This window comes from Megascapheus bottae, chromosome 12, assembly GCF_031878675.1.
Source record: "Megascapheus bottae isolate mThoBot1 chromosome 12, mThoBot2.hap1, whole genome shotgun sequence".
Classification (NCBI taxonomy): Eukaryota; Metazoa; Chordata; class Mammalia; order Rodentia; family Geomyidae; genus Megascapheus; species Megascapheus bottae.
The window spans coordinates 57,851,045-59,004,477 of record NC_143520.1 but is presented as its reverse complement, the minus strand read 5'-3'; the positions used below and the strand labels follow the sequence as shown (position 1 = coordinate 59,004,477).

Below are 1,153,433 nucleotides of genomic sequence, written 5' to 3'. Positions count from 1 at the left end.
TTCTCTGAGTTTACCTTTAAATGTTCAATATCATGTCCAAACTTAATCCTGTACCTCTCTGAATTGCCACTATTGTGGAAGAAGAATGAATGGAAAACACAGAGGAAGTGAATACAAAAAGCAGAGCAAGTCTTGTGCTGGTGGTTCATGCCTAGAATCCAAAATTCCCAGGAGACAGAGATCTGAGAATCCTGGTTCAAGGCCAGCTCAGGCAGAAAAGTTCAATAGAGATCATTTCCAAAATAACCAGCAAAAAGCAGGGCTGAAAGCATTACTTGTGTGATAGGTTGCCTGTTTACCATAAGACTCGGTGTTCAAACTTCATCACTCTACTATTTATCATCCCTTTTGTTGCCCCTTGGTTAATCTCATATTGTTACGGTATCTGATCTTATTATCTGGTATATTGTATCTACATTTATTTGTTTATTTGAAATAGGAATGGGAAGGCGAGAAAACAAGATGAGGGGAAGGGGTGGAGAGAGGGAAATGGGAACAAAAACTTGAGAAGTGGTATCAATGTGTGTGAAGTAATGCTCCTATCTGGAGAATATAACTGTAACCCCTCTATTAATTACAAGAAAAAGAAAAAAAGTTTAAAAAATGAAAAGAAAAAAGTGAACAAGAACAATTCTCCCTTCATTCACATCAACAGCTCCAAATGTAGAGTTCATTGGAATTTAAACAACATTTACAAGGAATTACCAAGTCTCATTTCCTTTGTTGCTTAATTCAAAAAAACAGAGTTTTAGCATAGTACTTAGCACTTGTTATATATTCTGTGGCATATACATGAATATAAATGTGAACTAAGTCTATGCTGTGATACAAGTCAGCATATCAGAATCTAATTCCCCTGTTGCCGGGCCATTCCTATATATACATTTCTAAAGACTTCTAAACTTAGATGGCCATTGCTTTCCTTACATTTGAGAAACTTTCTTGTCATGTAATTGGATGTTTTCTATGCATTTAGTTGATATTTTGTTTCCCTTTTCTGCACACAGATTCACGTTTGTTCTCTTAATATTGTCATTTCCCTTTTCTGCACACAGATTCACGTTTGTTCTCTTAATATTGTTTTTGGATAAGGTAACCATAATTGCTTTTTTTGCTCCTGTTGTCCTTTGCTGTTATATTTAACAGCTTCTAATCCTTGCCTTCTGATCCTGGTATCTTTTTCTTCTACTTGGTATCGTTTTCTTCAACCATTGAGGTTGTTTTATTGTTGTTTTGTTTTTTTTGTTTTTTGGTTCCAGTCCTGGGATTTGACCCCAACACCTGGTTGCTGTCTCTGAGCCTTTTTTCCTTGTTGCTATAATTTATCGCTGTTATTTGGGCTCCAGGTTTGTACTCTATTACTTGAGCCACAGCTCCACTTATGGCATTTGGTTATTAATTGGAGATAAGCCATACAAACTTCCTTGCCCCGACTGGATTTGTACCATGATCCTTAGATCTCAGCCACCTGAGTAGCTAGAATTACAGGGTAGGCTACCAGCATGTGGCTTTCCATGGAGGTTTTGCCTTTGATGTAGTGTGTTTTCTGTAAAGGTTGCTAAAAACCCTCCATGTTGTTCAGGCAGAAGAGAGTTTATTAGGAGAAACCAAACCACCAAGCTGCACCAGATAGGGGAGTGCAGAAACAGAACTTTGATGAGTAGAGAGATTTTTATAGGGGAGGACAAGGAGAAGGTGTGGCTACAGTGGATGTGGAAGTGATTGCAGAGCCTATAGAACCTCCCATGCTTTCCCCAGAACTAACAATTTCCATTTCCCTTATTTCTGGGAATATCAAGTTCATTGACGACATTTTTATTCAAATCGTCAGTGCAAGTCTTTAAGTCATGCTTTTGTTTGTTTCCATCTTCTTGGAGATCATAGATCATTTTTATCACTAGATTTTTAAAAATATTTGCCATTTCAATATCCCTGTATTCTATTACAGTAGAATTATGTTACTTGTCTTTTCTATGCTTCTTAAGTTTCTATTTTGCAATTTATGTAAATTTTTGGATGAATATTTTTTCTAGTTATATATGGAGGTCATTTGGTGAACTCCTTTCTTGTGAGGACTCAATCTCAGGACTTCTAAAAAAAGAGAAAACAATCCAAAATGGAAGCAACAAAAAGACAGAACAGATAAAGGGAATATGATAAAAAAATTAATTAAATAACACTCCTATAACTCCAGTAAGCCCTGAAAATAATGTGATAAAAATTTGAACAAACAATGATGTTAAAATTTAACCAAGCCTCTATAAAATATAAAATAACAGAGGAGACAAAGATAGGTAAAAACTTTAAGTTAAATACCAAAGGTTCATGGAAAAGACAATGAGTAAGAAGAAAATAAAAATAGTAGAGATAAAATATATGACTGAAAAATAAGTAAAATATATAAATGGAATTTGATGAAGTTTAACAAAGGAATAAAAATATTTTGTTTTCTTTGCATTTATATACTTATTTTAGGATAAAATATTTTTATAATTATCCTTATATACTTATACAAAGGATTTGTCCTTTAACAAAGCCATTTATGAATACATCTTGATCAAATTTTACCTCTTTCAACATTCTCCCCCATCTTTTTCCCACCTATCCCTCTTCTCACTCTTCTTAATTTTATAGGATATACATTAGGTTTTTATTTGAATTTTCCACCTCTTCTCCTTTTCATCTATTCCTCTCCCCTTGACCCTATGCCAACTGTGTTGAGTGTTTGCTTTTGCTGATTTTGATGTTAGCTTTCTAAGGAAATACATTATTTGCTATCTCCCTTGTATCTACCATATTTCAGTTAGTTCATATGTATACACTTGCATACCATCCAACGAATTTACTTATAAATTCGTAGGCTCAGTCTGGATTCTACATACAAGAGAAAATAGGACTCATTTTGCTCCTTTGGGCCTAACTTACTTCACAACATAATTTTATCTAAGTCTTTTCATTTCTTCACAAATGGAAGAAAAGATTTTTGAACAACAAAAAAATATTAAAATGTATAGTGCATAGATTTTGAGCTATTGTAATCCTTTGCTATGAGAGCCCTAGGTGTGTACTAATTGTACAAATGAGGAAACCATTGAGCCTATGTTCCTTTGGGTCTGGTTTACTTCACGTAATATAATATTTTCTAAGTCTTTCCATTTCCTTATGAATGGGGCTATGTCATTCTTTCTGATGACAGCATAGAATTCCATCGTGTATAACTACCAAATGTACTATGTTATTTTTCTTCTCCTTTTGCCCTTATGGTTAATCTTACGTTGTTACTGTATCTGATTTCGCTACCTGGCATATTGTATATATGTTTATTTGTTTATTTAAAATAGGAAAGGGAAGGGGGAAACAAGATGATTGGGAGGGGTGGGGGAAGGAAACAGGGACAAAATTATGATAGAAGGTATCAATGTGGGAGAAGTAATGTACCTACTGCTTGATGAGTGTAACTATACCCCTATATACATTATCCCGATGATAATATTAAAAATATATGGCAAATATAACCCAGCCTTTTTCAAGGCAAAGAATTAAAGAAATTTCTATCTGAGTCTTCTAATATTGGAATCTCCTTGGTCAGGGTTGGGAGAAAATTGGTCATGTCTAGGGTTAATTATATTTCTGACTGATATCCAACCCACTGCATAAGATCGTGGGTCAAAATGAGTAGAGTTCTAAACTTGCACTGGAGTAGGATGCTGTCACTCTGTCAATTCTTCCAGTTCTCCTCAGTTCTTTCAGTTCTCCTCCCAGTAGCCTATCACTCTTATGAAACAAGGCTGAAGATATTGAGCTATCTACTACATGTGAGTTAAAAGTAAACTACATACAACAAGGATATGGCTCTAGCTGCTCAGCAATCTGCCAGCTATTGGCTTGGAAATCTGAGTTTCTCTAGTAATCTATTAAGCAACGTGTCTCACTCTTAGCTACAGAGGGTAGAAACACCTGCTACTGTTCTCTCACAACCTTATCTCCCTGGGGACAAACTGCATTTTTTTATATCTGCTTTATATGTTTGTTTGCCAGACACTGGGGGAGGGTGTGCTCAAGTTCCTTGGTTTGTGGCTATTGTCTGTTTCTAGGTCCCCAGTGTGGCTTAGGTAATAATAATTTCAAATGAGAGTTCCCTTCTCAACAGCATCTGGTTATAACAGTCACACCTGTGAGAAAAAGTGAATGAACTTCTCAAAAGCTAGTCTTTGATTCAGAAGAAGTCACTATCATGAGAAATCTATTCACTGGATGTGAGTCTTATGGGAACTGGGATTTCTACTGTGGCTAAGACTGACATTTTGTAGTCATCAAGGGTATCTGGTTTCTATGGGATTGGAATGCAGACTGCTAATTTTTTTCTCTGAACCTCCTTCCTCTTGCCCTGTGCTTCTTAGCTGTCCAGATACCTTCCTAACGTCCTGAAATATAACTTCAACCTGTGTCTGTGTTCTATCCTTATTGCAGAAATTCTCCACTGCAGCAATTTTTCTTCTACAAGAATTTTTAACAATGCTTAGAGGCACAGTTGCGTGTCATTATTGGGATGAGCTACGGGAAGATAAGGGATAGAGGACAGAAATTCTGTTTAAAAATCAATAAAGAAGCCACTTGGAACAAAATGATTATCCGCCTCAATATACAGAAAATGTCAAACGTGTGTTGCCTGATTCTTCTTTGGTAAAGCAATTGTGTTCATCTCTTTACAAATACTTAATAGTGTTTATAGATAATCGCACAATATTTTTTTGTTGGTCATGGGACTTGAACTCTGGTCCTGGGGGATATCCCTGAGCTCTTCAGCTCAAGGCTGGCACCCTACCCCTTGAGCCACAATGCTACTTCCAGTTTTCTGGTGGTTAATTGGAGATAAGAGTCTCATGGACTTTGAACTGTGATCCTCAGATCTCAGCCTCCTGAGTAACTAGGATTATAGGCATGCGCCACCAGCACCAGGCACAAATAAGTTTTTAACAAAAACTTATCTATGTACATTTATAACTCAAAACAGGCAATGAGTAGGGATGTAGGTCAGTAGTAGAGCACATGTATATAGCATCAATGAGTCCCTAAGTTTAGTTCCTGACAATGAAAAGAAAGCCAAGAAGTAACTGAAAATTCAAATGTCTTTCATGATAAAAAAAAAAATAGGGAGTCAAAACTTGTGGTATATATACACAATAAAAGTTATCAGCCAGGTTGGGAGTTTGGCCTAGTGGTAGAGTGCTTGCCTAGCATGCACAAAAACCCGGGTTCGATTCCTTGGTACCATATACATAGAAAATAAAAGCTGGAAGTTGTGCAGTGGCTCAAATGGTAGAGCTCTAGCCTTGAGAAAGTCCAAGGACAGTGCTCAGGCCCTGAATTCAAGCCCAGGACTTGGGAAAAAAGTTATCAGCCATAGAAAGATGAGTATCTTGCATGCCACAGCCAAAATGAACCTTGACAACATATATCAATAAAAATAAGCCAGAGGCACAAAATTTATTATATAATTCCATTGATTTGAATTCCATAGAAATAATAATGGCTTCATAGCTTCTCAGGGGCTGGGATTTGAGGATATGAATTTTATGTTGAGTCTTAGTTTTCCTTAGGAGATAAAAAAAGTATTCTAAAATCAGATAATGGATTTGGTTCTCCAACTTTGTAAATACACCAAAAAGAATTTCATTGAACATTTTAAAAAGTGAATTTTATAGTTCAGAAATTATAGTTCACTAAAAAGATATGATTTGACTTACCTCCATGACAGCATACAATAACTTCATAAGAGTATTCATATCATTCTTCATATTGCAACATCTTAAGATACAGTAACAAGAATGATATGACTAAAGATATTTGAAGGTCAGATGCTGACATGGATGTAAAAAAGGGTATCAATATATGTGAATTAATGCACCTTCTATCTGGCAAATATCATATAACCCTTCTATTAATTACAATAAAAATATATGAAAAAAGAAAGAAAACACTAATATACAATTGGTGAGGATGAAAATTGGTTCAATAACTGTAGAAAACAGTTTGGAAACTGGAAACTAAACACAGAATTACTTTCTATGATGCAGTAATAGCATTCTATAGAATTTATCCAAAAGATTCCAAGTCAGTATTCAATAAAGACACTTGTATAACTATGTTAACTGCCATACTATTCATAATTGCCAAGGTATGAAAAGAGCACAGATGCCCTTCATGAACAAATGGCTCAAAAAATGTGGTATCTGTACAAAATGGAGATTTACTCATCATTTGGAAAAATATTTTATCATTTACCGAGAAATAAGACAAGAAAAAAATTATGTTAAGTGAAGTAAGACAGGCTCAGAGAGCATAATGGAGTATTTTCATATATGAAACTATATTTTTCATGTATGAAAGTTAGATGTAATTTATAAATATAGAAGTAAACAAAGAAGATTGGGCCAGAAGTTTGGCCTAGTGGTTAATGGCTTGCCTAACATGCACAAAGACCCGGGTTTGATTCCTCCGTACCACATACATAGAAAAAAGCCAGAAGTGGTGCTGTTGCTTAAGTGGTAGAGTGCTAGCCTTGAGAAAGCCTAAGGACAGTGCCTAGACCCTGAGTTCGAACTGGCAAAGAAAAAAAAGGGTCATATGCACATGTGTACAAACTTATTAACAGAAATTCAGTTATATGTAGTTAAGAATTAAAATGATAAAATTCTTCAGGACAACTAACCCAAAGTCAAACAAACACTGCAAAGCAGGTACGTGAGGTGTGTGTTATGATGGTCAGGAGGAAGGGTAGTGGAATGAAGCAGAGGAATTGGGGAAATGCTGTGTTAATCTTCAATGTGTAGCCTATGAAACTAAAACAAATTTGAAGGCATCAGTAGGTCTAGGAGGGATGAGTAGAATGACAAGATGGAGGAAATTAATCAAGATCCACTGTATTCACACACTGTCGTGATAAATGGCAACCTCTTTATACAACTATTTAAAATAATATCTATATTTAATTAATTTTGTTGGTGGTCCTGGGACTTGAACAGTGGGACAAGGCATTTTCCCTTATAATTTGTGCTCCAGACCAGTGATCTCTACTGATTGAGCTCTACCACTTCAGGCTTTTTGGGTTTAACAGGAGATAAAAGCCTCAAGGATTCTGCTGACTGGGCTAGTTTCAAACTGAAATTCTAAGATCTCGGCTTTTTGAGTAGCTAATATTGCAGGAGTGAGCTTGAATCTAAATATATATTTTTAATAGTTTGCCTTTAAGTAAGTAACTAAGAGATCTTAAATTTACTTATATGGCACAAGTAACATGCACAGTTTCTAAAAGTGGCTTAGATTACCCTGTAGATGGCAAGTACTTGTCAGTCTCTCCCATATCTGTGCACAAAGATGATTTCTCGTCTGTTTTGCTTATCAAACCACACTCTCAATGGTGTCAGCCATAAGGAAGTCTCTTCATTATTTTACAAGATCAGGTCAGCTAACCCTATAAGCCAAAATTAAAGGAGCCTATATAAATGGTCAAAAGTTTAAAGTTTTACTTGTAATAAAATAAAAATAACAAAAAATTCAGAAAAACAGCCCTGTCTATATATTTAGACTTCTACTAGTCTTATTTTCTTGTGTTATCAATTCTCAAACCCCTTCAGGATTGCCAGAAAAATTGTATTTTAGAGAGAATATCTATTGTCAATTTTGATATCCAATCTCTCAGTTTCCATGAAGGTCTTCCCTAACTATATCAGTGGAAAGAGATTTAGAGATTAAATGTTTAAAAAGATACTAGGATTTTCTCAACCTTCTTTTCATCCTTTTTCATATGCCCTTACTGGTCAAATCCTACCAGGGAGGTATGAAATTCGTTGTCTCTTTCTCTCAAACTCCCTTCTTGGGACAAGAATCTTTTCTCCATTTACCTATTCAGCAGAAAATAGGAATAGAAGTCAAACAAATGGGTTTTGCAGTGCTTTAGGCATCTACAAACCAATTCAAGGCACAGAGTTGTATGGAACACCAGTAACTCTGTGGAGCCAGTCAGAACTCCAGTCCTACCCACTCGGCTAGGAACCAGCAGACACACCAGGGTCATTTTTTTTCATAAAAGTATAGACTCACCATTAACAAAACTAACCTTGAACTTTCCTGATATTTGTATAGTACCATTAATGGGCTTCTCTCTATACATGGAAAGCAATGAACTGGATTTCATTCTCAACATGAAGATGAATGCAAGCAAAATACACAAATGCATTGATTTAGACTATAATTATAGATTATTACTCACACACTGTGTCATCATTATTGCCATTGCTCTTGTTCTCTATTCCATTTCATCACCATTCCTGTTCTCCTTGGCAAAACCTTGTAAAACCAATGAATAAGATAGCAATACTGGGTTAGACTCTCCCTCCACAAGATCTGAATGAAGAGGCCAAAATAACTCCAAGAGTAGCAGATTAGCAAGCACTGAAGAACACCAGTTCTAAGCCAGTCCTTAGATAGAGTAAAGTAATGGCATGATTTGAATGGCTCTATTTATACTGAACCAGTGATAATGATCTAGTATAGCAGGAAAGATTTATCTGAGAAGAAAACTGTATTCCAGCTAGGGTTTGAATCGAGCTACAAAAATAAAGACTGCTAAACCAAGGAAAGACAAATGTTGTCCCTCCAACAGGAATAAAGATACAAAGCCATATCCTGGCCAAATTCTAAAATCTGTTTATTATGATATTACATCGTATATTTGATAGGAGACTTGAAAGTACAACATTCAACAATTTGAATTTAAAGGTAAATTTTAGACGTTCAGTAGGTGCTGAAATATTTGTGCTTATTTTAATGACTGTTATTTGCTGATTTTGTTGGTTGATGAGGTTAAAATTGACATTCAAGGCCAGGAGTTTGGCCTAGTGTTAGAGTGCTTGCATAGCAGGCACAAAGACCTAGGTTCGATTCCTTGGTAACACATACATAGAAAAAAGCCAGAAGTGGTTCTGGGCTCAAGTGGTAGAGCACTAGCCTTGAGAAAGTCCAAGGACAGTGCTCAGGCACTGAGCTCAAGCCCAGGACTGGAATAAAAAAACTGATAATCAAAGCAAGTTTATAGAAGGAAGTGATGAACTATGGTAACAGTAGTTCTAAATGAGCACATAAGTTTATTTGCCTTATGAAGACTAATATCTGCTTAATCTGGGCATGGTGGGTGACTCACACCTATAATCCTACTTACTTGATCTGAGAATCAAGGTTCAAAACCAGCCTGGGCACAAAAGGACCTGAGACTCTTATCTCCAATTAACATCTAGAAAATAGGAAGTGGGACTTGGCTCAAGGGTAGGGTACTAGCCTTGAGCTGAAGAGCTTAGGGACAGTGCCCAGGCCAAGTTCAAGCCCCATGACCCACAAAACAAATTAATATTTGCTTAAATTTATAGTTACTCAATGTGTATGGAGAATCCAGACTAATTTTTCTTGTAGTAAATAGTAGAACTGTGACCAATGTAATTCTTTCTGAAACTATCGCTGGCACAAGATAGTTTATGATATATGTTAAGTATTCAATGAAAAATAATTGAACCTTAACTAAACATATTAATTCCGATGTGTACATGCAATATCATCCACTGAAGGAATTTTCTCCTAGCCAGCCACCAGTGGCTTACACATGTAATCTTAGCTACTCGGGAAATTGATATCTGAGGACTGCAATTTGATGTAGGTAAATCCATGCAATTCTTATCTCCAAATAACTACCCAAAAAGCCAGAAGAGGAATTGTGGCTCAAGTGGCAGAGATCTAGCCTTGAGCAAAATTATTCAGGGACAGGATTGAAGCCCAGAGTTCAAGCCCAAGAACCGACACACACACAGACAAAAGAACATTTTCCACCCCTATAGAGAACATAATAGGTATATTTTTCTTCATTTCAAGTCATACAGAAAATATGCAATGGGAGTATGCCTTGATTCAAGTTTATGTGCAGAAGAAGAAAATTTATCTCATTCATCCTCTTCTGTATCAAAAGATAACATGCACAGCATCTACTCCAGACAAAAGGCTTCAGAAATATAGGCTGAATGAATAAATAAATGCATTCGCTCAATGGTATTTTCTCTATTTCACCTCAGGTAAATGTAAATGAATTCTCAAGAAACATCAGGCATATAATTGACTTAGGTTTTTCAATCAGATAATTCCATCCATTTTCTTTTCTGATGAGAATCTTTATTGGGTGTGACTTAATTTAATCATTGCATTCACATTAATTTCACAAGAAACCCACAGGCTCTAGGATGGTGGTTTCTGTTAATTAAATTAAATCAAATAATAAAGATCTTTAATTTCCTAAAATTGGGATCATTGAGCCTATTATTTTTAATGCAATTTTTTCTGGACTTTCAAAGACATGGTAACCAGTTGTCCTCATTATAAGGTTAGGTGAGTTTAAAAAAAAGACTTAGCCTTCTTGTTTTGTAATAACTCACATCAGCCTTCTCTGCTTTTCAAAATTCCGTAATTAATATTTTATTCCTTTGGGTCAATATAGCAACCTGTTCAAAAATTCAAATAACATCTATTAAGGAAAGCAAGTTATTATGCAATTGAACAAATATGGTTTGTATCCTTTCCATTCAAAAACGTGAAAATAAAGCTTTTATGCAACACCTTCTCATATGTATAGTGTCTACAGGTAGATCACAAATATTACACTCAATATTCAGACGTTTATGAAATAATCCTTCATTGACATATGAAAATCTCTAAAGACACAGAAAATAAACAATTAGATAAAGAAAAAAAGGGAAAGCAGAACTGGGGTGTTGGACTCAACTCTTCATTTTGTCTAAATTTTCTCTAAATAGAACTTAACTGTGAGCTGAGCACTGATGACTCACACCTGTAATCCTGCCTTCATAGGTTGTTGAGATCTAAGGATTGTAGTTCAAAGCCAATGAGAGCAGAAATGTCCTTGAGACATGCACCACCAATTAACTAGCAAAAAACTACAAGTGGAGCTGGGGGTTAAATAATGCATAATCAGTCTTGACAATAAAAGCTAAGCAAGAACACAAGGTGCTGAGTTCAAGCCCTAGGACAGATAGACAAGACAGAGACGGGGGAAGGGAGGAGAGAGGGAGAGAGGGAAAGAGGGAGAGAGGGAAAGACAGAGAGGAAGAAAGGGAGAGAGAGGGGGGGGAGAAGGAGGGGGAGAGGGAGAGGGAAGGAGGAAAGAGGAAGGAGGGAGGAAGGAAGGAAGGAAAGAAGGAAGGAAGGAAGGAAGGAAGGAAGGAAGGAAGGAAGGAAGGAAGGGAGGGAGAGGTAGAGGGAAGGAATGAGGGGGGAGGGGAAATGAAATTGAAGTTGTGTAAGATAACTCAGGAATAGACAAATAATAAGGTAACTGCTTTTCAGAGGCTTTCATGAGAGATTTAACTTACAAGGATGAACGGAGTCAATAATCAGATTCAGGACAAACAGGTAGTTACCAGACTCACTGGTCAGAGGGGACTCTAGCCCAAACTATAGGATTCATGGTAGATAATTTGTAAAAAGATGTTTGCTGACAAATGGCCTTGCTTACACATTCAATAATCTTAAATTAGAAATAAAATACAGCACCAAACTATTTGTACTTTTTCAGACTCACCTAATTGATCCATCTATTTGTATACCCTCTGCTTACCAAGTTCTTCTTAGTGATAATTTCTGATAAATATAAGTCAGACTTTGTGACATTTGGGGTCTTATCCCCAAAGAAAACTGACCTGTATAAAGTTTGGTAAAATGTTAGAGTTATCCAGTGTGGTGGCTCTCTCCTATAATCCTAGCTACTCAAGAGGCCGAGATCTGAGGATCTCAGTTCAAAACCAGCCTGGGCACTAAAAAATAGGAGACTGTTATCTCCAGTTAATCACTAGAAAATGAGAAGTGGGGTTGAGCCTTGAGCTGAAGAGCTCAGGGACAGTACCTAGGCCCAGAGTTCAAGCACCATTTTCTCTCTCTCTCTCTCTCTCTCTCTCTCTCTCTCTCTCTCTCTCTCTCTCTCTCTCTCTCTCTCTCTCTCTCTCTCTCTCTCTCTCACACACACACACACACACACACACACACACAAATGAATTCAATGCAACTGTATTTCTGATTGTAATTGTTTAGCAGATATTCACTCCAATTTTAGAGTCAGATTGAGAAAATCTGATTTTGTTTGTTTTCACTGTAAATTAATTTTTTCACTTAATTTTTATGCCCATCCAGGGGAGTGAGTGTCAAGAAACTAGTGAAATTAAAACAATAACAAAGGATAACTTGAATGACACAAGGTATGATTTCAGCCTTGGCTGATGTCTCTATCTGAAGAAATTGCTGTAGCCAGGTCCCCTTACAACCTTCAAGACATGCTGCATCTCTGCTTAAGTAGAGACCACAACATCAATATTTCAGGGCACCCCAGTGGACTGTATGCATTACTGTTAACATCCTGCTGGCTAGATTTCCGATTTCCATTTTATTGTGTCCTAATTGAAAATGTCTGGTGCAGGTGCGCTATGAGCAGTTTGCCTTGTTTAAGGTGCATTCTCAAACAATGAAAATTTCAGGAAAAAAATGTCAGCAGACATGCATAGGTCATAAATCACAAGATGATAACATCTCACCAGAAAGGAAAAGCCTTCAAGAAAACAGTCCGTTTGATATTAAAGACCAAATTTATCAGCAATGCATTTTCCCATGGATGCTAGACAGCAGGCCTTTTTTAAACGGGAAGAGGAATGAGAACTCTTCTTTATCAGTATTCATTTTTTCCTTTAATTTTTTTTCCTGGGAAGAGAACTGATAGAAGAGAAGCTTAAAACATAATAGCCCTTGAATACTGTGTAGGGGATATTACATCATAACTGTCTTTGAGAACTTTCATATAGCTGACCTGTTTATATTACAAGACAGGGTCAATTTCTATTCTAGCAACTCTTTTGATGTCTGAGAATACTAATGCTCTCCTGTATACTGGTTTTAGAATAACAGCAATTGAGCCATTCAACCTTCTCTGATGTAATCTATCTGCAGACATAGGTTTCTATACATGGATTTCATTGAGCCACACAGTGTGGCACGATCAAAAGCTTTGCTGGAGCCCTCAGTAAATGATGCTTCAAATAATAGACTCACGTCCATGCCAGCAGTTTCCTCTAGGCACAGGGGCACAGGGACTGTGTGTGTGTGTGTGTGTGTGTGTGTGTGTGTGTGTGTTCGTAAAACACAAAGCCTGGTCGAGCTTCTGCTGGAACTCTGAATGATCAAATATCAAAACGATACAGCAGGGTTGAATTCTGTCAGAAAGCAAGAAAAGAGCTTTTTGACCAGAAAGAAAATGAAAGAAACTGCTGTGACTTTGATGTGAGTAAGACATTGACTTAACACCAATTTTCACATCATGCCAGATGTGGAAACTTGGAAAATTTGTTTGACCTGTGCTTCGAATACCTTAACTCATGATATTTTTACAGTTTATATTTAACTGATATTTTCAGAGATAAAAGTCGAAAAAGAAAATCTGAAGGCATTATGTATTAAAAATAATAATACATACACCAAAAATAACTACTGCAATGGCTCATACATTTTTAGTAATTAGTAGCTTTAAGCCACTCAGAAATTTATGTACATGACTTCAAGCCAATTTTATCATCACCTCACGAAGTAGGCACTATATTTATTCTCTTCTCTGTATAACTAATCTAGTATTTCATAGTAAGGTCTGTACCTTTAAGTCAAATTAAATGAGATACCATAGGTGTTTTTCATTTGTTTGTTTAAGCATATCTAACCAATCAGCACTGTCTTTTATTAACCAGAAAGTCTTTATCTTGTATACAAACAGTGCAGTTTTGCATTCTCAATGCATTTTACTTTTTAATAAATGTATAAGAAAAATTAATTTAGAGGTTTTGAAGAAAAAATAGGAATCTCCATGTCTGCTATTAACTATGTAGAAAATCAAGTTCTGGATTTCTTCCCTCTGTAGCTTTATCTTCAGGGGAAGGAATCATTGCTACTCTACCACTTTCCACTACTACGGACTCTTTAATATCCAGAGGGAGGCTAATTATAAATTATTTCAGTTTTATTTAAATACCTTTCTGGGGTTTAATCTTCTTTAGCCAGCTAGGTACTAAGTGTTTGATAGATTCTGTTTTTTACTGGCAGGTGAATCAGACACATTCTTCCAAAGGAAATACTGACACTAAGGACTTTATCATTGAACTTATAATATGCTCCCTTTAGGGCAGGAAGAGGACTTGAATTAAACATTTTTTTTCCTGAAAAATGGGCAATGTGTGGCAATTGTCCTAGGATTTTTAAGTTGATTAAAAAATTATACAATGTTTTATATCACTTTGAGACAGTGGAAGAGCTTTTGAGCTCTGTTGTGATCTGATAGTCTTATTTGGGGCATTTTTGGGTGTCAATTTCTCATCTGCAAATAGATACAACCAGATATGCTTTGATCATAAAAAATTACATTTAAGGCCGGAAGTTTGGCCTAGTGGTAGAATGCTTGCCTAGCACGAAGACCGGGGTTCAATTCCTCAGTACCACATACATATCAAAAAGCCGGAAGTGGTGCTGAGGCTCAAGTGGTAGAGCTCTAGCCTTGAGAAAGTCCAAGGACAGTGCTCAAGCCCTGAGCCCAAGCCCAGGACCGGCAAAAGAAAAAAAAATTACGTTTGATGCATGAACATTCTAAAAAGAAAAAGATCCATAAAGTGGGAGAAAAGGAGAGCAAGCAAAAGAAAGCCACTCATTTTCTTTGCAAAGAGATGGATATTTCTTTCATTCTTTCTTTTGGTTGGTGGTGGGGCTTCAACTCTGGGCACTGTCCCTGAGCTCTTCAGTTCAAGGCTAATGCTCTGTTGAACTCTTCTCATGATGTGCTCCCTCGTTGCTACTCAGCGAGTCTGCACATCATCATGTAAAAACTTTGTCTCAAACTATGCTCATAATGCCAGTTGAGTCCACACAAATGGACAATAGGACTAGAAACTGAGTTAATATCAGGATGAAAAGTAACAACTTAATTTTTCAAGATATTATCTGTGAATTAATATAGATAGATAGATGAGTGTTGCAAAGTTTTATTTAAAATACTACATTTATGTTTTATATTTTTCTGTTAAATATTAAGTGTGTGTGTGTGTGTGTGTGTGTTTGTAAAACTTGGCTACGACAACATTGAAAAGATGTGTTTTATGAGGACTTTTCTGGTTAAGCTTTATTTATTTTTAAAGCAATCCATATTGTATCTAATACAAAAAAATATTTTGGGTTGGGAGTTTGGCCTAGTGGTAGAGTGCTTGCCTAAGCATGCAGAAAGACCTGGTTCGATTCCTTGGAACCACATCCAGAAAAAGCCGGAAGTGGTGCTGTGGTTCAAGTGGTAGAGTGTTAGCCTGGAGAAAGCCCAAGAACAGTGCTCACGCCATGAGTTCAAGCCACAGGACTGGCAAATTATATATATATATATATATTTCATATATATAAAATTCATACATATATCATATATGTATATATAATATATATATATTTCCTTTCTCTAGAGGAAGAACAAAACCATTCAAAAAGTGTATAGCATCTCTCTGTTCAACTAAGGTCTTTTAGAGTCTTAGTCTCCAGTCCTACTAAATCCATCTCCTCTTCCCTCTCCCTCTTCCAGTTGGGGCCTATAGCCCTCAAGACAGCAGGAGCTGCTAATGTTTACTTGACAGCCTTTGGAGCTGGATCAGTTAGAACAATAAGTAGGCAGCCACCCATATAATTGTTTGCATATTAATAAAAAAAAGTTGGGGTTTAAGTAACTACCTTCGTTGAATTTGATAAAAGAAATTTCAAAAAAGCTTGAAGTTATCTTTCATAGAATTGTCTATTAACCAAATAAACTTGAACAACATGGAATGGAGGGTTGGGATGTAATGGCACTAATTGCAGCCTTCATGCCAAAGCACTCTTGTCCCATAGGTTTTCCAAAATTCTCGGCTACCATCACATCCAAATTTATTAATGTAGACCAATAATACTTTGGTTTTCTCTTGCAGAGTTTTGGGCAGAAAACTCAGCATGTCTCAGCTGGATGGTTTCTGGCACTCTAATTCCCATCATATACATTTGGGTGGAGGCTAGAGTGCGGTTGGTCCAGAGGAATCTGTAGATTTTTGGAACCATAAATATATGAATCTTTATCTTTCAATTAAAACTAATTGAATAAAAACAGGAGGTGGTTATAGAGATTTCTCCAGCTTCTGTGTGTGAGTGGCGTGCTATGTAGTGGGGTGTGCTGCTGTCTCTGTGCTTTTTGTCTCTTTTATTTACCAAAGCTAGGGTTCTACCAGTAGCCCCAGCTCCACCTCTGGATTTTCTGGTAGCTTATTGGGGTTAAAATTCTCACATACTTTCTTACCTAGCTGGCTTTACAGCCATGATCCTCAGACCCAGCCTCCTGATGAGCTAGGATTACAGGCATGAGCTAATGGCAGTGCGAGTACAGACCAACCTCACAGTGTGACATCAGTACCTGGTATATGTCCTTCATCACTGTGAAGAAAATTATAATATGTGTGGCATAAAAAAGAAGTAGCCAACCTTATAAATAAAATGTAAATAATAATAGTAGCTATTAGCAAGAACTTACATTAATAATAATAATAACAATAGCTGTTTCAAGAGTTAATAGTTACTATTTATTTTGTGCTAGACCAATTGTGCCTCTGCTTGAGAAAGGCCTTGCACATGACCATCTCAAATAGATTTGCACTCATGGTACATGCTGATAAGTGCTGCTTTCTCTGAGGATATCTAGTATGTGGGGACTATTTGACCTCTACAATCACCTTAAGCTCTCATTCCAACATGCTCATTTATTTGTTACCAACACTATATAATTCAGAGTGGACAAAAATGAATAATTAGCATCAGTAGAATCCCATCGGATCTCTCCTTGTGAAAGGTAGCAAACATGGTTTATGATCTTCTTCAAAGGTGTATCTTATGATCTTGTTCAGAGTTCTGAGTCCTTGCTCACTCTGTCCTGACTTGGCAACTGCCAGCACAAGAAAGAAAGAAAAAAGAGAAAGGGAGGGAGGAGAAGAGGGAGGGAGGGAAGGTAGAACAGGAAGGACAGGAAGAAGGAAGGAAGAGGAGAGAGGGAGGGAAAGAGAGGAAGGAAGGAAGGGAGGAAGGAAGGAAGAAAGGAAGGAAGGAAGGGAGGGAGGGAGGGAGGGAGGGAAGGGAAGGGAAGGGAAGGGAAGGGAAGGGAAGGGAAGGGAAGGGAAGGGAAGGGAAGGGAAGGGAAGGGAAGGGAAGGGAAGGGAAGGGAAGGGAAGGGAAGGGAAGGGAAATAATTCAGGTTTGGAAAATTCTGCCTCCTCAAGCAGGCCATCCTCCTTTCTATAGTCTCAAACTCACATTCCTACTTCCAGACACCAGTGAACTGCTACATAACAAGATATGAAATATAGCTTTCTGAGGGACTGCCAAAGTTAATTCACCTATGGAACAGTCATGGGATTCAAGACAGAGTTAGGCAGCAAACAAATTTCCTCTTCCTTACCCCATGGATGGCTGTATTGTTTATCTAAAGCATCCCAAGCTAGAGCACCAGACAGAGATCCCCTGGCTCTTTGTAGAACATCATGCCTCAGTGCCAGTAGAAAGAGTGCATTATTCCCTGGTCTAGAATCTTCCAAGTATATGACTTAAACTTTCACTGAGTCTCTGTTTTAGAGAAGTGAAACTAAGATGGAAACCACTGATGTTTGTACGGTTACTTTCAGTAGGTATTGGGCTTACTGACTGAGCGTACTGGAGATCTAAAGTCTTGAACTTGGTAGGACTCTACTACTTGTGCCCCACTCCCAAACTTTTGTCAAATGATGTGACAATGATTCATGATATTTCTGTTTATGTCTCATATGTACTAGGGATAACAGGAGCATAACACTATTTCCAGCTTGTCTGTTGAGATAAATATCCCAAACTTTTTGCCCCAGAATATCCTCAAGCTGAAGTCTTCCCAGTAACATCCTCAATTAAGTAACTGAATTTGCAGGTAAAAGCCACTATGCCCAGATATGTTGCGTTCTTTTGAAACATGAAATAACTAAGATGTTGGGAGAATGAGGACATTTTTTGAAGTTTCATAATGAGAGAAAAACCTAGGTTTAGAAACAGATATTTTATTCAGGCATGAAGCTCACATTTTTTTCCTTATATATCAGTTACCTTTTCAAGAAATACAGGATCTAGAAAAGCTAAAAGCAGGGCTTTAATTCTAAGAGCACTGTTAGAGTAAGTAAATAAATGGAAAGTAAGTAGAATACATTAATAATTTTAATAATTTAGTGTAATTATTTTAAAGTTAAATGGCAATAGATGACATTTATTGAGTACTTATGACTTAATAGACTATGTAATTTATATGTGTTAATTTAATTTAAATTTCACACAGCTTTACATTTTAAATAATATTTTACTCACAACTTTACAGATGTGGAAAACATGGCAGTTTTACCACCCAATACATAGGTATTGAGTGGCAGAGAATATCTACTAAGAGATAACCCAAATTTTCAATATAATTGCATCCTTGGACACCTGGTTTCTCTCATTTGTAGAAGAGAGAACGTGCTTATAATTTTTTTTGTTGGTCATGGGGCTTGAACTCGATCTGAGCACTGTTTCTGAGCTGTTCAGCTCAAGGCTACTGCTTTACCCTTGAACCAAGCTCCACGTCCAGTTTTCTAGAGGTTAATTGGAGATAAGAGTCTCAGATCCTTTTGTGCCCTGGCTGGCTTTGAACCTTTATACTCAGATCTCAGCCTCCTGAGTAGCTAGGATTACAGGCGTGAGTCTCCATGCTCGGCTGTACCTATAAATCTTTAGGAAAACATATTAGGTGGTATGCAAGTGGTTACAAATGAACTAACCAAGGTATAATATTTTCTATGGAAGCTCAATTGGTATAATAATTTTGTAATTTTATTTTATTGTGGGGGTGATGTACAGAGGGGTTATAGTTACATCCATCAGGTACTGGGTACTTTGCTTCTTGAATATTGTTGCCCCTTCTCTTGTTTTTCTCCCACTTTCCCTCCCCACACCCCTCCAACTCATCTTTTTTTTTACTTTATTTTATTGTTGGGATGATGTCCCACTCATCTTGTTTTTCCCTTAACTTCCCTTTTTCAAATAAACAAATAAACGTATACACAATATACCAGGTACCAAAGTCAGATACAGAAACCACATTATATTAACCATAAGGAGAAAAGAAGAGAAAAGATATAGCTTCACATAGTACATTAAGAACAACAATCACAAAGATAAACCTCTTGTTTCCATATTCTGGAGTTCATTTCACTTAGCCTCACCTAATATGGACATATGTACATGGGTTTTGAGCTATTATGACCCTCTCTTAGGAGTATTCTAAACATATACTGATTGTTACAGATGAGGGAAACGATGGAGCCTATGTTTCTTTGGGTTTGGCTTACTTCACTTAATATGATTTTTTCCCCAAGTCTTTCCATTTCCTTACAAATGGGATGATGTCATTCTTTTGGATGGCAGCATAGGATTCTGGAAAGCAGTATGGAAGTTCCTCAAAAGACTACACCATAGAGTATGACCCAGCAATCCCACTTCTGGGCATCTACCCAAATATCCATACTAAACCTACCAACACAACCATGTTCACTGCCGCATTATTAACCATAGCTAAGATATGGTATAATATCTTTAAAAGACTGTCAGACTAGTTGTGTCCTATTAACAAATAAGTTTGAAGGTAGACTAACTCATGTCATGGGCACCAACCGTGGATACCTACAGTGTGAGCCTCAGCCAATGGGCTGACCTTCCCTCAGCCTCCAGATCTCCGCCCCGATGTGGACAACAAAACTAATTTGCCTCTACTCCTACACTGAGTCTTGCATACAGACAAATTCTAGATATTCAAATGATTACATAACGTTAGTGTGAAGATAATTTTAAAAGATTATCAAATCACCCTATTTCCACTGTTGCGACTATAGGGCTGGAAAAAGCAATACTTAGTTTTATCTTATTTAATGTCTTGGTCTAACATTTTTCAACATACTTCTGAAAGTCAGTGATGTCCAGTTTGGAGAGATAGCCTAGAAGAGTCTTCCATCTTTAAATGCTGTTTACTAGCACTATGAGATGCTAAAAAAATGAAGCAAGGTTGGATATAGTCTTTTATCAGCCACTTCCAAATCCTTTACCCTAGTTAAGATGAGACCACAGCATCTCATTATCCCCCTTTCCACACTCAGTGCTGCCTAATCAACCTTACCCTAACTTCCTCGAATGCAGTGAGCACACACATCTGTCTAATAACCCACTCTCTAGTAAATCAACCGCATGTAACAGTGAAAATATCCCTTCCAGATGTCCCGAAAAGCTACTCAAATTGATGGGGCTGAAAATCATTATGTTACACAAAAGAAGCCAGTTCCACAGATACCATCAAACTTTGCTCCCATTTCTGAATGGTGGGAAAAAAATAAACAAAATTATCAAAGTTATGAAAACTCAGAGGACGACTACTAGGGCTGGAAGAGTATGAAAAAAGGGCTGGAGTAGCAGCAAGGTTAGATAGAATAATCATTACCATAGTTAGAGCATAATGATAGTACTTATTTGAGTGCATAGAAGTATCAGGATGGAATCCTCTAATGTGCACAATTTAATGCATGCCGATTTTTAGAACATTAATGTTAAAAATTCCTTACAGGATGTTCATGGCTTTCTTCCTTATCAGTAGCAGCACTCACAGCACATAGCACAGTGCTCATTCACATTAGAAAGAAATATTGGAGGCTGATTATACTTCAAAAGCTAACTTTGAATCACTACTAAATTCGATCCCAAAGCCTTTGACTAAGCTTGGTAACTGCTAGTATATCTTATTTGTAATGGAAAGTATAGCATATAAATTACATTGAAATTATTAAGTTTAAGTTTCAAGAGGACTAATATTATGTCTTTGCTATACCATCTACTTGTCTTTTTAAAATTTGTTTTTCCATGCTATGCCTTCCATACTTCGAATTTGCCTCTGTTGTTCCATTTGCATATAGGATCACATCTTTTGTTACTGACAATTTTTATCTTTTGTTTTGTTTTGAAATCAGGGCCTGGCCTCTATCCCTGAGGTTTTTGCTTAAGGACAGTGATCTACCACTTAGAGCCACAGCTCCACTTCTGGTTTTCTGGTAGTTAACTAGAGAAAAGAGTCTCATGGACTTTTCCTGCAGGGCCTGGCTTTGAACTAAACCACAATCCTCATATTTCAGCCTCATTAGTAGTTAGGATTACAGGCATGAGCCTCCAACACCTGGCTATTTTTTATCTTTTGATTGGCTTAATTATAGTATTTATGCATAATAATGACATGAGTAAAGCTTAACTCTGCCACTGGATTGTTTTCTATTTGCTTGATATTTTCTTTATTCTTCTCTCCTTTCTCTGTAAGTTATATGACAATTTTGAGAGTATTCTCTCTGTTTATTGATAATATTTCTAGGATATCACTTATTCAATTAGTTGTCTTATTTTGTTCCTTCAGCTACTATAATGTACATGAGCACCTTATTGAGCTCTGCTTACTCTAAGGAAGATGTACAAACTTATTTCCATGAGTCATTTTTCTCTTCCCACTTTAAAAATGTACAGATGATCCTCATATTGCAATACTTGATCTTGATTATTTTTTTTTACTTTGAAAAGCACAGGTGCTTTTAAGAGACATTTTGGGGTGGGGGAAGGAAAGAGGGTCAGAAACATGAGAATGGGTGTCACTGTTTAAGCAGTAATACACTCAGTACCTGACAAATGAAACTGTAACAACTCTATATATTACCCCAACAATAAAATACAATATTTTTGCCAGTCCTGGGCTTGAGCTCAGGGCCTGAGCACTGTCCTTGGACTTTCTCAAGGCTAGAGCTCTACCACTTGAGCCTCAGCACCACTCCCAGCTATTTTCTATGTATGTGGTACCGAGGAATCGAACCCGGGTCTTCGTGCATGCTAGGCAATTTTTTAAAAAAAATTTTGAAAAAGATTAACAGTCCAAAGATTTTTTTAAAAAGAGAGATTTTGAATCCAGTCTATAAAAGAGAGTAAGGGAGATCTTCTCAGTGCTGTTGAATTACATGAAACTGACTCTGGTTACATGCTAATTGTGGTGTCTTTCCTCAAGATGGAGTAGTAATTGATAAAAGTGAAATTTGACACACACACTGAATTCTTTTGGTACCACTCAAGACCCACTGAAGTACCAACAGCATTAGCCTGGAGTGTGTCTCTCTAGATCTCTACAAACCTTCCTCTACCATCAAGGTAGAATGTAAATCTCCTCCATGAACCCCTTATCCAAAAACAGGAGGAAGAAGTGGACTCTGCAAGTCAACTGTCATTACAGCTCAGTTCACTGTTGGCTCTGGAAAACTATCAGGTAATCTCTTAATAAATACTGCTTGAATACTAACAAGTGTTGTTAGACTTTTGTTGTGACGCAATGATGAATATCTTACAGTATCTGCTTTCACACAGTACATTGCCTATTTGGGGAACTGGGAATATAAATAGTCAAAACAATCCTTGAGAATGCTGTAACAGAAATTAAAAATGGTACAGTCAAGAAAGAATGGCATACATGGTTTTATGTACACTATATAATTCAATGCAGTACTTTTAAAGACCTTGAGAATTTAATTGTAGTAATAGCCACTGTGAAATATCTAATGCTATTTATTTTACATGTATTTCTTTCTCATCACAATATTCCTTGCAGGTAGACATGTTCCCAATTTTGGTGGCAAAGGAAACTAAAATATAAAGGGTTAAAGTTGTTTTCTCAGAATGAGAAAGATATTGATGGGACTTGAACTCAGAGCCTCACCCTCTTATTTGGCTTTTATTCACTCAAGGCTGGTGGTCTACTACTTAAGCCACGTTTCCATTTCGGATTTTTGGCCTTTTGCTGATTAATTAAAGTAAGAGGCTCACTGCTTTGGGTGGTTTAAACCATAATCCTCTGATATCTGCTCTAAGTAAGATTAGAGACAGGCATCACCAAAGCCACACCTTCAGCCAGATGTTCTTCTGGGTAACTGCAGACGGAGTTGCAAGGACTTTTCTGCTGGTTTCAACTGCAGTCTTCTAGATCTCAGTCTTCTGATTATCTAGGAGCCACCAGTGTCCCCATGGGTTGTCTAATTTTAAACTGTGCTTCCTAGAGTGGCAGTCTCAAATTGCACATGGGTATTTAGTTTTAAATTAGGCAACATTAAATTAAATTACATATTCAATATCTCATTCACATTTGACACTTTGCTAGTTCATAACAGCCTTATGATTAGTGCTACTGTATTAAATAGTACAGATAAAGGGCACTTCCATCCTTGCAGCAAGTTCTACTGTGCTGTGCTGTACAAATAGAATCCAGTAACCTGTACTGAGAGAGACTCACGCACCACCTACATGTATTTCCACATTACCATGCAGAATCAGGATTGCTATGATTATTCAGAATAACCTGGAAGCAGACCCAGAGCTGGGAAAAATGTCTTTAATGCTAGTGGTAGAGGAGAGACTTACTAAAGCATCTTGGATGGCACTGTGATACACACATAGGTTCTGTCTCTCCAGGACCAGTGTTATTTGGATAATTACATGTCTATATTTAGATGATTGACACTCTGATGAGGCACATAGGTCAGCTCAAATAATAATATATAAGTTTATTTTTATCCTTGCACGAGAAGGATTGAGGCACATCACTCACACATCCCCATAAATATTCATGGCTGATAGTATATATGTGTAGATGGATGTGCATATTTACTTTACATTCATGGTTAACATTCATCAATAATACATTTCAAAGGCATACTATTTACCGTGCTAGGACAGCCATTGTGCTACTGGAAATGATTTTGGGCATAGAAGAGCAGGGAATATCCTTCCTGAGGCAGAGAAGCAGGAAACAGCTCAGAACCCAGGAACTATTTGCCTTTTTACACTCATAATTTTCATTCTGCAACGGCTGATGTAGAAATCCATTACTAGCACATACTGGGCCCGGCTATGTGTCACACAGGCAGTTTACTTTGCCCTGTCCATTGTTATCAGAAGAAAGCATAACATTTATTTATCTACCCATTTAAATACCACTGCAATGTGTAGATACCTGCGTGAATGTTTGCACACATATGTTTATATGGGAAGATTCTCATCATTCTGTGACTGGTCTCAAGTGGAAATTTGTTTCATCATTCATTCATTTATTAGATATTTGTTGTATGCCAGGCTCATTACACACATTTTTACTTGTTCATGATGGTTTCCTATACTAGTAATATACACATTTTAAATATGAGGACATGGACTCTATTCCTAAGATCACAGAGAAGCCATGTTTAACACTCTGATTTAAGCTGAAAATGTAGAATTACAATAGAGCAAAGGGGCTCTGCATGTCTTAATGATTTATGTTGATGACAGTGTTGCCACCATGCAGGGGGACTTGCCTAATGTGAAAAGGCTGTTTTGTGCTCTACGTTTGACATTCATTCTGTTGTGTGTGTACCAAATGCTATTTCCCCTTAGATATGTTCATTTTCCAACCCCAGTCTTCCTTCTCAGCTCTACATTTAAGATTCTGTACAGTATCAGAGGCAGGTTTAGACACTGGCGAATTCCCTATACAATTGCCTTCATTTCCTCACCTTTCATTTCCATAGCCCTGGAAAAGAGGCACTGAAAGATACCTAAGCAGAGCCACCAAGCACGGGACTATCTCTAGTTTCAGATAACATTATTCACAAAAACAAAATCCTGGGACATTTAACAAATGCAAGTACAAGCAGCTAGTTCAGCCTACCAGGGCCAGGGAAAATAGATTGCCATGTCAACTTAATCAATGGTTCATCACGGTACTTTTTCAGTGCTTGAACTTTATTAGGAATGAGGTTGCATTGCTGGGTTGAAAATCAATCTGGATTTTTTTCAGACAGCCCCAAACTGTTGAAATATAATTACAAATAATTTGATGATTTTTCTAAGTGCCATAGGGAAATCACCTTGAGCTAAATGGGACTGGTACACCAATATGTCTCTGACTGGGGTTTGGGAAAGCAAAAAGGATGAAGAAATATACAGAGTGTTGTGGTCAGGAGTTTGGATCCAGAGAGTGAAGGATAAGGTTGAAAAAAAAGTGGGAAAGACACAACTGTGTCTAGGTTCATTTAAAAGATTCAGTGAATACTTGTTGGAAGATGAGGGTTAGGCAGTCTCCATACAAAAGATTCTAAAGGGGTATTGATAGATAATTGATCTAAAGAGGAAAAGGGTGTGTTTTAGGTTATCTGTCCATATGTGAAACCTTAGTATAGAGATAAACACATGACAGAAAAATGTTTACTTCAGAATACAAGAAAATAATTTTCCATTTGTGAAACACAGATTCCCAAAAACAGCTTACAGAATCATGCAGAGAGAGAGAGAGAGAGAGAGAGAGAGAGAGAGAGAGAGAGAGAGAGAGAGAGAGAGAGAGAGAGAGAGAGAGAGACAGAGACACAGAGACACAGAGAGAGAGACAGAGAGAGAGAGAGACAGAGACAGAGAGAGACAGAGAGAGAGAGACAGAGAGAGAGAGACAGAGAGAGAGAGAGTCTCTTTGTAGTTAAGAAGATATTGCTCTAATATGGATGACTTTTGAGTTGAAACCTGATTCCAACATTTAATATGTGACTTGGTATGACGTACTTAACCTTCTTAATGCACAATCTTAGAGTTATTAACAATTGAAATGCTTCTTGGCCTTCTGGCTTGTTAAAAAATAAGCTGAAATTATTAAATGTTAAGCACTATGGTTGTGGTTGATCCTCAGTGGTAAAAGAAGAGAAAAATAATAGGATTTTTTTAGGTAATTCTTCTGACATGAATTATATGTTACATATGTGTGTATATGTGTCTTAGTCCTCAGAATATGTAAATCAATGTAGCTTAAAGTGGTAAAGGTGTTCCTTTATCCAATACAAGTAGTACCTGATGAGAGAAGAAACTCACCTGGAAGATCACCTAGAAAAAAGATGGCTTGTCAACATATGCAGTGAAAATGGTCAATGTCATAGGTGGAGGTAGAGACTTACGATGTTTCTGGGCCAGAAAACACTTGGGGATATCCAAAGCCAGACATGACAAGGAAGAATTATCTTATAGAGGCTGTAAAAGGCCATGTGGTGTTGACACCTTGATTTCAGGTAGCTAGTCCCTAGAACTTAAAATAAACTTTTGTGATTTTAAGTCAATCCATTTGTGGTGGCTGGTTAGAATAGTCACAAGAATTTAAACAGTCCTGTTTCTTAACTAAGGGAAATGTCCTTTTAGCTAAAATAGCTAGAATTGACTTGCTTCACAAATAATAATACAAAATCTAAAACTTGAAAAGGTTTGAAAGCTGTAATTTTGTGGAAAGCTGTGATTTTTATAATAGCTATAATGTAAAAAATATTGTCTGCTATATTTGTCACTCAGGCTGTCATAACTAAATATCATAGCCCAAGTGTCATTGCAATAGAAATTTATTTCCTATTTCTAATTCTAGAGACTGAAGTCCCGAATGAAGGCAGCTTTATATGATGTTCCTTATGATGGCTTATAGTTCCACACTTTCCCTTTTCTAAGAGTGTAAGCACCAACACAGACAGAAGACCTCTGGTGCCTTTTGTCCTTTCAATTCAAATTTATTAATATGAATTAAAATACAGTTGTAGTATGGGGAGACACGAGGTCTGTCCTCCAAGTCAATCAGAGAACAATCTCTTTTTTCCTTTTTTTATTTTCCTTTTTTATTGCTGTTCTCTTTACACTTAGATATACAGTGTATAGTGATTACTAGGCCTCTTCATTAATTATGTACATACTTAACTCAGGCTATATTTGATGATGCAATTTTCTATTTCTCTATCATTCTTAGTATTTCTTAATTTTAATATTTTGTCATTTTATTCTCTTATTTCTGTTACTTTCCTTACCTTTATTCCTCGATTCTTATTTTCTCCTCACTATATTTTTTCATTGTATCTCAATATTTCCTTTAATTTCACTTAACCTGTTTTCCTTTATTTTCAGTCCTCATATCCATCTTCATTTTCTTTAATCAATTGATTCATAATTTCTCTGTGAGTTAAACTTTATTTGTTTCCATTTTGATTGTGTCCAATTGGCTTACCCTGCAATCTTTGGAGTTGGATTGTTTTACCATTTAAACCAGATTTGCTCACTGGCTACAAGTACTGTATGTACTCTCCATTCCAGAACCACAATATCCCTTCCCAAACAAGGAAAAGGAGAGTTAGATAGGAGAATATCTATCTTTGATCTTGAACTTCTAAATTCTGTCTGATTACACAGCTCTGTATTGGTTTTTGACTTAAAGTTGTATTCCGCTGTGTTATAAGATTTGCTTTTATTTACAAATAGGCAGAAAATAAATCATAGAAAACTAAGAAAAAATGGTAAGTCGGAGAACCTCAACTCACAACTCAATGAAAGATCTAGAGGATAGTTCTTAAAATGCTTTAACAACATTGCTAATAAATGAAAGGATAGAAAGCCTACACAAGCTGTATATGAGCATGATGAGGCTAACCAAAGATTAATACAGGAATTCATGGACTTCACAAACAGAGAGCTGAATGAATTCCAACAAAAGGCAAGGGAGTCCAGTGAAAATATAGCCCCTTTAGCCAAATGATTTGAGAGAGAAGACTGAAAGTCAAATCAAAGAACAAAAATGTCTATAGGAGATCTAAGACAAAGAATTTGAAGCCATCAAAAATGACTGAAGGAAAATAAACAAAGTAGAAAGTCTTGACAATAGTATAGAGGATGCAAAAATTGAATCTCTGGAATTCAAAATAAATTTAAAAAACAAGACATATCCCTGCAAGAGATACAAGGTACAATCAAAAGACTTAAATTAAGACTAATAGGCAGGGCTGGGAGTTTGGTCCGGTGGTAGAGTGCTTGCCTAGCCTGCACAAGGCCCTTGGTTCTTATTCCTTAGTACCACATACATAGAAAAACCCAGAAATGGCTGTGGCTCAAGTGGCAGAGTGCTAGCCTTGAGCAAAAAAGTGTCCAAGGACAGTACCTAGGCCGTGAGTTCAAGCCCCAGGACTAGCCAAAAAAAAAAAAACTAACAGGAATTGATGAGAGTCTAGAGAAGGAAGCCAAAGGAATAGAAAATATATTTAACAGAATCCTAACAGAAAACTTTCCAAATATCCAAAAGCATAGACTCCATTTAGTTGCAAGCCTTTAGAATCCCAAACAGACCAAGCAGGAACAGACTATCCCACCACCATTGTATTTGCACAGGATTGATAGAAACCAAGGAAGGGATCCTTAAATCTGTCATTGGCTTCTCTGTATTCCAACATTGAAAAGAGTGAGGCTTAAATCAGGAAAGCTACACATTTCATAACAGCCTCAAAAAATATATTCTTCAAATGTAACTTACTCAGATAATGTGAAGGACATCTATAGCAAAAACGTTAAAAACCTGAAAAAGGAAATTAAAGTAATTATTCTTGCCAGCCTCGGGGCTTGAATTCAGGGATGGCTTGGGCATTATCCTTGAGCTTTCTCAAAGTTAGCAATCAAGCACTTGAGATAATGCACAACTTCTGGCTTTTTCTGTGTTTGTGGTATGGAGGAGTCTAACCCAGCACTTCATGCTTGCTAGGCCAGCGGTTGGCCACTATGCTACACTTCCTACCTCAATTAAAGCAAATTTATGGAAGTGTAAAAAAAATCCATGCTCCTGGATTAGGAGTAATAATATTGTGAAAAATGACAATACTGGCCAAATATATTTACAAATACAGTGAAATACAATCAAAATCCCAATAACACTCTTCAATTATCTAAAAGACACAATGTAAAAATTCATACGGAATATAGCAAAACCAATTCTTAGCAGGAAGAGCAGTGCTGGAGGAATAGCAATACTTCCATTGTAAAACTGTAGCTATTAAAACAGCTTTGTACTGGTACATGAACAGGCCTGAGGGGAGATGGAATAGATTTGAAGACCCAAAAATGAACTCGCAGACCTATAGCCACCTAATATTTGATGAGAGCCAAAAACATGGATGGAAGAAAGCCTCTTTAACAAACATTAATAACAGAATTAGGACAGAATTGGACACTGGAACTCCTTGGTACAGATTGAAATTTTCGAGTATCAATGTTTGAGAATCAATGCGCCTAATACCTGACTAAAGTAACTGTAACCCACTATACATTATCCTGACAATAGGGCCCGTCACGGTGGCTCATGCCTATAATCCTAGCTACTCAGGAGGCTGAGATTTGAGGATGGAGGTTCAAAGCCAACCCAGGCACTGCAAAACCAAGAGACTCTTATCTCCAATTAATCACTAGAAAATGGGAAGTGGGTCTGTGGCTCAAGGGTAGGGTGTTAGCCTTGAGCTGAAGAGCTCGGGGACATATGCCCAGGCCCAGAGGTCAAGACCCATGACCACCCCAAAATACCCAGAAACAAAGAAAAATGAAAAAAAAAACCCCTGGATGAATGCGATTACATTAAGCTGCATGGCAAAGGACATAGCTAGCAAGGTAAATAGAAAGCCCACCAAATGGGAGATCTTATAGCTAGCAAGATGAATAGAAAGCCCACAGAATGGAAGATTTTTACTTGTTATTAATCATATAGCAGCATCCTATATAAATATTCTTAAAACTCGAACAATTAAACTCCCAAAAAACAAGTCCTAAAAAAAACAACAACTCCATCAATAAGTATACCAAAGTCCTAAAGGTGGACTTCTTCAAAGAAGAAATATGAATGTTCAATAGTCACATAAAGAAATGCTCAATATCTCTGGTCAAAAAAGAAATGCAAATCCCAACACTGAGATTCCATTTCACCCTGGTTATAATGGCCATGATCAAGAAAACTAATAATAGTAGATGATGGAGGGGATGTGGCCAAAAGGGGACCCTACAAAAATGTTGCTGGAAACTTATTCAACTAAGCTAGAAAGCAGATGGAGTTTCCTCAAAAGCATGGATATATGACCCAGCAATCCCATTACTGGACATTTGCTGAAATGACCACAAATTAGCTTGCAGTAACACCACCAGGACAAATGTGTTTATTGCAGCATTATTTATCATAGCTGAGGTATAGATGAGGTATAGAATCAATCCAGATGCCCCTCAGTGGATGAATGGATCGAGGAAATGTGATATATATATATATATGCATAACACACACACACACACATATATATAATGGAATTATATGTTTCGATCTGAAAGAATCCCATTGCCCGATTCATAAGGAAATGGAAAGATAAAGGAAAAACATTTTAAGTAAAGTAAGCCAGATCCTAAATCCACAGGCTGCATTGTTTCCCTCATTTGTAAAAGCTAGAAATATGTCTATAAATCTACAAGTTAATCCAATGGAATGTAAAAGAAAAATAATAACACTTAGACATGATTAATTCACAGTGAGAACATAACAGGATATTTTTAGGAAAGGATCACAATTGCTCAATAACTATGTGCCTATGACCGTTTAAAATGATGCTTATTAAAATGAACTCCAAGAAATGGAAACCAGAGGACTTTCTAGTGTACTGTTTTCAGTTCTTTCTTTTTCCCCCCTTTGTATTATTCCTGTTCTCACTTTTTTTTATTTCTATACTCTGTCTTATATATTTTATCTGATTTAGAGAAGGGAGAGAATCACAGAAACGATGGCATTAAGGCTGAAGCAATGCAACAGCAATATTCACTTGACACTATGTTGGAAATGAACTTACAACTTAGGGGTGAGGGCAGTTGGGGAGGAATGGGAGATAATGTGGGAGGGATGACATTGTTCAAAAAGAAAGGTGCTCATTACCTTCTTATATAACTGTAACACCTTTTTACATTACTTTTACCATAAAATTTGAAATAAAAATAATATACTGCTGTAATGTAGTACATGTAATGAATGTAATATATAGAAAACACAATAGAATCTGACAAAGAGGTTTTTCTCCTAACTTTGCCTTTCACTCCTCTTTGTGCCTTGGTTAGGGGATGCATCTAAGACAAAAGAAATTGTTCAGTAGATCAGTTCTAAAACTGTGACTGTGAGATTCCTTCATTGACCTCACCTAAAGAGCATTACCCATGTCACCTGTGGTGCTAAAAGCAACACTTTTTCTTTCCATAAACTAGTTACTCTTTAGAAAGGCCTAATAATCCAAATAATAGCCACAGGATAAATGTTTGCTGAAAGAGCACTATAATGTAGATGTACAAATGCATTTAAATAAATAAATGTGTTCATTAGAAACTACCTTGCTAAATGTTGCTATAGGAGACAGATAATATGTACATATATATGCAAGTATAAATGTATATGTGTATATGCATACACATGAATTTATACATATATGTATATAGAGAAAAGCGAAAGCATATTATATACATATGTATTTATTTCTTCAGTCATATATGTATATATACAAACACAGAATATGTATACATATATCTTCAGATTCAGATTTATCTGCATTAATCTATATATATTTATCTATATGTAACTATATACAAATAGACGTTTGCATCTATATACAAAAATAGATATATATATATACAGATAGCTATGTTTCTATGTAGAGATACAGACATATATATACATATACATGCATACATATGCATCTATATATCTGTACGTGCATACATAAATATCTATCCATGTATAGATACATTCAGATAGATACAATTTTAGACACTAAAATCTATTTCTCCCAAGCAATGTTCTAAAAGCCTCTTTGAAAACTGTTCAGCCTGAAAACCCTGTCCCAACAATCTCAGGTGAGAAGGCTCCATGGGAAAAGAGTTCCATCGAATGCTTTTAGTGGCTGGCTCTTACATCTGAACCATGGGCTTATTGTTCTTGACAAACCTGAAAATAGCTTTATAAAATGCAGCCTCTTACCGCTCCTTAGAATTTAAAAGTTATAATAAAGTTGATGCTTCACTTCTAGGTTTTTTGGAACATGAGTATATTTTTTAATTCTCCCTGCAACCAAACCCATCTCTGGCATTGCAAGTTTACTTCTCAGTCTTAAAAGAGACATTTAAAGTTTATGTGCATAAAGGAAATGTCAGCCCACATCTTTCCTCCTCTCTGCCTTAGTCTATTTCCAAAAAAAAAAAAACCTCACAGAATATAAAAGTGAACTCAGGGCTGATTTAATACAGCTTCTTCATTTTGTAAAGAATCAAACCTGGAGGAATGAGACACTTGTCCAAAAATGTTAACTAAATAAGTCAGGCTCAGAGAAACCAAAGGCAAGTTTGATCTAAATCAGAAGCATATATGAAAGCATATGCATATAAATATATTGTCTAAGGTATGGTATACACAGGGGAGGTTGTAACTCCTTCAAAAATTAACTCCTAGTTTAGCAAAATGCATGCCCAGAAGCTGAAGCATGTGTTGCCATGTTAAGGTGAAGTCCAGGGAAAGAAGAGCAGATGAATTAAGAGAGGAAGGGTGGTAAAATACAGGCATGATGTTTCATGGTTGTATGTGAAAATCCAACCAAGATAATTGAGAGGATAAGTGAGGTTGAAAACATAGGGGGCAAAGATGAGTGGCAGACACTGATCGAGATGCACTGCACTCATAAATTTATATCTTGAACTGAAATGACTTTGTAAGGAGAAAGGAACTTTTAAAACGCATGATTATGCGCCATACTACTGCAAACCAAATTTTGAAAGGACGTTGTGCAGTTATAGAAGAGAATGCCATCACTCTGCATATATCTGTGCATGTAGTTTTGTCTGATTTTGATTACTTTTTCATCATTCATCATTATGACTGATCACTATTACAATGTATAATTTCATCTGCAAGAACATTTAATGATGACAAAATATTATAGTTTGGGTTTTACTTACTGATGACTTAATTTAGGTGTGTGCTAGTTCTGGGTTTGAAAGCAGATCCAGGATGCTATTCCTTAGCTTTTGCACTCAAAACTTGCACTCAACCACTTGCTTCACTTCTAACTTTTGGGTGGCTAATTGGAAATACTAGTGTCACAGACTTTCCTCACCCAACTGGCTTCTGTAGAACTCGGCTTCCTGAGTAGCTAGGATTATAGTACCAGCACCGAGATTGATGACTTACTTTAATACCTGTCATCTTTCTTTTTCTAGTAAAAACAGAATATGAATAATTTTTGTCTTGATTTTGTTTTCAATGAACCAAATCTGGAGGATGAAGCACTTATTCAACACAATGCAGATGGCTGCTAGTGGAATTATGATCAGACACAACTCTCCCAAATGAAGCTCACAATCTCTTCACCAAACTCATCAATTGTCATGTTCTGCGTTTGTACTTTACATTCCTTTGCTCACATAATTTGGTGCTTTGGTACATCTGTCATGAATGTTACTGGCTCATAGTTACTTAGTTCACTTACTTTATTTACTTAGGAGATAGCAAATGTTTCTGTGAATAGTGTGGTAGTAAACATTTCAGGTATGACATATATAAAATCTTTGTGCACAACTATTCTACTCTGTCACTGAAGTAAAAAAAAAACCAAAAACCTAGAATATATATAGCTTAATGGCAAAGCACTTGCCTAGCAAGTGGAATGTCCTGTGTTTGAACTCTAGTACCAAAAACCAAAAAATCAAAGGTAGATATAGACAATAAATAAATAAATAAAGGTATCTATGTTCCAATAAGGTATTGTGGAAACAAAAGTAAGTTCAAGTAAGCCAGTAGACCATAGTGTACTAACCCTAGATCTGTTTTTAGTACCCCTGGTTCGTGAAGACATCTCCTCTAATTGACAGAGTTGTGCCATCTTCCTTCCCTACTGTAGCAACATATCCAATTCCAATTGAATTTATACATTATTTCAAAAGAAATTTATTGAACATATACTTTAAGAAACAAGAGCAAGTCGATAAAATAAGCTGTGACGATAATCAGGTTGATTTATTTCTTGACACATATTATGCACAAGTTAATAGGCACACATTACCCATAAAAAGCCCCATGTGAAGTCAGGCTTTGGTGGCTCATTCATAGCTCTAATCGTAACTACTCAAGAGGCTGAAATCTGAGAATCACAGTTCAAAACCATCCCTGGCATGAAATCCCATGAGACTCTTTTTTTTTTAATACAATTTTATCTTTATTGATTCCCTGAATTCTACACACCTTTGAGTCTAATGATCCTTGTTGTAAAGTGAAGGGAGTGAAGGTAGAACTTCTAATGTAACAAAGCTGTTGCTTAAAAACAATTTATTCAACCAACATTTATTAAATGCCAAAAATTATGCTATGGAAAATGCCAAAAATACAGTTCCATTTCGTGCCCTTAAGGAGCTCACATTCTAGCAAGGAGACTTTTTTTTTAAGAAATGAAACAATACAGTACAATAAGTAATACAATAGAGGTAGGTTGTAATTACAGTGGTGACACATGAGGAAGTTGGATGACTCCTTAATTGGAGAAAGGGAGATTTCTCAGGAGAGATCCCCATCTACTAGGTGGGGAAGGAATGACTAGTGCCCATGGTGATGAGTCCCATGTTTGGGGGCCCAGGCATCTTAGGCGCTGGAAGCATTCCAAGTCTGTTTCACTGGGATGCTGAGTAGGGAAGACAGAATGCTAGACAAGCACTCTACCACTAGGCCAAACTCCCGACCCCCCCTTACACATTTTCTATTCTATTTGTTTCTTATCTCTGCTTGCTCTTGAACCCTTTCCTTTCATTTTTGGTCTCCAATTATTCTTTGCTCTCTAAATCACTGTACTACTTTTCACTCTTGGGGAATTTTAACTCAGTGATTCTTTATCCTTCCCAACCTATCCAGCTACTGCACTTCAGTTTTTCTCAATCTCTTGTCGGTATTTTCTGCAAAACTACTTTATCCTTGTGTTCCTTACTTTGGCTAATTCCAGAACAGTCATTTCCTAAGTTTTCTCACTCCAGTCTTGTCGTCTACCTTCCACTGCTTATTCAAGTCTAATTTCCAGTTGGCTTATTGCCATTTTACCGAGGCAGCAGTCTTTATAGTTTTATTGCTATTAAGTGAAGGACTGCACAGACCCTTCTCTTTGTGGATCTACATGTGACCAGATTAGCCTTTCAAGAAGCACTTTCCACAATTTGCTCTCTGCTTAACACCCTTCAGTAACTTCATGCATTTTCAGAAGTCATAGACCTTTGATTGATGTACAAGTCCTCCTATATGTCCCGTGAGACTCTCATCTCCACTTACCCTCTTCTAGAAAACTAGAAGTGCCACTGTGGCTCAAGTGGTAGAGCAATAATAGCCTTGAGCTGAAGGGCTCAAGGATAACACACAGGCCTAGGATTCAGGACCCAAAACTAACAACAACAAAAAAAATGTTTAAAAGCCCAATGTGGCTACCAAGTAAAGTGAGGCCCTACAAGAATACAAAACTCTTTCTTGGGCATGTAGCTAAAAGTTCCAGAGCCAGGATTCAAATCTAGGTCATCATAGCTCTGATTACTGTAGTCTTCTGACTTCTTGAAATTTGGAAGCAAGATTTCAGTTTCTTAACACAAAGGAGGCATAACTGGAATCCTTTGTCCATAGTGAGTTCTTTTAGTGCCCAGGATCCCACTATTTCCCCATTTCTGCTCTCCAGTTTGCCAGTAATCTGTATCAACATATGTAGCTGAGAAAGATGTGTGTGCTTTTAAAGGAAAAGAACAGCAGGAACTTACTCTAATAGTCCTCTCGTCAGCCAAAAGAAGTTGAAAGCCAAACTACTACTTTTTAAGTGTGTGTGCATGTGTGAAAGTGTGTTCCTGTGAATATCAGCCGATCTTAACGTGTAAGTTGCTTACCCCTGCTCACCCACACAGCAGCAGATGTCTATTCAGAAGGGAGATTCAGGAGCAGTGAAGGATAGTACTTACTCTACCTACTTGGCTGAAAGAACACATGCCACACCTACACTCTGGTGCTTGTGTATTCTCATTTAATAAACTGAATGAGTCCTAGTAAACTTTCAGAAAATGTCCCTTCTGCCCCAGATGGCCTAGGTATTATGTCTATAAGGTAAAGTTTTCTTCAATAACAACTTTATGGGATCCAAGAGATTTTAAACACACTCCCCTTCCTTATAAGGTCTTACGAATCTTTCTTTCTTTCTCTTTCTTTCTTTCTTTCCTTCTTTTCTTTCTTTTTTTTTTTGTGTGTGTGTGTCTCATGGGGCTTGAATTTAGTCTGGGTGCTGTCCCTGAGCTCATCAGCTCAAGGCTACCACCCTACCCTTGAGCCACGCTGCATTTCCTGTTTTCTACAGGTTAATTGGAGATGAAAGTCTCAGGTCCTTTTGCGCCCGGGCTGGCTTTGAACCTTCATCCTCAGATCTCAGCCTCCTGAGTAGCTAGGGTTACAGGTGTGAGCCACTGTGCCCGACTCTTGTAGAAAATATTTCTAAGGATGAAAATTTAATAAAGAAGACCTGAATGTATTAGAAATGTATGAAATTGCACATATAGGAATAAATGTGTGAGCATTTATATGACTCTACAAGTAGGCTTTGATGTCAATATCCCTTCTACACTATTTAAATCTGATCATGTATAAGGTAAGTATGAAGACACTAGATGCATCCAGGATAATAAATTAAAATAGTACTATGAAGGAAATATCAGATCTAAGGATAAAAATAACATGCATTGTCAAGGGGGTCAAGGAGAAGGGAAGTAGATGAGTGGAGAGAGGATGCGTAAAGAGTCCTGATATTGAATGTATACAAGTGAGATAAACCACAAAACATGATGAGATTTGGAAAGATAGGGGACACTTATGAACAAGATACATTGTTCTCCCTTTATCCAACTATTAAAGATGATAAAAATTTGGAAGCAAAACAACAAAAGAAAGCCAATGACATAGAAAGGATGGCATGTCAGTGAGGTCTTTGCAGGAAAAAAATCAGAGGAAGGACAATATCTTTTGGAAAAGAATAAAGGTGAATTCAAACACCAAAATATAATGGTTAGAAAGCATTCAAAATTCCTTCTAACTTGAAAATTCTGAACTCCAAAGTATTAAAGGGGCTTATTTGCTCATTCCCTACAGTGAAAGACAAAATCAATTGTAGATGGAGCCCAGTGAGCATTTCAGTATAACCCTCACTCTCAGAGTAGCATGAAGAATGTCTGCTAGCATTTCTAAAGGAGTTTTCTTCCTGGTTTAGGCCCAGCAAATCCCATAAGTCATTTATTTGTTCATCGTGTGCAGTGACCTTGAACTCCTGTTTTTTCAGGTGGAAGAGAGGATACCTAAGAGTAGTCTGTGTGGCACCACAGAGTTCCCAGTTAAGTGCTCTTCAAATTCACGTTCACAGTCCACAAAACCTTTGGTGACCTCTTGAGGGTTTCCTCGAGGGAATCAGAACCCTCGATGAAATGAGCTACCTCTACCAGTATGAGCCCTTGCCATTGAAATAATAGCACCTGGATTACATCCTCTTTCATTCATTTAATACAATATGTTGTCACACCTTTCCTGTGACAGTGGTGAAAGTTACATGGAATTCAGGAGTGCCTTGCAATTAGCCTTTCCTGCCTCTGTTTCTCAACATTACTGCTGTGACTGATAATGTTACACCATGTTAATCTCTATGTAGGTCATGAAAGGGCTGTCAGGCCACTTTCAAGGTCAACAGAGATGGCATCCTTGCTGGCGACAAGAGTGATGAGAGGAATTCAGATACAGGGTGAACAGTTCGAGTACATGAGATGTGGTACCCTTCACCAGCTACATTCCTGTTTCCAGCTTTTATTTCAAAGGCTAACCAATGAGCTTCTCAAACTGGCAGAAAAACCAAACTCTCAAGGTGTCTTCATTAAAGTAAATTATTGAAATGCTTTGTTTGAGATTGTCAACCCATCCATGCAAATGATCCAACTTGAGGATTCAACTCAAGATTTTCTAGGAATGGTATGATGCCAATCTCTTATTAACAGAGAAGCCAAGTTTTGTCTTAGTAGGTTTTTCCTTACATGATTCTTAACAGACTAAGACCCTTGAAAATAATTTTAAATGAAAATAGCAATACTGTAAATGGAATATTTTTCTCTTGATAGTGTTTCTGCATTTCTAAGCTCTCAATGGTACACAAGAGCCCAAATCCTAGAATTTATACTGTCTATACATGTCTCCACACATGTTTAACATATAAGGAATTTTCATAATTATAAAAAGTGAAGGAAAGTAAAGCCACTAATTTCCGCTACATGCATGCAAATGGGCATTCATAGAATTTTCTTCCAGATGCTTTCAAATAATAATACTCATCTACTCACAAAGTAGAATCTAGTTGCTCTGGAACAAGCCCATCTCATTTGCATTTTGTGCATCTTCTGTTGGAGCTTGCAAGAGATTTCACATGTTGTCTTTCTCAAACTTAGCCACAGTGGAAGCCTACAGACCTTCCATTGCCTAATAAGTGGTTTGTAATGCTATTTTCATGTGTAGATTATACTTCAGGCCATGCACAAGCTATTAGTAGTAGAAGGTGAACACCTGAAATTATATATTTGCTCTGAAAGGCATTTCCTACATATTCTAGTCCACAAGATCTCTAGACTGCCCTCCAATATGACATGTCCAGAATGTTCATTCTATTTTTCGCCCATCTTCTACAATGCATCTTTCCCTCCAAGCCATCCAAAATATCCCTACTTCATGTTTATAGACAAACAGAATAATAGGTCTTCAACTTTATCATCTGGTATGACATTCTTGACTGTCCACATATTTCAAGTCTCTTTGATACAAATTATGGCAGAATGAATGAGAAATGGCATTAGCACTAGCATATGTATGTGGATTATTGCTTTAAATCCTTCTTTTGGGGGAAATATGGAAAAGCACACATCAGTCAGGGGAGGAGCTTCATGCTGTTTGCCCCAACAAACAGCTTTGTTTCTCCAACAAAGCTACGTATCAGGCTACGGGTTGAAATTAGGATAATATTTTAATTTTATGGGGGTACTCTACTGTAAATCACCACAATCCATTGATTGTTGAAGGATACAGACTCATAAAGTAAATAAAGGAGCATATCATCTGTCTTAAATGTAAGTTGCATTTATTTATTTACTTACCTAATTATTTTTATGTGAAAAGGGGTTTAAACTGGGGCTTTTATTCTTACATGGCTCTTTCATTCAAGCCTGGCATTATACCACTTATACAACTGTGTCACTTCTAGCTTTTCCTGGTTAACTGGAGATAAGTCTTACGAACTTTTCTTCTCTCAGCTAGCTTTGAACCTCAGTCCTCAGATCTCAACCACTTGAAGAGCTGACATTGCAGGCTGTACAAAGGAGGCTTAGTGGGCTTTGATGGCCTTTCTTACTGTTCAGTTGTGTAAGCATTCACTCAGTTGCTAATCGTGCTTATTTGCCAGCCTTGATGGTCTATTGGTTAACCAATACCTACTACACATCTTCCTCTAGAGGGGGCCATGACAGCAGATTTCAATGGCAACTTAAAGTCACTACACAAGAGCTCTCAAAAATTTAATTTTTCATTTATCCACAATGTACACATACTGAAGGAAAGAGTCATGGAGGAAAGAAAAGAGTTAATACAAGAATACTTGATTTCTTTTCAGAATCATCAACATGAGGAGACCCACCTCTTCTGAACTGATGGTGTCTAAGAATTGAGCTATAGAAAGTCAGTAAGATACTGTGATTTCCATTGGCTCACACTTTTCTCACTCATTTGTAATCTCTTAGTTGCTTATGTTAACCAAGGGATATTTTGTTGTCCTTCTTTCACATTGTTAGGAACATCAGGTTCTTTAATTTTATAGCCCCAGATTAAGCTCACTGGCTGCATTTAGATTGCTGTACTTTTGATAGTGATCACACCTTACTCATGACTACTATCATCTTTTATGCAGTAATTCTCTCACCTCTCTTGCTAGCATGAAGCTAAGTTGGAGAAGAATATATCCTTCTCTAAGTCCTGGTGTATAGAAAGCTCTTAGGAGAAGGTTGTCAACAGTTGTGGGGCCTCCCTCACTTGCACATTTCTAATCACTTGGAAAATAATCTCTGTGATTTCTGAGGAATGCTGCCAGTTGGTATGTTTCTCCTTCAGCGGTCTCTGTGTAGTAGTATATTTACTTCTCTGAGCTGTTGGGCTTCTCTCTCTACAGTCTGCTCTAACAGTTCTGCCACATCTGATATGGACAAATGTTTGATTTCAACCTCTTGAGACCCATAGCACTATCGTTCAGTGTCCTTGTCAAGGTGGAAAATCTTGGGACACAGGACATCGCTCCAAAAGAGATACATGCTTTCGTTCAGCTTTCTATACTATTCCTCTGGCCAGCTTCCTCAGAGCCATTCACAGATCATCTTCAGCTCTTTCCTGTTATGTATTAGCACAAAATTTTCATACCTTATCTGTGTAGGTTTGGATGATTTGTCATTTGAATTTACATGCATATGGGAACCAGAAGAGACAGGGCAGTAACTGAGGCAGTGCCTGTCTCATTTGAGGTTCCTCTTATCTTCAAGAAGACTGGAAGGTGGGAGTCTCCATCTCCAAAAGAGTAAAGACTCAGAGGTCAGGAGAGTTCAAACATTCCAGGGTGTCAAGAGCAGCTATTAGCTATCCTTTTGCCAAGTCTCAGTGTCTCAGCTCTTCCCCATGACAGCCTCGGCCTTGAATTTAGCACAGAAGCTTTATGCAGGCTGAGATTGCTAGTTTTCTTTTTTGAGGTTCAGTTTTCTTCTAATTAAGTCCTGTTCTTGACCCTCAGATGGGCTTCCATCTGGGAAACATAGATTCTTTTAGAAAGCTTCCAAGTAATGTCTCTCTCCCTTTCTCTGCTCTATATTCCTGACAGCTAAATCTGAGAGGGTGGTTTTCTTTGCATACATCACTGGTATTTAGAATTGTTACCTATTTTCATAGTCCTCAGAGTTTCTATTTCCTCATGCATCTCACATACCCAAGATGTTGCACCAGCTTGTGCCTTTCTTTCACATATATCCCATCTCAGCTCATGTCCATCAAATGTCTTGGAAAGCCACTAATATTACATGCCAGGGAACATCAGTTCCCTGTACAGTCATACATAGTGGTATATACCTGTAATCCTAGCTATTCAGGGAGCAGAAACTGGGTTTTCAACTTCTAGGCTTGAATTGGGCAAGTTAGTGAGATTCTATCTCAATACCCAAATAGAGCTGAACTCAATGTCTCATGACTATAATCCTACCTACTCAGTAAAAGGAGATCAAGAAAACCACAGTTAAAGGCCAGCCAGGTACAAAAATAAATAAATAAAACCCCATCTCAATCATCACAACTGGCAGTATGTACTTGTTATCTCAGCTACATGAGAATCATAAATAGGAGAATTATCACTTAGGATAATATGAGTTAAAAAAAAAATAAACTCTATCCTTGCTACACGGGAGGCTGAGATCTGAAGATCGCAGTTCAAAGTCAGCCGGGACACTAAAGACCGTGAGACTCTTCTATCCAATTAACAGGGAGTGGCACTTGGCTCAGGGGTAGAACAGTAGTCTTGAGCTGAAGAGCTCAGGGACAACGCCCACACCAAGTTCAAGCCCCATGATCACAAAAAAAAAACAAAAACAAAAACCTCTACTCAAAAATTATGGGCAGGGAGTTTGGCCTAGTGGTAGAATGTTTGCCTAGCAAGCACAAAGACCCGGGTTCAATTCCTTAGTACCACATACTTAGAAAAAAAAGCCAGATGTGGTGCTGAAGCTCAAGTGGTAGAGTTCTAGCATTGAGAAAAATCCAAGGACAGTCCGCAGGCCCTGAGCTTAAACCCAGGACTGGCAAAAAAAAAAAAAATTAATTGTGGTAAAATGGGACCAATGGCATGCCTCAATTTATACAGTGATTGCCTAGTAAGCATGAAATTCTAAGTTCAAAAACATAATTCAGAAAGAGACAGGATGACAGAGACAGATGTCTTCTTTTCACAACTCCAAGACATAGACTTCAATTACTATTCTTTACCTATGAGTATGGAAATAAAGATGTGGACACTTTCAGTGCTTTTATTCAAGATTATGAAGCTTCAATTTGAGTAGATTTAAGATAGTCAGACATATTTCTCCAAGGAGACTAGAGGCTGGGCTTACGTTGCTAGCTCTTTTGTAAAAGAACCTGAACCTTCCAGAGGACTACCTTAGATATTTGAACATCAATATTTTCCTCTGTAAAGTAGGAGAATGAATAGTGCTTTCCTCATAATATAGTAAAGAATAAAGTGAGATCATCTGAGTAAATCAGTTAGAAAAATGCCTACCACACTGCAAGAACTCGGTGGAGTTTAAATGTTTAAATTTTGTCAATAAAGGAAAATATTAATAAAAGGAAAAGTTAAAAGGGTCAGGCCCACACCTAATATTTTCTAACTGCAGTTCAACTGTCTAAACAACATTTTTAATGGCAGAAAATTAGTCTCTTCCTCTCTCATAAAATGGCAAGGCAAAGTATAAGTGGAAATGCTGTGAAATTTGCCAAGTGCTATTGAATAAGTATCAGTAATTATTACATCAGTATGATTCTAGTTCTACAACAGAATACAAAGATAGCCAGCACATACAATGCAGCATCAGCTGGTCACCACACTATGCATGAATGGTATTAGCCCTACATAACTGAAATTTGAAAATCTAACATAACCCAACCCTGCCAATTCTTTGCTTTTGCTAATTCGATTTTCCCCCACATTCCTGGGGCTTGAGCTCAGGGCCTGGGCATTGTCCTTGGGCTTTCTCAAGGCTAGTGCTTTACCACTTGAACTACAGAACCATTTCTGGCTTTTTCTGTATATGTGGTACTGAGGAATCATACCCAAGTCTTTGTGCATGCCAGGCAAGCATTCTACCACTAGGCCACACTCCCATCCCCCCACATTCACTTTTTTACATCAACTTCTAAATAAGATCCCAAATTCAGGTTATTTCATCCAAGCAAATATTGTCTAGGTTCAAATGTGTTGTCAAAAGGGAGAGGTCTTTCTTCTCTTCACTGGTGACTTTATTAAAATATTTATGATATATACAGGTATACAGATATCTATTACACGCATAACATGATATCTCTAGATAACACATATGTGTTAGCATGGTACATGCTCCTGTCTCTATGTGACTGTCAAAAGCACCGTTAATATGGGGGGGGGTCTGAGGAATAAAATTCCTGTTTTGCCATCTTGCTGATATTCTAAAAGCTTTATATGCACAATCACATGACATTCATACATGGAAAGATCCCAAATGGGAGATATGCTTATAGTTCACAGTAATAAGGTCTCTTACCTACAGTCATCTATCTAGGAAAGCGTGGGTGGGGAGGGGACAGAATTCAAAATGAAATCCAGGTCTTGATCTGAAGGTTTTATATAAAACTTTGAGCTTGCACTTTTGTTGTCTTCACACATAGATACCATACCTATTTGAGGTTTTGCCTAGGAATCTTGGGTGATCTGTACATATATGGGTGCCTCTTTCAGCTATAGCCCATCATTCAGAAAAATGAAAACCAAAAAGTATCCAAAGTCAATGAACTCCCAAAGGTATTCCTGGGAAGGAAATTAAAATCCCATTTCAATGGAAAAGAATTTGAATTTATAATAGTGGGTATTTCAATCTGTTCTTTTGTAACTTGGCAGTATTACAAATTTACTGGCTTCTCTTTAAGGAAAACACTGTGGAGAGCTGATTGAATTCATATTTGTATCGATTCACACCCAGTGACCCTATTTAAGAGAGGTCAACTTACAGACTATTTTTAACCTAAAATCAAATACTTTTCCTTATTTTTTTTTCTAAAATGAAGGAATGCCAATGCATTTTAACAAGGTTTCAATGTCTCCCTGTGTGGCTTCCTTCAAGTTATCCATTTTTAATTGTCTTTAGATCTTGGCATCTTGATGCCATGGATAGAAACCATGGCTGTGTTCTGCCCTCCGTCCCACCCCCTTTCCTCGTACTCACTGAAGTAGGCTTAGGAACCATCTGCATCTCCAGGCGGAGGCAAACTAAATGTCAGCTCTCCCGTGGGTTCTGCACAGAAGACACTGCCAAAAGACCTGCTGCTCTCACACCCAAACTGCCACGGCCCTTGCCTTGCTGCTTTTCTCTATTAATATTTCAACACTTGAGTTTCATGACCTTGGGAAGTACTTTTGTCTCTGTGGGGTTCACAAGACCAGCTGTAGCACAGTCGTTTCCCCCATGGGCTGTTAGGGCACTGAAGATTGGAAAGATTGGTGTCTCTCCTCTCTCTTTGTTGTTAGATTCGATGTATTAGCCATCATGCTCAGTGTTGGGAAAGGGAAAGATGAAACATAAAAAAATGGTTAACTATTTCATAGAAGGAAATCATAGGAACGAGTGAACAGACAGGATAAGGGAACAGGCTTACAACGACAAGGTTCCATAGAAAACACCGGTGATAGAACTAAGAAAGAACAAATGTTAAGTCCTGAACTTAGCATGGAACTTGAGATAACAGACAAATCTACAGTAGGAAGGCAAGATGGTGAAGAGGACGTAAGAAGAGAAAAACATGGAAAGGAATATGTTTATGATGCCTACCATCATCTAGGCATGTATTGGGGATTTTCATACCCACTCTTGCTTCAGTCTTCACCACGATAAAGAGAGGATAAAGGAAGCTAAGTTCTACATAGTTTTCAGTTTCCTAAATTTAAAACTAATAGCAAATTAAGATCTTCACTGGTCACTGTATTGATTGGACACTTTTTGAAGCGATGCAAGTTGGCCCAGTGAGGGATACACGTCTGCTTTTTTTCAGAATTCAACAACTAATTAAAATGGATTTACCTTAGAGACGGAGATTTTGCTTCAAGTTGCCTTGCTCAGACTCACAATCGTGTAAAGTCAATAAAATAAAAACAAGTCTCTGTATTTCAGCATCTAATTGGGAGATAGAGTTCATTCTAGATTGGGTAGAGTCACTCTCAACTTTTTCCATTGTTGATAGAAAGTGGAAGTAGAGTGCAGGTATAACTCAATCTGGGGCCATAATATTGTAGGTAGGAGCAATGTAAAAATTCTGAAGGTCATTGAAGAAAGAAGACTAAATTTTCTGGTTTGGGGTGGTGGTACAGAAGAGTCAGAAAGACACACAGGTTTTATAAATTGTGGCCAACATTTTAGGTTTACATTGTACTAAAAGAAACTAGGAAAAGACTGCTCACATCTGTAATCCTAGCTACTCAGGAGGTTGAGAACTGAGAGGTATGGTTCAAAGACAGTCTGAGCAGAAAAGTCCATGAGATTCTTATCTTCAATTAACCATCAAAAAGACAGACATAGTGTGTGACTTAAGTGGTAGAGCAACAGCTTTGAGTGAAAAAGCAAAGCAAGAGCACAGGGCCCTGAGTTCAAACCCCAGTACTGACACATATACAGAAAAGAATTGTGAAGGATTTTAAGCAGTGAGATTAAGGAATGGATGTAAGAAAAAGGTAGATGACTAATAAAGACATACAGAAAAAGTATTAATGATAACTAATATTAGTAACAAGTAATATTACTCTTAGCAATAACTAAGAATTTTAATAGTAAGCTGGGAGCCAGTGGCTTATGCCTGTAATACTAGCTACTCAGGAGGCTGAGATCTGAGGATTGCAATTTAAAGCCAGCCCAGCCACTAAAGGCCGTGAGACTCTTATCTCCAATTAAACACCAGAAAATGGGAAGTGGCACTGTGGCTCATGTGGTAGAGTGCTAGCCTTGAGCCGAAGAGCTCCAGGACCGTGTACAGGCCCAGAATTCAAGCCCCAGGACAGAAAGAAAACGAAGAAGAAGAAGAAGAAGAAGAAGAAGAAGAAGAAGAAGAAGAGGAGGAGGAGGAGGAGGAGGAGGAGGAGGAGGAGGAGGAGGAGGAGGAGGAGGAGGAGGAGGAGGAGGAAAAAGAAGAAGTGGAGGAGGAAGAAAGTGAAAGCAGTATAATCCTACTAATAGTAAGTTAATGTTAGTAATTCATTCAGTTAAATGATGCTGGAATTGAATAGTACTATTCTCTAAGGAGAAATTCAAAGTAAAATATAATAGTCACCAGGTATGGAGGGAATGCAGGATAGAGAAATAGAGAATGGTTTCCAGTTCTATTCTGAGCAATATAATAAGAACTAGAAAGATAAGCATGAAAAGAGCCCTGTACTGCTGCTTTTAAACAGTTGTTGACATGTGGAAACAATTTTCTTGTGGATTTTGGTTATAGAGAGAGGGGTGAGGAAAAAATAAGGAAGAAAGTGTTAGTGGAAGAATGTGAAATGGGAACAAGAGGTACCTGTTGAATGTACCAGTTATTAGTGGCATTAACAAGTGCGTGGTCTCTGGGCACTGGACGTATACCTGTAATCCTAGCTACTCACAAGGCTGAAACCTGAGAAGCAAAGTTCTAAACTAGCCTGGGTCTTTGCACCAGTTGAGTAGGTAAATGCTAGAGGTGGGGCTGTGGCTCAAGAGTGTAGCTTTCCGCAGAAGAACTAAGAGAAATTTTGCGTTTTCCGTTCAAGCTCCTGTACCAGGACACACACACACACACGAGCATTTTGTAAGAGACAACTGTAGAAAAGAAAACTAAAGAATAGCGATAAAATACAGGAGAGAAATATGGCCCATTTTGAAGATTAACCTAGATCAAGAGTGTATGTTCTTCTCACCTCCTGATGCAGAACAGCTTAGTTTCTTTCCCTGAGATGAAAATTATATGTACATAATTTATGAAGAATTGTGTTCTTCACCAAGTACAGTAGCTCACATTTATAGTCTCAGCCACTAAAAGAAGCACATAGATTGTGGTTAAGAGCTGCCTGGGGGAAAAGCTAAATACCCCATCTCATCCCAGAGCTGGGTGTGGAGGGGCATGTTTGTCATCCAAACTACTTGGGAAGCATGAACAGGAGGATTCATGATCCAGGTTGGCTTGGGCAAAAATGCAAAACTAACCCAAAACAAATGTAATATGGTCTGGTAAAATGGCTCAAGTGGTGGAGTACCTGCACAGCAAGTAAAAGGTTTCAACCCTAAATGCCCAAAACAAATGCTTTAAGGATACTAACACGTGTGCTTGTGTCGAAGGGCAAATGGAAGGGATGGGAAATCTTGTCAAAGGCCAGGTGTTTGGCACTCATTGTAGGAGTCATTTCAGCCTCAAAGGAACTGGGAAGTGTTCGTTTATTCTCCTGGCCTGAAACAGAAGAGAGAACTCTCAAAATCCTGACTCTCCAGCATTTCGGGTAAATTATCAGTTCTTTTTGGATTTCTAGTGACATTAAAATAAAAAGCTGCTGAGCTTCAATAGCTCATGCTTGTAATCCTAGCCCCTTGGGACGCTGAGACTTGAAGAATGCAAGTTGAATCTAGACCAGGCAGGAAAGGCAATAAGGCTCTTATCTCCAAGTAGCCACCAAAGAGTAAAGAGTGGAGCTATGGGTCAAGCAGTATAACACTAGCCTTGAAGTAAATAGTGCAAGGACAGTGTCCACATCCTGATTTCAGCCTCTACAATAACAACAAAAAATTTAATCTGAGAGGTTCTGAAAAGGGCCCCTTTTGGAGACCGATCTTTCATCAACATAAATTTCATTAAATATCTGATATAGTTCCTTTCAGGCACCTATTTCTCTAATGAAGCCTGAATTTTGTTCATCACAAAGATATCTACAAGGCACCTACTATGTGTCTGTAGTGAATTTGTGCTGCTTCATCCTGTGACAAGAAGTAGAAGAGAGAATTTGGAGCCTTTCTGTAGTGCACTCTCATTTCTGTAAAAGAAAGTCATGCATCCTCAGAAGATTAAAGACTTGGATTATTGAAGGGCTATAATCATCCTGTCAATATCCATTCTGTGCTCCAGTTCTCAACCACAAGCTCTAAGGAATTACCTGAGCTTCACTACTAAGTGGGTGGATTTTTTTCCTCTGTCTTTTCTTTCTGCTTGACCAAATACAAAGATTTTATGATTCAATCTCTGATGACACTTTATTGGCTTGAGTGAGATAATAGATCCCTCTTCTCCTTAGGTATATTGGGATAATATACCTAACATCCACTACTTTCAAACAGAAGAAAAGAGGATTATGCAGGTCAATTTTATGTTTCCCCATTCTAAGTTACATAGTGTTTTTTAAAGATCCATTTTATTTTTTTGTTTGTATTAGCTGCCCAGTGGGGTTCATTTACATATATGTGGATGTGGATGTGTACATATATATGTGCAACATTTACAAACATGCATATAACATTTCCCTATCTCTTCTTCATCTCTCCTACCCCTTTCTCAGAATAAGTTCAACACATTTCATTGTTTGATATTCATAGTTGTATATAAAATACTTGGACCATATTCATTCTCTCCATTTGCTATGCAACATTAAAGCACATATTCAGTCCTCAGTGTTGTCCATACTATCTGTGGCTGAGATAGTATAAAATAAGACTAAACTTTTATGTTCAAAAATATACAAATAATCAAAAAATAATACAAATGTATGTGATACAAACAAGTATCAATCTAGAACAATATGAATGGTTGGGCATGCATTGGCTTGTGGATGGCATTCCATCTGTCTCCACAATGTCTCTCCCTACTTGTCTGTCTCTGAGTCTGAATTTTCCCATTATTTAAAGATATCAGTCATATTAAGGATGAACCACTGTAATGACTTCCTCTGTTCAGCTGCAAAAATTCAGAACTATTGGTAGTTAGGAATTCTAGGTAATTCAGGGTGGAGGAACAGAACTCATTTCTAAGAAGACCTCAAAGTTAGTCACTCAACCTCTTCCTTGATTACTCACAGCTAGAAAAAGCCTCCTCTTCTTAGTTACTTCTCTTCCCTGAGTCAACTTGTCCCTTACAAGTGATCAATCACACTGCCAAGATTCAGAGCAATAGCAATCCGACTATTCCTTTATAGTTTTCTAACTAAATAACTCTTTCAAGTTAGCAAAGACATCTGCCAGGCTCTTCTTTCACTTCACTTGAGAGCATATTCCATAACCTCTCTATTTAATACCCATGGCAGGGTCAGCCTTCTATCCTTCTCCCTGTTCCAAGACAACGACAGCAAGACTCATCCTGGCCTTCAAGGGTGTTCTCGATACCAGGAGATATCAGGCACAGAAAGAAAAACCTTCCCTCATGCTCAACCACTGAAGACGCCTGATGTCTTTTCCTTATTTATCTCCCAAATATGTACCAGTGAGCATGGCATCCTCCCCTTGAAAAGCCTGCTTGTAGGATCAAGTATGGGAAGACAAATTACTGTCTATTATAAATGACTTCTCATTTAATCTTTTCAATTTTCCTGTTTCCTACATATTGCAAATGAAAAAAAGGGGAGAATCTAGGAGGAGCATAAGAACTTGGCTCATCTGGTTTGGAATACATCCATTAAGAAAGGGGACCCAGGGACTTCCGATCTAAAAGGCTGTGTTCTTTCTGCAACACCACTGTTTCCCAGACCTGGGTTAACACAAGCCAGGAAATTAAAAACAAACAAAAAATTGGCAAACTTGAATACAGCTAGCAACTTTCGATCTTGCCAAAAAAACAGAAAAAGAAAAACATTAATCTGCTATCACCATCATTTAATAATAAAAGCCTATTTTAATCCAGAAAAAATTAGAAATGCTGAATCTCAAAATATAGCATTTATATTGTGCCATGACTATGTGGAAAAATTTTAAATAATGAGTACAAATATTGCAAGGGAAAAAGAAGCAAAAACTTAGCTTAGTATCCATTCCTAAATGGTCTGGATTTTACTCCCACCTTTCTCAGCTATCCAGCTAAATATTTTGAGTGTTACTGGTAGATCTACAATGCCTTGAATCCTAATTCAATGTTGTTAGAGATTACATGAAATTCTATGCTTCAAGAAACAAAGTGAAAGCAAAAAGAAATTGTATTATGTAATTTGACTGTTCTCTCCCCAGGTCTCAGAACTCCCAGAACTGGCAAGAGACCAATTTCTATTCAGAAGATTTTGCTTTGGCCCTTTCTGTTCACATTAGAATTCCCTTTTCTTAAAAAAAAAAAGTTGCATTCAACCTTTTTTTATTCTACCCTCAGTTACCTCTGGCAGGGAACAAAGCTTATAAAATGCCAGCACAGTCTGAAATGCATGCAGTCTCTCAGGCTTGCCACACATTTTCTAATTATTGGGTAGAATCATAATGAGTGTGTATATGCAGTCGTGATAACCAACACTGACTCATATTTATAAGTATCCTTTATCCAAAGGGTTCCTGAAGCATCTTCCAGCTGGCAGCAGGATCTGCCACCCGCCTGTAAAAAAACAGATACCTCAGGGGCAAAAGTCCTTGTTTGGGGGCTTTGAGTATTGAAAGAACACACTACAGTATTAGCTTGGGAAGCTATAATTTCCTAAGTCTTACAGATTTAGAACTGACGTGAGGTTATTTCGTCTGAAGAACAAAAGTATTTTAAGAAAGTAGAGTGCAATTGTGAAGTGGCAATCATTTCTCACAAGCAGCTTGTTGTGGGCTAAAGAATGAAGGCTTTCGAGCTCCTCAGAATTAGGTTGGGATTTTTGCCCCAAGGCTTATCATGATGACCTTAAACACCGCAATTTCCTGTTTGTAAAAGTGAAGTTGATGAATCTACCCCCCAGCCCCCCACAGGCTTGTGGTAAAACTAGCTGTTGGCATTCAGGCATTCAGCAAACTAGCTGTTGTTGTAATTATTTATCCATAACATAGAAATGTAACAAAGCTCAAATAAGGTAACATTTAGTGAGGTATTATTGGTTAGAGAGCACTCAGAATTTCACACACATGGTCACATTATGCTCCTAGACATAGCTATAAAAATAGGAACACAGCCAGGGCACCAGTGCCTCATGCCTGTAATCCTACCTACTCAGGAGGCTGAGATCTGAGGATTGCAGTTCAAAGCCAGCCCTCTCACTAAACTCCATGAAACTGTTTATCTCCAATTAACCACCAGAAAACCGGAAGTGGCATGGGGGCTCAAGGTGTAGTTGCCTTGTGCAACACAGCCCTGAGACAACGCCCAAGCCCAGGCATAGAACGATGGCCTTGAGATGAAGAGCATAGGGGCAGTGCCCAGGCTCCATGATCGAAGAAGAGAGAAAGAAGAAAGAAAGGAAGAAAGAAAGAAGGAAGGAAGGAAGGAAGGAAGGAAGGAAGGAAGGAAGGAAGGAAGGAAGGAAGGAAGGAAGGAAGGAAGGAAGGGGAGAGAAAGAAATTAGAGAGTCACTCATTGAGCAAGAAAGCGACTTGTCCTACTTTGCCTCAGCATTCATTTGTGACAGTTCAAAAGTTTGTAGTGTTTCAGGGATGGTAAGACTAACCAAATACTACTTAACTTTTTGAGAATGATTTGGAGTGTCCACACCATTGGGCATTATTTTTACAATACCAAGGGGTTTGCTCAGCACTCCACTTTGCATTTCTAGAAGGGTAAGGCTTCAGTATCAGCCAAGATGTCCACTGGCATTCTTAAAATCCCTCAACTGACCCCTTCTGAAGGTGTCTGTCTTCCATTCCAGCAGAATGATCTGCGCATTCTCCCAAATGTTCTACACATGTTCCTCATGGCATCTCTGGTTGCTAACATCCCAATGGCCCATGTGTGGAAGACTTGGTCTCTAGTCTTTGGTGTTATTGGGGGCTGGTGAAAACTTAACAGCTGGGAGCTACCAAAAGGTGCGTCACTGAAAATATTTCTTGCTATGGATTGCCAGGTCTGGCACATTCCTGTAATCCAAGCTACTCAGGAGGGAGGCTGAGATCTGCGGATTGTGGTTGAAGACAGCTCTGGCAGGAAAGTCCATGAGATTCTTAATCTTCAACTAACCACCAAAATATAGGTGGAGCTGTGGCTCAAGTAAGAGTACCAACCTTGAACAAAGAAGCTCAGGAATAGCATCGAGGTCCTGAGTTCAAGCCCCAGGACACACACACACACACACACACACACACACACACACACACACACACACACAAGATTTTGAGGCCTTGTTCTCTTCACTTTTTTTCACATGTGACACAGGTTTTCATTGTGTACATTCAAAAGTCCAATGTAATCATGGGTAGAAAGCTCCTAAACTGTAAGATGAGTTAGAACTTTTCTTTTCATCTCAAGCATTTTTCAGTCACCAGAAGCTGGCAAATAAAATAGTGGAATCAAATAACACAGCACTTTCATAGCCTAAGGTGTCTTATTCTCATATTTTCTTCAGATCCCAGGACTGATGGCACCTTCAAATCTGGTGGCATCTGTGAGCCTGCTTTCTAGGTCACACCAATGTTTGATATACTACAGTTTTCTGAATCAGGCTATTAAGATATTCCAGAAATTCAATGGGATTTTAAAGTCATCAGGGAATTCCCATTTGCACAAGTCATCAAGTGTATTTTGTATTAAAGAATTTGAACTCGTCTACATTTTTGCCTTTAGCCTTTCCTCTTTGGCATTTTAGATGCATTGTCTTCTTCTATTCAGTTCTAATACATTGCAGAATTTTCCCTCAGCTAAATTATGGGATCTTTTGTAGCAGAGGCATGACTTATAATTCTCTATGTGTCTCTCTGAGGGATTAAGCTAGAGTTCTGAATAAAACATATGTGGTTTAGTTGGGTAATTGACTACCCCAAGCGGTTCAAAGTCACCTTTCTGGCCTCAGTATAATGTGTGCCTAACATCCTGACATCAAACTACTTCTAGAATTTTCCAAATCATTAGTAATTCTTTGCCAAACCAATCTGAACTCTGAGGGACAGGAAACATTCCTGCTGGGAACATTTCCCCAATGCTGTTGTTTATTAAAAGATTGCAGTCCTGTGAGTATAGATTTAACAACAAACCCAAAATTCCTCCAGGAAACCTGATTTCTAATCTTCCAGAAGTATCTTCAACTCCAGAATTTATCAGACCACTGGTAAGTCCCACACTGTAATTACAGAATGTAAACTTACTCCTCCCCCTATGGACATACTATTCTAAAAGTGGTTTTAGGCATTTTATAAGCATCTGTTTCTCAAATAGAGATTTGTAAAGGAAATGATAAAACTATAAATACAAGTAATCGTTTCAGAAATTTGTTCATGTAGCTCAATTGTGAAGAGCATTCTTTACAGAGACTCATGGTAATACTGAGACAGTACACAGAGCTCATCAGCATATTCAGGCTTGGAAAAACCCCCTCAGACATTTTTAGAATTGTTTTATTGTAAGAATAATCTCTCTTTCTCCTACTTTAGTCACCTCATCGTTTTCCCCTTGAAAGCTGTGAGAATACAGATATAGAGACAAATACTTCTCGTCTTCAAGATTGACAAGAAAAATTATGCTGAAGCCTGAAGCAGTTTCTGTGATATTTTCTACTTTCAGGTAACATTCCTTCTATGGTAATCTGAGAGATTTCAGTCTGCAGTTACATTAAGAATAAACAAATTATCTTCTAATAATGTGAACTGTGACAGTGAGTGACACAATTTAGACTTCATATGAAGTCTGTCTCCATCAAGAATTCCTTAGACAACCAAGTACGACATTTAGACTTCTTTCTCTCCATCACAATTGAAAATGTCACATGTACAAGAAAGCCAAATGGGTTTTTAAATCATAAGAAAACAGTGTGACAATGTCTTGCCTTTGACTTATTTAGCTGGTTCTCTTCCTGCTTATTACTGTTATTATTGATAATAAGCATTTCTGTGCCACTAAAATGTTCACAGCATATCTTTTTGTCACTTTTTCAAGGTATCTATGTTACTCCATGACTCATGAGGTGAATCACTCATATCATGATTTTAATAATAGTAAAATATAAACCTCTTCTAATAACCTGCTCCTTCTAAAATTCCTTCCACTTTAGAAATCAAAATTGATATTTTATCATATATCAACATGCTGAATAGTTATGAAATTTAAGCAAGCACACATATGGTTAAATAATCTTATTTTTTTCACTGATCTCACTGTGGCTTGAATTCAGTACCATGCTCTGTCCTTCCAATGTACTGTTCACAGTTGGTGCTCTATAGCTTGAACCATGACTATAGCCCAGGTTTTTGCTTAATACTTAGAGTTTAGGTCTGTGAACTTTCTTCCCAGACTGGTTTTACAACACAATCCTCTGATCTCAAAGTCCTGAGTTTCCAGGATAATATATGTGGGTCACCAGCATAGCCAGGATTATAAAATTAAGCCAGCAACACCCAGCAAAATTATCTTACTTGCAAATAGCTTCAAAGTTATTCCATGATTCCACAGTGCTGTTCAATCAAAGAAAGCATGCCTAACTTAAAATTAAGATTTTCCAACCTCTGTCTCTGAACTTCTTTTGCTCAGGGTTAGCACTTTACCACTTGAGCCACAGCACCACATCTAGTCTTCTCTATTTATGTGATGCTGAGGAATCAAACCCTGGGCTACATGCATGAACTCTATCATAAGCCACATTTCCAGCCTGTATGCTTATTCTTACTCTAATAATTATGATATCTGAAGTCACCTAAAACCAAACTACAAAATTCTGAGCCTTAAAATGAATATTCCTTCCCATCTTTAATAACAATAAAGCCACCCTTCTATTGTTCCATTGATAATGCAGTAACTCTTATGGTGCAGTTTCAAATTAGAACCTATACCAATGGTTTATTAATAGTGAAACTCCCAACATTTAGAGCAAAAGTACTGAATTTCTTTTCCCTGAATAAATGAAAATGCCTTGTTGATTTGCGAGACCTTTGTACAATAAAGATAAATAAAAGAAAATAAAGATTTATTTATTCCCAAAGCATTGAAAATCTGACAGGAAATTATTCTTTGTTTTATGCTTTTTTCATATGCAATGATGCCAAAGAACTTCCAGAAGAGGTATTCCTCAAGAATATCCACCGGAAGGCTTCCAAAACTTGCCTAAGTATAACCACCACATCCTTAAACTGAAGAGAAAAGGTATTCACTTTCTCATTACCCACTTGCTTGATGTAAACAAGACAAGTATTTTCTCCTCTTGTGGTTATATCTAAATGAACCTCAAAGGGCCATTGTATTAAATTAGTTCTTTGCTGATAATTTGTTGTGTTTACACTTGTCTGTTTTAAACAATGTCAGGTGTACCATATACATGTATTAAATATAATATATACATATAATACATATACACATCACACATAATATTTATGTCTAATATATATTACATATGTGTATCACTCTACCACTTGAGCCATACCTGTAACCTAGCTTTTTGCTAGTTACATTGGAGATGGGTCTTCATAGGCTTTTCTTAATGAGCTGGTTCAACACTGCAGTGCTGTAGATTTCAGCGTCATGAGTTGCTGGGATTACCAGAATGGCCACCACCCAGATCACCAAGCCTACTTTTAATAGTAAAAAGAGACCAGTCTGATTATTTGGGATGGTGAGAGGAGAAAGGAGGCAAAGCAGCTCATGGGCTTCATGTTTTTCATCCTATTATATCCAACAGAGGAAGCATGATGGCCACATGACTCTGCACAGCTCTTGGGAACTCTCCAGTGGGCATGGCTCTGCCTAGTTAGTGGCTTGCCCTATGGTAGGCCTCCAAAATTCTTTTTTCTAATTATCATATTTTATTGTGGGGGTAATGTATAGAGAGGTTGTGGTTACATTCATCAGGGGGTGGATACATTACTTCTTGAACCTTGATACCTCTTCTCATGTTTTTGTCCTCCATCCCTCTCCCAACCCCCTCCCAATCTTGATTTCCCCCTTCTCTTCCCTATTTCAAATAAACAAATAAACCTATATACAATATACCAGGTACCAAAGTCCCAGATACAGTAACCACATGAGATTAACTATAAGGGGGGAAAAAGAGAAAAGAAATAACCTCACATAGTACATTAAGAACAACAATCGCAAAGATAAACCCTCTTGTTTCCATATCGTAGAGTTCATTTCATTTAGTCTCATCCTGTATAACCATATGTACATAGTTTTTGAGCTATTGTGATCCTCTGCTAGGAGAGTCCTTGATGTGTACTAATTATTACAAATGAGGGAAACCATGGACCCTATGCTCCTTTGAGTCTGAGTTACTTCACTTAATATGATTTTTTCCAATTCTTTCCATTTCCTTATGAATGGGGCAATGTCATTCTTTCTGACAGCAGCATAGAATTCCATTGTGTACAAATACCACATCTTGTTGATCCACTCAGCAACTGAGGGACATCTAGGTTGGTTCCATATCTTAGCTACGGTAAATAATGCCACAATGAACATCATTGTGCTAGTAGCCCTTGTTTCTGGACTGTTGGGTAAATGTCAAGGAGTGGGATTAATGGGTCAGAGAGGAGCTCTATATTTAGTCTTTTGAGGACCCACCATACTGCTTTACATAGTGGTTGAATGAGCTTACACTCCCACCAACAGCTTAGTAGCATTCCCTCTGTCCAGATCCCCACTAGCATCTCTTGTTATTAAATTTCTTGATAATAGCCATTCTAACTGGAGTGAGGTGGAATCTCAAAGTTGTTTTGATTTGCATTTCTTTTATAGGCCTTGAGATTCTTACACCTGGACTTCCAGAGCACACAGATATAACCTAATGACTCCAGGACTGAAATGCAGCTGGGATGCCTGTCCTTCCCATCCTAGATAGAGTTATAGCATCATCTCTTAACATGACTGATGAGATATGTGTCATTGCAACTGTGTGTCCCTTCCCAGAATGACAAGACCTTCGTAGCTGGAGGGCTGGGCCCGCTGGCTGGAGGCTGCTATGTCAGACCTTCAAGACTGTTTAACAATGGTCTCTAAAACTGAAAGCAAAAGATTCAGGTGAAAGTTCAACAGCTTTACCTTATTTTATTAGAGAAATATAGTGAACTAAGTCATTCTTCTGAATGGATCATTCCAATCAATATGAGGAAATCTGTTTTTCGTTTTTCTGTTTATTTTGTCACAACACAGTCACTACCCAAACCTGATATATGACCTTTGACATTTATCATTTATTATTTTCACAGATCATATTCATGTTTTATAGGTCTAATATACACTTATAACTTCATTGTGTTGTCTGTGCCTCAGAGATTCATTACATAGAATCAGAACGATCAAGAATCAGAGAAATAAAGTACCTATTTTTTCAATGAACCCTTTTACAATTACCAGCAGTGCATTGCCTTTGTGCTGTTATTCATCAGAAGATCTGAAAGGTCTCAGAATAACTAAAAATGTTACCTAACTCAAGTCTTTATAAGGAAGCATTTTACTCAGTACTGTTCTCTTAGTTAGAGCTGAGTGATTAATGATCAACAGGCAATCCTTCCTGAAATGGATTGAGTAGTCCAGAAATGTCATTGTTTAAATGTGGCCTACAAGCTTCCATTTCTTCTAAGAGTGTGCCTTCATTTCAGTTTATGGGCTGCAGTGTGTTTCTAAGGCCCCTTGGAATACAGAATCTGACATTTACTTTGCCTTCATTTTATTTTGCATATATGTGCCACTCCTACTGATTGAACTCAGGGCCTATGTTCTCTCCCTGAGCTTTTTTTGCTCAAAGCTGGTGTTCTACCACTTGGGCTATAACTCTACTTCTAACTTTTCCATGAGTAATTGGAGCTAAGAGTCTCAGAATTCTTTGCCCTGTTGGCTTCAAAGCGCAATCCTCAGATTTCAGTCTTGAGTCCAAGCTGGTTCCAGGTATGATCAACTGAAATTTGGCTTTGCCTGTGCTTTATGTTGAAATTGCATCCCACTGACAAGAAGAAATGAATCTGAATTTTACTGTAAAAATATAAAAAGCCTGCAAGTCACAAGCATTTGATCATCAACCACATTTATGCCAGCACTGGAGCTTGCTTAATTGTCAGAGGGCTCTGTTGAGGTTAGGTATGAGGCCTTAGAAGTCGCAAATGCCACATCATACAGACTCACAGATCTAGTATTATATCATATATAATACAATATGTTAGTATTCTGTGATAGAACTTGAGTTCATCTTTCAAGTAGGACTCCAGGAATTAAAACTGGTTAAAATCCAACCGTCAAATTACAATGACGTAGGCAGGCTTAATTCTAAGGTCAAGTAAGTACTCTGTGAACCAGTAGAACTTATGTTCTCAATGTACAGCTCCCTCTTGTGCTTCAGGACCTTTCTACCTGGTTGGACTTTACCAAGCTCTCCCAATTCCTTCACAATCAACCTGGATATGTGTGCATGCACTTATACCCACCCACACCCCCCCCAACACACATACTCCTTATCTGCTTTATCATTCAAATCATTCTCCTTTTTGCCAGTTTTCGTGGTACCAGAACTTGTTCAGTTTTTTTTTCTCAACTGGCAACCTTCTCACTTGAACTAAGACTCCATTCCTAAACAAAAATTTAATTTTCCCTAGATGTTCAATTTTGTTATTCCTGTTTGTCAATACCCTAGGAACAGGACTCCAATTCCAGGTCATTCACACTTCTATTCTGAAACATTAGCAAACTAACTTGTGCAATATCTCTATATGCACATGTTCCCCCAACTAGTCAATTAAATTCTGAAACATTGGACTGAAGTCTTCTTACCTTTTATCCCAAAAGCTTAACAGGGTCGTGAGAATACAGTCATCACTAGATAAGGAATGAAACAAATTCAGTCCATCTGGGGTTTGCCCACTGTCTCACCATCACATAGTCATCTGTCAACAATAATCCTTAAGTGAAATAAGGTTCACCATGAAGCTGAAGTTAATCTTCACATTGTCATGGGAGGAATTCTGTCACAATCAGGGGTCACAATCAGACAGCAGACAGACAGACAGACAGACAGACAGACAGATATTTTAAGAAGCCCAAAGCACTGAAGGGAAACATAGTGGCTTCCAATAATAACAAATATGCGTTATTTTTCTGCATCATGGCTTGTAATTTTATTGCAGCACTATTCACCATAAAAATCAGCCAGATGCCCTCAATGGACAATGGATCAAGAAAATGTAGTATATATACACAATGTAATTTCACTCATCCATTAGAAAAAATGATATTGTTCCATTTCAAGAAATTGAAAGACTTGCGGAAAAAATTATGTTAAATGAAATAAGTCAGTCCCAGCAAGACAAATTACCCATAATTTCCCTTATATCTGGATACTAGTTTTAGCATATAAACTCATAAAGGTGGTTGGATGCAAGTGCATATTCATCTATTAACTGAAGTATGGTGAGTACAAGAGAGATTAAATAATGTAATTCCATAGAAAGCCAAAAATCAAAGTTAAACAGGGAGTGATTTCTTGAAAGAGGTGGATTGGAACAAAGGGAAAAGGACAGATGAATGAAAAAGAGGAGAAGGGGAAAATGCTGACAATAATCTAATATAGACTCTATGAAATTAAAAAAGAGCAGAGGAAGGGGTGGGTAGACAACAGATGGGAGAGAATATTGAACAGGGTAACACTGATCAAGATATATTATATTGATTAACTTTTTTGTTAGATAACAACTAGTTTATACCACTAGTAACAATAATAATAATAACATAATTCTAAAAACAGAAAAGGAATATTAATTGTTTCCACAGCATCAAGAACCAACAGACGAGTCTTCAAAATATTAACAGGGTCTGCATAGACTAGAAGTCTATTTATATGTACATTCCTTGGTTGTTATTGCAAAAATGGGTTGAATGGGTGGAAAATCTCTTTGATTTTTAAAGCTCAGAGACTGCTGAAATAATTGATTCCTTTTGAAGATTTTCAGTGAAGAGTGGTCTTGTAAATTAAAGGGGATTCATTTAGTTTCTTTGTAATAGTCACTGTATGGTGATAATTTTAATTCAGAAATTAGTGTCAGGTTTTGAGTTTATGAGCTCAGCCTTTCTTGGATTGCTTACTCAACTGAAGCTTATCACCTGAATCATGCTTCAAGTCCAGCATTTCACTAGTTATTTTGTATTACAGACTTTTCAGCTCTGGTCTTCTTCAGACCATGATCTTCTGGATTTCAGCCTCCTGAATAGCTACGATTAAGGGCATGAGCTACTGGCATCTGGCTCATCTCTTTATCCTCTTCCACTTCCTCCACCTACTTTTTTTCTTTTTTAACCGCCGCCCACCCCCCCCCCCCGGACTCTCTCAGTGTTGGGTACCAAACCTGTAGTCTCATGTATCATAGGCATTCTTCTACATGCAGCCCCCCCAAAAATGTAATTTTTATTGTGCTTACAAACTTAAAAGTAGAGTCCTACAAATGCAAACTTTTGGTCTTACAATTTTCGGTGTGTATGTATTGAAGAAAATTAATGATCACTGGGCTCAAAAATACTTTGGGGCCAGGAGGGTGGCCTAGTTGTAGAGTGCTTGACTAGCATGCATGAAGCCCTGGGCCCTGGGTTCCATTCATTGGTACTACATGCACAGAAAAAGTTGAAAGTTGTGCTATGGCTCAAGTAATAGAGTGCATATATATATTCAATCATTCACTTTTGACAATAGAAATACTAGGAGTAAGTCCAATGATAAGACTGCATAATTTGCATGTGGAAAACATGATAAATGTCTTCTGGCATTTGTTCCAGCAACCAAGTTAGCTTAAATATATGTGGATAATATATATTCATAGGAAAATATATAGTGATATGTTAATATGTATGATGAATTATATATACATTACATTTACATTAGTTATGAAGCACAAAATATAACTACATTAATTGTAATATATGACTATATTAGTGATGTGAGATATTATACATTTAGTCTATATAAATATATTTATATATCAAATTATCTATATATGATTATGTTATCTATAACTACTTATATAGCCTATTACAAATTCTGTATATGCACATATGCATGCATAATGTATTTATTATATAAATTGTGCATATGTGTACACAAATACACACATACACACACATATATATGTGTTACATATATATGTAAAATTTGAAATACTAAATATTTTTCAGAAAATGTTCTTTAGATCTATACCTAAACCACTTTCCTGGAAGTAAGAACTCATTTCTACTAGACTGCTTATACTCCCTAACTTCAGGATTTTCTCTCTTTAATCCATCCTTCAGTTAATCATCATCATGAATTGTCTAAACTCCAGATATGTTGCTTGTTTTTAAGCCCTTCAATGACTTCGTATTATACTACAGGTGCATGCTCTGACTTTGTTTTCTTTATTCAGTGCTACAAATTGAATGCAGAGCCATGCTCATGGCAGTACATAATAGATATCTGGTAGACAAGTTGTAGGACTCAGTAGTTGGAACTGGTAGTTGTATAGCAGGCACATGGAAGGTGTCTGGTAGGCAGAGGTTCTGTCACTAAAGCAGCCTCTTAGCACTTTGCATGTCTTACCATTTCTTTTGCCAGTCCTGGGACTTGAACTCAGGGCCTGAGCATTATCCTTCAGCAATCCTCAAAGCTAGTGCTCTACTCCTTGAGCAACAGCACCACTTCTGGCTTTTTCTATGTATGTGGTAACAAAGAATCAAACCCTGGTCTTCGTGCATGCTAGACAAGCACTCTACCACTAGGCCAAACTCCAGGCCCCCATACTGTATTTTTCTACTTTAAATTGTAGCATTGATTTTCTTTTTTCCATGGAGTATGATAATATGATTTGGTTGCTTGCTCTATATTTCAGCTGTTTTACACTTCCATATCCTTTCTCTTCAGTGTAGAAATTTCACCTTCTCCTTTCAGCCTTTTTACCCCTCAAAATGTGAGTTCCCCTTCTATTTGTAGTCTCTAATAGCTTGTATTTATATCTAGCCATTCTCAACTACCTTACTATTTTAAATATCTTGATTTTGTGTCTCCAATAACTGTTGTTTTATTTATCCCCCAAACATAACGAATAAAAAATGGAGAAACTGTTGAATACTCTATCCCTCCCTCCCTTTCTTCCTCCCCCTTTCCTCTCTCCATCTCTTTCTCTCCCCTTCCCCCTCTCTTCTTTTCCCCTCCTCCTTCTTTCTCTCTCCACCCTCTCTTCTATTCTCTACCCTCAATGTGTGTGTGTTGGGGGGGGCAATTCTTAAGTGAAAATCACTAAGCCAGAGTTCTCTGATCTGTTTTAATTCATTTTTGCTACACATTGAATTTATTTCTCCAATGAGCCTTTCCACTTCACCTTTTTTTAATAATTTTTACAATTAATTGCAGATATAAACAGTTTTAGAATGGTCCTCATTATCTTTATTTCTACAGCCTTAAAAATCACTCCGTTCTCTTCTGGAATCATTTTGTGCTATCAAGCATATAAAGCTTGCCTCTTTTTGGTTATTTGAAATTGGATAGGGAAGGGGGGAAAACAAGATGAGGGGTGAGGGTGGGGGGAGGGAAATGGGGTCCAAGACAGGTGGAAGGGTATCAATGTATGTGAATTAATGCACCTTCTGTCTGGAAAATATCATGTAACCCTTCTATTAATTACAATAAAATACATTTTTAAAAAAAAGCTTGCCTCTTTTGAATTTTTTTTGCTCTAATTTTCCCTCTCTCCTGGATTTATGTATGTAACAGAGATAAGAAATACATTGGTGACTTCTTGGTCTTATTAACCTGAAAAACACACCCACTGTGAAGAAAGCCTGGTCTATACCTCTCCTATTATTGATGTACAGTAATGAACAGGAGATAATCTTTATATCAAAGGCTTATTGACATGTGAAACAACAGGACAAGACACATACCACAATTCAGTTAGGAAATGTATTTCATACTTACAGAAAGTTCTCTTTTGAGCTGGACTTATAAGAACAGGCAAGTGAAATGCAGGAGACTTTCTCATCTCTTTATCGGGTTACCCCCAGAAATCTCCCGCTCCTTCCTCTCTCAGTCCAGGGATGGTCATTCCATTCTAGCAATGATCATCACTTGCATTTTGGACTCTTTCACCAGCAAGCAAATTAAGAAAGGTGCCCATATGTCCTTGCAATATTGCCTGCTATGAGGGCAGTCAGGCCTTGCACGAGAATTCTAGGTCATTCTAATGATAAACACTCCTTCCATTCCTAAATGTGTTATGTAGAAATGTCACTAAAATTACCAGGTTCTGGTTTATTTTGACGTATAGCTCATTACAACAGATTCTTTAAGAATCATGATAGTGGTGACAAACAAACTGAGTCTTAAGAGTAAATGAGCATGGATGCTTAAGGAAACTCTGAAGCAACATAAGAATGGAGATATAGAAAAATGCTTATTCATGTACATTGAATGATAAGTGAATGTGTGTCATTTGATTGTCTTTGGAGAAAGCAATGTATTCCAGGGAGAGAATAACATATAAGACATAATCCCCAGTAAAGAACGTACCAACTTTAAATTCAAACTGTAATAACAATAGAGTGTTTGGTGGTATATAAGAAAGAGGTATAACTCTGTAAGACTGTAAAGAACTTCTCAGTCAAGTCCAGATCCACGTTCAATCTTCAAGAATAACTTAAAGCTCTTGCTTTGCTCAGATTTTCCTTGCATCAGCCTGGGAGTCATTTCGTGATGCAGAGGTCTAGGAATCAATCCTCTTCTGAGACAAATGAAGCCACTTTACAGAAGCACAGACAGAGTTAGACAACATTGCCACATGTATGAGACAATCTTTGTGATTGAGAATGACCCAGTTGAAGAAGATGAAGCTTATTTGGACATGCAACCAAGCTGGGTGCTAGTGGCTCATACCTGTCATTCTGACTACATAGGTGTCTGAGATCCAGAGGGTCACTTTCAACTGAATCTGGGCAAAAAAAATGTCTAGTAGACTCCATCTTCAAAATAACCAGCAAAAGTCCAGGTTAGAGATGTAGCTCAAGCAATATAACACCAGTGAAGTAGGTAAGCCAATTAGCATGAAGTCCTGAGTTCAAACCCTGCTACTGGGCCGGGAGTTTGGCCTAGTGGTTAAAGTGCTTGCCTAGCATGCACGAAGACCCGGGTTCGATTCCTTGGTGCCACATACATAGAAAAAAAAAGCCGGGAATGGTGCTGAGGTTCAAGTGGTAGAGCTCTAGCCTTGAGAAAGTCCAAGGACAGTGCTCAGGCCCTGAGCTCAAGCCCAGGACTTGCAAAAAAAAAAAAAAAAAAAAAACCCTGCTACTGCAAAAGGTTCACTCACAGAACCTTATTAATGAAGATATTATATATATATATGTATATGCCATAAGGCTTTTTCTCTAAATTTCCAAAGTACATTCCAAAATTCTGATTCTACTTGTGCCTGATATTATAAACCAATAAAATGATTTCTATTGATTATTATTAGTAATTTTAATTGAATATTGAAGGGAGAGTTGTTAATCTAGATTATCTAAAGAACATTTCCATAATATTTTACTCTATGTTACATTCTTAGCAACATTTTAGAAATTAAGCATATGTATTTAAAGGTACCATACTCAATAACTGTCATTCCTAACAAAATCTTTGAAAGTAAGCAACTGAATCCCCTTATAAATGCACCCTTAAATTGTTGAGACTCTTTATCCATATAAAAGGATGCTCATTAGGTTACTTTTGAAGGAATGATATTGGAGTGAGCACAAGTTCCATTTGAATATTTCTGAACTTAGACTTTTCCTTTACAATAAAAATATCACATAGACTATGTTATCTCTCATCTCTTCTCCCATCCCTTGGTTATCTCATATTGTTACAATATTTCACATTGTTATCTGATATATTTTATATGTGCTTAATTGGTTATTTGAAATTGGATAGGGAAGGGGGAAAATCAAGATAAGCGGGGGGAGGATGGGAGGGAAATGGGGACCATGTCATGAGAAAGGGAATCTATGTTTGTGAAGTTATGCACCTTCTATCTGGTGAATATAATGTAACCCTTCTATTAATCACAATAAAAAAGAAAAAAATATCACAGAGAAGAAGGCCATGACTCCCATACTTTAACATTTCATAATACTCTGAAGAAATTATATACTTCCCATATCTGGGAGGTACGCTTCCCTAGAGAATGGATAAATATAAGAGCAACACTGACATTAAAAATTAGACTGTGTTATTATCACAATCTCCCCCTACTGTGTTATATCATATGAAACCCATAACATATTCACCAAATAATCAGAAAACTGAGCAGGTGATTGCACAGACGTAAGTTAAATCTCTCCAACAAATTATACCAACCTTGCCTAACTCCATTTATGAGTCAAACACTCCAACAAAATGGCTGATTTTGAACTTTCAAAACACATTCTGTGTCTCAAATCTTGGAATTATATTGAGAGAGAGAGAGGGAGAGAGAGAAAGAGAGAGGTGGGGGAGGGAGGGAACCACATAGAGACAGAAATATTCATGAAAGAAACAAATGATATGAGATAGAATGTTTTCAGTCAAATTCAATTTCACATGGCTAGGCATGCCAACTCCTTGGAAACATGCATTAAAATCAAAACTATTAGCTGAGCATGAGAAAAATCTCATCTGTGGAAATGCACCGTTTTTAATAATATTAAATAAGATTATTGAGAATTAATCTGACACTGCTTGAACAGAAGGAATGGCTGAAGAAAGCAATCTGCTAACATGGAATTGTGATTAGGGTATCTGTCCAGCTTAGGTGCACTTATGATATATCACTCTGGTTCAGAAAAATCAAAGAATGAGTTCTAGTAAGAATTCCATTATTTGTAACTTTAGGAAAGGTTCATGTCAAAGCACAAAGAAAGCACTTCGCATTTTTGCATTCTAAAAGGCCAAGACTTTGCTGTTTGGGGAAAGTTAAGTGCTCTTTTATTAAAGGAATAACAACTTTACCTATTGTTTGTCAAGACTCTGCTATAATGGATGACCTCTGCTTTGGCAAGAGTATGTGTAAAGCTCTTAACTTTCATTATGTAATGACAACTACTCCCCATATGTCTGGTATCTAAAGCATATGGTTTTCATGTTAGTCAACAGCCCAGAAGAGCTACACTATAGCTAGATTTAAGACCTCATTCATGAATTTTCTAGGAGCCAACACGTGTCAAAAGCTAGCTTAATACATTTAATATTTGGAAAAGACAATCTAATGTGTGAGTGGCATATTCCTCTGCCTAGAGTCTAACATTTTCAGTTCGATGACCAAGAAGCACTCACATAGACAAAGTTATCTCACTTCTCCACTGGCTTTCATAATTGATGACATAAGGTTTTGCTGTGAGCCCTTTACATGGAGTCAATATGAAAACCATCTCATTGCTATTTCTGTTCTTTTAGTAGAACTGTTGCCAGGCAGCTTCTTCTATGCTTGATAATACCAGTTTTTTAAAGAGCCTATAGAAATACACCTCATTTAACCTAATTCCAAGAAAAGAAAAGCTTGCTTCTGTCTATAAATGTGTGTTTTCTTTTGTCTTCAGTGATCATTAGGTAACTAATGAGCTTGCCTTTTTGCCTTGGGTATCAAGAAACAGCTAAATTCACATGTACCTAGAAATTGATTCACCTTAGCTGATAGCTCTGTATCTGTGATGCTTTTGTTTGATCACTTTTTTCTACCCCCGCCATCTTTAAATGTAAAACTTGGGAGCAACATTCTTTTGCTTTCAAATTTGGACACATAAAGCTGACCCTAAATTCAAAAAGAGCAAATCTACTGGTTGTTTATTTTGAGCCCAGTGTTTACATATAAAAAAATGTGATTTTCTTATTAATGGCATGTCCCATGCTCAGAAATATCAAATAACACAGTCTTTGAAAGCTAATAAGAGTTGAAGCATGATGAATATAACTGTAGCCCCTCTATACATTACCCTGAAAATAAAAAATAAAATTAAGAAAAAGAGTTCAGGCAGTGATTTTAATTCATACTTTCTGATTCTGAAAAAATACATATTCCTATGAAAGAGATATCAAATATTATTATAATCACTATATATTAATTTATATTATATTTATTGCATTATATATTTTATATTACATTAATTTATTATAACTAAGCTTATTATTAAGTTAATTATTAAGTTAATGGAACAAAATTTGTATTTCTACTTAAAATACTGTTGTGAAGAAAAAATAAAAGCAGTTTGAGAGAACTTTTAAATGACATACAAATGTGAAGTGTTTTGATACCTGTTAATTTTCTGATATAATAATAGCAGTAGGAATTGGATTATTCCATTACGATATAATGTTTACAAGGGAGTATGTAATTCTAAATCTTGAGTGTTTCTTAATTCACTCTACTATTACTTTACAATGACTGAGGACCAGCTGGAAAAACAAAACATTTTGTTCAATGTTCTTTAGGAGATTCACCAACAAATGATATTATGACATTAATTTCAGCTCGAAAATTCCTGTTCTGGGAAAGAATGCCTTCAATACACTATGCACGTCTTTCCTTGCTGCAGCCCATTTGCAAACTCCACAGTGGCGTTCTGATGATAAACATGTTTCTGAATGTGACTATGTCAAAGAGAAGGGATAGAGAAGATATTTCTTCCTAAATCTTGAGAAACTTCAAACTTCATTATGTGACAAACTTTCTCTAAAGAGAGACAAGAGCGTACTGTCCACTCTTCCATCCCAGCCCAAAATCCCTGGTCAGAATTAAAGTACTACCTATTATATGTGATTCTATCTATTCATAAGCTCCATGTTGTCTTCACATTCCAGCTCATATTTCTCCCTGAGACTGACTTTTTCTTCTACAACTCCTGATAGTAGCTATATTTTTCATTTTGTGTTAGCCCTGTTTCCTTTCATTAATAAGTTAGAACATATTTAAAATAGAGTAGATCATGCAATACAAATATCCTTCTGAACCTCCACCCAAATGTCACACAATGAAAATGTTACTATAATAAGACTGTACACCATTTAAAAATCAGCTTAATTACTTCAGTGGGATGTTTAGAAAACTTCAGGCAAAATATTTTCTCTACATCATTTTTTTATTTAACGGGTTAGAGTAATAGCCTCACTTGATCCTGCTTATACTTTTTCATTACAGATGATTAGGGAAAGTGTTTTCATGTTGCCAGATTTGTAGTGCAAGCGGACCTTGTAAATAATATGGGAGAAAATGTCATGGAATCTTTATCTGCATTATAAATAATAAACACAAATAAAAAATATTTGTGATTATTGGAACAAGGAAGATAACAATTCCAGGCATAATCACATGGAAAAACAGCAGAAGAAAAGTTGGAGTTATAAAGAGGAAAGGCCAGTGCCTTTTTAAGAGCTTTGACCTAAATGATCAACTAGAATGAAAGTGACTGTTGAGTGTCCCTCTACAAAGCTCCATCACTCCCTTAAAGTCATCTCAAATACAGACAAAGTAGGAGAAAAGAACACATATGTGAGAATGCTTGTCAGGTGTTCTGTAAGCACAACTTGAAACATACTGGGAAGCCATCTGCAAAGAAGAGATGGCATCAGGCACCCATGCTTCACGCTTGTAATCCTAGCTACTCGGGAAAGTGATATCTGAGTTCAAAGCCAGTCCAGACAGGAAAGTCCATGAAACTTTTATCTCCAATTAACCACCAAAAAAGCTGGAAATGAAGCTGTGGGTCAAGTGGTAGAGCACTAGCCTTGCCTAAAAAAGGCTTAGGGCCAGCATTCAGGCCCTGACTTCAGGCCCAAAGAGTGAACCATAACGGGATGACTGGAGGTGTGAGGGGAGATAGAAGAGAGAAAACAACAAAACAAGCAAGAGTGATCAGGTAAATTTTCATACAGGTGAGGCTCTTAGGACAGAAGTCATTGAACCATTTCTGGTAAAGAAGAGGATGCTACATCTTACAGTTACCTAAATCTGTTCTATCATAACAAAACAATCAGGCAGAAACAATAAAATCCATGAACCTACTTTTGTTCCAATAAAACTTTATTTACAAAAACAAGCAGTGGACCAGATTTGATCCAGGTGGCCTAATTCTCTGGGTTCTTCTTTAAGGTCCAATTACTCCATATCTTCACTTCAAACATAAATGTTCCCCATTTTTTATTCATCAGTTTTCATCTGTAGAGAAGAAATGGGGTCAGAGGTTACATGGTTGGTCAGTGTATCCCTTATACACTTTAACAGGGGTTCTCAACCTTCACTGTCAGTTAGAAGCACATGGAAAACTTCCGAAAAGTCATTTCTAGGTATAAACCCTAGAATGCCTCACTCTGTAATTATGGAATAAGGCCTGAGAATTTTCATTTAGGAATCAGCCAGATACCATTCCTACTTGATTGGGATTCACTGTCCTCAGACAATTCTTCAGAGGAAGGGGCAGCTGTATATCCTTGACAGAGAGCACTCAGAGTAGAGAGGGGCAGGTGTCCAGTGCTAGGAGGACACAACAGCATCCAGGAAAAGACTGTGAAATGCTGCTGCATGGAAAGATATAGATTAAAAATACAAGCAGAAGCTGGAGGCCAGTAGATTTTGCCTGTAATCCTAGCTGCACAAGAGGTTGGTATTTGAAAGGCACAGTTCAAAACTACTCCGGCCAGAAAAAAAGAATCTCCCAGACAATTATCTCTAATTAACCAGCAAAATTGCTGAAAATAAAGATGTAATTCAATTGATACAATGCTAGCCTTGAGCTACAAAGCTAAGAGACATTGTTCACTTCTCTGAGAATAAGCTCCAGTACTAGGACAAACAAACAAAAAGGAAAAGAAAAAGAAGAGAGAAAACAAAGAAAAGTAAATAAAGTTTATATATTCATACCACATCTTGGATTTGATGAGCCTACTCATTCTAGACAGTCTCTATTGCCTAATGTATTCTGATCCTTCTTGATAAGGAATCTTTTCACTCTATAAATCTATGCATAGCAAAAATAACCAATAAAAAAGAAAGTTTAAAATAAAAGACTATATGCTTATAACTTTTACTACTAAGTAGTTGTACAAGGAATTTCCACTTACCTAAGTAGTTAATGAATAGTTTATCTTGATCTATATCACCCATCCCTCCCTTACCCTTTTCTTCCTTTCGTTTTTTTAATTTTATTGCATATGCATAGATGTTTTTCATTATTGCACAAATTTTTTCTTTCTTTTTTTATTAAAGAATTTATTAACATTGATTTTTACATCATATTTCAAATGACATTTTTAACAAACAAGTATTCAAGAAGGGAATCTCTACAGTCATAGGCTCTTAATTTTTGGAACATAATCAAAATTAGGCTAAGGGTTCGTATATCATAGATGTGTAATAATCAATATAATAAAACATTATGTCTATAGAGTCATAAGCTTTGATGTTTATATAGTTGTGTTTATACTTCCCGTACTATGTCCATATCATGGAGTATGCGAATATTGAGTCCTTGCTCTTGCACTGATTGGATCTAATAGCCACATATTAAGGATACCATGGTCTTGACTTTTCTCACTCGACAAGATTCAATCTAGATTCATCCACTTCCCTGCAAATGCCATTATTTTATCTTGTCTCTTGGCTATGTAGAATTCCATTGTGTGGATAGATAGATAGATAGATAGATAGATAGAAAGATAGATCACATTTTCTGTATCCATTCATCTGCAGTAGGGCATCTGGATTGTTTCCATCTCCTGGCTATTGTGAATAGTGTAGAGATAAACATAGTTGAACAGTTGTCCTTATCATATCTTGGGTTATAATGTTCAGGGTAGATGCTCAGAGTGGTATGGCAGGATCGTAGAGAAGGTGAATTTTCAGTTAAGAAACCTCCACAAGACTTTCCAGAGTGGCTGAACTAATTTACAATCCTACCAGCAGTGTAATAGGGTTCTTTTTTCTCCACAACCCCTCCAGTATCTGTCATTGTCTGAGTTCAAAATCTTGGCCATTCTTGTTGGGGTAAGGTGGTATCTTAGGGTTTCTTTTTATTTGCATTTCCTTTATGACCATGGATGATGAACATTTTCGCATATGCTTTTCTGCCATTTTAATCTCTTCTTTTGATAAGTTTCTCTTTAATTCCCTTGCCCATTTAGTAAATGGTTTATTGGGTTTGGGGGGGATTAGTTTCTTGAGTTGCCTGTAGATACTGGATATTAAGTATTTGTCAGATGTATTATTGGTAAATATCTTTTCCCAGGTGGTTGGCTGTCTCTGAACTTGAGTGCTATGCTTTTGTCTGTGCAGAAACTTTTTGTTTTTAGGTAGTCCCATTTATCGAGTCTCTCTCCAACCAGTTGTGACCCTGGGATTCTGTTCAGGAATCTTTTTTTCCCCAAGTTAAAAAATATTTTCTTTTTTTTTTTTTTTGCCAGTCCTGGGCTTGAGCTCAGGGCCTGAGCCCTGTCCTTGGACTTTCTCAAGGCTAGAGCTCTACCACTTGAGCCTCAGCACCACTTCTGGCTTTTTTCTATGTATGTGGTACCGAGGAATCGAACCCGGGTCTTCACGCATGCTAGGCAAGCACTCTACCACTAGGCCAAACTCCCGGTCCAAAAAATATTTTCTTTTTATTGTAATTAATAGAGGGGTTACAGTTACATTTGCCAGACAGAAGGTGCATTACTTCTCACATTGATACCCCTTCTCATATTTTTGTCCCCATTTCCCTCTCGCCACTCCATCCCCTCATCTTGTTTCCACCCTTCCCTTTCCTATTTCACATAAACAGATAAAGGTATATACAACATGCCAGGTAACAAAATCAGATACTGTAACAATATTAGATTAACTAAAGGGCAACAATAGAGAAGAGAAATAACATAGTACAATAAAACAACAATCACACAAGATAAAGCTCTTGTTTCCATATCCTGGAGATCCTTTCATTAAGCCACATCCTATATGACCTTATGTATTTAGGTTTTATGCTATTGTAATCCTCTGCTAGGCGAGTCCTAAATGTGTACTAATTATTACCAATGAGGGAAACCATTGAGCCTATGTTCCTTTAGATCTGGCTTGCTTCACTTAATAATTTGTTCCAAGCCTTTCCCTTTCCTTACAAATGGGGCAATGTCATTCTTTCTGATGGCAGCATAAAATACCATTGTGTATACCACATATTCTTGATCCAATCATCTACTGAGGGGCATCTGGATTGATTCCATATCTTAGCTATGGTAAATAGTGTGCAATGAACATCGCTGTGTTGGTGGCTTTAGTATGCCTTTGTTACTGGACATTTGGGTAAATGCCAAGGAGTGGGATTGCTGGTTTGTAGGGAATCTCTATGTTCAGTCTTTTGAGGAACCATCATACTGCTTTCCATAGTGGTTGAAACAGTTTGCACTCCCACCAACAGTGTAGTAGTGATCCCTCCTGGCCACATCCCCTCCAGCATCTGTTGATGGATTTCTTGATCATGGCCATTCTAACTGGAGGGAGGTAGAATCTCAGAGTTATTTTGATTTGCATTTTTTTTGCCAATCCTGGGCTTGAGTTCAGGTCCTGAGCACTGTCCTTGGACTTTCTCGCAGTTAGAGCACTACCACTTGAGCCTCAGCACCACTTCCAGCTTTTTTGTATGTATGTGGTATGGAGGAATTGAACTCAGGTCCTCATGCATGCTAGGCAAGCACTCTACCACTAGGCTAAACTCCCACCCCTGATTTGCATTTCTTTTTTTTTGTTTTTCATACATTTTTATTGTAATTAATAGAAGGGTTACATGATATTTACCAGATAGATGGTGCATTAATTCCCATACATTGATATCCTTTCACATGTCTTGGTCCCCATTTCCCTCTCCCCACCCCCACCCCTCATCTTGTTTGCCCCCCTTCCCTATCCAATTTCAAATAACCAAATACAAATATATCCGATATATCAGGTAACAAAGTGAGATACTGTAACAATATGAGATAACCAAGGGACAGCAAAGAGATGAGAGATAACATAGTACCTTAAGAACAACAATCATTTATTATATGGCTTATGTTTCTATATCCTAAAGATCCTTTCATTTAGCGTCATACTATATGGCCTTTTGTATCAAGATTTTGCTCTATTGCAAATCTCTTCTAGGAGAGCCCAAAGTTTCTACTGATTATGACAAATGAGGGAAACCATTGAGCCTAAGTTCCTTTGAGTCTGGCTTATTTCACTTAATATGATTTTTTCTAAGTCTTTCCATTTCCTAACAAATGGGGCGATGTCATTCTTTCTGACAGCAGCATAGAATTCCATTGTGTACAAATACCACAACTTGTTGATCCACTCATCAACTGAGGGACACCTAGGTTGGTTCCATATCTTTGCTATGGTAAATAGTGCTGCAATGAACATTGTTGTGCTGGTAGATTTAGTATGTCCTTGTTTCTGGATAACTGGGTAAATGCCAAGTAGTGGAATTGCTGAGTCATAGGGGAGCTCTATGTTTAGCCTTTTGAGGTACTGCCATACTGCTTTCCATAGTGGTTGAATGAGTTTGCACTCCCACCAACAGTGTAGTAGTGATCCCTCCTGGCCACATCCCCTCCAGCATCTGTTGTTATTAGTTTTCTTGATCCTGGCCATTCTAACTGGAGTGAGGTAGAATCTTAGAGTTGTTTTGATTTGCATTTCTTTTATGACCAGAGATGTTGAGCATTTCTTCATGTGTCTATAGGCCATTTTTGTTTCTTGTTCAGAGAAGACTCTCTTTAAGTCTTTGGCCCATCTTTTAATGGGATGGTTGTTTCTTTGGAGATTAGTTTTGGAGTGATTCAATTTTTTGAGCTGTTGATATATTTTAGATGTGAGGCCTTTGTCCGTTGTTTGGTTGGTGAAGATCTTCTCCCACTCTGTAGGCTTCCTGATTAATTTACTAGCTATGTCCTTTGCCATACAATAGCTCCGCAGTTTAATGCAGCCCCACTTATCCAGCCTTTCTCTGATTTGTTGTGATTCTTGGTCCTTATTAAGAAAGTTTCTACCTGTGCCAAGGAGGTCTAGTGCATCTCCTATTCCTTCTTGTAAAGTTTTCAGTGTATCAGGTTTTACCTCCAGATCTTTGATCCATTTGGAGTTAATTCTAGTACAGGGTGGCAAAGAAGGATCCAACTTTAGTTTTCTGCAGGTGTTTAACCAGTTCTGCTAGCAACACTTGTTGAAGAGGCTGTCTTTCTTCCATACTATATTTTTGGCTCCCTTGTCAAAGATTAGGTGGCCATAGATCTGTGGTTTAATATCTGGGTCTTCAGTTCTATTCCATTGGTCTTCAGGCCTGTTCTTGTGCCAGTACCAAGCTGTTTTGATAATTATAGCTCTGTAATAGAGTCTAAAGTTTGGTCTTGAAATTCCTCCTGCGCTGTTCTTTCTGCTAAGAAGTGTTTTTGCTATACGGGGTCTTTTATTATTCCATATGAAATTTTGGATTGCCTCTTCTATTTCTTTAAAGAATGCCATTGGGATGTTGATGGGTATTGCACCTTGTTTATGGATTCCTCTTGTTTAGCTGTGGCTTCCTCCCTTATCTCTTTCTTTATGTTTTCACATTTTTCATTAATGATGTTTATCAATTGCATTTATAGAGCACTTGGAAACCTCTCCTCTAGATTTGCCACTGACTGTTGCATTGCCTGTGTATGTTGGGTGGGAGATGCTATTCCTTGATTTGATATTTTTCTTGAGTTTCTTGTTCTGCTCATTTGAAAATGGGAGCAAGATTAATACTAAACAAGATCATTATTTTTCAGATATAACCAGCCTCGACCTTTTAGTTCGCTGACAATAGATGTTCGCACTTTTAGATTGGTAATATCACTCTCTCTTTCTTTTTGTGCACTTACATACAAATCTAATACAACCACAGACTACCAATTTATGACCAAAACAATAAGCCCCTCAAACCAATCTCTATTGTATTTAAGTCCCTCTGGACCTAGAGTATAGTTGAACACCTAGATACACAGCATTGCTCAACAACCATCAAATGTAGATCCATGCATTATAAGTGTTGGAAGATGAGCAGAGGACCAGAGATAGAAAAATAATATGAAAGACACCAAAGGAGGTAGGAAAAGAATAATGCAGGAGTGTAAGATTATTATACTAATGAAGAAAATGTATCATGTACGGATAACTGACCTAAGGTAATAGACAGGTAGAATATTTGAGTAGAAAGTTTAGATGAACTTAGATAAACCTTATGAAAATAAGAAGAGTAATAAGAAGAATATATAGAGAAAAGAGGGAGGTAGATATAGGAGATTTCAATGATACAAATTTTAAAAAGAAAAAAGAAACAAAACACAACAAAAGAAAAGAAAACAGAACACACACATATGCAAAAGAAAAAAAAAGAAAATGTAGGGGGAGATTCCTCATTATTTTTAGCTCTTACCCAAGAGATACTAGGGTTGAGAACCAGGAGTTTATAAAGCAGGTGACTGTATCAACATAGATATCATTTTTGTTCAGACTGTACCCAGAGATGTCACTGTGTTTCTAGGAATGACCACAGTGACAGAAGAAATGCAGGAAAAGAGAGGAGAAAAATAACAAAAGATTGAATCATAACAATAGAAAAAAAAGGTGTAGGTAAAATGGCAAAGAGAAAATAAGAACACCTAAAAATGCAAATGAAACGGGGTAGAAGAACGAAAAGAAAAGAAAAAGAAAAAAAAAGGTTGTTTTTTTTTGTTTTTTGTTTTTTTTGTTTTTGGTGGGGGGGAAGGATAGGAAACTTGTGTCTCCACTAAATTCGGGATCCAAACACTTTACAAAGTCTTTTTCTCTTGTGCTTTGGCTTTGCGGTTTTTCAGATGAGATTGCTTGACTGGGAAAACAAAGCCAAAATATCTGCAGACAGCTTTGTTTACCAAGTCTGTGGCGGCCGCAGGGGACAGACTTCAGCAGCGCTGGGGCCGGATTTCTGGCTAAGGGATCTCTGGGAAATCTTTTGCCAGTTAGAATGATGATGTTTCCAGTACTACCTCTCGGGTTCCAATTGCTTTGGGGGGGTCTTTACCAGCAGTCAAGATGGCGCTGCTCTCAGTTTGTGGGGGAGGGGGCTCCTTCCCAATGCCTTTCTGTGAGCAGAAGTGGAAAGTTCTCCTAGGATGTACTCACAAATTTCTGGATTCTCCATTTCCATGGAGCTGTCAGGTCGGTGCTTGGCCAGGTGTGGGCTCTGGGCTTGCGCAGGCTCCGTGTGGCTCTGTCTGCAGCCTGCGGGTCTGCACCTCCATGAAGCGCTGTCTGCTCTGCGGCTGGGGCTCCATGCTGTCTTCTTGCACCTGTATTCTGCCTTTTTCTTCTCTGACTGAGATCTCTGTGGCGCTAAAGCTTACTTAGGATCAATTTTTCTTAAAGAACTGTCTCCTACACTACCAGAACTTGTATCTTGGCGGGAGCTCAGAAGGACTCACACTGAACCGCCGCCATCTTCAGCCGATCGCTAGCATAGCTTTTTTCGAGTGTTTAATTTTTTAAGTTTCTCATGTGTCACTAGCAAAAATTTTTCCGTTCTATAGGGTGTCCTTTTAGCTTGATGGCTATGCTTTTTGCCATGCAGAATTTTTTCCACATATTTTATTGTAATTAATGGAAGTGTTACATTATATTCACCAGATGAAAGGTCCATTACTTCACAAACATTGATACACTTTCTCATGTCCCCATTTCCCTCCCCCCACTCCTGTCCCTCATCTTGTTTTCCACTCTTCCCTATCCTATTTCAAATAAGCAAATAAACATGTATACAATATATCAGATAACAAGGTAAAATACTGTAACAATATGAGATAACCAAAGGACAGCAAAATAGATAAGAGATAACATAGTATATTATGGACAACAATTACTCATTATATGGCTTTTGTTTCTATATCCTGGGGGTCCTTTCATTTAGCATCATACTATATGGCCTTATGTATCTAGGTTTTTCTCTCTTATAAATCTCTACTAGGAGAGCCCAAGGTTTCTACTGATTATGACAAATGAGGGAAACCATTGACCCTATGTTCCTTTGAGTGTGGCTTACTTCTCTTAAGATAATTTTTTCCAAATCTTTCCATTTCCTTATAATGCAGGGATGTAGTTCTTTCTGACAGCAGCATCAAATTCCACTGTGTATAAATACCACATCTTGTTAATCCACTCATCAACTGAGGGGCATCTGGGTTGGTTCCATATCTTTGCTATGGTAAATAGTGCTGTAAGGAACACCGTAGTGTGAGTGGATTTAGTATGTCCTTGTTTCTGGAAAAATTCCAAGTAGTGGAATTGGCATACAGAAACTTTTCACTCTAATGAAGTCCCTTTTATTAAGTCTATCATCAATTTGCTGTGTTTCTGCATCTTTACTCAAAAGTTTCTACCTGTCCCTAATGTTTCCCCTACTCTTTCCACTAATAGTTTCATAGTTTTTGGTATTACAATGAGGTCTTCAAAGAATTGAAAGGCTTTTCATGCACCTGGATTGAAAGAAATAACATCAGGAACATGACAATACTGTCCACAGCAATTTACAAATTCAGTGTAATAGCCATCAAAATCCCAACATGATTCTTCAATAAGATAGAGAAAATAATCCAAAAATTCATATAGGGCAACAAAAAGACACTCAATAGCAATAGCATTCCTTAGCAGGAAGAATAAAGCTGAAGGAATAATAATACTAAACTTCAAATGCTTTTATAGAGCTATAGTAATGAAAACAGCTTTATACTGGCATAAAACCAGACCTGAAAACAAGTTAAGCAAGATAGAATATCTATAAATAAACCCATATGCCATTTAATATTCAATAAGGGAGCCAAAAACACAGGATGGGTGGGGTGGGGGACTTCTTCAACAAATGATTCTGGCAAAACTGAATAGGCACATTTAGAAAACTGAAAAATAAAGAATATTTTTCCTGAAAAGCAAAGACTGAAAAAATGTATAGCCAGATGATGTGAACTACAATAAATGAGAAACAGGATTCTTTGTGAAAACTGATAAGAATAATGAACAAGGGCTTACCCCTGCGTGTAGAAATGTAGAGCAGACAGAAATGGTAAAAATGCCAGGTGTGGTGGCTCACATCATGCCTGTAATCCTAGCTACTTAGGAGGCTAAGGTCTGAGGATCAATGTTCAAAGCCAACTGGAACACTAAAATCTAAGAGACTCTTTTTCTCCAATTAACCACTAGAAACCAGAAGTGGCACTGTGGCTCAAGAGTAGGGTGGTAGCCTAAGCCCAGAGCTCAAGCCCTATGACCAACCAGAAGAAAAAAAATAGTAAAAATCAAAATAAAGTTTAAGATCACATTTAAATAATTTTAAATGATATCTGAAGAGCAAATACTAACAAATTATTGCAGATTGTCATATAAGATATGCTAATTTAGAGGGTAGAAGGAAGAAAAGTTTGGAAGTACCTATTAAAATGATCAAACACTACATATGAAATAGTAGAATGAGAATGTGCAATAATATACGTTTAAAACATATACTATAAACCTTACAGTTGCACTGCTAGCTCACTCCTATAATCCTAGGTACTCAGGAGACTGAGATATGAGGATTGTGATTCAAAGCCAGCCTGAGCATGAAAGGCCCTGAGGCTCTTATCTCCAATTAACCATCAAAAACCTGGAAGTGGCTCTGTGGCTCCAAGTGATAGAGCACCAGCCTTGAAGAGTTCAGGGTTAGCGCCCATGCCCAGAGTTAAAGCCTCACAACGGAAACACACACACACACACACACACACACACACACACACACACACACACACACTTCACAGTGATCATATTACAATTGAAAAATTAAAAAATATAAGGTAAAAGGTAAAATAGAAAAAGATGCATAATTAGGTGAGGACCAGTAGCTCATAGTTGTAATCCTAGCTACTCAGGAGGCTGAGATCATAGCATCATGATTTAAAGTCAATTCTAATTAGCCATAAAAATCCTCAAGATTCCTTTTGCAAAATATAAACAGCAAAAAACAGAGCTGAAGGCATGACTCAATTCTTAGGGCACCAACTGAGCAAGTCAACTGAAGGCTCATGTCCTTGATTTCAAATTCTGCAACCAGAAAACATGCTCAATGAATGTAAAACATGTCATGTCCATACGTAAAAATAGAACTCGTAAAATTGAAGGGATGGATGGGGTTAGAAGATACAGAAGAGAATTATGCATGAGGTAAAACTGATCACAATATGCTATGCTCATGGACAGACATGTTGAACTGAATCCCCTTTGCATAACTATTAAAATGAAAAAGGTGATAGAAAATTAAAGTGGTATAAAGTAACAAAGGACAGATTATACAATTGAGATGAGAGATAAAACATAAATCCATACCAATAATTACACAAAATACAAACAGCACACTAATTTTAAAATGGTAAACTCATCTGAAATATGACATTGTTATGAGCCTCCAAAGTGAGGAAAAACTAAACAATATTTTGTATGCGAATATGTGTACATATAAAAATTATGAATATTATTGTTACAGTAGACTGATTTCAGAAGAAGAGTGAAGGCTCTGGGAACACACAGCAGCTTCAGTGCCCTTTTGCTCAGCCAGTGCTGAAGTCTCTCTGTATTTTAGTGCTTTAGCATTCACATATGCCTTACTCACATTCTGCACTGTGTAAAATGTCTTTCAAAGGAAGACTAAAAATAACTAAATACCCTTCTGCAGATGTAAACCTTGCCTTGCCTAGTCTAAAAATAATTAATGTAAATAAAAGCTAAATATAGAATTGCAATGAAACTGAATTGAGTAAAAAAAAATCCTGAGCATATACTCTATGTGTAAAACAACCTGGGGTAGAGTAGACATAAAAATTCTGACTAGCATTTTATTGATAATTTTGAATACCACTTAGAGTCATGGACAAATCCACTGTCAAGGCTCTGTCTGGAAAGAACATGCTGCTTGGATTTGCTTTAAAATAACCCAGGGCTAGGAGTTTGGCCTAGTGGTAGAGTGCTTGCCTAGCATGCAGGAAGACCCAGGTCCTATTCCTGGGTACCATATACACAGAAAAAAGCCAGAAGTGGTGCTGTGGCTAAAGTGGTAGAGCTCTAGCCTTGAGAAAGCCCGTGGACAGTGCTCAGGCCTTGAGTTCAAGCCCGATGACTGGCAATAAAATAAAATAGCCCAGTAATGGGTGGAGCCGAGAGAAAAAAATTGGAAGAGAAACAAATGAAAGAAGCTAGGTATTGTGCTAAGTATTTTTGAAGTCTATGATAGATACAAAGTGCTTATTTTTCTTGTTTGCTTAGGTTAGAAATTTCTCATAATGAGAAGTGGATTTTTATTGTTTGGTGCTATTTGGGGAAAAAAACTCTCTTGTTCAGTCCTTAATATTAAAAAAAGGAACAAAAAATAGGTGAACTTTCAATCAACAATGAAAAAGCAAGGTGACAGTTTCATGATCCCAATCTCCTGACAGGCAAGAATAATGCTCTAAATAAAAGAAGAATAACACAATAGAGATGAAAGAAAAAGAACTAAAAGGCATACAAAATTAAAGGGAAGAGAGAGTACTGTTTCTATTTTTGACATGATTGTCTAGGTAGGAAATTTGAAAGGAAAAGCTGTTTAAAGTAATTAGTGAAATATCCAGGTTAAAGGATACAAGGTCATTGTAAAAATCCAATTATATTTCTAGATACTTACAGTGAGTAAGAAGTACTTGGTTTATTTTAGTAACATTGAAACACATGGAACTATCAATGTTCAAATCTTAACCTTGCTACAGTGAACACTATTCTACAAAACCACAAAACGTGAAAGCCCTATGCAAACCAATGAGATGTATCAGCACATATATTGAAATTTTAGTTTTGTTAACATGTCTATTATGCTCAAATTAATTAATTAATTTACACAGACAACATAACACTAGTTAAAATCCTAGGGAGGGGTGTGTGTGTGTGTGTGTGTGTGTGTGTGTGTGTGTGTGTGTGTCTATCACACAACTGTACCTCAGGGCCTTTTTCTCTCACGTGGCTTCTTCAGTCATGGCTAGAATTCTGTCCCATGAAGCATACCTCCAGTTCCAGATTTTTCACTAGTAAACTGGAGATGCCACTCTAACTGATTTGACTACCCAAGCTGGCATGGAACCTCAGTCTTCAGATCACAACCTCCCAAGTAGATCAGACTACAGGCTTAAGCTACCAAACCTTGACTTTGGAAAAATGTTTTTGTCAGGTGTGGGGCTTGAACTCAGGAACTGGGACTGTTCCTGAGCTCTTTTACTTAAGACTGGGGATCTACTACTTTGCACCATAGCTCCATTTTTGGTTTTTCAGTGATTAGAGATAAGAGTCCTATGGCGTTTTTCTCCCCAACCTGGCTTCAACCCGGTGATCCTCATATCTCAACCTCCTTGGTAGCTAAGATTACAGGGGTGAGTCACCAGTGCCCCGCCAGAAGGATGTGTGAGGGTGTGTGTGTGTGTGTGTGTGTGTGTGTGTGTGTGTGTGTGTGTGTGTATGTGTGTGTATGTGTGTGTGTGTATGTGTGTGTGTTTAGGTGTTTAGTCACAACTTACATGGAGGAAAAATAAAAGAGTTTAGGGTATACGAATATGCTTAAAATATTTTATGTACCATATGTAAAAATGGAACAATGATGTTTACTGAGACTGGATTAGAAAAAACAAGAGGAGATAAAGGAGAGTGAAGGAATGGTTGAGTTTGATTGATGTACACTGTACCCCTTGTACAACTAATTAATGCTTTTAAATATGTGGAAAAACAGCAACAAAATGTAAAGGGGAAGGAACCCTCATTTTAAGTCTGTCTAGAAAGACACAAAATAAAACAATTTTGAAAATGAAGAAAAATATGTAAGTTTTGTAAGTTTTGTATTACCTGATTCCCAATCTTAATAGAAAGCTATAAAAGTCAGATAGTCTGGCCTTGGACTGTCTGACATAGGGGATAGGTGTATGTGAACAAATAAATCAGAATAGAAACTCAGATACAAATTGACACTTCAAGTAACATTCATACAGTTACAACTATACTAACAGCTAAAATATTATGAATGTATGAGGACAATCCAATGGAAAAATTAAGGTGTACTCAGCAAATGGTGCTGAAGGCAAGTAGGTAATATGGCAAAAAAGGCTGGGTTAATATAAATTCAAATCTTTCAGTCCATAAAGATATTAACTTAAGCACGGATCATTGTCCTAAAGGTAAAGCCTTTAACTGTAGAACTTATAGAAGAAACAATAAGAGGAAATGTTTGTGTTCTTGACTTAAATGATATTTTTAATATAACATACATACAGTAAGAAAACACTTGACAAATAGGACTACATAAAATTGAGATGTCCACTTTTCAAAGTAAAATGTCAATAGAATATAAATACCAGCTACAGGCAAGGAGTTAATAATTGTAAATCACAAAACCGCCAGAGAACTTATATGAAGAACTCTGAAAAATCAAATAAGGAACCAATGAAAATGGGGGGATGTTTGAGAAAACGCTGCCTCATAGATGACAGAAAATCATAAAAAAGTATATAAACCATAAGTACAAAAATCATAAGTATTATTAATCACTGGAGAGCAGCAAATTCAAACCCCAGAAAGGTACAACTATATACCTACTAAAGCAGTGTATATATCTGTCAATATTTGCAGAAGCATATAGTATAAAGAGATACTTCCAAATTATACTTAATTTTTAAATGAGAAAAACATTCTTCTTCCAAAATCTAGTATGGATAATATTTTGACTCATAAATACACAAATACACAATTAAAAAGACAGTATAATATGTACCCATGTAATGAAAATACTAGAAAAAATATTATTCATACAAATAAACTTGTCCGTCTAATAAAACAAAAATCTAGTTCAATATTAAGATTTATAAAATTCAACAGAAAGGAGACATGCTATTACTCCATAGTGGTGATAGCAGATCTGGCCCAGGTAGGAGACAGAATAGAAAATGTATACCATGTCTGAAATAAGAAAGAGCTTCTTCCAGCCTATGTAAATTCATGGCAATTTGAAATGAGTTGGTGACCTGAGTATTTAGGAATTGCTTCCTACATCTAAAACATTTTTTTAAAAAAAATCCCTACTCCAGCATGAGCACAGACTAGAGATGGGAAAATGGCATTGAACATGGTAAAATCTGTTTTCAGTCAGTGAACCATTTGAAGTTACAAAATTAGCCACGTCTTCCTTTACTCAAAAAAAAAAAAAGCTATACTTAAGGATAGACAACCAGAAAGCACCTCAAGTGGCCAAGTTCATGAGAAGTCCATCAGAATCAGAATGGACAAAAGCCTGAACGTTCTCAGCTTGATTGCTTGTTCCTTTCCCACAAATTTCTGTTCAATTACTATCTGAAATGATGTGAATGAGAAGAACAGATCTGAGCATGTCTGGACCTACAGGTGCCAGTCTAGGTCATTGTGTGCTTGAGAGTTTACAAAACATTGGCATTTGTGGCTCACTTTGCTACACTGACCAGGAAAATATGCATCCCTCACTAACACTAACATATCACTTCTCTGCATTTACCAAGTGGCCTCCATTTGATCATTTATTTACTGCTGAATGTTAAGAGGGACAAAGTTTCTTTTTTCTTTTTTGGCAGTTCTGTGCCTTGAACTCAGGACCTGGGCCCTGCCTGTAAGCTTTCTTTCTGGCTTTTTCTGTGTATGTGGTACCAAGGAATTGAACTCAGGACTTTGTGTATCCTAGGCAAGCATTTTACCGCTAGGCCACCCTCTGGGCCCATAAATTTGATATTTAGAAGAATGTTTCCCTCTAATTTCACTTGGCCCTTTTTTCTATCATTGACCAAAGGAATGCATTGTTGACTTATTTTATAAATTGTGTGTCATTTCACTCAAAGAGAGCACCCAAATATGCACACTGAAACACAATTAAAATTACTTCCTTTCCATTTTTCTATAAAATATTTTTAAGCTTGAAAATTATCTCATTTGGCCTGGCATTTGTGGCTCAGCCCTGTAATCTTAGCTACTCTGGAGGCTGAGATCTGCGGACTGCTGTTCCAAGTCGGCCGAGGAAGAAACGTCCATGAGACTCTTAGCTCCAATAACTACACAGCAAAAGCCAAAAGTGACACTGTTGTTCATATAATAGATCATGAGCTTTGAGCGCAAAGAGGCTCAAGGGACAGTGCTGAGGCCCTGAGTTCAAGATCCAGGATAAGCAAGCAACCAAGCAAGAAAGAAAGGAAGGAAGGAAGGAAGAAAGGAAAGAGAGAGAAAGAGAGAGAGAAAGAAAGAAAGAAAGAAAGAAAGAAAGAAAGAAAGAAAGAAAGAAAGAAAGAAAGAAAGAAGGAGAGAGAAAGAGAGAGAGAGAGAGAGGGGAAGGAAGGAAGGAAAGAAGGAAGGAAGGAAGGAAGAAAAAGAAAGAAAGAAAGAAAGAAAGAAAGAAAGAAAGAAAGAAAGAAAGAAAGAAAGAAAGAAAGAAAGAAAGTCAGGCAGGCTGGGGATTTGGCCTAGTGGTAGAGCGCTTGCCTAGCATGCATTAAGACTTGGGTTCGATTCCTGAAAGTAGTGCTGTAGCTCAAGTGGTAGAGCTCTAGGCTTGAGAAAATCCAAGGACAGTGCTTAGGCCTTGAATTCAAGCTCCAAGACTGGAAAAAAAAAACAGCTGAGCATCTGTGGTCCACTGGCGTAATCCTAGCTACTCAGGAAGCTGAGATCTGAGATTTCAGGTTTAAAGCCAGCCAGGGCAAGAATAATCCATGAGACTTTTATCTCCAATTAAACACCAAAAACTGGAAGTGGCACTATGGCTCAAGTGGCATAGTGCTAGCCTTTAGTTGAAGAGCTTGGGACACTGCCCAGGTCCAGAGTTCAAGCCCCACGACTGACCCCCCAAAATACCTTATTCATAAAGCTTTCTCAAATGATCTCAACCACAAATAATCTTTCCTTCTGACTCCCTTTAATAAAATCTTTACTCTGTTATCGTATTTTAGAATATTGTCTCTTACTGTGTTGGTTTATGTTCACATATTAAATGGCTTTATTCTTTTAAGGGTCCCAAAATCCATAACCATATGGTATAAGCATAGAATAATGGTGACTGGTGACATAAAGGAAGAGAGCGAAAAATTGGGTAGAAATTGGCCAGTAGGTAAAAAGTTAAACAGAATGAATAAATTCCAGGATTCTATTGCCATGACAAGCATTACACACAGCAAAAGAAATAGCTAAGACGTGTGTGTGTGTGTGTGTGTGTGTGTGTGTGTGTGTGTGTGTGTGTGTTCCTGAAACTATTCAAGACCTGGGTGTTATAGCTTATAATTTTAGCTCAAAGCTAGCACTCTACCACTTGAACTTCAGCCATAGCTACATTCACTGTGAATGTGAATTTCCTGTCTTGGCTGGCTTTGAACTGTGATATCAGATCTCAGTCTCCTGAGCAGTTAGGAATATATGCATGAGCCACCACTAGCTATTAGCTAGAAGAGGGTTTTGTTGCTGTTGTTTGTTTGTTTGGCACTGGTCCTAGTGCTTGAATTCAGGCCTGGAGAGCTGTCCCTGAGCTTTTCTGCTCAAGAATAGCACTCTGCCACTTAAACAGCATTGTAGACAGGAGGCTTGTAAATTTTTCTGGTTGGCTTCAAATTGCAATCCTAAAATCTCAGCCCCCTGAGTAGCTAGAATGATAGACATGAGTCACCAGCACCCAGCTTGGGATTTTGTGATGCTTTTGCCACATGAAATGATAACAATGTGATAAGTAAATCCACATATGTGGATTTCCTAACTACCTTTAATTCATCATTATATGGAACTTATACATATTAAAAACTCACAATGTGACTACAAGTATGTTCAGTTACTGTGTTAATGTAAAAATGATGTTAAGTGAAGTAAGTTAGCTCAGAGAGAAAATGGATATATGTTTTTCTCTTTTAAAGTTAAATCTAAATTCTAAATATCTATATAAATGTATATAGGGCAACATATGTATATACACAGACATATTGTCCAAAGTTTGCCATATATTGGAAAGGATTCCAATGCTGTAACTCCTTTAGACAAGAGGACAGAGAGGAATGGATGACAAAGGCTGTCATAATATTTAATATTTAATGTACATATGTGAAAATGAAACCAGGTAAGTTGAAGGGGGTGTGTGGGTTTAGGAGTGATGGAGAATGATGAAAGAGTGACATTAGTCAACATGCACTGTACTCAGAAACAGACTTGTTGGGCCGGGAGTTTGGCCTAGTGGTTAAAGTGCTTGCCTAGCATGCACGAAGACCCGAGTTCAATTCCTCGGTACCACATACATAGAAAAAAGCCGGAAGTGGTGCTGAGGCTCAAGTGGTAGAGCTCTAGCCTTGAGAAAGTCCAAGGACAATGCTCAGGCCCTGAGCTCAAGCCCAGGACTGGCAAAAAAAAAAAAAAAGAAACAGACTTGTTGAACTGAAACGCCCTTGTACAACAACTTAAAGATAATTTAAAAATAAATAATACAAAAATAAAATTTATGATAAGGCTGGGCACTGATGGCCCATATAGAGTCTGAGATATGATGATTCAGGTTCAAAGCTAGCCCAGACATGAAAGTTCATGAGACTCTTTTCTCTACTTAACTATCAAAAGCAGAAACTGGAAGTATAGCAACATAGAAAAAAAGAAGCCAAGTGAGAATATAAGACACTAAGTTCAAAATTCAGTACTGGCACACACAGAGACACATACATAAAATAATAAAATATATGGTATAAAAATCATATTTACAACAATCCATTACTCCTCATTTTCTCTTTTTGGCATCCAATACAAAACAGTCTCATATTATTATAAATCATCAGTAGACACCAGCATTCTAAATATTAGCTATTCTTAATTTTCAACATTATATCTTGGTTTCTTTTATAAAATAATACAATTTTATTCTATTTATTCTATTTCAATATTCACAGTCATGCTTCATATATAGGTACACATATTTATATATGTGTGTAGATATAGCACACATACAATTATATGTTACATATATACATGTGTGTGTGCTATTCAGCCATAAGAATAAACCTTTAAAGGAAATTATGAGGACAAAAATCAAGATAGCTGGTTGTAGAAGAGCAGAGGTACAATCCTGAATAAAGTAAATGGAAAAGTATGTTACAGGCATAAAACCCACTTTGTGGTCCTGGCATATGCCTCAGAAGCTATTAATGAAAATAACTAGTATGTTGAGAAATACTCCCCAAACCCACAATTATGAGCAATAGGTTGGGTAATCAAGACTCAAGGAGGCAAACAAGGGTCCTGCTCTCTGACAGGGCATTCAAATCCACTACATATGGCTCTTTTTTTCTCTGCCATTAGGTGAAATTGCAGGCAGTCACTGCAGCTGTCCAGGCACATAAATGTACACACACCATGCATAAGGTTACTATCAGTGAACAAAAGTCATTTATCCTGGATTCCTCACTGAGTCTATCATTCATTCTTCTCTGTAGTATTGTCCAGGGCAAAAACCAGAGAAAATACAGAGGAGCAGGAGAATATTATTTCTCTGCTGAAAAACTGCTGTCTCGGATCATCTAAGATAGAACTTCAATATGAGCTAAATCACTTTGAACTTGATTTCTCCCCATGACATTATTTAACCCCTAAATTGTCTTCTAGTTGAAGGACAGCCATTTTTAATAAGTAGAAATAAATTTCCATACATGAAACTTATGAATTGCCAATCATTTTAATAAAACAGTTAGACTGTCTTTGCAGAATTTTATAACTTAGTATGCTTCCAATGAATTTTTAATTGACAGATACTCCTTTGTGGGGAGCCAGAGTGGCCGACAAGACGGCGCCTGTCCCCTGTCTTGCTCATTGTATACAAACTTCTTAGTTCCCCTTATATGGTGTGTGAGTGCAGAGCCTTTGCTCCTTCCGCTGAGTCTGCGCGTATGACGTCAGAGGCCTGACCAATCCCGAGTTTTAAAATGACCTTAGCAATGGAGCAGCCAATGGAAAAAGTCCCGTGTTCTTTGATTGTTTATAAGCAGCTGCATTTCCCTGCCCCTCGCCCCTCTGCTTCAGCTCTCCCTTTAACCAAGTGGCTCTTCATTAAAAGCGTGATCCGAGAAGGATCCTCGGGTGGTGTCCGTTCTTCCCTGCTGGTCAGGGGTGCCGGGCGCCGCAACTGGTGCTGAAAACCCGGGACCTGCGGAGGGGCCGAAGAGGATCCAGAACTTGACACGTGAAGAGGACTCCTTCTAGGTATGTTGTTCTGAGAAGTTCCTGTCTGGGTGCTTGTTATCGTTCTTCCTCTGTGGTTTGTGTTAACTCGGTCTTTAAACATCAGTATGGGTAACTCTTCAGGAAGTGTGTGCCGTATAAGGGACTTCTGTGCCCCCTTACAAGCCCTTCTTAAACAGCGTGGGCTGAGAATTTCCCGCGGCACAATACATAGAGTGTTAACAGATATTGAGATACACGCCCCATGGTTTGTGGAGTCTGGAGATCTCTCACTGGCCTGTTGGGATATATTAGGCCAGGACCTGGATAGAGCTCTAGAAAAGGGAGGGGTCTCCCGCGCCACGTTGCCCATATGGAGAATGGTGCGCGCTTGTTTGGAGGAGGGCAGAAATACTGATATTATTAAGGAAGGGAGGAAGGTATTAATTAAGCACCAGGATAGTCTCTCGGAGTCATCATACAAGGAAGGAGGGACCACCAAGAGTGGGGTAAAATGTAAGAGAAAACAAAAGAATGGAATTGAGGGACTGCAGCCCTCACAAAGTACAGTGCAGGAGGAGGAGAGAAGAGAAAAGAAAAAACAGGAGGGACCAAGGAGCTCCCTCTATCAGGATGCAGGAGAGTCAGATCAAAGCACAGAAAATGAGGGGGATGGGCTCCCGGAGGAGCTAAGTTCAAAGGAAGAGGAGGAGTTAGAGGAACAGGCTGCCGCATACAGCCCCAGGGGAGGATTTGGTGCAGACAATGGCCAGGCCCGACCTGCCCCCTCTGCCCCACCCCCCTACGTCCCAAAGGGAAGTTCCTTTAAAGCGGTGTGGGTGCCTCAGTGGCCCCTGTCCCAAGAAAAATTGGAGGCTATAACTCAATTGGTACAGGAACAACTAAGGTTTGGACATGTGGAGCCTTCTGTTTCTCCATGGAATACCCCTATTTTTGTTATTAAAAAGGCCTCAGGCAAGTGGAGACTATTACATGATCTCAGAGCCATTAATGCTCAAATGCAAATATTAGGGTCAGTCCAACGCGGCCTCCTTTCTGCTTTGCCCCAAAGATGGCCCATTATATCTATTGATATTAAGGACTGTTTCTTTTCTATTCCTTTGCATCCCAGGGATAGAGAACGTTTTGCCTTTACCCTGCCTTTTGTTAATCATGAACAACCTGATGCACGATTTCAGTGGAGGGTTCTTCCACAAGGAATGGCTAATAGCCCTACAATATGCCAACTATATGTTGACACAGTTCTTTTCCCTGTGAGACAGCAATTTCCCATTGTTAGAATTCTTCATTATATGGATGATATTCTAATAGCTGCCCCTGAGCAGAATATCCTTTTTCAAGTATTTAGTAAATTGTCTAAACTTCTTGCAAAGGCAGGCTTAAACTTGGCACCAGAAAAGGTGCAATTTTCAGAAAAAGTTCAGTTTTTAGGTTCCATAATTTCTCCCATAGCTGTGACACCCCAAAAGGTCGTCTTGAAAACAAATCATTTGCATACCCTTCATGATTTTCAAAAATTAATGGGGGACGTAAATTGGGTCCGAAATTTTCTTAATGTCCCTCGCTCTGAATTGTTGCCCCTCTTTTCCTTATTGGAGGGAGACCCGGATGTTACCTCACCTAGAAAATTGACTGTTCAGGCTAAGAATTCCATTCAGTGTCTTGAACAGGCCATAGAAAATGCACAACTCTTGCGTGTAAATCCATCAGCGCCAATCTTATTGTGCATATTTAAAACAAAAAATTATCCTACAGGAGTATTATGGCAAGAAGGCCCATTGTTATGGTTGCATGGAAATTCTTATGGCTTAAAAACTATTCAGTATTTTCCAGAATTAGTTGCTTTATTAGCTCTTACAGGTTGCCAGGCGTGTTTGACTCACTTTGCAAAATTTCCTGACAAATTAATTATTCCTTATACCCGGCAACAAGTACAAGTATTGGCTGCCTCTGTTGACTGGTGGGCAGTTTTGGTGTGCTCCTTTCCAAATATAATTGACAATCATTATCCCAAACATCCACTGCTGAATTTTGTGCGTGAAGATTGGGTGTATTTTCCCAAAGTTACGAAAAAACTGCCTCTGAGTAATGCCCTAATTATATTTACAGATGGGTCAAAAACAGGCCGAGGTGCCTATGTAGTTCAAGGAAAAGAGCCAGTAACTTTAAATTTTCAACCAGAAACTCCACAAGTAGTTGAATGTCTAACAGTTTTAGAAGTATTCAGGAAATTTCCTGAGCCTTTTAACCTGTATTCTGATTCACAATATGTAGTTAATGCAGTGGCATCCCTGGAAGTCGCAGCCTCCATAAAAGGTAGCAGTACAGTTTCAAATATATTATCCCAACTTCAGAGTTTAATTTTACAAAGGAAAAATCCTTTTTTCGTTGGTCATATTCGGGCACATACTGGCTTGCCTGGTCCCATGTCAGAGGCCAATGCCTTAGTGGATTTGACTGCCAGAGCCCTGGTGGGCCTTTCCCATAATTCTGTTCAATTAGCACGAGATTTTCATCAACTTTATCATGTTTCTGCAAAAACCCTTCGTTATAAGTTTTCCATTTCACGCCAACAGGCTAGAGAAATTGTTAAAGCTTGTCAATCTTGTGTAGTATATCACCCCTCTTTCATAATTGGAGTTAATCCTAGAGGCCTTTGCTCTAATGCCTTATGGCAAATGGATGTTACTCACGTGCCTGAATTTGGCAGGACAAAATATGTTCATGTCTCAGTGGACACTTTCTCCGGCATATTGCATGCCACGGCCCTTACAGGGGAAAGGGTGTCCCATGTTAAAGTTCATTGCTTGGAAGCCTGGGCAGCATGGGGAAAAACCATTAAAATTGAAAACAGATAATGGCCCTGCTTATGCCTCTGCTGGATTTCGCTCCTTTTGCACTCAAATGCAGGTAGTTCATTCTACTGGCCTTCCCTATAATCCCCAGGGTCAGGGAATTGTGGAACGCGCCAATAGAACACTTAAACAACTTTTATTTAAACAAAAGGAGGGAATAGGCCGAGATGCCTCCCCCAGAGAAAGGCTGGCCATTGCACTGTTTACCTTAAATTATGTAACAGTGGATGACAATGGACAATCAGCTGCTGATCGGCATGCTGGAAAAATGGCAATACCACCCACACAAAAAGTAATGTGGAAAAATGTTATCGATAACAAATGGTATGGACCGGATCCTGTAATTCAGAGATCCAGGGGAGCTGTTTGTGTTTTTCCACAGGGACAGGAATCCCCCCATTGGGTGCCGCAGCGCCTCCTAAGGATATTGGAGGAAAATCAAACACCTAAAGAGGATGATGCGAAACAAAATCCTGGGAATAATCCTGTTAATAATTCTTCTGCTGCCACGACTTTGGATGAAGAGACAAAAGGGAAAAAGCAACAAGGAAAAGACGATGTGGGCAGTGATGAAGACCTTTCCATTACCAATGCCTGTGACTAATGCTTCTTCCATTTTTCCCCTTTGTGCCACCAATTCTTCCTTGCAACTTCCCTAGGACTGCAAGGTTCCCTATGCCTTACCCTGTCAAAAAAAATCTGTCCTTCTGTGTTAGGCTGGTTTCTCAAAAATTGGGTCGCTCTGATTATTTTAAATTGTTCTGCCATAGAGTGTAAATTGAGTCAATGCTGGAGCCATTGCCTACATTTGTTCCAGTTCCTGTGAATGTTTGTTGCAGTTTGTTTTGGGTTTTGTGTCTTTAGCCTTTGGTTGCTCTGCTGAATGAGGTCTCGCAATAAGAGAGAGAGAGCAATGCTTGTTCATGCACTCACTGCCTTGGAGCAGGGACACTCCCCCAAAATTTGGCTTGCAGCTTTAAAGGCCAACTAAAACTGCCCTCTACTGCCTTTGCACCCTCGAGACCTTAGTCTATTGCACGAGGAATAGGACTATAGGCAGCCAAGAGTTGTGAAATGATGGACAAAGTACCACTCCTGACCCTAACAGGTCAGGGAGAGCATGTGCGTCAGCATATGGGTCTGCGCCCCTAGCCCATCTCCACAAAGGGAAAAGAGGACCTGGAGGGGAGGGATCCAGGGTTGGCCGCCTGGGTCACTCCTCTAGAGTAGGACCTCAAGTTTTACTTTGGAGGACAGCACCTCTACTCTCTTCACAACAGGTATGTTGGCCTGCTGCATTAAAACAGAAAGGGGGAGATGTGGGGAGCCAGAGTGGCCGACAAGACGGCGCCTGTCCCCTGTCTCGCTCATTGTATACAAACTTCTTAGTTCCCCTTATCTGGTATGTGAGTGCAGAGCCTTTGCTCGTTCCGCTGAGTCTGCGCGTATGACGTCAGAGGCCTGACCAATCCCGAGTTTTAAAATGACCTTAGCAATGGAGCAGCCAATGGAAAAAGTCCCGCGTTCTTTGATTGTTTATAAGCAGCTGCATTTCCCTGCCCCTCGCCCCTCTGCTTCAGCTCTCCCTTTAACCAAGTGGCTCTTCATTAAAAGCGTGATCCGAGAAGGATCCTCGGGTGGTGTCCGTTCTTCCCTGCTGGTCAGGGGTGCCGGGCGCCGCACTCCTTTACATTTTCCTTCTATTTACACTGGAGTAGTTCGCATTATTTTTGTTTTCTTGCATTTCTTGTTGCCTATGATGTATCTTTTAATTTATACTCTAGGACTTTAACTTTAGTTTTATGTTAGTTATTAGAAAGAAAACAACTGAAGAGATTACTTTCATCTTACTATAGTTTGACGTATGCTAGATGTACTCAAATTAAGAAAAGAATAATAAAACAATCCAGAATCCTGATCCTCTGTGGTCAAATCATCACCAGTGTTTTTACCCTCTCTCCTCTTCTACTCTCTTATTGGAAGGCATAGGTCTCCATTCTTCTAATTTTTCAAATCCCTCTGTGAAGACCCTCTCCATACTACTACTTCAAACTGCTCTATCTGCCTCCCTGTGTCACCATGGAACCTATCTTGGTTTTAAAAACTAGGTAGTCCTTTGCTCCTAAGCAACCCTTTTGATTCTGCTCCTTTTTCCATGGTATTCTAACCTCCTGGGAAGATCCATGAGTGGCTTTTGAAAACATAAACAGCATCTTATCTTACCACTCAACATTCTTGCTACATCTAAGTGAAATCTCATCTTAAAATAAGGTCCATGGAGCATTTTCGGTTCATCTCTTCAATACAGGCTAAAAGTCACTCCAGCTTTTGCCCATGTTTGTAATTAGTTGTTTTGTCTTGTGACGTTTGATTTCCCTGATAAATGGTAAGTTAAGGGAAGACAAAACCTTTTTCTGTTCATACCATGTGCCTGGATCCTACAGTGAAATACCTAAAACATAAATTCTTCGTACATTTTTGTTAAACAAAATCAAGTGAAATTTAATGGAATAGATAAAATATTTTAGGTAGAAATTAAATATACAAAAGGACAATGTATTAAGTGAGAAAAGTGAAATAGGAAATTATATGTTAAGTAGAATTTACGTAACACAATAAGATTTGCTTAATATTTACCCTATGTTGGCCAGCACAGCAGCTCACATATATAATCCTAGCTACTAAGGAGGCTGAGATCTGAGGATCACGATACAAAGCCATCCCAGGCACAAAATCTGTGAGTCTTATCTCCAATGAACCACCAGAAAATCTGAAGTGGTGCTATGACTCCAGGGGTAGGGCGGTAGCCTTGTGCTATTCAGCTGAATAGCTCAAGGCCCACGACCAACAACAACAAAAAATATTGTTCTATATTGAACCACTTAGAACACGGAACATTAGTAAACAGAGGCTAATTTCTGGAACCAGCTTTAGTTATAAAGAGTAGAAGATGTATTTTGAAATGTACATGCAGATTCTGTTTTTGAAGAGGCAGCCAGAATTTGTCTTGGGAGCAACTTCCTTGACTAGAGGAGATGATTCTATGCCTTTCTGATGTGAAGTTCCAGATAATAAGGAATTCATCCTCATTGCAGTAAAAGCTGCATTTCTAGATGATGATGATGATGATGATGATGATGGTGGTGGTGGTGGTGGTGGTGGTAAATGGAGAGATAGAGCAGGAACATAAATTTAAAGGATTTCTTACAAAATGAAAAGGAAAGGAAAGGGTGAAAAAAGGAGTGAGTAATTTTGTAATATATTCAGGATATATTTGAAAAGAGCATAATTTCAGCAAAAGCAGGTTCTATTTGATGACCATTAGCAGGAGAGGGCCGGGAAGGTTACGAAGGAGCATAAAGAAGGTTGAATATGGCAGAAATGTGTTGTAAAAATGAAAACTATGAAACTTGATGAAATTGAAGAATTAGAAAGGTAAGGAAGAGTGATGGGAAGAGGTGAAAATTCTTGACTACATGGTTAAAGTGCTGAAATGTAGCAATACAATTCTCCCCCATTATAACTAATGCAAACTATTTTTAAAAAACATGATAGATGGAGCAGAGAACTCATTACATTATATATACTCAAAACAAAGCTAAGTGTGTTTCCTTAGTGGTCAGCTGATACTCATCAAATCAATACTGTCAAGTATCTATAATCTGTATCTGAACAGGTCTCCATTAATTCTCCTTAGTGTCATCTCTGCCATTAATTTGAAAAAGGAAGAAATACATTCTAATGAGAACGTTAATTATGCAGAGTGCTTAATTTTATAGCAGCCTTATAAATCAAGCGCTTTGCACTTACAGCAACAAAGATACATGTGGTTTTCAGCCCTAGCCCAAAGTGACAAGCGACAATTTGAAACATGCCACCAGATGATTCGGAGTCTAATTTGTGATCTACATGATCCTTTACTTGATAAGAACATTCCTCTCACATGAAAGTGCACATAAATCCATGAAAATACTTTAAAACAGTTGTTCTGCTAGTTGGTAATAGTGTCAGATTGACCTTCCTATAGGAAAAAGAGATGGCAGTTCATTAGAAGAAAACTTACTTCTTTTAATAAGTATCCTTTTCTATCGTGTATTTTTGTTATCTGTAATTTCTTTGTAGAGAATCTTTTCTTTGTAGGCTTCTTGTGATTAGTAAATTATTTGTAACAGGCACATATGACACATTATAGAAATGTTGCTATTATACTAGTTTATTATTCCTGGTATCGGTTATATTGGCTACAAAAATTTTATTTCTCCCCTGTAGCTGCCTAGAAGTGTGTTTCAAAGTATATTGTACATACCTGTTAACTCTGTCCCCCACGTCTGAACCTGCTCTCTTCTCCATCTCTTCTGTTGTTGCTTTATACAAACTCTGCTCCAAGATTCTGAGACCATGCATGCAAGTTAGGTGTAGGTAGTAAACCTACATGAGATAACTAGGGACCAAGTTTCCTAGGCTATGACACAAGTGGATTTTATAAAACCTGATAATGTCTATGCTTTTCTCAGTCTTATCTCTAGTTATGTATAGAATGTTATTCCTGTCAAATTACATTTTTTGTTTAGCATTTTTCTGAACATGAATATAGAACATTGTTCCTACTCAGAATATATTAGGACAAGTGATCAATTATTTTGCTAATATCAAATTAAAGAAGGAAATTAAGAAGTCAAATCTCTCACTGACAGCTAAGGTAACTGGTCAAACTGTCCTCACATCTCTGGGCAAATGTTGTGATCTTAGGGTGAAACCGTGTTGAGTTCTCCTTAAAGATTTATTTGTGTGGAAGCCAGAAATTGGATTGAATCCATCTTTGTCTGTGGAATAACCAAAAGAAAGCATGGATCAAGTCTCAGTCACCTTCTTGCTAGCCAATGCAGTAAATTCAAAATAGATTCAGTTTCCTTCTCTGTATTGATGGTACCCTAGCTGGTACCTCAAACATACTACCTTATTTGATCTTTGACATCTCCACTCACAGGTCTTATATTTTCATTTGAAGTTGAGAGAGTTGAGGCTCAGAGAAATGAAGTAACTAGAAGTAAGTAGGAGAGCTGGAATGGAGGATTCTATCCATCACACTGTATGATAATAAATAACACAGAACCTGAAGCACGCTTACCCACAACCAACATGTGTGTTGTTATAGAGAGCTGAAAAGGTATCTTGTCTGTTTCAATTGCTATAACAACAACAACAACAAAACACCATAGACTGGGTGGCTTGTAAACAATGGAATTTTATCTCTCCACTTTCTAGAGATGGGCACCAACACACTGTGTGTCTGATGAGAAGTGAGTTCACAACATGGTCTCAGCTTAATGGAAGGGGAGGAGGATTCTCTTAAGGATGCCAATTCAATTCATACAAGTTTCCTAATCTCCTTTGCTCTCTCCTCCTCATCCATCACTTCAGGGTGATGATTTTAACACATTACACTGGGTGAAATAAACATCCAGACCACGACAAATTGGGAAGAGGTCAAATCTGGCCCTGTCACTGTGCTTTAAAAAAGACACACTACCAATAAACATAGAATCTTCTTCTGTGGCTCATGGTGGGCAGAATCCACACAGAATGTCAGGCATCACAGCTCTTATAGCCCTACATCTGGCAGTGATTTCAAGGGTTGCAGCCCAGAAGTAGGCAACACCTGCTTACTGCTATAGTGTGAAGAACTGGTCAGGGGCAGTCAGTGCCGCTGATGCTGCAGTTCTGTGGCAGGCAATGGCTGCCAGTGTTGTAGCTCCATCCACTGCTGGCAGCTACTGGTGTCACTTTGCCAAATTCTCATCTCAAGAATGGGAGGAATGAAGTATAGGACAAAGCTGGCTGAACCAGAAGAACTTTCTTCGGAAGAGATGTATCCATGCCTCTGTTTGGTCCGCTCAGCTGCTCTGTGTGTTCTCTGTCCACTGTTCAGCCTCTCTTTTTGAAGAGCCTCTATGCTGGGATTTTTGAACACGGCACACTGTATTATGAATTTTGTTCCTTACTATCATTAAATGGCTAAAAGGTGATATATAGTTAGATGTTTGGATGCTGACTCTTTATTGGTTAGATCTCACAACATTCTGGTTGTTAATGCCTAATCAGATCCGTTTTTGAGAAGAACAACCCAGGAAATGCCTTCTTACTAGGCTGTTCCAAGAGCACACCCAGGAAAGGTAGCTGACATGCTGTCTACAAGCATTGAAAGCAAGCCTCCTCTGGGTGGGTAAGTTCTGTGCTTGTTGAATAATCAGTTAAATTCAAATTGACAGATCAATCACAATGTGTGATGAATTATGTATGTGGATGGCTGAAGATGGGAGCCAGAGCACAGGTAAGTAAGCTTCATCCTATGAGCTAGGGAGCTGCAATCCAGTGGCCCAAATAGCTATGAGGACAATAGAACACAAGACATATGCTTATTTAAAAGGGCTGTTGCAGGTCCAGGAGTTGGCCTAGTGGTAGAGTGCTTGCCTAGCATGCATGAAGACCAGGGTTCACTTCCTGGGTACCACATATGTAGAAAAAGCCGGAAGTGGTGCTATGGCTCAAGTGGTAGAGCTCTAACCTTGAGGAAAAAGCTCAAGAACAGTGATCAGGCCTGAGTTCTAACACCAGGAGTGGAAAAAAAAGAGAGGGCTGTTGAGGTTTCTCATGAAACAAGATGAACTCTGTCTCCTATCTGTTTGCTGGTGCTATTGTCAAATTAATTTTTCCTGACATTCTTGATGGTATTCTCTTCAGATCATTTCTTTTTAGCTTAGTTCAGCTGTATTTAATTTTTTGGAGATTTGGGGTTTTGTTTGTTTATGAGGTTTGAACTAAGGGCCTCAGCCTTGCTCATCTGGTTCTCTGTCACTTGAGCGGCCTGACTTTTTGATAGCTGTCTTAGAAATGGAGTATTACAGAATTGTTTGTCCACACTATCTTTAAACATCAGTCATCGGGATCTCAGTCTCTTGTGTAGGTAGGACTACACCTGTCAGCCAACAGCACTCAGCTCCACAATTTCTTCACAATAAAAAACAATAAAACACCTTTCCCCCTAAACACATGTGCACGACAGTATTTCCTCTTCCTTTTCTCCTTTCTCCTACTGATACTTTCTCTCCAACAATGGTTGGCTGGAAATTCTACCTTCCACAGAACATTGCTGGAGACAAAAAGCTGGTATAATCCAATGCCAGCCTTCACCATACAATAAGCACCCAAGGAGGCCTGAACCATAGATGGCGACAGGGGACTATGCCAGCCTTCTCTCAAACTTAAGGGGCATTCTTTGTCCCCTGCTCAGAGAGCAACTCTAAAATTACTTTACCTAAGCCCTATCTCACTTGTTCATTCTTTTCCTTTTTTTTATTTACTGTTTTGTTTTGTTTTTTGTTTCTGCTGGGCTTGAACTCAGGGCAGTAGTTTAGTTTTTTCTCTCAAGGCTAAGACTGAACAAGTTGGGCCACAGCTCTGCTTCAGACTTTAGCTGGTAAACTGGCTAAAAGAACAATGTGGACTTTCCTGCCCAGGATGGCTTCCTACCAGGATTCTCAGATCATAGTTTCTCAAGTGATTAGGATTGCAGACACAGCCACCAGGGCCTGACTCATCTGTGTGAATACTTGTGTTAGGCCAACATCAGAAAGGTTGCTTCCTTCTCAATGTTTCCATCAGCTCCTTTACCTGTTCAGGTGGCATCCTGAGCTTCTGTGTAGAAGCCTTGTACAGCTCTGTATAGCCTTGTGCAGCTATAGATCCCTGCTGCTCCCTTCAGCCTCTACCCTAGCAACCATCACTAACTATTCCCAACTGAGCATTTGCTAAGATTCAGTCCTGGGCCAGGCAAGACTCACCACTTATGTGACTTTCAGAGCGATCCCATCAGATCAATATTATTACTAGGAGCAGGTGAAAGCTCTACAACTCGAAAAGAGAAGCTCCTCAAAGAATGTCATAGAGTAAATCATATTGCTTAAACCCCGGTTCCAAAACTTTCGTTGTTGGATTTATTTCTGGGCTTAATCTGTGAACTCTCTTGCTTCCCAAGGGAAATATTGGAAATCTGGCCCCAGATGACTTGTGTTAAAGCTTCTGGTTCTACCATTCATTGTCACTGGATACACAGATGTCAGTCACTGTCTCAATTACTGTCCCATACTCTGTGGGCTTGAGAGTCTAGCATTCCCTTATTTACTTTATGTTTTTCATTTCTGGAAAACTCTCCGATGCAAGCTAGTCTTCCTGAGGGCTACCTGCTTCACTGCCCTCAGCCCTGATTTTCTGTAGGCTGAGATGGGCTCCCCCATACACCCCTCTCCTCATCTTGGTGAACATCTCATGCAAATGCCCTTAAGAGTCTGACCCTTTCCCAGTGTTCTCCCCTACCCCCAAAGGGTTCCATGTATACCTAATCCCAGCAGCCTTGTTACAAAGCTCATTTGACTCTATGCACTCAACACATCTTGACTACCCACATTTAACACATGTCTGCTCATTTATAAGTTATACATATCACTATTTTTAATATATTGTAATTCATATTAAGAGCTGTAGGTTTTAATATAAAGTTGCTTGTGTTTGGGGGACTGGGGCTTGATCTCAAAGCCTTGCACTTAGTGGGCTTGCTACTTGTTGCATTACCACATAAGCTACACTTTCAGTCTAGGTTTTTGCTGGTCAATTAGAGATAGAGTCTCACAGACTCTTCTGCCCAGGCTGGCTTTTAAATCACGGTCTTCTGGATCTCAGCTTCTTCAGTAGCTGGGATTACAGGTATGAGTCACAAGTGCCCAGCTAATATTAAGTTTTCAATAAATGATTTATTTTTAGTTTTTGATCCCATAAGGGATGTTTTAAATATTGTGATCATATAAAGCCTTTAAAACTATCATTTTTGTCCGTGGTTTAGGTCCCAATATATATTTGGAGGAAGGTATGTCATTAATGAAATAGGGATAATTCAAGATATTTAATAGTCATCTTGACATATTTTTATGTGACTCTTCTGTGATCAGATTCAAATGCCAATGTTTTTACCTCATAATATGAATGACAAGCAAAAGTCTGCTTTGTCTTTCTTAAAGTTCATCTGTGTCTGTTACTAGAATTATCTTTCTTTGATGAGATCATTTTAAGCTATTTCTCCATTTCATAACAGTCAGCTGTCCATAAATCCACTGAACAGACACCCATCAGATAGAGCAATTCAGTGTAGGATAATTGGTAAATAACTAAGGCAAACTTCCTGCTGCCAGGAGGGCTGCAGAATCACCAGGGCTCCAGATCATACACTAACACTCCAAGAGACCAATGAGGACTGAAACTCTTGCCTCATGCTGAGGAGAAATACACCAGCCTTTCTGAAACGTTATGGGAAGAGAAAGACAATTAAAGTAAATTTAGTTCTATAATATATTTGAAAGAAAAGTGAAGGCTGAGGATATCATGAGGGTATGATCATAGATAAATACCAGAGGAAACCAAACAGAATAAGAAAGATACAAGCAAGGCCTTGAAGTATAGATGTGATGGTATGATCAGGAGACCACAGCAAAAGTGAGGAGCACTCACAGCCACAGTGGGACAAACAGAACAATGTGTCCTCAAAAATGTCCGTGCTGTAATGCCTAGAAGCTATGACTATGTAACCCTGCTGAGCAAAAGAAGGGCTACAAAAACCATTTCATTTAGTCTCTTGGAGGGGGGAGATATTCTGTATTATATAGGTAATCATTATCAGAGGTGAGAGTCCTACGATTGCCAGAAGAGAGACATGAAACTCCAGAAGCTTAAGTTGAAGAGAGGAAATCAGCTCTGATGACACAATAATTTTTAATTTCCAGAGCTTTTGAGACTATAGACTTGTATTGTAAAAGCTCTTATTTTGTGGCTGCTAGGCATAGAAGAAACACAAGGGTGAGCCACTGGCACTCAGCCTGAATTGTCTTTTTGGATGGCAGGCTGAATGTAATAAATTTATAGCTTTTTAAATATCTGAATGTAGATAGATAGATCCTTTTACTCTTTTCTTTTTCCTCTACTAGTACTGGAACACAAACTCATGATCTTTCACTCTTGTTTGGATTTTTTCCACAAGTATTGTGTTCGACCACTTGAGTCACACCTCAGCTTCTGACTTTTTGTTTATTAGTTGCAATCTAACAGATTCATTTGCCCAGGCTGGTTTCCAATCATAATCTTCACATCTTCTCATCACAGTCACCTGAAAAGCTGAGAAAGAATTGCAAGTGTGAGCCACTGGCACTCAGACTGAATGGTCTTTTTGGATGGCAGGCTGGATGTAGCCTTTTAAGTATCTGAATGTACATAGATCCTTTCACTCTTATTCTGGAGTGATAGTTTATCTGTATATATATAGAGAGAGATATAGATATATACATATATAATAGACATGGGGAAAATGTGGTGAGAGAAAGTCAGATCTCTGAGTTAAGGTAAGATGATATTCATTCTGTAAAAAAAATTGGAGTTGTATCCTCTCCTTTTAATGTAGAATTTCGCATTGAGTACACTTAATCTGTCTACAGTCTAGTCTCCACAAACAGAAATAAACAGAAACAAATTCTGGGCTCTTCACAATATACAGCATGTGTTAAAAATTTCCCAATGAATACTTTCAGTTTACTGGAGGGATAAATGACAGCAGTGTGGATATTAATTTTAAGTATTTTCATATTAACAATATTAGTAAAGACTGAAATATCAATTTTCAGCAGCCCTTCTGGCTTTGAGGTGTTTATTAGACATGCTCTGTAATTCATTATTTATATTGCTTTCTCTGAACTTTATTTTTCTCATATGTAATTTAAAAAATTGAATAGGAGAACTTGGCTAGGGAATGTGTTAAAAACTCCCATTCTTGCTTTACACACAGTAAAATGTTAATCTCCAAGGAGAAAGTCTATTTTAAATCTACTGCTACTCACTGTAAGGCCAGGATCTCTGTCTCTACTTCCCCTATGATTTGAAAAGAATCTCTACACAGGAGAGAAGTACAGGGCCCTTCTGAATGCAGGCAGAACGTAGGACACCCTTGTCAAACACCTCAGCACACCTGCTGGCTTGCTGAGGGGTATCGATGTGGCTGCCAAACAGTCTTTCCTAATACTAAAGACAAACAAATCCACGAAGAACCAGATGCTATGGAAATAATTTTGCTCAGTATGAATATGGTTTCTGTGAACTGTGATTTTTCAAGCAAAAGAATTTGCCTCTGAATGGGCTTTAATAATGGAAATTGAAATAGTTCTATAGACGATTGGAAAAGTTGGTATGTTTGAATACTTGCAGAAAGATGTATTTCCTAATATGAGGTGACAGGTATGAAATGAGACCAGAAAGCTGTTGGCATTTATAATATTATTTATATTCTTTCCTGAATCCAGGTACCACGCTGTGGTTTTTATCCACCAGTTAAGAAGCTGTGAAACCTGATAAAATTTAACCAAGGGTTATTGTACTTGTATCATTACAAAGAGACCCCTTTTATAGCTTGAGTTCAGTCTGTCCACTTTCATTTTAACACTGATTTTGAACATTTTTCATCTATAAAGCCATACAAAATGTTGAGACAGACATAAATTCTTCAGAGTTGCAGCTATCACACCTATGTTTTCTTCCTTTTAATCACTGGCAGGTGTTTTATTGTGATTACCACAGAATTGAATCAGTTTGATATGAGGATGAAAATAGTCCAATCACTTGCCTGCCATGTAAAGAGCATACCCTATTCCAGGTTGAATTATTAATTGGTGTGGTTTCAAACAAAGACGCTGATACGTAAGGATGTCTACCTTTCTCTAATATTTTTCAAATAGTATGTATCATTTGATCATCATCTCAGACCTACAAAGTAGAAACCACTATCTCCATTTTGGTACTGGAGATAAAAGAACATGCCCAAGGTCATGCAGTCAACAATCAAGGACATTCCACTCCAGGTATTCCCAACTTCAAAAGCCCTATGTTACTCAACAAGATCTCTAATCCTGGTAAGGACACTACAGTTGGAGGTAAGAGGAGGCTTGTAGCTCCACTCTTTCTTTTCCCTTCCATTAATGAACTTTCAACTATGCAGGTGAAAAATGGGATGCCTAGGAGACTGATGGACATATTGACTTGCAGGGAGGGCATTGGACTCTCTCTTGAGAAAAAGCTTAACAAACCACCCACATTTCTCTTCTCTCTTGCTCTAGCCAGTGCAGTGACTTTCCTCACATACAGATTCTGTCTGACCACCAACCAACTAGCCATTATTCATTTCTCTGACCTATATTTCCAAAGTAGACCCTCATTGAACGGTCAGGAATTATTTTTCTGTGTTAACCAGCAACTATAGTAGAAGTAAAAGGTATACATAAAGAAAAATAAGACACAGTTCTCCAGTATACACAAGAGTTTGTAATCTTTCAAAATAAAAGCTTTCTAATAATTATGCTGCATTATAATACATATTACACGATATTCACAAAGCCATTAGAACAAGGACTTGGCAGAGTGAGAAATGAAGTCTGCCCATTGTACTTGGATAAGACTTCTCACAGGAGATGAACTATTTATTGTATTTAAAATGTGAAATAGAGTCAGCGTCAGTGGTTTACACATGTATTCCTAGCTACTCTGGAGGCTGAGATGTGGAGAATGATCAGGATTTAATGTCAATGAAGGCAGAATTCTGTGAGTCTCCATTGCCAATTAACCAACAAAATGTCATACTTCAGCTGTACACCAATGGCTCACATTTGTAATCCTAGATACTCAGGGGGCTGAGATCTGAGCATCATGGTTCAAAACAAGCCTGGCAGGAAAGTCCATCAGCCTCTTATTTTCAACTAGCCACCCAAAAACTGAAAGTGGAGCTGTGGCTCAAGTGGTAGAGTTGCTACCTTTTGCAATGAAGCTCAGGGATAATGACCAGGCTTAGAGTTCAAACCCAGAACTAGCACAGAAAAAATCAAATTAGATGTATCAGTCAAGTGGTAGAGAACTATTATGAACATGCAAGCTGAGTGAAAACATATAGCCCTGAGTTTACACCTTCATCCCCACAAAAATATGTGAAATGAAATAAAGAAGTTGAATAGGAAGTCGATCAGCTAAGAAGTACAAAAAAAGCAAAGAATTCAAAAAGGGGAACTATGCATGTAATAGCTAAGAAGATTAAATAAGAAAGAGGCCACAGGAAAAGCTTGGCATGATGGAAATGGTTCCAAGAAGAGAAGAGAGCATATGGGTTTCCCAAAGCAAAGGTTAATTGCATCCAAGCTTTGGAGACTTACAAGTCGGAAATCCAAATGTCCATAGGGCCCTGTTCTTTCTGAGGCTCTGGGAAACACCTCTTTTTATCTACCTGGCTTCTGGTGAGCGCCAGTATTTCTTAAAGAAGGAGGCTGGGTGCATTCTCTGCTTATACATGTGGCCTCTAGTAAAGGAAGGGAGATGATTACTGAGGGATGGCCTCCCCATCCCAGGAGATTCCTGAGGAGGCTGAGGGGCATTAAGGAACTTCCATGGAGGACCTGCCAGGGTGTGGGGGAGATCTGCTTTCATTTTTGAGCTTGAGATCAATCAGAGATGGACAAATTTGCTGGCCTGCATCTTTATTTACAGGGGCAGGGTGGCAAGGGTTGGTGGTCGGTCCCTTATCTACAGGTGTCACAGCCATCAGGGGTGAGGCGGCACCTTTATTTACAGGGGCAGAGGAGCATTCTTCCAGGGAGGCCCCAGTCTTGGTGACTGACGCTGGAGCCAAGGTGGCTGAACCCCTGGAGGCAACTCAGAGTGGCAGCCACGATGGGGAAGAAATAAGGAGGCAAATCACCAATGTGCTCCTCGTTCTGACCCTGGCACATGGACTCATCCCGTATCCTGCCTGCAGTCCCCCACAGGCAGAGACAGAAGAGTTTCCTAAAATTGCTCAAGCTTTCTATCAGAAAAGTGAAGGTGCCTGCTCTCCAAGATCCCTTTCCACATAATTGCTTGAAGAGTTCCACTTACCCTCTAGTCATGCCCCACGTCTGGGTGCCAGTTGTTGGGGTCCTTCTCGGCTGTCTAGGAGGGGAGTAAGATGGCAACAGAGCCCACGAATATTCCCAGGAACACAGACTCCGGAGACCAGACTCTCTGTGCAGATCTAACTTTATTTTACAAAACGTGCTCGCTAAATACAGATTGAGCTGTGGCCCACCACATCAGTAAATAGGGACGTCCTGAATGCGACCGTCCTGAGACATGCTCTGCTCGCCTGTAGTATCTGGGAACTCCTACTACAGGCGGGAGGGGCCAGGCGCCCTCTGGCTCCAGACTGCTTGTCACTAAGTGTGTACATGCTGAAGCACAGGTGGTAAGCAGCGGGGCTCCTACACCACTAGCTAGGAGTCCAGACATGGAAGTGGTGCTAGAGTGGTAGCTTTGAGCTGAAGAGCTCAGGGACAGTGCTCAAGGCTAGAATTCAAGTTCCACAACTTCCCCCCCTCCCCCGCCCTGCAAAAAAAAATCATGCAAACACAGCCTGCAAAACATTTTAATGATTGCATATTAGTAGTACTCAGTGGTTTTGCTTTGGCATTTCATGCATGTGCATACATGTGCATCCTCCCATTTACTTCTTTACTGTTCTGTCATTACACTGTGTCTCTACCCCTCTATTATTCAACAGCTTTCTATGGATTGCTTCAAGTCATCTTCATGCATAAGCACAATGTACTCTCACACTGTTCATTCCCCATCACTCTTTTTCCTTGCCTCAGTTCCCCAACTGTTCCTTTGATTCCTTAAATACAGTCATGCTTATAAATCTAAAGTTATATTAGCTATATATTTCACATTTGGAAGGAAACAGGTAATGTCTGTCCTTTTGAATCTAGCTTACTTCACTTACCATGATAATCTCCTGTTCCATTTATTTACTTCCATATGCCATAATTTCATTTTTCATTTCTAAATAATTAGTCCTTGTGTGCACATTCTAGGCTACTTGCCTGGCTTAGCTACTGTTGTGTGTGCTGCAAGACAAATAGTGTGTGCAGGTAGTACCACTGTGTCCTGGCTTAGTTTCCATTGGATACACCATGCTAAATATTTTATTAGAGAAAAAAAATGGATTTTATCCACAAGGAACTCAAATAACTCTGAGTTTCCATCCAATGAATTTCCAGAACAGAAAAGGCATTTTATTAGTCAGGCTCTATAATGAGTGGGTCCAAACCTAGGGATTTAAAACAACAATGCTTTTACTATTGTGGGCCAGTCAAGAGGGTAGGCAATCCAGTCTGTTTTCAAGGATGGTAACTCTATTTTAAGGGTTTCTAGTCCCCTGTGGATCACTGCACTCGTGAAAAGGGTCCTAGAAATTGTTTTTCTAGCTACTACATTATTCCTCTTAAGAATTTTATTTCAAGAATTTTTTTTGCCAGTTCTGGGGCTTAAAGCTAGGGCCTAAGCACTGTCTTCAGGCTTTTCAAGGCTACCACTTGAGCCACAGCACCCTTTCTGGCTTTTTCTATGTATGTGGTACTAAGGAATCAAACCCATGGATTTATGCATAATAGGCAAACACTATACCATTAGGCCAAACTCCTGGCCCAATAGAAAGATTACATCTTATTTTTGGTCAGTCTTGGGGCTTGAACTCAGGGACTTAGCATTGTCCTTGGGCTTTCTCAAGGCCCTACCCCTTTGAGTCACTGCACCATTTCTGGCTTTTTATCTGTGTATGCATAATTCCTTTACCTTCCTTACAGTAGATAAAAAGCTTGTTCCTATAATGTATCTGAAGTCTACTTTTACCCTGTCTTTACTCCTTGTATATTTTAATTCTACTTTTTCATATATATTTATTGTAATTAATAGAAGGGTTACCTAATATTCACCAGATAGAGGGTGCATCACTTCACATACATTGATACTTTGTCATGTCTTAGTCCCCATTTCCCTCCCCTTACCCCATCTCTCATCTTGTTTTCTCCCTTTCCCTATTCGATTTCAAATAACCAAATATGCCTATATGCAATATATCAGATAAAAGGTGAAATACTGTAACAATATTGTTGTTACAGTATTTAACTCTATTTTCTGTCTTTTCTATTTTGGGGTACTGGGAATTGAACCCAGGATATTACACTTGCTAGGCAAGCATTTTTCCTTTGAGCTACAGCCCAACCCTCCTCCTTGGGTTTCTTGTCTGCTCATAAACTTGGCTGTCAAAAAAGGGATAAAGTCAATATGCACAACAAAATGAAAGGGACTGATATAGCAAAATATATCTTCCCAGGAACACACTGAAGGATTCTGCCTAACCAGATCCATGCTCAATGCATCAAAGTGAGGTCAGACGCGCTTTGCAATAAAACACACAGGGCATTAGGGCATACCAGATTACTTACCTTATTACTTGCCCAGGGATCTCCTCTTTGTAACTCCATGAACTCAGCCTCCATGGTAAACATGCCTGGCCTCATTGCCAGGGCAGATCCCACAAGCCAGAAGGGCTAGTTATGGATTCAAAGCTCAAAGCACCCAAAGGCCCTGCTCTGTGAACAAAACTGAAATCTGAGGCCCTTGTCCTTCATCAGGCAGAAACGCACATTTACTCTTAGGAAGAAAACAACATTAAAGTAAGGAATAAGGGCCAGAAGTTTAGCCTAGTGGTAGAGTGCTTGCCTAGCACGCACGAAGCACCGGGTACGAACTTCGGTACCACATACGTAGGAAAAAAAAGCCAGAAGTGGTGCTGTGGCTCAAGTGGTAGAGCTCTAGCCTTGAGAAAGCCCAAGGAGAGTACTCAGGCCCTGAGCTCAAGCCCAGGACTGGCAAAAAAAGAAGGAATGAATGGCTTTTTGCATTCCTCTCTAATTTTTGTCTCTAATTTTAAAAGTATAGTTCAGACAGAAAATTAGGAAAATTATAGAAAGTCATAAAGAAAAAAATAAGACCACCCATACCACTACACAAAGATAATTACCTAACATTTTAGGTTTCTTCCTTTCTTGTGACTTTTGCATGCATCCATAATTACATATTTTTATAGAAAACTAGGTTACAGATTCTTATTCATTTTCAATACTGTGGATACTAAACCCAATCATGTATCTTGAATATTTTCATGAATATTTTTATGTCTTTGAGTCACTCAGAAAGCAAAGGATAGTTTTAGACTTTTTTTGCCCACTTTTCTCCCTGACAAGACCCCCTTGTAAAGTTGTAAAGTTGATTTCTAACATACTGTTTTTTGAGTACTGCTGTGACAGCATGCTTCTGTTCTGTCACAGGTTCTGTGATTTGAGAACTTAGGTTAGATAAACACTGTGTACTGAAAACCTAAAAAACAAATATTTTCACATTGTGTCCCACTTTTTTTTTTCCAGTCGTGGGTGTGAGCACTGTCCTTGGACTTTCTTAATGCTAGAGCTCTACCACTTGAGCTTCAGCACTTCTTCAACTTTTTTCTAAGTATGTGGTACCAAGGAATGGAACCTAGGTCTTCATACATGCTAGGAAAGCACTCTACCACTAGGCAAAATTACCACTAACTTTAGACTTTTACATTTCCTATTGTCATCTGTGAATTCAAAAGGGGCTCTGCCTGGTAGTCGGGGTCACACTTGTAAGGCTATCTTCTCAAGGGCTGGAATCTAAAAATCAAATTTCTAAGTCAGGACAGGCAGGAAAGTCTGAGAGATGATTATCTCCAATTAATCCCTCAACAGCAAGAGGGGAAGCTGTGCCCCAAGTGACAAAGAGAAAACCTTGACCAGTAAGTGCTCAGTGACATTGCTCAAGCCCTAAGTTCAAGCACAAGTATCAACATAAAAGTGGGGCTTTAGACTTAAAGAGAGTCTTCTCTGAAGAAGAAACAAAAATGGCCTATAGACACATGAAGAAATGCTCGACATCTCTGGTCATAAAAGAAATGCAAATCAAAACAACTCTAAGATTCCACCTCACTCCAGTTAGAATGGCCAGGATCAGGAAAACGAATAATAACAGATTCTGGAGGGGATGTAGCCAGGAGGGATCACTACTACACTGTTGGTGGGAGTGCAAACTCGTTCAACCACTATGGAAAGCAGTATGGCAGTTCCTCAAAAGACTAAACATAGAGCTCCCCTATGACCCAGCAGTTCCACTACTTGGCATTTACCCAATCATCCAGAAACAAGGACATTCTAAATCCACCAGCACAACAATGTTCATTGCAGCACTATTTACCATAGCAAAGATATGGAACCAACCTAGATGTCCCTCAGTTGATGAGTGGATCAACAAGTTGTGGTATTTGTACACAATGGAATTCTATGCTGCTGTCAGAAAGATTGACATTGCCCCATTTGTTAGGAAATGGAAAGACTTAGAAAAAAATCATATTAAGTGAAGTAAGCCAGACTCAAAGGAACTTAGGCTCAATGGTTTCCCTCATTCATCATAATCAGTAGAAACCTTGGGCTCTACTAGCAGAGATCTGCAATAGAGCAAAATCTTGATACATAAGGCCATATAGAATGAAGCTAATTGAAAAGACCTCCAGGATATTGAAACAAAAGCCATATAACGAATGATTGTTGTCCTTAATGTACTATGTTGTCTCTCATCTCCTTTGCTGTCCCTTGGTTATCTCATATTGTTACAGTATCTCACTTTGTTAGCTGCTATTTTGAATTTATTTGTATTTGGTTATTTGAAATTTGATAGGGAAGGGGGGAAAACCAAGACGGGTGGGGGGGTGTGTGCGGGAGGGTAATGGGTACCAAGACGTGAAAGGGTGTCAATATATGTGAATTAATGCACCTTCTATCTGGCAAATATCATGTAACCCTTTTACTAATTACAATTAAAAAAAAGTGGGGCTTTAGGGCTGGGAGTATGACCTAGTGGTAGAATGCTTGCCTAGCATGCATGAAGCCCTAGGTTTGATTCCTCAGTCCAATATACGCAGGAGAAAATAGAGTGGTGCTGTGGCTCAAGTGGTAGAGCACTAACCTTGAGAAAGCTCAAGGACAATGCTCAGGCTCTACGTTCAAGCCCAAGACTGGAAAAAAGGTGGGACACAATGTAAAAATATTTGCCTTTTGGTTTTCAGTACACAGTGTTTATCTAACCTAAGTTCCCAAATCACAAAACCTGTGACAGAACAGAAGCATGCAATCACAGCAATACTCACAAGACAATATGTTAGAAATCAACTTTACAACTTTACAAGGGGGTGTTATGTGGGAGGAAAGTAGGACAAAAATGAAGGATGGGGCAACAATGTTTGACAAGAAACATTACCTTACGTAACAGTAACACCTCTGTTCATCACCCTGACAATAAAATTAAATTTAAAAAAATGAATAGTTCAAGGAAGCAGAAGCAGGAGACAAACAGTGGGAAAAGCCAAGACAAGAATAGATTATAGGCTGAGGCCTATAACCCTACCTTTCCAGGAGGCAAAGATCTGAGGATCAGGTATACTGTGCCATCGCCTTTTGCACAACATCCTGCCTTACCATCACCCTGCTTCCCTGTGACATAGTGACACGACTAGAGGATGGATTCTCAGCCTAACAGGGCAGATATTTTATGTATGTCTTTTGTGTGTGTTTGTAGGCATAATTGCGATGGGGATGGGGACGAGGTGATACAAGTACACAAATATTTCATCCCCTGAAATGATCACCTGTATAGCCATGCTTACATGAATAAAATTGAAGCAACAATCATAGTCATGTAGTTTTAAATTTCACAGCGACAATAAGGACCCTGTAATTGTCTCAAGCTTAGTGTGTGTCTGTGTGTGTGTGTGTGTGTATGTATGCATGTGTATGCATGTAGGTAGTAGTTGGATATTTCTAAGAACCCTGAGGATGGAAAGAAAGGCTGCAGGCTCTGGATTAGGAAGTCTGTGGTTTCAAATTTCTTTCAGTCCCTAAAGATAGGTCAGGAAATCAAATTCTAGACCCACTTTATACAAAAAAGAATAATAACATGAACTTGATTAGGGTGCTGGGAAAACAAAAGATGGGAAAGCCCTTAGAACCTTGCCATGCATGTATTGATTGTACATTTTACCTGGTTTTCTTTTGTTCTAATTTTACAGTGAGTTTTAGTGATTTCAGATCAAATGCCACAGCAAGGCCTTGCAGGTTGCTTTCTGTCTCCCTGTGTAGTGATGCCTCTGTTGAGGTACACCCCTCAATAGAGAGGGGCATCAGTTGTGGAGAGGAAAGGCTCTTTGTTCCAAATGAGCCAAGATGATGGCCCAGACCCCATGCCTAAGCACCAGGTAAAGAGAATTGCTCCTGGTCACTAGAGTTTGTCTCAGTGGTTTTTGTTTTTGTTTTTTTAAATAATAGGAGTGCCACGTCTATTTCAGTCATTTAAGTTCAAGTTCTTCACGCCCAGACAAATTAGAAGAAAAGGATTGAGGCTTTCTTAGGAAAATCAGTGCACCGGAACCTATATCCTGAAATGTAAACCTGTGCTTGTCCTATGACAACTGAAGGCCCTAGAAAGTTCTGTAGCTGTCATTTCTCTACTTCACTCTGATAGGTGTATTATTACAGTGTACTTTCTGGTCTTCCCATATCTGATATGTGCCATTCACATATAGATATTATTACATTCATCCTCTCTACTAGTATATACTGTTTTACCCCCACTGCCTAACATAGGCCCTATCAGCATAGCTTCTCAGTGCTTTTGCTGAATTTATGGAGAACACAAATACTGCCATTCAAGCCTGACAATCAGAAGGTTAAATGACTGGCCCAGGCTAGGAAATGAATTGACTGACCCTGGAACTCCACATTTAGGCACAAACTCGTATGCTCTTAACAGTTTCACTCTCTGTAGATTTTTCCCTTTTAAAAGTAGATCATGTGTCACCATCACTGGTGAATGTCTAAAATATTGTCCTCATACTGTCACTTCTCAACTGAAAGGCCTTGATATCGCTTCACTGCCTTAGCATGACCCTTGTTTTCTCCTGCCTAGCATTACAGGCTCTGTATAGTTGAATCTTCACTGCACTGTTTTCCATAGTTCTGTTGCCACAGGCAGCTCCAGCCCCTACCCTTGCTGATGCTCAAATAAGTTATGTGAATCTCTTCCCCCCATATCACACCCTTTATGTGTCATTTCCAATTACCAACTCATTCTTCCCATCCTTCAGAATGGATAAATCCATCCATTCTCTGGGACTCCTTAACAGTGTAGTGATTTCCTATCCCACAGGTGATTCAAATTTCCCATTATGTGCTCCAGATTCTGTGTCAGCAGATAACATTCCCAATGAGAATCCATGTTTACAAGGAATCCAACACTTTCGTTTAGAAACAGTCTTGTAGTGGAAAATGTCTCCATAACTAAAGAATAAAGCACACGAAGAGTGAGGATCATAGCCTTAAATAGCTACCATGACAATAAAGAATTATTGGATGGATGATAAATGCTACTCAGTACTTTAGAGTGGGCTGGCTAGATGACATATATTAAATACATGTATAAGAAGTTGTTGGTTTAGAATAGCAAGAAAAAGGGCTAACATTCTTTTCTTTCCTTTTTTCTTTTCTTTTTCTTTCTTTCGTTTTTTTTTTTTTTTTGCCAGTCATGGGGCTTGAACCTAGGCCTATGCACTTTCCTTGGACACTTTTTGCTCAAGGCTAGTGCTCTGCCACTTGAGCCAGAGCACCACTTCTGGCCTTTTCTGTGTACTAAGGAATTAAACCCAGGGCTTCTTGCATGCTAGATGAGCACACTAGCACTAGGCCACACTCCCAGCCTTCACTCATTTCTTCATACTGTAAAATGTCCCTTTCCCTCTTCTCTGTTTATTCCTTCCATTGTTCTGTGGGAAAGGTCCTTTTGCATCTCTGTTGCAGGGAAACTAATGATAACATTGGGGGCAGTCTACTGAGACCTAGATCCAGGGCACATGAGCCTGGATGAACTGGAGGCAAAGATCCTGGCCAACACTTCAACTGATTCCATTTAATGGGCATAGGTTTTTAAGTAACGTATGTTTCTGTCTCTATGAAATCACTGCTGATAGTCAGATATCATACCTATAACCCTGGCTACTTATGAGACTGAGATACAGAGAATTAAACTTCTCTGTCATCCAGAACAGAGAAGTCCTGATGGCTCTGTCTCCATTAATCAGCAACCAAAGAGTGTGACTCTAGTGGTAAAGTGTCAGCTGAGCAAACATAAAGCCCTGAGTTTAATCCCCAGGACCATCAAAAATAAATGAATATTAATCGGATATGATGAATTGAAACTTTTTTGTACAATAATTTTAAAGTACTAGTCTTAACTTATAAACTTGTAAGTGAAAAGTTGGAGGACAAATAAGTTGGGTGGGAAGTATATGTAAATGCATTAAATGAAATATGATCAATTCAAGGGAAAACTTACATAGTGTAATTCTTTTGAAAGGCAAAGACAAAATTCAGCAAAATAAAACATCAGGAAAGCAGGTATTCAAAAAGGTTGTTGAGGGGACAAGGAGAAAAGTGTAGACAAATAAAAAGAAGAGGGAGAGAATGATATCAAGACTCAACTGACATTAAGACTATGTACATCCTACAAAATTAAGAGGAGTGGGAGAAGCGTCAGTAGGAGAGGGATGAGTGAGAATGTTGAAAAGGGATAATATTGATCAAGCTATATGGTATTCATAAACTGCTTTGTTATATGACAACTCTTTGGACAGATACTTGAAATAATAATATTAAAATAATATATTAAATGATATAAAAACTATAATATAGAATAAGAAAGATTACTACTGACAGAGTTTCTTAGTGATTTCTAAAGTACCAGCCAAAATGGTAAGCTAAATTTGGTACTGGCATTATAAAAAGCAACTCTATCAACCTTTGTTAATGTAAAAACAACTGTGATATAATGAGTGATACAAACAATATAATTCAGACAAAGCACAATTACTCCTTTTAAGTTGGTCAATTGTCATGGAAATGGCTCATTTATCTAACAAAATACCTACTGGGCTAGAGAGGAGTGAGCAGGAAACTCCTTTCTACTCACTGACTCACACCAACACAATCAATCATGTAAAAGTTGCTGGTTTACTTCCCAGGTCTGTTCCTAATCCTGATAGGACCCTTGTATAGTGTGCTGCAAGCAATGCTTTGTCAGCAACTGTTTCAGTCTCTCAGAGAATCCAGTGGCTTTAAGAAAAAAAAGAAAGAAGTCATCTGGGAGCTTTTCTGGAACTAGACTGAGGTCTCAATATCACCTACTACAGAGACAGATTTAAGATACCAGTAGCTGTGCTGGAAATGTTTCAAAGAGCTGTTCACTTTAAAAAAAAAAAAAAAAGAAGTATTTTCCTTTCCTCTACAAGTGCCGGTTAGGCTTAAAGGAGTTACTGCTCAGGAATAGAGGTAAGTATGGAGCTTACTCATCTTACAACGCAACACAGGCAAGAGATGGGACTTCAAGACAACTCAAACTCCTGAAGTCAGGAACTTTGTCATGGCATTTTCTGGAAAACTTAATGAACACTCAGGACACTCAGGTGTGCATGCACAAGGAAATAAATGCCCTAATAAATGAACAAATATCGTGGGTTTATTTTTCTATCCTGTATTTCAGAGACTGGATTAAGTCCACATTATCAGTACATGTTAAAAGATAGTATCATGAATTTCCAGGTACTAGTGACTCACATTCACAATCTTAGTTATTTGTGAGGCTGAGATCTGAAGATCGTGGTTCCTAGCCAGTTCAGTCATTAAAGTCTGTGAGACTCTTAGCTCCAACTACCAAAAGAAAGCCAGAGGTGGAGCAGTGGCTCAAGTAGTAGAGCACCAGTCTTGAGTGACAAGGCTCAAGGACCTGAGTTTAAGCCCCAATTTTGGCATGCACTTGAACACACACACACATCATGTTGCATTTGAATGTATACTAACTATGACATTTACTAAATTTTCTATCACTTCTACACATTCAAACAATAACAGAAAAAAATGTTCATCAGAGAGTTTCACTGCCCATTCACTGTGGCATGGTCACTGAATATGACTCGTCAATATCAGAAACAGGGCTGACTCCATAGAGTCCCATGCTGTCCTCAGGACTGTGGCTACCTGACAGATTGGTAGAAGACTTTCACACTGCGCTGGCCTCTCCACTGGATTCTAGGAGTGTCGCTTCAACTCTGTGTCATGCCATTCCTGTCACTCCCAAACAAGCTCAGAAATATGTACTGAGAAAGGAAATATTCATTTCTTCACCGAAGCTGTCCAAGTCTGAAAGACAGAAGGCAGATCAATTTTGCCTGAATGGCAAATAAAAGGTTGGTCTCAACATCTCAGGGAAAGTAATACTTGAAAAATGGATTAAAATATGATTATTTTAGGCAAAACTTGAAAAAAAAATGAAAATACTTTCCATGTAACTCCATAATCTATGTTTTTTCACAGTGCCCGGGAACCTTTAAATAATCTAATTATTTCAGGAAAGATTGATTGTAGCTACTTGTCTCAAAATTCCCATAGCAAGGCTTCAGAAATAAAGTATGGCTCTAGAGACAGCACTGTTTATAAGATGCACACATATAAATTTCAGCTCACATCCAAGAAAATCAAAGCTGCAGAGATATCAGGCAACAATTGTGTTCTCGGTTAAACTCTTTCCTTTTTAGGAAGATATTTTAAGATACAGCTGACATACATCAGAAATAACTGACTTCTGTCACTCATGGGCAAGAACTTGACACAGAACCATATAAACCAAAGTGAGAAGAAAGAAGTCTGTCAACAGAGCGGAGCAGATGTAGGCACTGGCTCTGTTTCTCTGCCCTAGCTCTTCATTTCTCCTTTTCAGTGGGTCTCTAGATGACTTCAACAGGAAGAGGAGGGTTTGATCCCCAGCTATGCCTCCCTAAGCCAAAAGAATTGGCAATTACCTGACAATTCAAGCCCCAACCCCTTCCCTTGAGGAAACAACCGGGGTAATCTGGTAATCTGAAAGTTTCTTTTTTTTTCTTTTCTGTACCGGGACTGTGAAAGTTGGATGAAAACAGGGCAGTGTTTCCATTCTGGGGATGCAGGGGCAGAGTGTGCCTGGATTTGGGAAGTCTCACTATCACCAGCATGACTTGTTGAAATACGATGGGTTTTAGTGCTGCAACTCGGGTTCTGGCCCCTGAGGTTTGGCTAGGGGTCTGAGAACCTTCCTTCCTTAATGGAAAGATTTGGAAAAGTCCCAAAGGAACATAAGTTCAATGGTTTCCCTCATTTGTAATAATTAGTACACACCTAGGACTCTCCTAGCAGAGGATTACAATAGCTCAAAACATAAGGTCATATAGGATGAGACTAAATGAAAAGACCTCTAGGATATGGAAACAAGAACTTTATCTTGTGTGATTGTTCTTAATGTACTTCTCTTTTTTTGCCCATATGGTTAATCTCCTATTGTTACTGTATCTGACTTTGTTACCTGTTATATTGTATATTGGTTTATTTGTTTATTTGAAATAGGAAAGGGAAGGGGGGGAAACAGATGATTGGGAGGGGGTGGAGAGAGGGAAATGGGGACAAAAGCATGAGAAGGGATATCAATGTGAGACAAGTATTGCACCTACTACCTGGCGAATATAACTGTAACCGACAATAAAAAATAAAATAAAATAAACTTATCTTTCTTTCTTTCTTCCCTTCTTTCTTTCTTTGCCAGTTCTGGGGCTTGACCTTGGCCTGAGTTTTCCTAAGGCTAGAGCTTTACGACTTGAGCCACAGCACCATTTCCAGCTTTTTCTAAGTATGTATCACCAAGGAATTGAACCTGGCTCCTCTTGAATGCTAGGAAGCACTCTTCAACTAGGCCAAATGCCCAGCAAATTTACATTTCTTGCAAGTTTCCATTTGGTGCAGTTGGCTGGCCCAGAGCCCATATTTGGAGAACCACTGTGATAGGTCTCTCTCAGGAAATTTTAAACAATGTAAAGCTTCTTACAGTGATCAACTTCCCTCCTATCTCTTGGAAACCCAGAGTAATAGACTGTATTGGTCATTCAGCAAACAGGTGTTTTATGACAGAACCTGCCATGTATTGTTCACTGTGATGATAAAAAGATGAAGGCCAATCTTTCTCCTCAAGAAAGCTGCCAGTCCAGGCCAGGCCCCGAGTTCAAGCCCCAGGGCTGGCAAAAAAAAAAAAAGTGTTCATGGAGTGAAATGATTGATATTACTAGGTCAATGTTACTGAGTGTAAAACTAAAATCTGGTGATCTAATGTGAAATTTTTTAAATTAATTTTAATATTCTCTTTAATAGTCATGCAAAGTGGTTTTTATTACATATATCACTTTATGGGTAAAGTACATCTTGAATGCTAGTCTGGACATGGTGGCTTATGTGTACAATATCAGTTACAAAGGAAGATGAGATCGGATGCTCTCAATTTAACTCAAGCAGGCAGGACTCAAGTTGTGGTTCAAGAGGTAGAGTACCTATCTAGTGAGTACCAGGACATGAATTTAAATCCTAGTTTAAAAAATATGTATATGGGTATGCATGTATACATATATATGTTATGTATGTGTTTATTTCACAGAGTTATAACATACATCCATATATACTGGTATGTACATATACAAATATAGACACATTTAAAGGTAGATTTATAATATATTATGTGGTATATCTAGAATACTTCCTATATGGTGTTTATAATCTGTATTATATATTATACATGCCATATATTATAGATACATATATTATACAATATATTATTTATACATACTATTTACTAAATAATGACCCTCCTCCAAGAAAAATGTATGAAAGTTGTGGCTGTTTTCAGCTGACTCCTAAGTCTGAGCTAGAAGAAAAAAATAAAACTTAATCACTACAATTCTGATTTGAGTTTAAAGCAATTTTCTTTACTAGCATAAATTAATTCTGCAAAGGGGATTCATTGGGATATATACATACATACCTATAATGAACTTTGATCAAATTTGCCCCAATTCCTTGAACTGGAAGTTTTAAAAATATAGAATTCAAATATGTGCCTGGTACCAATGGCTAACACCTATAATCCTATCTTTTCAAGAGGCTGAGCTCTGAGGACTGCAGTTCAAAGCCACCTAGCAAGTGCAGAAAAGTTCACGAGACTTTTCTCCAATTAACCACCAAAACGTCATAAACAGAGCTGTGGCTTGAGTGTAAAGAGATAGCTTTCAGCTCAGAAACTCAGGGGCAGACTCCAGGCCCTGAGTTCAAGTCCTAGGACTGGTATCAAAAAATTTTTTAAAAAATGTACTCCATCTTGTTGAATGTGATAGTCCTCAGTGGTAACAGGAGATACATGTCGGGTAACTAGCAATGTGCAGACTACAGATTTGACAATAGCCCAGCTTCCATTTAACAGCTGGTGAAAGTTCGTCCAGTTTTTGTTCATATACAGCCACAGGGAGAAAAGGCCTGTTACTTGACATTTTCCTCATGTAAATAGTTGGATGAAATTTGTTTTTGAAAAATTACACTGACATTCATAACTAACATTTGGCCTGAAGAAATGAGTCTTAATTTGTTTAGCCAAAAATATCTCTAAAAATGAGGGTACATAGGTTTTGGGGGGAATTCAAAATGAAAAAGGTATCTACGTACCTTGAGGAAATTTGACAGTATATTAAATATAACCTAGCTGAGTCAATTAAATAACAAATAAAATCCAATGGCTCTGATTTGTTTCCTACCATTTTAGAAAGGCTGTCAGAACTAGGGCTTTGAATGCTAGTAACTTGGTACAGTACACCTCTTTTTCACTGATTAATTTAAAGACAGAAGCCTGCTTCCCACCCAGTCCTTTTTTCCACAGTGGTTATTTTGAAGACAGCACCCTGCTTCCCACCCAAGGAAGTCAGCTCATTTGCAATCTATCAACTACAGATTTCTCACTTTCACTGGAAACATAGACATGTGCCACTGAGCCTAGCTTCCCTTCTATGGAGATGGAGCCGGACAGACTTTCCCCAGTAGGCTGCTCTGGAACCTCAATTCTCTGATCCTGGCCTTCTTTGTGGCATAAGATAACAAGGGAGAGGCAGGCATGGCTGGCTCATACTTGTAACCCTAGCTACTCAGGAGACCAACAGGCAGGAAAGTCAGTGAGACTCTTGTCCCCAGTAAACTACAAAACAAAAGCCAGAAATGGAACAGTGTCTCAATTTCTGGAGCACAACCCTTGAGCAGAAGAAACTCAGGGACAGCACCCATACTTGCCACAGGACTGACAAGTGTGCATGTACATGCATGTGCACATGTGTACACGCGTGATACACAGTGCATTTTAATTCATTTTTAATAAAACTTACAATATATTAATTGAGAGAACTTTCAGTTATGTGGTAGGTCCATAACATAAGTGGCTACAAATATTTATTTAAAAAAAACTTCTTAAGAGTTTGGAATAATGGGCATTTATTTCAGACACAGTAACTATTCTATAGTATTGAATAATCACCTGTTCAAAGAGTAGCATTGAGAGCTAAGCATGAGAAGTTCACACTGTAATCCTGGGGACTTAGGAGGCTGAAATCTGGAGGATCATAGTTTGAAGCCAGCCTAGACAGAAAATTCTGACAGCCCCATCTCCAATTAACCATCAGAAGCTGAGCTGGTGGTGTGTCTCAAGTAGGGCTCCAGCTATGAGCCCTAATCAGGCATGAGGGCCTGGAGTTTGGCCTAGTGGTAGAGTGCTTGCCTAGCATGCATGAAGGCCTGGGTTTGATTCCTCGGTACCACATACATAGGAAAAAGCTGGAACTGGTACTGAGGCTCAAGTGGTTAAGAAAGTCCAAAGACAGTGCTCAGGCCATGAGCTCAAGCCAAGGACTGGCAAAAAACAAAAACAAAAACTCTTGACCCTAATCAGGCACGAGGCCCTAATTTCCATCCTTTGTCCCTTGACAAGTGAGGAGGTTTAAGAAAATAAGCTTAACATTGTAAGCAAAAGTCAGAGGGATAGATGATGAGTTCTGGAATAAATTTTCTTTTTTTTATTGTAATGTATAGAGGGGTCATGGTTACATTCGCCAGACAGAAGGTACATCACTTCTCACACATTGACACCCTCTCTCATGTTTTGTCCCCATTTCCCTCCCCTCACCCCCTCCCAATCATTTTGTTTTCCCTCCTCCCTTTTCCTATTTCAAATAAACAAATAATTGTATATACAATATAGCAGGTGACAAAGTCAGATACAGTAACAAACAATATGAGATTAACCAAAGGGCAACAAAAGAGAAGAGAAATAACATATAGTACATTAAGAACAACAATCACATAATCCAATTTTCCCTAATTTCAACTGTATAGAAAATCTCTGAAGGTTCTCTAAAAACATTTTAGCTTATGAACTTCTAAAAGTACCTATTTATAAAATGATGTATATGCATGATATGTACTTTCACAGAAGTTTTATAGTTTTAATTAGATTTCTCTATTATCATACATAGCTGTAGTTATGTTGGGAGACATCATATCCACTGGCTCTTTTCCACCTTGAAGTTATACACTTTGATAACTTACATGGTCAAGTGAGAAAATTATTTTCTAAAAACATATTATTACATTAAAGTTATATTAATACACTAAGTACATTGTATGTACCATTTTGACTTAAAAATGTAATTTGCAAATGTGAGCTTGAAATAAGTGAGTTAAAAAGGATATAAACAAATATTCCCAATCACATTTTACATAAATGCTCTGAATGTCATGATAGTGAATATAGTATTCATTTTGCATAGAAGCCTAGCCTATAATAGACACACAGATCATTCCATGCCCTGAGAACATTCTATTCTAAGAGAATTTCAGCAGAGAGGAGAGAGGTAGTAAGAACTGAGCTTATGTCTTTCTTAAAGACCTTTAGTTCAGAAGATCGAAAGCATTTTTCAAAGAGTGTCTTCGAAAGAATGGTTGAAACATTTGAGTGTTTAATATGTATTAAATACTTCTGAATCATTTTATTTGTCCTTATCACCACTTCCACCTATACTATACATATACTATACATGAAGGAGATAACGGTAAATTGGGAAATTTACCTGAGGTAACTCAGTCTCCACATAAACAGTCTCCTATCATAAAATACCTTTTCTGTTTCGAAATGAATTGTAGGGCCAGTGTCATTTGTCCTTGATTTAATATGTCTATGGAAGGAGATCCTACCTCCTCCTTAAATAGCCCATTCTTTCTTTAAAGAAAGCCACTATTGAATATTATACAGAGCTAACAATAAGGTTACCATTGCCTCAAATATTATCTTAGTCATCATTTTATAAATACAGAAATAAACTGGATGAGATTAATATGAGCATATCTGGATGGGGTAGAACTGATCACGAAGAAACATACATACATATATATATATATACACACATTTAGATATAAGAATATGCATGAGTATATTTCCACTCTGCAATCAATTATATGTGCATATATTCTATGCATGCATACACACTATCCTTGTACTGCAAAATCATTTGGTTATTGTTTAATGTAAATATTTAAGATAAGAAATAGATGTTTTATGCTGATGTAGCCAGAAAGTAAAGCTACAAGAACTTGCTTCAGTACTTTATTGGGGAATGGAATCCTAGGGCAAACTGAGAGACGGGATAAGCTATGTGCAACACAGGTAAAGAGCCCTGGGGTAAAGCAGAGGGGAACATTTATTCAGAGGCTTCCTTCTCTGTTCTGATGTCTCATGCTGTAATCTCAGCCTCTCAGGAGGCTGAGATCTAGAAGATTGAGATTGGAGCCCAGCATGGACAGAAATATCCAACAGACTTCATCTCTTAAATATTCAGCAAAATAGCAAGGCTGGATATCACTTACGTGGTGGTACAACGGCCCAGCATGGAAGCCAAGCAATTTTGAAGTCTTTGCCACAAATTTTTGATCTCTCACACTTCCAGGTCTTTGTGCACAGCGAAACTTCAGCTAAGAAATTCCTAGGTGTGACATGTAAGAAAAGTCAAGGGAGGAACTGTCTGATTATCCTTCTTTGGTGTTGCATGCCCTTGTGACACCCTAAAAAAGACAGGGCCCACATGGTTGAGATGATGCTGGAGAGATACCGTAATGCAGCAGGCAGAATGATTTTGTTATAGATTCGCAGTTTCTCATTTTTTGGCTCCTTTTCTATAAAGACCTTAATGTCCTATTGATCATATTTACTGAGTCTAATAGAAGATCCTCAAGAATTCCCCACTTGGTTATCTTTGAATCTCGAGCTTTGTGCAAGGAAGTGGGGTACAAATGTACTTGTTACAAACACATTCTCTGTGGCCAGAAAGCTCACTTTTACAACATGGCCCTTGACAGCAATGCCACAGAGTAGGTTACTTTTGTGAGAAATGAATTTTCTAATAGTATGAAGATTATTAGCGCAGAGTGTAAATGGTATGCAAATCTGAAGCTTGAAGAGATCTTACTCCATAAGCCTTTCTACCATGCTGGCAGGAAGTCTCTTACCACTGGCTATCATGGCTTATTTCTGCCCTGGGAGCAGAGACTGTTTACTTTATTATCTGCATAATGCCTAGGGATGGGATGCCTGAAATGCAGACAGATTTCAGCACTTATGGGTAAGGTGCCTCGAAGGTATAAGACATTTGGAAGAGCTGCATCTCCAAGCAGAGGCCGCTCCTCCACTCACCTGGCAGACTTCCCAGGCAGAAAGTGGAAGATGTCCTGTCTCCCTGCCAGCCATCCTTTCCTCACTATCCCAGTGGCCACCAGTCACCAGGTGACTCTGTCCAAGGTGCCTGGTTTCGGGAGCCAACTTGTTTCAGCACTTCTACTGAAGCGCTCAGGTGGGAATTACACAGACTCATTAAAATCTTAGTGCAAAAGTAGCTTGGATTCTGTTGGTCACAGGAAAAAGCCATGGCAAGCACATATATATGGCAATAAATTCCTTAGATAATGGTTGCAAATACACACACACACACACACACACACACACACTTCAGAATACAATTATTAAACGACAACATTCCAGGGAACAGGTGACATTTCCTGGCTTTCTTGGTGATTTTCTTCACTTCAGACCCATTTTCTGGCTTTTGTGACAATGAAGTCCCAGGGAACGTCTCGCTTATTACCCCTGAATTAGCTGATGGATGGGGAGCTGTCACAGGTCTTTAGGATTCCCATTAAACTCTCAGGGCAGAGTGACCAGAGCCTGTCTGTGTTTTATGGGGGAGTCAAGGCAGCAAGGCTGCTAGAGGCTTCCAAGGGAAACTTTTCAACCACTAAGAGCAGGCAGGAACCTTTGTGTAGTTGGGAGGAGGACAGACTCCCTGGCAGGAAACTGGAAGGCCAGATAGGTGAAAGCTCTGGCCTTCAAAGAGCTTGCTTTATTGGTTGAGCACAAAACCCTAGCAGCAACCCTTCCTGCTCAGCCAAGACAATTTCCTAAATAAAGAAGATATTCCTCCGGGTAAGAGATCTGGGGGTCTGGGAATCCCTCCCTTGGCCTATGGTTGAGTTGAGGAGATGCTGCCTAGAAAGGAATGTTGCTGTGTGTGTGTATGTGTGTGTGTGTGTGTGCATGCGTGTGCAACACACGCGTGCTTGGCTGTGCTCACACTGAAGAGGGCGCTTAGGCTGACTAGCTAGGAAGGGAATAAAGGCAGAAGTGTGAAGCTACACAGCCCAGGACAAGGTGGGCTAGGTTCCAGCAGAGTCAGATGAGGGATGAAGATGAGGGCTAGGACAGGGCATTTAGCGTGGGTAGCCATGGCAGTGAATCCTCAGACTAGTGTGGGCGCGATACAGAAGTTGTTGGAAGAAATCCTCAAGCTCCCAAGGAATCACTCACCCTTTTCTAAGTATTTCTCCATTAGAGAGAGAGAGAGAGAGGGAGAGAGAGAGAGAGAGAGAGAGAGAGAGAGAGAGAGAGAGAGAGAGAGAGAGAGAGAGAGAGAGAGAGAGAGAGAGAGAGAGAGAGAGAGAGAGAGAGAGAGAATATGTTTTCACATGATCTCAGCGCGAAGGGCCTCATTACTTCTGCAGAAGTCCCTCCCCCCAGGATTCAAAATGTGTGGGGAAATAATAGGGCCCCTGTCCTCAAAGAATAACTTTAACCAGGAGGCCCCGCATCCGATGGCTTCATCTCTTGGATTTCAAACCAAGCCGTGGGGCCTCGCTCTGCCTCAGTTTCCGAGAGGAGGCACATGGGGTTCCAGGTTGCACGACTTGCCCTCTCCTGAAGTCGCACCATGCCACAGGAAAGCGCCTGGTGTGATCCTGGAACCCCCACGAGAGAAGTGGAGGAAGACTCATGCTCTAAAATTAGTCCTGCTTCCAGTGCCGGCGCCGGGAGCGCCCTGCAGCTCGCCGCGCTCCCCCGCAGCCCCCCTCCCGCGCGCCCCCTCTTCCCCGCGCGGCGCTCGGAGATCGCTAGTCATCCCCGACGCCACGGCTGCTCCCCCCACCCCCCTCACCCCTTTTGCTGGCGGTTTGGGAGGAGGAGACACAGCGAGAGAGAAGCGAGACGGGGGAACCTGAGAGGGGCTTGGCGGCGCGTCGGCGGCGGCGGTGGGAACCCGGGAGAAGCTCAGCGGGGAGCAGCAGCGGCGGCGGAGGGGAAACAGACAAGGGAGCCCTGAAGCTCTGCAGCCCGGCAGGCTGCGCCCGGCCCCGGGACTGCGGATTGGGAAGTCGCGCCGGGAGCCCTCAGCTCCTGCGCCGCCGCAGCTGCCGTTCTCCCCGGCTTCCCCTCCCCTGCCTGCGAGCCCGCGGCGGCGGCGGCGTCCCGAGCGCCCAGCGTGGGGACTCGAGGCCCCGGGACTCAGCGCGCGCGCGCGGCGGGCACTGCGGCGGCGGGGTGGCCGGCTCGCCCTGAGGTGAGGGCGCCGGGAGAAGACGGAGAGAGCGACCCGGAAAGCGCCCAGTGGAGCGACGGGATCGCCGGCGGAGGCACGGGTGCGTGGGGGTTGCAGAGCGATGGTCTGGGCCGCCTGGTGCACCGGCTGCGGCGCGCTTTTCCGCGCACCACGCCAGCCAGCCGGGCTGCGCGTGGACCGCGAGGTGGGCTCGGGGAAGCCGGCGCGGGCGGAGCGCGTGGGGGAAACTTTTCACCTTGGAAAGTTCCAGCCCCAGGCGCCTCAGGGATGGCGGGCACCGTCGCCGCCGCGAGCAGAAAGAAAGGGAGGAGAGGGGGTGGCGGCGGGGAGGAGCCGGCCCCCGGGGCTAGGAGCGGGCAGGTTGGCACGGAGAGTTGGCCAAGTTCGGGGCCAAAGATTTAGAATGCAGGGTGCCGGGGAATGAGCGGGCGCTGGCCGAGTTGTGCGGCAGCCCCCGGGTCCCCGCGGCGCCCTGGCTCCAGGGTGCAGGTGGAGAAGATCCCGGTGGCAAGCTTGCTCGGCGTCGGCTGCGAGTGGGGCTCCATGGAGATCTACCAGTACCGAGGGATGCTTTTGCGGGGCCCGGAGGTGCACGTTGGGTGTTTGACGAGCGAAGCACCGGGGGAGCAGATCGCGCAGCGGCCGCTCGGCGGGCAGCGGAGGGGGTCGCCCGCCAGCCCGCGGTGGGCGCCCCGCGCTCCACCGGCTCGCGCCGGGCTCCGGGACCCGGTGAGTCGTCGCGATGACCTCAGGCCTGGGACCCGGCGCGGATCGCGTGTACAGAGCGGCGGGGACCCGACGCGACGCGTGCTCCTCCTCCGGCAGAGGAGAACGGAACGCGTGGGAGCGAGCGCAGGGTTTTTGGCGGGCGTGCTGGAGGGCTGCCGGGCTTTGCCACAGACCACGTCCGGGCCCTCGGAGCCGGGCTGGGAGTGCGAAGGAGGGCGCAGAGGCTCGGATGTGGGGGGTCCGTCCTGGGGGTTGCGGCGCGTCGCGGCCGGCAGCGGCGGTGGCTGTGCGGGCCAGGGTGGAGACCCCGGGCGCGGGCGGCGGCGGCCCGGCCGCGTTGGCGCTGCGCCGGAGGAGTGCGAGCCGCGGCCGGTGGGGGTCGCTGGGCGAAAGTGCATGGAGCCGGGCGGGCGCGAGGGCGGGGAGCCCGAGTCCCTGGCGGAGCCACGCCGCGCACACCCTCCTCCCTCGCCCGCTGCCCTGTCGCGTGGGCTCCCTGGAAGGCTCAAACGGTGACCACGAACGACCATTGTCACGAGTGGTGAAAAAGCAACTTTGACAGACTTTGCTCCACTCCGCTGTGGAAGGCAGGGGTGCGCTTCGAGGCGAGAAGGCAGGGGTGGCAGCGTGGGACGCCCACAATGAAAGGAAAGGAGGGAGGGGTGTGTGGTCACGCGGCGCCTTCCACTGAGGACGGACCCCCGCAGCTGCACTTGAGTGTCATGGCGAGGACCCCCGTGCGCGGGGGTGAGGAGGCTGCGGGCCGTGTCGTCCCTGGCGGCGTGGGCGGGGGTCTCCCTAGGAGATCGTGGCTGCCCAGGACCCAGGCGCCCCGCAGATTCCTTGCCCCCCTCCCTCAGCCCCCGTTTGCGTACACGGTCTCTGCGTCGGTTTCCCTGAATCTGCCCCTGAACGGCTTGAGGGAGGAACAGGGGGACAGCGTTACTAAGGATTCAGGAATCTTCCTTTCTTCTGCTCCCCGCCCCCAGCCCTGGGCGTGCGGGTTTCCAAGTTGGACCCCACTTCCATTTACAAGTGTCAGACGAACCGAGCCACCTCCCCCACCGCGCCCGCCCAGCCTAGCTGGGAGTGGGGGTAATGGGGAGGGGGCGGGGCTGCTGCCAGCCACCTCCGGGCCAGTGCTCGCTCCCACACCGTTGCATCCTTTGAGGTTCCTAATTTTTGGATGTTGGTCTTTAAAAATATATGGCATATGTATCACCAAATAGCATCACTTCTTGAACGCTTGCATTCCACCGCTCTCCTCCTCCTCCGCCTCCGATATATTAATTTTCTGGCCCTGACTTTGTCTTTTCCGAGGCGAGTCTGGCTGGTGGGAGGAAGGGGGCGGGGAGCCGGCCAACCAGTTCACCGCTGGGGATTTGAGCCCCTGGCTTTGTTGCTAGGATTAGATCCTCTGATTGCTCCTGTGCGTCCTTAAAATAAATGCGGAGTGAGAACCGGCTAGAGAGACTGCAGATGACTTTGCCAGGATTTGGGCCGCAAATTCGGGAGGGGGGGGGCAAAACCCTCCATCTAGAAATTGAGGATCACGGATGCCCACATCTCCGTGTTCATCCAAGGAAACTTAGATTGCATTTCCAGCAGCTGGTACTGAAGTTCCTTTCTGTTATGGAAAGCTTGAATGCTGTTCTGCTGGAAAGAGAGGGGATGGGGGCGGGCGGGGGTCGTAAGGAGAAGAGATTGAGATTCTGCGGAATCATAGAAATTGCCCAGAGCCAATTGCTTCTCCTTTTTCCCCCCACTCTCTCTCTTACTCGTAAATTGGATCAGTTGAACAGTAAGAGAATAAAGAACAGCTAAGAAAACCAGGGCGCCAGGAGACAAAGGCAAAAAAAAAAAAAGCATAATAACTTCAGCCCTTTGATGTGCTTTTTATCTAATGGGATTGGCATGGGGGAAGGGTATTTTTAAACATTTAATAGGGATAAAAGTTGTCTCTGAGAATTCAACCGGAAGCTTATATTCCAAGTTCTTTCTGTTGTCTTTTGGGAACTTGGACAATGAGTGATTATAGAGCCGGTTGCTATGCACAGTGGACCAACTAGGAGGGTGAAGTTCCCAGAACTGTCCAGTCCTAATGTCTTCATATCGGAACCATCCAGAGAACTCCACAGGAAAGACAGTTGGCTCCAAGACCAGAAATTGGTCAGCTGCCTGGCATCTCCCATCTCTTGTTCAGCACAATATTCACAGTCAGTGGTTTACTGGCTACAAGGCCTCACCTTCCTCCACATCTCTTTTTTTCAAATTTCTCTCCAATTTTATTTATTTTGATTTCCAGTAGAATTGTTTTGGACATTTTTTAATAGTCAGGACACTGTCTGTTAAATAGCAATTACAGCTCTGCTGAGCTGCTTAAGAATGGAGTGAGTAGTGCTAAACAGTGGATTGCCCTCTGGACCTGTATGGTATATGGCTGTTTGGTAGACATGTAACTTCTTTTGGTGAAGAAAGGCTTTTCAGGCTGTGGTGTGTCAGGTTGTTTCTATCCCTGTTTTCTTCCCATGCTTCTGAATGACTTGTGCTAATCTAGCTGATGAATTATGTCAAATAGAGAGAGTAGGCAATTACCAGTAAGGAGAGGCTACTCAGTCATTATCACCTGTGAGGCTTTACTGACTGGTTGTGTTGTTACACTATACTGTACTAATTTAGCCCACAGAACAAAAATGCCTAAGTGGCTTAATCTTATAATTTGAAGAGTTGGGTAATTTTTTTTTGTGCCTCACATCTAGCCATAGGGATAGAAGGGGCTTCATTTTATTTTTCTGGGGCAAGTGGAAAAGAAATGATATTGGAGAGTCCAGTTTCTGCCTTTGAGGGGCCTCTATCAGTTTTGTTTTTTCTTCTGCTGGAGAATTGAGTCCTTCAAATTGATTTCTTTTGATTGCCGAAGCAGGAGGCTTGATGAACCCTTGTCTTTACAGATTGTAGAAAAAAACCATAGTTGCAATAGAAATTTAAAAGAAATTTCCTGACAGACCTAAAGAGAGTGACTTTTGCCCTGATCCATCTCTTCTTGCAGATAGGAGAGGCTCTTGTTTCCACAGATATGCATTCTCTCTTAAAAATATTAAAAGTCGGGATAAATAACAGCTTTGACGGCTCAAGTCTATAATTCTAGCCAATCAGAAAGCTGAGATCTGAGGTTCATGGTTGAAAGCCAGACCTGGCAGAAAAGTAGTAGAGACTCTTATTTCCAATTAACCACCAAAAAGCTGAGGTGGAATTGTGACTCAAGTAGTAGAGCACTGGCTTTGAACAACAAAGCTCAGGGAAGATCCCAAGCTCTGTGTTCAAGACTCAGCACTGATACCCAACAAAGTTCCTAAAAGCACTTCAGTTGTGCATTGGTATTTTAAGCTAATCCTAGCTCCTTGCATTGCTTTCAGGATTTCTGATTATTGAGGGCATCCTCCAGAATTCTACCAACTAAGTTTTCTCCAGGAAGATAAGTTGTTTATGTTTTGGTTAATTTGATTCTGTAGGCTTTTTACATATTTATTGAATTTTTAAATATTTTCTCATTCAATAAGCTTTAATATTTTTTCCCATTACCTCTTTTCCATGCATTCTTTCCCAAGAATATGTTAAAGGAAAGTTTGCCCTTCTTTTCTTTCTTCTTTCTTCCGTTTTCCTATTACAGGAGAAGGATAAATATATGAGAATGTATATGTTGGCATAATAATCAGACAAAATAGAGAAGAAGTTTCAGAATTTAATGATCAAATTCTCATAAGCAATGTCACTTCTTACATGGAAAGACCTCCCAGGATCTCTGGAAGGGTTATAGTGTGGTCTTTTCTCAGACAGTGCATTTTAGGTATGTCTTGTCTGGCACATGAGTGGGGTTCTTGCCTATACTGCTCCTTCTGTCTGACTTTTCGAAGTCTGTGAGGCACAGACAAATTCATAAGCTTGCCTGCCTGCCTGCCTGCCTGCCTGCCTCCCTCCCTTCCCTTCCCTTCTCTTCCCTTCCCTTCCCTTCCCTTCCCTTCCCTTCCCTTCCCTTCCTTCTCTCCCTCCCTTCCTCCCCCTCTTTTTCTTTTCTTTTGATATTGAGATTTGAATTCAGAACTACATTCTTTGGGTTTTCTTTTTTCCCCTCAAGGGTGGAGCTCTACCACTTGAGTCACACCTTTACTTTTTGCTAGGGAATTGGAGATAAGAATCACTCACATATATCTGCCCAGGCTGCTTTAAATTGGGGAATCCTTGGATTTTAGACTCCTGGGTAGCTAGGATTAAACTTGTGAATAACATCAGGTCCACATTTTCTTTGATAAAAAACATTCACTTTTATTCTTGTATTTTTCATTGCCTCTTTTATCCTTTAAAAATGAATTTCTTTAAAATTTTCAGCACTGTTTGCGGAAACAATTCTTCTTTAATAAAGCAGTGGACAAGACCGACAGAATAGTTAAATAGATGAATTCCTTGCTCTACTTTCTATTCTGTGGGGAAGGTGGGAGATTCCATATATGTACACTAGGATTCCTCACAAGGCACTATTGATTTATTGACAAAAGACTCCACTGAGAAGGACCAGGAGAAGGATGGAGAGATGAATGTGAGCTGGTATACACTTTTAGAGAGAGTATAAAGTAAATAAAATTCAGTTTGATAATTCTTAGTGATATCATAATGGGTGTAAGACACATCAAATTAAATACATTTACTAACTTAATTTGTTAAATGAAATTAAGGCACTGCAAGCTCATTTTTTTCATTTCTTTAGGGAAAGAACACACTTAAAAATAACATGATAATGTGAAGGTCTACACACTTTCTTGGGGCATTATTCAACATTTTGGGACTTTCCAGAACTTATCTACAATGTTTCTCCTTTATTCTTTTGTAGTTCTCTGTTCCCCAAATCCAAAAAGAACCTTCAGGCCTAATGTGTGAAGATGTACATTGGGAATCTTACTTTCAGCTTTCCTGTTGGGGGTAAAGTTAAGAGTATCAGCTTTTGTGAAAAGCTAAACCAAACTAAAAACAAAAACCCTCTAAAGCTGGAGGCAAGTTGTTCATGCCTCTAATCTTATAATCCTAGATAGTCAGAATGCTGAAATCCAGAGGAGAATGGTTTAAAGCCAATCCTGGCCAAAAGAAGTCCAGGAGACTCCATCTTCATAATAATCAGGAAAAAAGCAGGGCTGGACGTATAGCCCAAATGGTAGAGGACCAGTCAGGAAAGCAAGCAAATTGAGCAAGTACAAGGCCCTGAGTTCAACTTGTAATAGTGGCAAAATAGGTAAATATATAAATAAGAAACAAACAAGTATCAAAAAGGAAAATAGCTCTACCCTTGAGGTGTTCTGCACTAAACAGACGTGCAATTAGATTTACTTTTTACCGTTTAACCTTAAGTTTCAAGTACTTCAATAATGCTAACTTCCAGAATGTGAATGAAAGGCTAGATTGTTTGCCTTGGATGTGTGCCATAATTTGTGGGTACTTGTACTTCGCACAAAGGTTGCTAATAGTATTCCTCTTATTCTTTCTTTTGTTTTCTGAGATGTCAGAGATAAGTGCACCTGTTGAATGAGAAGCAGTTATGAAAGGTTAACAGAAAAGGTTAATTGTAACTTCAGGACTTCAACTAAATTAAATTACAAACAATTTCACACAATTACAGCCCTTTCTGTGCTGCAGGAGTTTAAAAAGTGAGCACTCTGGAGCAGTTAATGTTTCACATTTCGAAGTAAATCTCACATTGTAATACTGCTATCATTGAACATTACCCAATGGATAAACATCTAAAAGCATGCCAGCTGATAGGATTAAATTCAATGATAAATGTGACTAATGACAATATAAATGTCATGATTTTTTTCTGTTGCATACAGTGTGTGTGTGTGTGTGTATGTGTGTGTGTGTGTGTGCATGCATGCATGCATGTGTGTTTAAAAAGAATGAGGCCCTATCTTGGTTAGGAGAAATGAATGAATGACAGGGGTTTTTTGAAACCTAGAATATCTACATATTTTGATTTTCTAAGTCTAAATGTGTGATTAATATTTTGAAGTCTGTTCTTAATTGTGGTTTGAAAAGTTGTTTGGATTTTCCTGTTGCTGTTCCCAGCAAAGGGAAGTACAATGAAGTACAGTGAAGTGATACAAGGCATGAGCCAGGGAGATCCAGGCAGGATTTGGCTTTTCCTCAGATTCTCCCTGCTGTGGAGAACTTCATTGCAAAGAAACATACACATGAATTCTTACACCTGAAAAAAGAGTTTCATAATAACCATTTTAATCAAGTAGAAATTCAGAAGTGTGTGGTAATCTCCCTTAACAAATTGGTACCTGTCTGATAGGATGGGAGAGGCATTTCCAAATGTCAATTAAATAGAAAAATGTGCTTGGAATGGAATATAATTAAGAAATGTTGAAGTCTTGTGTCTTCATATTCAGACCCTGTAAAAGATGTTTTCATTAGTGAATGAGGATTGGGACTTACTGACAGAGTCTCTTTCTATGGCATGTTTCACTCATTAAAAGCTCATAAAGGCATGGATCTTTTTAGATATTCAAACTTGACCATTTGCCATTTTGTACTCCTTGACTTCGACAATGCATGCTTCCTTGCTTTCTCCCCTTCCTTCCTTCCTTCCTTCCTTCCTTCCTTCCTTCCTTCCTTCCTTCCTTCCTTCCTTCCTTCCTTTGCAATTGATTAGGAGAATGATGCTTTTGGCAGTGATACCCATAGGGCAAGTACACAATTATCTCCTGGCATCCAAAAAAATATCAGCAAAGTTCAAGCAAGCATTCTACTATTAAAAACTAGGGATTGGAAAGGAGGACTGTTATGGTGGAAGTTCTGCTGTAGCAGCTTAGATGTAACTTTTAAAAAAAAATTGTATTTTATTGTTGGGATAATGTATAGAGGGGTTTCAGTTATATTCATCAGGTTGTAACCATTCTCTCTATACTGTCATTATTACTTTTTCATTATTATTATTTTGTTCCAGCACTAGGCCTTGAACTCAAGGCTTGAGTGCTGTCCCTTAGCTTTTTCATTCAAAGCTATCATTTTGTCACTTGAGCTACACAGCTCCACTTCTGGAATTTTGGTGAGTAGAGCTATGAAAGACTTTCCTGACTGAGCTGGCTTGATCTTCAGTCCTCAGATCTCAGCCCCCTGTGACGCTAAGTTTATAGTTGTGAGCTACTGGCATCCAACTCAATTATTTTTATCTGACAGCAGAGTTTACGTTGAACTTTTGATTTTCCTGGGTCCTTTTCAGTTTTATGGCCGTTGCTTTAGGATAGAAATTATTTTTACTCCTGAAAATCAACATAATAAACTTCTCTTCAGATAGGAGATTGGAAAAAGGTTTTCTTTTCATTTTATGGTTGGGATAATATGTAGAGGGGTTACAGTTACATTCACCAGGTAGTAGGTACATTGCTTTTCACACATTGATACCCCTTCTCATGTTTTTGTCCCCATTTCCCTCCACCGACCCCTCCCAATTATCTTGTTTTTCTCCCTTCCCTTTCCTATTTCAAATAACCAAACGTATATACAATATACCAGGTAACAGATTCAGACACAGTAACAATATGAGATTAACCATAAGGGCAAAAAAGGAGAAGAGAAATAACATAGTACATTAAGAACAACAATCACACAAGATAAAGCGCTTGTTTCCATATCCTAGAGATCTGATATGATCTTTTGTACCTAGGTTTTAAAAGGTTTTCTCTTGTTAATAACCTTGTGGAACATATTTCTTCATCAGCTGCATCTAATGATTAGAAAAGGTTAAATCTACTGCATTGCATGAAGACATACTTTAAGAATAGTGGTCATGGCATGGACAGGAGAAATAAAGGATGCTTGAGGACTTGTCACAGGCTGCTTATGATTTAAATGTCTCCGACATTTTTCTTAATATGACAGTTTTTTTCTATGGAATTTTTGTTTTTTATCAAATAATTTATTAACATTGATTTTTACATCATATTTCAAATAACGTGTTTAACAAACAAGAATTCAAGAAGGGAATCTATATACAATCATTGGCACTTAGATTTTAGAAGATAATTAAAATTAGGCTGAGGGTTTGTATGTCATAGATACATATTAATCTATGTAATAAAACATTATGTCTATAGAGTCATAATTTTTTTATAAGTTTCTTTTTTTATTTTTTTATTGTAATTAGTAAAAGGGTTACATGATATTTGCCAGATAGAAGGTGCATTAATTCACATACAATGATACCCTTTCACATGTCTTGGTACCCATTTCCCTCCCCCCCACACCCCCCACCTGTCTTGGTTTTCCCCCCTTCCCTATCAAATTTCAAATATCCAAATACAAATAAATTCAATATATCAGATAACAAAGTGAGATACTATACCAATATGAGATAACCAAGGGACAGCAAAGGAGATGAGAGACAACATAGTACATTAAGGACAACAATCATTCATTATATGGCTTTTGTTTCAGTATCCTGGAGATCCTTTCAATTAGCTTCACATTATATGTCCTTATGTATCAAGATTTTGCTCTATTGCAAATCTCTGCTAATAGAGCCCAAGGTTTCTACTGATTATGATGAATGAGGAAAACCATTGAGCCTAAGTTCCTTTGAGTCTGGCTTACTTCACTTAATATGATTTTTTCTAAGTCTTTCCATTTCCTAACAAATGGGGCGATGTCATTCTTTCTGACAGCAGCATAGAATTCCATTGTGTACAAATACCACAACTTGTTGATCCACTCATCAACTGAGGGACATCTAGTTTGGTTCCATATCTTTGCTATGGTGAATAGTGCTGCAATGAACATTGTTGTGCTATAGAGTCATAATTTTTGTCATATAGACATAAATTTATGTCATATAGACATAAATTATGTCTATAGAGTCATAATTTTTATGTCTCTGTAGTTGTGTTTTTATTTCTAATACCATGTCCATAGCATTGGGTATGTAAATATTGAGTCATCACTCTTGTACTGTTTGGATCTAATAGCCACATATTAAGGATATCATGCACCTTTTGTTCCTTTGGTCTTGACTTGTCTCACTCAACATGATTCACTCTAGATTCATCCACTTCCCTGCGAATGCCATTATTTTATCTTGTCTGTTGGTTATGTGGAATTCCATTATACATATATATGACATTTTTTGTATCCATTCATCTGCAGTAGAGCATCTGGATTGTTTCCATCGCTTGGCTATTGTGATAGTGCAGAGATGAGCATAGCTTAGCAGGTGTCCTTGCGTTTGAGGGAGAAATAAGAATATTTCATTCCAAAGAGAAGCTATATGAATACATGCACACTAAACCAGCATTACAAAAAATATTAAATAATCAAGAACAAATTGCAGAACAGCAAGAACTCCCATCAAGAAGCTATTACCTATAAATCACTAAACACAAAAGGGGAAAAAGAGAGAGAAAGAAACTCAGAAATAAAAATAAATAATGGCAAAGGACACTAACCACTGCTCCATAATTTCCCTAAATGTGAACGGGCTGAACAATCCAATCAAAAGACACAGAACAGCAGACTGGAATAAGAAACAAGACCCCTCAATATATTGCCTCAAAGAGACCCACTTCACTGCCAAAAAAGAAACAAAGTCCACGTGAAAGGATGAAAAAAAATTTTCCACTCCAAATGCACTGTGCAAAAAAGCAGGAGTAGCAATCTTAATCTCTGACAAAATTAACTTCTCAGTAAAACCAGTACATAAAGATAAAGATGTCCACTTCATATTGGTAAAGGGTACAATTTATAACCAGAATATTACAGTTATAAACATTTACTCCCCCAACACGTGAGCACCTCAATTCGTCAAGCAAACTCTTAGAATTACAGAATAAGATACACTCAAACACAGTCATAGTGGGAGACTTCAATACACCACTCTCACCAAATGACAGGTCAACTCAACAAAAGATAAGCAAAGACACCACCGACTTAAATGACACGATAGCCCAGTTGGGCTTAACAGAGTTTCTACCCAATGGAAAACTTTATACCTTTTTCTCAGCAGCACATGGAGTAATACTACAAATTAGATCATATTTTAAAAAAAGATTTCCCGTGTCCTCATCTTCACAGGTAAGTTCTCTAAAAACTAGAGTAATCACAGCAGTGCATGCAATCTGTTTGGTTTAAGTACACATGGCATTGTCTGTTCTCCTGATAGTCCCTATCTGGCCTCCTTGATGACAGATGCTCTTGATAGAGAATGTTTTTGGTGTAACTGTCTACATTCCCACCACCATATACTGGGGTTCCTTTTCCACCACATCCCCACAGACATCTGTTGTTGTTTGTAATTATTTCTTTATTTTTTGGTCAGTCATGGGACCTGAATTCTGGGCCTGGGATTTGTCCCTGAACTCTTCCGCTCAAGAATACCACCCTACCCTTTGATCCACAGTGTCACTTCTGGTTTTCTAGGGGTTAATTGGAGGTAAGAGTCTCACAGACTTTAGTGCCCTGGCTAGCTTTGAACCACGATCCTGAGATCGCAACCTCCTGAGTAGCTAGAATTACAATTGTGAGCCAACATGCCTGGCTGTTGTTTGTATACTTGATGGCAGCTATTCGTGTGTGTGTGTGTGTGTGTGTGTGTGTGTGTGTGTGTGTGTGTGTGCCATTCCTTGAGTTTTGACTTATGTGCTCAAGGCTAGCACTTCACCATTTGAGCCACAATTCCACTTTTGGCTTTTTAATGGTTAATGGGACATAAGTGTTTCATGTATTTTCCTGTTCAGGCTGGTTTCAAACCACAGTTCTCGGATCTTAGCCTCCTGAGTAGGTGAGATTACAGATATGTCATATGTACCCAGTTTATGACAGCTTTTCTTATTGGAGTGAGATGGAATTTCAGTGCTGTTTTGATTTGCATTCACTATGGGAGATAGTGTGGAGATTCCTCAAAAAAGTATTCTATGATCTGGGATACCACTCAAGTATTTATTCCCAAAAAATAGGCTACAGTAAGAGACAATTGTGCAACCATGTTCATTGCTGCACTAGAGTCAAGTTAAAAGAACAGCACAGATGTAGAAAGAGTATTCATATGCAGTCAGACTATTCACTGTATAAATAAAAAAAGAAACTAGGAAAATTGAGGAGATGGGAGAGAATAGTGAAAGAGTTGATATTGATCAAGATGCATTGGCTTACAAACATGTTGAACTGAAACCCTTTGTTCAACTAAATTCTACTACTATTATTACTACTACTACCACTAATAAAATACATAAAAAGAAAATGTTCTTTTTATCTTAGAGAAAATTTTGTATCAATGCATGTGAATTAATGCACCTTCTATCTGGCAAATATCATGTAACCCTTTTATTAATTACAATAAAAAATATAAAAAAAGAAAATTTTGCCTAATGCATTTTAAACGACGGTGGCCCCTGGCCTTTCAAGTTTCTCTGTAGATGGTATTTATATAAGTAGGCATAAAACAGAATATAATGCATGTATGACACCATTCCATGAGATATTGATTTCAAGTATCATCATCTGCTTAGAAGTCCTAGGTTAACAATAGGACAGTAATGATTTACATTTATATTCAGAGGATAGCTGCTATGACATGGTGAGGAAATTGAGCAATCCAGGCAATTGAATGGGAAGTGTAAGATGCAAACACATTAATGTCCAGAGCCATTTCTTAGCTCTCTTGATTTATCCAATAATAAGATCAACTTTCTTTTGGAAATGTAGGTTTTGTGTGTGAAATTGGAAATGTGGGTTCTGTAGGTGAAATTACTTACATTTATCATTATATCCCCAAGCTACACTCTGTAGTGCACACATTCTGTTTCATTTATACTCTGTATTTTGATTAAACAATAGGACTTATAACATGTTATACTTCTCTCCAAAGAGCAATGGCTGCGGTATGATGCAGGTATGTTGTGAGACCTGCCATTTTCACACAGTTATTATCATAATCAAGAGAATAGGCCAAGATTGCTCTTCTACAACAGATGTGTTTTTAAATGTTGTGTCTAAACCACATTTTTTGCAAAGCAAATCACATTTTAAACACCTTCACTTAGGCAAATATCATTACATAAGAAAGGTTCTGTACACATTTTTTTTATAAAGTAGAGGATATTTTGGGTGCTCAATTTGTAAAGATTCTGCTGTTGCACGTTTGGTTAGAACTGGTCTGCAGCTTGTTTGCCCGGAGAATGAAAGTCTAAGCTCAGACTGAGAGCTAATTGCTCATGAGGACTTGATGGGACAATGTTAGGGCAGAGATAGAATTCATGGGAGTTTCCCTGGTGTGCCTAGAAGAGGGTGTTGGTTCAGCTTCCTTGCCTGAGTTAACCTGTATCAGGATACAGAAGCATTTTTTAATGACATGTTCCTTTTATGCCAAGGAAATATAGAACACATAACCATGAATGCTATTAGTACAAAGATTCTTAGGGCTTTCACTCATTTTGCCTACTGTTACACTAAGTGATTGTCAACACAACTCATGAAGGATTGTAATAGTCAGAACATCTTGAGATGTTTAGGTTCCCATGGGGGGTGTTTTACCTGGCACTGACCATTGTGGGCCATAGATTCCTGTTGTAAGTGTTGTATACAGTGACTGTAATCAAGACAAGTAAAGTTTGACAGTACATAGGTAATAGGACAGATTTTAATGTAAATCTTGTGAAATTACAAATCTCTTAGTTTATTTTTTTCTTCTTCTCAATTACACTTCACTGTGTTCACAATTTGTGGGGCAGGCTGTTAAAAAATCTACAAGTGAACTGGTATGTGTCTTGGGAGTGTTGTATTGCACAACATGTGCAACAACTATTTTCTAGAATGAATGGGAATAGAAAAGGCTGTGTCTGTCTTTTAGACACTTTGTCATTCTGTGAGTTTAACAAACAAAATCTCATTAACACCAAATCCATGGGAGCATGAGAAAAATGTAATGCTCTTAATTTCTTATTAAGTGATTTGTGTTTATTGAAAATTAGCTTAAAGGTACACTGAACATAATTTATAATATTGGATTCCAACTACTGTGGCTCCATGAGTCCTCACTGTGTTCAGAATCTGCTCACAGCTCAATTGGGAGAGGGAAAAGGGCATGTGATTTCTGGAAGGATTTACTGGAAGGAGAAGATGATGTAGAATTTACTTTTTAAGTTTAGTCAATTGTTTTAGATCTGCATTGCTCAAACACAATTTGTCTGTGTCTGCAAGCAGGCTGGGGACAGAGAGAGAAAGAGGCTGGGGGAGGGAGGGAGTCTGGCTCTAGCTTGCAGGGATTGATAGAGACAAATGCAAATCCTCTTTTTCCCTGTTCACTCATGAGGCCTGCTGAGTAGCAGCAGGCATTACAGACATTTAATTGTGAGCTAGGTAAACCTGGCACAACTCCAGCATCATGGTGGAACCAGAATTAAACTAATCAGCTGGGATATACTGCGTGTATTGATTAGACCTGGATTTTATTATGCAAAAAGTCCTCATAAATACTGGGGTAGTAATTGAGAGTAATTAAAAAGGCAGGGAGTTAATACCCAGTTCTTTAGATGAAAGGGCATTTTGCTTTCATGAAGATATCTAGGCAGGCTGGAATGGTCCATGAGTGCAGAGTGTGACCACTAAGATTGCTGTCACCACTCAACTGGACAGAGGATGCAGATGACACACTGGAGATGAGTGCCAGCAGTTACTTCCTGGTGATTATGCTGGAAGAAATCCTCTCCTTTGTTTTGATCTAGGGCTTTTTATTTCTCATTCTTGGCTTTACTGATCCCTTTTGTTTATTATTAATACCCCTGATTGGCAAGGGATCCAGATAATTCAGGGCAGCTGAGGTGTGCTGGTGACAACCTTTGCCCACACCAGACCCTATATGGAACTCTAGCATGTGTGACACTTCTTATCCAAAGAAAACTTGGCAATCATTGATGTCACAGAAAACATGTCATTGGCAAGAGGGTGTTAGCACGTATTTCCTTGATTCCTGAGCACTTTCTTTCATTGATAGCTCTTGCCATGAGACAGATGCTCCATGAATATTTGTCAGATGATTGAGATAGCACATAGATTTTGAATGCTGGGATAATTTTGCATTTTGGGGAAAAATTGATGCTTGGTGCAGTTCCAGATACTCAATGGGATCCTAAATGACAAGTAGGAAGATGGGAAGAGAAAGTCAGCTATATTTCATGGGAAGAAGAAAATGACTTAGATTTATTGGGCATCTTTGCCGATATCATTTTGTTCTGGAATCCTCCATGCTCTGTGAGGTGAGAGTTAGCATTGTCATTTTTATAAGCAACAAAGATTTGGCTGGGAAACAGCCAGTATTGAATATGACAGGGTTGATAAGGCTCATATAGACAACTGAGACTCTCCATATTAGAAAAGAAAGATAGGAGCTTTATGTTCTTAGAATTTAGTGAGTAGAGACCAAAGATAGGCCTCTAAGATCACACACATTTCTTGGATGACTAGTTTTCTTCAAATCCTGGTGAGCTAATTTTATACTCCAGTCTTTAATTTCATTTAAATATGAGATAACATACTTAGTTATCAAAGGGCTCATATTTTCTGACCAAAACCAAAGTAATATATGCAAAGATTGCTCTAAGAATATCCTTAGAGATACTTTTGCTATTTCCAGGTAAGGATTCAAGTATGGCAATTGAAATTTTATTTCCAGGAAAAGCATGTGCATGTGCATGGTTATTTATTTTGTATTGGAATTTGAACCCAAGGTTACCTGTATGTTAGGCAAGCCACTCTACCCCTGGAGCATATCTCCAGACCTTGTTTGCATGTTGCTTAACCGCTGATACACCAAGTTGAAGAAGTATAAAGAAGTATGCATAGTGCTCTGAATTACTTGAATACTAGCCATGCCAACAAGAGCAAAGAGTATATCTAAGTTAATTACAGGAGGGCTAATTTTTTAATTCCAGTTTTGTTATTACAAGGATAAAATTTGTGGAGCAAACTTGAGCAAAAGAGAATTGGGTAAAGAAACATCTTGCTGATCAGCTGGTACTGAATTCAAAGATGACAACGAAAAAAATAATTCTTGACATAGTATTGATTACAATATTATACATTGTTTAGAAGTTTATCTTCTTTTTTTGTTGTTGTTGGTTATGGGGCTTGGATTCTTGGCCTGGGCACTGTCCCTGAGCTCTTCAGCTCAAGGCTATCACCCTACCCCTTAAGCCACAAAGCCACTTCCGCTTTTCTAGTGATTAATTGGAAATGAGTCTCATGGTCTTTAGTGCCTGGGCTGGCTTTGAATCATGATCCTGTGATCTCAGCCTCCTGAGTAGCTAGGATGACAGGCATGAGCCACTACTCCCAGCTAAAAGTTTAACTTCCAAACCACTTTCTCAACCACTTTTGCATTGGTTAATAACTAGTAACGTTTCTACCTTTCCTCATTTCTCTCCCAACAACTCTCCTAAGTAGGTGCCCTTCATGTCTTCACTGATGCAAAAATTGAGCAATGGGTGGGATAAGTGCCATGCCCAAGATGCCAACACTTAGGAGATGTTAGCATCAGGATTCTAATCTCTGTTGTGTACCTTTCTAGCTTGTTGTGGTTTGTCCTCAACTCTTCTTAGGTACAGAGATCCTGCAGCAACATTCAGCTTCTCCAGAACATAGATCTTTTCATCTTGGCAGAGTATGCTAATTTAGTCTGCTTTGATTGGAACAGGAAAAGATCCTCCATTCTGCCAATGTTGCTGTCTATGTCTGAAGTGAAACTAATGTTATCAGATTGTTAGGGGTAAAAAGCACAGGAATGTATTTAGTTATATTTATAGGACATCGTGATATGGAATTTTCTGCTCTTTCTTGGGCCAGGCAGATTCTATAGACCCCCTGCTGGTTCCCCAGCAGAGACCAGGAGGGCTGCAGTCCTGTAGCAAGCAAGCCTGCTCCATGTCACCACTCAGCAACAGACAACACCTGCCAGTGTCGCAGCTCCGTTGCCAGCACAGCTGTGGCCTGTTTGGATTCTTGTCTCAAGAATTTAACAAATGAAGTCCAGAACTATGGAGGGTAAGTGTGACAAGCTTTATTAGAATATAAGTGTGTAGTTGGAAGGACACTGCTACACTGCCCTGTCTTTCTAACACATGTCACCTCCATCAGCTATCCATTGCTCTTTTATAGGTGGCCCCCTCTGTCTGTGTCTCCATAGCTGAGTCTAGGACATTTTATGCCCTAGGCTATGCTCTGGTTGGTTACCTCAATTATAATTAGGTGTCTTGGAAGGTGACATTTTATCTCCCCAGAGTCATGGGGTTGGTTATGAAAAACAGAAAGGGGATAGAGACCAGATGTGGAAAAAATAATGTCTCTTTTGCATCTGGTTTTAGCTTGGTATTCCTGTCCCAAGTCCCAGCCTATTTACTCCGTGTGTGTGTGTGTGTGTGTGTGGTGTGCATGCGCGTGCACGTGTGCGCACAATCTTGTGAGCATGCGCACGTGTGCAAATACTGTGTCTTACCCTTTTTTCACTCAAGCCTTATGTTCCCATGTGGTCACAGTTCTGCATTAGCTAATTGAAAATCAGAGTATCATGGACTTTTCTGCCTGGGCTGTCTTTGAACAGATCTCAGCCTCCTGAGTTCCTTAGAAGTATGAAAGTGAGCCACTAGCACCTTAGTACTAATTACAGTTTTCAACAGAAGTCAAAGACTCAAAGTTGCCTTGTGGTGAAGAAATGTAATTGGTCTGACAGAGTCTGACTAAATGGCAGAAGACTAAAATGGGGGAAAGCCAGAGGGGTTTCTATTCATGTCTGTCTTGACTTCTCTGTGTAGCGTTCTTTCTTTCTGCACTAGAGTAGGAATTCTCTAGAACAAGGATCTTGATGCGATCCTATTGAAAGATAGGTCAAAAAATTCTTGTATGACTGATACCTGTACAGGAAGGTAAAGAAAAGTTAGGGTAGCTTTCCAGCCAGTTGTGGAAGTAGAGTTGTAGTTTCTAAGGCCTATTTTAGGAAGAAAGAATTCTCATTTTTGTGGTATAGAAGAAGAGAGCAAGTCCCTAAAATGCAACCTCCAAGGATGCTTTTGGCTTTCTGCACTTCAAAGTAGTTGGCATGTCATGGCATCTTACCTTGGAGTATCCTGTTCTCCATCTGGATAATTGTGAATAATTCTGTTCATGGGTAAAGCCGAGGCAGACTGAGTGCCAAACTCAGTAGCTCAGGCACCCACTCTGACCTTCCAGTCTGTGAACACACAGCAGGATGTGCAGCCCTTCACCAGGCCCTGATGGGAAATTCCCTGGGTAGCTGTGACTATTTACTGGTACCGACTCTCCAGAATGTACTTGGCTTTCACATATTATTCTGGAGATGAAAGGTTTTATTTTCATGACTGGTGTGCAGTAAGAGATGGCCTCTTTTGCATAGAAAGGTTGAATCCAGAAGTCAGAAATCTGCTGTTCTATGATTTGGGCTTCTCACCTAAATATAAATAAAAAGATGGAAGATAAAACATGGAAAATTGCATTAGCTTGATTAGGTATCTTATTTGCATAAAAGAGTCCTTGAGTTACAATTAGCCTCTGGCTTTGGACCCTGCTTTTTCTGCCTTTTCTATTCTCTGGTCCAAGGTCATTACTAAAAAGGGCTTTCCTGCCTTCCTGAAATATTAATTTCATTGCCTGAAGTAGATTCATAATGTCTGGTGAATAACTAGAGGTTCTGTCAAAATCACTGAAGTGAGTTGTTTTTTTTTTTATACCTTTGGAAGGATACTTTAAGACACTGACAAATAGGCAACAAAACTTCACTTTTCTTTTGCTGTCTCCATAACAAAGTAAATTTCTTTGTTCTTTGACAATTACTTCAGAGACACACACTTAACTGCATAAGTGGTGTGTTAGGCATCTTGAACATTTTTATAAATTTTCATTTAGTTGCATTGTGATTAGATTTGAAATTTGAATTGGATGCTGGAGATTCTGAAAGAGAAATGAATTTGTGACATTTGAAGCTGGAAACAGTTTTGCTCCTTTTTCTCTCTCTCTCTTTTTTTTAAACCTATGTGGAACTTGAGTAGAACACAAAAGTTATGACATTTTGGTTATTCTTTGTTGCAACCTTGGCTGTATGTGTAATTTAATAGTGGATTAAAACGAAGTAATGGCAGAGGAATTAAGCCCCTACTCTGCATTATTAGTAACTAATAATAATATTTGCAAGGGAAATTCTTCAAAATAAAATAGGACTCCATAGTGAAACTGTACCAGATCGGCTTTGATTCACATTATTGATATTTTTTGCATATATCATGAATGTACCTGATTCATACAATTTACACAGTGGACAAAAACAATTTGCTTAGCTGGTCTCATTTCTGTACATATCCTCCCACCATTACTTTATGGTGCTTTTCCATTGCTCCTTGGAAACTCTTTTCCAATGCACATGTCACCTTCTCCCTATAGCTGGAATCATTTTTTTGCTTTACTTTAAAAAGGCAGTTTGCTTAATGTCACAACACAAAATAAAGCATGGATTAGAAACAGTATTGCAATTTCAGATTTAAAGCCTTTGTGATATCTCATTGCTATGCAAATGAAATTCAAAGAGGTCATCCCTTTAGCAGTTGCTTCAGCCCTGGTGTCTACTTGGTATTCCTTGGCCAGGCTTACCAGGCATTCATTACTCAACCATGCTAGGTGCTTAACTCTTTGTTGGCTCCATCTGATGGTGGGGCAGGGAAGGGAGAGAACTTTCATTGCAGTCTTCTTTGGGTTTCTTTCTGCCTCTCAGTCCTGCAGACCCCTCAGGAAAGGGAATGCTAACATTTGCAGGGCACATGTGTTTCTGTGCCCATACAAGAGTGGGATGGTTCATTTATGGTGTTTCTTTTGCTGTCTGAAGGAAATTTTTGGTTTGTCATTGCTAAATAATGCGCCTTTTAGACAGATGTTTGATTCATTTACAGCTGTCTGAGGACTTCTTACAGATATTTCATCAAAAATTTCATCTATGCTCATAAATGTAAATATAATGCCTTAAAATTAAGCAGTCTGAAATTTGAATTTGATTTCAACTGATGTAGTAACTACTGTAATAGTTCCTACGGACAGAGGCATCTGATTTGGGTTTCGTATAAATCAGTAATCTTCAATGAATACTGATTACAGCTGATACTTCATTTGTTTGTCTATTTATGCACTCAACTGCTCTGAAAGATGCAGGAGGTATTTTTGTGTTGTTTTATTTTTGTTTTCAGTTTAGAAATATGCTCCTTTCTCTTTGATCCCAGGTCCTTGTGCAAACTGAGAAACTGGACATACTTGAAATGGTTAACTCATAAAGTAATTACTCCCTCAGTAATATTTAGGTACAGTGCATTTTCCCTTCACACCTGCAGCGATAGTGCTGTCTAGACACTGAGCTTGCACAGCTTAAATAATTGCTAAGACAAGGAAAGCATAGCTTTCCAGGGGTACAACAAGCCTTTGGGGTCGGGGCGGGGGAGACACCAGCTGCTACATGGTAGAAATTACAATGATAACACGGATGGAGCGGTAATTTGAGCCATGGAGTGTCAATACTGAGTTCTAGACTGAGGATTTGACTCTTTACAAGGATTAAAAAGGCATTGCTGGATTAAAGTAGTAAATCAAACACAGAAATGATTGAAGATGCTATTTTAATCCCAGTATTTTTCTAGAAGTGTCTTATAGGAGACTTGTGATGGTGAAGTAGAGTAGCAATGGAGAAACTGACATGGGTGGATGCTGAGTGTAATCCAGCCTGGGCTGCAAGGGAACTCCTTGGGTCAAACTAAGTAGCAGAAAAAGAAATGAAAGAATTAGAAAGTATCATTGCTGTAGTGCAAATGTGCTACACATTAGGGTGTGGAAATGGTTCCTAAATTGAATGCTGTGTGTCCTTGGAACACCCTCCTGCACATGGTTCTGACTTCCTCCTTCTCAGCCATTACTCAGTGTGCCCAAACTCATTTCACCTGTCCATGATGTTAGAAGGAAAGTGTATTTAGTGGATGGCTTCTAGAGGAAGATGTGTAATATATGGTAGAACATTAATTGGTTAGTTTGTCTTAATTTTAGTGAGATCTTTTTCTTTTAAGAACCCTGACAAGTTGGCCTTTTGCAGAAATAAATGCAATGTATGATATGTACAGCAATATGATGCATCTCAGAACAGAGAACAGTTAGATATATTTAATTGTCTCTTGTCTACTACCTAAACCTAAAGATATTTAGTGCAAGAGCATTTGAATTGGCAGCCACACTATTGATTAACACCAGAATGAGAAGGTATATATTAGCTAAATTATATATTAGCAAAAATGAGTTAGAGTCTGAATTTCATTTATCTCTACTGTCTTTGTTTCCATTACTGCAGAAGATTCAGTTGCATATGTTCAGGCAGATGAATTATAATAGCAGTAAGTTTTTCTTTGGAGCTTTTGGAGAGAAGTTCTAAAACTGACTTTGCTCAGAGTTAGATGAATTTTTTTTGCCATCAGCTTACTATTAAAAAAAGGCTTTAGGAAATTGTCTTTTTCTAGAAATAGAAAACTGGCAGAAAACATTAACAAAAACTACTAGGTAAAGGGTTTTTTAAAAAAAATTGTCAGAACATTGTCTTGAAGTGGGCTTTGGTGATTCACAGAATGCTAGGGGCAGAATGGCTCTATGCACTGCTTGGGTGGGGATTAGCAGTGTGGAAGTCAGGGAAAGGTCTTTCTCCATCTCCCCTGCTCAGGCTCCATGCTGCCAGATTAGCAGAACTGCTTGATTTGTGAAGTGTAACTTGACTAACATTAGACACAGATTCTAAACTCATGACATTTCCTGATCATGTGAATTATGGTTGTCTTTATTCAAATACTTTTAGGTAGTAAGTGCCAATGATCTTTAATGCTCCCTGAATTAAAGGTTAATTTAGAGGCAAGAGAGTCCAAGGTTCAAGTACCACTTGACCTAGTACGCAGGTCCTAAGTTTTATTCAATCACCAGTATAGTGGTTTGAACTCAGGGCCTCACCCCAGCTTGAGTTATTTGCTCATTTGTAACTTTGCCAGTTTAGCCAGACCTCCCTGGGTATTTTTTTGTTGTTGTTGTTTGTTTGTTTGTTTTGCCACTTGTTTTGGAGACGGACTTGTCTCCATGGACTTGTCTGCCCAAACTGGCCTCCACCTGCGGTCCTCCAGAGCTCAGCCTTCTGAACTGCTTGGATTAAAGGTGGGAAAGCCATATGTGCCTGCTTCAGCCACTTTTTTATATACACACTTGACCCCAAGGTTCTTCTCTGCCCTACTACCTTCAGCTCCACTTGAGTCACAATATCTCTCCCTTTTTTTTGGCATTGGTAAAATAGAACCACCTGAAAATTTAAGTGAAATACACCTTATAGCTATTAACTAACATTTCCTCCTGACCTCCTCCCAATCATCTTCTCTTCCATATTTTAAATGTTCAAATAAATGTATATGCAATATACCAGGTAACAAAGTCAGATATAGTAACAATATGAGATTAACCAAAGGGCAACAAAAAAGAAGAGAAATAACATAGTATATCGAGAGCAACAAACACAATATAAAGCCCCTTGTTTCCATATCCTGGAGATCCTTTCATTTAGTCTCATCCTTTATGGCCTTATGTACCTAGGTTTTGCCCTATTGTGAACCTCTGTTAGGAGAGTCCAAGGTTTATACTAATTATGACAGATGAGGGAAACCATTGAGACTATGCTCCTTTGGGACTCGCTTACTTCACTTAATGTGATTTTTTTCCAAGTCTTTCCATTTTCTTTCAAATGGGGAGATGTCATTCTTTCTGACAGCAGCATAGAATTCCATTGTGTACAAATACCACATCTTGATCCGCTCATCAACTGAGGAACATCTGGGTTGGTTCCATATCTTTGCTAAGGTAAATAGTGCTACAATGAACATCGCTGTGCTAGTGGATTTAGTATGTCCTTGTTTCTGGATGATTGGGTAAATGCCAAGTAGTGGAATTGCTGGAACATAGGGGAGATCTATGTTTAGTCTTTTCATAGTGGTTGAATGAGTTTACACTCCCACCAATAGTGTAGTAGTGATCCGTCATGGCCACATCCCTGCCAGCATCTGTTGTTATTAGATTTCTTGATCACGGCCATTCTAACTGGAGTGAGGTGGAATGTCAAAGTTGTTGTCATTTGCATTTCTTTTATAGCCAGTAATGTCGAGCATTTCTTTATGTGTCTATAGGCCGTTCTTATTTCTTCTTCAGAGAAGTCTCTCTTTAGGTCTTTGGCCCATCGTTTAATGGGATGGTTGTTTCTTTGAAGATTTGTTTTGAAGAGATTCAATTGTTTAGCTGTAGTTATGTTTTATGTATGATGCCTTTGTCTGTTGTATGGTTAGTGAAGATCTTCCACTCTGTGGGCTTTCTATTTAATTTGCTAGCTATGTGAAAGGCAGAGATTTTTAAATGAGGGATTTGATTTTATCTTACTAGTTTTTGTTTGAATTTTTAAAATTGTGTGTGTGTGTGTGTGTGTGTGTGTGTGTGTGTGTGTGTGTGTGTGTATAATGAATTGAACCCAGGACATTTTACTTGCTAGGCAAATTCTTTGCCACTGAGTTACATCCAACTCTATCTTGCTATCGTATACTGTGTTTATATGGCTTGGCTCATGGATGAAGTCTTGCTAGAAATCCTTTCAGTGATTATTTTATGACTCTTACAGTAGTCTGGAAGATTGAGTATGTAAAAAAATATTACACATCTAGTTAAATTACAAGTTCTGAGAAACATTAAATAATTCCTTTGTGTAAACATTCTGTAAATTTTGTATATAATGTATTTTTATCTGCTTACCTATTTCCTATATGAATCAGTTCCTATGAAGAGATAGTGAAAATGGGCTTGTTGAATGGCTGAATATAAAGCCAGTGCAAATACTTAGTCAAAAGTCAGAAATTCTAATTTACTATAACAGATTGATTTAGGAGTCACCATAATATACATGGGGATACTTGAAGCCCTGCAGATTGTCCAGGGTCAATCATGGAGATCAGCAGTTCCCAAGTTTTAGTTGTTTTACCAGTCTTGGGCTTGAACTCAGAGCCTGGGAACTGTGTTCCAAAGTTTTATAGTGTTAGAATTAGATTCTTGTGTTCTACTCCATAATTTCTGATTTTGTAGGTTTAGGGTACATTTGGGCTACTGTCCTGGGACTGCCCTTGGTGGTTGGGGATGGGGGCAGGGCACCATGTGACTCTAGAGAACTGGAATGCTATTAGATTTGCTAGCCCTATTCTATATTTCTACCATTCCACTTTCCCTTGTAGTTTAAAGGCAGCCTTGTAACAGCATACATAAATTAAGAGGTGTGACCACGTTTCATTAAAACTTTATTGCAAAAGTTGGCCATTGACTTTATTCTGCCTATGAACAATAAACTTTACAACACATGGCCCTTAGAATAAGAGATCATGGAGGACAGAGCTTCAGAAGCACTGGGGTTTAAGAATGAATCAGAGGAAAAGCAATCAGCAATGGTGGATGGCCCAGGGGACAGAAGTATCCCCAAAGCCAGGGAATTGGAAATTTTCAATGAGAGCATGAATGAAAGCACGTGTCACTTTCCTCTGCTGATTAAGGATGCAGGAGCGGGCGAAAGCTGAAAGGGACCATTGGACTTGGCAGTGAGGGCATGACTGCCCATTTATGGAACAGTTTCAATGGAGTGCTGGGGAGGGATGCCTGCCAGATGGCAGTGGCCAAGTGAAGTAGGAGGTGGAGGCAGCAAGTTTTGAATACTCTTTCAAGAAGTTTGGCAGTGAAGGAAAGAGGGGGTTGGGTCAAAGCTTAAGAAAGAAGATGGGTCAGAAAAGTCTATATGTGGATAAGAAGAAATCAAGTATGTTTATAGGCAGTTAGGAAATGACCCCTAGAAAGAGGGGATTGCATTACAAACAATCCCTTCTAAAGAAATGGTGCCCCAAGTACTGGGTAGCCTCTACAGAGAAGGAATCAGATGGAAATACAGGAGAGGGAAGACAATCCACTGAGGAAAGTTCTCTAACGAATAAGGAATAGAAGGCAATAGGGGAGCCATGGGTGGGATACTACCTTGGAGTGCAGAATCATTGCCTCTAGAAAAAGGATAAGTAGGTGAAGATCAAAATATAGGAAAGAGGAAGGGGGACAGAGGAGGAAAAGGAGAGGATAAATGCAAGTGATTAAGTAGGAAGTTGATCTAGGGTAAGATGATGAGGGGAAAAAGTAGGGGTTTTAAGGAATTGCTGGTTTGGAGGCAGAAATGTGACTACACAGAATGTTATGTACTATTTTAATTCAAATCAAAGTCATCCAGAGGCCCACGTGTTGAAGTGTTGGTCTTAAGCTCACAATACTATTTGAAGATAGTAAAACCTTCACCAGGTGGAGCTTCATGGGAAGAAGTTAGGTTATTAGGTGTGTGGCCTTAAAAGATGTATTAAAAACCTGGCCCCCTGAGCCAGGAGTTTGTCCTAGTGGTAGAGTGCTTGCCAGCATGCATGAAGACCCGGGTTCGATTCCTCGGTGCCACATACATAGAAAAAAGCCAGAAGTTGTGCTGAGGCTCAAGTGGTAGAGCTCTAGCCTTGAGAAAATCCAAGGACAGTGTTCAGGCCCTGAGTTCAAGCCCAGGACTGCCCCCCCAAAAAAAAACCCCAAAAAACCAAACCAAAACAAAAAAATCTGGCCTCTCATCTTCTTATCAACTTCCAGTCAAGATAAGGTGAATTATTTACTCAGCAACATGCTATTGCAGTGATGTACAAGGCAAAAACCCTTGGCCAACTGAGCAGTCTGAAAGCTCCAATATTGTGAACTGAACTACATCTTATCTCCATGATTTTTCTCAAGGTTTTTGTTTGTTTGTTTTTGCTCTTGTTTGTTTTTGTCACAGTGACACAAAGCTGGAGAACTAAGTTCAGCAGGCGGATCTGATGAATTTGTTGAGTTAGAATATGCACAGTACACTGTTCGGTGGAACTTTTCTATGGTCTATAGCAACCTCAATCTGTAAAAATATCAAAACAGATGAAAGGCTTATTCTGAACTGAAGATTGTCAGGAAATATGGGTCAGCTATCCATGAAGTGATATGATTTAGGATGCTCACAAATGGGAGTATTAAAAGAAGAAAACAAAGCAAAGAACAAAGGACACAAAACCAAGATTGTTGCATTTGTCTCGGATTGAAAGATTAAAACTCTTTGGAAGGGTGAAAGTAACTTTATAGGGACTAGTGAGGATGTTAGAGGGGTAAGATCAGCAATTATTCAATAAATGAGAATTTCTGAATGATTTCAGGGACAGGACAATCCCAAAGAAGGTGAAAGGTCTGTGTGTGGCTGTGAAATTAGGCTTCTGATATGGAGAGCAGATGGATGCCATCACAAATTGAGGTGATTATGTGAGGTTGACTATCAGGCTAGACCTCAAGTCACATAAATGATTATGGGAAAGAAGAAAGGTCCTATCACATTTCCACTTTTGTTGTCCTATGGCATCTGTCTGAGACTTACTTCAATGCCATTTTCTTTTTCTGAGTCTGGTAGTGCACAGCACATGGCATTTCTCAGTGCTGATAACGGGTTTCCGTGGCTATACTTTCCAAATCAGAAGGTTGTCAAGTTTGTTTGTTTGTTTGTTTTTAATTTCCTGGAGAAAAGAGAGAGCATTACCGGTTCTTAAGCATTGTTGAATGCATACAAGCAGACTCTACTCTGTTATGGATGAAGTCTTTGAAAGAAGGCTTCCTGTTATAAAATGTTTAAACTTATTTGTTAAATTCTCTTTTTGGATTTCATGTTACCTTCTAACAATGACCTAGATTCCTTCTCTTTGCAAAAATTACAAGGCTGGAGCCCGGTATGATTGTGGCACACCTGTCACCTTAGCACGCCACGATATGAAAATTAAAACAGTAAATATGAATAACATTTCAATCAAAATCGAAAGATTTAAAAATACACTGTTAAATGCTCCTTTCCCTCATACACAATCAAATCAAATTGAGGAAAGCTTATATGTCAGGAAATTATGTTGAAGAAGCATTATAGGAGTGCTTCAAAATGTCCGATTGAGCAAAGGTAAATGCATCCAACTCAATGCAGAGCCAACGAAACCAAAAACTGACGAATGAGATTTGAGAAAATTTCTTCACAGCAAAGAAAATCTCAGGTACAGAATACAGAATGAAGGTTAGTTCTAAAAATTAGAATTTGAACAGAATTCAGTAGAAAACTCTTCTAAATAAGTGAGCTTTTTCAAAGATCCAAATAGACATTTCTTCAAAAATAGTACACATGTTTAAAAGGCCTACCATCACTATCAGGAAAATGAGGAACCACCTCAAACCAGTTTAAATGTTGCGATCAAAAAGGCAAAAATGACAAATGCTGAGGAGAGTGTGAGGAAAGCAAGACAAGTGCATTACCGTTGGAATTTGTTAATAAAGCCATTATGATCAACGCTATGGGGAGTCATCAGAAAGTGAAAGCATAAGTACCAAAGATATAGCAATTTCCATCTTTGGGTGGATAGCCAAGGGAATATAAAAGATACCACTAGTGCTGGTCACCGTGGGTAACATAAATGTCCATCAACTAAGGAATGCAAAGATGGGATAGAAATACAGAGTGCAGTTCTGCTCAGCCATCAATAATAGATGAACTCCTATCCTTTGGAAAATGTGTGTGGAAGTGGAAATGAGAATCTGAAAAAAAATCCAGATACAGGAAGATAACTATCACATGACCTCACTCATGTGTGGAATCCACTCTACAGAGAGTAGAAGGAAAGGGGTCAGGATTAACAGTGAAGTAGAAACAAATAGCTAGAAAAGAGGATTTAGAAGGTACCAACTATAAGGCAATGATAAAAAAATTACCAGTGACATGTATGCAGATTGCACTGATTTGATCATTATGCAATATATATGTTATAAGTTGAAATATCAGACTATAACCAATGAATATGTAAAACTTTTAGTCAAAATTTAAAATGATAAGAACTCTCAAAATGCCTTCATCATCCAAGAGCCATTTTTTCAATATAAGCATTTTTCTACCATCCCAGACCTTCCATTTCAACCTGTCTCTTACTATAACAACTTTATAAATGTATCTTTTCTACAGAAAAGGGAATTTCATTTTAAACTTGTTTCTGACATTAAGGTTCTATCTTTCTCTCTCGCTCTCTTTTTTTTTTTGCCAGTCCTAGCTTGAACTCAGGCCCTGAGCACAGAACAAGTCCCTTTAGTCTAAGCATCATGGCTAGCACTTTGGAGGCATTAAGAGTTTAAGGCCAGAACATAGTAAGGTCTTATCTTAAAATGAAGTAAACAGGTGGCTCATGCTTGTAATCCTAGCTACTCCAGTGGCTGAGATCTGAGGATCTCCCCCCTCTACCCCTGCCTGAAAGTCAATGAAACTGTTATCTGCAATTAACCACCAAAAAACTTTAAATGGGGCTGGGGTACAAAGTGTTAGAGCACAAGCTTTGAACAAAAAGGCTCAAGTACAACTCCCAGGTTAATCCCTACAACCAACAGTAAAAACACTACAACCACTACCACAACCACCACCACCAACAACAACCAAAAAGTGAAGCAAAACATTTTGACAGAGTAAAATTAATGATAGCAAAAAGACATAAGACGTATGAAGCTTTACGACTATAAGAAACTTCAAAGGGAATCAGTTTTAGTTTTCAGAAAAAGAGGTTCCAAGTATATCAGAGGATCACCTAGGATCATGTAAAGTGTTAGTACTAGAATTCAACAGTCAAAAATTCACATTCAGCACTCTGCTACACAACTAGGTTTGAGGAGTTCAGTATTTTCAGCGTTTCAGGCTGGAATTTAAGATTATGACTAGCATTATTAAAGTAACTTAGAGTGTTTGCTGTTGGTCCCTAACACATGGGAACACTGTGATTGCATTACTGTGAAGCAAACACAATTTTCTCAGGTAGTCATTGATATGAAAATGATTATGAAAAGGGAGAAATGCAAAGTGGTGGCAGGGCAGCAGGGGCTGCAAGTTCAGACCCATCACCTGTGACTCAAGAAAAGGAAGAGACACATGGGATCCAACTGTGTCTCTCATTCATCAATCGGTGTTTATCAGAACTGGAGGCTTCAGTCAGCAAACTGAATGCTTTCAATCCAGGCATGTCAGTAATTGCCATCGACCAACCATTCTGTCACACCTGCCTGCTTTTCTTTCTTTCTTTTTTTCTTTACTTCATTGCATATTGATTGACTTTTGGGGTTTTACAGGTTCATAAATCACCTTCTTTTAAGAGGCTCCTTGACTTTTGTGTAAGATTGAGTATCCTGGGAGAGATTAATACTCCAGTCACTGTAACAAAGAACTTCATCTTCCCTTCTTTACTTTCATATGCAAGTAGGAAGCATGAAAAGACAAGATCATTATGAGGTAACAGATTTGCATAGGGAACACACCTTAGGAGATCTGCCGGTGCCATAACCAGCCTTCCTGGATTTGATGGAGATTGTTGCATACTACTAATGGAAGCCACTGGAGAGAATTTACAGCTAGGAAGAAGATTGTATAATTGCATGATCAGATGCCCAGCTTGCAAATAATTAGATACCATTACTTTGTTGCAAATCTAGAATTTTAGTGAAATACCTGGTCATGGAAAGTCCATGGTAACTTCCTTTTGATTATTTCAACAACTACTTTCTATCATTTTGGTGCAAAATAGGACAGATTTTCATCTGTCTTAAAGTATTACCTTCTATACTGCCTTTAGTTATGGATATGTGAAGAGGTACCATGATTGCTTTTGTTCTTAAAAATTTATGAGTGTATAAATCTTTTTGTTATTGTAATTAATAAAAGGGTTACATGATATTTGCCAGATAGAAGGTGCATTAATTCACATATATTGATATATATACATATATCACATTTCTTGGTCCCCATTACCCTCCCTTCCACCCCCCACCCCGTCTTGGTTTTCCCCCCTTCCCTATCCAATTTCAAATAATCAAATACAAATAAATCCAATATATTAGATAACAAAGTGAGATACCGTAACAATATGAGATAACCAAAGGACAGCAAAAGAGATGAGAGATAACATAGTACATTAAGGACAACAATCATTCATTGTATGGCTTTTGTTTCAATATCCTGGAGGTCTTTTCAATTAGCTTAATACTATATGGCCTTATGTATCAAGGTTTTCCTCTATTGCAGATCTCTGCTAGTAGAGCCCAAGGTTTCTACTGATTATGACAAATGAGGGGAACCATTGAGCCTAAGTTCCTTTGAGTCTGGCTTACTTCACTTAATATGATTTTTTTTAAGACTTTCCATTTCCTAACAAATGGGGCAATGTCGTTTTTTTTCTGACAGCAGCATAGAATTCCATTGCGTACAAATACCACAACTTGTTGATCCACTCATCAACTGAGGGACAACTAGGTTGGTTCCATATTTTTGCTATGGTGAATAATGCTGCAATGAACATTGTTGTGCTAGTGGATTTAGTATGCCCTAGTTTCTGGATGCCAAGTAGTGGAATTGCTGGGTCATAGGGGAGCTCTATGTTTAGCCTTTTGAGGCACTGCCATATTGCTTTCCATAGTGGTTGAACGAGTTTGCCCTCCCACCAACAGTGTAGTAGTGATCTCTCCTGGCCACATCCCCTACAGCATCTGTTGTTATTCGTTTTCCTGATCCTGGCCATTCTAACTGGAGTGAGGTGGAATCTTAGAGTTGTTTTGATTTGCATTTCTTTTATGACCAGAGATGTTGAGCCTTTCTTCATGTGTCTATAGGCCATTTTTGTTTCTTCTTCAGAGAAGACTCTCTTTAGCCCATTTTTTAATGGGATGGTTGTTACTTTGGGGATTGGTTTTGGAGTGATTCAATTTTTTGAGCTGTTGATACATTTTAGATATGAGGCCTTTGTCCGTTGTTTGGTTGGTGAAGATCTTCTCCCACTCTGTAGGCTTCCTAATTAATTTACTAGCTATGTCCTTTGCCATTCAAAAGCTCTGCAGTTTAATGCAGTCCCACTTATCCAGCCTTTCTCTGATTTGTTGTGATTCTTGGTCCTTAGGAATTAACTTTTTTTTGTTTTTTTTTGTTTTACTTTTTTCCCCATGACTAGGACTCAAACTCAGTACTTGACACTTAGCTTATTGGCTGAGCCATACCTTCAACCTGAAGAATTGAGTTACTTTAAATTTTTTAAAATTTCATTGTTTTTATAAAGGTGATTAAGTAAAATATTGAGTACATTTCATTTGGACAATGTCACCCCATCCCTCACTCTTTTCTTTCCCCCTTATATCCTCACACACAAATTATATAATTCATTTTCAACATAATGTTTACTGAGTACCACTGCTGCATTCTTACTGTTCATGAATAATAAGAAATGCATACTTATATATAGAAAGTTAAAGGGCACATAAACTCAGTAAGGATTTTTTTTCTATTTTTAGCACTTGAGTGTCTTTGATTATAGTATAAATCAATTCCATGACATTTTTAAAACTTACTATTAATAGGTAACAACTGACATATGGATACTTAAAGGGTAATCTTGTATTTATATAGCCAACGTTTTTATTATAATACAAATCAGTTCTTGTATGGAAAGGTCTTTACAACTGTACCATATCATTTCCAAATGATAAGTCAGTCATCCTTGTAGATTGGTAGTCTAGTATTAGCAAGAAAAACTCACACCCTAGGCAGTCCTTAATGAGGAGTTAACTTGGAGTCACTTAGTTATTCCTTTCAGAATTATTTTCTGGCAGCCACAGTTTAATGCAGCAGAAGGACGGGAGAAAGCCAATGGCATTGAGAATGTCTGTAATTAATGGAACTGACTTCAGAAGCACTGGGAAATCCTCACATGTGGAAGTTCCTATTTCTGAAGGGATTGTGTTTTGAAAGAGAAGTACAATGAAGGTTTGAGACTTCTGCCTTAGTGTTTAGGGCCAAAACTTGTATTTGCCTGTGGGAATGGAGCAAGAAAGGAGACAAGAAATGTTCAAGGAATAGCTGACACTCTAAATGGATTTTGCAACCAGAACTTAAAGGCATAAGTGCGTGTTTTGCACCTACTTAGTAAAATGACATCTATGCTTACAATGTTGCCACAGAAGTGAAGGGATGTGATCAAGATCACTCTGTTTACCGTGGATCAACTGTGCATGCCCTGTTTCCTTAAGACAATTTTAGTAAATACATCATTCTAGCAAAATTTCCTTCAAACTAGAATTTAAAAAGGGATTGTTTGCCTTTCCTTAACTATAAGCATCACTACTTATTGAAAGCTGAAAATGCCCCATACTGCGCATATTTGCTGTCTGAAATGTTTCATGGATGGGTTGGGGGCATGGCTCAAATGGTAGAGGCCCCAATTCCAGCCACAGTATCAACCAGATAGTAAAGAGATGAAGAGAAAATGAAAAGAGAAAAAATGAAAGAAGGTGCATGAATGTTAAAGGTGGATTAAGTAGGGGAGAGAAAACAGAGTGAATAATGGCAAGTGGAGGGTTGGATATTATCAAAAATATTTTATACATTCCTGAAAAATAGAATATTGAAAGTCCTTAAAAGCTTTTGAAAAGAGCAAGATAAAGAAGTAAAGGAAAGTCAGGTGTATGTGGACAATATATAAAAGACCACTTTGTATCTGGATCAGTGTCATTATTTTATTATTTTTCCTCATATCTCCAAACCCTACCCATCTCCTCAAATTCAGGATACATAATAGTTATAAATTAATATGTTGAATTGAAATCTGTTTGTACACTGCTTAAAGATTTTTTTTTTGTCAGTCATGGAGCTTGAACTCTGGGCCTGGGCCTTGTCCTTGAGCTGTTCATCTCAAGGCTATCTCTCTACCTCTTGAGCCACAGCACCATTTAAATATATATATTTTAAAGAAAAACTGTTTTTGCAAAATTTAAGTTTGAAATACCTGGGAATCAGATTGCAAAATCAAAAGAATTTAATAGTATAAAATACATTTTTTTCCTCTTCAAAATTATAAGTCCCTGCCAGCCACTGGTTGCTCTCCACCTTGTAATACTAGCCATTTAAGAATCTGCAATCAGGATCAGGGGAAGCCAGCCCAAACAGACAAATCTGAGGTACTCTTACCTCCAATTAACCAGCAAAGAGCTAGACATGCATCCACTTACATGGTTTTTAATTGATAGAGCTTCAATCTTGAATAATAATAACAAAAAATGAGGCAAGAACTGAGCAAGAAGCCCCAAGTTCAAGCCTAAGTGCTGACACATGCAAAAATAAATGAATAAATAAACAGATGGGGAAACCTTTAGAGAAACTCTGTCACCTCTGATATTGGAGATGGCCTTTATCCATACTGATAAGGGCCCTGAGCCATGGATTGATATTTCATACAGAAGAGAGAGAATCTAATTATGCTTACTATAATTTTGCCTAAAAACTACAGTGTGTTTGTTCTTATATTAACTGCATGCATCTTTTAGTCTTGATTGCCTTAGTTATTACTAAAAGTGACATGAAGAAAAAACAAAACCTAAAAAGCATATTCCTAGTTCTAAAAAAGCCACTGAAAGTAGCTGTTGAAATAATCAGAAGGAAGTCACCTGATAATCAGATTGGACTTTCCATGGCTGGGTATTTTCTAGTGACTTACCTAGTTGTTCTTCAGTAACTATACTTCCATTTGTTGTATTTATTTTTATTTTTATTTATTATTATTTTATTTAATTTTTTTAACTCATTAAGTGAGGTAGAAATACAACTTTTTAATGAGAAAATCTCTTTAGATTAAAGTCCTGAATTATATTTCATAATCATTGATGTTGTCATTGATTGCACTACTAAGAACTTTGAGCACCAGACTGTCTCAAGCCTGCCTAATGGGTGAGGCAGGCCAGGTGTTTATCATATCTGGTAAAGTTTATGATGATGAGATTCGGCAGGACAGAGTGGATCATATCATCTAGTAGCAGCCACAGCCAGAATTATCACAAGTACAAGCTAAATACATGTTGAAAGTACAATTACTTTACCTGGGAACAGTATCATACTGGGACTTGAACTCAGGCCTGGGCTCTGTCTTTGGGCTTTCTCAGGGATAGAGCTCTAAACCTTGAGCCACAGCATCACTGCAGGCTTTTTTTTTCTGTATATGTGGCACTGAGGAATTGAACCCCTGTCTTCGTGCATGCTAGGCAAGCACTCTACCACTAGGCCAAACTCCCCTCCCGTCCTTTAGGTTTTGCTTGAACATCTTTCATGATGCCATACAAGGAAGATATTGTTTGTTCTAAGAGGTATTTAGATTATCTGAGGTTTTATGATGCCTCATTTTGACAGCCACTGCTCCAGGAGCATAAAGTGGGCATGCGCTTGGGAAGGAGTCAGAAACCTATAGAGGGAGCAAAGAATTGTATATCCGTGTACAGCAAGGAAGAGCAAGAAAGAGGAGAAAACGTGGGAAGTCTCTGAAGACACTTGTTTTTTTTTGTTTGTTTTGTTTTTGCACAGCCCTTGTAATTTCATAAAGGCAGAAAGATCAGTGAAGCAGAAACAAATGGAGGCATCAACTGCCTTTTGTTTGTGATCATGAGGACAGCATTAGCTATACCAATAGCCCAAGAGTGGCATGTTAAACAGCTTCAGAGCCAGGACTCGGAATTTATGAACACTTGTTAGGAATCCTATTTTGTGTGTGTGTGTGTGTGTGTGTGTGTGTGTGTGTGTGTGTGTGTGTGTGTTTGAGACACCAAGCAGAGAACACTTTCTTAATCATGATGGTTATTCACTCAGCTTAAGCACTATAAAGGAACTTTCCCCTTCCCTTTCCCTTTTCCCTCCCTTCCTCTACCCTCTCCTTCTTCCTCCCCTTTCTTCCCCCCTCCCCATCCTCTTCCCAGTCCTCCTTCCCCTTTTACTTTTTCTCTTTTCCTCCTTTGGCTAGGTGATTTAGCCAAATTTCTTCCTTTTGCTAGTGAATAATATTTACATCTGCAAGAGACCAAATTGTTTCTTAGCTCTGGTCTCTAAAACTTGCCTGAGCATCAGAATCAGAGGATTCTAAAGGACAATTCTACTGTCATAAGGCCATTGCTTCCTGATAAAGAATAAGCCAGTAATTGTATGGTAAACCTTCTTCTAATAACAAGGCTTATTTCTCTCTGAACACCCATCAGGCAAAGCAGCCCTATGGAAACTATTTCTCTTTCTTCATCAGCCACCTTCCTCCTCTCCTGCCATGCAGAACTTTGGAAGAGAGGAGGAATTCCATTCTACTTTTGCCAGGGACTTGATGGTCATTCCCAGAGGGAGAATTGAGCCTGAGTAATTTCTATAACTCCTAAAATGATTGTCATCCTTTTGCTTTACTGCTTGGCTGAATCAAGCAGTGTTTTCTAAGCACACGCACCCTCTTGCCATTATTCAGGGAGTAGGGTCACAAGATCCATTATCTTCTCTTTGAGTAATGGTGGGAGCCCCTGTGCTAGACTTCTACAACTTTGACCAAGTTTCATACAGAAATACGAAGACTAGTTTCTCCCCATTCTGTTTGCAATTGAGTGGAATTCTGAGGTCCAGCTAAGCAGCAGAAGCCAAATGAATTCAACATATTCTTTCTCCCATGCTCACTTCTACAACGGCCTCTGCTTCCCTGCGCTCAACAATGTGCCTGAAATTCAGTTCCTTCTCTTCCTAAGGCACTCTCTATAGCTAATCTGACCTTCCTTTGGCAGATATGAGCATGCCATGACCAGGTGCAATTCGTTCTAAGCAGCATGATCCTTTTTCTGCTCTGAATTTGTTGTTGTTCAGGCAGGTACTCTCATTTCTGGGGCACCTAGGACATATTTATTGACTCTTCAGAAAGGAAACCAACTGGAAAGCTTCAGGATCATTATTAGGTACTTGGGATTTATAGAGAACCTTTCTTCACAGGAACTCAGATTACTTCTAATGTGAAGTAAAACAGTCTTTGGCAAAATTGTAATTGAGCATTAGCTGTGTTTTATCTCCCTAGTACTTTCTGGGAGGTGAGTTTTAAGAAAGTCAGTCTTTGTGAGTATTTTATATAGGACACAGATGTCCACTGTGAATGGTCCCGGATAAGAAGATATTTTGTTGAATTATAGCAGCTGTAAGTTGGCAGGAGCTTAGAATTTGAGTCCTCTGAATAAGGTTTCTGATGTTTAAGAATTAAGATGCAGAGGAGGAAAGTATAGTAAACCAGCAAAATGGAAGTAGCATGTATGTGTTATGTCTCCCCATTTTTCTTTTTTGTCGGTCATGGTGCTTGAACTCTAGGCCTAGGCACTGTCCCTGAGCTCTTCAGTTCAAGGCGAGTGCTCTACGCTCTACCATGTTGAACCATAATCCCAGTAGTTAATTTGTTTTTTTAATCCCTATCTACCAAACTGAGGAGGCTTAACTCTCCTTCAATTTCCAATCTTTTCCTATAGATGAACAGAACTGGAAATATCACCTAGGAAATTTTAGGACAGCTCTGAGATTTCATTCATTTGGATTTGGTTAGGTTCTTGACCTAACTCACATCGGTTATGAGAAATTTGCTAAATTTTTATGAGTGGCATTTTCCTTTTGTTGATACTCCTTCCTTTTCTGTAGAGAAAGCCCTGAATTTGAAGTAGATAAGAGCAAAATATCCACATTTGCAGGAGAGAATCTGTATCCTAGTGACCTTGGGGCCTTGGTGTTTATGTGATTTCCTGTCCTTCCCACCAAGTGTATTTCTTTATGGGAGATGGAAGCTGAATCCAAAACAGCCTCAGAAGTTTCTCTCTCCTCTCCCTCCCTTCCTCCCCGCCTCTCTCTCTCTGTCCCATTCTCTGTCTGGCTCTCTCAAAAGAGCCAGAAGTGGTGCTATGTTTCAAGTGGTAGAACACCAGCCATGAGCAAAAGAAGCTCAGAAACCAGAGTTCAAGCCCCAGGACCATTTAAAAAAAAAAAGTAAAAAAAAAATCTCCAAGTGCTGGCTATTGTTGTCTGTAATCCTAGCTACTTGAGGTGTTTGAGATTTGAAGACTGTAGTTCAAAGTTTGCCTGGGGAAAAAAGTCTGTAAGACTACATCTCCAATGGAATAAAAAGCTGAATTAGAGGTACGGCTCAAGGCATAGAGCAACTGCAATGAGCATGAGAGGTAGCTAAACAAGCTCAGGAACTGGTCCCCCCTGACCCCCCCAATAAAAGTACCCACTATTATTCTTACTAAGATATTGTTTGACTGTCCTTTATGGTATAGGGCACAGAATTTTCAGAGGATATGAATCTCACATTGTTATGGGAACCCTTATGGGTTCCCTCAACAACAGAGGGAGGGAGAATGATTTGAGTGCTTGGAAATTATAGTTGAGGGTTATCTAAGAGAACAAATTCATTTATAGAGCTTGTAAAACTTAAGAAACATAAATTTATTATTAGTATGGACAAAAATAAATTTATTTAAAGGAAGTAGGGAATTATAAAAAATGAAATAGGAAAAAATAACATCATATTGCAGGAAGGAATAAAGGCCTTTTTAAATGCAAGGTGCTGTGAGTCTATAAGTTTGTTATAACTCTAAAGGCTTGTATAAGCATTAACATTTACTACAGATTGATTGTAGGCCATTTTAAGTCAGTTATGTCAACTTTCCTTACAGTTTTCTCTCAGGCAAATATTGTTAGGTCCATTTCATAGTTGAGAAATAAAAGTATAGCAACACCACTTAGTTTATCTGAGATTATTTAGCTAATTCATTGTGTAGCTAGGATACAAAACCCAGAACTGTCATGACCCCAGAGTTGTCTGTAGATTCTGGACCACAGATGGCTTTGGGGGCTTGGTTCCCTGTAATACTATGCACAGGGTCCTAGGTTGGTGAGCAAACACTGCCCTGTTGGTACCTACTTGTGTAATGATTTTATGATCCTATGACCTGTCCTTGTTCATCCTCACATGGACTTAGAAAGATTTCAGATAACAGCTTCTAGACTCTACTAAGGCTCTCCATTCTTCTGAGAATGACAAAACCAAAAAAGAAAGGCTTGTGTGTTAAGAATTGTGAGAGGGTAACTCTGAGATGCATAAAATGCTGATTTTCTTCCCATTTGTGCCTAAGATTGTCCTTCCTTGTAAAAAGCAGAGATGTGAGGTTGAATGGCTCCTTGCAATTTCAGTTCAGGGCTGGTTATAAAGTTTACATTTAGAGCTTTAGAGTGGTACAAGGTTTCAGGCTAAATCTGAAAGTGGCTGAGGGGGAGATGATTTTTAACATTTCCCTGGGGAAGTGGATTGGAAAAATTGCTGGTGAATGAACTGTAGGGAACAACTGTCAATGGGCCTCTTGGGTTGGACATAATTACCTAATGGATTTTCCATCTCTCAAAACTTTATAAGAAGGAAAAAAATACTTTAAAATAAAAAGGTAAAAATAAGTGAAACCTGCCACCTCTTCCATTTCTCTTTGGGACTATAAACTTCTGCCCTCCTGTGGAGCCTCATGGAGTAAAATTCAAGTGAAGGCAAGATGTACAAGGAAGTAAGCATGACATGAAATTGAAAAGTCACAAATTACAGACTTCTAACTTTCCGTTGGATGTTTTTTGTAAATGCTGACATTCAGCCCTTTTCAGGATTGTTTTGAGGCTGCTGGAACTATATTTTAATGAATAATAGGCTCTAATTATGATTGAGAATGTTGCTTTTCCATGAGCTCTGAAGGTATTTGTTGAGTGTCTTAGCAGCATGCATAGCAGACTGCTCAGTATCTACCATACAATCAAAGTCTACACAGAATATTATACCTGGAGGTCCTCTGTTGCTTGGAATATTTTTTTCGTGATCCAGGATATGAAACTTAGTTCTCCCTTCAGTACCCTGGTATCCCCATTTACATTTCGTGTGATTGATTATATAATTCAGATTTCCCCTGGAATATAAAGGCATCTACTTGTCCTCTGACTTAATATACATTTATGTTTGTGTATATATGTTGCTACTGGGGCTTGAACACAGGACCATGAGTTCTTGCTTGGCTTTTCCCTCACATCCAGCTTTTTCTGCATAATTGGAGATAAGAGCACCTCTTAGATTTGTCTTCCCAGGCTTGCTTTAAACTGTGATCTTCAGACAACAGCCTTCTGAGTAACAAAGATTTCAAGCATGAACTATGGGTGCTCTGCTTATTTATTACACTGTTATTGTTAGCCACTGGAGCCCAGCTCACCTCTGATCCTTTTATTGCTATCTCTGGGAACAAGTGGTCTAGTGAAGTCCAGCCTGAATAGTACTACGTCTACTTCTTGGACAAGTGAATGACAGTGTGGTGTTTATTCCATGCCTTGTGTATCAGCTGAGGTGAACTTACAGCTGCACCAGGTACTCTTTGCTTTCTTGAAAGGTAGTAAATCATTTGTAGGAGAAACATGACTATCTATACCATGGCAAAAGCTTTTAAGAATCAATATGGCATGCAATTCAGACAAGGAAGAATTATCTTGGCTCAAGAGATCATGAAAGAGTTCATCTAAGTTAGCTGAGGTGTGACTGGGCCAATAAGGAACACTGAAACTGAGCACAACTGCAGGAGCCATGGCCCCAGGTTTCCTGTAGGAAAAATGAAACAAAACAAGGTTTCCCCAGCAGAGTTTTCTTGCAACTTTAAGGTTTGTGTGGATGGTTATGGAGAAAACATTTGAGCTAGATGTTGAAGAATCTTGGCTGCTAGGAAAGGAAGTTGAACTTTATTCACTTGGCACTTGGGCTTCCATAGGCTTTTCAGTAACCATTATAGAAGCTTTGGTTAGTGTAAAGTTACATTGGAGGCAGGCAGGATGAATAGTGGATTGGAGAGATGGAGAGAGAGAGAGAGAGAGAGAGAGAGAGAGAGAGAGAGAGAGAGAGAGAGAGAGAGAGAGAGAGAGAGAGAGAGAGAGAGAGAGAGAGAGAGAGAGAGGGAGAGGGAGGGAGAGAGAGAGGGAGGAGAGAGGTTTTATCACTGATTTAATGGTGGAGGGGGTGAGTCAAATGAAAGCTTAGTGACTGTTGCATGACAAGAAGGAAGTTAGTGTCATTTGGAAAGTGGTCAGTGCATGTCATAAGTATGCATGAATATGTTTGGTTGGAAGTTGTTGAACATGGAACACACTACCCTATGGATTTAGTGATTCTCCTCACAGTCGTTTATCCAAAGGATTACAGTAAAGATACTACATACTCATGTTCATTGTTTCTCTATTGACCATAGCCACGTTACAGACATACCAAAATATCCTTCAATGGGCAATAGATAAAAAAAACATGAGATTGTGTTATTTGTAGAGAAATGATGGTCCTAGAGAAAATTAGATTAAGTAATTCATGCTCATGCCAATTATTCTTCTTGTCTCTTATGTGTAGAGGTTAGATCTAATTTATAAGTACACACACACATATGTATACACACATACGCATACACATACACATCATATTCATGTGTGCCCAAATGGATCAATTAAAGCATGGCTGCAAGGAAGGATACCCATGGTGTAAATCCTTTGACTAATTTCCAATGTAACAAAATGAATGCCAGAAATCAAAACTTGAGGTAAGCGGGGAGCACTGAGACCAAAGGGAAGGGGGAACAAATGAATGAAGACAGATAGGGTGAGAGAATGTATTCATAATGGCATATATATATATATATATATGTGAAAATGGAAGTAGGAAATTTGAGAAGATGGAAGAGTGTGGAAGAGACTGACCAAAATGCATTCTACTCATAAATTGACATGTTGAATTCAGATCCTTTTGTACAAATACCTCAGATGATAGTAATAATAATTCTTTTATACAATATATTTATATAATATTTATATAAGTATATCTGCATTATTATTATTATTATTATTATTATTTGTAGACTGGCCAAGTTGGCATTCTTTCCAGTCCCAATCTCTCTCATCTTGCTGTTTCATCCATCTTTTTAATGCTTAGATTTGTTATTTTAAATCAACTTTTTTAAGTGAAAGGGTGAGAAGAAAGGTTTGAATAGGTCTCAGAAAGTAGGCAATGATAAGAACAGGAAATACAACTTGAAAATCATTTGAAATTCTTCCTACTATATGAGTTAGCCTCTTGACATTTAAAGCGGAAAACTCACAGTTCAAATAGATGATAGGAGAGTAGGTTAATTAGTTGGTGAAGAGGCAGAAGAGTGCACCTTGACACTTAAGATTTCCATGATTTCTGGGCAGAACCTACACTGGCCACTTTTATAATTATGGTTAATTGCAGAGTGAGTCATGAGGAGAAAATGGGTTGATGTTTCCAAAAGACCCAGCACTGGACATTTAGTGTATCTTCTTAGCCATCAGAGAAGTCTACCTTCAGGGTTCTGTTACCTTGCTTATGCAGAGCATGAAAACTCCTCCTTAACTTGGCAGTGATGCACTTAATGCTCAGAACTTAGCACCAGAAAGAAACAGAAACGTCTTTTTTCTTTTTTTCTTTCTTTCTTTCTTTCTTTCTTTCTTTCTTTCTTTCTTTCTTTCTTTCCTCCTCCTCCTCCTCCTCCTCCTCCTCCTCCTCCTCCTCCTCCTCCTCCTCCTTCTCCTCCTCCTTCTTCTTCTTCTTCTCTTTGCCAGTCCTGGGCTTGAGCTCAGGGCCTAAGCACTGTCCTTGGACTTTCTCAAGGCCAGAGCTCTACCACTTGAGCCTCAGCACCATTTCTGACATTTTTCTATGTATGTGGTACCAAGGAATCGAACCCCGGTCTTCATGCATGCTAGGCAAGCACTCTACCACTAGGCCAAACTCCTACAAAGACATCCATCTCCAACACTGTACTCCTGATTTACTGCTGACTAAGGTTATGAAACACTCATGGACTTCCCTGGAGTTACAAAAGTGGAGTCAAAATCTTAAAGACCAATTGCTAAATAAAAAGTAACTTATGGTAACAGAGTATTTTTAATGAAGTACTAGAAAAAAATTTTTTATTATATTTATTTTTTTATTGTAATTAGTAAAAGGGTTACATGATATTTGCCAGATAGAAGGTGCGTTAATTCACATACATTGATACCCTTTCACATGTCTTGGTACCCATTTCCCTACCCCCCCACACCCCCCACACGTCTTGGTTTTCCCCCCTTCCCTATCAAATTTCAAATATCCAAATACAAATAAATTCAATATATTAGATAACAAAGTGAGATACTATACCAATATGAGATAACAAGGGACAGCAAAGGAGATGAGAGACAACATAGTACATTAAGCAAAATATTTTATTTTTAAGCAAATGTAGGAAAAAGTCTTGAGTGTTGGTTAAGTTTTCTTTAAAAAAAAACTTTTACCTTACTTTTTTTTGTGTTTATCAAAGCAATACATATATAAGATTGGATGTTAAATAATTTATTTCCAAGCCTACACCAAATTAACTGCATTTTTCCAAAGATCACAAATTCATTATTTTGCTCCCCCTTACTCTCTTTCTCTCTCTCTGGGGTATAGATATACCATGACATTTATAAAATTAAAATTAGTCAGATTGCATTAGCAGACTTATTGTTCAACATTTATCTTCAGCATTTATTCAGACTGGTCAAGAGCATTTGGGGTTGATTTTTAAGAGAAAATCCATCCCGCTAATTTAGAATTCATTGTTTATTCTTGTTTTCATTTATCTTACATTTCTGTTCAACTAAAACTTTTCATATATTTACAATGAAAACTTACTTTACTTTGGCCAATCAATATAAAAATTATCTAATTTTTGTTCACAATACATGTGTTGAATCCGCTATTTTAGATAGCTACTTCCCAAGATTCTTTGCTACAAGTTTAAAAGCATTTTATTTCCATATTATCATTTTGATGATGTCGCAGAAAGAAAAATATATGTACCACAAAACTTAAATCTGTAGCCTTGAAGTGAAACTCAAAATTATTTCCTACTCTACTCTAGAAATAATATGACAGATTACTAAGTACTAATACATTTTTTAGGTCGCTTATAAAAATAAAATTAACTAAAATTCTCAAAAAAAAGAGAAACAGAAACCTCTCCCACTTCTAACAACTAGTAAATAAATGCATGGCTTCTGGGTTACTTAAAATGGTTGATTAGAGGACCTGGAGTTTAGCCTAGTGGTAGAGTGCTTGTCTAGCATGCACGAAGACCCCAGTTTAATTCCTAGGCACCACATATATAGAAAAAAGCTGGAAGTGGTGCTGTGGCTCATGTGGTAGAGCTCTAGCCTTGAGAAAAGTCCAAGGACAGTGCTCAGGTTGAGTTCAAGCCCCACAACTGGAAAAAAAATGGTGGAATAGAAGTTGGAAGAGAACTGACTGAGCTGCCATTGGTAGGGAAGGGAAGGCATTGCCAAGCACTGCAAGGAATGTGAATGGCTTCCCTTGATTTTAAATGTCCCCCAATTTCCAATCTGCTTTCATGTCTTTCCTTTGGTGTTTTCCATAGTTGTAGAAGAAAGCAGAAGATGTATTTAGGGAAACTTGAAGATGGGACTCGAGTTTGACCTCAAGTCTTTCAAAGATGAAACAGTTTTACTTTCTGGGGAGAAGCCCTATTATACTTTGAGAAGCTACTGTTTTTGAGGCAGGAAATTAAAGTGGAAACACTTTGTACAGCTGTCATCCAGGATTCCAAGCACCCATTTCGTAAAAGCTGTCAGAGCTACCAAGTTTCTCAGTCAGAAGCAGCCCTTGGCTGTAGCCTTTATCTCTGCAGTCCTCCTCTTTCATCTGCTTTTTCTTTAAAAAATTTCTCTTAGAAACGTTCCAGATTCAGTAGCTCAGGACAGAGAGAGAGAGAGAGAGAGAGAGAGAGAGAGAGAGAGAGAGAGAGAGAGAGGCACGAGCGTGTGTGTGTGTGTGTGTGTGTGTGTGTGTGTGTGTAGCATTCATTAGTGTGCTTGACCTTAGCTTCTATTTTCTTTCCATCAGTCTCCTTAAAAATATTACCCCAGGCTCTGGAAAGTTTTCCTTATAGGGAAAAAGAAGAAGAAAGTTCCTTATTGGCTTTCTTATTTGTCTATTAAAATGGAATTGGAAGAGATGGCATATTATCTTCTGTAGTTGACTTTTCTTGACACATGATTTGGTAATTTTTATTTTTTTTAATTTCATTTTAATTAGTGGTACAAAAGAGTTGCAATTCCACAAGTCAGCTTACAAATTCAGTGAATCTTGATCAATGTCATCCCTACCATCTTTCTCCTTCATGCTTCTTAGTCCCATCCGTACCCCCAACTTTTCCATAATACTCATTGAATGTGATGACTGTGTTTGCTCTCCTTTTCTTCCTCCATTTAACTGCCATACCTTGGCATTTGTTTTGTTTAACTTCTTGTTAGTTGTCCAGAGGAATTACAACAGTTGATTATACCCCTACATAGACCATCTTTTAATTCATTTGTTTGTATATATATATGCATAAAACCTTGTATATGTTTTCACATACATATTTATAATTTCGATCTAATTTTCACATGAGAGAGAATATGCATTCTTTGTCTCTCTAAGCCTAACTTACATACATTTTCCTAAGTCCATCATTTTCCTGCAAATGATATAACATTATTTTTTGATAGATGACTAAAATTGCATTATGTATTTATACCATATTTTCTTTATCTACTCATCCATGGTAGGGCATCTGGGCTGCTTCCATGGTTTTGCTACAGTGGATTGTGCAGCAATGAATATGGATCCTCATAAATAGTTGTGTTTTTCTTGTTGTTGTTGTTGAATCTATGAACTCTCACTTGCAGTGACTCTTTGGGATCACATGAATAAATCTCCATTATAACAAGTACTTTGGGGCTACAGTCTAATTCAGAACTCACAATCTAACACGGAGTCATACTTTATGTGTTTATAATACATAAACTGCAAAGTTAGTGTAGCACAGGGTCTACATTGAGGGGAAGACTGTGTATTTACCATATTTAGTTGTGCCTCAGTGGGCATCCTTTGCACATGGCCTTGCTTATATAACCTAAAATGGACTTCACAATATCCTTTGATAGAGAGTTTCTACAGTATTTAGAATTGCAAGCTGGTTATGTGTACCCACACACAGGACATTAGATAGACAGCAAAATAACTTCAATAGCGGAATCCTATTCACTTCTTGTCTGCAGATATTATTAAACACTTTGAAGAGCAGGGGTAAATTGTGATATCATTATCTGTGGGTAGTGCAGAGATAGTTTATTATAGAGCAGAGTTAGTGAAAGGAGCTGTATCATGATTCATATTTTAAAATGCTGTGACAATGTACTGCCTCAGACAAGTGTTGTTCCCATAAATCACCCCAAATCCCTGTACTCAGGGGAGTTTTGAAAAGATAACGTTTTTCATAGGCAAAATTATTTCAATTTCTTCACAGGAGGAATTTTAAGATGTAAGGAGGAATTCATTCAAGCAAGGAAGCTATTCACCAGGTTCACATCATTGAATAGGAGAGGTAGGAGGACTATAACCAGATTAACAGTGTCTTAAAACAATTCACCCAGTGTGGGTCCTCAGGCACGTAGAAGTTTTGGACATTTCTGTCTCAATGGATGGAGAGCAGATTCATCTCCATTTGGGGGTCTCAGAACAGATTCATACTTGTGAGAGTGTAGAATAGTGTTCTACTGTAAGGTATTACAAAAACAATGACTTGGTTTTATCTTACTCCGTATTTTTCTTTTATTGGATGTCATTCATTTATAGAACTGACATATATTAATCTGGCACTAGAACCCAGGCCAGAAGAGCCCAACATAGTAACACAGTTTAATACAATGTTCCATGTAAGGAAAAACCTTATAGCTTCCAAATTTTGTATTACTCCAATGCTTAAATTTCTATGTAACTTATATCAGTTATCTTTGTCTGTCTGTCACCTGTCATTTATTCTATGAGCTTATGTATTTATGTACCTACCTGCCTCCCTCCCTACCTGCCTCCCTATCTTGATAGTAATGGGGCTAGAACACAGGGTCCATATTCTCCCTTGGCTGGTGCTTTACCATTTGATCCACAGCTCCAGTTTTGTAGTTTTTTGTTTTGTTTTTTTGGTGCTTAACTGGAGAGAAGAGACTCATGGGATTTCTTCCCTGGCTGGTTTCAAACTGTGATTCTCAGATATTGGTCTCCTGAGTAGCTAGGATTACCAGGGTCGGGCATGGGCTTCCAGCTCCAAATATTCTTCTCCCTGTATTCCAAACTTCCTTATTTGCATATTACTTCTTTTCAACATGAATTTACTCTTTCCTTTTGAACATAATTAGGTGTGTAAATGGATAGAGGCTCTGTTTTGCTTCCTGGTTAGCAAAAACCGCTTGCACAAACGTCCCATGTTTTGATTAGATTTTTCTTCCCACAGAGACATCAAAAGAGATGAATCAATGTAAGAGTTACCTAGGAGTGAATGATTTAAATCCATTGTCTAGATCATAAAGTTGAAAAAGGCCACTTCAATTGCAGCTGATAGGTAAAGACTTCTTAGGTTTGGCTTTGATAGCCATGACAATTCTTCCCTCTTCCCTCTCATGTATGTTTCTATAAAAAGGAGTTTCATTGGATCTCTTGAGAATTATGTAGAAAGAAAACAAATGTATGCTTACCTTTATCAAGATCAAGGAAGTTACTTAGAGGGCTAGTCTCTTCCTATCAGCTGAAGGCACCTTAGCTGAGAGTTTGAGAAAGGATCCCCAACTTATAAGGGTATTTTGTTAAAATGCAGAACGAACATTAGATACTTTGTACATTCTTCCACTTTCAGGGAATTCCTTTTCCACTCATTTAGGTTTTGCTGTATCTTTATCAAAAAGGATGGAATGTGAAATTTTTGTATACTTTAAAGAAAGAGAAATTTTATTCCTATAACTATGTGTGAACTTAGTACATACTCTCTTAAGAAAATCAGAAGATACCCTATAGGACTGGGATAAACTATATCTCCAAAAAAAAGAATTGTTTTGTGCATAAGATCCTCTGAATGTTGCATACCAAATTGAATCTAAAAAGTGGAAGTAAGAAGATTTTTATTATACTGTTTTCAGATCTTTCCTTTCCATTTCTTGTCTTCTTTCCTTTCATTCTCTGTTTAATTTCCTTCTCTTGATGTTTTTGACTTCTGTACCCTTTGTCTTGTATGTAAGTTTGCTTGATTTGAGGGAAAGGAAAGGCATGGAAATGTTGGGCAAAGTTCAAACCAATTCAGCAGTGAAACCTACTAGACATTATGTTGGAAATTATCTATTCAAGATTGAGGGGAGGGAAGTCAGATGGGGAGAAGCTAGATGAGAATGAGGGAAGAGATGACACTGATCTAATAGAAATGTCCTCTTTCCTTGACTATGTAACCGTAACCCATCTCTGTACATCACCTTTTGCAATAAAAATTATTTTTAAGAAAAGAAATCAGTGTCAAGGATCATAATTTTGAATCCTCAACAATTAGCCAAAAGGCAAGTGGTTGTAATTAGTTGTGTAGGTTGTTTGCTGATGTTCTCACATAAATAAGTGTAGAACACAGAGACACAGAGGCAATGACTGTTCAAGTAGCTACTGGAGTCTTCTCCAACTATTCCTCTTGGGGCCTTGCTTCCCTACAAACATATCTTTGTTTTTCTCTTTTTTTTTCTTTATCCTTTCTCATTTTATAGCTGGATTCTATATCCACATGATTAAATACTGTTCACATCCACTCAGGAATCATCAGTAATTTTGTTAGTACTCATAACTTAGTGCTGAAGAGCATTGTGAAGCCAGCTGGAACTTAAGATATCCACAATTATACTGGTCCCAGACATCATTTTGCCCAACTGTTTTAACACTGTTTCCCCCAGGTTTTGGGTGTCATATCCCACCCAGATTATATGTACAGAATTTGCTCTATGTTATAATTGACAGTTGTGAATAGGAAATTGATACATTGAAAACCATTTTATATCATTAATTGTAAGAACAGTAGTTGCTCTATAAGTATCTTGAGGGTTTGTGAAAAAGATATCCATATTCCCTCAAAGTTTCCTGTGTGTTATGAATATTTCCTTCCATGTGAAAGCTGATCCTTCTGGGTAAAATTTCATTTATTTCAAAATGTTGGGCAACAAATGTGTTTAAAAAAACAAGTATATATATGCATGCATGCAATTTTAACTTTCAATTCTGTTTACATAAATGTGAACAGATTATGAAATACTTCCCCACAATATCATCTGTTCTTGTTGATCAAATACTATTGTATGTTATTTTAAATCTTGTTACTCCTTTTTTCTATTTTTCTTGCATCTTGATTTCCCTGCATAGATCCTTTTATAGTGCCCTCACAAGTGAGGATCTGTATCTCATCTCATTTTTAGAACAGAAGAAAACTGACATATACTAAACTACCTCCCACTCTGGGCATTAAGCAAGACAGATTTTGCTCAGGAAAGTGTTATCAGGTAAAGGCATTACCCCTACACTACAGAAAGTGAGCTACAGAGTAATAGAACATAACTGCCATAGACTTCTACTGATGTTTGAGGTTTTGGAAAGCCACTGTCCAGCAGCTCTTCAGTTTCCTTTGGACTACCATTTGCCTCTCCTTTGTGTATACCTAGTATTAGCATTCTGGCATTGTTTTTAGGTCATCACGTCATCTCTGCCTCTTGTCCTGGAGAGCAAAGCATATATTAGAGGAAGGCAAACTAGTAATTCAAGATGACCAGCATTATATATCATACTTATTTTTGGTGAATCCAGGTTGCTATGACAATGGAAATATTTTCATTTCCTACTTTATGGAGACTAAACATGTAACATTTGGATATCGCTTTTATGTGGACTTTGCATCTGTCTTTCCTGACTTCATGCCACAAGGAGAGAAGAGAGATAGGCAGTAGTCACACTTCCTATGCATTATGCTGTTGCTTCTCTCCTCTCAGTGTTATGTTCAATTCTGAAGCACAGTGTGGTTTTCACAGACTATGCTGGCATCTTTTCCAAATTGAAGATACAGCGAGAGATCAGACATTTTCTCTGATTGTTACCATTCAAAGACTAAATGCATGGCTATTTCAACTTGGCTATGACAACTAAAGGATTTCTGTATAGACGGATTCTAAGCTAGAGATACTCCAGAGTATAAGCTATGGTGGTGGGGGAACTCAGAAAAGGAAAAGAAGCAGAATTTAAATATTTGCTAGACTACACACCTAGAAATCATTGGAGGCTCCCTGAAGCTTTGTATTCTTTGAGACTTACTGTATTAATTTAAAGGTATACTGAAGAATCACCTAGAAGTGGTTTAGCTCTTGTTGAATTACTTGGTTTCCAAAGTCTCTATTTCTTAGAAAAGAGATAAAAAAAACTTAATGATTTCTACATGAAAAGACTCACAGCAAAAATTGTAAAGGAGAGTACAAACAAATTTAGTCATAAAGTTCAAAGTATATAGTGATCATGGAACTAGGAAATTGAGATGAGAGGACTTGGGGAGATGGGGGAGAAAGATAGAAGGAATGATATTGATCAAGTTTCACTTTACTCACAAAATGACATTTTGGGAGCCAGGAGCATGGCCTAGGGGTAGAGTGATTGCATGATGACCCAGGTTCGATTCCTTGGTACCACAAACATAGAAAAAAGCCACAGTGATGCTGTGGTTCAAGAGATAGAGCTCTAGCCCTGAGAAAGCCCAAGCACAGTGCTTAGTCTCCGAGTTCAAGCCCTAGGACTGGCAAAAAAATGACATATTGAACAGATACCCTCCAATATCAATTGAGTGCCAGACACTAAATTTGCAGCTGAAGATAAAACAGTGATTGACACATGTTCTTTTTCTTGTTTGCATAGAGTCCCAGTGTCAGGAGGAGATATCTAATCACAGTAAAGCTATATACAGTACTAGACAGGAGTTCACCAAGGGTAGAGGGGTGGGGGAAGACATGGTTGAGTATCTTAGGCCCATTTAGTCTTCCCTTAAAAAATATCAGAAATCAAGCATTGGAGAAACAACAAAATCATAGTTCTCACATTTCTGGATGCTGAAGTACCCAATGTCAATTCAGCTACAGGTTTGGCATCTAATGAGGGCCATTTGCTGGTTTATAGTTGGCACCATCTTACTGTGACAAGCTAGCTCCTTAGCTGTCTTTTTTATGAAGACATTGGATTTGATGTCAATATATGTATTTTGGGGGAAGGGACACAAATATTCAGAACAAGTATTGAGGAGAAGTAACAGGAGGCTTTAGGCATCCTCCCTATTTTCTTCATTCCCTTGCCCATTCGTTTTTCCTTGTAAGCTAAACTTTGTATTTGGCCCAACCAAAAGTGTAGCTTTAATAAGTACACTTCAGTATCAAAATTTCAGACATACAATTTGTAATAATTTACCATTTAAGAGATTTATCTTATTTTCAGGAAGATGAATGAGTCATAAATCAATTATTTCTGTTCAACATTCACTGATGTAGTTCTTTGAGCAAGTTCATGCTCCTTATTTCATTCTCCCATTTGAGAACTGGCCACCCTGTGGAAAACGATGTCCCAATACCCTTGAAACTCTATTTTCTCTTTAGTATGGGCAGGAGCTGAAAGATGTCTTCAAGACCAAAATGCTATTTATTCTGTGTTTGACACGTACAAATCCTCCTTGATAAGATGTCATTAGGGAGGCAAACTGAGCTGTGTGCTTTCAGTCGATAGGTACTTTCAGCTTTTATCACTGTCTGTGTCAGAAAATTAAGTGTAATCTAGGGTGCTTTCATTCCTTTATTATCTCTAGTGGGTACATTTTATATTAGGGAATTCAGTCCGGCATTTTGCCTTGGAGAAATATGTGTCCCTTTTTACTTTCTAACAGCTTTAGCCTTCCATATGTGGAATGATTATGCTGGAAAAAGCCATTTTTGGTGCACTCTTGTTGAAAGCCCTCTGCTAAGGGTGGCAGTGATTGTTGTCTGAGACTCGTACCATTTGTAGTTCTGTTTTGCAGAGAGATATGTTTTCTACTTGTAGGAGTATTTGCAAGAAGTTTTAAGAAAATATCAACTGAATATCTGGGTACACTTTTTTATGCTATTCCCTGGTTTCCTCAAATAATACTCATTTTTTGTGATTCATGCTCCATAATTCTCAGTTAACTCTGGCACATCACCCATGGAGTTCCATTCTGTGAGCAAATGGCCCATTAGCATGTGTCTGTGTTCTGCCCTGGGCTTCTATAAATCTTCCAGAAGAACTCTGGAAAGAGCCACTGCTCCCGTGGGGTGTGGAAGGGCCTGGAAGGCTGCCTGTCTGATGCTTCCTTGCCTGCCATATGGCCATTACTCTTGAAATTGCCTCCAATCCATTTATTGGAAATAGTCACTGGTAAAGAAATTCACTGGATATTTCCAACTTCATTCTACTGTTGTTCAGGGCAGAGAAAAGGGGAGGGGACTTGTCAAGGATGGAGAGATTTGTGGATGCATTCTTTCTATGTCAACGATTTCTGAATGAAAATAAAAACCTTTTTACTAGAAAAGTAGTAGTTAGTGATTTCCATTTACTCAACTTAGACATGAATGCAAGAATGGTGGATGGGTTTACACTGGATATGAGAGGAAATAAATCACCCATGACGATCACATCAGTATCCTGAAAGCGACCTAGATTTTGGAAGAGTTCTTAGGCCAAAAGCACCAGCTTCAGACCATAAAAATGAACAGCGTCAGTGTTTGGAAGTATGGAAAATGAACAGTGGAGGCCATGGGACCAGATTTCCTCAAATTTTAAGTCTTTCAGTCAGGCTTTTCAGTTCCTGTGTGCTAGTTAGATACTCTGATTCAGATACTGCCATATGCTTTTACCCAAAAGTAAATCATTAATTCTGACAGTTGTCATGAGAAGTTATTGGTTATGATTATTTATTTGTTTGTAGAAATTCCTTTCTAGCTGCTTAAAATGTTAAGTAAGCCAAATCTGAATTTAGAGGGCTCCACAAGGCTGGATCTTTCTGAATGGACATATCTGAACATACTTATTTGTTAGGACATGGTAACTGGTGGGCCTCATGCTTTCCCTTAGCTTTTTCATTCAAGCCTGGTGCCCTAACACTTGAGCCACACCTCCATTTCCAACTTTTTGGCTAGTTAATTAGAGATGAGAGTTTCTTGGATTTGTTTGTCTAGACTGGCTTTGAACAGTAATTGGCAGACCTTAGTTTGCAGAGTAGCTAGGATTACAGTCATTTGCCATTGGCATCCAGCATGGCTAGCTCATAGAAAGTAGGAACTAACACTATTTCCTTTTCAAGTAGAGAGAGAATCCAATGGAAGGTCTTACTTCACCTCTACTGCTGTCATATTTAGACTTGTAGAATACAAAGGGAATTGTTTCTTTCCTAGATTCTCTTTTGTGATAAAAGAAATACAAATATTATTAGTTCAAAGGAGAAAGAAGAAAACATTAAAAAAAAAACCCTCAGGCACTAACTCTATGCCAGACACTCTTATTGCTTTCTCTCATTTATTTTCAGCCTCGAAGACTTCCTGTCTCTATTTCATATATAGGGAAACTGATCCTCAGAGGAGTTGAGGAATTTGCAGAGAGAAACAGTAAAAAACAAGGGTGGGCCTTAAATTTAAATTTACCTAGTGTCAACTGAGTGTATATCTAAAATCCACACTCTTACAGTATCCTCACCTAAGCTAAGGTCATTTGGTTAGAGATAAAGAGAACTAACTAGCATCCCTGATCTTAACTCTGTTAAACAGTGATTTTTTTTCCTATATAATTTACTCCTTTGTTTGAAAACATTTGACCATGCATGAGTATTTTAGAGAGATTATTATAGAAGATTCATTTTTAATTTTTTCTTTTTCTTTTTTTTTTTTTGCCAGTCCTGGGCTTGAGCTCAGGGCCTGAGCACTGTCCTTGGACTTTCTCAAGGCTAGAGCTCTACCACTTGAGCCTAAGCACCACATCCGGCGTTTTTCTATGTATGTGGTACTGAGGAATCAAACCCGGGTCTCCATGCATGCTAGGCAAGCACTTTAACCACTAGGCCAAACTCCCGGCCCCTCATTTTTAATTTTTTAAAGAATAATTATTCTTGAGGCTATGATGTCCAATTCTTTGACAATATCTTCTTCCCCCCTTTAATTGTTGGTGTTTTCCTAGGTTCTAACTGAGCTTGCAGACACATCACTAACTTAATTTCAATCTCTGGTTGTTTTCTATACTTATTTCTTTTGCATTCTGAAGATAAATATAAAATTGTGGTTACCCTGATTAATGCTTTACATATTTCCCCAGACATTTATGGAGGACTGGCTAAAACATAAGTTAGATGTAGCTTTAAAAACATTATGATTTTCATTTGGGGGCATGCATAAAATACACTCCTTGGTAAGCAGGTTTCCAAGTTGTAATTTTTCTTCCTTTTAAGGAAGACGGGACAGAATAAAATGAGTCCTTTTCATGCAAGATTTTTATTACAGTAAAGCCAAACTATGGTTTAAAACCATTACTATTTTCTTTTCTGCCTTTTACTCTGCATGGGAAGAATTAACAAATGAATATACTCAGGTGTTTTTACATGATGAGTTGCAATGGAATGCAGAATCAGCTTCCTCCCCATACCTCTCTTTGTTATCTTAGAAGGGGAAAAAAATCACCATATCTTAAATTGCCTTAGGTCAAAACACTGTTTGTTGAATTATTCAACCGTTTGAACTGGTAGAATTAGAGGATTCATTAGACTGGAGGTCAAAAGTTAAATTTAAAACATTTCTTTATAGTTATGACTCACAACGTTGACAGGTTCCAAAAGGCTACCAGCGCTGTGAGATGCGGTCTAACTGAATTAGGCACACTCTCTTGCCTGGCCACTTAGCCCATAGTCAGTCCAAAGTATCTGAATTCAGATTCTGTTGTTTTTTTTTTATACATACCAGCAATTATGTGCTGGGTTTTTCTCTTGTTTCCAATAATGACGTTGTGTATGTTCAGAGAGCTAAGCTATCTTGGGCAATAAAGTGTTGTTTATATTGTTGTTGTTGTTTTATCAACCTGATTCCTGAGAATATTGTGTGTTATGTGTTACTCTTTTGGAGATGGGAGCAAAAATTTTTCAGAACATGCCCTGAAACTTCTTTCCCAACTCAGTAACTTACTCATGAAGTTAGAATTAAGAAGTATCTCGTATCTTACCTTTTAGTGCCATTCCAGAGTTCATTTTCTTCCTGTCTATTGAGGTCACTTCTGAAAAAAATACATTGAGTTTGGCCACTGTAGAAATAACTGATGAAGGAGCCATCTGGGGAATAAGATGTTCACTTTTGACTTTGGCGGTGACCTTATCTTCTCTCTCCATTACGCCCTTTTTCTCTCCTGGTTATTGATGACTTCTTGATGGCAACTTGAAAATCATTAAACACAGGTGAGTATCTCAGCAGTGCTTGGCAAATACTGAATTTTTAAACATTTGTGTTGGGATATGGATTAAAGTCTAGGGCGTCACCCATGCTTGGCTTTCTTGCTCATGGCAGACACTTTATTTCTTGAGAGATACCACCAGCATTTTTGCTGGATACTTCAGACTTGGAATCTCACAGACTTTCTTTAAAGGCTAGCTTTGTGCCAAAGGAGTGTGGATCTCAGACAAAGATGACAGGAATGAGCCACTGGTACCTAGTAGCCATTTCCTCCTTCCTCCTCCTCCTTCTCCTCCTCCTCCTCCTCCCCCTCCTCCTCCTCCTCCTCCTTGTCCCCTTCCTCCTCCTCTTCTTCCTCCTCTTTCTTCATCTTTTAGTTCTTGGTCATAGTGGTTGTAGGGATTGAACTCTGGGCCTGAGCTTTGTCCTTGAGCTCTTCACCTCAAAGCTAGGGCTCTACCACTTTGAGCCCCCATACCACTTCCTGTTTTCTGGTGGTTATTTGAGGGTAAAACTCTCACAGGCTTTCATGCCCCAGCTGGCTTTGAACTGAGATTCTCAGCCTCTTAAGTAGCTTGGATGACAGGCATGAGCCCCTGGCATCTGGCTCCACTTCCTTCCTTTTTTACACTTTATTTTCTGCCCTGTAAATTATACTACCTTGCCTTGGTTTTCCTCCAACCTTACTGGCCTATCCCCTGTCTCCTAAAATGACTATGAAACTCATCTCTTCTTTGAGTTTCCCACATCTAATCAATGAGCAAGTAAATCTTCTTTGTTGCACTTGCACGATGTACCCTAGAGCAGAAAGCTTATCACCGTCTTTCTTTTCCAGGTTTTGCTCTAGCTCTATTGTCTCCCCACTCTTTCAAACATTGCCTCTATTCCTTAATTCCTGCAATCCTTCCTCCATTCTGAGCCACGCACATCCCTGCCTTGCTTCAAGTTTTCCTGTGGCTTCCCCAATGGATACAATACAATGCTTAAATTCTCTACCACAGCCTCAGATTTCCTTTCTAATGCTGATTTCATATTCCTCTAATGAACCCCGTGGCCACACAGTTTTCATCCCTGCAAATCTTGTGCTTACTTCCACCCTTTGTGGTGGCTGCTATTTGGCCCCTGTTTATTCAGCAGTTCCCTCTGTTGTCTGTCTGTCCTGGTCCACCCCTCTGCTCTTCTCCAAAAGCCCTTCCTGACCTCCTTTGGATAACCTCATTTCATTTTCTGGCACATTTCATTGAGTAAAGTGGGCTCACCTTATTCAAGGATTTGTTAGAGTCCATTTTGATCCAGTCCAGTAAAAAATACAAACTCAGAAAAATAATGATCATATGATTTTGGGGGGAGTAAACTTTAGAGAACATTTCTAAAGCAAATTTCCCCTCTTTTTTTTTGTGTGTGGCTCCACTCAGCTAATGTGTAGAAGCTTCCAGGCAGTTCCTCACTGTCTGTTGTGATCTGTAGAGGGTTTCCCTGTTTCATTTTGTGAAAATCCTCCTTCCCCAAACCAAGGGATGTCCAAAAAAAAAGCAAGGAAGGTAAAAGTGAATATGTGCTTAATTTATGTAATAAAGTGAGCATTTCATATTCATTGAAAGCAAGATGTGATGTCTTTAGCAGCTGCTGAGAACTCTTATGGGGGGAAAGGAATCTAGCATTTTTAGTACAGTATTGAACTCCATATATCTTTACCATACAGGCAGTATTGTCTGTGGATACTAAGGATCTGCTATGCTTGAAATGACCTGGGTTTTTGGTCCACTCTCTGTTGCTACCCAGATTTAAGGTCTGGGGACAACAGAATCTGATTCCCTGCTCTTCTCCAAACCCTAGTACCCAGAGCAGTTCTTAGTGTATAGTATCTGTTCAATAAATACTGCAGGACTGACATTTAACACTGTGCATTTGTCTCTTCATTTCTGTGGCCTTTTTGATTTATCTTTGGGAGAGAGAGGTAACAATTTCCTTTGATGTGCTGGGCTGAGTAAATTGGGTTTGCCCCACTCATCTGAAGAAATGGCGCTGCCAGATCTTATAAATCTTTTTAATATCACTTGGCTTTTTTTCTGTTTTCATCTAAGTTCCAAGTTGGTAAGTAGATTTATTTTATGTTGCAAAACTGTTGTCTCATTTTTTTGAACTTTGAGTGTATATGTGACAACTTTTAGAAGGACACTATACCTTCTCTTTTTACTAGTTCCTTTCAATAGGTTGAATTAACCAAAGTTGTTTTCCTCAATTTTTTTGACTGTACAAGAATTTAAACTACCTGTCATAAGCACTCCTGGTACTGCATCTTTCTAGTGCCATGCTCTAGGATTGCAGAAGGAAAGACCATTGAATTTTTTATTTCTTTTATTTATTATTTGTCCATTGTTGGGGCTTGAATTCTGGTCTTGGGCACTATCCCTAAGCTCTGCAGCTCAATGCTAGTGCTCTACCACTTGAGCCACATTGCCATTTCCAATTTTCTGGTAATTAATTGGAGATGAGTTTCATGGACTTTTGTTCCCCAGGCTGGTTTTGAACCATGATGTTCAGATCTCAGCCTCCTGAGGCTACCTGAGTTATTTATTAAGTGATCTCTCTTTCTCTTCTCTCTCTCCTTCTCCTCTCTCTCTCTCTTCTTTCTCTCTCCTCTATCTGTCTCCCATCTTTGTCTCTCTTTCCTCTCTCTTTTTATCCTCTCTCTCCTCAACCCTTTCTCTGGATAGTGTTCTAAAATCATGCATACAACAGACTGAGGTGATTGTGCAAGAGCCGCAGAGCCCTCTCTGTTAGGCTTTGGAGGGGAAATGGAAGGCCTCGTGTGTTGTTATATGTTCTGCTCCATGGGAAACACACCTGGTGTTATATCAGGAGGTAGGATGGAAACAGAGCATGGAAACTGAAGCTGAGTGCCGTAGTTCAACTTTTTGCTTAAGGATTTTCTGATCTATAAAAGTTCCATCCAGTGTCATAATTAGACCATCTTTTGCCATATATATATATATGGCATTTTGTGAATCTGTGTTGGATATTGTTGAGTGGATTATGAAACACTATACTAAGAAAAGGTGAGTGAGTATGCTCATTTAAATTAATAAATAAGAAAGTTGCCAGCATATGATCTGGACAGAATATGACTGGGAATAGAACACAGAAACAAGATACCATAATGTTCCCAGGAGATAGGCAGTTTATGTAGGAAAAATGGAGAATAAGGAAAGCTGCTCTGGAGGAAACCATCTCAATAGCACATGATGTGGAAAAGCATTTCAGGGATTGAAGCACCATAATAGCAAGACTTCCCTGGAAACATGGTTTACAGGTGTCTGAAAAGTTAAAGAAGGGGATACCCATCTATCTCTTTCTTCTCTGTTGTTACCCAAGTTTCCTTACAAAACGGATTGCCCAAGGTGCCTGCTAGACCTTTCGCAAAATGAAGATCCATGGAGCTAAATAATTATTTATCTGCAAAACTTCCATTCAGCTGGCAGAGGGGGATGAGCCAGGAGCCTCTCCAGTGTTGAATTTATCAGCGGCAAAGCTGGGGGAAGCCCCCTGTCTTCCCCTACTTCCTCCAGGGCCTCAGGATGTGGGTTTCCTGTAGCCAGGCTTTCCTGTACCACCTTGCAGTGTTTGATATAGTTGGGTATACTCCCTACAAGTACCTACCATCTATCTTTTAAAAAATCTTCTAATTAAATCATCTCTTCAATTAACATCCTGTGTGAAATGAGAATAATGGACCACTTATGTTTTCAAAATTACAAACTCCCTGCATTTCCTCATCTATTTGATAGAAGTGATGCCGAATTGGTGCACAGAGAACTTGTATCTTCCAATGACATTTTAGTTCTTGGAGGAAAATAAAATGAGTTCTTGAATGTCTTTGTAACAGTCCTATTCAATCTTTCACCTTCATCTTCTCCTTTCCTCCTGCTGCCTTTCTCCTTGAGCACAGGTAACATTCAGAGCCTGCAGGGATTGCAGAGGCCAGGATCGAAACCATCTTGTGTATTTTAGTAGTTGAGATGCAATGAAAGGGAATTACTGACACATTGAACTGCTGTTTAATGGGAGATGGTTTTATTGATCTGATAATGTTTCCTGTGGTTGTAGCTGTAATAATGGCAAAATACCAAACACTTCATCCAAAAATTCAGAAAACAGCAAATGATGTTGTGACAGAACCTCTGAGTAGAATGAACTGAAAGTGAGAGAGTCTGGAAAGTCTAACAAGACTCAGTGAAACTCAAAGCCCTGCAGAGAGAATAGATGCTTTTGAGGATGAAGTGAGCATCTTCTTATAGCCCTAGCCCTCTTAGCCGTTGCTGTTTTACAAGGAGAACAAAAAGATGCCCTCCCCTCATTTGTATTAACTATTGTTTTCCTTCTGAACTGATGTAAGTTAGTTTGATTTGTCCAATGTGACTTGAGTATTCCTGGCATAATAAAGTAACTTAATGAGGAATCAGTTATCAGCAAGTTATACATTAGTGTAGAGCTTAATACTTTCATTTTGATATTCCATAATGAAATATCTAGTGTTACCAAAAAATGAATGAAACCTATGATACTGTCCCTCTGCTTCACTATTAAAACATCAAATCTCAATAATCCTGAAATTTTCATTAATATTATACTGTTTTTGAGCTCTAATTTTCTTGTGAATAGTATGATTCTTGAATTTACTATATCCCTCAGTATAACTTCTTTATTGTTTTGCTTCACACAATCTAGATCATGACTGTAGAAAAATGATGGAGAAAATAAATAGCTTTCTCATCATTACAGAAATCATACTCAAAAAAACTTTAAAGTTTTCTTGGTAAAAAATTCTAATAGCTTGGAAAATCATTAATATTTGATTTAGTAAGAAAGAGTTTCCTACACAATTAAATATTACCAATTGGTATCAAATGCTATGTGTAAAGTTATAGACCCAGGTTTTTAGCACTGTAGAAGCATTAATTCATTTGAGAAATTCAGGTTCAGTTTCATATCTCATCTTCTATAAATAAAAATATATCCACTTACAAGACAGCATTAAACAATTAAACTCCAGGAGATCACCATTAAAATATATTTGGGCCAAAAAATAAAAGCCTTTAAAAACATTTTACGTATCCTGAAAATCTTTATATTTTTTTCACTATATTTCTGGGCTTTTGTTCACAGCCAAGGGAGAGATGATAATGTACTGATCTTAATATTAGCTTCCCATTCTCATTCCACCCATTCTTTTAAGCCCAAAGGAAAAGAGACCGCTGAATTCTTGCCCTTTCCTGTAAAATGCGCCCAGGCTTCCTTTCATGTTTATTGTGCTGTATTTGCTTCTGGAGCATAAAGAGTTTTCACAGCTGTTGGAAACCTTAGATTCCTATAAACTGTGATTTTGCAGATGAAGATGGATAGGAGACAATTTTAAAGAGTGATCCATTTGCTCTCTTACATGTTCAAGTATTCTTGTTGTTTGTCAGATGTTTAAAGCAGTCTGAACAACCATAACAGTTGCCTTTGCTTCTCCACCTTTCCCAGGGACCACACTGCAAGCAAAGCAACCCTGCCTTGTCTGTTTCTCTGCTAGGGCACTGTGACCCGAGGTCAGACTGTCACCAGCCATCTCATGCTGGATCAGAGACATGGCATTCTCCAGGACTTCAGTGTCTTTTTTCTTTCTCCTCAGCATTCCACTCATGTTGCCAGGGTATTTCCCACCCATACACCATTCCAACTTCCACAATTATATTAAACTTTTGTGTATGCATATGAAATGATTTGAAAATTGTTGAAGTGCTGAAACCTCAACACCCATGTATCAATCACCCCTGAATGTGATATTCTTTATGTAAAGTTTTTTTTCAAAAACACTTTATTGTTATTATTAGCACATTTCATTTTTTTATAGAATTTTCTCTCCCCTCCTTGCTCCCAGTCCTCTCTTCCTATCCTTGTTTTTAACAATGCCAAAGAATTCCTTCTTATCTCCAGTTCTATGGATTGGCAAACAGAGGTGCATCTTCATATTTCCATACATCACTTATATAGCCTTTTCTTCCAAGGTATTCTAGAATCCATATTCTTACCCATATCCAGAACCTTGTGCCACCTATCTATCATCTCCAACCAATATTTAATGTTACCTTTATCTCTTACTTGAACTTATTTTTGCATTTTTATTTCTGAACAACAGTTGAAACATCTCTACCATCAATTTAATTTGGAACTACTAAACCTATAGTATGTGTGCTATATAAAATTTAAAAATGTGTCTTCATTATGATAATATTGATTGTTAATATCATGTCTTTGTACATTTGTGTGCCTTCTATGACTGATAATTTGATTTTCCTAGTTTTTCCCTCAAATCTTAAGCTGGAGTTGTAGTAGGTATCTAAATTTTAGAATATTTTTATCATTAAATCTTGAGGGCTGGGGTTTTGGCCTAGTGGTAGAGTGCTTGCCTAGCATGCACAAAGACCTGGGTTCAATTCCTTAGTACAACATACATAGAAAAGCCAGAAGTGGTGCTGTGGCACTAACCTTAAGGAAAAGCCCAAGGACAAGGACAGTGCTCAGGCCCTGAGTTCAAGGAGCACTGGCAAAAAAAAACCCCACCCAAATAAAATTATTTACATTCTCATAGTTGATTTTATATTAATGATGTCATGAGCATATAATCTTTCTAAATTGAAAGTACTTATAAAAAGGCCATATCATGCACTCAGATTTTGAAGAATAAAGAGCCTACTTTGTTGTCATGACAAAATACTTCTAAAGAAGCCTGTTTTGTGTTTGAAGCAGCATCGACAATATTCCTGAGCAAAGTGTTTTCTTTAACTCCAACTGTGCTATGGAACAATATCTAACACTCATTTCTTATTTTTATTAACATTATCAGTACATCATGCAATAAAAATAGTGACAATGGTAAAATCAAAACCTTTAATTGACAATAATTTTGAAAATTATCTGTAATAATAATTTTGCCCTCTTGAATACTGCAAGAATTCCTTTGATCTGAGTCACAGATCAGATTATAGCTGAAAATATTCCATCTTCTCATCACCCATGGGCTGAGACTGTTCCTTGGGGATCTTAGACTTGTCTACATAACTTGCTTCAGTTTCTGACTGGTGGACTCCACCACCTGCCTTGGTATTTCTGGCATGCTTATGGGACTACTTTTCTTTACTTTTAATCATTGAAATGTTAGCATTCACAATACCGTAAAAGGCACTGCTGTGAGAACTTCTCCAGGTGGGTACCCCTTTTCCCGGGTACCCGGAAAAGAATGGAGTAGACTCAACATAATGGGCAGTGAGGAATCAGTCCCTCTGGACCTACAACTGACAGAGCTTGCTGAAATTACAACTGACTTGGGGACTCACACCCAAGAGAATGAAATGCTTACTGTTGTATGTGGCTCATTTTAGACTGCTTGCTACCTAGCACTATTGCATTGAGCTAACAGACATAGAAACCTGTATTTGTTATGAACTGATTTCTGTTCTAGTAGAAAATGTCTTATGTTATTCTCTTCAGTTCCTTTCTTAGTTCACTGATACTCCATTTGTACTCTGACACAATCTGATTGAGACCATGACTCACTGGTTGCTTACAGCAATAAGCCTACATATTTCTGTTCCCATCGTTGCTAGGCATTTCCAAGACTTAGTTATAGTTGTGCTCAGACTGGCAGATAGCAGCGGTACTCATATGTTTTAATCAAATATTATATGAATTAGGAAATGTGCCTGTGTAAATATATATAAATGCTTCTACAAAGAAAGCACAAAGCTAAAAAGTAAGAGTAGTTTCCAAAAGGTTTCTGACAAATTATAATTCCTAGAGATTGATTTTTAAGTTATCTGTGAGTTACTACTTTATTTCCAAGAACATATTTGTATTAAGGTTTCTTGTGTACAAATTGTATGCTTGAAAACATTGTTTTATTGTTTTAATACATTTCAGTGATTAACAAATATTCAATTTGATCGTGACATTTTAGATAAATCTCAGTGGGGCTTGCTTCCTGTAGAAAAATGTTGGGAAAATTACTTTTTATATTCGGGTATAAATATTTTCTCATAGTATTTTCCATTATAATATTTCTTATTGTTGCTGAGCATGTTTTAATGCTCTACACCTTTAGAATTTTGCTGGAACTCTTTTGACTTTTTAAAATCTTCCTGTGCCTATTTGGGGTGATTTTCTTTTGGTTCTTATGTCTACAACTCCCCGTCAATAACATATAATAAGGGAATCTGTGGTGTGTAGAAAATTATGTGTGTGTGTTCTATATTGATTCTATATAAACTGGAAATACAGACACACACATAGTTCTTTGATACGAATAAATTATAAGAAAGTGTCAAAACAGAAGAGAATAACATGTGATAAATCAAGCTTTTTTGAGGAAGGGGACATCACTAGGGATTAAAAGGGAGGTCTTACTTAATGCTAGAAAAACACTGTTCCAATGAACGGAACTTTCAACCCAGAAATCTGCCCTTCAGTATTGAATTCTATTTGCACTAGAGTTAGGCTCAGTGATTTGCATTAGGGCTTCTGCCACTGGTGACAATTAGAGAAGTCATTAAGGAGCAGTGAGGGACATCACTCTGGAGACCAGCTCATGCCAACACATGGTGTGTTTGGAATATGGTAAATAGTGCATCATGCTATCATATACCTTCCACCAAACTCTGAGTGGCTTATGGTGCTTTGGTGATGGATGCTGTTGAATTTCGAGCAAGTTAGGAATGCCTAGAGAAAGTAAAGAAATTAAAGCAATAACTCTTACGTAGGAAATGCCTGAACCAATGCTTCACATTGTGCACGAGTTACCCTGGAGTCTGGGGCCCATTGCCCCTGTGCTCAATTTTTTTTTCCCTGACAGCTACTGGGGCATTACCTCTACACATACAAACAGTGACAGAGCCCTAAGGCACTGAAGACACATCCTCTTCCTCGAGGAAGCAGGCATGCTGAGTTAGTCCTAACCAGAAAGGGGTTTAGGAAAGAATCTGCTTAGCACATTTGTGGTTGGGACATGTGGACTTGTCATAAGCCACCAACTCCCTCTTAATGCGAAAAAAAGACCTCCACACTTCGCCCTCATGGGTGTTAATTACAGTCTTTGAAATCAGCCACCAAATCTTGTAGACTTAGGTTAATATCCTTTGTACATATGCATTTAAATTAATTATAATTGTAATTATATTAATGTATTGAACATACATTCTGTGTGTTTACCAATACTTTGCAAGTCTTCACAGTTAGCTCTCTTATACCTTATGCATACTTTATCTATCACTAAGCATGTAAGATAAAATAAACATAGGTCTCCGTGTCTCATAGTGAGTACTGACAAAGATCTTAAGCTTGCTCATCTTAAATCATCTCATAAATTAAAATTGCTCAAGGAAAGTGCCACTTTTTCAATAAGATTAGAATTTCTGATCTTGTGTATAATCTGATCTTGTATATAGTCACAGGCATCTTCTGACATAAAAGACATGAGCATAAACCCAGGACTATGGGTCCTTCCACGCAAGGTAGGGAATTAGTGAGTTACTCAGGAAAATTTCAACACATGAGCTGAGATTCTCCCACTCTTCAAATAGCTTTTAAGTCTTATCACACAGAGCCCTTTTTGTAACACTAATGAAAGTTGACTATAGCAGGGAAAAATAATTTGAGAGGACTAGATATAGATCGATTTTCTTTTTCAATACTCAAAAGCTTTTGGAATCCTTTCAAGGTATTTTTTTAAATACTTTGAGCATGTTATTTAAAAATGCAGAAGTTTGGGGCTAGGAGTTTGGCCTAGTGGTAGAGTGCTTGCCTACCATGCATGAAGACTTGGGTTTGAGTCCTTGGCACTACATACAGAGGAAAAAAAAGCCAGAAGTGGTGCTGAGGCTCAAGTGGTAGAGCCCTAGCCTTGAGAAAGCCCAAGGACAGTGCTCAGGCCCAGGACTGGCCATAAAAATGCAGGAGTCACTAACCAGTGGGAATGGGAAGGTTAAGCATTCACGCATTCCTGTTTGCACATCGTTTCTGTCCTGCTTCAGGCCATCTAATTTAGCTCTGTGGTTATAGCAGTAGCTCTCAAATGTATTTTTTCTCAGTATACACCATGATGACCTTTGTAACTCACAAATATGACCGTTTTCTTTTTTTTGCCCACACTATTTCAGAGGTTCTCATAATAACTCTACAATTGACTTTTAGCTCCATAACTTAGTAACCAAGGGTATTTTTGCCTTGCACTTTTCCATCTCCTCCGTTTCATCTTCTTTCTTCTACTTCCTCAGCCAACACATACATACATCCCTTGATGTCACCTCACTGAATTACTTTTTGTTTGGGAAAATGCCCAGCTGGTTCATGGCCATGTACATTCCTTCCTACATGGTTCTGGGGATCAGTGATACTGTCTTTCTTTTCTTTATGTTCTGTTTTGGTTTATTCATCAAAAGCCAATTCTGTTTTACAGATCATAGATTGGCTTTAACTTAACTATTCCTTTTCTAAGAATGTTTCAATGAAGGAAATGCTTATGAACAGATGTGTTTTTTGTGAACTAAATATGACTAATTCAAGCAACTAAGCTATTTAATAGTAAAAGGATGGTTAATAAATGCTGCTCTACTGCAGCATTTTACAGCTATCAATATTGATCAAAGAAGATCTATAATATTAAGTGGAAAGAGTATAAAATACAGATCTATGCACAGTTCTTTTATTTATGTATTTTTGTGTCTGTAACTGTGTTAAGTGAGGGAAGGGAAGAGAGACTGCCAAATACAATGATAAAAATGTATCTTAAAACTAATAAAAGTTTAGGGGCAGGAGTTTGGCCTAGTGGTACAGTTCTTGCCTAGCATGCATGAAGATTCAGGTTCAATTCCTCGGTACTACAAAAGTAGGAAAAAGCCAGAAATGGTACTGTGGCTCAAGTGGTAGAGCTCTAGCTTGGAGTAAACCCTGAGCCCAAGTCCAGGACTGGCAAAAAAATAAAAGTTCTTTGGCTCATAGGATGATAAGGCCCTTGAATTTTTCCTTTACATCATTGATTGCCTTTTACAAATTTCCATGAAATGGACTATTGTGTATATGTTTGCTTGTATTGACTATTGAACTCAAGGCCTTGCATTCTTGTTTAGCATTTTTGCTCAAGGCTGGTGCTCTATCATATGAGCCACGCTTCCACTTTGGGCATTTATATGGGTTCACTGGAAATAAGTCTCAGGAATTTGTCTGGGCTAGCTTCCTTCCACTAGGATTCTTAGACCTCAGTCTCCTGAGAAACTAGGATAACAGATGTGAGCCACCAACACTCAGCAGGTTGTGGGTATATTTTATAATAAAGAATTCAATTCAGTGAGCTCAGGACTGCTTGGGAAGCCTTCAGTGTACTGATTCCATGTCTTTCTTCTGGACTCTACAGGCTTTGCCTCATACTTCAGTTGTGCTCACCTTTGACGATTCATGTATCACTTTCTAATTCTAGAATGTGATATTCAGAAGGGCAGATGTAAGTCTTAAATGTCTTTTTCTCCTATTCTAACAGTTATTTCTCTATGGTGAGGACTCGATCAAACATAACCGATCAATAAGCAAGCAAGAAAGCCACCTCTGGAATTCAGCCAACTCTCCTAGTCCCTGGCTGAACCCTGGGCGATAACATTAGTCCTGGAACACAGTAGGGAATAGAGGGCAAAATAATTCTGTTGTTGAGAACAATACTTTTCCAAGAATTTAAGAGAACTCAGAGAACTCAGATTAGACTTTTAGAGAACTCAGATTCACAGGTTTTATTCTTCAAACCTGAATTGTCACCATCTGATCTATGCAATCTCTATCTCTTTTTTCTTTTTAAAATTATATTTTATGGTCAGGGTAATGTATAGAGGGGTTACAGTTATATTTGTCAGGTAGTGGGTACACCATTTCTCTAACATGTTTTTGTCCCTGTTTCCCCCACTACCTCCTAATCATTTTGTTTTCTCCCTTCCCTTCCCTATTCAAATAAACAAATAAGCATATGTACAATTTTACCAGGTAACAAAGTCAGATACAGTAACCTATGCTTTTAGTTCTCTGAAGCTCTTCCTGATGTCTCTGGTCTGTTTTTTATCTCATTATCAGAATTTAGCCTCCTTTCTTCTTGTTAGTAATTTTTGTATACACCTTATTCCAGTAATAATTTTAAAGGGCTTCATCATTATTTAGTGTATACTTACATTAAAGTATAATGCTATATATCATAAACATGTACTTCTTTTCTTTTGTCAATTAAAATCAATAGTTTTAAAAGTTTCAAGCAGAAGAGGCATAAAAAGCATGTCTTTTTTAGACGTTCTTCCGATATCAGCCTAATGGTATTTTTTAACACATAGTTTATGTTCTGAAATGGTTATTTGTATTACTGATTCTGATGGGTGAGTTCTTTTTTAATTAGGTCTTCCCTAATCACAAAATTCAAACTTGAGATCTTTCTTTGTCTAGGAATGTCTTATGTCTGATCCTGTTTTGATTTTACTGTGCACTCTCATAACATCAGACATGTTAAATAATTTGCTCATTTATGTTTCTGAAGCTTTGACTAAATAGTTAAGATATCTGTCTATTTTGTTCATGACCTTACCTTCTTGAGTCTCAGACTATGTATGGTACATAGAAGGTATTTAGTAAATATTGCAGAATAAATAGTGAAAGATGGATAAATTGAGTTCCAGTCACTTCAACAGGCAAGGACTAAAGGCTTATCATCTGCATAGCACTATAAAAAAAAGCTTCAGGATAAAACATAGTTGTCAAAAATGGCTTCTAGTCCAGAGAATGATTCCATAATCTCATGTGTAAGAGTTGGCAAATACAGACATGATAGAGTTTTTCTGAACTTTCCAGGGTAAGTGCAGTCATCAGCAGAACTGAAAGCATTTCAGGAGGGCCATGAGATATGGAAGTGCTGAGTCTTTTAGACTCCTCCATGAGGTTCCTTGGAGAAAGTACATATGAACCACGTCTTGAAACTAGAGTAAGAGGGCAATGCATAAAGTATGAGAGATTGTGGATCTGGAAAGAATAGAACACTAAGTTAGAGACAGCACAATACATTTTTCAGGATGGTGAAGATATTATCTCTCTAGCTGAAGAAGGAAGTTGAGAAAGGGAGGAAGATACAGAAGAATTGTATCAAAGGACAGAAGGCAGCTTCGACTATTAAACATGATAGGGGTGCAAGATCTTGGGAGAGGTCATTTGTAACTGAATAGAGAAGGTGAAGAGAATATGTTTGGTAATCTATTTAAATCATCCTATGTGAATTTAGAGAGCTGGTAACTGTGGTATTATAGCTATGATGTTTGGGAGTCTACAGTGTGAGCTGATACTCAGAGGCTTTGAGATGTGATCAACAGAACTCAGCTTTTTATTCTTCATCTATTCTATAGAACAAAAGCTGAAGAAACTGTCTAGTTTTGAATAGAAAATTTCAATGATATAATTAATCTGTACTTAATGTTAACTGTTGCTATAAAAACATGAAATCACACCCTTGACTGGAATTCAGTGATCTTCTTACATTCTACCCATTACCTTTTTTTTCTGAAATTTACTATTTGATTTTACAAAATGATGATGATGACGATGATGATTATTATTATTAGTTTGGTGCTGTACTCGGGCCAAACTCTGCCTTTCACTCTTACTTGACTTTTGTTTATTTGCTCATGGCTGGCACTCTACCACTTAAGCCACAATTCCTCTTCCAACCTTTTGCTGATTAATTGGAATTGAGTCTCACAAACTTTTCTTCTGGCTGACTTCCAACCATAATCCTCAGATCTCAACACCCAGAGAAGACAGGATTAGAGCTGTAAGCCACCATCACCTGGCTACAAAACGAGGTTTGAAATAAGTTCATTGGTTTTACAGATGAGAATAGTTAAGTTTTAGAGGTGGAATGATTTACCATAATCCCATAATTACTAACTTACAGGTCTGGTTACCATAAATGATCTTTGGACTCCTAATCCTACACAAATCTATATCATTTCTTGGTTTGACCCTGAGCCCAATTTTTTCATTACCAGGAAAAAAAATCTTCCATTATCCTGGTATTACTTCCCTTAGAAAAGATCATTCCTGTAGCTATTTTATTTGATTAAAGTATATCTGATAAGTATGCCTTATCAGTGACAAACATTGCTCATAAGTTGAGAGATATGGAGGTTTTTTATTTGACATGTAGGCTAGAGTATTATGAAGTTCATCAGTCAAATTTTTGACACTGAGCTGCCACCTCAAGAATTAAACTTTAAATCTTTTTCTGAGGCATCCTAGGTACTATGACAGTCACATAAACCTAGTTTTGTCAGGACACTGCTTCTGTGACACTTCCTAGAATCTCTACTCATCAGTTTCATGATTTAAGTTTCAAAGATATATATTTTAGATGGTAGTTCAGAGAATGTCCAGAGAGTTTAATTTAATTTATTTCCTGTTTTTTTTTTGCCATTTATGGTAGCCTATTCCTATGACTAAGATTTTGGTTACACCATCAATTCAGAAACAACTAAATAATGCAATTCTTCTACAACTTATCAGAGGTTTGGAATCACATGTCTTCATGTTCTTTGGAAGTGTCTGATAAAGTGGTCTGTGTATAAAGCATGAGATTCACAGGTTGAATGTGACATTTCATTTAAGCATGATTTAATTTCTTTATTGTAGAGAACTGTTCACCTTGGCACGTCACATTGACATATTTGAAATTGACTTTAACTTTGCCCTCAAGTTACTGAAAGTCTTCAGGAGTAATAAGGAACCTATGTTTTGAATCCATTTCTGACTCATATAAACAGGTGATATTCTTCCTTTTGTTTCTGGGGATGTCAAAGGTTTCCTGTACCTTTATTAAATTCACTCATCTTCCTGGGTACTGGTGGCCCGTGTAATCTAAGCTACTCAGGAAGTGAGATTTGAGGATTGAGGTTCAAAGCCAGCCCTCAAAATAAATGCTGTAAAAATCTTATCTCCAGTTGAACACCCAAAAAATGGAAGTGGAGATGTAGATCAAATGTTAGAGGGCAGAAAAATCAAACAGAAAAAATCAAAGAAGTATACCCAAGGCTTGAATGCAAGCACTACCACTATATCAAAACAAAATCTAGTATTTTTTTGTCTTGCATTTATATGTTTTTCACACTGGGGTGAGTTTTTTTTTGTTCCTGAAGCAAATATTATTCATTCATCTTTACTCCCCCAGTACCAAGTACAGCACAAGATAGGCCTTCCTTGAATGGGTTGTGAATAAATCAACAAGGAAGTTAGATGCATAATATATGCTGCCATTAAAAGAATGGTGGAAGAATTGGCACTGAGCTGGCTTATTGGATATAAATATAGAAAATAAAGATGCTATCACAACATCATATATAGCATATCGAAGCTCTGGGAACGGGAAAGAGTAAGACCTGTATGAATTATGGGGAGTAATTCCACTGGGATGGGCAGTGGAGTTCACAAAGGGAGGGGAGCTAAGATAAATAATATGGAGAATCTGGGCACTGGTGGAGGTTCACATCTGTCATTCTAACTACTCAGGAGGATGAGATCTATGGATCCTATTTCAAAGTCAGCTGGGGCAACACAGTCCATGAGACTCTTACCTCTAACGAGAGAGAGAAGAGGGGGGGGGAGAGAGAGAGAGAGAGAGAGAGAGAGAGAGAGAGAGAGAGAGAGAGAGAGAGAGAGAGAGAGAAAGTCCAACCAGAAGTGGAGCTACAGTTCAAGTGGTAGTTCACTAGCCTTAAGCAAAAAAGCTCACGGACAGCCCTCAGGTCCTGAGTTCAAGCCCCAGAACTGGCACAAAATAATAGTAATAATAATAATAGCAATAATAATAATAATGTGAAGCAAGGAAGGAGCATCATCTGATTCTAGTTTTGTATAATAACTAATGTTCATTGGCCATTGCTCCAATTTCAAAGCCTCCATCCTCTATGTCTCAAAGTAAGAAAGGTGCTGGGGTCAGAAGGGGAATGGCGTCATGAGACGTCAGAACCTGGAAGCCCCTCACAATGGACAGGATTGTAGCCATACTACTGGATTGAGCTAATCTGACCCCAAACATTTTGAATTCATGTGGCAATCTTTAGGCAAACAATTTGAACAAACACTGTGTTGGGATTTTTCTTTTTCTTAGAAAAACTTCACAGAGCCTGAGTACTAGAAAAACTTTCATTCTTCTCCCTAAACTCTCTATTTGTTCTCAGTGTAGTGTGGCAGGTCAATGGAATTCACAAGATGGCTGAGACTTGCTGATGCTCTTTTGGTTTCCCCAGAGCCAAGTGCAGTGCTGGCACAAGGAAAGCCATATAAATACCTTCTGAGTAGAAGTGAATTGCTGAAATTGAGCCAAAGGTTACTATGACTTCTGGGACATCAGAAACAGCAGTTTCTCTCCAGCTTGAAGATGCTTACAGCTATTAGACTATAGGACTTTACTATTAAGAAAAGACATACAGGTGTTATTTTCCTTTATTCAGTGGAAATGAAGGAGAGGAGAAGAGAACTATATGGGACTGTAGTGAAATGTCAGAAACTTCTTCATTATCTTGGAAACACAAATATACCTTTTCATATGTTTGTTTTCCTGCTTTGATAATAATTGCTCGTACATCCAGTTTTTACTAAAGACAAGCAATATTGCATTAACAGGATATTAGTGTGTGTGTGTGTGTGTGTGTGTGTGTGTGTGTGTGTGTGTGCGTGTTTGCATGTGCATGTTTGCTAAATAATGCCTTTCTGTGGTAGAAGTGCATTGAATCTACTGTGCATATTAATGTGAAAAGGGTTAGGATTCTGAGCTGGGAAAATGCTCAGTGCAGATTAAATACAGAAGGTTGTCAATCCTTACAGTTCCATTGAAGCTCACTGGAAAAGTGTACTCTATTGGCCATTTGATCATCTGTGTGACATCTGGGGACAGGCAGCTAGGTCTCTTCTGTTTTTACAAAACTATATCTTAGCCAAATTTGAATTGATTCTTTCATGCTCCGGGAAAAAGAATCATCTTGGCAAAAGAACTTATATCTGGTTCTTTGGAGTATGTTTTATGTTTAGTTTCATCAGAAGAAGCATTTGTATGTTTGGGATGGAATGCCAAAATGCAGAGAAAGTGTCCACGGTCTGTTATATATTTGTGTAGGGATGTGGGCATGAGTCTTAGAAGGTGAAAGTGGCAATGTGGTTTGCTCGGGGGACGTCTATGCTTGTTTTGAGACTATTCTACTTTCCTTCTTAACCCTGCGTGCAGGGTTGTGTAAAAAGGATAGCAGGCAGCAGGAAAACAGCTTGGCCACAATCCTAAGTTCCCCAGCTAAGGTTCTTCCCCAAGATGAGAGTGTTGGCACAAACTGGTGCTTAGCGACAGATTCCCCCTGCCTTCCTGGAGACCAAGTGCTTTCTCCCCTCTGCTGGGCCCCAGGCTGTAGACCAGACCCAGCTGCTGATGGGAAACACTCCCTGGGTTTGGCAATGGCAACACACATGCTGATGATGATGCTTTGTCATTGTAGCAGCTGATTGATTGCAGATCTAGTATGCAGCATTTGTAGATTGAAAACATCAAGGTTCAAGTCATTTTTATTGACTTGTAGGCAGACAATCAGTGTGCCAGGGCTTTTGATTATTCCAAAGCTTGGATATAATCTAGTCATGAGTAATGGTATGCTCTGAGAACCTTCTTATATGCATCTGACCATTCAGCTCTTTTTGTAATCAGCAGATAGGAATGGAGTGGAATGGATTGTGTTATTCAAACACAGAGCATGTTTTTTGTGTAGCCCTTTTCTTGAGTGTCCACACTTGAATTAGCAATAGCCTTTGAAAACTAGTCCATTTAGAAAAGCCTTGCATTTCTTTGCTTTAATAATATATAACATACTTAGGGAGAAAGAAGTCCAGCTGTTGTCAGTTTTCCTCTGGTTTTAAACTAAGAACCCATTTGCCTTTTACTGTTGAGGTTTATGATAACTGCTAAGGAGGAGCCCCTCCTCTTGGGGTAAGAGGTAGCTTAAAGTAGTCACTAAATCAAACTGTGACTTTAAGTTGGCTCATTTCTCCCTCTTCAGCAAAAGACAATATGTGAAGAATTTTTATTGCAGTTCAGATCTTCAGCTTTAAGAAGTTGCTCTCTTACTTTGCTCTGTAAATAGTGATTAGCTTCAAACCTTCAATTTTGGTCCTTCAGCGCCCAGAATGGTGCCTAGGCACTGAAGAAAAGCACTTTAAACAGTAGGTCCTCTAGCAGGGAGACTGAAATAGGCTTCCTATTGTTGGAATGGGTGTTTTAAGTGCTTTGCAGGTGTATCTTGGAGAATGGAGGTATTTATTTTTAATGAGAAGAACTAAAGAATAAAAACAATCACATCCTTAGAGAATTGCAGATCAAAGCTTTCTTCATTATAAAACAATGAGGGCCTCCATCCTAGGAGCTAGTAAATTCATTAATTTTTAATACACGAATAGGCTATAAATAGTAATTTAATTCTTTGGGGAGAAGATCATTTAAGTGGTATTTAAAAATCTCTATAGCTAGGTGGTTTGGAGAGAAAGCCTGCTGTGGCATCTGAGGCAATGAATGTATGTTCCAGTGAGAGACTTATTCAGAAGCACTCAGGGTCTTTCATAATTATTCCATTTCTATGCAGTGCATGGAACAAAATTTTCTGCTGTAGCCCTATGTAGTTCTTACTGAGCTTGATTTTCTAGATGCCACTCTTAACAAGTAGAGTTATATTCAGAAATAGTCATCAAATTCCAAAACATTTCAGGTCTTCTCTTAGTCCACATTTTTCCTTATTAGTTGAGGTCTCCTATACGTGTAAATACAGATGCTTCTGTCATAAGTGTCCTAGTACATGGCTTCCTTCCTTTCCTTGTCAGCCAGCAGACATAAAGTTTATTAGGCTTCTCTCCAGATGATGGCTTGTCCCCGAGTGAATTGGGTGGCACAGGTCACCAAGGGCGGGTCTTTCAGAAAGCTTCTCTGCTGTGAACTCACCACACTGGAATGGACAGAATGGAGACAGTGGGCAGGGGCCGGGAGTTTGGCCTTTTGGTTAAAGTGCTTGCCTAGCATGCATGAAGACCTGGGTTCGATTCCTCGGTACCACATACATAGAAAAAAGCCGGAAGTGGTGCTGAGGCTCAAGTTGTAGAGCTCTAGTCTTGAGAAAGTCCAAGGACAGTGCTCAGGCCCTGAGCTCAAGCCCAGGACTGGCAAAAAAAAAAAGAAAGAATGGAGACAGTGGCATTTGTTCAAAAGGCCCAGATTAGAAGAAACGTACAGGCAACGGTCCTTAACAATTCCAAAGCAAACCAATTGCATACAATGCAAGTGTATACATGGAGGAATGCATTTGTAAAACTGAACTGACTGCTGGACTAAGAAATAGGTTTTGGAATCTAAGATGAGTTTAGAAAATGAAAAAGAAAAAAAGAAGGTGCTGTTTTCTCACACCTGTAACCCTAGCTACTTGGGAGGCTGAAAACACACAGAGAGCTATAAAGAGAGGGAGAGAGAAAGAGGGAGGGAGGGAGGGAGGGAGCAAGGGAAAATGAGAGGGAGAGGAAGAGGGAGAAGAAAACACAGAGAGAAATCGAGGGGGAAGGTTTATTATGTGATTTGCAGGAACACAGACTTCCCCTGTCCTCAGCCACAGGGAAGAAGAAGCCACAATGATTAAACAGTTTCAGTCTCAGATTTGGCCTGGTCCTCCAGTATCTCACCCTTTATGTCTGGAGGGCTTATGAATTCTTTCCTTATGGGTGAACCAAGTGGCTGTTGCCTTTGGGTGCTCTGCCTTTAGCTGTTTGTTCCTTTGGACTGGTTTCACCTTTGAGTACAAGATGATAAGAAGAAGGCATGGCTTCTATGAGAGGAAGCTTCCCCTTTGTTATCACACACATGCCCCAAATCCTGTGCTTTCTAGAAACCAGGTGACAGCACAGTGGCCATGGGAAGAGGGGCTCAGATCAAAGGATATTGATGAAAAATAGGGTGGGTACTCAGTATGAAGTAGCTCAAGCACCACTTATATGATCTTCAGAATATTTCCAGACTCGGGTCACTTTTATTGTTAGTACCTTGGTTCAGCTGACCATTTATTTCTTTTTCTTCAGAGATCATGCAATGATCTCTTAACTGCTCTCCTTGATTGTATCTGTTTCCCCTGATATCTAGTTATAATGCATATGCTTGGTAATGTTGATAAGCATTGGTTAGCTCCTCTTTCTTCTCTGCTCCAATCACTCATGGCTTCCCATCTAACTCAGAATAATCTACATGAAGACTCTTCTCAATCTTATTTGTTATTTTCCCACTCTTTTTGATTTACTGTCTTCCACGTAATAGCCCATTCTGTTCCTTAAGCATCTGCCAAGCTGCTCTCACCTGTTCATCTGGGTCTTCAGCCTGTTGTGCTCTTCTGCTGTGTTGCTTATCCCCTTCCTTTCTTCATAGTGTATGGAGACTCTTCTCTGGGAAGCCTGACCTGCATTGAAAACTATATGCCTTCCCCTTCCCCTGCTCTCTCACTCCCATAAGCCCCTTTGAGATATTTTAATCATTTCTTCAACCTTCCTTTGGGTTATCAGTGCATGCATTTATTTTCAGTCTTTCTCAAGAACAATGTAGACCCCCCCTTTTGTGAAAAGATTATTAATACTAATAATAGCAACAACTGAAGCAACAAGCTTCACATCCTATATCCTTTTCTTTGTTAAAGTATAGTAATGGGAGAAAAAAATCTTTTTGGGGGGAGGGTGGTTATGAGGCTTGAACTCTGGGCCTGGGCAGTCTCCCTGAGCTCTTCAGCTCAAGGCTACCACTTACGCTTAAGCCACAGCCCCACTTCCAGTTTTTTAGTGGTAAATGGGAGATAAGAGTCTCATGGACTTTGGTGCTCAGGCTGGCTCTGAACCGTGATCCTCAGATCTCAGCCTCCTGAGTAGCTAAGATTACAGGCATGAGCCACCACATACGGCTGAGAGAAAAAAACTTATATGCCTCTTTCTTGGATTATTAAGAAGCTAGAAAGCTTTGGAAATAGATAGAAAGACAAAATCTTAAGCTAATTTCTGGAGAAATGGAAAGCCTGAAACTTATCGATGGTCTCCATTTGGAGTACACCTTGGTCACACCTCCATATTATTTTTTACCAGTCCTGGGGCTTGAACTCAGGGCCTGAGTACTATCCTTGGGCTTTTTCAAGGGTAGTGCTCTACTACATAAGCCACAGCACGACTTCTGGCTTTTCCATGTGGTCTTCATGCATGCTAGGCAAGCATTCTACCATAGGCCAAACTTCTGGCCCTTTGTGAGGGTGTGAGGGTCTTGAGGTGCTTTATGACAGAGTCCTGTCGTTTGCAAAGGATACTGGGAAGATGGAGGCCTTCAGCCTTGCTATCACTTGGTGATAGCAAGTGTCTGTGTTCTTTGGTGATTATATTTAATAGCAGATATCTCTGGCAGACAGAATCTACTGAGATTTTACATCATTTTCTTCAGCTTCACACCAGTTGTTTCATATTGCTACTGATGCTTCTCTAACCAATTTCAGATTTCTCCACTAATCACAATAGTAGTAGTATATGTGTTAACTTGAAAAACTTGAGCTTTCACAGATATGCCACACTGAAGAATTTACTGAAGGTTATACTCTGCTAAATGTTTTTATATTTTCTTGGTCTCAGTTACGTCTCTCTCTCTCTCTCTCTCTCTCTCTCTCTCTCTCTCTCTCTCTCTCTCTCTTCTCTCATACACACACACACACACACACACACACACACACACACACACACGGGAGGTGGACATTTTCTCCACTTTAAAATTGAAGATCTGAGATTTAAGAAGTTCAGTAATTTTTCATTTGCAAAGTTTAATTGAGGTCCGAGAGTGTGGCTTAGTGGTAGAATGTTTGTCTAGTATGCACAAAACCCTGGGTTCAATTCCTCTGTACCAAATACACAGGAAAAAATGGAAGTGGTGTTGTGTCTAAAGTGGTAGAGCACTAGCCTTGAGCAAAATATGTCAAGGACAATGCTCAGACCCTGACATCAAGCCGCAGGACTAGCAAAAAAAGAAAAAGAAAAAACAACCCTCAAGTATATTAAGAAATGTACGAAATGTACTTGGTTGGAGAGGCCTAAACTGAAGGGATCTTTATCTCCAGGCAGAAGCTGCCTTTTGATTCCAGTGAGAGCCTGCCGGTCACACTCATATTGTCAGGCCCAGCTTGGGGAGTAAAGAGCAGAATGAGCATAAGATCTCTTCCTTCTTTAAGGGTTGAAAGAGTGCCTGTGCTCTGCTCTATAGGCTGTGGAAGTAGAGGAACAAAAGGGGATGAAAAGTTCGGTTGGGAAGAGGAGTACATGTCTCTGTTGGCCCGAGTTATACTCTGTTCTTCCTCTTTATTGACAAAGACATTTGCTGCTAATAATGGCATCAAAAGTATTTTCTGCTGGGTATGGTGGCACAAAAGGACCTGAAATTCTTATTTCCAATTAACCTCTAGAAAACGGGAAGTAGGGCTTGGCTCAAGGGTAGGAAGGTAGCCTTGAGCTGAAGTGCTCAGGGACAGTGCCCAGGCCCAATTCAAGCCCTGTGACCACTTCCTATATACACATGTATAGGCACATAATTTTTTTCTACTTTCCAAAGATCGTTTCTTTGTTTTTGCTTTTTTGCTTGAACTCACTGTCCTTGAGCTTTCTCAAGGTTAATGCTCTACCACTTGAGTCACAGTACCGGCCTTTTTTGTGTATATGGCAACCAAGGAATCAAACGCAGGACTTTGTGCATGCCTGGCAAGTACACTTCCACTTGGCCAAGTTCTCAGACCCTACTTTCTGACGTTTGAATCAGTGAAATTCTTGTTGATTTTGATCACCAATCCCAGAGAATTTTCAGAAGTGCCATGAGTCTTTGGAGATTCTCAGCACTTCTCTTCCAACAGGTGCTCCAAACATTTAGAATTGTCTGTGATCATAGGCATGGTAATTTTCTTCTTTATATTCATATATGGTCTCTAAATTTGCACAAAACAACATTAATATTAATGAAATAATATTAATAAATAGTTGGTAGAATTTAACCTGTCTCTCCTTCCTTTTTCTGTCAAAAGTAATTTACTTACTTGTTGAAAAGTTATACTATTCATGGATTCGAAGAAGAAAATGATCATTATGGCTGTGATCATATCAACCACTTTAGCATTTTAAACTTAGCATTTGTTCAATTTGAATATGTGTCTCAGATAGATATTGATGCAGATGTAGATATAGATATAGATATAGATATAGATATATAGATAAATGAGCCAATATTGGGGCTTGTCCATTCTCTGAGCCTTTTCTCTCAAGATTTGTGCTCTACTGCTTGAACCACAGTTCTGTTTCCAGCTTTTTGGTAGTTAATTACATATAATTGTTTCACAGACTATCCTGCCCATTCCGTAATCCTGTGATCAACTGTAATCCTTAGACCTCAGCGTCCCGAGTAGCTAGGATTACAGGCATGAGCTCACATCACTGTATATGTTAATTATCTGTGTTCTTAATTGACCAATTAAAATGAATGGGCTTGTTGGTAGAGGAGTGACTTAGATGAGAATGGGGATATTTCTAGCTCACATTCTAGAGACAGATTGTTTTAGCTCTTGGGAAAGGACTTGTGTTCTGTTTATAATAATGATGCAGTATCTCATGTTGAAAAGGCCATTTAATTATTCAAAGGTATCCTGGGCTTCACAGCATCCCAAGAAATAGATAAGGCAAGTTTTTATCTTGTCCATATTGCACAGGAGAGAATAAGACACTGGTCTAAACTGCTTGCCCACAAGTATATAGTTGAGTAGATGTTCAGATTTCCAATAAAATGGCATTTGCACCACAGTACCAAATCTATAGGTGGTTTGTCATAATCTGGTGTGGCTGCTATAGTTGAATACCACAGACTGAGCAGTCTGACAGAAGATTTATTTTCTCATATTCCAAAGACTAGGAAATCGTAGATAAAAGTTTTGGCATATTTGATTATAATGATAGTGCTCTTCCTGGCTTCAACCAATTGTCTTCTTGTGTGTCCTCTCATGGCCTTTCCTTGCTTTATGGACATAGAAAAAGAGTGCATTATCTGAGGTCTCCCTCTGTGAGATTACTAAGCCTATCCAATCATGCCCCCATACTTATGACCTCATTTAAACTGACTTCTTTGCAGGACTTTCTCTACTGCAGTCACACTGGCGTTTAGGACTTTAGCATATAAACTGGAGGCTGCACAGGACATACATACTTTAGTGCATAACATTTGTGCAACAAACAATATCAGGTGTCTATTGTGGCCCTGGTAAGGAATCTAAGGACTTAAGATAGATGGTCTATAAAAAATTACCATATGCCTTGATGAAAAAAAGCACAGGCCTGCTTTGGACCATAAAATGGAGAAGGCATCCACTGGGGAGTGATGTATGGGATATACCTCGGGAGACATGTAGGTATCAGATGAGAAAGAGAACAGTAATGAGTGATTGACGCTATAGTGTTGCCTATTTCTAACACAAGGAAATAGCTGCAACTTGGTATTTTTGTTTTGTTGATGTCCTGCCTTTTCTTACTTACTTCTAAATTGAGTAACTGCAAAGAATATCAGGTTGCTGGATATGAAACGTCATAATCCAAGAAAAATCTTTTGTCCCTTAACCTCTGTATATTTTAATATGAATAAACTGAAATGAAACAAAAATAACATTTAGTACCTGGAGTCAGACAGTTATTGTAATGTTGGTTCTCACCATGTATTATTGTTTTGCACTTCCCAATTTTGTCTTTTCCAGGATGCAGTAGAAGGACTTAGCAGCATCTGCAGGATCCTTGTCATTCCCTATTGATCTCTCCTCGTGTGGTTACTTTGCATTGCTTCCTGACCACACGCCTGGTTTTTCTATCAAAAACTTGTGGATCACCTCAGTCATGGCAAATTTGAACTAGAACTGGACGATTTGCACACAATGCATTCTTCAAGTCACAGTCTCATTTACTCATTCCACTAAGTGGAAGTGGAGGTAGAAAGCACAGTGGAGCAGTTCTTCACCCTCCATTGTCTGCAGGCTGGTGCACTCTGACATAGACAGGAATAGGAAGCCTTCTTCAGCCTATGCACAGACTTGTCCCAGAGATTGCTGGGAGTCTCTGTGAAGAAGGCTTCTAGGCTGCATTCAGACCTGCAGGAGACTGAGCCAGGGAAATGAAGGTCACCATGTGTCATGGACATGATGGTTAAGGAAAAGGAAGTAGTGAGTTACTGGCTGCACATTTGCCATTGAACCATATCTGATTGCAATTATTTCACTGAATTACAGAAGCACAATCAATGTGAGGATCATCTTCAATGGAAAAAAACTACCAAACTTCCATGATGACCAACTGTTTCATGTTTAAATATTTGTCAAAAGTCAAAGTACATTTTGATCTTCAGAAAAGTTTATCCTTATGATTCAATTTTAGGCTGTAATGAGAGATGATTCTCTTTTTGAGAGAGCAACCCATTCATCTTCTTCATGAATTTATTAATTAATGTGCTTTTAGGAAGGCCTGTGATGGAGCCAGTTACTCCGCTGACTTTGAAGGGAACCACATGCATATTACTTATCACTGCAGGATGCACAGTTATCATCTTAGGTATCATCTTGGGTATCATCTTTTCTGAAGTCTTGGATTCACCCGAGATAATAGAAAGTCTAGGAAGGAACCCAGGTTTCAGATTGCACAATCTGAGTCACAATTTTAAAAACATGTGCAGACTCCACCAGCTTTTGGTGGACTGAACAGCTGACCTGGATGTAGTTGTTCCCTTCAAAACGTGACAGGACATGATAATAAAAAGAAGAGGCCATAGTGAAGATTTTTTTCTCCCCCACGGTTTATGTTTCTTATACAATTAGTATAGTTCTAGACCTATATTACTCAAGCTTCCTCTATCCGGACACTCAATTACATTTCCAATTCCAATATACTATGGAGAAATCATTTCAGGGTTGTGATTAGGCATATGTGTTTTAAGTTCATTGGCTTTGGAGTTAAAGAAAAAAACAAAACAATAAAAATCTTAAGCAGAAGTGCCTTTAAGCACATTACTGAATGTTATCATAGTTGGGTTTCTTATGTAAAGTGGAGGAATATTGCATTCATTTAAAGATTGTTTAATTGTCAAAGGATATATTGTAGGCAAAGAACAAGTGATGTGTTATACTGTGTAAAGGAGGGCCCAGTGACCGTGGTTGCCATAGTAGCTGTCTAATCATGAAAGCCAGTCATATGGTGTCTAGGCCTGGAGAGCCACTAGAGCAATGCCAGCGCTGGGATGTCACCATCTATCTGCAGATGTAAGAGCAAGAATTGAGTTCAGGAAGCAAGGCATGTGAAGTGCTTGGCAGATCCATGTTGTCATGGTCCATTTGTTTCACAAACTTTTGACAATCAGTGGAATAAATGGATGCAATGTTTAATTGATATCAAGAAGCACTGGAAAGGCCCACAATGAAATGGAGCTGATCTTGTGGTTTGTCTGTGTTTTCTGCCTCACCCATGACCTCCTTCTTTGCCAGAATGTACATAAGAGATTGCTCCATTTGCACATGCTTCCATGAATCATGATAGGCCTCATACTGTAGCATCCCTCATCTTGGAACTTTTTTGGTTTGGAATGTACATCTAATGATATTTAGACAGCACAATGACCCAGAACAGTGAGTGTTAAGGCCTGGTAGTAATTAAAGCCCCATATGAGTCAAGTTACCCAAACTTCAAATAAACAATAAAACTGAAGTTTCAACACTAATTCTCTTGCTTTTAATCCTATCTTCTAGTAAAAAAAGCAAACCAATGTATATGAAAGGAAAAGAGGAGCAACCAAGGAATTAGAAGGTCTGTATAGCTAGATAATTGGAGTTGACTGGCCTTTGTTTCTAATTGGTGCAATCTTCCATCAAGATGGTCTCCTTGAATTCCTTTCATACACCAGTGAACTTTCATAGTGTTTTAAATGTTTCTAAATTATCTCTAGGTAGTTATGCAAAGAGGTTTCAAATCAAAATGTCAGTTGATAAGCACAGCACATCTTGATCAATGTCTGTCCGTTCACCTTTCTCTCCAATTTCATTGAGTTTCACTTCAATCATTGTTTCTCCAAGCTTTCCATGTGAAGGGCTGGTATTAGTTTATTTTTTTTCTCTGGTCTCAGTGGCCAACAGAAACCCTTCTAAATATAAATCCTCACCATTCTTCAACTAAATGGATACGAGTTTGGCAGGAATTATAAGAAGCAGATTTGTGTCATTAAGACTGACCATTCATTATTCTATTAGTGAATTTTTTAGATATTTAATTGCAACCCTAATATTCAGATCATTTAAAGTAATTTTAAAACTTATTTCAGTCTCCAGAAAAAAATTCAAATCCACCTGCAGTGTTTTCCCCTTCAAATTCATAACAATTTGAAAACATATTTTTGCAAACATATTGTATTCTGTGTTCTGCTGGTTTCTGAGTGTAGTTATCATTTAGAATTCTCCCACCTGCTTACAGATGTCAAAGTGGGGAGGAGAGCTCTGGAGAGCTCATCAATTCTGCTTCAGTGGACACAGTGTGGATGCAGGATGGATAATTCTGTCTGTAGATTCTTTCTGAAAATCTTAAAATTGTCCACAATCTGTGAACATTTGTGCTTTATTGAATAGATTGGGAAGGTAGGATGGCAGTTATTAGGAAGAAATCCCGTCCAGCTTAAACTGCACAGAATAAGCCAGCATTTGCCTGCCTGGTGGTAAGCTCTTCTCGGAAGACTAAGCTTATTTCTGTGAGCACAACAAGGAAATGGGGGTGGTGAAGACATTCAGGGTAAGACAAGTGGTGATTGACAGCCCAGCTGGTAGAGATGGGTAATTGGAAATTCATGGCACATAAATCTCCCAATACTTATCTTGAAGCACAGGAAGAGAGGAGATCTGAGTAGGGAACATTTAACTCTTTCGCAGGAATCTAATGAACTAGCAAATCTTTAAGTTATTCATTTTAACTTTAATTAACTTATTGTTTTCTGTCTCTGATAGAAAATGCATTCTGTTCGAAGAAACAATTCTGAGCACAGTAAATAAGACTTTGCTAGTCAGGTGGGAAAGTTCTTTGCTTATTTATGTAAACTATAGAATCCTTTTTGGAGGGTTCCATTCCTGCAAAACCCAGTGCTTTACTCCTCTTTTTGATGCCTGTCTGGTTTCTCTATGTACAGTGGTATATACTTTGTGTTGCTCCAACTTTCTAATTTCCAAACTGGTGGGGTTTTTTTTAAGAAAAAAGTAGAGTGCTATTAGATTAGTAGGAAGTAACTTGAATTAAAAATAGTGGCATAGGATAGGGATAGTTATGCTTCTTGAAATCTCATGCTTTCTTTGATGAGAAAGTTTGGGTCTTTGGTTTTCTGGAACAGAGAAACTATCTTTTCTGTGCTTCTTCATGATGACTTATTAATGGTGGCGACTTGGGCACTATTTTTTGGTGGTCATGGGGCTTGAACTCCGGGTCTGGGTGTTGTGCCTCTCCTCTTTTGCTTAAGGCTAGCACTCTACCACTTGGAGAGAGAAAAGAGTGTCATGGAGAGACTTTCCTTCCAGACTGGCTTCTCAAATCTCACCCTCCTGAGAAGCTAGAATCTCAGGTTTAAGCAGCTATTAGGCATGCAGCAGTTAGGACACTTTTAACTTATTTATTTTTCTTCAGGCCAGACAGACTTATCCAAAACAATTCACAGGTGAGAATGAAGCTCTCTCACCAAACATGATGGACAGGCCTCCCTGGCTTCTTTCTGTTTTATCAGCTCAGCCCTCACTGTCATTCTTTCATTGGAGTTTAGAACACTTACCCAAGTCCTATGGATGCATGAATGTCTGTGGCCATATCTGTTATTTTTGACTGAGAAAGGGCTTCATTAATGTGTTGGATATTAGACTTGCTGTTGCTGAGCAGAATACAGGAATACAGGTTGTACTAATCAAGGGGAGGGAATGCACTGAACTTTGGAATAGCTGAGCATTTCTTCAGTAGAATCTAGAAAATCAAGTCCACTTTCTGAGAGCATGGAGCTAGGAAGCCCAGCTAAATATCTGCATTCTTCTGGGAGTCAATGCAGTCATTTAGTGAGATCAGGTTTTGAGATGAGAAGGGAGAGCTGGGCTAAGGAATGGGATATACTGCAGACAAAGATGCCATAGTCTTTCTTGTCCTTCCAAAGCGCTTGGAGGCTGCTTTATGATTTTAGTAAGTGAACATTGTCTCCCAGAATGCACAAAAGAAGAAGACAATGAATTCATATGGACTCCCGTGTGGAACAAGGTAATGGCAGGGAGGTGGATCCAGAGAATGGGTGAAGACTTACATTTGACAATCACAGCAGGCAAGCTTAGGTCGAGGTGATTATCAAGCTTTTAAAACCATATTTCCTGTCTTGCAAAACACTGCAATTAATATATGTCTCTTCATGGGCGGAAACAAAAAGCTACATCTTCATTTCAACAACAGCAGCAGTAGCTGTCAGCATTTCAGGTATGGGCTGTACAGGAGAGGCTCTGGGGTTCACTGGCGGGTTACGTTCACTTTTGCCATCTGAAATGAGACCTGCTGTGACTTGAAGTTTTTAATGGTTCCCATATCTACGGAAACCAAGCCCTCCTCCATTGTAGGCTGGCCCAGTTCAACTTCTACCAACTGCCCTTACCCTTGCCTTTATTCCCCATTGCATGCATCCCACAGATACTAACTATGAGGCACCCTGCCAGACACTTGTGATGCAAAATGAGGAAGTGTCTTCTTGTCAGAGACCATGAATTCTATGTAACAATGAAGGCCAACATGCAGGTGATAGTAGTTATCTCAATAGGGTTGAAATGTAGATCACAAATGTGTGGTTCTTTGCTGGGTGTGTGTGTTTGTGTGTGTGTGTGTGTGTGTGTGTGTGTGTGTGTGTGTGTGTGTGTGTGTGTCTGTATGTCTGTGTGTGTGTGTGAGAGACAGAGAGACAGAGAGACAGAGGGGGGGAGACTCAGAGTCTTATAAGTAGGCACACTACCACTTGAGCTATGTTTCTATCCCTGCGTTTTTGCTGATTATTTCAGAGATGGACTCTAGTCAACTTTTTTGGTCAGGGATGGCCTCCATTTGCAACTCTGCAGATTTCAGCTTCCTGATTGAAATGAGAGCCACCAGCACTTAGCTTGCTTATTGTAGTTCTTATAGCTAGAGTTTTGTCAAGTCAAATGTTACATTTTTTTAAAACATTTATAAACCAAGTCACTTTTGTGAGCTTTTTCCATTGGTGTTGTGTGGAGGTTTGGATATCACTTACCACATTACTGAGTCAGTGTGCCCTGGGAGACCATGAGAACTTCAAAGGCAGGGTGTTCATACTTTCCTCAAGAGTAAAAACTAATCAAAGTTCATACAAATGCAACCAGGCTATTATGTCAGAGGCTTTGTCACTACACTTCCTCCTGTCTAGAGCACAAAAGGGCTCCATGTTCTACTTAGGGAAACATTCTCCCAGCACCTTATTTAAAATTGAATTTTCTTTTCCTTCCAGTCTCTATACCAGCCCTTTGCTGTCCCCACAGCACACGTCACTGTGTGAAAGTTTGTATTTGTATTTGAGGTCTTAAGACAGTTTTCATTAAACTCTATCTTGAGAGAAGCTTCCCTCACATCCCCCATCTCTACTTGATTATTCTTTTTCCTATAGCTAGCACTTTACTCCTGGCGAGGAGAAAGCCTTCTCTATGTGTTTATCAATTACATAACTATATGAACCATATTTGGTTGCCCTTTAATTGGTTTTACCTCTCGTCTAACACAAGACTTTATTTTTAATTATCTTTATCTTTAAGTAGTTATACAAAGAAGCTGCCATTAAACAAAGCAGCTTATTACTATTATCTGTAAGTATTTGTACAGAGGGGTTTCAATTTAACACATCAATTTATAAGTACAATGCATCTTTAGCTCTTCAGAATTTTCCATTGTCCTCTTTTTCTGACACTATTGGAGGTACACTGGTTCCTTGGAGATAATAGCAATGTGGTAGAATTTTGCCTTTGCCGTATTTGGTTCCTTGCTTCTGACCATTTATGAATTTACTTCAGCAAATGTTGTTCAGAAGATGAATTCTTTTTAATTCCTGAAACATAAGATTCTTTACTCATATGCTTGCAGTGACAAGCAACCCAGGGTCAGGGCTTGGCTTTTGATCTCCATTGTTTTTCTTAGCTGTTTGTCTTTGCCAGTCAGCTGATCTGGGCAAATATATGAGTTACATGTGAGAAGGCAGACAGCTGGCTTATGCAATTTTCAACTCTCTGGGTTTTGTATATGTATATGTGGTTGAGTGATGATCATAGGTGGATGGCAAAGGAGACAGTGTGCCATAACAGATAAATCTGTGATCAGAGAGTATTGGGACTCTAGCTGTTTGGGTACAGAAGGTCTTACTCATGTGCCTGGAGGAAGGAGGAGAGCATATTTCTCTCTTGTTCTCTAGAATCTGATTCCTCTTGTAAGGAGGAAAGGAGAAACACTGAACCCAACGATTCTGTTACAAGCTAGGTACCAACAAATCTTCCTTACTTACACTTTGCTCACTTCTTTGTGATCTAGAGGATGGGAAAGCTGATGGGGAAAGAGGCAGAAAAAAAGTCTCAGGTCAGATGGATGGCAAATCCTACTCCATTCCTCCTCCTCCTTCTCCTTCTCCCTCTTCTTCTTCACCTTCTTCTCCTCCTCCTCCTGCTCCTCCTTTTCATCCTTCTCCTCTTCTTCTTTACCTTCTTCTTCTTCTCCTCCTCCTCCTCCTCTTCCTCCTCCTTTTTCTTGTGTTGGTACTGGGTTTGTATTCAGGAAGCTCAAGAATGACACACCACCAGTTGACCACACCTACATTTCTAGCTTTTTGCTGATTAATTAGAGATGAATCTCGTGGACTTTCCTGACCAGGTCGACTTCAAACCACAATCTTCAGTTCTCAGCTTCCTGAATAGCTAGGATTACATATGTGAGCCACCAATGCCTCACTTCTAGCACTGTTCCTAACTGGGGACACTTACACACTTGTTAGTCTCAGCTTTGGGGCTCAGAATTAGCAGGTAACTTACTCCTGTTTCTGTATTCTGTGTGAGCTAACTCATATGCTTTGCAGCCCTCCTGGGCAAGCAGGGAGTTTTCAATTATTAAAGTTTCAACTTTATCATCTGTATAGTTGATAGCTAGTCTAGAGTTTTGTGTTGTTTTTCCTTGCTTATTTGAGGTTAAGGCTCAAGTATGACTCCCCCCACCATTCCCCACCCAACCCCTCAACCTTGTTCCACAATCCAAAGAAGCCCTGAGTGGTTCAGTGTGGCTGCCTCACTCTGTAGAATCTTCCAGAAGTCCACAGACGTTTTCCTAGTGAAAGATCATGAAAGGCTATAATCAAGTCCTCCACCTGAGCTTGAGATGCATCATACACACATTCATTAACCCCTAGACACTCACACACACACACACACACTCACACACACACACACACACAGAGTCATACATAGATACACATATAGAGACTCAGAGCAAGTCAAGATGCATCAAAAAGAGGTCAGAGTCCCTTTGTGTTGAGTTGCTAATCATTAGCATAAGTGGTGGAAACTGCCTAACAAAAGATGCAAAGTATTTCTAGGTGAAGTTTGAAAATACTACTGGATAATAACATTCAAACCTCCTGGTAGTTTTATGTCACAGAAACTGAAATTCTGAGGAAAAATACCCTTTGTCTGTGGAATGACTGCATAATGAACTAAACTGAAAACTGGCAGTTGATTGTGAAGATGTAAATTGTAACTCCTCCACCTAATCCTTTCTGCTGTTAAGCTTGCTTCAATAGACTATTTTATTTCGTAGGGTGTTTTTTCTTCAGCATTAGCACTATTTATGTTAAGTTTAATTTAGGGGAAAATAAATAGAAGAAAAAAATTGCTAAAAGCCGATTGATACAAATCAGTCTGCTGAGGAAAATATCTCAACTCCATGCTTGCATATAGAAAGAGCTATGTTTACAAACAGTTTCTATGTTTGTAAACATTTTTTTTTAATACTGGGAGGAAAGAAAAATCAAAGCAAAACTGTCAGTATTGCTTGGAATGAGAAATAGTCTCAATTTGAAATTTATTATTATAATCACTGTTTCTCATTACTCATTTAACAGTTGTATGGTGCCCATTAATTGACTCTCAGTGTTATGTTAATAAGAATTCCAGGAAGGGAAAGAAGTCATTTCCTGTAAGTTGGCTTACTTTAATTTTATTCACCAAAATGGTATTTACTTAATAACAACTATGGAAATAAGCAGCCATTCAGGCTTTGTCATCTTCATTTTAGAGCAGAGCTAATGAACAGTGCTGAAGCTTCTGGAAGAGAGGCTTGGGAGAGCTATTCAGAGTATGAATCAAGGCCAGGGATCCAAACTCATTAGAGAATTTGCATTTGGATCAAACACTATTCAGTGTATACACTGCTGTGGTGAGTGCATGCATGCTTGGTGGATACCCATTAATGAGGAGAATTGAGAGTAGCTGTACAACTTTATTTCCTCTTTAATTGGTTAGTGTTCTGAAAAATGTTTTAGATTTGGAGGCACCATTTATGATGGGTGATGTATTAAAATGGTTGTTAGCTTCTATCTTATTGTTTTATCTTGCATTTTTCCCTCTATTGCACAGTAATGATGATTATTTTCCCATTTGTCAGAAGGAGATTCCCTTCACTGGACATCAGCCTGCGAGAGAAAAAGGGGAATTGTTAAGTAGATCGAAACAAAAAGAGGGGGACATAACTTGTGGCAGATCCTATCATCATGTTTCTTGTTCCCACACTGCATCAGGATCTGGCTCAAATGCTTCTTCCCAGCATGCTGTGGGTTCTAACTCAAATGTTTCTTCTCATAAATGCCCTGGGGTCCCCACTCAATCAATGCAAAGAGCCCAGGCTGTGCTGACAAAGACCATCAAACAATCAGTGGGCAGCCCGGGGGAGCCAGCCTCAAACTTTAAAACTTTTAAGTACACTCCTCTTTGGGTTCTTCTCTGAATGAATGGATGGATAGATGGATGGATGGATGGATGGATGGATAGATATGTTCCCTTACTTTCATTCATTGTTTTCCTTTTACATTCAAATAAACTTGTTCTGTGTATCTTTTATTTTTCAGGGTTTATTTTTTTTATTATTATTTTTTTATTTTATTGTAATTAGTAAAAGGGTTACATGATATTTGCCAGATAGAAGGTGCGTTAATTCACATACATTGATACCCTTTCACATGTCTTGGTACCCATTTCCCTCCCCCCCCCCCACACCCTCCACCCATCTTGGTTTTCCCCCCTTCCCTATCAAATTTCAAATATCCAAATACAAATAAATTCAATATATCAGATAACAAAGTGAGATACTATACCAATATGAGATAACCAAGGGACAGCAAAGGAGATGAGAGACAACATAGTACATTAAGGACAACAATCATTCATTATATGGCTTTTGTTTCACTATCCTGGAGGTCCTTTCAATTAGCTTCACATGATATGGCCTTATGTATCAAGATTTTGCTCTATTGCAGATCTCTGCTAGTAGACCCCAAGGTTTCTACTGATTATGACGAATGAGGGAAACCATTGAGCCTAAGCTCCTTTGAGTCTGGCTTGTTCTGTGTATCTTAAACACTTTCTTGCCTTTTAATTCATGAAGGGAGAAAAATGAATTATCAAGCCTATCACACTGTTGATGCTCTAGAAGTTTCTGGCCAAATTGTAAATGGTTTTCTTTCTTTTTTTTTAACTGACGTTAGTTTTACAAAAGAGTTGCCACAGGGGGGGAAAACAGTTTATATATATAATGCCCCATGATTGATGATATTTCTTTCAACATTTGCATCCAGTCCATCCCTTCACTCACTTTTCTTAGTTTTGTATGATATGTGTTGAATTCATTTTTCCATTTAACAAAGCATTGTCTGTATATCATGCATGTTGATCTGTATCACCCAGTCAATATTTTCACCCCCCTTCATTCACTCTTATTTTTCTTAATTTTTGGTGTATACAATGAATTCTTCACTACATTCTCTTCTCTTCCCCCCATCATTTGTCTATTCCTCTCACCTTGGCCCCACCTACCACCCCTTGAAAGTACCAATACACATTTTCTGGTATTTAATTTTGTTTGATTAGTACTGGCATTTGAACTCAAAGTTTTACAGTTGCTAGGCCGCTAATTGCTCATTAACATAGAACTTAAAGAATTGGCTCCTATACTTTGAACTAATGGTCAAAGGTTTAGGTTTTTGCTCTTCTGGATCTTGATGGTCTTTGAGTTTCTGACCTTCAATATTACTGTAAGAACAATACATTTATAAGTTAGCTTGGAATCCCAAGCTTCACTATTTTTAGTTTTTTTGGTGATGTTGTAATTTCAATCCAGTTGGCAAGATAGAGAAGCCACATTTTGAGAAGTTGAATTGGGAGTCTTATCTGAAGCCCTTCTAATATACTTAAAATGGTTAGAAAACTTAGCCATGATAGCCAGAGAGGAAAGAAATAGCAGGATGGCTAGTCAGAAATAAAGGTATCGGAGATAGTTTGGAATCGTTTGTCACTTGTACATAACATTTTAACTGAAAACTTGCCAGCTAGAGGGTTTGGGATTCTAATGGTAAATAATAAATATAGGACCATGTTTTAACAATTGTTTGTTCATACACAGATTTAACTTGAAAGCTCATGAGATTGGATAACATTCTGTTCAATGTTTTCATTGTTTGAATGGATGCTTTAGAATTTATGTTTGTGGGAAGAAACATGGTCTAGCATTTTCCTCATTTGATTTTCACGTCTCTTGGTGGATTTCTGGTCCTTTGGGGCATGTTGGATTATGGAATAAATCAACACACCTCCTCTTGGAGACGTACACAGAGTTGAGCAGCTGTTTCTGGCCCCAGGTTTCCCATGGCATCGTATTTCAGCATCCATTCAGATTATACTGAAATTAATTTATACAGTGGGTTCTCTAGCAAGTCACTGACCACAGTCTGCTGCTTCTCAGGCATCTTGCTCCTTTCTGGCACTCTGATTGATAAGGTCCTAAGTTTCTGGATGGGTACTTCTGTTTTGCATTTGCAAGGAGAAATAATTAAAGAGGACTGGCTAATTAGAAAGTTCTAGCTCTGGGCAACAGTGGGGACATCCCTTTCTGGAATGAATATTCAGAATTGCTCTCACAGAATTTCCTCTTGGATAGTCTTTGTATAGTCATGTAACCCCCATGTAGAAAAATTAACTCTTTCAGATCGCTCTGCAGTTTTTATTTAGTTGTTTGTGGGCATGAAGGAGGAGCAGCAGTAGCTTATTTCTAGGTCCTGTTAAGACATAGTAATGAGAGAAAGAGATCTGTCCTGTTCTTACTGAGAAAGCATGCAATGAGTAGTGAAAGTTAAGACTGGATTTTATGTGTGGGACTCAGAGTAACTAGATCCTGGAAGAGGTGAGTTAAGACAAAGAGAAACTAAAGCAGAAACATGACAGTCAGAGGGCATGATAGTCACTGGGGTTGAAGGAAAGGCTCTGGGGTGCTGAGAAAACCAGGGGTGCTTTGGTGGGGACAAGTGCATCATCCTGCACAGAGACACTTATGTAAATGGGTCAGACCAACCCAGGTATGCTAATGAAATGCAGTATAGCCTGGTGAATTCAGTAAAAGGATATAACTGAGGCACATTGGATGTGTTTTCCTAGTTTCTCCTAAACAGTAATATGTTTATTTCAAAGTTCTCTCATTATGAGCCTTAGCTATTAATGAGAAACTTGTGGCATTTCTCTGTCTTGTCTTTCTTCCATCTTCTTCCCTGTAGAACAGTCTTGAAATATCAGCAGAAGGCTAAAAATGAATGTTTCAGTGCTTTACCTTGTCAACAGTTAGCCACTTTATAAACAAATCAATTGTTTGATGTGAGGGATATTTCAACTTCATAACTTTAAGTTTCCATACTAGATAAGACAATTCTTTTTATAAAGAAAAATGCTAATCAAGAGATGTAAAATAATAAATAATGGACTGGGCAATCACCATTTGTGATTACAATTACTATTGTAAACATCACTTCTACATGACTCATTTCCAAAATAGACACCTTGAGGAGTCTTCAAATGATCTCTAGTTGAGATATATTCCACAATGTAACTACTGTAGTTTTCAAGTGGTAAGGAGATGAAGGAATTATGACAGATTCCATGCAGATTCCTCAACTGGATTTTGGATCAGCAAGAGGACACTTGTGGGACAGTTGGCAAAACTGAGCAATATGTTGATCAGTCAATAATATTCAGTTTTAACTTTTTATCATTGCTATAATAATGGAAAATGGTAAGATCTAGGGATGCTAAGTGGAGTGTAGATGGAAGCTCTGTATATGAAAACTCAACTTTTGAGAGAATTTGAATAAAAGTTTTTAATTAAAAAAATAAAAAATATATCATTTCCTTACAAGAAATTAAACCTTATGAATTCACTCATGATCACTCTTCCCTCCCATTCTCACAATTAATAAATGATGTTAAGACATATCGAATTCCTAAACTGCTTTGTTACATGGCAACTCCTTTGAATAGCTACTTAAAGATAATCATAAGCAAAGGAAAGGAAAAGTGGCAAACCACAAAAAAGCCAAAACAAAACGAAATTCCCAAAACAACAAACAAAACAACGTCCACAGTGTTGGTGCAGATGAGGGAAGGTTCAGCTTTGTTCCATGTCTGGGCCTTCAATAATGACTTGTGAAGTGTCACATTAATGGTAGAGTTATGTTTATTGTGAAGCTAGTATAATTTACATTCCCAAACATTTCTTCACCAAGGAGCTTTTACGCAGGCCCTTTACTGGGATCTGAATTCTTAATTTCATAACTGTATATATAATAAGGTTTTTCACATGGCTCCACAATGCTTGGATTGGATACTTTGTAGAACACTTTGCCCCATAACAAGAAGAGTCAGTCTGTTTACATTCTGGCTCATTTGCCAAACAACACAGAAGAATACTTAAAAATAGAATATTTAAAAATAGAATAGAATATTCAAAATGGAATATTTTAAAAGTTTCACTTTGTTTAATTTGGCTCATTACCTAGCTACGGAGAGATACAGTCAACTGAAAAGCAAAGCAAATGCAATGAAAATCATTCCAGTAGGCACACTGGAATTGTGCACATTTAATCAGCAGATGAGCTTTGCTGGATGCAAAACATCATTTTCCTGAGGAATATGCATTGGATGCTTGGAAATACCATTGCTTAGAATTTATCTTGAGACTCTGGATGCAAATACCAATTATCTCTCCATTCTTTTTCTCCTGCCTTGACTTCACAACCCTCTCCTCCCATATTATATACACAGCCTAAAGCTTTTCAGCCATACACTTGAAAGTACGAGACCTCCCAAGAAGTTACTAATTATTCATTTGGAGAAATCTGTGTTAAATAAAGTATAGAATCAAGCCAAGGAAGATGAAATTCTGACTTGGTGTGGACAGCTCCTCTGTTCCATTCTTGTCACTTGTTAATTTCATCTTGCTCCTTGGCTGGATGATTTAAACACAGGTTTTCACACTCTGATTTAAATCTCTAAGACTATTGCTAAATCATAGGAATTAGTGATCTATTTCATGAATATTGTGATTAGATCTCATTCTTATGGAAACTTGGGACTTTAGGAATTTTATCAGAGAGAATTTTAGCCTCATGTGAACCTAGTGATTGTAGCTCTGAACTTATAAATTTTTGTTTTTTGCTCACATACTTCTGAAATGAGGGGATTAAAACTACAATGAAAGAAACAGAGCATTCCCTTTAAAGTTGTCACTTCTCCTGAATCTTCAGAGTGTGTGTGTGTGTGTGTGTGTGTGTGTGTGTGTGTGCGTGTGTGGCTTTTGGAAAATTTTATTCTATCTCTTTCCTTCATGTGATATATTCCTAAAGTGAGAAAAGGACAGTAAAAAATGTTTGTAAACAAAGAAAAACCTAGTCTCACTAGAAATAAAATAATGTAAAATGAAGACCCTTATTTGAAAATAGAACAGTTTTTTTTCACAAACACACAAAAAAAACCTGTGTACTTTAAATGGCAATGATGTTACAGATACTGTTTTATCTCTATGAAAAATGTTCAGTTGCTTCATAATGTAATGTAATTAGCACAATAGAAAAAGGACTCTTTTTCAAATGGGCCTCATCATGAATGTACATACAACATAGTTTCATTATATTCTTCCCTTTCCCTCTCTCTTTTCTTTCTTCACCTCTACCTCCTATTGAAGTACATCAGTTTTTAATAAATATTTACTAAGAAAGATAATGTGAAGGAACAATCCTATTTACCAGAAAATGTTCTTTAGAATGTGTACCAGTAGATCATTTGCCAAAATAGAGGAAGTCTTTTGATGATTAGAGCTCCAATGAGTCAAATCTAGTAAAGCTCATGTGTGGATCAGCCTGTTGGCCATAAAAGAAAAAGAAATTCTAAAGAATTCAGGGGCTTCCATCCTCTGTTGGAGCTAAAGTTCTCAATATACATCCCAGTAAGTCGTGCAGTTAGTATCCTTGTGCTCTTCCCTAGCATCTACCCCTAACCCCTGCCTTTGGTTGCTCCTAGAAAAGCAGCAGACCCAGATTCCTGGTTGTTGTATTTTATGGAGATACAGTTTATTTCATATTGATTATACCAAGGAGCTGGCCAACTATGGTGTTAATTGGGTCCTCTAGAATTCTTTTATTTATTTATTTATTTATTTTTATTTTTTATTGTAATTAGTAAAAGGGTTACATGATATTTGCCAGATAGATGGTGCATTAATTCACATACATTGATACCCTTTCACATGTCTTGGTACCCATTACCCTCCCCCCCCACACCCCCCACCCGTCTTGGTTTTCCCCCCTTCCCTATCAAATTTCAAATATCCAAATGCAAATAAATTCAATATATCAGATAACAAAGTGAGATACTATAACAATATGAGATAACCAAGGAACAGCAAAGGAGATGAGAGACAACATAGTACATTAAGGACAGCAATCATTCGTTATATGGCTTTTGTTTCAATATCCTGGAGGTCTTTTCAATTAGCTTCATACTATATGGCCTTATGTATCAAGATATTGCTCTATTGCAGATCTCTGCTAGTAGAGCCCAAGGTTTCTACTGATTATGATGAATGAGGGAAACCATTGAGCCTAAGTTCCTTTGAGTCTGGCTTACTTCACTTAATATGATTTTTTCTAAGTCTTTCCATTTCCTAACAAATGGGGCAATGTCATTCTTTCTGACAGCAGCATAGAATTCCATTGTGCACAAATACCACAACTTGTTGATCCACTCATCAACTGAGGGACATCTAGGTTGGTTCCATATCTTTGCTATGGTGAATAGTGCTGCAATGAACATTGTTGTGCTAGTGGATTTAGTATGTCCTTGTTTCTGGATGGTTGGGTAAATGCCAAGTAGTGGAATTGCTGGGTCATAGGGGAGCTCTATGTTTAGCCTTTTGAGGCACTGCCACACTGCTTTCCATAGTGGTTGAAGGAGTTTGCACTCCCACCAACAGTGTAGTAGTGATCCCTCCTGGCCACATCCCCTCCAGCATCTGTTATTATTCGTTTTCCTGATCCTGGCCATTCTAACTGGAGTGAGATGGAATCTTAGAGTTGTTTTGATTTGCATTTCTTTTATGACCAGAGATGTTGAGCATTTCTTCATGTGTCTATAGGCCATTTTTGTTTCTTCTTCAGAGAAGACTCTCTTTAAGTCTTTGGCCCATTTTTTAATGGGATGGTTGTTACTTTGGAGATTAGTTTTGGAGTGATTCAATTTTTTGAGTTGTTGATATATTTTAGATATGAGGCCTTTGTCCGTTCTTTGGTTGGTGAAGATCTTCTCCCACTCTGTAGGCTTCCTAATTAATTTACTAGCTATGTCCTTTGCCATACAAAACTCTGCAGTTTAATGCAGTCCCACTTATCCAGCCTTTCTCTGATTTGTTGTGATTCTTGGTCCTTATTAAGAAAGTTTCGACCTGTGCCAAGGAGGCCTAGTGTATCTTCTATACCTTCCTGTAAAGTTTTCAGTGTGTCAGCTTTTATCTCCTGGTCTTTGATCCATTTGGAGTTAATTCTAGTGCAGGGTGACAAAGAAGGATCCAACTTTAGTTTTCTGCAGGTGCTTAACCAGTTCTGCCAGCACAACTTGTTGAAGAGGCTGTCTTTCTTCCATTCTATTTTTTTGGCTCCCTTGTCAAAGATTAGGTGGCCATAGGTCTGTGGTTTAGTATCTGGGTCCTCAGTTCTATTCCATTGGTCTTCAGGCCTGTTCTTGTGCCAGTACCAAGCTGTTTTGAGAATTATAGCTCTGTAATAGAATCTAAAGTTTGGAATTGAAATTCCTCCAGCGCTGTTCTTTCTGCTAAGAAGTGTTTTTGCTATACGGGGTCTTTTATTATTCCATATGAAATTTTGAATTGCCTCTTCTACTTCTTTAAAGAATGCCATTACACTTAATGGCGAAAATCTAAAGCCATTCCCTCTAAAATCAGGAACGAGACAAGGATGCCCACTCTCTCCACTACTCTTTAACATAGTACTAGAATTCCTAGCCAGTGCAATAAGGCAAGAAGCAAGCATAAAGGGGATCCAAGTAGGGAAAGAGGAAATAAAACTATCCCTCTTTGCAGATGACATGATTCTGTATTTAAAGAATCCTATAGACTCTACTCCCAAGCTCCTTGAGCTGATTCAAAACTTTGGAAGGGTAGCAGGCTATAAAATTAACCCTTGAAAATCAACTGCCTTCCTTTATGCCAACAGTGTGAGGAACGAGGCAATAATCAGGAAAGAAACTCCTTTCACAATAGCCTCAAAGAAAATAAAGTACCTAGGAATTAGCTTAACTAAGAATGTAAAGGACCTTTTTGACGAAAACTTTAAAACCCTAAAAAAGGAAATTAAAGCAGAACTAAAGAAATGGAAAAACCTCCCATGCTCCTGGATTGGAAGAATCAACATTGTGAAAATGACAATCTTGCCAAGGGCTATCTACAAATTCAATGCAATACCCATCAATATCCCAATGGCATTCTTTAAAGAAATAGAAGAGGTCCTCTGGAATTCTAAACCCCTGGGACAGAAAGCTTTTAGCAAAGGGGAATGGAAACCCACAAGCTGTATTAAAATGGAATTCAGGAGCCCACAATATCCTGAATGCTGACTGTTGCTGATTTGGCCAGCTCATTTTGTATCTAGTTACGTGTTTCAATTAGTTTGTTTTGTGTTCTGTGTCCTCATACCCCACTTTCTGTGAGGTCTGGTTTGGAAAACTGCTGCCCCAGAGTGGACTGGCTGGGTGCACAACTGTTCAAGCCCTCATTGTTCTCCTGCTCATTCCAAATTGCCTCAGATCCTCCCCTCTGCCCCAGCTCACTTCCCTGCCTTCCCCTTACATGGGTGCATGCACACACACACACACACACACACACACACACACACATTTTTCGCTCTTGAAGAGGTAAGATAAAGCAGGTTGTGTCAAGAGCTTGTAAACAGGGCCATTCACAATTTCAAAGCAGTTGTTGTGCACTGACTGGGTTGATAGCAAACTCCACTTCCCTTTGTGCTTACTTCCTGGCACATATTCCATTCCCTTGTCTTCACCCAAGACAAAGGTTTTCTTTAAGAAGCTAAGATTGCTGCTTCAGCTGGCCGTTTCTTGTTTCCCAGGTATCAGGAATCTCAGAGAGTAAGTGAAGGATGGAGAAGGTACATTGGAGTTTTGATACATAGTTCTTTGGGGACAGAGGAAGAGTCCAGTCAGAAAGGTGGGTTGCAGGTGTGCCCACTGAGTTTATTATGCTGCCTATCTATCCCCTATTCTGACTAAATGGTAAGGGTTTCTGTAATTTGTTGCTGCAAAGAACTGATTCATTGTTCTCTTTCCAAAGACTTCCAACTAATTAGAAGAAATATTGCAATGAGAAATTGTGCTTAATGTCTGTATTCATCGTGTTAGACCCTTTTTTTTTGTTGGCTTAACATATGAATGAAAAAGCACCAAAGCTATTATGTGGATATAGAGAGGATACCTGTTTCCAAGGAAAGACAAAAAAAATAACCTTTTTATTCTGACGTTTCATTTCATTAAAACTTTTTTTTGTCTTGAACTTGAGCACTGTCGTGGGACTTTCTCAAGGATAGAGCTCTACCGCTTGAGCCACAGAACCACTGCCAGCCTTTTCTGTATATGGGGTACCGAGGAATCGAACCCAAGTCTTCCTGCATGCTTGGCAAGCACTCTATCACAAGGCCAAACTCTCCACCCATTTCATTAAAGCTTTGTAATTAAAGTAAATAAATTTCCAGTGAAGAAATATGACATATTTTTAAGTTTATTATTCTAAAGAAATTGAAATTGGAATGTTAGCTGAGTGCTATCTTGGGGAAAACTTACATTTGGTAAAGAAGCATGCTTTTGAAAAGAAAAGGTCAGGCACCACAATGGAAATTATAAGTTGGAAATCAGTGTAGTTTCATTGAAAATAACAACTTGCCTTTTATTTTCTTAAATACTAGTGATTTACAGGAACTCTTTGGTGGTAGAATAGAATGGATTTTTACTGGGGATGGAGATTTCTTGAATGATTTTTTTTTTTGTAGGTTATAGGACTTGAACTCTGGGCCTAGGCATTGTCCCTGACTTCTTCAGCTCAAGGCTACTGCCTTACCCCTTGAACCACAGTGCTATTTCCAGTTTTCTGATGGTTAATCAGAGATAAATCTCATGAACTTTAGTTCCCAGGCTGGCTTTGAACCTCAATCCTCAGATCTCAGCCTCCTGAGTAGCTAGGATTACAGGCATGAGCCAATGCACCAAACCTTTTTTTTTTTTTTATTTGCTAGTCTTGGGGCTTGAACTTATGGCCTAACAACTGTCCTTGGGCTTTATTCTCAAGGCTAAAGCTCTATTGCTTGAAACACAGCACCACTTCTGTCATTTTCTATGTATGTGGTACTGAGGAATCAAGCCTGAGTCTTCGTACGTACATGCTAGACAAGCACTCTAAACACTAGGCCAAACTCCTAGCCCAACACACCTGGCTTTTAATGGTCTTTTTTCTTTTATGGCTGCTGCTCTACTGTGTGATATGTGTTGCAATCTAGCTCTGTTTATCAATCTGTCCCATGAGTCAGAGATGAAGGAATCTGGATATCCAATTTAAGTCAAACTCATTTTGTTTATTACTTTATAGAATTCGTTGCAAAGTGCATGTGGGAAATGTCTCCTGCAAAAAGCATAAACTGATGCATCCACTTAAACAAGTAGATGATATTCCACTACATACTGGGTGTTCTGGTGATTAGACTGTGAAAAGAGACAAGAAACAATGTAGAAATGGAAAGGAAGGTGTTACTGATACAAAGCAAAAGAATTACTTTCTTAGTCCGAACCCACAGCTTCTTTGTAAAATTGCTAGAGTCTCAGTAGTAAAGAAAAGATGAAATATTTGAGTGTGTTTCTTTCTCATGATAGTCCTCACTCCACAACCCTTTCTCTTCCAGTGTTGTGTCATCAAGTTTCCTTCCTTTGAAAGCTGGTGGCTTTTCTATTCCTTTCTACAGAAGATGGTCTACAGTGGTGTTATAATTCACAAAAATCTCAGAAGTTTCTTTTCTGCGTTTTTCACGATCAGTGATTAGTAAGAAATGGTAAAACATGGATCAAGATGTGTTGTACTCACGAACTGATATATTCACTTGAAGCCTTTTTGTACAACTACTTAAAGATAATAGTAGAAGTAAATAAAATAATGTGATTATCAGGCACATTCCTCAGGAAATCAGTGACTCTGGAGGCCTGCATTAGTGCCTATTTTTTTGTAGGTATGTGTAATAGTAATAGTCACTGAATATTAAATTCTGAAATATGTTCCAAGTAGGTTGTAACATTGCATATTGGATTAGAATTACTCCCACTCCCTTCAAAGTCTTTTCCTGCCCCTCTTCAATTGCATTTGGAAAAGAAACTTCCATCTATGCTTTCCATCTATGTCTAGACAAATACGGCTTCCTTTTCAGTTCTCTTCTGCCCTTTGAAAGTAGATGAATTACTTTCCGTGTGTGTGTGTGTGTGTGTGTGTGTGTGTGTGTGTGTGTGTGTGTGTGTGTCTGGATGCTGTCCCATAGGTTTATCTCTCAAGACTGTCACTCTACCACTGGAGCCCCAGTTCCACTGATTTTTTTAAATTGAAGACTAGAATTTCATGGACTTTCTCTCCAGGCTGCCTTAGAAATTCAATCTGGAGATTTCAGCTTCCTAAGTATCTAAGATTACATGTGTGAGCCTTATACACTGGGCCACACTAAAAGGCCAAAATAGTATTAGTAACATCAGTTGTAATAACAGCTAAATATTAAGTGTCATCACCATTCTTGGGACTCTTGCAGAAACCTCAAAGGAATGAACCCATCAAACTAGCAATGCTCCCATTCTTTGTCTCTTGAATGAGATTTGTCTTCTCACTGGAAATAGAAGCAGTAAGCTTCTTTGAGTTACCCAAATGCTCTTAAGATCTCTAAGCAGACTCCTCATAACAGTTGAGACACCTTATCAATGGACTTCAGACTTGTCTGTAACCAAAGCACTTATTTTTCTTCCATCACAAATTCTTCCTGGGGACTAGGAGTTTTGCCTAGTGGTTGAGTGCTTGCCTATTATGCACAAAAACCCAGGTTTGATTCCTCGGTACCACATACATAGAAAAAGCTGGAAGTGGTGCTGTGGCTCCAGTGGTAGATTGCTAGTCTTGAGAAAGCCTAAGGACAGTGTTCAAGCCCTGAGTTCAAACCCCACAACGGGCAAAAAACAACTTCTTCCAGGGCCATGAGTTTGGTCTGATGGTAGAGTGCTTGCCTAGCATACACAAAAACCTAAGTCAATTCTTCGGTACTGCATACATAGAAAAAGCTGGAAACGGTACTGTGGCTCAAGTGGTAGAGCTCTAGCCTTGAGAAAGCCCAAGGGCAGTGCTTATGCCCTGAATTCAATCCCCACAACTGGAAAACAAAAAATTTCTTATTTGATGTTCTCTCCTTACTTTAGATTGAAAAAATGTTCGACTTTAACTGTGATAGCAGGACACAAATTATAATAGTTAACCTGTGTGTGTATGTGTGTGTATGTGTATCTCTGTGTTTGTGTGTCCCAGTACTCTGGCTTGAACTCAGTGTCTAGATGCTGTACAGTAGGTCTTTCACCCAATGTTGGTGTCCTTCCCGGTAAAGGCATGTCTCTACTTAAGACTTTTTGGCAGTTAATAGGAGATAAGTCTTGCACTAACTTTTTTACCCAGTCTGGGTTGACCTGGTTCCTTAGATGTTGTTACCCTTTTGAGTAGTTCATATTACAAGTGTGAGTCAGTAGTGAAGAAAAGATGATCTGGCTCACCATTGATGATGTTTAAATGATTCTCAACTTTCCACTTTCTAAACTTCAGTCTTTACTTCATATATGCATGTAACCAATTCCCAGTAAAGTTAATATTGCTACAACACTTATTTGGAAATTGTCAATTTGTTCCAAAGCAATTGATACATGAAAGACAAGCATGAAGCAAATGATTGCTTTCATAAAATGCCTTCTGAGAGGAATACTAGGTATATACTGAAAACTTTGTTCAGATGAACTTACACAATAACACAAAAAGTACATCTATGTGTTAGCTGTAGCCCCACATATTTCTGAAGTTGAACAAATTTCCCTCAGGTTTCAGACACCCTTTTCCCACCAATTTACAGTAATTGATGAGCCACATTTATTTCCATGGTCAACTCCATAGGATTTTTATGAGGTGATATGCCATATTTATTGTTACACACACACACACGCACACACACATGTATATACACACATATAAATACATATTTGATCATTTGATCACTTAACATGTAAAACTGTGCCACTGTTTTTATTAGGTGGCTACTTCAAAAAATGTGTTACTGGTAATTTTTATTTTTGTACCTCAAACCCTATTGATATATGAAGCAGTTTGGTTTTTGTTGTTTGCTTTTGCAAGGTATCAACAACTTTAGGAGAATATAAGCTTTACTCCAGAAAAAAATTTGGATTTTTGTCTGATGAACTCGTCAGAGGCTATTCTCTGAGCATATTGAGTATGTCTGAGCCATGCAATCTTTGATTGTGGTCATGAAGCATATTTTTCCCTTTTTTTACTTGTGTTCTTCCCATACTATTGCATTGGATTAACTATTTCAGAAACCTTCAAGCTTAAAGAAATACACCAGTAAAAACTACTAAAAGATAATTACGTATTTAGTATTTTGCAAGTTCAGCTAATTAACATATTTGTATTAATTATTGAATCATATAATGCCTGTGTGTGTATGTGTGTGTGTGTGCGCACACGCGCGTGCGCAGGCACACATGCATATGTTCAAATACTTGCTCTGGGGCTTGTATTTAGTGTCTCTTGCTTGGATTTCAATTCAAAGCTGTCTATCATTTGAGCCATACTTCTTCTTCCAGATTTTTGATGGTTAATAGGAGGTTAGAATCTCACAGACTTTTGTCCCAGTCTTCTTTGAACTATGGTCATCAGATTTAGCCTCCTGTGTGACTAGCATTACAGGTTGTATTGGTGTAATTTTTTTTCTTGAGCTCAGGGCCTGAGCACTATCCTTGGACTTTCTTAAGGCTAGAGCTCAACCACTTGAGCCTTAGCACCACTTCCAGCTTTTTTCTATGTATGTGGTACCGAGGAATTTAACCCGGGTCTTTGTGCATATTAGGCAAGCACTCTACCACTAGGCCAAACTCCCTGCTCCTATCAATGCAATTTTTAATGAAGGCTCAGATAAGAATATAGAGATATTAGCCTTCTTGTGAGGATATGAGACTTTATCAAATCAACCCAAATTGGAAAGAAAATGGTAAGTTCTTCATTGATTGCATAAAACAAGGAAATTTACTGGTCTGGTTTGCTAGAAGTGAAAGGGAATTTGAATCTTTGGAAACAGTAGGGATGTAAGTCTTTCATGCAGGATTTTTGATAAAATCTTCATGTTGTTGGTCTAAAAATTGGAGGTTTTGGTTTTTCTCCTGACTCTCCTTAGGGTTCTACTTTTGAAGCTAGGCTGTTACAACTGTTACTACTCTTTGTAGCCTTTTGCCACTTCCTGCTAGGTCAGCACTTATTTCATCACTAATCTGCTCCTTAGCCCTTCCCAGAAGTTCTCCAGAGAACCAACCCCTGAGACTTGGAATTGACCTAAGGCGCCCAGCTGGTATCTGGCCATATTATCTGTAAAGGTCACATAGCCAGGGTGCTTTGTGTCTTAGTTATCAAAGAAAGCTTTTTTACTACTTTTTCACTTTTTTTTAAAGTGAAACCATTGAAAAACTCTGAGCCAAGGGCAGGTTTAGTTCATATGATCATGCTTCTGACTCACTCACTTGATGGTTGGACATGGTCCCTCTACATTAAACAATCTAACCTTGTTTTAACTCTTAGATGTACACAGCTTAACTCCTTACTAAGAGACTTTAGAGGGATGACAGGAAGCATAAGAGAGATTGAAACTGACATATAAAGAAGGAGCATAAAAATGATCATCTCTTGATGCTGGGAGTTTGGCGTAGTGGTAAAGTGCTTCCATAAAGACCTGGGTTCAATTACTTGGTACCACACACACACACACACACACACACACACACACACACACACACAAAGCCGAGGTGGTGCAGTGGCTCAAGTGGTAAAGTGCTAGCCTTGAAAAAGCCCAAGGATGTTGCCCAGGCCCTGAGTTGAAGCCCTGGGAATGGCAAAATAAAAAAAAAAAGAAGAAAGGAAGGAAGGAAGGAAATAAAGAAAGAAAAGATCAACTCTAGTAGTCTTGAGATTATTTTAGGAGGGTTTTCAATCTGGGTACTGATATGTTATCAGGGACTATAAAGATGAAATAGAACGCCTTCTTGATTCAATTTGGTTCTTACTGAGATTAAAATTATTAATGCTTGTTCCATGCTTATTTGTTAAGAGGTGATTGCAGATTTAATTGTTAAACTATGAAAATTAAAAAGAAACTGAAGTTGAGTAATCATGGGATGCAAACATTTCAATTGTAAGGTTACAAATTTATGTTAATTTTGATACAATATTGAGTAGATTAACATCAGTGTACTTGATCCTAAAGACAGAACACCTGATATAAAGTTATTGTAAAAATTTCTTGTAGAATAAATTTAAAGTAAATCAAATGGTATATTTTATTTATAATGAATGAAAGTTGAAATTTTCCTTCATATATAATGAATGTCATTAAAATTATAATATATCTTATCATTAAAATTATATTAAAATTATTTTATACTAGAATCTTTAATGATATATTAATCTTAAGTGAAATGCTTAATTTAAATTCTATGTTATATATTATGCAAAAACTGATGAAATCATTGAGATAATTCCTATGGTTTCTAGTAATTATACATTTTTGGCAAAAAAGAAAAAGTGAATAGAAGATTCTGGAATTGAGGCGATGGGGAAAAAAACCATGAAAGTGATCATGTTGATCACAAACTGACATTTTGAATGGTAACTCCATAGTACAATTACTTAAGCATAGTAGAATACAATAAAGAAAAGAAAATGTTGCACTGAATGTCAGCCAAAGACTCTGTAGGGTCTACTACTCTCAGATAGCCTCACACCAAGCACAATTAATGTTAAAATATGATAGGAAGGTGAGATTACCCAGGAAATATTTAAAAATACTGTTTGCTCATAACTCAGTGAGTATGATTTCATTTAGCTAAGAAAACTAAGGTTTGAGTCCTCAGATACAGTCTGTGCCTTAAGATAAAATGGCAGGAATGTTAGACCTTGAAGAAATATATACCAGAAATATGTTTATTAGTTTTTTTTAAGTAATTTGCTGGGTGCTGGTAGCTCATGCCTGTAATCCTAGCTACAAAGGAGCCTGAGCTCAAAGGACCGCAGTTTCCAGCCAGCATGGGCAGAAATCTCCTCATGAGACTCTTATCTCCAATTCACCATTCAAAAACCAGAAGTAGTGCTGTGCCTCAAGTACAGAGCACTACAAAGAGGCTCAGAGAGAGCACCGGGTCCTGAGTTCAAGCCCCACAACAAACAACAACGGCAACAAAAAATAATCTAAATGTCTGTTTTGCTATTGACAATATTCTTTTTTGTAGCATGGCGTTGTCATACCTCCAACTATGCAACTCACTGAACTTGAGATCGTATGTATCTTGAATGCTCTCCAATTAACTACTTCAATTTATCTTGGCCAGTTATACAGCCAACTCATCAATCTATTTTTAATGTCTCTGAAAATGAAGCTGAAAATGCATATGAAAGTAAATTGCAGCTGGAATTATAGATTGCCTACATTTTCTTTATTTTAAGGAAAGAATCTGATGAAACCTCATTTTAGAATCATTCTGAACCAGTCAGTTTTGCTTTGATTATCGGTCTAGACTGTGAGACCTCTAGCTGCTTTGTGCTGAGTAAACTACTTAAAGTTCTCATTGTAGCTTTAAATTTTGACTTTCCACCTTCTGGCTTTTCTCTCCATTAGGCTCCTTTTCCCTTAGAAGCAGGAAAATTGTGATTTAATTTGAATAGAGTAGATATTAACCAGTACTATTGTCAATCTCTATCATTGAATGTATCACTCAGGAAATGACAGGTGAGGAAGTTGGGGCTTCAGAAATGAATCCAGATATGGCACTAAAGTATGGTTGGAATTCCAGAAATAATGGCCTACTTAGGGTTAATGGCAATGAAAATGAAAAAGAAAACAAAAACGCAAAAGTGAATGAAGATAACCCAGGAACATGCATGCATGCTTAAAGTATTTTTTTTTTCATTTCAAATGTGTGGAAATGAAAATGTAGGAAAATTGTTCTCCATTAATAGCACTATTTTGTTCTAAGGAATATTTAATATTTTCCCCCAATGGAAGTACTTTTAATGTTGTCTGCTACAGATGAGTGGCCACAGATTGGCAATTTTGCTCGAAAACCATTTTTAAACTACATTAACTTCAGGAAGAAGCTGCCTAGTAAGCTGGAAAAGGTAGTCTTGCACAAAGGCATAGGGCTGGTAGAGAAGAAGGATAGTTCTTCAGAAATCCAGAGACCTGGATCCATGCTGAGTCTTATATACATGAAGCCTGTCTCTGAAGTAAATCTTAAAGTGCTTTCTCATGGTGTGGAGTGAACTCCATTGTAAATATTTGTGACTTCTTCATAGTTATCAGTGCAGGCTCAAGACTACATAGCTCACCTCTTTCCCATCTATTCCTCCATCTGAAAGTGGAGTTTAAGGCCTCTGGCCCAAACTCTAGGAATTCCACACCGCCTTGTTACCTATATATGAAATAAGGAGGCAAAAAAGGACAAAATTTTTGTAGGTCATGGGACTTGAACTCTGCGCCTGGGTGTTGTTCCTGAGCTCTTTAGTTCAAGGCTGTCGCCCTGCCCCTTAAGCCACAGTGCCACTTCTGGTTTTCTGGTCATTAATTGGAGATAAGCGTCTCACAGACTTTTTAAGATCTGGGCTGGCTTTCAGTCGAGATTCTCAGATCTCAGCTACCTGAGTAACTAGGAGGCATGAGCTACCGCTCCTGGCAAAAGGACAATTCTTCCATGACACACATACCATGAGAAGATAGTACTTCAGCCTATATTGTCTTCAGCCATCTTCAAGGTTACATGAACTATATGTTTAAATAGACAAAGAATTACAGATGGAATGGCAAAAAGTATTGATAGTTAACACTCTCACACTAGTTGGCCATTATCTACCTTTTGAGATCCATTTTACAAGTTAGTTGTCACTGTTGCCCCTGGAGGAAGAGGGAGCAAGACACTACTTTTCCTGGTCACAGGTGCATGATGAATGGCCTGTCCATTTGTAGTTTTTTGGAGTTGAAATACTCATACAAGTATTGTATATCATTGCTTTTCTTCATTTCAGTATAGTCAGTAGTACTGAGAACTCCACAGAGGCATCTCTTGAGCATATCAGGTGAATGTCAGTCTTTGGGAAAAACACTAGGGGAAATCAATCTTGACTGGCAATATAAGCTAGAAGATGTAGTTGTGAAAATGAAGTTGTTTGACCCCAATCCCAGACTACAGGAGTTCCATGTGTCAGATCTGTTTCAGGTCCAAGCTCTTACCCTGTACAGTACACAGAGTCAAAGGCAGAAGAAGGAAATTCATTCATTATATGGCAGACATAGGAAGACAACACTTCATACATCTTCAGATTTGAATAAGGATATGAATTATATACATGTAGGTAGACAGGAAGGGGATCAGAGAAGAGAGGTACACAAAATTATAAAAACAATCTTGATTAATGTGTAGACTGATTAATGACTATTTTAGTCATTTTTTGAGAAGAAGAGTTCCGGAGAAGTTATCTTGTCATCATTGTTCAGCATAAAGAGTAGTTTGTCCCCATAACTGTATTATTAATGCTAATAGATTCTTTCCATATTCCTAGGGATATATAAAGTGACTACAGAGGGAATCGACTGGAGCAAAGCTATACAAATTGGAAGCAGAAATGTCCAACTTTCCTATTGCTTTCATTCAATTTGTGGGCCCAGCAAAATTGGGTTTTAAGACTGTTTTACAGTTATTTGAAACAGATAGATACTCTTGAGATGGGTGCTGGGTTCACCAGATGGGTCTGTAAATGAAGTTTATTGACTCACTCATCCATTCATGACTGCTTTATGTAGCTGACATGGCTAGCACTTTGAACATTTGCTGAAATGCACACCTCCACACAACGTTTAAAATCCTACTTGATTGTTGAAAACCTCTGTGAAAGGCTTGGGCAATAAGATAGCAAGCAAGAATCCTTTCCTTCCAATAATCACAAATGTTTCACCAATATAAGATAAAATATCATGAAAGTCTTCCTCTGAGTGCATGTTTTGGTTTTCTTTAATTATCCAGATTGATTAGGTGTAATTAGCTGATACTTTGGTATGAGTTGAGCGGGCAAGCAGTGAACAAGAAACACTAAGTGTGGAAAAAATGGCATCATTCAGCAATTTTGGATATCTGAGACATTTGAATGTGCTATTGAACCACTAAGTCATTTTTGCTTCAATTCATGTTGCTTTACAGACCTTTAACAACTACTTCAAGGCTTTCATGTGTTCAGTAAGTATAATAGTGTTGCACTTCCTCCCATCATCCCATCCAGCAAACATTGATTCATTGAGGCTGATAGAAAAATTAGAAGGACAGTCCTTAGAGCACAGTAGCTTATGAGACTGCAGATTTCAAGTACTGTGTGAATCTGCCTCAAAAATTCCTTTCACAGTAGTCTTTTGCTGATGTTTGTAGAAGGGATGGGGAAAATGAGCTATAAATATGAACTAAGTCTCTATCAGAGCACTATTTTTCTACAGATACTACTGTACACACACACACACACACACACACACACACACACACACACACACACATATATATATATATATATATATATATATATATATATATAGAGAGAGAGAGAGAGAGAGAGAGAGAAAGATCTAAATTTACCCTAAAATTCTCAATTTGCTAAAATTTATGTTTTCTACAGTGTATTCACTGGAACAATATTAATAGCTGGAGATGAGGGACAAGCAACAGATGGTAATTCCATAATTGCTGAAATGTGTTTGAAGTATTGGGCTAGAGGAAATGGGTAGGCCTTTTAATGTGAATAATTTTTCTTTAACTTTTACTTTTCTGAAGTTCATTGTGACTTTCCGAAGAGGGCTTTAGCAGTAGTCCCCCGGTTTAACATCGCAATTACAAACTCCTGGGCACTATGGCTCACTGAATCAAAACTCTGACAAGTGGGAACTAGAAATTTTCATATAAAATGCATTCAGGAGAATACTTTTAGGTAGAGTTAATTTTAGGCCTGCTCCCAGGTATTGCTGCCATGTAGAAAGAAGTCTTTTCCCCTACAGCAATTTCATCCAAGAAATGCACATGACATTTAAGGAAGCCACAATTTGGCTCACACATTCTGTTAATAAAGGCTTTAGATATGATGATTAACGAGTTTATTGGTTTGGAATTTTCTATTGAGCTGTTGCATGTTTTCTGTGTGAGGAAAGGATTCAAATGAAACTAAAAGTCAAGACCATCTTTTTGGAACCTATATTGATGGCTTATTTTTTATTCTTTCATATTCATATGCATATTTCATGTAAATGAAATTGAGAACTAATTTCCTTCCTTCCTTCCTTCCTTCCTTCCTTCCTTCCTTCCTTCCTTCCTTTTTTCCTTCCCTCCTTCCTTCCTTCCTCTACCATCTGCACAGAAGTTGAATGTAATATGATGAAAACATCTTTTATCCCTCTCTTTTCTACAGAGTGATACTACTGGATTTATGAAACACAAATCCCCTGAGATAACAAATTATATTATGTAACTAGATTGAATTTGGTACATAAAATAGAGAAGTCTTCAAAAAGAGGAGAGAGAAAAAATTGTATTTTTATTAAAGTCTTGACTATTTTTAGATCTGGACTCTTAAATTACTAATGAACAATTACTAAATTAGCATATTAAAATACATAATAAAAGTGATAAAATCAGACAAAATAGAAAACAGAAAGTATTAAAAACAAGACAGTTTAGGGGCTGGGTGCATATCCTAGTGGTAGAGTGCTTGCCTAGCATGCTTGAAGCCCTGGGTACAATTCCTTGGTTCCACATAAACAAAAAATGCTGGAAGTGGTGATGTGGCTCAAGTGGTAGAGTGCTAGGCTTGAGAAAGCCCTAAGTCCAAGCCCTTTGAGTGCAAGCCTCAGGACTAGCATTAAACAAAACAAAACAAAACAGTAAGACAGTTTATCTGATGGATAAAGGAGTAGTTGGTCACTGGTGGCTCAACTTGAATCCTAGCTACTTAGGAGTCTGAAATCTGGAGATCATGGCTTGAAATCAGTTTGGGTGGAAAAGTCTATGAAGCGCCATCTCCTATTAAGCAGCAAAAATGCCAGACTGTAGGTATGGCTCAAATAATAATAAGAAGCAGTGAATAGATCTGTTCATCAAGGGATAAAGTTTCTGAACTCAACCTCTGGTACCAACAAGGGCAGAGTGTGGGGGAGAGGGGTGGGGGGGAAGGGGAGGGGCTGGGCTTTATACCTATCTTCACTGGTCTTTACTGTTTTGTGGCTGGCTGAGTTCTGAAGATTGCACTTGAATAGTGGAACACATCTCTAATAGAAACCTCAGAGAGATGATATCTAAATGCAATCTATCTCTTTGGAATTTTTGTTTGGTTTATACTGCTTTTTGTAAAGTCACAATTGAGTTTTTGCACTTGGTCTTTATTCACAGGCAGTGTAAGTCAAATTTGATCCTTTAGTTGGCTGAGGCTCAAGGCTATAAACTTTCAGAATGTTAGTACATGAAATGTCTTCGAAAATTTGTATAGAGTCACTATGTATCATAATTGCTAAAATATAACCTCATTTGGTTTATGGTCAAATGATAAGTGAATGTGGGCTTCTAACCTAATTTATGACTTATGCTAAAATTGATCTAAAGATTCACTAAAGAAAATACCAATTACTGCAGAAGCTCCTGTAAGCAGAAACCCTTTGTGAGATGCCCAGGGGCCTTCAGGGAAAATTGACATTCGGAATGTAAGAAGGATTCTAGCAGAGATATTTCTAGGCACCAGGACCTTTGGTGTGATAACATTTAAAAACCATTTCAAACGAGTAGGATAAATAATGTCAAATCTTTAGGGAACTATCTGTGGAATCTGAACATTCTCCGGGGATTGTTGTTTGACATTTGGAGCAGGTGAAAGTCATGCAGCTTGTGAAGTCATTAAGGTGTGATGATGACAAGATGACTTGATCTTTTCAGACTGCCTGCCTTACTTGACAGCCCTAACCAGTGAGTGGGGACATAGTTTCCCTGATTCCTTGCAGCTAAAACTGAAGATATTCTGTAGCTGGTGGCTAGAGTTGCATGAAAGATAACGTTGCTGAGGAAACGTAGAAGACCCACAGGTTAACAGACACTATTAAATTAGAAAGCTTGCTAAGTACCATGGCTTGTACTTGTAATCCTTGCTACTCAGGAATGTTGAGATCTGAGGATTGGAAGCCATCCTTTAAGAAAAGGTCATGGAACTCTTAGCTCCAGTTAACCAACAAAATAACAGCTAACAGACAGTGCTCAGGCCAAGTTCCAGTCCAGCACTGCACACAACATCAGTAACTGACTTCTCAGATGCATAGAATAAATTTATTTTACCTTTTTTGCTCAATTGGTATATGATATGATGATTTTTTTTCTCTTCTTTATCATTCTCCATTTGTCTTCTTTGTCTTCTCTTTTTCCTCCTCTTCTCCTCCTCATCTCACTTGGCCAACATTCTTCTTATCTTTTTAACTTAGACTTTAATCGAAGGCAGATGGCTTCTCATTCTAATAGGGAATTCCTTACCTTAGCATCCATTTGGCATGTCCTTAAATGGTGCTTGTGCTATTGGAATGCAAACTGCAACATGTGTTCAGCAGTTTGAGTGACAAAGACTAGGAGTCATTCTTTTTTTCACGATGGAAAGTGTCTTTCTTTTATGCATACCTAAACTCTTAGAACGGGGTCTAGCTCCAACCTATGACCATGTTGTCAATTTTATTTTAAAAGAGACAGTGCTTTTGGGATGGGAAGCGTAACATTTCTGATGAAAATTACTGAGCACTGGACTTCCAGGCTCTTTCATATCCTTGGTATGTCACTCAGAGCAAACAATATAACATCGAGGCATCAGCTTGCATTATTTATAAACATGTTTTGCAGCAAAGAATCATAATTCTACTGATGGTGGCGTGAATAGAAGTTTATGTTTGTAACTCAAAAATGTGGTCTAATTCTGGATACTGGTGGTGGTTCATGCCCATAATCCTAGCTACTCAGGAGGATGAAATCAGTAAACGATGCTTCTGGAGGAGAAAACCTCGAGATTCTTATCTCCAGTTAAAAACCAAAAAGCCCCAAGTGATAAAGTGTCAGCCTTGAGCCATAGGCCCTCAGCTTGGAAAGGATCAGGAGTCTCTGGATCCCCTCCACTTCTCTTTCTGATGGTTAATCTGCCTCCTAAAACTCAAACTGCTGAAGGAAGGGTCTCTACGCTGGGCTTCTCTCTTTTCCCATTACCATTGTCTCCTGTCTTCATCTGATGAGTGATAATTATCACTAGAGTCCTCTGTTGGTCTGTCTCTCTCAGTTCTCTCCTCCCCAATTTGCTCTGGTTGGACCAGATTCCTCCACTCCCTCTTCAGCCCTTGACTCTACCATCTCAATTCTAAATCCTTGCTGATTCTGCCTGCCTACACCCCACCCCCTGTCTTCATAGACTCCTTTACATATCCTTAAGGACTCTGCCCCTCTACATCTTCATGGACCCATCCCTCTTTACTAGACTCACTCTTCACATTACTTATTCCGATAGGCTCCCATCACTCAGAATACACTTGGAATGTCTTCTTATGCGCTCTATTCTTTTACTCAAAAACTCCATAAAGCCAAAATGCCTTATCGTTTATTGCGATTGAGTCTGACCACAGTATAAATTTGACGATCTGTTCTCAATGGCCCCAAATGAAACTTGATTATAATACTCTCAGATATTTGGAAAATTTCTACCAATGCAATGGTACATCTTTAGGCCTTCTTTGCTCTCCATCTTTGTCCTTTTCTTCCAAGCCTGCCCAAGTTTCCCTAACCTCCTGGCACGGGGATAGCCTGTCCCTGCTAGACCACCTACGAGCCTGGAGCCTCTTCCTCAACCTGAAGTGCCCAGTCCTCTATTTGCCACTGAGGATTGTTCCTCTGCCCCACACTAATTCATCTGCACCTTTCTCCTCCCCCAGTGTCTTCTTTTTACTCACCTCTTGAAGCTCATGCTTGTACTGGTGGCTCACAGTCTCTACCCCCTCATTTCCTTTGTGGGATGTGGTGGGGGTAGAGGGAGTTATTAGTGTGCATGCCCCCTTTTCAATGACAGATCTCTCCCAGATCAAGAAGTGACTGGGATCATACTCCCAAGACCCTAGTAATTATACAAAAGAGTTTAAATACCTCATTCAGTCCTATGAACTTACTTGGCATGATTTATATGTAATCCTGTTCTCTACCCTTATCTCCAGAGGAGAAGGAAAGGCTGCAGCCAGGCATATGCTGATGCGTCTCATAGCTTAGACAATACCTTCCAAATAGGGGTGGTGGCTCTGCCCTGGGAAGAGTCCAGTTGGGATTGCCAAAATAATACTCCCTTAAAGGGAAATAGAAATAGGATGGTAACCTCTCTGGTGGCTGGACTTCAGAAGGCAGCCTACCACAAGGTCAATCTGGCTCAATTTCTTGATCACCTCACACTGGTGTTCTAGTGTACTAGGCTGGACCCAGAGTGAAAGGAAGATATAGTGGTCCTTAATGCCCATTTTATCTCCTGATCAGCTCCTGACATTAAAAAAAAATTATAAAGTCTGAGGATGGCCCTCAAAGCCCCCAAGGAGATCTGGTGAGCATGGTCTTCAAGGTTTTCAGCAACCAAGGAGAACAGGAAAAAACTGATAAGGCTACCCATGGTAGGGAAAACTAGCAGCTCCTGGATGCTGTACTTAAAGCTCCTCAAAAGAGAGGCACCCAGCACATGCCATCTGGACCAAGCTTCTGGTGTGGCCAGGAAGGCCACAAGAGTTTGCCTTACTCTACGACCACCAACTGAACCTTGACAAAGTGTGGACAAGTGGAACACTGGGGAGTCGACTGTCTTTCCTGGTCTTTACATAGTGAGCCAGTGCTGTTGCTCCTCTCGTCTCCGGGGCAGCAACACGGGAACGGGGAGGGACACACAGGGCCAGCCTGTAGTCCCCCGGGAGCCGAGCGAGATGGTAAGTGTCGAAGACCCAGCCCTCCCCCAATCACCGGGGAAGAAGCAGTGTTAACCATGAGAGCGCATCAGATCTCTCTGCTGATCTCTGGTTCTCTCAGATGCTCTCTTCTGATGCTCTCCTCCTTTATTGCGTCAGACAATTAGTTATGTACTGTTAGGGTAGGAGAAGGTGGGCACTGGGAAGCTAGCCAATAGGAAGAGGGCCTCTGTGCTACCACTAAGGGTCTGGGTGGGGCTTTCAGGTACTGGGCAGGACAGGTGCAGGAAAGCGCGCGAGACTTGAGCTGCTGCGAGACCCGCGAAACTGCGGGGGGTTCAATCGAGTCACGTACACAGAGATGCCTTAAGAGAGGTATGCAAAATATCGAATGCCTAGACAAAGCCCTTTAATTGCAGCTGAGCCAGAATCAGGCCTCAGAGATGGAGGCTAGGCCCCAACAAGCCAGCCCATCACACACTCCACCCATGCAAAGAGGAGCCCAATTTATCCAATATACTCAGCTTGGCAATGAACCACCCACAGTGCCCAGGGCCACTGGCTCTCACAGATATCACAGTGGAGGAGCCCAGATATTCTCTTCAGGTTCCAGTCAAATTGTTATCTTTTCTTTTAGATATGAGAGCCAGGTATCCTGTGTTACCTGAACATCCCAGCTTGTGTTTTCCCTCCCCGATCTCAGTGATGGCCTCCTTACTTGCCCTTCACTTACAGGACAGGTCTCGTGTAAAATAGATAACTTTCTTTTTTCACATTCCTTTCTAATCCTGTCATGATATCTCACACCCCTTGTAGGGAGGTACCTACTTTCTTTTTTTTTTTGATGGTCCCCGGGCTTAAACTCAGGGCCTGAGCACTGTCCCTGGTCTTTCTCAAGGCTAGAGCTCTACCACTTGAGCCACAGCACTACGTCCTGCTTTTTCTGTTTTTCTTTTCTTTTTTTAATTTTTTTGTCAGTCATGGGACTTGAACTCTGAGCCTGAGCATTGTTCCTGAGCTCTTCAGCTCAAGGCAACCACCCTACCCCTTAAGCCACAATGCCACTTCTGGTTTTCTGGTGGTTCATCGGAGATAAGAGTCTCATGGATGTTTTAGTGCCTGGGCTGGCTTTGAACTGTGATCTTTAGATCTCAGCCTCCTGAGTAGCTAGGATTATAGACATGAGTTACCCTGCCTTGCTACTTCTGTCTTTTTCTGTGTATGTAATGACAAGAAATTGAACCTGGGTCTTTGTGTATGTTAGGCAAGCATTCTACCACTAGTCCACACTCCCACCTCACATGTACCTACTTCCTAAATTTCACGTCTCCCCCTCATGCCATGTTTCAAAACTGCCACTACCTATTTTACTTTGATCCTTGCATGAATCTCCACTCATGGCCGTTGAGCAGGATCCTTTCCTTCTTCCTCCATGTCTTGTTAATCTTCTCATCTGGGATACTTCAACACCTGCTAATTGCTCCACACCAAATCCTGTCCTCATTAAGCTTAAGGAGTTTACCCATTTCCCCAACACAACCCAATGCTCCACTTTTCTTCTTTCACCTTCTTTTTTTTTTTTTTTGCCAGTCCTGGGCTTGAGCTCAGGGCCTGAGCACTGTCCTTGGACTTTCTCAAGGCTAGAGCTCTACCACTTGAGCCTCAGCACCACTTCCGGCTTTTTTTTCTATGTATGTGGTATCCAGGAATCGAACCCGGGTCTTCATGCATGCTAGGCAAGCACTTTAACCACTAGGCCAAACTCCTGGCCCTTCTTTCACCTTCTTAAACAACAACTTCTCAGACCTATTAACTCTCCCTTTACCACTCCCATCTTACCAGTGATTAAACATAATAGAACTTATTGCCTACTATACAACCTGGCCATTATTAACACTGTAGTTCTTTCTATTCATCCAATAATGCCTAACATGTATGCTTGATATTAACGAAGACCTTTCCTCCTGGGAAATTTCCCTACTAATGACCCCAAAACTTCATTAACGGATTATCTTCCTGTCATAACTTTTCTTCGGCATATGTTTTTCTTGGACCTACACCAAACCCCTGCCTTTAAAACTTTCTTTCAAAGCCACATATGTATGTTCTCCACAAAGTAACTGTTACTGCCATCTTCTCCCAGACTGGATGACAGCTGCACCTTCAATCCATAATGTCAATGGCCCTTGTCAGCAGGAAGTAGCCAGAGAGGGTTGATGCCCCTTATATCTCTTAAAGGGCTGGAATGTTAGGTTCACTGCAAAGAAATGGTCCTTTCCCCTTACACTCTAGAAGTCCCTGCCCAGCACCTGTAACCCAGTTGGCAGTGGGGGCCAGTGAGAAATCCCCCAGGCTCTGAGGTCATTTCCCCATCTTGTGAGGTCAGCTGTACAACTGCTGTGGCCACATTTCCTCCCCCACCCTCCCTTATGTAATCTGTCTCCTAATGCCATAAAGTCTCTTCTCTGTACACCTCCATCTAACACAGGCTGGCAATTCAGTTTTTCTCTCTCTTTCTCCTAATAAAAATCCACTGTTGCCTAAAGCAAATGGGAATTTCCTTTTGGTAAACCCTTATAGTAATAAACATCGACTAAGATAAAATATTATTGTACCTAAGTAGAAGAATTATAAACCAGGGAAATAATTGATCCTAATTGTTCCAACCTCCTCCATGTGAACTGAACATGATTAAAGTTTGTAATTGTATCAGTTTTCATAGACAAAGAAGGAAATATCTGAAGCAACCTTTGCTTTAGGATAGTATCTCCTGTCTCATAAATCAGGGGAGGTATAGATCATGTGGCTACACTGGTTGTCATGTGTTTGACATGGCTGGGTACTCATCAAAATTATCTAAACGAGGGGACAGGGGGGAGAGAAATGGGGACCATGTCATGAGAAAGGGTATCAATGTTTGTGAAATTAATACACCTTCTATGTGGTGAATATAATGTAACCCTTCTATTAATTACAATAAAAAATAAATGAAAAAAATTTAAAAAATTATCTAAATGAATAAACATGAAGACTTTGCCACTGTCTTACCATAAAATGTTACTGTATAAATTTTTGAAGTTGGCTGGAAATCTATATCCCTTCCCTCCTTTATTAGAAGCTAACGGGATGTTTCATATTTGCTTATTTATTTCCCAAACTCAGAAATAGAGACATATGGACAATATTATATTCGTGACTAATGTTGCTAATAATTATTTAATATTTCCAGGAATTGAGGCTTCCTGGAGTCAGAACAATACAACTTTGTTTTTATTCCTATATTGCATTTGGGAAGCAAATTTAAAATTCCTTCTATTTTACTCATTTTTATTAAAGAATTTAACATTGATTTTACATCATATTTCAAATGATGTATTTAACAAACAAGTATTCAGGAAGAGAATTTCTATATACAATCACTGCCACTTAGATTTTAGAACATAGTTAAAATTAGGCTGAGGGTTTATATGTCATAAATATAGGAATGAGCAGAACTTTAAGATTTTTTTCTAATGTAATAGCCATATTACATAGAATTTACTAAAAATGTGGAGTTATTTTTGCTGATCGTGTATCTTGTTACTGACCTTTTCTTCTTTTCATGTGAAAAATAAAGATTAATTTTGGGTCCCTCCTAAAAGGCATCTAGACTGAATGGCAGATATCTTGTAGTATGTATTTTTTCCTACTTGTAAAGCCACAAGTCAGAATGATAGAATCAGATAATTCAACTTTATAGCTCAAGCAGAGTGAAGAATGGAATAATCAGAAATAGGTCATAGTATGTTTGAAAGTCTAGGCCAATGAGCATTTCTTAGAAGGCTCACATAGATATTTAAGGATATAGTATTTCAATAATTTGAAAATGAAGAATTATAGCATATGGCAATCAGAAAATATTTATAAATCACTTACCAGTGTGCCTATTCTTTGTGTATGTGTATGCACAGCAATACACAGCTTAAACTCTGAGCCTCACACTCTTATCTAGGTTGTGGCCCTACCATTTGAGCAACACCTCAAATCACCAGCCTATTCTTTTCTAGCAAAAGGAAAATTTTCTTTAGTCATTTTCCAGTATTAGGTTTTTTTTTTTTTTTTTTTTTTTGCCAGTCCAGGGTCTTGAACTCAGGGCCTGAGCACAGTCTTTGGGATTTCTCAAAGCTAGAGCTCTGTCACTTGAGCCACAGCTTTTTCTATGTATACGGTTCCGAGGAAATAAAATGGCATTTTCCATCTGGTAAAAATCATATTGTATACTGGCAGACAACTAGCAGGGCTGGGCATGTAGAAACCACTAAATTCAGATTTTGCTGATGATCATAACAGAACTATGCTCCAAAATTACCTTCTATATGGAGAGTCTGCATACTAGTATCCCTACTGGTAAAACACTGTAAAAATACTGGCATTCAGGCTGGATGCTATACCTCCATACTTCTATTCTTGGGGGAGATGAAGATCTATGTAGACGTAAGGAATTCACTTCACATTAAAAAAACAAACAAACAAACAAAAACCCAAAACAAGATAAAACAACAGAAAAATAAAACGTTGAACCTTGGTCAATTTGATGAGAATCTTTAGCAGGTAATTTCAAATAAGGAATTTGTCTTTCTCCTTCCTATTTTCATTCATGTGCAAGAGTTATTTGCACCTTGAGGGTTAAATCCCATGCCAGCTGAGAAGCAAGGATTCAAGAAGTTGCTAGGGGAAAGCCACCTCTGTTGACCAGAGCCTGTGAAAAATTGGAGGCTGGCTTAAATTCTTCAGGCTGCACTTGTGTTGCTGGGCACCTATCTTTCTTTGTTTCTTCTGTGAGATGGTGACAGGAGGGTAATGATTGCATAAGTACCCAGCTCTTCTGTGATGGCCTAGAAGCCTGATGCAGAAATTGCTACAGAGTTTGCAAATAAAAAACGCCAAAGCTCAATGTCAAGCTAAACAAAATAAAGCAAAATAAGAGTAACAATAACTAACCCGCTGCAATTCTAGCTTGGTAGTTTTTCCAAGCCTGTGAAGACCTGAGTGACTCCCAGTGAGTTCAAAACCTTCAGTGTTTCTGCAAGAATACACTTATGGGGAGGAATGCACCTTGGTTATTGGTGATAAAATAGGAAGTTCCTACCTGTGCTTTGTAAACTGCGAGTTATTAGAATTGAGGATAAGTCCAAGAGTAAATGGTTTTGTAATTACAATGTTTTAAAGTGAAGTTTGCCTGAGAAAAAGAAGCCAACAACAAACTGATAAGCCCAAACCAGTGTAGTGGAAATGTACTATCATGTAAGAGCATCAAATGTCCTAAACATGGGAGAGACATCAATGACAAGCAGATCTTAATCAAAATGAAATGCTAACTTGTGAAATGCCACAAGACTCCATGGACAGCAAAATTAAGATGTCTTATTTCTAGATTTTATTATTTCAGAATGAAGCATCCTTTCACACAAGCTTCTCCTTCCCTCTCTGCTGGTGTGCTAACAATTATAGTCTGCTTTCTTGGGAATTCAGCAGAGCTTCTTGGTTCTTTTGCCCTGAGCCTTTTGATTCTGTGGAGACATTTCCTCTCCCTTGTCTTCTGCTTCCTCCACAGGAGGCAGTTTATACATTAAATGTCAGCTTGCTTTCAGATGCTTGATTTCAGTCTGGCAAGGAGGCCATTAGTGAGAGGGGAAGGGCAGAGAGTTTAAAGGTTTTGTGCAGATTCACAAGATCAACAGTAGTAAAACTCACACTTTCATCTCTGAATTCTATTTCTTCAGCTCCAGTTCTGCAGAATGGCTTGCAGTGGTTTGAGTTTTATAAACTCTAAGGGTAGAGCAATGGGTAATGGATAAAAATATGCAAGTAAATAGAGTTCTTTATTGCTTTGTAGTTATTTATTTGAGTAAATATTCATTCAAATGTAGCTATTAGGCCTCCAAATGTGTAATTGTTTCATTATTGAGAATACTAACACTTTGGGAAGCAAGGTTTTAGCCATCTGATAAACAGCAAATATTGAATAATGTGAAGTATTTTAATGAATTCCCATTGACTTCAGTTTGCAAATTATGGTAATGGAGTAAAGGAAGCTTTATCTTGTTAGAGAAACTAACAAGAACACTGTTATTTGTGTGTGTGTGTGTGTGTGTGTGTGTGTGTGTGTGTGTGTAAAAGTGTAGCCTTTCAGATACTGCTAACAAATCCTACATACAATTGGCTAAATGTTGAACTCAGACCAGTACTGAAATACTTTATCATGTCAAAACCATGTGCATACTTAGGAGTGCTGTTTGGAACAAATTTTTAGCCTGTATTTAAGCACAATAGATTAAGAATAACAACATCATTCCAAATTCCTGTAATGCAGTTCAGCATTTTCTGTGGTTGAATGAACAATAAAGTGCAGTGTATACAAACTATATGTTCTTTCTTTTTGGTTTTACACTAAGTGAGAGTTCCACTGAAACCTCTGAGATATTAAAATCCTTCCCTGATCTGAATAAACATTTTCCCTTCAGGCAGGTCCTATATACTATAGTTTGTTTAACAAATTACAGGCTTGTGGCAGAGGACAGGAGACTTCCCAGAGCAGGTGTTGAGTGTAATTTCAGCAATAACCCTCCTTATCAAAGTGCCCTCAAGAGGCTTCCACAGCAGTTGCTCTTTCAACCAAAATGGCTGTAAAACCATATTCCCTTCTTTTTCCTTTACCAAGGACTGAAAATTGGAAGGACCAATACCCCAGCTTCCTTCCATTTAACTTTGAGACTTTTCATAACACAATTGGTTCCACAATGAAGGCAAAACTGAATTTAAACTCGGCTTTAAAAATCAGGGGTTTTCCTTCTTCTATTCTTTTTTTTTAATTGTTGGGATAATGCACAAAGGGGTTGCAGTTACATTTTTCAGGTAGTAGTCGCATTACTTCTCATGTTTTTGTCCCTGTTTCCCTCTCCCTACCCTCATCCAGTAAGTTTCATATTATTTTAGCTAAAGATAGTTAGAGTAGGTATAAATGGAGATTTAAGTTGGAAAAATACCACTTAGTATTATTAGTAATATTAATGGTAATTAATGATAATAGCTAATGACATCAAATATTAATGTTAGCCATTACTAAATGTTAATATTTATATTTTCAGTAATAATTATATTCAATAATATTACATTTACTACTAAAAATAGAGTGAACTAACCTGAGGGTTATTATGGTTTCTTAAGATACATTTTACTTTTCAGTGTTTTTTTTACCAGAACTTCTTTCCTCTAACTAATCACCTTCACTCCATGATATCCCATTTATTAGCAACAAAACTATGGTTTTCCTGCAACAGCTTTTCTACCAATAAAGTGAAAAAATACACAGACATGGAAAAGATATTGGAATTTCCTTAATGGTTTGATGTGTAAGGCATGGCTTCTGTGTATCTATCTTAATTGCCTCATGCATTCTGTGGCTCTGATTCTTTTTCAAGCAACCTTGCACTTCCCATCTCAATGCTTTTACTTTGTTCCCTTTGGAACCATCTCATTGCAATCAATGACTTTTCAATGCAGCTTCTCCTTTGTGACCAGTCTCTGACTTCTCAGAGGCTAAACTATCATGATAAGATGCATGGAAGGTATTCATACCAAATTTGAACCTTCGGTCTATCAAGTATGAATAAGCCCATACATGTACGAGGCCCTTACATGCTCCAAGCTTAAATCCCATCATCTGCGAACTGGAAATAATAGTACTTCTTCCATGTGCAAGAAAATAATGTAAAATAACGCATATGTAATCACAATGCTGCATGTCAGTGGACCATGATCCAGGGTCTCCCACATGGACTTGTTCTGTTTTCCTGTTCCACACAGCACTGAGCCTCCCCTCTGTGATCTCATAACCTTGGTGTACTGACCCTCCTATTCACTATTCCATTGATACTCTCTCCCTTAAACTTTTAGAGGCTCATCTCTGCTAGATGTTCTACAAATGTTAATTTGGTTGAACTGGAAATCTAGAGTATTTAATAACAGTGGAGGTGAAAATTGCTTCAGCATAAAAGAAATGAGAGCTTTTAACAATGGATGGTTCTTAAAACATATCAGCCATCATATATTTTTAATATAACTAGCTATTAAGATGAAAACATCTGACTAGGAAGCAAGATAATTTTATTACAAATTTCTCCCCATATGACAGAGGAGGGTTGGAAAGGTCAAATCATTGTCTGAATACCTTTTTGGCTAGTTTGGATCTGTGACCATGGCATTTGGGCACTATTGCTTTTCTGTATAGCTGTATCAGTTCATTGTCTGTAGCGTACTATAGAGTGGGTAATGTACTAGTAAAAAGACAGTTTGGCTCATAACTCTAGAGGCTGGGAAGCCCAAAGTCATGTTGCCAGAGTCTGGCCTGATGAATCCTAACATGGCAGAAGGCGAAGGGTGAGGCAGATGAGCCAGTAAAAGAGACAATCACAGTAACAACTTGCCCTCTGAAAAATGAACTCACTCCTGTGACAGCTAACTTCCCAGAGAATGGCATTCCTTCACACAGTGAGTGTGAATTATTCCTAACTTAAACATCTCACACTAGGTCTTACTTCCCCTGGTGCCACATTGGGAATTATAATTCCAACACATAGACTTTTAGGGGACTCAAAACTACAGCAACACCTCTCAGATAACTATGATATTGATTGTGATAGTGATTCCTATGTGTTTAAGATTCTCATTATTGGGCCAGGAGTTTGGCCTAGTGGTAGAGTGCTTCTCTAGCATGCATGAAGACCTGGGTTCAATTCCTTGCTACTACATATACATAGAAAAAGCCAGAATGTTGCTGTGCTGTGGCTCAACTGGTAAATCTCTAACCTTGAGAAAGCCCTAGTACAATGCTCAGGCCCTAAGTTCAAGGCCTAGAACTGGCAAAAAAAAATTCTCATTATCAAGCCATAGAACAATATTAATTCTCTGTCAATCACAGTTGGCTTACCTAGAATCAATAGAATTCCACTGATAAGAGTCAAGAATTCTAGCAAAATTTGAGGGCATAGGGATTGGGAAAGTAGGAGAAAAACATGGAAAGGGGTAACAATATCCAAGAAGTAATGTACCCACTACCTGATGAACGTAACTATAACCCCTCTATATGTCACTCAGACAATAAAATACAATAAAAAAAAGAAAAATGAATTCTAGCAAAGCCATAATTGGCAGTAATCTTTGGCCAAGAGAGAGGGAGGCTCCCTAGAGTATCTACTATGTCTTTTCATATTAGATGGAATTTTCTTCACAATCTGTGGTCTGCTGTTGAATTTAAAGCTAAAAGTCCTGGAACTTAGTCTCTAGTTTCTAGTATTGAAGTATGAAAGACTAGTGGTAAGTATATGGGAGTCCCTATTTCTAGCTCTGAAACATGGCTAATATTATCATTTTTCTAAACTTCTGCCTTACAAATATTTCTTAAATTCAAAGTACCTTTAACCCTTTATAACAGTAACAAGGCACTTTAAAAAGTTAAGGTTGGGGCCAGGAGTGCTTGCCTAACATGCATGAAGACCATTGTCCAATGCCTCAGTATCACATACATAGAAAAGTGGTAAGTGGTGCTGTGGCTCAAGTGGTAAAGTCTTAGCCTTGAGGGAAAAGCCCAGGGACAGGGCTCAGTTTTTGAGTTCAAACCCCAGGACTGGAAATAAAATAAATAAATAAATAAGTAAATAAAAACGTAAGGTGTTTGAGGTTCTCTCACATAGTTAAGCATTGATAGGCCTTTCCCAAATTATCATTTTACTAATAGTCCTTTCATAAATCCAACCTCCTCCAAAATAGAAAAGATAAAGAAGAGGAAAATTATCATTTTGCTCTCAGTTAAGTAGATTACAAGTGATGACAAAACAGGGTGGAAAATTGAGTTGCTAAGCAATAGTAGGTGACTAATATTCTGGGTCTTCATGTTGCTTTGTTGTTGTTGTTGTTTGAATTCGGCCTGGGCACTGTCTCTGTACTCTTCAGCTTAAGACTAGTGCTCTACCACTTTGAGCCACAGCACCACTTCCAGTTTTTCTGGTGATTAATTGGACAAAAGAGTCTCTTGGAATTCCATGCCTGGGCTAGTTTTGAACCATGATCCTCAGATTTCAGCCTCCTGAGTGGCTAGGATTACCAATATCAGCCATTGGCACCAGGCTACTTTTTACTTGATATAAAATATAAAGAAAAGTGTATAATAAAATGAACAGTATAATTTGATAGTCTCTGGAAGTAAGAACAATTTTATTAATTTAAAATCTAGTAAGATTACTCTGAATGACTGATATTAGGATGAACTATGTGCCTTTGTACCAGCCATATAAGGGACTAGAATACTATATTGCTTATGATTTTCTTGTCAGTTGTGAGCTTGGATTCTGGGCCTGGGTGCTGTCCCTGAGCTCTTCAGACCAAGGCTATCGCACTACCCCTTGGGCAACAGTAGTACTTCCAGTTTTCTAGTGGTTAATTGGAGATAACAGTCTCAAGATCTTTACTGCCCAGGCAGGATTTGAACCTCAATCTTCATATCTCAGCCTCCTGAGTAGCTGGGATTACAGGTGTGAGCCACTATGTCCAGCTTTGCTTATGATTTTCTTTGTTCATTTTGCAGTTGTTTCCGTCAACTGTAGAGAAATTTCAAGCAAACTATTGATAAAGGAGTGAGTCGTCACGTAACTTGGGAGGAATTATTCTACGTGCAAAGAATATCATTCATAGATAGCTTATAATTCTATTCTTACTAGGTGAAAATTCCATTTTAAGACAGAAAGAGAGTTGCCTCAATTATGGAAAGATTTTGAAACAGCCTCTGGCCATTATTTGTGAAATGTGTTCTGAGTGCCTCTCTTCTGTCAGCAAAGATCTGGCCACAATTAAATTAGGCTTATACTGGGAAATGCCAACCTTCAGGGACTGCCCCACGTGCTCACCATGAATTAGATCTGAGGAAATTCTTCCCCAAGAGGGACTTGGGTTACAAAGATCTTGATGAACTCTGCCTGATTGGAAAGGAGAACTTGCCATGTTAATAGTCCAGTAGATATGAGCTCCTCTGTTACTTGTTTATTGGAGTGTATTTTCTGTCTCTTCAGCCCATGTCCTTCCATGATAAATACTATTGTTCTACATGAGCAACCTAAATATCTGCATGTGGTTAAAAAAATAAAAAAGGAAAGGAAGAACTTCCCCCAGAATCCCAATATCTATCTTTCCTGATCTTAGACATTGAATATATGTGAACCTTCAGTTTCTCCAATTCAAAACTCTTTCAGTTGTTTAAAATCGAAGGTTTCAATCTTTGACATTTTAGTCAGGCTAGCTGAGTGTGTGTGTGTGCGCGCGCGCGTGTGTGTGTGTGTGTGTGTGTGTGTGTGTGTGTGTGTGTATACTGTTGCTGCTTGAACTGAAGGCCTTTTTCACTTGGTTATCCTTGTAATTCAAAGAAAGTACTTGATTCAGACATACATTTCTGGCTGTTTTTGCTAATAATTTTGAGCCATGGCTCATGAATTTGTCTATCCAATCTGGCTTTCAATCTTGATTCTCAGTTCTCAGACCCTTGAGTAACTGAAGAGTGCAAATATGAGCCATTATTGTTTAGTTAGATTATGGCTTTTGTAGTTGATTAGTTCATTGATGGATAGAAAATGATGCATTAGAATTATTCTACACTTCCTTGGATTTGAGGTATGTCACAATAACTACTTTCTCTGACCCCTTTTCAAAACTTGAATCCTACAGAACATGAAATGATTAATCTACAAGATTTTTCTATTTCTTTCTGTGTGTACTGGTACTAGAACTTAAGTTCTAGGTGTTGTCTCTCCTCTGAAGACTGGTATTCTATTGCAACCTCAACTTGAGATTTTTGGTGGTTAATTGGGGATAAGAGTGTCAAGTGCTTTATTGCTCAGGATTGCTGCAAATCCTTAATACTTAGTGACTTTTTATTTCTAAAATAATTATTGATATCATTTGCACTTGTCTTTTAGCATTTATGAATAACCTGTGAGCTTTGTAACATGACCATCTGAGCTTTCATCTATAATGGCTGAATGACATTTGCACATAGTGGTCAAATCACTAGGGCTTCTGTCTTTAGTTATATATACAAAAAAAGGAAATGGGAAAGTCATGTTAAACACAGTATAAATCTATTCTTAAGGAAAATTCAGATTTGAACCCCTTGAGAGAATAGTTGGTAAAGGTTAAACAAACCTTCCCTCACTCTTATGGGATCTTAAAATAAATTTCATCTAAATTCTTGTCAGTTTTCCTGCACAGCTGTCCCCAAACATCTGCTATGGAGCCACTTCCTCCCTTACACAGTTTACATATGCTTGTGTAAACTATTTATTTGGAATACAGAATAAGTGGCATAGTATATATTTGGTTTTGAACCACATAAACTCAGGGATGGACTAGAAGGAAATGACTTAACTATTTGTAGTGGGTCTACTTAGTCTAAGGCTTGTTGGAACTACAGTCGTAGCAGCTAATGAGAATAAAGAATGTTTGAAATCTCTAGGTCTTTGAAGCCTGGGGAGGGGGCATGGTGGGAGTTGAGCTGGGTTTCTGAATCCATTACAGGGCTAGGCAGCCTTGTAACCCCAGCTGAAAACTGAAATGATCTTCCAAAGTCATGGAATAAAGGAGTGTGACTACCCGGTGCTCAGAGGCCACATTCCTAGTAGTCATGCAGAGAAAATTATGTAAACCTCTGGAGACTTGGCCCTATGCTGGCCTGAGAGGATCAATCTTCTGGGGTCTTGATTTTGTTGGCAGAATAAATGCTTCTGTAAAGAGTGAGATGCAAGTTGGGTTGAGCGAAGACTGGAGGCAAACAGACGCACACAGGGATTCTAACTGTCAGGGTGACTGATGTCCTTGCCACATGTGACTGCTTCATGTAGAAATTAGGTCAAATGGTTCTACCATACAGAGGTGAGCTTTCCTTTATTTGCCACTGTGAGTGGGGAACTCGGAACTGAGCTAGGGGCTCATATGGCAAGGCAGGGTGCAGATAAGTCATCCCAGCACTAGCAGAGAGAGCTCTGGAGGACCAGAATCTTAGGGGTGACCTTTTCTGGAGATTATCCTGGGGACATTTTGTTTACAACTGTGAACAGTGAACAGGGCTTCTGCTATGCAACTATTTTTCTGGAAATCATTTTTTAAAAACATCTTCATCTCTATTATCAATATAATCATAGTTGTTCCTTTAATTGAGGGTTTTTCAACTTGAGCATTTAAAAAAAAGTCTTTTCGACTAGCTAATTCTTTATTTGGCAAGATGTTTGATCTCATATCTAACTTATGCCCCTGAGATTTCAGTTCTCTCTCTCTCTCTCTCTCTCTCTCTCTCTCTCTCTCTCTCTCTCTCTCTCTCTCTCTCTCTCTCTCTCTCTCGCTCTCGCTCTCATTGATTGTGAATTCAGGGCCTGTGTGCTGTTGTTGAGTTTTTTCTTTTAATTGTATTTTATTGTCAGATGATGTCGGGTTACAATTACATCTGTCAGGTAATGGGCACATCACTTCTTGAAACATTGATACCCCATCTCATGTTTTTGTCCAACTTTCCTTCCATCAACTCAGTCCCAGTCATCTTGTTTTCCCCCTTCCCTTTGTATATCAAATGAACAAATAGTATTAAACATGATCCCAGGATCCTAGGCAAACAAAGAAATTATGTTTCCTTGGCAACAGAACTTTATTTCAAGGATGCAACCTATCACAAAAAGCCATTTTGCTAGCCACACTCTCCTTAGATTCTAATTCTTCCAGGTTAGAGATTGTCTAGGAAATCAGCAGGCCTCCTTTCTCTTTTGAGGATCTCAGTTGGTCATTTTTTAAAATTTAAATCTTGTGGTACATGTGATGTACAGAGGGGTTACAATTACATAATAAATACATTTCTTTTTGAAGTGTCACCCCCTCACTCATTTTCTTCCACTTTTTCCCCTCCCAACTCCCCTCTCCCCCAACATAGTGGGGGAGAGTATCCAACATAGTGTCTGATGAGTATCACTGCTGAATTGGTTCACCCTTTTGCCACTATTACAAATGACAAAAGGTACAGAAATTTAAAAAAAAATGGTGACTAAAGAGAGTAAACCCAAGTGGGAAAAAAGAAAGAAAAAAAGAACGGAAAACATTACAAAAAAAAGCTTCTGTTGCCATTTCTTTTAGTTTATTTCAATCAGCATCAGTTGATCTTTTTATTTTTGCTAGTCTTGGGCTTGAACTCAGGGCCTGAGCATTGTCCTTGGGCTTTCTTAAGGCTAGATCTCTACCACTTGAGCCACAGCACCACTTCTGGCTTTTTTCTATGTATGTGGCACCAAGGAATCGAACCTGGGTCTTCGTGCATGCCAGGCAAGCACTCTACCATTAGGCCAAACTCATGGGCCATCAGTTCGTTTTTTTTTTATGTTCTTTCTCCTTGTTATTCTCCCATGGGAGGATCCACTTTGGAACAGCTGAGTTTTTTGGACAATTGCACAAGCTGTGTCTACAAAAATGTCTACATATGTTCCAACTCCCGGGGGAAATGTGCCTTCTTTACCGAACTCATGAGAAAGGATTCTCACGGATTCATGCACCCTTGGGTGTTCAGTTGAGAGGGAGATTAATTGGGAGCTGACCATGCTAAACTGCTCTTAGGAAGTCTACAGGAAGGCCCACGTGGGGATGAGCCACCGACTCATCTCATTAGCACAGCGTACTATTCCCAGCAGCATTGGCGGAAACACCACAGCCAATAATAAGTCATCTTAATAGGAGTATGGGAAAATGGAAGGAAGCAAATTTGCATTTTGTCTTGTTTGCTAAGACACACTTGTCAGTGATGGAAATGTGAGGAGACGAGATTGACAAGATTTCTAGCTTGTCAGCAAACTTAGAGATTGCATATCTTGACCTACTTGTAAGCTGTTTTAAATCTGGGAAACATGCACTGCTGCCTATTTCTAAATCATCCTTTCTTTTTCTTTCTTTTTTATTTTTTTACTACCTCTCATGTTTGTAATTTCTATCTATTTCTACAGTATTTCTTTCTATACATTTCCTCCTCTTTAGTTCAAGTTCATGCACAGTGTTGCCTGAGAATGTTGGCTCTTTCCTGATAGATAATGCTTAATTTCTTGCATAGATCTCCCCATTGTGTGTCTAATTCTCTAGCCTTTATGTGCAATACTCTAGGCTGTACCTTCATATATAAGACCCTCCTTATTTTCAGTGGTTATAGTGTTTGAACTCAGGGAGTTGTACTTGATAGGCTGGTGCTCTTTTGCTCAAACCAAGCCTTCAGTCCTGCCTTTTGCTGATTAGTTTGGAGATGGAATCTAGTGAACTTTTCTGCCCAATCTATCCCCCAAATGAGATACTCCAAATCTTGGCCTCTTGAGTAGTTTGGATTATAGAAACAAGCCACTGGGCATTAACGCTGCAATTTTAAGATAACCTTTCAAAGTCTATTGTCTTCGTTTAGAGCCCACTCAGGTCTCATGAATAAGCTTAGGAAAATTCAAACCTGAATTACATTCTCAAGAAGTCTTTAACAAATTTTTGGATATATTCTCATGTAGCCCATCTTTGGAGTCCAGTTCTTTTGGAAGTAGAGAGTTGGCATTGCTTTGCCTCAACCCTCTACCCTCAGCCCTCTCTTTCCTCTGCTCTTTGGGCTCCTTTGCTTCTGGCAGGATAGAGGTGTGGCTCACTGAGCTCTACTGTGCTCTGCTTTCCTGATTCCTGGAGCGAAATACTTAAAGAAGAATGCAACGGGATTGCTGAAGAGTCCCATGTTCTGAAGTACAGCAGGAACAGACAGTAATCCATACCCACAGCATCACAGCGTAGCAGGATAGAGTAGCAAACAGTTGTGCTTCCTACTACTGCAGTTAGTATTATTCTGAGACATGTGTTACATTAGAACTATGTGGCATTTTTCTTTCAGTCAGTTGTCCCAGAGTTAATAAGGATTTGTTTTGATTTTGAGCTTAAGCATACAAGAATACTAGCATATTGATAGTTGCATCTGTCCGTGAAGCCCACCAGAGAAAAATGGAAATTGTTCATTTTTCAGAAACATTTTCTTAGACAGCCATGCATGGGAGCAAATGATACCTTCTTTTTCTCTCTCCTTTTTTTTTACACTATGATAAATTTATTTCTCCAGAGGGAAAGTGATTTTTTTAAAAGGCCTGCACAAATGTTAATCTTTCCTTCTGATAGGCTCTAGTTTTCTTACCCCTGAATTTGAACCATTTATTGATAAAATGATACTTGACATTATACAGTGTTGTATGGAAATATTTACAGTATCTGGGGAGAAAATCAAGGAGGGTTTTGGTAAAGGGGCTGCTGTATGAGCAGCAGCCTCTTCCATCGTCTCCAGAGCCAGCTGCGTGTATACTCGCTCATTCTTCACTTGACTGTCCTCCTGAGGCACTCTTTCCACACAACAAAAAAGATCTGCACCATCAGAAAGAGTTCCAATATGTAGAATGATCACAGTGAACTACATTAGGGTTAGGAAATTGTCAGCCTAACTGCCTGGCCGAATTCCCTTGAAGTTTTGGAATGGCTCTTTTATTTTTGTTTGGATTTTAGATTTTTTTTTTTGCATTGCACAGAAAAACAGCAAGACCAAAATCTTTATAATTCAGACACTCTGCTGGATTACGAAGTTCTGTTTAGACATATGGCTTAGGGAAAACTGGTAAATTTTTCAAAGGGGGTAGAATATAATTGGCTTTAGGTTTTATATCTTCAGAGTATTTTTGATTTGGCAAACTGCTTTTGGGGTTTAGACGAAGACAAAAATAGATTTAAAAATGCATGCTTGTAGCTACTAAGAAGGCTGAGATTTGAGGATGGTGGTTTGAAGTCAGTTTGGGTAAGAAAAGTCCAGGAGACTCTTATTTCCAATTAATCACTCCCCCCCCAAAAAAGCAGAAGTGGTGCTGTGAACTCAAGTGCTAGAGGACTAGCCTAAGAGTATGAAAGTTTTGCTAATAAATTGGAGATAAAGGTCTCGAATTTATCTGCATGAGCTGGCTTCAAGCTTCTATCATCAGGTTTCAGTTCCCTGTGTAGCTAGGTTTATACCTGGGAGCCACCATGCTGGCGGATATATACAGAAAGAAGGTTTAATTGGGCATATATGCCAAATAATTAAGAAATACTTTTATTTTTGCTTCATTCATCTTTCTCTAAAGAGTATTTTGTTGCTGTTGCTAGCTACACACCTACTTACATCTCATAGATTTAGTGTTGTGGAGCAGCTTAGAAATTGTGGACTGGCTGCTACCTTAAGGCCTCCATGGTTCAGGATGGTTCCCCTAATTTCCACGATATCAATTTTGTACTCTTCTTTTTAATGTATAGGAGTAGTATACAGAAGGGTTGCAGTTATATTCACCAGGTAGTAGGTGCATTACTTCTCACACATTGATACCCCTTCTCATGTTTTTGTCCCCATTTCCTTCTCCCCACCCCCTCCCAACCATCTCGTTTTTCCCCCTTCCCTTTCATATTTCTCTTCTCTCTTTTTTTGCCCTTTGGTTAATCTCAGTGTTACTGTATCTGACTTTAAAAATTGAAAGAAAAAATTTGTCCTCTTCTTGAGCATTCTGGAGAGATCTAGTTTGTGCTAACTAGCCAAGCTTCATTCCTTTGTCTGAAGAGAGTCTTTGGTTTTGTGAGGCACTTTGTTAGATACTGTAAGAACAAGAAATAAGGTGTGGAACTCTCCTCTCTGGCACTCCAGTACTAAGTTTGAAAAAATTATTTAACTTAAACACAGGAAAGAAAGCCCAGCCAGAGATGCTCATAGAAATAAAGTTTAGAGCAATGTTCTCAAATTGTACCACTGGCTTCAAACAACACCCTTCGTACCAGAATTAGAAACTCTGGAGGGAAGCCAGTCATTTGAGTTTAATGAGCCCTGGATGTTCCAGATGCCTTTGGAGTTGGTGTCATAGCAGGAAGTAAGTAGGGCTTAGTTTGAACAGGGAATCCCTGAGACACCTTCCATAAAATATGTGGCTAAATCTTTAACGCTGAGTAAACCTTGTAGATGTGAATCAGGACAAAATAATTCCTAAAGAAGGGAAGAGCAAGGGGAGATTCTAGTTCGCAGTGAAACTCTGATATCTGTTTGCTTTAATTAGCAAACTATGTGACTGTGGGCATGCTCAATCAGTTTCCTTGGTGGTAAGACTGGGGAGATTGGCTCGATCATTTTATTATCCTTTTGACTGCAAAGTCTTTTTATAGATTTGGCTCTGTGTATCACACAATATAAGTAATAGCATGAGCATGAATTACTTGTGATCCAATTAACTAGTATATTATGGGGAAGAGAGAGAGAGCGAGAGCAAGAGCAAGAGAGAGAGCGAGAGAGAGAGAGCAAGAGAGAGAGAGGAACCTGTTTTCTTCTTTGTAAATAGCCATTACTATGAGTTAGAGAGCACAGTTCTACTCCCAAGTGTGTCATGCAGACAGTCTATAACTGATTTCAGGAGCTAGGACCCAGAACATGAAGCAGTGCTATGAGGCTGGGAATTTACACAGTATTGGTGTAGCTGATTTGGGAGGTGGTAGTGTCTGGCTGATCTGGAACTGAACATCACCAGGAGGAATCTTGCTCAGTCACCCCAGGAATTAACTATCAGGTCTGAGGAGGAGCTGTGAGAGGAGGTAGAAGTTACAGGGACATGACAATAATTCATCACCATGTGATCATGCACAGGATTTCTCTCTGCTCTCTGACATCGACGCTGACCCCCTTCTTGGCTCTGGGATCTCTGGAATGTAGCTTTCCCATCAGAGGTAGTACCCACAGGATTATCCTTTCTGCAGTTTTTTGCTAGTTCCATTTGTGTTCCCGTTTCTGTTTTAGATATCATGCCAGTTAATATCTATAGACAATTACTGTGTGTCAGGTACTGCTATGATTTTCCCTTTCCCTCCCACCTCCTCTTTCCTTCCCTTCCTTCTCTACTCTTCCTTTTCTTCTCTTCTCTCTTCCTTTCCCCTCTTTCTGTCCCTTCCTTCTAATCTCTCCTTCCTACCTTTACTCCCTGTCTTTCTTCCTCTTCTTCCTCCTCTAGGCTTCTAAAAGTTGGTGTGTTTACAAGTGTGTATCACCATGCCCACTCTCAGCGTTGCCATGAGAGTAGGGGCCATTAAAATGTCCATTTTACTCATTTACAAAAGAGGAAGTAGAGATTTAAGAAACATAGAGTATTAGTCACAGGTCATACAGCCAAAGAGTGTTGAGTTCAACTCAGACTTCCTGGATTTTTTAGGGCAACTGGAACAGTCCTTTGATTTTGGTAATAGAAGAAATTCTGTCCTTTACCTATGCTGAGGTTTTTCCTTTTGGGAAGGAAAATATGGAGTAGATTGTGATGTTTCTGTCCTGTGATCCACAGATATTGTATAGTCTCAGATCTGCCTTCGTGACATTTAACAATGGCTATGTACTTCATAATAGAAAGCACGTTACTTTATTAACTCAACTTTGATTTGCAAGGCACTGTCATTCACATTTTTTTTTCATTTGTGGGGCCCCGGCCTTTTCCATGAGCTCTTTGGCTCAAGGCTACCGCTCTACCACGTTGAACCACAGTGCCACTTCTGGTTTTCTGGTGTTTAATTGACGGTAAGTGTCTCACAGACTTTGTGCTGACTTTGAACCATGATCCTCAGGTGTCAACCTCCTGAGTAGCTAGGATGACAGGCGTGAGACACTGACACCTGGCTGTCATTCACATTTTGAAGATGGAAATAATTGCAGCATTGAGAGGTTTAAACACATTATTGAAGGTTGCACAGCTAGTTAATGTCAGACCTACCAAACATAGACAGCCAGCATTCCCTGCAACCTGCACTGCCCTTGTGTTGCCAGGTCTTGATTATAGCACTCATCTATCTGTACTTTATCATCCCATTTGCACTTTGAATACCCAGCAACTTTACCAGAGATACCTGACAGGAGAGGGTCTTTATGGTTCTCTTTGTTTCATGGCCATTCATAATACCCTTTTTAGAGGAATTTCTATGTTTTGCTAATGAAGTTTTCAAAATGAGTAGCAGAGGAAGAGATGAAATGAAAAAAGGTTCAGTGTTCATGGTAGCATTGCCATGCTACAAAATCCAAGTGCAGGCACCTGAGAACCAGAGCCTTACCAGATACTTGGCCTCAGTAATGCAGTTCCCTGCTCCTGAAGTCTTGCATTTGTTCATCTGGATAGTTGTTCACAGAGACAAATATCTCAACCTAAGAGAGCCAGAGAGCAGGATAGGGGGATATTACTTAAGATCATTTCAGAGACTGTGTAAGAAGTTATCCATTGGTATGATGTTATATGAATTGTCTTTAAAATTTTTAGAGCCAAATGTTTTCTTTAAAAGAATCCAGAAATAATACAATACATCCATCTGTCTGCAAAACATCTAAAACACTCTAACTAACATATCAGCTTCACAATAGTTTGACTTCCATGTAGAAAAGCCATATTTGCTTCTTCACTTTAAACAATCTTGGCATGGGAAGGAGAAGGAGGAAAGAAGATAGAACAAAAGGAGGAAAAAGAGGTAGAAAAGGAGGAGGAAGTGGAGGGGGATGAGGAGAAGAGGGGAACAAGAGGAGGAGGAAGAAGAAGAGGAAGAAGAGGAACAGAAAGATGATGAGAAAGAGGTGGAAAAAGAAGAAAACAAAGAAATGGCAGCTAAAATTGTATTGTTATTTAATTTCAAAATTATATTGAATTCCTTATTTCTAGCACTTGTGTATTTTAAAATCAATGAAAACAAAAACACACAAAACATTATGTGCACCAGATAAGGCTTCTTTTTCTCCCTTCTGCATAAAGAAAGATACAAAAGCTATATGAGGTACTTTGACTTCAACAACAGAAGCTGACAAACTTACTCGTGTCTCAGTTTCTTGGAGTTAAATCTAAACTTTAATGCATGGCCATACCACTCATTTAAGTATGTTCTGAAGCAATTTCAATCTGTGTTTAGCCGTATTCACTTTGATTTATAAGGCAAAAATACCTAGGGGCTTATTGTGTTGGAAGGAAAAAATGCAGTATACAGAAGTATTCAATTTATATAGTTAGACTGAACAAAGTGTGTTCCTACCATGACAGCATTGTTTGCTTTGAAGAATTCTCAGTGGAGTTTGCAAAATTAGCTACTTGCCTTGAAAGAAGAAGCCCCAGGGGAAGTAGTGAAATGTCAACACTTATGATCCTCCAACATGATAGAGACTCAGACTTCTAAAATTGCTACATAACCCAGGGAACCTTAATAATGGTCATATATTATACCTTGATATTACTTCTGGGCCTGGGTGATGTGGGACCTGGTTGTAAAGGAATTTTTTTATTTTTAATTTTCTTGGTGCTCCAATTGGAAACTCAAAGAGATTACAATGGGTGATTTTTAGGGCTTATTTTAAGGTATCTAATTTTTGGATTTTGTTTCTTGACATAGGAAATGTTTATTTGGGGGAATTTGAAATGTGATCATATGGAAGTCTCTAGACTTCTGATAACATTTATGGTCAGTCTCTGAGATGAGGATCGGAACTTCTTGGTGTCCTATTGGACACACACACACACACACACACACACACACACACACACGTATGCACAAAGTAACAAAAGAAGGAGATGAACACAAAAAGTGAAAAAAATGCAAAATAAAACACTCCATTAAGATGGGGAGGGCAAAGGTTGAGCTGGGCAACTCAGGAATCAAGTCTTTGCAGCTTTTTAGGGTTCAGAGATCGTGACCCAATAGATTTCTGGAGAGGCTTTAGGCATGTGTTAAGAATGCGGTCCCATAGGGCCAGGAGTTTGGCCTAGTAGTAGCGCGTGCTCGCCTAGCACGCATGAAGACCTGGGTTTGATTCCTTGGTACCACATACATAGAAAAAAGCCGGAGATGGTGCTGAGGCTCAAGTGGTAGAGCTCTAGCCTTGAGAAAGTCCAAGGACAGTGCTCAGGCCCTGAGCTCAAGCCAGGACTGGCAAAAAAAATAAAGAATGCGGTCCCACAATGTTAAGTATATGTATACAATGCCTCCGACATGTGTGAAGCCTTCTGACCTCAGACATTTCTGCTGTGTGTAAGGAATCCTAGAGTTAAAACTGGCCTACCTTCTACCTCTTAGAAAGAAGTTCCAACCACACACTAACCACAAGGAGAGTGTTTCTGTGTAATACTGGAAAGGAGATACAGATTACAGATGTTCCCCAGGGCAATACCAAGAGAGGATGGTTTCAACTTTCTTTCCTTGTAGATGACCTGCCCCAGTGACATTTCATTTTATCCAATAAACCAGTATGGTTGCCTACTATGCTATATCAGAAAGGAGGGATAAAATGCTGTGACACACGCACGTGCATGTGCGCAGGCGTGTACACACAGACAGACACACACACACCATCAGCTTTCCTTAAGTGTGCACTATGGGAGGAAGGCAGAGGGACAGACTGCCTTCACAGAGCGTGGGGAGGTTTTACTTCATATTGGCAATGAAAATGGATTCCAGACTTCTCTAGATAAGTTTTAGGGAGATTTCCCTTATGGGTCATCTTTGCTGTGTATGGTAATGAATGGGAAGTAGGGTGATCCTGGATTTTCCTTCCCAAAAGTGGATTGAGGTGAGCACATCTACATGTAAGAGCCTGCCTCACTCTAAAGTAATCAGAAATGATGCTGAGAGGATCTCTGGGATTCCACTGTGTTTGCATGGGATGGTGGAGTGTATTGAGGCCTACGAGGCATCATCAAGCCTTCTGCTAGTCTGTTCTGATCATGAGCATCTCTCTTGGATTCATCAAGATTGTGTAATATTTTAAGATGTTCATTTTTTAGTAGATATATGTGTGTGTGTGTGTGTGTGTGCCTGTGCACACACACACACACACACACACACACACATGCACGCCGGGGCTCAGGCTTGAACTCAGGAGTTGGCCACTGTTTCTGAGCTTTGATGCTCAAAACTAGCACTCTAACACTTGAACCACAACTCTACTGCCAGCTAATTTTTTGGAGGTTAATTGAAGATTAGAGTCACACAGACGTTTCCTGATCTAGCTATCTTGGAACCACAATCCTCATTTTTCAGCTTCCTGAATAGCTAGGTTGAAAGACAAGAATCATCAGCTTTTATTACTTTTTTTGTTTAACTTAAAATTATTACTTTTGGTAATTAAGTTGTTTTTAAAATAAATTTTAACAGAAAGCTTTTCTAGATTTTATACTATAGTTTTAAAAAAATGTTTCTATCAAGTATGAGCACTGGTGACTCAAACCTGTCATACCATTTAGTCCTGAGGCTGAGATTTAAGTCACTTGGTTCAAAGCCTGTCCAGGCAGAAAAATTCATGAAACTCTTATCTCCAATTAACCAGTAAAAAACCAGAAGTGGAGGTTTGGTTCAAGTCTTAGAATGCCAGCATTAGAGAAAAAGCTAAGCAAAGCTGTAAGCCCATGAATTCAAACTCCAGACCTGGCATGCTCATGCATACACACACTTCATACCAGTTTTCAAGTCCTTCACTCCCTCTCTTCTAATACAACTGTCTTTTTTTTCTCTCCGCAGAATGGAACTATAAAGCGATGGATATAAGTATGGGACACTGTGTGGGTACTCGACCCCCTTCTTGCCTCATCCTCCTGTTGCTCAAGCTGTTAGCCACTGTTTCCCAGGGGCTGCCTGGAACGAGCCCACTGGGTCTCTACTTCACACATTCCATGTACAATGCCACGGTGTATGAGAACTCAGCAGCCAGGACCTATGTCAACAGCCAGAGTCGAATGGGCATCACCTTGGTGGACCTCTCTTGGGATGTCAAGTACAGAATCGTGTCTGGAGATGAGGAAGGTTTTTTCAAAGCTGAGGAAGTTGTGATTGCTGATTTCTGTTTCCTCCGGATAAGAACTAAGGGTGGCAATTCTGCCATACTGAATAGGGAAATTCAGGATAATTATTTATTGATGGTAAAAGGGTCTGTGAGAGGAGAGGATTTGGAAGCATGGACCAAAGTAAACATCCAGGTTTTAGATATGAATGACCTGAGACCTCTGTTTTCTCCCACTACATACTCAGTTACAATAGCAGAAAGCACACCCCTGAGGACTAGTGTGGCACAGGTCACAGCTACAGATGCTGATATAGGATCGAATGGAGAATTCTACTATTACTTTAAAAACAAAGTTGACCTCTTTTCAGTTCATCCCACAAGTGGTGTCATTTCATTAAGTGGACGATTGAATTATGATGAGAAAAACAGGTTTGATCTGGAAATTCTGGCAGTTGACCGAGGCATGAAGCTCTATGGTAACAATGGAGTGAGTAGCACCGCGAAGCTTTATGTCCACGTGGAACGGGTGAATGAACACGCTCCGGCCATCCACGTGGTCACTCATATTCCTTTCTCTCTGGACCTGGAGCCGACATACGCAGTGGTGACCGTTGATGACCCTGATGAAGGGGCCAATGGAGAGATTGAATCCGTTTCCATTGTCTCAGGGGATCCCTTTGATCAGTTTTTCCTGGTGAGAGAAGGAAAGTGGATGAATGAGTATAAACTAAAGGAGAGGAAGAATGTGGACTGGGCAAGCTTTTCCTATGGCTATAATCTCACTCTTCAAGCAAAAGACAGAGGGTCACCTCAAAAGTTGTCGGCCTTAAAGACAGTCCACATTACCAACCCCAAAACCGACAATGTCCAAGTTAGATTTGAAAAAGAGACATATGATGTGAGGATAAGTGAATTCTCCCCTCCTGGGGTTATGGTCGCTGTAGTAAAATTAAATCCTGAACCTCGAGATGTGGAATACAAACTCTCTCCCGGTGAGGATGCCAAATACTTTAAAATAAATCCTCACTCAGGCTTGATTGTCACAGCCCAGCCACTGAATACTGTCAAGAAGGAAATATATAAACTGGAAGTGACAAACAAGGAAGGAGATTTAAAAGCACAAGTTACCATTGGCATAGAAGATGCAAATGACCATACCCCAGAATTCCAGCAGCCACTGTATGACATTTTTGTGAATGAAAGTGTCCCAGTAGGAACAAGTATTCTAACTGTGTCTGCTTCTGACAAGGATAAAGGAGAGAATGGGTACATCACTTACAGTATTGCCAGCCTGAATTTGTTACCATTTGCCATTAACCAGTTTACAGGTGTTATTAGCACAACTGAAGAATTAGATTTTGAATCCTTGCCAGAGACCTACAGATTTATCGTGAGAGCCTCAGACTGGGGTTCTCCCTATCGTCACGAGAGTGAGGTCAACGTGACTATTCAGATAGGAAATGTCAATGACAACAGCCCTCTCTTTGAAAAAGTGGCTTGCCAGGGAGTTATTTCCTATGACTTTCCCGTCGGGGGTCATATCACAGCGGTCTCAGCAATCGATATTGATGAACTTGAACTTGTAAAGTACAAAATCATTTCTGGAAATGAACTCGGTTTCTTTTATTTAAACCCAGATTCTGGTGTTTTACAGCTTAAAAAGTCACTGATGACATCTGGCATAAAAAATGGCAATTTTGCCCTCCAAATTACAGCCACTGATGGGGAGAATTTTGCAGACCCCATGGCTATTAATATTTCAGTGCTCCATGGGAGAGTGTCTTCAAAGAGCTTCAGTTGCAGAGAAACTCGGGTGGCTCAGAAACTGGCCGAAAAATTACTCATGAAAGCCAAAGCAAATGGAAAACTGAATCTGGAAGATGGATTTCTTGACTTCTATTCCATTAACAGGCAAGGGCCACATTTTGACAAGTCATTTCCTTCTGATGTGGCTGTGAGGGAGGATCTGCCAGTTGGTGCTAACATCCTAAAGATTAAAGCCTACGATGCCGACTCCGGCTTCAATGGGAAAGTGCTTTTCACCATATCCGACGGAAATACAGATAGCTGCTTTGCAATCGACATGGAGACGGGGCAACTCAGAGTTCTTATGCCCATGGATCGAGAACACACAGACCTCTATCTTCTCAACATCACCATCTATGACTTAGGGAAGCCACAGAAATCATCATGGAGGCTGCTGACAGTCAATGTGGAGGATGCTAATGACAACAGCCCAGTGTTTCTTCAAGACAGTTACTCAGTTAACATTCTGGAAAGTTCAAGTATTGGTACTGAACTCATTCAAGTGGAGGCCAGAGACAAAGACTTGGGTCATAATGGTGAAGTGACTTACTCTGTCTTGACAGATACACAGCATTTTGCCATCAATAGCTCGACCGGAATCGTTTATGTGGCAGATCAATTGGATCGAGAATTTAAAGCAAACTACTCTTTGAAAATAGAAGCCAGAGATAAGGCAGAAAATGGTCAGCAACTGTTTTCCGTTGTCACCCTGCAGGTATTTTTGGACGATGTTAATGACTGCTCCCCGGCTTTCATACCCAGCAGCTACAGTGTGAAGGTTCTTGAAGATCTCCCTGTTGGCACTGTCATTGCTTGGCTGGAGACCCATGATCCAGACCTGGGATTGGGGGGCCAAGTGCGTTATTCTTTGGTCAATGACTATAATGGGAAATTTGAAATAGATAAAGCAAGTGGAGCAATCCGCTTGAGCAAAGAGCTGGACTATGAAAAGCAGCAGTTCTACAACCTCACAGTTCGGGCCAAAGACAAAGGGCGACCTGTGTCTCTTTCGTCTGTGTCCTTTGTTGAGGTGGAAGTGGTGGATGTCAATGAAAACCTTCACACCCCCTATTTCCCAGATTTTGCTGTTGTTGGATCCGTAAAAGAAAACTCTCGCATTGGAACAAGTGTCCTGCAGGTGACAGCTGTGGACGAAGACTCTGGGAGGGATGGAGAGATCCAGTATTCCATCAGAGATGGCAGCGGTCTTGGGAGGTTCAACATCGACGATGAGAGCGGTAAGTCTTGCATGTTGTTTCAGCTCCCTCAAACCATCAGCACTGGAAAAGGAAAAGGCCTATTTCCTCACTTAACTAGTCTGACAAGTGACTTGATATTTGGTGTACATGATGCGGAGCTAAAGCTTGGTTTGAGAGTGTGTTGCTGTGGTGGAAGGTCTGGGATATGGTGGGAGTCCCAGTTTTCTTTTCTCTTGGTCAGCAGTAGTGCTTGCAGGTTTTCTTTTGATAAGCGTGAGTAATTGTAACCTCTGTAGATGTCCTTCTGACCCTTGCTAAATGAATGGTCCTGATAAAGTCAATTAAATTGGAATTGGCTTTAGATTAGAACTGTGAAATTGATTTTCAAATGGATGGTACATAGGAATTTTTCCCTTTACAGTTAAGGCTTTGCTGCAGTGCTGTTGCTTTGGTTGCTTGGTCTTTCTGGTTTACTGGACATTTCCTACCCTTGAAGGGTACATATTCACACAGTGTATGCTTTATTAATATACAGAGTTATGTGTCTATAGATGATAAATAATAGAATAATAGAAGCAGATTGTCAATTTTGTTGTTAAGAGTTGACTTTAAGACATTGTTTGAAATCATGGATTTTTATAGAATATTAGCAGTAGGGTACAAAATTGTCCCAATATCTTAGTGTCCCTTCCTGTTTATCTTCCATACTAGATATCGGTATTAAAAACTTGTCATCATTTGTTATTGCTATTGTTTGCCTTGAAATGTACAGGTGCCTAGATTCCCATGTGTATAAGTCTTCCTTTATTGGCACTATTCCTTTTTCATGTCTTAGTAGTTTGGAGGCATACTAAAAGAGGCAGCTGTATTCTCTATTCTTGTACAAGTGGTAATGTGAATATTTTGCAGTTTTAGTGCAAATTTGTGTTTGGTATCTGAAAGTCCATAGTATTCTTCATAGTGTTTTCTTTGGTCTCATAGTTCAGTATGCTACAAAAATAAAACTGGAGTGGTCTTTAAACAACAGGTACAAGTACTGGTATAGTTACGGAGGCTAGAACACTGAAACTGGCATGACCATTAAAGTTAACTCGAGAGCCCTCTACTGGGCTTGCAAACTGCTAGCTTCCTGAAAACAAAGAGTTTGGGTCTCTTTCTTTTCTATAAAACACAATTGCTATTATGAGAGCCCTTCCTCATGATCTGATCTCATTTCTATCCAATAATTTCCCAAATCCTCCATGCAAATGCATTTTTAAGAGATGCACACATTTGGTGTACAACTATCTAGTTTTGATAATGATTTAGAAGAGCTTGTGGGAAGTAATATCTTTTCAGAGTTGCATATAACATATCCATAATGTTACAAAATGAATTTAAACAAAATTAGTAAACATTGGACAGAAAAATCAGTTATTACACTATCTCAAATTTAGACTGTGCTTTTGTTTACATAGACATTGATTATGGCCAGCACCAATTGCAAAAATGACCTTTGATGTCATAAGGAAAAGCTCAAAGTTCAAGATTAAAGCCTTGATTTAGGCATAGACTTTATTGTTTCCCATGATTTGGTTGAAATTTATTCCTCCTCAAGAGAAGAGAGAAGAAAGTGCCTACTCTATGCTAAAACTTTACTTCTAATACTAATGACATTGTTGACAATATGTGGAGATTTCTCACAGTACGGTCTTATTTTATACTCCTCATGAGGTAGGGCTAATAATAATGAGCCTCAATAGTAAGGCTCAGAGAAGGTGGGGAAGTGGAAATGAGTTTTAAACTTAGCTTACAGCAAGTCTCCAATCTGAACATAAGTAGGAGTTTCCTTGACTATTTCTAAGTCTGCTTAAATCTGAGGTTGATTTAAGATTTCTAAGTGGTAAACCGATTTCAAAGCCTTTACAAGGCTGGACTCATTCATTGATGGTGTCACTGAACACTGGTTAGCTTCTTTTCTCTATTCCCACTATTCATGACTTCTCTGCTGTCAGTGATTAGTTGGTGATTCAGGTAGATGTGGGTGGGTAAATGGAAATGGGAAAATGTCAAGCTGAATTACTAACTCATGCTGTCTAGAGAACTTTATCATATCACATCAAGTTATTTTTTTTCCAGTCCTGGGCTTGAGCTCAGGGCCTGAGCACTGTCCTTGTTGCTTTCTCAAGGCCAGAGCCCTACCACTTGAGCCACAGCACCACTTCTGGCTTTTTTCTATGTATGTGGGACCGAGGAATTGAACCTGGGTCTTCGTGCATGCTAGGCAAGCACTCTACCACTAGGCCAAACTCCCAGCTCCACATCAAGTTATTTTATTTGGAAATTGCATCTTAATCTTACTTGATGCAGCAATTTATGTGCGCCTTAGGTTTGTCCATAAATGCTATTATATAGCTTTTACTTGATGTCTTGCTTTAAGAAAATATGTGTATAGTTTCATCTAATGATAAAATTGCCTGTATGCTTTTGGCTTGGCTTCAAGAATTGGAAATCTTTTGTCACTGTCAACGAAAAAGAAAAGGAAAGAAAAAAAAAAAGGTCAGTTTTGATCTGTAGTCCCTAATCCTGGCTACTCAGGGGGCTGAAATATGAGGAGGATCATAGTTCAAAGCAAGTCCAGGTAAGGAAGTCTGTGAGATTCTTATCTTCATTTAATGACCAAAAAGCAGGAAGTGGAGTGTGGCTCAAGTAGTAGAGTGCTGGCCTGGAGCGAGAAAGCTCATGAACTATACATGGGCCTTAAATTTGAGCACTCAAATACTACTCCAAAGCACTGATTTTATCTATTGTATTCCAGATAGTATGAAACACATTTTTGTCATCAGTGGTGATAAGGTGATAATGTCACTCACATTTTGGCATTGCTGCATTACTTTAAAGGTTCTTTTCTTGTCTGTAAATGTTAACTCATTTGCATCCACCTAACTCAGTGAGTAATGTAGGGTCACTTCCTCATGAGTTACATATGTTGGATCTAGAACTCACATTTACTAAGTCCTAACTTCTTTCCTTTGCATTTATTACATCTGTTTCATCTGTTTTATACATAATTTCTCAGAAGTATTTTTTTAATTTAGAAAGCTGCAATAGCAATTTCCTTTCCTTTTTACCATTTATTTTATTTGATCTCTCTGTTCTTAGAAAATAAGACCAGGGTTCATTTTTCACCATATTGCAGGAAAATAAGATTTGGACTTGTTCCTGAGAGTTTTTAATAGAGATTAGAGTTTCCATGTAATAGTATTCATAAACTTCTTCCTTCCTTCCTTCCTTCTCACTGTTTATGGTTTCAGGATATCACCCAAGAGGTTGTCAGCAATGATGGCCTGGATTTATGCCAGGGGACAGAGGGGTGAATTAGTAGTTTGGCAATTGAATGTTCAACAAAAGCAGCTATCACCAGGGACAGTTAGGTCGGCATCACTCTGCAAGAATCCATCAGCTCTGTTTCTCCAGCCCTAAGCTATTGTGCTGGCTTAATGGATGGTTGCTTAGTGTCATTACTATCCCTTGGATCTATGTGTAGACTCCCGTGATCCCTTGATCTGTGGGCCTGGGATGGCCTAAACTTGTTTGGATTTTTGTTTTTTCTGTCTTTAAAAATTTATAAGTCAGTTGCCAGATTATTCAATGGCTTCTATTGTTTACTGGCTCTCAAATTTAGAATATGCCCAAATCACTTGAGGACTTACTAACGATTCATACTCCAAGGCCAATTTCTTCAAGATTTTTCTTTTTCTCTCTCTCTCTCTCTTTTTTTTTTGTCAGTCCTGGGACTTGACTCAGGGCCTGGGTACTGTCCTTGAGCTTTTTCACTCAAGTCTTGTACTCTACCATTTTGAGCCACAGCACTCCTGGTTTTCTGGTGGTTAACTGGACTTTCATGCCCAGGCTGGCTTCAAACCATGATCTCAGCCTGCCGAGTAGCTAGGATTACAGGCATGAGCCACTCATACTGGATGCCAAAGATTTTAATGCAGAAGGTCTGAGATGAAAGTCAAGAATCTTTTTTTTGGCAGTCATAGGGCTTGAACTCAGGGCCTGAGCACTGTCCTTGGGCTTTCTCAAGGCTAGAGCTCTGCTACTTGAGCTACAGCACCATTTCTGGCTTTTTTCTATGTTTGAGGAATCGAACCCAGGTCTTCATGCATGCTAGGCAAGCATTCTACTACTAGACCAAATATGTTTAATTGGTTATTTGAAATAGGACAGGGAAGGGGGGAAAACAAAATGAGGGGGCAGGAGTGGGGGAGGGAAATGGGGACCAAAACATGAGAAAAGGTATCAATGTTTGGGAAGTAATGCACCTTCTATGTGGCAAATATAATTAATCATAATAAAAGTATATGAAAAAAAAGAAGTCAAGAATCTTCCTTCTTTCTTCTAAGCATTCCCTCAACATGTGGTTTGGAAATACTACTGCAAAAATATTTGAAGTCTGAGCTGGGCATTTGGCTTAGTGGTGGAGTGCTTGCTTAGCATGCTTGAAGACCCAGGTTTGATTCCTCAGTACCGTATACATTGAAAAGGCTGGAAGTGGTGCTATAGTTCAAGTGGTAGAGCTCTAGCCTTGAGAAAGCCCAAGGATAGTGCTCAGGCCCTGAGCTAAAAAGCCCAAAACTGGCAAATAAAAAAGTATCTGAAGGCCTAAGAAAGGGTTTACAAGCTTATATTTTTTTCTGCAGAGTTTTTTATTCCCCTTATTCATTAGAAAGGCAAGATGTAATTCAGGTTTTAGATACTTTTCTAATCAAGTTTTACAATCCAGATAAATTTTTTTATTATTCACCAGTGCTAATATTTTCCTGAATGCCTTTCCAAGGATCCAAAATTTATTTCTGTGCTCCAGTAATTGTAGGGCTTCTGTTTTGTGAAAGAGCATATGCTGAGAGTAGTCAGTGCATTTAGTAGTTTTATGTTCTTGACTTTTTTGGAGCTGTGTGAACAAAACCATGTCTTTGAAATTCTTCACCGTTCACAGGCATTAATAAGTGTTTACTAAGTTTCACAGTAAATGGATTAACTGTGCCTTCCCCCACCCACATTGGATTTGATCACAATTTAAATCATCGTTCTGTAAGATGCAATTTAATCACTTTTTCCTTCACAAACCAAGCATTCTTATTTTTCAGCACAGTAGGAATTCATATTCTTAGCTACTCAGTGGTATTAGAATTTTTAAAAGACCACATTATGTATTTTAAACTGGTTTTCTATTTCTTTTGTAACTTACAAACTTGAATAGTAGTTTTACCATTTTGTTTATTTAAAGTTAACATAAGAAATAGTTTAATGTGGAGCTAACCCAGATACCGCTCAAGGAAGGGATCAAGAAGATGTGGTATTTATGCCCAATGAATTCTGTGCTGCCATTAGAAAGAATGGCATCACCCAATTGGTAAGGAAATGAAAAGACTTGGAAAAAATCATATTAGGTGAATTAAGCAAGACCCAAAGAAACGTAGGCTCGATGGTTTCATTTTAATAATTAGTACACATCTAGGACTCTCCTAGCAGAGGATCACAATAGCTCAAAAGCTATGTATATATGGCCATATAAGATGAGACTAAACAAAACGAACTCTAGGATATGGAATTAAGAAGTTATCTTTATGACTATTTTTGTCCATCATGGGGCTTGAACTCAGCCTGGGCGGTGTCCCTGAGCTCTTTAGCTCAAGGCTACCACCCTACCCTTGAGCCAAGCCCCACTTCCCCTTTTCTAGAGGTTAATTGGAAATGAGTCTCAGGTCTTTTTGTGCTGGATTTGAACCTTGATCCTCAGATCTCAGCCTCCCGAGTAGCTAAGATGACAAGTGTGAGCCTCCACACCCAGGTATGATTGTTTTTAAGTGTACTATGTGAAGTTATTTCTTTTCTCTTTTTCCCCCCTTATGGCTTATCTCATGTTGTTACTGTATCTACCTTTGTTACCTGATATATATATATATATATATTTATTTGTTTATTTGAAATAGGGAAGGGAAAGGGGAAAACAATAAGATTGGGAGGGGTGGGAGAAGGAAAATGAGACAGAAACATGAGAAGAGGTATCAATATTCAAGAAGTAATGTACCCACTACCTGATGAATGTGACTGTACTCCCTCTCTGTGTTACCCCAACAATAAAATACAATTAAAGAAATAGTTAACCGAGATGGAAAATTTTTCATTTTAGGAAGTTAGTTATGGATAATTGTAAAGATATTGTACCATTTTATGATTATACATTATTTCTTGTTTTTATTAAGGATATGGATGTCCCAGAAACTGTGCTATAAACTGTTTCGAATTGTCAGGATTGTTCAACAAACTTTTCCTAAACATAGTCACATTGTTGTCAGTGCTAAAATGTTAATTCCAGTGAAGCACAATTAAATATTGTATTATTTCTCAACTCCCTTCTACCAGCCCATCATAGCCATGTTAAAAAATTTTTCTAGTCATGTTTTTTCTGTACTACTACTTCATAATAAACAATCTTAAACTATACCAGTGTATTGAAATGTAAATCTATTTTTCTTTCCCTAGAGTCTGACAACAGCTGAAGCAGCATGGCTGCAGACTGTTAATTGCATTATGATATGGTCCACATGTCTTGCAATCCCAATACATGAGTTTTCAGTCTGGAGTGCAGAAACATAAGAAAGAGGCTGAGGACTTGTAGTGCCTCATAAAGCTTCCACTCAAATTTGGCCCATATTCCAGTAGCCAGAGGCAGGCCAGGAAACTAAGCCCAGCATATCTACTGTGCATTCCTTGCTATAGTATGAATGTTGGTGTCCTCTCAGAATTCACAGGCGCATTATAAAGAAGTGAAATATGTAGAAAAGTTAGATACAAAAGCTCTTACATGCAGAATGCATTTTGTAACCTTCAAACAATTCAGGTGGATTTACTTGCCCTAGGCCATGCATGAGGACCCAGTTTGCAGGTATTATTTATGAGGAATTAATTCTCCAGCCACTGACTCTCTGGACTTGCCAGCTTCATGAACTGTGAGGACTAACCTTCTGTTGTGTATGGAATTGTGGATGAAGACATTTGTTGTAACAGCCTTGATGGATTATGCCCTCTTCTTCTAGGTGAGAGGGATGGACAGAAATGAATAGCCATTTAACAGAAGTATAGCCTGCCCGTTCCTGAGACATTTCCTACTCCTGGCTACATTTGGCAGCACTAGTTGAGAACTAGTTGGCTTGTTAGAAGCTGCGGAGCCAGGGGTTTGAGATGCAAAGGTGCAGCTATACGTCACAGATTTCCATGGTGGATTGTGTCCCAGTCTGTGTGGGAGATCCAAATATAAGGGGCAGGTGACTGTCACATGATGGTGGCCTTGACAACACTGTTTGTTTACATTCAAAGGTCAGTGTGAAAAGCTTTCTACAAATGGATCCATTCCATTTGTTATTCGCTGAGGTATGGATATTATTTCCTTATTTTTTATGCAGCCGATGTTACATTAGAAGAAGCCCACATGCACAGTGTGCATGCTTTGCCATTGATCTTGCTTTGTATTGAGGAACTAGCATGTTTGCAACTTATTTGAGCATGGAATGTTCTGTTTGTATCCAATTTTTTTGTTTTGTTTTGTTTTATAGAATCAGCTTAAGAGGCTGAAATCAAAGAGTCTGGATTGAAATCAAAACCAAAAGAGTGTCTCAGGCACATCAGTTACCACCATTTTGGGGAGAAATTATTCCAGCAAAACATATATACAGCCTTATAATCATGTATCATGGCATGTGAGATCTCTCCCACTCTCCACTCTTCCTTCTGAACCTTGATCCAGGCGACTGACTGCGCCATCCCTCTTATCAGTAGGCTCACTGCTTTAGTGTATTGGTAGGGACTTAAGCAAGAAAAGCAGGAGTTGGATCAGGGTATTGAGCCCTTTAACTTTCTCCAGATTGGCCACTGTGTGCTGACTGCATCTCTTGACCAATGGGTGAAAATAGTTCCCTGCTGTTACTAACCCTGTGGCTGGACTGCTTTATGCTTGCTTGTTTTTTCTTATTCCTAAGCTCCTTGCATAGCTTTGTAAGTAGTGTAGTTGTTTCTCAGTTAGCCAATATGAGTGTGGCATCTGTTTCAAGCCAAATCTTGTCTATTAAAGTAGCATTCTTATATAAACATTTCTAAAATAAATTGCAAGTTCCAATATTATTTGAGGACTGATGTTTCTGCCTGTTTATATTAGCTCGAATTACTTTAGCATTGCTTTTTTCCATTTTATTTTATTGTCAGGGTAATGTATAGTGGGGCTACAGTTACATTCTTCCGGTATTGGGTATATTAATTCTCAAGATTTGAGAAGTAATGTTTTTGTCCCCCTTTCCCTCCTCCAACCCCCTCCCAATCATCTTATTTTTCCCCCTTCCCTTCCCTATTTCAAAAACAACCCCACAAATAAATGTAATACAATATACCAGTTAACAAAAAGTCAGATACAGTAACCACATGAGATTAACCATAAGGGGAAACAAAGAGAAAAGAAATAACTTCACATAGTACATTAAGAACAGAAAAAGTAGAGTGAACCATTGCCCAGCGTTTTCTTTTCTAGGATAAGTGAAGGCAGAAGATTTGATCTCCCCATCTAACTTGTGCTTTCCACTTTTTTCTTGTCATCCAAGGTTAGCTTTGGCTCTGCTAATAATCTTCCCCACTAGATTAGGAAAGCAGAAACCAGGTGCCTGTGGCATATGCCTGTAATCCTAGTGGCTCAGTAAGCTCAGGTCTGATGAGTATAATTCTAAATAGTCAGGAGACTTTTATCTCCAATGAACCAGCAAAATGTGGGATATGTGGTCCGAGTGGTTAAGTCCCTGCCTGGAAGGAAAATGTCAAGTGAGAAAACTCACTTGGTCCAAAGTCCAAGCCCTAATAACAGAATTAAAATTAAAAGTAGGTGCTACCTGCATCATGTGGTTCCAGAATCTTTCAGCCTCTCAGATATTATGATGCTGTGCATTGATTATTTCAGTCAATGGTTAGGAGAAGGACAGTCATATAAATGAGCCACTTTTATTTAGCTGTTTCAACAGAGAAACTGTTTACTATCAATGCTATATCTGAAATTATTCATATACTGTCTCTGATTATTAGGTCTTTAAGAAAGGCGCATAAAACCCACAAATTTTAAAAGCTGTGTAGTTAGAAAAAGTAAGAAGCTTTTGTCATTGCAGAAACCATGAGTTTCAGTCCAGATATTTTATAGGATGATTAATTCTTTTTTTTAATTAGGATGATTAATTCTTATAGCAGTGTGTCATTCACATACTACAATATAATAAAAGTTTCCGTTAGGTTATATTCAGAGGGCCCCAGAATTATGTTTATCCTATATATGGCTGTTAATCTTTCTAGATTTTTTTTCTAGTAGTTTTTTTCCTGTTCAGACTTGCCTAGCATCTCCTGTTTGATAGGCTAAGGAATGTAATAGATGTTATTTGGTGGCATTGTCGTAATGCATGACAAATCCAAACTGAATTGTGTTTCCTATCTTTGTTTTGTTATTTCTGAGATAATATAAATATAAGTATATATGTGTATGTGTGTGTGTGCATGCATGTATTTTACTTCTACTTTTCTACATCAAAATAAGTTTATCAAATTTGGCCCAGTATTTACCTTAAATTTTCTCCCTGAGATCAAGAGAGTTATGAAGTTATGATCAAGCGACAGTAGAAACATTTCTTGGCTTGAGATTTTCTGACCATAATTATCCAAGACAAAAAGAAAGAAAGAAATATTTCCCAGAGGAGTCCTAAACACTCTACAACATTTTGATGAACTTAGTAGTTGTCATGTAATTTAAGTGGGGAAATGGACTAGAAACTTCTGAAAAACAATGCCTAGCAGGTTTTATTACTACTTTTCGCAGGTGCCTTTTTCTTCACCTCTTCCTAACAGTGGGATCAAGACACCTGAGGTTTTAATGGAGAACTATTCATTCAAATCTGTAATAGTGTCTGCACTGTATATCAAACTTGGCTGCTATTTTCTCTGTATATCCAGTAAATGATGTAAATAATGACAGCTATAAAGTTATAATCTAAATAGGGCAGTAAGCCAACAGTACATAAATGTGTGTGGTCTTTTCCCTGGAAGTGGACTTGTTTTTATACTTACAAATGAAGTTTCCAGTGACTCATTGATGCTTCAGGTCAAGGTCTTTATGTCCCCAGTGTTAAATGATGCAGTATTAAGTTTATATGTTCTATTAACAAAGTGAAACTTTAGAGGCATAATTAGTAGAGGCTATAATGGACAAAATGATTGCTTCATATATTAGTGGTATTGGGATGAATTTCTTGTCCTCTGTGATTTTCATGGCCTGGGTCTAATATCTAAAAATGGATTCTTGTTTCTTGCAGGTGTTTTGTATACATATTGAAAGTTACTTTCACTTACTACTAAAATTAAAAGAATTAAAGAACTTAATAAATATTTATACGATCCCACTACTTTCACAGTATTTCATTGAAAAGCAGGAAATGGGAATGAAAACGGCTGTAGTGTAATTTTTAGCTTGCCAGTTTTTATGAAAGCATGTCTTATCAACAGACAGAATCTACAAAGAGTTGTGTGTAGAATTCAGTTCAATTTATATTAAATTCTGGCCACTGCTATATGAGTTATTGAGCATAATAGCATTCTCCAAATATTCCCATTGGACATTGTAGGATTTAGTGGGTTCTTTGGGCTACTCTATGTGATTTCATTTCCATAGAATAGTTAATATTATGGTTGTTTTACACTAGTGGGAAAGATACTAAGTAAAATAACATTTTATATGTGATGTCTTACACTAAAAAAATTGGAGGAATTTAAGGTAAAAATCGAAGGCAAGCACACACACATACACACAGCCACAAACACACATACACTATTGTGGTCCAGGCACTGGTTTCTCACATATGTAATACTAGCTACTCAGGAGGATTGAAGGATCGTAGTTGAGACTCGCAGGTTGATGGAAAGCAGTCCATAACCTTTTATCTTCCCAAATTGTCATCATCAACTATTGAGCTATGGCTCAATAGTAGAGCACTAAACAAGCAAGCTGAGCAAGTACAAGGCCCTGGATTCAAACTCTACTACTGCTAAAAATGAAACTATGGCAAAACTAAACGTATAAAGACTTTCTGATTTGCTCATGAAATCTATAAAGATTAAACCATTTCATACATTTTTTTCTCCATTTACTTCTCAAGGTCTGTGTCTCCTCACCTTCTTCCTTTTACCTTCCCTCGCCCTCTTCTTTTCTTCCTCTCAGTACTCCTTGTGCAAATGCTTTTTCCTAAGAAAGAGCTGAGCCCTGAAGAGGATGCAAAAGTGATTAAGTCAAGGGCTGGTATAACAACAGAAAAGCATGTAATTACAAACGGTGCCATACACAAGTGACACTGAATAAATGAGTGTTGTTTAGCCATTCATCATGTTTATTTTGACCTTACTGTCATCTTCTTGCCTGAGATGATTTTTACAAATTCCAGTTGGAGACTAGACAGTGTAGGAGATGGCTGTAGCATTAAACTAAGCTGATGGGGAGGGGACACCAAGACCCAGAAATGAATCTAGGTTCTGTGGGGCTTAAAAGCCCACCATTGTGTGGCTGATTCAACAGGAAAACAGAATAAAAAGTGAAAAAAACAAATAATGAGGTCATTGAATAAATTATTTATTTGAATCATTTAGACCAAGGAAGAGAATTAGAGTAGCAAGTTTAAGAGTCAACAAATAGCACTCACATCACAAAACCTTGAAAAAAATGTTTACTGATCATATGTATAACAAACCTCTCAAATATTTTTCTCCACATTATTTTTGTGGCATTTTTGCTTTCTGCCTGCAGACAGGACAAAAACTTTGTAATGATTGTTGTATAGTAGTGTAGAGTGTTTACCCTTTCCACAGTGTGGTTGATTGAAATTTTCTTTCAGAAATGTTTTCCCAGAGTCACAACTTGTGTTCATAAATATACATGAATATCAAATATACATATGCTATGTAAATTTTCAACATTGCTGTCCAATTTGGAAGCACTTCTATCAAGATTATTTTTCTTTCTTTCTTTCATATGAGCTGCTACAAATATTCTGACTGCTATAATAGTGTTGCCACAAGGTCTGGACTCCCTAAACAAACAAAAATATCCTTAGTACTTCTAGTCCTGTGAATCTAATCAATTAAATAAAAGAAAGTCAAGGTGCATTTATAACTGGTATGCTTCATTAACTAGGAGAGAAATTTTCATTTTGACTTTGTGAGTAAGAGTCAAGTCTTTCTATTACAAGTATATATGACTAATGGTCATTTTGCTCAGACTAGCTTCTGGCTCTGTACACTTTGAGTGTAGTTTTCCTATTATTCTGTGTATTTCTACTGCCTCTCCAGCAGCCATAATCATGTAGCCATATTACTGCAGTATTTCCGTGCTATTGTGTTTCAGTGGAGTGTGTAGTAGCCATGTTTTGCAGACTTATTGCTATATTATGGTGACCAAAGAATTTGTCAGAATTGATGAGGAGCCACATGAATAATCTCAGTATATACAGACTACATAGAACCTCAACTCTAGTCTTCCTACATATAACCTCAACTGTCTTGAAAATGCCTGCGAATACTGTAAATGACAGGAATCCATGTGCAAGAAGAGAAAGAAGAAAGGGAAAGAAAGGTTTTGAATTACCATGATTAAATACATTATTTTTTTTAAAAAATGAAAATGCTAAAATCATGTGATCCATTTTAAAGGAAATGGGTTAGCAATATTGTTTTAACTTTTTTTTTTGCCAGTCCTGGGCTTGAGCTCAGTGCCTGAGCACTGTCCTTGGACTTTCTCAAGGCTAAAGCTCTACCACTTGAGCCTCAGCACCACTTCCAGCTTTTTTCTATGTATGTGGTACCAAGGAATCGAACCCGGGTCTTCATGCAAGCTAGGCAAGCACTTTAACCACTAGGCCAAACTCCCGGCCCCAGAAATATTGTTTTAATTCTGTATTTTCCAAACTATTTTAGTAAAGAAACGTTATCCTGAAGAAGGAAGGCTTTCCAATCTTTGGAGCGGGTATTGAATGGCTAAGCCACAAAACGTAGTTTTAAGAATTTGCACTACTGATCTTGAGATGGGGTTTAAGGTTGTTACTCATGATGCATATAATGGAGCCCACAAATCAACAGTGCACAGGACATACTAAAACATAGAGTGGATCAGGAATGGTCCTGGATTTCCCAGGACTTTCTGGAGCCAAAGCAGCCTCTAGAGAGTAAGAAATCTTTAACATTAAGAAGTATGGAGCATTGTGGACTCAATACTTTTCAGAACAGCTGGCTGGTTATATTTGTGGTGTTTCTTTGTCTCATTCTTTTATAGCATCTCCGTGAGAATTTGTTAATAAGAATGGATTGTTTTGAGAGCTCTTCTAATCACTCTCAAAATTTTTTCACTGAGAACTATTTATCAATTCCCTCAAATTCCCTAAGTCACAAGATATTTCTCTTAATCATACCTTGTACCTCATTGTTTGAATTTGTGATAAGTAACAATCTAATTGATTATAATTCATAGATCAGTAGCATTTCTTGCAATCAAAAATGTCCATTTCTCCAGGCAGAACACGGTGATTCTTTCATATAAACATAGTCTTAAGGTCAGCTTTGAGAGGGAATTCTGCACATAAGATATTCAAATAGCAATGCTGAGATCAGGAATAGCTCTGTGGAAATTTCAAAAGGATTAGCTTTTTTTTCATATGTTTTGGACCCTTCCTTCTGATAGGTATATGTGTCCCTAGATTCAGATGTAGTTATATTTTTCTTGTGTCCTTATGGGTATTTCTAATGTGAAATTAAGTTAATAATGTTGAACTGAATGAGCCATGAAGCAGGAACACAGTGATTAAATATTACATAACTAATGAAATACTGATTTAAATGCCAAATTATCAAGTGTTTTCCTTTTGCTCTTTGATCCATGATTTACCCTAAAATATAATGTATAATGATGAATACAACTGAAGATAAATGGTCAGAAATAGAGGATTCTATTTATGTTGTTTTCTTTGTCTTTTTTGTTATGATGTCTGGTATAGTCTAAGCTTAGCTTGAACTCACAAATCAAAATTCTCCTTCCTCCAACTATTTAATGCTACAATGTGCTTACTGTATCCTTGTTCATAGCTCTGGGTGTATGGCTATATCATATCAAGGAACATTAATGTCAACTCAAAATTCTAAACTTCATAGGTGCATAGCATTATTCAAATTGTATAGTAATGTTTTATACAATGTAGAACTTCATAATTTGAAGAAATATCTAGAACCAGAAGAGAAGCAAAGATTGCTGTTGAGAACAAAGAAATAATCTTTAAAAAATATTTATTCTAGGAGCTGATGGCTCGTGTCTGTAACCCTAGGTACTCATGAAGACTGAGGCCTGGAAGATTTTAGTTTGAAACCATTCTGGGCACAAGAGTCTATGAGATTAGCCAGGCACAATAGCTCATGCCTGTAATCCTAGCTACTCAGGAGGCTGAGATCTGAGGATCACGGCTCAATGCCAGTCTACGCACTAAAATCTGTGAGACTCATCTCCAATTAACTACTAGAAAATTGGAAGTGGCACTGTGGCTCAAGGGGTAGGGCCTTGAGCTGAAGACCTCAGGAACAATGCCCAGGCCCAGGCTCAGAGTTCAAGTCCCATGACCAATGGCGTTAAAAAAAAAGTCCATGAGATTGCATGTCCAAGTACCAAACATAAGACTTGGCTAGAAGTATGATTGAAACACATAAGTCATGAGCAGGAAAGCTGAATGAGAGCCACAGGCTCTGATGTCAAATGCAGGTGCTGACAGATGTGCATGCACAGGTACAGCTCTCTGAGCTTCCCTTAATCCCAGCATGCTAGCATCTATCTATTGCACATTCAAATATAAAATTAGATGGCAATATAATAAAACAAACAATGGCCAGGAGTGTGGCCTAGTGTTAGAGTGCTTGCCTTGTATGCATGAAGCCCTGGGTTCAATTCCTCCATGCCACATACACAGAAAAAAGGGAAGTGGTGCCGTGGATCAAGTGGTAGAGCACTATCCTGGAGAAAGCTCAAGGACAGTGCCCAGGCCCTCAAGTCCCAGGACTGGCAAAATAGAAAGAAGCAAGTAAGTATAATGAATAGTTTTCACAAGATTGCAAGTGTTAAGCAGAAAAATAATTGAAGAGGTAAGTCCAGTGTACAGGTAATTAGTGAGATGTGATCCTGATGTAACTGTTAGAATTGTAAACTGGTTGTTTTAACTTGTAGGAAGATAAGAATGATAGGGAAGTGGACACTGGAGCTCATGCCCATAATGTTAGCTCCTCAGAAGGCTGAAATCTGAGGTTCCCGGTTCAAAGCCAGCCTGGGCATGAAAGTAAATCTGTGAGACACTTATTTCCAATTAACCACTAGAAAATGGGAAGTGGCACTGTGGCTCAAGTGGTAGAGCACTAGTCTTCAGTTGAAGAGCTCAGAAATAGTGCCCAGGCCCAGAGTTCAAGCCACATGACCAAAAGAAAAAAAAATTAAAGCAATGTTAGGGAATATATGTGGTTATTTACCACAGCCTCTTGTAGTTTCCCTTTGTGATTTTAAAGCCCAAACTTTGAGCTTTTGGAAGAAGATAATAGATATAATGGTACATGCACATTTAGACTAATCCTCTAGAAGTTATTTTCCAATGAATTAAACACTTGACCTGATGGACCCTATCTTAAATTCCTTTCATTTGCAGCAAGCCCTCAGCATAAGAGAAAGCCTTTTTCATATTACCCCCATACCTTACTCTTCTTGGTTGTGTGCTATCTCCTCCTTGCTGGGGTTAATATTCTTAATACTGTTTCATAGTGATTGTCCATGAAGTGATTCTTCCACAGCCCACGGCTTCTCAGTGGAACACAGAGTTTCTAACACAGGACTTGTTAATGTGGTTACTACTTTGTTCAAAGCTCTTTTGGTAATTGTAATTCGAAGGCAGTTTGGATTTAGGGTTATTGATATTAACTTGCTTAATAGCCAAATTGTGGAGTACTGTTGTAGCTGGAAATAACTGTGACTTTTTCAAGAAAGAGGCTGCCAGGGTCAGTCTTGAGGTCTTAGTCACTGTCCTTGACGGTATTTTGCAACATAATATTTTATATTTTGTAGTTTACCATCCTAAAAATGCCCTATTTAACGTTGTAGCAAAGGTGAAGGCATACATTGTTATTTCTTGGTTGGTTTCTTTGTGGATTTAGGACTGGAGTTCAAACTCAGAACCTTGAACTTGGTAAGTTGGTGCTCTACCACCTGAACCATGCCTTCTGCCTGGCCTTTTGCTGGTTATTTTGGAGGTACACTCTCATGAAATTTTTGGCCCAACCCAGATTTGAACCTCAGTTGTCTGGAATTCAGCCTCCCCAATAGCTGGAATTACAAGCATGAGAAACCTGCGCAGGGTGAAAGCAGACATTTTAAAATCACATATCCTCAGTGTTCAGTTTTATGACACTAAATTGCTAACATATGCAACTATTTTTCTCAGGTTCTTCTTTACTCTGCAAGTTTATGATGAGTCAGTCTGTTATTAACCACTAACATTCAAATGAGAAAAACTCTTGTTGTTAAAAATACAGGGGCAGCACTCACCAATCCTTGATGTTCTCAGGCAGTATATGCTGAAAGAGACTGTGTGTGGCTTCCAGAGTTTTAAAAAGCAGGATGCTAAACAAGTCATAGTCTGGGGGTGGGAGTTGGTGGGGGAGGATTTTGGTGGGGGGGAGTAGGTGGACAGAAAGAGAGAGAGAGGCTGCTGTATTCTTTTGTACTATCAGCCAAGGCGATTTGTCCAGCTGTGAGGTCAAGTTCCCAGACCCTTAGTAAACTTAAACTGGTTGCCTTGTCTAACCACAGTTCTGGTTTCAGGCAGTCAGGGCTACAGAGGGAGAGCAACCTGTTCAGAGAGCACAGACAAAACTGCTGCTGATTCGCTAGCACACTCCATCTTTCTGGTTATCCCCAAGTCCTCTTCATATCCCAAACTGGCCAACCAGCTTTGCGTGCATGCCACTCACTCTCAAACACATCCCTCTGTGTACTGTGCAGGTGTTTCCCAGTTAGCTGTTTGGTCTTAATATGAAGGCACCGGAAGCAGCAACTTTCCTGTGTTTCAGAGTTACTGATTTTCATTAGCTTCTGAACTGAGCTCAGTTGTTGTTCCACTCAAACTGATATTACATCCTCTCAGTTTGGGTAGGGAGTGTGGTTTTATTTGCATGAGTGTTTGTTGTGACTCTCTTTGTTTCTCAATTGCTGAGATTTGGCAAATACTGAAGAAATGTAGGAGCCCCAAATAGTTCTGAGAAATGCAGAAAATATTGAGCAAGAGGCTATTGAATTTCCATAAGTAAGCAAATATATTCTGAGAGCTTATGGGTGAAAATTGCTTTTTATTTAATGAGTCATTTTTATTGGAAGGTATTGATTATTTCCAGGCCATAAATACAGGGTAAATTCTTTTCAGCGAATGTTAAAAACATGACTTTCAATTGCATGCAGCTTTTGAAGGTCCAGAGGATACTGAGGTATGAATTTTTAAACATAAGCATTCTGCATATATATATATATATATATATATATGAAGGAATGAATGGTAGCCATGTGTGGAGAAATAATCTGTAGTTTTATATAGCAACTTGGAGAAATATGTATATATATATATTTATTTAATAACAACCGCATGCAGGTGGCTCACATATGTAATCCGGTGGTTGAGATCAGGAGAATCAGGGTTCTAGGAGAGCTCAGGCAGAAACTCTGTAAGACCTCATCTCATTCAATAAAAAGCCGGATGTGGAGTGCCATCCTGTCACCCCAGCTACACTGGAAGCAGTCCAGAGATTGGAAAGAAGATAGGACCATACTGGCCCAGGTGGTAGTGAGAGATCTTATTAAAAAATACCTAAAGCAGAAAAGGAGTTGGGAACATGGGGTCAGGTGATGGAGTACTGAAAACAAGAATATTTGATTATCACAGTGCCCCAGAGCGTATCTAGTCTTCTTTCTACTTCGCAGATGAGGAAACTGAGATTCAGATAAGTTTGATGACTCTGCCAAATAATCTTTTCCTTCTTATTTATTTATTTATTATTTTCTTGACAGTGGCTTATTTTTGCCAGTTCTGGGGTTTGAATTTAGGGCCTGGGCACTGTCTTTCAACACGTTTTTACACAAGGCTCGCAATCTTTCCCTTGAGCCACACCTTCACTTCCGGCTTTTTCTATGTATGTGGCACAGAGGAATTGAACCCAGGGCTTCATGGATGCTAGGCAAGCGCTCTACCACTAGAACAAACTCCCAGCCCAAGTGCTGGAGTTTTAACTTAGGGACTCACACTTGCTAGGCCAACCCCCAACTATGTTTGATTTAGTTATTTTTCAAGTAGAAAAATCACTTGTCTTGAAAGTATTGACTCTCCTACCTCTTCTGCCTGTATATTTGGGATTACAGATATGTGTCATGATATCTGGCTCTTTGTGTTTTATAAAGGTATAATTTTAACATCTGGAAATCTAAATAGGAGATTCCTCGAAGCTTGATTTTTTCATTTAGGAACATTCATTGAGTAGTTATTATGTGTTTAAATTTAATATTTTGTAAAGGATTTATTTTTTAAATCAATCTTGTCCAGTCACTAAGTAATATTTGTTTACTGCATGGTATGAATTCTGTTTGTCCTAAGATTCTGTTTATTATGTGATTCTCTTCAGCTGATACTCAGACTAGTTCCAACCAGGTCAGCAGCCTCAAAGGTTACCTGTGCTCTTTCCTGGTCACAAGTTCCTTTATTTCTTTCTGATGCACAATCATTTCTTGCTTATTCACTGAGTAGCATATGATCATGGCTAAGTAGGTATTTTAAAGGAAAGGTGGAATATGCATATGCAAGAGCAGCCCAGTGTCAGTTCTTTCTAATAGTTGGTATAGATAAAGTAGACGCATTGGCTGGAAAATTGCTTCACCCTGTATAGTCTGTGTAAATGGTCTGTGGACATCTACTCCTGTACCTTCATTCTTTTGTGTTCAACACTTAATGATGCCCATGTCCATGAATAAAAATAAAGACACTGGGAGTCTAAGAGGACTTGACTACACATATTGAGTGCTGCTATTATCTTTCAGTCATGATATCATGTTATGATAATAGGTTTCATTTAAAATATCAATCTGAGGGCCAGGAGTTTGGCCTAGTGGTAGAGTGCCTGCCTCGTATGCATGAAGATCTGGGTTTATTTCCTCAGAACCACATACTAGCAAAAAAAAAAAAAAAGCCGGAAGTGGTGCTGAGGCTCAAGTGGTAGAGTGCTAGCCTTGAGAAAGTCCAAGGACAGTGTTCAGGCCCTGAGCTCAAGCCCAGGACTGGCAAAAAAAAATCATGAAATATATATTAAATTAAAAAAAATATCAATCTGAAAATAATTGAAAGGTCAGTTTCATTGCCATCAGTGGGTTATGCTTATGGCTTCTCTCTTCCTATCCTAACAAAGTCAATAAATCATCTATAGATATCTACCTGTCATCCTCTCATCAATATCATATCAGATTCCCAATGTTTACTTGTCCTCTGCCTTGCTTTTCCAGAATAATGTGATTAAACACTTGCTTCTCCAGTTCTTAGGCAGTACATTTTGTGGGTCTCTCATCCTGGGTTGTTATCTTCAGGACAACTATTTTCGTTTAAGCCTCCTAAATCTATCCTTAGTGACAACAGCTTATTCTGAACCCCCTCCTCTCTTTAGCAGATGCTCTGCCAAACTTTAGGCTCCATGTTGTTGTCATTTGGTTGGTTTGGTTTAATTCTGTTTTTATACAGACACTGGGGCTTGAACTCCAGACTCATATTCTTGTTCAACATTTTTGCTCAAGACTGACAGTCTACCACTTGAGCCATATCCCCACTTGTAGCTTTTTGCTAATCAATCATAGATAAAAGTCTCATGGGTTTGGCTTCATATTCTGATCAGACTTCTAAGCAGCCACGATTGCAGGCTTGAGCCACCGGCAGTAGGGTCCAGCCTAGAGTTTTAAAGTAAGACCTTAAATACTTGAATGTTTCAAGAGTTTCAGACTCCACCACTGCCTTAAAGATATCCATCGTATTTAAATCCCATAATGTTTATTTTATCTGCATTGACCTATTTTCATTTTCTTTGTAAGAACACATTAGTACTGGTTTTAGTCTATCTGTGCTGTTGTAATAGAATAAATTGGGCAGGTAATCAACAACAGAAATAAATGGCTCATAGTTCTGCCATCTGGGAAGCAAAAGGTGAAGGAGCTGTCAGAACTAGTGTCTGGTGTGGGCCTGTTTCCTTATCTAATCCTGTCCTTACATGGTGTGAATCCCAGACAGGAGGACTCAGGTCTATGACATATTTACCTCCACCCCAACTGTAATTACTGTAAATCCTAGATTCATCACACTTGTGGTTAAGGTTATAGCATAGGAATTTGGAAAATAGTCTGTTTGGTCTCAACCCTGTACCACATGCTTCTCTTAGGTAACATTTTTCAGGACTTCTTTCAATATATTTTATTTAATATATTTAATATATCTCCTGCACTGGAAATCACATTTTTACATTTTCTCCATAACTCATTTTATGTTATATACTAACATGTGCTATCTATACATCATATAAATACCTAGTTTTCTTACATATTTATTCCCTATTTCCTCATTCAAAAAGAGATTTATGGATTTAATGTATTAATTAATCATCAAACATCACTCTTCACCATAGCTAAACAATAGAATCAGCCTAGATATCTTTATTAACAGAAAAACATTTCAAAAAGTGCACACTTACACACACACACACACACACACACACACAGAGGTCAGACTCAGAAAAACAGTAACGTGTTGTATTTCATACGTGAAAACTAGATCTAAAGAAAACATGAATATAAATAAGAAACTTGGGGAAGAGGATTGGCAGGGGTTGTAAGTGGGAAAGAGAGGCTTCAGGGAGGGGATAATGTGATATAATGCAAGATAACATGTGAGGAAAGGTCATAATGAAACCCATTTCTTAAAATTTGGGAGGAAGATTTAGAGTGATGAAATGGGAAAAAGGGATTAAAGTCTAAAGTATACTTTGTGCATATAATATACAATGTACATTTATATATCATTATATAATTATATATTTATAATTACATATATTTTTAGATTTTATTATATATAAATATCATAAAGAAACCCTCCCCATAGCACAATTAATATGTGTGAAGGGAAACTGTAAACTATTTCTGCATTAATCAAGTAATAGCTTCTTTTCTGGCATGTAGCATAAAGGACTTTGATAGATTTTTCCCTTTTTATTGGACAGGGAGGAAAGCCTCATGATGCTGAGAGAAGACTCTCTCTTAGCTCAGCACATTACTTTGATAGAGAATGATGAGATAAAAAAGCCTTAACCTAGGGCTTGGATAGTTCATTTAGTGAAAGCTGGAACACTCTACTGAACAAGTTTGGAGAGTCTCTTGGCTTTTTCAATCTTATCTGTTCAGAGTCAGAGTCAAAATCTCAGAGTTGCAACTGATAACATTTCAAGCATTAAGAAAAATGTTTGTTTTCTAAAATACAGTTTTGGGCTTCACATTTGTCATTATTTTGGAATTGATGAAGCAACCAGAGAAGGGTCTTTGAAGTTGAAGATTTGGGCCACATAGTTCTGTCAGCATGTGAATAGATGTGCAAGAAGGAATCTGACCAGGGTTTGGAGGACTGATGTCCCTGCTGTGGGTCAGTGAGGTTGGTCAAAGACCAAGCTGAACAAGCTAGTTAGGTCATGAACTGGAAGAGCAGTTTGAAGAGGGATAGAGCTGTGGATAAAGCTGGTTGGTAGGTCAAGCAATCAGATTCCTGGGTGTATGCGTGCATGTGTGCATGTGTGCGTGCGTGCGTGCGTGCGTGTGTGTTTGTTCTGCAAGTATATGTTAAAGGAAAGCAGGAATGAAAGATTGCAAGTGGAATTCTTGTCTCAGAATAAGTGATGCTAAATTTTATCAGAAGGATTGTATGTGAAGGAGATGAAATTGGAAAACAAACATGACTACACCTTTCCCAGAGACTGTCTGTCACCTTTGCAATGCCCATTACTACCTAGTCTTTGACTTGTGTCACCAGGTAACACTTGGAAAAAAAAATTGGTCTTCATATATGAAATGCTACATGCTCTGTGGCTCTGTGTTTTAAGGTCTTCCCTCAGTTGTCTATTCCCCATCGTCTACTAACAGTAAGACTATCCATTTTATCTGTCAAATTCAATTTCAATGACTGTTTCCTTTCTTCTTTTTGGAGCAACCCCTCAAATAAAAATATACTGACTGAGTTGCATGGTATGAGAGGGTACCCAGTGTGACCTCCTAGTAGCCCCATGAGGCATAATTATCTAAGCTTCCAGGTTGAGAATTGAAGCCAGAATTATTTAGCTCTCTTCACAGCGCTTGAGCAAAATCTTCACCCTCAGGCCAACTGTTTTTAGAGAAATTGGTTTTTGGTGCCACCCTAGTTTTTGATATAGTACTTAGAAATCTTTTGTAGGCTGGGAATTGAATGGGTGCTGGCATATAAACCCCCATTCTGTTTCTTCAGAGGCCACACTGGCTTCTCTACATCAGCTACAGAGATTTCCAAGAGTAAAGTTTATAATTTTCTTGACTATAAAAACTGAAGAAAAATCCACATAGTCTACAGTTGTTCATTTTTTTTGTTTACTTGTTTGTTTGTTTGCTTGCTTGCTTGTTTCCAGTCCTGGGCTTGGGCTTAGGGCCTGAGCACTGTCCTTCTGCTTCCTCAAGGCTAGAGCTCTACCACTTGAGCCACAGCACCACTTCTGGCTTTTTTCTATGTATGTGATACTGAGCAATTGAACCTGGATCTTTGTGCATGCTCGGCAAGCATTCTACCACTAAGCCAAACCCCCAGCCCCACAGTTGTTTGTTTTAAAGCACATACATAGGGCATCTTTTCAGTGATGATGAAATTGGGGTAACTCAGAGCTTCACTGTCTATATACATAAATTGATGTTAGGATGAATCTTCCTTGTACAACTAAATGGTACTATTAAAAAAAATGAAAGAAACATGTCAGTGCAATGATCACATTCTCAGTGTTGTGTAGTGTTTCCTCACCATGAAAGAATACCCCATACATACAATGCAACAATTCACCATTCCCCATTCACCATTCCCTCTCACTTCAGCCCCTGCACTAATATCAGTTATTTGCTAGTTGGGGGTGTGGGGGGAGAGGAAAGTTGTTGTTATTATTATTGTTGCTGTTGTTGTTTTATCCATTCTGGGATTTGAATTCAGGGCCTGGATGCTGTCCCAGTTCTTTTACTCAAGACTTGAAGTGTACTACTTGAGCCACACCTCTACTTCCACTACATTTTTTTATAGTTAATTGGAGGTAAGAATCTCTTGGTTTTGAATCTCAGTTCCCAAGACCTCAGCCTCCTCAATAGGTACGATTAAAGGTGTAAGCTACAAGTGCCCAGTACAGTTTATCTTTTTTACTGTTTACAGTTTATACTTTTACTGACACTCTACTACTTGAGCCATTCTAGTTCTTTTAGCCCAGAGTTGTTTTTTTTTTTTTTTTTGCTGGTATTTAAAGTTGAATTCCCAGGAATTTTTCTGTCCAGCCTGGGACAGAACTACAATTCTTCAGTTCTCTTCCTCCTAAGAAACTATGCTTATTGATGTGAGGCGTAGTACCAGTTATTTTATGATTAATCCTACTAGCACTATGGGCAAATAATTGGGATGTTTCTAGATTTTTACCCTGTGTAAGTACTTCTACTTTTCATTTTGTTTTGAGTTTTTGTGTGCATGTGTTGTTTGTTTGTTGTACTGGGATTTGAATATAGAGTCTCAAGCTCTTTCAGCTTGCTTGCACTACCAGGACTTTATCACGTAAGCCATATCTCTAATCTGGCTTTTTGATAGTTAGAGATGAATCCTCACAAATTTTTTTTTCCTGAGTTGGCCTCAAACCAGTCCTTATGATCTCGGTTTCCTTAGATAGGATTAAAAAATAAATAGCTAGAATCCTGCTTTGTTGTTTCTTTGTTAAATTAAAATTAAAAATAAATTTTATTTGCCAGGAGCAGTGGCTCATGCCTATAATCCTAGCTACTTAGGAGGCTGAGATCTGAGGAACAAGGTTCAAAGCCATCCAGGCAGAAAAGGACCTGAGACTCTTATCTCCAATTAACCTCTAGAAAATGGGAAGTGGGGCTTGGCTCAAGGGTAGGGGCGGCAGTAGGCTTGAGCTGAATAACTCAGGGACAGTGCCCAGACCGAGTTCAAGCTCCATGACCCACAAAAATGAAAAAATAAATAAATAATAAAGTGTTATTGCTATTATAAAGATGGTATACAGAGGGGTTACAGTCACATAGGCAGGTGATGAGTACATTTCTTTTTGAACCATGTCATACCTTCCCTCCCTCTCTCCCAGGTTTACCTTCTTATTCCCACCCACAAGTTGTATAGTACATTCTTCACATAATGTCTAGTGAGTTCCGTGCTACATCTAACTTAAATTTTTAGTAGCATCTCATCAGAATAAGTATGATATGATTGTGTAGACAAAATAAATATCATGAATTTCCTGTATGCTTTTATATATATTTCTTATAGAGAATAATTATGAGAAATTCTTAATCTGAACTTTTTCCCTTTACTTGGTGAAATGTTTAATAAGAAGTGGCGCGGGAAGGGAAATGGGGACCAAGACATGAGAAAGGGAATCAATGTATGTGAAGTAATGCACCTTCTATCTGGCAAATATGATGTAATCCTTCTATTAATTACAATAAAAATATATGAAAAAAATAAATTCATTATGAATCTTTCTCACTTTTGTTTTCTAGCACTAAGTTATAATTTTGTGTAAAAATTCCATTAAAATTTGAGCTAAATTTGCTTACTTTTACATATAGAATTAGCCTATTCAACAACATTGTAATGTTTGTAATTACATGATGCATATAAAATTATGTACAGAAGGTACAGGAGTTTGACCTAGTGGTAGAGTTCTTGTCTAGCATGTGTGAGGACCTGTGTTCCATTCCTTGATCCACATACATAGAAAAAGCCAGAAGTGGTGCTGCGGGTTTAGTGGTAGAGTTCTAGCCTTGAGAAAACTCAAGGGCAATATTCAGATCTTGAGTTCAAGCCTTGGAACTGGCAAAAAATATCTTGTTTCTTTTTTCTATATGTGTACAGACTGAATATCCTTAACAAAAATCTAAAACCAAAATGCAAATCACTTTCAGTGCCTGTAACACCCCAGAGATATTTTCTGATAGTTTGATGCATGCAAATTTTGTTTCATGCACAAAAATATTTAAAATATTGCATAAAGTTAACTTTAGGATACATTTATAACCTTCATATTAAGATAAATGCTTTATGCTTAAACTTAGGTGTTTTTTAAGGATGTATTTTAGCATCTATTAACAATTCATTGGTGTGATTTCCAAAATACCTTAGGGCACTTTTTGTTTTGTTTTTTTTGTTTTTTACTTACCCTTTAGTAAGATTATTGCTTTATGAAATGTTGGTTCTTTTTGTATTTTTATACTTTTTTGTCAGGTGATGTATAGAGGGGTTATAGCTACATTCATCAGGTAGTAGGTACATTACTTCTTGAACATTGTTACCCATTCCCATGCTTTTCTCCCACTTTCCCTCCTCCCACCCATGCTGTTTGTTCTTTATTGCAGCATCCCTGTTGCGTTCTGTGGGTAAAATCTCATAAAATGAGAGAAAATTGAACTGGCTCAAATCAGTTCCATTTAACGTGAGCAGAGAGAAGCTTCTGGAAAATTCCCATGTCAAAGAGATGAAACATAAGTTTCTTTTGAATCCAGATTGTAATATCCACTTTCAGTATTTGTTAGTAAAAAAAGAAGATGCATCATTATATATATATCTTTCATTTTAATTTTAATTGTTATTATAAAGATGAAGTTCAGAATTGTTACAGTTATATAAGTCCAGTAATGAGTCCATTTCCTTTTGGACAATATCACCTCTTTCTTCCCTGTCTCCCAATATTTCTATTGCCTCCCCCCACATTTTATAGTTCATTCTCAACATAGTGTCTAGTGTTCACATGTACTTTTAATTTCCTCCACTTTGAAAACTACATGAATCTTAAACTGCCCTTCAAAGTACATTTCAAGCTTGGCATTTAAAATATAACATTTACAGAAAGACTTAGTGGGCAATTCAGCCCAGAGTGTCATTTTCAGGAGCAAGAAATATTTACATTGCTCTCTGTTCAATATTTTGTACAGTTTTTATTTGGTTACTCGAGTTGGTATTAAAGTGACAAAGCTAATGGAATCACCTGCTGAGGTTCAGTTTCCCAGGAAGAAACAGAAAACAAAGCCTTTCATTTATTTACTCAGGGGCTACCTTTAAGAAGTCCTGCCTATGAGTCTGGCTTACTTCACTTAATATGATTTTTTCTAAGTCTTTCCATTTCCTAACAAATGGGGCGATGTCATTCTTTCTGACAGCAGCATAGAATTCCATTGTGTATAAATACCACAACTTGTTGATCCACTCATCAACTGAGGGACATCTGGGTTGGTTCCATATCTTTGCTACGGTAAATAGTGTGGCAATGAACATCGTTGTGCTAGTGGATTTAGTATGTCCTTGTTTCTGGACAATTGGGTAAATGCCTAGTAGTGAAATTGCTGGGTCATAAGGAACATAAGCTCAATGGTTTCCCTCATTTGCCATAATCAGTAGAAACCTTGGGCTCTCCTAGCAGAGGTTTGCAATAGAGCAAAACCTAGATACAAAAGGCCATATAGTATGACGCTAAAAGAAAGGATCTCTAGGATATAGAAATAAAAGCCATATAATGAGTGATTGTTGTCCTTAATGTACTATGTTATCTCTCATCTCTTTTGCTGTCCCTTGGTTATCTTATATTGTTACAGTATCTCATTTTGTTATTTGATATATTGGATATATTTGTATTTGGTTATTTTAATTGGATAGGAAAGGGGGGAAAACAAGATGAGGGGTGAGGGCCGGTGGGAGGGAAATGGGGACCAAGACATGAGAAAGGATATCAATGTATGTGAATTAATGCACCTTTTATCTGGCAAATATAATGTAACCCTTCTATTAATTACAATAAATATATATATGAAAAAAAACAAAGCAGAAAAAAAAGAAGTCCTGCTTAGTAAGAGGGACCTCTAAGGGCCAGGCTAGACCATTCCTTCTCTATCTCAGAATCACTTGGCTTTAATCCTTTGCCATCTTCTGATGTTCTTTTTCTTGAATCCATTTCAAGAGATATCCTGTGCCCTTCCTCTGAGTAGAAACAAAGAATCGGAGATGAGGGAGAAGGATAAAAGGAGTGACATTAATTTAAAAAAAATCATTGTACTCAGAAACTGACATGTTAAATTGAAACTGCATTTGTATCACTACTCAAAGGTAATTTAAGCAGTTATATGAAAATAAAACTTTACCAGGTACCAGTGGCTCAGGTCTGTAACCCTACCTCCCCAGAAGGCTGAGATTTGAGGACCATGGTTTAAAGCCTGGGCATGAAAGTCTGTGCGATTCATATCTCCAATAAACCACTCAGAGAAAAGCTGGAACTGAGTGTGGCCCAAGTGGCCTTGAATACAAGAAGGTTCTGGGACAGTGCCAAGGCCCTGAATTCAAGCCCCATGACTGGTAATACATACATACATACAGCAAGTAAACTTTAAAAAAAAAAGAATCATAATGGAACAACTTTCTTCTTTTTTTTAATCCTTTGTGGGGCTTGAACTCTCAGCCTGGGCATTGTCCCTGTCTATGCTCTTTAGCTCCACCCTAACCCTGGAGACACAGTGCTGCTTCTCATTTTCTACTGGTTAAGGGAAGATAATAGTCTCAAGGACTGTAGTGCCCTGGCTGGCTTTGAACAGAGATCCTCAGATCTCAGTCTCCTAAGTAGCTAGGATTACAGGCATGAGCCACTGCTCCCATCTCAAACAACTTTCTTCTTCAGGCTTCTCCTCAGCCTGTAGGCTCTGCCAAGTTTGCACCTATCTAGAGAAGGAAGCTGAAGTCATGCCAAGGTACAAGTTAGGATCTGCCATTGCACAAGACCTGTCTCTTAGGAGAGGTTCACATGAAGCTAGATGCCAATAGCTACTCAGGAGGCTAAGATCCGAGCATTGAAGTTCAAAGCCAGCCCAGGCAGGGAAGTCTGTGAGACTCATCTCCAATTAACCACGAGAAAACTGGAAGTGACCCAGTGGTTCAAAGTATTTGAATGCTAGCCTTGAGGGGAAGAGCTCAGGGATAGCACCTGGGCCCGGAGTTCAAGCCCTACCACCAACACAAAGATAAAGAAAAAAAAGAGAGAGAGGAGAAAGGTTCACAAGAAGCTAGAATGCATAAGGTAGAGAAAAGGACAGATATTTTCCTTTTTAAGAAGCATCCCAAAGGACCTGCCAGTAGTAGTTTGAGAAATACTGCTTTGGCCTATTGAAATCCTGCTGGATGTTCACTGTGCACATTGTTCCTCCCAGTTTTGAGTCATGTGAATCTTTGATGAGAAGCCCAGGACCTAATCCCAGTCATTAAGAAAAATGTTGACAGATACAAGGCTGAATTCAGAGCCCTGAGGCAAGCCACTAGAGATTTCTCTCCAGGTTGACACTGCCTTGTGAATACTGAAATTCAATCTGTTTAAAGCCTTTTCTTCATCCTGTCATTGGACCACATTTTCCCCTGTTGTGTCCTCTGGGATCTCATGAGAGATCTTGCCAACTGCCTTGCTGACATTCAGATATACTAGATCTATAGATTCCCTGCTCAGGAAATAGATTTTTTTAACAAAGGGAAAGACTTTAAAAACAATAGAAAAGAAAAGTAAAAAGATAAGACTTAATTCTAATTTGATTTGTGATCCCAGGAATCAACATAAAATTAGAACCAAGAAATATATTTCATAGACAACCATTAGATTTTACAAAAGTTATGTTACAGCAGCTTCCATAGCTTAACAAAAGAATCCAAGCGCAACACGCTGAGCCCCACTCCTTCAGAGACATGGAGACCTCAGTACTGGTCACTGATCCCAGCCTTTTTGGTATGATAGGAAGAGATATAGCAGGGCACTGACTGTGAAGTGGAGATTTGGGAGGAGTTGAGAGTGGAACATTTCAGCAAGAATTTCATAGGCTTTAAATGGGTCGTATGATGTTGCCTCCCCACAAGATGAGTTAGACCACCTGGAGGGCCTGCCTCCTTCCATCAGGGCTAAGGGATCCGGAGAAGTTCCCTTCCTTTGTGTCGTGCAAGAAAATGTGCAGTGGTGTGCTGTGCTGAAGCAAAAAAGTCATTCTTGAAGTACAATTGAATGACAAAACCAAGTGTATTTAAAAAAAAATAGTACGAACTAATGTTTTAGAATTCTGACCCTGAATCCCTAGAAAGAAAGCTCAGAGCACACTTAAGCGAAACCCTTCTTCTTCCTGCTCTGTTGTATGTGGTTCCTTGTGAAAATGTGAAGCAAACCAAATTTCAGCACATGCAAAAGCCAAGAGTCCTCAGCCTCAGGGAATGCATACTCTGCATCGCCCTGGAGAATGGATGATCCAAAAGCTCCACTGACAAACACGTTGAAAAAGTGGGGGAAGCAAATTAGTGATATTCAAAAGGAATTTAAAGGAGACTAATCAGTGTAGTGGAAGAGACCAGAGCTGTTTACAAATGTGCTAAGATATAAGAAAATCAGCACTGTCTTCATAAGGAAGGAGTGGGCTTCTCTCTCCTCCAGCTAATTAAAACAGGCTTATCTGTGAATTTAGTTATTCATAAAGCATGCTTCCAGAGAGCTGCTGATTTCCTAATGGGAGGGGAAGGCTGGCTTTCTGTAAATGTGGGTCAGCCATGTGACTGAGTGACCCAGATTTCCTCAGACACCCAAAAGAAAGCTCAGAGAAAAGATCTGCCTGCATAGCTATACCTCAGACCTGCTCCTTAATCAGGGAGCTAGGTTTAAACTTGAGTGCTTGAACTTGGTGATCACATCATAGTATTTCTCTTTATAACAAAAGGTGTGGGGCAGCGCCAACAGCTGAGTCTTGTCCATTATGTCTCTTTGGAAAATCATGCCAACACCTTTTAAACATTGTCATTATGGTACATCTTTACAGACTGTGCTAGCTGGCAGCACAGGAGAGCTGGTGACCCAATGATGTATGGGTTGACCAGTCTGAAAGCAATCTCAAGCTGCTTTTAGGCAGGTCATCTTATTAGCATTTTATTATGTCCCTACATATTTTCTATAACTTAGCAACTGTCTTCATTTCATCATCATATTTTTCTATTATAAACTAAGTCAAGTTAGATACTGGTGGGTCACACCTATACCTAGAATGTCAGGAGGCTGAGATCTGTGGATCTCAGTTCAAAACCAGCCTGGGCAGGAAAGTTCATGAGGCTGTGATCTCCAATTAACCATCAGAAAAACGGAAGTGAAATTGTGACTTAATGTAGGAGAGTGCTAGTCTTGATCACTAAAGTTCAAGGACAGCACTGAATTTAAACTTCACAACCAACAAAAGACATAATTATATGCAGAAGGGAAAAGACATAAACAAATATTATTATTTTCATCCCCAGTCATGGTCTGTTCTATAAAGAAGAGAATCATGTAGATGGAGTGACTAATTATTCTTAGATGGCTCAAGCAAAACTTTGTAGAAAAAGAGTAAAACGTGAGTCTTAAAATATAGATGAAAATGAACCAGGCTTTATGTTCCTGGATTTGACTCTGGATACATCACAAACAGAAAAAACAAAATCTGTAATTGTATCTATGGCTGAATTAAGGCTTTCGAGTTTTGGGGTTTTTTTTGCCGGTCATGGGGCTTGAACTCAGGACCTGAACACTGTCCTTATGGTATCTCAAGGCTAGAGCTCTACCACTTGAGCCATAGCACCACTTCTGGTTTTTTCTATGTATGTAGTACAGAGGAATCGAACACGGTTCTTCATGTTTGCCTGGCAAGCACTCTACCACCAGGCCATGCTCCAAGTCCCTGAATTAGTGTTTTACGTAGGTTTTCCTATGATAAAGTGAACAAAAGTAAAAATAAATAAATAAATAATAGTCACAGAGGAGGGGACAAAAGCAAGTGTAGGTCAAAATGTTCTTATCTAGTAGCAGGAAGCCAGAATGAGGCTGGGAAGGGATTCATCTCTTAATGACCCCGCCACCACCCAATACCACCACGCTGGGTATCAACCATCCAGACGTAGCCCTTGTCAACAACCATATCCAAGTGTTAGCAAAAGCCACCACTATAAATTGTTTCAAATAGTTCATATTTTATGGTACAATTTGAAATCCATACACTTGAAATGTTTAATTGTATAATAATCTCCCCAGAAATTCCCTAACCCTCATCATGGTACTGTGACCTTTACAATCTGTGATGTCTCTATGTTCTGAAAAAGTTCACAACAGTGGCTTTAACCCTAAACAACCCAGTCCCTAAAAAACATTGTCCTTATGGAAACCAGAAGATTATCTTGTGTAATTGTTGTTCTTAATGTACTATGTTATTTCTCTTTCTTTTTTTTGCCTTTATGTTTAGTTGCATATTGTTACTGTATCTGACTTTGTTACCTGGTATACTATGCATACGTTTGTTTGTTTATTTGAAATAGGGAAGAGAAGAGGGGAAACAATATGATTGGGAGGAGGTGGGGGAGAGAAACGGGGACAAAAAGATGAGAAGGGGTATCAATGTGTGAGAAGTAATGCACCTACTATCTAACTAATGTAACTGTAACCCCTCTGTATATTATCCTGACAATAAAATGTTTAAAAATAATTATATAATTATATATTCATAGTTTATATTATATGAATTATATATTCATAGTTTACTGTAGAAGAAGTAGAAATGATGACTAAGAAAAACAATAAAATAAAGAACAAATTAAAACTCCCCTCCTTCCCAACATAACTCAGAAATAGCCATTTTGATTATTTTGAGGCAGAGAACCAGACATAGTTCGGCTACCTACTTTGAAATCCTAGTTCTGTTACTTGCTTCTCTGCCGTGGGACTTGAACAATTTACTTCATCTCTTCAGTATCTTTGTTTCCTCACTGATAAAACGTAGATGGCTGAGTCAATAAAACACCTTGAAACACATAAGACTGAACATGAGAGTTCAATAAATATTCCTTGGAAAAAGACATTAAATATGTGCTTACATGGACGCCTCCCATCTGGTCTAAGGTTGCTTATATAGCTGCTTGAGCTGTATGTGTGGTATACATGTTTGTTATTATTACTGCCTGGCATGTTGTTTGTATTCATCAGGTATTTCTTCAATGAATTGCTATCAGTCACTACCCTTGGGTAGTTTATACTTGAGGGAAAAGATAGGAAAGATTCATGGAACAGTAAGTAGGTATGTTGTAAACTGCCTGGTATCCAATTGAGGCGAAGAGCTCTCTAGGGACTATTTTATTTGGGAGTTTCTTTGATGTGTTCAGCTGATTAAACTACTCCCATTGCAGCTTTAGCATTACAGGGTAATGGATCCTAGTTTATCTCACTGAAAAAATGGGGGAATATGTCATGGCTTCATTGAATCATCATTTGCCCTTTGTCTGCAACAAGAATTTCCTGAGTGCTTTCTGCAAGGCAATTCTATGTCAGAAATTTTGAAAACCAAACTTTTGCAGAGACCACTGTCTTGTTAGGTAGATTAGTCAATAAAAAATTAAAATTAAACTGTTCTGTGATTAAAACAAAACAAAACAAAACTGTGAGCCCTAGGGTTTTGGGTCATTTTTTCAACAAGAAGGTCCTATTGTAATAAGTCCCAGTAAGGGAATAAATAAAGAAAGAAAAGAAAAGAAAAGAAAAACGAAAGGCGTTAAAGAGTTTGAGAAACTCTATACAATTTCTTTAGGAATAGAAACCAGACATTCTTACCTAACCCAATAATATTTTTAATCTATTTGCATACTTCACTAGATTGATCCAAACTGTAGATTTTGTATTTTAAAATTCTATTGATAGTTATTACATGTACTTAATTAGATTCAATACTACCGAATAATGTTGTATATTAAGTAATAAAAGTTGTGAAAATTTAAAAGTAAATAATAAATAAGGTAGATGGGGCTCACTGCATGATAGGGGTTCAAGAGTAGCATTTTACCAAGTCTAGGAAAGTGAGAAAACTGAGTAAGCACAAGGCTGTGAGTTTGCTTCTTGATACAAGCAAAAATTATCAAAGGAAAAGAAAAGAGAAGTAAAAGAATTTGGCAAACAGTGATTGGATGCATCTGTGTATAAAGATGGAGGTTGAGGTAATGCAGCAGAAACCAGTGGTTCCTTTAGTTCTGGCTTTTATGGCATGCATGAAATAGGCTTCTTCTTTCCAATGGAAACATAGAAGAACAGTAGGAGACACTATCCAACTAGATGTCTGTGAGCCTCTAACACACCAGGTAGAGCTTGCAAATGGTAAACACCATGGAGGGAAGTGGGAAGGCATGGGTCTTTCCTGCAGAGAGGGTTTTTTTCAGTTGGATCAATGTATACTTTGGATTTTTCCTTAGTACGAAGCTGCCTGTTTACCTTTGGTTCTATCTTCTTAGAGTAATTGTCCTGTCAATGAAGAGTCCTGGTGTGCTGTCCTTCTTTTAAATACAGTACAAGTATCTTTGCTGGCCAAGGAACTTAATCCAAACAACTCATTTCCATTTGAGGGACTTTGTGCCAGGCCATGTAAGACAGCATTTAGAAGCAGAGAAAAGTAGCTAAGCAATGAGTATAGTTTTTGATAGGTGTGCTGAGAAATAATGAAATCGTATATGATTTCTGTCTGGTTTGTGGATATGTCACAATTATTTATTTAAAGAAATGAAATTTGTTGAGGAACTATGCCCTTACTTACCTGTGGCCCAGTCTATCAGCCTCACTTCACTCCCCCATGCTCATTCCTGTTCAGGAACAATTTAATATACTCCTCTCTAAGGGAGACACATCCTAATTCTACTCATTTGTTTTACAGTACTTGACGCCTTAGGTCAAGATATTTCCTGGAAGAGAAATGATGGGGGAACAATAAGCAGAAAGATGAAGCCATGGCTATAATTTATTTCTTAATTGTTCTACTTACACATTTCAGACATGTCAGGATAAAGAATTGTGTTAATGTTGCAAGCATTTACCTAGGACCCGTTGTCATGCACGATATGCCCAAAGAAGGATTCTGCTGACGGCAATTGTATGTACATAAAATAAAAAGCATAAAACATAAAACATAAAAGTTCTGACTTGAAAAAAGCTTATTTGCTTCCAGAAGATGAGGTTTCGGCCAATAAATGCAAAATAGTAAGGCAAGTTTTGTCATGAGAATTAGGTTCAAAATTGGGGGCTGGCGAGGGGGGAGTATAAAGGGAAAAAAGGAATTCTTTTGAGAAATAATATATGGGTGAGCTACTTGCTTATCTGAATAGTTTAACCAGATGACAGCCTTGTTAAAGGCCATGTCTCTTTTGCTGAACTTTCTCCCTTTCTGTCCTGTCTGTAATTTTTTTAATTTTTAATGTATTTGCTACTTTGGCTTTGAGCTTCAGCACTTTAGCAACGAGTTCCTTTTCTTCAGGAAAAGGATCATTTTCGGGATAAGCTGTCTGTCTGCTCTGCCTTCCTCCCTTGCCTTGCCCAGCAAATGTGGGGAGAGGTGAACTTGTGCCTTTACCTTCAGAGCTCTGAAGTTGAAACACCGAAGTCTTTAGCCTCCATTTTACAAACAAGAAAATGAAAAGTCTGCAGGGGCACCAACATCACTGAGTTGCCTTCATGAAATTGGTCTGCTGTAACACAATATTTAAGTGACAGAAATGTATTTCTCCCAGGTGGTTGAAAGGTCTGAGGTCAGACTAGCAAGACCAAAGGTCTCCTGACTTGTAGATATTGTCTGATTTCCGGTTACATGAGAGAAAGACAAAGACAGACAGACAGATAGACATAGAGGAAGAAAGAGAGAGAGAGAGAGAGAAAGAGAGAGAGAGAGAGAGGAGGGAGAGAAAGAAGAAGAAAGAGGACTGGGAATATAGCTTAGTGGTAGAGTTCTCACCTAGCAAGCATGAAGCCCTGGGTTCAAATCCTTGGTACCACATACACACAAAAAAAAAAAAGAGAAGGAGAAAGAGCAACAGCTCTTTCATCTCTTCATCAGGGTTTTCCATAGTTTGAATATGTTGGCTGCAGTCATAGGGACAGAGTCTTTGAGGATGAATCAGTGTCTTTCTGGAGGAAATGAATGCATGTATTACATAAGAATGGGAGGCCCTGGAAAAAATTATGTTACGTAATCAGGCTCACAAAGACAAAGAGCACATGTTTTCTCTCATATGTGAAAGTGAGATCTAATTTATGAACACAGATAGAAACTTACACAGGGTCATATGCATATATATACAAACATATTAACTAAATATGCCATGCACAGAGGAGAATTCCAATGGTGGTACTCCAATAAACAACTTATTTACAGTCTAATAAAGTGAATAAAAAGGAGCTAGAATTTGAAGTTTCAAGGGCTGTGAGTTTAGGTGAATGAGAAGGGGAAATTTACTAAACACATTTTTAATCTTATACACGAAAGCTTACTTCATGACTCAATTTCCTACCAACGACCTCACCTCCTAATCATTCCAGGATTAGGATTTGAGAACATAAATTTTGGACAGATACTTTCACCATATAACATCATATACTTAATGCAGTAAGCTTCAAAACTATATCCAGCCAGCTGCCAGGGAACCAGGCCTGGATAATTAACTACTCAGGGGTGTGAAATCTGAGAATCATGGTTCAAATCCAGCCCAAGAAGAGAAACATGGGAGTTTCTTATCTCCAATTTATCATCAAAAGGCCCAGTGATAATGGAGGTAGAGAGAAAAAGCTATGTAAGAACATGCAGCCCTGAATTCAAGCTCCAGTTTCAGCACAGAAAACAAAACAGAAATTTAAAAAAAAATCATCTAGAAGGTGTGTCTTTAATCTGCATCTCTTTTTAAAAACTACCTTATTTATCAGCACTCCTACATCGGGAGATAGGAATGGAATTACCCCTATGCTGCTCTGGGAACTCTGGACTATACACAGAGAAGCTCTGTTGTCTAGTGTGTGATCCTCAGAATTTGAACCAAGGGAGATTATTTGGGGATCACAGCACTGGTGAGGTCATAAGGAAGAAATTCAAGAAAGGACAGCAGCCAATAAATCACCCACTGTCAACCTCTTATGTCAGTGAAACACTACAGCATAATCTAGGGTTGAAATTCTAGAAATGATGAAGTTGAGTTCATCATTATTCTGTTGAAAAATTAGGGAGACTAGGATGCCGATGTGGTATGGCCATGAGCCATTCATTGGCTGGGAGATTCACACAATGGAGGATTAGAACCCTAGCACATTCAGTCTACTATAAAGGGGCAGAATGGTTTCAGTTAGTCATCAAGACAAGAGACTGGAAGACATAGATGCAGTGGGAAGTGACACACAGCACTGCCTTAGGGATATGAGGTATAACATAGCCCTGTGACTTTTATATAAATTTCTTGGGCATCTGGCTTTTGGTCATAAAAATAAAATATCGTTTGCCTTGGTGCAGTGCTAAGCAGCTCAGCCTAATACTTAGAACTAAATAAGTTATGCTATGATGAAAACTACTGGACAAATTAAAGGTGAAAAGCTGTTTACATGCAAGGACAGTTGAAGTAAAGCAGATTTAAATAGCAAGGACTAACTGTTGCATTACCTGAGGGTAGAGCAGAATGTTGTCTAATACATGGTCCATTGCCATAGTTAATTGCTGATGATCTCACGTGAGTGAGAGTCACAGGAGATGCAAGGGTGTTTCCAGAGCTGTTCTCTTAAATATTATGGAATTATAGCAGCTTAGTACCACAATGTAGTAAATTATCTCATCCATATTCTTTCCTGTCTCCTGAAAGTCTTCATACTCCATGAATGAAATGATAGGCATCCTCAACAGGGAACAAGAAAACAGGAGACTTGTCCCCTGAGAAACACAGAAAAAGAAATAAAAACCACATTTTTTTTCGAACATAGCCTTTCGAAATTCATATCAAAATTAGTTTTTTAAAAATTCTGGTCAGTTATGGGGCTTGAACTCTGGGCTTCTGGGCTAGTACTCTACTACTTAAGCCACAATCCCACTTCCAGTTTACTGGCAGTTACTTGGAGATAAGAATCGCAGGGACATTAGTGCCCAGGCTGGCCTTGAACCACAATCCTCATATTTCAGCCTTCTGAGTAGCGAAGATTACAGGTGTAAGCCATGAGCACCCTGCAAAATTACAGCTGTAAAAGCAAAGTTTTTACTTTAAGAGCTAAATTGTGTTGATCAATGAAGTACAAACAATTTTTTTTGTAAAAATTCTAGGAAGATAGTATATCCCAGGATGTGTTAGAGAGAAAGTTGAGGAAGACCTAAGAGATCCATCTCCAGTCCACCCTCAGTAGATCTTCTGAGGGTTTCAGGAGAGAGTAATTCAGCAAGTCTCGGGTGGGGAAAATTGCTCTGGCCTGCAATGATGCAGCCACATCTATCCAAAGCCTCAAGGGGAGAAGCAAAGCCAAGTATAGAGAGTGTGCAAGCACAAGCCTTTGCTCTGCCTGGGAGCTCAGCCCAAACCTCCTTTCCTTCACCATAATCTACCTACAGAGGCCATGGCAGAGAGTCAGGGTGGCTCACCTGGCCTTCCAACATCACGGGCTAGTTTCAAGAGACTGACGATCATCCGCCAGCAATGGAACTTCTCACCTGCGTGCAACATGGTGATGCCTCTAGACGTGAAGTACCCAGTTGTGGGCAATCCATTTCTATTGTGTATATTACACATTGCCATATATTATATATCATACATATATAATATACATATTGTACATTATTTATTGTATTGATAAGTAATAATTATAATAAAGGAGAATTGAAGAGAGTTCTCTGAGGCTTCCTGAGGTAGGTGGGAACCAAGTAGATCCTTGTAGAATGGCTGGGTAAGAAAAGGAGAGAGTGTATTATGTGGACATGGATGAGCAAGGTTGTGTTGGAGGACTGCTTAAATTGTCTTGTTCTAGGCTGAGGCTAAATTGAATAAGAGCACCTTAAATGACATAGTAGATTTAACCTTAAAATTCAAATTTGTGAACTTGTGGGCACTGATTTGTTATTCAGGCTATCTTTTGTTTGGTGTGTGTGTGTGTGTGTGTGTGTGTGTGTGTGTGTGTGTGTGGAGGTGGAGGTGGGGTGGCTTGAACTCAGGGCCTGAGCACTATCCTTTAGCTTCTGTGCTCAAGGCTGGCAGTTTACACTCTGACCTTCACCTTCACATACCATATTTTGGAGGTTTATTGGAGAGAAGCATCTCATAGATTTTACTGGTTTTGAACCGATATCCTCAGAGCTCAGCCTCCTGTGTAGCTAGGATTATAGACAAGTGTGAGGCGGCAGCACCTGTCTGTCTGTTGGTTTTTATAACATTTTCATAAAATCCCTTATTGGGTATTTCTATTACTGTAGACTGACTTTAATATTCCAAAGCAGGTCCCAAAAGAAGCTAACTCCTCATAGCCTAAGGCTGTGTAGCTGTCAAGCAGGAGAATGAAGCCAATTTTGAAGCTGTAACTTTTTGACCCCAGGTCTGCCCACTCACCCTTTTATGACAAATAGGAAGATATGGTGAAGGACAGAGAAAGGAGACTTATTAAAAGGCAGCCACAGAAAGGCAGCACAAACTATCTTCATTGAACTTTAGGGTACAAGTATAACCTATACATTTAACAGACAGTGAAATGCATTAGTGATACTCACTAGACACTGTGTTGAAAATGAAAAATGCAACTTGGGGGAAGGGAGACCAGGAGGAAAAAATTGGTAAAAAAAAAAAAAACACAGAAGGAAATATTGTTCCAAAAGAAATGTATTCATGGCCAGGAGTTTGGCCTAGTGGTTAAAGTGCTTGCCTAGCATGCATAAAGACCCGGGTTCGATTCCTTGGTACCACATACATAGAAAAAAAAAAAAACAGAAGTGGTGCTGAGGCTCAAGTGGTAGAGCTCTAGCCTTGAGAAAGTCCAAGGACAGTGCTCAGGCTTTGAGCTCAAGCCCAGGACTGGCAAAAAAAAAAAAAAGAAATGTATTCATTCTCTAACTTAGATAATTGCAGCCTTCTGTACATCATTTTTACAATAACAATAAACAACAACAAAAAAAAAACAGGAAAAGATGTGTGTTGGTAGCTCACATCTGTAATTCTAGCTACTCAGGAGACAGAGATCAGAGGACTGATAGTCAAAGCCAGTTACCATTGAAAAGGTAGACTGGAGGCATGGCACAAAAGGTAGCATTTCAATCAGTAACCAAGCTAAGTGAGAACAGCTGAAAGTAGAGACACAAAATGGAGGCCGAGATGCCAAACATATCTTCTGCTTTAATCTGGGGGCTTAGCCAAAGCAGCCTTTAAGCACATCATAGAATTTGAGCTTCCATCCATGTGAGACACATCTTGTCTTCTTCCAACTCCAGTAAGCTGACCCTTAGTCTCCTCCTTTTGCCTCTGGTAGTGTTTCAGTCAAGAGAAGTCAGGCTGCAATTGGGTCTCTTCTGACCTAGCTTCTTATATATCCCTGCAACTATGAAAATAAAACACAGCCTTTAACCACCAACCTCTTCAGGGCTTTTCTAGCTTGGGTGGTCCTGACTGCTGTCTTCTCTTATTCTCCAAAGTCTTTCTGGTTATGAAATGAGAATTAGCACTAGGACCCCAAGGCTGTAGATGTCATAGGTCCTGAATCTAAATGAGGTCCTCATTTCTTCAAAGTAACTTAATCTCTGAACTAAAGGACAGCAATTGATGAAACTGGAGGTTTGGATCCCAGACCAGAGTTCCAGGAGTTTCCATGTAACCAAAAGGTCAAAACTTTCTTAATAAGGACCAAGAAACACAACAAATCAGAGAAAGGCTGGATGATTGTGACTGCGTTAAACTGCAGAGCTTCTGTATGGCAAAGGACATAGCTAGCAAATTAACTAGAAAGCCTACAGAGTGGGAGAAGATCTTCACTAACCATATAACAGCCAAAGGCCTCATATCTAAAATATATCAACAGCTCAAAAAAATTGAATCACTCTAAAACTAATCTCCAAAGAAACAACCATCCCATTAAAAGATGGGCCAAAGACTTCAAGAGAGTCTTCTCTGAAGAAGAAATAAAAATGGCCTATAGACACATGAAGAGATGCTCGACATCTCTGGTCATAAAAGAAATGCGAATAAAAACAACTTTAAGATTCCACCTCACTCCAGTTAGAATAGCCAGGATCAAGACATCTAATAACAACAGATGCTGGAGGGGATGTGGCCAGGAGGGATCACTACTACACTGTTGGTGGGAGTGCAAACTCATTCAACCACTATGGAAAGCAGTATGGCAGTTCCTCAAAAGACTAAATATAAAACTCCCCTAGGACCCAGCAATTCCACTACTTGGCATTTACCCATTAATCCAGAAACAAGGGCATACTAAATCCACTAGCACAACAATGTTCATTGCAGCACAAAGATATGGAACCAACCCAGATGTCCCTCAGTTGAGGAGTAGATCAACAAGGTGTGGTATTTATACACAATGGAATTCTATGCTGCTGTCAGAAAGAACGACATCGCCCCATTTGTAAGGAAATGGAAAGACTTAGAAAAAATCATATTAAGTGAAGTAAGCCAGACTCAAAGGAACATAGGCTCAATGGTTTCCCTCATTTGTCATAATCAGTAGAAACCTTGGACTCTCCTAGCAGAGATTTACAATAGAGCAAAATCTAGATACATAAGGCCCTATAGTATTATGCTAAATGTAAGGACCTCCAGGATATAGAAACAAAAGCCATATAATGAGTGATTGTTGTCCTTAATGTACTGTTATCTTTCATCTCTTTTGCTGTCCCTTGCAAAATTGTTACATATTTCACCTTGTTATCTGATATATTTTATATATACTTAATTTGTTATTTCAAATTGAATAGGGAAGAGGGAAATCAAGATGAGCGGGGAGTGGGGGGAAGGAATGGGGACCATGACATGAGAAAGGGTGTCAATGTATGTGAAGTAATGCACCTTTTACCTGGTGAATATAATGTAACTCTTCTATTTATTACAATAAAAATATATGGAAAGAAAAACCAACCCCTTAAAATGGCATGGTTAAAGTACAGAGAATGGAGATTTATCATGAGATAGCAACAAGAAGACAATACAACTTCAGCCTTCTTCAGATGCATATCTTCTGGAAAACAAAAGTTTGCCCCAGGTTAATGAGAGAGAACCAGTGGTAAAGGTGAGATTATGCATACTAAAAAAATCCCAAATCACAGACAGATTCACCATAATCAGAGGTGGCACCAATGGTCTGCCAGTCTCAGGATTACCACTGGAAAGAAGGAGGGGCAAGTCAGTCCCCTTTCTCTGAGGAGCAGTCAGTGATGCTGATTTCAGTTCGTTCTTGGGTCCAGCATAAGCAGCTTTTTTTTGCCATTCCTGGGCCATGAACTCAAGGCCTGAGCACTGTTCTTGGGTTTTCTCAGGGCTAGAGCTATACCAGCTGTTTTTCTATATATGTGGTAATAAGGACTCGAACCTGTGTTTTTGTACATGCTGGGCAAGCACTCTACCACTAGGCCAAACTCCCGGCCCCAACAAAAGGAGCTTTTTAAGTTGTAACTTACATCTGTATGCTTTCCTGTGATATGTGAGTTAGCTCTCTATTTTGTCAGGTCATTAATTTGTCTCCTTTTCATTCCATTAATGACAAATGTGGACTATGCAAATGTTTGACATTCAAAACAGACAGCTCGGCAGTTTTGTGCTATTAAATCATTTTCTCATTTCAACTTAGAGATTTATCTAAATTAGCAAGACAGTGACAGTATTTCCTGGTATTTGTAACCTGTCCTTTCTAGAGTTTAGACTTGTCACCTAAGAGGCTGCAGTGGGGTCCCTTAACATCAACATGTCTCACAAATGGACACAACAAGGATCTCAACACAACTCACAGCTTAGGAATTCACAGCGTAGGGTGTTGCAGTACTGTCAACAGAGTAGTGATAACTTTTTCTTATGCACACACATACACACAAACATACACACATGCATACATACAAGATCGTATTCCAAACCAGTTTAGCCATGCCCCCTGTCAAAGGTTATATGTCTGCTCACTCTTCCTTGGCTGCATTCTCTCATTAGCCAGTTCTTTATTCAGTTTATCGTTAGGACTCACAGTATCCAGCTCCTCCTTCACCCTCTCCCCACTGTACTGAGGACTGTTCATCTGGAAGTGTCCGTGCTACCCTGTTCTTTGTACTTTGTACACCATCCCGAACTGGCTGGTTTATCTGATTCAGTCATTTACTAGGGACAAGAAGTACTACATTTATGTAATGGTGAGTCCTAGGTTGAGTGTGCCAAACTATAATAGCTCAGGAATGGGGGAATGAATGGCTGACATAACCTGGCAGATATAACAGGGGGAGAAAACCCTCTAGATGTTCTCACTCCTGGAGAGTGTGTGATTTGTGAAGCTCCTTTGCTTCCTAGTCTAGCTGCTGTGGATATACTGACAGAGTGAATGACAGAGTGAAGAGTCTGATCAATTCAAGGTTAGGATCTGGCAGTGCCTCAGGATGCTCCTGAAGAATATGAGTTGGGACTTGGGGGAGGAAGGCAGTCCAAAGAGTAGAAAAAGTTAAGGCAGGGTCTTTACTTCATTCTGGGCTGCTACCAGTGAATTTTGTGAATTCTGTGGAACCTCAATGTCAGTTATTAATGTAAAGAACAATTGTCAGCCAGGTGCCTGAAATCTTGACTACTTAAAAACTGAGATCTAAGGATTGCAGTTGGAAGGCAGCCCAGTAGAAAAATCCATGGTACTCTCATTTGCCATTAACCAACCAGCAGAAAGCTACACGTGAGTGCATTGCTTAGGGGATGATAATGCACTAGCCCTGAGAGAAAAAGCCAAGGAGCAGCTCCCTAGCCCTGAGTTCAAATCCCCGTACCAACACACACACACACACACACACACACACACACACACACACACACACACACACAGAGGACAATATTTTGCTTGAGCTACTTTTTGTTTTCTAGCTGACTTTATATAGTAGAACAAATGGAAGAGAACTATGGAGAGAAGACCTGCCTCATTTTGCATCCATAAGGTGTTCAGGCATATGAGCCTGTGTGTGTTCACGCTTGTGCATGTCTGTCTGGGAACTGGAGAGGAGTTCTGTTTAGCCACCAGCTTCTCTGTGAAAGGCATTTCTGTCATCAGAGAGAAACATGTGGCATCAAAGCAGTGGCGGCAGCAATTATGCCACCACTTGGACGTCTGCGCTATGGCAGCATCTGCTGATGCCTTGAGATTCTTCTGCCAAGATTTTGCTTGCCAAACAGTGAGAACCATATGTTTTCATCAGCAAAAACAATCTGAATCTCTAGTTTTTTGTGGGTGAGGCATCGTAGATCAACACCCTAAGTCTTGGTCTTTAGCATATAGCCTATGTTCGGCTTTGATAACAGGAGAGAGGACCAGATACTTAGTAATTGTGATTTCAGAATAATATGCATTAAAAATACTGTTGTGTTTAGTTTTAATTTGCAATAATTAACAATGTAATTGGTGGATTCACTCATCTTCGTGAGCATAGCATTTTTCCAAGGCTAATCTGGAAGCTTTTGTTTTTGAGAAGCATTACCTGAAGCACTTCACTAACGGGTACTTGCTGTACTAAGTTCCTGAGAAGACCTTATTATCCGCAGGTTGAGGGTGCCTTGACATTAATTAGCAATAGAACAAGCATTTCATCTGCTGTTAATTTGTTTACTTGCAATATTTCAGCTTTCTAGCTGTTACAGATTGTGTGTGTGTGTGTGTGTGTGTGTGTGTGTGTGTGTGTGACATAACCTCATCAGGAACTTGACACCTCTGGACTCCTTTGCACATGGCTGGTGCTCCACCCTCTGCGCCACCTCTTCAACTCAATGTTTTGCTGGTTAATTGGCAACCATCTTCATTACTTTTCTGCACAGCCTAGCTTTGAATGCCAACGCTCCAGGTCTCAGTTTTTTGAGAAGCTGGGATTATAGTTGTGAGCCCCTGGTGTTGGGCCAAGCTACCCATGTTTTATTGGAAACCTTTTTCCTCCAAAAGAAGAAACAAAAGAGATGTGATTGTCAATGGGAAATAATGCATATTCTATTCATTCCATACCTAGAAACTTACAACTACCTAGCACACTCACAAGGGAACCAACAGATCACTCCTCTAAGTGATAGCATTGACAAATATGATCTGTTTAGGAGGCATTGTAATAGAACTTAAATCCCTAAATTCCATTTTTTCAATGATTCTTTTGTTTCCTCTTTCTTCTTTCTCTTCCTCTTTCTTTTTCTCCTCCCCTTTTCTTCCTCCTCATTCTCATTCTCTTTTTTCCTCTTTCTCCTCATCCTTGTCCTCTTTCTTCTTTCAGTTCAACAGATTATATAACCAGGGGCTCAATCATGCTAGATAAGAATCCTACCACAGAGCTAAGCACAAACCCTTAAATGGCCTTCCATTCATAACAGGAATTAAAGAAGAAAATGATTTAGTTTTCATGTTAGAATCACCATCTGCTCAGCTTCTTTGGCAATCCTCAAGTAATGTGGAAATATTCTCATCTTAATAAATGTGCTATAGTCTTTGTATACAGCTAAGATTGGTAGAATCTTTGAATCAAGTTTGCATGTTAGTTATTTTCCTACTCCTAATTATTTTAACTTAAATCCATTGACTTTGTTCCTAGAACCAGTACCAGGAGAGTAGTGGCGCATAAAAGGTATGATAATTTGCAGAGTGAGTGGATAAAACCTCTCCCCCAGAATGTGACATGCATCAACCACCCTTCCATTCATTTGTATTCATTAAAATATTTTCAGGAGTAGTTAAGATTTCCTAGAGATTTTGTTTTTACTAATTTCTTTATGCAAAGCTCAAATACCTGGGGATTAAAGTATAAATTTAAATGGATGAGTGGAATTGTCATAAATTTGCCCAGTCTCACCTACCATGTACTTGATGTTCAATAACTATGTTTTGAGTCATTGCAGCCTGTCTGCTTTCCTATCAGGTCCCTCTGTGTATGGCCCCTTGTGGCTTACTAGTGTTTATGTGTTTATTCGTTTACTTTTGTTGAAACAAGTTCTCCTTATGTAACCCCAAACTCACACTCCTCATAGCTTAGCTTCAAGAGTGCTGGGATTACAACTGTTCAGCACTGGGCCTGATACTCATTCACATTTAGAAGGTAAGATGTGCACAGGAAGGAACAGGTCTTTCATATTACCTTCCTCTCTTACCATTTTCTACCAAGAGCCCTGAATTCCTGCTTTATTTTAGTCACCTTTTTTGTTGTTTTTTTTGTTTTGTTTTTGTTTTTTGCCAGTCTTGTGCTTGAATTCAGAGCCTGAGCACTGTCCTTGGACAGTGCTAGCTCTAGTCTAGTGTTCTACCACTAGAGCCACAGCACCACTTCTAGCTTTTTTCTATGTATGTGGTACTGAGGAATCGAACCCGGGTCTTCATGTTTGCTAGGCAAGCACTCTACCACTTAGGCCAAACTCCTGGCTCCTTGATTCACTTTTTAATTGCCTTCCTTTTCCTCTCACTTTGGGTTAGAAGGTAACCCAAATTCAGTGCTGTCTTTTATGCCTTCTTCCTTAGGCATCCTTTTCTCCTTATTTGGTCTTCTAGGTTAAGATTGGTTAGTTGTGTATAATAAGAAGTGCCTCTTCTCTAGCTGAAGCTAGCATGTTCATCCTTTTCCCACTAAGCCTCCATTCCCCAAAGGCTCCTTTCACCCAGGCATCTCACCTTGAGACTTAGGCAGTCATGGCCACCTGACATGATCCATGTACTCTAAGTGTTTATGGAAAGAAAGGAAAGGTGATAGAGCACCAAGTTGAGTAAATCTTGAGGGAATGGACACATCCGTGAATCAAATAATTTATGATGTTAACCTTAGAATCTTGAAGGATAACTGAGCATAACCCACTTTATTCTGAGGACACAAGGGACGTGTGGTAAAGAATATTGAGTTATGTGAGTGAATACAAACAAGGATTGCTTCATCATCTGAACCTTTGCTGCCCGGCTTTATCTTCTGCCTTATCATTACCTGTATGGTATTTTGTTTCAGCCCAAGGGACAAGCAGTAATACCCTATAGTCGGGTACTGGTAGCTCACACCAACAGTCCTAGCTATTCAGGAGGCTGAGATCTGAGGATGGTGATTCCAAGCCAGCCTGTGAAGAAAGTCTATCAGATGCCTCTCTCTAATTATCCACTTAAGAGCCAGAAGTAGAAGTGAGGCTCAAGTGGTAGAGAGCCAGCCTTGAGTGGATAAAATCCAAACCAGAGCACAAGTTCCAGCACCTAGCTCTCTCTCTCTCACTCTCTCTCTATGTCTCTCTCTGTCTCTGTTTCTCTCTCTCTCTCTCTCTCTCTCTCTCTCTCTCTCTCTCTCTCTCTCTCTCTTTCTCTCTCTCTCTTTCTCACACACACACCACACACACACACCTGCTTGCATCAAACCTGACCTAGGAGATCTAGTTGATAGCACCAGTGGCAACTGGGTATTGATTATTGTTATGAATCACCATTATCCCAGACCAGTGCCAGAGACTCTGAGGACCAAATTAGGCTGTAGTATTGTTCTTAGTGACATCTCATTGTATTTTAGTGACAGAATAAGTCAGTTGGATTTGTTTGGTTGTCCCACTGGTAACATTTTTGGCTACATTTTTATAAATAAATGAGATCTGGTACTAATGCCATTTTATCTGTTAGTGATAATATGGTCCCACATTATAGGGATTTAACTTATGTCACTAAGTACCCTATATTAGTTGAAAGCTGTTTACAAAGAGCTTTTTGCTTCGGCCTTTATGAAAGTAAAATATGACTGGGATTTTGGGGGGATTTAGGTATTAAATGATACATTTGCCCAGATGTTAAAAGTTAATTTCTAAAGGACAGGGAGATCTTGTTTATGGTATGTGAAGGAAGCTTAAAGGGAATTAGTTTAATTGTGTAAGAATATTAAGCAATCTTCAGCCGTCTGCTGTCAACCGCACATGGGTCCCTTAAGGTCTGTGTTTCCATTATTCTCAATTTCTCTCTGTCTGGTTGCAGTTTCCAATATCATTAACACACCTCATATAGTTTCTTTTGAAGCTTTGGCTGGGTTAAATCCTTTTTACTTATGCAAAGTGGATTGGATCTTACCTTCTTGCCAAATACCTGCCCAAAACAGTTATGGTTTTGCTCTCTTGGAAGTAACACACAGCCAGTCTTACAGAATGCATCACCAGCTCTTCTATGTAATAGTGAAGTTTATGCTAGTTGTCATCAAGAAATAGCTGCCCTCCATCCCCTGTCCTTCAAACATCCTACCTCTCCTTGCTAGACTGTTTTGTGTTTTGATTTTGGATGGACTGTCCACATAGACAGCAGTGATAGTTTATCTATCTGTTCCTGTTGGGAAACTGTGCTGCAGATTTCTGTGGATAACAGTCTACAGTAAGAATTAGATTTTACCTTGTGACACAAAACAGATGCACACATGTTCACCTGCCTCAAGAGATTTCAGGAAGCAGTGTCTCATTAGCTTCCTAAGCCAGGCCTTACAGCGTTCTAAACATTAAGTGGCTTCAACAATGGAAATCTACTGTCATACAGTCTAGAGACATGGATTCTGAAATGAAAGTGTTGGCAGAGATAAGCCCCTGATAAGGTTCTAGGCAAGAATACCTCCTTGTCTCTCCCTAGTGTCTTCTAGTCAGGAATGTTCTTCAGTACTACTGCAGTTTTTTAAGGGGATGGTACTCGGGGCCTTGGACTTACTCAGCTTGCTTGTTCAGCGGGAATCCAGCCCTTCTATTTGCTGGTTATTTTGGAGATAGAGAGAGGCTCATAGAATTTTTTGTTTGCCCAATCTGGCTTCAAATTGAGATCTTCTAGGTCTAACCTTCTTCATAAAATTACAAGTATCAGCTACCTGCACCTGGCTTTCTTAGTGCTTCTTAGATATGTACTACATCATTCCTATCCCAGAGTCTGCTTCTCCCGAATTTATACTGTCTTTCCTTTGTAAATTTTTCTCCCTGTGAGTGTAGTTTTTATATTGTTATGAGTACACCACTCACATTTGATTAGGCTGCTCCTCATGACATGGGGTCCTTTGCACAGACCTCATTATCACCAAAAAAATCACATTCTTAGGTGTATTGGGGCATGGGATGCCCAGTTACACCTTGTTTGAAAAGTTAGCATTTAACCCATAACAAGTAACTAACATTTAAAGATAATATTAATGTCTTTTCTATTCTGTTAATTCCCTTAGAAGTTTCTGGTTATTATGACTAAACTGATTTCATATCAATCTGAAAATACTGTTTAAGCCAATGTTCTAATATCAATACTGATTTCTCTGTCTTTTAGTTTCCTACTATGAACAATGCACTCAGTTTGTGGGAGTACACTGATAAGACAAAAATATAAGAATATGTCTGGTGGGCTGGGAGTTTGGCCTAGTGGTTAAAGTGCTTGCCTTGCATGCATGAAGACCTGGGTTCCATTCCTTGGTACCACATACATAAGAAAAAAAAGCCGGAAGTGGTGCTCAAGCCCAGGACTGGCAAAAAAAAAAAGAATATGTCTGGTAAATTAAATATAATAAAGAAAATAGTGGTGACCAAAAATTTCAGAGCCTTAATTTGCTCAACAAAACTACATGGCTTGTTTGAACAGGCCAGCGGTTTAGCAGTCAAAAATTTCATCTGGGCACTAGTGGCTCACTCTTGAAATCTTGACTACCTGAGAGGCAAGATGTGAGGACTGCAGTTTGAAGTTAGACCAGGCATGAAGGAAGTCCATGAGACTGTTAACTCAAATTAACTACTAAAAAAAAAATAATAGCCAGAAACATGACTGTAGTTCAATTGCTAGTCTTAATCAAAAAGGTTCAAGGTTAGTGCCCAAACTCTAAGTTCAAGCCCCAGGACTGCAACAAAAATTTAATAAAAACAATGAAAATGTGGGATGATTAACCATATACATATACATACATGTACTCTACAAAAAAAGCAAAGTGTGTGTGCGTGTGTGCGTGTGTGTGTGTGTGTGTGTGTGTATGTGTGTGTGTGTGTGTGTGTCTGTCTGTCTGTCCACACAGGGTTTGAACTCAGCCTTCACTGATTCAGCTTGCTTGCTCAGGCTCTTTACCACTTAAGTCATCCCCTAGTTGGGCATTTTGCTGGTTAATTGGAGACAAAGTTATCTCAGACTTTCCTGCCTAGTCTTGTTTTGAATAGTGATCCTGTAGTCCTCAACCTTCCTGAATAACTAGAATGACCTGCAGTGTTAAGCTTTTATTCTTTTGTTCGTAAGGTTTGGAACTCAAGGCCTTGCATTTGTTTGGCTAGCTTAGTGATGCTGTATCATGCCTCCAGTCATTTTCCACTGCTCATTCTCAAGATCAGGACTCCTTGCCAGCCAGGAATTTGCCAACACTCATGTTTTGTTCCCATTTCTCTCCCTCCAACCCCTCCCCTCATCTTATTTTCCCTCCTTCCCTTTCCTACTTCAAATAAACAAATAAATATATATATACTACGCCAGCTAACAAGGTCAGATATGAGATTAACCAAGGGGCAACAAAAGAGATGAGAAACAACATAGTACTGAAGTCCAGCCAGTTTCCTTTTGTAGTTCTATACTTATAGAACTCTTTTTCCATTAATATAGGAAAGAGCTAACTTTTTTCTTTAAAGTTTTAAAATTGCATTGCCCACATTGTATACAATGACTAATACAAATGATTCTTATTCAACTTAGTTTTCTTTCTATTGATCATATCTTTTACACTGTTGACACATTTAATTGAATTATAAAGCAGTACTAACAAGTACAACTGGTATTCCTAGGGGCACAAACCCAGCTGATAAACACAGGGATCTCTGGGTGGTAACAGAGAAATCTTTGGGACCCACCAGTGGCTGTGACTTTCATTCTAGTCCATAGCATGCTTGTACTTTACGGACGGGGAGCTGTGGTTGATTTAGTGAGCTAGGTAGGTTGTATTGAGTTAGGGGAGTCTTCAGATTTAAACACCTAGTTACACAAATCAGCCAAGAAGGTTTCAGGGTTGTTTGTTCACATCTCGGCAGGTTCCCCATAAGGCCTAATCACCACAGATACAGGGACCGGCAGAAAGGAGGTACATTAAAATAAGATAATAAAAAGATAAGGAAGTTTGATATCTGTGTCAGCTTTTGCCTGCCGTATTTCAAGCATGCTCTTCACCTTGGCTGTGTCCTATCTGAAGGCAGAGACATTGGGTCTTCTTGACCCTTGCCCAGCAGCTCTGAAATTAACATGAAGTGAATACACACCACAGCTGAAGACCTTTCTTTTCTTGCTTACATTTTTTTTCTTGTCTGCATGAGTATTTTTATCTACATAATAGATATAAGCTGAACTTTAAAGAAAAAGGCAGATGTGTAATTTCATTAGGTATTTATTATGAAGTGTCAAGTGGTGATTTATTAACTTGGAGAAGTAATGCCAGAAAACCCGTAGGAGAGCTGCAATCTGGCTTAAAACAATGGAGAGAGAGACTCCGCTTTGGATCCCGTATCAGTGAAAGGAACGTGCTTTCCACAGTGAAATCTGTTCTTTTAAGTGTTTCCTCTGTGGATCATGGTTTTGAATAAGCAGGCATTGTGCTTAGGAGATAAGGTTACTAGGAAATGGCTTGTCTTATACATGTGCCAGGTAATGAAAGAATGTGAACAGAAGATATTTGAAATTGAAGGTATTATGAGCAAGTAAATGGTCACCTCATCTGATGTTTGTGCTCTACTTATTCTTTTTCAGATGCACATTTTCTTACAAACAGCACAATGAATAAGTACTGTCACCAGGAATAAAATCTACCTTGCTGAAAACAACAACAAAAAATATTACACTTAGTTGAGGACAAATTAGGGTTAGAAACTGGAAGAACAGAGATTTAGGCAGTCTAGAAAATGAGCTTCAAGGTTTTACAAAATAGTAACTATTTTTAAAGTTGACATTGTAAAGAAGTGATGATTACATTATTTGTTGGCAGTGAATTTGTTTGATACTAATTGGAGCCACAAAGACATAGACTGGGTGTTGTGCTGCTTGTGTGGTAATTTAATATTTTTAAATAAATAAATGGTTAATAACATAGTAATGAATTGCAAATAGGCACCAGTGGCTCACGCTTGTAATCGTAGGTCCTTGGGAAGTTGAGATGGAGAATAACTTTGAAGGTCCCTTGAAGTCTGTAAGATTCCATCTCCAACTACCCAGCAAAAGGCCATACTTGATGTGACTCATGTGTTAGAGAAACAACCGTGAGTTAGAAAACCAAATGAGAGCTTGAGACCCTGAGTTCAATTCCATGTAACAGCTATGCAAACAAAAAAAAGATAAATATAGAAATACATATAAAATATGAAGTGATGGAATTAAAGTTTTTGAGGATACAGATAATCCTCAAATTTGAGGAATCAATGATACTCAAAAGTATTCGTTATTTCAAGTTTAGTAGATATTAAAAGATTTATACATGTGTGTGTGTGTGCAAACACTGGCCAAGAGAATGACAAGAAACAAAAAGCTCCCATAATTTGAAAACATGAACAAAATTGAAAAAATTCAGAAAGTCATTTAGATAATTCAAACTAATCAGAGAAGATAGAGAAAATCTAAAGACCTAAATTATAATTTAGGAGTTCTGATGTAGAAAGACTTTAAAATGCATCACTCCTATTACTATAACCAAAAAAAAATAAGGAAACTTAAAACGGACATTTAGTGAGCATTGGTTATCTGAAGTAAAAGCCATCAGATACCTGAAACTGACAGGGACATATGGATATTGTGTGTGTGTGTGTGTGTGTGTGTGTGTGTGTGTGTGTGTGTATGCACATATCAGTCAGTTTTTGGATCAATTTGTCTGGACTAATTAGTGAACAGATAGTTAACAAAACATTATTTTGGGTATAGAGGTGAAGGTATTTTTTTCTTTTCTTTTCTTTTGTCAGTCCTGGGCTTGAACTCAGGGCCTAAGCATCGTCCTTGGACTTTCTCAAGGCTAGAGCTCTTCCACTTGAGCATGAGCACCATTTCCAGCTTTTTTCTATGTATGTGGTAATGAGGAATCAAACCCAGGTCTTCGTGCATGCTAGGCAAGCACACTACTACTAGGCCACACTGCCGGCCCCCGGTGAAGGTATTTTTGACAGACATTATTAGTATTTGAATTACTCCACTCTATAAAGAAGGTTGCTCTCAGGAATGGGGATGGGTGTACTCCAACATACTGAGGATCTAATAAACAGAAAGGGAGAGGAAGGATTAAATTGTTTCTCTCCTTGAGCTGGAATTTGCCCTGACTCCTGTCCTTAAACAGAGATGGCCCTTGTCTTTGATCCTTTGTGATTTCCACCTTTGGCTCCTCTGATTCCCAGACCTATGGAAGGGGATTGGGATTACATATTCAGATTCTCTTGGCCTCCTGTTTACAAATGGCAGCTGGTGAGATTTCACAGCATCCGTGGTTGTGTGAGCAAAACCTCCATAATAAGCCTCTTTCTATAATACATATGTCTAATTGCTTCTGTTTTCATAGAAAACACTGGCTAATACAGCACCTCTTCCTGTGTGCTCTTCTTGGCCATTTCCTGTCAAGTTCAGACCTTCTAGTTGGCAGACATTTCACTTCCAGATAGAGCAGTTGTTTCCTTTTTCCCTTGTGTGTATATATCACTTTGATCATGGAAGATCCTTCCACATGCTGTCCCAAGAGGAGGAAAAATGTATTATTGTGGAGTCCCTGAGACATCATTAGCACAGCTCACATTGTAATGTGAAATTCATGGCTACATAGTTCTACTTAAGGCCCTGTCCAAAGGGGTTTATTATTTGTCAAGGTATAATATGATCTCATACTCATACCACTGACTTTCGAGGAAGACATGGAGCGAGGCTTCAGTAAGGTATGGCAATCAGTTGGAGAACTTTGTGAAAAATACTTAGTTGGGGAGTCCCTGTGGAGATGGGTGAAGAGAATGGGTAGAAATTTTGTTACTTTAAACAATTTGAAGAGGGGCAATCTTTGGCAAGAAATGTACTTACTACCTTACTTATGTAACTGCAACGCCTCTCTCTGTACATTTAAGAAAACAGCATGGAGAAATATCAAAATTTTAAGAAACAGTAACATTTTAGTCTCTTTATGAAAAATGGTAGGGTTTTTTTTGAGCATTTACTCATGTTTTCTCATTAAGACTGTGAACATATTTAAACCCTGCATATTTTAAGACATTCTTGACGTTTGAATTGTCTTGGTTTTTTAAGTTAAGAACAAACCATAAAGCTTTGTGCTTTGGTGTGTAACATTGCTTGATTTATAGCTTGCTGCTTATAACTTAGTTCTAGTATCCACTAAATAATTCCATTTTTAATCTGGGCACAAGGGGCACTGTCCTGTGAGCTACTCGAAGGATTGCTCCCTAGAAGATCATGGTTCAAAAATATTCTGGACAAAAATGCCTATGAGACTCTATCTCTAATTAGCCACTAAATTATTGCACTGTAGTTATGATGCAAATGGTAAAACGGTGCCTTTGATCACACCTGCACAATTTTTACTTTTGAACCTGTTAGAGGCAGAATTCTAAAAGGCGCAAAGGGCAGAAGAATTCTCTGATTTCATGTGAGCCATGCCGCCCACAATTATCCTTATGTTCTTACAGCAAATTCTATTCTCTAAGAAATATGCTACATTAGGAGTTAGTCTTTTAGAGAATTTGACCTATTTTAGTTTTTACTACTGTTTTCCTCTAGACCCTGATAAAACGAGAGCATGTTATAGTAGCAGCACACACACACACACACACACACACACACACACACACACACACATTCTCTAATTGTATTTGCACTTAAGAGACCCTTAAAAATTTCCCTCATAACAAGCTATCCTTTCTTAAACACCTTGGTATCTTAAATTAGAGTAATCAAGGGAACAGTGTTCCCATGTCCCTGAACATAATTGCATTCCTTTGTACTATGACTGATTTGGTGTGAAAGATGTACAGACTAGTGGACTGCCAGAATTGGTAGAAAGAACTTATCTAAAGCTTTTCAATGAGCTGCTCTGAGTCAGCCTGACCTATAAGGAATATTTTACATTAGTTCCTTTGCTGGAACTGGTAAGAGCGGTTCACAGTAGTTCTCTAAGATACAGATCCCAGATGCTTCCAAAGACAGGAAACCTGAAAGGGCAGCCAATTTCCTTATAGGTTTATACTACAATTGTCTGGGTATGTACCTGACCAGGTGAAAAATTGGTGCTACAGAGCCTATAAAGGAGTAGATTATGGGGAGAGCTATTTTTTTCAGTTTCTTTTCATAATATATTAGACAACTTGACTCATGGAGACAGTCATAGGAAAGGGCTATAGGAGGCTGAATGTATCTCCAACATTCCAGCTATCAGATACCAACCGTATGGCACTATTTTTGCTCAAGTTTAACACAAGTGATTTTCTTTATTTTATTTTATTGTCAGGATAATGTATAGAGGGGTTACAGTTACATTCATCAGGGAGTAGGTATATTACTTCTCTCACACATTCCCCTTCTCAAGCTTTTGTCCCCGTTTCCCTCCCCCCCACCCCTTCCCAATCATCATGTTTTCCCTTCTTCCCTCTCCTATTTCAAATAAAAATACAAATATACAATATACTAGGTAACAAAGTCAGATACAGAAACAACATGAGGTTAGCCATAAGGGCAAAAGAAGAAAGGAGAAATAACATAGTACATTAAGAACAACAATCAATTTGGAAGGATAAAAAGTTCTTTAAGAGGCATTATAAGAACAGGCAAGACACTGTGTTTAAGAAAGAACGATGGAAGATGGAGCCTACACGATATGCCTAGAGAAAATATGTTCACTTCACTCCTATCCTTTAGTGATAACATAAATGTCAAATATCAGCTGATATGCCAAGAGCTAGAAAGACAGTGGGGAAAAAAGGAAGGTAGAAAAATATCTTAGACTAATGCCTTTTCATTATTTATTTATTTATTTATTTCAAGTATTTTGTCCGTTGTGGGACTTGAACTCTGGGCCTGGGCATTGTCCCTGAGCTCCTCAGCTCAAGGCTACTGCTCTACTTCTTGACCGACAATGCCACTTCCGGTTTTCTGGTGGCTAATTGGAGATAAGAGACTCATGGTCTTTGGTGCCCAGCCTGGCTTTGAATCTCAGTCCTCAGATCTCAGCCTTCTGAGTAGCTAGGATTATAGGCGTGAGCCAAAGTACTCGGCTAATAATGCCTTTTTAATTCATATAGATCCCAAATACCCAAAACCCTGCTTATTATATAGTATGAACTCAGGAAATACTTGTTGAGGGATACAATAATAGCAAATTTATTGATAGCTCTGATGTATTCTGTACATTTACCATGCTAGTCTCTTAGCTTAAGTCATGAATTACTGTAATTTACTGGTATGACTGGGTTGATTTCTGAGGAAATGCCTTTGATTACAGAAATATAACTAGTCAAGACAAAGCAGATTCAAAACTAATGTAGGCAACCTAATTTAATGAGGAGAGGAAAAATTACCCAAACAAGAACATGTGTAATTATGCTAAATTCCATGACTTTGAGGTCATAAATGGATTTTTCTTGATGCTCATCTGACATGAATTAATTCCAGTTGTTGCTGACTACTAAGCAGCAGCTTGTAGGGTCCTTTATAATAAGAGGACGTTAATTCCTGTTAAATTATGATAAGCCTACTGCAGATTCACACACTTTATTCATCATGTTGCTGTTAATAAGAAGACAATGAAAGGACCAGGGGGATCAGAGGAAAGCTTTGGCTGCAGAAATTGATGGGGGATGAACCTTCCCATCCCATGAGGCCCATGGCAGGAAAGCACTTGGGGAGAGTGATGTGCTAGTCACCCTGCCCACAAAAATCCAACACCAGGTACACAAAGGAAATGCATTGTCTCACAATGACCCTCTAGTGTTCAAGGTCAATGTCAAGGACCCAGTCTAAAGGATTGAGCTTCTGCTGAGAGCTTGTGGCTGCTTTGTCTTTCCATGCTTTTTCTTCTGATTGCCCAAGGAGGGATAGAGAAAGTAAGCAAGACAGGTTTCTAAGAACTTTCTTATTATTTGTTTAATCTTTCATATTATCTGAAGTATTTATACAAAGGAATTTCAGTTGAGCATGTTTGTAAGTACAACGCATCTTGATCAAATTCATGTCTTTCATCATTCTTCCCTACTTCTAATCCTGCCCCATGTCATTGTTTAGAAAAGGATGTTGACTCTGTCACATCAGAATATACCTTTGTGACCAAATTACTTCCAAATCCACCACTCATAGGCAGGGTTTTAACATATAATTCCAAGGAGACATGATTCAGTCAACAACAGTGGGAGGCCTCAGGCTTGAACGCCTATTCTTCTCCTTTTCTTTTCTTTTCTCTTTTTGCTTAGCTGCTTGATTCCTGGCCAACTGATGAGGATGGCACAACCTTCATTTCTCTAATTCTGCCATGGATATAATAACCACAACCTGAGTATTAGGAGGTACAGTGAATAAAATAAGCAATTGAGGGGTTTCATTCAGGTTGGGACAAAAAATGGACAAGTCACTAAGTGTAAGCCTTCCACTTCTTGCCCACTCCACCAGGCTCTCCTGGTTTTTGTTCTCTTTTGCCTCATCGGTTTGGGTTAAATGTTTACAGGAATAGTTCTGATGTTAATTCATCTCTCTATGACTGATAGATTATTACCCAGGAGAACAAAATATCTTCAGAAGCATGGACCAAATGTAGAATATAGACTCACTGAGACACTGGTGATAAAAAGAAAATGAGAAGATTAGTAAGCACATTAATTCCTATGGAAATTATGGCATGGAGATGCTAACGATGGTATTTTTAATGATTTCAGTAAATGGGAGAGTGACCTGAATTTTATTCTTTCAAATTATGGGATTAGGCAAAGGGCTTGCTTTAATGAGGAAATAAAGTGGAATAATTTTCAGTAGAATTCCTTTTGAAAATTATGCCCATCTTTAAATATTTTTCTTTAATAATCCTGTCAACTGTTAATGAATTAAACATTATGTGTAGAAGTACTGTGTTTATTTCCTGAGCTGCAAATAAGTCCCATGAGGAAACATTCTACATCTTCTCCAGGCTTTCTACTTCTGGTATTTGAAATTAAAGTTTATCTGGCCAAGTATTATATATAATTCTTATGCATCATTGTAGTGCAGATGTTAGTTAATGCCACTACAGTAAATTTACTCCCTTTATTAACCTGGATTAATGAAGCTTTTATATAAGTATGTATAAATGCATGCAAATACAATGGTACAGCTGGAACACTAACACTTTGAAACAGATAATGGCATTTTCCCTCCCATTTCACTTATGGAAAAAAATTAGGTATGTGTTGATCTAGTTCCATTCCAGTACCTATTCAGATTCTTCTTAAATATGCTGTATGTGCTAGGCCTACTATGGAGTTAATGTTAGCCCTTAAGTAATTCATCACTGGGATTTTCTCAGCTCAGCAAATGCTGCTTTTTTCCTTCATTGAGACTATGTAGTAGTAGTTGTCAGTGAGCTAGTTACTGTGACAGGAGGAAGCAGAGAAAGCTATGTGTTAAAATGCTGTCAAATTATTATCCATTTTTTTTGGTCCTAGTCTTGTATTTGTTATTCAAAAGAAACCCTTTATTGTAGGGCACTGAGTATGAAATTAGATCAGTTCCATGAGATAATGACCAATTTCGCAGATAGGCACAGTGTGATTGCAGGGTTGTCTTGCAGCTCAGAGCTGTTTCTCCCTGGCTCCTAAATGGAGTGGTCTCCAGGTTTGCATTCTTCTTTTTGCTGGGCCACTCTCAGATAGCATTCTACATGACAGTCAGGACAACAGCCCTTTAATTTTCTTGAAGACAGTGTAGTGAAATGGACATAATCTTTCTGACTGCTCTATTGTGCTGGCACATTAATGGATCTACTCATTGGTAAGAAGGGGTTAATGGAAGTGGCCATTATTTGATCTTAGGGAAAACTAAAAGGACCTGCTTAGAATGAGGAAGAATAAAAATGGAAAGAATCCAGAAAAATCCTCTTTTTTAGAATTTTTATGTGAGGGTCACTTTAGGATTGTGACTATTCTTGTCCTAACTGTGCTGGTCAAGCGGCCCTGTTTTTATCCTATGTTCTGCATCTGTAAGACACTAGGGAGCCAGAAATGCTTTGCACTGATCTCTGGCCCTTTATTCTTACCTATGTGTGAATTCCATTATATGGCTATTTAAAAGCTAGTTCTTGGTGTGCGTGCGTGTGTGTGTGTGTGTGTGTGTGTGTGTGTGTGTGTGTGTGTGTGTATGTCCATAGGCACAAATGTGAAGATAATCACTGTACTGTGTATTGGGGAAGATGGTAGAGAATCTTTTTGATACATCTGAGAGATTATATGTGCTCAGTGCTGAGCATACAATCTAAATACCTTTACTCAACTTGAGGCATCTTGGAGCCCAAGATATTTTTACAGTTTTTAATTTAAAGGTCCATATTTTTGCTGATTAATATTTTGTCTTTCCTCCTCTTCCTCCTCCTCCTCTTCCTCCTCTTCTTCCTGTTTCTCCTCCTCCTCCTCCTCTTTTTGCTCCTCTTTCCTCTTATTGCTGTTTTTCTCAGTAAGCTCACTAGCTGATGGAAAAAAGGGATAGTTTACTGAATAATTTGTACATCTGCTTCTGGGATAGATTTGGGCTACATTCTGAGAGATTTTAAACATGCCAAGGCCTTATTTGCTCATTGAGATTCCTGGCTTTCTCACTAAAAGTAAGCAAAATAAACAATAAAAATAGGGCTCCTTTCCTGCTATTTTCTTGGAATATAGTCTTGGGGACACATGCCAAAACTCTACTGTGATCAGGAGAAATAAACTTTACAGGAAGGGAATTTTCAACCATTAGACCAGATTTTTTGTGTGTGTGTACTTTGAATGTGAGATACAGATGGTATGTGGAACCATTCCATTATGCATCCATCAGAAGATCTGAAAGTTCTTCAGTTATTTAGCAAGATAACAAGGAAAATACATGAGAAATTATAAAACTATTAGCAACCTTCGCGTAGGTTGGATCAACTCTACTCTTGTAGGGGAAGGGTTAATGGCAGTGTTTCTTGAGCTTTATCCTATAGAAAGTCCAGTGTCCAAATGGGTCAAAGCACACAAAAATATATACATACATATATTATAACATAGCACCATATATAGTGCTATACAATAAGCAATAATAGTACTATAAACTACTAAAGAAGTAAAGATGCATTTTTATGGAAGTTATAAATAGACATTGTCATGCATCAGTGGCTCAGGCCTGTAAACCTAGCCACTCAGGAGATTATAATTTGTGAATCAGAGTTCAAAGCCAAACAGGCAGAAAAGTCCATGAGAACCTATCTTCCCCACCAAAAAAAAAAAATGTAGAGCTGTGACTCAAGAAATTGATTACTTGCCTTGTGTGAAAATGCTCAGGGTCCACACCCAAATCCTGATTTACTCAATATAGGCATAAAAACAAGCAAGCAAAAATAAAGAATAAAGAGATTGCTTTTTTATTGTAATTAGTAAAAGGGTTACATGATATTTGCCAGATAGAAGGTGCATTAATTCACATACACTGATACCCTTTCACATGTCTTGGTACCCGTTTCCCTCCCCCCCACACCCCCCACCCGTCTTGGTTTTCCCCCCTTCCCTATCAAATTTCAAATATCCAAATACAAATAAATTCAATATATCAGATAACAAAGTGAGATACTATACCAATATGAGATAACCAAGGGACAGCAAAGGAGATGAGAGACAACATAGTACATTAAGGACAATAATCATTCATTATATGGCTTTTGTTTCACTATCCTGGAGGGCCTTTCAATTAGCTTCACATTATATGTCCTTATGTATCAAGATTTTGCTCTATTGCAAATCTCTGCTAGTAGAGCCTTGCTTTTGAAGACATGTGGAGTCCCACTGTTTATTGAAAATACAAAGCTTTGGGTTTACCTGAACCTGCTCTGAGGTTGAAGACCAGGTTCCTGCATTTTGAAAAGGCCTCATATTTTAGCAATAATGTTTGCTAAAATTTATGCAACACAACTGCATTCAGTGTAGAAGGAGATATTCAAGGGGTGCCTCGAGAAGATGGTGTTTAATTTGGGCAGGAAGAGCTGGCCAAACCTAAACAGGCACTGTGGGGAAACAAACTTTTTTTAATGTCCTTAAGCTGCTATCTATTTTAGTGCCTCCAACTCTCAGAATAAAAGATGTATTTCCTATTTTATCTAAAGTTGTCTCTCCTGTCACATAAGATTGCTTCCTCTGTTTTCCTTCTTGTTGGAATTGTGAATTATGATGATTATGTATTATATAACAGCCTTTCCTATATTTCAAGAATGATATTAAGCTCTCCCACAGTCTTTTCACCTTCAGGGTAATCATCTGTCAGCCTATTTTTCCTTCCAAACTTCTTTTTTAATCATTTATGATATGTTCATCTGTGTTTTCACAAACTTTTTTGGTAACTCTCCACAGGTATAAAGCCCAAACTAAACCTATGTTCTGCTTTGATGAAGTATTTGCTACTGTAGTGGAAAATGAGCTCCTTACATGCCTCCCTTTCATCACAAATCTGTAGCTGTGCAGGAAGCAGAGTGCAAGGCAGTATCTTACCCCACTGTCATTGAACTTATAGGAAGTTGGAGATAGTTCACACAAGACTGCTAGATCTGCATAGATACCGAGTGGTTGGAGACTAACTACCATGATTCCCACAAAAACTAAGTTTTCCTTATTATATCTAGCAATAATAAAGATAAACAATAGAAGGACCATTTTAGGTTAACAGAAGCTCTGAGTAAAAACAGAAATTTCCCAAGTTCATTCTGCTTCTACCCTACATGCATACCCTGCAACCTCTAACCCGGCCTGGTCCAATTTGGTCAGCTGAGTAACCTACTGAAACCTCATACTCACTGCTGTAGTTTGGATAGGAAGTGTCGCCCCAAATGGTTCACATATTGAAGGCTTGTTTGCTTAGCTGGTAGATCCAGTCAACCAGAGGCATCTGGATTATAAGAGTTCGGCTTTAATGGATTAGTGCAAAGATGGATTCATAGTTGGATGCCGTTTTGGGGAGACGATAGAAATGTTAAGAAGTTGGTCTAGATGGAGCAAGTAAGGCATTAGAGGATGCACCTTTAAATTCATCAAGGACATATGCTCATCTCACCTATGGCATTTCAGTAACATCTGTCCAATCTCCACATTTACCTCTGTGCTACCGCTTCCTGTATTTGTGTTTCTATGAGTAAGGATGAAGGAAAGTTTCAGTTTTAAGAGCTTCAGGATTCTGAGTTTTCTTAGTGCTGCTTCTTGCATAAAAATGCCACCTCATCTCTCCGGGGGTGTCTAGAATTACAGTGATTCTGCTTTGAGTAAAAGCAATATAATAATAATAATAATAATAATAATAATAATAATAATAATAATAATACAGGCTTGGTTTGCTCAGTATTAGCAAGCCAAAATGTTAAGTTACTTTTCTAAATAATCATTTGCATTTCCACTAGGGACTATTAATTCCATGTATGTTGACAGGAGAGAAATTCTGGTTCAGGAATTAGTGATATGCTGCAGATTACTAAGGAAAGGCTGAAATGAAGGTGTGATTGGTTTCCATGAGCCTTCTAATGAAAGCCACACCATTCTATTGACCCAGTTTCCTCACCCTTGAGTCTGTATATGTCAACTGGCCTATTGACATAGTGCATCTGCTTTCTGATATAAAGCAGGTGATAGCCACCCTGTTCTCTCTCTAATTTGGCTGAGAAGATCTGTATTATTTAATGCATCATTTTCCTGTGGTTTGCTGCTTGGTGAGTGATGCCCAGTCTTCAAAATTCTTGTTGTTGTTGTTCATTATACTGGAATATCATTTCCTAGTCCAGGCACATGCATTGGCTTTCTATCCTTGGCCTTGACTTTAAGTGATTTTGCTTACAATGAAATCCATGTATGTAAAGAAGCTGGGATAGGTCATGCACATGCATACACACATGCATGGGCACATGTTCACACATATGGTACAAATCAGTAGCTCTCCTGAAAGCAAGAGGGCTCAACTGTCACTTGTGAACAAGTGACATTTTGATATTTAAGAAGGGGGGAAAACAAGATGAGGAGTGGGGGTGGGGGGGGAAGATGGGGACCAAGACATGTGAAAGGGTATCAATGTATGTGAATTAATGCACCTTCTATCTGGAAAATATCATGTAACCCTTCTATTAATTACAATAAAAATATATGAAAAAACAAAGAACTGTGGCAGTCAGAGCAATTGTTGCTGTGGTAGAATAACTGGGAGAATAACTTTAAAGGGCTGATTTTCTCCATTTGGTCTATAGCTTTGGACATTTCTGTCCTTGATCTTAGCTCTGTTGATTCTGAGTCTAGAGTGAGGCAAAATACCGGGGTGGCGGAAACATGTGTCGGAGGCTTCTCACTTCATAGTGGACAGAAAGTTAAAGGGACAGGTAAAGAGGAGGGGCTAGGGACAGAAGGAGGGAGGAAGAAAGAGAGAAGGAAGGAAAAGATAAGGAAGGAAAGAAAGAAGGAAGAAAAGAGAAAAAAGGAAGGAAGGGAAGAGAAGGGAAAAGGAAGAGAAAGGGAAAAGAAGAGATCCGTTACAGCCTTCAAAAACATGCTTCCAGAGACCAGTTTCCTCCAGGTAGGCCTTTCTTCTATAACTTCCACAACCTCCTAAAATAGTGCCATAAACCAGAGACTAAAAGTTCAACACATGGAGCCTTTGGGAAACATTTCATATCCAACCCTCAAAGTACCCCAGAAAATGCATCATAGGTGTGGGGGTCTGGTGCAGGACACTTGAACACTGTGTGAAATTAGACCTTCATAGTAATGTCCACTCACTGATACATAAAATGACTTATGTTCATAAAATGTTATTTACATTTAGTCTTACCATTTCCTATTTTACTTTTCAAAGCATTGCATCAGTGTTCGAATTCTCTGCTACCTTGTGTCCTAGGAGAATGGAACACATTCACTCGGATAGTTTTTCTTTCCTAGAAACATGTTTGACAAAGCTGTGTGTAATAAAGGGCAATTTTCTCTGCAGGGGAACCAAATACACTGCCTCCTTGCAACTGGGCCTTTTAAAAATCTGCTGAGTACACTTAGTGGTATAACTTTGGCTTGTATATTAATATTTTCATTGTGACATCTCTGAATTGAAAAAAAAAAACCTCTTTCACTGATGGGCCAGGGAGAGGAGAGCAGTTCCTGCCAATTTCAGCATGAATAGCCATGGTGACTGCTTAACTTCTCTTTTGAGTTGCAATCCTCAAATATTCCTAGTATTTCCCAATATAAAATGTGTTTTCATTTGATCTACTTGATTCATTGGTGAGTGCTGACAATATTGCAAAAGCAGATCCGCCACTTTCTTCTCAGGTTGCAAATTTTGGAGTTGCATTCCCAGGTACCTGTGTCCTCCTAGAGTGCTTAGCTCAGGCTCCTTGGGATGGGAACAGATGTCTTAGATTACTAGTTCTATTCTCCTTTGTCTCTGGAACTAAAGTATTGCATTTTAGTCATCTTCCATTTTCTAGTTTCAGAAAAGCATATACTGCCTTGTCCCTAACTCATCTGCATGCTTCAAATGGCTGTGGTTTAGGAAGATACAGGATCATCATGGTTGAGAAAAGAACACTTTTATTGACAGAAAAGAACCAAAATATTGTGAGGCATTAATCCAGCATTAAATCTAGGATTATTTTCCTGGGTTTTCCCTTGTATTACTGTTTATATATGGTCTCACATTACTCAGGAAATATACTTTCTAATAGCAGCACTACTCTAACAATGAGAAATAGGATGAAAAACCATAAAACAATGTATCTCATACTCTGTCATATGGGATATTTGTTTTGCTTTGAACTCTGTTTCATTATTTCTAATTCTGCACCAACAGAATCCATACTTAAGTGAATCTCCTCTGCTCTTCTATAAAATGTTCCATTTTAATATTAGTAGCCATTAATGATTCCATTAATTGCCACTGACCATTAGTAACCATTTCTATGACATTTGAACCAGTGGATTTCATAAAGATCCCCTATTTAGGGCTATGTTCTATTCTCTTATATGCACATGTGAGAGGCCAGTGGGAGGACCTTCTAGTTCTGATATTGCAAACCTTATCAGCGTTTTATCCCCCACACATAACACTGACTTATTTGGGATTCCAAACAGTTCATACAGTAAGTTGTCACCTGTTCCTGGAAAGCAGTTGATATTTTAGCAACCAATTACCAGAACACTGTCAGATGAATGAGATCTTTGTGGGGAATACGTGGCTACAATACGATTTTGTTTAATATGCCCCAGTTAAGAAGGTACCCACAGAGAATTGACAAGATCCTATCTTGATGGCTCCAGAAGCCGACTTTACAGGTGGAAATCAGTCACTGTCTTGCTTGGAGCAGAGGTTGGACACAAAGGCAGTTTCTAGGGCAGTCAGTATCCTAGCTGAGGCAGCATGGATGCCTTGAAAATTGAAGGAAAACACTGGGACTAGAAAAAAAAATGCAGAAAAAAGGGGCATTGAAGCAACTCTTTGTTGTTATGTTATCTCTTCTTTTCTTTAAATTTGATTTTCTAGTTATCACCATTGTCACAAAAGTGAGTGATTTACATATTTTTGTGATACTGTGGTTTGAACCCAGGGCCTCATGCTGCAGTCATGCATTGTTCCTCTGAGCCACATCTCCAGCCTCGACTTCCTGGTCTGATAGCTCTTAAGAATCCAAAGTGATATTTGTGGTTGTTAACTTCTTAAAAATAATAATGTATTAGGGAAGATATTTCTAAATATCAACCATAGGGAAGAGTTCATGATTAGGTGGCAATCAGATTGTGTTTTTCTTTTAGGAGAATAAACCCATTTAATAATTTGGGAAATTAACATTGGGAAATATACTACAGAATGGTATTATAAGTGGATGTAGCCACAGACATATGCACATAGCAAGGAATTGGCTTAGAAGATATTTTGTGGAATAGTAAGTCAGGAATGTTTTAAGAGAAGTTTTGTCTGAAGCTGTTTGACTTGACAGGTGGATAGGAATCCAACAGAATGAGAAAGGGCTCACAATGAAAATGTGTCTGATTAGAGTGACAGCATAGGGGAGGTTGAAGGGGTTTCTTGTGTCTTACTCCCAAAATCCTTGTTCAGAGAAACACAACAGAACAATGAAGTAATATACACTTACTTTACACATACTGTGACCCAGTCAATCTCTGACTATTGTCCTTACGTTAGGTGAGAACTTATGTTCTATAGTTGATGACAGAAAACACTGGTAGAGACAGATCGTAAATAGAGATAATGTTTCCCACTAGCAGTAGGCGCTTGATGAATTTCTGTTGAGTAATACCAGGAATTATGAGGGACAATTCTAATCACCTTTCATTGCTTTTCAGATTTTAAATTAAGCAAGTCTCATTTACATGAGTTAATACTATGCCCCATCTTTCATGTCTCTTCGAAATCTGATTTCTTTGCCTATTGTATCATCTTTTAATACATATGTATTAATAAATGAAATATAAATATATTTGGAAAACCTCATAGTGGACAAGCACTTAGTACGTGCTTTCATAAATCCATCATGACTCAGTAAACATATGTTACATAGTGCCAACATTATACCATAGGCTTACAAAGAAATTAATTTAATAATGAATTATTCCAGATTTGAGTAATAGGAAGAGCAAACTTCAATTAAAGTTAAAAAAATTTCCTATCCTCTCAGAAGGAGAAGGTGAATATCTAATAAATATTAGATTCTCCTGACTTGTAGCAGGTTTGCCTACTTATGCTTGAATGCCCTCAGCTTCCATCTGAAATACTTACTGGCTCTTCCAGCCACCAAGAGTGTTTGTTCATTCCTGTCTGCAAAGACAGATACATAATCTAGTTTGTGTAGGGAATGTACTTGGGTTCATGTTTTAAAATAAAATTCTCTTTCCAGAAGATAGATCTGCCCTTTCTTCCTGCTTCCCTTCCTTTTCCCTGCTGTCCCTCCCTTCCTGGCCTTGATTTCCTTTCCTTTCCTCCTTTCTCTCCTTCTCTCTTTCCTACCTACCTTCATTCCTTCTTTCTTCCTCCCTCTTTCTCTCCTTTCTCCTCTCCTCTCCTTTCCTTTACCTCTGTCTCCCTCCTTTCTTTCATTGTTTTCTTGAAATTGAACTTCACATGTCCTTCACAAGTTACAAACAAGCCCCAAACCACAGTTGATCTCCTGCCCCTTTCTTTTTTTTTTTTAAGCACTACAAGGACTTAAATCCAGGGCCTTAAGCTCAGGCAGCTTGTTACTTGACAGATGGCACACTATCACTTGAGTCATGCCTCCAAGCCTGGCTTTCTGCTGGTGAATTGGAATCCCAAGAGCTTTCCTGCCAGATCTGTGTCAACCCATGATTCTGTGGATTTCAGCCTTCTAAATATTTAGGATTACAGGTATGAACCACCAGTTCCTAGTCAAAGCTGCCTTTTACAGAAGAAAGTATCTGACTGGGAATTGCTTTTTTGGTGCTATGAGCAAATAAAGATAGAGCTTTGCCCTTACAATACCTTTAGTCTTTGAAAACAAAGATGTGCCTGTTGTAGCTTTTAAGAAATCATTAGGCTGGACTGAAACATCTTTATAATAGCTAGACCTCCTAGGCAAACATAAATCTACCTTTTGAAGATTACAAAGTAAAAGTGTTTTCAAAACAGTGTTAGCCTTTCCTTGGCCCTCTCTTCGTCAGAATCCTGACTTAAATTCCCTAAACGTAGCCCTAGGGTACAGGCTCCTTTTTTCTCTATCCCAATTAATATACTAATCTTAAATTATTAGCACTCTCTGTAGAAACCCCTTTGAGACCAGAACTATTATTGTGACCTTTGGATTTTATTTTCCTTATGTAAGCATTCTAATTATAAAATATCTTTCATGGAAGCAAGATGGTTTCCTTACATTTCACCATGCTGACCTCTGGGGCTTTGGTGTTTTCTGTGTGGCATTCATACAGTGGATATAAAGAAATTCCACATTTCTCAGTATACTTGGCTTTTATGAACCCTAATAGGCTGCAAATGATAGACATCTGCCTAAACTACATTGATTCAGAATAACTCACAGGCTCTGACTTTTTTTTTATTGTGGGCTTAAATTCTGGGCCTGGGCATTATCCCTGAGCCACCACCACTCAGCCACAGACTCTGACTTTTGTCTTGCATGATATAGGATTCCTGGGACATAGTTTTAAGAGATTGTAACACTGAAGAATCCCATGAAGATTAATCATGAGATATAAAGAAGATATAGATATGGTTCTTATATTTCCTTGAGACCAGAATATTTTTATTGTTGTTGTTAATTCTGAATGTGTTGGCTAGTGCTTAACTTTGTCACTGAATTAGCCAGGTAACAGCATTTTGAATTTCTACTTTCTGAATTCCCCAGGCTTTATATTTATCACTGGTATCGCTGTTGTATGTTTGTTCACCTCCCACTGTGAATATGTCATTAAAGTTAGGGCTCCTGACCAGCCTTAAAGGAGATTAGTGAGAATGTGGAGCTACTGGGTCAGTTTCCTTGGTCTCTTTTTAATTTATCCGTCCCTCAAGATCAAGGGTAAAAGTCACAGTTGTTGTCTCTAAGATATTATATGTTCAGAGGATAACCTGAAGAGGTAAGGAAGATGAGAAACTTATTTCTGTGAAAGATCAATTCCTAAAAATGCCTGAAAGTTTTTTTTCCCTGAGATTTTTAGGCCCCTTTACATTTCTGTGCATGATTTTGTAAATAAGGTTTTCACTCTTGAAATACAAGTGGATTCTGGTTTAGGATCCTAGAATGTATAGGACTATTCAACTCACAAACCTAAAATATCCCTATCTGGCCCTTTCCAGAAAAATCTCACCAGCTCTTGCCTTAGAGTGCTATTGGTATTAGATCTTTATTGAGACCATGTAGATACTAATTATAAATGACAAAGAGAAGATTCTTTCTTGACAAATCCATACATTTTGATTTTTGCTTTCATAAGCATGGCTGTTGTTGGACTGTGTAGTGAAGATACCCTGGTGGAGATGACCAAACCAAGCCAGAATGTGTGATGTTCTGGCAGACTTTGGTCTAAGAGACCCTGTTCCTGAGATCCACTCAACTTAATATTGAGTGGAGAAGTTTATATCAAATGTCTGGTCCTAAAATCTGTGTATCCGCTTTTCAACTGTGAGGAACTGGACAGTAGAAAGAATTGATCCATAACTAAGACCACCAATCAGTTAAATTATAAAATCCTACAACTGTGACATCTCAACTGAGTAAACTTCTGCCTTTCTAAAAAAAAAAAAACTACAGGGAAAAACACAAACAGATTAAAGTACACTTATACATCCAGCTGGCTTGTTTTAAACTCCCAGAGGAGTACTTGGTTCTCAATTACACTATTTTTCCTTTTCATCAAATTTACCAAACAGTCACTCAATTGATTTAAATGATTTTTAGCACCCAAAACCTCAATGGCTAATAATGGGTTTATTATGCTCAGTCATATCAATGGGATTATTCTATGAATGTATTTTCAGAAGTGCTCATAAAATACTCAGTTTGACATCATTTATTAGCATTCTCATTTCCATTAACTGATAATTTCCTGCCCCAGATAATTCTCCTGTTGATTGATACTACACAACTCAATAGAAAAGCATCTTTTGACAGAATAAACACAAAATCTTTGAGAATGATTTTCTTTGGGGAAATACATCTTCAAGTTTTGTCTTAATCATATTTCACTTTCATTGTTGTAACCTGAGTATCACTTCAAGTTTAATTACATTAATGTTGGCATCTTGCTGTTTATTAGTTTCTTACTGCTGAGAAACTAGACAATAAAAAGAGACTTTTTTTACTTTTTTTTGCAGATAATAGGAATGGATGATATGTTTCAGTTTTCATTTACTCTGCTCATGTCTTCACAATTAATAAGATATGATGTCTCAACTTGTATTTGCCAGTTTCAGATTGCTGCTTTATTCTCTGTGGATTCTTTCAATCTTTCTTGGGCTGTTTATGACTGCATACAGCATCTGAATTATTCTTTTTCAACTTTCTCTTGTTTTATTGGCAAGTGACCATGTGTTTAGTTATTGTGGAATTATGTGCTTACAAGGGTTTATGAAATTTACATAAGAAGCTCTTAGAAATCTTAAATTTTTGTCTCTAAACATACTACAGAAAGCTTTCTAAAAGAGTATCTTGATTAAATTTCTTTTTTGTTTGTATTAAGTGAAGTAAGCCAGACTCAAAGGAACATAGCCTCAATGGTTTCCCTTATTTGTCATAATTCGTAGAAACCTTGGGATCTCCTAGCAGAGATTTACAATAGACCAAAACCTAGATACCTAAGGCCATATAGTGTGATGCTAAATGAAAGGATCTCTAGGATATAGAAACAAAAGCCATATAATGAGTGATTGTTGTCCTTAATGTACTATGTTATCTCTCATTTCTTTTGCTTTCCCTTGGTTATCGCATATTGTTATAGTATTTCACATTGTTATCTGATATATTGTATATATGCTTATTTGGTTATTTGAAATCGGAAGGGGGGGACAAGAAGAGGGGCGGGGGTGGGGGGAGGGAAATGGGGACCAAGACATGAGAAAGGGTATCAATGTTATGTGAAGTAATGCACCTTCTTTCTGGTGAATATAATGTTACCCTTCTATTAATTACAATAAAATCATATGGAAGAAAAAGAAAAAAATCTGCATTTGATTGAAAGATAATCTGCTAACAGGTCAATGTTTTCCTTAGCCATATCTTGAAGTTGTTTCCTCATAGTCATATCTTGAAGTTTTCTTCTTTTAACTGAAACCACTCCCAACTTGAAAGGTGGAGAGGTGAGTCATGTATGAGGGAAAGGGAAAAGAATTAACTGATCCCCAAGTAAACTGCTGGTGATTGAAGACAGCATTTTCATAGCTTGGTTAGTCACCCTGCCTGTGTTTCCCTTCCAAATTCACAAATGGAAATACTGATACTAGCAGGGAGGTACACACAGTGCTGTGTGACAAAGCTTTGAGCATGGATGTAACTGGCACTGGAGGCCATGAGCTGAACCTTGATGCCCAGCTGTGAGCAAACTGTTGTGCTATGGTTTATGGGACACTCTGGTTAAATTTATACCAATAGGAGAGAAAATCAGCTCTAATTTTTGTTACAACCAAAAATATCAATATGCCTTTTTCTTTCTTTTTATTCAAAGCCTCACCTCACATTCATTTTCTTGTTTAAATTCCAACTTATATATCCTCAAAGTGGAGTTCCTTGCTTCTTTTTCCTTTGGCCTGCCAGTTGCAATCTTATTTATTCTGTGTCTTACTATTAGTCCTTAGAGTTCCTTACTTTTTCAATTTCCAAAGGCAGAATTTGGTGGGAAAGTGGATGTGTTGAACTTTGTGCTGGCTTCTTTGAGACCAGTTGAGTCACTGACAGTTTCTGGAACTGTTTGCAGCAGTCTAATGAGGTTTTGCCAAGGAAGATCAGCAGGAGTCAGAGGAAAGATGAGATGAGGGAAGCCCATGTGGAGAGTGCTGGATCAGAGTACTTTCCTGCAGGAGATTGAGCCTGGAAATAATGAGCATTGTGGCGCAAATTTCCATACTGAAAAATGTCATTGTGAAACAGTAATCTCTTCTTTACCTTATTCAATATGGTGCTGTCTTTCTTAGTTTGGGGTTCTTTTCCCATTTGAAAGGCTTATTTACCAATATAGTAATTGTAAGTTGATTCCATATCTTGGCTATGGTAAAAAATGCTGCAATAAACATGGTTCTGCTGGTAGCTGCAGTGTGGTCTTCTTTGTGTTCTGTTGGATGAATTCCCAGGAGTGGAAATTCTGAGTCATAGGGAATCTCTTGTTTTCTTGAGGAACCTCCATACTGCTTTCCAATGTGAACAAGCTTGCATTCAGCCCAGAAGCCCTCAACATATCAACGGATCAAGAAAATAAGGTATATATACACATATATCAAATTTGTAAATTCTGTATATAGAGAGTTATATATATATATGAATTATATATAATTACAAATATTATACATTCCTTTATAAGTATAATGGAAGGAATGATAGCATTCTTTCATCAGAAATAATGATATTGCACCATTTGTAAGGAAATGGAAAGACATGGCAAAAATGTATTAGGTGAACTGAGTTAGACCCAGAGAAGCACAGTACTCATGGGTTCCCTCATTTGTGGTAACTAGAATGTGCTTATGAATCTACAAGTAAACACACTGAGTGGTAAGCAAGGAGGTACAAATGAATTAACTGAAGTAGAACAGACTGTAAGGAGAGTGCAAATAGTATAATTCTTTCAAAAGACTAAGTCAAAACCCACCAAAGTAAGTGCCAGGAAATGGGTACTTGTGAGAGGGGGAGGTGGGGCCAGGGGGAGAAAATAAAGGATGAATGGCGAGAATGAATAAAGAAGGGGAAAGAGGGGAGAATTCAGGCAAGAATATACTAAATATACCACAGAATTGAGAACTATGGAGGAAGGAGTGGGTTGTAGAGGGATGAGGATGGTGAAGTGCTGACACAAATCATGGAATGTGCACATAAACTGCTTTAGCAAACGGCAAAAAATTCAATACATAACCTCAATTTCAGCTACGTGAGGGAAGGGTGACATTGATCAAGATGCACTGTATTCACTGCTTTGATGAATGGCAACTCCTTTATACAACTACCTAAAGACATTACAAAAATTTTTAAAAAGAAACTGTAATTTGAAACTGTTGATGATGTATAAAAGAAAAGAACAGAAAGTAATGTACTGTACTTATTTACTTTTGATTCACTTCCTTCTTTTCCTTGTTCGCATTTTAAAGTCATAGACATTGCAGAGATAATACACACTTTTGTCTTAGATTTTTCAAAGGTGATTATTGACAATCAGTTTTTCAGTGACAACAGGAAGTCTTTATAAATGTTACATTTATGATCCTAAAATATTTTGACATGAGTTTGTCCCCTGTAGCTTGTTTAGCATCTTCACTGTAAAACCCTTTGCATTGTTTCCTTGTATGTATATTGTCATGAATACTGATGAGATGAAGAGCACTGTGAATAAAGCTGCTTTTCAGAGGGACATTTTTTACCAGTACTAGAACTTGAATTCAGAGCCTAGGCACTGTCCCATGGCTTTTTATATTCAGGGTTGGTGAGCTACCACTTGAGTCACAGCCCCACTTCAGACATTTTGGTAGTTACCTAGAAATAAGAATCTGAAAGAATATTTAAGATTTTTCTGCTAAGACTGGCTTCAAACTTTGATCCTTAGATCTTAACTCTCTGAATATATAGGAATGATTACAGGTGTAGGCCACCAGCACCAGTCTGGAGAGGAATTTTTTTATATCTTCTTTGTTGCTTTGGAATATGAGATTATAGCATGCTGTCTGTGATATGCTTGGTTTGAGTCCTGATGTTGACCAGAGAGGGCCCAGCTATCAGCTAAGCCACTTGCCAAGTGGCCCATAAAGCTGCTTATTGGGCTGGGAGTTTGGCCTAGTGGTAGAGTGCTTGCCTAGCATGCATAAAGACCTGGGTTCAATTCCTTGGTACCACACAGGGGAAAAAAAGCTGGAAGTGGTGCTGTGGCTCTAGGGCAGATCCACTTGAGCCTTGAGAAAGCCCAGGGTCAGTGCTCAAACCCTGAGTTCAAGGCCCAGGATTGGCAAAAAAAAAAAAAAAAGCTGCTTATTAAGGAGGGCTCAAGTTGTGTTGGATTGAGAGGATAAACTGCAGAGGATGCCTGTCAAGAAAGAGGATGGTACATTCCATCACAGACTAATGGATATGTTCCAAACCTAAGGAAGTCCCTGTCTTGAAACAGAGTGCTAGCACTGAAAAGGGCTTTTCTGGAATGCTCAAGACCCTCACTGCCTGTGCAACATGAATGGAACTAGCCAGGAAACCCAAAAGAGATCACAGCAACTCTGACAGCCAGACTAGAACAAAGGCCCTCTTGTCATTTAGTGAATCACAGTGAGTATGAGCTTCTGCAGTAATCTGAAGAAATCCCTGATCACCTTATTTTCCAACAAAACAGAATCAGACGAATTTGTTTCAACATTGGGAGGCATCACTGTTCTGGATACCTGTGAATAGGATTTAGGAGCCTCGTCTTTCTTTTGCTGCTATCATTTCCAAGTCTAACACTCAGCACTGTTTTTTCAACCAGGCAGTTCTCCACTGCTAATCAGTCTCTGCATAGCACAGCTACTTGACTTTTGAGGGCCTGATTCTTCTTCTGTAGGTGGATGTGGAACGCTGTGCTAGGGATCGGATAATATGCTTCTGACAATTTGCCCTTTACTTTGGTAGATGACAAGTATTTATTAAATGCAGTTGTGTTTATTTGTGTGAAGAGTTAGCCCCGATGATCATTAAATCAATGTCCTCATATATGAAACTTGACAGCCATGATGTCTGCACTGTGGCCTCTGTCCAGGTCTGGTGACACTAGATGACACACCAGTGAGGAGGATGGGGTGCCTAGCTTCTTGTTCTTTAGGAAAATGTCTCTTCCTAACTCCTTGTGCTCTTGTTGTCTATTCTGTCACTTGCTGAAGTGGTCGTGTGGTTCACATCTGCAGCATCACATCAGCTAGGCAACCACTCTTCTGCTAAGCTACCTTCCAACCTTTGCTAGGGCAGGAAAGGGGTCAAGTTACTAACGGGTGCATGCATGAAGTAAACCACGTCCCAGGTGCTTTCCTTCAGCTTTGTCATCCTAGTTCACAGGCAGAATGGCTGGCTCCCTTTCTGAAGGATGAGTTCCTGTCTGCATTGTAGTCTGCTCTTTAAACCCCCATTCCCAGCATTGCTTTGGAATGTATAGGAAGACATGGTAAAGGTGCAGATTGCTTTCCAGATGGTGAAGCAAGCTCCCATTAGAGAAACCCACTGGCTGGATGGCCTGTACCAGCTTTGAGATCTATTTTGATCCACATTGGTCTTTGAGTTCCCAGTTTCTGTCAGGCCCACTTTGACATCCCAGTTCCTATTCTGTCGTCATAGTCGTCGTCATCTTTGTCGTCTTCGTCTTCATCGTCATCTCCTCCTCCTTCTCCTCCTCCTCCTTCTTCTTTTTCTTCTTCTTCTCTTTCTCCTCCTCCTTCTCCTCCTTCTTCCTCCTCCTCCTTATCCTCTTCCTCTTCTTCCTCTTCTCTCTGGCCCCTCTTTCTCTTTCTTCCCCAGCACTCTCTCCTTCCTGAACACAATCCAGGATAGTGTGAAATGTTGGACACCAGCCTACAAAAGGAACTCGAGGTGATGTGTCTTAATCTTCCATGAAAAAATGGAAATTCCAGTCTCCCATGAAGGGAGTATAATGATACTTGTTTCCTAGGGCTAACTCAAGCTTTACCTGTACTTTGCTTAATATTTTGTTGACATTACCATCAATAGATTAGTCTCTAAGAAGCAAAAATGTATGTTGTAATCTGGTATACTGCAAAATTTTAATATATGTATTCAAGGAACTTACAAGGAATATCATATTTATTCACAAAATATTCTAAATAAGCAACAAATAAAATTTCATATCTATTTTAAAGAATGCAAAAGGCCTTGAAAACATCAGAACTGTTCTTAAAAATCTCATAGAATTTTAGTTGAACACTGAACACATTCTATAATTACTTAATCCACATTTATTCATTGTAAATATGAGAAAAATTAATCTGTGTTAAATCTCTTACAGAGTGTTAAATATTAGTGGCTAATTTGAATTAATTGGATTTGAATCTAGCTAACATTCTTATTAAATCTCAAAGTATCTGCTCTCTTGAAGCTTCAGTTGTATCATTTATATGAAGTGGGAAAATAATCTCTGTCTAATTTATTCAACTCTTTTAAGTTACATAAGGTAATGTCACTACTGGTAACTGTATTGAAAATATAGTTAATAACCATAGAATATTCTGATAGCTTATGGAGAAGGGTAAAACAGATTCTATTTGGAACTAGACTGCAAAGAGGGAAAGGCTTTAACAGGTGTCAGTGGTGGGTGGTGATATGTCTGGAAGGAAAGCAAAAAAAAAAAAGAGCAGAGAATTCAGTTCTTAGTGGACAAGACCCAGCTCTGCTGTGCATCTCATGAAAGCAAGTACTGAAGTCAGGCTTGAAACCTGACCACGGTCAAGAATGAATGTCAACATTTGGGGTATGAACTTCAGTTCTTAGTTATTAGTCCAGGGAGCAAGATGGCAGTCACTTGATGACTTTAACTGACAAGAAAGGGAAAAGAATGGCAGAGAAAAAAAGATTGAGAGTGACATGATTTGCCCCAAGCAAAGATAGAATTTGGATGGTGATGGAGAAGAGGGAGAAACATGGGAAATACTTTCACAGTGTAAGTTGGAAACTTAAAGAAATAAAGCCTGGTAGCTCTGATTTCATCAAACTTTGTAAAAATCTATCAAAAACATGCATGTCAAATGATGGGGAAAAGTTAATAAATGCATGTGAAATAAGCAAAAGTTTATTAATAAAAGGATGACATGTTAAATAAGCAAGTTCAAGGCATTATAGATAATGTTATTTCCCAATATAGCCAAATTGATGGCTGAATATGGCCATGCGTCTCATACAAGGTAGTTAGATTGCTGAGAACAGAGGGTCATTTCAGGTCCTTTTGGGAAAAACAATTGTTCATAACACCCCACTCTCAACTGGAATGCCTGCTCATAAGTAGCATATGCCTCTCATCTAAGCTACCACAGGAAGCTAAATAGGAGACTCATGGTTCAGGCAAAAAGGATCCAGTCAAAAAGGATTCAAGATATGGCCCAAATTATAGAATGGTTGCCTACCAAAGGTGAAGTTCTGCCTCAAATGAATAGGACATCAAAGAGAAGGAGGAGGAAGACGTGAAGGAAGAGGAGTAGGAGGAGGAACAAAAAGAGAAGGAGGAGGCAGAGGAGGAGGTGGAGGAGGAGGAGGAGGAGGAGGAGGAGGAGGAGGAGGAGGAGGAGCAGCAGCAGCAGGAGGAGAGAGCAACTTATTTTGAGATCAATTTAACCCCACATGTAATGTCTACATTCCTTCACTCATAGGAGCCATTATATCATAAACATGAACAAAAAGGCTTTAAAGTAACATATCACAAAACCAACTTATTCTCTCAAAAATTTATCTGCACCAGGCAGGCTCCAGTGCCTGTGATATAAAGTAGATCTAAGAGTATTTTAGCAACTTTTTCTCATGCCCTGTCTTATTAGGCATATTTATTTCCCAACCTGAAAGTCAGATAGGAAGAAAAAAATCCATAAGGAAGGATCATCAATGAGAAACACATGGTTTTACTTAGGTGCTCTCTAAAGTTCACATTTATTATTTTTCAGGAGTTAGCAAATGTGTACTGCATGGAAACACTGTTAGATTAACGAATGCAGTCATGAAGAATCTGACAGGGTGTCTGCCCTGGCAGCAGCATATCATTTTGTCTCTGGGTTGTAGTGGAGACAAATACATATGTAAATGTCCTCTGGCAGAACCTGCTGGAGTGTGGCTGACATGTACGTGGCGCTCAGTTTGCTGGATGGTGGAGTTCTGTCTGGGTGTGTGGCTAAGGGGTGTTGGGAGAGAGAAGGGCAGCAGTGAGCCTTGAAGTGTGGACCAGCTTTGATGCACAGGAAATGGGGTGTGTCTCAGGTGGAGAATCCTGAGCAGAGAGAGTGATATGCAGGAGGCATTTGATTAACACCTTAGATGAGGACGTCCCCAGAGCAGAACAGGAGACACAGATCAAATGCAACCAATTCATTAGATGCTTTCTGCCATGACCACAGAGACCATTAGCAGGAGAGAGCAAAGACCCAAGAAGTCAGGAAAGGATTTGCTATTAAACAAGTGACTACTGTGGGCGTCAGAGATGGTACTGTCAGGAAACTCTCGTGGCCACCATAACATGAAAAGACTCTTCTCCAGCAGGATAAAGATTTTTCCTGCACAGCTCAGACCAGCCACTCCAGAGGATGCCCTGAAAGAATGTTTGCTTGGGCCCTTCTGACTTATCCTGCCTTACACTGTGTGCTCATGGGCTAGAATGAATTCAAAGCTTCTAGGCAGCAAGGCATGGGCTGTGGCAGTGTCTTGAGGGCCAATGAGAGGGACTTTCAGTTAGAATGGGAAATGGGATGAGAAACCTTTTACCAGAGCTTAGGAGTTTCTATGCTTTCTTACTCCAAATATGTATTACCCCCAGTACAATATGATGGAATAAGTTTGCCTTGTAGATGGGAGTTAATAATAGCTGTGCTGTTAGTAAGCTATGTATCCTCAATTGCGTGCCTTCACTTTGCTGGGTCTCTGGTCTGGTGCAGAAATGAATTGGTTGTTTCCAATCTCCTCTTGCACTGAGGCAATGTGTATGTGTTCAAAGATGTGCTTTGCCTCCTAACTCGAGACTTGTCATTTCTTAAGTCTGTAAGTGTATCACATGCTAAACCGAGGGATAATCTAATTTCATAGTTAAGTAAAGTGCTAATTTAAATTACTTTTGAAATTAAAATGTTAATGGAATAAATTTTCTAGGCCTAATAAATACATTTTAGACTTTAGAGCTGTTTGTATTTAGTGTAAGTTTACTTTTTGTCTGTGGCTGTATTGGCAGCAGGAATTATAGCCGTTTGCTTGATAGAGAATTTTACATCAGGCATGTGTTTGAAAGATTAATGTAAGCAGTTGTTTCTGAAATAATTTCATCTTGCTTTCCATAGCAATGAAATATGAATAATCAAAAGCAGTAAATTGTGTCTAGAAGATAATAAATTGTTCTTTAAGCATTTTAGCACTGACTATGAATTATAGCTGACTCCCAAATAGGAGGGTGAGTGTGACCCTTTGTAGCTCTGGTGTGTGTGGGCTGCGGACCCATCTCAGCTGCTTGATTCATCTCACTGCTCTCAGTCACAGCTTGGAGAATCTGCTGTCTGTCTCACTGATTTAAAACTTAACGTACCATCTCATGCCAATTAAGGGCATGTGTGTTTAAACTGTTAGCAAGTAGGCTTTTTCCTTGTCTGTGTCTTGACCAACACACAAATGGATGTCAGCAAGAGTGTAAATATCAGCAATGACAACCCAAAGTATTTCTAGATTCCACCACTCTAAGCAGGAAAGTTTCTAGAGATGCATTTTTTTTTAAAATCCAAACCTCAACTTCTTGCACCCAGATGGTACTTCAGTGAAGTCTAGAAAGTTTCCTCAGAGACATTTTCCCTCAACCATTCACTTTCTACAGGTGTAGAATAATAGTGGTCTTCTGGAAAGTAGACATTGTATAAGTCAATTTTATGAGATGTGGAAGCACTGAAATCTAAAAATAAAGGACTGCCTCTTTGTGCTTTAGATACAAAAAGTATTGTTCAAATTGCTAAATAACAACATGATGTTTAAAAACATAAAGAGATACATGGATGGTAAGTCAATAATACATTGCTCCTGTGTCCTGGCTGCCTGGAAGACACTTACAGATCACTTGGCATGTCTTGGCAAACATAATGAATTCTTTTCTTTTTAAAAGATAGGGTCCTTCTATGTAACTCAAGCTACTGAGCTGGCCTCAAATTTGCATCCCCTGGTTTTTCAGCTTCCATGGCACTGAGATTACTATAGTCTACATTGACCAAGTTATTTCCAAAGTACCAGCCAAGCTAAAAAGCTGATAGCTTGGGAAAACTGGGGTTAGGTTTGCCCTCCTCTGTGATTTTTCCTGCATTCATCTATTTAGTGTTTCTCATCTGGTAACCAGGGAGAGCATATTGTCACTGCATCCCAAAACATTATGTGCCTTCCTGTGACGTCCCTCCACAGTGCAGTTTCTGTGACCTCTGTAGTGAGAGACACTCAGTCTACATCTCTCAATGCCTGTTTTTCCCTAAAGAATCTTCACCTCACCAATCTCATCATTGTCTAAACTGGAGATCACAGGTTTGATTTTTTTTTCTGTTTCTAAACATGATTTTAGGGGGTTTTTAAGGTTGTTTCTGTTTTTTGTTTGTTTGTTTGTTTTTGTAGTACTTGCTTTTGAACCTAGAAGTCTGTTCTTGCCAGGCAGATACTCTATTACTTGAGCCACTATGTCAGTCTCTTTTAGGGTTGATTATTCTCTTTTTTTTAGCCCGTCCTGGGCCTGAACTCAGGGCCTGGGCACTGTTCTTGGGCTTTCTTAAGGTTAGAACTCTGCCACCTGAGCCACAGCACCATTTATGGCTGTTTGGTATGTGTGTGGTACTGAGGAATTGAACTTGGGTGTTCGTGCATACTAGGCAAGCACTCTACCACGAGGCTAAACACCTGGCCCATGGTTATTCTCCTTACAGGGTATCATCACTCTATGCTCAGGTCAGCCCTGGACTCCGATCCACCTGTTATGCCTCCTGCTTTTGCTGGGATAAAGATATGCACTATCATGACTAGTTATTTCTGTTGCTGAGATTGGTCTCACAACCTTTTTCTATTTCTGCTTCCTTCTGGCACTGAGATGACAGGAATGATCCAACTTACCCAGCCATTGGTTGAGATGGGGTCACGTGATATTTTTTTGTCCAGGCTGGCTTTGAACCATAAGCCCCCATTTCTGTCTCCTATGTAGCAGGCATTACAGAAGAGCAACTTGTACCTAGTCCAAACAAATGAAAAATCATGCAACATATGCAAGCCTCTGAGAAACTGATAGAAAAATGCAAACCCAAAGGAAGAATAGCTGGTGAGTTTATCTAACAAAAAAAGTTCATTTTTATATATCTGTTAGACCCAAATGTAGTTAGTTGTTTAAAAAAATTATTCGAAAGGTTTAGACATCATTTAGAAATCCTGTAATCCTACCTTTGTACATGTTAAGGTTTTCAAACTTAAAGGTACATTTCTGTAGTCATCTCAATTAGTGAGAGAAGAATCACATTGACAAATCAGTCATTTTCCAGAAGGAAATGCTCATCCTCATTTATACATCCTGAAAGCAAGATTTGATAATTTGACACAGCTGTGAAGGCGCAAAGATGCCATGTCAGTAGCCATGAGCCCCTCAAGCTTGCTGAACTGTGCAGCCAAATCCTTATGGAGCTCCTGAGTAAATTCCTATCATATGTGTTTCCCTCTAACAACTTAACACAGCAGACTTTTTAAATCTAGTTTTATAGAAATGTTCAGGTTCTTTGGACTCTTGACTGGTTGCCAGGCTGTGATTTAAGTGGTTACATTGGCTGTGAGAACAGAGGTTGAAAAGTGAAGATGAACGGCTCCTGGGTCTCACATACATGAGAATATCCAGGTAATTTTTCAAGTTGCCAAGGTCAGTCTAACAGGAAGCATATATTTTATTTGTGTTCCAAAGAAGACATTGTGAAATATTTCTTGAAGGGCTTTTTGTAAGAAACTCATCTATTCTATGGGAAAAGATGGTTATTTTTCAATGAGCACTTCACTCCATCATTCATTTTATATTGTGTTATAACAAGAAGGAAAAGGAAGAGGAGGAGGAAAAAGAGGAGAAAGAAGAAGAGAGGAAAAAGAGGAAAGAAAAGGAAGAAGAAAGAGGAGAAGGAGCAATAGTAATGAATAACAGGAGACCCTATTGGTGCCTTCAGATTACTCATTCTTCTAGAAATTACAAACTGGTTTTCTGTTAGTACCTAATTTGACATTTAGGACGTCCCAGAGTGATAGTTGATGTTCCAAATGAGGGGTTCCTTTTGGGGGTTTCTTATGCATTGTATGAATTTAAAATGACAAAATTGGAGCTTGAACTTCTATTGAAAGTTTACAGTGTTACCCCAGTTGACTTCATGTCTGTATTTGTGACTCAATATGTATGCGACTTTGTAGAACATGTAAATGTGAGTATCTGCTCTGTTAACTTAAAAATAGAGTAGTGATGGGGCCGGGAGTTTTGCCTAGTGGTTAAAGTGCTTGCCTAGCATGCATGAAGACCCGGGTTCGATTCCTCGGTACCACATACATAGAAAAAAGCCGGAAGTGGTGCTGAGGCTCAAGTGGTAGAGCTCTAGCCTTGAGAAAGTCCAAGGAGAGTGCTCAGGCCCTGAGCTCAAGCCCAGGACTGGCAAAAAAAAAATAGAGTAGTGCTTGGGCTCCTTTACTTGTTATTGCTCTTAATAATAACCCAAGGATTTTCTCTCATTAGTGGCTGAGGGTATAGTGTAGTGGTAGAGCTGTTGTTTGTTGTCTGATGGCACCTCATGCTGGAATTGACAAAAAGGTCAAATCAAATCAATCAATCAACCTTATCAACAAGAATATTATTTTGTCCAGTTAGCTGGGTGGCAGATGTGAAGCCAAATTGGTAGGAAGTAGAAAAAGCCCTTTGTCTTTCCTTCATGAAGACCCAGTACTTTGCTTCACTGTCATTTCTTTTCTACTATAATGTCACTTGATCCAACTTATTTCAACAATTGTGCACATGGTAAGCAATATATCAGGTATAATATGAATCAGTCCATTTGTGAGAGTCTTGGACCAGTATGCTGCCTTGGTAAGCACTGAATAGAAAATTGATTAGTAAAAGAATGACAGAATATTTGATGACAAAGGATAAACTTGACAATAGATGTAGTCCATTTCAGACTTTGGGAAAGCATGTCTATCAAGATGTTGGTAAAATAGCATGGACTATAGCCTATGTGATTTCACTGGAAGCATTTCCTAAGTGATTTTAGAAATGGATGGGATACGCCTTCCCAGCACATGGATTAAGGCTGCATTCCATGTACATACTCCTTCTTTGTACAAAGACACATCAATAGGAATCCAGCCAATCTTACAAATTTAGAATCCAAACACTATACCTTCCAATGGCTTCTGAAGAACAAGGAGAAGCTTTGTCATTTTGATGGCTTGTAACATAATTGAAAATATACCATTCCTTAGTGACTTAGCCTCCAAAACTTCAGAATGTGGTTGTATTTGAATATAGGATTTTTAAAGGGCTAATTGGATTAAAATGGAATTATTAGGGGCCCAATACAATGGGTTAATAATTTGCATCTTCAGGCAACAGGAAGAATGGATACAGGGAGGTGGCACATGTCTGTTTTCTCAATACTTAGGAGGCTGAAGTAAGGGGATTGTGCATTAGAGACCAGACTGAAATATACAGAGTTATTTTCTTAAAAATAGGCTACCAGGGACAGTCTGGTCTCACGTACACTAGCAGGAAGACTAAAAAGAAAAGACAGCCAGATGAGGCCACAGAAGAAACTAAATTTGCTGACATTTTCATATGGGACTCTGCTAATGGTAGAAAAAAAGAATCATATGTTGTTTCAGACCCCAAGTCCATGGGGCTTTATCATAGCGTCTCACAGGGCCCCGTCACAATTTTTAAAAGTAAAGGCAAAAAAACCCAAAAAAACTTGTCTCTTGGTTTCAGAATCACTTTGTGTTCCCTGCAACCATATCAAAGCTCCAGGACCAGTCCTGGGTCATTGGGAATTAATTCGCTGGGAGACAGTTTGCTCCAAAGCTCCTCAGGAGATTTTATTTTGATGGGCTTTGGAATGAGAATCACTTGTTTTCAATGCCTTCTCACTAGACTTCCTGCCTAATTTCTGTCAATGAAAGGAAACACATCTCCAATCCACTATCTGAAGCTCATCACTCCTTAATCAGTGAAGGCCCAGTGTGGAGGTGGTACCCCAGAATCACCTGAATATAGGCTTAAAAATAATGATTTACAGAAACTCTGATTCCCTCAGTCTCTGGAACGCTGAGGCATAGCTGTTTATCTCCCTGAGAAAATCTCTTAAGTGATTGTGGTGATCTTCTAGATTAAGAATGACCAGCATTTGCTATGTATAAGTTGAGAGCTACACAGATAAATGGATATATACATGTACCTGCATAGGTTGTTACAGTCATCAATGACTGTATTGTTTTTAGTGAGGAAAATTACCTGTAATTCTACCAAGTTATCTTTTCACTTTCTGCTCTGTATTTGTCTCATGGGCCTTTTTCTTCATTATACTCTTCCATGACAGATGTGTAAAGGACACTGGGAATGATTTTACCAAATAGGTGTAGAATTTCACAGTTTGATGTTTTGTAGTAATGACCTTAGGTTAATCAGGTTTTTTTTTTCTTTCTAAAACATGCTGTTAGGGCAAAAGGTAAGATGCTAACAAATTATGTTATTCACTATTGAAGTGTTAATTGTTTGCTAGTCCTCTCTTTTTATGAATGTGCTGATCTATTTGGGGTAGGGAGAAGACTTACCTACTGTGGCAAGTATTAGCCAAAATAAGATAATGTCAGATTTTGAAAACAGAAACAAAAGAGACAATAGAAAATCAAATTCTGTGGGAAAATAACTAGCATGTCTCATGAATGATAAAAAGTAGCAATGTATAATAGAAAAGAGAGTTTTAAAATTGACACCTATACCCAAAGTCAAAAAGATCTTTATAATGATAAAGGAAACAAAATACATGGTGGCCATCGGAAGACAGCACTTCAATACATCTTTGGGGGTACAGGCAGTGGCTGCAGGTTAAATAGGGAAAGTCAAGAGGAGGAGTGAGAAGGCTATGCATAGTTTAAAAAGTTTCATAAGGTTGACCCTCATCTTACTTCTTACCCTTGGTGGCCCTCTGGAGAAGTTATTACCATTTTACCATTGGAATGAGAATAGGATCAAGTTCCCTAGAAAGTGATTTCTTGAGTGTTTTTGTTGTTTCCTTTATGATAAGAATAAGCCACTGCCTATCTCAGGGACTGTTTTCCTTCCACAGCAGATACTTACCAGTGAATCTTATACTTCCTAGATGCCAATGTAATTGCAAAGTCATCCAAGCATATGTGCACATGTTGTATATGAATATATGTACATATGTATATATACATATAATATATACACAAACATACATATATATATATATATAAAATATTGCAGGACTTTTAGTTAATTCAAAGGAACCCGCAAGGGCATGTTTTAAGTTGCTTCTTACATAATCACAAAATGGCCCTCTAATGTTCATTTTTCTCTTAGTATTTTATATATGAGAAAATTAAGGGCAGGTGAGATGTGTTGGATTTTGGACTGGTAAATCCTCTGTTAGGGATTTTTACCTGGTTTGACACTGGCTGGACCATCGGCTTCTACAGGAGTCTTCACAAGCATTATTTTAGATATAATTCTAGCAAGCTAAGTTTTAAGATTTCTAGTCAAGAGCAAATTCCTTAACAACAACTCAAACCTACAAATAATGAAATTGTCATATTCAGGGGGATTTCCCATTTTATTGCTTTTCTTACCACAAAAAATATACTCTTATCTTCTCATGAATCCAGTGTAAGGGAATCTTACACTGCCATGGTGCTGTGTTCATAATTTCATCCTTATATAAAACTACTGTCATTTTTTGCCTATTATCTTTTTGTCTTTGATCTTCTGACATCTCTGGGTCATTGTAAAAATAGGTTTTTTTTTCATATTCAGTTTCTTACCTGTGCAAAAGATTTCCTGAATTTTCAGTAAGCCACTAAAGTAAAGAGCTGCACATGGTCATTCAATTTCATAAACCTGAGTTTTCACACATGTGCCTTTCCCTTTCCTATATTACTTAGATGTTAGCTTGTGATTATACTACAAATCTGAAAAACTTAGCATACTACAGAACAAATTAGCTAGTCGAGAAATATTGATTTAATACAGCCTAATAATGATTACTAAGACAAATTTCTCCAACTCTCTGAAAATGGCCAGTGTGTAATGTGTATACATGCGTGTATTTGTGTTGTCTCTGTGTGTCTGTGTGTGTATGTATGTGCACATGCACATACATATGTTTGCGCCCTAGTGGGTGCATTTTTTTACAAATACATTTCAGAGTTAGTTTGGCTCAAACTCTAATCCCGACTCCAGTGTTGACTCTAAGTCACCTTGGGGTTGTTACTTAACTTTCTGGAGTCTGACCTTACTTTCCTAGAAAGTGAGTGTAAACATGTCTACATGTAGGGACAGATGAAACTAAGCAAAAGTGAAATGTTTCCAGCTATGTTGTCTTGTACCACTCAATGCCCAGCAATAGCTAATTGGCATCATAGTATTCAACAGATAAACAGTATTATAACAAAGCTTTCATTTACAAAGTGTAGTAACTGAAAAACATATGACACTTATGTCTATGAAGACAGTGGGAGTAAGAATGCAGAATACAATATGCGTGGTATTATTTGGAAATACCTCCATTCACTTCTCTAACACTGTGGTTAGGGTCACCTCTGGGTTGAGGGGTGGCAGAGCAGCGTCTCCATCATGCTTCCAGATCAATCAGAACCAGTAGTCAAAGGTGAGGAAATATTTCTGGGAGGAGAATTGAAATACAAGTGTCCTATCTTTTCCAGCCCAAGGGCTCATGGCTCTTGGAGGGGAAGCAGGACTGCCCATATCAGTGGAACCCACTGAAAAAAAATGGATGTGTGGCGGGGAAGATCTAGAATGAAGGTGGAGTCAGCCTTGAGTTTTAGCAGGTCTCTCTGAAGCAAAGGAGAAGTCTGGAAGGAGATAATAAAGTGATGTCACTAAGGAGCCACATGGGAGGGGCTCAACTCTTGGTTCCATTACTTACTGGTAGTAAAGTTTTGAAGAGTCTTTTTGATTCTCTGTAGCCCTTTCCCTTCATTTATAGTAAGATTAAAAATAACACAACTTCTAGGACTGTTAAGAAGAGTTGGTGAATTAATTTATGAAATCACTTATTTAGAACAATGTATGACAAAAGATTATTATTTAGCAAATAGGAAGTACTGTAATCTATATTCGCCTAAGGACCCCAGGGTCAGTTTTGAGCTCTCTAGGGATTTTTCTCTTCTTTTGTGATTCATCAATTTCTGGTTTTCAGGGAGCAGGTACATGTATAATAGCACCAAGCATGTCCTGAGCCTGCACTACCATTCAGTTCTAGTCATTGAAACAAGTTAGATTTGATGTTAAGAATTTCTTATAATCCTTGCTAATATTTCAATGCAAATTTTGTAACAGACTAAGCATGTTCTCCTAAGAAACACATTTTCAGGCAGACAAAATTCCAAATTAGTGTAACATTTCTAAATTTAGAGTATGAATCTGTTTTTAGAAAAAGCATTTGCTCAGGGTTCACAAAGGAGTTTTGCTTAAAGCTGGACTGCTCCCATCTCCCATCATTCTGTTGCCTGTTGACAGTTCTGGGAAACAGAATGGGTACTTTCAAACTTCCTTTCTCTCTGCCCTTTAGCTTTTATACTCCCAGGGAATGGTCTTGTCACTAAGCACAGTTTAGAGCCCTGGTCTTTGCAGTCTGCTGTTAGGTTTTTCATGCTACTATCCTAAATGCACTACAAGACTCACAGATGTTGCTAACCAGACAGTTCCAAAGGGCAACAGGAGACTGCTCAGGTGCCAACCCCTGTGTTAAGTCTGAAGACAGAAGCAGCTGGCAGACAGTTGGTACTAGGCCCCTGTGGGTCTCCACTTCAACCGTGGCTGTAAGATTCTGATTCAACCATTATACATTGCCAACTGAACCCTGGTCAAGTTCTATGCTGGATGTTTTCTGATGACTCCCCATTCATTCCTTACAAGGTACTATTTTTCAGCGTTTTGGCGTGCCTGAGTGAGGCCATTCAAGAATAGTGTTCCTCCCATCCTGAGTTATGAACAATGTGAAAGACAAAGTACGAGAGCAAAAGGCAGAGATACTATCTTTATCACAGAGGCTGAGTTGATGAATGTAGGTAACAATGAGAGCCCAATGACCTTTGAAAGTTGAAGTCTGGAATTTTGCTGGTATATACCCCAGTTTCTACCACAGAATAAGCACAAGCATTCTCCTCACTACCTGACACCCTAGAAGCTCCTGTGACCTCGGGAGCAAGCTAAATGGGGTTTCTGTAGCTTCTAACTAGTGAGATGTAAAAGTGTAGAGCTAAGTGGACAACTTCTAGTTATGCTTCCCAAATGTATGAAATCAATGTGCCAATTCCCTGGGTTCTCTTAAGTGCTTGTAAGTTTTCTGCTTTTTTCTTAAGTACTTGTAAGTTTTCTGCTTTTTATTAAAGCTGTGTTGAATAGTTGTCAGAGTATATTTATGGGCAATGTATACTCATGAAAACCAACATGTCTGGTAAAGTTCTGATAAGAAGTTGAGAAGTGGAAACACAGAAAAATTCGATTATTCCATTACTTACAAGAAGTTGCCTAGTTCCTTAACAGGTACTGAATACAGGATCTGAATAACAAGAGGTGAAAATGAAATGCATTGTGTGTATGTATGTGTGTCTGTGTGCTGATACTGGAGTTTCAACTCAGAGCCTGCAATCTGCGCCTTAGCCTTTTCATTTCAGGTTGATGCTCTACACTTGAATCATGCCTCCATTTTTGGCTTTGTGGTGGTTAACTGGAGATAAGAAACTCACAAACTTCCCTCTCCAAGCTGACTTCAAATCCAGATCCACAGGTCTCAGCCTCATGTTTCGCTAGGATTACAGTGATAAGCCACCTTGAATAGTTTTCCTTTTGGTTTTTTATACCAAGTTGACAAATTGGAGATTCCTTTCTCACAACTCTGTATCACTGAGACTCAGACATTTGACTTGTCACTACCTTGGAGTTTCTGATCTCTGAAGCTTGCTGTGAGGTATGCAAGCAGTTTATACTTCAAAATGCAACACATGACTTTCCAGAAATGTTCAAAAACGATAAATACATGTTTTCTCTTTTAGCTTTATGACATCTTCACTTTTGAAAACTCTAGTTGGGGGCCAGGAGTTTGGCCTAGTGGTAGAGTGCTTGCCTAGCATGCATGAAGACCCGGGTTTGGTTCCTCGGTAACTCATATGTAGGAAAAATGCCGGAAGTGGTGCTGATGCTCAAGTGGTAGAGCTCTAGCCTTGAGAAAGTCCAAGGACAGTGCTCAGGCACCGAGCTCAAGCCCAGAACTGGCAAATAATAAAAAAAAAACTCACAGAAAAGTCTAGTTGCCTTTCTTTTCAGGGCCTTTCAGTTATTTTTGTCCTTCTTTTACCATTGAGCTGGTCTCTTCATTGGCATTCTCTTCTCTGAGACTGGTTCTGAATACGTAAATTGAGTCTCTGTCTTCTCATCCTTGTCCGTTCTTCCTATATTGCAACTTCATCCTTAGCCATGAGAGAATCATGAGTTACAACAGCTGTGTATGGATCCACTGCCTGGCCCCACAGCACTTGGCATTGGCAGACCAGCTGAGGCCCTATTAAAACAAAACAAAACCACAACTGCTTTCAAATGCAATTAAAATGATGTTTCATATGTAACATTCTTAATTGCATGTTTTAATTTGGCATTGGATGGCTAAACAGCAAACTCTTCAATTGCAGTGTGCACAGCTTCCTGCTTCAGACAGAATCTGTGGCTATAGGCCTGTTTCCTGTGGTTGTGAGGGAACTGGGGAGAGAAGATTTGTGGGTACAGGCCCCATTGGTAGGGCTCCTGGAAGATCTTTATCAGAGAACTAGAGATAAAGACTGAAGGAGACAGAGTATCAGGGCCTCTGATTCCTATGAAGTTGAACCACACATAGTTGGGAACAATTATTTGTGGAAAGATTTGCTCACATGGAGAAGTGGGAGGTAAGAGGTAAAAATAGTATCTAGATTTACACAGGGGAATCTGGAATCGCATCTCCTTCAGGCAAATAGAACTCACATTCCACAAGACAACAAATCCCAAAGACTGTTTAATTTGTGTATGGGAATGTCAGAAGCCCAAAATAACCATTTCCTTTATAGTTGTGCAAAACTGATACCAGGGACAAGTTATGGCGTATGTTTCCTTGAAATGTCAGATACTAGGTATGAGTGCATTATTTAGAAGCTCTTCTTTCAGTGTAACTCAATTTAGTTGCAAAATTGGAATTCCTATTATCTTTGAGCTTACAGATTTTGAATTGAACAAAAAACAAGAAGTTTTAAAACAGAAACTTTTTTTCCTTGAAATGTGGAGATTTGAGATCATGGCCTTGAATTTAGTTAATGGGTCCTCTACAACTTAACTAAGAATTTATACCTGTATTATGTTTGTTTGTTTATTTTTTTTAAATTTTTCTAAGGCCAGCCTTGGACCCAGGTCCTCCTGTTTACGTTTCTTGCATAGCTAAAATCACACTCATGCATGTGTCTTCTTGATCAGCCACTTGAAATTTTATCTCCCAACTAGTTTTCTCAGAAACCATAGACAAGTTTGGGGTTAGAATTATTCAATGCAATTTCTCTCAAATGTTCCCTGTTCTCATGGCTGAACACTCCGTGCTTGAATGGGAAGACTTAAGTGATCTTACAAAGTGATTTCCCCAGCACTCTTCTTGCTGTGAAGGGAATTGCTCCCCCAACTTAGAATTGCCAGCCATGCATGTGAAGGCTTCCAATCTACTGCTGAGTTCACTGGCAGGTCACTCTGGGGGAAACTGTCCTAAGCAATTTTAATTCTGTTTGTGGAGCCCATAAGCACTCAGCCCAGCCTTCCATATCAAGTCTCTCTGATACCTTGTGCTAATGTTACTATTTGGGTTGTCAAACTGACACCTTTGGATATTTCCATGACCTTGAAAATTAGAATAATTAAGTTTCCTCTGGCACAGTAGGGCTTGATATGTATAATTAACAGCAGCCAGCATTCCCTGGAGACCAAATTTATGAAAGTCATTAAAGAGAAAAGAAGCAAATCCTTTTAAATGGGGGAAGTGAATGCTAGTTATGTGAACATGATAGCATTTGCATGCTTCTTGCCATGAGAACAGAGATATTTCCATGAAACTTAATGATACATTTCTCTTTACTTTCAGAATATTTTATTCCTTCCTTCCTTCCTTCCTTCTTTCCTTCTTCCTTCCTTCCTTCTTTGCTTCCTTCCTTGCTTCCTTCCTTTTTTCTTTCTTAATGAAACAAGGAGCTAGATGATCTGTTCCTAAAGAGAGAACATAAGTTCAGCAGAAATATGGGTTTTGTAATAATGTTAGATGCCTTCAGGGAAATGATCTTATAATCCAGAGGCAGAACACAGAGAGATTAAAAAAATCTGTTGTTCTATTGCTATGGAGGAGTGGCAGTTGGTAAAGAATATAGCAGAGAAGAAATGTCCTGGGAGTGTAGAGGACTGTTAAAGTGCCACATGGGGACCTGTTACCACAGGCATTCTGCCTCCTTGACCTTTCCACCCTCATTCTTTTGGTGCTAAGTGTAATTTTTTGATAAATATGACTAAAAGGCCAGAGAATCAGATTCAGTTGTCCTATAAACATTCATCCTACTAATCCTAGAATATCTCTATCAAAAATGAAGGAAGAGAAGAATGACAGAAAATAACTGTAGGGGAATGGAGTGAAGAAAAGAGGATGAAGGGAGGGAGGAGAAGAGAAAGGGAAGCTGAACTTCATCCTGAGGGTCCAGATTTTTCTATTTTAAAATTGTTTTTTACTTTATTGTCAGAGTGGTGTATAGAGAGGTTACATTGATACCATTTCCCATGTTTTTCTCCCACTTTCCCTCTCCCCAGCCTCTCCACTCATCTTGTTTTTCCCTTACCTTCCCTTTTTCGAGTAAGCAAATAAACATATATACAAAGTCAAATACAGTAACAACGTAGATAAGCCATAAGGGGGAAAAAAGAGAAAAAAATAACATCACATACTACATTAAGAACAGCAATCACAAAGACAGACCTCTTGTTTCCATATCCTGGAAGTCTCCAGATTTTTCTCTGGGTACAACTTCAATTTACTCATGCCTTACACTTTCAGTATGGTAATTGTTCCCAGAAATTGTTGCTCTGACAAACTCCTGCTTCAGTCACTTCATTAATCTTACTCTGCTAGGACACCTGCTCGCTACTGTGCCGTGTGGGCTGATATCATAGGATAATTATGTTGTTAATTCATGAGATGATGTTTTCCAGACTAAAGCAGAGCTTCCTGTAGGTAGCAGTCTGGGAAATCAAATCAAGGAGGGAAAGAAAACATGGACAACTGTCATCTTTTACTAGCTTGGTTATATGATATGACTTTGGTGGAAAGAATGCCATTTGTGTCACGTGGCATTTTTGCAGGGCTGCTAACTCAGCAGAAATTCTGTTCATTGACTGGTGACTGGTTTGTCTGAGCTAAAGTCTTAACCCCAACTCCCACCGCAGATCTCTCTCAGTGACATACTTGTGTTATGATAGTAAGAATTGACTCAACACCAGATACAAACTCAAACATACGTTGGCTCTTAGTATTATTTAACAAATGTGAGTTGATGCTTGCTGTTGCTTAGCGAAACAGAAAGACTTCCTGGAGTAAATGTCATTTGAGCTACTTTTGATTTTCAGCAGAAATAAAAATGCAGAGAAGAAGTAGCCCTGTGGCTCAAGTGGTAGAATGCTAGCATTGAGCTGAAGAGCTCAGGGATAGTACCTAGGTCCAGAGTTCAAGCCCCAGGACAAAAAAAAAAAAAGAATGCAGAGATAAGGGCGGAGTCTGGGCGCTCAGATGGTCACCTAAGGCTGAGAATCCGCATGTGAGATTTTGTTTGCCTTTCAGTTATACATGTTTTTGTGGTTTCTGAAGAACACACACTCTTAAGTTTGGCTTTAAGACTTCCTAGCTGAGTGTCATTTGGCAAGTTACTGAGATATGTGCTATCTTATAACAATGGCTATATTTGAGCCCACTCTGTGGGATCCCAGTGACCTTTAAGAAAGGAAGACTTGTCAAACCCTGAAATTTGTGCCTGCTCCACAGCTAACACACTGAATGAAGTAGGGAGCTATTATTGTTGAAGATACGATTACTCATGGAAATCAGGTTCACTGAGAAGCTTACTTAGTCCATAAAATAAAAGTGACCTAAGATTCATGGCAGCCCGTGTGTTACATCACACAATAAAGCACTGTCCTTCCAGTCGTCTCAATTATTAAACATTCTGGCTATTCACTCTTCCAGTGACTCTGCTTTAATACTAGCAAATCAACAACACTGTTTTGTTGTTGTTGCTGGTGGTGGTGGTGGTGTTGGTGGTGTTGGTGGCTAGACTTGAACTCTAGGCTTGGGCAATGCCCCGGAGCTCTTCAGTTCAAAACTACATCCATACTTCTGGGCCCTGGGCACTGTTCCTGAGCTCTTCAGCTAAAGTCTACTGCCTTACCTCTTGAGTCACAGCCCCATTTCCCATTTTCTGGTGCTTCTTTGGAGATAAGAGTCTGCCCTGATTGGCTTTGAACCACAATCCTCAGATCTCAGCCTTCTGAGCAGCTAAGATTACAGGTGTGAGCCACCACACCCAGATCAACACAGTTTTATGCTTTTTTTGCATGATAAAAGCAAAAAAATCCCTTTCAAACCAATTATAATCATAAATAAACTAAGGAAGAATAAACAAATCCAAAAGTAATGGTATCATTATCAAGAGGTAGTTCTGGCTAATGCTTTGATAGGTTAGTTTTTTCTACTTTTGTGTGTGTGTGTGTGTGTGTGCATGTGTGTGTGCACACACATGTGTGTTTGATTTAATGAGTTTCTGAAAATTAAACTATACTACCTATATGGTTTGCAACTTTGGAATATACTTAAAAATAAATCATTTTTAGTGATTGAATATGATTGTTTGTCTAGCTATACTGTACATCAAGGTTATGAGTCTGCTGCTAGAATGTACGCAGAGTTGGTAAAGGCATCTACTTCCTAGACAAGGGAAGACCCAGAATGTGGTTCAAAACAGCAAAACTAAGGATGGGGACAGGCAGAAGCAGGGCCTTTTAGGAATCCTAACACTGAGCCTTCTCCTTACACATGGGTCTCAGTATCTCTGCCCTGGAATCGTTGTTAGGAAACCATTTTGAAGCAAATGTTACTCACTATAAATAGATGGACAATGGGATCCTGCTTCAGACCTGAGAATTGTGTGTGATTTGACTTGTCTTAGACTTACAAGCTTTTGAGGTACTGGAGTTGCAACTGTAAGAGGTCTCTGGTTGTTCTGCAAAATGCCCTAGTGCTTTTCTCCTCCTTGCTCTGAGAAATGAGGAAGAAAAGGTTACATTGTTTCTAGTGAGATAAACTTTGGTGCACATTAATCTCTTACTTCAGTTCCCATTTTGAAAAGAACTGCATTTCTATATGAGCAAGACTGTGTGTGTGTGTGTGTGTGTGTGTGTGTGTGTGTGTGTGTGTGTGTGTGTGTGTGTGTGTGTGAGAGAGAGAGGGGGGAGGGAAAGGGAGAGGATACTGGTGCCTAAACTCAGGGCCTGAATGCTGTCCTTTTTTTCCCCCAAGACTGCGATTCTATCCCTCAAGTAGCACATCCATTTCCAGTTCACTGTTGTTATTTCTGTTTTGGTGATTACTTAGAAATGAGTCACACACACTTTCCTGTTCCAGCTAGCTTCAAACTGTGAACCTCAGATCTCAGTCTCTTGACTATCTACGATTATAGGCATGGACACCTGGCTTAAGAGTTTTCTTTTAACTCTACAGAGATTCATGGTTTACTTGGCTCACAAAGTTTAGGAACCCCTAAATTAGCAGCTCTAAATTAGGGCTCCTGGAAGCCTACTTATCTCTGGGTAGAGCTCTGCCATAGTCCACATGAGAAGGTGACAGAGCTTTGTGTATAAACAAGTAACCGTCCCTCCTTAATGCCCTTATGACCATCTACTTGCCTGACCTCCTCAGGTCACTTCAGCGGTGCCTCTCTGAGAAACTGGCCTCAGTCTTAATAAGCCAACAGGAGAGGAGGAGACCAAAGTACAACTGAACTCATACACAGCAGGTTGTAAGATGTCATAGAAGTGTTAATTTCATTCATTCATTCTCTCTCTCTCTTTCTGTCTCTGTCTCTGTCTCTGTCTTTCTGTCTCTCTGTGTCTCTGTCTCTGTCTCTGTCTCTGTCTCTGTCTCTGTCTCTGTCTCTCTCTCTGTCTCTCTCTCTCTCTCTCTGTCTCTCTCTCTCTGTCTGTCTCTCTCTCTCTCTCTCTCTCTCTCTCTCTCTCTCTCTCTCTCTCTCTCTCTCTCTCTCTCGTGCACGCGCGCGAGCAACCACACCCACACGCAGACATTTTAAGAAGGGATGGATGGGCTTTGGAGAAATACAGAGAACAATGAAAGGGTTACATTGATCAAGATGCATTGTACTTATACTGAAATGAAATCCAATTGTGCAACCACTTTAAGATAGTTTTAAAATACAATTTAAAGATGGCAATCTAAGGTGAGAGCTGGTGGGTCATGCCTATAATCCTAGCTACTCAAGGAGCCTGAGGTCGGAGGGTTGTAGTTCGAAATCAGCCTCCAGAATTTTCATATCTCCAATAAATGACTAAGAAATACAGAAGTGGGCCTCAAGAGATAGAATGTTGACTTTGAGCAAAAATGCTAAGTCCTTAATTTGAGCCCCAGGAATGGCATGAAAAAGAATACTAGGAATCTTTGCCTTTAAATTTTTTAATTTGACAAGGAATATACTCACTACCTTACATATAAATCTGTATCTCCTCTGTACATCACCTTGACAGTAAAATTAAATTAGGTTAAACATTTTTAATTACCACATCCAAATTAGCTTAATCTCCCAGAGTAAGATTACATTAAAGTAAATTACACATAAAAATAAACTAAACTATGTTTCAACCACTGGGACAGAATGAAGTGAGCACTTTACTTCTCCCTTGCTTGGCTAATGACTAAAGGGAAAGCTTTACTGCCCCTTCAAAGCCTCTTTCTCAGGATGGGAAGGCAGTGCTGCTTTCTACTACACATCCCTGCTTGCTAGATGACTTAGTCCTTTCCATGCCAGGCTAAACAATGCTGAGACTAGGGTATCCCAGCTTGTTCTAAATATTTTAACTAATGGAATTCTGATTTTTTTGTTTATGTTTTTGCCCTGGGGACTTGAAGCAATGGAGAAACCCAACCAAGGCTAACTGATAAATAATAAATGCCATAATGCCCATTAATCTATATTTGGGGGCAATGTTTCTCCAGCTGTTTCCAGGCTCTGACATTTACTTGTACACTTTGTTCCCTATATATAGATTTGGATAGCTGTGCTTTCTGCAGAAACATTTCTTAATATTTCTTTACATTTCCAGAGGCTGTCCTGTATATTTTCTGATGCTATTTACTCAGTGGGGGAAGAACGTTCATATTAGAATGAGGTCAAGCTTGTTTTCTGTAATTTGCAATGAAACAATGGAAAATCCAACGCTGTTATCTGAAGCCCTTGCTTTTGGCTCCTGTCCTTTCCCACCTGCAGCAGCAACCTGACCTTTCTTCCATTTGTGTATCTTAGCCTGTTCACAGTCACAGGGCACTGTGACTATAGCTATATGGAGATGAATGGCTTTCATTAGCTTTGCCAAAAGAAAAGTAATACCTGTGGGGGTCTTTGTAGTATGGGATACCATACAGAAAGAAAGAAGCAGCAGTGCCATTTTGTTATCTCAAGTCTGCATCAGTGTGAGACAGTTCTACCACCATTGGAGTTCTCTGTGTCGTTTGTGTCAGTGTGTGATCCTTTGTCCTTTTCCTTCAACAAGATTGATCCACCAGTATGGTATAAGCCTTCCAGGGCTCATGCACACAACTCAATGCATGGTTTCTAAAGTGAATTTAAGTAAGATTTTCAAATAATTCTATTTCTTCATAGAAGAGTGTCGGTTGACAGCTGCGGTACCAACATCCATTACAGTCCTCTGACTGTCTTGGAGCCATGGAACTGTGCTGTTTTGGCAGCAGTGGAATTCTAAGCACACAGTCTGTGAAGAACAGGAGTTTGCTGGTGCAGCATTAGAGTCTCAGGTGGCCCAGGCTGCCCTCAGGGCCATAAGAGATAGAGCAGCATGGAATGGTGGCTAGAGAAGAGGTTTTCTCTTTATGCGGTGGTGCTGATGAGCAGCTAAATCTCATCATCTCCTCTGCTATTTTATGACAATGATGCCACTTGTATGCCTCACTTGTTGGTAATCAGTTACCACTGAACAAGATCCGCTGGCTTTCTGTTGCCAACTTTGCTTCTTTTGCACAGTAGATGAAATACTTAGTAATAGTTGGCGATACAGAGTACCAAGTACTGAGTAGTTATTGTGACCACATATTTTTTACTTGGCAATAGATAGGTTCTTTGCCTCCTTAATTGAACGACTATCGACTCAGGAATATTCTATGTGGCCCAACATCAATTCTCCATTTCCCTGGGGCTAAAGAATTGAAATCTAGCTATTGCAGTGTATGGTATGGTTGTTCATGGTTTCATAGGCTCATCTATCTTTAATTTGGCATGCTTTGTCTTTATACCTGGGCCTTCTTCACAGTATCATAGTAAGGAAGGAGAATTATTCATACAAGGAAAAGTAAATAAGTTATTTTCCCCTTTTGTTTTGTCTTTGGCCAAAGGTTTTCTGCTGCCAAAGATCTATTTATTAGCCAGTTTAAAAAGCAGCTGCTCTCTGTCTTGTCTTCTTCCCCTAGTGAGGCTGGCCTTTGGTATGAGAGCATAGCTTAATATTATACAATGCTCTGTAAAGCCAGACCTGGGAAATGGATTTTCATATCACTTTCAGAGCGATGAGGAAGGGAAGCATAAATATTGAGCCCACAGATTAGAGAGAAGGTAGATAATTAAGCTCCTGTCTGGTCCCAGGCAGCTTGTTGATGTGTTTTTATTTTGTATTGAAGAGTGATGTTCTTCAAAGTGAGATGCCGTGTGGGAAATCAGCTCTTTACTGAAGCGTTGCAAGGGTTCCTGAATTCCTGTGTTCTGTGCAGGTCTGGATGCAACCCGCAGGCAAGCAAGGAGGCTGGGCTAATTACACAGCTGTCAAAATCACACAAATGAATGGATGGGGACTGCTGCTTCCTTATCTGTGACCATGTTTGTTCATTTGTATTTCACTTTTTTTAAACAGAGATATTTTAGCAGGAAAAAGGCATTTGCATGAAACTGAAAAGTTCTGGAACACAGTATTAGGCCTAATGTTTGTGCACGCTTGTGGCCACAGATAAGACTTGGCACTAGCGCAAAGCCACTAGTCCTTGTGAGACAAGCAATTTAGCATTGCAATGCAAGGGAGTGACCTTTATAGTCTGCAGAAATATACTCACCTATATGCAGGACACATGTATCCAGTGCTCATACATGTACATACTGCTCAACATACACAGTGTCCTCAAATATACCCAGAGGCCAAGACATAAACCCAGCATTTAGCCAACTCGCTCAGTATCCAACATGTGCACTAACACCACAGCACCCAACATATACACCCAGCACTAACAGATGAACCAGCACCCAAAACATACATCCAGCACCTTGAAGCTCATTAGCAACTTGAAGCAGTTATTAGCTCACTGAGGCCTAATTATGTTGCTGACTTTGAATGGGAAGCTTTTTAATGTGGGATATTTCTCCGTGTGTGAGGGAGGGGTCTCACCCCTGAGTGAACCATTATTACCATCCTCCAGATAAGTGGTGAAATCATGCAGAAATCACACAGGAGGTGCTTTTAATCCCAAGCCACATAAAGAGAGATGATGCAGGACCTGGCTGCACCCCTTTTAGAGCTTGTGGCAATTAGAGCCTAAAGGCAAAAATCAGTAACATAGACTCTTCCTTAATGTAAAATTCTGGTCTTTTCTTTATCATGGATCCCATGAATTGTGACTTCTTAACAAACGTTGTATTAAGATGGCATTTCGTCAGATAATGTGGAGTTTGGGAAGCCATTTAAATTTTATATCTGGACATAACAGATGTTTCCATGTCTTACCTGTTCTCAGGCTTGCTGAAGGGTCATTTACATTTCTCTATAGGCTGTGTACAGAAAGATAAGAGTTTCACCCAGTTTATTTCTGCCTCCCAAGTACTCTCTTCTCTCTATAAGGCCTTGGTGATGTAAACATGTCTGATTCAGACAAAGCCTTCACATTCATGGAGCTAATGATCTAGAAATAATGAGAGACAAAATTGGGTTAAATATATTTAAAATTAGAGTAAACACATTTATAACAATTAGCGTAAAATTCCATTTATAAACATTTTTCCTTACAAAATGCAAAGTGCTATAGAAAAAAAAAACTTGAACCTAAAACCTAATGGTGTTAAACATAGTGGGAGAGGGGTGGTGGTAAATGATACTCACAAGACAATATGTTGAAAATGAACTTTACAACTTGGGGGGGGGTAGAATAGAGGGAAAGTTGGATAAAAAAATGAGGGAAGGGTAACAATGTTTGAGAAGAAATGTATTTACTACTTCACATAGGTAACTGTAACTTCTGTACATCAACTAGACAATAAAACTAAATTTAAAAAAAAAGAAGAAGCCTCAAAGATTGACAAGTTAGAACAGCCCCTGAAGACCTGCTATTTGTGATATCATGTGATGAGAACAGGATATCTACTGTATGAAGGGAGACTTCCACGCAAAATGACACCCTGTGTAGGTGACAACTCAAATGTATTGTCCCGATAATGTTTAATAGGCCAGGGAGAGTCTGAAGGCTAAAATCAGAAATCTAAATCTGAGAAATTCTCTGTACTTGCTGTATGCACAGTTGACGCTATTACTTATTTAAAAATAGATTTAGAAGTTAGGAAAGGTCTTTGCCCATGAACTAGACTCTTAGCATCAAAATCCCATAGCCTGAATCCACTCATTTTTCTACCCATATATTTAATTCTGTAAATTATCTCTCCATGTCATACAGAGAAAATGCAAGATCATCCCAGCTCTAATGGGATTTTATCTACAGTTTTGGGGTGGATCCATTCCCCTCTGTTTTAAGCAAACATACAAAGGTCAAACTTAAGTGAATAAATAAGAAGAAAGCATTCAGCCATCCGTATCCTTTGAGAAATATCGGTATGTTTTCTGTCTTGTGCTTTCAGTGCTGTTTCTCCCACTCTGTCCCTGTCCTGCTGATGAGTTTCAGCATCAAGATGGTTAGGTAGCATTCATCTTCCACTTCCTAATGAAGTGACTGATTCATTTTGTTAAGTCTTCTCATCAAGAATTGTATTTTAGCTGTGCATAGTATGAATGCCTGTAATCCTAGCTGCTGGAGAGGCTGAGGTTGAGAGTAATGAGCTTGAGGCCAGCCAAGGGAGAAATAAAAAGTTTGTAAGACCTCCCTCAACAACAACAAAAACTGAGTGTGGTGATGAAAGCATCAAATAGTATAGGGGGTTCAAACTTGTCTGGAAAAAAATGAGAGCTAAGGTTAGAAACAACCAGGGCCAAAAGGTCAGGAAGCATGCTTCCAGCAGTAGAACACCTGATGATCAAGCATGATCATCACTACCACAAAAAAAAAATAAATAAATAAATCTAGTGTATAGAAAGTGGAATTGCAAGAAAATGTCAGATACCAGTAAGACTAACATTGTGTGATTAATAGAACATGCCACATTCCATTATCTCTTTAGCTTCATGGGAGTTGCTACTTTCCTGCAACCCACCCTGTCTGATGTCCCTGACATCTTTTTCTTTTCTTTTCTTTCTTTTTTTTCTTTTTTTTTGCCAGTCCTGGGCTTGAGCTCAGGGCCTGAGCACTGTCCTTGGACTTTCTCAAGGCTAGAGCTCTACCACTTGAGCCTCAGCACCGCTTCTGGCTTTTTTCTATATATGTGGTACCAAGGAATCGAACCCGGGTCTTCGTGCATATTACTCAAGCACTCTACCACTAGGCCAAACTCCCAGCCCTGATGACATCTTTTATAACTTTTCTTTTTGCCTTCTTCAAGCACACATCTGGGAACTGATGTGGAGTCAGAACTGAGTTATACACCAAAATTCACAAGCCGCTGGTATGTGTGGAAAAACAGAAGGAAGTTTGTTATGGTTTGGAAGTGTAGCATTCTAGTTGTTAAGTTTATTTTGCCTGGATATTTTGGGAAGCTTCACTAAAAGTAAATATTTGTGCCTAAACACACACACACACAGCTGATATGTAAGATTGACTGAATTTATGGGTGATTTATTAAGTATGCACTCTAGAATGCAGACATTTCATGTCTCTCTTTTCAGGAAAATGAGTGACAGTTATTCTTTAGCAGATTATTCTATCACTGATGTGTTTATTAGGGGACAAAGTGGCACAATAAAGAAAGATGATTGCTTCCAGTGCAAAACAGTCTGTCTATGAATTCCAGTTCTGCCAGTTGACAGAGTATGTAACCTTGGGGAAGATTAAACCCCTCAACATTCAGGGAAAGATATTACTGGGGTGGACCTCATAGGAAGAAGTAATCCATGGAGACCTCTATTTGTTGTAATGAAAAGCAATTAACAAGCATTCAATAAACGGTAGTGCTTTTTATTCGCTTCAAAATTGACTTGGGAAAGTTGTTAAAAAATTCCCAGATCCAGGCCAGATGTCGTGTTTTGTGCCTGTAATCCCAGATCCTCAGGAGATAGAGATCCAGATGAATATGATTTAAAACCATGTTGGGCAAAAGTTAGCCAGAATTTTTCTCAACAGATGAGCCCAAGGTGGTGGTGGATCCCAATAATTGGAAGGAATTTAGAGAAGGATACTAGTCTGGGACATGTCCTAGGCCCAAACATGAAACTTTATTTAAAAATAGCAATTAATATATAACTGGGGGACCAGGAGTGTGGCCTAGTGGTAGAACACTTGCCTAGCATGCACGAAGCCCTGGGTTCGATTCCTCAGCACCGCATACATAGAAAAAGCCAGAAGTGGTGCTGAAGCTCAAGTGGCAGAGTGCTAGCCCTGCACAAAAGAAGCTCAGGGACAGTTCCCTGTCCTTGACTTTAAGCCCCAAGAATGGCAAAAAAAAAATGACTGGGGGTATGACATGAATGGCAAAGTGTCTGCCCAGTAAACATGAGGTTCTGACCTCAAACTCCAGTAATAGGGTAAACAAAAGATACTGGGAGGAAATAACAATGCTTAAGCCTTACATAGACCTATCCAAACCAATAAACTTTCCTAGGTAATTTTCAGAATCTGTGTTTCTTACAATAATTTTGGATTATACTAACCAAGGTAATCTGACACTCACAACTGCAAAGAGCTTGTCATCTATTTTTTGATATTCAGAACACAGAGCCTGACAATTGTAAATCCTGAACCCTTTTCAGAGATTTAGTGAAAACACACAAATATCAGGTACTAGCCCCCAGCTCATAGTTCCATCATTAATAAAGCAAGTTAGCCATCTTATAAGTCTGGACCAGCCACTATGTAGGAGATGAAATCAATAGTCTTCCCAGCTTTGCAGTCAGAGTACAAAAGATAACTAGTGCAGCAACTCAGAACAACACTCAAGAATTGGAATGTCTTTTCAGCCAATCCCTCTGGTAAAAGAATTCTCTTGTAGCCTCTCCACAAATGGCTGCCTTCTAAATGGCATATATGTACACCTGTCACAGGCAAGCAGAATATTCTCCTCCTTACTAGTCCTTGCATAGAGAGCCTTCTGAATCCCTGTGAAGGTAAATACCATTCATCCCTGAAGTTTCCATCCAGGAATTAATGAAAGAAGACATACTGCTCACCCCTGACTTTAGCCTCCTAATGAATATTCATAGGACATCTGATTCTCACAGAGGTGACTTGGGACTTCTTCATGCCTCTATTTTAGACTTTCTTTGGTCATCAGGAAGCACTTGGGAGAAGCCATCTTAGCAGGAGTGCCTCAAACTAAGCACACAGGTCCTCTTAAAAGTGTGTGTGCATGAGAACCTTTCTTGCATGAAATAACGCCATGTAGCTGAGAATCATCTATAGGCCAGTCTTGTCAAAGAAGACTGATTTGATCATTATGGAAGAACAGCAAAAAAAAAAATGAAAAAGAAAACTAGGTGCTTCTGAATAATTTTCAGAGCATCCTAATTTTTTCAATGAAATCTCCAAGTTTGATTGAAAAGTTTTATTTCTTTGTAATGTTGCGATATTCTCAAAGCATATCTGGCTTTGCTGCATCTATGAGAAATCAAAATGCTCTGGGACCTGTTTGAGAGGACAATGCCATTTAAACCCTGAGAGCTAATGAGAAGGCCAAAGCACACGTTTGATAAGCTTTGTCATCCTTTTGTCTGAAGATGCTAGACCCTGCATTTTAATTTACTCTACATAATGCTTTCTTAATGAGTTCCAGTGGATGACTGTAGGAGCATGCTGCAGCAGCTGTGGATGTGATCATGGGGAGGGGGAAACATTTATTTGATTTACTTTAGTTAGGGTAACTAATATTTGCAGCCGTGTACAATAATGGCAGGGGGAAAATCTTCAGTATGACTCTGAATAGGAGAAAGGTGCTAAATCAATTTATTTTTTCCTGTACGTGTGAAAACTACTAATTGCAAGCTAATGGAATTGCATTTTGAACATTGAGTGCCTTGCTAGACTATGGTTTTCATTATGCCAGAAAGTTCATAGTAAGCCAATGAAATTAACAGAATTATTTTATAAGTGAAAATTGAATTGAGGTTTCCTACTACTGCTGTGTTATAAAGCATTGTTTTCAAAGATAAATTGTGGGTTGGGGAAAAAGGATTGGCAATAGTTCCTAAGAGTAAAACATGAATAAAGTTACAGATGTAATTATTATAATCATAAAGAATAGTTGCAGTAATTTTAGTCTTAATAAGCGTGGGAAATCAGTTATACAAATCACCTCATGTAATTCTCTTGTCAATCCTGCACCATAGAAATTATTGTTCCACTTTTCAGATGGGGAAACCAAGAATTTATCAGCTTTACTAATTTGTCCAACTGAGGGAATAAACTGTGATTTTATTTGAACATTGATTTAACTGTCAATTTCATTCATAGGGATTATTACCTCTCCTAGTATTTTCAAATATTATTGCTCCCTAAATGGCAGGAAAGTATAGGCTAGTTTTGTAAAGCACTATCTATATGATGATTACTATTATCAAATATGATCACTTAAGTCAAGTAATAGAAAAGGAAAATGGAAAACAAGCAAATCCCTAAGCTTGAAGGCGAACAGAAGTGAGACGGGAAATGATGGTTTTGTATAGAGTAGTCAAGGTTGTGCCTCTTGTTCCTGAAACCACAACTCAAATTTGTCTGTCTTTCCTCAGCTTCCTTTTGGACCTTCCTTACTTGGCCTGGCCAAGTTGCCACATCTGCTTCCTTTCCTGGTGTCTAGTAAATTTTCTTTTCTCTTTTGTGAACACTCACACACATTCACACACAAACATACCTGAATGCATACACATACATCTTTAGAGATTTCTTTTAGCTATTATATTGCTACTTCAATTCATGCTTTCCCTCCTTAGGCAAATCAGAAATTATGATTGCCTGCCCTGTGAAGACAAAAATTCTGGCATATGCCTGAATTTTTTTTAGCAACTTTCAAGTGTCTCTACCCATTAGCCCATGCTTATTGCAAATAGTCATGTATACATGTACTGACTCATCAAATATGTGTTGCTTCCTGTTAGCATGCTGTGTGTCCCCCATTTCTCAAGCCTGTGCAGGTGTCCTTTACTCCATGGAGTACCACCGAGTAGAATGGCCCACCCACTTGACATGTGTGTGTGTGCATGTGCACATGCGTGTGCCAGTGCTTGGGCTTGACTCGGAGTCCGAGTGCTGTCCCTGAGTTTTGATTATTCACAGCTATTGCTCTACTACTTGAGGTATTGTAGCTCCACTTTCAGTGTTTTTAGTGATTAATTGGAAATATAAGCCTCATGGGCTTTCTTGCCTATGCTGACTTCAACTGTGATCTTCAGTTCTCAGTTTTCTAATTAGGTGGGATTATAAATGTGAGTCACCTGTGTCCAGCAAGGATGAGTTTTGGAGGGCCAACCTTAACGCTTCTGTTCTAATCTGAAAGCAGCAGCGTAGCCATTTGTAAACCTTTGCCTGCAGAACCAGCATTCTTTTATCCCTGAGCCTGCACCGTGAGCGTTCCTCTTTCTTGTGTCTTGTAAGGAAAAAATGTGTGTGTATAAGTGTGTGTATGTATATATGTATATATATGTATACATGTATATGTATAACACACACATACACTAAAGTCCATAGTCCTTCACCAGGTATATTTCAGAATTCAACGTTTCAGAAAGACAGCAGAGAAAGCCAAAATCCAAGTTTAGTAACATAAAACGCTAGGAAGCAGGTACTAGAAAGGGGTGGAGTGGGGTCAGGGTAAAGGGGGAAAGTGCATGAAGAGAATAGAGAGAAAATACAGACCAGAATTCAGTGCATATCCTTTGAAGTTGCAAAGAGTGTGGGAAGGGGCAGGTAGGAGAGGGATGATTGAGGATGTGAATGGGGCCACATCAATTAAGATATATTGTATTTTTTAATTTTCTTTTTTTATTGTGGGTCATGCAGCATGAACTCTGGGCTGGGTACTGTCCCTGAGCTCTGTGTGGCTCTATCACTTTGAGCCACAGTGCTGCTTCTGGTTTTCTGGTGGTTAATTAGAGTTAAGTATTTCACTAACTTTGGTGCCCAGGCTGGCTTTGGACCTTGATCCTCAGATATCAGCCTCCTGAGTAGCTAGGATTACAGGCATGAGCCACTAGTCCCCAAGTAGATGTTATATTTATAAACTGCTCTGTTAAATGGCAACTCCCTTGCCATTTAAATCCATTAAAATATAAGCCATTATGTGTATTCCCTCATTGATTTGCAGGAGGGAAGGGAGCAGAGAATGAGAACAGTACTTGGAAGTCATGTGATGCCCTCCACAAAGTCTGAGCATTGCCTTTTGATCATATGTTTCAGCAATTTAGTGCAAAATGGAAGAGGAACAATGCTAATGGGCCAGGCCTAATAGTACCTACTGACTAAATTGTGTGGAATCATTAAATGCTTTCTGATTGGGCCCAGTTTTATAATCAAATGACTTTTGAGCATTTTAGGACTGTGGATAGAGCAGGAATTTTAGTCCTGTGATAATAGAAGTGTCATGCGTTAAAGTAATTCACTGTGTTGTGTATCTTGTAGGAATTTGAAAATCAATTCTTTAGACAAATGTATATCTTTTAATAATAAATGAAGTATACCTTTTTAATAATAAATGAATTAAATCATGATATGGTGCCCAAGAAGTCTCTTGTCATACAAAAACCTCTCTGCTGGCATCTTCAGTGCCTGGCTCATTCTCCTTCTTCTATGAGAAGCTGAGATAGGTTCTACTTACAGGCAGGCAGTGTTTGCAGGATGTGCATAGTTTCAGAGGCTCTGTGTCAATCTCTGTAAGTCATTTATTTTCCTAAGAAATTATTTTTTTGTGTGCATGAGACCACAGCCAAACTCTGAAGGCATCATTTCATCACAAAGTCATTTTTGAAACATAGTCTGCACTTTATAGCCATATAATTTCTCAGCATGGTTTCATTGTCTTGTGTCTTAAAGAACCATAGAACTTGATCAAGGTCATTGTCTGGGTTAGTAACAATTAAAAAAAAAGAAAAGGCAGACATTTGGGATCTTGATTGTTTAACATGAAAACCCCAAATTGTTCAGGAACTCGTCAATTAGTCCTGTTTAATGTTTATGAAGATAATTAGGGAAAGATTGCTTCAAAGAAATAACCGTTATAAAAATGAGACCTTTTTAAAACCTTGATTTATAAAGGGCTTATTTGCCTTCAAGAATCTTGGGGGCTGATTTATAAGCTTATTCACCATCTGTCTCTTCTTGGCAAAACTAAGGAGAAATGGCTGAATACTATTTTGGAAGATAGATTAAAATATTAATTATACTTTCCATGACTAAGAAGTACAGAGCTAGCATTTTGCCTCTAACCAAAGATGACACTGCTTTTTTACAGAGTATCGTAGGACTTGGTGATGTTTTTCTATTCTAAGTAGAAAAAGAAGAACTTCTAATAAAAATGGTGCTGCTTGTGACCTGATCTTAAGGCCCCATGCTCTTGCTTGGCATTTTCACTCAAGATTGGCTCTCTACCACTTGAACCACGGCTTCATTTCTAGGTTTTTACTGGTTAATTTAAGTATCTCATGGATTTTTCTGCCCAGGCTGGTTTCAAACTATGATCCCTAATTCTCAGTCTTCTGAGTAGCTAAGATTGCTTATTAGCATGAACCCAGCTTGATTACATCAGTGAAAAGTCTAAAACATATTATCTGACAATGCTCTAATTCCAGGTATCGTAGGAATAACTCTGTTCTTACAATCAGTAATCTGTCATTCATAGAAATTATTTCCATTTTCTTGACAGTCACAAGAGCCATCTAGGCTTCACAATGTTACTGTCCCCATTCTTTTCACTATGAATTTGAGACCCCAGAAATGAGCAATTTTTACAAAGCGGAATTCAGTGGTCCCTGACTAATTCTGACATAAATTCTCTCTTCTACACCACACTTGATTTTAATTCTTTTAGCTTTTTGATTAATTATGAGGACACATCTTATAAACTAAAGACAATTATTCCAAAATTTTAAGTCTTCAGACTCTGGGATTGAGATATTTTTGAGTTTTTTCATTCTTCTTATTCTGATTTCTTCTTCTGAGTTGACTTGGTCTTCTATATAAAATATATGCATTATTTTAAGCTCTCTGGGTTTAGAGCTAGCTGTATGTCTCAAGTAGGTCTGGCTTAAATCTCCTTAAACTGTCCTGAAATGTAAGCTAAACAATCATATACCCATGCCTTGGGTACAAATTACCTTTTCCTATCCTGTGTCAATTTATCTTCTTTTTTTATTGTCAGGGTAATGTGTAGAGGGCTTAAAGTTATACTCATCAGGTAGTAGGTCCTTCTCACACTTTGATACCCCTTCTCATGTTTTTAATCCCATTCCCCTCCCCCTCCCATTCATCTTTTTTCCCCTTTCCCTTCCCTATTTCAAATAAACAAATAAATGTATATCAGATACAGTAACCACATGAGATTAACCATTAGGAGAAAAAAAGAGAAAAGAAATAGCATAGTACATTAAGAACAACAATCACTTCATCTGTCTTACTTAAATTGTGTAAGCCTTTTGGGAATGGCCAAGCTCTGCTAGTAGGGAAGTCACAGTATTATTTCACATTAGAGAAGACAGCAGGGATCCATGACTTGATCACTTCTGTAGCTTTAGCCTTAGACAGATGCCCTCCACATAAGTCTTATTTTAGTTTTCAATGTTACTTGAAATCTTAATTTTTCTCCTGATACCCCAATCCTGAAAGACTCTTCACAAAGTAGATATGTGAAAATTTCTTAAAAAAATCTCTTCATTCCCTTTAGAGATATTTTAAAAGGAAATTAGAGTAATTAAACAAGAAATGTATTTGCATTCCCATAGACTAGCAATGATCACATTTACTGTATTTTTCCTTGATAAATCCTTTTACAACCTCCTCTATTTATTTAGTGCATTTTAACATTCATCTATGTACTAAATATTTGTAACATTAGTTTTAATGTAAGCATACATGACTGAACAAAATAATGGGTTCTCTGTGACAATTTTGAAATATATGTTTTTATTGTATATAGAAAACAGGGCTTGATTATATTCACTCCCCAATTACCTTTCTCTTGGTCTCGTTTATTGTGATAGGGATTAGACACAGAACCCACTTTATGTATTTGTTTGTTTACTTGTTTACTCATTCATGAAGTCTTTTGTTATTTTTTATTGTTAAGTAGTTGACATCTCACTTTTCCAAGGCTAACCTCCAACTAAGCATTCTCTGTCTTCCACAGCTCCTATACTTTGGATTGCAAGAATAGCTACCGCCGCTGCAATTTCCTCAAACGTGTGTGTGTGTGTGTGTGTGTGTGTGTGTGTGTGTGTGTGTGTGTGTGTGTGTGTGTTGTTCTTGTTGTTCTTGTTCTTGTTCTTGTTGGAGAAGTACAGGTTTGTAATAACTTCTTACTATATTGACAATGTTGGGCATTATCACAGCCTAAACTCTTTAGTATACTTCAGTTACTTCCTTTGTAATTGAAGTTTATTTGTTGAATCAACGACTACAATCATCCTTTAGACATCTCAACACATAGTAATGATGTGTTTTCTATACAAGATTTTATCAGAGCACTAATAAAAGGAAAATCTAAACATCCCTCTCTCCCCTAAAATTATACACATAGTTTAATCCTAAAATGGTCAAATGTCTCAAGTAAGTCTTTTCTAGGAAAATAAACTACAATAGTGACTAAGATGAAAAGCTTCTTCCCATTATTAGCAATCAGGGAAATAATGTAAAGTTATAAGCTCTACTTCATGTACAACAAATTGGCAAAATTGAACTTAGATTTTGAGGTATGAAACACCAAAACTCTGGTAAAAGGAAAATGCAAAATTCTTCCAAAAAAATCCGACAAAACAGAATTAAAAATATTCCTGTGCTCAGCAATAATCTAAAGAACATTCCTAAAATTATATTTAAATTTTTACAGCATTGTTTCTAATAGCAAAAATTTGAGAATAACTTAAAATCTGTCTTTGAAAATGCACTGTGTTATGTTCATGCAATTGAGTACTATGAACCTGTAAAATGAGTAAATTTAAAAGTACCAAAAAATCTCAAAAACATACATAACTGAAGGGGCAAAAAGGCTACAAAGAGCTTGTTTTATATGTTCTGTGTATACATCATAAAATGATGATGATGGTGATGAGTGATTATATGAATGCAAAAGCAACCTACTGAGCTGGGCCTTAGTGGCTCATGCCTGTAATTCTAACTACATAGGAGGCTGAAATCTGACAATCAGTTCAGAACCAGCCTGGGCAGGAAAGCCCATGAGAAACTTATATCTAATTAACCAAAAAGCCAGAAGTGGAGCTGTGGCTCAATTGGTAGAGCACCAGCTTTGAGCAAAAAAGCTAATGGACAGTACCTAAGTACTACATGACCAACACCAAAACAAAGAGAAAGAGAGAGAGAGAGAGAGAGAGAGAGAGAGAGAGAGAGAGAGAGAGAGAGAGAGAGAGAGAGAGAGAGAGAGAATGATAGAAGCCCATCAAATACTATTTTCAAAATAGAAGAGAAAGAGGGGGAATGAGACAAGGAGGACAAGAGACAAGGCTAATTTATTCAAAATGTATGGTATAGAAAATATATTTATGGAAAAATCACAGCAAAATTCCTTTATATTGCAGAAGCATGCCAATTCAAAAGCAAAATGGTGATTGTTAAAAAAAATAATGTTTAAAATGTGTAAAACATGTTTATATTACTTTTGGAAATATTCACAAGAGGAAAGTATTTTAGAGAGTGTGCATAGAATGAAGAAATGAAACACAGTGATAAAATGTGGATGGAAACAAAGGGAAGGGCCTTGCAAGTTTCAGTTCCACCTTCATACTATTAGCTAGTAAGCTAAAATGAGCATTGAACTAGATCATATCTCTACACATTTGAATGTTCTAAAAGACTAGATAACACTGAAGTAAATAATGCTTTGCTTTACCAGTATAATTATCACTCAGCTCCCCCTTCCCCACATACATACTGCCCAGCTCTTACTGAACTACTGTCTCATTTCTCATGGATGTTTAATAACCTGGTCTCTAGTACTTCATCTTGCTAATTTATTTACCTAGCATTTAGGACAGGTTGGTCCTGATTGATGGCTAATACACTCTAGTTTTTTGTCATAATGTGATTACCAAATAGCATTTTGATGATACTCACAAAACTAAAAGCTACATTCCCCATTTTGTTTTGTTTTGTTTATGTTTGTGTTTGGCAGTCACACAGGTTGGTTTTTTTCACTCAATACATTTTAATGTATTAATTTTAAAGTGTTCAGTTCTGTAAATCCATAATCTATGGCTGAATTTTATCCTCCTTTGCTTTTTTCTTCCTGTCCTTCCCTCACAACCTTCCCTCCCTCCCTCTCTCCCTCCCTCTCTCCCTCCCTCCCTCCCTCCCTCCCTCCCTCCCTCCCTCCCTCCCTCCCTCCCTCCCTCCTTCCTTCCTTCCTTCCTTCCTTCCTTCCTTCCTTCCTTCCTTCCTTCCTTCCTTCCTTCCTTCCTTTCTGCCTATTTCTTATGCTAGTAATGGAGTATGAACACAGAACTTTGAGCTCTTGCTTAGCTTCTTCACTCAAAATTGGTACTATACCACCACTTCCGCAGCTATACCTCTCCTTTCATCTTTTTGCTGGTTGACTGGAGCTAAGAATTTGTTGGAATTGTATGCTTACATTGGCTATGAAACTTCATCCTCCCACCTCAGCCTCCTGAGAAGTTAGGGCTACAGGCATGATCCCTCAGAGCCCGGGCTGAATATTCTCCCGGGTTGAATTTTCTACATATAAGATGAGTTATGGGGTCTGAGATTGTAATGCAGCCTTGGGTTGGTTCTTCTCCACTGTCAACCAAACCAAACCAAACCACTATTCCATGTGTACTACCTTTTCAATGCCCCAAATGGCAGTGCAAACGTTATTGCGAACTTCTCCAGATTGCCTATTGCCTGGTTTCCTTCCTCTTGTCCATTTTCTATTGTCTTGTGACCAAAATTTTGCAGAACTATGTGGTGATATTCAGCTCTTCAGCTCTGCGTTTAGGACCTTCTATGATTTCATGTCTCCACCATCCTTTGACCAACTACCATGCTACTTTATGATTCTAAGGCTTGTTTTTTCCATTTATGTGTGAATTCCATTCTGTTCTTCCTAGTGATTGGAATTTTTCTCCTTTTACCTGCCTCACAAATTCCCTTTAACCTTTAAGCCTTAACTTAACTTAAATGTAATCTCCAGGGGAAAATATCCCCTGAGCCAATTCCATGCCCACAAGCTCCTGCACTCATGTTCAGTATCACTCTCTAAGTCTTTGGCTCTTAGTCTGTGTATCTAGATCTCTAATTAGACATATAAGCTCCTTAGCATCAGAAACTATATTCTTCATGTTTGTATACTTAATTGGCTCAGTACTTAGCCATAGAGCAGACACCACAGTAAATGTTACTTAATTTAATAGGGATTAAAATTTGATCGAGAGGCCCTCTCATCTAGAACATTTCACATGAATGAAGAACTGGAAATAATAAAGAATATTGTGGTTGTTTTCACCTAGTTAAAATGATATAGCATGTCTAAAGTCCTAATTCAAAAGGATAATAACACTTCCTTGGCATTAGGTGTGGAAAGACTCTTTGAAGTATGACCATTTTGGATATACATAGTACTGCTTGAGACTCAAAACTCCAAGAAGGCTCTGTCAACATCCTTCTTCCTGTTTTCTTTTTGTGTATGTGTGAATCTGAAAGCCATGAACATAGCTGTGTTGTTAGAAAACATGAAATGGGAGACATTTGACATTTGGTTGTCAGAAGCTCAGGAGCAGCCTGTTTTCCAATGTGAGATTTCCCTCACGATGCTCAAATATCTTCTGTACACCTTATGCTAAATCTCCTGCTCTGCTGGATGCTCCAAGCATCAGGTGTCCTTGTGATGCTAGGAGCTCTGGGGCCCACTGATAGGCTGAATATCTCATCCTGCTGATAAAGAATCATAATGTCCATGACATATTTCTTCTCTCATTTTTTTCTTCTTTCAATTCCGATGTTTTATTTCCTCAAGGCAGCCAGGGTAAGACAGGAGCCTGAGTCCATGGGCATAGAATTTCCCCAGTGAGTGCATGTCCATCCCATCGGCAACTGGTTTGCAAGGGTTCATTACTTTATCACAGATTTATTATTAGAAACAGCTACCCAGATACACTGCCAGATGAAGTAAAAGGTAAAAGGAATGGTAACTTTGGACTATTATAATTCTGGATTGGGAGGAGCAGGAAGAACACGGATTCTACCTTGATTAATGAGAAGTTTTAGACTGACATAGATATGTGGGGGATGTGTATGTGATGTCATTTTAGTCCTTGTTACAATTAAAGAACAAGGTGATAACTAGTCCTGGACAAGTGACCACAGGCCATGGGTGTTCTCCTGGTATTGTTGGGAGGCCAGAGACAGGATAGTTGCTGCTGGCAAAATGCCGAAGGAAGCCTTACAAGATGCCATATAATGAATGATTGTTGTCCTTAATGTACTATGTTGTCTCTCATCTCCTTTGCTGTCCCTTGGTTATCTCATATTGGTATAGTATCTCACTTTGTTATCTGATATATTGAATTTATTTGTATTTGGATATTTGAAATTTGATAGGGAAGGGGGGAAAACCAAGATGGGTGGGGGGTGTGGGGGGGGAGGGAAATGGGTACCAAGACATGTGAAAGGGTATCAATGTATGTGAGTTAATGCACCTTCTATCTGGCAAATATCATGTAACCCTTTTACTAATTACAATAAAAAAATTTAAAAAAAGATGAGAATCAAAAACAAAAGCTAAAATGATAGTTGCCTGGAAGGTCAATATTGCACTAAGATCATATGTTTCTTTGGATATACGTAGTGTTGAAGATGAAGGCAGATTTCTAGGTCACTGTTTAGCCTGTTACAAAGCACATTAAGAAAGCAGCCACTGTGGGGATGCATGCCAGATAACTGAGATTTGCGTGGCCACCTTTCTAAATTACCTTTTCGCACTGGTTCTATTCATGTCATGTCTTCATACCTTACGGCTTTTAAGTAGTTGGCCTTTTCCAGAGGCTCACTCATCTTAAACAATCCTCCCTTGTCCCCCTGGGGCACGATTTGATACCCAAAGGTTTTGCCTATTGGCTGGCTTTTTATATGTATACTTGCTGTTATCATGAGCTCACCATTGGATGGAGATTGTCTGTACTGTGCCATTTGGGTCATAGGTCATTCTTAATTCACTGCCCACTTGGTGATTCTGAGATTCTCTCCAACCTTGTGCTGTGTTTTCTGACCTCTTTTAGGAAGTTGTTCATCTCATAGCTGAGAAATTCCCATCTCTATATTCATGATGGCTATTCTACTCTCTTTCTTGGCTTTGGCTCACTAATGAACAACAGATGTGGACATGTCTTAGGCTGCAATCCTGGCTGTTGTTTGTGAGTGTTCAAGGTTACATGGAGTGTAAAATAGCTCAGGAAAAAAAAACTATACAGACAAAAGCCAGCATAATGCCACCCACAGATACACAGCCTTGGAATTTTCTGGTTCACAGATAGAACGTTTTAGTTCCATCTCTATTCAATACATTTTAGTTTTTTAAGCCCTTAATTTGTTGACCAGAGAAATGGAAAAACATAAACAAACTGAACTCATCAACAGAATCAAAATCGGATATATTTTTAAAAGGTTTGATTATCATTGGCACACTTATTTATGTATATGTGTATGTATATCATTAAATGTTAAATTGAAAGTTATGTGCTAGAATCATCCTAATCAGATATAAATTGCGATTTATTTTTAGGGAGTCACTTTCATATAAATTCCCATAAAAAGGCTTTATGGAGAGAGCAGATAATAAAATCAAGTGAAAAGGAAGAAGTTAAGGTCCAAAGGTTAATGTGAGGGAAAAGAAGGAAGTTAAGTGATTTATGAGACAACCCAAGTGAACGATCAACTCCCTTTCGAGGCTCCTACGTCTAATGGAGGCACTAGGTTTGCTAGAAGAGAGAGAGAGAGAGAGAGAGAGAGAGAGAGAGAGGTGAATGTACAGACACACACACATGTGCAAAAGGAAGGGAAAGGGAATGAGAGTGTGCTCCAGAACTGAATGAGTGAGTGGGCAGATCAGAGAATATGACTTGGAAAAGACATAAAGAACAGAGCAACCTTTAACAGCTTTGAGTTAAAACCACCTGGAATCAACTAAGCAGATGGAAATGTCATATGGATAGTAATATCTGTCATTGGTGGAAGCCAATTTCATAATCATTAATGTAAATCATCAATCATCAAAGTCCATACAGATTGTATGGGCAGCATCCAAAATCCAGGTGTGTTTCTGCCTTCATGTCTCTTCTTTTATCATAGAGGCAGAAAGTTTGGAAATTTTGAATTTTTACTAGATTCACTATCAGAACAGCTCAGACACCACCTAGTCCATGCACAGGTAAATGAGACATTTACAAGACAAGGTAGTGACATGAGACAGTGGAGAAAGCAGAGAACAATTGATTAGCAGTTCATTTTTAGATGCAGGATTCATCTGTCAGTGTCTACAGTGCTGTGAGGCAGGTACTAGCTAGCATCTGTTTATTTAACGCATTTATTTTAGTAGCTTTAAGTAGTTGTACAAAGGGGTTTGAACTCAATATGTCCATTTCTGACTAGGATGCATCTTGGTTCTTGTCACCAATTTTGGTCCTAGTGTTTGAAATTTCTGGATTACCTTTTCCCCTGCTCTAGGCTGCTGCTCTCCCACTTTGATCACACCTATATTTTCATTTTACAAATTTCCTTTATTAGTTGGAAATGAGAGTCTACCACATTTAATGGCCTAGCCTGGCATCAAACGGTGATCCTAAAATCTCAGGCCCCTGAATAGCTCAAATTACAGACATGAGCCAATAGTGCTGGCCGGTCTCCTGAGAACACAAAACCAATCTCTGATTAGGAAGGCTGTAAGAATTATGAACAAGGACACACAAAGAACTTGGTGTGAAGAGATCCAGCACTGGATAGAGAAAGAAAATGCACATTTATCAAACTAGGCCAGAAACCAAATTTACTTGTCATTAGAGGATCAAGTTGATGAAAGGGACCCACGATCTCAAATCTTATTAATATACTTCTTTAAAATGATAGGATAGATGTGGGCTGGGAGTTTGGCCTAGTGGTAGAGTGCTTGCCTAGCATGCACAAAGACCTGGGTGTGATTCCTTAGTACCACATACATAGAAAAATGTCACAAGTGGTGCTATGGCTCAAGTGGTAGAGCTCTATCCTTGAGAAAGCCCAAGGACAGTGCTCAGGCCCTGAATTCAAGCCCCAAGACTGTCAAAAAATGATAGAATGTTGCTCCTAACAAATGTCTCTCCTGCAACTCAGTCCATTTGTTTTTAATGTCTTCTGGTAAATTTGACTCCCTGTAAGATTTTGTCTTACATATTAGTTATTTCATTCTGTCTTGATTTTTGGGAACCAAAGATAGTGGTGTTAAGTGTAATTATATTATATTATATTATATTATATGTAATATGTAAGTATATTTGATCACAGATTTTTGCACATACTACCTTTATATTTCAAAATACCTCATAGAAAGTTCATTTGTGAACTTCATTAGTAAATTCAAAGGGACTAGCCTTGGTCTTTTAATAGTTATTTTTAATTGAGAATGTCTAGCAGCATTATTTAAAAAATACTCCCTCAGAATACCGTGGGGATTTCTATGGTAACCTGAGGCTGTTTGTTCTGTGTAACAGATGACAATGAAGACTCCTCTCTCTGGGGGTGTCTAGCGTGAATTATATTTTTGTTCATGGCCTTGTGTTTCAAGTAGGTGGCAAACAGCATTCTAAAAATACAAAGTGTCAGACTTCCGGTTTAGGGGATTACACAGAAAGATACAAAATAATGCATGCAATCTAAACCCAAATATCAAATGTGCATTTCTTTACTTTTCAGAGAAATTGCCTACTATTCTTTTATCAACATTTTCATAGACTGGCTTTTGCTTTTAAATGTTCTGCCATGTGGCTTTCCCTGATTATTAGGTACTATCTCACTAAAATAACCTCTTACCCATTCCAGTATAATATTTAATCTCTCCTAGCACTTAACATTTGCTAGTTTTTAATTTCTTGCCTCTACTCAGACTTAAATGTAAATTTCTCAGTTGTCTATATGCAGGCTTCAGTGAAGTGTCTCAGAGGTAGTAGATGTGTTATCAGCTTTGTAGCCTTTTTATCTAGCACAGCTGGTAGGACCCCAGAGCAGATGTCCAGAAAAAAGTGCATGCTTAAATTAGTTCAGGTTCACTGGTTTTTCTGTGTCTGTATTATAACATGAGATCATTTGGACAGCTCAGCCTATGCAATTCATAATCAGTCTTGACCTTTCTTAACTTACAAGAGCATGCTTTGGGAGAGCTGTCACAATGGCAGCTTGGCTTGGGTCTGTGAACCTGTGGCTCATTAGAAGTGAGAAATAAGGCCTGGAGTGTGGCCTAGTGGTAGATTGCTTGCCTAGCATACACGAAGACCTGGGTTCAATTCCTTGGTACCACATACAAAGAAAAAGCCAGAAGTAGTGCTGTGGCTCAAGTGGTAGAGCAGTAGCCTTGAGAAAGCTCAGGGACAGTGCCCCGGTCCTGAGTTTAAGTCCTAGGTCTAGCAAAAAAAAAAATACTAGAGCTGAGGGCAGAAGTGCGTGATTGTAATCCCAGATACTCAGGAAATACAGATTAGGAATATTGAGGCCTGCCTGGGCAAAAAACAATAGGAAGACTCTATTTCAACAGTTTTTTTTAACTTTCTTTTTTTCCATATATTTTTATTGTAATTAATAGGAGGGTTATATTATATTCACTAGATAGAAGGCACATTGCTTCACAAATATTGATGCCCTTTCTCATGTCTTGGTTCCCATTTCCCTCCCTCCACCTCCTGCCCCCACTCATCTTGATTTCCCCCTTCCCTATCCTATTTCAAATAACCAATTATGCATATATAAAATATATCAGATAACAAGGTAAAATACTGTAACAATATGAGATAACCAAGGAACAGTAAAGGAGAGATAACATAGTACATTTTAAATATTTCTACTCAGCCAGGTGCAGTGGCTCACTCCTGTAATCCTAGCTACTCAGGTGGCTGAGATCTGAGGATCAAGGTTCAAAGCCACCTGGGCACAAAAGGACCTCAGACTTTTATCTCCAATTAACTTCTCGAAAATGGGAAGTAGGGCTTGGCTTAAGGGTAGAGTGGTAGCCTTGAGCTGAAGAGCTCAGGGACAACACCCAGCCCAGGGGTAGGGTGATAGCTTTGAGCTGAAGAGCTCAGGGACAGCATCCAGGTCGAGATCAAGCCCATGACCCAAAAAAGGAAAAAAAAATATTTCCACTCATTTGCATTCATTAGGAAGATGATTCTTCCTAATTTTATTCTCCATGGTGGAATAATAATAGTTACAATAATAATGCCTTTTGAACTTGTAACACTTGTAAGAATATTTGAACTCTCTTAATTTTCCCCAATAATTATACAGTTTTGTTTATGTTCAATTGCTTTTGTTACTGTAGTAAACTGACATTCCAATCTTGTGATATTCAGAGGAAAAGAAGACTTTAAACATTAAGGAGAACATATGAGCCTAAACACTACTGGCTAGTTTCATGTGTGGGCCAGTCACCTAGGTCCCTGTTTCTTCATCATATCACGTAATGATTAGGCTAGTTGACTTCCATAGCTCCTTCAAACAAAAGGATTTTTCAGTTACTTTAGCTCTCCCTTAAATGATTGAGATACCATCCTGAGAATCTGTTACTTGGTGACAGGTAAAGATTTTTTTTCCCTGCAGAGTTTTCCAGCTCTCTTTTCTGTTTTCAGAAAAGAGCCAGCTCTCCCCTACCATTGAAGGCAAACTCAGAATCAACAATGTTGTCCTCTTTAACATTACAGTGCTTGTAACTTCCATGTAGGTCTCCCAACATTGTATTTGGTTATTCTACTCTTAAACATTTGTTTTGTGCATATTGTGTGCCAAAGATTTGGGAAATATACCCCCAACAAACTCACTAAACTTGATTTATGGAATGAGTTGAAAGTAAAAGCAGAGGTTACTAAAAGTATTTCAAAAGAATATTTTAATTTCTGTAGCTCACATGTCAAGGGGTCCTCTATGGAAAGAGACCAAAGTAAGCATGAAGAGAAAAATACATACAGACAGGTGCTCCAAAGACTGTCCAGAGACTTGTGATGCTGTCCACCTGTGCTAACAATGTATTCTCAGACTAGTTCTAAGATAGATGACGTTTCTTTTTTTGTATTTTTTGTAAATGACTGAATTTTGTCCCATATGCTTCTAGAATTCTCCAAGCCCATGGTCCACCTGTGGCAGATTCCAAAGTTTCAGAATGGTTCTAATCCCCAGATGTTTATTCATCAATACATGCATTTAGGAACTATATCAGAATTTACTCTTTACCTGTCACTTAACAACCAAGATGACGTTGACCATTTTCCTTTTTAAAGTGACTGAATGAATTCCTGCTTTTGCCTGAGGTTGGTGAGAAGCAGAGGACACACTACCTTCTCACAACTAAAAAGCCTTCCTTTCACATCCCTGTTTGTTCCTTTCCCTCCTAGATGAAGCCTGTTGTGGCACTGGCTTGTGTGTCTTCTTCCCAGGGACTATGAATTCATGTAACTAACAAGGTACTATAAATCTTATCCAATGAGGCTGCCGACAGGTACTTGGCATTCCCCTGGTTCTATGGAGAAAGTCTTTCCCTCAGTAACAAGATGAAAATGAAACAAGGAAGAGAGTGCCAAGTGCAAATTTGAAATGGAAGAAATTCAAAGACTGATGAATCTTGGAGTCGTTTGCTTCTGTCTAGCTTGGATTTTGGAGCAAACTTTTGCCCTTGAGCTAAGAAAACATTTGTATCCAAAGACCACCAGTGGTACCCAATGGACTGAAATCCATAGGGTAACGGGTAAGAAAGAAGATTAGCTGAATGTGGATTCCACTGCCCAAGTAAATTTACATGAAGCAGGTTTTCTAGTTCCTGCTAAGACTAGCAACAACTATCATTCTCTCTGTGTTTGGGGATGTTGATTTTCTAAGGGATCAGGGAAATTCCAAAGCTAAGCAATGAGAAGCCTTGTACGTTTGTGACTCTAAGTAAATATGAGTGGAAATGTATAGTTATGTGCATAAGAGGACTTGGCCAGTTACTTTGTTTTAAAGTAAAATAATATCATTGGCTGTTTCGTGCAAAGTAGAGTTGTGATTTCTTCACTTGTATGACAGTATAAGAAAATTCTTTGGAGAGTGCTTTGCAAACGTTGCTTCTGTGAATGAAGCTTTGGCAGCAGGAAGATAGTAAATTGCTCTGTCTGACATAATTTGCTCATTTGGATAGGGGGCAAGATATTGTTTCACACCTAGGCTTTCTTCTTTGATTAAGAAAGTGAACTATTGATCACACAACCTAGACAGTCAATGTAATCTTTTCTTCCTTTCTGTATTTCTTTGCCAGATATGAATGTGGAAGGGGTATCTCAATTAATTAAACAAAAAGCATGTTGCTTCCACCTCTTACAATTCCAATAAAAAGAAATGGACATAGAGAAGACTTAATTTATGTGTAATTTAAAAAAATGTGTGTGGACTATTTATACTTCCTCATACTTTATAATGGGAGTTTGCTGATGTGTTTAGCTTTTCACTATTATTTCAGAGGTCCCAAAACTTTGAGAAAGACACACACATACAAACATATCCACACACCACACATATGCACAAACATTTTATTAGTAAACATTAGGGTATGGTTTCTTTTGTCATAATTTTCCAATGTTGGTATCATAAACAGAAAATGAACATTTTGTAAATTGACATTTAGGATGGTCATTATAGAATTAAAATAACTATGCTAGTCTTTGATGAATCACACTGACAGATCTAGCTATTCAGAAAGAGGATGGTGGCTTGAAGCCAGTCAAGGGTATATATACAAAAAAATTCTGTTAGATTCCCTCCCCACAGTAATTAGCAAAAAGGAAGGTTGGAGATAGAGCTCAAGTGACAGAGTGATAACTGAGCAAGCAAGATATGCAAATGAGAAGCTTTGAGTTCAAACCACAGTACAGCCCCCCCCCAATTATCATCATCATCATCATCATCATCATCATCATCATCACCATCATCACAGTGTCCATTGATAATTTTAGGATTCATATTATATGTCAGGCCTACTGCTGAGCAGAGATGGGGTATACAACCTGCATTTGGTACTTGAGACAAAGGTATGTGTTTCTCATAGTTTGCCTGTAGCTGTTTGCCTATATCAATAATAACTCTGTACAGCCTGAAAATAATATCATCAATCTCCAAATGGCTCTTGGCAAGCAAAAAGTTCCCCACTGCTAAAATTGTGTCATGTTTAATCCTTTAGACTGTTGTACTCACATAATCCTTTAGACTGTTGTACTCACACTAATAGGTGAATTCATTTTGTTTCCTCAATTTACAGCTTCAGAACCCAAGTTTTGAAAAGTGTCAGTAATTTTCCAATATGACCTGCTAGATAATAAACAGAATCCTGACTTGACTTCAGGTCTTTCTGACACACTAGCCTATGACTTGCCTGCCTTTTCATTTCTAGAAAAATGGTAGAAACACTGCATCCAACTTCATCTCCTGACTGCTTGAGTTTCTGCCCAGCTTCCTAGGAGCTCTACAGAGCTGCCATGCTCTCAAATCTGCACTTTAGCCTGAGTTTCCAGTCACTCAGTCCACTCCATAGTGGCTTCTATTATTGGGACTGCATTACTAGCCACAGAAGCAACCTCCTCAAGTCCGAGCAAGGGACAAGGAGAGGCTGCTTTGGTTTCCCTGGATTTGCAACATCATTGCTGTTAACCAACAGCCACAAAGAGTAGCTGTGTTCACTAATGGGGGTAAAATTGTTTGTATATTCAATAAGGAATGAGTCATAGATGCTTTTTGGTGTTTTGACTTAACACTGTCACATCCAGTTTGGGAGAATTGTTTAAGAAATAAACCAGTTGATATTTAGCTTAACATTCAGAAACTCTGAGAGGAGAAGCAACAGTGTACAGATGAATGAACCGCTAAATGAACCACCTAACACAGCGGGTGTCTGAAGTTGTTCTCAGAAGCAGGGAGGATTAAAACATTTTTGTGTCATTTTCAGCATGTCCATTGTAACCCACCTTCTCTTAATGTTTTGCCACCTCCTCTGTTAAATCCTGAGTCTCGCTTCTTTTTGTTTGCGAATTCCAAAGAAGATTTTTTTCTAATGATTCTTAATGAAGCTCTCTATCTGTATGAATGTGAGATTTGTGAGTATCCTGTCTCACTGTCTTTTATCTTTGCTTGTATTTTCCCCTTCCTTGGTGCCGCCTTCCTCTTTGACACTGAATTTATTAAGCATCTAGTCTATATCCAGCTCTGCCAAGCAAGAGTTCTCTATTAGTGTGCCCAGTCCAGGCAGTTATTAATGTTGTGTATCATGATGGAGATGTTATGTAACTTGTCACAATCAGTTAATGATCCTAAGATCATTGTGACACAAGTAGATGGTCAAAGGCTATACCTGTATAATGGGAACCCCTGCATAAATCTTCTCAGTGATCAGTGCTTATTCCCCATTACCTCTTTCTGGCCTAGAGCGTGTATGGCATTGTGGAAATCATCAAAACTTCCTGTTACCAAAATTTCTCTGAGCTATTTTACCCTAGCATTTGAACCCTTACTTCACCCTTACATTCTGCTTGTTTCCTTTTCCTGAATCTGTTGACATCAACTAGACTCTCGGGGTGGGCAATTCATGTCTATGACTATTAACAGAAAATGATGCTTATGATGTTGCTTTAAGGATGTCTTCATAACCAAGTCGATGAAGGCAACAATAGCATGCATTCAAAATGAAAAAGAAACTGGGAAAATGAGAAGATAAAACTTATTTTATGCTGGGTGCTGGTGGCTCACACCTGTAATCCTAGATACTCAGGGGGCTCAGATCTGAGAATCATGGTGCAAAACCATAGGAAAATTTGTGAATCTCTTATTTCCAATGAACCACCAGAAGTGATACTGGGGCTCAAAGTGGGAGAATGCTAGCCTTGAGCAGAAGAGTTCAGGCACAATGCCAAGGCCATGAGTTCAAGCCCCACAACTAACAAAAACGAAAACAAAACTTCTGTTATTAGCACCAGTGGCTCATGCCTGTAATCCTACCTACTCAGTGGGCTATAATCAGAGAACATGGAATATAGACTACATCTGACCTCCTCAGGGGAAAGAAAATACTGGCTTTTGAGAGCTGATATTATGCATTCGTTTTGCCTTGTGTTATGTACTGAACTGGAGGAAAAAAAATCAAACAATGTAAAATACACGGCTTATTGTATATACATTGTATTAGATAGACTGAATCAGCCACCTCGCTCTCTACTCTCCATGGAGCAATGGCTGCAAATTGCACCCTTTATGTTCAAACATACATTACATCTTTCAAGCTAATAACCACTGTCAGTAATATTCTGAAATTCCATTCCTAGACCGCTAGGCAGTAATTGTAGCATGTTTGTGGGTGGATTGAATCTATTTGTTCAAAAAGAACTTCGATAAGTAATTTTTGAAAGATGTATTTGGTAATGTGTGTGTGTTTCTGCGGTGTGTGTGTGTGTGTGTGTTTGTATGTGTGTGTGCGTGTGTCTGTAGGGTGTGTGAATGTGCAAAGGTATTTTTCTACAGCCTAGCAGTTTATTAGGTGTACAATTGTGCAAAACAGAATTTTCATATACTAAAGTCTATATATGGGTAAGCTGATAAGTGTCTCTAAAACAAATATTTTCAGTATTAATTGGCTTGAAATTAAAAATTTTATGAATTACAGAGAGATTCATATGTTGCACTGATGTCAAAAAAGAGGCTGTTTTTGAAATCCTGAGAATGCTAATATTTATATATGGCTTCCCTTCTTAATCTGTGGAGATGATGGCATCTAGCAGGGGATAGACAATTCAAGATATTTGCAGTATCCTCAGCACCCCATTTGTTTATTGACACATTACATTCTAAAAGAGATAAGTGACACTGACGCATCCCAAGTGACCAGAGCAGACCAGAAAACAATGGTCTCCAATGTCAGGCTTCTCTGGAGACAAAAAAAGAGCAGAGCTGTATTTAGTCTGTTGGAATAATTGGACCACATATTGATAGACTGCCTGATTTTAATCATCTTAATGAGGATGCCAAGTCCAATAGATTACATGGAAATAAAAGGGTCTGAACACCAAATTAGTGTCTAAATAGCTAAATCTTTGGCCATGTATTTATTGTATAAGTGAAAACATTCTTCTCCACCCGTCATCCAACACACAAGCACCGGGACACAGTTGCAAATTCGTGTACACGCAAATTCCACAGGTGGGGTAATACTTCTCAGCTAGTTGCTAGTGCAAATCAGCAAAACATAGAAGCAGTCCTTCATTACAAAGAACAAAAATACCAGCTCATATGTACTCCAAGAATTGCACTGTTTTAGTAATATTATGTATCTAACCAATTGTAACCTTATGAAAACTCAGTAAATCAGTTCCTCAACTAATACTGCTTATGAAAAGGTAATTTTGCATGTCTTCTACATGCAGAGAAAATGAAGAGTCAAGCCACAAAGCCAGAGCTCATACAGTTTAGTTGTGACTGAACAAAGGAGTATTGGGGTTGGCACTGCACACTGTAGGTGGAGATATAGAAAAGATATGGATAATTTTCCTAAATCTCCCAAAGGACTCATCTGGGAAATAGAAGTGAGTCTACCATTTTTCTAGTAGGCTCATCTTTGTTTTGCTCTAATTTGCTCTCAGAATAAAACACACCAGAATTGTCCTTTGGGGGGCTGTTTCTATGGATTGGTTAGTTACTTTATTGGCTCTGTATTTACACTCTCTGAACTATGGGTTCTGCCTGTTTCTTTACCATACTATAATTTCCAAGCCAGGCAGATGGCAGTGTCTGTTTTAAAGGAATACTTTGTTGTGATTTTTATTTTAACAAGTGTGTCTACTATTAGTTGGGGTCATGTCTATCTCATATTTTAGAACTGAATAACAGCCACAGATCCAACTACAGGGTACAAGGAAAATGATTTCATTCATTATTGATACCTTACTTTATTGTATAAACATTTGTTAACTGTGTGTACATGTGTGTGTCAAATACTGTAATCAAGCCCAATTAAAACTCCCAGAGAGTCTATCTTCTCTATTTGTTTTTATCCAAACAACACCATGTAAAACTCCAAGACCAATGGCTGCATATTTATTTTCCTCCATGCATGTCCTCATATCTTTCTTTAATGTATCATTATTTCTAAGTCTTCCCTTTTTTATCCTGCTACTTGGCTAAAAGCATATCAGGTGATTTTTCTCAGCCAAAAAGCCTTCTCTCAACAAAGATGAATTCTGATCCTTGCCTTTGTGACAAAGAACCAAGGGGAGAGTTTAAAATTTCTTTTCCTTTAAATTCTCCCATGACTTGACCAATGTTGGGTTCCCTTCTGATATCTGCTAACACATCCTTTCTTAACAGAGATTTTGCTTAACAACTGCTGACTCTGATCTATTTTAAGAGGAGGGAGGGGACTTGAGAAAACCGAGAGTACAGGACAGTTACAATATACTGCGAAAGCTTTCGAGAATACTGCTTTCCATAATGATAGGTTGGCACTTGATTTTACTTCTAGATTCAGGAGTCATCCATATAACTTGGTCTATGATTAACTTCCAGAGGAAGCCTATGTTTATAGCCTATATTTATCAATCTGGCCCATTGGATCAGACATCCAAATATTGGTAATCTTTCAACTTCCACCATAACCCTAAGCTCTAAAGAAGTAGATTCCATGGGAATGCTCTGGTATAAAGAACCAGAAGCTTGGTGAGATTAAATAATTTTTTCAAGGTCATCCATTATAGAAAGGAGCAGAGATTTTAACCAAATCTCAGTGTCTGTAAAATACATGCTTTGAACTACAAATGAAATTGACAACCCTGGTGCTTTTGGGCTTTATCTCCCAAATGCCTCTCAAATCCATAGCCTGGACTAGTATTTCTCAAACTTGGACACGTATCATGGTTACTTGGATGATCTGTTAAAACACGGATTCGGTACTGTCTGTGTGTTCAGACCCCACCCTGCCTCTGGCATTCATACTTAGGTACACTCCATTCCATTTGCAGGATTGGTGTCTCACTTCTAATCAGTAGACAAGGACAGAGGTGAAATGCCATTCTCATAACTATAACATGCTTCATAACACTCTGTCTGGCCAATTGGGTTATTCTAGATCTGACTTGTGAGCCTGATGAATTTAACAGCCATACTGAGAAAGCTCCTTGTAAAGGAGACTACAAGTGGTCTCCAGATGAGAGCTGTCTGTAATCCTGGGCCATCACATCTTCAGCCTCTAGTGAATTCACTCTGACAATTGCCTGGATGAAGTTGGAAGCAGATTGTTTCTGTAGATGAGGTTTCAGATGACAGCATAGCCTGGCTGATGTTTGATTAGTGCTCTATGAGAGTATGAGAAGGAAGTCCACTGAGCAGTGTTCAGACTCCTTTCCAGTTAGGAACTGTACAATTAATAATAAGTGCAATTCGCATTAAGCTTCTAAGTTTGTGGTTGTTGATTCCATAAACAATCATCCATGGATAACTGTTACCCACAGAGCTTTGAATCTGGTAGCTCTATTGGAACACCTTCTACCTAGAAGATTCCCAAAGTCAGAGATGTTGCTGGCCCAAGAACCTCACTTTAAGAACTAATTTAACACACTTTCAGGCCACTTCTGCCCCAGCCACTCCATTTTTCCTCACCCAAGACACATGTGCCAGTTTTTTTATTCCCTAGTTGTCCTCTTCTGCCTCGTCATGCTCAACCTTTGCATTAACCCCTTGAGGTTTCTCTAGATAAACTCTTACTCACCTTGATCCCTAAGTGCTACCTCCTTAGCAAAGCTCTGAGCCACCCGATCCTGCATGGAAAGTCTTTCTGACATACTCAGAAGACCATCTGCTTGTTTTTGGATTTTAACTCCACCTACTAAGTATGGACAAGGGGCAAATTTACTCATCTCTTTTCTACTAAAATAGTATTGCAAAGATTATTATCTTGCACAGTAAAATTAGGTGGTCATATGTGCCTTCACCAGATTAGGAAGTTGGAATGTATTCAGTGATATGATCCATGCCTGGGTTTTGAAATCTACTTGGGTTTGAAATTGGGGCTTTAAGCTCCAGCCCTATTTTTCACTGGCGAATTGTTAGGATGTCTTACTACTTGTCCAGATATGCTTCTGAGCCACAATTTGACTACTTTTCTGTTTCTTGAAGCCCAGTGCATCTCTACATCGTTTCCTTCTGTGGACACAAAGGCTTAGGGACTTTCTGCCTGAACTAGCTTTGAATTTATGATCCTCTTATTCTCAGCTTCCACAGTAGCTAGGTGTAAAACTTGAGCACCCAGTTTGAGTGATGGTTTGTTTGTTTTTGCCAGTCCTGGCTTGAGCTCAGGGCCTGAGCACTGTCTTATTATTTTACTGCTTAAAATTCTGAATGTGAATTAGATATACAAATGTCTTACTCCCTTTTTCAGGGTTTAATCAGCAAGAGGAGAACCATGCCCACTGTTGCTTGCATCTTAGCCTCATTATTTGATGGATTTCCAGCTCAGAAAGGACACTCAAAAGTACAATTCATATGTGGCCATTAGGACACCATTTGGGGCCCATTTTTGGATCTGGCTGTGTTCCTTGCACCTAGATAGAGTATCAATTCTCTTGCATTTAGTCCTTAGTTATACTAACCCTTCCCGTCTCCTCCTCACTACCTTGGTGATGCTTAGATATGATGGAGCTGTTAGTGTAACTCGACCTAGAATTTCAGTGGCCTCCTTAGGCATCAGCCATAGCATGTTTGCTTCTTGGGACATTTTTTTCCTAATCTTATTGTTTTTCTAAAGCCCAAGATGCTAAGAAGGTGTCATTGCTCTAGAGAAAACTACATTACCAGAGATCAAAATTGTGATCCTGAATTCAGCAACTCTTTGTCAGGGCAGGGCAGCATGCTGGAAAATGCATTGTGTCATAATTTTCTTTGCAGAAGGCTGGAGAGTAGCTCAATTCCTTCCTTGATTACAAAAAGAGACATGCATTTTGTAAAGCTTTTTTTTTTTTCTTCAACTTTCTCCCAAGAGCAACAAAGGAGACAGGCCAGAATCCTCGAGTCTGAAAGGTTCTCTGGAGATGTTTTCCTTCCTACTCCATCTCATTAACCTTTCTTCTGAGACTACTTTCGAATGTCTGTGTTTAATTAAGAGTTTTAGCGTGCAGTATAGAAAGAGCCCAACTCTCCCCTTGGCTTATTCCTTCCTTCGATTTGAGTTGAATGTACACATTTTGAGAATTAATTATAATTGCATTTGACAAAAGAAATAGCTCTCTTGTTGTGCCTGCAAATCCTTATGGCTGTCTTATATGCAGCTAATGATAATAGCCATTGGCATAATCAGTTCTAATGGTCTCCCTGTCTGACTAGTTTTGCATACAGCAATGTAATTCAAATTTCAGAAAGGCTGGGACTGAATGATTCTTTGTTCTGCATTTAAAATATTACTTCAATGTTGTGAAGAAATAACAACAAAAAGAGGTCTGTTACTGCAACTTGATTTGAGTCTGAGCTTTGCTTTCTAGCTCTGGGATGTGGGAGAGTCTTCAGTTCTGGCTGTTTGCTCATCTTCTAAAAGATAGCCTTCGTAATGCAGCATTGGAGGCCACTGAAAGATCTCATGTAAGAAAGGACTTTGTACCACACAAACTGTTCTTTACTTGTGATTTTTTATTTCTAATGCAAATTATCCATTCAAGAATGCATTTTTAATTTGCTACATTCCAAAAGCAAAGCACAATTCTTATCTAATTTTTCAAAAGTTAGATGTCTATATCTTACAATGAATTAGCACATAGAGTTTATAATGTCTTTCTATTGTTTCCAAATTATTTTTGCATCCATTAACCTGTTCCTAGCCTTCAAGAGGTAAAGGCAAAACACTGTTACTGAGCATCTTGATGTATATGTTGTATTTCACCTAAATATGTTGTTAAAATTGGCTGTGCTTTTTAGATAAGAAAGCTTAGGGTCAGGTTCTCGGGTAGTACATTTTGAACGTTGATCTTTACAATTCTCATTTTTGGCCTAAAACAAATAAAGATAAATAAAATCGTATTGTTGGCCACTATGCAAATTCTGTTCATAAATGTTCATTTTCACCTGGGTTTTCAGAAGATGGTGGGATTAGAAGGAACCTTCATTGATGTATTTCTCTGTATCCTTCTAATGTAGGACCAGGACAAGATTCACACTGCTAATCAAAATTCTGTAGCTTTGTGTTTCTCAATTGATGACAATCATTTCTGTAAACTGGTCTCTGGGGGATTTTGGACTATGTCTAATATGTTTTTATTGTTACTATTGTGGAAAGCAGTCTTGCCCACTGTCATATAGTTAATATAAACCCAGGATGCTGGGTTCAGTATTCAAGACACATGTCTTTCTTGCCACAAAGGCTTGCATTGTTCAAATGCCAGTGACAACAAGTTTAGAAAGCCTACTCTCATTGCTGAGGGAGTCAAGGAAGGATTACCAAAAGAGATGGCACCAGAACTGGGGTTTAAATGATGATTGAAATGTTTCTAGGGGGACAAGTGAAGAAAATGTTGTTGCAAGCAAAGGGTATGGGATTTGCAAAAGCACAAAAATAGGGCTGTGTATGTCGGCATTTGTCTGCTCTTTTTGTCTTTCTATAGCATTTCCATATGGAGGCATGTGTATTGACACTATAGCAATATGTTAAGAATTTCTCTTTTAACAGTAGGTCACATTGAGAACTAAATTGCAAATGAATGTTGTTCCTGAGAATAACTCTTTCTGCCAGATAGACTGTGAACGTCATCACCATCCTTAAACGAGTTATACAGAGATTTCCTCTGAAATGATGGTACTTGCAGGTAATAAAGCCCAGGGATGGCTTTTTGCAGACCAGATCCCATTTCCAGAAGGATTTAATTATGCAGGTGGTGTGGACCATCATTGCACCCGGAACAGAGTTCCTTTTCTTAGGTCTTGGATGCACCATGCCAAGTCTGCCTCTCATGCATGATCTCCACTCCAGGAAAGGTGGAGTGATGTACTTGGGAACAGGACTCGAGTGCTCTTTCTCAGTAATACTGAGCTAAAACTCTCCAAACAATGCAATTTATTAGTCCTGGATGCTTCTGAATCTATAATTCTATCTCCCAAGATAGTTCTTTTTTTTGTATTATGCTACAGCTTCAATTTGGCTACATAAATTCTGTTCAACGATCTTTGTTAACATAAATTTGCTGGCAGCCTTGGTTTAAATACGGATGTGGTATTTGCTTGTTGCAGGACTTCTTACAAATAGATAATTTCCACATCTCTAAAATCAGCTCTATGATCACTAAGATCATAGCAAGCAGGAAGATTGTATTTAGGGTTACACATCATACGCAAAGAATCTAAGACATTGACAATATGGTAAACTTTATTATTACCATTCTTATTTGGCATGATGGGCATGGTAAAAGTATTGAAACCTTTTTCATGATGGCTGGAAGGATGTGATTAACAATGAGACAATTCTCATCTCTTGGTACTCACAGTGAGGCCATGATAGTTGATTTCACTTGATCTTGCTATCTAAGGCTGGTACCAACCCCATAGCAGTGGCAATGAGTCTGAGCACTGGTCTTGGGTAAGTTCTTTAATTTTTTACCAGATAACTTGAGAGAATAAAATGAAATCAAATGTTGAAAAAAATTCTTGGCACACAAATTCTGATTCCTTTTTCCCAAGGGACCATCACCAAGATGTTCTGTTGATTTTACTGTTGGCAGAAGTTAAGGAGGCTAAATAAAAAGCAGAGATGAAAATCAGGGGACTCATGGATTTTAGTATTGTTCAGCTTAGTTTTCTTGAAGTTTCATACCAGTCTTAAGTGGATCTCAGCTGACTTATCATTCTCTAAGATGCTTTCCTTTGCTGTCTGTCACAGGTGGTTTTAAACACAAATGGAGACATCAAGACTCTGTGTGCCACTCCCCAGAGCTCTATGCGCTCCTCCCAATCCCAGCTGGAATTATCAGAATTTCTCCACTACTTCAGTCACTACTGCATTTGAAGTTTGATTGCCTTAAGTATTTAGGCAGGCCCATGAACTGTTACCTACAGGCATCTTAGGAAAGCCATCCTCTATCTTTCCCCCCTTATGTTCCTTATACTGCTTGTTTGAATATGCTAGTGCTTCACTTATTCTGATTTGATTGTCTTTCCATCCTCAAAATATGGGATTAGATGTTCCCGCTTAACTTGACCTTCTGTGGCTAACAGTACTTGTGATCATTTCTATTAAAATCCTTTGATTTCACTAGTTTTTATGGATGTCCCCATCAAGATTGTGGGGTGTGGAGACACAGAAACTAAGCCAAGTGAATCTTCATTGAGTCCATTATGATTATGAAGACAGGAAAGGAAGAGAAAGGACTGAAGGTATACTGAGGAATAATGTAGGTGTGAGCAGATTGTCCCGACTTCCTGGTCTGATAGACCCTTGGAACTAAGCATCAGGAATGCACAGATGCCTGGAAACACAAGTATCTAGGAGCTGAGTTGGATTTGGAGGGGTTTAGAAGAATGGTCTGTTATAAGGAGTTTCTATTCCTCATACATAGACCTGGGACAAGTCAGTATTCAGTTATTCAGTAGGTCTATGAACTCAGGAAATTTAAGATCTCTAATATTACTGCCTCTCTCGGTAAAATAAAAATTTGGTTAGTATTTTCTACTGAATTAATACATTTGTCCTATTGTAGGGACTTAATAAATAGCATTCCTATTCATATCAGGACTGATGATTTTTATACCCAAATGTACATGTGTCACTGGTATTCCATGGTCTGACTTTTCCATATCTTCTGCCCTTGTCATTGGCATCATGATTATTAATCGATATTTATGTGTCACCTACTTAGGTAGGAATTTCTTCTTCATCATCTCATTTAACTTTTTTTAATAATGCAGTAAAATAAGGAGTCTTATTATCATAAATATTACAAATGAAGAAATTGCTAGAGAATGTTGAGTTGCTTAATGTTTTTCATAAGTAATTGATATTTAAGTTCAATATATCCTGTTGTGAAAGCCACACCCCTTCCAGCACTGTCAAGAAACACTTCCCTGCATAAAACTGCTCAGAGTTTTTCAACAGAACACGTGGGAGTGGAGACACCTCATAAAATCAAAATCAACACTCTTGTAGGTCTTTCTATTGTCTAGTCCATACTTTCATCATGGATAAAAGCAACTTCTGTTGCATAATAAACTATAGTCTTTCCTGGTGCTTTGTGCTTTCTGAAGTACTTTTGTAACTTCGTGTTTGGTGCACATAGCAACCCAGCAGCGGGCAACATACATTACTCTTTATGAATAGATGCTCTTAGTGAGGGTGAGTTACCCAAGGTCACCCTGCTAATTAGTGCCCAAGTTGGAGCAGGAATCCAGTTCTGTGCTCAGCATGCATCTCCCTAGAGCCTATTTCAGTGTGATTGGACAGCTGCAATGATTTGTACACAATGAAGTGTTCAACCAATATTGGCTGGCTGATTTGGCTCAAAACAATTGAAGGTATTTGTCACTATGATTTTTCTTGTTTTTCCAAAGGAGCTCATTATCTCTAGTTTGCTGGTGTGCAGGAGAGAAAAGAAAGCAAACTATTGCTCTATTTGTAAGTTGTTTATCCAGACACCTAGAAAGTTTTCAGAGCAGAGAAGTTCCCTGCTTTGGAACCTGTCTAGCATTCTTGGTCTTGCCTGGGAGCAATCCTTCCCGCGTCTGCTAAAATGGACAGGACCCCATTCAACTGCAGGGACTCCGGAGACATAACGTTCATTAGCAGCATCCTAAGAGAATAATAAAACTATGTACACCATGTGCTGTTATTATTCAGATCCTTCAGAGAGTAGTTTAAGAGTTCTTTGTAGTACAAGCCACATGGGTTGGGGATGGTTTTGGTCCTTAGCTCTTAGCTATTTGAACCCAAATCAGCTGGTTTTAATCAGAGTTGAAGTGATGTTTCCAAGTGTTCGCTATTTATTTTGGTAATCTGTAAAATCTTCATTAGATGTGCATTTTCTCTGGTGTTGATCCATCCAAAAGATGAGCACTGACAATTTTCAGTGCATAAATTTGGGAACTGATGATTGATTAAATCTGCTGTGCTGATCATAGCTACAGACTTGAGTTACAATTACTCTGCCAGCTCATAACCACCCTGTCAGCTGCCACATGTATCATGTGGACATTTATTAAAACAAATAGATGTTACAGTATATGCAGACTTTTGCTTCAAAAGTCCCATGGTCCTATTCCCTAGAACCTAACACATAGCAAATATGCTACCATGAAATTTCTACAGTGGATCCCCACATTTCTGCTACTCCCTGGACACTCTATATTTTTAATTTCTTATTAGAAACCCTCTTTTGCTAGTGTCCCTTTTTTTCCTGGGAATCTTATTCACCCTGGGAAGCCAAGTCCTTTTCTCTTTGTCTATAGGAAGTTTCATGACACCTGCCCAAGGGAGAGTTCATCCATGCCTCTCTTCCCTTTGCATTTCCATGTCATGTGTTCAATGTGTCTCTGAGACACAGTAGGCTCTGCCCACAGTGCAAGTCCTGCATTCTGCAGGCACATGCCTAGGAGGGTGGTAGAAACTATACAGACACATTATTTCCACTTCAAGTTCAAGGAGGAAATACTGAATGCAGTCTAACTGCTTGCAGATCTCCAAAGAGCAGGAGGATTAGAATCCCATGTTACAATTAAGAACAAATTTGAGGAGACTTTGGGGTATCTGGAAAGTGCCAAAGACAGGACTAAAGGCAGAATTCCACAGCAGGGCAAGAGACACAGATTCCCTCCTAATTTCTCCCACTGAGTTCTCTCTGTACCCGGAAGTCATCAACACTCAGCATGCTGTCGGCCTTTCCTTGGCCTTCTCTCAGGCTTGGATCTGAGTTCAGTGATGGTATTCAGAGGCTTTGGTCTAGGATTTGTTTGGAAATTGAAAACCTCAATCAGTTCTAATATTTATACTTGTTTTCTTGGGTTCCTGGGCTGCCTCTTTTAGCAGTATTTACATGTATATCTAGCATTGTACATGGCACCAGTTTCATAACTTGTTCATCTGTCCTGTGAGACTCACTGCATCTGACAAGTGTGAGAAGACCCCTCAGCTGCTCTTTGCTCTCTGGTACTGCAGATCTAACCCATTTTTGTTAGATGATGGGCCTGTCTCAGAGGATCCATCCTTCCTTCCTTCCTTCCTTCCTTGCTTCCTTCCTTCCTTCTTCCCTTCCTCCCTCTCTTCCTTCCTTCCTTCCTTCCTTCCTTCCTTCCTTCCTTCCTTCCTTCCTTCCTTCCTTCCTTCCTTCCTTCCGTCTGTCTTCTTGTCTTCCTTTTCTTTTCTTTTTGCTGGGGCGGCGTGGCTCAACAATCTGAGTCAAAGCTCTACATCTGGCTATGTGCTAAACTGGAGATTAGAGAGTCTCAAGGATTTTTCTCCTGAGGGAGGCTAGATTAGAACAGGGACTTTCAGATCTTTTCTTCTCTTTTGTTCATTAGCATGCAAAATTGAGGGGGTAGAGAAGGTCTATTTTAATATTTCTCCCCCACTCTCCCCTCCCAGAACAATTTCAACACCTTTTCACTGTTCTGTTTTTCAAGGATGGAAGCAAGTTACTTCTGACCATATTTATCCTCATGTATTAGTTGGCTGGAGGTCACATAGCTACTCAAGGACAGATACAGATCTTGACCCACGTCTGCTTGCAGATTTTATAACATGACATCATCTGGTAATTATTGAGGTGACACAGATTAAATTGGCCAGAAGTTGTGCATTGGGAGACCCGGATGCTATAGTAAGAATCTAGTTTGTGGCAAAATGTTTTAAGGTCTTGTTTAAAAGCAAGAGATGGGTAGAAAGTCTTATGTGCTTTCTTGTTTGTCCCCAGCTCTGCAATTAGAAGCAGCATGTGATGATTTTTAATCTTTGATACTAAGCACTTTCCCTGAGTTCTTCAGCTCAAGGCTAGCACTCTACTCCTTTGAGCCGCAGCACCTCTTCTGGTTTCTGGTGGTTAATTGGAGAAGAGAGTCTCACAGATTCTCATGCATGGGTTGACTTGGAACCGTGATTTGCAGATCTCAGCCTCCTGAGTAGCCAGGATTACAGGCATGAGCCACTGGCACATGGACAAAGAGAACCTTTTGTAATTCCTTTTTGTAACTTTACAGTTTATGTATTAGGTGTTAATGCCAACTATGGTAGCACATGCTTGTAATCCTAGCACTTGGGAGCCTGAGGTATTGGGATTTTTGAGTTCTAGGCCAGCCTGGAGTACTAAGACCATGTCACCAAACAAAAGAGAACAACCAGGTATATAAGAGACTTAAGAGACTTCATTATCCCCAATTAGAGTGAGGACTTAGAAAGACAGATAGCCCTTGTCCTCTATGAACTTAGCATTTAGCATGTCATAATTACTGTCTTGCTGTTTAAAAACTGATTTGAACTATGTTTATTGAGTGGTCATATGTCATTTCCTTCACATTGCATTTTTTTCTGTTAAAGGCTATTTTTAAATCATCCAGTCAGCAAATACTCATTGAAGCCCTACTCTGTGTCCTGCTGTGTTGTAGCTGATACTGACACAGGGGTGGGGGGGGAGTTACTGTATGACTCCACCCTCGTGTGACCATTAATGGAGAAATTTCAGTGTAGCACAGTGAGTGCATTCTGGGCAACAAGACACAGAGTACACAAGTACACAGAGAGGAGGCAGAAAAGGAGTTGAGAAAGTTTCTGTATGGGATGGGGTGGCCTGATGGTCTCAGTTCATTTCCTGAGTGGTTTCCTAGAACCATATGCTTATTTATTGTATAGAGCTCTGTTGCTGGTTATATTGGGTGGAGAAAGGGAAGTCCTATAGTGAACCTCTACCAGGGGGCTCAATGTGAGTCTGGGTTGCATGTTCTCAGTGTAATCTTAAACCATTGTTAGTACCTTTGTGGACAATGACTATCATGTTAAAGCAAAAATCTTAAATCATTGGGAAGCTGGTGAGTTTATATTAGAAGACAGTCTATATAATAGCTGTCACTTCTCACAGAAAATAGAGTGAATAAGAAGAAACTATGGTAGAATCTAAGACCTGAAGAATTAATGCAAGGTCTTTTTTACTAATGTCAAAAGTCTGATGCTAAAATTTCTTGTGTTCAAACTGGAGTTTGTTATGATGTCTAAGCAATGGGTGAATCATAAGAAATGTTGGAAAATTCCAAATATGTGTAAGGCTTTCTAGGCATTCCCATTCTACATTGTATCAGTCTCTTGAAAAATCACTGAAATACAATAAATGCTTAATAAACATCTGACTGGAATTTAAAAGCTCCATTGACATTAGAATGCTAAGACGCACCCACATACTTTTTTTTAAGGATCAATTGCCAAGGGTATATATTGGACCATAGTACATTACCCTAGATTGAGCTATTTTCCATTTTAAATTTATATCAGTCAAAGCCATAAATAATATGATTATCTATGAGAGTTTTTTTCCCCTATGAGTGGATTCATGTTGGAGATTTAAAACCCCTGTATCGATTGGGATTGCACTGATGCTTTAAAATGCTAGTCAAGGTGATTAGGCAGATTGGGAAAGAAATTTGAAGGAGGAAAAATAAAATGTTTGCCAATAGCAACGTCTGTTAACTCACACCCTGTGCCTACTCTGTATTTTTTTCTCTATTTCTTCCTCTGTATGTGTTTCCATGAAAACATTCTTCCTGGAAGTTTTTCCTCTTATCAAGGTAAGTAGTAAGAGGTAACATCAAGCCAAATGTGACAGAACACATATCAACATTCAAGAACCAGGCTTTGTCACAGTCATAGTGTAAATGGTTTCACCAGAAACAGAATGTACAATCCCATTAGACATGGAGTAAAGGAAAAGGAAGCACCTTAATTTACCTCCAGGCAATAGAGGTGCCTAGGGCTACCTCTAATCACATACAGTAAGAACCATTTTCCCTGCACTGCCTGATTTAGAGGAGGAAAGAAACTTCTGAGCTAACAAAGGAAATTCACCTAACCATCTGCCAATCACTATATTCTGTTTTCAATCTTTTGTCAACACTAAATCTGTTAAAGAAATTTAACAGGCTACCATGAAATCATATTCCACTCCCTGCATATGTTCCCTATGTTCATTGTAGAAACTTTGGATGAAGACCTTTAAATGAGATGGATAGTATTTGAGAAGGAATCACTCCAATGTTAAGGAAAATGAGAGCTTTATCACTCCATCTTCAGATAAAAGCTGCTTTCTATTGTCTTATACCACTGGGACTGAGCTCATTATAGTAACCATCAAACTAGAAAGTCTTCAGCTGTGGATATTTCTCATGTTTGCTTTCTGGTTGTTTGGGGAATGTGATCTTTAATTAGTTCAGGTTGTAAAATATTGCAGAGAATTTCCCAGGCACACTTTGCATTGTCGTCTAGGTCAGCAAATGCAATTCTGTTTTAATTGTGGCTGAGCTATTGTCTTAGACTGGTGTTCCTAGAGTGCCTTTTACCAATTAATGGTAATATACTACTGGGAAATCATGTTGCCTTGTGGAAGGCTGTAAATAGCAATGCCCTAATAGGCTATCTATTAATAGTAATACAGAATCAGGAACCTACTGCCATTATATAGCAATATTCATATGTATAGCAGTATTCATGTGTGAAAGCCTTCTAGTAACTATGGAATTTCATCAGCCATTCTATGAGTGTGTGTGTGTGTGTGTGTGTGTGTGTGTGTGTGTGTGTGTGTCTGTGTGCAAACTCACGCCTGTGTCTGCGCAGGCAATGCTACTGGAGTTAGCTTCTCATCTCTCTCTGTCTTCTTTGTCTTTCTGATGGGCTCTTTCCTAATATGAGTTCCTATCGCCTGTCAACTCTATGATGGATTGGGTTCAGGGAAGCAACATGTGCCAGTCGTTGCCTTTGAACCTGTTCTTCAGATGTGTGGCATTTTATTTCCTCTCTTGCCTCTTAGCTTATCATCAATTCTAGCTGTGGATTTTGACATGTGCAAATTAATAATCATTCAGTGCAAATGAATGCTGTGACCTGTGGTCCACGTGATGTCCTAGAAGAAGAAGGATGCAGTGTTCATGAACTCCAGGAGTTTGTAATTCAATGACAGGAGTAGAATTCACTGTGTGTGTGTGTGTGTGTGTGTGTGTGTGTGTGTGTGTGTGTGTGTGTGCATGTAAGTGCCTGTGTAGCATCCCACATGTCTGTAATAGACTGCCAACCTGTAATAGTTCAGTGTAGCCATATGATTTCTACATTTACAAGTAATAGTCTCCCAAAACAGTTTATTTTGTGAAAGACACAATTATGAATTAAAATGGCCTCTACTTTAGACATCTGAGTGAAAAGTAAGGCAAGAAAATGTTGCAAGATAATAAATTTTTAACTGTATAAATGCAGGAGGGGGATATAACCTAGCTATTTATGTGAAAAAAATACTCAAATGTTTTAGGTATTTATAATCTGAAGACAAAAGGGAGAGTGTGAGATGGTATGTTCACTATAGGCTTAATACAGTCTCTAAACCCCACTGTAGGTGAGCTTTCTCATCTTTTCTGGTGCGCATGATATCAAGAACATTGCATGAGAAGGTATTTTCATATTTATTACCATTTAGGGGGGAAAGAGAAATCGAACATGTAGTCAGTAACAGACGTGAAAGAACTTTCAAATAAGTGTAACTTAGTAATACAGAGGCTTTGGGAAATAGTAAGTATATGAATATAAGGATTCAAACCCAGGCTTAATCAATTTTTTTGCCACTCCTGGGCTTGAGCTCAGGGCCTGAGCACTGTCCTTGGACTTCCTCAAGGCTAGAGCTCTACCACTTGAGCCTCAGCACCATTTCCGGCTTTTTTCTATGTATGTGGTACCGAGGAATCAAATCCGGGTCTTCGTGCATGCTAGGCAAGCACTCTACCACTAGGCCAAACTCCCGGCCTCAAACCCAGGCTTAAAACTGAGGCCTTCCAAAGACAGATGTTCAAGACTTGCCAAATGGATGTGAATGCCAATCCTATTCCATCAGTCATTAGTAGTATGACCTGGAGAGGTCATTCAACCCCTCTCTCTCACCTAGAATGGGTTAGAAACTTCTTGGACGCACAGTACAGTAGGCACTCACAATGAGGTGATAGTGCTATGTTAATCCTGTCTCCCTACTCTTCTTCATGACTTTATGTTGAGAAGTGAGTTCCAGATCAGGTGATGAGACCCTGATAAAGTGCTCTGCTCCCATCCTCTGGGGAACCTTAGCCACGCTCACCTTGTCTAGCCAAGTATGCCAAAAAATGTTCCATCTGCTTTTTAAAATTGTGCCTTTAGAATTAGAGAAACAATATTTGATTCTTGTGCTTTAGGAAACTACTCTTTGGCAATGTGCATATTGCCTTAGAAACCATGGAAATGCTTTTACAATAATAATAATTTCAGCATCAATAATTGCCAGTGTTTAAAGTACACATTCTAGGCAATGGAAAAATTGATAACTGCTATTAATATTTCTCATATGAATGGACTAGTTGATATATGACATATTTCATGCCACTCTATAAGATGGGCCCCATCTTATAGATAAGAAAATTGATACTGACATAAGTTGTTATATCTGTGAGGGTTCACCACTAATAAATAACACAGATTAATGTAACACCTTCCAGTGGAATTTCCAATGTACTATACTATCTCAATTTAGAATCTTCTTTCCTCCCTCAGTCTCTCCTCCTTCCTCCCCTTCCCATCTTCTTCTGTGTCACACAGATGCATAAGTTTTACAAAATACTATATATCTTTTTTATATCCAGCACACTTTGATTTTTCCATTTTGTTGTGCTTCATTTTTAAAGACTTATTGCATTGTTTTCATATCTTAAGTGATCATTACTAAATCTAATTAAGGAATAGTGATTGCTGGCTCTTTTCCTTCATTGAAGAATAAAAACCCTATATACATCAGACAGATTGCAGTTCTCATATAGGTAAATGGCCTTTCTTCTTACACTTTCAAGATTGTTCCATGGCTTGGCATCATTTTACAGGGACAGAGGTGGCAGTGAAGGAGAGGCCTGTTATATGAATCACATTATCCAAATGAATTACTGCTGTCATCTGAGTGCAAAGAGATACATTGTTCCAAATCAGAGTCTTAAGTGACTTGAACATTTCCATCGGAGATTGTGAATTATTAGATAATGGAAGCTAAATAGTTGTAGTTTTTCATTGCAGAGCAGTGATGGCTGCTGGATCCAGATCATATTCCAAAGATCAGTTGTGCTGTGAAATAGCTTGCCTAGATGCCTGACGACTGCATAGAGTCTGTGAATGAGTCAGACTTCATAGGAGGTCTGTGTTTTCAAGACTGACCACTGTGAGAGTAGACCTAACTTGTTTTACTGATCTTTCCCCCGCCCTCATCTCTTTTGGATGATTCCCAGCAACTACTGTTTATTCGAGTAGATTTGAAACCATTCTTGTCCTCTGCTTAGGGCTCAAGTTTGATAATAGAAACAGAAGCAATGCATTCCAAAGTCCTGTTTACTGTGAACAACAGCTACTTAAGAGTTTAATATTGTTTTCTCTGAAGGAAAACATGCAAATGGCAAAGCATACTCATTAAAACTGCAGTATTTTTTATAGCTGGTTTGAAATTCCTATGTCAGACACATCTTTGATGCACTTCTTTTATTGGTTGTGAATAACTCTATTCCTTACAGCCCTTCCTACAAAAGCATTTGTCCCAGTGGAGATTATGGTAGTCTCAACAAGATTCCCCCATTGGGCATGTTCCCTGGATAGTGTTTTGGGATATAGCTACAACTCAGGAATTATCCTTTTCATTCAAAATCCAGAAAAGGAATAAGATACAGTGTTCTTTAATGTCACCACAGAGGGGTACATATGCATACAGAGTCCTGCAGAATCAAGTATCAAATGCCATAGCCATAGTTGGTAAATGCCATAGTGAGAAAAGTGGTCAAGACTGATTTAGGGGCTGCATTTCACAAAGCACACCGTGTTCCATTTACTAACTCAAGTACATTAAGTGTTGTTTGGGTTTTTTTCCCAGGTAAGAACAGCAATACAGGCAAGAGGGACACAAAATCAGTTCTATGAGCCAGTAGATGAATGCAGCTAGGTAGAAGGAGGAAGAGTTGGAAAGAGAGAGGCCAGGTGAATCTTCTGAAGCAACTCAGTGCTGGCAGACCCATGCATGTGATCATACACAGCTGAGGTTGTGCTGAGTCACAGCTGGGTTCTGGGGCCACAGCTGGAGAAAAGCTCCAACTAGGGTTCTTTCTGTAATGGTTCCTAGAATTTCTGTCAAAATCTGAGCAATCACACTTGATTCATGGCTCTGGGTGTTTATTTCCATCTCAAAGCTTAGATTCTGGCCAAGCCAACTATTGGGGAGCTTGCTTACTTGGAACGCCTACTATTTTCACTAAATCTTGCTATAAAAGTCCCTCCTGTTTCTCCTTTCCTAGAACTATCAAGGTGAATTATTTTACCTTCCAACTCATCAGCACATTTTGGACAGTGATAATGATGTAGCAAAGGCTAATAATTCTCTGCTCAGCTCTTCTTGCTCAGTCAGGAATCAGGGTTCCATTGATTGGAAAGAGAAATATCACTTAGTCATTCAACAAATACCTACTGTGCACGTGCTGTGTCCAATAACTTTAGGGTTATTTGTAGGTGCGGGACTGACGTTCAAAAAGTTAACTAAGCTCCTCTGTAACCTAGTGATCATACTGACATTAGACACAACAGGGCAAAAGAGTACCTGTGTGGTTGTAAAGGGTCCTAGCTTCAATAGGCAGATGCTCCAAACCAACCTGTAAACCAAGTTACCCATGTGCCTTCAATCCAGAAAACTGTCCCTGGATTTTCTTTGAGAGTCATGTTTCCCAGTTATCTCTTGGTATTTTATACTGGGGTGATGGCTGTGGGAATCAAGCTTTTCTTTTCTAGATGTCTTCATTCCTTCCTCTGTGATGAGCTTGTCCTTATCATCTGGCTCAGGAACTGTCCTAAAAGCTGAAAATAAAGGTTATTAAACCTCGGGCACTTAATCAGGGAGTTGGCATCCCTGTGGACACCGGTCATTTTATCAGTGACATTCACACATGGCCTGTACCTTGTGCCATGATCCTGGATGAGCCATTCCTACTGTAAAAACAATACAAACAATATGTCAATATGAGGTTAGAATATGTTTTCCATTATCGTGTTTATAGTAGTTCAGCTGTTGCATTAAAAAGTCATAAATTGTTTTGGAACACTCACATACATATTACCTATTTCCCATTAGGGGCACGGCGTAAATGTCCTTGCAAAGGAGAAAAATCACCCTGATTTTTATTTCTGTCTTGAAAAGACTGAATAGCAATTTGTTCACAAATCTCAATAATTTGCTCTAAAACTAACATTGACCTGAATTGCTATTTACCCAGCATATGAACACGAAGCACATTTAAATATAGAAATCTTGAAAACTGCATAAATAATCTTATCTACAGCAAAGGGGTAAGCAGCATGCTGACAACAGACGATCTGTCTTCTTTCTCTCCTATGCTTTTCCATACTCTTGTAAGTCAGTGTCAAGATACTAAGTAAAAGCACAGACTTGTGTGTTTTTGCACATCCAATAGTTTTTAGGACCACAATGAGATGAGAATTCTTTTGTTTGCTTGGTCTAACAGCCCAAGTTTATCACTGTCTTGTCAGGGCCTTAGTGTTATCTGCAGACCATTTTGTCTCAATTTAGGAGTACATGAATACCAGGCTCCATGCATGGGTCAGAGGGGAAAGCCCTTTGGGCTGGGCTGAGATGAAATGCAGATGGGAATTGGAAAACACTCCACGAAACCTCTAGAACATGAAAACCAGGCAAATTTAATCAAAGAAAGCCAAAGACAGCCCTTCTTCAGGGGCCCTGATGTATTACTGAAGTAGTAGTGGCTTATTTGGTTATAAGGAAAGAAAGCAAAGAGCTTATTGTTTCTCTTGTAAATAAAGTTGCTTGTGAAGATTTCATTTATACTCTCTAATGCTTTTATATCTGTGTCTTCCTTATAATATAGTCAACCAAACTTAATTATCTAAGTATGGCATCATCTGTGTGAGCTTTCACAACACTTGTCAAATAGGAGAGGTATTGATCTGAAAAAGCAAACAAAAACCATGGATAACTTTTCCCATTGTAAGCTTATAAAAACTTGTCAGAACAGATGCAGTTTTGAGTTTTAGGTACACACACACATACATACACACATACACTCGCACACACACACACTGAAGAGAAAACAATACTAAAATCATACCCCAGTCTATCTTCCTTTGTGTGTTCTCTGTTGCATTTCCATAACCTCCAATGGGTTTAGCCCAAAAAGTAAAATCAGCTGTTATGACAAAAGTGGCCTTTGTTTCCTGTGGGTGCTTATCTGTGTAAACTCAGTAAATATGTTTTCCGGGTAAACATCAAATCAGCTGTGTAAGTCAAAATTCATTCACTTGAGAAAAGAATATGTGGGTTGTGAGCTTTGATTTTTTTTATTAGGAATTTACTGACGACTGTTATTCTTGATGAAGTATTAAGTGCAAGATTTGTATCCACAGATGTGGTTTTATTTACAGTTTTCTTATCTGATACAGAAGTAGAAAAATGATGAAATGTTCCCCTTGCCTCAGAGAGAAAGCCCAATCCCCTCCCCCCTCCAAAAAAAAAGAAAACAAGAAAAAATTTCCAACAAGGAAAGATGTTCAAGTTAATTGGTCCCACTTGTCAGAGCGAATGTGCTGTGTGGCTGAGAGTCCGTGAGCTGGGAGGAAGCTCAGAGCATCTGACTTGATGCATTTCAGCTTAGGGAATCATCTTGAGAGAGAAAAGGCTTTTCTAAGCAAAACTCAAATTCCCAGTACCAATGCTCCAAGACCCCAGACACTATTTGTGCTGAGTGGGAAGGTTCCAGACTAAGTAGTAAATAAGTCTCAAAATTGGATTAAAGTACAGCTAATATCTGACATTATACCCAACTATGCTTTAAAAGCCAAAGGTTATGTTCTGACATTTCATTTCAAAATCCCATCTTTTTCAAGCTGAAGAAATTGATATTGTGGATGAATTTTAATTTAATTAAAAGTATGCCTCAAGCAAATTCTTACCTTAGAGCAAAATTCTCAGTGCTCTCTGACAACATTGTTTTGTCTCATCACAAGCTAGGACCTTTTTGTCATCGAGTTAAATGATTAAAATATAAAGATGAAAGGTTTAAAGGTATCAATTTATGAGGGCACCTGATATTTGTGTAGATAGTAATTTGAAGTCCTACCTAAACCCCTTTTATTGGCATTACTGGAGTCTACTCTCCTTTGCCTTTACTATTCAAGTGTTTTACTGGGGAAGCACTCCTTCAGTTCTTTTCTGCTTTCAGTGTTTTTCAAAGAGGGTCTTACTTTTTGCCTAGGAATGGCTTAGGATAGTTAATCATCCCATGTAGCTCTGATTATAAGCACAAACTACCATGATATGGGATCTTACTAAATGTTTTAGTGTGTGTGTGTGTGTGTGTGTGTGTGTGTGTGTGTGTGTGTGTGCGCGCGCGCGCGCGCATGCTTGTATGTGTCCTGAAAATGGATTTTGAACTCATGCTTTTATTTGGCTTTCTACTGCAGTCTGGCACTATGCCACTTGGGCCATATTCTTTGTTTTGCTTTTATGTTCATTAATTGGAGATAAAATCTTCTGAGTTTTTCTCCCCAAGCTGGCTATAAACAATAATCCCCAGGTCTTAGTTTCCTGGATACCTAGGAATTTAGGTATCAGGCTCTTGCTAAGTTGTTTTGTTTATAATGAGGCTGACTTCAAATCTTAATCTTCTACCTCCTTAGTATGTGGGATTATAGACATGAGTGACTGCACCTGGCCCTGCATTTTATTTTCTTTTTAAATTATTTTTTTATTTTTGTATTTTCTTCATTCCGGAATTTTTTCTTGAATAAATAATATCAATTGCATAAAGATCAGAAACTGCTGGTGGCAGAATTATTGATACCACTTTTTCTATTTGTAGATTCTTTCTGAAAAGTAGTTTATTCATAGTGAGTCATTAATTCAACATCTTTGAGTTTATCCTAAGGAGTAATTGGGAAAAAAATCACATAAGTATTTATCTAAGCAGGAGTGAAAAATAATGAGAAACATAAAACCTTTAGAACTTTTATGACATAGCATGCATCGCTTCATTGTGTTAATTTTTAAAAAATTATAAGCATGTTTCAAGCACCGGGTAGTCACTGGTATAGGTGGACAGAACAGGGAACGATTTTCACAGAGGCAAGTACTTTAAATGCCTGTCTTTTTCCTTTGGGTATGTGGATCTGCGTGGTTGGGCTGTGTGGTGCATATAAAATTTCCAGAACCATAGAAAAGATTAGGAAGACTCTAGGTTACAGGAAAGAGAAAACTGAATGCAAGTAGAGTGCTTGTTTATCTGTTTGTTTTTCTCCAGCCCACTCCTGTTTTTAGCACTGTGAACCCACCAGAGTTTCCATAGACAACAGATACATGTTTTAAATTTGAATAAAAATTACTTGCAAAAAGTTTGGCTTTAAAAAGAAAGTGGGAGCGCAGCAAATGATTTGTTTTCGAACATACTAAAGGTCATGGTGAAGGATGTTTTTGAGCATGATGCATGATGCTACATTCTAGAATCCCTGGTCCCAAACAGACAAGAAAACCTGTCCATTTTCATTAACTCCAAATAAAAGCCTGCATTCAGCCTGCGGCCCTTTGCCTTGATCCTATGAGCAGCTCTCCAGCTTGAAGCCTGGGAAATAGCATGCATTGAAGGCAGCTTGCATTTTTCAGTCTGTAATTGTTCCTGGCAATTGTGTGGTGGGTTTTTCTTTTCTTTCTCCAAAGATGAAAGATGTCTAGTCAGTGGGCCCAGGCAGGAGGAAAGGGAAGCATTGTAGATAAACAGTGGGTTGGGTAGATTCAAGTCTATGGCTCAGAGCCACAAGGGCAGAGAGTGGTTGGCTGGCATTTTCTCTGGAAATTCCAAACACCAATTGGGTTACTAGAATTGAGGCCCTCTGGGCAGAACAGTGATCAAGCCCTGGATAAAGTTAGCTGATATCTTCATCAAACGGAAGCTTTCAGGCCCTGTGTATATTATCATGAATCCATCTTCATTTGAATTAGCAAAAGGACAGCCTGCTAAGGGAAAAGACACTATAGAAATTATTTTACTAAGTAGGATAATTCACAGGTGGAAAGTTGAGTTCCAAGGCATACCAATCAACTCTATGTGTATATCAGAAACATCTAAGTGGATTATGAACTTAGTCTATGTATCTTTCATTGTGGGATCAGTATAGCAAAATACCTAGTCAATTTCAACGCTGCTTTTAGTTTAATGCAGTTGGTCATGAGAAAACTTGTCTAAAGACAGATAGCAAAACAGCTGAATTCATCAGATCTTTCGCTTTCTTTATTTATTCAACATGTATAGTTTTTCACACTTCCAGCCAGCATCCCAAAGTAGGAGAAAGCCAGAAAAATGTCCCTGGCCCATAGGAAGTACATACTAGAATGTTGGAGGAACAAAAATAAAGTGCTGGGACAAATGCAGAGGGATGGGCCTGTAGCCATGGGGGCTGGGACCTGAATCTTAATGGGACTGGGAAGTAGAATAAAGGTGGGAGGTGTGATTGGAGAGAAGGCAGATGAAATTGGTCACAAAAGATAAGGAGTCGAGGAACTGGGAGTTTGGCCTAGTGGTAGAGTGCTTGCCTAGCATGCACGAAGACCCGGGTTCAATTCCTCAGTACCACATACATAGAAAAAAGCCGGAAGTGGTGCTGAGGCTCAAGTGGTAGAGCTCTAGCCTTGAGAAAGTCCAAGGACAGTGCTCAGGCCCTGAGCTCAGGCCCAGGACTGGCAAAAAAAAAAAAAAAAAAAAAAAAGATAAGGAGTTGAGGATATGAAAGGCAGAGCCCATCATCCAATCAAATGAACCCAATTCAAATCCAAGAAAGTTCTGAGGAGAAACAAAAGTGGATGTGGTATAACATGACAGTGTCTTTTAGAAATGGAGAACTGTAAAAACCTTGCATTTTGTATTAGCACACTGCTGATGCTAACCCACTATGAGAATATCTGGGTATGGATAACCTTCTTCACCATCCTTCCCTCCTGAGAGTGCATCAGCAATTCACTGCCTGGAACAGAAGTTTAGTGTGACATCTACCTGACTTTGCTGCCACGTAAGCTGCATGACCCACTTAAGTTGTCCAGTTAAAGTACTGCATTAGGGGGCTGGGAATGTGCCCCTACAAAGTCCTGGGTTCAGTTCCTTGGAACCACATAATCAGAAAAGTTCAGAAGTGGTGCTGTAGTTCAAGGGCAAAGCATTAGCCTTCAGAAAGCTCAAGGGCCGTGCCTATGCCCTGATTTCAAGCCCCAACACTGGCATTAGAAAACCTTTCAGGCCTTCTCTCCCTCCTTTCCTTCCTCCCTCCCTTTCTTCCCTCTTTCCTTCCCTATCCTCCCTTCTACCATTCCTCCCTTCCTCTCTCTCTCTCTTTCTTTCTTTCTTTCTTTCTTTTTTTCTTTCTTTCTTTCTTTCTTTCTTTCTTTCTTTCTTTCTTTCTTTCTTTCTTTCTTTCTTTCTTTCTTTCTTTCTCATGCTCTACCACTTGAGCCAGAGCTCCACTTCCAAATTTTTCTCTAATTGTAGATAAGAGTCTCAGCTTTCCTGCCCTGGCTAGCTTCATGACACAGTCCTCAGATCTCAGGCACCTGAGTAGCTAGGATTACAGGCTAGAACTAGCAGTTGCCTGGCAACTCTGGATTTTTCTTTGTACCTTCCTGAGGATTGGCAATTTTTTCAGAATAAACAGATAATGTGCTTTTTGTTGTTGCACTGAGAATTGACTGAACACATTGAATAATTTGAAACAATGATAAAATATACTATTGACCATCAGTGTTTTTAAAGTTCTTTGTGTTTGTAACTGTCATATCTATGTCAGTAGGGATTTTCATAATGATATCCCTTCTTCTTCCCAAAAGTTAACCTTGCCACACCATGTGTTGTCAGGTTTTTTGATGTGTTACAGAGGTCCAGCCACCATTGTCTTGGGACAAGGTAGTAAGCAGTGTGGGGACAGATTCAGAAATGAGTCAGGTGCTGGATATCAGGATATCTGATTAAACTGGGTATGTGATTATCAACAGTCCTCTCTTATTTCTTCTCTTGTCTGACATATTTATTAACCACTTAAGTACCACAATTTATAGACCTGCGTCCCTAATCCTTGTGAATAAAAAAGGAAAATTAATAGCTAATATATGTGTTTAGCTATGATCAGTCAATTCAGTGTCAACCTGTGCACAATTCTGCAGATATAAATAGATGAATGGATAAATAAATGTATATTACTAATATCTGTGCATCTGCTTATGGGATTAAATATTAAACTGCCTAAAGGATGTTAGTCTATGACCATCTTTATTGCACAGCAATTAAAAATAATATAGAAAAAATATTTTATAAACATTTTTCAAAGGTAACAAGTATAAAAATTCCAAGGCATCCGTAAATTCTTTAAATGACATTTTCATAACTCTCAGTATAAAGTATGAACATGTCAGTTTTCCTCCGCTTTGAGAATTTCGCTGGAGATGATGAAGATAAAACTTACATCTCTTTCTACTGGGCAACCCAACCTACAATTGGATAGTTACATTTTTAGTGAAATATTAATATCGCCCATTCTCATCCCTCTTAATATAATGGATGTCATGTTCTATTGACTGAGAACCAGGGATCCAAAATTTAAAAAATCAAAAAACAAAAACAATGGAAGGAACTCTGAGACTTGCTTTTCCCATGCATTCCCAAGGCCCTGGGAGATTCCTTAAGTAATTGTAAAATTAGAATTACTTTATGACCCAGCTATACCACACTTGAGTATCTATCCAAAAGATTTTCAGGAACCATATAATAAAGGCACATGAACACTTATGTTTATCACAACACTGTTCCTATAGGAACATCTTTAGGAAATAGCCTAGATGTCTTACAACCGATGAGTGGATTCAGAAATCTCTATCCATCCGTCTATCTATCTCTCTATCTCTCTATCTATCTATTTGATGGAATTTTATTCATCCATTAGAAAGAATAATATTGTCATTTTTGGGAAAATGAGAAGATGGAAAAAAAGTCGTATTGAGTGAAGTAAGCCAGGCTTACTTCAGAGTGCACATTTTTTCTTATATGTAAATCTTAGACCTATAACATAACTATATATCAAATATATATATATATATAAATAATCAAACCATCTAAAGTATGGTATATTTAGAGGTAGGTTTTCATAGTGTATGTAACTCCTTTGAACAACTGATTGGCAGTTTAACAAAAATGAATATCAGGAGACTGAAACATGTCTTGATTGAAGGGAAAGAAGATAAACAGTGGAGGTGGAAAAATGGAAAGAAGAATAGTATATAAATAGAGTTGCAATTTTTAATGTGATAGAAGGGGTGAGATTAATCAAGAAGTGTAGCATACATAAATGGACATGTCAGTCTGAAACCTCTTTGTACAAATATTTGAAGGTAATAAAATAAATCACATTTGTTAAGAAATAGACTTTGAAAAAGTCATATTAAGTGAAGTAAGCTTGACCCATAGAAACATAGGCTCTCTGGTTTCCTTCATCTGCAACAATTACTGTATGTTTAGGATTCTCCGAACAGAGAATCAGAATAGCTCAAAAGCTATGTACATGTGTCCTTATACAATGAGGTTAAATGAAATGAAATTCAGGATATGGAAATCAAAGGTTTATCATTGTGATTGTTGTTTTTAATGTATTATGTGAAGCTATTTCTTTTTTCATCTTTTTCCCTTAAGGTTTATGTAATATTGTTACTGTATCTGACTTTGCTGCCTAGCATATTATATATATATACATTTATTTGTGTATTTGAAAATGTGAAGATAAGGGAAAAACAAGATGAGTGGGAGGGATTAAGAGAGGGAAGGTGGCAGAAAAACATGGAAAAGGGTAACAATATTTAAGAAATAATGTACCACTACCTGATGAATGTAACTGCAACCCCTCTGTACATCACCCTAATAATAAAATAAAATTAAAAATTGAAAAAATAATTGTGATTAAAATTAAATCAATAGATTGCTTAGATACAAAATGAAAAGTATGATCTGCCTCTAAATTGATAAGTTAGATGTAACCAAAATGGAAAACTTCTGTTCTTTAAACGTCACTACAAAGTTAAAATATTTATATATCACAAATCTAGTAAAGAAGTTTTGACCTGAATATATGAAGATCTCTCAAAACTCAATAAAATAATAGAAACTTAGAATAAACCCTGAACTTTTACTCAGGTGGAAACACTTTTAAAGATTATATGTCATTATGAAGATGATGATAATGCCACAATAAAATACCATTATGTATTTATTTCAGTGTCAAGATTAAAAAAATTGATTCTGCCATATCTGACATAGGTGAAGAGGTTGCAACTGGAAACCTCCAAATTCCGTTAAGAGGGAATGAAATACACCTAGCAGTTGACAGTTCCAACCTTTTCTTACTCAAGATTAATGAAAATATACTCCTATAGAAAACTTGTACATGAATGACATATCACCTTGTTTTGTTATATAGGTAAAACTGAACGCAACACAAATGTTCACAAACAGCTCTATGGTTAAGAAATCTCTGTGAGACCCATTCAGTGGAACATTAGTAAGGAATGAAAAGCAATGATTTACTGTTTTATACACAGCGATATGGGTCAACTTCAAAAGAATTCATTTTAGCCAGGCGTACTGGCTCACGCCAGTAATCCTAGCTACTCAGAAGGCTGAAATCTGAGGATCACAGTTCAGAGCCAGCCTGGGCACTAAAATCTATAAGACTCTTATCTCTATTTAACCACTAGAAAACCCGAAGTGGAGCTGTGGCTCCAGGGGTAGGGTGGCCAGACCCAGAGTTCAAACCCTGTGACCAACCAAAAAAAAAATTATTTTCAGAGAAAGAAGCCAGTACGTTTCTGGACAATAATCTATACTGACAAAAATTCTTCTGGGGTTTCCTGGGGGTCAGAGTTGGGAGCAAGGGATTATTAATGGGTTATTTTGAGTGATAATGGATGTATTTATTATTTTCATTATGGTGGTAATTTCTTGGGAAACAGAATAAATCAGATTGTTCATTTTAGATATGTACAATATTGTTATAGTAATGAAGAGTACTGATAGTTGCAAAACAGTTTTGTTCATGATATGGGATTGTCTTTTTTTAAATTTATGTGTGCTGACACGAGGGTCTATATTCAGGGCCTTATATCATCTTTTTTTCTACTCTTGAGTGGAACTTGATCATTTGAGCCAAGCCTCCAACTGGCATTTTACTGGATCACTGGGAATGAGACTTTTCTGGCCAGGCTGGCTTCAACCTGTGATCCTAAGGTCTCATTCTCCTCAGTGACTAGGATTAAAGCCTTGAGCCACCTGCATTCAGGCATGATCTGGAATTCTAGCAATATTAGCTCAGTCATAAAAATAGGTTTTGTTGGGCTGAAGGGTCAGGTGGATTTACGTTTGCAATTGTGACCATGTAGCTCCTGGCTAGTTGTAAGAGTGCGGAAGGTGAGCAAATCCTGCCAGTGTATATTGATGGTGTTGACATGGTTTGTATAGAGATTTGGACGAATTTTCTAATGATTTCTCTGAGTAGTGATGCTGTCCAAGACTGATTATTATGTATATCTCAGGAATCTGGCTAGCATGTCTGTGGTTGTTGATCATGTGCTCACAGGTACGATTATATCCAGCCAGATTCCCAGCCCCTATGGCATTTTCTTGACCAAATGTCCTAATGACATTCTATTTGATTCTCAACCTGTTCAAAAGACAGTATAATAATTATCCGATCCATGACCGCATCACTCGATTTACATCACAGGGTTTTCCTTCTCTTTGTCTTACAATTCTACTGCTGATATCTACTCTTTTAATTCTGTTTTGGTATTTCAGTTTGGGTTGCCGAATGTTGGTCACCAGTGCACAGGAACCCACTGTGTTTTATGAATTTCCTTTGAGGATGTGTAAGGCAGTCTTTTGTCTCGTGACATGTCACTGTGCAAAATTGTGTGGAAAATAACTTTGGAGCTGAAACTTCAACCTCAGTTAAGTTTTGTGCTTTCAATATATTCAGCGGTTTCAATATTGAAGCAGCATTGAGTATTAATACCTTGTGATTCTGGACAGATACCTTTCTTGTTCCCCATTGCAATGTCAGTTTGTTTGCAGGGTCTGCAGGCCAAACTTGCAACCTAATTTGTATCCGTTTGAAATTGGGTGATTTTGTTCACTTAATTTAAAATGACCTTCCATGAGCATCACTTAGAGCAGCTCAGGGTTTATTGAGGGCTCTCTGTGGAGCACTTGAGGGGAAAGAACTCATTGAGAAAGTGTCTTGATCCACTGGTCTCCTGGTTAGAGAATAACTGTGACATTAGATTTTTCAAGGAATCAGTGTGAAATAGGAGTATAAAGTCATTTGCATTCCAGTTAGCAAAAGAACATTGCAAAGCTCATTTTCACTTCTACAAATGAATAGATAAAACAATTTATCTAGAACTATGATTTTATGAGTAATAATTCAGTATCAGGTCAGATGGAGTCAGATGGAGATATGATTAGTGCTGTGAATCTTGGTGTGTGCGCTCTCGCTCTCCCTCCCTCCCTCCCTCCCTCCCTCCCTCCCTCCCTCCCTCCCTCCCTCTCTCTCCCTCTCTCTGGCTCTCTCTGGCTCTCTCTCTCTGTGCATGAGATACCTTTATCTTCAAACTTCAAAGTATTGCAAATGACATTATCCCTTACAAAAAAAAAATAGTAGAACTATATATTATGGTCCTGGATAAAACTTCTTTCTTATATAAAGAGTAGTATTTTAATTTGATCTCATATTTGGAATTATTTTCCATTTTCTAAGAAGTCATTCTTGTCTTCTGTGGCCCTCACGCTGTCTGTGTTTTCTCTCAGGTGTCATCACTGCTGCAGACATACTTGATCGAGAGACAACAGGATCATACTGGCTGACAGTGTATGCCACAGACCGGGGTGTGGTTCCTCTCTATTCCACCATTGAAGTCTACATTGAAGTTGAAGATGTGAATGACAATGCCCCACTGACCTCGGAACCTATCTATTATCCTGCTGTCATGGAAAATTCTCCTAAGGATGTATCTGTCATTCAAATTCAAGCTGAAGATCCTGATCCCAGTTCCAATGACAAACTGACATACAGAATCACAAGTGGGAATCCTCAGAATTTCTTTGTCATCAACATCAAAACAGGTAAGGGAATGTTCATTTGACTTTGTTTTTCATTGACAGTTCAGCTTCCAAGTTCATCAGTCTCACCTTTGTTCTATTAGTTTATTGTGTAGAAAGAAGCATCTTTGTTTGGGGGGAAGGTTTTGTTTTGTTTTGTTTGTTTTAAGCTGAGAGTCTCTCTTGTTGTTCTGGTAGATTTCAACTTGCCTAAACTGAAATAAAAGCAGTCTAAAGAGAAATCAAATCTTCAAAGAAAGCCGTAGATTTGCTTTCTTGTAATAATGAAATGTGATTTTCCTGGACAACTCAGTTTGCCTTGCGCCCTTTATCTTTCTTGGGATGGAGCCCTCTGGCCTTGCTGGCTGATGATGGTTTGAGCTGATGTTGTGAGGCTTCTACCTCCAGGAATCTCTCCTGTCTTAGCCTTAGTCCAGCTTGCTGTTGTGGCGAACAGCCTAACCTCAAACTCAGATGTTTTGTGACTCTTGAGCTGCCCATCCATGAGTCATAGTATTTGACTTTTCATATATTGGTAATGACCCAATCTGTAGGTAAAACATGAAGAAAAAAATTGTTGACTTCCCTAGAAGTCTAAAAATGGTGGAAAAAGTCTTAAAAAGTTGAAAAAGAAGTAGAAAGGCTTGTAGGTCAGAAACAAGTGTGGAGTTTGGTTGATCCAGTCATGAGACAAGAACATACAATCGATCCCAAGAGTTTTGCTGCTTTCTTGTGATTTGTGATTTTTAGATCTGAACAAATGAATTAATTAGTGGAAGCAATTCTGGATGGGGTTTTAGTATATTAAAGTTTAGGATAATGTGAATTTATTTTGCCCTTGGAAGTGAGCTGATACTGCTTAAAGGAAGGGCTAAGTTTGATACCTGTTGTGTATACACTCAAGTTTCCTAAAGAACTACTGATAGATTGGTAGTTATTTCTTTTCTCTTTATTTATTAAAGAAGAAATGTATACTTTTCCTGGCCTCATTGTGAAAAATTCTTATTAATAAAATTTGAAGGGAATACTGGAATTCAAATATATATAATATAATATGATATATAAAATAATATGAATATGACAAACATAATATAGGATTTAATAAAATATTAATAAATGTATATGATATAACACATATAATTATATATAATACATTTCATATATTTATATATAAACATATACAATTAGATGTCTTTATACATATTAATATAGAGACACATATTTAAATTTCAGCATTTATATATATGCATATATATATTTCTTTTTTTCAGATATTTTTTATTGTAATTAATAGAAGGGTTACATTATATTTGCCAGATAGAAGGTGCATTTTTTCACATACATTGATACCCTTTTTCATGTCTTGGTCCCCATTTCCCTCATCTTGTTTTCCCCCTTCCCTATCCAATTTCAAATAACCAAATACGCATATATCCAATATATCAGATAACAAAGTGAAATACTGTAACAATATGAGATAACCAAGGGACAGTAAAAGAGATGAGAGATAACATAGTACGTTAAGGACAACAATCACTCATTATATGGCTTTTGTTTCTATATCCTAGAGGTCCTTTCATTTAACATCATACTATATGACCTTATGTATTTAGGTTTTGCTCTACTGCAAGTCTCTGCTAGGAGAGCCCAAGGTTTCTACTGATTATGACAAATGAGGGAAACCATTGAGCCTATGTTCCTTTGAGTCTGGCTTACTTCACTTAATATGATTTTTTTCCTAAGTCTTTCCATTTCCTAACAAATGGGGTGATGTCATTCTTTCTGACAGCTGCATAGAATTCCATTGTGTACAAATACCACATCTTGTTGATACACTCATCAACTGAGGGACATCTGGGTTGGTTCCATATCTTTGCTATGGTAAATAGTGCTGCAATGAACATTGTTATGCTAGTGATTTAGTATGTCCTTGTTTCTGGACAATTGGGTAAATGCCTAGTAGTGGAATTGCTGGGTCTAGTGATTGGTTATTGACTTGTATTTCATTGTCAGACAAAGAGTGGTCTTTTTTTATTTTTACTATTATTACTTCTCACTTAATCTATGGTTTTCTACATGCTTTTTTATTGCATTACTTCTCACACATTGACACCTCTTCTCATGTTTTTGTCCCCATTTCCCTCCCTCCCAGTCATCTTGTTTTACTCCCTTCCCTTCCCTATTTCAAATAAACAAATAAATGTATATACAGTATACCAAGTAACAAGGTCAGATACAGTAACAATATGAGATTAATCAAAGGGTAAAAAGAGAAATAACATAGTACATTAAGAACAGCAATCACATAAGATAAAGCTCCTAGAGTTTCTTTCATTTAGTCTCATCCCATATGACCTTAAGTACCTAGGTTTTGAGCTATTGTAATCCTCTGCTAAGAGAGTCCTCGGTGTGTACTATATTACTACAAATGAGGGAAACCATTGAGCCTGTGTTCCTTTGGATCTGGCTTACTTTACTTAATATGAGTTTTTCAAAGTCTTTCCATTTCCTTACAAATGGGGCGATGTCATAGAATTCCATTGTGTATAAGTACCACATCTTGATCTAATCATCTACTGAGGGTCATCTGGTCTCACTGTGACTGTGAGGAACTAAGAGGACTTAGCAAAAGCCAAGTTAACTTTTCAAGGAACCTTTAAGTAGGGGAAACTCCCACTTAGGAAAACCTGCCTGTTCACTTAATTGCTATGACCAAGAGTTCTGTGGAATATGGAGACAGATGAATGAATTCAAACCCTTTACCAGTGGAAAATGAATAGGAATGGCGAGCCACAGAAGACAAAGCCCACGTCCCCTATAAAGAAGATGAGAAGACAGACATCCTCTCTTCACGTTCTGCAGGCCAGTTACTCATCTTCTTCTTGGATTGTTACATTTATTAGTGAAAATCCAGGCACCTTCTGCTTAAGAAAAAGTATGCTGTGGGGTCCCTGTCAATGTGTGTTTGCTTCCACATGATATAGAAAGTAATAACCATCAAAGGTAGAAATCTGGGTTGAATGCAAACAAGTTAGGTCTCATATTATGAGCAAAAGATGTCCACTGGTGTAACTAGAACTTTTCCTACAACTTCTAAAAGTTTGCACATGAACTTAAAGAATGCCTTGTATTATAATTTAGTTGACACTGTATAATAAGAGCACTGAATCATTTTCATAAGCTCTCAGTCCTTGCCATGAATTTTCTCAAATTAATCTAATATGTCTTAAAGTTAAGCACATTTTCTAAAAGAAAATTCAATATACTTTGTAATTTCCAGATACATAATAATAAAATATTGAGTTATATTTATCTATTTATTTAATAACTAAGCATTTGTCACACCTATTAGTTTTGTTCACAAGAGTATAAACTTAAAATAGTGGCCAAGCCACTCAGGGACCCAGGACAGCATGGAATTAAGAGACTCACAGCATGTACATTGTAGTAGGAGAGTGTAGAATCTGATTGTAGAAAGGGAGTTCCACAAGACATGTTCAGAGTGCTTCTTGTAAATAGTCTACCACACTGCTGGGTACCATGGAATCTAAAGAGCTGTCACTGAAATTAAGGTACCAGCAGACAAGGTACCATCTTTTAATTTCTTGAATTGAATTTCAGTTTGTTTCCTGGAGAATGGCCATCACTGTCTTTCCTTTTAATGCAGGAAGACTGAATGTTTTGATGTGATTGAAGGTTGTTGATAAACCAAAGAACTCTAAGATTGTGTGATTGCTTTGTCTGTTTTTTCCTTTCCTTTCTTTTCATTCTCCTTCCTGGTCTCCTTCTCTCCCCTCCTCTCCCCTTCCTTCCCCTCCCCTCCCCTTCCCTTCCCTTTCTTGGTATCAGGCTGCCTACAATATCTACTGACTCTCATGAAGAAACAATTTTTTTAATTATCCTTGTCGTTGAAAGTCATTTGAAATACCAATATAATATTTTTTTCAGTGATGAAGCTAAACAATATATTCAGGAAAGGTTCATGCTTTATATTTTTTTCAGCTGAAATATCAATCAACGCCAGGAAACTGACCCTTACCCTCTTAATTCCCTTCCTGTGCTAAAGTAGACATTTATAAAGTTTTGTTTTGTTTTGACAATATACAATATAATAAATGAAAAACAAGATGATTCATAAAAATTCAATTCATGTCAATTATCTACATCTTATACAGGAGAACACTATCCCTAAGCCCAAAAGTGAGGAGAGCCTAATGTTGATGTTTCATGCCTATAATACTCACTACTCAAAAGACTGAGATCAGTTCACAGCCTTAGCTGGTAAAGGTGAGAGGTTCTTATCTCCAGTAACTGAATAAAAAGCCGGAAGTGGAGGTGTGGCTTAAGTGGTCTATACCAGCCTTGAGTGAAAAGGCCAAGGAAGAGTGAAAAGCTCAGAGTTCATGCTTCAGTACTGGCACCAAAGGAGAAAGGTGGATTTTACTATTAAATATTCTGTTCTCTAGCCAAAGAATTATTCAATATTTTTTTCCTTTATTGTGCCTGGAATCATGTAGGATAAGAATTCTGTCAATTTTCTTTAGTAGTTTTACACTTTAAGAAGAAAACTAAAACCTATAATATTGTAGGGTCTTTTTCTGGCCTGTACAGAGCAAGTCAGTTCCTTCAGTGCACCGTACTTTCTGGAGTTATTGCTGTTTGTATTGAGGAGAAGTTATGCACCGAATGGTGCTCTGGCCTTTGGGAATGAGTGTGAACTCTCCTTGTCTTTCCCCCCTTTTTTTTTTTTTTGATCTGTTATAGGGCTTGAACTCTGGGCCTGGGCACTGCCCCTGGGCTCTTTAGCTCAAGGCTAGCACTCTACCACTTGAGCCATAGTGCCACTTCCGGTTTTCTGGTGGTTAATTAGAGTTAAGAGTCTCTGTGCTCAGTCTGGCTTTGTACTTTGATTTCTCAGATCTCAGCCTCCTGAGTAGCTAGGATTATAGGCATGAGCTTTCTTCTAACACTAAAGAAGCCAAAGCTGAATTGTAAAATTACTTTTGAGTTCAGAATGTTCATTCATGTCTACAGTATGGAAGCACACAATACAGTGCCAACACTACTGAGTGAGTACAGGATTCAATAAATGTTAATTAGCTTTATTATTATTCTTCTTCCTCTCACATTCCCTGTGTCAGCTACCAGATGTTTCATGACTTTACTATCTTTTGCAAAAGGAAATGGGATGTAGGACAGAGACATTCAGTTCAAGGTCATGCATCACCAAACATTGTTAATCTAGATCACGGTATTGGTGGGGTTGGTGACAGAGCATAACAATGAATTCTGCACAAAGGTAATTTAATCTTGTGTGAAAGATGGACCATTGCACATGATATGTGTAGAACAGAACTGTTAAAGGCAACTTCTGAAACTTTAAACTACTGACCTGTGTCCTGTAAGCTGTGGATAGACTAACATATCAGGTCACAGCAAGGCAGGTGGGAGAGCATTATATATATGAGAAGAATGGGTTATATACAGAGACAGAGCTAAATGACCATTCAGGAAATACGGAGTTAAACCAATCTTCTAAGCTGTTTCAGAGATGTCTGAAAAAGGATGAAAGGCATGATACCATTAGAGGAAGAATTTTAAATTTTTAGGCCAATGAGCAAAAGCATTAGATACAGAGATAGACAGTTGCCTTGAGCTGATGAGCTAGGGACAAAGTTTAAGCCCCATGACCCACAAAAAAGTGGGATGGGGGTTAGGGGGTAAATCCATTACTCTTTCTATGCTTCCTTGTCAGAGTGTGCATTTCTAAGTTTCTTTCTGCAGGTGCCCTGTCTCCCTCTGACTCCTTCTTTGTTGGCTGGGCTCTCACCTACATTTGAATGGAAGAAAAGTGAGGCATTCTTTAGCTTTCTGTGAGTATCTAGGGATAAACTTGAGAAAGCAGTATTTCCCATGTCATTTGGGAGGAAGATAGCTTCAAAAGAGTCTCTCCCATGGGAATACCTTCTACTTTTTGATTTCTTTAGCTGTAGACATGTTTCTTACTAAAACTGTGAGAATACAGCTTATCAGAATATCTGCTGCACTTCATTTTTAAATCAACTTGAATAATAGCATACTGTCTTCTAGTATATGTGATGTAAGAAATACAAGGCACATATTGACATTAATGAGAAGGATAGCAGAATACAAGCAATGCTACAGCCCAGTCATCACGTGCTAGGCTTATTAGACTGCAGATTCCTGTAGTAAAGCCTGATAATTTGCGTTTCTAACAAGTTCCTAGGTTTTGCTGAAGGTATTCCCCAGAGGAGTCTGCTGAGCATCTGGACTTACCTTAGCTAAGAGAAATGGACTAGAGAGGTAACCACATCCTAGGAGATCCCTTTGGAGAAGGCAGCCAGTACCCAACAAGAATTCCTTATAATGCTAGGATTTTATGGATTCCACCCCCAATAAATCCGTATGCCTTTGCCTATTTATCTTCTTAGTACAAATGAAAGTCCTGTATCTTTAATTACCCAGGAACAGAATGTCACAGAAATCTCAACGACTTTCAGATAATGAAAATCGGGGTTCTATAATATTTAAATACATTTGTATCATTTCTAAAAATAGAAAGTCAAGCAGAGTTTGTTACTAAGTAGAATGCAGATATTAATGAATAAGCAAACATTTTCAGTTTTATTATATCATTATTAAACAAACAAGTATTAGCTCATAAGGTAAGTGGTATTCAAAACTAATTCTATCCCAAGTAAGGTAAACTGTGTGCTTATGCACAGCTATTTGTTAATAATCTTATTAGGAAATCAGAAGAAAACCTTCCTTTGTGTGTAATTACAGAGACTTGTATACACACACACAAACACACACACACATACCCACGAATAAAAAAATCCAGGTGAGAGTTGACAGTAGAAATAATGGTAGTTTTTCTTCAGAAGAAACACTGGAAATCTCTTACTCAGGCTTTTTTTGGGGCATGTGGCCCTGAACGAAGGGGTACAGTGAGTAGAAGCGGCTGCTGGATGATGAGTTGATATTCATAAGTAGCCGGCACAAAGCAGATAATGTGGTGGATGAGTATGTATGAAACTGTAAATCACCTAGGCTCTGTCTTTCAGCCATGAAAGGAGGCCTTGTCCTCTGGAACATTAAATTGTGTTCATTTAATCCAACAAGTCCAGTAGAACAAATGGAGCTCATGCAGATTTATCACAGGGGGTTATTTAAATTCAGCAGTGACCTTTGAATCTCTGTGAATTTGTTCCCAGTGAACAAGGACAAAGGATCTTCCCTGCACCATCTCACCACTGCAGAGGAAGGGGGCGGGTCTGAGTGCCGAGGGCTGGCTCAGGAGGGGCTGTGCACAAGAAGGAAAAGCGCCTTCCTGCAGGAGCTCTGGTTCAACCTTCAGTGACTTTGCTTTGTTGGCATGCTTGTTGTTAATTACTGATATTTGAGCACCAATTTCAGAGTTTCTCAACCCTAATACTATTGACAATTTGGGTCAGATAACTTCATTGTGGGATGCTATTTTATGCATTTTAATAACTGTAGCTTTATCCTGGGCTCCTAACATGCCACTGGCTTAGCACTTCTCCCCTGAGTTGACACAATAGAATTATCTCTAGTCATTGTCTCCTAAGTGGACAGTTACTCATTTTGAGGACACTGAACTAATGTGAAAGACTTCGCAGGACCTGATTTCACGCAGTCTTTTGTAAAAACATCTTAGAAAATAAATAACAATCTATGGAAGTGTGTTGCTATTGTTAAAAGTAGGAATTTGTATTATATATGTTTACGCACATGTATTATTACTAAAAAAATGAAGTAAGTTTAAAAACAAAAGCAATCAAAACCCACCATTCACTACCTTCTAACTCCAGGTTCCTTGTATTTGAAAGCCTCTTACTTACTATGAAAAAATAAAAAGAGCCAAATAATAACAAAACTTCAAAGGTAATACATGCAATGTGAAGTTATCTTCTCTCATCTCTTACTATTTGAAGAGGATTTGGCAGACAACAAAATTCTCATCAGAGACTGTTTTGAGCAGCTTTCCCCAAACAGCATGAAGAGATTACTTAGAGAGTTTTAGAGTCTAGTTCTTTGAAATGCTTAATCAGCTCCAAATCCTGTTCCTGCTTCACGTCAGCTATTGGTAGATAAATAGGTGAGTTTCTTCTCTTCTCCAAATGAAGGAGGTTGAGAAGGGGAGGACAACCCCTCAGACCTCAGGGGGGCTCTGGAGCTGTATTTTTTTCCTTTTCATAATTGAGATTTTATTGGTTGTGTCAAGGATCAGTACACAGACATTTCAACTTGTACACAATTCTTAGCACACGTACCAAACGTCCAAACCCATGAACTGTTTTGAAAAGTATTCCAGTGACATTCCAGCTTCAGACCTGGAAGCAAACTCCTTAAGAGGAAACGAAGTACCCATATTCCAAATGTTGGTCCCGTTATAAACCTCCACGTCACAACATCAGTGTGTGCATGACACACCCACATTTCTCCATCGTTCATAGCACAACAACAACTGGGAAAACTGGACTACCACGAGCGGAGGTGTGACAGAGCACACACAGTTCTCACAGAAAGTATCAAGAAGTGGTGTCCTTTAGGAAAACAGTTCTACGAGTAAACAACACGGGACTAGAATTTCAAATATTCAAGACATGAAATGCTCAACTGCAACTCCAAAATTGCCATTTACTATGTTTTGTATTACAGGATAGAAAACTAACCTCCCTACCTATGGAATGTTATGTTAAGACGGCCGAGGCCTCCCAGAATTCAATTAGCCCACTGTTTTCTAGTTGTACCAAAAAATAAACAACCAGCAGATGATTTCACTTCTTAAAAAAAAATCATTTACACTTAAAAAAATGGGAAGAGGTGGGATTCCCTCCTTTTTAAATAGGTTTCTAGAGCTACTAAAAAACTCACATTTACAAAATAGTTGATAAAAATATTCCTCTGGATTGTACAAGACGGGAGACAGGGACCACCAGTAACACATGTTGTATGGTTAGTCAGACTTGGCTTCCTTCTCTTCTGCTTCATCAGAGACTGCATTCTCCTCATTCTTCGTCTCCCTGTTCTCTGCAGGCAAATCTTCTTTTGTCTCCTAGCTGGTCACCTCAGCCAGTCTGCCCTTTGCTCCCCTTTTTCCTTTTGTTTGCACTTTCTTGTCCGCCTACAGACGACCTCCTCTTGGGCTCCTCCTTCGCTGTGCCTTCGGCCGAGCTGACCTTCTTCTTGAGCATTGGCTGCGGGCCAAAGCGCTCGAGTGGAGCTGTATGTTTTTAGTACCACTTTTGCACATCTTTGACACCCATAGATAGTTTTACTGCACATTTACAAACACCAACAAACTAACTGGGAAATTCACTGGGAGCTTAGAATACTAGTCCTGATCACCACCTTTGGATATATTAGATAAATGCATGAAGTCTTCAGCTGAATAGGAAATGTGAGTTTAGGAAATAATTAGAACTCCAAATAAATTCAAGTACTTCCTAAAGGACAAGGCTACTAGTGAATAATGGCATAGGTTTAGTTCCATCTATAAGAAACAGATTTATATCTTTGAGTTAATAGGCTGTCCTTGGAAAAAGAATGGTATAAAATTAAATTAGAGACAAAAAATAAGGAGCTCTGGGGCCTGTGGACTCATACTGTGATCCAAGCTACTCAGGAGGCTGAGATCTTTGGATTGTGGTTCAAAACTAGTCTGGACAGGAAACTCTGTAAGATACTTATCTCCAACTGTGTCTAAGATGGTAAAGTGCTCATCTTTCACAAAAGCTTAAGGACAATGCCCAACCCCCACAATAGGCAGAAAAGAAAAAGAAAAAGAAATTGGAAAGGAACTCTGGTGAAAGGAAGAGAAGACAGAGTCGATAGAGTTCAGATAATACTAGCAAGACAGAATAAAAGCCTGGCTGGAGAAGCTGTATTTAGCGGTGACTCTGCTTCTGCCCAATGTGGAACTGCAGTTTGTTGTTATCCCCAGGCCTGGTTGTGCTTCATCTTGGGTATGTCCCCGGCCTACTGACCCACAGAAGAGACACTTCAAGAGGACTGTTTGTACCCCCACCCACAATGAACCGCCTGCCCCTAGGCTCAGCTGTGGGAGATCTGCTATTGGAAATAACTGAGAATTATTTGGGAGGGTGGTAGAATCATGTACATAAAGCAAATGACAGAGTTGTATTTATTTATTAAAAAATGAGATTGATTAAGGCCATAAATTTATCTTTTATTTCTTTTATCTGGGCGTTATTTCCACAGCAGTAATTTATGGCTCAAGCTTATTGCTGTCTTCTCTTCTGAGAGAAGCCATGAATTTTAATTGAAACCACTGCCCAATGCTCTCTTCTCTTGGATATCATTGCTAGGGAGACTCCTGGATGGGAAATACTCCCCACCTTTCTGTCCTTCCTCCCTCAGGATGAAGTGAAGATGAAAACAAAACAAAACAACAACAACAAAAAAGAGGAGCTTTAGCCCAGGGCATTTGACTTCTTGATGACCTACTCGCATGGGTATAAGAAATCAAATCTTTGGGAAGTGGTGCTGTGGCTCAAGTGGTCGAGCACTCACCTTGAACTGAAGGGCTTAAGGACAGTGCCCAGGCCTAGAGTTCAAGCCCTACCACTGATAAAATGAAAGAAGAAAGAAAGAGAGAGAGAGAGAGGCAAGAAGGAAGGATGAAGGAAGGAAGAAAGGAAGAAAGAAAAAAAGAAAGAATAAAAAATAGAGAGAGAGAGAGAGAGAAAGAAAGAAAGAAAGAAAGAAAGAAGGAAAGAAAGAAAGAAAGAAAGGAAGAAAGGAGAAGGAGAGAGAGGAAGGAAGGAAGGAAGGAAGGAAGGAAGGAAGGAAGGAAGGAAGGAAGGAAGGAAGGAAGAAAGGAAGAAAGGAAGGAGAAAGAAATAAATCAAAGCTTTGGGCACTAGAGGATGAGCACTAAGGAACAGAACCACTTGATTCCTTCTATTCCTCACTAGAGCATAAATTCTGAATTTGAGCATTCCATCATAGCTTTAGAAAGCTGATTTCGGTCTATATATTTGATTGTCCCTGCGATCTTGTTAAGTTTAGTCATTTCTAAGGACAGTGTTAGCTAAGAGGCACCAGAGTAAATCTGCTTATTTCAAGATTTTGGAACATTGTCTGTGTCTATCATTGTTCCACACGAGTCTGTTCACCTAGGCTCACGAGGTCATATGGAATTTATTGCTGGTCACATTTAGTTGCTTGAGAAGTAAGATCTAATCAGAGCCTTGTTCACTTTTGCATTTGTCAGACTTTCAAAGCAGATTCTTTGGAGGCATTTTATTAAACACCACTGAGAGGTGCTACCTGAATAGTTTCCAAAGGATTAAAGATAGTTTCATCCTTGACCTTCAAGAATGAACGATCAGCTTTAGGATTCTTTCCATTTTGTATTCCAGGCTTGTCCTTTTCTGTCATCTTTGAACCACTTTATTCTTCATTCCTTGATATTGTTACAAATACTGTGTTTAAAAATCCATAAACTGGGGCAGGGAGTGGTAGAGTGCTTGCCTAGCATGCACAAAGACCCAAGTTCGATTCCTAGGGACCACATACATAGAAAAAAGCTGAAAATGGTGCTGAGGCTCAAGTGGTAGAGCTCTAGCCTTGAGAAAGTCCAATGACAGTGCTCAGACCCTGAGCTCAAGCTCAGGACTGGCCAAAAAAAATCTATAAACTGTATTCACATTGAAGTAGATTGCCCTCAAAAGCATATGGAACTTGAACAATAAAATCATAAAGCAGCATGTAGTGAGTTATTGATAGCATAAACATTCCTTTACAGAAAATTGACAAGTTTTGTTCTACTTTGCTATTCATAGTTAGTGTTTAGCTTCATGATAATCCTGGACAGAGAGCATTATCACAAAGAGAAACCATGGACAAGAGCCTGGATGCTAGGGTCAAATGTTGGCATTTTAATCCCAGTTCTGACACTCTTTAGCTATATGATATTTATCAGGTTAATCCTGTGAGCTTTATTTTCCTTGGTAAAAATGTGAATAATTGGGGCCGGGAGTGTGGCGTAGTGGTAGAATGCTTGCCTAGCATGCAGGAAGCCCTGGGTTCAATTCTTTGGTACCACATACATAGAAAAAGCAGGATGTGGTGTTTTGGCTCAAGTTATTGAGCTCTAACTTTGAGAAAGCTCAAGGACAGTGCTTAGGCATTGATTTCAAGACCCAGGACTGACAAAAAAAAAAAGAGTGTGAATAATTATAGTAACTAAAGAGCTAGATCACTACTAAGATTAAATAAGTTAATAAAAATACTTTAGAGACTAACAAGTAAAATACTCTGTTACTTGCTAATATAAAAAAAGAACTATATACACAAGGGTTTGTTGTAACTAATTTGGTATTCACATTAAACAATTAAAGCCTTTGGTGTTTGGTGTTTACAACACTTAACCTACAGGTTCATTAAGTTAAACATGTTGAGTTCATTTTTTTTTTTTGGTGGGTCATGGGGCTTGAACTTGGCCTGGGTGCTATCCCTGAGCTCTTCAGCTCAAGGCTACCACCCTATCTTTGAGCTAAGCCCCACTTCCCATTTTTCTAGGGGTTAGTTGGAGATAAGAGTCCTTTGTGCCCCGGCTGACTTTGGACCTTGATCCTCAGATCTCAGACTCCAGAGTAGCTAGGATTACAGGCATGAACCACCACGCTCAGCTACATGTCGATTTCCATATGTTGTTTAAATAAGTTTTGACTGACAAGGTAACTATTGTGGGACTAAGACAGAGCGGTGGCTCAGAATCCTAAAACCTATTTTTCATCTTAGATATTTTCTACTTTGCAATAATAAAACATGATACCTTAAAAAACAAACAAAAAAAGAAAACAGAAAATTAATATTAGAAATAATTGATGTTGCCGGGCATGGTGGCTCACGCCGGTAATCCTAGCTACTCAGAAGGCTGAGATCTGAGGACTGCAGTTCAAAGCCAGCCCTGGGCACCGAAGGACATGAGACTCTTATCTCTAATTAAGCACTGGGAAAGGATAAGTGGATCTGTGAGTCAAGGGTAGGGCGGGCAGTAGCCTTGAGCTGAGGAGCTCAGGAACAACACCCAGGCGCAGGGGTAGGGCAATAGCCTTGAGCTGAAGAGCTCAGGGACATTGACCAGGCCAGAGTTCTAGCCCCATGATCCCTCCCCCTGAAAAAATAAAGAATTGATATTTCCATCCAGATTTCAATGAAGACTCTATCACTAATTACTCCCACCCATTTTGGGGGTGTAGTCATGGGACTTGAACTCTGGGCCTGGACTCTGTCCCTGAGCTGTTCAGCTCGAAGCTAGCAATCTACCACTTTGAGCTACTGTGCCACTTCCAGTTTTCTTGTGGTTAATTGGAGAAAAGAGTTTCACCAAGTTTCCCACCCAGGCTGGCTTTCAAACTCAATCCTCAAATCTCAGCTTCCTGAGTATCTAGGATTAAAGGTATGAGCCACTGGTACCTGGCTACTAATTACTCTTAACAGTAGAAAACTTCAGTTCATTTCTGTAAGCCTCAGGACCCTCACCTGTAAATCACAATCGGACCAAGATTCAGGAACATCAGTCCCTGCCCTGTATTGCTACTTCATTTCCTGCTTCCAGGCAGACATCATTAATTAATTGTCATAGCCTTTCAATGTCTGTCCACCTAATGCAACCTAACATTGATGGAGCTGGTGTGAGAGGTTATTTACTTGTCATTGAGACCCTGAGACCATCTATACCTTCTATATCTCTTCGTCTTAAGTGACAGTGGCATTAATGGAAAGGTAGGAAGAAACTGATGAGAAAAACAGTGCAGAAATACAGCTAATCTGACTTGGGAACTTGGAGAAGTGAACAGGAGATGTGAACACAGCCTTCAGAGCATAGTAAAAAGAAAAGCTAGGCTAAAAACTCAAAGGAGGCAGCTTCCTTAAATAACTAATCAACATCTGTGCACCCCAGAGCAGTATCCCTTTTCCTAGACCTCATCCCAGGCTTTGTCTCAGCCTATTAGATTAAGGTGGACACGGAGCCAGCCAGGAATCCCCAGATTTGGTGGAAGTAAAGAGTTATGAATCTAAGCACAGTGGTGGGTCTGTGTGTGTGAAGCCTGACTGACATACAGCAGACAATCTTAGATTAGCCTTCCACATACCTAATGCAGGCATTGCTATAACTCAGCTGAGACCCTTGCTGTCATCCTTTAATATTCCCTGCAGTGCTCGTACATAATTTTGCCATCAAAGTTTGGAAAAGGATTCTCTTTAAGTCAAAGAGAGTTAACAGTGTTACTGTGGAAACCAATTCAGGAGACAGGCATTTTTATACATTGTGCGTATGTATAAAAATAGCAGAATGAAATGTACTAATGACTGAATAAAAGGAGAGAGAAGGGACAAGAAAAGCAGCATTGAGTGGGGGGGTTCTATCAAAGTATATTATATGTACTTTTATTTTTTATACAAGAAATCTCTTTGTATGACTTAATATATACTAATAAAATACAAATACATTATAAAGGAAATAAGTTTTTTTTTAAAAAAAGAGAGAAATTAGAAAGGTAGTAGTTTAAGACCAGTCTAGGCATAGCAAGATAGCACTCAGCAAATAAGAAAGATGTGGTGGGTAGTTCATAGCTGTAATTCCAGCGAGGCAAAAGACAGGAGTAGGATCCACAAGCCATCCTAGGGGGGGGAAATAAAAAAACCTTACCTGAAAAACAAAAGGCAGAAAGGGTTTGAGATGTGTCTCAAGTCTAGAGCACCTGCTTAAAAATTGCAAGCTAGAATTCAATCCCAGTACAACCTATAAAATTCAGATTAAAGGTTATCTCATATTGTTACAGTATCTCACTTTGTTATCTGATATATTGGATATATTTGTATTTGGTTATTTGAAATTGGATAAGGAAGGGGGGAAAACAAGATAAGGGGTGGGGGTGGAGGGAGGGAAATGGGGACCAAGACATGAGAAAGGGTATCAATGTATGTGAAGTAATACACCTTCTATCTGGTGAATATAATATAAACCTTCTATTAATTACAATACAAATATATGAAAAAAGTAAAAATAAAATTTGTTTTTCCTTTATGTCAGTTGCCACACCGATATTAAAGAGCAGAAAATTTCACATTAGCATTTAGCAAGGTCATGGAAGGTATTACCCTTTTAGCCATTTGGAAAAGGGATATTACCATCAACTTTCATTTCTATTACTGAGTTTTCATGACCTAAAACAAAATAGCATGATCTCCAACTGTGCTTGAATGAAACCCTAAATCTCTGAGATTGTCTCATTTTCTCATTATCTTAGGTATTTCTACATGACAATAATTAAACAAGATGGTGCTTTACAGAACAAGACAGAAAGGAAAAAAAATCACTAGTAGAAATAGTTGAGATTTCCAGATTTCAGTGGAGGCCCTGTCACTAATTACTCTTAACAGTAGAAAACTTCAGTTCGTTTCTGTAGGCCTCACTACCATCCCCTGCAAATCACAATTGGAACAAGATTCAAGAACATCAATCCCTGACCTGTGTTGCTACTGCATTTCTGCCTTCAGACATCATTAATGGATTGTCACTGCCTGTCTTAGCTGAATATTTGCTACTTTAAATTTTAATCTCAGTGTTTCATTGGAAAATTTGCCAGAAATTCTATAAAGAAATGAATTATTTCATTGTAGACATGTCTTCTTATCATTATTATGTTGAACATAGAGCCATAAAAATTTCCTATCATCTCAGAATTTCTTTCTGTGAGATTCTAAGGAGAGTTTCCATTGACTGGTGTTCCGTCTGGTCCTGTCACTAAGCATACAGCAACAGGGGGAATGTTTCTGAACTTGGGGGTATCAGTAGGTATTCATGAACTAATGTGCTCCATTTGAACCTTAGTTTACAAAATATAAATGATTACATTTATTACAGTATCCTAGTACAAAAAAATCTGTATGTGTTCCAAATTCCAAATGTGATCATTTTTCTGTGTTTGTGATGTAGCAGGTACTATGCTAGGCACAGAGTGTTCAAGAGTCTTGCAGACTAGCATTCAGCCTGATCTCCCCACCTGTTGACACTTAAAACTACTACCACTCAGATTAAAGGAAACCTCTGTCCAAGTCCTCTTGGCCCATGCCTGTAATTCTCAGTGTTCAGCAAGCTGAGGTCTGAAGATACAAGTTCATTACCAGCCCAGGCAGGAAAGTTAATGAGACTCATCTCAAATTATCCAGTAAGAGCTCAAAATCCTGAGTTCAAGCTCAACTACAGGTTAAAAAAGAAAGAAAAGAAAGAGAGGAGGAACTTTAAGGAAATAATATTAGGGGATTAATTTTTCTGATCATAATCAATTATTATAGTATTGACTATTTTAGGAAAGTAAACCTTTGAGAACATGAGTGACTGAGACAGGCAGAAATGTCTGAGCCTTTGCTAGGGTGCCATATTTTTAAATCTATCACCCTGGCAAATATTTCAGTTAAGCAAGACAAATCTAATTTGACCTCCCATCACTTAAGTAAAAACTTTCCTTCTCTGTAAAATTTCCTATTTCATAAAGGCATACTTCATCTTAACTGTGTACCTCCTAAATAGTTCATTTTTTACTTATTTAAATTGTTTTCTGTCATAGTGAGGAATGCTTTTCTCTGAAGAAATGATGTTCATGCACTGGAAATAGGGCTATTTATTAAAATAGCTTATTAGGAAACTAGACTTAGATATATTTCTACACTTTCAGTACTTAAGAATTTCTAGCACCCAATGAAATAATGTTCAGTGTAAAGCAGGCTCTGATCACTGCTCTCAAAATTCTCATTTTTATTCTTATTTAAATGTAGTTGGTAGATTTATATTTGCCTGTGGGTATTTAGAAATATTAGCGATGTTTTCAGTAGATCTCTTTTGAGGCTCTGCTGGATTGTAATCTCTAAAAAATGACTTAAATTATTGGGTGCTTTCATCCTCCTCTGATTTAATAAGCTTTATGGATTTTGTATTTCATGCATAGGCGATGGAAGAGCACAAAGAAATAAGAAACTTCTCAGGACTGAAAGAGCAAACAGGCTTTGTGCCCTTGTACAAAACTCCTTACAAAAAAGGAAAATTCTGGGTTTCAGGATGAAGTCAGCTTGTTGAAATTTAATTTTTGAATGTTAGTCATACCTAGTAGCTATCAAGAGAAAGAAATTATATTTAATGGAAGTTTAGCCCCTTTGAATGCCAAAATGAACAAAACAATTGTCATTCTAAGCCACTTTCAAAATTGTATCAAAGATACCTTTCAGTTGTTCAATATCTGCTGACCATAACGATTCAAGTAGGGCTGGTTATAGGTCTGCTGTGTATGTAGTCACATTCAACCCCCTGCATAGAGTCTCCTCACTTAGAGCTGCTATATGCTTGGTTTGATTCCCTGTTGCTATCTGGGAGTGTCTCAATTTTTGAGCATGGGGCTTTGCATTTTCATTTTGCAATTGGCCCTGCAAATTATGGATCTATGAGGAGGCATTCATCTAGATTATTGACGAATGCCTGGCGATATCCAGTGCAGTAGTATCTACACTTCCAGCCTGAACTATTGCCTGCTAGTACCCATTTCTGTTCTCAGCAAGTCTCTTACATCTAGTGCTCTGCCTTCTGATTTTCTGCCTCTCCTCTGCTGAGGAATCACATAAGTGAAGTATTAGAATAGTAAGCAGGCTGGGAATCACTGGGCTCTGAGAGGGTGACCTTGAAGATGACTTCCACAGTCTTTGACTGACACTGTTTGAGTGCCATAGTCGGCGGTCATTTCTTGCAACACTTCATTCTGGGATCAGGGATTTTTTTTTTTTACTCCCTCTGGACTGATTTAACTGGTTAAGACACTGTCTCTGTAGAAAGAAAGAACATCGTTTCTAACCCATTTCCATTAAAAGAAAAATGTCATAAACCATCTACTTCAAAAGCCGTCGTGTGTGTGCCCCCACAGGGTGGGGGGGAATGGTGGAATGTGAGATTTGTTATGAAACTCCCCCTGCCACCTAAATCTTATTGACTACCCAGGTTTCACTGTTAACTATGACAGAACCTACTATAATCCAATCATTTCTGAATTTTTAAATTGCTTGTAGTCCTTTAGAGAACCACAGTGCACCCTCATCCTAAAGTAGCATCGCCTTCCCTGACACAGGTCCTGATTATCAAGCTCTGTACAATTACTGTCATCACTGCATTTTTATTGTTGGCATGGATGCTCATCAGCTTGAAGAAAGATATGTTTCTCTCTTGTCTCTTAAATCTCTGGACTGATATCTATCTTTCTTCTGGTGCTTTAATTTTGTTTCCACCATCCAAATTTCAGCAAAAGGAAACAAAAGATAGTATAGGATTTTTTGTTATACTTGAGGCTATTCCTACTAGAGGAAATATGCTGGTTTGGGGCTTACAAAGATAATATTCAGGGAACAGGGAGTGAGGTTTTGTTAATTTGGTATGTATTTATTCATCGGTACATGCATGCTGGAGTCTATTCACCTAGCCATTCATACATTCTTACTTTCTTTCAGTGTTGCTTGTTGGGCACTTTCTAGGTGCTAGGCCCTGCAATGCATAATAAAATGGTTATATGTCCTGGACAGCATTTCATAGCCAGTGGATCTTCCAGACAGTACTGAAGGAAGGAAGGCATGAACTGTGCTGGTAACAAATAACATTATCTTGGCACAGGTGCATCTGAATTCCTCTTTGTAGCAAAAGGGAAAAAAAAGAGGCATTTTTGTCTTTCTGAAATCTAATCATGGCTGAAATTCTCCTGACTAATTGCTTTTGTTTAAATTTCCATTTGACATTTGAACCATTTTCAAAATGTCATCTCTGGATTCACTTCCCTCTGAGGGACTGAAAGAAATTTTATATTGACATAGTATGCAGCTCATCAGAAGGCACCGAGTACTGGATATGTCCTAAATGTTCATAAAGGAAAATTAAGAAGTCATCTGTCTCTTTTTAAATCAGTTTATCCTGGGTTACTCAAATCCTCTGGGAATTGCTGCATCAATTTTGTGCAGATTTTAACATTAACTGAAATGATTAAAGACTTTGGATGGTTAAAACAATGTCACAGTCCCCTTCTACCTCTGTGACACTGTCATTTTCTTATGTTTGATCTTAATGTGATTTGATACATGGAAATAAGACAAGTCATTACTTGGTAAATGGCTTTTATTTTCATAAGTTTGAGATATGGGATGTGGTCTTCGCTAATACAAATCATAATAATTGCCTTCATGGTTATTATTTATAAAATATTTTGTTATATGAGAACACTGACCTACTTACCATAGGCTTAGAATAAACTGAATAAAAGATAATCTGCCTAGAGAATGTATGGAAATTTCTCTAGAATTAACATTTTACATCTGACAATCAAGAGGTATGAACAAATGTAGGTCCCTTTCCTACTCTATGAAGGTCATTCATTTTGTAGAAGGTCAACCATAGTGTCTATGATTAAAAATAAAGTGGTGTGATGGTAAAAGTAGAGACAGATATCTGTAACCTTAGTATGAACAAACAATTGAAAACAGTGATTTGTAAGCCTTATGGGTTTTGTCTGTCATAACCTCACTGTAAAAAATAAAACCAACTAAATCAGTATTCTTTGCTATTAATAGATTAATGAGATGGCCGTGCCTTAATTTATATATTCATTATGAATTGTTTCAGATGCTGTGCTAGGCCTACGCAGTACCATGTCCATCACACTTTTGCTTTTAAGACCAGGAAGCTGTGTCTGTCTGGGCATACTTCCTACAGACCTTGATTACAGTCTTGTTACTCTATTTTATTTTTATGTTTAATACTTGTTTATTACTTTATTGATCTATTTAGATTGTCTTACACTGAAAGTGGCTCCATTCCTTTAGTGTCTTTAATGTTTCCTCTATTCCACATTCTTTTTCAAAGCGTGAAAGTCTCTCAGCCACACTGTTGTGCACTCCTGTGGCTCCTGGCTGTGTAAACCCTGTGGTCAGGCCTTCCACAGAGGAAAAGCCCCATCCACTTCTGTTTAGGGCAGTCACTACCTTGCTAGAAAAAAGTACTCAACTACTAAAAAGAACTTGTCTCATCAAAGGTAAGAATAGAACTTCCAGCTCCTGTAGCTTCCAGTGAAATGCACCCAGGACAAACTGAATTGTCACCTGCTTTCCTCAACCTAAAGCCTCCTTGTAGGCACTCAGAGCCTGTCACCAACTAAAATTGCTCCAGGTATTGGCAAAGTTCCTAGCAGTTCCCACCAGGCTCCTTCCAAACCACAAAGGAGAAGTCAGTGTCTGGATCCAAAGGAGGCCCTTAGTCAAGTAAAGATAGTTATTTAAATGCTGTGGCAGAGAAAGGACTGATGCTCTTCTAACACATGAGGCATATGCATGCCAGCCACGGTGCTAGGCTTTTCTCCCTGACTCTTCACAACAAGGGAAGGCAGTGCATATAATATCCCCTTCGCTGGGTCTCTCAGTCAGTGCCTCTGGTTGTCTTTCAACCTCTAAGGACAAGTGGTCTGATTGATTTCTGCCTTTCCGCTCCATGCCCCTTCCTCTATTTCCTGTATCTTCTTTGTACATCAACTGAGCACACAGCCACACTCTTGCCCAATATCTTGGACCTGCTATTGAGGCCTGAATAGGTGTGAGTTGGAGAAGGGTAGAAGAGGCAAGGTGTGGGGCGAGTATGGAAGCTAAGAGGCCCCTAGGCACTGTGGCTTCCTCTGCCCTAGCTTGTTGGAGAGTTTGCCAACTGTCTGTTTAATGAGAATTCTTTCTCCTCTTCAGCACCCTATATAATTACATTTTCTGTTATCCATCCAAACCCAGCACCTTTGGGAATGCTGTTGCATAGCACACTGCTTGTCTACCCTGATCCTAACTGATAATAGGAAAAGACTGGGTATTGCGCAAATGAAGCTTTCAGTCTTAGAAACTGTGCTAAATCTACTTAGAAGAATGATCACTTTCCTCTATGTGCTTTTAAACTATTTTTTCCATATGTTATTTATCATAACTTTCCCCTGTGGTAGAAGATAACCAATTTTTTGCTTTGAATTCAAAACATGACTTCTGCTGTAATGTTTTACAACATGATACCTCAAGTTTCTGGGGAGCAAGTGCTGTCTGTGGTGTTTGCCTGGGGATTACAGGAGCCGTGACAATGCCCTGCCCTGAGGTATGAGAAAACCTGCCTTCCCATCCCTCTCTGTGTGCTAAAGCCAGGAAAAGGACTTTTTTTGTCATTGTAATTTAAATTCATAAGGAGCCTATTTGTATGGTAATCACCACTAAGGAAAACAGTGTTTCATTTCTCCCTGGGATTTGTTTTCTGGCATTTTTACATTCTCTACTACTTTCATCTGGCCAACAGCCTATCCCTATCCGCCCAGGTGCAGACTCTGTTTGTGAACATGTAAAATGGTCCCCAGAAGCTTAGCACCCAGTGGGAAGAAAGAAGACCATGAGTCATTTCACCTGCCTCCTCTACATGCTGGCATTTTCTATTTCTAATTGAAATTAGAGTCACCTGGTTTTCACTATTTTTAGAAATGATTACACATGATACATAGGACCTGGCCCTCTTTTTAAAGATGACAGTTCTATCAGGAGGAAACAAGTGATGTCCTCCCTGTATGGTTCTATTGTTCATTTGACTGAGGTGGGTTAGGGTTGTAGAAGCAGGTAATTTCCATTCTGGCAGCATCGTCAAGAGTCTCTTAGCTGGAGCTGTCCATCTGGCTTGCTCTGAATCAAAGAAAAGTGGATAGTTAAAATAATGTGTCTTCCGATGTAAGTGATCACTGTGTGTTCTTAAGTAAAGGAGTGAGACTTGTGATGTTAGTGTCAATCAACAAGTGGAACTCGTTTGTTCACAAAACAGACTCCAGAAGACTCTCCAAGATGGTGATTCCTGTCTAGAAATCAGGAGTTTTATGCTCAGTTATCCAGGACAGAGAGAGTAAGGATATTCAGAGAGTGAAAATTGGGTGATCCATCTCTCTCTGTTCTGTTTTTGATCCTGGACTATGACTCTTACAGCCACAGGTTTGTTTTCCATAGAGCTCTTTCCTGTGGCAAGCAGGCATTGGGTATGTAACTCCAGCTAGAAGGTTAATGGCAAAGCAGTCATGGTGGCCAAATACAATGTCACTGTGGATCAAAGAGACTGATTTAATCACAAGAGATGACTTAGTCCAGCATGAGGCAGAAGAGCGACTGAGTTTTTTTCTTTGAGAGTTGCTTCAGAGTACAATTTCCATGCAGAACTCCCCTGACAGACACACAGATTAGTTCGGACCTAACAGAGGCCTTCTCTTTTATGTCAGTCCAGGAAAACAAACCTGTGGCTGTAAGAGTCATAGTCCAGGATCAAAAACAGAACAGAGAGAGATGGATCATATTCTGCAAGTATGAAGTAGTAAAAGTAATAAAAATCGAGCTAACAGAGATGTTAATATAATATATTCCATCTTTCTGTAATAAATACTAAAATCTGGAAGACTCCATGTGAAACAAGAGTTCTTTGTAAAGTGCTCTGAGGTCCGGAGTTGGGTGGTCACGCCTTTCCAATCATTTGTTCTTACCTAAATCTTCCCACGTCTGGCTTGACCTTACTGAGTGTCTGTGGATAGTTAGACCACCTAAGTAAGCTCTACTCTTTTCTATGCAGAGCTGTACTGGAACAACCAACCATTCACTCTCCCTGTGGAGAATGGACCCAGTGATTAAGTTTGAGAAATGTTCTAAGTGATCATTTTCCTGTATGAGAGCTTGGTCTAGAATTTAAGAGTTCAGATGTTAAACATGAGATTTATATAGGCTCCAGTTGGGTTCATCCACTTGGCTTCTTACTTTGTTGGCCCTGTGGCTGCATATATTGCTGGAAAAGGGGTATTATTGCCTTGTACAGCCAAAACCTCTGTGACTGGAGTTTAAGGGCTATATTGGCTAGAGTGCTTGCCTTGTGGAGTATTTATTCATACAGGCTCTTAAAAGTTACCCTATAGTCCAAGGGCAATTTACAAAGGAGGATCTTGATTTATGAAACATACATTTCTGTAGAAGCATGGGCTTTTTGATCAGGAATAGCAGAACTAATTCCTCAGTCCATTTTCTTACCAGGTTGGTCCTGGGTTACTGAGCTTCCATGAGCCTTGCTTTGCTCATCAGGAAAGAATAGATTTTATTTTATCCTACCTCAGACATGGATTTTTCTCAGCCATTATGATGTTGACACTTTTGAACCTCAGGTCATCCTTTACTAGACAAGATGGATTCGATATAACTATCGTGCCACAACTGGCAATTTCAGCTCTTCAGGTTAAAGACAAGGACATACTTGGTTTTCCGCTCCCTATCTTTGAATAATCTGGCAACAAAGAAAGGAAGTTTACAAGGAGACGTTACTTAAATATAAAAATACTCATGTCCCTTTTCTGATTCGGGCACTAATAATTTTTCAATTTTAAGATCTTTGTCCATTTTCAAAGCTGTATGTAATTAGTTTTGCAAAAGTCTTAGTTCCTAGATTCTTGGCTATGTTTCCTTGGAAACCTGCAACATAACTTTCATGAATCAAATCATGGAAATGTTTTTTAAAAAAATAATGTATTTGTTTTTGTTTTTCAGAAAGACCAGAGAGATGCAATTTTTTTCCCTAAGAAGAGAAAAACCCATTAACTATGATTTAAATCAAAACCTTTTTTTCAATTAGACAACTATTTGGTGTGGAATTTAGAACTTAGTTTTGAAAGAAAAGAAGTTAGCATTAGCATTTTTATTGGCCATGTGTAATAACCATTGAGTGTTGGCATCAAGCTTTTATCCTTCCTTTTGATATACTTTTAATACAAGCTTACATTCTCTTCTCTCTTTCTAGTTGTTTAAACAAGAAAGTCTGACTAGTAATTAGCCTTCCAAGATCATAATAGTGTTTGATTAGAAGGCTGTGTCATACTGAAAGCATCATTACAGACTACTTCTTTATGTGAAGAATAGCTCCAAATGCCTAAAAAAGTCTCAGTTTTCCCTTCATCTGGAAAAAGTAATAGATGTTGTTGGCTATCTATTTTCCCAAAGACCCACAGTTTTTGCCCTTAGCTGTTGTTTCCAGCTAACAGTGCATTTTTACTTAGGACAGGTAATGAACTATATGTTGGGAACTAATTGGGGATCAAATTGTTTATTGGAATATTTCCAAGCAAAGAATTTATTCAAAATGTTTTCTGTTGCTTTAATCATGAAGGAGCCTCTTCATTTCATAATGTTACAAGACTTCAATTTTCATTCACCAGTGAGTCTCTCATTGAAGTAACTCTCTCCTCAATGGAGTCAACTTCCCAAGAGAAAGAAGGATGGAGCATGTGGGGAATCTCTGATAGTGATAAGAACTGGAGGAGAGTACTATGGATTTCACATTTAGTGAATTTATAGAATAATAGTGATAGCAATAATGATAAATCATGCTTTGGCACATAGTTTACAAACATATGTAGCATCCCTCATGTTACACCTACAGGAACATACTTAAATATATGATATTATGTGAAGAACTAAAGTTCACTGAGTTACCCAACTACTCAGGATCAGGACTTATGGTCAGATTGTTTGATTCTACAACCCTCCATCCCATGTTCTTGATTATTATGCTATATAGAATGAGACAGATGATTTTGAATATTTTATTTACTTATTTACTCATAAGAGCCATTTTACCTACCACTGTTATTTCATTTTTTTCAGTTATTTCATTTTTCTCAAATTTAAAGAGGATTGTTTATAATATCCAATAATATGAGAATATATACAATAAATCAAATGGACCCAGAGTATAATCAATATTACTGTGACTTCATTTCATTCTATCAAGCAAAGCATGTTCAAGTGAGCTGCATTTTTTAGACAAAATCTTCAAAAGCTCACAGAATCCTAGCCATGATCCAAAGACTTGGGATTTAATCACAGCTCTAATATAGTCCAGAGTTTCTGTCATGCTAGCTTGCCTTCTGACCACAAAGGGAGAAATCTGTATGAAGTAAACACCACCTTTTGCCTTAAATCACCTCGTTAGGTATTTAGATAATGATGCTAAAGCTGTAAAACACAAAAGTGATATCAAGTGCTTGTATGTGAAGTCTTTCCACAAAAATTTCCCAGAGGTCCTTTTCTTTCCAGTTGTATCAGTGGAGTTCTTCTTCTTCTTTTTTTAATCACCATGTTTAAATGAGTAGACCACTAGCCAAGAAAGAAGAACCAGCAAGCTGCTTGCTGTGGTTTCATGAATGTGTTCAGTAATTAGAACTGTATCATCATTAGTGCTATTTTATGGGTTAATATTTTTTTTCCCAGAGGGTCCATTCACCCATCATTTCAAATATATTTACTGGCTAAAACATGAGGATCATTTTTGTCCATGAAAATGTTCCTTAATGGTTGTCTTTGTAAAATTGTTCCCTTGTGACTTCCCTGCATGATGTGGTGAGAATCACTGGGAATATTGGCCAGTTCCTCCTCCCGCTGACCTAGTACCCTCCTGCAGAGTCCCCTGCTAAGACAGAAATTCATAAACAATAGGGGGCCATTGCCAGCAACTGGAACACAGCAGTCCTGCTCATTGGCAGCAGTTACCAGCAATTGGCAAGCTATTACCCAAATCCCCTGCCAAGAGAAAGCTGCGAGTTTTGGAATTACCTTGTTCCTTTCACCTAGCTGGCACCTTTCTCTCCAGAGAAAGCATGCATACAACTGTACACTTCTTTACAGCATTCAGGCTGAAACTGTCCCGGTGTATTTAGATCTTTACAGGTACTTAGCAAAATGAACTATGTTTGTTTTGGTTCATTCCCCGGATAGATTTGACTGGGAAGTTGCTCCTCGATCTTCCTGGCATTCTGACACACAATGGATTGTGTATGTCAGCACATTGTAAAGCACTGTGTTGAGAGTAAGTCACATCTGATCTCTCTTTCCCTACAAGATTGGCATCACAAGTATTAAGAACTCAAGCAGCCCAGTCTCTCCAACATTCAGACAAGAAAAGTAAAACATGCTAAGATGACTTTTCCTACTAAAGGTCATGAACCTAATTTAATTAATCAGGTGTTATACATTTTCCACACTCATCTTTGAGAAAAGACGTTTAAAAGCTTTTGTAGTGCCACAACATACATACACACACACACACACACACACACACACACACACACACACACACACACACACACACACATATATCAACAAGACAAACAATATCATAAATCTGGTGCAATGAAGAAATAGAGTATAAGGCCGGATGAGGGTGGCTCATACCTGTAATCTAAGCTAAACAAAACAAAGCAAAATAAAATTGAATGCTATGTGGTCTAGCTTTTCTTTTTCACTCAAGACTGGAGCTCTACCACTTGAGCCACAGTTCCTCTCCCAGCACAATGTTTTTTGACTGTTCTACTAATATACAAATAAACAAAGTCTTCATAGACAATGTGCTCCATCATTTTACAATGATAGCTGTTGTTGCTGAAACAAAAGAAACCCCAGGAATCTTTTCTTCTTTTACAATTCTGTTTACCTTTTCATACTCAAGGAAACTGTTTTCTTACTGAGACTGCTATGCTATAGGCGACACATTACAGACTTGACAGTGATACATGTCTAAAGTAAAATCTTAAATTACTTACCCAGCTATGGTGTGTTCCCATTCAACAGTATTTCTTAGGTATTTCTTGTTCAAATTTCAAGGTTTGTTTTTTTTCATTGTTGTTTTAAACTGTTGAGCAGAAGTGACAAATTCAGTAAAACATAGGAAATGCCTGTCTTTATGTTTTGTAGGGCAAATATCTTACAGAGGCTTTCTGCTCAAATAAATTAATTTGACTGTCTGTGATGTTATTTAATTTTCAATAATTATTCAAGCATATATAAGCATAAACATCTATGTAGTATGCAGATGGATCACCAATTGTGCATGTAATTGAAGAATTCCTTGAAATACCAAAGTAGATTTTAATATTCAACATCTGAAAAAAATGCTAACATTATAAATTTCCCACACACTCCAGTTGTAAGCAGTGGAGTAAAAATTTAAATATACGAATTTCAATGAAAATTTCACCCTCCTTGACAGCAAGCAATTACATAATCACAGTGGGAAAAATTTAAATATCACAATTACAATCTGAATACTAAAAAACTGAAACTTTAGGATAGAGCAACATTTTTTTTTATAACAGGAGTCACATATTGCCAAGAAATGTAGCTCAACCTGGCTTCTGGGATGGCTGAGGATAGCAGTTTCAGGGAAACCTGGGCAATTTTAATATAAAAGAATCCATCTTAACCCGCTGGGTGCAGAAGTTATGAGCCTATTATTTTAGTTACACAGGAAGCACAAATAGGAGACCACAGTCAGACGAACTGGGGTGAAAAGTTAGACTTTATTTAAAAAAAATAATGACAGCATAAAGAACTATGGTTACATATGGGTATGTTTCAAGTGGTAGAGTGCTTTTCTGGCTCAGTCAAATCCTAGTACTGAAAACAATAGTCACCTGTCAACAGAAAAGGAATCATATCAACAATATAAATTACTTTAAAATTCATGACAGGAAAACATCTTCCAATTTCAACATGAAAGATAAAGTTCAGATTTAAATTTTCAAGAAATGTATGATGGACATTCTTTATTTACCATGTGGGTGATGGAGATAGGAAGAGAGAGAGATAAAGTAATAGATAATCATGTTGAACCAGGTTCTAGCTTTACATTCAAGTTCATGGCCTGCTATTTATAATATCAATAACTGAGCAAAATCCTTCAACATAAATAATTTGTTCACATATAAGGCAGGAGTGACTGCTGCTTTCTTTTTATCACTATCAAAGTTGGTCTCTGACACAATAATATTATATCAAAAATTACTTCAGAAGGAAATCTGCCCATCATTAGAGGAAGATAGGGACACAAAGAGGAAGAAGCATTGCATGCAATAAAAGCAAAAGTGCCTCAGTCCTCACACGTTCCTAAACAAAAAGCAAGGGGAGAAAAATCTGGGTTATTAAGGAGAAATATCTCCACCTCATGGCCTTTTCTAATAGTGTTGCTAAAATTAGCATTCTAGTTGTAGTTTAGCAACTCTAAGCATCCATCTCTTCTTCAGATCAAAGGTGAGATCTTGTCCATAAGCAGATGCCATCTGCTTTTTAAAATAGTAAGACTGGTGATTTTATCATAAATGTATGTGCCATTCCTCCCTTCCATGGGAAAAGCTTTTCAATGAAACACAAGTTCTATCTTCAAAGAACCTACTTTGAGAATAGACTTTCTTCCCTAATAGAGGAATTATCTCACAGCTGAATCGTTCTAATGTTAGGCTCTATAAGTCACCAGACATGTGGGATGTCCCACCAGGATGTAGGAAGAATGTCTGTATCCAGGAAAACCAGAGGTTGTGTGTGTATCAAACAATACAGGAGGAAGTAGGCCTTTTGACTTGCTTGGAGCGGACCCAAATTTTACAGGGAACAGATGGGAAAATTGGGGGTGTGGATTCTAGAACGTACTATTTGTTTCGCATTGGTAGTCAGAATGGCATAGGATTTGGCTCTGAGAAGAAAGTTAGTAAGAAGATTGACTAGCTTTAGCAGCTTTAAGTACCTATTTCAAACTTCTAACTAAGGAGGCTATGGCAGAATTAGAAGTGAGCAGTGCCTCAGTGGTTGTCATTAATTCTTATGGGAAGTGCATCCTAACCCTGAAGCCAATCTGTACCTCACTTTCTCTAAATATAATATGGAAGTTAAGACATTATTTTTGTTATTTATGCTACACATGTCATGGGGTGTTTGGTGCAATAGGCCCAGCTGACACTGTCATGACTGTCACTGAAGAATATGTCAACATCTTCACGGCTTCTAATACTTCTATCTCTACATAGAAGCTCCTAAATTGACAAAATGATATTGTTGTATGAAGGAGTTGGTAGCACCTTTCAACTCATGTTTCACTGTACTAATTCAATGGTATCTTATCGAATACCATTACAGCCAAATAATTTTCAAACTCTTTGTTAATGCATACATGCACACAAATCCTTCAAACCTGTCATTTTAAGCGGTTTTCATAACACATAGAAGGGATTGATGCTTCAAATTGAAAATATGCAGGAATACTGCAATCTCATTCAGACTTTCAATTCCTAGAATCCTGAAGTCTTAATGAGATGACTCTGAGATTTTGTATTCAGGATTTTCCTGATATGCAAATTGCTAGGTGTGAAATGGTGAAAATGTGCTTCTTTTGGATATGGTCGAATCACCTTCAGCTTTACACTGGAAATAGCTTGAAGTGCATGCTGCAAAATTAGTTTTAACAGAAAAATTGGAAGCTGGGAATGTTTGAAGACAGTTTCCTCCTCCCCCACCCCCACTTTTAAGCCAAGGCCTTTGAGTTAAGAGTTTGTGAACACTCTATTTAAGGTTGTTTATTGAGGCATGTCTAGGCCACCTTCTGGTCAGTTCCTTTCAGCAAAAAGCTGTTCCCTTATCACTGCCCCTTTGTATCTGTGTCTGCGCAGACAAGGAATGCAGTGGCCCGTGTGTGCTCACTAATCCTGAAAGCTCTACTGTTTCCATCCAGGCCAGAGCAGCACACCACTCTCCTGCTCATTGACCAAATCAGCAATATTCCCAGATACTCTCAGGGACATGTGTGGTGTTCATGTTGTCAAAGTTATGTAAACATTCATAAATTACCATACTCATTTCTCAGTGCCATCCTCGGCCATTCATTTCTACCAACTAGTTTGAGTTTATAGGCAAATGAAACCCTGAAAATTTAGTCTGCTCATTATAAATATGCTAGTACTGGCCAGAATGGGTTAGGGTGTGAGTGGCAGGTCACGCGGGCACAGTGCTTAATTCCACACCTGAGACATAGTAAGTACCCACTAAACATCAACTACAGTTACTGTTGTTTTTATGAGCTTACTCAGAGTGAACTCAGCTCGTTGCAGAAGGCTGTACTTTTCATGGAACCCTCTTAGGCAGAGGCTACTCTCTGTTCTGGGCAGCTCAGAGGAAGAGGGATTTGAACTAATTTATATCCAATCTCACGCTGTAAATTCACTCCATTGTTTTAGTTGTTATCTATGGCTCCCAGATGTTTTCCCACAAGTCAAGGCTACCCGAAGCCTACCCTTATCTTTTCTCTCTTAGCACTCCCAGTGATCTCAAGGTCTACAGTGCCTCTAAGAAAGATTACCAAGATGCATTATTTCAATCTAAGCCATCTCTTTACTCTTCCTCTTATTACTATACTATATTATTTTTATCTCATCCTGTCCTGAAACTGAATTCTGTAGCCTACTTTCTCTGTACATGTGTCCTTCCCCACTGGAAAGACAGGATGATCCATTGATTAATTCCAGAATTTATCCTCTAATTGCCAAAGTAGCTAGTTGTTAAATCCTGTTCTGCTTTGGGTACTCTCCAAGGTTCTGGAATAAGACAAGCAACAAGACAATCATTTCATGAACATGAATTTCCACACTCAGTTGATCATTCTGTAACTCTGGGACATTGCAGTCCTGGGTGTAACTGCTATTTTTAGGCTGTCAAGCCCCACTAGAGAATGGCCAGGAACACTGAATACTAATCAGCTCCTTTACAGATTATCCCTTGCTTGTCCACTTGTACACCTCAGTGTAGAATGTCCTCCAGTTCTGGCACTGTCTTACAAATCTCTGCTCTGGGCCAGTTCTGGCTGAGAGGCGGAATTGAGTTCAAATTAGTTAATTCGTACCTATTTATTATTTTCCACCCTGTAACTTTTATTTTCTCTTTGTTTCTTGTTTGGTTTGCATTTTTATTGTATTTTATTGTTGGGATAATATATAGAGGGGTTACAGTTATATTTGTCAGATAATGGATACATTACTTCTCAAACCTTGATAACCCTAACTGCTGTTTGTCAAATCTATTCATGTTTCTTTGTTTTTCTTTCTTTCCCTTTTCTTACCTTATCATATTCTTTCTATGTTTTAATCTTTTCACTTTTCTTAAATCCTCCTTTATATTCTATAGAAGTCAGCTGAGATTTTATTGATAATGTTATCATCTTTAATGAAGATTTGCCTTTAAGCGCCTCCCTACCATCCCATTGTGGGGCTCAGTAGGCAGAAATTTGGGGGTCCAAATATGCCTAAGTCAGTGTCCTACAGTGTCTTAAAAAGTTTATGACTTACCACAATGAGGTCTTTTTACTGCTATAACCAACTCTCAATTGATGGTCAATGGGGAGCCTCCTTTTTTATTTAACCCAGTTCGTTGTCCTCAGCGTTGACTTGTCCTGATGAGTCTGGATTGTACCACCTTGACAAGTTTTGGGGTTCAGTGCTGTGTTTCATCTGAATTCTGCCATGCTGAGGACGTAGGCAACTTTTCTCTTCCCTACCTGACCTTGGGAACCTTTGAATGCCAGAGTAGCAGAAAGGTGCCAAAACTTTTGCTTTACTAAGACTGTCCTGCTTTGGGAGAGAGAAAAATAGAATCCTCTGCTGCTTTAAAATTGCCCTGGATTTTGGCTTTCTGATCTACTAGGAACTTAGAAATGTTTTGAATTTAATAACGAAAATAAAAGAGTCATCTACCTTTCCTGAGGGCTGACTTATTTGGGCTGAACAAAATGTGAATGTTTCACCAGCCTGAAGGCTCTTGCCATGTATTTCATAAGCCTCATTTTGGAAGGGCTTCTTTGATTTGGCCAGGGTAGAGGTCTCATGTGATCATAGCCAGGCATTTGTTGCTGTCTCTTAGCTTGTGAGAAATGCTCAGATATGAATTATCCCCCAAAGCACATTCTTCTCTAGGAACTACTTGGGCTTACAGGGTGCATACAGGCTCACAATTTTCAGGAGAGGAGATGTTTCCTGTCCTCTCATGAGCAATTGGCTGTCAGCGTACTCATTCCAGGAGCATAATTACCAACCTTTGATAGGAATTCATTTTAATAACTCCAGAAAAATATTTGTTTAGGTAAGAGGGAATTTTCCTTTACTGAAGATAAGCTGTTGCTTAACCAGCATTAAATTACCTTTCAAATGGTCTCTCAGAAGCCAGGGAGAGTGCCATGTGTAACGTATGCAGGTGCGTGAGGGCTGTGGGCTGAGTGTTTATGCTGTGTGCTGCTTAAAGCCAGCTTCTGTATTTTGAGGGTTATTTCTAGTAGGAGATGAGCCTGTCCAATTTATCTCTGGCACTGAGCAAGCCCTATTTGTCTCTGGCATGAAGCAGGCGCAGCTCATCTGGTACCTTCTCTGGTTATCATGCTACTCAGCAGGAGTAATTTGTTTTGTTTTATTCCTGTCCCAAAAGGTAATTAATAATACAGGGACAAAATTGTTGGTGTGGTGTTTTTGTGTTTTTTGATTACTCAAAGAAGTGTCTGTCAGGAGCCATTCCAAATAGCTAGTTTGCACCTGGCTGGAAACTAATGCCCCTCAGCAGCAGAAAGCTAACTCTTGGAAATATTCCAGGGGCCCCGTCCTTTGCCTCCCCATATCTACAAGTCCTATTCAGCATGGGTCAAGGGGGATTGTCAAGGGTATTATTATCAGTGAGTAGTCTTTGGTGCAGAGTAACACCAACCCGAAAAATATTTTCTGTTCTCTGCCTGTGATTTAAAGGTTGCTATTAAATGCCAAGCATTTTGCTTGGTTCTCTCCACCTATCTTAATCAATATAACAGACTATAAGTTGTTTCTTATTCTTTCTTTTAGAAGGAATATAATAATACTGCCTTTGGTTTTAATGAGAAATATCTCCAAATCTTTAAATATGTATGTAATATATTTATGTATTGTATGTATATATGCATGCATGCATTTATTTATGTTGGTTGTGGGGCTTGAACTCTGGGCCTAGGCACTGTCTCTGAGCTCTTTAGCTCAAGGCTAGCCCTCTACCAGTTTGAGCCACAGTGCCATTTCTGGTTTTCTAGTGGTTGGTTGGAGATAAGAATCTCAGGCTTACCTGTCTAGGCTGGCTTTGAACTGTGATCCTTAGATCTCAACCTCCTGTGTAGCTAGGATTACAGCACGAGTCACCAGCCTGGTCCAGTCCTTAAATCTTAATTGCAGTTCTGAATTACTACTAGCCTCCAGGGCTGGACCACTAGTTGGGGTTGCAGATGATTGGCAGGCACCTGCTCCTCCTAAGAAAGTACTTGGCATTTTGGAGTTGTTTATAGGTCCAGAGGACAGTGTGGATGACAGACACCTGATAGCCCTGAGCTTTTAGTTGAAACCAGAAGTATTTATTATTATTATTATTATTATTATCATTATCATTATCATTATCATTGTGTTTGGTGCAATTCTGCTCCCTCTCTTTTCAGAAGCTTGCAGAGACTGAAACTGATTCACCAAATTAGTCAACAAATACAATTAGAATTAGGTTTATCAACCTCAAGCCCCAGTCTGTATGCTTTTGTAAGATTCTCCCACTGTAAATATTGACTATATTTTCCTTTCTATATGTGTTACTTTGGCCCAGATTCCCAAGCAAACTCAAACTCCTTGTTGTTAGGTGAGAAAGGGAGGGGCAGTTGGAGAGGGAGTGGTATCTCTTAATTTGTAATTCACATACAAAAAAATTTACCTACTCAAAGGCGAAACTATCACCACAGTCAATTTTAGAATACTTATGTCACCTTAGAAAAAAAATTTCTCCCCTTTAGCTATCACCCTCCTGCCCTTTCTTCCCAAGACCTCAGCAATAACCAACCAACTTTCCATTGTGATGTATGTGCTCACACAGGGCATATCACAAAAGTAGAATCATGCCATAGGTACGTGTTGAACTTGTTAGGCTTAACATAAAGCATTCAAGGTTAGCCATGTTGCCTTGGGTATCAATTCTTCATCTCATTATGTGCATGGGGATTGTAGACTTTTTTTTATCCTTTAGTTCATCCATCAGGATAGACATCTGGTCTGTTTTCAGCTTTTGAGTGATACTACCACGAACATCTGTGCGTAATTATTTTGCACACACAATTTTACTTCTTAGGAATATATACAGTAGAATTGTAAGGTCTCAAGATTTCTGTATATTTAACTTTCTGAAGAATGGCCTTCTGTTTTTTTGTATTTTCTACTCCGATGATCAGTGGTTTTTGTTTTTGTTTTTTGTTTTTTTGGGTTTTTTTTTTTGGCCAGTCCTGGTCTTGAGCTCAGGGACTGAGCTCTGTCCTTGGGATTTCTCAAGGATAGAGCTCTACCACTTAAGCCTCAGCACCATTTCTGGCTTTTTCCTATGTATGTGGTACTGAGGAATTGAACCCGGGTCTTCGTGCATGCTAGGCAAGCACTCTACCACTAGGCCAAACTCCCGGCCCCTGATGATCAGTGCTTTATTCTTTGCTTGCCCTCCCTTAGACTTATGTTTGTGCTTCCAGCCATCATACTGGGTAAAGGGAATCTTCCATTGATACACATTTGATCAGTGGTAAATGATGTTGAATGTCGTGTGCTGGTGTGGGACATTTTTTACCTACCTTTTTTAGAGAACTGTTTATTCCCATACCTTGCACAGTATTAAACTCAGTTCTTTCTCTTCTCTTCTCTCCTTTGCTCCCTTTGGCTTTTTCTGCTTAATGTGTTGCTGAAACCAGGGGCCCCACTCTGCCACCATGCTCCATTATGCACATAATTTATTATTATTATTGAATTATAAGATTTCTATATATTCTGTATATTCTAAATACAAATTCCTTTTTTTCTTTACTTTCTTATGTGCTCTTGAATTATTTTTTGCCAGTCCTGGGGCTTGAACAAAGGATTTTGGCACTGTCCTTGACCTTTATCCAGGCAAACATCCTACCACTTGAGCCGTAGCGCCACTGCTGGCTTTTTCTGTGTATGTGGTATCAAGGAATCAATCTCAGCCCCTGATTTGTTTTTAATTTTTATTAAGGATAGTTTATTTGCTCTCTCTGTCTCACTTTCTTTCTCTCCCTCTCATTGCTGAAACTCATTGCTAAATTGAAAATCATAAAAATTTATTCTTTTTTTCCTACTTTAAATTTATTGGTCCAAAATGTATTTTCCATTTTTATGATTCTAGAAAATTTGAATTTGCTTGACAGGGATGTTTAGGTATATATGATCAGAGAAACTTCTTGTATCCAATTTTTGCTTTGGGCTTCCAAAAGACCTCAATCTGCCCATCAGATATCAGTTTTGTTCATTGAAAGTGCTGTATAACTCCACACTAGCCTTACTGCTCTTCATTAGTCAGTTTAAATGCATGAATAAGTCATATATTTAATACCTTGTGCTTTATCTGATGCTCTGTTTCATTTCTATTATCCTATGATGCTCACAGCTTGGTCTTACGAAAGTATTTCTGTAGGAATACTGGAGTATTTACTATAATAACTTTTATTTTTTTAGTTTTCTGAGAGAAGCTTTTAGAAAAGTGCAGAGTTACTGTCAATGTGCTACTTTTTTGTATTATTAACTTCTTTGACAGAATATTTAAAAGGTAATTTAAGGATGGTTAGGTGGTTCATATCTATGGAAAAGAAATTTTCTCTTTTAGTGACTTGATAGCCTGTCAGAGGCACTTGCAAGGAAAATTCTCCAAATTTCACAGATGTTTTTGTCACTACAGAATCCTACTGTGTACATTGTGGCTGACACCCTTTGTAGCTAGTCTCTCCCAGCACTGCCAATACTGTGTGTGTTTGTGTGTACACAGGTGTGTGTGTGTGTGTATGGGTGTGCTTACTCAAATTCATCCCATTCTGATATGCTTGTCTACTTTATATATTAATAATGTTCCAAGAACTCCTTGAAGGAAAGTATACAAACATATCAATTATTTGTTTAATACTTGCAAAATGTTCCAATAAAACCTATGCAAAATAATGAAATATATAATATTAATATATAGTATAATATATATATATAATGTACTGGGCTATGTCCAACTCCATAAAAGATCTCATCTCTCATCTCTCATAATTCTGATGGATGATTACTTTGCTTCTCAAAAGAGCTTTGGATGTTTTTTTCAAACATAGGTCAAACATTTGATCATTTTAAACAATACATTGAAATTCATCTTGCTAATGGAGAAAAATGGTTTAAGGATTTTAATTTATGATATATCTATGCACAAATTTGGGTAATGAAATCCCTGGCCTAAGATAAATATTACACTTGAACTTGCTTCTTTGTATTCTGAATGCTCTTACCTTTCTACTATGCTCTTTCCTCATTCTATTCACCTCACTCTTCAGTTTTTCAGTAGCCAACATTAAGATTTTACACATATAAATCAATATTTGGATATCTACATTTGTATGTAATATATATATAGATACCTAATATATACCATATAGATAAATATTTTGGTATCTACATTTATATATAATGTATATACATATGTACCACACATATATATACCATGTATATATGCCATGTACAAATATGTATATATGTATATATGTATATATGTGGCTGTGTATCATGCAGAGTAGCCACCCATACTATATGGGAAAAGACAGTTATTATGAAAACTGTTTGACTTACTCTTTCTCCTTCAAGATCTCATATATTTCTAAAGAAATAAACCCCTTGAATATAGAAATCAAGATAAAATATATATTTGTTTTATTCATTTCTCCTAGTTAATCTGATGTAAATTGCTTAACCAGCCTTCTTACATTTTCAAGGACTATGGTGTGTTACTATATACAGTGGGGATTTTTGAGAAATAGAACCAAGTAAGTATATAGACATAGATATGCATACTTATAGATATATAAATTCATTAGGGCATTCTCACTCAATTAAGAAAGTCAGGAAATCCCATAAACTGTTAGCACTGGATATCAAGAAATCCAGTGGTATGAGGTATGATTCAGTTTCATTCTGAATGACTGAATAAAAAACAGAAGGTAGAAAGATATGCTGATTCAATTCCTGGGTTACCAATGTAATTTCTGGAGCCCAAAGGACGGGAGAAAATAGTGGATTTCCCAGTGTAATAAGAGAGAATGAGTTTGACCTTCCTCTATCTTTTCTCTTTTTAATACAGATTCTCAATGGGTTGGGTTATCTCCAGCTATATTATAAAAGATGGATATTATTCATGCAGTCTGGTGACTCAAATGCTCACAGACACAACCAGAAATAGTGTATGTCCCTCCATCTTGGCATCCTTAGCTCATTCAGGTTAACTGAAAAACTAAACATCACATCATGTTATAATGACTCTGTACTGAGACATTTTTATGACTAGCTTTGTCTTTTGGATTAAATTTGGAAATTGCTAATAAACATATCGTCTGAATCCTGTCATCTCCAAATTAATTGTTCAGAAAATATTTTATTGGCCTCTGTGCAGTTACTGAATTATCTGACTAGAAAATGAGTTATCAGTACATAATATAGATTATATAAAAGCAATAGTATATATGTAAGAGATAAGATCTACATGTGCGGAGTATATGTAATTTGTTACTGTAATCATCTTCTAACATTAGATCATGTACTCTCATGAGTACAATATATCTGCAGAAGCATTGTCCCCATCCCAGCATTTTGTAATTAGTTGAAGAATAGATCTGTATCATCAATATATAAAACTAAATGTCCATCCAAATGCATTATTACATAGTAAGTTTGAATGCGTTTGGGATACATGACAGGACCTCGTATTAAAACAGAACAAAAAAATTAAAATACAAGAGAAAAACGTCTCAGTGTATTTTAAGACAGATATACATAAGAACCATGGACAAATACTCATTTTTAAAAGAATTTATTAACATTAATTTTCACATCATATTTCAAATGTCATGTTTAACAAGCAAGTATTCAAGTAGGGAATCTCTATATACAATCACTGGCACTTAGATTTTAGAACATCATTAAATTAAGCTGAGGGTTTGTATGTCATAGGTACATATACTCATTTTTAAGTGAAAATTTCAAGGAACTATTTATTTTTTTTTATTTTTATTTTTTTTTTTGACCCCCTTCTCTTTCTGGCCCCGCTCGCTCCGGCCCCGCTCGCTCCGGCCCCTTCTCGCTCTGGCCCCGCTCGCTCCGGCCTCGCTGCCTCTGGCTCGGCTCGCTCCCGCACGCTCCGGCCCTGCTTGCTCCGGCCCGGCTCACTCCGGCCCCCACTCGGTTGGGCTCCCCTTGCTTGCTTTCGCTCTCTGTCGCTTGTTGCAGTCTCGTCTCTGCCACTTCCGGCTTGGTTGTGTATGTGGGATACCGAGGAATCGAACCCGGGTCTTTGTGCATGCTAGGCAAGCACTTTAACCGCTAGGCCAAACTCCCGGGCCCTCAAGGAACTCTTTAATCTGAATTTCCCTCAAGCTCAAATTGCTTAAAATTCTCCCCATGCCATTTCAATGAATCTAAAGTATACTAGGCCATCTGGCTCTGTTGTGGGTACTGAGAATCGATCAGGGAACATATCACTTTGGTCTCTGCTCTTCTACAAATCAACTTATCTTTCCTGGCCAAACAAAATGGGGCAAGTAGATGTGTTTGGTCATACTGAGTGTATTTGTTTTAAGCACCTGTCAAGATCAGAAAATTTTGAATTTCTCTAATATTTGCCATGCAGATGATACCAACACTTTGATCCATAGCTTCCTGAAGGCTTCAGCAGATGCTGGGGAAGCATACTATTAACAAAAATTTTATAGCAATCTGAAAAATCATTTGTATATGACAAACAATTCATTGGAAATAATGTCATCACTAGAGGAAAGAACGGACTGTGTGTCACTGTTAGATTAAATGCACAAAACTGTAACAGAACCTCAGACAGCATTTAAATATTATGATTATCCTGATTATAGTCCTCTGATCTCTTCACGATTTCCATATTCTAACTACATACAGTCCAAATTTCTTGGCCTGACACCTTCAGTCTCTGGCTATGGCAGACTTTATAGTCTTGTTAACTCCTGTGTGATGTGTGTGCATGTGTGGAATGTCATCATTGACCTACTTACCTGACAGTTCCTACCATGCCCTTGAGAACGCTGTTCAAAGATCACCCCTTCCACGAAGTGAGCCTGCGTATTTCCAGACAGATATCACATCGTGCTCTGACCTCAGTGACATCTCCCCATTTGAACGCCTGACCCCATTCACTCACAGTGCTATAATTATCTTAACTATTCTCTTTCTTCCTCTTATCCATCACACCACCCTCTCTCATGAAAACTAAAGCAGCTCAATCTTGGAAGATATTGTAGATGGCTTAATTTTTATGAGTTGAAAGACTGCTCCCCCCATGCAAAAAAAAAGTACTCTATCAGTTGCCATATGATTGAATTTATTATGTAGATTTCTCAACCTTCTGTTGCAAAGATAGTAAATTCTTTTAATTCCTTCAGATAAAGCCCAGTGGCTTAGTTTCAGGTGGAACTTGGGAACAATGCTTCCTCTACTACCTGCCTTTTTGTGAACTTATCTCTTTATGCTCCAGTTTCCATTCCTTTAAAATGAAGATAACAAGACCAATTTCATAGCATTACTGTGATTTAAAAAATATGATCACATATGCCAAGCTCTTAGAACATTCAATAAATACTAACTAGAGATGTTACATATAGTCCATGCCTTTATACAAAATCATATGAACGCTGAAAATATGAATGGATAGGCCCTTACTCATGTTGAGCTGGATGGAGGGAGTGAACAGGAAGAAAGGCAAAGAAAAACAAGAATGGTATATCAAACCCACTGACCCAGGTTTCTCAAGGGAAACTGGCAAATGTGTTAGATTTCCTGCTATACTGATGAGAAATTTAGCAGAGAGGCTATTGCATGTGTAATTAGTGTGGTTTCATAAGACAAATGTTTTGAGATAGAATCCTCTTGGATTCATAGGAAATTTAGTGGGCATATCTACATACAACTAAAGATCCCTCTTTTAACTTTTGCCATTCTGCATCTATAAAAAAGCTAGGGAGTTGGCTGCCTTCATTAGGAATGTGGTGAAAGTAGAGGGAATTATGTTTTTACTATCTCTGTGACTCATTTTAGGAACTGGGTAGAAAAGTGGTTTCCCATGGATTCTACTATGTGGTGCTATGACTCTGAGTGCTTTGTCTCAGCACTGCCTTTTTGTCAGCCTGTGATGCATTGTCACTGTCCATTCCTCTAATGTGGCTGATGGCAAAGTATCTGGAATCCACAATTACAGTTGTGATGAGTGATGTGCTCAGTGCTTACTCGACAGTTATTTTGGCACCATGCTGTTGAGTGAAAGTCAATGTGAATATGCCAAATGGGCAAGTCAACAAAACTGTAATTGACTACAGTTCCTTCAAGCCTCTTCCATACACAAATATAGACATATATCTTTCCCCTTTATACTCTAAAGACCAGAAAGCAGATCCTTGACCATTCTTGGGTTTGGACCCAGGCAGATTAGCCACAAATGAAGTGAAGGGCCATCCACGCACGCCCCATGAAGAAATGTGGGAGAGAGAACAGCAAAGGATCGTCGCAAGTGATGCTACACTGGAAATTTCCATAGCCTTCATTATGTAAATTTGTTAAGATAGTGAGTAGTTATAGAAATGCTTGTATACTCACCATTAAGCCTCAAAAGGCTACCATCTTTAACCAATTTCATTTCGTCTGTGTCCCATTATTTCTTTTGCTCAACCATGGATCTTGAAGAAAATGCATGGACACAGTGGTGCAGCAATTTGGCAAATTAAAAAAATACATACCTCAATAAGTACTTCCAGCTTTTAAACTTGCTAAGAACAAGTTCTACAGGCCCTTTTTTTTTTTTTAAATACCTCTGACTGAAAGAGACCTATCTACTTGCACTCTGATTTGACCACACAGAATCAGTCTCTGGGTGTGGAATGCTGGGACTCAGCCACATATATGGTTTAAATTCAGTGTCCTACCATGGCAGGTTTTTTTTTTACCTGTTCCTCACTCAGTGACTCAGTGACTTATCTCTACCTCAAGAAGCTACTGTGAAGATTAAGTGCCTGTCATCTAATGAGGATTCAGTAAAAGTTACTAATTATCATTCTATAATTATCCTATACTAGAGAATGCTCTGAATACTAAGTGTTAAAAACACAAGGCCAACAACAGACCTTTTCACATTTTCTAGAATGATCCATCTCCAAATGAATGAGCTTCCTCTGGGCTATAAGCCTGTCCCTCTTTCCCAAGGTACAAAGGACTGGAACTCTGGAAAGATTACATAAGGATGTGATCCTTTTCCTGAGCCAGTACTGCTGAGGCTGAAGTAAAGGTAGCCTGCAAGCCAGGAAGGGGTGGCCTCCTGGCTGCTGAGAATCAGAGACACAGGGTTACCACTATCTATCACAGGCCTTCACTCAAACAGACCAGTAGGCAGGTCTTCCCTGCCCCAGCAGCACTCATCTCACCGGTAGCCCTACCTGAAAGGCTGTTTTGCCATGGCACTATCCAGTACTATTTCATTTCTCTTTGCAGTTTTCACCATGACTTGAGATAATTTTTATGACCTTGGTCTTAAATTTTGAATATGCGATCCCCTTGTAAAACCACTTACATGTCTTTTGCATAAGCCTACCTAAGTCAGCATTTTTCTTTTTCCCTATCAATGATTCTCTCCCTGCTTCTCATTCAGTGCTTAGCATTCTTTTCTGGTTCTTGGTTTTCTTTCTTTATCTGAAGCTCATTTTTTTCTTCGTTGTACCTTTCTCATTTTGATTCTCTTCTGCATGTAATTTCACCTCTCATCATAGCTACTCTATTTCCTCTCAGCTTTGTTTGTTTGTTTGTTTGTTCTGGGCATAGAGTTTGATCTCAGGGTCTGGGCACTGTTCCTGAGGTTTCTTACTCAAGGCTAGAACTCTACTCCTTGAGCCGTGGACTTCAGGCTTTTTGGTGGTTAACTGAAAATAAAGGTCTCATGGACTTTTCTGTCCACACTGGCTTTGAACCTTGATTTTCAGGTCTCAGCCTCCTGAGTCGCTCAGATTAGAGGGATGAGACACTGTACACAGCTCTCAGCTTTATTCTTGATGGACTGTACAAAACTATTAAGGCAAGTAGCCTTTTTTGTACTTCTGAAAACCTTTGGGAATGACAACATTTGCATGCCATAATTAGAGAATTATGAAGAAGCCCTGTGGTGCTCATTGTCCAGGATATATTAGGGGGAGTTTTTGTGACCCCACAAAGACTTTTAAGCATCACTGAATGAACGTATTAGAGGTCTACAATTCTTGATATACAATTTACTTATCATTCTGTGAACATATTCCATAAGTAATTTATATACTCAAAAGCTGATAGATTCTGACATCAAATTTAGGCGGAAGCTCATCAAAATGAAATGATAACCCCAAGTATCTGACAAAGAAAATAAAATGAAAATGAACTACTTTGATAGTTTCTCATCCACACAATAAATGTCCAAAAACATTTTAAAGAATACTATGCTCTGTGCTACTATGTTGGATTATTAATATCTGAATTATTTTATTTTTGATTTTGGTTTGGAGGATTTTTTGTCACCCTGGGGCTTGAACTCAGGGCCTCAACACAGTCTTTGGAATTTCTCAAGGCTCTACCCGTTGAGCCACAGCATCATCTCTGGTTTTTACTATATATGTGATACTGATGAATTGAACCTGAGTATTGTACATGCTAGGCAAGCACTCTACCAGTAGGCCAAACTCCGAGCCAATATCTGAATTATTCTAAATCTATCAATATTGCATCTTTAATGATGCAGTTAAATGAAAGTAGGTCAGGAACTGCATGAAAATTAAAAATCTTGCAGGAATAAAAAAATTAAAGAGATTGTTTACACTGAGGTTCTTTTACCTAGTTAATTGAAGTAGCTAATTGTTGAATGGGTGAGTTGTTCTTGTTCAGCCCATTTTGTTACCATGACAACCAGATCTTTCATCTTCAGTGGCATGCTGAATTTTCAGTACTTTTAATTTAAGCATTTGATTTTCTCATGAGCTAACTGTGAAGCATGTCATATCTCACCAGCCAACTTAGAGAAACTGATGTCATGGGAGGAAGCTACCTAGAATGAAAGTGGAAAAAAAAAGTTAGATTATTAAAAGTATACCCATAAAAAATTGAAGAATGTCAAATTTGATTTAGGTAACAATGATGAATTGTACAAAACTAAAATCATTTTTATCTTCTATTCCCTTTATTTTCTGTACTTTCCTGTCCCAAGAAGATATTATGTCCTGAAGCCAATTCTGGTGCTAATGGGATAAAGGGTACTCCATTTCTCAGAAGCCTACAAATCAGGGAGGCGGGGACAGCAGCTAAATTATTGTCTTGAGTCATAAATGCTAACCTGCTCTTGGTGTAAGAGGACTTGGCCCCTATTTCCAGAGCAAAGATGAGCTGTGAGGAACAGAAGGGCATCTCACTGTGTGTACCTCATCCCAGCAGGAACTCTGGATGCTCTTAGACACATTCCTTGGCTTTCTGTTTTGTTAGGCACAGTCAGTACAGATGTAGGAAGTTGGATAATGTCTTAAAAGACAGCTAAGCCTAAGGCCTAAATGTCAGTACCTGAGCATGCCAGTCAGGCTCAGAAATCGAGACCTTGCAGGTGGAATGATGGTAAGATGATGTCATCTTCCATGTAAGGTGGTTTCTCATTCCCTTAATGAACCATCCTAACACAGGAAAAGGGAAGGGTGACATACAGGTAGAAAGAAGAGTGCATGTGAGATTGGACTCCTGTATCCCAGAGCTCAGGAGTAGCTGCAAAGGTGGCTTATAGCTGCTGGAATGTAGGAGAGAGGGCTGAAGCTGATTTTTCCTCTCTGCCTGGCTGCTAACCAGCCCTGCATAACATCTTCGCCTTCCAGCCTTTAGAACTGGGGGGGAGGGGCAATAAAAGCTTGTTACAAGCCACCCCATTTGCAGTCATTTGCTATGGCAGTACTAAGAAACTAATATAAAGGTCAATTAAAAAACTCATAAAGAAAATTGAAATCACCTACAATAAAGATTCTTACTCAGCCACAGCACAGACCTGGCATGTTCCTCTCTTGGCAGGTTTAATAAAAGAGAAAAAGCTTCCCTTCATAAGACTGACAACGATCCAAACAGCCCAAGATCCTACAGGCAGGAGAATGGTGCTGGTGGTTTGATGCCTGCCTGTAAAGCTCAAAGCTCTAGAGGCTTGGATGTGAAAATCACGACTCTTATCTTTATTCATCAGCAAAAAGCTAGAGGTAGAGGTGGAAGCTCAAGTAGTAGAACACCAGCCTTGAGCAGAAATAACCAAGTAAGAGGGAGTGATCCCTAAGAGGTGGGGAGGGGGTGATTTCTGTCTCCACCCATGTGGAAAACACAGTGTAGCAGGGAGTGAGACTGAATGTCGCCTGTATTGCCACAGGCACCATGAAGCAGTCTCCTGGTACCCATCAGGGACACTCCTGTAACCTCCCCAAGGATGGAGTCTTGTATCTGAGTGGACACATTTCTGACAGGAGGAAGGAGAAGGGAGCCCTGTGCCTGCAAAGCCTCTTCTGTGAACCTGGAGCCTGGAGTTTACTTCTGCACTCCTTCTGCTTCTTTATTGATGAACTGGGGAAAAATAATACTCACCACAGGAAACTCTGCTTACCAGTCTCCATAACGGGGGAGTGAGCGGCTATATTTCTCCTCCACGGTTGATTTGTTTCCGCCTAATACCACCTGTAAATCATGAAGCAGTTCTTTTTTCCTCTCACTTTAATGGGTTTGAGGTTGAGCCAAATTGTGGTGAGCTTCTAGTAAATGTACTGTATCGCTGGCACACATTGTTGTGTACTGTGTGTCCTGCACTCCTTCTGGTACTGGCAGCTAATATTTGTGTAGTATGCTTGCATTCCAGGTACTTTGTTAAGTGTTAAATACATATTTGGAGTTTTAGGTCTTTTAAAAGTCCTGTGTTTCAGGCAATGTTGTCCTCGTTATCATCTTTACTTTATAAAAAAAAACTTGAGCTCTAGGGTTTTAGTTATTACCTCAAGATTCTATCATTGTTTAAGGAACTGGAATTAATAATAGCTGCAGGCTTGCATGAATGATTAGGTCTGATAGTTTCAGAAACCTGTTTCAAGACACGGAAACATTATTTTGATGTCCTGTGGCTTACTTTAAAAACTAAAATAAAGCATCTGTCAGGTTCCAGTAGCTCATACTCTTAATTTTAGTTACTCTGGAGGCCGAGATCTAAGGATCAATGTTCAAAGCTAGCAACCCAAGCAGAAAAGTTCATTAGGCTCAAATTTCCAATGAGTCACTAAAAAAGCCAGGGTGGAATTAGGGTTCAAGTTGTAGAACACCACCCTGCTTTCCTTAAGTGAAAAAGCTAAGGGAGAGTACCAGAAAAAAAAAAAAACACCGAAACCAAGACAACAAAAGCAAAAACATAAGCATTTATTTCCTACTTTCCTCAATGTTCACCATTTTACTTTTTAGTTATCTCATATATTATTTGGTTTTTGTTTTGGAAATACTGGAGGTTAAACTCAACCTGGAATTTGCATGGCAAACATTCTACCATTTGAGCATTATCTCTGTTCTCTTTACGCATCCTTTATATGCTCCATAGAGTCTTATTTTATTCTGGGACCAACTTGGTCTCTGATCTTTCTAGTTGTGGTTGCTGGTGTGGCTAAGGAGACAGATAGGCATCACTGGGCCCAGCCACATGCTTCCCCTGAAGCTAGAATAACAGGCATGGGCCACCTCATTCAGCCATTGAAAAAGATGGAGACTTCAAAACTTTTATGCTTGGCTAGCCTTGAAGCTAAATCTTCAGAGAAAAAAAAAAGACAGGCTTGAGTTAACATATCTGTACCTCCACTTACATCTTTTAGCTATGTTCTGGCTTTGGTGGGACAATGATTTGATGCTATTGGAACTAACACATCCAAACCCTACCCAGGATCTAGCATAGTGGGAGTCCCTCTGGCTTTCAGCATAAGAACCACCCTCTTAACCTTACTTTTTCCTTCTGCTCAGTTAATGGTATATGAAATAATGGTATGTGATATTCCAACAAACAGTAATAATAATACTTTCATTTTGAATCTTGATTAGATGTCTTAAAATGACTTAAAGTTACATGGACTCACCTTTTCTTTGTATTATATCTCTCAGACATGAATGCCATTTCTCATGATCTCGTAAAATAAGGATTTTGCTAACAGTGGGTATATGGGGATTCCCTTTGCCAGTGTTTTGTCATCTTAAGTCTCTGTGTGTCTGTACAACAGAACTGCTGATTTGGCACTAGTACTAAGGCTTGAACAGGGCTTTACACTCTTGCTTGGCTTTTACACTCAAAGCTGGCACTCCTCACTTCAGCAATACGTCTAAGTTTAGCTTTTTGCTTGTTAATTGAAGATAAGAGTAACAAAGGCGTTTCTGCCTAAGCTGGTTGCAAACTCTCATGATTCTCACATCTCACCTTTCTGACTAGCTGGGGTTACAGGTGTGAGCCACATGTCCCAAAGCCTATTTTAACATTGTCTAATTTACATAAATTATGAGGAAGAATGAAGAAGCTTTCCTTTAAGGCTGTTTTCAGAATTGGTAGTTTGATTTTTTGTTGTTTTCTTTTTCATGTTCTTTCTTTTTTGGAGACGAGGAATACAAAATGAAGAACATGCATTTTAGGTTTCTGTTCCATTCACATATGTCATACTTAATTTGGAGTCTACATACTAATTATCTTGGTCTAATAATTAGCTGTCATATAATGAGTTTTAAATTGAAGGTTTAAAAATGTGTGCTGATCCTAAGTGTAACCTCTGCCACTGTAGGTAATTGCTTAGTCCTGGGAATTAATTCCACAAATACAATTTATAAGAGTAGTTTCATTTGATTTTAATTGTTTCTTTTTGTTTGCTATTTGTCAATGCCTGAGTTTGAACACAGAGCCTCAGACTTGGTTAGCTGGTAGTCTAATATCTGAGCCATTCCTCCAGTGTAGCCTTTTTGTGCTCATCGTAGGGCTTGAACTCAGGGTGGAATGCTGTCTTTGAGCTTTATTGCTCAAACCTAGTGGCAGGGAATTAGAGATAAGAGTGTCACAGGCATTTCTCTCTATACTGGCTTCAATCCTGGATCCTCAGAACTCAGTCTCTTGAATAGCTAGAGTTATAGGCATGAGTCACTGGCACAATGCCAGCCTGGCTTTTTCTGAACATTTTGTCCAGGCTGGCTTTGAACTAGAATCTTCCAGATCTAAGTGTATTAAGTATCTAAGGTTTTAGGGCTGAGCCATGGACACCTGGCTCATGAATAGATTTAAAGGGAATGTTAGGTCCCTAAGCGGTAAGTAAAGGCATCTGCCTAGATACCAGCTTAGCCACTGAGCTGTTTTCCTCTTGTCTGGTGTCTAAAGCCAATTCCTGAAAAGGATAGTTTCTTGGTTTGGTTTTAATTACCGTCTGTCTCAACCTTAACATGACCCTGCCTATGTCATTAAATAGTATCTTGTGGTGAGGTCTTGGGGACAATTTTGCAAACAGGTGGATTATATCACTAGTGGACTTATAAATCTTTATCCAAGAGGAGAATTAGATGTTTAATCCCAAACAGGGTGCATATGCTACTTTTATTTCAGGTAAGTACAGTCCTTGAAACCATTCCTACCACTGGGAATAAGTGATTCCAGTTTTACTTACTGCAATCAAGTGCTAAAGATTATAGATTTGGCAAAGCACACTACTAAACTTCCATACTCTGTTGAAAGCCTCCTCTGAGAGTTGTCAGTAATTCCAGGTACAACAGGTTCCAATCAGTTGTGTTTGTCAGTGACAGAAGCGTAGAAAGAACTGACCTGAATTAATAGCCCAGTATAGCAGATAGAGAAAGAGAGAGAGAGAGAGAGAAAGAGAGAGAGAGGGAGAGGGAGAGGGAGAGCGAGAGGGAGAGGGAGAGGGAGAGGGAGAGGGAGAGGGAGAGAGGGAGAGAGGGAGAGAGGGAGAGAGGGAGAGAGGGAGAGAGGGAGTGTCAGAGACAGAGACACACACAGAGAGAAAGAAAAACAGACCAAGAATACCTTTTTAGGAAAATGAAATCTTTTTCTCTAGCTTATATTGTACTTGATAACCATAAAGAAGAACAAGAAGCAGGATCTTCTTTATATAAAAGCTTTTAGTTTCATCATCCAAGAAAAGCTACTTTAGAAAGACTCTTATTGTAACAATAAGCTAGCAAGAAGTGCTAGCTTCAGATTCATCGATGCCATAGAACTGGGAGGTAGGTGACAATTCAAAAAGAAAATGAGCATTTATGATGGTGCACACTTTCTATTTGTAAGTGTATAAGTGTGTGTGTGTGTGTGTGTGTGTGTGTGTGTGTGTGTGTGTGCACTCGACTTGAGACTAAAGGTCTTTCACTCTTCATTGGCTTTTTCACTCAAGGCTGGTATTCTACGACTTGAGTCACAGTCTCACATCTGAATTTTTGTAATTCATTGGAGATAAGATCCTCAGGGACTTTTCTGCCCTGGATGGATTTGATCCTTGATTCTCAGATCTCAATCTCCTTATTAACTAGGGTTACAAGTGTGAGGCACAGGTGACTAGCTTTCTGATAGAATTTTTACTGTTTTATTCCTTTTATTTTTACCTGGTTGGGAAAAAAATGGACGGATGGAGAGAAAATGATGAGGATGGATGTGGTGAGAGAGACCAACAGAGAAAGAGAAAGACAAAGGAAGCAAAAAAAGAAGGGAAAGAAGCATAAACTAAATGAAAAAGATGTTACTTTCCAGCAATATCCACTAGAAATGAGTCAACACAAAGTCATAATGTTCTTATGATACACACAGAGTGGTGGGACTTTTTAATGACTCCCATACAGACCTTTGTAAATATTGTATTTGAAAATTATATACAAACTCATACATTCTTGGCTCAAAAAATGCTGAAATACTTCTTATGTAATAATAACTTGGGTTTTAAATACCAAACATTTGCAGAAAGTAAAAGAAATTTTGACGAGTGCTATGCAGCAGCATTTACAGAATTACTTCATCAACAGTGACTAATAATCACTCTGCTGACGGTGCTAAATGCTTTTAAGTGATCCTACCACACAGTACAAATGCAAGGCTTTGAAGGTGGCATGCTCTCTTGCGGTGATCACTTAGATTTCATTTGCCCTGTACCATTACTTGTTTTCAGGACCATTTTACTAAGCAAGAGTCCAGAGAGCACAAGTGATCTATTGCGAGTCACTGATAAAAATGGTGACCTGTGTCTTCAGAAGACTGAACAGTATGGGCCATTCACTATACCATGTTGCCTGCAAAAGAGTTGCACTGAAAATATTTTCTGTTTGGATAATGGACTGCAATTTGGAGAGAGTTATTATATTGCTCTCTCTTCCAGCTGCATTAGACAGCAGAACCTGGCACAGTATCCCAATTCCAGCTGCCCTTTTACCAGACCATCTCACCTTAATCATGTAATCTTTCTGGGCCTCTCTTTCCCTGTTTATAAAATAACGGCTAATAAAATCTTCCATCTTTCAGAGATGAGTGTTTTAAGGACACATTAGATCGCTTATGAGAGAAGCTTTATGTTCTTTAGAAGAAAAGTACATGGCAGAGATACATTTTTCACCACAATCATTTAATATATCATAAAAAAACCCAATGCTGCAAAGGTAATTAAGTATGTGGCTTGACAAGGGAGTTGAAAGGAATGAAAAAGTGATAAAAATAAAAATAGTTATCTGGATGACTGAAATGGTATTACCTTATAAGGACATTTTTGATCCTATGTTGCACTAAGACTGTTCTTTATTAAAAATAAGATGAGTATCTTCAGTTCCATTACTTAGGGTGTAAACTAAAAATCCACGTTCATCTAGGGGTGAAATTGTAACCTAAAAGATTGGTGGTCTGATTTTATAAAGAGCTTGTGTCAACATCCAACAACAAATGGAAGGTTTGGAAAATCAGTGGGAATGATTCAGGCATTAAGAAAGCAGAACCTGTTAGTTAAGGTTGGAGAAATAAAATAAAGTGGCAGATAAGGCTGAAAGATGGGAGAAATATGAGTGGCAGATGGTGAGTGGAGAACAGAATGAAAAGAAACTGGTCTGAATTATGACGAGAGGATTACAGGCAATGCCCACAGGAGGCCCTAATGCTTGGAAGGTTGTTAGCTACTGCAATGTACTATTGATTGAATTTATGGAATCTCTTCTTTTTTTCCGATGATATATTCAATAAGAAGCCACCTCTCCATCTGAGAAAATTGCTGCAGGCTATGGATAAAAGGGTACATTCTATCATATATTGTGTTTATGCCCTAAGATAATTAAATTTAGGGACATAGTACTTCAGTATGTGAAGTCTATTACTAGAAAAGCTGCAGTATTTCAAGATTCAATCAAATAGCTCTGGGCATTATTAAGTAAAGAACTGGGTCCTATTTTCAAGAAAAAAAAATATAGTCCCTATTTTTTCTAACTGCAGATTTTCTGGCTGCCTTAACATTGCCGTCTGTAAATCTCCCATTACTAGCACCTATTAAGACATGATCCAGCACTTACAAAATGCCTTTGTGTACTACTCTACATGGCAAAGAGATTTAGATACTTTCTTCAAAAATTATCAATAGTTGGATATGGTTAAAATGGTTTATGTGTAGGAAATGACAGCAATATTTAAATTGGTTTTGGATATAGGGAAGATAATAAGAGAGTGTTAATGGGGAGTGAGAGTACTTGGAATATATTGCATATGTGAAAAAATACCACAATAAATTCTGCCTTATGCAACTTATTAGATGGTAATAAAAGCAATGAAATTATCAAAAGTTTATTAAAGCAGTATTGATGTCATTTCTGAGCATTTTAATATAATAAATATGCTCTAAATTTAAGTAAATAAATATTTTAGAATATACTAAAGTCCTACATAACTATAATTATTCAGGGAACATTGTGACAAAGCCTGCTTGAAAGTCATGGAAAACAGCTTGGGAGGTAATCTTGTTTTGTTATTTCTGTTCAGTTAGCAGGGGAAGGAATTGAAAATATAAACTTTTGGCTTGCATTAAGGAAAGCAATAGGTCAGGATGAGTTATGAGTCACAGATTCCTGACATTTTTCTTTCACTTTAATGCTAGTTCTGTTCTAGCCAACTTCTACTTAAATATCTCAGTGAGAGTTGGACCCCTCATGGCTCATGAGTTTTGTGTTTATGACTCACTTTATGTGTCAAAATCCTCCTAATTTTGTTTAAATTTCAACTCATCAACTGGTTTGCAGTTTCCATCCTCACGTTTATTTTGTAAGTTTCCTACTCTGGACACACTCTCATGATACCTTGTTCATGCCAATGTTTTTATACAAAGCAGAATTTGGCCTATATTAATTTCTGTTCTTTTTGCATCCTCAACCTTCCTTTCTTTGGATCCCAAGCATTTGGAAGGTGTTCATCCTACTTTATCTGCAAAGCCGAGTTATCTTGCACATATTGAATATTTATTAAATATATTTTTGGCTGGCTTTACCTCCTGGCTTCTCTTTGCCTGGAATTTGGTTTCAAGTCTTTGAATTAAATGTTTCTCACCAGTTCAGACATTTGTCACTGGGTTGTGGTGTTTTGCTATTCATGTGTCACTCAATCATTACTCCAACTTCATCCCCTGAGCAAGTTGGACATCTTGTTCTTTCCTGCCAAATACTGGTAACCCTATTAAATCTCAGAATGAAAGGTTAGCCGCTCAGGGAACCTTTCTAACTATTGCCCTTGTTTATTTCCATGTTCCCATGTTTGCTTTGAGGTCTGTCTTCCCCAGCATTTGTTACAATTCAAATGTAAGTATGGCCCTCATTTTTCCCATCCCTGCAGACCCTAGCAGGGCTATAGAGATTTGCCAGCCTCCTTGTTGAGAAAGAAATTATTCCTTCTATATAGTTACTGTCAGCTGACATCTAGGGCCCTCTATGACCTGCCCTAATCTATCTAGACAGGCTTTGTCATGTCTTCTTAAATAGCGCAAATTTTGAAGCTATTTTTGTTGACTTAAAGGACATAGACTCATTTCCCCTTGGGGTTTGGCTTTCACTGAGATATTCCCTCATCTACATCACATCTCCATTCTTCCTTATGCTGTTCTTTCATAATAAGTCCTCTACATCTCATTTCCAGGTCTCTTTTCTTTATCATGTTTTATATGGCAGTTCAAGCCAACTGGTTTTCCCCATTCTTACAGACACTGTAACTATGATTTTGACTTTGACATGTCATAATCTTGGTGTTCCGAAAATGGACCTCTTGTGTCATCTTTACAGAGCAGCTACAGTATAATGGAAGGGAAAGTAGAATAATGAATGATGTCATTAACTTAGGTGCATGGCACCTTTGTCAGAAAACATGCACAAGTACTTATGTCTGTATATATGTGACTGTGTATAAACCCATATGTATGTATATCCATTTATAAATGTATTAGTGTGTAGCAGGTTGCCAGGGCAACCTGAAATATGCTTTTGCTAGGTGCTGTGAATTAACTACATGTCCTCTAACTTTATATTTGTGTCCATTGATCTGAACTATTCTCTCCTGCAATCTTTTTGTAGTCACTTGTGACTTCAGGAGGAAAGGAAACATTCACTGACAAGCAGCTTGTGTGGAAGGAATATTGCCCCTCAAACAGACAAAGTCTTCTTAAAGAGCCAAAAACTCAGGAGACCACCTTGTTCAAGTTCTGTTCCACTAGTAAAATGCTAACAACTTCTCTCACTACCTCCAATGACAAAAGATGGAGCTAATGGTCAACTAATCCATACCTGTAACTGTTCTCACTATATACACCCTTGTCACTCTCTGCCTTCTAAATCTCTCTATTTAATTTGAAGTCAATGTCTATACCCCAGGAGATGACTGGTGATGTCCTGACGTGCTGTCTCCTCATGGCTGACATGCAATATATCCTTTTCTACTTTTCACCATGTCTCTTTATTTGGTATATCAGATGAGTGACAAGACTTAACATGGGATTTCTAGATTTTGGGCCTTGGGTTGAAAAATTTATTATCATTAGGAAATAAATGTGAATTGGCAATTTAATCTGCACAATTAAAGTTCTCACATACAGTATTATAATCTACTATATAATCAAAGTTATGTTATTAGAAATCAATGGTTGTTTCTCTAAATCAAATTCATCTGGACATTCTAGATTTTAATTTGACAATGTTCTAGATTTTAATTTGACAATGACAGTAACTCTTGACATCCATCTCTAGGAGGAAAGATAATCAACCACCCAGTATTTTATAAATGAGGAGACTGAGACTTACAGACACTGGATAGTGAGTCCAGAACTATAGATTAAGCCCAAGTAGATTGTTGGCCTTTTAAAGCATATACTCTCTAGCGCTATTCTTAACTTAGAAAACATAAAAAAAATCCTTTGATACAGACTATACTACATCAACCTTTACAGTGCCTGATATATTGTCACCTTAAAGAGTGAATCACATAAGAGCTAGTCATCTCTAGGTATTCAGTTGGTAACCTTAAAACCTATTCAGCCATTGGAAATGCATTAGTCAATAAGACTTTTAACATAGGAATGGTCTCCTATATCCAAAATTTTGCCACTATAAGACTGTAAGAGGCAATGGGGATAAATATATTATACACAATAAAGAGCTTTTCAAATACTCTTTCACTAGGTTTGTGTTTCATTTGACATACGTTCCTGTAAATATTGGTTTCCTTTAATGGGTATTTATTACAATGAAATCACACTGTCCCTTAGCAAATTGTTTTTTTTTCTCAAAAAACACCACCATTCTATTACAATTACATTCAATTCAATTCAATTTAGGTTTCACCATCTCAAAAAAAAACTGTCTTTGCATTTACTGGGTCTTATTAGTACTATGCAGATCTTTCCTTTTAAAAGCCTGCACTTGGAATATTACAATTATATAGAGAAAAAGGAAGAACAGAAGGCAGTTCTGGGGATTTTTACAAAGTAGCTTTTTCTTTCTTCTTCCTTTTCTGTCTTGCTGCCTAGTGAAGGCAGAGATTTGATGGGAGGGTTTGCTGTTTTGGTTTGAACTATTCTATAGAAATCAGACTTACTAGAGGAAAACTGGATTGTAGCCTCCAAAATCAGGTATTAATTTTATTAATACCTAATAGCCTCTCAAATTAAAGTATTGATGGATGTATTAGTTAACTATGACCAACCTGAGACATATCTTCCCGCCACAGGCACCCCAGTGATTCTTCTCAGTAGCAGTATGTCTCTTCATCCTCTCTCCTCCATTCTGTGCCCTTCTCCCTTTGTTGCTCCTCTCTCCCAAGAGCTCTTCTGATTACTTTTCACCAGGGAAAGTTTCCCAGTTTAGTAATCCTGCCTGCAAAGCTCTAAAAGGATCCCTCCACTAGCGAAACTTCAGCCTATACTCCCACTTTCACTCTTGTTGATATTGTGGAATGAATATTCTATTTAATCGATCTAAAAGCTGGATTTTTCCCCAGGGTGCCTAGCTTCTGCAGATTTCTATTTGTTTTTCATTCATTTTTCATAGTTCTTTTCCTTCTTTCCTTCCTTCATTATTTCTTTTTGTCTTTCCATCTTTCATTTGACAGGTAGCTTAGAAATGAGTGTAGAGTACATAGCTTCAAACAGAATATTAAAATACAGAGAGATACTAAAAGTATTTTGAGACATCTGAGTTATGTTATTGAAACTGCTAGTGAGAAAAACAGACAGCTAAATAAAAGTTCAAGTTCCTATGGCAGTGTTACCAGGAATTTAGTGAAGCTAACCAACCTTAGACTTTATGTCCAAATGAGAAAAAATTCAGGCAAATAGCAATGTAGTAAAGGTAATAGAGCTTATTTGAAAAGAAATATGGGAGAGAAAGAGATTTATGTGGCATAGACATGTCAAAGGAAGACCAATGTGCAGCCTTGGAAGTAAAGATCCCATCTATAACCAACATTGAATGAAGGCAAGCAATGAAAAGAGTTTACTAGAAAGAAGATACACCCTTAAAGGAAATGGAGCAAAGAACTGAATGTCCCCCAGAGATAACTAGGAATGGAATCAGTGTCAGACTTTGTTCCCTCTAGCTAGGTTGCATCAATGGCACCTTAGTTCATCTTTAGCCGTATTCTGCCATCTATGTCCATATTTAGGCATGTAGACATTGACCTTCAGTTAAATAGGGAGGGAGAGTGTGCGAAAGTATGTGTATTTGGAACAGTCCCACGTCACAGGCAGATTCAGAAATGGCTGGCAGTCCTGTATCTGTAGTGGCCAGGTAGGGCCTTTTTACACTGACAGGGAAGAAGAAAAGGGAGAAAAGGAAGAAAAGAAGGAAGGGGATGGAAGAGAAGAGTAAGAGAGGAGAAATACTTAGATACTGTGTCTAATCATAGGAAGTACAAGCGAAAATAATGGTTTCAGAAGTGTTTCCTAACTCTCAAATTGGCGCTGATGGTAAAATGTTGGGTGAGGATATTTCAGTCTTTGATATTCTCAATCCTCACAAAGGTCTGCATAGTCGCTATTTATGAATTAAAATCTCTTCAGGGACTATTTTCTTTTCTAAATATGGAGGAATATTTTTAGAGATGAGAAAGAAAAAAAAGCTGATTGGAAAATTAAGTCAGCTGGAAGGCAATATTTTGCTTAGAGTTGTGTTTTGAATAGTCTGTGGAATTTAGATTATTACAGATTTATAATATAAAATGCTGTCCCTTTGTATTTAGATGAGAGTTTTTATTTTAGAAATGCTAGAGACTTATGAATAGCATTTCAGACATCCCTAAGAAGAAGGTGGGAAGAGAAAAAGTTAGTAATGATATTATGGATGACAATGAAGTTAAGAGGAAACTAGTATTTGCAACTTTTCAATAATCAGTATAACCTAGGCTATGTTATTTGATGTGCACATTTTATGTAAATGAGGAATTGGGGGATTGCGAAAACATAGAACTGGTTGCTATATGTTAAGTTTCATTTTTAGTGTTTCTGGGTGACTAGAAATTCAATTTCGTACTATTTTTCTATATTTCTCATCATAACAATTCTTTTTTTTTTTGCCAGTCCTGGACCTTGAACTCAGGGCCTCAGCACTGTCCTTAGACTTTCTCAAAACTAGAGCTCTACCACTTGAGTTACAACACCAATTCCAGCTTTCTTTTCTATGTATGACGTACCAAGGAATCGAACTCAGATCTTTGTGCATGCTAGGCAAGCACTCTACCACGAGGCCAAACTCCTGGCCCCATAACAATTCTTAATAGCAATACAAGTGTGTAGAAAATCACATTCCATCAGGAAATTTTGTCCTATAGAATTTTTAGGTAGAAATGTATGCTGATAAAACAAAGACATCTTGAAAAAGAATGAGGAAATAAAAAGAACAAAAGAATGAGCAAATAAGGTATCATACTAAATTTTTGATGGTATGTCCTTAAAAGAAATAGAAAGGAGACCCACCACTAAGATCCACCAAAATCTCCAATTCTCCCTGTAAAACCCCATGCCAAGTTCTGCGTTAAAATTGGTAAGATGGCTAACTTGAGCTAGGATAAATGTTGTGATTATTACTCTGTAGTTCTATTTGCCAGTAATTTAAAATTGTTGAATTTGACCAATCCTCATAATCAGGATTATTGAATGCCACTAACCATCATTAAAATAAGTCTTTGTTAATTGCAAATAAGGGTTGTAATAATGACAAGACTTCTTTTTGTATTTTCTTTTTGGAAGCATACTTTGATTCACTAAAACTTAATGCATAGGCTGAATTTTTGCAACTTATCTCTTGGAATTGCCTTTGCGAATTTTTCTGAATGACTCCAACTGGGGAGGCTTTTAGAACACAGGTTTCAGGTAATTAGAGAAAATGCTTTCTTTTGGTTGAAAAGATTTCAAATGTAGGAAACAGGACAGAAATAAACAAAACCACATGCAGATTTCTCATTAAGATGTTTTACCAGGATAAGTGGCTATGATAATCTTCTTACAGGAATTGTCTTCTCTTCATCTCACTGTCTTTCAGAAATGAGCAAAAAAATAAAAATAATTTTCTATGAATTATTTTGTGTATGCTGGAACTGAGGCTTGAACTTAGTTCAGGGCCTCTCATTCTCAATTCTGGCACTGTAGCATTTGAATCCCACCTCTACTTCGGACTTTTTGCTGGTTAATTAAATATAAGGGTCTCGTAGACTTTACTACCCAGGCTGACTTCAAATCCCACTCCTTAAATTTCTGTGTCCTCAGTAGTTAGATTTACAGGTTTGAGACACTAGTATCCAACAAGAATTTTTTTTTAATTTTATATCAAATTGTACGCACTCAGACAGTTTTCTCAAATTCGAACAGATCCAGCAATCATTTTTTGTATCCTCAAAACAATGGCCTCATCAGGCTAAGCTGGTCATTGGTATAGTTTAATGGTAGCCATTTCCATTAGCCACCTTATCAGCTGTCTCCAAATACCAGAGTCAGGTTGTCATGTCAAAGATTTCAGTTATTTGTCATATAAAAAATTACAGTGTAAAGTTGGATAGGGAAGGAGGGAAATCAAGATGAGCAGGGGGAGGGGGGGAGGGAAATGGGGACCATGTCATGAGAAAGGGCATCAATGTTTGTGAAGTAATGCACCTTCTATTTGGTGAATATAATGTAACCCTTCTATTAATTACAATAAAAAAACTTAATAAAAATTACAGTGTAAGGTTACCAATACCACCTAGCAAAATGAAACTTCTGGTCTTTATGATAGGCTTATAAGCTCTACCTTTTCAGAGTGTATGAAAGGAACAAAGTGGAACGTGATCCTCTTCACTCCAAGAAGTACTTGGCTTTTCTTGCCGTTTTATAAAAAGGGATATACTAAAGATGCAAAATTCCCCCTTTCCATTTGAAGCCATTTCTAGATGTTACCCAATACTAAGTCTCAACAAGGGACCAATTTTCTCTCTCTCTTTTCTTTTCTCATCAGTGGATTTGGAAAGAGTTTTGGCTAGCAGCACTGCCAGTAACTCTACATTGGCTGAAAGTCTACTATAAACAATTTACAGTTTTCTGAGTCTGTGGTCTTCATCATTGCACCTTCTATCTTTGAGGGGATGACAAGACACACTAAGGAAACTGCTTTAACCTCTCCCAGCAGATCTGGGCTCAGTCTTGGAACATATAACTCAGCAAGGTTGTCTTTTTCACACCAAGTATGGTAATCTGGTTTGATATCCACAGGGTTTTCAACTGTGGTCTTAGTCACTACTCCTTTTTGATGGTACTTTGGAACTACTAACACATTTTTTTTTCCATTTGCTCCCTGCAATATGATGTTATTCCAAGGAAGAGAATAAATGTTTCCTTTTTTCAGTCATTTGCAAATATTGCACTTCCATTAAATAAAGCTATGCACACAGGAGAATGTCCTGTTGTTATTGGCAGTGACCTCATTGATTAATTACAGTCTGACCCTCTTGACAAGTTCCTACTGATTTTACTTCCTGAGTGATTAGTTCCAATGTTTCGTATGTCGCTGGAGTACAAGAGGCTTACAATAATAGTCCTCCTTGGAACCATTTCTGCTCTATTAACATTAATTAACAAAACATTCTGCAGAGAAAAAATGAGTACTTATTTTTCCATTGATGAAGGAACTTGAAAGACTTGTTATTAAGAGAGAAGTCAGTGGTAGCCATTAGACGAGAAAAGAACAAAATCAGCCATTCTTCTTTTAGATATTAACCAGATGAAATTGGGTGAAAAAAGTTAGACCGAAGGTTCACAGAAGAGTAAATAGTGATCCTTATGGTTAATCTCATATTGTTACTGCATCTGACTTTGTTACCCGGTACATTGTATATACATTTATTTGTTTATTTGAAATAGGGAAGAGAAGAGGGGAAAACAAGATGATCGGGAGGGGGCTGGGGAGAGGGAAATGGGGACAAAAACATGAGAAGGGGTATCATTGTGTGTGAAGTAATGCACCTACTACCTGATGAATGTAGCTGTAACCCCTCTATACATTATCCGACTTTTAAAAAACTCAGAAGAAAATAAGGAGAATGTTATGAGGCTCAAAAAAAAAAAAAGAATAAATGGTGAATAGCTAGGAAATAGAGTAACAGGGCAATCCACAGATATAGATAGAAAGGTAAACTGCAGTTCCTCACCAGTATTTTGTTAGATAATTTTTTACTAGGAATTCTATTAATTAGGCTGAAACTAAGGTTTGATCCCCCAAATACACCCAAAGTAAAAGGTATGATGAAGACATAGAGTCTGACTGGATCAGTCTTCTCTATCTCTTAGTACATTAGTTTCATGGTTGTTACTGGATCATAGACAAACTCCTTTTTCAGCTTACAACACAGTAATAGTGAAACAACAGTAGAAAGAGATTGCATTACATGAGCCTGAACTAGCCATGTCCAGTGGAAAGCAGACTGAGGTAGCTTGTCTGTGGTGGCTCATGACTGGGACCTACTAGGAGACTGAAATCTGAAGATCACAGACAGAAAAGTCTGTGAGACTGTTCCTTCCAACTGACCACTATCCTGGTAGAAGTAGAGGTGAAGCATCGGCATTGAGAGAGAGAAAGAAAAGTCAACCAAGAGTGTGGGGCCCCGAGTTCAAGCCTCATTATTGGCAAAAAGAAAAAAGAAGGTTGAGAAATGTTTGTGCTTTTTTAACTGGATGGCCACAATTTCTCATTACTCTGAAAGAAGATAATAGACATGTATAAACAAGTGCTATACTCCATGAAAGATTCATTTTCTTTGGCCCTCTCCTGTCAGTTTTCTCAAAGGACATATGACTAACACATGTAGGCACTCACTGTGGGTTGGTTGGATGAATTGATTATTACGTATGAAGAAATAAAGAAAACTCCACTTTATCGATTTCACACTATATAGCCACAGGTTTTTCCACCTAATCATGCTGCTTATTTAAGCCTAAATTCATTCAGTTGCTCAGCAAAGTGGAAATACCATATTTGTTTTACATGAGTAAGCTTTTCTTTGTGAATGAGTTTTGATTCTCTCTGTCTCTGTCTCTGTCTCTGTCTCTGTCTCTCTGCCTGAATAGCACTCCTTGTCCTCTGATCTCAAAAAAAGAGATATGACACGTATAACCGAGGCCTAATTGAGGCTATTCATATTGTGAGGCTGCTGTCTACGTCCATATCAATCACCGTTTGTCACGAAAGGATGCTTAAATACAGGAAATCAATCTTGTACTAACAGCAAGTCCATGGAACACCAGCCCTCTATATCAAACAATATAAATGGATGTCTGGTTACTCATCTTTGCCCATATGGTCTCAACTGATTTCCTCCACATTCTTAAGTTAGAACACATTTCTACATTCACTTTTCTTTTTTTCTACCACAGTTTTCCTTGGTGTCATTTAGTGTAGTACCAATCTGGTAAGTGTTCTTTAACGGGTCCTATGTATGAGCTAAAGGCTCAGCAGGTGACAGCTAGACACTATGAAACATACGGAAGTCCAGGGAAGTCACTCATAAGTAGGATGATCAGTGTTAGGGGTGTACAGTGTAAATGTGGAGGACACACCATGTATTAACCACCTTTTGTCACTGTGGTAGAATACAAAGGCAATTAACTAATTAAGAGAAAAGTTTATTTTGTCTCATGGTTGTGAAGTTTCTATTCCATGGCCTCATTGCTTTAAGTTTCTGGTAAGGGTAGCGAATTATATTAGAGGCGCATGTTAGAGGCACGTGTTAGAGGCACAGTTTATACCCTAAGCCAACAAGAAAAGAGGAAAAGACTGGGAGACCATAGGCCCTTTAGAAGGTACACCCTCAGTGACCTACCGATTTCACATAAGGCCCCATCTGCCTAACCACCCTGAGAGCCAAGCCTTTGATTCTTCAATTTTTAGAGGACACTCCACATTCAAATGAATTCAAAGGCAGATGTCTCGCCAAACTCCCCAGAACAGAATTTCTTATTATAAAATTAAATTTGGGCTTTCAGTTAGTAAACATTACTTCCATGAAAGACTGTAAATAGCTGACTAGATGAAAAAGGATTAAGGAAAAAGTACCTAAAAACTAGTGTTTATTCCTCAAGTAATCTGTGTGGTGCAGCTCTCTTTGGGTTTTGTCAAGTTCAAGGCATCAACAAACAGAATATTGATGCATTCTGAACTTGCCTGTTTGCCATTTCTGAGGCCCAGAATCCAAAAAGAATTAGCAGGCATTGATTGGTAATTATTCTATATCCACTATTTTTCCTCCCCTTCTCTTAACAGCCCTTTCTCTGAATATGTATTATCATGAGTGAGGATTTTGAAATAGACCTTGAGCTGAAGTATATTTGTTACATGAGAAGGTGGGTTTAGAAATTGAGAAGAAAGATAGACCCATTTTTTACTACTGAGCAGAGAAATAAAACACACCTCAAATTACTCAGATTTCCATGTGTATTCTCCATCAAATAAAAAAAAGGTAGATTCATGGGTAGAGCTTCAAGATACTACTTAAATACAAACTCTTTGAAAGATTTATTATTAAGCCAAATGTCAATTTACCTGACCTTGGAACAAAACACTAAAACCCTTTTAAAGTACTATGGTGGCCTTTGGGCTTTGAAAACATGACTTTGGTGATCTCATATCCTCTTAGGCAGAATTTTTAAATACCACTTCTACCAATAAGAATCACAGGAGAGCTTATGGTTCCTAACAGAACCCTGTTTGCAGGTTTTCCACTCTATGTTGGTTTCCTCAGTTCAGGTCTGAGGTTCTACTGTAAGAGAGAGGAATATTCAGGGAAAGGTTATTTGGGAAATATTTTGGGTGCAGTGCAATGAATTCATGCATTTGTGTCAACTTGAAAAATGTATTAGTTTATTATAAACAGCCACATACATAAGAACAGAAGCTCAGGGGATAGGACTTGCAGTATGTTAATAATGCCACTCCTAATCTCCTCATTTCCTTGACAATGTTATCTTTTCAGAGGTTTTTCCTGCTGCAATTTTTGCAATTTCAGAGAGTGGAAATACTGTGAGTCAATTTTTTGCCAAACTGTAAGCATACCAGCTGTTTTACACAGCTCATGACAGGGGCTTAAAATATTTTTCCTCCCCAAACAACATAGAATTTTATCATTTTAGCTGCAAGCAATGTACCCAGCATCCAACTACTGACACAGGAATTATGGCAAAGGAAAAGAAGTGTTTTCTATATTTGTGGTTTGGAAGCTGTCTTGTTCCAACAGTAAATAGAAGAAAAGGACAGTGGATTCATTTATTGTCTTCATCTATGGACTATAGAGATAGATCTAAGGGAATAAAATAATGTTCAGTTAATGTTGTGTTCAAGGAGTATGTATTGTTTTCAGACTTGTCCCGTCACTAAGTCTATTGACTACAACAATATTGCTCAACAAACAATAAGTCAGAATTTTCTAAATTTTTAATATTTTTATTAAAGAATTTATTAACATTGATTTTTACATCATATTTCAAATGTCATGTTTAACAAACAAGTATTCAAGAAGGCAATCTCTATATACAATCACTGGCACTTTGGATTTAAAATTAAGCTGAGGGTTTTCTAATTTTTTTTAAGAGACTGGGTCAATTCTAACAACAATTTAAACTATGCTTGAAGACAACGTTATGAGATAATTTTATACTTGAACAATGATGAATGTTTGATGATATTATGAAGTAAAATTTCTATAACTGTTATGAATATCTCATTTTTCAGTTTGTATGGAGTTTTTTGTGGGAATATATATATATATATATAAACATAAAATTTGGGCCAGGAGTTTAGCCTAGAGGTAGAGTGCTTGCCTGGCATGCATGAAGAACCAGGTTCAATTCTTCAGTACCACATACATTGAAAAAGCCAGAAGTGGTGCTGAGGCTCAAGTGGTAGAGCTCTAGCCTTGAGAAAGTCCAAGGATAGTGCTCAGGCCCTGAGCTCAAGCCCAGGACTGACAAAAAAAAGCAAAAAAACGTAGAATTAATCGTCCTAACTATTTTACACATATCACATTGTTGTTCAATAAATCTCCAGCACTCTTTCATCTTGAAAAAGCTGCAACTTTGTACAACTCAATATCCCCATTCTCTCATCCCTCACAAGTATCTTTATCTTTGTGCTTTTGAATTTAACTATTATAATTGCTTCCTATAAGTTTAATAATATAGTGTTTTTCATAATTTTTTAACTTGGCACAATATTCCCCCAGATTCATCTAAGTCCTCCTTTTTAAAGGTGGAATAAGATTCTCTTATATATACCTCTATATGTATATATATAATACATTTTGTTTATCTAGTCCTCTATTACTTTCCCTTATCTTCTGTTAACATCTGTTAACAGCTGTCTCTCCTAGTATGTAATTGGCACCTAGTGAGAGCTTTTAAGGAGAACTTGAACTGAATAACAAGTAGATTTGTTACATCCATTGAAGGACACTTTTGTGGTGTTTACCCATTTGGGCTATTGTGAAATATACTCACCGTGGGTGATGTCCCATTAACTCCTTGGGTTGCATCTTTTGGGACATATCCAGAAATGCAGGTTCTGGATTCCATGGATTCTATGGTAATTATTGTCCATTTTATATTTCTGACAACAGTAGAATCTAGACTCCTAATTTCTCCACATACTTACCAATAGTTATTATCTATCATGTACACACATACATACACACGCATGCACACACACACACACACACACACACACACACACACACACACACACACACACCATGCACATCATCCTAGTGGAACATTTCTGTTCATGGACCACACACTGAACAGAACAAAAGCCCATGAACTAAAATATTCAGGGTGCTGAGAATATTTATTGTCAGTTGATAGAACAATCCCTTGACAGTAGTAATAAGGTGCAGGAGAAATTGCCACATTCTAGAAGGAAAGCTAACCCAAGCTGGGAAGTTTACAACACCAACCCTAGGACAAGTTGTGTTGTTCTTCCTGTCACAGGAACAGGGACCCATGATAGAATGCATGCCAATACTGCAGGGAATTCGGTTCTTTGGCACGATTAGGAAAGTGTATTGCAACACAGAAAGCATAACTAGGTATGGTAGAATTTTGCTATAAAGTATTTCTTCAATTCCATGTGTTCCTAGTTTTAGTTTGTGAGACCAGATTCTATGTTACATTTAAGCCCTCAGGTAAAATTGGGCATCAGTGATCCTTTCCACCGACCCTAAATTTCTTTATATGTAGTTGGAGGCATGTGGTGTGATAGTAGGCCTGTCACTCAGTCATGGAAATCATTCGCTTGGAAAGAATTTTGAGGCAAAATTCAAGTCTAGGGGTACATGTGTGCTGCAAGATATTTGGATAAAAATCTTCCAACTTTGTAAGAGAAGGATTTTCTTTAACCTTTCTTACTGCCCATGTTTACTCAACTGTGAAACAATGGCCTTTTTTTGCCTCTATGTCTTAGTTTATTATTTCAGCAACCCATTCACTTATTGAGTCTGCCAACCAATTGAATACACCATTTCAATACTTAAATCTTTGAATACTTTCAATACTTAAATCTCTGAATGTTTAACACTTGGTGCTTGTTGGAATTTATGGATTCTTTACAAGTATAGGCTCTTAGTTGAATGTCTGAATATACATTCATGGGTCATTTCTCTGTAAACTCCAACCCCTCCCATCATAATACTCCCTGCCAGAATCTACAGTGTGCTTTAGAATGCTTTCTATTTTTAGTCCTCCTTCTAAATGAGCAAGAGGTAGGTTGCTTACAGGAATGAAATATGGTAGAGTTAGCATAACATATAATGTATATTATTTTAAAAATAATACAATTCATATTATTTTAAACTATAATGCATATTATTTTGAAAACAAAGCCATTTATGGACATGCTTATACTTGTATATAATTCCTGTGGCACTAGGAATAAGAATTATCTTCATCTTTACCCATAATTCACATCACACAAATATAATCCTCAATTTTTACTGCCTCATTTTCCTTGGGAAGACAAAAAATATCTCTTGGCAAAAAATGGAATTTGACAGCATCAATCTGTTGGCTGAAGCTGACTTTGGAACTGATGAATTTAGAAGATAGGGGATGCAGTCTCTCCTTAAACATATTCTGATAAGCCCATGTCTTCTTCGGAGCTCTTTGATGTCTCTTGACTCCCCAGTATCCCCTTGACTTCCCCTTGAACTGCATTATCCAAGGGCTGGAATCTTTTGAACTGAGTACTGGGATGTGGGCAACTGAATGAAAAGAGTTTCATTTATTTCCTGACAGGCTTTGAACAGCCTGTGGTTGTAATGGAAGAGAAATGCATCCTGTCTACAACCTAAATTACTTTTCTTTCGGAACATTATAGTAGTACTTCCTGGCTCAGGATTTCCTTGGTGGCTCTTTCTTTTGTTAGTCTGCGAGGTAAGAGAGAAAAGAACAAGACCACTGGCACCCAAATAGTAATTAAATCTTTTATAGAGGCAAATTTATTCCCACATCTTATTCCAAGGTACAAGATATGTTTTCTCATTTGCAAACACTTTATCCATTGGTAATGTAAGAGGCACTAGATAATATAAAGGAATAAATATGGCCTCATTCATATGGAGCTACACATGCTCCAGGCATGTTCTCAAGTAACACTATGTTAATGTATCAGTGTTGTCAGATTTGTGCTCCTTGCCTGGTTTGTAGACTCCAGGAACAGAAAAGTATGATTGACGGTTTCCTTGCCTAGCCAAGAACAAGAGAACAGTGACTAGAAATGGGGGGCCTGGGGAGAGGGGGGTCTTTCAGGCTAGTTTCCAACCTTATATGAGTTATGTAATGATTAGATGACCTGAAAAAAGTCTAATCAAATCCATGTGTTAGTCTGCTGTATAATGCATGGCCTTTCACCATACTACCAAGTGACGGTGCTTCCTGCCCTCCACGAGGCCAGCAGAATACTTCATGAGCCTGATAGTAGTGACTGCTCAGCTCACCCCTGTGTGTCCACCATTTAACCTTAACACTCGTGAATTTCCTAAGCCTTTTCTTCCCTACCACTTGAATGACCAATATCTATGCAGATCTTGTTCTCTTTCATTTCTGCATTAAAACTTCTTTGTTCTCTGTGTCCATTTCTTACATGAGCCTTGTATTTTCCCCAGGCACCCCACCTTCAACATTCTTCCTCTTTACAGCTTTCCCATTGATCTGCCTATAAGTTGGTATATAATTTGCAAATGTTTTAGGGAAATGTTTTAGGAAAACATTTGGACATTTATAAAAATTACTCTAGTGAGCCTGCTTTGCTTTGTTTTGTTATGTTGAGGCAGGATCTCAAGATGGTGTATTGGCTAGCCTCATACTCAAGGGCTAAGATCATTGTTCTATCTCAGCTTCCCAAGTAGCTGAGATTACAGATGTTCTCCACTACATAGGAATGGGAGTCTTCTCCTATTTGGCTACAGTAAGCTATGACTTGCCTATTGCAGACACAAGATAATAGTTATTAAATCCTTTTTCTCAAACATTAGAAATTTTTGCATACTTACATTAGGAGGCATTTTCTAATCCTTATAATCCATTATTTGGATATCGTTTTAATGCTGTATAGCCAAAGAAGTGGAAAACTCAAGATTTACTTATTTATTTTTTGTCAGTCATGGGACTTGACTCTGGGCCTGGGTTCTGGTCCTGAACTCTTCAGATGAAGGCTAGCACTCTACCATTTTGAGGTACACTCCACTTTTGGTTTTCAGGTGGTTAATTAGAGATAAGAGTCTGGATTTCTGGTAGTTAATTGGAGTCAATAGTCTCACGGACTTTTGTGCCCAGGCTGGCTTTGAACTGTGATCCTCAGATCTCAGCCTCCTGAATAGTTAGGATTACATCTGTGAGTCACCGGCATTAAGCAAGATTTTGTTTTATGCCTATATTTGCAAAGTTGGTAGAGGGAGAGCTATGATGTAAACTTTGGTCTCTGTAGCTCCAGTTAAGCTCTGCCATGTGCATTCTTGAGTCCCCCTTGTAGATGGAGACTCTTAAGCTTCTGGAAGACATTTTGACCATTTTTCAAGCAATTCTTTTTTGTTTTCATTGTCAGAGTGATGTATAGAGCAGCTATAATCACATTCATGGGTACATGAGTTCTTAAACATTGATACCCCTTCCCATGTTTTTCTCCCACCTTCCTTCCCCCCCCACCTCCTCCCAATCATGTTGTTTTTTGATTGCTTATTATCTGGAAAACTTAGCATGTACCTTGCCTTTCTGAGACAGTGCTGAAAATGTTGATCTAAAATATATTCTCAGCAATGTAGGCTTTTCTTTCAAAATAGCTCCCCTTATATGTCATTGATAACAGGATATGTAACTAAGTGACCCAGAGATGCATCACCATTATCAAGTTTATAACCAATTCCAACATATCATCCTGATATACATCAAAATGAGAAAATCCTTTGGGAACATATTGGAAATACTAAAATACACCAGTAATCTGGGGGAATACAAGAGGTCTCATTCATTTAAAAAAAATCTGTGTTTCATTTTGAGTTTCTTAAGAGAGCAACCTCCACAGGATATCTTTTACTCTGAAGCTCAAGGGTGGAAGAACAACACTGAAATTCATACTGAAGAATCTGATAGGAAATAAGGAATGATCAAATATGTGAGCTGTGGTATAAAGCCAGCCAGAGTTTTTTTTTCCTTTTTTAAAAGGCATAGAGAGCTTACCATTATATCGCATATAAAATTTCCACAGGTTTTGAAGGCATCATATGAGCTTCACAGAATTCTAGGAAGGAGAATAAGGATCATGGTTTGGAGCTAGCCCAGCCAAAAGTGCCTATGAGTCTTTTGCTTATAATTACTAGCAAAAAGCCAGGAGTGGAGTGGAGGAGTGACTAAAATAGTTGAGCAAAAAAAAAAAAGAAAGAAAGAAGACCCAGGACCACCTCAATACTAACAAATAAATAAAAACTGCAAAGAGAATTTACTTCTATAAAAAAACAGAACTTATACAGAAACAATAACTTTATAATAAAGAACTCTTTAATGTTTATAGTAAATTACTTCTGGGAGGAAATGAATTATAAATTTTGATTAGATGAAGCCATTAGAGAAGTCATCATGGAATAAGAACCATTTAAGATAAATTTCAAAGAGCTGTTTCTAATTTTATCTCACTCATGTTCATTAACTTATTCAATAGGTATATACAGGGAGTCTGCTGTGTGCAAAATAGTACCATAGATACATAAAATAAACAAGAATTGTCTCCATGAGACATGGATTATAGTGGTGATAGACTGGTCATTGATAACTGAATAAAAAAGAAGCAAGAATGTATCACACAATGAAAGCACTTGGAAGGAAAGAGAAAAGAGAGTGGCAGGGAGTGACTGGGTGAAGGGATAGCAGCTACATTAGAGAAGATGTCTAGGAAAAACATTATCAGAGGAAGGTCATTAGCTGAAAGCAGGAAAGTGGGAAGGATGTAGGCATAAGGAATACAGAAACAGAGATTTAGTAAAGGGGAAAGAAATGCAAAGGAGGATTGAGATGGAATTAGAGAGAGACAAGCAGGCAGGTTAGAACAGACTGGAGTTTAGACTATTCTAAGCACAGGAAGGCATTAAATGGGGTGTGGTGTGAACTTTTTTAAAAGTCATCTGGACGAGTGCCCCATTGGCTCATACTTTTCATCATAGCTTCTTAGGGAGCTGAGATGTGAGGGTCAAATTCAGCTGAAAAACCCATGAGACTCTTCCTTGTAATTAACCAGCAAAAAGTCAGAAATGGAGGTATGGATTGAGTAGTATAGCATCTGCCTTGTGTTAAAAAGCCAAATGAGAGACTGAGGCCCCAAGTTCAAGCCCCCATACTAACAAGTATAAAACATGTCAGTAAAATTAAAAATCATCTGGCTGCTGTAAGCTGGAAATATAGGTGGTGTTAAAAGCGGAGATTAGAAGAAAGTGAGACAAGATATTGCTATACTGGCTTCTCAATTAAAAGAATGTGATGTGTGTGTGTGTGTATGTGTGTACTTAAACACAGGCACACATACATAATATTGGGAGTGATAGTATGTTTAGAAAAAAGGACATCAAATTGGAAAGCATCCTCAGTGTGTGAAATCTTAGAATTGATTTTATTGCAAAGAGAGTTTCTATCCTTTAAGGCTTTTTTTTTCTCCTGTTTGTTCTTCTGCAGACAAGTATGCATTGCTATTCACCTCATCATCCTCAATGCCTGATTGCTTCTGTAAATTCCCATGAAATAATGATGTAGCCAGTCCTTGATTTCTAATAGGCACATAAAAAAATCTCACAACTGAAGATTTGGAAGACACTTGAGTCCATCAGGACATTTATAGCACACGTGCACCTCCTTTTTCTTCAATAAGAAGTATAGTTTTTAAGTGCCAGTAGCTCACACCTGTAATCCTAGCTGCTTAGGAGGCTGAGATGTGAGGATTGCAGTTCAATGCTAACTCAAGAAGAAAGCCTTTGAATCACTGAAAACCTTAAACTGGAGCTGTGACTTAAGTAGAAGAGTGCTAATGAGCACAAAAGCTCAAAGATAGCAATCAGGTCTCAAGTTCAAGTACTAAGAACAACACACACACACAAATACACACACACAGAAATGGCAGCTGACATTTAGTGGATTTATGCAGCCTTTGAGATGTAATTCTAATTACCTTATTTATTATATATATTACCTTATTTAAATTCAATGTCTTTTTTATCTTAGTTTTGTTGATGGGGAGACAATTTTTTGATATGCTGATTAAGTTGTTCAAGGTGAGAGAAAATTAAGGGCAGTGCCAGAATTTGGACCCAAACTGACCTTCAGAATTTTTATACAAATACATATATAATATGTACATAGAGATAGATAGGGAGGGAGGGAGGTACAGAGTGACAGTATCTTTGGACTATATATAGTATAGATACTGTATATTATATATATACTATATCATACAAACACATACACAATATGTGTATATGAGTATAATTATATATATATATTTTTTCAACTGCCTTCCCTAAGGTTTCATTGGCTGATATTGGGTTTTATTAAACGTCTTTAGAACTTACAGGTATAAGACTGAGGCTCAAGTGAACATCACACTCAGTAATCCTTCCAAAAAACTTGGCTATTTTTATTTATATTTGAAACATAATTTAAGTCTAGCTCAAAGTGGCTTTTTACTTGAAAGGTAGATGCAAGGTGTTTATTGCTAGTTTATTCTGAAATAAATGAGCAAAAAGCAAACTTTCTGACCCATGTAAACAGAGGGTTCAGTAGACTCATAAATAATTTTCACCCAAGTTTTTGTTATACCTTTCAGATATCAGCTAAAAAGTAAACATCATTATCTTGGCACTTCCCACATCCTTCAACAAAGGATCGGGAGCACAGTCTATTTGGAAATACAATGGAAAAGACTTCATAATCACTGTAGCATGTATACTAAGCCATGAGATGATATATCATTTAAAGCCAAACTTTACTAACCAAGAATTAATGTATAGAAGTCATGTGTTGATGGCTTACATTTCCTTAGCAATTGTTGACTTACTGAGTGTCACTGGCTTTCCCAGTTATTATCAAGAATTAACCACTTTCTTCACATTCTCCAACCCCAGCCAACATGATCACAGTTGTTCTTATCAATTGAAGCCTGAGGCTTCCTTCTAAGGCTCTACTTTGTATATGAATACATTAGGTCCAATGAAGGAAAATTAACTATGTAATTCTCATTGTCTGATCATTTCAATACATAAAAAATTTTTAGAATCCCATGAAATAGAACAGCTTTCATTTAAGCAAGGTCCTAGGATTTTAGAAATTCCATGTTTCTTATAAAGGTGGAGATTTACTTTGTGCCATTAGAGATTCATTTTCCTTTATTTCTCAGAGCCTTTTCTTGGGCCTGCTTCTGTCTCATTTATTTCTTATGGCCCTCTGTCTAGCTTCATTTTTAGATTGTCACAAAACTTAATATCAGACTGTGCATGTAGTGGCTGTCTATTACATAGTTGTGAAGTTATATACCTCTGAGTAATTCACCAGACAGCGCTGAAATAACTAGGACCGGGAATCTACTTCCCACAAGAAGCACAATATATACTTTAAGAAGAAATTTGTCTTCTCTAGCTTCCCTTACATTTTAGCCCTTCCAGGATCCCCATTCCTTGTAAAACAAAGCTATGTTGGTATTTTGTCTATTCTTTATTGAGTCTAAAACATCCCCCCAACTATTGAATCGCTCATAATCATTGTAAGTGAGGCCATTAAGTTTTCCCACTGTACTGAACTGGATGTCATGCTTGCTTCCTGAGTTTTCCTTGGTGTTGCTATGTCTAGAGATTCTGCACTGCTGTGGAATCTGATTAGCCACCTGCTAATGAGTTTTCTGTGTTTCCAAAAAGAGGGAACAGGACCTAAGAGTGTTTATTTCCTATTGAACACACAGGGGAAAACAAATATTAATATATGTGAACCAATTTGGTAGGTAGAAATAATTTTCGTGTGTGTGTGTGTGTGTGTGTGTGTGTGTGTGTGTGCGTGTGTGTGCTGAAGATTGAACTTTGAGACTCTTTCCTATGACTTAGTAGTCTACCACTTGAGTGACCAGGCTTTATGGATCTCTGTTTTTTTCTGAACAACACAAGCATTATCCCATTGAGCTTTCATTGCCTAGATATTCACCAAGGCCCCTACCCTCATTCAGTCCTGGCCAATGCTGAGCAGATGTACAAACCAGAAAACTGAAAATGGGGAAGGATAACTCGTACCCAAGTTGATCCCATTTAGGGAACAGAACTTGTATCAATGTCAAGGTTACCAAAAATCTCTTTCCCAGGTGGGTGATGGGTTTGTGTCACTCCACACTGTGCAATAGAGAATATGGAGTGTAAGCCTTCCCAGAGCTCTCCACACGTCAGCTTTCATGAGTCATGGAGTATGCGTGAACTGAGCACATAATAAATTCCAGGAACAGCAGAATGTACTGCTTTTTGTTCTCTTCTTTCTTTCTTTCTTTCTTTCTTTCTTTCTTTCTTTCTTTCTTTCTTTCTTTCTTTCTTTTTCTCCCCTTCTTTTCCTTTCTCTTTCCTTCCTTCCCCCTCTTTCCCTCCCTCCTTCCCTTCCTTCCTTCCTTCCTTCCTTCCTAAGTTGTGAGGCTTGAACTCAAGACCTACACTCTGTCCCTGAACTTTCTTTTTTTTTGCCAGTCCTGGGCTTGAGCTCAGGGCCTGAGCACTGTCCCTGGATTTTCTCAAGGCTAGGGCTCTACCACTTGAGCCACAGCACCACTTCTGGCTTTTTGCTACGTATGTGGTACCAAGGAATCAAACCCAGGTCTTCGTGTGTGCTAGGCAAACACTCTACCACTAGGCCAAACTCCCGGCCCTGTCCCTGAACTTTTTGCTCAAGGCTCTTGCTCTACTGCATTGAGCCACAGCTCTACTTTCAGCTTTCTGATAATTAATATGGGATCAGCATCTCGGGAATTTTCCTGCCAGAGTTGGCTTTGAACCATGATCTTCAGCTATTGGCCTCTAGAGTAGCTAGGATTATAGGTATGCATCCTTATTATCATTATTATTTTTGTTGTTGTTATAATATGCCAGTACTTAGGCTTAAACTCAAAGGCTGGGTGCTATCCTTTAGCTTTTTCTTTCACAGCTTGCCTTTCTACCACTTGAGCCATACTTCCCCTTCCCATGTTTTGATGGTTAATTGAAGGTAACAGTCCCATGGACTTTTCTGCCTTGCCTACCTTTGAACTGTGATCCTCAGATCTCAGTCTGCAGAGCAGCTACGATTACACACATCAGCACTTATTCCAATGAATATTATCCTTTTATCACAACCTGTTCATTCTGTCCTCATTCACAGGACACATGCCCGTATGAACAGTGTGATAACATAGCTGCTTTTCCTCTTATGAGGCCATCAACTGCTGGGACTGCCTCCCAGGGCTTACTCTCTCCTCCTGCTTTTTTTAGTCAAAAAGTCATGAAATTTCTTATTGCAGTGTTTGTCTCATAATTCTATCTCAGGAGATTCCTTTGTTTTACATTTTCAAAACACAAGGCAGGCAGCTCTATTAGGATCTATTAGGAAGAGGCCAGTCTCTTTAGGACAAAGGGCTCTCACCCCTTCCAGGCTCTTTCTGCTTGTAGGCATCCTCCTCCTTACTGATTGAGTGAGAGGGATGTACGACCTTGCCAGACAATGGCATGGCTCTGACTCATTGTCTCGTGCCCACAAGTCTCAGTACGGGAATGCAGGCATGCAGTGGGATGCTTTGCCTGCTTCTACCCTCTCACCTTGCTCCAGCTCACCAATAACTACACTTGCTGAAGATGCTAATTGCAATAATAAAAGCCTTTTTGTTGGGTGATTTCTGTTTCTGTGTCAGGTCATTCAGCTAACTGCTTTAGATGCATGGTTTATTTTCAGCTTTCCCATTGTTTCCTGAGGTCACCATTATCAAATCACATCCTACAGCTGAAAAAAAAAAAACAGAGGTCCAAAATGGCACACAGATACTAAACTGTGGAAGCAGAACTCAGACTTTGCTAGATTGTAATTCTAAATATTACAGTTTATAAGAAAGGGGTAGGTGGTGGCCAGCTAAAGCAAAGTCGGAACATGGAGGGACATGGTTGTGAACTAGATACTCAGATTACACATAAGTGTTTATAATTTTCTACATCTTCTTCTGCTTTAATCCAAGGAGCAATTGAGAAAGCCCATCTGTACAGTGCAGGACATGGAAGCCTCTAGTTTTCACCTGGTCTTCTCTCCTAATATTTGTACCTTTGGTAAAAGATTTTAATTGGAACCCAATTAGTATTCTTATAATATTTAAATATTGCAATATTACAATATTAAAAGAGTTCATTGCTAATTAAGGAAAATATTCAATGCCATTTGCCTCATGACATGATTTGCCAGACAGCGGGGTCACTTTCTCATACACAGCCCTGGTAAGTAAGACAATACAAGCTGCTGGAAAGGCTAAAAAGAGGGAAAATGACGTGCCCAAAATCATGTGGTTAGTTTGTAGTGCCATCCATTTGACTGAATAAACATGATAGCAATTGTGTGTGTATATGTGTGTGTATGTGTGTGTGTGAGAGAGCAAGAGAGAGAGAAAAGAGAGAAAGGGAGAGAGAGAGAGAGAGAGAGAGAGAGAGAGAGAGAGAGAGAGAGAGAGAGAGAGAGAGAGAGAGAATGTGTATGTAGTGTGTTAGTGTGTGTGCACAGGCATGTGCTCCGGTACTGGAGTCCTGGATTTCCTTCCTTAGCTTATTCACTTAAGGCTAACATTCTACCACTTGAGCCACAGCTCCACTTCAGGCTTTTTAGTGATTACTTGGAGATGGGAATCTCATAGACTTTTCTGCCCTGGCTGGCTTTGAACTGGGTTCCTCAGATCTCAGTCTCCTGAGTAAATATAGAATGACTTACTAATATTAATGTTTAGAGAAAATTTAACAAGCATTTGGTTAAAAACAGAATGTGTTGTCTCCTGAAGAGACTTTATCTACATCACCCACTGTTTCTAAAGTAGCTTAAAAACAAATGTTTAGGAATCTCTTGTATATATGAAGGGATAATTATTGTTTAGCTATTGAGTTTTTAAAACAAATTAACCATGGAGAAGTGCAATTTAAGAAGGAGATAATAAAAATGTAGAGCATCTATTTGAATACTATGTGATTCTAATCACTCCCTTTATTTCATTTCCTATATAATAATATCATCTTTTGCTTTCCACATGAGTCACATTATTTAGTCATACAATGATTACTGATTTCTTATTTACTTTTCTAATGACATAGACAATGATTTTCTGGGCCGTAGTGGCTTATGTTTATAATCCTGACTACTCAAGAGGCTGAAACCTGAGGGTCATGGTTGATGCTAGCAAGAAAAGACTTAAGACTCTTATATCCAATTAGCCACCCCCAAAAAGTCAGAATTGCTCAAAGAGTGAAACACTCATCTTGTGTAAAAAAACCTAAGAATGAAAAAACCGAACAGCATAAAACAATTGAGAAGCCTTGAATTCAAATCCCAGTACTGCTACACACACACACACACACACACACACACACACACACACACACACACACACGTGTGTGCATACAAATTTACTTTCCTTGATGATTTATTCATGGAAATAATTCTTGCTATAGTTCTAATATGATCATAGAGACTCCTAATTTCCTATGCTCGGAAAAGACAATGAGCCAACAATGCTCTTATTGAACTAAATATCCTTGGACATAAAGCACTTTCCACTTTTGAACATTTATTATATATTTTACTTTAAAATACAATAATATAGGGGCCAGGAGTTTGGCCTAGTGGTACAGTGCTTGCCTAGCATGCATGAAGACCTGGGCTCGATTCCTCGGTACCACATACGTACCAAAAAGCCAGAAGTGGTGCTGTGGCTCAAGTGGTAGAGCCCTAGCCTTGAGAAAATCCAGGGACAGTGCTCAGGCCCTGAGCCCAAGCCCAGGACTGGCAAAACAAATACAATAATATAAATCCCGTGACATACAGCATTTTGATTGAGGAAATTAATGGCTGAGACCCCTGACCCTTGCAGAAAGCTTAGGGTAACATGAGACATGTCTATAGACCATAAGTATAAGGAATTTCACATATTTCTGAAAGAGCTGACCCAGTGCCCTGACCTCAGCATCTCACTTGTTAGATGAAGGTATTTTATTTTCATTTGCGGGGAGTTGTTTGAGACAGTAATATAAATATGTGCTCTGATGGGCTTTATATTACTAGGATATTGAGACTTGCCAAATATTCAGTTAGTTTGCTTTTCATTTTCAATTCCTCATGGAGTGATGTGCTGTTAGCTTTTGCTTTGCAGTCTTGTGTTCACACTTTCATATTGAAATTACTTGGCTTTTAATAAAAAAGCTAAATGGAAAAAATCCCACTTGAGTATGAAATACATGATGAATTTGTCTTTGTTTTCCATGTGTCATACCTCAAAGCTTCTCCACCTCCATCTCCTCTCCTTCAACAACATAGAGAAACAGGAGGTAGCTTCAGAACAGGCTAGCTATGTACACAGTAGTATCCGCAGATAACCACACCAACGAGGATACAAGAATTGGTATGAAACTGAGACTGAAAATGTTCTCCCAGAAAATCCAGTCCCGAGATTAGCAATTCAAACAAAAAGCCAGGTACCAGTAGTTCCCATCTATAATGCTAGCTACTCAGGCGTCTGAGATCCAAAGGATAATGTTTCAAAGCTAGACCAGGAAGAAAAATGCATAAGCTTCATTTCCAAAAATAATCAGTAAAATGCCAGGCTGGAGGTGTGGCTTGAATGATAGTGCACCAAGGAAGCAAAAAGCAAATAAGCAAATTGAGGGCAAGGGTCTGGGGTTGACTCACAGGAACAACCCCCTACACACCCCTTGCCACACACAGACAGACACACACACACCCTGAATCCAAACAGAACAAAATAACAGCACTGCAGTATTTAAGTTCCACTAAGGGCATTTAAGTCAGGGCATGGGAAGTAGGAGTAAGTTGGAGAGTCAGGGAATAGCAGAGACCCTCCCATTTGCAAGGTGCCTGCAGGGAAGCCACACTTATCATGGCCCAGACTTTCAGAGGCTGGAGTACTGTAGTGAGCCAAGTAAGGAATTAGATGTGACATTTTCCTCACCAATACACCCTCATTTTGCATTTTTGTACCTGTTCTTTATAAAGGCAGCTCTTTTGTGTTAGATCTATTTTGACGATGGCATCTTTTACCATTTATAATCAAGGTAATCCCTTATTGATAATATATTATCTCACTGTGAGGCATTAGCTTCTCAGAACTTTAGTAAACTCTGTGCATCCTTTTCTCCCCTTATGATACCAGCTCTACCTCTTCCCTAACAGAATAATTTCTTAACAGAATTTAAGTCACTTCTTGATATCGGTGAAAAGTGCAGATGCTTCAAACTAGAGTAAGAGAATTGTTGACTTACTAATTAGTCTGAATGTACATTAAAGCCCGCTTGGCCTGTGCAGGCAGCTCTGTGTGCTTGTTCTCTATGTGTGACTATAGGTGAATGTTTGAAATGATCCATGTGATTGATTGTAGCCAGCGTGCATGTGAGTCCCTGATGGAATCCAAATTTGTACTTGCTCTATGGATTCATCGAAGGCAGTGCCCCAAAATCTCAATATTGCTTAGGAAGTTGATCAGCTAAATTCAGTGGCAGACAAAACAACATATTTCTGTATCAAAGGTTGTCTTACAACTGAAATAAAATAACCAAAGTTTATTAAAGTTCAGATATAAACTTGAGAATGAATCAGGAAAATGAAAAAAAGAACGACTGAAAATGAGAGAAAACTAGAAGAATATTGGAATATACTATAATCTTCATGGTATGTTGGTGTTATCTCAGTTGTGTTCTGCACATTGCTCGGTGCTGTATCATTCATTATCATTTTATGAGGCCTACACATGGGACAATTGACACTGAACTACTTGAAATCAGAAGACTAAAGCTGTCTTTCTTTGTTAGGAAATAAAAAGAATATTTGTTTATTAAGTTTGAATCTTTGTTGATTATTTTAGAAATATACTATTCAAGCCTCTCATTTTTCCTCACTAGTAATACACAAAACAGATTCATATCTAATTGGTTCTTTTCTTCACTTACAAACTTGAGTAAGTTGAAATTAAGTGAAAATTTTTGAGCTACCTTAGCTGTGATTTTGCTGACATTTATTTTGCTGTGGTAGAAATTACTATCTAAATTATATGATTAGTGTAAATCGGTAAAAATAAAACAGAATCTTATGAGAAAGGGTATTTCAGTTGCTCTTTCAGGGAAATTTTTATTCAGTATCAATAAACCAAGTCTAGATACAGATTTCTTCAAATGCAGACTTTTTCTATGATATAGTCAATCCGCCATCTGTGTAGAAAGCAAGAACACTACTACCAAACTACAAGCTTTTCCTAAAGTCAATTACATTTTTAATTTTATAGGTTGTAAAGACACTTGACAGAAATGTAACTACATAGACATAAAATATATGAAGGGATATATACTCTATAGACATAATGTTATATTGCATAGATTTATATATACATATGACATATAAACCCTCAGCTTAATTTTAATTATGTTCTAAAATCTATGTGCCAATGATTGTATATAGGGAATCCCTTCTTGAATACTTGTTTGTTAAACATGACATTTGAAATATGATATAAAATCAATGTTAATAAAATATATATATATATATTATTTTTTGCCAGTCCTGGGCTTGAGCTCAGGGCCTGAGCACTGTCTTTGGACTTTCTCAAGGCTAGAGCTCTATCACTTGAGCCTCAGCACCACTTCCAGCTTTTTTCTACGTATGTGGTACCGAGGAATCAAACCCGGGTCTTCATGTATGCTAGGCAAGCACTTTAACCACTAGGCCAGACTCCCGGCCTGTTAATAAAATATTTAAAAAACAAAAACAAAAAAATGCAAGGGCCTCCACCTTATTGTCTATCCACTTCTACCTGTCTGTTCTGGCCCACAGGATCATTGCTCAGAAGTGTCCAGTGGCTATCATCTCATGACTCCCAGCCAGCTTCCTATTCATCACCACAGCTATCCTGGACCAATTTCCCCTGCTCATTCCTGAACATACTTCTGGAAACAGACTCAGATCTCAGCTCTCTGTGTATCCCCCAGGCAGGCCAGTTAGCCACTTTGAACCCAGTTTGTTCATCTAGGGATGATAACTATTTCTATATCAAAGTACAGGTAAAACAAACTAATACAAATAAAACTATGAGCACCATCTGACCAATATATACCATATTTAAAAAAAGAAAGAAAGAAACTTGGCAGAATATATCTGAGGAGTTTTATCTAGGTTTTGAGACAGGTTATGCTATTACTGAAAACACTATCTTTGTGTATGTGTGTGTGTTGGGGTGGGGGAGCTGCTTAAGCTGAGGTCCTTAGGTCTCAGCCTCCTGAGTGTGTAGCTAGTATTACAGACAAGAGCCATGAGCACCTGGCCTGAATGCACTTAGATAACACTTATCATCCTATAACCTGCATTTATTTTATTGTTGGAGTGATTTACATAGGGGGTTGCAGTTACATTCATCAGGTAGAGGGTACATTACTTCTTAAACATTGTTACCCCTTCCCATGTTTTTCTCGAACTTTCCCTCCCTCCCCCAACTCACCTTGTTTTTCCCTTACCTTCCCATTTTCAAATACACAAATAAACACACATACAATATGCCAGGCACCAAATCTTTCTTATTTACAAGGGCTTCTCACACTCAAAAGCATTAGAATTTCTCTCCCAGCCATGTGAAGCTATAATCTTTTCACCAAGTTGTCCATAATATTCACCCTTACAGGCATGATCTTTTCTTCCTGCCTCTTCCCACATCACCCTCCAATAGCCTAGCCCTTTCAATTGCAAAATCATCATTCCTACATCTAGGTGAGCACAGCTCTTACAGAGAGTTGACAGTGAAACGAAGGATGACAGCCTGGGGTGAAGGATGGGAAGGAAGTGCCAGGACCTTACGGGGGGAAAAAAAGAAAAAAGAAATAGCTTCACCTAATACACGAAAAACAACAATCACAAAGATAAACCTCTTGTTTCCATCTCTTGTTTCCATATCCTGGAGTTCTTTTCCCTTAGCCTCATCCTATATGGACATATGTCCATAGCTTTTGAGCTATTATGATCCTCTATTAGGAGACTCCTAAACATTTTCTCATTGTTACAAATGAGGGAAACCATTGAGTCTACATTTCTTTGGATCTGGTTTACTTCGTTTAATTGCCTCTCGGTAGAAGAAGGGATCATGAAGAGGTGGTATATTTCCACCGTGGAATTCTATGCCACCATCAGAAAGAATGGCATTGCCCTGTTTGTAGGAAATGGAAAGACTTAAGCATATTCCAAAGCTTAGTCACTGGTGTAGTTTAGAGAAGTGCTAAGGCCAGTTTCTGTTTTTCAGACTTTTTTAGCAGTTTTTTTTCTTCTTCTAAGTAACCAGGTTCTGGCTGTCCCTTTTCACCTTTGAAATCTCAGTTGAAACACATTGTTCTTGAAGTGGCTTTCTTTGGCATCTCAGGTCAGCTTAGAATCTATTCTTCTCTAAATGAAAAGCACCTAATAGTTCTTTATGGGTTTTCCATAATTAGATGTCTGAATATGCTTTCTTCCCCTCACTTCTTGCCCCAGAAAATGCCAGCCTCCTAAATTCAGCGCTTGGATAGTTATAGAGAGAGTCCTGCATGTGAAATGACAGGGACAGGTTACTATCTTCTGAATCTTTCCATGAGAGGCTCTTCCCTGGACAAATCTCAATTAGTGTTTATAGGGGAATATCTCAAATTCCAGGAGTAAGGACAGAATAAACCACCTACCATTCATTGATCTTATGATTTTCATGTATCCTACTTCATTAGCATTTTCTTTCTTTTGTTTTATTTTATTTTATTGTCAAGGTGATAGACGGAGGGTTACAGTTACACAAGTCCAAAATTGTTACCCCCTCCTTGTTTTCCTTGCACTTTCCCTCCCTCTAAATCCTTCCTCCCCCAAGTTTTATTTTTATTATCCTAAGTAGTTGTATAAGAGGGTTTCCATTGAACTTGTTTGTGAGTATGATACATTTTGATCATATGGCTGTATATTTTAAAACATGTTTATTACCCCTAAAGCAAGTTTATACCTATTTTCAATCACTCTCCAGTTCCTCCATGCTTGATGAACATACATCTTTCTACTCTGTATATTTCAGTAAATGAAATTATACAGTATATAAATATACAGTGTATAATTTCAATAGCTAATTTCTTTGGTTAAACATATTTTAAGATGATTACCCACCATTATGCCATGTAACAGAACTTTATTTTAGTTACAGAATAATATTCATTACCTATTATATTTTCGTTTTTTCTTCTTCACTGAGGGCCAGGGTGCTGTCCCTGAGCCTCTTTGTGCTCAAGGCTAGCAATCTACCACTTGAGCCACAGTGCCACTTCTGCCTTTTTCTAAGTAGTTTATTGGAGAAAAGAGTCTCATGGACTGTCCTACCCAGGATAGCTTTGAATTGTGAACCTCAGATCTCATTCTCCTGAGTAGCTAGGATTAAAGAGCCACTGGCTCCCAGCAATACTATATTTTGTTTAGTCTTCCACTGGACTTCCATGGACATTTAGATTGTTTCCATTTTTTTTCACCAGTCCTGGGGCTTGAACTGAGGGCCTGAACACTGTCCTTGAACAATTTTTGCTTAAGGCTAGTACTCTGCCACTTGAGCCACAGCACCACTTCGGGCTTTTTCTTTGTATGTGGTACCATGGAATCGAACCCAGCACTTCATGCATGCTAGCCGAGTACTCTACCATTAGGCTGTGCTCCTGGCCCTCCAATTTTTGGTTGTTATGAAGTTCTCTGTACAACTTTTATGCAAATGCATATTTTCTCTTCCTTTAGAAATATACTTGATAGGGTTCGGGAGTTTGGCCTAGTGGTAGAGTGCTTGTCTAGCATGCACGAAGACCCGGGTTCAATTCCTTGGTACCACATACATAGAAAAAAGCTGGAAGTGGTGCTGAGACTCAAGTGGTAGAGCTCTAGCCTTGAGAAAGTCCAAGGACAGGGCTCAGGCCCTGAGCTCAAGCCCAGGACTGGCAAAAAAAAAAAAAAAAGAAATATACTGATAATCAATTTTTAAATTTTATGAATAGCCTGTGTTAGTATTTCAAATAACTGCCAGACTATTATTTTCCAATCCTGGTCCATTTTTACGTTTCCTCTTCCCTTTTAATGAATAGCTAGCTAACTAGCTAGAGATATCTGTATATGTGTCTATACATACATGTATATGCATGTATGTATTTCTTCATATTATAGGTATGTGTGTTTTGTAATATTCAGCTTACTCTTTTCTTCTCTATCCTCACCCACTAATTACCCCCCAAACAGACTTCCTTTTGTAGCCCTTCATATTACAATAGCTTTCAGAATTCATATTTCACATATGAATGAAAACATGTGGTATTTGTCTTTCTAAGCTTAGCTTATTTTGTTTAAGATAATGACCTCCAATTTCTCCCATTTCCCTGCAAAGCACAATAAAAAGAAAAGAATTTCAGAACTTCAGTATTTTATTCTGTGTTACCCTGCTGTTGAACTCATTTCATTCCATGTGGTAAGACAGCCTACTTTATATGGGTCCAATATTTTTTATACTTATTGAGGTTTTTTTCTTCTCTGCCTAACATATATAGTGTATACTGAGAAGTGTTTCAGGTGCACTTGAGACAGAAATAGATATTATTTTGTGACTGGGTAGAGTATCATAAGTATCTCTTTGGCCTTATTGATTTACGGTGTTGTTAAAGTATTTTATTTCCTTGTTGATCTTTTGCACAGTTGTTCTGTTCTGTGGAATATGAGCTTTGACATAAAAATCTCAATGGTATAACTTTCACATTGATTTAGAATTTTTCACCTTTCTTCCTAACTTCTTGTTGTATAATAACTTAGACTTTTCTTTGGTAAACAAAACAAAGTTTAATCAAACAATTTCCTAGGGTAATTAAGAAAATTTTGTTGTTTCCTTTGATTAGGTGTACTCTCAATCATCCTTATCGTTGAATTTTTTAAATTATTGAAATTTAAATTTTAAGTGGTGATTAGGCTTGCTGGATTTACTTCCAGCAATGGATCTTTTGTTATGTACTTTTTGTTGAAGTGGTCGTCTTGTGTAGTTCAAGCTTGTCTTACAAAGCAGCAGACCTGCACCACAGTCTAGGTAGTCTCAGCATTTATCTCTTCTCCCAGTTATGGTGGCTGGGAAGCCCTAGGTAAGGAAGCTGGCAGAATTGGTGTCTGGTAACTGTCCTGTTTCTGGTTTTCATGTGACTGTCTTTGCATTATAGCCTCACATGGTAAAGAAGAGAGAAAGAGCATGTAAGTTGTCTGTCTCTGCCTTCATGGGCACTCAGTCTCAGCATGGAACTGATTATCTCCTAGATCCAGGTCACATTTCTTCACACTAGGGGTAAGGAGGTTAGCATATAAATTTGGGGGATAGAAAACACAAACATATAGTCTATTACATTTACCACCAGAGATCAAGATTTATTTAATCCTTTAAGTAGTTGTACAAAGGGGTTTCCATTTTACATGTCAGTTTGTGAGTAAAATGCATCTTGACCAATGTCACCCGTTTTATCTTTCTTGATCATCACTTCCAACTCCACCCAACCCATCAATTTACCAAGTTTCATTTCCATATATACACATCCTTCCTCTCTTCATTCCTCTATCCCAATTCCCTTGACTGTAACTTCCCCTTCCTGGAAACCATAAGTTCCAACTTCCTGGTATTCATTTGATTAAACTCTAAAGTCGTTCTCCAAATGAATTACACCACTGGAATCTTCTCCTGCACATTAGTATATATGTTTGTATATATTTACAGATATGTTTATAATTTAGATCCACCAGTAATAGAAGACATGCATCCTTTGTTAAGTGAAATAAATCATGCTCAAGACTTGATCTTGAAAACTATCTTCTATTTGATTGCACATCCCTTTCTGTAAGCCAGGGAAACACAATTACATATCCTGCAGCTCCATCAGGAAACCAAAGGAATGTAAATGAACAGAGAAATGGGGTTAGGGAGAATCCAATAGAACTCTTTTTTTTTCTTTCCCAAAGACTGGGGAGAAAAAAATATTAAGTCCTTGAAAATCAACCATCTTCAGATAAGATAAAATCACCAGCACTTCTAGCTTATCTTGAAAGCATAGATTACATTTCTAAATCCTTCTCCTGGAAATATTGCTGCCTACTCGTCCGGATCAATTCTTGTGGATTGATGGAGAAAATCAAGTGTCCCACGAAGATGCTTGCCATAAGCCTGTTTTGTGAGCTGGCTCCTCCTGTAGTTGCTGCTGCCTCAGTAGTTTCTCTAGTTCAAGCAGCATAGCATCAACTGATTTCTTTTACTAGTAATGATCTAGATTGTTCAGTTACTTGTTCTTTTTACCATAAATCCTTGTTCTTGTAATTCTTGCTGGGTTTTGCAAGTTTGGGATCCCTCACGTATACTGTTTGAATTGCATGAGCTCCTCTGATCAACATGGCCTTAAAATTGTGTGTTCCTACAATGAAAGCCAAGTTCAGTAACACTTCACTGCTTTGTGTCTCATACTATGATCTGTAAAAGTCCTCTAAAACCCTTGGGATGCTTGTTTAAAAATCAAATTGTGGAACAGTGAGTTCTGGCGTGAAGCAAGGAATTGCTGTTTGGATACATTAATTTTTAAAATTTACCAATTCTCAAATAGACACACCATGTACATAATAATTCATTTCTTTGAATTTTATTACCTTTAAGTAGTTGTTCAAAGGAGTATCAATTCAACAGGTTAGTTGATGAGAGTAAGGAATCTTGATCAATGTTACATCTTCCATCATTCTCCTTTTCATCTATTCAACTCAACTGATTCCCTCAAGTTACTGGGTTTCCGTATCCCTATTATTGTGTATGTATGCTGGTACTAGGGCTTGAACTCATTACTTCATATTCTTATTTAGCTTTTTCCCCTTAAGGCAGGTGCTCTACTACTTGAGCTACACCTCCACTTACAAAGGACTCTTTACTTCACCAGTGGGCCATAGTAACTTTCACTCCAAAACCTTAACGTATTTGGTAGAATGGAATGATTTGGAGAATGTCATTGATAGCCTGTATTCAAACTGTTTAACTGAATTTTCTTACAGTTGCAGTTCTTTTGCATTAAATATTATCTATTCATCATCAACCATTCCCACTCATCACCTGCTAAACAGTTCTCAAAGTGGGTAGAGAATATGAATACTAGCTGTTTGCAAGAGCAGAAGGTGAGATTACTGCTTCAGGCTAATTGATTAAGAGTCCATGGTTAGGATTTCCTTAGTCTGGACTCCTGGGGAATGGGGAAGTTTTCTCTTGTAAGACACTGGGATGGTGTCTGTGTTTATAAACTAGTCTTCTAGCTAAAGCTCTGAAGCAGAAGTCATGCATGACCTGTTTTCATGAGACATTAGGAAGAAGCTGAAAACCAGCAAGAAAGAGAGTGTCTCAGTTGCAGGGTCACAGAGTGTTCGCATTTGAACCTTAGTCATTTCAGTGTGAAGACACAAAAGTTAATAAATAAGAATTAAATCTGCTGTCTGAGACCCCCCTGGGAGATAGTTGGCTACATAAAGTGACTCACATTGGCTTTTTCTGTGTGTCCAGGCTTCTGCAAGCATTATCAGCATGTTCCTATGTGGTTCCATGACAGTGCATCATCTGTGACCTGAAGTGTCCTAGAGGGGCTTCCCTCTGTGTTTGAATTTAAGTACCTCATGTAATGAGGCACACCTTTGTAGTGTATTTGAATTATCACTCCCTTGGCTCTTAAAATCTTCAGCGTCATTACTGACATTGTCTTAAAAGCTTGAATGCCAACAATTTCTATCATGTTAGCCCTCCAGAGTGGCACATAGTAGTGTGATTAAATATTTTAGAAAAAAAAAACAACTTCTGCCAATGGTCTGTCAACTTACTGAAGGCACATGCATTGTCTTACTCATGTTAGTGCATTTATTCTTCACTATCTATTCTTCTCTATCTATTCTGCTTTACTCGCTGTCCTCTACACAGTACTATCCTCAGTACATGACATTACTCATACACAAACTTGGGTGGTGGAACTCCATAAAATTTGAGGGAAATGGAGATAAAAGGATTTGATACCACCCCAGGCAAAAATTAGGGACACTTTATCTCAAAGAACAAGCTGGCTAAATACTAATGGCATTTAGCCCATAATTATAGCTACTGAAGAAGCTGAGATCTGGGTTTGAAGCCAGACAAATTCAAGAGATTTGTAACTCTAGTTAACTAGCAAAAAGCCAGAAGAGCATCACCCTTCATTGAAAAAAGCCAATCAACAGATAGAGGCCCTAAATTCAAGCCCATGTATGAGCAAAAAATAAAAATAAAATAAAAATATTTTTTAAAGGTAGGTATAGTAGTGCCCATCTTGAAAATGATCTACAACAACTCTTTCTGTCTCTGTCTCTGTCTCTGTCTCTGTGTCTCTGTCTCTGTCTCTGTCTCTCTCTCTCTCTCTCTGTTTGTCTCTCTCCCTCTGTTTGTCTCTCTCTCCTCCCCCCCCTCTCTCTCTTTCTCTCTCTCTCTCGGCTTCAAAACTCCAAACATCAAACCCCACTAACACCAAAAACAAGCTTAAATTGCATGGAGTTTAATGATGTGATAGAAACACAAAGACTTGGGAATCTTTGAGCTGAAGGACACAGAAACCTAGGTTTTAGTTTGAGAGAGAGAGGAAATATCTTAATATAGGTTTTGATAGACGTTTTACTTTGTCAGGGATAATGTAAAACAGTACCACAAATTGGGTGCTTGAAACAAGAAAGCTTTATTGTCCTAAGGTGTTGGAGACTGGATACCTAAACTTAGTGTTTTGGCAAGTTGGTATTATTTTTGTTATTTCTGCTGGGGAAAATACAGAAAGGCTTGTTCATGTTCTTTACTATAGGATCATAAGTGGTCATCTCTTGACATCATCTTTCCTTTGTGTGTCTGTGTGTAGGTCCAAAGGCTCCTTTTTGCAAAAATACTAGAGAAATCACTTTCAAGTCAAGTGCTGATGATATTTTAAATTTATAATCTCTGTGATGACTTTGTCTCCAAATAGAAGACAATTCAACACATAATGGTGGTATATGCTCATTCCCTGACAGGAAATTTGAAGACTGCAGAGAGAGATGATAAAATTAAGTTACATTTTAGTTGGTCCATACACATTTTCCTTGACTCTGCTAGTATCATGGCCCTGTGACTTTCTGAGTTTTATATTATGCCTGGAAGCTACTTTGTCTTCGCATTCATCTTGTACTCTTTGAGTCTTTTGACAGTTTCTTTGGGAGCGGGGCTGTAGCAAAGCCTCCGCTGCCTGACTTCTACACAGGCTGTCAGATCCTATAGCATGGAAGACATTCTGCTTGGATGACATTAATCCATGTTTCAGCTGCCCCCACCCAAGACATGGCTGTCATTGGCAAGAATGACACCTGAGGCCATCAGAGCTAGCTTCTAGAAGATCTCCATAATCACATTGTCAACTGCAGTCCACAACAAACTCAGACTAATGGCCCAGAAGGCAAAGATCTTGCAATCAGATTTATCAACTAAATATCTCCAGACACAGCACTGAGGACTCTTTACTCCCCAAAGTTGGTTTGGGCCATTTGGTGCTCTATAGGGTGAGACAAGATGAGAAGATTGCCATCTCCCAGGTCAGTAAACCAACTATCTGTCCTTCAGACTTGCAAAACACACAGTAGTCAATAGTTACCAAATCCTAAAACACATATAACTGACCTCAGATTTACGATTCTTCTGCTGTATCACTTGGAAATGTTGGGTCCTGTTGAAGGAATAGATAAATCCTGACCCAGTCAGCTTGTACTGAGAACTCCCTGGCTTTCACTAAAATCCTGAAATTGATGAGGATTGTAAGTGACTTGTCAAAGTGCCTGACAAAATGATTTCCACTGATAACTCCTTGTTTTCAGACAAATGCAAGGAAGTAGATTGCGCTTTGAAGTGAAACAAATGACATTCTAATGGTGGATTAACCAAAGATGCCTGAAATTTGGAAACCTACCAAGTGTTACTCTGGACAACTCCTTTTACTACAGTGCCTGGAACAGCCCCAAAGCCTGCCTTGAGATTCTTTAGGATTATTTTGCATCCTAGAATGCACTGAAATTACATTTGCCTGAATTATTAATATTGAGAGTTAATTTTCACAAAGGGAAATTGAATTAATAGTTTGGAAAGCGGGAGTTAAATTTGGTAGCTTGATTTAATTCTGATTTAATATGAGAAAAATGTAACAATCTTTGATGAGACTTTTTAGGTTAGAGTGATTGAAATATGAGGGCGTCTGTGTGTGTGTGTGTGTGTGTGTGTGTGTGTGTGTGTGTGTATGTGTGTGTACTGTTTGTAGTTATTCATCTTTTCTTTTCTTTTGTTTTGACCCCTCTGGTTTATTCCCTGTAGTCACTGTTTTTGATTTCGGTATCTTTTATCTTATCTGATTTGGGGAAGGGAGGGGAAATCACTGATACATGAGTTTAATACATCCATTTCCCCCCTAAATGAAACAGTTATTTTAGTGTAAACTATGGGAATTAAAATTGGTATAGCTTATCTTGATTTTGTTTTTCCACAAAGAAAAAAATATCTGACACTTTGCATGAGTTCACTTGTAAAATAGTTTCAATGGCTTCTGTTTTTGATGGTTATTTGAATATTTCAGGGGTCAACTTTTGTATTTCAGAAGAGCCTAAATATCTCCAAATGATTGGAAGAGTAGTTAAAAGTTTGTGTTGAAGCTAAACGTGGTAAAAGCTTGGCTTTCCCAGACTGTCAGGGCATATATCCTCTGCTCCAGTGCACCTGCCAGTTCTTGGTATGCTTATTTCACTTCTCATAAGCTATGAATAGTACTTGTGCTGCCACAGAGGGAGACACATCTCTAAAGCTCTTGATCCCTCTAAGAACTGCTTAATATAATGACACTTTGAATTCACTGACTGATATGATACTGAAAAAATATAAGTAAATTCTAAGATGAAGCAGTGACATTGTTGAGGTAGGCTTAGGCCTAGTCAGCTTACAAACCTCTCTTTTTCATTTATGGGTAATCTATAGACTACTCTATAAGATCATCCACAAAAATATGATGTTGAGTCCTTGGGGTCTTCTTTGATATGTGTATAATTAATGTTAATGTTAATGAGTGTCACAGATAAATAAAAAAGAATCCCCTTTAATGAGGTAAGTGAGAAAGATATTGAGTAGTGATTTTGGTAGTCTCCTGTCAATAAATAAGGTAATTGGCTGGCGACACAAATGTATTGACAATGGTAAATACAGTATCAGGTAGAATGGGTTTGTGATTCACTGGAGGGGGTAGAAAGGCAGCTACCTCTTCCGAACACCTTCTTAGGTAATAGCTCATGAGTTAAAGTCTTGAGAAAGTGTTTCCTAAAATTTAAAATTTGATCATATAATCTATTATTCAATCTTCTGTAATTTAGAGCTTGTGAGGATAGAGAGAAGAGCAAAGAAAGGGCAGAGATACCCATTTGGGAGAACACACATTGTATGATGGCAAAGGGAGGAGGGGAGCTGATGTGATTTGAGTGTCTAGTGGAGACTATGATTCTAGTCTCACTTTTGTGACAAGAATTTACTCTTGGTTTCCTCTGTCATAAAATGAGATTCCTGCACAGTTTCTCTGGGAATGTTGCAAATTCTAGTTATTATTCAAGAGAAAACTATGCACATCATGGATCCATGTGCACATCATCTCATTTAGATAACATCATGGTAAAGATAGATAAGTGGACATCAGTCAGGAAAAACAACAGTAACAGCAAACAAGGGTGTGCAGAGGGATAATAGGAGCTACAAACAAACCTGAGAATTTAGAGTTAGGGCACATCTGAACCACACCTACTGCTGATCTGGGGAGTGCCTTCTTTTCTCTGCTGCCATGTTGTTGTTTGCTGCTCAGGACATCGCAATGTTCCACACTGCGTTGATGAATGGGGTAGTGAAGACAGTGGAAGTCCAAGGCACAGAACAGTATGTGTCTGCAGTGGATGGGCATCCAGTAATGGAGTCCATCGTACTCTGTATTGCATGTGGCTACTAACAACTTTCCTCATTTAACCAATATTCCCAAAGTTGTTATATAACATTTAGAATGTTAAATTGTATCTTAGGTTCACCATTTCAAATCTCAATTCTCTTGATAAGGGATTGTGTGTATGTGTATGTGTTGGTACTGGGGCTTGAACTCAGAACCCAGGCTATGTCCCTTAGCTCTATCACTCAAAGGTTACACTTTACCACTTGAGCTATAGTACCACTTCTGGTGTTTTGCTAGTTAATTGGAGTTAAGAGTCTTATGGACTTTCCTGCCTGGACTGGCTTCAAACTGTGATCCTCAGATCTCAGTTTCCTGAACAGCTAGGATTATAAGCATGAATCTCCAATATCTAGCCACAAGAACATTTTGTAGTGCTAATTATCCATACGTACTTCGTTCAGTTTATTAAGTTTGGCTTCTTTTTTTTACTCTTTGTCTTTAAGCGGATAAAACCTGAAATTGCTCTACTATCTTGCTAATTCACATTTACCCCCTTTTTATGTGATGGTTTATTTCAAGGAAACTGTTTATCCCAACTCTTTTGAAACAGAGATAATGTGATAATTCTCATAGGTTGATCTTTAAATTGCGATTGACACAGCACTTAGGGAAATGCTGTATTAAGGAACTATTGTGTACCTATGTCTATTATCTGTGTGTTGCCTTTTCTTTACCATAGGGCAGTGTTTCCATGGAAAAAGCACATTTGTTGCTTAGGGATTGTTCGCTTGGTCTTCTTGCTTATCTTTCCCATTGAATCCCAGGCAAGTCACAGCTGCTATGGCGACTATTACAACATTATGTGAATGACTTAAGGTAGTGACTTAGAAGCGAGAACTTCCAAAATCAAAAGGGCGCATATACAGATCTGTGGTGGGTACACACATTGACACAGATGGATCTATGTTCACACACATGCTGTAGAAGTTCTTTGAAATGACCCTACCATACATTTTCTACATTTCCCACATTTTTATTAGCAACAATTAGTTACACACAAAAAAATTGATTTTATCTATACATGGATGTAATGTATCTTGAGCCGACTAACCCTCTCTCACTCTTGGTCTACCTTTTTCTCCCTTCCCAAACCAATCTCAGTGAGCTTCACTGTTCCATGTTCACACGTACATAAAGTGTACTTTGTTGTTGTTGTTGTTTTTTTTATCACATTACCTCTCTTTCACTCTTTCTGTATGCCTTTTCCCCCTCACAGTATCCATACTCCTATAGGTCTGGTTTGTATTCTTGTCATTCTTCCTTCTTCTAGCACCAGTAGATTCTATTTTTTAATCTGTAAATAGTTTGTACAAAGGAATTTCAATTCAATCTAACAGTGTATGAGTACAATGTCACCTATGGCATACGCAATTACTCGGGGTTTCATGGTGGTGTTTCTCACAGATACATATACATATACATATACATATACATATACATATACATATACATATACACATACATATACATATACATATACATGTAGTTTAATCATACTGACCCTCTGGCTTACTGTCTCCCGTCACACCCCCACCATCTCCTGTCCCTTATCACAGGCCTCGCAAAAGGACACATGTATCCAGCTTCCTTTTCCTAATCTAGTAGAAATTATATCTTACTCTAAAACAACCTAGATTTACAGTCATTCAGGATTAGAATAGTGACAAAAGAAAGGAGAATATGCAACTTTTCTTACTTAAGATGCCACTGCTTTCCACAGTTCTCCATAGCAGGAACCATTACATACATCCAGATCTTTCCCTACAAGCTGATCATTCTTTATTAGTCAATGTGACTGGATATAAAATAAAACGCATTAGTTGTGGGTGAATTCAATTACTCATAACTATGTTAGAGATTTTTATTCTGCTGAAGGGAGAAGGAAAGGAGAGGGATTGACATTTTCTTGAATTCTATCTGTGTACTAAGCAGACGATATCCCCAGTGACTTCTGCCTCCTCTCTCCTGGCACCATGATTTCTTCCTTCCTTTCTTCAACACCATCCTATAAATATGACTGACTCCCCATCCGTCGACTTCTAACACATCTAAATCATATTCCTGCCCCTTCTCTCTCATTCCATTTGAAAGAATAATCTCCTGTTCCCAAGCAACCTGTATATTAATATCACCAGAGAAGCATAAGAAACACAGATCTATACATCACATTTAGTTCCATTTTCACTCAGAAGATTCAAGATGTGGAACAGCTCTTTAGGTTTTAGCAGACTCTCTAGATGGTTCTGGTGTGCTGTCAGGTAGAAGACACTCACCTGGACACATGGTTTCTCAGTCATCTCTTCTCATTCACCCATCAGTCTGTCTCAGTGTGGCTTGAAATGGTTTCAACAGATTCTCTATGACCCTTCCTCACTGCCAAATGCAGAGTATGGCCAATCACTCCCAGATTGGAATATTCTAACCCTGATCCCTGTGCCGCTGTAGTCTCCTTATAATTTCTTCAAAACTTTCTTCTTGGTGTCATTTGGGGGTTATAATTGCTCATCTTACTCCTTAAATTTTGTTCCCCCCAAACCAACACATTACAGTCAGTCCTCAGGATGTAGAATATGAATGACCATTGTGTGGTCAGTCACCACAGGTATGGTAATGACACCATAGCTATAACCTTGACTGTCTTTCACCATAGCTTCAGATTGATAGGGAGGTCTAGATGCACATTCTATATGGACTCTGCTTATCTAAAACTCAACACATTTCTTCCTCATTGTCCGCATGTCTTCTATCATCTAGAAGAGATCTCCCTAAGCTAAACGTTGAAGCTATTCTTGTCCAACTTGCTCTGAGAGGAAACAAATTCCAATTTCATTTTTACCAACCACTTCTAATCTTTTCTCCCTGGTCCTAATATCAAACCTCGACAACCCTTGAGACAATGTTCTAGCTGGGTCTCCCACATATCTGGCAGTAATTTATGGTTTTGTCACTACTCATTGGTTGGTTAGTTCCATGGGCTTAGGAAATATTGACTTCACCACACTGTATTCTCAACTTACAAGGGAAGACTTGGCAGGTTATCAATAGAATGAGATACATGAAAGCATGAAGCATCCAATGCATACCTTCTTACAGATTAAACATATAGAATAATGAGCTTTAAGATGAGAGTGTTTAAAAACCAGAATTTCCAGAAACCAGATAGATAGGAATATTAAGATTTTATTTCTCTCTTGCAGGTCTTCAGCACCAAAATAGGTCAACTGAATTTTTTGTCCCTCACAATGAGAGATAGCTGGTCATTTCATTTAAAATTTTCTTTATTCCCTTTCCTCCAGTTTCAGTAGTATAAATCCTACCATTATAGTGAGTTAGTTGTGCAGACATGTATCTTCTCCCCTAATCTTTTTGGATGAGAGAAGAACTCAGTTGTCAGTATGGTTTAGTCTTCTATGTCACACAGGAACCCGTAATTGTGTCCTCATCAAGTCTCTGATTTTCATGTTCAATTGGAAAGCAGGGATAGTTACTTCTATAAAATGTCATTGAGAAATAGAAAATGTCATTCTTTTTGTCTTTAGTTTACTATGAACAGCCGGAATGTTCAATCAGCTGGTAACTTGCGGGAAGTAATAAATCCTGTGGTCTTTGACTCATGAACCTGCCAGCTTTCGAGGCTGTTCATTGAACAGTTGCTTTGTGAATAAAGACTATTTATTTATGGTTTCTTGGAGGAAATATGTCAGCTCAAAGAGGTGATTATTAGAATACCCAGGGGTGATAGCTGACATTTGAAAACCCATGTTTACAGTTACTGGTTTTAGGATTATACTTACAGTATTTTTCTTTCCTTCAGTCACTTTTTATGAAAGAGCATTTGAGAGGGCATGTAACCTCATTTGCAGCATAACCTGCCAGGTAGTAAATATAGCCATTCTAACAAGATCTTGACTACCCAAGCTAATGAGGACTTTGCAGGCTATGGATAATTTAAATCTACAGATGGTTTAAAAATCTTGAGACCCCCTGCATATTGGTTTTTCCCCCTGCTGTTAGACTGACTGTCATTTGAATTTCACATCATCTTCCTATCCAATATACTTTCATAAAAGGTACTAATGAGAGACTGATGGTGGAGAGCAGGCAGGTTAAGGTAGAAGGAGCTGCTGCCAGAGGATAAGACAGACAACAACCACACAGAATTGGTTCCCCCAAACCAAATCTAGAAAGCTTTGTTATGCTCATCCGGAATACTCCCGAAGGCAGGCAGACATTCCATTCTGTGGGCAGGAAATAGGGGATCTTGTAGACAAAGTCTTTTCAACAGCATGAGAAAAGAGAGATTGCCCAAGTTTGCAAAGTTTTGTACACAAGTTCCTGCAATAGACTACATTCCAGACTGCATTCTCCACTGCATTCCCTGACCGATACCACAAGAGGAACTCAATATGTTACAGTCTCAGTGGGAGGCAGAAAAGTATTCACAGTGATGTTCTATCTGTTGGCCTTTAAGGTTGTCCATATATATTTCATGTGGCTTTCTACCCAGAGGTTGATCTTCCTCAGGCCTCAGGTAAGAAAGGAAGTACTCAACTTCCTCCTTGAGTCCTAGAGAAACATACATTCCAGAGTACATGGAAAGAGTTACCTATGCTTATCTCTCTCTATAGCTCTCTTCATTTTCCTGGTGGCTGATCTGTTTGCTCATTAATTTTACTTGCTCATGTGTTTTAATTTGTTGTGTTTTTGGACTGATACTGGGGCTTGAACTCAGAAGCCTGAGCTTTTACTTGGCTTTTTTTGCTTGTGTTTGGGGCTCTATCATGTGAGCCATGTCTCCAATTCTATTTCTCCTCATTTATTATTTTATTGACAGAAATTGAAATCTTGGTTTTACAATTGCTTTGCTTCTGCTTCCTAGTTTTCCTTCATTTATTCAATGCTTTAGGACACACCGAGGCTTATCTAAATGTCCCCAACTAGGTTTGTGTTTATGTAAGTAACTTTGCAAGCCAATTGCAGTTATATGATAAATACACTTAAGACTTTTAAATGCTGTGGACATCAATAATTCTTCCACTAAAATTATTTCTATTACTGTGTATTCATTTTATAAAATGAAGTTTCATCATGAGATTTCCATACATATACACAGTATGCTTTGGTAATATTCCCTCCATTACTCTTCCTTATTTTTTTTCTACCTTGCTTTTTATTACTTCTTTACAGATTTTTTTGAAAATGGGTTTCAATATAACCTTTTCCTATGTGCATACAACATACTTTGATCTTAGTCTGCTATTACTTCTTTTTTCCCCTTTTCTACATCCGACTTCCTCTCTACTCTAAATATTTCACCTTTTGTATTTGTATCTTATATTTTAGATGTTTGTTTCATATATGAGAAAAATGTTTGTCTTTTTGAGTCTGGATTATTTCTTTTAATGTAACCATCTCCAATTTCATCTATTTTTTTAAAATTACATTTATATTCTTTTTTCTTCTATGACATTTTTTATTACTTTCTAGAGGTGATATACAGAGGGGTTGCAGTTAAGTAAGTCAGGTAATGAGTACATTTCTTTTTGGACAGTTACTCCCCTTCCCTCACTCTCTCTCAGATTTTTCCCTCTCTCTCCAACCCATACCCTGTACAGTTCATTTTCAACACAGTATCTTTGTTATCCTTTGTTTCCTATTTCTGTGCCTCCCTCATCACCCTCCCAAACACAAATAAACAAATAAGACAATTTGAAATTGGATAGGGAAGCGGGGAAAACAAGATGGGGGGATGGGGGGCGGGTAATGGGGACCAAGACATGTGAAAGGGTATCAATGTATGTGAATTAATGCACCTTCTATCTGGCAAATATCATGTAACCCTTTTATTAATTACAATAAAAATTATCAAAAAAAGAAGAAAACAACAACAATGAAGTAAAAATGTTGGTCTCCATTCCCTGGGATTTATTTTGATCAGTGTTATTTTATACGTGCCTTTGTGGTTCTCTCCTAAGAATATCTTCCTCTGGTCTTGCTGTGTATTATTGCCTAGAATCCTGTATAATTTATCATGTTCCCATGTGCTGCTTCTCTCTGTGAGCTTGGTTTATCTCACTTAACATGATTTGTTCTAGGTTCATCCATTTCCCTGGAAATGACATAGTATTATTCTTTCTACTGCTGTGTAAAATTCCATTGTGAATAGCTAACACATTTTTTATATCTCTCATCTATTGTGTGGCATTTGGGCTGTTTCCAGCACTTGGCTATTTGAATAGTACAGACATATATTCTCCTTTGTGGAAAAATAATACTCCATAGTATAAGCATACCACTGCATCTTTGCGATTCATCCACCTATGCAGTTATCTCTATTGTATACTGACTTGTAGTACATACGCAACAGTGGAAAGGTTTTCTAGTCTTAATATAAGGTAGTTCAGGTTCCATGTGGACTCAGACCAATATTTCCTATCTGATGAGTGTTTCTAATTAGCAGAAGATGTCTAAACCAACCTAAACAAAATATGTTGTTAGTAGTAACTGTAAGAACTTTCTTTTGTTTGCCAGCATCCAGAGAATGAGGAGAATTCCCCTTTAGAACTATATAAGTGTTGATGGCTAAATGGAGATCATCAATATCCAACAGGCTTTTAAATAAATCCACAGTCCTTCATCCATGCTATTACCTTTAAAAGTCAGAAGATTGAACTAGAAGAGCAGAGTTTTGGCAGAGAGAATGGCAATCAATTCCCCTCTTACACAATATATTAGTTATTAGCAAACCATGTTTTGTCCAGCAGAAATTTGTTCCTCACACTACAAGTAAAGGATAAAAATAGAAACATACCATTTGACATCTACTGAAAATCATTCCACTGGTGTTTTTCCTAAGTGAGCTTCAGTGAGTGTGACTGACAGAGAATAGAGTGGAACATATCAGGATTCCACTGAGTCACCAGCATACAGGAATCATCTATTTTTCTCAAGGATAAAAAGATCCATTCATCTACATCTATGGCCTCTGTGCTGGATGCTGTCCCAAATGTTTTGTGCATAAGCATCAATAAACAGTTGGTCAAACTAAACCAGACAGACACATGAGCATAAAATTTCTCAGTCCTTGCTTGAAGGAAAGCAGGCCTCTCAGCCTACTATTCCATTGAGAACTGTGATTACTAGCACCATCTTGATTGTAGCACCCCTAAGCAGCCCAGGACAGATGTAGAAGCCCAGTGATGCCAACAATAAGGATTTCATGGGTCTGACATATTCAACATTTGGTTTCTGACCTCACCTCACAGTATTTGCTTGGGGCAATGTAGATCTCAGCCTCTTCTCTGGAGTTCTTCGATAGCCACATTCCCCTTTTGCAACCTGTTTTCCTGTTTTCAAGTCTACATTGTAAGTTGATCCATTACCTCTAATAAAAGCCTCTTTCCGTGCTGTTTTTAGATGACTGGACTCCAGCAACAATAGGAAGCCATTGGTTAGAATTCTTTGCATGAGATCTCCTTCCTTTGTAAGAATGAGGTCACCTCCATATTGTCTCAGCTGTATAATGATTATTTAGTGCTGCACCTCATTTTCCTATCCTTGCTTTTCTATTCTGTGGAATAATGTTCAGGGCATCCTCCCCGTAGGGTCCCAGCAAGTAGAGTTAATGAAATTCCCTGTAGGGTTTGGCACCCTACCTGGGATAGGAAAAGATGAGTATAGTGGAAGGAGATGAGCAATATGATGGGATGCATATTATCAGTGTGCCCACAAAACCCAGTTCCCTTATTTGGAGATGAGATCTGAAGATATACAACGTCAGAAGTGAGGAACAGTAATCTAGTAAGATCATAAGAACAGACCCCTCTGACTACCTCTCTCTCCCTGTGTCTGTCTCTCTCTGTTGCTGTCTAACCCACCCCCTTTTTGTCTCTTTTCTCTCACATATCAAAAGAAGGCCATTATGAGGACACAGTAGGAACGTCAACCACAAATTAAGCAGAGGGCCCCATTTATAAAACAGTCACATTGGTCCCTTGATACTAAATCTCCAGCTTAAGAACTGTGGGAAGATAAATCTCCACATTCAGGTTGTTCATGCCAGTAGTCGTCTATCATGAGGTCAGAGCACACTCCCACGAGCCTGGACAGGTGCTCAGAGCTCCCTCTATGAACTCTGTGCTTTCCCTGGCAACAATATGCTTAGAGATCTCCCTTATCCTTCTAACCTGCTCCTCTGCAGCACATGAAAGACATTGTCAGCAGGATATTTTCATGCTCCCAACATTGAAGAATGTATTTCATGGAACAGTTTTATTATTGAACTGGCGTTTCACTGAATTGATTTTGTCTGCGGTACATTCAAATATAATAATGAGCCATATGATGAGGACATTCTACTTTATTATTAAAATATCAAGAATAACTGTCTTATGAGGCTTTGGAATTATGTTTTAATTATATATGGAGAAAAAGAGTTCTTAAGCTTTAACTCAGGGTGTAATTTTTTAAAATTATTTAAATTAACTTTGAAGCACCTTTCAGCCATTTGTTCAACAGCTAAATTCCCCTAGAATGCCTGCTGTTTTCTCTCTAATTTGTGACATTATTATCTTTCTAGAAACAGAGCTGCTATTTAACTCAGCTAGCTCTGAACAGAAACTGATTATTCTCTTTCAATGTAACTGGAGTGACTTAAATACTTGCAGTCCTTTGTGTTGAGAGAAGATTAAAGCATAGGAGAAAAATGTGCTGTATGAAACTCAAAATAAATATTTCAGTGTGAAGTAGCTATCACTTCTTCAGCAAAATCATATTCACTCATTGGATGCTCAGGAGGAAAAAAAAAGAAAGAAAAGCCTTAAAAATAGAGGGAAGCAATTCTCATAAGACCCTCTGTTCATTAAAGATGGACTTTGGTTGTACTATGTGAGTGGGCAGAGAAAGAAACTGAAATTAAGTTTCAGGGGTTCTTCTTTCTATAAATCAGAGATTCTTCATTGCCTTAGCCATAGTCTGCATTCCAGAGTCCTTTCTCTGTCACCACATCTTAAAGAACTTATTGCTCGAGGGACAAGAATGCCTCGAATGGTTTAGAAAAAGTTCCAACAAATTAGATCGTCTTCACTGTTGGGCCATGAGTTGTAGTTACTCTCAAGTATTTCTGCATTTACTTATCTCTGAGAAACAAAGACCCAACAATAGAAGAGAAATCAATGTGTTCTAAATATAGCAAGATGGGCTAGATTGAGAGCAGCTGTTTAGCTTTCCACTGAATAGCGCAGTTTGGAATATACTAAAAACTGTGCTGGTGTTGGACATTAGATTGCAAGCTTCTCCCTCCCTCTTTTATTCTGATAGAAAGTATAAACTACACTTGTATAGAGAGCCCATTTTTGTCAAAAGAAACCTAAAGACCTCACGGTGCTTTAACAACTTCACCCTAGCTTCAGCTGCTCTATTCTGCAAATCCCAAGTGCAATTATTTGGCCCACAAATATTAACATTTGAACTTGGGTGGTGGTACTACATCCTTTATCCACTTGGCCATTTGGCTGTCACTGCAAAGAGCCTGTGTCTGTCTATTCACATTTCAACATCACTCCTAAATCCTCTTAAAATATACTTTTATCCAGTGCCTAGCATTCAAAAGATAGCTCATGGAATGTAACAGTCCATGACTGAGCAAGTAGATGCCAAGCCAACAATCTAGTCCAATGGCAATGGAATGCAAAGACAAACAGGAAGAGACAGGCCCTCCTTCCTAAACTGATGGGCTACCCAGGACTGTCAATTGTGTTAAGGAGAAGGAAGGGATTAAACAAACAAAAAAACATATTCCATCCTATAGAAGAAAACACAGGACATCTTGCATGATCCTTAGAACCAAGGTCTGATCTGATTTAACCATGTCTCGGCCTCAAATTCTGTGACTGTAAGAGAGAAGATGCATTAGAAGAGAGAATATTTCACAGCGATGGAGAGGTATGAGTTCCCCTTTTACACTGTTGGTCTCTGTAACAAAATACTTTCAATCTGCTTCATTTCCTGCTCATCTTATGTTAAATTCTCTTAGTTTTGCAATGAATCATTACAAAGAATTCTAATAGTTACACTCTGACTGTAACTGATAGCCCTAAAGTCAAAAATGCCTTCTTCAGAGAAAGACTTGACCAACACTAAGCTGATGTGAACTTGTAGTAAGGGAAATAGACATTTTTGACTATCTGCCTTATGTGGAATTCTCCCAAGAAGCAAGAACAAGGGAATTGTGACTCCTGAGGTTCATCATCCTTGCTGAGTTTCAGGGTATTTTCTTTCTTTGCTTTTCTTTTTTTTTATTAAGCCAGTCATGGGGATTAATCTAGTTAAGCACTATTGTTCTACCACAGCACCACATCCAGCTTTTTCTGCGAATGTGGTCCTAAGGAATGGAACCCAGGGCATTGTACTGCTAGGCAAGCACTCTATGACTAGGCCATACTCCTGGCCCCTGGGGATATTTTCTATACTACAGAAATGATTCTGTACCATGTTCTGGAAAGTGATATTGCCTCATTCTGCATGGAACTTTTCATTTTTAATAAATGAACTGGTATATCAGGCACATGGAGTTCCCAAAACAAACTAGGGACTCTCAGCAAACTCTTCACATAGGTTGAATATTTTCCCTTTGGCGTGTCTATACTATACCCCTTCCCCAGGTGACAGGTGATACCCCTAAGTTTGCAAAGTGGGCTTCCTGGGATGCTTGGACAAACTGGGATGGATTGCCATCTGTGGAAATACAAATTTCATCAGAGGTGTCTCATTAACTTCAATTGTAATAGAGTGACTATTTGCATATGAACTTTAAGCTGCATGTAGATAATTTGGAGAGTAAACAATCATACATGTTCAGGTATATACACAACCCTGAATTCATGTGTCTTTTCCTAATGATTTATAATTTATTCATGTGCATATGTATACATTGATTCATTTTATAGTACTAAGGGGCCTTTTACTGGCTAGGCAAATGCTCTAATATTTGAAACTGAACCCTACCCTGCTACTTTTGTTATATTTTTGATGGGGTCAAACTGTGATATTTATACCTATGTCTCCCCTGTATCTGAGTTTTCAGGCTCATGGAACCACACCCATAAGGTTACACTAACCTTTTTTCTTTTTTTTTTTTTTGTGGGTCATGGGGCTTGAACTTTCAGCCTCAGGGCTGTCTCTGAACTCTTGAGCTCAAGGCTACTGCCCTACCATGGGCCTGGGAGTTGTCCTTGAGCTGTTTCAGCTCAAGGGTACCAGCCTACCCTCAAGCCACAGTCACACTTTCCATTTTCTAGTGATTATTTGGAGATAAGGATCTCATGGCTTTGTAGTGCCCGGGTTGGCTTTGAACCTCAATCCTCAGATCTCAGCCTCCTGAGTAGCTAGGATTACAGGCATGAGCCACTGTGCCTGGCTTCACTAACTTTTTAATTGGGCTTTTCTCAGACTATCTTTCTTGTATCTTTGCCTCCAAAGTAGCTAGGATTTCAAGGCCTGCAATAGCCAGTTTTTATAATATTTCCAATTAACGCTTAAATCTAAGTTAATTAAGCTATAATGTATATAAATTCGAACTTTTCAAACAACCTGCTTTTAATGGGGAAAGGAATGTTTGGTGATACATTTAAATCCCAAAGAATACAAATTTTGAAGTGTGGTTACTCCTACTTTTCTACAGGTTTGGACTTATCGAAGATTTTGCAATAGAGTTAGAAGCCTAATAGTGTCACTTAAAACGAACATCAAATCCAGGAGCTAGGAGTTTGACATAAAGGTAGAGTGATTGCCTAGAATGCACAAAAACCCAAGTTCGATTCCTTGGTACCGCATACTTAGAAAAGCCGGAAGTGGTGCTGTGTCTCAAGTGGTAGATTACTAGCCTTGAGGAAAGCCTAAGGACAGAGCTCAGGCCCTGAATTCAATCCCCAAGACTGTTAAAAAAAAAAAAAAAACAAACAAACAGAAAAACAAACAAAAAAAAACCCATCCTACTTGATATTAGTTTTCAGAAGTCATGAAGCATTCCTGTGTGAAATTTGCTATTTGGGGGTTGTATTCATAAAGATGTAAAAGTTGGCCACTTGTGGACCAGACACCTAATTTCTAATATATGTGGAAATTTTTCTTCTGAAATTTCAGCATTCTTTCAATAAACCCAGTGATTATTCATGTCTGATGTTCATATTAATCAGATATCAGACTTATTACAGTACTTGTTCATTGATTATCCTCTTAGGACTCCTGCTCATCTGACAGGAGTTGTGCCTAGCAGAGAAGATGCAAGTTCTTTGTCCAGAAGCATGATCAGCACAATTTATTCACCATATACACATTAATGCGTTAAGTAGTTATTACAGTATTCTAAGTATATTAATGCTAATAGCTAGAGGCACAGTGGATTAAGTCAGACTGTCTTCCGGACTAAATCCCCACTTGCACAGGAATTAGCCATCTAGTCGTTCCCTAGAAGGCAAATCCATATAAGCATGATGTGGATGGAGATGAGATAATGATTGCAATGCCTACTTAGGATCTGATAGGCTTTGGATTCAGTATCACTGTCCTGGAACAATTCTTTCATGTGGTTTCCTATACTCCTCAGAGCACTGAACAAATGGTCTACTTTGTGTAGTCAGAGCTGCATATCTCTCAATGTTTAGGAAGCACTAGAATCCTGGGTTCTCTACAAATACCAGTGCAATGTGGTTGTGGAAAGAGCTGTTTGCATCTACTTCTAGTTCAGAGGCTCTGAAGCCCGCGGTTTTGAACACATTGTGTGTGTGTGTGTGTGTGTGTGTGTGTGTGTGTGTGTGTGTAAGTCTATTAGTAAGCTTATACTTGGGAAATTGCTGTGAGAATTACCTATTAGCCTTGGAGACTGCTGATTTCACTCACATGTAGCCACTTTTCCAGTGTGTTTTTAGAATTAAAACTAATTTATTTAATCACCTTACAGAAAATGGAGTAGGTTGCCCTAAGCTCATTTCTTTGGTGTTAAAGTCAGGGCAGGAAGCCTGCAGAGTCTTTATCAGAGTCATCTTACTGATTATCAGGACACAAGAGTGCTCCACAACTGATTTCAGGTTCTGCCTGCCTCAGGCCTGCTGTTTTAGCCTCTGCATTGCTTAGATCCAGAAGCACTGGTATCCCACAGCTGAGCTCATCACAGTGGATGATTCAATTCATCTTGACAAATATAATGTTTTTATTTGTAATCTGAAAAGTAGATACTAATAATGCTTTCCTCATAAAACTTCTACATGGATTTGTTAAATAAGCTAAGACATAAATGGCTTAGACTGATGCCTGAATCATGCTGAGTGCTTGGTAATGATTAATTATGTCCATCATGAAAATTATTTATTGTTAGAAAAACAGGTTAGCAACAATGAGTGTCACTCCAGACTTACCCACAAAAAATGATGACTCCAATTATCAACCTTTTATATAAAATATTACTATAAGTTTAATACTTCATAATACCTAGGATGATATTTGAACATATACATTATTAGGTTTTTTTTTCCAGTCCTGGGGCTTGAACTCAGGGCTTGGACACTGTCCTTGGACACATTTTGCTCAAGGCTAGTGCTCTGTGACTTGAACCACAGCACCATTTCTGACTTTTTCTGTGTATGCAGTACCAAAGAATTGAACCCAAGGCTTCATGCATGCTAGGCAGTTATTCTACCACTAGGCTATACTCCTGGCCCTAATATACATTATTTTTAATGCCTTTCTTTTGAATATACACTTTATTAAATCTTCTGCTTTAATATATACCTCATTAATGCTGCTAGCATAATATCCTTCAGGTAGTCCAGTGTGTGTAGCGTGTGTGCACACCCACACACAAGCATATGCATGTTTGTGCACATGTTCATGCTAGTACTGGGACTTGAACTCAGGTACTCACAATCTCATTTAGCTTTTCCCTTCAATGGTGAAACTCTACCACTTGAGCCACATCGTCAGTTCCAACTTGCTTCTGGTTAGTCTCTTTTGCACTATTCTGTCCAGGCTGCCTTTGAACCTCAATCCTCAAATCTCAGCTAGGATTATAAGCATGAGCCACCAATTATCCAATTAGGTCTGCATTTTTTTTCCAGAGAAAAAGACCCCTGTGATGTTTCCTTTCTATTCTATTTACACTTTATGGGCTTCAGTGCTCCCATTTCCTTTCTTCATTTATCTTTGGTGTTACAGACTTGTAATTGACATTTTGTTACTATAGTGTCAATTATATATATATAGGTATATATATATATACATATATATGTAAAGTTTTTAATCAAAATGTAAAGCTCATGGGAAGCATGCATGGGTGCTTACAGAAGTTGGCCTACCTTGCAACTCAACAATTGCTGAGTGTAGTTTTGTGGCCCATTGTACAACCCACATGATAAAGCATTCATGATGTACTATGCAATTTTCTCTCTCTCCCTTTTGTCTTCCATCTCTCCTTTTGTCCCTTCTTTTGTCCTACTTACTTTAGAATGGCCAAGAACTTCAAGTACACATATAGACATGGCTCTTGGGAGACAGCTGATCACATTAGGACCAGTGGTTCTCTCTGGAAGGGAGGAGCCACAGGAGCTGCTGATAGAGAGGAGGAGAGCTGTTCTTGTCCGGAGGGCCTTGTATCTGTGTTTACCTAGGATTCCAGTCCACAAACATAGTTATCCTTCAGGGCTGTAAAGAAGGAACAAAGCACAATGCCCACTCTTGGCCTTAACATGTGGTTTTATATGACTACCTTGGTCTTCTTTGAGGAAGCTAAAGAACCTCTTTTGAATCAGTGCGAGATCTGCTAACTACAAGCTTTTGCTCTTTCTGCCTCTTCAGATTGTAGGTCAGTATGTGTACCCTGGGCCAGTCCAGCCTCAAGTTTCTGTCTCCTGGGCATTTGATCTGCAGAGGATCTTTTAAGGTGCCACAGAGCTGAGGTAAACACAGGCAGCTCAGGCAGCTCTGTGGTAAACTGCCCAGTCATCTCAATTTCAGCACAGAGGCTTCAGCCAAAGCTCCAGTCACACAATAAGGAGCCTCTGGAGAATTTGCGTGCATAGTAAGAAAATCTATGTATAAATCATACTTGGGCTATTTATTGCTCTAGAGCCTAGGGAAGGTTCCTTAGTGTCTCTGATCCATCTTCAGCTCCTATAAAATGGGGAGAGTGCCACCTGTCATGCTTCCTACAAAGAGGATACTGAAGGGAAAAATGAACGGGAGCTACAATATCACTGCACGACCAAGAAGGTGCAATCACAGAGGAAATATATACATTCAGGATAGAGGAAGATTGTCTCTTCTGTTGCCAGATTCCTGGTGCTTCTCACTTCCTGTGATCACTGAAGGCTGTCTCGAGGCCTAAGATGCAGACTCTACTGAGCATGCTCCAAGGACCCTGGCAGGCAATGCTGATAATGTACAGGACCTTCCACAGGTAGACTCTGATGCTGTGTGCAAAGCCAGTGTTTCACTGACATCTGAACGTGCACAGGTTGTTTTTCCCAGCATGCCACACCAAGGAGATGTCTACTAAATGTTTGTGGAATGATTAATAGAAAGAAATTTTACCTTCCAAATTCACTCCATTGTGCTGTGAGGTTAATTTGTCATAATAGCAAATGTAAAGTGCTGACTCTGCCACTATGTTTGCCCAGGCCTGCATACCTGTGCTGCTGCCTCTCAAGGCAGCCCAGGGCATTCCTGAGGCTGATGGCAACAGGGAAGCAGCAGGGCCATCCCTCTGCCACCCCAGGCACCTCTGAGCCTCCCTCCAGAGGGAAGCACCTTCTCAACAGGATGGGCCTTTGGACTCTGCTTTATCAACCTGGAATTTTCCTCTGAGGAAGAGGGACATTTTATTATCTCTCACTGCCCAAGTCTTAGCCAGCCAAGAGAGTCACATGAGGCCCCTGATAACTTAAGTCCTTGGCCTTGTGCCTAACATAAAAGGATTGCTTCCCAAAGCCCCATCTCGCTGGAGACAAATTTGGATGACTTCTCTATTCTGAGTTCACTGGAGTGTGATGATGTTCCCTTCTCTGTACAGCACAGAGATGTCATGCCATGTGACCCAACTGTCCTGAAGCCAAAATGCTCATAAAGATGACACCATAGCCTGTTTCCCTGCATGGTTACCTTTCACAGCTCATCAGCAGCTCAGGTATTGCACTTCAGGGCAGAAGCGGAAGTTAATTGAAATGACTACCATGTTGCATCTCACAGAGCCCTGTCCTTTGCGTTTATGACTTCTGACTTTCTATAGAAATCCTCTTCTATTGCTGTGCACAGCACAAGTGGAAATATACAGTCCTGGAAAGAAGTACGTTTTTCTTCTTGGTGCAAGTGACAGTATGACAGAGGTAGAGAATGTAGTTTCCTCACAAAGTGAGCCACTTTTCAAAATCTAGTTTCACAGTTCAGCTGTACTTTCTTTACTTTGGCCATGTTAAGAAGTTTTCTGAGTAGATGGCAAAGAACAGTCCTTTCAAATGTGTGAATACAAAATGTAAGATACAAAACATAATTGCAGTTTAGACTTCAGATTTATTTGAAAAGCGGATAATGATAGTAATTATCCAGTTTGAGTTTGGTAGAAGGCTAATTAGATCCCCAAAGCATTTGTATGCACAAGGAGAACCATAAATACAAAAGACCATCTGGTTGCTATCAGCTTACAACACTAACACTGTCTGTAATTATTTTTTTCCTATATTGTTTTGATGTTGACATTTTATAGCATAGTATGCACTATTCTGGTTAGGAAATAACCTCCCCTTCTACAAAGTTGGGGGCGTGGGCCCTCTTCTTCCTAATAAAAGTTTTAGGATTTCACAGGCAAAGGAGATATTGCTTTTTGAGGAAAGAGGTAAAACATCTTTTCAGAATGCTCATTGTACCAGAAATGTGTTGTTGATAAACTTCTCTTGACTTATCTGACCTGTCTTGTTACCAAGTTAATTTTTTTTAAATATTTAGATTCAGTCAGGGGTTTTTGTTTGCTTTGTACATTTGTTTGCTTTTTGCTTCTGTTTTATTGTGTAGGTAAAAATGGAGACTGACACTGTCGGCAATACCATGCATACAAAACAGGTAACACCTTACTTGGTTATTGTCTAGCTTAGACCCTTTCTAGCAAGTTGGATATTGCAAAGGCACGCTATTGATGCTCATCTTTGCTGTGTGCCTCCCCAAGTAGAGGGTCAGCCTTCAAGAGCAGAGATTTGATCTATCACATGGTGTTTCTTTGAATAAAAACAACAATAAAATTATATTAAATCTAAAACAAGCTAGAATCTGCTAGTGATTGTTTTGCTCTTTTGTTTTTGCCAGTCCTGGGGCTTGAACTCAGGGCTTGGGCACTGTCTTTGAGCTTTCTCATGGCTAGTACTCTAGTACTCTATCACTTGTACCACAGCACCACTTCTAGCTTTTTCTGTGAATGTGGTACCAAGGTATTGAACCCCGGGATTCGTGCATGCTAGATCACATTGCCAGCCCATGATTGCATCATTCTGCATGGTATGAGGGTCATTCAGTCATACGTAATTGGCAGGAGGGCTGGTCTGGATGGGACAGAACAGCTTCCTCCCATGACATGTCCAGCCCATGACAGAGGTGGACAGAAATCCAGGAAGAGCTGGGACTGTCCATTAGAACACCTGTCTCTGGCCTTTTCTTCAGCTTAGGTTTCACACAAAACAACAACTTGGTGTTCTAAGACAACAATGCAAATCTTGCACTTGAGAGGAAACAGTAGAACTGGATAAAATACTATTGCTTCTCTCCTATTTCACTGGTCAAACAAGTGACTGAGGGCATTCCTGATTCATTGAGAGGATAACTAGATTTCTCTTATGGACAAGTAGCAAAACAAATTGAAATCACTTTTAATAGTGAAAGGAAAAGCATACTTCCCAAGGAACTGTAAAGCACTATGGATTTAAACAAGATTTAAAAATTTCTAGAGTCATGCCTGTGCAGTATTAAAACAATCAACAAAATGAGGAAAGACTACACAGATGCCACGGGTGGGTTCTACCCTGACACTAACGGATGAAGTTTGAAAAGGCATAGAAAAGAGTTCCCAAAGAAAGAATGATTTGCTTAACTGTTGGCATGAAGTCAGTATTCTTGACACTGACAGCATTTCTTTACTTAGCATTAACTTCCTAAAAGATGTCACACTAGTAAACAACTTATACAATTGCCAACTTCCTTTTCTGCTTATTGCATCCCTTTCTCTAAAAATCCCTTGGTCGTATCAACAGTCATAACACACTCAAGTACATCTTTTCAATCTGCTCTGATCTTTCATTTCTTATGAGGACTAGGAAAAATCCTATTTCTTTTCTCCATTCACTTCCGGGGGCCTCAGAGCAAAGTTTGGAACTCAAATTAATGTTCGGTGTTTCCTTTGTGACATCTTCTCTTTGATCCCAATATTTTAATTCTTACTGTTACACTTTCATTATATGCACGTTCTGCTTTAATCTACCTCATCGACTCTCCACAGAATCAGTAGATGTTTATGTTAGGTCTAAGAAAGAAGAGATATAATTATAAAAAAAGCATGTGAATTCCATAAAACTAAGAATATATATTAGGATTATGTACAAGAAGATGTTAGGAACAGCAATACATTTGAAGAATGGAGGCCAAATGAGTCTATTACTGAAAGTAATGTGTGCAAGGTAACTTAGGGACCCCTGACTGAACCCCCACACTCTCATATCCAAAGACTCAGCCTCATGCAAAAGCTCCAGGTCGGTATGACAGGGAATTTCAAACTGATGCAGCGTGTACTTTCTCAGAAGTTAAATATTTCATGGACACTTTCTTCTAAATTGATTCCTCACACACGAAATAGGTCAGACTTCTTAAAACACTTTTCAGCCTAACAGCACTGTGAGCAACAGCCTCTCTAAGGCTGGAAGGTGACAGGGCCAGTGAGATACAATTTGTACTTCCAGTGACCTTGAGGTATCATTGGGAAGACAACACTTTGGCTCATTAGCAACAGAAGCCTATCCAAAAAAATAAAAACTGTATTTTGCTGGGTACTAGAAGCTCACACCTGTAATCTTAACTACTCAGAAATTGATTGAGATCTGAGGATCTCAGTTAAAAGCCAGCATGGGCAAGAACTTCTGTCAGATTAATCTCAAATTACTATTTTAAAAAAAGGCAAAAGGGAGCTGTGACTTAAATGGTATAGTGCTAGCAAAAAATCTCAGGTCAGAGCCCAGATCCTGAGCTTAAACCTGTTCAATATAGGTACAGAGAAAAAGTTGTATATGCAATAATAAGGAAAGGAACATAAAAAAATTGTTTGGAGGGGTTAGGGAGCAGAAAAATGGGAGCAAAATATGGGAAGGAGTATCAATGTTCAAGAAGTAATGTATCCACTACTTGATGAATGTTCCATCACCCCAACAATTAAAAAAAAAGAATAAACTGATGTAATTTCTTTTTTACTTTTATTTTTGTCAGTTCTGGGGCTTGAACTCAGGGCCTGAGCACTGTCCTTGGGCTTTCTCCTCAAGGCTAGTGCGCTGCCACTTGAGCCACAGTACCACTTGCAGCTTTTTTCTATGTATGTGGTACAGAGGAATCAAACCTGAGTCTTCGTGCATGCTAGGCAGCCACTGTACTGCTAGGCAAACTCCCAGCCCAAAACTGATGTAATTTTTTTAAGTTGTTTGTCCCCTATGATGATTATTGATTTTAATTCTTTTGCACCTAACCAAAAAAATCAGCAGATCATGAACATTCACCTCATGGTTGATTAATAAATGTTAAACAAAAGAGAAAGTCCTAAGTGAGATGCTATATTGCTGCTTCTCACACTATGTGTTCACACTAGAGAAGAATGCGCATGAGCTAATTTCTCTAGAAGACCTGAATATCAGTAGGGTAATTTTCCCATCTTGGGAGCAGAATACACTTAGAAGAAATTTTAGTAGAAATTTCTACTAGCCTGGCCTCGGCTAGTGGTAGAGTGCTTGCCTAGCATGCACTAAGACCCGGGTTTGATTCCTCGATACTACATACATAGAACATACATAGAAAAAGCTGGAAAAGTAGTGCTGTGACCCAAGTGAAAGAGCTCTAGCCTTGAGAAAGCCCAAGGACAGTGCTCAGACCCTGAGTTCAAGCCCCTACACTGGCAAAAAAAAGAAAAGAAAAGAAAAGAAAGAAATTTACCTGGCCCCATCCTCAGAAGAGAAAAGTGCTCAAGAGTCTAGAGACTTCCAAAGTACAGGTGATTTTCCCCCAGAGTCTGAAGCTTTGGGCTACCTTTATCCCATGAAGGGTAGTGGTAAGCAAATTAGAAAAGATGGCAAAATTCTTTCTGGGATTCATACAACAGTTGAATCGAGTTTCCATGAGGAGTGACTATAAAGCAGAAACATGAAGGTGGATAGTTGAAGCACTACTGCAGTTGTTCACACCAAGTAGTGTGCTAGCTCAGTGTGCATGGATCTTTGACTGTTCTTACTGGGATGGAGGTGGAGACTGTGCTGTTTTGCTTACACCCCTAAAGGGTCAGTCATATACTCTTCCTGCTCCTGGAACCCTGGCATTTAATGACTGCTTGTTAATTCCTCTTCTGGAAATAGCTTTCAAGAAAAGGGCCACCCTGTCTTACATAGGGATGAGCACATATATGGGTATATAGAAACTTCTCTCCCTCCAGGCGAATTTACCACAGCACCCTCCCAACTCAACAGCTTCTCTTAGATCATCTGAGATCCTCACTGTACCCTCCTTCCATCCATCATTCTGCTTCTATGGCCCCCAAACAATCAGCATGTTCATTTCTTTTTTTCCCATATATTTTTATTGTAATTAATAGAAAGGTTACATTATATTCACCAGATAGAAGGTGCATTGCTTCACAAACATTGATAAACTTTCTCATGTCTTAGTCCCCATTTCCCTTTCCCCACTCCCACCCCCAATCTTGTTTTTCCCCCTTCCCTATGCAATTTCAAATAACCAAATATGCATATATACAATATATCAGATAACAAGGTGAAATACTGTAACAATATGAGATAACCAAGGGACAGCAAAAGAGATGAGAGATAACATGGTACATTAAGGACAACAATCACTCATTGTATGGCTTTTGTTTCTATATCCTGGAGGTCCTTTCATTTAGCATCATCCTATATGGCCTTATGTATCTAGATTTTGTTCTAGTGTAAATCTCTGCTAGGAGAGCCCAAGGTTTCTACTGATTAAGACAAATGAGGGAAATCATTGAGCCTTTGTTCCTTTGAGTCTGGCTTACTTCACATAATATGATTTTTTTCTGTCTTTCCATTTCCTTACAAATGGGGGGATGTCATTCTTTCTGATAACAGCATAGAATTCCATTGTGTATAAATACTACATATTGTTGATCCACTCATCAACTGAGGGACATCTGGGTTGGTTCCATATCTTTGCTATGGTAAATAGGGCTTCAATGAACATCATTGTGCTAGTGCATTTTGTATGTCCTTGTTTCTGGATGAGTGGGTAAATGCCAAGTAGTGGAATTGCTGGGTTATAGGGGAGCTCTATGTTTAGCCTTTTGAGGCACTGCCATACTGCTTTCCATAGGGGTTCAATGAGTTTGCACTCCCACGAACATTGTAGTAGTGATCCCTCCCGGCCACATCCCCTCCAGCATCTGTTGTTATTAGATTTCTTGATCATGGCCATTCTAACTGACCTATAGACACATGAAGAAATGCTCAACATCTCTGGCCATAAAGTAAATGCAAATCAAAACACCTCTAAGATTCCACCTCACAGCCTGTTCATTTCTATCTCAGTCTACCTCCCAGAGTTCTGACCCCAACACAAGTACCATCTACAAAAAATCAAGGAAACATTATGAAGTCTATTTATTGATTTATTTAGCCAGGGTTTCATAGTAGCCATAACAATGCACATCTAAATCACACCCTTACTCATATGTAGAAGTTAAACCTAAATTATAAACTACATGGTGTCCTATGCATATATACACAAACAAGTCCACTTAACGCATAGTACACTTAGGTCTGCAATGTGTAATGTCTTGAGTCAACTACCTGCAAAGTCTCACAAATACCAGGAAACTAAATAGGTTGTCAAGAGGTGTGGAGGTTAAGGGGCAAATGACTGAAGAGAGGAAAGGTAGGCAAGTAGAGTCATAATATGCAGTGTATATACATGAAAGGGAACCAGATAACTTCAGAGATGGGTGGAATTGGGAGACTAAGAAGAATCACAGAAAAGTGGCGACAGTGATCCAGGTGTATTGTGCTCATATACTAGCATATTGAATTGAAACTCTTTTGCACAACTAATTATATATGCTTTTTAAATTATTAATAAATAAACAGTTCCCCTGGGTACTCCATAATCTGAAGCTGTCAAAACGCGTAGTCCATGCCAACAGTGTTACAAAGCTTCTCAGGGCAGGTCCTTTACACATGGTATAGTCACTCTCCTATCCTATCCATTTTTCCTATTTCCAATCCTTTTCTATTATGAGTCCCTTTACTTCCGTTTGTCTTGATAATTCAGTTACCTATGCCTGGGCAGTGAGGCATAAATGGTGATATTTATCTTTCATAGCTAGTGTGTGGAGAAGTGTCTGGACAGATGATAAACCAGGCCCCACTCTGGTTCGTGATGGAGACCGGCATTTCTCACTAATTATAAAGAATATCGGATTCCTGGCTCTATTGATTTCCATTAAGCTTGTGTGGAGTTATGAATCTTAAAATGGAAGACCACAGCGCGAAATATCCTAGGATAGTGTTTTATAGCCAGCAAAGCTGTAGAAAGGGCTATAAAAATCAGCCTTTGATGCTTGTCTTAGGGTTTTATGACTTAAAGAATTGCTTGTACTTTATCTGCCAATGTTTCCCAGTCATCTTTTGTCATGTTGGCCAGTCTGAAGACAAGACCATTGGCAAGAGGAACAGAGTTCTAGGACTCTCTGGAAATGATCTATCCTCTCTCTGGTCTCAACACTTTCCTTTATCCATTGTTGAGGATTTGCCACGTTGAGGCCTTGCTGTCAGCTTCCTTCAATCTGGTTTATCACCAGATTTTAAACCCTTGTATCATTGCCATGCTAAACAGGGAATTTCAGAACCAGGAAACCACATGCTGGTGACTCATGCCACCAGGTCCTAGTTACCTGGGAGTTAGCTATAATCCTAGCTACTCAGGAAACTGAGATCTGAGGATTGTGGTTTGAAACTAGCCTGGGCAGGAAAGTCCCTGAGATGGTTATCTCAAATTAGCTTCCAGAAAAGTTGGAAATGAAACTGTGTCTCAAGTGGTAGAGTGCTAACCTTGACCACAAAACCTCAAGGACAGTACCCACACCCTGAGTTCAGGTTACTCAGGACAAGTACCCTTTCCCAACCCCCACCACCCAAAAAAAACCTACCAAAGTTGGTTTGATCTGTCTTAAATAAATTTTGGTAGTAGATATCTAGCTATTAAATTATATGAGAGATCTTTCTCTTTCTGCAGCATTTGGTGAATACTACTTTGTATAATCGTATATATGTGCATATATGTATGTATGCATTTGTGTCTGTGTGTGTGTGTGTGTGTGTGTGTGTGTGTGTGTGTGTTATAGCAAACAGATTAAGAAGTGAAGCCCCTTCCAAAAGGACTGCACAAAGACTGGAGGCTCCAGCTCAGTGGTAAAACATGTGCTCTTTTACATATACATGACCCTGAGTTTAATCCCTTGCATCAACATAAGCAGAGACTGCAAGATCCTTACTTTATATGTGGTTAAAATGTCATTTTCTGCTGTTATAATTAGGTTTAAGCCTTTCCAGCTACCAGAATGCTGAGTCTGCTCTTCTTTCTATCTATCAGAACTGACTAATCTTCCCAGCCAGACAGGAACTGGATGATCTTGATGAGTATTGCATCCCATGATGAATAACACTGAAATATTCATTCTGCTTTATGAAAGTATAACTTTCTAAGAACTCGAATCCTCAGATGCAATGATTGCCTGATGTGCAAATAGAGCACCTATCTTTTTTTTCTAACCTCCTACATACCGTTCCTTCTGTTTGAAGTCAGCATTGTGTACTGGCCCTCTCATCTTAACATTGAGACTATTGCTGAATCTTTTGTCTATTGTTTATTGAGTATACCTGGAGTGCTGTCTCATCAGCACATAGACTTTGGAATTGGCCCCAGGCTGTGGACACACTGGCAAAAAATGTCTAAAAAAAGAAAATATCTTTAGTTATCTTGCTGAATATTTCCATCATGGCTGGTCTCACTGAACCCAGACTTGAGAAAGGGCGAGACCATGGAAAATTCCAATGAGCTGAAGTACCTGCTGCAGGAATGAGCTCCGGACCCACCCCTGGCCAGTTCTGGGAATGTGTGCCCTCCAATCCCCAACTTCCTCGAAGGAAAATGGACTAATATAAAAGCATTTTTCCTAAGAATTTAATAGAGAATTATACAATATTCCACATATAGTGCTGAAGACAGATATTACCAAGCTATATATTTACTATGACTTTCTCTACATACATATGATAAATCTAATTACCAATTAGGCTAATTATCATTAATAATAATAGTTAATAATATTTAATACATCTTAATAGTTATTTAAATTTTTCCATAAAGAAATTTTTATTTTAGTTTTTATTAGGTTTTCTTAGGTATTTAGTGGTTAAGTCTAACTAGAAAAAAGTAAACTAAAAAGAGGTATGAGGAATATACAGAAATTTGGAAAGCACTACTGTGAATAGTGAATGAGGGATCAATGTAGGTTTCTAGTTTACTTTTATTGTCAAGGAGATGTGCAGAGGGGTAACAATTACATACATAAGGTAATGAGTGCATTTCTTGTCGAACATCATAACCCTTTCCCTTTTTTCTCTCCCACATTCCCTCCCCCTCATCCCTCCAGTTGCAAAGTTCATTTCTGACATATTGTGTTTGAATATCTCTGTTGCAGTTAATGAAATATTAACAGTGATTTATTTCTAGACTACTTCCATTTAATTTTCCAGCTGAGTTTGGCCACAGTTAACTCAAACCATGAGAAGTGAATCTGGAGGGAAGAGTTATTATGTAGCACTTTGCTCAACAGGTAGTGTATTTGCAGTGAAGGGTTATTGTGTAGCCCTTACTTCAGTAGGAGCAGTATGGATCCAGCCATAAGGATAGCACATTAGCTTGATAGGTGAGGCTCCCTACGCTCAGTAAATCCAGCTTTTTCTCAAGTTATCTTTAATTCTAAGCTAACCCTGAAAAGGAGTATTAGTAAGCATTATCATTATATATTAATGAAAAAAAAAGTTAGGTCAAGCTGTAGCCAATGAAGTGGTTTAGTCCCTGATGTTGGTGTTGGTTGTGGAAAAGTTGCCTACTTTATGGACACAGTTAACAAGCCACGTGGGTCTGCTTGTCATGGACACTACTGCAGTTCCATCATCCTGTTTGCTAGATAGGCATGGGTACTGTGCCTTTGTGTGCGGTGCTAGATAGATAGTGAGAGGAGGAATACCTCAGCATGGCAAAACCTCCTTTAAGCAGTTAATCATTAGTGGAGGGAGGCACACATGTACAAGTAACATAGAATGTAAGACAACCAGGCTAATGTCAGCAAGGGAAATATTTATCAATAGTCTGAAGGAGACTGAATAAACTGGATCATCTTCAGGGAACAGAAATCTATTAACGCATTTGCTGCTACACAAGTCCTTCCTAAGAATGAGATAAAAATGACTTTATCACTCTTCCAATCCCTCTCAGACTATGTATTGTTTTGAGTTAGGAGCATACCTGAGAAGTTCTGTCTTTTAATAAGAGTTAAGATGCATTTTGTTTTATTGTTGGTGTTTTGTTACCACGTGCAAACAAAAACACATGCCCTGGCTCATTCCTTTCACCTAGTCAGGATACAAAGGCTGCATGCTAAATATTTTGAAATGACTATTGAGAGCAGAAGCCTATGTGGAAGGAGGAGGAAGACTCCTGAACATTTCCAGTTTTCCCAGGCATTTCTCCAGTCTGCTCACCACTTCTGAACTGTCTGGGGAAGGTGAATTTACCAGGCAACATCTGTCTCCCTGAGGCCTTTGCCAAATCCTTTTCTGATTTGTACTTCTTAACACTCAACACTCAACTTAGGGCATTTAAATATTGTATCTCAATGCTAAGGGGTGATTTTATTTACAGAGATGGAAATGTATTGGGTAAGTTGCCTAAACCATTTATTTTGGTTGTCGTTTTTCTGGTTAACATTTTGAAAGCAAAGGACTCACACTTGAATGCCCAGTCTCCCCTTCCAAGAGCTTACAGTGGACTATCTAGACTTATGTCAATGATCACAGGAATTCCATGGGCAAGGCATTTTGATAACTTTTAGTTTTTGCTTTGAAACCTAGAGCTGCTCTGCAAGGCATTCAGATCCTGAATGGTAGTAGTAGATTCAACTCCCACCATTACGAGCATGCAGCTGTGCAACTGTCACTCCTACGCTTCTCCTCTGTAGCTAGCCACTTCCCTGTCTGCACAGATCCATCTAGAACACTTTACATTCGCATCAAAGCTCTGACCCTTCACACATATCTGCCTGTCTCGATATGGCAGTGAGCTATTCAAAGCACCATAATTTTTAAATATTTAATTCACAGGGCTTCTAAAGTCAAAGAACCAATTTTGTTTTCAAAAGTTTAGAAAGATTCTTTGAAGAAATAAATTTATATGAAACTCTACATTACATTTTCCAATAAAACTGATCCTGGATTTAGATTTTGTTAAATCCTCTTTTCTGCTTTTCAGGTAAAAGTATGTGAGGGGCCTGGGAGGAGGTAAGAGTGAGAGAAGAGAGAGACAGAGACAGAAAGACAAACTCTACATGTGCATAAATGTATGCACATGCACTTATTTGTGTCTGTATGTGTGTCTTTCAGTGTACCACTAAAACATTCTCCCACTGGAATTGCCTGTATTCATTCTCAGGCTATGATTCCCTGAACTTACTTCTGTTTTCTGATGGTATTTGTTGTACCATTCCAGGAGTTCCTCTTTCTGAGCAGACCTTGCTTGCCAGATGCCACTCTAACATGATATATGAGTGACTTGGAGACAGAGTCCTTGAAACAGAGTCTCTTTAGCCTGTCTTCATACCAGTTTAATTCTGTGTATGTATTAGTGTTCATTAAAATTATCAGATCAGATCTGTTTTCCAAAAGTGTACTAAACTACAAATGTTTTGGGGCACAGCCAAGACTCCTTTTGCACAAACAGCTGGTTGTTCTGGAAGTATGAAGAAGATCAGATGGGATCACAACCGATCTTAAATCATTACTTTGTTAATTGTTTCTACATATTGCAGTTGGGAAATCCAGGTCCTTACTATTCCATTCCTTATTATTCCTTCCTGTAGTGAGCCTAACGAATTATATAACCTCTTCTTCACTGCTGAAGTATGGGCCTAATTATCATTAATTCTTGAGTGAATTTTAAATATATCTACTCTCCTATTTTATTTTCCACTAGAACAGATTATTTTTGCTGCCTCTACAAAAAGGCCTCCTGTGGTTGTAGAAAAATTAATTCCTACATATAGTGTCCATTATTTCCTAGTACTTTCAAAAATCCCATGGAGTAGATAAAATTTTCCTTTTTTTTCATTATTCCTTTCTTTTTCCTGAAGCATGTTTTCACATTCATTTGAAGAAATTTATTGCAAGTGGTGATGGAAACCCACTTACTTATGGGATTTTAGATATAGTAGTGTTTAAGAGATATACCAATAAAGCTGGGCACTGGTGGTTCACGCCTGTTATCCTAGCTACTCGGGAGGCTAAGATCTGAGGATCATGGCTCAAAGCCAGCCCGGGCACTGAAGTCCATGAGATTCTTATCTTCAATTTACCACCAGGAAAACTGGAAGTGGTGCTGTGGCTCAAGGAGTAGGGTGGTAGCCTTGAGCTTAAGAGCTCAGGGATAGGGCCCAGGCCCAGCGTTGAGAGAAAGACAGACACAAAGACAGAGAGGACAGCGAGAAGACAGAAACACACAGAGACAGAGACAGACAGACAGAGACAGAGAGAGAGAGGAGACAGAGACAGACAGAGACAGAGACACAGACCCAGACACAAAGAGAGACAGAGACAGAGACACAGAGAGATATAACAATAGCAGGCAAGTTTATTAAACATTTCCTTCAGAGCCCCTACCTACTTTTCCAACCTGCTTTCCCATTTCTTTTCTTGCTCCTTTAATTCCCAGCTAGAATGAAGACAATAACTTTAAAATCAGAGCGATTTCTACTCAAATTATTCTACACAATTGACCACCAACCTGTACATCAAATACTCAGACGTCTAACAGATTGGTCTAGCTTAAGATGGATAGAAGAGAAATCTTGATTTTTTTTCTATGCACTCTCCTTTCCCCATATTATAATCTTCCCTGCTGTGTACTCCATATCTCCATTAATAATGCTGTCTTCAACCTAGCATCTGCCTATGCCAAAAATAAATACGATACCATGTTTAAATATGTTATCTGCTATTTTTCTTGTTCTCTCACCCCTCATTCCCCATGAGTAGGGTTGGGATATTCTCAATTATCTCCTTTTAGTATATCCTTAATCAGACCAGCACTACCATCTTCTTTACTGGACCTTGGGCCAGTTGTCTTTTCCCACACATATCACTGAAGAGCTCAACAAGGCCTTGTTTCTAGTTCTCACTGATACACACAGTTTCTACATAAAAACCAAAGCAGTCATTATTATCATGTCTGATTTCATCAGTTCTGAAATTATCATTCTCCATTAGTTTGTTCCTGAAAATAAAAGTAGTACTCAGGTGGCTTAATATCCTGTGTGACTTCACCAAGCCAGCTCTTGCTCACATGTCTATCTCCCAGTCTGCTTTCAGTAACTCATGCAGATTCCTATCTCCAAATATATGTATACTTCTCAGCTTACAATACTTTGCCAAATTTTCCAAAGGTTGACAGCTTGTGATTGACCAATCAGTTGAGACTTGACTGAGTCTCATCATCCCAGTGCATAATACACCACTGACCACTGTTACTGAAGACATCATTTTTGTGCTGCCTCCACCATTCTCATTCTCTTGCTAGTATTGGGCACTATCTGAAATAAATAAATGATACGAGATGACTTTACTTTATCTATGCTCAGCAGAATACAATCTCCTGGATGAAAGCAATAGGATCCTTTTGTTTTGTTGATGCTTAGGTAGATTTTTGTTGTTGTTGGCCAGTCCTGGGGCTTGAACTCAGGGCCTGGGCACTGAACCAGAGCCTCTCTGTGCTCAAGGCTAGCTCTACCACTTGAGCCACAGCATCACTTCTGGCTCTTTCTGTGTATGTGGTACTGAGGAATTGAACCCAGGGCTTTGAGAATGTTAGGCGCTTCGGGCCCCTGTTTAGAACTTTTGATGTTCTGAATCCGGAACATTTATAATTAATTCTGGCACTTAGTAACGTGAAGTAAATATTGAATGGATGAAGAAATATTGGCTGTTATTTACTATCCATGGACATGTCACTTAATTCTGTATTTGTTCTTTATCTGAAAACTGTGTTTTAATGAGCAGTAATAGGCATTCATCAATACTTGTTTAGTTTTTTTCTCATTGTCCTATCAGCCTATTCCAGAACTTTGGGGCTTCTCTCCCATTTGGTGCTCTACATGCCTTCCCTGGATCTCCTTACCAGAAACATGCTCTCAGTGCACTTGTCCTCTCACTCTCAAATTTAGCTATTCATATCCTTTGAGTGTTATAATAAGTTGGTATCAGGAGTGTATTTATGTCTGATTACTGCAGGTTGGCCATCACTAATTCAATGTGTTGTGTGTGTGTGTGTGTGTGTGAGAGAGAGAGAGAGAGAGAGAGAGAGAGAGAGAGAGAGAGAGAGAGAGAGAGAGAGAGAGAGAGAGAGAGAGGGAGAGAGAGAGAGAGAACCTCTAATTCGGGTGTCTGAAATCCAAAGCTTCCTCAGTCAATCCATCACTTGAATGTGATGGACTTTTGACCATTTTGGATTTCAAATTTTTGGATGAGGTATGCTCTGCTGATAAATAGTATTCAGATATTCCATAGTCCAACTAACTCCCAAATCAGAGACACTTCTAATCTAAAACATTTCAGCTAAGAGACACTCATAATAGTTTCATCCCTAACTGGAAACTTCTGGAGAGGAGATATCTGTCTATTCAGTGTTATACTTCACACAGCTTATTTCATTTCATACTTCACACAATCCAGCATTACTTTCTATATGTAGTTCTTTTATTATAACTGTGGAACTGAGGATTGGATGAAAGAAATAAGGAATGAATGGATAGGCAAACAAGGCTATCATCCTATCTGAAGGAAAGCTACTGGTTCACTAGACCCATCTCATCTTATCCAGAACTTCATTATCTAGACCCAGTGAGACGCTTGGACATCTTCACCTATGACACTGACAGGCGTCCACCATTCTCTGTGGTTTGGATTTATGATTTCCTAAAAATAGATTCCATGAGTCACATTGCACTCAAGCTATTGCTTCCCTCTCTTTGATGAAATTTGGTACTAGAAATCAGATTTTCAGATCCTCTGTGTGTGAAAACAAAATTAGATAATAGTTTTACAGAATGAGCCCTTTGTCATACCTACATAGACAACTACTGAAGGATATAGTTGGGATTACATTAAAATCCATCCCATTGGTTATTAGGTATTTTGGGAGCTCAGAATCAGTTCCTTGCCATGAAGTAAACTCATCTGCCTCTGAAGTGCACCCTTCTTTCCTGCTCATTCCTTATTACCTACATTCATGCATGTTCTTCACATATTTATTTTTATAACCTAAGTCATCTGCTTATTGCATTTAACCAATCTTGATAAAGCAATGACACTACCAAATCACCAGACAACATCAGATTTCTACATTGACTTAGATCCATTAGTCCTACTTTTTTTTTTGCTATTAAAATAATGGATTTTTAACTTTACCTTTGCTTTCTAATCCAGAGCAGTGGCAATTTTGTTAATTACCCTAAATGGTTTCTATATTAAAAATACTTAGCATTAATGGTATTCTTTGGATTTTTAAGAGTGAGTTATATTCATTAATTAGCCAATTAATATAGCATCTCTGGATAAAGAGCTTTATTAGCCTGGATTCTACTTTGGAGATGGCACAAAAATTTCCACTGATTCATACATCACTAGAGGAACTCTGTTTTTTACCATTATTCCTCTGCTCAACCTCCATTATAGTGCTGTGTGTACGTGTGTGTGTGTGTGTGAGATGAAGAATGGTGAGGAAAGATAGTGATAGTACAAAGACACAAGCAGGAATTAAGCTGTAGAAGATGATAATTGTTTGAGTCCAAGATTATATTTCCATAAGGAAGTCATATCACATTGCCAAGCATTTTTTTTGCTTGGTCATGGGACTTGAACTCAGGGACCTGGGTGTTGGCCCTAAGCTCTTCAGCTCAAGGCTACCACCCTACCTCTTGAGCCACAGTGCCATTTCCGGATTTCTGGTGGTTAATTGGAGATAAGAGTCTCATGGACTTTAGTGCCTGGGCTGGCTTTGAACTGTAATCCTCAGATCTCAGCCCCTTCAGTGGCTAGGATTACAGGTGTGAGCCACCACATCCAACCTGCCAAGCATTTTTCACACCTCTTTATATAGGCCTGCTTTATCAAAGACTCCAATTCCCACCTGGGAATGGGGCTAATCTTGCTATTGTCTTGAACAATGAGCCATCCTCATACCTCGTCTGCATTTAAATTTCATAAAATTTATAAATGATACATTCACACATCTAAGGTATTCCAAACTTACTGAAGTGTTTTCCAAAACTCAGATGTCAGTTTTTTTAAATGTAAGTGTAAACTATTCAAAGTTGAGTACAACTTAAAAAGCCATCACACTAGCCACAGTTCCTATGCTGAGGAACCATGTAGATACAGTGACTGCTGTATTACACAGCACACTGGTGGTGCAGTCAATTTGAGGAAGCAGATCCCAGGCAGAAACCATAGTAAGAGAACTCATTTGGCTCTCCCCTAGGCCACAGGAGAAAGAGAATCCAATGGCCTCTGGCTTGCTGCAAGTTCAGTCCAGTTTTCAGATCTAGGGAACTTGCCATTTTTGTCTTGCTGCCTTTGGGAGTCAAAAATAAAAGTAAAATTATGCCATTTTCAGAAAAGTGGATGGATCTGGAGATCATCATATTGAGTGAGAGATAAGCCAAACTTTAAAAAGCAAGTATGATATGTTTAGACTAATTTTTGCAGTATGGATATAAAATGATGATGATGATAATCATGATGATGGTGTTAATTGGGCATGTATATAAAAGGGGTAATGACTAGGAAGTTATGGAAGAAAGAGGCGAGAAGGAGATAATAAATGTTGGAGAGTATCCAAGGACATTACATCTATCTAGCCATCTATCACACATTATTATACATAATGTTATATGTAATTATACATAATGATTTATATAACAAAGCATTACATGGCATTCATAAATAGCATAGCATTAATATATTATCATCTATCGTGTGTATATATAATACATATATATAATAAAAATACCAAATGCTATTTGAAAAAGAGGGGAAGAGAGAAGAAAGCAATGAGAATATGAAGAGGAGAATTTATTCCATTTATATCACTGTGTGCATTCATGGAAACAATAAAGCTCCTGCTTTATTATAAATGAATGTTAATTCAATTAAACTAGCAAATAAATCATCAATGCACATATAAAAAGAGAACAAAGTCTGGACACTTTTTAGTTTTTTTGTGTGTGATTATGATACTACCTGCTTTCTAAAGTTCTCTGAAAGTAAGCCTGCTTATAACTCAAGGATCCATAGCACTTTTCTGACTAAATCAACTCCCTTTGGAAAGACAGCTGGTTGAATCTGTTTCATGAGGTTGGCATAAGCTTAAAGGAGGATTTTGAAAGTAGTCATTGTCTTCAGTGCTTCTTAGTTGTAAGCATCATCCTTGTAGCTGCCACCATACTTCCTTTTTCCTTCAGACACCCTCCCAACCCAGCAAACTTTCACTTTGCAGCCACAGCTTCTGGATGGGAATAGGGAAGTTCTTATACTGAAAGTTATTATGTATTCTACAGAAAAGGGGAAACGTACGTAATTGCTGTAGACATGTTTATAGCATCTTTACAGAGGGAAGGCTAGTCAGCTATCTCCCATCTCTTTTCTAACCTCAGTAAAACACAGAGGTTGAACAGACAGCCCTCGATCACACAGCATAGCTTGAATGTTCTTAATTATTACGTTCTGTGTTTCTTAACATTCCTTCCTCATTCCTTCCTCATATATTGTAGATGAAAAAATCTGACAGGAAAATTTAGTGTTTTTGTTTTTGTTTTTTGTTTTTGTTTTTGTTTTTGTGAAGTGATCTTTCAAGAGGGTTGAGTCCCCGATTAAGACTCCCTACTGTGAGTCCTAGAGTGTAGCAGAAAAAGAAAAATGAGGCAGACACTCTTGTGGAACATGGCTTGGCTCCCAATAGTGACTGAGGAGTACTGGTTGGCAGCAAGGAAAAGACACTGTGCGATAGATTCTAAGCAGGAGCACCTGCAAAAGAGCATCTCAGGAAACCAAGGGGCCCTGCACATGTTCTTACATAGTAACTCATGAGAGGTTACCATGGAAAAGGTTCCTAACTGAAAATGTAGGAGGGTAAACATGAAATATTTGTAGTATCCCCCAAGATTTAAAGCTCTTGGACTTGTCCCTCGGCTACAAATAAGAATGTGACTCTACATTCCAGGGGCATGTAGAAGGAATTCAAGAGGGAAGATTGGAAAAGACTGGATGTTTCAGTGATGCATTTGGTATCATATTAATTCTAATCCTGTGACCAATAGGAGCTCCAACTATGAGGGCAAAGGATAACCCATGTCTTTTCTAGTGAAAATTTTGGATTTATGGCAAGTGTTTGAGCATCTAGCCTAAAGTAGGTTGCTAATTTGAAACACAGGCCTCTTTGTACTGGGGAGACACGGAAGGTAGAGATTTTTATAATATTACCTTAAAGTCTTGGAAAATAAAGTCCTGAATTGACTGGAATTCCATTTGAAAAATACAAAGTGTCTCTTAGACTCTTTTTTACAACATCCCCAGAAAGTGGTGAGGGCAGGAAGCCAGGATAGGGACACCACAGGTTAACAAGAGATGCCTGGGTGATGAGATGAACAAGCAGTATCTGGGAATTGAAGCAGAGGTGTGTCCACATCTTCTGATCAACAGCACTCCTCAGCCATATAACAGAGAATAGTCATGCTTATGCCAGGCTCTTCTTGCTAATGAAATTTCGTTTTCCAGCACAGTACAGAGTTTTTCCTTCATAGTGACTGAGCAATTGCAGTTAGTGGGATCAAAAGTATGGGGCTAAGAAGAAAATACTCTGAGTTTTTCAGTTTGTGCTTTCACGGGTGATCTTGAGACATCTGTAGACGTAGCATGTCTTTGCACTAAGACTCCTGGCTTGGAGATAAGGGTAAATCATGATCTTCTGGCACTGACCCCAAGGACCAAAAAGCTTTCATTATACATGGATGTCAGTTAAATTCTGCTGCCAAATGATAAGCCAATAAAGTAGATCATGTTCTAGATTATGTTTTAAATATCAACAGCTATCTTCACAGTGGGGATTCTTAAATGTGTTAGCCTAATATCCAGAGTTATATCAGCAGACCTAGTCAAGGTTAATCTTTTTGAAAATATTTTTCTTCTTCTCACTCTCCATATATATATTAATCTGTGTGTTATATAAATATTTTATGAAACAGAAATACTCCTCATAAGATTGAGTCAAAGAAGAGACTTTAGTGATGTTAGAAAAGGCCAGAACCCCAGTAGAGCCCTATGAACTTGGTAGATGAGACCTAGGTAAAAAAAGACAAGAGAGTGGCTCCCCAGGGAGAGACTATATGGTAAACAATTCAGACAATGGTTGTCAAGTGCATGTCAATCATGATCTTAGAGATCCCCATAGTATAAATGGTAAAATGTGGTCCCATAGATGGGACAGATATGTGTGTGGTCTTTTGAACTCAAGCCACAGTTCATGTTCAGGCCAGCACTGCCTTGCAGCTCTAAGAGGAGATGCTCTTACCATATGTGATGAAGTCTTGTGTGAATACAGCTCAAGACCCAATCCTGCCTCTGAGGACCCCTAGAGGCAGAAGGTACTTCTCATAGGGACATTAAGGCAGAAAGGGTAGGCAGCAATGTCTTTTTTCTGTCTTCTCTTGTGTTTCTCTTTCCTTTCTCTCTTTTTTTTCCCTTTCTTTTTCTGTCATGAACTGCTCTCCATTTCCCTTCTAGGGCAAGTTGACATATGTCCATTTAAATGAATAAATCGCATCTCAACTGATATATTTGGAAGCTTCAAGAAATTCAAGTGGAGAGAGGGGGAGAAAATATCAGTTATTTTTAGAAACCTAACAAGTGAATATTTCAAGAAGAACTGCCAAGAGGGAAGAGACGTTTTACAAATTATCAATAAATCAGCCTGTAATGTTTTACTAAAATAAGCACTGGCTATTTATATAGTCCAGGTGGAGATTGTGAGAAAGGAATTATAAGATGGAAAGATACAGACTCTTGTGTTTTGTTTGAAAGCTGGAGGATCTTCAAGCAGATGTAAGCTAAGTGATATGCACATCTGTGAATGTGGGTGGTTATTCTCCAGAAAAATGAGTCTCTTAGTAGCCAAGCAGGTGATCTATATTTTTCTATATTAATATTGTGGCTTATTAAAATATTTGATATTATGTCTGTTGCTGATTTTGTAATTATTACAATGGGTTAGGCATGCTAGCTCAGTATAACTCCAAAAGGGGCTCTATAATCATATCTATTCTTAGAGATACCTTATTGGTATATTATTATAGATACTGTTATAGGCACTGTGAATCTAAGTTGTAAGTGCCTTGTAGACGATTGTTCAATGAAAGCAGGGCATCTTATGCTGATATCAGAAGATAGCCACAAACACTGTATCACTATACCAGAAACTAGAGGTGCAGTTGTTTCTACTTGTTCTTGCATTCCAATTCTTGGGCATAGGAAAATCTACAAAGAAGAGGCTGTCTCTACTCCGAAGTCCTCTGATAGGTGAGCTGATTCCTCTTTAGAGGAATTCTTTTACAATGAAAGATGCAGTTCCATTGTTTTTCTTGGAATAATCTGAACTATTGACAGTGTAGGTCACATGGCGAATATAGCCATGGCATTTCACATGCCTATGTTTTCAAACAAGAAGCAATAATCATTATAAAATATGATTACATATATAAACATCAAAACTTCACAATTTCTGGGTGCTGATAGCTCATGCCTATAACTATAGCTACTCAGATGCCTAAGTTCTGAAGATAGTTGTTTAAAGCCAGCTTAGAAAGGAAAGTCCAAGAGACTCTTAACTGGAATTATCCAGCAAAACTCTGGATGTGGAGCCGTGACTTGAGAGGTAGAACACTAGCCTTGATCAGAAAGCTAAGGGAAAGCACTCAAGTTATGAGTTTAATTCCCACTACTGGTACACACACACACACACACACACACACACACACACACACACACACACTTTTTCCGCTTACTGTAACTGTGAAAATCTTGTTACTCTGGAAGGAGCAGGAAAGGCCCTGCCAAGTGGATAAGTCTCATAAACACCAGAGAAAAAGAAAGGTCTAATCATTGTGAGTTTATCAGCTTGCTAAGTTATTTGTCATGTTTCATCACATCATCCTGAATTCTGCCCTTCCTCCTGGGACCTGACTGATCAGCCCAAAGCTCTTAGCAGCTGATGTGATAAGAAGACTACAGTCTCATGAGCAGAGCAAAGTACGGTGTATGCCTTAAGCCCCAGAAGCCAATTTCCTTAACACGTCCTGATTTAGAATATCCTTTGAGATGACCTTCATCATCCTCATAATCCTCCATAGAACAGGCTGGAGGGAAGAGGCTAGAGAAAGCCACACACCAGAGGTGTGAGCCTGGCATTTTGGAGGCCCAGGGGAAAAGGAGCTTCCACTGATGGAACTGGAGCCCACTCTATGACCCAGATGGTATTTAGGATGAAACCTGAGACAGGTCACATTGTCAGAGGAGTAAATACAGAAGGAAGGGAGTTCTATGCAAAAGAAATAAGAACAAACACCAAAGAATATGTGGAGGTGCACAGGGTGGTTAATTCATCTTGAGCACAAGTGAAAGGGAAGAGAGATCAAGGTTAGATTATGGTGTTCTGGAAAGACCAGGATACGGTAAGATTGTCAAGAATTAATGGTAATCTCTAAACAGGAATCTACAGTCCGAGATGAGGTGTAGCAAGATAGAAAGGCCAATGGACTGCCACATGAATAATATTGCTAATGGATTTTTCACGTAAAACCTCTTGTCTAGCAAGTCCACAAGTTCTACCAAGACAGCTGATACTTACCCATAAACTGCCTGCCCCTCTACTCAAATGATCCAACCACAAATCAATCTATAAAAAGATAAACAAACAAACAAAAAAACACAAAAACCCACATCAGACAGTCATCTTAGCTGAAAGACTGCATCCCACTTCATGAATCAGCTCATTTCTGCTTTCTTCTTGTCATCCATGCTGGTTGGCTCAAAGCAGCTCCATACCAGCCAATTCAGATCTTATTTTTGCTCTTTTTTTCCCACCCAGTCTAGCTTTTGTGTGGCTGCTGATTACTATTTGAAAATACCATTGAGCTCATGGAATTTGATGACACAAAAATAATCTTTGGCTCTCCATTACCAAAAGATAAAATCCTGTTTCTTTTACTAGAAATCTCATAAAAATCTGTGCTTTGCATATCCTCTAAACCCTGAATTTCCATACTCCATGTCTGAACTTGTACCTTCCTAATGTACGTGCAGCACCATATCTGTGCTACGTCTTACCTCTATTAACCCATTTTATAGAAAAATACAGTGTAGAGATACAGCTAAGTGGTAAAGTGCTTGCCTAGCTTGAATATGGCCCAGGATTCTCACAACAATAATAATAAAGAATAAAATATAGAGATTGAGAGTTTTCGGGAGAATGATAGAAGTTAGATTAACTTAGTTAAGATGCATCCTTTTCTTTTTTTGCCTTTTCAAGTTTTTATTTAAGATGCATTCTTGACTCACAAATTGAAACTCATTTGTATAACTTCTTAAATATAATAAAGATGAAAAGTAAACAAATGGAGACTTGAAAGCATAGTTAAGAATTGGCATGTTAAGTAGTTAAGAATTGGCTCACTCCTGTAATCCTAGCTGCTCAGGAGGCTGACATCTGAGCATCATAGTTCAAAGCCAGCCCAGACAGAAAAGTCTAAGAGATTCTTATCTCCAATTAACAACCAAAAAGCCATAAATGGGCTGTAACTCAACTAGTAGAGGCTTCCTTTGTTTTTCTTCATATATTTTTATTGTAATTAATAGAGGGGTTGCAGTTATATTCACCAGATAGAAGGAACATTACTTCACACACATTGATACCCCTTCTCATGTTTTTGTCCCCATTTCCCTCCTTCAACCCCCTCCACTCATCCTGTTTTCCCCCTTCCCTTCCCTATTTCAAATAACCAAATGTATAGAGGCTTCCTTTTTTATTTGCCACATTGAGTGAAAAAGCTAAGACACAGTGTCTAGGCTCTGAGTTCAAGCCCTAGTTCGGTTTAAGTGCCCCCCACCACACACAAAAGGGCATATTAATAATTAATCTTACACAAAGGTTCTAATCATAGTTCTCTGTCTTCCATTCAACCTATAGACACTGTGAGCTGCCTACTGATATAAGATATTAGAACTAAGATCAAATTGTCACTGCATTAAAGGAGGTCACAGCCTGGGGGATAGTTCCATTTGGTAAAATAGATTAGAAAATGCTGAAGTAGTTATACTATGCACTCTGAGCTGGTAGAGCATGAGAGGGATCCAGTCATTGTGAAAAGAGAACAAAGAACAGAAACCAATTGAGGTTCTGGAGGATAAGTTGGAATCTGCCAAGCAGGGAAAAATAACATTGCATTTTTATCTTCCCTTTCTCTTTAGCCTCTTCTAATTTTCAATCCTACTTAACCCCAGAAGTTTCATAAACAAAATACAACAGAAATGAAATTCCCACCAGCATGTACACTTTTATTTTTTATTTACTTTTATTGTTGAGGTTATGTACAGAGGTGTCACTGTTACATATGTAACTTACATATGTAAGCACATTTCTTGTCAAACATTGTTACCCTTCCCTCATTTTTCTCCCACTTTCCCTCCCTGAACCCCTTCCCCCCAATGGTAAAATTCATTTCTAATATATTGTCTTGCGAGTATCGCTGTTGCACTGGTTCACCTTTTGTCTTTTGTCTCACCATTTTGTTCTTCCCTTTCCTTCCCCAACTCAGATAAACATATATACAAGACACAGGGTATCAACATCAACAATGCGCACTTTTAAAAGGGATTATTTCTATTCCTTTAAAGAATAATAATAAGCTGTCACGGTTGCTCACGCATGTAATCTTGGCTACTCAGGAGGCTGAGATCTGAGGATCAAGGTTCAAAGCCAGCTCATGCACAAAAGGACCTGAGATTCTTATCTCCAGTTAACCCCTAGAAAATGGGAAATGGGGCTTGGCTCAAGGGTAGGGAGGTAGCTTGAGCTGAAGAGCTCAGGGACAGCACCCAGTCCCAGTTCAAGCCCCATGACCCACCAAAAAAAAAAGAAAGAAAGAAGAATTACCATTGTAACTTATGAAGGGAAACAGTGAATTTGATAATTACCATTGTAACTTATGAGAGGAAATAGTGAATTTGAAACATGCTACTTTTATTCCAGAACTTTAGATGGTAAATTAACACGAGTCTTCAGGAAAATTCCTTATACAGTATATTTATCTGTTAGGTGTCTCCCTTTTTGAGTGCTTTTTGGATTCTTTTAAAAACTACTGTTGATTTTTTTCTCCCTCAGCCCTTCTCCAGATCTCCATTCCTAAGAGGAATATTTTATTTATTTTGAATTTTGTTTGCAATATTAAATTTAGTGAGGAAGGATCTATTTTAATTTGGTCATATTTTGAGTCCGAAATGTCTGCCTAGAACTCTACAGTAAGAAGTCCCTGTGATCTCATTTGTCATCCATGACATCAAGGCACTGGTCTACACTCAAGGGCTACAAGAGCTTATTAGATAGTTTATACTAAAATCTTAATCCTTTTAATACTGTGAGACAGAAGTGGTTGAAAGAATCTCTGCTCATCAGTAAATGAAGACTTTCTAGAAAGCCTCTCAAATGTATGGTGGCATTAGGCTTGAATGCCATGTCCCTATGTTATCTGACCTCATATGGTCTCCGTTGTATACTAGCCAGAGATGAATGGTTGGCCAGATGCCTCTCACAACATGATGTTGTCACATGCAGAAAACTGAATCCAGCTTAAAAAAAATCATAGATTTTTGAACATGTAACAAGTACTAACCGTAGTCATATTTATCTGATCTGCTGACCGTAGGGCTTTACTTACAAATTAATTAAGAAAAAATTCTCAGAATGTGGAAGACCAGAGACCACAATAGATACAGTTCTCAAAAAGCTTCAGAGAATATTCTTCTAGGGTTTCTCCAGTTTTCCTGAGCTGAAAGTGGTCACTGAAGCCCTCATTAAGGAAATGGCCACAGATGAGTCAAACAGGAACCTTTTCTTCTCATGTCATGGTATCAGCTCCAAAGTCTGGAAGACAGCCAGTGCACATGCAAGTATTCTGTCTGACCTGTAGCAGTCCTACACCCTTCGATTCTTCCCCACCAGAATCATTCTGTTGCTATTTTTGTGTGGCCATAATGGTAAAGTGATAGCATAGTTCCTGTGGTAGAGATATCTCAGTGGCTATAATTTGGCTTTCCTTCTATTCTACTTCAAAACCACATGTACTCTGTATTTTTGCCCCTTTTGGTGCTTAGCTTTAAAAACTGTGTCTCATTTGATGTGAATTTTATGACTTTATTAACAGCTTGATGCTACAAAAAATGGTTTAAAATGATTGAATTAGAAAAGTAGTAATAGTAGTAAACTAGAAACCTCAAGCTTGAGAGGAGTTGGGGTAAGTGATCTCTGTTTGATGTCTTAATCAATGAAGACATTAATTTGGCAAAGGAACAAATAATACTTGAAAGGTTATTTTATCCAAATTTTAATTCTAGTCCATAGTTCAGGATCTATTTAAGGGGAAGGTCACTAGAGTTGTTTGTTCTGCCAAAATGAGAGCTAGCATCACAATACAGATCTGTGATGGGAAGGAAGAAGAAAAAAGAATGGGCTACACAACCTAGCCTTGTCATCAACCACAGCAATCCAGGGAAAGGCTGGGAGTGTTGAAGCAGGAGCACAGGGGCCAGCCTGAATGTAGCACACATCCTATCTCATATTCCATTGGCTGAGCCAAGCACATGGCCACACCCACCTGTAAGGGGAGTTGGGAAATCTAGTCCAGACATGTGGAAAGAAATCAGTTATGGTAAGCAGCTACCTGTCCCTTGCCAGAACAGAATCATTTGTGGCCTTCGGTTTACTCACCTGTACAGTGAAGCCACGTTCAAGGTTGCAGTGATAACTTTAATCTAATAGCTTGGTAATAGATCTGATTTTGATGCATGTGAAGTTAATTCCTAGGGGAATGTTCCAACATAACAAAAAAAACTATGAAACATTTGTGAGACAATGAACTATCTGACTTTTGTTAGACAAGAAAAGTAACCTCTCCTATTCCCATTACACATCACATGGGGTGAAGTAACTTTCGTTCCCTTTCTTCCCAGCCTCTGCTACCCTTTCCCTTTGCTGCTTAACCTCACAAGGCCCATAAACAAATCGCAACAGAAACAAAACACCAAATGAACACCACCCACCCTGCCCCTCCAAGGTAATTTTGAACATGAGCCAAGTCCCTTCAGAACTGAGGCTAGGCATTTTGGCAGTTCCCTTTGGAATCTGGAAGCTGGAGTGCTGACAGTTGAAGCTTTGGTGAATGGTCTGCAGAGGAGCCAGGCATGATTAACAGACAAACTAGCTGCCTAAAGAATGTTGGCTCTTCCTGGAGCGATGATGTCATCCCTAGCAACAGGTGGCAGGGCTCTTTCTCTGAGTCCCCCTCCCAAGATCCCAGTGTTCCTTCTCCTGAATGGGAACAATGAGGCCTCCCGGGGGTTAACTGCCACTTTCCCTTGCTCCTTTGTGGAGCTGTGGCCTTTCCCATAGAAATGTCATTGGCTTGAACTGTTTTCTTTTTTTCTGCTGCTCAAATGTCAGACTCTTGTATAAAAGTGGATCATGAGCAACTTTCGACACCAAGGCCTTTTCAATGACAGCACAATGATGTGTGTGCTTTCCTTGTGCAAATAGAGGTGAGCCAGTCTCAGGGAAGGATGGCAAGATATGAGCCTGTCCTGGAGCTTGTCATGACTAGAAATGGCATCATCAGAGCAGTGTTAAAATTGCATGGCCTACAGAGTTTGGAGCTTATTTTCAATCTGGTCTAGTTGCAGAACAGAATGCTTTTATGATTAGATAATCAGACAATGAAGGTATGAAGACACCTTTGCAGTTCTTTTTTTTCATATATTTTTTATTGTAATTAATAGAAGGGTTACATGATATTTGCCAGATAGATGGTGCATTAATTCCCATACATTGATACCCTTTCACATGTCTTGGTCCCCATTTCCCCCCCCCCAACCCCACCCCTCAAAAACAAAACAAACCTTTGCAGTTCTTACAGGAAGTTTTCCAATGGATGGCTCTGAGTAGTTGTTACCTTAGTAATTGAAATTCATCCATAATCAGCAAGTTTCAGCCTTATCTACAAGCAGTTTAGCATTCTGGCTAATGCAAATCTTTTATGCTATGCTCATAAAATAGAAAATATTGGGTACAAAATTGTCCTTGGTCATAGAAGGTTAAGGTTGCCAGGATGAGCCTGAAGTTTTCCAGTGGTTTATTTCATTTGGAATCACATAGTCCTAAGTCTATGTCATATCTTTCTAGTAGAAACATATTGCTAGCTGGGTACTGGTGGCTCATGCCTGTAATCTTCGCTACTCAAGAAACTGAGATCTAAGGATCATGATTCAAAACTAGCCTGAGTAGTAGTAAAGTCCATGCAACTCTTATGTCCAATTAACTACCAAAAAGCGGAAAGTGAAACTGTGAGACTCAAGCAAATAAAGTGCTAGCCTTGAGCAAAAGCAGTAGAGCACATAGCCTCGAGCAGAACTCAGACCCTGAGTTCAAGTACCAAGACCTCAAGACTGGCAAAAAAGAAAAAGGATAAAATGAAGGAGGGAAGCAAGGGAGGGAGGGAGGGAGAGAGGGAGAGAACATTGTATTGGGAAAAAAAGGAAATAATATGGCTTTGGACTCACACAATGTGGATTTGAATCAGGACTCTATCACCTACCAGCTATGGTCTTAATAAAATCATTTAACTTTACTAACCTCTGCTTACTATTAGCAGAAAAAGACAATAACTCCCTTCAGAGTCATAGTAAGATTTAGAATTAGTGTATGTCAGACATATAGCACAGGGCCTCCCACAGGGGTTTAAATTTCTTTGTAAATGGAGCTGTCATTACACTAGGCCTAGATTTCTTCACACTCTTTTTGTAAAATGAGAGGGTTGGACTGAAGAACTTCTAAGCACTTTGTAAACTTCAAACACTCTGTGGTGACACTCTGGCATGAGTATAAACTTCCAGGGCAGGTATGTGTCCAATCACCATGAAATGTTTCCCAACAAGCAAAGGAACCCCTTTCTGACAGACCAGGATGAAATGTAGACATGAGAGAGAGCCAAGCAGGGGACTGAGATAATGGCCCCAAAGGTGGCCCATGGGAAGATATAGCTGTCTGCAGTGATTTTAATTTGCAGGATTATTGGGGGCCCTGTAAAGCATCCCAGGCTTTCCAAGACACCTTTTACAGTGCCATCAACCATGATTTAGCTAGATGGCTTTCTAGCTTATTTATGGCTTCATCCTCTCCTCAGCGCTGTGAGAAAACATCTAAGTTAACTCTTCTCATCTCAAGTAACACTTCTCTTTTGCTTGTGGTATGGTCTCTTTTACCCTTCTGAGCTTGGCCTTTGTTTCAGAGAGATTCTAGCTCTCAAACTTCCTAGCTTTTATCATTCAACACACTCCATCCTTCAATGATCCTGAGCTGAGGAAGTAGGTTCTTGTGCCTGCACAGATGTGGTACGAATTGGATGAAATAACTCACATCATCCACAATCACATGGAAGAATCCTCAACACACAACAGCCTCCTTCTTATTTTATATGCAAGCTAGCGCTCCTTGTCTGTGACCATGTGAATATACAGATTTCGACCACATGTCTTTTTATTGCTCCTAGATCTGGTGCACCCAACACAAAATTTTCAGTATCAACCCATTTGTTTCAAGCTTCTCAATAACTGGTCATTGTTCTAAATAAATAACAAAATAACAGCCATTTTCTCCACCCTAGGGTAGCACAGGATGTAAGTTAACACCTTATTGTTCCAATACATTGTGTTGGAAGGCAGGAAGACAGTGCAGTGAAAGTTATGTAGGAGGGCTTTTGAAAAAGGCATCTTCAGCTTCTAATTTCAGCTGAATCATTTTCTAACCACAGGCCTTGGGCAAATCATTTACTGTCTGAATATTTTTTTTCTGGTCCACAGAAAAATGGGAATAATCATAGCAAGCTGGCAGTACGATCGTGATGATTGTATGACAGAATGTAAATGAATCTATCAGCTCTGCAGGTAATCAGTACTGCAGCCAGCACTGCTCTTTCAAGTCAGCTGCAAGATACTTAATGTATGTATGTGAAGATGGAATTGGGAAAATTGAAGGGGTAGATGGAGTTGGAAGTGATAGGAGAGAATGATAAAAGGGGTGACATAAATCAAGATGCACTGTACTTACAAACTGCCATTGAAACCCCTTGTGCAACTACTTAAGTGTACTACTACTAATAATAATAACAATAATGTCACCATCATGGACTGAATGAGTCATATGATTCCAGAGCAGTCATAATGCCCCCACCTGCTTTGTCTCACGGAGACAACACAGTACTGTTTTCTGGTAAAAAGGTGAGAATGTGAGAATGGTGCATTACTAATTAGACTTTTGGGTGCTGGTTGATATGATTCTCATTCCTGATGACTTGATCATTCATTTTTATGAACTTGCTTTTTGAGGGCCCCCCTTTGTGGCCAGGGAACATTTTATTTTCTTTCACTGTGAAAACTGCTTTCCATTCTGACAGATTCCTTCACACAGACTTGGCATTCAGAAATTTCAGATTTCTGATCTGCGCACAAAACAGAGCCCTTCCCTGCCCAACTAGGCGATATCATCAGCACAGAGCCTTTTCTAGCCATAGATCCACAGCAGCTGCCTTCTGTGTTTCTTGATTAGCGAAGCACAACAACTCATATCCTTTTTGAGGATCCTCACATTGCCTCTGGGAGGAAGTACCTTGTTAATGAGCTAAGCTGCCTTGTTTGGGGAGATGCCTATGTTGACAGATCAGGTGTCCTTTGGATCCATTTGCAGAGGGCCTGGGAATTGAGACCAGACAGTGTTTCATGACACAAGTTTCCTGAATTCCATTGCTTGAAAAGTTCTGTAGCAAAGTGGGAGCTCGATTATTTATACTGTGATAACATCTGCAGGAGAAATGGCTTGAATTTCAAAAGACAAAAAGCATTTTATAAATGGGTCACACCTGTGGCGGGGAACAGAGACAAGCTAGGATGGAGAAATTGTCTACACACCCAAAACACCCGGTGTCTAGCCAGAGCTTACTCACAGGACAATAGGAAAGCTCAGGAAGCCACTGAATTCCAAACTAATAATCTGTCATATCACTCCTTTCCTCAAAAACCCCTAAGTAGCTTTCCATGGCTATAAAACTGAAGTTAAAAAGTAAGCCTAGCACAGGCCTGTGAGCGCTTCCTTCTAGCCTCTCTCAAGCCTTGCTAACTCACCAAACTCGTTCCCACTTTAGGTTGTGTCCCCATGCTACTGACTGCCTAGAATGTTGTCCTTGTAGTCTGTCTCATTGTGGCCATTCCCCTGGGGACTTCTTTCAGATCTCTTGCTCAAATTGGCCTATTTTGTCCATCATCAAAGTTTGGCTTCTTCTCCCTTCTGATGTCACTGTGCTCTCTAGTTTTCCTTCAAAATAGTCACAATAATTTCCAATCCAGTGTTTGCATGCTTAGTTAACACATGTCTACCCTGCTAAATTGTGAAAGCCACAAAGGCCAAGGCTGGATCTTCCTTCTGCAGAATGTGCTAGCTAGCAGTGGAGGCTTATATGCAACTTATGGGATAAATTAATGAGTAGCAAGGTCCTTGTTCTGGCTTACAGATAAGCAAAGAAACAATTATAGATTGGTATCTATATATGTAAATGTGGGATCAGTGTGTTACTACTTTCTCTTCCTCCCCTCCCCATCCTAATGCTGCTTCTTGGTTCTTAATTATGACACTCTACTTTGCTTCTTCAAAGCATCAAGCTATCTTAGGGTCGGGAGTTTGGCCTAGTGATAGAGTGCTTGCCTAGCATGCACCAAGGCCCGGGTTTGATTCCTTGGTACCACACACATAGAAAAAGCCAGAAGTGGTGCTGTGGTTAAAGTGGAAAAGCCTAGGGACAGTACTCAGGCCCTGAGTTCAAGCCCCAGGACTGATTAAAAAAAAAAAAGCATCAAGCTATCTTGCCAAAAATATACATAGTTCAGAATAGGAATGAAGAAGACAAATGAGCTATGCTCATTAAAACATTTTCACAATTAGGAGCTCCTCTGAGAAATAGAACTGGTAGGATTGACTCCTTATTTCTCTTCCAAAACTTATCTTCTTTTGATTCACTTTTCTTACCATTTTAATGGGAGTAAAAATGCCTATTACTCTCATCATTTGAAAATGTGTCCTGCGGATTCCATTTCTACCTCCTCAATAACAGAAAAAATTCAATCCTCAGGCAAGAAGTATGAGTTTTACTCTCATTGTACCATTAAGAAACATTTACCATCCATTTGCTCTCCTGAGAGATCAGATGAATGGTGAGAAAACCTTGTCTCTTTAGGTTTCTGATAGCTCATCAGTTCCTCAATACACAGCCTCTTCTTCTGAAAATCTGTTCTTTTGTGTCTGTATCATGGTGAACTCCTCAGCAAAGGACCCATAGTCCATCTCATGAGCACTTACACTTACTTAGAACACGATGGGTAGCAATTATGGAGAAATTTAAAGCATACCCTGGAGGCTCCAAAAGTAAATATTTCTCTGGGCAGATGTGTTATAGCTGAATTAACAGGGTGTTTGTGCAACTGCAATGAATCCGAGAGATAACAGTCTTTATTGCCTGTAGATATAGCCTGTGATTTCAAAATACAAGTGGTGTTAAATGTTCCCAGTAGAGGTTCAGGCAGTTTGCTAAGCAAACCAAGGCTGCTGCCAGGTGAAGAGCATACTGCTTTGGGTTATTTGTTCAATGCTCAGTAATGAAGGTCCCATCACCTTCCACTTAAGGTATGTTTATCTTGCAAAATCTGGGGTCAGGTTGAACCTGAATTTCATTTGATCACATTCTCTGCTAAGAACCATTCTGAAAAGAGTGAAACTCAAAACTCATTTCTGTCCCATTACTCCTTGTTTAAAAGTTTTTCCAGAACAGGAACAACCCAGACTTGACTGTTTGGCTGCTTGGGTCATTTTACATGACTACTCCAGCCTTTCACTTTAATAAGAAGGCTATAACAAAGACGCATACCTGCATTTTCTGGTCTTGTCTGACTTCTTCCCAAGACATTGACCCATCAGCAAACTTTTGTGAGATCCCTTCCAGACCAGGGACAACACAGAACTGAGAAAATGAGATAGTGAAGCATTGGCGTATGATAAATATGTTACTTTTGTACAGACTACATGTATTTTAATAAAGATGAAATTTAGTCCAATAAGGAGCTGGTTTAATTTTGGTCCAACTGAGGCCAGGGTGGAGAAGGTACCACCAGATGTTCCTCACATAAAAAGCATCATCCTCCTTCTTAGGAGCTTTAAAAGAATCATTACAGTTTATATTCCTAGTAAGCACATATGGTTGTTGTTATTTCCCACCTGAGGAAAAAAAAAGACAGCTTGCTAATGCCACATGGAAATAAAACAGCAAATCTGAGACCACAATCCAATCTGTTCTAGTTCGTTCATCATTTGTATTTGTTACTGTTTTGGTAGTATTGGTTTGGGGTTGAAATTCAGTGCTTTGTACTAAGCAGATTGTCTAATGCTTGAAACATACCCTCAGACCTTTTAGGTCTAGAGACTTGAGATCATGTCATGCTTTTTACCTGGGCCAACTTGAACTTCATTCATCCTATTTTTGGTTCCTGCCATAACTTATATGGCAGGTTGTTCTAGTAAAAGGGATCTTTTAATGGTTTTCTATTAGTTTGTTTTTTCTTGCCAGTGATATTTGGAAAATGTAAACCTCTCAATCTCAGCCTCTCAAATGGCTGGAATAACAGATGTGCCACTGTGTCCAGCATTGGTTGAGATGAAGTCATGTGAACGTTTTGATCTGGCTGGTTTCACACCAGACTCTTTGCAAACTCTGTTTTATGTAGAATTAGGATTTGATTGTAGATATGAGCTATCCTATCCAGGTGTGTTATGCTTATCTTCAACATAACTGAGCTCTGTGTGGTAGTGGCACATGAACAGGCCTGAGGACCAATGGACTAGAACTGAAAACCCTAATCTTTGATAAGGGAGTCAAAAACATGGAATGAAAGAAAGACATACTCTTCAATAAATGGTGCTGGCAGAATTGGTTATACATATGTAGAAATTGAACTTAGATCCTTACTTATCATACTACACTTAGATCCTTACTTATCATACTACACCAGAATCAATTCCAAATGGATGAAAGACCTCAGTGTAAGTCCTGATACCCTGAAAATATTATAGGAAGGGATAGGGGAAACACTAGGGCTCCTTGACACAGATCAAAACTTCACAACAAATCAAAGAAAGGCTGGATAAATGAGATTGTATTAAATGCAAGAGGTGATACATGACAAAGGACATAGCTTGCACAAATTAGGAGATAATCTTTACTACCTATACTGCAGACAAGAGCCTCATATCTAAACTATGCATAGAGCTCAAAAAATACCACCTCCCCAAATACAAATCCTCAAAGAAACAGCAGCCCCAATGATAAATGGGCTAAAGACTTAAAGAGAGAATTCTGTGAAAAAGAAATAGTAAGGGCCCATAGGTACATGAAGAAACATTCAACATCTCTGGTCTTAAAAGAAATGCACCACAAAACAACATTGAGATTTCACCTCACTCTAGTTAGAATAGCCATTATCAAGAAATCTAATAACAACAGATGCTGTTGGGATGTGGCCAGAAGGAAATGTAATCTTGTTCAGTCACTCTGGAAAGCCTTATGGAGGTTTCTCAAAAGACTGACTATAGAGCTTCCTTCTGACCCAGAAATCCCACTCCTGGGCATTTACCCAAAAGACCATGAATAAGGCCACACTAAAGTTATCGGCACAGCCATGTTCATTGCAGCATTATTTCAACTCAGATGCTTCTCAGTAGATGAATGGATCAAGAAGATGTGTGTATCTAAACACAATGGAATTCTATGTTTCCATCAGAAAGAATGTCATTGCCCATTCATAAGGAAAGACTTGGTAAAAAAAATTGTATTAAATGAAGCAAACCAGACCTAAGAAAACATAGGCTGCATTGTTTTTCTCATCTGTAATAACTAGAATATGTCTAGGATATTCTTAGCAAAAGGTCCCAGTAGCTCAATAGCTATGTGCATCTGACCACATAAAATAATTCTTATTGAAATGAACTCTAAGAAGTGGAAATGATGTTTTTTAGTCTACTGCTTGCAGTTATTTCTTTCCACTTTTTCTTTAACTGAGGGAAGGGAAGAGGAATCATAGAAATGTTGGGATGAGGAGGTGAACCAGTATCTACTACTGGTAGTAGATACTATGTTGGAAATAAACTTTACAACTTGAAGAAGGAAGTAGTCTGGAGGATGAAGTAAGCAAAAACGAAGGAGGGATAACACTGTTCAAAAAGAAATGTACTCATTACCTTACTTATGTATCTTCCATATATCACCTTTCTAATAAAATTTTGAAAAAGAAAATTTCATTGCTGTTTTATTTTTATTTTTTTTTGCCAGTCCAAGCTTTAGCTCAGGGCCTGAGCATTGTCCTTGGACTTTCTCAAGGTTAGAGCTCTACCACTTGAGCCTCAGCACTAATTCCAGCTTTTTTCTATGCATGTGGTACCAAGGAATCGAACCCGGGTCTTTGTGCATACTAGGCAAGCACTCTACCACTCCTGGCCCCTGTTGTTTTATTTTTTTATAAAAATAAAAACATTTTACTTGAAACAGAAACTTTCTTTCATTCTCTCCACTTGTGTTCATTGAAGTAATAGGTATTAGCTCCTTATAAAGCCAAGTTAGGGCTAAAGAGAACAGCAAGAATTTGAGCATCAAAGACCTTGGATTGCAGATTGAACTGGGACTTTAGGAGGATAGTGGCTTGGTGAAATGGTGATCAAGAATGCATGAACATTATCATCATGGTAATTTTCCTGTTACAGATGCACACACTAAGTCAGAGGTACTTGACATACATAAGGTATAGTATCTAGGAGAAAAAATTTGGATGTTTACCTTGTTCTCTGGACTCTGAAGCCTTTCCCCCATCTCTCACTTCTTACCAAAGGCCACAAAAGGGACAGGACAAAAGAAAACAGATAATTAGAAACACATATAAAGGCCTGCCTCACGACTCTGTTTCAACAGGCAGGACACACCTGGGCAAAAGGGCCTCCCTCTCTTTCTCTCATATATGTGTGTGTGTGTGTAAATATGCACACATACAAAGCACTCTACCATTATTTCTCTCTTTCTTTCTCTCTCTCTCTTTCTCTCTCTCTCTCTCTCTCTCTCTCTCTGTCTGTCTCTCTGTCTCTCTGTCTCTCTGTCTCTCTGTCTCTCTCTCTCTCTCTCTCTCTCTATATATATATATATATATATCAGTCCAATACCTGCTGTTGAAAAGATAATGAGTAAATGAAAATATGTAAATAAGATAATTTCAGCCATATCAGATCAGACAGAAGAAAATGGAAAACGGGGCTAGGAGAATTCAGAGTCATCAGAGAAAGGAAAATTTCTCTTGAAGGTACCATGAATTCTATTTAATAGAGAACAAATATCCGGTTAGAGGAAAAACAGAAAATAGACAGACACTGAAGGGAAGGTAAAGTGCAGAGGCTTAAGACAAGAATAATGTTCCTGGGCTGGAAGATTGGCCTAGTGGTAGAGTGCTTGTCATGCATGCACAAAGACCAAGGTTCAATTCCTCGGCACCGCATACATAGAGAAAAAGCTAGAAGTGGTGCTGTGGCTCAAGTGGTAGAGCTCTAGCCTTGAGAAAGCCCAAGGACAGTGCTTATGCCATGAGTTCAAGGCCCAGGACTGGCCAAAAAAAAAAAAAAAAGAATGTTCCTGTGGTCAGGAAACAGGAAGAACTACCCAGTAGCCGGATCCTAGGGATAAATTGATCGGAAGGTATTTGGGTATAAATACTATGCTTTCCAAAAAGAAAAAGTTTAGTAAGAAGGAGAAGTAGAAGAAGACATAGCTCAAGAATAAAACTCACAGAAAGATGGAGCAGAAGTCCAAGAGGTGAAGGTCTTGAGAGAGCTCTTAGAAAAAGAATCACAAGGCAGGGCACAGTGGCTCACACCTGTAATCCTAGCAACTCAGGAGGCTAAGATCTGAGGACCCAGGTTCAATGCCAGCCCAGGCCCAAATGGACTTGAGTCTTTTATCTCCAGTTGACCTCTAGAAAATGGGAAGTAGGGCTTGGCTCCACTTCAAAAAGTGGAAACAAGGAATTTTTTTCATATATTTTTATTGTAATTAATAGAAGGGTTACATTATAATCAGCAGATAGAACATCCATTACTTCACATACATGTCTTGGTCCCCATTTCCCTCCCCCTACCCCCACCCCTCATCTTGTTTTCCCTCCCTTCCCTATCCTATTTCAAATAAACATATATACAGTATATCAGGTAACAAGGTAAAATACTATAACAATATGAGATAATCAAGGGCCGGCAAAAGAGATGAGAGATAATTTAGTACATTAAGAACAACAATCACTCATCATATGGCTTTTGTTTCTATATCCTGGAGGTCCTATCTAGGTTTTGCTCTATTGTAAATCTCTGCTAGGAGATTTACTGATTATGGCAAATGAGGGAAACCATTGAGCCTATGTTCCTTTGAGTCTGACTTACTTCACTTAAAATGATTTTTTCTAAGTCTTTCCATTTCCTTACAAATGGGGTAATGTCTTTCTATCTGATAGCAGCATAGAATTCCATTGTGTATAAATATCACATCTTGTTGATTTACTCATCAACTGAGGGGCATCTGGGTTGGTTCCATATCTTTGGTATGGTAAATAGTGCTGCAATGAACATTGTTGTGCTGGTGGGTTTAATATGCCAAGTAGTGGAATTGCTGGGTCATAGGGGAGCTCTATGTTTAGTCTTTTGAGGAACTGCCATACTGCTTTCCTTAGTGGTTGAATGAGTTTGCATTCCCACCAACAGTGTAGTAGTGATCTCAGGGGATTTTTTTTTAAATTGTAGTGTTTGCAGGTCTTTTTCTCCTTCTACTGCTTTATTCTCCTTTGTCAGTGGTTTTGTTTGTTTGTTTGTTTGTTCTGTTTCCTTTATCTGATTTGGGGAAGGAAAGGGGAAGCTCAGAAACAGTGGTACAGAGCATTATCTCATTCAGCAGTGATACTCCATACTGTGTGTTTGAAATGCACTATACAAATTAAGGGGAGAGTGTCAGGAGGAGGTGTGACACTGTTCAAAAAGAAATGTACTAGTTACCTGACTTATGTATCTCTAAGTCCTCTGTATATCACCTGTACAATAATTTTTAAAAGCAAACATATTTGAATCCCTTCTGGTCTCCTTCAATTAATGGTGAACTTAATTGGATTGATCTCACAGTGGCTTAAAATGTCCTGAAGTACTTTGCAGAAGCAATATTGGAGTAAGAAGGCAGATGCCAAACCCAATGCCAATCAAAGCACCAAGTGCAGACTTAACTGAAGATGCTTTTTTCCTAGTGAATGAATTGATTCAGAGATAGAACAGGAGTAAAACATGAGAATGGGAAAAGACTTCTCATGCATTTTCATATATCTTGATTAATTGATAAAGTCTATTTACAGAAATCACGGAAGACAAAAATCAAAGGCAAATAAATCATGGGTTTTCATGGTTACGAACCTAACTTGTAGAGTGAGCCAACTTGATATTTCAATTTTTCTTGAATTTCAGTTTATCTATTTGCAAAACCTCTGGCAAGTTACTTGGTGATTGTTAGGGCTCAATCCTTTCATCTATAAAATGGAGATTATGATAATTAAACAATAATACTTAGCCGTCTAGCAATCATAGTTTTAAGTTATTTTAAGTAGGTGAGATTTTACAAGTACCTAGGGAGTCATCAGAAAATGTCATTAGCTGTCAACTATATTAGGAAGAAGCGGTAGAGAGTTTTTAGAAATGTGTGGGTGTGTGAGAAAAGATGAAATACAGTCATAAAGCATCTCTGAGTGCTTTTGAGCAGGGGCATTACCTACTTGGAGCTAAGCATTGAACAAAGAACTCTGGCAAACTGCTCCTGCTCTGTGGGTCTGACTTTGTTCATCTGTAAACTGAAGTGGATGCAGGGACAGTATAAAGGCACGCACCTGAGTCCAGCCTTGAAGCATTATGGTGGGATAAATTAGCCCAGATGCATGCCATTCACTTGTGATCCCAAACTAAAAAGCCCAATCATCCAAGTTTGCCTGAACCAAATGATTTCTAAGGATGCAGGACTAACACTTTCAATACTAAGACGAGGACCATTTATAGCAAACGGAGAAGGTTGGTAACCCTGCAGATGCCTGCCTCTGTAGGAGGACAAGGGGTGGGGATGAGCTCTACTTAAATGGCACCCAATTGGCACTATTCTTCTTCCCCAACTGTGGCTTTCTTGGATCTTACTTCTAATTCTGAGTCCTTCCACTCTGAGTCTGACAGCAATGAGAGGCAACATTTCACATTAATAGTTCAGAGTCCCTAAGAGAGCCGAGTAACTAATCACATGTCCTCATAGACAGTGTTTCTTCTATGGAAAACGTATTATTTTTCTTCGATTCCCAACAAAACTTCAGTTTCCCATAAGATTTCCTAAAATAACTTCCAGTCATCCAAACCCAAGAAATAGCTTGGATTATTGATTTATTTTTCCCATTATGTTCAGCAATGTTGTTGTTCTAGTACTGAAGCTTGAACTCAGGGCCTGGGCATTGTCTCTTAACTTTTTTTGCCCAGGATGAACACCCTATTGTTTGAGCCACAACTCCACTTCTGGCTTTTTTGTTTGTTTGTTTTTGTGGTTGTTGCTTCATTGTCATTAAAAAACAGACTCCCCCCCCCACCCCCAGACTGGCTTCAAACTGCCACCTCCGATCTCAGCCTCCTGAATAGCTAGGATTACAAGACTAAACCATCCATACCTGATTTATCTCAGCATTTTGTTTTTGAAGGCCAAGCAATCTAGGATGCAGTCCCATTGGGACTGATATTACAGCTCATATATTAAAGATCTAGAGATAATTTCCCCATCCCTCATTTGCCTACCCTCTCCCCCAGAAAAGCAAAGTCCAGGATGAAACTGGGGAACATATCCTGTTCCCTGTCTATTGCTTTGGTTTATCCACAGCAAACTTTCCAACAACTTTCCCAAGGTACAAATGAAACCTGCTAATACAATTTCAAACCTCACTGAACAGCCTTGAGCCTCAGGTCTCTCTAGTGCTAGTGCATTAATATGACTTAAAATAATTAAAAATGAAGCAAAATTAAATAAACCTGTGGAATGGATGTTATGTGTAGCCCCGGTTGGGTGACATGTGGTTTCAGCATGCACTAGTAGTAATTATCAACTAATTACCAGTGCAGTAGTATCGAGCAAATTTTCATCCGGAATGAAGGACTTGACAGTGTTGTGAATGGTTTAAAAATCTATCTCAAGCTCTGGGCTCAGCCATTTGTTCAGAAGATATTGAATTACTCCCTGTGTGAACAAAGATGATAATGACTATTTTGTTTTAATTGGGTAGCTTGTTCATTGGGTTAATGGGTTCTCAAATTCTATAACAAACCATTGTACATACTTTTCCTAAAGAGACAATAAGAATCTGCGGGAAGGGCAAACAAAATTGTGTGATCAGATTTCTGGCCGCTTTGTTGGGCTTCATGGGAGGAGAAGGTGTCAGTCTTGAGGAAAGAGACACCTAGGAATGCAAACTTGATGCTAGCTGACCCACCATCAGCTGTTTCCCCATAACTCTGTATTTGCCAGAGAGTGGGATCCATTTCTGTTTTGCTAGCCCTGTTCCCATCTCTAAAACATGAATACAATTCCAGAAAACTGAAATTACTGGAAAGGCAGCAGGGTGACCTACCTTGGTCCTGTGTCCTTGGGAGAGATTCAGAATACAGGGGAAGTGATAAGAAAGGCCATGAGGAGAATGCATTAGGTCTGTCCACTCACCCCATACCCCAGTACAGCTCCTCTTAAACTGTATATGGAGTACAGACTTCAGAGGGAGAATTAGGTACCAGGAGCAAAGTTGTGTATGGTTCATGAATCCTAGTTGCAGATGTGACCTGACAGGTTCATTCTAGTTTCCCCAGGTTGAACAGTTGTTGTTATCCCTTAAAGGGAGCAATCTGGTCCCCATGAGATGGTTGGTCCACATCATGATAGCCTCTGGATACTGGGGTATCAGACAGGAATAATGAAGGTGGCAAGGCAAAGTTCATTTCTGCAGAAGGGCATGGTACCTACAGCAATCTATGTAAGGAGGTGCACTGGGAAGGCTGTTCATCCAGGTGTTAGTCCTGACACATTACGGCCTTCATTCATTCCAATTGGTCATAACTTACATTCACCGGTGTGTATGATTGGCTTTTCAAAAATGAGTTTAAGTTTTCCAGACCAAACCATCAATATCAGGGTACCCGACCAAAGCAGGAACTTGTTAGAGAAACAATTCTTTCTGGTTCTTTACCACTTGATCCATGCCTCCAGACCCTAGAAAAACAATTCTTACAACAGAATGAGGCTTAACTAAAATAGCTCCTTATAAGATAGCAGCTACCCTTACAATTGCAGTACTTGTGTCAAGGAGCCAGTTTGACCGAAAAGATTCTAGCCTCTACAATAATTGTTTGCATGTGGAGGGGATCTGTCCTATAAAACTATTGTTCTTAGGGATCATTTCAGTCTCTTATAATAAAGATGTTATCCATCAGTCATATCTTTCCTGGAACCAGGCTGCTCACAAAGTGACTATAAGAGAGTATCTTTATGAGCAAAGATAAATATATACTACAGATAATGAGATAATTGCTAAGCATTGCTTTTTGTTTTATTTTCATTTTTTTATTTTACTTGAATTTTTCAAATTAAAAAAATAAAAATTTTACCATTTCAATTCAACATGTCAGTTTGTGAACACAATGCATCTTGATCAATATCATACCTTTCATCCATCCTAACACCACTTCTGCATTTTAGTTAATATATAGGTCCAGGTAAGGTGTTAGTTGCTTCTAGCAAAATGAATAAACAAGCAAACAAACGAAAGCAGTTTAAACACCTGTTCACAAATATATTTTCAATAGACAGGATTTTTCTATAGAGTTAGAATAATAGCATTTGGTATTTGAATATTTATTGCAATTTTATGTGAGAAATTTCTATTCCTAAGGTTAGCCTACAGGAGTGAGGTACACTGTTTTCTCTTTCAGGCTTTGTGTACTCTTTTCATCTGCAGTCACTACTTACACTTCCCTGTAAGGACTACAAATCTTGAAATTTTTGGTTTTAGGTTTTCTTTGAATATCCACATTACTACTACTTATTACTACCAAGAAGCCCCAGTTAAGAAGCGCTAAGAGAACGTTTACCATATACTAGCTACAGACACAAGTTTAAGAGTCAGACAAATCTAGCTTCTCAGTAATATAACCCTGCCTGAGTCACAAGAATTCTTTATGATTTAAAAATATGGGATATGCAACCTCTAGAAACAAATGATACAGTAGTCATGAGTCTCTTCAGCCCTCTCTATCTCTGATTCCAATTCCAATTCCACTGAGCCAGTATTTGCTAGCCCTCTGGGTTCTCTCTGGCATTTCTAACACTGTCAATTATTTTCTAATATGATTTTCCTTTTATTTCTCTGAACAAGAAACTAAACTACAACCTAACTAACCCTCACATCCTCTTTGCTAGAAACTTAGTGGCATTTAAGGAGGGTTAATTTATCAACTTCAGTCCAAATGTGAACCTCGATTGTAATGTTCATTCTGAAATGTTTTGGGGATGTGGAGATTTGGAGAGTATTGTTGATAATCTCTCCCTTCCTGGATATTCTGCCTCCTCCCAGAATTTAATAACTTTTGCAACATAAAATATGGACTGAATTCAACTCTCCCCTCTCTCTGACAGACCACTAGTTCCTAGGGATATGTAGCAAATTCATGGGTAAATAATATAATTCAAGTTAAATAAGATATAAAAAGCAAAAGAAAAATAACATACATACTAGAGAGAGTTGAGAAAAACGCATTAGCATTGGCAGTCTGCCACTTCCTCCCATTAACCTCAATTAACCACACAGAATATAGACTCTGCATATGATACAAACACACACACTCACAAAATCCATGGCTTCTGGTGAACTTGTAACAGTTTATGTTAAAAAAAACCAAAACAATAATTATCACAGCACATTATTTCATTTTGAGTTTATTTGAAAGTTTTATCCAGAAGGTATGAAGTATTTTTATGAGCCATAATATAAATACTAAGTAGAATATTCTCACATACATGGAATTCTACCTCTTAACAACTGTAAACAGGTACTCGTATGTATTTGTGGTACACAAATATACATATATCTACATAGAAACATTATTATGCGAGGCCAGGAGTGTGGCCTAGTGGTAAAGTGCTTGTCTAGCATGCACAAAGCCTTTAGTTCCATTCCTTGGTACCACATATACAGAAAAAGCCAGAAATGCTGCTGTGCCTCAAGTGATAGAGTGCCAGTCTTGAGAAAGCCCAAAGACAGTGCCCAGGTCCTGAGTTCATAGTGTTTGTTTAGCAACTGTATTTATTATTTATTTTAACTCATTGAATTATACAGTGCTAGTGCTATTACAGTTCACTTTATTAAAAATACACAAATTTATGATTTTTTTTATGCTGGTACCAGACCTTGAGCTCATGGCTTAGGTGTTGTCCTTTTGCTTTTTGTTCAAGTGCGCCACATTACCACATTATCTATGTTTAATTGGAGATATAAGTCTCATAGACTTTCATGCCAGGCTGGCTTTGAATATGTATTTATAGATCTCAGCCTCTTGAGTAGGTAAGATTGCAGGAATAGCCACCAATTCATGTCATTATGGAAAAGGCCAGAAGCAGTAGCTAAGTACTCTGAAAGATATTCCTTTAATGACCATTAAGTGACTAAAAACATGACTACATTTGAAGGATCAATGCCTTTTGGGGTAACAAGAATACAAAGTTGATAGTGGAACTGTTTATAAACTTCTCTGTGAAAGCACCAAAAGAGGAGACACAAATTCTCTGAATTTATGTGACATTTCTTCTAAGAATTTTAAATAAAATCTGCCACCTCTTCTGTTTCCACTTATTATTTTATAGTGGAATTTTCATATGCTAACCAGCCCTAGTGAGGAGGAGGAGGAGGAGGTTATTTGTTCTCCATGAAACTATTATTTATAGAGGAAAACCTTGCATTCCACAGCATTTTAAACATGGTTTGCACTCATCCACCATGTTTACAGGAGAAGGAATTCATCCCTAAAAAGAGAAAAACAGTTAAGTATCATTAATTCAAATTCTCACTGAGGAAGATCTTATAATGGGGTCTGAGAACATTTCAGGGAACACACTTTGATGTGTTTTCAAACAACCACAGGTTAATGCTGCTATTAACATAGTATTTATTATCCAGCATTAATTAATTAATTAATTAATTAAACTGCTTGGACGGACTGTAACGAATAGTTATGAAAGGTATTTACAATTAGAATATCAAAATGATGGTGCTTAAAATCATAATGCTTTACAAATGGTTGGTCTTAAGCATATTAATATTCCCCTCAGAGTTAACTGTGGTATTGAATAACCTAGGTAGCAATATCCCAGCAATGACAACAAATTCTCAGCTATATGGGAGGAAAGACGAGGAAAGACAATGAGGTTTTAGTGTGTGTGTTTGTGTGTATGTGTGTGTGTGTGTGTGTGTATCTGTGTGTTTGTGCATTTAAATTTAAGAAAAAGTAAAGGTTTGAATTATGTGAAAATTAACTGGAGAATATGTGGTATATTTTTTTTTTCAAAAGAGTGTTAGCAGTCTTCCCATAACATCCAAAGCTTTCTTTTAACCATGATACTTTCCCCGCAGAGGGTGTTTTTTTTTTCTTAAAAAAAACTTGATTTCAAAATATTTTTCCTACTTTCAAAGGTCTTGTATAAATTACAGAGTAAAAGTGACTTTAAAGAACAATAGTCTTGCAGAGTACAATGCGAAGACTGCACATTCTCTGTGCAATTTTCACTTCATCCATCTTCTTGATTTATCTGTCATCTGGAAAAAGATGTAGAAACAAATTATTTACAATGAAATGATTTCTGGGGAGGATATAGTAGCTGTTTTCACACCTCTGGAGTTTGACAAAAATTAAAGAAGGCTAGGGTGTTCATTTGAACAAGCAGTCACGTTTAGATGTCTAGTGATTAGAGGGACCAGTCTAACACAGTATTTCCTTTTGAATGTAAATAGAAATAGTAACCCAGTGTACTTAGAGCTTTTAACACGCATTAAATGTAATGCATTGTTCTGTTCTTTTTCTCCAGTTGCTAATTCGTCTTCCTCTTCCTCCTTTCTGTTCCTCTAGTCTTCCTCATCTTCTTGTTTTGTTGTTGTTGTTGCTTTTATTTTGCTGTTTTGCCTTACATTCAGGAGACAGTCAGGAGACTTCTGCTCAATCACTTGAGTCATGCCTCCAGCCTCACTTTTTGCTGGTTAATTGGAGGTAAGAGCCTCATCAATTTTTCTTCCCAGGCTGGCTTTGAACTTTGATCCTCTCATCTCAGTCTCTTAAAGAATGAGGATGATAGTCTTAAGCCACTGGCCTGGGCTATTCTTTCTGATTTCTGTACATTTGCTAAACACAGAGCACAAGGCTGAACCTTTTTGATCTAGTCCATAAGGAACTTGGTACTCTCACCATTTGAGAGATAAGACTAAGGCCAGGGAGTTTCACAACTTTCCTTTGTTCATACAACAGCTGTAAAATAGTAGAGGCAGGATGTAAACAAAGGTTTCCCTTTTTTACTTGCTATTATTTAGCTTCTATACTATTAATTTCAGGTGAAGATTTGATAATTTAGTCTTTTTCAAGTTCTTTCAGGATTGTACTCCCTGTTAAAGTCTGGGTATAAATGCAGCTTGCTCTCTTGTCTTCTCCTGGATACAGAGAATGAATCTTTCCTTCTTACTAACACTCTGGACTGTCGAGGGTGTGTCTGGCCGGACTATCAGTTCCTTAAAGCAAAAACAGTCTGTCTACTCTGCTCCTTCCAATCGCCCTGGTGTAAACAGTGTTTGTGGAAAAGGGTGGACATTCCAGGGAGGTCCTGATACCTCTGCTAGGGGATCTGAGGCACTATCAGAAATGAGGTAGAGTGAATGCTGCATAGAGAAAGAAGTGAAGGGAGAGGAGAAGGAAGAGGAGAGAGAATGAAGGAAGGAAAGAAGGAAGGAAGGAAAAGAGGGAGGGAGGGAGGAAATGAAGGAAGGAAGAAAGGGGAGCTGTGATTCAAGTAGCAGAGTAGCACTGGCTTTGAGCACAAAAGCTAAGGGGCAGTACCGAGGCCCAAGTTCAAGCACTGTGACTAGCATGCACACACACACATACACACACACACACACATATATACAATCCCTCCCCAGGTGATTGTGATTCCAATGCACCGAGACACAGCTGTGTTTGAAAGCCAGAAATGGTGTAAACTTCTGAAAAGTTCATGGGCCTCTAAGTCTCCTAAAGCTGGGAAGAGCACACAGCTCTGTGTTCCTAACCAGCCCCCAGGCATAAGTCAAGAAGTGAATCCATCCCATGCTCAGAATGGCAAGATTATATGATCACATCAGTGAAATTTAACAATGCTCCGATGAAAGGTTCCCTATCAGTACATCTTCAAATTAGCTGCATGAACTGTGAGTTTCAGATCTCTTGCCTGTCAGATGATAGGATGAGGAGTAGACATTTTATATTTGCCCAAATATTTAGGAAGATGTTGAATGTGAAGATTGGAAAGAAACAGGCTAGGTTAGTTTTGAAACCCATATAACACTTGAGTCTAATAATGACAAATACTGTTTGGGCATTTAGTATATGCCAATAACCAAGCTAAGCAGTTTAAATTGATGGCCTGATTTAATAAGCTTTGTTCTATAGATGAGGAAGTGGTAGAGAAGCTAAGTAACTTGCCTGAGGACATGTGGCTGCCTGGAAAGGTTGGGCATTCAGGCTTTCTGATGCCAAAGCTTGGCACCTAGGCCTTCTGATGCCAGAGCTCATAGACGGAGGACTTGCACTCTCATTACCTCCCCATGCTTCCCAGGCTAGACATCTGTAGGGCCCATGTGGATTGTGGATTGGCAGCCATTCCTGCACCCTTAATTTGAACATCTGATATTTGGAACTAGGCAAAAAAAAAATTCTTGGCAGGAAGATAGAGAGGACGTGCCATTTGCACATCTGAGTACACACACCAATGGTACATTAATGGCACCTAAGGATAGCATCATTTTCTATACCATCCATATTGGTTCACCATCTGCAGCTTAATTTCACTGAAAAAAGCCAATATGGCATTCCAGGTTTAGCTTCATAGCCTTGAAATGTCTTCAGGTGTATAAATGCTTCCTTGCGTAGAATGAATCAGAAAGTAGCCTGAGGGCTCTGTGCCATTTAGTGATTGGTGCTAAGGAAAGGATGGGGGTGGAGAGACCAGATAGGAGTGGGAAGTATCACTGCATACTGGCAAAAGTGAGTTTAGCTCTGTAGGGGGAGAGGAGCAGAACTGCTAGATATAGGAGAGAATCATACAGAGAAGGCCTTTAGAAGCATTTTTGATATGTACCATCACTCTTCATTTCTCTCCCTCTTTCTTTATTCTCTCCCTCTCTTCTTTCCTCCCTCACTTTCCCTCCCTCTCTTCTTCATTCCCTTTCTCTTGTTTGCCATTACTGTAGCTTGACTCAGAGCCCTGTGCTCTTGCTTGGCTGTTTCTTTCCATGATGGACCTTTCCCACTTGAGCCACACTTCATTGCTGACTTCTTAGTTGGGTGAAAATTGCTCCTTTCTCTCTTGTTGGCATTACCTTACTTCAGTCTGATGCTGAATTATTTTGACTCAGATTCCCCATGTAGTCCAGAAAGAATGATATAGGGAAGGGAAAGTTCACCTAAAACCCTGGCATTCTTCTTTCATGTTGTATGGTAGGCCCAGGGGAAAGTACCAAAATGGAGTGTGTGCAGTGTTCAAAATGGAGTGTGTGCAGTGTTCACCTCCTCCCTCTTCCTTCTACTTCAGGGGCTGCAGAATCCTGAAGCTAAACTAGGAAGTATCTGTGACAGCAGAATGCTGCCTAAGAATTCTCGGCTGCTAAGGCATACTTGGGAATGCCATTCATTGTCTTGCAAAGAGCAAAACAAAACATCTCTTATAAATAACCAACAACTGTGCATGTTTTACCCACAAAAATCTTATGATCTGACTTAATAGACACTCTTTCTTATACAGAATTAAAAGTTCCTAGTAGCATTTTCATAATTACTATTTTAAAAATTCCAATTTGCAGACGTAAGCTCCATAGTGATTTCCCCTGTCAAATTTTCTTAATAGCAACTTAATGAACTTCAAATCTTCATTCTTGATTAATCAGCCCTTACTCAAAGAGTATATCTGAGTTAGGTACCAGGAGCTCCCATCTGTAATCCTAACTATGTTGGAGGCTGAGATCCAGAGGCCAGGTTTGTAGCCACCTTAGATCAAAAAGTCCACGGAGACTCGATGTCCAATTAACTAGCCCCAATGAAGGTGTCCTTCAAGTGGTAGATGGCCAGCTGTGAGTAAACCACACACACACACACACACACACACACACACACACACACACACACACACAGGCACGAGAACTCAAGGCTTTGAGCTCAAGTGCCAGTAAGGAGGAGCAAGGGGAAGAGGAGGAGGAGGAGAAGGAGGAAGAGGCCAGCTTCCAGAATTCTTTTCCAAAACCCTCATAACTGCAAAAATAGCAGTTATTTTTTGGCTTATTTATTTTAACTAAACATGCACAGCTGGACATAATGCCATGAAGAAGACAGTGGAGTCAGGTGAGAAAGTAGGAGAGCAAAGAGGCTTATTTCCTGTACAGTGATCAGCTGCAGTCTCACATCAATTAGTGACAGTGACACTGGTTCCCCTGGCTCCCGAGCAGAGGACTTGCAGGAACCCCAGGCCATCTTCTTTCAGGAAGACAGTGAAAAGAAAGTCGCATTATAGTGCCTAGGTTTGTAGTGCACAGCAGTTAAGTGACCTGTGAGAAGTAATTTAATGCAGTTTTCTCCTGGATATGTAGTAAAAATAATATTACTCATATGAGAATCTAAAGTTATAGGAAAAATTAAAGTAGAAATGAAGACAGGTGTCAGTCTGTTTGAACAAAGAAAGAAAGTATATGTGCAGTAGGCCATACAGTGTCTTCAATGTTGAAGGAGTCACATGAGCTCATGTGTAGTAGCTGTTTTAGCACTGCGCATACTCAATAAATGTTGATTTCTTGGTATTATTATTTTCTCATTTATATTGATAAGTTAGATACAAATCACGATATAGAAGAACCAGGGAATGGCAGCAAAGGCTGTGTGCTAAGATAGAAGATTTAAAAATTAAAAACTCGGCCTGAGAGTGTGGCTTAGTGGAAGAGCACTTGCCCAGCAAGCAGGAGACCCCAGGTCAAATTCTTGTATCAGACAGACAGACATAGAGGCAGGCAGGCAGACAGGCAGGCAGATTAGATAGGTTCTTCAAAAATAGATGATAGATTAGACAGATGCTTTTCAAGATTAAAATTCTGAGCCAAGAATTTTATATTTTTGAAGAACCTAGAGCTATCAGAAGCGGCTCGAAAATTGGCCCTAAAATTTGGCTGTAAAAATGGGCAAAAATTAGGGAAATAACAAAATGATTCAAAGACAATTCTTTGAGAGCATTCATATCACTTTAATTCCTGTGCTTTGGAACCATTATGGTCACTCTGAAACAACACTGAAAGCTGTGGAACTTCGTGTATGTATCACCTTCATTCTGACCACTTTTACTTGCTGTTGTAATGCACCAGACTCTGACTTAAACACAAGTAACATAAGCTGAGTAAGAGTTTTTCAGTAGTCTTCTACTTGTTTCCTATTAGGGAATACTGACTTCTCAGAAAATAGAGGCAAACATTGGGTGCCTTAGAAGTAGTACTTACCCTGTCAGCAAATGTGTGAGGCACTGATGGAGGTTCTTGGACTGAACGTGTCTAGAAGGAAGTCCAGACACTAGATTTTGTGTGGAGGGAAAGTCTGAGGAGGCTTCCAGAGAAGGTAACACTGAAATTATTTGGAAGTATCTAAAAGGCTTTATCAGTGGGCATAGCCACAGAGAAATGATGAACAGAGGAAATGAGACATGAAAGACAGAGCAAGCATTAAGTGGAGATCATAAAGTTTGATAATTTTGTTGTGATTTTTTAAAAACTACAAATACCAGGGTGGAAGTTGGGCCTAGTGGTAGAGTGCTTGCCTAGCATACATGAAGACCTGCGTTGGATTCCTCCGTCATCTTGTGGCTCAAGGCTAGAGCACCTAGCCTTGAGAAAACCCAAGGATAGTGCTCAGGCTCTGAGTCCAATCCCAGGACTGCCAAAAAGAAAAGAAAAACTACATATACCAAAAGCATGCTTCTTGTAGTCTTGGAGAACTAAGTTGAACAGCTAAGACCTGCACTGCTTCAATTAGCACTTCAAAAAAAAATGTGAATGTCATGGAAGTAGATTACACAGCTGTGACCCAGGACACCTACAGGGAGAAAATCAACAGAAAGATGTCATCCTTACAAGTGTTACTTTTCTGCCTATAACTACTTCAAACATTTTGAATTCTGTTTTTAGCAGGCAGCCATATTTTTCTGCTTTGGCTGTTTCACAGAGAGAGGTTATTATGATTCTTCTGTCTCTACAACAACACCAAAAAATCAAAAGCAGCTATTTTTAAAGTAATTATATACTTCTAGCCATCTAACCCCCCTTATTGAATATCATTCACTAAAGACTGGCATACTTTCCCTCCTAAATTGGAGGTTTGCATAAGTAATTACATCAAATGATGTGTTTGTTTATATCTCCAAACCACACTCAAAAAGCTTGCCTATGATTTATCTTTGAGATTGAATTTCATCACATCAGTCCCCAATTTACCGTGCCCGGTGGGTCTCCAGTTACAAGTGTGTTATCCACGCCTCTGTCTTGCATAAATTACAGAATGGGTTTGCCTTCTCAACGGTTGAAGAGGGAGGTGGCTCCATTTACCTTCTCCATTTTAAGGCCCACATATATTCAGCTACAAGAAAGTTAACTAAAATGAAGACAGAGCCTTGGTGAATTGAATTTCTCTGCTCTGTGAAGAATGACTTTCTGCCTACCTTTCTGAGCATGAAAGATGACAATGTGGCTGAGATTCGCTTGTTCATTCTAAAGCAATGACTTCTTAAAGGAAGATTTCCCCTTCTTAGTATTGCTGGAACTGGCCAATAATAACCTTTTATTTTCCTGGTTCCTAAATTCATTGTTTATTTACTTGAAGGTCAGTCTTTCCCAAATGAGAACTTGTTAAAAGAAAAAAAAGTGGGCTGGGAGTTTGGCCTAGTGGTAGAGTGCTTGCCAAGCATGCATGAAGACCTGGGTTCGATTCCTCAGTACCACATACATAGAAAAAAAGCTGGAAGTGGTGCTGTGGCTCAAGTGGTAGAGCTCTAGCCTTGATAAAGTCCAAGGACAGTACTCAGACACTGAGCTGAAGCCCAGGACTGGCAAAAAAAAAATTTAAAAAAAAGAAAGAAAAAAAGTGGGGGGAGTGGCATTGTTGGGTGCTAGTGACTCATTCCTGTAATCCTACCTACTAAGGAGACTGAAAAACGAGAATCATGGTAAGAATGCAGCCCAAGGCAGGAAAGTCTATGAGACTCTTATCTTCAATTAACCACCTAAAAACCAAAAGTGGAGCTTTGGCTCAAAGTTGTAGCATGCTAGCCTTGAGTATAAACACACAGGGACAGAACCCAGAGTTAAGGCCCCACCACTGAGGGCAGAAAAAAGAAGGTGACATGGTTCAAAATACATTATACTCATAAACAGACATTTTGAGTTGAAACCCTTTGTGCAACTACTCAAACATAATAAAATCTAGTGACAACTTTATGGTTTTCTAGTGCTTTTAAGAGCCTTCTTACACACATTATATCTTCACCCACGTAAAATACACAATAGTCAATGTTAGATAAATGATCCTCTTTTCCCCTAAAAGAAGTCTTGGCTTCATAAGCAGACACTTGCTAGTCCTTGCCTGACCTCATCTGTTTTTCCTAATGATTTCCACTCTTAACTTGCATGGGATTTTTTTTCTCTTGCCTTTCAGTTCTGTTTAGGAAAGGACAGAAGACAGATGCCCCAGGCAGACTTGGAGAGATTGTCTTGTATCTTTCCATCGCTGGTGAGAACTGCCTGTCTTCTCCCAGCTCCAAGTTCACTACGGAGTGTGTCACTTCAGGCTGTTCAGGAAGTCTGTCTTTCTATGTTAGCTAATAAAGATGCAGTTCACACATGCCAGTGAAGAGTGCAGATGGTAGAAAGTGGCAGTTCGCTCAGCTTTGTGTGGACACTGTGAAAGTTTATCAGTTTCCTAAAGAATTTAAGATTATTACAGGAGGAAGCCAGCCTTCAAGAGATAGTTGTATCTGCACGATGCTGGAATAGGAGCTGTGATGGCACTAGCATTCTCAGGGAAGCAGAGTACACAAAAGCACATTTTTTTTTTTGGCCCAGAAGATCCAGAGATAAACTTCCACATGCAGTTTTCCAGCATTTTCGCCTATTCACAGTCTTCCTATGACGAGTGGTTATTGTTTTCATTGTGACCTCAGGAGATCCCCTGAGGAGATGGTGAGACTGGATGGTGAGACTTCTCACCTTGTAAGAGCCCTAGTCCTCACCTGAAAAAGGCTTCCATGGCATATGACCTTGCATGAGAGCATGGGCTGAAAATTAAGTGTGTGTTAGACGCCTAATGCTCCACCACACATACCCCTGGATTCAATATGAACCTGGCCTTCCTTCATCTCGCCCCATGCTGCACCATGTCTATTTCCACATTTCCAGTTGCCTTACCAGACCACAGGCACGCACGATGAGCCCAAGGATCTGGTGCGAGTACCAGAACAGCCCCAGGTGTCTCATTCTTAGATGTGTCTGGGCAGGTGGAAAGAATCATGTCAATACAAAATGTGAGTGAGATTCAAGAATAGATAGCAAATAGACGGACAGTGCTTTTCTCTAGGAACCAAAGGACCCTCTCAGATCCCATCCTAAGAGATTGTGGTACAGAAAATGAAAAATGGAGGGGTGGGGGAATGACAAATCTGTGTTTTTAGACTTTCCAAGGGCATTGTAATAAGTAGCTAAGGAAGGGAAGAAACTTGAAGGTTGGACTGGCAGTCTCCTCTTCTCAACCTTAATAATGTCTCCTTTTTCCATCCCATGAGTGCATATGGCTTCTCCACTAGTGCAGAGGATGTTTGTAAACCATTTTGTTTTAGTTCCTGCTAGTATATATTCATTGTACATAGTGAGGGGCGTCACAGGGATAGTTACACAAAAGCAAAATGGGTACTGTTGCTCATGGTCTCCCTCCTTTTCCTTTATAGTGTATTTTATCTAATGATTTCTTTTATTATCTCTCAATATTGTACAAAGGGGTTTCCGTTCACCCTGTCAATTTATAAATGTAATGCATCATGATCAATTTTACTCCTTTTGTCGTTCTCCAATCCCCTCCATCTTTTCCAGTTTTCTAGTTTCGCTTTCACATCTGCACTTTATTATTACTATATTTGCCTACTGTTCTTCTGTTTGTCTGTTGGGTCCCTTCCCTCCTGCCCCATTAAATCTCACTCTTCACATTACTAATTCTGTTTCAATTTTCTGGTATTCATGCTGCTAAACTGTAAGTTAAATGTTCAAAGGAGTTACACCATGGTTCTCTCTGGTATATACCATAATTCAGTTAGTTTGATGATGCATATGCCTCGTGTATGTTTTCACATGTCTGCATTTTAGAGCTAACTTCAACATGAGAGAAAACGTGTCCTTTGTCCTTCTGAACCTGACTTACTCTACTTCACTTCACTTTTTTCAGTTTCACACATTTCCCTGAAATTGACATAATCTTTGTGGTAGATATAGCTCCAATATATAATATATTTATATAATATACATATTTATATTTATAATTTATATAATTCAAATTTTATATAATTATAATTTATTATATATTTTATCATATATTATTTATATAATTGTATATATGAATTTATATGTAATAATGTTATTCATATATATACGTTTTCTTGATACATTCATTCATTGTAATGTATGAATTGTGAACATGGTAAGGAAGTATCTTATCTTGACTTATAGTCTTTTTGATAAATACTTAGTAGTAGGTCCTAGAGTAATTTTAGAGGAATCTCCATATTGCCTTTCATAGTCATTGTACCATTTTATTTTCCCACCAAGAATGTGATAGGTCTCTCCTCCCCGCTTACATTCTCACTCATATTTGTTGTTAGTATTGTTGATTATGGCCATTCTTACTAGAATGAGTTGGAATCTCAATGTTGTTTTGATTAGCATTTTCTTTATGGCCAGATTTGATCATTTGTGTATGTGTTCACTGAGCAATTTTTCTTCATGTAAGAAGTCTCTATGTTGCTACAGCTCCCCTATGACCCAACAATTCCACTACTAGACATTTACCCAATTGTCCAGAAACAAGGACATACTAAATCCACTACCACAACAATGTTCATTGCAGCACTATTTACCATAGCAAAGATATGGAACCAAAACAGATGTCCCTCAGTTGATGAGTGGATCAACAAGATGTGGTATTTGTACACAATGAAATTCTATGCTGCTGTCAGAAAGAACAACATCTTCCCATTTGTAAGGAAATGGAAAGACTTAGAAAAGGTCATATTAAGTGAAGTAAGCCAGACTCAAAGGAACATAGGCTCAATGGTTTCCCTCATTTGTCATAATCAGTAGAAACCTTGGGCTCTCCTAGCAGAGATTTGCAATAGAGCAAAACCTAGATACATAAGGCCATATAGTATGATGCTAAATGAAAGGACCTCTAGGATATAAAAACAAAGGCCATATAATGAGTGAGTGTTGTCCTTAGTGTACTATGTTATCTCTCATCTCTTTTGCGGTCCCTTGGTTATCTCATATTGTTACAGTATCTCACTTTGTTATCTGATATATTGGATATATCTGTATTTGGTTATTTGAAATTGGATAGGGAAGGGGAAAACAAGATGAGGGGTGTGGGGGGAGGGAAATGGGGACTAAGACATGAGAAAGGGTATCAATGTGTGTGAATTAATGCACCTTCTATATGGAGAATATAATGTAACCCTTCTATTAATTACAATAAAAATATATGAAAAAAAGAAGTCTCTATGTTGCTCCTTTATTGAGTTAATTAATCTTCAGGGTTTAGGTTTTGGAGCTCCTGGTATATTTTGGATATTAGACTCTTGTGAGATATATAGCTGGCAAAGATCTCTCATTTTCTAGCCCGTGTTTTTACCTTAGGAACTATGTTAACTGTACACAATCTTAATGTTATCCCATTTGTCTAACTTCTTTCCTATTTTGCCAAACCCCTGGAACTCTACTCAGGAAATTCCTGCCCAGGGTAGTAATTTTCAAAACTTTCACCTACTTTTTTCTGTAGTAGTTTATCTCATCACACTCCTTCCCCTACCCTCTCCCTTTTTGCCAGTTCCAGACCTTGAACTCAGGGCCGGAGCACTGTCTTGGACTTTCTAAGGCTAGCACTCTACCACTTGAGCCACATCTGGCTTTTATCTATGTATGTGGTACTGAGGAATCGAACCCTGGTCTTTGTGCATGCTAGACCAGTACTCTACCAAAAGCCCAAACTCGGCTTCCTCTTTTTTTAAAAAGATTTTTCCAGTGGCTTTCATTACTGCACACCCATCACACTTGATGCCTTCCCTGTCCCAGGAAACACTCTAAACACACCAATCAATATCAGCCTAAAAAATTCATTCTCAGTATGGTGCAGAACTGAATATTAGCATATAGTTGGTCTCTTCCACAGCAACATTTGGTAATTGAGCATTACTTGCCCTCTCTCCTTTGCAGTAGGTAGGGAGCTGGGTTGACAGCAAAGCTATGTGGCTATAAGGAAAGTCATTTCTATGAAGCCACTGTCAATCTTTCTGGTGGATAATTATACCAGCAAAAAAAAAAAAACTAGGGTAGAGGGCTAAGAACAATGGTGGTGGCATGTACCAGTCATGTAATGGCCCATCAGCTGAATGGAGTAGAGCCAGCTTCTACAGAGCAGTGCTACTCTAGGTAGATATAATTTGAGAGACCATGTAGCCCATGCATCCTCTGTAGATGCTTGGCTTCACAGAAATCTGTTTCCTCCCACTCCCTACTCTGTCTGGGACAGACGCCTGGGGACAGGAATCCACCCCACCTCACCATATGTGCTTGACTTATGTGGTGAGAAAGTTTTTTTTTTGTGGAATTTGCTCTGTTATTTCCTATTTAATGAGACTATACCATGAAAAACTCCAGCTCATATTTTTCTTAAGGGACAATGTAGAATGGAGAAATGCAAATTAAATTTGACTTTCTACTTGCTATTTGACAATAAGAAGAATCTTAAAACCTTCAGAGGAAAATCAACAGAATAAGCTGGAAGGCCTTGAAGGTTTTGTCTCTTCCCTTTTCTTTGTCTGATTCTTCAAAGAGGTAATATCTTTATGAGACTGTTTGAAAGGGAAAAGAGCAAGAGCTACATTTAGAAAAAAATAAGCACTTAAAAAGTGATAAAACTGTAATATGAGATCGGTGGTATGTAAGAGTTATTAAATTTGAAAATTTATGTATATATGTAATTATTACAGAAATAACCTTCTTGTATAACAAAAATGATATAAGCACATAAAAGTAAATAAGAAAGTACCATTTCCTAGCCTGAATCTAATTAGTGCCAACAATCAATTAATAAGTTTTTCAAAATCTCTAATGAATTTTTTACAGCAGGATTTCAGTCATATGGAAATAAATCTTTGGTCTGCCTCTTTAATGACAACGCTATTAAAAACAACGGGTCTTTGGTGAAATCCCCAACTCCAAAGATGACAAGAATGGTGTCACAGAAATAAAACACATTTTTCAAGTTTTCTTTGTAAATGTTATTTCATTTAAGAATACTTTGGAAGACTGATTGTCAGAAGACGTGGAATGTCTGTCTGCTGTCCGTTTTGCAGTTCCTTGAACTGAACTTGTTTCTGACACTCAGTAATTTATGTGCTCCAGAGATTTATCAGTCCAATATTCTCATTTCTACACAGGTCTGATTACTACAACTGCAAGAAAATTGGATCGAGAACAGCAGGCGGAACATTTTCTGGAGGTAAGTACATAAGAGGGAACTGGTTTTCAATAAAACTGACTTCCACTAACTCTCAAAAGCTTCATCACAGACAAGGACTTTAATAGATTGGAACAGTAGGGTTTAGAAGGAGATACCCTCTTGATTTGTTCAGAATTATAGATTTCTAATGCCTTCTTTTTCATGGCAAGCAGAACAAGCTTTGTGGAGCAACTGAAGTGAGCAGGAGTGTGGATTTCAGTCCTCATTTTCCAAAATCCTAAAAGAACATTCCAAAGCAGAGTAGACTCTTGGCTTCTCAGAATCTGTTTCTCCATAGTGGGGCTACGGTCCTGATGAAGACAATAAAGAACAGGAGTGTGGCAGCTGACGTTGTCTTCATCTTGAAAGGAGTATGTGCTGCTACTCTTGCTTATTTCTTCCCCCACAATGGGGGTGAGGAAGAGAAGGTACAGGTCGATTCAACAGCCCCAGAAGATGGCTTCTGAAACCATAAAATTTACTTCTGGAATTCATTAAGACAGCAACAGTGGCAGTATAAACTCTCAGGGCTTTCTTTCTGGGGAAAGGGATGAAAGATTACAAGGCAAGGGGGATGAAAACAGGTAAGTCATAGCTCTGTGGCACATTCTTTCCATGTTTCTAGGATCTTCATTAGGAATCTTGAAGTCTGGGCAGTATGATGGCTCTGTGGCTGAAGTGTGACAAGGATGATAGGGAGTGGATAGCAGTCTTCAGAACAGCGGGTGCTGTGGAGGGCTCACAACACACTCCTGCTTTCATAATGATCATTTCATAGGTCTTGTCTGGAGTGTAGGCGTCAGTGGTGAAGGGAGGAGACAGATGGGTAAGGAGGGCAAATATAGTCAGAATTCTTTGTGTGTGTGTGAGAGAGAGAAAAGGTGGAAGATAGAGACTTCATGGGTCTGCTTTGGGAAGAAGGAAGAAAGAAGGTGAGGGAGTGATGGAGAAGATAGCATGGCTCAAGACACATATTGTATATAAATGGACATGTTTAAAAATGAAGCCCACTTTGTGATACCAAATTGCAGCAACCCCAGGATTCAGTCCTTTGTCTTCATTGAAGTAGTAAAGACTTATTGGAGGAAAAGATAAACAGAGGTCTCCTTAGGAGTCCCAAGGTAAAGGCACCACCTGCAGTGCATTGAGCAGGGATTACTAAGGTATACCTGAGAACCATTGGGTAGACTGTGAGACTTACCAGTCCTCAGACCCAAACAGAAAATCCATACAGCCTCCCTGAGCGCTCAGTGAATCCATTAGCTCCTCTAGTTGGCTAACCATGCTAGCACCTGGGGGTCAGTAAGTCCACTGTTCCACTGCAAGTCCATTCCAGGGGCAGTGGACAATGCCATGATACGCAGGGGCCTGCATGCCTGGCAGCTCAAAGCGATCTGATGTTCTGGGCCTGCACGTGGAAGTGCTCACAGCCCTGATCAGAGTTGAGGCTTCTGTGTGAAATACCTTTGCCCTGATTGCCAGCCAGGCTCTCACTCGTACAACTTGTTCATACGAATATATGAAATAAAGTGATATTTTTTTTTCATGCTGAAGAATCACGGGAGAAATGCATCTACCACACCTGACAAACACATACCTATCCTAAGATCTTCAGGCCCCATATGGTGCCCTCCATTAAATCCAATATTTTAAGGAAAATTGGAGCAGAAATCTGTGCACTTGGTCTTGAATTATGGGCCTGCCATGATTCACTTACAGCTGTGGGTGATGTGATTTGATTGTCCTGGACCTCATTTCTTTGGCCATGAAATCTGCCAAATAATTACTAGCCAATATGCTTCAAAGGCACACTGTTAGGATCAAGCCTTATGTTTTATATCAAAGTATATTTTGAAATTCTTAAAGTATTACACATAATAGAGAGTTATTATTATCCCTTTAAAGCACTGGTATCATCTCATAAATATAAATGACTCCAAGCTGCCAAAATGTAATTATAATAATTTGTTTCCTATTAATGGGCTACAATACTTACCTGGTCTAGAATTTGATTATACTTGCCAGAATAATAACACCTTACATTATAGCTCTGCTGACTTTTCTTTTCAAAAGAGAGTAGGGGACACTTGGAGAGGCTATGTACTTGAACAGTAGCTCCATCACTTGCCAGCAGGAAGCAGGCACGTGTCCTCTTAGCCTAGAGATCTGGCTGAGATCACTTCTTGCCAGCTAGTACACACAAATGAGTGTCTCTAGGGTTTGTGGTACAGACAGAGACTGTTACAGGAGGTAAAATTTTGCAATTGTGTTTTTTTTAATTGTAATTAATAGAAGGGTTACATGATATTTACCAGATAGATGGTGCATTAATTCCCATACACTGATACCCTTTCACATGTCTTGGTCCCCATTTCCCTCCCCCCCACCCCTCATCTTGTTTTCCCCCATTCCCTATCCAATTTCAAATAACCAAATACAAATATATATGATATATTAGGTAACAAAGTGAGATACTATAACAATATGAGATAACCAAGGGACAGCAAAAGAGATGAGAGATAACATAGTACCTTAAGAACAACAATCATTCATTATATGGCTTATGTTTTTATATCCTAGAGATCCTTTCATTTAGCGTCCTACTATATGGCCTTTTGTATCAAGGTTTTGCTCTATTGCAAATCTCTGCTAAGAGAGCCCAAGGTTTCCATAGAGAAAGAGGTCAATGGTGTTGGAAATATACTTCAGGGAATCATCTCAGAGAACTGCCCAAATATCCAGAAGGGCAGGCCCATCCAGATACAAAAAGCTTTTAGAACCACAAAGAGACCTGACCAGAAAAGGACATCCCACCGCCACATTATAATGTGAACTGGATCAATAGAGGCCGAAGATAGGATCCTAAAAGCAGTCAGGGAGAAGACAACAATCACCTACAAAAGCAAACCAATCAGAATAACCCCAGATTTCTCAGCAGAGACCATGCAAGCAAAGAGATTGGAACGATATATACCATGCCCTGAAGTCAAATAACTACCAGCCAAGAATACTGTACCCAGCTAAGCTCTCATTCATAACTGAGGGAACAATAAAAACATTCCATTCCAAGGAAAAGCTTCAACATTATGTAGCAACAAAACCAACATTACAGAAAATTATCAAAGATGTTCTACACATGGAAAACCAACACAAAATTAATACAGAGAAAGACATGGCACCTAAAACTCATAACATCTAAGTACCACAAAAACTGTCAAGACACAGGCCCTAACGAAAGCTTGTAAAAATGGCAGGAACTAATAAATATTTCTCAATCCTGACTCTCAATATCAATGGACTTAACTCTCCAATTAAATGGCATAGATTATCTACTTGGATCAAAAAACAGGATCCATCATTCTGCTGTCTTCAAGAGACACATCTTACCCAAAAAAACAAACACCTTTTGAAAATGAGAAGTTGGAATAAACTCTATCAAGCTAACAGCCCCCATAAACAGGCTGGAGTTGCCATCCTCATATCAGATAAAATAGATTTCAAACTAAAATTAGTGAGAAAAGACAAAGAAGGTTACTACATACTACTAAAGGGATCTTTCCTCCAGGAGGACATAACCATCCTAAATATCTACACACTGAATCCCAGAGCTCCGAACTTCATCGAGCAAACTTTACTTTCACTGAAACCATACATAGATCGAAACACAGTGATAATTGGTTACTTTAACACACCACTCTCACCTTTGGACAGATCAACAAGGCAAAAACTCAACAGAGAAACCTTAGAATTGAACAACTATATAGACCAACTAGATCTAACAGACATCTGCAGATTATTCCACTCAGCAACAACACAATGTACGTTTTTCTCAGCAGCACATGGAACATTTTCCAAAATAGACCACATTTTAGGCCATAAAACAAACCTGGACAGATTCAGAAACACTGAAATTATTCCCTGCACTCTCTCAGACCACAAGGCATCAAATTGGAACTGAACACACGACTCCACCAACGAAAACCCTGTAACTCATGGAGATTGAACAACACATTGTTGAATCACCAATGGGTCATCGAAGAGATCAGAACAGAAATCCAACAGTTTATGAAATTTAACAAAAAGGAGCACACAAAATACCAGCTCCTTTGGGACATGGCAAAGGCAGTACTCAGAGGAAAATTCATAGCTCTGAGTGCCTACAATAACAAATTGGAAAATCGCAAACCAACAATTTAATGCAATTGTGGTTTCTAGGTATCTTAATTTATTTCCCAAAAAATCTTTAATAGTTTCACTTGTTTTTATGTTTTTTGTTTTTCTGATCACGGGCTTGAACTCTGGGCCTAAGCATTATCCCTGGGCTCCTTTTGCTCAAAGATTAGTGCTCTACCACTTAAGCTACAGCACCACTGCCAGATTTTTCTACAATTAATTGGAGATAAGGGTCTCACAGACTTTCTTGTCTCTCCTGGCTTCCAACCATAATCCTCAGATTTCAGCCTCCTTAGTAGCTAGGATTACAGGTATGAGCCACAGGCACCTATTAGTTTTCCTATTCTTTACAGACATAAATACTAAGTCTCTATTTGGTACTTATTCTTATGTAGTTGGAGATCTAGAACATAGTTTTTCAATACATGGTATAATCTTCAAGCAGGGTAGCATACTATCCAACTTCACTATGTTATTGCAAGATTAAAACATACAGTCCAGGCTTGTACTAACTAGCTGCTCAAGAAATTGTAGCGTTAATTATCTAGGTCTCAATTATTATCATAAGGTGACTTAATACCTGAATTCTCATAAAAATGAATCTTCATTTCAACTCTCCAGAAAGGTGGGTAGCCCTAATCAACCATTACATTCCTAGAATCCCAATCTGTATAACAGTGGCAATCACTTTATTCATGCTGTGTATCAGAGACTTCCATCCTGTTGGGGAGCATGGAGTGAGCAGGATACTTGAACAACCACAGAATGAATGAATGAATGAATGAATGAATGAATATATGAAAGTTATAACTTCATACAAATACTCTTGGAGATTGCTAAAAGGAAGTGTTATGATGTTTCCTAAAAGTGGTAGGTTATGCCATATTTCATCGTCTGAGTAGGAAGGCTTGTTTGAGGAGGTGATACTTTATGACATGAGACCAACGTTCTGTTCAAGCCACAGAGCCAAGGTCACTGTGAAAATACATATAAATTTGAAGAAGGACAGAAGGCAGAGATAGGAAATCAGAATGGAAAAACAGACATAGGACTGTGGTAAAAAACAATGAATTTTCTCCTGAGTGCAAGTGAAAACTATGAAACAGAGGTGACAAGATTTGAACGCTATTGTCATGCAAAAAGCCAGGAGGACATGGAGGCAGGGGTGGGCATGGGGGCAGCCAGCACCCAGGATGGCCAGGAGATTTGTGGAAAGCTTTCCTGGTCATCCAGGAGAGAGAGGAAAATAGTCTCCAGAAGCTGATGGTAGTAAGAAGATAATTATCTAATGCAAATCCCATCATGAATCAGAAAAGCTGTCAGCTTACTTTTCTGGTTTTCACAGTTGAGATCTTACAGGCTGAAGGTCATCTGAATGGTGATGGTTGGCTCTCAAGTGTATCCCATTGCCTTCCAGCAACCAAGAGCTTCCAAAACGCTGTCTTCTCATTCACTATGTCCTTTGCTAAGGCTTCTGGAAAACACCTGATTGGTAGAGCTGTCACACTCTTTGTGTCTGTTTCTATTTCTGGTGTTCTCTCTCCTCTCTCTCTCTCTCTCTCTCTCTCTCTCTCTCTCTCTCTCTCTCTCTCTCTCTCTCTCTCTCTCTTTCTCTTTCTCTCTCTCTCTCTCTCTCTCTCGCTCCTCTTCTTTTTTTCTGCATGTGTTTCACTCTCACACATAGATATATGGTTGCTGTCACTCTACAGTGTTCATTTCTTGGCCGCGTTCATTTTGGTCTATATAATACTGCTGAGGTGGTCTAAGTAATCTCCTCTTCTTTGTTTCTGAAAGAACCATGGACAAGATATTGCTTTTAGCCTTTTAAAAAGGAGTAAAACACTGTTATTGACAGTGCAAGATAAGGTTGGCTATAGTTATACAAGTTTTTAGCTGCTTATTCACTTTGTGAGATGCGAGGCAAAAGTTGGATATTCAACCCTCTAGAAAGTAGAATCTTTCATTTCCAAGATAACTTTCTGCCACTTATACCCCTATTAACCTTCTGGTTCTCATATTTTTCCTTTCCAATAAAATGAAGTTAATTCTTAAAAGGACCCGTTGAAGAGCTGACTGGAAGGTATGATTCGGAAAGTCTGGGAAAGACAAGTGTGATGTGTTGTAGGTAGCTACTGCTGTGGTAAAAGACTCTGTACACTACTGTCATTCTGTACAATGGATTAAGATGATCTAGCCTTACCATTTCTGAGAGATATGAGTTTGTGAGTTTACAGAACATGTATCTTACACCTGTAAGTATCAGAGGAAGATTGTAGTTCAGAATCCAAAAATCTTGATAAAGCAATGAGAACAACAAGGAATTACAGGGAAATTTACAAGTACATTTGCTACTTCTCTGGTAACTTCTAAGTGCCAACTCTTGTCTGGTTTAGAAGTGTTATGTGAAATTAGTTCAGCCTGTGTCAGCCGTCCTATCAGTATCTTGTTTCAGAGCTTGGCCTTGAGTTACATAGAATTGGAGTCCTGAAAGACAGCTTTCTGCTTTCTTTTTTGTATAAGATCATGGCACCAAAAAGTTACTGTCCTGCTGGACACCTGTGGCTCATGCCTATAATCCTAGCTACTCAGGAGGTTGAAATCTGAGGATCGTGGTTTGAAGCTAGTCAGGGGAAGGCAAGTTTGAGACTCCTATCTCTTCAGCCCCGCTTACTTCATTATCAGAGAACACAGCTGTGAAATAAGGAATAAATGTGCTAACTCTTCATTATTATAATTGCTTGTACGGACTATTTTCTTACCTGTGAGAAAGTTAAGCTCCCCTGGCCCCCCACATACAGTGGGCATGAAACCTATTCCTCAATTTAGTAACACCAGGTAGTGTGGGGAAATTTGGGTGTTAAATTCAAGCATGCCTGAGTATGTGTTTTGGTTTGCTCAAAGAGATTTGCCTGGATGATGCTCTTTTGCTCAAGGCTTTTTCTGTGATTAATTGGAGATAAGAGTCTCATGAACTTTTCTGCCCAGCCTGGCTTCAAACAATGATCCTCAGATCCCAGATTCCTGAGCCACTAGGATTACAGACATAAGCCACTAGTGCCTAGTTCTCACAGAGGTTTTGAATGAGCTACTGAACCTAACTAGACCTACTTTCTCTCACCTGGTCATCAACGTAACGATTCTAACAATTCCTACCTCAGGCATAGTATACATTAGATTACATAGCCCAGTGTTCTAATTCTAATGACTGAGGAGGCCGAAATCTAAAGCTCATAGTTTGAAACTAGCCGAGCTAGAAAGGCATTGGAAACTCTTATCTCCAGTCAACCAGTGAAAGGCCAGAGGCGAGCTGTGGCTCAGGTGGTAGAACACCAGCTTTGACTGAGCTAAAAAATAAAATAAAGCAAGAGCTTGAGGCCTTGAGTTCAATCCTCAATGTCAGCACAAAAGAAAAATTAAAGAAGATTATAAACTGCAGGGTTGTGGATGGCACAGATTGACTCACTGGCTTCTGTGTTCGGAGAAGCTACTTGTACATCAGGAAAACAGGAAGTACGCAATAAATGTGTAGTGTGAGTGAAACCATTTTCCTCAGCTCTAAGTGACATGAAGAGAGGAAGTCTCAGTACATGGTTTGGAGACAGAAAGAACACATTGCCCCCTCCATCTCTATAAGGTTAGCAAGTTAAATTCCCTGTAGTCCTCTCTTGCCTCACCTATAATATTGGAGTACCAATATTACAGGTAAGCTACACAGAGAGCTCAAATACAAAACCCCAAACTGTTATTTGTTCCCACTTCTCTCATCCATCCTTTCTCCCTTGTCTTCAGAATCATAAGCCCACTTGCCTTTCATTTTCTGTATTGGTCCCAATAGTTCTTAAAAGAGGTATCCAGGGACCAGGAGTGTGGCCCAGTGGTACAGTGCTCCCTAACATGCCTGAAGCCCTGGGTTTGATTCTTTGGTACCACATACACAGAAAAAGCCAGAGATAGTGCTGTGGCTCAAGTGGCAAAGCACTAAACTTGAGGGAAAAAACCTAAGGACTGTGCACAGACCCTGAGTTCAAGACCCAGGGCAGAAAGAAAAAGAAAGGAAGGAAGGAAGGAAGGAAGGAAGGAAGGAAGGAAGGAAGGAAGGAAGGAAGAAAGAAAGAAAAAAAGAAAGAAATGCTTTAAAAACAATCCTATAGTCCTGGCTTAATTCTGCATAAATCTTTATTTTTCTCAACAAGAGAGTATCTTTTGCTCCTTTTTTGATCTTAAAATGGTTCTCTGTTCAGGGCCTGATGGTTCAAATAAAAGTCTCTCAAAGGGAAGAAAAGAGAGTATTTTCTTTACTAATCAGAAAAGATGACAAAGCCCTGTAAGTAGTGCGAAGGCAGTATATGAGAAACAATTCTATATGGATGAATGTGGTTTGAGAGTTCAGGAAAGGCAGAGATTTTATAGTGAAGTATAAGCATCAAAATACATTACAGAGGAATACAATAGATCTATATGAAGGTATATTATTTAGTGTTTGTCTTTTAATAATTCATACATCGGACCTATGTAAGACATAATCATGCCAGTATTTTTTGCTTCCTCTTTGAAGAATCCCTATGAATGTTTTCATTTTCTGAGGGAAAAAGTCTGCTCTTCAGTATGTTTTATACTACTTCCTCTTGCCTGAGGATGCAAATTCATTTCTACATTAGATGTCTATCTGGTGCTGACTAGGGGGTATGGATTTGAATTCATCTCTTCTGCCCATCAAGGAATTAAAAGGCAGGTATATGTTCAAATGAGACAGAGCAAGTGGCTCACGCCTGTAATCTCAGGAGGTTGTGATCTGAGGATAGGGGTTCAAAGCCAACCGGGCACTAAAAAGTCCCTGAGACCCTTATCTCCAATTAATCACCAGAAAACTGGAAGTGGTGCTGTTGCTCAAGGGGTAGGGCAGTAGCCTTGAGTTGAAGAGCTCAGGGATAAGACCTAGGCCCAGAGTTCAAGTCCCACAACCAACAACAACAACAAAAAAAGAAAAGCAGAAATTGGAAGGAGCAGGACTCTTTATCCCAAAATGATCATAAACAGGAGTCCAGTGGAATCCTCATGAATCTTGGGTTTCATACTTTGGACTCCTCCTGTACCTCTTACCCTCCCTAGAGTTCGCACTAATTACTTAATAACTTAAAATTTCTGTACTCTAGCTCTTTCTGTTCTATAAGCAAACATGAGGAGCCTATAGGGGAAATGGTTAAGCAGGAACTCAAAGCACTATGGGAACAAGAAATGCCATAATGGTCCGTGTGTGTGTGTGTGTGTGTGTGTGTGTGTGTGTGTGTGTGTGGTGTCCGTCGTGTGCTATATGTACTATTTCTTTTCCTTTTCCCTATCCATCTAACAAACCTTTCCTTCTTTCACCTCCCTGGTAGTTTCTTACTATAGTAACAACCTGCTTTAGAAATACTGGTAATTTCTACTGAAAAAAATGCAGGCCTACTCAATCAGTTAAGTGATCTGTATTTTAATAATTTATCCAAAGTAAAAATGGCTACCCTAAAATTCTCTTCGTGCATCATGGCCCTCCAAAAAACAAACAAACAGGAAAGGTTCATGTATGAAATTGTGAATTTGCAGCATGTTGCATGTCTTGGTAGCAGGAAGACAGCTGGTGACCTACCACTAGAACCCCCAAGAGAGTGCTAAGCACATACATGCCCTGTGGCATGGCTGCTGAGTTCCTTCACTCTCTCTCTTCATACCAGTCTTGTTTTGGGCCTCCACTGTTCATATTATTATCAAATCCATCAACTCCAACAAAGTGAATGGAAATTCATTGCGGTTTTATAGTGAAGTGTCAAGTACCTAGCTCGGGCCTTGCATTGGATCAGGCTCTAGGGTTCTTTTACTGGACTTACAATTCTCTTTCAGGTAGGTGATATTTACACCAAAGTTTATTAGAGCACTAAACTATGGATCATGTGGTGAGTTAGTTTAGTTCCTACATTGGCATCAAAGGGCTGAGATTTTTTATTGATAAAGAATGAAGTGTCAGGCACTGGTTGCCCACACATAGAATCCTAGCTACTCAGAAGTCTGATATCTGAGGATCCCAGTTCAAAATGAGCCAAGGGAGGAAAATTCATGAGACAATTGTCTCCAATTAATCAGCAAATGCTGTACGTGGACGTATGGCACAAATAGTAGAATGCCAGTAGAAAGAGTAAGGCTCTGAATTCAAGCCCCAGAACTGTCAACAAACAAAAAATAAAAGAATAAAGCTTTTTTCCTATTATACAAATGCAAACAGAAGGCTAGACCAAAGGAGAGGGAGTGAAAGTCACATAAGCCACTTTCTAGTGTCTGTTAAAGATCTTCCTCTTCATTTTTAAACAAGAAACACGTCCCTGAATGTTTATCAGCACATTAAAATGTGGCAATTGAATGAACCAGGTGTCAAGTCAATTCACTGTCATGTAACAATATCCACAAAACTAAAAAAGTTCTTTTTTCCTCATGTGTCCTTTGGGTGTCCACCTGTCATCCACTCTTCTGTTCCTTTACTCTTCATTAGCCATGTCTACATTCAAAGCTCCGGCTCAGACTCCAGCAGGAAGGGAAGGTGCTGTGACTGAGTTACAACTCCCTCCAAATTCATTAGTTAAAAACTTTTAACCCAGGCCGGGAGTTTGGCCTAGTGGTTAAAGTGCTTGCCTGGCATGCACGAAGACCCGGGTTCGATTCCTCGGTACCACATACATAGCAAAAAGCTGGAAGTGGTGCTGAGGCTCAAGTGGTAGAGGTCTAGCCTTGAGAAAATCCAAGGACAGTGCTCAGGCCCTGAGCTCAAGCCCAGGACTGGCCAAAAAAAAAAACTTTTAACCCTTACTATCTCCTACTACAATTTGCTTGGAGATGGGATATGCAGAAAGGTCATTAAATTAAAATGAGGTCATTAGGTTTAGCCCTAATCCAATAGGAATGGTATCACTAGAATAGGAAATTTGGACATAGACATGTATAGAAGGAAGACCCCAAGGAAGAAGATGGGAATGAGAATCCATATTCCTCTGTTCCTCAACCTCAGACTTGTAGCCTCCAAAAGTATAAGGAAACAAACTTCTCTAATTTAAGTCACTTGTTCTAGGGTACTTCGTTACAGTTGATGTCACAGCCCAGTCATTTGTTGACTTGTCTGTCAGTGCCCTTCCTTGCGTTATACCACCTCATACGACTAATTTAAACATACTAGACTCTACTAAGACTCAGATGTAGCTACCATTATAGGATAAGAGAATAAAACTTCCATATAATTATGATAATTCTCACAATCAACGCTATAGCTAACGAGGAAGCAAAATTACCCAAGTTAACATTCTCTATAGAAGAAAACAGCACATTTTGTCTCCTACCTGTTTGAGAGGATCCTTCTTCCTCTCTTCTCAATAAGTGTTTCTACTGCTATTTTCTAGAAAATCCAAGCAAGGGAAGAGTATTATTGTGAAGACTGTGCCGTGGTGTGATGACAACAGTAGTGGTTGTGGTTGTGGGGTCTGGGGAGTACCTATGAGCTGAGAGTGATGTTGCCATTTTGACTTCCACAACGCGGTCCAGGTTGAGCTCCGTTAGGAATAGCTCTTTTAGAGAACTTTATAACAGCGTGCATTGTGGAGATAGCATGTAAATTTTCAGTGAACCACAAAGGAAATACCAAATCAGAGCCATAAAACAAACTTTTTAAAGTAAATAGTAATGATCAGAGTAAGTCCATTCAGAACAGAGTGCAAGATGGCCGTGGAGCCCCGTAGTCAGAGCAGCATGGACGCATCCATGCCTGTAAAGAGCCTCAGGCAGTGGCATGGATTCTAGTGCCATTCGAATGTCTCATGGAAGAAATGAAAAACAAAATGAAATCAGATTTATATGCCAAATCTCCCCACATTAACTATTGACACTTGAATTATTTTAAAAATTTGTAAGTAAGGAATCTCTATTGTACAACAGTGGATGGAAGAAAATAAATTCTTATCTGCTTCAATCCTTTCCCAGTGAAGTAATTCACACACTTGTGGAATGTGTGGACCGTTTTCTGCCTTTTCTTTACCTCATCTCTTCTCAATATGTGAATGAAGATGGAAAGGAAAAAGGAAAGGTTGGTGGTGGGGAGAGGAAGGAAGGAAGCTCCTGGCAATGTATAAATAGTATGGTAAAATGAGTAATTTGTTAAACCTATCTTCACATGTCATCTCTACCCCATTCAGGGAAGAGAGGGGTCATAGGATGTGTGTGTGGAGGGGGAGGGGGGGTGTTACGGTTTGAGGCCTTGAACTCAGGGCCTGATGCTGTCCCTTAGTTTTTCACAAAAGGCTGGCACTCTACACCACCTGAGTGGCAGCTCTACTTCCAGCTTTTTGGTTGTTCATGGAAGAGAAGAAAAGAGTTTTACACTTTTTCCTTCCCTGGTCCGGCTGTGATTGAACCATGATTCTCAGCCTCCTGAGAAACTAGGAAGGAACCACTGTGGCCTATGGGAGGTTCTTTTGAGGGTCTTTGGATCAGAGCATGGGTGTCATGCCTGCTGCTTCCTGCTCACAATGCTTCCTCATTTTTAACTTTGATATCCATTAGCTAATAGTCTGTAGGCAAACACTTGTAAGCACAAGGCAAGCTGTCTGAAATCAACCTTTGCTGCCACATATAGCCAGCCCTTAATTTTTCTTATTGTGAGAGGTCACATTTGTTTAGTTTTGCTTTAAATCTAAACACTAATTAGTAGAATAACAGGAGATAAGATCCTGTTCAATTGGGTCTGGAAAGGTCCTTCCATTCCTTGGTGTAGCCTGGAAATGGAAATGAACTGGGTTTTGCCTGCCTTGCTCACAGAGCTGGCAGGCAGATAATTGCTCCAGGCAGGTCACAGCTTGCTGAGCTGTGCTGTGCACACAGGCTGTGGGGAGCTAAGGCTCTGCTTTGTTTTCACTTCTGAATGGCTTCCCAATGTAGTGCTATTTGGCTGCTTCCTTTCTGTCTTCCAGGCAAGCAGCTGTAATGTCTTCAGGCATTGGTTGAGAACTTAGGGTGAGCAGAAGGAGCCAGGACTTATTACCCTAGAGGTCTTGCATAAATGGCTTAGCCTTTTTAGACAAGAGATTTGAGCTTCACCCCTGGTTTTAAACAGTCCTAACAGCTCCCAACCCTCAAGCATACATCCCAGGAACTGAGTCTCAACCCTCAGCACCTCAGCACCTCTTCCCTCCTTCTTTTGGGAGGCTTTTCTAGTTTATTTTGGGCGGCTTATTCTCCAAGCCACAGAATGGTCTATCCAGACTGATTTCCCTTGAGCTCCTCAGTAGCCATCAAAGCACATGCCTGGCACAGATGTGTGGCCCAGCTGAGCACTTCAAATCTGTGAGAGTTTGGGAATGAAGTGGCAGTGGGTTTAGAACATGAAACTCAACCCAAGTGTTTCTATTATTAATAGGAAAGTCTACAGTAGCTTGCTTTCTTCCTGCCTTTGTTCAAATGGGCTTTTGGTTTAGGAACAGCTCATTTCAGGACCTCTGTAATGAAATGTGAGATGTCTGTTCATATACATAACATTATATATATACATAACACTAAAATAAAAACAAATCAGGGGGCCCCTCGATGTCTGAGGCCACATAAAATTGTCAAAATTCAGAAAATCTGTAACAGATATGGCCGTGGTATATTGTTGTTAGTGTCATATGCATTTTACACAATTAGTCAATCCAACTTTTTTAAAAGTAAAACATCTTTTATAATATGTCTTAATTATAGTACTCCTTTAAAATTTATAGCAACCTTTTTTTAACTATAAATGTGGATTGAGATAGCTAAAGTATAGATGAACAATCATTTATTAGGTGTGAACTTGAGCCAAATGAATTCATCTAAACCTCATTTTTGTTGCTGGTAAAATTGGGGCAGTGATCATTTCTTCTTTCCACTATTTCTTAAGGTGTGTTGCAGGTACAATTAGCTGTTGCGATTAGAAGCTTTCATATTTCCTTTGTGATTCCTGGAGCAGTGTTTTTAAGACTCAATTCAGAGCTCTTGGGCAATTATGTTGTATGTTAGTTTGATATTTTGACCTACTGTTGTTAAATATACTTATGAGTCTGTAAAAAAATATTTTTTTCTAAGCTTCAAAGAATTGTACAAGGGGAGTTACAATTAACATGTCCATGTAAGTGTTCAGTGTGCTTTGTCGTCATCACCACTTCCGTCATTCTCTCCCATTCCATCTGTTCCCTTTCCCTGGACTCCCCTCATATTTCTCACTTCCTCTACTACTTATGTACATTGAGTAGTTCCTTGCTCTCTTTCCTATGTATCCCCTCCAGCCCACGGCACTTTAATTTCGTGTTATTCATTTTGTTCAACTGCCTGTTGATTGTCTAAAGGTTTGTTCCATGGAGTATCCCTCCTGCCTGTGCTTTATTTTAGTCAACTACAGTGCATATGGCCATAAAGGAAATGCAAATAAATCCAGACAATACTGAGATTGCATGGCATTCCAATTAGATGGGCATCATCAAGAATCAACAAAGGCTGGCAAGGATATGGGGGAGAAAGGATACATGGGTAATGTGAGAAGAAAGTAATGCAACCACTAGGGAAGGCAATCAGGAGATTCCTCATAAATACTCATGGTACTTTAATATGATAATATCTGTAAACGTGTCTGCAAAGCAGTTCCTGGCACATAGTTGGTGCTCAAAAGAAGATTGTTTTCTTATCTGGAGAAAAAGCTTAAAATTTCAGAGATTGATGAGCTTTCTTTTGCCAGTGTAATCTAGAATATCTTAGCTAGGCTAATGAGTCAACCAGAGGCCCAGGGTAGCTCAGATCTTCCTTGGTCTTTGCTACCAAGATCATTACCTCTTATTTTATTTATTTGTTAGTGAAGTTGGTGTGTTTAATGCTTAAATGTCTCAGGAGAGATTTCTTTTGTATGGAAAAGCAATCTGGGATGAAAATAATCAGGTGTATTTGTCTTTTCTGGAGATTTTCAGTGGAGGCAATTGCAGAGGTAGTCCATATACCAGCTAGTGCCCAGTTCAAATACCATAATTCAAAGATCATTGCCTATAGTAAGTTTCAATGGCACCTCTTCTTTAGGCCAGTCTTTGGCCTGCCAGCCAGCTGCAAGATCTGATATATGGAAATGTCTTAGGGTTTTCTTACTTATCCCATTGTGGGTGACGATTGCCAGGTAAGAGGGAGAGGCCAGAGCTGAAAAGTAGACTTCTTTCTATTGATAGCACCTAGAGTAATACCTGGATATGACAAGCACTCAATGGATATTGATTGACAAACTATTTAGGGCTTTCAGTAATCTGCAACCAGGTAATCTCTTTTGCAAGATGCAGTGATCTATACCACCAATCTGTGCAAAGCAAGCCAAGTATGAAAGGAAGGGGCCTGGACCAAAGGTTGCCGGTGCCTGGAGATCCAGCTGACATGCACTATGACAAGGGCTTTATCTCATTGTATACCATTCTTCACAGGTACATTGACCAGCCCAGCTTGGGTTTGCAATTTAAAAGCAGTTCTTTAATCACATTTCCCTACCTGAAGCAATCTACTATCCTCAAGAGGTGATAAGTATATAGTTCAGAAGGAAGATCTTCCATTTTTCACAAGGTACCCACTGTATACTCATAATGGTGTGGATAAACCAGTTAGACATGGAGCTAAGCTCTATGCTAATGTTCACTTTTCTAAGAAGTTCTTGAGATTAAATCTACTTTAGGTGACTGCTTTCTAATAGGATAGAAAGAATGTCACTATTTTTTTTAAAAAGATAGTAGTCCTCTTAAGAAACCACATGATGACAAAGCCCTTGGACTAGGCTACCAGGTGTTACTGAGATTTCTGCCCACTGCCAGAGAACCCTGTGACTTGTTCAGTGTGATCAAGGATATTTATCTTTTCTTGCTGCTTTTCAATTGAATTCTGTGAATGTAATTTTGACTTTCTTGTGTATTAGAAGACAGTCCTTTTTTTTCCTTTTATGGTGCAGGGCAACCTCTTTGTCACTGAAAATTGATTTGCAAGGTTTCATGATTGCTCTGTGAAGGCTTAAGGACTCTTTCTGATTATGTAAAAAATCAGAAAGACTGCACTAAGTTAAAAAATACTCTTTAGACTGGAGTTATCAGGGCAATAGACAGGTTTTCTGGTATACACAGATATCTCTTATTTGGTTTTGACCAGGAAGAATGATAATTCTTGCTAATTCTGCATTTTTTTTACTAATAGCAGTAGATAATGAGTGCTTGCTCCATCTCTGGATGAAAAATTACAAATTTCCCTTTGCAAGGTCATGTAGATCCACAGTAGGTGTTTTGATACATGCACAAAGCCACTTACCCAAATGATGCTTCCAGAAGGAAAGTCATTTAAATGTTCCTGTCACACTCAAGGATATCAATATGTAAGAAAGATTGAATTCAATTTTTGATGACTTAAAGTGTATGTATGTGTGCATGTGTCATCAATTACTATTTTCACTTCCTAGTACTGAGTCTGAAAACTATTCTGCCCTCCTTCCTTATATTAAAGAGAGATGGGAAAAATAAATTGAAATTAAGCCTCAAAAATCACTTTTATCTGGGAGGAGCATTAATTATGTAAGCCTAGACATTTCCCAAGACTTAAATATAAAGTTGCAGACTCCAAAGAAATGGTAAGTCTGGTTCCAAAAACGTGGAAGGAAAACACTAACCATGAGCTGGCCAGATGGTAAAACAAACATATCTAAATTCAACTTCCTTGTATCCTAAGATTGCTTGTCTCCTCAGAAGGACAGAATCTGGGCTGTGAGATTGCTTGATAAATAGAGATGTCTGCATTTCTATTGTGTGAGGTTGAAATGGTCACCCAGAGTGATTCACACCACATCTTTCACTCTGCTGACCATTTCATACAGGTTTCCTGACACAAGGTCTGATGTCAAACTGGGGAAGCAAGCCAGTAGAAAGCATAGCTGGAAGAAATGATAAGGGAGCCTAGAGCTGGATTCACTGTCCTGGGGTGATAAGTGAGTTTGAGGGGAGCTGCCCTGCATTGCCACAACCAGAGATTTGGGAATAAGTTCAGCACCACAAAGCATGATAAGTAATGGGAAAATGATTGTCCCCATTTACTTTTCTGTTCTCCTTTTGATTGTCATATATTTCAATGGCATCCAGATGTTCCATTATTTTAGCGACTAACTTGGGAAATTACATTGTAGTTACTTTCAAAGTTGTCAGAACACTGAACTCAACAATGACAGTTTATAACCCATTTTCTCTAAAGTGCTTAATTTTTTTCTTAACCCTGATGGGGTGGCATTTACATAAAGAAAGGCAGGAATCTAAAGCTCAATTCGTTTCCACATATGCAAAGCAGTTCTTTGTGCTCATCTAGGGCAAAGTAGTTTTTACACATACATATTAGGTACACTGCACACTAACTTTTCTGCTGCTGTGTCTAGACTTGTTTAAAAAGCTGGAATTTGTTTCAGGTTCTTAAACAATTGCAGTGTAAAGAGCGATGACTTAAATTCCCTTGAAATTCTAATGTATATACATTTTTTCCAACATGGAAAGCTAGTTAAAAGTCATAACATTATTAATTTTTAAAATACATATTTTCCTTCTGAATCAAAACCATAATAGCAGGTATCTATTTTACAACTGACTTACTGAAGATTTCCCAGAACACTCTATCTATAATTTTCAGTTGCAAGGAGATGAAGTTCTTCAGTTTAATGCTTTTAGTATTCTTATGGTAATTTTGAAATTGGGAGACTTGGCCACATCCATAAATGGTAACTGTAGAAAATCAGCCACTTTCAAGCCAAACAAAGGCATAGAGAACCTTGTGGATAGTTCTGAATAGAGACTATTTCTAACGAGTCTAGTTGTAGTGTGTATCCCTAAAGCCTATGAATGTGAGAGAACTATAAGACTATTGCTGTTGCTTTTCTTGTATAGACTGCTTGTATTATCTGTCTGTACAGTACTTAGCACCCTGTTGAACTCAATAAATATGCAGTGGTGATAATATTATTGCTCAGAATTCATTGAACACTTTCACATCTTTTGAGTGTCACAATGTTCTGCCTACTAGGTGCTGGGAATTTTAATTTAATGCTCATTCTGAGGCTTAAAGCTTGGAAGTGTAATGACCCATGTAAGATAATCCTCTACTAGAACAGGACTTTCTTGGAGCAAAGCCATTGGGCTGCCCAAGAATTCATTAAAAACCAGGGAAACTTCATTTCCCACACTACAATTCAGAGGGTCAGTTTACTGGTTTGTTCAGTCTCTACCCCCTAACATGTTCATAGAGTAATTCCTTGACACAGACACATGCACCCACCCACCTACACCCACACACATACACAGAAGAATAGATTTTTGCTGATCTATCATTATTGAACACCACTGACCAACCTTAAACTGGGATCCATGGTAGATTTTACAATAGAAATCACAAATCCATTGAACGAGTTCTCTACCAAGCCAACCCTCTTTGTCCTTCAGCCTAATTTAGCTATCACTAGACTTTAGAATATCTGTCAGTTTACACATGTTTTCTCTTTTAAAGTTGCATTTTTCTTGGCTTAATAAAAACTATTGACAGATAATATTCATACCAATAATTAATTTTCTTGGCATCAGACACAATTACTGGTATCTAAGCACTATTATTAAAGTGAATGAATGGATGATACATGAAGGAAAATACTTAGTTGCTCTAGATACCCCTTCTTTGTAATTTTATTATTTTCTAAGAAGAGAAAATTATTTGGGTTACCTGACCAAAATAATCCTTAATTTTTATTGTAATTAATAGGAGGATTACATTATATTCACCAGATAGAAGGTACATTACTTAACAATCATTGCTACCCCTTCTCATGTTTTTGTCCTCATTTCCCTCCCCAACCCCTCCCCTCATCTTGTTTTCCCCGCTTCCCTAAAAAATCCTTCATTTTTTTCTTGTATCTCATTTGGAAATTACAAGGTAACTAACCTATTGTTGAAAACTCTAATTGAAATAATAAATCTATCTGGGAATATTTAAACTGATATTAAATAAATGTAAGTTATAATACATTAGAGTATACAAGGATTTTGGTGTGTTTTAGTTAATAGCCCACAGTTAATAAATGACAGAATGTATACACATAATATTCACACACTCTCATATATATGTTGAAGAGTTCCACTACAATGAACATGGTGCTTGAACCTAAAATTACCTTAAAATTGTTAGGAGTACCAGGGTAACATAAGCAAAAACACATTGCATCATATGATTACGTGGCCACCAGTAAGATCAACTTATATATACATTATAGTATATATAAGGGCTGGATTTATCAGAAGGAGCTTCGGGCCTTGGAAACAAAGAGGAGCAAGTCATAGAAGAGATCACGTGCCAACCTAATCACTGAAGGTGATCTATAATTCTAGCTAGTGATGAGACTGAGTTTCAAAGCTACCCTGAGCAGATAAGTCCAAAAGACTCTTATCTTCAGGTAACCTGAAAAGGTCTAGAAGTGGAGATGACTCCATCTTTGCAAAAGCTAAGGAAGAAAAGGAGGTCCTGAGTTCCACCCACTTACTGGTCAGGGGAACAGAAATATAAAACATGTATACATGCATAACAGGATGGTTAAAAGGCTGTAACTGCAAGGACTGTGAGAGGAAAGAACGAGGTAGACCTGTCTTTCAGAAATAGGCGTATGTATCCAGCAACAACATGTAGACATAATAATGTCAGCCAGTTTCTTTAAATGTACTGGTGTAGTCATATTTCCAGCTCTTCTCCATATAACTAACTAGCTGCTTACTCACCATACTGTACAGCCTCAGGACTGGTCTTCTCTTATTTTGGGCTTTGACACCAATGAGAGAGCCACTTTGTTCACTTTGTCTAATGAACACATCATCCCAACTGAACTGCTGTCATGAAGAAATTCATTTGAGGAAGATGGGAGGTTTGTCTTTAGGATTGTGGTAGAGATCTGATGCTCGCATAGAGAATATTAACTGATGAGACGTTGACATAGTAAGAAGAAATCAGTTGCTATAAGCAGCCTGATTTTTGAGCATTGTGACTGCACAGGTTCAGACAAACCAAAGTTTGAGGAACCATTCTTCCATATCTTCTCTGAATAATCTAGAACATTCTCATTTGAAAATAACTTCAGTATCCTCAGCTGGAATTGAGATAATAACAACTAGTCATTGGTCGTGTTAAGTGTTGTGTTGAAGCATATGTAGAGAGGAGAGCAGAATGTCTTGCAGATAGCAGTAGATCAATGACTTGGTTCTCTTAAGACAAAAATAAGCCTTGCATATTACATTGTCCTAAATATGGCTCACAGTCCTAGGCTATTTAATAGTTTGCTCACTGGATACAAAATGAAAAGGGCACTTTGATGATTAGGAAGGGTATCAATATCCACCGTTAATTAGATCTAGTTGCCTTCCTGTGGGTGAAATGAATCCACCTCTTCAGTGGAAGTGAAGACACATGGTCGTGGGTGGGTGCATTTCACTTCTAAAGGTGAGTGGTTTTATTCTATCTCCCAAATCTGTCAAAAGGCTCATCATGAATCACCCTCCCACAGATCAGGTGGTTAATTATGTTATTAGAATGTCAGAATTTTCTAGAATGTCTTTGTCATCCATCTGACAAGAGACCTCAGTTTGATACTGTGTTTAAAATCACTGAAAATGTTGGTTGCTGGATGAAGTGATGTGTGAACATATTACATATGGAGTGCTTTTTTCCATATGTTTTATGGCAGAATTCTTTTCCCTCTCTTTCTCCTATAACTTAGCTGTTATTGTTTGTAAAATATGTCTTAGATCACATCTATACCTCCACAATCATTTCTGTGTGTGTGTGTGTGTGTGTGTGTGTGTGTGTGTGTGTGTGTTTGTACACATGCACGTGCTTGCATGCATGCGAACTACCACTCAGGATCTGAGTGGTATACTCAGGTCGTAGCTTTTCTTTTTATTTTCTTTTCTTTCTCTCTTTCTTTCTTTCTTTTTTCATTCAATCATTCATTCATTTATTTATTTATTGCTTAATGCTGATTCTCTTAACAGTTGAGGCACAGCTCCACTTTAGGATTTTTAGTAGTTAATTAGAGGTAAGAATCTCACCAAGTTTCCTGGCTAGGCTGTCTTTGGACTGCAGTACTCAGATCTCAGACTTCTATTTATAGGCATGAGGTACCAGAACCTGACTGCAACCATATCCTGAAACCTAATATTCATAGTTTCTGTGTTCAGTGTGATGTGGATATAGCATAGCATGAATTAACCCATTTGGGCTCTATCTCTGAAAGAGATGCCCCTTCCTCGGGGCATAATAATTGGTCATGATCTTTGTAACAAGACTTGGCACTCAAAATAAAGTGGTACACTGAATGGTGACAAATTGAATTCGGCTAGATAATGATTGTACAATGTAAAAAAATGGTCAGACTTATTTTTAGGTCTTCCTATTAAGATGTGGAGAATATTTCTGTATCTTTTGTGTTTTGGTTGACTTGATGACAGTTGTGATGACAGTAGCAGAAGTGACATTCTTTATTGTTGAGACTTGACCACAAGGTATCTTGTCTCTGCTCTAACTTGTCACCCTGAGACACTGACCTTTTCACCTGATGTGGTTGTAAGAACCATATCGAAACAGTTCTTGATGCTACCCATGCCAAGAACACTGCATATGGATTACAAGGGAGAAGAGAGGTCTCCCAAGTTGGTTTTTGAATCACTTTAGAAAGTAGGGAAAGGAGAATATCTTGGTGTTATGTAATGTTTGGGCATAGGGCTGGGTAAAAGTTCTTGAACTCAGGCTTGGTTGACATGGAATTAGCTTTCTGCCTCCACTAAAGGACAGAGTGTCTGGCTTTCTCAAAATGGCCATGTGTGAGACAGACAGGAAAGGGAGTGTGGTAAAACCTGAAAGCTGTCAGTAAGCAAACTGGAATGCAAGTTAGACTCTTCATTACCCTGTATTACCAGTGTCATCTTCATTCTTAGTACTTGAATCCCTGTTTTCTTATTTGCTTTAAGTACTTAATTTTTATTAATTTTATTTGTTACTTATTCTTTTTTTTTTGCCAGCCCTGGGGCTTGAACTTAGAGCCAAAGCATTGTTCTTGGACTTTCTTAAGGCCTTGTGCTCTGCCACTTGAGCCACAGCACCTCTTCAGGCTTTTTTCTATATATGTGGGACCGAGGAAACGAACCTGGGTCTCCATGCATGCTAGGCAAGCACTCTACCACTATGCAAAACTCCCAGCCCCTTATTTATTCTTTATTCATTTATCCTTACTTATTCTTTTCTTGCTTCACTTGTCTTGCTCTCTATCCTTTCTAAACTATAGTCTCAGTAATAGCTAGGACCAAGTCTATATTGCTTCTCCAGCTTCTAGATTAGGGCTTGGTACTTCACAGATAGTAAATGTTTGTGTATGTATGAATATAACTTCTACAGGTGATCATTAAGCTCTGTTTCAAATCATGACACTTAGAGTCCCTTCAGGAAAATTACTGCGAAGGTAATTACAATGATCTTGAGATTAAGTACCCTTTATACATCTTCTCTATCAGCTGATACCTGGAGAAATGGCTGAGAAATGTGTCTTTAGTTCTTTGTTTTGTACTACAATCTTGTATCAAGTCTCATCTCTACCACACCATAGATATGAGTTGGTTTGCTTCAGCATAACATAAAAAATATTTGCACAGTATTAGATCTTTGCATGTTATTGAAGTTGTTGGACCATAAAATTGTCTATGACTCTCTCCGAGTATTTATTTAAGGAGCTGCTCAAAGCAATGCCTTCTTCTAACCCAGTCTCCAAATCAAGACCCAGGCAATGTGCAGATTGGAGTTCAGCGCTAGAAGACACGCCCCCCTCATTACACCAGGGGTTGACCAACTATTCTATAATACGCTCATGTTAAATTGTAGTAGGTTTCCTCACCCCATGTATTTTCATATTATTATTTTTGCAATGCTCCCAGTTCTTACAAGCTTTCCTTTGTTTTAATCACATATACAAATCTCATGTATATAAATATATACAGATGTCATACCAACATATAAGGGTTTTTTTTTCCTGTAAATCTCAAACTTTGGCAGGGAATCGGATTGGTATTGGTAATTTAGACACTGATGAGTATTCTGGAGACATCATGAAAAATATACAAATAAGACTGTGTGTTTGCTGGTCCTTCCCTGCTTCAGGGAAAGAGGAAACCCACAGTTATGCTTCATATGGGGTGTGTCCATCACAATATATCTGGTGGGAGCAACGCAGCAAATGCCACAGTTCTGACCCTGAGTGTGCCATGGTCATGGAAGACCCGAACCACACCGTCCTCAAAGTAACCACAACTTGTAGATGACAAGGAAAGAGCTTCAAACAAATCCACTTGCTAGAGATCACCTAGGTAAAATAAAGAGAGATCTACTAGGTAGAATAAAAAGCTGATTTTCATCTGTATTCTGCCAGTGCTTAATATAATGACTAACCCTTAGGCCTTAAAAAGTATTGTGGAATAATTGCGGATTGATCTTCAGAAGAACTTTAATATCGTTGAATCTCTGGGATTGATTAGCTTCTTTGACCTGGAGCTTGATACATTGAAAATGCAACAAGAAGTCACCATTGATAACGGTATTTTTAACCTCTAATTTAAAATTGCTTTAAAATTGTAAGCCAGTTAACCTTTTCTGTAGGAACTAGCTGGGTACAATAATTTGGGATGTATAGTTAGTTTCTCTAAAAATGAATCATCTCTCCTTCACAATACAATTGGAGATAGGTTTTTCTTAAGAAACATATCCAAAGGTAATGGACAGTGATGTATTTGGTGAAAGATTATTTCAAATAATACTTCTCAATGGATACAAAAACTAGGGTAAAATAATGGTTGCTAACATTATTAGAAGTCTACAACATTCCTCCACTCCCATCATTTCTCTCATGTTCTTTACCTCTACCTCCACATTCTATATACCCATATCTGAAAATTAATTCTTTGCTGCATTTTCAGTAGTCATACAAGCTGTATCAGCAGCCATCTAAAGTTACTTACTTTTTGCATTTTGAATAATTATTAATTGCATCAATGCTTCAAACTCAAAATTGGTTAAATACGCTCCTTTAATGCAAACAATCTTTGAACACCATTTTCCATCCATTGATAATTCTGTAAATCAACCCTGGAATCCAGCCTAGTTTTTCAAATTGGGGCACACAGCTTGCATTGTATATGGGCAAATCAGGCTAATGCAAGAAATATGTTTCAGCAAATGAACTCTGAGGTCAAAAACATCCTATAAACTCTAGTAATAAGAATGGGAAGCATAAGAGCTGTGTCCCTTTGAGAGTAAATATTGTTTTAAACTTGTATTATGATAACTTCACAGTCTATGTACTTATGAGGACAATTTGATTGCATAATTTGGGTAGGTGTTTATGGTATGTTTTATATTTCAATAAAACTTGATCAACAGGGAAAAATGAAGAAATGAAAATGGAGGAATGAAATAAGGATTTCATTTACTTATACTTGTGAAAGCAATAGTGATTCTAATAAACTCTCAATTGGAAGAAATAGCAGTTATAACACTGACCTGTAAACATCTACTACCTGTAGAATGTTCTTTAGTTATGCTTGCTGGTCTGTTACTGGGGCTGCAGCCAGTTGAGATACAAATGCCACATGCTTGATAATCACACCAATCAGAAGATAATGGTTAAGTTCTGTCATGATAGAAACTGTCATTGGAGAGTGAATGTGATCCAGTGTAAAACATAATTGCATCTGTTTCTTCTCTTTGAATAACCAGTGCTTGGTTGCTTAAAACAACCATTTGTTTTATATTTCTCCCAGTATTGTAGGTTGCTAAGTGGTTCTGACCTAAGCTTGTGCACTTGATCTCTACTACAGTATTTCAACAGATAGTGGGCAGTTAGATAAGAGAGAGAGTTGATGATTCAATATAGACTTCCTCATGTGTCTAGCTGCTGTCAGGATATCATGGGAGGCCTGTTGTTCTGTTCATGTCTCTCATTGGCAGTGTATGGTCTCAGTTGCCAAGTACAGCTAGAGCAGAAACTACAGAGCGCACGGAGGTTCAAGTTTAGGTGTTACTCATGACACTTAGACTGTATGTTATTGGGCAAAACAAGTGACCAAGCCAGGCCAAATTCAAAGTGTTGGGAGCTAGCATGCACCTGCTGAGAGGAATTGCTGAAAAATTTAGTGGTCATCTCTAACATCTCCTATAAAAATCTAGCTAACCCTGCCCAAGGTATACCTAGTCCCATGATAAAGATGATTCGGTTCTGGGTTTTGTTATGTATATACAGTCATAGAATTAACTGTGTATTAAACTATTAATTACTCCACTGGAAGTGGTAAGAGTAATAGAATATTCTTCTGTGTTTAAGTTTCACTTGGGACTTTACCATAGACTTATCTCGCATAAAGATTGATTTGTGTTCCTAAAACACACGACATTCAATAGGAGCCCCCAGCCAGAGAAATAGGGAAACACAAAAAGGAATTAACATTCTAGTGTGGTTAGTGCATGCTGAGGAATCAAGAATCAACTACAGTATGACTTACATTCTGATTCTGCTCACTTGCCAACAAGAACTTTTCTCCTAGAAATAGACAAAGCTCAGGAGGAAACCAAGGCATTTGTATGGATTCAAGATGGAAAATATTTCCTTCAGCTCAAATTGACTCATATTTAAAAGAAAGTCATATAATCCGTTATCTTGGTTAAGCAACCTGTCAGAAGGAAAATCAGCAGCAGGTAAAAACAAACAAACAACAAAATCACCAAACTTGATCTCACAACCTCAATTCCTTTCCAAATATCCCTGAGAAAGGAGCCTTTCACAGAGAAATAGCCAGACAGGTTCGGACCAACCCAAAACGCCATGCTTCACTGCACTGACTCTCGACACCAAGCTGTGTCCATACCAAAAGCTCTTGTCCACATCCAATAACATATTTAGGGGCTGAGAGTATGGCCGAGTGGTATAGTGCTTGCCTAGCATGCATGAAGATCGGGATTCAATAGAACAAAAAGCCAGAAGTGGTGCTGAGGCTCAAGTGGTAGAGCTCTAACCTTGAAAAGTCCAAGGACAGTGCTCAGGCCCTTAGCTCAAGCCCAGGACTGGGGGGAAAAAAAACTTGTTTACACATTAAGGCCATTTGATCATATTCAGGTTATATCTTTAGACTGTTCATTGATTATGCATCATGTGAAATCACTGTATCATAGGTTTCACGAGCATTTGTATATTTGTATGTATATTATAATATATTTGTATATAACTCACTTAATAAGTTATTAGAGTTCTTATAAGGATACCTCTGCTTCTTTTGGCATTTGTCACTGCCTCCTTCTGGCTAACATTCTCCTGAGTAGAGGGGTCTTCTCTGACTCAGCTTTACAATCACTAAGCTAAGTCTAGAGTGCAGGTGGTCATGTCATCCATCAGGGAAGAAGCTGACTGTTAGCAGCAGGAGAATGAGTCATGGTGACATCATTTAAGCCTCTCAGTACAACCAGTCCAAAAGCCAGTGGCGCTCCAAGATGGACAAGTGATGACACATGAAAAAGTCATTTTGTGTGTGTACGTGTGTATGTGTGTGTGTGTGCTCAGAAACACGTTTTTATGGATAAATATGGTGGTCCTGGGACTTGAAATCAGAGCCTGTGAACTGGCCCTGAGATATTTTTTTTTTTGCATATGACTAGCTTAATTGGCAAAAAGGATTGTGGTTTTCTACTACAATCCTCAAATCTCAGCCTCCTAAGTAGCTAGGATTACAAGCAGGAGCTACAGACATCCAATTACAGGCACTGTTAAATGGGCATGTATGCTCTATCTCAGTAAAGCTGTTTCCCCCACCCCACAAATGACAGAAACAATTACTTCACTTATCTGTATTGAGAAAAGCAGTGATGATCCTTATAAGCCCTAAGTTAAAACAAATATCCTTTGGAACCATAAACTACATACATCCACTGCCTAAGGAATTATCTCAACATTTTGTCTAAAACCTGGAAAATGTTTTTCAGGTTCAAGCTTGAGTTTCAAATAGAAAGACCTATCTTCCAATATGTTAGTGAGGTACGTGATTCAATTTGACCTTCCATCCCCATGATCCATTTTGTGTAAACCCATGTCCTAAGTTGATATTATCAAAATGAACCACAACTTCTGTGTTATCTGACAGAGAAGAAAGCAAGCGAGGGAGGGAAGGAGGGAGGAAAGGGAGATTGTAATATTCTAGAAATTTCCTTTAACTTGATTGCACAGATATAGAACTCTGGCATCTTAATATGTATCTACTGTGGCTTGTGCTTTTATCATCCAGTATCTCATATGTAGTTACATCTTCCATTAAAACTACTAGGCAAGTCTTTAAGTGGCATGCTAACTTAGGCCATTAAAGAACTATAATATTTTTCTTCAAAAACTACCTCAACTCCACCCTGGTCCTTGATCTGATATGTTGGTATAGAGACTCGGTCCTGGTTTCTGCTCATGAACATGAGAGTGAAAAGAATTGCAGGTGGCTTGTTAGGGAGTCATGGCATAGAGACTACACACCTTTCTATTGCTTCTCCTCTATTACACAGTGTATGTTTTCATTTGTAAGATATTTTTTCCAGTCCTGGAGCTTGAACTAAGGGCCTGGACACTGTCCTTGGACACATTTTGCTCAAGGCTAGCACCCTGCCACTTGAGCAACAGTACCACTTCCAGATTGTTCTGAGTACACGGTACTGAGGAATTGAACCCAGGGCTTCATGCTTGCTAGGCAAGCACAATACCACTAGGCTATGCTCCTGGCCTGTAATAATCTTTTTTTTTTGTATTTTTACAATTGCTAAATCTATTTTACTTTATAGATTCCTATACCACTTTATCAAACTTAACATACCAAGTGAGTTTACAGACTCTCACATTGGGTATAATTGCTGTTGTTGTTGTTTTGTGCTAGTAGATGGACTTGAACTCAAGGCCTAAGCACTGTCCCTTAGATTTTTTTCTTTCAAAGCTGATGCTCTACCACTTGAGACGCAGCTCCACTTCTGTCTTTTCAGTGGTTTAATTGGATGTAAGAGTCTCCTGGGTAAGACTTCCCTGTCTGAGCTGACTTTTGAATTGTGATCCTCAAGTGGTAGTTTCCTGAGTAGCTAAGATTATAGGCATGAACACAAGCACTCAGCTTGGTGAAACTGGTAACAGTTGAGTAAAATTCATACTATGACTAGATGTTCTAGTTCAGTATTTGCCTTTTCTGTATTTATAAAACAAGTTCAGGGCCCACAGGTAGCTTAATCTTTTACCAGGATGTTTGCTATTTATAAAGTCTATTTTATAGTCAATAACTATGTTCTCTGATGTCCTCTATATGATATTTGGGTGAGGAAAGAAATCAAGCAATCATATCCATTGCTATTTGGGAGATTTTGATTACTAATAGTTAGAAATATATATATATATATGTATATCTAAACTTATATACACATATATGCTTTTGTGTGCTAGTATTAGGACTTGAATGCAGGGTCTCCCAAGCCTCTCTTGGCTTTCTTGCTCACAGCTAGCACACTGTCACTTGAGCCATGTCTCTAGTACAGCATGTTGCTGGTTGTTTTTGGAAATGGAGTTTTGCAGTCTTTTCTACACAGTCTGGCTTAAAATTTGATACCTGAGGTCCCAGTGTCTTGGGTAAGTAGGATTTCAGGTATGAGTCATTGACACCTACCAGAAATATGAATCTTATGCTGATAGATGCATACCTATTGGGAAAAGAATGAACAAAATGTATAAAGTTAAAAATGCTGTGCATGACATTCAGAGTATGAAAAGGTTTCCAACTACCTAAAACAACCCCTCCACATATGACGTGATCAAATTTAACAAGTCACAGGATGCAGTAAAATAAGTTGAGAAGAGAAGCTGATGGAAAACATAAAGATGACTCTTCTAAAATAACCAAATGAACTCCACCTAAAATGATAAGCTTATGTGTTACTCTCTAGTAACCCACTTGTATGATAAATGGGATGTGTCAACTTGTAGCAGAGGGTGGGCCTAACTCAACATACAAAGTGACAGCTGCCCAATGTATAAGAGGAACTGAGGACAGGATTCCTCAAGACAGCTAGACTCTATTGAATTTATCTTACTATGAAGTTTATTATAAGGCTTAACTCTCAGCAAAATGGACGTTCTCTAAAATACTGCTCATAAGACAAAATGAATAAAATATCTTAAAGCTCTCTGTAAGTCTTTCAAAGTCTTTGAAACTACCCAGTGTAATATAATTTCCATTACCTACACAATTTCAGGAAAGAATGTCTGGGTAAATTTAGCACATTGATTTCTGGCAAATAGGCTTCTGGCAAACCAGTGGTTTGTATATATTGGTTTTTTTTTTCAGCATATTGATTTTTAGTAATTTGGCTTTCTTCTGACTATCTGGTGCCCTCAGAGAACAAACTGCATAAACACAGTTTCATTTGAAAAAAAAAAAACAAATACATATCATGGCCTACCCACTTACTAGCTAGGACACTGGACCCACAAGGACACCTGAGCCAGGCACTGGCCAAACTCCTGAAAGGTACTGTGTATAAGGGAAGACAGCCATTAAGTAAGAGTTCCACAAGTAATTATATTTTTTTTTGCCAGTGCTGGGCTTGAGCTCAGCGCCTGAGCACTGTCCTTGGACTTTTTCAAGGCTAGAGCTTTACCACTTGAGCCTCAGCACCACTTCCAGCTTTTGTTTCTATGTATGTGGTACTGAGGAATTGAACCCGGGTCTTAGTGCATGCTAGGCAAGCACTCTACCACTAGGACAAACTCCCAGCCCACCACAAGTAATTATATAAGTAGAATTGGTACGTGCTTAAAAAAACACAAAATCATGATATAATATAGCATGTGTTTATCAGAAAAGAGAAAACCTAGCAGAACATTGTATGTGCGTTCCCCTATTGGAACTTGAACTTAGGGCCTTCTGTACTTAGCTTTTTCACTAGGGAATGGTACTCTCCTATGTTAGCCACAGCTCCAGTGCTGGGTTTTTTGCTGATTTTTGGAGAAAAGAGTTTCACAGACTTTTCTTTCTGGCCTGGCTTTGATCTGAGATCCTCAGATTTCAGCCTTCTGAGTAGCTCATGTGAGCCACCAACACTTGGCTCTTTGTAGAATTTTTTATATTTATTTGATTCATAACTGAAATTGTGTAACATAGAGATCACAGTTTATGACTGTCCAAATAGAGTAGAGTATTATGGTCACTTTGTGTGTCTGAATGACAAGTTTGGACTATCCAAAAACATGGTTTGCTGGCAGGTGTGGTCGCCTAAAGTGACTGGTGTTCTTTAACTACTGTAGCACTCCTTCCCTGACTAGGTCTTTGTGTCTAAGAGAAATGAAATGAGTCTTACACTTCCCTCCTCTCTATTCCTGGGTTTTACTCTCCACCCCCCCCTTCTTTGTTAGTCCTTGCCCTGCCCACCCCTGGGGCTGATCTCCCTACTTCCTTTTTTCTTTTGTCTTCTTAGGTTTACTTTTGCAATTAACTGACTGTCACCTGCTGCCCTTGTTTGGATTCTCAGTCTTTGTGAGAACATGCCATACAGTCAGGGAATTGGTAGGCCTTGGTGGTGTAGACTGCCTGAGTGATTGTAATTCATTACTGTAGTGTCTGTGTAGGATGCATCTCAGGGAGTTCTACATTGTGATGTTCAGCTTAGTCTCCTAGACAGACTCTTTTGAAGAAATCTCGATCATAGGTATATTTATTTGAATTAGGGAACGGAAGAGAAACAAGATGATGAGACAAAAGACAAAGAGTGAACCAATGTAACAGCAATAATCACAAGACACTATGCTGGAAATGAACTTTACAAATTGGGGATGGGAAAGTAGGAAAACCATGGAAGGGGTAGCAATGTTGGAAAAGAAATGTACTCACTAACTTACACATGTAATTGTAAGCCCTCTATGTATCACCCTGACAATAAATTTTTTTAAAAAAGAAAGAAATCTCAGGATTTCTTAACCTTAACCTTGATAGATATTTTACTCTTACCTTAATTTTGTAGACAACCCTATAACTAAGAGAAGTTAAAATATTTATAATTTGATTAAAACTCTAAGTGAAACGCCAGAGATGATATGATTAAGACAATCACTAGATGCACATAATACAAACATATCAGTGGCAAGCATGGTAACACATGTGTATATTCTAAGCACTTGAGAGACCAAGATAGTGAACAACAGGGTTAAGGCTAGCCTGGGTGACATAGTGAGACTGTCTTAAAAATGTAAAATAAAAATAAAAAATCGGGGTCAAAGCATAAAGAGAAGAAAAATGTTCGGTTTTTCTAGTGCTAGGATTTGAACTTAGGACCTAGAGTTTCCTTGGTTTGCTTACTAAGGTGACAGTCTACTAATTGAGCCACGCCTCTAGCTCTGGTTTCTTGCAGATTATTTTGAAAGTGGAGCTTTCTACCAAAGATAATTTTGAAGCGGAATCCTGCAGATCCCAGCCTCCTGAAGAGCTAGATTATTAGCTAGTCACCACTAATGCTTGGCAAGAAAAATGCTTTTATTTGTAATATTTATAAGCAAGTTGTTCACACTTCAGAGTAAGTAGGCTGTAAATAATAAAGGACACCATCCAGGTTTTGTTTTGCTTTGCTTTGCTTTTAATCAGCTCATATTTCTTTCCCAAAGCTGCTACTGTACCAATTACCACATATTTCCTGGATTAAAACAACAAGAATTGATGCTTCCACAGTTTTAGAGACCACAAGTTCAATATAAATTTCACTGAGTCAACAATCAGGTGTCACAGGGTCAGGCTGCAGGGAAGATTGTATTCTGTAGGTAGCTGCTGGCATCCTTGGCTGGGCTTCTCCTCTTTGTCCCTCTTACAAGGACATTTGTGATGTCATCCAAAGCTTGGAGAATCATCCCCAGTGATCTCCTTATCTGAAAAAGCCCTAGCCGTATTTGGAAAGATTTTTTTCCCCTAAATAAGACAGCTGCCAGTGTTTCACATTTGAAATCCTGCCTGCTAAGGAAGCTGGGAATTGGAGGGTCTCCGTTCAAAGCCAACCTGGGCACAAAAGTCCATGAAATTCCTCCATTGAACTAACAAAATGGTAGGCTGGAGACATGACTCAAAAAGTAGAATGGCAACTCAGCAAACAAACAGAACAAGCGTAAAAGACCAGGAGTTCAAATCCTGAAAAGGCAGTATAATTTGAAGTTCTTATTTTCCCTAAACCCAGTGCACAGAGTTTACATTGTTTTTCTTTCTTTCTGTTTTTGTCAGTCCTGGGGGTTGAACCCTGTCTGGGTGAACCAGGAGCTCTTCAACTCAAGGCTAGGGCTCTACCACTTTGAGCCACAGCACCACTTGCGGTTTTTTGGTGGTTAACTGAAGATAAAGTCTCACAGACTTTCACACTGGGGCTGGCTCTAAACCACCATTCTCACATCTCAGCCTCCTGAGAAGCTAGGATTATAGGTGTCAGCGACCACCAGTGCCTAGCACATTGTTTTACTTAGGTACACAGAGGTTGCATGCATTTCAGTAAAGTTGTTTACATGAAATTAGAGTGTTCTATTTTATTTGTATGTTTTGGAATATGGAGTAGTTTTCTTTTCCTCTAAATATCCTACCTGGTGAGCTTAAAATATCATCAGGAAGGGCCAGGAGTTTGGCCTAGTGGTAGAACGTTTGACTATCATGCACAAAGACCCGGGTTCGATTCCTCAGTACCACATACATAGAAAAAAGCCGGAAATGGTGCTGAGGTTCCAAGTGGTAGAGCTCTGGCCTTGAGAAAGCCTAAGGAGAGTGCTCAGACCCTGAGCTCAAGCCCAGGACTGGCAAAAAAAAATATCAACAGGAAAGGGGCTCTAGTTTTGTATGGATACAGACAAATAGCAAGAGCACAGCTTTCAATAAACAGCAGTTGTTGATAGTGATACATGTTTCCTGCATGTATTTGGATCTACATACAGGAAAATGCACTGACACCTAAAAGAATTCAAAATAAATTAAGTTAAAATGTCCTTTAAAATGTAACCAAAAAAGCATTTTAAAATATCCATCTCATCTAAATACGCATGAGAATGCCAAAGAATTCACAATCAATTCATGACCCAGGATCTCAGATTTTAATGATTACCTGTGCATGACTAAAGGAGCTGTGAGTGATAGTTTCATATTCCTATTTTCATGGGTTTTCCTACACTCAAACTATATTGACTATGTAAATAGTGATATACAATTTGTACGTTTATAAAAATACATAAAAGTATTTGTTATAGTCTATACAGAGCTGGAAATATTTTCTGTGTGTTTTGGTGGCATGAGCCTGTAGGGACCACATAAGTGACTCTGAGGCAGGAAGATCTCTAGTTTAAGGTCAGCTCAAACTTCATAGAAAATTCTATGTCAAAAATGCAAAGTGGGGGGGCAGGAGTTTGGCCTAGTGGTAGAGTGCTTGCCTAGCATGCATGAAGACCTAGGTTCGATTCCTCAGTACTTCATACATAGAAAAAAAGCCGGAAGTGGTGCTGAGGTTCAAGTGGTAGACCTCTAGCCTTGAGAATGTTGAAGGACAGTGCTCAGACCCTGAGCTCAAGACCAGAACTGGCAAAAAAAAAAAAAAAAAAAAAACCCAAAAGGTTGGGCACCGTCTTTTAATTCTATCTTGTAGCTGCTTCCAGCTCTCTTCACAGAAAGCACAAATGAAGCATTCAACCTAGGAGGAACAGGTCCGTTCAAGAAATGGAGTCACCATCATACCTCTCCTGCATGACCAGGGCACACAAAGTATCTGTCTGGTGCTTAAGGGTTTCTGTAAATCCTTTAATATATTCTTTTCAAGAACAAGCCATCAGAGCTGGGTGTGGTGGCTAACACCTGTAATCCTAGCTACTCAGGAAGTTGAAATCTGAGAATCAAGGTTCAAAGCCAGCCTGCGCACAAAAGGACCTGAGACTCTTATCTGCAACTAACCTCTAAAAAATGGGAAGTGGGGCTTAGCTTAAAGGTAGGGTGGTAGCCTTAAGCTGAAGAGCTCAGGGACAGTGCCCAGGCCAAGTTCAAGCTCTATGACCCACAAAAAGAAAAGAAAGAAAGAAAAAAAAAGAACAAGCAATCAGGACAATGAGAAGACCCCAAAGATTGTATTAGTTGTGCCTTCATTTTTGCATCCTATCTTTATGTGTCTAAAAGACAATATGGGTTTTAATTCTTTAAATAATTTAAGGGTGGGTGTTTTGATGTCTTCAGTACCTAACATCTGACACCAAGGTAGTACCTAACATGAAAGAGTCAGCTAATGCAAAGCCAGCACTTACTATGGAATACTTGGCACCAAGTCAGTACTGACACAATCCCAGCACCTAAGATGGCAGCATACAAAAATCACTTGTAATTGTTTAGTGAGTTAATGACATTAATTGCATTGTTTGGAGTTTTATGTGCAGTCACAGATCTTAAGTCCTATTACGTATAGTTGCACAACTCAGTTTTAGAATTACTCTGACTTCTCATGTTTGCTTTACTTTATTCCATTGCTTATGCTTTCTGAAATCTGAGGATCTATCAATTTACATGTTATGTATAACATTTAATTCAGTAGCTTAGCCATCATGGCGGAATGTCTCTCTGGAATGAATATGGTATCAAAAGTTGAGTCAAGGCAACACAGAATTTAATTAAAGTACTGAGAATGTCTGGATGCAATAAGAATCTATTCATAGAATCATCAAAATAGGATTGGGGTCATAGAGAAGGAGCCGATGGAAGAAAAGGATTCAACCTAGGTTCCTGTGCATAGGATAGGATTTAATTTTTCAGTTTGCTCATTCAGTGAGCCCACCTGTTGAATGTCTGATGCATATCCATGGATACAAAAAAATGAATAAAATGTTTCTCATAGCCTGATACATGTCATTCCTTAGTGAAAAAAAGGGAATAGTCAGCAAAGCCCTAGTGCAATTTGATAAAAGAAGCACAGAACGGTGCTTGATCTGTCATCTAGAAGGCTAATGAGGGCCAAGTTCCCCAAGTGATAGCCAATAAACTTAATGTTAAAAATTATTCAGAGTTAGCTGGGCACTCAGTGGCCCTGAGTTCAAATCCCAGAACTGGCACTAAAACAAAGTCAATTACTTTTTAAAGCAGCATACTTTTTCACTTGTTAATTTGAAGCATTCCCAAAAGGATTGCACCTGCAATCTTCCCTACTCCAGAAGCTGAGATTTGAGGACAGTGGTTCAAAGCCAGCCTGGGCAAGGAAAGTCCTTGAGACTCTTATTTCCCATTAAGAGCACTGCACAACCATTTAATAAATGAATATAATAATTGTAACTCTCAAAGTTTGGTGTGAAAGCAAGTGAGCTTGAAGTGTTTGGTGTTAGTAGCTCAAGGCTTGTGTTTGGAATCTCAGAAAACTTGATTGGAATAGATAGAATGAGGCAAAGCTCTGAGGACTTCTTGATGTTTTCAAATGCCCAGCATTTCATTGCTGTTTTTGTGCCAGAAGTGGGGATTGAATTCAAGACCTTTGTCCTGTAGAGTTTTTTTCTTAAGGCTTGTGCACTGCCCCTTGAACTACATCTACATTTCTGGCTTTTTGATGGTTAATGAAAGTGATGAGTTTCAGCCTGACTTTGAACTATGATCCTAAAATCTCAGTCTCCTGAATAGCTAGGATTACAAACATGAGCCACTGCTGCACTGGCTTGTCAGTTTTTATGTAAGTTTCTCTATTATCGAGTATTTGCTTTAGTCTCTCATTCAATTACCAGATTAACAGAGCAGTGCTTTAAGTATACTTTGCTTAGCAGGGAATCATCTGTTTACTACATATTGCTACCTAACAAGTCGGGAAGAACTAGGTGATAAATTTGCACGATTGGAAGCTGTATCAATTTTCCCAGACTCCAAAATCAACTTTCCAGAATTCAAAGCATTCCCAAGTCCTGGGGCTTGAACTTAGGGCCTGGGGATTGTCCCTGAGCTTTTTCTGCTCAAGGCTAGCACTCTACAACTTGAGACACAGCACTTCTTCCAGCTTTTTCTGTGTATGTGGTACAGAGGAATTGAACCCAGGGCTTCATGCATCCTAGGCAAGCACTCTACCACTAAGCCAGATTCCCAGCCCAGTCTGATGTTTTAATATGTCCATTTTTGTTTTGTTTGGGGTACTGGAGTTCAGGAACTCACATATTCCAAACACACTAAGCTACGACTTGTAGTGTGTGTGTGTGTGTGTGTGTGTGTGTGTGTGTGCACATGTGCATGTGAGTGCTGGTCCTACAGCTTGAAGTCAGGTCCTGGGTACTGTCCCTGAGTTCTTGCTCAAGATTAGAGCCCTGAGCCACAGTTCTGCTTTCAGCTGTTAAGTGGTTAACTAGAAATGTCTTTCATAGACTTTCTTGCCCAGCTAGATTTGAATCAAGATACTCAGATATCAACATTTTTTTTGTTTGTTTTGGTTTGGTGTTTTTGTGGGTCATGGGGTTTGAACTCAACCTGGGCGCTGTCCCTGAGCTCTTCCGCTCAAGGCTACCACTCTACCCTTGAGTCAAACCCCACTTCCTGTTTTCTAGAGGTTAATTGGAGAAAACAGTTTCAGATCTGTGGAGCACATCACATCAGGGAAATGGAAACCTATGCTGTAGAAAAGTAGGCCTAACTTGTGGCCCAAGGCTCATTTCCTGGTTTTGGGATGGCACCTGGCTGAGATGGTGCCTGCTGCCCAGTTAGAAGGTGTGGCTATGGTTTGTGATGTAAAGTAAGGCCACCTCTGGGATAGGCCCGAAACCTTCAGCCCTCTAGGAAAGCACAAGATTCCCCTTCTTTACCTATAGTGAGAGTACCTTCCCGGCTCTGCCCACCTTTGTGCAGATAGGCTCCTGCATCCTATATTAGCTGAATGTATTACCTCAATAAACGAGTTCCTGTCTTGACAGGTCTCCCTGAGGCATCTGATTGTCCTCTGGTGAAGGAGGGCTGGGTGCGGGCTGTCAGTCAGCCTTGGGGCATGTTCTCCCTATCCCTCCTGCAGGTCGGGAGGGACTGAGGACTAAAAACCCCGACACAGGTCCTTATGTCCCTGGTCTTGGCTTTGAACCTTGATCATCAGATCTCAGCCTCCTGAGTAGCTAGGATTACAGGCGTGAACTACCATGCCGGCAGTTCTCAACAACTTGAGTAGCCAGGATTACAGACCTGAACTGCTGGCATCCAGACATTAGCGCCTATATTTCAATTCATAGGATAACAGGACTAATTAAATGAGAAGGGCTAGTTTCAGGACAAAGAAGAGAAAAGCAAGCTCAGTGTCATCATCTGTGTCAGGGAGATTCTCTCTCCATTTGAGTGCCTGAGTGCATATGAGGCTAGATTAGAAACCAAGGATACAAGAAGTTCTTGCTGGGCAAGTCAAGCAAGCAGTTGGTGAATATGGATAATTCAACAATAAGAAGACAGTAGAGTAAAACTGTTACAATTTAACAACATTTGAGCTCAGTGCTATAGACAAAGTCACCTTTGCCTTGACAGTTAAATGTGTTAGTGTCAGTGGTCATTATGAAAACAATGGCCTCAAAAAACAGCTGGTTGCTGGTGGCTCCTGCTACTCAGGAAGCTGAGATCTGAGGATTGCTGTTGAAAGTCAGCCCGGGCAGGAAAGCTCATGAGACTCTTAGTCCCAATTAACCACCAAAAATGTAGAAGTAGAGCAACGGCTCAAATGGTAGAATGCCAGTCCTGAATGAATAAGCTAAGAAAGCTCAAATCGTAGTACTGGCACAAAGCAAAACAAGAGAAAGAGAGAAGAAAGAAAAGAGAAAAAAAAAGGAAAAGGACTGGAGATGTAGTCAACCATACACAAGATGCTTATTTAATCCCCAGAAAGGTAAACAAGTGAGAAAATATAAAGGAAAACAAAGAAGAAGAAGGAAGAGGAGAAGTAAGCAGGAAAAAGAATGTAACAAGGTGCAAAGTGCATATATTTCAGAAAGAAAGGGAATGTGTGCATAAAAACCCTGAGAAAAGAATTGGTATGAAGATATGTTTGTAGGAAGATCACACTGAAAACACTTACTCCCCCCCGCCCAAACAAATCATCATTCCTTTTTAATAAAATGTTCTCTGAACATGTAAGGAGGTATATGAGTCCTAACCTAGCAAGACCTGATAAAAAGAAACCAGTTGTGGAGTGATTGTGGAGACCCAGAAGGGAGGTCTTGAACCAAGGAAGGAGATGGGGAAGAGAAGATGAATTTTGGATGGCTTTGGTGGTAGGATTTACAGAAAACGCTGGCTAATAACTGTATGATGAAATTGACAAGGATTTTACAAGGCCACAGATCCTCACAGGATCTGAGCACGATAGCCTAACAGAGCACGAGTGTCTGATCTCATCTTGTGCTGGATAACAATCCTCATTTTTCTAGCACTAGTCATCTGTTTTTTGATTGTTTGCTTCACACTTAGGGAAGTAGCATTAACACTTTCAGGTCACTGGGGAGCGAATCATAGCCATTTTCATGATTGGAAGATGAAACTGCACTCAGGAGAAAATAACATGGCAGCTTCGGCAGGCCTTTCCTGGAAGATGAGGTCACTGTCTTAGGACAGCGTCATCTACATCCAAAACGTTCTATGAGGACAGTGTCATGAAAATCGTTATTTATATAGCCTTTGTCCCCGCTTTCTCAACCACCTCAGAGCCTTGCTGAATACTAAGCCCTTTGTGCACTCTAGATGTGTACAAAGATGTGTTAAATATATAGGAAGGGAAATCATGAATGAATGCTTAGGACAAGAGATAATAGGTAGATAGATTGTAGATGACAGATAATCTAGTGAAGAAATACATAGATTTTGAAAAATGAACAGCATTCTACTCCCATAAACCTATTGGTAATTTTTAAAGGAAAATTAATGTTGCAATAATTGAGTAAACACACAAACGTATATTGATGGTACTTTGGCTACACCAAAGCATGCTCTCTCTTCTACACTAGCTCTGGAAAAAGGTGAGTGCAGCCTAACCTAGTACCTGTCAATCAACTGTGAGTGCTAAATACTTAACAAACATGTTATTTCACTCTGGTAAAACCTCTTGGAGGAATCACTCCAAAACTAATCTCCAAAGAAACAACCATCCCATTAAAAGATGGTCCAAAGGCTTAAAGAGAGTCTTCTCTGAAGAAGAAATAAGAATGGCCTAAATACACATGAAAAAATGCTCGACATCTCTGGCCATAAAAGAAATGCAAATCAAAACAACTGTACGATTCCACGTCAGTCCAGTTAGAATGGCCAGGATCAAGAAATCTAATAACAACAGATGCTGGAGGGGATGTGGCCAGGAAGGATCACTACTATGCTCTTGGTGGGAGTGCAAACTTGTTCAACCACTATGGAAAGCAGTATGGCAGTTACTCAAAAGACTAAACATAGAGCTCCCCATGACCCAGCAATTCCACTACTAGGCATATACCCAATTGTCCAGAAACAAGGACATACTAAATCCACTAGCACAACGATGTTCATTGCAGCACTATTTACCATAGCAAAGATATGGAACCAACCCAGATGTACCTCAGTATATGATTGGATCAACAAGATGTGGTATTTAAACACAATGGAATTCTATGCTGCTGTCAGATAGAAAGACATTGCTCCATTTATAAGGAAATGGAAAGACTTAGAAAAAATCATATTAAGTGAAATAAGCCAGACTCAAAGGAACCATAGGCTCAATGGTTTCCCTCATTTGTCATATTCAGTATAAACCTTGGCTCTCCTAGCAGAGATTTATAATAGAACAAAATCTAGATATATAAGGCCATATAGAAAGACACTCAATGAAAGGACCTCTAGGACATAGGAAAAAAAGCCATATAATGAGTGATTAATGTCCTTAATGTACTATGTTATCTCTCATCTCTTTTGCTGTGCCATGGTTACCTCATATTGTTTACAGTATTTCACCTTGTTATCTGTTATATTGTATATATGCTGATTTGGTTATTTGAAATCGGATAGGGTAGGGGGGAGGAAAACAAGATGAGGGGTGGAGTTGGGGGGAGGGAAATGGGGACCAAGACATGAGAAAGGGTATCAATGTTTGTGAAGTAATGCACCTTGTATTCGGTGAATATAATGTAATCCTTCTATTAAGTACAATAACAAGTATATGGAAAAAAAGAAGTAGGAGAAAAAAATAATAAGATAGTTGAGATCCAGATTCCCGTTTGAGCAGAACATCCCTATATATCTTTTGTTGGGAGCTAGTTCTTGGTTATAGATGAACAATAGATTGGGAGACCTTGAAGCAAATGATGGTTACTTAAAAAAAATCTCTTGGAAGCAGACATTGACACTCCCTAAATACAAATATGGACAGTAAGGGCTAGTTTAAATATGCCCAGAATTTTTCAGCTCTGAAATTATGGAAAAAATCAGAATCCTCCCATCAGCCTGTTGATCCAGAGTTTTGTGTTCTTTCTCTACACTGGTGGAGACGGTTCTTTGAGGGGACTGTGACATGCTGCTTAACCTTCAGTCCAATTGCCACCTTGGAGATTGAGTTACTATTTGACATGATGAAGGAATATTATCATTCCTGGAAGCCAACTTGTTTGTGCTAGTTACACATTTCATATCTGTTTCCTGATCTGCCCAAGAGAAGCCCCTTAAAGATTGTCCAAGCTGAAATGGACACTAGCCTACCAGTGTCAAAAGCTGAGCATGAGAGTGACCTGTGACTCCAGCCTTTCAAACTACACACCAAGCATGCACCTGCTTATAAAGCAAAACATAGTTCCTTACCATATATATATACCATGTTCAGAGAGTCACGAAGGTGATCATACTGAGTCAGCACCCAATTCTGCTGGCAAAAGAATAACGAGATTGAACAATGACACTTAGATAGAACTGCTAAGTAGTAGAAAATAAATAACAATTGCTCCTGGAGGCATTTAATGAATGATTGAAAAAGAATAGATAGATAGATAGATAGATAGATAGATAGATAGATAGATAGATAGATTGATAGATTCACGTCAATCAGGAATGAAGTAGTATTAAGGGCTCTGCAATTTCTCCTGGAATTTGCCCATTAGCACTGACCTTCTACTTCCTAGAAAGCTCTCAGCTACATTTAAGGAGTGGATATCATGTGCCATAGAAATTTTACCTGAGATAGAAAATCATCAATATAAAAACACTTCTTCTCTTTTGGAGATGAAACATTCCTAGAACCTGGGCTATGGAATGAGAATCTGGTCCATTTCTTTCAAAGATCTGCCACTAAGATGCAATTTCACTTTTAGGTGGCCTTTTATTTTCTCTTCTCTTCATATGTGTAAAAAGAGAGATCTGATCCTCACACCCAGCCCCTCTTTCTGATATCTTTCGAAAGCTGGAACCAGACTGATTACAGACCTTTGTTACCACCAAGAGACAACAGGGTGTAGTTAAGAAAGAATAAAGACACTTAACTATGAATTCTTTCCCTGTGATGGCTCATTTTTTCCCCTTATACTCTCCTAAAAGGTGGCGAGGTAACATCTACTTAGAATGTATTTAATTGCAACTTTCAGAAGCCTGAAACAGCAATATCTCAGAGAATCCTCAGTTGCAATTCAAAATGTTTGGAATAGTAGAAGATGAAGCAAGCTGTCAGTGGAGGGGGAGAATTGAAATTTCCAGTAGTCAGCGGGGTCTACTGATTACACTCTTAACAAAGAGGGAACCATGGCCTTGATTTTAGTCTCTGATTTCCATTCATCTGGGTTCCTTTCATTATGATCATGGTCTTTATGGTCTAAGTAAAGCAAAGAGAATTCTTTTCCACAGTAATGTGGTAGCGTGAGAGGCAAGTAATTAGATCCTAATCCCTGCATAAGGTATTCCAAAAGCAGGTAAGAAATTCACTCAATAGCATCTCCTTATCCCACAGTTCAAGTGTGTGTGTGTGTCTGTGTGTGCATGTGTGTGGGTGCATTACCAAACCTATGTGTGAATAAGTATATTCACAATGAAATACACAATAAAAACCCTTATAAAAATCACTTGATAACAATTGACCTTAATAGAAATATTAGATTTTTTGTAGTGTTTTTAATGCTATAAGTTCAAGAAATTTTTTTATTCAATTCATTGACATTCATGCCTTTACTTTGTGAAGAATAATCTTTTTGTAATTCAGGGTATAAATCCCTCTTGTAACTTGCAGGATAGGTGCATAAAAGCTCTGTGATGTCTGGATATGTTCAGCTGTGTTACAGTGCTATTCTGGAAGCTTCTTCCTCAGCCAACCCTGGTGTCACGCCATCTAGAATCTTGGTTTCTCTTTATTCTAAAAAAGCCACCCAAAACAACCAGAGCTACTGGTTTTCATGTTCACTTTGAACAAGGAATGGAAGAAAGAATTGGGGCAATTGAACTCACTGTCCTATTAACTCAAAATTATTATATATGAAAAGGATGTGCAAAATATATGAACTTTTATTCTATTGCATTTTGAGAGACAAGCAGGACATTAAGAAACTGTCTGGGCAATCATCCAACATAATATATCATACACAAATCTAAAAAGTCACATTTAATCAAGAAGATCTGTCTGATCACTTTGTAAAAAGACAAGTCAATAATATCGATTATGTTTGGGGTAGACATTTGATTTCCCAAAAGTAAAGGCCATCCTCTTGAAATATCACATTCCTCAGGACACCAGATGTTTAAATGGCATCATGATACCAATAGCTATTAGACATTTTTCAAATCTATCTTCATGCACAGCCCATATGTACATTCCCATTGTAGCTCCTCGAGGAATGACTAGTGAGTTTGTACCATGTACTACAGACCAAGAAGCGTCCAATTGTGTACTGTGATGCAAACACCACAATACCTCTTGGATGAAAACTGTTTTCCCCATTTGTGCAGTAGTGATTTCAGTTCATTTTTCCCCTAGGAGGGCAAGCGAATCTTTTTGGATCGTGTTCAGTCTCAAAGGATTTTAGAACATCAGCCTGTGTTTCACAAAGTGCTAAGTCTCTAGAGACGAACAACTTTAGGAAAAGCTTTTGACCTTGTGGTGTCTTCCCTCTGTTCTCAAATGGAATTAGTATTGCTTAATCAATGTCTAGGTTTCCTGTTTGGTGAATCAAACAAGATCATAGATCAGAAAGTACTCTGAGGAAGTGGTATTATTAGGAACTTATTATCATTGTTGAGACCCCTAAAGCATTCAGACAGCAGCCTATCAAACATAATAGATAATACTTAGCTGGTTCGAGGAACTAAAGTTTATCCAAGGAGAAACTGCTTCAGAGAATGGAGAGGCTCACAATTTATCCTGTCCTTGATTATAGGGATTTGGTACAAACTACTATGTTTAAATTTCAAAACCCAAAGGGACAGCCCTTAGAGAATAGCCATTCATCTTTACTAGGTGAACTTCAAACACAGCCCACACAGTTGATCTGATTCTCCATATAATATTTTGGGTTTTGTGAGGGTTAATTTTTTATTGTATTTTATTGTTGGGGTGTTCTATAGAGGGGTTGCAGTTACATTCATCAGGTAGTGGGTATATGATGTCTTGAACATTGATATCCTTTCCCATGCTTTTCACCCTTTTTCCCTATAATCTTTGTTTCTATATTTTCTAGAGATTTCTAGGGCAATTTGTGAACCTACCTGTAATGGTAATGGATCTATGGATCTATCCATCAGAGAATAGAAATAGGTAACACTTTATCCAATAAATACAGTAAGATAGATAGATAGATTGATAGATAGATAGATAGATAGATAGATTGATTTTATCTAATAGATATCTCAATTTCCTTAAAGTCTATTCAAGAACAATTTTACGCTGAGTATCCGTGGCTCCTACCTACTTCAGGAAGCTGAGATCTGTACCATCTTGGAGAGAAATGTTCACTAGATTTAGATAACCAGACAAAATAAGCAGCAAAAGTCAGGGCTAGAGGTGTAGCTCAAGTAGTAGAGCTCCAGCCTTGCAACCTCAAAGCCTTCAGCTCAAACCACATTACGCCCTTACCAAACCCCCAAGAAAATCATTTTAGTCATAAGTTTCCTGATGGATTTTTTATTCTAGTAAAAATTAAATCAGTTTCAGAGTTTGATGAACACATTTCTCTTACTTGTTAAGTTAGGAGACATCCAAGAACTTTCTCTACATATTTTGTGAATTCTTTTTATCTATTGTGGTAAAAAAAATTAAGATCTAGCTCTTGAACAACATCAGATGGAAAAGGAAAATACTTTTTCACTAAGTTACATGTGTAAGATTGGAATGGGAATTTTTTTTAGGACAATTGAAGCAAATAACTTGAACCCTTGTGAGTTTACTGTGGTGCTATAGTACACTAAGGTTTGGCAATCTCCAGTGCCTTGCACACATTCTGTAATGTGGTTTGGGAATATTTCTCTCCCATATGCTTTTGGCCATAAAGTAAAAATAGAATTGGCTGTGCCGTAAGTAAAGCTCTTAAGAAGAGACATTCATTATTCATTGCCCACTTTTCTCCTGAGCTACCCACGAGAGATCTCAGAAGCCTCACACATACGTGCTTGTGGGTTTGACCTTGTAAGAACATTGGGTAGAAAGTAGGGAAGTTAGGGTTGTATTGGCGATGCCATACCCTGCTTTGCAAGCTGACTGTAGTTGGTGCTATAGTAGAGCTGCTAGCAGAGAGTTAATCTTCATCAGCATTATAGCACTCTGAGAATAAGATGATAAAACATCACATGCAAATTCTACTTTTATTCTGATTTTATACAGCATAGAAATTGAATCTTTAACTGGTTTGCTTTCCAAATGCCTTTTCAATGATTTGGCTAAGCGAAAAAATCATTTTAGAATTGATATGTACACAACTAAATTATACATTTTAATTGACTCTTAGGGCAGTGTGACTCTCATTCATCTTTCATGATTTAGCACATTTACTAGTTTGCTTTTGAAATAGGCTACTGCTTTTACATTATTTAGGTCTGAAGATGGGACCTGTCTGGATTTAATGATGAGAATATTATTCTTTACCTGTTTGCCTCACCTGTTAAAGAAAAGCAAACATGACAATCATCTCAGGCTCTAGATGTAATTTAAGTAGATGACTTTTGATTGAGCATAAAGAAGTTCTAGGCCCTTACAAATCGTGTGTGTGTGTGTGTGTGTGTGTGTGTGTGTGTGTGTGTGTGTGTGTTTACCAGGTCTAAGGCTTGTTCTCCAGGCCTTAATGTCTCATTAGCTTTTTCACTCAAGGTTGGCACCTAACCACTTGAGCCACACTCTCACTTCTGTCTTTTGTCTGGTTAACTGGAGATAAGAGTTGTGTGGACTCTCTGTCTGGGCTGCCTTCATCTCAATCCTCAGATTTTAAGTAGCTAGAATTACTAGCATTAGTTGGTGGTGCATGCCACCAGTATCTGGCTAGAAGAATCAAAAACAAAAACAAAATAATGGTCATTATAAGGGGGTTATTCATCTCTTAAATTGTTGAATTTCTGAATCCGGGATGTTTCATGGGCAAAAGATAACCTCCTAACTTAGTATGAAAAGATCTTAGAAACACCATGTATGCTTGAAAGGAACAGTATTGCAGTCTTTCCAATAATCATTTGAAAATTTAAAGGATTTAAAACAAAGGAAGTACTAGAACATTTATTGAATTTTTTTGTTTTCATTATTTAGTTCAATATTATGTTCATTAGCTTTGTTTGTTTCACCCTGATAAAGTCCTGAGAGTAAAAGTTTAAAGAAGAAAGGGTTTCTATTAGCTCCTGGCTTCAGAGGTTTCAGTCCACATGGTCTACTGCAGCAATGAGGCAGCATATTGCATTGGAAAGGGGAGGGGGGAAGAGCTGCTCATCTCGTGATGGCCCAGAAGCAGAAAGATGAGAAGAGGAAAGATGCACAGGACAAGATAGGTCTTTCAAGGGCATACCCCAATCAGGCTCCACCTTTTAATATTTTTATCACCTCTGGTAGTGCCATTAGGTTATGACTCCATCTATGAATTGATCCATTCGGAAAGTCAGAGAGTCCTTAAAAGCTAATAATCTAATCACTCCCCCAAACCCTGCCTGAGAACACAGCTGCATCAGCAATCCAGCATTCAGCAACTGAGCCTTTTAGGGGGATATTACATAGCTGAACCATAACAGATATTAACAGATGTTCTGATCTTTTTAATTGATGGGTTAATTTTGATCTTTATGTTTATGATTGGTTTTACTTTCTGGGTACACAGAAGGATTTCGCTTCTGATCAGTTTTCATGCTTGAGTTTTCTTTGACAGATTTCCTATGATTCTGTCACTGAAATTAACCAACCAAAGATCTAGCAATGGAGAGGTTAAAAATATAGTTCCTACTTCCAAAGAATCCTCTGATCTATTTCTAGGACATATAGGAACGTGTGTTTAAACAATCTCATGTGCTATTTGATGGAAATGATCAGAAATCTGAAGGAACAGACAAATAGATTAGACGTGTTTCTGAAGAAACAACTTAGACCTTGGCTGGTAGTATTTTAGGTTCTTCTGGAAGGCAAGAATTGAAAAATATCATTGCAAGTGCAATGAAGTTGCTAGACAGAGAAATGATAGGATTTTTTTTGTTATTCCTTTTGGTTTTTTTTGTTTTTTGTTTTATTTTGGTCATGGGGCTTGAACTCTGTACCTGGGCACTGTCCCTGAGCTCTTCGGCTTAAGGCTACCCCCTAACCCTTGAGCCACAGCCCCACTTTCCATTTTCTAGACCATAATTGGTGATGAGAGTCACACAGACTTTAGTGCCTGGGGTGACTTTGAACTGCAATCCTCAGACTGAATAGCTAGGATTATAGGCATGAGCCACAGGCTCAGGCCCAGCTTAAAAATAATAGTTTTAAAATATTGCTATCACTATTATTATTTACCTTTGGACGATACATTCTGAGTCTATATTAGGTCTTCTGAATTTACCTTTACTTAAAACTTCTATATCCTCTCTGTCATCTTGTGAAGGTAATTAAGATACTTTAAGTATCTAAGATGAGCCATCTTTCTCTTTTAGTAGCTGTGTCCCGAGACATATTTCCCTAGGGATTTCAATTTTATTATGTGTAAAGCACAAACATTACCTGTGGGTGATAAACACAACAGTACACAGAGTTGTTAATAGCTCTGTTAATGGAATAATGAATAATCTTGGTTTCTAACCAACAGGATATCTACCTAATTTATTAGCAATCTAAGATGCTTGCTATGATTCAAAATTAAAATAGTATACAAGTAGAATAGGAGAAACAAAAGAGGATACATAATTTTCTTCATTTAAGCAGAGCTTTGTTCCTGATGCACTCAAGAAAACCATAAGGAAATGGCATTCGTATCTATTTCTTGTCACTGCATCATGTCAGTTAGGATGCTAACAAAACAGAGGTTGATGTGGTGGTGTTTTTATTTCCTCCTAGTAGCTTCCCTACTATCTAGTTGCAGGGAAGTTAAAGGAGACAGATAGATATCACTCAGATACATGATTAGGTTCCTGTCACTGAATGGACAAAGTGGAGCGAAATAAAATGAGTCACCCTGCCTGAACACACTCTCCACAAAGGCATCATAAAGAACAAAGAGGTGCAGCATACCTCAGAGGAGTTCATAAGAACTATAGGAATAAGGGAATGAAGAGAATCCCATTCAATAGAAACTCCAACAAATTTTTAAAAGCCTCAACACGCAACTTTCAGATAACAAATAAACTTGCCAACCCATTTGGCTAATCATTGCACTCTCAGTGTCTAAAACAGTACCAGTCATAGACACTGGCAAATATACGTTGAACTGAGTGATCTAATTCCAGATGAAACTTTATGTCGAAAGTGGATCAATACCAGAGGATAAGAATAGCCAATGAACAGGTTGTATCAATACAAGATGATTCATTCTGGTGTTAATGTTGAATGTGAATTTCATCATAGAAAATAAAATGTCAGATCTGAGGGATATCAGGAAGCATTACTCAGTGTTCTTTCTCAAATAACTTTGAGAACTATTAGCTTAAGCAAAATGCTTAGACTTTCCCTCAGCTTTTGATCTAATGACATGCATTGTGCATCTCTAAGGGGTCCACGTGCACTTCCAGCTTCTATGATTCTAGAGCTCTTTCACAACAAGTATTCTGTATACCTACTGTGTTCACACACATTTATTGAACTTTTCTCTAAGCAATATGATACCTTTCAGCAGGCAGAAAATTTATTTTAGAATATTTTCTGGTAATATTTTTGTAATAGAATGGGTAAGGCATGACTGAAATAGCAGGACCATGTTAAAGACAGGTGGGACAGATAATGTTATTTTGACATCTAAGGATTCAGATGGAAGGAGACAAGTGACAGGACATTTCAATGGTACAACTTGTCAGAGCCACAATTTGTTATACGGGTTGGGTATTGCACAGATGGAAAGAGACAAGTGACAGGACATTTCAATGGTACAACTCGTCAGAGCCACAATTTGTTATACAGGTTGGGCATTGCACAGAATTGTATCTGGCCCACATTCTTTGCTGCTGAGCTGTTCACCAAGGAATAGGATTCTGTAGCTATATAACGCTACCTATACCGAATTCATAGCTTGCTTTACCTCTAGCTAATGACTCCAAGAGGCAAGAGGAGCAAGAGAAGGGTCCCAAGATAACTCTAGTCTAACCTTATGGCTAAAGATGGCTTAATTCTTCAGATCTCTCAGTTCTAAAACTGTAGCCTCTGAAAATCTGATCCCTAGAGATCAGAATGACAATGAATGTGAAACCCTATTGCAAATCTCCACCAAGAGCTAAGGTTTTATCTTTACCACATACTAAAATATATGTAGTATTATACTGAAGAGATTGTTATCAAGATTTTGAACCAAGGCTCACAAGCTCAAATACTAAGAGAGCTCACTTAAGCATCATAAATAAACAATGTGTAGCGTATACACATGGTAAGGTAAGAAAGCTAATCATTTATCAAAAGACATATTCTTCCATTTGTTTTTGAATATGTAATCCACTCGATTTATATTTCATGATCATTTCTGATAGAGATAAAGGGAGTAAGGAGCATTTCTCTATTCCAGCACAAACTCCTTCCCAATAGCCCTCACCAATGAATGAATGATAGCAGGGCAGTGTTACAGTCACAGTATAGACAATAGAGATGGGAAGGTGGTGATGGGGCAGTTATTTTGATTTTGATGGAAAACTGGGAATTTACAGCTTTATGTTAAATTTACAGTTTTATGTAAAATCTCTCACACTTTAGACATTGGCAGGAAATCTTACACTACATCAAATGGGCAAATAGAAGTCTATCTCTGGGCCAGTAGTTCATAAGCTCTATGTTAGTCCATGTGTGCTATTGCACATACATATGTCTTTAATTTCTTTGAGTTAATCATTTAAAATTCATATTTTTAGGTAGACAAAGTACTAGATGATCTGCTAAGTTGCCCTACAAACTTGAGCTGAATTGCTGAGTAAGAAGAGAAAAATCCCTGCTTCTTGAGCAAGGAATTGAAGCATGGTCCTTATTTATTTATTTATTTATTTATTTATTGCATTGGGCAAAAAAAGGCTGAAACTTAATAGTGCCTTCTGGAAGAGTTAGTGCTTCAACTTAAGTAACACCATCCATAGATCCAAGGCATGAAAATCTGTCAGGATAAAAGTAACAGAACGTGTGAAGTCCGGTTCTGTGAAATAGAAAGCAAAAGCGCTAATATACATTTTCCATTGGCTTTCATGCCTGATGGATTGTGTTTCACAGAGAGAAGAATGTGAAATCGTATATCAGCCAAGACCCTGATGCCAGGGAAATTGAGAAATAGCACGAGGATATTGTCCTGAAGCTAATGTGATGTCACCTCTTGGTTCATGGCAGAGCTCTCTTAATGGCACACATGTGAGCACAGAGATCGGACCCATCTGTTGGAAAAAGGGAAGAAGCACACGGGTGGTAATCACCATCCTTCTAAAGAAATGTGGAGGAGGTGTTTAGTTCCTGCTGATAGGGAAAATTAGAATCAAGCAAGTTTTATGAATAGAAAATGATGAGCAGATGAGCCTAGAAGAAAATGGAAATATGCTGAGATTAGTAGCTGACCCATACCTCATACCTCTCTGCTGAGAGAGAGAGAGGTTGGCGGGGGGAAGAAAAGAAAAGGCTGAAAAGATCTCAGGCTGGGAGATATTTTATTTTATGAAGTGTGAAGCAGAGATTTGGAGAAAGATGTAATATTAGCAGCCATTGCCAATATAAATTGGTCAACTTTCGACAAAAACCACCATTTACTAATTACTAGGTCTAAAGATATCCTTATTGTCCTGAGATGCTAAGTTAAATGTGTGTGTGTGTGTGTGTGTGTGTGTGTGTGTGTGTGTGTGTATTTTTTGCTAGTCCTGGGTCTTGAACTCAGGGTCTGAGCACTGTCCTTGGACTCTCTCAAAGCTAGCATTCTACCACTTGAGCCACAGCACCACTTCTGGCTTTTTCTGTGCATATGGTACCAAGGAATTGAACCAGGGTTTTGTGCATGCTAGACAAGCACTCTACCACTAGGTCAAAATCTCACCCCCAAATGTATGTATTTAAACACGTACTTGATAAGAACCAGCTGTGCTAGCACTATAGTAACACACACTGAGAACCAACACCTTCCCAATGACATGATTATGACTTGATTTTCTCATTGGCTTCTTGATATCGTAGGCTTATTGAATTAACGAAAAAACTCACACACAAAAAGAGAATTATGTGCCTCGGTGGCTGCCCAGGCCTAAATAATCTGGCTTCAGGGATCATAAGATTTTTAGTTGGAACATCATTGGGCTGTGTTTCTCTCTCAAAGAACAACTTCTTTAAAGAAGCGGACCTAAAAGGCAATTCAGAACAAACTCACCAAATCAAATTTTGTCATCTGAGTTCATTTAAGGTAATAACAATCATAATACTGAGTAAATAAATGTTCTGTTTTCCATGTGTGAAAATGTTCCTGCGTTTTCCATCAGACACACGTGAAAACAAACCTCCTCTCTTAAACTCCCAATGGACTTTTTACTCAAGGGGTGTAAGAAGTTTGTTTAATATACTAAATATACATTTCATGAAATATCTGACTTAATGAATTTGGGTTATAGGTCTCAACTGTACCAGTTAACAGCAACACAGAACGGGGCAGGCAGAGTGTGGAAGTAAAATACCTCCCCATCTCCAGCTGATTTCTGAATGTTGAATTACAAATTGTCTAAGAGAAATGGCATGTAATGAAACCCAGCATCCATGGTATAATGTTGGCTTCCTATTGCTTTTCTGTCATGAAAAATAGAGGGAGAATGGAGGTTAATTTTAGCTCAGTGATTTCACCTTTTGGAAAGTTTATCTTCAAGAGTTGCTGCTCCTTTGAGACCTACCCTTGAGTGTAGTGTTTTCTCATAGTTTTCTTTAGAGAAATGGCAGGAAGCACTTGTCTTCTCAGAAATGCAAGGGGCTGAGCTCACAGGCAGAAAGGTCTGAGTTCCAGCCCAGCCTTTCCAGAGTGCTCTTTGGGAAGGTCATTTCTTTGGGCCTCTACCTGTGAAGAGGAGATAAATTTGCTTTCTACTTCTTGTTGTTTGGGAGGGATTAAGTATTTAGTATTTGTGTATAGATAAAAATTAGAAAGTAAATGAAACATCCACTCAAACCAGTTCTTCGTTGTTTTTTCTTAAGAACTCAGCAATCTGGAAAACAGCTAAATGAGCATACTTGAACTATTAAATTGTGTATATATGTGTATGCACATATGTGCTTGTGTGTATGCATATATGCATTCATAATTATCTGAGTTTATATAAGTGGAAGAATGTATGTATTGTTTGAAGTTCCAAAGCAAGCTACAATTTTTGGAACTAAGCTCTTACAAAGACTGAGGTTGATGTGAGGCTGTGTGGCTTATCTATCTACACTTTAGTTTTCTCATCCAAAGCTTCTGTATACTCTTACGTTCTCTTGGTAGGTATTCATTTTTCTAACATAGAATAGGCACTTCTCTTCACCTTGAATCTTTCTGGGTTTGTTTTTGTTTTTGTTTTGTTTTTGTTTGTGTATTGTCCTAAAGTTTTTTTGTATGTGCACGAAAGAACATAATTTAATAGTTCCCTTTAGCCATTTATCTTTTTATATGCTAACCAAAAATAACAAGAAACCTAAATACACATACATGCAACAGTGGCACCATACAGTGTTCTGTATGTGTTGATACTGGGGTTTGCTGGTACTCAGTCTTATATTTTTGCTTAAGTGGTACTCTACCACTTAAGCAGAATCACCACCCCATCTGCGGCTCTTTGCTGGTTAAGTGGTGATAAGAGTGTTGAATTTTTCCTCCTAGGCTGGATTAGAGCTGTAGTCTTCCGAGCACAGCCTCAGAAGTAGCTAGGATTATAGGCATAATCCACCACTGATCTTAAAAGTTTATTACAGGCCAGGAGTTTAGCCTAGTGGTAAAGAGCTTGCCTACCATATATGAAGCGTCTGGGTTCTATTCCCCAGTACCACATAAAGAGAAAAAGGCTGCAGTGGCACTATGGCTCAAGTGGAAGAGCATTAGCCTTGAGAAATCCCAAGGACAGTGCCTTGATCCTGAGTTGAAGCCCCAGGGCTGGCAAAAAACGTTCACTTTATCATTATTAACCATAATCAAGATATGGAATCAGCCCGGATGATCCACTAGTCCCAGAGAAACGCAGGTTGCATGGTTTTAGTGGTAGCTAGAATGTGCCTATAAATCGATAAGCAAATGCACCACATAGTTTTTTTTTAAATGTACTGGGACAAGGAAATGCAAATAAAAATAACCTTAAGATACCACCTTACCCCAATTAGAATGGCCAAGATTCTGAACTCAGACAATGACAGATGCCGGCAGGGTTGTGGAGAAAAAGGAATCCTACTGCACTGCTGGTGGGGTTCTAAGCAAGTGTGGAGGTTTCTTAAAGAACTGAAAATAGACCTTTCCTACAATCCCACCATACCACTCCTGGGCATCTATGCTGAACATCATAACCCAGGATATGATAAGCTATGTTTCAACTGTGCACTATTCACAGTAGCCAGGTGATAGAAACAATCCAGATGCCCTACTGCAAATGAATGGATACAAAAAAATGTGGTAAATATATACAATGGAATTAAATGTAGCCAACAGACAAGATAAAATAATGGCATTCGTGGGGATGTGAATGAATCTAGAGAGAATCATGTTGAGTAAGATAAGTAAAGACCAAAGGAACAAAAGGCACATGGTATCCTTAATATGTGGCTATTAGATCCAAACAGTACAAGAGCGAGGACTCAATATTTGTATAACCAATGCTATGGACATGGTATTGGAAATATAAACACAACTATATAGACATAAAAAGCTATGACTCTATAGACATAATGTTTTATTACATAGGTTAATATGTATCTATGACATACAAACCCTAGCCTACTTTTAATTATGTTCTAAAATCTAACAGCCAGTGATTGTATATAGAGATTCCCTTCCTGAATATTTGTTTGTTAAATACATCATTTGAAATATGATGTAAAACTCAATGTTAATAAATTCTTTAAATAAAAAAAGAAAGAAAATGCACTGGGACATGATAAATTATACAGGAATCTAGATGTTCACACATAGTAAGGTCAAAGGAGGATATTCTTAGGAGAGCATCCCAAAGGCACAATACTTATGTGCATCTGATTATATAAAATAATATTTATTGAAATGAACTTCAGGAAATAGAAATAAGGGGTTTATTTGTTCTTTGTTCATATTTTTTGTTTTCTTGTCCTTTTGACTTGTATTTTCATTTATTGGTCTTTGGGAGGGTAAGGAGGGGACACAGAAATGGAGGGACAAAGGTGAAAAAAATGCAGCAGTGGTCCTCACTAGACACTATGTGGAAAATGAACTCTACAAGTTTAGGGTGGGAACAGGAGGGAGAAACTGGGAGACCAGGGAAGGGGTGACATTGTTCAAAAAGAAATGTACTCTTTATCTGACTTGTAACCCCTCGGTTTATTACCTTTATACTAATAATTAAAATGCATGTACATACACATTGGAATTTTACTCATTCATTAGAAAGGAATGGTGTTTTACCATTGGTAAAGAATAGTAATACCTGGAAAAATTATGTTAAGTGAAGGTAAGTTAGGCCCAGAGAGACAAAGGATGATTGTTTTCCCTTATATATGAAGCTAGATTTCATCATAAACTTATAAGTAAATACGTGAGTGATATGCAAGTGTATATAAAGGTATTAACTGAAATATTATGTAAATTAACTGAAGTAGATTTAAGGGAGAATTCAAATAGTACAATCCTTAGAATGGCAACGTCAGTGTTCAACAAAATAAACACCAGGAAGCAAGTATTTGAAAAGTAGGGTGGGGTAGGTCAAGGTTAAAGGAGAAGAGAGGAGAATGCAATCAAGAATTCAGGGTATATCCTACCAAATTAAGAAGAATGAGGAAAGGGGTAGCTAGAAGAAAGATGGGTGAGAATAGTGACAATGGGTGACATTGCTGAAAATGGATTATATTCATAAACTGCTTTGTTAAATGATGACTCATTTGTATAACTACTTAAAGATAAAAATAACCAAGTAAAAGTAAATACTGAGAAGAGACAGTTATCCTCATCATAATTACCCAGTACCCCTGCATCAAAATTCCAGTTAAAGGAATGTTGCTATTAAAAGGAAATATGGCCAGTCACCAGTGGCTCATGCCTCTAATCCTAGCTGCTCAAGCAGCTAAGAACAGGCAGGGAAATCTGAGAGACTCTTACCTCTATTTTACTAGCATAAGAAGCCACACATGAAACTATCTCAAGTGGTAGAGTGTTCATCTTAAGCAAAAAAGGTCAGAGGAAGCACTCAGGCTCTGAGTTCAATCCCCAGGACTCCCAGAAAAAAAGGGGACTCTCTTCAAAGGAAGCAGAGATATCTGGGGTTCACACAAGCATTTTGATGATACGTGGCATATGCTAATGAATGAGCATGATGCCTGAACTATTTTCTTACTTGTCTGTGCTTGTTTCTGATCTGCAACATAGAGATAATATTCACATCTTCCCCTGAGATCAGTGTAAGAGTAAACATTTCATATTTGTTAAGCACTTAGTGCAGTGCCAGTACGTGCACAACATGGAATGCCTGACAAATACAAGATCATATAGAGACACCAAGACCATTCTCCCTGTGATCTCTGAGAATACATAGAGACATTTTGTCTCCAGAAGAGCACAGTAACTCTTATGAGAAGGTATTGAGAGATTAGCCACTCACTGGGTTTGGGTTTTAAGTCTTAGAATGGTGAGAAAAGTTTCATCTATTTTTCCAGACGCACTTTTAAGCAATGGAAGAACAGAGGCAAGGTAGCTGTGGACTGGAAACAGTCAGGAATGGTCCCAATTAATGATTCTAGAAGTAAAAGTGAGCATTTGAGATAGATCCAAAGCCACAGTTGCAGAAGAAAGTTTCAACAGATGGTTAACAGATGCTGAAGCATCCTTTGTGTAGGGGAAGCAGAAGAACATGAGCTGTGATGCCATAGTGAGTTTGGCATATACCTACATTCTGTTACTTACTGGCCAAGTGGCCTTATGCAAGTTCCTTAACTTCAGAACTTCATTGCCTGGCAGCTGTAAAACGGAAATGGCAAGGCAAGACTTACAGGTTCCTATGACAATGGCAGTCTTATGGAAATTACCAAGGTTTGTGCAAAGCTGGCATGCCATAAGTCTTGTCAGTGCAGATTGAGTAGCTGTTTTCCAAAATGCTCAGGACAATTCTAGAGTTAAGGTTTATTTTTAATTTGAGAATATTTATAAACGCATAATAAGATATCATGGAGGGGGGATCTGTGTCTAAACATGAGATTCCTTTATATTTCATGTGTTCGCTTATCCACATAGCCTGGAAATAATTTAACCTACTATCTGTAGCACACTTGTATTTTGACTGCCACCTACTAAAAGATCAGGTGGAATTTTCCATTCGTACTGTCATACAGAAGTCAGAAAGTTTCAGATATCATAGCATTTCAGACTTCCAATGGTTTTTGAGATCAGGGATAATACTCATATAATCAAAGATGCAAGCGAATCTAACAGTTGAGAGTAGAGGTCTATAAATGGGGTGCTTCATGAGGCTTGAGTTGTCCTCTTCACCAATACGAGGGTGGTTGATGGGGGGATGGGACGGGGGCATTCTGGCAGGAATCTACATTGGTTGTTTGTTTAGTTTCTTTCCCAATTTACTTCAAAATAAGATTTTTTTTCTGAAAGGACATTGGATAAATATTTCTTTTATTCACTCAGTAAAAATGTATTAAATGTTCAATAGGTACTGTTATGCATGCCAGAGATAAATCTATGTACAAAGCAGATAAAGACTCATGTTTTATGGATCCCTACTCTCGTAGAGGCCAGAAATGAGATAAATAAAATATGTAATACTGGATAATGGTGAAGTGTCAAGGACAAATATAAAACAGGAGAGGGGATATGCAATTCCTGAAGAAAGGTTTATAAATGTGCTAACGTGGAAATAGCTATGATGATTTAATGGGTGGAGAGAATGTCAGATCTGAATTCTTCATGAGAAATATTTAATATATCCTTAGATACTAGGAACAAGGCAGTGAAGTAAATTAAATGCCCTTCTCTCAGAAAGCTTATGTATTCTATGAGATAGAAACAGAGAGACAGACAGACAGACACAGACACAGATACAGATACAGAGATTAAAAACAGATACATAGGATAACTTTGGTGAATGAAAAGCTGATCTTCCCCAGCTACTGTAATTCCAGATTTCTCAACAACCATCTCTTTCATCTCCTAGGAATACACTTAAATCACGTTTCTCACTGTAAGTGTGTCATCACCATTCACTGGGCCTGTGGCAATCACAGACCAGAAGGTGCCAAGACAAAATACTGTTTGCATTCCCTCTTGTAAGATGTTAGTTGTTACTGCCTTAAGAAATTAATCTTTCAAGCTTTTGATTAATTGCTAGGACTACTGATTATTGATCAGCTTCCCAAGCAGAAAACCTATTTTTAAATGGTCACAATTCTCTTGTCAGGTTATGGCACAATAAGAGGCCACGTGGTTCACTGGTAGACTGTAGCTCATTCCTTGAACAATTAATGAAAAAATGATGTGAACAAGGAGATGACAGAGATTTATGTTGGTGTTCTTCAATTATCAGTGTCCTATTCCTTCCAGGTTGGGGTAATTTTAAGGAACAGGCTGTGACCAAGGGCATTTTAATATATAAAGTCTGAGAATCTGAAGAATTCGGAAAGAATCATTTGGGTAATCCCAAGTCTACAAAAAAGCAACAGAAAAAATGAGAGGATATAGAGAAAAAATAATGAAAATTAAAACTAGATCAGCAAATATTTAGGTAGAATACGGTAGGTTCTAGGAAAGAATGGAACAAAGTCTCTGAGTATTCACAGTGAAATGAGATACATCTTTTCACAAGGTTGTGAATAAATTTCCACAAAGAAGAGTGCAGTTTTAGAAGTGGCTGAAAATCATTTTGCCTAATCTCAGGCTTGGTGGTATTCTTTTTATTTTTTTATTTTGTGGGTCATGGGGCTTGAATTCTGAGCCTGGGCGTTTTCCCTGAGCTCTTCAGCTCAAGGCTACCACCCTACCCCTAGAGCCACAGCCCCACTTCTTGTTTTCTAGTGATTAATTGGAGATAAGATTTTCATAGTCTTTTGTGCCTGTCAGGGCTGGCTTTGAACCCTGATCCATAGATCTCAGCCTCCTGAGTAGCAAGGATTAGAGGCATGAGCCACCATGCCCAGCAGGCTTATCGATAGTCTTAGTGGTCTAACCTCAGAGTGCCTTGGGAAAACTTCTGTACCTGATACATATTTGTAGACTGACACAGTGTAGACCACTTGGAAGTTTATGTGTTCAATTCAGGCAAAATCACTCTTTTTTGTTGTTGTTGTTGTTTTGTTTTGTTTTAATTATAATATGTAGAGGGATTACAGTTACATTCACCAGATAATAGGTGCATTACTTTTCACACATTGATATCCCTTCTCATGATTTTGTCCCCAGTTTCCTCCCCCCAATCCCTCCCAATCATCTTATTTTCCCCCTTCCCTTTCCTATTTCAAATAATCAAATAAATATGTACACAATATACCAGATGTGGTATTTATACACAATGGAATTCTATGCTACCATCAGAAAGAATGACATCGCCCCATTTGTAAGGAAATGGAAAGACTTGGAAAAAAATCATATTAAGTGAAGTAAGCCAGACCCGAAGGAACATAGGCTCCATGGTTGCCCTCATTTGTAATAATTAGTACACACCTTGGACTCTCCTAGCAGAGGGTTACACTAGCTCAAAATCTAGATACATAAGGTCATATAGAATGATGCTAAATGAAAAGATCTCCAGAATATGGAAAGAAGAGCTTTATTGTGTGTGATTATTATTCTTAATATACCATGTTACTTCTCTTCTCTTTTGTTACTCTTTGGTTAATCTCATATTGTTACTAAAACTGCCTTTGTTACCTAGGCAAAGTAACTCTTGATTTTAGGAGGTAACATTTGCTTGCGCTAATTGCTGAATCAGGTGTCAGCATACCACAGTGACCAAGAGACAGCTCTTGACTTCAAGTTACTCGCAATCTATAAGAATTTACTAGAGAGGAGCAACCAAACAAGCATCTACAACATGCCCACCAGTGTCCTGGAACCATCCATACCATGTACTCTGGGAACATGTTAAGCACACCTACATCAGTCCGTGTGAGGAAGGAAATGGCTCTCCAGATGTGTTTGAACAAAAGTTTCTGAAATGAGTCAGGAATAATCCCAGCAGAAAGCATTTCCTAGAAACAAATGGCTGTGTAAGAGAAAGGAAACGTAAGGGCTGTGGTCTCCAAAGACCACCCAAGGTGAGTGTGTAACTGAACACAGATACAGGGAAGGGACAGATAATGCATGGTGATAATCAAGGCCAGCTACTTACTTGTCCTCAAGAAGCCTCTAAAAATGGAGGTCAGAACATAATCAGATCTCTGAGGAAGAAATAACACTTAAAAAGAAAAACAAAAACAAAACCTGGAGCCAAGGAGAGCATGAGTATGCTGTGTGAGTCAAGTGTGATGTGAATGAGGCAAGTCCTGTGACAACATGGCAGAACTTTGGTGTGTGTGGCCTGAGTGTTTGACTGGATGTGGATGGGAAGAGAAATAATGAATCTGAAATCTAAGTCAGGAGCGTAGGGCAACATTCTTTGTCCCCAGTGGTGACCATGACACAATGAACACTGAAAAGCATTGAAGGTAATAATTTCAATTTTTTACTTCTGTAGTGTTGAGATGTATGTGACAAACCCAAAATGAATTACTAGTAAAGCATTAAATCTCTTCTCTTACTTTGGAAAGCAAAGATATCATTGAGATTCATCAATTGAGAGACATCATTGGATTCTTACCAGCATGCAGATAGTAAATTTAGCTGAGACTGTGGGAAAGAAGATGGAGGAATCAAATGGCAAAAAAGACTGGAAAGACAGCTTATAGCTACACTGTAAAGAACCCTAAATGATCTTAAACATTTTTACAAGATAATACTTCTTTGTGTAAAGAGACTGTCCAACAGGACCTGAATCAGAGAATACTTAAAATAGGCATTTGTGGATGGAGTATATTCTTTCTAGATGCAGGAATTGGGCTATGAAGAAACAAAGCCAAGTCTGTCCTTGCCTTCATTAGTTTACCATTTCCTCAATGGTAAGTGCTACAAAAGAAAAAAAGTCTTTAACAATAGATCATACTTGTTCTGTGAAACCAGAGGAGTCAGTCCTGCAGAAACAACATGGTGGCTGGACCTAAAGATTAAGTAAGAGGGACAAGAATGAAAATCCAAGGGCTGATGTGCTTATGGACAGAAGGAATCAGAGAATTGGATATAGGCAGTTACATAGTGATATAGGCAACTCTATTCTCATTGGTAAACCTGGGATCATCTTCATTAACCTGTGTAATAGCCATGCTTCCACCTGTAGGCAGATAACTGGACTTGTGAATGTAGATCTACTCCATGCGCCAGAATTTTCATAAGCAGAGAGATCCTTCACTGAGCGGTATCTCTCATTCCTCAACAGCCACCCAGCTTGAAAGCCCACTCACTGCAGGGCCTTTAGTAACAGGCAACAAGGGTGATTTTATATGTAGTATTATGAATGAGATTCACCGTGATATGGAAAGGATCTGTTCAATGAGAAAAGAGAAGTGGAGTAATTGAGCAGCCAAAAGATCAATGTGTTTGGGTGAACACCGCTCACCTGGGAACATAATGTTTGCATGCAGCAGCAGCTGGAGCACCAGCTTCTTCAGAATTCTATGTCACGAAATAGTTCAGGAGGCAAAATCCCACCTTCACACCTATTTTCCCTCAGTAGTTCTTTGGTAAAACACAACAAACCAAATGGGAAAATAACCTTGGAGAGAAAGTTGATTGGTTTTTCAAAGTAAACACGAATTCCCATGAAAATTTGTCTTAAGTTCTACTAATGCTCTCATCTCAGATTGTAAGAGAGACTAAACTAGATTGTGATTACATTTTGAAAATTGCTTTTAATCTGTTTTTCTACAAAGTTTGGTCTTTTTTTTTTGCCAGTCCTGGGCTTCAGTTCAGGGCCTGAGCACTGTCCTTGGACTTTCTCAAGGCTAGAACTCTACCACTTGAGCCTCAGCACCATTTCTGGCTTTTTTCTATGTATGTGGTACCGAGGAATCGAACCCGGGTCTTCATGCATTCTAGGCAAGCACTCTACCACTAGGCCAAACTCCCAGCCCTAGTTTGGTCTTCTTTTCAGAGTGCTTTCTTAGGTAACTAGGTAATCTGATTCAGTGTCCGTTTTCTGTGGAGGCTAGGTTCACATAAAGTTCTTTCTATGGTCCAAACATTATTTTGAATTAATGAACTATCTTATTCAATGTAATGATTTCAAAGTTGAATATAATTCTTCTAGGTTTTGTGGCTAAACAGAGCATTAAGAGCTATCAAAAATTGATGCATAGCCTTAGCACTTAAGTGAGGGCTCTTTAAGCCTGTTTTCTCATTTGGAAAATGGGAATAAGTAAACCTGCTTTAGTTACTGAGGAGAAGATTTAAGCAAGTGAATGAGATAATAATGCATAAATGAGTGGTTTATAAACTACACCATGCACAAATTAAGTATTACTATTAAATGATGGTTATCACTCTGACCAAGAAAATTATCTACACTGAGATTTAAAGACTGTTTAATTCTTCCATGAAGATTCTTTATATGCTCTTCACTATTCTCCTTTCTTCAGTTTTTACAGACACACATAATAATAGCATTACAGACATGTGAAAAACAGAGTTTAGCCTCCTCCCATTTCACAGAGAAGAGAAAATTATTATGTGACTGGTAAAAAAAAATTTAACTATTACATGTACTTAAAGTCAACCACATAAATGTGAAGTTTGTATTTCAATTACACAAACTAAATATATCACACTTTCCTAGTTTCTATGAACAGATAAAAAACAAGTTTTTCATGAATATGTATTATATACATACATGTATATGTATGCTGCTATTACAGAATACCTTAGCCTAGGTAACTTACAAACAGTAAATTTGAACTGTTCACAATTTTAGAGGTTTGAAATTCAGGATCAAGCAGTAGATTCAATGTCTGCCAAAGGTCCATTCCACAGAGACGATACTTCTGTCTCTATTCACATATGACAGAAGGGGACAAATAAGCCTTCTTTGCTCTTTTCCAAGGGAATAAATTTATATATGGTGCCCTTATGACCTAACTAGCATGTTACTATTGTTGCAATGGGGATCAAGTATCAGCACCTGTAATTCAGGGGCTTCAACATATGAATATTCAGCCAGGAAATTAGGAAATCCAAGATGTATCCTGGTACAGTTTAACTTCGGAGGGTTTTCTTTCTAGCTTGCTGGTAGCCCTCTTCCTTCTGTGTGTTTACCTGAGAGAAAGAGATGAAGCTATTTGGAGTTTTGTTTTATTTACATGGACAAAAGTGCTGTCAAATCAAAGTGGCACACATAGGACGTCATTTCACCTTATTCCTCTCCCCAAAGAGGCAATCTCAAATGCAGTCAAATGAGAGGACACTTAGAGCTTCATATAACTTTAGAGGAAACACAATTTAGTAAGATGGTACAAAGACGAAAGTACATACTGAAAGAGCTTGGAGAGGGGTAACTAGAATACCAACTATGGATCAGCATATTATAATGGGTATAGTATATCTTACGTTATTAAGAGTGCCTATTTTATATCTATATGCCTGAGCATATTTCGTATAGTCAATACTGATTCTTCTCTTCCTCTACATGCTAAAGCACAACAAGTTCTTGAACGTTTATAATCCTCTTTCCCCAACTCATAGGTTAAAACCAAATCCCTTGACAGTGGTATTAGAAAATAAAGTTATGAGGAATTTGCCCTCATAAGTGAGATTAGTACCTTTATGAAGGTGATTAGAGAGCATGTGAGGACACAGGCAAAAGGTACTGTTTGCCAAGTACGAGACCTTTTCAGACAACTCCAGTGCTACATTTTAGCCTCCCTGGTCTTCAAAGCCACAAGAATTATTTTCTGTTTATAAAAGCAACCAATTTACGGGAAACAGATAAAGAATACCCTTTCAGCTATGATTTCCATCACTTGAGTTTGGGGAAACACTCTGTTTTCATAAGTAAGTAATGTAAAAGTTATATATCCCATATGAACTATAGCACTAGGAAAAATTCAGATGGCATTGCACATAAAAACTCATCATTGGGGGATGGGCATGGGATGGTGGTGTGACTGGCTTTTCTTTTTTTCTGATTGATTATATCATACTTTCTCATTGACAATCAGGTGACTGTGACAGATGGTGGTTCTTCTCCCAAACAATCAACTATTTGGGTGGTGGTTCAGGTTCTGGATGAAAATGACAACAAGCCACAATTCCCTGAGAAAGTCTACCAGATAAAGCTGCCAGAACGTGACAGGAAGAAGAGAGGAGAACCCATCTACAGAGCTTTTGCATTTGACAGAGATGAAGGCCCCAATGCAGATATCTCCTATAGCATCGTGGATGGGAATGATGATGGAAGGTTCTTCATTGACCCTAAAACTGGAATGGTTTCCTCCAGGAAACAATTTACTGCAGGGAGTTATGACATCCTAACGGTAAGACCCTCCAAATTCTACCAACAAAGACAGAAGGTAGGGATTCCTTAGATAGATAGATAGATAGATAGTTAGATAGATAGATACATACATACATACATACATACATACATACATACATACACACATACATACATACATACATACACACACACATACATACATACATACATACATACATACATACATATATACATAGATATTTCTGAGCAAATAAATTGTGAACTTAAAAGTATGCGACTCAGTCTAGCTATGAAACACTATTTTCTGGCAAACAAATTCAGGTAAGAATTCTTGTCATTCTTCCTCCTCATTCTCATGGCTTGCTGGAGCCTATATATTTACTTATCCTTCCTGTAACCCTAAATCATTCTCGAAGTACAGAATATAGATAAACTGAGGGTTTAGAATAAGCAGGGTGTTGTAGCCCACCTGTCACTCAAAACAGCAATGAGTAAGTCTCAAGACTTCCCAAGGAAAAACATTTTGCACTCATTCACAGTGTGATAGCACATGAATTTCCCTGCAGACTATCAGACATGGTGAAGTTTTTTCTGTGAAAAATGAAATACTTCAGGTAGGGGCCAGGAGCATGGCCTAGTGGTAGAATGTTTGCCTAGCAGGCACAAAGCCCCAGGTCAGATTTCTCCGTACCACATACACAGAAAAAAGGTGGAAGTGGTGCTGTGGCTCAAGTGGTAGAGCATTAGCCTTGAGAAAAAACCAACGACAGTGACCAGGCCCTGAGTTCAAGCCCCAGGATTGGTAAAACAAAAACAAACAAACAAACAAAAAACCAAGTAGACAATAAGCTAAGTTTTCAAAAAGCTGAATGATTAAAAATAAACACAAACATGAGCACCATCTCTAGAAATTTACACTTTAAAATCTGTCCTGCCTATATATACTTTCACCCCGACCACTTTAGACACAGAGTGAATATGCTCCTGGAATAGAGGACTCGATATACTTTACAAGAGGTGAGCACTTTTCAGATTTCTTCAACTAAACTCTCTTATCTATCCTCTTGCACTGAGGTCTCCTGCTCCAAGGTCTTATAGCTGCTCAGATAACTAGAGGATCATCCTTGGTTGATTAGCCTAAGAGACTCTACATTCCTACCCCAAGCTAGGAGCTCCAGTCAATGAATGCAACTGAACACAAAAGTCCAACCCCCTTGCCTTGGGTCAACCCAGCTGTGTGGTACAAATCACGAGACAGAATCCCTTATGGGATCCCTAAGGTCGGCTAGGACTATATCCTTGTCGACTGCTAACCTTTGTCCATCCTGGTTCTACTCCCTTTCTCCTGAGAGTACTTCCTCCAAAAAAAGACCCATCTACTCAAATCTCCTATAACAGTTAGGAATCTCTATCCCCCAGGAATTTTCTGGAACAAAGTGATCATCCATGAATGTATACCTTCAACTTCTATTTGTTGCTATTTTCCATGCTGTCACTATTTGTTCTGTGTCCAGAAATGTTTCTGAATACAGTATTTGAAAATCCCTCCCAAGTTTGATTTATTGAAGTTTAGTGCTCTGACAAGGTCTTCTGCTCCTTGAACTTTGCGTCCAGGACATCATAGCAATTTCTTCCAGCTGTGTGAAGACGCATATTTATTCTTTCTCTTATGTCAGTCTACTGAGGACCACAAAGAGGTCACAACACTCTGCTACCCACTGCACTGCCCAGTGAAGTCTCTGTTGCCATGCAGAGAGTTCTCCCTCACCCCTTCACAGGGGTCAAAACTGAAGGGCCACAACAGCTGCCCCGCCCATCCCTCCACAATCCTGTGCAAGAGGAACACATCTCCAGAAGAACACAGAAGTGATAAGACACATTCTTTCCCACCCCACTCAGATCACCATTAGCGGTTCACAGAGTATCTTCTTTCTTTTCCAGACTCACTGCCAAAAGGTAAGGTTCAAAGGCCTGTTATAAGGAAGGAAGTTAGCAGCTACTACAGATGGAAACTAACATTCACTCATGTCTAGAAAATCCTGGATGTGGTATATAACTTGCCACATTGCTTTCTCGGGAGTTTTAGTGGTCAATGGGGCTGAGCCTCTGGTAAATATTTGTTGAGCTCCAGTGCTGTAACCAGGTTCTTTCTCCTATTCCAGAATCCATTCTCAGCAGCCCTCTTGCCTACACTGCTGAGGATGGAGTCTTGGCCCAGCGCCATCTAAGTCTTTGTAGAATCAGAGCTCTGAGATGTCTTTGTGTTCTCTCCCTGCGTGAGTAGATTAAGGCTGTGGACAATGGCCGCCCACAGAAGTCCTCCACAGCCCGTCTCCACATTGAATGGATTAAGAAACCACCCCCCTCACCCATCCCACTGAGCTTTGAGGAGCCATTTTATAACTTCACGGTCATGGAAAGCGACAGAGTGACAGAAATTGTGGGGGTGGTGTCGGTCCAGCCAGCAAACACCCCTCTGTGGTTTGACATAGTGGGTAAGTGGAAGACTTCTAAAACAGTATTGAGCAGTGGAATATTTGAAGAAACTAGCCAAAAAGAAACTAAGTTAATTAAAGAAAGAAAAAGAAAAGGAAATGAAACAAATTGAACGAAAAAAAAAAACCCACCTTATTTGAGCTATATTTAAAACCGGTAGAGTGCTGAAATGCAAAAGAGCCAGTAAAATGAATAATCAACCTGTGCTTTCGTTCGACTCTGTAAGCTAAGCTGAACAGAAAGTGCTCTCTGGCTGAATTTTCCATAGTATGTTATTTACTGCAATCTTAATGTCTTTCTGTGTGTCATTTAAATTCTATTGTCACACTTGGCTAATCTCATTTCTAAATGTATTGATGGAAACTAGACTTGCTGTCTTTCATTTCTCTCTTTTCTTCACCTTTTTCTGCATTCTGTTCTTTTTTTCGTTTGTTTTTTTTTTTCTGCTCCCGACTGCCCTGCTTCAAGGTGGCAAGCATGCTCGAGAGATGTTCTGTATTCTACCGACAGCTTGTGGGCAGAACTGTTCAACAGAAGGTACCCTTAGTGTAAACACATTTGCTAAAATACGGCTATCCAATCTGCCTTAGATGGGATTTTTTGTGGGGTTTTTTTTGTTTTTTTGGTTTTTGTTTATTTGTTTGTTTTTAAGAGCAAATTGAATTGCATCTTCCATAGCTATCTGTGACAGGCTGAAGTCCAGCCCACAGATTTCATCCACGTCCCCCACGTCTCCCAGCCATTGCTCTTGTATCTAATAATTCCTTTGTTTCAGGTTTTTATAGGTTTGGGATTGGGGAGGGCATTATCTTGAGTTTGTTTTTTTTGTTGTTGTTTTTGTTTGCTTTGAGGTATATGGACATTTTATTATTTGTTTATTCTTTTTCTTGTTGGGAGGTTAATTCATTTAACAGGGATTTTCCTATTGAAAAAAAAAGTGTATTCCCTTCCCTTCTGTCCTACACCAAGAATGCCATTCATATACCAAAAAAGAAAAAGAAAAATCCCTTGGCAGCCTTCCACAAAAAGAAGAGCAGGGAACAGAACCTAGATACATCACTAGTAGTAAAACCCCTGCTCAGGGTGGATAAAGGAAAGCAGATGGAAATGAGCAGGAAAGACCTTTACATTCTCTGAAAGCAAGCAAGTATTCCAGGCTGAAAAAGGAAAGGGAAGAGCCAGCAGGGAGAGGCAGTCAGGAGGAAACAAGGCCTAGCACTGGGAACGAAAGGTTGTGGCTTAGAGGAGGGAAGGGAAGGGAAGCTGGCACCCTGTGTGAGCTTGGGCTGAGCAAAGTTGAGCTGATGCTGTCTTCCCTTGCTTCTCAGTGGAAAGGGAAGAATCCCGGAAAGAGTAAGAGCAAACCATTTCTTCCATGTGTCACAGCCCAACAGGGTGAGCTAGGGTCTGCCTTTTCTACAGAATGGCTGCGTCTGGGAAAATATTTAGGGTAGTCTGTATCTGCAAAGCATTTCTTTCTTATACAGTTCATCTTATAGAATGATCATATAATACCTTTGTTTTACTTAATAGTCTATCCTCCTTACAGGTGACTATTCTAATAAGCTTTCAATTCCTTATGCATCACCATTTTTAAAGTAGGACATGAGGCATGTCTCCAGTTTATCTTCTGCAGTTTTCAGCTCATTAAGATATGAATCTTAGGCAGTTTCTTTGTTCCTGCTGCACACGCCATTGCCTAGTTTTGTGTTGTCTTTGTAGATAGCTCTGGTGGTTCTTTCACTTCAGCCTTCGGTGAGACCCAGAATGTATATTTCCATTTCAGCACATATCCCTGGTGTCAGACCTCCAATAGCATGTGCAATGGCAATTTCTTAAAAGCAGCCCAAGGGAGAGTAATGTCAAGACCAAACAGGACATAGCACCTCTAATATGCTCTCCTGAGTCCTCAGCCACCAACTGTCTCGCTTCTTTGCATGCCAGTTTGCAGGCATCTCTGCCACCTGATATGAACCTGTCTCTCTCTGCTATGGTCCATGCATGTAGCTATCTGACTCAGGACACATCACATCCACTACCCCCAGACTCCAGGACATTCTTGCTTGTCCTATACTTGTAGAACTCTTACAATCACAGCTCTGCAAAGTTTACTATGACCAACCATGTGACCCATTATCCAGCCCAGGTCTGTAATTCTTCACATTCCAACATGCATACTTGTGTGTAGACAAGCATGTCTGCACTTACTGGCTATATGCAAATTTCTCATGCTAGCATACGTAGTTGTGCTGCAAGTTTTCTTTGTTGTTGTTTGTTTGTTTTGTTTTGTTTTTGTGCTGGTCTTGGAGCTTGAACTAGGACTGGGCTATCCTTGAGTTTTTTGGCTTAAAGTTAGTGGCTTTCCCACTTAAGTCACAGCTTCACTTCTAGCATTTTAGTGGTTAATTGGAGATAAGAATCTCATGGACTGTCTCACCCAGGCTGGCTTCAAACCGTTATCTACAGATCTCAGCCTTTTGAGTAGCCAGGGTGACAGGCATGAGCCATCAACACTGGGCAAGTTTTTATTTGTGTTTATCTCCTCTCCATGCATAACCTTCATTCTCTTCTTTTCTTTTCCTTGCAATGCTTCTACTAAACAATTGCCGATTGATGGTGATGCTTTAAGCAGCCATTTTGGTAATCCTGAGACTTTCTAGAGTTAGAATAACTCCGCAGTCATGGAACCTCAGCATCTCTAGAAAAGCCATTGATCAAGAGAGAGAAAATTACTGTATTAATGACAACCTTCCTGCATAGAATTCCTCATGGCTGTCCAGTTTCTATAATATGGCTCTAGGTTTCATATTTCTTTTGTCTCTGCATTTCTAAATGCTGCTCTTTTCCTATAGAGACCACTCAATTTCTGGGCACTGAGTAGCTCTTTGAATGGAGTTTTACAGGGCTGTCCTTCTAGTATACATGCACTCATTGCATAGATTGCACTCAGTAAATATAGCAACATCGAGCCAACCTTCTTCTACAAATTGAATTTACTAGGCCAGATGCCCAAACAGAGGGGAATTTTATTTCTTTTCTTACATCCAGCCAATGTCTTGAAACTCCAACTCCTGTTTTCACTTGTAGAAGTGAAATCCTTTCTCTAGGTGATGGTTGCTTTCTGACCAGAAATGGTTTCCCCTTCACTAAATCTCCCTTTTGCAAATCTTCCTCATCTGTCAGAGTCATTTTTTCTCCTATATCTGCTGACAGCATCTTTTCACTTCTCTAAACACCTATTATTTTCTTTATCACATACAGATGTTTTAGATGTTTTGTTCTTTCTTCTTTTACTTCCCTCTCTCCTTTGTGAAACACCTTCTCTCAGTGACAGGGTGGGGGAAGGAGAGAGAGAGGGGGAGAGAGAGAAAGAGAAAGATCACTATGCCTAGTGCTTCAGGCTCAGTAGATGAAGTGAGAACTATGAATAAACATATAGAAGCACAATCAACATGATAAGGTCTCAGGTTAAAATTCAAGTCCAGCCCCAAACTCTCAGGATTCATCCAAGACAAGATAAGATTCTATCCAAGCACATTAGTGCATCTACACAATTGGGCAGGCACTGACACAAGTACACAGCACACCTCACAGCTCTTAGAGCTCACAAGTGCTCCAACTGATGAACCCTCATTAGCTTCCCAATAATAATGAATGCTTCAACATTTTTCTTTCTGGGAATAAAATCTCATTCCCAAATTAACCAGATCCTAACAACTGCATTTCTTTTTCTTCTACCAAAGCATGAATTCGCAAAACAACTCAATGGTAAAGCAAGATTTTGCCCTCAGACGGGATCCTTACACTAAAGATCTGCCAGTCACTTCCTTTTGCCTCCAGTGACACCAGACACTCTTCAGCTCCCAGAAACAGAAGCTCTGCTTATAACAAAGTTAAGAACGCTGTAATTAAAAGGAAACATAATAAAGTTCAGCTGTTGTGTGTTTAAACAGCTCAACTCACAGCATGTTCCCGCTCTGTGGTAAAATGGGGGAAAAAAATGAAGGGAACAAAAATAACCCATAATCCTTTGTGGCTTTATCACATAGCTTCACACTTCTCAGGAGACTATGATTTCAACTCAGCAGTGCCTGTTTTGCATACCTTCCAACATGCATGCAATCTGGCTCACAGCTCAGCCTCTGAATCTTTATGCTGGTGGCAAACATTTGAATTGTAAAGGCTACCATTATTATACACTTCACATGATTCTAATTTACTTACAGTTTCATAGGGGATACTGCCACCCATTTTTCAGTTTTTCACCCGAATCCAAAAATACTTCCATTGTACACAGTAAACTCTTAAAGTATTTGCTTCACCCAATTTATAGAGAGGGAAAAAAAATCTGTTGTTAGGAAGTATTTCTCTGATGTTGATATCCAGCATACAGGCCCACTTGTCTGTATCTTCCTGTACTAGAGCTATGGAAAGATGATGTTGACATTATTTTATTAACAATGCAGGAAGGCATTGGGCTCCTGACTGCTGCTGTCTCATGAGCTTAGGCTTGTCCTCTCTTAATTGTGTCCACTATGGAGACCTGGCTTAATTAGAATTGATCAAACAGACGCATAAAACTTTTCTGATAGTGTTGCTATAACTATGTTTTCTGCTTAGACTATAAGTATCTCTGTATCTTCCTGAAAACTGTCACTCACATCTCCTTAGAGGAGCTATGTCCTTTCCAACAGAGACATCCCTCCATCAGAATGGCTTTTTTCTCAGTCATTCATTGATGTCAAATATTTCATTTATCTTATTGAGTCTCCTTCCCCTATCGTGATCCCCAAATAGGGCTCTTTCTCGATACCTCTTCTCTCATATATTGATGCTCAGCTGAAAAAACTTTGGGAAAACAGCAAAAGGAGTAAAAATACTTCACATACAAACATGTTTTAAAAGAGAAACTTAGAACTAGATTCTAGAAGGAATTTTTCTTCCTACTATAGTTCCTTGGCTTCTCTCTGGTGTTGCTGGCCTTCCATATAATTAATTTTCAGCCTAGTACTATGCTTGCTTCCTTTCAAAGCAGGTAGTTAGTTCTTCATGATCACAGCATAGCTGGTGTTTGGCCTTTCCCTAAAGCTCAGTGTATATGCTGAATGTGAATGCTTGCATTCTGGGATTCAGCCACTCAGTGTTGCCAAAGCTTCTCACATATCACTTGTCCCTAGTGATTGATTAGTAGATATGTGTTAGTGTTTTTGTAATAACACTGTGGTGGGAGGGAGTCATATATTAGGCAGAGAACCATATGCTTCTCTAAAAGAGACTTTTTTCACCACTGAATGGCTTTACAAAGAGATAGAAGATGTTTCCTACCTATCTTTAGAGAAAAACTTGACTCTACCATGGCCTACTGCCTTACTACCCAACACATTCTCACAGCAACTGCCAATTCAGAGTACTTTTATGCAGGACCAATTTGAAAGCCTTTAAAAGGACATCCTTACTTGCTATGTTTAACCATAGAATCCAGTAGAAACCCCATGTGCCTCTTCTGCTCTTTGCTTACTGTATTACTCCTGTCTTTACCAAAAATGGTCAGAAAAGAATGTCCCGAATGTGAGTTCTCTGTTTTGTGGGCTGTTCACAACCTTGCTTTAACCATCTCTGCCGCACACCCCCGCAGGATGCTCAGGCCATGACTTTTCTAATTTCCCACACTGTTGAAACTCAGAGCAATTGGCACTGTCCTGCCTGCCCACCTTTTCTTTAGCCTCACGCTGTTGCACTGGACACCGTCTGGCTTTGCATGTTCTGTTACTGGCTCTGAGGAAGCACACCTTGTTTAAAGGGAATGTTGCTAGTGAAAATGGACTCCTTGCATTTGATATTATCACCTTTTGAATGATTTGGACATGGTTTCCTACAAAAATGCAAATCACCTTTGGCACTGAAAAGGAGCCAGAAAAAATGAGGCCCAGGGGAGAGCTACGGAGTCATTTATAATATAGGATGTTTAGTATAGATTATCAAGATTGCTGGTGAACTGCTGGCCTGGATTCTGTACCTTTGTCAGAAATTCATTTGAGAACTCAATAAAGATAGTTGTTTAATGTGAAATCTTGACTTAACTGGGAGCCAATGTCTTGGTAATGTGTATAGAGACTTTAGGCCATATTGGTGGAACTGAGAATAGGCCCTCTGATTGCTCTATCCCTCTTTTCTAGCTTTTCAACTGTCCTACTCCTTTTTAATGATCTGTGTCTCCTATCCCCTTTATGATGACACACCTGCAGGTGTTTCTGATATGTAATATTTAATATAGTAAAGACTGATGAGCGAAACACATAGATGCATGCAAGCATGCACACACAAAAATAGAACTATAAAACTTGACAACCAGAAAAGTTGCCCAAAATACAATTAGGTACAAAAATAATTTTTAAAACTCATACAATTTCCATACACAATGGAAAATAGGTACATTTCACAGAACTAAGCACATAGGATGAATTTTTATTTTGTATAAGGCCCAGGGAAAATACAGATGTTCATGTAAGCATGTAAGTTTGCCTCATTTAGCCAATGACTGAAATTGGAAACCTTTGTGTGTATTTCACAAATTTTGTTCTCATGAATCTTGAAAGAAGAGCAAACTGAAGTTTAGTAATTTGTGTAATCTCAGTGTTATACTAGTGTTTGAACTCAGGGCCTTACTTCTAAGTATAGCTCTACCACTTGAGTGAAGACTCAAGCCCTTTTACCTCTGCTAATTTTTTTTGACATTGCCTTAATTTCTTCCTAGTGAGTCCAAACCATGATCCACCTAGTTACATTTCCTGCTATAAAGGAATATCCAGCTATTGGTTGAGATGAAGTCTCATTAACTCTTGGCCCAATCTGGCCTCTTAATTACAAACTTGGCTATTTTATCCTGATCTACACGTTATAATCTTCTAAAATATTTACAATTGGAGGATGACGTATTTTCCCCACCTTCCCCTATATCTTAGCCTTCAGACTTAAGAAAGTAAACACTAGAGGATAAAAAATCCAATTTAAATTAAATATGATTGTAAATGTGACTTAATGGCCTCAAAATCAACTCAAGAAGTTATTTGTGTCTTTTGCACAAGTCTAATGACGTTATGTTCTTTCTTTGTAAGTTACCAAAAAAAGATGTTGTTCCAGAATCTACATCTTGATAACAAGAAATTTTTCTTGATTTCTCATGAATATGGCTATGTCAGGAACTGGAAATTCACTTTCTTTTTTTTTTGAAGTTATTAAATGAAATATTCTTTTTAAGAAGCAGTTTCCTAAGGCTCACTTCTATTTTAGATTAGACTCCCTATCCTTCTCCTTAGTTTATTCTTCAAAAGTCTTTTTTGGGGAATAAACATTGACTGTTTTTCATAAGCCAAGTAAAGATTTTAGTTGGAAGATGAGTCTCTTTTAAGGAAATGTTTGGAAAAAATGTATCACCTCTAAGCAATTCTCTATAGCTTTAATTAAATGTCAAGGACAATTATGTTCTCTCTACAAATTAATTGCTAATAAGTACACATGATAGCTGTGAGTGATAGATATTGAAAATATATATCACTTATTTAGAAGAGGAAAGTACTGAGCTTGGGTACCAGTACTCAAACAAGCTTGCTAGGCATGCGCTGTATTATTTGAGCCATACCCCCAGCTTAACAACAATAACAAGGAAGTATATTAGTTAGAATGTTGTCATATTTCAAATTCTAGTGATGCAGGTAAAATTTCCCTTTCCCTAAACTCCTTTGCGCATTTGCATTTGTGAAACAGAAATATACTATTCATTGATGAACAAATGCAATGTAAACAGTGCAGAATTTTTAAAGCCAATGTGTATTTTCTAAAATATGAAATTTGTAAATGCATAATAAGGAATACTATTGGGAAATAAGATTGCTATCTAGGACGAATTTTATTGACACCATGAAATTTTAAATTAAAGTAAACCTTGTGATGTTTCATTAAAATTGCTCCAGCATTCAGGACACCCTCTTCTTACTGCATTAAAAAAAAATGCTTCAGAGCCATTTGCCAGGGGTTCATGAGTATAATTTGAGCTACTCTGAAGGCTGAGATCAGGAGGATCATGGTTTAAAGTCATCCTGGAAAGAATTTCCACAAAACTCTATCTCCAGGAAAATCCAGGCTAGAAGTCTGGTTCAAATGGTAGAGCACTAGCTGAGCAAGTGCCAGGCACCTACTCAAAACCTAGCATCAGGAAAAAAAATTGGAAAGCACACTTTGGGTCACAGAGATGAAAAACTACTCAACAATTCTAATACTGTTTCAGGCACATCCTTCCCAAACAGTAATTTATGTCTGACACAGAAGGGAAGAATAACTTTTTATATAAACTGATTTGCAAGTCGTTGTGCTGTAAGCTTCTATGCTGATAGCATACTCTCTCAGAAGAAATTTAATTTACACCATCAATATGGCCAAAAGTTCCTATAAATAACCCAACTTGTAGAAGTCTACTCTTCGCTGTTTTCTTATTTTATCACTTTATTTCTGACATTGAATTGAATCAGGACTCTACCAGCAAAACGTTTACCATCAATCCTACAGTAGGCTTAGACATGTCTACTGATTCTATTAATCGTAAGTCAACTATTTGTTTACTTAGAACTTTGCCTAGTTGGAAAAACAAAGTGATTTTCAGTGTCTTAGCACAGAAATCACAAAGGCTTGAAGAGCCATTAGCTTTCTGAATATTTTATGGAGTCGACTTATGCTTCACTATTCTTGTCATTACTGCTGAGGGATTTTGTTGAGATACATTTTTGTTTTTTTAACACATTATAGAGGCTATAAGTTGAAATACAAATTAAGTTAGAAATAAAGAGGTCCCACTAAGATGTACAAATTTGAGCTCTAGGGATGCCTGTTCAAAAATATTTCATTGTAAGACCCAATAAGGTTATATGCATCAAGACATGGCAAGATTTCTGGGATGTGCTGACTCTGTGTTGTTTCTGTGAATCCCCAGGAGGGAACTTTGACAGCTCTTTTGATGCAGAGAAGGGTGTTGGGACAATTGTCATCGCAAAACCTTTGGATGCAGAACAAAGGTCAATCTACAACATGACTGTGGAAGTTACAGACGGAACCAATGTTGCTGTCACTCAGGTGAGCTGCTGTGACTGAGCACAAGGAGAGAGGAAGGGTGTGCTAAAGTCAGAAGCACAAGAAAGGAAAACACAGATACCTAGGGAAGAATACGATATGTTCATGGATTCCAGTGTTCCAAGAAATTCTTTTAGACAAAGGAATTGATCTGTTGTATTGTACAAATTCACAAGTCAAGAAACTCCCAGTGTTTATGTGTGGAAGAGTGACACATGTCTTCATTATTGTATTATCTCTTTATTTGTAAATTCTACATTCCTTGAACTGACAGAGGTAGGTACTTAACTTGTTTTCATTAACTCACCTGAAAGTTGTCATCTGACTTCTTAAATAATCTTTAAGTAGTTGTACAAAAGGGTTTATATTCAGCATGTCAATTTGTCAGTTTCAATACATCTTGATCCATGACATGCCTCCTTCCATTATTCTGACTTTTTAGACACCAAAAATTAAAGATAGAGAATACTTCAAAGGCCATATCATCATATTCCAGTTCATACAGTCTTAATGAAGAACAAACTGTCCCCATGGTCTCGGCAACCGCAGACTTGGTAGGCAGATGTATCTCCAGCTCATTGTTGTCTTGGTTGTTATCAAGGTAGCACCTCGCTTTATGTTCAGGCCAGCTTGGAATGCAGCCCAGTGGCTCACTGTTGCTTCCAGCCCAGGGAAACTCTTTGCCCAAACTGCACTTGAATTGAAATCCTCCAATCTCTACCTTCCAATTAACTAGTTGTGCAGGTGTGAGCTCCCTTTCCTGGCTCTCAAGGGTTTGTAATGCTGATCCTCTGGATTTAGAGGGAGGTTCAAAACAATGATGTCTGGCCCTACTCCCTAAGTACTGACATCAGCACATTGCCCTGTTTTATATACAAAAGGGTATGAAGAACCATGTGGGGAAAAATCTTTGGCCTTCTCACGTACCACAAAACATTTTCCAAAGTGATACATACAACACTAGATAAGAGTAAAGCCGACTTGTCTTACATATAAGATTTATGTCTTATTTTCAGCAACAGACCTAGGCTTGTTACAGCAGCAATCTGGCACACAGATAGATGGGTACACATATCTATAACTCCTGCTTCTCTCTGCTATTCCCATGACTCAGAAGGCACCAAAAATGTTCCCTGTTGTGCCTCAGTGAGCCTCAAAATCATTCTAAATACAATGCTTCCAGTAGGAAGGGTGAAGATTTTTGTCTACCCTAAAGCAAACAAGTATTAATTCATTCCAGTTAGGATGTTAGCTTTTCTAATTGTGCAGTTTGAAAAGCACATTTTATATGTGTTTTGAACCACCTTCCTTTTAGTGCCAAAAAATATGATAAGTTTCTTTTTTGAGGGGTTGGTTGATAACAAGTCGTTGAAGACGGTAATAAGGTAAGGTTTGTTTTAGTACAACTTCCTTAGTTTCTATTTGCATGTACAGAGAAACATCAAGCAATAGTCACACAAGCTGCTAGTGCATGACAGTTTATATGTCTCCAACCCATGTTGTAGAACTAGGATGATTCTGAGAACTGGAACTAGGATGATTCTGAGACTGTCTGCCTTAAAGACTCCTGCTTATACTTGCTGTATAGCACCATTATTAATATTACCCCCATTCACTCTCAAAATAGTTCCAATTGGGACAATGAATTCTATGATCTTCCTACTGCAAACTTGACTGCTTCAGGGTGTTTTCAAACCTAACACCAAGGCCCATGGAAAAGCTCTACTGTCTGACGTCTATATAAGCATGCCCCAGACACTAGACATGAATACAGAACAACTGGCTCCCAGTATTGCAAGGTCATGCTGCTAATTCACTGTCAATGCATTTGATTTTCAAAGTAGCCATTTCTTAGCATATCCAACATCAACTTTTGAATGCTACTTGAGAAAGGGAAGATGTAGTTGATGAAATACAAATGAAGCACAGAATCATATTCATTTCCAGACTTTTCTTTAGGGTTTTGTACTAGTTGAACTAAGTGTCACTTGGTATTCCCCAAATGTTATGGGTACCCATTAAATATTTTTAGGATAAGTGAGTGAAAAATAGATACCAAATATTTATTCAAGAGTTTTGTGGAAGGTATGTGGAATCCGTAAAACACTCAACTAATTCCTGTCAATCAAATTGGTATCTTTATTTATCTATATCTAAAAAGACATATATCAATGAATTTTTTTTTCTATTTTCATTATGCTAGATAAGAAATAAAGTAAATCAAGATATGTTAACAATTAGTCTAGCAAGGGGGAATTGGGCCAGGGGTGAAGGTGAATGTAGGTGACTCACGTTGAAGTACTTTATCTATCTGCATTTATTAAAATAGAACAATGGAATCTATTGAACTTGTGTTATATGGGGGGGGGTAGAAGGATGACAGAGAGGTAGATGGATGGGGTAAGTTTGATCTTGGCACGTTGTATGCATATATGGAAATGCCAAAATGAAATTTACCTGTACAACTTGTATGCTAATAACAACATTTGAAAAGAAAGAAATAATTTAATGAAATTCCTTCTGCAGTTCAAACCATGTGCTGTATAAATTCCTGTAGTAATAGTGATTGAGTACACTTGCTTGCTAGTTTGTTTGTTTGTTTGTTTGTTTGGGGGTAGTTTTTGCCAGTCCTGGGGCTTGAACTCAAGGCTTCAGTACTGTCCTTGGGCTTTCTCAAGGCTAGAACTCTACCACTTGAGCCACAGCATCACTTCTGGCTTTTTCTATGTATGTGGTACCGAAGGATCAAACCCGGATCTTTGTGCATGCTAGGAAAGCATTCTACCACTAGGCTAAACTCCTGGCCCCTGCACGTTTGTTTTTGAAATGAGATCTCTCATCTATGACTGTCCAGGCTGATCTGGACATATGCTTCCCTCTGCTTCACCTATAAGGGGCTGTACAGAAACTATGCACCATCATGCAACCAATTATACAAAGTTTTAGACACATATAACTTAAATGGCCTCACTTCTAAAAAAAAGAAAAAAAACAATAAAATGTTAACATAGCAACATATATTGTAAGCCTGGGGGCATATATTGTCACAACTGACTTCTTTTTGGTTTTATTTCAGGCTAAAAATCAGACTTATTTCCAGAGCATTTCAGACAGAGTTAGAAAATTGAGGTGAACTTAAAGGACCTGCTTGGTAGGGCCAAGTGAAAGGGGCTAGTAAAGCATGTCAAGAGGCTTTCTTATCAGAAACATCCCATTCACACTGTGTTTCTAGAGCCATGCCTTCTTAAGAAGTGAAAACTAAAGACTCCCAAAGCATTAGCTTGTGGATCACCCTCACGATCAGAAAGTCATTCCTCTGTGGAGCTCTGTTAGACCTGACCGCCATCCAGGAATCCATTCACTAAGGTTACCCTGGCAAGAGTGACAAGACTGGCTCTCTGAATCAGTCAATATCTTCCATGCCATCACTATTTACAAAAAGATGACTGGGAAATAAAAGATATTCTAGATTTCTTTTAGAAACTACGAATGCAAGCTCCAATCTCTATTAGGCAATGATTCCATCAAACATACCCTTCTGTATACCTATAAGTATTTTGGAGCCCCCAAACACTTTTCAGTACTCAGGGACTGTTTTTTTCTTTTGTTCATTTGGGATCAGCATGCATGACACGGGATCACATCCAGTCTAAACAACATGTTGAATTTTATTTCACAAGTGAAAACAATTCAGAGCCTCGAGGTTCTGTGTGGACATGAAAAATCCTCCCTTCATCTTTACTTTGTCCTGTTTTCCTAATTCTCATGAGATTCTTGTGCCTCAGAATCATTACAATGCTGAGGACCCATGGCATTCTTTTCTTCACTGAGACTGACTAATGTAAGTACAGAATGTAATAGAGACTGTAGGTTTCAATTTTCAAAGATAACCATGAATTAAATGCAAGGAAAAAAAATCTCAATGTTTATAAAAACAAACAAACAAACAAAAAACCCTCCTGTGTAAAACAAGCAAGGTAGAACCAGGGAACACATAAAGAGCAGCAACAGAGAATGGTCAAAGAGGACGGAGTTACCACACATACACACATACAGGAGCATAACAACAGGACTTTAAGAGACCTTCTACTTCTAACTCTTGAACTGTTTCTGTACATATCATGTGGCATGCAATGGAACCAGGACTATTTGTAGAAATATCAAATTTCAAATGTACAGCAGAAACTTAGGGTATACCATCCTGTCAGTAAAAGACTAGTGGGCTCATGATTGTTTCTTCATTTTAAGAGACAAGTTGAATTGATTTAAAATAGGGAAGTCACTTAACACAGGTGCTATGTGTTATAATCAGGATGGACCCTACCCCCCCCACACCCTCCCCCACAAACCACTCAAGATGTCCACATTTTTGGGTACCAGTACTAGTGCTTGAGTTTTAGGGCCTGGATGCTGTACCTGAGCTTTTTCCACTCAAGGCTGGCACTCCACCACTTGAGATAGGCCAGCACTTCTCCCTTTCTATTGGTTAGAGATGCGTGTCATGGATTTTCCTAATTATATTGGCTTCAAACTGTGATCCTCAGGTATCAACCTCCTGAGTAGCTAGGATCACTGTGAGCCCTGGATATCCAAATTTTAATCTTTAGATATCACTTCAATTTCTCATAGCTAGCCATATATTTGGGGAGAGCCGGAATACAACCTCCTCATAACCTTTCCTTCCACCTTAGTTACGACACTCCTGACTAAGAGATAGATATGAAGAAATTGAACATCTTTCCCTACACATTTGCCAAAGCTATTGTGTCTCCATAGCAAGTCTAAATGAATCTAGAATATAACTCTTGTAAATGGTCAGTGGATAAAAATACAAGGTAGTATATAAGACCTAATATTTATATAATAAGATTTATTTAGACGCCTTTTAAAGATTCATTTCTCTTGGTCTGGGAGTTTGACCTAGTGGTAGTGTCCTTGCCTAGCATGCACGAAGACCCAGGTTCAATTCCTCGGTACCACATACATAGAAAAAGCCAGAAGTGGTGCTATGGCTCAAGTGGTAGAGCTCTAGCCTTGAGAAAGCCCAAGGACAGTGCTCAGGCCCTGAGTTCTAGCCCAGGATCTGGCAAAAAAAAAGATTCATTTTTCAATAGCTTTGGGAACTGTAGGGCGTGAGACTCAGAAGTAGACTTGTAGAGTGATGAGCCCAAATTTTCTTTCTCAAAATCATACCAACTCTGAACTTTCCTCTACACAAAAGGTTTAGTCTGATGCATCTAGGAAGATATCTGGAATCACTGACTGGGAATGACATGACCTAAGTTCACACCTGTGCTTGAGCAGTGCTAGTTGTGCCATTGGTCAGTCGTTCACTCTCTCAGATTCAGTTTTTATTCCTAGTAGGGGGAAAAACTACATGAGTTTCTTGAGTTGTAAGGGGGGGGGAAGATTATAAAGATGTTCTTGCAATCTCTGATGCACTGGACACATATAACCTTTATTAATGAAATGTGGTTCTCAGCTTAAAATTGAAATAACACACTGAATAGCTATAAATTGTGTGTGTGTGTGTGTGTGTGACTTTTATTGTTATTTGTGAAAGATAGTAGATATAGTGATGGCCAAAATGATCATCTAAAAGTTATATTAATTTGATTCAGGGACTCAGAATATGTGAGTTTGTGCTCTTAGTGTGTTTTCCTTATTCAACTCATGCTGTGGATTTATAAAGAGAAAAAAAAAAAACAGCCTTGATTTGTGTGCTCCACAATCAAACCTGGCACTAAAAGAATGCCTTTCCAAAATTCTCCTAGATTCTTACATCTCACAAATAGTCTATTGAGCTTGGCCTCGTCCTTCTGCTGCAAGGCCTATGCCCATTGACAAAGGAAGGGGTGGTGACCTCTGTTCCTGAGGTTAGACTTGACTTTCACCTTGGGCGTTTCCATTGCTCTCTATCTCTAAGTGCTAGTCCTTGGATTTCCTGACTGGCCCACTCCTTTAGAAAGGATATTTTACCTTAAGGAATTGGACTTTGTTTTATCCTTCCGCTCCAATCAATCTCATCCTGTTTAAAAGGGGAAGGGTTAACCAAATCAAGCTTGTTGACACCATTCAATGAGACCAAGATTAAGAGATTTCCTTGGCCCAGTCCTCTCTTCAAGGGTTTTCTTTCATACAGTCTTATCAGGTAGAAAAAAAGAAGGCAGCAGTCCTAAACCTTTTTTGTATATTGAGATGAAGGAAATCTGACAGCACAACACTGCAAGGAGATAAATAAGTCTTCAGACCAGCACTTACATTGGAGACTTCTGTTTTCAGAAGTAATGATAGAATCTCACTGTATGTAATAGATGTATGCCTGACATTGTATGAGAAAATCAATTTTAGAAGATGAGTTCCAATTTTAAAGACAGCAGGGAGCTTTTCTATTTAAAATAATCTCATGATTAATGTTCCTGAAATGTGAATGGCCACATCAGTTATCTCATTTGTAAAAGAACAAAACAAAAATCTCACAGCAAACAAACCTAGGACATTTGTAGAAATCTTTGCTGACATATTACATACATTTATTCCGAATATACTTGTGATATAAATGTACAAAGAAGTGGTGCAGTGGAATCAATACAGAACTGGCTGCAAAAGATTTGGATTTGAGTCTGGCATGACTCGCATGACTTTGTCCTTGTGATCCTTGAATATTTAATTGGAGATAAGAGTCTTGAAGGGACTTTTCTACCCAAGTGGGCTTTGAACTTCAATTGTCAAATCTCAGCTTTCTGATTAGCAAAGATCACAGGTGTGAGTCATCAATGTATGGCTTCCCCTACTGAAAAGTTAGGAATATAAATTGGACACATATTTATCCACTGTAATACAAGTGCAGGCTACTCATACATTCAAAGGTAAAATCCATGAGGAAAATATATGGCACATCACCTTTAAAAGCTCAAAAGTACTGGATGTCTAAAAAATGGTTGTGAAATGTAAGCAGAGGCAGAGAAGACTTAGAATAATTTAGGGCATAACTGATTCTAATAAAAGACAGAGCTCTTGCTCTAAAATTCATCTCTTTGGGCACTTCATGCCATAAGTCTTTGTAGAACAGGATTTGGCATCTGCCCAGATCTAGAAAAGCCTGAAAAACCCATAATGTTTGTGGTGGGTAGTACTGAAACCAGCTCTGAAGAGGCCTCCTATACAGGGGTTTTCTCCTGCTTTGATTCTATTGTACTTCTTCAGGCTTTTAATTACCATTTTGAACACAACATCTCTGAGAGTTACTTTGCTTTGTTTGTTAGTTCAGAAACTCACAAATAGCCCCAACTGTGGGAAATAAAAAGCAAGTGGGGAGAAGGAAGTCACTGACAGAGAAACACTTGTTCTGACTGTAGATTAGGCAAGCAGAAAGAGGCAGGCTTTTCAAAACCACATCCACTTTGAGACTTCATGAAGGCACAGTAGGCTTGCTAGCCCTGTTAATATAGCTAGTTCTGTACAATTACATATTTTAGCATCTTAACTAAGTTATCTTTGAACTTTTCCAAGGAAAGATTTGGTGTTAAAAAAAAATCAAGCATGTTTTTGCAAATACACTGACCTTACAAACAATACCCAAAATGACTGGCACACATCTAAATCTTTGTTTAAGGACTTGACTCCAGGACAAAGTTTGCATTGCTTCCTTTCTCTCATTCAGAAAAGCAGGTCTGCATTCTGCCCCCAGAGTGAAAGCACAGCCATGCTCTAGCTGTCATTATTTTTAACAGTGAATAACTTTCTGCAATGTAGTCAAATGTTAGCTAGCATACAATTTAATGGAAGAGCATCACAGACTTTTCTATTATTCAGGAATAAGATGATAATGTCACTGTATCTGTACCATGTAACCTTGTATTATGAGTACTACACGATGCAATAAGACAAATTAAAGTAGGTATACCATAAGAATTATAAAGAAAGAATTAATACTATCTTCAGGGCATGAGATATAATTATATGCCTGAAACACTCAAAAGAGTGAACAGAAAAAAAAGTACTGCAAGTGACAAGAAAACATAGTAAAATAGTAGGTTATAAAGTTAACATATAAAAATCAGTAACCTAGAGATGTCACCAAAACTATGAAAAATGAAAAGATTTCTTGCAAAAGAAAATTGCACTGATGATAACAAGCATTCTAAAAAGAATTCAAAGCTTGCCTCAAGCAAACTAAAGTACCTCAAGCAAACTAAAGTACCTCAGACAAACCAGTGATTTGAATAAATGAAAAATGATAAAGCATGGCTCTGGAGAGAAGGCTCCCTTAGTTAATCCAAAGTTTCTCCATAATTTTAATCAAAAACTACCAAGTTACAAATGGACTATTAGGTTTGAAAGGAAGTTTAATAAGCCAAAACAAGAGTCCATTCTTGTAAGTATCAACATGTGTACAATAAAAATGTTTTGTATGTTGTTGAATGAAAAGACAGATGAAGCTTTGGAACAGAATAGAAAAGTCTAGCTAGACACCCCAAGTGACTAATGCCTGTAATCCTAGCTACAGAGGAGGCAGAGACTGAGTATTAGGATCAAATCCAGCCCAGGCAGGAAAGTCAAAGAGACTCTTATCTCTAATTAACCAGCAAGAGGCTGGAAGGCCTGCAGCTCAGTGGTAGAGAGGAATGATGAGCAAAATAGATAAAGGACAGCACCTAGTCCCTGAGCTCAAGCCCCTATACCAGTACAAAAATAAAGAGAAAAAAATCAGAAATATACTAATTGTATATGCCACATTAGTACAGAATGAAAGTGGCCTCTTCAATCATTGGAAAGTGATAGTTTTCTAAAACAAGAGCTCTGAAACGGATGCTGAACCATGGGTCAAATAAATAAATAAAACTGGATCTATTTCTCATATACTACACCAGGAAAAATTCCAAATGAATAAGAGATATACAAAGAAAATGAAACGATCAGATGCTATTTTGAAAAACTGCATGTTCATCTATAATCTGCAGGTGCAGAAAATATCCTAAACTATGATTTCAAATCCAAAATCCATAAGGAAAAAGACTGATATATTCACATTTGCATGGCAAAAAATCTCACAGTGAACAAAATAAAATGCATAACAAAATTACACACAACTTTGCATTTTGTATCTCCAGATTTCCAAAACTAAAGAAGGAACTGGTATAAATAGTTTCACAGAAAAAGAAATGCAAATGTCTCTTAAACACATGCAAAGATGCTCAACCTCACCTATAATAAGAAAAATAAAAAATAAAACTACACTAAGATATTACTTCTCTTCTATCAGATTGACAAAACAACCACTTTTTATCACATAGTCCTTTGGCAAGTCTGTGAGAGGCATTTACTCTTACATATTATTATGACAATGCAAAAGGAAAAAGCCTCAGGGGAAAGGAAATATGGTAAACCTCACAAAAGTACAAAAGCACTTATCAATCCCAATGCTAGGATCCAAATCTATGTCAACAGAAATATTAAAGTGTACAGGTTCTTCTTTGCATACTCTTTCTATGAGCAAAACTTGGAAACATCTGAAATGAGCATAAGTGGTGAACTAGTTGGGTTGAGAATGATGCATTTACCTATTGGAAGAGATCCTATGCTCTGTAGAGCTATCTGTGAGATATACTATAGTTTCTTCAATAGCACTATGGCGTTAGGGGTCAGATATATTTTTGGTTGAGGATCTGTCCTCTGCTTTATAGTGTGTCTAGAAGCTCCCCTGGCTTATACCCACTAGATATCAGCAAATCTCCTTCTTCTAGTTGTAAAATGTCTCTAGACATTTTCAGAGTGATAGCTTCTCCAATTGTCACCAGGAAGATGAAACCTATCCCCAATTGAGAACCAATCTGGAGAAAGAGGAAATAATAATATGAAGGGGAAAGGGCAAAGAAACAAAACTTCTTTGAATGTTTTTGTGAACTTAAGTTTAGTACCTTTACATGTATTTAAAAATTAAATGCTACAATGCACCAGGATTAACTACAAATAGATCAAAGACCTCGAGGTAAAAGCAGATACACTGAAAACTTTACAAGAAGGAATAGGAGATACACTAGGTCTCCTTGGCACAGGTTGAAACTTTCTTAATAAGGACCAAGAAGCACAACAAATCAGAGAAAGTCTGGAAAAGTGGGACTGCATTAAACCACAAAGCTTCTGTACAGCAAAGGACATAGCTAGCAAATTAGCTAGAAAGCCTACAGAGTGGGAGAAGATCTTCTCTAACCATACAACAGACAAAGGCCTCATATCTAAAATATATCAACAGCTCAAAAAATTGATTCACTCCAAAACTAATCTCCAAAGAAACAACCATCCTATTAAAAGATGGGCCAAAGACTTAAAGAGAGATTTCTCTGCAGAAGAAATAAGAATGGCCTATAAATACATGAAGAAATGCTTGACATCTCTGGCCATGAAAGAAATGCAAATCAAAACAACTCTAAGGTTTTACCTCATTTCAGTTAGAATGGCCAGGATCAAGAAATCTAATAACAACAGATGCTGGAGGGGATGTGGCCAGGAGGGATCACTACTACGCTGTTGATGGGAGTGTAAACTCATTCAACCACTATGGAAAGCAGTATGGCAGCTCCCCAAAAGACTAAACATAGAACTCCCCTATGACCCAGCAATTCCGCTACTTGGCATTTACCCAACCATCCAGAAACAAGGACATACTGAATCCACTAGCACAACGATGTTCATTGCAGCACTATTTACCATAGTAAAGATATGGAACCAACCCAGATGTCCCTCAGTTGATGACTGGATCAACAAGATGTGGTATTTATATACAACAGAATTCTATGCTGCTGTCAGATAGAAAGACATTGCTCCATTTATAAGGAAATGGAAAGACTTAGGAAAAAATCATATTAAGTGAAGTAAGGCAGACTCAAAGGAACATAGGCTCAGTGGTTTTCCTCATTTGTCATAATCAGTAGAAACCTTGGGCTCTCCTAGAAGAGATTTATAATAGAACAAGACCTAGATGCATAAGGCCATATAGGATGATGCTAAATGAAAGGACCTCCAGGATATAGAAACAAAAGCCATATAGTGAGTGATTGTTGTCCTTAACATACTATGTTATCTCTCATCTCTTTTGCTGTACCTTGGTTATCTCATATTGTTACAGTATTTCACCTTGTTATCTGATATATTGTATATGTGTGTATTTGGTTATTTGAAATAGTATAGGGAAGGGAGGAAAACAAGATGAGGGGTGAGGGCGGGGGGAAGGAAATGGGGACCAAGACATGAGAAAGGGTATCAAAGTATGTGAAGTAATGCAACTTCTATCTGGTGAATAAAATGTAACCCTTATATTAATTACAATAAAAATATATGGAAAAAATTAAATGCTAAAACCAAGCCTGAAATGTGGAAGTAAATGAAAGGAAAATGATTTTAAATGTGTATTATGTCTTCACAGAGAATTATGCTAAGTGATTTTAGGTATACTAACACAATTTCTTTTTCCTACTTCTTATGCCTACTAATTGAACTTCTTATTCCTACTTATTATTAAGTATTAATACTAAGAATTAATATTAAGTTATTTTGAAGGCCTCAATTGCAACATAATTGCAATAGCCATGCTATATTGTTATTCTGAGGCTTAAGCATGTATTTTAGATAAAACAATGACTAATTATAACCATGTCATTGAATAAGGGAAGTATCTCTGTGAGGGAAATGAGAAACAAATAGGAAAACAATGATATTAGGTAAAGACCCTGATGTTCCAATTTGAATTGGATATGTCAGTATGAACTCATGAAATACTTATTTTTTTAAATTCTTTACTATCTCTGCCCAATAAAAAGGAGTTGAAACAAAAGCAATCCAGTATAAGTATTGCTAATAATTGCATGTGATCTCCAACTGTCATTTTTAACGAAAAAGAAGTTTTGGGGGAGGAAAGGGCTGTTTAGGATTTAAGGAGAAAATGAGGAAGAGGGAAGTGTGGCTGTGGTTCAAGTAGTAGAACACCAGGCTTAAGGGAAAAAAAGATATCCAAGAGCATGAGGTCTTGAGTTCAAGCCCCAGCTCAGTGGCTTGTGTGCATTAAAATCCTAGCTACTCAGGAGTTTGAAAATCATGGTTCAAGGGCAGCCTAGACACAAAAGTCCATGAGACACTTATCTTTAAGTAACAACCAAATCATCAGAAATAGAAATCTGGGTCAAGAGGTAGAGCATTGGCCTTTAACAAAAATCAGGGTCAGTGGTCAGACCCTGAGAACTGGCACACACAGAAAAAAAATAATTAGATATATTTGAACGTGAATTGAGTATTTAATATTAGGAATTATTGTGGTCCACATTTAGGTTCATTCATGCTTGTGTTTGCTACCATGTACATTTGTATTTATTCCTAGAGTCTCTGTCTCTTTGAGATATACACTGTAATTACATATAACTGAGACTTGCTTCAATGAAAATTTCGGTTAACAGGTGGGAATGAATGGGAAGACAGATGAAACCAGGTTAATATGATCTAATCAGTGTCAATGCTGAATGATGAATACATGAGCATTCATTTAACCATTACTTTTATACTTGCCTGGAGATTTTAATCATAAAGTGCTTCATGAAAGAAAACCACTTAGAAACTATATTTTTAACTACTATAAACTTTGCCAGACCCTTGTCATTTGAAGGACAACCACAACGCATGGATGCTGGGTTGAGAGGCTCTAATTACATGGAGTTTGCCTATGCTCATCCCTCGCTGTCCTCTGCCTCTTTTATGCCGCTTTCCACATCTTGTAACATCTCCTCCACTGGTAGGAGAAGCTTACATGATGAGAACATAAGAAAATAAGAACTTCCTAAATGAAGGTCACCTTGTGATCATTTACATTACACTGCCAATAATTCCATGAAATCACCACTTTCTAGTGGCTGTCACAGCTGTTGAATTAATAGTGACAAGATTGTCTAGCTCATCGTTGATCGTTTATGTACCTGCTAATGTGAACTGATGGTTTATTGCTAATTATGGAGAGTTTTTTTTAAAATAAGTGCTTCCTACATGTTTATAGAGCTGTAAGAATCTAGGATGTGAGTACACAGAATAGGATGAAGGGCTATGCTTCTCTTACTAGCAATGACTGAACTGGAGTTGAATGAGTCATCAATCTTCTCTTCTTGTAACTATAGGTATTTATCAAAGTTCTGGATAATAATGATAACGGCCCAGAATTCTCTCAGCCAAATTATGAAGTGACGATTTCTGAAGATGTGCTTCCAGACACAGAGATCGTGCAGGTAGAAGCCACAGACAGAGATGAGAAACACAAACTGAGCTACACAGTCCACAGTAGCATTGACTCTATCAGCATGAGGAAATTCCGCATTGACCCCAGCACTGGTGTTCTGTATACTGCCGAGAGACTGGACCACGAAACTCAGGACAAGCATATTCTCAACATAATGGTAAGACCCCTCTGCTGTTTTGTTCTCCTGACAAATCCCTTAACCTGTCAAGGCAAACGCTTTAGTCTGCAAAAATACAGAGCCCTTTATTACTTGTAAACAGTAATAAATTCGGTCTTTTTCACTGCCAGCTCACATTCAGTTCTGCCTTTTTTATTTCAATGAAGAATTGCTATAGTTAGCTAGCAACTCTCTCTATATATATATTACCAAACTGAAACGTGAGATAGGTTCTGCAGAAACTAGCTGTTCAGTAAATGCCGGTGACTGTCTAGCTACAGAAGGAGGAATCGTGCTGGTACACATCCGGAAGATTTATGTCAAAGTTTTTTTATAAAAATTCCCTTATAATTTAATCATAAGGTAATCTGTTACTCAACCTGTGCGATGCTCTAACCTAGGAAGCATTTTTTTTTAATTTTTTTATTGTAATTAGTAAAAGGGTTACATGATATTTGCCAGATAGAAGGTGCATTAATTCACATACATTGATACCCTTTCACATGTCTTGGTACCCGTCTTGGTTTTCCCCCCTTCCCTGGGAAGCATTTTGAGACCCAATTTGTCACTTATTACACTGGCAGTTGGACCTTGTGTTGAATGCAAACACTAACACACAAAAGATATCTTAACACAAGCTAAGGATACAGAATAAGGCCTGCAGAAAGTGAAAAGTCTCAAATTATATTCATTTATGTTCCTTTGATGTACAAAAGTTACCTTACTTTAAAAAAGCTTATTATCTTTAAATAATTGTACAAAGGGGTTACCATTTTACAGTTTTATAAATTCAATTCATCTTGATCAGTGTAACCCCTTTAACAGTCTTACACTTTCCAACTCCCCCTTTGCTTATTTTTCTTAAAAATTGCAGTACATACAATGAATTATTGACTGCATTCTCCTCCCTTTCCTCCTTATCCTTAAGCGTGGGCTAAGCACCAGTGGCTAGTTACCCAGGAGGCTGAGATCTGAAGATCATAGTTCAAAGCCAGCCTTAGCAGATAAATTCATGAGACTCTTTACCTCCAATAACCAGCAAAACACCAGATGTGGTGGTGTGGCTAAAGTTAGACCAGCCTTGAGTTAGAAAGGCAAGCAAGGTGTGAGCGTACATACATATATATGTAGGTATATATATATATATGTATATATATATATGCAGGTGAAGTTTGGCTAGTTCACATAATTGATGAGAGTCATCTTTGATTTACTTTGGTCTATAATCATCCCTCTATCAGCTCTGTGGCAATGGACAGCTTATTAGCTTATTGCATTCTTAAGACCAGGAAAGCTGACAGAGACTTAATCTTATTCACTAATTCCCTTTGACATACACTAAGACTGAAAGTAATATGCTGCTACGTGTTACTTTTCACTTTGTGAGGTTGGAAACTTTCCTGGGAAGGGAAAGTTGAGATCACTGCTCTTGCGTCTTGCCTCTTAGCTAAGACTCCAAGGACCAGAGGGGCAAATTGCAGAGCGCGCCAGATGCTTCTCTCTGTCCCTGTATTCATTTGAATCAACAGCTTTTCCCTGAGCACAGATTGCCTTCCATGCCCTGTTCTAGGCACTGAGTATACAAAGGATACAAAGTCCCTATACTCTTCAAGCTGACATTCTGTTGGAATTGATCTAGATTTCAAGAATACCAGAATTGAGATCAGTTTAATCTTTGGGTGTGGCAGTCCAGTGTATAAATGTTCAGCACACTCACGGGGTTGAGCTTGCATGATTTCTTCCAGGGCAGAAGCCTTGTCCCAGTGACTAACTCCATCCTCGTGGTTCTTCAAGTCATTCTGTTCATTTTTTCCTGGACAAATTCAGATTTAATTTGGTCATCCTCTACCATTTATCATCTATGATTGACTATTAAAAATGATTCCTTTGTGCTCCATTTCTCTAATCTAAGCCACTTTAGTTATTTTGCTCATTCCTTCTAGTTACTATACATTTTTTTTTAGAAAAAAAGAACTAAAATGCTTTCCTTGATGGCTGTTGTTAAGGTAGTTTTAATTCCTTTTGTAACTCTCTGAAGTTAAGCAGTTGACAACTAAGCAAGCTAAGATGACACATCTGAGTAGTGCTACATAGAATTACAAAAATTGGTTGAAGAACCAATCATTTATAAGCTTCTGCCTTGTTCAAACCTGGAAAAACTTTATAACTATCAAGCACATTTCTTTAGTCAAGTCGCACAGGGGCTCCTAAATTTAGAAAATAAAGATTGCCTGCCTCTTGTCAATCATAAGAGCTCTTCTTCAGCTCTGGGCTTCTGTAGATTCTGAATTGTCTTGTTTGAAACAACCACATGCTGACATTGCCACAGTATTTCTGTTTCTGTGTGTTCCTCTTGCTTCCTCCAGGAAGCACAGCACAATATTCAGTTCTTACTCCCTCAGAGGGCATTTTTCAGTGCACTGATGACAGCATGTACCTCTGGCATTACAGGCTATGTCTCTTTTTTATATTTCCCAGTGAATACTGGGCTTCTTGAGGATAGAAACGATACATGTTTTCTGAATGAATGGCAATTCGTAGCTAACACTGTATGTGTTAAACTTACTCAGCTTTCCCTCCAAAAGAGCCCACGGGACATACATAACAAAAGGGAGGTGTGAAGGGGCCTAGAAACAAGGGCTGGATCTGTGATATCCAGGCATCCAAATAAGCACAGACCATGAGCCAGACATCCAGTTAAGCGTGGTTCCTATCTTTGATTCACTCATGGACATTACTAGAGCCCTTGGCTCACAAACTGTATCTCTCTTGTTAATGTTCGCCTTATAGAGCACCAGCCAAGTACCTGGGAGTGATTGGATCAAACACCTTGCATGCATTATCTCATTATGTTTTCCCTACAGACATAGCCATATGAGTGAGTACTTGTAATGCAAGATTTTAGTCCTACTGCTTCTTGTATTTTGCCTAAAGGTCAGAGATCAGGAGTTTCCTTATCGAAGAAACTTGGTCCGAGTCATTGTGAATGTGGAAGATGCTAATGATCACAGTCCTTATTTTACCAACCCACTGTATGAAGCATCTGTGTTTGAATCGGCTGCTCTGGGATCAGCTGTTCTGCAAGTAACAGCTCTGGACAAAGACAAAGGGGAAAATGCAGAGCTCATATATACCATAGAAGCAGGTGAGAGCTGTAGACCTCTTGCACAGGTTTCAGCATGATGCATGATATTCGGCCTACAATAGTGTATTGCAACTGTGTGAAATTCAGATCATTACCACTGAATCATGTCCAAATGAGTATTTTGGCCAAGTATACTACTCATTGGTGTGATGATAATCTATCAAGTTTTCGTGTTTCAATATTGACAGTAATCTTAGATTTTTCTGGAATGGAGAAAAGATAAGAAATATATAATACATTTAGTAATCTTAACCTACAAGCCATAGTCTCTAACTAAAACTTCCAAAGCCCCCTATCACATAAGGGCTTCTTGGCTGACCTAGGAACTGAATCTTATATGTAGTAAGTGAACTATTGGCTTAAAAAACTCTCTCTATGCTTACTCATGATTAACATCATATATAGCTGATAGATATGAGGGCTCTTATTTAACCAGTTAACTAGCAAACTTCTTTCATTAAACGTGACATTTAAAAATTGCTGGGAGTGTGACCTAGTGGTGGAGTGCTTGCCTAGCATACATGAAGCCCTGGGTTCAATTCATTGGTACCACATACATACACAGAAAAAGCCAGAAAGTCCTGCTGTGGCTCAAGTGCTAGAGTGCTAGCCAACAGGACTGGCACAAAAAAGTTAATTTACCATTCAAAAGAAAACTATAGTTTACTGATGTTTGGAAGATAAATAACTAGGAAACATTTATGACAGAGAAATAAATGTCTAAGCAAGAGATAAGACTAAAAAAATGACAAATACCTTATCCACTCTGCTTTTCTCTGCTTTTCTGCCTTTTCTGAATATTCAAAGCACATATTTCCAAAACGTTCTGCAACATTTTTGTCTATTGTACATAATGCCAAAAGAAATCTCTTTCCATGCCGGCAATAGAAAAGCTTCCTTCTCTTCATTTAAATGAAGACCATTTTGTGAGTGGCTGAGTTAAAATAGAAATGCTACAATGGAGCTTTTAGACTAGAATTTTTGGAAGAAGAAAAGCCAATAACTTTCTTCTATATGTGTCTCTGCATTTAGTGATAATCTACAAATCTGTCCCATATTAGATGCTCACATTTTACATGCTTCTCTACTAACTCTAAAGGAAAAAGCGGAGAGGGGTTTAAGACAAAATGTTGGTCCATAATGATCCTGTAAAGGGAGAAATTTCCTCCATTTCTGTTGTCGGTGTCCTTGGGTTTTCCTTTCAATGCAAAGCCAGACAATTATTTACTAGTACAGTTTTACAGCTCTATGAATCACACACTTTTATCACATTATTATATAATCATAATGCTTCTGATTCCACAAATAATACCAGGTCACTTGAATAAAAAAATGAATGTTTAAATATCATAGAAAGTCATCTAATCCAACATTGTTTTTATTTTTTTCTCTGGATTGGTTTCTAATCTAGTGTTTTTTTCTTTGTTCATTCATTCATTCATTCATGTATATTCTCTCGTCACCAATAAAACTTCATGTCATTGTGTGTCCATCTGCTTTTTATTTTTATTATTGAGACCACTATTTTTACATGTCAGAGCCAGCAATTTGTATGCCAATGTGGAGGTTCTCAAGGAATAACTTAACTTAGCATGCTGGTGAAAATGACTGCTCCACATATATTTTAACCTCCAGGTCATTTATTTAACAATCAAGTGACTCAAAAGAAAAAAGCTAGTTTTTGAAAACATCCTTTATTGAGTAAATGTAAATTTCCAGAAAATAAAGTAAGAGTTGGTATCTTTAAAATGATGTTTGCCTGACTATACATGTAAGAAGCTAATGAGAATTACCACGAGCACAACCAGTTTCTCACAGCTGGTAGCTGGTGAGCCCTTTTGGAGATGTGGGCAAAGGGCCTACTTAGGGGCTGGACTATCCTTAGCCAAGCAAAGAGCCTTCCAGGGGATGGAGGTGGGGGCACATCAGATGCTTCAGCATTTTGAACCAAGTGACAAGTAGTTGTATAAAATGTTATGTTTTATTTAACTGTTCTCACAAACCTCAGATAAGCCAGATTTCATTTTGTTTACTGGTAGGCTATAAATTCTCTGTCTCTTTACTTAACCTCTAAAGTAACTGTGAAGCGTTTTAGTTGGTCTGTAGGACTGTGGCATAACTGGTGCACAAAGATTCAGGTCTTACATTTAGTTCCAGTTTGATATTTGAGGCCCAAGGACAGTTCTGAAGCAACACTGGAGAAGAGATACTGTACCAACAAATGACATAGGATGGAGACCCAAGAGACCCTAAGACAAATATAGATAATTAAAAATATTTCAGATATTCCTTTCTTCTCACTGACTTCACAGAGAGATTTTGAATACCTTTTTTGTGTCAGACAATGTGCTGCATACCAGATAGTGAGAAGTAAGAAGCACACCTTTGGTCTCTTTGCCAAAAATCTATAAATGATAGATTTCAAGAAAATAAACAGAGGTTGATTTCTAAAGGCCTGAGAATAGAAGAAGAGAATAAACTGGGTACTAGTGGTTTATATACCTTCAATACTGTCTACCCAGAAGGCTGAGATGTGAGAATAACAGTTCAAACCCAGCCAATGAAAAAGAAATCTGTAAGACTTTTATTTCCAATGAACCAGCAAAAGCCAGAAGTACAAGTGTGTTCAAGTGGTAGAGAGCCAGCCTTGAACAACCAAAAACAAAAGCCAAAGGAGAGCTGGAAGCCCTGAGATCAAGTCTGAAAACCAGTGCTAAAAAGAAGAGAATAAGCAAGCAGGCATTGGATTCTAAGAATAATGGTCAGTTAGGTATGTGGAGGAGGATCCTAGCCTCAGTGTAAAACAGGCCAACAGCAGCTCTCAGGCAACAATCCCTCAATCCCTCTTGTTAGGGATGAAGAAATGTTCCAGACCCCAGAGGTGGAGAGGACATACTTAGAAACTTTGAGGTACTACATGGTAGCCAGTGAGCAGTGAGATTTGATCAGTTTGCACCCATGGATGAGGGTTGCATGCCAACATTGGAAAATGACATGATTATTGGCACAAATGATACAATCATCAAATCTATGATGCTCCTTGTTGAAACAGCAAAAGTTTACTTATCCTAAGATCACCACACTAAAGGGCAATTAGAGAAATGGTTTAAAATGGCTTTAATGGTCTATTTATATTTTCTCCTTGGTTTCTGTATTTTAGGGAACACTGGGAACACATTTAAGATCGAGCCAGTCTTGGGCATCATCACTGTTTCCAAAGAACCAGACATGACAACAATGGGTCAGTTTGTCCTGTCCGTCAAAGTCACAGACCAAGGTTCCCCGCCAATGTCTGCCACTGCAATTGTGCGCATTTCTGTCACCATGTCTGATAATTCTCACCCCAAGTTCACTCACAGAGACTACCAGGCTGAAATAAATGAAAACGTTGAGATGGGAACATCCGTTATTTTAATCTCTGCCATCAGCCAGTCGACCCTCATTTATGAAGTCAAAGATGGCAACACCGATGGCACCTTCACCATCAATCCATATTCTGGCGTCATCACCACACGGAGGGGCCTCGATTATGAGCGAACTTCCTCCTATCAACTCATCATTCAGGCCACCAATATGGCGGGGATGGCTTCCAATGCTACGGTCAATGTCCAGATTATTGATGAAAATGATAATGCTCCAGTGTTCCTCTTTTCTCAATACTCAGGCAGCCTGAGTGAGGCCGCCCCCGTGAACAGCATTGTCAGGAGCTTGGATAACAGCCCTCTGGTTATCAGGGCCACTGATGCAGACAGCAACCAAAACGCCCTGCTCGTGTATCAGATTGTGGAGCCCACAGCTAAGAAGTTCTTCACAGTGGACTCCAGCACAGGGGCCGTCAGAACGATTGCCAGCCTCGACCACGAGACTATCTCCCACTTCCATTTCCATGTGCACGTGAGAGACAGCGGCAGCCCGCAGCTCACGGCAGAGAGTCCTGTGGAAGTCAGCATCGAGGTGACAGACGTCAATGATAACCCCCCTGTTTTCACCCAGGCTGTGTTTGAGACTGTCCTACTTCTCCCTACTTATGTTGGGGTGGAGGTTCTGAAAGTCAGTGCCACAGATCCTGATTCCGACGTGCCTCCCGAGCTGACATACAGTCTCATGGAAGGCAGCTTGGATCATTTTTTAATTGACTCAAATAGCGGTGTAATCACCATCCAAAACAATAACCTCTCCAAAGATCACTACGTGCTGCTAGTGAAAGTGTCTGATGGGAAATTCTACAGCACATCCATGGTCACCGTCGTGGTAAAGGAAGCCATGGACAGTGGCCTCCACTTTACACAAAGCTTTTACTCCACCTCAATCTCAGAGAATCACACAAACATAACCAAAGTTGCTATTGTCAATGCAGTTGGAAATCGCCTTAACGAGCCCTTGAAATATAGCATCCTAAACCCAGGAAATAAATTCAAGATAAAATCTACCTCAGGAGTCATTCAGACTACCGGAGTCCCATTTGACCGTGAAGAACAAGAATTATACGAACTGGTGGTGGAAGCCAGCCGTGAGCTAGACCACCTACGTGTAGCTAGGGTGGTGGTCAAGGTCAATGTGGAAGACCTAAATGACAACTCACCAGTCTTTGTGGGCCTCCCTTACTATGCTGCTGTTCAAGTTGATGCAGAACCTGGGACCATGATATACCGGGTGACAGCCATTGACAGAGATAAAGGTACAAACGGAGAAGTGACCTATGTCCTACAGGATGATTATGGCCACTTCGAAATTCACCCTAATTCAGGGAATGTTATTTTAAAAGAAGCATTCAACTCGGACTTATCCAACATCGAGTATGGTGTCACCATCTTTGCTAAAGATGGTGGACTACCCTCTTTGTCTACATCTGTAGAACTCCCCATCACTATTGTCAACAAAGCAATGCCCGTGTTTGATAAACCCTTTTATACTGCATCCATCAGTGAAGACATCAGAATGGATACCCCCGTTCTAAGCATCAATGCCACCAGTCCCGAGGGCCAGGGTATCATATATATCATTATCGATGGAGATCCTTTCGAGCAGTTTAACATTGACTTCGACACTGGAATCCTGAAAGTTGTTAGTCCTTTGGATTATGAAGTTAAATCTGTTTACAAGTTGACAATAAGGGCTAGTGACGCCCTTACTGGTGCCAGGGCTGAGGTCACTGTTGACCTACTAGTTACGGATGTCAATGACAACCCTCCTGTTTTTGATCAGCCCTCATACAATACAACATTATCAGAAGCCTCTCTCATCGGTACACCCGTTTTGCAAGTTATTTCTTCAGATGCAGATTCTGAAAACAACAAAATGGTACATTATCAGATTGTCCAGGATACCTATAACAGTACAGATTATTTCCACATAGACAGCTCAAGTGGCTTAATCCTGACAGCAAGAATGTTGGACCACGAGTTAGTACAACACTGTACTTTGAAAGTCAGGGCCATGGATAGCGGCTTCCCGGCTCTGAGCAGTGAGGTTCTGGTGCACATCCATATCTCCGATGTAAATGATAACCCTCCAGTTTTTAATCAGCTCATTTATGAGTCCTATGTGAGTGAACTGGCCCCACGGGGCCATTTTGTAACTTGTGTGCAGGCCTCAGATGCTGATAGTTCCGACTTGGATCGTCTGGAGTACAGCATTTTGTCTGGGAATGACCGGACGAGCTTCCTGATGGACAGCCGGACTGGGGTCATCACTCTGAACAACCACCGGAAGCAGCGGATGGAGCCTTTGCACAGTCTCAACGTGTCTGTCTCAGATGGTTTGTTTACCAGCACTGCCCAGGTGCACATCCGGGTACTCGGGGCTAACCTGTACAGCCCAGTCTTTTCACAAAGCACATACGTAGCTGAGGTGAGAGAAAACATGGCTGCCGGGACAAAGGTGATTCATGTTCGAGCCACAGATGGAGACCCGGGAATGTATGGACAGATCAGCTATGCCATCATCAATGACTTTGCCAAGGACCGATTCCTGATAGATAGTAATGGACAGGTCACCACCACAGAAAGGCTAGATCGTGAAAATCCTCTGGAAGGAGACATCAGCATCTTTCTGAGGGCCCTTGATGGTGGCGGGAGAACAACTTTCTGCACTGTGAGGGTGATTGTCGTTGACGAAAATGACAATGCCCCCCAGTTCATGGCAGTGGAGTACAGAGCCAGTGTAAGAGCAGATGTTGGAAGGGGCCACTTGGTCACTCAGGTTCAAGCGATGGATCCAGATGATGGAGCAAATTCAAGGATTACCTATTCCCTCTACAGTGAGGCCTCTGTCTCAGTGGCTGATCTCCTGGAAATTGATCCTGACAATGGCTGGATGGTTACCAAGGGCAACTTTAACCAGCTAAAGAACACAGTGCTGTCATTCTTTGTCAAAGCCGTCGATGGGGGCATTCCAGTAAGACATTCCCTCATTCCTGTCTACATCCACGTCCTGCCCCCTGAAGCATTCTTGCCTTCCTTCACTCAGCCTCAGTACTCCTTTACCATTGCAGAGGACACAGCCGTCGGCAGCACAGTGGACACCCTGAGGATTTTGCCCAGTCAGAATGTCCGCTTCAGCACTGTCAATGGAGAACGGCCAGAAAATAACAAAGGAGCGGTCTTCATCATAGAACAGGACACAGGTACCATCAAGCTCGACAAACGCCTTGACCATGAGGTTAGCCCAGCTTTCTACTTTAAAGTTGCAGCGACTGTACCTTTGGACAAGGTAGACATTGTGTTTACTGTGGATGTGGATATTAAGGTGTTAGATTTGAATGACAACAAGCCCATCTTTGAAACATCCAACTATGAGGCCGTCATCATGGAGGGTATGCCAGTGGGTACGAAACTCACACAGGTGAGAGCTATTGATCTGGACTGGGGAGCCAACGGGCAGGTCACTTACTCCCTCCACTCAGATTCCCATCCTGAAAAGATAATGGAAGCATTCAATATAGACAGCAACACAGGCTGGATCAGCACCTTGAAGGATCTGGATCATGAAGCCGATCCCATGTTCTCCTTCTCCGTGGTGGCTTCTGACCTTGGAGAGGCCTTCTCCCTTTCTTCCACAGCTCTGATTACTGTCAAGGTGACAGACATAAATGACAATGCACCAGCCTTCGCCCAGGAAGTGTACCGCGGGAATGTGAAGGAAAGCGACCCACCAGGTGAGGTGGTAGCTGTCCTCAGTACTTGGGACAAGGACACTTCCGACCTGAATCGTCAAGTGAGCTACCATATCACAGGTAAGTCTCATCCTCTGCTCTTTTCACCATGTGCGGTGCTTGCTAAAGAAAGATGGGAGATGGCAGGAAGCAAGAAAGAAGGACACAAACAACTAAAAGTAATAGAACCTTTCTGGAACTGAGATGAATGAATAGATTTGGCTTCATAGTGGGTGGTTTTACCAATTTTTTTTTTTACAAAAAATTTACAATTGCTCATTGTTATCTCAGATTTAGCCCAATGTTCATTGTGTGCCATGTTATCCAGATTGACTCCAACTGTCCCTTCTGATCATTTTCAAAAGAGGCCCAGCTGGCCACCAGTGGCTTATGCATATAATCCAAGCTGCTTAAGAGGCTGACAACAGCAGATTTGCAGTTCCAGGCCAGCACAGCCTAAAAAATACACAAAGCTTCATTTTCATGGAGGGAAGCTAGAAATTTGTCATCTAGCTAAGACAGAACAAAAACTGGTGGATAATGGCTCAGGTATATTCCCAGGAGGGAAGCAATATCCTATTCTTAAAAAAAAAAAACAAAAAAAAACAACAACAACCAGTGAGAAACTAGCTGGACATGTTACCTAAATGCCAGTCTAGTCAGTGAGAGTTCCTGAGTTCAAACCCTAGTTTCATTCTCTCCCCCACAAAGAAAAACAAAGTCAAATCAAATATTTGACTTGGTGAAATGAATAATGAATGAAGAGAGATGTTTTAAATTGCTTGCCTTTTCCCTACTTTCTGTATTTAATTCTGAAATGAACAATTTAGCTTTGATCTAAAGTAAGATTTGTAAATAAGTTTTGTTTCACCCTGTCATACAATACACACACACACACACACACACACACAAACATAATCAACAGTCATAATTTTTATTTAGACTTTTGCTATGAAGAATTCTAAAATGTAATTGTAAATAAAGGGGAAATATAATTCTGCAATGGAAAGCCAAGGTTAAAAATAAGTTCATGCAAAATTAAGAGCCAAGGAGTTTATACTAGATTGAACTAGGGCCGGGAGTTTGGCCTAGTGGTAGAGTACTTGCCTAGCATGCACGAAGACCCGGGTTCGATTCCTCTGTACCACATACATAGAAAAAAGCTGGAAGTGGTGCTGAGGCTCAAGTGGTAGAGCTCTAGCCTTGAGAAAGTCCAAGGACAGTGCTCAGGCCCTGAGCCCAATCCCAGGACTGGCAAAAAAAAAAAAAAAGTCAGAACTAGCTCTCTGGTCTTCAACAACAAAGAGGAAAGAAATAGGGTCGTGGGGATAAACATGCTAAGAGCTAAGAACTAGTTGGGGGCAGTTAAAGCTAATATTTCATGCCGGGACACTAAAAGCCAGAATGTAAGCAAACTGTCAAATGATTTTCAAGAATCCATCAATGCTAGTATAGTCAGGTGGCCTTCCCTTTTGGAAACCTACATTATTCAGAGTGAAAAATGAATTAATTAGAATACCCTCAGGACCTAGAACTGCTTAAGTGTTAGTGAAAAAGTTAATTAATCACTGCTGTATAAGACCCTCAGTGGAACGGGCTTGTCAGCGGTTTCACATCGCCCCACTTTTCAGGATTCTCTTCTTCTCCCTTTATAAAATGGAATTGTTTTCAAAATGATGTTTTTCTTTTAACAACACCTGATGCATTTTATGCTTTATGTGATATTTTAGTCTGATTTCCTTTAAAGTAGACTCTGTAGTGCCACTGAGACCATGATTCATGGAGCGACGCTTTGATCTGTGCCTTTAGTTTCAGGGGAGAGAAAATCTTCTTTAGAATTCTGAGGGGTAGTTTTCTAGTTGGAAGGATTGTTAAATCCTCAGCCTCAATTATTTTTCCATAGTCTCTGAATTCTCAACCGATGATTTAAAGGGACCGTCTCGTCGACTTTGGGAAGTAATGAGTGCAGAGTAGCTGAATGCGACTACTGCTATTAACAGTGCCAACCACCAGCTGATTTTAATTAGATTTAGCTTTTGCTCTTGACGTAGCAGAACTTGGCTGTGCTGCCTCCGATTAACAAAGCACCATTAATCATTTCATGTAACAAAAGAACCGTGTGGGCCTGCCTGTACTAAATGCCTTTAATAGAGAGGTTAAATTGGTGCATGCTGAAATAATATTCAACAATGGCATAATTGAATCCTAGCCAGTGGTGGCAAAAAGTGATTTCCTCGGAAGAGGCTAGGAGAAGTCTCCTTAGCCAACCACAAATGACACCAGGCTGGATGATTCTGTGTTGGGGAGGACACTCTTGTGTATGGAGGGATGTCTGACACAACCCTGTGTTTCTACCCATTAAGAGTCCAGTGGCACATAACTGCGCCACTACTTCCCAGTGTGACTATTAAAAATGTCTTCACACACTGGCAAATACTCCCGAGATAGGAAGGCACAGACATCACTTGAGAACCATTACCCCCAGAGAAATATACAGTGCTCAGTTTTTCTGGGCTTGGTATACGACTTGGTGCTGTCCGTTCCATAGTTGTTCTGATATACAAAGGACCTTTCAAGCCTTATAGTTGAGTCCAATCCAACATTTCAAATTCACTCCTTCCTGCTACTCAAATAATGTCTGTAGGATTCCACTAACCTTTTATTTACTTATTTTATTTTTTTTTGCCAGTCCACAAGCTTTAGTTCAGAGTACAGGTGCTGTTTGTTAGGTGTTCTGCTCTACCTTTGGAGCCATAGCTCCACTTCTGGCCATTGGCATGTTTATTGGGAATAACATTCTGCCCTGGCTGGTAGAATGCTCAGATTATCAACCTTGCCAAGTAGCCAAGATTGCACTCATGAGCCAATGACAGCCAGCCCATCTCTCCACAGTTTTGAAGATGTGGGTAAGGTGAGAAAGCTGTATTAGGAAACAGTGGACTGACATGTAGTATCTTCTTGTTTATTTTTTTTTCTTGAGACATTCTCATTATGTAGCCCAAGATGGCCTTAAATGTGACATCCTCTTTCCTGAGCCTCTTGCATGCTGGCATTACAGGTATATATCACTATGGCCAGCGTCACAGTAAAAATTTGAAGTCTTTATTTGAACCAACAGAACCAAGTGAACTGGAGAGTCCCAGCTCCAAACATGAAATGTCTAGGGCTCCGATGAAGGAAGTAGAAGGAAAACATTGTAGAACATGCCCATCTAGGCAAAACAATGGAAGTATTTGGTTTCTTAAAGTAGAAAGGTAATCTTTAAGTTCCTAAACGAGTTAGGTGATGTTTTCTTTGTGCTAATGATTATTTTATCTTTCCATTTACATTGAATTGTGCTTGGGATAATGTATAGGAACTCAAGGCATTGGGATGCTCTCTCCTTGTGACTTCCTCCCTAATTGTTTTAGCTAGTGTTAATCTTCTAGAATGTGAGCTTCACCATCACAGCAGGGATTGTTGCTGATTCTATGGCCCTGGTCATCTTTTTGCCTAGAACAGTGGCCTCAAGTCCCTGACCAACACTTGCTGAAGGCTGAAATGAAATGATAATCATCTGCCAGGACCCCTGGCATCCTGCCAGCTGTGTTCAATTCAGTCTTTCCCGGTTTGTGTAAACATGATTTCTCTTTTAAGAATGAGAAGGTCAAGTCGTTTCTTTCCTCTACCTTATGCTAAACTGTCTCCATGTAGTTGAATGAGTGGGAAAAAGAACACGGCAGGGTCCATAAAAAGCTCTTCTACTTCCTCTCAGCCACTTTTCCTCCACGTCCACCAACTTCACTCCAATAAATCCAATCTAATTGTAGTGCTTACTGGGAACTATGTCTTAAATGACCCCTCGTTAGGGCTATTTAATACTAATAGGTCTTCCTCTGCCATGTAAACTTTTCTCCCCAAACTCCAGCCCTTATGAGAAGAGCCCAGCTGTATGATAAAGCCTTCATTAAAGGATTCCTTAATAGAGATGACTGCCTTTTCTTGATTGCATAATCAAGAGCTAATGAAATTGTCTTGGTAACAAGAGCTCTAGTGTATTACATCCTCTCTTGAGACTAAGTGGAAAGACAATTGTATCATCCTGAGAAGACGATTGATTGCTCACAGTTTGAATTTGATTGTCCTTAAGGGGAACTAAATAAGAGATCATCTCCTACTTCGCTAAGTGGATTTTATTCTCTTGCAAAGTTACTATTTTACTTTCCACGCACCAACCAAGCATATAAATATCACGCTTTGTGCAGGAGGATGGAAGGAAGAAAGCACTAACGTGTTTCAGTTTCATCAGAGATGCCAGTTCAGGGGTGTCTCGTGATATGTATGGAACCAGGGCAGTTCCATTGCACATCTTCAGAATTCTCTTCTCCTTGCAGGAGGAAACCCCCGAGGAAGATTCGCCCTGGGCCTGGTGCAGAGTGAGTGGAAGGTCTATGTGAAGAGACCTCTAGATAGAGAAGAACAAGACATGTACTTCCTCAACATCACTGCCACTGACGGGCTCTTTGTCACACAGGCCATGGTGGAAGTGACTGTCAGTGACGTGAATGACAATAGCCCAGTGTGTGATCAGGTGAGTCTGAAGAATTCCAGCCATGCCTTCTACTCTGTTGCTCTAAAGTTTAGTCAAAACCAATCTCACTTTTCTCCTTAAGGCCTTACTAGCTTCTACTCATGCCTTCTATTGGACATTAGGGTGCCAGTTAAGTATCTGAGAGTAAAACAGTCTAGGATAAAATATAAAAATGAGAAGAGCAGAGATAACTGGATCCGATACCCAATACTCCTACTATCCCTAAAACAGTAGGTCTGAAAAAGAAACACTTTTAAATACAAAATCATGAATGGTCTTATAACTTCTGTCACTGATTTCCTAAACGACAAAGGATAATTTCACACTGTTGGCAATGTTGGTACAGAATATGAGTCTCGAGGGCTCCTCATAAAGTAGTCTTTCTGCAACTGTACAAAAATGCCACCAAAAAATGTAAGGTTCCATGAATTCTACTTTCTAGTTTCTTTTTTTACTGAAAAGTTACTATGTCTTAGGTGGACCAAGAGACGATACTGTAGTGTCATGTCAGTTATAGCAATGTTGAAATGTTTTGTGCTAATGTCAAATTTCAATAGTGGCCCTTTAAGCAATTGAGGAGTCTTAAGAACTCATTGAGTCTCGACAAAAAATAATACATGTTCAAGATGTGGTGTGTATGATGGATTCATGGGGTGGGAGTGTCTGTTTTCTTCACTGTTGTTTCCTTATTACCTGGATGGTAGCACTGATAGCATTTAGTATGCAGTAAATGGATGGGTATGGAAATGTAAAACAGATTGATCAGGTATTATGAGATGAGTCTTCAGTGAAGATACAAAATAGCAAAAGCTGAATGATGTCAATCAATTGTTAAGGAATCTTGTATAATACGGTGGAAGTTGTGCCATGTGTATGAATGATTAATTCCTTTCACAGGTTGCATACACAGTCTTATTTCCTGAAGATATTCCATCACATAAAATCATCCTCAAGGTTGGTGCCAAGGACGCTGATATTGGGCCCAATGGCAATGTACAATATACACTCTTCGGAGCTGGAAACAGTGAATTTTTCCTAGATCCTGAAAGTGGTAAGGTGAAATTTATTGTTTATTCATGAGAAGCATTAAAGCCTCCACTGGTCTCATTAGTAATGGATAGCTACAACTTGAAACTTCCACAGACAGGATGCTTAGGTATCTAAGATACAAAGAAATAAAGTGGTATACAATGTCCAAATACAGGTGTTCTGGGGCCCATTCATTTTATTGGGCTTCTTCTAGGTGCTTTCAAGCTACAGTTATTAGTACATTTTTGCCAATCCTGGGACTTGAACTCAGGACCTGGGTGCCATACTTGGGATTTCTCAAGGCTAGCGCTCTACCACTTGAGCCACAGCACCACTTATGGCTTTTTCTGTGTATGTGGTAATGGGGAATTGAGCCCAGGGCTTCGTGCAAGCATTCTACCACTAGGCCACTCATCCAGTCCCTGTTATTAGTACTAAGTAAGCACACATCTCTATTTGTTTCTCATATCAGCAAGTTAAGGTTTATAAAGGTTTAAGTGGTGTTATATTCAGTTGGCAGGTACCTTGCAAGCTGAAGTGTAATATAGGCTAAAAAGAGCTTTTTCATTTTGGAATTATTTTTCAGATCCCTAATTCTTTTTGACAGTTTTCAGGTTTTTATGAAACATTCCTGCCTTGTTTTTCCACAACAATGAGCCCTTAGACATGCTCAAATATTCAGTAAAATGTCCTGGGTAAAAGGCAAAGGTAGATAGCCACACTGAAGGCCAGAGAGAATAGAAAACAATACCTTAGAAACAATATTTGTTTTCTGCATTGTGTATTAAATAGATCATCCAGTGGCAATTTTTAAATTAAGTGTAAAGTTTGAACAGCTTATTTCTAATGTTCTGTTGATTTTAGTGACCTTCTATTGAGTCTTTCAAAAAAGAAAAAGAAAAAACAAACAAAAAACAGTGGCTCCTCCTCACAGGTTTGCCATGTCCTATTGAGAAGCTCCAGCTTAGCTACATGAGAAAACACTATTTATCTACCAGAGCCTGTGATTATTCACTCTGAAACATTTATGGAGGAGCTAATAAATATAAATGCACTTGATGGGATTTGTGTGGTAAACTCCAAGATAAAGAAACAAACAAATATCATTCCCAGCGGATACTGCAATCTAGGAGGGAAGGTAGACAAGTAAGTCAGTGACAATAAAAGAGAAATACAAAGGGAGTTTGTATATTTAATGCATAAAGCAGTAAATAGCTAATGGTCTCATAGTTGGGAAGAAGAAATTGTTTCCAGGAAGGGATAGCATTCTGAATTCAGTCATAATGATAGCAGCTAAAGCAGCATACTGCAAGTCACAGGAACGATATGAGCAGAGACCACATGCACACCCAATGGTGTTAGGCACAAAAGTGGGCAGAAGATCAACTTGAGACCAGATCATGGAGGGTCTTGAATGTCTCACTGAAAACCCACTGCCAGGTTATTGAATAAGGGAACCGATGCAATCTGTGTTGAGAACTGGCTGTCTCAGAGAAACCAGAGGAACAACTGCCTTAGAATTTTGGTGGCTTGGCTAACACGTCTACCAATTAGAGCTAAGAATAATAGCATTTCATGCTTCATACAGAAGACACTCTTGCAATGTCTTCACTTTGTTGTTTATTTTTTTTATTTTTATTTTTTGTCAGGTGTGGGGCTTGAACTGTGAGCTTGGGTGCTGTCCCTGAGTTCTTCAGTTCTAAGCTAGCACCGTACCGTTTTGAGCCAGAGTGCCACTTCCGTTTTTTTCTGGTGGTTCACAGGAGATGTGTCTCATGGACTTGTGCCCAGGTTGAATTAAAACTTCGATCCTCAGATTTCAGCCTCCTGAGTAGCTAGGATTAAAGGTGTGAGCCACTGGTGTCAACTTGCTGTATATTATTGAAACATAACAGCATAACATCTCTGAAAGCCTAACATCCACCACCTGCATGGCTGTATGGATGGTAGTATAAGATAAAATATACTTTCCTTATTAAGGTTGAGTTGCTGAGTTGCTTGCAAGTTTCTTGTTTTTCTCTCTCACTTTCCACAGCAAGCACAGGCCCTTCCAAAATCCAGCAGATGAAAAGTTAATCCTGGCATAGTTCAGATTCCTCAAGACAGGAAGCCAAATTGTTTTGATTGTCTTGTTTTCCTCAAAAAGCGGGGATAAAAGGTAGAAAATCCAGAGGCACAAAGATTGCCCCTCTGGGTCTATGGGTTGTTGACATTATTGAGCAGCAGACGAGCAGAGTCATCAGTCCATTCTTTGTGCTATTTCCATGTAGCCAGGATCTAACAGAATGCATTTGTAGATCATACAACTCATTCGTTTATAACATCTAGAATACTGTAACTTTTTCTTTCTGATGCCAAAACATTTTTCAAGGAATCTATGTCCTCCGTCGCTCTTGTATTCTTACTCTAATTGAGTTTCTGCATGTCAAAAAAAATACAATTTTTAAAAATGCTGATCAATCGTGCTATGATTTCTTTTCACAGGTGAGTTAAAAACCTTGACTCTCTTGGACCGAGAGAGGGTCCCAGTTTACAATCTGATTGCCAGGGCCACAGATGGCGGTGGCAGGTTCTGCCAGTCTGATGTTCGCCTAGTCTTGGAAGATGTGAATGATAACCCTCCTGTATTTTCTTCTGACCACTACAACACTTGTGTCTATGAGAACACAGCCACCAAAGCTCTATTGACCAGAGTGCAAGCAGTGGACCCTGACATTGGTAAGTTGCACTGGGTAGATTTTCCTCTTCATACATAGGACACACATTATTTCCAAGAACTATGTTTCTTTAAACTTATGAAAACACATGCATCAAACCCATTGGTAACCTAGCTTGTCGATGTCATCCAAAGGAGAGAATTCTGAAAATTGTCCTCTCTACCCTTATCTGTTAACAAATGCTTTGGAGTTGGTTTGGTTTTCTTTCTCCTTAACTTTGAATTAAAAAAAAAATAATAGCTTTCTTTGTCTTTTCCTCCAATACATAGTTTAAATGCTGTGTTGTGTGTCAGGGAGAATTCATTTTCGTTCCTACAAAGAATCTCATCACATGCTTCAGCTGAAATATGACAATCTCAATTTATGGTTGTGCCCCATAGTGCAAAGACCAATTACTAAATGTGCTGCTGGTCTAATGCGGATTTTTTAACTGCCATTTTCGAGAGTATGTTTGTCACACACAAACTGCCATTACTAGGCAGAGTGGGAGTGAGGAGAGGGAGGGAGACAGGAAGGAATTAGAACTGAAAGTTACAAATAAAGTTTGTGTTCAAAGCCACTTTACATAAGATGATGCATTTGAAAGACTAGAGTTAATTACCAGGCAGACCTTCTGAGAATGCATAAGTTATTGAGATGGCTACATGATGGAATATAAATACACAGGGCAAAGGAAATCTCTTGGCTGTACATTCTAAGAGCTGTAAATTGTAAGACTGAACAGTGATGGGGTGTGTCTGGTGTGCTAAATAGGCCTTTCTGCAATCCAGTGTCTTATTGCTTAATTTTGAATTGAAAGAAAAATTATTGGGCTAATGGGAGAGTAAATACAGAATAATTAGTTGAAAACAAATGTAGATCCCAGGGTCTATGCATATTTCCCCTTAGAGAAATTAGTGGCTACACTTTGAATTATTACTCCTATCACATTTGCATAATTTCTGAGTGTGCAAACCAATCCTGTGGAAAAAAATCGTAAATAAGGGAAGATTCCTTTATTGGTATATAATTATGTAATACCTGAAAATATTGGTATATAATTATGTAATACCTGAAAATAATCTGTTTTAAAGGAACATTGCAATACATTCTTTGGACTCATTAGTAGGCTTTTGGGGGAAAAGAGAATAGGATTAAGATTTGGCATCACTTTAAATTTGATTTTGACAAAATTTTAACTATGGAAGAATTTGAATTTTTTCCTTCTACCCAACTGAAGAAATTGGGTATGTGCAAATTACTGAAGATTCAACAGAGGACTGTTTAGTGCACATGAAGTTTCAGAGAGTGAAGAGTAAGGATTGAAAGGAGTGTCTACACTGATCATTTCAAGGTGGTAAAAACTTGAAAGGATCAAAACTCATTGGAGACCTTATTCCACTTCTGTTCATTCCTGTACTATTCTGAATGAGTAAAAGGCTTATTGCAGAGACAGATTTCCCTGGAAACAGAGATTGTGAGCCCTGCAGACACCTGGATGAAATCTGTCCAGCAGACCATTAAATCTGCCTCAGGAACACTTCTTTTTCCTTTCTAATCAATTCCAGGCTTTATTGTTCAGATCACTACAATGATTTAGCAAAGTATAATTTGTTTTCACTATCTACAGGAGGAAAGAAAACACAAGTTGAAGATTTTAGAATATCTTTACAATTAAATTTAAAATATGCCTGTAAAATATGTACAATAATTCTTCTTTATCAAGTAATATACCTAAAGTATAGTACTGTTCTGAACATCAAAATACTACATGGTGACCAAGACTTAATTCTTCAGATGATCTGAAATCCTTAAATATGCTAAAACCGTGGCACATTCATCAGTGTCTCATATTTCTTAGAGTTTCCATTGTCAAAGGTCATACATATATTTGCTTTTCTTTCCACGGGCCATGACTTCATTTCTTCCATTAAACGGCTGGGGACTAACAACCGGGCCCCTCAGGAAGCACAAACTGAATACCTGCAGTATCACAGCACCAAGCTCAAAAGTAACCATAAGCATTTTGTTCAGGGCTGCCATGGAGATTTTAGTAGCAGTAACAGTCCAGGATGCCATTCAGAATAATGCCAACATTACTCTCAAGCCTGGGGGTAATTGATGGGTGGGTGGCTCATCATATTGTTTCTAGCAGCCTAGGCAGAACACATGTTTGTCAAGAGCAACTCTCTCTGTGTGTCTTTCCTAAGGAGCATAGCCTGTGAATGCTGGGCTGTTTCACTGCCAGGTCTTGAGAGGGAAACATTGGGAGGCAATACTGATTGTCTAGTTCAGACCTGAGTTCACATACCAGTGGCTCTTCGATAGAACCTAAGAGAGAATATAAGAACTACTGATGTGTGGCTCCAGTGTGTTTAGTTTCAGTAAACATGGTGTTGAAACAACCCATATGCCTTGTCATTATTTCAAGTCAGGATTTGATGTGGAATTGGATTCAGCATTTTATAAAGACAGTAGCACACTGGAGGTTCTTGTAATTCCAGGTGCACAAGATCCACAGTGGTGTTGATTTGTTTGTTGATTTATATTTACGAATTCTGGGATTGAACTGGAGGCCTCACAGTTGTTAGGCAGGAGATCTACTCCTGGGGCCATGACTCTAGTCCCTTCTTGCCTTGGTCACTTCAGTGAGTTGGAGACTTCCTTTATCCCCAGGGAGTCTAGACTTCTATCATTCTACTTGTGCCACCTGTCGCTGCAGATGAGAGATGCTTCCCACGGTGCCAGGCTCCCATACTCCTCTGCAGCTAGGATAACACACTGATGCCAACTTGCCCAGTCACTGAGTGAAATGCATCTTAGGGAACATTTATGCCCTGGCTGCTTTCAAAACTTGATTCGCATGTTTCCAACTATCAAGTAGCTAGGATTTCAAGCTTGAGACTCGTATACTCGGTATGCCACCATCTCCTTAATAATCAACCTCTTTCTACTAGCCAGGCATGGTCCACTGACTGGTGCTACCACCTGACCTCATTCAAAATCAAGGGTGTAAAGGAATGAAGAAAGTTGGAAATTTCAAACTTTTATTTTGAAATAGTTATGGAGTCACAGGAAGTTGTAGAAGGTAAACTGGAAGTCAAGTGTCCTTTCCCAGTGGTGACATCGTCTCTAACTGTAGTACACTATTAAAGCAAAAAAGTTGACATAGCTGCAATCCATAGAGCTTATTTGACCTTTTGTGCATGTGCACATACTTTTATATGCAATGTTATCTTTATCTGCCAGAAGGCACCAACCGTGAGGTCTGAGCACACATCAGACAGCAAAAATGTTGGTGCTGTGGTCGTAGACTTCCCTGCCTCTAGAACTATGAGCTATCGACTAGTGCTGCTTATAAATTCCATGACAAATGCAGTTTGTTACAACCATCCAAATCGACAAAGACAGCCGGCATGTGGCTGCATTCTCTCTTGTGCTACTGAAACTTGCAGGGACAAAGATAAACTCATCTAGAATCCCATTCCATAAATTCATGAGTTCAAGTCATAATCACATGTGTAGCTTAAATCTTCTTACACTGGTTTACTAATTTTAAAACATGTTACTGGTTTTGCCAAATGTTCTTCACTATGAATCACTTATCATGAATCAACATAATTGTTAGAATAACTGCCTAGGTCAGAAATTAAATAAAACAGAGAAAGGATCATTTTAACACCTATTTTATGAGTTCTAAGAAATGAACTAAGAAATGTCTAGAATATAGTATTAAGGTCTTAAGTTTCCCGTAAAAGGGAAATATTCTCAATTCGCATATACTAGTGCCATGTCTTCATGACCTAAAATTTATGGAACTTTAATCTTTTCAATAAAGACAAGGTGACCTTTTGCTATATTATCTCTTTGCAGTTAACATCCTCTGGCTTAGTCTGTCTCTTACAAGAGTCTTAGTCTATCTTAGTCTTAGTCTATCTTTTGTAAGCTTTGGGATATGTGTGTGTATGTATGTGTGTGTGTCTGTGTGTGTCTGTGTCTGTGTGTATGTGTCTGTGTCTATGTGTCTGTGTCTGTATCTGTGAGCATGCATGTACACACTAAGGCTGCACCTCGAACTCAGGGCCTGAGTACCGTCATTGAGCTTTTGTATTCCAGGCTAGCACTCTACTCTTTGAGCCACAGATTTTTAGTCTTTAAACCAGTAGAAAAACGCACAGTGATGAGGATCAAAGCATTCATCATCTCACTCATGCATGAAGAAGACCTGACTGGCAGTAGGTCCCAACGAAGAAGGAGAGGGTAAAGATCCTCATAGAGCTAGAAAGGGCGAGCCTTGGGACTCTGGAAGGACCATTTACCTTAGATACTAAAGGGAAGTAAGCAGAAAGGACAAAACTGGAACTGCTAGAGAACACAAAGTGACTTGTTGAGGAAAAGCAAGTGAGGGGACCATCTGCACTCAGCTGTCTCTGTGTGGTCAAAAGTGCTACTATCAGAGGTCAGTCAGGGAGCTAAAACATTGGTTAGTGCACAAGGACTCAGTTCCAGAACAGTGTGTTCCCTTAGCATAGATAGAACAAGGAAAAAGCCAGGAAATCCCTGACAGAACGTTTCCATTCTGACCCCAATATATTCAGGTTTCTATTTTCATTGGCATTCTTCTGTCTGGGCTTGATATTCATTATAATGTTGTAAACTTGCTCTCTGTATAGGAATTTATGCAACAAATGCTTCTTGGGATAGATATTGTCATAGTCCCTCTTCCATTGTCTCTTGGAGCAGGGCCTGGGATTAGCTTTTCTTTTCTTGAGTTGTGTTTTGTATTCCTTTTTTATATATTTTTTATTGTAATTAATAGAAGGGTTACATAATATTTGCCAGATAGATGGTGCATTAATTCCCATACATTGATACCCTTTCACATGTCTTGGTCCCCATTTCCCTCCCCCGACCCCCGCCCCTCATCTTGTTTTCCCCTCTTCCCTATCCAGTTTCAAATAACCAAATACAAATATATCCCATATATCAGGTAACAAAGTGAGATACTGTAACAATATGAGATAACCAAGGGACAGCAAAAGAGATGAGAGATAACATAGTACCTTAAGAACAACAATCATTCATTATATGGCTTATGTTTATATATCCTAGAGATCCTTTCATTTAGCGTCCTACTATATGGCCTTTTTATTTTATTTTTTTAATTGTAATTAATAAAAGGGTTACATGATATTTGCCAGATAGAAGGTGCATTAATTCACTGAAAATAAAGTACCTAGGAATTAGCTTAACTAAGAATGAAAAGGAACTTTTTGATGAAAACTTTAAAACCCTGAAAAAAGAAATTAAAGCAGAACTAAGGAAATGGAAAAACCTCCCATGCTCCTGGATTGGAAGAATCAACATTGTGAAAATGACAATCTTGCCAAGGGCTATCTAGAAATTCAATGCAATACCCATCAGTATCCCAATGGCATTCTTTAAAGAAATAGAAGACACAATTTAAAATTTCATATGAAAAACAAAAGACCCCGTATAGCAAAAACACTTCTTAGCAGAAAGAACAGTGCTGGAGAAATTTCAATTCCAAACTTTAGACTCTATTACAGGGTTATAATTCTCAAAACAGCTTGGTACTGGCACAAGAACAGGCCTGAAGACCAATGGAATAGAACTGAGGACCCAGATATTAAACCACAGACCTATGGCCACCTAATCTTTGACAAGGGAGCCAAAAAAATAGAATGGAAGAAAGACAGCCTCTTCAACAAGTTGTGCTGGCAGACTGGTTAAGCACCTGCAGAAAACTAAAGTTGGATCCTTCTTTGTCACCCTGCACTAGAATTAACTCCAAATGGATCAAAGACCTGGAGGTAAAAGCTGACACACTGAAAACTTTACAAGAAGGAATAGGAGAAACACTAGGCCTCCTTGGCACAGGTCGAAACTTTCTTAATAAGGACCAAGAATCACAACAAATCAGAGAAAGGCTGGATAAGTGGGACTGCATTAAACTGCGGAGCTTTTGTATGGCAAAGGACATAGCTAGTAAATTAATTAGGAAGCCTACAGAGTGGGAGAAGATCTTCACCAACCAAACAACCGACAAAGGCCTCATATCTAAAATATATCAACAACCGAAAAAATTGAATCACTCCAAAACTAATCTCCAAAGTAACAACCATCCCATTAAAAAAATGGGCCAAAGACTTAAAGAGAGTCTTCTCTGAAGAAGAAACAAAAATGGCCTATAGACACATGAAGAAATGCTCAACATCTCTGGTCATAAAAGAAATGCAAATCAAAACAACTCTAAGATTCCACCTCACTCCAATTAGAATGGCCAGGATCAGGAAAAAGAATAATAACAGATGCTGGAGGGGATGTGGCCAGGAGGGATCACTACTACACTGTTGGTGGGAGTGCAAACTCATTCAACCACTATGGAAAGCAGTATGGCAGTGCCTCAAAAGGCTAAACATAGAACTCCCCTATGACCCAGCAATTCCACTACTTGGCATTTTACCCAACCATCCAGAATCTAGGGCATACTAAATCCACTAGCACAACAATGTTCATTGCAGCACTAATCACCATAGCAAAGATATGGAACCAACCCAGATGTCCCTCAGTCGATGAGTGGATCAACAAGTTGTGGTATTTGTACACAATGGAATTCTATGCTGCTGTCAGAAAAAACAACATCGACCCATTTGTTAGGAAATGGAAAGACTTAGAAAAGATCATATTAAGTGAAGTAAGCCAGACTCAAAGTAACTTAGGCTAAATGGTTTCCCTCATTTGTCATAATCAGTAGAAACCTTGGGCTCTACCAGCAGAGAGCTGCCATAGAGCAAAACTTTGATACATAAGGCCATATAGTATGAAGCTAATTGAAAGAACCTCCAGGATATTGAAACAAAAGCCATATAACGAATGATTGTTGTCCTTAATGTACTATGTTATCTCTCATCTCCTTTGCTGTCCCTTGGGTATCTCATATTGTTATAGTATCTCACTTTGTTATCTGATATATTGAATTTATTTGTATTTGGTTATTTGAAATTTGATAGGGAAGGGGGAAAAATAAAGTGGGGGGGTGGGGGGAGGGTAATGGGTACCAAGACATGTGAAAGTGTATCAATGTATGTGAATTAGTGTTTTGTATTCTTAATCTTTGATATTGTCAGAAGTACATGGCTTGTCCAGGATTTTGGAGAACCATTTTCCCTGACAGCCACAAGGCAAAGAAAGAAAGGACTAATCTGAGAGGAATGAAGAGTGAAAGTAACTACTAAAACTGTTCTCTCTCTCTTCCTCTCCTTCTTTCCTCTCTGTCTTCCTCTCTCTTGTCACTTCATCAAACTGCCTCTGCCTTTTCTAACTCATACCAAGCTTTTTAGTCTTCAACTTCTTGTGAGCCATAAAGGGAAAATACAGAGGAGAGATGAGTGTGAGGAAATGTAGTACTAAAGACAAGATTCTAAACTTCAATGGAAAAGCACATCCCATGCCCTGGGTTGTAGTTTCAGGCATCTTCCATAAGAATCAGAAACAGCCACTCATCTGTTTTTGACTCTTGACATTGCACTTCAAATCTGAAGGCCAAAGCAGAGTTCTAAATGCCTGTGATGGTATTTGATTTTAAATCTCCCATGTTCACCCTTCTAGTCTCTCCTGGAGAAAAGCAAATATGCATTTAGCCTTACTCTCTGAAACTCCCGATCTATTCAGGTTGTGACTGAATACGGTACCTTTGCATTGGACTTCAAAAACAAACAAAGAAGAACTGAACCCATCAGAAGAGGTAAATTCCAAACACTGCCTTCGGCAACAGGATATGGGGAACAAAGAGGATGGGTTCCCTATGGCATTTAAAATTCCCTCACTCTGTCCATGTATGCCACAAGGGATATATGCAAATACCCAGCCTCTTCTTACTGCCACTTAGGATTTCTTGAGTCCAAAAAGCCTGGTGCCCAGCTAAGGTAGTGCCAACCTTTTGCTGAACCCTGAACATCAGGTAACTGGAATGTTGCCACATACCCATAAGAGACACATTTCTCAAGAAACTGTTTAAGCAGAGAGAAAGTAAGTGTGCGGGGAAAGGCCTGAATGATTCGTGCCCTACAACCTTGGACAAGTCTTTGACCTCCTTCTTCTTCAAGCTCTCTTTTCATAGTGTCATAATGACAGTAGCTTCATTTCCCTGTTGTCAAAGGAGCAGTGGGAGACTTGCGTGAGATGGAGCGGGAAGGCTCTTTGAACTTACAAGGTCACTTGTAAGCACTGGACTTCCATCTCCCTATGCAGTTCCTATCGTGCCTTCTCATTATCCTCGCTTGGGTCTGCTTATGTGGCTCTTCTCTAATCTGGATCTTCCCAAGGCACATTAGTGCTTAATAAGAATTTTAAATGATGATAATCATAATGTGCCTATTAACATCCACTTTAGTAGTTTCTATTCTGTGCCAGGAGCTGTGCCAAGTGCTTTAGATACATTGGTTCCATTTCTCATAACAACTCTGTGAGGTAGCATATTTTTTGTTCTCTTAAAACATGAATAAGCTTTGAGGGCTTCAGTAACTTGCCCTGAACCATGAACTGGTTAGTATCAGGGCTGCAGACATAGTAAGAGGAGTCTTGGGAGAGTTGGTGTGCAGAAGACAGGGGTGTACTTAGCTCAAGGCAGTGGCTCTAAAAAAAGTGGTTCCAGAATCAACACAATCAACATCCCTTGAGGACTGCTTGCATATGTGAAGTCCAAATCAGATACTCTAGTCAGGATAGTGATGGACAAGTACTAGAGTTATCTGGAGGATGTAGCGATGCTCAGGTTCAGGGATCCCTATGGTTTCTGGTTTCTGAGTTTCTAAAATAGAATGAGTTCTTAAAGAATTCTTAATGTTTTGGGGGCCACAAACACCTTGATATCCACACGTATCCCATCAGGATAATGGTCTACAATTCATAACCAAAGACAAATTGTTACAGAATAAAATGTCTTAATCCAAGTGTTTTTCAAACTTGTTATACAGTAAAATGAATTTCTATCTCAGTACAATAAATCGCAAGATCTGGCACCATAAGTTCTAATGATGTTCATATCTGGAAGTAGCCAAAATCAAGTGTATGCATACCAACCAGTAAATAAGGTGAAAATATCCATTGCTTACAAAATGGTGGTGATACCTATTGATTACAAAATCACACGTGCAGCTTACACCATGATATTTTGTTGCCTACATTTTTGAGTGAGCCTTCAAATCCATTTAGATATTAATGAAAACATAAGCAACATTTTTTTCCTCTCCTTGTGGTAGCTGCCTTTAAAATGATCCCGTGACTGTTACCACCTGGAGCTTGAGAGTTATCTGGACTGCATTCCACTGCCCAGACTTTGGAAGAAATAATGATTTAATGTTTTACAATAGTTTACTTTTTTAAGGCTGTAGTTGCTGGGAGCAAAGAGTTCATGCCTGTAGTTATAGCTGCTTAGGAAATAGAAATCAGGAAGAATGAAGCTTGAAGTCAGCCTGGACAGAAAGTTAGTGAGATCACCTCTGAATCAATAAGCCAGATTCGTAGCATACATCTCTGATTCCAGTTATATCCGAGGCCTTATGTTGGAGGATCCATTTGTGTAAAAATTCCAAAACCTTTCCTTAAAAATAACTATAGCAAAAAGAGATGAGGTGTGGCTCAAGTAGTAGATTGCCTAATTAGCCCAAGTCACTGCCAAAAGAAAAATAGAGAAATAATTGATTGAATTTAAAAAACAAACAAAAAAAACCCCCACTGGCATCCATTATGAGCATGCCTTCTGTATTAGTCTCTTGATGGGGCCATAAAAAACTGTAATGGTTTAGGAGAATAAAATAACAGAAACGTCTTTTCACAGAGTGCCGAAAACTCCAAATAAGGGAGTCAGCATTGAGTAGATTTGGCTGAGGCAACTCTTCTGAGTTTATAAACAACTGTCTTCTCGCTGTGTGCATTCATAACCATTCAGATTCATGAGGTGCAATGACAAAGGATGCCTCTTTTTATCTTTAGTAAAGTTCCTACACTATCACATTTGGATCCTTAATCTTAAGGCTCTATCTCCAATTTTGTTCCATTGGAAATTAATGCTTTCATATATGCATGGAAGAACACAATTTTGTCCCGAAAATTCATTGTCAGTCTGTTTTAGGTTATTAGAGAGAGGAAGATCACCAGTATGGTATCTCCGCCCTGAGAGGGCCCTTCTAGCTCTAAGTGTATCAACAGTTTGCCAATGAGCTTGAAAATAGGACCTCACTTCCATCCACTTGGGTCACCAGGGGTAGCTAGTTAGTAACAGGGTTGCAGACAGTATGAAAGGAACTACTTGACAGCTCTGACAACTTGCCTGTAGCCTTATAAGAAATCTTGAGTCAGCGAAAGCCCCACAGACTCATGAACCATAGAAACAATCACCTCATATTTATGGTTATATGCTGTTGAGAATGTGGGGGCACTTTGGCATGGAGCTATAAAGAATTTCCTAATGCAAGTTTGAGGCAATCTCCTTAAAACTATCCCGCCATAACCATGTGCTCCATTCTTGAGGAAAAAGGGGGACTGCACAGCAGATCTGTGGCCATGGAAACAGGGCCCGCCCTCTGGGAGGCCCCAGCTTTGTCAAGTGGAGTACCACTTCTTTGGTGTGACCGGAGACAGTGGTGATGGCACAGTTGGTTCTTTGTTCCTCTTCTCTTGGATTCAGAGCCTCTCTCCAGGGTACTAGGCACATGGGTTGTGAAATCATAGTCAAGCTTACAATATCATCACTGAGAAAAAAAATCCAGTCAAGGACCAGGAGTTTGGCCTAGTGGTAGAGAGCATACACGAAGACCAGGGTTTGATTCCTCAGTAACACATACATAGAAAAAAGCCAAGGCTCAAGTGGTAGAGGCCTAGCTTTGAGAAAGTCCAAACTTAACCCAGGCCTGGCAAAAAAATATTCCAGTCAAAATTCTTTTGAGGCTTAGGCCACCAGTTAGTTACTCATGCCTGTCATTCCAGCTTCTCAGAAGGCTGAGATCTGAAGATCAGAGTTCGAAGCCAGCCCAGCACCCCACCTCAAAAAATGTCCACAATTCTTGTTTCAATTAGCCAACCAAAAGCCAGTGTGTCTCAAGTGGCAGAATGCCACCTTTGAGCAAAAACAGCCACATGACGGCCAGAAGTTTGGTCCAGTGACAGAATGCTTGCTTAGCATGCATGAAGACCAGGGTACCACATAGTTAGAAAAAGCCACAAGTGCTGCTGTGGCTCAAGTGGTACAGCTCTAGCTTTGGAAAAGCCCAAGGACAGGGTTCAGGTCCTGAGTTCATCTCCCAGGACTGGTAAACCAACCAACCAACAAAAACAACCAAGTGAGCAAGTGAGGAAGAGGCCATGAATTCAAGTCCTAGTACCAGAATACACAGACAGACAGACAGACAGACAGACAGACACACACACACACACACACACACACACACACACACACACACACACGCACAGACTTCTGAGGGGCAAATTGATTCTCTGAGGCAAAAATTAGCTCAAGTCTCAGAGGCATAGAAAGGGGACATAATATATTCTAATAGTTGTTTAAATCATTGTTTCCATTATCTTTAAGGAGTTGTACAAAGGAGCTGCTATTCAGCAAAGCAGTTGATGAGTACAAATCATCTCGATCAATGTCATGCCTTCCAGCGTTCTCCCTTATCTCTCCCAGCCCTACTCTGTCCCTCAGTTTTCTTAATTTTGCAGGATATGCATTGAATTTGATGACTTTATCCCCACCACTTCTTCTTATCCCAGTACATTTGTCTGAAAGATGTTTCACACAATATTCAATTCTGACTTCAGCCTGCCTCCTTTTAAGTATCATGTATTCTATGGTTTTACTTTATGCCTTAGAGAGTGTGACCTCTAAGCTGCACAGGTCATCTATATTGTGTGTGTGTGTGTGTGTGTGTGTGTGTGTGTGGTTTCTTCTTCCCCAAAGTTCTGTCATTTGCTGAAGTATTAAATCTTTGAAGGTGGCTGAGGGACTACTAAAATGTCAGTAAAAATTAAGTAATCTTCCCTGAAGACAGAGACATGAGTCATTCTCTGGAGGACACTGTGGTCAAAGCCCTTTGTCTGCTGTAGAAAAAAAAAAGAAAAAGAAAAGAAAAGAAAAAAGAAAACATGTATTCCCCTGAAATTTCTCCAGAGTTGAAAGAACTTACACATGTAAACTCATGGCAGAAAGTATACAAACAAACAAACAATTTTTACTAGATCTTGGTGCTGCCACCTGAAAATAGGAAAAGTGAGATTCAAAAACGTTGAGGCTTCATTCAAGGTGTTTAGTAAATGGATAGTGGCTAGCGTTCCAGGGCCTCATGAACTTTCCCCTGAAGGCTTCATCTTCTGCCAGCATTAGTAATCCTGCAGTCCTGACAGCTGGAGGGCAAGCTTGATGTCTGTCACTTCCGATTTCTTTGGAAAGTGATATTACGCAGTGGAATTGGAGTCAGACCTAATTAAACACCGCAGTTTCATCTTTTACTAGATCCCCAAACTCTCTATACCAACATTGCTTCTTAGGACACTTGATATCAGCCCTGTCATCAGATTCTGGTGTTTATTAAATATCAGAATCCCATAAAAACCTTTTCGAAGCAGTCTAAATAAACAACATAGCAAGGATTTCATTTCTAAAATCTAATTCAGATAAAGCTGATTTTTTTCTCTCTGGAAAAATTATCTTCCACAATTTAAAAGTCTACATTTGATATACCTTATTATTATTATTATTATTATTATTATTATTATCATTATTATTACCACCCTTTGAGAAAGATAATATATTTCTAACAGGAGTCAAAATACTATGTAGTAACTGAGAAAGGAGTTTGATAGGGGAACAGTAGGCAGCCATAGTGATGCATTCCCAGAAACTTTCTCAACCACACATCACCTCATTGTCAATACCATAGATCGCCCAACTGTAGGCCTCAGAACTGCTGTTGAATGAGTCCTTATCCAACAATGAGCAATGCGGGGCTGGCTTTAGGGAAGGGATAGTGTGCTTGGGGGAGTTTTGTGCAGAAATTCTAAAGCCCCCAGGATCCATTCCCTGCATCTCCAAGGCAAATCATGGCTCTGTAGAGTGTACACCTCCAGCTTCCCTGAGGACCTATGCTACTGTCGTCGCTTCACCTGTGGAAAGGCCTCCCGACAACTATGGTTAGATTGTCTGCCACCTGCTTTACTAACTTTGCACATATTTCAAAACACATTCTACCCACTCTCCTTTTTTGACTTGCTCCTTCTAAGCTTCCTTTTCTCTGTCTGAATGCATTGATTAACTAGGACCCAGTTTCCACTTTACTGTAGCTATACTTGGGTATCATTGTTCTGGTAACTTGCAGCTGGTTCTGAGAAGTGACAACTTCAGCTACTATCATTTGAAACTGAAGAGTTAGCCCTTCCAAAACCCTTTGCCCTCCTATGGGCGTATTTTACAAGTTTAGCATTCCTGTCCATCACTTTTCCACAGAGCTACTCCTAACAGCTTCTACCTTTCCTCCATGACTCAATCCAATGGGTTTCTCCTCTAGGAAATAGCCTTTTAACCACCCCTCTCCAACAATCAACTCAGTACCTGTTTTCCATGAGGAATTTGAGCTATGTGTGTATAGCAACCTCCTTCTTTACATACCAGTGCAGCATATACCTGAGTATTTATTGAATTGACCTCATGGTCATATTTAATGGCCTACTTAAACAGTCAAACCTTTTGAGAGCAATTGTTGGTAAACATAAACACAATAATTACATTATAGCCGGGCATCTGTTGCTCACGCCTGTAATCCTAGCCACTCAGGAAGCTGAGATCTGAGGACGAAGGTTCAAAGCCAGCCCGGGCATGAAAGTCTGTGAGACTCTTATCTCCAAGTAACTGCCAGAAAACCAGAAGTAACACTGTTGCTCAAGTGGTAGAGCACTAGCCTTGAACTGAAAAGCTCAGGGACAACACCCAGGTCCAGAGTTCAAGCCCCAGGATAAAGAAAAAAAAAAGTACAAAATGCAGAGAAATTATCAGTGAAGATGGTATTTAGGGTAATTCACTGAAGAAATAACTTACACTTAGCCATCCCAGGCCAGGCATCAAACCAAGACAATCGAAAGAATTTGTACCCAAATATGCTGTAGCTTTTTTGGTATCACAGAAGGGATTTCTTCTAACAAAGGGACTGACATTAGGGGGCTGTCGTGCCATCAAATAAAGCTCCTTGCTTAGAGGGGCCCAGGCTAGGCATAATGTTCTAATGTGGCACTGTTGAGTGGGCCTTGCAGTTTTACTTTTTTGTGGGGGCACATAGATCGTCAGCCTTGCAGGGAAGCAATGGCTAATTCACTTGGCTCATCCTCAGGAGATTTTTACTGCAGTCTCCAGCGTCTCCCTGACATTGTGACTACTGTTGCCTTCTGTCCTTTCTTCTTGTCGTTTTTAACTTTGTGAATAGCGAGGAGCTACCAATTCTAGGACTTGATATTCTGCTCAGAGAACTGTGGCAATTTCAGTTACTACTCAATAAAAGGCTCTTCAAGTGGTACTGAAAACGGAAGCAATTACACAGTCTATTTTAAAGTACAGTGATTGTAACTTTAAAAGAATTGCTAATTCTATGGATGTCCTCATAGCAACTTATTTTAGTTTTTATATCATCTAAAGGCATATTTCAAAGACAAAAAAAGGAGCAGTCATTTTGAGCTGTTTAAGTGTAATAACATTCTACTTGCCTTCCACTAAGAATGAGAAAAAAAATGTTTAAGCTAGCCATTTTCTTCGGTTGCTTCATTTAAGCACAGAATTTACATTAAAAGTATCCCTGGAAGCTGGGTATTGGTGGCATATGCTGTAACCATAGCTAATTAGAAAGCTGATATCTGGAGAATGGTTTTGGCCCAGTCAAGGCACAATCTCCAAAATAACCACTAAAAAGCAGGACTACAGTGGTTAGTACACCAGCCAATCAAGCAAGCTGCCAAGCAAGCTGAATAAGTAGCCTGGGAAAGAATGAGACCATAAAGTCAAACTCTAGTATCGACAATATACATTAGATATCACATTAATTTGTTAATGTTAGCATATGTAATGTGAATTTTGACAGAAGTGATTTTTAAGTAATATTTGTATCTTTCTGAAGATATAATAAAAGATGGAAATACCCAGAAGCAAAACCTACATAATATGCAAATGTATTTTTCTGCAGTTATTTCAGTGGCATATATGCTGAAAAGTAAATTGGCCTGGAAAATAACTTGAAAGCTCAACTTCTTTCCAGAGTAGATATTAAAGAATAATTTTCTGAGTACAATTTTTTACCATGTTTCTATGCCCAGTTTTTTTTAAGTTGTTACATAGAAATATAACAAACATGAACAATTTTTAGTATAGGTTCATCCATCCAGGTCAAAGAACACTAAATTGTATTTTGGTAGTTTAAAATTGTCCTTGAAAAAGTTTGTTGAATCACACTTATGTTCCCCATCTTGTTGACAGTTAATATTATCTATTTACTTTCTGCCAGTTGGATGGAGTAAAAAAAATTTTGTAATGGTTATTTAGCTTATTACGAACATGTTTGTGCCTACTATATAATCTAGAAGGATAAACAAAAGGAAGAATAACTTTTAACCATACTTAACATTTTTAATTGTATTTTATTGTTGGGATAATGTATAGAGGGGTTACAGTTATATTTGTCAGGTAATGGATTCATTACTTCTCAGATCTTGATACCTCTTCTCATGTTTTCGACATTTTGATTAGTGTCCCTTATACCTCCTTTTATAACAATATGTTCATAATTAGATATTTTATGTAAACTGCTTTTTGTTTTGTTTTGCCAGTTGTGGGGCTTAACCTGAGAATTTTGGCTCCAGCCCTGAGCCCTTTTTTTTTGCAAGTCCTGGGGCTTGAACTCAGGGCCTGAGCACAGTCCTTGGGCTTTCTCGTGGCTAGTGTTCTAACACTTGAACCACAGCTCCATTTGAGGGTGTGTGTGTGTGTGTGTGTGTGTGTGTGTGTGTGTGTGTGATACCAAAGAATCCAACAAAGGGCTTCATACATACTATGCAAGCCCTCTACCACTAGGCCATGCTCCCGGTCCTATAAACTGCTTTCTTACTCAACTGCAAACATAACCATGTGACTAAGTATCATTTTAGATTATGTGACATGACATCATTTTCTATATACATGATATGAACATAATTAATTTATTCAAAAGGCCTCAGTGAAGAAAAAATCAGGAGGTTGCCAGTTTTTTTTCTCAGACTCAAATACCTACTTTAAATAGTTGTTTTTTACGTAGCTGCAAATATTCTGCATATGGTTTTAAATGAGCTTTTTTCATGTCTCTAATGTTGCAATCTTGGACTTTCTGATATTTTCCTAACACCTGTATTGTCAGTAAGCACATGCATGAGCCTGTTCCTCCGTGGGGCCAAATTTTGTGATATGATTGCAGCCTGTTTCTTCCATACCTCAACATTCCTTGTTTCCCATGTGCAAGGCTCTTGCTCAGTAATGGAACATAAAGATGAGCAAGATAAAAATCTTCTGCCTAAAAGTGAAAGGGAGGGAGACAGATATCTACAAGGTACCCATCTCTACATGGAGTAAGAAAAGCTAGAGGCAGAAATATTATTTGGGGACTGGATAGAGCAGACCCTACAAAGAGGATGTGGGGTTTAGACCATAGGAGAAAAGAAGCAGGTGTTCTATGTAAAAGGCAAAGCACAAGCTCAGGCTGGAGAAGCGAATGTGTGTGTGAGAACAGAGGAAGACGGAACAGAATGGATGTGGAGCAGGTGATGTCACTGGAAGGATGGATTGGAACAAGATTATAAAGAAATAAATGTTACTTTCAAACATGAGAAGTCTCTCAACACCTTAGCCTATTGCTATAACTGTATGGTGGGGAATTTATAAGGAAGAAAGGTTTACTTGGATCATGGCTCTGGAGACTGGGAAGTCGAGGGCCCTCATTGGTAAAGGTCTTCTGGCTGGAGAGAACTCTAAAGAACCCCAAGACAAGCCATGATATCACACACAAAGGGAGCAGATCCAAAGTTAGGCAAAAAGAAATCCCCTCTGTGGTTGTTACAATTAGGGATCTTTTGCAACAATCTAATTGAGAAGATGAGCTCTGGCCACAAAGGTTCAAAAAAGTACCTCAGAGGCAAAGTTAAAAGAAGCCTTGTTTGGACTGCTGTGAGAGAGAGGTTGAGGGAATTATTCATCAAGGTTTTAAATGTCTAGAGTCAGGACTCTGCAGGCCTCAACTCAGAGCCGAGAATGGCTACACAAGCAGGTGTCCTTTGGCAAATACTCATTAACTAGAAGGATCCTCACGAGCACTTCCTGGGAGAAGTACAGAAGGCTTCCAGAAGAAGCAGCCCTGCATTCTAAGTATATGGAATGTAATGATATGTTCAAGAGCCAAAGCTTTGTTTATCCCTTTTCTTCTAATGATAATCATTACAGCTTTTGTACAGCACGGCGTACTCATCAAGCCTGGATCATAAAGACTGAAATATAAACATTCTTGTGGGATTTCAGGCACAGGTGTAGACGAAAAGCAGATTTAAAGACAAGTCATCAGATTGAGTGAGACTTGGGATTAGGGAGTAAACTGCAATGGTATGTGAAGAAACATAGAGGAGACCAAAATATTGTAGATCTAGATAGAAGCAGTAGTTTCTTAAGTATGCATAGTTGTCAGAAGTTATGAGTTAAAATCCTTAAAATGTACTCATATTAAATTATGATGCCTTGATGAAGCTGCCATAAAAACAAAAATTGATGAAGTTCTTTCTTCCTCAGTTATGTACACTATATAAATTCAAATCTAATTATAGAAGCTGATTTACAACAATTTAAACCCATCCACATTTGGGGAAGCTTCATATGGGCCAAGTCCTGTGCAAATGCAAAAGATACAGAGGCAAATGTCACCAATATGGTGGCATGGAGAAAACTCAACTATGGAGAGGAAGTCAAAGCAGCTGCCCACATAAGATGTTGGCTCTTAAGCATAGGAGGTTTTAGGAGAATAGGAAAACAGAGCCTAAAAAAAAATTCACTACACTGTCTGTGTCAGTGACTTTTGCTATATTGTTTTTATACTGATTTTTAACACTTCTAACAGTCTGTAACATAAAGCTGAGTTATTCTGCTACGACATGAAGCTGGCTTTGAAGTGCTTTCACAGTGACGCATGAAACTTTGTGTAAAGTTTATATGAAGTGTATGTATAAGTGAATTCCCAAGCAGTTCAATGAATGTTACAAATCTGTTGTATTGTAAACACTCTTCCCATCAGGAGGTTGCAATAGCTTTTCACAAACCATCTTAAAATAGATCTTTTTTTCAACTGCACTGCTGTGCCATTTTTTTGCTTCCTTTTTGTTAGAATATATTAATTTTTCAGTGGTTTCATCATGACATTTTATATATTCATATAAGTTAATCTACCTCACTTCCTCTACTCCCCTTTCTTGTCCCTTTATTGAGCAATTTTAATATATTGTATTTTTCTATTTCCATGCATGCACATGAAGTGAACGTGTTCCTTTTCTAGTGTTGCCCCAGATCTAGCAGCGTAATTAGCCTTTGTGAATGGATACTGGAATCCAGTGGAACAGAAATGAGACTAGATAAATTTTTGGACTTGAAGCATATGCGGGAAAATAATGTCAGTTCTCAATTCAACTAGGACTTGCCATTCTAACAGTGAAACCCCAGTAAACTGAAGTTACCTACCCATGTACAAGTACAAGTTGTTTAGATCATGGGCTTACAAGCTAGTGTTCTGAATTGTAGAGCTGGACCAACGGCTTGCATGTTAAAGCATTTAAGACTTGTATGGAGTTAGCTCCATGTCCAAAGGTCCAACTGATTTTTCATTCAACCAAATTGCAGGGAGCCATGGCTTTACCATTCAAAGGAGGACAAGGGAGATACTTTGGGCCACATATCACAGGATTTCACAACCTTCCTTATAGGGAATTTCAGTGTGCTGTTTCTCTTTCAACTCTACTCCACAAAATGCCACTATATATTACTTTCTTGGGGCAACTGGGGATTTTAATCATTCTCTTTTTACTTAATTTTCATCCTCGAAAGGGCTTCCTGCTCCATTTGCCACCGTTAATATGCAAACGCTTCACTTGCAATGAAAGTCAAATGTCTCTTGTTCTCTCCACATTTCAGCATTTTAAGAAGCTAAGCAGTTCTACCCTCATTAAATTAGGCTCACATTGGAGACAAGAATTACAGACTTACAAAACACAGACGCAACATGATAGATTAGTTATATCTTAATATAACATGTATGTCATACAGTCAGAACATTAGACCAATTAGCAAGTGAGTCTTCCATTCAGGTTCATCTTTTTTGCCCGGCAAAATAGCAAGAGGACAGCAATTTAGAGGGTGGCATTTATCAAAGCCTTTGGATAGAAATTTCCACTCTAATGACATGACCTGCATTCATTTAACAAAGACTCACCAAATATATAGCCACTGAGTTGGTATTTTTCTCTGGGTAAAAACTACTGAAAACCATTGTAGGTTTATCTATATTGGAGTTTTAATAAGTTCCCCCCCCAAAATACATCATGCTTTATACTTGAAAAGTAGCCATCACAGTGGATGAATTCTAGCAGGATGTTAGGCGTCCCTTACTGCCTTGCTGTTTCTGTCTTACTTCCATACCAGTCTGATTAGTAACAGAAAGGAGAAACAACCCTGACTTTCCTGATGAAGATGCCTGGGACACTGTCAGAAGGGAATGTGTGAGGAGGTAGAAGTTAGTGTGGGTCAGTAACCTGGCAGGGATGGTGTCCTGCTTGGGCTAAAACACCTGCCATGGTGTCTAAATTAAGAGAATTTGCCTGCAGGGGAGCCCCGGTCTTTGTGTGGTTGATTAATGTCAGCCATGTAAGCTCAGCACTCCAGCAACAGAGTTGGCCCTTAAGCAGGCAGCTGGGAGAGGAAAGCATCTCTTGCTTATGGGGCCTGAGCCAAGCCCAGTGCATTCGAAATAGAAATGGGGGCAAATGTAGGTTCAGAAATATAAATGATATTTTTAGACTTGACCTATCTGTCCTGATAAAGGAAACGTAGGTAGACATTCAATATACTTTCCTAGACCTTAAGGTAGCTGTGGCGTAAGTGGTAGGTCATCAGCTTTGAACAAAAAGCCAAATGACAGCAGGAGAAGGTCCTGAGTACAAGCCCCAGTATAGGTGGACACACACACACACACACACACACACACATGCACACACACACACACACACACATCAATGCATTTTTCTTTCTGTTCTTGCTACTAATGAATGGCAGGGTTTGCCTTTCCTAATCCAGCCATGCTTCAGCATAATAAGTGAGTCAGGCCTTCCTCATTAAGTGAACGGGTGACATGCCTAGGTTTAGACCTAAAATCCCTGAGGAGCTTGAGCAAGGAGAATAAAGAATGCCCATGGTCTCCCAGGCTTGCCTAAAAATGCTAATGGCACCTGGCAAGTTCCTCAACTCTTGGTTTACGTATCAGTAAAATGAGTTTGGGAGTTATTAGCAATTGCTCACCTGAGCACACATTTCCTCCTAGCATTTCTTGTTGGAAGGGGTGGTGTATACTATATGTTGGGAGAGTAGTTCAGATGCACAGGAAATGTAGGTGAGTGATTTGAAATCACACATGATGTAGGTGTATCAGTTGTGGTTGTATATCTAGAAATGTACCTTCAGACTTTGAAAGGGCTGAATCTTTCCAGGCTGCATCTAGGGCTCACAGCCTACTGTGACACCCAGGCAGAAAAAGGCAAAGACACAATCACCTTTGCTACCCATCTACATATTCAACCCAAGAATTTCTGTGCAAAATTTCCAAAATCCAATGAGAAAACCCCTGCTGATTGCTGGAGCTCAGGATCAGCAAGAGGACAGGAAAGCCAGTACAAACAAACTCAGATGGCGCTACTTATATATACCAGAGTAGTTGTTTTGAAAGAAAAATAAAAGTAAATGATGAAACTTGGTGGGGGTGGGGGGAGAAATGGACTCCCTGGAACGAAACCAAGGACAAGCTCTTCATGTTGACCTTTTGGTTTAGGGCACATAATGTATGTCATGCCCTCCAGATATATGATTTTATTGGTTTGCTGGGAATTTGGCCTTAAGGGAAATTATATATTGGGAAAGTAAAATGCTTCATTCTTATTGTTGCCAAATGCCTGCCCACTTGGTGAGATATTACAATAGAAACGAAAAAAACAATCATAACTAAGCCTGTCTGGAGTTCTGTGACTCACAAATGACATTTACAGAGCCAGGAGTGTCACTTAGTGGTAGAGTCCTTGCCTAGCATGCATGAAGCCCTGGGTATCACATACAAGAAAAAGCTGGAAGTGGTACTTTGGCTCAAGTGGTAGAGAGCTAGCTTTGAGAAAACCCAAGGACAGTACCCAAGCTCTGAGTTCAAGCCCCAGGACTGGCAAAAATAAAAGAGACATTTACAGGTATTATTAGAGCTAAATAACTCTAACTGATGACTGTCTTCATTAACAACTTTACAATCAGAATGCTGCTTTTCTGACTACAAACTTCATTTTTCCTTCTTATCAATCTTAATGACTGCAGGAAATTCGAGGTTTATCAGCCATTCTGTAGGGCTCAGATCCACTAATGAAAACAGTTAAATTAGTCTTCAGGCCAGATATCAATCCAATGATCATTCAGTAATTTATTGACTGTGAATGGCTATTTCCTGGTTGATATGTTTCCATTTTAATCCATGTTAAAAGATAAAACTGTATTTTGATAGCAAAATGGATTTCTTAAACTGCTAGAGCTAGAAAGCTCCTTCAACTACATCTGACTCCCTTGATCGATGGCTCTACGTTTATAGGTACTTAGATTTCTCCAACCCTTTCTGACCTCAGATATTCCCAGTTTTTTTGTATAGCTCTGGCTTGGGCCTTTTCCCTGAACTATGTAGTCACCTACTAACTTCCCACTTGACATGTATGAAATATCAGATGACCATTTCAATCATAATATAAGACATCAGATCTTTCTTACAAAGCAGTCCTGGGCTTGGAGTTTGGCTTAATGGTAGAGTGCTTGCCTAACATGCACGAAGACCCAGGTTCGATTCTTCAGTACTATACACATAGGAAAAAGCTGGAAGTGGTACTGAGGCTCAAGTGGCAGAGCACTAGCCTTGAGAAAATCCAAGAACAGTGGCCAGGCCCTGAGTTCAAGCCCCAAGACTAGCAAAAAATAAATAAATAAACTTAGTCCCCTGTAGCCCCCATCTCAACTAGTTAGAACTTTTGCAGTTGCTCAAGCCACACAGCTCGAGTCCTCTCTTGCTCTAACACTCCATACTCTTCCAGATACACAATCAGTAATGAATCTACCTCCAAGTTCAGAATACATTTTGGGTCTGTCACTGCTCACAACCTGTGTGCTGAGAGAGATGTTCACTCAGTTCCTTCTCACCACACTCCCAACACTGTCCATCTTGTTCAAGCTGCCATTATCCCATGCCTGTATTCCTGCAGGAAGCTGCCGATTGGTCTCTATGCCTACTTTCTGGCTGACTGTCTTCTTACAATCAGCGGTTGGAGGGATCTTGCCAATATATACTCCATATCCCTTTGTCGGAGTTTTTAGTCCTCAGTCCCTCCCAACTCACAGGAGGGATAGGGAGAACACAGCCCGACCAGGACGAGCTGACAAAGGAAAGGGCCAACTGATCACCCGCACCCAGCCCTCCCTCGCTGGAGGACAATCAGATGCATCAGGGAGACCCATCAAGGCAGGAACTCGTTTACTGAGGAAGTCCATTCAGCTAATATAGGATGCAGGAGCCTATCAGCACAAAGGTGGGCAGTGCAGGGGAGGTACTCTCATTGAGGACCATTCAGCTAACATAGGATGCAGGAGCCTATCAGCACAAAGGTGGGCAGGGCAGAGGAGGTACTCTCATTGAGGAAGTAGGATGCATGTACTGTCCCAGAGGGCAGAAGGGTCCAATCCCAGACTTGGCCTTACTTTCACAAACCATAGCCTTCCAACCGGGCAGCAGGCACCATCTCAGCCAGGTGCAGTCCCAAGACCAGGGAATGAGCACTAGGCCACGAGTTAGGCCTCATTACAGCATAGGTTTCCATTTCCCTGATGTGATGTGCACCACATCCCTTAGTTCCTTGCCTTACATCATCCACTGGTTTCTACTTCACAAATACCCAGCAACTAATACAGAAGAATGGGGACTTTTCCAAGCTGTATTGGACTGTCATACATGGCTAAAACTTCTAGCACCTAGAATGTTACCTAGTGAAATCTACACCAATATTTGTTGTGGCAGATAATCAATCCATTCAATTCTATTTCTCTTTTAGTGGTACACAGAAGTTACCTGTGTGTCAACTAGTATCAGAGAGTCTTTCTTAACACATTTCAGAGAGGTTGCAGAATAAGGATAACCCAGATGCAATGTATTCATATGCTGACATATTGAACTGAAACCTCTTTGTATAATCATTTACAGAAAAGCATTTTTTTTAAATAAGAACCAGTCAAAAGCTGTGTATGGTGGCTCAAGCCTAAAATCCTAGCTACTCAGGAGCCTGAGATCTGAGAATCATGGGCCAGCCCAGGCACTAAAGACTATGAGACTCTTATCTCCAATTAGCCACTATAAAATGGGAAGAGGGGCTGAGGCTTAGGGTTAGGGTATCAGCATTGAACTGAAAATCTCAGGGACAGCGTCCAGGCCTAGAGTTCAAGCCCCATGACCCACGTAGAGGAAGAGGAAGAAAAAGAAGGAAGAGGAGGAGGAGGAGGGGGAGGAGGAGGAGGAGGAGCAGGAGGAGGGGGAGGAGGAGGAGAAGGAGAAGAAGAAGAAGAAGAAGAAGAAGAAGAAGAAGAAGAAGAAGAAGAAGAAGAAGAAGAAGGAGGAGTCAGTTCTTTGTTTGATACCAATATATTTCCAGATCATTTAGCTTTTAATTAATTTGTATGTATTTTGCAAGCTGAAGTTACATGACTGTAAGATCACAACTCTTTCTGTAATGAGTTCTTTGGGTGATTGTTTGAGAGACAGCAGAGCTGTAACCAATGAGGGCAGAACGTCTAGCCACCTGTGTCCTTTCATATTGTTATGTTCTCTCCTGTAGGTATCAACAGGAAGGTTGCATACTCCCTGGCAGACTCGGCCAATGGGTTCTTTTCCATTGACAGCTCATCGGGCATTATCATCCTGGAGCAGCCGCTGGATCGGGAGCAGCAGTCTTCATACAACATCACCGTGCAGGCCACCGATCAGAGTCCAGGACAGTCCCTGTCCTCTCTGGCAATAGTCACCATCAATGTCCTGGACATTAATGACAACCCCCCTGTATTTGAAAGGAGGGATTACCTGGTAACTGTGCCTGAGGACACCTCCCCTGGCACCCAAGTTCTTAGCGTGTTTGCTACCAGTAAGGATATTGGCACAAATGCTGAGATTACATATCTCATCCGGTCTGGGAATGAGCAAGAAAAGTTTAGGATCAACCCCAAAACAGGTGAGTAGACAGCAAACTACTTAAGAGTTCAAGGTTTTGCCATATCCTGCTTTCCCTTCAATCTCTACTTCAACTTCTTCGTAGGCTGCCTGTCCTACTTCCACCTTTATCACAGGGAGAACAAGAGTCCTGGGGTGAGGATCTGCCCCGAGAGCCTAGAGTGGCTTCCCAACACTTTGTTTCTGGGCGTGATAACTCTTTCAAATCCAAGCTCCCAGTTTGGGCTTCCTTGAAAAATACTCCAATCTCAAAGCAGCTTCAAAATTCTAGTAGAAGAGCTTGGAGAAGCAATTGTAATAAAGAAAGCAGAGCCGTCTTTATATTCCAAACCCAGGAGTTTATTTGGTTCTTTCTTCTCTGTTTGTATCTCTATAAATATGTGTTAGAATAAGCTTCTAATCTCCATACTTGGACTACCAACAATTCAGTGGTCACTGGACAGACAGACATGTGTGGCCTGTTGGCCTTCCCACACTAGTGCCCACAGTAGATTCGGCCCACAGTTGGCCGAATCTCATGCCATATCTGAACTTTGTTCACTCCTGATCAAATCATCATCTTTTCTCACCACACACATTTTTTAAAAAACTCTGTAGTATCACCTAGGAAAGAAGGGCTCAAAACACCAAACAAATAAAATGGTAATCCTCCTGCTTGGTCTTCATCAGTGAGGGAATAGGTATCAAAGGCATTTGATTAAGTGAAATGGAAATTTAGAAAAGAAGATTGGATATCATATAATGAGTAAACACACTCACTCTTTTATTTGCATATGGTATATGGATTTCTACTTGAAAGCCTCTTTTCGATTATTAATTCCTCTTATGATCCACTGAGGTGGTTCCATTTTGCAGATAAGAAAAGGAAAGGTGTTTTTGGTTTGTTTGTTTTTTGTTTGGGGGGGGGGTCATGGGGCTTGAACTCGGCCTGGGTGATATCCCTGAGCTCTTCAGCTCAAGGCTACCACCCTACCTCTGGGCCTGGGCATTGTCCCTGAGCTCTTCAGCTCAAGGCTACCATTCTACCCTTGAGCCAAGGTTAATTGGAGATAAGAGTCTCAGATCCTTTTGTACCTTGGCTGGCTTTGAACCTTGATCCTCAGATCTCAGCCTCCTGAGTAGCTAGGATGACAGGCATAAGCCATTGTGCCCAGCTAAAAAAGGGAATTTTGGGAGTCAGGAGCATGGCCAAATGGTAGAATGCTTGCCTAGCATACGCAAAGATGTGTTTGATTCCTCGGTACCACATACACATAAAAAGCCAGAAGTGGTGCTATGGCTCAAGTGTTAGACTGCTAGCCTTGAGAAAGCCCAAGGGCAGTCCCCAGGCCCTGAGTTCAAGCCCCAGGACAAAAAAGGCACGTTTTTCCAATCTCCTGGCCTATTTCTCTCCTTCTCAAGAAGGATCACTTGTGATATATTGTGGCAAAGAAAGCCAGTCTTAAAGTCTGTGCAATAAAAAAAAGAATCCAACTTTATTAGCAAAATTTATTTAACATGAAAGTTATACTCGACTCCTACTAAATCATTAGATATCTGTTACATTTTCTGAATGAAGAAAATAGCTCTGGAGAAGTTAGATAATTTCCTATGTCCACCATTAGCAAGCAGATTATCTGTGAAGACGTATCTTCCTGACTCTGGAATGTATAATCTAACCTTGATATCACATTACAGAATAATGGACAAACACAGGCATGAAATCCAACTGATGTATGTAAAAATGGAATTAAGACATGTGAGGAGATGGTTAGGGTTGAGATAGATGGCATGGAAAATGATGCAAAGGTGACATTTCTCAAGATGCATTGTGAGTGCAACTACTCAAAATCTGACGTATTTAATTGAAACTCCTTTGTGCAACTACTTCAAGATAATTCTATAAGTAAACAATACTACTATGGATATGCAAAAAATAATTTAACTTTTCCCAGTAGTAACTCTGTTTATGAAGATCATCACTTCAAATTAAAATGTATAGGGAATTCTTTCATTTCAATATGTGTTAGCTTTACCCTGTCTAGTTATGGCCATTGTATATGACCACCACAGAGACATGATTCAATAGTATTTAAATCTGATGCTCTATAACAAGATTGGTATGCAAAGTAAAGCACTGAGAGTACTAAGCGCTAAGAAAACCTTAGGCGAAGAAAAGACCCTCTTCTTATATGTATGATTTCTATTGTTTCTCATTTTATGAAGACACCTACTGGCAGTCTTAGTAAGAGAACGTCTCTGTGCTCTGTGGAAGGATGTAACCCTCTTACCTGTCAGAACAAATATGGTTCAAGTAAGGCAAAAGTAGATTCCCTGTAAGACAGCTAGGCAGGCAGGGCAGTACGGATTTGAAAACTACACAACACTACACCACACAGTATTGGCCACTTCCCCGGGAAGGGCTGGGATTGGAAGGATGAAGCCACAAAGTGGCATCCAACTTTGCTGATTCACTCACTTGCTTGATTTAGAGGATTTGTTTTGCTTACTTGCATTTGTTTCTGAGATAAGTTGCCACATAGACAAGGCTAGTTTAGAACTCAGTATACAACTCAGTCTTGCCTCAAATTGGAAATCCTTCTGCCTTTACCCCTTGAAAGGTTGTTAGTTATTCCAGGAATGACATGCCACATCATCTTCTATGTGATAAATTTAGACAATTCTGTGACAGCATCTTCTCTGTTCTGTAGGTATTGATAGCAATGATCATTTTGACCACTAAACTTATTTGACTTTCAAACAATTCCTTTCCTCACAACCTGAAATCTCTGTCCTCTTGACATAGTAACAAATTAAATAAGGCCATCATTCAGCTCAGATAAATCTGCATGTGTTTACTTGCTGGCTAGCAACAGGGTCATCCGATCATATCCGCATATCACAATGCAGTCTTGGTCTTCTACTTGAGAAATGGAGATTCTTACCCCTGTTCCCAGCTTCCTTGAGAGTTCAAGCTGTGTGAGAAATAATCAAGAACTGTCACCCAAGCAGGCCCAGACTTGACATTGCTTCAGGCTCTTGTTTGAAAGATAGTTGTGCTTTTTTTTTTTTCCTTCTTTTTTTTATTGTAATTAGTTAAAGGGTTACATGATATTTGCCAGATAGAAGGTGCATTAATTCACATACATTGATACCCTTTCACATGTCTTGGTACCCGTTTCCCTCCCCCCCCCCACACCCCCCACCCGTCTTGGTTGTGCTTTAACAGACAGCTTTAATCATTCTCCTGGAATGCTTTCAGGGAGGAGTACCTGACACAAACAAACTCCTAAATGTCTAAACTTGGCTAAAGAGGATGGTATAAATATTACCATGATTATTGAAGCTCTGGCTTACCAATGATTTTTCCCTAATTGAATCTAATGGCCCCATTTTTCTTCAAAGGGGGTCTTTCTGTGTCTGAAGTTTTGGATTATGAATCATGCAAAAGATTTTACCTGGTGGTGGAGGCTAAAGATGGGGGCACCCCAGCTCTCAGTGCTGCGACCACCATCAACATCAACCTGACAGATGTGAATGACAACCCTCCCAGGTTCAGCCAAGATGTCTACAGCGCTGTCATCAGTGAAGACGCCATGGTGGGGGAGGCTGTCATTTTGGTAAGTGCCAAAGGCAGGGTCTAGATACTAATCATCCTCAGAATACAAAGTTAGTAAAGACTTTCTTAAACTTTCTTCCTACTCCTATTAGAATCTTGTGTCATCAGGTACTTTCACCAGCTTCTCTCTGGTTTGTATGTCAAAGGAGTCTGACACACCAACATATATCAAGGCATGAGTTACTGAAAAAATGCTTTACTTCTCAGAGTATATAGTTTTCAATAAAACTAAACTAATTATGGAATGAGTTTGGAAAGATAGATTCTGCTAGATTGTGAACTGAGATGAAAACTTATTGGGTAGCTGGAAGCTTATGTCATTTTTGAGATCTAATATACAGTACAGTAAGTACAATTATTAACAGCAGAATATATGTTTAAACATCACCGAGAGAACAGATTCCAAATGTTCTCACCACAAGATATAAATATTTGAGGTGACTTAATTAGCTTGATTTAATTGTTCTACATTGTATTCATAAATTATTGCATCTCTGTATACCACAAAGATATTTTGTGTCAGTTCCTTATAAAACTTATTAGGTGGTTAAGGTTATAATAAAATTCCTGTCCTTCTTGGCATCCTACAGACACACAGAGCAGGATAAATCAGAGTAGATTGAAGACTTACCAGTCCCCCCCCCCCGAAGCTCCTCTTTAGTAAGAAATTAGGTTTTGTAATAGCACTTAGAACAAAACATGATTTCTTGAGAGCTTAGATTCTCTCCTAGGATACAAATTCCATTTTGGAAAAAGATAGATATGGCAGAACGCTTTCATTCATCCATCTTTTCCCTGGTTTTGACAGGGTTAGATGTACAATGACTACAATCTGAGGTCCTTATACCACCTGGGTTGGCCTTGCGGGCTCTGACTCCTTCCAAAGTGAAGTAGGCCAGCGCGTTTACAGGGCGACACAGGAAACTTCCTTATATGGAAATGCCTATGCTTGGAAAATACCTGATTTGTATAGAAATTTACAAAGGAGAGGACTACCCTCTAGGAGAGGGACTACCCTCCTTCATCCAAGCCATCATCACCTCTACTGGGTACTCTTGTAGAACACTGGCAGACCCGGGACCCTCTGTTTCTCCTGTCATGTCTTTTCTGTTTTGCTCATTTTCTGTGCAGTTAATAGCTGAAGACATAGACAGCCCGCCCAATGGACAAATCCGCTTTTCCATTGTGAGTGGCGATCGAGACAATGAGTTTGCTGTGGATCCTACCTTGGGACTTGTGAAGGTTAAGAAGAAATTGGATCGGGAGCGGGTAAGCTAGATGGGGCTAGGCCCTTCCCACTGACACGCACCTCTCTCACTGAACATATCACACTCTCCATGATTTCATTCATAGCCAAGTTCTCCATTCAAAATAAGGAGAGTAAACAATGGGACAAGTTGTAACATCAAACTCTTGGGTGAAGGTTTGGAAAGAATTTTCTGCCAGTAATAGTTGTTGGCAATTGTCTCTGTATATTCTCATGATTGAGGCTTGAACTTAGAACCCCACAGTCTTGATGGTTTTTCTGCTCCAAGCTGGTACTCTGCTGGTACTGGCACTTTAACTCAGACCCTCACACTCTCTGCGGCCTTTTCTGCTATACCACCTGAGCCATACATCCACTTCCAGATTTTTGCTAGTTAACTGGAGATAATCTCATGGACTTTTCTGCCCAACGTTGGATTCAAACCACACTTCTCAGATTTCAGTCTCCTGAGGATTTATAGGCATGAGACATTAACACCTGGCAATTGGCAAATGCTGATTTATGGAGAGTTTAAAGAAGAAGGAATTCTGTGCTTCTCTGGATGGCCTGAATTTCCACCCTTTTCAGAGCAAAAGATGATTAAAGCCTTCAATATTCCTATCCTATAGTCCCAATTTCACAAGGAACTTTAATCCAGGCCAAGCAGAGACAGAAAGATCACTTGAAATCAATTAGACCAGAAGAGCATGATACAGAACATTCTTCTGCCAACATTAAGCTAAGTTTCTAAATATAGTCTTTCTTGACTAGAAAAACATGTCCTTGAAGAACAATTAAATCTGCAAACAGATGTTATAATGGTAAAAAAAAGTCGATATAACCCCAGAACTATAAAATCTATTGCCTTGTTGAGCAAAGGCTGAGAGCCAGCGTTCTCACGAGGAGTGGTTTCATTCCCTATGAGACATTCGGTGATGTTTAAAGATGTCTGGGGTTGGCACAGGCAGGCAAAGGGTGATAATAGCTTCTAGTGGGTGAGAGTCGGGTTTATTGAAAAACATCCCATATTGGCTGGGTCAGTCTCCAAGAACAGAAGGACTGCCTGGAACCAAATGAGGAGCCTGGGACTGTATTACAGAGGAGAGGATTGGTTTTTATAGAGCACAGCAGAAGCTATAGCTCCTCTGAAGGTGCACAGGAAGAGGAAATGCTTCCCTTCTTTACTGTCACCTGTTTGTGCCTTGGCAGGTGTCTGGATATTCTCTGCTTGTCCAGGCAGTTGATAGTGGTATTCCTGCAATGTCTTCAACTGCAACGGTTAACATTGATATCTCCGATGTCAATGACAACAGCCCACTATTTACACCTGCTAACTATACAGCTGTGATCCAGGTAAGTAAACCTTGCCCACCAGGAATGGGTTTGTACACATTCTGATGTCTTCCTTTGTCTAAGTGAAGTAGAACTACTAAAACAGAATGCCTTAGACTAACTTACAAGCAACATAAGTTTTGCTGACAGTTTAACTTCATAACACAGTCCACGGTCAAGTCTTCATCAGATTTTGTGTCTGGTGAGGACTAAGAGACAAAGCATGCATGTTTTCCCTTATAGGTAAAAGGAAGATTTAGTTTATAAACTTACAAGTAAATGTATTGTATGCAACTGTATCTGAATACATTAACTGAAATGGAAAGCTCAAGTGAGAACATCAGTAAAATAAACACAGGATGTGGGTATTAGGAACAGGAGGGATGGGACCAAGGGGAAAAGGATAGACAAATGAAGAGAAGAAGAGAGAGAATACAATCAAATATTCCACCTATATCCTAAAAATTAAGAAGAGTGAGGGAAGGGGATGGTAGGGGAGAGATGGTGAGAACGTTGAAAGGGTGATATTGATCAAGGTACATTGTACGAAGAAAACACTTTGTTAAATGAGACCTCTTAAAGATAATAAAAATAAATAAAATAAAAAGATCAGAGGAACCAGGTTTAAGAGATTAATTTGGAATTAGAGTAATGACTTTGAGTCTAACCATCTATAGCTAACTCCCTGAGCCCAGAGCCTTTGAGCTGAAAAGATGACATCAAACAAGCAGTTGCCTGCTGCTTCCCACCCCCCCCCCTTGACAGTGAAATCCTATGTGGAAATACTGGGAAACCCCCTCCTTATCTTAAGGCCTTCTTCTAGTGGCTGTTAATGGCAGTCAATCCATGCTGTCACAAAGCTTCATCCAGGTCTCCATCTTTTTCTCTTAAATTGCTCATCTCAACTGCATTCTGTGCTCAAAACAAAACAGGCTTTGCTTACTCAAAATTCAGAGGTTTATTTGTGTGTGTGTGTGTGTGTGTGTGTGTGTGTGTGTGTGTGTGTGTGTGTGTGTTGGTATTGTGGCTGGAACTCAAGGCCTTGAATTCATGCTTAGTGGACCTGTTCTCCAAATCACAGGTATAGCACTGTCGTCATCTCTCTGATCCCACCTGACTGAGCTCTAGGCTGTGATGATGCTAAAATCTAATGAAGTGAGGAAATGTTTGGAAATAGCCTCTTGGCTTCCAAAAATTCTAATAAATTTAAGGATTTGCTTCCTTTCTTCTTATTCTCAAGAGGACACATAGTTTGCCTCCATTGTCTCCCTTGGAAAATTACATGGCACAACTATGTTTTGGGGGTTGTGTTGTAAAGGCCCCCATTTTTCAACCTAATATATGCCTTTGCACACCAACTGAGACATTGCTAGCATGATCCTCCAAAATGTGTGATGCTGTAAATTATGTCACAGCATTGGACTTGCATAACATGGTGTAATAATGTGAATAAGCCTTGCCATGTCAACAAGGTGAAGCAAATTCTACCACAGAAAGGCTGAAAAGGACGTTTTCCCAGAGCTATTCAAGTAATCATATGGCAATGAGGGCTGTTGGAGGTCAAAGTGCTCTCCACCATCCTTGGAACTTCAGACCTCTTCAGTACAGAATTTTGTGTTCCCACCTGCAGAGTGCTTGCGTTCTGGGCCTGTTGGGAAGAAGCAGCCTAAATGGAAATCAAGATGTCTGCAGAAACCAGCAGACATGACAGACATCACAGGGAATCCCTTCCATGCAAAACCCTGGCTTTCTAACATCGCATTCTCAGCTGGCAATGATGGATTTTTTCATGTGGAAAGGTCTAATTTTTATCTTCCTTTTTACTATACTGTTTTATGCAGGAAAATAAGCCAGTGGGCACTAGCATCTTGCAGCTGGTCGTGACAGACAGAGACTCCTTTCACAATGGGCCTCCCTTCTCATTCTCTATTTTGTCGGGAAATGAAGAAGAGCAGTTCGTATTAGACACTCATGGAATCCTTCGGTCAGCAGTGGTCTTCCAGCACACAGAGTCTCCAGAGTATGTGCTGTGTGTCCAGGTATGGTTTGTCCTCCAGACATACCAGTGTGACTTTATCTCCCATGCTTCTTTCTTTACTTTTTGGTTGGTTTTCCTTTGTAGAGCACCTCCACATAATTCATTACTGTGAAGGAATGTTCCTCTTTGAATCTCAAATTCAGTTTCACAACAATAAAAGTGGCCTCTGTGTGTGTGTGTGTATGTGTGTGTGTGTATGTGTGTGTGTGAAATTGAACAGGAAGGAAGGAAAACATCATGGATCTGGAAGGACATTCCTGAACACTGTGCCTGACAGATAGTCATAGACCTCCATGTACATGTCTGAAAATCCTTGAGGCTTTAATTAGGCCCCAAAAAGACTTCTTTATACTTAATATAATTTGCCGCATTTCCCTTCTTGGAGAAACAGCTAGGTACTGCTGTAGTGAGACTAAGCTACACCATGATCTCTGCTTGTCAAATCTCCTCCAGTGAAGTTGAGAAAGACCAAGGACCTGATTTCCTGGTAGTCCTTGCATTGGCCTCCCAACAACTTAGCTCCTTACTGTTCTTGGCTTCTCTGACAAGAAATAGGACAGAGGGGCAAAAGTAGCAGGTAGGCAAAGTGCGCAAAAAGGAACCAAAAATGAGAAGGCACATAATATAACCACATGGAAACGTCCCATCACCAAGAGCTGGATCCCATCAGCATATCTGAATGACTTTCCCACCCACTGCGGTCCAAACAGGCAACCTCCAGCCACCAGGAACAATGGGAATGCTAACTGAAATTCTGTGTATTTGCTTGGCTGTGGACTGTCTGTGCTATCTGTCTGAAAAAAGTTGGAATTTATTCAACTTCTAAAACAATGCAACTTAGTAATTGCTGGTTCAGTGCATGTCTCTCATCTCTCCAATAATAATATGTAAATTATTTTATAACAATCACAGTATACAGACTTGAGAGCCAAGGCAAACTTTTGAGTGTCTCCTCACAGCCATGAATATAGTTCTTTACTTACCTTATCTAATTTGTCCACTTGTTAGAGAGCAGGTATCATGTCTCAGATGTTGGAATGGAATCCTCATAGGGAGCCTTCTCCTCATACACCCTACTATAAAAATGAAACAAGTCCCTGTATCCTCCTCCTCTATAAGGTTCCTAAATGCAGCACTGCCCTGCTTTATTCTCTAGCACTTTGTATACATACTGTTGCTATAAGAACCTTCCAAGTGATTTCTCTGGCTTTGATTATCCCTCTTGAGCTAATCATTTCACCTTGATTATGTCAGGATAAGCAACTACAACTCTTACCCTCAGTTTGTTTGTGTAAATGAAGCTTTACTGGAACACAGCCTCACTCATTCATTTACCCATATTCCATGGCTGTTGCTAGGCTGTAAGAATAGAACTGAGTAGATGCCAAGAGCTATATAATCCATAATGTCTCCATAGTTTTATCTAGACCTTTACCCAAAATGTTGATATTTATCCTGAAATTAAAAATAAAAGTCAGCGCCTCTTTAAAGTTTGAAAACTTAAGGTCTATATATTAAACTCTGGCTCTAGACTTTCATATTTTGAACATTGTGGTATTTCGACAGCTATCACATTCCAGTCTTTCTCTGACTGTAGGTCCACTGTCACTTTGTCCCTTATTATGGTGAGCAACCAGTGGCTAATCCATACAGTCCAAATTGTCATTTGAGGCTCTTCAGGACTGGTTTCAAGTTCCATCTCATATACCAAACTTAACTTCCCCAAGAGGTCTCAATTTCCATTTAAGTAAAGTATGTGGTGATGGTATTGATTTTAAAAAAAAAAAAGCAATGCATTAAGTATCTCTATGGTTTACACTTGATTGGAGCACATTACAATTATTCTTTTAATTCCTACAAGACCCCTGTGAGATAGAAACTGCTATTTTGTTCATAGTAAAGGTCAAAAAAAATAGAAGAGAAATTCAGTAACTTCTTCAGCGCTGGGTAGAGAGTGAATGGCAGAGCTAGGATCCCAACTCTGGCCTACCTGACACTAGACACTTGCTCTTACATGGCTTTCTCCACATGAGGACACACCTCCCCAATCCTACATGGCCTGTGTCACTGCATTCACTTCAGACCCATGGACCCATCTATAGCAATCTGCCCTTCCAAAGCTCCTCACCCCCCACTGCTGCCATGTTGTGAGTGGCAGGAACTCACTAAAGGCCCATTATTAGAGTGGTTCCATCAGAAGGGCAAAAGTAGAGGCTTTCCAGATTCCCTATTTTTTCCTTTGGGGTGCCATTTTTCATTCTCAATCTCACTGTGATCTAATCCCATTGAAATAATACCTCTTAAATGCTCAGAAAAGCACCATCTGGTCCAATCAACAGGAAAGAAACCAACAGAGAACAGATTCCTCCTCCAAGCCGGAATGCCATTTCATCAGGCTTGCCTGTGGTTTCTGTCCAAAATGAAAGCAGGCCAGCTTGTGGTGAGCATGTGGTGTCTAACAGCATCCCAACCTCCTTCCCTGTTCACTCTCCCTGGCTTCATTCTGTTGACACATTTTATTGACTGAAGATGATCAATCACTCCTCTTCCTTAAGTGTACAGCCTCGGCATTTTTTCAGCATAGTGATAGACAAAGAGGCAATCTACTAGAAAGTACAGGTATCTTCATTGGTTTCTTTTTCCTGATGGTGATTGTAATTCCTTCTATCTCTTCCTCTTGCTTGCCCTAGGCCAAAGACTCAGGCAAACCCCAGCAAGTGTCTCATTCCTACATTCGAGTGCGGGTCATTGAGGAAAGCATCCATAAGCCCACCGCCATCCCTCTGGAGATTTTCATTGTCACCATGGAGGATGACTTTCCTGGTGGAGTCATTGGGAAGATCCATGCCACGGATCAAGACATGTATGACGTGCTCACGTTTGCCCTGAAATCAGAACAGAAAAGCTTGTTCAAAGTGAACAGTCACGATGGGAAGATCATTGCCCTGGGCGGGTTGGACAGTGGTAAGTACGTGCTGAACGTGTCTGTGAGCGATGGCCGCTTCCAGGTCCCCATCGACGTGATTGTGCACGTGGAGCAGCTGGTGCATGAGATGCTGCAGAACACGGTCACCATCCGCTTTGAAAACGTGTCCCCTGAGGACTTTGTGGGGCTGCACATGCACGGGTTCCGACGCACCTTGCGGAATGCCGTCCTCACCCAGAAGCAGGACAGCCTGCATATCATCAGCATCCAGCCAGTGGCAGGCTCCAATCAGCTGGACATGCTGTTTGCCGTGGAGATGCACAACGGCGAGTTCTACAAACCAGCCTACCTGATCCAGAAGCTGTCCAATGCCAGGCGGCACCTGGAGAATGTTCTGCACATCTCTGCTATCCTGGAGAAGAACTGCTCAGGCCTGGACTGTCAGGAGCAACACTGTGAGCAAGGCCTGTCCCTGGATTCCCACGCACTCATGACCTACAGCACAGCTCGCATTAGCTTCGTGTGTCCACGGTTTTACAGGAATGTGCATTGTACCTGTAATGGTGAGTGTGATACAGTGGCGTCCCGCCACCTGAGATTTTTAGCAGTATACCATTTCTGGTGTACATGCATCCAAATCACTTAGGTAACAAAATACTAACTGTCCACCTACTGTATACCCAATAACTCTGATACATTCTGGGGTTAATGGAAAGCTTTGTGTGTAGAACAACTAGACAAGCAAGTCTATGTGACAAGCAATGTTGGAAACACATAATCCTATAAGAGTGTGTTAGGAGCTGAGCCTTCCTGTCTTCAGTGTCCTGTACCTTGAGTTAGAAGTCAAGTAGGACTTCAGGGAGGAGGAAGGACTAGGAGAGGAGGAGAGTGTTTCAGGGAAGAGAGAGCTTGCATAAAACATGAAAAAGAGAGAGAGAGAGAGAGAGAGAGAGAGAGAGAGAGAGAGAGAGAGAGAGAGAGAGAGAGAGAGAGAGAGAGAGAGATGGGGCGGGGGACATCCCATCAAGGACATTGAAAGAGCTTCCCATTTGCTAGAAGGAAATGGTGGGGATGCCAAATTAGACTGGTGAGCAGACCAGTGCTTATAGAAGGGCCATTAACCAAGATGAAGAATGGAGAAATTATCCCCAGATACGGGGAGATGTTGGCTGATTAGAAATGAAGAACTGATGGGGTAATCTCTGTCTTTTGCAATGGCCTTCATAGGGAAATGGATGAGAGGATCCAGGCCAGAGGCAGGGAAATGAGTCAGGGAGCTGCTATAGACAAGTAAGGGCAGCTCAGTTGGCTCCAGTGAAAAATGAGGGCCAGATGTTTGGAAGCAGTTAAGGAATGGATTCGGTCAGAACTGGAGGGATGAAATGGTTTGTTATTTGTTGATGTAGCTGTAATCATTGAATCGTGACCTTTGCTCGTCAAAGGCCATAGCTGTACAGAGTCACATGCCCAGGGTGTTCAGTGAGAAGAATTGCTTGTTCTTCCTCTTTCCTCTCTGATATATAGACCTATAAATTCATTGCCCTCTTCTGAGAAAATTGAACCCAGAGTGTTTCTATCTAGTGTGAACTTGGTCCCCAGGGAGTGTGGCCGAGGAAGAGTGTAGCATATATATAAGGTATCCTTGTAGGTAGCTGGAGACAGGGCAGCAGTCTGGAAGACATTTCTTGGTTGCAGTTCGAAGAAAAAGTTTAGCATGATCCCTACAAGGATGACCTAGGGAGCACAGATCCCTCCCAGAGATTTTTGAAAGAGCTTTCTGGCACCCCAGAAGACTATGGGGCACTTGCCTTGAGGTGGGTGTCCAATGACTTCAGTTTGTACTTTCATCACAGTCTGTGCTGGCTGGACTTGTGGACTATGTAAATGAGCTGTGAAGGAACTTGGAGCATGCATGCCAGGTGAAATTCAGTTCTGGCAGATGTCACCAGCATGCAGAATTTATGTATGCCAGCTTTCCAGACCTTGCCTAGATGCCCTTTGCAGGCAAACTGATTTATGTAGCAAAGCTCCACTAGGGCCTTTCTGCAGTGATTAACAGCAGGGTTCAAAGGGGGGTTCAGGACAGGAAAGACATCTGAGGAACTGTACTAGCTAATTAATCCTTGTACTCAGCGTCAGAGTGGAAGAAATAAAAAAAAAACAATAGAGAAAGCAGTATACTAGACACTAAAGATTCAGAGAGATAATCATGCACCTTATGCCCTATTTTCTGGCTATGGCAAAGCGAGCTTGCAAGCACCTGCTTGTTATAATGCTGGTACAGTAAGTGATGCAGAATAGAAAATATACTTTCTTCTGCAGCCTGAAAGTAACCTCTGAAATATGTACACAGAGTATGTGCTGTATCTCTGGGTGGATATGAGTTTATCATTTATTTCTAGTGCTAGTGCTCTACCACTTGAGCCACAAATCCACTTCTACTTTTTTAAATTTTTGGTAGTTAATTGAAGATAAGAGTCTCTCAGACCTTCCTGGCCAGGCTAGCTTTGAACTGTGATCCTCAGATCACAACCTCAGAGGATCACAGGGATGTATTTATTATAACAATGGACTTAAAAGAGCAAATTTTGTTGAATGTGAAAGGGCTTTCTGTTCAGTTTATAAAGGACACGAATGTTTCAAATATGTCTTATAGTGATAGCCCCGCCCACAATTTCTGTATTTTCCAGAAAGCTTTTTCTTCCTAGTAAATCTAAAATACTAGAAATCTTTTGTGGTTCAGCCCCTTGAGAGACCAGGGAAGTCTTCTGAGGTTGAAAAGGAAGTATTTCTTCAGTGATAGTGCTATGAATGTTTAGTACCAGCTCCTAGCTTCTTCTCACCTCTAAGACCCTCTTTTAATTAAACTATAACATCAAATCCTAGAATTTGGTAGTAAAAGGAGCTCAAAATGTCACCCAGCCCAAAGGCATGTTCAGCAGGTGATTCATGCTCATATCCAGTGTGGTAACTGGGCATCTTACACAGGGTTTTAGCACTGTTAGAGGGGCATGCTAACTCAGTACAGAGTAGTTAGGCTGATTTTTTTGGTCCCTGTTTTATTGTCGGATGGAGTGTTTTCCTGAACTCTCCTATGTTGAAGCTTGATTGTCAACCCATGGCCTCTGAGTGGTGATTGGATCACAAGAGCTCTAACTTCATCAGTGGATTTATTTTTTTGTTCTTAATGAATTCATAGCTGAATGGATTGTTAAAACTTGTGGTTTAGTTGGACAAACAAGAAACAGACCTTCCGGAGTAGATGTTGTTCCGGGACTCTCCTTCTCTTGGCCTCTCTGCTTCCTGGCTGCCATAAAATGGACAGCTCTGCTCTTCTACCAGGATATTCTGTCTTACCCAGAGTAATGGATGCAGCTGAACATAGTTTTAATTTTTTTTCCTGGAGTTTGAACTCAAAGGCCTGGGCACTGTCCTTGGACACTTTTTGCTCAAGGCTAGCACTCTGCCACTTAAGCCATAGTGCCACTTCCACCTTTTCTGTGTATATGGAACTGAGAAATTGAACCCAGGGCTTGGTGCATGCTAGACAAGCACTCTACCACTAGGCTATGCTCCTGGCTGGCTTGAAATCTTTGAAAGACAAAATAAAAATTTTCCATTTTTTTAATGCCAGTACTGGGGCCTGAACTCAGCACTGTTAGCTTTTTTCACTCTTGCCTGGTAATCTACTACTTGAACCACAGATCCTCTTCTAGCTTTTTGGTGATTAATTAGAGGCAGGAGTCTCATGGACTTTTCTTCCAAGCCTGCCTTCAAATCATGATTTTCAGATCTCAACGTCTTAAGTAGTTGGGAAAACAAGTATAAGCCACAGGCACCTCGTAAAATCTTTCCTTCTTGAAATAGATTTTCTCAGGTATTTTGCCGTAGTGACTAACATCTGCATCTAATTACCATGTCTCTTTCTTCTTTTAAATGTGTCAGCACCACAGAAATCTCGCTTCAAAGTAAAGAAGAAAAAAATGTCACTCAATTTCAGGCAGCAAGTTCTTAGTTGTAATAATAGTATTCCATCATCTTTTCCAAAGAATTGTCAAGAGTTAGCAGTAAGCATTTTCCTCATTTTTTACCACTCTTGCCAAGCTCATATAACTGGTATTGGTTGCTCACCTGTTTATCGTAGGAGGCCAGCAGATTTATTAAATGGGCTTCCCTACTCTTGATGGAAAAATTAGAATGGGAATTGAAGGTAGCTATCCATTCAGTATTGTGCAGTAATGTTTAGAACTGAACTCAACACTCATTTATTCCCTTCTCAACTTCCAGCTCATCTTCTCCTGACTTTTTTAGTCCAGTTATCATCATTAGCATCTTGAGCCAAAAGGCTGAATTATGTTAACAAAATGAAAGCAGACTTGGAATTTAGTGCTAAATAAGCTCATTAAATTCTACCTACCACCAGAACTACAGTTTCCAAATGAACCGAACTCACGAGAGGCAAACTTCTGATGTCATGTGATGGCATCAGAAGAACTTCAGATGTTCGGTGAACATTGTCACTTCAGTTTAAAAAAATAAAAAAAAGTCTAGTTGGGCCTGGTGGCTCATGCCTGGAATCCTAGCTACTCAGGAGGCTGAGATCTGAGAATCTCGGTTCAAAGCCAGCTAGGTCACTAAAGACCCTGAGACTTATTATCTCCAATTAACCATTAGAAAACCAGAAGTGGTGCTTGGCTCAAGGCATAGGGCAATAGCCTTGAGCTGAAGAGCTCAGGGACAGCACCCAGGCCCAGGGGTAGGGTGGGAGCCTTGGGCTGAAGAGCTCAGAGACTGCGTCCAGGCCAAGAGTTCAAGCCCCATGACTGACAAAAAGAAAGTCTGATACCAACTTGAATGGTGAGAATGATTAGTCTACTCATTCTCTTTTGGGATGGGATCAAAAGAAATGGCACAAAACAACTTTTAAGACTGCACAGGTTGTTCATATGTACAAACATTCACTGACTTTTCTACATTCATTGACTTTTCTAAACTCTAAAATAGAAATATATTGCTGGGCATGGAGGCTCACGCCAGTAATCCTAGCTATTCAGGAGGCTGAGATCTGAGGATCAAAGTTCAAAGCCAACCCTGACAGAAAAGGACCTGAGTCTCTTATTTCCAATTAACCTCCAGAAAATGGAAAGTGGGGCTTGGCCCAAGAGTAGGGAGGTAGCCTTGAGCTGAGGAGCTCAGGGACGGTGCCCAGGCCGACCCACAACAACAACAAAAAAAATATGTATCTAAACTTAAAGACAGGGGCCAGTAGTTTGGCCTAGTGGTAGAGTGCTTGCCTATCCTGTACACGGGCCCAGGTTCGATTCCGTGGTACCACATACTGCTTAGACTCTGAATCCAAGCCCCAGGACTGGCACAAAAATAATAAATAAAGGAAAGGAAGACATGGCTAGAAGAATGTATTCCCAATAAGATCATCCAGATTTAAAGAAAATGTTTATGGGGGTGGTGATAGAAGCAGAAGCCTAATTTGTATCTTTATTCAGACATGAATATGAATTAAACCCAGTGTGCCCAATAGAACACATTGGTGAAATGCTATTCCATGAGAAGAGTGAGACAGCACTCTCACCTTCAGCCAGGACAGGACGCTGGAGTGTGTGCCAGCTGTAGAGAAGAGCACTGGAGAACTGGAATTGATACTATTTGGCATGGGGTCTGAAAGCCTAAGTCTAGGTTAGGCAGGTAGCCAGGGCAAGAAACTTGAGAGCCCAGGTATGGAGGTGAGAAACAGGGTGCAATTTGTTCACAGATCAAGACAAGGATTGTCGTGATAACTAATATTTGCTAAGCTGTGACCTGTTTGTATTACACATCTATAATAAAATTGAATCCTCACCTTAATCCTATAAAGTAAATATCATTAACTTGCTACAGATATTGAGGAAATTAAGGCTTGGCATGGTTAGTTGACTTTCTCAAGGTCACAGAGCTACTCAGTAACTAAACAAGGATTATTCCTCCCTGAACTTTTCATTTGTTTTTTGTTCTTGGGCTTGAACTCAGGGCCTCAAACATGCTACGCTGGCACAATACCACTGAGTCATGTCAGCAGCCCTCATTTTTCATTTTTTTTGTTGCCAGTGCTGGGGCTTGAACCCAGGGCCTTAGTACTGTCCCTGATCTTCCCTTACTCTCTTACTGTACCACTGAGCCACAGCACCACTTCCATTTTTTTTTCTGTCTATGTGGTATGAGAAATAGAACCCAGGACTTCAATGCTTGGTAGGCAGGCACTCTACCACTAAGCCACATTCCCAGCCCTTGACAGGTAATGTTTAGGATAGATTTTCACATCCCATGAGGGCTTGCCCCTAAATTACAATTCACCTGCTCTAGGCTTCCTGTCACTGCTGGAATCGCAGGAGCACACTATGGCAGAACCCCAGTTTTCCAGTGTTGGGATGACATAAGCACCACTACACCCCAGCTATCAGAACAACCTTTTTCCCAAACCTATCCTCAAACAGTCTTGCTGTGTTCAGCCTTCCAAGCAGCTAAGATTACAGCAGTACTTGAATTGTACATGACTACTTTCCTCAAAGTGTGTCTCATGGTGCATTACTAACTCTGTACCTGGCGGGAAAATCACCCAACATAATTTCCAACCCACTAGTGACACCTGTTAATTGTATTTCTGGCACAGAAATTTGACTAAGGATCAAACACCAGACAACACTGAGAAGACCTTCTGCCTTAGACATCACTGCGCTAAAATTTATCTTCTTATCACATCACACAGAACCATCTTTCACAGTCACAAAGAACCTGATTTATCCAAGCTTTGCTTTACAGGAAGCTGAGGGCAGTTTGGCATAAGGCCTTGAAGCCTTTTCCTAGCCAAGTTCCAGAGTGCCTGTGCTCCCAACTTATAAACAAATGGGTATTATGAAGAGGTATAGGTGGCTTAATGAGAACACAGAGGGGAATAAAGTGATTGGTTCTACTTAAGAGTCGTCCAAGAAAGGAATGGGAAACAATAACACTTATAGCAATAGGTCTTTGTCTAGTGGAAATAAATTTTGAGAAAATTAAATAATTAGTTTGGATATCATTGTTTGTTCATTCACTCAGCCATTAATTGAGTTCTATGCTACACCAGGCTCTGGGCAAATGAGGAATCATCTCAGGAGAGGAGCCATCAAAGTGCATTTTTTTTGTCAGTAATTGGGGCTTGAACTCTGAGCCCGAGCACTGTGCCTGAGCTCTTCAGCTCAAGGCAAATGTTCTACCATTCTGAGCCACAGTGCCACTTCCAGTTTTCTGGTGTTTAATAGGAAATAGCAATCTCATGGACTTCCATGCCAAGGCTGATATTGAACCATGATCTTCAGATCCCAGCTTCCTGAGTAGCTAGGATTACAAGTGTAAGCCACCAACATCCAGCCATAGTGCACTTCTAATAAGCAGAATGAGTGAAATTGTGAATACTCCTGTGAGGCAGTATGAGACTTAAAACTGGACTTTGATGAGTTTGGGGTATTTTGTTTGTTTGTTTTGCTTTGGGGTTTTTTTTTTGCCAGTCCTGGGCTTGACCTCAGGGCCTGAGCACTGTCCTTGGACTTTCTCAAGGCCAGAGCTCTACCACTTGAGCCTCAGCACCACTTCTAGCTTTTTTCTATGTATGTGGTACCAAGGAATCCAACCCGGGTCTTTGTGCATGCTAGGCAAGCACTTTAACCACTAGGCCAAACTCCTGGCCCCTTTGATGAGATTTAAAATGTAGAGAAAATTCTGAAATTGGGCTTGCTCTTGGGCTGGGGTTTATTAGTGTTCATTATCTGAGAAGAATGTTAATATTTTCCATTACTGTGGGATTTGTTTTGTTTTTGGTTTGTTTTTGTGTACATGTATGTACCAGTATTGAGCTTAAATTCAGGGCCTCAGCTCTGGCTCAGGTATTCATTCAAGACTGGAATTCTACCATTTGAATCACATCTCCGTTACCACTTAATTGGAGATCAGAGTCTTTCATGCTGGCTTCAAGTCATGATTCTCAGATCTCAGCCTGCTGAATAGTTAGTATGACAGACGTAAGCCTCCAACGCTTGGCTTTGCTGTGGCTCTGAGCCCCGCCTCAGTGTTTTCCCTGAATCTTAAAAGAGTTCCATCTACAATCGAGAATGTTTCATTTTCCCTTCCCAAGACACACATCTCTGCAGATATTCATCTACAGCCTGTGGGAACCCCAAAGTGCCAGGCAGGAGTGGATTGGCGCTGCTTCTCGTGTGAATCTCCAGTGATCCTCAGGGAAGAGGTCAGCCTTTAGTGAAATCATATACAAAAATTAGCCAAGTCGAGGAAACAATGTTCTGGAAGAGTCTTTGCTTCTGGGAGAGGCACAGTAGAGCACTTCAGAGCTAAGAGTTGCAGTGAATGTATTTAAAACTTCTTACAGGCCATGAATTAAGAAGGCAGCTCGTTGACTTATGTGGCATTAACCAGTGCAGGGAATCCTGACAGAGCAGGCGTTCCCGGTGTGGGATGTATATTGTTAGTTAGTGGATTCTTCAATGTAATGAGGCAATAACATAAATCAAGAGGCTGAGTTGGCTCCAAGTGGCAGCATAATGATCATTGCTAAATGCTGATGCACTGGCCAATGGCACAGACATGATCTAGGGGGCTGTGGGGATGCTGTGGAGATGAAGAGAGTCATAAATATGTTAGTGAAATACTTCTAAAGCAGCAAAAGGACTACCCTTCTCTTTGCATGCCCCAAGTGCCAAAGCTTCTTCTCAAAGGGGTCATTTATTGTCAGTGTTATCAAAATGGCTTGTATTTCCACCCTAGACAAACCTTCAGGAGATAGAAAACCTTGTTTCAGAAAACTGCCAAATCTGTGCATATTCTTCCTGTGCAGGGGCTATGGATAAAAACACCCACACCCATGGAAGATATGGGTGTAGTTACCCAGCCATGCATGCCCTGCCATGTTGATAGGTAAAAATGCTCCAGGTCTGGGACCAGGAGTGTAGCCTAGTGGTAGAATGCTTGCCTAGCATGCATGAAGCTCTGGGTTTGATTCCTCGGTACCACATACACAGAAAAAGCCAGAAATGGCACTTTAGCTCAGACAGCAGAGCACCAGCCTTGAGCAAAAAGTGTCCAAGGACAGTGCCCAGGTCTTGAGTTCAAGCCCCAGGCCTGGCAAAAATAAAAAATAAAAAAGGTTCCAGGCCTGAGTTTATGCCTCCACTTCCCACAGTATCACCTATCATCAAAATCACCTTACACACTAACAAATCTGGCTCAGAAAGGACAGTGAAACAGTGATACACACAGCCGGCATTTTGCCATGTAGCTAAGCCAAGTTAGTGGTTACAACTTTAATATCTCATTCTAGTATATTCTTTACAAATGGTTTTCAGCAACACCTGCCCATTTGATATTCATGACCATTAATATTCATGATGAAGCATCATCAGTCTTATTTTCCTAAACAAACAAAAGCCAAGACTCAGAAGAGCCAAGAAACCTGTTCAAGGCTACAATGCATAAATCAAATAATGAGCCAGGGCCATATTCCAGGTCTTCAGTTTATCTACCCACCCCTCTCTTTCTCGCTCTCTCTCCTTTTTTGTCAGTCATGGGTTTGAACTTTGGGCTTGGGTGCTGTCCCTGAGCTCTTCAGCTCAAGACTGATATTCTACCCCTTGAGCCACAACACCACTTCCAGTTTTCTGGTGGTTACTTGGCGATAAGAGTCTCACGGACTTTCGTGCCCAGGCTGGCTTTGAACCACACTCCTCAAATCTCAGGCTTCTGAGTAGCTAGGATTACAGGCATGCTTCACTGGCACCTGGGCCGTTTATCTCTTAAGTCAGTACTCTTTCCTATACTCTCTACCACCTTCCTTTAGGGGCCTGGGAATGGGAAGCAGAGTTTAGTCTGCTTTTCTTTTGTTTTTATAGGCACTATAAATGGCTTGTTCTGCCCCACATTACAGTAAACAATGTTGTTTCAATTGATAAAATAGAAGCTGTACTTTGTGCATACTCTAGAGCCAAACTGATGCATGCCTAGAAGTGTGTGGAGCCTGCTGGGCTATGAGCTTCCTCTCCCCAACTGTCACTGAACACAGCACAGGTTCATTAAACCCAGATTACTTCACGATAGTTAATAAGATAAACTTCCTCCCAGAAGCCACCAGGAGTTGACAGTGTCATCTCTTAACTGGCACTCAGGAGCTGTCAGGGACTTTCTGCCACAGAGAAAGGGCCTTGAAGGCTCTTAGCAATAATATGTATGCAAGTATCTCTGACAAGCGATGATATAAATATGTGATTTCTGAACACAGATTAACTCATTAGCATCCACATAAACCATCCTAGAGAATTTAGAATTTGACTGGAAAAAGACTCACCTCCAAATTGTCCTCAGAATGCAAATCTGGGCTCATCTAAGAGTCTTGAGGATATGTGACAGTTTTCAGTGTTGCGATGTCCCTGTGACAACATGTATTTGTATTTCAAAGGTATCTAATTTCATATGATAGTTTACAGAGAGAAAAAGATTGAAATAGTGGGTATGGAGAATATTTGGCTTTTGTGAAAATCATTTTTCAAGCAATTTACAAGGCTTTACTTCCATTTGTAATCTTGATCACACCTGTCTTCAGCTCAGGGAATGTTGAAGGCACCCCACTTTTAAAACCTAAATTGCCTTTGTGCTTCCTGGAGCAGTAGGGAGAGCCTAGACTGGAGATGCCTATAATGAATGTGGCTGGGACTCAGGGGAGGCCCAAAGCAGTTTAAAGCACTGAAATACAAATTCCTGAAACAAACAACAACAACAACAAAAACCTGTCCCCTTACTCCTAGATAGCCTATTAAAAATAAAACCAAACATAAAAGAACCAGTCATTGGCTCCTAAGATAATGTATTAGCATACATTTTATATATCTAATACTTCTATTGATATTGTCATTTTTTAGATTGTACTGCTTACATTAGTTATATTAATGTTTTTTTGTTTCCAGTCCTGGGGCTTGAACTCAAGGCCTAAGCACTGTCCTTGGATTTTTTTCCCTCAAGGCTAGCACTCTGCTACTTGAGCCACAGCACCACTTTTTCCAGCTTTTCTGGTTCCAAGGAATCAAACTCCAGTCTTCGTACATGCTAAGCAAGCACTCTACCGCTAGGCCAAACTCCTGGCCCTATTAATGCTTTTAATACATCATAGAGCTGTATTATTGCAGGAGGGAAATTGGATCTGCATAATCTGCTAATTAATGACTGTGATCAATGACACAGGTTGATATGTATTAATGATACATGAATAAGAAAAGAAGGAGCTGAGATCTAGTTGCTGGCATGAGTGGTGTGTGCTTTAGTCCAAATGTCAGAGATCTGGGCTACTGAGAAGTGATTGGCTCAGTCTTCTTACTCAAACAATCTCATTCCACAAGCCTGAGTAAAAACACTGTCTTCCTTATAAAGAGGTGATCTTTTCTGGACTTCCCTTGTACTCATAGGCTCTATAAAATTGGCTGCTACTTGTGGTATTCATGTGTTTCTATGGTTTCTTGTCATATTTGCCGGCCTTTCTCCTTACTGAACAATTATTTTATTAAGTTAGTATTTTTCACTGTTTGTCGTATATTTTTCATTGTTTGTTGAATGCATGAGTTCAAGAAACTACTTTATTTGTTGCATGAATATGCTTTAGGTTGTTTTAAAACTGGCATGATGAAGATGTGGTAAGAATAAAGATCTGGAGGAAAGAAAATGGGAAAAATATATTTCAGGGAACTTGAGTCTTCTAGAACCATTTGTGGAGATCACTTTCAATTTTTAATTTACAAAAAAAATGCCTTCATCTTTTAACAGCTTTGAAAGCTGGATCAATGCCAAGAGTACTTTATACAACTAAATTTTAAGCCAGTAGAAAACAAGATTGATGAATTCTGAGTTTGCTGGTGTTCCTTCCATTGCTTCCTTTTGAGAATTAGAGTTCTGAAAATGTTTGTATGTAGTTAGTATTACAATTCTGTTACTCTTGGACAAAGAATTGTTGGATGATTTGCTTACTAATGAGAGGAGTCCTGATGTGCGAGAGTGAAATAATGAGCCAGCAGCCCTGTCCAGGGAAAGAAACAGGCACTCATGTCCAATGAGTTCTAGGTTCTGAGGAGAGGGGCAGCCTCTGAGGCATATGCAGTCCCATTTAGGAAATGACTGTATCAGTTGCGAGTTTACTTTTAATTGGCATCTTTCCTTGTAGAGTCCTTTTACCACTCTAATTATACCTAATTACACTCAAGATACCCAGGATCTTTGAAAAGCTCACTTCCTTCACAACTGTCTGCCTCCATCACAGCTCTGACCCAACTCACTTGGGTTCTGAATTCTGCCTTAATCACTTAATCAGCTTGCCAGGATTTCCCTTCTGAGAGATTAATCTTTCATCATACTGTGTTGCGATCATCAGATGGTTAAAGAGGAGACCTTCCTTTTTGAGTTGGTCAGGCACATTGATAGCCAATCAATAAAATGCAGCACACAGGATTAGGAAGCTATGTGAGTTGTGTTTCCACAATTTAGAATTAGCCATACTTTTCTTTAGGACTCTCTTCTCCCCCTACCCCCCACGCCACTCTGAATCACATATGCACTCCACCTTCAAGATTTTCAGGGCAGATATGATGGTCAAAATCTCAATTCAAGGGATACAGGAAAAGGATCACCAAGATGTGACGTGTAAGGTCTGTACCCCAGTAAACAGTAGCAGAGCCTTGGTATAGTAATCCTTCTTAAGCTACAATTGGTCCAAGAGAAGCATTTGCCTATTCCCACCATCAACAGAGAATTCTGTTTTCTTTTTGCACCTAACATGCCTCTGAAATTACAGCAAACAGAGCCATGTGTGATAAGTTTCCATGCTGGATGAAGCTCACTGGTGTGCCCCTGCCATTTTGTTTCAGCTCAAAACAAGTACAGCCCAGCCCAGGAAGTATTTCTGTATTCCCTGAAATGTGTGGGGGGGGTGGTGGACATTTTATATACTGATCATTTGTGTTCTCCCTTTGTCACAGGAGGAGTGTGCCCAGGGTCCAATGATCCTTGTATGGAGAAGCCATGTCCAGGAGATATGCAGTGTGTAGGATATGAAGCCAGCAGGAGACCCTTCCTCTGCCAGTGTCCACCAGGAAAGCTTGGAGAATGCTCAGGTGCAGAACGGATGGGATGACCAGGATCTCATTTTGTATCCTTTTTTTCATATATTTTTTATTATAATTAATAGAAGGGTTACATTATATTCGCCAGATAGAAGGTGCATTACTTCACATACATTGATACCCTTTCTCATGTCTTGGTCCCCATTTCCCTCCCCCCTCATCTTGTTTTCCCCCCTTCCCTATCCAATTTCAAATAACCAAGTATGCATATATCCAGTATATCAGATAACCAAGTGAAATACTGTAACAATATGAGATAACCACTATGGAAAACAGTATGGCAGTTCCTCATTTTGTATTCTTGAAACACTTACCCTCTAAGAATACACTGGTGTGTGTGTGTGTGTGTGTGTGTGTGTGTGCATAGCACTTTTCCTAAGGATGGAGCATAGCTAAGATTCACTCTCACAGCTGCAGTCTGTGCTAACGAAACATGGGAAAACTAGACTCCTTAGACGCTGGGAGACCATAGCATGGGCTCTTAGCTATGCCACACTTCTGTTAAGGCTGTGACACTGTGGAAAACAGAGACTGTTGGGGTGGAGAAAGGAGACAGAGTATGTATGACAAGGAAGGCTACACAAACCCATAGCCACAAAAAGAGGTCAATAGAGTTAAGACTGGGGCAATCACATTGAGTCCCTATGGAATAATCCGAGCCCAAAGCACATAAGTAAGCCAGAGCACCACCAGAAATGGACAGTGAGCCCTGTGTTCCAAGACAAAAAAGGTGCTTTTCATTGCATCATATAGAAAAAAATACTAATTTTAAAATATTTATTTTAATTCCAATTATCCCCTGATCTTCCCTCACATTCAAGATGTCTTTAAATTCATGCACAGTCTACCCATTTGCTTTAATAATTGTACTGTTCATTTTTTTGTACCAAATCCTCTTTTTGTGATAGTATCTGTTTCAAATATAATTATACTGTTACCAGCTTTGCAATACAAGAAATATTTCCTACTACTACTACTAATAGTAATAATTATAGTGGGAATAAAAAAATAAATTGTGTTTTATATGTGCAAAATTTACTTTGCTCAAGTAAGTTTTAGAAATTCAGCCATTGCAATGAGAAGCGTAGTTTCTAAAAATGCAAATCAAAGCTAAAGGGTATGTGCATATATATGAGTGTTATATAAATAGGTTTTAAAAGCTACCTTCGTATTACTTCTAAATCCTAAATAAATACATAAAATCATGGTGGGAATAAAAAATGGAAATCAAACCATGACGAAAAGGGAGAATCAATGTGTTGGCGTAAGTCATTTAAGATCTACATTTAGGAGAAAACTCATGCAGTCTCTGCTCCTAGTACATGATATGCACACAACAGATAAATACCTATATAATCACAAAACCAATCTTATAACCTCTGGTGTTACTTTCTGCCAATCTCCTTTCTCCTTTCTATATAGAAAACATTTTAAATTGTCCTGGATTGTCATCTATTTGGAATCCCATGCTTTCAATCTTTTACTCTAGTGAGACTATTACTTTTGTGTGCTGAAACATAAAGTAAGAGATAAAGATGGTAAACTCAGAATCGAACAATGGGGGCAGATCACACATTCCAGGAAGGGTCACTGTGTAGTTAATGATCAGAATCAGACTTGTGATTGGTCTCACATTTATGTCAGCTACCTTGTGAAAATGACTTAAGTTGGCTATTTTATCTTAGGACACTTGAAGAACATGGACATGATTTTAAAATAGCTTTGTTGTCATCCATTATTTTATAGAATTGAATGTCTAGAGTACCTTAGTGATTGTGACTAGAAGGAGATATGAAAGAGTGTCTCTCTCATTTTTTTTTCTGGTACTGGGGTTTGAACTTACTGGCTGGAACTCTTGCCTGGAGAGTAGAAAATGTCTCTCACTCTTATTTTATCTCTACTTTTACTCTGTCATACTAAAATAAATCTTTGCTAAAACTTTTGTATAAAATAAGATTTAAAAAAAAAAACTTGTACTTTTCAGAAAAGTACAAGTAATAGAATTTACATGGGAAGCTAGGCGTGGTGGCTCACGCCTGTAATCCTAGCAACACAGGATGCTGAGATCTGAGGATCTCTGTTTAAAGCCCTGTGGCTCAAGTGGTAGGGTGGTTGCCTTGAACTGAAGAGCTCAGAGACAACACCCAGGACCTGGGGTAGGGTAGTAGCCTTGAGCTGAAGAGCTCAGGGACAATGCCCAGGCCCAGATTTCAAGTCCCACTACTGCCAAAAATAATTAAAAAATCAAATAATTTACATGGGAAACTAAGGGGGTTTTGGTTATTAGTCAATACAAATGCACACACACACACACACACACACACACATACACATACTGTCCAATGTGTATGTGTGTGCATACATATACATATATACATATACATGAATATGTACATATACATGAATATGTACATACATGCATGTTACATTCTTGAAGACAAGAATGTAACATGAAACAGAAAACCACTAGGTAAACAGGACTGGTTTTTTCTCAGTGCATTCCAGTCCTTCCCATGGTCTTTCATCAATTTGCTTAGTGGTTGTTGGATGACTTCATGTGTCCCTGCTCATTTCTAGATGCTAAGAGAACCTCTGTCTTCTTGGAATGGTCTTTCCAGGGCACACGTCTCTCAGCTTTGCTGGAAACAGTTACATCAAGTACCGGCTTTCTGAAGACAGTAAAGAAGAGGACTTCAAGCTAGCTCTGCGCCTGAGAACCCTACAGAACAATGGGATTGTAATGTACACCCGAGCAAACCCCTGCATAATTCTGAAGGTATGCAAAACTCACTGTCTTTGCCCTGCAGTCAGATCTTTTTTTTTTTTTTTTGGTCGGTTGTGAGGCTTGAACTCTGGGCCTGGGCACTGTCGCTGAGCTCTTCAGCTCAAGGCTAACACTCTACCACTTGAGCCACAGGGCCATTTCTGGTTTTCTGGTAGTTAATTGGAGATAATAGTCTCACAGACTTTCATGCCCAGGCTGGCTTTGAACCACAATCCACAAATCTCAGCCTCTTGAGTAGATAGGATTGCAGTAGTGAACCACTGGCGCCCGATCTAGAGTCAGTTCTTATGTGAATTTTGTGGCTCTTGAGCAGGGACTACTGAAGTCATTTTCACTTTTGAATTTGGAAGAACAGAAGAGACAAGCGCAGAGAGCAGGGCAGCAGCACTAGTGCCCCCACTTCCTCTTAGAGTCTGAGCAGTCCCCTCTAAAGACTTCAAAGACTTGCCTCTTTTCAGCTATAATCATTCAACAGGTCCTTAGAAAGCATCTCCGAACTAATTCCCTGGAGTGGTCCTTTACCAGACTCAGCCTGATCCTCAGCTCACACAGCTCTAACCTCTTTTACCTCTGAGCTCACTTCTCTTGCTCAGGGAGTAAATTGTAGATGTGAGGTATAGAGCATGCAGTATATCCTATCTTGACACTTTTTAAATTGTTCTCCTGCTTCCAAACCTTTCTTAACACAGCCAGAATTCTCTTAGAACAAATCTCTTAGACCAAATCTGGCATCCATACATACATAACCTCCAGTGCTTCACAACACCCATCGAATTGTTGATTGTCAGTAGCTTTATTGGCACCTCTTTCTCTTAAATTCCTTGGAAGTTTGTTATATAGTAGCCTCTCCATTTAATCAAGAAGATAAGTGCAAACCAGGTACTAAAGAGGAGGAGGCAGACTTGTTTGTTAAAGGCTAGTCTTATCAAAGGTAGCTAAGACTCTCAATCAAAACACACACCAAAGGTCTGTGGTGTTGCTCAAGTGGTAGAACAAAGAAAAAAAAACTCACCACCCAAAATAAGTAAGTAAATAAATAAATAATAAATAAATGAGTTTAAGTTCTTTATCCAAGGTTGTAAAAGTAATAACTATCAAGGTCACAATCCACCCTCCAGTGACTCATTCCAAGCTTTGCTTCCCATGCATCCCTCACTCACCACCTTATCACAACTGATTTGATCAGAAGTTACATTTGGAGTATTCAGAGGGCAGATTCAGCCTCTGCATGTGCTGAAACTCAGTTGCGCATGGCAACTGAGACTCCCTACATTCAATGTGATTCCCACAGCATCCCAGTCCAGCCCACTGTGAGGACACTTTAGAAACCTTCTATTCTTTCTGGTAGAAAGTGCCTTCCAAATGAACTTGCCCCAAGTTAGAAATCTGTCTTTTGCCCAGGATTTAGCTTCACTAGGAGTTTTCTAGCTTCTTTCCTTTGTTTGCTATATCACCTCCATGAAGAGCAGATAGCCAAGCCTCTAATATGAAAAATAGATGAGGAAATATGGAGACTGTCCTATGCCAGTGATTTCTCTTAACTCTTTTTTTGCCAGTCCTGGACTTGAGCTCAGGGCCTGAGCACTGTCCTTGGACTTTTCAAGGCTAGAGCTCTACCACTTGAGCCTCAGCACCACTTCTGGCTTTTTTCTATGTATGTGGTACCGAGGAATCGAACCCGGGTCTTCATGCATGCTAGGCAAGCACTTTAACCACTAGGCCAAACTCCTGGCCCATCTCTTAACTCTTGTAGACTTTAACTCATTGACCTGGAAACCAGAAGTAAGCAGAAAGTCAGAGTTTAAAAAGTTGATGCATTTTCATGTGGACTCTCTCATTATCTTCTTTTTTGTTTGTTTGTTTTGCCAGTCCTAGGTCTTGACTTCCAGGCCTAGGCACTGTCCTTGAGCTTTCTCAAGGCTAGCCACAGCATCACAGCTGTCTTTTTCTGTGTACATGTGACCAAGGAATCGAACCCAATGCTTTGTGCATGGTAGGCAAGCACTCTACCACTAGGCCACACTCCTGGCCCCTCTCCCATTATCTTTATGCATTTCATTCTGAAAATCATTTCAACTGGAGAGTAAAAAAACAAGGTTTTAAAAGAAAAAAGAAGCTCTGTGGAGAATAGTGAGTTTGAAATAAATGCTACTTGCAATTAAAAAACAAAACTAAATCTTTTAAAAACTTCCCTTCTAGGAAGGGAAGGGAATAAAACAAGATGATTGGGAGGGGGTAAGGGGAGGGAAAATGTGAGAAAAACATGAGAAGGGGTATCAGTATTCAAGAAGTAATGCACCCACTACCTGACAAATGTAAATGTAACCCCTCTGTATATAACCTTGACAATAAAATACAACTAAAAATGGGAGGGAAAAGGCAAACTTTCTATTTCATAGACAGCTTGGTTGACTCAGGAGGTCATTGTCTCAGTACTCCAGAGAGGTCAGTTCTATGCAGATAGATGCTGCATGTGGAAAGGGCTCTGCTCATTGGAAACTGCAGATACACCTGCCTCTCCTTGGGTTTCGTCGATTCCAGATATCCTCCTTCAAGCATTTCTGGTGGCGGAAATGCTTCCTATTAGCAAACCTATACAGAATGCTAATATTTGAGAGAGGACAAAATATTAGACTTAAACAGCCTTGATTCTATAGTGGAACTGTCACTTGACACCTCACAAGCACTGTCTAAACTCTGCACATCCTTCCCTGGGGAAGGGGAAGAAGAATAATTAAACTTCTTAGGCTGCTCTTTTAAGATATATTACATTTCACGAAACAAGTGTTCCTGAAAATTGTGTAAATTGAATCTCTGTAAGTGGAATTCTAATAAACTAGAGACGTTTGCTATTTGAAAGAACACTTTCGATAATCCCTTCATGAGGTGAATCTCACACCCCTTCTCCATTCTGTATGTTCTGTTAGTTTGCTTTTCATATGTTGAGTTTGCCCAAAGCCGGACACAGCTGTGCTAAATTATCCTAGATATTCACCTACAGTCACCAGCAATACCACATAGGGGATTTTAAATTGTTTGCTTAACATTTACAACCTCATGCAAGATTTCATTTCATTGGCTATAGTTATAGTGTGTGCCTTGCACTTTTGTATTAACAACTAAGCTCAAATGCTTTACTTAAATTGCACCTCTCAATTGTTAATATTTTCCCAATCAGAGTATAGTCTTTGGAAAAAATACTTAAAACAATCACTGGGATAAAGGCCCCTCCTTGAAGAAATGACAGTATTTCATTAAAATCTTCATGGATAAAAGAAGTAACTCTCTCCCTGCAGCAATAAAAATAACAGTTGTTCCCCTACCTGTCTTCCAAAAGAAATTTAGGGGGCTCTCCATAAACACCCAAATGCAATAAAAAAATCCAAACACCATTTAGATAGAAATAAAAGGTTAAGAGTCAGCCAATAAAGTTCAGAAGGGTAAACTGTGATTATCTGAAGACCAACACAATAAAACTCTGAGTTTCCTGCAAGGCAAAGCAACAGTGTAAACAGTGGCTGTGGTTCCCTTTGCCTACAAAAGAAACAAATCAGGTCAACAGAAGAGAGATAGGAGAAGTTACTGAAGCAATAGGAGTTTTCTTTTTATGTCAGTGTTTGAGTTCCTATATAGCAAAAACAGAAGGAGACCTTGTTTGTTAATTTAGAATATGAAGTACTTTATTTAGGAAAGTGACAGATGGTACATTTTATTTGGATAGTTCTTAGATATGGCTAACTTGAGACTTCAAAACTGAAAGACAAGGCAGCCCATTTGGTATAGCCAAATCTTTCCAACATAGACTAAAATAATATCAAGAAAGCTTCTCCTGACACTTTAGAGTGTCAGGTATATGTATAAAAATGCCACTGAAAAGTGACTGAACTTAAAATGCTTCTCTTTTGAAGTAATAATAAAACACTTAACACTTTACAAGATACTCTCTCAGACACAGTTTGGAGTGTCCTTCTGCTCCATGTAGTTCTCTCTATTTGCCTGTGTGGAGAGTGAGGCTTACAGAGATTTGTTGACCTGCTCAAGTGATATCTAATCAATAGTGGATCTGTATATGTGACCTAGGCAAGCATATTGAAAGAGTTATAGAAGTGTATTAAAAGAAAAGATTCCGAATGTAATTGTAATCCCTCTATACATTACTCTGAAAATTAAAAAAAAAACATTAAAAAAACCTACAAAAAAAAAAGAAAAGATTCACAGGGCTGGATTGACCATCCATACATTCCTTGAAAGTACTCTTTTGAGCCATGCAGCCTGTGCTAGATGGCTCATAAGGCAGCTTTGAAATAGATTTCAAAAGTCTCCTTTCAAGGAATATTGACCATCTCTCATGGGCCTCATGATACTATGCAATTGGTGGATCTATACATCGAAGCTCTAAAGCAGCAAGACTTTGTGCCCGCCTTTCTTTAACTCAGACTTGTGCTTTCTTATCAAAGTGGCTTTTTACAGCTCAGATTCCTTGTCTCCCACGCCCCAAGCCATGGAAGATCTAGAGGAAAGCACAGCACTGATTCTAAACAATCTTAAAGACCTAAATATTTTTTTTAGCATTAGGGCAACCTTCTCTGAATTATACATGTCATTGAACAAACTATCCAGCCTGTCATTTCAATATCACTTTTATTGAATTTTCTTGCAGCCTCACACATACCTCAGTTTCTATTAAAATAGTTTGCCTTCTGAATTAAGAAGGCTTCATCCTTTAAAAGTAGAGAGAGTATTCTGAAAGCAGGAAAATAAACCTAAATATAAGCAGTGTACATTTTAACAGGGTGAGGAGACTTAAATATAAAAAAAACAAAGTGTTGTCTTCAGCTTCCTGCCATAATGTTCCTGTAAAAGTAAAAGATTATTAACTTTTTACAAGGTTACTAAAGGTGTCAGGATTCTAGTTTGTCATATAAACAAGACAGATAATTCCAAACTCCTTGTGAAGATCCAAAGAATTTCTGTTTATTAAAAAATAAAAGTGAGAATTGGAGCTGGGGGTGTAGTTTAGTGGTAGAGTACTTACCTAGAATCTAAAAGACCCAGGTTCACTCTCCGACATTACATAAAAACAAAAACACATAAGGATATACATGTGCAGCATTTGGCTTTGTTTGTGGTGAGATTTTTTTAAAAAAATTATCATAAATGTGATGAACAGAGGGATTACAGTTACATAAATAAGGTAATGAGTACATTCATTCTTAAATGTGGTTACCCCCTCCATTATTTTCTCTCACTTACAGAAATAAAAGGAAATCTAATTCTGCTCAATGTACATATGAAAATATTTTCTTTTCTTCAGTTACAGAACTCTGATGTATATAAACATAACAAGGCCATACCAGGTCCAGACTATTGAGAGGGAGGTTGAAGAGTTTGGGAAGGGAATGGAATGAAAAGCAGAGTAACTAAACATCCTTTTGTAAAAGCTTCCTTAAATATCTTTTTGTAAAAGCTTCCAGCAATTGGGCCCACTTCACCAGCTTTTCCAAGATAGACTGGGGACAGCATTTTATAGCAGATGGACTACGGTGAAGGTCTCTAGAATCACCTTCCACCATTTTATTACTTGTATTGAAATACAAATATGGGTATTTTCTAGGCCTTGTCACTAAGTATTCTGTCTGTTTTGTTGAATCAAAAAAATAAATAAAACTAGCATAAGATTATAAGTGAAAGTTCTCTGAAAAGAAATATGCTTCTAGTCCTTTCACATGTCTAGTGTGTGATGTGGCCTTCCAAGCTGCAATAGGCACAGTATCCTTATAAAAGAAGCCACAGTCATTCTCCCTGCTTCCAGTCCTACACCCAGAGGGGCAAGCATTCTTTCCAGTGATCTGGGTGGCACAGGACAGAATTAGATTAGGATTCCTCAATTTCTAGGGCTTCATCCTTTCATGTGTTTCTGTGCCATGAACTGTAGTGTGCAGACGAGGCAATTATGAACGCCCTTGTGAATTATTTGGCCTTGGAACTTGCTGCAGGATGGATACATGCTGTGTCTGTGAGAGTGACTGGTGCTGTGACTATTGGGAAATCTATCATGAGCATAACACATTTTGCTAAGACTGTTGCAACCCATGTCAAGGAATTCCTTTGTTATTTGTATCTTTAGCTCCTAGTGAAATGGAAAGTTGGAGTCCCGTGATTTTCTTTGCTTTCCTCTCTCCTTTCTTCTCCTGACTTATTTCTGTGCTCTACACAGAGCTATGAATGTCAGCAGACCTCAGCAACTGCTAGCCCTTCCCCCCTCCCTTTTATAAACTCTAGCACTGGCTTCCATTGCATCCTGTTGTTGGGCCATAGACATAAGCCAGGAAACAGGAAAGCTTCTTTTGCTATTCCATTTCTGGCTGTGAATTTCTTTCTTTTTTTTTTTTTTGCCAGTCCTGGGCTTGAGCTCAGGACCTGAGCACTGTCCTTGAACTTTCTCAAGGCTAGAACTCTACCACTTGAGCCTCAGCACCACTTCCGGCTTTTTCTATATATGTGGTACCAAGGAATCGAACCCGGGTCTTCATGCATGCTAGGCAAGCACTTTAACCACTAGACCAAACTCCCAGTCCGGCTGTGAATTTCTTGATGGTCAAATAGAAACTTGGCTAGACAATGGTCTATCCCCGGTTCTCACGATCACGAGGCTACTGAGCATCTGAGAAAAATACACAAGGGAGAATCACAAAGGAGTCAAAGGCCAGTTCATCTCCTCAGCAACAGTTGCACCTGGGTCTCTGCAGAGGATTAATCCCTACCCAACAAGATCTCTGTGCTTCAATGGCATATCTTTCCTTCCTGGCACCATGCCCCCTGGGGCTAGCCTCTTAGGACACACAGGCTATATATCCTCCCCAGTACAAGCAGGCCCTTCCTATCATATCCCTGAGACGAGGAGCTAAATGGAGTCCCCAGGGTGTGACAGCGCAGCAGAAGATGTTGGGGAAAATGCCAGATGTTGTTAAATATTCATATATTCTAAGCAGAGCCAATCCTAAGAACTTGGTGAGGTATCTTGTATCCAAATGTTAGGTACAACGTTAGTACTTAATACAGAGAGGTTTTGAAACCCAACATACTTATCACAGTGGGCCCTTGGAAATCTTGATTCTTCCTCAGACTCTTTCCCTTCCATGCAGCATATAGTCTCCTGAATTTACTTGGGGAGTACATGTGTATGTGTGGTTATTTAACATATGGCCAATTCTCTTATTAAAACATAAGCCAGGGAAGATGGAAGCATAACTCACTTTCTTCCCCAGTATCCAGCCTGGTGCTTACCACATGGCAGATGCCCAATAAATATTAATGAGTTCTCAGAACACATTCCTAGATTGGAAAGCATTCAGAGGGGTTCAGATAATAAACACCTCTAAACAAGATAGTCCTGGGGATTTTAACTGTGAAAAGACTAAAAATATCCTTCACTCTAATTGTGGTTTGTAGCTTGTGTAAACCTTGAGACAGGAAGATGTGTCAACTATCAGGGAAGGAGTTTTCACTGAAGATTCTGCAAGGGCTGGTTGGAAAATATCAAAGCATAAAGGCCGGGTGCTAGTGGCTCACACCTGTAATCCTAGCTACTCAGAGGATGGAGAGCCTGAAGATCAAGGTTCAAAACCAGCCTAGGCAGAAAACTCCAGGAGAGTCACAGGTGGCTCACATGGGGTGGCATCAATCAAATCACATTAGACTTCCATCGGGGACCCCCCGGGAGCCGGTGGGCCCTGGGGTTTGGGGGCTACCCTGGAAGACACGAATTTCACAGAGCTGTGGCGTCCTTCCTGCAGATCGTGGATGGCAAGCTGTGGTTCCAGCTGGACTGTGGCAGCGGCCCAGGCATCTTGGGCATCTCAGGCCGAGCGGTCAACGATGGGCGCTGGCACTCAGTCTTCCTGGAGCTCAACCGGAACGTCACCAGCCTGTCCCTGGACGACAGCTACGTGGAGCGGCGCAGAGCCCCCCTCTACTTCCAGACGCTTAGCACCGAGAGCATAATCTACTTTGGCGCGCTGGTGCAGGCGGACAATGTCCGCAGCCTGCTGGACACGCGTGTCACGCAGGTGCTGGGTGGCTTCCAGGGCTGCCTGGACTCGGTGGTGTTGAATGAGCACGAGCTGCCACTGCAGAACAAGCGCAGCAGCTTCGCCGAGGTGGTGGGCCTGACCGAGCTGAAGCTGGGCTGCGTGCTCTACCCCGACGCCTGCCAGCGCAGCCCGTGCCAGCACGGGGGCAGCTGCACGGGCCTGCCCTCCGGAGGTGAGTGCCACCGCGCCTGCGTGCCTGGAGGGCGGGCTTGCAGGACCATGGGGTGTGAGCACAGAGCTTGGGACCCAGTGCTCTACAGCGACAGGAGAGTCCACTTGAGTCAGTTTTTTACCACGGGCCCAATAACAGTGCGGAGGCTACCCTCACCCTTCCCACACCAAACTCCAACAAGACCTGTGTGTGCTGGCCTGGTACTGGGATTTGAACTCAGGGCCTTGCACTCTTGCAAGGCTTTTTTTTTTTTTTTATCCATGCTCTCACTCTCTCTACCACTTGAACCACACCTCTTATTCCAGCTTTTTGCTGGAGATAGAAATCTCAATGGTTTGCATGCCTGGATCCAATCCTTATATGGTAGTCCCCTAAGTAGCTAGAATTACAGACACCTCTCAGGACCTCATTTTAAGTTGTGCCTTTATAAGCCACCTGCCTGTCATTCATAGGTAGCAATCCACATTATGATGTGTCCACAATGCTGTTGTTGATTGGAAGTGCTGAACAGACTTAGACACAGCCTGACTAGAAGCTGAAGGAGAGTGGATGACCCTGCCTCTCCCCCATGACACGATTGCATAGGAGCCTTTCCCAGAATGCTTTGGAAATGTATATGTTACAAAAAAGAAAGAAAGAGAAAACTCTACAGACAGCTCTAGAAAGAAATAGGAAGTCAATATATACAGAGTGAAATTTACATGGAATGTCAAAAAGGATAGCAATAAGGACATAATGATTCATTCTAATATCTCCCTCCCCCAAAGATTCATCATGAAGCATAGAGAGAGAGAGACAGACAGACAGACAGACACAGACAGACTGACTGACTGAGTTGCAATGCTCCTATTGTTTGAGGGGAAAATCAAGATTATTTAAGACCTAGAAGTCTGAAGATAAAAGACAGTTTACCTAGATGCACTATCTCTGTCAAGGCAAACTGGGTCAGGCAGCTTTCTGGTAGAGACTTTCCCTCTCCCAACAGACTCTGTGCTGATTCCATGCCAGCCTCTCTGCAGAGTTACTCAGTAGTAGTGATTAACAAATTTAAACCTTCCTCACAAATCACTTAGAGATTCTGCTGTGTGCATTACCATCTAATGTTTGCGAAGCCCAACTCCAAATTTAGAGTCCATTTTATTATTAGAATGTTATAAACTGTCCTCGAAATGATGCACTGCTGAAATCCAGACACTAAAGTTGTTTAGACTTGCATATGTTACCGCCACAATGAGGATCAAGTACCCTGGGGGGAAATTTCTGCCGTCTCGATTTAAGAAATCTATTTGCTGTTTTTACTGTCTCAGCAGTATATGTAAATAAAGGGTTGTTATGGTGCCATAATTCCCCAATGATGAGCAGTAACTATACTTCAGTGGTTCTATAAACCAGCCCATTATGGCAAAGTCATGGCCAGTTTTTCACCAGGCAGAACAATTCTGTGAGTATGAGCCATCTATGATATATAAAAGGAACATATAATTAAATTGGGTTGAAATAGAATACCACACCATGTCAAATCCTGGGTACACAGCTACAAATTCTAACATACTTTTAACTATGGCAGGACATTGTTTTTGCTGGCAAAGCTATGGCTTTCCACAATGAGGTATCTTTAAGATAATGATAATAATTACTGAGAACACATGAGGGAAAAAAAGGACATGGAAATCTGCTCCTCAGCGTGTATTTCTTTTAAAATTGCAGTGAAATTCCTTACTAGGTACTCAGGACAGGTATATTAATCAACTGATGAGGACTCATGTGGAAAACTGATTTTTCTCCATTTTAAAATCTCTTAACCAACTGTTGCACAGAAGACCCACCTACTGTACACTTTTTACATGGTCTAATGAACATGTCTTCTTCCTGAGGGCTACCCTTAAGTGCATGGAGACACAACCTTCTATCTTCTTGTTTCCTACTTCATGTCATGACTGATCTAAGGAGTTACACTCCATAGCAGGTTCTTTCCCAGGTGCTGTATGTAGGCTTGTATCAGTTCAACTCTTGTTTTGGTACCTAAGGGCTCATGCTTTCCTGAAATGAAAGCAGCACTACTACTTCAATCTACTTAATCTCCTTTCCTATAAGTAAACTACTCTATCTAGTAGAGAGAGCCCAGCAGATCCAGTGGTTCTTATTTCAGTAGCCTCTGGAGTATGGTCCCATAAGGAGCAGGGTGAGGCTATTCTGTCCAGCAATACCAAACCCTAGGTGAATAAACTCCTTGTCATTCAACAAGAAATAGAAGTCCGATCTTCTTGCCTCCTGGGGAACCAAATTCATGGGAGGGGGCATCGGGGGTCTCTTCAGATGTGTGAAAAAGAAACTTCCCACTTCCTGGCTAAAGAGATAAGGCCTTGACCTCTAATCAAACAGGAAAGAGAATCTGTCTTCTTTCCCTTGTTTTCTGTTCATCTACGGAGAATTTTTGCAAAGTCCTTGTCTCCTATCTGCAGATTCCCTGGTGCCAAATAGGAGAGGGGAAAGAGCCAGATAAGAAAGAGCCAACAATTTGGCCTTTACTTCCTCTCTATGAAACTGTGAAGCTAATTATAGAGTTACTTAAAAGAAAAGTCTTCTTAGCTGTGAGTGATAGTTTGAAGGAATAGTTCTACCCTCAAGGATTCCCTCTGGCTGTCTGGGAAATCTAATCCCAAAGAGACACAAACTTGGACCCAGATCAAAGCTATAATGCCATATTCAAAGAGGAAATCCAGGTTACAGAAAGTAGAAAGAGGTTCTTAAGAGGTAACACCTTGCATATGACAGTGCTGATGGCAAAAATTAATCATTCGAACAACTTTCAGTTTCCTGGATGCTGGGATAAGTATTATTCTAAAATTCCAAAATAGGTTTTTGTTTTTTTTTTTAATTGTCATGCTCTTGACCACTGACAAATACTGAAACATTGGTTATTGGATGTCTTGATGACAGGCTCTAATCTCAAACTGAGGTTGTCCTAGAACATTGTTCCAGGACATTTATAACAACCCACAGCCAGAAGTATTTTCTTTCAAGATTCTACTGTAACCACCACATACCCGAACAAACCCTTAGCATGTAGGTCAAAGAGCCACATCTACCATCCTAGAATGGCCTGGTCAGCAGTTTTGACCAGTGTTATAACTGTGGGTTCCCCAGAACGAAGCCATAGGAACTCCAAAAGAATCAGAGCCCAGAATGTTGGCTTGTAATAAGACTGTAAACATGACTCTCTAAGTCAACCACAGAGGGAAGATTCTCTCTGGGTAATATCTTCAAATTATATGGATTTCATAAACATGAACTGCAAATAGCAACCTCCATGAAGAAGAAATGGCCTGGGCCCATTCTCACTCTGGCATTTGAAGAGCCAGTGGGTAAGACCAGCTCAACAGGCACCCAGAAACTGTGTGCTTAGCTGAAGCCTAATAAGGGAAAGCATTGTTTAGACCTAGCTGTAATTTGATGAGACAATGCTACTAATGAAGACAGTCAACCAGCCTGAAATATGATTGAAACATCTTTGTATAAGACTAGAAGCCCAACTTCTAATAAAACATTGGGTAGAATTTTAGTATACAGGCCACCTTCAAAGTGCACTTAGTACTGTAATAAATCCCGCCTTGCAAATGTTTGTGAACTAGGACACTTACTTGTCACTATAATCTAGGAATGGTAGTATTTATCCATTCCATCTACTACTCCCATTTTACAGATAAACAGGTTAGACTTGAATGCTGACAGCTCACACCTGTAAGCTTAGCTTCTCAGAAATTTGAGACCTGAGGACTATAATTCAAAGGTAGCTCAGGTAGAAAAATCCATTAACCAACCAAGTTCCAGAAGTAGAGCTGTAGCTCAAGTGGTAGAGCTCCAGTCTTGAGTAAAAAGCTAAACAAGAGTCCATGGGCTCTGAGTTTAATCAAAAACACCACACACACACACACACACACACACACACACACACACACACACACACTGAAAAAAGAAAGGAAAAGAAGATAAAGGCCAAAGGGATTGAGTAAGTAGCCTACTACAGAGCGAATAAAGCAGTAGAACACAGATTCGTGGACCACCCAGCACATGCTGTAACCTGTTGCTATTCAAGTGCATTCTAGGGGCCGGCAGCATCAGTAACCCTGGGAATGTCCATAAACCCAAGATTCCTAAGGGATGGACTCATTTCTCTTCTTATCTCATTTCTCTAAAACCTAGGGAACCTAATTCATTTCTTCTCACACTATAAACAGTTGCATCTGAGATTCTTTTTTTTTTTTTTGCCAGTCCTGGGCTTGAGCTCAGGGCCTGAGCACTGTCCTTGGACTTTCTCAAGGCTAGAGCTCTACCACTTGAGCCTCAGCACCACTTCCGGCTTTTTTCTATGTATGTGGTACCGAGGAATCGAACCCAAGTCTTCATGCATGCTAGGCAAGCACTTTAACCACTAGGCCAAACTCCAGGCTCCATCATCTGAGATTCTTTAGATCAACTTATTGAGAGCATGTTATAGAAGTTTGGGATTATTAAGTTTAAAAAGAAAAACCATTTAATGGTTCCTGTCCTCTGCATTTGTGTTTGCACACTCCTGAACTTACTACCCAGAAAAGTGCACTGGGTCAGTGAGATCCAAACCTGAAAGATCACAGACTCTGCAAGGGTCTGCAAGAGTTCAGCCACCTGTATCAGTCTCCATGGTGGGGTATATTCACACCCAAGGTTGTGAAGTACCAGCATTTAGGAATCCTAGTCACTTGAGTTCCAGGAGGGGAAAGGCACTGGACTTCCAGGGCCTGAAAGACAGATGAGCAGCTGGAGTGCCCTGAACTCTTCTTCAAGAACAAAACTAATGTCTACTCAATCCTTCTTAAAATCAAGTTCTGTGAGCTGAGCAGGGGAAGGGCAGACAGGAGCTGGACTACTAGAGAATACTTGAGAAAATTTGGGTAAATTATGTAAAACTTTTCCCAAATGGCTTTCTTCTAAATGCGTAATTATTCTACCTTTGTGGCTGTTGTTTGTCCCTAGGAAATCCTCTGAAAATCCTCAGCATTAATAATTACAGATACTAAAAGAAAGACCCAAAGCTCTAAAGTGGGTTATGTGCAGGCACAGAAGAACATACTAGAGGATCAGAATTTATTGTATACACAATGTTGCTTCACACTCGAGGTTTTCAGTGCCTCAGAGAAGATAGTAAAGGTCTGACTCATATACGATATGTGAACTGTGAGCCGGCTTTCTCAGGGAGTTTCACAGTTCTCATCTTCAAAGATTTTCATTTGGCAAAGTCAAAAGGTATTTATGCCACACTTGCTGTGAAAGAGAAAAGTCAAAATGATTAAATTAGAATGACCAAATAATAACTGAGTCCATGATTGATGGCTGAGCTGATTCTCACTTGTGATTAGCCTTTTACATGAGAAGGAACCCTAAGATCTTTCACATTCATTGAAATTTGTATGGACTAGAGGTAGAAGCATTTCCCAGTTCAGCCAAAAAGTCAGTTTAAAAAAACCTGCCGGGAGTTTGGCCTAGTGGTTAAAGTGCTTGCCTAGCATGCATGAAGACCCGGGTTCGATTCCTCGGTACCACATACATAGAAAAAAGCTGGAAGTGGTGCTGAGGCTCAAGTGGTAGAGCTCTAGCCTTGAGAAAGTCCAAGGACAGTGCTCAGGCCCTGAGCTCAAGCCCAGGACTGGCAAAAAAAAAAAAAACCTGCTGTTATTTCCAGTCATTGGTTGATGAATAACAAAGAAACCATAGTAATTTTAATCATTGCAGCATTGGAGTATCTAATGTTTTGGGCTACATGTGATGAGAATTAGTGAGGATCATTTTACAGAAAAACCATAGGGAAGTTTATAGAGGTTCTGCACCCAAGACGTGAGCTGATTGTGCATAACAGACAGAACTGATATAAGCTAGAACCCACAGTCCCCCACCCCCCCACACACTAGATACCCCTGTTCATCATGTCAGATCATGGTGCTTCTGATGAAATATGTAATTTAACAAGCCTGGTGGCTGATGCTGATTCTAGATCTCAAGTGCTCACTGGACATTTGTCATTACTTCTACCCCTGTGCAGCAGGCAGATTGTTGCCTTATCAAGGCCGCCAAGTCCGATTTGAATGAGTGAGGAGGTCCGGGGGTGTGGAGGGGAAGGAGGGAGGCCAATACCTGAGTGAATTGGATGAGAAAAGGACAACTAAGTCAAAGAATATGATAAGGGATTATCTTGATTATTCAACTCCACAGCCCAGCTTCACTGTCTAATAGTAGATTGCATTTCTAGTTCTGCATTTAGTAGGTCTTTGCAATGTTCTTTTCTTGAGCAAGGAAAGAAGAAAGCATTTTAAGTGTCTGGGTCCAGATTTTAAAGCCATCTGCATCTGCTATAACTAGAAGGGTTGTAAACAGGAATGCAGCATCAAGGCAAGACTTAAAAATACATATCTCATTTTGCCAAGACTTGAAAGAAAAGCAGCGATGGCTTTTTTTTGTACATGTATCTCAATTCAAGTAGGACCATTTCCTTTTTAAAATCGGAGATCTGATATTCTGAGCCTCTGCTGCTCCTTGCCCTAGGTCACCTTCAAACACCGTCTTATTTAAGCCCTAGCTTCATCATTTAGGGAGTAACTGTGATCATAGTCCCTATGGCACACAGAAGCTGCCAGAATTAAATGAGATACATAGAAGGTTCTGAAAACCTTTACCACACCATAAGCCATTGTTCTGGCTACTACCGTCTTCCTTTAATATTTGGCCATACCAAGGAGGTGGACGATTCACTCATCTTACTGTCTTTGGGATTACTTTAAAATTGCATTTTTTTCTTTCACATTTACCAAATTGTAACTATTATTTGTGGACTTCTGTCTGTCTAGCTCTTGGCATTCTGCTCCCTTGGTTTGTATGTGGTAGCAAATAGGACAATGCTTAGGAAGTGCAGAGACTTAAATTGTGCTATTTGCTGTATTATTTAATAATTAGTTTGGCTCCCCAAGGGGAGCTATCATCCATTGTTACAGAACTTGACTGCTTCCCAGAGAGCTATGGGAAATAACTGTAAACACATCCTTCTCCTTGCTGGCGGGTAGTGAGCTCTGGATCATTGACATGTTCTACTGCCAACACAGTATTGTAGTAAGATTTGAAAATCAGAAAGGCAGGATTTGAGTTCAAAGTCAATCACTCACTGGCTATACATTCTGGAATAAGCCGTTGAACCTCTCAAATAGTCATGGGGTAGGAGTGCCAGAAAGCTTTCTTTTTTTCTTTTATAAGATTTTTGTGAAAAGAATGTACTCTATCACTTAGCATATTATGACAGACTGACTGTGAATAAAAGAGACCACTTGAGGTAGTGTCTCGTTTTAAATTCGGAATTTTCCAATGCACAGAAACATCAAAACACCCCTCTCCTATCAGATAAGAAATCAGTCCTTTAGCCTAAATTAACATGTAGTTTATTCTCACAAGTTACTCTGGCTTTAAGTGACAAGTCATCCTGGCCAATGATTTTTTTTCTCAGTCCCAACTGCCTTCAACAATTCCAATAAAGTACCTTTCCAGAAGTGGCACCGTGCTTCAGTGGCAGAGCGCTAGCCTTGAGCTGAAGAGTTCGGGAACAGTGCCCAGGCCTAGAGTTCAAGCCCCAAGACCGACCAAAAAAAGAATTGAAAAAAAAATAACCCATCATAATTTGAAGCAGGCATACAGAGTTCACTAGCAATTCCATTTCTATCACATTCTTGGACAGCTACACTATTGTAGTCTATAGATGTTGGTTTACACATCTTCTATCTAAAGCAATCAGTCAGAAAAGGTCGAGCATCAGTAGCTCACCACTTGACTACCCCAGTATCCCCTGAGTTCTTCTGTGTAAGGAAATCTCACCACCACAAAAGGAAAGAGACTTCAGCAAATCACAGGCCACTGAATGGAGGACAACTGAAAGCAGACAATACCAAAAGAAGTATGGGGGTAGAAGTTAAATAGTAAGAAGACACAGATAGTAAGAAAGAGAGAAGTGCTCCCAAAAATCTGAATTGCAACTGGCAGAAGGAAAAAATTGGAATGAATTCTACAAAAAAAACTCTGAGGAATTGGAAGCATTAGTCACTTCTGAAGGGAAGATGATAAAAGGAAAGACTTTGTATTCATTTATTTTATGTTACTGTAAAAGAGGAACCTTATTTTAAAAAAATTTATTTAGCTCATAATTCTAAAGGCACAAGGACATAATACTGGCATCAGCTGAGCTCAGGTGATGACTCCAGGGCAAATGACATAACGTGAGTGTGTCCTGGAGAAAGACATGTAGACCCCACACTGGAGAGCAAGTTTTCTAACACCTTTGTGGACACAAATAATAACTAAACCATACCAGACTTAAAGTAAGAATTGTTCAAAAGACTATTTAAAAGGCAGGTAAAAGCAATCTAGATTCTCACTTTTCCTCTGCATAGCCAACTAAATGCTTTCCCCACACTTGAACCAGTCCTGCATTTGCTGCTGAACTGCAAGAACTTGAGACTGCTAGGGTGATAGAGCAATGCAAAGGGCTTACCTCGGTCTTGCCGCTGACCGGCCTTCTTGTGCACTCAGAAATCCCACCAGATTCCTGGGCTTCTTGTGCCTTACTCTTCAATATGCATTTTCAATGAAGGATTGGATTGCCAAAATAGAAAATTCTCTAACTCAAAAGGTAGATAATGTTAGGATTCTTCGGAGAAACAGCACCAATAGGAGATTATGTGTGCATGTGTGCATGTTTATGATATTTACATATTATATACAATTTCTCCCCATATGTATATCATATATATATACACATATGCATATATGTGCATGGAGCAAGGGTAGGATTTATTTTAAGAAATTCCTTCACATGACTTGAAAATTTTAAGTCTGAAATTTGGAGGGCAAGCTGGCAAGCTGGAATTTCATATGAGAGTTGATTTTACACTTTTCAATTAAGAATCCAAACAGCAGTCAGTATTTCTTCAATATTACAGTCTCAAGACAGAATTCTTTCTTCTTAGGGCTTTCAACTGAATGGATAAAGCATACCACATTATAGAGAATAATATATTTTACTTGAAGGAAAGTGATTGCAAATGTTAACACATCCACAAATACCTTTACAATAGTATCTACACTGCTGTTGGACAAAGAACAAGGCACCAGTAACCTAGTCTAGTTGACACAGGAAGGTCCTATCGCTAAGACCAGAACAAAGAAACTGAGGAAAAGTAATTCGCAAGAAACTATACAGACAGAAAGAAAACTTCATAAAAGTATTATTAGTATCCTCAGAGAGATAAGATATTATAACCACAACACAGGAGCAGATGTTATATGTTTAAAGAAAACACCTCAGCAATGAAAATAAAAGTGTTATTGAAAGATGACAACATAAATGAAAGTCTCAACAAGATAAGAAAGTCTCTCAGAAAGCAAAGCAAAACTCCAAAAAGATATTAAAGCAGGATGAATTTAGAGCAAGGTCTGGATCTGAGATACAAGTAATAAAAGTTCCATAAAGACTGAAGAGAAAAAACAAAGAAAAGTACAAATTAAAGAATAAAAGATATCTCTCCCATGTTAGAGGACAAAAATTTCTGTTTTAACTTATTTTAATTTTATTTTATTGTAAGGATGATGTACAGAGGGGTTACAGTTACTTATAAGAGGTATTGAGTATATTTCTTGTCAAACATTGTTATCCGCCCCCATTTTCTCCCATATTTCCTCTCTCCCTTTTCCCCTAACCCCCAAGTTATAAAGTTCATTTCCAACGTAATGTCCTGTTGTCACTGTCTCATTGGTTCACCCTCTATCCTTTGTCTCATCATTTTGTTTTTCCCCTTTCCTTCCTCAAATCAGATAAACATATATACAAGACATGGGGAACCAAAATCATAAACAGTGACATCAAGGGATAAAACAAAGAAGGAAAAATGAAGGAAAACAGAAATAACTTCACATAGTACATTTAAGAAAAAAACTCTTGTTTCTATATCTGGGAGCTCATTTCAATTAGCATTCATATATATATATTCATACGGACATAGTTATTGTGCTATTGTGATCCTCTTCTAGGACTATTCTAGACTTATACTGATTATTACAAATGAAGCTATGGAATTTATGTTTATTTGGCTCTGGCTTACTTCACTTAATATGATTTTCTCCGAGTCTTTCCATTCCTTTACAAATGAGGGAATATCATTCTTTCTGATGGAAGCATAGAATTCCATTGTTTATATATACCACGTTTTCTTTATCCATTCATCTATTGTGGAGCTTCTGGCTTGACTCCATATCTTCGCTATGATGAATAAGGTTGCAATGGACATAGCTGTGTTAGTAGCTTTAGTATGGTCTTCTTTGTAATCATTTGGGTAAATGCCCACAAGTAGGAGTGCTGGATCATAGGAGAGCTCTATGTTTAGTCTTTTGAGGAACCGCCATACTGCTTTCCAGAAAGGTTAAATAAGTTTACACTCCCACCAACAGTGTAGTAGCATTCCCTTTTGGCCACATCCCATCTAATACTATTTGTTTTCTTGATAATGGCCATTCTAAAGGACATCATTAGAAAGATAAATAGCCCACAGATTGCAAGATGATCTTCATTGGCTATACAACAAACAAGGGTTTCATGCCAAAAGTATACCTAGAGCTCAAAAAATCCCCCTATGACAAATCCTCAAAGAAGCAACCATCCCATTAATGAGTGGCCTAACAAATAAAAAGAGACTTCTCTGGGAAGGAAATAAGAAGGCCAACAGATACATGAAGAAAAGTTCAACACCTCTGACAAGATTTCTAAATGTAAGTACCTACTGACTACTCAGTATCCGTTCAAAACCAACTCATAGCAAAGTGTGTCACTGCAAAATAGTAGAACTTTAAAGAAAAAAAAAAGATTTCATGGGTTGAGCTAACAAGAAGTGTGAATGCTGTCAAAATAGATTATTTGAAATTATGAAACTACAGCAACAAAACCTGTTGAAATTATTTGTGGATAAGATTATGGAGAGGGATGGGGAGAAAAATTGGACCACATTGCATATATCAATAGAAATGTCACAATGAAACCCCACTCCCTTTTAACTAAGTAAGCTAAGTTGTTTAAAGATTTTTCAAGATATTAGAAAAACAAATCAGGTTACATGCATACTTCAGGAAGCAAAATGACTTTCGATTTTTCTCAAAAGCAACAGAAAGACTACTTAAAACATCTGTGCAACCTAACTCTCAAAAGAGATAGAAGAGTCAACTACACAAGAACTCAAAAAATGAGCCAGACATCTCTTGGCCAACTTCTGTAATCCAGACAAGTCCATGAGATTCTCATCTCCAATTAACCAGCAAAAAGCCAGAAGTGGAGGTGTGGCTCAAACGGTAGAACAGCAGCCATGAGCGATAAGCACAAGTAAGAACTCAAGGCCCCGATTTCAAGCCTCAATACTAGTGTGTAGATGTGTTCATGTGCCCCCCACACAGAAAATTTAATTAAATGAATTTCTAGTGAAATTAGGGGATAAATCAAGAAATAGGCAACAGGTGTTTCAGGAGAGTGAGCGTTCCACACAGGAAAACAAGATAGTCATGTGCAAGGAAAAGTAGCCAAGAAAAAGGTCTCGACAGCTCAGCAGAGCTTCAGTGAATGGAAGTGTAAGGCACAGATGTTACATGTAGCCACTGAAGAATCTGGGATTAAGCTCACAATAAATCTTTAGGATATGATCAGTCCCACACACAGGCCTATCTTTAACTCCAGGAAAAACAAAATGTTGTGCATGCAAACAAACAAAAAATGTTCACCAGGTAGCTTAGGTGAAAATAGCATTTCATAGTTTAATAAAAAGTACAGAAGAATACTCTTACTAATTTATTCATCCCTTCCATCTCTGTGGTAAGCCTGATGCTGCCTTCTTGTAGAATGTTAGTCTTGTCTGATATGCAGTATTTGCTAAACATCTATTTCTGATTAAGGAGTTCATGATATAAATAAAACTTGGGATTTGGATAGGGAGCCAGGCAAAGGTTCCTCCTATTAGCCTGTGCACACACATGGCAATCTCAGGTGCAACTCAGCTGACAACTATCCTTGTTCTTCCTGCTGTCCTCTCACCTCCTGTCTGAGTGACCATTTCTGTTCTTGACTAAGAAGAGGCTCACAGGCAGGAGAAGGAAGAGTTCGAGAGGGAAAAGGAAAAACAGTGATGGGCCCCTACTCTCATTTGGAATTCTCCCACCTTATACAGTAGCGAGGTGGTAGAGAAAGGATCTCCTCTTCATTCTAGTTTCTGCTCATGAAATCTGTCCCTTGTATCTCATAGTGCTCACTAGCATTGGTGTATGCGGTTAATTAGTTGAGTTTTTTTGTGGGTTCAGAAGGAATTCAAACTATAACTTAGCATTTTTGTGGCAAGATGAATGCCAAACAACCAATTTGCAACTGATCTTTGGAATTAAAACCCTTCTCAAGGTAGGTACATTTCAGCAGGGAACAGTATGACATGTGACTACAAAATCCAAGCACTCAGAATGGCCTTTGGCATTCATAGCTCACTGAGCTCTCTGTTTCCGCAGGCTATCAGTGTGCCTGTCTCTCACAGTTCACGGGGAGAAACTGTGAATCTGAGATCACGGCCTGCTTCCCAAACCCCTGCCGGAACGGAGGATCCTGTGACCCCATAGGGAACACTTTCATCTGTAGCTGCAAAGCTGGGCTCACTGGAGTCATGTAAGTGAGATGGCGAAATGGTTTCTCCAATACCACTTCCAATTGCTGAGAAAACAATCCAGTAGGATATTACAGTTCAGAGAGTCTTCGGAAAGTTCTTGTTTATGTTTAACAGTGCCTGAAATCTTAATAAGGCTCAACCCTCTATATTAAAGTTACGGATAATGCATAGCATCTTTTTTTTTGTTGTTTTATACACCTATATTTTCAAAGCTTTCTATAATTGCTACATATACTGTAATTAAGAAAACAATCCTTTTGAAGAATGAAATCAATGGCACCTAATATTTCCAGTTTAATTCTGAGGCAGACAAACTACCCATTTCCCCCGAATCCATTAACTGCACTCTATTGCATAGTGTTTGATGATTGTTCTGAGAAACTAAACGTGGCCTGTCCTTAGCACACCATTTTTCCCTCCAAGAACTAAGTGAAATTGATATGTGAGCCAAATGGAAAGAGAATGTTTAAAATTCTTAGTAAAATGCCACTTCCAACCATTCTCCATCCTTTTAGAAGTATATACATGCAGTCTCAAGCAAGTGATATTCTAATTACAGATCAGTCTCCTGTATTCATTAGAACAAATCTCCTGAGGACTTTACCAAGAAATTCTTAGCTGACTTTGAATCACTGAATGTAATTTAAAGTAATAAAGCTGCATTTACTTTTAAATACTCTGTGATTCAAACTAATTTCTGGCTGACCTGGCCTCAATCTGTTCAAATTAGTGACATTTGGCCAGGTTTTAAAAGGTAGATGAGTAAAAATATAGGTAGTTGTGCCTCTATCAGTCTCTAAGAACAATTGCTGAAGTAGAAAAGGAGGTTTAAAAAGGCCAGAGGGTCTATGTTTTCAGTGGGGAAGTAAGGAAGAATAAGAATTCACCCAAAATGAGTCATGGGTAGCTTTAAACAAAAGTAAAATGGATGTCATCATTTAAAGTACTCAATAGAATATTTTTTAGTCATTTTTTTCTCTCTAATCTACATTAGCATTAGCTTTAACATAAACATAAGACTCGGGAAAGGTTGTAGCCCTTCGCCCCCCACCACGGCTCAGGCCCCTCGCTTTCCAGGGGAAGTCAGAACCCCCACACCCAGTAGAGTCAAGTGTTAGAACCACAGCTTTTCCTCTCTAGAAACCCTGTCACCGGCATAAAGGGTCCCAGCTCCCCAGGTGACAAATCTACCATCTCGAGAGCTCCGCGAAGTCAGACTCGTTCAGGGTTCACTCGTGGGAAACTCATTCGATGGGGGAAATCTGTCCAAAGCAGTTCTGAGGCCTGTGCAGGCCTGCACTGCTGTCGGGACGCATGCACCTGCACACGCGCGCACACGCGCGCCCCAGGCTCTGACACACGCACGCACACCCCGCGCGCACACACACACACCCCGCACACACACACATCCTGAGCCCCATCTCGTCTCTCCCGGGGCGCAGGTGCGAGGAGGATGTGAACGAGTGTGAGCGGGAGGAGTGTGAGAACGGCGGCTCGTGCGTCAACGTGTTCGGTTCCTTCCTCTGCAACTGCACGCCGGGCTTCGTGGGCCAGTACTGCGGCCTGCGGCCCGTCGTGGTGCCCAACATCCAGGCGGGCCAGGCCTACGTGGGCAAGGAGGAGCTGATCGGCATCGCCGCCGTGCTCCTCGTCATCTTCGTGCTCATCGTGCTCCTCATCGCGCTCCGCAGGAAGGTCTTCCGCAAGAACTACTCCCGCAACGACATCACGCTGGTGCAGGACCCGGCCACCGCCGCCCTGCTGCGCAAGAGCAATGGCATCCCCTTCCGCAGCCTGCGCGGTGGCGTCGGTGGCCGCGGGGACGCGCGCAACCTCTACCAGGAGGTGGGGCCCCCCCAGGTCCCCGTGCGCCCCATGGCCTACACGCCCTGCTTCCAGAGCGACTCCAGGAACAACCTGGACAAGATGGTGGACGGGCTGGGGCCCGAGCACCAGGAGATGACCACGTTCCACCCCGAGTCCCCCCGCATCCTCACCGCCCGCCGCGGGGTGGTCGTGTGCAGCGTGGCCCCCAACCTTCCGGCCGTGTCCCCCTGCCGCTCCGACTGTGACTCCATCCGCAAGAACGGCAGCGGCTGGGATGCGGGGAACGAGAGTGAGTGGGCAGCCACGGGAGGAGGGCTGGCCCAGTATTCTATGGGTCTCTCTGTCTCCCTCTGTCTCTCTTGGTGTGTCTCTCTCTGTCTCTGCCCGCTCCTTCCTTCCTTCCTTCCTTCCTTCCTTCCTTCCTTCCTTCCTTCCTTCCTTCCTTCCTTCCCTCCCTCCTTCCTTCCTTCCCTCCCTCCTTCCTTCCTTCCCTCCTTCCCTCCCACCAGAATTGAGACTTGATCTCCTGGGCACTTGAACTCAGGACTTTTCTTACCACAGTACCACTTGAGCAGTAGCTCCACTTCCAACTTCTTGAAGGTAATGAGAGATAAGAGTTTCCTGGACATGTCTGCCAAGGCTGGCCTCCAACAAACATTCCTCAGATATCAGCCTCTTAAGGAGAGAAAATTATAGGCAGGCACCTGTGTGTGCCCTGCTGTGTGCTTGATCTCATTTTCGTTTACATAGGGGGCAAATGCAGCTCACACACAATACCAATACATACCCGAGCACATGAGCACATAGCTGTATGGAGGTTGCCACTGGGCAAGCGGGGTCTCAAAAACCTATGTTCTTCTCATAACCAGGCCCAAACCACCCCAGGAAAGAACATGGAAGGGATGAGTAGTGAGAAGAGGGGTCTGTTTAGACTTCAGGGAAGCAGAGAATGAGCTGGACAAAGGCATCTATAAACCAACAACAGCATGTTCAAAAGAAAAGCTAGTCATTTTGTTTGGGTGAAGTGTAGGTCCCATGAAACAGGCAGAGAAGGGGGTGAATTGCAGACAGCGGCATCACCCTCTCCTTTGGCCTCGTGCAGCTGGACTCTAAGCAGAGGAAAGTACAAGTTAGAAAGGGCCAGAGATAAGGACGCAGGTAGTGTGATAGGTACCACTGAGTCAATGCAGCTGGACTCTGGAGACAACCAGTGGACAGAACAGGCATTTAGTAGCAGAGGTAGTCTAGGATTTTAAGTAAGGGAATAGATGTCGCTTATTCTTGGGAAAACTGGCTCAGAAGGATCAGAATCAAAAATGCCTCAACAATATCAAAATGGGAAGGAGGTAGAGAGCCAGCTAAGTAGTGTCTGTGAGTATCTAGTTGAAGGATGGTGATCTCTTTTTCCCTGCTTTAGTATCAGGTAGAATGATACTAAGGCCCTGTTGTAACCTATGACTTTTCATGGGCCAAATAGTTTTATACTCTGGGCCCAGTGAGGTCAAGTCTAAAAATGAAAAACTCCTCATCCAGGCATGGAGCATGGGTGACAGTAAAGAAAGGTGAGCAGAGAGAAGGGCTTTCTCGGATCAGCCGAGGTCTCTGAAAGAACATTGGAGATGTATGAATGTGGGCTGCCAAGCAGAAAAGGGGGGAATCAGGAAGAGAGATGTTTTCGTACCAGCAGGGAGAAGAGAGAAAGAGCTGAAGCCTAGAGAATATCAGTAAAGCCAGTGGTAGAGGGCACTCTAAAATCATCCATGAGGACATATCTTTACTGAGTTCAACATCTGGAAGGTTCTTTCTGTCTCCAGAGCTTCTCAGTGGAGACATCATGGTAGAAGCCAGCATGAAAGTATTACAAAGGATTTGGTGAGAAAGCCTCGGTAAAAGCCACTACTGCTGTGGGTTATGTCATCACTTTAGAAGCCATTACACCACATGAGAACTGTGACCAATCCATCACTTCCTGGAGAATAGTACTGCTTCGAGGGCATGAAGTCACTTGCCTAGACATGTCTACCTGGAGAAAGGGGGAGACTGTACCTCCAGCTTCAAAGCCACTGCTCTTACCACACTTCTCTGGGAAGCTTGGAAAGGAAGGAGAGAAAGACAGATATGAGACATATCTAGATAAGAATAAAAAGCCAAAGATGTGATCTTTCTGTTCCATTGTTATCCCAGCATGCCATCTGTCTTTTGGTAGCACACATATATTTTAAGGAGTTGCCCTTGGATTTTGTTTTACATGATTTCAGGGCCTGAGCACTGTCTTTGGGCTTTTCTCAAGACTAGAGCTCTACCACTTGAGCCACCGCACTACTTCTGACTCTTTCTGTGTATGTGATACCAAGGAATTGAACCTGGGTCTTCGTGAATGCTAGGCAAGCACTCTACCACTAGGCCAAACTCCTGGCCCTGCCCTTGGATTTTTAACCATAAACACATGTCTCAGTTGGAATTTGCTTGAGCATTGCCAATCCACCAGCAAATAGGCTCTTTTATGTAGCAATGAGAAACAAAAAGAGGTTTTTGAGGGAGTAGAGAAGGAAGGTGGTTTATGCATGACCTGGCGTGCATTCACCAGAACTGATCATTTATCATTTCCTTCTTGGTGTGCAGGGCTAAGTTTGTGCACTCCTTCTGCTTTGCTGATTATCTCATCACAGTTTTTAGTGCAATTGTTGGGAGATGAATTTCTCCCTGGTGCACCTAAAAGCTGGCATATCCAACTCATCATTTCCCTGTGGCTTCCGCATGTGACACGCGACAGTAGAGGCAGACCTCCTGTGCTGCTCCTGATCTCAGTCCTTTATGGAGGAAACTGTGATTCTTGTGATCACAAAGAACTTTCCCCATAATCATAAGTCTGTCCATCATGTTGCAGGATGATTTGCAATTTTTCCTGGTAATCATTTTCTGCTTCACTTTATGACCTGACAGTTTTATTTCCCGAATTTACCTCAGGCCAAAACTCACAATTTCCCCCATTGTCTTGTTGGGTTATGTGGAATATATTTCCTTCTTTGTTAAGCAAGGCTGAGTTAGCTATTGAGACCATCTCTGAGCAACGAATTCATTTTGAACTTGACAACCTCCAGATAGGTTCTGTTTTTATTGCTTTTTTCAAAACTCTATCAAATGAGAAAATAGCCTCTGTGTGTGTGTGTGTGTGTGTGTGTGTGTGTGTGTGTGTGTGTGCACTCGTGGGGGCATATATTTGTCTGTCTGTCTGTTTCTGGGTGTCTTTGTACAGTAAAAGGAAGAGCCCATCCACAGGACTGTCTACCACACACAATGCAGACTATTGTCATTTTCAAAACTGATACACCACTGCCCTCTAGGAGGCTAAGCTGAAACTCCCATCTACTCCCCAGAGATACCAATGGACTAAGTTTAATGGCATTCTTACCTATAAAATATTTATGTCCCTATTTTCAAAGTAATCTCTTTTAACCCGATGTCAACACCACATCGGTTCATGTAAATGACATGAATGAAGTCTGAGTGGCGAAGGGACAGCCCAGCTACCTCATCTTCAGTGCACTCTTCAGGACACAAGTGCCTTCCCTTCCAGGAGAGAATAGCCTCCTTCGCCTGTCAGCTATTTGGAAGCTCATTTACTGTGGGTTAAGGGTTTCAGATCCATAATGTAAATCACTTGATTGACAGACCTTTGCCCCGCTGTGGCAAATCAATTTTTCCATTGTAGAGCTGGCTTATTTCTTCTATGCAAATGAAGCCTAGAGAAGTACGCTAGTTTGGGCAGTGGGGTGGGGGGATCAGGACTGAAAATTTGCACAAGGTAACCATTGTCACTTCTGCTTTCTTTCTGGCGGCCATGAAGACGAAGGGGTTGACGACTCAGGAGAAGTAACCTGCTTTGCAGGCAGCAATAAAGGCAGCAACTCTGAAGTGCAGTCCCTGAGCTCTTTCCACTCAGATTCTGGGGATGACAATGGTAAGAGAGATATTTGTACTGGGTGATTTGGGCTTCCTGGCAGAGGGGAAGATAATCAGAGTGGGCTCAGGGACTTTGGGGGCCTATTCACTAGCTTTATAACTGCCCCCCCGCCCCTCTACTGTGTGTCCTGGCTTGAGAGGACTCTATTGAGCTCTGGCTCTGAGCAGGCCCAAAGAATGGCTCCAAAGGTTGGCTGCATTTCTCTGGAACTCCAATAGTGACCATTCTTTGATTTGGATCATAATAGAAATGTTGTGAAATAAAATACCCAGAATGATACTTCCTAGCACAGATAATAACATTTTTCTTTCTTGTTTTCCTTATCATCTCCTCCCTTTTCATTTTATATTGATCCTCCAGGAATGAGTCTCTGAAATCAGTTCAGAGACAAAATTGCCTTCCTGTAGAACCAGTGACATCTTCATTTAGATGGATCTTCCTTATAAACATTCAGAGCCATAGGCTTTTAGAGAATTGATGCAGAACTAGGAAACAACTCTGTAGAAATATGCACATCCACCCACAGTGCTGCACACGAATCCTTATGGCTCACCGACTGCTATGATAACCCCAAATCTGCCATCTCCACTTCCTGTGAACTCGAGCTTGTGGAGAGAGTGCTGATGCTGGACTGTGATTTCTGAGCTGAGAAATCAGATTTGAAGGATGTGTTTTCTCTGCAGAGTAAGGAAAGGAAGTAGAAAGTCATAAAACCAAATGGTTACCATATGGCTGCTAAACCAAAAGTAATTTCAAATAATCACCATAGGCCCAAGTGGCTTTATCTTAGCCTATACTTTGGGTCATTCTTCCTATTTACCAGCTTTTGGCAGTTAATTTATTAATCAATTTATGTAATCATTCAATATATGAGTCCCTAATGCACACAGAAGGAAAATGGCTTAGTGCATGCCACCATTTTCCGACAAATAGAAATATAGGTGAGCTCTAAGGTCATACACGCAGCCAAGGAAAGAAAGTAATCTATTTTTACCTCCTCGCTCCCTGCATCATTCTCACCTCATTACCCCACAACTCACACTCCTGAAAAGTTCAGAAACCCCAGTGTATCAGCTCACTGGGATAATGAGCTATGCAACTGGATTTTCTTCTCACTGACTTTTCCAGAAGATCAAGAACCCAAACCTTGACCCAAGTCTGGTCACTATGGTCCATCCTCCTTTCCTCATTCACAGGCATTAAAAAAAAAGCTAGCATTAGTTCATACTGCATACAAAGCACCAGGAATGTAAAGTTTCCCAACTAAAGGCAGCAGCTCCAGTTAGGTGTCCAGTTTGCAGTTTTCACAGGGTCTTAAAAGTCCTGTGCCTGTCCTATCACAGTTAGCATTCTAGATGGCTCCCCACTCAGAAAGCTGGCCTTAATCACCTCTCCATAAACTGTGAATATCAGCCACTAAGGCAACCCAGGTAGACCATCTATGATCATCCTTATGATTCTATTTAGTAGTCAGTTGAAAACTTCTGACCAGCAGTAGCCTGGCTTGGCTTGGTCTGATCTACTGATGGTATTGCTTGCCTGTGAATTCATCTAACCTACAAAGTTATCACCCAGCAAAAGTGCTGGATGCAAAACAGCCATGACTGACCAGCAGTCATGAAATGACCCATGAACAGTAAGGTCTATCTCTGAGAGCCATTGAAATTTGCTAATGAAAAATTAGCATGAGCTTGATGAGCCATTGCCTGCTACACTGATTTTATAGGAACAAAAGATATGAATTTAAGACCCAGCAACACTTTCCAGTCCTACTTTTCAGGAGGAATGACCCCAGATTTGCTGCCTTTTCTCTCTATTTCAACAAATAGGATCCCATAGATAAGGTTCAGAGACACACTTACTAAAGGGACAGACCTTGGGAAAACTTTGGGTATTTATGTGTGCATGCTTATTGTTGTTGCTATTGTTTTTTGCTAAAAGAAGTTAACAGTGTGTTTGAAATATGTGACTAACCTGAAGCTGTCTTTCCCTTCCTTCCCATCTTCTTTTCCTGCACAAAGCATCCATAGTGACTGTCATTCAGCTTGTCAACAATGTAGTTGACACTATAGAAAATGAAGGTATTTACTTTTTTTCTTCCATCATTTCTTTGTGGAAAGAGTTATCCTTTTAGAAATTTGGTTTCCATATCACTTTGTATGGTTTTAACCAAGAGAGACTGCAAAAAAAAATGAATCATGACTTCAATTAAGGTGCTGGATGTTTTCTGGATGTTTGAATCAATTTAACAACTGGTAAAAATCTAGTTTGTATAATTTTTCAATATGTGAGATATTCTTTTAAAACCCTTCCAGGAGTATCCAATACATAGGGATTCAAGATAGTATCTAAATCATTCTTAAATTCCACTTGTATTCATTGACATCGCCTGTAAGCCAGAGACAGGAAATCTTTCAAAGTCATGATAGGAGGATTGAATTCTATCAGGTCACTTTAGTGATTTCATAAACGTCTAACGTGATATAAGTGGGATTTTCTATTTTTATTTCCTAAGTAAACATGGGAGAACATTTTGAAGAGCTCACTTTAGTTCTTCAGCCCATAGATCTTTAGTTTTTAAACATCTTCTGAAATGTTCTGCTATATCATTTGTCACATGACTTGGATTGTCAGATTTACTTGTTATTTTGTATTTAAACAGTGTCCGTCATGGACCAAGGACAGAACTACAACCGAGGTGATTCTGCAACGCCCCAGCATAACATTTTCTTTAAACACTTTGCATTGCTGAGTCCATTCTTACCCTGCTCCCCCTTTTCATTCTCTCAGCATCTCTGTGACCTCAGTTTTGCATGTTCCAGGTGTCTTGTGTACTCAGTATGGGAGGTGAAAGTTCCATAGCTTTCCCTTACCAGCCTCATCCCCTGTGATTGTACTTCACTCACTCACCTCCGTGTTTTCCATGGTCCCCAAGACTTTGGATACACCTCTCTGCCGGCCTGTGGATGGGAAAGGTGGTGAAGGTGGAGAATGGGGTCCCACACCTGCGGTCCCCAGCCTTCCCTTCCTGGCCACCTCTCGTGGCATGGCTGCTTTGAGGTTCTGCAACTGTCTCTCACCATCATCATTGCCTATTTTTCCTGGCCAGAGCATGACTGGCTGGGGCTGAGTGCTGTCAAGTGGCATGCAGATGAGCCTGGCTTCACGGGCTATTGTGGGTGCTGGGAACCGCATGTCTGCCCCATCCTCTCCACTACTTTCCCAGTCCTGCCCCAATCCCAGCCTGGAAAGACATTAACGACTGTGGCTTTTTTTTCTCCCAGCCTATCACTGGGACACCTCTGACTGGATGCCAGGGGCCCGCCTGTCGGACATAGAGGAAGTACCTAACTATGAGACCCAGGATGGAGGATCTGCACACCAGGGCAGCACACGGGAGCTGGAGAGCGATTACTACTTGGGCGGCTACGACATCGACAGTGAATATCCCCCTCCCCATGAAGAAGAGTTCTTGAGTCAAGACCAACTGCCCCCACCCCTGCCAGAAGACTTCCCAGACCAATATGAGGCTCTGGCTCCCTCCCAGCCTGTCTCCCTGGCCAGCACACTAAGCCCAGACTGCAGAAGAAGGCCACAGTTCCACCCCAGCCAGTACCTCCCTCCTCACCCCTTCCCCAATGAAACGGATTTGGTGGGCCCATCCCCTGGCTGCGATTTCAGTACTCTTGCCGTGAGCATGAACCAGGGCACAGAGGCCAAAGGCCCAACAGACCATATGTCCCTATCCTTGCACAATTCCAGAGGCACCTCGTCCTCAGATGTGTCAGCCAACTGTGGCTTTGGGGATTCTGAAGTAGCCATGAGTGACTATGAGAGTGTGGGAGAGCTCAGCCTCGCCGGCATTCACGTTCCCTTCGTGGAGACTCAACACCAGACTCAAGTGTAAAAGGCGTCAGCAAAGGTGCTGGGCTCCACGTGTGAGCGAAAGCTGGGAGGAGATTGGCTGCGCTCGTGTCTCACTAAGAAGAGTCGGTGGGAATGTGGGGGTTTTCCAGGAAGAACTCCCCTCACAAGTCACCTTGTCCCAAGCAAGCTTGATTCTACTTGGGTGAAAAGGAAAGGCTCAGAAATTGTTTCTGAGAGGAAAACTGCTAGCCTTGCAGTAGATTTCGGTGCTCATGGCTAAGAAGACGAATGAGGGAAAATGGTTTCATTTATGGTGAACTCATGAACCCCAAGTGGCTTTGTGTAGTATGGAACCCTGGTGTAGGAACAGCACCGGTCCTTACAGTATTATTAAATAATGCAACACTCAGAGGGATGTTGTTGCTTATCATTTTGAGCCAACGAAATGAAAAATGCTAGTAATGAATGATGGGAAAAGTTAGTATTTTTAGGTAGAAGAAAAGAAGGAAATGGGCTGAAGATTTTAAAATCAGTTCTATTTTTTTTTCTAATGAGCTGTTTTGATTTTCAGCTATAAAATTAGGTTTGAGTCACATGTTTAGTATGCTGAGTTATTTTTGTTCTTGTTAAGCATCCAATATAAGATAGTTACATCTTATGATTTTTGAGAATGTTATCGACAAAAAGCAATAGGAAGCTACGTGGGTCTTATCTTGTGGGTTGGGGAGGAGGTTAATGTTCAAGCATTAGAAAGAATGTGATTATCTTGTTTCATATTCCTGATCCTGGCTGCAATTCTAAGGTTGCTGCAGAAATAAGCTTCTGTTTGTATCTAGAATGGGAGATATCAAGAAGCTTAACTCGAATTCACAAACTTCAGGGATAAAAAGGGAAATAGGATGCTTTCAATATATTTCTCACAGATAATCACCATTCTTTACAATGCACAGAAATGGTGTGTGGTAGCATTGTCATTATACATACAATTATGCTTCAAAAGAAGAAGAAAGTAGATTATAGATTAGTTATTGTGTATAAATTAAGATAGTGTGTGTGTGTGTGTGTGTGTGTGCGTGTGTGTGTGTGTGTGTCTAGGCCTATGTACAAATATGTGCTTGCACTCCGTAAGGCTGCTCTTGAAGAAAGCTAACTTGAAGGATTTAGTAAATGGACCACATTGAAAATCCTGCCAGCAAGCACGGCTTACCTTCCAATTTCTCGGATCTCTACCATGTTAGAGAAACACCAAATGCCATATTTTACTCCAGTTCAGTTCATCTTATTTTGGTAGTACCATTTATATTAACTTAAAGCAAAGCTATGCTTTTGGAAAGCAGTGTTTTAGAGTTTTTCTGAAGTAACCTCTATCTGGAAAATGTGTAATGCTTGGTTACACATGGAGTTTTCCTCCCATCTGACATTGTGGGCTTTGGCCATGATTTACCCAAATTCACAGGAGACTCATCCCACCGGAAATACAATAACCCAGTATTCAAAAGTTACAGGTGACAAGTTGAGTGACTTTCCTCTTTTGGTTCAATCAGATCATGGCCAGCCATTTAGTGGTCATTGTAAGTAAATGCATATTTGCACTATCTGCTTACTGAGCAAATCTCTGTGTTCACAGATTCAGACAACATTGGCATTGGTGTGTCCTGTCTTGCATCTGTGTTTTCCACTCAGATGTACTTTTAGTTGTTTCAGTTGTGTTTAATCCACTTACTTCTTTATTGGAGACAGTGTTTCACAAGGTTGGTCATTAAAAACAATAATCTCTTTTCATTCCTGAACTTCTGAGTAAGTGCATCCACTTGACGGGTTCTTCAGTCTTTCCTCTCCTGTGTCTCGTTTGGGCCTGCCCGTGAAGGCGTTTATGCACACTGTGGTCTTGAAATAAATGAATTCCACTAAGGCTGCTGTCGAGAATCAAGTCTCTGGTATTTTTCTTATATAAGAAGCACATTTGCAAGAATCACAAAGAAAATGACAAACTAATGGTCTAGAATTGAATCACTGCTACACTTTTAATAATACAATGACATAAAACCATCAAAGTAAAACCAACAATTCATTTCTTGCCCCCAGGATATATTAGAATGAGATTAATGTCGATGAGTCACTCACTGGTGCTTACACAGCATGTCTTGGAGGGAGAGTGCCTGACTGACACAGTAATGAAGGCAAAAATAGATTCTAATGCAGTTGTGAAGCCACTGGAAAAAAAAATCCTGCTTACTCTTTTCCCTGACCTACATAAAATACCTCTCTATCTTCAGGATACTTCTGATTTTCTGCAGTGGAGCTGGGCAGCTAAATTATATACCAGGCAAACATTTTATGTTTGTATCTGTTACCTATAAACATATAGTATCTCTTCATCTTTTGAAAAGCTAGATTTCCCTATAGGCCTACTGTCAGGCTAAGATGGAACAAGTGGAATGGCTGCCAATTTAAGGAGTTACTTGGAAGAGTCTTTAAGATTTCCTAGTCTACAGCCAGATATCTGTGGTTCACACATTCAAGAAGCTGAGATCTGAGGTCTATAGTTCAAAACCAACCCAGGTAGGAAAATCTGTGATCTTCTTCTCTCCAATTAACCAGCAAAATATCAGAAGTGGAGGTATGGCTTAAGTGGTAGAGTACCAGCTTTGAGAGAAAAAGGGGGAATGCCTTGGCTCTGAATTCCAGCAACACATTCAGAGAGGAAAGAGACCTGTCCAGGTTTACACAACAAGTAAATAACAAATACTATCCACTATTAAACAATCCTGACAATGCAGATTCTTGTTTCTTATGGCCCCTCTGGCTTCCACAATTCCTTCTTTGGAATGTATAACAAAATAAAATTTCCACAGGATATTTCCCAGAGCCTCATGTCTTGTTTCTTTCTGATTCTACTTCCACCCCTCAGGAATGAAGCCCTCAAATAATCCATACATTTCTTCTGATGGCCACTCAAGTGTCTCTCTTGCCAAGTGAATGGTTCTTAAATGTAGATGCACTGGTAAGTACAGTCCTCACTGGCAGGGAACCTGATTAAGTGTAAGGAACTAGATGCAAGTTCTGGTTTTTCTATCTGCTTTTTCATTTGCTTTTTTGCTGGTATTCTGTATTCTCACTTGGCTGCTTTTGCTTAAGGCTGGAGCTCCCCTTCCTGCATTTTTCTGGTGAGTTGGAAATAAGAGTCTCATTAACTTTTCTGCCCCAGGTAGCTTTGAATTTCAGTCCTTAGATCTCAGCCTGCTGAGTAGCTGTGATTTTAGGTGTGAGTCACACCGGTGCCCAGAGCAGGTTTTGTTCTTTTTTTATTCTTCTCACTTCCTCCTGATGCGTATTCTTTCCTCCTTCCACCGCAATGATAAACACCAATTAGTGTCTTTCCCTACTTTTCTGACAAGTACTGCACACATTCTGGTTAGATTGAGAGTAGCAGGAATATTGGTGTGTATTAAGAATAATGGGGCAATAAAAGATGAATCAAGCCAGTGCTTCATCTATCCCATTTCCTCTTAAGAGTATTTTGCTGCTGAATTCCGTTCTATGCCTGACCTGTATGTTCCCGCATCCTACGACTCTTAAAATGTTTGTGGTAAAAGTCTTATTCTAGAAGTTGATCAAGTCCATGCTTCTCACATTTGGCCTAGAAGAGGATCCATAGGAAACCTGGAAAGGGAGTTGACTCTGGGGCTGCTTTCTGCTGCTTACTTTGGGCCTCTTCTTAATACTGTGTCAGTATCATCTAAGACAAGGGAAAAAGAGATCATCCAATTGCGTCATCAAAACCTCAGAAAACATTCCTATTGGGCATGGTTGGGAAAGATCTAAGGTTTGTGTTGTATGGATTGCCTGGATGTTTGTCTGTCCTCTTCACTCTACTACCCAGTCCACACACAGATACTTTTCAAGTGGTTGGGTTTGAGGGATTTATGCTTTTCATTTCAAACCATGGGAAGTGGAGGGACAAAGTGGCATTTCTTCAGTGTCCTCACCTCATTTTTGTAGTCTATGAGAAGGTGGTTTATGTGTGTTTGCTGGTTTGTGTCCTGCAATATTCAACTGCACATTACTCTGATGAAAAACCCACAATGTCTTTGAGCTTCTGGTTGTCTAATACTGGGGTTTAAAGTTGCCATGAGTGAGTTTGGCATCAGTTAACATTTAGCCAGCTGGCTAAGATAGGAAAAGAATAAGGTATTCCTTTCCTTATGTAATAATGAAAAGCAATAATTACAAGTATGTAATAATACACAAAGGCCATAATTAGTCTCTTCCAGTGTTTAGGATGCACTAGAGGATCGTGTAGTCTTTTGGAGTGTCTTTGGGCCCATTAGTATGTACTGTAGTACCCTTCCAGCAAACAAATACCTGAATTGCTACTATTTAACAATTTTATGAGCCCATACTACTGCATTTCGGGAGTGACAAATGTGTTTGGAAATGGAAGCAGTTCTTTAAAAGCACTGTATCAGAGATTGTCTTGTACACTTACCTGTTGTAAACAGGCTGGTTTGTAAAAGATGTATGTTTTGGTGTTTAAAAATGTTTATAAAATTGTATATAAATGGTTTCAAATTTTCCAGGCCTTTTTGTAGATACTATATTTGATGCCTATCAGGATGCTTTAATTTGGAGGGTCGATTATCATTCTAAGTCATCCATGCTGACGGTCTGCTAGCTTTTGAGGTAACTGCACACAAAAGGCAGGACTTTAGATTTGAAAATAATGTTTTATAATCCTCTCAAAATGTACTGTAACTTTTCTTTGGCTCTACTGTTTTCATTTAACTTTTCTCAGTGTTTGTATTGACATTTTTCAAGATGAATGTGTCCTACACAGTTATTAGGTACCTGATTATTATACCATTTAAGACACAATGAAATATATCATTTCTTCTCACAAACGCACACGCATCCAAACTTGCACACATCTCACACACAAAACTTATGCAAAGGGGAAAGCAAGCACTTGAAGTAGGTCTTGTCCCTTACAGAAATGGATTGTTCCTGAAGATATTGCTAAAGGCAATATTCAGTCTTGTGTTCTTTTTTCTTAAAAAAAAAAAAAGAGGGGATGATAGGAGGGAGACAAACAGACAGACAGAAGGAAGAAAGAAAGAGAGAGAGAGAGAAAGAGAGAGGGGAAATCAAATTAAAAAAAAACAGCAAAACAAAAAAGACAAAAGAAAAAAAAACAACAGTGTACAGGTTTGTAACTGCCAAAATTTGATGGTCAAAACAAGTTTTCAAGTAAAAAGAAAAAAATGAAACCTCTTTGTATTGACTCTTTTTAACTGGTCCCTTGTGTTTGCTTTGAGTTAAATGCTCATACACAACACTTAGCAGGGCACATTACACAAGACATGGTGAAAAAAGCCCACTCTCCAACCCTGTCTAACCCACAAAGACAGGGATCTCTGGTGTGAAGGGGATTTTTGTTTTGTTGTGTTGTCTAACTTCCCCTAAACTCCCCTTAGACTCCACTACAGTCATGTTGAAATCTTATGTATCTTATTGGGCACAATCTTCGAGGGCCCTTTTTGGATGACAGTAATGAAAAGCTAACCAGAGGCTAGAATAATAAACAAACAAATAAATAAATAAATGTCATGAAGTCACTTGTTCTGCAGAAGACTCCCCTAAGCTCTTACTGCCTCTAATATCTCTCTCTTACTGACTCTAATATCTCTCTCTCTCTCTCTCTCTCTCTCTCTCTCTCTCTCTCTCTCTCTCTCTCTCATACCATATTTTCTCTCACTCTCGTTCTCTCTTAAATAAACAATTAGTTTTTGGTTTGGTTTGGTTTTAAAATTGGGGGCATAGTTAGTCCTTGGGTTTCCTTCTAAGTCTCCAGAAATGTTTCTATTTGGAATGAAAGTTACTTAAAATGTATGGAAGAAAAGCCAGGTGCCAATGACACACACTTATAATCCTAGCTACTCATGACAATAAGATTCAAAGCCAGACCAGGAGTGAAGACTCTTACCTTTAAGAAACCTCAAAAGCCAAAAATGTGGCTCCAGTTGTAGAGCTCCAACCTTGAGAAAAAGCTAAGGGACAGAGCCCAGCCCTTGAGTTCAAGTTAAGTTCTAGTACCTGCAATATACATAGGACATATGTGTATTGATAGGTAGATTCCAGATAGGAAGACAGACAGACAGACAGACAGACAGACAGACAGAATTCTAGACAGACATTTAATGACAAGTCTTTAGGGCCATGAAGAGCTACTGGTAGATTCGGCCCTTCCCACATCAGCAGAACTCTACCAGCTTAAGCCTGGCTAGAATTGTGGTAACCAAAGAGCCACAACTCCATAGGAAATGCAGCAGCTCGCAATTGGTCTTCTTACTTGAAATACTATGAAGTTAAGGAGCTTGATTTGGACAGTATTGTACTGCAATCCTCTGAATACTTGTGTCTTTCCTCCTTCCACCCGACCCATATTCAGTTAGATGAATAACAACTGGCTACAAAATGGAGAGTACCAATTTGTTGCTTGTACCAGTTTCTGTAGTCTAAGTAGGTCATAGGAACCAAGATTCCTAAGTCTTACACGTTGACTGACACAAGCCAGTGGGAACTATACCATGGTCCCTCCCACTATACAGAGTCACCTGAGAGCAAAGTCATGCTATCACTTCACAGCAGTAGCTTTGTAACCACCTTTTCCATAGCTATGTGTCCCTCATTCAATGCCTTTCGATGGGAAAAAAATCAATGAATGGCATCTTCAGCTAAATACCCTCAACCCCACTTCACTTTGATGAAGTTAAGTCATTTATTTCAGTGAAAGAGCTCTAGAGAGGAGACTGTGGAAAATGTTGAAGCCTCCTGCCTTTCACCCTAAATGACAGTGAAGTGCCCAAGGACGCCTGTGACTGCCTTTTGCAGAAAGAGAACTAGATGAAATCTTCATTTAAAAGTACTAGTGACGTAGGAAGGTAAAACAGGGTCCCTGAATTCCAGGACCACACATAAGATGAGCTGGCTCATGGATCTGCTCCTGCCCAGGACATGACCCATGACCCCTCCTCATTCTCTACTTCATGCCCATCAGAAGCAAAGACAACACTGAGGCCAAGGCAAATGAGCTCATATAATGATAACGAGTATGTGTTCTCAGCAAAAGAAAATTTCCTTAAATGGCACAAGTACAATGCTATGCTTAGCTGTCCTTAAGTGAACTTTCATGGAAAAAAATCATCCAGACCTCATGTTTATGCACGACACACCATTAATGTTGTTATAGCCAAATGCATTGGGAGAACAGATACATGCCGTTGGAAAATTGCTGTCTAAGCACCATCTACCACTCAAACAGTCCATCAGGAAGACCTCTTCCCAAGAGACGGATTCTCCTTGACACAAACCAGCCTTAGATTGTCCTCAACCTGGTTCCTCAGGTCTTCACATTTTCATGCTTAATCCCTTCCCACACTGTGGAATCTATTTGTACTTACTCTCACTTCCACTTCAATGTCTGTGCTTCCATTTCTGTCTCTCTGCATCTGTCTGTCTTTTTGTCTCTGTCTCTTATCTCTGTCTCTCTCTGTCTCCATCTCTGTCTCTGTCTCTCTCTGTCTCTGTCTGTCTCGTAAACCTCGGTCAGTGTCTCCAAGACATCTCCCACACTTGATTCACTAGGAGAATCTACAGGACTTCGCATATACTCATACTCCCAGGTCTGAGTTGGCACAATAAAAGGATCTAAAGAAAAACTCAGGAAAAACAAACAAAAACAGTGCAGGGGCTGAAGTCAAGAGAGCCAGACACAAGTTTCCAAGTCAGTTCTATCAGGGAAGCTAACCACATGCCAAATCCATTCAGCAGATACCATGACAAAACCAAAGGATTACTCTAGACAGGTAAGCATGCTCAAGAGAGGTGCGGAAGAGCCTGGACACACACCAAAGCTGGTTTAGTCCTCGTTTTTATTTTTATTATTTTTTGTGGGTTGTGGAGCTTGAACTCTGGGCCTGGGCACTGTCCCTGAGCTCTTCAGCTCAAGGCTACCATCCTACTCACTGAGCCACTTCCCATTTTCTAGTGATTACTTGGAGATTAGAGTTTCACGTTCTTTAGTGTCCTGACTGGCTTTGGATTGAGATCCTCAGATCTCAGCCCCCTGAGTAGCTAGGATTAAAGGTGTGGGCCACCGTGCCCAGCCAGTCCTCTTTTTTTAATGGTTGAGAGAGCATAAGTTGGCTTGGCTGGGGCAGTTTCCATTCACAAAGGGTACACTGCAAGGGGTAACAGGATATAAGGATGTAGCAGAGACTCATCCTGTCTTTGCCCAGGATTATTGAGCAATGTCAAGCACTCAGAATCGTGTCTTTGCTCAAAGCCAGGATAAAGCAAACACACCAAGGCCATTTTTCTGCTGGCATCAGGCTTTCTCCACATACACCATCCAATCAAACTTCCTGTACCTGGTCATAATTCCCATGAGATTCCAGGGCCACCCCCAGCCCGCCTCAACCCCTCCCACACACATATGCTTAATTCTCCCCAGACCCAGTAACAGGTGTGACGACAGGTGTGAAACATTGCTAACCCAGGACACTGGTTCAAGGTTGGGAGGTTTACTGGCGGCTACTCATGCTGGCCCAGAATGTAGCAACCTTCCAGACCTCCAGAAGTGAAGCAAACATTCAGATAACGACACTGCTGGCCTACCTTAGGCTTTCATGAGTCATTCTCATCAGTTCTGAAAAGTGTGAGAACCCTGCTAAAGTCCATGTGCCCGCACATTAGTTCAAAAGAATTGTAGTTGGGCCGATGTGTTGGCTTTTTAATGCACTATTCACCAAACTCCTGTTTACCCAAACTTTTAGCAGTGAGCAATTTCTGTTCTTCCCAGTCTACATTGTAAGTAGGTAGGTGTCTTCTGCATGCTCCCTTCCCATCAGCTTTCCTCTTCCCATATTTAACTTCCTTCTCTATGGAAGCAAAGACATAGGGATTCCATCAGAAGTATCTTTTCATGCAGGCTGGTCCACAGAAGTCTATCAGATATGTTCTTTCCACGCAAATTATCCTGTCTGGCTGTTAATTTCTGATAACTGGTGGTTTGCATGCTTAAAAAAGGCTCTTTCCCCACCTAGATGTGGGGAAACAATTTGATCCATTTTCCATCACTCTTCCATTTTGTCTTCATTTGCTTTTTGTGAAATTCAAATTAATTTCTAAATAATGATTCCCACTTTATGAGACTTGTAATAAAGAAAATTTGGAAAAATGTAAATATCAAAGAATAAGCAATGACTTGGAACAAATCGGCACAAAAATTAAAACAGCATAACAAGCTTGAAAAGAAACAAATGGATTAAGAACACGGTTTTAAAATACTTTCTTTAGGAGCTGAGAGTTTGGCCTAAAGTGGTAGAGTGCTTGCCTAGTATGCATGAAGACCTGGGTTCGATTCCTCCATACTACATACATAGTAAAAAGCTAGAAGTGGTGCTGGGGCTCAAGTGGCAGACCACTAGCCTTGAGGGAAAAAAAAAGCCCAAGGACAGTGCTCAGGCCCTGAGTTTAAGCTGCAGGACTGGAAAAAATACTTTCTTTAGGAACCATATACAATACATCAGATAGTAAAGTCAAATACAAAGGCTTAGTAATGCTATAGGTTTGTACAATGGGTTGAGTAGCATGCCTCCAAAATCCTTAGAACCAAAACATGGATATGGATTTTGAAATATTTACATATATATAACATGAGATCTTTAGGATGGGACACAAGTCAAATCATGAAGTGAGTTTATGTTTCATATACACATACCTGATCAAGATAGCCCAAAGGGAATTTTAGACAATTGTTTTTGATGTGTCTAAATCTGTCACATGAGGCCAAGCATCGAATGTTTTACTATGGCTATCATATCAATACTGAAAATGGTTCAGATTGCCAGCTTTTGTGATTTCAAATTTTGAGGTTATGGATGCTCAAACTATCCTCACAATTTTTTTTGGACCTTCCAGTCTCACAAGTCAGGAGCTGGATAACTTTTACTATTTATAAATTACATAGTTTATAGTACTTAGACATAACAACAGAAAATAGACTAAGACACTTGTCTTCATAATTACATATTCTTCAGCACCAATACACGCTTCCATTATTTAGAAAACTTACAAATGCTTCAAATTAGGTAATTTTAGTAATAATTCACATTAATTCATAATACTCTTATTTTTACAAGGCTTTCATATACTACTTAAATAGAAAGAATAAATTTGCAATGAGGACAATTTATGCACACTGTTTTATCCATAGGGAACTAGAGAGTGTGGTGATTTGCATGACTCTGTCAAAAATAACATAAACTATTCACATGGAGTCAGACTTTACTTAGATCTTCTGTTTGTAAATTATATCATTCCATGTTAGCTGATGATCCTCACATTTTTTCTTTTTCTGTCTTTCTTTTTTTTTGTAATAGTGCTAAGGTTTGAACTCAGGGCTTCATGCTTGCTTGTCAGGTTTTCTTCCACTTGATCTATCTAGCTCAACCAGTCTTCATTCTTTCTCATATTTCCAAAGCAGAGCAAGGTAATTACAAAAACAAGATTATAAATACAAGAAAACAATATCATAAAGAAGCCCTATATTTGTCTTCAATTGTAACTAGAGTATTCTTTCAGACTATTTCTTTTATATTTCCTTGGGGTGCTAGAGTTAAAACCCTAGGTTTAGCTAGGGAAATATTCAATCACTGGGCTATATTTACGTCCAGCCCTTGGGCCATTTTCTTTATATGTAGATGTTGACATACATTTTTCTCATGAAGAAGAAGTTTTTATTAGCCTAATTAGTTAAACAGAGAGGGAGACTTTTATTGTGACTTTTCCACTTTCTTTTCCTTTCTCTTACAGTTTCAACAGATTTCATTGTCCATGCATGTTTTCACGCATTGAAACAATCTACTTCAACCATATTCACCCTCATTTACAAAGTAAGCTCTTTATAAAAAATATTTAAGACAGGCATCAGTGGCTCACAACTATAATCTTAGCTACTCTGGAGGCTGAGATCTGAGGATCACAGCTTAAAGCCAGCTCAGGCATGAAAAGTTCCTGAGATTCTTATCTCCAATTAACCATCAGAAAACTGGAAGTGGCATGTGGCTCAAAGTAGCAGAGCATTGGCATTGAGTTGAAGAGCTCAGGGACAGGGCCAAGGCCAAGAATTCAAGCCCCATGACAGATGATAGATAGACAGATAGATAGATAGATAGATAGATAGATAGATAGATAGATAGATGCCTGATGCCAATGATTCATACTTATAATCCTAGCTATTCAAGAGGCTGTGATCTGATGGTTGTGGTTCAAAGCCAGAAAGTACATGTAGCTCTTATATCTAATCAACTACTCAAAAAGCCAGAAGTGGCACTGTGGTGGTAGAGTGCTAGTCTTTAGCAAAAGATGCTCAGGGGCAGTGCCAAAGCCCTGAGCTCCAACCCCAAGATCAACAAGAAAGAAAGAAAGATGTGAATATCTCTTCATTTTGTAACTGTCTTTCCCAAACCACCTCTGCCTCAAAATAAAGAGAATTATATGAGCGCGCGCGCGCGTGTGTGTGTGTGGTATATATTATATATGGTCATTCTCTTATTGATTGCTTTTTTTGATCTTTGATTATTCCCTTTATATGTGAGATGTGATTTGTGATCTACCAACTTTTGTATTTACTTCCACAGCATTTTATAAGATTGAGCCAGTTCCTCCTTCTCTCTTTCTTGGGTTTTAAGAAGTCCAGAGTCTTTGCAAGATTTTTTACCTTTGATTTGGCAAGCAATTGCACTGAATTAGCACCAAGTTTAGAGAGCTTGTGACATGATACAGATGAAGCAGTAGAGACAGGCCACAGAACTGTAGAAGATGAATTAGGAGGGTGTTGCCCCCAGGAATAAGATTATTACCTTACTGAAGATAAAGGACATCACACTGGCAGGGTGACTTCAATACTAGGCTTAGAAGCCTAAGGACAGACCCCAAGTTCAAGTCCCTGTACCATTAACAAAATAAAAATAAGAAGGATCCCCTAGCTTTCCTTCTATTATGGGGGGAGAAGGGGATACAATGAGAAGTTGGTAATCTACAAGCAAGAAGAGGATCCAGAACCCTGATCTTAAACTTCCAGTCTCTAATACTGTGGAAAATAACATTCCCCTGATTATAAGCCTTCCAGTCTATGCTTCTTCTTCATAGCAGCACAGACTGACAAATACAATGGACAAATGCATAAATACACATGGGAAATCACATACTAGGAACCTGTTTTAAATATTGCCCTGCAACTTGCTGTGTTCACTAAGAGCATCGTGGAAAATGTCACTCCTCCAGGCTAAATAGACTGTATGAAATAGCTCTGGTGTTTCTCATGTTGACTAAATTACGCTCTTATTCATGGGCTTTTTAGTTAGCAATGACAATGGTCTTGTAAATAACTTTGTGAAAGCATACACACACATTTACGATTTCTGAAGGGAAGATTTCAGGAGGCAGAATCTTCAGGTCAAATGGGTATATCTGCTATGTCTTGAGAGTCTCTTTTAATTGCCCTGAAAATGATTTTCCAAATTAAAGAATCCCATCAAAAGAAACACACAGCCTAAAGTACTCTAGACAACTCACTCCGCCATATTCACAAAGCTTGTTCTTGTGTTTTAGATGCCGTGTTGGTCTTTCTGATTCTCAGGAGGTCCTGTGTTGAGAAGCACCAAAGCTACCATTGTCATCATGAGAACCTCTGCTTCTGTCACTTATACTGTGCCTCTCTGCCTGTCAGGGAAAATACACAGAGAGGGGCAAGGAGGCTGGCTGGCAGAGCAGTTGAGAATCCATCTCTGAATCACCAACTTCCTGCTTCACAGACTACACATTTGAACAAGCAGGTTCAAACAAAGCTAGATTTTTACCAACAAAATGCAAATGGATTCTACAGAGTCAGTGTTGAGGTGCCTACTACAGCAATTCATATCTGCATGATCATTATCAGTTAGTTGCACAAGTGAATTTCTTTTTAATGTGTCATGTGTATCTATCTATCTATCTATCTATCTATCTACCTATCTATCTATCTATCTATCTATCTATCTATCTATCTATCTACAATGTCTCTAAATCAGAGCCACCCCCTCCAATACTTTCCCTCCTCCCTTCTCCTTCTGCTTAGATCACTCTCAGTAAGATTTGTTTTGAATGATCAATATATTATACCGTTAACCTTGGCATTTTCCATTTCTGTCATGAAATACACAAGCATCCTTAAAATATGTATTTCTAAGTGAGTGTTCCCAAGCTTCAGAAAATAGAAAGTGAACATAAACAGAAACAATTGTATTCATGGGCTATGGGCTTTAAATTCTACCACCCTACATCTCAAATTATGATTCAGGAAGAACCAACAGCCATGACCTCACCCAAGATCATTGTCAATGGATCTCAGGACTACTCAAACAGAAAAAGCACATGAGCACAAATCACTAGATAATCTGTATATAATTTCCCATCTGGGAAACACTGGTCCAGATTTTTTTTTACTTGAATTTGGTACTTGCCAGTTGGATGAAATTAGAGAACTTAATTGCTCTAGACTTTCATTGCTTCTTCTGGAAGATAGATTGTTTACAAGAAGAAAATAACCATAAGTACTCACATGGTAGCCATGATGTTGTTTTTCCTAATTTTCATCCCTACTTTACTGTGCAAAGGGCTTTTAGAATGGCCACTAGAGAAAAATGTTCTATTGATACAATTTTAAAAAGTAATTTTGAAAAATATGAATGCTGACTTAAAGCTCAAATGGAGCCAATTTTCCTGAGGAACTCTTGGAAACATCATCCACCCTCTTGTTCAGATAAATAGGTTTTGCACAGATGGAAAGTCCGGGGTGGTGATGCCTTTGCATGCCCACACGAGGCTGCTCACTGCTCACCCAGTCGTGTTCTAATAAAGCCCAGGTGCTGATCAATTTCAGGAGTCACTTCTTGAGATAGAGATTTTTAAGGTTGTTTCATTTCTATGACCCAGAAAGAAGTGGCATTTAACTAGGTCACAAAGGAATGCAGTGACACGTAAGAGGGTCTCTGTGTTGGGAAGGCTAGAAGTCAGGATGCTTGTTCTAAGTAGTAGTAAATTGACTTGGAGGAATAAGATGAAAATGACCAACAGGATAGCAACTTGAGGAACAAAACTGAAATGCAGTAATAAGAATTACTGTGTAAATAATTCACCTAGTACAGGAAAAGGCAATGAGCACAAAGAGACTTGATGTCTCAGAACATAATTAATGTAGAATTCAGATACAAGGTAATTAGAGAAGCTGTAACCTTGGAGGCATACTGCTAAATTATTCTGATCATTTTTAACAATGAGAAAATTTAATTTTCTGGTCCTGTGGAAGATTGTAAATTTGGATGATGTGAAGAGCAATGTTTATGTAGTGTAGTCAGTGAATTAAATTATTTCTTTTGATTTTGATTTACCAGGGAAAATCAGGATCAAATGATTGAATCTAAATCAGGCAAGTGATTGTAGCAACTGAAATGTATTTGAATGAAAAATACACAAATTGCAATTGAATTTCAGGTGTTTCTTGTCATCAAGCTCCTAATACAACTTCATTTGTAATTCGTGTGTGTGTGTGTGTGTGTGTGTGTGTGTGTGTGTGTGTAAAGCTGTTTCATTATCTCATGTTATATACTGAGGCAAGAGAGAATGAATAAATTATTGCTACATAGGGGCTGGGAGCTTGGCCTAGTGGTTGAGTGCTTGCCTAGCATGCACGAAGACCCGCGTTCGATTCCTCGGTACCACATACATAGAAAAAAGCCAGAAGTGGTGCTGAGGCTCAAGTGGTAGAACTCTAGCCTTGAGAAAGTCCAAGGACAGTGCTCAGGCCCTGAGCTCAAGCCCAGGACTGGCAAAAAAAAAATTATTGCTACATGGAGTAGAGGTGAAAATGAATAAATTACTACCACACAGAGAAGTAATATCAAATTACAAATGAAATGCACTATCTTCCTAGTGAGGCTGGAAACACATTTTTGGCCTCCATTTAGTAATCACTGAGTTAGAAATAAAAAGCTAAGTTAACTTTCTGATGAAGCCAGCATTGTGCTACAATCTACTGAACCTCCAACATACTACCCATTCTTCCATTATTTCAAGCATTGTTTTTGTACTATTTCTAAGTATTCTCCTGATGCTCTTACTTAATTCATTAGTTATCCAGTGTGCATTTTTTCAAGAGGATTGGAATGATTCCCTCAGTTATCCATTGCTTTGCTTTGTACCTACAAAATCCCTACTTTAATTAAACTACAAGACTCCTAGGAGATTCACTGGAGGCTTCAAATCACCACAGGTTGGATTTCCTTTCTTTTGGATTATATTACACTCCTTAAAAAGATATGCTTGAGTTCTTCTGTGGAAAGAGTCATGGCAAATGTAATCTAACCAAAAACCAGGTCATACTGGCTTGTGACAACAAAAATGACTTTTCACTTTATGGCAGAGAAGAAAGACAAAGAGGGGAAGGCCACGTGAGGGTGGTGACAGATTGAAGTGTGCTGACAATACCAGGAGCACCAAATGCTGACACAGAATCTCAGGACATCTCCTCCCTCAGACTCCCAAGAGAAACCTCTGCTGATCTCTGCTCTCTAAAATTGTGAGGTTAAAGTGCGGTTGTTGAAAAGCTAGCCAGCTTTTGTCCTATTTTGTTAAGGCAGCTTTAAAAAACTGACACACATTCTTGCAACCTTTGGGATAAGGGGACATATGTTTTCTCTCCTCCGTGAAAGTCAGATTTATATTAGAACTGTGTATGTCACAGATACAGGATCATACATATATAGACACAAACACACCAACTAAAGTATGGTACATGCAGGATAGAATTCCAATGGTGTGACTCCTTTGAACATAGAATGTACAATTTAACCAAATGAATATGAGGAAGCTAGAATATGTATGTCTTGGGGGGGGTAAGGTCAAGAAATAAGGGGTATTCAGAGCTGAATTATAAAAGGCCTGCAAAGCAGAGTTCATACCAATACTCCTTAAGCACTTCAGTGAAACTGAAAGCGAAGGCCTCTTTGCCAAACTGATTCTATGAAGTAACCATAATCCTCATCCCAACACCAGACAAGGACTCATCAAGGAAAGAGAACTTATATAGACCCATTTTTTGATGAATCTTGATGCAAAACTGCACAACAAAATACTGGCCAACCGTCTTCAGCAACTCATCAAAAAATATATACTATGATCAAACAGGATTCATCACAGGGAGACAAAGCTGGTTCAACATAAACAAATCAATTAATATAATTCAACACATCAACAGGAGCAAAGACAAGAATCACATCATTGTCTCAATAGATGCAGAAAAGGCATTTGACAAGATCCAACACCACTTTATACTAAAAGCTCTGGAGAAACTAGGAATCATTGAAACATTCCTCAGTGTATGACAAACCCACACCTAGCATTATACTTAATGGCAAAAGCTAAAGCCATTTCCTCTAAAATCAGAAACGAGACAAGGATGCCCACTCTTTCCATTCCTCTTTAACATAGAATTCTTAATCAGAGCAATAAGGCAAGAAGCAAGCACAAAGGGGATCCAAATAGGGAAAGAGGAAGTGAAACTTTCCCTCTTTGCAGATGACATGATTCTGTATTTACAGAACCCTATAGACTCCACTCTCAAGTTGCTTGAGCTGATTCAAAATGTTGGCAATGTAGCAGGGTATAAAATTAACCCTCAAAAATCAACCACCTTCAGATATGCCAATAACAAGAGGAGCGAGACAGCAATCACGAAAGCAACTCCTTTTGCAATAGCCCCAAAGAAAATAAAGTACCTAGGAATTAACATAACTAAGAATGTATAGGACCTTTATGAGGAAAACTTTAAAATCCTGAAAAAGGAAATTAAAGCAGAACTGAAGAAATGGAAAAACCTCCCATGCTCCTGGATTGGAAGAATCAACATTGTTAAAATGGCAATTTTGCCAAGGGCTATCTAAAATTCAACACAATACCCATCAATATCCAAATGGCATTCTTTAAAGAAATAGAAGAGGCAATCCAAAATTTCATATGGAATAATAAAAGACCCCATATAGCAAAAACACTTCTTAGCAGAAAGAACAGCGCAGGAGGAATTTCAATACCAAACTTTAGACTCTATTACAGAGCTATAATTATCAAAACAGCTTGGTACTGGCACAAGAACAGGCCTGAATACCAATGGAATAGAACTGAAGACCCAGATATTAAACCACAGACCTATGGCCACCTAATCTTTGACAAGGGATCCATAAAAATAGAATGGAAGAAAGACAGCCTCTTCAATAAGTGGTGCTGGCAGAACTGGTTAAGCACCTGCAGAAAACTAAAGTTGGATCCTTCTTTGTCACCCTGCACTAGAATTAGCTCCAAATGGATCAAAGACCTCGAGGTAAAAGCCGATACACTGAAAACTTTACAAGAAGAAATAGGAGATACACTAGGCCTCCTTGGCACAGGTCAAAACTTTCTTAATAAGGACCAAGAATCACAACAAATCAGAGAAAGGCTGGATAAGTGGGACTGCATTAAACTGCAGAGCTTCTGTATGGCAAAGGACATAGCTAGCAAGCTAAATAGAAAGACCACAGAGTGGGAGAAGGTCTTCACTAACCATACAACAAAGGCCTCACATCTAAAATGTATCAACAGCTCAAAAAATTGAATCACTCCAAAACTAATCTCCACAGAAACAACCATCCCATTAAAATATGGGCCAAAGACTTCAAGAGACTCTTCTCTGAAGAAATAAGAATGGCCTATAACCCAATGAAGAAATGCTCAACAACTCTGGTCATAAAAGAAATGCAAATCAAAACAACTCTGAGATTCTACCTCACTCCAGTTAGAATGGCCATGATCAAGAAATCTAATTCTCTAATTTGTCCTAATCAGTAGAAACCTTGGGTTCTCCTAACAGAGATTTACAAAGAACAAAATGTAGATTCATAAGACCATATGTTATGACACTAAATGAAAGGACCTCCAGGATACAAAAACAAAAGCCATATAATGAGTGATTGTTGTCCTTAATGTACTATGTTATCTCTCATCTCTTTTGTTGTCCCTTGGTTATCTCATATTGTTACAGTATTTCTCTGGTTATCTGATATATTGTATATATGTGTATTTGGTTATTTAAAGTCAGATAGGGAAGGGAGGAAACAAGATGAGGGTCTGGGGTGGGGGGAGGGAAATGGGGACCAAGACACAAGAAAGGGTACCAATGTATGTGAAGTAATGCACCGTCTATCTAGCAAATATAATGTAACCCTTTTATTAATTATAATAAAAATATGAAAAAAGCAATCTAATAACAACAGATGCTCACGGGGATGTGGCCAGGAGGGATCACTCCTACCCTGTTGGTGGGAGTGTATACTCCTTCAAACAGTGTGGAAAGCATTATAGCGGCTCCTCAAAAGACTAAACATAGAGTCCCCTATAACCCAGCAAGTCCACTACTTGGCATTTACCCAGTGGTCCAGAAAGAAGGATACACTAAAGCTATTAGCACAACGATGTTCATTGCAGCATTATTTACCATAGCGAAGATATGGAACCAACCCAGATGCCCCTCAGTTTATGATAGGATCAACGAGATGTGTTATTTATGCACAATGGAATTCTATGCTGCCAGACATCACCCCATTTTTAAAGGAAAGACTTAGAAAAAATATTAAGTGAAGTAAGCCAGACTCAAAGGAACATAGGCTCAATGCTTTCCCTCATTGGTCAGAATTAGTACAAACCTTGGACTTGCCTCACAGAGGATTACAATAGCTCAAAACCTAGATACATAAGGCCATAAAGGATGAGACTGAATGAAAGGACCTCCAGAATATGGAAACAAGAGCCATATAATATATGATTGTTGTTCTTATTTCTCATCTCTTTCGTTGTCTCTTGGTTATTTTCATATTGTTACACAATCATACCTTGTTATCTGGTATATTGTGCATATGTTTATTTGTTTATTTGAAATAAGATAGGAAAGGGGCAAAACAAGATGAGGGGAAGGGGTGAGGGGAGGAAAAGGGGAACAAAAACATGAGAAGGAGTATCAATATTTGTGAAGTAATGTACCTTCTATCTGGTGAATATAATCTATCCCTTCTATTAATTACAATAAAAATATAAAAATAAAGAAAAGAAATGAGGGGTAGACAAATGTCAGGGGGACATTTCTAGGAGAAGGTAGGAAAAAGCACTCATATTCTTCAAAGAGTGTATGAGAAATGGGATTGGGTGGGGTTTGGAGATATGAGAGAAAATAACAGAAATGGCAACATGGATCAAAATGCATTGTATTCACAAACTGACATATTGACTTGAAACCCCTTTGTACCACTACTTAAGGGAAATATATATATAATTTCTTTTTGGAGTTTCTGGGTTCTCTTCTGAATATGAGGTTTTATTTATTTTTTAATTGTATTTTATTGTTGGAGTAACATATAGAGGGGTTACAGTTACATTTGTCAGGTAGCGGGTACATCACTTGAACACTTGAACATTGGTACTTCTTTTTCTCCAAATATGAAGTTTTACAAACCATTTTGGTTGAACACAATTGAGATGGAATATTAAATTTAAAACTGCCCATAGAGATTTAGTCCGATGGTGCAGCACATGCCAGGATTCTCAGTTCTTGAGTTCAGGAAGCCTAGAACTGAGAAACACAACCCAAACAGTGGTAGTCTGATGAGTTCTCAGGGCAGAGGTGTGTGTGTGTGTGTGTGTGTGTGTGTGTGTGTGTGTGTGTGTGTGTGTCCCTTTTGATTGACAGGCAGGAAAATCAATACTAAATAAGCTTTGTTTGGGAAATTATCCACTCCAAAACAGGAAGTGGAACTATGGCTCAAAGAGGTAGAGTGCTAGGCTTGTGCAAAAGAGCTCAGGGATGGTGCCACAGCCTTGAGTTCAAGCCCCAGGACAGACAAGAAAAAAGAGCAAGAAAACAAAAATCACTACCTCTTTCCTAGGTACATCCCTAGATCTTGATTTAATCCTGTCCATAAAGACTCCTGTGTTCAGGAAGGAGATATGGATATGGAGATATGGGTGCTGCCAACAAGCCACGAGAGATCATAACACCAACACTTAGCATCCTACTGCTCACAAGGAAGGACTGTTTTTCAAATCCTCATGTCTTCATGTCTTTCTCTCCAGATACAGCTCTCAAACTTTCTCCGTAGACTTGCTTGAAGGGCAAGCAACCCAGGGCTTCACTTGTTTGGGGGTGATTGAAGGTGGTTATGCCAGGCTAAAATGCCCCAATCCATCCCTTTAGTGTCTCCACTGATTACATGTAGCTATAGAGATGACCAAGAGAAACCATTCTTCCCCTAGAAGTATTGTTAGCATTTTAAAGCACATGCTTCTATTAGTCAAGAGAGGATGAGGGAGAGAATGGAGTCCTAAGATGTAATATATATTATACAAAACTCAGAAAATTGAGGGAAGGGATGGGGTTAGGAGGATGAGGTAGGAGAATGAAATAGATGACATTAATCAAAATGCATTGCATCCCTACACTGCTTTGCTGAATGGCAACTGCTTTGTACAACTACTTAGATAAGAAAAAAGAACTTGACTCAGGTGATTGAGGAGGCCTGACGAGCCCAGAGTCTAACAAGGCAAGCTGGAAACTTGAGGAGGAATGCCAGTGGCTATAGACTAGTAAATTCTTTCTTGAGAGGTCAGTCTTCTGTCTATTAAAGCCTTCATTGATTGGATGAGACTGTTGATTGATTAAAGCCTTGATTGACTGAGACCCATCCATATTACCCATAGTAACTTGCTTTACTCAAAGTCCACCAATTGAAATGTTAATCTCAAAGTCTACCAATTTAAATGTTAATCTCATCCCAAAGTATTCTCAGAATGAAATGTGACAAAGTTGTAGACAAGCTAACTCATAAAGTTAATCATCATATTCAGCAAATATAGGAAGCCATGCATTTTTGGTAGATATGTTCTTTCTGTGCTTTTATTTAACCTAAAGAAGTAATCTGTAAAAATTATAAATCACAAGACAAAGAAGAGAATTAAAGCTTTTTGTATTTTCAACTCCTTAAAAATCAAACCTGTCCCCCAGAAACAATTTGATTTGTATTCCTTAAGTTTTTTTTTCTATAGATGAATCAAAGTTGTTCAATAAATATGGGATCCATTTTTTGCTAGATTTTTACTTTATGAGAACCCTGGGACTGTTCCCATACCCACACATTTTTTGCAGCTGCTAATATTATCTACAGTGCTTCTCAAATGGTAGTAAAATTGTTTTGTTTTCTGAGATATATCTATTTTTATTGTTGTTGGATATTGCCAAATTGATAGGTGCTTTAAAAATGTTTACTGATCAAGATGCTTTGTAACCCATAAACTGACATGTTAAATTGAAACTCCTTTACACAACTATTTAATACTACTACTACTACTACTAATAATAATGTTTGTGGAACTTACCTGAACAAAAATAGAATTCTAAAGCCCAGACACAAAAAGAGGAAGGAAGAAAAGAAGTGAGATTAAGAAAGAAATGAGGTTATTTTCATCCTGGTTTGCATTTTGCTATATTAAGCAGTACATTCTACCTATGACGGTAGTATAAAATTAATCTCATAAAGTAAACATGACAAATGTGGTAAAAGTACGCAGAAGAGAACCTGGTCCAGAAATAGGTTTTTTTTATTAAAAATTGCATTGAGTAATGAACTCATGAAAACCAGGACTCTTGAGGTTAGGCCACATAAGATATGGAAGAATCTTTCGAGTCTACCATATACAGAGTACCTGGTAGCCGTGTGCTGCGCTAGCAGATAATGAACTAGGATGTCAAATGGGATCCGAACACTAAATAAAACTAGTTTGCTGCTTCCAAAGCCCATCTTCCCACTGACCATATATTTGTAGCTGAGGGCCCAATCTGAGATTCAGGTTCAGCATGGACCAAAATGCACACAAAGACAGATGCCACACATTTCTGGAGTAAGCTTGGGAAGGGATCTTTCAATATTTAAGTTTGGCCTCGAACTGCATTTTTCACTGAGCCTCTGGATGTTTGCTTTGTGTCTCCAGGATGGAACAGAAATGCTATCTTCGATGGAGTTTCCCCTGATACTGTGCATACCCATTCTCATGGTGGCACAGAAAAAGCAGGCTCACTTCATAGGTTCTGCCCCACACCCCATAGCTGTGGCAATTATACCATTTGGGATAATTGTCCTATAATTGCTGCAGTGATTTAAAATCTAATGTTATCCTCCAATTGTTCCAATGTCATGAATAATGCAATCCTCCCGTGAGCCCTCTGCTAGTTCCTCATTTAGATTGGCCCTGTGTTTGAGTTATGTCCCATTATCTTGCACCCCATTCTTTCACAAAACTATCGTGGAAAAGACAATGCAGGAAATAATTAGGACTTGGATAATTATGGGAAATGGAAATATAAATGAGTGAGGTAGGAAGGTTTTCTCTGGAAATATTTCCAATCCCAGTTGATCTATAGGTAAATAGAATACAATTGGAAAAGGGGGTGCAGGTTTCTCTTTAAGAATTTTGTTGATTGCTATCTGCATATGCTGTATCTGCTTTTAATGTGTGATGTGGAGGGATTTTTCTTTTTAGAACAGAAGGAAAACAGATTTTTCCCACAGGGTGACTTTCCTCAGTTGTATTCTGTTGTCATCATCAAATGCAAACCGCTCTATAAACATGAGCTCGAGTATCTCCCTACAAGGCCAAAACACCAATTGTTTATATGAATGGGCAATAGCCGTGTGGATTTCTGTTTCCACTATTTGGGACTTAGTTTAATAGGACAAGAAGAAATCAATTGTACTGAAACAAAGGAAGAGAACTGTCTCGGAATTTCAATTTGGTTTCTATCCAAAGGAAGGGACAACCTCATTCTGACCGAATCCTACTTGTATGCTTGAGCATTAAAAAACATACACCATTGTGCCTGGACCCTCTCAGGCTCAGTGAAAGAGATTGGAGTTGTGGTGTCAGGTCTTATCTTGGTGTTTGTCTTGCATGAGGGACCAAGTTCAGTTCTGAGAAAACTTAAAGGCTGTACTTCTTATTTAGAGGCAAAGCAACCTACTGGCCTGAGCCATCCATGGCTCCTCTCTGCCTTAACACAAGTGCAGACTTCCAAGTGTCCAAAGCCCACCAATGAGTTGAGCATCCAGTCTGGGCAGTCTGACATCAGTTAGAAGCTGGGAAGGAAGAAATAAAGGATTAACTAGAAGGCAATCCACTCTCCTCACCTTGGTTGAGTGGGCTAAACAGGGTAATCATGACAAATCTGAAGAATAAAAGTCCACAGGCATGCCAGGTGTGGTACCCCATGCCTGTAATCCTAGCTACCTAGCTGAGATCTAAGGATAGAGGTTCAAAGCCAGCCTGGGTACTAAAAAAAATCCATGAGACTCTTATCTCCAATTAACTGAAAACCAGAAGTGGTACTGTGGCTCAAGAGAGCAGTGGCCTTGAGCAGAAGAGCTCAGGGACAAGGCCCAGGCCCAGAATTCAAGTCCCACACTGACAAAAATCCACAGGCAAATTCAGTCTTGAGTGCTGAGTGCCTATGTTCCGCTGAGCTGCAGAAACACACTACTCTAGAGAGCAAAATTGGCTCAAAGGAATTGGCTTAGAGCTGACTAGAAGGCAAAATGTTTAGTCTCATGGAGTCTAACGGGGGCCTACAGAAATCTTAGAGCCAGATTGTTTCCTTCTGGATGGAGATGGAGCGAGGAGTACAACAGCAGGCAGGAGCTGATGAGCACGAAAAGCTATCCAGTAAAGCAGCCCTTCCTCTGTGGGGCCAGACAGAGATCACAAATTGCTTCCTGATCACTTGTCTGTGATGGAGGGGAAATGGCTCTTGACAAGCAGGCGGCTGTGGGAGAGATGTGTGAGAGATGTATGAGGCACCCTGGCCGCTCAGAAAAGGGGACCCGAGGACTTTCTGCGCATGTTCTCTCTTGACCTCGAATAGATTGATGTGAGGGCAAAAGATGAATTTTGAGGGAGTAGCCAGAGGGAAGAGGAAAGTGAAATGAGAAGATATTGGGAGATGAATGCAACTTGGGTACTTTATATGACTACATAAGAATAGAATGATGAACTCCTTTGAAAAATGACAGCACGGCAAAGAAAGAATAATACAGCAGATAAATTTGATATGTGCGCATTTTAGGAATAAATTGAAGTTTACAAATGAGACTTCTGTATCCAATTAACAGATGCTAATAAAAAGGAATGAACTGGCATTCAGTCGTCCACTTACTTTCACAAATAGATAGTGACATCCCCTCATTATTGTTTCAGTGTTTATTGAGTGCAAATTAGATCAGATACTGCGAGGTTAAATGGGTAGTTGATCAATTGTTTTAAGCAAAGGTTATGTTGTTATTTATAAAGTCTAAGTAAAGTGTTCTGGACAAGAGGAATTTGTTTCTTTGGAAACCTCATGAGGAGGAAGGGAACACATTAGGCAAACCTTCTGCATTCTGTCCCTGCCACAGCCCTCCATCTGCCCAATCCCCTGTCTGGGTTAGGCGACCCTTCATGACACTGACAGGCTTGAGATGTTCTGAAGCACACTGTAACTCCCAGTAGGCAGACTCCCGCTGACAACAGCTGGAATCTGACAGGCTTTCCTAACACGGGAGACAGGTGAAGTTCTTGATGTCTGGCCTGATGACAGCTCTGATATGTCACCCTACTGTTATTTCTAGGTGTATGCTGGGTCAGGTGTTGCCCAGGAGATTTGTGCTTGAAATGGAACCAATATGACAGGCAGGACAAGTGATATTATTGATCAGTGGGGGGAAAAAAACTAGGGTAGTCTATTCCTAGTATAACTAACAACATAGACATCAGAATCTCAGGAAAGGGCAGGAAGTGATGGTCTTCCCAACATAACTCAGAAGAGATCCCAATTCATCCTCCTGGGAATTGCATCATCTTAATAGCCAGCGTTCTCGATTTCAAAGAGGAAGCTGATTATGGTTGTGCAAGTGATCATAATTATGTGAATGTCACTCTTCCTGGATGACAGCATCTACTTGCATGTACTCACATCTCCCAGAAAAGGTTTAGGGGACAGGGATGCTAGTTCTCTGATTATGTTAACCTACATCTCTCCCCTAAACTCCAAGCAATTTCTAAAGAATTCAACATCCCTATTCCTAGGAAATCCATCCTCAGCTCTCATCAGAGGTTCCTGCCTTCAATTCCTCAGGTCAAAAACCAGGGTGCTCCTTGAGACTTCTATCTTCAATTAACCAGCATAAAATCTGAACCTAGAGGAATGGCTCAAGTGGTAAAACACCAGCATACAAACAAGTTGAGAGCAGGGGGTACTGAGTCTGATATATGCATCAGTACCAGCACAATCGTACAAAAGATAACAGGCTCTGCCTAGAGTTAGACAAAAGTGTAAGTGGCATTCACAGCACCATCAAGTCTGAAATAATCCAGGTTTCCAGAGTTGTCCTGAAAAGTAGTGAGATCAATGGAATCAACCGAAAGCATGAAGAAAGCTAATTATAATCAAGGTGAGGACAAATACATAATTTTAACTCATGGAGGTAATAAAAGTTGGTTTGCAAACTGTAAAAAAAAAAAAGGTTATATCCTTGTCTTCTTTTCATTCCATATATAATCTTGAGAAATGTCTCACATTTCTGCCTACAAACTATTTTCACCTTTCAGCACTGAACTCTTTGTCTACTACTCAAATCCCAGTTCCCGTCAATCCTGGATTATCACAGATTCCCCACTGTCTCCAAGTTAACTCTCTGTAATTTATTCCTATCTCTACTATTACATCTTATACTCACACTGCACCAGTCCCCACCCATTAGAACTACAGGATCAGAACAATGAGTGCCAATATTTAGTGAGTGAATGGTTAAGATGAAGAACATACTACAGGAAAACCTGGGGTCCTGACTCTAGATGGACACACTTTGAATAAACATATAATATAGCTTATTAGGCTTCATGAGGAGTCATTCCAATGCACACAGCAATGGAAAGAAAACAAAACTAGGAAACTCTCTAGGCTTATTTCTGAATCCTAGGCTCCAAATTAACTACTGTCTAAGCATCCCCATCGTATTCGATTAGCTATGTGATCTATGGAAATATACTGGTCTGACAAGGTTCTGCATGAAATAGCATTAAGAACCATCACAGTGTTATGTCATGGGGGCACAGGGACTGCATAGGATGTGGGAAGGAGCTATCCAATATGCCCAGCTAGGAAGGCCTCTCTCTAGAACTTTCAACAGTCTCAAACCCTAGTAAAGTCATAATTCTCAGGAAAGAGAGACCCTCCCCAGAAATTCAAAGGGTGCAGTTTACCTCAGTAACCTCTCAGCCAGTTTCACAAATTAGTATCTTCCAGAGCAAGTGTTAGACATAAACAGAACATAATCTCTGTCTGTGCTCAACTCAACAGTCTGGTTGGAGGGGAGGAATAAGTAACCGAAACAGGCTCAATCTATATGGCCTTGCTGAAGCTTGAGTCAAAGCCCTGAAAGAAACCAAAGACTTAATGTTTCCTCACTCTAAATTCATCTACTTTGGGGATTTTTCTGCTCAAAACCTATGATCCCAAGCATAGAATACAGACCAAGAAAAGAAGTCTTTCCTTACATTCCAGAGCAGGGTGGGAGGTTCTGACTAACCTTTAGTAACGTAAGTTTTTCCTTGGAGCTATCAGAACATCACTAGTTCTACAAAGCAGTTCTCAAGTGTTACAGAATCTCCACCCTAAAACTATAGACAGGCATTTTCATCTGATCTCCATTTTGAGAGAGGGGCCACAGAAGCAGAAGGTAGGCAGTAAAGATGTGTCCCTGCCCAAGACCAAGGTTCTTGCCCTGGCTATGACATGTTGCCTTTAACATGTACCCTATCTTCAGAGTAAAACAACTTCATCTTAGATTTGGAAACTGGGATGTAAGAAAGTTCAATTCAAATTTATTTGAGGGGCCGGGAGTGTAGTCTAGTGGTACAATGCTTGCCTAGCATGCATGGGAGCCCTAGGTTCGATACCTTGGTACCTCATACACACAGAAAGCTCAAGGACAGTGCCCAGGCCCTGGGTGCAAGCCCCAGGACTGGTTAAAAATTTTTTATTTGTTTATGTGCTAGGAACCATGCAAGAAAGATTCCTACATTTAGGAAATCCCAGGCCTGCTACACACACACACACACACACACACACACACACACACACACACACACACACACACATACAGCTTAACTGATTTAGAGCAGAAGTGCATACAAATGGAATGGCCGGGGTCAATTCTTCTGACCGATGTGGCCACAAATGCCTTCTACAGAATAGCTACCCAACAAAGAAAAGCCCTGCCGATGTCATACTGACATCCTCAATCTTTACTCACTTTGGATTAGAGGCCAAAGAGGAATACAAATGTAAAGAATAAGTTGAATTATGTCCACAAGAAGAGCAGAGCAAAAGATGACTTCCCAATGCTCTTCTCTGTCTTGGGGGAAAAATCAAGGCTCTCCTCCTCTGTGGTTCAACAATAAAGGGAAGGATGCTAATGGCTGACTGTTCCAGACTACTGGAGATGTCAGCAGGAGGTATCAGCAAAATGCTTCCTATTTATCCAGTTACCCATGCATGTACAAATGAGAAAGTTAATTTTTTTATTTCAATTATTCATTGTGAAATATATGATTTTGATGCATTTCATATCTGAGGGCAGCCTTCTCTCTTTCTCTCCCCTCCCCTCCTGCCTTTCTCTCTATCAGTTTTAGAAATCTGAGTTTAGGTTCTAGCATTCATTTAGCTCTGCATCACTTTGAACAAGCCATTGTTATTCTGAATTGCAAGATCTCCACCTATAGAAGAAGACTCAGGGAAAAGGTCAGGGAGGAATACAAGAGACAATTACAAAGAGTGACATTGAGCAAGATATGCTGTATTCATAAACTACTTTGTTAAATTTCACCACTGAAGCTGCAGAGATACAAGAATCTCACCTTTGTACAACTATTTAAAGATAATAATAAAGAAAACAAGGACTAAAAACCATCCTGCTCCTCTCAATTCTTAGAGAATCAGATAATGGATTAGGTATAAACCATAGGTTCCATAAGGAATCCACACAGTACCTGCACTAAAACTGGACAAAGATTGGGACTTGAACTTAATTCTGTAGAAAAAGCTGATATCTCTGGAGCACTGGAAGAGAGGAGGGATTACATAAGTGTTACCACAAGTTTCCTGGTAACTACACTCAGCTGACTCACTCATTACTGTTTCCAAGGTGCCATTTATAGTGGTTTTGCAAAGAAGTTCTATTAATGAAGGATGGAATGAAATGTTCAGATTTCAACAAAGGGACCATTTTTGTTATATAATGTTGAGTGCTTTATGTATCTGAACTCAAATGATCAGTCTGTGAACAGAAATATACTGGGTGATATATTGGTTTGCTTTAGAAATAATGCAATTTAATATAATGGAAAATAGAAAACAAAAGGAAAAAGTTCAAGGGTAAAACTAGAAAAACATAGGGTATAAAAGATAGCTGTGTACCAGATAAACAACTAAAATGTTATTCTGAGAAATGTCTGATTCTACCACATTGTGTTCATAATTTAACTATTATTTACCATTTATGGATAATAAAAATACTTGCAAATTGTTATACAATCACATTATAGCTGTTCTGTGAGAGGTAATTAAAGCAAAAGCACTTTAAATGAAACTATTCAAGGTACAAAGTTGTTGTGTCAATGATGTGCTATATAAATGCAAATGATCAGGATTCCTATTATAGTGAAAACTGCTTTATCATTTTTCATGGGCCAACATGTAAATATTATAATAGCTCTCTGATTTATAGAGCACTTTTGTCCTGAAAGATAAGCATATCTAGCCATGCATTATTTAACAGATCTTCCCAACTCTAAAAGACAGTAAATCCATTTATTCAATAATCAGTCCACTCAGATCCTACAATGCAAAATTCAAAATAGATACCTAATGTTTGACAACTGAACAAATGCGGGAGTGAGTCATTTCAACAAATCTTGTAGTCAAAGCCAGTGGCTCACATCTATAATCTTAGTTATTCAAGAGGCTAAGAGCCAAGGATGGCGGTTTGAAGCTAACCTAGTCAGGAAAGCCTGTGAAAATATTAGCTCCAAATAGCCACCAAAAAGCCGAATGTTGAACTATGGCTCAAGTGGTAGAGTACCAGCCTTGAGCAATAAAAACTCAGGCCTCCCGACAGAAGATGGAGGCGGTTCAGTGTGAGACGTACTGAGCTCCTGCCAAGACTCAAATTCTGGCAGCATAGGGGACGAGTTTTTTTGTTGTTGTTGTTGTTTTTGTTTTTTTACCAAAATTGATCCTAAGTAAGCTTTAGCACCACAGAGGAAAAAGGCAGAATACCAGTGCAAGAAGACAGTGTGGAGCCCTGCCAGCCGCGGAGCGGCCAGGGAGACAAAGGCTCTTCTGAATCAGAGCAGAGACAGCGCTCCACAGCAGCGCAGACCCGCCGGCTGCAGACAGAGCCACAATGCCCGAGCCCAGAGCCGACACCCGGCTGTGCAGGGACCTGCCAGCTTCATGGAACCGGAGAATCCAGCAATTTGTGAGTAGCTCCGAGGAGAAGTTTCCACTTCTGCTCCGGGAATGGCATTGGGAGGGAGCCCCTCCCCCACCAGCTGAGAGCAGTGCCATCTTGACTGCTGGCAATGACCCAGGCCAAAGCAATTGGAGCCTGAGAGGTGTTGCTGACAGCACCATCTTTCTAACTGGCAAAGGATTTCCCAGAGATCCCTTAGCCAGAAATCCGGTCCCAGCACTGCTGAAGTCCGTCCCCTGCGCCCACCACAGACTTGGTAAGCAAAGCCGCCCGCAGATCTTTCAGCTTTGTTTTACCAACCAAGCAATCTGATCCGAAAAACTGCAAAGCCAAATCACAAGAGAAAAAGAAGTTGTGAAGTGTTTAGATCCCGAATTTAGTGGAGACACAAGTTTCCTGTCCTCCCTCCCCCCAAAAAAACTGAAGAATACCTTTTCGTTGTTGTTGTTTTGTTTTGTTTTTGTTTGGGGTTTTTTTTGTTTAGTTTTGTTTTGTTTTTGTTTTTGTGTTCTGTTTTCTTTTATTTTGTTGTTTTGTTTCTTTTCTCTTTTTAAAATTTGTATCATTGAAATCTATATCTACCTCCCTCTTTTCTCTATATATTCTTCTACTTATTTTCATAAGTTTTATCTAACTTCATCTAAACTTTATACTCAAATATTCTACCTATCTATCCCCTTAGGTCAGTTATCCTTACACGATACCCTTTCTTCACTACTATAATAATCTTACACTTCTACATTATTCTTTTCCTACCTCCCTTGTCATCTTTCATATTATTTTTCTATCTCTGGTCCTCTGTTCATCCTTCAACTCTAATAATGCATGGATCTACATTTCATGCTGTGTAGCTAGGTGTGCAATTATACTCTAGGTCCAGAGGGACTTAAATACAATAGAGATTGAATTGAGGGGCTTATTGTCTTGGTCATAAATCAGTAATCTGTGGTTGTATTAGATTTGTATGTAAGTGCACAAAAAGAAAGAGAGAGTGATATTACCAATCTAAAAGAGTGAACATCTATTGTCAGCCAACTAAAAAGGTCTAGGTTGGTAATACCTGAAAAATTATAATCTTGTTTAGTATTAATCTTGCTCCCACTTTCAAATGGGCAGAACAAGAAGGTCAAGAAAAATGTCAAATCAAGGAATACCATCTCCCACCCAACATAAACAGGCAATGGAGCAGTCAGTGGCAAATCTAGAGGAGAGTCTTCCAAGTGATATACAAATGCAATTGATAAACATCATTAATGAAAAGGGTGAAAATATAAAGAAAGACATAAGGGAGAAAGCCATAGCTAAACAAGAGGAAACCATAAACAAGGTGATATATGAAAAAGGAGAAGCCATAAAGGAGGCCATAATAAAGGTTTTTCAAAGAAAAGTGGATGAATTCATAGAATCCACAAATAAAAAGATGACCGATCTCCAACAAATGTCCAAAGAGAATAAAGCTGCTGAGCTAACCACTCAAATGGAAATCAAGGAGCTAAAGAAATCCATACATGATCTAAAAGAAGAGATGCAAGGCATCAAAAATGAGCAATTAAAAGCAAGAGAGATGAAGAATAAAGTAGAAAACTTTGATAGCAGGTTAGACAATGCAGAAGAGAGAATTTCCGGGGTTGAAGATAATTTAGTTGTTATAGAGAAAGAACAGAAAATGAGTCAATTCAAATCTAGGAAATATGAGAAAAATGCTACAGGAGGTCCAAGATATAATTAGGAAGCCTAATTTAAGGCTAATTGGTATTGAGGAGGGTCTGGAGAAAGAGGTCAATGGTATTGGAAATATACTTCAGGGAATCATCTCAGAGAATTTCCCAAATATCCAGAAGGACAGGCCCATCCAGATACAAGAAGCTTTTAGAACCCCAAACAGACATGACTGGAAAAGGACATCCCACACCCACATTATACTCTGAACTGGATCAATAGAGACCAAAGATAGGATCCTAAAAGCAGTCAGGGAGAAGACAACAATCACCTATAAAGGCAAACCAATCAGAATAACCCCAGATTTCTCAGCAGAGATCATGCAAGCAAGAAGAGATTGGAAGAATGTATGTCAAATAACTGAAGTCAAATAACTACCTACCAAGAGTTTACCCTGCTAAGCTTTCATTCATAACTGAGGGAATAATAAAAACATTCCATTCCAGGGAAAAACTGCAATACTATGTAGCAACAAAACCAACATTACAGAAAATTCTCAAAGATGTTATACACATGGAAAACCAACACAAATGTAATACAGAGAAAGACAGGGCACCTAAAACTAATAACACCTAAGTACCACAAGAACTATCAAGACACAGGCCCTAATGAAAGCTTATAAAAATGGCAGGAACTAATAAATATTTCTCAATCCTGACTCTCAATATCAATGGACTTAAAACTCCAATTAAATGACATAGACTATCTAGTTGGATCAAAAAGCAAGATCCATCATTCTGCTGTCTTAAGAGACACATCTTACCCCAAAAAACAAACATTTTTTTAAAATGAGAGGTTGGAATAAACTCTATCAAGCTAACGGCCCCCATAAACAGGCTGGAGTTGCCATTCTCATATCAGATAAAATAGACTTCAAACTAAAATTAGTGAGAAAAAACAAAGAAGGTTACTACATACTACTAAAGGGATCTTTCCTCCAAGAGGACATAACCATCCTAAACATCTACACACCGAATCCCGGAGCTCCGAACGTCATCAAGCAAACTTTACTTTCACTGAAACCATACATAGATCGAAACACACTGATTGTTGGTGACTTTAACACACCACTCTCACCTATGGACAGATCAACCAGGCAAAAACTCAAAAGAGAAACCTTAGAATTGAACAACTGTATAGACCAACTAGATTTAACAGACATCTGCAGATTATTCCACCAAGCAACAACACAATATATGTTTTTTTTTTCAGCAGCACATGGAACATTTTCCAGAATAGACCACATTTTAGAGCATAAAACAAACATGGGCAGATTCAGAAACACTGAAATTATTCCCTGCACTCTCTCAGAGCACAAAGGCATCAAACTGGAACTGAACACACATCTCCACCAACGAGAACCCGGTAACTCATGGAGATTGAACAACACATTGTTGAATCACCAATGGGTCATCGAAGAGATCAGAAAAGAAATCCAACAGTTAATGAAATTTAACAAAAAGGAGCACACAAAATACCAGCTCCTTTGGGACACGGCAAAGGCAGTACTCAGAGGAAAATTTATAGCTCTGAGTGCCTACCATAACATATTGGAAAAATCGCAAACCACCAAGTTAATGTGTCACCTTAAGCTCCTGGAAAAAGAGCAACAAACCAACCCTAATCCCACTAAAAGGAAGCAAATTATTAAAATCAAAGCAGAATTAAATGGAGTCTAAAAAAAACTATAGAAAGAATCAACAAACCAAGGAGTTGGTTCTTTGAAAAAATTAACAAAATTGACAGACCCTTAGCAAATCTTACCAAAAAAAGAAGAGAGCATACCGAAATAAACAAAATCGCAGACGAAAATGGTAATATCACGACGGAAATTACCAAGATCCAGATTATCATGAGGGAATACTTGTCAAACCTTTATGCCAACAAATTTGAGAATCTAGAAGAAATGGGTGAATTCCTAGCCACACTGAACCAAGAAGAACTAACCCAAGTACTGAAATAGAATGGCAATAAGAGACCTTCCACCTAAGAAAATCCCAGAGCCAGATGGATTCACAGCTGAATTCTATAAGGTCTTCAAAGCAGAGCTCACACCAATATTCCTCAAGCTCTTCAACGAAATTGAAAATGAAGGCTCTTTAGCAAACTCATTCTATGAAGCCAGTATAATCCTCATCCCCAAACCAGACAGAGATTCATCAAAGAAAGAGAACTATAGACCTATTTCTTTGATGAACACTGATGCAAATTTTCTCAACAAAATACTGGCCAACCGTCTACAACAACTCACCAAAAAAATTATACACTATGATCAATCAGGATTCATCACTGGGAGGCAAAGCTGGTTCAACATACACAAATCAATTAATATAATTCAACACAACAACAGGAGCAGGGACAAAAATCACATGATTGTCTCAATAGATTCAGAAAAGGCATTTGACAAGATCCAACACCACTTTATGTTATGGATAAACTAGGAATCCATGGAACATTCCTCAGTACAATAAAGGCTGTGTATGACAAACCCACAACTAGTATTATACTTAATGCCAAAAAAACTAAAGTCATTACCTCTAAAATCAGGAACGAGACAAAGATGCCCACTCTCTCCACTACTTTTTAACATAGTATTAGAATTCCTAGCAAGTGCAATAAGGAAAGAAGCAAGCATAAAGGGGATCCAAGTAGGGAGAGAGGAAGTAAAACTTTCCCTCTTTGCAGAGGACATGATTCTGTATTTAAAGAATCCTATAGACTCTACTCCCAAGCTCCTTGAGCTGATTCAAAACTTTGGAAAGGTAGCAGGGTATAAAATTAACCCTCAAAAATCAACTTCCTTCCTCTACGCCAACAGTGAGAGGAACGAGGCAACAATCAGGAAAGCAACTCCTTTCATAATAGCCTCAAAGAAAATAAAGTATCTAGGAATTAGCTTAACTAAGAATGTAAAGGACCTTTTTGATGAAAACTTTAAAACCCTGAAAAAGGAAATTAAAGCAGAACTGAGGAAATGGAATAGAAGAATTAACATTGTGAAAATGACAATCTTGCCAAGGGCTATCTACAAATTCAATGCAATGCCCATCAATATCCAAATGGCATTCTTTAAAGAAATAGAAGAGGCACTCCATATGGAATAATAAAAGACCCCATATAGCAAAAACACTTATTAGCAGAAAGAACAGCGCTGGAGGAATTTCAATACCAAACTTTAGACTCTATTACAGAGCTATAATCATCAAAACAGCTTGGTACTGGCACAAGAACAGGCCTGAAGACCAATGGAATAAAACTGAAGACCCAGATATTAAACCACAGACCTATGGCCACCTAATCTTTGACAAAGGAGCTAAAAAATTAGAATGGAAGAAAGGCAGCCTCTTCAACAAGTGGTGCTGGCAGAACTGGTTAAGCACCTGCAGAAAACTAAAGTTGGATCCTTCTTTGTCACCCTGCACTAGAATTAGCTCCAAATGGATCAAAGACCTTGAGGTAAAAGCCGATACACTGAAAACTTTACAGGAAGAAATAGGAGATACACTAGGCCTCCTTGGCACAGGTCAAAACTTTCTTAATAAGGACCAAGAATCACAACAAATCAGAGAAAGGCTGGATAAGTGGGACTGCATTAAACTGTAGAGCTTCTGTATGGCAAAGGACATAGCTAGCAAGCTAAATAGAAAGACCACAGAGTGGGAGAAGATCTTCACTAACCATACAACAGACAAAGGCCTCACATCTAAAATGTATCACTCCAAAACTAATCTCCACAGAAACAACCATCCTATTAAAAGATGGGCCAAAGACTTAAAGAGAGTCTTCTCTGAAGAAGAAATAAGAATGGCCTATAGACACATGAAGAAATGCTGACATCTCTGGTCATAAAAGAAATGCAAATCAAAACAACTCTGAGATTCTACCTCACTCCAGTTAGAATGGCCAGGATCAAGAAAACTAATAACAACAGATGCTGGAGGGGATGTGGCCAGGAGGGATCACTACTACACTGTTGGTGGGAGTGCAAACTTGGTCAACCACTATGGAAAGCAGTATGGCAGTTCCTCAAAAGACTAAACATAGAGCTCCCCTATGACCCAGCAATTCCACTACTAGGCATTTACCCAATTGTCTAGAAACAAGGACAGACTGAATCCACTAGCACAATGATGTTCATTGCAGCACTATTCACCATAGCAAAGATATGGAACCAACCCAGATGTCCCTCAGTTGATGAGTGGATCAACAAGATGTGGTATTTGTACACAATGGAATTCTATGCTGCAGTTAGAAAGAATGACATCACCCCATTTGTAAGGAAATGGAAAGACTTAGAAAAAATCATATCAAGTGAAGTAAGCCAAACTCAAAGGAAGATAGGCTCAATGGTTTCCCTCATTTGTCATAATCAGTAGAAACCTTGGTCTCTCCAGCAGAGATTTGCAATAGAGCAAAACCTAGATACATAAGGCCATATAGTATGAAGCTAAATGAAAGGACCTCTAGAATATAGAATCAAAAGCCATATAATGAGTGATTGTTGTCCTTATCGTACTCTGTTATCTCTCATCTCTTTTCCTATCCCTTGGTTATCTCATATTGTTACAGTATCTTACTTCATTATCTGATATATTGGATATATCTGTATTTGGTTATTTGAAATTGGATAGGGAAGGGGGGAAAGCAAGATGAGGAGTGTGGGTGGGGAGGAGGGAAATTGGGACCAAGACATGAGAAAGGGTATCAATGTATGTGAATTAATGTACCTTCTATCTGATGAATATAATGTAACCCTTCTATTAATTACAATAAAAAATATATGAAAAAATAATAATAAAAAATAAAAACTCAGGCATAGGCCTTGAGTAGAGTGCATTTCTAGCCTGCACAAATCCCTTGGTTTGATTCTTTGGTACCACATACACAGAAAAAGTCAGAAGTGGTATGGTGAATAAAGTTGTAAAGTACTAACCTTGAGAAAGCTCAAAGTTAGTGCCCAGGGTCTGAGTTCCAGTTGCAGGACTGGACCTACACACAAAAAAAACAAGCAGCAAGCTTTACTCTTTAGTAGCCTTCATGCAGAGAGGATTGGAGGCGGGGCGGGGTGGGGGGAGTGATGATCTTGAAGCAGAATAGCATCAGCATTTGAAGAACTATTGAGAAATTGGTCTGGGAAAAATAGATGGAAAAGAACAGAAGCAACCAGGGATGAGTCTGTGCAGGTGAGTCAAGGGTATTCACATCATATGAAGAACTTTCTATTTCTAAGCCTTGGAAGATATAGCTGCGAAAAAAAAGGAGAAATGATGGGAAAATTCACTTACAACTAGTGAAGCTAATGGGATGGAGAAATGACCCCAACTGAGCTATATAATCTGTGCATTTTAAATGCCAGAGAAACCAATAAAAATGCAATCCCAAGAGAACTGTTTCTTCAATTTCCTGGGCAAATCTGCAGCTTTTTCAGAGGTGTGAACAGAGAGATCCTTACTGTAGATTCTACAGGAAGCTGGCTTATAAAAGAACAGTCGGTTTTAGAGTTCAACATGGATTTAATTCATTGTTCATTTTTGTAGAGACATAATAGTAACCAATGGAAGAACTAATGTACTGAAGAATGAGCTAGAACATGCTAGAAAAAAAACCAAATCAGAAAAGCAGGTCCTTGCACTTATTTCCTGTAAAAAATAAACCATTCTCCTATTGATCTTCAGTCCTTAGCTATCACAATAGGTGTCCAACTCTTTCCTAAATCCTTAGTTCTATGACTACCACTGATGATAAATGTCTTGTGAATGTATCAAGGATATTTAATTATTACTGACTGCTAAGACAGGAAAAGGGTCTCCTTATTAAAGCTATTGCTGTCATTTTTCCACATCATCAAAACACAAAAAGTGCCTTGTCTGTCACCATTCGGTCCTTGTAGGTTATACCAATGCAGATCTATATGGCTATCCTAAGTCTGAACCTGCCAGGAAAAATAATGCTTCATATCTCTGACTAATCCCAACATTGGATAAAGAAAACAATAGCCTCACTTCATAAAACAGCATAAATCATCATTGTCATTGTCACCTCGAAAGTTTGGCTGCCCATGTAAAATAATGACTATCATTTAAAGTACTTTTGACCTTTTCATGTCTGCCATGATTTGCTTGGCTTGGCTTTAGCCTGTGAGCCTGGTATGATGAAAACCTTGATTTCACTGGTACTCAAAAGGCCTGTATTGTGCCAGGTGCTGGTGGATCATACCTGTAATTCTAGCTAGTCAGGAAGCTGAGATGGTGGTTTGAAGCAAGCCCCACATAAGTGTCTGTGAGACTTTTACCTCCATTAACCAACAAAAAGCCATTAGTGGAGCTGGGGCTAAAGTGGTATGATAACCGGTGTTAGCATAAAACCTAAAGCCTAAGTAAGAGTGTGAGGTCAGTCCTGACTTCAAGTCCCAGTACTGACACCAAAACAAAACCACTGAGGCTTCAGAGATACAAAAATCTCATAAGAATATTCCTTTCCTGGTGTAATGTGAACCTAGTTCATTATTCCCTGTTCTTCATGGTAGAAGTGGCATTTCACATAGGCTTATGAGAGATCATGGAATATTCTGAATTGTAATAAATATGTTGAGCCACTAAGCAGAAGATCACCAAGTCAATTATGAGAATCTTTTCTTATAGGTCTTTTCCCTCCATTACCTTGGCAAGAGAGGAAATTGTGTCGGGGAACGGGCAGTCAGCTGAGAAGAAGGGCTGGATGAATTTCTCAAGGCACAGATCAGACTCAGTCGTGGGGACAAGCTTGATGAATGGGGAGCCTAAGTTCTCACTGGTGAATGCTTACAGGTGTGACTTCTGCAGGACCTTCTGAGAATATAATCAATAGCTTCATGCCTGGGGGTCCCTATTCTAAGAACTCCATGGCAATTTGCACTGAAGAACTAATGCTAAAGCCTGGCCATTGTTAACCTTTTTTGAAATTACTGGAGGAATCTCAAGTTGAGGATTTGGTTTATGTTCATCCCTCTGGTTTGGGACTCATGGGATTCATGGAAGCCTGGAAGTAGAGAGGGTCATTCTTTTAAGTTTAACCAACCATTTGTATTTGCTTTGTTTCATTTCATCTTAGCAAGTGCATTAAATGTCAACCAGGTGTTAGGAGTTTTCACATCACATCATTTCACTATGCCATGGTGGTTAATAAATGGAAATTTTGCTGAGCATATAAATGCTATAGTTCATTTTCATCTTATAACTGAGGAAAATACTGCTCGGTATACTTTTAAGTTGACAATTTAGAAGAGGAAAGAGGAAAAGAGAACCAACATTAGCTGAGGTACAAATACAAAGGGATTTTCAACGTTTTTCTTATGAACAATACTGCAGAGAATAATGCTAAAGTAAGCCTTTTAATACTAGAAGTATTTATCCAAATTTTAGTTAACATGACCATTGTCTTGAAACTTTGCCACATCCCTTCTCCAGCTTCTGAATTTTCTGGGGGATAGGTATATATTAACCTACTATTGAAATAACCTTGGAAATACTTCCATTCCCCTCCATATTCACTGAGAACTTGAATATCCATAGGCAGTTATCAAAACTATGTAGTTGGAAGTGTAAGTAATGACTCTAGGGGCTCCATAGCCCTGTACCTTATGTCTCGTTCTTTCCTATGCTCTTCAATCATAATTCTCAAAATCTACAATCCTGAACTGTTTGGGTCATCTCTAAGGATCCACCATAGGTCTGTCTTAATGTCACAGTGGCCTGAGCATATTACTTTCCCTCTGGGTCTTGCACTCCCGTGAAAATCCACTTCTAACCATGAAAATCACTTGGTTGGAACTAGAACATTTTCAGAGAATAAATATTCTAATTCCCTGAAGTACACAGCATGTGAAAAATTGACCTTTAAGGAGTTAAAATTTATTTTCCTATTCAGTACCCTCCGTGTCATGATAAGTAAATGAAAATCCAATAACTTCTTTACCGTGAGCTACTTTGTCTTCTCTCCACATCCCTACAAACTTAGAAGAGGAAATTGAATGTAAAAAATGGACAAAATGCTTCCCTGCAGGGTTATTAGTCATTCTGCTGAATAAACTCCAAAGTTAATCCTTATTACTCCTCACCCACTGCAAAAGCAACTTGGCATTGGAGTATGTGGCTTTCATTCCTGCAGATCTGGGCTCTGACTTCAGGGGAGGGAGAAGACAGAGCCCAGGTTACCTAGACGCATCACTAGCTTTGTAAACTACTGGCCTAGCAACCTAGGAAAAAAAGTCACTTAACTTTCTTGAATCTCCATTTCTTCATCCATTTTATGGAGCTAAGAACAATATGGCCTTCTTGGGATCATCCAGATCAGGCTTAAAACAAGTCCCCAGTAAAGGTTAGCTACTATTATTACTTGCACGGATACTTGCCACTGAATAACATGAAGCATGGTTCCATGGCAGAATGCCATAAGAGGAAATATTTCAACCTTTGTAGACAGGTTATTCAGTCCATGGCTAGGGCCCCACTTCCAATAAAAATGAGTTTTCTGTTATGGGACTGATTTGCATAAAAATTCCATCAATCTTTTTTAGCATGTGAAAAAAGCTGAGATCACATAATTATTCTTGCAATAAATACTTAATATCAAGTTCTAGTCTCCAGTACAATGGAGGCCTATATTCCACATGTCTAAACATATTAAGTTATAGATCAAGATACCAACTCATTAAGTAAAATAGCTGATTGGTTGGAAACCATTAGCTCAAGTCTGTAAAACCTAGCTACCCAGGAAGCTGAGATTAGAGGGTCATAGTTCTAAGTCAACTAAACCTGAAAAGTCTTTAAGACTCTTACCTACAATTAACCACTGAAAAGCTGGAAATGTGACAAGAGGTAAAGCATTAGACTTGAGTAAAAAAGCTTGATACATAAGGCCATATAGGATGACACCAAATGAAAGGACCTCCAGGATATAGAAACAAAAGTGATTGTTGTCCTTTATGTACTATGTTATCTCTCATCTCTTTTGCTGTCCCTTGGTTATCTCATACTGTATCTCATACAGTATCTCATTTTGTTATCTGAAATATTAGATATATGTTTATTTGGGTTTTTTTGAAATAGAATAGGGAAGAGGGGAAAACAAGATGAGGGGTAGGGGTGGGGGGAGGGAAATGGGGACCAAAACATGAGAAAAGGTATCAATGTTTGTGAAGTAATGCACCTTCTATCTGGTGGATATAATGTAACCCTTCTATTAATTACAATAAAAACATATGAAAAAAAAAAGCTTGAGTATAAAGGACAGTGCCCAGGCCCTGAGTTCCAGTCCTAGTGTTAGCTGGGTTGAAGTCATTTCATGAGGGCTGACATTCCAGCAGCAAATGTTCTGTCTGACTATATCTCAAGGTCACACTGGCCTGGCTGGCACCTGGCCTGGCCGCTAATGTTAACCGTGCCTCCCACTCATAACATAGTCCATTTTCTGCCAGGCTCCCAATCTGTAAATTCTACCCCCTCCCCACCCCAGCTTAACAGCAGCTTCAGCTCTCTGTTTTAATGGAGTCAAACAATCGGTATCCCTGGCATTAAACTTTGCTTCCCCTCTTGGATGTGTGTGTGTGTGTGTGTGTGTGTGTGTGTGTGTGTGTGTGTGTGTGTGTGTGTGTGGTGTGCTTTATCCAGTTGAGACATCTCACACCTAGTACAGGCAAAAACAAAAAAAACCCCAAACGATCCCATTTTGACATGTTTCCTTTTAAGTTGCATTAGCAAGCCAGATTTTTTGTTGGCTTTCACTTAAGGTTCATTTATTTTATTTTATTTTATTGTCAGGGTGATGTATAGAGGGGTTACAGTTTCATTAATCAGGTAGTGAGTATATTACTTCTTGAACATTGTTACCCTTTCCCATGTTTTTTTTTTCCTACTTTTCCTTCCCCACCCAGAAAGCCAGATTTTAATAGAGAAGTCTTGGAACTCAAAGGAACTCTCAGCCAGATTTTAATGTAGGATTCTTGGAACTCCTTGGTCACTACACATGGCCTTTCACCTTCTTTGTCCCATCAAGTTGGGTTTAGAAGCCTAAATCCTGCACAGGTGTATAATGCTCTAGGTACCTTATCCAAGTTGCACTCAGCTTCACTCACCATTCCACTGAGATGCCTCAGGCCTATGTGCATGTGAGGATAGACCCAGGAGAGAGTCATATGAGGGCATCAGAAGACTGTCCCAGTCTACTGGGATAAAAAGCAAAGACATATCTCCAAGCATCTTGCTTAGTAACAAGGTAGGTAGTATGGCATCTTTGATGGCAACAAGACAGGATATGTTTGGGATTCTGAGGAGGAAACCAAACAAATATATGAGAGACAATTCAGAGAAAATGCCTGATCTGAACTTGCCATTGAAAAGAAATCCTTTAGTGTCAAGGCCATTGGTAACATTTCACAAGGAGGCTCTCATTCTCTGTTCCCTGTATGGCAACCAGAGTGGTACTTTTAGAACATATTAAGCAGTGTATCTCCTCAGCTCAAAACTCAGGGAGACATCCCAAATTCTCAGGGTGGACAAGTCCCCCATGCACGTGCGCGCGCGCACACACACACACACACACACACACACATCATCATCATCATCATCATCATCATCATCATCATCATCATCATCATCACATCTCTCATCTTGTGTCCATTCCTCTCCTTCTCCTTCCTGTTTCAGAAACTTGCACTGGTGTCAGATACTAGTGAGACTTCCAATCTTCTGAGTTCATGAACCTTAAGTAAAAATTCTGTTATTACAATAATCCAGAACACATTATTATCAGTTCTACTCAGGAGAAGAGCAGTTATCTAACAAGCATGAGGTCAAGGATGTAATCTCTGGTACCACATTGAAAGAAGAAGAAAAACAGAGACAGAGAGACAAAGCAAGACAAAGAGAGGGAGAAAGAGAACAAGTTTCCATGATCCCATTTGACAGAAATTCAAAGACCCAAACACTTCCCGCTCCCCTAAAGGCTTCCCTACCTCTCACTCGTGTCTCTCTATGATCAATTTTATTCTCCTCATCCCAAAGTCTGTCCCCATCTTACAATGCAAAGTGCCTTCATCCATTTTTCAGAGTCCTTAAACCTTTACTGTTTCAACTTTGCTCCAACATCACATTTCAGAATCTCCTGATGTTCCAGTTGTTAAGACAAAATCCAAATAAAAACAAAATCCAAAATAAATTTAGGGACCTCAAAATATAGTCTTGAGAGGACTAGAGAGTACAAAATTCCTATCCTAAAAGACAGGAAAATGGAAATCACAAAGAAGAATCGGCTCAAAGAAGGACTAAAGTCCAGCAGGACAAATATTAAATCCTATGCCTCCATGTTCCGAATCTGAGGTACTCTGGCAGGGATGGACTGCCAAAGGCTTGTGCAGCTGCACTTCTATGGCCTTTCTGGGCTGCAGTGACTCAAGACCACTCGGGCTCTGCGATTCGTTATATCCTGTTCACGCCAAGCACTTAACCTCGGTGGGCTTCATTGCTGTTCTCTGTATTGTTTTGAGGTTTTTTTTGTTCTGTGTGCATAGGGTGTTGGTGCACAGGAAGCTGGTGAGAACTGTGGCCTGCCCTTCCTCTCCACCTCATCACTAGTTATAGTTCAAAGTTCTACCACTAGGGGTCACAAGTGGCCATCATTCGTGCTCCATTTCTTTTTAATAGAGCAAGCGGATTTCTTTTTCTGTGCTTTCTTTTCTTTCTTTCTCTGTCTCTCTTGTTTTCTTTTCTTTGTTCTTTTTCTGTTCTTTTTTTTTTAATTTTGCCAGCCTTGAGGCTTAAGCTCAGGGCCTGAGCACTGTCCTTGGGCTTTTTCAAGGCTAGAAAACTACCACTTGAGCCACAGTACCACTTATGAATTTTTTCTGTAGGTGGTACTGAGGAATCGAACCGAGTCTTTGCGCATCTTAGGCAAGCACTCTACCATTAGGCCAAACTCCCGGCCCCTTTGTTTGCTTGTAAATGATATCTAGGTCATTTTGTCCCTAGATGATGAATAGTCAGGAAGATGGTAAGGGCAGAGACCGTGTGAAAGGGGTAACAGGCTGAAGTCTATTTCAAAACGGCAGAAGAGTGGATTTCCTCTCAGTAAGCTGCCATCCCACATAGCACTTAGTTGGGTGTGAATGTATGTGGTAGCAAGGTATGTGAGAGGAGTGGACAGAGGCTAAACATCTTCCCCGGGAATTCCAGCAGGACATCAGGCTGAGCACTGGCTCAGCTTTAGTATATTGTACATTTTTGTTTGTATTACCCACTCTTTTGTGGTGATGGTTACATGAGGTTGAATGGACTTTGTCGAAAAGATGTGTAAGGACTTAATATGGATGGCTTTCCAATTTAACGAGGGTGAGTCCTTTGTGTAATAAACTGTCCTGTTTTCCAAGTGCAGATAAAAAGAGTCCACCATCAAAACTGCGTTTTTTCCAGAGACAGAAGGGACTCATAAAGTCTTGCAGTAGACTAGAAGTACTCTAGTTGGAACTTAGAGCCATGCATTTGCTAGGTAAGTACTCTAACCACTTTAGACACACCTTACCCCCTCTGCTAATGACCATGGATAAAATATTAATTGATTTAAAGGAAAAAATCTTAAGATAGAAAAATTTAACTTACGTGGCTAGATGATGAGGGACTGAAGCTTGGGGGTTTTTTTGTTGTTTTTTTTTGTTGTTTTGTTTTGTTTTGGTGGGTTGAGGGTCTTGAACTCTGGGCCTGGGTGCTATCCCTGAGCTCTTCAGCTCAAGGCTGGTGCTCTACTGCTTGAGCTACAGTACTACTTCTGGTTTTCTGGTGGTTAATTGGAGATGAGAGTCTCATGGACTTTCATGCTCAGATCTGATTTTGAACTATGATACTCAAATCTCAGCCTTGTGAGTAGCTAGGATTACAGACATGAGCCACCAGTGTCCGGCTGGAGCTTGAGATTTTTATTTTTATTTTATTTTTATTTTTATCAGTTGTGGGACTTGAACTCTGGGCCTGGGTATTATCCCTAAGCTCTTCAGCTCCTTGAGCCACAGTGCCACTTCCAGTTTTCTCATGGTTGATTGGAGATAAGAAGCTCCCGGACTTTTTAGTGCCCAGTCTGGCTTTGAACCTCTATCCTCAGACCTCAGTCTTATGAGTAGCTAGGATTACAGGCGTTAACCACCAGTGCCTGGCTGAAGCTTGGGATTTTTAAAATATATTTTCCCTTTGACTGTAAACCTTTGTGTTTTCAGGATTTCCCAAACCTAAATATAATGTGAAAGTCACTGCAGACTCAAAGTGCCAGAAGGAAGGGGGGAAGGAAGGAAGGAAGGAAGGAAGGAAGGAAGGAAGGAAGGAAGGAAGGAAGGAAGGAAGGAAGGAAGGAGAGGGGAGGGGAGGGGAGGGGTAGGAGGAGAAAGGAAGGAAGGAGGGAGAGAGGAGAGAGAGAGAGAGAGAGAGAGAGAGAGAGAGAGAGAGAGAGAGAGAGAGAGAGAGAGAGAGAGAGAGAGAGAGAGAGGAGAAAGGAAGGAGGGAAGGAGGAGGGGAGAGGGAGAAAGGAAGGAGGGGGAGGAGAAAGGAAGGGCCAGTATGCCCAGTACTCCCAAAGATTCCCACCCTTTGGTCTCCTTCCTAATCCCACTTGTTTACAAGAGGCCATTGCACTGGAGTAGCCCTGTATACTAAGCCCTCCACAAGCTAAACCAGAACTCCAGATGGGTATCATTTAGCCTTGAGCCATAGGAAATGCAAATGAAACAAACCTTCAATTGAGGATGAGATTGCAAGATCTCTGAGACAAAGCACTGTAATTAAACTTTCCAATTTGCAAGAGACCAGCCTACAGGTCCTCTGAGGTCATAAAATGTCACTGGTTGGGTTTATTTGCAGTACTTCATTCCCACCCCCTCCCATCCCAAGAATTAGAGCTTCTTTCAGCTTTAATTTACCAATCTAGGCCAGTAAATCCTGCCCTAAATGTCCTAAAGGACCTAAAATGTCCTAAATGCCTAAAGGTCAAATGTAATTCACTAAACTGTGTCCACCCTTGGGATGGTGCCTCTGCCCCATTGGCTGGGACTAGGGTGGAATTAATGTTCCTGCACCTTTCTTTGTTGCCATCTTGAAATGCTCACCTAACAGGCATCTCCTACACTCTATGTAACAAGATGCCATCTGGCCATTGCTGAGACACTTGATGATTAGCCGCCTCTGAACCTGCCTGGACTGTTGACTGTGCCTCACTCTGCCCCTACTTCTCCTTATTTAAATGAAGGTCAGACTCTGGTGTCCCTGAAGATAGCTGTCCAGGCTCTAAAGTGCCATCTTACATGTCAGAAGGCTGTGCAATATCCTTTCTCTGTCATATTTCTTCCCCATTCAACTTTTCCATCACTTTTACTACATTTATCCCTTGCCCGAATTCCCTCTAGTCTATAGGCAATAATTGAAATTGGTTAGCTCTGCTGAATTTCGGTAACAATACCTTTAGAAACTGGATAATTAGTCTGAACTCTGAAAGCAATGGGAGGGTTTTAAATTAACAATAAATCTTGGAGACTGGCGGCAGTCTCTCTAAGGGCTTAGTTTATGAATCAAAGTAAATTTGGAATAACCAGAATGTACTTTTATTGTTGTTGTTGTTGTTTCTGGTCTTCTTAGCCCTTTGCTGTCTCAGCTCAGCTCATCTGAAGACCCATTGGAGAGGTATTGCCTGATCCTCCAATCACAAACTAAAGACAATAAAGTTCCTTTAAACTCTATCTGTTCTAAGTTTCTCTTTTAACACCTCCATCAGTTATGCCTCTTGTTAGAGACAGTATGTCATTTTCAGGATTAGGTCCCAAAGGCTGGACTTCTGTCTTTTTCTTTACTCTTTTGCATTGAATAAGGGCAATCTGAGGAAAGTCCCATGTGAAAAAAAGCAATTGTCTTTGGCCAGCATTTACAGAAGATAGGAAACCAGCCAGCAGACATGTGAGAGCACAGGAAACAGGTCTTCTCCTAGCACAGCACCTTTTATTTTTTTTTTCAGGGTGTTGGTACCAGAACTTGAACTCGGGGTCTGGGCACTGTCTCTCACATATTCACTCAAAGACAGTACTCTCCACTTCCAGCATTTTGCTAGTTCATTAAAGATAACAGTTTCATGGATTTTTCCTGCCCAGGCTAATTTCAAACCATGATACTCAGCCATTTCAATGAATTTTGCCGCTATAGCTTAAAATTTATCTTTGCAAGAATGGCAATGTTATTCTGATAATATAAACTACATTTTTATTTCCAATGAAACAATCCTATTTTCTGGGCTACTGGCTCACATCTATAATCTTAACTACTCAGGAAGCCAAGACCAGGAAGATTGAGGTTCAAAGCCAACCTAAGCAGAAAAGTCCATGAGAATATGGTACAGGTCTCTTGGCATTCACAGAGATTGAGACCAAAGAAGGATATTCTTAGGAGAGGATCACAAGGCCTAACCTATGTGCATCTGATCAAATTAAAAGACACCTATGGAAATGAACTCCAAGAGAGTTTTTTTCTTTGTTGCTGATTGTGTTTTCTTTTCCTTTTGTCTTGTCAGTTTATCTGTCTTTAAGAGGGTAACAGGACACAGAAGTGGTAGATAAAAGATGAACAAATTTAGCAGTAGTACTTACTAGACACTATGTTGAAAATGAACTATACAACTTGTGGGTTGGAAATAGGAGGAAAAAAACTAGGAGATAGTGAGGAAAGAAGTGACATTATCCAAAAAGAAATGTACTCTTTACCTGACTCATATTAACTGTAACTTCCCTGTAATCACCATCACAATAGCAATAAAAACTAAAAGAAAGGTCCATGAAACTCAATCTCCAAAATAGCCAGCCAAAAGCCAAACTGGAAAGTCTACTAAGTATTGGATGGAATATACACTTGTTCAATTGCTCTGGAAAGCAGTATGGAGATTTCTCAAAGAAAAAAAAAACCTAAGCATAGAGCTTCCCTGTGACCCAGAAATAAATCCCACTCTTGAACTCTTATCCAATTAAATACAAACAAGGCCGCATTAAATCTACCAACATAACCATGTTCATTGCAATATTGTTTACCATAGTCAAAATATGGAATCAACTCATGTGCCCCATAGTGACAAGTTGATCAAGAAAATATGGTATATGGACACAATGAAATTCTACTCTTCTATCAATGATATTGTACCACTTGTAAGGAAATAGAAAGATGTGGAAAAAATTATATTAAGTGAAGTAAGCCAGACCCAAAGAAACATAGGTTGCATGGTTCCCCTCATCTGTAACAGCTAGAATGTGCCTATAAATCCACAAGTAAATATACTATGTCATAGAAATAAAAATACTTTGGGACATGATAAATTATACAGGACTGTACATTCACACAGTAAGATCAAAGGACGATATTCATAGGAGTGGGTCACAGAGGCTCAATAGCTATGTGAATATGGCTATATAAGATATTATTTTTTGAAATGAACTCGAAGAAATGGAAAGAGATTTATTGTTGTTATTACTGCGGTTTTCGTTATTTCTTTTTTGTTCTTAGATTATTTGTCTTTAGGAGGGTAAGGGAAGGAACAAAAAGGTAGGACAAAGGGTAAGCAAATAAAGCAGTGATACTCACTAGGCACTATGTGGAAAATGAAAACATAACTAGTGGGTAGGGATGGGAAAGGTGACATTGTTTAAATTAAATATACTCATCTGACTTATATAACCGTAACTTCTGTACATCACCTTCATTATAACAATAAAATATATATACTTTTGAAAGAGCCAAACTGGATGTATGACTCAAGTGGTAGAGCACCAACTGTGAACAAAGAAGTCTAGCTCTAGAGTTAGGCCCTGAATTCAAGCCCTGGAACAGGCATAAATAAGTACATTAATTAACTAAATAACTCAAGTATATATTATATACATATAAATAATTACATTCAAGTGGTAAATATATTTAAATATGTATATGGATTTGCTAAATTACCTATTCTGGGTAACAGTTGATAATAAACACCTGCCTAGACTTACTAAAGAGTAAGCAGTGACTTTTGTTTGTATTTGTTTTGGAGATAGTCTTGCAAATTTGCCTGGCTTGGCTTTGAAAGTGGCTGGGATTATAAGAAAGTAGCATTGCCCAGTGCTTTTTTTTTCTTTTTTTCCTTTTCTTTTTATTCCTTCAGCATTCATCAATTGCACAATATAATGGATTTCCTGATAATATTTTTATGCATGTATATAATGTGATTGAGTCATATTTAACTCCTTTTACTCTCTTATCTCCCTTCCTACTCCTGTTTATCTCCTTCCTATTCCCAAATGTCCCATTTACTCTCATGTATTTTATTGCATTTTCTTATTTATTATTGTTATTATGAAGGAGTTATACAACGGAGTCACAATTCCATAAGTCAAGTTATGAGAGTAATGCTTCTTGGCTCATTGTCTCCCCCTGCCTTTGTTCTCTCCAATCTTCCCCATTCTGAGCTACCCTCAAGTTCCATAGTTCATTTTTTATATAATGTGCATTGAGTGTGTGTGTGTGTGTGTGTATGTCCACAGTGGGGTCAGGACCTAGGTATTGCTGTTCCTGAGCGCTTTTATACTCAAGACTAACACTTTACCACTTAAGCCATAGTTCCACTTTCTGGCTTATTTTGATAATTAATTGAAACTCAGACTTGCCCACCTAGTCTGACTTCAAACTGCAATTCTCAGATCTCAGCATCCTGAATAGCTAGGAATATAGGCCTGAACCACCAGTGCCTAGCTTGCTGCGATTGTTTTAATTTGTGTTTTCTTATAGCTACAGATGTCAACCATTTATTTATGCTTCATTGGCCCTCTCTCTCTCTCTCTTTCTCTCTCTCTCTCTCTCTCTCTCTCTCGGTCTCTCTCTGTGTTTCATCTTTCTGTCTGTTTCTGTCTCTGTTTCTGTCTCTGTCTCTGTTTCCATCTCTGCCTCTGTCTCTCTCTGTGTCTTTGTCTCTCTCTCCCTGTTCAATTCAGTTACTCAGTTTATTGATTGGATTATTTAATGTTTAGCTTTTCTAGTTTTTTTTTATATTCTAGATATTAACCCCTGTCAGATGAATGGCTGACAAATTCTTCACTCTAGTGACTTTTTTCTATGCTGAACTAAGTTTGGAAATTATATATACCCTCCGTTCCAATCTCTGGCAATGTCGGCCAGGTTAATTAACTCCTCTGAATCTCAGCTTCTTCTCAGTGCAAAGTAACCTTATCTTGGACATACAGATACTGCTTAAATGCACCTACCTATGCAGAGTAAGTTCAACACCAACTGTGGCTGCTCATAGTTAAAGGGAAGTCCATTTTTGACCCCTGTTGTAAACTACTTATTAAATGAAAATTTGCTTGTGTTATTCTTGCTTTACTTTGTATGCTTCTAGAGTAAAAGCTACTAGAGATTAAATGAATTTCTTCAGTCACAGCTCTGGTCAGTTGCTTGTCTCTGAGTTATTTTCCTTCTTTCCAGTTGCACTAATTATTCTTATGCTCTACCCCAGGCCTCACAGAACTGTGGAAAAGGGGCATGAAACAGTCTGGAAAGAGGAGGGCCTGGAGTTTGGCCTAGTGGTACAAAGACCCAGGTTCAATTCTTTGGTACCAAATACATAAAAAAGCTAGAAGTGGTTCTGTGACTCAAGTGGTAGTATGCTAGCCTTGAGAAAGCTCAAGGATAGTCAGTGCTCATGCCCTGAGTTCAAGCCCCAGAACTGGCAAAAGAAAGAAAGAAAGAAAAAAAGAAAGAAAGAAAGAAAGAAAGAAAGAAAGGAAGGAAGGAAGGAAGGAAGGAAGGAAGAAAGATGTGTAGAAGGAAGGGAGAAAGGACCTCAGTTTCAAGTAAATCACTCCTTCAGGACCATGACTTAAAAAAAAAATGACTCACCACAATTCTTTGCAATTTCAACCCCTTAATTTTACTTCTTCCTCCCACCCCCTAGATTCTGTTCTTCTAATCATATATTTAATGAGTACCAGGGTCTCTATTCCCATCAGACCCTTGTACTTTCTTCTGCTGCTGATTCTTGCTGGATATATTCCAATGCTGATTGAAGTTCATCCTGCCTTCTCTAGACCTGTCCCCAGCAGCTCTGAGTTGCTGATCAAAAACTACAGACTGGTGTTGTTTGCAGTTCTACAGGGGGACATTTGCCATCCTGTCATACCCACTACTCACTTCTGGTAGAAGTTTGCACTTTCTGAAATGACATTTCATACTTTCCCTGATCTTCTAAGTTCCCAGACTCTCTTTCTTATAGACTCTGGCTAATGAGGCACCCACTTGCTCATCTCGCTTGTACAGTGGAGAAGCACTTCTGAACTTCTACCTGGCTCTGTTTTCTTCCAGCTGTCAAGGAGAAAGTCTCCTTTCTTCAAGTCACATTTCTCCTGGGGCTCTGCATGACTCACCACTCAAGGTGTTCCTATTATTACCTACCTTTCCCCTGCACCATCAATTCCTTCCTCTCTGTGGTATCCTTCCTTTCTTTCTGTTATTTAAGAATTTAACTCACACACACACACACACACAAATTAAAACCCATGTGTAAGTGGGGTGCCAGTGACTCATGAGAAATGGTTGTAAGCCTAGCTACTTAGGAGGCTGCAGTCTGTGGATCATAGTTTGAAGTCAGCTCTAGGCAAAAAGAGTGCTTGAGACTCTTATCTTCAATTAACAAACAAAAAGCCAAAAGTAGAAGTCTAGCTCAAGTGGTAGAGCACTAGCCTTAAGTGAAAAAGCTAAGAGACAATGCTCAGGCCTTGTTCAAGTCCCAATACTAGCTCACAAAAGGCAAGTATGTGATAACATCTCCGGGATTATTTTATGCTTATTTCTGGTTAATCATTATCTTTATTGGCAAACAGTAATATTCTCATTTCTATTAGAAACTTTGCATGATTTTAGACTTCATGCAAATGGAATTACATAGTACACATGTTTTATATCTGGCTTGTTTTGGTTTTATGGGATATTTTTGTGATTGATCCATGCTGTTTCGTATAACAGAAATTCTCATTGTTCATCTGATCTGATGATGGAGATCTGAATTATTTCTAGGGTTTGCCTAACTCTAAATCAAGCGATCTCTGCCCATTCTTATAATAGTAGTGTCTATGAATGTATTTTTTCATTCATTTTAACTTTTTTCTATCTAAAAAATGTATGTTTACCTTTATGAGGAACAAACAAGTAGTCCTTTCACGTGGCTGTACCAATTTGCATTCTCTGAAGGGCAAAGTAAGAATATTCCACTTCTTTCATTTCCTTCACAGAGTCAGGGTTATCGGGCACTTCTACTTATGCCAATTCTATTGGGCATAAAAAGTAATCATAGGGTAAAACATTAGCCACCAGAGAGGTTCGCTATTGTTACTATCGAAGTCAGCTTCAAATTCATCTTGCTTCGCTCTTCTTGTTTTAAGCTTGTTATTATACTCCCTAGCATGCATCATCTCTCTTTTCAAGGATAATGTCTACCTAAGTGTATGGGCTCTGCAGCAAAGATCTCACCATGGTAATCTCATGGGTAATCAACAGTACAGGGTTATTTCCTGCAACTACCTCGAATTTAACATGTCAGACTTTGCTTTCAGATCTGCTCCTCATCCCAGGAGTTTGTCTGAGTTGCTGCAAGGGATTTCAAATGTCCCCTCTCTAACAAGAGTTCAACGGATCTGGCGCCCCAGGAACCTGCTCCATTTGGGAATCTTGGGCGTTTCTTACCTGGGCACAGCTTCCAGAAGCTGTGGAGGAAATATGGAGATGTGAGATATACCCATACAATTAGAAAAAGAGGCCGGACAAGCTAGGCAGCCTGGGAGGAGCAAGGCACAAGCTGCCCCTGGGTTGCTAGAGCCAGCTTTATGATGATTCTGCCTCTTCCTCACCAGTTGTTTAGGGGTGTGCCCCTTTTTGCAATGCCTGCACCCCCAGGTACTGCTCAAAATTTAATTAATGGTCATATCCAAGTCCTTCCATAGTAGCTTTTCTCGTCCCCACCAGGCACAGGCCTCTGGGGAAAGGGAGGCAGTGCACCTGGCTCAGCATTGCAAACCCTGTGGGGAGCCTGAGTAGAGGCAGTGGCTGGATGAAGGCATGGTGGCTCAAGTCTGGGAGAGAGGAGGGAAAGCCCAGTCCGGGAAGCTTCTGCCATGGTGGAGAATGCATCTTTCAGCAATTGCTGCAAGCCGGGAGGGCTGTCACTGCATCCTGGCTGGCGGGAGGCAGATGGCAGGCCACCCTCCAGGAATCTCCGGCTTCCCTGGGTGGCTCCTGCGCTGTCCACGCTGCTCATTGTCACCACCGCGGTGGACGTCGCCGTCAACCTTCTGGTTATCCTCTCCATGCTAAGGAATCGCAAACTCCGGAATGCAGGTGAGAGCACCAGGCTTGTGACAGACCCCTGCGGGTCCCTGCCCAGCTGTTTCCCTCCTCAAAACCCAGCATTCTCTTCTCTCCAGCATCTCAGTCCCTAACTTAGGCTCTTTGCTCCAAAGTTAGGGCGAGTTTAGGAATCCCCTAAACAAGATTGTCCTGGGGTCTGATTCTAGCAAGTGAGTGCCAGGGTGAAGCAAAGGTTTGTTGAGTGTCTGTGCTTTCTTTGTCCAGGATGTGGCAGCTGTGGGCAACCACGTGCACCCATTCCTACCTGTGCCCTCTCCTGTGTGCCACACAGGCTGGTGAGCTGACCAAAGGGCTGGCACTGCCACTGTTACCTCTCTTCCTTCCCCTACTATGCCCTGTAAATCCCATACTAGGTAGAAAGCACTGAAAGTGTGGGTGAAAGCAAAGCAACCATTCCAGTGGCTTTGGGGTTAAGCAAAACAAAATCAAAACCAAAACAACATCCTGGGAGTCCTCAGAGAGGACTCAGTGAACTTGAGACTAATTGACTTTGAGCACAGTTTTGTTTTTCCCCCAAGATAGAAGTACCCTGAGATTAACTGTGAAAAATCAAAGTAATGATTTGGCTAAATCATGTTGCAATTCTGGAAACATTTTCCCCTTTTAACGGTCCTTTATTCATTGGGTCTGCAGAGTGGGAGGGAGTGAAAGAGGGAGGAAGGGGGGAGAGAAGGGGGAGGGAGTTCTGTCCTGACAGGTCTTTGAAGCCAGCTGGCCATTTCTTCCTGGATGGGAGATAATAGATCATTTGTAATTCTGTAATTTCAAATCTTGGACCTTAGGGGCAACTCAGATATTATTGTGAATTAAAATGGAAAAGAGAACAACAGAAACTTAATTGTAAGGTTTTAAAAAGCCTTTCTAAAGTTCTGTGCTATCCAGAAAGGGCATTTTAGTAGATGATTACACATGTTTGAGGGGAGAGAGGTCTAGGACTTGAGGATTTTTAATATGTCAAACAAGCTAAAAGTAAAAGTGTGTGCTTTTAGCTGTCATAGGGGACACTTCACATTACCAAGGAGAAGTAAGCTTGCTTTCTGACTCAAGTACTTCAATCACCATGGCTAATATTATCTGGAGCACATTTTTCAAGATGCTATTGCATTCTTGAAGAAAACCACTTAATTAGGAAAGAGCAAGCTGAGATTGAAATTTTGTGGTTAATGTTTTCAACCATACTGTCCTTTATAGTAGCCTCCAACATACAGAAGATTATCTCTTGAACTTATCTGCCCTGGTATGTGTGAATTTCAATCCTCATATGTCAGCCTACTGAGTACCTAGGATTATAAGACTGAAAAACCAGTGTTTGGCTATTTAATGGTCACAACCCATTGTAGCATTAACTTAAACTAAATGACCTTGGTTGAATGAGATTTCAATTCAAAACTTGCAGCACTTTGCATAGTGAGCATATATTTCCTGCCTTATTTGGCTTTCTCTTCCTGAAGAGTTCATATTTACGTAAAGAAAATGGTATCAGACTTTTCCTGCTTAACTCTGGCTTCCCAGTTTATGATTGATTGTATTAAGAAATTAGGACCTGGAACCTCTGGCTTACACTTGTAACCCTTCTTGCTCATTTGAGGATTATAGATTGAAGTCAGTCAGCGTAGGAAAGACAAAGGACTCTTATCTCCAATTAACCACCAAAAAAGAAAAAGTAGCTCAAGTGATAGAGCATTACCCTTGAGCAAAAAAGCTCAGTAATGGTGTCCAGGCCCTGAATTCAAGCTCCTGTATTTTCTATCTGTCTCTTCTTCTTCAGCTTATACACATATCAAGCATCTTTTTTGTTGTTGATGTTGGTCATAGGACTTGAACTCAGGACCTGAGCACTGTACTTGAGATCTTCTGCTCAAAGCTAGTGCTCTACCACATTGAGCCAGTTTTCACGTGGTTAGTTAGAGATGAGTCTCATAGACTTTCCTCCTCAGGCTGACTTTGAACCACAATCCTCAGATCTCAGCCTCTTGAGTAGCTAGGATGACAGGCATGAGCCACTGGCGCCTGGCTCAATCATCTATTTTTAAAGGAAACTTGTCCCCTTGGTGTTCTATCTCTCCTCGTCACTATCTTTATCTTTAGTGTAGAGTGGGCTGCAGTCTTATCTCACACAATCCCTGCTGTCAGTTATACCACAGAGACCTCCAGTCTCTTCTCCCTCCTCAGTATCTGTGCCTCCTTCAAGCCCTACCATGTTTGGTAGCCATGCCAAAAGTGATGCTCTTGCGTGCCTTTATCCTCCAGTCTGCCATCCTATCCTGCCCCCAAGAAAGTACCCACCTCACTGTGGTATTATAGTTGTCTCTGCTCTAACTAGACATGTCTCATAAAGCAACCTGAATATGGAAATGTATCAGGAAAGGAGACTTGAGATGTTTAAGATGTAGCACAGACTTTGGTTACAGCATTCAGCACAAATCTAGTGCAATTTGTGGAGAAGCGAATTGCTTTCAGAACTGAAAGCACCTTTATCACACAGGCAAGCCTGCTGTCTGAGTTGCTTTTGCTTGGTTACAGCTGCTAAAGAGACTTCAGCCATACCATACTTCTCAGGAGTTGCCCCCACCTCGTGATTCCTCTCAGAGCCCCCTCCCAATCTTTCTGGGCTGTCCTGAGCCACTTTACATTGTCTATAAAACATGGTTTTCCAGCCAGGTGCCAGTGGCTAACACCTATGATCCTAGTTATTCAAGGAGACTGAGATCTGATCATCTTGATCTGAAGCCAGCCAAGTAGGCAAATCCAGGAGATTCTTATCTCCAATTAACTAGCCATAACCCAATAGTGGAGACATGACTTGAGTGTGGCACAAGCCATACAAGAATGAGAGATCTTGAGTTCAAGCCCAAGTATTGGCACACCAAAAAAAGCAAATGAAAAAGGGAGCAGCACTGTCTTTTGTACAGACAGCATACTGCATTAGAGAGGGAAGGGGGGGACATTCTCTGTGTAGCCTCCAGACTCCTTTAGCTGGGAGAAAGAAAATACCCGAGCTTCAGGCTCTCCTGACTTCAGACAGTGACCCAACTTCATAGATAGCAGGAACTGGGTTCCAACAATGGACTTTAACACTATGTCCTGGAGCTGTGGTTAGTGAATAAACCCTTGAACATGTTCTTGGGTCTCTCAGCCATTTGAAAAGACGTAGAAACAGCTGACCCCAGGATATGTGAAGGATTTGCTTGCCGAACACAGGCATTTTTGCAGGATCAGTTTGATCAGCACCAGGAAAAGCCACCCCTCCTCCATGTGCCCAGTAACATTTAGGGTCCACACCCTCTCTTCTCTTGAACCAGTAACTGGCCATGGGTGCTTGCTGGGTATCCTGCCTGTGTATTTATTGTTATGTAGACTGGAGCAGAGCCTGCAGTGTGGCCCCATTACCTTGCTATTTTCTTCTTAACAAGAAAACGAGTCCTGTCTGAATAAGTAGATTGTCCCTGGACAAGAGCATAAAGAAGGCCTGGAGGGAAGCGGTGAGCAGACCCACAGTTCCTAAGCCCCTTCATTCTGGCCTCATCCTATTACCACTCACTGGCCTAGACACATGGCTTATGTCAGGCCCCTTGAGGTGTGCTGGGCAGGCTGGATTTAGAGTGTTTGCTATCAGCGGAAGACCAAACTAGGCTACCCTGGATTCCTTCCCTAAGGTTTCTGAGCTTTCTGATTTCATCTTTTGGCTATGAATACCTTATTATCTCTTCACTGAGCAAAAAAAGAGAATGGTTTTAAAATTCTATAGTTATGTCTTTAGCTGCGTAATGAGGAGGACTCTTAATCCCTTTTAATTCCTCCCACAAAGCTCTCAGTAGTCCAGGCATATAAGGACTTCCATGTTTAACTGCCTTTATCTCCAAAACATTGGAGTCTGTATTCAGATATAATATTCTGCAAAACTAAGAAGAGGATTGGGGGAAAGCAAAGGAAGGGGTGACATTGCCCCCCCCAAAAGTAATGTACTCATTACCTGATTTATGAATACAGCACCTTGATAATAACAATAAAATTATCTTTAACTCCAGTATATGGAAGCAAGAGGTATTTCTTTGTGGTCATTGTTTTTAATGTACTATGTGAAATTATTTCTTTGTTCTTTCATTTTTTCCCCCTATAGTTGACCTCCTATTGTCACTGTATCTGACTTTGGTACCTAGTGGATTGTATATATGCTTATTTGAATTAGGGAAGGAAAGGACAACAAAACAGTGAGACAAAAGACAAAGGGTGAACCAATGTAACAGCAATAGTCACAAGATAGTATGTTGGAAATGAACTTTTAGAACTTGATGAGTGGAAGGACAGGTGGGAGAAAAACATGGGAGGGGATAACGGTGATGGAGAAGAAATGTACTCATTACTTCATGTGTATAAGCGTAACCCCTGTGTACATCACCGTGACAGTAAAATTAAATTAAAATAAATTAACAAAATAAAATTATCTTTGAAAAACAATCCTCAAATTCAGAAGATACTGGGTGCAGCCTCTGGTCTCTCACTGAAAATATTTATTATTTCGAAAGTCAAGGAAGTTAGGAAGTCTTATGGAATTTACCCTCTACAGGTCATATCCTACCTTCTCGTTGCCTTACCTGTCACTACTATTACAGCTTAGATGTACAGCTTAGGCTTGGACCGGGCTGTCCTGTCTGTCTGTGTGAGAAGACACGGTCAGCCAATTTCACATCCTATCCTCATCATCATCTAACCTCCTCAGGACAGAGCTCTATCATTAACTGACATAGGAATCTATGTGGATCCTGTCCCTGTGACTTGAAGCTCTGTCTTGTTCTTTTAGTACAACTGCTAATAATTGAAAAACAATAATAAAAGATAATTATCATGACAAGTGCCAACTATGTATCAGATTCTAATCTCGCACTCAGCAATTCACACGATCCAACTAATCTGTTTTTATCTAGAAGATAGAAATCACATCACATCATGTGGGCTTTAACTCTTATGAGAAATGATTGAATCAATGTTTGTAAATGCACATTATCAACTTTAAGTGGTGTGGCAATTGTTCTTCTGCTTCTAGTAGGTTGGCTACCACTAGAAGAGTTTCCAAATCACCTCTTTCAATTATTCTGGAAGAATATTTTATAATTCCATATCAGATAAGTTTTTCAATATCCAATAATTTTTAATTTTAATTCTTAGGCCCTGAAATATTTGTTTCATCTTTTAGAGGATTGAAATATTATATTTTGTGCACTCTGTTAGTTTACTAAAAATCTTTTTGTTAAATTGAAGCAAAGATTTGACTCCAGTCTTGGGATGAATCATCCTGACAGCCTAAGGTATTCATAAATAATGTAGTTTTTGGAAGAAAATATTTTCTTCCCTTAAGGAATTTGACAATCAAATTAGAAGCCTACTTTAAATGTATTGCCTTTGTATAGGTAAGGAAATCCAGGTTTTAAATAATCTGCTCATTTAAAAAAAATGTTTCTTATCCTCAGAATATAATTAGAATAATTCACATTAATCATTTGGAGATTATGATTATTGATTCTGACTTTCCTTTACAAAATCCTATAAAAGGGTGGGAAGGGGAAAGCATTCTTGGATGGAGGCAGTCCTGTTTCAAGGACCTTAGTGATTTTACCCAGCTCCTCTATGAATCGTCCTGCCAGCGCAGCCATGTCTTCCATTGCCCACAACCCCTTTCTGTTGTAGGAACTCCCCAGAAGCCCCACCGTTCCCACTACTTTCCTAGCTTCACTTTTAGCTCTCACTACAGTGGATGGCCATTCTTCCTGTGTGTAGGTGTATCAGTGGAGGGAGCCATAGCTCATCTATCAGTCTCCCCTGTACAGATGTGGTAGGCACGCAATGGCTTGCACATTTAGATAAATGGAAGGATGAAATAAGTCAAATCACAAGAAGCTTAACTTTGTTAGCAGTGAAAGATCATTTGTTGGCTTTCTTGTAATAGCCCTTACCGAAACTTGCTTTTATTTGTCTCCTCTAGGAGACCAGTGGAAGCTCAAAGGATGAACAGAGCAACAAGAAGTCTAGTGAAAGTCAGACCACTCTTCTTCCAAATCTTCTTAGTCCCCTTCTAATGAACATGGTCACATCCACAAGTTACTATGCCACTGATTTACTGATCATTTCCCACTTAGAACCAAATGCCCTGTCTTTAAATGTGTCACTACTGACTTTATTTCTACCACCGGAAGTTCTGTAAAGGAAAGAATATGTCTAGCTTGCTCAGTACACTTCCCAAGATCCTGGCACAGTCAGAAATATTGCCTAGTAGATATTCTACAGTATTTGTTGAGTAAATGATTTAATGGGTATCTGTTTCTGTTTTGCCATTTAGCTCAGTGATGAGAAATGATTGAAATTCAGCTATATTCTTCTGCACACAGAAGCGGGTATAAGGAAGAGAGGTGAGGGTTACAGGTAGCTTTTTATTTCATGACTCTCCTATTTGATAAAGAGTAGAGACTAGTTCTTTCCTACACTTCCCTTAGGAAGTGGATTTCTCAAGATGATGACCTATTGTGGCTACCTAGTAGAGAATAAATTCTCTCTGGGAATAAGGAATAGAAAGAACAGAATAAGAATAGGAAGAAAGAAGGGGGTGGTTGTTGTATGTGTTTAAGTATGTGCTTTGCATGTAACTATGAGAAGAGATTCCATATTATTGAACAAAACTCTGTTGTGGAGGCCTCTTTTCCACCAGTAATCCTGTCTGATGGAGGCTTATGGAAATGAGGGATGCCACAACCTGTGACATAAATATTCATGAGAAGCCTGTGCATGGGGTGATGGACAGAGCAGAGCTATGTGCTTGCTGATTGATTTCTCACCTGGCCAGGGAGGGAATGGGTGCAGAACTGGGTCTCATGATGACTCCTGCCTAGACAGGACCTGACTTTTTTACAGATGGGAAACAAAACAAGAATTGAATTCACTTAATTTGGAACCATGCCAAGAAAGCCTAGGGATGCTGAAGCAGATGAATCTACAGCAGTAACTGGTTGATTTCAGCCTTTTAGGAACAGTCAGAATAATCGGGGAGAGTAATTGAATCACTTTCCACGTGGAGCCCAATGTGTTCTTCTCAGTATTTACAAGCTGTTTGCCAGCCTCCAGGGCATTATTAGAGGATGAGCCACAGTAACACAGCAGAGCTTGCCTGGGATTTCCCAGGGAAACAGCTGGCTGAGCTGGCACCAGCTCCCAGCCACTCCTGACTTTGTTGGCACATGCTTGCCAATGCCTAGTGCTTGTGGGCTGCATGTCCAGGAGCCAGTGGGTTCTGTGAGGAGATATCTTCCTGTGTTGGAAAAAAAATCATCTTCTAAGTGCCAATGATTATATAGAGATTCCCTTCTTGAATACCTGCTTGTTATTTGAAATATGATATAAAAATCAATGTTAATAAATTCTTTAATAAAAAATAATCATCTTCATAGAAAAAAACCATATAGAGTGGTGGCAGGATGGACACATAGGGGTCCAGAAAAGAGAGAAGGAAACAGGTCTGATGACAAAGCAGCCAGTTACAGAGGAAGAAGTTCAGTAAATTGTCAGAATTCCCATGCCAGAAATAAGCAGAAGTAGCATTATCCTGGGTGGCTTGAACTTTCAACAGATTATAAAAGAATGTTTAAAATTCCATAGCAAGAAGTAGTTTGGCTCTTGATTCACCTAAAGCACATTTGAGACAAAAATTCTTCTTTCCTTGGGGACCAATTGCAAGCTGAGCAAGTTAACCACAGCCAATGGTCAGAAGAGACAGCCAACAAGGCTGACAATTAGACAGAAGTGTAACAGATATGTGCATTTCTTACCTTAAAGTTAATAACTAAAAGGAAAACAAGAAGCTTTTATATATGAATACATTAATGACTGGGCCTTTAAGTGATACAATGGTGGGAGGAATTGGCAGTTAACCTGAGAAGGATTCTTCCCCATCAGCCACATCACTGCAGGGTCTTCCACACAAGGATATCTGTGTCTCTCACAAGAATTCCAACTGTCCACATAACTAATGGTATCTAGGAGGAGCATTTTTTTTCTCTGATTACTAAAGAATTGAAGGGCAGTAAAGTATTTAAAGCAAGCAGTAGATTTATTTGAAAGGAAAAGGAAAATCATGGAAGAAAAGTCCATGTAAAGAAAAATCCCCTAAAAGACTCCAGTGGAATCTTCTTTTAGGCAGTTATTACAGTATTGCACTCCTCCCCTATTTCCTCTTTTGGCTTTGTGTTCATTGTTTGATGACTTGTGCCTGGCTGTTTTGACTGGTTGAGCAGGCACGTTGAGCATTATGGGAAGAAGACTTTGAGCAGGAACTCAGTGGGAACAAGAAGAGTCATGATGGAATATGTGTTATCAGCCACATTACCTACTCACCAGTTTTATCCCTAGTTACCTAATGGTTTCCCTTTTTTTCCTCATAATCTCCTTTCTAGTCCGTTCATCCCATCTCCCCAGTCCTTCCCCTGACTCTGGATATAGGAGTAATGCCTCAGAATTTGGGGAATGTGAATAGATTTTTTTTCTGTTGTTTTTGAGGCCCAATGAAAGAAACAAATACATTAAGAAGGAGCTGCTTCCTGGAGACTGGTGGCTCACACCTGTAATCCTAGCAACTCAAGAGGCTGAGATCTGAGGACTGAGGTTTGAAGACAGTCCAGGAACACAGTGAGACTCTTATCACCGACTAACCAGCAGAAAGCAAGAAGTGGAGGTGTGGCTCAAGTAGTAGAGCATCATCTTTGAGTAAAAAAAAAAAGCCAAGTAATACCATTAGGGCCTGAGTTTAAGCCCTAGGATGGATGTGCTCATGCATGCCCACACACACAAAAAAAGTGAGAGAGAGAGAGAGAGAGAGAGAGAGAGAGAGAGAGAGAGAGAGAGAGAGAGAACTGCTCAAACTATGAGCTTCCTGTTGAAATCTCTCAGACCAGATCCTCAGAGTTTTATTCACTAGTCAGTGTTTGGTTTAGAAAGAAAAGCTTATGGAGAAAGCAGTGTCTCTTGGATCTACTCTCCACTCAGTCCAAGACACACCTAATGCATAGCAATCCATGGCTATATGGTTTCCTGAGGCTCTGGTAGGTTGGCTAAGCTTGGTAAAGCTGCAGAGGGCTGGAGCCCACAGAGGACAGAGGCAGTTTAGGTAGTTGTGAATGTGCAGCATGGTAGCAGGCTTCCCTCCAGATGTGGAACAGAGAGCTCATTCAACCCCTCCCCAGCCCACAGGATCTGGATTCTGCACAACTCCAGGCACTTGTCAACACGGCGCCCAGGACAAGACATATCAGGAATCCTATGAATTCCAGGAAATACACACTGTTCTTGCTCTGAAAACCATACTTTCATTCCAGAGGCAAAATGCTATTTGCCTATATATAAAAAACGTGGAAAGTAGTCTGTGACATACAGAGAAAATCCCAAGGAGACTTACCAGAGAGATGCTCAGGAAAGCACAAGTTCAGACTCCAGAATCCATGCTGGAGCTTAAGTGAAGCTACGTCTCTGTGTGTGTGTGTGTGTGTGTGTGTGTGTGTGTGTGTGTGTGTGTGCGCGCGCACACACACACACACACGTGCCTGTTGTGGACACAATTGTTGTCTGAGAGCACCCACTCTGTCCCTGAGCACTGTGAATCATTAGTTCATTCTCCAAGCTGTTCTGCTGGGTGGCTATCATTATCCTCCTGTCTCCAATGGTGAGAGCTTAATCACTCACCTATCCAGAGTAACAAGAGATACCATGTGAGTCCTCAAACTAGAAATCATGGTTCCCCCGCTGACTCTTTCTCTCTGTTTTCCCCTCTTAGGTAACTTATTCCTTGCGAGCCTGGCAATGGCTGATCTGGTGGTAGCCTTGTATCCTTACCCACTGAACCTTCTGGCCCCCTTCTACGGCAGCTGGGCTCTGGGTGAGATACACTGCAAGGCCAGTGCCTTCGTCCTGGGCCTGAGCGTTGTCAGTTCGGTCTTTCACATCACTGCCATTGCGGTCAATCGCTAAAGCTACATCTGCCACAGTGGGGCCTACCAGCGGCTCTGTGGGCACTGGCACGTCCGCTGCTACACGGGCCTCATCTGGCTCCTCACCCTGGCGGCCTTAATCCCCAACTTCTTCCTGGGGTCTTTGGAATATGACCCCCGCATTTACTCATGCACTTTCATCCAAACAGCCGGTGCCCAGTACACGGCGGCCGTCGTGGCCGTCCGCTTTCTGCTGCCCCTCGGCGAGGTGGCCTTCTGTTCCCTGCGCATCTGGGTGTTTGTGCTGCAGGCTCGCAGGAAGGCCAAGCCGGAGAGGAAGCTGCGACCGAGACCCAGCGACGTGCGGAGCTTTCTCACCGTGTTCGCTGTGTTTGTGATCTTTGCTCTCTGCTGGGCCCCTCTGAGCTGCATCGGCTTAGCTGTGGCTATCGACCCAGAGGAACTGGCCGCCCGGGTCCCAGAAGGCCCCTTTGTCACTAGCTACTTCCTGGCTTATTTCAATAGCTGCCTTAATGCCATCGTGTATGGACTTCTGAACCAGAACTTCCCCAGAGAGTACCGCAGGATCCTGTCCACCCTCTGGTCCCCAAGATGCTGCTTTCACAAGGCCTCCAAAGGCAGCCATGCTCCAGCTTTCCTTCACACTCAAGCCCCCGCCCAGACAGCTGCTCTCTAACCTGGATTTGAAGAACACTGGGTGGCTGACCAACTCCTGAAATGGTGGAAACCAAGTACCACACTGTTGTGTCTGCATCACTGGCCGAAGCTCCTGGAATTCCCCAGTGTATGGGGTGAGAGCAGCCTTCCAGTCCCCTTAATTCAGCCTGGTCAGGAGAAGCCCTAAGGGCAACACTTCCTGCTGTGTGACACATGTCTTGGGACATTTGCTACCTAAAGGACCAAAGAGAGAGAAGGAGAAAGTGCTGGAGCACAAGGTCCATGCTTTCCCCCGAGGAAGCCCTTCCGTCTTCTGCCTTGATCTGCTTGGTGTTTTATCCTCTTCTCCTAAGCCACAGACACAGGGCTCTTCCTGCCATTGCAATGAGGAGCTAGCTTGGCAGTTGGGGAAGGTGGGTGATAAGACAGGGTCCCCAGGCTGAGATGGTTCACCATTCACAATTCTCCCGTGGACCTTTCCTGCCCAGACACCACCAGCACAACACACTGTGTACACACGGGACAGACACCACAACACAAATACACTAGCCTACATGTGTATTCACACCCATACCACATTAGACTTGGCACACCGCCCTTTCTCTTTCTGCCTCATTTCACTTTCCCTCTCTTTCTCCCCTACTTCAGGCAACTGCAGCACAAAGTCTGTCTATGGAAAGTTCCACCATATTCAACTTTCGTGACTTGGAACAAATCACCTGTTTTGGCCAGTCCTGGGGCTTGAACTCAGGGCCTGAACATTGTCCTTGGACTTTCTCAAGGCTAGAGCTCTGCCACTTAAGCCACAGCACCACTTCTGGCTTTTTCTATGTAGGTGGTACTGAGGAACTGAACTTAGGTCTTTGTACATGTTAGGCAAGCACTCTACCACTAGATCAAATCCCCATCCCCTCACCTATCTTGGTACTCATCCACTTCTTTGCCTTAAAGCATGGACCACACTAGTCGCTAACTGCCCGAAGGGTCAGATTCCTGGTTCAAATGCCTAAGATTATAGGCATGATCCACCAGCACCTAGCTTACATGGCAGTTTTAACTAAAGGTTTTTTTTCAATATACATAGTTGTACAAGGGGGAGGGGTTATTGTAAATATTTATACATATTTAAATTATATATATAGACAAAAATCAGTCTCACTCCCTCTATCACTCCCCTTCTTCTTATAATCTCCCTCTCTTTAGTAATTTCAGCAGGTTCCAGTATTCCATTTTCATACATAGCACTTCAAATAACAATTTAATGAAAGTAGACTAGGTTACTAGTTGCAGAGATTATACTGGAGCTCAGAAAGAGGGGGCAAAAGGGACTTACAAGAGGTGTCATATAGATCTTTGTGATGGATCCGATCTGTATGTATCTTAACCATGATGGTGACACAGGAGCCTATATGTATAATAAAGTCATGCAGAGAAAATCACACATGCACACATACACACTCACACACACACTCACACACCATTAGTGTATATAGAACTGGGAGGATTAGAATAAGGTGAGTGGGCTATGTCAATATTCATTTCCTCATAATTTTGCTTTACAAGATGTTGCTATCAGTATAAACTAAGCCAAAGACATACGAATTCTCTTTTGTCAAATTTCTTTTTGACAATAAAAAGGACTGAGTGCTGTCTTTGAGTTTTTTGTTCAAGCTACTACTCTACTACTTGGGCACAACTCCACTTCTGGCTTTTTGGTGGTTTAGTGAAGTCTCATGACTTTTCTGTGTGGGTTGGCTTTGAACCTTGATCCTCAGTTCCACTTCCTGAGTAACTAGGATTACAGATATGAGCCACTGATATCCAGTTTAAATTTCATTCTTTTTTCCCCTTTTTCTTTTCTTTTCTTTCTTTCTTTATTCTCTCTCGTTCTCTCTCTTTTTTTTTTTTTGTCCAACCCAGAGGCCAAAAAATGTTCAGGGCCTTGGCACTGTTCCTGAGCTTCTTTTTACCAGGCTAGCACTCTACCACTTGAGCCACAGGATTACTTTTGTCTTTTTCTGTTTATATTGGTACTGAGGACTCCAACCCAGGGCTTCATGCATGTTGGGTAAGGATTCTACCACTACATCACTTCCCAGCCCCTAAATTTCTTTTGTTTTTAATTTTAAAAAATGTTGTATTTACTTAGAAACATTTAGAATATCAACAAAACATTGGCAGCTTATTCTTTTTTTTCCAGGTACAGAGGGTTCTTAATTAACAGAACAATCATTTTGCATAAACTGCACCAGAAACATCTGAAGATAAGATAGCTATCATGCCAAAGAGAACTAATTTGTACTGAAATCTAGTGGTATCTTCAGTAGTTTTTACTGTACAGGAAAAAAGATACTTTTTTAACCTTTCATAGACTTATATTTCAATCTTTTTCTTTACAAGGAGTCAGCTATATACAGGGGAGTTGAAGGATGACAAGAAAAAAACTACTAGAATCAGTTTACTCATCCTCATTATTGTCTTCCTTATCCTCCTCTTCCTCTTCTCACATTCTCTCTGGCCTTGACAACTTCCTCTTCCACTGCTTTTTACCTGAAGCAGGATTGTCCTCATCTTTGCAACTTCACCTATGGACAGGACATGACAATTCTCTTTTATTTATTTATTTACTTTTGGACTGGTCCTGGGGCTTGAACGACTGTCCTGGGCTTGATCCCTGAGCTTCTTTTGTGCAAGGCTAGTGTTCTACTACTTGAACCCCCGTGCTATTTCTGGCTTTCTCTGAATAGTTTAGTGAAAAGAAGAGTCCCATGGACGTGCCTGTGTAAATTGCTTATAAAGACAAGAAAAGGTGCCCAATTTCATTGATTAACAAGGAAATGAGATTCAAGCCATAATGGCAGCATGATTTTCAGTGCTCAAAATCAAAATGCTTGATATTGTTTAATGTTGATTGTCACATACTGCTCAGAATGGAAATTCGCATTGTCAGTTTAGAGAATGCTTGACAATTTCTTGTATCTGTACAGTCTCATAAATGTGAAACTATAATATCGCCTAGGTATTCATGCAGAAGCAATGATAACATGTCCATATAAAGGTTCATATGCAGATGATCACAGCAGATTTTTCATAATCATCAAAAACTTAATTACTCAAATGTTCACTAAACAGAAAGATACATCTTTATTATTTTCTAAATGCTACATGCCTATTATAGTAATAAAATCCCATGGTATAAGTCTGGAATGATGATACATGCCTATAATCTCGGCACTCAGAAGGTTGAGCTGAGAAAATCTTGAATTCAAGGCCAGCCTAGGCTGCTTCAAATGTATACATTAAATAAATAAATAAAAACACACAAGCAAATACATACATACATTTGTACATACATACATATAAAGATATAGATATACAGATATATGCACATACATAAAGCTACAGTTCAGAAAAATTGGCGAGTTGATTTTTTAAAGTGTAGCACTTTGGGAGGGGAGGTGTCCATTTTTAAAAGCACAATACATATAAGCCTGGGTGCCAGCGGCTGAGGCCTACCTGTACAGGGGGCAGAAATCTTGGTGGTCTCCACTCAAAGATAACCTAGGAAGCAAAGCCTAAGAGATTACTCCATCTCCAGAATAACCAGCATAAAGCTGAGGTGGAGGTGAGCCTGAAGTGGTAGAGTGACATCCTAACAAGGGAAAGGCCCTGAGTTCAAAGCCATATACCAGAAAAAAAAATGAAAACAATAGAAAGAAGATGGAATAATGAAGCTTGTTGAGATTGATTGGTGAAGGAGAAATGGGGAAATGTAGAAGAATAACAGAGAGGGTGAGTCTGATCAAGGCATATTTTATTTATATATATTATTGTAATTAATAGAGGGATTACAGTTATATATATTATTGTAATTAATAGAGGGATTACAGTTATATTCACCAGGCAGAAGGTGCATTACTTCACACACTTTGATACCCCTTCTCATGTTTTTATCCCCATTTCCCTCCTCCCACCCCCTCCCTTCATCTTGCTTCCCCCTTCCCTTTCCTATTTCAAATAAACAAATAACCGTGTGTACAATATACCAGATAACAAGGTAAGATACTGTAACAGTATGAGAATAACCAAGGGACAACAAAAGAGATGAGAAATAACATAGTACATTGATAACAACAATCACACATTATATAGCTTTTGGTCAAGGCATGTTCTAAACATATATGGTCATCTCAAAATGAAATTCTTTTTTACTACTAAGTAATGCTAATAAATTTTTTTTCAGTTCGTGGCAATTAAAGATTCAATATACACTTAATGATACAGATAGTTTAATAATGAAAATAAAAGATTAAAAGATAGATATGAGAATATATAAGAGCCAGAAGCAGTGGCTCAAGCCTGTGATCCTAGCTAGTTTGGAGATGAGATCAGGAATCAAGGTTGGATGCCAGCCTGGACATAAAAGCTCAAGAGATGTCTCATTCAGTGGCTAGGTATATAACTCTTAGCTACAAGGCAAGCACAGCTGATGTGCTGCATAAATATCTTCCCTAGCAATAGGTACCCCAAGCCCACCTGGGCATAAAGTGAAATACTACCTTAAAATAGTCAAAGCAAAAGAGGCTGAAGTCATGGATCAAGTGGTAGAACACCTGCTTAGCAAGTGCAAGGTTAATACCACCAAAAATATGTAAGATATATAGTTATTAAGGAAAAAAGTTCTAGACGAAGGCTGTACTCCATCACTGAAAAAAACAGCAAACTAATTATCTTGCAGACCCTTACAATTTCAGTATTTATGGGGTAGAGTTAAATGAATCACAAGGTCTAGGCCAGTGTGGGATACATACAGCAATAAAGAATAATAGTAACATGGCTTTCTGTTTTCTTGGGAAGATCCCATGCTGATAAAGGATGGGAGCCGAATGCATCTTGTAATGTCTTCCATGGTAGTAAAGATATGAACTACTTGAAATGCTCTTGAATTAGACTCAAATCTGCATAACGCCCATCTTCTCTGAATCTAGGCTAGCAAAGGCACTGGTGAGCAAAGCAGTCTTCCAGTGATCTCTTTCAGAAGGTCAGGACAGCCTGGGAAAGAGCAGGTCAGGTATGAAAAAATGGTTTGTACCACCAGCTGCAGGTTATAAGGCTTATCTGACATAGGCCAAATCAGTTGCTGAAATTCTTCTGTGCATTGTTCCACCCATCGCTGGCACTGAGCAGAGTGGGCAGATGTTTGCCAGGAAGAAGTGGAATGGAGGTATGAGTCACTCATGAGCCTTGCTGTCCTGGAAGCTGCCAAACCTATGGGAAAGGACTTCAAAAATAGGGAAAATTTTCTATTTCTTTCATGACTTTCCCATTCACCACCTGACAGTTTTGTCCCCCCTTCCCCTCCCCACTCTGTGTCACTAAGACAGGCAGAAATGATGGTGATGGTGAGACAGATAATGAAAAGGACCACAGTGACTGACATGACTCACTGGTTGAGTGCTCGCTAGGGTCACACCTTCTCCAAGCGCTTGTAACCCATCATCTCTATTTTCCCATCAGTTAGTTTTGGGGGTTTTCTTTTTGATGCTGTTGTTGTTTTAAATAACAAAGTAAGTATGTTTGAAAGGGAGAAGAAAGCCCTGAAAGGAAATTAGCAAGACTCTCCTTTCAGTAAGGAGACCCAACGAGGACTACAATGATTTTTCTTCGAGACTGGTTACAAAAGCCAGGTATAAAAGTACACAGCTTCTCTGTGGGTTAGTTCACTCTTTTATGAATAATGAACTAGAAACCCATAATACACACACACACACACACACACACACACACACACACACACACACACACACACATGGTGCTTCATCCTTAGTACATGTGAAAGCAAACAGAAAAGTCTGCTCAGCACTGCAGAGTAGATACAAGACTAGACGATTACAAAATGGTCCATTACAAAAATGCATGTGACTACTGGAAATAATGCCGGATCTTCAAAAGTCTCATAAAGAGCCATGGGCAAAAGGCCCCTGGCTGTAGCTACTTGAGCTGAGATTTGAGGATCACATTTTGAAGCCAGCCAAGGCAAGAAGGTCTATGTGATTCTTAATTCCACTTAACCAACATAAAACCATAAGAAGTTCTGTAGCTCAAGTGGTAGGGTGCCAGCCTCGTGTATATAAGCTAAAGGAGAGCATCTGGTCCCTAAGTTCAAGCCCCAGTACCAGCATATACACACAGTCTCATAATGTGCCTGTTAGGTACATCAATACATTTACCAGGCCCAGCATTACTCATGTGAACAGTGCCCCCCACCCCACCAGGAAAAGGAAACTGATGGGCAGACAGAGAACAGTTGCCAAGATGCCTCCCAGGCAAGGCTTTCTGAGAACTGCTCAGGGTTAAAGGCCCCAAGCCTTTGAAGACATATTATTTCTCTTTAATTGAAACAGCAGGCACTCACTGGGTACAGCGAGTAAGTACTTTGAGGAATGAAGGAAGCATTGCTAATCGAGGAAGAGCAACAGGCGCCACTGAGACTGATCTGAGTAAATAGAAACATGTGGTATCCTGATGTTTAGGGGAAACTCAGTAATAGAGATGCAGTGGGCTGACTGATGTGCCTCCCCAGATTCATCTATTGAAGTCATGATCTCTGTGTGGTGGTATTTGCAGGTGAAGCCTGGAGAGACAATTAGCCCATGGATGCAGAACCCTTATATGTTGGATTTAGTATCCTAAACTGCTCAGGACAGGGGAGGGGACTGAGTTCTCTCCCTCAGCCATTTGAAGAGCACAGCAAGCGCAAGAATATCACCAGACTAGACGTCCCAGTCTGTCAAACTGGGAGAAATGAATTTCTGCTGTTTAAGCTAGCCAGCCTTCGGTATTTTATGTAGTTACTCATACTGGCTAAGATACAAGGACAAACTGCAGGGGAATTTCGAGATGACAGATTGCCAGAACAAGATCCAGTGCTACTTGCATTTGTCTATATGAAGCAAGTGATTGTGAGGGGCAAAAGGGACTTAATTCAATAACTGCACGGTTTAGGTTGAGATACTTTTCTAAATGCCTCACCTTACATTTTTCATCTACATTTCTTTTTTTTGAGTTCTCTCTTATTTTTTAAAAAATATTTCTATTGTGATTAATAAAAGGGTTACATTATATTCACCAAATAGAAGGTGCATAACTTCACAAACATTGATACCCTTTCTCATGTCTTGGTCCCATTTCCCTCCCCTCCCCTGCTTATCTTGATTTTCCCCCTTCCCTATCCAATTTCAAATGACCAATTAAGCACATATAAAATATATCAGATAACAAGGTGAAACATTGTAACAATATGAGGTAACCAAGGGATAGCAAAAGAGATGAGAGATAGCATAGTACATTAAGGACAACAATCACTCATTATATGGCTTTTGTTTCCTTATCCCGGAGGTCCTTGCATTTAGTGTCATACTATTTGGCCTTATGTCTCTAGATTTTGTTCTAATGTAAATCTCTGTTAGGAGAGCCCAAGGTTTCTATTGATTATGACAAATGAGGGAGACTATTGGGCCTATGTTCATTTGAGTCTGGCTTACTTCACTTAATATGATTTTTTCTAAGTCTTTCCATTTCCTTACAAAAGGGGCGATGTCATTCTTTCTGACAGCAGCATAGAATTTCATTGTGTATAAATAACACGCCTTGTTAATCTACTCATCAACTGAGGGACATCTGGATTGGTTCCATATCTTTGCTATGGTAAATAGTGCTGCAATGAACAACATTGTGCTAGTGGATTTAGTCTGTCCTTGTTTCTGGACAATTGGGTAAATGCCAAGTAGTGGAATTGCTGGGTCATAGGGGAGCTCTATGTTTAGTCTTTTGAGGAACTGCCATACTGTTTTCCATAGTGGTTGAACGAGTTTGCACTCCCACCTACAGTGTAGTAGTGATCCCTCCTGGCCACATCCCCTCCAGCATCTCTTGTTATTAGTATTCTTGATCTTAGCCATTCTAACTGGAGTGAGGTGAAATCTCAGAGTTGTTTTGATTTGCATTTCTTTTATGACCAGAGATGTTGAGCATTTCTTCATGTATCTATAGGCCATTTTTGTTTCTTCTTCAGAGAAGACTCTCTTTAAGTTTTTGGCCCATCTTTTAATGGGATGGTTGTCACTTTGGAGATGAGTTTTGGAGTGATTCAATTTTTTGAGCTGTTGATATATTTTAGATATGAGGCCTTTGTTGTATAGTTGGTGAAGATCTTCTCCCATTCTGTAGGCTTCTTAATTAATTTACTAGCTATGTCCTTTGCCATACAGAAGCTCTGCAGTTTAATGCAGTCCCACTTATCCAGCCTTTCTCTGATTTGTTGTGATTCTTGGTCCTTATTAAGAAAGTTTCGACCTGTGCCAAGGAGGCCTAGTGTGTCTCCTATTCCTTCTTGTAAAATTTTCAGTGTGTCAGCTTTTACCTCGAGGTCTTTGATCCATTTGGAGTTAATTCTAGTGCAGGGTGACAAAGAAGGATCCAACTTTAGTTTTCTGCAGGTGCTTAACCAGTTCTGCCAGCACAACTTGTTGAAGAGGCTGTCTTTCTTCCATTCTATTTTTTTTGGCTCCCTTATCAAAGATTAGGTGGCCACAGGTCTGTGGTTTAATATCTGGGTCCTCAGTTCTATTCCATTGGTCTTCAGGCCTGTTTTTGTGCCAGTAACAAGCTGTTTTGATGATTATAGCTCTGTAATGCTATAGTCTAAAGTTTGGTATTGAAATTCCTCCTGCGCTGTTCTTTCTGCTAAGAAGTGTTTTTGCTATACAGGGTCTTTTATTATTCCATATGACATTTTGGATTGCCTCTTCTATTTCTTTAAAGAATGACATCGGGATAGTGATGGGTATTGTGTTGAATTTGTAGATAGCCCATGGCAACATTGCCATTTTCACTATGTTGATTCTTCCAAACCAGGGGCATGGGAGGTTTTTCCATTTCCTCAGTTCTACTTTAATTTCCTTTTTCAGGGTTTTAATGTTTTCATCAAAAAGGTCCTTTTCATTCTTAATTAAGTTAATTCCTAGGTACTTTATTTTCATGGGGCTATTGCAAAAGGAGTTGCTTTCCTGATTGCTGTCTCGCTCCTCTTGTTATTGGCATATAGGAAGGTGGTTGATTTTTGAGGGTTAATTTTATACCCTGCTACCTTGTCAAAGTTTTGAATCAGCTCAAGAAGCTTGGGAGTGGAGTCTATAGGATTCTTTAAATTCAGAATCATGTCATCTGCAAAGAGGGAAAGCTTCACTTCCTCTTTCCCTATTTGGATCCCCATTATGCTTGCTTCTTGCCTTATTGCTCTGGCTAGGAATTCTAACACTATGTTAAAGAGGAGTGGAGAGAGGGGGCATCCTTGTCTCGTTCCTGATTTTAGAAGGAATGGCTTTAGCTTTTCGCCATTAAGTATAATACTAGCTGTGGGTTTGTCATGCACAGCCTTTATTATACTGAGGAATGTTCCATGGATTCCTAGTTTCTCCAGAGCTTTTAGCATAAAGTGGTGTTGGATCTTGTCAAATGCCTTTTCTGCATCTATTGAGACAATCATGTGATTTTTATCCTTGCTCCTGTTGATGTGTTGAATTATATTAATTGATTTGGGTATGTTGAACCAGCTTTGCCTCCCAGTGATGAATCCTGTTTGATCATAGTGTATGATTTTTTTGATGAGTTGTTTTAGATGGTTGGCCAGTATTTTGTTGAGAAGTTTTGCATCAATATTCATCAAAGAAATTCTCACCCACATTTCTACTGAGTATGTATATGTGAAATATATATATATACATGAAATATGTATATATATGAAAACCTTAAACATGACACAGTGATTTCCACCATGAATTGGGAGTTGCCACCTACACTGTGCCCAACAGACCAAAGCAAGGCAGAATTGCATCCAAATGAATAGAGTTTGCTTCACGAGGTCTCGCAGATAATTAACTGATGGTCAATAAGCTGCTACCAGCTCAGAATGGATACAAATTAAGTCACCTCCTGTCTCACTTGCTTTTCTGTAAATGCTATCTGATCAGGTTGTTGGGGGGGGGAGCTATCAGAACCTCCTCTAGGTATGGGAACTGATGGTTCCTGGTTTGTTTGTTTAATCTTGATTTGTTTGATTAATCAGATGCTTTCTGGCTTTGGCATTTGTGCTAACAATGAGTTGGCTATAGACTCTTCTGGGTCCTCTGTTTCATTGATCTGCATATCTGGTTTTTGTTTGTTTTTGTTTTTCTACTTGCTAATACTGGGCTTTGAACTCAGGGTCTCATGGTTGCACAGCTTGATTGATTATGACAGTCAACCACTTGAACCCTATCCAAGCCAAGCTTCCTTGTTGGTTATTCTGGAGATGAAATCTCACAGACTTTTTTGTCCAGGCTGGCTTCAAAACTTGATCCTCCAGACCTCAACCTCTTGAGTAATTATGATTAGAGACCCAAGCCACAAGCATTGGACTTCACATTTTTATGTCAATATCATGCTGTTTTATTGCTGCTCTTTGCTATCTTCTTTTAAATCACACATTGTGAAACCTTCAGCACTGTAGTTTCTTTTTTGCCAGTCCTGGGGTGTGGGGCATGTCACATCAGGAAAATGGGCTCATTTCCTGGTCTTGAGATTGGACCTGCCTGTCACCTCGTTGGGAGGTTTGGCTGTGGTTTGTGATGTAAAATAACTCTGGAATTGGCCTGCAGGCCTCTCAGACAGCACGTACCTCCCCCTGCCATGCCCACCTCTATGCTGATAGGCTCCTGCATCCTATTTTAGCCCAATGTACTTCCTACCGTGAGGGATCTCCCTGGTGCTTCTGTTTGTCCTCCTGTGAGGGAGGGTGGGGTGAAGACAGCCAGTCAGCCCTAACCTTTCTCGGCCTCACCTTAGACAGGGCAAGAAGGACTAAAAACCCAGACACTGGGGCTTGAACTCAGGGCGTGGGCACTATCCTTAGATACTTTTTGCTCAAGGTTAGCATTCTGCCACTTGAGTCACAGCACTACTTCTAGCTTTTTCTGAGTATGTGGTACTGGGGAATCAAACCCATGCATGCTAGGTGAGCAGTCTACCACTAAGCTATGCTCCCAGTCTAGCACTGGACTTTTTTGCAGGATTTGTTTTTTATTTTTATTTTTTGGCTATGTGAGATGTTTTGTGATTTAGATGGATTTTAGGACCTTTTTCTCTATTTCTGTGAAGAATGTCATTGGTCTTTTCGTGGAAATTGCAATAAATTATATATTGCTTTGTGTTTGATGATCATTTTAACCTAACTCAAATGGAAATCTTTCCTTCTTATAATAACTCCTCATATTTATTTCTTTAAAGTTTTGTAGTTTTCATCGTAGGAGTCTTTCACCTCCTAACATTTATATTCCTACGGTTGCTCTTGGTGAGGGAGGCAGGAGTTGTAAATGGAGTTTTGGTTTCCTGCCCATTTTCTTTCAGAGCAAATTTATTATTTGAGGCATAGGAAAACTCCTAACTTGGCTTTGTGGTTTTATATCTTGCTACCTTGATGAATTTATGAGTCCCAAGAATCATTTGGTGAAGTTTTCAGTGTTTCCTAAGTATCAAATCATATAATCCGAAAGCAGGGATAATTTGACTTCTTCCTATTTGATTTGGATCCCTCTCACTATTTCATGTATTGATAACTAGACACTTTTGTCTCCTTAATCTTTGAAGAAAGTATTCCATTTTTCTCTATTTACTATGAAGTTAGCTCTGGGCTGTTTGTATATGTTATGTTAGACATAATTCACTGGAAAAAAGATACCTTCTTCAACAAATGGTGCTGTGAAATTGGAGAATCCGTATGTAGAATATTGACATTAGACTCCTATCTCTCACTGTACAAAAATCAGTTTAAAGAAAATGTTATCTGTAAAATATTTGATGGAGTTTTATTCAGCTATAAAGAGTAAAATTGTAGATCCAGTAATTCTGGGGTGGGGTGGGGGTTGGAGAAAAAAAAATAAAAGAACCAGAGGCAATCTTGAGAAACTTGCAGTCATTACTCATTTCCTGTCCTCTATTAGAGTTCTCAGAGAAACATCATGATCACCTTCCAAGCCACAAAGCACCCCTGCCTCAAGTGTATCTCCCACTCCTAGCAAGATTCCTGTCTGCTCTCAGAGACGTCTGCGTATCCTTGCCTTTCTCCACAGTGAAGCTGAACTCCCTGGACCAGGAGAACCACAATCCAAGGATTCTGGTGCAGAATCAACACTCCTCATGGACTCAGCAAGCCACAGGTTGAAAACCACCCAGTAAACAGAAAAATCACAAAATTTGGTGGGGATTTCTCAACTCCAGAACCCCTTGGAGAAGCTCAAGCCTCGCCCCTGGAAGACAAAATGTGAGACCTGGGCCCCCTCCCCAGACAGAGGCTCCAGGGGCCATTGAGTTTGTGGCTGACCCTGCAGCCTTGGCCACCATACCGTCTGATGAGAGGGTGAAGAGGCATCCTCTGGGGAGCCAGTCTAGTCTGGCTTAGATTGTCCTGGTTCGAGGAAGCAAGAGAGGTCAGAATGCCAGGGCTTCTGCATGCCTAGCTCCCAGAACCCCCACCCACCAATTGGACTCTGCTAAGGCTGCTTGCTTCACAGCGTTGGCAGAACCAGGACTTTGAGGCTGGACTTTGTGCCCCCAAAGGTTACAAGCTTTGATTCTACCTTCAGGATTGTCCCTTCAGTGTACCCGTTCTAGCTTACAGGAGCTACAAAGAGAGACAAGTGGCAGCAGTCGGACTTCAATGAAACAGGTCTCAAGATCTGCTCTTGAAGGCCCCCGGTGCAACTTTACAACCTGCTTTCTCTCTCTGAAGAACATGAGGTTATCACTCACTCAGATGAAGGAGGAGGAACTCTCCTGGGTTTGGCCCAGGGAGTAACATTAAGAGAAACACGAGAGATAACACATGTCAGGGAGGACTCTCACGTGATGCTCTCTCCACGGCCTATGCCTGGCTGTGTGCTGCCACCTTCGGTCACCTACCCATTGCCCCTTTGACCGGCTCAGTGGCTACCATTTCCTGGCCTTCCAACTCTGACCCAATGTTCATTACTGCAACATCTACAAAGTCCAATTCACTCCCATCTGATCAGTTCCCAGACTTCAAAAGCAGGCCTGCTGCTCCAGTGGCCTCACTCGTCAATCTATTCCTGAAGAGTCTGGGAGCAGATCACTGTGCAGTTGTTTGGCTGGGGCAGAGTGGGCAGGAGAGCTTGTGTCAGGACACAGGAGAGGTACCCAACTGTGGCAAGTCCTTCTGGATCAAAACCTCCAAGAACTGAAGATGCACGCATGAGTGTCCTGAAACAGCTGCTGCTACAGGAGGTAGAGAGAGACTGGCAAGAAGCAAGTGTGTTCCTCTTAATGGAGGCACCTTTCTGTATATGGTTAAAATACAGTCTCTACTGACTGAACTTTCTGAAACTCTGAGTGTCCCCCAGAGCATAATTCTGGGACTCCCTACCTTCCTGGCCTGTCAATGTACTCTGGGCTGCTGGAGGCCTGTCTTCCAGAAGAAGTCTGGGGAACCATAGCTCTTTTCTCGAGCAGAGGTTAAAGTAGCATAGCTTTGCCTTTCACCAGAGCTAGGGGCCCCCAGAATCTTGCTGTAGGAATGGGTCAGAAACACTAGAGTTCTCCTCCCAGGAACAGTTTGAGAGCCCAGAGCCTGTGCTTCAACACTGCCTGGATTCCTTCAATCGAGTCCTTGAACAACAGCCAGGACTCCCAGAAGCCTGCCAGAAGCCTGCCCTAGGGGAGAGCCCAGAGTTTCAGAGGTCTAATAGTCCTCTGGAACCTAGAAGCCCAGATTCTGGCCTGTGGTAATCAGGGGACACCAGTAACCACCAATGCCCACTTTGCGTCAGTCCCCTGTTATTCACTCACTTCAGTCTCAGAAGTCCCTAACAGGTATAGGAAGGCCTCAGCAGTCTGGTTCCTTGAACCCTGGCCCTGAGGCACCACCTCAAAGCCTGTCCCACTGCCACTCACTATTCGAATGGGGCCAGTCTGGACGATAAGTATGCACCACTCAGGACTGCACCAACTCTGTGGCCTAGTTGGCTGAATGACAAGAAGCCATGGTTTTAATCCAGTTGGTTCTACATCCCCTCCCGATGCGCCATCAAGAAGCTCCGGCCCTTCTGAGCTTATCTTTTCCTTCTAGCTCTTATTTATTGTTCCACAACCAGTAGAACCCAGTGCTAACACCCTTTTAACCTTCAATAAAGTTTCCAATGTTAAAAAAAAGAAAATCTCATGTAATTCGCAGAATGGAACTAGAGGTCATCAAGTAAAACAAGCCAGAAAGAGGAACCCAGCTGTTACATATTTATTTCATCTTAGATGTGGAAGCTAGAGTTCTTTTAAAAGTGACTCAAAAGTAGTAGGAAAGGAGGAAACAGAGGCTTGAAGGGATGGAAGAGAAAGTAAGAAGACCTTGTGAGGGGACAGTATGATAAAAGCATGATCTATGCATATGTTGAAATGTCTACACATTCATTAATATATGCTATATATAGGATTAATATATGTTGTGTGCTGAGGTTTGAACTCAGGGCTCGTGCTTGCTAGGTTATATGTTCTTCTAATGGAGCCACATCTCCAGTTTCATAAATATGCAGAACCCCAACTGTTTATGCAATGATAACCTGCTCCTTCCCTGAGGATCCTAATACTGACCTGCCCCGCATCACACTCAAAGCTCATTCTAAAGTAGCTTTTAAAGATCCCCAAACATTCACAGAGAACAAGCCCAAGGGAACATGTGACCATTTTTCTTCAGGAAAATTTTCTAAAAATACCATCTCTCTGTTACCATTTAGAAGTGTAGTTAGGCTTTGATAACATATGTATTTTCCAGTTTCTTTCAAAGTCATTGATGATTTTGGGGGGTCAGTTTTTAATTCTTTGCAAACATGCATGGGAATTCCACACCTCAAAGCACATCAGTTCAGCCATTGTGAGGTTGTCATTCCTGTCACAACATCTGTCTTCTTTCTTCTTTGTCTTTTGTACATTCAGTTTGGTGTTTTGAGATATGTATCAGGTCTTTTCCCTTTTTAAGAATCCTATGAAAGACAGCTTAGCAGGATTATGGGAATCAAACATACAATGTGAACCGTTGTTTACATTCCTGACAATCTGGGATAGAATTTTTCTAAATGAGAAAAGAATTACATAATGTACTTTCTGTCTTCCTTTGCTTTTATGTTCACAATCACATGTATAGTTTTGTGGTTCAAAATCCCCTCTCTTTTCTATTACTGCTTTCAATCTGCTGTGACTCAGGAAAGTCTCCCATCTCATATGGACTTAGTAAAAGCAAACTAGCTGTAACAGAGCATTCAGACATCCTCTTGATAAGTACAACAAATGTTAACTTGGAGCTACCGAGTCCTGAATCTTCTCTTTGTGTAATCCAAGTACATCATTCCTCTCCAAGCTAAGGGGAAAAAAATCACAGATACCAGCATATCTTAAAGGGGATCTGAACCTTGGTGACAGATGGTAGGGACTCACTCATCTTCCCTGGGGGAATTGGAGAGAAGGTAAATGTTGTTAGGAAACTGTAACATGCTGTTAAAGTACTATTCCTGATCATACTTTGTTGTAAACAACCTTCTGAAAGTTCAGTTTTCCTTTCAATGCTGGAAGACTTAATAGCCTAATTGCCAGCTGCTAGAATCTTCCTCAAGGTCCTGATTGCCTTAAGCAAAGAACTGCCATCCAGGCAGTTGGTCTGCCTTTATGGTAAAGCCTGACTCTAGCTCCAGAAGGTTCTGCTCTAACCAATATCTTGGAAGGGATTTTTCCAACCAGAGGAGAACACTTTGGAGACCCATTATTGGTGGAACCATAGTCCTTCATTTGCATAAGAGATCACCAAGTGTGATGAAGAATCTCTATGTCATAATTGGTTCAAGCTCCCTGCCTTCATTTGCATAAAAATACTGTCATGATTAGTAAAGAACCCATGTCATTCCCTCCTACTCTCCCTTCCCCCTTTCTGGCTATGTAAATAAGCAGACTTGTAAATTCACTTTATGAGCTGCTGAAAGTCACCCAAGACTGTCTCAGCCTTGGATGTTGCAACATTTGTTCTCAATAAAGACTTTCTCTCCACTGTTCTTGCCAGCCTGTGCTAAGATGGAAAAAGAAAGAGGGGGGGTAGAATAGAAGAAAGAGTGCTGAGTGAAAAAAGCAATAGCAGTGGCAAGAAGGAAGCTTTTTTAACAGCAGGACAACAGGGCTTTACAAACTGTTCTTGTAACAGGGACAGAGACAAAACATCAAAAGACCCTATCCAGAAGGAGCTATGAGACTTAGGACCTCTCAAAACCCCTGGCCCCTGAATTCCACATTACACCAAGTGTCAAAGGTCCCCAAGCTGACTGCACTGTCCCTGCTGTCTAGTCCCTGCCTGCAAATACCAGTGAAGGGCAAGGAATCACTAGAGATGCTTCTCCTTGTCTACCTATGATTTCTATCTGGGAAAACAGCCAGCTGATTTGAAAATAGCAGAAGGCTACCGTTGGTGATAACTGTAGGGGTCACTTTTTTGCTATTGTTGTTGCTGCTCCTGTGGCAGTTGCTGTGAATTCCCCTTTCAGAAAGGAAGCTATCTTCCCTAAAAATGGAACAGAATTTAGATTGCTAACCTTTCAGACTCTCCTTTGTCACTGAGGGTGTACAGGAATTCCACCTGGCTGGCATCGTGTTTGACAGGATTTCCAGAAAGGAGGGCTGTTTTTTTTTTTGTTTTGTTTTGTATTTTGGTTTGCTTTTATTTTTTGTTTTGTTTCATTTTTAGTGGCCATAGGGTTTAAACTCTGTCCCTGAGCTCCTTTTAATTCAAGTCTAGCTCTTATACCACTTCCAGCTGCAGCTCCAATTCTCAGTTTCCTGGTGATTAATTGGAGATAAGGGTCTCATGGATTTTCCTGCTGGGGTTGGCTTTGAAACATGATCCTCAGATTTCAGCCGCCTGAATAGCCAGGAATACAGGCAGAGCCCAGTATTCAGAAAGGTGTTTTGTTTTGTTTTAGTTTGTTTGCTTTTGTGGGTCCTGAGGCTTGAATTCAGTATCTGTGTGCTGTCTCAGAACTTCTTTGTGCTCAAGGCTATATACTGTATCACTTGAGCTACCACTTCCATGTTTGTTTGGTTGGTTTTGGGGGTTTTTTGAGTAATTTATTGGAATCTCACAGGAACTTTACTGCCAGGTTGACTCTGAACAGTGATCTTCAGCTCTCAGGCTTTTGAATAGCTAAGATTACTGGTGCGAGACACTGGTATCCGGCTTCAGCAAGGTAAAGAGAGCCAAATGTTTTGTTTTGTTTTTTTTTCTTACTGTCTGTGAAACAGAGTAGCAGGACCCCCATACAAAAGCTAAGAAGAGTACATAAAAAGAATGAAAGGATGATTTTTTATGTGTATGTATGTGCTATTATTGGGACTTTAACTTAGGGCTTATACTCTTGCTTGGCTTTTCACTCAAAGCTGGCACTCTACTACTTGAGCCTCAACTCCTGCCTTTTTGCTAGTTAACTGGGCAATCTCATGGACTTTTCTGTGCTAGCTGGCTTCCAAAGTCAGATTTCAGCTTCCTGAATAGCTAAGAATCACAAGCACCTGGTAAGACATTCTTGCGAATCTGCCCTGCAGAAGTGGCTGTATACGTTGGGATTTTGTGTTACCTAATGAAAATAGCTCCTTACTCAAACCAGTGTGGTTTGAATTTTGTTGTAACCAGGGTGATTGACAATCCTGTCTGACTAGAACTGAGTGTTTCTGGGGACTCGGGCATTTCAATGCCAAAACCTGGAGAGTCTGAGCCATAGACTAGATTTTTTAGCTCCTGGCTATTAATAATTCTGATACACAGCTGGGTCACTAAACCATTGATGCAAATCCCCAGAAGAAACAGTGTGTCTCCTGAGGCATACTACATCATCCCCAAAATTCAGTTTGAAACTGACTTCCTTCAATCATCAATTTCTTCTCTTTTAAAAAATAAGATGTTAAAATGTTTTCATTGACATACATATGCAGTAGAGTATTTTATTATGGCATCCTGCAATAAACATGGGTCTGCAGGTATGTTTCTTGTACATTTGTTTACTTTGCTACAAATATATGCCCAAGAGTAGTAAGTGTAGCTTAAAATGTTTCAACCACAGAGATCCATTTTAGACTTAAAAAGAACTCCTGAAGAAGAAACAAATACATCACAACTATTATATAGACATGTTGAAAGTGAAAATTATTCAGAACTATGTTTTTCAGGATTTTGAGTAAAAAGCAAACCATGGGGTGTAAAATGGACTATAACCCTTATCCTTTCCCACATCCTCTTCTCTGACTTCCCCTGGGCTTCTGGTCAAGTTTTCTGTCACTCATGTTAGCAACTTGATTCTGTTACTCTAAGTTTTTCCTCCATCCTTCCATTCCTTTTGCCCCTGTGGATGTAGTCACAGAATCCTGTAAGTTCTACTTCCTGGCTTTGCATGCCTTCGTCCCATCATCCCTGTCATACCACTTCTCTCTTAGTAAGGTTTCTGTGTCTCACTGGGCTGTTTATTCAGTTATTACTCTGTGTGTCCACCTGCTTCTGGTCTTGTCAACTTAGACTCATCCTCTAAGTATTGCCAAAGAATTTCCTTTCTAAAATGCTCAATTGGGGCTGGGTGTTTGGCCTAGTGGTACAATGCTTGCCTAGCATGCACAAAGACCCAGGTTCAATTCATCTGTACCACATACATAGAAAAAAAAGCCAGACGTGGTATGCTGTGGCTCAAATGACAGAGCTCTAGCCTTAAGAGAGCTCAAGGACAGTGCTCAGGCCGTGAGTGTAAGCCCCAGGATTGGCAAAATAAAATAAAATACCAAAATGACTTTGTCATGCTTGAGAGGATTACTTTTCTGAAACTACAGAGGTAAAATTCACATGACAAGCTAACCATTTTAAACTGAACAATTTATTTGCAAGGAATACATTCTCATTGTGACATCTCTATTTCCAAAATATTACCATCACTGTAGGATGAGCTCTTCATTCATTAAGTAGCATGTCTCTTTCTTCTCATGCCAAGTTTCTGGCATTCGATCATCTCAGGCATCAGTGTCTTTTCTCCAAACATCTATCTATTCCAATTACTTCATATAAATAGAGTGACACAATGAGTGACTTTGTGCATCCACCTGGTAGCATTTACTGTTACTCAACTTCTTTTGAAGGCTACCTAATATTCTAATGTGTATGTGTATTGTTTATCTATTCACTCATCAGTGACCATTTTCATTGCGTCTATCTTTCAATCACTGTGAATAGTATTGCTGGGATGTATGTTTGTGCATATATTTGAGTACCTGATTTTTAATTCTCAGGCTTATCCATAGAAATTCAAATACTAGTATGGTAATTCAGGTTTATTTTTAAGGAAGTACACAATCTCCAAACGAATAGTCATCACCTTTTTAATGTAGTTCATGCTCAGATGTTTTCGCTTCTCATCATTCTCCAATTTTGTACCAATTTTCTCTCACGCTTCTGTCCTATCTCTAGTATCTTAGTTTAGAAAATCCCTCCCTATCCTCTGGTTAAGCATTAGTGTCTGTATATGGTACATCTACCCTCTCTTTCTTCCTGGATCTCATTCCTCCATTTCTTTTATGTACTCATAAACTGAAATGTTTAATTAAAACTCCTTGGTCCAAATACTTAAAGATAATTTTAATTGTAAAAAATATATATCATATTTTGTATCTACTTGCCTTCCTACTTTACAAAACTGTCAATTCCAGGGCAGAGGCCAAATTTTGTTAACCTCTGTAGTTTCTGGTAGGAGGCCTAGACTGTCTTCAAGGAATACTGATGAATGGGCAGACTAAATAATAACATTGTTGGTATGCATCCAGGGTCGTGAGTTATGATCAGAAAATCGATTTTACTTTGCTCTCACTCACTTTGTTGTTTCTCACTCTCTGGAACACCTTCATCTTGGGCAGTATCTACCTTTGTCCTTTGCAGTCCTCATGTGACTCTGGAGTGATGCACTCTGGTCCCTCATCGAAGGGGGGTGGCAGTTCTCCTTTCTGCCAGTTTCCTCCAGTTCTTTCCTTTTGACTTCTAGAGCTCACCTGCGTAGGTCATATGTTAATCTCTCTCTTCTTGTAGAAGATGACCCCTATGCTTATACCTTTCACTTGCTTCTCTTTCTTTCAGGTGAAAGAAGGCCTGTGGACTTTGAATCAGTGCCATCTCTCAAATGATTTCTCTAAAATGATTCCCCTCTTTACTTTCTAGACCTTTGATGTCCTTCTACCTAGGAAGTTTCCAAGGTCAAACATTACTCATGAAAAACATAAATCTTGATCATCTGCTTCAGAGCTTCCATTGTTAGTTGATTAAACTTGGCAAATTACTTGTGCCTCCAAAGCATCAGAAAGGAAATTAAGCCAGAATGAGGAAAGGAAAGGAGGGAGCAAAGATTTGCTTATTTTTCAGTCACCAGTGGTTCTGTACTTCTCCCACAGTAGTCAAGGCATTTCAGAACAATGACTGTGAGTGTGGCAAGAGTCAAAGAGGAGGACCGGGAGTTTGGCCTAGTGGTTAAAGTGCTTGTCTAGCATGCATGAAGACCCGGGTTCGATTCCTTGGTACCACATACATAGAAAAAAAGCCAGAAGTGGTGCTGAGGCTCAAGTGGTAGATCTCTAGCCTTGAGAAAGTCCAAGGATAGTGCTCAGGCCCTGAGCTCAAGCCCAGGACTGGCAGAAAAAAAAAAAGAGTCAAAGAGGAGAAGGGAACCCCTATTATTGAAAAAGCTCCACCCAAAGGAGGCTGGAGGTGACATACTTGGATGCAACATGGGTCTGGACATGGATGTATTTGCAAAGCACAACATATTTCAATTGCTGTGTTCCAAGCATTGGGCTGGGTTCTGTGTGCACACACTGGAGTGGATCTCACATTTGCATGTACTTCTGAGGGAAAACCCAGGCAGATGCACTCACTGTCTGCAGACTCATTGCAGAACAGAACTACTGGCCATTGTGTGGGGCACAGTGAACTCTGTATTTGAGGATCAAGAATTCTCATTCTTGCCTTCCCTACGACCCAGCCATACCACTCCTGGGCATCTATCCTGAGCATCATAACCCAGGATATGCTAAGGTCTCTGCACTATTCACCATGGCCAAGCGATGGAAACAACCCAAATGCCCTACTGCAGATGAATGGATACAAAAAACATGATATATATATATATACATATATATATATATATATATATGTACAATGGAATTCTACATAGCCACCAAACAAGATAAAATAATGGTATTCACTGTAAATGGCTGAAACTAGAGCGATCATGTTGAGTGAGATAAGTTAAGACCAAAGGAACAAAAGGCACATGGTCTCCTTGATATGTGGATATCAGATCCAAACAGCACAAGAGCGATGACTCAATACTTGGGTACCCAAGGTCATTGACACAGTCTTGAAGATATAAATATAACTACATAGACATAAAAATCTATGATGGGATATATACTCTATAGATATATAGATCACTATATATCTATGACATATAAACTCTCAGCTCAATTTTAATTTTGTTCTTAAATTTATGTGCCAGTGATTGCATATAAAGATCTCATTCTTGAATACTTATTTGTTAAACTTGACAATTGAAATATGATGTAAAAAATTCAATGTTAATAAAATCTAAGAAATAAATAAATAATAAATGTCATTCTTGGCTGGGAGTTTGGCCCAGTAGTAGAGTGTTTGTCTAGCATGCACCAAGCCCTGGGTTTGATTCCTTGGTACCACACACACAGCAAGAAACAGAAGTGGTATTGTAGCTCAAGTGATAGAGTGCTAGCCTTGAGAAAGCCCAAGGACAATGCCCAAGCCCTGAGTTCAAGCCCCAGGACTGGCAAAAGAAAAGTAAAAAGAATGTTCACTCTTGTGAGATTTGAGGATCTAGATTTGAAGCCAACACAGGCCGTCAAATACTCAAAACCTTTATCTCCAAATAACTAGCAAAAACCTGGAAGAAGAAGTGTGGCTCTAATGGTAGAGTACCAGGTACAAGGGGCCCAGAATTCAAGCTCCAGTATCAGAAAACACACACACACACACACACACACACACACACACACTACAATTCATTTCACAACTGACTTTCATAAGAAATGTACAAAAATACTTTTCAGAAACAAAGTTGAGATGGCCAGGAATTTGGCCTAGTGTTAGAGAGCTTGCCTACCATACAGGAAGACCCAGGTTCGATTCCTTGGTACCACGTACATAGAAAAATAAAGCCAAAAATGGCGCTGTGGCTCAAGTGGTAGAGCTCTAGCCTTGAGAAAGCCCAAGGACAGTGCCCAGGCCCTGAGCTCAAGCCCTGGGACTAAAACCAAAACAAAGAAAGAAAAAAGAAAATTAAGGGAACTCTCAGCTATGGGTAAGAATGGCTATCCAGAGAGAAAATAGGAAGGAACTGATGCCTTCTCTTAGTAACTAAGAAGTAATACAAACCTTGGCTTCTTGTGTGGCTCTGAATGGTTGGTCCTAGACTGTGGCTCAAAAGAATCCATTCCATGATTTACAGAAATACAGGAAGAAGTACTGACTCTGAGTGAAGGCTTCTAGAATTTCTGATATATATTACTTGGAAAAGACTTCTTATTTCGAGGGTCATTAAGAATTGAGCAACTGGTCATGGTTATACACACGTCTACGTTAAGTCTGAATTCATCCATCTTCTTGATTCTCTCCTCTGCATTCTCCTGCACTCAGTGTCTGCTTGTCGGTGATGGAGTGTTGGCTGGATGAAGTGCTGTCTTAGATTTATGACCTCCTTTATCACTCAAGGTAAGGACTTAAAACTCAGAATACTGAATTTTTTATCTGATGCACAGAGATGAGATTAAATGTTGAACTACATGATAGATGGAGCTGGAGTTAATTAGTGTCAGTACTCATATAAATTGCTTATGATAAGGACAATGAAACCAAGGTAAGTAGATATGATACATCATCATTTTCTCATTTAACACAACTGAGAGGTGGGCCAGGAAGAAAGTACTGCATATGTGGGGAAAATGAGCAGAGTGGGTGACAAATAATCATGTCCATTTCTTTTTCAAGTCATCCAGATTTACTTTCATGTTCATTCTTAAACTAGCCCCATGCTTGCATTTAAAAATTATCTGGTTTGTTTTGTTTGTTCATAATATAACTTTTTTTTTTTGCTAGTCCTGGGCTTGAGCTCAGGGCCTAAGCACTGTCCTTGGACTTTCTCAAGGCCAGAGCTCTACCACTTGAGCCTCAGCACCACTTCTGGCTTTTTTCTACGTATGTGGTACCAAGGAATTGAACCTGGGTCTTCGTGCATGCTAGGCAAGCATTCTACCACTAGGCCAAATTCCCAGTTCCCATAATGTAACTTTTTACTTTGGTAAGGGGAATTGGCTAGGAAAATTGAAAGAAATGTTCAGTGATGGAAATATTAAACTCTAAGATGTGTCTGCTAGTCCGGGTCAGGAGTGCTTTTAGAGCATGGCATTTAAGACCAGATAATGGATTTGATGGCTCTTGGACACTGTTCCCATGAATTAAGAAAGTCAAAGGTAGGTCACCGCGGGCTGTACAGAGCCAGATCTGATTATCAACTCTACTGTCCTATTCTGGTCACTGAAGAGACTAGGCATTGAAGCAGAGAGAAGTCTAGACTTCAGCAGTTTCAATTTCTCAGGCACTGTCTGAATGTGTCAGAGACAACATGGCACTGAGGGTTGATGGAAAAATTCTGCTTGGTAATATTGTCACCAATCTAAACAAATGCAGCCAAAGTATTTCTGAATAATACATGTCTGTTAGGCTTGGTACTAGGAACTGAGGACTTGAACTGAGTAAGCAAATTTCTGCTCTTTTTGTTTGGTTGGTTTTATTGATGAGAAACCCATGCTGGCCTGGAATTTTCTATGTAATGCAAGCTGACCTTGAACTTTCAGTCCTCCTGTTTCTGTGTTATGAGTAGAATGCTGGACTTACAGTTATAAGCAAGTACAGCTACTGCTTGGGGTAGTGTCAAGATATAAAAGGTCAGCAATTATCTCGGCACTGGTGGCTCATATCTGTAATCCTAGTTAATCAGAAGGTCAAGGTTTGAGAATCAAGGTTTGAAGCCATCCTGGACAGAAAAGTTCATAGACTTTTATCTCCAATTAACCACTAAAAAGCCTGAAGTAGAGCTGTGGTTCAAGTAGTAGAGAGCCTGGATAAAAATCTCAAGTGTGAGAATTTAGCACCCAGAAGTGCATTCAGATCATGTCAAGCAATTCCAGTGAACATGCTTGATGATTAGGAAAATGGAATTACTCTGTATTTTCTGCCTTCCTAGAGTGACTGACCAAGGTTCAAGATATCATGACAACAGTTTTATAATTATGGGAAAGAAAGGGAAACATTGGTTTGGAAGGCAGGTATGCCCTCCCATCCAGGTACTAACCAGACCTATTCCTGCTTAGCTTCTGAGATCAGACAAACCCTTGTGTTCAGGTTGGCGAGGCTAGAGATGGTAGTGAGCTTTCTACTGAAGCATGAAGACTGGAAGTTCAGACACACAGGGCCTAGACACAGTGGGAATGGACATTCCTAAAAAATCCATTCCTAAAAAAGCAATTTTCTTTTTATCCCAGACCCTGTGAAAAGAATACTATAGAAAAACTTTATTTTCCCTAGCTACTTTGGGCATAAAGAAATCTAAAGGATTTATGTTATTATTCCTTTCTCTGTGAATTTGTTGTTAATATTCTGAAACAAAATTATTTTTAAGGCTTTGAAAAACAGTCTTACTAACTCCACTCCCAAACTCCTAGAACTAATAAACCACTTTAGCAATGTGGCAGGATACAAAATCAAACTGCAAAGTCAGTAGCCTTTCTGTATGCCAATAATACACAAACAGAAAAATCAAGAAAATGATCCCATTTACAATAGCCTCAAAAAGAATAAAATATTTAAGAATTAACTTAACCAAAGATGTAAATGAATTATTTAATGAAAACTATAAAAGCCTAATGAAAGAAATTAAAGAGGAAACCAGGAAATGGAAAGACATTCCATGCTCATAGGTAGGGAGAATCAATATAGTGAAAATGGCTATACTGCCAAAATTGATATACAAATTCAATGCAGTCCCCATCAAAATCCCAAAGACATTCTTTACTGAAATAGAAGGTGTAATCCAAAGGTTCTTATGGACTGACAAAAGACCTAGAATAGTCAAAACAATTCTAGGCAAAAAAGAACAATGCAGGTGGTATTACAATTCCAGACATCAAATTCTACAATAGGGCCATAATAACAAAAGCAGCATAATATTGGCACAAAAATAGACCAGAACATCAATGGAACAGAATAGAAGATCCAGAAATAGAACCACATACCTATAGTCGACTTGTATTTAACAAAGGAGCCAAAGATATACAGTGGAACAAACACAGTCTATTCAATTATTGGTGCTGGCAAAACTGGGCAGCCACATATAGAAAACTAAAAATTGATACCGGCCTATTGCCATGCACAAACATTAACTCAAAATGGATCAAAGACCTTAATATCAGGCCTGAAACCTTGAAACTGTTACATGATAAAGCAGGAGAGACACTGGAATTCATAGGCACAGGCAAAAACTTCCTGAACAGAGTCCCAGGGTCACAACAGATTGGAGAGAGACTTAACAAATGGGACCACCTAAAAATAAAAAGTTTCTGCACAGATAAAAGAATAGCTAGTAAAGTAGAAAGACAGCCAACCAACTGAGAAAAGATATTTACCAATAATATATCAGACAAATGCTTAATATTCAGTATCTACAGGGAACTCAAGAAACTAACCACTGCCCCCCTAAACCCAACAAACCAATCACTAAATGGACAAGGAAACTCAAGAGAGATTTATCCAAAGAAGTGGTTAAAATGGAGAAAATGCTCATCATCCATGTTCATAAAGGAAATGCGAATAAAAACAACCGTAAGACACTACCTTACCCCAAGTAGAATGGCCAATATTCTAAACTCAAACAATAACAAATGCTGGTGGGGTTGTGGAAAAAGAGGAATTCTACTGCACTATTGGTGGGATTGTAAGCAAGTTCAACCACTCTGGAAAGCAGTGTGAGGTTTCTTAAAGAACTAAAAATAGACCTTTCCTATGATCCAACTGTACCACCCTGGGCATCTATCCTGAACACCATAACTCAAGATATGATAAGGACATCTGCTCAGCTGTGTTCATCTCTGCACTATTCACAATAGCCAGGCGATGGAAACAATCCTGATGCCCTACTGCAGATGAGTGGATACAAAAAATGTGGTAATATTATACAATGGAATTCTACATAGCCAACAGACAAGATAAAATAATGGCATTTGCTGGGAAGTGGATGAAACTAGAATGAATTATGTTGAGTGAGATAAGTCAAGGTCAAAGGAACAAAATGTGCATGGTATCTTTACTATGTGGATATTAGATTCAAACAGTACAAGAGCGATGACTCAATATTGGGGAACCCAAGGTTATAGACATGGTCTTGGAGATGTGCCAGTGATTGTATATGGAGATTCCTTTCTTGAATACTTGCATGTTAAACATGACATTTGAAATATGCTGGAAAAATCAATTTTAATAAAATCTTTAAAAAATAGTCTTACTATATAACCCAGAATGGTCTCAGATTTTCCACTTGTCCCAAACTGGCTTTAAACTCATGATTTTTCTATCCTACCATGCCCAGTGTGAAATTTAAAATCTTGTCAATGAACAAAAATTATGCATATTTATAGGTGTACACTGTGATGTTTGGGTCAGAGGTATACAATATAATGAAATAGTGAAATGAGCTACTTAACATATGTAGCGTCGTGCATACTTATTTTAGTGATGATAATACTTAAAATCTGTTCCTAGCAATTCTCAAGTGTATATTGTTACTAACTATACTCTAGGGAAGATATTAATAAGCAATATCGCTGGTCCTCATAATCAGGAAGTTCAATCTCTGAATTCTAAAGACGGTAGAACTTTGCTGAGCTATGGTCAGAGGAATTAAGAGATGTGTTCAGGGGAAACAGGAAGACAGGGATAAAACTTTCTCCAGGCTTCCGGTTGCTGTGCTGGAGAGTGAGAAGTCCTGAGGCAGAATCCACAGGCATTACTAGAGGTTCACTCAGAGGTACACAACATCTGCTTGGAGAGGAACACACCATCTCACATTGTTGAGAAAGAACAGGATCTCAAGATTGCTCTGGTGCAAGTTTGCTTTTAACTAAAGCTCTTGTTTTCCTCAGAGGATCTCTTTTGACTCAACAGCCTGAACCAGTTGAGCTTGTCAGAGTCAGTCGAGTGCAGATAGATTCCAGAGAGCTTAATCCCTTAGCTGCTTCTTTTAGTACATTTGACATTTATTTTGCTTTATTAATTTTCCCTTGGTTTTGAGCATATTAAAAATTATAAAAATTGGAATGATACTTAACAGGTGATAGGCTTATAAAACATAATTCAAATTTAAAATGCAAAATCCTATTTTAAAATATAAAATGACATCACATGTCATATATTCAATATGACTCATCTCTCCAGCTTGTCCAATCTTTCGAGAACCTAATTATACAATCGAATATATATTCAAGATTTTTTAATATCTACTCCACTCCAGGCAATATACATGATCTTTGATTTTCATAAGAATTCTAAAGGTAAGTATTATTATCATCACACTGAAGGTTCAGAAACAAAAGCTCATCAATTGCTGGCAAAAGCCAAAATATGAATATCTGGGCAGAGACAGAAATTGAAAGCAACATTTTTTTTTGCCAGTCCTGGGCTTGAGTTCAGGGCCTGAGCATTGTCCTTGGGCTTTCCTCAAGGCTAGTGTTCTACTCTGAGCCACCGCAACACTTCTGGCTTTTTCTATTATGTGGTACTGAGGAATCGAGCCTGGGTCTTCGTGCATGCTAGGCAGGCACTCTACCACTAGGCCAAACTCCTGGCCCGTGAAAGCAGCAATTTTAAATCAACATATTAAAATTATATGTCAGTAGTGTACCATGTTATATTTTCATATATGTGATGTATTATATAATGTTAAAATCTCTGTAAACATTCCTGCCTCCTCAGACATGTATTATTTCATTGTTCTTTCTTCCAGCTTGTTTGAAATAAATAGTATATGTATCCTTACCCATAGTTACCTGCTGCACGCTGAATATCAGAATTTATTCTTCCTGACTGTAAGTTAGTCTGGAATGATCAACCTTTCTCCAATCTAGCCTTCTATGACCCCTACTTTTCTCAGCTCTTATAAAAATCCTTCTCTTCTCAACTTCTAAAAAAAAATCAATTGCTAAAAGATCAGTTTAGAATCAACATGGGAATGATATTATGCAGTAGTTGTCCTCTGTGCCTAGTTTATTTCATACCATACAATGTCATCCAGTTCCATCCATAAAGTCATACATGACATCTAGTTTTATGACTGAATACAATCCCACTGTGCAGATATACAACATGTTTATTTTTTTGTCTATTCATTAGTTGCTGGCTGCTTAGGTTGATTTTGCATCTTGTGATTCAAATAATGCTGTAGCATGGGAGTGTAGAAGGCTCTTCAACACATGGATTTCCCTACCTTTGAATAATGTGATGGCTATTCTTGGTTGACATCTTGACTGCACTGAGAAAAGCTTAGAAAATTAGTTCAGAACACTTTAGGATGTGTCTGTGAGGTTATTGCCAAAGGCAATTGGCACATAGGTCAGTAAACTGAGGATGAAGACCCATCTTGAACTTGGATAGCAGAGTCTAATGGGCTGGAAGCCACATGGGACAAAAAAAAAAAAGAAGAAAAAGCTCACATGCATCCACAAAAGCCAAAAATGGTGGTGTGGCTTAAATGGTAGAGTGTTAGCCTTGAGCACAAAAGCTCAGAACAATACCCATGCCCTGAGTTCAAGCTCTAGAACAGTCACAATAAATAAATAATCATATATACATTCCATTAGCTCTATTCCTCCAAAGAACTCACTGATACAGATATACCATCGGTTTAATTTCTCCAATGACAATTCACATCTCTTAATCTACCCATGAATTTATACAATCTATGTATACTCCAAGATGTTAAAATAAATTGCCATGCCGAAAAGATATGGTTTTTAAAGTACTAAATCCTTATAAACTCAAACACAAGGCTCCTACTCTCTGATCTTTGATAATTTTGGTAGCAGAAAAATACTAGCGAATGATTTAAAAGTCACTGTAGTGTTAACATAGCAAGATTGTCAGATATCTCTGAGGGAAAGCTCAGCTGCTTGCAGTAATGAAACTGGAGTAAAGGACACAAGTTATAAAAGAGTGGGAGGTGAGATTCAAGGCCAGGTGTTGTGTCCAACAGCCCTAGGGTTCTGGCTGAGGCAGAAATATTGGTGTCGTGAGCAGGTGAAGTAATTCACCAATAGGCAGTTTATTGGTTGACCATAGCTTAGCAGAGTTAACACTGTATTCTAGTTATATTCTAGTCCTAACTTGCCTAAATCTACCCTGCCTATTCAGCACATCCACTGAACTCACCTCTCCAACGTCTCTTAGTCCTGAGGTGGAACAGGGCCTGCCTGTTAGAAGATAGTCACAGCTCCCTGTCCTGTCCTGGTGTGAGTTCCATGGCTATTCACTGAGTCTCGGTCCTCCTCAGTCCTCTCAGGCAAGGAGCAGCTTCTGCATGGACAAAGATCCTCGAACCACAGTCAGTTAAGGCCAGCAAAAGTGCTATTCCTCATTCTGGGTCTTTTGCTTTTATATCTGTCCTTGGCTACTCCTCTCTGGCCCAAACTCCTTGCTTGATTCGGATGGTTATGTGCTTGGTCAGTGGTGCCCGGAGATGTGCTGGTACTTTTTACTCTAGCTGTTGCTCTATCTCCTAAGCTCAGGTGTCTGGGCTCTTAGGTATTTTACCATTACTCTACACTCCTGACCGTTTCTATGGTTACGGTCATATGTGTCCTTGCATGGGCTTTATCTCCCATGTTCACATGCCTTTAGATACAAGCTTGTATTGGAAATATATTTCTTTAGGTATTTTAGCTATATTTCATCCCATTGTTTTTCATTCTAATCATATTCCTTATATTAGTATTTTCCAATCGTATTCATTTAGTATTTCATAGCATATTCATTATTCTGGTATTTTCACATCATATTCATTATGTTAATATTTTCACATCATTACCCTCTGTTCGACCTTCACATCTTTATGCTCATAACAATTGGCTAGTTGTTTTGGTCTTTAGAACAGCAAGAATGTCTCTGATTCCCAAACATTATTCTCCAGAAGGACGGTTGACAACTTCCCTAAGGAATGATAAAGAAATGATTGTGTACCCCATGCCAGGGACTCAGGTACTTTTGGGAACTGCTGGAAACAAACCTGAAACCTCTAGAAGGAATGCTGAAGGAGTGATAAATGTTTGGGTCACTTGCTTTATTTTGTTTTGTTTTTAAGAAGCTGAGAAGTCCTATATGGATCTGTCATAATACCAACCACAACCACAAGTTTCATGTAGACAATCCAAACCAGACATTCTCTTTACAAAACCCTGGAGGAACAGAAGAGTCATCGGAGTTTCTGGAGTTGGGCAGAACACACCCAAAGATTTTCAGCCCATTCCAATTGTTCAGAGAGGGTGTTAAGGGCCTATTATTCTTTTACAAGTCTAGGGTGCTGTAGAATTTCTTGTTCTGGTGTAAGATGCAGTTTATGAGTCACCAGTTGGTGAAAATAACATAAAGGTGGTTTAAAAAAAAAGGAATGCAGAGAATGAATGAATGAATACAATATGAGAATCCCATCATCATATTCAAGTGATTCACTATAACATTATTGGTCATGTGCTCCGTAATCATATATAGACTCACATATGTTTTGGGTGGCAACTTTTACATAACTTTCAAAGAAAGGCAGGCTATTGTGGTATAGCTTGGGTACTACGCAAGACCCAAGAGTTCTCCTTTCAGGAAAAAAAGAAGATGCAGAGAAGAGAAATTATTAATATGATGGTGAAAATGGGAGAATGATGATTTGGTGAGATCAGCAATATCTCTCCTTCCCTTTCCCCACTTTCCCCCAATATTTCCTCTCCTTTCTTTCCATTTACTTTAAAGTCAACATGTCAACCTTTTGGCTTTACTTTTTCGCTAGTGGTTGGTGCTCTAACACTTAAACCCTCTAGCCCAGCTTTTTTTTTGTCATGGTAGTCAAAACTAATATCACAGAAAAACTTGAAACAAAGAAAGTTATTTGATGCCAAATACAAAGAATAGCTAAGAAACTGGAAGACTTTAAATCAAAAGTGATAAGGCCCCCTAACAGTAGGATGCCACAGTCTCTGTAATGTAATGGGAAAGATCTTGACCGACATGATTGACTATTCAACATTTGGTTTCTCTTTAGGGCAAGCAGAGCCGGCCTGGAAGATTTGCCTAAAGCTAATTGACGATTAAAAAGTTTATATTTTGTGCTCCATGTGGGATTCTACATAGTGTATCAGGGATGATAACTTAGATCTTTGCTTCATGGTTACAGGTGGTTAGCACTGGATATGCCTAAACCATGCTAATAGTTTTATATCTTGCAAGTCCCCTTCTCTCACTGACTAACTGGTTAGTGTTACTCTTGTTCGCTAATATTTTGTTTTGATTTTTATCTGCAGATCCAGAGGGCAATCCTAGAATTTCAGGATGTTCTTTTCACCACTCTTGTCTTTGATATTTGTATTTTTCAATCTGAAGATTCAGTGTCTGTAGACATCAAAGACCTTAGAGACAAGGAAACACACAGAGATGTTAACAATACAACTGCTTAGAAGATAAATCAAGAATTTGAAAAAAAAAATTGTTCACGATATTAGTAGAGAGCTGTTTTGTCAGCTAAGTATTTCTGATTTGGCCTATCGCAAGGGCCTTCAGTATATGCAATACACCAGGCTTCATGCCCCCTAGACCATGAAAGGAAGTTAAAGAAAGTAGGTTAGAGACCGATTTTATAATATTCAAAGGTACTTATCACCTAGGCTTCCCCTTCTCCCACTTGAACAAATTTCCTTTTTCCCAGGACTATGAGCTATGTCCCTCCTTTCAAATGAATTTTCTGGACCAGAAACATGTAAGTCTTGCAACAATTCTGAAATATTACAGCTCAGGCAGACAATGTTTGCTGCTAGGAGTGATCTTAGAGTGATCTAAAAACACCCTGAGCGTAAACAGCTATGGCACTTCTGTAGGAACGCATGGATTTGGAATAGGACTGTTAGACCGATGTCTGTGTGTATCTTTTCAAGTATATATTATGAGAATACCCCATTGGGAAATAGTCTGCTTTCTACTCAAGTTTCCATGAGTAAGACTGAGCCATACCTGTTACTACAGGCACACTGGCTTAAGCATTCTCCAAGACACACCTCTGCATCGAATCCTCCTATCTCATTGTCCAAAGGCTGAGGTTTCCAGCTGTGTTGAAAGCTATGGTCAGTGGAATTGGTGGAGCTTAACCAGCCATGAATTTAATGATTTTTCCCCATGACTTCTTTACCTGCTTCCAAAAGGCAAGCCACATTTCCATGGTTGGGTTGGACTGGAACCACCTGTGAAGTAACTCCTGCTATGATTAGGGTCAATTCAGATGTCTAAAGACAAGACCTTCCTTCAGGACTGGTTTTTCAGAGTTGTATGAGTTAGTGTTTTCTCTCTGGGCCGCAGCTCTAAACTTAGGGAGAGGGTTTCCAATAGGGATGACACAAAGTTGACAAGTTGTTACCTGTTTCTGTGTGTGTGTGTGTGTGTGTGTGTGTGTGTGTGTGTGTGTGTGCACATGTAAGAACATGAGCTCATGTGTGCCAATCCTGGGCTTGAACTCAGGGCCTCGGCATTGTCCCTGAGATTTTGTTGCTCAAGACTAGTGCTCTAACACTCTGATCACAGCACTACTTCCTGCTGTTTTAGTGCTTAGTTGGAGATAAGAGTCTCAGAGTTTTAGCCCAGGCTGATTTCAAATTGTGATCCTGAGCTGGGCATGGTGCCTCACGCCTGTAATCCTAGCTACTCTGGAGGCTGAGATCTGCGGATCATGGTTCAAAGCCAGCCCAGGCACTAAACAACCTGAGCCTCTTATTTCCAATTAATCACTAGAAAAGGGGATGTGGTGCTGTCACTCCAGGGGTAGGTGGTAGCCTTGAGCTGCAGAGCTCAAGGACAGCACCCAGGCCCAGAGTTCAAGCCCCATGACTCATAAAAAATCGAAACAACAACAAAAAAAAAAACTGTGATCCTCAGATTTGAACCTTCTGAGGATTATAGGTATGAGCCACAAACAATCCACTACAAGTTGTTACTTTTAGGAAAAAATGTAAAGTCCACTCACAAAGTAATTTTGCACCCATCCCAAAGCATAATTTTGCTCTTAAAATGTTTAACTGTATTCATATGAATGGATATTTTCCTGCCCTGCTCCTAATGATTTGTACAAACCTAATCTTTACACTCAACAGTACCTTGGCTATAATCTGTCCCTTATCTTCTATAACCATGGTAGAGTCTTAATATGCTATAGGAATCAATGTAATGGTACAAGAGGCAAATAGATTTTCTGAGACTTGGCCAATTTGGCATTTAAAAGGCAATCCAACAGACCTTTTCAGAGATGTATTCAACAACTCCATCATAAAAAGGGATCGCTACTGCCCAGCAAAGTGAGATTGTTCAAAAGCAAACAACATATGGAGAGTTTTGCTTCAGAGGGTTGTTTTGAACTTCTAGTACATTAATAGCATGGCTTCTGGTGGTGGGAACGATAGTATCCAACAAAAAGCTTTGCAATCATCACTTCCATCTTAGCATATGTCCTCTTGAAGATTCCAAAGAAATGTGGCTGCAATTGGAAGATCACTAAAGGCCCACTTGTTAAGTGTCCTTGGAGCCTGCCTTACCACAACAAATTTTACAAAGCAGTCCCCGCCCCAAGATTCTCAGCACAAAGAGGACTGGTATCCATCTCTATGTAATTATTCAGGTGAACATTTCTGAGATTGTACCCTTGGAAATACACTGAAATCCAAACTATTATATCTCTAAGATATGATGAGTCTCAAGATAATAGTATTAACACAAGCACAAGGAAGAGCAGCAGAATCAATTTTGATGAATTAAAAGTCCTCAGGTTTGGTTATTTCTGAACAGGTTCAGTTACATCTGTGGCTTGCATTTGTTACTTATGCTGAATTTTCCTAGTCAGCAGTTATGGAGATATTTCATCCTGTGTTTCCAACAGATTGGAAAAGAACGCCTGCAGCTGTGCTTAGCACATGGAGGAATACAAACAGAATGAGGCACCACTGTATACCACCTGTCCATTCCACATCTAGAAACACTAACTTGCCTACATGCGAAGACGTCTTGGCTGATGTAAACTGATATTACCGTATAGAGAACAACCTGGAGCTCCTACCAAGTGAGATGCAGCCACAAAAGATCAAGGAAGATAATAGGAGTCGTTAAGGACTGAATGCTTTGACCACTTGGCACAAGTAAGCCCAGCCCAGGGGAAGCCAGAGCCTTTCAAGACTTAATACTGCTCAGAGCGGAGTATGGCTTTCCTGAGCTGGGAGGACATACTTGAAGGAGGTAGGGCTGCTTTGCACATAGCCAATCTGTGAATCCAGAAAAGAAAATGAGGACCTCGATGTTGAATGACTTCTGCAGTGAACAAGAAAAGAGAATGGCTTGTTTTATATAAGAAAAAAGAATTCACCAGCCACTCAGAAAGCTAAGAGCTGGACCCTGGAAAGATCACAGAGTCAAGGCAAGACAGAGGTATAAGTTATTACCCTAAGTGTGTTGAAGATCGAGCTGTTTGGACATTAAAAGCTTAAGACCTTGGAGATAAAATGAAAATCTGTTATTATTGCAATGTATATTGTTCCCCTCTATTTTCTAACAATAAGACAATCAATTATCACTATGTATATAAACCCACCTCACATTAATGATTGTAAGCTCAAAGATAGATTGATTTATTAATTACAATAAAAAATATATTTAAAAAAAGATAGATTGATACTCTAATTCCTGCAACTACATATAGTCACAGCCCCTGTTCTGAATGGAATGTATAAGCATGTTACAGGAATGCGGGGTTCAAAAGCCACTGAACACTGAGCCCCATGGTGTGCTCTTTCCTATCCTCCCTCTCCTTTTCCAGTTCATCAGCCTCAGTATCCCATCAACATCAGCAACAGGGATTATTCATGAAGAGGATCAAGGTCTACAATCAGTTTCTATGCAGCAAATAATGGAACACTTCAGTATATTACACTTTTGGACTTACAGAACAAGATAGACCCAAACACAATAACAGTGGGACATGAATAACTCGCCCTCACCAAAGGAAAGGTCAACCAAACAGAAGACAAGCAAAGAAGCCTCTGAACTAAATGATACCATAACTCAAATGGACTTAAAAGACATCTACAGAGGCTGGGAGTTTGGCGTAGTGGTAGAGTGCTTGTCTAGAGTGCACAAAGACTCAAGTTCGATTCCTTGGTACCACATACATAGAAAAAAAGCCGGAAGTGGTACTGATCTCTCTAATATACAGAAATTAGATCTAAAATGCACTGGGATATGGCAAATAATGCAGAATAGTTAATCTCACATTGTGAGAATAATCTTAGGAGGGAATCACAAAGGTACTATACTAAAACTCCTCTTTATGTGTATATAAAATAATATACATACTGAAATAAACTCCAATGATATGGAAACAAAGTATTCTTCCTAGTTTTCTTTTTATTTTTGCTGATGATTATGGATTTTTTGCCTTGTGTATGGTATATTCACATACACATCTTTGGGGGGAGGGGAGAGCACAAAATCTGAGGAAAAGAGTGAAACAGTGCAGCAGTGGAACTCACTGGACACTGATGAAAGTGAACCATGCAACTAGTGGGTGGAGATGGGTGGGAGAGAATGGGAGAGAATAAGGGATCACATGACACTGTATGAAAGGAAATGTATTCACTACGTGACCTGAGATACTTCTGTATATCACCCCTATAATAACAATAAAATGAATTGATTTTTAAAAAAAGCTAAGGGCGGGGGGGGGCAGGAGTTTGGCCTAGTGGTACAGTGCTTGCCTGGCATGCACGAAGACCTGGGTTCGATTCCTCAGTACCACACACATAGAAAAGCCAGAAGTTGTATTGTGGCTTGAATTGTAGACCACTAGCCTTGAGGAAAGCCCAAGGACAGTACTCAGGCCCTGAGTTCAGTTCCCAGGACTGACAAAAAAAAGACAAAAAAAAAGAAGAAGAAGAAAGTAAAAAAAGCTAAACAGGGTGGGAAAGTGGGAAAATATGAGGGAGGAGTAACAATATTAGACAAGAAAAATACTCATTACTTTACTTATATAACTGTAACTCCTCTACTCATCACCTTTACAATAAAATTGATTTTTTTCAAAGCTAAATAAGAACAGGTCCATAGTTCAAGCCTCAAAAAAGTAAATCAAACTTTAATTCATTGTGCTTTGCTTCTTTTAAAATAAAGTAAAATAATCCATTTATTGGTTAGTGCATGGTTGAAGTGAAGGGTGTGGGGGAGTTTGAAGGAAAGTGGAAAATTTGCCCATAGAGGAACATAAAAGAAACAAAATAGCATGAGTCAGTTTGTGATTGACACGTTATAATCTTCTTTATTACAACTCTGGTAGAACGCCTCGTGAGAGAGAAGCTCTGCAGAGCAGCAGACTGGCAGGAGCAGTCTATTGTGGTATAAGTTGATTTCATTTTCAAATCTCCACTCTGTTATTGAGAAGGTAGACTTCATTTTCACCTTCTGGCTAAAATGAATCTTTGTCAATGCTGTTATGAGAAATAGTCTATTAAAAAAAAAACCTACCTGCTTAGAGACAAGTTAGAAAATGTGGAATAGCCTTATTTTGAAATGTTGTTAAGTGTTTCAAAAACACATTATGAAGTCTATTTTTAAGTTAAATATCCAAAGCTAAAAAAAAAACTACAAGGAGAAGGAGTAGGAAGGGGGCATTGGAAGGGGAAAAGAGAGATGTAGGGTGAGGAGGAGGAAAAAATGATCCTAACATAAAAGTAATAAAGATACATGCATCACAGTGATCTTTAAAAAAGTGGAATAATCAGGAAGCATACAATGGACAAAGGCCTCATATCTAAAATATATCAACAGCACAAAAAAACGGAATCACTCCAAAACTAATCTCCAAAGTAACAACCATCCCATTAAAAAATGGGCCAAAGACTTAAAGAGAGTCTTCTCTGAAGAAGAAACAAAAATGGTCTATAGACACATGAAGAAATGCTCGACATCTCTGGTCATAAAAAAAATGCAAATCAAAACAACTCTAAGATTCCACCTCACTCCAGTTAGAATGGCCAGGATCAAGAAAACTAATAACAACAGATGCTAGAGGGGATGTGGCCAGGAGGGATCACTACTACACTGTAGGTGGGAGTGCAAACCCGTTCAACCACTATGGAAAGCAATATGGCAGTGCCTCAAAAGGCTAAACATAGAACTCCCCTATGACCCAGCAATTCCACTACTTGGCATTTACCCAACCGTCCAGAAACAAGGGCATACTAAATCCACTAGCACAACGATGTTCATTGCAGCACTATTTACCATAGCAAAGATATGGAACCAACCCAGATGCCCCTCAATAGATGATTGGATCAACAAGATATGTTATTTATACACAATGGAAATCTATGCTGCTGTCAGAAAGAATGGCATTGCCCCCATTTGTTAGGAAATGGAAAGACTTAGAAAAAATCACATTAAGTGAAGTAAGCCAGACTCAAAGGAAGATAGGCTCAATGGTTTCCCTCATTTGTCATAATCAGTAGAAACCTTGGGCTCTCCTAGCAGAGATTTGCAATAGAGCAAAACCCAGATACATAAGGCTGTATAGTATGATGCTAAAGGCCAAATAGTATGACACTAAATGTAAGGACCTCCAGGATATAGAAACAAAAGCCATATAAAAAGTGACTATTGTCCTTACTGTATTATGTTATCTCTCATCTCTTTTGCTGTCCCTTAATTATCTCATATTGTTACAGTATTTTACCTTGTTTTCTGATATATTGTATCTATGTGTATTTGGTTATTTGAAATAGGATAGGGAAGGGAGGAAAACAAGATGAGGGTGGGAGTCGGGGGAGGGAAATGGGGACCAAAACATGAGAAAGGGTATCAATGTTTGTGAAGTAATGAACTTTCTATCTGATGAATATAATGTAACCCTTCTATTAATTACAATAAAAATATATGAAAAAAGAAAGGCATGTTCAGTCTCAAAATAATGAACTAATGCCAAAGTTTACTTATTGCTTTTTTCTTGAAGCCACTTGGCAATATTAACATTGCTTGGTAAGAATGAATATACTGTAAATATTTTTCCTAAAGTAAGCAGTCTAGTAGAGAAAATAATACCAAGAATAATTCAAAACAAATATTTATACTTATATTCACATAAAAGCCTACAGAACAATTTGAAGATGGTAATGATAAAAGATGCCTTATTGAAATTTCTAAGAAACTGTAGAGAATATATTCCAAATAGGTTTTAAGACTGATTCAAAATCAATCAACATATTATAAATAGTAAATTCTTACTGATGGAAATACTAATATCTCAGTTGAGTTGAACAGAATTGATTATCTATGGCAGAATATGCAGTCTGTGAGAAGTGGTTTTAAAGGGCTGAAGTTTTAGGCATATACTGTTTATGGTAAGCAGGGAAGCATTAATGGTTTGTTTCATTCCTGACCCTTTCAGACCTAATGGATTATAGAGGCTCAACCTTCTTCCTGGCCACAGGCAAACTTTGTGTCTTTTATTCCTTTTCTCTGCCTCTTGTTCAGCCCCAGTAATTTTCCCCACAAGAAGCTTTGAAATATCACAAAGTACTGTCTCATCCACTGAGCTGCTTCCAGTAGGCCTCTGAGATACTTTGGCTAGATCCCAACTCTTCTTTAGGGTCATTTTGTAATATCAGGTTCTGGCACCCTATGTCTTCCAGTCAAACAATCTGTGATTTGAAAAGAACATATTCTTCCCAGCTTTTTGCTTATCCTAAGACTGCTTAGAAAACTTTCTCCTTCACTTTTCCCCAAGCAAAGTCCTACTCAAACCCACAAGACTTGGATCAAGTAACATCTCTGTAATCTTCCTCCTCCTCCTCCTCCTCCTCCTCCTCCTCCTCCTCCTCCTCCTTCTCTTCCTCCTCCTCCTCCTTTATGTCCTCCTCTTTCTTCTTCTTTATCTCTTCCCCTCATCTCCCGTCCTTTTCTAGAAGGACGGGAAATACTGGAAATAATTTAACAGAGTATGCTTGAAATAATTTAATATTCAACACATATATTAATAGAAAGTTAAGGATATAATTGTTAACTGAGTAAATTTGCTGCCCTGTGGGAAGGAAAGGAAAGTCAAGTTTAAAACAAACAGATAAAAACAAATTTCATAGTGCTTCCTTACATTTGCACAAAAGAAATGGAAATTTTAGATTCTAGAATAAAAAAGCAATAACACATATTACAAATGTAGATATTTCATTAACCTAAGCAAGCATTCCCCTCCACCACCAAGGAATTTAATTTCCATTTGAGAAGATCTAAGGAAAATGATTTTCAAGAAAAATCAATGTGACTTCACTCAGTGATCTCTCTGTTTCTTTTAATATATGACAGCAGGCAATTTGTATATTACAGCCTGTACCTAAATCAATACCTTTTACAGTAATTGTGTAAGTTTATTTGATGAGGTCAAATTGGGTTTTTAAGCTCAGGTGATGCAAAGCTGTCCATGTGCAGTTTAGTCAGAATGGTGGGTCATTGTTCTGGAAAGTCACCAGTCCCTGAAGAAGAACATGATGTGAGAAGGAAGGATTCTGAAAAGATACAGCTGTGCTGTGCCTCTCCTTCAGATGTGAGGCTATTCTGACTCTGCAGGGTTGGGTTGGGTGTGACAATGTGAATTAATAGGACAGGTAAGACTAGGATACGTCTCTCATAGGACAAAAGGCAGTTGTGTGAGATTACCCTCTGAAGCAAAACCCTTGTGAAACTTAATAATGAAGACCAAAAAGACATGGTCCCATCTTGGGCTCCTTTCATATATGCCTTGGATGCAGCTGCCTGTACTCTGGCTAAATTCAATGATTCTCTCTGTTCTCCACTGTGCCCCTGGGCTATGCCAGGCTATCTGAAACTCTCCTCCCTCTGAATTACTATTTTCTTACAATTCTTAAGAAATACTTTTTTATTTGGTTTTGTGTACCAATACCAACACTTGAACTCAACTCCGTCTCAGCTGGCTTTGAACCATGGTCTTCAAACCTAAGCCTCCAGTATAACCAGTATTACAGGTGGGAGCCTTCTATGCTCAGCAACCCATCTTTGTTTTCACTTATGCCAAGAGATTCTTCATCCTTGCATTGCAGATACTTGGGGCCAGGCAATTGTTTGCTGCCCTATGTATTATAAGTTTTCAGCAACGTCCCTGGCCTAAAACCTCAGTGCCAGCATCAGAAGGATCGCCAAGCCTTGTCAAAGGGCCTCTAGGGAGCAAAATCACTGAGTTGTAAAATGAGTGATTTCAAACCTAATACATTTATTAATAACAGTAGCATTGGGAGCTAGTTAGTTGGTAAGCAGCTCACATAGACTGTCTTTCTTGAGTGTCAGGTGAGGAATACTGATCCTACTTTGTGCATGATAAAACCGGGTGGGAGCAGTTTCTGTGTCCAGGGTTACAGAGCTGGGCTGTGAAGTACTCTTTCTGGTTCTGAAGAAGAGACAGGAGGGGAAAGATTGGGCAGATAGCAAAAGATAAATATCACACCTGGTGACAGAGACGCTCCTGCCTCTTCCAGAGAGCCCTGGGGGTGGGGGTGGAGTTCACAGTCTGTGAAGACAACCCCCCCTCCTCTTCCTGAAGACCCAGAAAACCAAGAAAAAAATCTCTGATGGAAAGAAAGCCCTTTAGTACCTATACATAGGTCAAGCGCTCTTCCCTCCCTTTGGGATTAAGGAGAGATGCCAGAACAGCTGAAACTCACCCAAAGGAGTTATAAAAGAAGGACTCTATGTGCCTGCATTGGGCTATCAACTTCCAGACCTCCTGGCATCTCATTCACAAAGAACACTTGCCTCAATACCCACTTCTCCTGCCTCATAATTTTTTATCTGATGGACAGAAAGAGTCTAAGACCCCTAGATAGTATCAGTTTCAGCACAGGTATCATAACACCACACCACTGTGCACTATCTGACTCCTCTGATGACTTCCCTCCCCTTCCCTTCCCCTCCCCTTTTTCCCTTCCCTCCCCTCCCCTCCCCTTCCCTTCCCTTCCCTTCCTTTCCAATACATTTCCTCCGGAAGGAGCAGCAGCTCTTCCAGTGTTCATAGAGGCATAGTATTTTGAACCCACTCATCACTGGAGGGCCTCTCCTCAGAGTACTGGGTCTCAGAACATCTATAAGCACAGAAATGCCAGCACTTGCTGTGCAGCACTCCAGGAGAGCTAGGTTACATGTAACTAAATCTATTTTACAAAGCAGTAGTTTGCACCTCCCCTTTGGGGTGTTAAATGCCAAAGCAAGAACAACTTTACATTTTGTTTCTGCAGATAAGCAACTGTCATCTGCCAGCGCACCATGATGAAACTCAATTTGTGCCAACAATTTCATCAGCAAATCTATCCAATCATACTAGAAATACCAAGCTCATGAACTTATCCAACATATCAAATCAATTCAGACACAAAGTTCTTATATTAAAAGAAAGACTCCTGCCATTGGGATACACATTTATCCATCATGTCAACAGACAAATTTGCTCAAAGATTCACAGCAACAGGAAGATCTGACTCTGTTCCTGGGCTTCAGTTCAGCTCCATTTCCTGTTCACATGACCCACTATAATTGTCTTCAGTCCAGTCCAGGAAGCCTAGCTCAATTGTATCTCCAAAATACGCTCAGGCACCTTGAACCAGCCTTGTGCCTTGAAAGAACTCTGCTTCTTTGGCAACATCAAGCCACCATAGCTCTGACTATGTTCCTACTGGGACCTTAGCCTACAGCCTGCAATGATTCAATGGTATTTGCTTTCTTCACCTTCCTTAGGAAGGCCTGTGGATGCTTTAACCCCTTGATAGCCATTTATTACCTATGAGAGAAATGAGATTAGAAGAGAAGACCCTGTGTTGTCATGGGCCTAGACTATCAAGTAACCTTAGAAGTACTTGATAAATTAAGGCTGACGAAATTTGCTTAGTTTTGTGAATTGCTATTCAATAAATTCTGACACTGTACAAAGACACAAGCTTATCAGTCTGTTTCTTACATACTCTCTCAGGCATGGGGGCTTCTCTTCAAGCTTCTATGTTTTAGTAATTTCTTTTTGTCAGTCGTGAGGCTGTAACTCTTGGCCTGGGCACTGTCCCTGAGCTCTTCAGCTCAAGGCTACCACTCTACTCCTTGAGCCACAGTGCCACTTCCAAGTTTTAGGAATTTTAACCACTTCTTTTTGTTTCATTGATATGAGGTGGTAACTGCTTTCTGCATTTTCTATTCCTGTTATATCTTGTTTTCTTTTTATCATTTTGGTCAATTAATGAAGGCATTTATACTTAATTAGCAATCTCTTGGTTTATAACCTCTTTCTTTGAAAACATTTTGTGTGCTTTCTGTGTCTTGGGTTGAATTCTGATCTGTACATGTATTCTTTTTGACTTAGGAGGGCTCATTCTTAACCCCAAATGCAAAAGATAGAACTGGATATCCATATTACATATAATGCATCAATGATCATATACATACAGAACTTTGAATGTGCCTCCTAGGAATTGTGTTGTTTATTGAGAATGTTTTTGGATCTGATCTTTGCATATGATGGAATCATGGAAAAAAAAAAGAAGAGTGACTGTGACCAGTGATGATGGAGATGATTTTTTTTAATCGATTTTGATTCTACTTCTGAGCATGCTAGCACTGAGCATATGCAACACACCAGAGAGCAAAACAGAATCCATATGTAGTGAACTTTAGAAGAAGGTTTATTTAATACAGCAATAGACTGTTGGAAGGAAATTGAATTGAAACAGTAGAGCGGGAGTTTCTTAGGTGAACTTTGGGTCAGCACCTCAGGGAAGTTCTTAAGAAAAAGAAATCAATGGAGAATAGTCTAGGATGATAAATCCCACACGTCCACTTTGATTAGCCAATGTTTACTCCTTCCAAGTCACAGGATGGGAACAGTAATGAGTTTTAACCACAGAAAAGACACACTTGGAGCTTATATCCCCAGCATTCACTTCTAATATCTTTTCCAGCACTATTCTGTTCAGTACATTCTGTCTCCAAATGACCAAGGCCTTTCAATCACACATTTCTCATTATAATAATCCCCAAGTTGATTCAAAAGTCTAACCTTATATCCAAAGCATTCTACATTCTTTGAGCTATTTCTAAAATGTTCCCTATAGGACTAAGAATCATGTGAAAGAGACCTAGATACTTAGAAAGAGAGCCAGTTTCCGGAGGCAAGACCCCAGTTCTTCCAACTTGAGCGACAGAAGCTCTGCCAAGTTCTGTGAAGTCATGGCAAAGGCTGGGCTCCTGTCCCTTCTAACATCTAAAAACTGCTCAAACTCCCACAAACATCCTGACTCTGAGGAATGTGACTTAGCCAAGGTTTCATTCTGAGTGTTCTCAATAATCCATGACTGTTGTTATACTGCAGAATGTGACATGCATTAGGTTTTGACATTTACAACTTCATTATTCCCTAAGATATGTCTTAGAGATATGTTCCACGATAAAGACTTCCAGAAGACAATGCTTGCTGGAAATTTCTGCATTAAATTTGTCAAACAAGTAGATAAAAATGATGGTCTAGTAAAAAGAATCTGAGTTTCTTACGTTGATCTTCTTGCCAGGATGGACTAGAAACCACTGAATTCTTAATCTGTTATCAATTATCTTATTTGTAACAGTGGGGAAAGTAATAACTTAAAATTCCTGTCATCCTCCTTGGAAAAGAATGGTGGATTTTAGAACTGGGGAATATGAAGACGAGCCTAGAGCATCTGCTCTTACTTAAGAAAGCCCTCAAGAAAGTATTCAGCAAACAAAATCCCTACACTGATGAAGATACACCAGAGGGCAGAGGAGGCAACTCAAAAAAGTCCCAGTGATCCAAACTGGAACAATTTATGCAGCAAGATAAAGAAGTATAGGAAGCCAGGCATGGTGGTTCACATTAGTAATCCTAGCTACTCAGGAGGTTGAGATCTGAGGATCAAGGTTCAAAGCCAGCCCAGGCACTAAAGTCCCTGAGATTCATCTCCAATTAACCACCAGAAAACAGGAAGTGGCGCTGTGGCTCAAGGGGTAGGGCAATAGCCTTGAGCTGAAGAACTCAGGAACAAAGCCCAGGCCTAGAGTTCAAGTCCCATGACAAGAAGCCAAAGGAGGAGGAGGAGGAGGAGGAGGAGGAGGAGGAGGAGGAGGAGGAAGAGGAAGATTACAGCCCAATTATAAAATGAAGAGAAGAGGACTGGGTACTCATGGATCATGCCTGTAATCCTAACTACGAAGGAGGTTGAGATCTGAGAATTAAAGTTCAAAGCCAGCCTCAGCAGGAAACTTTATGAGACTCATCTCTGTTTAACCGCTAAAAAGTCACAAATAGATCTGTGGCTCAAGTGATAAAGCAGGAGCCTTGATCAAAAATTCTTTTAGACAGCACCTAGTCTCTGAGTTCAAGCCCTAGAACTGACATAAAATAAAGTAGCCTATACTTACATTAAAATAATTGAAAATCAGACACCAGTGGTTCACACCTGTAATCCTAGATATTTGGGAAGCTGAGATCTGAGGATTGCAGTTCAACTCTAGCCTAGGCATAAAAGTCCCAGTGAGATTCTTATGTCCAATTAACCCACTCAAAAACCTGAAGTGGTAGACTGCTAGCCTTGAGCCAAAGAGCTCAGGAATAGCACCCAGGCCCTGAGTTCAAACCCCACAACTACCACCACCAACAACAAAAATGTTGAATCAGTAAGTGAGAGAGAAGAGTAAGAATTCCAAATAATATATACTTCTGCCTCAAAGAGCAAGAATGAACATCCCAACTCCTATAGTATGAGTGCATATTGTTTCCAGGAGTATGGAAAGGGAGATAGGAGCAACTACCTTTGTTACTCACTTGACCTCAGTCAGGCAGTCACAGTCAATTTCAATCCAGATAAATGATGTTGATTCTCTACCCCTCTGTAAGATTTGATTAAAATGACATTATAACTCTGACATCTTCTTCCCATAATGAACAACTTCAATCACAAAACATCATACAAATTTCAATTGAGGGTAATTCTAAACCATTCTTCATTAGTGCAACTCAGCACAGCCAAGGTCATCAAAAACAAGGAATACCAAGAATACAGAGACACTGACACTGTCTAGACAAATCTAAGGAGACAAGACATCCATGTGATATAACTTGAATGAGATTCTGGAATGGGAAAATACACTAGGTAAAGTAAATAACTATGAACCAACTATGTGTTTTCATTAATAAGGTATCATATTTCACTGTAAGTGCCACAATACAAGACATTAGCAGAAATTGGTAAGTGGGATATGTAGGAACTCTTCCTTTTCTGAAATTCAGGGACATTATTGCTTTATTTAAAGATGTTAATGGCTTATATATCTAAAGCCATGATTTCCTCTCTCTCTCTTTAACAATCACAGATTTGTTTGGGATTTCAAAGTACTAAGCTAAAAATACTTTTTCCTTCAGGCTCCTATGCATACCGTAAGGAATATCCACATGTTTGATGTCTAGCTAATGAGATACACAAAAATGAGGACTTTGGAAAGCTTGTTGAAAAGTCCACTATGTTTTACCTTATGTTAAGCAGTAGATGAGCTTTACTGCATTACAATGCTAATATGTTAAATGTGTGTTAATGTGTTTAATGATTGACAACTGTGAACTCTCCTTACCCCCAGCCACAACTACAACCACTGCGGGAGTGCAAGCAGGATACAATCCCCAAGTCAGGCAGGGATGGAGCCAGATCTGGATCCCCTACTGTCATCTATGTGTTCCGAGTCCAGTGGAGGTGTAAAAAGGACATTGCTGCCATCCTGAAGTTTCCTCAGGGGAGGTGGCAATCACAACTTCAGTCTGCCATGTTCCTCAAAATTATGGAGTCATTAATCTACTAGGGGCTTTCTATTCTACCTGAGCTTGCTTTCCTTAATAGCCATGGTTGCTATAAGTACCTTATAGTTGCTCAGAGAGACTTCATTTGGGCCACAGTGACCACAAACCCAGTGTACTTAAGTATTAGCTTCTGTTCTAGGACTTTCCTTTCCATAGCTGCTGCTCCAAGAGCCCACACTGTAGCCACAACCATTTGGATACCTCCATGGCTCTGGAGACTCACATGTGGTGAACTTCCAAAGGACCTATCATTTGTTTTGTGCTTAATTGAACTGAAGTTGGCCCCAAGATAACTCCATCTACATTTCTGAATGTCCCCACCTGACTTGCAGATGTGCTCAGTCAGACATGGGTGAAGCTCCTCCCCATCCATGATATTCTAGACACAGGCCTGAAGACTTAATGCCAACACAGACTGCAGGACTTTAGAAAAAAGTGTGGGCTGCAGAAATGGTTAAAGTCTTCAGCTCTACTCTCCCACTCTCAGTTCAGAACTCCCTCCTGCACATGCCCTATGCAGCACCAAAACCCCAGGGAAGTCTTCCCCAAATTGTTCTATTCCCTATTTGTGGTCTCTTAGTCATGGGTACAATGGGCTGAGCTGGGCACACAAAGAGCAAACAGTACTAGGAACTGCCAATCCCAAGTTCACCTAGCAAATGGAGGACAACTGAACAGTCCTTGAGAGTTGTGGGAGCTAAGACCAAAAGCTTCGTAATGGTCCAGACTGTGGGAAGAGAAGACTGCGGAGAGATCAGATTGCAAAAATTGATGCCCTCATTCTGGAAATGTTCCAGAAGGTCACCAAGGGTTTCCATCTCTGGCTGCCCAGCAACCACCTGGGAAGTTAAGAACTGATGGCCCCTGGAATTCAATTCCCAGAGCTGTAGTACTAATTTCTGAGAACACTGGAGCCACATCTTAGAACTTATCACTAACAACTGAGCAGCAGCTTGCATTCAAATCTAGGACCTGCTAACACAAGGAAGATATGCCTTGCCTGACTTCTGTCTGAGCAGAGCAAAAGACCCTTTAACGGATTAGCAACATGAAGAGAGATGCATATTCATCATTCAGAAGAGGAAACAAGTTATTAAAGATAGTGGGGCCAAGAACAAGTGTAAGTCTGACTCCTGATACCAGTAGGAAGTTGCTACCTCATCTCTACCCAGCTCCAGCTTTCTATTCATGTGCAAAACACTAAAAGTAATAAACCTCTGTTATAATGGGGGGAGGGAAGTGAGTGAATGGAATAAGGCTATTTTGGTTTACCTTATTACTGTTACTTACAGCCCTATATACCAACCAAAACGATAGAGGCTGGTGGTGATGATATCCAATCACTGATCACTTTGCTTTAGCAAAAACCCAAAGAAATCAGTCAAGTAAATGGACCAATAAGGTTTCCTCTGGTATTGCATTATCTTTTTATTATGCCTTTTTATTTCAGTTTATTGGTTTTCCTGAGATCAGGCCCCATGGAGTGGGACTGTTGGAAGTCTGCAGCACAGGGTATTTGCATGCCTTCCTGCATTTATTAGTAGAGGGATTATGTACCTGAGAAGACCAGGCACCAGTGGCTTGACATTTCTGCATTTCTCTAATTTGTATATGTTTATAATATGTGTTTCTGATCTTAAAATTCTTTTTGTGTGGGCTTTCAGGAAATATGGAATGATTTTCTGCTAATAACATTAACCAAGTTATTTCTGAGAGTTGCTAATGGTTTTTTCCTATATTATTTGTTGTCTTATAATTCTGTGATTCTTTTGAAAATATTTCATGATGAGCTATTTTATAGTCCTCCTAAGACATAGATGAAACATAAACATGTACCTAACTAAGTTGGTTAATGTTGTGTTAGTTGGGATGGCTCCAGTTCTTTTCCAAGAGTTGACTCTAAATAACAGAAATTATTGTCTAGGAAACTTCTTTAGCATGCCATCTGTTCTATCATGTTTACAATTCAGGAGAAGCTTTGCAAATTTCCCCAGAATTGAGGGAAGTGTGATGCTTGAATGGAGCTTCAGGGATCTTGTAATTTTTGTAGAAAAAAAAAAACAATCTACACCAATGTCAAAAAATAGCATTTATTTTCTTAACTCTGGGATGAATCAATTGCATCATTGTTTTTGATGAGCAAATGGTCTAATATGGTTTCAAATATTTTTATCCTCTTCTGTAGTTCTTTGTATTGTTATCATTCATTGAGAATAAGGGAATAAAAATTCAGCTTTGAAAAATATCCAAAATTTGACATAGCTAAATGACTTTGTAAAACACAACAGAAGTATACAGTTAAAGGAGAGTAAAGCAATATGCCAGAAAGATATCTACGTATCTAGGTTTATTGCAGCACTGTTCACTCTAGCCAAACAGATGAACTCAGATGAGGTGCCCAACAAACAGACAGTGAATGGATAAAGAAGAGGGTGTGTGTGTGTGTGTGTGTGTGTGTGTGTGTGTGTGTGTGTGTGTGTGTGTACACAACAGGAAAAGACCCAAAGGGTTGAGAAAAGGAATATCAAAATGAATATAAGGGAAATTCAGCGAATTATAAATAAATATTTCACTGACCTTTATTCCAATGGAGTGAAAAAATCTAGAAATGGATGCATTCCTAGATAAACTCAAACTACCAAAATTTACCAGGGGAAGGGGTAAAGAAGACAAATGTAGAGAAGACTGATGGGAGAATATAGTCATAACACTCAATTTATATACATGAAAATGGAGCTAAGAAATGAGGAGATGGTGGTTTTGGAATAGAGGAGGAAGGGAGAATGATGAAAAGGGAGACACCCATCAAGATGCATTGTACAAATAGTCATGTTAAATTGATAAACTATTTAAAGATAATAAAAATAAAATCTCTACAATTAATCATTATAGAATGTTATTCATCATATATTATATAAATGCATATACATTCAATCACTTCAGATGTAAATTTCAGTTCAGATGTTAAGTTCAGTTAAACGTATAAATGAATTTATTGGAGTCAGGAACAACACCTCGCCCCGATGATCTATCTACTTTTGATTTCTAGGATCATGGGTTGAGGGCATGAAAATCCATTGCAACAGAAAAGGCTTTGTGTGGGTGATGCCTGCCTGCCATTTCAGCTGCACAGGAAATGTAAACCAGATGATCACGACTACTGTGAGCAAAATCTGAGCCCTTATCAGAAAATAAACTGCAACAACAAGGGTGTGTGGTAGCACATCTGCCTAACATGCATGAGACTCTGAATTGAACACTCAGTAGTAAAGGAGAGAGAGAGAGAGAGAGAGAGAGAGAGAGAGAGAGAGAGAGAGAGAGAGAGAGACAGACAGACAGACAGACAGACAGACAGACAGACAGACAGACAGAGAGCAAGCAGAAAAAGATTTTTCTCTCCTCCTGATTTCTTCCCTACACTTAAACAAACTGTTCTTTAAGACTCCCAAGTATTCTAATATTTTAGGTTGAGACTATAAGAAACTCCCAAGTATTCTAATATTTTAGGTAATACTGTTCTTTGAGACTATAGAAACTCCCAAGTATTTTCATATTTTAGGTAATACTTGGTCATCTCTCAGTACTAGCTTACAATATAGGTGTATAGATAAGACATTTTATACACACACACACACACACACACACACACACACAGGGGCAAGCTTTACAAATCGGAAATAGCGCTCCACTTTGTTTATTCTTTGTCTTTATCTTTAACAGGGACATATTGCAGAATTTATTTTTGACCATGAGTAAGGTATCCCAAAAGAAAGGGATGCACAGAAGAGTGGAAAACCTCACCAATGCAGGACTCACACTTCCTACAAGAGGGGCTGCTATGGTTTGGGATATACTTTACTTCACAGCCATCAGGAATTAGATGCTTCTAAGCTACCATGTCTTCAAATTTATTTCAATTAAACTTAGCAACACTCCATTTTGTTGAGATGTGGATCTTCTGATAGCCAGGGAACTTGAACTTGGCCCTCAGCAGAGCCTAAACCACATATTCTTTATCAGCAGCATGGTGCAGATGGACATGATAACCTGGCCAGTGTGACTCTTGGCCACTGTGTCCTAGAGCTTCCACATGCATGTCTGGAGCCTAGAGTGCAGACAGTCTGACATCAGAGACATAGGCATGTATTGGAAAATTCTTTGTAAAGACAACCTATACAAACAATATGCAGATAGGGTAAGCTATCAAGGAGGCTGCCATTTTCAGCCAGGGCACACCAAATGGAACTCTGTTTATTCTTAAACAGAATTTAAGGCTCCAACTAAGGAAATCAACACCTATAGGAAAACTTTGTACAAGTCATACTGATCACACATAGCAGAAATGCGATTTACACCTTGTTCCGTCTTACTTGAAAACCTGAGTTTCTAGATAAATAGAGCAAAAAGAATCAATCTTATTAAAGATTTTGTCAGCTGTAAAATTAGATAATTCTAATAAACAATAATGCTGCATATTAACATTTATTATAAGCTAGTCCTATTTTAGTTATTTAAATATCAGTCCATTTGATTCTCACACACACAAAAAAACAGATAGAAGCGAAGATTAGTCCTCATTATCCACGTGGAGAAATGGAGGCACAAAACTGGAATTGAATACTTTCTATAAGAGAAGATGAGAGACTGAAACTTTTTTTAATTGTTGGGATAATGTGTAGAGGGGTTACAGTTACATTCTTCAGATAAGTGGGTACAGTACTTCTCAAACCTTGATACCCCTTCTCCTGTTTTCATCCCCCTGTCCCCTCCCAAGTCATCTTGTTTCCCCCTTCCCTTCCCTATTTCAAATAAACAAATAAGTGTATATACCGTATACCAGTACACAAATTCAGATACAGTATAACCTCATGAGATTAATTATTAAATGGAGAAAAGAAATAACTTCACATAGTACATTAAGAACAGTATCACAAAGATAAACCTCTTATTTCATTTTGTTTAGACTCATCCTTTATGACCTTATGTACACAGCTTTTGAGCTATTGTGATCCTCTGTTAGGAAAATCCTAAATGTGTAGTAATTATTACAAATGAGTGAAACTATGAAGCCTGCGCTCCTTTGGGACTGGAAGGGAATGAAACTCTTATAAAAAGAAACATAGCTAGAGTTGGTACTCAGGAGTATCTATGGAGGGAATTCCTTGAAAATAATACAACATTTTTAAACATAAAGCAAGACTAACAACAGAAATAGCCCAGAATTACGGATAGGCTCAGAGGACTGTTGTGAAGATGTGTAGATGTAGTAATGTATGACCAACCTTTACAACAGCTTGTGGATGCTCCGTATTATTAGTTATTATCGTTATTATAAACTGCTCATCACTTGGTAATATGACTTTGGACAAGCTCGTCTCTGTTTCTATCCCTGTCTCTGTCTCTATCTCTGTTTCTATCTCTGTCTGTCTCTATCTCTGTCTCTGTCTCTGTCTCTCTCTCTGTGTGTCTTTCTCTGTCTGTCTCTCTGTCTGTCGGTCGGTCTGTCGGTCGGTCTCTCTCTCTCTCTCCCTCTCTCTCTTTCTCTCTCTCTGCCTCCATTTCCTGAGCCATCCGTAGGAATGGGGTTACAAGCCAAGGCTTCACCCTGCTATGGATAAGGAGAGAGACCTACATGCCCCATGCCTGGCATCTGTGAGGTCTCCTTTTCAGGAAAAGACAGCACCTTATTTTTCTTTTGGCCCTGCTTCGTCAGGTCGAAGGTTGAAGGTTTCAGGCACCAATATCATCTTATCTGTGTCTGTTAGTTTCACAGGATGCCACAAGTTGTTCTTTGCTTTTCCTTGATCTTTTGGCAACCCCAGACACTTCTTTGCTTGTGTATGTCATTTCTCCTTGCCCTGGTATATAGTCTTTTTGGTCTCTACATATATCCCCTCGTGACCCCGATTTCTCCTTTTTGTAAAAGCACAGTCATACTGGATTAGGATTTACCCTAACTACCTGACAAGTTCCGTCAAGGCCAAATAATTCCAAATAATGTCACATTTTAAGTCCTGGAAATCAGAAGCCAACATCATTTGGAATAAATGCAATTCACCTCCCTAAAGTATTTTAATCTGAGAAACAGAAATACATGAGCATTAAATTTTCAAAGCAAGCGCTGTGTTTTGTTTTGTTTTTGCCTAACCAGGTCTTCAAAAACCATTAACAAAAGACCAAACATTTTTTTTGCCAGTACTGGCATTTGAACTCAGGGCTTGAGCACTGTCCTTGGACTTTCTCAAGGCTAGCACTCTGCCACTTGAGCCTCAGCACCACTTCCAGCTTTTTGCTATGTATGGGGTACTGAGGAATCGAACCTGGGTCTTCGTGCATGCTAGGCAAGCACTCTACCACTAGGCCAAACTCCCGGCCCCCAAAGTTATGCAAAGTTTTATAAGGCAGTAGAGGCAGAGATAGAGTCTGTTTGGAGCTGTCAGCCATTTTCCACTAAAAGTAGATAGATTTTATTTATTTTATATCCTAGCAGTGGTGAGAATGATTTTATTAGAAAACCAAGGTACTTGTTATAAAAGTATCAATAACTCAAAAACCTATAAAGCCACTTCTTCTTTTTAATAATAGTCACTAAATTCCTCTTGAGTCACTGGTATTACATCCCTATTTTTGGCTGTTTTGTGTATTAGCAAGCCCAACGCAGAACTCTTCATATTCTTCTCAATGCATTAGCCACATCAGCACATACTTCCATAGTTGCCAATTTCTTCTCCTCATGAAACCTGATCAGGTACCTGAATTTATCTCTTGAGAGATGTATAAGAAGATTGAGTCAAGTCCATTCTGAAAATTATCTAAATTGCTGTTAATGTCTAGGTCACATCCAAATCAGAGGGGAAGGGCTTGAAGTGAGATAGTCTACAGTAAAGAAGGCATTTGCTAACTAAGCACCCTCCCTCCTCTCCAGCATCCCTGTGCCATGGGAGACATAGATGAAAGACAAACATATACAAGCCAAAGGCAATGCATCTGCAGCCTCCTTGAGTTCAGCTTCCAGAACTGTGTAATTCAGCATTTGCTATTTAAACCACCCTGTCTACAGCAATTCATTATAGCAGCCAAGCTAATGGGCATTGAGACTTTCCAGCAAAAAAGCAGTAAGGCCTTGTGGTAGAGTGCTTGCCTACCATGCATGAAGCCCTGGGTTTGATTCTTCAGTGCCAGGTACACAGAAAAAGCTGGAAATGGTACTGTGGCTTAATTGGTAGAAAGCCAGCCTTGTGCACAAAGAGGCTCAGGGATAATGCTCAGGCACAGAGTTCAAGCCCCAGGACTGGCAAAAAAAAAAAAAAGCATTCATAGCTCATTCAGCTATTACTTCAGATTAATAGTTTCATAAAAAATGTTCTTTAGACCATTCACTTTCAGATATCAGTGACCATTCCCTCTCCTGTACTTACGTTTCTAGTGGTGGTGATTTTTTTCATTTACACGCCAATTGAGTTTTCCTCACCCATGGGAGAGAATCAGCTATGAAACAGCTGATTTTGGATGCCTATTTACTATCCTTTGATGTTAGTGAGATTGTCAGCTTTGTGGTACAAGAGGTATATTTTAATAGTGTATATACCATTTGATTAAGAGATAAAGTGTAATGGGATGTGGTTTATGAGACTCATTAATCATGCTTTAGAGACTCTAGTTGATCTTCTGATATGTATTTCCATATTAAAGTACATGTCTTTTTAATGAACTCCCGCCTCCAAAGACATTTGCCAAACTCTTTTATTTGTTTCCAATCTAAACACCTAATGAAATGGCAATTCCTAAATGAGTACTTCCTTGAAGGAAAAAAAATGCCAACTTTTTCTTTTTCTTTCTTTTTTTTTTGTTTTTTTTGCCAGTCCTGGCCTTGAACTCAGGGCCTGAGCACTGTCCTTGGACTTTCTCAAGGCTAGAGCTCTAGCACTGAGCCTCAGAACCACTTCTGGCTTTTTGTCTATGTACGTGGTACCGAGGAATCGAACTCAGGCCTTTATGAATGCTAGGCAAGCACTCTACCATTAGGCCAAACTCCCGGCCCTATGCCAACTTTTTCTTATCTAATCAGTCACAAAATATAGATGTGTCTTATACTTTAAAAATCATATGTGGGAGTAGGCAAATGGAGAAAGAAAGAGTGGGCAAATACAGTGAAATGGAACTAGGAAAATTGGGGATGAACGGGGTGGGAGAGATGAGGGAGAATTAGGCTCTAGACTAAGCATTTTTAGGGGTGTCATATCAAAATGGAAACTTTTGAGTTGTGTTGCTAACAACAAATATCAAGAAAGTAAAAAAGATACTCCAGAGAATATAAAAAATAATTTACAACTCATAAGTCTCATATGGAGGACCCAAGACTCATATCCAAGATATAAAACTTCAGAAATAAAGATATCCATCTATGAAAAATTATATACAATTTTTGAGTTTAATATGGAGAGAGTAGCATATACTTGGGATGGGGGGAGAGGTTGGGATAGAAGGAACTTGAATTTGAGGTGAGTCTGGGCAACAGAGTGAGATCTTAAAACAAACACACACATGATACTTAGCACCAGATGAAGATCCAGGTTAGAATAGAAGGATAAAATACAGGATGCTGATATTTGAATTTTAAAAGAAAATCACAGCAGGATTAATTATGAAGCTAAAAACTGAAGAAAAGAATACCTAAATGTACATTAGCAGGTAAATGAATAAGACCATAAATATACATAATCAAATATCATTCAGCTATACAAAGGCATGGAACACTGAAGCATCACGCTAAGTGAGAGAAACACAGACACCACAGACCGCAAGACTCTATTTACATAAAATGTAAGAAGAGAGAAAGTACATCGAGAGAATTAGATTTGTGGTGTCCAGAGACAAAAGTATGGGTGGGAATGGGGAATATGGGGTTGGCCTATGTGAGGTTAGCAATGATCAAAAATTAGATAATGGCATAGTTGTGTAAGCCTAAGAATAAGCTGCCTTAGCTTGGTGAACTTTGTAATTTCTGAGGAAAAAGATTTTAAGAATTAAAGAGGTGCCAGGAGTTTGGCCTACGGGTAGAGTGCTTGCCTTGCATGCTTGAAGAGCCAAGTTCACTTCCTCAGTACCATATACATAGAAAAATGCCAGAAGTGGTGCTGTGGCTCAAGTGGTAGAAGTGCTCAGGCCTTGAACTCAAGCCCCAGACTGGCAAAAAAAAGAAAAGAAAAGAAAAAGAATTAAAGAATGTTTTCAAGGTCCTGGCAGGTTCTCAGATGCTGGTAGCCTATAATCCCGGAGCATCTCACTTCAGACCAAGCTCCAAAACAAATTCCTTGAAACTCCAGCTCAAAAATCACCAGCAAAAAAAAAAAAAAGAGGCTGTAGATGTGGTAGAGTGTCAGGATAACAAGCAAGCCAAGCAGTCATGAGGCTCCAGGTCAAATGCCAGTACAGACACACACACACACACACACACACACACACACACAATCTACAGGTAAGGATCAAGGTTTAATTCTTCTCCCTGTGGTTTTCTTGACCTATTGTGCTTTTTTCCTATTTCATTTATTTTTGTTCTTGTCAATATTTTCTTTTCCTTGCTTTCTTCAGATTTAATTTACTATTTCTTTCCCAACTTTTAAAAATGAAACCTGAGCACATTGATTTTTGTCTTTCCTTCTTTCCAAATAAATGCATTTTAAGAACAGACATTATTCTTTTTTGTCAGTCATGGGGCTTGAACTCATGAACTCAGGGCCTGAGCACTGGACTTAGGCTTTTCTCAGTCTACCACTTTACCACTTGAGCCACAGCACCACTTCTGGCTTTTTCTGTGTATGTGGCACCAAGGACTCGAACCCAGGGCTTCATGCATGCTAGGCAAGCACTCTACAACTAGGCTACTCTCCCAGCCCATAAACATTATTCTTGAATCATTATCTGAGCCACATCCCAATGTTCACATGTATGCTATTTTTAGTATGTAGTTCAAAAATACTTCCAATTTGCCATGTGATATGTTCTTAAAGTAAAAATTATATCTGAATATAATACATAGTTCCAGAACATAAAAGAATTTCTAAGTATATTTTGTTAAGGAAGGCAAAGTTAATGGCATAGTGGTAAACATCCAAAAACTGTGCTAATGAGCTGGGCAATGGTGAAGCACTGGCCCATCAGTCATGACTCCATTAGGTGTCAGAAGACAGCCATCTAAGACAAAGACTTTCCCCCAGGAGTGGAAGACATGACTGAGCTATCAGTTGTACATCTCATTGTTGAAGCACAAGGAGTAGAAGCAAGGCAATACGATGCCTTGATAGAACACATTAAGATGGGCACAGTGACTCACATCTGTAATCCTAGCCATTCACAAGGCTGAGATCTAACAATGGAGGTTTATGTTGTAAGGTAAGAATACAGAGAAGCCCCATTTTTGAGAGGTCAAATGTTGGAGTCTTTATTTAAAAGCCAGTGACTGCCTGATGGACTCCTGTCTCAAAGACTAGAAGCCAGAAAATACACTTAATTCGGAAGTTAGGAAACAAGCTAGAGAGGAAAATAACAACAAAAACAATACCAACAAACCAATTCAGCTCCAAAGGAGACCTGGATTGGAATGTCATGGTGACTGGAGAACAGCCAGGAGACAGGAGACAGGATGGGAACACAGAAACATGTGGCACAGTGTAATGGCACCTGAGCTGGTCCAGGCCTAAGAAGAATCAGGTCAGGGGGCAGGGTCACAGGAAATTCCCAGTTCCAGGCTCTGGACTAACAGGTCTAGTAACCTATCACCAAGTGCCACTTCCTCTCCAGGGATTCAGGTATTCCCCTTACCTGGGAGGAAGGGTCCCCTCCCCCACCATGAAGACAAGATGCCAGATTTTGCTCTCTACTGTGTAGTTAATATGGCATCAGCCAGACCTGACCCCTTTACTTCATTAGAAGCCAGAACAGGCAGGAAAGTCAGTGTGACTCTCTCCTCCAATTAACTACCAAGCAGCCAGAAGTAGAGCTGTGGTTCAAATGGTAAATCACCACTTTGAGGCAAAAAAAAAAGCTCAGAGGCAGCACCCAGGCCCCAACTTCAAGTACCAGTAGCATCTAGGAGGTGCGTGCACACACACACTCACACACAATTCAGTAACTAGCATTAGATCCCAAAAGCAGTGTATGCACGATTGTGTAGATGCTTCAAGCTTCCTTTCTCCACTGGGCACACAGAGTGGCATTACTTTAACCAGTTAGAAGCATCTGCCTTTGGCCCTCCAGGCTTTTCAGCTAAACCTTTGGGTACTAATTTGCAGGGCCTCTTTTCCCATGGTCCCAAACTCTAACCTTGTCTTCTAAGATCACTGAAAAACTTACCCTGTGCTTTTCCACTTTTACCATAAAGGGTTTATAGCCATCTATCCTGGGCCTCAAGCTGTGTGTTTGAGGCTTGAAACAGGAATGACCCTGTGCACTTGCAGTGATTGCTCAAGCCTTGTCTTTATACCCAGAACTGATGCTTGCCTCTAGGATAAAGGTAACGAGTTCATCTCAACTCCTGCCCCTCCTTCCTTCTGTGGCTCCTAAGGCCCACTATGCCCCACCTCAGATGAGCTCCACTGCCTTGAGAGGGTGATTGGTGTGTTTGCTAATTGTACAGATGGGAAGGTAGGCCTGCAGCTTGATTCAGACAGAGAATAGAGAATGCCTTTCAAACTGTTTGTGTCAAGTAATGTACTTTCCATCTCTTGGAAACTATTTTTTAAAAATTCAGCTTTTTTTGTGGATTTCTGTGATTGAAATATGCAGATTTAATTTTTAAGTGTGTGCCAAACAATACTAATATTGGGGCTCCATTGTAGTCTTTTTTGTTTCTGTAGATTTTTCTTTTCCCTGGATTCATTTAAAGTGATAATCAGGGGTTATCTTGATTATGGGCCAGATGCAAGATTAGGAAATATTCTTTTGAGATTATTCATAATATAAATGGATTCTGGTGCTTATGGCTCAGCAGAAAGGGGTGGGGGGAGGGAAGCGGGGACAAAAACATGAGAAGAGGTATCAATGTGCGAGAAGTAATGCATCTACTACCTGACTACAGTTACAAATGTAACTGTAACCCCTCTATTCATTAACCCAACAATAAAATTAAATTAAATTACTTTTTAAAAAAACCCACCTGAAAAAGTCAACTTGAAGCAAGAAAGACCCAGTTTAGCTCAGGGTTTCCAAGCTTTCAGTCCATGGTTACTTAGCTTTATCCCTGTGGCCTTTGGTGAGGAAAACAGGTATATAGCCGAATTTAGGAAGTCAATGTTTGCTTCCTGCTTATGTCCTGCATTTCCATTTACTTCTTGATATTTGTTTTAGATGGGATCATTAAAGCAAGTAATAGAAAAGAAGAGGAAGAGAGAAAGAAGGGTGGGAAGGAGGGGGGATGGAAGGAAGGAGGGGAAAGGGAACTAATTCTTTTAAAGTAGTATTTCTAAGACTATGGTGATCTTACCTCCCCCCTGAGAAGATTTTATCATTTGTTCTACCAAGCACCCAGTGGTACTGGTTATTGTTACCACTTTAAAAAAACATTTTGTGGTTACCCACCTGGATTCTGATCTGTTCTGCAATCCCCAGAAGCTCTTCACCCCTGGATTTAGAAATTGAAAGAAGCTATTAAATGCTAACAGTAAGAAGAAGTTGAATACATAAAGCCTAAAAGCTATTGGTGGCTGTATTTCCTGCTATGGAGAGAACAATCCTCATCTGAAAGAGGTTAGAAAGTCAGAAACAGAGAAGATAGTGAGGACGGTGGATGATACCTGGGCCAAGCTGGCTCTGGGCTGTGCACTACCTTCGGCTCATCTATGCTCACCATGAGCGTAGGAATGGATGCTGCTGTGATTTGAGCCCCTGACTCCAGTTGCTCCAAAGGCCCAGCCAAGCCAGCATTGAAATGCTGGCTCTCCCACCCTGCAGCTCAGATTTTCTCAGATTTGCTAAGCACTCTTGGAAGTGACCTACTCATTTCCCTGTCACAGGTCTAGGACTTAGGGTTGCCAGGCCTTGCTTTATAAATAATGGTCCTATTTCCAGATTCTTCATTTCTATCCATCAAAAGAGCTGTTATTGACTTGCAAACCTGTTGCAAATCTTTCCTAAAGTTGGTCATTAAGTAAATAGGTCACCCAGAAGACTTTCAATTAAACAGTACAGATCCTTTGCAATGGCCCTAGAAATGTATTTATAATTTACAGTTATTACACATGAAAATTGTATTAATCACAAATGAGATTTAAAAAAAACACTTCACAAATCCCATGAACAGATCTTCTCTGTGCTTTGTAATTCTTTTTTTTTTTTTTTTTGCCAGTCCTGGGCTTGAGCTCAGGGCCTGAGCACTGTCCTTGGACTTTTCTCAAGGCTAGAGCTCTACCACTTGAGCCTCAGCACCACTTCCAGCTTTTTTCTATGTATGTGGTACCGAGGAATTGAACCAGGTCTTTATGCATGCTAGGCAAGCACTTTAACCACTAGGCCAAACTCCCGGCCCTGTGCTTTGTAATTCTTATCCATGGTTTTTGAAAATGTGATTGGCATCATTCTGAAGATACATTTTTTGCTAGTCCTGGGGTTTGAACTCAGGGCCTGGGCACTGTCCTTGAGCTTTCTTGAGGCTAGCAGTCTACTACTTGAGTTACAGCACCACTTCTGGCTTTTGGGTATATGTTTACCGAAGAATCAGACCCAGGGCTTTGTGCATGCTAGGCAAGTACTCTATCAATATGCCTGCTCCCGGTCCCGAAAATACATTCTTAAGTACCCTATATAGTTAACATTTCTCTCCACACTGATCAGAAGTACACAGAAAATAATAGCTGAGAAGATCTGGAAATTTTTCATTATTCAAGCACAGAAGAAAGCAAGGAGAAAGTGAAGCTCTCTGGTTAAGTCTCTTTCTTTGTCTGATGAAATCTTCAATTTGGCCCTAGGGAGAATTAAAGCTGTGTCTCACTCTTATTAGCTTAAAATTTCACTCTATTCCACATTTTAATTTAGAGCAAAGCAGGATTTATTTAATTATCATATTTAATTATTCCTATTTAATAGTCCCACTTAAGCACTAATATTGAGAAGATAACATGACTTGCAAAAATTACAAATCTGCTATGTGAGCCTTGAACGAAAAGACAAAAAGACTCCATTTATTCCTTTTTTCACTTCCCAGGCATGCCAAATTTAGGGAATGGCAAGGAGAGTCAGTTTGCAAAGTTGAGACTGAAGTGCAAGGAGATGCCAAGGAGGGGAAGTCAGCTGCTTGGCCACTCTCCAGACGGCTGTTGCACTGCTCTGCATGCTACTCTGGGAATCAGAAGACTCCCTTTAACTCGAGCCTGTTTCTCATTCATCTTACACAAGCCAGCACTAACCCTCCAGGCACCACTGAGACCGCATAGCTGTGACTTGCTTTGTCTGGGGAGAAGCTCATTTCCTGGCTCTATGAAGAGATCAGTGGGCACTGTGCACTGGCAGCCTGCTCTACCTGCTTCCTTCCTATTACTCTGCTAAAAGTAGGGCTTGTGACACAAGGAGATTGGATGGATGTATAAGCATGGTAGGTGGCCATGAATGACTTTCGAGGACGAGAATGAAATACTGAAATCACAGTGAAGCTTTAAGGTGCAGGATCATGGATGACCTCAAAAACCAAGTTGAAAGTGAAAGCAAGTGAGAGATCTGATGAGTCCCAAACAAGCAATCCAAACTGTGACTGTGCCCTCTTCCATTTGGGGCTTGACAGTCTCCATTCTAGGTCCTCTGCACATATCTGTAGGCCCCTGCTACATCTGTGAAACACCTTCCACCCACACCTGAACTCCACCCTGCTTCCACGCTGTCTTCAGTGACCAGCTGCACCTGCAGAGTACCTCCTGCCTCTGGTCCCATGAGTGTATAAGGAGAGGAGCCATTTTTCCTTCTCCCATGGGAAAACTGGCCTTGTCAGCTCCGCTGGCAATTAACCCCCTTTGCTCCACATGATATATCCATGTTGTCTTCTGGGATAGGTGCCTTGACAAACCAATCTATTATTTAGAAGTATACTTTTAAAGGAAAAAGCACGGATCTAACACAAACTCTAGATGTGTGTTATCCCTGAAGGCAGGAAGAGGATGTAATTTGGGATAGAATACTACTGATTTCCTCCCATTAACTCATATTGTCATAATATAAGACAGCTTATCTGCATTTTATAGATGATATCACATCTTTCCATCTGTCAGGCCTTGTGCAAAGAATGGTTTGGTTTGGTTTTCATTTTAAGGAAGTTTCTACTCTCATACTCATATCACAGTACTGTACAGTGAATCCAGTCAGTAAGATACAAAGAAGCCACATTTCGAGAGGTCAAATTGGGAGTCTTTATTAAAAGGCTGGGTACATCAGACTATTGTCACAAAGACCTGCAGCCCTGAAAATACACTTAACACGTTTAAAAAACCAGTCATGAAAGCAGGAGAGGGACAAAAAGCCGAAAAATAATACCAGCAGTTCAAATCAACCCTAATGAAGAGCTGAAGTGAGACATCATATTGATCAGAGTAGGGCTAGGAAACAGGCCATCACACAAGGTCTGGCCCTGGTCTGACCCTCAAATCTGGTCAGGTCTGGGGCCCAGGTCACAGAAAATTCAGAAGTCTCCCAAGTGCAAGCCACAGGACTGACAGGTCCAGTAACCTATCATTCAAGACCCCGCCCCTGCCTCCAGGAATTCAGGCACACTCATCTCCTGGGAGGTGGGGCCAAACAACAGGATACATTTCCCTATCCTCCCTGGGTCTAAACTAAATGGTTTATCTGCAGTTCAAAGAATGGCATGTCCAACCTGTAGGCCTTGAAAGCTGAGTGGACAGCTCCCATCACCTGGTTAGGAGCCAGTATGACTGTGAAAACAAGATAACTTACTTAGACGTGGTCTTTCCCTTACTTCAATAGAGTCAACAGAGAATTAGGGTAGCTTATTCAAGGTCTTCACCTAAGTGGTCTTGGTAGACTCTGTCCCAGCAAGGCTTCCAGGCTGGAAAAATCTCAACCTCTGCAGCACTGTATTAAGGTACTATGAAAGCCTGCCTATGTGTGATTTTTGCCCATAATACTTCTGACACCAAAGATCCCTAGGTTTGCGTTTGGTTACCTAATTTCATTAACTCAGAGGGTTGTCAACCTTGACAATGCAGATTGGAGGCCAGATTGCTTGTCTCCACAGCTCCAACTGAAGGCACACAGTGTGTTCTGAGTTCTTAGGAGACAGTTCTAGCAACCCAAATGTAGAGAGCCGCCAGGGCTTCAGGGTCAGTATGACATAGGCTGAGAGCTCAGAGTTTGGCATGAGACCCATCAGAATCTCTCTCTCTCTCTCTCTCTCTCTCTCTCTCTCTCTCTCTCTCTCTCTCTCTCTCTCTCTCTCTCTCTCTCTCTCTCTCTCCCTCTCCCTCTCCCTCTCCCTCTCCCTCTCCCTCTCCCTCTCCCTCTCCCTCTCCCTCTCCCTCTCCCTCTCCCTCTCCCTCTCCCTCTCCCTCTCCTCCCTCCCTCCCTCCCTCCCTCCCTCTCTCTCTCTCTCTCTCTCTCTCTCTCTCTCTCTCTCTCTCTCTCTCTCTCTCTCTCTCGCTCTCCCTCACTCTCTCTCGCTCTCTCCCTCATTGGTCATAGGGCTTGGATCGTTGAGCCACAGTGCCACTTTCTAGTGGTTAATTGGAGATAAGATTCTCATGGTCTTTAGTGCCTGGGCTGGCTTTGAACCACAATCCTCAGATTTCAGCCTCCTGAGTAGTTAGATTACAGGTGTGAGTCACCATGCCAGATTTCTGACTCCGTTTCTTAACATTAATAATGTGACCTTGGGCAGATATTTCACTGCTTTAAATTCTATTTCTCTAGCTACAAAAGTCCACTTCACAGCCTGCTGTGGGTATTGTATCAGATAATGTGCGGGCTGGGATGTAGCTCAGTGGCAAAGCGCTTGCCTAGGAAGTGCAACGTCCTGGGTTCGATCCCCAGTGCCAAAAAAGAAAAGACAAAAAAAATACAGTTAAAAAAAAAACCCCAACAGATAATGTGCATAAAATTATAAAAACTATGAGTCCAAAAGCATAGATGCCAAACAACATGGTATCCTTATTTTAAACTCTCAATTCAGTACCACTAAAGCTGACAAAACCCTCAACCAACTTCAGTGCATGCACCCTTCATCTACAAATGTAAAGATTAAAATGAAGATTCTAGTGTGGAAAGCCTGAGATAGGGCCTGAAAAGCTCATTTCTGCAAATGACAAGGATGCTGGTCTTAAGAGTACCACTTGAGAAACAAGGGTCACAAGGCACGAAGAAGTCACGAACTATAATCCTAGCTATGCAGAAGTCTGACATCTAGAGGATGGCAGTTTGAAGCCTGCCTAGGTTTAAAAAAATTTCAAGAGACTCCTATCTTCAATAAACCAGCAAAAAGCCAGGCTAAAGGCATGGCTCAAGTGGTAAAGCAAGTTCCATGATAAGTCAAGTGTAAGGCCCTGAATTCAAACCATGGTATGGCTAGGATTTACAATAAATAAATCAACAAATAAGTACTTGTAGAGCTGATACCTGCTTAAGTAAAAAGAGAAGGAAAAACAAAATTAAAAACTATCTGACTTTAAAATTATCAGTGCAGTCTGTGATGCAATGTCCACTCCATGCATCCTTGTTAACTATTACACTTCAAGAACAGAAGTTGTCTATGCCCATGGCTTTATTGTCTCCATTTATGTGATTTTATAATCTTGTGCCTTCATCAACATGGTTTTATTATTGGAGAACATTCTTGCTCAATAAGATAAAGCTGAAAAGAGCTGTATTAGTCATTTTGAGAATATTCAGAAAAAATACTTTCCATGAATATTTGGCTACTTAAGTAATCCATATATCTTTCATAATACGAAGCCATATCCTAAATATTTCAGAGGATTTTTATTTTTATACTTGTATTATTTTTGGTGCTGATCCTGGAGTTTGAGCTTAGGGCCTGCCTGGATGATGTCCCTGAATTTTTTTGTTCATGGCTAGCACGCTACCACTTGAGCCATAGCTCCATTTCCAGTTTATTTAGGTAGTTAATTAGAGCTAAGTGTATTATGGAACTTCCTGGCCTGGATGGCTTCAAACCTTGATCCTCAGATCAAATGTCAGCTAGGATTACAGGCCTGAGCCACTGATGCCTAGCTCAGAAAATTTAATGTTAATCAAGTCCCTGAAGCAAAAGACTTGTTCTCAAACCAGACTCAGCATCACACACAGGTTCTTCTTTGTTCTACATACATGGAGATGCTACTACAAATCTGTTAGTATTTGTTCCCCAGCCCCAAGTTTTGCATGCTCCAGCCTCAGCCCCAGTGTATTTAGAATGTGGATTCATGAATGAAGTTAGCCTCGTTATAAGAAGAAGCCTCAGAGAAAACTCTCTCTTCATTGCATATGGAGCTGAATCAGACACATTACCTTAATCTTAGACCTCCCAGACCTCAGAACCAAGAGAAATTAATTCCTTTGTTTAAGACACCTGGTCTTTCTACTAGCTCCCTGGAGTGTAAGGGTTGGAAGATAGATTGTTGAATGACAGCAGTGTCACTTCGGATTGTTATCTCGGGGCTCTAGCTTCCTAGTTCCAGTTATGTGATGGGTAGGCAAGTTATAGTGCTATGAAAGAAAGATCACTCCTCAAAATGTTATTATCTCATCCTCTCCCTCTGCTTCTGGCAACATCTTTCCTTTCATGCTCCAAGCTTTGGGCATCTTTATCCCTATCCAGAGTCTTTCAGCAAAACTCAGTGCTCTTTTGATTTTATGTGGGTATGAATGATGAATCTGTTAGGCATTGACGCGTTCTGAAGAGTTTGAAAAGTCTTCATTGCATTGCTTATTTAAATATGCCATTTCTTCTTTAACCATTTAGTCAATAATTTTTGAAAATGTATTAAATTTTAAACACTCTAGGTGGTAGAGTCAGGAATTAGTATAAGACAAAATATAATAATAATAATAATAATAATAATAACAAAGTATGTGTGTATGCGACAGCAGAAGGAACCACAAACATGAAACATTAAAACTTCTAATAGAAAAAGAATTCGGTCTCGTAGGGAAGGTTTGTGGAAAGAAAGTCGTATCATTAGACAGCTGACAATAAGCTGATAAAGTTTGGAATCTTGCTTTGGTACAGTTATGAAAAAATGAACAAGTACCATGTTTGTCTGAGTTGTGCTGAGATCTCATGTGGCTTATGAACCTGGGGACAAGGAAACAAAAGAGACCTGCCTACTCAACATTTTTGATGACATGTGGACCCTCTGTGTAGAGTAGCACTTATCAGCTCTAATTCAATTGCTTTTTTCCCTATCAATTGAACTCAGCAGACAAACACACAATGTGCCCGATTTTAACTTTTGCTGCTGTTTAATTCATGACTGATGTCTGAAGAATGGCCTTATTACAATGGATATAATAATCTCATTTCTACCGTATTGAGTACTAGAAAGGAAGAATCCCCTGGCCCAGAGTAAGGACACGTACCAGATAGTTGCTTAACAAACCACTGTTTATGAGTTAAAATAAATTCTGCATGCATTACAGACAAGGAAAGAAATTAATCCTGGAGAAAACAGGTCAATTCAATATCATCAGTCTAAGGAAATTACTTCTTAGACTTGTTGAGTATCATATTTAGGCTATTTACATTAACCCAAAGCAGCTTGTCTTCCAACCCATCTCCCACTAGTTTGAATCACTGTCCTGGCTGTTTTCTGGTTGTTGTTGCTTTGTTTTGTCTCTTTGTATTTGTGGCTGTTGTTGTTCAAAGGAAAGAGAATTGACTGGGATAATTTTACATCTTAAAAAAATGGCTATGAGCATCTTCTATCTTAAGCAGAGCACATGTTTACTATGCACATTCATTTTTCATTTTATTCATAGGTATTTCATTTCTTTTTATTATCCTGGATAACCAAGAGGAGATAATATGACTCTTAAAAGCAAATATTAGAAATTCTCATGACATTAAAATGTATGTTTGCTTTATTCTATTTATGTGTTAAAAATCTATTAAGCAAAATCATCAAAGATGGGATTTCTTTGTGAACATTCTACCTTCTATACCTGTATTGAGGCACAATTATAGCTTTTGTTACTACATAGAAAAATTTAGGCTAGGCTCAGGTGGGTCACACCTGTTTTCCTAGCTAGTCAGGAGGCTGAGATCTGCACATCACAGTTTGAAGCCAGCTCAGTCGGGAAAGTCCTTGAGACTCTTAGCTCCCATTAATCACCAAAAAAGAGGAAGTTGTGCTGTGGCACCAAAAGGTAGAGAGCTAGCCTTGAGCCAAAAAACTCAGGGACAGCACATAGGCCCTGCATTCAAACCCCATGTAACTACAAAAAGAAAGAAAAGACAGAAGGAAATTGTATGTCTTTGAAATAGACAAAAGAGATTCCTGATGGTACCTTCAATTAAAGGCTATAGGCTCTAGAAATTGCTTCACTCTATAATTACATAATTTTACTAGGCTATTTTAAAATCTATATGGATACGTGTTAACTTGTAGTAAACTGACACCAATGAAAACACCTTTTGTCTTTGAGAATGTGAACGAACTATCTGGGAACCAGTGACTAACTACTTAAGAGGCTGAGATAGGAGTATTGCAATGCCACCACAGGCAGAAAAGACCGTGAAACTCTTCTCTCCAATTAACCAGCAAAAGCCAGAAATGGAGGCGTTTCTCAAGTGGTAGAATACCAGCTTTGAGTGAAAAAGCCAGGTAAAGATGTGAAGCCCAGAGTTCAAGCCCCAGTGTGCATGTGTGTGTGTGTGCGCACATACAGAGAAAGAAAGAATATAAACTTGATACTTCCAGTTGTAAAATAATTGACTATTAACCAACCAATAGACACAACAGCTTTTAAAATTCATTTTAACATTTCCCACACTATAATTTAAACATGTAGAGTAAATAAAACATAATTTCTGTCATTAAAAATTCTCTTTTAACACCATATTAAACTACAGTAACAAATGCTCAGTTAATTAATAAATGTACTAATTACTGATTTAGTTATTGATAATTACTAAGATGTGAAAGGGAGACGTGGCCTTCTACCATTTTAATCAGCTCAGCAAATTAGACACAAAATACTTAGAACGGAAGAGCGACAAGGTACTAGCTTAAAATCTAATCCATGTAAAACCCAGTTCATTGCACCAAGATTTTCCTGTTCACTTGACAGTAATTCACCTGTTTGCCACCCAAGTCTATTGCAGTTGCTGCAATAGGATGAAGAGAGCCACTTTATCTCCAATAAACCACTCAGAAAAGGCTAAAAGTGGCACTGTAGCTCAAGTGATAGAATGCTAGCCTTGAGCAAAAGCAGATCAGGGACAGTGCCCAAGCTCTGAGTTCAAGCTCCAGGGGAAAAAAATACATTTGGAATGAGACTGGAAGATTGGAGAAAGGTTGAATAAATAGAAGCTCCATAAAAAAAAATTCCCTCAGTCAGCTTGTCCATGAAATAGTTACTGGGTTCACAATAATTTGCCTTTGCAATAAAGATTCCTTACCCTAAACAAAGCAAAAGCTCACCAGGTTTATCAGACATGGACCCTGCAATGCTTATATAGGCTAGAGCCATGAAGAAGAGAACACAGTGAAGTGTCACCAAGTCAGCAGCCTTCAATGCAAAAACAACAACAACAAAAAGGCAAAAAACACCTCTTGTAAAATAATACCCACCTGGGCCAAAGAAAGGGCCCAGGAAATATTCGTTGTATGAATGAGCCATCCGTAGAATTTAGAGTTGCGGTCTGCAGTTTACAAACTATGTAAGTGTTGCCTGCAAGATGGGAGGAAAGGAAGAAATGCATCCCACAACTACTAGGAACAAGGAGTTTGCAAGGCAATCATGCCAACACAAACAACTATACACAAAAATGCGTCCCTAGATTTATTATGGCTTTGGCTGCTCCTATTTTCCCCGTGAAAGCAGATTTAAAGTATGGCAAGTACGATGGTGAGGTCTCTCCAAAGTTCTGATATTTTATAAAGACGATCTTGTGCAATAAACTTGAATTACAATATTTCTGCAAATATTCTGAGCCCCTTTCTTGCTCTCTCCTTCTGACTATTCCCACTACCCACGGTAATATCATTCCACAGGTCTCTAGACTTCAAATGGTTTTTTATTTTTCTATGTCGCAGAGCAGGATATTTTTATTGTCTTATCTACAAATTCACTCTTTGTTTCCTCTGGTGAATTCACTTTGTTTATAGAATTCCCCTTGGGAGATTTTTTTTTAATATCACAGCATGTTTTTCAGCTCTAAAAAAATCCATTTTGTTCTCATTCCTTGCTGAGACTTTTTGTTTTATTTTTTGTTTTACGATCATCTCAAATCCTTATTAGATAATAGCATAACACACTATTTGGTATCCTTGAATTTCTGTGCAGATTTTTGGATTTGTTTGTCAATATTTGCAAGATGGGATTTGAGGAGAGACTGTTGTATTGATTCTATAGATCAGTTGAAGGAGTATTGACATTTATTTTTCTTCATGATACATGAATGCAACCAAGGATGGCCTGAACTTACAATTTTCATATCTTACTGAGTCAACTTCTCTAATGCTAGGACTACAGGCATTTATCACTATATACAAATGAGGATTCCAATCTTAACAATAGTCAATCTTTTGATACATGGACATGAAATATCTTTCAATTTACTTACATCTAACTTCTTTTAACTCTATTTTGTAATTTGAAAAGTTAAATTTTTAGATTTCTTTGTTAAGGGTATTCCAAAGTATTGGGTTTTTCTGTTGTTTGTTTGTTTGTTTTTGTTGGTCATGGGGCTTGAACTCTGGGACTGGGCGCTGACCTTGAGCTCTTCAGCCTTGAGCTGAAGAGCCCTACCCCTTGAGCTACAGTGCCACTTCTAATTTTCTAATGGTTAATTGGAGATAAGAATCTCATGGACTTTAGTGCCCGGGCTGGCTTTTGAACTGTGATCTTCAGATCTCTACCACCTGAGTAGCTAGGATTACAGGCGTGAGCCATCACGCCTGGCTGAGTATTGTATTGCTTATGATGTTATTATAAATGGAATTCCTTTCTTTGTTTTTTGTTTTGCTTTGTTTTTACTATTCCTGGGGCTTAAACTCAGGGCCTGGGCATTGTCCTTGAGTTTTCTCAAGGCTAGTGCTCTACTACTTGAGCCACAGCACCACTTCCAGCTTTTTCTATGTATATGGTACTAAGGAATCAAACCCAGGGCTTCATGCATGCTAGACAAGCACTCTACCACTAGACCACATTCTCAGCCCTGGAATTACTTTCTAAAAGAATGTGATTTAAAAAATAATAATAAGGCCCGGAGTTTGGCCAAGTGGTAGAGTGCTTGCCTAGCATGCATGAAGACCCAGGTTCAATTCCTCAGTAACACCTATATAGAAAAAGCTGAAAGTGATGCTATGGCTCAAATGGTAGAGCGCTAGCCTTGGAGAAAGTCCAACGACAGTGGTCAGACCCTCAGTTCAAGCCCCAGAACTGGCAACAAAAAATAATAACAATAGCAGATGTTGGCTGTGATTTGGCCAAAAGGAAATGCTACTACAATGTGGTGGGAGTATACATTGGTTCAACCACTCTGGAAGGCAGTATGGATAGTCCTTAAAAGACTCAACATACACTACACTATGATCCAGCAATCCCACTCCTGGGCATTTATCCAAACAAACACAAACAAGGCCACACCAAAGCTTCCAGTACAACTATGTTCCTTATAGCATTTACCATAGTTAAGATACAGAACCAACCCAAATGCCCTTCCGTGGAGGAATGGATCAAGAAAATACATAATGGAATTCTATGTTTCCATCAAAAAGAATGGCATCACCCCATTCATAAGACAAAGGAAAGACTTGGAAAAACTCATATTAAGTGAAGTAAACACAATCCAAAGAAACAAAGGCTCCATAGTTTTCCTCATTTATAATATCCAGAATATGTCCAGGATAGTCCTAGAAGAAGATCACAATAGCTCAATAGATATGTACATGTGACCATATAAAATGATGCTACTCAGAATGAACTCCAAATACGGAAACAAGAGTTTTTCTCTTATTGATGGTATTTTTCAATGTACTGTGTGATATTATTTCTTTCTTCTTTTCTTTTTTTCCCTTCAGTTTAATCCCTGTTAGCACTGTTTTTGATTTTGGTACCCTGTGTCTTGCATGTATGTTTATCTGATTTGGGGAAGGAGAAGGGAATAACAAAATGGTGAGACAAAGAGTCAACCAAGACAACAGTGATACTCACAAGATACTATGTTGGAAATGAACTTAACAACTTGGGATGGGGAGAGTGGGAGGAAGGAATGTGGGAGACAAATGAGGGAGAGGCAACAATGTTCCATGAAGAATGTACTCACTACCTTAGTTATGAAATGGTAACCCCTCTATATATCACCTTTACAATAAAAAAGAACATGGTAAAATATATGTAGCAAGATTTACCAGCTAAACTATCTTAAGTGTGCAGTCCAGTGGCATTAGTACCTTGACATCGTTGTGTAACCATCATGTATCTACAGCTCTAAATCTTCCATCATCCCAACAGCTGTGTGCCCATTTCCTAGCACCTAGTGATCACTTTCCTACCATCTATCTTTGTGGATTTTACTATTTTACCTCCTATGGTAAATATAGTCATACCGCAGGTGTCCTTTTGTATCTGAGCTATTTAATCCAGCACCATTTCTTCAAGGCTTACTTGTATTGTAGCGTGTACCACATTTATTTCTTTTTTTAATGTTTCATAGTATTGGATTATGTAATATATACTTCCTTTACATTATAGATCTCATGAAAGAGGGGAGGCAAACGTGCACTCAGCATTCCATTGTGAAACAAAAGACCCGTAGTAAAACTTGTGATGAGTGCTTGATACTCTCTTAGCATTTGTAAATTTAAATTGAACTAAATTCATTGTATTGGGACTTCAGATAATATATTAGGTTGCATATAGTACCGCTTTAAGTTTTTTAAATTTACAAAATTGGAATATCATTTAATGCAACTCAGAGAATCTGAATGCATTTTATAAATGTTCATTTTAATAATGCATACACTTTCTGTTACCAGTCCTGTGACTTGAACTCAGGGCCTATGTTCTACCACTTGAGCAACAGTACCACTTCTGACTTATTCTGTTTTTGTGGTATGGAGGAATCAAACTCAAGGCTTCTTGAATTCCCAGCCAGCATGTATACTTAGACAGTTTTCAATTATATAAGTATATTCTGTGTATTTGTCATATACACATGTGTATGAATATAAACAACTATATTCACACACATCCAGAGTCTTAACAATATTGAACTAACAGAAATTCTCATTTTAATATAATTTTTAATATTTAAATAGTAATAAAAAAGTCAGTATTTAAAATTTCATATTCAGAGTGATTTGTTTGATTTTCCCTTACTATAAACCTAAGAGATTTGGGATATATGTTTTCGAGGTTATTTGTTTTAGTTCAGAATTTTCTGAACAATGAAAACCCTTGAGGACTTTCACAAGTAGTTTAATCAATCCTCTGCTCTGAGCAGAATCTTTAAACCTTTAGTAGGCATAATAATATATTCCATGTTTCAGTAGGACTTTTCCATACTTTTTGCACTCTTGGGAAATTGTTTTTCACATTTTATCTGCCCTCATTTGAGCTTTCTTCCTTTCTTTTGTCCCCTGCCGTTTTTAAGGAGACTAGAACATTCTGGAAGAATTCACATAATCACCCAAAGAAGTTGTTACTTCATTGTCTGACTTTTGAAAAATGCCAAGAGCTATTATCATTAAAGTTGAATATTGCCATAGAATGATAATTTGATTTTTAAATGTTCTGCTTTATCTCCCTGCATAGAGATGCAATGAAATATAAATGGAGCACTGGTTACAGACATAGGTTTATAGTGCTGGTCAGAATGAGAATCCCTCCTCGTTCATATTTTTAGCTTTTTAAAGTCTGTTTCACAAATAGTAATGCTCAGGAACTGTCATTCCTACAATATTATTCTTCACATCTATTCCTGTATTCATCAGTTGCTGGTTGATATCTTCCTATTTCAGAGGAAAGCTTAAGTTCATTTTTGTGTCTATATTTCTTTTAGGGTGCTTCCTTCAACTGAAGAAGAAAAGGTACATGGGAAATTTCAGAAGGAAAACACCATAAGATACCAGCCTATATATCCTTTCCATAGTCATAGCCTTTCTGAATACCAAAAGACGAATAGACTAGATTCCTTCTTTTTTTTTTTTTTTTTGTCGGTCATGGGACTTGAACTCTGAGCCTGGGCCCTGTCAAGGAGCTCTTCAGCTCCAGGCTACAGCCCTACCCCCTGAGCCACGGCATTACTTCCAGTTTTCTAGTGGTTAATTGAAGATAAGAGTCTCACAGACTTTAGTGACTGGGCTGGCTTTGCACCTCAGTTCTCAGATCTCAGCCTCCTGAGTAGCTAGGATTATGTGCCCGGCAACTTCTACCATTTTGTAAGAGAAACTGGACCATGTTCATTGCTTCCTTTTACAGTCCTGTGTTGAGATGAACTGAAGACTCTTCTAGGTCTGGTTTTAGCATCCTATGCCTGTACTTCCTCATCAATAGTGAAGATAGATAGATAGATAGATAGATAGATAGATAGATAGATAGATAGATAGATAGATAGATAGATAGTAGATAGATAGGAAGGATATTGTGTGTGTGTGTGTGTGTGTGTGTGTGTGTGTGTGTGTGTGTGTGTGTGTGTGTGGTAGTAACCCAGAGACACTGAACAGTATCCTGATATCTCCCTCCATGTGGAGCAGAGTCCAGTGCATGACACACTGTGAAATAAGAAAGAGATATTCTTGGGGCTGGGAGTTTGGCCTAGTGGTTAAAGTGCTTGCCTAGCATGCATGAAGACCCGGGTTCGATTCCTTGGTACCACATACATAGAAAAAAGCCAGAAGTGGTGCTGAGGCTCAAGTGGTAGAGCTCTAGCCTTGAGAAAGTCCAAGGACAGTGCTCAGGCCCTGAGCTCAAGCCCAGAACTGGCAAAAAAAAAAAAAAGAAAGAGATATTCTTTTATCATACTGCCACTGGGATTTCTAGGAATCATTCATTACAGTAGCCATAATAGTTACCCTGACTGATGTACCATTCGAATACTTTCTTCTCCGTAAGGATGAAATTTTACTCAGATCTTTTTGGAAATAAGCCTAGACTGAAAAATGCTGAGAGTATTATTAGGTTTGGTGTTCAGCAACTGCTTTCCTCAGCATTCTTTCCTCCTGTCTTCCTGTTTTTTCCCAATGCTGTGTCACAGCAGAGAATTCAGATTTACAATGGTAGGTCGTTGGGACCAACAACAGCAAGTATTTAATGATTTCATCTATTCTTCCTGAAAATTTAGCTCAAACTTTGTCCTTGAATTAATAGAGAGGTTTGTTGATAAATGGTAAAACTGCAAGCCTAGTTGGAAAACAATCATTTGATTGGTTCCACTTGTAGCACTGACAAATTTCTTGTCTACTATTTGATTTACCTTTCATTCTGCAGAACACTTCTTTAATTTTGATTCTGATGAAGAATTTGTTTTCTGGTATTTATTTGAGATTTTTGTTTTGTTTGGTAATTCTGGGATTTGAACGCAGGACCTTATGCTTACTAGGCAGAGAATCTACCACTTGAGCTATACCTCTAACCCTTCAAGTTTTGCTGTTTTTCAGATAGATTTTCAAATTGTTGCCAGGTGCTGGTTTCTGAGCACTATTTGTCCTTTTACATATGCCTCCTCTGCAACTTAGATTGCAGAATGAATGACTACACATAGAGTAGTTGTTGAGACAGTCATGCTAACTTTTGTCAGCCCAGTTTTTTCGATCTCTGTCTTCAGAGGAGTTGGATTTACAGGCATGGGCCACTATCTTCACATTTTATTTGAAATATCTTCCCATGGTTTTTTTTTTGGTATCTAAGATTTCACCCAGTATTTTCCTCAGATGGAAAGAAAATCATTAAATATTGAGAATAACTTAAAAGCACAATTCCAAGGGCATTTTTTTTATCACAGCATAGTTTGCATTTGCTTTGGTTTAATGCTGACACTATTTTATTTCTTTTTTTGTTTGTCTGTTTGCTTTTGCAATACTGAGTTTTAAACTCAGAGCATCATGCTTTCTGGACAAGCAATCTACTGCTGAGCCATGCTTCCTTTATTTCTGGTTATTTTTTTTATTGTAATTAATAGAGAGGTTACAGTTATATTTTCCAGATAGAAGTGTCATTACTTCTCACACATTGATATCCCTTCTCATGTTTTTGTCCCCAAGTCCCTCTCCCCACCCCCTCCCTTATCTTTTCCCCCCTTCCCTTTCCTATTTCAAATAAATGTATATATGCCAGGTAACAAAGTCAGATACTGTAACACTATGAGATTAACTAAAGGGCAACAATAGAGAAGGGAAATAACATAGTATATTAAGAACGATAATCAAACACAATAAAGCTCTTGTTTCCATTTCCTGGCGATCCTTTCATTTAGTCTCATCCTGTATGGCCTTATGTATCTAGGTTTTGAGCTATTGTAAACCTCTGCTAGGAGAGTCCAAGGTTTGTGCTAATTATTACAGATGAGAGAAACCATTGAGCCTATGTTCCTTGGGTCTGACTTACTTCACTTAATATGATTTTTTCCAAGTCTTTCTATTTCCTTATAAATGGGGCAATGAAGTACTTTCTGATGGCTATTTCTGGTTATTTTTGAGATAGGATCTCACTTCCTGCCCAAGCAGACACCTGTACCCCCTAATTGAGATATCCTATAATTGCTTATACCATGATGCCCATCTTCTTCATCTGAGATGGAATTGCATGGACTGTTCTGTCCAGGCCAGTCTAGAACTGTGATCTTCCTCAGCTCCATTGGCCATGTATTTTGGATAACTGAGTCCAGCTATAGGTTTAAGTCTTCCAAATCTTTCTGACTAGCCTGGCCTTGAACCTTGATCCTCCCTCCTAAGTAGCCAGGGCTGCCATGATCATTCTTACCTCCGAAAACTGGCAGTAGTTTATCCCTGAAGTGATGTGGCCCAGTTATCAAGATCATTATGGAAATTGCTGAAACGCGTCTTGTCTTGGAAGAGATAGACATCGTCTTTGTTGCTCTACCATCCTGGAGAAATTTCCCATCCCTTCTTCCTCAGCTCCTAAAATTTCTCCCAGACAGAGTATGTTCTACTCCCCTCAATGTGCTGAGAGCTACGTTCAATAGCTACACTTGTCCACAATTGTGTTTTCACTATTTCCTATAAAAAATTAGGATCAGAGGGTAGTGTGGCATACTGTGATTAACACGTTTCCCCCAGTCTACGTAATAGTTCCCAAATAACTTAAAACAACCAAAAACAGCAACTCTGTTCCTGAGATGTAGCTTTTCTGTACAATCATAGTCAACACTCAGTTGGGAGCTAGTAACTCAGATCTCTAGTCCTAAATACTCAGGAGACTGATCTCTGAGGATCAAGGTTCAAAGCCAGTCCAGGCTGGAAAATCTGTGATACTCTTATCTCCAATTACCACCAAAACAGCCAGAAGTAGAACTGTGATTCAATTGGTAGAGTGCTAGCCATGAGTAAAAAGTTCAGAGACAGCACCCAGGCCCTGAGTTCAAGTGCCAGAACTCACACTCTCTGTCTCTGTTTCTGTCTGTCTCTCTCGATTTCTCTGTCTCTGTCTGTCTGTCTGTCTCTCTCTCTGTCTGTCTGTCTGTCTCTCTCTCTCTGTTTCTGTCTCTGTCTCTCTCTGTCTCTCTCTCTGTCTCTCTCTCTCTCTCTCTCTCTCTCTCTCTCACACACACACACACACACACACACACACACACACACACACACAGCAAGCACTTTCCTTTGGCACATGCTATGCAACATCAGCTAAAAACAGAGGTTGCTGCCCAATTGATGAGCAGAATTTATCTGCAAACCAATGTTGTATTCTTCATTTTATTTTTGTATTTTATTTTTGTTGTTTGAATTCAGGGCTTTGCATTTGCTAGGCCAACCTTGACCACTTGAGCCTACCCTAAAATCTCTCCCTTCCCTTCCCCTCCCTCCCTCCCTCTCTCTCTCTCTATCTCTCCTTCCTTCCTTTCTTCTTTCTTTCTTCTTTCTTTCTTTCTGTCTGTCTGTCTGTCTGTCTGTCTGTCTGTCTGTCTGTCTGTCTGTCTGTTGTGGGACTTCAAATGGGCCTGGATGCTATCCCTGAGCTCTTCAATTCAAGGCTATCGCCCTACCCCTTGAACCACAGTGCCACTTCCACTTAGCTAGTGGTTAATTGGAGATGAGTCTCATGGACTTTAGTGCCCAGGATGGCTTCGATCCTCAGATCTCAGCCTCCTGAGTAGCTAGGATTACAGGTGTGAGCCACTGCACCCAACAACCCAAACCCACTTTTGATGTAGACTTTTTTGGCCAGTCTGAATCATTTTGCTGGTTAGTTTTCTCAGCATTCAAATGTGTTCCAGATCTGGTTTTGCTGAAAGAAAGCTTGAGGCCTCTTGAGTTCTTTTAGGGACACAGCCTATTTCCTACCCAACAACTCTGCTAAACACACAAACAGACCTAGGCAAAATCTCAAGAAAAACAAGTAGATTTTCACTAAATAGATGCAGGAAATAGATGTTCATTAAAGCCAGATCTAGGCTGCTGCTCCCGTTTTCATCTTGGTTCTCTACTGTTTCTACACAGTGAAATCTCTTTTCCCAGTTCTTGCAAACTCTCACACCAGAAGATGAATGCTGAGGTCTGTCACACTGTACTCAGAAAACAATTCAGATCAACAGGAAAAAACCGCCAAACACAAAGTCAGACTTTCAGGAAAGCTACAGCAGAATATCTGTCTTTTACAAACACAGACCCCTACCGCATCCCAACTCTAAGAAATGGTCTTCTAACAACAAACACATGGTCTTATAACGCCTAGAAAATAAGTAGTATGCTTTTGTTTTGTGATATAAAAATGGAACATTTTCCTTCTAAATCATTTTTAAACAATTGGTAGAAAGTGTAACCTTTTCCACAAAATATAGTCCATGCATGTAAAACATGGAGACCTGAAAGCTTAGAAAGAAGAGCTCTTAAATTTTTTAATACTTCGCCCAATGTTATCAGAGTCTTCTGAATATATATTATTTTAATGTTGGAGAAAACTCCATTTTAGTAGCAATAAAAAGATTACTCAGGAATCAACATAGTAAAAACTGTGGGAGGGCCGGGAGTTTGGCCTAGTGGTAGAGTGCTTGCCTAGCATGCATGAAGACCCGGGTCCTATTCCTCGGTACCATATACATGGAAAAAAGCTGGAAGTGGTGCTGAGGCTCAAGTGGTAGAGCTCTAGCCTTGAGAAAGTCCTAGGACAGTGCCCAGGCCCTGAGCCCAAAGCCCAAGACTGGCAAAAAAAAAAAAACTGTGGGAAACTTAGATGTGAAAATTTTTGTTAAGAATTTATTAATGTTGATTTTTACATCATATTTTAAATGACAAGTTTAACAAACAAATGTTCAAGGAGGGAATCTCTATTTACAATCACTGGGACTTAGTATTCAGAACTTAATTAAAATTAGGCTAAGGGTTTGTATTTCATAGAAACATATTAATTTAAGAAATAAAACATTATGTCTATAGAGTCATAGGTATTTATGTCTATATAGTTATGTTTATATTTCCATTACCATGTCCATAGCATTGGGTATGCAGTTATTGAGTCCTCGCTCTTGTAGTCTTTGGATTTAATAGCCACATATTAAGGATACCATGCGCCTTTTGTTCCTTAGGTCTTGACTTGTCTCACTCAACATGATTCACTCTAGATTCATCCACTTCCCTGCAAATGCCATTATTTTATCTTGCTGTTGGCTATGTAGAATTCCATTGTGTATATATACCACATTTTCTGTATCCATTCCTCTGCAGTAGGGCATCTGGATTGTTTCCATCGCCTGGCTATGGTGAATAGTGCAGAGATGAACATAGCTGAGCAGGTGTCCTTGTAATATCCTGGGTCCTGAATGTATTTTTAAGGTTTGTTGATTCTATTTTCTTTATTATTTATTTATTCATTCATTCACATATGTATTTCTTCATTTATTCAGTGGTACTGGGGTTTGAATTAAGAGCCTTGTAAAGAGTAGGCAAGTAAACTACCACTACAGCTGTGCCCAAGGTTTTGTGTTTTTTTTTGCTGTGAGCTTTTGAAAGAGGATCTTGTGGGGTCTGTCGCCTGATTCGATCTCTCACCATAATCCTCCTATTCCCGCCTCCAGAGAAATTGGGATAAGAGTTGTGGAACTATGCATGTCTTGTTTTGGGATCTTGCTCATTGTCTGGGCTGGCTTCAAACTGTGCTTCTCTTGTGTCTGCTTCCTAAGTTGTCTTTATATTGCAAGACTGTACTTTCTTGTATGTGCGGCCTACAGTGTAAGGAAAATGGCTTGTTTTGGTGGATGAGGGGAGCTCAGGTGAGCACACCTGATGAGGACCACATGTGGCCTTGTAACATGGTGGATGCCATGGTAGGAATGTGTGTGAGATGCCAAGTGCCATGATATAAGAAGCCAAACTAGCCAGGTGAGGTGGCTCATGCCGGTAATCCTAGGAGGCTGAGATCTGAGGATCCAAGTTCAAAGCCAGCCCAGGCACGAAAGACCATGGGACTCTTATCTCCAATTAACCACTAGAAAACCAGAAGTGGCACTGAAGCTCAAAGGGGTAGGGCAGTAGTCTTAAGCTGAAGAGCTCAGGGACAACACCCAGGTCCTGGGGTAGGGTGGTAGCCTTGAGCTGAAGAGCTCAGGTACAGGGCTCAGGCCCAGAGTCCAAGCCCCATAACAGACAAAAAAAAGACTGTAGTTTCTTGAGCTTGAGTTTGACTACCAAAAGGGAAAGATGGTCAGCAAAGTTCATTCAACAACTAGACATCAGACAGCACAAACAACTCTGCCTGAAGATCTTACAAAGTATTAGATCTCTACTTTGGGCTCTTCTTTTTTCCCTTTATTCCTTCTGTCCCATCTTCCTCCCTCCCTCCTTCCTTCCTTCTTTTTTTTCAATCTTTCTTTTTGACCATTTATTCACTCAACTAGTTTTTATAAGCCCCTGTCTAAAACTCTTCCAGATTCTAACAAATAACAACCAAACTGCTACCTTCTTGGAGCTTCTACTACATTGGGAAGGTTTAAAAAAAAGAGCAAATGAAACAAGAAACAGAGTGAGAATGAGATATAGAAGAAAAGAAAGAAGGAAGGAGGGATGAAGGGAGGGAGGAAGGAAGGGAAAGGAAGGAAGGAAAGGAAATGAAGAGAGGGAGGATGGGGAGGGGAGGGAAGAAAATTTACTCAGTAACAATAGAGGTTTCCTGGTTAGTAAGATACTTAAGCTGAATCTATTTTATTTTTATCTTTATTGTCAAAGTGATGCACAGAGGGTTACAGTTGCAAATGTAAGCTAGTGGTTACATTTCTTTTTGACAGTGTTACCTCCTCTCTCATTTCTCCCTCTTTCCCTGCCCCCACTCCCCACCCTCATGCTGTAAAGTTCATCTGGAACATAGAGTCACTGTTGCGCTGGGGTCACTCTTTGTCCCTCCATTTCTGTGATTTCTCTTCCCTTCCCCCCATCAGATAAGATCAAAGGGTGCTAAAATCAGAAATCATGACCACTGAGAATAAAACAGATGCAGAGGGGGGGAGGCGGGGGGGAAGGGGGGAGAAAGAAAGAAAGAAGGAAAGAAAGAAAGAAAGAAAGAAAGAAAGAAAGAAAGAAAGAAAGAAAGAAAGAAAGAAAGAAGAGTGAGTGATGGAGGGAGAGAGAGAGAAAGACAGAAAGACAGAAAGACAGACAGACAGACAGACAGACAGAAAGAAAGAAAGAAAGAAAGAAAGAAAGAAAGAAAGAAAGAAAGAAAGAAAGAAAGAAAGATTGGGGGAAGGAAGAAAGGAAATAACTGCAAACAGTACAAGCCTAAGGCCCAGTGGAACAGAACTGAAGGCCCAGAAATCAACCCACAGACCTATAATCACATAATGTTTGATAGGGAAGCCAAAAACACAGATGAAAAAAGAAAGCCTCTTCAACTAATGGTGCTGGCAGAATTGGCTATACATGTCTAGAAAATTGAAGTTAGATTCTTCTATATCACCCTGCATAAGAATCAATTCCAAATGGACCAAAGGCCTCAGTGTAAGACCAGATACCCTGAAAATATTATAGGAATGAATAAGGATCGTTGGCATAGGTCAAAACTTTCTAAGAGCCAGGCACTGATGGCTTACACCGATAATCCTAGCTACTCAGGAGGCTAAGATCTGAGGACTGGGGCTCAAAGCCAGCCAAGGCACTAAAGTTTATGAGACTCCTATGTCCAATGAACCACCAGAAAACCAGAAGTGGCGCTGTGGCACAAGTGGTAGAACACTAGCCTTGAGATGAAGAGCTCAGGGGCAGTGCCCAGGTCCAGAGTTCAAGCCCCATGAGAGAGAGAGAGAGAGAGAGAGAGAGAGAGAGAGAGAGAGAGAGAGAGAGGGAGGGAGGGAGGGAGGGAGGGAGGGAGGGAGGGAGGGAGGGAGGGAGAGAGAGAGAGAGAGAGAGAGAGAGAGAGAGAGAGAGAGAGAGAGAGAGGGAGGGAGGGAGGGAGGGAGGGAGGGAGGGAGGGAGGGAGGGAGGGAGGGAGGGAGACAGAGACAGAGAGAGACAGAGACAGAGAGAGACAGAGACAGAGAGAGTCTTTGTAAGATCCAGAAACACAACAAATACAGAAAGGCTGGATAAATGGGAATGCATTAAACTGCAGAGCTTCTGCATGGCAAAGGGCATGGCTGGAAAGACAAATAGAATGCCCACGATTGGGAGAAGATCTTTACAACAGACAAGGGTCTTGTATCTAAAATATATTAGAGCTCATAAGATTAAACTGCCCCAAAACAAATCTTCAAAGAAACAACTACTCCATTGATATGTAGACTAAAAGAATTAAGAGATTTCTCTCATTCCTTTTTGTTGTACAAAATAATCGATTTCATTATGATATACTCATACATCTTATTTGTCTCCCAATAAACCTCCCTGTACCTCATCCACTTTCCTCTGGTCCCAACACTCCATGTAGTCTTCTCTCCAAGTTGAAACCTTTTGTTTAATATTTATACACCTAGATTCTGGTTTTGTACCTCATATGATGATTTCCAGTGTCACTGAATTTCCTCCAAATAGCATACTTTGTTCTTTTCATGGTTTAATAATACTCCACTATATATATATGCCTATATAGATATGTACGTAGACATATATCCATTCATTTCTTACTAAACACCTAGACTGATTTTATGACTTGGAGTTTGTGAATAGGGCTGAAATAAAAACAGGGGTGTACAGGTATTTCTCTTGCACCCCAACTAATGTTCTTTGGGCTACATGTCCAGGAATGTTATCACTGAATCATGTGGTATTTTCAGAAAACTTCATCTGTTTTCCATAGTGCCTGGACTAATTTACAACCCCACCAACAGTGTATAAGGGTTCTTTTGTCTTGTTATTCTTACCAAAAATTGATTTTGCTTGTTTTCTTGACAATAGCCATTCTGGGTAGGTTGAGATGGAATCCCTGTGTACATTTAATTTGCATTCCCTTTATGACTACAAATATTGAATATTTCTTCATGAGTTAATTGGCCGTTTGTACTTCTTTTGAAAAATTTTCATTTTGTTTTCCTATTTATAAATGGGTTATTTACTCTTTTGGTATTTACATTGAACTCTGTAATATTCTGAACATAAAGACTTGTCAGGTGAATATATTGCAAATACTTTTTCCCATTCAGTGGGCTATCTCATCTTTTTGAGAATTGTTTGATGTTCAGAAGGTTTTTTGTTTTGTTTTGTTTTAATAGTGTTATCCATTCTTCTTTATGGAATAGTTTAAGAAGCAATGGTATCAGTTCTAAAGATCTAGTAGAATTCTATGGTGACTTTATCTGGCCTGTGCTTTTCTTTGCTGGGAGATTCTTTTTTACTGCTTCAGTCTCACAGCTTGTTACAAATCTATTCAAGTGCTTTATATTCTTATGGTTCAATTTTCATAGGCAAAGCACGTGTAGAAATTCTTCTGCTTTGCCTAGATTTTCCAATTCATTAAGATACACTTGATTTTAATACAATTTTAAAGTATTTATGACCTAAGGCATTTTATTTATATCTACTATAATATGCTCTTAATTAACTCTAATGAAGGATTATCATTTTCTCATGGGTAGGGGTAGTTATTTATTTTTTAATCTTTTCAAAGACTCATCTCTGTGTTCCATAGATTCCTTGTGTTATTCTTTTAGTTTCCATTTCATTAATGATTCTTTCCCCCCAATCTTTATTTTTTTAATTTTTGTGTTTTTTTTTATTGTCAGGGTAATGTATAGAGGGGTTACAGTTACATTCATAAGGTAATAAGTACATTACTTCTTGAACATTATTTCCTTCTCCCAACCCTTCCCACTGAACTTTTTTGGGCTAGTTATTTGGGGGTTTTCTGATTTGTGTTTCTCTGAGAAATCTCCCTGAAATTTTCATGCATGCATTCTTTAAACCTTTCCCTCTTAAAAATGCCTTTGAGAGGATCACAATAACTCAACTGCTATGTGCATATGACCACATAGGACGATGCTAGTGAACTCCAGGAGATAAAAACAAGAGGTATCTTTGTGGGTGTTGTCTTTCATGTACTGTGTGAAGTTATTTCATTTCTATTTTGGTTTTTTCCCCCTTTATGGTTTATCCCTGTTGTTTCTGTATCTGACTTTGGTATCTGGTATATACATTTATTTGTTTACTTGAATTAGGGATGGGGAAAGAACAAGATGATAAGACAAAGGATAGAGGAAAACTAATGTAACAATGATATTCACAGGACAATATGTATGAAATGAATTTTATAATTTGAGGAGGACAGGGGCAGGAAAGTGGAAGAAAAACATGGAGAGGGCTAACAATGTTTGAGAAGTTATGTACTCACTACCTTACCAATGTAACTGCAATTCCTCTATATGTCACCCTGACAATAAAATAAAATTTTTAAGAAACGGCCTTTGGCATATTCCACAAGTTCTGGTACATTGTTTAACTCTCACTTGATTCTAGGAACTTTAAAATTTCCTCCATGATTTCTTCAGTGACCCCCATAATTTAGAAAGTATATTATTTAACATCCATCTGTTTGTCTAGTTCTATAGTTTTCTTGCTACTTGATGTCTAATTTTATTCTATTATGATGTGCTAAGATACAAGAAACAATTTGCATTTTCTGTGCTTGGAAAGACTTGTTTATGGCCCCGAATGTGACCTATTTTGGGTAAAGTTCCCTGGGCTTCTGAGAAGTATCTTCAGTCATAGATCATGGATTGAATACATACTGTAGAGCCAGGAATGTGGCCTAGTGGTACAGTGCTTGCCTACCATGTATGAAGCTCTAGTTTGATTGCTCGGTACCACGTATACAGAAAAGTTCAGAAGTGGTCCTGTGGATCAAGAGTAGAGTGCTAGCCTTGACAAAACTCAATGACAGTGCTCAGGCCCTGAATTCAAGCCCCAATACTGGCCAAAAAAAAATACCATACTGTATGTCTGTTAATGGAGCCTGAAGTTGGAGTTTCCATGTTGCTATTTTGTCTGAATGGCCTGTCCACTCATGTGTATGAAGTATTAGGATCACACACTATTCTCTTACCTTTATGTGAAGTATTTATTTTACGAGTTTGGATTCACCACCATTTGATCATATGGATTAATAATTGTTTTATCATCTCTTTGAATTATTGTTTAGTTGTACAAAGTAGTTGCTATTCAGCAAAGCAGCTTATGAATATATGTCCTGCTCAGTGACACTCTTCTCAACATTCTCACTCATCCTCGCCAGCTCACTTCTTCCCTCACTGTTTTAAATTTTTGTAGGATATATACTGAATTCTTTCCTTCTCCTCATTGATGGATTATTTCTTTACTAATAAACATTGTATGTCTTTATGCTCCTGGTATTTTGCCCAATATGAACATGAATTCTGCTTTCTTCCCCTTTTGTTACTCAGCATATTTTTTTCTATTACCCTGGGCCTGTGTGTCTTTTAGCAGTTAGATATGCCTCTTATTTACAGCAGTTGAAACTTGTTAGTTTGTTTGATTTTTGCCAGTCCTGGAGCTTGAACTCAGGGCCTGAGCACTGCCCCTAGGCTTCCTCAAGGCTAGAGCTCTACCACTTGAGCCACAGCACTATTTCTGGCTTTTTCTGTGTATGTGGTACAGAGGAACCGAGCCCAGGTCTTCATGCATGCCAGGCAAGCACTCTACCACTAGGCCAAACTCCCAGCCCCTGAACCTTGTTTTTAACCATTTGGCCCATCTGAATCTCTTAATTGGAGGGTTAAGTCCATTGGCATTTAGGATTATTATTGAGAGATTTTCTGACTCTTGTAATTTTTTATTCTATTATTATTATTTTGTTTTTATTCTGCCCTTATTCAACTTGAAGGTTGCTGGTTTATTGATTCCATTCAAGTTCTCAATTTCCCACCCATCCTAGTTCAAGCAGATCTGGGGCTTTGGAGGGCATGGACTGTCTTCAAACTATTCTAGGCAGATGAGCAGAGGAATCCCTTGACTCCTGGCTGGATGTTTGTGGGGGCTCAAGTTTCTCTGCCGAAGTTGCTTTACCATGGGAAATCAATTCCTGAGCCACAGATGGCTTCTGCCGGAAGTATTTCAAGTGGTTAAGGCAAAGCTAGAGCCTCGCCTTGGCCTCCTGTCTCTGTCAACACAGATAGCTTGTACGCGCTTCCATTTTTTCCAGGAGGTTTCATGCCATTTATGATAAACCACACAAAACAGGCATTTTAAAAGTGAAAGTATACATTGAAAAAGTCCATTTATACCACATAATAGTTGCAAATAAATATATTTGCCCCGAATGTGCACACGTTTCTATTCTTGACTGAGCTCAGAATTTATGCTTACTCCGCTGCCACCACGGGTCTTCATACACTCTGCTGTTATTCTTTCTGTCCCTAGTTTTGTGCTTGGTTCCTATAGACACTGTCCCCCGTGGAAGTACTTCTGGGAATCTGAGACTCTTAGCTAAAGTCGTAGATGGAGTCAAAAACCTTCAGGGTTAGCAGAAACCTATGCTGCATGGCTTTTCTGTATCTGAGTGATACGTGGCATATTAACCTTCCTCCCTTCTTGACTCCGACTTTGGCAGTGCCAGCTCGTGGTACCTGTTGGTTTCTGAAGGCTGCAGGCTTTCTTTTGCTGTAGCCCCATTGATGGAGATTCTCCCACTTCTGGTCTGGTTTTGCTCAACACTCTATGATAGAATTTGTTTTCTTTTTATAAATCTAAAGCACAGCATTTCTGCCGTCCTTGTGACTGCCAATTGCTCACTTCCACCATCCCTTCATTCCTTTATCTCATCCCCCTTCTGTCTCTGAACCATGAATCTTAGGAATGTTGTTTCAGATTCATGGAAACCTTGGGTGTTGTGAAAGATCTCAAATCCCCCATCTTAACTCTTTCCTTATGCTTACTCCTAACCATGTATGGCCAGGAAGGAAATAAAGGGAAATCATTTCAGCATGAGGTGACAGACACGCAGATGGAATAGTACGTGGTGTGTGGGGGGAGGTGTGGTGCTGTGAGTACTTGGAGTTAGTAGAACCAGAGTGAGAAGCAGGCCTGCAACCTGCAACACATTAAGGAGGCTGGTCTTTGTACAGCCAATATTGAGAAAGGATAGAGGAAACTGGAAAGAGAGTGACAAGATAGGATTTCCAAGCTCTTTTTCTGTATACTTTTATGTAGTGGAACCATCAAGACCACGACTATAGATTCCCAGGCAAAATGCTATACTGCCTATGTGTGAGTCTAATTCCTTCATTTCTCTTTTATACTTTAGACCGGCTCATGAGCCCACTGTTAAATACCAGCAAGTTCTGTTTCATGGTAGCAGAGCCCTGGAAGGAACAAAAAAACCTGAGTCTTGGCCCAGTGCAGGTCATCCAACAATTCTATATTTATAAGGAAAGTGAATTAACTCTGTTCCCCTAAACCCAATGCATAATCAAACCCAAGGAACCTTCCCACTGAAACATGAGCCCATCTCTCTACACGCAAAATATCGCCAATGTATCTGTTAAATCTAATTACTCAGAAACTTTTTCATGAAAATAACAAATATCTGTTTCCTCCAGCATATTCTGTAGAGAGTTTTTCCATTATAGTTTTATCTCTGTGTACTTACTCCTGTTCCTGCCTACAAGCTAAATAAGGCACATGCCAGTGCTCCTGTTACAGAGCTTGGGTAGACAGATATTTAAGGTAGGATTTATACACACAATACATATATTCACATACGTGTCTTAGTGCTGCTTCTGTTGTGTCTCAGGAACATGAAGTTTTTCATGTGCCTTGATATATACTTAGAACCACTCTTCTCTCCTCCACATCCCTAACACAATTTTAAAACTCCATTTTCAAACTATTCCCTCTATTGTCACAGCAATCCTGTTACCAATTAGAATTAGGAAAACCAGTTTATCTTAATGCTGTTAGGATACATTATATAGGATATTTTCCTAATGCTTTCTGCATGTTTCAATACAAAAGCGTAGTTTTTCACAGAGCTGCAATCAAAATTTAACTTCCTAGATTTTTCCCATTTCAGTATAACTTCAGCATTATTAGTACATTGCAGTGTTTTCTAGAATGAGACTGTATAGTATCTGTATTACCGAACATTTAGGTCACTCCATTCTCACTATTAAAAACTACATGTGACAAATGCACCTTAGGCAGTCTCAGTTTCTCTTTCTCCCTCCATCCCATTCCCATCCTCCCCTTCCCTTCTCATACTTGAACTCAGGTTTGCTAGGCAGGTGTTCTACTACTGAGATCATTCCCAGCCTTACTTTTGATTTGGGGTCTCAGTTCCTGCTTATGCACATCTGGACTACAATCCACCTATTTTAGGTTCCTATCACTGCTGAGATGACCAGCACATGCCAGAGAGCAGCTTCCCTCGGTTGATAGAAGTACGCATGGAACTAACTTTCTCCCAGTCTCAGCCTCCCACATAATTCAGAATGGCAGGCACAGACCATTGCACCTCTCAGCATACATTTTTTTTGTCCTGAATGGCTTTGAACTTCCATCCTCCCATGCACTTGAGTGTCTTTTGATGAAATGCCTAATAATGTCTTATGTAAAGTTCCCAGGAGGATAAATACTTTAATATAGTACATAGAAAGTACACATACCTATGAAGCAACATGTGATATTTCACTATTTGTATGTATTGCTTGATGTTAAATCAGGGATGTGGTATATCTATTAGCCTATAGTGAAGACAAGTAAATATCATTTTGGGGCAGGATAGATAGATGAAATTACAGATAACTTTAAAATAATATTGAAAAGGAAGACTCAGAATCCTACTTAGGAGGCCGAGATCTCATAGAGTACAGTTTAAAGCTAGCTGGGGCAGAAAATTCACAAGCCTCTATTACCAATTACTCAGTAAAATGCCAGGATGGACTTCTCTGCCCTTGGCTCAATTGGTAGAGCACCAGCCTTGAGCAAATATGAGGGGAAGTTTACCCCTTGTATCACCAAAAATAGAGAGTATTTTTTGGCCAGATGCTGAGGTGCCAGATCGATAATCTTGCTAGTCAGGAAGCAGAATCCAGAGGACAAATCAAAACTACCACGGGCAGAAAAGTCCTTGAGAGACTCAAGTGATAAAACACTAGCCAAGCTCCCCTACCTACTCAAAAGTTTTATATGCACCATTTTGAATCTTTACTTCCATATCCTATGTGAACAGCAGGTATGTTTCTCATTACTCTTCGCTGGTGTTGTTGGTAACCTCTGTGTGTGTGTGTGTGTGTGTGTATGATTTCCCTTTTAAATCTTCCCTTTGTGACTCTTCTCATGAACCTTCTTATAATTCTTTTCACTGATGGATCTCTAGTTTGTGTGGTTTTGTGTAGAAACTGGAGTGTTGAGGGATCTTCAAACCTTTCCCTAGTAAGTGAAGTCACCAACACAGAATGTGCAGATGGTTGCTTTTGACACATGCCTTCATTACTACTGCACTTCTCTTAAGTCTCAGTGTGGTACCAACTTCAAACATGACAATTAATCATAAACACTGGTTACAATGCTGTTGTGAGAATTTCATACTAATGGCATTTCAATCTCGACAGCTCTCAATGTCATTTAACCTGTTAAAACATATTCGAAAGGCAAGCAAAATAATTACATTTTATTGAAAATTCAGAAGTAACAGTACTTTAAAACAATTTTTGTCACATTCCTTTACAGAAAAAAAGGACCTGACTCAAGCTCAATGACATTTTTTAACAAAATCATTTTTGAACTCCATAAAACCTATAGCTCATTCATTCAGGACATAAACATGTATTTTTCTATTACTCAAAACATTCCAATGCAATTTGTTTTTCTGATTTTTTTCAAGTCATATTTCTACATCCAATGTAAATCATAAATTATGTGTTTGCACTGTGTGTGAGTGTACATAACTGGCCAATTCTAATAGCAAACTAGAAACAGGAAACTATCAGGATCACAGTGATTTATTTCACTTATCGTGGGGCATCCCACAATTAGGGATGTTTTCTTATCTTCTAGGTTAAAACCAACCAGACTCAGCATGGCATATGACCAAATGAATGCTAATGCATATAAATATGAACCAGCACAGCCAACCATTTAGTGTTAGCAAGAACTTTGCTAGAATTTGGCAATTAGCTTCTCAGTTGTTGTTGTTTTTTTTTTCCCTTAAATAACAATCTTTATTTCTAGCTCGTATAAGAATTTCATCTTCAATAATTGATCAGTGTGACAGAAAATCTGTTCTTGGCAAAGCATGTTTAAAGTTATATTATTTGATAGGTTGTATCTCAGACACTTTCCATCTGCTCCACAAATTCAAAGCTCTTTGCAACACAGAGATTCCAGTCCTACCACGACTGGATCGGTTGTTGTTTTAAATGAATGAAAACTACTGGTTGATTGAGCCGGGCATGATGGCTCATGTCTATAATCCTAGCTACTCAGGAGGCTGAGATCTGAGGATCATGGTTCAGAGCCAGCCCAGGCACTAAAAAAACAGGAGACTCTTACCTCCAATTAATCACTAGAGAAAAGAAAACTACTGACTGAGCCCAAATCATCAAAATGATTCTATCTTACTTTTATCTAGTGGCATCCATCGGTAATTTCAGCTACTAGGGGGACAGGCCAAGAGGATCATGAGTTTGAGTCCAGCCCAGGCACAAGTTAGAGACTGTATCAAAAGCAAAATAGGGCCAGGAGTTTGAACTAGTGGTAGAGTGCTTACCTAACATGCACGAAGACCTAGGTTCAATTCCTTGGTACCACATACATAGAAAAAAAGTTGTAGTAGAACTCTAGCCATGAGAAATCCCAAGGACAGTGCTCAGGCCCTGAGCTCAAGCCCAGGACTGGCGAAAAAAAGCAAAATAAAGGCCACGTGCAATGGCTCCCAAATGTAATTCCAGCTACTTAGATGAGACTGAAAGGACCATGGATTGAGACCAGACAAGGCAATAAAATGAGACACACCTCAGCAAGTACATCTGTATCCCCAGCTACGTGAGAGGTATAGGTAGGAGAAATCTTGGTCCGAGGTCATTACAGTGAGGGAGAAGGGTTTGAGGCTCAAGAGTCAGGGAGGACACTGGCCAACATGTTCAAGGACTAAGGTTTGATCCCTAGCACCATGCAGAATAAAATAAAGAACTTAAAATAATTAAAAATGCTTAAAGGGCTAGAAGCATGGCCTAATGGTAGAGTGCTTGCCTAGCATGCACAAAGCTCTGGATTCAATTCCACAGTACCACATACACAGAAAAAGCTACAGGTGGCGCTGTGGCTCAAGTGGTAGAGCACTAGCCTTGAAAAAGCTCAAGGACCATACTCAGGCCTTGAGTTCAAGCCCCAAGACTGGCAAAAACAAAAGCAGAAATTCTTAAAGCACATGTAAAAATAACCAACATTCTGTGGAAATGGTATGCTGTACATAGAACTACTGAATTGAAACCCCTTTCTATAACTCTTTGGAAATAATTTTTAAATAACTTAATAAAATAAGCCAGACACTGGTGGCTCACACCTGTAATTCTAGCTACTCAGGAAGCTGAGATCTGAGGATTGTGGTTCAAAACCAGCCCAGAGAGGAAAGCCCAAGAGACTCATATCTAATAAGACTATTACTCACTGACTAGTGGCATGAAGTCATTTGATTACTTTCATAGCTCTCTTCTATCTGTTCCTTTTAAATGAGGAGGCCTTCCTTCTCAGGAGGCCAAGACCCAGGTGTCAGGGGCTGGCGACCATGCATACTCCTCAGGAGTTGTACTGACACCGACAGAAAGAAACGACAGCTGAGGCCTGGAAGATCTGTGCTTCCCCACAGCTAGCAATGACACCGATACAGAGCTTTCACAAATTAACAATAATTTGAGAAACAACTGTTATGCAAATGCTGAGAAAACACAAACCTATCAGGAAATTTTACAACACAAATGCTATCATATACTGCTTATAGTAGTCTTCTGTCCAAGACAGCATCAGAACTGGTTTTAACAAATGGATTGCAAAGAACTAAAATATAACGTGGCATTTGCTAGCATGGTAGTGGTTTTTTCCATAACACCCAGCAAACTCCTCAGTGATGGAGAAAAATCCCTCATTTCTTTGTGGATAAACCTGGCCACCTAGGGAAAATGCCTAGTGACTGAGAATTAGACAATGGCGCAGGGCTTCTCCTGCAGTAAGGAGGCAGTACAACTTGCCCTTAAGCCACAACTTGCTGGATCAAAACAGAGCAGAGAGAAAACTTAATGGATACAATTCTTCATTTTTCCAGACTTCAAGGTAAAAGCAATACCTGCACGAGTAGAAATACCTGCTCCAAATGTTTTTGGAAAATGGTATGACTCATTGAAACAATATCAGAGAAAAATATCTGACACATATAACTGTCTCAAAGTCATAGTGCAGTTAGACTTTGCATCTAAAAACTGGTTTTGTCAATAATTAAAACTATTTTCGTCCTCTCTGCACATTCTCCTTGTCTTGTCCTGAAGCACAGATCACTGAGTCAAAAGGCAGATGCTGACGCAGCACCTAACTGCCTACGAAAGCCTGGCTGATGATAACACTCAAGACTTGTGCGTGCTGAATTTACACTGTACATACTGCTTGATGAACTATTCAAGATGTCACCACACTTGCTTAATTCCATCAGAAAATGAGCAACGGGTCCAAGTATAAAGATAACTTGAATGCACAGACAGGTGAAGGCAGCTGACAAAAAATTCACACTTCATTAAATAATAGTTTTAATTCATTTCATACTATTATAAAATTTTAAAACATGTAGTTTATTCTTAGATACCAGTCTATATAATGTTAAATTTAAGTTTAAAAGAAGTTTAGCTTTTTCAGATCTTTTAGTGTAACTACAGATGCAATGTAACCGTTTTGATATAAAAGTATGACATGGTTAATATATAATGTTGATGTCTTTAAAAATGTTTGGATTCTTATGAATCTGTACCAAAATAAAGCTTCTGATATATCTTTAGGCTCCTACCTGATGACTAGTTAATGATGCAAGCAAAAAAATAGTTGAATAAGTTAACATTTACATACAAAACTAGAGGTCATATACAGTGAGCTTAATGGTATTTTCATGGCATTACATATTAGAGTATTAGTATTACCAGGATGAATAAAAAGTTCTAATTTTAAAGTATGAATTGAAAAAAATTCAGGAGACAATTCTATACTAATGTTTCAGACTTTGTTATTTTCATGTTCTCCATCCAATAAGATTTCTGTGCTGGTTAATAAGCACACTTGAAAGCCAAGGATGGACAAAGGTTTCTCTGTATGATGCTGGAGTGTCTCAGTACTGATTGAAAAATACCTTGTTGTTTCTATTTTTCTTAAGCATTTGCTTCATAGTTCTCTTGTCCTGCACAAGAGTGAGACTGTGATAAGGAAAGCCCTAAGGCTAGAAAGAGTGCACAAACCCGCTGTTTTGTCACAGCATCTACTTTCTACCATTAGGGAAGATGGTCCCTAGAATCCCAAAAAAAAGGGAAGGAGCACCAGGGACTGAGGCCCAAGTGCAGTGTGGCTGGGCTGCTCTCCTTCCTTTACATTGTGAAGCTGTAATGCACGATTCTGAGGCTAATTAAACAGACTCAACAGTAAAATTCAACTGAACATAATTTGTTCTTATTTTTGGATGCAATACGAAAAATGAAAAACTTGTGGCTTTAAGTTCAAAACTGGGTTTCCTTGGATCTCAGGGCTGAAAGACCCTACCCAAGTTGCTTGACCTTTCTGGGACTCCATTTCCTCCAATGATAAAGAAGGGGATTTGTACTGCACAAGCATAACTGAAACAACTAATCAAAGTCATGCTCAGTGCTTCCTGATTACTATGCAGATTGCCTACTGCTGCAGTGTAGCAGAATAATAACTGGGTTGGGGGCTTGCTGATGCTGCTACCATGGTTGGAGCCTGCAGGTCCAAACCCACCTACTGGTCATACAAGAGAAGCATAATCCATCCAGAGTACATCAAGTGTACTCTGCTGTTCACAGGACAGTTCGAAGAAACATTGGTTTTACATACACATATATATGTATAAAATCTATAACCTTATTTAATTCCCCTATTGTTAATCTTCCGTAACTTTTCAGCTGGTTGGTAAAGTTATGGGGGAAAGAGATACATCTCACAGTGTTTCTTGGAGAATTAAGAATATTTTTAGGGGCCGGGAGTTTGGCCTAGTGGTAGAGTGCTTGCCTAGCATGGATGAAGACCTAGGTTCGATTCCTTGGTACCACATATACATAGAAAAAGCCAGAAATGGTGCTGTGGCTCAAGTGGTAGAGCTCTAGCTTTGAGAAAGCCCAAGGACAGTGCTCTGGGGCCTGAGTTCAAATCCCAGGACTGGTTAAAAATTATTTTATTCTTTAAATTTGTATATCTTAATTTTTAGTTTGCAAAACTAATTTTTAAAATGCACAGCTACTGTATAAACCAAGATTCTGTCACCATTTACTATTCCTATGAAATAAGCATTTAAAAATATATGATAATGCATTTTACTGGTTCTTCCTTTTAATCCTTTTCAGAGTTGAGGTAAGAGTAGGAGATTGTTTCTCTGACTCCACTACTTCAAACCTGGTGTAAAGCAAACCGAACTCAAATTTACAGAAGGACTTTGTGGATTTCCAGCTATAATTGTGGGAGTAGGATAAATAATTTCCTCAACAGTTACATATGTACCTAATAAGAAGCCCACGACTCCAGTAAATGCTATAGAAATATTTTTTAGGACCATCCATATATTGTAATGTTCCTTTGAAAATGTGAGGATTTCCACGAGGGGCGGCAGGATGAGGGCCAGTGTGCTGCTGCTCACAGCCCCGACGAAGGAGATGACGATGTCCAAGCGGGGAATGAGAATGGCCCCCGCACCTGCAAAATGAACAGCAGACATGCTGAGTGTACACAAATATTAAATGTAGATCTTTTCAAGAAGCAGTTAATGGAGGTAGACAAAGACAACAAAGGAATTTAACCAGTGTGGTATTTCCAGGACTTTCACCTGCAAACAAAGTTTCTCAAGTGAACAGCCTGTCCTTTTTCAGCTGTGCACTAAGTCTGGGTGACTTAATTCCAAAGCCTTGGCATTCCTCTGCCTGCCATATGGTCATCTTATAAGACACAACACAAGGCAGTTCAGTATCAATACCAGGACAGAAGACATGAATCCTCACAGTAGAATCCCAAACAATCCATATTAAAGGGGCACTGGGGCTGGAGTTTGGCCTAGTGGTAGAGTGCTTGCCTAGCATGCACAAAGACCTGGGTTCGATTCCTCAGTACTACATACATAGAAAAAGCCAAAGTGGTGCTGAGGCTCAAGTGGTAGAGCTCTAGCCTTGAGAAAGTCCAAGGACAGTGCTCAGGCCCTGAGCTCAAGCCCAGGACTGGCAAAAAGAAAAAAAGGGCACTGCGGTGCCTTGGGCGTCCTAGCCACCTAGGATGCTAAGACCTGAGGTTCTTGGTTAGAAACCAGCAGAGCAAGAAGAGTCAGTGAGACTCACCTCCAATTAACCACCAAAAAAAGCCAAAAGTGGAACTGTGGCTCTAGTGGTAAAGTGGAAAAGCTAAGGGAGAGTGTAAGGCATTGAAGTCATGCCTTAGTTCTGGCACACACGCACATGCACACACACACGCACACACACACTCTTGTAAACTGAAAAATCACTATTAATCAAACTATCTTGTAATTCATGGGCAGAAAGAGTCATTGAGGGATGCTAAAAAATTAGTAAACTGGTCTGAAATCACAGCACCAGGGAGACTAAAGTAGGAGACCTGCAACATTCAAAACAATCTGAGTGATGGGCCGGGAGTTTGGCCTAGTGGTTAAAGTGCTTGCCTAGCATGCATGAAGACCTGGGTTCGATTCCTCGGTACCACATACATACACATACATAGAAAAAAGCCAGAAATGGTGCTGAAGCTCAAGTGGTAGAGCTGTAGCCTTGAGAAAGTCCAAGGACAGTGCTCAGGCCCTGAGCCCAAGCCCAGGACTGGCAAAAAAAACAGTCTGAGTAAGACTCTATCTCAAAAAACCAAAAAACAAAATAAAAAAATCAAAAGCTGGAGATGCCATGACAGAGAGCCTACCTAGTATCTGCAAGGCCTTGGGTTCCACTCTAGTACTTATCACAAATAAGATCAGTATATTAGGAGTCGAAAAGTATTTCCCCAAAAGACACTTATTAACTACAAAACATGGTTGCAAAGTTGCATCAATAAGACATACGTGTGTATATTATCAGTCCTATGGAATTCCTGTGAAAAATGACAAATTTTAATTAAACCAGACATACTGTGCACACATACAGCTTGGAATAGTGAGACTCTTATCTCACTAATGATGAAAAAGCATCAGACAAATTCAAATGAAAGGGAATTCTACAAAAGTACTGGCATTTCAAAGGTGGCAAGGCCAAGAAAGAAAAAAGGAACATCAAGATTAGAAAGCATGAGAACTAAGTTCAAGAGCAACCTCGATTCCTTCCTCGATCAGGAAGGGACAGTAATGATAAAACTGGAAATTTAGCCTATGGTCTAGAGATTACTTAAGGGCAGTGCAATGTGTTGGCTTCTGGGTTTACAACCGGTCGTGATTATACAAACTCTACAATCAGAAGAAGCTAAGTAAGTTTTGTCTAAATTACTTCAAACTGAGTTCTGCTTTAAAAAAGTATTATCAATTCTTTGTGCTTCATCCTTGCAACTTCTCTTTTCTAATTCTTGGCAAACTAAGCAAAACTATCATACCCTACACCATTCTTTGTAACATTAAGACTTAAAAAATGTATTCATGAACTGTAATCCCTATGGAGACATCACCTTTACAATAAAATTTAAATTAAAAAAGACTCCTCCTCTCTACTTACTTGTCTTTTCTAATATACATGCCACTATTGTGAGCAAAGTCTCTTTCAAAGCATTGTTTTGCTCTGCTGTTTTCATGCCTTTATCTTGCTTTACCAAAAGTCTCATAGTCTTCTTCAATTTGTCCTTTAAATCTCTGATGGAATGGCTTTTTCATGGGTTGGAGTTGTCACTGAAACCAACAGCCAGGAAAGGACGGGCAGAAGATGGTGGAATATCAACAGGGAAACATGCCAGTTGTCTCTGAGTAAATAGAGTTCGGGTCCCAGCATGCATTTCACCTCAAGAAAATCATACCAATCAAACTAGAAACAGATAAGAGGCATGCTCTCGCAAACAGTAATTTATACCACAGGCATCCAAGGACAGAAATCAGCAAAAATGCACTGCGGTGAGGTGACCCCTGCTACGCAGCTGTGCAGTACACACAGCAACACTACTGAAGATACACATCGAGGACACAAAAGCAAGAAGAGGAGTTCAAGACTGCCACATCCAGATACAGAGATGTCAGGGAACCCTGAGTACCCCATCAGGGACCCCCGCCCCTGGGGAACTAGCTCCTGTGGTGACCCAGAGCACCTGGACTGATTCCCCTGCCCAAGAAGTACCATATTTGGAGAGGGTAAAGAAGTAAGCTCTTTCCCCACACCTTCTCCAGCTGGGAAAGACAACTGGAACACAGGAACTACAAATCCAAGGAACTACAAGTCCCAGAAATCCTAAAAAGGAAACACTCCAGCTGGTGGACTGAGGCGCCTCCCAGAGATGCATATCCCCAGGAAGGCACCTGGGAAAGCAAGGCCAGGTCCTGAACTGGCCCCCATACTGACTGCTGAGAACAGTTCTCCCCCAACCCTGCCTGTGTCCTGGGGGAAATCTGCATAGCTGCAGCAGTGGTCAGTCAACTTCCAGCCCTGAATTAGGGTTCCTCTCCTGAGGCCTTCAGGGGCTCTGAGGAAGGCTCCAGATCACCCCTGATGGAAACGAAGCAGCACCTGGGAGCAGCTCCTGCCTCGGACACACGGAGTAAATGGCCTTTCTTTGTCTTTTTCTTTTCTCCTTCATTTTTAAGGTAACATGAATCTCCCAGTTGAATGTTCTAGGATTACTGATCTGATGGTTTGAGATATACAAATATATAATATATAATGTGTTGTTGCTTGTTATATATACACATACAGTATCCTATTTTCCATTGCCTTTCTCTGTTCAAAAGTAGGGATGTAATTAGGAGAGTGTCAGCAATTGCTTTAGGCTTTTTGGAGTAGACAGGATGAGGGCTGTTGACCCAATTTTTCTCTCTTCTACTTTCTTCTTCTGTGTAGAATGCTAGGTTTCTCTCCTTCATTTGTATCCTCCATTGCACTACTCCCTGTCCTCTGTTCCTTCTTTCCTCTTCTAATTCCTCCATGTACACCTCTTTCACTCATACATATCTCTGGAAAAATAATCCCTCTCTATCCCTACTTTACTCAATACTTCACATGGGAAGTGTTTGTGATATACAAATTTGAACCGTATAGCTCCACACAAGTGAACTCTACATCTTCTATGGTCCCTACCAGCCCTGAGCCCAGATAAGTAAATATCAGCAAAGGTTCAGAACATCTGCTGCCTGATCAATAAAGAACACAGAAAGCAGTTTATTAGGGAGATCACAGATTCCCAAAAGATAAAACCAAAAGGGTCTTCAGATAAGCAGAACACACCACAAAAATGCTACCCAAATCCAAGGAAATAACAACCACACACCAGACTGCTAAAAACCCTGCTGATAAATTAATGACAAGAACAAATTAAACATGTACAAAGATACACAGCTACCTCACAGAAAGCCTAGTGAAAGACAAAGGCTAGAAATGGAACAAAGCAAAAGGAAATGGCTTTACGAATGCAGTGTTAACCAGGACTAGAGAGGAATCAATAGTTATTGAAAACTAATAAAGGAGAGGAAGTATTGTGCAGTGCAGGCCTCAGAGGAACCGTGGAAAGAGGGGGGGGGGGGGGTGTGTGTGTGTGTGTGTGTGTGTGTGTGTGTGTGTGTGTGTGTGTGTGTGTGTGTGTGTGTGTGTGTGTGTGTGTGTGTGTGTGTGCGCATAATAAAAAATGTTCATTTATAATCAAAACAAAAAAAAGATAGGCAAAAATAAAGCAGCCAGTGTGCTCCAATACAAAATGTACAGCCTCACCAATGTATAATTCAGTCTTAGGTTTTAAGCTACTGATTTCTTGTTAATTTTCAGTTTATGAGTTACTGAAAATGCTTTTCCTTTGTTCTTCCCCTCTGTGTGGCTTCTCAGGCTTTCAGGGGGATGTGGAGTTATTTTGTATCTAGTTCCACTGAATTTCTCACAGTAGCTGGTTACTATTTTAAATTGTCATGAAAGTTAATGCTGTAATAATTGTATTGCAAATATAAATATAACTTTGTATCTAGGACTGAAGCCAAATAACCCTCTACAAATATAATAACTGAGCCTGGCATGGTGGTTCACGCCTGCAATCCTCATTATTTAGGAAGCCAAGGATCGAGGTTCAAAGACAGCCCGGGCACTAAAGAACACAGACTCTATCTCCAATTAACCACTAGAAAATGGAAAGTGGCGCTGTGGTAGGGCAGTGGCCTTGTGCTGAAGAGTGCAGGGACAGTACCCAGGCCCAGAGTTCAAGCCCCATGAAGAAAAAATAATAATAATAATAATAACAACAACAACAACAACTGATCCTGAAGAAACTGATATAAAGGAGAAATGTTAATAGAGTCTCCATTTAAAAGATACTTGTTACAACATTTTAACATTTTTCTCTGAGGAATGTGAAGCCTACCCCTCAAACACTTTCAAATTCATCAAATATAATCATCTGTGAATACCAGCAAGGCCAGCAAGCATGACCAGAGCTGCCAGCCAAAACAATTTTCCTTTTTGAATCCAGTTTTCCTCACTGATACTTTTTAGTAATCTGAGCTATCGCTATTAAATGGAGGAAACTACCATTGTTAGAATCCATGGAAGAGGAATACTGTGTAAATTTGGTATTTCTATACTAAATTTATATGTATCTCGCACTTTTATGCATGAATTTATGCATGTGCCCGTACTGAGGCTAGAAATTAGGACCCATGCCTCAGCTTTGCTGCTCAAACCTAGTGCTCTCCCACTTGAACCACAGCCCCATTTCCGGCTCTTGGGTGGGTCACTGAAAGTAATTATCTCACGAATATTCTTGCCTGGGCTGGCTTTAAACCAGGATTCTTAGATCTCAGCTTCCTGATTATAGGCATTAACCACCAGCACCAATCTCTAGCAAACACTTTCATGCCACATAGTAATTTAACTTCAGTGAGAAAAGAAACAAAGGATACTGCTCCCAAATGGCCTGTTGAATTTGATTTGATTGTGTTACGCGCAGAAAGAAAAAGAGTATATATATTTTTAGGCTGGTCCAGCATATAAATAGCACAAATGTACAAACAGGGGAAGGCAAAGCTAGTAGTTTAAGAAAAAGTTTAGTCACTACCAATATTCACTACATGATTATTATTAAAATGATATCCTGTGTCATCTACAAATAACTAGATGCATAAAAGTTTTTAAAATATCAAAAGAATGAAATTTAATGTTAACTAAATTTCATGCTAAGAAATGTAATTGAAAATTTCATGTGATATAAATATATAGTGATACTTACAAGTAATACTAACCAAGAAAGATCTTATCCCAAATTCACAGATTTTCTTCCACCTAGCATGAAATGTAGATGTGACTCCAGGGATAATAATCTCTGCTGGAACATAGAACTGAATTGAATATGTCACAAAAATGCCGAAGGAATACAGAATTTTCACTGATTGATACAACCTGTTGAAGAAAAATCAGAAATTAGTCTTCCTCAATATGGGTCTACATTCCTTGTTTATTTTTATAAATAAGAAATCCAGAATATAAACTTAGGAGAGAATGTACTAGATTAAAGAAAATAACTGGATACACTAACTGCCTCTCCACGAATGATATCTGTAGATGATATACAGGCAGCCCAGGCCTGGCACACAAACGTTTGTAATATATTGTTGCAAGATTTTAATTGGGGCTAAGCTAATATTGTAAGTTGACAGCTAGCCCCACAAAGAACTGAGGTTGCTTCTTCAACTTTATTTTTAAGTTTGTAGCCTACTGTATGTCTTTGAAATCTTGAATTATGATTTCAGTGAAGGAAAAAAAACGTTCATATTAAACTCTGTCTTATGGTTTTCCTTGCTTGAAAACCTTATTGTGCGCTGTGTGTGTCCATAAGTTGCAAAAATATCATGTAACTTAAGTCCATCTGAAAGAGTTTCAACTTGCAAAGCTCTCTAACTTACAAATACAACATTAGGCCAGTTGGAAATAGAAGGGTAGGTTTACTTTCTCATCTAAAGGAAACTTAGCACTGTAGCTCAGTGCATCAAAACTGCACAGCAATTTTCTGTTCCACAAATATCTTCAGATTTTTCTCACTATTCCTTATGCATTTCTTTTACTATTTATGCTTATAATCCATAAGGGTCATGCCTATTTAGAGAATACAGGAGCATAGTGCAGTAACACTTTATAATGAACCATTGTTCATGCTTTTTAGATTCTACTTTGTTGACAGCCTTCAGTCAAGCCCTAGCATGACAACTGGAAGCCAATGGTTCTCATCTGTAACCCTAGCTACTCAGGAGACTGAGACCTGAGGATCTCAGCCAGAAGCAAGCAATCTGAGGCTACCAGAGCAGGAAAGTCCATGAAACTCTTATTTTCAATTATCACTGGAAAGAAGAACAAAGAGATGGGGCTCAAGTAGTAGAGCACTAGCTGTGAGCACAAAAGCTCCAGAACAACACTCAAGCTCTGAATTCAAACGTCAGTACTGACACTGACATAACAACACACACACACACACACACACACACACACACACACACACACACACCTTATCATGAATTTCTTGAGAACAATATTTTTTTCTGCCAAAACCCAAATTTTAAATTTGCACATGACACAGAGAGAAAATGTAGACTTAAAACACTCAGAGGAACATTACACAATTTACAAGCCTTCATTACAATAAGATTGAAGTGTGGTATGCTTTAATTTTAATATTTTCCAACATTCCCAAGAAATGCCCTGATGTCATTCCTGTACAAAAGTTTTGTAAGAAAGGAACTATGGAGTCTGTGCTGTAGCACTGGGGTCTGGGGGCCATGATTCCATGCATACTCTTTCAGCAGAAACATCACTGACACTCATAATCCTCCCACCAAGAGTTCTAGTTCCCTACTTACAAGTGTGTGTGTGTGTGTGTGTGTGTGTGTATTACTAGAGGTTAGCCTAGGCCTTTATGCAAGGTAAGTAATGGCTCTACTACTTGAGCAATGCTACTGCCCTCTTGTTTGTATTCTGAAGCAGGGTTTTGCTAACATTCCCTGGAGCTGGCCTCATTCTTTTGATACTCCTACCGTTGACTGGGTAGATTTTAGGTATCAATTCAAGTTCTATGCACTGGGAAAACTGTTTTTAACTTAGGAGCAAATGCTATCATTTCAAAAGACTTATGGCTTATTCTGCTTTTAGTAAACTGGTTAATTATACTGTAAGCTTTGCTGATATACTAGGATAAAACATGAGAAGCAGTCAAGATTTTATTTGTTCAGCAGCAAGTAAGGAGTAGTTTTCCTTCTGTTATTCATTGTAGTAAGGAGAAATAAGGCAGTGGAAACAGATACAAATACTATAAATTCCAAAATTAGGAATAAAGAAGTCTTTGGGCTAGCAATAATAAACCCTAATGCTTTAATTAGCTAATGATGCATTTCTCAGCTTGAGACTTAAAAATTACATATAGTCAAGTCATTGAAAATATGTAAAATAATCAATATGCAACAACTGCAGAGGATTATAGAGAATTAAATGATTGTTCTCACTAATTAATTTAGAACAGCACTGTTTTCTCTATTTTTACTTACATGTTTTGAAAGTATTGATACATTTTAAAATAAAACTGTATTTAGTTAGCTTTTATTAATATAGAATTGAAGTTATATGGGCTAAAATATTCTTATTAATAGTACTTAATATTAATTATATGCAGTCACCCTTATTTGTCATTATGTAGACTAAAAATGAGACCTCTTGGGTCTTTCAGACATAGACACACCTACAACTCATCAACCACAGGCCCACACCTTCCTATTCAGGGGACTGACACTGGAATAACCAGGCAGATGCAGCTGCCAAGTTTGTTTTGTTTTTGTAAAAATGCTGAACTACCTCTGTGTAGTTTCATCCTTATGGATATTGACTATGGGCATTGTAAGGTGCCGTCATACAGTGACACCTGCGTGCGGTGTTTACCTTTAAAAGCTCAGCACCAGTGAAGGTATGGGCTGCTCTCTCTCAGCCCAAAGGTGGAGAGTAGCTGCTGTTGTGCTGCTCTTAAACTGACTCCTAGCTCCTTTTACTGAGTGCTGGTGACTCTATTGCTGGCAGCGCCCAAATTGAGATATTACATTTGAGAATTGGGCTTAAAGCCAACTTAGAGATTCTTACCTCCAATTGACCAGGAAACAAGAAAAACTAACACGAGTAGGGATCAGCTAGTAGGCTACCAGTCTGGAACAACACAAAAAAGCTGAACAAGATTTCAAGGCTTGGAGTTCAAGCCTGAGCACTTTAAAAAGATCGATTTCTTCTTTTCAGTTGCAAGAACACTTTCCATCCTTACTTCCTCATTTGCTTCCTTCTTTCCTTCCTTCCCTCCCTCCCTCTTTCCTTCCGTGTTTGGCATACATGCCCAAATTCTTTCTAAAGAGTTTAAAAGCCAGAGAGGTGCAGTGAAGTCCTTCAGCTAAGGCAGAAAGATTTCAAATTCAAAACCAGCTTGGGCTATGTTATATAGAAGGTGTCTGTCTCAAATGAACTCTAAGATACAGAAACAAGAGCTTTATCATGTGTGATTGTTGTTCTTTATGTACTATGTTATTTCTTTTCTCTTTTTTTTGCCCTTTGGTTAATCTCACGTTATTTTGTTACCTGGCATACTGTATATACATTTATTTGTTTATTTGAAATAGGGAGGGGAAGGGGGGAAAACAAGATGATTGGGAGGAGGTGGAGGAAGGGAAACGGACAAAAACATGAGAAGGGTATCAATGTGTGAGAAGTAATGCACCTACTACCTGATGAATATAGCTGTAACCCCTCTATACATTACCCCAACAATAAAACGTAAAAAAAAAAAGAAAAGAAAAAGTTTCTGTCTCAGAAAAGAAAAGCAATGTCTAGCCACTCAGGAGGATGACATCAAGAAGACTGAGCTTTACAATTAAATGTTTAAAAAAAGAATACTGAAGTGAAGGCCAGCTTCTAACTAAAGCTTGCAAACCCCCCTCTCCATCAGTTACAACTGAGTGCAGTAACATGCTAAACAAAACAACAAAGTCAAAACAACAAAAGCCTTAAAAAGAACTTTAAAAAAACTTAAAAGTTCAGTTACAGTTAATCATAACTTTAGTTCCCAGAATAATCAACTCTACAGCTACAAATACAGGCTCAGACTTGGCCTCTGTTGTGTTTTGTGGGAGACAGTTAAAAACTAAAGTCCTGCTGCACATGTAGAGGAAAATGCCTACCTTATCCCTGTCTCTTTCCTTTTTTAAAATTTTTCCTTCCCAATCACACTCCCCTTGAACAATGTCACAGGAGATCAGTAGCCAAGCTTGTCCACAGGCCTTTCATGCTCTAGTAGAAGGGATGTGACACTGACATGGTATTCTAGGACAGCATTTATCAAATTCTAAGTCATGACCAATTTGTGGATTAAGATATTCATTTTTAGGTTGTTAGTGCTTCCTAATGCTATAGACTGAAATAGGAAATACCAGATTTAACTTTGACTTATTTATATATGGAGGGGTATAATACATACACACATGTATACACATATATATATATACGCTATATTGTTGTATGCAACATATTTCCCTTTTCTTACTATGTGTTGCAGATCAAAAAGTTACAAAGTCACTTACTGAAACCAAGTTAAGCAAACACAGTAATTATGACTGAAAAGGTGAGGGGAAAGATTTTGTACATCTGACTTTTAAAAAATACACTGATAGGGCCGGGAGTTTGGCCTAGTGGTAGAGTGTTTGCCTAGCATTCATGAAGACCCGGATTTGATTCCTCGGTACCACATACATCTTTTGAAAAAAAAAAAAAAGCTGGAAGTGGTGCTGTGGCACAAGTGGCAAAACTCTAGCCTTGAGAAAACCCAAGGACAGGGCTCAGGCCCTGCTTTCAAGCCCCAGGACTGGCACAAAAAAAGAAAAAGAAAACAGAACATATCAAGAGGGCCAGGAATGTGGCTAGTGGTAGCATGCTTGCCTAGCATGCATGAAGCTCTGGGCTCAATTCCCTCAGAACTACATACAGAAAAAAACAGAAGTGGCACTATGGCTCAAGTGGCAGAGTGCTAGCTTTGAGCAAAAAGTGTCCAAGGACAGTGCCCAGGCCTGAGTTCAAGCCCCAGGACTGACAAAAAAAAATAAGAGAAAACTATAAAAAAGAGAGAACAAGTGAAACTAAAATAGAAGGTCTTCATTCCTGACAAGGATACACCAACACTCAGGCCCCTGAAAGACAGGATACAAATATCACTACTGAATAGTTAGCCTGATCTGCCACACCTTCCTTCTTCCTTTGAAAGTAAAATGTACCGTTATCTTCAAGTCTAAATCCCGTAAGTTACTATTAGAAGACTTGAAGCAAAACCAAAAGATTCTGTGACATGGCACTCATTCCCAAGCACAAACTTTTAACATCTTAACATCTGTGACAATTCTTACATTTGTGCTGCTAGCTTCCATAACAACACATTCCCTTCTCCATTCTCTCTATCTCTCTTTCAAATCAATATTTCACATGTTTCCCAATTAGAACTAGGGAGTCTCTAAAAATTAAGATAATGCCTAGTAACATGTCAAAACCTGAAGTTGTTTGTGTGAAAGCATACTAGCTACATGCAACTCAACAGAACAATTCTTCAAATCAATCCCTAGGAAAAGGAACATATTTTGTGACCTGTATTGCTGTGCACATCATAAATGTATTTGCACAGCTATCTGAGAGTCAGTATTGAAGCAGGTGGTTTCCTACTCATGGTTATTCTCCTTCCACTCAGCCTGTGTTTTCACTGAGTATATATGCATTCCCTACAGTGTTCGGTAGTGTGCTAGGGGTTCTAAAAGCTATAGGCTGAGTGTGGTGGATCTTTGTGAAGTGTAACTTATTCAAAGAGCTTTATTTTTGGGGGGAATATTTTTATAAAAAGCAGTGCAGCTATCATGAAGTAGAATGCAAAAGTGAATTTGTCAAAACAGAGCACAAACTGATGCTATGCTGAAAGCAGGTCACTTGGGGTACTGCCCCCCAAGGGGCAGCTCTCCTCCCTCTGCTGACTGAGTTACTGCTATAGTCTGCATGTGATAAAAGTTTACTTTGTAAGTTGGTTATGTCAGATGCTTGCTACAGTAACCGAAAGCTAACAATTAATTCTTCAGGAAAACAGTACTACTATAGCATTATCTGACCAGAAGTGGTCACATGAGAAATGCTTTACACCTCCTAGGCGTCTGGGTTATGGGGACACCACACAAACCTGTCTGCCCTGGAACTGTTAATGCTCTAAGTTCCGAATTTTACACTTACTGCATTATTACCTTCAAAATATACTCTTAATTTAAAAGCAAAATTCACTAAGCACTATTCTCAGATAGTTACTAAAAAGGATGCCTCAGAAGTTGGGTGCCGGTAGCTCACAAATGCAATCTTAGCTACTCAACAGGCTGAGATCTAAGGATCACAGTCAAAGCCAGCCCAGGCAGTCAAGTCTATGAGACTCATATCTCTAACCAACCAGCAAAAAGCCACAAGGGAACTGTGGTTCAAGTGACACAACATCAGCTATGAGCAAAAGAAGCTCAGGGACAGTGTCCAGGTTCTCAGTGTCTGAGATCAAGCTCCAGGACCAACACAAAAAACAAAGAAAGCTTCTCTAATCCATACCTTCCATGAAGCAATGACCCTTATAAATGTCAAGACCATAAGTCAACTTCCCATTAAAAGGTCTTTATATCTGGTAGCCATTGCTAGCTCAGGATACCCTTGTGACAAATGTTGTCTTTCTTGCTCAACTGCAAAGTAACAAACCATTTGCTTTCCAGGGCCTCTTGAGTTAAAACACCAGAGGAGAAGGCAAGAATCCTATTCACAAGAACAGCTTCCATACAATCCCACGACTACCCCAAACTTCTCACTTTACAAAGGCTATCAACTCTACTCCCATATAGTCATCACTACTGTTTCAGGTGCTTAGTTGTGGCTGCAAATTTAACAGTTTTAAAGCTACAGAGGCCAAAAACAAGTAAGATTATCAACCCCCATCTCTACAATGGAAAAGAATTAACCAATACAAGTTCTCTAAAAGGACCTGTTTATCTTAACTTGCTTTCTTATCTTCTCGGGTTCATGTTGTTTCTCAGAATGAATTTTGCAGGCTTTGACTTCTAGTGAAAATCACTTGAGAATGATAGCTCTGATGCCCATAAGGAAGGCAGTCCGAAGGTGTCACTCCCTACTATTGCTGGTTTTCACTGCCTGTGAGTCACTCAAGGTCTCAACAGAATCTATCCACATGGCTGAGGAAGAGTGACATTAATTAAATAAGAAATGTAGCATTTATTTTTTGCATTTATCAAAACTAAGGTAGTACACTCCATTTTGTGAGTATATTCACTAGCAATGCCTTTTTTAAATTTCCAAAGACCAACCCCTGAACAGGAAAAATATCTTACATATGGCTTCATTTCGCTTAATGTGGCTTCCATCTTAGAGGAGTGCTAAGACATAACACTTCATTATTTACAGGTCCCAACTAGACTAGGGAAGGACTGAAAGTCCACAGTTTAAAGTTGATGGGAAAATGAGAGCCATAAAATGATGCCATGTCTCATCAGAAACCAATCCTGCTTGCCTTATTGCTAGAAAAGACAAATGTGAGTTAAAGTGTGTTTGTACTAAAATAATGCATGTTTTGCTTTTATATTTGACTGGAATTTGGTACAACTTATTTTTAAGATCCTTTCTTAAAACATCTCAAAGATTCATAAACTCATACATGGTTTTCCTCTAAGAATTGTAGTGACCTGTCAGGATTAGCTGTCTAGTACTTGAACTAGAATACTTGAACTGCTTCACTACCCGCATGCTTTATTTTCCTGGTGAACAGGATCGCCTGTGTGTGGTGCTCTCCTTTAAAAGCTCAGCCCCATGGAAGTTTGGGGCTGCTCTCTACCAACCCAAAAGTAGAGAGTCACTGCTGCCCTGCTATTAAACTAATTCCTAGCTCAGCTCACTGAGTTTTATTGCTGGGGGGCTCGGGGACCCCCAAATGACTGGGATATAACAGAGTTACCTTAAAAATCAAGTTGTCAAGTTATTCTACTAAATCACCATGAGATTCAATAAGTTTAAACCTAAAATTTCAAATATTAAATTAAAAATTGGTAAACTACATTCACAAACTATATATACTAGAATTTATAAGCTCATCTCCACATACCACACATCCTGGGGAAGGTTTAACGTTATGCTGCCTTTGATTTCATCACGAAAACACATATACCCTAAAGTGGCCAATGTAACATACAGGGCTGTAACAATCCCCATGCCGATATTCAATGCCTGGGGGAAACGCTTGGATTCTTTCATCTGATTTTCCAGTGGAAGGACCTAAAGTAAAGCAGGAACACAAGGTAAGTATTTCAGAATAATAATAATACAGGGTTTCTTCTTTAGGCAAATTGGTCTTTGCTTACTCTAGATTTAAAAGTCCTTTTCAAATAACTTATTTTCTATGTGCTATTTTTCTACACTATAACATTGTTAATTCGTAAGATCTGAAAATCTGCTCTTAGCAGGCAAGTTTGTCAGTTTTTTAAATAACCTTTTTAGGACCGGGAGCATGGTCTAGTGGTAGAGTACTTGCCTAGCATGCACAAAGCCATGATTTGATTCCTCGGTACCACATATGTAGAAAAACCTGGAAGTGGTTCGGAGGCTCAAGTGGTAGAGCTCTCGCCTTGAGAAAGCCCAAGGACAATGAATTCAAGCCTCAGGACTGGCAAAAAAAAAAAAAAAAGTAACATTGCTTGAGTAATGTCCTTGGCCTTTCTCAAGACTAGATCTCTACCACTTGAGCCTCAGAACAACTTCTGGCTTTTTTCTATGAATGTGGGACCGAGGAATCGAATACAGTTCTTTGTGCATGCTAGGCAAGCTCTCTACCACTAAGCCAAACTCCTGGCCCAACCTTTTTATTTTAGAATAATTTTAAATTTATAAGAACAGTTGGAATGGTAAAAGAGAGAGCTTCCAGCGGGGGGAGGGGGAGGGAAATGGGGACCATGTCATGAGAAAGGATATCAATGTTTATGAAGTTATGTACCTTCTATCTGATGAATATAATGTAACCCTTCTATTAATCACAATAAAAAATTATTTTAAAAAGAGAGAGCTTCCATATACCCCAACACAGCTGGGCCTGTTTTTAAAATTTTGTTATCATATTACATTTGTTACAACTATGAACTAATATTGGTACATTACTACCTAAACTTAAAACTTTATTTGGATGGAGTTGTTATTCCATTAATGTCCCTCTATCTGTTCAGTGTCCCATCCAGAATACCACAGCCTACTAGACTCATGTCTCCTCAACTCAGTGGTTCTTTCTCTATCTTTTCTTATTGCTCATTATCCTGACATTTGTTTGAGCAATATTAGTAAGCTGTTTATACACTGTCTTCTAACTTGGGTCTATCAAATGCTCGCCTGTGAGTAGACCGAGATGGTATGTTTTGGGGGGGTGGCTATCACACAGGGACTGTTTCCTTTTTATCCAACTTGTTTTCCTCATTCTTGACCACAGGCAAGTTCATTGTGATCACTCAGCTAAGGTAGTTTCAGAAGAGAACTAGGACATGTACTTATATCCACTAACCCCACACACATCCATAACTGTTTCCACATATACCCAGAAGTATCTATTGCTTCTCAATTTGAATAAGACCAGTAAATAACACTGTGTAAAAAATAAATCTTGTAAAGTAATAAGCAAAGGCTAAATGAAAACAATCAAGTTTTTTAAACATTAATCCTCAGTGAGTTTAGACATACAATTATACCATTTAATGAAAGACATTGTATAATAATATCATTTCTCTAATTATAACACTAAAGACATTACTTTGACAATAAAAGATAATAAAAATATATCATTTATCTAGTAATGCTTAGAAATATAGTATTATTCTAAAGCTTAAGGACAGCCTCACATACAGTATCCACTTTGCTTAAGAGTAAGCAGGTTCCACTTGGAATCACTAGTTTCTAGTGGAGAGCAGCGGAGTACAGTCTAGAGGCCTAAAATTGCCAGCAAAAGAGAAGGGAGCACAGTCACTTCCCAGCTTCTTGTGCTGCAGCATTGCTGCTATTATATATGTGTGTGTGTGTGTGTGTGTATTATATAAATATGTTATTATATATATACATGTTATATATACCTGTTATGTGTACATGTATATATATATATATATATATATATATATATATATATATATATAATCTTCTCCATGGAGTAGATAAGAAACATGAATAACTGGCTGAAATAGGAAACCAAAGATAGACTAAAAATAATCTATTCCAATGTTTGAAGCTGAAGCAATGAAAAGTAAAGGTGAAAGGACAGTGGAAATGAGAAAATGAAGCTGGTTTGGATGAGAACATATGTGATAGACTTTGGAGTGGCTGAATTTGAGATGTCAGAGAAACAACACTTAACTGCAAATGTCAAACAATTGATGAGATACTAAAACTTACTAAAGACAGACACTAAAGTTAGCAATTTTGCCTATAATAGTAACTGGAGCTGAAAATTCTCTAAAGAAGAATTCAGAGAACAAACCTCCAAGTAAAATAGCATAAAAGCGTATCTTTGATCTGCTTGTGGTTCATGTAGACAGACGCTGACAATGTTAAATCATCAAATCTGGAATATTCGATTTTCATCATGCTAAGCTCTAAATAAACTGGAAGCACCTTAAATAGAAATATTTAAGATCCCAGGAAACTCATGAGGCTTGTCTCTTTCGGCATTAGCCTTTTGATAACAGCGTTCTTCAAAATAAACACGCTCTGTATCTATCTAAGGAAAATTGTATATTTGACTTTTATATAGCAGTAACTACTTAAATTCCCTACAAATAATTCAGACTACATTTGAAATGTAATTGAATATGTGGAATACAGACAGTACAGGATTGTCTGTGAGTTGATTTTTTGAAACGACATAATACTTACATAGGAGTTTATTACAGTATTCAGAATTTCAAATAGGTTTCAAAGTTGCCATACCAAAATGTTAAAAATCATCTAGTCTAACATTCTTACTTACATATGAAGAAAAACAGCTATAGGAAATATCTGAGTAAGCTAACTGGTTTGAGGAAGAACTACCATCAGACTGAACTGGAAACCACATTCTCGAATAAAAGCCAACTGAAACAAAACGGGACACAAGCACTTCATGTCACTTGTCCACATAAATCCTAGTGTCAACTTAAACGTTTAAAAAATAATAAACGCCAATGCTCACCACTCCTATGCCTTCAAAAGCAAACACAGCGGTACCAAAAAAAAGTGGATACTTTTTCCAACCAGCAACGATAGGAAGATTGTGGGGATCTGGCATGTTCTGCAAAAAGGAATGAAAAATTATATCATTACTTACTTTAAAGTACTTAAAATGAGAGAGCAAAATCATATTGTCCTGAGCTTCACAGTACCAAATACAAGTTGTAAACCTGAGCATGTGGAGCGTCCCATGCTCAGGGTGGCTGCGTGGTGAGGGTTTCACTGCCACAGCAGCTGCTGTCCTCGTACCCAAAACACTCCACCGGAGTAAACGCTGAAGACCTGTTTCCAGCTGCATGCCTCAGCTGTGCCTCCTGGCACACAGTGCCAAGAGCCACACAGTTACCACCCACCATTGTTGTCTGCATCTTCCTGTCATAGCTCCTCCAATTCTCCAAGATACCTCTTTCCTGAAAGACTTTCTCTTTGGCTCTGCTGCTCCCTTGCGCAGGGCTCTCTTAGTGCCAGTGCTTATGTTTCAACCACAAGTATTCTGCTTATCTACATGTAAACTAACTCTGTGTTTGATAACTTATCCCTGACCCATAGCCTTGATTCCAGTTTGCACAATCTGGACACACTCACAAACAGCACATCTTCAAGATGCTGGCTCCCCAAGACTGTTTCTTCCAGACATTTGAGGTCTGGTCCCTAGTTCCCTAAGCTCCTGGATTCTTGTAATAACCTGGCAGGCTTAGCTGCCAAACTGTTTTTGTTTCTGTAAAAAATGCATAACATGCTCAGGTGCCTGCATGTGGTTTCATTCTTACGGTTATTGATTATGGGCAATATAAGGTGGCATCATACAGTAGCTACCACCTGTGTGTGGTATTTACCTTGAAAAGCTCAGCCCTATTGAAGATCAGGGCTGCTCTCTATCAGCCTGCAGGTGGAGAGTAGCCTCTGTGCTGCTATTAAACCAACTCCTACCTTGATTCACTGAGTGCTGGTGACTCTTGCTGGGGGCCTCGAGGCCCCCAAAATGGCTAGGATATTACATACATTCTCAGCCTAACTGGGTATAGAATTCAAGGCTAAGGAAAGCAGATGTACAAAGCAGCTCAAGTGTAAAAGCACACAGGTAATTCAGGGGATGGAAAGGCCCAGAGCACCTTGAATGTTATGCAATATGAAGGTAAAATATGACTATACCATCCTAGGCTGATGATGAAAGATTCCTGAACGTCTTAGATCATTGGATATTACTAAACAAAGCCTCAAGGCAGGCAGGATGCCTGATTGTTCCTGTAGCATTTCTAATTGAACCCAGGGCTCCATGCATGCTAGGCAAGCCCTCTATCACTACTAGGCCATATCCCACCCCCCCCCACCTTTACAGATTGTTCTAAGGAAGTTAGATAAAGGAACTCCAGGCTGTGGAGACTGAAATCAATTAGGTTGCTGCACACACAGAGATCAAGCAGTTGCTGGCTGCTGAGAGGCAGAGGACTAAAGTCGTGGTAGTAAATCATAGCTTAGAACAAAAACTAACTCCACACACACACACACACACACACACACACACACACACACACACACACACACACACACACACACACCTTGTGACTGATCCTTACAGCTTAAAATCAGACCCAATTATAAAGCCTGTGCACATTATATAGACGCCTAGTTAACAATAACCCTCAAAAGAAAACCAGCAATCACTGCTCCCACTAGGCCACCTATACAGCACAGTTTTTACACATCGTCACAGTTACCTTCAAAGTAAACTAGCTTTACAAAGTACATGACATTTAGTTAAAAATATACTTACCCTAACAACATATTGGTAGATTATCACAAGACTGACAGCCATAGAAACATTGGCAAGGAATGAGAGAACAAATAGATTCTTCAGCTCTCGAATGAAGACCAAAAGGATTATAAATGGAAGAAAGCAAAGCATATATATCCTTAGGTCGACAGTTTTTCTCTCGCACGCATTGGATGAATTGGTACTATTCAAAACAAATGTGCTACTCTCCAGGAATCCTTCATGAACCTGCACAAAATTAGAAGGCCAAATGAATGGAGGAAACAAAATAGACAGACAATCTTAATCTATATACTATATGATAAATTCCTATGACATGTTTTACAATAATGTGCTTAAATTTTTTTTCAAGGTACTCAGACTTCCTGGAAATATATCAAGTATCCAGGATAATGAAGGTAAATAATCTTCTTTGCAAGTTAATGAGAAAATACAGTTCCCTGGGAAATTATGAGGATGAATTTATTAATTTATTTTGAAGCTTTCTAGCTATTATGTTCCTAAGTCCAGCAAAGACCCAAAAGACCTGCCTCAACACTGGAGGTACACAGTGGACCTCAGTGTGCTTTCTCCAGTGTAGGAGCCATGTGCTAATCACCTCTCAGAAGTGTACATCAGCCAAGTAAGATGCACAATCACAGCCTAACTTCAAAGTCTGTACAAACTGTCTACAAACTATCATCACTATCACACATACTTAATACTGTGTACCATGTGGAAGTACACATGGTACACAGTAGTAAACTTCTGCCAGAACAAAAAATTTCTACAAGATAAACCAACTACTTTAAAATGTATTTACCCACTTTAACCCAATTTTCAGATTTCAAAAGAAATATTATTGTAATTGCATGTCTTAACCATATAATTCAACTTACTAAAATAGAATTTAAATTATAGGAGACTTTAAAGAAAAATCTTAAAAAAACCTATAGCCCAGGGAAATCCTACTACAATTTAAAATGTCAATTTCTCTCCAATCACTGTACCTTCCTTCGAACATCATCAAGTATCTGGATACACACATTCTTGTGAAAATAAACCCTAATAATAAGAACTAGCACTTCTTAATACAGTCCATGTATCAGGTGCTGCTTTCTATACATCTCACTGAATCCTCCAAATGGCTGAGTAATAGATTTTATATTAATTTCCATTTTGACTACAGAAAACTGAGGCTTAGAGATGGAAAATGCCCATGATATCAGGTCAGTGGGTGTTGGTAGGTTCCAAACAGTCCCATGATAAGCAATACTGCACCCTAGAATGGGGTGCTCTGACCAGGCACACATCAGGCCTCCATTCTGACAAAGTACAAGTTTAAAAGACTGAGGTATTACAGTTCATCCATTCTGAGCAATGGTTAAGATGACTATGAATGCACACTCAGATGGTAGCAGATTCATCTCAGATGGTAGAGACAATATCTACTACATGGAGTCAATTCAAAATGCTGGCAGACTAAGAAGTGACACGTCTCCTTTAGGAAATGCAGCTCACCACGGTCTTCCAATTAGCCATCAAAAACTGTATATTTTGTGTGTGTGTGTGTGTGTGTGAGTGTGTGTGGATGTGGATGTGTGTGTACCAGGGCTTGAATTCAGGCCCTCATACAACTTGCTCATGGCTGGCACTTGACCACTTGACCACACTTCCAGTTAACTGGAGTTAATGCTAGTTTATTGCAAATAGAGTCTTAAGACTTTTTCTGCCCAGAATGGACTGAAATCATGATCCTCTGATCTCAGCCTCCTGAGTAGCAAGCAATCCATAGCCACCTGCTTAAGTTTTGTTTTCTACAATATGAAATGGAAATAAATTCGTCAACTCTTATTACTTGTCTTTTAACCAAACACTTCACTGTGGACTTAATTCTCTCAGTAACAATTTTTAAGTATTATTTATCAAAGTAGTGCCTCTGATGAAAGCAAAGCTCTAACAAGTTTCTGGCAAAAGAAGAGAGCTAGATAAACAATTTTACAGAGATATTTTAGTTACAACATGCTTGGGAATTTTAAACTAATTCTATCACCAATAGCTAATGTTTTAGCATTCTCTGTTAGAAAAGTGATAAAAATTATTGATTAAAAATACAATGAAAAAAACATAGATACATACCTAGAGCAAGAATCAGGTAAACATTTGAGTCCTTTGGTGCCCTCTAGAGACAGAGATAGCTCTTTAATAGGACTTCCTATGGTCTCACATGTTTACCAAAATGTAAAACACTGGAATAAATATTATAAAATAAAATTACTAAATTCAGTTGTTTCCATTTAGACTTCAAATTTGGCAAAATGCACTACATATTAACTTAATGTCTTAGTAATTCAATGGTTAAAATTCTAAAATCAGCTATTTTTATTTAGCAAAGCTAAATAAAGGTTGCATTCCCTTACATTTGAAGACTGTGGTATTTTACAAAGGCTTTTTCACGAAGCTTTTATCTGCTGAGTCTCACAAGGTTATGAGGAACAGGACACTTGAGCTTGACCCAACAAAGGGTCTTACCCAAAGTGAGAGTTAAATCTGAGGAATTTTCCTTCCTAGTATAGCTCACTGTAACATTTCTTCCCCACTCTCCCAGCTCAGATACACTATCTCACCTATCTGAACATTCCCAGAGCATTTTTTTTTATTCTTCCAGTACCAAAGTTTGAATTCATAATGGTCTCAATCTTACACAATCCTCTTGAACCACCTGAAATGCCTCATCCACCAACTTTTTCCTGATCATATATTGGGGACACAGAATTTCACGAATGTTTCTGCAAGGACTGGCTTTAAAATTCAATCCTCCAGATCTTAACCTCTTGAGTAGCTGGGAATTAGACATGAGCCACCAGACACAGAAGCTACTTTAGTATCATAATAGACTAGAATCATCAGAAACATTACAAGATCGCAGCTACCAAGCACAGTGTACAACTAAACTCTGAACTCACTGAATTAATGAACTACTGTGCCTTCAATTTCATGTAGATTAAGACACAAACAATCCTACAATTTTAATTCTAGCACTAGTAAATGGTGGTTTACTTAAGCTGTGTGCCGCCATCAGCTATAGATGGACACTTCTGCTGAAAACATTAACCTCTGGTCCAGGATGCCAAAGACCAGGCTGCTGCACAGCCTGGACCAAGTAAGTACCAATTTCAAATTCAACGATTTTTTTCCCCCTCAAGTTTCATTGGAAGCCTTTTCCCATGATGCTTGGAGGCCTTCAACAAATGGGCAATCTCTTCACCTTCCAGAGGACGTTATTTTTTTTTTTTTTCCTTTTGGCAGTACTACAGCATGAACTCCCACCCCTGCACTCTCTAGGAAAGTGCCTGCCATGTAAGTCACTTGTGCTGTTGGTGAAGATTGCGTGTTGGATTTGCTTTGTGGGTTTTTTTGTTTATTTTCTTTTGGGGGGGGGGGCAGTTGCAGGGCTTGAATTCTGGGCCTGGGTGCTGTCCCTGGGCTCTTCATTTCAAGGCTAGAACTCTATCATTTGAGCCACAAGGCCACTTCCAGTTTTCTGCTGCTTAAACAGAGATAAGAGTCTCATAGATTTTCATGCCTAAGCTGGCTCTGAACCATGATCTTCAGATCTCAGCATCCTGAATAGCTAGGATTACAGTCATGAGCCACCAGCGCCAGGCTCGTTTTTTGTTTGACTGTCTTGTGTGTACGTTTATCTGACTTTTAGGATATAAGGAGGTAAGGAAGGGCACAGAAAAGGAGGTAAAAAAAAAAAGGTGGAAAAAAATGCAGTGCTGGAAACCTAGATACATAAGGCTATACAGTATGACACTAAATGAAAGGACCTCTAGGATGTAGAAACAAAAGCCATATAATGATTGTTGTCCTTAATGTACTATGTTATCTCTCATTTCTTTTGCTGTCCCTTGGTTATCTCATATTTTTACAGTATTTCACTTTGTTATCTAATATATTGGATATATGTGTATTTGGTTATTTGAAATTGGATCAGAAAGGGGGGAAAACAAGATGAAGGTGGGGGTGGGGGGGACGGAAATGGGGACCAAGACATGAGAAAGGGTATCAATGCATGTGAAGTAATGCACCTTCTATCTGGCAAATGTAATGTAACCTTTCTATTAATTACAATAAAAAATATATGAAAAAATGCAGTGCTGGGAATCAGCAGACAATATACTGCAAATGAACTATACAACTTGCCTATGAAACTTGTGGGTGAAACAGGAACAAGAAAAATGCAAGAGAGAAAAGAAGGGTTGACACTGCCTACAAACGCATTTGTTCATTATCTGACTTATTAAATAGTAACCCCTCTGTATATCGCCTTAATAATAATTAAATTTTGGGGGGGTGGTCATGGGGCAAGGCCAGGACTCAGCCTAAGCTCTTCAGCTCAAGGATACCGCCCTACCCTTGAGCCACTTCCTGTTTTCCAGTGATGAATTGGAGATAAGAGTCTCACAGACTTTTTAGGGCCTGGGCTGGGTTTGACAGGATTCTCAGATCTACGCCTCCTGGGTAGCTAGGATTACAGGTGTGAGCCACTGTGCCCAGCAGAATGTTTTAAGTGCCCTACACCAGCCCTTTTCACTTTTGTTTTTGCATGGGGTCTCTTTTTGCCATGTTCCTTCAAACTACCCTCTTCCTCCTCTACCCACCCCCTGCATACATGGGACATCCACCACCACACCCAGCTTAGTGGCTGAGACATTCTCATTCATGTTTTTGCCTGGGCTGGCTTCAAACTTCGATCCTCCTGAAGGACATGAACAAACCAGTTTGGCCTGCTTGCCCTCTCCCCAGCCTGTGGTCCCTACCCCAGAGGCTCGCACCCCCATTGGTCTTGGGTCTTGCCTAACTCATATGGGCTCTCCTACAAGCTGCCATGCAGAGAGTCCTCATATGTCTTTTGGGCCATCACCCAGAAGAGGGCCTGGCCATTTCAAAACCACAGTCATGAACCTAGGGCAGCCCACCCTCTGTGGTTACCACCTTAGAGAATATCTGGCTTGCTTCAAACACACCAGCCATAATCTGACAGACTGCATGAAGGTGGGAGGGAAGGGGTTGAGGACAGAGGCAACATAAAGCAGCAGCCCACGACTATGCAGTGGGACAATCAGTATCCTGGTCCAGCAGCTCGTCCTTTTGAGTGGCTTAGCTTCTTCCTTACTGAATAAATTCTTTAAAACTGCGCTTGTTATTCCTAGAATTATTTCCATAATACTGCAGAACAAGAACCCACCACACACATTTTCCTGCATCACTCCCACCTCCACCTATCCTGTAGCTGGGATTACAGGGACAAGCCTGTCCCACATCTGAGACCACACTTTTTCTTCCTCATCTTCTGAGATATGTGCAAACAAGTTAAATGTTTCCACTCTACTTTGGAAGTAAACGCTATTTTGTATAAGGGCTTTTACACATTTTCTCCAGTTTTGCTCTTTATACACAACACCCCTAAGAGGATGTATCCTCTCCAGTGACTATTAAAATGGTGGATGGAAAGCCACTTGTGGTGGTATACAACTATAAACCCAACAGTAGAAAGATCATAATTTAGAGGTCAAAGCAAGATGGTATGTACATACATACATACATGCAGGCATGCAAGCATACATACATAGATGCACAGCCAAGTAGCAACTGTGAGAAACCTAGGCTTCAGCCTAGTTCCACATGCATGGGACACATGGCTCGTGCTTCATAAGGTGCTCACAAAATGAGCAGTGTACTTGTTCTATAGATTGCAAATATTAAGTGCTTTGCACCACAGCTTGTAAATATGAAATTATAGGGCATGATTAGCATCAGTTATAGATTCAAAGATAGCTAGTCATAACTATATTAGAAGATATTACAAAAAGTAGACTTCTGCCATCTTGCAAAATCCTAGAATTCACTATTTCTATTATATGGATATGGTATGCCTTGCTGGACACCTGCAGGGTAGCCATAGGAGCCCTGCTGCTTGCTGCCTGTGCTTCAGTAGGTACACACTTTGTGACACAAGCAGTCCGGAGCCAGAGGGCGCCTGACCCCTCCCGCCTGGAGCAAATGGGGTGTATCTCAGGACACCATTGGCTGACGGTTGCATTCAGGGTGATGTGGCAGCCATTGCCCGATCTGTATTTAGTGAGCAAGTTTTGTAAAATAAAGTTAGATCTGCACCGAGAGTCTGGTCTCTGAAGTCTGTGTTCCCAGGATTATTTGTGGGCTCCACCGCCATCTTACGCCCCTCCTAGACGTCTGCGAAGGACCCTAACAGACACCAATGGCTCACTTCTCTAATCCTAGCTATTGAGGAAGCTGAGATCTAGAAGATCAAGGTTCAAGGCCAGACTCAGTAGAAAATCCCATAGGAACTCCAATTAACCAGCAAGACGTTGGAGCTGGAGATGTGTCTCAAGAAGCATCAGCCCAGCAAGAAAGCTGAGTGAGAGTGTGAGGTTCTGTACCAGCAAAAAGTAAATTCAAATCAAAAGCAGTACATCTTATCATTTGTAAACTATCAATAGTCACAGAATGGATTAGCATTCCTAGGATTATGCAATTTGTGGGATTAATACTTGGCAAATCAAAAACACATTATTTGTAATAATTAATGCTAAGGAAAGCCGAACTCTGATGAGCAGAACTGTGACTGCTAACTACTGTGTCTCTAAGAGCATCTCTACTTGCTCTCGCCAGTCCTTGATACTTCTGCAGTTTTAATGTTTCCAACAATACCTGAATGGAAAGAAACAGACTAGCTGAAATTACAGAATTTTCTTCCAGAAAAGTTTGTTTTATAAATTGTCCTTTTCTTCAGGGGACTTGCAGTCTAATGGTAAAAATGAACTTGTAACTTTAATACAGTATGATCACAGTTATTTTTGTTAAGCCAGGAAATAAAAATAAATGCTAGGAAGTCATAAAGGAAAGAATGGCATGGAAAGCAGCTGAGGAAGATTTCACAGCACACGCTTGCAACATTTCTAGACAACAAAACTTACAAATGCTGAGATACTGTACACAAAAAGAACACCACTGTGGAGAATGAAGCTATAACTACTAATTACTATAACTATTAGCAACAGCCCTTGAGGAACACACTCTTACTACTATAAGAGCTCCATAAGCTTCCAACATTAAATAGCTAACCTTGTGGCTCAAATATAACATGCAGGGATAGTCAAAACCCAGGGTTAGCACATTAAACCAAGTCCAGATACTAAGTGTTTTTGCAGATAAAAGTTCACTGGAATGCATCTACGTTCTCTTGGTTATATTTCATTGTTTATGGTTAACCATTAAGCATGCAAAGAGAAAATACTAATAACTCCTTACAGAAAGCTTGCCAATACTTCATTTTAATAGAATATGAAGCAAACTTTGTATTTATAATGAGAGTCAAATACATATTTGTGTATACTTAAAAAGTTCTGTAGAAAGGATATTTGTGCCATCATTCTGTATGAAATATCTACAGTTCTACAGATTACCATGTACAATGCTTATTGTAACAGACATACTTGGATAATTAATGTTATTGACTGGAATGATGATGAAAGAAAATCAGGAGGTAAAACAGAAAAATAATGCCAATCACAAGAAATGTGTTTGGTACTGTTTATATATTTTTTATTTTGGTATTTTGTATATTTGTCATAATAGTCTTCTCTCCACAATATATCTAGAAATCATGTCTTCGCAAAACAAACTTTCCCAACATAAAAACAGTTACAGAAAACTACGTTTTAATGTATACTACTTTTAAAACAATGGCAGTAAGTACTGGAGTTCTGTAATGAATGCTCACACATTAACCCTTTCTCTTGGCTGCTAGCTCCCACCTTATGTATCCTCTCTATATATTAGCAATCTATATATTAGCAAACAAAAGAGGATGATACCAAAGTATATATGGATGTGCTTTTGAAATCTAAGTTTTTGTTTTGTTTTTGTGTTTTGTTTTGAGGGACAAGGTCTTGGTCTGTAGCCTAAGCAAGATTTGTACACAGGATCCTCCTGTCTCAGTCTCTTGAATGTTGGAATTATTAGCATGTGCTACCATATCCAACTCTTTAAACTGAAACAAGTAACTAAGAATCAGTCAACCATGAAATGTTCTGATGGAAAAAAGAGACAATAGACAGCATGAAGAGTACAGCACAAATAGTAAAGCCAGCAATAGTCAAGCCTGGGGGTGTGTAGGGGGCATGTACCGTAACCCTAACTACTTGAGAGGCTGAAAAGGAAAATCTTGTCATTTGAAGCCAGGCAATCCACAGCTTGGTTCAGTGACATGCACTTTATCTTAGGTGATGTGGCAGGCTGAGATCAGAAGGGCTGGTTCCAGAAGGCTGGTTCCAGGACGGGCCAAGACAGGAAAGACCAAGAATTGAGATACAATCCTTTTATCACAGCTAATGGAAAATAGAAGAGGTGGAGGATAGTCCATGCATATATAAGAAAATGAGACCCTTTCTCAAAAATAACCAGAGAAAAATGGTATACAGGTGAACCTCAGTGGTAGAGAGCCTGTCTAATCAAGTGCAAGGCCTTAACTTCAATCCTACTACCATAAATATCAGAAGTCCAATTTGCAAAAGAGAAAAAAAACTAAAGGAAAATCTACCTGAAGTCACTTATAAGAAGAAATATGATGCTGTATGCAGGGTACTAGAAGAAGATGATTTTGCAAACTAGAGAAAAATACTCACTTGTTTCACATTTTCAGCTAAGAAGACAATATAAACACTGCAGAATCCCAGCTGTGTTATCACCAGAAAAAAGTCGACCACACTCCTAAAAAGAGATGTCCACAAGTAAGTATCAATAAGAATTAGCAACATGCCAAAATAGTTTTTGTCCTTTTAACTGTCATTTAACTCCTATTAATGTTATTTTTATGAGAGCACATAGTTTCTTCCTTGAAAAAAGAATATTTAAAATATTTATTTAGATTCTACAAAAATCCTATTTTGTTTAGTATGTCACTAGAATTATAAAGCAAGACCACACATGATTTGAAGGCCAGTGATATTACTTAGAAAGAGCAGTTGACAAGTTACAAATATGCCTACCTGTTATTCATTTTTTCTTTTGATCTATAAACAAGAAGTTACTAAGTGTAACACATTGTAGTCTCTTGTCTGACCATCAGTGTCAACAATGAGGTCTAAAATTTTGTAGCTATACTCCTCTCATGTGGCAGCAAAAGGCCCTACTGTCTTCATTCTTGCCATAACTCTTCCATCCACCACGGTTCTTCAAGGGTACTGCTGGCAAATAATCTTAGTACCCTGAAATGAATTCCAGTTTCTCATCTTTGATTCTTACACTTGAGTATTTTAAGTATTCCCTTAATATCTTTCCATCCACATACAAGGTTAGTGTCCCACTAAAAATAATTACAGTGGAATTTTCAAAAAGTATTTTTTCCTTCACAGTAGACAAAGTTGTCTATAGTCTAGGTCAGAAGAAAGATGGGGATTGGGATTGATTCTGGGCTCTGGAGGTAAGTCCCTAGGGCGTTAGGTTCTGTTTCCTTCCTTCTACTCAAGTATACCAGGAATGATGAGAATCTCATGAACTTATAAATAAATATAACTTTCTGAAAATAAAAAAACACAGATTTAAGCATAAACTACTCTAACATTGCTGTTTTTTCTTCTTTAAATTTTATCACACATCATTGGCAATGTAGTTAACATTTTGTTGATTGTTTACACTTCTTTATTTCTCAATTCCTGTGTTCATCCAGTTTACAGTCACCTTTTCAATAATGAGAAACTCATTTAAATGATAAGGCAATAAAGTTAAGTTTATGCTAAATAATATCAGGACTTCAGCTGTCTTATGAACATACAATATTTTTCCTTTTTTAAAAATTATTGGACATAATTGTATAATTTAATAAAGATCATTTGTAAGCAGTATTATAGGTAGCTTTTAAAGTATCGTTTCATTTCATCTACTATAATCACTTAACAAAGTGTAAGTACAGTTTTTCATGAAAAATGCAAACCAAAATAAGTAATGATTTGACCAGGTCATAAACAGACAATTAATGGAACTGAGATTTGAACCTAAGTCAACCTCATTTTAAGGGTATTCAATTTGTTGTTTTTGCAGGTACCAGGGTTTGAACTCAGAGCTTCCCATTTGTTTGGGTTGCATGCTCAGCTTAGGCTCTGTTATTTGAGCTGCACCTCCAATCAGGCTTTTTGCTGGTTATTTTGGAGATGGAATCTCATGGGCTTTTCTGCTAGGATTGGCTTGGAACTGTGATCCTCTGAATATCAGCCTGCTGAACATCCAGTAGTATATGTGTGAGCCACCAGTGCCCTTATCATAATTTTATTTATCTTATCATATTAAGTTTAAAAATTAACCAAGTCTCAACAAATAGATATTAAAAGCAGGGGATGTACTTGCCGTCCCCAAGCTGCTTGCTTCTGAAGACAACTCCAAGGACTTGCTTCCATAGCTAGACTCACCGTGTCACTATAGCCTAATGTTGACTTTTTAAACCTGCAATTAATGACAACACACATAAGAGAAAAACATTAAAATTCTCTGTAAAACTATTTCTTAAAAAGAGTATCAGATAAATCTGAACTAATGGACACAGGACTATACACTGATAGATCAAGACTGCAAAATGTGACACTCTACAAAATCCTAATAAAATTTAAATTTTTATCTTGCCTATGGATAATTTTATATATGTGCAGAACATAGAGCAGCTAATATCTGTGCTTCAATGATTTAAATATTTCAAATATATAAAAATCAATAATATTCTTGTCAAAATTCCATATTTTTCTTATTTTATTGTTATTATAAAGGTGATGTACAGAGCAGTTATAGTTATATCAGTCTGGTAACGAGTACATGCCTTTTAGACAATATCACTCCTTCCTAGGCTCTTTCCCAGTTTTTCCCCTCCCATTCTCACTCAAACATTTTCTAATAATAGCATATAACACTATATAGACTTTATCTTTATATAAACTATCTCATTTCATTTTCAAACTGCCTCCCTGAAGTAGATACTATTTCTCCAGGCTTTGTCTCTTTCATTTACAAGCATGTACACGTACACACACACACACACACACACACACACACACACACACACACACACAAATGATGAACCCAGTTTTAACAAAATAACAGTCTATAGTAAAATTCTGGTTTAGTAAGAGCTATTTGTCTTTTAAAAAATTGGGGGACATCATTACTCATAATAAGTAGAAACCTTGGGCTCTCCTACAGAGATTTATAATAGAGCAAAACTTAGACACATAAGGCCATATAGTATGACACTAAATGAAAGGACCTCGAGGATATAGAAACAAAAGCCATATAATGAGTGATTGTTGTCCTTAATGTACTATGTTATATCTCATCTCTTTTGCTGTCCCTTGGTTATCTCATATGATTATAGTATTTTACCTTATCTGATACACTGTATATATGTTTATTTGGTTATTTGAAATAGGATAGGGAAGGGGGAAAACAAGATGATGGGTGAGAGTGGGGGGAGGGAAATGGGGACCAAGACATGAAAAAGGGTATTAATGTTTGTGAAGTAATTCACCTTCTATCTGGTGAATATAATGTAACCCTTCTATTAATTATAATAAAAATATATGGAAAAAAATTGGGAGACAGGGGCTGGGAGTTTGGCCTAGTGGTAGAGTGCTTGCCTAGCACACACAAAGACCCAGGTTCGATTCCTCGGTACCACATACACAGAAAAAATCCAGAAGTGGTGCTGAGGCTCAAGTGGTAGAACGCTAGCCTTGAGAATGTCAAAGGACAGTGCTCAGGCCCTGAGCTCAAGGCCAGGACTGGCAAAAAAAAAAAAGCCTAACCCTAAAAAACTGAAATTAATAAAGCAAACTTTAAAAAGAAATTGGGGGACAAGAACGTAAGAAGGGGTATCAATGTATGTGAAACAATGCTCCTTCTATCTGGGGAATATAACTGTAACCTATCTATTAATAACAAAAAGAAGCTTCAAAAAATTGGCTTATTGTCCAATCAAAATATTTTATGACTACCTTACACCTACATATCAGTAAACAGCACCAGAGATGCTATACACAAAAATAAACTGCTCATACATTGAAAACATTGGGCTATAACTAAAAGTATACCACTGACTCCCATCTCCTCTACAAATATTTTCTTCTGATTTTTTACAGAACCCAGTTTGAGCCGGGAGTTTGGCCTAGTGGAAGAATGCTTGTCTAGCATGCATGAAGACCCAGGTTTGATTCCTCGGTAACACATACATAGAAAAAAGCTGGAAGTGGTGCTGTGGTTCAAGTGGTAGAGCACTAGCCTCAAGGAAAAAGCCCAAGGACAGTGCTCAAGCCCGGAGTTCAAGACCCAGAACCGGCAAAAAAAAAAAAAAAAAAAAAAAAAGAACCCAGGCCCATCCACTGATTGATTAGGGACATTTGTAAGTACAGTCCATGTACCATGGCTACAAATCCCTCATTTGTAGATTCAAGTGACCACATAGGGAACATACATGAAAAGATGTCCTCCTGTCTATATTTAATATATTCCCACTGATTTTTCAGGTCATTATGTCCTAAACAATAAAGCACAACAAGTAGGCATATAGCATCTACACTACATTAGGTATTCTGGGAAACCCGAGGTAATTAGCGAGAAGACTGCTCAGTGGTTGCACACAAACACACCACTGTTTTAAGTGAAGGACTTGAGCATTGGAAGATATTGTATTCATGCAGCATGAGAATTCCAAATAGGGCCTAGTCACACTAACTGCATTTGAGTTCTATTCAGTCCCTATTCCATGCTCATTATTAAAGGAAACACAACTTCTAGTGGCAGAGAATAAAAACAGAAAGCTGCAATGCCCTAAACAAATACACAACTTTAAAATAGACTTAACAAATCCACATTTACCTCTGACATAGAAAGTGACTGCAACGTACCAATATGTGCATACAGTGAACAGAAATAATTCCTATAAACACAAGGCTGATTGGTCCAAGCTGTGAAGAAGAAAAATGATAAGGTTTAAATATCAAATTCAAATGAACTAAGCAACTTTATAATATTAAGTGATCTACTTAGTGGAAAAAGAAATATTTGGTGGACAAAAATGATGGTCATTTGCATAAGGGAAAATGAATAAACTTTATATAGAAAGGATGCCAAGCAATATGCAAGACAACCATGTATGATTCGATTAATGAATGAATATAGACTCTAGATATGTAACATAGCAGGATGGAAAGAAACATCACATTTAATAGCAGATGGACAGCCTACAAATATTGATGTGGCACTGCCATAATTATGTTAACTATGCCTCATATCTAAATGGTTTACAAAGTACAATGTTGAACTATAACTGGAATGACATGTTTCTTCAACAGACTTGTTTTTGAGAACTGTCAGGAACTCTACTAAGAAATTAACTATTTCAAAAACTTTTCTAGCAAGTGCAAGGCCCTGGGGTCAATCTCCAACATGCCAAAACAGTGAAAGCTGAATTTCTGTGAGGTACAACCCAACTTTTACAGTCAGAAAATTTTAATTACCTTAAATTAGGGTGGACAAACTCAGCAAAAAAAGTAATAGTTAAACTATTTTTTAGAAACTAGAACATTTACAGTATAATTTTATATATGTATCTTTTTTTAGGGGGGTCATGGGGCTTAAACTCTGGGTCTGGGCAATGTACCTGAGCTCTTGAGCTCAAGGCTAGTACTCTGAGCCACAGCGCCACTTCCAGTTTTCTAGTGGTTACTTGGAGATAAGTGTCATGGACTTTCATGCTTGAGCTGGCTTTGAACCATGATCCTCGGATCTCAGCCTCCTGAGTAGCTAGGACTACAGGTGTGAGCCACAGGCACCCAGTTCATATATGAACTTTTTATATCAAAGTTTTCTATAGAAAGTTCATTTTTCTTAACTGTGTGTGTGTGTGTATCTGTGTGTGTGTGTGTGTGTGTGTGTATGCAAGAACTGGAGTTTGAATTCAGGGCCTCACACTATTGCCAATCTTTTTCTGCTCAAGGTTGGCATGCCACCACTGGTTAATAGGAGTATTTTGGATTTTTCGGCCAGGTAGGTTTCAAACTCTGATCCTCAGATCTCAGCTTCCTGAGTAGCTAAGATTATAGGTGTAAGCCACTGGTGCCCAGCTATTTTTAAACTACATTAAGCAGTTGGAAATTAATTTTTATTTCCTATGATAAATGACTTTTTTAACTTAACAATCATGGGACCGGGAGTTTGGCCTAGTGGTAGAGTGCTTGCCTAGCATGCACAAAGACCCGGTTCAATTCCTTGGTACCACATACTTAGAAAAAAAGCCAGAAGGGGTGCTGAGGCTCAAGTGCTAGAGTTCTAGCCTTGAGAAAAATCCAAGGACAGTACTCAGGCCCTGAGCTCAAGCCCAGGACTGTCCCCCCCCCCAAAAAAAGAAAGAAATTAACAAACATTTACTGATACCATGTTTTGCTCCACAACTTACTCTATTAACTCTTCTCCTAAGTCTGAAGACTTCATGGCTTATTCAAAGTATAAAAAGCTAAAAAAATTATACACAAATCATTTTCTAAGTACATTTATTGCTTTGAGTATATTGTTCAAATCCCTGAAAGTCAAAATGGGTAGTAAAACATAACCCAAACCTGGAAAAATTCCAGGTTGTTTTAAGTTTTGTTTGTGTTTAGTTTATTTAGTTAAATATTACCAAGAAGTAATTTAGTAGGAATGAAAATCATAGTTTTTGCTTTTTTAGGTATAATTTTCATAGTCACTTAATTTTCTCAGTGCAGTAGCAAAGCTCTCAAGTAAATGTCACCTTAGGTTATTTTTTAAATCAGTTTATTTTTTTTAGTTATTTGTAAATTCAGCGATATTTATTGAGTGTTGACTACATACTAGAAGAATTAACTGTATAGGAATGAAGTTACCTCACAGATCATAGCTAGTTGAAATTCAGAGTGTAACAAGGAAAGGAGGAGAATTGAAAGTCAGATACGTCAAGATTCTTTGTGTGGTTCTAAGAAGGGTGGACAGAGAATTTTCTGCCAGAATACCACTGCTCAGGAGCAGCTTTAATTAGTTTATGTTTTAATGGAGCTATACATTAACTGTAGTAATGGTGGCTGACAGCTAACTCTGTGTTATGTGGAGAATATAAAGGTAAATCTTACCACTACGCCTGCATTTTTTATTGCCAATGGGAGTCCTAAAAGACCAGTGCCAATATTTCCTTTAAGAAGATGCATAAGAGTTTGGATAAATCTGAAAAATAAAAAAATGTAATATTTAAACATTTTAGCAGAAAAACTAGTATCCATGAAAGATGTGATTTTCAAAACAATGTTGAAGATTAGTTTGGCAAAATAGCAATGTACTGACATGTTTATACTGTCATGGTACTAACAATGGTCCTGAAATGATCAAAGTAGGAGGAAGGTAATGAAAAGGAACAATATGCAAGTTTTACATATACATGTGTATTCCTTCTATCTCTCTACACACACACACACACACACACTCCATATGTAGATATATAAAGCCCCTCACTCTCTTTAAAAGGTGTGTGTATATATATATGTGTGTGTGTACATATACGTGCATGCAAATCCAAATCCATCAAACAAAAACTTCTGCCTAGAAAAGTTTTGAAGTTCATAGTCTTCTGATCAGATTTCATCATCTGTTGCTTAATTACTAAATTACTTTTAGAATAAATTTAGTGATGATAAAATAACAAGATTTTCATAGTAACTTTCAAGTATAAAGACTTTCAAGTAACGTTTTTTACAAGATTCAAGTATTTTCCACTGCTCACAAAGCCTTTGCACTGCCTGCCTCGTCTAGCTCCTAAGCATCCCAGAAGCTACTGCCCTGTCAGAGCTGCCTTCCTTCAGGAGGCAGGGCATTTACGTCCTCACTTCACCCGAGTGACTCCCACACAGCTCTGCAATTTCAACGTACGATTCTTCTCAACCATGCTATAAACTTGCAAGGTGGAAACTACCTCTTAATCATCACAAACACACTTAACAAAAGGAAAAGGAGTCAGATAAGGCATAGGACTTACGAAATACCGCCCTGCTCATGGAGCTGGTAGTGCTTCTGGACAGGCAGCAGCTCCTGTTCATGCTCTTCATCCGAGGTGCCATCGAAGCTCTGGTCATTTATTAAGGGCCTCATCACATCCATATCTTTAAGAGAGAAAAGAACCCATATCCTAATTGTTAGGTATAAAATTGTCATAAGGTATAAAAATGACGTTTTTAGTAGGCTAGAGTTGAGGGACTGGGCACTTTCCATGAACTTTTTGGATCAAGGCAAGGGCTCTACCACTTGAGCTATGGCTCCACTTGCAGCTTTTCTGCTTCTGTCATAAAGAATGACATCATCCTGTCCATAAAGAAATGGAAAGACCTGGTAAAATTTTATCAAGCCAAGTAAGCCATGCCCAAAGAAATCTAGGTCGCTGGTTTCCCTCATTTGTAATAACCAGAATATGCCTATGATATTCTTAGCAGTGAAGTGCAATAGTCCAATTAATAAGTGCATAGAACCATATATAATAAAGTGCATCAACAAGAACTTCAAGAATTGGGAAGAAGAGGTTCTTACTATGTCCCACATGCAGTTATTTCTATTTTTGTCTGTTTTCTTGTTTTAGTTTTTCTGTACCCTTTTGTCTTGTATAGAAGTTTATCTGATCCATGGAAAGGAAAAGAAATCACAGAAAACAGCGGTACAAAGGATGAACTAATACAACAATGATACTCACTAGATAATACATTAGAAATGAACTGTACAACCTGGGGGAGAGAGGGGTAGGGGGAGGTAGGTGGTTTAAAAAAAATGAGGGAGGGGTAACAGTTTGAAGAGTAATGTATTCATTACCTTGATTATATAACTGTAACCCCTCTGCTCTTCACCTTTACAATAAAGATTTTAAAAAATAAAGTGCATAGGAAAATAACACTATTTTATTCAACACCAATTTACAGAGCTATCAATTTACCTACTATGTTCTTGATCAATAAATTTATAAGATAGAAAAAATAATCTTAAGGACTTTTCTGCCTAGACTAGCTTCAAACCATGAACCTTAGACCTGATTAGCTACAATTGCAGGCATAAGTCACCAGTGACCAGCTTGAACAGATGCTGGCGGGGATGTGGCCAGGAGGAATCACTACTACACTGTCGGTGGGTGTGCAAACTCGTTCACCCACTATGGAAAGCAATATTTTGGAGTATTTATATTAAATTTTCAATAGTACCAAAATCCTGCATATTCTTTATATACTTACTAAAATGCTAACATTTGCCCTGTTTTCTTTTCTTCTCTCAAATAATACTTTTTGAACCACTAAAGAGTATACTACCTATGACCCCACACTTCACTTTATTAGGAACATGTATCTCCTAAGTACAAAAATATTATCCTGAAAATTCACATTACATAATCAGATTCAACTTAATACTGATGCAATATTTGATTAAATGTATATTCCATAGTATAATTCTATCTCTATACTAATAGCCTTTCCAGAAGTGTTTCTGTTTTCATTTTTCTCATGTCCAGGGCCACACAGTTTACTGCATTTATTTGTTCTAATTACCTTTGCTCATTTGTTTTGCATTTTTTGCTTGCATTTTTTGTTTTCAGACAGGGTCTTACTTTTCCACTTAGGAGAGCCTAAAACTTGATATGCGTCCCAGGCTTAAACTCAGGACTTCCAACTCATATTTTCTCTCATATGTGAGTTGGATCTCATTTATAACTATACCTAGATAAACATATACAGGGTTATACATACATGTTCATAAATATATCAACTATGGTATGGTATATGCAGGGGAAATTCCAGTGGTGTAACTCAGACAACTAATTTACAGTATAATAAGATAAATACCAAGAGGCTGGTACTGGAAGTGTTAGGGGGTGAGGTCGTTGGAAGGAAGGCAGGTCAATGAAGGGAGGAAGTGTGGAAGAACACATAATATCAGTGCATGCATGTGAAACAGAACCGGGAACACTAAGGAGATCAACAGTAGGGTCTGGAGAGATGGAGGAGAGTTATAGAAGGAATGACTTGATTGAGATGTGCTGTAACTCACAAACTGACATGTTCAATTCAACTACTTGTACATAACAGAACAACAGAAATTTTCCTGTTTCCTAAGTCCTCAAATTAGAAATGTGCACTATCATGCCCAGCTGCCATTTTGTCTTTCAGGATGTCTCTAATCCTCCCTTTTTTACTTAACTTTTACTACCCTGTTTACACTTTTACATGTTGTGTGGCTTCTACAGATTATACAACAATGATTTTACTATTTTTGCCCATGTCTTTCCCTTATTCTCTCACATTCTCATTGCATTCTTTGTAGTTTAGAAATGTACACGCCATTCTCCTAATCTCTCTTTGAATATGCCTTTGACTTAAGGCCTACAGGAGGTATCCACCCTCACTGCCAATCGTCTGCCATTCTCTCTTGGAATGCATGTCCACGTGACTACAACACAAGCTGCCAGGCTCCACTGTGAAGAGTCTAACGAGGTCTATACCGGGCCCAAGGACTTCATGTCTGTCTACCTGGCTTCATGTACTGCTGCTGCTGCTGCTGCTCTGAGAATTGTGGTGGAAGAAGCATAGCTTCAGCACACATTACCCCCCACCACATACACACATCCACATCCACACAAACACACACATAAACACAAACACAGATATACAACCAGGGCATGGGGGAGTGACATTTCCCAAGTTTTGTTTTTTTAATTTTTTGGTTTTTTACCAGTCCTAGGGCTTGAACACAGGGCTTGGGCACTGTTCTGGAACTTCTTCTGCTCAAGGCTAGCGCTCTACCACCTGATCCACGGCACCACTTCCAGCTTTTCTTGTGTATATGGTACTGAGGAACTGAACCCAAGGCTTCATGCACCTTAGACAAGCACTCTACCACTAAGGCACATTCCCAACCCCCATTCCCTGAGTTTTTGCAGGTTTCAAACTGTTCTACAGCCTGAATATGTAGATGGAATATTTCTGACTCATATTTTCTTGAATTTCTAAAAGCCACTGCTCCACTTTTGCCTACCTTTTGGTTTTGGAGTTTTTTTAATTAGCATATATTGTCAAAGGGGTTTCATTGGGATATTTCCATATATCCATATTATGTACTTTGATCACATTAACTATCCTTTCTCAGCTTAGTGATTAAAATGAAATCTAAATTTTTGCTTAGGCTGATATAGAATCTTGATCCCATTTTCAGTCACCTAGGTAGTTGGAATTCCAGACATGAGCCACTATGCTTGGCTTAAAATAGTCTCTTCTCCCATCACTTCATCCTCTGAAAATATAAGTAATATGCAGAAAGTAAAATCCACTAAAAAGTCCAAAATTCCAAATAACTGACATCAGAATTTATGGAGAATTACTGGAGTTTTTCTAACTACTAAGAATGTCCTCAGACATTCTTAATATATCATCTAATAGGATTTTGTTGTTTCTTATTCTCTGGACCTGTGCACAATAAGAAGTACTTCGCTGGCCTAGCTTGACTGTGATATGACCTCATAGTTACCCCAGAAATGCATATAACCACATTGTGATACCCTTTTGTTCAATAGCTCCTGTATTCTTTCACGTTCTGTTCTAAACAAATGTTATACCTTGAACTGCCATAACAAAGCAATACCAAACAGGAAACAGAAATGTAACCTCTCATAGATCTGGGGGCCCTGAAGCCTGAAACACAGGTGTTGAGAGAAATGGACCAGTCCCAGGCCTCTTCTTGCCTTGCACAAGGCCATCTGCATGTTTTCTGACACCCATACCTGTCTGTGGCTGTGTCCCAAATTCCCCTGCTATAAAGACAATGGCTCCAACTCATTCCGGCTTAGCATTACCTTTGCAAATTGCATCCACAATAATCCTATTTCCAGGTTAGAACTCACCTCTAAATCCTGGGTGTAATAAGACTTCCATATAATTTCTAAGCCAAACTCTCATCACAACCATCAGTATTAATGTTCATCAGTTTCACTTTTGTGCATAAAGATATTATTATTTTCATTTCTAAATGTATTCCATTGTTCTTGTTGAATGAAGTTCATTTACTTTGGTAATCTATCCTATCTAAACTTAGGTAAACTTTTTCTTTTCTTTCTTCCCAGGTCCATATTCTGCTAACGTTCTCCATGTTCTGTGCTATTCTAACCTCACAGTCTGTTCCCAATAAAGATAGCTATCACTGACAACATTTCAAAATCACAACAAGATAGTATTTAAAGCACACTGCCCAAGAGCCAGAGCTGCCATGAAGAGACAAGAAAAAGGTAAGTTTTCTCATAAACTTAAAGTACTATCTACTTTATCTTATAGGTTCACCTTCAATGGCATCATTGGGGAATATCTTTTTACTATCTCCTTAACTAAAACCTAAAAATCAGAATTATTAAAATGGTCTATAAATATTAGTCCTGTAGTTCACATAAGTGACCTTTTAAAACAGCTCTACGAGGTTCACTCAGATTCTGGAGAGCAAGTTAGGCGGACTCAATTTTAAACTTAGGTCATGTAACAGCTGTCTTACTTAATTTTGCTCAAAGTCTAACCTAACCTCCTATGGTTACTTTGTTCTAGTTTTTAAGTGCATTCCTTTTTAATGTTATGTGGCCTAAGAAACATTAAATGTGACTAACACAAAAAATCACTTTTCATATATGTATACACACAAACTATATGTATACATATAGCCATTTTCATCCCTATCTAAAAACTTTAATAATATATATACACACACATATATATATATGTGTGTGTGTATATATATATTCAGGAAGTTCTTCTAACTGACTTCCCACAATGAGATTAAAAAGAGGGTTTGTTTTTTTGTTTTTTTTGTTTTTTGTCAGTTGTGGGGCTTGAACTCTGGGCCTGGGTGCTATTTCCGAGCTCTTCAGCTCAAGGCTACTGTCCTACCCTGGAGCCAAAGCACCACTTCCAGTTTTCTAGTGGTTAATTGTAGATAAGAGTCTCATGGTCTTTAGTGCCCAGGCTGGCTTTGAACCGTGATCCTCAGATCTCTGCCTCCTAAGTAGCAAGGATTACAGGTGTGAGCCACCGCACCCAGATTAAAAAGAGTTAATTTTTAAACACTCAAATCATTTGAGAGAAAAATACCTCTTAACAGCACTCAGGGGCTGGGAGTTTGGCCTAGTGGTAGAGTGCTTGCCTAGCATACACGAAGACCTGGGTTCAATCCTTTAGTACCACATAATATAGAAAAAGCCGAAAGTGGTGCTGTGGCTCAAGTGGTAGAGCTCTACCCTTGAGAAAGCCCAAGGACAGTGCTTAGGCCCTGAGTTCAAGCCCCAGTACTACAAAAAATATATACTAGGAACTGAAGAAGTACTATTTCTATAATGTATTGATCAATGGGACATATTATTATCTAAGTTCTATCTTGGTGCTTAAATATTTCAAAAGCAGGTAAGAGGAATCTCTAAGACTTTCCCCCAAAGGTAATCTAATTATTGAAGTAATATTAGTACTAAGAAGAAATAAAGAGAGAGTGAATTTGATGAAATTATATACATTTATGCAAGTAACAAAGTGAAACCTCCTTATTCAGCTAACTTAAGCTAAAAAACAAAATATTATTGTGTTTTAAATCTAAGAGCCGGTAAAGCAGATTCTAAGATTAAAGACATTACCTTGAATGATACCCAATACTTTTTAAATCTCAATAAATACAAACACATCCAAATACAAAGTGAATACCCAGTAAGTTGCAACTTTAAATCATCATAGATCTCTGAAGATGAGATCTAACAATAAAAAATTATTTTAAAACTTTTGAAAGATCAAAGAATCCAAAAACACACATTGGAAAGAAGTCAGAAACTTCTACAAATGAAAATCTCCATGTAGAAGATGGAAACTAGATTCCCATCTCTCAATCTTTATAAAAATAAATTCAAAACAGATTGAAGATATTAATATAAAACTTTGAAACTAACAGAGGAAACGAAGACATAGGCAAAGTCAATGGCTTTCTGAATAAGACTCTAGTTGCTCAGGAAATTGCACCAATTAACAAACAGGATTGCATTACCTAACAAAGCTTCTTCAAAGCAAAGCAAACAATTGCCAGAATCAAGAAATGACCTAAAGAATAGCAAAAAAAAAAAAAAACATGTGAGCATTAGATTACATACAGAGCACACAAACATTACACACCCAAAGAATACATTGTCCAACTAATAAATGGGCAAATGAATTATTCTCCAAAAGTAAATGCATGGAGAAAGATGTAAGTAACTCCCTCATCCATAAAGGAAATAGAAACAATAATGACACTAAGACACCATATTATTCCAATAAGAATGACTACCATAACGAAAACAAATAATGACAAATTCTGGTGAGGATGGATGGGAAGAAATCCTTGAACAACGAGGAATGTAAATTACAATGGTTATGAAAATCAGTATGGAGGTTCTTCGAGAATCTAAAATTAGAGCTACTATATGACCCTGCTACATACCACTTCTGGGCATATATCCAAAGGAATATTAGTCTGCATACAGCACAGATACTTGCACACCCATGTTTATAACAACAATATTAACAATACTCAAATCATAGGATCAGCCTAGGTTCCTATCAACCAATGAGAACATAAAACAAACATGCTATGCACACACAATAGAGTATTGCTAAATTGTATGTGATCCATACATCAGTAAACAGTACAGAAAATAAAAAATGCAGTACTGTTTTATTATACTTGGTTTCAGTTTTTATGAGAGTGTTGTAATAGTGCTGACAATTGTCAGGACACTGTCAGGTTGAGAAATTCTGGGTTGGTTTCATGTGGATAAGATTAAGCATATGGTTGAAGATTAGGTTGAAAAGCTTGAAAAGTTCTCAAACCAGTCTTATCAAGAACTGCAGCCTCATTCCTATGGAAAGTTTCTGGCTTGCGTTTATTACCACTACCAGATTGGCCTGCTTGGCCATTCCCTACAGTTCAGTCACATGAAAAGCAGCGACATAGAGGGTAGAAATAGTGTCCCTTGACTCCAGGGTCCTTCAGTAGCATCCCAGCAAGACATGCAGATCAAAGGTTCAGATTTTCCTGACTGGCGAGGACTAGGATGGTGCTGCACAGGACAGGAGCTCAGGCAAGTGTGTCCCAGCGTCCTCTCCACCAACTGGTGGCTGGGCCTTCTCAGGGGCCTCTCTTAATAGTCCAACATGGGATTTTACCAGTCTCCACAGTGGCTCCTGATTCAATCCAATAAAAAAGATTGCAATCATTGTACCAATTCAATTTCCCAAATGTTAAGGGGTATTAATTTATATGGAAACGAGAAAACTCTGTTCTTACCAGCTTAAACTCTAGCAGGAGAAAAAAGTTACCATAAGACACTAAATAAAAATTAAGTGCCAGAAAAAAAAGCGGAGCACCTGGAATTTTAGGACAGCCAACATAGACAGGCCTTCTTGACAAAGTGGCATTTTCAAGGAGACCCGAAGGAGAAACATCCAGGGAGAGGTCCAGGCAGCCTGGAAAGCCAAGGAAAGGCTTTCAGGATCAGAGAACTGATGAGTATGAGAAACAGAAACAGAAAGGAGGGAGAAGCTAACCATGGGAAGGTGTAGGTGTAGGGGGGGAGGGCAGAGGTAGAACAGAAGCCATGGAGCCCTTCACAGCAACACAAAAAGCTAGCTGAACAGCCCTGCCCAATAGAAGAAACACATGTTATCATTTCAGCATGCAATAAAAATTGAAAAACTAGGATGTCTTACATCTTACTATCTATAATAAGTACATGGACGTGTCTCATGCTCTGACACATGTCAATTTGGACATGCACATTTCAAGTGCTCAGGGACCACATGCTAGACAGCACTGTACTGGTCAGCTTCAAGGACAAGAGTGTAACTGACTGACATCTTGCCCACTTGCCTCTGGACCAGTTCAGTACATAGACAACGAGACTGGTAGCTTCTACCTTGCGGGAGTCTGGTGATGACAGCGTGTGATAACATATAACCATACCACACGCTGCTGTCCTCACATTCCATCCCTAAAGCAAGCCTATGCCACAGTAAGTGTAAAACAAATGATTATTGTCTTCCCCTGCCACAGAAGAAGCCACGGATGTTTTTAAAACAATTTTTTTTTGCTAGTCCTGAGGCTTGAACTCAGGGCCTAAGCACTGTCCGTGGGCTTTCTCAAGGTTACCACTCTACCACTTCCAGCTTTTTTCTGTGTATGTGGTACCCACTAGGCAAGCACTCTACCACTAGACCACACTCCTGGCCCCAAGGATGCTTTATTTTAAAGTGCTCATCTTTGACAAGAAAATTATTTACATTACATGGAAAACCTGTTGTTTCCAAGTTTTGTTACAACTTTGGCTAAGGACTGAGCTAGAAACTGAAAAAATAAAACTATGATTACAGCAGGTAAGCATTAATAATGCTCCATAAAAGACACAATGTGGATCAAACTACCTAGACATAGTTATTTCTACATAGAGAAAGTATGAACAAGTAAGAAACTTCGGGTTGATTCAGTATTACGCGGCACGTAACAACTAGTGTTCAGTGTATCATGTTGTACTGGAGTCTTATGTAATTAGGAAGCTCTGATAGACAGGCAGTGCTTATGTGCTCTCTTACAGTAACCTATTGTGTCAACCTCAATCTCCTAGCCTAAGATCAACTTCAACCCCCAGTTGTAGACAGAATAAAGAGAAAAAAAAAATCACAGTGCTTAAACATTATATGTTAAATTCTTAATAGTTTATTACTCTCACCAAGTAATTCTACTTCTGAAAAGCTAGCTAAAAAAAGAGAAAAATTTTTATATAAAAATGTTAAGTTGAAGCATGAATTCTGAAAATCTAGAAACAATGTAAATATGCCACAATCAAAAAAAATTGTTCAGGGCCAGGAGCGTGGCCTAATGGTAGAGTGCTTGCCTAGCATGCACAAAGCCCTGTGTTTGATTTCTTGGTACCCAATACACAGAAAAAGTCAAAGTGATGCCGTGGCGCAAGTGACAGAGCAGTAGCCTTGAGAAAGCTCAAGGACAGTCCCCAGACTCTGAGTCCAAGCTCCAAAACTGACAAAAAAAAAATGTTCAATATAGGTCTGGAAGTGTGTTTCAGGCAGTACAGTGCCTGTCTAGCAACAGCAAAGCCCTGAATTCAAATCCCAATAGCAGCCAAAAAGGAAAAAAAAAGTGTTATATTAACTATTACACTGATATTAGACTATGACTAAGAAGTCTGGGTTAAATAGGAAGTATTATATCATATACTAAATGGGAAAAGCCCTGTATCCACTGAATGACTGAAAAAGTCTATAAAAGTTACATGAAAATGAAACAAGGAAATATGCCAAAAGAGGAACCATTTAATAAGGATATAGATAAATAATGGGTTCATAAATATCCTTTGCTTTCTCTAGCAAATATGAAAAATAAGTAATTACTAAGCTTGTATCATTTCATAACAGTAAAACAAATGAATTATTTAAATCTTTGTAAAGGATAAACTAATAGAAAGGACAAATAATTTCTTTCATAAAAATAACACATTCAGCTTTCTTGCTCACAGACAGAATTCTATCATTTGAACCATGACTGCAGATTGGATTTTCTTTTTTTTTTTTTTCTTTCTCTGCGTGAGTGTATGATGGGGTTTGAACCCTGGGCCTGGGGGTTGTCCCTGAGCTCTTCAGCTGCCACCCTACCCCTGGACCTGGAGGTTGTTCCTTAGCTTTTTGGCTGAAGGCTACCACCCTCACAGTCCCACTTCCTGTTTTCTGGTGATTAACTGGAGATAAGAGCCTCACTGTTCTTTGGTGTCAGGGCTGGCTTTGAACCACGACCCTCAGATCTCAGCCTCCTGAACAGGTAGGATTAAAGGTGTGAGCCACAGTGCCTGCCAGACTAGATTTTTTGTTTGTTTCGTCTGGTTAATTGGAAATGGAATCTGGAGGATTCTTCTCCTGGGTTGGCTTCAAACTGCAATCCTCCATATCTCATTCTTTTCATCCTTGTAGGTAGCTAGATGACAGTGTGAACCACGGGGACTGGCTATAAATATTTCTTACATGATTTAGTTTCTTTGGGAAGTATTCTAAAAGTAAAATTACCGGGTGTAAGGATACATATGATTTAAAGGATAAATATACTACTGTATTCCTACTAACAATGCATGAAAACGGTCTTGTCTGCTCTCACCCACACACAGGCCATTAATGAAGTTAAAACACTCAGCTAACCTTGGGTTCTTATTGTGGGTATACTATTAAAGAGCTTAAAGTGCCATATCTGCAAAACTGTGAAGAATTAGAAAGATAGCATATAAAAGATTTGGCACCAAGATGAGTGCATAAAAGATTTGGACCCCTATAGAATGAAGCTAAATGAAAGACCTCCAGGATATAGAAACAAAAGCCATATAATGAGTGATTGTTGTCCTTAATGTACTATGTTATCTCTCATCTCTTTTGCTGTCCCTTGGTTATCTCATATTGTTACAGTATTTTACCTTGTTATCTGATATATCGTATATATGCTTATTTGGTTATTTGAAGTCAGACAGGGAAGGGGGGAAAACAAGATGAGGGTCAGGGGTGGGGGGGAGGGAAATGGGGACCAAGACATGAGAAAGGGTATCAATGTATGTGAAGTAATGCACCTTCTATCTGGTGAATATAATGTAACCCTTCTATTAATTACCATAAAAAATATGAAAAAATACAAAAAAAAGAAACTAAAAAAAAAAGGTTCGGACCCCTCCCTCCTTATAAGGTGCTAATGCTCAATAAAATGTTTATTGTTTCTACAATTACTACAACTTGAACTACATCAATGTATTATTACAGATATTACTTATGATAACATATTTTAAATCCATCCTCTTTGTGGTGCTTTAACCTTACCTGGGGGGTTAGCACTTGCTTGGCTAGTGCTCTATCACCTGAGCCGCGCCTCCAGCCCTGCTTTTTACTGAGTATTTGGGAGACGGAGTCTGGGGACTTCTCTGGCTAGGCTGGCATGGAACCCTCCAGATCTCCGTCTCATAAACAGCTAAGGTTTCAAGTATAAGCCACAAGCACAGAGCTTCCAATTCCATCTTGAAGACGACATCTGGTCTTGGAGTATGGGGTTCAGCAAGTACAATGCTGAATGCAGGGTCTGCACTGGGTGTGGTGGGCCACACTCCAGCCACCCCGATCCTTCTTCTGTTTATTGTTGACAGGAGCAACTGTCAAGTCTGCAGAGGCATCAGGAAGAGAACGGAGCAGAGGGAAGCTGTGAGGTGAACCAGCCTCGGGTCCCCCGCCGCCCAGCTGCTCTCCGCCAGGGAGGAGAGAGGGATCCCCCGCCCAGGGGATCCCCACCTCCATCCCCTGGGCGCACCCCGGGGAGGACCGCGAGGCCTCGCGCAGCTCGGCGCCCGGGATGCGCAGGCCCGCCGCGGGCCTCCAAGGCGTCGCCAGGACAGCCGGGTCCTCGTGGACCCGGGCTGGGGTCGCCCGGCCCCGCCTCGCCCCGCGCCCACGATGCGTGGCCAGGCGTCGGTCTTTCCAGGAGCACCGGGAGCCGACCCCGGCGCGGCCTGAGGGCGGAGGCCCCGCGGAGGATGGAGGGGGGGAGGATGGCCCGGCGCGCCCCGCTGACGCGCGGCCCCACGCCCGCCGCCGCCGCCGCCCCGGCCGCACGCGACGCCCGCCCCGCACGCGACACCCACCGAGCTCCTCGCAGGCCGCCGCCCCGGCCGCCGGCGCCGCCGCTTCCATCTCTCGGGGGTCTCCAGGACGCCGCCGTCCTGGGGCTCAGCCTCCCGCCGCTGCGTGGCCCGCGTCCGGCCGAGGCCTCTGCAGCCCCGCGGGACCCGCGCGCGACGCCGCCTCCCGGCCCGACGCCCCACCCGCGCACGGCGCCTGCGCAGTGGGGCAGGGGGGGGGGAGGCGGGCGGGGGGGGGGGACTCCCCGGGGGAGGGGCCTCCCGGGGCTGCACGCGCCTCCCTGGACAGCCCGGGCCAGGCTGGCGTGGAGCTAGCGGGGGGCGCGGGCGGGGCCCGGAGCTCCCCGGAGTCGGCGGGGGAGGCCTCGACGCCGGGCGCGCGCCGGGACTCGCCAGCCAGGACGCCGCACGGGCGCTGACGGCCCCGCCCCGCCTCCGGACGCGCCCGACGCGCCAATGCACCGAACACAGCGGACGTTCACCGTGGCGCAGCCACCGAGGGAAGGCGAAGGCCGGCGACCCCAGGCAGCGCCCACCGCGGCCTGGCCGCCTCTAGTGTCATGGCTTACAGCTCAGTCAATTCCAGGGTCACGCAGACCCGACGCCGCCCCGCCCTCCTCCCCCTCCCCCGCTTACCCCGCTGGGCTTCATTCAGGCCGACTGCTGGGCTGGACGGCTACTGCACGCGTGCCCGCGGGCGTCGTGGGAAGCCATGTGTTATCTCTATCAGCCTGACAGTCTTCCTTCTTTACCTTAGGAAAACCTGGCGAATGGCAGAGATGCCATGGGGCTGCCTCCAGAGAGCTACACGCAAAGCTGCCTCCTCAGTGGACACCAGGAAATATGCTCCCAGTTAATACATGAAGCAGGAGGTTTTTGTTGTTGTTGTTGAGCTCAGGGCCTGAGCACTGTCCTTGGACTTTCTCAAGGCTAGAGCTCCACCACTTGAGCCTCAGCACCATTTCTGGCTTTTTCTATGTATATGTGGTACCAAGGAATTGAACCCGGGTCTTCGTGCATGCTAGGCAAACACTCTACCACTAGGCCAAACTCCCCGGCCCTGAAGCAGGCTTTTGATTTGAAAAGAAACTATTAGTTTTAAAACAGCGTTCCTTCTTTTTTTTTCTTCTTGTTGTTATGCTTCATTGCTCTTTAAGCTCAGGACACAGAGCAACACTTTCTTTGGGACTCTGATTTCTTGGCCCACCAATACTACTATCCTACATAGTAAAGGATTAAATGTTTAAACTTAAACTTTCCAGATTGAAAAGGGAGCAGTAGTATCTATATCTTTCCTCCTGTCACATTCATTCTAGGCGTTCCATTAGATCAATAAATAGTGTTTGGAAACACCATCCACAGACTGCCTCTGAAATCAATCCCCAATATCTCCCAGATTTGCACAAGCAATTCCCAAAAGGAGTTTTGATTTGAGTCGTCCTAAAGAATAATAAAGACGTGGATTAGACAGAGAAAAAGAACTCTGTGTCAAACAATCAATAGAACACCTATCCCCAACGCATGTTGGAAAACTCACCCGATTAAAGATTGCCTGGGGAGAAGGTAGTCCTCCAGAAATGATAGGTTGCAGATAATTATACTGACATCCTTAGGACAACAAAGAACTTTGTATTTTGAATGTTAAAAGAGATCAAAGCCAACCTCTATTCTCAACACCTGGGAAAATAAATTTCACAATATGGAAGCAAAAGGACCCTCGATGTCTATATGAAATTCTGAACCTGTTTAGAAACCTGTAGTTGAGGTAGACAGCTAACTTCAGTTTCTCTACAGTGATACAAGTAAGATTCAAGAGAACTGTGTTTCCCATACACCACTACTAGAGCATACATTTATTGTCACCTAGGTTCCAGGCCATATGAATTAGAAAGGCACATAGTAGCCCACTTAAATGAGGGGTGTATGTTCCAACCCAGGCGATGCATGAAACTGCAGGTACCACCAAACCCTGTATACACTTTTTCCTACATACAAACTTAAAACGGTGTTTCATATATAAGGTACAGTAAGAGGTCAACAACAGTATTTAGTAGTAAAATGAAATAATTACAACCCTATTCTATGATAAAAATTTCATGAATCCTTGCCCTCTCAAAATATGTTCTTGTACTGTGTTCACATTTCTTCAGATCGTGTGAGATGATGAGGCAGACTGGATGATTTAGGTCTTGTTAGATGGCATTATCTGCTACCTAACTTAATAGTCACTAACAGTCACTTAAATATGAACACTGCAATGCCACGCCAGTGAATCTAATAATCAGACAGCGACTGAATAAGTACTGGGAAGGTACAGCAAAGTTACTCAGGACAGCTAAAGATTAAGTCATGTGGCCAGAGAGGGATGGGGGAGGGGTGGGGAGATGGTGGATGGAGCAAGATGTCATCACAATATTCAGAATGTGGCAGGCATTTTAAAATAGGATTTTTTCTGGAAATTTCCACACAATAATTTCAGATCACAGCTGGTGAGGACTGCAGAGTACCTATAAACTAACTGATTGCATCCTACAAATTACTATTCTTATAGTTAAAAACTATAGAAGAGCTGCTATATGTAGTCCAATTAGCATAGCTACTACTTTGAATGGAAACTGAAGGCTCAGTATTTCCTTAACCCACAGAAAGAAGGGTTTCCTTGTCATAAAGAAGTGAAAAATTGCACTGTTAACTTCCCTGTGGCTGCTGTTCTTGGTTCCATTAAGCAATTAGGTACGGTTGGTGGGATAAAAAGAATCACGCGTTTCTAATGATTCTGGGGCATCTTAGTTCCAGCAGCTAATTTCTGTAGGGAATTATTGGTCAAGATGCACTGCACTGATAAACTGACATGCTGAACTGGAACACTTTTGTGCCAAAAGATTAAAATATAACAATAATATCTTCCTTTTTAAATAAAAAAGAAGGTACCAAGTACCAAGATAATACAATAACACAGACAAGTCTCAAACACAGAAGCAAGGAAGTCATGCAAGAAAACATATAATGTAAATCTGTGTCTTAACAAGTCCTGGAACAGATAAGGTGATCAACACAAAGGAGGGGAAAAATAATTAGCAGTCAAGTAAAAACTGTCATGGGTAACAATTCTTTTAGGTTGGAGTGGTGATTACATAAATGCACACAGATTGTGGATATGATTATAGATACATAGTTCAATTTGAAAATACAGTTTAGAATACAAAAATGATAAGGATAAAAATGTCAGATAATGAGCCTGGTGGTCTATGCCTATAATTCTATCCTGTGGAGGGCTGAGGCAGAAGGATCACACTAGTGAAAGCCCATCTTAGCCCGCATAGTGAGACCCTGTCTCAAAAGGAAGGGAAGGAGGGAGGGGAGGAGGGAGGGAGGGTGGGAAGGGAGAGGAGGAAGGAAAGAAGGAAGGGAGAGAAGGAAGGAAGGAAGGAAGGAAGGAAGGAAGGAAGGAAGGAAGGAAGGAAGGAAGGAAGGAAGGAAGGAAGGAAAAAGGAAGGAAAGGGAAGGGAGGGAGGAGTGAAGAAAGAAAGGAAGAAAAAGATAAAGAAGGGAAAACAAAAAAAGGAAGGGAATAGGAAGGAGAGGGGAGAAGAATGAAAAAAGAGAGGAGGGGAGGAAGGGGAGAGAAAAAGAAAACAGAGAACATTGTAGATAGAAAGGAGAATACATGAGCATGGAAAATGTGAAAGAATGCTACAATAAGAAGGGAATATTGTCAGAGAAAGCTTGTTTCAGAAAACAGACATTATGAAGACTGATGATGTAAGCTGCCAATTTTTTTCTCTCTTCTTGACTTTAACTTTCTGGATCATATCTTAATTAGTACCTTGTTTGCAACCACAACAGTTTGTTCCTGTCTCTTTCTGAACACTTCTCCTCTTATTGTAATTCTTTTCCCTGCTCGGGTCTTATGCTGCTGGAGATAGGTGTTTTTATTGGTCTTTGTCTTAGTATGTGCTTGCACATATTAGTCACTCAATGAATAAATGATGAAAACAGCATGGCACATAGCCTCATCCATACAGGAAAAGAAATATTCAGTCCCATTTATTCTAATGAAGAAAAGAAGGAAATGCCTTCCTTGAGAACGGACTATAATGATAATGGTGAAGCTGAAGATATTTGCCATTATAGAGTTCATATTATGTTCAGAAGTGTGCCAAGAAATAAAGCAAGTCAGATACTAGTGGCACATGTCTGCAATGTTAGCTACAGAGGCTAAGATCTGAGGATTGTGCAGAAGAATTCATGAGATTTTATCTCCAATTAACCACCCCAAATCCAAATGTAAAAAGTATGGCAACCCTGACCAAAAAAAAAAAAAAAAAAAAAAAAAAAACTAAGGCCTTGAGTTCAAGACACACACACACACACACACACACACACAGACACACACAGACACACAACCAAAATTCTATATAACTGATCACAATTGTTGAAGAGGAATATAACAAGGTGTTATCAGAGGACTTTTTATGCTGAGTAGGCACAAGTCATCTCTGAGGACATGCAGCGAGATCTTAAGGTGAGAAAGAGCGGTCATACGCTAAATGAGAGTGGGTGAAGAGTGTGGGCTGTGGAAACACTTCTGGAGCCCTGGCCTGAAGGCTCAGCTCTGCGTTCCAACACTCGCTCACATTCACAGAAAATGACAAGAGATATAGACAAGGAAGAAATGGACGCCTTCATAGTTTTAGCCCAAACAAAAAGTCTCAGCCTGTCTCTACCTTGTTCATAGCAGTGTCACAAATGAAGGCAGGAAATATGCAGAAGTAAATTTTCTCTCTCCTGGGAGATGAATCTTTTCACTCCCAGAGTACAGTTCTTCTGGGCCCCTCGTTATAGTGTTTTACAAAATGGAAAAATAGTTCTGCCTTTAAACCTATTGATTTGAGATGCTCCCTCATGGAACACCTTGAGAAAGATGTCTATACAAAGTATTTGAATCTCTAAAATTTTGTTATAGTTAAAATTATATTGCCAGCTTTGTAGATTGTAGTCATAATCTAGTAAGGTCAAGTATATCAAATCTATCACATGGCCTGATTTTCATAAAGCATCAAATCAATTGAACACATTGGTTGTGGTATTATTATTATCCTTATTATTGCAATAGAGGCCAAAAGCTTAAGCCAAAAGCAAAAAGCAAAAGAGATGAGAAATGAAAGTCAGCTTATCATCCTGATGCTGTGAAATTGTGAAACCTGTAAAAAGTACTTAGAAACTGTTTTTCTATGAAGAGTGGTGTGTGTGTGTAAATCAAGGCTTGAACTCAGAGCCTGAGAGCTGACCCTTAGCTTTTCACTCAAAGCCAAAAGTAGCCACAGCTGTACTTCTAGCATTTGGCTAGTTATATGGAGATAAGAGTCTCACAAATTTTTCTGCCCAAGTGGCTTTGAACCTTAATCCTTGGATCTTAGCTTTCTGAATAGCTAGAATTATAGCCACCAGTATCTGGCTGAAACACTGACTTTTTATTTGGACCAACAACTTAACTAAAAGCAGAAAAGATCCTCTCTCTCTCTCTCTCTCTCTCTCTCTCTCTCTCTCTCTCTCTCTCTCTCTCTCTCTCCTCCCCCTCCTCCTCCTCAGATTGCTTCTATTTTAATTGCAATGGACAGAGGACATGGAAAGGAGCAGCAGAATCCATTAGGATAGACCATATCAAACAAGGGCAGTTACCTATGATGAGGTGTCTGTCAGGAAGCTAGATTGGTCCTCTCAGGTGGTGTCAGCAATAAGAACTTCTTCAGAACTCAGAAGAATCAGACCTCAGATAATGATCACTTTTCTCAGTACTGCTTAATTATGTAAACCATTCTTCTCTTCCTCTTTAACTCTAAAAATCATGTTTGTACATTGAAAATGAACTGAACTGTTTGTCTCTGTCAGTGGCGTGTCTATGAGACATGATAAATCTTCTTCTCTGCCCTTCACCACTTTATTTGACAGGTTGGGGCTATGAGTGGCCAGGTCTGACCTGAAGAGCCCTGGAGTTGGCCTCTGCCTGTGACAGGGAGGTCTCGATGATAATCCCTGTCTCCTCTGCATACCTGGCAAGAAATCCTCCCTAAAAACTCTCCAAATCTGCACTGCTTCAGCATCCAGAAAGTATGGATTTCTTTTTCTTAGTTCCAACTTTAAAATTTCCCAAGGAAAAATTATGATAAAATGAAGAATCTTGAGGGTGATGCAGATCAAGATGTATTTGTAAATTGCTTGGTTAAATGGAATAAAAATCAATACATAGTCTACAAAATTAATACAACTAAAAGAGGGGATGGATTGGGAAGAGCGAGTGAGTGTTGAAAACGGTGACATTGACCAAGACACATTGCATTTATATAATACAATACTACTTGTAAATCTTGACTCTGACTCATGGAGCCATGTTTGAGGATGGAAAGGGCATACCTTCAGGAGGAAACTGAAGCAGCCACACAGGACCTCCAGTCTACATCAAGTCTACTCCATGCAAAGTAATACTTGAAGTTGAACTTGCACGTGATTTCAATGGAATTAGATGGCCAGTTTCTACTAACTTCCTATTTGCATCAACCTTCATGACTTCATTCTATTTATGAACTTGGGAGACATGTCCTGACAAGCATTGTTCTCTTAATAATTTACTTTATTTATTTATTTCAGCTGGTCCTGGGGCTTGAACTCACAGCCTGGGCACTGTCCTTGGGCTTCCTCAAGGCTAGCGCTCAACCATTTGAGCCACAGTACCATTTCTGGCTTTTTCAGTGTACTGAGAAATAGGATCCAGGGCTTCATGCATGCTAGGCAAGCACCTTACGGCTAGGCCATGCTCCTGGCCCTTAAAAACTTCTTCATTGAGAATTCTTTATCTCAGATAACCTTACATTACTAATGACTATGTTTTTCTTTCATAGTTAATGCATAACTATCAAACTGATTTTAAAAATCCTAAAGACTGAATTCCTATATGAAAGAGAAATGGTGTCAGTAGCCTAGGCTTAGCATATTATAATTTTTAAAAATTTAAATCTAAAAAAATATTGCATCTATAAAAGAATAGAACCACATAAAAATGGAATAACCAGGGGACATAAAGTAACATAGGACACAAAACAGGAAGATGAGAAATTGAAGTATAGAAAATCCTTTGTTTTAATGTAATTTAAAAAGATGATTCTTAAAAAGGAAAAACATCAAGATAATCACACACAGAATTTCTCAGAATCGATGGGCATTTGTTTCTGGACTTAAAAGGGTCCATCCAGTAAAAATTGGCATAAGCTGACATGTTTGTCAAACACTCAGTCCAGAACACCTGAGCATACCACTGTAAACAATTCCCTTCCCACACTTTAATTAGCAGTTTTTATGTATGTTTGTATATGCCATCTATTTCCCAGTAAAATCCGTGTATATGGGCCAGGAGTTTGGCCTAGTGGTAGAGTGCTTGCCTAGCAGGTACAAAGACCCGAGGTTCGATTCCTCGGTACCACATACATAGAAAAAAGCTGGAAGTGGTGCTGAGGCTCAAGTGGTAGAGCTCTAGCCTTGAGAAAGCCCAAGGACAGTGCTCAGGCCCTGAGCCCAAGCCCAGGACTGGCAAAAAAAAAAATCCGTGTATATGCAATCTATATGCATGAAAGAAATCTTACTGATTTCTCTAAAAGAGAAACTTCAAGTAGTATCATTACACATGAAGAAAAGAAGATTTAGAGTAGTTGAATAATTTGCTCAAAAATCAAACAGTAGAATCAAGATTCCAATCCACATCCCAATGGAGTTCCTCTCTGCTACACACTCCAGAAACACGATGATGGAAGCGCAATCCAGGAAGTTCTCAGCATTTCCAGTCCTATGGGTTTCTAACTCCTCAGTAGAGGGTACACATTTCTGCAGATAGGAGGACAGCACAGCAGTTACTGCAAAAGCCATTTTCCCAGTTATAGACAAACACATAAGCCTCTGAACCTCGACCCCTCCCCGCCCCAAATAAAACATTCTAGATAGTGTGACCCCAAGTGCCAGCCTTCTATATGCCAAGAACTTTGCCTATCCAGCTGTCTACTTCTGCATTCCATTCTCTAGTTAAAATGGAAACAGGATCTTCTGAAATTCATCTACTGTCTTCTCTCTCCTCCTCACTCCACTCCTCTCCCTTCCTCTCTTCTTTCTTCTCTTATTTTCTGTCATTTCTTTTCCTACTAACCAGGTTGGTGGGGGGGGGAAGGAACTAAGGATATTGGCCTGGGCCATCTGCTTGAACATTATCTAGGACCATGGTCTTAGAAACTTCAGTGTTCCTCTGTTTGGCAATGGGGCAAGAATGAAACTTTAAAAACAGGACAAAATTAGAAGAGAAAAGTTAGATTCATTCAGTTTAGTCCTCTTAACTAGGTTCTTGTTGTCTGTTCCTTCTTTTATTAGTCATATCTAAAGTAAGTCACGTTGCAATGGTCTAAATCATTTTGTAAAAAGCAATAATAGTTACACATTTCCTAACAAGGAAAAATGCATGGGAGAGGGTAGGAAGAGAGACAGTTTCACATTGCCTCTCCTAAGCCCATCAGTGTAGCATGGAGATACACCCCTTGTGAAGATGGGGTGAACAAGAATGACTGACACACCAACATAGCTACCCTACCCAGGCTCCAGGTCTGCCCCAGTGACAGTTGACCCTGCAAACTCAGGATCAAGCTCCACTCAGAACATGAGGGTCTTTAGCAAGACAAGCTTCAGCCACTGCCTGCAGACACAGACTCTAAGCTCCTCACCTTCACGTACCCAGGCACTAGACTGGCCCACAAGAGGACCAACTACCAGCTCAAGGCAAACCCTTTTCAGCCAGAATCACCAGTTGGGCTTCCTGGTGAAGGGGTTCTTTCCCAAAGATAGTAGGTAAAGACAAAAGAGGCACTACGTATTCACCATAACCAAGTTATAGAAATGGTTCAGATTCATTGGCCTTTCAATGACCAAATGGGTCAAGAAAATATGATGTATATGGCATATTATATGTATCACTTAAGTCACTTAAAGGCTTATAGAGACAAAGGACACATATTTCCTCTTATATGCAGAAGTGAGTTCTAAATTACAAATGTAAACATATTCACATTCATATACATATATACAAAGACACATTAAGTATTTGATCTACAGGGGAGAATTCTAACAGTGTAACTCCTTTGAACTTCTAGTCTGACTTACAGTCTAACAAAATGAATACCAGGAAGCTAGAACATGTATTGACATAAAGTCAAGGGAAGGAGCTAGATGATTGGGAGAGAAAGAGTGTACACAGTGCAAATGAAACCAGGCAAACTGATGGGATGGTTGGAGTTGGGAGAAGACAGGGATTGAAAGGAATGACCTTGACCCAGATGCGTGATACTCAAGAACTGATACATGAAATTGAAACCCCTTTGTATAACTACTGAGGATCAGTTCAAAAAATGAATGAATACATTTTGTAAAGACTAAAAAGGTCCTACTTTTGCAAGTGTGCAGACATCAGCACAAGGCCGCAAGAATCATGATTAACCAGAGAAACATAGCACCACCAAAGGAATAAAATAAATCACATGCAACCAATCCTAAAGAAACAGAGACCCAGAATTGACAAGGTGAACTAACCAGCTGAACTTAATCTCGGGGAGCTACCAGACAACACAGAAAACTAAATGGTATAGGCAATTGTGCTTAGTGAAAGAAACCAGATGCAGAAAGATAAATATTGAGTGATCTTGCTTTTGTGTGGAATCTTAAACTTGAACTACAACGAAGTGATAGTTACCAGAGGCTTTGGGGTAGAAGAAATGAGACAGTACTGAACCGAGGAAACAATTTGGCAAGAATATTTGTCCGGTAGGGGCCGGGAGTTTGGCCTAGTGGTTAAAGTGCTTGCCTAGCATGCACGAAGACCCGGGTTCGATTCCTCGGTACCACATATATAGAAAAAAGCCAGAAGTGGTGCTGAGGCTCAAGTGGTAGAGCTCTAGCCTTGAGAAAGTCCAAGGACAGTGCTTAGGCCCTGAGCTCAAGCCCAGGACTGGCAAAAAAAAAAAAAAAAAAAAAAAAAAGAATATTTGTCCGGTAGAGGTAATAGTATAGCATTGTATATTGAAAATTCGTTGAGCATAGTTATCATATGTTCTTATCAGACACATGAAAGGGTAACTATACAAGGTGTGGGTATGATGGTTTATCATTGAGATATTTCACAGCATATACATTTAACAAAAGATCAAATTCAGAACCAGGAGTTTGGCCTAGTCGTAGAGTGCTTGCCTAGCATGCACAAAGACCGGGGTTCGATTCCACGGTACCACATACATAAGGAAAAAAAGCCAGAAATGGTGCTGTGGCTCAAGTGGTAGAGCTCTACCTTGAGAAAGCCCAAGGACAGTGCCCAGGCCCCGAGTTCAAGGTCCGGGACTGGCCAAAAAAAAGAAAAGATCAAATCCATGTCCATGCTGTGAGTAGCTTGTGTGGGGGGAAGGGTGCAGACTAAGCAACTTGCCTGGAAGTCCACAGCTGAAGACCAAGTCCAGCTGTAACTTTAGGCATGTGTTTCTAAAACAATCTGATCCTGTCCACGGATCCTTATATGACAGGTGAAAGATTAGGAAGATGACTGTGAAATCAAGTTCACTGAGTGTCACCATTGGGATTTAGCTGTAACCTCAGTGTCCCCATTGGCATTTGAAAAATTGTTCTATGTGAACATTGCTCTTTGAAAAGCAACACAAAAAGCTACTTTCAGCAAGTGCTGGAAAGCACACACTTAATTTCACACACATAACTTATTCTTTTGGCATTTAACACAAATGATTTCAAAGATCCCAAAGAGAAAGAGTACTTTAAATGTCTTGCCTGTTTTTATTGTAAGCATTATGTATTGGAAATATAGTAGCTTTCAAGGAAGCTATTTGTATTGTCTTAAATAGAATTATTTGTAGTCTGGATTGTCTCTGCATGCTAAGAACTCATGATCTCTGCATGGAAATTTAACTTGATAAGTCGCCTCTGTTTCAGGATTTGAACATCAAGGTCTGGTGTGGGATTTAATTTGACAGGCTGTCCCTGTCTGCTTTGAGTAAGCTACTTTTTCATCACAGTTCAAAGAAAGACTTATGGTAAGTAGGTCATGAGGAGCTGTATTTCTCCTGAGGGATCCTGGAATTTATGCTGTCTGCAACTCTTTCCATGGTGATTCACAGAATTGCTCAAGGGCTTGAACTCAGGGTCTCGATTTCTTCCTTGGCCGCACTTTATCGCTTGAGCCACACTTCCTCTTTCAGCTTTTTGCTGATGAATTGGAGGAAAGAGCCTCTCAGACTTTCATGCCTAAGCTGGCTTCTCATCAAGATCCTCAGATCTCAGCATCTTGAGGAGCTAGAATTATAAGTGTGAGCCACTAGTACCTGGCAAACTGTGCATGCACCAGTTCTGATGATTTTGTTGTGTGTGTGTGTGTGTGTGTGTGTGTGTGTGCGCACTCGTGCATGAGCATGCATGCATCAGTACTGAAGCTTGATCTTGGAACCTTGAACCTTTTTTACTCAAGGCTGGTGCTGTACCATTTGAGCCAGACCTCCACTTCTAAGTAACACTGTTGAGACGACCAGCCACTTTCTCAGGCAATGGGAGCCTCATCTCATGAGCAAAAAAAGCTCAAAAGATGCTCATCTCTGAAGTATTGATTACAGAGAGCAAACACGGTCACATAAGACATGACTTAGGAGTTAGAAGCTTCCATTTTCCAAGGTTCAGAGAAAAGGTCACATCCAGTTCATGCTGTCAGAAGTTATTAAGAACAGGTTTCACTTAAAAAGAAAACATCTTAAGACTATTTTCTTTAATGCCAGGCTGGTAACAAAAATCATATTATGACCTATTTGCATGGTTCCAATGCTGTGGATTTTATTGTTCATTGTCCATTGTCTGATGCATTCACTGTTTGCAGTGGAGACCTAGGACCTAGGAGAAAGTTTGCTCTTTTAATCCAGAACTCACTTTGTATTAGATTGCACCACATATATTTATCAAACCAGTGTCCTGACCTTTTGAGTTACTCAACACATCCACACATTCAGGATATCTTCGTATCTGCTGTCAGGTTTCATTCACCCTGCTCCGTTGGCACTTTAGCTGGTTATTCCTAAGGGGAATAACCTGTGCTGGTAGCTCAGTTTTCTCACTTAAGAACAATAAGTGATGTGAAAAATAAAGTGGTCCATTTTCAAGGGGCACATGCCTGTGACCCTGAGTAAAAAGTTGCAAGATTGACATTAACCATTAAAGTCTCACTTTTGCTTTACTGGGTATCTTTGCCTATTCTTTGCATTTGGGCAGGTCAGTATGTTTTTCACAGTTATTTGACTGTCACTGTCATAGAATTTGCTAAAGCTAACGTACTCAGAAGTCATTTTGTCCATTTTTCTATCAGAGCAGCACAACTGAGCATTACTCACAGGGCCATAATTAACATCGGCAAACTCCCTCACTTCTCCAAGAGAGATATAGAGAGATAGGGAAGGCCCCAACTCTTTTTTTTTTTTTTTTTGCCAGTCCTGGGCTTGAGCTCAGGGCCTGAGCACTGTCCTTGGACTTTCTCAAGGCTAGCACTCTACCACTTGAGCCTCAGCACCACCTCCGGCTTTTTTGCTATGTATGTGGGGTACTGAGGAATTGAACCTGGGTCTTCATGCATGCTAGGCAAGCACTCTACCACTAGGCCAAACTCCCAGCCCCCGGCCCCAACTCTTATAACCCATCTATTCTCTCTCTCTCTTTTTTTATAACAAAAAAAGCTACTAAAAAAACCCACTTGATTGATAAAAGAAAATTGCCCACATATTGTGCCTCTTAATACTGTAGCATATGTGTTAAAGGATTTCTGACACATTTGTCACAAATCCTACTGTTCCTCCACTCCTGAATACTCAGAGAAAAGTTTGAGTATGTGGAGCAGCCATCCAGGGAACTGTTTGTTCTTGACAGAGCTGAGGCAGCCTGAGAGGTTCACTGAGCAAATATCAGAGAGAATGTGACACTAAGCAAACAACAGGGGCAGTGTATGCAAGCAGATCAGAAGAGGCCCAGGCCAAAGCAGCTGTTAAAAGGGAGTGTCCCTGCAGACAATAAATACTCAACACCTGCTTGTGGCTAGGGTGGCATTCCTTACAGACCATTTACAAGTCAACTTATGGGACTGGCGCTGTACCCAGCATTCACTGGGCTCTGAATCCCATGTAGTCTTTAATCACGTTAGAGTTCCCCACCATGGCTCTTTGCCAGGAGAGGCAAGGCAGGTGCAGAAAGTACTGTAAGGCAAAGCAGAACCTAACCAAGGCCTTAAAAGGAGTAGAAATAAAGTGTAATGGAAATGGAGAAAGGAAAGAGAAGTTCTTTCTTGGAATGAGGGAGCTTCCAAGCTGGGGTAGAAAGCAATATTCACTGTCATTACAGCAACATTAACTAGCATTTGTGGGCCACTATTTGAAACTCACCCTCCTAATACCGTTTACTCAGACACCTGATTGACAGCAGCATTTTGCCTCTGGGTAGTGGTTCAAAAGACTGCTCACATACCAGGACCAAATGCTACCCTGACCAGTTTTTCCGCCTTCAGAATGTGCTCAGAGCAAAAACCTGGAAGACAAGCACCAGACTTCCTCCAAAGAACACATCCCTGATCAGGAAAATCTTGCTCTGAAGGGCCAGCAGCGCACTAAGAGAAAGGGTGGCTGTTCTCTGGCATTAGAAGCTCCTCCTCCACTGGACAGGATAGGACTGGCTAGCACACAGCCTCCCTTACCCTGTGGCAGTGGGTATAGATAACCTTCCTCTCTGTACTTCCCCCACTTTCTTATATGTTCTACTCTTTCTTAACTCCATGAATCACTCTCATTCCTATGTATTCTTTGTTTTGCCAACTTAATCCTTTGATCTCCAGAACAAATAAGTTTGGAAGCCCTGAGCCAGTGTTCCTCTTTAAAGAGATTTTTCTTTTCTCCATTTCTAGTCATACAATGGGATTTTATCATTTCTGGTAAAAGTGCAAGTTCTTTGTGAACTACATTATTGTCATTCCTTCTCACCTGATTCACCTCCCCTCCTTTTTTTGACATCTGTCTAATTTTGTGTAGAGTCTGTAGGTCATTTCACAAGGCCCCTCAAGATTTCTTTTAGTTAATGTGTTGGATGCCATAAATTACCCCCTTATTCCATCACCTTCCTCATCTGTTAGATTTGGCTTGGGTCCGACAGGATAGTTCTCAAGGCACCAGTGGGTAGCTCACGCCTGTAATCCTGGCTACTCAAGAGGTTGAGATCTGAGGATCACAGTTCTAAGCCAGCCCAGGCAGCAATGTTCTTGAGATTCTGATCTCCAGTTTACCACCGGAAAACTGGAAGTGGTGCTGTGGTTCCAAGTGACAAAAAGGAAAAAAAAAAAAAGAAAGAAAAGATAGCTAAGCCTCCCTTTCTAAAGCTGCCCTGAAGCCCCATTCCAGGGCCATATGACATCCTTCTTAAATTTGGAGCCTGACCTGGGGGAGTCACAGTTTGCTGGAATAGAGTTGTGCAGATGGCTGTGCAGCTGGAGAGAATGTCCAAGGATTATTCAAGATCTACAGAGCCATCCTGGTCGCCAACTTTCGCTCTACCTTTACTTTACCTGGAATCCTTCCTCAGGCACTGCCTGAGACTCTTAGTATAAGCCCACAAGAACTGGCCTCAGACCTTTGCAATTAAAAATCTTAGCCAGTTTATACTTTGTCTTCAGCAGTTTAATGATGTGGATGCTGAAGGGTTTTTTCTTCTTGATGGGCTCCTCTGGCCTTTGGCAGTCCCTGTCTCCAGCCATCTTAGGCTTCATTGAGCCTCATCTTTCTGCAGCCTTTGAATGGGAAGCTTCCAACATCTCATCCAGGGTCACCTTTTTTTTTTTTTTTTTTTTACATTGTCATCTAGTCAATTCAACAACACAAAATTTCAATGAGTTGAGCACCACATTATCTCAATTCAGAAGACTCTATGCAGACGCAGCCCAGTCCCAAGACACCTGACTGAAATTTGGACATTTTTTTAAAGTTAACTTTAAATAGTTGTGCAAAAGAAATTAACAATGCACCCATCTCTCCCCGCCCACCACCTCTTTTTTCACTTGCTTTTCATAGTTTTGTAGGCTATACATTGAATTCTTGATTGCATTCTCCCCCTTTCCCCTCTGCATTATCTACCCCTCTCCCCTTACCCCAACGCATCCATTTCAAGTAGCCATTTCCCTGTGTGTGTGTGTGTGTGTGTGTGTGTGTGTGTGTGTGTGTGTGCATGTGTGTGTAACTGTGTATTTTTGTCTTTTCTTTTTTGGTATTGGGAATCAAACCCAGCATGTCACATTTGCTAGGCAAACACATTTGTTGCACTTTGACTGCCACTCTGAGGAATTACTGTATTTGAGCTCTCCCATGAATCCACTATATTCAATTAATACATTTGTATACATTAGAACACCTCCTAATATTTTTACTTATATATTAATAAGCTAATTCTAGCTTGCATATATGAGGGAAAACATACAGCCTTTTTGTCTCTCTGCCTGATTTCACTTAGATACATCCCCAACAGAGCCCTCTTATTAAAAGAGCAGATTCAGTATGTTTAAAGCCAGACTGACTAATACTTGAGGGAATGGCTGGAGTTGGGAGAGATGAGGGAGAACCATGGAAGAGATGACATTAATCAAGATGAATTGTGCTCACAAGCAGACATTGATGTAAAACCCCTTTTGTACAACTACATTAAGATAATTGTAAACATTATATAAGTTAAAAAGATCAGATTCATGAGTTTATTCTTCAAACATGGATCCTTTTCTGGCTTTCCTATCTTGATTATGAACTGTACTGTCATTTAATTATGACTCACCTTAATCTCTGCTCCCAGCAGGCCAAGGAAAAGCCCTGCCCACATGGACTTTGACCGTGCCCACACTCTGGCCACGCCTACTCCCACTTCTCTGGTCTTGCCCCACATACCCCAGAGAGCCCTTTATTGGCGCCTCCCAATTCCCCCTTTACTTTAGTTCCTGTAAGAGACAGCTACTTACCAGCCAGCAATCTGGCTTTCCCTAAAGTAGTCTTCCAGGCTGCTCTCAGTTCTTCCTGGAACTGAGCTCGAACTATGATGGTTCCCTGAGAACTGTATGCTTCTCTCAATTTCAACAGCCAGTTATATTGCTCAGGAGTGGTTTTTTGTTTGCTTGCTTGCTTTTTGAAGTGTAGGTTTTAGGGCTGCAATCTAGCTTCCAGCTGTAAGGCACAGGCATCTCGCTGTGTTGGGAAGGCCCCCAAAGGATTCGGATGTAGACCCATGGTCGGGTCATAGTGTTTTGGGACCGTGGACACAGCTCAGGGTTATCCCTGTGATATTGAAGGCACCAACTTGGGCTTCGGGCCTATTCTTCTCAGTCTTTTACACATCCCCACATCTAGCCTCAAGTGATCACAACAGTTACCCTTTCCTGAGTGCCTCTGACCCATGCCTTTTATTCATTTGTTCTTGCCACCTGGAATAGGCTTTCTTTTTCATTTCTGTTTTTGCTTTCTCTTTAAGGTCAAGCTTAAATGACAGACACGAATCCATTTGAGGTGCATTATTTAATGAATAGTAATTATGAACAATCCCAATAACAATTATTAATTGATACCTATTTAATTTGCTCAGAGTACCTCTCCTGTCGCCTCTGCACTTTGTCCACAGCACACTTTCCTTGATGGCCACATTAGCTCCATACCTCAGGCACCAGGTTCTCTGTGACACTACCTGGAGTGTGAGTCTGTCCAAATCATCTCGGGTTTCTCTAGTTTGCTAGAAAGCTCTTTAAAAAGAGGCCCTTGACTTCTGTCTGCTTATAATTCATGATCACTAAGATAAAGAGTGACAGTGTGCTTGCTGTCTGTCAGCACCTCTCTAATGAGGGTCCTTGAAGGCTGTTCCCCACACCTGGTAGAGCTGCTTCATCAAATGAAAGCAGAGCTGAAATGCCTCCTTCTAGGGGGCCAGTTTGTTCCAGTCAGAGCAGGACTGCCCAGTGTTAGCCCTGAAGTCCCTCATTCCAGGAAGCTCCTCAACCCTCAGACTAGGTCAGTTGGCCAGCCTGCTGCTGCTAAAAATAAGAAACCACTTTTCTTCTGGGAGTGGCTCAGGTCTCACAGAACTAAGTAGGTGCTCCCAAGAGGAGATTGTTACAGGGAAAAAGCACCTTGTGTGCCACATAGATTCAGTTCCCTTTGCGCTTTTCTGTGACATTACAATTATTTGTCAATGAACCTTTTTTTTTTTTTTTTGCTTGAACTCAGGGGCTGGGCAGTGCCCTTGGCCATTTTTTGCTCAAGGTTAACACTCTGCCACTTGAGTCACAGTGCCACTTCTTTTTCTGTGTATGTGGTAGCAAGGAATTGAACCCAGGGCTTGGTGCATTCTATCACTAACTCAACCACAAGGCCACACTCTCAGCCCATGAGCCTTTTGTTATACATTACCGAGCAACAGGTATTTCATTATAGTAACCATATAAACTATGTCTTTAAGCTGTTTCAAAAAAAAATAAATACTACAATGATGTGAATCTAGTTACTAGTTGTAAATCAACATTGCTACCTAGTAAAACTATTAATGGAAGATTAAAGAATGAATGAAAAAAAAATCCATGTAAATATCTAGAAGAATATGCTTCCAAAATTGTAACTTATAGGAATTTCTAGCTGAGCACCATAGGAAATTTTTTTGTCTCCTTTTTGTTCTTCTTTGTATTTAGATAACATGCTAGGGACTAGATGAATCATAGATTATCCTGAGAATGTACTCTTCCCCATGGTACATTACATTTGCAAGGAGTATGGGAATTCAGAATAGCCTGCCCTGGAAGGGAGACAGGGAGCTCTGGTGTGTGAACTGGAGGTGGATCTGGTAGTTTTGCATTCCAGGGCCCCAGGAATCAGGAAGTTGCTACATGTGGAAGAGGCCCTGGGAGAGGATGTTGTTACAATTGTGTCTGCAAGATGACAGACAGCTGCTTCCATCCTAAGCTCAGAGGGTGGTTATTGTCCCTACACCCTGAAAGAGTAGCACTGAGAGAACTGTTAGGAAACTGAATTCAGTGGAAGAGAAAGGAAGGAGAGAGAGGAAGGGAAAGGAGACAGAGAGCTCCACAGTGCAGAGCAGACTTTGATCATATCTGCAGCAGGACTGCATGCAACACCAAGCAGGATAGGAGAAACGAAGTGGGGAGGGGTGGTAGTGTAGGTTTTTACACATTGTAAGGTGAGACTCTTCTTCAGAAATTCTTTGACCTGTACTGCTGAGGGTTAATTGCCCCCAACTGTCCTGTTGGGGGTTTGCTGTGGTGTAAACAGGGTTTTTATGGTGAGGATATCCTCTTGATGAGGTCCTCCAGCATTTCAGAGAAGGCCAGGGGTGAGGTTTTTTCCTAAGAATGAGTGGAGCATGGCGCAGTCATGAGAACAAAACAAATCCCCATCAAGAACTGTATTTAGATTGATCACATAATCTACTGACAAACCTAGGACTCTTTGGAGACTGGAACAGGAACCTTTAACTGTGCAAAGGAGTGAACTAACTCTGTCTGCTCTTGTGAAGACACAGCTGCTGCTAGGCATGGTTACACTTTCTCCTTGGTACTTTTATATGGTGAGGTACCATTCCTGGTGACCCTAAGTCTCGGAATAGCCGATCTCCTGCTCTACATGCAGTGTGTGGCTCAGGATAGATAAGCCAGGGAAGGCTTTGTTCTTACTGAACAAGAAGACCTGCAGTCCCTGTGACTCTTCTAAGAAGTGAGGTGGTACCAGGAGTGCCTCATATTTTGAATCCTGCCTAGTACAGAGCTTATTAAATTCCATGTCTCCCTTTTTAAAATCAATGTGTTTCTAACATTCAAGTGACTTAGAATGTCAGGAACCGAAGTCCATTTTGTTAGCCAAAAACCTAAATCCATTTGGAGTTTCATTTTCTCCAGAGAACAATGATATCGCAAAGTCATCGATGACTTTCTCATCGTCTTAGTAACAACTGAGACTATGTTAACAGAACTAGAGATTGCTAAGATCATACATATTACTCTTCCCAAGATAATAAGATTCAGTTGCTTTTATAACGTTTAAACTTTTCAGATAAAATTATGGGCTCTGTTGCCATCTAATGGAACATTGGATTATTACATGCTGTTATCAATAGACCTGTGATCATGGTACAGAGCCTATGGTGACAGCATCTGTGTTTATATGGACACACATTAAAAAACAACAACTGGGCCGGGAGTTTGTCCTAGTGGTATAGTGCTTGGCTAGCATGCACAAAGACCTGAGTTGGATTCTTCGGTACCACATACATAGAAAAAAGCTGGAAGTGGTGCTGTGGCTCTTGCGGTAGAGCACCAGCTTTGAGAAAGCCCAAGGACAGTCCTCAGGCCCTGAGTTCAAACCCCAGGACTGCCAAAAAAATGTTTTTAAAATTTAAAAAATGACAATGACAACTCTGCAAATCTTGTGTGAGTTTCCTGATTAGACTGGTGGGTGCTGAGAACATTCCAGCTCACTGGAACCTTCATTGCCACACCCTGACGGCAGAGGGTATGGAGCATTGTAAGTCTGCAGTTGAATCTAGTTTATCATAATTACAAACAGAACACAATATTGATACAGACACTGGAGGGAAGATCAACAAACAAAACATAAGCAATCTAATCACATTTTCTTTTGTAATAGGATTTTTTTTTTTTTACTTTGTTCTCAGAAGAACCTATGAGATAGAGCAGTTTCTTTTTTCACTTTACACATGAACAAAGGCTGACACGCTGGAGGCTGGTAGGGGGTGGGAAAACAAACCCAGCTTCCAAATGGACACAGCCCACTGGTAAGAACTTAGGAAGAAATTATGTTTGTGTTGTTTAGAGAGAAGGAAAAAGCAGAAGAAGGAAAGGACATTGGTGGGGCTCACACATATCTGGTAGGAGGTTGGATCCTGCTCTCTGCTTGTGAACCCCATCATACCCACCTTTTCTAGCTCTCTAACCTCTTCTCCCTCCCACTGAGCTCTGGAGCTCAAAATCAAACTTCTGCCTCCATTCACCTGTCAATACCCATGATCACATTGCTCTGTCTGATTTTCCAACTATCTGGAGTGTCCTCTGACTACATCTCCCGCCTCCTCCCGCAATTAATCTTTATCTCTCCAGGGTGCTGCTACACCAATCCCATAGTCTCTGCGTGTCAAAACCAAGTGCTTCGCAAAGCCTGGAGACCTGACAGGCAACTTCCCATCAGTGCTTGGCTCTGGCCTCAACCATAGAGATTCATGTTTTGGATCTTACATTTGGTTAGCATAGTCTTTTTCCTTTTCTTTTTAAATGTTAGTTAAGGGCTTGACTTAAAAGGGCTCCACTATGTGAGCCACAGCACTAGCCCTTTATGCTTTATTTTCAGATAGGGTCACATGCATTTTGCCCAGGCTGACCTTCCTTGGGTTAAAATTCTTCTACATTTCATCTGACCACACCCAGCTTGTTTTAGAAGATAGTTTCAGTATTTTCCCCCCAGACTGGCCTCCTAGACTGGCCTCCCATTCCTGCCTCCTAGATAACTGGGACTGCAGGCATGAGCTACCATTCCAGGTCTTAATTACCGTCATTCCTTAATATTCTTTAGTATTATTCCCCAGATCTTATTGTCTCTTCACTGGCACAGATATTTCTTTATTTTACTTTGTGTGTATGTGTGCCTTCACGCACTGATACTGGGATTTGAATTCGAGGCCCAGGCACTGTTCCTTAGCTTTTTCACTCAAGGCTCTACCCCCTTGATCCATGGTTCCACTTCCAAATTTCTAGTGGTTAATGGGAGGCAAGAGTCTCATGGGGTTTCCTACCTAGGTTGGCTTTGAACTGAGATCTCAGCCTCCTGAGAAGCTATTACATGTGTGAGCCATGGACACCAAGCTTGTTGAGCTAATATTTTTGAAAGACACAGACAAGCAATTTGGTAGCTTGTCTTTCCATTTGGTTTTGACTGGTATTTTCAAAGCTGTTCATCTCTCTACATTTATCAATGAATGCGCTATTATCAAGAAATTTCCTATCCTTATTTGTTTTGATTTCTTTAATATCATTAAAGATTCATGGGGTCTTGTGGGTTCTTCCTCATGAGTTATAATCCAGAGTTATCACTGTCATTTATCATCCTTTTTTTTTTTTTTTTTTTTTTTTTTTTTGCCAGTTCTAGGGCCTGAACTCAGAGCCTGAGCACTGTCCTTGGACTTTCTCAAGGCTAACGCCCTACCACTTGAGCCACAGCACCGCTTCCGGCTAAGTGTGTGATGCCAAGGAATCGAACCCGGGTCTTCGTGCATGCTAGTTGAGCACTCTACCACTAGGCCACGCTCCCGGCCCACCACTATTTTAAAGAACGATCATCGGGTAGTTTTCAGAATTGCCATCAGAAAGTTTGACTTTGGGGGCCGGGAGCGTGGCCCAGTGGTAGAATGGTTGGTGCATGATACGCTCGGAGCAGCCCAGCACCGCGAGTCAGGCTTGTTCCTGTGTATTTCGTAGGTGATTGAGTGGGGGGTCGAGGAGATGAATCTGAACGGCTGGAAATCATCAGATCTGGCGAATGACGCAGGCTTCCTGGCCTGGCATCGGGTGGTACTGCTGTGAGTAAGGCTGGTAGTTGGGGGACGCCCAGGACCCCCCTGAGGAGGAAGCTATGGTCTCCCCGGAGTGCTCCAGCACTGAGCCCATGGGCAGCCCCCAGGGAGGAGAGGCTTGGCCTCAGCTCCTCCAGGTTGGTCAACCCAGAGCAAAGGGAAGGGCAGCTGGGCCGATCTTGCACACCAGCCCCATCCCCACTCCCAAGGAAACGAACGTGACTTGGTTTCTCCAAATTGTGCCACGCAAGTGCGGTTCAGTGGTCTGTCTGGGCCGCCATGGGTGGGAGGGATCTTCCCCTTCTCCTGGAAGCCCACATTCACAGCGGGCGGGCGCGGGGGTCCTAATGGCGGCATCGCCCCGGCTGTCCACGCGGTGGCAGTGTGGCCTCGACGCGCGGAAACCCGCCGGCCAGGCCCGGGCCCCGCAGCCGAGCAGCCCGGCAGCCCAGGAGCGGAGCCCGGGTGGCTGCATCTGGCCTGCGCCCCGCTGCGCCCCGGGGGCCCCGCATTCGTTTCTTCCATGCTGAACACGATCAAGGAGTCCTGACCAGAGCTTAGACAGTGTGATGCCGTGCAGTGGGGGCCAGGAGGGGGGGAAGCCGCTGGAGCTCAGCTGCAGTGGGGTTTCCAGGCTATGTTCCTTCTCTCTGGTGTCTCCCATTCCTATATTTTAACTCATTTCCTAACATTCAACTCCCTGTGAACACAGCTACTCAAAGACAAGAACCTTCCCCAACCCCTCCCCAGTCCTGGACTTGAACTCAGGGCCTGAGCACTGTCCTTGGACTTTCTCAAGGCTAGAGCTCTACCACTTGAGCCACAGCACCACTTCTGGCTTCGTTTTCTATGTATGTGGTACCGAGGATTCGAACCCGGGTCTTCGTGCATGCTAGGCAAGCACTCTACCACTAGGCCAAACCCCCTGCCCCAAGAATCATTTTTGTCTTGTTCCCTACTACCTGACTAACACCTGTCATCAAGTCTGGCTCACAGCACTTGCTCAATAAATCCTGCGATTAATTCCATGGCCCCGCAAGGATAAGAAATGTCATCCATCTTATTTTTTCTGAATCAAATGAAATCTCAGTTTACCCAAATTAGTGAGAAATTCAATAGGAGTTAACTTATCCATTTCTTTCCACTCCTTTGGATTCGATTTAAAATCTGAGGATTCGATCAAATCTCAATACTGGAAAATGGAAGCGAACGGTCCCTGCTTCTTCCAATACCTCACATGCAGTGGAGGCCGGGCTCTAGTCTTTGACTCCAGCTGGGGTGTTGAGCAGGACTCCTCACAGAATGCTCTGTGACTTCTTTGACTTCTACTCAACTCCTACACTGCTTGTGAGTGGGGCCCGAGAACCATGCGTGGACACCCCACACTTCCCTGAACCTCGAGAATCACCTCCAAGTGCCACTCCCCACTTTACCCCAAATGTAGCCCTCTCCCCTTCTTCCCAGCCCAGTTAAATATCTCTGAGGCTCTCCTTGCTGTACTCTTGGCAGAGAGATACTTTACAAGTTCACACTGTTGAATTAACTTCAAGAAGGGAAGGAAGAAAAAAGAAAGGAAGGAAGGAAGGAAGGAAGGCAGGAAGGAAGGAAGGAAGGAAGGAAGGAAGGAAGGAAGGAAGGAAGGAAAAAGCAACACTAATTCAGCAAGTTCATTATTTACTAAGTGATTTTTATGCAAGAGAACTTTAAGAATATTCCATGTTTCCATCTTAAGGTGACCTAACTTCAATAAGTCAACAAGCACCAATTATTTCTAAATAAGTAGCTTCTTTGGAGTCTCAGAAAGGCAATGGACCACAGAATGCCTTTTAGGCCAATCATAGATCATATGACAGTGGTTTCATAAGATTTTTATAAGGCTGAAAAAAAAAATTTGGTTGTGGGGCTTGAACTCTGGGCCTAAGAGCTGTCCCTGAACTCTTCAGCTCAAGGCTGGCACTTTACCACTTTTAACCAGAGTGCCACTTCCCATTTACTGGTAGTTAATTGGAGATTGGAATCTCATGGACTGACTTACTCTGGCTGACTTTGAACCATTATCCTCAGATCTCAGCCTCCTGAAGTAAGATTGCAGGTGTGCGCCACGGCACCCAGTTATGGCTGAAAATCCTTATCCCCCATTATTTTAACATATTTAGGTACACAAACACCCACCAGTGTCTAGAAACTGCTTATCATACTCAACATATCAAAGTACTACATAGACTTACTGCTGAAGAGCAATCGGCTCGATCACAAACCCAAGTGTGCAATGGTTCTAGTGTTTAAGCTTGTGTAAGATACTAATGTTCCCATGATGATGGAAATGCCAAACAATTTACTCCCAAAATGAAGCAACGGGATGACTGGATTGACAGCCTAGTAAGGCATTATTGACACATTGTCTATGAAAGTACCTTGGGAACTAGAAGGAAAGTATAAATGTAGAGTTACTATCAACAACTAATTTCTATATTTTAAAGTCAGAGAAGAGGTGACATGATAAATGATCTTTCCGGAGTGATTTCCAGTCTTCCCATGATGGCTTTTGTGATGATAAAAATCTTTTTTTCATATATTTTATTGTAATTAATAGAAGGGTTACATTATATTCACCAGATAGAGGGTGCATTACTTCACAAACATTGATACCCTTTCTCAGGTATTGGTCCCCATTTCCCACCCACACCCCCGCCCCTCATCTTGTTTCCCCCCCCATTCCCTATCCTATTTGAAATAACCAAATAAACATATATACACTATATCAGATAACAAGGTAAAATACTGTAACCATATGAGATAACCAAGGGACAGCAAAAGAGATGAGAGATAACATAGTACATTAAGGACAACAATCAGTCATTATATGGTGAAAAAAATATCTTCTGCTCTCCATTGAGCTAGAAAGCTTTAGACTCCTTAAAAAGTCCATTCACCAATGTTGCCATTTTTTTCCTCTTCCTTTTTATGGAAGCCTCAAATTCAAACCTAAGAGCTCTAAGCTGATACCCCTTGGGATATCCCAAGGACCACTCTATCTTATAGTTCTATGACTGATGAAAGCTCCCATATAATGCTGACAGCAAATCTCTGATTGCTCTCCTCTTTCATTCATTGCTTTGGATAATATTTATTCTGTGCAAATCTTCCCATCACCTATTTGACTCATTTAACATTCTGCTAACTCCTGAAAATTGACATAGCAACTTTGAGCTTACTGTCTTGTCCCTACCACTACAAATCCTTTTTTAGCTTGCTCACCAGCATCTTCTATTCCCTCCATTTTCCTGATGTCAGACTTCACTCCAATGCAAGTCTACTTGGATGTCAAGGTTCTTGCTTGTCACACTATTTACTGTGTTCCTGTTGTTTGTAAGCTGAGAACATCCAGAAATTCCCAGATAAAATTGTGAGGAGCAGCCCTGAGATAAAAGCATCAGAATAAATATTCCATGAGATACAAAAATATATGTCTTCATTGCATAAAATGCAATATGACTTTTTTCTTGTAGCAGAAGCAATACCAGTTTTGAATGGGTTAAATACACAGTTAAATCTGAGGCAAGCATTCAGGCTAATACTTGACACTCTGATATTGTGGATAGAAAGGGACAATTCCCTTTGGGACAAAGGTGGTCACCCATGTGCTATTTATACCATGGCCTCTGTCAGATATTGCCCAAGTTATTTCTTACATCTCCCTCCCTCCTTTTATCCCTCCCTCCTTTGCTCATTCCTTCCCTCCCTTCCTTCCTTCTTTCCTTTCTTTCTTTTTTTTCTTTTCACCTTGTACCCGTCATGGGGCTTGAACTGAAGGCTTGGGCACTGTCCCTGAGCTTTTCCCTCAGGTCTAACACGCAATCACGTGAGCTACACCTCCAGTTCTGGCCTTTTTGGCAGCTAATTGGAGATATGAGTTTCATGGACTTTCTTGCCTAAGCTCTCTGCTCCTTGATCTTCAGATCTCAACCTCTTGATTACGGGTAGCAGTAGCCATTGAAATCTACCCCTTGCTTCTTTTTTTCTTAACGCAAACATGCCAGTTCTTTTCTTGATCATAGAACTCCCACTGTTCACATAGTTTGGTGCATGTGACTATTTCATTTTATTGCAAAGGTGATGTACAGAGAGGTTACAGTTACATAAGTAAGGTAATGAGTGCATTTCATTTGAACAGTATAACCCCCTCCCTAATTTTCTCCCACTCTCCCTCCCCCAACTCCCCTCTCCTCCCGAGTTGGAGAGTTCATTTCCAATATAGTGTCTAAAGGCTATTACTGTTGCATTGGTTCACCTTTTGTCCTTTGTCTCACCATTTTGTGATTTCCCTTTTGTTCCAGGAATCAAATAAACTTATATACAAGACAAAGGATACCGAAGTCAGAACAGTGACCACTGGAAATAAGCTAGAGGAGAAAAAAATGAAGGACAAAAGAAATTACTGCAGATAATGAAAAGAAAAAGAAAATCACAAAAAAGCCTCTCATTCAGCCCGGAGAGTGGCCTAGTGGTAGAGTGCTCACCTAGCATGCACAAAGCGCTGGGTTAGATTCCTTGGTAACACATAAAGCCCTGTGGCTCAAATGGCAGAGCACAAATCTTGAGCAACAAGTGTCCAAGGAGAGTTTCCAGACCTGGAGGAGGAGAAGGAGGAGGAGGAGCAGGAGGCTGCTCTTGTTTCCATATTGTGGAGATCATTTCAGTTATCATCATGTTCTGTGATCATATGTAATATCTATTGGGCTATTGTGATCCTCTGCTAGGACTATCCTAGGTATATGCTAGTTATTACAAATGAGGGAAACAATGGAGCCTATGTTCTTTGGGGTCTGGCTTACTTCACTTACTATGATTTTTGTACGTCTTTCCATTTCCTTATGAATGGGGCGATGTCATTCTTTCTGATGGCAGCATAGAATTCCATTGTGTATAAGCACCACATCTTCTTGATACATTCATCTACTAAGGGGCATCTGGGTTGATTCCATATCTTCGCTGTGGTAAATAGTGCTACAATGAACATCGTTGTGGTAGTAGCTTTGGTATGCCCTTGTTTCTGGACATTTGGGTAAATGCCAACGAGTGGGATTGCTGGGTCATAGGGGAGCTCTGTTTAGTTTTTTGAGGAACCGACATAGTGCTTTCCAGAATGGTTGATCAAGTTCACACTCCTACCAACAGTATAGTAGCCATCCTTCCTTGTCACATCCTGGCCCCCCATCTGCTGTTATTCAGCTTCTTGATCATGGCCATTCTAACTGGAGATAGAATTTCAAAGTTGATTTGATTTGCATTTCTTTTATGGCCAGAGATGTTGTGCCAAACAGCCAGATTGTTTCCTTTATTCCTTCCTGTAAGTTTTCAGAGTATCTGCTTTTACCTCAAGGTCTTTGATCCATTTGGAACTGATTCTGCCGCAGGGTGATATATAAGGATCTAACTTTAGGTTTCTATAGGTGTTCAACCAATTCTTCCAATACTATTTGTTGAAAAGGCTGTCATTCTTCCATCCTATTTTTTTTGTTTTGCTCCTTTATCAAAGATCAGGTGGCCATACGTCTGTGAGTTGATTTCTGGGTCTTCAGTTCTACTCCATTGATCCTGAGGCCTGTTCTTGTGCCAGTACCAAGCTGTTTTTATTACTCTACCTTGTAATAGAGTTTGAAGCTTGGTATTGATATATCTCTTGTGCTGTTCTTTCTGCTAAGAACTGTTTTTGCTACAATTCTTAGCAGAAAGAACAGCGCAGGAGGAATTTCAATACCAAACTATAGACTCTACTACAGAGCTATAGTGGCAAAAGACATAGCTAGCAAATTAACTAGAAAGCCTACAGAGTGGGAGAAGATCTTCACTAAGCATACAATGGACAAAGGCCTCATATCTAAAATATATCAACAGCTCAAAAAGTTGAATCACTCCAAAACGTATCTCCAAAGAAACAACCATCCCATTAAAATATGGGCCAAAGACTTAAAGAGAGTCTTCTCTGAAGAAGAAATAAGAATGGCCTATAGACACATGAAGAAATGCTCAACATCTCTGGTCATAAAAGAAATGCAAATCAAAACAACTCTAAGATTCCACCTCACTCCAGTTAGAATGGCCAGGATCAAGAAACCTAATAACAACAGATGCTGGTGGGAATGTGGCCAAGAGGGATCACTACTACACTGTTGGTGGGAGTGGAAACTCATTCAACCACTATGGAAAGCAGTATGGCAGTGCCTCAAAAGACTAAACATAGAGCTCCCCCATGACCCAGCAATTCCACTACTTGGCATTTACCCAATTGTCCAGGAACAAGGGTATACTAAATCCACTAGCACAATGATGTTCATTGCAGCACTATTTACCATAGCAAAGATATGGAACCAACCCAGATGTCCCTCAGTTGATGAGTGGATCAACAAGATGTGGTATTTATACACAATGGAATTCTCTGCTGCTGTCAGAAAGAATGGCATTGTCCCATTTGTAAGGAAATGGAAAGACTTAGAAAAAATCATATGAAGTAAAGTAAGGCAGACTCAAAGGAACATAGGCTGTAGTTTCCCTCTTTAGTCATAATCAATAGAAACCTTGGGCTCTCCTAGCACAGATTTTCAATAGAACAAAACCTAGATGCATAAGGCTATATAAAATGATGCTAAATGAAAGGACCCCCAGGATATAGAAACAAAAGTCATATAATGAGTGATTGTTGTCCTTAATGTACTATGTAATCTCTCATCTCTTTTGCTTCCTTGGTTATCTCATATTGTTACAGTATTTCACCTGGTTATCTGATTTATTTTATATATGCCTATTTAGTTATTTTAAGTCAGATAGGAAAGGGAGGAAAACAAGATGAGCGTGGGGGTGGGGGGAGGGAAATGGGTACCAAGACATGAGAAAGGGTATCAATGTATGTGAAGTAATGCACCTTCTCTCTGGTGAATATAATGTAACCCTTCTATTAATTACAATAAAAATATATGAAAAAAGGATTGTTTTTGCTATTTGGGGTCTTATTATTCTATATAAATTTTTTATTTCTTCCTCTATTTCATTAAAGAATGATGTTAGGATATTTATTGGTATTGCATTGAATATGCAGATAGCCTTTGGCAGTATTGTCTTTTTGGGGGGCACTCCTGGGCCTTGAACTCATGGCCTGGGCACCAACCTTGGGCTTTCTCAAGGCTACCACTTGAGCTAAAGCACCACTTCTCATTTTTTCTGCATATGTTGTACCAAGGAATTGAACTCACAGCTTCATGCATCCAGGCAAGCACTCTATAACCCCCAGCCAGGTATTGCTGTTTCCACAGTGCTCCCAATCCAGGAGCATGGAAGGTTTCTTCTCTTCCTAATTCTGCTTTAATCTCTTTTTTTCAGGTTTTTAAAGTTTTCACTTCTTTGGTTAAGTGGTTAATTCCTGTGTATTTTTGAGGCTATTACAAAATGAGTTGCTTTCCTGATTTCAGCCTTGCTCTTCCCATTGTTGGGAATGTCTAGGATTTTCCTATCAGAGGATCACAATAGTGCGTTCTCTCTCTCTCTCTCTCTCTCTCTCTCTCTCTCTCTCTCTCTCTCTCTCTCTCTCTCTCTTCCCCACTCTCTTTCTCCTCTGTCCTCTCTCTCTCTCTCTCTCTCTCTCTCTCTCTCTCTCTCTCTCTTTCTCTCTTCCCCTCTCTCTTTCTCCTCTGTCCTCTCTCTCTCCCCCTCTCTCTCTCACTCTCACTCTCTCTTTCCCTCTCTTTCTTTCTCCTCTCTCCTCTCTCTTTCTCCCTCTTTCCCTCTCTCTCCCTCTCTTTCTCCTTTCTCTCTCCCTCATTCTCTCTTTCCCTCTCTCTTTCTCCTCTCTCTCTCCCTCTCACTCTCTTTTCCTCTCTCTCTTTCTCCTCTCCCCCTCTTCTCTCTCTCTCACACACAACCATATAAGATAATGCTAAACCATATAAGATAATGCTAATCAAAATGAATTCCAAGATATGAAAACAAGAAATTTTTCTAAAATTCTTCATGTTTCTAAACAACAAAAAAGGCTTTTCTTTATGGTCTTTGTTTTAATGTACTACGTGAAATTATTTTTTCTTCTGTTATTTTCCCACCTAAGGTTTATCCCCTATTGTCACTGTATCTGATTTTAGTAGCTGGTGCATTATATATACATTTCTTTAAATTAGGGAGGGGAAGCGATAAAATAAAATGATGAGACAAAGAATAAAGGTTGAATCAATTCAGCAGTGATACTCACAAGATAGTATGTTGGAAATGAACTTTAGAACTTGGTGAGGGAGGGGAGTGGGGGGAAAGATAGGGGGAGAAAATGTGGGAGGGAGTAACAATGTTCAAAAGAAATTTACCTCCTTATCTCATATTGTTACAGTATTTCACCTGGTTATCTGATATATTGTATATATGCATATTTGGTTATTTGAAATCGGATAGGGAAGGGAGGAAAACAAGATGAGGGGTGGGGGTGGGGGAGGGAAATGAGGATCAAGACATGAGAAAGGGTATCCATGTATGTGAATAATGTACCTTCTATCTGGTGAATATAATGTAACCCTTCTATTAATTACAATAAAAATATATGTGGAAAACCAATATGAGTCTGGGGTCTAACAGAGTTATACTCAAAAGGCCTATATTGAGGACAAAGGGTAAAGAGTACAATCTGCCTGCCTTTGTGCAAGGATGGAGTGACCTTTTTGCCTAAATTCTCATGGGTCATAACAGTGTGCTTTGATAGTATTCCCAGACTTGTTTGGTTACCCTCTCCCTCCAGGAGATAGATTTGCTGAGAATAACTTGATGATTCTTTATACAAACAATAAGTCTTCTAAAAATTCTTGTTATTATTCAAGTATAAAACTGTAGCTTGATTGCCAACATAAACAATTGCTTTCTGTTCTTTTGTACTAAGGTATAAAATAGACAAGCTGTTTAATAAAGTTGTCAGATGCAGCAATTGCTCTGGCCCTCCCAAACCCCTCTGTCTCTGTCTTATTTTCCTTTTAGCCTCTCAGCCCTACTCTTCGAGGACCCTTGGCCGGCTGGCTCCGGCAAATATATGAAAAAAGAAATTTACCTCCTTATGTATGTAACTGTAATTCCTCTGTATATCACCCTGACAAGAAAATTAAAAATTTAAAAATATGAATTTTTTCCAAGTCTTTCCATTTCCTTACAAATGTGACAATCTTATTATTTCTGATAGAAAAAGTATAATTCCATGATTGTGGCTTAGTGTTAAGAGTGTTTGCCTAGCTTATCTGAAGCCCTAGATTAAATTCCTCAGTATCACATAAATAGGAAAAGCCAGAAGTGGCTCTGTGGCTTTAGTGGTAGAGTGGTAGCCTGGAGTAAAAGAAGCTCAGGGACAGTGACAGGCCTTGAGTTCAAGCTCCAGGTCTGGAAAAAAGGAAAAGTATAACCATATTTGATGATGTTCTCTCTCATAGCTTGTATGACCAAGGAAGGTGGGGCAGTGTCTTTGGAATAAGACTGGCACTGTGGAAAGCATTTTGGATATCAAAAAGAAAGAAAAGAAAAAGAAAGTCTAAGTATAGCTACCTATGATCCAGTATGGGCATTTACCCAAAAGATTACAAGTCAGGATAGAGTAACGCCACTTGCATAAGCATGCTCTTTACCAGAGCCAGGATACAAAAATAGCCCAGTTGCCCTTCAGCAGATGAATGGATCATGAAAATGTAGTTTATATACACAATGGAATTTTATTCACTCATTGGAAAGAATTATAGAATTATATTATATAATTCAAAGAAATGGATGGATGGGAAAAATATCTAAGTGAAGTCAGACTCAGAGAGAAGAAAGACATATTTTCTGGCATACGTGGACGTTAGATCTAATTTATCAATATATGTGCAAATATGTAGAGTCATAAAGGTATTAACTAAACATAAATGTATTAACTAAAGTTTGGTCTTTGTAGAGGAGGATTCCAGTAGTGTGGCTGTTTTGAACAATGAGCCTATAGTCGAACAAAATGAATGTCAGGAAGCTGGAAGTTGAGGTGTGAGTGGGAGGTCACATGGAGGAGGAGACAAATGAAGAGAGAAAAGGTGGGATGATGCAGTCATCACATTCAATGCACACATGTGAAAATGGAACTGTGATAACTGAGGTGATAGGAGAGATGGGGGAGAATGATAAAAAGGGTGACATTGATCAAGATATAATATAATTATAAACTGGCACATTAAAAAGAAACTTCTTTGTACAGTGACTTACAGATAATTTTTACAAAGAAAAAGAAGACCTCTCTTGCCTCCCTGTAGCACTTGGGAACAGTAGGAAGACCAAACTTACTAGACAGAGGTCTCACTTTATATAAAAGCACACGTTGAGCCCTGTCCATGAGAAAGCGCAGCTGGGAGTGCTCAAAATGTATCCAGCTTGGATTTCTCACATAAATTGAACAGATGAACACTGAGAGGCATAGAGCAATTCAATAACCTGCCCACAGGGAAACTGTTGCTCGCGAATGCAGAATTTGAACTGAGAGGTTCTGGCTCCTGGGTTTTGTGCACTTCACCTCTGGCATGGTGTCTTTCTGGCCCCCTTTTGCATCATGTGGCTATGTTTTTTTACTGTAATTGTCTTCCTCTAGCCTTCCTCTCCCTATTTGGGATACCACTCCACCACCACGCCCATTATGTAGGCACAAACATGGTCTCCAATCATCCAGGAAAATCCCCAACCCTAGTGGGAGCCTTGAGAATTTTAGGATGAGGAGCAGCTGTCTTGTGGAAGGAGGACCTAAATAAGACTTTGTCCAGGCAGTAAAGGGAAATATATTGAGGGGAAAACTCTTTTCAGTGAATAGATGTTTTGCATCATTCTGCCATCTTTTTCACTTTGCGACTCGTGTCCATGAGATTTGGTATAGCTGTGGTTTGTGTGCTGCCATATGTATTGCATTCCATTGTAAAACTACTGTACACCATAATATATTGATTCATTTCTATATGATAGACACTTGAGTGTGCCCCATTTGAGGTTATTATGAGGAGAGCATATTCAATATATTCATACTATTTATAATAAATTCATATTGTGTGTAAAGTTGTTCCCATCCTTGTCTTTTAATGAAAATGAGCATAATTTGTGTTATATATCATGAAGTATACATGCAGAAGAAGATCTTTTAACTCAGAGGGCAGAAATTTAGGCAGAGATTGTTGAGTAGGATACATTTAATCATGAGATACACAGGGGAATGTATTTGTCATCAAGCCATAATTCTGTGGGAGGGGAGGGGACAGCGCGCACACACATGTTTGTGTTAGTACTGAGGCTTGAATTCAGGGCCTGGGTGTTATCCCTTAGATTGTTCACTAAAGGATGACATTCTACCACTTGAGTAACAGCCCCATTTCTGGCTTCTTGATGTTAATCAAAGATATGAGTCTCACAGACTTTCCTGTCCCTGCTGGTTTCAACAGCTAGCCTCTGATCTCAGACTGAGTAACCAGGATTACAAGCATGAGCCACCCATGTCCAGTTTTTGTTTGTTTCTTTTTTGTCAATCATAGGGCTTGAACTCTGGGCCTGGGTGCATGCAATCTCCAAGCTCTTCAGATCAAGGCTAGCGCTCTGCTACTTTGAGCCATGGCACCACTTCCAGCTTTCTGATAGTTATTTGGAGATGGGTTTCCTAGATTTTTATGCCAGTCTGGCTTTGAACCATGATCCTCAGATCTCAGCCTCCTGAGCAGCTAGGATTGCAGGCATGCATGAGCCCCTGTCACTGGCCTCAGGTTATAAATTTTGAAGGATTTCCCACACACACATGCTGTTTAATCTGGGGAAACCTGGCTCACCCACACAATCCCTTAAGATGTCTTCTAAAGAAAAATCCCATCTATGCAGCGAGCATTTCATTCAGAATCCATTCATGCTTGGGGGATATTCAATCTACCGCTATTTGGGTTTCTCCCCTGGTGGAGTGGAAGATTGGAAATGCATAGAGCATGTGCAGCCACTCAGGCACAAAGTTGCAAAACTCTATCAACCACTGCCGAACTGGTTTGTCCAGAACAGACTGGTGTGGACTACCTGGGAGCCAAGTTCATGGTGGAATGCAGGGGATAAAATCCAACAGCAGGAAGTCCCAACACAGGCAGGATGCTAGTTGCTGAATCTAAGGCACCTTCCAGGCTTCCACAAGCTCAGGGCATTGTTTCTCCAGCCAGCAATTTCACTCAGCATTTAATAAGGGCTCCATGCAGGAAAGGACCTTTGGTTTATCTAGTGAAATGTGAAGAGTGAGCTGGTTGAGAAGGTTTGACTATATCACCATTTTTACTAATTATTTGCAGTGAGCATGCTCAAGGACTACTCCATGCTCTAAAATTCATCTTGAGGGATAAAAGGAATCATTATCTCAACTGATTAATAGCTATATACATATACATATACATGTATACATATATAGAATTATAATAAGCAAGTTTTCAACTCACCAAACAAAACTTTTGAATCTCTTTTCTTTTTTCAGTGCTTGTGAACTTTTTTTTTTCTGTGCACAGCCTGGGACTTGAACATAGGACTTGAGCACAGTCTCTTAGCTTTTTAATTCAATGCTAACGTTCAACCACTTGAGCCATCATTCATTTATGGATTTTTGGTGGTTAATTAGAATCTCATGGACTTTCCCACCCTGGCTGGCTTTGAACAAGGATCTTCAGATCTCAAGCTTCTTAGTAGCTGAGATTATAGACATGAGCTACCGGCACCTGGCTTCTATGTAATCTTTTAGAGGAAAATAAGTGACTAGCTGACTTTTGGTGTCTTCTTTTTTGTGGTTTTGAATTCATTAACTAATTGCTCTAAAATGACATTGTTGTCTGCAACATTCCCTAACAGGAACAGCTCGCACCCTTGGGCTTTTTCCTCAAGCCTATGCTCTACCACTTGAGCCACAGCACCACGTCTGGCTTTTCTGTGTATGTGGTACTAAGTACTCAAACCCTAGTCTTCGTGCATGCTAGGCAAGCACTCTACCATTAGGCCAAACTCCCAGCCGGAATAGTTGGATTTTAACATTCTTTTCTCTTACATTTATTGTGCCAGGGTGCTTGTTTCGACAAGCTTGTCTCTGCACACAATCTACATCAGGCGTTCTTCCTTTATTACCCTCCCTCATCCCCCTTCTCCACTTCCTAAAGCACTCTCAACAAGCTTATTAGCTCCATTTTCACACATGAACATAAAGGATTTTGACTTTATATACTCTCTTCCACTCAGTTTTCCTCTGCCAGTTACTAGTTACCCTATCAAAACAAAATCTATTTTACATACTTGCCCCTCCGTGTGTGTGTGTGTGTGTGTGTGTGTGTGCGTGTGCGTGTGCATGTGTGTGTGTTGTTCAAAAGAGGTTTTACTATGGTATTTCACATATGCATGTACTTAAACCATGTTGAAAACACTCACTAAAAATACTACAATTTTACATTTTCTAAGTTTTCTTAACATTCTTTGACAGATTCTGCATTTTTAAAATTATCTTCCTAGTCTAACATGTTATATGACCACATAACAGGAATACTTCATAAAAGTCCACTCGAGTTCATTTAGGACTATTAGAATATAAATCTGAGCAGGTCAGAGCTACTGCTGACACTGTGATTATATTCTCACCGGAAATGAGGCCAACATAAAAAGAAAGCAAGGTTACATGGGTGGAGAGCAAGGACACAGGAAGTAGGAAAGGACATCCTGTGTGCAGTGATGCCTGGATTGAGCTGTGCCAGAAGCAAAATTCACCTTTGACTTCCTAGACTCATGAGTAAGTCAGCTGGCACCAGGTTTTTTTTTTTTCTTTTGCTCTTCCTTTCCAAATGATTATTGTTAATACAGACTGATATGTTGCCTTGGAAGGGAAGAAGATTTGACCTATGCTTTATGTTCTTTACCTACACAACTCTGCAGGAAGGGGCAGAGCGGGAAATGAATTGAATAACTTACAAAGGATGTAAAGTAATCAATAGAAATAAAAATAGGTGTAAAACCTTGAAGAAGGACCAGTGCTTGAAATGACTGTGGCAAAGGACGGGTGCTATAAAAATAAATGTGACAGTATCCTGAAAGGTATCAAGTATGATCCCTTCTGGGGATCTGTGTACAGACATCATTGTGGGTCACAGCCTTTTGCTTGCCATGATGAATTCTGGATCCTTTTAATGTGTTCCTGGGAAGTTCTCAGCACAAATATTACCAGAACCAGGTGGTTATAAATCATCAATCTTCCATCTCCACTGCCTCATGCAGAACGGGATTGGGAATATTGTCTTGGAACTCAAAACCAAAAGGCAACGTGACTGGGTGTAAGGAGGTTTTACTAAATGAATGAATGAGTGCTTAAAACATTCCCAGTGATTTACAAATAAATATCTGGCTCACTCAAACACAATCTATTCTTTCACAATCAATTCCTTCTGATTGCTAAAATAATAAAATTCACTAAAAAAGTCTTGTATTGACTTAACAAAAACTCCCTTTGATCTCACTAATGATAAATCTTTAAGCAACCATTAGTAGAATATCTAATTCCTTGTGTTTGACTTTTTTCATATATATTTATTGTAATTAATAGAAGGGTTACATTATATTCACCAGATAGAAGGTGCATTACTTCACAAACATAGATATCCTTTCTCATGTTTTTGTCCCCATTTCCCTCCCCCACCCCCACCCCTCATCTTGTTTTCCCCTCTTCCCTATCCTATTTCAAATAACCAAATAAACATAGATAGGATATATCAGATAACAAGGTAAGATACTGTAACAATATGAGATAACCAAGGGACAGCAAAAGAGATGAGAGATATGGGTTTGATTTTTTGATAAAAATATGATCATCTGACTTGAAAGGATTAGGGATTATTTACATATTGTACTTGTTGGCTTGCACTGGTATAGTGCCTCATAATTATGGAAAATTGTAAAAATGAATTAAATACATGAGTGATAGAGAACGCTCACTTCCCGCACCCTTTCGCTTACTATATAAATCATCTTTTTGTTATTACATGTAATGTATACTCTTTTGCTCCTATACATGCAGAGCTGACCTTACAGCAGATTTTCATGAAGTGAATGTCTTTTTTATTATTCATTTTATTGTAATTGAGAGGTTAGAGTTATACTCACCAGATAGATTGAACATTAATTACTTCACACACATTGATACCCCTTCGCATGTTTTTGTCCCTCATTTCCTTGCCCTACCCCCTCTCCTCATCTTGTTTCCCCGCTTCCCTTTCCTATTTTAAATAAACAAATAAACATATATACAATATACTAGATAACAAGGTAAGATACTGTAACAATATAAGAATACCCAAGGGACAACAAAAGAGATGAGAAACAATATAGTATACTAAGAACAACAATCACACATTATATGGCTCTTGTTTCCATATCATGGAGGTTCTTTCATTTAGCCTCATCTTTTTTTCCATATATTTTTCTTGTAATTAATAGAAGGGTTACATGATATTTGCCAGATAGATGGTGCATTGATTCCCATACATTGATACCCTTTCACATGTCTTGGTCCCCATTTCCCTCCCCCCCACCCCCACCCCTCATCTTGTTTTTCCCCCTTCCCTATCCAATTTCAAATAACCAGATACAAATATATCTGATATATCAGGTAACAAAGTGAGATACTGTAACAATATGAGATAACCAAAGGACAGCAAAAGAGATGAGAGATAACATAGTACCTTAAGAACAACAATCATTCATTATATGGGTTATATTTCTATATCCTAGAGATCCTTTCATTTAGCGTCCTACTATATGGTCTTTTGTATCAAGGTTTTGCTCTATTTAGGCTCATCTTATATGGCCTTATGTATCTAGGTTTTGAGCTATTGCTAGGAAAGTCCAAGGTTTGTACTAATTATGATAAAAGAGGGAAACCATGTTCCTTTGGGTCTGGCTTACTTCACTTCATAGGATTTTTTCCAAGTCTTTCCATTTCCTTACGAATAGGGCGATGTCTTCTTTCTGATAGCAGCATAGAAATCCATTGTGTATAAATACCACATCTTGTTGATCCACTCATCAACTGAGGGTCATCTAGGTTGGTTCCATATCTTTGCTTTGGCAAATAGTGCTGCAACGAACATCGTTGTGCTAGTGGATTTAGTATGCCCTTGTTTCTGGATGGTTGGGTAAATGCCCAGTAGTGGAATTGCTGGGTCATAGGGGAGTTCTGTGTTTAGTCTTTTGAGGAATTGCCATACTGTTTTCCATAGTGTTTGAACGAGTTTGCACTCCCACCAACAGTGTAGTAGTGATCCCTCTTGGCCACATTCCCACCAGCATCTGTTGTTATTAGATTTCTTGATCCTGGTCATTCTAATTGGAGTGAGGTGGAATCTTAGAGTTGTTTTGATTTGCATTTCTTTTATGGCCAGTGATGTTGAGCATTTCTCCATGTGTCTATAGGCCATTCTTATTTGAGAAGTCTCTCTTTAAGTCTTTGGTCCATCTTTTGATGGAATGGTTGTTTCTTTGGAGATACATTTTGGAGTGATTCAATTTTTTGAGCTGTTGATATATTTTAGATATGAGGCCTTTGTCTGTTGTATGTTAGTCAAGATCTTCTCTCACTCTGTGGGCTTTCTATTTAGCTTGCTAGCTATGTCCTTTGCCACACAGAAGCTCTGCAGTTTATGTATGTAGTACAGAGGAATCGAACCTAGGTCTTTGTGCATGCTAGAGAAGCACTCTACCACTAGACCAAACTCCTGGCCCCAGAAACTCTGCACTTTAATGCAGTCCCATTTGTCCAAACTTCCTTTAATTTGTTGGGTTTCTGGGTCTTTATTAAGAAAGGAGACCTAGTGTATCTCCTATCTTCTAGGAGATACACTTGTAAAGTTTTCAGTGTATCTGCTTTTACCTCCAAGTCTTTTATCCATTTGGAGTTAATTCTGGTGCAGGGTGACATAGAAGGATCCAACTTTAGTTTTCTGCAGGTGCTTAACCAATTCTGCCAGCACCACTTGTTAAAGAGACTGTCTTTCTTCCATTCTATTTTTTGGCTCCCTTATTAAAAATTAGGGGGCATTAGGTCTGTGGGTTGATTTCTGGGTCTTCAGTTCTATTCCATTGGTCGTCAGGCCTGATCTTGTGCCAGTATCAAGCTCTTTTGGTTACTATAGCTCTGTAATAGAATCTAAAGTTTGGTATTAAAATTCCTCCTGCTTTCTTCTTTCTGGTAAGAATTGTTTTTGCTATTCGGGGTCTTTTATTATTACATATGAAATTTTGATTGATTCTTCTGTTTCCTTAAAGAATGACATTGGGATATTGATGGGTATTGCATTGAATTTGTAGATAGCCCTTGGCAAGATTGCCATTTTCACAATGTTAATTCTTCCCATCCAGGAGCATGGGAGGTTTTTCCATTTCCTCAGTCCTGCTTTAATTTCCTTTTTCAGGATTTTAAAGTGTTCATCATAAATGAAGTGAATATCTTATCATCACCTGCAGGATAAGAAATAGAACTGTGATTATTCTAGCTCCTCCTCCATAAATTTCCTGTTTTATCTATTTACTTATTTACTTATGTGCTGGTACTAAGACTTAAACATGGGCCCATTCAACTCCCTTTAACTTATATGCTCACGGTTGGCACTCTACCACTTGAGTTATGTCTCCACAGGCAGCTTTTTTGTGGCTAATTGGAGCTAAGAGTCTTATAACATTCCTGCCACAGCTGGTTACAAATATCACCCTCTAATTTTAGTCTGCTGAGTTGCCAGGATCACACGCATGAGCCACTGTTACCCAGCAGGCATCACCTTGCAAACCTCTCTTTGTCCTCAAAGCTAACTTATATGCTGCTGCCAATGACAGTAACATCATTACTTTATAATTAGTTTTAGCCTTTATCTCTAAACTAATGAAGTACACATTCACCCCTAAACGAAGTCTGCGTAAGTGGAGTATATCTGATGTGTTATTTCTTATGTTGTTGCTCAGTATTATTTGATGAATCTGTATTATGTATTGTTGCAGTTGCTTGCTTGGAGCCTTTGCTTTTACTTTCATATAGTATTTTATTGCACACCTGTACTGGAGGGTTCCCAGTCTCTTGCAGATGAGCATCTATGTGCTTTTCAGTTGACAGAAGTTATAACAAATTTACACTCATGGTTCATGGTATTTTGTTTAAATTTATCATCTTATTCTATACCTTTGTTACCTAGTCTATTGTTCTCTTCCTTACTTCCTTGTTGGATTGTTTTCCTATTTCTATTCTTTTCTTCTACTAGCTTAGACTATGTACTTGCTCATTCCGTTTTTTAATGGTCCCATGTGTATGACATTCCATTTCCATATTTCGTGTATCCATTTAGGATACACAAATATCAGCCTTTCAGTGTTACCCTTTCTTCCTTCTCCCCTGTCTCTCCCAATCTTCTCCCTGCTTCTTTCTATTTTCATCTGTGTATATTGAATATTATGACTATATCTGCCCATCCTTCCTCTCTCCAGCCATCTACAACCCCTTCCTTCTTGTTCTTTTTCATATTTGCTGTCACTTTTACAGCTTCTGCTTCCTAAGAAGCTTCCAACTTGTTTCTTTGATCTCTTTTGCATGGTTTCATTATTTCAGTTTGATAATTACAATATCTGAAGCCCTGTGCGAATGTTCCCACAGCTAGGTCTAACAGTGTATCCCAGTTTCCTCAGATGCTTTATTACTATTTGACTCTGCTCATCATTATTCATGCTCATCATTATATTATTGTCCATGGGGATTATTTATTTGAGAGCTAGAACAAAGATAGGAAACTGCCTCTTTGCCTAAGATTTACCACTTCATAAAACCCAATTCATTCTTGTGGGAATTCGTTTGGACTGTAAAACTCCGTGAAGGTCAGTTACCCTGGAACAGATTTGTCCTGGTCTCCCCACATGTTCACATTTGTTTTGTTTTGTTTTTGTCAGGCATGAGGATTGAACTCTAGGCCTGGATGCTGCCCCTGAGCTTTACCCTTTAAGCCACAGCCCCATTTCCCATTTTCTAGTGGTTAATTGGAGATAAGAATCTTGAGTTCTTTAGTCCATGGGTTGGCTTTGAACCTCGATCCTCAGTTCTCAGCCTCCTGAACAGATTACAGGTGTGAGTCACCTCACCCAGCCTGGTGGTCCCTGGGGTGGTCCCTGTTCTCTTAAGGTGTGGGAGGAGGATGCTTTTGCTCTGGTTTCCCCTATGATGAAGACATAACTGCAAGCCCTATGCACCTCGGCTTTGCTTCTACCTAGATTTTATGTCAGTTCAAGATTTGTATATTTTTTCCTTCTCACTGCATAGGGATCAGCGGGAAGTTCGAGTATTTCTGTCTCTAAGTAATTCTGAATGATTGATTCTGTATCTCCTTATGTTTGGTAGTCTTCTCCAATCCTGTAATGTGGCATCAGGGCACTTCTTGTTTTTCTCTGTACTACCCAGCACATCAGGCTATGACTACGAGATTAAGCGTGAGCATGGTCCTGTAGTTAGTCACAAAAGCAGCCACTGTTAGGGGATTAGGCTCTTTTCCTCCACCTCCATTTCCTCCTCCCTGATTAGACCAACCATACTTGGTGTTGATTCACCCTCCTCAAAAAAAAAAATCCAAGTTTTGTTTTTTTGTTTTTTGTGTTTTGTTTTTTTTAATAAGATTTCAATCCCACAAAGACTTTGGCTTTAGGGAAGTTGACCACTGCTGCTTCCCTTGAGACCTGGATCTTGTAAAGCCAGCCCAGCTGACTTTCACAATTCCAGGAGATTTATACCATCCCTGTGCCCAAGGTAAGAGAGCTACATGGATCTGACAGGAATTCTCTTGAAATAAAGAAAATAGGGACAGTTGGGTTTTTAGCTTTGAGGTTTTACTTCATGAAATCTTTCTTCAGGCCACTGTATACCTCAGATAATTCTGTTGAAAGAAATCTCACTGTGATACCCTTCTCGTTCCTTGACTACTAGTGAATCTGAAGAATGTGATTCGGCTTTGTAAATGCTAGCGTTTTGAGTGGAGATAATAGTTCTTAAGCCTCTACCTGGACATATTGTTAGGCAAGGCAACATAGTTAAGAAAAGGCTCTCTCGCTGTCAGAAAGAATGACATCACCCCATTTGTAAGGAAATGGAAAGACTTAGAAAAAAATCTTATAAAGTGAAGTAAGCCAGACTCAAAGGAACATAGGCCCAATAGTCTCCCTCATTTGTCATAATCAGTAGAAACCTTGGGCTCTCCTAGCAGAGATTTACAATAGAACAAAATCTAGAGACATAAGGCCAAATAGTATGACACTAAATGTAAGGACCTCCAGGATATAGACACAAAAGCCATATAATGAGTGATTGTTGTCCTTAATGTACTATGTTATCGCTCATCTCTTTTGCTATTCCTTGGTTATCTCATATTGTTACAATATTTCACCTTGTTATCTGATATATTTTATATTTGCTTAATTAGTTATTTGAAATTGGATAGGGAAGGGGGGAAATCAAGATGAGTGGGGGGAAGGGGGAGGGAAATGGGGACCATGTCATGAGAAAGGGTATCAATGTTTGTGAAGTAATGCACTTCCTATTTGGTGAATATAATGTAATCCTTCTATTAATTACAATAAAAAAATTTAAAAAGAAGAAGTGAGTCTGCACTTGGACATGATAAACAGGATCTAAACATTCACACAGTGAAACCAAAGGAGAATTTTCTTAGGAAAGTATCACAAAGGCTAAATAACTATGTGCATACAATCATATAAAATGATGTTTATCAAGACGAATGTCAAGAACGGGAAACAAGATATTTTTGTTATTTTCCTTTTTGTAGTTTCTTTTACCCCTTTTGGCCTGTTTTTGACTTCTGTTCTTTTCATCTTGTCTATAAATTTATCTGTTTGGGGGAGGGTATGGGGAAGCACAAAAATGGTGTAACAAAGGGTAAACAAATGTAGCGGTTATTCTAGACATTATGTTGACAATGAACTAGATAACTTGTGAGAGAACAGGGTGAGAAGGGAAAAACGGGGAGAAAATGAGGGAAGAGGGAACCCTGACATATATTGAAACCCCTCTGTATATCACCTTTACAATAAAATTTTAAAAAACAAAAAAAGAAATCTAATTAATAAATTTATATTAAAAAAAAAGAAAAGGCTCTCTCACCCCTGACCTTGAAACTGCACACAGTATCCCAGAGAAAACAAAGCTCTTGGCTGGCAGTAGCTTAGTGGTAGAATGCTTGTTTAACATGCATAACACCCTGGATTCGATTCCTCAGTACCACATACACAGAAAAAAACCAGAAGTGACGTTGTGGCTTAAGTGGTAGAGTGCTAGTCTTAAGCACAAACAAGTTCAGGGTCAGCACCCAGGCCCAGAGTTCAACCCCCAGGACAGGCCAAAACAATAGCAGCAACAAAGCTCTTCTCCTCCAGCCATACCTTCCATTTGAGTCACACCATTACCAGTCTAAGTATACAACTTAGTTCATCAGTTATGTTCTTATTCGTTCAGACTGCTTTATCTGCATCTAGTTTTCTCAACCACACTATTGGTATTTGAACTCAGAGCTTATCATTCATTTGGCTTGCTTGCTCTGCTAATGCTCTACCATTTGAGCCATACCTCCAACCTAGCTTTTTGCTGCTCGATTTTGAGATAGAGTCTCTAGGATTCTAGTGCATGGACTGGCTTCCAACTTTGATCATCCAAGTCTCAGTTTTCTGAGCAGCTAAGCTGATGGTCATGTGCCATCCGCACCAGCTCATGAGTGAATTTTATCTCTTACATGGCTCGTGGCTGCCCAGGGGGCAGCATGATTCAGAACAGTGATTTTCCCAAAGGAGAGAAGTTTGAGAGAGGGTTACTGGTAGGAGTCTATTGTTGTAGTCTAGGCTGGAAGGGTCATAGACAGAGCAGCAGAAATGAAAACAAACAAAGGGGCGTGGAAGACTGATAAAAGCTGTGAGGTAAAGGGATTTCTCTAGTGGACATTTGTATTCTAGAACCCTAGTTTTGTGGAATGTTAAAAGAATCATGTATAATCCAGGTGCAGTGGCTCACGCCTGTAATCCTGGTCACTCAGGAGGCTGAGATCTGAGGATCAAGGTTCAAAGCCAAGCTAGGTACAAAAGGACCTGAGACTCTTATTTCCAATTAACCTCTAGAAAATAGGAAGTGTGGCTTGGCTCAAGGGTAAGGTGGTAGCCTTGAGCTGAAGAGCTTAGGGACAGTGCCCAGGCCAAGTTCAAGCCCCATGGCCCACCAGAGAGAGGGAGGGGAGGGGGAGGGGAGGGGAGAAGAGGAGGGGAGAGGGAGGGGAGGAGGAGGGGAGGGAAAGGGGAAGGAGAGAGAGAGAGAGAGAGAGAGAGAGAGAGAGAGAGAGAGAGAGAGAGAGAGAGAGAGAGAGAGAGAGAGAGGAGGGAGATGTATATACTAACCTTGGGATGCAGTAAGTTTTTCGGAGATATATTCACTTTATTTATTTTTAATTTATTTATTTCACAAACTTTCTTTCTCAGTCTGAGTTCTAACTACAATCCTCAGATCTCAGCCTCCTGACTAGCCAGGGTTACAGGCATGAGCCACCAGAGCCTGGCTTTTCAGAGACATTAATATGTTAATATGTTTTGTGATTTGGCAAGACAGGTTAAGTCAGGTGCTAATTGCCAATTCTGTTTGACCGGGATGTCATTTAGGGAACATTCATTCTTGCAGGTGAGGTGCCAATTTAGGTTCACAGGAGGAGAGCACACACTGTCAGACCTTATAAGTTCAGATTTTTCCCTTTGTAGTCAAGCCCCTGTGTCAACACTTAGATGTCTTCTGCTGGATGAAGGAATCCCCCCAACTGTAAGGAGTGATGGCCCATGAACAGCTTATGGGCTTTCTGCAGAAGTTTGTGGAAGGAACTTGCTTGGTCTGAATTTATAGCCTCTGGGCACAAACACCTCACACCAGTGACAAGTTAATATGAGGTCTCAAAGCCCAGCCCCGTGTTTAATTCAAATCTCTCTGAAGAAGCATCACAGTGATTAAGGACAGGCTATGCAAAGGAGGCGATAAGTTAGAAACTGGAGTGTGGGGTAGACACTCAGTCCCCTGCCCTTCCTCAAGGAGACTTGCAGACACCAAATCAAGCTACTGTGTTCTAAATGGATAATACACAAGAACGGGTTCAGGAATTGACAGACATACAGTCGAAGTTCACATTGATAGTTAACTGAAGCCTCTAGTGCAATGAGGACACCACGGCTCCACGGTAGACTGGGATAAAAGTATGGGTTGTTCATTGTGTGTTTACTGGCTCCATAAGCCTCCTCTGTGATCCTTCTCCAGCGTCCTCAGTAACTGGCTGAACTTAACATCTGTAAGGTGACAGCTGTGTGACAGCAGAGCAAGCCCAACTGAAGCTTCTGAAACTTCCTTCTCCCTAGCTTAGATTATACAATTAAAACTGTCCCTTAATGCGAGGGACAGCAGAGTTCAAAATACCTTGAATATAGGATTCAGGTATGGTGGCTCACAGCATATTCTCACCGATTTAATCCATTAGTCTGATCCTTTTTTTATTTTTTATTTTTTGGCCAGTCCTAGGGCTTGAACTTAGGGCACTGTCCTTGGACTTTCTCAAGGCCAGAGTTCCACCACTTGAGCTACAGCACCACTTCCAGCTTTTTCTGTGTATGTGGCACCAAGGTTTGAACCCAGAGCTTCATGCATACTAGGCAAGCACTCTACCACTAGGCCGAACTCCCAGCCTGATCCTTATTTTAAAAAATCAGATCCCAGGAGAAGAGAGTGGATTATTCTAAATCAACCAAATGATAGTCCTCACTTTAGCTGCTGTAGTCGTTGTGGTTTCTTTGCTAGAACAAATTAACAGAGTTTGCAGTACAAGACATATAGATATTGATTTAGTGAATGCTTTCTCAGTATTTTTGTTCTTTTTTAAGTGCTAGGGATTGAAGGTGACTTTTTTTCATCTCTATCATGAAAAAGTCTCTGTCAAAATTCAATGGAATAGATAAGAGTAGGTTTATAGTTGTGCCCTAAGGCTGTGCTTTTTCTACCATCCTCTGTTATAACACAGTCTGAAATGCACCAAGAGCATTTTGACATTCCACAGTACAATCAGATTGGTTTATCATATCTCTGATGTCTTGTTATTTGGGTCAGATGAGGAAGTGGCAAAATATTAAAATCTTGGAAGCCTTGAGAGCCACATGTTTACCATGGAGTAGGAAAGATACTCTTTCAAAGGACTAATCAGCAAATATTTTTTAGGAAACCAGGAGTCCAGCATGCTAAGCCATTTCTGCCAAAGTGAAGAACACATTGTTATAATTTGCATCTTTCATCATTAAGAAAGCAACCTAATACTTAAAAGGCCTCCAATTTTAAATACAGGAGCTTCTATAACTTGGCAACATTATTCTAGCCTGTTTACCCACTGACATAGAAAGCTGATAGTTCTGAGTGGGAGCCAGAATAGGGAAATATTTTGTATCAGTTCAGGCTATGAAATGATCTGGGGAAGAAAGACTCTTTGTGCATAGGAAGGTAAGTGTGAACTTTATAACAAATTTCAGCATCAAAGATCACCAAGTCAAGCTCTAGCATTGTGGTAGCAAGGCATACCAGCTATAGCAGGTGAAAAGAGTCATGGCAGAGCCCGCACATAGAAAAAAATGACCAGAACTGACCACCAAGAGCTGGATTCTACCCGAGGCAGCCCAGAAGTAATTCTTGAATGGAAAGAAATATATCTGGAATAGGCATGGGCACAAACATGCCTAATGATAAAGCTATCCAGACTTGGGTATCAGCTAGCACTGGAACATGCTGCCTCCCCCTTAGTCACAGTAAGTGTGGGGGTGGGGGCTGGGGTGCAGTGATTACAACCTGTCAACAAAATAAGAAACAGGATGAACAGCTGAAACTGGACTGTGACTAAACTAAGAGATTTAATCAAGAATTTCCTTTTTTTTCCACAAATTGGCATGTTAAATTGAATTGGACAAGTACTTAAAGTTAATTTTAAAATAACTGTTATTTTAGTTTATCTCATTTCATTATTTTATTTCTGTAATGCTGGGGATTCAACTCAGAACTTTGCATTTGTTGGAAAGGCACTCTTCCACTAGAACCAAGCCACCAGCCACCATAAACATAATGATCAGGTTTGATGCTTTCTGTGTTGTTTGTATTCTTAATTTGATGACTTTTATTCTATGTGCATATTATGACAAGTCACCTTCCTTGATATTTCTTGTTTGTTTTTTTTAATTTGGTGATACTTAGGATTTAACTCAGAGCTTTATACTTTCTAAGCAGGCATCCTTCCACTTAAGGCATTCCTCCAGGCTTTAAGAATTTGAAATGAACCAGGAGTTTGGCCTAGCATGCACAAAGACCCAGGTTTGATTCCTCAGTACCACACACAGAGAAAAAGTTAGAAGTGGTGCTGTGGATCAAGTGGTAGAGCTCCAGCCTTGAGATAGCCCAAGGACAGTGCTCAGGCCCTGAGTTCAAGTCCCAGGGCTGGGAAAAAAAATAAGACAAAGGTCATAAAAGTGTAGGTAGGTACTCACAGATTTTATGTGGAAAGAGAAGTGTCTAGAGACATTAGAAAAAAATATATATACACACATATATAAACACGCGTACGTACATGCATACAGACATACAGATGTACAGAGAGAGGAAGAGACATGAGACTGCAAGAAAGGAATTGATCTAGGTCCTAAGGTGTAGTCCCAAAGTGTGCCATGTTTTTTTCACACTAGTAGATAGTAGCCATAAAGTAGGCCTGACCTTACTAAGTAGGCTGAATGGCCCAGTCAAGCCACCACTGTGTCAAAGGTACATGGCAAGAAAAGCTGTTTGTTCAGTAGTAGAGGCTGGCATGGACCTCGCAGCAGGGACTCCAACTCTCCAAGGCTGATTTTGCCTTGTTATAGTAACTACTGTTAACAATAAGGGTGCTGTGGCTATTGCCGCTGTCCAGTAGCCAACCTGCCAGCTACAAGGACCTGGACACTGGTGGCATCATATCTTAAATACACCAATGACCCATTTCTGGCCAAGTGATAACAGGACTTCTGTGATCCTGGCGTTCATTTTTACCAGAACTGATGTACATTCTGAGTTTTCCTCTTCTGCTTCTTGGTTTCAAGCAATCAGGGTAGGATCTCCATATCACTGCAGCTGATCCACCAACCCACGTACTAAACATCCCCACCTTGTGAGACCATTCGCACTATTTTATATCGTATCACACAGACAAACAAATAGTGGAACAGATCTTTGAAGGCACAGTGAGAATGCCAGATGAGGGATGCTGTTTTCTGAGTCTACACCGTAAGACTTCCAGAAGTAGAATGTCTCTTCCAAGGGAAAAGCAAGTGTCCCACTGAACTTGAAGCAATGTGAGTACTGAAGACTCCTCCTTTTCCAAGGACAGGAAGCAAGGAATGAAGCCATTACATGGACAGGGGCAAGTTACCCTCATCATCAGGAAGTGGGAAGAATGTTCTTACACAATATCCATCAGTGCAGAAGGATAGCTTTTGTACCAAGGAAGTGTACGGGAAGTTGGGTGTATAGAAAGGGCACCCAAACAAGAAGCTCGCTGGGATCTAAGAAGATGATTATTTGCTGTAATCCCAGATCTCAGGAGACTGAGAAAGGAGGTTCTCAGGTTCAAGGCTAGTCAGAGCCACACAGTAAAACTCTTCCTCAAAACCAAACCAAACACGAACAGTACAAAAATTAAAAAAAAAAAAACAGTGCATACTATGTGATTTTGTGTCCATTATTTGTACAGTTACATGATTTTTACTACCATTCAATTTTACATATTTATAATATGTAAACTACTCTCTCTATATAACTACTCATATATAACTACTCTATATATCTATGATATATCTATCTATGATAGATCTATCTATCTATCTATCTATCTATCTATCTATCTATCTATCTATGTATATATATTTATTCAACCCCAATTCTGGATGCCTTTTAGTGTGTAGAGCCCAAAAACAATAAACTATAATTCTCAAACTTCTTTGCAGATAGGTGTTTTACCAGAAAAGTATAGCCAAATGAAAACTTGACTTAGAATTTAGCCATACTAGAAGAGAGATGGAATAAAGGCCTTGGCAGAAAGGCACTAGGCTGGGCAGAAAACAGCTGGATCATCTGGCTTTCCAGATCTGCAGCCTTCTCACTAGCTCAGATGCAATCACTACCTTGACCAAGTCTGGATTTGGGAATTGTATAGAGAAGTTCAACGTAGAAGACAATTCTGCTTCTTGGTGCTATATCAAGCCATAAAATACCCTGTCATAAATCGCTTTCTTTTAAACCCTCTGAACAGATTCTGCCCTTCACAACTGAACCTTAGCTGACACAATATTTATATTAGAAAGATAAATGTAAAACAGGGGTCATTGAGTATTCTTTTTATTATATATATATTACCCAAAGGCTTTATTCTGATTTTTTAAAAAGGCTTCAACTTAAAAACTTAAATAGGAGAATAAGAATGGACATATAAATTAAATGATGGCAAACAAAAAGTTCTTGTATCTCAGTTAATCTGTCATAGTTGTCTTAGAAACACCAAATTGATATACCTCATCCTGTTTCCCCAACCCTGCCTGCCAGTAATGGGACTTGAACTTAGTGCCTGGGGCACTGTTCCTCAGCTTTCCACTCAAGAGCAGTGCTCTACTACTTGAACTACAGCTCTACTCGTGACTTTTTTTCTGGTTAATTGGAGATGAAGGTCTCTTGGAATTTCCTGACTAGGCTGAAAATCTGATGTCAACCTCCTAAGTAGCTAGGATTGCAGGCATGAGCCACTAGTGCCTGGCCCAACACATTTCACTGTAACAAAACAATATTAAAATTCTACAAATGTAGAAAGATGCATGACAGTGTGATCATTAAAGTTCAATTGGTTATGAAGGTGACATCTATTTAGATGTGTCTCATACAATTATTTAGGAAGAAAGCTTCTTAAACTCCTGAAGTAACTGGAAATTTATTTTACTCAGTGAGATCACTCATACCCTCATGTTGCTGGGTAGAAGCCAGCAGGTCATCTGTTCATCTTCACACTATGGCTTAGTCTCCAACCAGAGTCTTCACCTGATTGGGCACTGTGGCTCTTGTAACTAAGAGATGCCTCGACAGGAAGCAGTGCCCAAATGGCATTTCCTGGGGATGGGCTTTCTGTTCCTACAATGTTGGGCACGCAGCAAGATGACAATCAAGGGCATGAGAAATTATAATCGCATGATTACAGTAAGGCCACTACTTACAGCTCAAGTGGTAGAGTGGCAGCAAAAAAAGTCAAGTGAGAGTACAAGTGAGAGCCAGTATCAGCACAAAGATATATTGTAAATTATTTTCCCAGATCATTTGCCTCATATAATGCAGAACTGAACTTAAATCTGTTAGCTCCAAATCCTGCATGTTAAAGACTTGATCACTGTTATCAAAATAAGAGACACACTTTTATGAACATACATAATTCATACGACTTATCTTTATCCTCAAAGCACCAACTCTCAGATGAGTATTCAATGAAGAATTTAAAATGAACAGCTCAAATGAATATGCAAGACAGGCTATGATCTCTTTTGTTACTATGTCTCTGGCTTCATTGTAGGTTCTCTATACATCTGCATTGGATGGATGAATGGATGGATGGATGGATGGATGGATGGATGGATGGATGGATGGAGAGATGAATAGCCAGATCTTTACCTTGAACCCATGAAGAAAGTTACCCTGACTTATTTGAGACCTAGAGTATTTCTTCATTTTTCCCTTATGGAGCTTGGTTCTGTGAACTGTCCAGTTTCCACTATCATCTAGAGCCCTTAGGACAGGAAGGTGGGTCACTAACTCATCCTTATTTGGTATTCTCCACATGAAGATGGTCCCTGTGCATGGGTGGGTTGAATTGCTGAATGGCAGGCTCATGTCCTTATTTATCTGAAACAACACATCTGGATGGCTGAAATCTTCAGAGACTAGAAATTTATTATACATTAGTGAAGACATCATACTGGAGATTAATGAGGAATCAGAGATAATGTCAGACTTTGGTGGTCTCAGAAGCTTAGTTAGTAAACATTGGTAACTCTTCAGTGGGTATAGAAAGGTGTGATGGGGACCAGCAGGCTTTCCCTATACAAACTCTGGGTCTGCCCCAGTGGTTTTGCCCTTGATTTTGAGAGAGGATGCAAAGAAAGTTCAGGGTGCTTGCATACTGGTCTTTATGCCAGTGAGATGTCAAAATATTCCATCCATTTACCTGTAAGACCAGTCATATTTTGTGTGGCTATTCAGAAAAGTTTGCATTTGAAAATATGACAGCTGAAGGTCACCTGTCTACATTCAGTCACTTGCTTTAAGTAGTTACCACATACCACAAAGTTCCCTTTTGGGTCATTGAGGTGGAAAGTAGAGAAATAATTTTTTTTCTGGACTCTCTTTTGCCTCCTTTTGCACTTGGACAAAAGTCCATTCAAGCACAGTCCCACAGCCCTTTTCTAAGGAGGCATTTAACCCCCTGTTGTGTGATGGATTGTTCCTGTGTCTTACCTATTCACTTGATGGTTCACAGCCAGTCACAAGCTTCATTTCCGTGGATGTATGAATGGGTTAACTAGAGGAGAGCTTTCTAATAAGACTGTGGAAAATCTACAGAAATAGGTTTAGTATGTGAAATACCTTTTAAAAGACAAATCAAATGGAAGAAGGAAAGGAAAAGGAGAGGGAGGGAGGATAAGAAGAAAATAGGGAAGCAAGAAGGAATGGAGAGAAGGAAAAAAGACACCTGTCTAAGAGAAAACATTGAAGCTTTCTTTGTAATGATTCAGAAGATAAAAGGAGTCCATAATCCTCCTTCTTTGAAATAATTGCAGTCAGTATATTTGTATTTCTCCAGTGTTATTATTATTATTATTATTATTGTTGTTGTTGTTGCCTCTCCTAGGGCTTGAACTCAATGCCTGGGCACTGTCTTTGAGCTTTCTCAAGACTAAGGCTCTGCCACTTGAGCCACAGCACCACTTCCTGCCTTTTCTGTGTATGTGGTACTGAGAAATCGAACCCAGGGTTTTGTGCATGCTAGGCAAGCACTGTACCACTACATCACACTCCTGGCCACCTCCAGTGCTTTTTGTATGCATATAAACACATTGGCAAATTTTCCTACAATGTAGATTCTTACGATTTATACAGAAGAACATCCCAAAGTCCAGTCCAGATGTGCTTTTAGGGATTGTGATAAACAAAACAGAGATTAATCCATGCCTCCCAGGGATTTTACCAACGAATACACAAACTGGCAAATAAAAACCAGAAATTACTCGGTAAATTATGAAAATGTCTCAACAACGCTATTGCTGCTGATGCTGGCAGGATGTGGTGGATGCAGGAGGTAGAGTGATTAAGTGATTGAGTGTTCAACTTCAGTTGAACAATGGAATTCTATGCCGCCATCAGAAAGAATGACATCGCCCCATTTGTAAGGAAATGGAAAGAATTGGAAAAAATCCTATTAAGTGAAGTAAGCCAGACCCAAAGGAACATAGGCTCAATGGTTTCCCTCATCTGTAATAATTAATACACACCTAGGATTCTCCTAGCAAAGGGTTACAATAGCTCAAAACATATGTACATATAGTCATGTAAGATGAGACTAAACAAAATGAACTCTAGGATATGGAAACAAAAGGTTTATCTTTGTGATTGTTATTCTTAATGTACTATGTATAGTTACTTCTTTTCTCTTTTTTGCCCTTATGGTTAATCTCATGTGGTTACTGTATCTGACTTTGTTAATTGGTACATTGTATAAACAATTATTTGTTTATTTGAAATAGGGAAGGGAAGGTGGGAAAACAAGATAATTGGTAGGGGGTGAAAGGGAAAGGGGGACAAAACCATAGGAAGGGATATCAATGTTCGAGAAGCAATGTACCCACTACCTGACAAATGTAACTGTAACCCCTCTATATATTGCCCAGATAGTAAAGTACAACAACAACAACAACAGTAATAATAATAATAAAGATGTTGATGGTGTGGCAATGGGGATTCAAGGGAAGAAACCTGGCATTGGGTGGGGGGAGGAATTAAGAAGTACCTTGGGCTAAGTGCTCATGCCTGTAATCCCAACTCAAGAGACTGAGATCTGAGGGTCGTGGTTCAAAGCCAGCCTGGCAGGAAAGTCTGTGAGATTTTGATTTGCAAATTGACATCTGATATTTTAAAGCATAAAGCTATTTACACTGTAATCAGGTTATCTGGCTTAGGAAAAGAAGGCATCAGGGAATTTGGGATTTATTTTCTTCCTACTAGGCCACTGTTGGGAATGTGGCAAAGGAAGGCCAGAAGGCTATGAGGACAGCTTCTCCAAGAGTTCTCAAAGACTTTATGTCCCAATCATACCTTGAAAGTTACCCCCACAAAGCAAAGCAAAAACAACAAAAATGCAAGTATTTACCATCAAGCAAAGATTTAATTACCTTCAATAAGCTTGGTCAAAAGTTCTGTATGAGCATCTAATATTTTCTTAAAAATTTGAAAATGAAAAAACATTGAAATAGATTTATTGTCCTCAAGCTGTCGATGTAGCTGTGTTATCAAGATTCAACTATGTATAAGACATGATAAAGTCATAGTAAATAAATCCTGATGTTACCATGCTGGTTTATACTGGTTTTTACTCTTTTTTTCTTTTATTATCAAAGGGAACAATTGGTGATGCCTTTAAGGCCTTTGAGCTTAAAGCATATCTTATAGCTCTTGTAACACTAATTGTTAATCTCTTGTCAAATGCCTGCACTCAGTCTGTATTCCTTTGCTGAAAATGTGTACCTGAGGCTGAGTAACATATAAAGAAAGACATTCTAGTTCTGTAGCCTAGATACTCATGATATGAAGTGGAAAACCCAAGCTAGACTGCCAGACTGCAAGAATAGAATCCACACACAAGGGACAACCTTACTTTATGATAACCTATTCCTGAAAGACAGTCTTGCTTAGAGTAACCTATCTTGAGTCCATAATATAATCCATCCAGCCCCACAAACTAAGAACTTCTTGACAAAAACCATTTGTCTTTTTAAAGGACCATGTCACTTTATTCTCACCTTCCAATATGACCATTTTGGCAGTAAAACCTCACACACACTCCCAGCTTACTCTAGTTTCTCAGCAATTCTCCCTTTGTTGAATTGTTGCTGTTTTGAGCACTGTCTGCAGTTCCCTTTTATACAGAAAAGAGATCTTCCTGCACAATGTAAAATCATCATTCATTTGAAAGAAAATCAAAGTACCGAGGTTTGCGACATGTGAGCCTGTTACATGGCTGAAATGGATTGAGCTAGAAATTGGGGTATAGGTAATTATCAACAGCTGAACATTAAACTCTTTAAAGAGGACATGTTGTAAGTCAAATACTAGGCTGAGAACTTGATTGTTTTAATTAAACTATGAGATAGTTCTATGAAGTTGGTTAGAATATAAATGTAAATTATAATCGCAGGAATATCCAGTTAGGATTAAAACATTGACCAGTAACCACCCAACTTGAAACTCATGTATTTCACAACCAGACAGCATCATTGTAGAAGCTTAGTAACTGGTCCTCTGTCACATACCACTAAGTAGAGCCGTGGGGTTTTGAATCCAGAATCTTCTATCTGCTTGACTCTGGTGCTCTTGTAGGTGATCTCATTCTGCTTCATGTTAGAAACTAACAATGAAATTCAAAAGGCATAGATGACATATGACAGTGGTTCACCAAACTTAAAGGCTGATATCTGAGGATCATGGTTTGAAGCTAGTCAGAACAGGAAAATCTCTGAAACTCTTATTTCCAATTAGCCATCAAGAACATTACTCAGATCTTGAATCAAAGCCCCAAAACTAACACACACACACACACACACACACACACACACACACACACAATCTTAGACATTTGTTGTCAGAAAGATCAAGAAAGAGTGAGATGCAGACCATGTCATCATGAATTAGGCAAGGTCACACATGTTCTGGGCCACTCTAAATATCCCTGAAACATATTCAACTTTCAGTGCTCATTAGCCTGAGCCATGTAACATTTGCTCAAAGAAGTCATCTGAGCTAGTTTCTGGTCTTTGCCTTTCTGAACAAAACAGAAATGATCAGCAAGGAGCAGTTTCTAAATAGATTGCTATAATAGAAAGTCATCTCTGACAACATCCTACGACCAGCAACTCTTGGAATGCTCTTTGATTAATGATAAAGATTGCCAGTGCTTCAGGAGAATTTAAGGGATAATTCAATTGTGAATAAGTACCTGCTAAAAGCTTAAAGTAGTAGCTGGAAGTAAATTTGAGACTGTTAGTTTTCCAGACCTTTAGCTTCTTGAAATTCTCTCCTAGAATTAAATTTTTATTGCATAGAGATTTAGTTCTGTGGTTTTTGCTCTAATGGAGAATTGTTTAAGGAACATCATTTAAAATATGAATTCATTTTGTTTTAGTGGGAAGAAATGTTCATTCCATCAGGTAAACAATATGGGCCTCCATTTAGTTATAAATTGGATTTTACAACCAGACACTAGTAGCTCATTCTTGTAATCTACTCAAGAGGCTGAGATCCAAGGATCATGATTTGAAGCCACCTGAAGCACACAAGTCAGAGACTCTTGTCTCCAGTTAACAAGCAAACATTCAGAAGTGGAGGTGTGGCTCAAGTGGTTGAGCACTAGCTTTGAGAGAAAAAGCTAAGGGACAGCACCCAGGCTGAGTCCATATCCCAGTACTGGTACAAGAAAAAGAAAAAGAAAAAGGAAGATTTTGCTCTGGGTAGTTCTAGGTAGTGGGTCACACTGGTAGTCTTTGTTACTCAAGAGGCTGAGATCCAGATGATTGAGGTTCAAAGCCAATCTGAACAGAAAAGTCTGCACAAACCTAGAAAAAGGCTTAGCTGAAGGGATGGCTTAACTCGTAGAGCCTACATGGTAGAACTTGCTGAGCCAGCAGGGGCTGAGTTCAAATCCAGTACTGGAAAAAGTAATGAAGACTTTGCTACTCAGACTTTCTGCTTTATCTTAGGTTCCATGACACTCAAAGCCACAAACAGTGATTGCTGCCCTCTGGTGCCAATACTATTCATATACCTGTTTTCAAGGACTTATGTTCTCATTTAAATTTTCCCCTCATATATTTTACTATTATAAGTTATCCATTGATGCTTTTGAAATATTAACTTGAACCATCTAAAATTGTCCATCATTATTAATCTACAAAATGAGCAATTCTGCAAGGTTTGTCATATAAACCAGAAGTAATACAAGATAGGTATATGACAAGATTTTAACTGCAAAAGCTCATATTTTTATTTTCCTCTCCATAATTTTATTAGCAGAACTGGGTTTTGAACTTGAGTCCTCAGACTTGTTAGGAAGTTCTCTAGTTGAACTAGGAAAACACTCTATCACTTGAGCAATACCTTAGCCCATTTTTGCTTTATTACTTTTTCTCAGCTAGACTCTCTCAAGATTTTTCCTGGAACTAACCTTAGCTTTTACCCTCCAACCTAATCTTCTCCCACAGGTACCAAGATAAGAATGCACTACCCTCATACAAACCTTAAAGGTTGAAATGACATTTTGCTCACTTTTTGTCTAGGCTGGCCTAGAACCCTGATTCTCCTGATCATTGTATCCTGATCTGAAGTTACAGGTGTAAACCACTATTCAGGGATATTTTGCTAGTCCGCTGACTTCTGTTCTTTCATGCTTGCTGCTGCATGATCACATCCCATACTGAATCTTCAAAAGTGCCTGTTCTGTGAATTCTTCAACAGTAAACTGCACACAGAGGATATAACAGACATTTGCTTCCTTGAGTAAATCAATGGGTCCAGGTATGGCTTAGATACATTAGAAAGCAATTCATGTGCTGCATTTTCTGCCTTGGCTTTCATAACTGATTTTTGTCTAAAAATAATGGAATAAAGTTTCGCAATGGTTTTTCAAATTTTCCATCATCTTCTCTATTAACAGGCTAACCTCTGGATGACACCCATTCTTGTATTCAGGTGACATTTACATTTCCTTTTGGTTTCTTTTAAGCCGGCAGTGGTTTTTGGCATTGCCTGACTACAGTCCTAAGATAAGACTTGGATGCTTTCCAAATTTCTTAAATGAAACAAAAGTTCTGTTCGAGCGATGTCCTTGACTCTCCTCTTCAGCCAGAAATTCTTTCTCTTAATAAACTCAGTGTTGAAATCCAAAAAAGATAACTTCCAAGTTGTTTTGACCCAGAGATTTTTTTTTCTCTGTGTTTTAGGTCAGGCAACCTATATTCAGAGTTCCATCCAGAATCTAGGGCATACTAAATCCACTAGCACAACAATGTTCATTGCAGCATTATTCACCATAGCAAAGATATGGAACCAACCTACATGTCCCTCAGTTGATGAGTGGATCAACAAGTTGTGGTATTTGTACACAATAGAATTCTATGCTGCTGTCAGAAAGAATGACATCGCCCCATTTGATAGGAAATGGAAAGTCTTAGAAAAAAATCATATTAAGTGAGGTAAGCCAGACTCAAAGGAACTTAGGCTCAATGGTTTCCCTCATTTGTCATAATCAGTAGAAACCTTGGGCTCTACTAGCAGAGATCTGCAACAGAGCAAAACCCTGATACATAAGGCCATATAGTATGAAGCTAATTGAAAGGACATCCAGGATATTGAAACAAAAGCCATATAACGAATGATTGTTGTCCCTAATGTACTATGTTATCTCTCATCTCCTTTGCTGTCCCTTGGGTATCTCATAGTGTTATAGTATCTCACTTTGTTATCTGATATAGTGAATTTATTTGTATTTGGTTATTTGAAATTTGATAGGGAAGGGGGGAAATCCAAGACAGGGGGTGGGTAGGGGGAGGGTAATGGGTACCAAGACATGTGAAAGGGTAACAATGTATGTGAATTAATGCACCTTCTATCTGGCAAATATCATGTAACCCTTTTATTAATTACAATAAAAAACATAAAAAAATTTAAAAAAATAAAAGAATGACAAGTTTCAGCTGGCGGCTCATGCCTGAAATCCTAGCTACTCAGGAGGCTAAGAGCTTCAGATCATGGTACAAAGCCAGCATGGACGGAAGTCCAGGTGTCTCTTATTTCCAATAGCAAAAAGCTGGAAGTGGAGGTGTGATTTCAATGGTTAGAGTGCCAGTCTAGAATGAAAAAGCCAAGCGACTGAGGCCCTGAGTTCTAGTCCCAGGACTGGCACATACATCCAAGAAAAATCACCCTTTTGGAGTCATTGATCCCCTATCTTGAAAAGTACGAACAGCCATGACTTCAGGAACAGGGAAGTAGGAGACTGAAGTAAGGCTAATACCTCTTAAATGTAATCTGCACACAAGTCACCTGAGCGTTGTTAAGGTAGTGATTCTGATGTATTTGGCATGAGATGGGAGCTCATGTTTCACATTCTACTCAAATGAAAGGTCTAAGCGCATAGCTTGAGCAGCAAGGATGTAAGAAAGAGTAACAGACTGGGCATGGTGCCTCACGCCTCTAATCCTTGCTACTCAGGAGACTGAAAGCTGAGGACCATAGGTCAAGGCCAGCTTTGGCTGGAAAGTCTATAATCTACACTAAACTACAAAAAGAAAAAAAAAAAGGCTGGACATGGAGTTATGGCTCAAGTGGTAGAGCATTAGTCTTGAATAAAAGAAGCTCAGGGGTAGTTTTCAAGCACTGAGTTCAAGCCCCAGGGCTCATGTGCACATGCAGGTGTGCATGGACACACACACACCCACACACACACGTACACAGTGGCATTATCTTTCTTGCTTAGCCATAAGTATCCCTTAGAAATGCACACAGGAGTCTGAAGACAATTCATCTGTAGCAAATGCACAAATTCCACATCCAGACAGCATTGTCTGCTGTGAGGGTAAAGTTTTTCCATGGCTCTCCATCCCATCACATTTTCAGACGTGCCTGTCAAATGTTCTTGGAAGTTCACAACTGTCACTTCCTGGTTAAAGCTTTACTCTATGCTCTGAGTAATCCTGTCATGTAGCCAACTTGTTCAACTTCCCACCAAATTGACTGATATAAGCTAATTTGAAGAACTAATCCAGCTCAATAATGCATTAATAAAAATTATTTCCGTTTAAAAGGCAAAGCCCTTACTCTGCATTCTTGCTCTGCTCTACAACAACAGCTATTGAAGCTGAATAAATAGCGCCCCCCCATGCCCATTCTCTTGCCTGGAGCCTGTAATTGTTACCTTAAATGGCAAAAGGGTTTTAGATGTAATTCACTAGGATTTGGAGAGTAGATCATTCTAGATTATGTATGTGCTCAGTGAACTAATGGGGATTGTTCTAAGAAGAGACAGTGCAAAACCTGCCCAGAAAACAGAGTGGCGGAGCCAGAAGCCACATCAGTCTCCAGGAGCTGAGAGAAGGAATGGCTTTCCCTAGAGCCTTTGGAAGAAAGCAGCCCTTCCTAGCCTTCATTTTAGCCCTAATTTACACATCTACTCCCAGAGAATGGTAAGAAATTAAATGTTACTGTTTACGAAATTAGGTGATTAGGAAATTAATACAATCTCTATGTTTTTTTTGGTTTTTTTTTGCCAGTCCTGGGCTTGAGCTCAGAGCCTGAGCATTGTCCTTGGACTTTCTCAAGGCTAGAGCTCTACCACTTGAGCCTCAGCACCACTTCCGGCTTTTTGTATGTATGTGGTACCAAGGAATCGAACCCGGGTTTTCGTGCATACTAGACAAGCACTTTAACCACTAGGCCAAACTCCTGGCCCCTACAATCTCTATGTTTTAACTACGTAAAATGAAGCCAATAATAGCAAGACTGGAAGAGTATTTGAAGTAACAATTACAAGGGATACTATGTACTTTGAAAATCCCAATGTTATACATTTCAGACCTTTGTAGACAAAAGCATTTGTAACATACAGATTTCTTCCTTGGAGATTCTAATCTTTCTCTTGTCTAGTTTGAACTTGTGTGTCTGTGTTTTTAACTATCACCTCAAGCATGCCCGAGGAATTGCTCAAACCTAAGTCCCTTCTTGAGTCTCTTGCTTCTCAGCCACATTCATTAGTTCTGTTGGTGGTGAATCAAGACCGGAACCAGTTGGGAGGGCTTTCTTTGCCACAGGAAGGTCATTCTCATCTGACACCTGATGGCTACAGCTATACTGTTCACATTCCCACCTGAGCCCCGCTCTGAGCCCCCGCCACAGGCACCCATTAAGTGCGCACCATTCTAGGGTTTCCATCATTTGTTTCTTCTAACATTCTCTCATGTTTCTTACAAATCAACTCCACAGGTTTCAGGACCACATCATCAGGTAATTTCACAACAACCACAACTCTTCCCTGGTACTCATATATGTTTTGGATTTTCCACCATTGTGATGATAACAACTATGGATGGAAGGAATGGTTTGTTCTGGCTCCTGTTTGCAGAGGTTTTAGTTCCTACTTCTTGGTTCTGTTTACTCTGGATCCACAGTGAGGCAGAGTGTCATGGCAGAAGAAGCATGTGGCACTGGCTGTACAAGCATCATGTGGGCCCTCAGAATATGGGATGATGTTTCCTGCCTCCAAGATAAGTCTTCTCTTGTGTAATCCACTCTGGAAATGTCCTCACAGATACACTGAAGCTATTTTTTCCCCTGATCTCTGAGTTGCTTCTCAATCTAGTCACATAATCAAGTTTAACCATCACAGCCATATTGAGATATCAGGACAGTCCATGAGTCTGCCTCCAGGGAGAGAAAAGATATGCATGGCTCGAGTCTACTTCTACTTTGCCCAAAGCCCCACCAGCCTGGACTTGCTGCTTAAGGTGCTTAGTTTAGGCCCAGCTCTAAATCTAAAGATATGAGCACACTGTGGTAGGCTGAGACATGAGTGGAGGTCCAAAGCAGAGGATTTGCAATTAATCAACCCAAGTTTCTACTTTTGCTATCATTTACTCACTCTGAACTTTAGCAAGTGGCATAGCCATCCTAAACTCTCTTCAACAGTGACCTGTGCAAGTTGTGCTAGGTTATAAGGACAGTTTTGACTGACATTTTCAAGTCATCTGGTTTGGACTAGTGTATTTTATTGTATTTGCTCCTAATGTGCTAGTGTAAACATTTTTGTATATCTGACTTTCTCAGGTTCGAGTTCTTTTTTTTTTTTTAATAAACCTACAGGAGTAGTATCTGAAGCACAGTAGATTTTCTGAGCTCTGAAGGCAGACCCTTTTGTCAGAGACCAAGGAGTTAAACGGAACAAAGCCCCCATTGGTTTTCTTCTCTTAGGAGGTGCCTCCTCGGGCCTCATGAATAGCTGAACCCGCGGGTCGGGAGACCCTTTAGGACTAAATCTCAGTTGCTCACTTCCTATCTATGAGGTATGGCGAAGGTTTTCTTGTCTCCTCTGCACCAGGAGGGTGGAGAATCCAAATAAATGCCAATTGTTATTGTTATTGGAGTACACTACCCCCACTTTAACTGGCACAAGAAAGGTGCCAGTTAACAAAGCAGTCCATGGATATAATGCATCTTGATCAGTGTCACCCCTTTAACCATCTCACCCCCTTGACTCATACTTTCCCTTACATTTCTTAATTTTGTGGGATATATAATGAATGCCTGACTGAATTCTCCCCGCCTCTCCCCCTTTTTCCCTTCCTTCCCTGCAAGTACCCATTTTTAGATGCTTATTTTGTTGGGCTTTGACTTAGTCTTTCTTTTAAAAAAATGCCATTTGAGCTCTCCATATGGTCTATTATAATTCAGTTAATTCATTTAGTACTACTTGCATATCACCCAGTGTGTTTGCATATAGGCACATTCTGTCTACCACCAATGAGAGAAACCATACAACCTTTGTTTCTCTGGGTCTGACCTATTTAATATAATTCTTTCCAAGTCTACTATAATAGCATTCTTTATAAGGGGTTAGTAAAGTTCCATTGTGTATGTATTCATAATCCATTTGTCCATTGAAGGACATTTGGGCTGATTCTATATCTTGGCTATGGTGGATAGTATAACAATAAACATGGTGGTGCTAATAGTTTTACTGTAGCCTTGTTTGTGTTCCATTGCATAGATACCTAGGAGTGGCCATGCTGGGGTCATAGGGTAGTTTTATGTATAATCTTTTGATGAATCTCTACACTACTTTCCAGAGTGGTTGAACAAGCTTATATTCCCACCAAGAGTGTAACAAAGTTCCCTTTTGGCCATGTCCCCACCAGTATTTATTATGTTTTCTTGATAATGGCCATTTTAACTGGTGTGAGAGAGAATCTAAGCATTGTTTTGATTTTCATTCCCTTTAAGGCCAGAGATGTTAAACATTTCTTCATGTGGGTATTGGCCATTTTTACTTCTAAGAAGTCTCTCTTTAAGTCCTTAGCCCATTTATTAATTGGACTGTTGTTTCCTTAAGGGTTTATTTATTTCCTTATGTGTGCCAGTCCTGGGGTTTAAATTCAGGAATTAGGTGTTGTCCCTAAGCTTTTGTGCTCAACACTAGCACTCTACCACTTGAGCCACAGCTCCACATTTGGGTCTTTAGGTGGAAAATTGGTGGTAAGATTTTCATGGGCTCTCTAGCCAAAACTATCTTTAAACTGTGTGCCTTAGTGAACAGTAGCTGGGATTACAGGCATGAGCCATTGGTGCTCAGCTTTTTCCTGTTGTATATTATCTGAATTTGGTTGTCTTGTGATAGTTGTTTTTGTGATTCATTATATGTTTCTTCCATTATAAAATTTTCTGTTCCTTCAAGAGTTGAACCCTGTACTTTGCTCACCTTCTGGAGAGACCTCACACACAGTGGGATAGGAGGCCTGGGAGAACAGGAAGCCACTCTGGAATTCACCGTGTCTGACAAAGGAGAAGGAGTTTGAGAGTAATGGCAGGAACTAGCACTCAGAGCCACATCAAAATTGCCTTTAGATGTGAGAGATGTGCTTAAGAAGCAAGAAAGAAACAGAGAGGCAAGAATGTCCGCCTCACCAGCCCAAAGGCTCACGCCTGTAATCCTAGCTACTCAGGAGGCTGAGATCTGAAGATCAAGGTTCAAAGCCAGTCCAGGCACAAAAGGATCTGAGCCATCTCCAGTTAATCTCTAGAAAACAGGAAGCTGGGCTTGGCTTAAGGGTAGGGCGGTAGCCTTAAGCTGAAGAGCTCAGGGACAGCACCCAGGCCGAGTTCAAGCCCCATGACCCACACACACACACTAAAAAAAGAATATCTGGCTCAGAATCAGGGCATATTTTTGTGAGTAGTCTAATCTAAAGATCAGCAGGTAGAGGAGATCTTTTGGTCCAAATAAATATCTGTTGAAAGTTTGTCTCCTTTACCTATATTCTGTTACCAAGTTATGTACACTCTGAGGAAGACCATTTGAAAAGAAATGGGGGCCATTGTTATTTGTGGCGATATGAACAAAAGGGAATCTGTAGTATGGGACTGACAACTAAAGAGGCCTGTATTTCTACCCTTCCCTTCCAGGTAGGTATCCTCCATTTCTTAAGCAAATGGCAATGAATTGCTCCAGGACTAATTGAAACCCACCTGTATGTTAGGCAAGCAAGATCCACAGAAGTAGGAGCTGCCTGTGTCTCAGGGTATCCACTGAACAAGATGAATGTGGAAGGAAGGATAGCTGTTTCTGTGGGTCTCCCTGCCCACTATACCACTCCAGGCCTCCACTGGCCAATTCAGAGTATGCTCTCACTGGTCCCTCGGTGACCTCTAATGCAGCAGTAGAGCCATTATTCTCATTGGCTTATTTTCTTTCAGTGCCCAATCAGAGGAGCAAAGGTTTAATTTGATAAGCACTCAGGTTTTATCTATTTAGCCAGACATGATTAATGAAGCATGACATTCCCCTGGCCAACTTGTGTTACCTGCTTCTTAACAGGATTTTAAGCTCAAACATCCATATCTACATTCTAAGCATGATAGAATGCATTTTATTTCTCTTTCCAGGAGCAATGTACAAAATGAAGTTAAGATGAGGAAAATCAGACATGCTGGTCCCTTTTCACATTCTCCAACATCAATTATATAGGAAAACTTTAAAAAATTGAAGACAGCAAGTTATCTTTTCTCAACTTGTTTTCACATCTATAAAATGAAAATAATTAATTATGCCAAAATCTACCTCAGAGCTGTCATAGAGCTATGTGAGACAATATATTTAACATTGCTTTGTAAATAAAGTATTTCAAGATATTACTTTTCATTAACTTCAAAATCTAAGTCACATTAATACACAGTTCTAACAAAGGCAAGAGACGGATAAATATTAAAAACCGTAGCATGAATGATAACAACTAAAATAAGTCATTCATTGGTGCTGTGGCTCAAGGGGTAGGGTGGTAGCCTAGACCTGAAGAGCACCCAGGCCCAGAGTTCAAGTCCCACAACCGACAAAAAAATTAATGAATTAATTAATTAAGTCATTCATTTCTTTAATGCACATAAATTATGCAAAAGTGCATTTAATTCTATTTTTGTAATTCACCAATTTATTTTTATTCTTTATTGATTAAATTCTTAGATGCTTATAGTTCTATTTTTTATTTTTTCCATACAATTTTTATTTTAATTAATTGAAGGGTTACATTATATTCACCAGATAGAAGGTGCATTACTTCACAAACATTGATACCCTTTCTCATGTCTTGGTCCCCATTTCCCTCCCCCAACCCCTGCCCCTCATCTTGTTTTCCCCCCTTCCCTATCCTATTTCAAATAACCCAATATGCATATATACAATACATCAGATAACAAGATGAAATACTGTAACAATATGAGATAATCAAGGGATGGCAAAAGAGATGAGAGATAACATAGTACATTAAGGACAACAATCACTCATTATATACCTTTTGTTTCTATATCTTGAAGGTCCTTTCATTAGTGTCATACTATATGGCCTTATGTATCTAGGTTTTGTTCTATTATAAATCTCTGCTAGGAGAGCCCAAGGTTTCTATTGATTATGACAATGACTTCACTTAATATGATTTTTTCTAACTCTTTCCATTTCCTTACTAATGGGGCAATGTCATTCTTTCTGACAGCAGCATAGAATTCCATTGTGTATAAATACCACATCTTGTTGACCCACTCATCAGCTGAGGGACATCTGGGTTGGTTCCATATCTTTGCTATGGTAAATAGTGCTGCAATGAAGATCGTTGTGCTAGTGGATTTAGTATGTCCTTGTTTCTGGATGGCTGGGTAAATGCCAAGTAGTGGAATTGCTGGGTCATAGGGGAGTTCTATGTTTAGTCTTTTGAGGAACTGCCATACTGTTTTCCATAGTTGTTGAACGAGTTTGCACTCCCACCAACAGTGTAGTAGTGATCCCTCCTGGCCACATTCCCGCCAGCATCTGTTGTTATTAGATTTCTTGATCCTGGCCATTCTAACTGGAGTGAGGTGGAATCTTAGAGTTGTTTTGATTTGCATTTCTTTTATGGCCAGTGATGTTGAGCATTTCTCCATGTGTCGATAGGCCATTCTTATTTCTTCTACAGAAAAGTCTCTCTTTAAGTCTTTGGTCCATCTTTTAATGGGATGGTTGTTTCTTTGGAGATACGTTTTGGAGTGATTCAATTTTTTGAGCTGTTGATATATTTTAGACATGAGGCCTTTGTCTGGTTAGTGAAGATCTTCTCCCACTCTGTAGGCTTCCTAATTAATTTGCTTAACCAGTTCTGCACCACTTGTTGAAGAGGCTGTCTTTCTTCCATTCTATTTTTTGGCTCCCTTATCAAAGATTAGGTGGCCATAGGTCTGTGGGTTAATATCTGGGTCTTCAGTTCTATTCCATTGGTCTTGAGGCCTGTTCTTGCTCCAGTACCAAGCTGTTTGGTCATTCATTGGTACTGTGACTCAAGGGGTAGGGCGGTAGCCTTGAGCTGAAGAGCACCAAGGCTAACAGTTCAAGTTTCACGACCGACAAAAAAATAAATGAATTCATAAGTCATTCATTTTTTGAATGAACATAAATTATGCAAATGTGCATTTTAATCCTATTTTTGTAATTCACTAATTTATTTTTAATCTTTATTAATTAAATTCTTAGATGCTTATTTTTCTAGTTTCCTTATTTTTTGAGAATGAGTCCTTAATTCATCTCTTTGCATACATTATTAATAATAAAAATATTAAAAATATAACTTTGGCCATACCTAACTTTTGATACAGAGCAATTGTAGTGCTACATTTTTGTCATATATTTATTATTTTATCTTATATTTATTATAAAGATGATACACAGAGGGGTTACAGTTGTGTAGGTCAGGTAATGAGTACATTTTTTTTTGGACAGTATCACCTCTTCCCTCATTTTCTACCAGTTTTTCCTTGCAGAACCTCTTCCCCCACAAGTTGTATAGTTCATTTTCAACATAGTGTCTAGTGAATATCACTGCTGCATTTATTTACCCTGCCCTCCCATTTCTGTGCTCTCCCTTTCCCTTCCCAAAACACATAAGCTTATATACAAGACAAAAAGTACAGAAATTACAAACATGTAGTTCTGTTTTCTAAGTAGTTTGTAGATACTGATGTAGTTTGATGTTCTTCTGATCTCAGTTTAATACGTATTCTTAATTATCTTATTTATTTAGCAATCATTTAAATAAGTTAATAATTTATTATTATTATTAAACATTGCAATATTTCATGAACCTATATTTTTATTTATAGTTTTGCTAATAATACTTTCTTTTATGGTAATTGGAAAATAATGGTGGTAAATTTTACTTTTGATTTTGAAATGTATTAAAATCTTATGGTCAATTTCTGTAAAGGGTCCTATGAGCAAACAAAGTATCATTTCTCAGTTGTGGAATTCTAAATATATATTTGTTATATTATCTCATTAATTTATCTTCTCTATATCAAGATTTTTCTAAATGATGACACATGACATGAACTTTGAGAACTTGCATATACATTTTTATATGTACATTTTTAATATATTTAAAATTCTCACTTTATTTTTAGTTGATACATAAAATTGAATATATTTATGGGGTAATACCTGTATCTGAAAATATATACTTTGTGTAATGCTGAAATAAGTAAGATATCTGTCTCCTCAAGCATCTATTATTCCTTTGTGGTGACATTTAAAATCCCTTTTCAGCTCTTTTGGAATATATAACATATTGTCCTACTATGCCATAGAATTCCAGAACTTATTCAATTCAGCTACAAATTAAAGCCTGTAAACAATCCTTACCCATTCCTTTTTCCTTCTTCCACCACCAGTCTCTGGAAACCACTATTGTAGTGACTTCTATGAGACCAAGGTTTTAAGCTCCGCATATCAGTAAGATCCTGTATGCTTGTCTTCCCAGGCTTGGCTTATTTTACTTCATATGATGAACAGGCTGTTGCAAATGACAGGATTGCATTGTTTTTATGGCAGAATCACATTCCACTGTGCATATGTACAACTTTTCTTTTATTCATCAATTCATGAATACCAGTTGTTCCCATTTCTTGCCTACTGTGAATAGTGCTGCAAGGCATAGGGGAATGAGGATGTTTCTTTGACTTGCTGATTATGTTTACTTTGTCTATATATCTAGCAGTGAGATTGCTGGATCATGTGTTAGTTCTATTGATAATATTTTCAGCAAGCTCTTTAGTGTTTTCCATGATACCAGTATTAATTTCCCTAATAAAAGCCTTTGTGTTTGTCTTGGATAATAACCATTCTGGCAGATAGGTGACCTCTCATTGTAGCTTCCATTTACATTTCTCTATGGATCAGTGATTTATTATGGACCTGCTGGTTGTATGCATTGTTTTGAGAAATGCCCCAGTAGGCTCATTGCCCATGTTTTACTTGAATTTATTTATTTATCTATTTATTTATTATTGAGAATCATCTTTTTTGGATGAATAGTCTTTGGGGATGGGATAGTGGTGATTTCTCCATTACATTAAAAATATGGGGCAATATCTGAAGGCACTGGTTCCAAGCCTTCTGTGGTTTGGCTTTTCTGAAGCACACAAACCCTTAGCACAAGCCCTCCTCCCCCTCTTCCTTTCTCCTTATCTCTCCTTCCTTTCTCTTTCACTTCCTTTCTTTTCCTTCCTTCATTTCTTTGTTCTTTCCATCTTTCTTCCTCTTTCTTTCTTTCTTTCTTACATGCCAGTGCTAAGGCTTGGACTCAGGGCATCTTGCTCTTAACTTGCTTTTCAACTCAATGCTAACACTCTACCACTTACTTCCACTCCTGGCTTTTTGCTGGTTAATTGGAGATAAGAGTCTCACAGACTTTTCCATGTAGACTGCTGTTGAACCTCAATTCTCAGATCTCAGCCTCCTGAGTAGCTACTATTATGAGTGTGAGCCAGCAGCAATCAGATAAATTATGTATTTAATGTGTTATCTAATGAATAACTAAAGTGATCTAAACTAACTTGATTTTTCCTTGGAGCAGAATAAGAGCAAAAATAATTCTGGATAGGCGTGCATTCTGTAATACTTAGTTATTAATATTCCCAAACTAATTGAACTGATTCTTGGGACAAGCCTGACTTCTGAGCAGAAAGAATGGATTGACTATAAATCTACATAAATGCTTTCTCAGCAATTGTAAAGCATTTGATCTAGTTAGCAATAAAGATTAGCTCTTTTTAAGAGATTAAAAACAGCATGTAATTAACTAATTAATATATTGATTCATTATTTTTGTATTTATTCCCTGAATACAGCTAAAGGATTTTTTCCCAAGCAGATTGCTCAGCATGCATAAAAGACAGAGGTTATGTCCTACGTGGAGAGACAATGATAATTATAAACCATTCTTTCCAACCCCGACCCTCCCTGCAACTGTTTCCATGGGCATTGCTAATGACCTTTTGTCTGAACTTCTGTGATTACTTCTAAGCTCATTTCTTTTCCTCTGCTCCTGCTGTTTTGTAATCCATTATCCTCAGAGGAACTGCAGCCTTCTTTTACATCATTAATTGGGTGATATTGTTGTTCTTCTATAAATCCTTCAGCATGCCCTAGTATCCTTAGCTGTAAATTCCAAGTACTTAAGGTGCCACATGATATGCCTGTATTACTGATCTTATCTCCCTCTTATGGCCAGCCCTCAGACACAATGCCCAACCATACTGAAACTGAAGAATTTCTCATTCCTAAAGTGCTTTGGTTCCCTTCTTGCCTTGGGTTTCTGCTGGGATGCTTTCCTCCTACTGACCATTGGTCTAAACTCTACTTATATTTCCTATTTTAAGTGTCACCTCCTCCAGTCAACTTTTCTGAGCCCCCGATTAACTCTCCTAAAACATCTGGTGGTTTTCTTTCATAATTCCTTTTGTGATCTGAATTGTAGATTTATTGAGTTTCTCACTTGTTCCATGTCTGTCTCCTTCACACAAATCTGTTACCTTCCAGGAGACAGGGACTATGCCTGCCTTGTTAACCACTGACTCCCAGAAAAGCAACTTGCATGGCTCCTTAAATGACTGGTAAACAGATGAGTAAATGGACTTAGTGGACAGACCAAGCCAAGAAATGGTGTCCTAGGCAGGAAATGATGTGAAATCATAAACAAGGAGGGACTCAGGGGACCCTGGAAAAGCTACAGACAGGTGTCTAGCAGAGGCAATCCCTGGACCTGCAAGGATGGGTAAGAGGTGAATGACACTCGGGAGGAGTTATTTATGTCATACCAATCCTTACATGGATGTACTTACTATATCCTTGAGCTCTAAACAGGGACCTTAACCCCAAGATCCTTGCAGCTTGAGTTCTAGATTCTAGCAGGCCAGATTTGGGGGGAAGTGAACATGATGTACACGAGGCCGTAATTATCCTCTTAGTTGTATAAGCACAGTAGTTGTTTTCCTGAGATGACCCAAGGAGAGACCTTAAGTATAAGTCATTGGCTTCCTGATTACTAAGGCACAGAGGGCCAGGTTGAAGTCCTTTTGCTCCTGCAGATGTAGTCATGGTAAAAGGCTACCAAAAGAGAAAGCCCTACAAAGCTGGTCATTTTGAAGTCTGTCTTGGCTAATAAAAGATTTGACAGTCAATTTAGGATGCTAACATAATGATAATTTTAAATAATTTAAATGTTTAGTCCCATATAAAAATTTTGGAAATTCCAAACCTTGTCAAACCCAAAGCCCTCCCTTCTCCTCTAGAGAACTAGTAACAGGCTGCTCACAGCAGTATTTACAGGGTTTGGTCTTCCTTTTTCAAACACTTCCTTCTTCCATTTCTTTTCCAGTTTTGACCCCTGTGGGATCAGAGTTGAGGAAGATGGGAAAGGAAGGAATCAAATGAGTCTTTGTTTGCCAGTACTCCTGCAAAATGGTTCACTCTTACCAGATCTGATACTCTCGATGATTCTTCAGAAACTTGCACGTCACTGGAGTCTTTCACAGGCAGTTTCTCTGACTAGAGCAAGAGCAGGCTGCCCCTTCCGTGTGCTCCAAGACATGTGTGAGGCATGCTTAGCCTACAGGCCATAGAAGGCCAATATATAGCTTGGCCTTTGTAGCCCTGCCAAGGCAACTATAGGTGCAAATCCAAATGCAATAAATTCATGGTCACATACATTTATACCAAGAGAATCATTATAATAATGTAAATTTTGAGGGACAAGCAAGGAATGGGCTTTCATACAGGACACATACATGTACATGATGAGACAGATAGATACGCTTTTATCGGCTTTCTGAGGCACACAGAACAGTCAGTGCCAAGCAGGCTGGAAGTGTGCACATTGCGATCCATGTGTGCACATTTCACGCTCTAATGATCTGGTAATAACGAGACGAGATGCACTGAGATAATTCCTCCCAACACAGATGACCTTGCCTTTGATGAATGACAATAGTGTTGTTGACTGACTTGTGGACACAGATGATGATGCCAACCCAACCTTGAGCAGCTACCAACAGTCCGCACAGATAAAGAGAAAGGAAATTATAATGAGCAGAGAAGGCTCCTATGTTCCAAATCTAAAATGCAGCGATCAAAGCCATAGAATGGCACCACTGGGCACACACACATAGCTGAAGGTTGCTAAAAATTAAATGATAAGACATTCTGCAAATGGTGACTACAAAGAAAAGTAGATGCAGTGTTGATCTTGGCAAAATAAATGGGCAAATGATTTTTTTTTTTTGCTTGATGCCTACGGCAAGCCTGTGTTTGTGTCGATACATTGGGAGTAATGAAAGGGGGAAATTTAGAGTATCACTGCAGCTCAAAACATGCTAACATCAATGCATTGGAATTCCAGTTGTATCCTAATAAAATCAGTCTCTTCAATGAAGTTTGGACTCACAAGTTGCTATTACTCCGCCTTGTGACAGAGGCAACACGGTTAAATGTTGTTAACTCATCGTTAAAATGAGTTATGTGGTAAGAAAGCTAACCAAAAAAGCCAAGGCTTCCCGTAGAGGAGAACTTATGCGATGTGCAAAAGGGCCACAGAGGAGTTACTAGCATCAAAGTAAAACTGCTTCACAGTGTCCGGTTATCTCAAAGAACCATCTCAGATTGATTTACAGACTTAGTACAAGGTATTGAAAACAATAAAGACTTCTGCAGGAGATTTCCAATTTGTCCTCTGGCTTGTAATGAGACAACAAATATGACAAACATCCTACAACAGGACATTTTCATTTATGGGATAACTACTGAGTTTGACACGAAAGAGGAACTGCAGTCCCTGGAAACCATGCATAGCCCCACAAGAGGCGATGACTTTGTGTGAGAGACATTTTTATTTATGAACAAACCTGAGCTAACATTTGAAAATTTTGACATTTGGTCTCTGAATATTTGAAAAGTGGTTTTACTATACTGGAGTTTCAGTCATCATGGGCTTGCAAAAAGGGTGAATGGCATTTTTCAAGCAAGAACTGAAATTATTCTTAAGGGAGGAACCAAAAGGAGCAATGTCCATATGCCTCTTATCATATGAAATAATATTTACCAAAATGAACTCCTGTAAATGGTAACAGAAGGCTTATTAGTAATATTCAGTAGACACTACGTTGAAAATGAACTACACAACTGTTGGATGAGAACAGGAAGGGGTGGCTCGTCCAAAAAGAAACATTCTTTACCTGACTCATTATTTATTTAACTAACCTCTCTATTACCTTTATAATAACAAAAAACGCTTACAAAAAAGAGAAATATTTGTCAGTTCTTACAACTGTCAGTTATTACAACTGTCTCAGTTGTAATCTATGTAATGATATGTCACTGCATCACACACCAATAATGTATTGGCACAGCCATTACAGCTCAGCAGTGGGATATCAACAGTAGTGTCACACATACACTTTGCTAAACACAGAGGCTTAACAGCTTCCAATTTAAGGAGTGACTGAATCATGATCGTGTTTATTACTGTAGAGTTTGGTGCTCAGTCTCAGGAACACACTCATGAGGTTTTATGAACTGTAGGATGAAGCCAACCAGTTCATGGAGATGACGGGAAAATCAATAACAGCAAGTGTCTGCACAATCTCACATTCATGATGGACTTTACAAAATACCTAGTACCTCTCAGAGCCAAATATCAAGCTGCAGAGTCCTACACAATGCGGTAGTGGATATGGTTGTGCTGGTTGCTTTAGTGTGGCTTAGTGTGTGTTTTATTGGACAAATGCACCGGAGTGGGATTGCTGGGGCATGGGGAAGGGAAACACTAGGGCTTCTAGGCATGGGTGGAAACTTCCCAAGTAAATCCAGAATCACAACAAACCAAAGAAAGACTGGAAAAATGGGATTGCATCAAACTGAAGAGTTTCTACATGGCAAAGGCACAGCTAGCAAGAATAGCTACAAAACAGGAGATTTTTACTAGCTATGCATCAAAGGCCTCATATCTAAAATATACTTTGAGCTCAAAAAATTAATCTCTCCCCAAATCCCTCAAAAAACAACAACCGAGTTAATAAATGGGCTAAAGACTTAAAAGGAAAGACTTCTCAGAAGAAGAAGTAAGAATGGTTAATAAACACATGAAATGTCCCTAACCCCCACCTTATCTCACTCAAATAGCTGATTGCTGTGTTGATGTAAATCTGTGGTCTTCGCCTTTAAAAGCCCTGTAAAATTTCAGCTCGGGGCTTCCTCCTGAGCTCCCCTGTGTCAGTGTGCAGACAAAGCCCGAACTGCAGCCCACCTGAATGAAGCCTTGCTTTTGCATTTCAAAACGTCTGGCTCTCGGTGGTCTCCTTGGTGGTCGTCCTGAGACTCGGGCATTACAGTTTGAAAATCACAGCACATTAGCATCTTTCTTTAAAACTCAGAGCTGGGTGCAGTGGCTCACTCCTGTAATCCTAGCTACTCAGGAGGCTGAAATTTGAGGATCAAGGTTCAAAGCCAGCCTGGCACAAAAGGACCTGAGACTTTTAACCTCTAGAAAATGGGAAGTGGAGCTTGGCTCAAGGGTAGGGAGGTAACCTTGAGCTGAAGAGCTCAGGAACAACACTCAGGCCCAGGGGTAGGGTGGTAGCCTTAAGCTGAAGAGCTCAGGGTCAGTGCCCAGGCCTAGAGTTCAAGCCCCATGACCCACAAGCAAACAAAAAACAAAAAAAAGACCAAAAAAAAAACCCAAAAAAAACAAAACCCACCTCACAACAACTCATCTCTCAATCCCTACTCTACCATTTTAGGTCTTTGGTATGATTGAGGTAGCTAATCAATTTTCTGCCATATTGACCTTTTAAAAGTTTTCTGTAGATATCTACCCCCTCTCTAGGATTTTGACTTATGTAAGCTAGTCTTATTGCTTGCCCCTGTTATCAATGACAAACTAAAAGAAAATCGTAACATCAGCTGACAAACAACAAAGTTATTCTCTTGGGCTGGCACTGACTCAGGCAAAGCTTTTGCTCCAGAGTATCCCCGTTACAGTGAAGAATGTAAGACTTCCCCATGGTTCAGTTGTGAGCTTCGAGAAAGGATGGATGTTGAGCTCATGGCTGCTAACAGCCTTCTTGTCATTAGGAAAAATATGTGGAGTGCAACACCAAGCTGTGGTGCTAGCAAAGTGAAGACCTATAAGTTTACCATGATGTATTTATAACTGAGTTTCTTCATGGTAAAGAAAATATAAGTCCTTCCTCAGCCAACTTGTATCTGAGTTTCCCTCATATGCAACCAAACGCCACTGATGTATAGATTCCCTGAGGTAGGCCCTAAGCCTTGAATGGAATGTGTAGTAATAGCTCACTGGTTCCTTCCTTGGAACTCAATTCAGAAATGAATTTCAAGAAACCAAAGCATTTTCTCATATCTGGAGGGAAGGAAAAGTAGTAGTAAAGGAGTTCTACAAAGTTTAATTCCCTACTGTGACAATGGTAAAAGCTTTTAAAAATAACTTCTGAAGCCAGCCACCAGTGGCTCATGTATGTAATTTTAGTTACTCAGGAGGCTGAGATCTGCGAATAATGTAAAGCCAGACTAGGCACGAAAGTCTGTGAGAATCTCCATTTAAACACACACACACACACACACACACACACACACACACACACACACACACTGAAGCTGTGGTTCAAATAGGAGAGCACCAGTCTTGATCTAAAAAGCTAAGGGACAGTGGACCAAGTCCTGAGTTCAAGCTCCAGTACCAGCACACACACACACACACACACACACACACACACACACACACGAACCAACAACAACTGAAACCATTCTCACTCACAATGGCCCCAGTCCTGAGTTCAAACTCCAGTACCAACACACACACACACACACACACACACACACACACACACACACACACACACACATACACAACACAAAACAACAATAATTGAAATAATTCTCACTCCCTTGATGGGGAAGGAGTTGACTGACAGAAGTTACTAATTGCACTAATATGTACTAATTAGCACACCTTCACAATTAATATTATCTGAGGTAATTTCTTTACATGCTCTGCAGAGGTCTACCATGCATGATTATTTCTACTCAAGAATTTAGAATGTATTTTTCTTAAAAAAAAAAAAAAGCTCTGTGAATGTATTTTCTAGGAAGAGAGGTAAATCAACACCGGACTTTGTGAACTTCATTTCTAATTAAATCAATATCTTTATGGGAAGTTACTGTTCCAAGCCAACAAGCCTCTTTAGTTAACCATATAAACATTTTGTTTATATTCAATTAGAGTATTTAATTCTACGCATTTGGCAAATTGCTTATGCATTGTGTGTTTCTAGGAAGCTCACGGTCTCATTGTGTATTTGGTGTGCTTGTTAAAAAGAATATGCTCATGCTATAAGTAATGTCACTTTACTTCTAGTGCCTGTAGTGTCAATGATAAAATAGACACACAAGGTGCATCAGCTATGTTATGTTTGGTGAAGTCATCAATAACCCCTGTCTACCCCTTGAATCTTCCCTTTCCACCGCTTCAGTTCAGACTTCCATTATCTTGCTGGATTACTGCAGAGCCAGTGAAGTGGTATCATTTTTTAATCTCTTATCTTTCTTCAGTTCAGGCTTCATGCTGTTTCCGGGTAAATCCTGAGAGATGTACAATTCCCACTGCATCTCCATCTCATTCATGTGCTTTCCAGGGACCACCTGCTCCCAGCCAAATCAACATCCTTTGAGGCCCTGTGATATAAGGGCCTCAAATACACTTTCAATGTTATTTTCCCAATCTGTCCATGCATGTGTCCTGTGATTCAATCAACTAGCTTTCTTGCCATTTCCTGAGTACCACTGTGGCTTCACTCCTACAAGTCCTGCTGTGATCTTTCCCTCACAAGCCTAACCTCCAGTCCTGCTGACCCACCTCCATCCAGTCTACATCTAAGCACATCTCAAAGCACATCATTCATTCCACACATATTCACCTATCACTCACCATAGGTTAGGCATGGGCGTGGATGCTCAGCGACACATAATCTAATAGGAAGTTTCTAAAACTGCTTATGAGAACCACCTCAAAGACTAGCCAAACTCATCATCACTCTTAGTGGTTGGCCACTAAAGAAACATTGCTCACATCACTTGTTAAGGATGACAAGAAAGACTTTAAGAGGAACTACTGCAATGGAAGTTTTGCTATGGTAGAGCCAGCAGCTGTAACTCTGAATACAAGTGCCAGCACAAATGTAGAGCCAAGAAACAGAGTGGAGATCAGAAGCTAGAAGGATTCAGGTTAGAGCAAGGCAACAAGATTCTTCCAGAAAGCAGATATTGGGAGAGTAAGATGGCAAAGTTGATCAGATACCAAAACGATTTTGAGTAAGCTAATGATTTGGCATCATTCTTGCTAAAGCTACACTAAGTGGACCAAGGGCAGAACTTAGTCAGAATGAGGGATTCAAGAATCTAATACAGGGACCAAGAGTCTGACTACTGGTAAGGTGCTTGCCTAACATGTGTGTACATCCAGGTTCGATTCCTCAGTTCCACATACATAGAAAAAGCGAGAAGTGGTGCTATGGCTCAAGTGGCAGAGCTCTAGCCTTGAGAAAGTCTAAAATCAGTGCTCAGGACCCGAGTTCAAGCCAGGACTGGAAAAACAAAAACAAAACACAATGAGTAATACAAGTTTGCAACCTGTTTGATAGTTTGAGCCTTGAATATCTTCCAAAGAATCCTATATTGAAGGCTTGATCCCCCAAGTGGGGGAACCTTTTACAGGTAGTACTAGTGAGTCCTTAAGTCATTGAGAGACAATTCTAAGGCCCTGAGCTCTTTCTCTTCTTCTTCCAGGCCATGTAATGGTCTACCATGCACTCCAGCTGTCATCATCTGGTACCATCACCAGAGGCCTAAAACAATATGTCTACAAACTCATGGACTAAGACCTCCTCGGAAACCCTGAGCCAAGATAAACCTTTTCTCTTCTAACGTTAATTATCTCAAATGTTACATGATGTTGACAGATAGCTTGCTGACACTTTCTGTTCTACTGGTCACGGTTCTACTAGTCTTAGTTCCATTGGAGGAATGGTCCCACCAGGAGATAGATAGAAAGTTCAAGCTGTCATCTGGCCATATTGGGATCCTTGTACTTTTGAATCAGCAAGCCAATCACAGAGCTACTGAAGTGACTGAGGTGATGGCTCCAGGGGGGAAACTGGATAGCTATTACACAGAAGGAGTAGGAAGAACCTGCATGCAATACCACAATTACCTTTCTCAGTGAGTGAAGTCAGTGGGAAAATAACAGAATTCCAATTCTAAAGGACATCTCATGGCCAAGGAATTCATAATGAACCTTAGGTTCACTCCACTGGTAAAGAATCACCACCAGCGTAGGTGCGTACTGAGAAATATGAGATGTGAACTTGGTAGAAGTAGAAGATAGTTATCAACACAATTACAGCCACATGGCCAGCTCCAGAAACGAGGACGATAATTGTGTGTGTGCGTGTGTGTGTGTGTGTATACTATGTATCAGTCTAATCAAGTATATATATATGTATAATATGTAAGCATAATAAGCATATCTAATATGTAAGCATAATATGTGTGTGTGTGTGTGTGTGTGTGTGACCTTGAATGGGCAGTATGGATGAATATGGGGCAGCTGGCTATGAGTGCTGTCACCAGAAGACAGAGAAAAGTGACTAAGAAATAAATAAATCAGTAGATCTAAAGACCATGAGTCTAACTCTATACAGAAAGGGATTTGGAACTGGCACCCACCTTTGGATTCCCTGACCCATGAAGTTCTCCTTTCACCTCTCTGTGGATTAGCCTCCTTCCAGACAGCATTGTCCCCACAGTCCACAGTGTCCACAGAAGCAGGACTTTCTCACCACTGTCCACCAGGGTATGGGGCTGAGACTGAAAATGCTCAAGTATCTGCAGTTCGAGTGTGGTTCACCTGAGGCTGGGAATGGTCAAGGAAATACGAGGCACTTTTAGATCTCTACAGACACTTTAATTCACTTTTCCATGTTGTACAAGCATGCATGACATCCAGCAAAGGAACTGGCCTCATTGGTCTCCATCAGCCTTCAACTCCTTGTAACCAGAAAGCTTCTGAGCCTATCACCAAGAAGAAAAACTCTAGTCAATGAACAATTCATGATGTGAGACACATTTGGCAGTCCCCATAACTCACACTAGCTTAATTCTTTTGGGGACACTCTTCTCATACTGTATGTGTTTCAGCCACACAATGAGTATCATCTGTCTGAAAGGTAAAAAAAAGATTATGAATGAAATTGCCTAAGGAGTTTGCCAAAATCTAGAGATGCCTATTCAATCCCTCAAAAACACCAAATCTGGAAGGAATAACCAGCCTGATTCATTTATGTCACACATTAGGAGATAGCTGCCAGTCTCAGCCCCAACAACCTTTTACAAATTAAGTACAAAACACAACTTAGGAGATACTTCAGCAAAGAATAACACTTATTCTTCAGAATTTTACACTAAAAAAGGATTTAGCTAACCTGAGGTTGGTGATGGCAGCATTTGAGAATGCAGGGGGAGGAAAGGGTTGGCTCAGATAAATGAAACCTAAAGTCAGCTTGGATTCTGACTGTTTCTAGTCAGAAATCAAGTCAGCTCTGGCTCTTGTCCTCCCTCTTCCACTCTTCCTCTCCCTCTCTTGCTTCCTCTCTCCCTACCTCTTTCTCTCTCTCCCATCCTCATGCCCCCACTTCCCTTTCAAAGAAATTCATGGGATCCGTGGTAAACCAATGTGTCATTTTAATCAAGAGCTCACTCAGCCCAAGATGTCACACTGAAGTATCAGCTGGGGAAATGTATTATTGTGTTATTGAAATGTCTTATTCTTCTATAGGGGAGCATGCTATTATAATTGCTTACGCAACCATAACTATAAAAATGCCCGATATTGTTCTTGGTTTTGTATCAGATTATACAGTTTATATAAGTTCTTGGCATTATCATTTTAAGTGTCTATAATTTGCACTCATTTTCTGTAGCCCAGAGTTGCTAAATACCCCCAATTATTTATTGTTCATGAGTGCAGAAGAGCAAATGATTATATTAGCATGCTAGAAATTGTGAAGTTCAACTGGATGCCAGTGGCTCACACCTGTAATCCTAGCTACTCAGAAGACTAAGATCTGAAGATTGTGGTTCAAAGCTAGTCTAGGCAGAAAGTTCTGTGAAACTTTTACCTCCAATTTCTGGCAAAAAGCAAGAAGTGGAGGTGAAGCTCAAGTGGTAGAGCAAAAAAGTCAAGTGAGACAGTGAGGGCCTGAGTTCCAACCATAAATTTATCAAAAGAAAGAGAAAAGGGAAGGGGGCGGGGAGGAAGGAAGAAAAGAAGGTAGAAACTTCTGTGACAAGGGTCATAAAATAAAAGATGGACTTAATTATGACCCCTGGAGATGTTTTCAGATTGATCCAAAGAGGTAGCTTTAATTGTCTGATGCTTGAGATCTATTTTACTGTTTTTACACAATAAGTACTTTTTAGGCACTTGCTCTTCACCAACTATGGTATACAGATGGGTCCCGGCAGGAAACAGGTCCAATGTGATTTGTGCCTGAATGATGTGGGAAGTGATATGATATATATATATATATATATATATATATATATATATATATGTATACATAGCACTATCCAAAACAACAGTCCATGCAGATTTGAAGAGAGTGACAAAATGAGACAAGAAGGGGTCATTTTGATTTTGTTATTTTTTTGTCATCCATATTTTCTTGACACTAGAAATTTGTTGCAAATATGGATGGCATGCTTTTGAAAGAGAGAGAGAGAGAGAGAGAGAGAGAGAGAGAGAGAGAGAGAGAGAGAGAGAGAGAGAGAGAGAAAGGAGAGGTGGAGGAGGGAGAAAGAGAGAGAGATCTGATAGCTGTGAGAGTAAATCATTGATGCAAGGGTGAGTTTAAATCCCAATTTGCTTCATCAAGGTCCCTGTTCGCCCTTAAGGAGACCAATTCAGGCAATCTCACATTGTGACTTATCAAAAGTATTCATCTGACCTTGAAACTATTCTTGTTGATGCCACGAGAGTGGAAAACAAATAAAGTATTTGAACAAAATGTCTGCATCAGTGATTCCAAATTGACACACACTCAGTAGGTTGTCCAGGATGAGAAAACTCTCCAAGGCACTTTTTATTTAGTGCCTGCAGTGTTTTGTTATTCTAGATGCTAAAGGATGAGATATAGCAAGTTAATTAAGGACCTGACATCTTTCAATTTACTCTTCTCATTCACTCTTTGCCACGTTCCTTCAAGTCCCAGCACCGTTCTGCTATTCCCTGAGAAGTGTAAATGGAAGGCTTTACAGTTTTCGATGAATAATTTTGAGGCAGATACTGTGTTTCACATCAGCCACACCACAGCAAAGTCAAGTCACGTGTCCTGTTAGGTGAAATTTTGATCTTTTTTAATACAAGGGGAAAAAATCATTTGGATAAAGGTTAATGCCGCCTTGATATTTATACACCTGAATCATATTGAAAATACATTTTAAAATTTGGAAATCTTGCATGAATATGACAAGGTGTAAAGCTGTATGACACCACTTGTAATTCATTAGCACATACTTTACAATATATTACCATCAAATGGGAAATATTCTTGTCATAGTACTGGCAAGCCCAGGAGTTGCATGCAGTAGTCCATTATGTAGCACTTGAAGGTTTTGACAAGCATGTCCAGAGACGATTCCAAATGATTCTTGCAGATCAGAAATAAATCAATTAATCCAGCAGCCCGCTAGGCATAATTCATCGCCCTGGGAAAGAAACCTGCTTACCTTGCAGCCCTGTAGCATATGTTTATCTAGTTTCGAGCACATTTTGAACAGCAGACAGCCATAATGTGAATGAATAGTGACATGATCCTGGTAAATTGGGGCTAGCTTCTGCTGTACTGCACCTGGCACAGTGCTCCCCCCCCCAACACACACAGCGTATCTGTGGTTGATTAACAGCCCCTAACTCTCACATCATTTTGAAAGAGTGCCTGAATAATCCATGTGTATTGTCCCGGGCTTCTAAAACAGATGGAAACATAAATGTGTAGCAGATTTCATAAGGGTTTTTTGTTGTTGTTGCTGTTGTTTTGGATTTTTTTCCAAGGCTAAACTTATTGGAATATCTATTTTCATGAGGTTTCTTTGGGGAATCTGAAAAACAATCTCTGATGGACTCTCCAAACAGTAATTTAATGATTAAATTTAGTGTGACTATTATTGCAGAAATTTACTTAGCTCTTAAAATTTTTCCAAACCTCTGAAAATACTTGCACTTCATAGAATGTTCCCTGAGATGAAAACCTTTGTAGGGAGAAATGTGCAAGAGTTTGTGTTTAGCATTATTCATGCTTCTGGTTTTATTATTAATGAGAAAAGTGAATCATTTCCATCTTGGAATCCACAGGGCTCCTTCATGCTTTTTATTCATCTCTGGGGACTGTTTTGAGCTGTGCTAATTTGACCCATATGACAATGTGTGTGTTCACGTGCCTGTGTGCACAGGTTTGTGAAACAAAGCTAGTGAATTCCTGGGCATGGTTTTTTTCGTGTGACCTTTGTTTCCTGCACAAGTCTGCTTCCTCTTCTTTCCTCCTTTTGACAGACAGCTTTGCTCTCAGCCTCATCTTAGCCTCACTGCTTTGTTTGTGTAGTACTGTTCTGTTCTCTCTTTTATGCTCTTCTTGATGACAAAACACTAGATTTCAGGAGGATATTGGGGGCTTATAACTGCACTCTTAACTACTCAGGAGGGAGCGATCAGAAAGGTTGAGGTTTAAGGACACCGAGGCAAACTGTGTGTGATATACATGCTGGGAAGCATAAATAGGAGGATTATGGTCCAGGCTGACCTAGGCAAATCAAAAAAAACCAGAACCCTATATCAAAGATAACCAGTGCAAAATGGCTGGAGGCATGATGGAAGCAGAGACTACTTAGCAAGCACAAAGCCCAGTACTTCTACACTGGGCTTTATAGAAACACTGGGATTTATATTTTACATTCTCCTGTGTGTAGCTGAATATGGCCAAATGGACTCATTTTTGACAAAAATGTGGGGGTGCATCCATTATCCTGTGTTACAGGGAACGCCAGTTGGGTTGTTTGTGCTGTATCAGCCATGTTGTAAAGGTATCAGGGAGCTATCCAGACAGTGACGTAGAGGGACTCTTGTTCTCTTACAACTGCTTCATTACTCTTGAGTTGCCTGTCTTATAAGAGAATAAGCCACGTGGTCTCTCACACTTGCAATACCAGAGACTCCAGAAGCTGAGAGCAAGAGGATCATAATTCCAGATTTCTTTGTGGGGCAAGACTCCCATTTCAATCCCCCAAAAAATGTTAAGCAAGATGGAATCACTCTTCATCCCAGCTATGCAGAAAGTTTAACTAGGAGGATCATGATCCAGGCTGGCCTGGGCAAAACTGTGAGACCCTAACTCCAAACATCACTGAAGCAAAAAATTTCTAGTGGAGTTACCTAGGACAAGGCTACTACTAATTCAAATGCCAACTGAGAGAGAGAAACCAAGAGAAAGAAAGAGTAAGGGAAAGAGAAAGCTAAGAGAGAGAGAGAGAGAATAGAGAGAATAAACCTTCATCTTTTCCAAGGCACTGTTTATTCCTGCTGTTATAGATGCTAACGAGTGACTCCTTAAAATGGCCATATATTTGCCACGTGCACTTGAGGTTCTCTGTCCCTGATCTGAGCCCACCTTACTCATGGTACCCCAGGGACCTCTTTTCTAACATCTAATGTCTTCAACTGATCACATGAAGCCTGTGGAGAAGTCAGGCAGTATCCCTATGCACATTTATGACTGACATTTCTCCTAATATTTGTACTCCATATTTTCACATATTGCTCACTTTCCTCCTCTCTCACATTTGTGTTTGTTGCCTAGATCTAGAATGGGTTTCCTGAACTCCACCTGAAACCAAGTCTCAGAGATCATGTCTGCCTGTCTGAAATTCTGAGATTAGCCCAACCAGAGTAGATGCATGCATCCTTTCTGTTAGCTGCTTCTGCACTGGACATGATGGGAAACAATGAACTGCAGTGAGAGCCTACCTATGTCTGACTCTACTGAATTCCATTGATCAATAACATTTTCTTCAAAACCTTCCTTGGTTAGTTGTGTAAATGACAAAAGGACTTGTTATTTTTAAATTGGAATCTTACGATATACAGGTCTTAAAAAATGTATCTTCATTGTCTTGAATCTTAGATTAAAAAAGAATTGGTATGAGCTGTGAGCGAGTACCTCATACTTGTAATCCTTGCTACTCAGGAGGCTGAGATCTGAGGACCATGATTTGAAGCCAACCCGGCGGGGAAGTCTCAGAAACTCTTATCTCTAACCACCAAAATGCTGGAAGTGAAGCTCAAGTTGTAAAGCAACAACCCTGAGTGAAAAAGCTAAAGGATAGCACCAAGGTAATGTATTCAAGTCCCAGGATCACCACAGAAATAAAATAATCTGAAAGTAGAAATGCCTACACATGAGACTTCATTCTAGTAATGGTTGGTGTGCAATTAGTACCTTGACATTATCATACATGGTGCTAAGTGATTTCTGTGACTTAAATGTTGCCATAAGTATTATAGCAGGAATAACTTAGACAACAGGGATTGCCTGGGGATTCACAGGGCCCAAAGACCTGAGGAAAAAGGTTTCACTAGGTCGTGGGTCCAAACAGTGCTCTGAAGACACCACTTCTACGCCTATCTCTAATTCTACCCATTTCTCTAGGTTTGGTTTTTGTTTGTTTTGGCCAGTCCTGGGCTTGGGCTCAGGATCTGAGCACTGTCCTTGGGTTTTCTCAAGGATAGAGCTCTGCCACCTGAGCCTCAGTGCCACTTCCGGCTTTTTAATACGTATGTGGTAACAAGGAATCAAACCCAGGTCTTCATGCATGCTAGGCAAGCACTCTACCACTAGGCCAAACTCCCAGCCCCCCCTTTCTCTAGTTTTAAGTATCCCTCTCAACCCCTGCCTCTGTCTCAGTAGTGTGTATGTCTCACCTGTATCTTCCTGCATGCCCCTCTCTCACACTGATCATATGAACATCAATAGATTCAAACTTTCTGGTTGCATGTGTCATTTGCTTATCCATTCAAGGAAGGGAGAGTAAGCTGTGCAGGCCCAGAGCAGAACTCAGCCATTTTACAAAGAGAAAGTATCTTCACTGAGGGTGGCTTCCAGAAGAAGATAAAAAAAATATTAGGCAGGAAAAAAAATGGAAAAGTTCAACCATTCTTATGTTCTTTCCCTAGACCTGAACAGATTTCAGCGATTTCTCCCACTTTTCATGTTAACTGACAATGAAATAAAAACAAATACAAATAATTTACACACATTCATGAGCCAGAGTTAAGGCTGTCATCTGAATTGTCATCCTCAATTTTTAACTGACAACAAAATAAAAATAAATACAAATAACTTGTACACACTTGTGAGCCAGAATGAAGACTGTCATTTAAATTGTCATCCTCAATTTTACCCAAGCAAGTTTTTATCTTTCTAAACACTGTCCATAAATAAACACATAACATCTGTGAGTCAATCTGTACCTTTATGGATTATGTAATCTCATTTTTCTTGAAGACTTATTCTTTACACAGTCTCATCACAGATGTTTTCTGAGTGGTTCTTGGCCTCTCAGTGCCTTTCTCTGGCCAGACAAGAACTGGTTCAAGGCTGGGAGTTTGGCCTAATGGTAAAATGCTTGCCTGGCATGCACTAAGCCATGGATTTGACTCCTTGGTACCACATACATAGAGAAAGCCAGAAGTGGTTCTGTGGCTCAAGTGGTAGAACTCTGGCCTTGAGAAAAAATCAAGGAGAGTGCTTAGACCCTGAGCCCAAGCCCAGGACTGGCAAAAAAAAAAAAAAAAAAAGAAAAGAAAAAAGAAGAAGAACTGGTTCAGTTTCTGTAGACTCCTAAGTGTGTTGATTCCATCTCAGCACTGCTGTTAACACTGGCCATGCACTTTGGTTTCTCTAAAAAAAAAAAAAAAAAAAAGCAAGACACCTTACCCTTCCACATTCTATAGTTAAAGGCTCATCTTTAAGAATTCTAAAAGATATTAAACATCACAAAAAATATTGAGGGATTGGAGAGCAAAGAAGGATATCCCCAAGGAAGAAAGGAACATCTACCAACCCAACCATCTCATTTCGACAATACTCGGCCTTGATATGTTCCACTCAAGGCTGGCACTTTACCACTTGAGCCATACCACCCCTTCCAGCTTTTCCATGGCTAATCAGACACAAGTATCTCATGGGCTTTTCTGCTTGAGCTGATTTTGAATTAAGATCCTTAGATCTTAGCCTCCTAAATATGTAAGATTACAAGTATGAACCACCAGCGCTCAGCCTAATTCATTATCTCTTGAGCATGAGCTGATCTTAGTAATTCATTACTAATGAAAAGAACATTGTAAAAATGACACTGTGTGATTCTGAACCTAGATTATCAAAGGTATTATATCATCCATTTTTGATGATTTTTTATAAATAATATAAATTTATCATGCATGACCTCCTGTTTATTATATTTAAAATATAGCTAAATTTAAGCTATTTATTATCTCATGTATTTGTCCCTTTTCAATGGCAGCCCTTTTATCTTGCTCTTTCGTGTGTGTGTGTGTGTGTGTGTGTGTGTGTGTGAGAGAGAGAGAGAGAGAGAGAGAGAGAGAGAGAGAGAGAGAGAGAGAGAGAGAGAGAGAGAGAGAGAGAGACCTGGGGCTTAAACTCAGGGCCTGGGCACTGTCCCTGGACTTTTGTGCTCAAGGCTAGCACGCTCTACCACTTGAGCCACACCTCCACTTTTAGCTTTTTTTTTTGCCAGTCCTGGGCCTTGAACTCAGGGCCTGGGCATTGTCCTTGGGCTCTTCTCAAGGCTAGAGCTCTACCACTTGAGCCATAGCACTGTTTCTGGCTTTTATCTATGTATGTCATAACAAGAAATCGAACCCTGGTCTTCGTGCTTGCTAAGCAAGCCCTCTATCACTAGGCTAAACTACAGGCCCCTTCTTCTTCTTCTTCTTCTTCTTCTTCTTCTTCTTCTTCTTCTTCTTCTTCTTCTTCTTCTTCTTCTTTTTGGTGGCTAATTGGAGATAAGAGTCTCACAGGCTGGCTTTGAACCATGAGCTTCAGATCTCAGCCTCCTTATTAACTTGGATTACAGGTGTGAGCCACCAGTACCTGGCTTTCTTGGATCATTTTAAGTTGTGGAAGCCAGCTACTATGTCATGAATATACTCAAGCAGCCCTCTCAGGGATCACAAGTGCTAAAGATGAGAAACATGTCTCATACCCAAAGAAGCCTTCCTGTAACTGCAGCATCCATTTTCAGCACAGAGCCTGAATTAAGAGCTCGAGTATCCCAAATTTCTGTCAGAGTTTCTGACATGATGTTTATTGCTTTGATCTGCTAATTCTGGCTGTCACTTGTCATACAGTAATACATAAATAAGAGTACACATTTCAGTTTTCAATCCTTTTATAAAATTGTGATGAAGGCTCTAACAAATTTCCTTATATGGATACTGAAATGTCTTCATATCAGGGAATTGCTATATATGCACCTTTATATTTAGACAAATATTAAATTATCCAAATAGGGCCTGAGATAATTATAACAAATGATACATTTGCAAACAGTGTTTAAATGTTGTTGTTACTATGTTTTTCTTGATCCTATAGAAATGTTTCATCATTATTCATTTGTCGCATTGGCTGCACATTTCTTTGTATGTTTATGGTTTGAGAATCTTCTTAACATGCCTCAGGTCCAAACTGTTATCCTTATATCTCAGCCTCTAGAGTAGTTAGGATTACAGGCCTGAGCCACGGGTGCCTGGCTCATTTGTTGTTTTTTTTGTTTTCTTTCTTTTTAGAACTGAGCTTGAAACCAGGCCTTACATCTATTGGGCAAGTATTCTACCACTTGACCCATGCCCCACTCCTTTTTGCTTTAGTTATCTGAAGGATAACTGCTTGTCCAGGGCTGGCCTCAGACTATAATCCTTCCATAGACGGCTTCACTCATGGGGTAACACATATGTACCACTATGCTGAATTTCTTTGAGATAGGATATCTTCACCAACTTGCCTCAAAGATCTTCCTGGTCTCTGCCTCTTGAGTAGCTGGTGTGAAAGGCGTGAACATGCCAGGCCATTTTTGTTTTCTCACTTCGGATTCTCTCACAACTGAAGTGACATGAAATCTCAGTATAGTTTTGATTTGCATTTTCTCTGACAACTAAAAATGTTGCGCATTTTTATGTATTTTCCATTTGTGCTTATTTATTTGAGAAGAGTCCAATTCATTTGCTCATTTACTGATTGCAATATTTGCTCATTTAATAGTTGTTGTTTTTTTTTGAACGTTCTGGATATTAATGCCTTTGAGATAAAACCTGGCAATGATTCTTTTCCATTCCATATGCTGCTCTTTACTCTGTTGTTTCCTTGCTGGGCAGAAACTCTTTCAGTAGATGAATTCTTCCTATGATTTCCTGAGCTATTGGAATCTTAGTCGGAAAATCATTGCTTCTATCTTGCTCTATGTTTTTCCTCAGCAGTTTCAGATTTTACATTAAAGACTTAGATCTATTTCAGCCTTATTTTATACAGGATGAGTTAGGGATCTAGCTTTAATCTTCTGCATGTAATTATCCAGCTTTCCCAGCAGCACTTGTTTAAACATATACTTTAGTTTTGTTTTTAGTGTGTGTGTGTGTGTGTGTGTGTGTGTGTGTGTGTGTGTGTGTGTTGGCAATGCTGCAATTTGAATTAAAGTTCTTGTGCTTTCTAATCAGGATCTCCACCATTGAACCATGTCTCCAACTATATTTTGTGCTAGATATTTTGAGTTAGGAGATTGTTTTTGTTTTGTTTCTCAAATGTGTACCTAAATCAAAATATTCCTAAAAATTGTGTGGGTTTTTAATACCCTCTTAAATTGTGATAGTTAATATATGTCTAGAAATTTTCCAGTTCCTTTATATTTTCTAGTCTATAAATTTTTATAATATTTCCTAATGGTTCTTTGGATTTCAGTTATATCTGAGATAACATTTCTTTTTGCCTCTAATTTGATTAATTTCTCTCTTTTACTTTTTTTTTTTTTGCCAGTCCTGGGCTTAAGCTCAGGGCCTGAGCACTTTCCTTGGACTTTCTCAAGGCTAGAGAAAGGCTACCACTTGAGCCTCAGCACCATTTTCGGCTTTTCTTCTATGTATGTGGTACCGAGGAATCGAACCCGGGTCTTCGTGCATGCTAGGCAAGCACACTACCACTGGGCCAAACTCCCGGCCCCTTACTTTTTCTTTTAGCTAGTTTGGGTAAAGGTTTGTCAATTTTGAGTATCTTAGAAACAACTGTTTCATGATTTTTATTTATTTGTTTATTTATTTTGCCAGTTCTGGGCTTGGATTCAGGGCCTGAGCACTGTCCTTGGGCTTTCACAAGATTACCACTTCTCAAGCTGTACCACTTGAGCCACAGCAACACTTCTGGCTTTTTTCTATGTATGTGGTACTGAGGAATCAAACACAGGGCTTTGTGCATGCTAGGCAAGCACTCTACCACTAGGCCAAACTCCCAGTCCCATGATGTTTATTAATTTTTTAATTTTTATTTAGTTTTAGCTCTAGTCTTCATTGTTTCTTTCTACTAACTTTGGATTTGGTCTGTTCTGATTTTCTAAGCACTTATAAGGAATTACTAGGTAATGTACTGGAGAGCTCTCTGATTTTTAACCTAGGCACTGATAACTATAAACTTGTGTAGATGAGGTTCTGATGAGTTTACCTTTGTAAATAGCTTGGAACTTCTCTTTTGAAGCTGTTGACATTTTCTTTGTTATGTACTCTTGGTATTTTCTAGCTTGTCCACTTGGAGTTTGAAACTTCAGTGCCCCTATCCTTCTATCTTTCTCTAGATTTGGGCTTTTGTGTATTTGACATCACTGAGTAACTTTTCAATGGATTTTGTCTATAGCTCTCTCCTCCATAAAGATTTTCCTTTAATGATCATGACGTGTTAACTAAGGAGGGCTTTATTGCTCAGTCAGGCTTCTGTCTTTCATGCTGCTATTTTTTTTTTTTGCTAGTTCCGGGGCTTGAACTCAGGGCCTGGACACTGTCCTTGCACTTTCTCAAGCCTAGTGCTCTACCACTTGTGCCATAGCACCACTTCTGGCTTTTGTCTGTGTATGTGGTACAAAAGAATTCATGCATGCTAGGCAAGCACTCTACCACTAGGCCACACTTCTGGCCCATGCTGCTATTTTTTTTTTTGAGATTAGGGTCTTGATTCCTCCTCAAGCAGATGCCTATTCTGCAGTTGCCTGTTTTCAGTTTCTTATATATAGCTGAAATGATAAACAAGTGTCACCATGCTTAGTTTCTTTCATTGAGATGGAGTCTCATAATCTTTTCTTCCAGGGCTGTCCTTGAACTGGGATCCTTCCGATATCAGCTGACCATGAGGCTAGGATGGCAGCCATGAGCCGCCAGTGCCTGATTCTGGCTTCTTTTTTGAGAAAGGATTTCAATAATTGTTTTCCCCTTCTCTTGCTCTAGCCATAATGTCTGCCTACCAAGTAGCTGTGATTTCACCTGCGCTCTGTTTATGATCTCATTCTCATGCCACTGCAATCCCAGCTACCTCTTATGGGGACAGAAGATTGTGCTAATTTATCATCTTCCCTCTCTGGAGAAGGAAAAATTCAATTAATTTAATTATCTTTTCCCATGCCTGTGATCACCATTCAATTATATTTCAAGAGTTTCTGAGCTTTTTATCCTAACAGCTTGTTCCAGCAAATACATATTAAAAACTAGCTATATATTTCTTCCGTTTCTTAAAGAAACAAAATAAGTATTATATTAATAGTTTTATGTTTTCTGCTGCAACTAGTACATGGAAAATGCATTATATATCACCTTCTTTGTATTACTCTTCCCCAATTACCTACAGTCACGCAGCTATTACATGGCAGAGTTTTGGGCTCTTGTCTGTCAGAATTCAAAGTCCACAGTCCCTGTAGAAGTTCCTTAGAAATGTCATTTATGTCATTGTCTTTACATGTTCTCTACTCAAAGCAGGTGGTGAACATCGAAATACTTCACTTTTTCTTCCTGGGATGGCAAATGGCTACTGCTGTGGATTCTTTCCAATAACTAATAGAAAAGGGGAAAAGGAATATTAAGTAAGAAGAATGAACATTTCTTTTCCTTCATGGTTTTTAAAGTTAATTCAGGTGTCTACAGACAAGTGACTTGACTAGTGACTTTTGTGTTGCAATAATGAAACATGTGAGGCTAATACTTTATAAGGAAAATGGTTTTGTTTTGGTTGATGGTCGGAGCTCAGGTGAACACACCTGATGAGGATCACATGTGGCATTGTAACATGGCAGATGTTATTGAATGGTACGGATGTGTGTGAGCTGCCAGTGGCACAGTATAAGAAGCCAAACTTTAAAACTACCTTCTCTTGCAGCAACTAATCTAATCCTGCAAGACCTAACCCATGACTGGAGATCGCATTAATCCCTTCTGATGGTGGCCTAATGGTAATTATTTCCCAATGTTTCTACTTCCTAAAGATTCCAGTGCCTCTCTATATTGCTTCCTTGAGACAATCTCCCAGCCCATGAGCCTCTGGGTATTAAACCACTTCTAAATCACAGTGACTTATACCTAGCTAAAAAATGATAAGATGCAATTGAAAACATTTAACTTAGAGGGAGAGCAAAGAAAATATAGTTTCTTCTCACAGTGATCAGCCTTTCCCTCCAAAGGATTTATGTCAAGCTGTGAAAATTCTCCCTCTCAGCTCAGAAATAAGAATGAATAATGAATTTTAACACAGCACCATGAAATTGAAATGGATGCCTTCTTTCGAAGGCAATTTGCAAATTTTGAGAGATCACTTGGGTTTCCGGATGCTGGGGTCACTACAGATGGAAGATGAGTGTGTGTTGCAGGTGACTTTCGAAAATGTTCCCTCAGAAGAGGATAAATTTGTTCTAGAGAATGAGAACTACCTTAATTGTCAAAAGTTGTTTTCCTAACAGAATCACAGCACAGCCATGTGGGAAGGAATTGGCAGTGATGAGGGCACTACAAAAGTCATACCATGCGCCAGCAGTTCTCTGCTTCCCTGACTGAGACACAGCAAAGTTGTCATAAATTTAGTCCAGTAAAAGAACAAAAAAAAATGGTGTTTTGCTTTTCTCCTATTGAATGTAGCAAACTCCTGTTCCTTCAGTGTGGAACTCAGATGTGTCCAAGAATAATGTTTTATTATAGGTATAACAACTCTCATTCAGCAGCAGCAGCAGCCGCCGCCACTGCACCGCTGGAGCCAAGCACAAAAGGAGAACCAAAATAAGGCATAATGGTGACACCAGGAACAGCAGGGGCATGCTAGTGAAAGCACCATGAGTCATACTGCAAAACAAACCTAAGAAATAAGAATTCTGGGAGCAATTTTTCTTCAGCCTGTGTCTTGTTACATGTGATCACTGACGAGCTACACTAAATAGAGAAAACACCCATGTCTCTTGTGAGCAAATGCTGCAGGCTTTCACAATGACAGAATAATGTATTTAGAAATATTGGAAATGCTGGTTCACATACCTGTAACTCAGCTTTATTCAGCCAGCTGCATGTTAACCATTATTTATAGGGAAACTAAAACATGTAACTTAAGAGATACACAGAAATTCTCAACTCATGCAAATAAAAATCTCCTCAATATAATTAAATAGAAACTAAAAAAAAAAACAACTGAATTTCCTAGGGCAAAATTATAGATCCTAAATATATTTTAAAGACATTCTCTTATTTTATTCTGCCTAATTTTTTAAAATAATATTACCATTTATAACAAATGGGATCTGACATTGAATTGATACTCATAGATTTTTACCTGCTTATTTCCAAAAACAGAGAGTTGAGGGAACTTAAAAGCTGTTTCTTTGTATAACAAGAAAAAAGATAAAAAAAAATATTTAAGGAATGAAGAAAATGTCTGGAAGAATGGCTGAGGTGGCTGAGGTTTGCTAGCCTAGCAAACATGAGGCTCTGAGTTGAAACCCCATAACTACCAAATACATACATCTATATCTCTATCTCTATCTCTATATATCTATCAATATATAGAGATATAGATATCTGAGTGCTGGTAGTTACTGTCTATTGTCCTGTAATTCTAGCTACTCAGGAGACTGAAACATAGGGAGTCCTGATTTTAAATCAGCCTGGGTAGTTTTCTACATTGAGTCCATGAGATTCCATGTCCAAAGGGACAAGTAAAAAGCCAGCCTGGAGTTATGGCTTGATTGACAGAGCACCAACCATGAAAAAGCAAGCTGGGAAATAGCATGAGGCCCTGAGTTCAAGCACAAGTACCACACTAGAACTGTTGGAGTCCTTCTTGGACGTCTAGCAGGAGGGTAAGATGGCGACAGAGCCCACAAATAATCCCGGGAACACAGACTCTGGAGACCAGACTTTCAGTGCAGATCTAACTTTATTTTACAAAACGTGCTTGCTAAATACAGATCAAGCGATGGCCACCATGTCATCAAATAGGGACGTCCCTGAATGTGACTGTCAGCCAATGGTGTCCTGAGACATGCCCCACTTGCTCCAGGTGGGAGGGGCCAGGTGCCCTCTGGCTCCTGACTGCTTGTGTCACTGAGTGTGTATGTGCTAAAGCACAGGTGGCAAGCAGCGGGGTTCCTACAGCTACCCCACATATAACAATAACAACTTCAACAACTTCTAATGGTGGTAGCACATTTAATTAGATATCATGGATAATTTTAATTGTAACAAAACATTATGGAAAATATAAATGCATTGCTTAGTTGAAATGAAAAAAAATGGAATCCAAAGATATCAAAACTTAAGTGAAAGCAGAAATCTTAGCAAGTCAACAAGTCACTGATTTCTAAAAATAAATTTGTCTTGAAGGCTTTTCCTTATGCCAGGACTTGTACATGTGAGGATAGGAAATAAAACCCAGGACAGCACATGTATTCCAGCAGAAGACTTCCGCAGGAAATTTGGATTGCACATAGCTACCTCTACAAGAGAAGTATACGATACGTGAATGGTGAGCCTTACTATATGCAGATCTTAAAGAATATTTCAGAAATGGAAGAGCCCATGGTAGAAAGCTTAACTGGCACAACAATCTTACTGTATTACAAATAAATGATCAAAGCACTCTGGATGTGGATGAGATCTGTAGAGACAGAGGCAGTTTTAACTATCCATGTCATACTGCACTGTCTTCGACACAGTTGTTTCCGGTGGCTTACAGGTCACCATTCTGACACTGTTGTACCTATATACAGCAGTTGTGCAATTGCATAAACAGATGGCAAAACATGGGAGCCAGTTTCTCACTATTGAAGCTTATAGATAAGCAACAAGGGACTAGAATAACCATGTGCATCATATAATTAGGGGTATCTGTGTAAACTCATGTTTTGCTTGAGATTCAAATGGGTTCATGTACATATATTTATTGGTATATTGATATACAAGGATTTGTATTGAGCAAATATTTCCTCCTTCTATCAGCTGAGAGGATTAGAAGCAATTACATTCACCTAGCTATGAGTACATACAGTATAGAGATACTGGCTTCTAATTACTTCTTAAAGGAAATAAGGCTTCCTGGAGAAATAACTTATCTTAGAATTTGAATAGGATGTGTATGTGCAATTGATGATCTTGGAACATTTTCTAATGCAGAAAGTACTGGTATTGTTTCAAAATACTTAAAACTATTTAAACCCTAAGCAAAAACAAAGTCCCACAATAATGTAAGTATGTTCAAGTGCTGCAAGCAGCCAGCTGAAAGAATGCTCAGTGACCAAAGCTGCACAATCTGAAGGACAAAATTAAGTACCTTCTTATTTTAATTTAGAGTATACAAAAAATATCAGGAACCCATTCTGATATAAAGAGAAGAAAACATTCCCATGCAGAAGAATTCCAATTAATTTCTATAGATACTCTAGTCTTCCTAGGGGGAAGCCTAAGTTCCTGTTTAAGTGTGGAGTGCACGTAATAGCTGTCATCTAAAGAACACACTGTGGAAAGGGGGAAAGAGTAACCTTAGAGAGACATGAGAAGACATGAGATGACCAATGTTAACATCAACACTTGTAAACAACATAAGGCAGGGGCCAACAGTTTATGTCTGTAATCCTGGCTACTCAGGAAACAGATCTGGGAATCAGGATTCAAAGCCAGCCCAAGTAGAGAAGACTTATCTCCAATTAACTAGAAAAAAAGCCAGAAGCGGAGCTGTGGCTCAAGCAATAGAGCATCAGTCTAGAGCAAAAAAAGGGGGAAAAAAAGAAAGAAGAAAAAGCTGCAAAGAACACAATCCCAAGTTCAAGTCCAAATATCTCAGTACCAAATAAATAAATGATGTTGATAGTATGTACCTTTGATGCAAAGTAATGAAAATGTGCCTTGTTTGAAAGACCTCCTGTGGAATGTAATAAAGTAGTCTGGGATTGTTCAGACCTTCAGACATTTCAAAAAAGTAAATGAAAACCTTCTCTGAAATAACCTTCTACCCTCAATCCTTGCTTCAAAGATATTCCAGAAATAAAGCTCTGTCCTAGAGCATCTTACAGTATATCGTTATGAAACACATAATAAAAATAGTCATAGATCAAAATTATTTCAGACATTGGAATAATAAGATAACCAAAAATCAGTAAAATAACTTGTTTTGTTTTGTTGTTTTTGTTCCAGGGGGCTTGAACTCAGGGCCTTGGTGCTGACTTTGGGCTTTGGGACTGAAGGCTAGTGCTTGAGTCACGGCTCCACTTTTGTCTTTTTTGGTGGTCAATTAGCAATAAGAACCCCACAGACTTTTCTGCCCAGGCTAGCTTAAAAATGGGATCCTCAGATTTCAGCCTCCCCAGTAGCTAAGACAACAGGTGTGAGCCACTGGTGGCTAGTTAGGGACCTGAAAGAGAGTTTAACAGAGATGAGCTCTTGGAAGAAATTACCCAGATGAAAAGTGCCATTAAACAAGAAGGCACAATTTTTGAGTATTTTATTCTTTTATATTTAATCATTTATTTGTGCCAGACTGAGGTTTGAATTCAGGGCCTAGGTGTTTTCCCTCAGCTTTTTCAGTCAAGCTTGGCACTCTACCATTTGAGCCACACCTCTGCTTCCCATGAAAGCACACTTTTTCTTGCTTTTTACATTTTTTTTCTTTTACTAGTGACCTCTCACTTTATCAATGACCTTTCTGGCTCTAGAAAATGAGTATTCTGTAAACAAAACTTAAGCTATTGATTGCACAAAAATCCAAGGCAGAATGGCCTTTACAAAAGTACAGTGACAAAATGCTAAGTGCCAATATAAGGGGGAAAAATGATGACAGGTGTTTTCCTTAGAGTTTGGTTTTGTTTTCTAAACCTGAAACAAGATCTGTAATTCTAATTTATTTCAGGAGGACATGCTTACTTGCCTTCCCAACCTCTGGCCAGCAAAGACTAAGAAACAGTCTTCCCTTGGTCTCTTCTTTAGAGAAGCAGAGCTGATTACAGACAACGGAAAGATGTACACATGTGAGCAAATGAAATACCTGTTTGCCTAAGGTCACAAAGTATGCAGTCCTTCTCCAGGTCCTGAGCACCTTAATGATGGTTTTGAGATGAGAGACTTTCATAGCCTTTCCACTTAGCCACCCCAACTTGTGGATTTGCTTCCCAATGTGTTAGGCACCAATCATCTATGCCTATTGGGTTCTGATTGTCATGACCTTGGTAAGAAGTTGAAGAGCTAGAGATCCTCCCCACTGAGGAGTGTAGGAATTGGCGCTCTTCCCCTCATCCATTCTTCCTTCTGAAAACATGAGGTCTAGAGTCACTCACATAAGATTTAGACTGCTAAAGAACTAAATTTAGGACAGAGTTGAGAGCACCAGATTTGGAGTAAGATGAAGTGAGGTGTTTTAGGTTTATGTCTTAGTTGCACTTGAATTAGTTGGGTCATCTCTAAGCCTGGGTTTCTTAATCCAGTGAAAGGAATTATAATCTATAACATTTGTCTCTCACAGTATTTCTGAACCTGAAAACAAATAATAAACTTGAAAAGTACCTACCAGTGGTAAAGATGTACACTGAGTAAACTGGGTATCCTGAAAATTTAGGAAATTGCCATTCTACTTTATTTTCCTATCACTGGACAGGGATAATATGGTAATTTATTCAGGTTATGAAAAAAGTATGACTATGATTCTAAGATTTTAGAGTAATTATCACTCTTCAACCACACAACACAGTAGTTGTAAACACTGATTAAAACTAGTATCCGAAGTTAAAGGTTACACCATTCACCCATGAAATTAACTTTATCAAGGCACAGAAAATGGTTTATGAAATGCAGATAGAATCTCCATAGAGATATGTGGTTTCAAATTGACAGACAGGTTAAAGCAGCAATTTGGTATTAAAGTTACAAAAGCTGAATAAAAATAAAAGACTTTACAAAGTAGAAATTGTCTGGGTTAACGGAAAACAATTGTGCTCCTGAAATAAATGCAACAATGCTTCCTAAGTAGAAAATTCAAGCAGCTTAAGAAACTTACTCATCAGTGGAAAAATAGATAATATTAGTCTTTATATATGCTACATAGTATATGTTGCAATATATAGTATATATACAGTATATGCTTATGTATAGTATATATTATATATGCCATATATCATTATGTGTTTAACAATATAATTAGATATACCATACATTATGGTATGTATGTGAAGATAAATACATGAACATAAGTAATGCAAATATATAAATATAAACTCGTATATAAACATATGTTTCCATATATATATTCCCCCCCCCCTTTTTTTCATTCCTTTGAGAACTCTTGGGGGTGAGGCAGACATTCTGTCATCCATTATTCTTGGAACGTGTCGGATGGGCTCAGAATTTGGAATCCGCTGCCTCAGGTGGCGTCCCGGACGGCAGTGGGGAGCTAGCCCCTTCCCCGTCAAGGGGGCTCATGCCGTCTGCTCCGCCCGGTGGACGTTCCCCAGGCCCAGGGCGCAGCGCCGGGACCGGTACGCGCGGCCACGCGGGGACGGCGGAGGGCAGCCCCGTGCGCCTCGGCCTGCGTTTCAGATGTGGGGAGAGGGAAGGAGGCGGGGCGGGGTGGCCGGAGCTGGACACGGACGTCTGTCCCTTGGCCATCTGGTTGGTTCATTCACTCAACAGCCGCTTCCCTTCCCGAGTAGGGCGTGCGACCCCGGCTGCGCCGGGAGTCTCCAAGGGGACCCCGGCTGCACGCCCGGGCGCAGCGCCCTACTCCGGGCGCGGGGGCGCGGAGTCTGCGCAGGCGCGGTGGGCGCGGGACGGACGCGTCTCCGAGGCAACGCGCTGGGGTGGGCGATGCCACTGCGGTCACCGGCGGGGAAAGTCGCGGAGCGGCGGGAGTCAGCCAGGTTGGCGGGCCGGGCGGCGGGTGGCGGGGACCCCCCGGGGCGGCCCGGCGGGGCAGCCCTCCCTCCAGGCCACAGTGCTGTCCAGCCGGCCAGGTGCGCGCAGCGCGGCGCAGCGCAGGTAGCCCCGGGGTCCCGGGGTTGAACGGGGCGGGGTGGACCCCGTGGGGAGCGAGCCGGGGGCCGGGGGCCGAGAGCCGGGGGCGGAGACCAGGGGCCCGGGCGCCCGAGCGGAGCCCCGACCCCCCGAACTCACCCGAGGGTTAGGCCCGGTTTGTCCCCTCCCCCTCTTCCACCCCAGAAGTGTCACTTTGGAGGGAAACTTTTTACTTGGAGCGCCAGGGCCTACAAAGCCGTGAAGACATAATGGTTCTGTTTTAAGGCAGTTCGCGGAGTCTTTGTTGTAAATCTCAAGTTATAATCATATATTTAAAAAAAATACAGGAAGGATCAAAATGACAACGAATGCCTTTAAGGATCCACCAGGCTGAGAGCCTCTGGCTTCAACTCCTGTAAAGGAATTCTCCCAGGCTGCTTCTTGCAGGGAACCCTTCGCCAAGTACCCAGCACCAATCTGCTGTGCAGTAAATAATGACAGGATTTCATTTCAGGCTGAACCATGTATTTCAGTTCCTCCTTAAACCCATATGTGAGTGGGGACAAAAAAAAAACAGAAAAAAACTCAACTTTCTGTGATATGTGGGATCAAAAGCTACTGCACTCGGAACCATTCATATCACTAGTTGGTCAGCAAAATCTCCATATTTTATAGGTTAATAAATGGGAGCAGTTTAGGGATCATGCTTTTGTTTCTCCAAACAGAGTAAAAAAAAAAATCAAGAAACATAAGCCAGATGTAGCAGTTTAACATGGAGAACCAAGCTCATAATACAATGGGGTAAGTGCTATAATTAATTTCTAATTAATAAATTATTCTAAAGCGCTCTGATAAATGGGAATTTTTGAGATCACGAATTTTGAAATTCATGATTTTGAATTTTGAAATTCAATTCAATTCTTTTTCGTAGGGAGACTGGGGTAACATTTCAATTTATTAATAATCTATTAATGTGATGCTGTGAGTTTTGTTTTGTTTTTTTGCCATTCCTGGGGCTTGAGCTTAGGGCCTGGACACTATCCTTGGGCTTTCTCAAGGTTAGTGCTCTACCACTTGAGCCACAGCACCACTTCTGGCCTTTTCTGTGTTTGTAGTACCAAGGTATTGAACCTGAGTTTTCATGCATGCTAGCCAAGTACTCTGCCACTAGGTGTGCCCTGGGTCTCTCTGGGTCTGTCTATTCTTAAAGATCCACAGAAGGACTAGCTTAGACCAACCTGGACCATTAACCTAACTGTGCCTTTCCCATAACTGGGATTACAAGTATATGCCACCACTGCCTGGCTTGTTCATCAAGAAGGGGTCTTTTTGCCTGGGCTGACCTCAAACAGAAACTCTCCCTATTTTTGCCTTTTAAGTGCCAGAGATTATAAGCATGAGCCACCACATTTGCCTCACAGGAATTTTTTGGAGGGGCTTTTCTCAACAGATATTTCCTGTCTACAATGAACTCTTCAGAGTGCTCTATAAATATGTGGATATATGTCATACGTTGATAGGGAAAAATGTGTGTATATCAGATGGATTTGGTTCCCAATGTTACTAAAATACAACAATGTCCTGTGCTTCTGGTCCCTACCTCATTTTCTACTCCCAGAGGCACTTCCAGTTTTGCCAATGGATGTCCCTTCCTCGATGTCCCTTCCTTTGATGTTTATAACCATGTGGCTAAATAACATGCTTTATTGCTTCTGAGGATTTTTCAGTTTTAGGCAATATCTACTGACTCTTACCCTGGAATTTTTTTTTTCTGGTCCTGGGGCTTGAACTCAGGGCCTGGGCTCTGTCCCCGAGCCTCTCTGTACTCAAGGCTGGTGCTCTACCTCTTCAGCCATAGTGACACTTCTGACCTTTTCCGTTATGGTATTGAGTGTGGTATGGAAGAATCAAACCCAGGGCTTCTTATATGCTAGGCAAGCACTCAACCACCATGCCACACTCCCACCCCTGTACTGGATGTTTTTATGTCTACTACTAAACATACATGTGTGCACACATGCACAGAGATACCTGTGTGAATACAGTCACACTTTTATTATTCTGTGTTCCCAATACATTGTAGGGAACACAGAAGATCAGTATTCTGATTGCCTTGATCTGGCCACCTGTGAGTTACCCTGCCATTAATAATGGTGGTATCATATTACAGATTTCTGAAGTGTTCCTCTTCATAATGCATGCCTTTCCATTTGTATTTGACTGACCTCGTTGGTGTGAACTGGGGCCGTTGACGGCTCACTATTGGTTGAGAGTGCTGGGTAGGAAGTGCCTCTCTGTATGGTCATGTGGACTTTCCTCTTAGGACCCAGTGTTAGTCTCAGGCTGATGAGGCTCCAGAGAGCCCTCTTTCAATCTTCTTCCTAGCAGGTTGGTGACTAGATTTAGACTTACATTTGAGATGCCAGTTTTTAAGTGCTGCTCAGCTTTCTGGGGACCTGATGATCCCAACCACATGAAGCCTTTCTGGTTTACTGACCCCAGAGATTGTGTGTCCAGTGAAACATCAGTGAAAGAAAGGACCTAGGAGGCCCACCTTGGCATCCATTCCTCCTGACTACAGGCACAGGTACCTAAGTTTCACCACTGCCAATTCCCATATTTTTGCCCTTTTAGTCTTAACCTTGTGTGTTAAAAAATATCCCATTTGCTTTGTATTGTTTTGATGAGACAATGTTTCACAATAGCCCAGGTGCCACAAACTTGGAGATCTTCTCCTTCAGTCTCCCAGGTAAGGACCATTCCTGTCCCAGTTGCTTTGAGGAAGGAGCAAAATAAGTGTTTACCCATCTTTAATCAAGTCTCATTTTTTCGTATTGAATCTTCAACTTTCTTTTTCTTTGTTGGTACTGGGCTTAGTACTCAGTTTGCTTGCTCATAGCTACTGCTCCACCACTTGAGCCATGTCTCCAGCTCAGCTTTTTGCTAGTTCGTTGGAGATGGAATATCAGGGACTTTTCTCCTAGACTCACTTCCAGCCAGGATTATCTTGATTTATCTTGATTATCTTAGCTCCTAATAAGCTAGGATTACTGGCATACCCCACTAAGGCCCAGTTTACTTTATATTTTGTTACTAACACTATAGCCATTGCTTCATGATATGCCTCAATCTTCTAACCTTCCATGAGAGTTACTGTGCTTTTAAAAAACCAAAGCCAGTGATTGGGAAGGGGTGGGGGAGGGAAATGGGGACAAAAATGAGAAGGGGTATGAATGTGTGAAAAGTAATGTACCTACTACCTGACGAATGTAACTGTTATCCCTCTATACATTACCCGGACAATAAAAAAAAAGCTTTTAAAAAAAGAAGACTGTAGCTGTTATAACAACCACTGAAGTTTCAAACAGTACTCCTTTCTTCTAGAGAGAAGTTCACTGTATGCTCACATCCCTGCCAGAAACCTGAGTCTCTCAACATAGCAGGTCAGGTTAGGGGCACCTAACACCTATGGTATATGACTAAGTGTATACCTACCATATCTTTGATTGACATCACTAACTGACAACACTAACCATTTATAAACATTGTCTTGTAAAAAGTACATGCAAATATATCCTTCACAGTGGTAATGTTTTTTAAACTTAGGAATAACTTAATTTTCACAAAGAAATCTTCCCTTTTTGCTTTCTTTCTCCTTTTCTTCCTCTTGGATTTCCGTTTGTCAAAAATCTCTAAATTTCTACCATCAATACTGTGTTACTATTTCAAAACTAACCTAAAATAGCAGTGTATGTGTATGTGTGTGTGTGCATACCTGTGTGCTGGTCCTAGACTTGAATCCAAGGCCTGGGCACTGTTCCTAAGCTTTTTTTGCTAAGTCTAATGCTCTACCACTTAAGCCACAGCTCCATGTCTAGCTTTTTGTTTGTTAACTGAGGATAACCACGTCTAGCTTTTTGTTTATTAACTGGGGATAAGAATCTCGAATATTTTTCTTCCCAAGCTGGCTTTGAACCAGATCCCAGTCTTTTTAAATTGAGCCTAAGGAATTAATGCACCATCTATCAGGCAAATATCATGTAACCCTTCTATTAATTACAATAAAAATATATGAAAAAAAATAAATTGAGCCTAAGATGAAGAAAGGAAAAAGGAATCGAGACAAGAGTGGGAAAGCAGGCAAGAGCAATGTGTGCCATGTGCTGGGGTGGCAATACATTGTAGGCTAGTGTAGGGATTCTGGGGTCTCCAGATCTGTTCAGCAATATTTGTCTTCTCCATTGTTGCACTATAGGGACAAACAGAGCACAGGACACAGGGTAGGTGTGAGTCAGTGTATTTGGTGCATGAACAGAAGGGTTGATACTGTGCTAAAGAGAATAGTGCCAAACCACAGGGGGATCAAATGTAAATGCCACACCCAAAGACTGGAGCCAGGAGTCAAGAATTCAGTACAAGTAGGATTCTCTGAAAGAAGGGTATTTAAAACAAGAGGATCCAGAACAGCTTTTGTAGGTATTCTCTATGTGAGTGAGATGTTATGTTGTGTTGGAACAGCTTCCCAGCCAGATAAGGCATATTGAAGTTGGCTTTCACAGGGTCTTTGAGGAACACATCCTATTTTCACCTTTTGATGTTATTAAAATTAGGTTATATGTTGAAGTTAATAGAAAAAAATTGGCAACAACTCCCATTTTCTTCCATAAAGAATTTTTAAGTTGCTGTTGCCTCTTAAGTTCTTTATTTTTAGTGTGCCAATATTAGGGCTTGTTTTCCATATTTGTCTGAATTCTTTTTTTTTTTTGCCAGTCCAGGATCTTGAATTCAGGGCCTGGGCACTGTCCTTGAGCTTTTTTAAATTTTTAAATTTTTTTCTCATATATTTTTATTGTAATTAATAGAAGGGTTACATTATATTCACCAGATAAAAGGTGCATCACATACATTGATATCGTTTCTCATGTCTTGGTTCCCATTTCCCTCCCCCTGCCCCCACCCCTCATCTTGTTTTTCTCCCTTCCCTATCCAACTTCAAATAACCAAATATGCATATATACAATATATCAGATAACCAGGTGAAATATTGTAACAATATGAGATAACCAAATGTCCTTGGGCTTTTTGCTCCAATTTATAGCTCTACTACTTAAGCCACAGCACCATTTCTGGCTTTTTTCTATGTATGTAGCATGGAGAAATTGAACCCGAGTCTTCATGCTAGACAAGCACTCTTTCCATTAGGCCAAACAACCTGCCCTGAACTCTTCTTTTTGCAGTCTTATCTCTTCACCCCACTTCCCTGATTGATGATAGTAGCTGGTCTTCCATCCCAGTTGTCCCAAAATGCTCAGTATCTTCACCTGTCTGGTATATTTGACAGGAGTTTACTGTAACTTTCAAGGTCTCTGGAAAACAATCACATGTCATCACAGCAGTATGAGCCTGTGCTTTAATGGAGTATGAGATGAAAACCTACCACCAGCAAAATTACTCAGGGCTACCTCCAAATATGCCCAATGATGCACTGGAATCTAATTCTTAAAAAAAATGAACTTTTATACTTATTTAGTTCTAATACTTGGGCTTGAACTCCAGACCTAAAGTACTCCCTTGAGTTTTTTCTTTTGCCAGTCATGGGGCTTGAGCTCAGGGCCTGAACACTGTCCCTGGACTTTCTCAAGGCTAGAGCTCTACCACTTGAGCCACAGCACCACTTCTGGCTTTTTCTCTATATATTTGATGCCAAGTAATTGAACCCAGGGCTTTGTGAATGCTAGGCAAGCACTCTACCACTAGGCCAAACTCCCGGCCAGCTCCCTTGATTTTGTCCACTCATAGCTAGTACTCTGCCATTTGAGCCATGCCTCCACTTCTGTCTTTTTTCTGACTACTTAGAAATAAGAGTCTTGTGGATTTGTCTGTCTGGAATGAGATTCTTAGGTCTCATCCTTCTGAGTAGCTAGGATGATAGGTGTGAGCTTCCAGCACTTGACCTATTTTCTGTGTTTTTTAAATGCAGCATTTGTATAGATTTATGAGGCATAGCTTGATGTTTGGATTCATGTGTAATATTAGGTAGTGATAAACTCAGAGTAACTACACATCTGTCACTTTCAGTTTCTATCATCAAGATGAATACATTCACATTTTGCTGCTTTAATTATTTGAGATATGAAATGTTTATTAATAATACTCATCCATGCCAGATGCCAGTGGTTCACACCTTTAATCCTAGCTACTCAGGAGGCTGAGATCCTGAGAATCACACTTGGAAGCTAGGCAGGAAAGCCATTGAGATTCTTATCACCACTTAACCACTAAAAAGCCAGAAGCTTAAGTAGTAGAGTACTAGCCTTGAGCAAAAGAGTGCAGGGAGAAGACCAGGTCCTGAGTTCAAGCTCCAGAACTGACAAAAAATAATAGTACACTGAATGTGTTGTACAATACTAGGACTTAATTTGTCTATCAATACAATCATTGTGTGCACTAATTTCTAATGTCCTTCTACTTTCTTTTGCTTCTCTTTTGTCAGTTTTGGGGCTTAAACTCAGGGCCTTGGTACTGTCCCTGAGCTTCTCAGTGTTCTAGACTAGTGCCCTACTACTTTAGCCGCAGCTCCACTTCTGGTTTTTGATTGGTATTGCAGATAAGAGTCTTATGGGGACTCTCCTGCCTGGGCTGGCTTCAAAGTATGAGATTAGGATCTCAGCCTCCTGAGTAGCTGGCATTACAGGTGTGAACCACTGGAGCCCGGTATCATTCTACTTTTGATTTCTTTTGGAGAGTACACAGATGAGTCACATTATATGGTGCTTTCCTTTCTGAGCTTGTCTAATTTCACTTTTTATAATGTCCTCTAGATGCATCCATGTGATTGCTAGTAATGGGAGTTCATGAAGACTTTATGCCTGCCTAATATTCCCTCGTGTAGATGGACCACATGTTCTTTTTTTAAAATTTTTTTTTATTGTCAGGGTAATGTATAGAGGGGTAACAGTTACATTCGTCAGGTAGTAGGTACATTACTTTTCACACATTCATACCCCTTCTCATTTTTGTCCCCATTCCCCTCTCCCACCCCTTCTCAATCATGTTTTCCCCTTTCTCTTTCCTATTTCAAATAATCAAATAAATGTATATACAATATACTAGGTAATAAAGTCAGATACAGTAACAATATGAGATTAACTATAAGGGCAAAAGAAGATAAGAGAAATAACATAGTACAGCACTAATGTGGAAAATATTTAGGTTTTACATTGAAAAAGCAGTTTTCAGATATGTATATGCAGTAAGGTTAAAACTATGCTTGAAACTCAAAGCAGTTAAATGGCTGTAAAACCTCAAAGAAAGGACATATAAACCATGAGTAATATAGGTTGTGGAATGATATGGATTCCTTTTTCTTTTCATTCAGTGTTTACATTATTTCCTAATTTCCTTAGATAGACATTCCTTTGATGAACATGTATATATGAAGAAAATATTAAAATGACATGTATCTGTAAAAAAGAAAAGAAATAGCATAGTACATTGAGGATAGCAATCACACAAGATAAATCTCTGTTTCAATATCCTAGAGATCCTTTCATTTAGCCTTATCCTATATGACCTTATGTACCTAGGTTTTGAGCTATTGTGATCCTCTGCTAGGAGAGTCCAAGGTTTGTACTCATTATTACTAATGAGGGAAACCATGGAGCCTATGTTCTTTTGGGTCTGGCTTACTTCATTTAATATGATTTTTTTCCCAAGCCTTTCCATTTCCTTACAATTGGGGTGATGGCAGCATAGAATTCCACTGTGTATAAGTACCACATCTCCTTGATCCAGTCATCTATTGAGGGGCATCTGGAATGGTTCCATATCTTTCTTATGGTAAATAGTGCTACAATGAACATCATTGTGCTAGTGGATGTAGTATGTCCTTGGTTCTAGGCATTTGGGTAAATGTCAAGGAGTGGGATTGCTGGGTCATATGGGAGCTCTATATTCAGCTCTATATTCATATGGCCATTGAGGAATGGCCATACTCCTTTCCATAGTGTTTGAATGAGTTTATACTCCCACCAACAGTGTAGTAGTGATCCCTCCTGGCCACATCTCCATCAGCATCTGTTGTTATTAGATTTCTTGATCATGGCCATTTTAACTGGAATGAGATGGAATCTCAGAGTTGTTTTGATTTGCATTTCTTTTATTGCCAGAGATGTCGAACATTTCTTCATGTGTCTATAGCCCATTCTTGTTTCCTCTTCAGAGAAGTCTCTAAGTCTTTAGCACATTTTTTAGAAATTTTGTTTATTTTTTTTAGTTCCAAGACAGGGACTTAAACTTGGCATGTGATGATTTCACTCATCGTCTAGCTCTCTACCAACTGAGCTATGCCTCCAATACCGAAACAATTATTACTGTATGGTTATCGCTTGGATTTTGGATTACGTGAAAGGTTCTTTGGTAATTCAGTATTTAAAAAGCAACCCGTCTCCCCCTCCCCTCTTTCTCTCTCTCATACGACTGATAGTCAGGCTGAAAAGTCCTAGAGAATTAAACATACAACCAGGTGCCATTGGCTCATGTCTGAAATTCTAGTTACTCAGAGTGTTGAGATCTGAAGAACGAGATCAAAAGCTAGCCAGAGCAGGAAAATCCTTGCTATTATTTAACCAGGAAACCAGAAGTGGCACTGTGGTAGAGCAGTAGCCTTGAGCTGAAGAGCTCAGGGAGAGTGCTCAGGCCCAGAGTTCAAGTCCCATGACCAGTACCACCACCACCACCACCACCACCAACAACAACAACAACAACAAAATTCATTCTAGAAAATAAAAACGTTATAAATGAAATTCAAGTTAAATAACAGTTTTTTAATTGACATGGATTAAGAGCTTCCCACAAAGAAAAATAGAAATTCACCTCAATCTATATTAATAAACAAATCACACAATTTAACAAGGATTATAATACAAGTTTAGCCCATCTTTTAGTGGGATGATTGTTTCTTTGAAGATTTGTTTTGGAGATATTCAATTTCTTTTAGCTGTATGTATATTTTACATATGAAGCCTTTGTCTGTTGTATGGTTAGTGAAGATCTTCTCCCACTCTGTGGGCTTTCTGTTTAACTTGCTAGCTATGTCCTTTGCTATACAGAAGCTCTACAGTTTAATACAGTCCCATTTGTCTAAATGTTCTTTAATTTGTTGTGTTTCTGGCTCTTTATTAAGAAAGTTTTGACCTGTACCAAGGAGACCTTGTGTATCTCCTATTCCTTCTTGTAAAGTTTTCAGGGTATCTACTTAACTTAAGGTCTTTGATCCATTTGGAGTTAATCCTGGTGCAGGGTGACATAGAAGGATCCAACTTTAGTTTTTTGCAGGTGCTTAACCAATTCTTCCAGCATCCCTTATTGAAGAGGCTGTCTTTCTTCTATTTTTTCGGCTCCCTTATCAAAGATTAGGTGACCATAGGTTTGGGAGTTGATTTCTGGGTCTTCAGTTCTATTTCATTGGTCCTCAGGCCTGTTCTAGTGCCAATACCAAGCTGTTTTGGTTACTCTAGCTCTGTAATAGAGTCTAAAGTTTGGTATTGATATTCCTCCAGCACTATTCTTTCTGCTAAGGATTGTTTTTGCTGTACAGAGTCTTTTATTATTTCATATGAAATTTTGGATTGCTTCTATTTCCTTAAAGAATGACACTGGGATACTGATGGATATTGCATTGAATTTGTAGATAGCCCTGATCTCAGGCCCAGGACTGGGGGGAAAAAAGGAATATGCAGAAGTAATTCATGCATTTGCAGACTATTTTTGTGTGCGCCAGTACTGGAGCTTGAACTTAGGGCCTGGAAGCTGTCCCTGAGCTTTTATGCTCAAGGCTAGTGTCACTTAAGCATGTGTGTTTGTGTGCGCGTGCATGTGCGCACACTCGCGCACGTGTGTATGTGTGTGTGTGTGTGTGCAGGTGCGCCAGTTTTGGAGTTGAACTCAGTGCCTGGGTGCTGTCCTTAAGCTTTTTCACCTAACACTTGTGCTCTACACTTGAGTCACTGCTCCACCTCTGGCTTTTCTGGTGGTTAATTGGAGAAGAGTGTCACAGACTTTTCCTGCCTACTGGCTTAGCATCAGGATTTCAGATCTCAGCCTCCTGAGTAGCTAGGATAACAGGAGTGTGCCACCACTGCCCACCTTTGATCTTTTTGTTCAGAATGTGACTTTCTCTTCCATCCCCTGCATCCTTTGTCCTCCTGACACAGTACTACCACCTCCATTTATATTACTGGGTTTATATTTTATTCCTTCCTCATCTCCAAAGCACATCTCCTGATATTTTGATTCTAGGCTCCTGGGATTCTTCTGTCACCCTGCAGTCTTTTTACAGTAAAGAATTTATGCAGACAGATTTGGCCCTGGTGAATTTCTCCTAAGGATCAATCTTTTCTGGTGAATTTCTCCTAAGGATCAATCCCAAAGTGAGGGTTCTTTTTTTTTTTTTTTCAGTCCTGGGCTTAAGCTCAGGGCCTGAGCACTGTTCTTGGATTTTCTCAAGGCTAGAACTCTACCACTTGAGCCTTAGCACCACTTCCGGCTTTTTTCTATGTATGTGGTACTGAGGAATCAAACCCGGGTCTTTGTGCATGCTAGACAAGCACTCTACCACTAGACCAAATTCCAGGCCCTCAAAATGGGTTTTCCTATCTTTAAGCAGACATAGTCTACCAAGTCTGCAAGCAAAGCTAGACGACTTGGGAAATCTTGTTTAGTCTTCATTCAACTTTTCTAAGATGGAAATAATAATATAGACTTTACAGGAATGTTGAGAAGATCCATAAGGGAAAATAAAGAAAAGTATGTAACTGTCATTTGACTACAGGAAGTAAGACATGTCAGTAAGCAATGTTAATGTCTTGCAATGTGAAGGTGACTGAGTCAAGCCTTTTCAATTCTGAAGTTACTTAGATATAGAAGCAAATACTAATGATAAGGAGACAGCCAAACCAAACCATTAGTAATTATGACTGAACAATGATAGTGGAAGATAAAGAAAACAATGAAACAAGTTAATCTCAAAAGGAAATACTAAGTCTGACAAAAGCTGAGCTTGATGTAAAACAGAGTTAGGCCAGTTCTTAGCTGAGCGGTGTGTATGTGGGTGTGTGTGGAAGTCCGAGACCAGGTATTCCCCTAAGGCTAGCACTCTAAGGCTTTATATGTATGTGGTGATGGGGTCAGGGAATGATAAGAGTACAATGGATTTTCTTGCTGGGACTGGCTTTGAACTGTAATCCTCGGATGTTAGCCTTCTGACTAACTAGAATTCAAGTGTGAGCCACCATTATCTGGCTGAGCCAAGATTCTTGAGCCAACAATGCTCACCAGTACCAAGTGTGATGCCTAGCCAGCTCTATCCTGGATGGCCTGATTATACCAACAAGCTCACCTATCATTTGGTATATAGTATATTATAATTCATATTATTTTACATAGATGATATGTATGATATTTTGTATATAATCTAATATAGGTGATATATTACATAGAATAAATATTGTGTTATATGATATACATTGTAGTATGTATAATAACTGCAGGCATTACATTTATATTTATGAATAGCATTCACACTTGTAATAAACAGTGAATACTTGTCAGATTTGCAGCAATCACACAACTTGGAACTACAAGGAATATACTGTCTAAAAGAAACATAACAGCTGTTAGGTAAGGAAGGCTTCTGTGGTAGTTCATCCCCTTCAAGTCTTACTCAGCCATCTTTCTGAAGCACCTCATGTATGTGTTAGTTTGTATTTTTCCTGCCAGCCTTACAATTCTGTCTTTATGGCCAGGCAATTGGTGCTGTGACTCATTTTCCCAGTTCCACACTGAAAGGCTGGAACTAGAAAGCTGAAATGTGTTAAAGATAAATAGCAAGCCCTTTGCCTAGATTCCTCCAAGAAACAAGGTAGTGACCAGTTGGCTTACTTCTAGCAGTATGAAAAAGAAATAGGGGAACTGGGAGTGTGGCCTTGTGGTAGAGTGCTTGCCTAACATGTGTGAAGCACTGGGTTCAATTCCTCAGTACCACATACACAGAAAAAGCCAGGAGTGGTGCTGTGGCTCAAGTGGTAGAACATTAGTCTTGACCAGAAGTGCTCAAGGACAGTGCCCAGGCCCTGAGTCCAAAGAAAGAAGACAGACAGAAAGAAAGAAAGAAAGAAAGAAAGAAAGAAAGAAAGAAAGAAAGAAAGAAAGAAAGAAAGAAAGGAAGGAAGGACAGTGCCCAGGCCCTGAGTCCAAAGAAAGAAGACAGAAAGAAAGAAAGAAAGAAAGAAAGAAAGAAAGAAAGAAAGAAAGAAAGAAAGAGAAAAGAGGAATGGGGGTTTTAGATAAAGGCACACTCAGTGGAACTATTGGAACTATGTGATGCCAGGACTTTTTCTGGCCACTCCCAGATCCCAAGCTAAAGTGATCTTCAACCAGCTGAAGGAAAGTGTGTGCCAGTTATATGCTAGCCACAGGTAGGCAGCTTAGTCCCAAGCAACCCAAAACAGTATCTGAAATACAACCAAGAAAAAAAAGGCTGAGGATATAGCTCAGATGGTCAGCACCTATTTAGCAAGTACAAGATTTTGAATTCAACTCTAGTACTCAAAAAATATATTTGTATAAGTAGTACACACACTAGATCAATGGTTGGGATAGATGATTTGTTAGAGTCTTCCTGCCCTAAAAGTCTAATATTCTGTGGTTATGACCAGAAAATAAGTCATTTATTCTTTTAACTATACTGTGTTAAATAATTACGTTACTTTCACACTAACTTAGGCTTGTGTTTTATTTCCTTTACTATGGTGCTCTCTTCTGTGGCAAGGAGAAAAGTGGTGAAAGGAACTCATATACTTATTCTTCAAGGTTTTATGGGCCAACCACTGTGTGCTAGAGTGGTGTGCTCAGCTCTGGTGAGATAGTGGGAGCAAGCTACTACAGTCCCTACAAGACCTTACAAGTCCTAACTCAGACCTTACAAGAAAAAATCATTTATTTACAGAAGAGGATGATGCGTGTTACCACAGGACAGAAAAAAGTGTGAAAACTTAAGACCTTTGGGTCTGGGGATTCTTGGTCATAACTCCAATTAAAATTCAATCCAATTATTTCTACAAATAATTTTCTTAGATTTGTTTTAGGATTGAGGAGAAACTGAAAAGGCTCGTGAGCCTTGTTTTGGGGCTACTAGGAGAGACTTAGGAATGGCACTTGGGCCTTGTCTGATGTCACTCCTGGTGACTATACTGCTGAACGCAAAACGCCACCTCTATCCAGATGGACCCTGGGTGTGTTAGAAGGGGACTCTGAAAATTCTGATTTCTTTTTTATTCAAATTTAAATTTAAATTTTGAAAAATTATCTTCAAGTAGCTGTTCAAAGGGTTTCAAAGTCAACATGTCAGTTTCGGAGTTCCGTGCCTCTGTATGGGTGTTATGACTTCCACTGTTCCCCCATCTCTCCTAGCTCCACCCGTCCCCTCAAGCTACCTGGTTTCTGTTTTTACATATGTACATTGAATGTTATGACTGTGTTTGGCCACCATTTCTCTCTTCATTCATCTGCTCTTCTGCCCATGACAAAACATGTTTTAGCCTCTTGGTATTCCTTTTGCTAAACTGGAAGTGTGTTGTCTATGAAGCCTCTGCTGTAACTGTAGCTATTCCTAACTTTGTTGCACTGGAACAAGCTGGTGCTGTATTTTTTTTTGCCAGTCCTGGGTCTTGAACTCAGGGCCTGAGCACTGTCCTTGGGCTTTATCAAGGCTAGAGATCTGCCTCTTGAGCCACAGCACCACTTCTGGCTTTTTTCTATGTATGTGGTACTGAGGAATTGAACCTGGGTCTTCGTGCATGCTAGGCAAGCACTGTACTACTAGGCCAAACTCCCAGCCCCTAGTGCTGTATTTTTGAAACACCCTCTCTTTGGCTACGTGGTACATAGGACGTTATAAAAGATGGGGCCCATTCTTCCACTCATCAGCTGTGTAGCCTTTGAACTCTCTGAGCATCTATTTTTTTTAAATGCTAAATGATCCTTAATTGGCCCTGAAATTTCAATTTAGCAAATCTAAAGAGAGGGGAAAAAAAGTCATTTTGTAACCCCCTCTCTTTGTCCTCCTCCTTGCTACATATATTAAATTGAAACAAGCACTGAAATAACTCACAGAATCTGGGCACTCAGGCTTTAGTCCGAGGTTTCAATAACCCAGTAACCTCCTACATAGCCAGTCCTAACCAGTCTGCATGGCTGAACCTGTCATAGCTCCCCAGGGAATATTTGAGTTTCTTTGAGGGACATCTAGCAGTCTGTCTTCCCACCAGACTTTACTCTCTGTAATACTAGCTCTCACCAGGGCTCTTAGTAGACCAAACTCATAGACTCTTACCTAGGTAGCCATAATTATTAAGGACTTAATCTCTGCGGTCCACTTCAGTGATCAGTGCCTTCTGGACAGACACTGTGTCGAGGGCCTCTCTCCCTGACAGGTGTGAGTGACATCTCTATTTGCTCCTAGAAAGCCTTCCCAAGATAGGAGAGAGGAGGGCACATGTGTATTTGTTTGTAGGATTATTAATCTAGTCTTAACCATTTTCCAGATTAACATATTCCTTAGAATTAGGCCACTCCAACACTATTACTTAAAGCTGGGCGTGGTGGCTCATGCCTGTAATCCTAGCTACTCAAGAGGCTGAGATCAAAGGATTGCGGTTCAAAGCCAGCCAGGGTACTAAAGTCTGTGAGGTTCTTATCTATAGTTAACCATAGAAAATGGAAGTGACACTGTGGCTCAATGGGTAGGGTGGTAGGTAGCCTTGGGCAGAAGAACTTAGAGACAAGGCCGAGGCCCGGAGTTCAAGCCCCACAACTGACAAAACAACAACAACAACAACAACAACCAACTAAAACTATTACTTTAAAACTTAAGTGAGTGTGTGTGGAGGGGGTGTACTGTTAGCTCTGAAAATACCTTTCCTTTTGAATTAAAAATTTCATATCCAGCATTTGGATTTCTTAAATAATTGTATATCTTGAGGAAATGATTGAGCTATGCAGTAGTCATTTTTCTTGCCCTTGCCTTATTTTTAATGTCTTCTGCTTTTCTCCAATTGCCAGAACTTCTCCTTGTGAGGCTGAGCTTCAGGAATTAATGGAACAAATTGACATCATGGTAAGCAACAAAAAGTTGGACTGGGAAAGAAAGATGCGGGCTTTGGAGACACGATTAGATCTTCGGGATCAAGAATTAGCCAATGCACAAACTTGTTTGGATCAGAAAGGTCAAGAGGTATGGAATGCATGCACTAATAAACTGTTCATTCCTCAAGTCTTATAAATAGTACCTATTATATAAATTTTTTTTACTATAGATGCTTTTTCTCAGACATCAGAAACAACAGCACTGAAAACTTGTCAACAAATGTGTTGTTTATATTATCAAACAAGTACAGTCAAAAAATCTATAGATACTTAGGAATGAAGATAGATTTACAGTGATTATGCCATCTGTAAAAGTAAATAAACATCAAATATATATGTTAAGTATTGTTTGTGAACAAAAATTCTTTTTTTAACTATAGAAACAAATTAGTGGATATCAAAACCCTGTCTTGTTCAAGGCAGAGTTCGGAGACATTCACCTCTTCTAATCTGCTAGAAGACTTTTTCCTGAAAATAAGGTATCTAGAATTGATTGTAGAAAGTGGAAACATGGCTCAAGTGGTAGACTGCCAGCCTTGAGCAAAATAGCTGAGCATAAACATGAACCCTGAGTTTAAGCTCCAGTACTAGTATTTAAAAAAAAAAAGGAAGTGGCATTATGTGGCTCAAGGGGTAGGGCGGTAGCCTTGAGCTAAAGAGCTCAGGGACAACACCTTAGCCCAGAGTTCAAGTCCGATGACTGACCAAAAACAAAGAATCGATTGTAAGGACTGGAGTCCTGTCAGAAGCAAGCAAGAGGTCCTGAGTCCAAGCCCCTCCAGTACCACCTAAATAAATAGGCAGAAAAGGAGTTGTTTTTGTAGGGTTTTATTTTTGAGTTGAATTTTGGTTTTTTTGAGGAGTTGCTTTTTGTTGATTGGAGAATCAAGGAGAACGACTTGATGAGATATGCAGGTGCTCCTGAAACACCTTTGAAAGCATCCTTACCTACATATTGTTATATCCCAGCCATTTTAGGTTCCCTGAACCCCCCAGCAATAAAGTCATCAGCTCTCAGTGAACGGAGCTAGGAGTCAGTTTAATAACAGCGCAGCAGTTACTTTCCACCTTCCGGCTGATAGAGAGCAGCACCTTCCATGGGGCTGAGCTTTTAAAAGAACAGCCCCGACCTTCCATGGGGCTGAGATTTTAAATTAAAGCACCACACACATGCAGTCCTGTTCACCAGGAAAATACAGCATGCAGGTGGTCAAGCAGTTTAAGTATTTTTACCAAAAAAAAAAAAAAAAAGAAAAGAATTAGATTGTGAATCCTGACAGGTTACTACACATATTGGTGCAGAATGTTTGAGGGGCTGGGAATATGGCCTAGCATGCACGAGGCCCAGGGTTCACTTTCTCAGTACCACATAAAAATAAAAGAAAGCCAGGTGCCAGTGGCTCATGCCTGTAATCCTAGCTACTCAGGAGGCTGAGATCTGAGGATCAGAGTTCAAACTAGCCTGGGCATGAAAGTCTCCAATTAACTACCAGAAAAGTGGGAGTGACACAGTGGCTCAAGTGGTAGAGCTCTAGCTCTGAGCTGAAGAGCTCAGGGACAGTGCCAAGGCCCAGAGTTTAAGCGCCATGACCAACAAAATAGGAAAAAAAATTTTAAAAAATGTGTGGGAGTACTCAAGCTGGCAGAGTTCTGGAAGACCAATATGCAATATTGTCTCTGGATTTTTCTTTTTAAGTGAAGCATAAGGGAAACATCATCTGCCAACTTTATCATAAGCCAGGTTTTTACCCGATGGCATTTCAATAGAACTTAGGTTTGAATGCAGTTAACTGTGCCATGGCCAGGGATGGTGACCCTTAGTTACTGATGTCTGCTTTCTTTTACCATAGAGACAGGCCACTCTTCTTGATGTATGCAAGGGCTAATTCTTATCCTTCCATACCTATAATATCACAGGTGCCTTAACTACAATTTAAGAAGTTGAATTGAGTAAGCTAAATCCTTAACAACTTCTCTTAGCCATTTGTATTTTAGTATGTTAATATACTTAATGTTTTTAATATGTTAATATGGTTAATATGTAGCAATTATTGATAGTATTTACTGAAGAAGAGTTCCCTTTGCGGGCACGAATGCCAAAACAGAAAAAGAAAAAAAAAATTAAGACGTTGAATTAAGCTAGTGGAAGTTTTGCTTGAGTAATAAAGACATAGCCTCTTACAAAGATAATGTGAAATAAATCTACATCTTAATTTAAAATGTGATGATGATAAAGATCTTTTGCTAAACATTCACACTGCATGTATACCTAATGAGAAAAGTGCTAGAAATAATGACTTGAGAGAATTTAATTATTCATGGCTATTTTGTAAACTGTAATACAAATATTCATTCTTGGCTTACTGTGTTGTTTCATTTGAACTGTTTCTTTTTTGTACATTTTCTAATTTTGTCAAGCAAAATTTAGAAAAACAAATTGAAATTAAATTTGATTCTTGATGCAGGTGGGATTACTTCGACAGAAGTTGGACAGTCTAGAAAAATGTAATTTGGCAATGACTCAGAATTATGAAGGACAATTGCAAACCTTGAGAGCTCAAGTAAGAAAACTTGTTTAAATTTAATATTGTACATTCTGCTGTATATTTTTGACCTATAAAATGGTGTTGATTTTATTGGAACAATTTGTCTTTAATGCAAGCAGATGCTCTCGTATTTTAGTTACATGTATTCCCTGTCATTCTTTGAGTTCCATGCACCAGTTTTGTCTCTTTTTACCATATTGGCAGCTTGGTATTCATTCTGTACCCTTCAACTGCTAACACAGAACTTAGGCGTTAGCTTTGTGCAACAGCAAAAAGAAAAAATTGGCTTTTGTGATTATTGGTACCTAACAGAAGCAACCTTTTCATCTAGGGCAATTTAAAATATGTTTAGTTACTATTATGACAGAGATAACTGAAAGAATGAAACCCATCTTGACTATCTTATACCCGATGGAGCTGTTTCACAAATAATTATACTTCTGCTTGTGCCCTGGGAGAGACTGAGTTCCTTCGAATTGTGGCACTGGCAAACAGTTCTCTCCCTTCCACAGGGAGAAAAAAAAGCTTTCTTTAGCCAAAAAGCCAGAAAGGAGACAGCCAAAAAGAGATAACAGTTCTAGAGAATAACTGCTGTGCTCCAGCCAAATACCTCAGATAAAATTACAGCCCCACCCCACCAGTACACCACTGGGAAACCTCAATTTCCATGTAGGGGAAGTTGGAACAATGTACCCCAGGCCACTGTCCCCTTAGAGCACCTAGACCACGATCCACCCAATGGAGGCTTCTCATCACAGCTGGGATGGTAAGTGCATACTACCACATCCAGCTTCCCTCCGTGGAGATGCAGTCATTTTTATGTTTTCTGCCTAGGCCAGCCTATAATTGAGATTCCTGCCTTCTCAGTCTCTCAAGTAGCTATGACTACAGACACGAGTCATCAGCACCTGCCTCAAGGATTTTAAAACAGCTGTTAGCAAAAAAAAAATGCTCCAATGAGCAATTATAAACATGCTTGATGTGAGTGACAAAATGGAAAGTTCTGTTGAGAAAATTAAACTTTATAACTGAAATGGTAGAATAAAGAAGACAAGGGAAAGAAGTAGAGCTGTGGCTTAAAGTCTTAAAGTGCTAGCAGTGAGAGAAAAAAAAATGTTGCTCAGGCCCCCAAGTTCAAGCCCACAGGACTGACAAACACACACACACACACACACACACACACACACACACACACACACACATACATGAGGAGAAAGGATTAGTGAATTTATAGATGATACAGTAGAAAGACCAAAACAAAATCAACCAAAGAATGTATAGTAAAAGATTTAAAATCTGTGTCATCAGAGTCCCAGAAGGGGGTAAGGTGAAAGGGCATGGAAAAAAATAATATCTGTGACATTCCATAAGTTGGCAAAAATATAAACCTACAAATTCAAGAAGCTGAGTAAACCTCAAACAAATTCTTTGGGTAAACCCAGAGAAATGTAGAGCAAGATACATCAAAAAGTTCCAGTTACATTGAAAGACAAAATCAAATAATAAGCATTGGGAGCAGCGAGAGAGCAATGACATCTTAACTGTCAGGGAACCAATGCAAACCACTGTGGACTTGTCACCAGAAACCATGGCAGTGAGAAGGAATGGCATAGCACTTCATGAGCTGAAAGAACAGACCCCATCAAGCCAGAATTCTAGGTTTAGCAAAAACATTTCAGGAATGAAGGAGAAATCTAGTTCTTGTCAAAACAAAGAAAAAGAAAAGAGAGAGAGAGAGAGAGAGAGAGAGAGAGAGAGAGAGAGAGAGAGAGAGAGAGAGACAGAGAGACAGAGAGGAGGGAGGGAGGGAGGGAGGGAGGGGAAAAAAGAGGGAGAGAGAGAAAAAAGAAAAGATTCACAGCATTTGTCCCTAACTAACACAATGACTTGAAGTTCTTTTGGCTGGGAGCATGGTCTAGGGGTAGAATGCTTGCCTAGCATACCCTGGGTTTGATTCCTTGGTACCACAACACACAGAAAAAAGGGAAAAACAAGATGGTTGGGAGAAAGTGGGGGGAGGGAAAGAGGGACAAAAACATGAGAAAAGGTATCAAGATTTGAGAAGTAATGTTCCCATTACCTGACAAATGTAACTGCAACCTCTCTATACATTATCCCAACAATAAAATACAATTTAAAAGAAAGAAAGAAAGAAAGAAAGAAAGAAAGAAAGAAAGAAAGAAAGAAAGAAAGAAAGAGAAAGCCAGAAGTAGTGGTACTGTGGCACAAGCGGAAGAGCGCTAGCTGTTCAAGGACAGTGCCCAGGTCCTGAGTTCAAGCCCTAGGACCAGAAAAAAAAAATTCTTTTGAAAACAAAAATAATCAGGAATCTTGACACATCTGAAAGAGAAGCAGGGAGAGAAGCCAAATAAAAAGGTTAAATTGCAATAAGCTTTCTTTTTCTCGAACTTTCTAAATTACTGGGTTAAAAATTATAACAATACTGGGCACTGATTGGCTCATGCCCAGGAGACTGAGATCTGAGGATCCAGTTCCAAGCCAAACTAGGAAGTAAAATCCATGAAAGTCTTATCTCCAGGCAACCACCAATAAGCTGGAAGTGAAGTTGTAACTCAAGTGTTTGAGAGAAAAAAAATCTCAAGAACAGTGCCGAGGCCCTGAGTTCAAGCTTAAGACTAGCACAAAATTGTGACAATGTCTAATTCATTTTTCAGTGTGTATAAAGGCCCTGTGGTGAGGATTACACCGCTGGTATCAGAGTATAGTTCACTGGTGGCCTGAGAGGTGAGAGTGAGTGTGAGAGTGAGGACTCAGTGAAGCCAACAAGATTTGCTTAGGAATTAACCAGGGTGCCATGAAAACCACATTAACCCCTTTAAAGGACAGCAGCTCTAATGACTAAATCACATTCTGGTAGGCTCCACCTCTTAGCTCAATTTCTAGGGCATTAACCCTAGTAGGGCATACTCTGATCAAACCCAAACCACAAAGACAACAAACCCAACAACCCAAAGACAAATAGCCAAGTCTTTAAATGGATAAAGATTTTAGTCAATGTACAGATGGTTGATAAACACATGGAAACCTACTCACAGCCACTCATCATTAGGAAAAGGCGACCACGGGAATGGCTATAATACACATTGCAGTCACAAGTGTGCATGAGGAAGAGAACCTGGAATAAGCAGGAATGTAATGGTACAGCCACTTTGCAAAACAGTCCTGCTGTTCAGAAGGTTCAACTGAGGGTTACTGCCTGATGGAGCAATTCCAGCTGTAAGTATATATCCAAAAAAAAAAAAATGAAATCACAAAACCCTACAAAAACTTACACAGAAATGTTCACGTCAACCCAAAATGTCTCAATACGGAAATAGTCCAATTGTTATACATTTGCACCGTAGAATACTATTCAGCAATAGATATCAAAGACATTAAGCTAAATGAAAAATCTGGTCCCAAAAGGTCATACACTGTATCATTCTGTTTCGTAACTTTCTCAAAATGACAATTGTGAAGGTGGAAAACACATGGTTTCTAGCATTCTGAGTAGGAGGGTGACTGGAAAACAGTATGGAGGTTTCACGAAAAGCTAAACATACAGTTTCCCTGTGACCCAGAAATCTCACTCCTGGGCATTTATCCAAATGACCACAAATGAAGCCACACTGAAGCTAACAGTACAACCATGTGCATGCAGCATTATTCACCATAGCTCAGATGTGGAACCAACTCATATGCCCTTCAGTAGATGAGTGGATCAAGATGATGTACTTATACACAATGGAATTCTATACTGCCATCAGAAATAATGACATTGCCCATTCATAAGGAACTAGAAAGACCTGGAAAAAATTATATTAAGTAGAACAAGCCAGGCCCAAAGAACTGCAGGTTGCCTATTTTCTCTAATAACTAGAATATGTCTATGATATTCTTAGCAGGAGATCACAATCACTGAATCACTAAGTACATAAGACCATATAGAACGCAGCTTATCAAAATGAACTCCAAGAACTGGAAACAAGAGGTTCTTATCGGGGCCGGGAGTTTGGCCGAGTGGTTAAAGTGCTTGCCTAGCATGCATGAAGACCCGAGTTCGATTCCTCGGTACCACATACATAGAAAAAAGCCGGAAGTGGTGCTGAGGCTCAAGTGGTAGAGCTCTAGCCTTGAGAAAGTCCAAGGACAGTGCTCAGGCCCTGAGCTCAAGCCCAGGACTGGCAAAAATAAAAAAAATAAAAAATAAAAATAAAAAAAGAGGTTCTTATCATGTTCTGTTTACAATTATTTCTATTTTTTGTTTTCTTTTAATTTTCTGTACCCTTTGCTTTGTACATACGTTTATCTGATGTATGGAAGGGAAAGGGAATCACAGCAGGACAAAGGAGGAACTAATGCATCAATGATACTACACGCTTTGTTGGAAATGAACTTTACAGCTTGCGTGGGGACTGAAGCCAGGGCTTCCTCCAGGCCAAACATGTGCTGTACCCCAAGCTGCATTCCTCACCCCTAGCTCTGGTCTTCATCTGATTGCAGTCACTCAGATCTTATGTGGGAGAAAATCACGTAGAATTGTACACATAACTTTCTCACCAATGTCAAATCCCTCTATTTAGTATTGTGCTAGTTAATAATGAGCTCTACTGTTTATGAAGAGGTATGGATTGAAAGAAAACTGAGTGAAATAGGCCTAGATAAGCCTGTCTATAAATGAGAACTTTGAAACTTCCTATGAACCTAGAATTCAGTATTAGGTAATTAATAACTAAAATATGGGCACTGGTGGCTCACACCTGTAATCCTAGCTAATCAAGAGGTTGAGATCCAAAAATTTTCAGTTGGAACCAGTCCGAGCAGACAAATCTGTGAGACTCTAATCAGCTAAATAATCAATTTTCTTGGTTGTAGTATAAACCTGATTGAATTTGTTTTTTAATCAGTCACTGTTAGAAGTCCATGGCTGGAAGCTAGCCCACATTGTCTGTCTACACTGTAACACTGACTATATTATCCTGCATCCTTTCCTCTCCCTGCCTGCCACCCCTCAGTGACTAGGCCTGCAACAGCCTTCCCTGGCTGGCCTCATTGCTCGCTTTTTTCTATACTGCCTTAAGCTGTCTATTTTATAGATTGACTTACTGGAATTAAAATTGTTAACACAAGATGGCACTAAATAAAAGCATGAAAAAACACTTAGTTTTTTTTTTTAAATCATCTATCAAATGAGTCATTGTTTACAGTTAATGAAGGTGCCGCATTTACATGAGCACTGAGTTGAATTCAGCGTCAATAATTTCATTTTAATAACCGGTTCTGTCTTCACAAATTGGAACATTTGAGTTGTACTACACTTTCTAATCAGGACTTGAAAAAGAAAGAAAATGAAATAAACCTAGGAAGAACTCGCAGTAACATGTCTGGGTTTTTCTATTCCAGTTTTCTCAACTCACCAGTAACTTTGAAAAGCTGAGATTACATCAAATGAAACAAAACAAAGTCGGCCGAAAAGAATTCCCTCACAAAGAAGAAGTGCCCTTTGAACTGAGCAATTTGAACCAAAAATTAGAGGTGAGATTCATTTTCTGTGTTTCTTCAAGTGTACCAAGGATCCCTCTCCAGTGATGCTGAGAGTGCCATTACACTGCAACCTCTCATGGAACACAACTGCTCGGGGCACCTTCCCTTCCAGCACTTAATGAATTAAAACATCACTTTGATTTATACATCTTTTATATGTATCAGCATTTAGGGAGTAGCACATACACTCAAGAAGAAAAAGCTTGAAACTGCAGATGTTGAGTGAAATTGAAGGACACCCGTGGGGTCAGTTAAAGCGAATATCTAATAAATCTTTTAGTGGCCATTTAACTATTAGATACTTCAATTCCGATGAAGCCTCAAAACATTTTCAGAGCCAAGCTCAAAGGTAGAGTTTTTTTTCTTAAAGGCACAGTGCTACTCAGACTAATTTGTTCTCTATTGCCGAGAACTCAGAAAATCTCAGTCTCTTACAAGATCTACTATGTCATAAAAGCACTTATTCTCATCATTGTAATGTTTCAGCCTTAGAAAACACGCAATAGCCATTTATTTCCCAGTACTTCTAGATGTTCTTGCTGCAAGCCATCAAGCGGTCAGAGTACAGGTTCTGCTATAAATCCCTGCTACCAGACTTCAGCCAGTGGTTCCCACCGCTGCTCATTATTCCTAATTGTTCCAAGCTGCCCGTACACTATCCCTTTCAGCATCTTTGTTCTTCTCATGCCTTCAACCTCAGCCCCCAGGCCTAGCCAGTGATCTCCCTGTCTCTTCTACTCATTGGCTCTTCTACTCATTGTACCTCTGCTTACCAAGCTTAGATTGGTTTGATTTAGTTTGAGTCCAGTAATGGGTCTTAAATTCATGTCCTCCCAGTCCTCCTTAGCTTTTTTGCTCAAGGCTGGTGTTCTACCACTTGAGCTATACCTCTACTTCCATATTTTTCCTGATTATTTGGAGAAAAGAACCTCATGGATATTTGGTCCTATCTGGCTTTGAACTACCATTCTCAGATCTCAGCTTCCTGAGTAGCCAGGATTACAAGCATGAGCTACCAGCGCCCAGCTTAAAATTAGCTATTTTCATGAAGAGAAAGACCAGACCCAAAGTTTATGAAGGTAATGAAGGTCTGAAGTCACAGCCCTAAAACCAATCTATTATATAAATTTTGTAAGGAGTCCTGGAATTTATAAAATTACATAACTTGTGGGCGGGGGATGGGAGGGAAAATGGAGTGTGGGAGGGAAGAGGTGACAGTGTCTAAAAAGAAAGGTACTCTTTACCTGACATACCTACATCATCTTTATAATAACAATGAATGTTTTCAAAAGAACTGGACATTACTAGTAAAATGTAAAATCTACAGGACTTTTATAGATAAATTCCAGGATTTGCTACAAAATTTATACAATATTCATATCTTACACTTTTGTAGTAACAGAAGCAGGAAGTAGCCTTGCTTAAATCACTAAATGGAGCTTTACAATACCTTTTAGGTGACATTGAAGTTAAAGATAGATGGACCACAAACGGATGGATGGATGGATGGAAATTAAAGCATTTAGTTGTGAAAATACATAAGGTCAAGGATTTACCTTAAAATACTCTACCAAAAATATTAGACTGAAGACACACAGAGACTGAGTTAATGGTAACCAAACAGTAAAGAGTACACACTAAGTAGTTTCATTTACTCCCTGCTTTCATGAAAGTATGAAATTTTTCCTAAGAAAAAATTAAAACCATCTTAACAAAGGAAAGTTTGGAGACTCCCTGACACAAAGTAATCATTAAAGACCATCTCCTAACATTTACTACACAGTCTTTTTTAAATAGCTATGACAAAAAGTTCTAATTTTAATGATCACGACATAATCTCCACCATAAAGATCCAGGAAAGATTTTGTAGTCTTGGAGAACTTTCTCTGGCGCCTAGGAAACTGTAGGTGCTCTGATGCTCTGAGGTCCTGTACGTCTCCACATAACCCCACAGCCCTGTGTAGACTCTGCTACTCACTAGTTTTGAAACCAGTACCTTTGTATCACTAAGGAAGCTGGCACTGTTCCAGACCTGCTGCTATGTCCACACACATTCCTACAGCTATTTCATGAGATTATTTGAGGTTGTTGCATGGGCGATGCTAACTATGTGTATTATCTATCAGAAAGATCCTTGCTTAGGGGGGTGTATTGTGACACATATGTTTTCTGTCACCTGGAAGGTTGAGGCAGGAAGATAATGAGTTCAAAGCCATCTTGGCCTGAGGCCCTGTTACAAAAATATAAATAAATACAAGATATTTAGTGTTTTAAGTCAACGTTGCCTAAATTTTGACTACTTACTTTTTAAACTGGAAGCAAATAAAAATTTTAAAATCGGGATTGTGTTTATTTTTTTAATGTCATCCATCTTCCATTAGACACTACTAGACCAGTTTTCTATTGACACTAATTTTGTAAATTTGTCATTGTTATTGAAGTTCCTCTGTCTGTCCATCCATCCACCCTTCTATACCTCTCTCACCTGAACCATTCTTCTAATAGTTTTTTGCTAGTTATTGGAGATGGAATATAACATTTTCTGTCTGGGTTGGCTTGAGTCACCATCTTCAGATCTCAGCCTCCTAAAACACTAAAATTACAAGTGTAAGCTACCAGCATTCAGCTGACTCTTGTTTTTCTTTACCTGATTTTTATATCAGAACCAGTCAAAACTTTAAATGGACAGTATATTCTTATATACTTAGAAATATACTTGGATATATTTTTCCAAAGTTTTTACCATGATTCATTAGGGATCATCTTAATAGCTATTAGAGGTTCCTAACTTGGCAATTTCTTCATTGTTTGTTTGGAGATTTGTAAATTTATAAAATTAAATTTTTTGAAATGGCCTTTAAAATCATTTCAGTATGATCTCATTTTAAGCAACATGTAGCTTTCATTCTCTAAGATAGAAAAATTTCTTTTTCAGTATGGCCAGTTGAGTCATTTCAGCTTTCAATAAACTAACCAAATGAGCCATATTCTTTTTCCTAGAGGTTCACTTTTTGTAATAATTGAATTATAAAGATGATGTTAGAGGGGTTACAGTTACATAAGTAAGGTACTAAGTACATTTCTTGTGGAACATTGTTATCCTCCCCTGTTTTCTCCTACTTTACATCCCTCCTTACTTCTCTCTGTGCCTACCCCCTCCCAAGTTGTAAAATTTATTTCCAACATAGTGTCGTGTGAGTATCTGTTGCATTGGTTCAGCCTTTGTTCTATAATCTCTGTGATTCTCCTTCCCTTCCCCAATTCAGAAAAATGTATAAAGAAGATAAAGGGTACTGAAATTAGAAACAGTGACCATAGGAAATAAACCAGAGGATAAAAAAAATGAAAGTCAAAGAAATAACTACAAACAATGCACTAAAAAGCAAAGCAACAACCAAAAACAAATAAGTACAAACAATACTGAAGAAACAAAGAGAAAAAAAAAACAACCACAAAAAAACCTCTTGTTTCCATATTGTGGAGAATATTTCGATTAGCATCATTGTATATGGTCATACATAGCTGTTGAGTTATTGTGAATCTCTGCTAGGACTATCCTAGGCATATACTAATGATTACAAATGAGAAAAACCATGGAACCTATATTTCTTTGGATCTAGCTTACTTTGAGGTGATGTCATTCTTTCTGATGGAAGCATAGAACTCTACTGTGTGTGTGTGTATACAACATATTCATGATCTACTCATCTACTGAGGGTAATCTGGGATGATTCCATATCTTAGCTTAGCTATGGCAAATAATACTGCAATAAACATGGTTGTGCTGGTAGCTTTAGTATGGCCTTATTTGTGATCATTTGGGTAAATGACAAGAGTGGGATTGCCGGGTCAGGGAGAACTCTATGTTTAGTCTTTTGAGAAACCTCCGTACTGCTTTCCGGAGTGGTTGAACAAGTTTACATTCTCACCAGCCATTTTTTTCTTTCAAAAGAATTTTTTAAAAACATACAATGGTTCTAAATTCTCTTTTGATCACAGTACCTTGTAGATACTAGGTGTTTAATAATTATTACTGAACTCGGAATTGGGAACATTAATAGTGGTTTTACATAGTGATATATAGCCATGGGCTTAATAACTACTGATTTGTTTCTAATCATATTGTTTTCTTTGGGAAGAAAAGTTTGAATTCTTGGGTAAGTGAACATCATGCTTTCTTTGTACATTCAGGGAATATAAGTGATGCTTGATACTTTGTCAGGCACTATAGTAATAGAAAATACAATACAAAATCCTTAGCATTAAATTGCTTGACACTTGTACCAAAAGAAAAGCCCTAAGCAAAATTGAGAAGCAGTGAAATTTTCTTTGGTGCCTCCAAAGTCATAACTTTTGTCCATGTTATTATCATATTTTATGACTCCTGTACTTGAACAAACACTTGAAGCATTAATTCCATCATTATTTCCCCAGGGGGCCCAATTGGCACTGTCTAAATGAAGCTTCAGTGGGTTTTTCTGTTTCCAAGAATGAGTCAATTTTTGGCTTCACCTTGGACAGTATTGAAAGCCACAGTGGATAGAGTCCTTGCCTTAGTTGAGACTTCTCTTATATGATAGTATGGACTTGGCTATAAAAAAACAACCCTGAAAGTTGGAAACCCAAAATCAAAGGGCTGGAATGGTCAAGTTCCGGTGAGAGCCCTTCTCTTGATCAAGAAACCAAGGCTAGGCTTAGGAGTGTGGCCTAGTGGTAGAGTGCTCACCTAGCACGCATGCACACACGCACGCACACACGAAGCCTTAGGTTCAGGTCCTTGGTACCACATATACAGAAAAAGCCAGAAGTGGTGCTGTGGCTCAAGTGATAGACAGTGCTAGCCTTAAGAAAGCCCAACAACAGTGCCCTGGCCCTGAGTTCAAGCCCCAGGACTGGCAAAAAATACGAAAGAAAAGAAAAGAAAAAAATAAACCAAGGCTAGTTTTGCATCCTCTTGTATCAGGAGAAAGGAACATGAGACACAGTTCATAATATCTTTTGGAGGATATTAATCCCCTTCCATTTCACTCCAACATTGTGTTGCAGTTACCTTCACCTCAGATTCCATCACAATGGTCATTCCATTTCAATCTATGAAGTTGGAGGAGAGAGCCTTCAGCTTATTCCCTTAAATAACAAGGCAGCACAATCACTGACTGAGTGTAGGGAAGGGAAGAATGGAAAAACTTCAGTTAGGAATTTAAAAGAAAGTTGTTTAAAACTCTGGCATTTGTAAGCACCATCTATTACCAGAGAGATTTATGATTCTTTTTTTTTTTTTTTTTGCCAGTCCTGGGGACTGAACTCAGGGCCTGAGCACTGTCCTTGGGCTTTCCTTATGATTAGTCCTCTACCACTTGAATCACAGTACCACTTCTGGCTCTTCTATATATGTGGTACTGAGGAATCGAACCTGGGTCTTGGTGCATGGTAGGCAAGTATTCTACCACTAGGCCAACTTCCTGGCTCCCTTTGTGGCTTTTTGATGTTTGTTTTTGTGGTGGTGTGGACTGAACTCAGGTCCTCAGGCAGTAACCTCTACCACTTGAGCCACATCCCCAGTTTTATGCTTTTGTTTGTCAGGAGAATCCAGTGCTAACTTGACCAGAGATTGGTGAATCCACAATCTTCGTATTTCTGCCTCCTAAAGAGATTCATGAGTTTTGATTTTTATTTTGTTGTTGATACTGGGGCTTTGAGTTAAGGACCTCAGGCTTTACCTCAGCCCTCTACCACTTGGGTCATGCCTCTACTCCTGACTCTTCACTGGTTAGTTGGAGATAATAGCGTACTATGTTATTTCTCATCCACTTTTGTTGCCCCTTGGTTATTCTCATATTGTTATCCGACCTTGTTATCTAGTATATTGTATATACACTTACTTGTTTATTTGAAATAGGAAAGGGAAGGGGGGAAAACAAGATAAGGGGAGGGAGGAGAGGGTAGGGAAATAGGAACAAAAACATGAGAAGGGGTATCATTGTGTGTGAAGTAATGCACCTATTATCTGGCAAATATAACTGTAACCCCTCTATTAATTACAATAAAAAAGAATTTAAGAAATACTAAAAAAAAAAGTATCTTGGATTTGGCTGTTCCAGCTGGCTAGCTTGGAGCTGAGATTCTCTGATCTCAGCCTCCTGAGGAGCAAGGATTGTGTAAACTACCAGCACCCAGACTTAAGTTCTCCATAAGTGAAGCATGGGCCAGAGACAGTGTAGCATAGTGATAGAGTGCTCGCTGAGCATGTTCAAGGTCCTCAGTTCTATCTCCCGGACTGGAGAAAAAAATGCAACCTCTTTATTACATTTATTATTTTGTACAACAATTAAGCTACAGACTCTAGTGTACATCCTGACTTGAAATTATGAACGTTCTGAAATCCCAAACTTTGTGAGCATTGACATAATACCCACTGAGAAAAATTGCATACCTTAACTCATATGATGATGAATTGCCATCAGAACTGTTCATTAAAAAGTATTGTGTAAAATGATCAGTAAGCAATAAGTAGGTCACAGTCTACTAAAAAAAAGAATTTTGTGGTTTCATTTGGGTAGTATATTTTATGTCTCTCATTATGTTCAAACAAATATTCCAAAATCTGAAATATGGAATAGCTGGTTAGCAGGCACTTCAGGTAAGAGATATTCTGCCTTTACTCATAAATCCAGCGAATGATTGGTACTTTATTTTTGGTTGTTTTTCTAAAAGGAAAAAAGGTGCATAAATGAAAAACCTTACTAGTAGGCTTTCAATGAATAATATTTGTCAATTTGTGTTTATTTCCTACTTTTTCAAAGGAATTTAGAGCAAAGTCAAGAGAATGGGACAAGCAAGAGATACTGTATCAGACTCACTTGGTTTCTTTAGATGCACAACAGAAGTTACTATCTGAAAAATGCAATCAATTCCAGGTAAATAGTCTTATAATTATAGTGTATAATTTTAAAAACAATAGAGGCTAAATATATTCCAGTCAACATGTGATAGAATGTGCAAACTGAGGAAAAATAACCAAACTGGGTTCAATGGTGGATGCAATCATAACTACTTAAAATATCTATTAAGAATTTACATACCTGAAAACCTAATGGCTATCAAAATGCCATTAGTATTATGTCATTAAATGAGTTATATCTTGACATGATGGTGCCCATTATAATCCCAGCACCTGGGAGACAGGGGCAGGAGCAAATAGCAAAACCGTCTCAAAAAATGTGATGTCATCTTCTAGGAACTACATATTCATGCGTGGCTCATTTTTCTTTCGTGTTGAATTATTACTGGTGTGTGGAAGTTTTACACATTAAAAATTATTACTGGGCACTAGTGTTTCATGCTTATAATCCTAGCTACTGAGAGCTGAGGATCGCAGTTTGAAGCCAGCCAAGGTAGAAAAGCACTTGAGACCTTATCTCCAATTAAGAGTCAGAGGTAAAGGTGTGAATCAAGTGGTAGGTACAGTGTCCGCTTGATTCAAAAAGCCAAGAGTGGGGGAGGGAAATGGGGACCAAAACATGAGAAAGGGTATCAATGTTTGTGAAGTAATGCGTCTTCTAGCTGGTGAATATAATTTAACCCTTCTATTAATTACAATAAAAAATATATGAAAAAAAAAACCAAGAGTGCCCAGGCCCAGAGTTCAAGCTCCATTACCAACACACACAACAATTATGAATCATTGCTATATGTATTTGCCCCTCCAATCCAGTTGTTTCTGTTTTATTTTTGTCCATAGATGTGTGAGGTGTTTTTCAACACTTATGTAATTGAATTTAGAATTGTCCTTCTTTGGTAGCTCCCAGCTTCTCCTTTTCTTTCTTGCTTAGCAAGACCTCCCTTTCAAACCACCTCTTCTGCTCGGTATCTTTGCAGTGGGTTATACACCACCTGACACCACCTTGTACCAGCCAAGCTTTGTTGTCGAAACACATCCTTGCTGCATGCTGGTAAAACCTAGTGACATGGAAGGCTGAGATCTGAGGATTGTGGTTCAAAGCCAGCTCAGGCAGGAAAAGTCTGTGAGACTCATTTCCAATTAACCACCAAAAAAAAGGGCCAGAAGTAAAACTAGCTTAAGTGGTAGAGCACTAGCTTTGAACACAAAAGCTTAAGGCCAACACCCAGGCCCAGAGTTCAAGCCCCAGCTCTGCCTCTGCCTCTCTGTCTCTGTCCCTGTCTCTCTGTCTCTCTCTCTGTTATACACACACACTGTTGTTTTTTTTTTTTGCCAGTCCTGGGCTTGAGCTCAGGGCCTGAGCACTCTCCTTGGACTTTCTCAAGGCTAGAGCTCTACCACTTGAGCCTCAGCACCACTTCTGGTTTTTTCTATGTATGTGGTACTGAGGAATCAAACCCGGGTCTTCATGCATGCTAGGCAAGCACTTTAACCACTAGGCCAAACTCCCGGCCTACACACACACACTCTTGAGGATTTTTTTTTTTTTGCTGATTATTTTCTTTTCATTCTTAGCTTTATGGAAGCTTCAATATCACATTCTTCATTTAACTTACTCAGTTTTGATTTTTCTCAGAAACAGGCACAAAATTACCAATCCCAATTAAATGGTAAAAAGCAATGCGTGGAAGACAGCAGCTCTGAATTTCCTCGTCTGGCATGTGAATCGGACCCTGGTGCTGAAGCCAGTGAGAGAGATGAATTCATTATTGAAAAATTAAAATCAGCTGTGAGTGAAATAGCACTAAGCAGGAATAAGTTACAAGATGAAAACCAGAAGCTCTTACAAGAACTGAAAATGTACCAAAGACAGTGTCAGGTGAAAGTGTGCTTCTTTATTTCCCAACTAGCATTGCCCATGAGATGTATAAATGTTCAGAGTCAGGGGTGAGAAATCTGACTTTCTACTGCATGTGTCAATTCAATTCATTCTTCCTCTTCATCAGTAGTTCTCACTCGACAAAATTCAGGAATGCTGTTAAGTCTCCTGCTGGAATGCACTTTGGTTCTGAAAATGCATGATAATAAAGTATTGCCAGTGCATTAATCGCAGTTCCTTATGCACACCTATGCCTCAAAGCCATGGCTGCTGTCCCCACTCTTTTCTCTGGCCTTCTGCCTCTTAATTTCCAGGAAGCTTGTGGTAGAGATTTCATGATTAAGAAATCATGAAAGGTTAGATGATCTAGAATCACTCCTTATGATTCTTCCTTGGTTAATTGATGAATTAGTTTTCCATAACTATCACAAAATGCCTGACATATGCAGCTTATCAAGATAAAAGGTTTATTTGGAGTTACAGTCCATACTTGTTTGTCACTGTTGCCTTAGACCTGTGGCAGAAAGAACTTTAGGGTGGGTACGTGTGGTAGAATAAAAGCTCTCCATTTGTGGCCAGGAAGCCAAACAGGGATGAGGAAGAGGTGAGAAGTTATAGAAGGGCTTCCTACCAAATCCCTTCCAAGGTTCAGCCACCAGGATTCTGACACAGAAGTCTTTGGGCTAATAGTTTATATAGATTTTCATGAGGAATTTATACTTTACCAAAATTATATTTATGAACATTTTTTAATTTAAAAATAATGTTTGGAAGCTGGGTGTGGTGGACCACACCTGTAATCCTAGCTACTCAGGAGGCTGAGATCTGAGGATCAGGGTTCAAAGCAAGCCCAGGCACAAAAGGTCCCTGAGACTCATGTCCATAATTACCAGAAAACCAGAAGTGGCTCTGTGGCTCAAGGCTAGGGTGCTAGCCTTGAGCTGAAGAGCTGACAGTGTCCAGGCCCAGAGTTCAACTCCCATGACTGGACAGATAATAATAATAATGATGATGATGATGTTTGGATCTAGGAACACTATTAAAATTAAACAATGCTTTTCCATTTTATATTTTTCAAAATAATACACTTATATTAAAAAGCAAATCAAAATTAATCTGAACCATGGTTAGAAAAAGAAAAGATCTGTTGTTCTAATGAAAAAGATTTTTAAAAAGTAACTTGCTTAAAAAATTAAGATTTCTACTCTTAGGAAAATGCTAAATATTTTTATCTCGTTGGGAAAATGGTGAAAATAATGCTTTTTCTCTATTTTATTTTTTTCAACATTTTATTCACATCTCATCCTTTTGTTTTAAGGTAAAAACAAAGTAAAAAAAACTATCAAATTATATGTTAGTTAATTTAAAGGTTTAAAATCACTGCTACTCTCAAATCATTAAGCAGACTTCTGACTAACAGATGGGCCTTAAATTTATTTTTATAAAAGTTGTATTTGAAAAAAAAAAGTTGTATTTGGCCAAGTGGGAATAATTAGCAGTAAATAATAAGCAACTATAATATTCTATGAGAAATTCATCTTCTGTTTCTGCAAAATTGTTATTTGACTATATTTCACATCTTGCACATGAATGCAGAAGAAAGTAATGCATTTCGAATTACTGCCATTCATTATATGTAACATTTCCTTTAGTTTGCAACATGTTTTAATGCCAGCTGCATCTGAATTTTCCCGTGGATTGCATCTTCCCATTTGTCATTCTACAACCCTGAAACGTATCAGTGTACATATTAATTACATCCCACTCACTATTTCTGTGCTACACCATACTCACCTCTAAATGTACATGATTCCCCATTAGAAGTTCATGACAAAAATAAATTGTAGGCATTTTTCAAATATACCAGAATTATTAACTTTCTTTTTTTTTTTTTTTTTTTGCTAGTCGTGGGGCTTGAACTCAGGGCCTGAACACTGTCCCTGGGATTTCCCAAAGCTAGAACTCTACCACCTGAGCCACTGTACCACTTCCAATTTTTTCTATGTATGGGGAAATCAAACCCAAGTCTTCATGCATGCTACGCAAGCACTCTACTATTAGACCAAACTCCCCACCCCATTTTTTTTTTCAGAGTGCTGTATAGAGAGAGGGGTTACAGTTGCATTGGTCAGATAGTGGGTACATTACTTCTTGAACATTGATACTACTTCCCATGTTTTCTCCCACTTTTCCTCCCCCCAACTGTTTTCATTTTTGTCCTGGGCTTTAATTCAGATCCTTCTTGTTGTCCTTGAACTTTTTTGCTCAAAGCTAGGGCACACCTCTGTTTCAGCTTGTTTTTTTTCATATATTTTTATTGTAATTAATAGAAGGGTTACATTATATTCACCAGATAGAAGGTACGTTACTTCACAAATATTGATACCCTTTCTCATGTCTTGGTCCCCATTTCCCTCTCCTCTTCCTCCGCTCATCTTGATTTCCCCCCTTCCCTATCCTATTCCAAATAACCAATTAAGCATGTATAAAATATATCAGATAACAAGGTGAAATACTGTAACAATATGAGATAACCAAGGGACAGCAAAAGCGATGAGAGATAACATAGTACATTAAGGACAACAATCACTCATTATATGGCTTTTGTTTCTGTATCCTGGAAGTCCTTACATTTAGTGTAATGCTAAGGATTTTGTATTTTCTATTACTATAGTGCCTGACAAAGTATCAATCATCACTTATATTCCCTGAATGTACAAAGAAAGCATGATGTTCACTTACCCAAGAATTCAAACTTTTCTTCCTAAAGAAAACAATATGATTAGAAACAAATCAGTAGTTATTAAGCCCATGGCTATATATCACTATGTAAAACCACTATTAATGTTCCCAATCTCAAGTTCAGTAATAATTATTAAACACCTAGTATCTACAAGGAACTGTGATCAAAAGAGAGTTTAGAACCATTGTATGTTTTAAAAAATTATTTTGAAAGAAAAAAATGGCTGGTGAGAATGTAAACTTGTTCAACCACTTGAGCTTTTATTTCATTCTTTCAAGTTTATGTATATCTGGCCATGTTTATGTGATGGTTTGTTGTACTTGATTATTCTTTATTGTTAGATGATAAGCTTACCCGAGGATAGTTATATTACATCGTCCCCCTTCTCAGAGTAAGTAGAGCTCAGTAAATATTGGTTAGTAATTGAGTGGTAAAATGGGTGTAATTGTGTAAGACAGAGCAAATAAAGACTAAATTCTCAGTCTTTTAAAAGAAGTCTGTGTTGGCCAGGAGTGTGGCCCAGTGCAAGAGTACTTGCCTAACATATTCAAAGCCCTGGGTTCAAGTACTCAGTACCACATCCACAGAAAAAGCTGGATGTGGTGCTGTAGCTCAAGTGGTAGAATGTTAGCCCTGAGAAAGCTCAAGGACAGTGCCCAGGCCCTGAGTTCAAGGCTCAGGACTAGCAAAACAAAAGTCTGGTTTATCAATGATGAGTATTTAAAATGTATTATATGTAATAATATGAAAAATGGGCATAAAACATTTTTAATATTTTTAAGCAGGCCATGGAGGCGGGACTGTCTGAGGTTAAAAATGAGCTGCAGTCACGTGATGATCTCTTAAGAATTATAGAAATGGAACGGCTGCAGTTACACAGAGAATTACTGAAAGTCGGAGAGTGCCAAAATGTTCAAGAAAATAAAAAAAGGTATAGTCCTATCTGACAGTCTGAGAGAAACCATTCAAAACATGATAATAATGTGTTTTTAAAGTTTGTGTGAGGCTGGTGCGATGGCTCACGCCTATAATCCTAGCTACTCAAGAGGCTGGGATCGGAGGATCAAGATTCAAAGCGAGCCTGGGCACAAAAGAACCTGAGACTCTGTTCTCCAATTAACCTCTAGAAAACAGGAAGTGGGACTTGGCTCAAGGGGAGGGCAGTAATCTTGAGCTGAAGAGCTCAAGGACAGCACCCAGGCTGAGTTCAAGCCCCATGACCCACCAAAAAAAAAAAAAAAAAGAAGTTTGTATGTGAACGTGGTGCCCATGGCTCAGTCTGTAAATTAGATACTTGGGAGGCTAAAACTGGAGGATTGAGGTTGGAGGCCAGCTTGGGCAGAAAAGACCGTGAGATTCCTTCTCAACCTATAGCTGGGCATGGGAATTCGGTCCTCTTGTGCTAAGATACAGGGAAAACTAACACTGAGAGGATCGAATTTCCAGGCCAGCTCATGCGGAAAAATATAGCCATTCAACAGAGGAAAATTGGGCACACAGGCATTGGATGAACTATTGTCACAACCAGGATGACTAAAACAGACCATTTGAATTCAAAAAATAAAATAAATAAAAGCAGGGGTAGAGATATGGTATGCTATGCTATGCTAAGGTATGGCTCAGCAGAATTACCTGCCTAGCAAGTGTGTGAGGTCCTGAGTTCAACTCGAGTACTACAAGAAAAAAAATTGTATTTTTCATAAAAACTAAAATATATTTATAAAATAAGCTAAAGTTTATTTTTAATTACTATGCTGCTAATTGATAAATTTAAAAGTATTCAAATGAACTAATGATTATTTTAGCTTTAAAATTATTCTTACATAGAAAATATGGCATGTTCTGACTTATGGCTACATTTGTCACATTGAGTCAAAGCTTGTCTTAAAACAGTTATTCTTTAGGATATCAGTAGTATACAGCAAAAAAATAAAATAAACCCCAAACATTACCAGCTTTCCTTCAATAAGTGATTTGATCCAAATTCTTGCACTTCTTCATGTGTTTGGCCAAGAGAACTCAGATAATGCTTCAGATAATGTACCTCCATATATATATATATATAATTTACAGATACTTCTGCAGCAAAATAATACTTATTCCATATATTTCAAGACCTTCTGATTGCCTGTGAGTCTGGTGCTTTTTCACTTGTAGGTGGCATCATCTTTGCTTCCACCCTCCTCATCTTGTCAGTGCCTTGAATGGTTCTTGGGAAGACAGATTTTCCTCTTTAAAACAGACACTGTAGTCTGTAATCACAAAGGAAACAGGGACAGCTGAAGACTTCAAATGTTGTGCTGTTGAAGAGACAGTGAGTGTCCTTAGTCTCTAATGCCAGGCCCGTGATGAGATTAAACAGTTGACTATCTAAATGCCAAAGGAGATTTTATAGAGCAGAATCCTGGTTTTAAAGGGAGTGCTTATTTCTTCCAAGTTGAAGGACATGCTGGCATTTCTTTTCAGTTTGTCCTTAACAACCAGTGGCACATGAGAGTCCCTGAGGATGGCCCGTGGTGTGGCTTAGGAAAGAGACAAGGCCTGTCGGTACTGTTGGTCTCTGTGCTGTGCGATGCATCATCACTGCTGATGGTTAGTCATCTTCTGGACATTGTTTATGTGCAAGGTGCTGTTCCAGTGTAGCGAGTTGGTGAGTGATGCCTCTGCACAAAGAAAGGATTCCTATGCCTGAGGACAAAGGAAATACAAATCCTGGTTGCATCTCTGATCTTTTCCCCTGTGGTACTCATAAAAGGCTTTTGAACCTCAAGTATTGTCAGCTTTCCTAAACATATGGTTTGGCCCAAAGTCTTGCGCTTTATGTATTTGGCTAATACAGACTTTATTCTGCCAATTTCTGCTCTCTGTTTAACGTGCTTTTTTATCTGACATCTTTGTGGTCTGGAGGGAATCTCTCAGTTCTAGAACTCCAGAAGAAATGGAGTGTAAGAAGCTTCCAATGCCTGGTGCTGTGTTCTGTGTGCTCACAGCTGGCGCTGTGCTGCGCATGTCAGACTTAGCCTTCCCCTCTGCAGGTTTCAAATCCTGTTACTTTGTTCTCGTGGTTGCCTTTGAGCTGCTTTGTTTCTTGGCTTCTTTTGTTTCTTTTTTGTAGTTGTGTCGAGGTGAATCAGCCCAGACTACTAGTGGGATAAAAGTAAAAATGCTCATTTCAGAATCTTTCTCGATAATGTTTTGCTAGTGGCAGAAGTGCCTTGATCTGATAATTCAAAATAACTGCAATATGCCTTTTCTACATGGCAAATTATCATTCCTTTATACATTTATATTAGCAACTTATATTAGCATGACTATTTTTCTCTTAGCCTCTGTCCATTTTGGAACTGGACATTTTTTTCCACTTACTCATTGAGCTTTAGGAATTGTTGAGAGGATTTTAGCACTCAGTTCAGGGTAGAGTATACAAACAGTTCCATTTTTCAGTTCTCCAAAATCATAGCAGATGACTAAAGATCTAAGAATAATCTGAAAATGATGTTTTAGACGCTACTGGATAAAATGGTAAATATTCAAATGATGCCTTAAGTGGGAGATAAAGAAGACTGAAAAACAGTATCTCACTGTAAGGAAAGCATGTATTATCATTATAGGAAATGGTGTATTTATTTATGTACACGTACAAACATGGAAAAGACAAATAGTAAACATGAAAGTAAGTTTTCATGATTAACAATACAGCAGGAAAATATGCTCTGGTGTATTTAGTTGTCTACACTTAATCAGTCTGGCCTAGATGCCTGTATCTCAGAAGAGGTATCACTGAATTTATATCTTTTACTTTCTATTCTTGAAATTGGTTCTCTTCATCATTACTCAGATTTTACTTTATTGTGAGTGATATGTTTTCACTGTTTGGAACCTTCTCAAAAAATATTTTGGAAATATTGCACTCGCAGTGGAGTCTGAACAGCTGCATTTGAACTGGCTTCAGATAGAAAGCTGCGTTTCCCTACCTCCGGCCTGATTGTCTTTATCTTGGTCTTTTTTTGGGTGGGGTCAGTCACAGGGCTTGAAATCTGGGCCTGGGCACTGTCCCTGAGCTCAAGACTACCACTCTACTCCTTGAGCCACTGTGCCACTTCTGGTTTTCTGGTGGTTAACCGAAGATGAGTCTCATAGATTTTAGTGCCCTGGCTGGCTTTAAACCTCAATCCTCATATCTCAGCCTCCTGAGTAGCTAGGATTACAGGGGTAAGCTACCAGCACCCAGCTTACCTTGGTCTTTTACTGCTTTTAATTTTACTGAGTTACTTCACAAGGAAGTGAACATCACATGCCTTTCTCAAGCCTCCTATGGGAATCATCTTTATACAAGTTCCTGCTTCCTTTCTCTAGTATGAATAGGGAGTTGCAGTTCCATTTTGGGCATGCATCGTCAAGAATAGCTGCATTTGAAGTGTCTCTTGGGCGGTCGTCAGATGTAATCATTTTTGAGCATTTTTATGGAGTAGTTGCTCCCTTTGCACTTTTTCTGGCAGAGTTGCTTTCCACAAAGCATTTGAAAGTTGGGTATGTCTCTTTTCTTAGAATGGGCCCCCAAACTCTCTTACCATAGGAAGCAGCCTTTTCTCCTCATCCAAAAATCATATAGACATATAAAATCCCAGTAGTATGCTGATTTTCTTTAACACATTAAAGCTCCAAAGTCATAACTGGCTTTTTCTCATCAAAATCACTCTCACCCAGTTAAAGACATAAATGGTTGTTTGATCTGGATATATTAGGACTTGCAGTTTCTGTAACTAGAAATGTTTCCCAACAAAGCAATACTTTTTCTTCTGCACAGAGGATAATTTAGACAGCAGTCTAAATTAACTATATAATCATAACAATTTATCAAGTTAAGCTTCATTTTTGCCTATTTTTTAATTTGTAGACTTGAATCATCTTATTCAACTTCTGTGAAAGAACCAGAAAGGAAGAAGAAAGATCTGTTTTCAGGGGATCATGAAAAAGAATTAAACAAGGTATGGGAAATAATGAGCTTCATTCTTGCAAGTCAGCCTAAAGTTTTTTCATTCAAGAAGATAAAGAAATTCTCTCTCTCTCTCTCTCTCTCTCTCTCTCTCTCTCTCTCTCTCTCTCTCTCTCTCTCTCTCTCTCTCTCTCTCGCCCTCTCTTCTTGCTGCTATAATTTTCCCCTAAAATAATAATTTACCAAGCCAATAACTGTAACCCTGCTGGTGTAAACACAGGCTTTGGGTTATATCTGCCTCAAGAGAGTGCACAGAGTTGGGGAATGGTTGTGGGAGAGTTGTCCAGAAGTAAGGAGGACACCACAGACCTTGCACTCATGTGCATGTGCACCTCGCTCCAGAGCCTTTTGAGCAGGCTGTGATGAAGAAGAAATAAATCAATAATAGCTGCTCAGGGCATTCTTACCAGATACCAGGTCTCATACCCATAATCCTAGCTACTCAGAAGACTTATTTGAGGATCATGAATGGAAGCTAGCCAAAGCATACAAACAAATCTTAGAGACTCGCCAGTTAACTGGAAGAAAGCAAATGTGGAAGCATGACTCTCGTAGAGCACCAGCCTTGAGAGAAAACTTAAGCCCCTGTAGTAGCATAGAATGTGTGTGTGTGTGTGTGTGTGTACACATGTATATTTCATTCTAGTAAAATTCGGTAGTGCTGTCCTGTTTATCAGAGATTCTAGATATTTGTCATAGATTCTAGATACTTCCCAAGTCTTTATTTTTTAATATTTTTAATATTTTTATATCATTAAATAGTTTACAAAGGAGTTTCTATTCAACACAGAAGTTTAATGAATACAGTTCCTTTTGATCAATGTCAACCCTTTTAACATTATCATCCAACCCTCCCAACTCACCCTTTCCTTCATTTTCCTTAATCTTTTAGACTATATTTTGAATTTTTGCATTTAACAGTTTCTGTATACAGTGCACCTTGATCTGTGCCATCCCTTCAATATCATCACATGCCTTCAAGCCACCTCTTCCCTTATTTTTTTTATTCTGTGATATAAACAATGCATTCTTGACTGTATTTCTCCCTCTCCCCTACCCCCATAAGTTTATCCCTCTGCCTTTGGCCTCATCCCAGCTCTTGAAAGTATCCACTGTAGCCTAGTACTTATTTTGCTGGGTTTTGACTTAGTCTTTCTAATGAATAATACTATTTGGATTCTGCATAGAGTCAGTTATACTTCAGGTAATTCATTGGTAGCTGCATGCATACCACATAATAATTTTACTTACAGACTTATAGGCACATTCCACCTACCACAAATGAGGGAAACCATCCAACTTTTGTTTCTCTGGGTCTGGCTTACTTCACTTAATATAATTTTTTCCAGGTCTTTCTATTTCTTTGCAAATGGTACACTATCATTCTTTCTGATGGATGAGTAGAATTAATTGTGTATATACACCACATTTTCTTGATCCATTCATCCATTGAGGGACATCTGGGCTGATTTCATATCGTGACTATGGTAAATAGTGCTGCAGTGAACATGGTTGCAGTCATGGCTTTACTATAGCCTTGTTTGTGCTCTGTTTGATAAATGCCCAGGAGCAGAATTGCTGGGTCATAGTAGATCATCCAGACTACTTTCCAGAGTGGTTATACAACTTACATTCCCACCAACCATATAATAGATTCCCTTTTGCCAAATCCTCACCAGCATTTGCTATTGTTAGTTTTCTTGATAGCATCCATTCTAACTGAGGTGAGGTGGAATCTCAGCGTTGTTTTGATTTGCAATTCCTTTGTGGCCAAAGATGTTGAACATTTCTTCTTGTGTCTATTGCCATTGTTACTTCTTCTGAGAAGTCTTTGTCAAGTTTTTAGATTTGACAATCATTTAGAACTTGCAGTGCTGTAAACTCCAAATGGTTGTATAAGTTAAAGCTGAGTGTGGCTTAGAATTCTCGTTTATTGTGCACTATGCTTAAAACACAGGCAATGAAAGTAAATATCTAGAGGACCAGTTAACTAACATCAAGGCTAAGTTCTCCCATAATTGTAAAGGGTCATAAATTGTTTTGGTTGTATGATTCAACCAATACTTGTAGAGCATGCCGTAGGGAAAACCAGCCTGAAGAATTCTATAGGAAATGCAGGGATGGGAAGGCCTGTCTGACACAGCTTACTGAAGAACTATCAAAAAAACGTGTTACAAATTATGAAGCAGCATTTCCCTTTTATTTTGAACACTTCAAGACCACAAATGCAGTCATAATATTGAATGTATAAATGTGAAGTGTGGAATTTGGTAAATCGGGGATAGGTGGTGTTGGGAGAGAATGATGAAAAGATGACATTGATCAAGATGCATTGTACTCTCAATGGACATATTGAATTGACTCCCCTTTGTAAACTACTTCAAAATAATAAAATACATCAATACCACAGTCCATTGAAGCCAATTTTCCAATATATACATATACATATACATATACATATATATACATATACACACACATATATATATGTGTGTGTATATGTATATATAGGCAGTCATGGGGCTTGCACTCAGGGCCTGGGCACTGTTCCTGAGCTTTTTGTTCAAAGCTGGTCCTCTACTACTTTGAGCCATAGTACCATTTCCTTTACCAGTATTTTTACTTTTAATCAAAAAATTGCTTTTGTCCCCAGTGAACATGTTATGAATTTTTTAAAAATTGCTTAAAGACCCATACTGTCATGTGTTACATTGACAGAGAAAGAATACCTTGAATATTATAAAGAATTTAATAATTTCATGCCCATTGAAACTGAGGTCACATGTAAGAGGTTCTTGGAGACCAGTAGCCAAGCAGTTCTGTGCAGGAAAGGTTACAGAAAAAAAAAAACCCAAAAACTAAATATAAATAGCTAGAGTTTCTAGGAAGTGTTTGTGAAGAACATTTTCATTCCATTGTTATAAAACCAACAAGAGCCACGTGTTATGAATTCTGCCAGTGTTTTCTCTTTTCCCAGGACAAAGTTATTTTTAGTCATCTATTTTGTAATAAAACTCCCATTTTTTAATAAAGCTGAAAGTCATTTGAAGCTCAGGTAAATTAATCTCATTTAGAAACAAGCTTTGTCATGTAGCATGCCGTTTTAATATCTAAGCATTTTATAAATACTAAAAATAGTTTTTTCATTTTAGTGCATTCATCTTTATTTTTATTTTGTGTGCTCTGTTTTTAAGAGGAACATGTTAAATTAAACCACATTGTTTTTTCTTTTTTGCAATTGGCAAAATCCAGATCAGCACACACTATAGAACAATGCTGTTATTTTATCAAATAAATTGTAAGGAGAAAAATTGGAGGTGAGAGAAATTCAGTTGGCCTCCTTTAAAACACCATTGGCTTAGAGTGTTTGTCTTCCAGGCTTCTAAACTCTGCTTTGAGAATTTAACCATGTTCCCCACCCCCACCATTTCTTTTTATGGTCTTTCCTTCCTCCCATGTAGTAAATGGTAAAGTTAAGACCACATAATTTCTAGGGGTTTTGTCCAACTCTGAAATTCTAAAAATGTTCATAAGAAGAATAGAGACAGATGAGGGGGTAGATGACACAAGGCCTGACAAGAATTCAATTTGCCCCTTGATAAGAAGTCATTCCGCTCTAGTGTTTTCCCTGAAACTCAGCTCGTACCAATATGTGTCAGTCCTCTCCTAGGGCCAGCCTACCATCAGGACATTGCCAAGCACAATAGATAAGGTTATGGGTTGGTTCTCATTCCCTTTCATATGGGGAATGAGACTGGAAAGTTACATACTTTATTCTAGTCAGAGAGACTGTGAGGATTGAATTAGATGATTCCTGCAAACTCTGTGAGAGAGAGACAGCCTGGTGCCACTGGCTTAAACCTGTAATCCTAGCTACTCAGGAGGCTGAAATCTGAAGATGAAGGTTAAAAGCCAGTCCAGACAGGATAGTCTGTGAGTCTCTTATCTCCAATTAACCAGCAAAAACCTGAAGTGAAGGCGTGTGGCTCAAGTGGTAGAGTGCCAGCCTTGACCAAAAACACTAATCAAGAGCATGAGACTGAATGCAAGCCCTATTACTGGCATAAAAATAAATAAAGATAAAAGAATAAAAAGTTACAGAAGCCATTCTTTTCTTTGGGCGGGGGGAGGGGTGGTGAAGGATGGCTTTCTCAAGACTAGAGCTCTACGACTTGAGCCTCTGCATCATTTCTGTTTTTTTTTTTTCTATATATGTGACACCAAAGAATCGAACCCAGGTCTTTATGCATGCTAAGGCAAGCGCTCTACCACTAGGCCAAACTCCCGGCCCCCATAAGCCATTCTTAATGTGTGGGCCATTTGTAGATATTAATGCAGTTAAACAAACTTAAGCAATATTCACTGTATTTTTTGAGACAATTTTCAACTTGAATTCTGCCAGTACATTGGATTAGATGAAAGAATTGATCATTTCAAAGACATTTTAACAGTATTCTGGCTACTAGGAGACAGAAAAGAGTTGAGAAGGGAGGGAGGGAGAGAAAGAAATGGAGAGTGATACTCAGAGAAAGAAATTATTCTTTTAGACATATATATTGCATATTTAAAGCTAAAGTGGAAATGCTCATTTTTTATCCTGGAATCAATCCACATACATATCTGTGGTAGTCTCAACTCCACCTCTCTTGCCTGGTTTCTCATGACACCATTTTCTATCCACTCCACTGCTCTGAGTGTCAATTGCTACCTCACTCGAATCTTTACTGTATTATTTGCCCGGGATCCTGGCTCCATCTCACCCTCTGGCTGTCTTCCATTCATCCTGTAACAATTGGCCTGCTAACCTCCTCTCTGGGTGCCCGGGCTGACATCCATCCCTCGGGATACATCAAGCACTCTGGCCTCCATATCAGTAGCAACCATTTCTTCTCTGTACTATAATTTTCCTTTTCTGTTTCCCCCTAATGGATGATGATTTTTTTCTGAGAGCACTGACTTGCATTTTATCTCTGAACCTAAGACTTAGGAACTTTCTGTGGTTTCTAGGAAGATGCTAGCAGCAGAACCAAGCCCACAGTGATAGGAAGAGAGGACAGAGGTGAGCTGTAAGCAGTGAAAAGAACAGGGGCACAGGAAATGTGAAATGAGGTATAATGGGGAGTGAAATAGTGGACAGAGTTGGCTGCATCTGGAAGGAAGGCAATGAAGAGTAGAATCAAGTGGTATCACAGTTGCTGCATAGAAAGCTTCGCCCACTTAGAGAGTGTGTGTGCTCTGCAAGTGAGCCAGTGACACACTTTGGTGGACATAGGAAGTTTTAAATTTATCACCATGTGATTCTGAAAAACATTGTGTTTTGTCATGAACAGCACAACACCATTTAGTATTGTAGTATACTAAATTTAGAGCCAAGAGCTCTAGGCTCCATATAAGCTCTGCCAGTCAGCTTGGAACCAATTGCTTCATCTCTTTAGGCCATTTTTTTCCGTATGAAAAGTGCTTGAAAGCGTGAGCATAGTGGTGGTGCATTCCTATAATCTCAGCCACTTGAGAGCTTGAGGCAAGATACTACCTATAGCCTGAGCTATGTAGAAAAATCTTCTGTTTAACACATAATAAAAAGTCTTGGATAATATTTTTACTACTTTCTAGTTTCTATTTTCTACTATCCCTTAACAGACCACACAACAGAAAACAGACATGAAAAATCAAATCTTGTAACTAGAAGGAAAAATGTAAATGAATCACTAAGTCTTCTTGTTTTCAGTTTTGCTTTTCTTAAAAAAGGAAGGTACAGAGGAGCCTGCTGAACCTTTTAGGATAGGTAGACTGGATCTAACTAGTAAAAACTTAAAGCTGCTCTCTTGTTTGCAGATAAGATATGAGGCAGAAGAGTACCACCGCTCTGAGCAGGAAAGAATGAGGAATGAAATATCTGACTTAACGCAGGAGCTTCATCAGAAGGAGATCACCATAGCAACTGTCATGAAAAAAGCTACCCTTCTTGAAAAACAATTGAAGATAGAGTTAGAAATAAAAGAAAAAATGTTAGCCAAACAACAGGTATGCAAGCAAGGAGCAGGTCCCTTTCCATGGCCGGACCCTGCTGAGGGCTCACTGGAAGCCCTCCCCCCATTCTTGTCAGGAATTGGCATCACAGAAAGGCTCCTGGGGCTGTGGAAGTACTGTATGGAGCCACATAACACCCATGAGACACAGAAAAGTGTCCCTAAAAAGAAAGGGAGAACTTGCTACTCAGGAGGCTGAGATCTGAGGATCACAATTTAAAGCCAACCCCTGCAGAAAAGCTCTGTGCGACTCATAGCTCCCATTAACCAACAAAAACATCAACAAAAAGCTGGAGAGATGGAGCTTTGGCTCAAGTAGCAAAATGTCAGCAGCCTTGAGTGGAAAAGCTAAGGGACAACACGTAGGCCCTGAGTTCAAGCCCCCAGGACTAGCACACACACAGAAAGATTAAGCTATTACAAAAAAGCCAGAAGTATGGCTCAAGTGGGAGAGTGCTAGCCTAGAGCAAAAAGAAAGCTCAGAACAGAGCTCTGGTTCTGAACTCAAGCCCTAGGACCAGCACCAAAAAACCCCACAGAAATTGTTTGAAACATGAAATTGTTTGAAACATATTTAACTGAACTCACATGTAGCATGATTCCTGAAGAAAAACAGCCATGCATTCTCCTGCCAAAATACTGCAAATGAATTATATGCACACATGACTGCCTGCCCGATTTCTTTTTGCCTTCCTTTCCTCCTCTCCTATTTTTTTCTTTCTTCCTTCCTTCACTTCCTTCCTTCCTTGTCTTTTAAATTCTTTTAGTCTTACTCACAATCAGGTCAGATGCCCCCTCTCAGTAGAGACCACAGAGATTCTCAGCCCTTTTACTCCAACTCTAGATGTTTTCAGAACGTGACTGCTTACTGAGAAAACTTCAGTAACTTTCTAGGCAGGTGAGGGTCACTTTAGGAATAACGTTTGTTTATTATGGAAACAGAATAGACTCTACTTTCATTCAGTTATGAGCCTTAAACTGTGATTTATGAGTACAATACCCAGGAAACTGTGTGTTGTGTCCATGACAGCAGATGCCTTGTACTGGACAGTGGATGGTAACCAGGATGCACAGCTGGATTATGAATGATTATAAATGAACAATTCTTATTATCACTGCCACTATGGCTACATTCTTTTTAAACTTAGCTTATAGAGGCTATACAGGGGTGGGCATTTCATTGTCACACCTCTACTTGTTTACACCAATTTGTCTTGCCCTCTCTATAACCTTCTCTTGTGTAGACTATCAGTGAGTGTATAATTTTAGTCTAGTTTTATTGTTAGTATTAAGGTATTGTTTTGAGGACTTGCCATATCATAAGTCAGGTAGCAAGTACATTTCTTTTGGGGCAGTGCTACCCCTTCCTTTGCTTTCCACCCGTTTCCCCCACCTGTCCATGCCACAAACTGCATAGTTCATTTTTCACACAGTTAGTGTGTATTTTATAATTTAGGCAAGTTTTGTGGAGGTAGGAGACCTGGACGAATGAAAGATCAGGTTGTACATAGTGGTACAGAGCTTTATTTTTTTTATTTTTTTTATTGTAATTAGTAAAAGGGTTACATGATATTTGCCAGATAGAAGGTGCATTAATTCACATACATTGATACCCTTTCACATGTCTTGGTACCCGTTTCCCTCCCCCCCCACACCCCCCACCCGTCTTGGTTTTCCCCCCTTCCCTATCAAATTTCAAATATCCAAATACAAATAAATTCAATATATCAGATAACAAAGTGAGATACTATACCAATATGAGATAACCAAGGGACAGCAAAGGAGATGAGAGACAACATAGTACATTAAGGACAACAATCATTCATTATATGGCTTTTGTTTCACTATCCTGGAGGGCCTTTCAATTAGCTTCACATTATATGGCCTTATGTGGTACAGAGCTTTAATCTCACCAACTAGGAGGCTAAGGCAGGATGCTCACAGCAAGACCTCTGTCTCAATAAAAATTAGACTAATAAAAGCAAAAGGACAGATACTATACCCAAGTCCTGTCAAATGGAAGAATCATAGGGGGAAAGGAGGGAAAAATAAAGTCACAAGGAAACTTGACAGGACTAACAAGGAACATTAAGAGACCGAAGCATGTCCTAGTGATAGAGTGCTTGCCTAGCATGCAGGAAGCCCTGGGTTCGATTCCTCAATGCCATATACACAGAAAAAGTCAGAAGTGGTACTGTGGCTCAGGTGGTAGAGCTCTAGCCTTGAGAAAGCTCAAGGAGAGTGCCCAACCCCTGAGTTATGCCCCAGGACTGGCAAAAAGAAAAGAAGGAAGGAAGGAAGGAAGAACAAGGTTAAATATGTCACATATTACATACTGTAAAAATTAATTATTAGTTCAAGAAATTTAGTTGGCCATATTTAAGTATGTTTTCAAAATGGTGATTTTTTTCTGTTAACAGAAAGTAAGTGGATCTATTTTTAATTTAGTATTGATCCTATCTGTGGTGTGCCACCGAATAAACTGCTAAAAGCCAAGAATCATTCCCCTTTACTACACTTAGAAAATACCTGCATCCACAAGATAAAAATTAATTTTTAAAAATTTGGAGTTCTCACTATAAATTTTACATTTCCCTTTTGTCTTCTGAACTTTCAGGTCTCAGATATGAGATATAAGGCCATCAGAGCAGAAAACCCACATCTAAAAGGAATGATGGGAGATTTAGACCCCGGACGGTATATGGTAATACGTTGAATTCATTCAATAAATTGAACAAGAGATGACTTAGTTGGTCAGGATTTCCAGACATTGTTTACTGGGGCCTTGTCTCATAATAGCATGCAGGGCTTGCAAACTGACATGCATTTCATTTTTATTCTCAGGCTGGAAGATTCGAATTTCTTGGTTTTGTGGTTATGGCTGTTTTGGTTTTGTTCTTTTCTTGGATTTTGGCTGAAATTCTAATCATTGCTCAAGCATGCCAAACTTTCTAATGGATTGCTTTTGATCTTGCTGTTGCCTTGAAATCCCACAGCCACCTTCACCCCATGAAAGCACCTCCAAAGCCCAGTTGCAATGTATTGGTCTGACTTGGGTCTTCGTGTGGCACTTTCCCTGCCACGGGGAAGCCATGCCCAGGCTGGGTGAGCAGCACTCAGAGCGCTGGTGTGGAGGGAAGGCCCAGTGTGTGTGCCTGGGTAGATGACAATGCTTGATAGATGTATACTTTTCTGCAATTCAACACACAGAAATCATGTGAGCACTGTAGCTGATTAGCCTGGTCCTAGTTTCCTCAGCTATCTGATGAGGGTTAGAGCAGGCCACGGTACTTTATTTCTGTGTTTAATATACTACTTCTCTGAGGCAGTGGGAAGAGAAGCCCTCTGCATTCACCTTGAACTTAGTGATGGGTCAGGTGAGTGGAGGACACGTGGTAGAAGAGAAAGCTTAGGGAAGCTTTTTACCCATCTCTTATGTAAAGTTGCCCATCTGCTGTGTGTGTATAAATATGTGTGTGTATACATGTAAATCTTCCATCTAACCCCATTTATTTAGAAATACTGGATACACAAAAAGTAAAACCAGATCCCAACTCCAAGAGTGAGTTTCTTAACACAAAAAAGGATTTTGTGTTTCTAAACTCAGTCTGAGCATTTGTGTGTGTACATACTTGGTTATCATAGTATTCACTGGGCCTGCTTCTTCCTGTTCCTAATAGGCTTTGGTGGGAGTTTGTGAAAGAGAGTGAGAGGAGTGTGTGTGTGTGTGTGTGTGTGTGTGTGTGTAAGAGAGTGAGAGGATTGTGCGTATATATGTGTGTAAAAGAGGGGGGAGAGAGAAAAACTCAAGCTTGGTTGTCGTCCCTTAGGTTTTTACTCAAAGCTAATGCTCATCTATTTGAGCAGTACCTCCATGTCCAACTTTTGGTGGGTAGAGATAAAAGTCTCATGGACTTGGCTTTGAACCACAGTCCTCCGTTCTCAGCTTCCTGAGTAGCTAGGATTACAGGTATGAGCCACTGACACTCAACCTTATAGGATTTTGACTTTTAAAATATAATAAGAAATTAATTATTCAAATCAATACATATCTTTTTTCTTCATTTCTTAAGAAGATCATACTCATATAAACAGTATATATATTTATGATTTTGGTTCACAGCTAATAATGTAGTAGTTTTCAGTGCCAGCTTTCTTCCTCCAGTCCTCTACATTGTCATCAGCAGATGACAGTTCACTTCACCATGTGTATTGTTTCATACTTTCCCATGCATAGGTATATGTAGTCATATACATATTCAGGGATTTTATCACTTTAGAAAAATAAGATTGTGGGCCAGGAGTTTGGCCTAGTGGTTAAAGTGCTTGCCTAGCATGCATGAAGACCCGGGTTCGATTCCTCAGTACCACATATAGAAAAAAAGCCAGAAGTGGTGCTGAGGCTCAAGTGGTAGAGCTCTAGCCTTGAGAAAATCCAAGGACAGTGCTCAGACCCTGAGCTCAAGCCCAGGACTGGCAAAAAAAAAAAGAGAAAAAAAAAAGAAAAATAAGATTGTTTATGTCTGTGTGTCACTGAACAGTACTTCTTAGAATCCTCCCAAACAACCAGTGTAAGACTATTTAATCCTTGTAATTGGTATGGCCAAAACACAGTTAATAGTCTGCTTGTCATAATTAATAAAAATTTTCAACTCTGCTTTCAAATTTTTCCTGAATGAACAATAATACTATAAAGTATCCTTATCCATGGTTTTCAGTCATCTTCTAGACATGAGACTGTGGATTCAGAGCTGGTGAGAGTTTTTATTTTAGTACCTGTTACCGAGCCCCATTTCTGCTTTCTCATTCCCACCACTATGAGGTGATTGTTGCTCCTTTGCCGTGTCTGACTTTCAGCAGTAGGATGGCTGAGAAGTAGTTTCCATTTTTTTATTGAAAGATTTTATTAACACTGATTTTTACCTCATATTTCAAATGTCATGTTTAACATACAAGTATTTAATAAGGGAATCTATGTGCAATCACTGGCACATAAATTTTAGAACATAATTAAAGTTAAACTGAGAGTTTGTATCGATCTATATAGTATAACATTACGTCTATAGAGTATATATCCTATCATAGATTTTTGTGACTATGTAATGTTTATGTCTCCAAGACCGTGTCAACCTTGGGTACCTGAGTATTGAGTCATCGCTGTTTGGATCTAATATCCACATATCAAGGAGACCATGTGCCCTTTGTTCCTTTGGTCTTGACATAGTCTTGCTCGACACAATTTGCTCTAGTTCCATCCATTTCCCAGTGAACGCCATTATTTTATCTTGTCTGGTGGGTATGTAGAGTTCCATTGTGTGTGTGTGTGTGTGTGTGTGTGTGTGTGTGTGTGTGTATCACATTTTTTTAATCCATTCATCTGGCTTGGCTATTGTGAATAGTGCAGAGATGAATATGGCTGAACAGTTGTCCTTATCATATCCTGGGTTATGATGCTCAGGGTAGATGCCCAAAAATGGTATGGCTGGATCCTAGGGAAGGTCTATTTTTAGTTTTTTGGGAAACCTCCAAACTGTCTAATTTTCCATCTTTCTGAGTATATTTGAGCATGCTTTCTACATTTATTGGCAATATATTCATATGGATTAAATATATTCTTTCTTCATTTTCTATTGGGTTGTCTCTTTTCCATTTATAGCAGCACTTTTCTAAATCCATTCTTTGTAACATTTTTATGATATCTTTTCATAAAAACTTTTGTCAAAAATAGTCCCCAAAAAAGCTTCATAGTTTTGGAGTTACAATCTTCAGATTATAAGGTTTTTCCAAACATCTGTGTATATATTGTATCTTGGATTTTGTTGGGTTTTTTATTGCTATTATAAAAGTAATATAGAGAGGGATTAGTTACCTAAGTCAGGTAATGAGTACAGTTCTTTTGTGTGTGGGGGGGAATCATGGGGCTTGAACTCTGGGTCTTTGCGCTGTCCTTGAATAATTCAGCTCAAGGCTACCACCCTACCCCTGGAGCCGCACCACTTCCTGTTTTCTAGAGGTTAATTGAAGGTAAGAGTCTCACGTTCTTTAGTGCCCAGGCCGGTTTTGGACGGTGATCCTCAGGTCTCAGCCTCCTGAGTAGCTAGGATTACAGGCATAAGCCACGGCACCTGGCTTAGTACATTTCTGTTTGAACAACATTACGTTCTCCCTTTCTCATCTCTGTTTTCTCCTCCTGTCCCCACCCACAAGTTGCATAGTTCATTTTCAATATAAGCACCACTGCTGTATTTGTCTACCCTTTGTCCCTCTTTGATGTTTCTGAGAGATTTTGTTGTCCATCATTAATCCATTGATTGTCATTTTGAATGAGTGTGATATTGAGGAGCTCAATTTCAATTTTAAAAACATTTTTGAAATTGAATTTTCGTATAATAGTGTTAAAGCAGGGAGGAACTGAATATTTCCTGATCCCCATGCAGGAAGTGAGAGTTAAAGACTCTCCAAATTCAATTTTGGTGTGAATATTAAGCTCAGCTTTCCCAGTTTCTCCTCATAATTTTTGGAGTTAACATATAGTAATGTTAAAATATTTGACGTTTTAATAGTCAATGTATTTTAGAGATTTGGCATTTTTAATATAGCAAAATTTTCCTTCCAGGATTACAATGTAGCTTTCTGTCTTTGCATCCTGGCCTTTTCAGTAAAATCTCACAATTTTCTTTGTATAAATTCTACCCCATTTCAAATTATCCCAAGGTTTTTTACAATTCTTGCCATGGTTATCAGTAGAATATTTCCCTTTTTTCATATCTAAGAACTTATCACTAATATTTTAAACTCAAATTGTTTTACTAATTCACTGTTATGTACGTTTTTAACCATATAATTATGTCCACAAATAAATGTTATCAGCTGAGCACTGGTAACTCACATATGTAATCCTAGCCATTCATGAGACTGCAGTCTGGGGGTTGAGGTTCAAAATCAGCCTGAGTAGATATATTGAGACTCGTTATCTCCACTTAACCAGCAAAAAGCTTGAGGTAGAGATGTGGCTTAACTGGCAGAGCACCAGGCTTGAACAAAAAATTGAGAACCTGAGGCATTCTGTTCAAACAGTGGTATTTGTACAAACAATTTAAAAAACAAAAACAGACATCTCTTTTTCTCCACTGTTAACATAAGTTATTTTTTGTTGTGTTCCTATAGAAAAATGTTAAACAATAAGAGGATTTTCTGGCAAATTTTCTACTTTCTGACTTTAAACCTCACGATCTTGTTCGGTGTAACATTCATGCTTTTTATAATCTTTATCACATTCGTATTTAAATGAAGACTTTTGCTAAGAATTCCTGCTAGATTTTTTTTTTTATCAGATGTCTTTCAGCACAGAAGACCTGGTGTGGGCTAAAAGACTTCCTACTACAGATCCAGAATTAAATTTCAGGAATAAATCATCTTAATCATTCTGTTACTGGCATAGAGCTTCCATAACAAAGTAGCACACACTGTGTGGCTTGGAACTCTAGACATACTGGTTCATAGTTCTTAGGCTACAAGTTCAAAATGAAGACATTAAATTAAGTCTGTGGTTAGTGCTCATCCTTTATCTGCCCTGACAAGGGCGTCTTCTGCATCTCCTGGTGTCTTTTTTATATGCACATTTTCCCTTTCTGTAGGACATTGGTCCTACAGATGTGTTTCCAGGGAAGGTCACTGTATGCGGGAGAAGACGTGGGACTTCAATACAGCATTCTTAGAAGGATGCATTCAACCCATAACACCCATACTTCAACAGTTTTGGTACAGCACTGATTGACTTAGAAATAAGTTCTGTGTCTTAAGTGAGGTTCACTCTTTTTTTCTACTTGTTTTAAAGTTATACTGACTTAACATAAATCTGGAACTTTCTAGCTTGATGAGTGGTCTAAATTTTTTTTGGAATTAGCAATTCTTTAAAGGCTAGAAAAAACTTAGCTGTAAAACTATCCAGACTTCATAAATCCTCAGTTTCCTTTTGCCTTTTGTTCTGGAGTGGTTGAACTATTCAAATTTCCCAATTTTGTCTTAGATCATTTTGGTGATTTGTGTAGTTCTAGGAAACCTACCCCTTTCAATTTGCTTCCTCATTACCAAAGTTATAGTATACTATAATTCATTCATTTCTTCTAAATGCTGTTCCATAGTTGGGCTTTTTGCTTGTTGAGACAGGGTCTTACCATGTAGTCCAGGCTAACTTTGAAGCTTGCGATCTTTTGCCTCAGTCTCTGAGAACTAAGATTACAAATAGATATTACACACCCAGACTATATTGTGTTGGTATATTTCTTTTGTTGTTACTGATGATCTTATAGAGTTGAACACATTCTTTCCTTTTTTAAAAAATCAGTCCAGGAGCGTGGACTCAGAGCCTGGGCACTATCCCTGGTTTCTTTTGCTCAAGGCTAGCATTTTACCATTTGAGCCACAGTGCCACTTCTGGCTTTTCTGGTAGTTTATTGGAGATTAGAATCTCATGAAGTTTCCTGTCCAGGCTGGCTTCAAATTGTGAACCTCAGTTCTCAGCTTCCTGAGTAGATAGGATTATAGGGGATGAGCCATCAGTATCGTTTTCTTTCCCTTTTATTGTCTTAATTATGCTTGCAAGACTTTTATTTTATTAGTATGTAAAAATGTTGGCTTGGGGGTTTATGTTTTTGATCTATTTCTTTATTTTTAGATTTTTAGCAATTTTCTTTTTTCAAGTGTTTTGGGTATTTTTTGTTGTTTGTGTTTTGGCTCTACTTTCCCTAATTACTTAAAGTGAAGAAAATCTCCATAGTAGAAAAAAAATCTGATAGTTATTTCTGAAATAATTTGTCTGGATAAACAAACATAAATAATTGATACTGGAAGTTTATCTCAAGCAGTAAGAAAAGGTGTCATTTTTTAAAGTTTGTTATTATAAAGGTGATGTACAGAGGCGTTATAGTTACATGTCAGGTATAGAGTTCATTTCTCTTGGGACAAGGTCACCTTTTTCCTTATTTTCAACCAATTTTTCCCGATGGTTTCCCAACCACAAGTTGTAGAGTTCATTTCCAGCAGTGTCTAATGAGCAGTACTGCTGCATTTGTTTACCATTTTCCCCTCCATTTCTGTGCTTTCCTTACCCTCTCAAAGACAGAGAAATCCACAAATAAGACAAAAAGAAAATAAAATGGCAGCAAAGAAAAAAGGCTTTTTCCCATATCTTGGAGTTCATTCCAGTAAATGTTATTTTATAAGATCACATGCCCATAGGCATTGTTCCATTGTGTTCCTTTCCTGAGTAGCCTCCTTTGGCCTACTGTGCGGGAATGCCTAGACACCTGTGCCATTTTTCAGGTCCCAGTGTGTTTAAATATACTTTCCACGTATAAAGTACATCATTTTTAAGTCCTGTAACATGTCTGATATTTGAATAATATTGGGAGAGTGGCTATTTTTTCCAAACAAGGAAATTATTGACCTTAAAGTTGACCATATCTAAATAAATACATCTTTGAGAACTTACTCCGTGCTCATTTCAACTGAGGGGGAAGTAAGCTCTGCGCCACACAGCATGTGGAAGGGGAAGTGTGGATGTGCACTCGCACACACACGCACGCACGCACGCGCACACATGCCACGCGCATGTACACAGGGCACAGCATATCCTGTTTAGTGGCAAGTTCCATGGGACAGCCACTAAGCCTTCATGCCACACTGAGAATAATAAGAGGCTTTTGTTCCTTTGCGTTTGTGTTGAAACTTGACCATATAGAAAAAACTGGGGGTTTTCTATTCTGCTCTCATTTATTATGAGTTTTCTTTGATTCCATATTCACTTAGTTCCACAATTATATTAATTTTTCTTTGACTTAACAATGTAATAAAATCAGAATTAATCAGAACTCAGAATATTTGGTCATTTTAAAGACTGAATTTTCTTTCTTACTGTCCCATAAAGTCAGCTTAATAAAACAGTAGCAGTCTTGGACAAAAGAACCCATCAGAAATACAAAGGTAAACCAGAAAACTGGAAGTAGCACTGTGACCCTAAGTGGTAGAGCACTAGCTTTGAGCTGAAGAGCTCAGGGACAGTACCCAGGCCCAGAGTTCAAGCCCCACAACTGGCCAAAAGGAAAAAAAAAAAAGAGATAAGGCTAAGAGTGTAACCCTCCAATGTGCAGCAACTGCTTGGCATGAGAGGGGCTGGGGTTCAATTTTCAGAGCTGATAAAAAGAAAACAGGAGAGAAAAGCAAAGCAGGGGAAAGAGGGACAAATTGGTTTAACTACTGTGCATTTATCATATGTTATCATCTAGTGAAGGATATATTTCTGAGATCACTAGAAACACATTTCAAAGAAACAAGAAAGCTCAAAAATATTGTTATTAAGAAAAATGCAATGTGCTCTATGTAGAAATGTAAATAAATTAGTTGTAAAATGTAAATAAAATTTTAGGTAATGCTCCTAATACTTATTATGGTACTATTAGAAAATTATGCGGTTTAAAAATCATCATTCTTATTTTTAATTCCTTTAACCCATACTAGCCCCAATCATAGTCATAGATAGGATCTAATGTTATTGAAAAATACTGAATTCAATTTAACTGAGCAGCAGACCTTTAAAATTATGATTTTTATTGATAGTGTCTTATTTAGAATCAAAGTTTAAGTCTTACCTAAAGAAATGATTCTAATTGACCTTTGAAACCAGATCTGAGCATATAAACTTTTTCATTTTAGAGGACAAAGTTTCATGACTGCCTCTTTTATATTTATTACAAACCTACTCCCGTTTTACAATAAGCAATACTTTTTCTTGTAAAGCAGAGGACTGCTGATTGCTTTTTGTTTGCATTGGTTTTTCAAAAGAGTAAACACTGTGAAATCTTAAAGGCAGTGTCTAACAAGCAAAAGAACCTTTAAGATCCTCCTTTTTTTCCAGTCGTGGGGCTTGAACTCAGGGCCTGGGCATCATCCTTGAGCTTTCTCAAGACTAGCACTGTAACACTTGAGCCATGGCACCACTTCCAGCTTTTTCTGGGTATGTGGTACCAAGGAATTGATCCTGGGGCTTCATGTCTGCTAGGCAAGCACTCTACCACTAGGCCACCCTTCCAGCCCCAAGGCCCACCTTTTGAAAAATGTACTTGGTCAGCAGTTGTGGAGGCATGTGATCTTCCTGGACTGGCTTGTGGAAATGTTTGTCACACAAAAATTTGACATATATATATATATATATATATATGCTAAATTTCCATAGGTATTAGGCAGCAAGATAAAACACAGTAAGCAGACTTGGTCTTTGAAGCAAAAATAAAACATAGTTTTACATAGTTAACCTGTGTGTGGGTGTGTGTATATGTGAGTGCTGGTCCTGAGACTTGAACTCGGGGCCTGGTTGCTATCCCTGAGCTGCTTTTACTCAAGACTAGCAGCCCACCACAACCATTTGAGCCACAGTGTCATTTGTGCTATATTTGCTAGTTTTACTGAAGATCTGAGAGAGACTGAGTATCACCTACTTTCCTGATGTAGCTGGCTTCAATCCTGGATCCTTACCTCTCAAGCCTCCATAGTAGTTAGAACTACAGGCAAGAGCCATCCAGCTAGCCATTTTTAATACACAGGTATGTGTGTGTGTATGTGTACACTATCCTTATTGAGATTAATATGACAACTATGTGTGGATGATTTTTCCATGTGAAACTAGTCAAAAAAATTTTTTTAATTTACAATGACTTTTTTTCTTTGAAAAAGTAGTTTTAAGCTACAACCAGCCTTATGAGATTCAACCCATAGATAGGTGAACCTGCAAGAAGGACATTTTGATTTGGATTAAGCTTTTCCTACTGGGGTGATTAGAACACTGTGGTCTAAACAGCAGCAGAATAATGCTGACACTCAACCCTCAGTGCTGGGGGAACGAATCCTGACCTGTCATGAGAATATAGCCTAAGGTGCAGGGGAGACTGAGGCTTGAACTCAGAGCCTTCCACTTGCTAACCAGGTGCTCTAACATTTTTTTCACTTCATCTTTTTTCACTCGCTGTGTTCTTGTGACGGGGTCTTGCTTGGCCAGGGCAGGCTTACGCTGTTCTTTTAAGATGGAGTCTTGCTAACTTTTTTGCCCAAGTTGGCTTTAGATCGCAACCCTCCTTATCTCCCCTCCTATGCATGGCAGGTTCACACCCTTGTGCCCAGCTAGTGATTGAGAAGCCTTGTGAACTTTTCTGTGGTCCTCCTGGCCTCCATTTCCCAAGTGCATTGGATTACAGACATGAGCCACTACGCCCTGACAATGTAGCCTATTTTGTAAACTTTTTTGAGATGATCATTTGCCAACTCTGTCACATAGAATGCAACAAAGATTTCACAGGCACCCGTGACTGGTACCTTGAATCTCTAGAACTGTGAGGAATGAATTTCTAGGATTTTACACTATCCAGTCTGTGGAATTTGGCTAGAGCAGCACAAATGCCTTACTTACAAAAGCCAAATCTGAGGTGGTCTAGCTTTCCCTCTCTTGAACCAGAACAACATGAGAGGTTTAACTCTTGTCAAGTCTCTCCTGGCTTCCATCATTTACCAGTACAGACTCAGCTCAACACAGTGCCTTCCATAGAAGCTGCTGCCTTTTTTTCCCCCACAAGGGAACAGAAGGCTAAAACCTGCCACGTATGGAGGAAAGCTTTTCCAGCAGGACAGACAGAGAGCACAACTAATAAAATGGAGGAATTTAGAAGAAACAAATCAGATGAAGCAAAAGAGAACAAAACTAAGTAGAATTATCAGAGACTTGTTTCATGAAACAAGGACAAGCTTCCTACTTTAAAGGGAAGGTGTAATCATTTTAAAAATTGAAAACATGATTTTAGAAATAATACTGGAAATTTCCGCTATAAAAGTTGGATGACAGTCCTGTTGGATGAAATCCATTTTGGAGTGTTGGAGCCTCAGGTGGATCACAGTCTCCATGAGTGAGCGAGGGGGTGGCCCTCAGCACTCAGGCCCTAGCTTCCCAGCACAGCTGTCCATAGATCTCCTTAAAGAAATTCCTGAACTGGGACTGGGAAGGTACAAAACATATTGTACCTGCAAAACACATTGTTACAAAAGCAAGAGAATTCTTAAGGAATGCTGGCAATAGATCCAAAGACATGAAAGGTAGCTTGAAGTTACCATCTTAAGTAGAAGCTAGTATTCAAAATATGCCAGATGAAAGTTTGATGACACTTGATCCGAAGGCTCCTAACTCTGATTCCAGCAATGGGTTGGAGGCTAAGGAAGGAGAATCAACAATTCCAGACCAGCCTGGAGTACACCCTGTCTTTCAAAAATAAATATATGTATATGTGTGTATATATATATATATTAGTTGAAGTTTCACTAAAATACTTGTTCATAACTGGCCTGTGATTTCCTACTGTTAATAACATCTAAATCAGAGATGCTGAGCAACAACTTTAGACTCAGGGAGGCCAAATACAGTATTCTGACAATGATCAGAACTTGACATCTCAGTTCTGAGTAAAAGTTATGACTGATGTTAATCCTAGTTTTGTTGTTGTTGGATTTTGTGCTGTGGGTTTGGGAAGTTAGGTCCTTAGTGCGGAGAAATCCATACAGAAGGACATCAGAGCAACAGGTCACTCAGAGAATTTTTCAGAAAAAGTAAAGTTTTGTCAAATATACTTGCAACTTTTCTGAAAATATTTGACTGTGTTGTAAATATTTAAATGACATCTTCCAGTATGCCATTTTGTTATAAGGATTATTTTAAGATGAAGACAACTGAGTCCACAACTGAGTCTGTGTCCCTATTCCAAACACCTACCTGAAAAAAGATTTAGGCTCTTAGGCTCTTACTCATCAGAGATTCTATGACCTGTGCCTTTTCTAAGATGTCTCTTGTCATCAACAGTTGTACTCTTTGCAGACTCTCCTTTCAATCTTCCACTCCTGAAGGTGTAAAGCGGCTTTCCTTTGTCTCTTCTCCTCTTTACATAACGCCCAAATTACATCCACCTGCTTGTCCTCAGCCTGTTTGCCCTATGCACAAGTTAATAAAACTGTTTTCCTCTCCCTTAAAATCTTCCTGAAAAGAAACATTAAGACGCTCTCTCAAAAACTTCTCATAGCCTTTTTAATAAAAAGCCCCAAAGATCTGTAATCTCACTCTAAACCTCTCTTTTGTGATTCAGACGTGTTTCATTTTCTGAAGAGGCACTAAAATTGAGTGCTCTGTACCAAATAGTAAATTTGAAGCTCAAAGCTCTGTGGGGCTAGGGCTGGCATAATCTCAACTGGAAGGTCAATTGTATCCCAGTTGATATGGATTTAACATTTTTTTTGCATCATCCAGCATGAAGAATGGGTGGTTTAATCGATTTGTGATTTGAATAATTGGACTAATTTATCAGTGTCTTCTCTCATTTTATATCAAAATTAATTTCAAATAAGCTAAAAATTGTATATAAACTAATGAAATCATAAAACAAATAGAAGAAAGTACTCGATCTCTAACAATTTTACAATGAAAAAAGACAAAAAATAGTTTTACAAGGAAAGGAAGAGTGAAATATAAAAGTGAAGAAATCACTGCAAAGGGGAAAGACTCACAGATTGCACTAAATGGAGCAAAAACAAATGAGATCAACTTAAAATTCAGACGGAAAACATTATGCAGTTGTTTCCCAGTGTTAATTTCCTTGCAAATTAATAAAACACATATAGCTAAAGAGGAAAAATAGAGACAGCTGACAAAAGATAGAGTCAAAATGCCAGAAAAAAAAATCAAAATAGGCTCACCTTTCAAATGTGAGTGTTTATCAAGTTGGCAAAGTTAACAAGATAGTAATATTAAGTTGTTAGGAGTATGATTAAAAATAGATCCTTCCATACTTTTTCAACTCCTTTTGCTTTTATTTTTAGGGTTTCTTTTTTCACATAGAGTCTTACATACATGCTAGGTTGGCCTGTACTGCTGTCTCTCACAAAGCTGAGCTCATAGGTACACAGTACCACACACAACTTATTTGTTGAGATAGGTCTCACTAACATTTTCCCAGTCTGGCCTCAGATCTCCATCCTCCTGATCTCTGCCTCCCAAGTAGCAGGGATTATAGGCAGGAGCCACTGCACCTAGACTGACTATAATATTGTAAGTATTCCAATTTTATATTTACAGTGTTATATTTCTTATTGATACATTGATTATATTTTGTAAGTAACCATATAATCATATTAACATTTTTTTTAAATTCTTTTTGCCAGTCCTGGGGTTTGAACTCAGGGCCTGAGCACTGTCCTTGGCTTTTTCTCAAGATTACAGCTCTACCACTTGAGCCTCAGCACCACTTCCAGCTTTTTCTATGTATGTATGTGGTACCGAGGAATCGAATTTGGGTCTTCGTGCATGCTAGGCAAGCACTCTACCACTAGGCAAAGTCCCAGCCCCTTATATTGACATTTTTGTTGATCTTTTTAAATAAGGAAAGACTACAAAAATATGTTACTAATATTTGTTATCCCTGGATGGGGATAGCATGGAATATTTATTTTTTCTTAAATGTTATTCCATGTTTTTTTACAATGATATGTACTACGCTAGTCAAAGATTTTTGTTCTAAAATTGAGACATGTAATTTCTATTTATTTACCCTCAATTACCTCCTTTTAAATAGACTCTATCCCAAGATACAGTAAACATTGAGAATTATGACTTCAACATATAACATTGGGATTCTCTTTTTTAAAAAAAAAAGTTGTTGTAAATGTGGTATACAGAATGGTGACAGTTACATAAGTCAGGTAAACAGTACATTTCTTTTTGACCAAATGTCACCCCTTCTCTTACTTTCTCCTAGTTTTTCCCTCTGGTCCCCACCTATAATTTCAATTATTAACTTAAAGTTATGCCCAGCAGACACAAACTTTAAGCCTAGCCAACTTATTCTGGAGAGCAGTAATATACTGTTACCCTTTCTAATAATGGCCACAGGCAGTGTTATCTGCATTACTTTTATTACCATATCACTGGACTTAAATGAAAGGGCCTTGCTTTCTCATGTGTGCCAATGTAGAAAACACACATGATTTATAAGGGTTGGTATATTCAATGATAGCTTGTTTTCTTCTTTAGAATATGGACTTCACAAACAAGGAACAGTCAAGGCATTCATCTATTAACAAATTAGAATACGAAAATGAAAGGCTCCGAAACGATCTTGCAAAACTGCATGTCAGTGAAAAGTCAGCATGGTCCACCCAAAACACCTATGAAGAACCAGGGAGATACGTCTATCAAAGTCAAATAAAAATGGAGAAAAATGAAGATAGGTAAGCTAGCTTCCTTTTTATAAGGCAGAAAGTTTTAAACTTCACATTGAAATTGTCTTTCAGCAATTCAGAGCTTAACTATATATTGTCTTTTTAACTGCTCAAAATTTATCTTACATCGATAGGTAATATAGTAGTCTAAGTACAGTTCATTTCAGAAAAAAAAATATTTCATGATCTAGCAACAAGTTGGGTGGAATGCCACTGGAGAATGTAGTTCCTCACCCCAAACCACTGTAAGCTGATGTGATATTCAAGTATATAAATTGTGTCTTACATCTCATGTTCTAGGAACCTACGAACAAACTAGAATTTAATATGTTAGGCATATTACTCACACATACAGAATGTATGGGAATACATCACAGCTGACTTATCTTCATTAATGTGTGCAGTTGATATGGGCATATGGTAGTCATGGCAACACTTTGGTCCTTTCTTGGGGCAGGGGGTCTATGGGATTGTAAGAGGTTTTCTTTTAGTGAAATCTATAACAAATCAATATCTACTATCTGTATTATTCCCATGCTCTTTACCATGTCTTAGTTCACCTTTTAAGTAAATATGTCCACCATGAAGTTGGCTAATTAATTCAATTTTAAGAAAAGATGGATGAGATCAAAACTATTTCTGAGGGGCATTCACTGTTAAACTACACTTAGAGAATGCTTAGCACAACAACCAGTTTTCCTTCATCAGGGTTCTGCGGGTCATTGATCAGCTCATTTACATTGTGAATCTAAGAAGGCCTCTGGTCTGGGGCACTCACCAGATGTGCTCAGTATCCTTGCGTGGGACACACAAAGGTAAATGAACAATCCACACTCCACTACTTTAGTAGCAACTCATAATGCTTAGCATGAGAACCTTCTAGATTGTTTTTGTAATGCTGGACCACATATCTGCAGCCTCCGAAGACTTGCTTAGCCTTTGTCAGCCTTGGTTTCCTGTCTATCAAATAAGGATGCATGGGACCTAAGTTTAATCACTTATGCTAGATACATACATACATGAATGCATGCGTACTTACATAGACAGATGGGTGAGTGAATGAGTGAAAGGGAGGAAGGGAAAGAGGAGAGAGGAAGGAGATGATATATAAATGATGGCAGCTGTAGGAAGTACTTAGGGCTAGAGAAAGAAGCCCTGGTACCCAGCCATACAGCAGCTCTCTCTTTCATTGGGCAATCTAAGAAAATCTTTCCAAAGGAGTCTGCTCACAGTTGGGGTGGATGTAAGGATGTATTTCCTAACACAGAATAAACACTTTATAACTGCTTGTCTGCCTGCCTGCCTGCCACGCTCCACAGCCTGAGCCCACCCTAGTATGGTGTCAGAGAAAGGCAGGCCCCTAAAGATGTGCAGAAGGCCTTCTGTGTGCCTGAGGTCCAAAGGGTGCAGAACACTGGCCCCACACTGTTTTGAAATCATTTTGAAAGCCTTACCAGGTGTTGCTATTCCAGCAAGTAAGAGCGACTATGCCTTTTATTATTTGTTGGGGTTTTTTTTTAAAGCATCTTTCTTGCCTCCTTTCATTGCTTCTCTGTGCCAGGCAGCACAGACTGTATTAGTTGTGTCTCATGAAAGCTAGCCCACAGGGGACAGAGAAAGCAGCCTAGAGGTCGAGGGCTCATCAGGAGATCATCTTAATAAGCAATCTGGGACTCCATTCCTGCAACTTGCATTTGCTGAGAGTTATATTAAGTTTGTTGTAATGCTTCCTCTGATTTCAGCGTTCTCCAGAGATCTGGTTTTCAAAAGAAACAACATCTGGAATAGTCTGAATAAATGATTACCATATAAAACCCACTATGGAGAAGAGCTGTTGAGGTGTAAGGACGCTGAACTGAGTAGTGAAGAAGTAGACTGTTAGCTTTGCCTGAGAGAAAATGAATCCTCTTCTCTCACAGGACAGCCCAATGAAGTAAAATGATATGGATTTGTTAGGCATAAATTAACCAGAAAATGTATACAATATCTTTATATATCAATGGAAATGCAGTCAGTCTTCTTGAACTCCTTTAAGAAGATGAAACCTAGCCGGGTGTGGTGGCTACTCGAGAGTCTGAGATCTAAGGATCAAGGTTCAAATCCAGCCCAGGCACAAAAGTACCTGAGACTCTTATCTCCAATTAACCTCTAGAAAATGGGAAGTGGGGCTTGGCTCAAGGGTAGGGTGGTAGCCTTGAGCTGAAGGGCTCAGGACAGTGCCCAGGCCAAGTTCAAGCCCCATGACCCACAAAAAAGAAAGAAGAAGGAAGAGAAGGAGAAGAATAAAGAAGAAAGTCTAAATCTAAGGAAATTCTTGTTTTTAACAGAGGAAGCTTTGTATAATGCCTAACTTTTATTTCTTGCTTGGCTTTCTTTCCTTTGTTTTTCTTTCTTCCACTTTCTCTTTCTCTCTTTCTTCTAGTAAAACATCAAGTTTTTTTTTATTTTTTTCATATATTTTATTGTAATTAATAGAAGGGTTACATTATATTCACCAGATAGAAGGTGCATTACTTCACATACATTGATACCCTTTCTCACGTCTTGGTCTCCATTTCCCTCCCCCACCCCCATCTTGTTTTTCCCCCTTCCCTATCCAATTTCAAATAACCAAGTACACATATATACAATATATCAGATAACAAGGTAAAATACTGTAACAATATGAGATAACCAAGGGACAGATGAGAGATAACATAGTACATTAAGGACAACAATCACTCATCATATGGCCTTTGTTTCTATATCCTGGAGGTCCTTACATTTAGCGTCATCCTATATAGCCTTATGTATCTAGATTTTGTTCTATGTAAATCTCTGCTAAGAGAGCCCAAGGTTTCTACAGATTATGACAAATGAGGAAAACCATTGAGTCTATGTTCCTTTGAGTCTAGCTTACTTCACTTAATACAATTTTTTCTAAGTCTTACCATTTCCTTACAAATGGGGCGATAAAACATCAAGTTTATTGAAAGCTGAAGTAGAAATTAGACTCCCCATAGAGCAGAGCCTTGGAGCTGGGAGTCCAGGGGAGCCCTGTGGGAGGGACTCCTGCCATAGCCCCTCCCTTAGACTTTGTGCTGATTGGTTGGTGGCTGTGTATGTACTGCCCCAGCTCTTGGTATTGTTGAGCTGGAAACCAGGACATGGTGGGAAGCAGATGCATTTGAACAAGAACCTTGGTCATTATGAGAGCCATGTTGAACACACTGTCTGCATAATCTTCATTCACTCAGCTGTTGTTCGTGTCACTCCTCTCTGAAGTGACATTTGTATCATTCACTCACTTCAAATGTGAGGCATCTGGGGATGTGGCAAAGCATTTGCTCTCCAGTGGACTGTAACTACACCAGCCTAGTTCCTCAAAACTTCAAAACACTTCAAGTTGTTACTGAATTTGATGAGGATGCTCCGAATGTGATTCTTAAAAGTTAGAATTAGTGTTTCCAGATAATTTACAAGCTAAGGGGCCTCAATATTCAGACCTATGCAACTCATTTTAATTATTTCATAATCATTGGTTTGTGTCTATATGCCACACATACAGTAAGACATACTAAAAGCATATTTATCATTTTTTAAATTATATCATATACTGGAAAGATCTTAGTAGAGATCTTAGATTTACAAACATTAAAATGGCTTTAAACCTAGCTGCCAATAAGCCAAAGGTTTCTTTATAATTTTTTTTTGCCAGTCGAAGGGCCTGAACTCAGGGCCTGAACACTGTCCTTGGACTTTTCTCAAGGCTAGAACTCTACCTCTTGAGCCACAGCACCACTTCCAGCTTTATTTTCTATGCATGTGGTACCGAGGGATTGAACCCAGGCATTTGTGCATGTAGGCAAGCACTCTTCCACTAGGCCAAACTCCCAGCCCAGCTCAAAGGTTTTTTGTTTTTGTTTTTTTTTTTTTAGGGGATGGGACAGGAAGAGGTGAGAGGGATAATTTTTGTACCAGAACTATGGCATGGACTCAAAGCACTGAGTGCTGTCCCTTCTCTTTTTCACTCAAGGCTAGAAATCTACCACTTGAGCCACAGCTACACTCCCAGCATTTGGTAGTTAATTGAAGATGATTCTCATAGGCTACTCTGTTCAAGCTTGCTTCAAAACATGATCCTCACATCTCAGCCTCCGAAGTAGCACGAATTACAGACGTGACCCACTGCACCCAGAGAATTCAAAGCTTTTACTACTAAAAAGCAAAACAACAACAACAACAACATATTTGTCCCTATCCAAGAACGAATAAACATCCAGAAAGTCCAAAGTGAGCTATGAAAATTGTGCCCTACTGTCACCCCAGTTAGGAGCAAACTCACTGTGCTGGAGGGCTCTAGGCTAAAGATAGGATTTTGTTTGAAGAACATTGTCCCATGAACCCCAGGTGGGGAGAGAGAACTTAGGAGATGAGATTAGATGTATACATCAGAGGACTGTGAACCCCACATAGCTGACTGAAGACCAAGTGGGCATGGCTGGGTTTTCTACCAAAGCAACTGTAACCTGCCAGATCAAAGCAGGGACCTGAAGGACAAGCTGTGGACAAGCTAACTGAACAGATCAACTTGGGTGGGAGGCATGAAGTGAATAGCTATATCCTGGGAGACAAATTTTCTGGAAAATGGTTTAAAACAAAAGCCCTTTTTTCATAACAGTCTTTCAATCATGATATTTTATTGATAGTGTCACAGAAAGAATGTTCCTATGTCAATTTTATTAATTACCTCCATAGCAAAAGGGATAATTCATGTAATTATTTAAAACAATATGTGGCTAGACACAGGTGGCTCATGCCTTTAATCCAGCTACTCAGGAGACTGAGATCTGAGGCTCAGGGTTAAAAGCCAGACCAGGTAGAAAAATCCTCATGAGACTCTCATCTCCAATTAACCACTCAAAACCCAGGAGCTATGGCTCAAAGTGGTAGAGCACTAGCTTTGAAAAAAAGAGCTCAGAGACAGCACCTAGGTCCTGAGGTCAAGCCCCACTGACCCCCCCCCCAAAAAAGTTACCTGAAATCTCTGTGTAATTGAGTTACAGGAAGATGTGTATTTCTTGAGATATTTTTCTAGTTAGCTTGGTTTCTCACTGTGCTCTGAATTATATTCAGCAATTGCTCAAAGTAAAAGATTCAGCTAGAGTCTACAGGAAGAGGTGGAAGCAGTGTTACTATACTGTTTGAGTTGCAATATGTTTCATTTTATTGTGCACCTGATAAACCAGGCTGTTTCTGTTTAATTTGCTCTTGTATTTCTATGGTGATTAAGCTATGTGCGGATGGGAGAGATAAGGAAAAATGGGAAATATATTGGGTGAGCTTTTATGTTCTAATGCACAGATGCATCACTTTAGTGCTATTGTTCTTCCTTAGAATAAATTTTATAATATTTGCATAATAAGAAACAACTGCTGGAAGCCTGATGCCAGTTGCTCACACCTGGGAGTCTAGCTACTGAGGAGGCTGAGATCTGAGGATCAAGGTTCAAAACCAGCCTGGGCAGGAAAGGCTTCCTTAGCTCCAAAACAAAAAATACCAGAAAAGCTGAAAGTGGAGCTGTGGCTCAGATGATAGAATGGTAGCCTTGAGAAAAAGCTCAGGAACAGCATCCAGGACCTGAGTTCAAGCTCTAGGGGCAACAAAAGAAAAGAAACAAATGTGAACAGTGGAGGTGAGGATCAAATAAATGCTAGAGCATCAGTTTCTAGCAAAAGAAAAAAGAGCCAAGGGAGAACTCATGTCCCTGAGTTCAAGTCCAAGTACTGATGCATATCAAACAAAAATTTTAATTTAAAAAATCTGTGCAGATTGGCTTTAGGGTAAGAACAGAGAACTATAATGTAGATTTTTAACACTATCAAATTAAACTACAAAGACTTTGAAACTGGTCATTACTAATGGGAAATCTGAATTATTAATAAAACTAAGTTTAAGGAGGTTTTTAATATTTCTCATGGTCTTCAATAAATTGGTTAAATGTAATCCTGTTTTCATAAAAAGTATTCATTTAATTTCAAACAGTTCATATTGTTAGGTCCTCTTTGTAAAATTGCTCCTGCAAAATTTCACTTTTTTCATATATTTTATTGTAATTAATAGAAGAGTTACATTATATTCACCAGATAGAAGGTGCATTACATTACTTCACATACATTGATACCCTTTCTCATGTCATGGTCCTCATTTCCCTTCTCCCTTTCCCCCACTCATCTTGATTTCCCCCCTTCCCTATCCAATTTCAAATAACCAATAAGCATATATAAAATATATCAGATAACAAGGTGAAATATTGTAGCAATATGAGATAACCAAGGACAGCAAAAGAGATGAGAGATAACAGTAGATAACAGTACATTAAGGACAGCAATCACTCATTATATGGCTTTTGTTTCTATATCCTGGAGGTCCTTACATTTAGCATAATACTATATGGCCTTATATACCTAGATTTTGTTCTATTGTAAATCTCTGCTAGTAGAGCCCAAGGTTTCTACTGATTATGACAAATGAGGGAAACCATCAAGCCTATGTTCCTTTGAGTCTAGCTTACTTCACTTAATATGATTTTTTCTAAGTCTTTCCATTTCCTTACAAATGGGGCGATGTCGTTCTTTCTGTCGGCAGCATAGAATTCCATTGTGTATAAATACCACATCTTGTTGATCCATTCATCAACTGAGGGACATCTGGGTTGGTTCCATATCTTTGGTATGGTGAATAGAATTTCACTTATTTTTAAAGTCCTATCTGCTAGCTCAGAGCCACTCCTGTAATTGTAGCTACTAAAGTGGCTGATATCTGAGGATGATGATTAAAAATCAGCTAAGGCAGAAAAGTCCATGAGACTCTTATCTCCAGTTAACCAAGAAAAAGCCAAAGGTAGAAGAAGTGTGGCTCAGGTGGTAGAGTTGATCAGCCTTGAATGAAAAAGACACATGAAAGTACAAGACCCCGAGTTTAAGCCCTAATACTAGCACAAAATGAAAACATAAAAATAAAGTTTTTATCTTCTTTTCTATATTTCAGCCAAAACAACAAATTGCATACTGTGCCTTTCATCCTAATTGTGTTGTTTCAAGCCAGGAAAATAGATTTGAGTCTAAAATCCAAAATCATCATTTACTAGGAATTTCTTATTATTTAAATAGTAAATGATGGGGTAAATAACTTAAAACTTGTTTCTCGTTATCTTTCTGGTGCTACTGGGGCTTGAACTGAAAAACCTCAGGCTCATTAAAGCAGGCACGCACCACCTAAGCCACACTCTTCGACTTCTCTTCCTTATTTTTTGCTTTAACATTTTTCAGGTAGCGTCCTGAGTTTTTCCTGAGGCTCGCATCAGACTACAGTCTCCTAGCCACAGTCTTCTGTAGTTTGGATGGCAGGTGCATGTCCTGCTGAGGTACATGTCTTTGCTGAGATGGGATCTCACTAAGTTTTCTTTTCTTTTTGCCAGTCTTGGGGCTTGAACTCAAGGCCTGATCACTGTCCTTGGGCTTTCTCAAGTCTAGGACTCTATCACTTACAGCACCACTTCTGGATTTTTCTATGTATGTGGTACCAAGGAACCAAACCCAGGTATTCATGCACGTTAGGCCAAACTCCTAAGTTGAACCCAGGTGTTCATGCATGCTAGGCCAAACTCCCCACCCTTCACTAAACATTTTGCCTGAGCTGGTCTCAAGTCTTCATCCTCCTGATCTCACAGGAGCTCACATGTAACAGGGATTATAGGTGTGTGTGCCTTTGTACCCAGTTATAAACAATTGCACTTTTCAGTCTTTGCTTCCTCATCTATGGATAATGCCTACCTTGTCTTGGTTATGAGATTAACTGAGTTTAAAAATAACACTTAACCTTTGAGTGCTGAGCCAAGTAGTAGTTCTAAGTGTTTTACATGTGTTAATAAGTCAGCTCGCAGCAACCTTCCTTATAAGAAAATTTATGCCACAGAAAGACAGCATCAACTGCTCAAGATTGTACAACTAGTAAAATGATGTAAATTGAAAATATATTGTAAATTATGAAACCCAATTGAAGTTAGTTATGACTACACATCAAGAAAGCCTGTGAAGAAGCTGGGAATGGGGCGGAGAGGTAGAGTGCTTGCCTAGAATGCATGAAGCCCTGGCTTCAATTCCTTGGTATCACATACACAGAAAAAGGTGGAAGTGGTGGGGTGGTACAGGGTATAGTGCTAGCCTTGAAAAGGTTTGAGGACAGTGCCCAGGCCCTGAGTTCAAGGCCTTGGACTGGCAAAAAAAAAAAAAGAAAGCCTGTGAAGTATGATTAAGCTTTTAAAGAGAATATTTGGATAAAGATCATTCTAACTGGGTTGAGGTGGAATCTCATTATTGTTTTGATTTGCATTTCTTTTATGGCCAGAGATGTTTTTATTGGCCATTCCTAGTTCTTATTCACAGAAGTCTCTCTTTAGCCCATTTATTGATGGGGTTGTTGTTTCTATGAGGATTTGTTTTAGAAGAGAGGGTAATTTTTTAATTTTATTTTTTATTGTCGAGGTAATGTATAGAGGGGTTAGTTATATTCGCCAGACAGTAGGTGCATTACTTCTCAAACATTGATACCTTTTCTCATGTTTATGTCCCCATTTCCCCCCCTCCACCCCCTCCCAATTATCTTGTTTCCCCCCTTCCCTTTCCTATTTCAAATAAACATATGCAATATACCAGGTAACAAAGTCAGATACAGTAACAACATGAGATTAACCAAAGGGCAAAAAAGAGAAGAGAAATAACATGGCACATTAAGAACAACAGTCACACAAGATAAAACTCTTGTTTCCATATCCTAGAGTTCATTTCATTTAGTTTCCTCCTATATGACCTTATGTACCTAGGTTTTGAGTTATTTTAATTCTCTGCTAGGAGAGTCCTGGGTGTGTACTAAATACTACAAATGAGGGAAACCATGGAGCCTATGTTCCTTTGGGTCTGGCTTACTTCACTTTTTTCCGAATCTTTCCATTTCCTTACAAACGGGGAGATGTTGTTCTTTCTGATGGCAGCATAGAATTCCACTATGTATAATAAGTACCACATCTTCTTGATCCAATCATCTACTGAGGGGCATCTGGGTTGGTTCCATATTGCTATGGTAAATAGTGCTGCTCAATGGATTCCCTCATCTGTAATAATTAGTACACATCTAGGACTCTCCTAGCAGAGGATTACAATAGCAGTATGGAAGCACTTCAGAAGGCTAAACATACAGCTCCTCTGTGACCCAGCAATCCCACTCCTGTGCATTTACCCAAATGACCAGAAACCACCATCACAACCACATTCATTGCAGCGTTATTTACCATAGCTAGGATATGGGAATAGTCTAGATGCCCCTCAGTGGATGAATGGACCAAGAAAATGTGGCACATATACACAGTGGAATTTTATGCTTCCATAAGAAAGAATGACATTGTCATTCATAAAGAAATAGAGACTTGGAAAAATTATATTGAGTGAAGTAAGCCAGACCCAAAGAAGCATGGTTTTCCTCATTTCTAATAACTAGAATGTGCCTATAAATCTACCAATCAATCCAATGGATCGTAAAAGACGAATAATTAATTACACTTGGACATGAGTCATTAAACATCACTGCTAGCGTTTGTACACTGAGAACAAAGGAAGGTGTTCTTTTTTACCTTGAAAGATTATTTTTATTGGAGCCACGAGTTTGGCCTAGCAGTAAGAGTGTTTGCCTAGGATGCACAAAGACCCAGGTTTGATTTCTTGATACCACGTACACAGAAAAAAGCCAAAAGTGGTGCAGTGACTCAAGTGGTAGAGCTCTAGCCTCGAGAAAGTCCAAGGACAGTGCTCAGACCCTGAGCCCAAGCCCGGGACCAGCACCATAAAAATCATAACATAATTTGTAACACCATAAAAATCAACTAATTTAAGCACACAGTTTAATGATTTTTAGTAGCTAGGATTACAGCTGTGAGCCACTGCACCCGGCCTATAATATGGTTTTTAGAACCCTTTTCCCTCGTTCCTGAAAGAAACCACAGGTCTATTTGCATTTACTCCTTGTCCTTCCTCCCAGTCCCTGGCAACCGCAACCACATATCTCTATTCTATAGATTTGTCTCTTTTGGATATTTCTTGAATCAAACAATACATGGCCAAAGGAGGATGTTCTTAGGAGAGTATCACAATGATTCAACAGCTATGTGCATATAACTATATAAAATGAGGTTTGTCTATATGAACTCCAAGAAATGGAAACAAGTGGTTTTATTTATCGTAATGTTTGCAACTATTTCTTTTTTTCTTTCTTATTTCCCTTTGGTTTATTCCTTATTGTCACCCTTTTTTTCTGTACACTTTGTCTTGTATATAAGTTTATCTGATTTGGGGAAGGGAAAGAGAATCACAGAAATAGTGGGACAAAGGCTGAACCAATTCTACATCATGCTGAAAATTAACTTTACAACTTGGGAAGGGAGAAGGAAGGGGGAAAGGTGGGAGAAAATGAAGGAGGAGGCAAAAAAATGAAATAAAAAGAATGTCTGCTTACAACTGTCAATGCAGTCATAACTGTTTTGAGATTTCTCTGAAACTGACCAGTTATTTGAAGGGCCAAGAAGTAGACACTTCAAAGCCCAGGAAGGAGAGTGATTCTAAACTTTTAAGGAAAAATAATTTGTGAAAATAAGTTTCAAAAAGATATCCAGGGGCCAGGAGTTTGGCCTAGCAGTAGAGTGCTTGCCTAGCATGCACAAAGACCCAAGTTTGATTCCTCAATACCACATACATAGAAAAAAGCCAGAAATAGTGCTGTGGCTCAAGTGGTAGAGCTCTAGCCTTGAGAAAGCCCAGGGACAGAGCTCAGATCCTGAGTTCAAGTCCCAAGACTGGCAAAAAAAAATGATACCCAGTTAACAAGCCCAGAAAACATTGCATTTCCCTCTCCTCGGACCCCAAAGAAATTAAAATCCTTGGCTGTGTGCACAAGTGGTACAGCAACGACAGCCATTCCTTCTCTTTCAGACTTAACCAAGATGGTGAGCCAAATAGAAGTGCTGCACTGGCATTCCAAGCCAGAGAAATGACCAGCCCCTTCATTAGCGGGGAGGACGTGTTCCCTCTGGTGAGTCCTGCCCGCTGCCTTTCTCTCAATCAAGGTCCCAAGAGTAACTTCAGTGTCACTTATTGAATAGGACTGGGCACGAGTGTGGACATCATCATGACAGCCATAGCTGTCTAAAACGCGCGAAGCATTTTAGTGTCAATAGTTATGAACCTCTAGTGCAGGGCAGACTTGCTGGTAGTGATTGTTTTTATATGCAGCCTTTAGAACTAAGCCCTGTGTTTTTAAGAACTACAATTGGTCTTCAATGGCTTTTAAAAAAGCATGTTTACCAAGTGCTGGTGGCTCATGCCTGTAATTCTAGAAAATCAGAAGGCTGAGATCTGAAAATCGTGGACAAAGTTGAGAGACTCTTGTCATCAGTTAATGAGCAAAAAGTCAGAAGTGGAGATGTAGCCCAAGTGGTAGAGTAGAAGCTTTTCTACATGTAGAGCTCCAGCTTTGAGCCAAAAACTTAAGCAGAGTCAAGGCTCTGAGTTCAAGCTCCCCGTACAGATACACAGAGACACCCCCTGCCCCCCCCAAAAAGCATGTAATATACAGAATATTTTCCACACTCATAAGCCCTACTCATTTCTCCTTCAATCCCTACTTCCTCATGCTTCTGTCTTTGAAAGTCATCCATGAATTTTCCCATTGGCAAGTTTTATGTACATTGCATCCTTTAGATATCCTTTTGTGTCTGACTTCTACTATTGCACCTTGTTTCTGGGATTCATCATCGTGTTATGGAGATACTTTTTAATTGGGTTTTGTTTCTCTGTAGTATGCCATTGTACATAAATCACAGACAGATGCTATCATTCATTTCTTTACCCTTCTGGACAATAAATTACTTCTAGTTTGGTGTCTGTCACAAGAAATACTGGTAACAGTTTTCCTCCGCTGATCATTTGGTGCTGTGTGCAGCAGTTACTCTGGATGGGTCATCAACTTTACCATAGTTTTCTAGCTGAGCCAGTAAAGACGCCAGCAACTAGTATATGAACTTCGTCTATGATTTTTCTAAAATGTGTCCTAATTATTACTCATCTTTATTTTAGCCATGATGGTCAGTGCATTAGTTGTAGCATGTAACTGTGGTTTTAGTCTGTTTTTCTCCAGTGACTTTGAGGCTGAGCACCTTTTTATATGTTTACTGGCCATTTTGATACCTTTGTAATCTGTCCAAGTTCTTGCGATTGCAGGAATTGCATCTTTGCAATTGCACTATTTTATTCTCATTGCTTTACAGGAATTTTTTCCATGTTCTGGATACATATATATATATATACATATATATATGTACTCTTGTCTCTTCTCTTATTATGTGTTTATTTTTACTGTTTTGGGGGGAGGGTTTTGTGCATGTGCCAGTACCAGGACTTGAACTCATACTTTTTCAGCTTTCTTGTTAATGGCTAAGCACTTGACCATTGAGCCATATTTCCAATCTAGCATTTAGCATTTTGCAATTGGAAATATAGTCTTACAGACATTTCTATCCGGGCTATCTTTGAATTACAGCTCTCCCAGGTCTCAGATTCCTGAGTAGCTACAATTTCAGGGATATGCCATTGGCACCCAACTGATTATGTCTTCTGATGAATTCTAATTTGAATGCTTTCTTTTATAGTTAGTACTTTGGGCATACTCTTTAAAACTTTCTGATGGTTTCTATTGAAAATTATTAGATTATAAAAAGATTCTATGTTTTGTTGTAGAGACTTTGTTTCTTTAATTTTCATATTGAGATACATAATTCAACTAGAATTAATTTTTATATGCTGCAAAAGTAAATTCTTAATCTCTTCTTGGCATGGAAATGTTCAATTAATCCTGAGCCATTTATTCCAGCCCTGTATATAAGGTGGGGTTTTCTATATTCATAGTAAAAATAATTCCAGCATGATTTCCTTCTTTCTAATCTTTACATCCTTTTCCTTTTCCTTCCCTTACTGTACTGATTCAAGACAGTGTTGAGAAACACTATACTTATGCCTTCTCTGAAGCTCAGTCACAAAAAGTCTTCTCTAGCTTACTTGATTTATGATATTTCCTTGGTGTATTTGTAGAGTCTTTTTTGTAAAAAATTAAGAACATTCCTTGTTTCCAGACTGTTAATTGTTCATAAATTTATACAACATTTTGAAACAATATGGAATTTTATCAAATATCTTTTTCCCCTCCCCATATAATTTTTCTTCTTTGCTCAGTTAATATAAAATGTTATCTTGATTTTAGATTAACTCATTTTTGCATTCTTAGAATAAAGCTAACTTGATCATCTAATGTTTTGTTTAGAATTTTTACTTGGCCAGATATGGTAGTGGCTGATGCCTATAATTCCAGATACTGTAGAGGCAGAGATAGGACAGTCACAATTAGAGGCTATCCCACCAAAAAAAACCCATAGTGAGACCTTTCTCAAGGAATAAGCCCACTGCATGGATCCCTGGATGGGGGGGAGGGGTGCCTCCTAGGAGCTCAGCTGTTTTCTATGCAGCAGCTGAAGGTAGGTCACTCTTGGTGGAACAGAAGCCCTGCTGTTGGGTCCCATATGAGAAATGTTCCACTGCATGGCTAAGGACAGAAAATGGACCAGTCTTCCTGTCCACTTGCTGGATGCCCTGTCTCAACCAGAACTCAACAGGAAGTATTTTGCACGTGGCCTACAGCCTTCTGCTATGCATGGCAGGACTTTGCTCTAAACCTGAAGCACCTGCATCAAAGCCTGTCCACTGAAACTGACAAGATGCATTTCTCTCTGAGAAGTTCCACTGTGGGATTCACTCCCCATTTCAAATACAGTATGGAGCCTTTCTTGTTCTAGGATTGCTCAAAAGTAAAACAAAAACAAATGCCACCCTTCAGTCTCACCCAATGCATGAATCAGATTAGTCTGTTTAAGGGTAGAGTATCTTTCAGGTGCATTCCTGACATGGTTCTCACTTTGGACACATAAAACAACATGCTGCACTCCTGGATCTTTTTTTTTTTTTTTTTTTTTTTTTTTTTTTTGCCAGTCCTGGGCTTGAGCTCAGGGCCTGAGCACTGTCCTTGGATTTTCTCAAGGTTAGAGCTCTACCACTTGAGCCTCAGCACCACTTCTGGCTTTTTTCTATGTATGTGGTACCAAGGAATCAAACCCGGGTCTTCGTGCATGCTAGGCAAGCACTTTAACCACTAGGCCAAACTCCTGGCCCCACCCTCTGGAGCACTTGTGTCTTTCTGTGCCTTTGACATTCTTGCCACTTCCTGCTCTTTGGGCATTATTAACATGATATTAATGTTATTACCTTGACAAGCAGATGGTCCAGCCTCCTCCAGCATTCTTGGTGACTCCACCATTAGCACATGGTTGAGCCAGGCCATGGGAATTCCCAGTGGTCCACTGGCTGACTGGGTGTTTGATCTGTTTGCCAGACCTACTGCTGTGTCCCCTCTGTGCGCAGCTGTGAGGTCCACTCTCGTGAATGGAGTGAATGCACTGCATTTGGCCCAGCAATCAAGATGGGATGCTACCATCTTCCACCATGGCAACTAAGTTTGGAAGGGACCAGATTGTGAACTTGGTTGCTTTGTGCAGATTATTGGCACTTCAGTCGTGTCATAAAGCCTAATTGTTCCCAACAAAATAAGATGAACAGAGATAAAAGACATTGCAAAACTGGCAAATTACAGTACAAGTTTTCTCTTAAAAAGTTATCTTTATGGGGCTGGGAGTTTGGCCTAGTGGTAGAGTGCTTGCCTAGCACGCACGAAGACCTGGGTTCAATTCCTCGGCACCACATACACAGAAAAAAAAAAGCCAGAAGTGGTGCTGAAGCTCAAGTGGTAGAGCTCTAGCCTTGAGAAACTCCAGGGACAGTGCTTAGGCTCTGAGCTCAAGCCCAGGACTGGCAAAATAGATAGATAGATAGATAGATAGATAGATAGATAGATAGATAGATAGATAGATAGATATAGATGTAGATATAATCTTTGTACTGTCCTTCACAGCCACAGTCTTTATTTTTCTTTTTGTATATAAACACTAAGTAAGTGACAGCTAAGCTGCATGTCTGCATTAGTACCAGGGTGGAACAGGGATCATCACCAGTGGAATTTTTTACATGAAACAGGGTAAGCAGGGTTCACTCAGGCATCCTGGCCCCCTCTCCCACAGAGCTGCTTTCCAATCCCGATCCTGCTTCTGTGTCTCATGCGTCCAAGTTTCTTAGGCCAGTCCTGCTTCTGCCTACGTGAGCTTTCTTTGCTCAGTTCTACTGCATCCTAAACTGTATAGCCTTTGGGATTTGCTGTCTCGATTAGTAGGGCATATCTGAGGCAGATATTCTTTTTGTGTTTACTGTTAACCACTATCATAATCTTTTCCTCCTAGCTAATCAGGAGGCAGAAATCTGAAGATGAAGTTTCTAAGGCAGCCCAGGTAGTCAAATCTGAGAGACTCCTGAAATATTTGAGCATGCACAGGGTAACACATACCTGAAGAGACACTGTGTTTCTCATCTCACCTTTCTCTCTCCTTCTTTCTCTAGTCTCCCCCAGATATATCCTTCCCAGCTTCTTTGGCCGCACAGCATTTCCTTCTGGAAGAAGAGAAACGAGCAAAAGAACTTGAAAGACTTCTAAACACTCATATTGATGAGCTGCAAAGACACACCGAATTTACTCTTAATAAATACACCAGACTAAAACAAAATAGACACATATGAGCTTTTACACTTTTTTATTTGTTTCCCCCTCCAAAATATATGCAAAGTTTATTCACAAAACTAAGAAGTTTTGTTCTGTTTTCTGCAGTAAATAATTCCTGTAAGGCAGCTAGAAAACAGTCAGCATTTTGTTTGTGAAAGCTGCTTGTGGTTCTACATAAACATATCAAGTATTTCTGCTGAGAAATTCCTATAAAATAAATATGACTACTCCAAAAGAGTTTTATTTTTCAGTCTAAGAAATAGTTTGAGTTTTAAAATGCCATTTTTTTCCTATCTGAATCATGTGTACTGAATCCTACTTTCTCCACAAATGAGGAGCCAGGGTCAGCTGTGCCCAACACAGAGGGAACAGCCTGCTTTGGACTAAATGTGAAAAACAAAGGATTTTTAGAAATAAAATAGTTTAAATATTTTGAACTATATAAACGTCCTAGGATTACTTTTAGACTAAAAAAGATAGAGCAATACTGTTTACTTTCGGATTTCATAATGTCTGCTTCACTGTCAGCAAGGTATGAAATATGCAAAGAACATTTGCAATATATGTGTCAGACATGAGGCCATGTGAATGACTTCATGCTCATGAATGAGATCAACATGTATAAGGCTTTATTGTTGTTAATTCTCTCTTGTAATCACTGCTGTTCATACAATAAAGAAATTCAAAATTTAATGGACTTAAAAGATGGATGTCAAGTTTGTGTAGAACAATAGCAAAATGACCTCATGACGAGTAATTTTCAAGATATACATATATAAAACTGACAATCCAATGTTCTTTCAAGACAAGATATAGCAGGAAATAGAAGCATGGATTTCTTTATGTTATTGGTGGTGGTGGTGGTGGTGGTGGTGTTTATTTTTGCTTTATTTTTTTCCTTTTGTGGGAGAGAGAAAAAGGGTGCACAAAGGGAGAAAAGAAGGATAAACAAATGCCATCATGCTATTCAGTATATATTAGGTGAAAAATGAGCTATATAACTTGTGGGCAGGAATGGAGAGGGGGGAACAAGGGAAAAGTAAAGAAAGGGATGGCATCCAAAATAAAAGAATTGTACTCAGTGTATTCATCTGACTTATGAGCTGGTAATTTGTATGTAAAATACTTTAATAACAACAATAAAATTATATATATATGGCATATAGGAAGATGGCTACAACAACTGGCAAAAGCTGAAGTGCTGTTTTCCTGTGGCATGTCCATGTCATGTGCTCTCTTTCTCTGCCATGTTTCTTGTCTAATACTCTTTTTGTAACCATCTATTTTAAAGAATGTGAGAGATGGGTAGGTTTGGGAGAGATGGGGGCAATTTATGAAAGGTGTGAAATCGATCAAAGATGCATTGTCCTCACAATTGAACATGTTGGATTGAAACCCCTTTGTGCAACTATTTAAGGATCATTTTTGAAAGTCATATGTATATAAATAAGTCACTATCAGTAGATATAGATATAGATATAGATACATCCATATGTCTACTCTGCCGCACTTATTTTTTAAAAATTTCAAGGAAAGTCTTAGTTTATAATTCTTTCTTTTTAAAGAGTCTCAATATAGTGTAACCGAAGTTAAAATATCCCTAGATAGAAAACCCGGCACATGTATACAATGGAGTTTTACTCATCTTTTAGAAGAATATGTCATTTGTGTTGAGTGAAGTAAGTTAGACTTAGCGAGACAGTTCATGTTTCTCTCGTCTGTGGAAACTAAATACAAAACATGCATGGTAACCTTCATAGAACTGTATGCATATACACAAAAACCAACTTATTAAAGGTGGTACACTTGCAGGAAGGATCCAAAGGTGTAACTCTCCTAACAACTAATTAACTGTTTATCAATATGAGTACCAGGAACTGGCTATGTATTTTGGTGGAGGTGGTGGGCAATGGAGAAGGACATATGGATAGAGGGAAGGAGGGGGAGCAAATAAACTCATTATATTCAATGTACACGATGCAAAAATGGATAGAATGGGAAGGGGAAAAATCGTGTAAACAATGGAGTGACATTAATCAAAAAGCATTGTATTCATAATCTGACATGGAATTGTAACCTCTCTGTGTAGGCACTTAAAAATGAAATTTTTAAATAAAAGGACTTCTGAATAAAGAAAAGATATTCTTAGATAAATGTTTCTTTTTGGGGGGGCGGGTGGGCAGGCACTTGTGGCTGACGCCTGTAATCCTAGCTATTCAGGAAGCTGAGATCTGAGGATTTCAGCTCAAAGCCAGCCTGAGCACGGAAGTCTACAAGACTCTGATCTCCAATTAGCCACCATAAAGTATTACAGCTGTGGCTCAAGTGATAGAACACTAGCCTTGAGCTAAAGGGCTCAGAGACAGTACTCAGGCCCAGAGTTCAAGTGCCATGACCAACAACTGGGAGAGAATAAAGGAAGACGTAGAATTGTCCAAAAAGAAATAGAATCATGACCTGACTTATGAAATAACTCCTCTATCCTTTGCCTTTATAATAATTTTAAAAATTGATTATTCAAAAGAAAAATTTCCATCCCCTCCCCCAAGTCCTGTAGGGTTCATTTACCACCATTCCAAAGTCTCATACCTACCACTATTTTTTCATTTCATACCTAACAGAATACATGTTGTCTTTAATGTTGCTTCTGTCACTCAGCACAACCTTTCTGAGTGGCCTATATTGGTGTCCTTCTTACTGCTCAGTAGTATTCCATTGTATGGATAAACTATGTTCAATCCTCCCTCACTATTCAATGAACACTTACTTGAGTTCACAGTTTCAGACTAGCATGCGCAAAGTTGTTAGAAATATTTGTATACAAGCCTTGGTGCAGACATATGCTTTCAATTTTAATCAGTAATTCCATTGGAGTAACATTTCTGTCATGTGGTATATTTAACTTTGAAAAGAAAACCAGAGTTCAAATGGTACCTTTTCTCCGCATCTTTACCAACACCCGTCTTCTTTCAGTGTTGTGATATGGTATCTTACCATGATTTTAATTTGAATGTCTCTAATGACAAGATGTTTAAGCATCTTTGTTTCTTGTGCATATATTAACTATCACCTATAATCTTTGGCAAAATGTCTATTCAAATTCTTTGCTCATTTTATAAATAAGTTCTAACATTATAAGAGTTATGTACTTTTTTTGGAAGTTCAAGTCAATTTTTATTTAAATTCTATTGTAAAGGTGATATACAGAGGGGTTACAGTTATGTAGGTCAGGTAATGAATACTTGTCTTTTAGTATAGTATCACCCCCTCCCAACCCTCTTTCCAAGTTATGTAGTTCATTTCCAACATAGTGCCTAGTGAGTGTCTCTGCTGAGTTGCTTCACCCTTTCCCCCAATGTTTCTATGCTTCCCCTTTATTCCCCAAATCGGATTAACTTATATACATGACAAAGAGTACAGAAATCAAAAACAGTGCCAAAAGGGAATAAACCAAAGGGGGAAAATGAATAACTGCAAACAGTACAATAAATGAAACCAGTCGTTTCCATTTCTTGGAGTTCATTTGAATAAGCCTCATTTTATATGAGCCCTTGTGATCCTCTCCTAAGAATATCTTCCTTTGTTCTCATTGTGGAATGCTTAGAGTGCTGTTTAGTCATGTCCAAGTGTAATTACCTGAATTAAGTATTTAAAGTGTGATTTGCATATCTTTCCAATCTGTGGCTTGTGTGTGTGTGTGTGTGTGTGTGTGTGCACACCAGTGTTGGAGCACAGTCTCTTAGCTTTTTTGCTCACGTTGGTGCTCTACTGCATGAGCCACAACTCTTCTTTGAACTTTTCGCTGACTAATTGTAGATTAGTGTCTTATAAACTTTTCTTACTGGAGCAGGCTTTGAACTTTGGTCCTCAGATTTCAGTCTTCTGACTAGTTAGGGTATCAGTAGTAAGCCACCAATACTCAGATGTCTTTTTTCTTTTTTGCTAGTCCTGGCTTAACTCAGGGCCTGAGC

General features: G+C 39.2%; 4 protein-coding genes, 1 long non-coding RNA gene and 3 pseudogenes across 15 annotated transcripts; 5 read left to right on the top strand and 3 right to left on the bottom strand.

Annotated features, from left to right (window-relative positions):
- Positions 1-262,120: 262,120 nt before the first annotated feature.
- On the top strand, positions 262,121-775,470 carry Fat3 (FAT atypical cadherin 3). 2 transcript variants are annotated; one of them, XM_090343054.1, is made up of 27 exons: positions 262,121-265,409; positions 417,885-418,199; positions 580,336-580,397; positions 643,713-644,027; positions 646,275-646,485; positions 655,470-655,609; positions 668,764-669,039; positions 671,974-672,184; positions 675,345-679,418; positions 683,711-683,907; positions 684,805-684,958; positions 687,421-687,654; positions 711,864-712,253; positions 715,637-715,851; positions 716,982-717,119; positions 718,306-718,449; positions 720,270-720,467; positions 723,157-723,955; positions 736,448-736,582; positions 739,210-739,367; positions 747,173-747,641; positions 760,242-760,395; positions 761,839-762,512; positions 766,071-766,184; positions 768,209-768,268; positions 768,850-768,885; positions 769,472-775,470. In XM_090343054.1, the coding sequence occupies exons 1-27, from the start codon at positions 262,121-262,123 to the stop codon at positions 770,092-770,094; spliced, it is 13,785 nt and encodes a 4,594-aa protein (XP_090199180.1). In that variant the 3' UTR covers positions 770,095-775,470. The 2 variants fall into 2 exon arrangements, with proteins under 2 accessions (XP_090199180.1, XP_090199181.1); XM_090343055.1 differs by lacking the exons at positions 768,209-768,268; positions 768,850-768,885.
- On the bottom strand, positions 427,134-427,417 carry LOC150056619 (non-histone chromosomal protein HMG-14 pseudogene; annotated as a pseudogene).
- A 47,219-nt stretch (positions 775,471-822,689) lies between the features above and the next one.
- Positions 822,690-833,604, top strand: Mtnr1b (melatonin receptor 1B). Its single transcript, XM_090342497.1, is given in 2 exon segments — positions 822,690-822,912; positions 832,754-833,604. Coding segments are annotated over 2 exon segments (1,074 nt in total).
- A 12,037-nt stretch (positions 833,605-845,641) lies between these two features.
- LOC150056616 (tastin pseudogene) lies at positions 845,642-846,596 on the top strand (annotated as a pseudogene).
- Positions 846,597-846,640: 44 nt separating this feature from the next.
- LOC150056615 (uncharacterized) lies at positions 846,641-847,618 on the top strand (annotated as a pseudogene).
- Positions 847,619-926,206: 78,588 nt separating this feature from the next.
- Slc36a4 (solute carrier family 36 member 4) lies at positions 926,207-974,181 on the bottom strand. 3 transcript variants are annotated; one of them, XM_090343051.1, is made up of 11 exons: positions 974,078-974,181; positions 962,360-962,483; positions 961,464-961,554; positions 959,197-959,285; positions 956,683-956,778; positions 954,966-955,050; positions 946,270-946,497; positions 944,458-944,556; positions 941,365-941,534; positions 933,409-933,578; positions 926,207-927,717 (listed from the first exon to the last, which is right to left on the bottom strand). In XM_090343051.1, the coding sequence occupies exons 1-11, from the start codon at positions 974,124-974,126 to the stop codon at positions 927,410-927,412; spliced, it is 1,509 nt and encodes a 502-aa protein (XP_090199177.1). In that variant the 5' UTR covers positions 974,127-974,181; the 3' UTR covers positions 926,207-927,409. The 3 variants fall into 3 exon arrangements, with proteins under 3 accessions (XP_090199177.1, XP_090199179.1, XP_090199178.1); XM_090343052.1 differs by having other exon boundaries at positions 927,575-927,717; positions 933,422-933,578; XM_090343053.1 differs by lacking the exons at positions 961,464-961,554; positions 962,360-962,483; positions 974,078-974,181 and having other exon boundaries at positions 959,226-959,281.
- Positions 974,182-1,070,928: 96,747 nt separating this feature from the next.
- Deup1 (deuterosome assembly protein 1) lies at positions 1,070,929-1,150,166 on the top strand. 8 transcript variants are annotated; one of them, XM_090343042.1, is made up of 14 exons: positions 1,070,960-1,071,045; positions 1,072,246-1,072,321; positions 1,086,641-1,086,812; positions 1,089,190-1,089,285; positions 1,094,674-1,094,805; positions 1,101,618-1,101,731; positions 1,103,352-1,103,594; positions 1,107,123-1,107,268; positions 1,111,235-1,111,325; positions 1,117,169-1,117,357; positions 1,119,980-1,120,066; positions 1,133,477-1,133,673; positions 1,144,683-1,144,782; positions 1,149,303-1,150,166. In XM_090343042.1, the coding sequence occupies exons 2-14, from the start codon at positions 1,072,293-1,072,295 to the stop codon at positions 1,149,477-1,149,479; spliced, it is 1,773 nt and encodes a 590-aa protein (XP_090199168.1). In that variant the 5' UTR covers positions 1,070,960-1,071,045; positions 1,072,246-1,072,292; the 3' UTR covers positions 1,149,480-1,150,166. The 8 variants fall into 8 exon arrangements, with proteins under 8 accessions (XP_090199176.1, XP_090199168.1, XP_090199172.1 ...); XM_090343043.1 differs by lacking the exon at positions 1,070,960-1,071,045 and adding an exon at positions 1,071,342-1,071,426; XM_090343044.1 differs by lacking the exon at positions 1,070,960-1,071,045 and adding an exon at positions 1,071,451-1,071,544.
- On the bottom strand, positions 1,103,691-1,148,150 carry LOC150056613 (uncharacterized). Its single transcript, XR_016537281.1, has 3 exons — positions 1,148,061-1,148,150; positions 1,106,337-1,106,358; positions 1,103,691-1,103,783 (listed from the first exon to the last, which is right to left on the bottom strand). It is a non-coding gene; the product is annotated as an uncharacterized LOC150056613 (long non-coding RNA).
- Positions 1,150,167-1,153,433: the final 3,267 nt, after the last annotated feature.

Excerpts from the sequence above, each read along its gene's own strand:
- Slc36a4 (XM_090343051.1), bottom strand. The coding sequence starts at position 974,126 with ATGGAAGCGGCGGCGCCGGCGGCCGGGGCGGCGGCCTGCGAGGAGCTC. Across the intron at positions 933,579-941,364 it reads AACCTTCCCCAGGATGTGTG|GTTGTATCAATCAGTGAAAA; the intron begins GTATGTGGAGAT and ends TTTCTTCAACAG. Across the intron at positions 927,718-933,408 it reads TTTCTTGGTTAGTATTACTT|GTGCGGGGGCCATTCTCATT; the intron begins GTAAGTATCACT and ends TTCATTTTGCAG.
- Fat3 (XM_090343054.1), top strand. The coding sequence starts at position 262,121 with ATGGATATAAGTATGGGACACTGTGTGGGTACTCGACCCCCTTCTTGC. Across the intron at positions 687,655-711,863 it reads AGCAGTGGACCCTGACATTG|GTATCAACAGGAAGGTTGCA; the intron begins GTAAGTTGCACT and ends TCTCTCCTGTAG. Across the intron at positions 760,396-761,838 it reads GCTGGGCTCACTGGAGTCAT|GTGCGAGGAGGATGTGAACG; the intron begins GTAAGTGAGATG and ends CCCGGGGCGCAG.
- Deup1 (XM_090343042.1), top strand. The coding sequence starts at position 1,072,293 with ATGGAGAACCAAGCTCATAATACAATGGG. Across the intron at positions 1,086,813-1,089,189 it reads TGGATCAGAAAGGTCAAGAG|GTGGGATTACTTCGACAGAA; the intron begins GTATGGAATGCA and ends TTCTTGATGCAG. Across the intron at positions 1,089,286-1,094,673 it reads TGCAAACCTTGAGAGCTCAA|TTTTCTCAACTCACCAGTAA; the intron begins GTAAGAAAACTT and ends TTTCTATTCCAG.